General features: G+C 38.2%; 7 protein-coding genes, 2 long non-coding RNA genes and 6 pseudogenes across 46 annotated transcripts; 9 read left to right on the top strand and 6 right to left on the bottom strand.

Annotated features, from left to right (window-relative positions):
* Positions 1 to 15581: 15581 nt before the first annotated feature.
* TANC1 (tetratricopeptide repeat, ankyrin repeat and coiled-coil containing 1) lies at positions 15582 to 242487 on the top strand. Of its 4 annotated transcripts, none has more exons than XM_055307799.1 (27): positions 15582 to 15638; positions 70306 to 70418; positions 94237 to 94316; positions 119532 to 119732; positions 154566 to 154670; positions 165570 to 165700; positions 166799 to 166985; positions 180164 to 180427; positions 185672 to 185794; positions 186567 to 186848; positions 188003 to 188160; positions 190960 to 191191; positions 192336 to 192502; positions 194437 to 195044; positions 201871 to 201979; positions 202828 to 202950; positions 208862 to 209098; positions 211452 to 211637; positions 214135 to 214213; positions 229597 to 229730; positions 231726 to 231849; positions 232169 to 232344; positions 235079 to 235211; positions 236457 to 236489; positions 238414 to 238560; positions 239101 to 239201; positions 239645 to 242487. In XM_055307799.1, the coding sequence occupies exons 3-27, from the start codon at positions 94256 to 94258 to the stop codon at positions 240935 to 240937; spliced, it is 5394 nt and encodes a 1797-aa protein (XP_055163774.1). In that variant the 5' UTR covers positions 15582 to 15638; positions 70306 to 70418; positions 94237 to 94255; the 3' UTR covers positions 240938 to 242487. The 4 variants fall into 4 exon arrangements, with proteins under 4 accessions (XP_055163774.1, XP_055163776.1, XP_055163775.1 ...); XM_055307801.1 differs by lacking the exon at positions 15582 to 15638 and adding an exon at positions 17096 to 17113 and having other exon boundaries at positions 185672 to 185773; positions 236398 to 236489; positions 239645 to 240920; XM_055307800.1 differs by lacking the exon at positions 15582 to 15638 and adding an exon at positions 17096 to 17113 and having other exon boundaries at positions 236398 to 236489; positions 239645 to 240920.
* On the top strand, positions 223387 to 224619 carry LOC129498492 (chromobox protein homolog 3-like; annotated as a pseudogene).
* A 2299-nt stretch (positions 242488 to 244786) lies between the features above and the next one.
* On the bottom strand, positions 244787 to 293413 carry WDSUB1 (WD repeat, sterile alpha motif and U-box domain containing 1). 5 transcript variants are annotated; one of them, XM_055307827.1, is made up of 11 exons: positions 293216 to 293400; positions 290913 to 291334; positions 288275 to 288459; positions 286042 to 286134; positions 282256 to 282349; positions 272172 to 272205; positions 270817 to 270857; positions 270630 to 270736; positions 269597 to 269776; positions 264891 to 265031; positions 244787 to 244968 (listed from the first exon to the last, which is right to left on the bottom strand). In XM_055307827.1, the coding sequence occupies exons 2-11, from the start codon at positions 291308 to 291310 to the stop codon at positions 244811 to 244813; spliced, it is 1431 nt and encodes a 476-aa protein (XP_055163802.1). In that variant the 5' UTR covers positions 291311 to 291334; positions 293216 to 293400; the 3' UTR covers positions 244787 to 244810. The 5 variants fall into 5 exon arrangements, with proteins under 5 accessions (XP_055163802.1, XP_055163805.1, XP_055163804.1 ...); XM_055307830.1 differs by lacking the exon at positions 293216 to 293400 and adding an exon at positions 292696 to 292791; XM_055307829.1 differs by lacking the exon at positions 264891 to 265031 and having other exon boundaries at positions 293216 to 293413.
* LOC129498504 (exostosin-like 2) lies at positions 255921 to 258486 on the bottom strand (annotated as a pseudogene).
* Positions 293414 to 293429: 16 nt separating the features above from the next.
* LOC129498506 (uncharacterized) lies at positions 293430 to 305317 on the top strand. Its single transcript, XR_008662130.1, has 3 exons — positions 293430 to 293774; positions 294230 to 294412; positions 303250 to 305317. It is a non-coding gene; the product is annotated as an uncharacterized LOC129498506 (long non-coding RNA).
* Positions 305318 to 305466: 149 nt separating this feature from the next.
* On the bottom strand, positions 305467 to 601808 carry BAZ2B (bromodomain adjacent to zinc finger domain 2B). 19 transcript variants are annotated; one of them, XM_055307809.1, is made up of 38 exons: positions 601652 to 601808; positions 531018 to 531060; positions 440698 to 440841; positions 422289 to 422477; positions 417757 to 417924; positions 416624 to 416817; positions 405886 to 406089; positions 405200 to 405595; positions 401899 to 402505; positions 399931 to 400224; positions 398682 to 398742; positions 397774 to 397882; positions 397408 to 397509; positions 384812 to 385022; positions 378617 to 378709; positions 378439 to 378500; positions 374218 to 374283; positions 372484 to 372549; positions 371018 to 371062; positions 370742 to 370774; positions 369450 to 369515; positions 356858 to 356998; positions 353765 to 354019; positions 352588 to 352802; positions 351671 to 351745; positions 350230 to 350473; positions 345050 to 345112; positions 343928 to 344072; positions 326929 to 327584; positions 326361 to 326634; positions 326023 to 326178; positions 325340 to 325500; positions 321948 to 322258; positions 321425 to 321560; positions 317663 to 317809; positions 310686 to 310951; positions 310285 to 310428; positions 305467 to 306862 (listed from the first exon to the last, which is right to left on the bottom strand). In XM_055307809.1, the coding sequence occupies exons 3-38, from the start codon at positions 440837 to 440839 to the stop codon at positions 306709 to 306711; spliced, it is 6651 nt and encodes a 2216-aa protein (XP_055163784.1). In that variant the 5' UTR covers positions 440840 to 440841; positions 531018 to 531060; positions 601652 to 601808; the 3' UTR covers positions 305467 to 306708. The 19 variants fall into 19 exon arrangements, with proteins under 19 accessions (XP_055163784.1, XP_055163800.1, XP_055163785.1 ...); XM_055307825.1 differs by lacking the exon at positions 531018 to 531060; XM_055307810.1 differs by lacking the exons at positions 531018 to 531060; positions 601652 to 601808 and adding an exon at positions 486719 to 487036.
* On the top strand, positions 522675 to 523534 carry LOC129498500 (40S ribosomal protein S3a-like; annotated as a pseudogene).
* LOC129498503 (40S ribosomal protein S3a-like) lies at positions 558802 to 559531 on the top strand (annotated as a pseudogene).
* Positions 574331 to 594635, bottom strand: LOC129498429 (complement component 1 Q subcomponent-binding protein, mitochondrial-like; annotated as a pseudogene).
* LOC129498967 (5S ribosomal RNA) lies at positions 586729 to 586848 on the top strand (annotated as a pseudogene).
* LOC129498501 (translation initiation factor IF-2-like) lies at positions 600022 to 606351 on the top strand. Of its 2 annotated transcripts, XR_008662128.1 has the most exons (4): positions 600022 to 600471; positions 601773 to 601945; positions 602246 to 602572; positions 606261 to 606351. XR_008662128.1 is itself a non-coding variant. In XM_055307832.1 (3 exons), exons 1-3 carry the CDS (start codon positions 600196 to 600198, stop codon positions 602310 to 602312), a joined length of 516 nt encoding a protein of 171 aa, XP_055163807.1. In that variant the 5' UTR covers positions 600022 to 600195; the 3' UTR covers positions 602313 to 603495. The 2 variants fall into 2 exon arrangements, 1 of the variants encoding a protein (XP_055163807.1); XM_055307832.1 differs by lacking the exon at positions 606261 to 606351 and having other exon boundaries at positions 602246 to 603495.
* Positions 606352 to 641743: 35392 nt separating this feature from the next.
* LOC129498502 (signal recognition particle 14 kDa protein-like) lies at positions 641744 to 642389 on the top strand. Its single transcript, XM_055307833.1, has one exon. The coding sequence runs from the start codon at positions 641800 to 641802 to the stop codon at positions 642130 to 642132; it is 333 nt and encodes a 110-aa protein (XP_055163808.1). The 5' UTR covers positions 641744 to 641799; the 3' UTR covers positions 642133 to 642389.
* A 129-nt stretch (positions 642390 to 642518) lies between these two features.
* On the bottom strand, positions 642519 to 695364 carry LOC129498505 (uncharacterized). Its single transcript, XR_008662129.1, has 3 exons — positions 695291 to 695364; positions 693659 to 693837; positions 642519 to 642605 (listed from the first exon to the last, which is right to left on the bottom strand). It is a non-coding gene; the product is annotated as an uncharacterized LOC129498505 (long non-coding RNA).
* Positions 695365 to 695483: 119 nt separating this feature from the next.
* On the top strand, positions 695484 to 749593 carry MARCHF7 (membrane associated ring-CH-type finger 7). 10 transcript variants are annotated; one of them, XM_055307921.1, is made up of 10 exons: positions 695484 to 695652; positions 713658 to 713822; positions 725827 to 726022; positions 727672 to 727839; positions 729729 to 730836; positions 733430 to 733599; positions 738162 to 738271; positions 744061 to 744174; positions 745762 to 745810; positions 748212 to 749593. In XM_055307921.1, the coding sequence occupies exons 2-10, from the start codon at positions 713670 to 713672 to the stop codon at positions 748268 to 748270; spliced, it is 2127 nt and encodes a 708-aa protein (XP_055163896.1). In that variant the 5' UTR covers positions 695484 to 695652; positions 713658 to 713669; the 3' UTR covers positions 748271 to 749593. The 10 variants fall into 10 exon arrangements, 8 of the variants coding, with proteins under 8 accessions (XP_055163896.1, XP_055163898.1, XP_055163897.1 ...); XR_008662138.1 differs by lacking the exon at positions 745762 to 745810 and having other exon boundaries at positions 738162 to 738294; XR_008662139.1 differs by lacking the exon at positions 748212 to 749593 and having other exon boundaries at positions 738162 to 738294.
* Positions 749594 to 749882: 289 nt separating this feature from the next.
* Positions 749883 to 880614, bottom strand: LY75 (lymphocyte antigen 75). Of its 3 annotated transcripts, XM_055307917.1 has the most exons (39): positions 880481 to 880614; positions 873956 to 874327; positions 868041 to 868211; positions 864849 to 865013; positions 855240 to 855350; positions 853998 to 854141; positions 851091 to 851282; positions 849674 to 849831; positions 847944 to 848054; positions 847300 to 847388; positions 846982 to 847151; positions 844709 to 844908; positions 842639 to 842781; positions 831686 to 831767; positions 830657 to 830725; positions 827926 to 828040; positions 825295 to 825330; positions 824752 to 824927; positions 823798 to 823865; positions 823423 to 823502; positions 822706 to 822845; positions 821078 to 821183; positions 820693 to 820853; positions 815678 to 815807; positions 814335 to 814561; positions 811430 to 811595; positions 809808 to 809975; positions 807711 to 807827; positions 803015 to 803209; positions 799904 to 800130; positions 798224 to 798392; positions 795443 to 795592; positions 792416 to 792538; positions 790705 to 790872; positions 766737 to 766847; positions 760203 to 760319; positions 759065 to 759238; positions 757196 to 757222; positions 749883 to 752823 (listed from the first exon to the last, which is right to left on the bottom strand). In XM_055307917.1, exons 1-39 carry the CDS (start codon positions 880572 to 880574, stop codon positions 752621 to 752623), a joined length of 5625 nt encoding a protein of 1874 aa, XP_055163892.1. In that variant the 5' UTR covers positions 880575 to 880614; the 3' UTR covers positions 749883 to 752620. The 3 variants fall into 3 exon arrangements, 2 of the variants coding, with proteins under 2 accessions (XP_055163892.1, XP_055163891.1); XM_055307916.1 differs by lacking the exons at positions 749883 to 752823; positions 757196 to 757222; positions 759065 to 759238; positions 760203 to 760319; positions 766737 to 766847 and adding an exon at positions 786882 to 789074; XR_008662137.1 differs by lacking the exons at positions 749883 to 752823; positions 757196 to 757222; positions 759065 to 759238; positions 760203 to 760319; positions 766737 to 766847 and adding an exon at positions 788942 to 789074 and having other exon boundaries at positions 790705 to 790867.
* Positions 880615 to 895682: the final 15068 nt, after the last annotated feature.

Genomic DNA, 895682 nt, shown 5'->3' with positions numbered 1-895682 from the left:
AAATTGGTTTTAGCTAATGAATTGTGAGCCAAAGTGACACATATTCGAAACTGCTAGTTAAGGCCCTTTCCTTTTGACATGGTAGTAGGCGACATTCAAGGTGGTAGCTGTTCTCTCAGCTTGGGCTCAATGGCTATCATGAGGAGAATGTCCCTGCTGACCCATCAAGGGGAAATAGAATAAACGAAAAACAAATTTTGGCATTTTCAGCCACTGAGGTTTTGGTGTTAGTATTATAGCATAACCTAGACTATCCTGTTGCTTTCCTCTATTTGAATGACAAAGTATAAAAACAGAGAAGAAAAAAAAAACAACTAAGAGGAACACAATTTAATTAGTGGATTGTGGAGATATCTGACAGGTTGTCTGATTTCTCCCTGGTATTATGGTAAAGTTGTATTTTCAGACTGAATCTAGAAACAGCTTTTCTGGTGTTAGAGGTGGATCCATGTTTCAGCTCAAGTAGAGAAGCTTCAGGAAGCAGAGATATAAGGGCAAGCTTTTTGCCGTGTCATAACTGAGACTTAGGGAAATCTTGAGAAATCTCCTAGGGCTTTCATATACATCAGATTTACCCTTGGGTAAATCAACAACATTGTCCTCTCCCTACCCTGACTAGCCATCTTACTTAGAAAGCATTAAAAATTGTTGCATTTGAAAGAAACAAATCTATTATATTCATCAATAAAAATAAAGATGGTATCTCTTGGAAAGGAACATTTCTTTTCACCAAATAAAACTTAATTAAAAAAAATAGATGTTAGTCAAAATATTTAAATGTCCTATTCCCTGCCCTTCATTCAGTTACTAGATTTATCAATAAAATCATCTCCTCAGAGGGCTAATTGAATATAACCTAGTAGCAATAAGAAAAAAAAATGCAAGAGAATGGCAAATTTTATTTTAACAAACGTTATTATAGCCAGTGTCTCTGAATAATGAGAATGTTTACCAGCCCTAGTTGATAATGGAGGATTTTATTTATTATTTATCGCTAACTGAATTCCAGAATAATAATGTTGACCCTCTCTTAGTGCTCAATGTAATGACAGCTGATTCATAATCATGATACTTTGTAGAAAAATAAAAGGTAAAAAAAAAAAAGAAAAAAAGAAAAAGAAAAGGTAATCTTTAGTAAAATATTACTGTTGGCAGGCAGTATGCTGAGTGTTTTGACCAGGATTGCGTTCAGCTTCATATGAAAGAACTCCAACCACACTGGTTTAGCCAAATGGAATTCATTTTTTCAAGAAGTTTGGAAGTAGGTAGTTTGCTTCTGGCACAGCTGCTTGAGAAAATCTTCAAGGACCCAGGTCCCTCCTTGGGTCCCTTGATGTACTATCCTTAGCTTTTGTTCTCTTGGTTGCAAGATGGCTGCTTTACTTTGAGGTGTTCTCATTTTATACAGAATGAAAAAAAAAAAAAAAAGAGCAAAAAGCAAAATACACTGCCTGGCTGGCTCTGTCCCTCCACCCCACCCCACCCCCTTTTTTAAAATCAGAAACTATTGTATTTCTGGAAACTCTTCCTTCCCCATAGAACAGAGACATATGGTCACCATAGCTGTAAGGGAGCCTGGGGAGGGAGTATTTTAGCTGGGCCTATTGCTGCCCAAACAAAATTGTGTTTCTTGTGAATAAAGAAAGAAAGGTAGAATGGATCTTGGATAAACAACTAGCAATATCCTCCATTAAGCCTCATGGGCATTATCCCAGATTTTTCAACAGAACTATGAAACAACTACTATTATTTCCCCATTTTATACACTAGTCACTACACAAGCTGAAGTCACTTACCAAAGGTTGCACAGATGGTGGGGGGCAAAGCTGGACTACAAAGCTAGGCACCCTATGGAAGATGATCCTCAAGTACCCACAAAAGGCAAAATGGCAAGCTGATCAAGTTTGGAGCATGGTTCTCCTGTGAGTCCTCTCACTGCTTAATCAATCACACAGAGAGCCAGCTCCGGGCACAGCCAAGGTCTCTTGGGCAATTTGCCAGCAGGTCCCTATGGGAGGCAGTTATGCTGTCATACTTTCCCTGATGTAACCACATACCCTCAGACTCCAAATAGTCTTGAGGCAGCTGTGACAAGCATCAGTATGAGCCTGCTAATGAGGCAGAGTTCATGAGTGCAAAAAACTTCTTGGCACATCACGATTCTGGGAAACAGGATGTATTGGGGGCAGGGGTATTCAAAGGTGTGGCCTCCTGCCCTCTGGGTTTAGGGAGTTTTGTTTTAGGAATGGTATAGGCATTTGGAGCTCAGGGAGAGAAAACCTCATTTTGAAGCTACAAATATTGACAAAAATTTAAATAGTCATTAAAATGCTGGGGTGGGGGAGCTGTTCACACTGCCCTGTTATCTTTATTCATTGCTTTAGTTAACTTTAACAGCTCCTGGCCTGTAGTAAAATACATGAAGTATAGCAACAAGAAAAAAGGCTCAGCTCAGGGCAGGAGAGCAGAGGCACTGGGAGCCAGCCAGTGTTCTCAGGTTGTAAAATAAAATCTCTAGACCAATCGGACACTGGCCTTGGGCCATGGCAGTGATTAATGCCAGAGTTGTAAAAAGTGCTATGGTGGGAATGGTTAGCCAGGTTGTAGTGTGTGTGTGTGTGTGTGTGTGTGTGTGTGTTGTTTTTTTTCTTTAAAGCTGCTTAACATGAAACACATCATTTTTAGTTGGTTTGGATCTAAAAATAAAGACTTATTTACTTTTCTTTTTTAATTAAGAACTTAAGCAACTTTATAGGAGAAAAGAAGCCTAAGAAACGTTAACTATGAACCAGTTATATCATTCCAGTTCTTTCTTGATCTTTGTTCAGATACTTTCACAGAGTTTTACACAATTATAATTGTGATAGTAAAAATACAATTCTAGGTTCTATTTTTTCCACTTAAGTTTATTTTATATGAACATTTTCATACTTATTTGAAACATGTATTTCTCTTTTTAAAAGTTTTATTTTATTACATAGATCTGTCATGGTTTGCTTAATCATCTCCCTATTGTTGGGCATATGGGCTGTTTTCATGGTTTTGCTATTATAAATGATGCCTCTTCCAACATCTCTGTGTAAATTCTTTATTTCTTTTTTTCCTTGAGGTTATTTCTTTATTCCTTTCAGTTATGTTCCCCAAAGTGGTATTATTTTGGTCAATAGATATGAAGAGTTATTTGTCTTGGTGCTCTGACTTATGTGTCATCAGCAATGTGGAAACCCACCTGCTCTTCCACATCGCTGGATGTGCTGCTTATTTGCCTGGTGTCTCTTAGCTCCCCATCTATCCTTCCACACAATCTGCTTTGGAATGTTGGGGCTAGGAGCCTGCAAACCTCATTTCCCAGGCTTCATGTCTAGCTGACTTTCTGTTAGGTTCTGCCAATAGAAGGTTCCAGGAGAAAATCAGAAGACATTCGAAGGAAAGAGGGGAGAAGTCATAGTTCTCTTTCTTCCTGTTTCTGGCACTATCTCTAGAAGTGACGTCATTGCTGGATGCCCTCTCCCTGGTGTAGCCAGCATCCTGTTTAGCACTCCCAGTGACATAGTAACTTGAAGCGCAATCCTATTCTATAATAGGGCTACCTCCTTTGTCATCCCTCAGTTGCTGTCTGTCTTTCTGTCCTGACTAATCTCAGGGTTAGCTACTTTGCCCTTTTTGACTTTCAGTTCTCCCAGCAATGTCATTTCCTAGAATAAATACTGTCTCTTTGAAATGCCTAGTTTGGTTTCTAGTTTCCCAAAGAGACGCTGATTTGTAAGCTGGGTCTTATAATTCTAATATATGTTTTATTAAGGTAATATGTGTTTGATGGCTACCCAAGGCCTTATTTTTCATTTGTAAAAATTGCTAGTGGAAATGGATTTTCTTAAACCTATAAACACTTGACCCATTTGTCATCTACCTAATTGTTCTGTGTGTCTCTACTATGATAAAAATCACTAGATGACTCCACATATGTGCGTTATTTAAATACAATAAGCTACTTGCATTTAACTGAAAAAATAAAAATAAAACTGTCCACATCTCATTAGAAAATTAAATTGTAGATTGAAATCTAGTCTTAGAATCTTTATTCAATTATGTTAGCTTATTCTTCTGTTTTAATAAATACTATAGTGGGTTGAGTGGTGGGTCCCCAAAAGATATGTGTGTCCAAATACCTCGAACATATGAATGTTCCCCTTATTTGGGAAAAAGGTCTGTCGATTCAATTGCATTAAGGATTTGGGGATTAGATCATCCGGGATTATCCAGGTAGGTGCCCCAAATCCAATTACAAGTATCCTTACGAAAGAAAGGCAGTGAGAGAGTTGAGCCAGACAGAAGAGGAGAAGGCACAGACACAGAGGAGGAGAAGGCCGTGTGCAATTGGAGCCAGAAACTGGAATTACCGGGCTCCTGGGTGGCTCAGGCAGTTAAACTTCTGCCTTTGGCTCAGGTCGTGATCCCGGGGTCCTGGGATGAAGACCTGTGTCAGGCTCCCTTATCAGGAGGGAGCCTGCTTCTCCCTCTCCATCTGCTTGTGCTCTCTCTGTTTCTCTCTGTGTCAAATGAATAAATAAAATCTTAAAAAAGAAAAGAAAAGAAAGAAACGAGTCATGTGGCCATGCCAAGAAATGCTTCCAGCCTCAGACTCTGGAAGAAGTAAGGAAGGATTTTCCCCACAGACTCTGGATGGAAGAGAGAAGCCTGCCCGCCAACACCCTTATTCTTCTGGCCTCCAGAATTGTGAGAAAGGAAATCCCTGTTTCTTTAAGCCCCTGAGTTTGTGGTGATTTGCTGCAGCAGCCACAGGAAACTCATATAAATATTACATCATGTTAATATCTGTTGTTAAAAACGATTTTTCTTTATTCCATTTGTAGTATTCAAACTATTTACACATTAAAAGGGAAAAAGAGCACATAAATACTGCTATTAAAGAACTGGGTTTCAGATGCTTCTTTACTTGTATCCATCTCTTATTTTGTATTTGTTCCCACCTTTTTTAGGTGAGATTTATTACAGGTTGTTCTGTTCTTTTCTGTTCCATTTTGCTGATGACTCAAATAAACCTGATAATTAGGCCTCTGTGTCATTCATGTTCAAGGGAAAAAAAAAAAAACTAATAGCTTTTTTTTGAGCCAAGACTATTACAAATAATTTGTCTTTGTCTATCGATGTTCCTTGACTTACAGGGGGCTACATCCCAATAAACCGGTTATAAATTGAAAATATCGTTAGTCAAAAATGCATTTAATACAACTAACCTACCAAACAGCATAACTTAGCCTAGCCTACCTTAAACATGTTCAGGACACTTCCATTAGCTTACAGTTGGGCAAAATCATCAAACACAAATCCATTTTTTAAAAAAGAGTGTGGAAAAGCTCACGTAATGTATTGAATATGGTACGGAACGTGAAACAGAATGGTTGTCTGGGTACAGAATGGTGGTAACTGTATTGGTTGTTTACCCCTGTGATCCTGAGGCAGACTGGGAGCTAGTTGTGGCTCACTACCACTGCCCAGTGCCATCAGACAGGATCACATCACATATTGCTCACCTGGGAAAAGATCAAAATATAAAGTACAGTCTCTATGGAATGTTTTCACTTTCCTACCATCGTAAGGTTGAAAAGTCCTAAATAAACCATCTGTCAGGGACCATTTGTATGGATTTTCCTTTCAATCCTTTTACTTTATTTTCATTTTCAATCCATCTATTATCCTGTTCTCTTTCTTTTGGTTCTTCTTATACACTTGATCCCATCCTGGTTTTTGTGTTTCGTGTTTTTTGTTTTTATGGTAAGGGGAGCCTGGATGGCTCAGTCCGCTGGGCCTCTGACTCTTGCTTTTGGTCAGATCTCAGAGTCATGGAATTGGGCCCCTTGGCAGGGGGCTTTGCGCTCCTCACTCAGTTCGGAGTCGGCTTGCCCCTCTCCCTCTGCTCCTCTCTTGTCCTCTCTCTTTCTAAAATAAATAAATAAAAAGTTCAGGCCACCTGGGTAGCCCAGTGGTTGAGTGTCTGCCTTTGGCTCAGGTCATGATCCCGGGTCCTGGGATTGAATCCCACATCAGGCTCCCCACAGGGAGCCTGCTTCCCCTCTGCCTATGTCTCTGCCTCTCTGTATGTCTCTCATGAATAAATAAATAAATAAAACCTTTAAAAAAATCTTCAAGAAAATTGGGGTAAAACACACGTTTATTTTTTTTGCTTATTTTTTATTTATTTATGATTTTATTTATTTATTCGTAAAAGACACTGAGAGAGAGGCAGAGACACAGGCAGAGGGAGAAGCAGGCCCCATGCAGGGAGCCCAATGCAAGACTCAATCCCGGGACTCCAGGATCACACCCTGAGCCAAAGGCAGATGCTCAACCACTGAGCCACCCAGGCATCCCTGGTTAAGTCCTTTTAAGCTGAGCTTTTCCTGATTCTGGCCTTAACTGGTATATCAAAAAAATAATTATTTTTATGAAACATGTAAATTTGAATCTTTTATCCACAGACATAACACGTGTTACCATCTATTATCTGCTGTGCGCCTTTACATTGAAAAGTAGTTACTACTATTCAGCCATAAAAAAGAGTGAAATCTTGCCATTTGCATGGATAGAGCTATAGAGTATATGCTAAGTGAAAAAAATCAGAGAGAGACAAACGCCATATGATTTCATTCATATGTGGAATTTAAGAAATAAAACAAATGGGGGCACCTAGGTGGCTCAGTCAGTTAAGTGTCTGCTTCCTGAGCAGGTCATGAGCCCGGGGTCCCTGCATCAAATTCTCTTCTCAGTGGGGTATCTGCTTCTCCCTTCAGCACTTGTGCTCTCTGGCTCTCAATCTCTCTCTTCCTGTCAAATAAATAAATAAAAATCTTTTAAAAATCAAAACAAAACAAATGAGCAAAGAGGGGAAGAAAAGAGAGAGAGGCAAAAACCAAGAAACAGGCTCTTAATCATAGAGAACACACTGATGGTTCCCAGAGGGAAGGTGGGGGTCGGGGGATAGGTGATTATAGGTGATGGGGAGTAAGGAGGGCACTTGTGATGAGCACTGGGTGTTGCGTGGAAGTGTGAATCACTATACTGTATACCTGAAACTAATATTATGCTGTATGTTAACTAATTGGAATTAAAATAACAACAACAACAAAAACAGTTACAGTAATAGTCATTAAAAGTATAATTCAAAGTCGGCTGCAGAGAGGGGCAGAAGGCATAGAGGGACACACAGAAGCAATGCATTACCACAACTTTATTTTATTTTTTAAGATTTACTAATTTAAGAGAGAGAAAGAGCACATGCGCCAGTGGGAAGAGGAGCAGAGGGAGAGGGAGAGAGAATCCACACGTGACTCCCCACTGAGAGTGGAGCCTGACACAGGGCTCGATCCTAGGACACTGAGATCATGACCTGAGCCAAAATCAAGAGTTGGAGGCTTGATCGACTGAGCCACCCAGGCACCCTACCTTTAACCTTAATAATCAACACTCTCTCATTCTTAAAATGTTTCTTGAGGGATGCCTGGCTGGATCTGGATCTTGAAATCATGAGTTCAAGCCCCACACTGTGGTTAGAGATTATATTAAAAGATACAATTTTTTTTAAAGATTAAAAAAAGTTATTTGAGAGAGAGTGAGAGCAGAGGAAGAACAGCAGAGAGAGAGAACACGAGTGGGAGGGGGAGAGGGGGAGGGAGAAGCAGACTCCTAACTGAGCAGGGAGCCTGACACAGGGCTCAATCCAAGGACCCTGGGATCATGACCTGAGCTGAAGGCAGATGCTTAACTGGCTGAGCCACCAGGTATCCCTAAAATACAATTTAAAAAATGTTCCTTGGTGCATTCATTGCAGGAAGCTTCTTGGTGCAGGGGCGGTGTGGGGGGGGGGATCCCTCATACACATTGCTTCATACCTTTTGTTATCTTACAGTTTCCTCTGACATCCTCTCCTTAGAAGCAAACACAATTCCTCTCCTTGTCACACTCAGAGCAGTCTGGCCTGTGTCTGTGATATCTTGCTACTTAACTCATACATGGGACCAAAGGTCTCACTTCCTGACCCAATAAATGTTTTCCCAGTAAAGATCTTCTAAAGGGGAATTCTGATGCCAGTTATTAAGATAACATTTCCACCTTGGGTTGCAATGAGGTTAAACCACTTTTCCAATGGTTCAGAGCTAAAAGGGGCAGAACTGGGCTGTGAATGCAGGTCTGCCTGTCTCTAAAGTCTAAGGCCTTTTCATTATGCCGTGACAACTCTTACAGAGAACATTAAGGGTTGGGTGACTTCTGAGTCCAGGTTGGAAAAGGCCATGCAGTTTCTGCTCTTGGTCTTGGGAACTTGCTCTGTAAGCCTTCAGCTGCCATGAAAGAGGTCTGACTCTGCTGGGGCCACCACACAGAGAAACCCTACAGCCAGGCAGAGATGCCTAAGAGGCCCTACCTCTTCTGGGTCTTTCCAGCCCAGGTGCCAGACTCCACTGAGCTTTATTCTGACTGTAACACATGGTGCATCCTGAGTGAGAACTGCCTGGCTGAGCCCAGTCAGATGGTGGATCATTATTATATAAAGATACTGAGTTTAAAATAAAAAAAAAAAGATACTGAGTTTGGGGTGATTCTTCACACAGTAATAGATGGACTTGGAAAAATGCAGAATTTCTATTCACTCAAGCATGCAACATATTCCTTGTCCTCATGGAGCTCACACTCTAGCAGAAAAAGCTGTCAGCTTTTAAGCCACTCTGTCATTTGGTTATGGGCATTATTGATTGTGCAGATTGCTCTGTCAGGGGACTCTGGAAGTTAGGTTTCAATCAACATCTGGAGCCAGTCTTTGTTTTTTGATACATTCATCATTCTAAGTGATGATACACAGGATCCTTTTTTTTAATGGCTATTTTAATGGCTATTTAATGGCTGTTATTTTGGTTTTCAACTTCTTGAGCATTTTTTACCATCTGATTTTTTTTTTTACTATCTGATTTTTTAAAAATTCAGCCTTTTGTTTTGAGATCATTGTTAATAACATAGGCAGTTATAAGATATAATAGAAAGCTCTCCTGTACCCTTACCTAGTTTATCCCAAACAGTAGTATCTTGCAAAGCTATAAAGTACTGCCACAGAGATATTGATGTTGACATAGTCACAGAAACAGAAAATTCCCATCACTACAAGGATCTCTTCTGATGTCCTTTCACAGATAGCTCCCTCCCCTTCACACAGTCCCTGACTCCTGGCAACCACTAACCTGTCCTCCATTTCTATAATTTTGTCATTTCAAGAATGTTATGTAAATGGACCTTTCATTATATAACCATTTAGAATTGGTTTCTCTCATTCAGTATGATCCCCTGGAAATTCATCCAGGTTGTGAGCATCAATGTTCATTCTGTTTTTATTGCTGACTAGTAGTCCATGGATGTTCCATGGTCTACAGACAGTTTGTCTGACTGTCCGTCTGTGGAAGGAACCTCTGGGTTATTTCCACTTTTAGCTCTTACAAAGAAAGCTGCTATGAACACTTGGGTATAGTTTTTTTTTTTAATGTTTTATTTTTTTTTTAATTTTTATTTATGATAGTCACAGAGAGAGAGAGAGAGAGAGAGGCAGAGACACAGGCAGAGGGAGAAGCAGGCTCCATGCACCGGGAGCCCGATGTGGGATTTGATCCGGGGTCTCCAGGATCGCGCCCTGGGCCAAAGGCAGGCGCTAAACCGCTGCGCCACCCAGGGATCCCCTTGGGTATAGGTTTTGATGTAAACACAAGTCTTCATTTATCTGGAATAAATCAGAGTGCGATTGTTGGGTCATATGGTGGTTGCATGTTTAGCTTTTTCTAAAGAAATTGCCCAACAGTTTTCAAGAGTGCCATTTTATTTTATATTTCCATCGGCAATGGATGAGTGATTCAGTTTCTCCACATGCCACCTGATTTTGAATGGTAAGTTAAATATAGCTTCCCAGATAAATATTAGGACATTTTTCTCCCCCTTTGCAGGTACCAATTCTTTGTCAAGAAGCTTTAGGCCTCTAACATTCTGACTGGCTCTTAAGGGTAGGATGAGGGCATGAAGAATTAGAAAGAAGATGAAGACGGATGAGGACACCATCTAATTTTAACCCCAGTGACTGCTGTCTTATTTTGGGTTCCTGATGTCTTGTTTTAACCTGTTTCTATTGTAATTGTATCAGTAATCTCTTTCCCTTCAGGAGGTCTTTTCAAAGGCACTGAAAACCTTGAAGAGAGGCAATAGAGAAGCTGTAAAAGCAAAAAGAGGCTTAGGAAGAGCTTTGAATCCACTGAAAGGTAGCAGGGCTTTAGTTACAGCTCACTAGGTAGTCAAATCAATCTTTACTAAGTAGCTGGTTTTTAGAGCAAATGCTCTAGGTAAGAGGTGACTTCTCTAATGAAGCCCAGTGGTTTAATTTCTTGTGATAATTACATTGTGCCCTATTTTCTCTTAGGCAGACATGACTCTGGTTAAAGCTACTGAAACATTTAGACATGGCACACACAGAAGGTAGAGCAAAAGTTTATATTTAAACATTTCTGCCCCAAATTTAAAATGTTCAGATCCTTAATAGACTGTTTTAGATAGAGCTTCTAATTATTATATTAAAAACCCAAGACTAGTTTAAAAAATAGTTTCCTAAATACAGGAATCCTGTTTTATGTACATTGTGTCTTGGAAGGTACATCTGTCTATTTTGCATCCCCTCTTGGGGAAGAAATCTCTCTCAGTTCTAGGAAATTGATCATTATCATCATCAATATTCCTCATCTGTTTCTGGATTACATTGTCTGATCATCAAAGGGACAAGGCCTAACTGATTTTTAAACAAAACCAACATTTCCATTTTGGCTAGGCTCTCCATATTTATGCTCCCCACTCCCACCCCCTGGCTTAAAGCAAATCTTTTGCTAGATGCTATTTCCTGATTTATACTTCCTCAAATAAATATGCAACTGCAAAGGAGGTTTGACTAGTGCTTGGTCTTACAGAAAATATTTATATGGGTTCAAGCCCATAATCTCATTAGTGTTGATCAGTACTATTTCACAGAATTGAAAGGATGGTTAGTGATTAATAATGTAAATAAGATTGTAGCGACACTTGCAAAGAATCCGAGCAAGAATCTTTTAAATGAAACGGTTCCTTTAAATCAATACATTGTGTAATTAAGTATTGTCATATGTTCATTTGCATAACATGAGGTACACTTATATTGTATATATACTGCAATTTTTCCTCTTTAACACAGGAGAAAAATGTAACTCTGTAAATGGCTCCTGACTGCTTCGGTTTGAGAGAAGAACTGACAATTTACCCCCAGATGAGTCTCTGAGAGCTTAATTGGAGTTATTATCTACTACTAAATCATCTTTAAGGCAAGTTTGCTTTCACATTTGTCAAATGTAGGCATTCTGGACTCCTCTGATCAAAACTTTAGGTCATTATTCCAACTAAAGAGGCCCCAGGTAATGGGGAGGGAAAAGCATAGCTTACTGTCAACTAAATGAAAGTTTGCTTTTGTAGAGCACTTTCTAATTTATGCGGTGCTGCTAACTGTATTTCGTTTAATCTTCCGAACAAACCCGTGAAGCAGTGAGTGGTTCTGTGCTCTCCTCCTTGTTTCATAGATAGAGGCCAGAGACTTGAAAAGACTAAACAAATTGCCAGGAATCACAAACAGTAAGTGCCACAGTCAGAACTGGGATCTAGATTTTATGACTCAAGTGTCTCAGCTTGCTGAGAAGAGGGAAAGCACCACTCCCAAGGTGGAGAATATTAAAATGCATTTGTTATACTCAAAGTTAATAGCACATTTCTTTTTAAGCCATCTTAACCAGACTCAACAACATTTATTGGAGGGATTACTACCTGATTGCATTACCTCACCCTTCCTAAACATAGGAAATTTCTATTTTTCCCTATAGACCATTTCACCGTCAGAAGATTGAGCTAAATCTATGTTTAAAATGTTAATCGGATGGCATGCCGTCTTAAACAAAATTCTCCTGTGATTTTAGTTACTCCTATATTCTTATAAGGAAATGTGAACCCTTGAATCTATTTCCCTATTTTCTTCCCTCAGGGATTCCTTATTGGTTTAAATAATGCTAGCCCTATTGGATGAGTTTCTGGTGTAGTGGGGGGCCATGTGCTAGACCTGCAGAGGGGTTTGTATGTCCCATTAGATGACTCTTAATTTGACTGCATGGCTAACTGTATACAGATAAGGCTTTCCATATCCCAGGATGAATGTCTGCCGTTAGCCACCCCCTGCCCGTGATGCTGACACACATGTGTACATGACCATGAATTGTAACATACCCAAGGACTGTTGTAGGGTATGCAATTTCATTGCTTTTCCCAACGGATATCTAACTACCACCTAATTTATTTTAGTATTCCCCATGTCTCTAAAGATGCCTTTCTTCCCTAAAATGTTAAAAAGGAAAGGAAGAATGAATGGACCGAAGGAGAATGAATTATGTAAACTTTAAAAGATGCTCCAAAATAGGTGAAAAGTGTTTGTGGGCTGAATCATTTTGAGTCTGGGTTTCCTACCTTGCCTTAATTTTTCTTCAGTTCCCTCTCAGTTTTTGTATTTAATTCCTACACTGTTTTAAACATTTCACTTCTCACTATGTATTCTATACTACACATACCATAATAAACACTGGCTCTGATCCTAACTTAGGCTCGATTTAAAATAGAAGTACTTAAGAATCTGAGCAAAGGGAAAAAAGCATACTAACACTCATAAGACACATTCTTTTCTCACTCCTTCCTCAGCCTATTGCCCTGGGCAGTAAATTATACAGTATATAACCAGTTTATTATTTGCTGTTTTCTTTCATTCTGCTGAGAAAAGCTACCATTGCTGGCAAACCAACAGCAAATCTTAAAATGAAATCCAATGTATTGCAGGTATGTTTGCCGAATGTGTTCAACATATAACATGAATGTGATTTATATTTGTCTTTCAATTATTTTTTTTTCAGCTGGAATCAACAGAAATGTACCGAGTTCTTAAAAAATTAAATGGGTTGATCAGAAATGCCATAAGAAAAGCAAGAAGTGATTCTTGCTCTCCTCTCCCCGTGAAAATGAAACAATAACCGAACAACTATTTAAAGATATCTGTTTTTTTCAAAGGGAAAAGCAGATATTTAAAAAGCATTGAAATTTGTTATTTGAAATTGTGCTCAGCTAATACTTTGTATTTTTAGATTCTTGGAAAATATTCAAATTTTTCTCTTACAGACTTAATGGATCCCCACCCCTCCTTTCCCCCTCACCCATGAATTCTGATTACTCTGTGTTTTGGGCCTTGTCTTCTATAAAATGCACCATTTTCACTCACAGCTTAACACAGCTTTGGTGTCCTTAATATGACATACTGTATGTAATGTTAGCTGTTTAAAGCTGGAGATCAGACTGTGCATAATACCATACGTAGTTTGGATTATATAAACACTGCAGGAAGAAGGGGGAGACAGGGCCCTTCTGTGTACAAATTTCAGATTGCTCGCTGTATGCCTGTTTAGAATGTTGAATACTCCTAACTAGGCAGTGATGAAGTTATTTCTTTAGTGACTGTGACTTCTGGAACTATAATGACAAAAGTGTTTCAACCAAAAATAATTTAAAGATAATGTTGATAATTAACATATTTGCTTTATGTGATTTTCTACTTACTACTTTGGGAGTTTTTTTTTAAATAAATATTTTATTTACTTATTCATGAGAAACACGGGGTGGGCGGGGGGTGGGGAGAGGCATAGACAGGGGCAGAGGGAGAAGCAGGCTCCATGCAGGGAGCCTGACACAGGACTCGATCCTGGGTCTCCAGGATCAGGCCTTGGGCTGAAGACAGTGCTAAACCGCTGAGCTAGCCAGGCTGCCCTACTTTGGGAGCTTTGAGGATAGAAGGGAAAATGAATTTTTGTCTTCAAAGCCCAGTTTAAGCAATTTCATAAAAAACTTGGACAATATAGCTTAAAGGAGCCAAAGACCAAAGAAGGTGATATAAATTATAAATTTCATCCACTATACATTTTGCCTATTATCAAGGAGTCTGAGGCAGGGAATTGTACCAGTGTTTCCCTAGGATTATTTATTTTATATCTTAATATTTCAGATTAGTTAGACTATTGTGGAATTTTTTTTTTGTTTGTGTCATTTTTATTTTTAAGGTTGCTGTCTGCCTTTTCATCTGTTGTTGAAAGATTGGTAACTTATGCATTTCATTTCAAGAAAAATTAAAACATACCACCATATTTTTCAGCAATGAGACGTTTCAGAGTGAAGAAATAGGTCAATACTTTTCAGTTTAATAAGTTTATATTTTATTATAAATATTCATATTCTAGTTTGAGGAGGACTTCAAGGCGGCTGCTATGTTTACTGCTCAAATATCAGCACAATAATAATCAGGCCTTTGAAACTATGGGTGAAAATCCAGCGAATTTCAGTTGTCTTTCCTTTATGTAGAAAGGATGTGTGGCATTTTGCGTTCTGTCCCTTTTCCTAAAGAGCTCTAACTAGAGACACTCCTCTCCGGGGGTATCTTTATATTGGGAAGCTCTGCATGAGGTTGAAATTTTTATGGGGAACTTGTTTAAAACACAGTTAAAGGCGGGCTTGCTACAGCAAGGTTAGGGGTTGCCAATAAATCCATTTATAGCAACTTCTGTATTCCCAGCTCCAGACACACCACTGGGGTGACCCGTACCGTTTCCGAAGGCCACACAAGGCAGCAGCAGTCAGTCCTGCCTGCTCTCTGGGTGACCGAGGCTGGTCCCGCAGCCTCCGGCTGTGGAGGGGCCCGGGCCCGAACCCCCCCCCCCCCCCCCCCCCCGGCTTGAATGCACCGCCTGGGAGCTGCGGGGTGCCGGTGATCCCCGACCTGGCTTTTGCTCTGCTGGGAAAGAACAAGACATCTTGGGAACTTGGGAATTTAGTTTACTGCTCCCGACCGAAGCAATAATAACATCTTTGTTTCTCCCCCTCGCCCGGCTCCCTCCTCCCGCCGACAGGAGCGCGCGGCGGGCCCCGCGGAGCAGCCGGACGGCCGGGCAGCCCCGAGCGCCAGGGGGCGCGCCCCGCCCCGCCCCGCCCGCCGGGCCCCGGAGAGGCGCGGGGAGATGCCCCCTGCGCCGCGCGGCCCCCTGAGCTCGCCCGAGCCCCCGAGAGTGGGCGGCCGCGCGGGCGCGTGGAGCGGGCGGAGCGGGCGGAGCGGGCGGAGGGCAAGCCCGGGGGCCGCACAGACTGCGCTCCGCGGCTCGCTCCGCCCGCCCTCCCCGGCCGTCTGCGGAGGCCGTCTGCGGAGGCCGTCTGCGGAGCGCGGCGGGGGCTGCGGGGCTGCGGGGCTGCGGACCACTCGGCAGGTCGGGCCCCGGGGGCGCGGGGGCGGGGGCGCGGGAGCCCGGGCGGGGCGGGCGCGCGGGGAAGGTGCCTCGGGAACACGCGCGGGGCGGGGCCTGGCGCTGCCAATGAGGCCCGGGGGTGGGCCGCGCGGGCGGGGCGGGGCGGGGCGGGGCGGGGCGCCGGGAGCCGGGAGGCGGCGGCGCACCGAGGCCGGGCGCTGGCGGGGAGCCGCGCCGCGGGGCTGGAAACTTTCCCGGCAGGTAACTCCCGCCGCCCTGGCGCCGCCGCCGGCTTCGCTGGGTCCGGGCGGGGCCCGCTGCAGCCGCGCCCCGGGGCGAGGGGTCCGCGCGGGAGGAGAGGGCGCTGCGGCCGGAGGCGAGGCAAGTGCGAAAGTTTCTGGAGCCCGCCCTCCGCCCTCCGCGCCGGCGCCCCCGGGAGCTGTCGGGGACGGGCTTGGGCACGTCGGGCGCCGGCTCGGCCCCGCGGGCTGGAGGGGCCCCGGGAGGCGGGCGGGGGCGCGTGGCCCGCGGCGTGGGGGCGCCGGGGCGCCGCGTCCCTGCCGAGGCACGGCGAGGAGCGGCCCCGCGATGTCGGTGGCGGGCGGGAGGGGCGAGGCTCGTCGGAGGACCGTGGCTCCCGGGTCCCCGCGCAGGGCGCAGGGTCCCTCGGGGCGCTCGGGGGCGCTTGGGGCGGGGGCGCGGGCGCGGGGCGCGGGGGCTGGGGCCCGCCGGGCGCGGCCGCCTTCCGGACGCCCGGCCGCGGAGGAAGCCCCAGGCATTGTGTGGCTCCGGGTCGCAGCCGCAGCGAACTTCCTCGACTCCGCGGGCTGCGGGAGGGCGCGCGGCGGGGGCGGGGGCGGGGGCGGCGGCGGCGGCGGCCCGGGTCGGCGCCGCGGGGCCTCGTGGCGCGTCGGAAGCGCTGCCCCGCGGGGCTCAGCCGGGGAGCGAGGGGGCCGCCCTCCCCCTGAACTTGACCCGGAGGAGCGCGGTCGGGCGGGTCACCAGGTCAGGGCCCGCCGGACCCAGCCGCGGGCCTCGACCTCGGGCCTGGGGCTGCGGAGGGGGCACGAGTGAGGAGGCGGAGCGGCTGAGAGGGAAGGAGCAACCCGGGAGCTGGGCTCAGAGAGTTGGTGGGATTTTTTTTTTTTTCCTTTTTTGAGAGTTGGCATTCCTCCATAGTGGAAACGAGGGGAGTCTGCATCTCTCCAGGCCCTCCCCCCCCCCCCGCCCCGGGTCACGGTTATTCCTGCCAGGCTGGCACTCCTGGGGGGGGGGGGCGGGGCGCGGAGCTCTCCGGCCGCTCCGAGGCGGTTCAGATCTGCTACCGCGAGGAGTTTGGACGCTAACAGCCGCTTCTTGGTTGCTGGAACGGGGGCATTTATGAGCGACGGAGAGACGGTCGTGACGGTGCCCGCCTGGATGCTTTACTCATCTAATCTACTTAGAGATTCACGAGGGACCTTCCCGAGAGGATGCCAGTTTCTGCGGTTTGTCAGCCACGGCGCATGGCGGGTGTCAGGACTCCCGGTGCACGGATCCTGCTGGAATTGAGATGAAAAGTGTGCAGGAGTAGAGGAAATGTGGTATCTGACATCCTTCAGGACTTCCTCCTGGCGCTGCTCCTCTTACCTGCCAAGTGAACTTGGTCCAGGCTTCCGGACTGTTGTGGTCTGACAATAAGGGATGGGAAATAGTGTCATCCATTTCAGTGGAGGCAGGAAAGTCCAGAAATAAGTGTAAGGTTACTTTTTCATGACCCTGTCTCTTTAGCTGTGATGCCACAAACTTTTAACTTTTGCTGGGACTTGGAAGCAGTGTTTTTCTGCTTTCCTGGTTTAACCACCAGAATGTCCAAATTATCATAATTTATGTCCATCGTGGAACTAAAGCATAGCTGATTCATAGTCAGCCCTTTTCTGCTTCCCATAAGACCTGTAGAAAAAAGAACATTTTGTCTCTTTTCACCACACACCATTTATTTGGTGCCATACTGGGTTTTTGATACTGGATGATTGAGGGCACTATTTTTTTTGCAGACAATGAAATTGTCTTGATTAAATTGTCCATTTTTAGGCAACATTCCCCCTCAGAGTTGCTGATTAATTCTTTATCAAACCAGTATCCCTGGGCTGATATAACTATAATCCACGTTATAAGGACGCCTGCCAGCACAGCTGGAGGTTAATGTTATGTCAATGTTTCCTTTAGACATTTCCAACCTGATCCTGAAGGTTTTGCCTAGGTTGGATTGAGGGTAAGCTGTGAACCTCACGGTCAGAGAAGTGGCTTTATTTTAATCTTTCTGATGAAAAGTTTAGTTACAGGAGTAAAATTTACAAATTCAAAATGAAGCAGAGGGTGTGTGTGTGTGTGTGTGTGTGTGTGTGTTGGTGGAGAGGGATTTTAGTCTCCAGGATAACTTTTTGTCTTTTATTTTTTATTTTATTTTATTTTTTAAATATTTTATTTATTTATTCATGAGAGACACAGGCAGAGGGAGATGCAGGCTCTATGCAGGGAGCCTGATGTGGGACTCGATCCCGGGTCTCCAGGATCAGGCCCTGGGCCAAAGGCAGGCTCTAAACCGCTGAGCCACCCAGGGATCCCTGACTGTCTTTTAAACGTGTATTTCAGTGGTGGAAAATTAGAACCTTCCCCCGACCAGTTTACAAAGTGTTTTGTATACAAGGCTCTAACACCTTTCTGGTTTTTTCATCATCATCATCATCATCTCTAAAATGGGATTATCTTTCAACACTAAACTTCTCTAAGACTTGGAGAAATGTGCTTAAGCACAGGTTACAGAATGCCTACTATTAGCACAGTGCTTTGGGGTTTACAAAGGTCTTTATGTATTTTAACCCTTAGTTCTCAGGTTAGTAAACTGAGGCTGAGCCAGTTAGATCAGCTTGCTGGGTTTCATCTATAAGTGGTGGAGTTGGACTTGTACCTGGATCTGCTCATTCTCCTTATCCCCTCTCCCTTTATTTATGGAGTCACCTGAGGATTGGCTAAGACTTGACAAACAGACTAATGCTAATATGTGGCAGTTTCTTATAGTATTTCTTTTATGGGTTCTTCTGGTTTCAGAACCCCAGGGTTAACATCTATGCTTTGATGTCAGAGATTAAAAACAGATCAGTAACAATGGTAATAAAACTTTCTCCCCGAGAGAGCTTCAGAAATTCACATACCTCAAACTAATCATTTGTTTATTTTCAACTTCTTTTTTATTAAGTAGGCTTCAGGGTCTAGTGTGATTTATAATCCAGACTAGTAACCCAGACAGCATTCTTAAGGAAATCACTTCTCAGATCCATATGTCTTTTTTAAAAATAAGAAATGAAGATATCATTTGCCTTTCATCTTGGTACCTCTCAGCGGAATTACAAAGCCTGGACAAACGTCCCTTTTTTGGTGTCATCATTCTTGGGCTCTTTCTGCTGATGTTTGGAGAAGTCTAATTCTGCAGCACTTTCTGTGCTACATAAATTCTTCCCTCCTGCTGTTGGTTTAACGGTAAAGAAGTAAGTAGTAGGCTGCAGGTGACCCATTTTCACTGTGACTCTAAATGTTTGTACTGTGTCCTGCTTGCCTATTTAAGAGCACTGAGCGCAACTTGACACTCATCTGGAAGCTGGTATGGATTTTCTTTAAAAGGTTCTAAAATAAAATTATGTGCTAAGCTATAGGCTCTTTTATGTCTGAGGAGCCTGTCCATCTTTAGCTTTTTAAACTTATTCTCAGAAGACTGCCTCTTTAGAATATTAAGCAGTCGGGTTTAAACCTCAAAAGAGAGTATGTACCCATAAGTACGATTGACTGTAAAGGCTCACTCACACGCGTGTGAGTGGAGAGAGCATGATGAAGCAGTATTTGGTTGTGAAGTTGGGAGACTATCAACATACCAGAAGGGAACAAGAGCAGCAAAACAGAAGAAGAGCTTCTGGTTTTTTATTATCGGGAGACTGGATTTTATTTTATTTTATTAAAGATTTTTAATTTATTTATTCATCAGAGAGAGAGAGAGAGAGAGAGAGGGGCAGAGAGAGAAGCAGGCTCCATGCAGGGAGCCTGACATGGGTGGGACTCGATCCTGGGTCTCCAGGATCACGCCCTTGGCTGGAGGTGGTGCTAAACCGCTGAGCCACCCGGGCTGCCCGGGAGACTGGATTTGAAATGATAGAGGAAGACTTTTGATAAAGAAGGCTCTCAGGAAAAATTATCTTGTGGAGAGTGAGTGAAAGGACTTCTGGTTTGTTTGGCTGTGGTATTGATGGCACTTGCCCTTCTACAATAGATATTGTCTTTAAGGGTTCTTGCAGGTATGTATGACCAAGAAGAATATTCTGGGAGGAAGAGTCCCATGGGCAAGAATGTCAAGGACAAGAAAATTAATACAGAGGGATGGCACAGTCCCTGGATTTTAGCACAGGTTTTTGCCACTACCATGAAGGAATTTGTTAGTAAAAATCTTCCAGCCACAGTTGTATGTAGATGTGAACCCAGTACGTTCAGTCAGATAGCCCAGAGCCACAGTGACTCACCACCTTCCCTGCTCCACCCAGCACACCTAGGGTTACTTGCCTATCATGACAGTGGCTTATTACCTCTGGGAGTCCGGGTCGTGGGGTGGGGCTGTCTCTAACACCTGGTTATGCTTTTTTTTCATGCATATATACTCATGCAAAAACAGGATCCTTTATACATGTGCTTTTGAAGAAATGTGAGAAAGGTTTGACATATATTTGCACAGTTTAGAATATAGTATATACTTACATAATGTGCTTTTTTCCCCTCTTGTCATATCAGTATATTCTTCTTTGGTACTGTTTTAGTGGCTCTTTGGTAAATCCATTACATACATTACCATAATTTATTTAACCAGTCTATTTGGACATTTAGGTGTGTTGAGAAGAAAGATCTCTTAGGCTATGAGAGCCCTTTGGCTCAGATGTGTTTTACTCATCATTGAATTAGAAGGCCCAGCACACTGCCCCACACAGGGGCACCTGGCTGCTGGTAGCTTCAAAACCTCACATCATCAAGAAACTGATTCTTTGCTCTTAGTTCCAATTTGGGAAAATCCTGGAGAGAACCCAGATTGGCCTAATGCCAACCAAAGGAGAGTTAAGGTTGGCAGTCTCCATTAGACCCACAAGATGGGACTGTGGGGAGACAAAGTGTCCCACAAAGAAGGGGGTTATTGTTAATGGAAGAGGGAGGAAGCTGTCTAAACAAAAAGAGCTAGCTGTTTCATGCAGGATATGTTTCCAAAAGTGGTATTGCTGGTCATAACAACATACCAATGTACCAGAGGGTAAGAACATTTTTAATGCTCCAGTGATGTATACCCCACACTCTTGAGACTTTTCCACATTCTTTGGGGATTTGAATTGCTGCATATACAGGCACTTGTATAATGGGTATTGAATTACTGCAGAAAAGTCGGGAATTGGTCATTATTATCACGTATCCCGTTATACTCCCCTCTCTTTGCCATGCTTTATTCTAAATTACTTGGGGTCAGTGACATCAATTATTTATGTTTATTGAGTGCTTGCTTACCCTGAACTAGATGTTTAAATAAAACAACAACAACAAAAACCCCAACAACCATGGAAATGAAACAGTATAGTTTTTTCTTCACCGTTGTCCTGTGTACATGGAGTGTTATACCAGGGATGGTTTGTGTGCCCAAACCACAGCATTCCCTCTCCTGGTCTCCTTTGCTTCTTGTGTTTTAAACCAACTACTGTGTTTAGTTGATTGCAATTCAGAAATTGGAGCTGGGCTCAGCTGGCTGGTTTTTCTGCTGGGATCTAGGCTTACTCACACTCTGTTGGTTACATGATTCTGTAGGAGGGCCAGTGCTGTAATAATTTCCACATGACTTGGTATCATGATCTTGCTTTTGATTGGTTCTCCATTGGCCGTGCATTCAAGGTAAGTTAGGTGTGTCCTCTGCCCTAGGGGATGAATCTTGATCAAGTTCAGTCAACTTTAGTAACACCATAAGTCTTGCTAGTGACTGGTTAATGAATATTTATGTGATACCTATGGAGTACCGCTGTACTGGGAACTGAAAGTTGTCAGCAAAATAGAACAGGTTAATACTCAGAGGATCACAGAGTACAAAGATGGATGTGCCTATGAACATGGTGGCATTTTCCAGCTGCTCAATTAACTAACCCTGAAACCACTGACTCAGAACTCCTTGTGTGACAAATTTTTTTATTATTGTTTGAGGCAGTTATCTCCAAATGGAGTGCGCTAAACCATCTAGTCTGAAAAGGAAGGAAATATTAAAACCTTATCTAGAAAAAAAAAAAGCTTTATTTTTATTTATTTTTTGCTTTTCTATTATTTAATAGATGGTTAACACTGGTTGGTATATCTGAAAAGTCTCCTGTTACTTAGGCTGTATGAGAGATTATTTTATAACCTGGTGGAAGTGCCAGTGGTACTCTCATTCTTATTCTTGCCTTTGGTGAACTCTGTGTAGAAGGATTTATGAATTATATTATCTATTTTTGAGTAAACAGACTCCCACAAAATGGGCAAGTGGCTCTCTTGCAAAGAAAGTTATCAGGGATAATGATATGTTTATAGGATAAGAAAGTGTCTTATTATAGAGATGAGGAAATGACTTTTATTTTTTTAGATTTTTAAAAAGATTTTAGAGAGACAGCATGAGCTGAGGGGAGGGGCAGAGGGGGGGAGGGAGAGAATCTCCAGCAGACTCCCCCACAAAGCATATCCTGGGGCTCCATCTCAGGACCCTGAGATCATGACCTGAGCTGAAACCAAGGGTTGGAAGCTTAACTGACTGAGTCACCCAGGTGCCCTGAGGAAATGACTTTTAACTCAGATTAGTAAATTAGCACAAAAATTGTGTATGGATTTGTATTAATAAAAATAAAGGTAAGAATAATGTTTGAATCATTCTCATCCATTGAAAAGCTTTTAATGGATGTTTTATAATGTACATACATTAGTATACACATGTAATTCATAACTCTAGTGTTTTAATTATATATAAATTATATGCAATTTGTAACATATTGGGGATACGTGTTTAATTTTTTTACTTTTAGGGCTCCATGACCAAAAAGTTTTGAGAGCATATTTTCCTGTCACTTGGTAGTTATGTAGTTTTTGTTACTTGTAGCTGAAAGCACGACTGATTTGGGGACCGGTAAGAGCCATGGCTGTTCTCCTTGTATTCATAGCCTTCAAGATTCTCCATGATTTGGTTCATGACTTTCTTTTCCAGACCCATGTCTTTGCAAATGCCACTCAGCTCATCCCCGTTCCATAACTGTCCCATACTTTGTATCAGTTTGCCTCAGGGGAGGCTGTTTTCCCCATCCCCCACTACATTTTCTTTTCTTTTTTAAGATTTTATTTATCCGTTCATGACAGACAGAGAGAGAGAGAGAGAGGGGGGCAGAGACACAGGCAGAGGGAGAAGCAGGCTCCATGCAGGGAGCCGGATGTGGGACTCCATCCCGGGTCTCCAGGATCAGGCCCTGGCCTGAAGGCGGTGCTAAACCGCTGGGCCACCGGGGCTGTCCCTTTTTAAAGATTTTATTTATTTAGTTGAGAGAGAGCGCACACACATGAGTGGGGGAGGGTGGGGGGGAGGAGAGAGGCAGAGGGAGGAGCAGACTCCCCTCTGAGGGGGGGAGGGGAAGGGCTGGATCCCAGAATCCCAAGATCATGACCCAAGTGGAAGGCAGAGGCTTAACTGACTAAGCCATGCAGGTGACCCCCCCACTACATTTTCATTGTCCTTCAAGGCCTAGCTCAAATTTTGCTTTGTCATTAACATTTTTTTCATCTTCCCCTTCTGCATTTACATGATTCCTTCTGTTTAATCCCCCAGCACATTACTTGTACAATTATAATGTTTTTTCCTTTTTGCCTTTTATTATTAAGTTGTTGGCCTGCTTACTTTGCCTCCGGGTTATAGGCTTTTAGATAGGCTCCATGCCCAGCATGGAGCTTGAACTCACTACCTTGAGATCAAGAGTTGCATTGCATACTCTACCAAATGAGCCAGCCAGGCACCCTGGGCTTGATGCCTGGGCTTCTTGATGGTTGGGGTCCTGTCTTACCTTAGTCAGTTTTTTAAATTGCTTGTTTCCCTTTCCTGGAAGAAAAAGGAGGCAGGCAGAGAACCCACAGCTGTTAAATTCAGCTCTGTGCCAGTAGGGGTGGGGGGCGGTAGGAGGTTCTCTCTCCTCCAGCCCTCAATAACCTTAGGAGGTAGAGTGCTGCATGTTCATATAAGGAATCTGAGACCAAGGAATGCACATGGCCAAGACAGGAGGATCCAGGATCCAAACCCAGGGCATTTTTATTCCAAAGTTTTTTGTCTGCCCTCACATGTGTTGCCCACAGTTAGACATTTTTCTCCTTCCATGTGGGTACAGTGTCATGGGTACAAACGGGAAGCTCTGAAGACTGATGCTGCAGAAACATCATCAGACAATCCTAGCTAGGCAGGTGCAGTCAGTTGAGAGGAGAGTCTCCTCCCCTGTGGAGTACAGACAAGGCCTGGAGGTTGGGTTGTATGAAGCTCTAAATGCCTGTGGACAGTTAGCCGTCTGCAAGTAGCTCCAAGCCCTTCATGGGGGAACTCCTGTGGTAAGGGTCTGGCCTGAGTGTCCCCACTGGGAGACAGGAGGTGATGGACTCTTCATGGCTCAGCTGAATCAAATTACATATGCCGTTATTCTCTCCATGGGAAGGATAATTGAGGGTTGACAAGTTGTTGGCTTTCAAGTTGAGTCATGTTAGATATATGCTATCATGATGGAAAACAGACATCTCTCTAGGGTTTTGAGGGTCAAATGACAGAATGTCTATGAAAGGGTTTTGAATGTTGTAAATTGCCTCCTAGATGCAAGGGAGACATCAAATTTTATTGTTTCCTTATAGCAGTGACTTCTAGCTCAGATTTCTTTGTTAGCCATTTATGTCTTTTAAGTGTATTCCCAAAGTTTTTAAGTACTGAGGCTTTTAAATGGAATAGGACACATTTTTCACTCAAATGAACTGCAGATATTAGTTGAAAGCTTGCTTTTATACTTTTAGCCATGGAGTAGATAGAATTTGTGATATGGTCAGTCTGTCTTGGAATCCAATTGTTCAAGTACCGAAAAGACCCGTTTGTAAGAACAGGACCACTTCTGGTGCATAAAGATGAGGATTTGGAGGACTTGGAGGTAAATTGTTAGAAGTCCTTAAGTACTACCTTGAAAGACTGTCAGAGAGTTTTGATTTCAGGTTTTGTTTTGTGTTTTGTTACCATGAAGCCAGTAACTTACTTTGAGAAGTCATTGGAGAGCGTTTGAGGAGCCTTTGAACTATCTCGGGGAAGTTTTGAAAGTGTAAATGTGTCGTGGTTTGACAACTTATGAATTTGAGATTTATTTCATTGCGGATTTCAAAGGAAGTAGATTTGAATAGCAAAATTTAACTCCATGGAGGGAACTTTTGCAGTGGCAATTTTGTTTTATACAAAGATTTGATTTAGAAATTAAAACATGTTAGAGTCAACATATACTTGTGATAGATGCAAAGACAGAAAAAGTGACAGGCTTCTAAGTTGCAAATAGATGCAGTTGTGAATTTTTTATTATTCAGAGTTTTTGGAGCATACATGGGACTTAAGAGAGCCTTACTTGAGAGTGATTTAGCTAGATAAAGCAGCAGTTCCCAAAGGGGGTTCCATGGAAACTGATTCTCATGAAATTAGTAGATGTTATGCAGTGAAAAAAGCTCTGTGTTCAAATAAGTGGTAAAAGTGCTGGGTTTACCAAAGCACAATAGGTAGTTTTCTTTTTAACTGTAGGACTTCTGAGTACCATTATTTCTAATCTTCTTTGTGAATTCCCTTGGAGGGAAACAAAGTTTTAAGCATTTTCCAAATAAATTGAATTGTGGAAACTTTTTTTTTTGCAAAGCATCTTTGCCGGGGAACAATGTTGGGTTGTTGTTTAATTTGCTGACATATTTTCTTTTTTTTAAAGATTTAAAAAGACTTTTAAGTATTCTCTACACCCAACGCGGGGCTTGAACCTACAACCCTGAGATCAAGAGTCTCAGTGCTCCATTGACTGAGCCAGCCAGGTGCCCCTAATTTGCTGAAATATTTTAAAGCAAAGCCCAGACATCCTGACAAACTTTAGTATGCATTTCTAACTAAGGACTTAAACCCCACCACCTCATTGTCACTTTTCACAAAATTAACAGTGATTTCTTAATGTCATCTAATTGTCCCCCAGATGGCAGTTGTCACCATTTTTGTTTTCTTGGATCTGGGATTCAGTCAGGGTTTACATATTAGCACTGAATTTTTGCTGATTTTGTCTCTTTAGTCTTTTTTTTTTTTTTAAATTTTTTTTTTTGAATTTATTTATTTATGATAGTCACAGAGAGGAGAGAGAGAGAGAGGGGCAGAGACACAGGCAGAGGGAGAAGCAGGCTCCATGCACCGGGAGCCTGATATGGGATTCGATCCCGGGTCTCCAGGATCGCGCCCCGGGCCAAAGGCAGGCGCCAAACCGCTGTGCCACCCAGGGATCCCTCTTTAGTCTTTTTAAAATGTAGAAAAATGCTATCTCCCCACTCCTTCCTCCTCCCTTCTGACTTGTAGAAGAGACCTTGTAGGATATTCCATATCTATAGTTTCCTTGTTTCTTAAAGTTGTTACCTTTACAAAGTAAAATTGTTTACCTTGTCCTTTGTGCACTGTATTTCCTAGAAATTAGAGGTTAGATCTCAAGGCCTGGTTTAAATTCAGGTTAAATATTTTGGGCAAGAATAGGTCGTGGACTATGCTTTTCTTCTATGGTTTGGGAACAGGCATTTTAATTTAGCAATTTATATTTATATAGGTGTATATATAATATATGTAGACACATGTAATAATACATCTAATACATATAGGTATCACATACTACATTAATACACGTAATACACACATGTATTACACATACTATGCATCTGTCATATGTATAATATGTAATCTACATATACATACATTTGTATATATGTAATATATAACATACTCATGCGATATATATTACATATGTGTGTGTGTATATATATATATATATATATGTAATGCCTTCGAGTTCATTTGGAAATTAATTTTATTAGTACAGCAAAGGGGTACAAATTTAATTTTATTCCAGTTGTGGTTGGAAACATTGTGTTATTCTGAATAGTTGGCCTGGTTAAATGGTTATAAGTTTTCAGTATATCTTAAGATTATAAACCATGTTTTGGTAAAGTGACTTGAGCATTAAACATTTTTGGTGGTTGAATTTTATTTTATTTTATTTTTTTTTCTTTTAATTTTTATTTATTTATTTATGATAGTCACAGAGAGAGAGAGAGAGGCAGAGACACAGGCAGAGGGAGAAGCAGGCTCCATGCACCGGGAGCCCGATGTGGGATTCGATCCCAGGTCTCCAGGATCGCGCCCTGGGCCAAAGGCAGGCGCCAAACCGCTGCGCCACCCAGGGATCCCCTGGTGGTTGAATTTTATTCAGAATGACAGTATCTGAGTTGTAAGTGTAAAACATATTCTATGAAGATTTATTTTGAGCACATTAGCAATATGCATTTTACCTCTGTTGGATAAATTTTAACAGAATATTTTTCTGATAAATGCTTATGCTAATTTGAAGTACAGCTATAAATCTAAGTACACTCTCAGGGTCATAATTTTATATATACATTATCTTGGAAACTCAGACATGTAAATAAAAGTTCCTATTGTAGCTGACTTTGCTAACTTAATTTGATATTTAAGTTTTTTTTCCCTTGATAGTCTTCCAAGTACTTCTATGTCTGGGAAAAATTAAACTCAAAGAAATTTTGTGTGTCTTAATGAAAAATAGCATGGTATATATAAAGTAGCTTTGTGTGATGAATGGTAGCTATCATAGATAGTTCCCAGCACATTCTTGTATTTAATCCCTTAGCAGGTGGGAATATTGTTCTATGTATTAAAATTCACTTGTGAATAATAAGGCACTTTGGACAGTAAGCAGTTTGGAACTATAGTAGCACACTAAAAATACACAGTACTTTTTTTTTCTTCTCTTCTTTTAAAAATACAAATATATAGGTTTTAGTGAATAAAAGCATGATCTTTGAAGCCAGATGAACTCTGGTTTAGCATGTGACTCTGGGCAGTTTACTTGACCTCTGTCTTTTTAACCCATAAAATGGGTTAGTAATCCTGTTTCATAGGCTTTGTGCCAAGACTGAAGGTGAGAACCCATGTAAAATGCTTAGCACTATTTGTGATGAGCACCAAGTGATGTATGGAAGTGCTGAATCACTGTGTTGTATACCTTAAACTAATATAATATATTCTGTTAACTGGAATTAAAAACTTAAAAATAAACCAAACAAAACAAATATGTTGCACAGTGCTTGGCTCATAAGTGCCACAACGTCCTCTCCTTTCTTCCTTCTCTTCTTAATCATATTTTAAGCTCACCTTTCTGGATCAGTAATTGAATGGAAGTTTTTGTTTGTTTTTATTTTATTATTTTTTTAAGGTTTTATTTATTCATGAGAGACACACAAGATAGAGAGGCAGAGACACAGGCAGAGGGAGAAGCAGGGTTCCCTAGAGGAACCCGATGTGAGACTTGATCCTGGATCCCAGGATCACACCCTGGGCCTGAAGGCAGAGGCTCAATTGTTGAGCCACCCAGGTGTCCCTTGTTTTTATTTTTAATTTTTTATCTATTTTTTTGTTCTGAGTGTTTTTAAAATTGCTAATTTTAAGCTACTGATAAGACCTTGATTTCAAGATAATCTGTATAGTTATTTGGTTGCTTACATTAAAACAATTAGATGTTTATATGAAATATTTTGAACAAACAAGTGGGACATTTTTAGGTAGTCATTTATAAAGGAGTAGGAACCAGAGAAAAAAGGATATTTTATTATTGGCATGAGGATATTGCTAACAAACTGTCTGGTTTTAATGAAAATCAGTATTTTAAAAATCCATTTATTTACTAAGGACTGTGAGAACATGAGAAGCTCTGCAAACTTCAGCAGAGTTTCACTTGAGTGTGGTTTAGAATAATACACTTTATTTTGCTTAGATGAAGTAAGCCTGTAGCACCATATTCAAGTAGTATGTGTATGTTTATGAACAGGCCTATTGCCAACCAGGAGAGTAGCCTTCCTGCAAAGGACAGGGCTCAGTGCTTCCCCGAAGGGCCTCAGAGCATCACAGTGGGGAGGAGGGAAGATTCTCCTTCCTTGCTTATTCCCTGTTAAAGACTCATGTAAAGGGAGAGTTAATAAATCCTAAGTTTCGAATGGGACAAGTTTTGGAGGCCACTTAAATGGACATTTATGGGCCTGACTCCTTGGCATTTGGGGTAAACCAGTTAAATGTTCTCTTCCAACCAGCTGTTTCTGAGTCTTGGGACATGTGGCTTTGTTAATGGCTTATACAAGAACAGGTCCCAGGAAGACAAGGACTCGCACTACTCTCTGGCCAGGCAGCACCTGTTTTCTGAGAGTGAACCTGACTCCCTAAGGGCACTCAAGTCCAGCACACTTGAGCTTGTTACACTTTTTTTCACTACCATTAAGTAAGAGTTTTGTTTATCCCTTCCTTTCTAAAAAATTTTTTTTTTCTTTTAAGCAGAAGAGTGACTCCTTAAGCTGTCTAGCTCCACATCCTGAAAGTCAAGCCAGGAAGAATCAAAGAGCGTGATTTCCCCCACCCATCATAGAAAAAGGGAGGAGATGTCATTTACAGAGGGATAGTGATTGAGTTCTAAGCAGACAGAATTTATAAAGACATCTCACCTTCATGGGTCTTTTTTGCTTTATTAAGAGCAATCTTAGCTCAAGGAATACAATATCCTTACAAGTGTTAGAAGTAAAAAGTTACCATGAAGGTGTTAACTGTTTGACAAATTAGAAACTGTTTTCATTTGGTGGAAGCCTTGCAGTCATTCTTCCAACAAATACTTCTTTTTTTTTTTCCAACAAATACTTCTTGTGGGCTGTCCTTATGCCTGAGGTGAGTCCCAGCGAGTCCCAGCTCTGTGCCTCAAGCTGAGGAGACAAATGCATGTGCATGCATAGTTAGAAGGCAAGTGTGCAGCAGGAGAGTCGAGGGAGGGCAGGGGGAGAAGGAGCAGAGGAAGAAGAGTAGGCAGGGGAGGAGGAGGAGTTGGTGGCTGGGGAAGACTTCAGGGAGGAGGTGAAAGTTGTACTTTGCCAGGTGGGGAAGAGGGTGAGGGACTTTCTGTGAAGGGAGCAGGACCAGCAGAGGCAGAGAGATGTGAAAATACAAGTCATGTTTGGGGTACGGTTACTAGAACAGATGGCACTTGGCATTTGGGTACAGTGGCAAGGAGGGAGAGGAGCCAGATTGCAAAAGACCTTGCATGCTAGGCTAAGAAGTATGGACTTGATCCTGTAAAGCAAGTGATAGCTGTCAAAAGGTTTGAAAGCAGGGAGATGATGTAATCAGAGCTGTGTGTCGGAGGAAAGCTCAGGCGGCGGTGGTGTGGAGGAGAGACTGGCGCAGGGACAGATGGGCGGCAGGGCTCTCTGTTATGAGGCTTTGAAGTAGGTCAGGTGAGAGATGATGTTCGTGGGAGGAAGAGACCTTTGTCAGTTCAATACCTTTTATTGTGCATTTAGGGTGCATTAGTTCAGGTCCTCACTGCAGAGCACTTTTTATAGAGTGCTGTGATCCTCACCTTCATTTTGCAGAAAAGGAGAGGGGCTCAGCCAAGATTTGCACTCAGGTCGACAGTCCTGTGCCACCATGCTTTTACAACAGAGGGAATGAGAACACACAGAAGAGAGTGAGCATGGGAGATGATTTTTGCAGCAGCGTGGAAGCTTCTTCCAGGACAAACCAGGACTGCTTAGCAGCTGGCTCAAGGTAGAGGGCAAGGCTGTTTCCAGGCGGGCAGCAAGGTACCCCCAATGCCCATAGCAGAGGCATCTCTCAGGAGGGGAGGGGCAGGGTTGGGGGCCCCTTGGGGATACCCATTTGGAAATCCCCAATAGCCAGTTGAAAGTTTGGTTCTTGAAGCACTTCCTAGACTCCCTGTAGGAGCTCCTTGAAGTCCGTTCGGTAGGTTTGGACTAGAACTTATGTAGGAGGAAATGGGTATGAGCCCTTCGTCCCATAGCCCCTAGGCCTAAACGGTGTTGTATGGCATTTAACTCCGAAGGGTTCTTTCCACGGCCTTGCTTGCTAGTGTTTCCACTGGTCTGCAGTGAGGGTTGGCGGTCTGTATTTCTGTCAAGATCCTGGGATCCCAGATTGAGCCAGGCAGGTCGCAACAGGATTGCACTGTTGAGAATGTTTGGCTCTGTGTGGCCTAGGCTGTCTTTTAACTTCACTTCTTTGAGGGGGGCTTTCAATAGCTCCTTAAACAGTATGATGTTGAGCTCTGGTAAGAACCGACACCTTGGAAAATTATTTTTTAGGAATATACATACATTCATATTTAATTTTGCCAAGGCTGTTTTGAGTTATTTGGATTAAATACTCAAAAGTAGGAAGTCTTCCCTCCCCCATTAGGTTTGTTTTTCCTCCCCCCTCCCCCATTAGGTTTGTTTTTGCCTTTTAAGTGGACTTTTGGCAGGAAATTCTAGGACAATTAGATTATGAGTATTTTCCTTGCTTATGAAAAAGAGGTTGGAAAAGGGAACCTGGCAGGTGGAGAGTGAGGAGGAATAAAGCTTTGGTATTACTCATGACTCCAGACTAGCCCCTTCCCCCCTTTCCTCTCTGTCTGTTTTGTGTCTTTTTTCTTTTTATTGACTTATAATTAATATGTAATATTAGTTTCAAGTGTACAACATAATGATTCAGTATTTGTATACATGGTGAAATCATTACCATAATAAGTCTAGTTAGTTAACATCCATCACCACACAGTTACAGTATTTTTCCTTGTGATGAGAACTTTTTTTTTTTTTTTTTTTTTTTTTAAATTTTTATTTATTTATGATAGTCACATCACACAGAGAGAGAGAGAGGCAGAGACACAGGGAGAGGGAGAAGCAGGCTCCATGCACCGGGAGCCCGACGTGGGATTCGATCCCGGGTCTCCAGGATCGCGCCCTGGGCCAAAGGCAGGCGCCAAACCGCGGCGCCACCCAGGGATCCCGTGATGAGAACTTTTAAGATCAATTCTCTTAGCAACTTTCAAGTATGCAATACAGTATTGTTAACTATAGTCACCATGCTGTACATTACATCCCTGGGATTTACTTATTTTATAACTGGAAGTCTCTACCCTTTGGCCACCTTCATCCATTTTGTGTCCCTGTTTTTGGTGAGTGAAGGCTTTGAAGCCAGACCAACTAGGTTCAGGCCCCAGCTCAGTATGGCCTAAGTAAGTGTGACTTAGTCTCAGGGCCACCTGGAATGTTACCCGCTTTCCCCGAGGTGGTTTTCTGAGACTTTGGAATGGGAGTACTTCTGAAGGTTGGGGAATTGAGTGATGTATGGTCAAAACACCTAGACCCAATCCCAGCTCTACTCCCTTAATCTGGAGAGGGATTGTGAGACCTGGGAATGGGCTTCATTCAACACACCTCCAGTGCCTGCTTCTTTCATTCGGCAGTGTATCGAGGGCTGACTGTGTCGTGCGTTTCTTTTGAACCATTTCCTACCATAGTCCACCTTTCCTAAAGAGTTAGACATTCTTGTTTGGTTGTAGCTGATAATAGGAGAGAAATGATTTTTTTTGTTTTGTTTTCAGCCTGTGTGTCTTTTGTGTTGGTGTCTGGTTACCATTGGGATAATTTTTGCTGCTTTGTCACTCCTAGTGAGTGAGGCCTGGGTTCATTAACTGCTGCTGAATGGTTCATTCTTTTCTTGTGTGGGAGAGAGGAGTGGCTTCCTCATGTGTTACCACCTTTGCTAAATGTCATTTTGACTTCCTATATTAGTAATAGGACTTTCCCCACTGCCCTTTCTTATCCCTGTCCTGGTGGAGAGGATAGGAGAGGGGCTGCTTGTCCTCTGATCGGTTTGTTCAGTCACTGAATAGGTGCCCGACTCTGTGCTAAGTGGTTATTCTTAGATGGTCTGATTTCATACCCTTAAAGGCCTTAGGGTCAGGCATTCTTTGCTCAGCTTGCAGATGAGGGTTTAGAGCCGGCCGTGGGTCTTCTAGCAGGTTCACAGGACGCTGGTACCGCTCCTGCAGTGCTGGCCTGTGTCCTGCCCCTCACCCGCTTGTGGGCCTTTCCAGGGCGGCTCTGTCTGTGCAGAATTGGTCAGCTTTTGAATCCTTTATGGGTGCAGACCCAAAGGTCAGCTGTAGCCGGTGGTATGGGACTGTGGATGCTGTGGAGCTGGGGGTGGGGAGAGAAACTGCTCACTGGGAGAGCTAGCTGTGGGATTAAGCAGGGATGTTGGGCTGCGCGGCTGCTTAAGTCGACTTGTCCTCTTTATTTTGAATGGCTCCCGAAAGACGCTGCCTGAGTGTGAAAGGTGCACATTGTGGATGCTGTGGACAAGATTCGCTTGTTCATAACCTCCTTTTTGTTTTCTGCCATTTTAGTGCTGCATTCTAGATTGCTTTTGGCTGACTTTTTGGGGGGACTGTAGTGCCCATGGATTACCCACAACAGTTATGGGGTTGTCCTACCCTCCAGGATTGCATATTTGAGCTTCTCAACTAAACTTTCAGCATCAGAATGTGTGACCAAAAGCAGAATGGAAAGATCAGTGGTTCTGGAATAAAGTAGACTTGGTTTCAAGTTTTAGCTCTCCCTTTATGCCTTTGGACAGATTTCTTAACTTCTGGGCCTTAGTTTCCTCATCTGTAAACTGGGTATCACTGTGTTCAGTGAGAAGTGATGTTTGTAGGGCTTGGCATCCAAGAGGTGTTCAAGAACTTCCCTTTTCATTCTAGCTTAATTCAGTGGTATTAAATATATTTAGTGTGCCAGATATTGTACTAAACTCTGGCAGGTGCAAAGATTAATATAGTGTTTTCTTTCCTGGAGAAATTTAAAATCTAGTAGCTAGGGCTGACTTGTACAAATTCATCCTGAATTTGTTCAGGTTCCCCTGCCCGGCGGGTCAGGGAATCTTTTCTTCCTGGAGGGAGGTTATACCTAAGCCCTCTCTTGAAGGACTGAGTAAGAATTAACCAAGCAAAGGAAGGTAGGATGGGTTGCAGCTAGAACAACAGCATGAGCAACGCATGAAGTATTTAGGAGAACTATATGCCACCTGGGTTTGGCTGGGAGCAGAAAGTACTGGGAGCGCAGCCCAGAGAGCCTGTGTCTGTGAAGGTGCTGGTGGGCCTCATGTACCTTGCTGAAAAACTTAGAATATGTAAAATTCGCTAGGATGGAAAATCAAAATGTAAGGAAGAAGTGTTACATAAATAGTGTTTGATAGCATTGTCAGGCATTTTTATAGCAGATAGTCTGAATTAAATAGATTATGGTACATCCATATAAGAGAGTGATCTGTAGGTGTTAAAAGAATGAGGTCAGTTTATATGTGCTCTTAAGGAAAAACTTCCAAGAATATTATTAAATGAAAAAGATATATATGTATGTGTATATACACACACACACACACACAAATGCATAGAGTATCTTTGGAAGTACATATCAGTATATATAAGCAATGATTGCCTCTGAGAGGCATGCCAGGATCTGGGATAGAGTACAGTCTTATATTTTACTGCAGACCCTTCTGTACTGTTTGGCCATTTTTTCACATGCACGCATTTCTTTAAAAAAGGCAAATGTTGTAAAGCAGTGACTAACGTTGTACATTGTCAGGTGAGGTGGAAACCAAGCAGCAGTGTAAAAATAACTTGGGCTACTGCACTGTAATGCTATTATGCAGAATGCTAGATTATTTCATGTTCTGACAATAATACCATTCATGGGGTGTTTTAGAGTTTCCCACTTCCATATACATCATTTCAGTCAGAATTAACCACATTTATCTGTGCTTTCATAGCAATTAAAATGGTTTAAGAACTATAAGTGTTAAATGATGCTCTGTAAAGTTTGGAAAAGGAGAGAAAATAACATTTTTTTTTTTTGTTTCACGCAACATCCATGATTTTATTCCCTTCCATTCTTTGAATATGCCTTTGTGAAAAATACAGCCCAAACGTACATTCACTCAGTGTGGGTTTTTCTGTTTATATGATTTCATGTTGTTTCCCGGGTGTCGCGTAATTGTTCTGCTTATCTTTTGGAATAGCTGCTATGTTTTGGTGGATGCTGTGGTTCCTTTCCCTGTGGCCCCTGTCACAGGTGTGCTGGTTTTCTGGGCTGATGTTTGTCCCTTCCTAGACCCTCAGAGCTACGATGGCCCCTTTGTCACCAAACTGCAGGCACAGGGGAGGGGCTTAGCAAGTAGTTTTGAAGGCATGGATGTTCCTTTTGGGCGTTACAGCAGCATCTTCAGATAGACACAGTGGGTATGTGCAGTTTTCAGCCAAAGGGAGAGATTCGGGGAGGGCCGTCTTCTCAGGCCCCCGTGGCAGCAGCCTGTAGTGGCCGAACTCAGCCTTGAATTCACTGCTCCCGAGCTCAGCCATCTCTCCACTGTTCTTGAAATCAGAATTTTCAGTAGGTTTTTCTGGGAAAGAGATGGCTGGATTCCATCTAGAATGAAGAGGATTTTGACCTTTTTGAAAAATTTAATTGCTCTAGTGTGTGTTCCGGCAGTGGGCGAACTGGGTTCGAACTCCAGCAGCCTTTTCTGACAAGTCGTACGACCTTGGGCAAGTTAGTCAACATCTCTGTTCCCCAGTTTACCATCGGTTACGTAGATATAAAGTATATGTGGGTGCCTAGCTCTACAGGGCTCTCAGAGTACATATAACGCTTTTAGGATGGCTCCTGGCTTGGTCAGGGCTTATTTGATGCTAATATAACTTTTTTCCCTCATGGTTTGGTGAAAAAGAATAATACCAGTGTTGGTATGGGTGATGGGGAAATGCATAGTCTCATACAGTATTGGGAGAATAAATGGGGACAACTCTTCTGGAGGGCAACCTTTCAGTGTGTTAATTTAAAACATGCCAGCTCTTTGAACGAGAAATTCTAGCTCGAGAAATTTATGCTATGAAAATAATCGTGTAAATACCTAAAGTTATGTTACATGGATATCCACTGCAGTATTGGTTACTAGCAAGAAAGTTGGGTAACCAAATATTTGCCTCAAAAGGAGCTTGGTGATAAACTTGGTCACGCATACAGAGGAATAATAAGCAACGTTTGTATAGGGCGACAGGGAACTGAGTTGGGTCATGTGGGATGATGTCTTCACTCCAGAGTTAAATTGAAAAACAGGCTACAGAGTAGTATGAGTGCCATAATCACCTTAATGCTTTTTTTCTTCAAAGTATGCATTATGTAACTGTTGGACACATTTGAGGGTCTATGCACAGGTTGTAGCCCCCTTGAAATGGGTTGTGTATGTAGAAGAAAGTCTGTAGGATCTTTGGGTGGTAGGATTGAACAGTTTTCCCTACTTAAAAAAATTATTCTATACTATTTTTTCCTAATACAGGAACCATTTACATGTTTCAACCCTTTACATGTATTCTGCATGTTTTATTTTCATATTTTATTATGTTTTTTGAGAGGGAGTGAGAGAGCACGTGAGTGGGAGTGGGAGTGGGGAGGGGCAGAGGGAGAAGGAGAGAGAGAGTCTGAAGCCAACTGCATGCTCAGTATGGAGCCCATTGTGGGGCTCCATCTCACGACCCTGGAATGATGACCTGAGTCAAAATCAAGAGTTGGATGCTTAACCGACTGAGACACACCCAGGTTCTCCAAATTAAACTTCTGAAATTTTTAAAAAGTTACTAAAGTTTTCCTTCGATTTGTGTAGGGAGAAGACATTGTCTTTTGTCCTGTTTACAACATAACAAATAGCATTTGATGTCCCCTGTGTTAATGAATGTGCTAAGGTTTGGCAGTGATGTTCCAAATATCTGCAAGTGTGTGTTTGACATTATCACTCTTAATCATTTAAAGGGTGCTGAAGAAATTAAATAATTTGAATATGAAAAACTTTTCAGGTGGTTTGGACAAAGTAATTCTAGTGTTCTTGACATACTTAGTTTAAACTTTCAAGGGGAATTTCTGCCTCAGGACAATAGAGATTAAACTATCAATGGGTCCCAACCTTTTTAAATTCAGGGTTTATAGATCACAGAGTGGATTCACTCTAGAGGCAGGATCTCTTTTTGTGGGGAGGGGAGAGTAGAAGGGGAGGAGAATGAATAGAGAGGAATAGGGTAATCTATTTTAGAATACAGACTAGACTACATTAGTTCTCAGTGAGAATGAAAAAAAAATGAGTCTTAATGTTTATATTTCAGTTCAAGATCTTCATATTGAAAAATGTTGAGTTTTTAATGTTTTAGATTTGCAATCATTTAAAAAAACAACTTGTAACCAAGTTGACTTGCTAATTTATATCTGGTCAACTTTTAATGTATTGGGTTTTGAGATTATAGTTTAGATTTTAAATAGAATTCTTGACATTATGTATGAATTACTTTATAAAAGAACTATTATTTTGAGAAAAAAAGGATCCTATGCTTTTTTTTTTTTTTTTTTTAAGGAGTGATACTAAAGGTGTGCTTAAGTCTGCTTTGAGATTGTTGGGACAAATGACACCAGTCTAAGTAGAAAGACGACAGGCTTAGGGCTGGACAGAGCTGAGTGTGAATTGAGGTTCTGCCGTTTTCACGCTGAGAGACCATTTCCAAGACCAATCCATGCCTTGCTGGTTGTGAGGACAGAGACAATGCAGGAAACATCTGATCTTTGTCCCAGTTTAATGTTCAGCACATATGGGTTCCTGCTGCGTTCTTAACGTTGGGATGAAGATTCTCTGTGTTTACACCTGTGTGACATGGGCTTGGAGCTGGCCAGCTAGCTGGTGGGCACAGTGTTGTGCACTGAGAAGTTAGGATAAGCTGGAATTCCCATTATTATTCCCATCATTATTGCCATTGACCTTTTCAAGTTGATGGATGGTTACCGGTGTTTGTGTTACTTTCTCTTAAAAAGCAAGATTTCAGGGGTGCTTGGGTGGCTCACTTGGTTGAGTGTTTGCTCAGGTCATGGTCCTGGGGTCCTGGAATTGAGCCCCTGCATTGGGCTTCCTGCTCCACAGGGAGTCTACTTCTCCCTCTGCCAACCCCCCTTGGGCTCTCTTTCTCTTTTTTTCTCTCTCTCTTTTTAAAGATTTTATTTATTTATTCATGAGAGACAGCGAGAGCACAGACACAGGCAGAGGGAGAAGCAGGCTCCATGCAGGAAGCCTGATGTGGGATTCGATCCCCAGATCTGCGATCATGCCCTGAGCCAAAGGCAGATGCTCAACCCCTGAGCCATCCAGGTGTCCCTCTCTTTCTTTCTCAAATAAATAAAATCTTTTTTTTTTTTTTTAGAGAGATTTGTAGGGATGGAGCGCAAATTCCAATGTAAAAATGTTAATCTTTGAAAATCCAGAACTAGGCTCCTGTTATCAGCCACTTGAATGTTATCAAATCAGCTGCAGGCTAACCAGATCCTATTGGGTAATCTTCCCCACCCACCTACAAGCACTCGGCCAGAGGGCAGATAGCCGGAGGGTTAGACACTTGACACTGAAGCTCCCAAAATGGCCGTCATTGTGTAGGATCTTCTTTGGGTTTTTATAGAATGGGATAATGAGAGAGCTTCCAGGTAGATAGGTGGTCTTATTAACACACCTGTCTGTGTTCACACTGCCTCCCCCTTCTTCTCCCCACTTAAATCTTTCCTATCCTTTAAGGCACTGTCCTGGCCCCACATTTCTCAGGATGCTTCCCAGACAGTGCTCACTTCTAGTCTGTACCTCTGTCTGTAGTAAACATATTAGCATAGGCACCACTGTCCTCATCTTTGATTATGGCTGACCCTGGGGGCACCCGCCAGCTGTGCCTTTTGCTTGCTTTTCTTTACATTTCCTACCTGGATGTAATGTGGACCTTTGGGACACAGCTACTGATTTTGTTTCTTCCTCTTTGTCTGGTCCAACACCTTGTGTCTTAGAAGAATCCTCTTTAAAGTTTCCCACACCGCAAACAGTCTTCTCTTATTTACTTTTAACCAAAAAAAAGGGGGGGGGGACTTAAAAAACAATTTTTTTGGTGTGTGTTCCTTCCTTCAGTGGCATACATGCACATGATATGATGTTAAATAATGTGTACTTTTTATTGTTTGCTGTTTTACATACACATGATATATAATGTCTCGTTAATATGTATTTTACAAATGATTTGTAATGATTGTGTATTAATTAGTCATTTTCTAGCCTATAGGTATAACATAATTTTTAAAACTACTTATCACTGAATTTTAAATAACACTGCAGTGAACATTCTCCTTTCACAGTTTTAAAATTTTAATTAATAAGTTTATTTCTCAGGAAGGGAGGGGCAGAGGGAAGGAGAGAGAGAATCTTCAGCAGGCTCCCTGCCCAGTTGGCACCTGATGTAGGGTTCAGTCTCACAACCCTGAGATTATGACCTGAGCCAAAATCAAGAGTTGGACACCTGACTAAGCCACCTAAATGTTCCTTTTTTTTAAATTAATTTTCTTGTAAATAGGCTCCATGCCTAGTGTTGGGTTTGAACTCATATAACTGTGAGATCAGGAGTCACATTCTCTACCAGCTGAACAAGCCAGGCACCCCTCTCCTTCCACAGTTTTATTGAAAGACCTCCAATAGCTTCATTGTGTTAAAATCAATTTCATACAGTCAGGTATTTAAATAGACTATATGAAATAGATACTAAAGAACTTATGGAAATAACCTAAGTGTCCATAAAGAAAAATACACAAACACACACACATACACACACTGGAATAATATTAAGCCCCCCAAAAGGAGGAAATTGTGTCCTATGTGACAACATGTAAGAAATTAGAAGGCATCATGCTAAGTGAAATAAGCCAGACAGAAGAAGACATAACACGGGGTATCATCTATATATGAAATCATTTCTTAAGAAAAAAAGAAAAGTCATATAAACAAAGTAGAAAAGTAGTTAATGGGGGAAATAGAGTTTGGCAAAATAGTATGAGCTTTGAGTTAAGAGTAAAGTCTGAGGATCTGGTGTACAACATGGTGACTATAGCTGATGACACTGTATTACATGTAATTGAAATAAATTTGCTAAGAAAGTAAATCTTAAAGTTCTCAACAAAAAAAGATAAATATGTGGGATGATGGATACATTCATTCACTCGAGGGTAATCCTTTCATAATGTGTGTATATCAAAACATCACATTGTGTACAATAAATATCTTACAGGTTTATTTGTCAGTTAGACATCAGTACAGCTGGAAAAGAAAATTTAATGTAAGAACTATGTACTAATTAAAAAAAAAAAAACTGAAGAAGGGTGTGTGGATGGGGGCAGGTATGTCCTAGGATGAATGCAGATTTTGATGAAAGAATCTACCCATATTACAGTGGTAGGGCAAAACCTCACTGAAAGGAATGAGGGACAAAAAGCATGAGCCTGACAACTTTGGAAAATGGTGTTTTGAGTAGACGCTGCATTGTAGTAGGTAGGGTTGTTTCTTACTGAGTGTAGGTTAACAGTACTGAAACTGCTTTATATGTATGCAAGGGTTGAACCAATGAATAAACGGATGGTGGATGCTGGGAGCCAGATTTCTTACTGTTGGAGAGAGAAGTTATCCACCAGCAAGGGCACAAGGCTACAGTGAACCATGTGGTACTGGATTAGAGTTGGAGACACCTGTATGAACTTAGGTTTAGCTTAATGTAGACACAGAAATCATTAGAGATGTGTGTGCATGTGCGGATTATTAGACATACGACCTGACCACAGAGAGGGCTTGGAAGCAGCGACACCCTAGTTGCAGCAACATACCCAAATTTTGTTTTTTAAATACCATTCTTTAATAAAAATAACCAGGAAAAAAAATAATAAAAAATAAAAATAAAAATAACCAGGGCTCCTTGGAAAAATGGGTAATTGTACAAAGAGTGAGGTATATTTAAAGGACATACAAGCCAAACTCAGAGAGCTACTAATAGCCAAAGCTGGAATAATTTGAGCAACAGAGTTGTGTGGTACTGCATTATAACCCAAAGTATAAAATAAATATATACGGTTTCAGGGAGAAGAGACATCCTCCTCCTAGAAGAGTTCCAAGTAGTTTATGTAGACACTTATCTCTTTAGGAGCTGGGGCTTAATTTCCCTCATTCCCATGAGTGTGGGCTGACTTTAGTGACTCACTTCCAGAGGATACAGTGCAGAAAGGGTGAAAGGTAAATTTACAGTGAAGAAAACTGGCAAACACTAGCTGAACTGAATAATCAGGGTTGACATCACCAGTGGTCATGCTCTTAGCATGTGCCTTTATTATGTGATGAGAAGGGCACTTTACCTCTCTGGTTTCCCTTCCTAACCACAGTCTACCTGTGACAAAAACATCAGGAAATCTCAGCTGAGGGATTTAGTCCACAGTATTTGATCAGTATTCCTCAAAACTGTCAAAGCCTTGAAAAACAAGGAAAGACTGAGAAACTGTGACAGAACAGAGAAGAGTTAAGTAGATATGATGAGTAATTACAAAGTAGGATCCTGGAGTAGAAAAAGAACATTAGTGGAAAAACAAGAAAAATCCAAATGAGGTCTGGAATTTGATTAATTTTTTCAAAAGACACTAACATTTTTCTTCCCAACATTTAATTATGAAAACATTCAAATGTAAAGAAAAGGTGAAAGAAATATACAGTGAACATACCCACCACCTAGATTCAACAATTAAGATTTGTGGTCTTTGCTTTATTGTATGCCTACCCATCAATCCACCTTATTTTTTTTAATCTTTAAAAATTTTTTAAAAATTTGAATTCAATTACTTAACATATAATGTATTATGGTTTCAGAGGTGTAGAGGTCAGTGATTCATGAGTCTTATATAGCACCCAGTGCTCCTCACATCCCATGCCCTCCTTAATGCCCATCAGCCATTCACCCCATCCTCTCACCCCCTCCCCTCCAGCAGCCCTCGGTTTGTTTCCTATGATTGAGTCCTGTGTTTTATCTCCCTTTCTGGTTTCATCTTGTTTTCTTTTTTCCTCCCTTCCCCTGCAATCCTCTTTTTTTCTTAAATTCCATATATGAGTGAGGTCATATGATAGTTGTTTTTCTCTGATTGACTTATTTCACTTCGCATAATATGCTCTAGTCTATCCACATTGCAACTGGAAATACATCTTATTTTTAAAAGCATTTCAAAGTAAGTTGCAAACATCAGTACAAGTGACACCCCTCACCCTCCACCCCCCACCCCCGCTCCACCAAAAGAAGATCCCAAAACCTGCTTAGAGTGTACTTTCTGCCAAGGCTCTTGTCCAGCGCCTACTGGGCACTCACAGTTGACATTATGTCTCTGGTTGTACCCTCTCGAGCATAGAGGAGGACAACAGGTTAGGGAGGAGGTCGATTAGGGAGGTGCCTTCCAGAGGTGGCCGCTTCTGCTGCGATTGCCAGGCCACGCGGGACTGGAGTGGGCCTGTGCTTACACGGTGGGAGGGAGGGGATGGGACGGCAGGTCTGGGCGAGGACAGTGTGGGACACCCAGGTACCTGTTTGGGACCTGAGCATTCTTTGGGGCGAGCCCGACGCCCCCCTGCCCAGACCATTCTCCCCTCCTCTCTGGTCCCCTGGGAAAATAAATAGAGCGGGAAGAGAGAGGCTTTAGCTCTGAACATGGGTAAGAGGACTGATCAGCTCATCAATCAGGAGAGTATGTAATTATGTGGAAAGGACAGAAATCACTCCCTGAAGGCCACAGACTTGGGGATTTGCCCAGAAGAGGACCTTACAGCTGCTAACAGTAGCCCTATTCAGCTTGGGTGCATAATGATTTTTAAACTAATCAGGAACCAAAGCCGGAGGCAGGAGGGACAAACACAAATATCTTGTTGACAGAGCAAACATCTAGATTTTGTTGGATAGGAAGTTGCTGAGGAAGGTCAGGGTGATGTAATGGTGCGTGCCAAGCCTTCATCCTTAAACAGATGGGCCCCCGAGGTACCATCTGCAGTTCCCTGGGGCCCTTCGAAATCGCTTCCTATAAATTAAATCATTCTAAGTTAGTATTGAGAGCTTAGAATGGAAGACATACCTGAAGTAAAAGTGGACAAAGGAAGGAAATTTCCCCTGGAGTTACCCACTTCCTCTTCCTCCTCTGCCGTATAAATAGACCCGAGACTGACTTTGGTCCACTTTCTTATTTAGTACTTGAGTATGATTGCCTCCCCCAGTAGCCATCCAAAGTAAACTTCCCTTTCTCCTCTTAAGTGCGGACAACTGCACTTATCCCCACCTAAGCCCATGTCAGCTGGATAGTTTTCATAAACCGGCTTGCTATTTTGGGTTTTCTGTTTTGGTTGAGGAGGAAGTAGTGTTTTTGTTTCTGGTTTTTTCTTTCATCAAAGGAATATTTGTTCTGGGAAAGCAGGGGGAGGGGATGTTTCTCAGTCCAGATCAGAGGAAGAAAATGTACGGGCCCATATGTAAGTGGCTGATGATGAATCTTAATTGGTGATGTTTTTAAGAAAACATTTTAATAAAACATTTAATGAAACACTTGAGAGCAGAAGGCAGAGACTCCTGTACCCATCCTCTGATTTATTCAAAGTTGTGTGCAGGCACTGAGGATTCACAGTGGAAATGGCAAAGTGAAGTTTGCAGAGATGTGCGGAGAGCATTGAAGGAGTTGGGGGTGGGGTGGGGGGGGATGAAGGGAGACTTCCTGGAGGAGGTAATTCTTGAGCCACAGCTCAGGGGAGTAGCCAGCTGAGGTGTGGGTTGAGAGGATGGAGCTGAGACTTAGAAGGTGAACCTTCTGTGGGAACAGGGTGGAGGGAACATGGAGTGCAGTGGGAAGTTCAGGAGAGGCCCAGGTAATGGTTGCTTTGGAGAAGGAGTGCAGAGGAAAAGCCAGGGGAGGTGCATACAGATGCTGGTGGGTGAGGTTGGGGGCAGGAAATTGGGGTGTTAATCTGTCCAGCCTGCTGGGTTCGGTTTTCTGGGTGAAGTGGGAGGAAAGGGCATTTGCTAGAGCAGGGTTGAGGAGAATGCTAAGTTTGAGATAGCTGTTGAGGGGGTTGGGAGGGGACTTTTAGAAAAAGCCAATGAGAATCTTTCTGGGTCCAACACATTCAATTGCAGTGGTATCTTTCCAGGAGTAGAGTGATTTCTCTTTGGGGATTTCTGGCTCAGCATTTAGGTATGGGGAAAGTGAGTTGTGGTATTGATTCCCAAGGTGTAGCAAAAGGAGAGTGTTGCAGAGAATGGAGGGTGGTGGCCATGGGGGTTAGTCCTTTGATAAACGGTGGGGTCCCTGCTGTTAAGGAATGAAGAAGGGGACACGCTCCAGGGCATCAAAGAACAAGTATCCTCGGAGTGAGGGATTGTGAGAACTGGAATGGTAGGAGGTTTGGTCTGCATGCCAGAGCATTGAATTGTGCCCTCTGACTCTAAAGTGTGGTCCTGGGAATGGCTGACCAGAGTCTGGAGCCAAGGGTTAGAAGCCCAAGTGCAGTAAAAGTGATGGTAACTCAGGTCAATGACTAAGTGCTGTGTGTTAGGAACTGTTGCGTGTGCTTTGAACTGTTAATTCAACAGCAGCTCTGTGAATGGGCATATTATTATCTCTTTTCATAGGAAACTGAGGTCCCAGGAAGGATAAGTAATTGGTCAAGGTCAGACAGTTAATAAATGATGGGATTCTAATCCAGGGTGTCCACTCCCCACCCCTAAACCCCTACACTCTTGCTCTTGTTCTTGTTCCTTTAGGAGTCTTAACCCTTGGCGGAAGAGAAAATTGTAAATTAAGTCTCTCCTTCCTTTTTCCAGAGTATGAGGAGAAGTTATCAAAAAGAGGTGATAGCTGTGAATTGGAGTGGAGGGTGGTACCGCTGGATAGTGAGCCTCACTGGATAGTGACAAACTCAATGAAGGGTGAATTTTTTTTACATGAGTTTATAAGATAAATGGGTTCGGACAGTGTCTCCCAGTGGAGAAAGGCCTCATTAAAGGTGGGGAGACGGATGGGGGGTTTAATGGAGAATTTCAGTTGAGGAAGCTGAGAAAGTTCTAGAATGAATGATGGTGATGGTTGTACAACAGTGTGAATACACTTAATACCACTGAAGTGTACACTCAAAATTGGCCAAAATGGTAAATTTTATGTTGTAGTGTGTTTTACCACCATCAAAAACAAAAAGATGGTGAAGGGAGAAATAATAATTGAGAACATTTATGATTTTCCCGGCATAAAATGGGCACTTATTGCCCATACTTGAATATATGCTGAGGATTTCGTGAAGTGCTTTACATGTATTTTTATTTAATCTCCCCTTTCAGACATGATGTAAATTCTGTTGTGCAGAGGAGGGATCTGAAATTTGAAGTGATTAGGCAACTTGCTCAAGGTCATATATGCAGAAAATGGCAGGCCGGGCAACGCCACATCCCCCTGGCTCCAGAGCCTTTGCCATTAACCCCTAGGGAGTTGAACAATGGAAAGAAGATTCCAGAGGCAGTGGTGGAGGGTGAGGGCAAGGTTGTTGGAGGAGGGACAACTGGGACAGGGAAAATGCTGGGTGACGTGATGAGGTTGGGTGAAGAGGGGAGCAGCAGGACCGTGGCCTCCTGTGTCCAGATTGGACATGAGCTCCGATGGAGCTGGTGGGAAGGCCAGCTGACGTGACCGGGTCTCCGGAGGGGCGTGCGGCTGCTGAGAGCCCCGAGGGCAGAGTGGAGGCGGAGGTATCTGCCATCTGTAGGTTTGTTGATGGAAGCTTCTTCTTAGACCTGTGGTAGCAGAGGCCGGAGGTGTGGAGAGGGCAGAGACCGGGCAAGGCCTGTCACCCCCTTTCTCATCTTCCTCCTGAACTTCCTTCCTACTGCAGGTAGAATCTGAAGCGAGCAGCCTGATGTTGAATTTAGGGGCATGGATTCGGGAGGAGATGCGATGGTGGCGGCCGTGAGGAGGCTTGGCCATATTTCCAATGCTGACGGAGCACATACCAAGGATGAGGTCACACTGAGGCCAACTCTGCCTTTGTAGCCGATCAGCACACGGCAAATGTCTTGCTGCAGGTTTTCTTTCATTTTAACACAATCGTATGAAATACATACATCAGGAGAAAGTTCTAGATTTATCTGGCTCTTCTGAAAGTTTTTGCGGCCGTGACCTGAAACTCCCAAGGCATATCCTGTCTTCTGTGGTGGCCGCTGGCATTGTGACCCGGGGCTGGACATGGGGGCCTATCTCAGATATTTGGATCTAGCGAGGTGCTGGGGAGGTGATCTCAGCTGTTTATAAGGAAGTGCGCCCTGGAGAGTTCCTGTTATTTCACTTCTCGAGCTTACGTTGGATTCGGCGGATTCTTTCTTCCGCTGCTGGTGATTTAGAGTCTGTGCCGGGAGGGGGGCTCCTTGGGTGATGCTTTCCATGTAACAGTAGTGACTTTGGAGAGCGCGGCCCGTGATTACGTAATGATTTCGAATAGATGCAGAGATGTTCTCAGGACGGGCCCTGCAAGGGCAGCCTGGAAGCCGGCGTCCTGAGGGATTAGGTTGCACTGCAGTCAGATTTTGCAGCTGTCAGAGGTGCGGGGCGGCAGGTCGGCTGTAACCTCCAGGTGTGAAATGACCTGTCCCGGGAGGATTGGAGCTCGGCGGCTGCAGTCCCAAGTGGTGGGGCCTAGTCCAGCGGGATGTCTTAGCCCCGAGGGCCGGCCGCACCCAGACAGCTCTGCAACAGCCCTTTCCAGGGGAACGTAGTTCATGCACTTGCTGGTACCAAGTTCTCTCTCTCTCTCTTTTTTTTTTTGATGCATTTTATTATTTTTTTTTGTAAGATTTATTTATTTATTCATGAGAGACACAGAGAGAGAGGCAGAGACACAGGCAGAGGGAGAAGCAGGCTCCTTGCGGGAGCACAACGTGGGACTTGATCCCGGGCCTCCAGGATCACACCCTGGGCTGAAGGCAGGCACTAAACTGCTGGGCCACCTGGGCTGCCCCAGTGCCAAATTCTGATGAATCAGTTAACTGTCCCCTTTTCTGCCCTTTTTCTTCTCTGGCTAAGAAACACTTGGGTGTCACGTAGAATAAGGCAAGTGGGGTTTACCTTAGGATGAAAATAGGACAATAATAACAATAATGGAGGCAGTTGGGAAATAGTAATGACTAACATTATAATGAGGGGTTACCCTTCGGGCCAAGTGCCTTACAGGGGTTCTCTGAAAGCCTCCTGAGAACAGGATCGTGTCTTTTGTTCACGGCTCTGTGCCCCGGCCAGAAACTGCCTGGCACAGAGGAGGCGCTCCAGTGGATGAGTTTAGCACAGATAAGGACTCTGAGGCACGGGGAGGTTAAATTGCCTGCCCAAGGCCTCACCCTTAGTAACCGGGATTCCTGGATGAGAGGTAGATAAAGTGGAAGGCACAGAGAATAAAGGTTTGTCTTCAGAACCTCTTGATTGAAATTATCATTCACTGTGGTTACAGAGACGTCTTGAGTTTTATAAAAGTTCATTCCTCCATCTATTAAAACATAATTTTTATAATTTATTGAAAATAAATATAATTATGTGATATAGTTTCATAATTGTAATAATGTTATGAAGATTAAATGAGAAAGAACTTGGAACACCGCCTGTACTTTGTTGAGCGCTTTATGTGTTTGAAAATCTTGCCTTAAGTATCATTTATCTTTTAAAGGATTTTTTTTTATTTAAAGATTTTATTTATGTATTCACGAGAGACACACACACAGAGAGGCAGAGATACAGGCAGAGGGAGGAGAAGCAGGCTTCATGCAGAGAGCCCGATGTGGGACTCGATCCCGAGAGTGTGGGATCATGCCCTGGACCAGACGCAGACGCTAAACCCAGGTGCCCCTCTTTTAAAGGATGTTTGATTGCTCACTTGGTTTTAATTTTGAAGTAAACATTTTTTTTTTTTTTTTTACTATGGGATGTCACCTGAGTGATGGGCACCTGGCTGGCTCAGTCAGTAGAGCATATGGCTCCTGATCTCAGGGTCATGAGTTCAAGCTCCACTTTGGGCTGGAGCCTATTAAAAAAAAAAAGTAGAGTTGCATGAGGAAATATAATTCAGAGATATCATAGGAAAGTTAAGAGTGAGGTCTGATTTTAGTAATAACGATATTATGTTACACTGCATGAATACAAAATGTTTTCTTAGCCAAACAGCTAGAATACGGTATTTTAGTAAGAATAGTCCCTAGAGCACCAAGAAAGGTGTATTAAAAGTGTCATCATTTAGCCTAGTAGTCTAAACATTTTTGACATGGAATCTTATCAGTAAAATACTTTTGTTCATACCTGCAGCATTTTGAGTATTTTATATAGTTTTGAATTATAGTCATTATAAAATACTCAAAAATAAAAGAATGAGACAAACATGATTAGACATGTTTCTGAGGTTTCCTTTCTATATCTGGAAGATCACCCTGTACCTTCCACTTTTTTTTTTTTTTAAGATTTTATGTATTTATTCATGAGAGACACCAAGAGAGAGGCAGAGACACAGGCAAAGGGAGAAGCAGGCTCCATGCAGGGAGCCCGATGTGGGACTCCATCCTGGGACCCCAGGATCACGCCCTGGGCCGAAGGCAGACACTCAACCGTAGAGCCACCCAGGCGTCCCTCCACTTTTGACCTGGTTTAGAAAGACTCAAAGTAATCCAGAAGAGAAAGCACATAGCATTTTTTGAAGGAAAGTCTGCTAGATGGAACGGTATGCGGATGAGAAATTGACAGAGATGTAAACTGTCAGGCAGATTGTAGGATGTTTGGTGGAGTGAACCAGAAATCTGTGCCTGGCTATCTGCTTGAAATGTTGGTGAAGTAGTCATAAACCAAACTCCTGAGGATTAAAATGTCCCCATTAGAATGGTCCCATCACTTCCTCATGACTGATTATGCTAGACTCGCTGAGTTAGAGGGAAAAAAAAAATACAGTTCCTACACTAAGGTTTTTTAAAATCGCCTTTAAATTTGAAAGGCATTAGACCTGAATGAAGTAGTAAGGAAGTTAAGTTTGGAAGCGAGAAAGTGGAAGTAAGATGAAATCACTGGACCTGAACTTGGCAAGAGGCTGGGTGGATAAAGGGGGTGAGAAGGTGCTGATTGTGGCCTCAGGGGAGACCCCAGTGGAGGCCACTGAGGTATCTGGAAAGGCAGGAGTAGAGCCCGTAGTGGGCCACTTACTGTTGTCATTATGGAATATCTGCTGGTAAAATAGTCTTAGTTTCCGCATAAATTAACATTTTCTAAGATTGTCAAATACCTGTTTCTGGATTTAAAAGATCACAGGGAGGGAAGACTATCAAGTTAGCGAACAAACTGTTGTTTGCTTCTCTGGGGAGAGTCCTGAGGTAGCTTGCATTCCATCGTAGAAGTCTTCAGCCTGGCAACCTTGGTAAGTGCCTCACACCAAGTGGTGATGAATATGAATTTATTTGGGATGATGGTTGGGGCGGACTGATCATCTAGTTTTCTGTTGGTCCCTGGGACTAGGTTGAGCTACTGTGATAAGTGGGAATTACAGAAAATTCAAATGGTTTCTAGAAGAACTATAAGCAGATTGGAGAAATAAATGAAAGATTGCCCAGAGCTTCATTTTCATTTGAGAAGGCACAAAACTGTGTACTTAGTACCGAATGGAAAGTACAATGTGACAGCATTTCAGCAGTGATGCATTTTATTTATTATCCACAAATAAAATACTTGGATACTAAGGTAATACTTTTGGGAGAGGCATTCCACAGCAAGAGAGAAAAAAGCCTCTTCTGGAAAGAGGTGGGCCAGATATTAAAGAACCAGAGGGAAAAGCAGATATGGGCCATTGACAGGTACCTTCTATTCCCTTCAGAGCTTCTTTGAAAGATAGGATAGATAGATGGACCTGGTCTTTGGCAGCATTTGGCTCTGGGGAAGTTTTTAAAAATGATAATTAAAATATCATTCTTAGAACATGACTGGTAAGTATTCCTGTCCTGAATGTCACATAAAAGAGGCTTAGTCACTCATAAATTATTAGTTGATGTGTTTGTGGCTTAATGGGGAATTTGAGAAACTGTAATAGTTGGCAGATACTTACCAGTGCCAGGAATAGAATTGGAGACCGATAAAATAAGGATTTGGGGTTGCTGAGAGTCCTTGAGAAAAGTGACCTCACTATAGGAGTGAATCAAGGAAAAGTTATGTCAATTCCAGAAACATTACTCATCATGGGAATGCAGCCGAGCCCTTCCTCTCTGAATGAGAAGCCCTGGGAGCTTCTGGGAGGGCCTGTCCTACCGCAGGGGTGCCCATAAACCCATTGTTTGAACGGCTGTAGTGTACTGATTATAATCTGACAAATCCTGTTTGAAGGTTGTGGGAAGGGGATAGCATTCAGAACTGTTTGTGGAAATGAATGAAAAACTTAAAAAAAAATTTCTGTGAGTGACCTTTAGTACATCACTTGTTCACATTAGGTCTCAATTTCCTCTCTAAAAATAAAAAAGAGGTTTATTGGGATAGTCTCATACAGAGAGACTATCTCAAATAGAAGAGATAACTGTGTGTCCATTTTGAGTAGATGAGGGTAAGAGGTGACATTTACTTGCCACTACCTACTGCATACGTTCCTGGTGCGTTAGGTACAAAAGTTTCTTTAATCCTCATCTTTACTCTAAATCCTACCCATAAGGTAGTGACATCACTATGCCCATTTTACAAATGGGCGTGAGTCACGTGGACAAGGTCACTTGGCTACTACTAATGAGTGGCTGAGCTGGAATACAGAGAGAAATGGTGATAATAATAGTAACAGTGATTCATCCTAAGTTTTGAATGAAATGGGAAAAAAAAGTATTTGGGGTATTTGGGATTCTTCTATTTTCTCATAGGTTACTTGGAAGTAAAACAGACCTTTTAAGATAGCAAGATCTCAGATTCTACCCCTTGAAGAAGAAAAAATTCATTTTTTGGATTATCAGGATTTGGGGAAAGGGCCATAAGCAACACCCCAGTTTTTCCTGTCAGTCTGAACTGGTTCTGACAGACAAGGGGAAAGAAGACATTGGGAATTTAGACTGCACCTTTTTTTTACTGATGGAACTGAGATTGGAGAATAAGACATAAATATGTCTCAGCAGTGGGCTTCCTAACACTGAATCCCACAGCAGCCAGGCTTACTGTGGCTCATAGGCCACACTGGACCACTGAGGCTCCCCGACATGGAGCCCTGCTCCCATATAGCCAGAATGTAAAGAAGACTTAATTGTGTGCTTCCAGGGAGTAGCTTGGCACCTAAAGAGCAGAAGTGGGCAGAGGGTGGGTCCCAATCCCTAGTTTCTGTTTCCAAACCTAAAGGATTAGATAAGTCTCCAGGGCATTTAGGAAGGGGTGAGTGAGGCGCCAGTGGGGAGGCCCAGATGGTAGCTGGAGTCTGCACTCCACGGGAAAGGAAACAGGAACCAGGTATCCACCCTCCCCGCCACCCCCAATAAATGCTGTTCTGTTTCCCAAAGTCAACAACATTCTGGATAAATTGTTCTCTTCTACTTGAGATACTGGCTTTTGTGAAAGTGAAATTGGATTTCAAAACAAAACAAAACAAAACAAGCCCTACCTGTGTTGTTGCTGAGGTCAGCTGCTCTGTTTTTTATCTTAGTAGGAGTCATAGTTAACTATTATGTCGTATATTGTTCATTCCATGCTGTAAGAAAGTCACTCCATGCTGTAAGAAAGTCGCAGTAAGTGTGCTAATAGCAGTGTCTTTCAGAAGCTGAATTCAAATACATGGTCTTGCAGCTTTAAAATTTGTTGGTGCTTCTAGTCTTTTTGGGAGATGATGAACAGATTGAAAACTTCAGGTAAACAGAACTTGCCCTTATCCATATGGTTGTCGAAGTCTTCTACTGTGGGAGACACCCAAGTTTATTATTTTTATTACTTGTTTTTGCAGGAGACCCAGTTTTAAAGTTTGTTCTCTCCCCTCACACACTATTTTTTCCTAAGAATAATGGAAGGTAGACTGAAAATTATTGTGGACACTTGGATTGTCATTTTCTAAAGTAACATTTTTATTCAACAAGTAAAACAAATTTGCCCAACTAAATTATTCATACAAATTCTAAAACTTGTCATTTAGAGTGGATGCTGGGATATTCAGGTCATTTAGAAGGCTGTGGTTAAAAATAAAATGACCTAAATATATAGTTCTACTTTTTTTTTTAAGGGAAGTTTAAGCTTTTAATTTTTGTTTGACATTGGTCCTAATTCTGTTTCTATTGGGAATGTAAGTAGCTGCTCTTTCAATGTTCTAAATAAAGAACATTCCTTTCTCTCTCTCTCCTTTTTTTTTTTTTTTTTTGGTCGTTTCTCATGGTATATATGGCTCTGTTCTTAGCCAGGTTGTATAAGTTCTGTATCCTTTCTGATACATGAGAGGGTATATATGTGAGTGAGAGGGTGATAAACAAATGACTCCTCCCAGAAAAATGAAAGACTGTTAATTGTTCCGATCGCTCCTTTGTACTTTAAAGGAAGGAGCAATTGACATGTGAACTTGTCCCAATCTGCTTTTGGGCAGTAACTGGAGCATAAAATGTTGAAAATCAATTATGCATTTAGGGAGGATGAAACAGGCTGACATATTGAAGGCATATTGTATTCTCTTTGGTGCACAAAGAGGGCAGTTACGTCATATTCCTGCAGTAAAGATTGTGTCCCAAGGGGGTGAGGCACAGAGATTAACACATCCTGATGTACCCAAACTTCACAGGACATGGGAGTTTTTATAACATACTTTTCATTTGTCATGGGAAAAAACCCTGTCTTAAAAATTGGCTCTGCTTTTTTGGTTGTTGGCTGATAAGTAAAGAATTTGATTTAAAAAAAAAATACATTCTTGGCCTTGATTTATAGCAGTATGGTCAATTTGCAGTGCATTATACATTCCCTTGTGCCAGTTAGGTGGTAAGATCTTTGCAGGAGAAGGTAGAGAGAGTTTTTGTTTCTTCTGTGACCCACGCTGTCTGACACAGTGCTGAGTAGCTACATAGCCATTTGCAGATTTTCAGGATACTTGCACGGTGTCGTCTTGTGTCCACTTGATGGAAGAGGCTCCTGATGACTGGGTTCTGTTGAGTCTGAGGCCACACGGTTGGTAGCTCTATTAGTCTGTATTAGCTATATTAGTTCGTTAAAGCTGTCATAACGCATACCAGGAGGCTTACACAACAGAAATGTGTTGTCTCTCAGTTCTGGAGGCTGGAGATCCAGGATCAAGGGATCAGTAGGGTTGGCCCCTTCTGAGCCTGTGTAAGAAGTTTCTGTTCTGGGCTCCCTCCTTGGCTTACTGACGACTGTCTTCTCTCTGTGCCTTCATATCATTTTTCCTCTGTGCATGGAGGTCTCTGTGTCTAACTTTCACCTTTTTTAAAGGTCATATTGTAGGACCCACCTTAGTGATTTATTTCATTTGAACTTGATTACCTCTGTATAAAGACCCTGTGTCCAAATAAAGTCACTTTTTGAGGTACTGGGGGTTAGGACTACAGTGGGTTTTGGAAGGACAGACTTCAGGTCATAACAGCAGCACATCTGGGGTCACATTCTCCTTTTGTCTCAAGTCAGCAACTTTCTCAGCCTTGTTTAATAAATATATGTTGTTTGGTTTCTATGCAGCCTGAACAGGAAAAGTCAAACTTTTTACTCACAGATATGCCAGTTTCTCTCCTAATGGTGCCCCGACATGCTGGTTTATAGATACAAGTCATTTCTTAAAGCACAACAGTTTTGCCTGAGGCTGTTTTTTTTTTAACTGTTATAAAAACATTTATATTTCCCCCTATGATCTCTGGAATATAAAAATTCTTGTGATTTGATGTACACATTGATTTAAGAGATATAAACCAATATATGTGCACTTTGCCAATAATCTTTTTATTTTGAATTACTTTTTTTGTCTTAGCAGGGAAAAATGATTGTCAGTATTCAAGGGTTTATATGTAGGACCTGCAGCCACCTGTGTCGTTGGTCTCTTAACTAACCAGGTGTCAGTAAAAATCAAGGTACCAAGTAGCTCGCATCCCAAGTTTGGGCTGGTACTCAGAATATAATACCTAAAACATAAAATATATCCTATGACTTTGAATTTTCAGTAATGTTTAAAGGGATCTTTCCTTCTAAACAATCTTTGTGCCAAAAGGTATCAGTCTATTTAAGAAATTTCCAAGTGTAGTGCAGTTTCTTCTTAGAACTAGGTCCAGTTTGACTCAAGATTGTAAATTCATAGGAGATGGCTCTGTAAATGTCAGGAAATAACTATTTGCAGTGGTTCTGAGTTGGAAGACTACAAATACATACTGGATGTACTGTGTGTGCACGCAGGTTAAATACAATTTTCAAAGGAGTTTTAAGTTTGCTTATATTTTACATCCTTTTTTTTTTTTAAATGAAGGACAGATGTCAGCATGCTGAAATTTAAAAATAAGACCCTGATTGAAATGGTTTAGGACATTCTCTTGTGCATGTTGATTTATACCCTGGCAGGAGTCGCGCGCGCGCGTGTGTGTATGTGTGTGTGTGTGGAATGCTGTTAATAGAACAGGCACGGAGATCAAAACCTCTTGTCACTGTTGCCCAGCATCCCATAGTTCAAAGGCAGCCAGTTACATAGTGCTTGGCAGGAAGCCTCCCATTCTGTATATTTGTTGAGAGAAAGGAGAGACAGAGGCATCTGTGTGGAGCATTTTATAATAAAAGAAGAACAGCCCGACTGCTGTAGGCAGGTATTAAAAGTCTGTCCCACCGGCCTCATCCTGTATTTGCTGTTCATGCATTCCCATGAGGCTGCCAAATTGAGAAAAAGCCCACTCTTGTACAGCACAGCTGTTAAAATAGTTAATACTGTTCTTCCTAAAGAATTATGGGAAATACAGTATGTGGCTTTTGAGAACATGAACTTATAGTGCATTTGGGGTGCTTGAGATCATTAACGATTGAATCCTAGTGAAAAGCTGCAGACTGAACTATGTAGCCTCTAATAATTCATTTTTTATAAGATTTTATTTTTAAGTAATCTCTACACCCACTGTGGGGCTTGAACTCACAACCCCAAGATCAAGAGTCACGTGTTCCACCGACTTAGCTGGCCAGGTTTCCCTCTAATAATTAATTTTAAAAAATATATGTGCTAAAATCTATACAGCATAATTCACATTTTCACCATTTTAAAAAAAGATTGTATTTATTTATTCATGAGAGACCCAGAGTGAGAGGCAGAGACACAGGCAGAGGGAGAAGCAAGCTCCCTGCGGGGAGCCCCATGTGGGACTCGATCCCACGACCCTAGGATCACGACCTGAGTGGAAGGCAGGTGCTCAACCCCTGAGCCACCCAGGGGCCCCATACATTTTCACCATTTTTAACTGTATACTTCAGTGACATGAAGAACATTCACATCGTTTGCACAATCCTTACCCCACTTCATCTCCAGAACTTTTTCCTCATCCCCAAGAGAAACTCTAACACTACTGTCCTTTACCTGAGCCAGTAAATCCCCTGTCCTACCTCCCCGGTGCCCCTCTAACAGAGATTCGGCTTTCTCCCTAGGACTTTGCTTATTCTGGGTAACACGGGGAAGCACAGTCATACAATATTTGTCCTTTGTGGCCAGGAGGCCTGGTAATTCTCCAGCTCTCTCTGACTAGCTTTCACCATATGCCATTTTCTTTTTGATCATAAAAGCACGTAGTAGATAACGGTAAGATATTAAAGCTCTAGGACAGAAGTTCAAAACTCCTATGCCTTCAGGGGCCAGACAGTAGTAACATCTAATATTTATAAAGCAGTTGCTGTGTACCAGGTACAGCTCCCAGCACTTTGCAGGTAACAACACATCTTGCCTCACAGCCCCATGAGGTAAATAGATGATTTGTCTAAGATAATAACATGGCCAGTGCGTGGCAGAGCGGAGATGCCAGCCCAGTAGTCTCTGCACGAGAGCCTGGATTCCTAAGAGGCCCCTTGGTTGTGTGCACGTGATGTGGACAAAGGGAAACGGAATCCTGAGCCAGCGACTGAGTGAGCAGACCCTACATGGCATCTGATCCTCAGCCCCAGCGTTGGGGTTAATTTTTTTTAAAGATTTTATTTATTTATTCATGAGAGATACAGAGAGAGGCAGAGACACAGAGGGAGAAGCATGCTCCCTTGGGGGAGCCCGACGCGGGACTCAATCCCAGGACCCCGGGATCATGACCCGAGCCAAAGGCAGGTGCTCAATCTGCTGAGCCACCCAGGCGTCCCTGACTTCACTATTTTTAAGTCTTGGCCACTTAACTCAGTTAAAAACAAAAACAAAGTATGTGGGCCTGACAGAAGTTCTGCAGTCTGAGACCTGCTCTGGAGGTTTCCAGATCACCTTTTACTTCTTCAGGTCCCTCAACAGGTTGGACCCCTGGCACACTTGTCACGTGCTATTGTTTGGACCCAGAGGCAAGTTGCTGATCTTGCTTCCCCAGCTGCAGCTTGCATATAGCACTATTCAGTACTTGTGTGCTGAGTGAGTCTTTACAGCACTCATGATTTCTTCCTGTGTGCTGCAGGAGTTCACGGAAAGTCTCATTTAGAAACAACAAAGTCGATTTTGAGAGGTTCATGTCCTTTCATGTAGAGCTTCATAATTCATGAAGGGCTTTTTTGACTTAACAATGCTGATTAAAATAGGACTTCAAAGTGGTTTTTTTTTCTTTAGAAAATCCCACTAAAGAAATTCAAATATATGCCATTATTAACACATAAAAACTCAAACCTCCTTATTTCAATAACAGTTGCTGGCATTTATAACATGCTTACTGCATGTGAGCCAATATGTTAAGGATTGTACACGCCCATGTCTTTTCATTCAGTCAATTAAGAATTTGGATTTGGAGGGCGCTTGGGTGGCTCAGTGGTTGAGAATCTGCTTTTGGCTCAGGTTGTGATCCTGGGGTCCTGGATCGAGTCCCGCATCAGGCTCCCTGTGAGGAGCCTGTTTCTCCCTCTGCTTAGGTCTCTGCCTCTCTGTGTGTTTCTCATGAATAAATAAATAAAATCTGAAAAAAAGAAAAAAGAATTTGGGTTTAGATTGAATTTTAAAATTGGAAGGGCTCGAACACACCTAATCTGATTCACTGACTTTGCATATAAGCTGATCAGGGCCGACGAATTTAAGAGCCTAGTTCAAGGTCATGTATTTATTGTGTGGTACACCCAGGACCCTCTTGGACACCCACAACTGTTGAGTGGGTAGCCAGCGTCTACTTTTTCCTGACCTCTGTCTGGTCCCAGGGTCTTTTTCTAGGCACCATAGTGCTGCTACTTGGATCTTTCCGTTAATCTGTGGGGAAACAGGGCTTGTTAAGTTAAAGTATAATAATGTGTTACCAATCATATAAACATCTTCTGAGCTGTGGATCATTAGTAGGATATTTCTAATGGTTTGCTGGTATTTGAAATGGTTTTGGAGCATGTTGTGCCTTTGGGAGATGCCTGGAGTCTGGAGTTACATTAGGCTAAGATACCCAAGTCCTTACCTAAGGACCCTAAACTAAAATATCTGATCATCTTACAGGTAATACTATAAATGAGAATATAAAGAGAATGGTTAATTTAAAATGGGTAATTTACATATGAATGATACAGTAATTGTCACATTCATCTAATATTTGATCCTCTGCCCCCACTTCATAGGTGTCCATGGTTTTTAAGTCTGCATTTGAAGCTGGAGGGTAGGGTATGGATGCTTCTCTCACTCAACTGGAAATTATTAAGGCTTTTTCTTTTTTTAAAGTTATTTTCCCAATGACAGAAGTAATCTATGCTTCTGGCACCAATTTAAAAAAAATGCAGAAAAGTAATTTTACCATTCAGAGCTTTACTGCACACATTTAAAATAAGACAGTAAATTTAATTTTATTTAAATGGAATAAAACACAACTGAAATTAAAACAGAAGGAATTGCTGAACTTAAATGTTATTTTCAAATTTGATGTTTCCCACACACACTTCAAAGTATATTGTTCTAAAGTTAAAGAAAAATAGGATATGAAAAATATTGCAGGCCAGCACAAGAATTTCAATTACTATAACTTTAGAATTCTTTTCTTTTCTACTTTACTGTATTGTCCACATGGGAGAGAAGGATAAACAATATGGAGTGGCATATAATTAAGGGCTAGAGCGTGTGATACAGGCCTTAAGTCAAAGTTTGAGGACTGGAAAGGGGACTTAACAATTCCCACTTAAAAAACTTAAAAACTTAACTTGAAAATTTTTCCAACAGAAATCAATGTCTTTTTTGGCATTATACAAGAAAAGAGTTCTGCTACATAAAAATAGGTTTGGAAACCCTGGCTATACATGATTTTACTTGCTCATAACAGCCTTTGGAGGTGTTCTTTCTTGGATCATTAAGACTTGAAGTCTACTGGTGGGGGGGAGGTGGGGAGTAAAACTCCCTGGAAGTGACAAGGCTTGTCAGGGGAGTGACCAGAATGCCACCCTCTCAACTGGCACTTAGTGATCTGATCTGCTACTCAGGCAGATGTAGGTTTTGTACAGGGATAGTTATGTGTCACTTGGCAATCTTGTTATCCTGCAGACAGTTGCACTTGTGGAATTAAGCAGAAAAGCCCTCCGAGCAGTCCCGAATGGATAGTTCATGGGTGTTTATATGCACCTGTCTCCTAAATGTGTGTCCAGGGCTCTTTTATCTGGAGGTCATTTGAGTTGTGAACAGTGATGTGTGTTCAGGGTTTCCATCCATAGAAATGACAGTTTGGAAATTGGAGGCCTGCTTGACTGTATAAGGACATCAGCTTGGGAAGAGCATATGCTGTGCAGCCTGACACGCCTTTCTAAGATCCCTTGGCAGGATAGTAACTGGGTTTTTGTGATGACTCCAGGTTAGGTCTTGTTAGATTTCCAAATATTTATTTGGTGTGTATTGTGTGCTAGGCTCTGGGCATATGATGATAAACGAATTAGGGACTTTTTTTTTTTTTTTTTTTAAAGATTTTCTTTATTTGAGAGACAGCGAGAGAGAGTGAGCATGAGCTGAGAGAAGGATAAGCAGGTTCCCCACTGAGGAGTGAGTCCAGCTCAGGGCTCGGTTCCGGAACCCTGGGATCACAACCTAAGCCAAGGCAAATGCTTAACCAACCAGGTGCACAAGGCACCTTTAGGGTCTCTTTTTATAGCATAAGAATGCAAATGGTTTCATACATAAATACAAGACAGTATAATAAGGGGTATAGAGTAGAGATGAATGGAGTATAGTGAGAGCACAGGGAAAATTGAGACCTCTGATCTGGAGTGAACATAAGGTGGTACAGTCTTGAGGGGGTGAATAGGAGTTGTCTAGGCAGAGTAAAAAGGTATTCTGGGTTGAGAGAGACCTGATAAAGTCTCTAATAAGGTAGTTAGAATCTGGGTTATAAATGTTGGAGACAGTTTTATTCCAAATAGGCAACCTGGGGCTTTAAAAGTTATAGAAATTGCCAAAAACATACAAGTAGTAAGAATATAATGAACTGATATATATATATATATATATGTGTGTGTGTGTATATATATATACACACTGAATATAATGAACTGATAATATATAATGAAGAATACAATGAACTGATATATATATAACTGAACTGATCATATATATATGATCAGTATATATATATATATATATATATATATATATATATATATATACTGATCAACTAGCTTCACAAATACTAACATGTAGCCAACCTTGTTTTACTAATCCTTCACTGGTTTTTATGTGGTTAGAGCATTTTTTTTAAAGAGATTTTATTTGTTTATTCAGAGAGACACAGAGAGAGAGAGAGAGGCAGAGACACAGGCAGAGGGAGAAGGAGGCTCCATGCAGGGAGCCCGATGTGGGACCCCAGGATCAGGCCCTGGGCTGAAGGCGGCGCTAAATCGCTGAGCCACCCGGGCTGCCTGGTTAGAGCATTTTAAAGCAAATACTGGACACTATGTAATTGTAATTGTAAAGAGTTCGGTATGCTTTCTAAATATAAGAAAGATCCCCCCCCATGCCGTTATCACATAATATAGTTAATTCCGTAATATCTGTCCAACAATAGTCTATATGCAGATGTCCCCTATTAATACAGGTTTTTTTTATTTTTTAAAGATTTTATTTATTAATTTGAGAGAGCGAGAGCACGAGTGAAGGTGAGGGGCAGAGGGAGAGGAAGAAGCAGGCTGTCTGCTGAGCAGGGACCTGCTCAATCCCAGGACCCTGAGACCACCACCTGAGCCAAAGGCAGATGCTTAATGTACTGAGCCACTCAGGAGCCCCTTAACACAGATTTTATTACTTAAAGGGAGTAGTTTCATTATCTAAAAGATTCATTTTTTTAGCATACCTAATTTTTCAGGGATGTTAGATAAATGGGACGTTACTCCCATACCATATTTTTACTCGTTTCTTTAGAAATGTTATACACTTTATTTGGTCTTACTTCTGATTGTTTTAACTCAGACTGGCCCTGATGGAGAGCTGTGCCTTATAACTTTTTATATTACTTATTTGTCACATAGCAAGGTCTATTCCGGGATTTGGAAAACATTCAAAACTCTGAGGACTAGATTATAAATGGTTTAAGGATAGCCTGACCAGCTCCTTCGGTTTTGCTTTGGTTTCTAGCTGTCAGTGATTAATTTATGGGTTGGAAGTATGGAGTTCATTCTACATATAATATTACTCTCCAAGCCTTTGAAAGCTCTTTCCTAGCATGGCTTCTTGACTTGGACCAGCTCAGTGTCCATACTCACCTGCCAGGCTTGTTGCAAACTCCACAGGTTCAGCATAATCCTTCAGAGGTTGGGTTGAGTTACCTCCATTTTGATGCTTTCCTCAACTACTTCAGCCTTCTTTGGTTCCCTGACCCCTCTGTATTCTTCCTATCCTATACTCTAGCCTTTAATTATATGCTAATCTATGTCATATATACTTCTCTTGATGTAGGCAATATGAAGCAAAGGGTTGGGAACTTTGAAGCCAGCATAATATAAATTCCAGAGCCTGTTTCTTCTTCTTTCTTTCTTCTTTCTTCTTCTTCTTCTCTTCTTTCTTCCTCTTAACAAATTTTTAAGTGTACAGTAGAGTATTTTTAACTGTCGGCACAATCTTGTACAGCAGATATCTAGGACTTTTTCATACTGCATGACTGGCACTTTACACCCAATGAACAATTCCCTATTTCTCCCTCCCCTCAACCCCTGGTAACCAGCCATTCTACTTTTTGCCTTTATGAATTTGACTACTTTAGATACCTCATATGAGTTGGAATCATACACTATTTGACCTTCTGTGACTGGCTTGTTTCACTCAGCACAATCCTCAGGGTTCATCCATGTCTTAGCATGTGACATGATTTATTTCCTTTTTTAAGGTTTAATAATATTCAATGTGTGTATACACCAGAGTTTCTTTATCCATTCAACCAGTTGAGGTTCCTTCTACAATCTTGGCTGTTATCAATAATGCTGCAATGAACATGGAATCTGCAAATCTCTCTTTGAGATCCTGATTTTAGTTCTTTAGATAAAAACCCAGAAGTGGGGTTGCTGGATCGTGTATGTTTGTATAAACATACGTTTGCAGGGACACCTGGGTGGCTCAATGGTTGAGCGTCTGCCTTCAGCTCAGGGCGTGATCTCAGAGTCCCAGGATCAAGTCCCACATCGGGCTCTCTGCATGGAGGCTGCTTTTCCTCCCTCTTCCTGTGTCTTTGCCTCTCTCTGTGTGTCTCTCATGAATAAATAAATAAAATCTTTAAAAAATATATAGGTTTGTAATACAGAACTTGTGTTCCACAGCATACAGTGGGTCCTCTCCTGTCCAGAGTCATTGGACAAGACCCTCTTGTTCATGTATTTCGCTATACTTTATCACAGGTAGTTAGTTAGTACTTCCTTTTTTTTTTTTTTTAAGGTTTTGTTTATTTATTCATAAGAGACACAGGCAGAGGGAGAAGCAGGCTCCCTGCGGGGAGCCCAATGCGGGACTAGATCCCAGGACCCTGGGATCATGACCTGAGCCAAAGGCAGATTGAGCCACTGAGCCACCCAGGTACCCCAGTACTTCTTGCTTTACTGATGCCTTACTGTTTTTGACCATGAGTTTAGTAACTTTGAGAATTATTTTGAGGCAGCGTCATCATTTTCCAAAAAGAAAAAAAACCACAAGCTTTCATTCACTGGTCACTCACAGCAGCTGTGTCATTGAGGAAGTGTTGACACTGCTTTTGGCTTTTAAATGACTGTGTGTTATTCCTTCCCAGGACTGAAAAAATTGCAAGGTTGGAATTTTCAGGATTGTTAACAAGATCAAAAAGCAAAGATACGAAACCAAGGGAGAAATGTCTTTCTATAAAATAGTGGTGGAAGGCAGAAAACGCTAGAATTCTGTAGAAAATGATAGTATTGCAAAAATAAGCTTTGACCAGAAAATGAAGGTTGCAGTTTTTCATGTCATTTTGAATTGGGATATAGTTTAGCCAGCTAGAGTTTTTAATGTTGTCTGTTTTTGTTTTAATTTGTTGATAAAAATATGCATATAAATTTAGCTTTGTTAACAGGGTTTTAGAACACAACTTGATTTCTTTTTTTTTTTAATTTTTATTTATTTATGATAGTCACACAGAGAGAAAGAGATGCAGAGACACAGGCAGAGGGAGAAGCAGGCTCCATGCACTGGGAGCCCGACGTGGGACTCGATCCTGAGTCTCCAGGATCGCGCCCTGGGCCAAAGGCAGGCGCCAAATAGCTGCGCCACCCAGGGATCCCCACAACTTGATTTCTTTGGAGAGAAGACCTACCTGGTTATTTTCATATTTGTAATTTTAGTAGCCATAAATGTTAGCTTTGGAGTTGGTTGTAAGAAGCCTTTTGGCTCCCCTCCACCCGGGGAAGACACAATTGTGGCCATTTCTCTAATTTTCCTCAGGTTTCACCTTAGAACTAGTGAATGAAGCTGCTGTGGTTTCTGCATACCCACCATGTTCAGCATGAGCACATTTTTCTCAGAGGAGATGTGTCCTGTTTTCTCTTGCTTTGTTGATGTTTTGTTGCTGGCATTTTAATTTCTGATAAGTTCAGATCCAGATCTTGTGACTTGTGTTCTGGCCCGGGGACCTTCAGCTTTTTGTGATCTGAGTCATTTCCTACTGAGGCCCAGTTTGGGCCTGGATCTCCCCACCCAGGGGTGGAAGACATGTAGTGGGGCAACAGGCCTACTGTTTGCAGCTGGGAGGAAGTCTTGTATGCCAGGAGGAAAGAACAGGGGTCTTGAGTGCTAGTGGCCTGGCAGATGGATGGTCTGGAGTGGCCCAGCACATCAGAGTAGCCCTCATGAAGAAGACCTCTTCTGGTTCCTTGGAGGATTGCCAAGGGGAAGGAAGCATCTCAGCCCCCAGAGACTTGCAGGTTATCAGAACTGAGCTAGAGGGTGAGTTAGGCCTGGGGAATGCAGGAGAAAGAAGTCGAGACTGGACACAAGATCAGGGCTGGTTAAGTAGCAAAAGCAACTTGGCTCAAACTGTTTAAATCTCTATTGTAGGGGCCCCTGAGGGTGGTTCAGTGGTTGAGCATATGCCTTTGGCTCAAGGCCCCAGGATTCGGGGTCCTGGGATTGAGTCCCGCATTAGGCTCCCCTCAGGGAGCCTGTTTCTCCCTCTGCCTATGTCTCAGCTTCTCTCTCATGAATAAATAAATAAAATCTTAAAAAACAAACAAACCTCTCTTCTAGAAATTCCCCTTGGATTGAGCCAAAGAAGAGGGTGGGGTGAGGGTCAGGAGGCCTCAGCTGTGGAGGGGAAGGACTGTAGAAGCTAGAAACAACAGCAGACCAGGCCAGGATGTCCCGACAACCTTGACCTCCACCCTCTTAAAATAGAGAGGTTCTCAGTACCCTGGGTAGGTCATTGTAGCCTGTTTGTAAAATGAATGGGTCTGAGTGTAAGGGACACATTCAACAATGAGCTTGAAACAAAACTGAGAATTGCTTTTGTGAATCTGGAAATAAATTTAGTTTTTAACTCCGTTTAGATAAAAAAAATAAAATTACTCGAACCAAGTATAAACCATAACCTTTTTTTTTTTTTAAAGATTTTATTTATTCATGAGAGACAGAGAGAGAGAGAGGCAGAGACACAGGCAGAGGGAGAAGCAGGCTCCATGCAGGAGCCTGATATGGGATTTGATCCCAGGCCCCCAGGACCACATTAGGCTGAAGGCAGGCGCTAAACCTCTGAGCCATCCATAACCTTTTATTATGGAACTACCAGTTACATTCATTAAAGTACTTTCTTTACTAGTCCCAAAGCAAATGCTATTACTTATCAAGACAAAAATATGAAGCTGTGCAATAATCAGTTCTGAACAGATAAATGATTGAAGCCATTTGAGGTTAGGTAGGTTTTAGATGAAGGAAAAACTCATCCTGACCTGTGTGGTTCAGATACGTACATGCAGTGATGCAGAATTTATTCCTTGGCTCTATGTCTCATATAGATTAGATTCTAAGATAAACCGAGGCTTGCCCCATTGATGATAGAATCCTCATGTTTAAACTTAGGTATTTTTAAATTCTTAAGAAAGCAGGAAAATCAGTATCTTTAAAGACTGTAGAAATGCTTGGGCTTATGTTATAACTGTACTGGAATTAAAATTAAAAAAATGAAATGCTTGGGGTATTTTAAGACACACTTATTTAAATCTCCCCTTCCTTAAGATGATCTGGGCTTCTAGGCAGAGGGAACTGGCACAGGGTCAGCAGGCATCAGCTGTGAGAGGCAGAGCTGGGGGGACATGGTGTCCATACATGGTATGCCTCTGCTCCAGGAAGTTTAAATCTGGTAAGGAGCTTAACTTACAAATACCACAAGGAAAGGAGCAGTGCAAGTGTGTGGCAAGGGTGGGAGTAGGCAGACAGAAGGTTCCCCGTCAGCATGGCAATGCTGAGGGTTATGTCCTGCCTTTGGAAGTCTGTCCCGGTATTCAGTAGTTTTGGAGACCTCCTAGAAGCAGCACATTGCAGTTGGATAGTTGGATACAGTGTCTGTTCTTATTTTTGAGAACATGTGGATCTTAGAGACTGAGCTTGGCCACGTGGGCATCTTCTCTCCTGGTAGAGTGGCTTGGAGACCCACTGAAAATGAAATAACCAGGGATCTCTGGGTGGCGCAGCGGTTTGGCGCCTGCCTTTGGCCCAGGGCGCGATCCTGGAGACCCGGGATCGAATCCCACATCAGGCTCCCGGTGCATGGAGCCTGCTTCTCCCTCTGCCTGTGTCTCTGCCTCTCTCTCTCTCTGTGACTATCATAAATAAATAAATAAAACAAAAAAAAACTTTAAAAAAAAAAAAAAGAAAGAAAATGAAATAACCTTTTCTTAGTGCCCCAAATCATCTTTCAGGGCCACTGATTGTGCTGTTTTGAAATGCCCCCTCCCCGCCCCTTTTTTTTTTGGTGTCCTTGGATACTTTGGGGATTGAAAGTCTATTTATACTATAACAACCTGTAATGTACTGTTTGGGATCTTATAAACTGTCCCTGTCAGTCATTTCAGGGCTGTCATTGTGCCTTGATCTAGCAGTTTACCCATCACCCTCTTAATTCATGGTGACCTGGGAAACCAAATATTTCCCTCCCGTAAGAATCCTATCTAGTAAAATAGCACTCGGGGAGGGCCTGCGAAAGAGGTGTCGGATCGAAGTGGGGCGAGGCTGGGGAGTTCTGAGCTGTGTGTTTGTGATTTGAGCTGTCTGAAGTTTTGCAGGTTTTGGCAGCTGCAAGGACTAAGTTTGGTTCCTAGCTGCTTGCTGGGTAGTTGAGGTTGCTAGCTCATGACTCCTGTCCCCTCCCTTCAGGTCCCCACTAGAGTGTCACTCTTTTCTCCTACCCATGCCTGAGGCGATTTTGCTGTGGAAAGGAGAGAATGAATGTTTTCTCCGGGACAATGAGAAGAAGGTGAATGGAGGAAAACCCGGGGCTGAGGCAAGGGTTTGATCAGTCAAGCACTATTCTCAAAACCCAAGATGTACCCAGCCCTGTGGAGGATACAGAGGGATGATGTGGACATGCCTTCGAGAAGCTTAGCGTGTGGTTGGGAGAGAGAACTAACAGACCCAAAATCCTAAGGCGAAAGTGCTAGAGAAGTTTTGCTCTGGGGGTGGGTGCAGCGAAGAGTGACTTGAGTCAGGAACCTTGAGCCAGCTGTGCTGGGTGCAAGCGGTAGTTGAGAAAGTGGTCACGCAGCGACGTTGGAGAAAGCAGCTACCATGGGAGACTGTGACCCCCATGAGGAAGCGGCAGACGTTATGGAGAGACTTAGCAGCACATCTGGTGAACCCGTTTCAAAGGAGGAATGGATGATTGGTTCACTGACTGTTGTGTCTGTGTGGCTGTTTAAAATGCAGACTCTTGGGCTCTACTCCAGATAGTACGACCCCCTTCTTATGTGGTCTGGTGTGGTGTCCAGGGATGCCCAGGTCCTTCTGGTACCGTGGCCTGCAGGACGTGCTTGGGGAAATACTGGTAAAGGATGGATTAGGCAAAGCTGATTAATTCTTTCCACGAGAGACAAATTAGGAAGGAGGCATCCAGGTTGGGCTGCCTGATTTTTGTCACTGTTTCAGAAGGACGGGTCGAGAGCAGGTCACGGAAGGGAGGATAGAATTAACTCCTCAACTGGAGATGGTATTGCTGCAGTCCTCATCCTTCACCCAGATACCCGTGTTCTCCCTCTTACCCACTTACTGTCACCTCGAGGAACATAACGATGCTAATTTAAAATCGTGTCTGGGTTCAGCCCTTGTGTGAGCCAGCTGGTTTTAAGCCTAGGGAAGCTCTGTTTTTGGGACGATATAACTCCAGGAAGTGATCCTGTAATGAGTGTGTGCTTTGTTAGATTTGGTGAGTGAGGAAATACAGATCATCAGATAAAAACAAAACAAAACAAACCTGTTAAATAGTGTTATTAGAAGAACCAGGGGAAATCATGGGGGTAAATACACTTCAGTAGATTCTTCACGTTGGAAAACCACCGTATTATAATCACATCTTGCATAGCAGACACCTGACCTGGGAATGGTCTTTACAGATGAGCTTTGGATTGCTACCTCTTTCTTGCCTGAAGGCAGAGCTGTGCAGGGTTTACTTGGGGAATGACCCAGGCTGTCCCACTCCTGCTTCTCCTTGAGGGAGTGTGCTCTGCAGGCCACACCTTGCACCCACTCCAGAGATCACCACCTGCAAGTTACTATTCACTTCAGCTTCCTCCAACTCTATCCCTGGTCCATGTGTTTGACCTTCCACCCCCCCTTTTTAAGCATAAATATTTCCTGCTGCCCCCACACCATCAAGAAAAAAGAAAACACTCTGGGGATAGGGCAGGGGCAGTGGTTCATAATCCTGGCTATACCTGAAGATCAGCTGGTCAGCTTTATAAAGTATCAGCATTTGAGCCTCATCCCCAGAGATTCTGTTCTCATTTCTCTGCGCATCAGAACTTTTAAAGCTCACTGGGAAATTCTGACCCGGTGGTTAGGATTGAAAGCCACCTCGGTGTAAGTGAGGTGGATTGATACTAGCAGTGTCTCAAGGAAAATGGAAGCTGCAGGATTTGAAATGAAAATAGGTATTTTAAAATCATACCTTTTGCTGCTCCTGCCCCAAATGCATGCAAAGTCCCTAGGCTTCTCCTTCTCCCTATCTTCGTCCTTTATTTAAGCCTGCTTTCTATTAAGCACTGGCATTCAAAATGAAACAAAACAAAAACGAGAACATTCCTCTCCTCACTTTAGCATTTTGGTGGCATCGTTTTTCCTCTTTATGCAGTTGACTGTGACCTGTGCCCCCATGAACTCTCCGGACGCAGCAGGCTGTGACCTTCCTCACCTGTCTGGGCCTCATGTTCTGGTGGAGTGGTTGCGGTGCCACAGAACCCTGTACAACCAGAGGATGTGGACTGTCACACGGAACCAGTGGTCACACGCTTTGGTCCATGAACACACACAGTAGTCCTTGTTTTGTGGTGTGAGGAGGCCCACTGCTAGGGTTTAGGGAGATAGCTGAGAGATAATAACTTTTTTTTTTTTTTGATGAAAACTTCTGTTGAATAAACAACTTGGGAGCCTCTTTTTCATTTTTGAAAAAAGAAAAAGTAAGAGTGATGACCAGAAAAAGAGTGATGACCAGAAAGTAAACCAGTAGTAAATTCTCAAAAGCATTTTAAGGTGTTTTTTTTTTCTTTTATTTTTTTTTTAGGAGCCAATTAGAAATTAGATCTGCAAATTAAGACCTAGTGATTGGCAGTTGAGGGTTTTCATTCATCTGGTCTCTAAATTCCCATGTGTTAGATTCCAAAAAATTCTTCCAGTAAATGTGCTTTGTTGTCTTTGAATTTTACATGAAAATATTTTGTGGCATAATGCTTGTTTTTTAAAACTTTCTTGGGCCTAAATTTTGGATTATGCATTGAAAGTGAGTGGAGCCCTTCGAATGGAGGAATACCGAAACAAAAGCAAGTAAAAAGTAGAAAGTTGCCCTTTTTAAAAAATCTAATGTAACATTGATTCTGAAGGACAAAAGGTGAAAACTCGAGGTATAGTTTCTGTTTTGAGTTTGGGGAGGTGAGTGATCTCGCTGCAGTTATAAGTAACTTCTCAAACACCACTCAGAGTTCCTCTGGTCTCGTTGACCTCCTTTTTTCCCTTCTGTAATTACTGAATATGGCCCTTAAAACCCATGTAGGACCAAATACAGAATCTAAACTCTGTGATCTCATCACCACAAAAACAGGCTGTAGGGACAGTCCTTCTCCTTGCAGGAAGACGCCTCCCCTTGGGACCTCCGTAAGTCTGTAATTTATAGCGGTGCCTTTGTAGTCTTGAACTCAGAGAGGAACTCCCCCCCCCCATCCTTACAGGAGGAGTGTAACAGTTGGGTGGCTCTAGGTGGAGAAGGGGCCAGAGGGAAAGCAGGCGTGTGTGCACCTGTCACAGATCTCACTTTAAGGGCGCCCACACATCCGTGGATCCTTTGGGCAGAGGGCCTGCGCCACAGGCGGCATGCTGTGGGGCGTGATGGGCATTCCCTTAATACTTGTAGGTGTGGTTGGGATGAATGCGAGGCCTGCCTCTTCCTGAGGTGTGCTCTAAGAGAGGACGTTGGCTGGAGATGGATTCCCTCCCTTGCTGCCAGAACCCTCTGTGACGAGGTGGGGGATCCCTTTTATGGGCGAATAACAGGACGCCCTGAGACACCCAGGGAGCTGCTGTTCACCAGCTGGTGCGGTCCTGCAGCGGGTGCCTGGTAGTACCAGGGCGGTCAGCAACCACGGGGGCCCCGGAGCCTGGCTCATCTGCGGGCTGTCGCTGAACGCCAGAGGAGGCCCTTTCTGGAGGAAACGTTTGACCCCAAGTGATCACCTGGTCCGTGCAGGTTTCTCCGTGTCCTTCAGCGAGATTCCTGGGGCTTCTGAAGTCGGGGGAGGCTTGAACCTACGCCCTGCGGCCGTCCCTGGCTGCCTCCCAGAGAAAGGCTCGTGGGCGCTGCTGCCCTGCCTGCCCGTGGCTTCGCCGGCCGAGGCGTGACTGTGGGGATCGTGTCCCTGGGGGCTCGAAGCCCGGCAGTAGTGCCCTGAGGGCAGTGACTTGGACTGAGCGTGGGTATCACCCTGGCAGAGGGACACCTCCCGGGGAAATAGGCCGAGTCGGTCACCGGCGCCCTCCTCCTGGAGTCCTTCACTCAACAAGCTCCTGCCTCCTCTTGTGACAGAGCAGGAGGTCGGGGTGGGGGGGGGGGCGGCAGGTGAGACCAGCCCTGGGGAAACTGGTTGGAGGGGAGGACGGGAAGGAAGTGGATGCTGGCGCTCAGGTCCCGGCTCAGGTCCCGGACAGGCTTCCTGAGCCAGAGGAAGGCCTGGGAGGGCCCCACGGGTGGACCGGGTGTGCAGGGCGCCCCTGAGCTGTGCTACGATGACTTCGTTTCCAGAGGGGGAGAGGGGCGCCTCAGGAGGAGCGGCTGGTGGGGGGGGCAGAGGTGTGAGACGGGCAGTGTGTTCAGGAGGGGTGAGCGGGAAGCTGGGGCCTGTGAGGAGCGTGGCAGGAGACGGGGAGCCCTAGGGAGGTTCTTGGCTCCTTGTCTTGAACCTTTGAAACGTTTCTTTGTGTCCTGGGCTGCAAACCTATTAGTATCACTTAAAGAGAAAACCCAAGAGAGATAGAGAAGTAAACAAATACTCGAGTACCTGGCTCCAGATGAGGGGCTTTGGTAAATATAACCCCTGCCCCTGTCAACTCGGATAGAGGGCATCGGAAGAAAGGATGAATTTTCTTGCTTTTGCCAACTGGTCACCTTGCTTTCCCCTCTGTTAAGAGGATGCGTGTGCTGACGACTCTCTTCTCTCCATCATGACTTTGTTGGGAGTTTCATGGAGGTTGTAGCTGGTTTAAAATTATTATTATTATTTTTTTAGATTTTATTTGACAGCATAAGCAGGGGAGGAGCAGAGGGAGAGGGAGAAGCAGATGCCTCGACCCCAATGCGGGACTCGATCTCAGGACCCTGAGATATTATGACTGGAGTGGAAGGCAGCCGCTTAATTGACCGAGCCACCCAGGCGCCCCAGCTGTAGCTGGTTTATAAACTCTCTGCTGCTTGTCTCCCAGGGCGAGTGTGCTCACAGGTTTTCTTTTCTCCAGGTCTCTTTCTAGGTTTCTGTGGTCAGCTTGTCCAGAGGAGCTTTCTGGGTTCCCTCCCGAGTGAGACCGCCTCTCTCTGTTTTGCAAGCACGTGGAGTCTGGGGTGAGACAAGGTGAGTGGGGCGCATAGAGAATCTGTCCACTGACAGATCCTGTTTTCAAAGATGAATTATTCTCTGAAAATTTTGAGGCTTTTGAAAGTAAATTGGGTTTTTATTCAAAGAGATTTAAGAATTTTAAAAAATTTTGGTGTCTTAATTACTGTGTTAAAGCATGCTTATTAATAGGGATGCTTCAGTACATTTTTTTTTTCCAGAACTCTTCTAATTTTATTGTAGTCATTTCAAGATTTGGGATCTCTCTATGGTTCCTAGCCCAGTACTGAAAACATTTAGTATGTGTTGTGTGAATAGCTTGTTAATATTGACAGTTCACAAAACAGAAGTCCTGTTAACTTATTCTGACTTGTGTCTTTGCCCTTCCCTGGGTTTATTTTTCTCTTTTCTTTTCTTTTCTAAGATTTTATTTATGATGAGAGACACACTGAGAGAGGGAGAAGCAGGCTACCTGCAGGGAACCTGATGCAGAACTTGATTCCAGGACCCTGGGATCATGACCTGAGCTGAAGGCAGGCGCTCAACTGCTGAGCCACCAGGTGTCCCTCGAGGAGGATTTTTTTAGTTGTATGGCTTTAGGAACTTTAGGAAAGCCGCTACTCTTCTGTACTGCGGTTTTCCTGTACTGCAGTTTTATATGTAAATTTTTGAACAAAAATACCTACTTTAAGGGTTTTGGTGAGGCTGGAGGCTGCTCTGATGGGCAAAACTTTTGTTCTGTTCACATTGTGAGTTGCATTCTCTATCTCTAATGTGTGGCAGTTAGTAGGGCTTAAATATCCCCTTTGCTTTAAAGAAGAGAGTTGGCTGAGAACTGGGTCTTCAGTCCCATTAAGTGAGCACAGCTTGGAGGATTGTTATTTATGCTCAGCTGCTCACAGTTGAGGCTGCGGAGCAGAAATTCGCGGGAGCTCTGGATAGAATGGTTGAGGCCTCTGAAGACTGCCCTGTATTCCTTCTCTGTGGGTGTTGGAAGGAGGACCCATGGGAGATGGGGATCAAGGTTATAGCTGCTTCCAAATCTCTGTGAGTTCTTGAAATGTCCATGTAAGATGCAGGTGCACTCTGCCAGCTGTCACATGTGGCTTGCTGGCAGGATGTCCCATTCTGCACTCCCCACTCCTGCCACGCTTTGCTTGTTGTAAAGAATGCAGTGGTCACAGTGCCCCTAAAATTTTGGGCGACGCTGCCAAAAGGTAAAGCTGCTCAGCAGGAGTGTGGCTGGGGAGTACCCAGCAGAACCTAAGGTGAAACTTTAAAAATTAGAATACTGGGACCCCCCCCCCAGGTGTGCTGAAGTAGAATTTCGGGGATGAGGAGGGAGTCCTTGCTCTATATGTTTGTTTTTTAAAACTCAAAAGAAGATAGTATATCACTTCTTGAAAAATATTTGTATGTGGACCAGACTTAAAAACAAAGAGACTCTTTCTTAGCCTGAGCAGATGTTTGGGGGAATTATTTTTGAACTCTACTAACTAGTTTAACCAGTTCATACAGCCAAGCCAAACATTCTCTTGTGCCATAATTTGCATGGTAGAACCATTTTATAACTTTAAGTTAAAATTGCCTGGGACGACACTATTGTTGTGAGTATACAAGGAATGAGAAAAATGACACTGAAGATGAATTTTCTAAGTTTATCTTTTTTTTTTCAATTTTCTAAGTTTAATGAGAGTTATGGCTTATTTAGAAATCCAAGCGGAAAACTGCTTAAATGGAATTTCACCCCCAAGTACGCAGAGATTTGCATATTGAAACCAAAGCTTTTTGACCTATGGTAACACATTTTTCAAAGTAGTATTGAAATTGAAATTTAAAGGTATGGCCCTCAGAGATTTATTAGACAGGAAATTTATTTAGTAAGGTATACATTTTTCTTCCTCTTCTAGGAGGTTTTTGGGTGGTAGCGAATTAGCTACTTTTTCTTTATTCCTTCCCTGGGACCAACTTCAGGAAGTCGATAGGAGCTTAATAGCAAAGATCATGTTAAATGTTTTAACTCTCTCTCTCTCTTTTTTAAAAAAGATTTTATTTGAGAGAGCGAGAGAGCGCGCGCGCGCGCGCGCACACACACACACACACACACACACACACACACACACACACACACAAGTAAAGGGAGAGGGGGAAGGAGAAGCAGGCTTCCCACGGAGCAGAGAGCTGGACTTGGGGCACAGGACCCTGGGATCAAGACCTGAGCCGAAGGCAAATGTTTAACCAACTGAGCCACCCAGGCGTCCCGTAACTCTGTCTCATTTGCAAATTCCCTTTCTCTGAAAGAAAACCTTGCAACTTGTTATTATTTGATGGAGAATAAGTTGCTATTTTGAGATCAAAGAATCCCGTTTAGAGAGGGGCCTTACAGATGACCGGTTACCTGCTTTTCATTGCCTCGACTTCATGGAAACTTCTCTTGTTAAGGTTACACGTGGCCTCTGATAGAGCTCTGACCTGGCTTTTCTGTAGCACGTTGTAGTATTGACCACTCCTCATTTGAAACTTTCTCCTCTGGGTTCCTTTGCATCATTTCTGCCTACATTTCTTCTTCTTTAATTTCTTCCTAGCTCCTACTGTATCTGCCCTTAAATGTTCATGTTCCTTGAGCTTTGATCCTTGGTGGTTTTCTTTTAGTCTGCTGAGCCTCTTTGGGGGACCTCAACACTTCTGTGGTTTCAGCCACCACCCACATGCTAACGACCCTCAGGTCCTTCTGTGAGTTCATCTTCTTGTCTCAAACAATCTAGTGGACGTTTCTACTTGGATGACTCATATTTACTGTTAAGTAGGAATATCCAAACTGAACTCTTTTCCTTCCCAGTTGTTGCCTGCTCCTGTCCGTTCCCCACTCCCCCTGCCCCCCATTCCCTCATTCCCTGTCTGCTCTTCCCACTTTGGTCATTGGCACTCTTCAAGCCAGGAATGTGTGACTCATCCTTCATCCTCCCTCAGTCAGCCCCATCTCTTGATTTGATTTGCAATTTCTATCATATTACTAACCTAAATAAAAAAGGAAAAGGCCATTCCACTGACATTTAAAGATTCTAGTCATCAAAAGTGGTAGTTGTGCTTATATAAGCAGACACAATAACATGAGACAGTTATGACCATTTATTTATTTTTTTAGAATATTTTATTTATCTTTTATTTTATTTATTATTTTTAGATTTTATTTATTTATTCATGAGAGACACGGGGAGAGAGGCAGGGACACAGGCAGAGAGAGAAAGAAGCAGGCTCCATGCAGGGAGCCCGACGTGGGACTTGATCCCAGGTCTCCAGTATCACGCACTGGGCTGAAGGTGGTGCTAAACCGCTGAGCGAGCTACCCAGGGATCCCCTAAAGATTTATTTTACAGGGAGAGTGTACAGGGGGTAGGGGAAGGGGCAGAGGGAGAGAGAATCTTAAGCAGACTCCACGCTGAGCTTCAAACCCAACAGGGGCTCCATCTCACAATCCTCAGATCATGACCTGAACCAAAACCAAGAGTCAGATGCTTAACCAACTGAGGCATCCAGGTGCCCCATAAGTTCAGGATCTTAAGGCTCAGAGAGATTAAGTTCAGTAACTTAATCTGAAGATCACAGAGCAAGTAAAGCAGGTGGGGTTGGGATTGGGGGATTTTAAGCCTGTGGATTGATCTGCCAACTCCAGAACCTTTGATACCATGTCACTCTGTCTTGTGTGTTCCCATAATGCCACTGCTACTTGAGACTTCTGGTTGGTAGGCTGACTTTGTTGAGGGCAGGAACTGGGTGTTATTCAAAATTATGTGTCCTATATTTTTTCTTAATAGGTACTAAAAACAAGATTTTTTTTTTTTAGGTTTTATTTATTAGCACAAGAGCATGTAATCATGGAATCAGTGGGGAGGAGCAGAGGCTGAAAATGGGGCCCCGTCTCACAATCCTGGGATCATGACCTGAGCCACAGTTAGGTGCTTAACGGACTGAACCACCCAGGCACCCCAAACCTCTACTTTTAAAGTTTTAAATTTAATTCCATTTAGTTAACATACAGTATTGTATTAGTTTCAGGTGTACAATATAGTGATGCAACACTTCCATACAACACCAGGTGCTCATCACAAGTGGGCTCCCATCACCTATTTCACCCATTCATCAACCCACCTCCCCTCTGGCAACCACCAGTGTCTTCTCTAAGAGTCTTTTTCTTGATTTGTGTCTTATATTTTTCCTTTGCTCATTTGTTTTGTTTTAAATTACACATAAGAGTGAATGTAAAAGACAAATACTTTCTCTTATTTCGCTTGGCATTTTACTGTCTACCTCTATCCGTGTTGTTTGCAAATGGCAAGATTTCACTCATTTTTGTGGTAGAGTAATATTCCATTATATATGTTTGTGAATTATATATGTACATGTATGTGTATATATATGTATATATACACACACACACATATACGTGTGTGTGTGTGTGTGTGTGTGTGTGTGTAGGCCTCATCTGCTTTATCCATTCATCAGTCAAGAGACACTTGGGCTGCTTCCATGATTTGGCTAGTGTAGGTAGTGCTTCTATAAGCATAATGGTGCATGTATCCCTCTGAATTAGGGTTTTTGTAGGGTTCTTTGGGTAAATACCCAGTAGTGTAATTGCTGGATCATAAGGTAGTTCTATTTTTCACTTTTTGAGGAAACCTCATACTGTTTTATACAGTGGCTGCAGCAGTTTGCATTGCCACCAACCGTGTACAAGGGTTCCTTTATTTCCACATCCTTGCCAATACTTGTCATTTCTTGGGTTGTTGATTTTAGCCATTCTAACAGGTGTGAGGTGACAGCTCATTGTAGTTTTGATTTGCATTTCCTCTGATGATGAGTGATGATGGGCGCTCTTTCATGTGTCTTTTGGCCATCTGGATGTCTTTGGAGAAATGTCTATTCATGTCTTCTGCCCTTTTTTAAATTGGATTATTTGCTTTTTGGGTTGTTGAGTTGTATAAGTTCTCTATATATTTTGGTTACTAACCCTTTATCAGACATCTCATTTGCAAATATCTTCTCCCATTCTGTACTTTCCCTTTTTGTTTTGTTTCTTTCCCTGTGCAGAAGATTTTTATTTTGCTGTAGTTCCAGTAGTTTATTTTTCCTTTCGTCTCTGGAGACCTATCTAGAAAGAAATTGCTATGGCCAATATCAAAGAAGTTATTGCCTGTATTCCCTTCTAGGTTGCAGGTCTCACATTTTGATCTTTAATCCATTTTGAATTTTTGTGTATGGTGTAAGAAAGTGGTCCAGTTTCATTCTTTTGCAGGTTGCTGTCCAGGTTTCTAACACCATTTATTGAAGAGACATTCTTCATCCCATTGAATGTTCTTTCTTGCTTTGTCAAAGATCAATTGACCATACAATTGTAGATTTATTTCTGGATTTTCTATTCTGTTCTATTGGTCTGTGTGTCTTATTTTTGTGCCAGTACCATACTGTTTTGATTACTACAGATTTGTTAAGATTTTAAGTAACCTCTGTGCCCGGTGTGGGGCTTGAATTTATAACCCCCAGATCAAGTGTCTTGTGCTTTACCTACTGAGCCAGCCAGGTGCTCCAATTACTGCAGGCTTGTAATATGAATTCTGGAATTGTGATGCCTCCTTTGCTTTTCTTTCAGGGTTTCTTTGGCTAGTTGAGGTCTTTTGTGGTTCCATACAAATTTTAGGATTGTTGTTCTAGTTCTGTGAAAAATGGATTAAAGATCTAAAGATCTAAATGTGAGACCTTTGATAGGGATTGCATTAAATGGGCACTTTAATTTTAAGTACCCATTTAATTTTAAGATTGCTTTGGGTACTATAGACATTTTCACAATATTTGTTCTTCCAGCCCATAAGCATGGAATGTCTTTCCATTTGTTTGTCATCTTCAGTTTTTTCATCACTGTTTTATAGTTTTCAGAGTATAGGTCTTTCACCTCTTGTGTTTAGGTTTATTCCTAGGTATCTTATTGCTTTTGGTGCAATTGTAAATGAGATTGATTTCGTAGTTTCTTTCTGCTGTTTCATTATTAGTGTATAGAAATGCAGCAGGTTTCTGTACATTGATTTTTTTTTTTTAATTCTGAGATTTCACTGAATTTGTTTATCAGTTCTAGAAGTTTTTTTGTGGAGTCTTTTGGGTTTTCTATTTAGAGTATCATGTCATCTGCAAATAAAGTTTTATTTCTTCCTTATTTATTTGGACCCCTTTTATTTTTGTTGTCTGATTGCTATGGATAGGGCTTCCACTATTATGTTGAATGAAAGTAGTAAGAGTGGACATTCCTATCTTGTTCCTGACTTTAGGGGAAAAGCTGTCAGTTTTTCTTAAGGATGATTTTAGCTGTGGGTTTTTCATATATGACCTTTATTATGTTTGTTTATTATGTTGAGGTATGTTACTTCTGAACCTATTTGGTTGAGGGTTTTTTTTTTTTAACCGTAAATTGATGTTGTATTTTGTCCAATGCTTTTTCTGCATCTATTGAAATGATCACATGGTTCTTATCCTTTATTTTATTAATGTGATGTGTCATATTGACTTGAGAATATTGAACCATCTTTGCAACCCAGGAATAAATCCCATTTGATTTATTTTTTTTAATGTACTCTTGAATTTAATTTGTTAGTATTCTGTTGAGAATTTTTGCATATATGTCCATCAGGGATATTGCCTGTAGTTCTTTTTTAGTGGGACCATTTTAAATTTTTTTAAAGAGTATGTAAGTACACTTGCCGTGTGCGTGTGTGTGTGAGAGAGAGAGAGAGAGAGAGAGAGAGAGAGAGAGAGAGAATTTTAAGTAGACTCCATCCCCAGTGGGGCTCAGTCTCACAACCCTGAGAGATCATGACCTGACCTGAAATCAAGAGTCAGATGCTTAAGTGACTGAGCCATGCAGGTGTCCCTTTAGTGGAGTCTTTATCTGGTTCTGGTATCAGAATAATGCTGTCCTCGTAGAATGAATTTGGAAGTTTTTCTTTCTTATCTATATTTTGGTATAGTTTGAGAAGAATAGGCATTAACACTTCTTTAAATGTTTGGTAGAATTTGCCTGTGAAGCTGTTTGGGAGTTTGATTACGGATTCAGTTTCTTTGCTGGTTATCTGTTCAAGTTTTCTGGTTTTTTTTTTTTTTTTTCTGTTTCAGTTTTAGTGGCTTATATCTTTCTAGGAATTTATCTGTTTCTTCTAGGTTGTCCCAATTTGTTGGCATATATAGGTTTTCATAACTTCTATTTTATTATTTGTATTTCTGTGGTGTTGGCTGAGTCCTTTCTCTTCTTTAGCCTTCCTAGATGTTGATCAATTTTTTTTTCCTCAAAGAACCATATCCTGGTTTCATTGATCTGTTCTATTTTTTGGTTTTGTTTTTTAGTTCTTGTATCATTTATTTCTGCCCTAATATTTATTATTTCCTTTCTTCTGCTGGCTTTAGGTCTTGTTCTTTTTTCTAGCTTCTTCATGTGTAAAGTTAGAGTAACTATTTGACATTTTTCTTGCTTCTTGAGGTAGGTCTGTAGTGCTATAAACTTCCCTCTTAGAACTGCTTTTCCTGCATCCCAGAGATTTTTGGACTGTTGTATTTTCATTCTCATTGGTTTCTGTGTACCTTTTAAATTATTTCCTGATTGATCTATTCATTCTTTAGTAAGGATATCATTTAACCTCCATGTGTTTGTGGTCTTTACAGACTTCTTTATCTTGTGGTTAACTTCCAGTTTCATAGTGTTGTGGTCAAAAGGTATGCACGGTATGATTTTGATCTTGAATTTGTAGAGGTTTGTTATGTGATCTATTCTGGAAAGTGTTCCGTGTGCCCTTGAAAATATGTATTCTGTTGTAGTATGGAATGTTTTGAATATATCTGTTAAGTCCATCTGGTCCAGTGTGTCATTTATAGCCATTGTTTCCTTGATTTTTTTTCATTTAGATGATCTGGTCCATTGATATGAGTGGGGTGTTACAATCCCCTAATTTTATAATATTATCCATTAGTTCCTTTGTTATTAACTGTTTTATGTATTTGGGTACTCTCGTGTTGGGTGAATAAATATAAATGTTAACATCTTCTTGTTGGATTGTCCCCTTTATTATTATATAGTGTTCTTGTCTCTGGTTACAGTCTTTGTTTTAAAGTCTATTTTGTTCAGTATAAATATTGCTAGTCTGGCTTTCTTTTGACATTCATTTGCAAGATAAATGTTTCTCTCTCCCCTCACTTTGAATCTGCAGGTGTCTTTTAGGTCTGAAATGAGTCTATTGTAGAGTCTTTCTTTTTTTGTTTTTAAATGACAGCATGTGAAAATGTAGACTCTTCTGAATCTCTGCTCATCCTTGCTGCTTGAATCATTCATGTGCTGGTCATAGCAAAGGCAGAAAAGCCCCTTTCAAATGAAGACTTTTTTTTTTTTTAAGATTTTATTTATTCATGAGAGACACAGAGAGGCAGAGACACAGGCAGAGAGAGAAGGAGGCTCCATGCAGGGAGTCTGACACGGGACTCGATCTTCGGTCGAAGGCAGGCACTAAACCCCTGAGCCACCTGGGTGTCCCTGAAGACTTTGTTAATAAGAATAACATAGAACTAGTTATTAGCTTGAGCTTAACTGCTAGAACAGAGAAGGATATGATCTGCAAAAAAGCAGAGAGTCCATATATAGGTAGAGGCAGGTAAATTGAAGAGTCTCTACCAAAACCAACTAAATAATGGACAGGTGGTTCTATACTTTGTATCCTCCTAGGTCTCACCTTTGTTCTGGGAAGAACATTCTCTTTGTTTTCTATCACCGTTCTCTTTTTTTTTTTTTTTTTTAAAGATTTTATTTATTTATTCATGATAGTCACAGAGAGAGAGAGAGAGAGAGGCAGAGACACAGGCAGAGGGAGAAGCAGGCTCCATGCAGGGAGCCCGACTTGGGATTCGATCCTTGGTCTCCAGGATCGTGCCCCGGGCCAAAGGCAGGCACTAAACCGCTGCGCCACCCAGGGATCCCACCGTTCTCCTTTTTGTATCAGATTTTGGTAACAAGAGTTTGTTTAAGGAGGAGTCCCCTTTAATGGCTACATAAAACCAATTTGTCATTTTGGAATTTAGAAATTGCTTAACCTTTCAAAGTCTCAGGTTTTTTTTTTTTTTTCAAAGTTGCCCAATAAATTTGGAGGCAATGCTATATTTTGCAGGATTGTTTTAATTGTGACAGAGATAACCTAAAGCACAGTAAGTCCACAGTGAAGAGTAGGTCTTCTTGTCCACAGTTATCAGAGGCCTACAACAGTTTCATTTTTTCCCCTAACATTTATTATTTTGTGTTTTTTTTAGAATTAATTTATTTATCACGAAAGACACAGAAAGAGGCAGAGACATGGACAGAGGGAAAAGCAGGCTTCCTGCGGGGAGCCCGATGCAGGACTCAGTCCCAGGACCTCAGGATCACAACCCGAGCCAGAGGCAGGTGCTCAACCACTGAGCCACCCAGGCATCCCTTCCTAAGTAATTTATTTATTCGTTTGAAAGCCTGCACATGCCTGTGAGTGGGGGGAGGGGCAGAGGGAAAAGAATCTCAAGTGGACTCCCTGCTGAGCAGGGAGCCCCTTGCAGGGCTCATCCCATGACCCTGAGGTCATGACCTGAGCTGAAATCGAGTCAGACTCTCAACGTTCAATGGACTGAACCACCCCAGGTGCCTGCCGGACGCCTACATTTTCAGATTTAAGAAGGCTTTTGCTAGTCCATGAAGAAAAAATTCAGGAAGAATTGATGTGAGATGGAAAGGGAGTGAGGAGAGTTTAAAGCAGTGGTTCTTTGGTGTTGGATCCTGAAGATTGGTGTCATCACCAGCTGGGATTTATTAAAAAGTCTCTGCTTCAAACTAGACCTAAACATCAGACTGGGTGTGGGGCTCAGCAGTCTGGTTTAACAAGCCCTAGGGGTGATTTTGATTACCTTTAACTGGCCTAAGGTTAGAGAAATCAGGCTGCGGGCCCTTTGTGTGGTCTGGTGGGGGTGGGGTGGGGGGAATGGTGATTACCTCCCCAGAATGATGGGAGGGAGTAGAGAGGAGCTGGAACTGGTGAGACTTAGTAATTTGATTGGCTGTCCGACCAGAAAGAAAGCCATGGGGATGTAGAGGCCTTGAGTCTGGTGGACTAAAGGGGAAGGTTGAGGGTGGTGGTGGTGGTGTCGTCAACAGGCACCCAGAACCCACGCTGGTGAGTGGGTGTTGGAGGTTGGGGGAAGAGGAGGAGGAGGGTGACTTTAGTTTTGTACATGTTGAATTTGCGTTGCCACAGTCGATGTCAGCAAGTTAGAAATCCAGTACTCAGATTGCAGCACAGGTAAAGCAATGGGGAAATCTCTTTGTGAGGTGCCTGCGTGGAGGTGGCAGTTGAAGTGGGTAATTCACATCGTTTTCCGAAGGAAAAGGTGCAGAGAAAAGAATGGAGATTGACTGGTTTGGAATTTGGAATCACATTGTTTCTCTTTCAGAAGTGTAAGTATAAATGTTTAGAAATACTTCGTGATAATAGTTTCAAATAAAACCAGATTATCATCACAAGTACATTGAGGTTTTGTCATAATGCAATCTTTAGAGGCCCCATGCTGTGTGCTAGAGGCTGGTCTTGTACATCATCTGATCTTGGAATCCAAGGCTCAGGGTGCCAGAGGCAAGGTTCTAGTGTTCTTGCCTTCGAGAGAGAGGAAGTGGAGTCAGTGTTGAGAGTCAGTGGCCTGGGGCAGGCTGCTGAGTTGCTGTTTCAACTTCTTTATCTGTCAAAGAGGACAATTAGAGTCTGCCTCTCCTTCCTTCTTCTTCTTTCTTCTTTCTTCTTTCTTCTTTCTTCTTTCTTCTTTCTTCTTTCTTCTTTCTTCTTTCTTCTTTCTTCTTTCTTCTTTCTTCTTTCTTCTTTCTTCTTTCTTCTTTCTTCTTTCTTCTTTCTTCTTTCTTCTTTCTTCTTTCTTCTTTCTTCTTTCTTCTTTCTTCTTTCTTCTTTCTTCTTCTTCTTCAAGATTTTATTTATTTATTTGTGAGAGACTGACAGAGGCGAGACAAAGGCAGAGGGAGAAGCAGAGCCCCATGCGGAACTTGATCCCAGGACTCCGGTATCATGACCTGAGCCAAAGGAGATGCTCAACCACTGAGCCACCCAGGCGCCCCATAGTCTGCCTCCTTCATGTGAGGACAGTGGAAAAACTTGACGGTATCAACCGAGGGATGCTTTTGTCTCCACCTGTGCTGCGGTTTTCATGGTGTTTCGTTGAATTTGTGGAGTAAGGGTCTCTATTTGTAACAGATTTACAGTATTGATAAGAGATGATTGTAAGGAGTCATCGGTCTAAGTTGGAGATGAATGGCTTTGTGGTTTTCAGTGAGTTATCAGTACATTGAAATATGTGTTTTATTAGGTTTGTGAGAAGGCAGAGGGAGTTTGCTTGGGAAGTTTGCATAAAAACAAGGAACAGATACTTAAATTTATATCCAGCTCTGTTGAAGACTCCCGTATTTTACTATAGCAGAAAGATGTTTCACTGAGATCATGAAAACTTAGTACATCTGTGCAGCATCTTCATTATATCTAGAACAATTTCACATCCACTGTTTCTAATTCAGTCATTCAAGAAACATGTGTTCCTGTTTTTCACTGGGTTCTAATTGGGATGTTTTTCCTTAAAGAGACCACACACTTATATTTAGGAAATATCTTTGTAACTGTGCTCCAAGTACAAGGAACCCTCTAGCTTTGGAGACTGTAGCATCTGAAAGTCACCCACCCACCCTGCCTTCCTCAACTTGAAAGAAAAGTGGTGTGTGTGTGTGTGTGTGTGTGTGTGTGTGTGTGTGGTTTCCCTGCCACTTCACAATGCCAATTTTGTTCCTTAGGTCTGAGCTATGTTTCATACTGTTTGTATGTGTTAGGAGAAGTGGTGACAGGCTCCGTGATCAAAGGTTTCACTGCGGAGTTACTAAGGGCTTTAATTGAACCTTTCACTGGGTTTTAGAGAGAAAAAGTCTTGATGTTTATATGTGGCATGTCACATAACTTCAAATGTAAAGCTTGAACTTCACAGGTTTGATTAAACTTTTATGGGACTCCCAAAAATAACATTTGTAATCCTCATGCATGGGAATTATTCTGTAATTCACAATTTCACCAAAGTGTTGTTTGCAGTGGGTCGGGTCTGAATACCACCAGTTTAGTTCAGCACTACCCTCCCGGCTCCGCTGCGGCTGCATGAGGCTTGCATCTTTCTGGGAAGTTGAGCTGCTGCCATGGCTAAAACTGTGAGCCAGACTTAGGTAATTTTATTAGTCTAGAAAAAGTATTACGCTCCTGCAGCTGTTGTTGTAGGTCCTGACCATGAAAACAAAAACCGTCTCAGTTACCCAGGATCCATGAGAAATTGGCAGTGGCCCAAAGCAAGTCCATGTATTTTGGACTCTAAATTATATTTACCTTCATATGGGCATCCCCTGATTTAGGGCATGCAGCTGGGGAATGGCCTGATTGTATGGGGTAGTGGGGGTGGGTGAGGCCAAGCCTTGGGTGTACCACCCTTAACTAGGAGGCCTGATCCAGATATTGGAAGACTATACCTCCTGGACCTTCAACACTTTTAAAAAGGATAAGGAGAGTGCCCAAGAAAACAACAAAACCATAATAAAATACTCAACCTGGCTTTCCTGTTTTCGTCTGTTGTCTCACAGTGTAAATTCCCACAGGTCTTTCTCTTGGAACTGGGCTGGTTTTTGTGGGTGGGTTAGTAATTTGGTGGTGGTGGGCTTTCTTGTAAATAGAACTTTTATAGATTACTATGAAAACTAATCGTGGGACTTGGCATTTAATTGCTAGGGGTGGTGCATATGTGGAATACCCAATCTTGCTAACGTGTGCCAGTCAGTGAATTACTGTTTAATTTTCTGAATTTCAGTGGTTCTGCGAGTGGGATAAAACTGCACTACTGTTTCTCTAGAAGGTCCTGGGCTATTAGCAGAGCACTTAGCAAGTCTGAGTAATTGTCCCTTTGAGTCTGACTGATTGTTTGGGTCATGGTCTCTAATCCTTGGGGTTATTGGATGCACTTCAGGGGATCTGTGAATGTGGGTGGGTGGAAAGAAAATTTACATCTTTATTTTCACCATCTCTAACCAAAATGTGGCTTTTCCCTCAGTGATGAGAGTGGGCAGCGTCACATACTGTCAGTAGCACCTATGGCTTTGGCAAGTAGAAATCAGATTTTTGTACCACTTTGTGGGAGATAGTTCGAACCATCATTTATGTTCACCATTGCTTAGAAAACCACAGTAGCTTATTAGACCTGCTGCTGTGTCTTGTAATGTATGTTAAGAAGTACACATTACTTTTATCTCAGTTTTCCTGTTTAAATATTTTTTATATCTGTGTTTCAATATAATTGATTTTTTTTTTGAAGAGTATTGTCTTCATCAGTATCATTCAGAAACATTCTGATGGGAGCATCTGGATTGATGAAGCAGTCCATGACACTTAAAAGGTCATAAGCTCCTGTCTTGGATGGCACCCTTGTAGTGCTCTCATCTCACTGAGACCAGATTAGTTAATGTTAAAAAAAAGAAAAAGTCATATTTGGTTTTTGCTTCATAGCATGAATTGCTTTTGATTTTTTTTTTTTAAGATCTTATTTATTTATTCATGAGAGGCAGAGACATAGGCAGAGGGAGAAGCTGGCTCCTGGCGGGGAACCTGATGCGGTGTCCCAAATTGTCTTTGATTTTTATCATCTGGAGCTCTGACCTTCCCCCATTTTGGGGCTCTTGGAATGAATTTAAAAAATATGACCATTCCTCATTTCTGAGTGACCTTTCTTATGAGCCCCTGTAAAGTCCCCTTTAAGACTGCTTACTGCAACCAAGTGTTTATGGCCAAGAATGGCTTCCCTTACAAATTTCAGGTAAGAGGGGCACCTGGGTGGCTCAGTGGTTGAGGGTCTGCCTCTGGCTCAGGGTGTGATCCCGGGGTTCTGGGATTGAGTCCCAGAAAAGGCTCCCCCTAGGGAGCCTGCTTCTCCCTCTGCCTATGTCACTGCCTCTGTGTGTCTCTTAGGAATAAATAAAGTCTTAAAAAAACAACAAAAAAACCCCAAATTTCAGGTAAGAGTATATAGTGCTCTGTGTGTTGACATTATTTGCTTTAGCTATGGAAGAGATGATGCTGTGTGACTTTTATGAATTTCATTTAGCTCTTCATTGTGTTACTATGACAGGCATATCCTAGGTTTATTTTAGAACTTGATATCCAAGATTAAAACCTTATATCTATTGAACTATATAAAACTGCCCAGAGAAGGAAAGCTTGGACACCAGGCCATTCCTTGTCCCATCCTATCACCTTTTAACAGGCTGTATGCAATTCATTCAGTGAGCTATGCAGTGGGGTTTTGGAACTCCTCTTGAATAACACTGTTCCTAACCTCTGGGTGTTAGGAATAGGGGAAGCATTGCCCATGTGACACTGAGGTCTCTGTCCCAAATACTCTTCCCTGTTGGTAATATGGCCCAACTTCCAGTGTTGTTCTTCTGTGAGCTCACAAATTAAAGAGCTTGCTTGCATTTTGTAGCATGACACCTCCAGGTCACAAATATTGACAACACTGGTGTTTGAAATAACTCCTAGATACCTAGCAGAACTTGAGTACACAGTATGTATCTCTCAACAGAGGCAGATTCTGTTTTTCAGGATAGATTTGAGACATGGGATGCTGCTCTGTGGTGGACGTGTGTGTGTGGCCAAAGATGATTTTTTTCTCTCCTATTAGGCAGTTTTGTCTGTTTGACTACCTCACCAGGCCCCTGGGAGCTAATCTGTCTCATGTTTATCCAAAAAAGGAGGCATAAAAAAGGGACTGTATAGTTAGGCTCTGGAGCAAGACCACCTGGATGGGCAACCTGGCTCTGCTCCCATGAGCTATGTGACTCTAGGCAAATCGCTGGGCTCTGTGTCTTTGTAGAATAGAGATATTTACAGTACCTTCCGCAGAGGGTGGTTGTGGGAATTAAATATGTATGGACTAAGTGCTTAGAGCAGGGTCTGGTATAGAGTTAGTGTTAAATAGGTGTTGCTGGCTGCACATTACAATCACCAGGGAGAGGTTTGTAAAACTGCACCGGGTATTGGGAACGCCCATCCTAATGAAATTAGGAGCTGGAGGGGGTGTGGGTTATAACCTTGTTTAGAGCATCCTAGCAAGTCACTGATAGAGTGGAGGAGGGGTTTTGATGTCTTCTGTTCCAGGGCTTTAAGTGAAAGATCCATCTGTCAGCTACATAAGCAAGAGATCTTTGTGTAATGAATAGCTGCCTTTCACGGGGCATCTTTGAAGTTGTCTGACCTTTTTCACTTTGAGGCCAGATGCAGTGCAATTTAAAAAATTTAATTTCTTTAGATTTATAATACCAGACTTCATTCAGCTGGCATTGATTGATTGAGTACCTTTTAACAGTTTTTGAAAAATGGACTTTCTGACATGTCTTCAAGGTCTCTTCTCCTTTTCCTGTAAAGACTTATCATCCATGCCCTAGACCCCAGCCAGGGGCCCTTTTTTCATCTCTGGTGATGGTTTATCAGCTACTGTGATTACAGTGATCTTACGAACCAGAAATAAAGTTTTCCCTGTAAAATTATAGCACCTGCAAGGTGGAAGAGGCCTGATTGTCCAGTCAAGCAGGAAAGGGAATAGTATCCCTGTTAGACAGATGAGTCCGTGAAAGGGGAAATAACTTGCCTGAAGTCATTTTGTTTATGTAATACAGTCTGTCTTTATTCAGGGAGTTGTCATTGCTATACATCAAGAAGTTGGTCAGTGGAAGCTGGGAGTTCATAGCTCTGTTGTATGATACAAGTGGAAAACTTCATAGAAAGAAAGAGAAGAAAATATAATCCATATGGCTGTTATGGCGATAACTGCCATATTGGGGATCGGGGCTTGGGTGTCTCGTTTCTATAAACCTTACAGGGGAACATCCTGTGACCCTAGTCATGGCCTCTACGGGGCTATGTGAGAGGATGGGCACCTGATTGTACACTGTGGTTCATGTTCAAACCCTAGGTGGTCCTCCATGGGCTTTGACCTCCTGGTCATGGGGGCTCAGAGTTGATGTTGGCTTTCTCCCAGCTCTCCTTGGCTGGATCCACAACAACTACATGTTCACCCTCCTGCAAAAGCCACCGTGTCTTTGAGGCTTCTATTAGGCACTCTCCTGGTCACCTTCCTTACCCCCTGCTCCCGAGTTCATTGAGGACATTGGAAGCAGCCACTCAGTGCCTGAGCCTTCAGAAGTTCCAGGTCCACCTTTGCACACTGTGTAACTTTGGAGAACTGGTTCATCTAAGCCTCTCTGTTGCCTTGATTGTAAAAAAAAAAAAAAAAGAATCCGGAAACTATCTCATAGGGTTTGTTTTTTTCCTCCCCCCCCCAATAAGGATAAAAAGAGATTATATATGTGTGTAACACTCCTTACCTGATATATAGTAAACCCTGATTAAATACTAGCTATGAGGATAATGGCTATACCAAGTGCTACCTCTGTTCCTGCAGTGAGCATCTGAATGGCTCTTCCCCACACCAAGAATCAAATAGCTTCCAGTAACCCTCACTTGGAGGGCTTGCACTTTAGCAAACCAAGCTTTTGGCCATCGTGTGACCTTTATCATTGTCTGGCATGGTTCCATCTCCAAAATTTACAAGTTCATTTAAAAAGACTAGACTCTTTTCAACTTCCTCATTCACTTAGTCTGACTGTGTTCTCTGATCTCCTTGAGACCCCATTCCTGTCCTCTCTGGGTCTCCCTCCCTTCTTGTCCAGTCCTGTCTCGTGGCACAGCACTCCAAGCATGTGACATAAGCACCCTTCTCAGTCTTGACAAGTCCTGCAGACAGCCAGCTGCTGATCAGTCCTCTTGTCCCCTGGGTAGTTCTTGGGGCTGAGCATCAGAGGATGCAGTTGCATAGTTTCATTATTTGGTGCCATGGCGTGGTCTGCAACCCGGATTGGGCAGTCTGAGCTGTTCAGCTGTCCTTTTATTTATTTATTTTTTAAAGATGTTATTTATTCATGAGAGACACAGAGCGGCAGAGGGAGAAGCAGGCTCCATGCAAGGAGCTCGATGTAGAACTCGATCCTGGATCCCGGGATCATGCCCTGGGCCGAAGGCAGATGCTCAACCCAGGTGTCCCTGTTCAGCTGTCCTTTATTTATTTTGATTTTTTTTTTAAAAAAGATTTTATTTATTTATTCATGAGAGAAAGAGAAAGAGAGGCAGAGACACAGGCAGAGGGAGAATCAGGCTCCATGCAGGGAGCCTGACGTGGGACTCGATCCCGGGTCTCCAGGATCATGCCCTGAGCTGCAGGCGGCGCTAAACCACTGCGCCACTGGGGCTGCCCTCAGCTGTCCTTTTAATCTTGTGTTTGCCTCCTTCTCTTCTGCAAAGGTTGTTCTCCACCCTGACTCCTTCTCTCATACCTTATTTTTGCTTGATAGAGAAAATGGAGGCATAGCTTCCTGCCTGTGTTTGTTGGCTTTTTCTTCCCTATCATATTATGCTTGACTTTGTGTCCCTCTTTGCTGGGTATGAATACTTAGAAATTTCTGTACAACGAACAACTACAATCTCTAGCCCAGTGCTCATTCCTTAATTGGAAAATCAGGTCGTAACCCTGTCTCTGCTGCTTGCTGATCCAGGAGAGTCAGGATAAGTTCCTCCAATGCTCAGGGCCTTGCATTTTAAATGAGGTTATTATATTTTAAATTTGCTTAAAATGTAAATAAATTGTTTAAGTTTATTAAAGGATAGCTGTCTATTTTGAGATAGAACCATTCCCTTTAAGAATTATAGATGGATTAAAACTATGTTCTTCCTCAGTGTATCTACTGGTAGTAAAGCAACGAATACTGGGCTGGGGAGTGGGGCAGGGTGTGGCTATCAGTGGCTCATAGCCTAGTGGAGGAAGCAGGTGGGTAAGAAGTCCTCCAGGAGTTTTGAGGTGGCTTTTTGTTTGTTTATTTACTAGAAAGAGAGAGAGAGGGAGCTTTGTGCGAGTGGAGGGAGGGGCAGAGGGAGAGAATTTTTCAAGCCAACTTCCGAGTGAGAATGTAGCCCAACGTGGGACTCCATCCCAGGATCCACGAGATTGTGACCTGAGCTGAAACCAAGAGTCAGCCACTTGACTGAGTCACCCAGGCGTCCTGAGGTGGCTTTTGAAGGGTACCTGTGAAATGCCTTTGCTTTCTCAAATCTAAATATTTATGAACGTCTGGATGGTGGTGGTAAAAATATTGCAGTTCTTTTGTCTTCTAGTTTGGAGCATCTTGCTGTTGGGTGGAGGGGAGGTAGGTGCTTGGTTGGGGAGCATCCAACCTGAAGAGAGATCCTGGGAGACTGGTGCTCAGTCTTGTACACCAGCCTTTGGCCTGGGAGTCATAAGGCTTATTGCCAGGATTGCTGCCCTGGTTATCCCCTATCTGAGCTTTTCCTGGTTTGAAGGAGAATGTATTGATCTCAGGTTTTGGCTTTTCTGTCATTGTACTTGTGCTTTTTGTACATGTATTTGAAATACCAAAATAAAACCTCCCTGCAGCTTTCTGAAGGACCTGTTAAGAGAACAGATCCTGCTGTAGAAATGAGTTGTTCATCGTGGATAGGCCAGATAACTTGGAAACTAGTGGTTGGTACCAAAAAATAATTCTTAAAATTGTTTGTCCAAACCCCTTGTGGGAGAGAATTGCCATTGGTTTTGAATTCCCTTCTATAACAACCTGCTATTCATTCATTTAAAAAATGTATTTTCGGGTTGGTTGTGTATAAGGTACATTGCTGGGTGCCGGGAGGGATTCGTCGAGTTGGCTGCCATGGCCTGCTAAGGCTTTATGGAGGAAGTAGTGTTAACAGTTGGGCTCAACAAATCTCTTCACAAAATAAAAAAAGTCTCTTGGAGCCAGAAGGAAGTACTTGTTCATATTTTCCTCCTAAAATAAAATTTCCTTTCTGCCAAGTAGTTCACAAAATGAGAAAATGTACAAACTTGCATACAGTAATTTTCTAGTAACTTGAAATACCAGCTTTGGAGAGTCAGGTTTTTAAATTTTCTTTCCTTTCTTTCCTTCTTTTTTTTTTTTCTTTTTAAAGATTTTTTTATGAGAGAGAGAGAGAGAGGCAGAGACACAGGCAGAGAGTGAAGCAGGCTCCACTCAGGGAGCCCGATGTGGGACTTGACCTTGGGACTCCAGGATCATTCCCTGGGCCGAAGGCAGGGAGCCACTCAGGTGTCCCAGGTTTTTAAATTTTTAAGGTAATCTCTGCACCCACCGTGTGTCTTGACATCACAACCCCAAGATCAAGAGTCCCATGCTTTACCAATGAGCCAGCCAGGTGCCCCAGAAGAAGCTTTTTTTTTTTTTTTTTTAAAGAAACTTCCCAAAGCAATATTTCCCATAGAATATTTAAAATATGGACTGAAAGTGATTTCAATCTAATAGTTTCCACTTAATTTGTGCATCAGACCTTAAAACATCTGAATTGAGACTTTATGCCCAGAAATCTTTTAAATTCAGATTACTTGGGGCTGTAAATTTATTACGCTTTTAATAAGTCATACTCAAATTGGACGTCTTTTTGCCAATGACAAGCCTAACCATAAAGAGCAGTAGAATTAGGGGCATGGTTTGTAGAATGGCTTTGAATAAAGAAGAATGAATGGCTGAGCCTCATGCCTTGGGGGATAAATTATAGCCCAGTGTTACCATACTAGCAGTGGAAATAGGGCAGTAACGTCATACAGTTGCTTTCTGGTTGCTTGATCTGTAGTCACTCTTCTCTTCCCGAGCTTTTCTGAACAAATCATCTGAATCCTAGAGAAGTTCAGTGACTGGTTTCCAGTCACAACATGACGACCAGGGCTGAGATTAGTCCCTTGATTCCTGGGCTTTTTCTATTGTAGGAAAAAAAAAAAAGTGAGGTTGGGGAGTGGGGAGAGAGACCTACTGGAATTTCAAGTATTCATCAAGAGTTGTTTTTTCCCAGCCTCGTGGGAGCTCTAAATAAAAGAATGTTGAGATATGGCTCTTGCTTTCAGGAAGCTTCTATAACGCAGTTTTCCATGAATTTCCAGCCAACAGCCAGTGCCCCATCTAGCAGGCCTCTTTGTTTCTTTCTGTGGTCTCTATTCTGCTTTGTTTTCTTGATTTGTTCTATTCTATATAATTTATCTTGAAAGGTGCTTCAGACCCCACACTGCCGCTACACATTTCCTTTCTTTTAATAAGCATTAAAGGTTGCCAAATACAGGAAAGTAAGCTCTAAAGGTAGCCATACAGAAGACTTGGCTATTATTTAGATGAGTCAAATCTTGGTATGTTAGAAAAATCTTTCCAAGCCCTTAAAGTTGAGGATGTTTTTGATGTCTCCCTTTTCTGGGGAAAAAGTTCTTAATTATATACAACTTGGTTTTCAGTGTTTCACTTGTAAATATCGCTGTTCTGGTTTGCTTGATGTTGCTAAAAGTAGGTAGGCACCTTTCGAAACAGCTTTGCTTTGAGGTCAGATGAACTGTTTTATGGGAGAAGCTCCTTCCAACGGAGCGTGCACACATTCAGGATAACTGGATAATAAGATTTTGTGATCATGAGATTTTAATTAATTAAGGTGTGGACATGAAAGGGTATTATGAAATGCAGCATTTTCCTCCCCAGTCTCTCATTGCCTGATGTCACATGGATTTAACTGTGTTTTTTGGCATTCCTTGCAAATGAAAATATATAGGAATGTTCCTTGTAACTTATAAACTGCTATAAATGTTGGCTAATTGCTTGATTTGGAGGAAGTCGCTCATCTGTGTTCATTGCAGCCTGGTTAAATCTGTCAACAAATACTGAGGACAGAGTGGGTGCGAAGCCTGCGTTTTGGCTTCTGTTTGTATTAAAAAGTAAACATAGTCCCTGCCCTCAGCTCACAGATTTGACTTGAAACTGTATAAACAGGCAGTATGACACTCCAGAAGAGGAAAATTTTAATACTACTGGTGTTCTGTGATTTCAGACAAGGTGGTCATGGTTACGATGCTGCTATTGTGATTACAAGCCAAAATAGCTTCTGTCTTGCTTCGAAATCCTTTCTGTTTTACCTAGGATAATCTTTGTTATATCTTATCACTGTGCAGAATTCTTTTTTTTTTTTTTTTTTTACTGTGCAGAATTCTAACACAAAACATGGAGATACTGGGCCTATTCTCAAAGACTCCGTGTACTAAATGAGAAATCCAAATGGTGAAAGGAAACTTGACAGTTTTTGTTACTTCGGGGTGTTTTTAAAGGAAGAACCTATGGTATTTGGGAGACTTAGAATGTTGAATAACAGTAGAAAAATAAGAAAATCTAGGTGCCTTCAGGTCATGGGTCTGAGGTCAATGTTATATACTCACATTTTATTTTCTTTAAATGAAAATTCTGGGAAGTTTTCTCCCACTAGAGAATTTCAGAGGCTGGTCTTTCCTCTCTTCCTGAAAAAGTATATAAATTAAAGAAATGGCAGCTGAAGTTCCTTTTGTACTCAGGTATACTCATTTGAAGTTTCTCTAGGTCACAGTTTGAATAGGTCTTAGAATATAAATTTAAGCTTTTCCCCTTGACTTGCTATTTATGGAGGAAAGCAGAAACTGGAAAGAAAAAATTACAGTGGCCATCTGATCGCCTTTTCAGTTAACTCAGGACCACCGATGTGGAAGATGTGACAATCCTGAGAGCAGCTGGGCTCCCCGGAGTGGGCAGTCCGGGTGTCTGGCACGTGATGCCGAAGGCAGTGTCTTCCGGTCCTTCTGTGGGACGTGTCTCCCCAGTGGCACAGCAGATCTGCCGCAGGTTGGGGACGACCAGGGTGATGATGGGGTCACCCTGGGTGCTGCGGTGGAGCTTGAGCTCCGTGATCAAGGCCTGTGCAGGGCTCCCGGAGAGCTCACTCAGGGACCTCGGCCAAGCTCTGCAGGCTGGTGCGTTTTACTTTTCTTTGTTTTATTTTTAAAGCATGTAGTCTTTGTAAAATGACAAACCCTGAAGGTTGATTGATTTACTTGGAAAAGAAAATATCTGTGCTTAGCAGGCCTCTATCCCTGAATTTTGTCCACCATCTCTCCTACAATATTTCAGCATGATCACGGAGAGAAATTTGTGTTTCCATGCTTGCCCTTCAGGTGAAACTCCAGTCTTTGCACCAGGGTTCCCTGAAGTAGCAGTTTAAAAAAGAATTATGCTGTAAACCCTGCCCCTTTTGTGTGTAGAGACTTGTTTGTCAGGTGATTTAACCCTGTCGCACTTTACCATCACCTTCTCCAAATTCTGCTTAAAGATGCTGTCTTCCTGGTTATCTCCAGGGTGGATTGGTTGGTTGCTGATTTTTGTCTGTTCCTTTGTTTGATTGCCGTTGCCCAAAGCTTTCATCTTCTGAGTGGGGAGGCGGAGCGTGGAAGGAGGGGGACCCTTGCTGGGAGCCTGCGGGTTGGGGTTCTGGCGCGGCTGTTCATTCGCTGTGTGACCCCTGGGCAGTCAGTCTTCCAGGGTCTCTGTTTCTTCGTCAGGGAAACAGAGGACTTGGAAAAGTAAATACAGGCCTGGACCAAATGAGAAGAAGGTCACCGTGTGTGCTTATGTTGTGCGACTGAATGGCAGCGCTCGGGGCCTCTTGCCTCGGTCTGTGCTCCCCGCGGAGGCCCTGCTCCACTCTGGCCCCAGCAGCCGGTGCCGCGTATACACGGACACTGGTTCCAGCATTCGGGCTCCCTGGGCAGGTGGGACTGGGCGTCTTCTCCACTGGAGTTTCTCCCTTTTGGCCCCGCTCTGCTGCTTCTTTCTTCCAGGAGCAACCTGCTTGCCTTCCACCTTCTTGTCCTTGGTGCACTTAGCAGGGGTGTGATGGGTAACACAACCCACTCGGATTTGTTACTGCTGGGTGTTGTCCAGCCATCTCCTCTGAGTTACTGGAGGAAAAAGAGAGCTGCAGGAGACTCAGTGATGAAATAATGGTCCTTTTGTCTGTCTCTTGCTCTAGGGATGGTTTTAGGTTTCATTTTAGGCCTGGGCCATTGTGTTGTTTTTACATGCTCAGTACAACCCTGTTTAAAAATGCAGCTTATCATTTAAAGGATTCAGCTGTAGTGCCACAGACCGTTCTTTCGTCCCCATCCCCCCCAGAAGTCCTCGCTGTATGTAGTAAAAACCCACTGCAGTGTGTGCTGTTTGATTGGGTCCCGTACATCAGCTTAAAATGTTTCCCTTGTATTTATTTTGCAAATGCTTATAAGGTATGTTTTAATCTGATAAACTTCCAAAATGTTTTCCTTGTGGTTATATAATCAGTAGCATCTGCAAAACATGCCTTTAACCATGTAGCTTTCTTCTTAACCATTATCTTGTTGATTCTCTGTTCTAATGTTTTCTTTTGATGAACTGGGGTTAGGAGATCTGAATTCCTGTGCCAGACATCTTACAGTAACGTGCCCAGATTTAGCCTCATAACCTTAATTAGATGTGGAATGCTGAGAATGCTGTTTTTTTTAAACTTTTATAACAAGCCAGTGAACTTCTGATCACTTCATTAAAAGTTATAAAACACTCCTTGTGTCTTTAACATTTAGTTCCCCATCTTAGTTTCTTCATAGAAAATTAACGTAAAACTTAAGGTATCTTTAGATACTCCTGAACAATTTGTTAGAGCCTAAGTTACCTTTTGTGTCAGTATGTACATAATATTCCAACTCACAACCCTTAATTCCTCTTCCCTCCCCTCCTTTTTTTTTTTTTTAGGAGCAAAAGAGTGTTGAAAATGTTAAAAGCTGTGCTGAAGAAGAGCCGAGAGGGAGGAAAGGGGAGCAGGAAGGAAACAGGTATGTACAAGCAGGTGGCCGTGGGGCAGCAGCTCCTGCTCACTCTAGGCTGGGAGGATGCTATTGCATTGGGAATGGGTCCAAAGAGTGTTCTGGGTTACAACAACACACATCACACTGGAAGCTATGAGAAACGAAATAGATTTCTGAGCTTTCTTATGGGAAGTGACTTTGAAAATTGAGTTTGCCTTATGAACCAAATCCTTCCCCAGAAGACTTGTAAAGTTCATAATTTTAACAGAACATTCAGATCCAGAGGCAGTCAGAGTTACAGACCTGGAGGGATAGCAGGTGTGTCCAGGAATTTGGTTTCTAGAAAGCTCTTTCCCTTTTCCCACATGCAATTGCATTTTATATGTTTGACCAACTGCTGGCTGACTGGTCCTCGCCTTTTGAGTATCAGATTTTTCCACCTAACAGGTGTAGCCTCACTCAGTGTCAGACTGCTAGTTTTCATTATGATGAGAGCTACTTAATTTGGCTTGGATTTCATTCCTGTTTATAGAATTCTCTTCTGGTGCTTATGTGGTCATTGTGATTCTTCATTGCCTTCCATGTGATAAACTCTTCTAAGGTTATTTAGGTGACCACTTAGTGGTCTGTTTTTCTACAAAAATTACATATTTATTGTACAATAAAAATCTGTTAGTCTGGATTGATTTTCTTGGAATGTACTATTTTACTCTGCAAACTTAACGATAATCCACAGTGGAGAGTGGTTGCTTTTCTGAATTATTGTATATTGAATAACATTTCAGTTTTAATTTCTATTACAGTATAAATACACTTATTACCATAACATCGCTGAATTTTACAGTTAACTTTTCAATTGAAAAGATCTTGCAGTATCTTTTATTACATATTATGTAATATATGTATATAATTACATAATGTTTGTAATGTTATGACAGTGTTCATGTCTGTTGTTTCTGTACATATGTAATAGAATAAGTGGGCTTAAACTTTTTAGTTATATGGAACTTAAGTAAATTTGCTGTTATCCCATAAACCAAAAGTCTGCAAAACAGCAAACTTCCTTTAAAAGGAGAATCTTTATTGTAAAGTTACTATTAAAATTCCACTAGAAGCTTCTCGTTAATGCCTGCATAAGCGGATACAAAGAAAAAAAATTCAGTTTTTAATGATAGAAACGAGACCATAGTCAGCTTTTAACCTAACAAACCACCCCCCTACCTTGAATAATTACTTAGAATTGTTACTATGGAGAATTTTCAGTTCACATAATTTCTATCCAGGAGGACATTCACCCTCTGCTGGGTCAAGGCCAAAATATCTTTCTCTTTATTTCTCTGAAAGTAGTTTAAAAAAAATTTCCCCCCAGTTTTGGCTCATCTGATATTCATCCTAGGGACTTCATTATTTGCTTCTTTAGATGCCTTTGTAATTTCCAGCATAAAGTTAGGTCCTAAGCTGTCTGGCTGGGGATGCCCAACCAGTGGCCCGGGTCTCCAAGCCAAAACTCCCTGTTTAGTCATGGGAGTCTTTCACAACAGACCCACCATCCTCTTTGACCAGTGCCAGTGAAATAACAGTACAGTAATGATTTGGGGCACCCTGCCTTTCAGAACGGCCAGACAGTGAACATAGTTTGCATTTGTAACTTTTCCAGTTTTAAAACATGTGAGTTTTGGGTTTATTTCCCCCTCTGGTCTTTAAGAGCAACTACTGTTTTTTTTTTTCTGAATCATTTCTTCATAATAATTCCCACACTATGGCTTTTCACTAATGCAAACCAACTTGAAAAAGCAATGGGACTATTTCTCATAAAACATCTGTACGGTATGTGCCTTTTTTCTGTTAACTAGAACCTGGTTGTGTTAGTTGGAACAAAGCAGATGGAATCTTAAATCTTGATGAAGTTATGTCACAAGATGATTGGGGAAAATACTTGGAATTTGACCATTCATATGTTGAGCTCTGTGCCAGCTCTCATTATATAAGTAGATCATAGCTAAGTTTCTCTGTAAATTAAAACTGACTGATCTATGGAGACTGCCCTGAAACTTTAGTAATAATATCTCCTGCAGTATGGAAAAATCTTGCTCTACTGTTTGCAATTAAAACCAATCTTTGTTGCAAAGACAAAGGAAAATTCATTTCTATGTACTTGAACTCACAATTACAGAAATTTAGGAAATATTTAGGTCTAAAATACTGAGCTCAGCATTTTATATATCCTTTGTAGATTGTTTTTACAAACTACACTTTTTTTTTTAATTGAATCGGCTTTGAGAATTTAGAAAGCATAATCACGGAGTTAAATTCAGTATTCTTTAAAAGAATACAGATATTTTTCAGAAATATTGAAAAGTTGTTACATTTTCAGTTCTTATCCCTAAAAGAAAATGTCACCTATATGTACTTTAAATCACTGATAAGATTTTTAGTAGGTATTGAAATTTAAGTTACATGTATATTAAAAGTATTTGAAATATGTACAGTATTAAACTACTGAGCATTGAGTGAACTCTAAATAATAGAAAAACTTTTTAAAAAAAAAAAAAAAGACCCAGGAAATGCTTATAGCTAAACAAAAGTGTTTTCTGGAGGCTGTAGAATTGTGTCGGAGAATACAATATTAAAAACTTAATGTTTTGGGGAAAGTACATTTGCCTTGTCCCCACTATTCCATCAGTGCAAATGAGCACGGTGTTTCTCTTGACCTTGAGTTAGGCCTGAGGGAGTAAAAATCAATATTAAACCACAATGTGGGGAGAGCTAGGTAAGGGCATATGTATATATATTTTCCTTTCCTTCGTCTTATGTTAGGACTCTGATCTAAGGCAAATGTTTATTTTGAAGCTCTCCAGAGAGAAGAGACCACTTCTTTTTATTTTAAGTGACCTTTCCTATCAAAAAACTCTCCTGTTACTATTCTTTTTTTTTTCATGTTACTATTCTTAAACCTACTTAGTTTAAAGATGAAATAATCACTATACTATGAGTATATTGAGAATGTTCTGATACAAATCTGGACCAAATAGAGTTGATATAAAGAGCAATGTAGAGAATGAATATCTTTTCTAAATAGTGCAATAACACTATTTAGATAATGCATGGGAAAAAGTCCCATTTTATAATAGAAACAAAAACTTTAGAATTTAACCTACGAAGAAATTTGCAAGCCTTACATTGAGGAAAAGAATGAAACTGCTGAATCTCTTAAAGGAAGACCTGAATAAATGGAAAGAAATACATTGTTCCCAGATGGACAGACGCAGTATCTTAACCTGACCATCTCTTATAGAATAACCTATAGATTCCATTTAATCCCTGATGAAACCCCAACCATTTTATTTTTAAAGACATTGTTCTTTCAGAGCAGTTTTAGGTTCACAGCAAAACTGAGCAGAAGGTACAGAGATTTCCTGTGTATCCTCTGTCCCTACTCATTCATAGCCTTCCCCGTGATCAACACCCCCTACCAGAGCAGTACGTTGGTTACAGCTGATGAACCTACACTTGACACATCATGATCATCCAGATCCCATAGTTTACATTAGGGTTCAATCTTGGTGTGGTGCATTCTACGGGTTTGGGCAAATGTGTAATGATCTGTATCTGTTATTGTTACAGTATCATACAGAATATTTTCACTGCTCAGAAAAGCCTTTTTTTAAAAAAAAAAAGCAACACAACATAACCAGTTGATTTAAAAACTCATCTGGAAGAGAAAATGCTTAAGAATAGCTGAGGAAGAATGGAAAGTGTGGGTCAAGTGTGTATCCAAATGGCTGAGCCTGGTTCCCATGCCTGGCTTCTAGCTGCAGGAGAGGCTAGACAAACGTGTATTTTGACTTCTTAGCTTCTGTAGGGTAAAGTGGGCTTCACCTCCCACTTCTGTCATCAACACTGGTAGGTCCCTTCTACTTTAAAGGCCAAGCACAAATATTTCATATAGAATAACCACTGCTTCACATAGTAAATGTTTTGGCTAGTTTTTTGGACTTTTTTTTCCCTATTGTTCTCCAAGAAATGAATCTTAATTCTATTTGATATAATTGTAGCTCACAGTTGATAACCGTTTTGGTTTTTTTGGTCTCTCTCTGTCTCTATGCATCCCTTCTCCTGCCCTCTGCCAATCTTGAAACCTTAGCCTTTTACCCTATCCAGCTTTTCTAGTTGCTCTGTTTTGGTGTGGAAGTAGCTCCAAGTTGAGGCAGAAGAACAAAGTTTGGTGAACTTGTAATTGTGGTACTGCCTCAATTAAAAGACTAATGAAGGAAGGGTTGGTTAATATGCCAAAATAATTGTTTATTAGTCTTTTCCTTTCAGTTTAATTATTTGTGTTCTTTTTTTCAGTAGGGGGGCTTAGTTTGAAGCAATTTATTAAAAAAAAAAAATTGACCCTCACCTTTTCATCGTTAAAACGCAGCTGGTCGTCTAAGTGCACTTATAATGGTGTTAATTAAGACATTGGATAGTCTCTAAACTTGAGTGTGTACTGAATTAATCTGTTAGCTTTGCATCTAATCCTTCACTTTGAATTTGTAGTAAAAGGAAGCTGTTTGCCTCTAAAGTTTAAAAGCCATTGATGTGATTGTTAAATGTGGTATTTTAAGCCATTCCAGGCTGCAGTCTGGTTTTCAGTGGTACCTTCTAAAAATGCCTCAATACAAACGATGCTTTGTTTTATCCGGAAAATATGAAGCTGCTTTTGATTATTCTGTGCTGCATTGCCCATTTTCTGTGGTTGTGGACTATTATTTAGGAATTTAGTGCAGTGACTGTCTTGCTGAGCTATGGATATTTGGTATCTTGTTGTTAACAGACTCCAAAAATGTTTCCCAAGCAACAAAACAGGCAGGAATAATTCAGTCTAAAGGTACTGTATTTCTCTTTACCAGGGTACTTAAGCAAATTCTGTAAAGTATTGGGACATGATATAAACACGGGCTAGAGGCCAAGCTGGTTTTTGGTAGAATCAGGAATGCAGTTCCCTCTGGTTTGATTGGTTCCTTTACCAGTTTCTCTTTGTTGTCTCTTCTGCATGTCTCAAAGTCTAGAAAAAGCAAACTTGGGAATTAGAAGTCACAGATTCAAATCCCAGCTTGATTGATTACCTCCCAATTTACATGAATTTGGGCAAATACCTTAACTTGACTAAGTTACCTTACAAAGATGTTTTCAGGGCAAAATGAGAGAACCTTTTTGCAGAAGTGTCTCACTTGACACCTGGCTTCTGCTACATACGCTGCAGAATCTCCCTTGCTGAAGAGATTTTGAGGGTCAGTAAGCGGCTTTAAGAATAGTTTATAGTTTCTGAGATGTTTCATTTCGTCACATTCTTAATTAATGAAGGTCTTCCTATGTAGGAGGCTCTGCCCTCCATCCTCTTTGTAGCTTTCCCATATGTTTTTGGGAAATAGAAAGGATGAAAGAGAAGGAAGAGAACTGATACTTAACATTTATCATGTGTCAGGCGCCTACACATCATGGACCAAGCTGGTTCATCCTGAACAGCCTGTTTCCTGTGAAGGGCATAATTAGAGAAAGCTCTGGACAGAGGAGGTGAAATTAAGACACCTCCTGGATCTTCTGTGTTTTCCATCCAATAAGACCCCCAGCAAGTCACAGCCTATCTGAATCATCATAAAGTTTGTAGTGGAATTCTCAACAACACTTACTTGCTTGGGTCTCTCTTTGTATGTGTAGATGACCCATGAACAGTGCAGGGGTTAGGGATTCTAACCCTCACACAGTTGAAAATCTACATATAACTTTTGACTCCCTAGAACGTAACTACTAATAACCTATTGGACTGGAAGCCTTGCTGATAAAATAATCTATTAACACCTATTTTGTATGTTATATGTATTATATACTATATTCTTAAAATAAGTTAGAAAAAAATTTGCTAAGAAAATCTGATGAAGAGAAAATATATTTAGAGTACTGACTATTTTAATGTGGAAAAAACAAAAGCTACATATAAGTGGGCCCATGTAGTTCAAACCCATTTTGTTCAAGGGTCAACTGTATGTGTAAATGCAGTAGGAAACTAAATAGAGAAATATTAAAAGTTACAATTCAGTCTTATTTTTTTGCATCAAATCTAATTTAATTTTATAAATACTTTTTAAAAAATTAAAGCTGCTTTTCTGTAAAATTACCCAAAAACAATAGTCTTATTTTCTGTATACCTAATTTTTAAAGAGCTTTGTCATGTGTAGTTTAATTCCCATAAAAATTCTATGTCTGGGGAAGCCCCAGTGGCTCAGCGCTTTAGCGCTGCCTTCAGCCCAGGGTGGGATCCAGGAGACCCAGGATCAAGTCCTACATCGGGCTTCCTGCATGGAGCCTGCTTCTTCCTCTGTGTCTCTGCCTCTCTCTCTAGGTCTCTCATGAATAAATAAATAAAAATCTTTAAAAAATTTTTTAAGAATTTCTATATCTGAATTTTAATATGACCATTTGGATTTTTTTTACAGTTTTTATTTTTTATTTATTTATTTATTTTTTTTGGAGATTGAGAGCAAGTGAGGGAGAGGGAGAGAGAATCTTAAGCAGGCTCCACAGCACAGAGCTGGGCAAGGGGCTTGATTTCACGACCCTGAGATCATGCATGATCTGAGCTGAAATCAAGAGTTGGACTTAACGAATTAAGCCACTGGAGTGCCTCCAATTTGCATTTTCTAGGAAGAGAATTCCAAGGTTTTATTTCTATTCTACAGAAATATAAAAAACTTGATTTCTTTTTTTTAATAAATTAATTTTTTATTGGTGTTCAATTTACCAACATACAGAATAACACCCAGTGCTCATCCCGTCAAGTGCCCCCTTCAGTGCCCGTCACCCATTCACCCCCACCCCCCGCCCTCCTCCCCTTCCACCACCCCTAGTTCATTTCCCAGAGTTAGGAGTCTTTATGTTCTGTCTCCCTTTCTGATATTTCCCACACATTTCTTCTCCCTTCCCTTATATTCCCTTTCACTATTATTTATATTCCCCAAATGAATGAGAACATACACTGTTTGTCCTTCTCTGATTGACTGACTTCACTCAGCAAAAACTTGATTTCATATAATCTTTTGGCAAATGTAGTTTCTGAGTGGGGAGATAGGCTAAAAGATATGACATAGATGGACTTTTTCTTCTGTGAAGGATGTTGTAAGCTTACTATTCCTCTTAAGAGGATGAGTCTTTGACCTTGCAGATGTCCTGCAGCTGATGGGTGGCCACCAGGGCTAACCTGTTGGATAACCTTAGTCTGGGCGTAGAGCTTCAAATTGAGAAACCTTTATTTACCGCTGAAAACATGGAGTTGGAAAGTAGAATCTACGTCTCTCCACCTTCTGGTGAAGACTCTTTCTGGCCTTCTTCTTATCTCAAATGGCAAGAGAGACGGCAATCTCTCTGGGACCTATTCTTATAAGGACATCAATCCCATCATGAGGGTACTTCCCTTGTGATGTCCATTAAAACTAATTATCTCCCAAGGGCCTTATCTCTAAATACCACCATGTGGGGGTTTAGGGCTTCATACAGTATATGAATTTTTAGGAAACACATTCAGCTCATAGCACTTGTCTCTATTCTGATTATAAATTTAATACTATATTTCATTATAAAACGTACCATATTTCAGGTACCTCCAAGGAAGAAAGAACTACTGTCAATTAACTGATATCATACTTTATTACCTAAAATGTTTGACCTACCGAAGATTTCCTTTCTTTAGAGAGTTATTTTTATGTATCTCAATCTTTTTCAAAATAGGGGTGCCTGGGTGGCTCAGTAGGTTGGGTGGGCAACTCTTGGTTTCAGCTCCAATCATGATCTCAGGGTTGTGGGATTGAGCCCTGAGTCAGGGTCCACACTTGGCAGGGGGTCTGCTTGGGATTCTCTGTCCCTCTCTCTCTGCCTCTCCTGATTATGCAGACACACACACACACACACACACACACACACTCACTCTCTCTCAAATAAGTAAATAAGTCTTCAAAAAAAAAAAACACAACTGAAGGGAAATATAAACAGGTTGGTTAAGGCCTTTCTAATTTATATTTAGAGCCTAATTCTTTTAAGTCTTTTTTAAACCTCGTTGTCAATATCCATTTTTCTCTACACTATATTCTCTGCCTTTAAGAGCATTGACAATTAAGTGCTTTTTGAGTCCTTTACTATTTTCTCCAGGGCTTTCTTCCAAGCTGAAAATCCCCATTCTGCAAATTTGATACCATCCTTTCATGATCTCAAAAGGAGATTTTAATGGAAAGCTTTCAGATAAAATCCAGGGTTCAGGACACCTGGATGGCTTAGTGGTTGAGTGTCTGTCTTTGGCTCAGGTCATGATCCTGGGGTCCTGGGATCGAGTTCTGCATCAGGCTCCCTACAGGGAGCCTGCTTCTCCCTCTGCTTGTGTCTGCCTTTCTCTTTGTGTCTCTTATGAATGAACAAATAACAAAATCTTAAAACACACAAGCCTCTGGAAAATAGATATCTGTGTACAAACCTGATTATTTTAGTAGAATGTTTCTAGGCAAGGAATTAATAATGAAAGGAAACATCCTTTTCAGAAGCTTGTCATACCTCTTGCCAAATTGTTTTCCAGATGGATTGTATTGATTGCCACCTGTATAAGCTGTATGTGAGTGTGCTTGCTTGCATGATTTTTACTAGTGTTGGGTATTTGTAGATTTTAATATTTGCTGATTTTATAAGTTAAAACATGTATTTGTCTTTAATTAGCATTTCTTTGAGATTGATAGACCTTTTAAATCTTCAGTGCCCATTTATATTTTCTCCTCGTTGTCTCTTTATGACCTTGTACAGTTGACCCTTAAACAATATGGGAATTAGATTAGAGGCACCAACCCCCCCCATTCCTCTCCACCCATGCTCAAAAATTCAAGTATAACTTTTGACTTTCCCAAACTTAATAGCTTGTTGTCGACGATAAACCTTCCTAATAGCATAAATAGGCAATTGACACATTTTGTATACTTATCATAAGCTGTATTTCTACAAAAGAATAATTAAGCTAAAGAAAATGTTAAGTAATAAGAGAAAATACATTTACGATACTATACTGCGTTTACTGAAAAAGATCTGCGTCTAAATGGATCCGTGTAGTTCAAACCCGTGTTGTTCAAGAGTCAACTGTATGCTTTTTTTCTGTTGGGAATGTGAGAGGCTCTTCAGTCTGGTTCTTCCCTTTTCCTAGTATGGCCCCTGGTGTGTAGTAGTGGGATTTCCTTATAAAATCACTCACAGAGGAATTTTTATTGAAGTTACTGAAACCTGTCTGCGTTCCATGAGTAGAAGTGTCTCTGGTATTTTAAAATTCCAGGTGTGTATTGAGGTAGAGACCTTGCTCATCTGATTGGCTTCTATTTAAGAAATTTATAGAGAAACCAAAATAAAGGCATAAAACCAACTCAGAATGAGTCATAAGATTTTCCACTGTACTTATAACATTCTGCCTCTGTGCACAAAAAGTCTACTTACCTCCTGATACCTGGATGCACTGGCAGCCTGGTTCTTGGCAAGTTGCTACCAGCAGGCAGAGATTGTTCCCAGATAGTTAAGCATCTCCTTAGTAGGTGTAAAATTTTTAATTCATGGTTCATAATCTTAGATTGTTAGATGTAGGGATTCTTTTTCAAAGTAGGGTAAAGTAATGGAATTAAAGGTTTTAGATCCAGAAGAGTTTTAGAAATTGAGTTCAGTGTCTTCATTTTTTTTCTTCTTCAAGATTTTATTTATCTTAGAGACAGAGATGTAGCACGGGTGGGGGTGGAGGGGTGGGGAGTGGCAGAGGGAGAGGGGGAAGCAGGCTGAGCGTGGGGCCTGATGAGAGTCTCCTGAGATCAGGACCTGCGCCGAAACCAGCAGATGGATGTTTAACTGACTGAACCACCCAGGCACTCCACTGTCTTCATTTTTTGAGGAATATTTGGAAATGAGGCATTGAACAACTGCCCAATGTTATATAGCTAGTTAAAACAAACATGAGATTGAAGTATATTTTCTGACTCCAGATTAGTTCAGTTTTTACTATGTCTCTGGATAGCTCTATTATTTTTATTTTTAGCACTGAATAAAAATAAAGGAAAAGCTATCTCTGAGATTAAAGATAGTAGATTTCTGGGATCCCTGGGTGGTGCAGCGGTTTGGCGCCTGCCTTTGGCCCAGGGCGCGATCCTGGAGACCCAGGATCGAATCCCACGTCGGGCTCCCGGTGCATGGAGCCTGCTTCTCCCTCTGCCTGTGTCTCTGCCTCTCTCTCTCTCTCTCTCTCTCTCTCTCTGACTTAAATAAATAAATAAATAAATAAATAAGATTTCTTTTATATCTATAATTTCTCTCTCCAGGAATTTTGATTTCTACCCTGCCCCAACCTCAAAGGATTATTTCTGAGTTTCTTATATGGTCTTTATCTAGACTCAGTAACTGTGAGTAGTACCTCTTCTTTTTCTAAATCTTAAGGACCATTTCTGCTTGGTGTCTTTGAGACTGTTACAAATATTTTGTTTTTGTAAAGCCATTTAAACACCATAAATGTAAATAGCTAAATATACAATTATTAAAAAGAAAGCTATACAGAAGTATTAGAATAAAGACCCATCCTTATTTCTTCTCTACTTTCCTTTTTGCTCTCTAAAGGCAATTAATGTTAATGGTTTCTTCTTTGATCTTTCCAGATATTTTCTGTGTATCTATGTCCATATGTACATATCCTTAAGAAAACTTACACAGACTTTACAGTGTTTTATTTGTAAATTTGTTGATTGCATTTTTACAAATTTTTCACTAATACATAGGTTTTTAAAAGGTTGCTTAACATTACATTAGACAGTCTAATACTGATTATAATGATGACAACAAAAGGGATACAACCATCAATAGGGGAATAATGAAATAAATTACAGGCTGAGTTGCCTTGTACATTTCTGTTTGTGCTTTTATAAGAATAATAATTGGTTAACAAGTTTGTTGATTTATAATTTCCTAGATTTTTGTGAAATTGCCCTTCAAAAAGGTGGTATTAAATTTACAGTTCCACTTTCAGTCTATGAGAATGCCTATTTAACACTTACCAACATGGGCTGTAATCAAATTATTTCATCTTTGCAGTATGATAGGCAAAAATTGTATCTTCTTGTTTTAATTATGCAGCTCTTCAGAATGAATTCAAACACATTTTTATGTTTATGGGCTATTTGAAATCCTACTGCCTGGATTTGTATCCTGGCTCCATAGTTTATCAGCTCTGTGAACAATGAGCAAATTACTTAAACTTTCTGTGTCTCATGGGTCACTTATGAAGATTAAATGAGTTAATATGTATAAGGTGCTTAAATCCATGCTTGGCACATAGTATATGTTATATAAGTATTTGTCCTAGAGATTTAATTTTTTTTCTCTAAACTGCCTGTATGCTTACCTGTTGTTTTGTTGAGTTCAGTATCTGTTTTAATATTTTGGTAAGTGGTTAACCATTAATTGTTTACCAACTAGAGTTCTAAGCAAGCCATACATGTCAGGTTTAATTTTGAATTAAAAAAACTAAAAAGATTCATGTATATTTCATCCTTCATTTTTGGTAGGATTAAGTGAAGGATTTTGTTTTAATTCTGCAAGTTCAGTGTTGAAAGCTGAGAGGTTACACATCGTTATTTCTGGGAGGTCAGTGCTCTTTCTTTCCCTGCTTTGTATGAGAGTTTTGATGCTGCTAATCTGATTAAACCTCTTAAAGCTACATCCTTAGCTCTAAGATTATGAAGATTAGAGATTCAGGAGCTTTCCCCCGCCCGCTCCTCCGTCCATTAAATGGTTTCCATGGCTGTTTCACTCCCCAAACAGTATTTCAAATCCCTTCTGATTCGTGGAAGCAGCATCTCAAAGATGAATGAGCACTCTGCTGGCTTGCTTCAGGAAACTTGGAGTTCCAGTTTACTGTAGCTACTGGCTCTTTTTGAACGAGTGTTTCATTTTTCTGAACTTCTGTTTTCTTGCCTATAAAATGAAGGTAATAATCTGTCATATAGTAATTATAAAGGTCAAATGAAATGAAGTTTTTTTTTTTTATTTTTTTTAACTTCAGGCCTGATAATATTGATGATCTGGGGAGTTTGTTTCATTTTTACCACATGGTATTCTTGGTTTGGGGAAATGCCTGCAAAGTGGGGAAATAAAATACACCTATAAATGTTTAAATTTATATTGAGAGTTTTTGATACCCAAATGTTGTGAGGGAGGGTGAGATCTCTATTTTACTTCTTCATAAATAATAGAGAAACTAAGAAGTGAATTCTCTGGGAGAAAATAGGGCAATGCTGACAAAAGTTGCTCTTTGAGTATTTATTATGTATCAGTATGCTAAATGTTTATAAATGGTTATCCCACATAATCAATAGCTTATTGGTAGAGATTAAAGAACTAGTTTAAGATTTTGCTCTGCCACCTAGTAACTGCACAGATTTGAACCCATTTTGTTTGTCTCCAAAGCCAGTGTCCTCTGTAGTATATAGTAGCCAGGTTGTATAAGTCAGTTCCATTTTGGAAGAATGGGGATAATAACAATAGCTCTTTCCTAGGGTTGTTGGTTTTCCTGATGATTCAGTGAGTTACAGGGCTTAGAAAATGCCTGGACCATAATAAGCATTTTATGTTTGTTCTTTATAGACTTGTCATTTTGACTCACTTCCCCCCCCCCCCCCCACTCCTTGACCCCTTTAGCCTTTAGTGAATGGCAGCATCTTGGATATTTTTGTTTCCTTGCCTATGTGGCAGACACAGTCCTGGCCATTTTATCTGGTGCAGATGGAGGAGAGCTGTGGTAATGGTCTGGCTTTAGCAGAGTACTGTGGGGGCAGTTGCTGTAAATAGTCTGGGATGGCATGTGCTGGCTAGGATAGGGAAGGGAGAAAGAATTTAAACCCCTAACACAAGGATCTGCCAAGAGAAAATGTGAGTGCACTCAAAGTTGTGGTGCCTGTGAGATTTGGTATTCACTTTGTCTTTATAAGAATGGGCTCTAGGGTAGTTGTCTAGTGGTGCATTGATTCCTAAACCTGGCTGCTTCCCTGGAAGCATTTGTGAGTCAAATTCCCAGTGGTAGGGACCAAGCATCTGTGTTTGTAATGATTTTTGAATGGTTAGCTAGGTTTGAGAGCCACCTGGATGCTGTTTGTTCCTAAGACTATGCAGGGCCAGCTCCAGCCAGCTGTAGCAGAAGTACATGTATGTGACTTTGAAAACTCTTGGGAGAAGGAGCTCCCTTAGTATCTAGTCAACCTTGTTGTTGGCAGCCCTCTAAAGGTGAATTTGAAATACAGCTCTACAAGGAGATGAGTGACAAAGGTTCCATTCCAGAAATAAGCAGGGACAGGATTTCATCAAAGTAATTTGTCAGTATATTTTATTTGGTTCTTGTGTTTATGTCGATTTCTCATCAATATTTGCATATTCTTTTGCTTCCAAGTTAGATACATGAGAACTAGTAGCTATTGAATAGGATTTTGATATTTAATTTATGCACAACTTTATAGGAATTGTTAGAGGGCTGTATTTCTCAAAGCGATGCTCAGAGAATGAATGGACTAACTTGCATTCCATTTTATATTTGAGAAATCATGATTAGAGTGGAATGTTAATATGGTTAGCTCTGGTGAGACAATATTGACATTGTTGCTAAGATATTGTACTAGACATGTCATTGAGACTGCTGTTTTCAAAACTGAGCGATGCTTCCCCCACCCCCCACCCCCGCCATTGGCGGTGCTGGTGTAGCAGGAATATAGCAAATAAAATAACGGATGCAGAAAATGTAGTCTTTCTCATTCTCTCTCTCCACTCCCTGCACGCCTCCCCCTCCATAGAGGCCTGAAAAGGATCTTGTTAAACAGCCACATGTACACAATTGACTTAGTCTGCTTTTTTCTAGAATGTGTGCTGAATTGGCTATATAGCATTTTTAACATGTTTTTGTGGGGAGAGAAACTTTCAGTGCTGCCTAGAAACTTGGAGGTATTTTCCCCCAAATGTTTATAGTTCCCATTTTCCTTGTAAGGAATTGAAATAAGATAAATGGTAGCAGCTCCCTCTTATCCTTCCTTTCTCTTGTAATGAGGCTTGTTGGCAGCAGAATTGCTGATAGGACTGCCAGAGTTTGGATTTGAGTAGTGAGGGGGTGGTGTGCTGGTTATGGTATTGTTCTAAAAGTCTTTTTCCCTCCACGTATTTTTCCACCCCCAAAATGTCATCGTGTCCAATATGACAGAATGTTCCCTATGATTATCATTCAGGGAAACATGACTTGCTAAATTATCTGTGGATGACAGAATTTCTTAAGCACTAAACAGTGTTCAGTGCTTGGTACGCACCTTGGTTAGAGAATCCACAGTGTACGGAGGCAGGCTAGCGTAAAGCCATGATGAAGACTAATGACAGTGGGTCAGGCTACCTGGGTTCAAATCCTGGCCTACCACTTGCAGGCTGTGGGGTCTTAGGCAGCTTACTTAGTAGCCTCCATAAACATTAGTTCTCTCAACCATAGCCCAGGGACAGTGACCGCAAATGGAATAGGGTGAATAAATAATGTATGTGACATGCTTAGTATAGTGTCTAGTACAGAAAGTACGGCTTTTACTGCTAACTTAACCACTGTCATGATGAGGACAGATACATTTGATGAGCATACATATATAGTTAGAATAGAGAATTCCATATAAATCCTGATGTGTTGCTCGAGTGCTTGCTATAATGTGAAATTCAAGGGTGAGTGAGCTCCAGCAGTCATAGCGAGGCTAAGTGTGTAATTGAGGTGGAGAATGGCTTTAGGAGTTGGATATTCAGTGGGTGGTTGCAGTCCACAGGGCTGTCTCCTTGCAGGTGGAGGGCGCCATTCACCTAGATGTGAGACGTGCAGTGTAGTGGTCCTACCCTCATCATTCTTCACATCATCCCCAAGATCTGCAGAAAAAGGAGTTTTGTATGTTATAAGAAGTTACATTCAGGATGTCGTTTTTGAGAAAGTTTAATATTAAGAGAAGAATTGATTGGTTGGAGATGGGAAGTTGTATGCAGAGAAGTCAGAGTGTAGACAGAGCTGGGGCAGTGTGGTTCCTTTGAAGTATGTAGAGTAAGGAACTGCATCTTGAGCCACATAGTGAGTGTAGGGAGAAGTCAGTCCAGGCCTTCACTGTGAGAGCAATCAGTAAGGAAGACCATTCAATGTCTGTAAGACCTGGGGAAAAAGATGACCATGGACAGTGTGACCTACAAGGGCAAGTCTGATCCAGGTGGATGAGTAGGCGTAGTTGGAGGCGCCTAGATAAAGGAAGAGTGAACCCTCCTTCCTGGGGAAGGGGCTTTAGAGCAACAACTTAATAGGTAGGTGTCCAGCAGGGGGTTTCCTGGGAAACCTCCCCGAGATGGAAAGAGAGATGGGTTCAAATTCATCTTCCAAAGAAATGTTTAATGGAAAATAAAATATGTTTCCGTATAAAATAATCTCATTATAAAAACGTTAGAACATATGTCAAACCAAAAATGTAAAAGGGAACAACTGTTGCTACTTCTGCCCCCTTAAGAATAACCATCAACATTTTCTCAAACCTCCTCCTAGCTTTTGGTTGTGCATATTATTTTCCTATTGTCATCATACAGCATATACAAAAATTGTGTATACTGGTTTGAATGTTTTTCCCATATGTTTTTTAAAATGTTGATCATATGGTAGACTCAAATTTTTCTTTTTTATGATTTCAGTTCTTTGGCCATGAAGACGGTTGTTGTGGTGTCCTGTGTTCTCTGCTTCTTTAGGAGACAGTGGAGGGCGGGGGGAGGTGTGAGAGAGCTTTTTCTACCCAGTGTCACAGCCATGCAAAAAATGTTAGCCATTGTTTGTAAGTTTTGGCACAGGGCCCTATTGTCTTAAGAGGTTGCTAGATAAGGTAAAAGATTATTTCTGTACTATGGAGTAAAGGATATGGTTCAAAAATCACATTTCCTGAATGAGAAGGGAGTAGAAGCAGAAGAGGGATGGTTGAGTGAAGTGTTTGAAGGTTGGGCTTGGGCAATAGTTTATAGCCCCCCCCCTTTTTTTTCCCTTAATGATAGTATCTTCAATGTTGAATAGTTAATTTTGGTTCTTAAGTCACTTGTTTTTATTTTCCCTAAGAAGAAGAAACGGGCTGTGCATTTTCTAAGACTTTGAATATCTGAGAATGTTTTTTGGTCGATATTGTATTTAATAGAAAACTTGGTGTGGTTTTATAAGGTTTGGTCTTGCACTCCCTCCCCTCCAGTTTCGTAGATGTTGCTTTTGACTTCTGGTTTTTGGTACTGGAAAGAAGTGTTGTGGGTTGAATTGTGTCCGGCCCAAAGGTGTTGAAGTTCTAACTCTCGATACCTGTGAAGGTGACCTTTGGAAGTAGGGTCTTCATGGATGTAATTGAGGTAAAGCGAGGTCATACTGGATTAGTGTGGACCCTAATTTATGCATTTAGAAGAAAAGTACAGACACAGGATGCCATGTGATGACAGAGGCAGAGATTGATGTGTCTATAAGCCAAAGATAACAGGCAACACTGGAAACCAAGAAAGGCATGGACTAGATTCTCCCTTGGAGCCTTCAGAGAGAGCCTGGTCCTGTCGGACACCTTAATTGTGGACCTAAAGGCTCCAGATACGGGATAAAATGAATTTCTGTTTAAGCTACCCAGTTTGTGCTATGCTGTTACAGCAGCCTGAGGACCTAAGATAAATAGTCTCAGGGCAGTTAAATTCTGGTTCCTTTGAAAGTTTTTGAGGTTTTGTAGCCCATTAAGTTAAAGAAATTTTTTTTCTTTTTTCTTTTTGTTAATATATACTTACCTGGATGTTTATGGTAAGAAAAAATTCTCGGGGTGCCTGGGTGGCTCAGTCAGTTAAGTATCTGCCTTTGGCTCGGGTCCTGATCCCACAGTCCTGGGATTGAGCCCCACATGGGGGGGGGGGAGTCCCTGCTCAGCAGGGAGTCTGCTTCCCCCTTTCCCTCTGCCCCTCCTCCTATTTGTGCGCGTTCTCTCTCTCTTAAATTAAAAAAAAAAATCTTTTAAAAAGTTACCAATTTAGTTTTTCCAGGATGAATCAAGGTGTGTTCCCTTTAGGGACACAGCCTAGGACATGGTGTGGTGGGTCCTTTTTAATTGCATGCATTACTTAAAAAATGATTTGTTTTTAGTTTTTAAAATTATCATGTCCTTGTTTCTTCCCAGAAAAAACATCTTTTGTTTTTCGTATCTATAATCTTTTCTCACATCATTAACGTTTTATCCCTCTCTGTGCCTGTGGAGACTTCCTCAAGCTTGTTCTCTTATCACTGAGTGGATTTTCTACTAGGGTTAATTCTACTCTTTATGCCTGAAATGTGGATCATAATCTGGCTCCTGCTTGTTAAATTCCGTACTTTCTTCCCTTATTTTTAATCTGAGTCCAGTGTATAGAGAAAATAAGAAACATGGCATATGAAGGATATAGAGGCCGTGTTATCCTGTATTCTATCAAGAGTGCTATGCAGTTCACTGATTTTATTTTTCCTTTTTTTCTTTTGAGTCTTCAGGAAGATATTCCCTTTCCTCTCTCTCAGAAGTTCTAGGTTTCCTCATTCTCACACCATTTATTATTTTGGGGGGTGTTTGTGGGGGGGTGAGGCTTTTCATCGAAGAGGAAAGGTCTAGTCAGCTCTGTTTTCCCTACATGGATCTCTTGGTTCCTGCCAGTTGGCATGGGGCGAAGACAGGAGTGGGCACCGGGGTAAGGGCCCCGATAGCTCCTTGACCCAGTGGGCTCTGCGTGCTTAGGTCCTCAGCTGTTGCAACGACGATGAAGCTGCCCTATCGTTATCCTTAACATTATTGGGAATTCTTTCCTTTTCTAGCACTCCCTTATCTTTCCATATGCTTTTTGCATTTATGAGTTTGTCTTTTACTTTGAAGTTAAAACCAACTTATTGGGGTTTTGGGAGATGTTTTGCTAGCAGTTTTAAAGGAAACGGGAATTCATGCTTCTATCACCTTTAGCCTCCCACCACCCCACCCTTGGCACTCCTGGCTGCCCCCCCCCCTTGCACCTCTGTATTCCTTGGTCCTGCCTGTCCTGCCTCATTCCTAGCCCTTTCAGCCTCTGCTCCCCCCCCACCCTCTTCACTCCTCTAGCCTATCTTTCCTCTTCCTGCCCTCTCCCTGGCAGACTCTGGATTATCCTGTGTGTGCTACAACCACAGGTATGCACAGCCACACCCCACCGCCAGCAACAGAGATGCCCTGGACCTGGAAGAGAGCCAGAGTGCAGGGTGGGCAGAGAAGGAATGAAACATGTACCTACACAGAGCCTATCGATGATGGGAGCAAGTGTGCTCGGTGAACCTGAGAATCTGACCTCCTTCGAATAGGGTCCTGAACTGTGTCCTCTTCAGCCAATGGAAAATAAACTCACCTCCTAGCAGTCAGCCCCACACACCATAACGTCTAGCAGTCTTTGTGGAATAGATCTTCATTTTATCCATTTGCCAAGTCAGGTCATGGTGGGTGGCCCTTTTAGATCTTCGTATCTATAGGTGGTTCAGTCCTAGGGAATGCAAATTTAAAATATTTACAGGAAACATGCACATAAAATGTAAACCATGTTAAAGTGTATACCTCCCATCCATGCTCCGTTCCTTTTCCAGAGGCAGCAACCACTGGGCCTGGTTCCTGTGTATCCTCCTAGAAAGCCTCTGCACATGTACAATTGTGTATGTTTGTTTATATATATGAGTATACAGTGTATATATATGTATGTATACAGACAGGCACACGGAGGTGTATATAGACACACGCTCAAGGAATGTACACCGCATCCTAATCATCTGCGTGATTGAGTATTCCCTCCAGTTTCTTTTCATCTCTCCCACCTCTGTCTTGGAACGGGAGCATACACATTCGACCACCTTCCTGCCTTGGTGGTTCTCAGTCTCATGCTGCACCTGAGAAGCGCGTGGGGGAGAGCCACCAGTGCCTGAGCCATATCCCAGAGCAGTTCTGACCGCCTCCCTGGGCAGGGTGCTGGCTTCCCTGTGTGCAGGGATTGGGAATCGCAGTGTCAGTTGTGCGCGGGAGCAGCAGGCCTAGCAAATCTGCAGAATGAGTGGGGTGTGTTCCACGGGCCTGCCAACTATACCTGACAAGGCAACTAGAATAATGGATCCCATGCAGATTGAAGATTGTAGATGAACCCTCCTGGGTTGCTTTGACCACAAGTGGCTCGCTACTTTCTTCTTTCTCTGGGCCGGTCCAGATTCTTGGTTCAACGGGTGTGCCTGGCACTCTGTGCATCCGCCCTGGGCGCAGAGAGCAGGCCCAAAGGCTGCAAGAGTTTAATTGGGTTTACTGCACAGAAGAAGATGAAAGGAAACTATTTAAGGTGCTTGATGACTAAACATCTATCTCCCATCCACTTCGCTTGTATGGTGACAGCATAAGGTGTGGCTGACGGAAAGAAAATTAATGATCTGGGCCTGGGTGCCTCCCAAATGGAAGGATCCAGGAGTGCTGTGGAGCTAATTAACCAGCCAGCATGAAAAGTGAAAATAGATGAGGGAACAGGTTTCTTCTCACGGTGGCCTGGTGCTGCATATAGACCTGCATATACTATTTTTGGCATTCCTTATTAACTATTCAGAATGATGTAATGTTGAAAGGCATAGCTCAGTAGGCTTTTTTCAGGGTGGCAGAAGGGATTCTGGATTGGACGGTCTGGGTTCAGACTCCACTCTTGCCACTGGCCAGTGTCCGCAGGCGAGATACCCCCTGCTTTCCATATGGTAGGTCTTATTGGCAGAGGAGCATAAAAACAACACCCACTTCACAAGGTCTTTGTGAGGATATGAGATAATGAGTATAAAGTGCCTTGAACCCTGTCCTAACACATAGTATGCCAAGGAAAGCATTTATTGTGTTGTAATAGGGCTCGGGGTGGGAATTTTTTGGAGATCTTGTGTTTTTTTTTAAGCTTAGAAACTCTTGCCTGGTGATCTGCCTTAAAGGAGAATTTTGACAATAAGAGAGGAAATGCCAGTCTCTTTCCTCATGGCCTGTGTCAGGGTAGGGTACATTTGGTTCTATAACTACTGAGTATTGAGAATAAAAACTGAGGATCGCATTTACTGATCTCCATTTAGAATCCCCTTGGTGGATTTTTGAAGACAAAAGGATAAACTTGTCCTGTTGACCAGGTTTTTCTTTACTGGGGGGTGGCGTGGCGTGGGGTGGGAGTGAGCTGCTTTGTTGCCTCTTGGCAGTATTGAGTCTTAGTCATGACTCTGAATAATGTTCTGGAAAATTGCTTTCTTGGATACATTTATCTTATAACTCTCTTTTTGAAATGTACGTTAACAATCAGTAGCTCTGGCTGGTTACTTGGGGAGACCCTGTAAGATATAAAACAGTTTAAAGTGCTCTCAGTTGTGGAGAGAGCCTTCCAAAGGCTCCCAAAATGATATTTGGATCTTGTGGGAGGAAATCTTTTCCAATTTTCTAGGTTTCTGTAAATATATATGAGTTATGTGGTTATAAAACCTTATGATGGAAAATATGTTTAAGAAACATTAATATGCTCCCAGGCAGGGACTGCACAAAAGATGCCCTAGCACATTTAATACCCTAGTTAAATGTATTGCACAAGCCCCGTTTTCTGGAACTGGATAAACAGAACATCTTTTCTTTCTGTTCTGAGCTCCCATCCCCCTTCCCTCTCCACCTAGTCACTTCAGTGGTGCAATAAATGGAAATCTTATTTCCTGCATCTGTAGATCTATTTACCTGGATGTCTAAGCTCTCCCTTCCTTTTCTCAAGTCTGTTCTTTCTGAAATGCGATTTTGCTTTCATCTCCCTGGCTTCTTTGCCCTCGTGGGTTTTTTTTTTTTTTTTTTAAAGCCTTCTCTAATCCTGCACTCCATATACTTGAATCTGTAATGTTGAACATTGCCATTCCGCATAGACACCTTTAAACATTCATCATCTCCCAGATTTGCATTTTCTTCCATTATGAACTTAAATCCCTTTTCACAGTCTGTAACAGTGGAAAAAAAATTTAAAATAAAAAAACCATTATCAAAAGCCATTTCTGCCAATTTAAAATGCCTGATTGGATGGCTTTATCTCCTTTGATAACTCCATTATCTTTGTAAACTATGACTTGGATTTATAGTTCTTTTGTGTTGTATGTATGTAGCATATGTATGTATTTAGTTATATTTATTACAAAGAGGAAGAACCTTATGCCCCTATTCCCTTTATGGTCTTTCATTTTTGGAAATCAAAGAAGTGGTGATTTTAAAATAAGAAAAGTGTGTGTGTTGGGGGGGGGGAGGGTTTATGATGGAGGCTGTGTGTGACAGGCAAAGCCTAAACCTTAAAAGCAAAAACGTGCTGACCCTTTATAGATCTCCTAACTTAAAAACGTGTCTGTTTGAGGGACCTCCATTTTTTTCAAAATAAAGTTCTTAAATGTATGGGGCAGGGAGCTGGCCAGTTGCAGGAATTGGGAGAGGAGGTCGTTCTAGGTGTGTGGCTTCTGCTCCTCATTGTTCACCTCCATGTCCCAGCTTCTTGTCTCTGAAACAATTTGATTGGACTCGACGTTCTCTGAGATTAAAAGCATGTTGGGGTGGATGTGCATGTCTGTGGTATATAAACGTTCCATGGGAAGCACCTGCCAGTGGAACAGGAGGCAGCCTGGCAGATCGCTGGTGGTTGATAACATGGTTTTCCTGCTCTGGAGAGGATACCTCATCCTACCTGGGCCGGCATTTCTGCTACAGCAATGGGTAGGGTGATTGAAGTGTGTCTCATCATTTAATTGAGGTAGGAATAAAATAGGTCACAGTTCAAAGAACACCAACTATTCGGAGCTAAGGGGAAATGTGCCCACAGTGCTGGTTATTTCAGTGAAAAAGGTTTTAATTCCTCTAGAAACCTCTTTAAGCATCTGCTGAGGAATGTAAATCAGCCAGAGAATTTCTGATGTCATGTTGCCCAGAACCAATGATTCTCGTGGTGGCCCCTAAGAGATTTTCACTTTCTGTCACTGACATTGCCTGCGTCCTTGTGATGCTCTTGGGTTTACTTTGACCTGAACCCCTTTGCTCTCATGGAGTTAAAGTACCAGGCTCCAGAATGCTGCCTGCAGCTTCTAGGCTGCTGGATCACCCCACTTGTTTCATATATAAAACTTCTCTCCCTGCTTTGTGCCTTTTTAATAAAAGGGAGCTGGAGGTTAGACACCTGCAATTGTGTCTTTAAAACAAACTAATGGGACAGCATGTTTGGATGGACATGATGATGAGATGTCAAAGTAAACTTGAAATGGAAACCTTTCCTTCCTGAGTCCCATCTCCAAGTCTCGTTTTATTGCAGACTGCATCAAATCAGAGTGCAGCTGTTCTGAAGGTCCTCATGGTTACAGCCTGCTTTGGAAACTCACCATACTTGGAGTTAATGAAAATATTTGCTTTGCTTGATATAAACAAAGCTTATGGGCGGAATTTATAATTAGGAAACTCTTTAATTTTTTTATTTTTTACCCTTCACTCCCCAGTTTTTTGTTTGTGTCGCATTAGAGAATACTAAGGATTTAAGAAAATAAACCCTTTCTCAGTAATGAGCTTTACTCTTTTTTTTTTTTTTTTCTGGTGTTGTCACAGTAGAGGCATTTCTCCCTAATTTTGTGTGTCCCCATCCAAATTAAGGGGCTTGAAGTCTGGTTTGGGTTTTTTTTGTACAGGTCAGAAATACTGGCGTATGAGAAGACCTTACCTAGTCACAGCCCTGCTCCTATCAGCGTTTTGACTACCAGGTTCGGGATTTCGATGGCATAAGGGCAGTATAGCTCTTTGCAAACCACATGGACAACCTCTTCAGCCCTCCCCCACTTCCAATTTGTGTTTCCCTTGGGGCTATGGCCTCAGCAACTCCCAGGTTCTTCTGTCTCCTAAAATTCCTTGCCAAATATCCAGGAATTAGGTGACCAGCCACCATTCTTATAGGCATAGCACCTGCTTGCATCCCCCAGATGAGCCCAATGTGGCAATGGGGACTGGTTGTGTGCCAGATACTGGACTAGAGAAAACTGTTCTCCTTCCCTCTACTTCCTCAAGTCTCCTCAATATATGGAGGATACTCAGCACCAGCAGGCATTGGCTTTATGGTGTACCCCTACCTCGCCTTTGGGTTCCTTCTTTTGACAGATAGTCAAAGGAGAGGCAGCTGGGAAACTTGATGTCCTGGTTCAAGACCTCAGGGAGGTGGTTTCAAAAAGATTTCTGGCTTATCTCCAGTGGTGGAAGAGTAGCTCCTGAGTCTTGGGAATTGGTGGTGATGGGATCCTACAGTGACGATCAGGAAGTAGGGTGAGCAGCGAGGGTCACAGGAGGACCAGAGTGGGTGATGTTGCGGTTCACATAGATCTAGGATCTAAGAATTCCTGCTTCCTTCCCTCAGGGACAGAATGCTTGTGTGAATGTTTTTGTTTTGGAAGTTCTAGTGAGAGTTTCCTGATAATTTTGTGTTTTTCTTCAAATACCAATAACTTGGACATTTACTGATAAATCTTTATTTTCCCAAGTCTGTTAAAATCCCTTCAAGTATAGCTGGCCCTGGGTAGACTCAAATGACCTTTCTAATGTTGCCAACTTATTCATTGTGGGACCCACAGCTTTTCCATTCACAGCTTTGCTGGTTTTGAGTTGCCTTTGAAAGTCAAGCATGAGCCTATCTGCCTGTTTTAACCTTGCACCCTTACCCCAGTCTGTGCAGGGGGTGACTACCTTTTTCACCATGCCTCCTAACATGAAAAACAAGCACAGCGATGTGCTTTGAACTTGATGGTTTGGGTCACATCCCTTTTGAGTCTTGCACACAAAGATCTATAAAAATTAAGCTTCTGACTCAAATCCAAGCCTTGATTTTTCAGAGTCAGGAAGGCTTGGTAAGGACCAATTGGGTGTTACTTATCAGAGAGACTAGTTTGCTTCTGGAAAACTTTCTATATCTTTCCAGTTCTGCTGTCTATATATTAGAGCATGTAGAAGTTTTAATAGGGTAATGGGAAAAAAAAATAGGGTAATGACTTACCCTCCCTCCTCACCCATCCTCAGTTGCTTCTTAGTACACCCTGGAGGGGAGGAAGTGATGGGTGGGGAAGGAGTAATAGAGGACAGTTTATTATCTGAATGCTTGAGAACCAGCTATATCTTTTTCAGAGCTGATTTTAGCCAACATACGCCCTTTCTTTTGTACTCTCTATACTGTAATTGCGTCCTCTGTATTTTGTCATTGGATCTGCTTACCCTAGAATATCTAATTTCATGATAGTAAGCTTGTTTGTCCTTCAGTTCATTTAGGGGCTGAATACCAAGGAGAACCAGCTTCATCAGTGAGTCATGTTTCCAGTCCCATGACTATGGGTTGAGTTGTAGGAAGGTGGACCCTCTGCCATGTGGAGTGGAGCTGATGAGAGAAGAGATATATGATGCTAGGGGGAATGTTGAAGTAGTGTTACCCTTCCTTGGGTTGGTTCTCTTACTGGAGAGAAGTGGTGGGCAGCCAGGGAGTTCTGGAAATAACTTGTTCTGGAAAGAACTTTGGCATTTGAATCTGTTCTATGATCCCTATGTAAGACCCCGCTCCCTTGAGCTGAAATCATAGCTTCTTATGGATCATTCATACTTGGTTTTAATCTAATCTCAGGGGGCACCTGCTTGGCTCTGTTGTTTAAACGTCTGACTCTTGATTTCAGTTCACTTCATAATCTTAGGGTCCTGAGGTTGAGCCCTGCATTGGGCTCCATGCTCAGCAGGGAGTTCACTTGAGGATTCTCTCTCCCTCACCACTACCCCCCCCCCTCCTGTTCTCTCTCTCAAATAAATTAATAAGTCTTAAAAAAAAAATCTAATCTCAGATTGATGGCTTTCTGGACCCATTGGTAGGAGGGAAACTGGGCCAGTTGATAGGGGCCAGAAAGGGGTATGAGTTCACTGATACTTGAGTGGTTAAACTCGAATTTTCTCTCACACTGTAAAAAGTCATGAGTGGTAAAGAAAAAAAAAACTTAAAAAACAACATGCACATAAGATATATGGGAATTCTATTCTAAGGATGTAGTTCTTAGGAATTAATCTACCTGTAATGGATGATCTAAGTTAAGATTTTCTCTCTTCATTCCAGGAGGTGACTTTGGTCCAGAGACTTCCCCTCAAGTCCTACCCTCTGGCCATGGTGGCGACTTTTCTGTGAGTAGCCTTCCTGTAGCAGAGGACACCTACAGGGTGAGCTTGGCCAAAGGGGTCTCCATGTCTTTGCCTTCATCACCTCTGCTGCCTCGACAGTCTCACTCGGTGCAATCAAGATCAAATAAAAAATCTCCAGGTAAATAAGCAACAAAACACCCAAACTAGCTATTTTGGTTATATCTGTAATGCATGTATTGAAAGTAAGCAAAACCAGTGCTTATAAGGAATTTTCTGGGAGGTATTTTTCTTTGTCACAGTGATTTCTGGAAGAAGATCTTTAAAACAGAAAGTTATGGTTTGAATAGACTTCTCTCTTTAGCTCAACCTGTATACAAACTATTTTGATTGCTCAGGCTAGACTTTTACAAAGATACAAGATCTTATCAGTATTAATGTTAATCATTGGTCTGGTTTTCTTGGTCATAAATTAGGAAATGCCATAATCTAAACTCATTGTGGTGTGTTTAAGTTTTGTATTTTGGCAAAGGTAATCTGACAGCAGTCCATTTATTATTGCCAAGTGTTATATATACCGATATACTTTCTTTGATTACATCACCCAGCATTTGAACAACTATAAAATTTGTGAAAATTCACACTTGTAAAGGCGTGGGGGCAGGTCTTATGGATTACTTGTTTAAAATAGTTTGGCTTCCCTCATCATTACCAAGTTTTTGTACTTAACATTACCAGTGAAAACACAAATGTTACTTAACTTGAGCAGTTATGATTCAGATGTGAGGAAAGCCTTTCCAAAATGCTGATACCTGCAATCATAAGACTTTGCTCTTTTAGGTTTGCTGAGCATTTGTTTACTGAGGGCAGGAGAGTTTGGGGGCCTTTATTGATCGTAAGTGTAAGGATTCTTCTCATTTATACAGAAATGAGTTCAGAATTGGTCTAAAATGTGCCTTGGGGTTATAGAATTGGTATCTGTTTTTCTGGTTTCATAAGTACTTGTATTACTTGGGATATGACAGGCATTATTTCTGAATCATTTAGTGGACATCTGCAGTTTGTGTGGTGTCAAAATTAAGACGGCAGATCTTGAGGCTTTGAATGTTAGAAATGGTGCTATGAATTGGTGAGTGTCCAAAACCTTTTATTGTTCTAGAGCTTTCTTATTTTGGACAACATTGTTTACAATCCAGTCATTAGCTGGAACTTGGAAACCTTTTTGGTATGAAGCAATTTCCTGTGCCAAGGAATTTGACCTGTTTATCAGTATTTGGGGAAATTCCTGGAATGTCCTTCCTTCTCTTTGCATTTCCCTACCCCTATATCTCTTTGTTGGATTTCTTCCCTTCTTTCAAATCATGGTTCCCACAGTGCCTTTCTTGATGGTTAGCCCACTAGAATTACTCTTCTAATTACAGATTGTGTATAGCATTTTACTTTTTCCTTTATCAGCCATGTCATTTGTCCTTTTTCCTTGAATCAGTGTATTTATGTGCACCTTTGTGTCTGATGGGCATGGCTAGGCACGATGTCTTCTTTGAGTATACCTCATCTATATAAAACAGATAATAGAATTCTGAACCTGTCTGGATTCTTAAGGGCAGTTGAGGGTAATGCAAGGCTAAGTGCAGAGATAATGACCTTTGGTAGAATTTTTCCTCCTAAAGCCTGTGCTGCTGCAAATGAATTGATGCTGCTTGGGCCTTAGGCCTGGTGAATACCTAAGAGTCTAGGGAATATGCATTTCAGATAGAATTTTATTATTAGTGGAAGTTTGTTTTAGTGGGACTTGAATCTTTTTAAAAATTTTTTTAAATTTGATTTTTCCAGCTCTGTTGAGATACACTTGATGTGTTACATCATGTAAGTTTAAGGTGTACAGCATAGTGATTTTTTTATATGCATGTATAAATTGCAAAATGATGACAGTAAGGTTAATTAACACATCCATCACCTCATAGTTACAGTGGGTTTATTTAGTGGGGTTTTCGTGGGATGTTAGGTAGCAATGAATGGCATGGGAAGTATTGCTATCCGGGAAGGTCTTGAGGCCACAGGCTCTTACTGGTCAGAAATCCATGATGAGGCCTGGTCTCCTGTGTCCTGACCAAATTTGATATTTTTAGTTTTGAGAAAATATTCTATAGTTTGTTTTTCTCCATAGGAATAAAATTTATTTCTGTTAAATTCTTTGCAAGGCCTTATGAATAGAAGGGAGTAGGGGTGCAACACTAACAGTCTCTTAGTGGACTGAAGAGAATATTCTCCATATTTGATGCTTTGGGTCCAAATGAAATACACTCAGCAGATTCTTCTCTAACAGAGCCAGACTTGTGCATTGCCCAAATTTGTGCAGCAAATTAATGTCTCACAGTGGTGATTTGGCTTCATTATCTTGGCAATTTTAATTCAAAAGGAAAGCTAAGGGCAGAGATGCTTGCTTAAAAATGGCAGTGACTCAGAATACATCAGACAATAAACAATGTTTTTCCAGTGTCTAACGCACACAGGTTTCTGTTTAAGCCATATTGTTAGAAAAGTATCCAGAGACCTACTGTTCTACCTGCCTGTAAAATTGGTTGGCATATGGTTGTGAACGTGCATTGGATTTAAAAATAGCCATCTATTTAAAAACCTCACACTGTTGTTAATGATAATGGTAAATACAGTGTGGTGCTGTGCCCCGAGGTGCTGAGCCTTCCCCTGCACTCCCCTTACACCAGATCTTGTCATCTCTCAGACCCAGCTCTGAATTTCCTTGATGATTTCTGTTCTCATTTCTAAGATAAGACCCCTTTCTCTTTTAAGAAGGTGCATTATAAAAGAAAAAATTAAACCTGTTTTACTTGTTTGGATAGAAACTTTTCACTAATTGATGCTAATCAAGAAACTGTCAGGAACTGAAACTATTCTAGCAAAGGTCAAATACTATAAACCCCTGTAACAGGCATTCCACGTAGCTTGTTTTAATGGAAGTTTGTATTCTAATACAATAGGTGATTAGCTCTTGGGCCATGGGAACTCTGGGTCAGAGACAATTTCATTAACCTTGCAATAATGTGACCCTGCATTTTTCATGGTTGAGTTTCTTACATTCCACTTAGATCACTAGTTAATATAATTTACTCTCCTACTATCTTGCTCCATATATATATTTTTTTCACTTGTTAAAGATAGTTTTTGAGTATTGTTTCAAGTTTTTTTTTTTTTCTTGAATGTAAACTACATTTGCTGGTAAAGAAAACAAAAGGACCAGTCTCCATTAGAGTTAAGTGGTGATTGCAAGCATTTTTGGATTAAGAATTCATTAATATTTGCAATGTATCCTTTTGTCTTCCAGAGAAGAGCAAAGCCCATTTCCTGTGATTTATTTATTAGTCATATCATTAGTTATTTTATATTTGGATTATATTTCCCAAATCACTTTGGGCCCATTATGAAACACTCAAAAGGTGGGGCATGAACAGGAAGCAAGCTTTTAGAATACTATGATGGGGCATAGCAGTAGATGGTGGAAAGTGGGGGTGATCTGCTCTTTTCATCCTCACTTGTGGAAAGACTGAATAGTGCTGGCTAGTTGCACCTCTGCCGCTTCCAGTTCCGATTCCTCATGTAGTTTTGAAAACCTCTCTGGCTGTCTGTTTCTTTAAGGCAGAAACCTCAAAATGACAGGCTATAAAGTGGAAGTCATTCTGCCCTTTGATTCTTGGACCATAAGTTAATTGTCTGTTAAGGCCCTCTCTCGCCCCACAGAAGTGTTTCTTAAAGAAAATTAGCGTTTTTATTTAAAAAGATTCTTAAAATCTACTCCATCTAGACCTGAGACCATATGTACTGCCTCTTTTCATTTAATATTATATCATGAACAGTTTCCAGTTTGCTTGAAGAACTTGAAATTTAATGTCTTTTGTTCCAATGTCCCATGATTGATTTTTAACCAATTTCCATTTGTTAGATATTTGTTATTTTTCAGGTTTCTTAAAATTGTAGCATGAGCCAAGATATTTTGCTTTGTTTTGTGATTAAATGCCTATGAACTCAAAATTTTTTATTGTGGTAAAATACAAGTAACAAAATTTGCCATCTTAACTATTTTTAAATGGACAGACCAGTAGCATAAAGTACATTCACATTGTTGTGCAACCAGTCTCCAGAGTTCCTGATGTGAATGGTTTTGTCCCGTAATTTTTACCCACATCTGATGTCATAAGAGTGGCAAGTTCCCAGAAGTGGAATTATTGAACTAAATGGGTTGCATTTTTAAAGATTCTTGATGCATATTGCCCACTTTCCAGAAAAGCTGTATTGATTTCACATTCCCTCCTGCATTCTTTGAGAGGCTTCTTTTTGAAGTTAACCGTCTACTGGGAATGGTCTTAGATGGATAGTGCTACTGAGGTCCGAATTAGTAAGAAGGGGCTGAGAGAAGTCCTCCTGTCACCTTCCTCTTTTGAACTTCCCTTCTGTCTGCACTTCTTAGACCATTCCCGTTTTCTTTCTTTCCATGTTACTGTGTCAGGGGAATTATTACAGCTGAGTCAGATCAAGTTCATGGTCAGAAAAACACTCAGCTGGCTTCCAGTTTTAGCTACAACCACACTCTGTTATGTGGGGAAGGTCATAGACATTTTATTTTTTCTTTTTTTAAAGATTTTATTTTTAAGTAATCTCTACACTCAAGATGGGGCTCAAAATTCACAACCCCGAGATCAAGAGTCGCACACTCCTCTAGCTGAGCCAGCCAGGTAGGTGCCCAGAATCATAGACACTTTAGAGTTAGTGAAGCCTCCAGACCAGGTCAGGCCATCCGTGCTGGCCTCTTTGCAGGTATGGGAGGGATGGAACTTGCCCCAGTATGTAAGTTACTGGTAGAGCCTTGTACTGAGCCCAGGTCCCCAGCATGTCTCTGATGCCAGTCTGTGTTGTACTTACTGCTTGTACACTGTGGACACATGAGCTGTAATGATGTGGGTTTGTGTTCTGGTTGCATGCCCACAGGGAGGCCATGAGCGTAATGTGCCCACGTGCATTGAGTGAGGCATTTTTGGGGGTGGGAGGAGAGTAACCCAGGAAATGCACAGTCCCAGCACAAACCTGCTTATAGCATTGGCCAGTTTTAGGCTTTGCTTTCACCTAAGTGGTCAGGGCCACAATTAGGGCTCTGACTTTCAGCAAGGACAGTTCCTCATGCTGCTGTGGTGAATACGAAAACATTCTTTGTTTCCTCCTGGAGACCTGTTATGCTCCTCCAAGGAGTAGGCGCCTGCCTGGACCTCACTGCCATGGCCAGCTGTGACCCGGACACACACTTTCTGTTGTTCTTTGCTCACATATAGAACCCATGTGCATGCCTTTGCTCCACTGTGAACCTGAGGACCTGCTGGGTGCCACTGACTTCCCCATCTGTGGTTCAGGTTCAGCTGTATACAATTTGTGCCTTGGACTCACCCTAGAGCTTTAAAGAGTACTGATGCTTGAGTTCTACCTTCAGAGATTCTGACTGAATGCACAGAAGTATGGCCTGGGCATTGGGATTGGAAAGAAAAAAAAAGGTTCCCAGGTGATTCTAATATGTAGCAAAGTTTGAGAACCACCCATAAGGATTTATATGATAGTCACATATTATTTTTTAATGAAGGTAAATACACTGATATTATGTTTATTTTTTAAATCTTGGAAATAATACTTGAGGAGGAAAACACTTATAAAAATATACTAAATATAGATAGAGTAAATCTTGATTTTCTTGTACCCCCAGAAAGACACTTGGTTTATTAGGTAACACTTGGTTAAATGTCTTTCCTGCTCTGTTTTGTAGTACATAGGTGATGGATTTGCCCATTTGCCTGAGCACAGGTCATGAACCTGAGCACAGGTTCCCAGTTTTCCACCAAATGAAGAACATTCTTGTATATTAGTATTTAATTTAGAGATTAGTATCTCTAATATTTTCATTGGATAGACTTATGCAAGTGGGGTTACTGGGTGGAAACTAACATTGGGGATGGATTGTGATATACTTACTGGTCATTTGTACTTTTTTTCTTTGGTGAGTTTTTTGTGGTATTTGTCTTCTTTTCTGCTTGGGCAGTATGCATTTCTTACCAAATCACAGCTTTCCTGTTGTTTGTTTGAAAGCTATCACTTATGTATGTCACTAAAACATTTTTACAGATCATCATTTTCCATTTAATTAGGTTTATAAGTGTTTTATGTCCCACAAAAGTTTTTTTGTTCTCTCAGTTCAAATTTGCATCCTTTTGCATTGTGATTTATCCCATTGCATTTTTAAAAAACAGCTTTACTGTGATATATCACATACCATATAATTCACCCATTTAAAGTTTACAGTTCAGCGTTTTTAGCATTTTCACAGAGTTCTGCAACCATGGCCACAATCTAATTTTAGAACCTTTTTATCTCCCTTAAAAAAAAACAAAAAACAAAAAAAAAAAAACAAACCCATTCACATTAGCAATTACTCCACATTCCTCCCTACCTCCCTCCCCCTCTCCCTAATCCACCATCCCCAGCCCTCAGCAAACAGTAATCTACTTTCTGTCTCTGTGACTCGCTTATTCCAGGCATTTCATATAAATGGAATCCTGTAACATGTGGGCCCTTGTGACCAACTTCTTTCATATAATAGTGTTTTGTAGGTTCATCCACATTGAAGTAGGTATCAGTACTTCATTCCATTTTATTACCTAATATTTTATTGAATGCATATATCACCTTTAAAAATCCTTTCTTCAGTATATGAGCATTTGGGTTTCTACTTTTTGGTTATTATGAATAATGCTTTTAACATTTGTGTGTGCATGTTGGTGTGTATATATCTTTTCATTTCTTGGGAGTATATACCTAGGAATAGAATTGCTGGATCATATGATAACTGTATATTTAACATTTTGAAGCACTGCCAATGTGTTATCCAAAGTTTTGCATTGTTTTGTTCTCCCACCAGCAGAGTACAGGATTTCCGGTTTCTCCACATTCTTGTCAACGCTTGTCTTTGTCAGTCTTTTTACTGTCATCCTACTATGTGTGAACTGGCATCTCCTTGTAGTTTTATTACTAAGTTGTAAGAATTCTTTTCATATTCTAATTACAAGTTATGCAATATTCAAATTTACTTGTATTGTGTGGGTTGTCTTTTTCACTTTCCTGATACTGTTGTTACAAGCAGGAGTTTTTTTTTTTTTTTTTTTTTTAAGATTTTATTTACTTATTTATGAGAGAACACAGAAGGGCAGAGACATAAAGGGAGAAGCAGGCTCCTCACAGGGATCTCGGTGCAGGACTGGATCCCCAGACCAGAGATCACACCCTGAGCTGAAGGTAGATGCTCAACCGCTGAGCCACCCAAGTGTCCCTCAAGCAGAAGTTTTTAACTTTGATGTAGTCTGGTTTATTTTGGTGCTGTCCTTTTGATGCCACTATTGCCTAATCCAGAGTCACAAAGACTTATGCCTATGTTTTCTTAAAAGAGAGGAAAGGGATCCTAGATTCCCCTTTGAGCTAATTTTTTTCATGCATGTTGTGAGGTAGGGGCCAACTTCATTCTCTTACCTGTGGTTTATCCAGTTGTCCTGGCGCCATTTACTCAAGAGACCATCTTTTCCCCATTGAATGGCCTTTGACCAAGTACACTGCTATGCTCTAAACCAGTCCTAGATTCCACTTCTTCCTCTGCTTATTCCCCTCCCGGTGCCTGAGGTCAGAACTTCTTCTGTCAGAGTTGACCTCATGTGTGGCTTACATCTTTTGCTTTGTCCAGCCTTCCTGTGTCTCTCCTTTTCCCTGTATGAGAAATAACTTTTTCCAAACACCTGTAGCACAGTGCTTTCTCCTCCCTCTGCATAGTCATTCATTGCAGGTCTCTGCCCTGACGTTCTGAGAGCTCCTTGTCTTTGGTTCTTGTCTTTGTTTCCCCACAGGAGCCTTGAAAATAGGATCTGATCACTTCTTTCAACTGAAAGGGGGCATAGGTATGTACGTGTTAAAATGGATAGGAGTTTAGTAATTGGCAGTCATTGGCCCCATGTGATTGGTTGAATAATACTAATGGACACATAAACAATTTCAATGTAACCATATCTTACATTTACTTTATAAAGCTAGAAACAGCTTCCTCCTCCATATCTAGAGAGAACTGATTCTTTAATTAAGGGCCTACTTCTCTCTCAGGGCTTTGCTATTGTTAGGCAGTGAGTAAAGGGGAATATGTTTTCAGCTGGGTTGGTCACCAGGGACCTTCTCAACTCTGCTTTTCTCTTTCCTTTTCTCTTTCCTTTTCCTTTCCTTTTCCTTCCCTTTTCCTTCCCTTTCCCCCTTCCCTTTCCCTTTCCCCTTCCCTTTCCCTTTCCCCCTTCCCCTTCCCCTTCCCCTTCCCCCTTCCCCTTCCCCCTTCCCCTTCCCCTTCCTTTTGTTTATTCAAGAGAATGGGAGAGAGAGCATGGGGGCGGGGGAGGAGAAGCAGGCTCCTGATTTGGGGCATGATCCTAGGACCCTGGGATCATGACCTGAGCCTAAGGCAGACGGTAACCTAACCGATGGAGCCACCCAGGTGCCCCTCAATCCTACTTTTCTATGCTCCTGTCACTCTCCCATTTTCTCAGGCTCTTGGCATCTTTGCTGCATGTTTCCCACCGCCTGTGGTTAATGCTGACTGGAGGCTTTATCCAGTCACACTCTACAGCAGTATCAACTGCTCCCTGTGGTGGTGTCAGATGGCGGCTAGAACAAACCCAGTGCCATGCTCAGAAATGAGCCTCTTTACCTCAAGAAAACAGATGGGGGCAGGGATAGCAGTGGTGGGTGGCAATGTCTTCTTTTTGATAATTTCTGATTCTCAGAGAGGCAGAGACGTCACGGAAGCCCGCAGAAGCTATCGTACCTGTATCTAACACTGATGAACGTTACCGTAAAGTAGAAATAGACAGGAAGGAAAGATTGATGTTCCAGCTTGAATCCCCCAGCTTGTTGTGAAACAAATCTGTGTGTGTGTGTCGGCAGGAATGGGCTGGCTGTGTTCCAGGTGGAGGGGCAAGGGTGTGCGGAGTCTGGCATCGGGGAGCTGAAGAGAACACAGAGTGGTGATCTCTAGAGGAGCGCTCAGTAAAGACCAGAGTGCTTTACAAAGGGAAAACCAGGACCATAGGGAAAATCTTCACCATCCGGGCCTGGAGTGTTAAACCAGTAAGCTTTGCCTCTGGTGGCTTACTGAGAGTGGCTAGCCAACAGTTACACGTGGAATCCTTTGTACAAGCGTTCTGAGAAATAAAATTTAGGAAACTTCCTCTGAGGAGGTGTGACTTTCTTGTCTCTTCCATCACCAACCAAGTCCTCCTTTATTGGTCAAAGATCCTAAGTGATAGTTAATGAACTTAGGCTTACTATTAATAGAATTTTTAAAAGAGCTGTTCATAGTAAAATTAAGTGAAATGTTTGGAGATTTCTCATACCCCTGCCCTACCACCGCCCCGATGCCACAGCCTCCCCATTATTGACATCCCCCATCCCAGTGCGGTGTTTGTCACAACCAGTGAACCTACAGCGGCATGCCATCATCACCCAAAATCCAAAGTTTACTTTCTTATGTTAGGCATTCTGTGGGTTTGGAAAAACATATAATGACATGTATCCATCATTATGGTATCATATAGGGTATTTTCACTGCCCTAAAAATCCTTTGTGCTCCCTCCTTTCCATCCACGCACCTCACCTTTGTAATTACAGTCTCCATAGTTTTCCCTTTGCTGGAAGGTCATAGAGTTGGCATCATATAGTATACTGGCTTTTTCACTTAGTAATTATGCATTTAAGGTTCCTCTACATCTTTTTAGTGGTGAATAATACTCTACTGTCTGAATGCACCACAGTTTAGTTATCCCTTCACATCCTGAACCTCTTGGTTGTTTTTAGGTTTGGCAGTTAGTAATAGAACCTCTGTAAATAGCAGTGTGCCAGTTTTTGTGTGGAAATCAGTTTTTAATACTTTTAGGTGAGTACCAAGAAGCATGATTGATGGATCATATGGTAAAAGTATGTTTGGTTTTATAAAAAATTGATAAACCTTTCAAAGTGGCTATACCATTTTGTATTCCCACAGTCAATGAATAAAAATGCCTGTTTTACATCCTCGCTTGCATTTGGTGTTGTCAGTTTTTTGGATTTTGGCCATTCTAATAGGTGTAAAAATAAGGTGGTCTCTTATTATTTTTTTTTAAGATTTTATTTATCATGAGAAACACAGAGAGGCAGAGACATAGGCAGAGGGAGAATCAGACTCCCTGCGGGTAGCCCGATGAGGGATTTGATTCCAGGACCCTGGGATCACGACCTGAGCCAAAGGCAGATGCTCAACCACTGAGCCACCCAGGTGCCCCTTTTAGTGTTTTAATTTGTAGTTTCCTAGTGACATATATTGTGGAGCATCTTTTCATTGCATATTTTCCACCTGTGTATCTTCTTGGTGATCTGTTAAGGCTTGGCACATTTAAAAAATCAAGTTGTTTGTTTTCTCGAGTTTTAAGAGTTCTTTGTATATTTTGGATTATAGTCCTTTATCAGATATGTCTTTTGCAAATATTTTCTCCTAGTTTGTGGCTTGTCTTATTTTTTTAACATTGTCTTTTGCAGAAAAGTATTTAGTTTTAATGAATTTCAGCTCATCAGTTATTTCTTTTATGAATTGGGATTGTATCTAAACAATGATTGACATAGTCAAGGTCACTAGGATTTCTTTTATGTTATAGGAATTTTATAGTTTAGCCTTTTACATTCAGGTGTGTGATCCATTTTGAGTTAATTTTTGTGAAGGGTGTAATGCCAGTGTCTGGATTTAATTTCCTGCATATGAATGTCCAGACACTCCAGCACCATTTATTGAGGAGACTTTGCTCCATTATATTGCCCTTACTCCTTTGTTAAAGATAAGTTGACTATATTTATGTGGTTCTGTTTCATTGAGCTATATGTCTATTCCTTTTATAAAGAATTATTTTTAGAGAGAGCACAAGCAGGAAGGGAGGGAAGGGGCAGACAGAGGGAAAGAGTCTTAAGCAGACTCTGTGCTGAGCAGGAATCTGGCATAGGGCTCAATCTCACAACCCTAAGATCATGATCTGAGCTGAAATCCAGTTGGATGCTTAACCAGCTGCACCACCCAGGTGCCCCTAGGTATTTGTCTGTTTTTATGCCAATACCACATGGTCTTGATTCCTTTAACTTTATAGTAAATGTTGAAGTCAGATTGTGTCAGTACTCCCAACTTGGTTCTTCTCCTTCAAAGTTATATTGGCTATTTCAGGTCTTTTGCCTTTCCACATAAGCTTAGAATCAGTTGGTTAATATCTACAAAATAACTTGCTGGGATTTTGACTAAGAATACATTGAACCGGGGCAGGCTGGGTGGCTCAGCAGTTTAGTGTCACCCTCAGCCCAGGGTGTGATCATGGAGACCTGGGATTGAGTCCCATGTTGGGCTCCCTGTGTGGAGCCTGCTTCTCCCTATGCCTGTGTCTCTCCCTCTCTCTCTCTGTGTGTCTCTCATGAATAAATAAAATCTTAAAAAAAAATAGATTGAACCTATAGATAATGTTGGGAAAAATTGGCATCTTGACAATGTAGAGTCTTCCCTTCCATGAATATGGAATATCCACTTGGTTTGTTCTTTGATTCCTTTTATTAGCATTGCTTAGTTTTCTTCATGTGGATCTTTTACATATTTTGTTTATACTGAAGGATTTCACTTTTTGAGGTACAAATGCAAATAGTACTGTTTTTAGTTTCAAATTCCACTTGTTCATTACTGGTAATTGGTTTTTGTATATTCTGTATCCTACAAGCTTGCTATAATACCTGTTTCAGGAATTTTTTGGTCCGTTATTTTGGATTTTCTCCATAGATGATCTTGCCATCTGTAGAAAAAGTTTTATTTCTTCTTTGCCAATCTATATGCCTTATCTTTTCTTGTCTTACTGCATGAGCTAGGACTTCGAGGGCAATGTTGAAAAGGACTGATGAGAGAGGATATCCTTGCCATGTTCCTGATCTTGGTCAGAAAGCTTCTTGTTTCTACCATTAAGTATAATATTAGAGTTTTTGTAGATATTCTTTATCAAGTTGAAGAAGTTCCCCTCTATTCCTAGTTGACTGAGAGTTTTTTTTTTTTTATCATGAATGGGTGTTGGATTTTACCATGAATTTTCTCCATCTATTGATATGATCATGTGATTTTGCTTCTTTAGCCTAGGGATATGATGGATCAACTTTCTGATGTTGAACCAGCCTTGCACACCTGGGATCAATCCCACTTGCCTGTGATAAATAATTATTTTAATTTATTTTAAGATTTATTTATTTTAGAGAGAGAGAGCAAGAGAATGAGAGATGTGAGTGCACACACACAGCAGGAGGAGCAGAGGGAGAGAGAACCTAAATTCTAGACCCTGTGCTCAGTGCAGAGCCTGATGTGGGACCTGATCTCATGACCTGAGTCGAAACCAAGAGTCAGATGCTCAACTGATTATACCACTCAGGCACCCCTGTAAATATTTTTATACATTCTTGGATTTGATTTGCTAATATTTTGAGGATTTTTGCATCTGTATTTATGAAAGCTATGGATCCATAGTCTTCTTGTACTGTTTTTGTCTGGTTTTGGTGTTAGATGATGCTGGCTTTATAGAATCAGAATGAGTTAGGAAATATTCCTTTTACTTCTATCTTCTGCAAGAGATTGTAGAGGACCAGTGTGATCTCTTCCTTAAATTTCAGTAGAATTCACCCATGAACCCATCAGGGCCTGGTGCTTTTCTAATTTGGAAGGTTATTTGTCAATTCAATTTCTTTAATAGCCGTAGGCCTATTCAGATTGAGCTCACTTTTTGAAAAGCTTAATGTATTATCTGCCATCAGTGAGACACTTGTGAGACTCTGGTTTTAGCTAACTAAAATATTAATGATCCTAATAGGTGCAGAAATCTCTGTCCACCCCAATCTTGGGCAGTTTGGAACTGGATTCACCTCCTATTTGGTGTGCTTGCATAGGTTATAGGTATTTCCGTATCTGGGAGATGGGGGTAATAATAGTGCTTCTCTTTATAGGGTAACTGAAATTTAAATGAAATGTAGACTGTGAATTGTAGGGCCTGATACACAAGCTGTTCCGTGGTGGTGGTTGTTTCAGGGTAGTCATCTGCCTTTGAGCCCATCTTCATTTTTCTTTGTCTGACTTGGTGGCCAGGAATGGATTCCCACAGTATCAGTTCTCTCAATTCTCCATCCTCAGCCAGGTGTGTCTCCCCGATCCCCAAGGGATTTAATCTTCTGATATCTGTGTTTTCTGGCAAGCATGTGTCCTCTTGATGGGCAGCAGGCTTTATTCTCTGTGAAGAGGACATGAAAGCAGTATAAGGCAGTGACTGACCCACTGACTGGGTTCCAATTCCAGCTTTGCCACCAACTACTTGTATTATTCATCTCTTGTTTTGCATGAGATTTGTTCAAAGTGATTAAGATTATGCCTGTAAAACTGCCCTGTAAAGGAAGCCAGCTCTTAAGAGCTGTGATGTAAGTGTAAAGGTTTAAGAAAGCACTTCTGAGCAGGAAAGAAATCTGAGCAAAGGTAGAATGTGTGATGGCGCCTTGCCTCAGTGATCTGTGAAGCTCCTGTGAGCTTCGTATGAAAACAAGAGCAAGTGATTCCTGAAGCTGATAGAGAGTAAGTGCACTAGAGTGGTCCACACTTGCTTACCAGGCAGTGGGAGCAAAACTTCAATGGAAGCTGAGAGAACACTTAGATATCCAAAGCACAGTTACAAAGTTGCCCCTTATGTAGGTAAATGATAAATTTGGCACTTAAGGCAGAAATCTTTGTATCTGGTTACTCTTGAACATCCCTGAAATTGCTTATAAATGTATATGCAGACAGACATACTCCCTCTGGATGAGTCATTTTTCTTCTGCCATTCAACACAGATGATTGTTTATTTGGATGTGCCAGATGAAGTAGGTAGCTTGCTATGCCAGAAATATGTACCTTATACACAGTATCCCATTATGTGATGGTATGTAGACGCTGAGAGTGCTAAGGGAACAGTAGATGCGTGTGTCTCATCCTCTAGAACCTTTCCCCCACCTTGTGGAGCACATGTAGTTGAATGCAGTTGAAGTAGTTTGTGCTCAGGTCATAACTCCTTTGTAACACTGGAGAGAATTGTCATCTGAGAATATAGGAAGTATTATGGACACTTCCGCCTTGGGCATTTCGAGATTTCACAAGAACTCTGGATGTGAGGGTCTTTAGTACTCAAAAGAAAATACACATCTAAGATGTACACATCTTAGAGTCTAGTGTTAATATTTGATGCAGGAATTAGAGGTCTATTTTTTTAAGGATTTTATTTGTTTATTTCTTTATTGGAGACACAGGAGAGAGAGAGAGAGAGAGAGAGAGAGAGAGAGAGAGAGAGGCAGAGAGAGGCAGAGACACAGGCAGAGGGAAAAGCAGGCTCCACGCAGGGAGCCTGATGTGTGGGACTCGATCCTGGGACTCCAGGATCACGCCCTGAGCCGAAGGCAGACACTAAATCACTGAGCCACCCAGGCTGCCCCCAGGAATTAGAGGTCTTGAAGTGAGGCCTGAAAGGCTAGAGAGTCCCTCTTTTGTTAATCAAAAAATGATTGTGGACTTTGAGATCTTCAGCAAAAATTTAATGGAGATTTTCTTTATTAAAAGTAGTTTACTTTTACAAAATAATTTAGAACATTTTTTTCTCAGTTCTGGAGTTCTTATTAGAGTCAGGTGTGTGTTCTGTAAAATTTGAATGAATGTATATATGCACTCATACATACATTAAAATTTATGTGCGTAAAAGGGATTCTCAGGAAGCATGGTTTTGTTTATCTTTTTTAGAAGCGGTGTTGAGATTTAGGCAGATCTCCTCTGCATTACATAAGATGAACTTCTATACACGTCTTTTTCCTTGCTGCCTTCTTAATGGGGAAATTCTATCCAAGCTATGTTTGTAGTGTAGTGAGAAGTTTCTGGCCCTTAAAAGATGGATAGACCCGGGGTTCAAATCCAAAGTTCCTGTTCTTAGTAGCTCTGTGTCCTTGGAGGTGACTTGACAAGCTCTCTGATTCTGGGTTTCCTCATAGTTCTTAGAAAGGGTAGAGGGGGATGTTGGTAAAGTGCCTGGCTCCTAATACACGCTCAGAAGTGCTGTAGCTCCTGACTTCTGAGATCAGGTAATTTGCTCCTTTTTCCATTTGTTGGCTTCTCATACTGCCTCCTCTTATGACTCAAGTTTGTCTGACCTGGACAGTGGGAAAGGCACTCCTTTCTCAGTGCAGGGACTTCTAGAACCTTTCTGTTGATACCTGGATTTGGGTCTGTAAGTTCTGGGTGTGGCTTTGCAGAGGAGGTGACCTGTCCACAGTTCGTGTGAAAGGTCTCGAGATCTTTCGTTGCTTTTAATTTCCTGTAGTAGGTGTTGCTCCCAGCCAACTGCCTTGTTTATTTATTCTTGGTCCTGTTGTAGTTCTTATTGAAAGTGGTAAAGAGGGATACCTGGGTGGCTCAGGGCGTGATCCTGGAGTCCCGGGATCGAGTCCCACATCAGGCTCCCTGCATGGAGCCTGCTTCTCCCTCTGCCTGTGTCTCTGCCCCCCGCCCCTGTCTTTCATGAATAAATAAAGTCTTAAAAAAAAAAGTGGTAAAGATCAAAGAATGCAAGTAACCAAGATTTGGAGTGTGAGAAGCAGTTCACAAGGAAGCAGGCTGATAACCAAAGAGTTTGGGGCGAGGGCAGGGAAACCACCCAGCACCTCTGTGCCGTCTTGATTCTGCCCACCTATGAAAGATCCTTCAGAATGGCCACCTGGGGCCTGTAAGACTCTCAGGAAGAAATGATGTCAACAGGCTAGGTCAAGGAAGCACACATTAAACAGTTTCTGAAGACTTGATATTTATTCAACATTAGGTCTTACTGCATGTTTTTTTTTTTTTTTAAGTTGGTGTTTTAATAAGCAATTGTTTGGGGAATAACAGGTCCTTTTAAGGCAGGAAAAATCTTACTGTAGTTTCATACGTGTGAGTCCCCTTGATTTTTTTCACTGTTGCTTGTAGGTTTCATAATGATACAGTGGAAAGAAAAAATAAAACTGAATCCAGTATATTTTCCCTGAAATGAGAAAGAAACCTTCTAGTAGACTGCTTAAGAGAATCCTTTTTAATTTGCATTTGGATACTCTTATTATTTTTGTGGTAATTTTTTCTGCTTCCTTTCAAACTGGAAATTCTTAGTTTGTGTCCCCTTTGGCCTTTAAAAATAGTCCTTCTTTACACACTGCTGCTCTCATGAGCTCTTGCTTCCCCTGGTTCTTGTGGACTTGCTGGTAGATGAGTTGGCAAGAGACTTTTCCAGGATCCCTTTCATCACAAGAGGACACTGTGTAGGTGGATGTGACTTTTTTGTGGTGGTGACCTTTATTTTTCCTGAATGTCCTCAGAGGTACTCTGAGGACGTCAGTCTTTCTTTCACTTAGTGATTTCGTGAGGTTCCATAAACATTTGTCTTATACAGGCTTATTGAGCATTAGCTCTATGTTAGGCTGTGGGGTAGAGGTAACGTTGATAGAAAGGTGAACAAACACCTTGCCCTAAGCTTTGAGGACCTCCCAGATGAGTGAGAGAAGTGATGACCTGTAAGACTTCGAGCTGTCTACAGAGTCCTGATGTCATGGAAAAGAGTGAGAATCTTTGGGGGCAGTTGGTAAGGTGCCAAGGGCATGTGACATTAGGGGGTGCTGTTAACGTGTAAATTAGGGGTTACATAGCTAACAGGCGTTGGGTGGGCGGGAAGAATGTTCTTTAGGGAAGGAACAGCCCCACTTGAGGTCTAGAGAGCATGCAGGAATGTGAGTGATGGCTGCACTGGCTGGAGCTCACAAGGCATGGGGGGGCAGCCAGTAATGTCAGAGGAGAGCATGGAACTTTGATGGGAGCCAGGAAACACTTTAGTCTTTTGGCAGTGTTGTCCTTTGATCACTTTTGAAGTAGAGGGAAGGAATAAACAGGGGCTGTAGGACAATAACTATTTTATACAGGCCATTTTGGAGTCGGGGCAAATGGTTGGGACTCTTTTGTAATGATTCAAATGAAGTATAGGAACCAAAAGCTCTGCATTGACAGGATAATGGAGGGAAGTGGAAGTTTGTTTGAGAAAGTTGTAGGGAAAAGAATCCATAGGTTGTGGTGACCTTTTGTGCATGAGAATGAGGGACAGGAGACAAATGTAGAACAACTCTGGGCCAGACCTTGCTATCTCTTTTCATACCATAGCACACGAGAGATATTTGTTCAGCAGTTGGGGTAAGTGGGCTGTCCCTTAAGGTCCTGCCCCACACTGCCCAGCAGCTGAGGAGTCCACATTTCTGCACATGCTTTACCAATTCTTTGCAAATCAGCTGGGAATCTTGCCGAGGGATCTAGCTTGGTTTTCTAGGTGAGTCCAGATTCAAAACGTTGTTGCACTGGTGGCTCTACCCTTCTCTGCTATGTAATTATTAGGAAGTGTCTCCAAGGTGATCATTATTCTTGTAATTTAGGTAAGTCTCTGACAGTTGGAATTTTAACCCTGGTCCTGGGATTTCTAGTCAAGCTGTTTCTGTCCTGCCATAGGCGTAGGTGCTATGTAATTAACTACAGTGTAGAATACAGAAACAGGTTGGTTGGGCAGGCTGGAGAGTTTGACTTTGAATATCTTGAACCTTAGATGTTCCACAGAGCTTCGCTCATGAAGAGTGTTAGGGAGTTGGAAGTGTGGAGCCTGAGCTGAGTGCTGGCCTCAAGGCTGGAGGAAAGAGGGACGCCTGGGTGGCTCAGTGGTTGAGCATCTGCCTCTGGCTCGGGGTCATGATCCCAGGGTCCCGGGATTGAGTCCTTCATCGAGCTCCCCACAGGGAGCCTGCTTCTCCCTCTGCCTGTGTCTCTGCCTCTCTGTGTCTCTCGTGAATAAATAAAATCTTAAAATCCTTCCTCCCCTCCCCCCCCCTTTTTTAAGACATGGCATCTGTGGTAGTGGTCAGGAAGTTCAGGTACAGTAAGGAGTAAAAAGTGTTCGTTTTTGGCAATAGGGTAACTGATGACAGAATAGAATTGACAAGTTTCTTCTGTCAAAGGCCAGATGGTAAATATTCCAGGCTTTGAGGACCATAGGGTCTGTGCTGTAACTACTCAGCCTTCTCATTGTAGCACAGTGTAGCACAGGTCAGCCATAGACATAAATGCGTGGTCGTGGGTATGGTGTACTAACATCTATGAAAACATGCAATGGGTCCGATTTGACCCCGAGACCATAGTTTATAGTTTCCCAGCTTAAAGGAAGTGGGGGGGGGGGGAATGAAACTTAGTATTTATGTAGGACTTAACCATGTACCAGACACTTTATATTCGATCCTGAGGTGTAGGTACTAACCTCATTCACAGTTGATGAAGAGACCCAGGAGTAGATAATTTGCCTATAGTTTACACAGCTAGTTCCTGACTGGCTGGGATTTCCGTCAGCCCTACTCCAAAGCCCTAGACATTTCCGTTTCACCTTATTGCTGCTTAGAACAGCGGCATTAGGTCAGATCCCTTCCGGTAGGTACAGATGGCACAGAAGCCATCAAGCTCTTCATTCCCATGACCTTCAGTGATGCCATGTGGTGGTGGTGGTGGTTGTTTTTTCCTCACCCTTGTATTAGTAGTTTGCTGGTGCTACTATAACAAAGTACCACAGAATGGGTGGCTTAAGCAACAAAAAAAAAAAAAACAAAAAAAACACAGCCTGAATGCCTTAATACAGAAGATAAAGGCATTGTCCTGTATGTGAAAGTATCTCTTAGTTACCATGTGATCTTTGAATTGATCATCTAAAACATAAACTTTTATTTTAAAGATTTTATTTATTTGAGAGGGAGAGAGAGAGCGAGTGAGCAAGAGTGAGTCGGTGGGGAGGGGCAGAGGGAGAAGGAGAGAGAATCTCAAGCAGACTCCACACTGAGCATGGAGCCAGACATAGGGCTCCCTCTCGTGACCTTGAGATCGTGGCCTGAGCTGAAATCAGGAGTCAGATGCTTAACCAACTGAGCCACCCAGGTGTCCCTAAACCTTTTTATTTTAAAATAGTTTTAGATTTAGAGAAAAATTGCAAACATAGTTCAGAGTTCCCATCTAACACATACCCAGTTTTTCTTATTACTAACATAGTACATTAATGATTATTGTCACAACAAACTAATATTGATACGTTATTATCAACTAAAGTCTATGCTTCATTCATATTTCTTTAGTTTATAACTAATATCCAGGATCTTATTCAGGATACCACATTATATTTATTTGTCATGTCTGCTTAGATTCCTCTTAGTTTCTCAGACCTTCCTTGGTTTTGATGACTTTGCCAGATGCATACTGATTGCAATTTTGTAGGGGGCCCCTCTGTTGGGATTTGTCTGATGCTTCTCTCTTAATTAGACTGGAGTTAGGGGGTTTTGGAGATGAAGACTACAGAGGTAAAGTGCCCTTCTTACCACATCGTTTTGATGGTGGATACTAGCAACGTGACTTATCACATTTTATGTTAAACTTGGTCACCCAGCCACGGTAGTAGTTTCCACGTTTCTCCATAGTAAAGTTACTCTGTCTTCTTATGGCTGTCTCCATATCCTGCTCTCTGGAGGAAAGGTGCTGTGAGCAGCCCACATGTGAAGAGTGGGGTTTTCTCCCTATCCTCAATAGTGAGGTATCTACATAAATTTGGGATTTTCTGCATGGAGATTCATTTCTTCTTCCCCATTCAGTTACTTATATCAGTGTAGATTCACAGGTAGGTGACATTTCAGGTTGCACTGTGAGATCGCTACCTCAGGGGCACTTGGTCCTTCTGCCTCATGTGTTGCCTTGTGGGCTGTAGGTGAACGGGAGCTCTGCAAAGGCTAAAAGTCAGAATTCTGTTAGGTCCAGCCTAAAACCTGGGCAGAGGGCTGCTGCCTCCACAGTTTAATTCCTCCATATAGACTGTTAACCACAGAGTTGAAACCATCAGAAAGGAGCATTTCTGGGTTTTGTTCTAACTCCTCATGGGTGCAAGCATTGTCCTGATGGTGAAGAAATGCACTTGTGGATTTTGTCTGAAATCCGCATTGAAGCAGCGCCACCGTGTGGTAGTTGCTGAAGGGTGAGTGTCTTCCAGGAACAATTTTGGCTTGTTTCTGGGACTCTCCTGACCCATGTTCTTAAAAGAGGCTACCTTATGACTTTGGCTTTGTGCATCACCAGGTGTAGATTAAAAAGAGTAAACACTTGAAGGTTAAGGTTCTTAATAGCTCTTTCTTTTCGCATAGTAACTGCTAACTTTGATCACCCAGACCAAAGGGTGTCTGGGTATCTTAAGGTAAGCTTTCTTGCTGATTATTTAAAATTGTTTAACAGCTGAGGCATAAAAGTACAGCAGGTTGAAACCCTGAACTTCTGGAGCTGTTTTTCTTTGGATTAGGCAGGTTGGGGACTTATTTTAATAGTGTCATTCTTCTTCACTGAAAGGTTTTAAGATGTTTGCATCTGTGTGGAAAGCAGTTAGGGGTCCTGCTAATGCCTGCCATGGGGATATGGGGCCGGGGTGGGATTACTGGATCTCTGGCTCCTGGAAGTGTTTACATCCACAGGAGGAGTCTCTGGGCACGGGCATGGGAGAGGTGTGGGAATTGGTGGGATAATCCATAGGGCCTTGTGGTTGACTTGACCGGTAGCAAGTGCTAAGCTGGAGGTCAGTGTGACAGCCTATTGGAATTGGTTTAAAGAAAAAAAAAAAACAAGAAGCAGTAAGTCAGTGTGGAATCAGGAATTCTGAATTGAATGTTAATCTTGATCAGCTTCTGCAAGTGAGATGAAATTGTAGTTGCTTTGATTTAAAAAAAAAAAAAATTTCTATGGCAGCCCAGTGGCTCAGCGGTTTAGCGCCACCTTTAGCCCAGGGCGTGATCCTGGGTCCGGGGATCAAGTCCCACATCAGGCTCCCTGTGTGGAGTCTGCTTCTCTCTCTCTCTCTCTCTCTCTCTCTCTCTCTCTCTCTCTCTCTCTCTCAAATAAATAAATAAATAAATAAATAAATAAATAAATAAATAAATAAATAAAATCTTTAAAAAAATTTCTAAAGAACCATACTGTAACTCCGTATACAGACCATGTGTCCCTGGGTTCAGAGCACAGAGAGAAAGTCAGACATTGCTGGAGGAGGTTGTGACTGGCTCCGTCACTCTAGAGGCTGCCTGCCTGTAAGGAGGTGTCCTCTGCCAGCAGCTCTTCAGCTGGCTCCTTGTCAGTGATGTCATGGGTTACCTATGTCATCTGTGAGTGCAATTTGTCCTGTTCAAACTTGAAAGAGATAACAGCTAAGCCTCCAGATAGCGCTCTGCTGCTGCTCTCTGAGGTTCCTGATGTTTCCAAGAGGTATTTCAGATAACGGCCATCACATGCTTCCAAGTGTGAGCTTCTCACCAGAGGTCACAGAAGAACATTTGCCTCAGGCTCACAAGCCCAGCTCTGCTCTTGCTTTCAGTCTCCGATGAGCCTTTCATGGGACTCTCTGGATTGTTAGAGGCCACGTGTGCGTGGCCTGACACACCAGCCTCTAACCATGTACAGCAAGACCATGGGCTGCTCCGGACCTTAGAGAGAGTGGCTCTGAGCAGCGTACCTTCTCTGTTCAGACAATAGGAACATGGAGAAGTGACTTATCTGGGGGATGCTGAGAATAGCATGATGACCATAGGGACTGTGGTGGCACATGGAAGGTTCTAGAATTCAGCTGAAGGACTAGAAATAAATGATGGCTAGCATTGTGGGCTGGTTAAGGGCTGTGAGAGTCCACATGCACTGTGGACTGTGGTAAACTTAGAGTTAAAGGAATTTGGGGGAGTCCATTTTTCCTTTTACCCGCTCTCCTTCCTTCCATCTTGAACTCCTTCCAGTGAGCATTTTGAAAGTGAGAAACTGACTTTATACTGTGGAGAGACCATTGTGAAAATGAGTCTTTTGATGTCTGAGAGAGCAGCATTTTGTCTTTATAGCAGATGATGTTAAGAGTTCCAAATTACTCTTCAAGCTATTGTCGTTATAATTTTAAACGTAGCTTTCTATAACCTTTAAACTCCATTTACAAATTTTTTGTTTATAATCTAAAGTCAAGCGTTTAGAATGAATTTCAACTAAAGCTAAAAATTACATATTTCGAATAGGAATCACAAAGCTAATCAGTCAGATACTCTGATAGTCCATATTTTAAAAACATTAAAAATTTTCTCCTAGATGTTCCCTGATTATGCCCTGCAATGGCAAACTTATTTCTAAAGGTAACACAGTCCTTTCAGTCCTTTGAGTTCGACTTCTTCAGCTCTTCATTTAATTCTCAACCTTGCTGAGGTTGCAGGACGACCAGTATGATCGATCAGCTGATCAGGCAGGTCGAGGTTGGGACCAGTGAGTTGGGACCAATGATTGATGATCACAGTATGTTAACTATATAAGGATTAAGCTGGGCTTCAAGTAAAAACAATTAGATGCATAATGGCTTAAACAAAATAAAAATTTGTTTCTTTCGTTAATAGTCTGGGTTAGATGATGCAGGGCCAAGGTGACTTCAAGGTGTCCATGGTCAGGGAACCAGGCCCATCTTGTGCCTACCCTCTGCATTAGTTGCGTGGGACTGCCGTAACCAAGTACCACCTACTGGATGGCTTACAACGGAAATTCATTCTCTCACAGTTCTGAAGACCAGAATTCAGAAATCAAGGGTTTAGTACGACTGTACTACCTCCAGAGGTTTTGGGGAAAATCTGTTCTTGCTCTCCTACTTTCTGGGGGCTCCAGGTGATCGTTTTTTATGGCTACTTCCTTCCATTCTGTCTCTGTCTTCACAGGGCTTTCTCTGTGTGGTCTCCCTTTGCATCTCCCTTTGCATCTCTTGTAAGGATACTCATGATGGCACTTGGGGCCCACCTGGATAATCCAGGAAGATTTCTTCACCTCAGAATCCTTAATCACAAACCACTCTTCCAAATAAAGAACATTTACAGGTTTCAGAGATTAGGTCATGCACATATTTTTGGGCGCCATTATCAGCCTGCTGTACCCTCCTACCACAAGGTCACCTCATGCTCCCGTACGATTGTTAGCATACCAGTTAGCATGTTGACATTTCCTGCCAGATGGAAGAAAATGAGAGGACTCCTAAGGGGCCCCTCTCAGCTGGGTTGGCTTGTTTTAAACACTCTTCCTCGAAATCCCACCCAACACTCGATTTCCTCTCAGTGATTGCATTTACCTAGCTGCCAAGCGGGCTGGGAAATGCACTCTCTGATTTATTTAATTCCCTGTGCTGCTAAAGTATAATTTTCAAGAAGGCAAAAATAGGACATGCAAATACAAAAGGTCATATGTCAACAATTTTATTTAGCTCATTAATTAAAGAGGGAATGAGTAAGATGTTAAGGCTAGTTTAAATGAGAATTTGGATTACAGAGATTTATATGCTCTGCCACACAAAATTTGTTTACATTGCTATGGACAGGAATCATTTACATTGCTATTAAGTTTTTGGCAATGTGCAGAGCTGTAAAATAGTCCAGTTGCTAGTAAGTCAGTCAAGAATATAGAATGAGATAGTCTTGGAGAATCTGTTTCATGTAAACAACCCCTAACACCCAACTCAGCAGACGCTCTGTAATCTCTTTGCCTGTCTCTAAATATTGGGTACTTCTTAAAACAGTGACCGGTTAAAAATTATGGCTTTCTTACCAAGATAGAAGTGGATAGTAGATGCTGGAACTGGCCTCCCAATGTTTCTGCCTCTCAGTAGTCAGAGATACTTGCCAAGAATGGAGGCATCCTACAAGTTAGTGATTTTCCCCTGTAGAGATGGACACCCTAAGTCAGACCTCCCTTTTTAAAAAAATTTCCATTTTTATTTGTATATAATGAAGTTTACTTTTTGTTGAACAGTTCCATGGGTTTTAAGAAATGCATAGGGTTGTATTATCAGCACCACCAGAGTCAAGTACAGAACAGCTCCCTTACCCCCAAATTTTCCCTCATGCTGTTCCTCTGTAGTCAACTTCTACTCTCTGGGATCTGTTGTCTAAATCTATAGCTTGCCTTGTCCAGAATGTCCTATAAATAGAATGATACAGTACACAGCCTTTTGAGTCTAGGTTCTTTCACTGAGTATAGTACACTTGAGCTTAATTTCTGTTGTGGTGTGGGTATCAATACCACTTTTCTTTTTACTGCTGAGTATCATTCCGTTGTGTGGAAATACTATAGTTTATCCATTCACTAGTTGAAGGACATTTGGGTAGCTTCTAATGGTGGTTGATTATCAGTAAAATTGCCATAAAGATGTACATTCAAGTTTTGGGGCTAACATAAATTTTCATTTCTCTTGGGTCAGTATGTCATTGTGGAATTGCTTGGTCACATGGTGTGCTTAATTTTATATAAAAATGGCAACTCTTTACTAAAGTGACTATACCATTTTTCAGCCCTGCCAACAGTGGAGGAGAGTTCTCATTGGTTTGTTTCCTCACCATCAGTTTTTATTATTCAGTTTTTTGTTTTTAAATTTTACCATTCTGCTAAGATGTGTCATGGTAACTCCTTGTCAGAGTGGGGCCCTTTTTATGGTCCTCCGTGCAACCTAGTCAGGTTGTAACAGTATCCCTGGCCAGTGTTGTATGGCTACCCAGGACAGGCTAACCCAGTGGGGTTCAAACCTGAGTGCACATCAGAATCCCTCTGGTCTGTGGTGGGTCTGAGGGTTTGCATTTCTAACAAGATCCCTGGTCATGCCCTTGTTCCTGGTCTAGGGACCATTCTTTTGACCATGATTGGTCTGAACCTTCAGGGAAAGAAAGTTTTCAGGGATGCTGCCTCCCTCTTTTTGGAGTTGTCACTTTACCACACACCACAGGGCTCCTGTCCTGCTTGTGGGAGTAACAGGAGAACCCTTTCTCTTATGGGCTTTCTTCCCTAGTTCCTTAGGTAAACTCTAAAATTACCATTCCCGGAAGGAGTCAGATTATTTTCCTAGGGACATCTTAAAACCAGGATTTGTGGTTAACCATGTATTTGTGATGGCTTGGTTAATGATGCTTACCAGCAGGAAAAAACCAACTTTAGGCATTAGATCTTTATGGTGAATTATAATTGCTACCAGTAGTTAGAGGAGGTGAGGGCTAGAGAGTTCTCCCCTATAAACTCAGATGTGAATGAAAACAAGGCTCAGACAGGGTTCTGTCCGCATGTAGATTCATTAGCAGACTGGCTCACTGCAGCCATATAATGGTTCCACATGTTCCATCTAGAAGTTCCAGATCGGTTCTTTTAGGGGGTCAGTGCCCTGACAGCACCTTGCATTCATGATTACTGCAGCTAATACAGATTACCTCTATCTCATAGACAATATATTAATTTTTCATTGTTGCCCTAAGAAATTAGTGGAAATACGTACACTTAAAACAAGTTTATTATTTCACAGTTCTGTAGGTTAGAAGTCCAGGCACAACTGGTTCTCTACTCTGATTTCACAAGGCCCACTGAAGATTTTGGCCAGGCTGCATGCTTTTCTGGAGGTTGAGAGGATGAGACACTCCCACGCCTGTTTACAATGGCCGAATTCTATGCCATGTGGCTATAGGATTGAGGTCCCTAGGGCTGGGGGCTGTTCTCAACTTCTAGGGGCTGCTGCATTCCTTTGCTTGTTGCTCCCTTCTTCCATCTTCAAAGCTAGCAATGTGTCAAGTACAGAAGGGTTGAATCCTTCTGCTTTGAGTCTCTCCAATCGCCTCCCCCAACTTCTGCCTTTTTTCATCTCCTGCTCTTTCGGTATGAACAGTGTCACATGAGTTATAACTCAGATGACACTGACTTGCTACCCTCCTCTCCTTATACAAGGCTCTTGTAAGACTTTCTGGAAGCCCCCCAGGGACATGTCACCTGTGCACCTGAAATGAAGACTGACTCTTCAGTCTTCTCTTTGGCTTTTAAGGGCTCATGTGGTTACATTGGGTCTACCCAATAGTCCAGGATAATCTCTCTAGTTTAAGGTCACCTGGTTAGTAACCTTAATTCTAAATTCCATCTGCAGGACTTCACAGCCATATCCACATTGTGTTTCATTTAGTAACCAGGGAACAGGAATCTTGGAGTGACATCTTTCAAGGTGTTCTGCCTACCGCAGACAGAATTTCAGCTTATCTAACCAGACATAGGGTGGGTGGCAGATAATTTCCTGTTTTTTTTGCATTGGGACCAGGAAATTTCCTGGAATCGGCAGCTGGACCTGGATCTTTTATTTAGTTAAGCCTAGGCCACGTTTCTGAGGGTCTGCTAGATTTTCATACCTGGGTCATACAAAGGCCACAGTGTTTCCTGGATGTTTCTGGTTAATCCTCTTAACTCATATGTGAGCAAGCAGGGGGAGGGGCCGAGGGAGAGCGGGAATCTCAAGTGACTCCTTGCTGAGCGGGGAGCCCCACACAGGGCTGATCTCACCACCCTGCCATCATGACCTGAGCTGAAATCAAGAATCAGTCACTTAACTGACCCAGGTGCCCCCTGGTCTTTCTTTTAAAAGCTAGCTAACCTTGGGATGCTTGGGTGGCTCTGTTGGTTAAGCACTCAGCTCTTGCTTTTAGTTGAGTCTAGATCCCAAGGTCATGAGATCGAGACCCCCTGTCAGCCTCCACCCTCAGCTCAGAGTCTGCTTAAGATTCTCTCTCTCTCTCTCTGCCTTCCCCACTCTGAGTGAGCACATGCATGCTTGTGCTCTCGCTCTCCCTCTCAAATAAATAAATAAAATCTTAAAAAAAAGGGGGGGGCTAGTTAATCTCTGGAGTCTGTATTCCAGAGCAAGACAACTAATTGCTTTTAGGCAGTAGATAAAAGGCACCTGATACACATTTATACACATTTATACCACTTATTTATGTTGAAGTGTTTGGAAATCAATTTTAGGCAATATGATAGCTTTGTCCCCTGGCTGAGAACTTGAGGAGAGCATGTTGATATCTTGTTCCCACACTATGTCTGGCATGCAGTGGATGCCAGTGGATACTTGTTGAGTAAGTAAGGTGGGTGAGTGTATTTCCCTGCTTCGGTTATATAAAAACAGGTACAGTGTAGAAATAGCACGACCAACCGATCAAACTGCATTGGCAGAAAGTGGAAACATGACTCAGGGTATTTTGTAGAGTTAGGGGTTTATTGTACTCCTAGTGCTGTAAACATGCACACTACAAACTGAGACTAGAAAATCATTGTCAGTATTTATTTTAAAGCTGATTTATTGAAAGGAACGTGGCTTCATTTTGAAACCATTTTTGCTGCTTGATTTAAGTGCCTGAATGGCAATGCACATTTATATCACACAGCGCCTTGTGCTTTGCGCGAGGGAATCAAGGCTGTCTGCCCTTCTCAGTGCACTCTTAAAAAATAAGGTATTCAAAATAGGAAAAAGGAGGCTTATTGAGAGTGATGTCAGGTAACTCTCGTATTTCAGTCACCCTTTGCAGGTGACTCATTGTTTTCCTCTCACATTCTTTTTTTTCTTTCCTTCCCTAGAATTAGTCTGAATTTCCTCAGACCTTAGCTGTCTTTGGATATGGAGGAGGTTACACACAGCAGTAACAACTCAGATTGCACTGATTTATCACCCTTCTCTCCCTACACAAGGTCCCCAGGCAGTTGTAAAAGTGTTTCTAGAAGTTTCTGGCAGCCCTCGGGGCAGACCAGAGAAGCTTCTGCTGAGGCACTTCTGATGCCTTGCCTCTCATCACCTCACAGTACCCAGGCACGTGGGGTTGGGGAACCTCGTGCTGCCTTTGTCCATCCGCGGAGTAGAGCCCTCTCAAGCAGCATTTAAGGCTTTTATTTGTAGTCTCTTCTCTTCTTCTTTGGGGGAAATCCAAGTAACAGACAACACACTGTGCTTGAGATTATCTTCCCTTTGGGTCAGGCTTCCTGGCTACGGAAAGGATTTAGGCATCGTGGCTAAAGTGCGTTGAGAGACAGGAGATGTATCATGCCTGTCCTTGAGGATGTCAAACCAGGACACTGTCCCAGAATGTAATTTCACTAAAAACAAAGATTGTCCGTGAGGAAAACCCAACACTCACACGGGTAGACATATGGGCTGGCTGGAAATCGACAAATAATTGTATCTCGTCCGGGTCAGTTCATTATCTGGCTCCTTTTTCCCCTCAAAGCACATCCTTCCAAGAAACTCTCACTGAGGGCAACCCAGTCCCAGGTATGGTGTTCCCTTCATGCCCTCAGGCCAGATTTCCCCCTTTCTCAGTCCCAAGTGTATGTCTCTTCCTCCCCACAACCCTTGTCTTTTAGGATACAGGAGGGGGAGGAGTCAGACTTTGGGAGCTCTCAGTACTGTGCCCTTTAAAAATCCCAACTGTGATCTGATAGTCACAGCTCACCATTTGGGAATTGACTTAATGACATGTGCTTTAGGGATAAAGCTTCCCTCCCCCAGAGGAGATTCTCTTACTTATCCTTTATATTGTTCCCCTCTTGTAAACATTTCCTAGCGTAAAATGAAAACCCCAGACCAGATAAAATTGACAGGAACCTTTTCTTTGAAAATTCAGGATGCTTTAAAAAAAAAAAACAAAACAAAACCTCTAAAATGATTGATAATACAAAGTGTCACTTTTCATAGTGTCCAGATGTTGTGAAAAATGTAAGACTGCTTTAAATGCAGTAAGTAAGCCTCAGGTGTTCTGCTTCCCAAACATTGCTTTCACATATATATAATTATTTTTAACTGAAATGCTCAGAAATGAAAAGTCACCCCTGCCCTTCTGTCTTTCACTGCCTGGAGATAAAGCCCAGTTTGGTTTATTTCTGCATCTCTTTTAAAAAATATTCCTTATATGGCAGTTTCTAAGCAGCAGAATAGTCAGCTGCATGATTAAAATGTCCGAAAGAGTAGGAAAACTGGCGGCTGGGAACAGTACACTTGGAGATTTACATAAAGGCAGAGGACTGACTGGGGAGAGCGCCTGCCTGGGGTAGGGACTGGTGATTGAGGGGGGGTTGCAGTGGATCCTCTCCCGGACCCACACGGGCCCTTCTGTATAATGAGAAGAGCTGGCAGGAGCTCTCCTGGGGCAAGCTGCCTTCTGGGCCCCTGTGTGCCCTCTTTGGGGCATGTTCTGTGTCTCTTTATCTTAAGAGCCCTTTAATGTTGAGGACCCCAGGGCACTTGGGGGGCTCAGTGGTTGAGTGTCTGCCTTTGACTCAGGGCGTGATCCTCGGGTCCAGGGATCGAGTCCTGAATCAGGCTCCCCAGAGGGAGCCTGCCTCTCCCTCTGCCTGTGTCTCTGCCTCTCTCGGTGTCTTTCATGAATAATAAAATCTTAAAAAAATAATAATAAAGTTGAGGACCTTTCCCCTATATCACATAGTAGAGTGTGGGGGTAGGCAATGGGAGAACCTGGATGAGGTAAAGAATCCAGAGTTGCTTATGATCGAGAATGATTCCCATTTATGATTGAGAACAAATCCCCATTTATCTAAAGCCTCATAGACTGAGCAAGTTGGTGCCCCAACCACACAACCCTAGACCCTGTTGAGGCCCGACAGTAGAAAGGTGGGTCTCCTTGGGGGCCCCTGCCCATGGTGGCTGTGCTCTCCTACTTGATACCTTGGTGCTGAAGTATGGCCTAGCCATACTTAGTTAGGACATCAGTATTTTATTTTTATGGCCTTGCTCTCCTACTTGATTCCTTGGTGCTAAGTATGGTTCTAGCCATACTTAGGACATCATGATTTTTATTTTAACAAGACATCACCCCCCCCCCCAGGTGATCTCTACATAGTAGATGCTTGAAGAGTGCTTCGTACCAGTGCTGTGGGTGAGCTGCCCAGGAGTGGCTGGAAGGTAAGGTTTCTGCGATGGGGAAACATGTTGGCCTCTACATAAGCTGGTTTTCCCACTATTTTTTTTTTTTTTGAATTAATTTCTATACCTGCTGTGGGGCTTGAACTCAGAACCCTGAGATCAAGAGTCGTATGCTCTACTGTCTGAGCCAGCCACGTTACCCTTGCCGATTTTCATGCTAATACCTGGCAGTCTGTGTATTGTTTCTAAGGAACCCTTTTCTTAAAACACAGTAGCCAACGGGGGCACCTTGGTGACTTAGTCCCTTGAGGGTCTAATTCCTAATTTTGGCTCTGGTCATAATCTCAGAGTTATGAGATCACGTTGGGCATAGACCCTGCTTAAGATTCTCTCCCTCCCTCTGTACCTTCCCCTCAACAACAACAGCAGCAGCAACATAGTAACCTTCATACATGCTTTCTACATAATTATTATGTAGGATTATATTTTTGTTGTTTTGCGGGGATTAACCTGATAGCGAAGGGGTGAGATTATTTTACTATAAGGTAGCACGTGCTTGAGAATGTTTAGCATTTTATTTTAAATGAAAAGCTGTGTACAGAAAGATGCTGGACAGTAGTATCCCCTGAGTAAGAGGGTGGCGGGGAGATGGAATTTGCAGTTCATGTCCCTGTTGACTAGGTGGGCGCTTCATTTTAGGGAAATTGTTGTTTCAGTGGTGTAGAAATCCGTGTCACTGTGGTTCACCAGCAGTTCGGCCGTAAGATGGGTGCCTGGTGGTCACAGGGCTCCTGCTGACACGGCATCTGGTCTCCCCCTCCTTCAGTTAGCCTGCCCAGTGTGTGGACCCCCGGGGCCCTTGTCATGGTAGCCCCTTGGGTAGTAGAAGCAATAACGCTTCTCATTCTGGAGCGTGTGCCTCCTGTTTTCTCTGGCTCCTCAGAGTTCCGTTCTTGTTTCAGTTGCTAAGGTTCAGGGGAGGGTCTGGCTCGACTGTCTGATCCTAGTTTGTATCTGAAGAGCAAAGAAGCTGATGGACAGTCCTGGGTGCATGTTGGGGATGGGCTCTGTGGTACCACGACTGGTCAGGGACCTGCCGTTTCTTTCAGGGCACGTCCCCAACTGGTTACTTACAGGTCTTTTCTCCTGGTGACTTTCCCCAGAGAGGACTCCTCCAATGCATTTCTGCCGTGGTGTGCGAGCTCGCTGCCCCTGATCTCACAGCTCAGGATGGAGGTGCATCTGGGGCCTGCCAATCTGCATGTGGAATTTTTGTTAATCCCGGTTTTTTAGTTTAGCTCTTGAGTCTCTATGGTCTTGGCATTTAGACCTTCCAGAGAAAGATGCAGCCTCCAGGATGAGAGAGGGAATGCTTCCTGGTTCCGAGGGTCTGACTCTCTCTTAAATAGATTCTCAAGCCCTGACTGATCCTGTGTGGCCCCATCCATGCCCCTGCCTTCAGAGGTGCCTCCTATCTCTGAGGCTGAGCCATCTCCCACCCTCGACCCCAGTGCTAAACTTTTTCAGCCCTCTCAGTTCACTGCTCCTTGGCAAGCTGTTTCTCACTTTCAGAAGTTTGGTTTCTTGCCTGTGGTGGTCTTCTTTCCCCATCAGTCTCTCTCAAATCCCTTTACTGCAACTTTAATGATGTTTTGAAAAGGAGTAAAGGCAAACGAGTGTTCATCTGCTATGTTTAATGGAAAGTGTGCAAAGATTCTCTAATGAGCAATTGAGAGGAGGAAGGAACAAAACCTCTATAGTTGTAAATTTTTCTTGTTTTATAGCATTTGAGGTTCAGCTGTTTGTGGAAAGCAATTTAAATAAAAGGATCATGTTGGAGAGCAGTTGTTTATACAGGCATACCTTGTTTTATTGCACTTTGCTGTATTGCACTTTACAGATGTTGCACTTTTGCAAGTTGAAGATTTGTGGCAACCCGGTGTCCAGCAAGTCTACTGGTACCATTTTTTCAGCTGCATTTGCTCACTTCGTGTCTTTGTGTCACATTTTGGTATTTCTTGCAGTGTTTCAAACTGCATCAGTGTTTACTGTGCCAGGCATTGTGCTGATCCTGGCAACCAGATCCATCTGGTCTCTGCTTTCATGGATGTTCCCCTTGGAACAAGAGGCTTACTTGTTCATCATTTAGCTGTGGGATATTACTGAGGCCCGAGTTGGGGAGGCTGGGGACCATATTTGAACCTAGGTAGGTCTGACTGATTCCAGAGGCCCTGCTCCTAATACTCTGCAGTGCTGAGTATTTCTTATGGTTAGCAGTTGGCCTCTGAACAGAACACAGTCCTAAGACCATTACATGGACGGGCATAGGTGCTTTTTGAAGGCTCTGGGTGACATTGGGATTCAATGTTGCAAACATTCACAAAAACCATTGTACATCCATTTTAAGAAAGTACTTACTTTTGGAGAATATTTTTGAAGGCTATATGGGGTAGGTAGATTGAAGCCTGTAAATAGATCTGCTGCTTAGATTTGCTGTTACTATACACTGAAGAGTTAAGGTGAGCAGAGACTCACAGGTGTCTCTAGAGTGGTGGCATCATTGCTGGTTGGGGCAGTTTGAATCATGAGACAGTAATAACACAGGGCTTCACGTCCCCTGAGTCCTTTAAATGGAAGAGAGCAGATGGTAGGGGGAAAAGATGCCTGTGATCTCTTTCACTGTAGAGAATAGGTCAGGAACTAAAAGTATGGAAAGGTTCTCCTACTTGGTCCTGTTTCCTGCCCTGTTAGAGCTCTTCTTCCTAGTTTCTGGCTCCTCCATAGTAAATATGTTAGTTTCCCACTTCCCCTTCTCCCCCCATTGTCTTTCCATGCCTATTTATATAGGGATATGTGTATGTTTTAGATAAAATCTGAATAATGCTTTGTATTCTGCTCTGTAGCCTACGTCTTCAGTTCATATTGTGAACGTGTCCTCCCTCTTCCCCTATAGCCATTCCAGTTTAACCTTTGAAAAAAATCCCCTTTCTAACAGAGCTAAATAAATTATGGAGGCAGCCATGTGATTACATACTGTTAGCTATTTGAAAATCACGATTTCTGAAGTCTGAAATAATATCCCTATTTGTCAAGTACTGTATACTTCCTTGATAATGCGTCTGTTTTAATGTGTAGTGCATTGTAGGCAGCTGGGAATTGGATAATTTTATACTAATGTAGATGCTTTTGCAATAAGCCTTTAGATGGCAGCATCTGTCCCCACAAACCTCAATCTGAATAGCACTCCTTAGACCATAGGATGTTTGATGCAGAAGGATGCTCAGGATCCACCTGACTCAGCACTTCAGGGTGTGGTGATGGGGCCCAGAGGGTCAGGGCTGGGCGGGAGGGGGGTGTGGACCTCTGTCTGCCACTCTGTCCACCGTCTGTCCACCGGCTTCTCCCTCACTGGTGTGAACTGTTGCCTGTCTCTGTGGCCTTGTTAAAAACACACTCCTGGGGATCCCTGGGTGGCAGCAGCGGTTTAGCGCCTGCCTTTGGCCCAGGGCACGATCCTGGAGACCCGGGATCGAATCCCATGTTGGGCTCCCGGTGCATGGAGCCTGCTTCTCCCTCTGCCTATGTCTCTGCCTCTCTTTCTCTCTCTCTGTGACTATCATAAATAGATTAAAAACAAAAACAAAAACAAAAACACACTCCTAAGTATAAGGCAACCAAGGAAAATGAAAGTCACGTGGGTGATTCTGGGCCAAATGTAATGTGATGTTTGAAAGGAACAGACAAAATAAGCGGTCTTTTTTTTTTAGGCAGCTTCATTTAGATATAATTCACATATCATATAATCCACTCGTTTAAAGTATACACTAGAGCAGTTTCTAGTATATTCCCAAGGTTGTGCAGCCATCACCACTAATTTCAGGACATTTTAATCACTCCAGAAGGAAGTCTCATACCCCTTTGCGCTGTCACCTCCTTAGCCCGCATATCCCTCAGCCCCTGGCAACCATTCATTCTTTGTTTCTATAAATTTGCCTAGTCTGGATATCCCGTGTGTATGGACTCCTGTAATACGTGGTCTGGGGGCACTGGCTTCCTTCACTTAGTGATGTTTTCAGGTTTCATCCTATTGTAGCATGAATCGGTACCCCATTCCTTCTTATTGCCCAGTACTCTTGCACTGTGTGGATTTGTCACATTTTATTGTCTTCAATTGATGGACGTGGGGCTATTGATGGTGCTCCCACGAGCACGGGTGTACGGACCTCTGTGTGAGCATGTGTGAGTACACAAGTGGAACCGCTGGGCCACGTACTAACTGTGTGTTTAACGTTTTGAGGAATGGCCAAGCTCTTTTCCACGGTGGCTGCACCTGTGCGTGGCCACCAGCACCGTGCGGAGTCTGTTCCGTCTTCCTAAGCTAAGGATTCCAGATTTTCTTAGTTGAGGCTGAGGGGAAGGTGAGAAATGGGACTGACGGCCTCTCCTGTATCCCTGGTTCGCGTGCTGGCCTGGCTGCAGGCCTCCCTGAAGGCGGCCCGGTCGGGTGCCAAGGAAGCCACCGCCTCTGCGCCCCACACAATTGCCGTGTGTCACAGTGTGATAACGTGCAGGCGCTTTGTGGCGCTCCGAGTTTGTTTGTGACCCTGGCTGTTTGTGATCCTTGCCTCCTGACTCTGGAGATACCCAGCAACCCGATCGTCTTTGTCCCAGTTACAGACCAATTCCAAATAAAAAAAAAAAAAAAACCCTTTGCCAAAAGCTGCCCAGGTTTGAACATGTCGGGATCACTTATTGACGGATACCAAAGGCAGCCGTAGAGACCGCACGGCAAAGGAGCCGCTTTGGTTTGGGTCCGAGCTTATGTTCTTGCAACGGAGCTTACTGCCCCTTCTCCTTTGGCAGCCCCAGGCCGGATGTTCCCGCGTCTGTACTGAAATGAGCGTGCGTGTGCTCAAGGGAGGAGAAGGGGCCGGCTCCTCCTTCAGGCATATTTGGGTCCTGGGGAGGACACACGCTGTACATTCCGAAGCTTTGTTTGCGTCTGGAAAAAATTAGCCACACTCGGATCTTTTCCACTGCAGGTCCCGTCAGGAAGCCCAAGTATGTGGAAAGCCCCAGAGTGCCTGGAGACGGAGTTATAATCCCGTTCAGAGAAGTGTCCAAGGCAGCAGAGCCCAATGAGAATGGTAAGAATATGTTTTCAATGATCCCCCCCCCCCAAGATTTTACATAATGACATTCCATTTCTGAGTGAAACTTGAGTGCCTCTTGTAGGAATGCTTTGCCAAACTGAATGTATTTGGGAGGTTTTTTTCCCCCTCGGCCACTTACCGAGATCTGATTAGCTAATGTAGATTCTTGGAATTATATACACCGTGGAGGACTAGTTGAGTGGGTGCATATGCATTGTTTAAGGGTTGAGTCTTATTTCCTCTCAATTTTGACCTCTCCGGCATGGGGAGATAAGGAAAACCAGCCAGTAGACTGTTCCAGCACTCTTTCTGTTTTGCTTTTCGGTACTCCCTCGTTTTAGACTATTCAGCAGGCTTTGACTGAAAAGCTGACACTTTAACCGTATAAGCTCCTGATAACTAACTTTCTTAAAAGCGTTTGTTAGCTTTTGATCACTTTTTTGTTTTTTAACATCCAAAATTTTTCTTGTTTTTTTCAACATCTAAAATCTTTCTTTAGAATGTTGAATTAACAACAACAAAAAAGTCTAAATGAATTGAAATTTTTTAGTAAGGATATTGTGTATATATATTTTTCTCTATCTGGGACTAAGTGTAATAGACATTACGAACTATAGTATTTCAGAGATGTATTAATAGTTGTTCATTTTTTAAATCAGTTTGGGAATTTACCATTTGTTCCTTTCTTGGGTGGCAGGGAGTCCTCAACACACAACTCCATAGTCTCTAGTTTGTATGTTTTGGGCTTATATCCCATTTTCCTGCAGAAATATGTGGTTAGGAATCCTGGCCTATGTAGTAGAGCCCATTTTAACTTCAATGTAGTTACAAGTTTATGCACTTGATCTTAGCCAAAGGACCGAGAAGCGATGTTACAAGTATATGTAGTAATGCTGAAAGAGAAAACTCATCTGTATTTCCCCTTTGGAATACCTGGCATCCTCCTCTCCCTAATTGTGGGTAGTCACAGGTGTACAGCTCCTTTATGTTCTAACCTCTGTGTCTGCAGTTTGTATTTCTGCTGATATGTAGTGTGGAGTGGTACAAAGTAGGACATGTTAGGAAAATGGAGTAGGGTGGTGGTGAAAATAAACCTGAAAATGAGCTAAGAAGAGCAATTGGCAGAAGATAAACATCAGTAAGAGGAGTTTGGAATGGGTGGGAGAAGAGATGGTGCCAGGAGCTGGGTGTTCTGGGCAGGGAAGGGGTGCTGTTGCCTGTGTCTTAGTGTGAGAAATTGTATCCTTTCCCTTCTGTGCAGGCACCTAGCTGTTTGGTTTGGATATGAGGTTCACACTAAGATTTGCACTGAGGAGGGGCAGGGCACTAGGTATGAGTGGTGGTGAAGAGCAGAGAGTCCCCAGTGGTGTCTGGTTAGGATGGCCATTCTACAAACATGAAGACGCTCTTGGTTGTGAATTCATGTGTGCAGGGTAGGGTGTCCATTTTCTGATCTGTTCTCTCATTTCTATTCTAGCTTTTGAAAGGAAAATAAAAACCTGGTCCTCTGAAGTGAATGTCAATAATCGGATCTACCAAAGTGTTCACCCATTTCAGAATAAACCACCCTTTACTTCCATCTCCACCCTCCAAAGCCTTTGAAGTCTGGTTATTTATGCCCTTCGTGTTTTGGCTGGCCTGGACTCCTTGGTGTAACCTTTCTCCCTTGTGGGGAATATCACTGAGGTGCTGTGTAGAATTTAGGACTTCCTCTGGGTAAGAATGGGGGAGAAATTTAGGATTTGTGTTGGGCAAAGAAAAGAGGTTAAAAAGAATTCCTACTGTGAACTTTTCTCCTCTTGCCCAGGGCAGAGGGCTCTCTTTCTTGAGGGAGGCCTTCTCTTCATTGGCTACCAGGTGAACTAATTCAAGTGTAAAGATTGATGTTGCTGGAATAGCCTGCAATTTGCACGTGTACTCAGATTCAAGATTGTCTTTCTGCAAGGGGACTAAAATTATGACATACCTGGGCTGTGAATACAGATCAGAAGTTTCCAGAAGTTTGGTCTAGAATTAAAGACATACAGTACATTTTCCCTTTTTTAAGTGTTCAAGTTCAAGAGAAGGGAAATAGATATGGTTCATGTTTGTAAGCATATGGTCTTGTGTGGCTAGCCATGGTGTTGGTGGAAGCCCTCACAATTATCTGTTGGTTCATGAGAAAGTGGTCACTTCACACTTCCACTTGACAATTAGTAAAGGATGGTGTGTTTTGTAATCCCCATGGAGTCTTTTACATTTCAATAGGGTTAATTAAATCTGCCATATTAAAGTGTAAATTTTATGTCCAGGTCAATGAACCTAAAAGGAGAGGCTGGAGCAAACTAAAACTAATTGAGTTTGAGTATTGACCCAACCACGTACTAATGTACAGTAGACAAACCCTGCTTCCTAGGTTGATTATCAAGCATCTTCACTAAAGTTTTAACTTAAAATTTGGTCTTATGCTTTTCATATTTTCTTTGGGCATTTTTTTAAATCTCTAAGATGCCTTTCTGGATGCTGTCAATGACAGCATTTCAGAATTCACCAAACAGAGTATTGAAAACAGCTCTTTGTGAAATGCTTTCGAAATTTCCCATAGGCTCATGAAATATCGAGTTACTCCTAGATATTTGAAATACCCTTCCCAGACTAAGCTGCCTCATTTTGTGGTTTAGCCCCATAAATTTATGATTCTTAGCTATTTGAACTTTAAATAAAAGTAAAACAAAACCAATGAGCACTTTCGTTAATTTATAAGTAATTATGTGAATTTACATATTTTAGCCATCTGGAAAGTGGGTTGTATGATATGGGCAGATAAATATTTTTATTATATACAAAAAATCTGTTGAAGTTTACATTCACCTGGAAACATCTTTAGAGAAACATATTCTACTTTATTCAATATTCTAAAATATTTAGGAAAAGCAGCGTTTACTACTTTGGGGGGAAAAGGACTTAATGAGCTCTTCAAAGAAAATACAATCCCCTTTTTCCTGTCAAATGGTTCTAATAACCTGTGTGTCATATAGAATATGTTTTTCCCAAATAAGCTTCCTGTTGTTAAACCAACATATTATTTAGGAGGAGAATGTCATTCCCCCAAGAAAGTACGTCTGCCTTAAGGAAAAAATTTTAAAAACAATAGATAAATTAGAGAGGATTACTAAATTATAATAGGATTTGCAGCTATATTTCTTTGAATTAGGGGCAACCGTAATCTGTTCAGATTTGCTTCCATCTGTCATTAACTACTTGAGCAAGCTTCGATGGGGAGGGGTGAGAAAGTTTTAGTTTAATGAGTCATTGCTTGGTGAAGATCAATCTCAAAATATGATGAAACTTTTTTTCTGGCAGTCAAGTTAGCAAGTAAAACCAACACACATGAAACAGAATAATTACATGCAACCCTATCTTGGGAGGAGTGTCTTTTTTAAGATATGTTTAAGCAAATACTGACACCTTGGATTTTTTATTATTTCAGATGTTCAGCTTCTTAGAATGGTGATAAGCTGCTTGACTAATAGTTGAGTAAGGCTTTGGTTAAATGAACTCAAAGAAGAGGGATGTACCTGGTGTGTGTGTTGTGGGAGATAGGCTAGGGGTAGAATATCCATTCATTCTGCATTTCCTTAAATATTAATTCTGATGCTATGAAAAACACTGTGTTGGATGCTATTTTAGATGGGTTATCAGGCATAGGTTTTCTCGTCACGGAGCCTTAGAGTCCAGGTGGGGATTAACCACCTGTATACGCAGAGCAATTATCATATAAGTGGGAGTAGTGTTGGGCTAATCCAGCTTCTCATGCCTTAGTGCAGCTTGGAGGAGCTACTCCAAGTGGAGGAGCTGAGCTGGGAAGGACTTGATTACCTTAAGATTTACCTGACAACAAAGTATAGGAAGCAGTGGGGCAGGAGACTAGGGTCAGGGAGATGGTTAAGAAGGGATTTCAGTAGTTAGATAAGACAGAATAAGGTCTCCAGTTAGAACAGGATCAGGAAGGAAGAGGTGATGAATAGGCAGATTCTTGAGAAATTACGTGGCCCTGGAAGCCGGAAGGCTTTGAGATGACGTTAGGAGGACACTGAAAGAGAGGGAACCATCTGTTTTGGTTTGAGTTCAGTTTCTAGTACATCGAGTTTGAGATGCTAGTGGTACATCTAGGCACAAGTGCCCACTGAACAGTTGAAAAATCAAGCTGCATCTCAAGAATTCTGGGTTTGAGCTGGGGACCCTTTTGTTTGGAGGGAATGTGGTGAAATGAGAGGTGCGTTAGACTAGGGAAGAGGTGGTTAGGAGAAGAGAAGTGAGGATTCGTGAGCTGTGAATTAGGTGGGAAAAATGCCAGCAAAAGCGTAGAAGAACCCACAAGACCATACAATAATCCTGGAAACTATGGATTTCCTCTCTGAGAGTGTGAAAATTGCCACTTTCCTCCTTGGAGGACAGAATATTTGCAAGGTCAAAAATTACAGGGAAATCAAAAGGGGAGATCAGCCTTTTAAAAAGTAAATATTACTGTGCCTAGCAGGGCTGTTTCAGGAGGCTAGTGAAGGTGAATGAATTTGAGTTGTGGGTAGGTGAAAGGGAAATGGAATTGGTGGGTATAGACCATTGCCTTTTTACCCCAAGGCTTTGAGTAGATAAGGGAAGATGAGAGATCAGTTAATAGGTTGAGAAGTGTATGCAACAATGATTTTTATTGATTTTAAAGAAAAGGGAGAATTTAGTACAATTAAAGACTTAAAACAGAGCTTCTCAGAGTGTGGACTATAGACTTCTGGGCATACCCAAGGCCCTCACTGGGGTCTGTGAGGTAATGTTGTTAGGAAGATGCTTCCATTTCTCTTGCATTGACATTTGTACTGAGGGTACAAAAGCAATTGTTGGTAACTCTTCTCATGCCTTAGTGCACATCAAAGTAGGGGCACCTGCTGTACTAGAGCTAGGAGTAATATTTTTTACCACCGTGCATTAGCATTAAAAATAACAAAACGCTGATAATAAGGTTATTAAATCTTGACCCCTGACTGATCTTTGTAATAGCCTGTGTGATGAAATGGGAAGTCCCCATAAAGCACTGCTACTGCATGCTGAAGTGTGATGGTGGTCTCAAGGAAAACCAGTTCTGTGATTGAATTGCAAGCTGACCTAGCCAGTTTTTTTTAATGGGACACCATTTTTGCCTGAAAGAATGACTGGCAAGCCATGGTTATTCAGAATTGGGTATTAGACCCACATTTTCTCAAAAAGAAGCTATAAATGAGTGTGTCATTTCAATTAAAAAACAAAACTGACAGGGATTACTTCCTAATGATAAAATGTGACCTTTTAAGTGAAAAAATTAGGTTTTAGGTTTTTGGGAATTTGTATCTGTCACATTGAGCTTGATGGCTTCCCAGGACTTTTCATTTGAGATGTGGTGATTATATTAATGTGATATTTTGGTATCATATAATAAAACGTGTCAGCACTTGCAAGATCTGCAAAACCAATATTTTCCAAATAATCAGTGCATGTTAAAAAATCATGCATGGGTAAAAATATTTGAAGCTTATAATAGACCATTGACTTTTTACTGTAACAGAGTTTAAAAAGTGTATTGATTTGGATTCAAAGTCAACTGTACAACTAACCTTTAAGAATTGCTGCTTGTCAAGTTTTGGTGAGGTATCAAAGAAAAATATCTGTAATTAATTGAGAAGGCTCCTCCCTTTCCCAGCTACCTATCTCTTTGAGGTCATAGTTCTTCACATGCTTTAACCAAATGTATTACAACAGATTGAATGCAGAAGCAGACATGAGAATCTAGCTGTCTTCTATTAAACCAGACATTAAAAAGAATTTGTAGAAGTATAAAACAGTGTCATTCTTAACTTTTTAAATTGAAAATATTTTGGGGACGCCTGGCTGGCCAGATTGGTAGAGCATGTGACTCTTGATCTTGAGGTTGTTTAGTTTAAGTCCCATACTGGTTGTAAAGGTTACTTAAAAATGAAACCTTTGAAAAAAATTCTTTTTATTAAAAATACTTAACATGTAAGTTTTACAAACTTAAAATGAATTACCATAGGTTTAAAAAATTCTTAGTTTTAATTTCTTTTTAAAAAAAAATTTTTTTTTATTTTTTATTTATGATAGTCACAGAGAGAGAGACATAGGCGCAGAGACATAGGCAGAGGGAGAAGCAGGCTCCATGCACCGGGAGCCCGACGTGGGATTCGATCCCGGGTCTCCAGGATTGCGCCCTGGGCCAAAGGCAGGCGCCAAACTGCTGCGCCACCCAGGGATCCCTTAGTTTTAATTTCTAATATGATAAATGTCAACCCACATACCCCAAAGTTCTCTGAAATCCTCAATTCTTAGGAGTGAACCCTGAGACAAAAAATTTGAGAACCCACTGGCTTTGAGGAAGGAAAAGAAGATAGGGAGAAAATAAAAAGAGATGAGAAAATTGACCCAGAGTCTGATAGTTATCTAGACTTGAGGGGATGAGGACTTGATACGTGGCAGTATGACTGGAAAGAAAAAGGCTGGTTCAGGAGACAATTTGAAAGAGGAAATGTGTAAGATTTGGTGACAATTTCAATATGGGGTAAATGGGATGAAGAACTTTAACTTGTGTGATAACTATGTTTTTGTATTGAGGGTTAGAAACCGATTATTGACAGTCAGCTCAGGTTCATGGGTAGATGCTCCTCTATAAATACTATTTTGGAAATTCAAGGAGTGGGGAAGGTGGCTTAGGAGAAGGAGCAGTCAGGAAGAAACAGGAAAATGCTTCTAAACAGAAGGCAAGGAGGGCAAGATGTTTAGCAAGAAACAGGTCATGGATATTTAGAAGTAGAGGAAGGGACTGTGTCTCATTTAACAGGCTTGATTCAGAAGGTACGCATCTTAGAAACTGATACTTAATCAGTTGCTCAAGGTTACATGGTGTAAGTGGCTGAGCATTGTCAACAGTGCCCAAGCCCATAGAGTTTGAGGAGGATGAGAGCAGATAAAGCTTCTCTTGATAGAATGACTTTGGCCATCCCCAGGGACCCCCATGGTTCTAATAGAGTTGGACTTTAAGAAGAGAGAATGAGGAGATGGGAAATGAAAGCAGTAAGTATAGGCTGAGTGGGAACAGTTTAATAATTTTTTAAAAAGTAGGAAATTTGTTGTTTTGAAGGAATAGTAAGTTCAGAAAAAGTAAGGCAGAAAAAAGTAAGGCAGAAAAGTCATGCACAAAAAACTACTTTTTGTTAGGTAAGAGAAATATAGGCACATTGAATATAGAGAGAAGTGTTCGAAACCAGAAAAAGAAATAATAGTGAGAAAGTGGGCTCTTGGTGTTAAAGTTGGTAGAAATAATAACCAACTTTGATATAATATCTTATCTCAAAGATGCTTGGTATATAAGGTGCTTTCTCACTTTTTTTAGTTCACAACCTACAAGTAGTTATGGCCACTTCCCTTATGGGGAAATTGAGTGTTAGAGAAGTTCACACTGTTAGTCCAGAGTAGCTTTGGCAGGGAGAAGTCCTTCCTTGGTCTATAGGGAAGGATGAGGGGGTAGTTATAAGGGGCACAAATGGATTAGAAGTTACGATGGCAGTAACTGGGAGCTGGTCAGTTTATGAACTGTACCTGAGTGTTGGTGCTGCAAATCTAAGAAGTGTGATTAGGTTAAAAGAGACAGGAAATGACCCAAGAAATTCTCTTTGGCTTTCTCCACTTGAATACTCCATTATGGTGTGATTGAAGATTCCATGAAAACGTTATTGGGAAGCAGTATCACTCTTCACTTGTCTAATGCATTCCCAGGAAGTGGGAGGCCAATTATTCTTTCTACTCAGTCTATACAGCAGTCATAAATTCTTTGGATATTTAAATTCGTGAGATGTAAAGTGTTGGTAAGAAATAATGTCTTTCTCTCCAGTTCTTATCCCACTGGTTTTGGGTCAGGTACACCTATTATTGATGAGTGATTTAATATTAACTACACGAATAAAATACTTTCCATTTAGAATGTCCCAATTGATTTTGGTTTGGGGGTCGTTTTGGAGTAAGAATGAGCTCTAAGAAAATCTTACCCGACTGTTCAAATCTCAGTATTTGGTGGTGGACTGTGGAAGTAGAAATGCATTTTAATTTCACAGCGCAGCCTATCAGTGTGAGTTTGTAGGCAACTCATCTCTCCCAAAATGACACTGTCACTCTTCACCCAAGGGTTCTTCTGCCAGAATGAAAAGTTCAGGGAGCGAAAGCTCTGTGTGTTAGGGAGGGGAGAATGTTGATGGCTTGACATGGATTAAGGAATTCAAACTGAAGGGGGCTTCTGAGGGGAAGGTCACTAGAATGACATTGGAGAAAAGAGAGTAATATGAAAAGACTGTTGGAAAGCTTTTGGACAAAATGAAATCGCAGTGACCTACTGGTTGCTAAGCCTGAAATAAAGGATGTATGTTCATTCATCCGGAACCCAGGGAAGGTTTTGGAACTTTGGTGGCATCCACGTCCAGGCTGAATAATTAAGAGAACAAATTGATAATGAACTTGCGGGTGTCCTGTCAATTCAGACATTAAACCTGTTGCCACAGCTCCCAACTTGTCTGAAGAGGAAAGGCTTGGGTGAGGAGTCCGTTGTCTTTGCATAAATATATATGTTTTAATGAAAACCGTGGCAATTTGGGGTGTCTGCGGACACAATGTGGAGGCAAGCAGTGACTCCTTAGGGGGCACCCTATCTCCCAGGGACTTATGTGGGTTGCAGGATCTTAGAGTGAGTCCCATGTGAGGAATAGGCTATGGCCTCATTTGTCGTCAGGGTAAATTTTGTGGCAGCCAAGCCTATGCAGCTGTTATGTGTGTCTCCACAGCAGCTGCCAACTGGGAGTAGTTTCTGGCACTTTCCCTGGAGTTTCAGGTTGAACCAGAAGCTAGACATTCAGGGGCACATTCACAGTCAGAGAGCAGGCTAGAGATAATTTCAAAGGAAATGGGGGCATAGAGTAGAGAAACTGCTGTGTCTGCCCCCTTACCCACTTCTTCCCCTTTCCATCTGCATCCTCTTCTCTCCCTCTGGTCCAGCTGCTACCTGAGATAAAAGAGCTGCCCTGCCTGAGCCTTGGGGCAAGGGAGGGTGGGACTAATCCTGTTCTGAAGTGGTTCAGCCCTTGGGTGTGCCTGAGTTTCGCTGATTTGGTTTGGTTCCTGCCTGCTTTTCCCAAATGCCCAAGTACCTTGGGAATCAAAATATGGTTGGAAATCTCTGGTGGGAAGGGACCTTTTGTCGAGTGGCCTTCTGGGTGTGGTTGGGTATGGTTGACCTGCACTGGGGCGCTCTCTTACCCGCTTTGGCTTAGGGCCACTGCCCTTCCTGTTGTGAGTTTAACACAAATGATCTAAAAACATGTGGGCTGTCTTAACCCAGAACAACCAAGCCTTGGTTATTTTACCCCTGCAGTTTTCAAGAGCAACTAAAGAAACATCCAAGCTGGCAAACCCCAATTCTTGCCACAAACATTGGGAGCTCTTGAGGGTAAGCAATGGGTGGGATGCTTTTCCTTCCTTGAAGGTACAGCCAGCCTGATCCCTTGTAGCTGCTGCCCTGGGAGCATGACTGAGTAAAAATGATATGCGAGTGACACTAATACAGACAATCTACTCAGCTCTACTTGTTTTGATTTTGAGGTTCCTTACAAGAGGCAAAGTTAGCATTGAACTTCGGTGGTGACATCATAGCTCATAGGTAACACTGCTATTTTATACTTTTTTCCTCATGTTATATTTCTAAGACTTGCTATCTGCAGATTTCCACATGTAGGAAAAACTGGTTCATGAACATATGGGTTTGCATCTCTAGACGATTAACAAAAAGGAACAAAACATTAAGATGAGTGAGTATATAACAGGTTGCATATTGTTCTTAAGTTTGAACTTCTGAAGGCAGAGTTTGCTTTATACGTTATTTCATTCCCTGATGGATGCTGATTTTAAAAATAGAGGTGTTAGAATGACATGAGTATCATTTCATCACCGGTATTTAAGTTCCCTCAGGCTTTTGGATACAAGGTTAACCTATAGCTCAACATTTAAACCGAACAATACAGTTCTTCTTAGTGCAAAAGGCAAGATGGCCAGCTCCTTGGGTGGGGGCAGGGAGGAAGAGAAGGGAAAGGTTGCAAGCACGCCCCGTGACCTTCAGGTTAACCTTGCTTCCATGCATCACTGTGGAGTGTGCAGAGAACACAGCCTGATTGCTCTCTATCTCCACGTGAACAGCAGAGTGTATTACTGAGCCTTGTCTCTTGGGACACATTTCGCTGGGATTTGAAATCTTTGAGAGAGGATTCTTGATGATTGACCCTTGAGTTCAAGTCCCGGTTGTGACTTTTACTGCTGTGGGGTATGCATAGCACGTTTCCACCAAAGTAGTTCTGCCCGTGCTTTGGTGAACCAGAGCTTGGATTCCAGTTTTACCCCAGCCTCTGAGCAGCCTGAGTCTCTGCCAGCATGGCACTTGGGTTGAACTTTGTTTCAGGCTCCTGTGGGCATTGGCCACCCTGTGCTCTTAAAGAGTTAAGAAGAAGAGCAGGCCCCTTTGGTAGCCTGTAGTGTACTTGTTTTTCACATGCCGTGGAAATAGGAATTGCTGTCATATAATCACACTGCATTCTGATTCAGGTCAAATATTTCACTCTTTGCACTTGGTGTTTTTTCTCTTTTACTGTTTTCTTAACCTGTCACAGCCTCTTAATTAGAATGTATTGCTAGAGGACCGGCAGCATTGTCAAACGTTGTGCATTTTACAAAAAATACACAAAAGCACCAGACAAGCAGCTGTAGTGCCAGCTCCTCCAGATGCAAAACTGAAATTCCCGAGAGGGGCATCTTCATTGTTTTCTTTCTTTGTTCCAGAAGCAAAGGCCGATAATGAACCGAGCTGTTCTCCGGCAGCTCAAGAACTGTTGACAAGGCTGGGATTTTTACTGGGAGAAGGGATCCCAAGTGCCACACACATAACCATTGAAGAAAACAATGAGACCATGGTAATGCCCGAGGAAGACACTGCATATCATACCTGCTCAGAGGATGCGTGAAGGCATAGCCATCTTCTCCGCCTCCCCAAGGGGGGCAGTCACTGTTCAGGCAAAGGAGTCTGGGCTGTCGTGTATTGAAATTTCCTTCAACAGTTTGTGGTTTCTGCAGCGGGCGGGGGGGTGGGGTGTGGAGAGGCAGAAGGGTGCAGAACTTCGGGATGTGTCCACATTAACCTTCGAGCTACCACCCCGGGAAGAGCAGCTCAATGAATTTAAGTGGCCGAGAGAATCCCATAGTCATGATGCTACTTTTATCTTCCTAATGCTGTTCTTCTCAACTGGCTGCTCTGGGATATGCTTTCGTGTGTGTGTGTGTGTGTGTGTGTGTGTGTGTGTGTGTGTGTGTGTTTAAGCAGTTGAGATTTTGGAGGGTCAGCGGGATGAGGAATTGTAGGAGATGAGGCAGAGACAAGATGGAATCAAATGGTTTGTGCACGGGAGAGCGCTTGGCATCCTAGGGAACCAGGAGCCTGCTGCTTCTGAATCGAGATTTGTCTGTTTGCATGGCAATGAGGGGCCAGAGCTCCCCCCCGCCCCAGGAGGGTCCCTGGGAGGGTGTCATGCACTGATTGAGATGGCGGTGGCCACCAGCCTCCTTGCCCTGATCTCAGAGCCCATAAATCTTCAGGAGTTGAATTGGGCTGCAGTGCTCGTGAAACGTTACAAAAACCAGAGTTCCCAGGTTTTCCGTACAGAGGTCAAAGAACCCATTTGTCTTCTGCAGGCTTTAAATGAAAGGAAGTCTGCCTGTTTGCTATTTCTATTTTATGAATGTGCGTTCCCACTAAATTATTTCTAAGACTGCCCTTTTAAAATAATAGTAATCATCATCATCATCACAGGGGAGGGGGACAGGACAAAGATATTTCTCTTGTAAAATTTGAAAGAGCACATCTATATGAAGCCCCTTCTGTTTAAAAAAATATATATAAAACTGTTTTCCATGTTCCTGTTTTTAGTTTTTCTGTTTGGGCGTCAGAAACAAAAGACTGTGTAGAAGCATCCTGTGTGAAGCCGTGCTAACTCCTCCTTCCATTCGTCTTGCAGTGCACAGCTCTGAGCCAAGGCATCAGTCCTTGCTCCACACTAACAAGCAGCACCGCATCTCCTAGCACCGATAGCCCCTGCTCAACCTTGAATAGCTGTGTCAGCAAGACGGCAGCCAACAAAAGTCCCTGTGAGACCATTAGCAGCCCTAGTTCCACCCTGGAAAGCAAGGACAGTGGAATTATAGGTAAGAAGCACACGGCTCGGTAACGTAACGGCTCAACACACGTCAGCCAGAGCATTCAGCAGGCACTTCTTAAGAGGATTTGAGCGTGGTCTGTGAAGGTCGGTGTGCCAGGGCCCGCCCTGCTCTCTGCAGACGGCACTGGCTCCGTGGACAGCCGAGAGGACGAAGCATCAGCTTTTACATTCCTTGGTGTCTATTTTTATAACACTGGGCTCATTTGGTTAAAAAATCTCCAGATCGGATCTGGCCTGTGACGTTAAAAAATCTGACCTCCTCATCAATTAAGTCCATCTGTTGGGGATATGGTCCCACTAGGACGTGGAACGGGGCAATAAACCTGCATTTTGAGGTGTCTTCCCAACCCAATCTCAAGGTCCTTTTATTTCCTCACTTATTTCCAGGTATTTGTTCTTGAATTTCCTTTCATGGGATCTGACCACTCTTTTTAAGGCCAGAATTTTCTCAGACTCCATCCTTTGTCCCTGCACACTGACACCCACGCAGTAGGTCTGGTTGTCCTGAATTGTGGATCAGGAGACACAGATTCTAGTCCTGACTCCTAGGGTGCTTAGCTCGGTAAACACTTGCGTAACATTCGAGTTCTTTGCACCCTTCTTTCCTTCTCTGTTAAAGTAAGAATTCTGACTAGTTCAGTAGTTTTTGGTCTCAGGTGCACATTACAATGCTCAGCTGAACGTGCAGCTCCTTTTGTTTTTCTGACTTAACGCACATGTCTTTGAGGGATACTTTACATTCTAGTGTGGACTGAACCCCACTTACTTCCACATGAGTATGTATGTAGTCAAAGGGAATGACATTTGAACTCCTAATTTTCTCTAGTCTTATCTGCTATTTCAAAACCAAGTTGCAGATCCATGCACTGTGTATTTTGGGGGTTGCCTCAGAAGATCTGTGAGATCACTGGGGTTGGGTTGTGGGCTCCCTGGCTGTAGAACTCACCGTAGCTTTCGGAGGGGCCCTTAGCATAAGGGTGGCTGCCTCTGCCCTCAGTTTTCATGTGGATCAGGCCCTCCCGGTAGGTTTCTGTGTCATTTGGCTTTGATTATCTTATTGGGATGCAGTCATATACCATAATAATCACTCACTGAAACCACTGAATGGTATTTGGTCTGTTCAGAGTTGTGCAACCACTGCCACAATCTGATTTCAGTACCTTTCACCCCAAAAAGAACCCCGTAGCCATTAGAAGTCACGTTCCATTCTACAGACACCCCCAGACTTGTTCAGTGTGTGTCTCCATAGACTACCTGGTTCTGGACGTCGTGTTCAAGTGGTGGTTTGAGGTTGTCATAGCGAATTTAAATTCTTTCACTTACTCTGCTGGTTTCCTGTTCCCACCTCACTCTGCTTCCCCACCTGCCATTTGGTCCAACTCGTTTTTCCCAGTGTTACCTCTGTGCTCATGCCCTCTCTGAGCTGTAACCACAGCCGAGTCCATGGTATATTCTGCAGTAGCCAGCTGACTCCCTTGACAGCATCCTTCACTCTCCTGAAATGTCCTCTCCTCCCAAGAGTTTATCTTGTTCAAGGAGTTCAGTGCTCCATGGTATTTTGGATAGCCTGTTCTCTTTTCATTCTATGATCTGGCATGGGCATTACCCGCCTCTGATTATAGCCAAGCCAGTTTCTTGTTGTGATAGGAACTTTTTCAATGACTGAAGAGGACCCTCATGCATTCACTCTTTCCTCCCTCTCTGTTTCTCTCTCTTTCAGTGAGATACAGTGCTGCGACTTAAAAAGTATTCTAAAGAGGGAAAAGGAACAGTTGCCAGTTTCCTGCCTTGTCAAGGAAAGATCGAGCTGCAGGAATACCAGCACTCTTAATTAGTATTTGATTTAATACATCCATCCAATCCCAGAGTGGTTATTTTCCCTATTATATACTCTCCATAGCACCTCAATATTTTCCTTCAATTTACTTGATATTTTTTAAAAATTATTTTTGTTTCCCTATGGAGGGGATCTCATTTATATTATTCTGGCTCTCTACTGGCCTTCTAGTAGAGAAGAGTTGAGAGCTACTGAAGGAGCTATGCAAGATTCCCATTCCAAGTTGGCGTTGTCACATCTGTTAATGTCATTTGTATTTTAAGCTGTGTCTTGTCATTAAAGTTAAATGACATGTTTCATGTTGTTGGGGCCGTCCGTCATTTCCTTGGCTGAAGTCAGACATGTTCCCTTAACTCAGCTTCACATAAAGACGGTGACGGTTGAGATGAAGTGGAATAATGGGCAAATTTAAGTCCCTCTTGTATGGAAGGTCCCCAGCGTTGGGGATGGTGCTCCTTTCTCCTTAGCTATCTCCTGTCTGGAGTAAGGACCATAAATGGTTGAGAGGGAAGTGCTGTGCTGGTGACCGTGTTCATCTGTTTGCTCTCCTTCCATGACCTGCAGAACTAGATTCTGTTGCCAGGGGACACATGGGAGATGTGGTTGGTAGAAGGAGAAAAAGCAAGTATTTCCTCTCCAGGCAGACTATGGCCACAGGTTTTGAAGAGGCAGGAGTGGTAAGGCAGAGGAGGGAGAGAGCTTCCTTTGTCCTCAATCAATACAGGGTATGCAGGTTTCACGGCCTCTTCACCGAGTAGGGATCTGTGACTCAGTTGTGGTTCTGTGATTGCTGGAGGTGGGGCGTGTGGTTTTTCTACCTGAGGAACAGGACTGTTTTTATAAGGTGTAGCCTGGGAATGGCAGCCTTTAGGCATCTTAAATGTTTAACCGAATAAAATATTCAAGAACACAGTGATCTTAGTGGGCAAAGATGAAGGCGAAGATACCTTGGCTTCCTGCTTTGGAAGGCCTGGCGGCTGCTTGTAATAGGCTGATTAAGATCCATGTTCTGAATTCCACAGGCTCTGGAGAGATGGGGAAGAAGTTTCCATTTAATTTTCCATTTCAAGTTGTTTAAGATTTGTTTACCCCTAGAGCTTGGGTTGGAGCGGCAGAGGTATCAGGGGTGGGCTGGTAACAAGTCCACACAGTTGGGGTGGCACTTCGATCTTTGGGGAGCTGCAGGCGCCCACATGGGCTCAGAGCTGCATGTACAGTTATTAGCACTGTTTATTTAGGGCACTTAGGGGAAATTTCAAATAGTGTTAGCCCATCCTTAAACATTCCTAGCCCTCTTCTTAATATGTAGGCTTATTTCCATCATGGTGATTATATTTAACCTATATATTTTTGACCAACAGATGCCATGGAGAGGTTGCATTCCCCATGCTTATTAGCTGGCCTTCTGATGGGCTGCCACAGGGCGCCCCCCCTCCCCCAGCTCTGTTTCTGCTGGTTTTGATGTATCGCAGGTGAAGAGAATTCCCTTTTTAGGAATGGCTTAGTAGAAGAAAGGGCAGAATAATGACCGTTAGAAGAATTTATTGGACTCGCTCCGGTTTTTTTGTGCAGAGGTCAGGGCTTAGCAGAACCCCCGTGCCCTCTGTTCCAACTTTATCATGTTATGCAGAGGGCAGTCCTACCTCGTCCTGTTTGAGGAGGTCCAAGTTCTTAAAATGTTCTTTAGAAGTATAATAATTCTGTCGTGAGACAGTACAAATACTGTCTCAGCTGGATGGGCATAACTGAATTCCCTACAAATAGATATGTATATATTTTAAAGTAAGTACAAGTATGTGTGTGTGCAAGTGTGTGTATATATATACATACATGTATATACACACATACATATGTATATATTATAATGTCATTTGTATTTTAAGCTGTGTCTTGTCATTAAAGTTAAATGATATGTTTCATGTTCATATATATATATATATATATTTATATAAAATGTTCTACTCTTGACATGTTAAAATAATTGGCATTACCTAGAAATTATTGTTCGATTTTTCAAATTTGCAAGGTGAGGAAACCATACCCAGTCAGCATAAGGTAGCTTTTTAATAACTTGCTCTAAAAGGAAAATTTGATAAAGAAGTAGCTTTTATAGATGTTTCCTCCATGCCTGAGAATACGTTTTTCTTAGTGACACTCCTTTGAATAAACTTGCTTCTAGCTGTTAACAAGTGGAAATTGTAAACTGTATTAATCTCAGCTCAGAAAAAAATTAGGTTATGCTCACTAGAATGTGTATGAAAGCCAATCTGATCGATTATTTATCTATCTTAAAGATTGATTGATTTGATTTTAGAGACCAGAGAGTGTGTGAATGGTGGGAGGGGCAGAGGGAAAGGGAGCAAGAATCCTCAAGCAGCCTCCCTGCTGAGCGTGGAGCCTGATGCAGGGTTTGATCCCAGGATCCTAATAATATCATGACCTGAGCTAAAACCAAGAGTTGGATGCTTCATCAACTGAGACACCCAGGTACTCCCCAATCTGATTTTTTAAAAAGCATCACTGAAATCAGTGGGTTTTAACAAGCACTTTTTGATTTAAACATATTGTTTAGTTTTTGTCTGTGTCCGTATCATGATCAATATTTGTGTGTGTGTGTATTTTTATTTATTTATTTTTTTAAGATTTAATTTATTTATCCATGAGAGATACAGAGAGAGAGAGAGGCAGAGATACAGGCAGAGGGAGAAGCAGGCTCCATGCAGGGAGCCAGACGTGGGACTCGATCCCAGGTCTCCAGGATCAGGCCCTGAGCTGAAGGCGGCGCTAAACCGATGAGCCACCAGGGCTGCCCCGTGTGCGTGTGCATGTGCGTGTGCGTGTGTGTTTAAAAAAATAAAAGGATTAGAGACGTCGGGGTGGCTCAGTGGTTGAGCAGCTGCCTTTGGGTCAGGTCATGATCCTGGAATCCAAGATTGAGTCCCACATCAGGCTCCCTGCATGGAGCCTGCTTCTCCCTCTGCCTGTGTCTCTGCCTCTTTCTCTGTGTCTCTCATGAGTAAAAGAAATAAAATCTTAAAACAAAAAAAAAAAAGGATTATTGATCTATTTAGGAAGAAAGGGAATGGATATTGGATGAGGAGAAACAAACAAAACCCAGCCTCCCTATCAAGATTAAAAAAAAAAAATCCTTCCTATACATTAATAATAGATGTGCCCAGGAGAAGGACTTACAGGTAGCAATTAGAAAAATTCTGGCTGAGTAAGAGGCCATTAAAAGTTAGTCATTTGTCCCTTCCAGGCCCTTCTCTACTATCTGCTTGTACCTGCTGACATTTATAATCTCCAAATTACTTTTGTAGTATTCCAGATCTGTTTCTGTTTGAGAGTTGGTGTTAGGACAGCTCCATGAAGGAGGAGGGGTTTTCCGAGTGGGTGGTGTCCACATCTCCCCCACTGGGGCATGTCTCCCACACAAAGCAGGTGTGTTGTTCGCCTGCCCAGCTTCCCAATACCTGAGCCACCACATTCCAACAGGCCCTATAGCTTTCAGGAGATTAAGTACTGAGAATATGAAAAGGGTAAAGAATTTAGGCTCTTCCTGCTGCCTTTCCCCTTTCTCTGGTGGGGAGATGGGGTGCAGCTTGTGTTTGCTCTTTCTCCCTTTGAAGCTGGAAGGCAGGTGTAAGTTTAGGCAGGGGAATACCTTCACAGGAACGTTTCTCCTGTAAAAGTGGCTTGCAGGAAATACTGGATACTTGATGAGCATCCTGCTGGCGCTTAACCAACTGAAGGAAACTCTAGTTTGATAATATTTGTTTTTCTGGCCAATTGCTTAGGATATTAAAAAAAAAGTTTATCGTGGTCTGACTTTGATCTTCCGTGACTCAACTCTACTCCCTCCTGGGCTTGTAAAATGAAATTGATTCCTGAGGTAGCTAGAGACCTTTTGTTCCTTGTATTTCCTGGACTTTGTGTGCCAGGGGAGATGATCAGATGCAGAGAGAGACGCATACAAAGAGGAATTAATTGTATTTTATTTTCATTTTTAACTTGTTGTAAATCCTGCCCTTTTGATTTTATGCTAATACTGCTTTGTTGCCACCTGTATTGCCCTGCTTGCTACTAAATTGAAATGCTTTGAAATTGATTTGGTAATAACTATTTAGAGTGTTTCAGATCTGTGTTAATATTCATTTTGCTGCATTGCCTGCAATTTAAAAAATCATCCTTAATTATAGAAGCTTTTTTTTTTAATCTCTTGGGTGAGGGAGGAAAATTTGTCTTTACATATGTAATTTGGTAATACACTTAATGTGGGAAAGAAATCCTTAGCCATGATTTGAGGCAGCAGAATGCCTGCTGTACTTGTATTCATACTGTGGTTGGATTCTTCAGGGGGCCGTTCTGTTGGTGCAGCAAGCATTTATTGGCACCTACTGTGTACCAGGAGCAAGTTTGTTCAATACTGGTACAATAAATTTCAGGTTCAGTATCTTTTTCAAAACTTGTCCACCTGTGGAACCAAAGAGTGGTCTTCTGCCCTTGGAGACCTGGACAAGTTATCAATTACTGAAAAGGTTTAAAACATGGCAGTGATTGTCACTTCTTGATGGAGGGATGTATGCTGTAGGTACATAGTACCAACCACTGATGGTGCCTTGTGCTCTTTACTGGAAGAGTGCAGAACTGTGGAGTCATTCGACTGTGTCCGAAGCTCCAGTGTCTATGCCTCCAGTATACAGGGTAGGTGAAGCTTTATGGAAACAAGGCGTTGGGTGTTATGGCTAGAAAACTGCTCTTGTGTAAATCCACATGCTTTTCTCTGGAGGCTGTTACTTGCTGTGTCTGACTGGGTTGGGGCAGTGTGGCCTGTCTTCCCCTCCTCCAGTTCCCTGTCCCTGCCGGTCCTTGAGGTGTTTCCACAGTCCAAGGGACTGACAAATGCCACTGTGAGCTGTGGCTCCAGTCCCTGGCCTCGCTGCATGTCCTAGCAGAGCGTGCCTTGCGCAAGGCTGGCAGCCCCGAGCCGGAGATGTGGTACAGAGATCTGTCTGCCACGAGCCGAAGCACAGCACCCCTGGGCAAGGCCCACAGGCCGACTGCTCTCTGCCAGAAGTTGTGCAAAGAGAAGCCACAGGTGACTCAGGCCACCTTCCCTGTGGCCTTCCAAGGTGGGGTCTTCCCCGGGGTCCTCTCCTTGCTGGGCTGAGGGAGGTAAAAGCAGTGCCTCCAGGTGAGCCGACTCTGTTCCCTGTGTGGTTGGTTGGCTTGCAGGTGGGGCAGGCGGAGAAGCCCAGTCTGGCGTTTCTGTCTGAAGGTTTCAGACAGGCTGGTTTCATCTCTGGCAGGACTGCCCTGTGCCACTTGGGGAAACCCAAAATGCGTCATGGTAGCCAGAACCATGGAAGATGTTGGGGGCGGTGGGGGGTGGGCGAGGGAAGAAGCGAATCCTATCTGGCCGGGAAGACCAGGGTATTGGGCACGGTGCTTCCCTAACTTGTCTCTCTCCTCTTTGCCCGGTCGCATTTAGATTCCGGTCTCTCCTTCCAGAGTTGTTCGTGATCTTTACTCTGTCAGGTCAAAGGAGGCGGTCTCCACACTAGCTGGATTTCCGTTTTTCATTCCCTTCTCCCACTTTTCTAAGCAACCATTATGTCCTTTTCTTGTTTGATCTTTAATTCATTGGTCCAGTGTTTTAACTTTTAAACTCTAGGTCAATCATTAAACTGAATACAGAAGTTTAAAAATGTTTGTTTTTTCAGTGCTACTCTATTTTCAGTTGTATGGGATAGAAAACATAATCTTGGGTACTCATGAGATACGAGATACTTCACATATGTGCACTTGTATCTGATTTTCTCCACAGTCTGGGGAAGGACAAAGGACTCTCTCTTCAGAGACCCCTGGCTTTGAAAATGGAGAATACAAGACCATCTATGGAGCGCTTGAGGAAAATGTCCATTTCTGTTTTTTTTTAAGTCTTTTCCAATTTTTTTTCTGTGTATTATAAATTAGGGTACTGTATCTACATAACTTGTAAATGCAAGTATATGGGATGTATGCTTAGATTTTTCTGATAGCGTGATGTGATCAGAACAGTGTAGACCACTGCGACAAGGCTTCAGGCCTTATGGAACTTTCCTGCCTGTGGGGCTGGTAGGAGTATTCAGTGAGTTGAGATACAATAAGGGCTTAGAATAGAGCCCATACATAGTAAACACGATTATATTTATGGCAGCCACTGCTGTTATTTCCTAAGGCTACTTTATACTTAATCCCTCCCCAGTGGATTTGGAATGCTTACAAATAGACATTTGGTAAAATAAGTACCCTCCCCCCTTGCCCCCCCACGGAGATAAGATTTTGGGAAAAGGAAGTAGGAGGAAGGGCAGCGCCAGTGGCTCAGAGGTTTAGTGCTGCCTGCAGCCCAGGGTGTGATCCTGGAGACCTGGGATCGAGTCCCACGTCAGGCTCCCTGCATGGAGCCTGCTTATCCCTCTGCCTGTGTCTCTGCTTCTCTCTCTCCTCTCTGTGTATTCTCATGAATAAATAAATAAAATCTTAAAAAAAAACTAAAAAAAAAAAAAGTAGGAGGAAGTGAAAGGGGGGAGGTAGGTAGGGGGATGGGGTGTGGGAGGTATAGGTGTCCAGTTCAGGAATGAGTCAGTCCTGGAGATGAAAGGCACAGCATTGGGAATGTAGTCAGTGGTCTTGTGGTAGCGTTGTATGGAGACAGAGGGTGGCTACCCTTGCATTGAGCACAGCACAATGTATAGAATTGTTGAATCGCTATATTGTACACCTGAAGCTAATGTAACATTCGTTTATACTTCAATAAAAAAAAATAAAAATACTAGAGAAAAGATGAAGTTGGGAGTCAGGTTGGTAAGACTTTATTCATTTTGCTTATCAGTGGGTAGAAAGTTTGATGAATCTTAGTAGCCAGTATAAAGAGAAATTCAAACACACAAGATGATAATGTTTGTAAGTTAAAGACAAAAATGTACCCATTCCTAGTACTTGGCCTAGAGAGACTTACCCCTTGTGGGTTCTTGAGGAGGAGAAACCAAGGTTCAAACCCAAGCTCTTTGCACTTTTTACCTCTTTTCTTCATCTCAAAGGCCGATGAATTCTGCTCTATCTGTATGGTATCCTTTTGTTTTGTTTTAGATTTATTTGAGAGAGACTGAGTGAGTGAGAAAGAGCACGAGCAGTAGGGAGAGGGAGAAGCAGGCTTCCCAATGAGCAGGGGGCCTGACATGGGGCTCCATCCCAGGACCTGGGATCACGACCTAGGATGGAGGCAGATACTTAACCAGCTGAGCCACCCAGGCGCCTCTGTACAGTATCCATTTGATGTCAGTGGCCCTTAGTTCCTTAACAATTATGGACTGACAGTGTAGTTGTTTTAATTTTCTTCTTAATGCTCCTTTAAACCTATTACTTGATTTAGATCCCACCAAACTGCTTACCGGGTCCTGAACCTAACACTGTTTTTCAAACATTTTAACTATGCTTTCAATATATGAAAGAACCTTCAATGGGCAAAGAAGGGGGTGCAGGAAAGCCGGGAAGGAGGAAGGCATGTAGTTTTATTGCAGTACTTTATATAGTAAAGCATCTAATGACTGAGTAGTCTGTCTCTCCCACCTCCTAATCAGCCAGGAACTTCATCCTGGCTACTGTCAGGACTGGCTTCCCTCCACTAGCCCCTGCCTGGGGGGCTACTGTTTTTAAGGAACTGCAGAATATTTTTAGTCACAGACACTTCTGGTTGAGAGCTATGTAAGGCAAAGGGAGTTTTAATACGTGGTGTGTGGGCCGTCAAAGGGGCTGGTGTTAGACGTACCAGTAACTGTGTGTTGGGGGAGTGGGGTAGGGGAGAAAAAAGATATAGGGAAAGAGATTAGTTTCTCCCAAGTCTGTTCTGTATTTATAAAGTGGGGTTGATGGTTCTCAGCCTGTCCACCTCTTGTCCAGGGTTGTGGTGATCATGCATATGTCCAAATAGGTCTTGAACGTGCTCTGGAAGTAGTGTAGCCTTGTGCACTAGTAGGTCTAGTTAAACATGCCATTTACTCCAGGTTAAAGGGAGTTTTCAAACGATACGGAGAGTCTGAAGTAGCACGTGTGAATCAATGAGCAGGACCAAACCTAAAGTAATTCTAAATAGTGAGAAGCGTGGAGCCTAGCCTCCTAGCTCAATAAAACTCGAGGCCTGATAAATCACTCATTTAACAGAATACTGTGTGTTGGAAGAGTGGCTGAGACCCTGTCTAAATGATGATGGCAAGTCTTAATTGGCAGAGCTGGCATCTGTACTCGTTGATGGAATAAAGTGTTAGAATTTTGAGTTGTGAGGGAACTTGAAAGATTATCCAAGTCTCCAGAAAATGTCAAACATCACTTAGTTTTCTGAGGGTGGTTTTTTGTAAGTCCTCACAGTGAAGATATTGCTGTATTTGTGTGTGTGTGTGTGTGTGTGTTAACTTGAAGACGAGTGGCTAACTTAATTAGGAGTTTGAATTTGTTCACCTGGAAGAAAAATAAGTATTTTTGAGTAGCCTGTCATTAGTTTTAGGAACCAGCTTCTTTTTCTTGGCCACCGTGGAGCTGCCCTGTTCTGTGTGTCTCTTGGGTCATACAAGGAGACTGTGCGTGTTGGGCCTTCCATCTACCCCATCGAATCTGCATCAGGGCTTCACTCTTCACTGTGCCTGAACTAAGATAGAGGCACACTGAGGGGCTTCAAGCCGTGGAGGCTGCATCTGGCACTGGCTCGCAGTGGCTTGTGGAGTGGGGCGATCTTAGTGGGAGGGCGCCGGGCTTGAGAACCTGTCACCTACCTGGACAGTGGAATGTGTGTCTTAGCTGAACATCATGAGGGCAGTTGGGAGTCTCCTCTTTAGATACACGATATTAACTTACCCTCCTTTTGAAACCGAGCCCTGTCTTAGACTTCTGTTCCCTACCATTCCTGCAGCTGAGTGCCCCCCTCCCAAACTTTCCTTATCAGGAGCCCAGCATTCATGGCTGTACGGTAAGAACAGGACCTTCGGCCTGTGCCCGCCATCTAGGACCTCTGACCAGGCCTCCCCTGTTCCATAATGCTGCGCCTGGAACAGGAGGTAGGGAAGTCTCAGTTCCTCTGCCCAATGCTTGAGGTCCGGCCTAGGAGATCCTTGGGGTGTGACTCTGAAGTGCATGGCACTTAGGGAAAGCAAATGAGGAGAAACATCCATTTGATTGAGTACCCAAATGAGGACATTTGGGGCACCTTAAGAGCATGTGCCCCAAAGTAAAACAGCCACAAAATAAAACCAGACAAATCACTCCCATGCTGGCACTTTTCCTGTAACTTAGATGTTGAGGGAACCTAATGATGTCTATGGGAAAAGCATTCTGAGTCCAGAACACTAGACTTACAAATGAAGGCCTGTAACAATCACAATCACAACTTATTAATAAGGTTTCCATCCATAATTATTAATAAGTAGTGATCTCATTAATAAATTATAATATTCCTATAAAGTATTAGCATAGTCCCTGACATATAGTAACCTTAAGTAAATGTTAGTGGCTGCCATTACCACCACCACCACCAGCATTTTCAGGGTGGAAAGAGTCATACTTGATATACTTATGTTCATATGAATGGTCCCTTTGATAAAACACAAGACTGTGATGGATTCCAAATAGATGGAGAAATCAGTTTTAATACTGTTGATAGAATACTTAGAAATAAATGCTGGGGGTAAGGGCGGACACCCAGTGATGGGCCTATCCCAGATTAGATTGTGGATAGAGACAGGATATCAAGTCCTGAATCAATAACAATGAGATTAAGTGTAGTGTCTCTGACCCCAGTTGGAAGAGAAGTTTGTTCATTTTCTTTTTCATTGAATAAGCAAATATTTGTCGAGCACTTAGTATGTGCCAGGTGCTGTGCTGCTCAGAAAGAAGATACCAGATCGAGGTAGATAGTCTGAGGCTTCAGCATGCAGGAAGGATTTTTTTTTTTCCTAAGATTTTATTTATTTGTTCATGAGAGTCACAGAGAGAGAGGTGGAGATACAGGCAGAGGGAGAAGCAGGCTCCACGAGCCCGATGGGGGACTCGATCCTGGGTCTCCAGGACCAGGACCTGGGCTGAAGGCAGGTGCTAAACCGCTGAGCCACCGGGCTGCCTGGGAAGGATTTTTAAATAGGGAGACAAGCCGTGGATAATGAGTCCAGACTGGAGCAGCAGGAGTAAAGACCATTTTAGAATCGTGACAGAGTATCCTGCGGTCATAGCGAGGAAATTGTTTTGTCTTTACTTCTGAACCTTTAAAGAGCATCGTAAAAATAAGCAAAACAAAACTCAGACCCTTTGATTCTAGATAACAGGCTGTTGGAGCTAATTCACCAGCCTGCTGATAGCGGGTAGCTCAATCCAGGTGCTGGTCTCCATACGCTCCGATTTGCCACACCCCATTGGCTCTCTCTGGTAAAGGCCTGGGCTGTGGGGATGCAAACAGGGACCACAAAGGGTCAGAGGACGTGGCTCTTGGACAGAAGCCAGTGTTGGGTCCACGGCAACCTGTGCTTGCAGGGGCTCCAGTGTTTTCATTGGAAGTGGCTGTAGAAGCCATGTAGGGTGAATATTGCTGTTTTCTTGTGTCGTATTCCTCCTCTTTTGCCGAGGTGGTTTTCCATGCTGGTTTTCTTTCTTAGAAGCTAAATTATAACTCTGTAGTCCAGCATCCCTTCCCATGCTTGTGTTTTCTGTGTGCTGGGAGGTTTTCTATTCTGTGCTGCCAAAGGAATAAAGTCAAGGCACTCTCTCTGGTTCTTTTTGAACAGACCTTACTAAGTTTAATTCTAAGGATCAAATTCTCTGCTTGACTTTATAGTTATATTTTTGTTTTCATAAATTTTCTCCTGCATCTTTTCTGCATTAACCGTTGTATCGCCTTGTCCCCTCCCCCCGTATACAAATATTAATTTGGGAAAAAAATATATATAGGTTCAAAGGAATTTAACGAGACATGAATTCTTTTGTGAGCAATTTATCTTTGTTAAAGAGAGATGCTACATCATCTCTAAATTACATAGATCTACTATTAATCAGATACTTTTAGATAGCTTTTTCATTCTTACCAGCTTTTTTTTCCCCTCCCTTGTAGAATGACTTAGTTTATTTTCCTTGATAAGTAAACATTCTTCTAATTTAACCAAAATATTGTATGAAACATACTTTGATAAAAATCTGCATGGACTGGAAAAGTTTCCATTGATCACGGGGAGGGCAGTGTGCTTGTGTTAACTCTCAACAGTCCCAGCTATGCCTGGCCTCCTTCAAAGTATTTTGGTCTCTCATTTCAGCCACAATTACAAGTTCATCCGAAAATGATGACCGGAGTGGCTCCAGTTTGGAATGGAATAAGGACGGAAGCCTAAGGTTAGGGGTACAGAAAGGAGTGCTTCATGATCGCAGGGCAGATAATTGCTCCCCAGTGGCAGAAGAGGAGCCCCCTGGGTCAGCGGAGAGCGTGCTGCCCAAAACTGAAGCCTCAGTTGGAGATGGTCCGGTCCCTTATTCTCAGAGCTCCAACTCGCTAGTAATGCCACGGCCCAACTCAGTTGCAGGTAAGGCCATGCCTCTCTCCAGAAGAATTATGTCAGTGGGTCCAAAGTGCCCCATGTTTACTCTCTCCACTTGGGAATCTGATCCAGACACAAGCCAGCTTTGCAATTGTGGGTCGAGCACTTACGTTGTTTAGGCCTCAGTTTACTCATCTGTAAACATTATAAGGCTGTCCTTAATGGTCTATTAAGTGATCCTTCCACTCTGGAATTCTGTAAAACTAATATTTAGACTATATGGCTCTTTTGTGTATGAAAGAAAAAAGTGCCAAAAACTTGTCTTCGTTTTTGATATTTTAAGCCTGAGTAAATTTATCACATTTTATTACATCTTGGTAAACAGGAATTCTTCTTTAGAATGAGTTTGTTAACTATCACTCAAGGAATTTCTGATCCAACTTACAAACTTATTTTTTTATAGTTGAGGCCCATCATACAGATGGGAGGTCCACTTTCTGTATCCTTCAGTTATAAGAGAGCTCACAGCTTAAAACACACGCAGTGGAGGTGAGGCCTCTCAATCCAGGGAGTGCAAGTGGGTAAGGCGGATGCTCCTCAGCAGGATGGGGCCGTTGGAGCAAGGCCAGGACACACAAGGAGTGACTGTTGCTAGTTGACAGTGGGTGATGGTCAAGCAAGGAGAGCAGTGGGATGGAGGAAGGAAGGAACTCTGGTTCTGAGCTGTCCTGCCTGCTTTTTACAGTCCCGAGTTTTTAAACTCTGCTCTTGGGTTGAATTTAGAAGATGACTTGTTTCAGTGTTTCAGTCTTTGTTTGTTACCAACATAGCACTTAAAGTTTCTCCTCTCCTAACACAAAGACCCAGGTTCTCCTCGCTCCCTACATCAAAGGATTTATCTATACTGCTCCTTGGGGATGTGGCAGGCCAGCCTGGTGGTTCTGGGCGTGTTTTTTTGTTTTTTTTTTCAATGGAACTCTGAAGCAGCTGATACATAAGTGGCCCTAATGGAGAAATTCTGAGAGGCAGCTCTAATTCACTTTCAAAGGAAGTAAATGGCCTTGTTCCAGAAGAGGGATTTGGCGTGTCTACCAGAGAGCAGTTCTGAGGAACGTTATGCGTACTGAGTGATGGTTCTTCCAGAAGCTTTTAGGCCCTCCCACTGCTCTCCCATTACTGATGACTGCATAGAGTGTTGCACCAGAGGCGTTTTAGCTCGCGTCCACCTAGGTACGATGAATGGCTCGTTTGTATGATCCCAGAACTTGATAGTTTTATTGACTACAACAAAATAGCAAACTTGTATTCAATTTAATCAAGCTATTTAAAAATTAGGACACACATTAATACATGAATAGTGTTGAAAGCCCCCACCCCCCATTTGGGGTTATGTTTTCTGCCTGATGTCTCTTTTGTGTGGTCTCCTGCCACGTGGAGTGACAGTGGATATGAGCTGAGCTTTTCCAGGGAGACTGCAGTGATTACCGAGCAAGGCTTTCTGATTTCAGCTGTGCTCATTCATTAGGGTCTATGTACACACTTGAGCTAGACCTCCTGTGGAATGGTGGGAGGGTTTTACCTCTGGCTTTGAGCAGTGGCTGCCTGGCCTAACGGGTTTGCTGGTTTCTTCTGTGTTGCAAATTTTATAAACTAAAAGCTTATTTTGGAAATAAGCAAGTTCCTTACCTCATGGTATCTGTTAACAAGCTTGGAGTCCAGGAGAGTCTTCATTACCCACCTTCTGTATCTCTGAAGCTGAACTCAGTTAAGAAGTCATGGCAAGATTTTTCCAATTATCATTGAAAAGAATAAAAGATTCAGGTTGTATAGACTGTGTGTAGCACCTTGTCTACTGATCAGAAGGCCAGCTGCCACAAACAGGGTAGTACCCAACCCTCAATGTTAGAAGGATTAAAATATGTCAGGGATCATTTATTGCAGTCCCTTGGAAGTATTTACATGTGAAGATCCACATAAACACAAATTGCCATTTGGGAAACATCAATTAAATTTGGCCTAGGAGGGCAGAGTTGAGGCCTGGCAGGTGAAGGAAAGATGATGCCAGGCCCCTGTTCACAGCTGCCCCAGGGGATCTGGCCCCCCTCTCCCCTGGGTGGTGGTGGTTGAGAGTATGGAAACAAGTGCCTGAAGTTGCCAGCCTTTACTGTCAGTGAGCCTGTTAAAAGAACTGTGGCTGTTTCTTTACTGTTGTGTCTAGTACAGTAAATTTAGTAAAATTATTATGTCAAAGGCTATAAAAATAAGTTGACTAGGCTTGGAGATTGTTTTAGCATACAGAGATTTTCTTTGTAAAGATATTTGTTGGAGTGGAATTGGTTTCACATGCTGCAGTCAGGTTCTTTATACCACATCAGATGTGTGGCATGGACGCCTCATTCCTTTGTTAGAAAACAGAATGAGAAGCCTTTAAAATGATATCTTAGATAATCTAGAAGTTGGGTGATTCGGTTCTACTCTTTTTGACTAACTTCTTTTTCCTTTTGAAATGCTTTCTAAGTAGATCACAGACACTGTATTCAGTTTTCCAAGAAACCAGCAAATGGAATGACCAGCCAGTTTTCTTGAAATTCTAACTGGTTATTGCCTAGACTTTATGGCATTTACCTTTGATATGTTGGTCCGTGGTGTTTCAACAGGTGTTTCCTTTTGCTCAGTTTAGAGTTTTCTTGTGCTTCTCCCTCCACCCGACCCCACTTCTCAAAAAACTCTTTTCCTATAGCATCTTAAAATACCCTTCTCACTCAGATGTTAGACACCATGTGTGTGTGTGCAAGAAGTATAGAATTTACCTACAGGGATACCAGCAGTAGGTTTATCGCAGCAAATAAAATTATTGCTTTACCTCTGATTTTTCTCGACCCTGAGTCATGCTGAGGATTTTGGAAACATTTATTGTTGAATGCCAGAGTGAGTGTAATTGTCATGCTGGTAACGTCTGAGACTCTACTGTGCGCGTGTGCAAGAAGGCAGCATGTGGTCCCAAGGAGCTTGCTCTGCCGGGTGAGGAGCCCCAGGGTGCCAAGCAGGCAGCTGAAGCTTCGCCGTCCCAACCTGAGCCTCTTTCTGTGGCCTTGACAACAGCTTAGAAAGCAGAGGGAGTGGGCAGCTCCTGGCTTTCAGCCCCACTGAGCCAGGGTCCATTTCACCGCATCTGAATCTTGTTTGAAAGAATCAGAGCTGCAGAGTGGGTGAAGCCGCTTTGTTGCGTGCTTCAGAGCCAGAGCTGTGGTGACTGGAAATCTGAAAACAGAGGTGTTTGAAGCCTCACCATCTCCTGCATCTGTGTCAAGCTGGGCTGCTTTTTTGCAATCCTCTCTTTGGAATGCCCTTGGTATAGTCTTGTGCTCTTAATCCTTGCAGTTGTCACAGAATTATAAACTGAATGTCATGTTCTACAAGGTCAGGTGAAGAAGGGAAATAGGAAGCCCTTTGGAAGCTCCAGGTGTCTTTGAATTCCCTAGGGCTGAAGCAACAGGTCAGATATTTGTGGCTGTTCCAGCTCTGAACTGAACTTGGTTTACAGGTTACAGCTGTGGCTGCTACTTGTCCCTTAGTCTCCAACATGTGGGTGTGTTCATGGTAAGGTGTGTTGAGGAGAGGGGCATTTGCAGAGGCCAGGGAGAGTCCCAGATCCAAGGCAGGAACCTAGAAATGTATGTTCTAGGAGGTGGTATTGTAGGGACCCAGGGTAATGAGTTTGGTCCCAGTGGCCCTCCAGAAAGTATCACATACCTTAGTAGTGAATGACCCAGAGAGTAGCTAGAGGTTGCCATTGGATTCCCATAAATTAGGCTCACTTGGAATTCCTACATAGGGAGTTACCTGAGTCTTTCTAATGGGAAAGATTTGTGTAGAGTATTGACATAAGTATGCACATGATGTGTAAATAGGCTCTGGATAGTCACCAAAAAGATACAGGAGCATAAACGTATGCTGTTGTGAAGTCAAGGTGTCAGATGTCTCTCCTGGGACTGGGGAAGTGGGAAGGGCATGGGGTGGATTGCCCTTTGGCGAACCGGCAAGAAGGGACATGCCACCACAGAGCCAGCCCTGGAGCTGCCCAGGTGCTTATTGAATGAAGGATTAATGGGGTGGGGATGGGGGGTTGCCAACAGTGAGGAAGAAAAGAATGAAAGCCTCAAGAGGGGAAATAAGGAAGACCCAGATTGAGCAGATGATACTGGTCAGTGGCTGGCTGCTGTGCAGCCAGAAGGTTTTCAGCAGATGGATGGCCCAACTTCTTTCCCTTGAAACTTGGTCCCACTAATGATTTCACCAGTCCTTAGAAGCCTTAGTTTAGCCCTTGGAATTCAGCTCTTCCCTCTCACTCATTTACCCTCAAATGATGCCTCTATTTTATTATCCTGGAAGAGAATTGTATGTCTAGGATCAACAGTACCTCATGTTGGGTCACTTAACCCACAAACAAATCAGGTTAATTTTATTTAAAATTCTCTCGTGACCTAGGATGTATATGTAAATAAGAGGAAGTTCTTTTTTTTTTCTTCTAGGGCAAAAATGTACTGTGTATTTATTGTTAAAATTTGCTAAGAATTAGCAACATTATTTTGTATTGGTTGTTTTTATAATCCAACTGGTATATATACTCGAATAGACTTTTATTGCATCTTAATTGGTACCTATGTGCTTTGAGTCTTACTGATTTGAACAGAAGTAAATGTTACTTCCTTTCAGAATTAAAAAAAATACATATAGTAAATAATATATACGTAAAAATTTAAAGTTTAGGAATACATTTATTTCTGATGAAATCTGCATAGCTACTTTTACAGTCAGGAGCTGGCTTTTAGTGTTTAAGCAGTGGTGATTGTCCTGCAGAATCTGTTCACTTAATTAACAAGGTTGGAATTCCAGCAACCACAGAAGGCTCTCCAGAGCTGCAGTGAAGACTCTAGTACCGTGTTGTGTGTTTGCTGTAAGTTTTGCAGCTTTACAGAGTGACACTTGCTGGTCACGTTTCTTCATAAAAATTTTTGGTGAAGTCCATCTCTTCCAAGAATAATGGAGAATTCCGGCAGCCACACCACCACAACTTTAAGAATGAGGAACACTTGGTTTTTACAACTTTTTGGTTAACCTCCCTGCCGGAAAAATAAGCTAGGGTGGGCAAGCAAAACCAAAATTCCCTTGAAGTAAATTTTGTTGAAAGCCTGAACGAAATTGCTTTAGTGATTTCTAATTTTTAGTAGTTTGGGTATGATATTAAAATCAACTTTGAAAAGACTAAACTTGAGTTTAATATTACAGCGACAAGCTCAACCAAATTGGAAGATCTGAGTTATTTAGACGGGCAGAGAAATGCCCCTCTTCGAACATCAATTAGATTGCCGTGGCACAATACAGCCGGAGGTAGGGCACAGGAAGTTAAAGGTACTTATCTTTGCATCTGCTGTGATAAAGGATATAATGAATGCATTCACTCAACATTGAGGATCTGGATAACCAGCGCTTAAGCCAGCTCATTTAAAAGCATGACACGTATGTGTGTATGTATGTGTGCGTGCACATGTGTGTGCGCGTATGTGAGCACACTAAAGGTTTATCTATGAATGACTTCTTCCTTAAAACGTGATCAACTCATTTCTGGAGTTGAAAAATAATTCTGCAGTGCTTTGAAGTGAAGGGTAATTTAATTTTATACCAACAAAGAATCAGCCTTGTTTTCAGTTCTTTGGGCTATTGGCTACCTCCTTGTAAAGCACATTTGGGTGGTCTTCAGACCTCACACCTGATAGGGCCACACATCATCACACTGACATGAGAGCTGGGGTCCTCCCTCGAGGAACACACCTTTCCCTACAGTAATGGAAGAAGCCTATCTTAGAAACTCTTATACAAACCAGTGAGCCCTGATTTGGCCACTTGCATCTCTTTTCTCTAATCCTCTGCATGTCTGCCCTGAGTCCTGATGTGAAAGAACTAGCAAGTCCTTTTAATAGGACCCTTTGTAAAACCAACAGGGGATTATAAGTGAGGTATTACAGAAGTAGTAATAGAGCCAGATTGGAAATACTTACAGATCCTCTTGAGGCATAAAACTAAAGGGAGATACTAAGTATAATATAGAAGCAATGTTAAATTGAGTTTTTCAGTGTGTGAAATTATGACATTCTTCTAAAATAATTTTTTTCCCCCCTCTAAGCACGATTTGCTCCCTACAAGCCACAGGACATTTTGTTGAAACCCCTGCTGTTTGAAGTACCAAGCATAACAACAGACTCTGTGTTTGTGGGAAGGGATTGGCTCTTTCACCAGATAGAAGAAAACTTGAGGAACAGAGAACTGACCGAAAACAGAGGAGCCGTGGTTGTTGGAAACGTGGGCTTTGGGAAGACAGCAATCATTTCTAAGTTGGTGGCACTTAGCTGCCACGGAAGCCGCATGAGGCAGATTGCTTCCAGCAGCCCCAGTTCACCACCTAAAAGTATGTGCATGTTTAACTACTTGTCTGCTTTATGATATAATGTAAGGACATTATTTTGTTTTTGTTTTAAAAAATGTGTTTATTTCCTCATGTATTGACCACGTGGCTTCAGGCTCTGCTTACAGGAAATCATTATGAGGAAAGCCAGGTTTACGCTTCCTATCTGTAGAATCAATCCCAGTGCGTGGCCATGACCTATTCACCAGGGAGGTGAATTCTCAGGGACAGGGCTTGGGAGTGGGGAGGCACCAGGAGCGGGTTCCTAGGGACAGCAGTGCCCCCACTCCTCTGTGTGCTCCTGGAGTCTGACTCCTCCTGGGAAAGCTGATGGCAAGTCATTGCTATAAACAGCCCTGAGGTTGCCCCTTGGGGAGAGGGGTACCCAGCAGCACCTAGCCCTGAGGAAAGAGCTGGACTTGCCAAGTGGAAGTATGGACAGACAACCCATTCTTGGTTTTCCTCAAGGTTTTCCAGCTGCTGTTTCAGATCTGCTAGCACATGTGGGTGAACTGTTTAAACCCTCCCATCTTTCCTGGCACACAGGGAGCCATCTGCTGGGGCGAGGCCAGCCTTCTTCCCTGGTTCTCTCCCAGCTGTAAGGCCTGTCTCCCTCTGTGTATGGGCTTTGAGCCTGGATCCGGTGCACAGTGGAGTTTGGGTCCTAAAACCAAGGGGGTTAGGCTCCTGGTGGAAGCAGCCAGGAGGAGTCTGTACGCAATTCTTTTGTACCCTGTTCTCCACAGCCTTTGTCTTCTATGCTGGATTTACCAAAGTATAAAAACCAACTTAAAATGGGATGTAGTAACTAAATATTTGACTAGTCATGTCTTATTTTGTTTATTAATAAACTCATTAAAAGAAAGTGTCTCTTACATGGTGAACAGGAACAAGTGAGCTATGAAAGATATTTTTTTAAGCAAAAAGAATTTTACAAAAGGAACTAGAAACAGCAGTTCTGCCAGGAGAGTATCTGGGTGGATGGGATACAGGCCTGGGAGGGACACTTGTGTTCCCCTTTAGACTTTGACATTTGGGACCATGTTCACTCATTACCTATTAAAATACTCTCTGGGTCTAATCAAGAAATATGTTCAGTGTCTCACTGTACCACTGTTCTGATATTGTAATAATGAAATTGGCCTCTTTCTCTGCAGCTTCAGATTCCTCCCAGGATCTTCCTTTCACCCCATTACTTTCACCGAGTTCTTCTGCAGGTGTTACCAACACAGCCAAAACACCCCCTGGATCTGGGTCTGATAGTTCTGAGAACCAGAGGCCAAGAGAGGATGCAGTGAAATACCTTGCTTCTAAGGTAATCTCCCGTTCTAGGGGAGCCTTCCAGAGAGAGAGAGAGAGAGAGCGCGCGTGCGAGAGAGATTTGTTTGGCTTCTGAGAAAGGAATTTAAAGAGAGATCTTAAAACAGACACAACTGCTTAATGCAAAAACGTAGCTCTTGTTAAATAGTGATAGAGTACTCCAAGTAAAAGGTATTAATGAAAATATGTATCTACAGACACTGGCAGTGGGCTTTTTATTCATCTTAAACAATGGATTGAAAGAATTCCTCAAAGCAGCAGGTCGTATCTCAGGTGCCACAAATCCATCCTTCTAAGCATGTGCTGGCGTTCCCTTGGTGCCCAGAGCAGGAAACGGGGAGCCTTGAATGTGACCTGGGCCCCCACGCCTGTGCTCCCTTGCCTGGGGACTTTGATTCCCTGTGTCCTTCTGTCAGAGGTTTCTGTGATGGTATAAGAAAGACTCAGCTGACTTTCCCTTTGTGGATTCGTAGTCACCAGGGTCCTTCTGAAATTTTCCATCTGCTCAGCATCTGTCACACATTCATAAACCACCCTCTGCATTAGAGCAATGGCATCACTCGCTCTGCTGACCTGCTTGGGCTCCCTGGGCAGCAGCAGTGTGAGTTTGCAGAGCTGGGGAACCTGAGGTGGCTAGTGTGAGGAGTATCGAGTGACGGTACCCCCTGGGGCTGACTTTGGGGCAGGGGGCTGAAAAGAAGGCTTTTTTGTCCTAGATCCTTGCTGTTTGCTTCTGCTTCTCAGGTGAGAGCTGCTCCTCACTGGCATTGGTAGCCCTGGCTACTGATTTGGGGCAGTCATCTGATTAAAAATGGGTGATCTTGGGGACACCTGGGTGGCTCAGTGGTTGAGCATCTGCCTTTGGCTCAGGGTGTGATCTCAGGACCCTGGGATCAAGTCCCACATCAGGCTCCCCGCAGGGCACCTGCTTCTCCCTCTGCCTGTGGCTCTGCGTCTCTCTGTGTGTCTCTCATGAATAAATAAATAAAATCTAGGGATCCCTGGGTGGCTCAGCGGTTTAGCACCTGCCTTCAGCTCAGGGTGTGATCCTGGAGTCCCGGGATCGAGTCCCACATCGGGCTCCCTGCATGGAGCCTGCTTCTCCCTCTGCCTGTGTCTCTGCCTGTCTCTCTCTCTCTCTCTCTCTCTCTCTCTCTCTCTCTCTCCCTCCCCCTCCCTCCCTCCCATGAATAAATAGAAATTTTCTTAAAAAATCTTAAAAATAAATAAATAAATAAATAATAAAAACTAAAATAAAATAAAATCTATTAAAAAAAAAAACCACCACACACAAAATGAGTGATTTGAGGTGAGGGATGGAGTATAGACTTCAAAGCCACCCCGCCACAGTGATTTTTCAAACCACTTTGTGACCCACAGTAAGTGACGCACGTGACACGGAAGACCTGGCACATGCCATAATCACACAAACTGAAGCAAAGGCGTTTTAAGACTATACTTATTCTCACAGCCTGTAAAATTCAGTTTATGAAATGGAAACAAGCTGCCGTGGCTCCAGATTGATTTGATGGCCCACTGTGGGTCGGCAGGCTTCTCTTGTCAGACCCCGTGCTGGGCCGACCGTGGTGCCCGCTGTCTCGGTGGTGGTCTGTACAAGCCCGAGGCTCCTCCGTGTTCCCGCGGTCAGTCCAGGGGAAGGTGGGAGAGCAGTCGGCTGTCCTCGGAGTGTTGATGATACATCTAAGCTAGAACAGAAGTCACGTGACATTTCCGACTTGGCCACATCTACTTTTGCCACTTATTTTTAAGGGTCTGCAGACCTGGGATCTAATCCCAGAACGTCCCTTGACTGCCTCTGTCACCCTGGCAAGGCATTTAACCTGGGTGCCGCCGTCAGCTGTAAACCAGACCTCATGAGTTGTGTAGCACTCAGGGAAACAGCAGGCACTCACGCCCTTCTGAAGAACAGGAAGTACAAATACATTTTTACCTTTTTCACCCTTCTTGCCTCATAGCCCTGTTCCTCCCTTTATTCACATGTGGAAGGGTATGAGTTTTCATGTATCTACAGCAGTTTTCTTCCAAGACAGTTCTGCATCTGGCACTTTCCTTGGACTCTCTAACGAGTGGCCTGCTGCCACTTCAAATCCATCCCAACAGAGGCGGCAACTCATCCCTTAAGTGCTTGGGCAGGAACCCCTCTCCTCCTATGTGTCCCTTCACGTGATTGGCAGACATTTGGTAATTTCTGATTTTGGTCCTACAAACCGTGTAGTTGTTGATTTTCTCCACAGTGCCAGGTGTGGGGTGGGGGCTGAGGGTTTGAGCCAGGCCGCCCGGCCCTCCTGCCTAGGAAAGAAGGCAGCTGTGACTTTCAGCACGACTTTCCTAGCTGCCAGCTTAACCTGGTATGGGGGAAGCAGATACAGTTTCCCAAGGAAATGCTGCTGTTTTGAAAGCAGAAGTGAAGTGAATATGGCACTTCTGGATATTGAGTACTTTGGGATTATTAGGAATTGCTGTAAGCCAGGGTAGGCTTTAGGTTTTATGAATGAGTTTTATTCATTTATTTTCAATACAGAGTAACTGGTGTTGATCTCAGTGCTAATCACGATGGATTTGTGGCTGCAATTAAAAGTCTGCCCAGATCTTGGCAAACCGTGTGAATAAGAGAATAACTGAATCAATTAAGCAAAATAATGACTCCGTGTTGGTGAATAGAAGCAACATATTTCACTGCTGTGGCAGATGGGAACGTCGCATCTGCCTGGGTTTGTGGGGGGAGCTTGTGAAGGAGGGGAAGGCGATGCTGATGGCTCTGCTTCTTGCATAGGTCGTGGCCTACCACTACTGCCAAGCTGATAACACATACACGTGCCTGGTGCCCGAGTTTGTGCACAGCATTGCAGCTCTGCTCTGCCGGTCCCACCAGCTGGCTGCCTACAGGGACCTACTGATAAAGGAACCCCAGCTACAGAGCATGCTGAGCCTCAGGTCCTGTGTGCAGGACCCGGTGGCTGCCTTCAGGAGGGGCGTGCTGGAACCACTCACCAGCCTAAGAAATGGTACTTCTGAGCAGCCACCCACACCCTCTCTCTTGTTAGGAGCCTAGAGTCCCCAGGAAAGTCCTTCAAGGGACTTGGGTGGGAGTGAGGGCGGGTACCCGGGAGGGTGTGGGTGAATCTGTGTGCTCTTTCCCAGAACCATCTCCCTGAAGCTCTTCCATGCTTCTTGAGTGATGTAGTTTTAAAGGAAACCTCTCTAATAATTAACTCTACAGTTGAGTATTTCCAAAGGAGCTAATTTGTAACCGGAGGTTATTTAGATGACTTATGCCCTAGAAACTGTTGCTTGCATATTTTATATTCATTCCTACCTAATGGGGGAGTACACTGGTTGAGGGGGGAACTTGCCAGCATAGGTTTTTTCAGGGCCTCTGCTCAGTTGAGTTGAACCTAAAGGCTTTTCTAGAAGTGTCTATTTGATTTCTCTCTTTTTTTGCCCTTGAAATAACTGACCAGGTAGGGGATCTTAATGCTTTTACAGGTTGTATTTCTTACCCTTTCTCCTCCTGGTTCCTCACCTTTTGAGCTTAGTTTACCTGCCTATATAGCACTTCCCTAGAGAAAAGGGGATTGAAACAGATAAGTCATCATTTTTCCTCATTTTCTTGGGCAGAAAATTGGTGTTAATAAGTGGAAAACCAATTGAAGCGTCCTGTTTTAGACATCTATAAAAGAGAAGTTCTCTCCACTGGCTGGCTGTGTGCCTTGGGCCAGATGCTTCTCCTTTAAGGGTCAGTTTTTATTCCTGGCATCCATTGACAGAGTTCTATGGAGGAGGATCCAGAGTCTTTTCCAGAGTTAATCTCTGTATGTGCTAGTTATCTTAGCTGTAGCTCACCCCAGTGACGGGAGTTTATGAAGAGCTAACTGTATCTATATACCTGGGTGAAATCCTGTTAATGTGTATAATGCAATATGTTTCTGAAAACTGTTTTATAAGATTTGTTTTTCTCTTGGATGTGTGCTTTGGTTTTCATTATAAATTTAATAGAAAATATGCTTCTGTGAAAATCATTTCTTCTGCAATACATGTAAACCTTTTTAGTTTTCCTTAACGCTTTAAAGTGTACATTAAAATACACTGGGTGGTGCCATTTTGTAGAAATGTATAATTTCTTAATTAAAAAATTATTTTATCCTTTAGAGCAGAAAATTCCTGAAGAAGAATACATTATTTTGATAGATGGCTTAAACGAAGCTGAGTTTCATAAACCTGACTATGGAGATACGCTTTCCTCATTTATTACCAAAATTATTTCTAAATTTCCTGCCTGGCTGAAGTTGATTGTGACTGTAAGAGCAAATTTTCAGGTAAGAAAGAATTCTCCAATCTCTTTGCAAGACCCCGTACCCAAATTTTACGGTGTGATTAACAACATAAACGGTTATAAAGCATTTAGCTGCTGAATTGAAAACTATATTAGGACTTTGAAATATTTAGTTCACAAAGCCCCAAATGGGTGAAACCAAGCACCTTTTTACCTTCCGAGGCACATGAATCAAGGTGTCAGGAAAGTCTGCTCTTAGCATTGCACTGTCCCTGCACTTCCATAATGCAGGTGTCCAGCCTTGGATGTAATTCAGTTTGTCTACTAGAGTTTAAAGTTAATTCCTACTGGGGTGCCTGGGTGCATCCAGGTTCAGCATCTGCCTGGCTCAGGTTGTGATCCTGGGTCCCGGGATCGAGTCCCACATCAGGCTCCCCTCAGCGAGTCTGCTTCACCCTCTGCCTGTGTCTCCACCTCTCTCCGTGTGTCTCTCATGAATAAATAAAATCTTTAAAAAAAATTTTAAAAAATTTATTCATACTGGTAGGTATTTGTATGGGGTTGCAGTGCGACTTTGTGTTTTTTTTTGTTTGTTTTTTTAATGAAGAGACAAAGGAAAGATTTTTTTTTCCCCCAAAGGAAAGATTTTTAAGGCCTTAAAGAAGATCCATTTTATTTTCCTCATAAAACTTAAACCACTTGCAGCCAGATGAGTTTTTTTTTTAAATTCTCTTCCTCATCTTTCCCCTCGTTTGAACCCTAAATCCTATCTTAACAACCTTTGACTCCTTCCCTCTACCCTTATCCTTTTTTAGTAAAGACATTACTCTTAGATTTTGATTTTTGCCCTTTTATGATGTCTATTTAAAAATAGCATTTGAGTTCTTTCTTTTCTCATTAAAAGTGGCATTAGGCCTCAGCCAAGCTTGATGTTTGTTTTTATGGCCATTTGATTCCTACCCTTTGCAGTCATTTATCACACAGGAAGCAGAATTTGGCAATCGACAGAGCAAAAGAACAGGAGTCCTATATTTTCTGTACTAGCTGTGTAAATTCTCACAGGTTTGTTAGCATCCGTGTAAAATGGGAGCAATTAACTCAGCCTGCCCCCGTAATTATTACATTCAATGGGGACATGGAGTTAAATTCTTCAGAAATGATAGTGGGAAGCTTAAGGAAACAAACTCCAAAAACTCTTCTCCACTATGAGGTATCAGGAGAGTGCTCATCTTTAGGGTGAGGGGAGCGGGATAGGAGGGGACATGGGGCTTCCGGGGAGCTGATGAGGTGCAGTTTCTAGTTGCTGGTTACACAGATATGTTTGACTTTGTGAAAATTAATGACCCCATGTACTGATGGTTTGTATGTTATACTTCTGTTTAAAAGTTTACTTTGGAAGAACAGCAGTTTAAAAAAAAAAATAGATGGTAGGCTATACTGAAGGTAGGCAGCTTTGTCAGGGCAGGCTGGGCTGGGGCAGTTTCGGGTTTCCTGGCTCAGTCCTGCAGTCCCAGTATTTGATGCACGATGAGGGATGCCTCTTATCTCAATGTCTGGCCGTGTTCTTAGATACACAGTGCTGGTTTGTGTCTTTCCTTGTTGTATAACCTCTGCACAATATAAGGATTATGGGTATCAGGTCACCTCAGGGTCTCCCTGTCGCTTTGCTGGTGTGGCCAGCTCGCCACTGTCTGCTTGGGGCTCCTTACGTCTCCCTTGGCTCTGAGTCTTCGGATGAGGGCTTCGGGAAAGCCATTATTGATTCGATCTTGCATCAGGATTTCTTTCACATAAGCTTTTTATCTTCAACTTATCCTATTACATGTTTTAATACAAAACAATGAGTCCCTGTAATCCATGAAAATCCTCCTTGAAAGAAAACTAGTGAATCTGGTTTGAAATGCAGCAAACATAAGAAAAGAAATCTCTGTGGAGTGACACCGTGAGTTTTTGGGTTTTTTTTTTTTCCTTCTGCAGGAAATTGTAAGCACGCTGCCTTTCGTCAAGCTTTCCTTAGATGACTTCCCGGACAACAAAGACATTCACAGTGACCTGCATGCCTACGTCCAGCACAGGGTTCACAGCAGCCAGGACATCCTCAGCAACATCTCCCTGAACGGCAAGGCCGACGCTGCCCTGATCGGGAAAGTGAGCAGCCACCTGGTGCTGCGGAGCCTCGGCTCCTACCTGTACCTCAAACTCACCCTGGACCTCTTCCAAAGGGGACACTTGGTCATCAAAAGTGCTAGCTACAAGGTGGTGCCTGTGTCTTTGTCCGAGCTCTATCTGCTGCAGTGCAACATGAAGTTCATGACCCAGTCCGCCTTCGAAAGAGCGCTGCCGATTCTAAACGTGGCCCTGGCTTCCCTCCACCCCATGACGGACGAGCAGATCTTCCAGGCTATTAATGCGGGCCACATCCAAGGGGAGCAGGGATGGGAGGACTTCCAGCAGAGGATGGAGGCTCTCTCCTGCTTCCTCATTAAGAGGCGAGACAAAACCCGCATGTTTTGCCACCCGTCCTTCAGGGAGTGGCTTGTGTGGAGAGCAGACGGTGAAAACACAGCCTTCCTGTGTGAGCCCAGGTAGGCGGCCCTTGCTGTCCGCTCTGCAGGGAGCCTAACACGACTGCGGAAGGGACTTCAAACACAATTCACCTTTTTCTCCCCCTTTCCCTCCAATAGTTCACCTTTTTTAATAGAAAGGCAACACCCAGTGAATAATTCAGTAGGGCAGTGGAATATCCTGCATACTAAACAAAAGCTTCCTTCCATTGCTAGAATTTTGGGATTTCTCAGTATATTTGATGAGAGAGAAGCTAGGCAACACCTGGTGACCTTTCTTTGCCATCCCTTCTCTTCTAGACCTTGGGCCCTTTATATGGGAATCATGGGAGAGTGTGGTGCTGGCTCCGGGGAACAGCAGGCTTCTCCAGAGGCTGCTCTCAGCTCAGTTTCTTCACCTGCAGTCTGACCTCCAGCACCACTGCTCCCTTGCCACCTCTTGGGCACGCAGCATCTTGTCCCAGGGTCCAGATATGTCCACGGGCCCAGAGAGGAGCACAGAGATCACATCTGGCTGCCTTATTTTGCATTTGTGGTTCAGCATGGTGTAACACATTGGGATTCGGGCTCAGCAGGACTCAGGTTCAGATGTCAGATGACCCGTTTACAAGATGATGCTGGGGCAGCTGCATCTAGGACCTAGCACAAGGTTCCCCTGAGGATTTGCGGGCGCCCAGGATGCAGTTCTCCTCACTGCCCAGGGGAGGGGAGCGGCTAAGCCTGCCCCCTGTGGAGCCTTGTGCTAGTCAGAGTGCGAGGTCAGGGAGGGTGAGGGTGCAGATGCTTTCATCTCCGTGTAAGGGTAGGTACCTGTCCCACCACTCTGCCTGGCCCTGGCCTGCATCACTGCTGTATTGATAGCTTCTGCTGCCCGTGAGTTGGAATTGCCCCTGTAACAGGGCCAGCAAGCCGCTGGACTGTCCCCTATGAGCTGAACCGAGCATTTGACCAGAAATGAGATGGTAAATAAGCATTTGTGAGCTGCACACCACCTTTCTCCCATGAGGACTGACTTAACATTGACCTAACAGGTCTGGCTGTTTCATGTTGTGCATAGTGTTGTTTTCTTAGGTAACATTGGGTTAAAGTTTTGTTCTTTTGGGTCTGGTTTGTGGCAAAGAACTGTAACTTCTGGGTTATTTAGCCAGACTATAATAACTAGATGAAATGTGTGCCATTTTATATTTGGCTTACTTAGCCGAGTGAGATCATTTTCTAGGAAGATAGGTTGTAGTAGTTGAGAAACAAATGGAAAGACTTCAGGGCATATAGATTTGTTACTGGGGTTAGAAGCAGAGGTAGTTGGACTGGATTCACTGTAAAGCATTGCTGTGGTTTGGGTGGTAGGTGGCACGGATGTTATGCATCCTAGGGCACAGCTGACCACCCGTGCTTGGCAGATGTATACTCGAAATGACAGGCTTCTGAGTGCTGATGCATTCCAATACGCAGGCATGGGGACTTAGCCAGGGTAGGACCAGGACTGGACCAGGGCAGGAGAGATGTGTAGGGTGCAAAGTATAAGCAGTTGCTCCTTCTTGGGATTGTACGCATCAGCATTTACCCAAGACCCCTGTAGCTCTTAAACTTCATTTAGCAGATAGAGATGGTGGAATTATGCTACTGGATGCATTTCAGCAAAAGTTTTTGCAGACCCACCACGTACAGAGTACTGTGGCAAATACAGAGATTCCTGGGACAAGGGCCTGGCTCTCAAGGGCTTCCCATGCAGGACGGGGAGGTATAGTGGTGACCATGTGGGAGGAAAACACTCCACACATGAATTTCAGGAGGGAGAAGCTTCCAGCTAGGGAAGACCATTTTTGGAAAATGTTTCACATACATGAGGACATTTGGGTTGGACCTTGAAAGATGGGTAGCATTTCTCTTCCCACCCCAGTTAGTTGTAATTTAGCCCCAATTATGGAGAAGCAGCAAAGAAGAACCCAACACCCAGACACAATGACATTTCACTTTCCATTCATTTCAAACATTCGCCAAATGAACTTTTCTATATTAAAATCCCCAAACTGCTTTTTTGTTTTTTCCTTAACACATCATGGACCCTTAGCGAGCAGTTCGGTTGCTTAGCGAGCATCTTAGTAAAGGATCATTTTTCAGAGCTGTGCAAACCTTGTAATAGGCGAATGATAATGTGCTTTATGGTACCCTTACTGTGGGGCCTGGCAGTTGTTTCTGGGTTTACTTATAAATGAAGAAACCTATTGTGAATATCTTGGTGCTTTGCAGGAAAGCAATAGAATTTTCCTCCCAGGTCTGATTATTCCTTGAGTTAGAATTACAGGAGCAGAATTTAAAAGATAAAGGAATAAGTTGATTAGTCTTCATTCACATCACCTAGACTTTTTTTTTTAAGATTTTATTTATTTATTCATGAGAGACACAGAGGGATAGAGGCAGAGACATAGGCAGAGGGAGAAGCAGGCTCCATGCAGGGAGCCCAATGTGGGGCTTGATTCCAGGACCCCAGGATCACGCCCTAGGCCGAAGGCAGATGCTTAACCTCTGAGCCACCAGGTGTCCCAACACATCACCTAAACTTAAACATCATTCACATTTCATTACATCTGTTTTTTTTTTTTTTCTGGTAATAAGTTGTAAGTACCATGACATTTTATCCCTAAATAACAGACTATGGACCTCAAAAAGACCTATTCATACTTAACCACAGCATCATTGCCACACCTAAAATATTAATACTAATTCATCAGTATTATCACAGATTTAGCTGTGGTCAAATTTCTCTACTTCCTTCATATTTTTCTGGTATGTTTGAATCAGGATTCAGATCTATGAAATGTGTTTTATGGTGTCTTTTAATCTATAGATTCTGGGATCCCTGGGTGGCGCAGCGGTTTAGCGCCTGCCTTTGGCCCAGGGCGCAATCCTGGAGACCCGGGGTCGAATCCCACATCGGGCTCCCGGTGCATGGAGCCTGCTCCTCCCTCTGTCTGTGTCTCTGCCTCTCCTCTCTCTCTCTCTCTCTCTCTCTCTCTCTCTCTCTCTTTTCTCTGTGTGTGACTATCATTTAAAAAAAAATACTTTATAGATTCCTCCTCCTCCTCTTTTTGCTTTGTCCTTGCACTTCTTTAAAAGAATGACAAAGGGGCACCTGGGGGATGCATTTGGTGAAGCACCTGACTCTTGATTTCAGCTCAGGTCATGGTCTCAGGATTGTGAGATCTAGCCTTAAGCCCTTTGTCAGGCTCTGCACTGGGGATGGAGCCTACTTAAGATTCCCTCTCTCCCTCTGTCTCCAACCCCTCCTTGCACTCTCTATCTTAAAGAAAAAGCATGACAGAGTAATTTGTCCTGGATGTTTTCCCATAATCTGAATTTTGCGGGTTGCATTTTCGTGGTATTTAATGTGTTTATCACCTCTATTTCCTGAAATTGGTAGTTAAATCTAGAGACTTGATCAGATTTTATCTTGAAATATTTTTTGCAAGGATATTTAATAAGTGGTAGGTCTGCTTCCGTCAGCATGCCCACAATGTCTTAATGTCTCTCAGAGCCATTGATGATTGTTTCTCAGATCCATCAGTTCGTTAGGGTTGCACAAGGGGTTTTAAAATTTGAACAGCCATCTGTTCTCTTTTTTACATGTCACGGACTTGAGGAATGAATGGATAGGATTTCAATAGGTGGAATGAGGCTATTGCAGACAAGAAGAGTTGTCCAAGGCATCATGTCAGAATGAGCAAGTTTTATTCTGGCAACAAGTCTAGTTTGGCCAGAGCTTTTGTCAAGGAATGGAGGAGTTAACAGAAGGATGTGCTAGGGAGAGTGGACTTTACTCAGTCATCTGTGGAGAACCGTAATTGAGCAGGTTTAGAATGCCAGTTGTCTACATGGCCCAGGATGTGGTGTGTGGAGCATAGGGATCTGTGTAACCTGGCTTGGGGGTGCAGAGGGGTAGAGGCTGGCCCTGCTGACAGGAGACAGGTGGGCCCAGTGTGGCCTTATGAGCAGAGTCAAGGAGAAGGAGGTGCTATAGAGGATGTTGAGGTGTTAAGCCTCAGAAACCAAGAGTGGCACTGGTCTTAGAGTAAGAAAACCAGGAAGTGTGGAACAGGTTTTGTAGGGCAGGAGCTGGCTTTTGCTTAACACAACTTGAGCTTGTGGGGTCAGCAGAACCACACTGGACAGGTTCCAATGGTGGGGTGAGCAGGGGGGTCTGAAGGCTGGGGAAGTTGAAGATGCAGCATCATGGATGAGAGAAGTGGTGAGGGGGCCAGATGAAGAAGAGTAGTTATCCGAAAGGAAGCTCCTGACGTCTGGGGCATGGAGCAGGATTCCAGGAAGGAGGTCGGGTTGTAGGAGCTGCTGAGAACTGAAGGGAGATGAAGACTAAGAGGGAGCCCATGGCTTCCTAGTGAGGGAGGCGGTCCTCCATCCTTACACATTCCTTCCATCCGGCAGTGAGAGGTAGAAGAGGAGAGAGCCAACCTCCTGGGATGGGGGGTAGAAGGGTGGAGAGGATCAGCAAGCACACAATGTCTTGATGCCTCTCAAAGCCACTGATGATCGTGATTGCTGAGGACTGTTTGTGGAGGGGAGAGGTTTTGTTTTTAACACAGGAGATGGAGATGGTGTTGAGATCACGTGGGGCAGCATAATTCATGAAGAAGGAGATGTTGGAAATGCAAGGGGATGGGGGCAGGGAGTGCAGGCAGCTTGCTGCCTCTGTATTCCCGTTGAGGCCTTTCGAGGCGCCATTCTCCCGAATCTTGTTTACAGCGCATCTCCTCTGGTTGCTGAGAGCTCCTCCAGGGAAGCGCCTCCCATTGTTCCCCAGGGAATCCTCAGTATCAAGTACCGTGCAGGTTATGAGATGGATGTTAATGAATGAATGAGAAATCATGGTGAGCTGATCAAGAGTATGCTCTTGCACTGGAGAGACTGTGGTTCAAATCGCCACCATGTTGTTTGCCAGCTATTTGATCTTTTGGGCAAATCATTTAACTTGTCCAGGGCTCTATTTCCTCGTGTAAACAAACTGGGAATTATTATACTTAGTGGTTCACAGGGTTGTGGGGATTAATGAAATAATTCAGTTAAGTTTTTGCATCTCGTATATAGTGAAAGCTTGACATATAGCAGCTTTAGAAAATGAACAGACTTATGAGTGCAGGTAGACTTACGGGGGCACGTGATCCTGAGACCAGGATGGCGGGAAGAAAAGGTAAATGGGATATAGAGGAATGCAGGTATTGAGTGATTACATGGTGAACTGTCTCCTCAGAGAGGCAGGAAGCCACATGCTTAGCTGAGATGAGTAGAAGCCTTTGTTCCAGCCCCTGAAGGGTGCATGGTCATCCCCCTATAAGAGGCAGCCGTGGTACTCAGCCACACATGTCTGTGTGGTGGACACGGTTGGCCTGGCCACTGAGCTTGGCAGACTGGGGGACTGAAGATCACTTAGCTTATGGCTGGGAGATGTGGGCCGGGGTGAACTCTGGGACCTGCCCCTGGTATGGACTAGGGAGGGCATGGGGTCTTGGAGCGCTGGCAGGTGGCAGACAGCAGGAGGGGCGGGAACATGGGAGGATCTCATCTGAGAAGGAAAGCCCAAGATTGAAGTCTGGGAGGTGGAGTGTGTGCAGAGCAGCACAGGATGTGTGCTCATGGAAGAGCTCTGGTCCCTTAGAAGACATCGTACAGAACACTGTTCGCAATCTCTTGGTCTCCACTTGCCTTGATTTCCTCACCTCTAACATGGTTTATAACCTATTTGAAAAATAGGCATGCAACTGGATAGCTAAACAGTATTAAGTGATGCATGCTTTTGATCATCTGGATTAGCACCTACCAGAAAACATTTGAGTCAATGCATTTTTTTTGTGATCTTTATCCTTTTCTCTACAACTACTTGCTTCCCCCAACCCCAAACAGCATCTCAGAATTGTCAGGTAGAATAGAAATGAGAATAATTCACATTGTATAGAAGTTACTGCTGTTGGGGTAAGCAACTCTTAGCATCTTTCCCAGATTGGCTCACACAGAGGCATACAGCCCACAGGAGGCAGAATGAATCTTGTAGGTGTGGGGAGCCGTACTGGGTAGGATGGCTCCTTCATGAAAGGGTTAGTGGGGGATTAGTTGGTAGTGTCAGTTGAATGTCCACCGTGTGCTCAGACATAGCAAGCCCACTTGTACATCTTAGCTTTCTTCCCGTGACAAGGAACTGTATTGCATCCAAGCCTAGAATTCTAGGTGTTTCTCATTGTGAGCTGTTACTTTGCATGGCTTGATTTTTCTTTCCTTCTCATTTTCTGGTCTTCTCCTTTGGCCAGATCTACTCCCAGTGGTAATTATGCTGAGGGGGGGCTTGAATTCTGGGTCCAGTGATGGTTCTACTCCATCTGTACATCCTTCCATCCAAGAAATACATATATGAATGGTTGCTAAGGGGCGGGCATTTGCTCAGGATTGTGACTATCCATGTGCCTTAGGCAAGACCCTTAATCTTGTGGAATTTACATTTTTGTGAGGGATGTAAATAAACAAGGTGATGAGTGATGGATGAGGGACAGAGAGTGGGTGGTTCCAAAGATAAAGACCTGCCCTGTGCTAGAGTTTATAGACATAGAGGTCACGCCACAGAGTGAGGGGGATCCAGAGAAAGGCCTAAAATAACGTGAAGAGTAAACAGCATTGGCCGTCTTTTGTCAAGAGGCAACTTTTCTCCTATTTTGTGCGGTGATGCTGAAGCCCCAGGAGAACAGTTCAGAACCGTGTGGAGATGTTCACACCTGACACACCTGAGAGCCTACATTCATGGAATGGGGTCTTCTGTTGCCAGCCTTATGTTTTTTTCTTCTAGGAATGGGCACGCTCTCCTGGCATTCATGTTCTCTCGACAAGAGGGCAAGCTGAACCGCCAGCAGACCATGGAGCTTGGCCATCACATACTGAAGGCGCACATCTTCAAGGTGAGGCACACCGTGCGAGGTAGGCTTTCGTCATCATTTTGAAGGTTTTTGTTTTTGGAGATTTTCAACAGCTCTCTCAGCCCTCCCAGAGCTTTCCAGGAGCCCCATTTGTTTTTCTTCCTTTGAATCTCTTAAAAAGTTCATTTTCACGTCAAGATTCCATTTCATTCATTCCCCTTTGTTTCTTGGTCATTTGGTTGGTGAGGAGCCTGAGCTCTATCACCTGTGGAGTATCGCACACCCTGGATTTTCTCATCGTGTCCTTATTTCTCATGGACTAGTTTAACATGTTTCTCTTTGCTCTGGATTTCCTATCAGGTAGTAGTTATATCTAGAGGCTTAATCAGGTTCAGAATTGATTGTTGCGCATGCGCGCTCTCTCTCTCTCTCTCTCTCTCTCTCTCTCTCTCTTTTTTTTTTGTGGGCAGAGTGTCACAATTACTTTAGAGTTTAAACTCTAAGTCTGTAGGGGGTTTCTTGCATCAGGAGGTATAAATTTGTGCTTACTTCTCTTAGCGACTTTTTACCAGTAACTACTGGATTCTTCATGGAAGGTTATAGGATGGTGATATTCCAATGTTTGTTCTTCCTTTGATTGTGGAACTTCTATACAAGAAACGTTCTCCTCATTGCCATCTCTTTCCTCAGATGTAGTGTATGTAGCAAAGGTGGGCTCATTTCTTGACTGTTGGTTTTAGAGGGAAGTCAGGCTCCTAGGTCCGTTGTCCTTGGGCCCAAGCATTTGCCCTCCGTTAGTGCCTGGCTGCACCCTCCCAGGGGGACCCCTTGCAGCCTGATGCACCCTAGAAAGGAGATGATGATGCCCATTTGTCTCGTACTGCTTCCAGGGCCTCAGTAAGAAGACGGGAATCTCTTCGAGCCACCTCCAAGCCCTGTGGATCGGGTACAGCACCGAGGGGCTGTCTGCTGCCCTCGCCTCTCTCAGGAACCTCTACACTCCTAACGTGAAGGTGAGCTAACCCCTGCACAGAGAGCCAGAACCCTCCACCCCCGCCCACATCCCTCCAGCAGTCCTGCCTCCCCCTGCCTTCCCCAGGTGATGGCCCGAGGGGCTAGTAGAGCTCCAAATGCTGCTTTTTCCCTGGTCTAAATCTCATGGGCTTTGAGTGCCCCATTACTGGTTCTCTTCTAGAAGTTTAGCTTTTGCTTGGGCAGGAAAATGTGGGCCGCCGTGTGAGCACGTGATGACTCTTTCAGAGCGGATGTGATAAGGAAGCAATGCACAAAGGAAACCAAAGGTCAAAGGGAGATTTCCAGGGAAAATAGATTTTTTTTAAGCGTCCTGGGTTTCTAATCTGGACTGTCTCTTTATGGTTCATAGGAAATTAAGCTTGATGAGCGACAGTGAAGCAATAGGTACACAGAGAAAACACTGTTGCTAAGAGTCATGTGTAGATGTGTATTTGTGATCACGCAGCACGTAGCAGCAGTTGGCCCGCTGTTGGGCAAGAGCATCCTCACTCTTGATCAGTGGCTGACTGTCACACTACTCTGCTGTGCTTTGTAGAGTAGATTTTCTTCCTTGTTTAACCATATCTAAGAACCTAAAACACGTGAAGGCCAAGTGTCTGGACAACAAGGAAGGGCTAATTCCCAAAACCAGTGTGGGGATGACTGGTGTGCATTACAGCAGCTTAGAGCCATCTTGTCTAATACAAAGTAGAAAGATCATGAATGTCTCCCACTTGACATGGCAGCCAGCCTCCTGGCCGTTCAGCCCCAGGCCCTGACATGCCGTGCTGCACACAGAACCTCTGAAGTGCTTTCCCTGGGAGCCAGGTCCTCCCCTTCAAACACCTCCGTGAACACGGTCATTCCTTTCCCCCCCTCAGTAGCATGAAGGGTGAGTATAGTAAGTCGGTGGGGGCGGCACGTAAAGAGTGTCCTGGGGACGCTTCTGGGGGACTCCCCCACCCCTACTGTCCTCCCATCCTGCCCCCAGCACCAGCACCCCAGCTGTGCATCTGGGAGTGTGGATCTTGCAGAATGCTTCGTGGGTAAATAGAGTTGTGCCCTCTTTCTACCTCGTCTGCCTTCCTGGTGCCTGGAGAGGGTAGAATGAGCAGACTGAGGAGCCCAGGTGCAGGATGTGGCATTGCTCTGCTGGAGCCCAGATGCCCTGTGCGGCAGCTTGGTGTTGGTCAGAGAAAGGCCGCCGTGCCCAGATGGACACACGCTGGGGCTTTGCCAAGATAGAAGCAGTGCCTGGTGCAGGCAGACTCAGCCCCGTTAGGGCTCCAGGCTTAATGAGCAGAGGGCACCTTGGATTTCCGCCTAACTCCCCTCTTGGCTGGGCACCTGACAGTGAAGCACCCTGGAGAGCTGCTCACAGGCACTGGGTGCCCTGCCCTGCTCCCTCACTTCCCGGACTGGCCGACGGAACCCATGTGAATGGTTTGCCAGGTCGTTGGATAGGGACGCTGGTTCCTGTAGTTCAGGAGAGCTAGCTCTTACTGATCACAGGGAGTCTTCCTCCCAGAAGCAAGGAAAGGTGGAGAACGTGGCTGAATTTAGATTTCACGCGGTGAAGAAGTCATATTAAGAATTTTTGTTTTACTTCAATTTTATAGAAATGAGAGTTGAGGTTACTGTGATAACATTGTTTCATCTTTCATTTCAGCTAAAAGTATATCTTTTGGCTTCTCTGTAATTGGTAAAATTCTGTAATGACGAGGAAGAAAAATAGTAAAAATGGCAACATCTGGTTTCACTACCTGAATGAATTACAGGCACAGAAGAAGTTACTCTTAACATAGAGAAAAGTCAATGGGAAGTGTCATACCCTGTTGAGTATGAGTTTTTAAGGCAGTAAACTGAAAGGTACAGCGTAAGAATGTAATGAGCTTGACCCTCCTGAGATAGTAGACTTTCCTTTTCAACATACTCACAAATTTAAGAGTTATTTATCTTTGTTTTATACAACTCCAGTGTCACCTACATCCACACGATGCCCAAATTTATAACTTGGTTATAGAATTTTAAGGCTTTCCATTATCCTTCCGTTTCTTTTATCTTTCAAGGAAAAAGAAAAGGGTTTTCACAGAATCTTGAACAAATTACAGTAATTTAAAATTATGCATGCAATTAAGGAACTTTTTTTAGAGACTATTAAATGTTGTCATACAGGAATGAATGTCATTTTGTGCAATAATTGCAGTTTGCCACTTTGGTAAATTAAAGTGACTTGCACCAGAATGATTACTTCGTAGATGAATTTTAATTTTACTGGCATGCCAGTGATTTCTAGCAATATAGTCTCCGCTCACCAGGCCAGGGTCATGCCAGCCCACTGAGGTCCAGGCCACCTGTGCCTCTAGGCTCTCACCCAGCGGGTGGTTTTGCTCACACGGTCACACATGAGTGGCAGCCAGCCAAGGGCTTCCCAAGGCTGTGGACTGGGAAAATTCAGGCTGTGATTGTTCCAGCCAAGGCAGAGGTGGGGAAGAGGAAACAGGAATGAGGCAGGAACTTTGGCCTGACTTCCCTTGAAGGAAAGGATCCAGTCATATTCTGCATGACAATTAGGCAAGACAGGTGTAAAACAGTTGTGTTGTTGTGAGCTTGTGGGGTACTTGAAAAACTGAGGCTCCGATGCCACTTCTATTTTCCATGATCTCATTGGCTTTGCCTGTCTCTCCCAACCCCCTTTTTTATTTTCTTGCATTTGTTAAACCAGAAGTTTATAGGCAATATTGCCATTTCCAGATGTTATCCAGGGAGAGCTTATGTGGTGATGATCAGGAAATTTCTATGTGGTAAGGAATAAATGTGTAGGATGAACCATTAAACCCCTTCCTTGAATGCAGAGTAACCTTAGCTGGAGCTGCTGGAGCCGCTGGACCTTAATTAGCTTTGTGAGCAGAGCTGACCTGTGCCTTACCCCTCTGAGTCTCTGTTTTCCCACCTGTCAGACTGCAGGCACCAGAAGAGCCTGTCTCGTAGTGATCAGAAACCTCATCAAGATGTTACCACTTGTGGAAGAACATTTGGCATCTATTGCATGATATTAAAAAACAAAATTCAACCGAGTACATTTGAAGATGTAATTGGCTTTATTAAGGGATTCATGACTCGGGCAGCATCCCACCTGCACATAGAGGGAGAGGGGCATCTTGTACAAAATGCAAGATGTTCATAGGAAGGAGAGTCGGGGAAGAAAGTTACAGCCAAAGTAAAGACGAGACCGTTCCAGGCAAGGTCACCTTCCCTTAGGAGAAAGGGCAGGGGCCCTCTGCAGGTTTCCTCCTCTTCCTCTGGCGGATAGAGAAGGCCCATGGGAAGATTACCTCAGTGGTACTCATCGGAAAATTTCAGATATACAGGTTAAGACATTTGTGGAGGAGGTTGAAACTGCAACCACGTTAGGTATGAAAGCCCCGGTTTGGGATGTGGCTTGGCCAAGGTACACCACTTTGACGTGGTTTTCTTTTTAACAATGGTCGACTGAGTTTTTATTAGGTTTTGCGTACTTTCAGGGAACTGAGACTCTGCTGTAGGCACCTGAGAACTTCTAGATGTGCCTTTGGTGGCTGTTAACAGAAGCTGCCTACATCTCCCCTCAAATAAGCAGGAGATTTCCCTGCTGCTCTGGGCTAGTGACTGCAGGAGGTACCTCTGGGTTGCCAGGTGCCTGGGATAGAGCTCCCTTCTATGCCTTCCAGGGATCAGGAACCAAGGGTTTTGTAGTTCCTACAGAGTCTGTGAAAGGTGACCGACAATAGCAATTAATATTTGTTTAGCACTTACAGGATGTTGAGGGCTGTGCTAAGGGCTATAGGTGTGTGAGGCATTTTTTTTTTTTAAAGATTTTATTTATTTATTCATGAGAGACAAACACACACACACGAGAGAGAGAGAGAGAGAGAGAGAGAGGCAGAGACACAGGCAGAGGGAGAAGCAGGCTCCGTGCAGGGAGCCCGATGTGGGACTCGATCCTGGGTCTCCAGGATCAGGCCCTGGGCTGAAGGCAGCGCTAAACTGCGGAGCCACCGGGGCTGCCCAGGCATGTTCTTTTTTAAAATTTCACAGCAACTCCAAGAAGTGAAACACTTTGGTCCGTTTTTCAGATGAAGACACTGAGGCTGGAGGCAGTTGGCAGTGTGCCCCAAGTCACACAGCAGAAGGGTGCCAGGCTCAGAGCAAGCCTCAGCTTTGCAGCTGCATTTATCACCTGATGTGTTTACAGCCGTGGCTGCCAACTGGAATCCCTTGGGAGCCTTTGGCACCATGGCCAAGTCAGAATCTCCAAGGGTGGGCCACCGGCTTTGGAAACTTTGAAGCTCCCAGGTGGTTTCAGTGTGCAGCAGGGTTAAGAACTGTGGGCCAGGGGAAGAGCCATCAACCGACGGGGGTTAAGTGATAAAAATACCAGCAACATTACACCAACAAAGGAAATATTTTTCCCAAGAAGCAGATGAAGTATGAGTTGACGACAGTTATCTTTTGGAAAGCTCTGCCTCTAAGCACAGACCTTCCAGGGAAAGTCTTGTGAGGAATTCGGCAAGCAAATACTAAAAGTGCACCTTCCAACATATTAGCTGAGTACCTATTAGGTGGAATGGGATGGCACACTGTTGTTTCCTTAGGAAGCAACTGAATCATTGAGAGATTGCGTAGTTTTTGGAAAAACGCAGCAGGGTCATTGGGTGGTGGATGTAGTGATCAGAAAAAGCAGAGTATTTTTCTGGGAGTCTTGTGCTGCTGACAGTCCAATGAACATTTTAACATGTTCTGTTTTTCTTTCAGGAACTCTTCCTTGTAAAGAAGAGTATTTGCGTTTACTTTGGGCATTACTGTTAAATTATATAATTTTTATTTTTAAACTTAATTTAATTTTTATTTAATTTAAATTTTAAAATTTATTTTTTAATTCTATGATGATTGATTAATTGCCAGAAAAATGAATTTTCTATTTTCATTTAAACAGTGAGTTTTCAGAGTGTGGTCTGCTCACCAACAGCATCCATATCATCTGGGAACTCATTAAATCGCCTAGTCTCAGGCCCTACTCCAGGCCTACTGAATCTGAAATCTCTAGGAGTGGGGCCTGAGGATGTGCATTTTAAGTGTCTTTTTTAAAGAAAAGGTTTTTGTGGGGTTTTTTATTTTTAATCTTGGTCAAAAAAACCCATAAAATTTACCATCCTAACTGTTTTTAAGAGCAGAATTCAGTAGTGTTACATATACTCATATTATTGTGCAATAGATCTCCAGAACTTTTTCATCACATAAAACTAAAACACTGCCCTCCTTAAACAACTCACTTCTTTCCCTTCATCCCCTGGTAAACCCCCATTCTACTTTTCTCTCTCTAAATTTGACTTCTCTAGGTACCCCCATGTAAGGAGTGTCCGACAGTGTTTGTCTTTTTGTGACTGGATGTTTTTACTTAGCATCACGGCCTCAAGGTTTATCCAAGGTGCAGCACGGGACGGGAGTGCCTTCCTCTTAAGGGCTGGATGATACTCCATTGCATGGACGCACCTCTTCTGTTCCTCCATTCACGAGTCCACAGACATGTTAGTTGGCTTCCACCTCTTGGCTGTCGTGAATAGTGCTGCCATGATCATGGGGGTACAGAGATCTCTTTGAGATCCTGATTTCATTTCCATTGGATATATATTCCCAGAGGCAGGATTGCTAGATCTTGAGGAAGCTCCGCCTGGGTTACCACAGCAGCTACCATTTTAGATTTCCACCACCAGGAATGTGCATCATCAGTACCTTCCCAGGCTGTACTGTTGCACACTCTAATTTGAGAACCCCTGGTCTAAAGTAAGGATGCCGTCTCTCTCCACAAATGCTGTCGTGACTGATGTTGACGTGAGAAATTAATCTTGTTGGGGGGACATCATCCAACAGGTGAGCCGTCTCCTGATTTTGGGAGGGGCCAACGTGAACTACAGGACGGAAGTGTTAAATAATGCCCCGATCCTGTGCGTCCAGTCTCACCTCGGCCATGAGGAAGTGGTCACTCTGCTCCTGGAATTCGGCGCCTGCCTGGAGGGAATGTCCGAGAATGGCATGACCGCCCTCTGCTATGCTGCAGCTGCTGGCCATATGAAGCTAGTGTGTCTGCTGGCCAAGAAGGGGGCCAGGGTAAGCCAGTGGCATTCCCTAGTGAGTGGGGACGGGGGTGGGTGGGGGGAGATCGTCTTGGCCTTGCCAGAATTATCCATCGGGGGCCAGCCTCTCTACTTTGTCGAATTGCAACAAGTAGAAATTGCCACATCAGCAGAAAGGGTGAGCTGCGTGTGCCAGCCATTGCCTGATGTTGGTGCTCGGTGCAGCCTTGGGGCGAGAGGGGGTCATGTGTTTTGCTCATAAGCTCTTAACTCTGCTTGTACTGCCCAAGGGGAAGCAGACCACCAAGGACACCCCTGGCCACAGGCGGCGGGAGTGGAGGGTCATCCTTTCGAAAGCCTGGAAAGGGTGACCTAGAGCTCAGCCACAGATTTTAACAGCGCTGGATTGGTTGAAAAGATTTTAGGTGTTTCATGTTCTTTCCCCTCTTCAGCCTATTCCATTTCATTTCATGTCTCTTAAACAATACAGTGAACTCCGTGGCTCTCAGAAGCCGTGTGCTTGGGCCTGCTGGAGCTCCGGCCTGCGGGAGCTGGACAGCCCAGAGTCCTCCCTTCTTCCTGCCCCAGGGTGTAGGCGCAGCTCGGAGCCTGTGTGCCTCAGGCTCCTCCTCTGTAAAATGAGCAGGACCACGGTCTCTAGCACAGGGCAGCTGTGTGACCGAGCACTAAATAAATGTAACTGTGTCATTAAACAAGTTCCTGTAGGACCAGTAAGGTTAAGAGATTAAATGAGAACAGTACCCAGCTCATGGTAAACTCTTCAGGTTTGCTATAAGCATTTCATTGGAAGAGTGGGGATGTGCTTTTGAATAACAATAGAAATAAATTGCTGGTGTTTGTCTTTATCATTAATTATGATATTTATCTTTATCTTATGTCTTATCCTTTATCCTATGTCTTTATCATTAATTTAGGATATTTCAACAAAAAGACATTAATTAGAATTGCAACTATGGGAGCCTTTTTGCTTTTCCCTCAAAAACACAACATTTGGGACGAATGAACTTTAGCTCACAGAAGGAGAGTGTTGCAATTAAGCCTTCCCAGTGAGTGCATTCGTGCACGACTCTGTACCTTCGTTACTCCATCTAAATTGTGGCTTAGCTTTTTTTTTTTTTTTGGATTTTAAAAATGTTTTCTATTTAAATTCAGTTTGCCAACATATATAACACACAATGCTCGTCCCATCAAGTGCCCTTTTTAAAAAAAATTTTTTTTTTGTTTTAAGATTTCCTTTATTTATTTGTGAGAGACACAGAGAGAGAGGCAGACACAAGCAGAGGGAGAAGCAGGCTCCATGTAGGAAACCCGATGCGGGACTCCTAAGACCTGGGATCATGACCTGAGCGAAAGGCAGATGCTCAACCACTGAGCCACCCAGGCGCCCTTAAGTGCCCTCCTTAATGCCCAGTTACCCCAACCCCCTACCCACCTCACCTTCTGCAACCCTTTGTTTCCCAGTTAGGAGTCTCTCGGTTTGTCTTTCTCTCTAATTTTTCCCCACTCAGTTTCCCTCCTTTGCCTTATAATCCCTTTATGGCTGAGCTTTATTCAAGGCTGGCAGGCCCTCTCCCATTGCAGCTGAAAGGTCTGTGGGAGGAGGCTCGGTGTCATGTAGGTGGCTCCTGCAAAACTTTTGGTTGGGGGTGCAGAGCATCTCCAGAATTTGCAAGTGGGTGAGGATGGTCTCTGGGTTCCTCTTCCAGTCCAGTATTCCTGGGATTAGACAGGGAATGACACATCCTCTGCTGCCTCTTGAACCCATAGGAGGTAAGCAGCACTTAGACACTAACTGTGGCTAGCTGGCCTTCCTGGCTTTGAGGCCCCAAATCTTGTGCTAACATATCCCAGGTCATCTGCCTGTGTGTGGCCTCCCTCCCCAATTAGATAGCCCTTAGGGTCCCTCCCTGCTCTTCCTTGTTCATAGCTAGAGTTTCCAGATTCCTGCCTTTGCTGGTTCCCCCGGTTCAGTGACCAGAACTGTTTTATTCCCCCAAATCCTAGCTTGCCACAGCAGATTTAATTAGAGACTGCTTGCTCATGCAACCAACGTTGGGAAGCTGAGATTTTGATCTGTGTCCTCACCCATGTCTTCCGGAGAACTTGGAGCTCTAAGTCATTTGCTGGAGAGACAAGAATTGAGGGTGCCCTGTGACAGTAGATCTACACAGGGTCCCGGTGGCCTGGGGTCCATTTACTACAAGGAAGTCATTCAAATGGAAATTCAGTGCTCTAGAGCAAGTTGCATCGGAAGGCGAACCCCACAAGCATCTGCAGTGGGCTGGGGTTTTTGCACTTCATTTGGGGTGCACCCGGGTTCTCCATGGAGGGGCGATACTAAACCCTGACCTTTACCTGCCTGCCAGGTGGACCACTTGGATAAGAAAGGCCAGTGTGCGCTAGTGCACAGCGCACTGAGGGGGCACGTCGACATCCTCCGGTACCTGCTGACCTGTGAGTGGTCGGCAGGCCCTCTGCAGCCGGGTGCGCTGAGGAAGAGCCAGGCCCTGCAGCAGGCACTGACGGCGGCCGCCAGCATGGGCCACAGCTCGGTGAGTTGCGCCACGAGGTCCCTCCTGGTGGAATTGAAAGCCATGTCTCAGTGGGTCTGGCACTGTGTCCGGTCACCTTAGTTGCCAGCCTATGATGCACATAAGGAATGAAAGAATGAGGATTTCAGGAAAAAGCAGTTAGTGTGACCGTGTGTCGAGACCTTCTGTTAGTGTGCCACCCTTCCCGGAGGGAGCTCGGAAGCCAGGGTCTCGGTGCGTGTGCGCACTCACATATGAGGGTGGGGGGCCTCCTAATGTTCTTTGCCTGCTCTTGCCAGTATCCCAGTTCCTCTTCTGTCCTACATTTACCCTCCAGTGTGGCTGTCTTCCACTTTTTCTCTTTGATTCATTCTTTTGTCCTTGTGATCTTTAAAAAATAATCACATGGAACACTAGTTCTAAAATTGTTCTTGAGTATTTGAAGCATTTTTAAAAATAGGACTTCAAAGTTCTGGTAGCGTGTAAGAATGCTTGTCATTCACAGTTCCCGCACTGAAGGAAAGCCTCATGTAGTAGTTAAACAGAACACTTATTTTTGGTAGGTGCTGGAACTTCTGAGTTTTGAGGATTTGTCATCTCCTGACCCCTGTGTCTGGGGATCTAATAACATTTTACCTGTTCTCTTCCACCTGTTTCTCATTCTGGATTATGCTCAAGCAATTAGAGTTGCCAGTATTAAGGTTCTACCCACAATCATTTATCGCGAATTTGGGTGCAAAGCCAGCTAGCTAGCTGGCTGACTGGCACTTAAGACACAAGGGCAGACACGGGGATGTGGGCGCGCACACACCCATGTGCACACCTGTGCATGCACAGAGACGCATTGAAAGCTGGCTTAATTTTGGCATTTAAAACATTAAAGGTATACATATACAGTATTTAAGCCAACACTATATATTACAACAAGTACAGAAATAAAGGAGAATATAGCAGTCTTCCCTTAAGGCTGATGTGAAAGAGATTTATGAAAATATGAAACAATGCCAGCCAGCTTACCTATGTATCTTAAGTTTTGGAAAAAGTAGTAACTTCATTTAAAAAGTGCATATTTCATAGCAATAGGTTAAATGTTGCTAGGTAATGGGTTTATTATTATTCCTTTAAAATAAAGCTATAAATGTGGTTTTTTTTAATACCCATATACGTAGCTGCACAGAGAGCATGTTAAATACCCAAATCAGCAATTGAAGATGTTTTTTCTTTTTTAAAGTGCTCCCTAAATCTGTGTGGGAACACAGAGTGTGAAAAACCCTCATCGGGAGGACAGCAAATACCACATATAGATGTGACATTTGTCTCCACTCGTGTTATACTCAGTTTGTTCCAAAGCCAGCTGGGAGAAAGGCTGTGTAGAAGCAGCCTCCGTGGGGCCAGTAACCATCTCCTGGAAGAGGGCAGGGCTTGTTCTCCAGAAGACTTGGAGGGTGTATTTGTGCACTCATGCGGTGGTAACAAGTGACCACAAACCCCAGTGGCTTCAAATAATGCACACCCATTCTCTTACAGTTCTGAGGTCAGAAGGCTGAAATTCAGGTGTCAGGAAGGCAGTGTTCCTTCTGGAGGATCTAGAGGAGAACTTTCCTTGCTTCTTCAGTGCTTCTAGAAGCCTTGTATTCCTTAGCTAGTGGCCCCTTCTTCTGCATTTAATGTTATGTCCCTTTAACCTATGCCTCTGTCACCCCATATCCTTCCTCTGACCTTGGTTCCTCCTGGTCTCTCTTGAGGAGTGTGATTTTGTCAGATGTATAGGAGATTCAGGAGAAGCCTCTCAAGATTCATAATCACATCTGCAGATTCCCTCTTGTCCTATAAGGTAAGTGTCACAGATCCAGGATGAGGGTGTGTACATATTTGGGGCCGTTATGCAGCCTACCACGAAGGGCATGGAACACGACAGTGCTCTCCTTTGGCGCTGTGGCACAGGGTGTGCACTGGCCTGGGGCTCCCGTGATGCCTTCCCCATGAGCCCCCACTCCTGCCTCCATACTGTGACCTGAAGCTCTTTCTGATGAGAGAGAAAGAGAAAGAACTAGGGAAGAGAAGAATGTTGTCAGTAGAAAAATCATCTGGGCAACATTTATTTTATTTTATTGAAAATCTGTATTATTGCTTTGTTTTCTTTGTGAAAAAAATGGATTCACCATCTTCTGGTGCTTTATGCAGAAACTGCTCTTTGTATGATCTCCCGCGTCCTTTGTTGATTAGGCTGGCATATTTGGGTCATGGTGGAATTCATTAGAATTCCGAGTACCTAGTAATCTCGAACAATGTTGCTGAAATTCACTGAGGGTTTTTTTTTTTTTTAATTCTTCTCAAAGTGAAAATGTGAATAGCATATGAATTATGCTTGAAAACAGTTTTCATTATATTTTGTCTCCTTGTGCGGCGTGAGATAATCGTGGTTACAAAAACAACGCCCTCTCTCCTTTGGTACGTGGGATATAATAAGCACATACGGCTCTGAGAACTCATTAAGTCACCTTGCCACTCCTGACAGGTGGTCCAGTGCTTGCTGGGGCTGGAGAAGGAACACGAAATAGATGTCAATGGCACTGACGCGCTGTGGGGAGAAACAGGTAATTATGGTTCCCCTGCTTATAGTGTGGGCCAGCTTTCTTGATGTTTTAGCCTCCATTTTGGCCTAAATTGTCATAAAAAAATGACTTGGGATGTGTGTAGTCCGATTGTTATTTTATCAAAAGGCGTTTGAAGTTTACAGCTTTTAAAACTTCCCAGATGAGTAGTAAAAACTTTCCTCAAAGCACATAAAATCATTTTTGAATTACACCAGCAGTTCCTGAAACATCTGACGAAATCTCAACGAGAAATACCTAAATAAGACGGTAGTTTCTGCTTTGTGGAATCTTCCATATCCTAACCGGCCTGATCTTCTATGAATAACGTAGTCTGAGCAGGGCGGGAACTCCCAGCCTCATATTCACATGAAACGAAGGTGTTGGGCATGGGAGGCTTCAGCTGGCCTTGGAGAGTGAGAGTGGGACCCCAGCGTATGGGGCCCACTGAAGACCCTGAATACAAGCTGCCAAATCCCTTTTCACTGGTGTGCCGCGTGGGTACTTAACTGTGGTGTGGGAGGGAAGCCTGAGGTGAGTACATTGGAATGAAGATCTGAGTTGGTTACTTGTCAGCTTAATACAGACAATACTGCTTTGAAATTCTCCATATGACTGAATTAGGATTCAAAATAGAAGACTTCAGGTTACGAGTTGTTGTTTCATAGGTGTAACCAAGAGTGTTAAAAGGCATTTCCAGGTTGTGTCCTGTGTGTCTCCATAGTGTACAGGTATACCTCAGAGAGGTTGTGGCTTCAGCTCCAGACCGCCACAATAAGGCAAATAATACACTAAAGTGAGTCAAAATGAAGTTTTGGGTTTCCCAGGCTATTTATAAATGTTTCACACTCTACTGTAACCTACTAAGTGGGTAGTAGCATTATGTCTTTAAAATATATATATATGGGATCCCTGGGTGGCGCAGTGGTTTGGTGCCTGCCTTTGGCCCAGGGCGCGATCCTGAAGACCCGGGATCGAATCCCACGTCGGGCTCCCGGTGCATGGAGCCTGCTTCTCCTTCTGCCTGTGTCTCTGCCTCTCTCTCTCTCTGTGACTATCATAAATAAATAAAAATTTAAAAAAAAATAAAAAAGTAAAAAAATAAAATAAAAAAAAATATATATATATACCTCAATTAAAAAATACATTTTGCAAACAAAAGAAACTATCAGCTTTCAGTGAGTCACAATCACTGATCACAGATCACCATAACAAATATAATAATGAAAAATTTAAATATTACAAGAATTACCAAAATGTTACACAAAGACACAAAGTAAGCAACGGCTATTGGACAACAATAGTCTCTGAGCAAAGTTGCCACAAACTTTCAATTTGTAAAAAAACACAGTATCTGTGAAGTGCAAAAGAGCAAGTACAGTAAAACAGGGTACACTTGGGTATGACTTGAGTTTCTTACCTGTGCAGAAGTATTTCAAAATGCTTCTCAATTATTAACAAGCCAGATGATAACGTGTAGAGTTGATCAGCTAAGTCACACTTGGGAAAAACCTTGGTTTCCCAGCAGGGAGTACAGGCCTGCTCTTCAGAGCCTCCTGATGCTCTGGGGCTGCTACCGCCTGTGTGGCTTTCAAAGCTAGTTTGTGGTACCTGGGGGAGAGGTGGCTTGGGCTCTGGTTCTGGGAAGAGGGCAGGACCCCAAGTGGTATCTGATTATTCTTGGGTGAAATGCGTATGGATTTAAGTAGTGCCCTTGATTCCATGGAGCCTTTCCTCCACCCGTTTAAATAGCCCAGGTTGTTCTATAGTTTGGCAAAAGTGTCCATCCACTTCCATACTGTGTTGTGGACGGCAGGCAGTATGGCACATGCCAGGTGAGTGCATGGCTCTACTTCGTGCTGAGCCAGGAGGTCTGGGTCCCCGTGTGGACTGCCCCACTGCGGGCACTGTTTCTGTTTGCTGAGGACTCTTGGAAGTAAAAGCAATAGCTTTGTTTCCTGATTTTGCCTGGTCCTCATTCCTGAGTGTTGTCAATGGTGCTTTGCGTCTAAAGCAGTCTAGAATGGCTCTTGTCTGTCTCCAGTCACAGCTTCAGGGTAGGATCCCCTGAGTGATCCTGTCAGGAGGGGTGGGAAGAGGGCAAAGGTTCAAAAAGAGTAACACAGTTCGGTATTTCTTTTTGAACCTTCGTAGAAGTCAATACAGGTCTGTTCAGTAGACATTTAGCTATGAACTGCTTGGCTTTAAAATACCCGCTGCTGGGACAACCAGGCAGGGTCTCCTTGGTCTGTGTTTGGTTCACCTTCCCCTCCTGTCTCTCTGCAAAGATGCCGCCCTGCTTCCAGATGGCAGCTACCTGCCCTTCTCTTCTCTCAGCTGCATTCCAGAAGTGGGGGAGCTAAATCTGTGCACAAAATCCTCCTCCACTTTTCTGGCAGGAGAGGCCCTGCATATCTCCTTTGCTTTGCACAAGGGTCTTTTCCATGCCTGTTGCTGATTAGAAGCCACAGGTCATCTGTGGGAGGTGATGACAGCTGATAGCCAGAGAGGAGGAAGCCAGGGACCAGTAGACCTGTGGAGGTCCCTGGTCACTCAAGCCGGTCCTCGCGGGGCAGGTGGGAGTAGGGACAGTCATGTGCTTTCTGTGCCTGAGTGTCTCCCTGCTGATGACCTGGCATCATCAAATATTACCACAAAAGGGGATGGTTCCTATCTTAGGTTGAGAGAGACAAGAAAGTATAATAGATTTTAAAGATGTTCATCTAAAATAGTGACAGTGTTTAATTTGGGGGTTTATTGCAGCAAACTTGCAGCTTTTAGAAAACCTACAGAGTATGTCTCCTGGATTTAAGAACAGAAGGCTGAATTTACGTACGTTTCCCTTTCACCAGCATCTGGTTGATGTTTAGCGTCTGGCCCTTGAAAACCTGCTCTGAGTCTGGTGGCTCTTTAGCGCCTGCCTCAGGTGGAGAGGTGGTGGGGATCAGTCAGACAACACGGAGCCCCTGCGGGAGCCTCTGGGGCGCGCCCTCCACCCACAGCCCTGCCCAGCCTCCGCTCCGTGATGTCCACAAACGTGGCCAGACAACCTCAGGCCCGAGCTTCCTGGGCAGCCTGGAACATGACACGAGCCCATCAGATGCTTGTGTTCTCTCTGTTTCAGGGATTCCTCAGCCATGACAAGTAATTGCTGGCTCCCACGAAGTCCCAACCTAACTGAATTACTGTTTCCGTATCTGTGTTTGTTGTGAATTAGCCCACTCAAGTGATCAGAGATGCCTCACTGGTGACCTCATACTATTGCAAATTGTCAGAGGAGCTGTGTTTCCAAGTTTGCAGGCAACTCTCAAGCCTATGAGCCTGCTCTCTGGGTTTTGGGTCAGAATTTCATGTTCTTTGTAGGGAAACAGAGGCCCTTCTATTTCAGCCTTTGTCATTTTATGTGCAAATGTGCCTGTCTTGGAAGCAGAGCCATCTCCACCCCTGATTCCTTTGGTTCACTTTGCAGTTATTTATAAATTTGATTGTTGATGTTGATTATCAACATCAAACGTTGTTTGCCCCAAATTGTGTTTTTTTTTTTTTTTTTTAAGATCTTTATTCATGAGAGACACAGAGAGAGGCAGAGACACAGGCAGAAGGAGAAGCAGGCTGCATGCAGGGAGCCCGATGTGGGACTTGATCCCAGGACTCGGGGATCGAGCCTGAGCCAAAGGCAGACACTCCACCACTGAGCCACCCAGGCGTCCCAGTTGTGGTCTTTAAGAGGGCAGACATCTCCCTGTCTCTTGTGCTCACCTATGTGAACAGCGATTATTTATTCCAGTGTCGCCCAACAGAACTTTCTGTGATGTTGGAAATATACTCTGCTCCCCAGCCTGGGAGCCACTAGCCACCAGTCTAGTCTGGTGCTTGTCACTTGGGTGTCAGCTGAGTGAACAAGTGAGTTTAAGGAAAGCAAAAGCAAAGAGTTTTTAGGGTAGGGGACAGTAACCTTGCAGAATAACTTGGGAGAAATTTTGTTGTTGGGGCGGGAGAGGTCTAAGGAGTCTATTGCTCATAAGGCCCTGATCTTGCAGTTTCTTTGTGGCTCTCATCGCACAGGTCATGTCCTGCTGGATTCCAGGCTGGCTTAAAAGCTCTGGTCCCAGTCACCGTGCTGCACGTGTGCTGAGGTCAGAGTTGGGTGCTGGCTTGAATCTTTGGGCGCACAGCTGTTAGCTACCAGACATGGTGTGGGCATAGCTGAGACACAGAATGGCCCACGCCAGCCCACCATGGTGTCTGTGGCGACTTCCTCCTTGTACCACCAGCTTGACTGCTCACCCAGGGTGCTCTCACCGGTGTTCCCTCAGAAATCCTTCCTACAGCTTTCTCGCTGGTCTGTTAATAGGCCTGAGGCCTTGGGCTTCATGCCCAGACAGGATGCTGTTGTGCCTGTCAGCTGACTGCTTCCAGGGCTCCCCTCCCCTAATTTCTTCAAGGGAGTGCCCTGTCATGCGAAGTAAGAAGTCTGGCTGAAATCCTTCCTGTAAAGTGCTGTCTCGGGGCACCTGGGCGGTTCACTGGGTTAAGGATCTACCTTCGGCTCAGGTCATGATCCTGGAGTCCTGGGATGGAGTCTTACATCAGGCTCCCTGCTCTGCTTCTCCCTCTGCCCTTCCCTTGCTTGTGCTCCCTCTTGCATTGTCTCTCTTGCACACATCCTCTCTCTCTCTCTTTCTCATTTAATGTCTCTCTCAAATAAAATCTTAAGAGTTGTTGCTCTTGCTATTTCAGTTGGTGAAATACTTTAGTTGGTAAATACTTTCTAAAGAAGTTTAGTCATTATAAACACTATGGCTTTTTAATGCCAAAACTGTTAAAAACCCCTTATTTGCCTTTCTTTCTAAGACATGACTCTCCTCCACTGTACGTGGAGTATATTATTCAGCTCCATGGCCCTCCTTTATCCTGGCAGGTTGGGGCAGTTCAGTTCAGGATGTGTACTAATCACAGCTCCCTATTCTCTTAATTCTGGACAGAATTCTGGGTAGGGCCTGGCTGCCTCTGGACCCTGAATCGCAGTTCTAGCCCTGTCAGCTGCGGGGGCTGGGGGGGGAGGTGTGTGCTTAGGGGGAGGGGCTACTCACACCTGTTTCCCTTACTGGACCATGAAGCTGGGTAATGAGTTGTACTGCATCGTCGATGTTTTCCAAGTTTCCCTCTTGTCTCCCTGGAACTGCTTTAATTTCCTGCTCTGTGGCTCTGCCCACCCTCCGGGAGGTGGGGTGACCTTGAGCTCTGAATCATTGGTGGCCCCAGGCCATGGACAGCTGAGCTTATACTCAAGGCTGCCCCCAAATAAGGTGCATACACCCCAGGGAACAGGATGCCTTCTTGTTGGTTTAAAAAATGACCTTTTGTTCATTCAAATTTTACTTGACATTTTTTTAGGGAGAGGAGGGCTTATTACTTGGTACCAATTTAGAGTAAATTTAAACTTAGTGGGTTGATTTTGGCATTTGCGTCTGTATGGACATCTCAGAGCAGATTTTCAGCTGAGAGACTGGAAGGAAAAGCCTTTGTCCATTGCTTATTTGGGCATGTGGAGAATTAGTGTCAAGGACTTTTTCTAAATGTATCCTGTCGAGAAAAGTGAAGCGACTTGCTATTGTACACCTACAAGAGTCCATTTTTGGAGATCCTGAGACTCCTACCAGGGCTGTTGCTGGGAAAATCCTTGTCAAGGCATTCCTCTCTCCTAATGTTTAAGGAAGTGCATAAGATTAGTGGAAATTCAGATTTTGTCAGTCCAAACAAAGATAGAAATTCTTGATTGTTTTTGACCTAAAAGCATGACCAGAGGGATAACCCAGGACCCTAGTGGGTGCGGGGAGGGGATAGCCCAGGATGAGGGTGGTAATCCAGGATCCTGGATGGTATAGGAGAGGAGGTGGGTGGGATGACCTAGGATCCTGTAAGGGGAAGGACAAAGCAGGGTAATGTAGGACACTGGAGGAGAGGCCAGCCCAGGCTCTGGCAGGAAGGAAGTGGACATGAAGGTCGCCCTAAAGTAGAGATTTAGGGTAAGAACTAAGGGGGCGAGTTTGTCTCTACCCTGTCGTCTTCTGGCTCTAGCAGAAGGTTTCCCCTGGCATGAGCGTGGAGATCCATTCCTCTCCACTGACAGGACACAGAAATCAGCTGACCTGGGTGTGCCCGCAGGTGGGGGGGAGGCCTGGGGCGTGATGAAAGCCCACAGGGTGTATCTCAGGTGCAGATGAACTGGTAGCTTGACCACTTGCCGGAATTCTGTTCACCACTTGCAAAATGTTGCTTTTGCTGGGTGTGGAGTCCACCCTTCTTGTGAGTAGTTCCAAACTGTTCTATAAAAACAAAAAAATCCTGCTTCCAGCATTAAAACTTGTACTCATCTGCATTCAGGTAGCTTACAGCATCTTCACCTACAGTTGCCTGTTCTTTCACTCCTAGAAGGACTATCCTTGGTTCGTGTGCACTTCCACAGAAAAATCATAGTTGTTTCTTTCAAAATTTTTTTATAAGATTTTATTTATTTATTCATGAGAGAGACAGAGAGATAGAGAGAGGCAGAGACACAGGCAGAGGGAGAAGCAGGCTCCATACAGGGAGCCCGATGTGGGACTTAGTCCCAGGACCAGAGATCATGCCCTGAGCTGAAGGCAGATGCTCAACTGCTGAGCCACCCAGGTGCCCCTGTTTCTTTCAAATCCTTACTGGAATATTTGAATCCCTTCCTTCCTTGCTTCTTTCCTTCTAGATGAACGTGAATTTGTATAGAATGTTTCTGTGGAGGGGCGCCTGGGTGGTTCAGTCGGTTTAAGTGTCCAGCTCTTGATTACGGCTCAGGTCCTGATCCCAGGGCCCTAGGATGGACTCCCTGCTCAGCAAGGGGCCTGCTTCTCCGTCTCCCTCTGCTCCTCCCCTAGCTCATGCTGTCACTCTCTGTCTCAAATAAAAAAATACAATCTTTTTTTTTTTTCAATAAAATCTTTAGGAGAAAAAAAAAAGATTCTGTGGAAATGCCCCCTTTAACCCTGACTCCCTGCATGGAGTCCTGCACATAACTGTCCTCCCCGCATTCCCAGCCCGTTAAGGAGAGAAGAACCACACATTATACATGCCTGAAATAATTTGGTGTGTAAGAGGATCTATCACAAAATGTGAGCATTCTCTGCATACTTTAGAAGTGACAGCTGTTAAAAGCTGTGTTCTTCTGATAGATTTTTTAGAACAAAGTCTGTATGAAATGTGATTTATGTTGTCCATGTTTTAGGAAATTGTTCTTAAATTGAATTTGTTATTTATAGTCCCCATTATTCCTCAAAGGATTTGAAGAGGCTTATTTGAAATAATACATGAAAGAATAGAAAAAACTAAAGTCAGGAATAGGACAAGGGGAACAGCACGGGATTCCTGAATGTTTACTAAATCGAGCTGTTTTGGCCTTAGGATGCCATGTGACCAGAGTTTGGAAGGAACACAGTCATTGTAGATTATTCTTATTGTCTGTGGAAGAAAACTTAACAATTCTTCCTGAGGAGAAAAGTGCTTTCTGGCACTCTTGCTCTACAACAACATTCATAGCATTCATGGTCTCTTTGATTAATTGGATATTTTTAAAGGTGACTTCCTGGAGGCAGCAGCATTGGAGTTAGCGGTTAGCCTTCCACTGGCTGTGTGACTTCGGCAAGCTGTTGAACTTCTCTGAGCCTTATTTTCCTTCTCTGTAAAATTAGGATGAGTGATACTTTGTAAAATTATGTTGTGTAGGGCAGCCTGGGTGGCTCAGCGGTTTAGCGCCGCCTTCAGCCCAGGGCCTGGTCCTGGAGACCTGGGATCAAGTCCCACGTTGGGCTCCCTTCATGGAGCCTGCTTCTCCCTCTGCCTGTGTCTCTGTTTCTCTCTCTCTCTCTCATGAATAAATAAAATTTAAAAAATTATGTTGTGTATTAAATGAATTTATGAATTTAGAAGGGCCATGAAGTGTCAGTGTAGGAAGCATTTTATAGGCGTCATTGTATGATATTAAAATATGTCAGGGTCTTCCTAGTTTGAAAGTGTGGACCCAGGTTCATTCAACTGTTTGGGCTTAATTCCTGACCGATACTGATTGGCTCTGGTTCCTTCACCTTAATAAAATGGACCTAACAGTCCTCTAATTCAAAGGATTATTGTCAAGATGAAATAAAAACTCTCACCCACAGTATTTTAGCCAGAGCTCGGCAGTTATAAGGGTTCAGAGATACAATATGCCGCCAGGGTTGTGAGAAATTGATTGTTAATATTTAATGTCACTTAGTTGTACTTTGGGTCTTGATTATTGAAATGAATGTTTAAGTGATAGAATCTTAGTTACTTTGCAATTATTTTGCAGGTATGAGGGATGGAAATGGATTTCGGTTACATGTGAAGTCCTGTTTCGTGGTGATTGTACATTTTGTTTCCTTAATTGAATTCCTTGGCAACTTGAGGTTCCTGATAGTCCTCGCACGGGGACCAGCAGTGTGTTTATACAGAACTTGTGACATGTCAAGAGCATCCTGGCTCCTCAGATTTGCTTTCTGCCTTGTTTTAACCTCCATAGGTAGCTCACTGCGAGCCGGGACCATGTGCTGGGGCGGCAGCGGTGTGTGTGTGATGCTCAGTTACCACCTGTTGCCTGGTAACACAGATGCCCTCCCCTCCACCCCAGCTGCCACAGGCCCTCCAGGGAGACTTCTGGCAAGCAGAGAACACTAGGGCAGGGGCAGGACCAGGATGGTGTTCCCAGCAACGACTTAGGAGGCCGCTGGAGCGTTTGGCCAGTGCTGGCTGCCGAGCCCACCCGGCAGGGCTTTGTTCAAGATTGGGGGTGCCAGAAGCTTGGCAGGGCTTCGTCTCCCAATGCAGTGATATTTTTCAGTAAGAGTAATCTTTATCGTGTTTCATTTTACCCTTTACCTTGTTGAGGATTAGATCAAATAACCACCTGGTCTCTGTGGAGATGAAGAATTTATAGCTGCCGGGGAGTTGTTCTCTGAACAGAAGCCCTCCCTCCTCCTCAATGATGGAAGCAAATGCCTGACAAAAAGCAGGGCCGGGAGATTTGACTTTCATAAATCTTAGCTGCATTCCTAGAAGGTGGAGGAGGGGGCATTGCCTAGCTCTTGTTTGAGGCAGAGGATGTGGGGCCAGCCCGTCCACAGCCCAGACTCCGAGGACAACAAGGCCAAATGCAGGGGCGGGGGGACGTGGGGCAGGCCCCCTCATAATATCATAATCGGTCAGTTGTTGGGAAACAAGGGAAAGGGGCTGCCATTCTCAAAAAGTTTTTAAGGAATCCTAAAATTCCTAATTACAGTTTACCTTTCAGATAAAATAGCTGAGCGTTTTCCAGCATTTCCCGTGCGCGCTCTACTTGCGCTCTCCTCCTTTACAGTTGAGTGGGGCTTGTCCAGTGAGCCTCCAGTTGAGGGTCAGGCTGCCTCTGGCGCATCCCATGGTTTCCATCTTGGTTGCAACTAGAGGGCATTTATGAGAATCTTGTTGTCTCTTAACTAATGTTGGCACTTTTCATCTTTTTACTCTTAGTCTCATTTCTATAAAAGGTAGAAAAGCCAATATATCAGTAAACCAAGTGCACCAATAAACGTAAGTGTACCAGCCACTTGGTCCACGTCTGCTCTCAGCTCGGCGGCAGCGCTGCCCCTCTGCAGGTACAGCGCACTGTGCTCTTGTGCTCTGGCCTGGGGGGCGGCATGGGCATCCCGTGGGCACCCTGTGGGTAACGAATGTACGAGAAGGTTGTGGAGACGCCGCAGACCCAGGATCCCGAGCAGCTCTGAGGCGGTGAATGATAGCTTTTCAAGTCTGCAATAAAAAATGGCCTCCAACAAAACTACATTGCAAAAAATGCAAAAAATGGGAAAGAAACAGGATGGAAAGAGTAAAAAAGTAGAAGAGGCAGAGCCTGAAGAATTTGTGGTGGAAAAAGTACTGGACCGCCGTGTAGTGAATGGGAAGGTGGAGTATCTCCTCAAGTGGAAGGGGTTTACAGGTGCTGACAATACTTGGGAACCTGAAGACAATTAAATTGCACTTCTTAATTCTCAAAAAGCTAGTAAAGAAAAAGATGGTACAAAAAGAAAATCTTTATCTGACAGCAAATCTGATGATAGCCAATCAAAGAAGGAAAGAGATGCTGCTGATCAACCAAGAGGCTTTGCCAGAGGTCTTGATCCTGAACAAAATAATTGGTGCCACAGACGGCAGTGGAGAATTCATTTCTCATGAAATGGAAAGATTCAGATGAGGCAGACTTGGGGCTGGCAAAAGAGGCAAATAAGAAGTGTCCTCAAATTGTAATTGCATTTTATGAAGAGAGACTAACTTGGCATTCTTGTCCAGAAGATGAGGCTCAGTAATTGTTTGCGTTGCTTTATGTGTATGTGTGTGTGTGTGTATATATATGTATATATATGTGGAATATATATATATTTTATATATGTATAAATATATACATATTTATATATTTATAAATAAAATCTGGGTCTTTGTTTTTTGATTTATCAGTGTGAAGAAATAACATTCTAAAGAAAAGTTTGATATGTTTGAAGTAGAATTGAGGGAGTTGTTGGGGTTTTTTGCATCAATAGCACTGGTCACTTTGAACAAATAAAAGCTTTCTGTAGTCGTTTCCTTTATCAGAAAAGAATATATGAGACCATGGCATATTATCCCCTGCGTTAGAGAACACCTTTTCTAAATGTTGGGGGAAATCTTCATAGTTGTTACTCAGTCAGAATTTGTGTTTAACTCCTATATGCCTAAGGACCATTCTGGGTTTTTTGTTTATTTAGGGCCTTTTTGTGTGTATACTTTTAAAAGTACATACATAAATGGTTTTCTTTTCATTATTTTTGAAACATTCACCAAAACAAAAGCAGCATTTTATAACCATGGATAAGCCCATGTTTCTGGGATGCTATCATTTTCAGCAACTTAAGAGATAAATCACTTAAAGTTACATTGAAATTTTTCCTGAAGCTTTAACCTTTCAAATTTTGTAATTAATTGGACAATTTAAATATAATGTAAAGAGTTTAAATTGGACAATTTAAAAGCTGCCATATCAGAATCCATATCTCTAGTTACAGTCATATAAATGCAAGTTTATTTGCAAGATCCCTGAAAGGAAAATTTTAATCAGCACCATCAACCTCCCCACCCAAAGGGCAAAACTAGACAAGTTTTGGTGTACTTTAATTAGGTAAGCAAAACTTAGTTAAATGGACATTTAAAGGTTCCTTTTAGTGAACTATTTCTTTTCAAGAAGTTGAAAATCCTTGTGCTGTATTGACTAAAAGGTCATGATTCGTGGAGTGTCTAAGACTTTGTTCATGGAAACCTAATCATAACCAGGTGGTTAGAAATGTTGGCAATTTAGCACCTGCTGGAATAAATGGGTGGACAGACTTCTATAACCCAAATTCTTGACCTGCATGTTTTTTCTTCGCCCCAACTCATTCCTGACACGTAGGTTCAATCTTCTCAGTATTTGAATTACTGGTTAAGCAGAAACCAGGAAAAACAATAACTTTGTAGTCAGGATGTTATCCAACTGTATATTGTTTACTTTATTGTAAATACTGGTAAATAGTGGTCAATAAATAGTTTTATATTCCTTTAAGTGAAAACAAAAAAAAGGTTGCTTTCTGGAAGTGGGAACCTCTGTGTGCACTGACCTGTCACCCTTCTCTCAAAGTCTCTAAATTTAGGGACTAAAGCTTTGTGGGCGGAGGTGGGGGGAGGGCAGTAACCATCCATTGTTCAAACCCTCAGGCCGGCCATCCTGTGCCCGGTCTGCCATAAAATGTTACAGACAGCCCTGTTTACCGAATGACTGTGTTCTGGCAAGTTGACAGTTTTTATAAATGAGACCTTTGCCCCCAGAACGTGAATATGTCAAAGATGCCTGCAAATGATCCATTTTACAAAGAACCGTATCTGATGTTTTCAATAAGTTCGTATCATTGAGAGTCAATTGGGTTCTCTTAAAATGAACATCTGTTGTGACAAATCTCCTGCTCTGAGAACAGGACAGTTTTGCCGAGTACATTTATTCAGGATCGTCAGATGATCGATGCTTTCGAGGGAATTTAATTAGAAAAATGCCATCTTGTTAAGGAATTTGCGAGTGAACGAAATCGTCCCCAATTTGAGTCCTAGAAAGTACCATGTGTTCACATTGATTTTAGAGTCTCCGTCTCATGCCAGGTCTTTTTTTGCCTTCATCTCCAGATTCCATTGGCCAGAGGGGACAGGCATTGCCTCCCTGCCAGGGCGCCCACTGCTGCTGCCTCCTCCCTTCCGCCCCTTTTCTCCTAGTGAGTCTGGGGTCAGCTCGGGGGTCAGCCTTTCCAGCGGAAGAGCTGGCATTCCTGAGCCGCGTCTTGCCCGATGATCAAGTGTGTAGCTGACTGGAACAGTCGTGCTTGTTTCTGAATGCGGTGTCCTCAGGTCTGCGGCTGCTGGAGCCTCAGGTGCCCTCTGGCCTCGGGTTTTGAGCTAGGAGGGCAAAAATCCCCTCTCGGGTAGAAGGGACCCAGGTGCTGTCGGTCTGCGGCCCTGGGAGACGGAGCGCCTCGCTAGGCCTTGGTGTGCGGGAGTGGACTGCGTGTGGCCCCCTCGCCGCTGCTGCTGGGTGCGCTCTCCTCTCCGAAGGAGGTTGCTCACCGGAGGCTCGGCTCGTCCGGTTGTAAGGGAGAGGGGAGGGCCGGGAACCCAGCCCCAACGCCAGGCCCGCCCGGCGGCGCTCTCCTCTGCTGCCCAGCTGCCCCGGCTGCGGCCTTCCGTCGAGCGCCGGCCCCAGTTTTAGTGCCAGGCTGTCCGTTCCGATGTGCCGCGCTGCCGAGATTCGCTGAGCTGCACCGACACCGTGGAGCTTGTTTGCCAAACAGGAGCTCGTGGAGTGTCCGTGTCGGACCCATCAGCCGCCCAGGCGCCAGTCTGTCCCTCGCAGGGCGTCCTGCGTGGCGCTGGTCGTGTGCCTGGCTGCCCTGTGTGTGCTGGTCCCCTCCTTTGTTTGTCCTCCAGTCGCTGCGGGCCCCTGAGGTGGGGGGGGTGACCCCTACCTGGAGGAGGGTGGCAGAGGAGCAGCAGTGGGGGGGGACAGCCTGGCACATTTGCTCACGGTCCTGCCACTTTCCTCACTTTCCCGGCCCAGGCCGTCCCTGGGCCCGAGGCGGAGGTGACGGTACTGCGTCCCGGGACCGTGTGAGGGGCGCTCCTTGTTTCCCAGAGGAACTGCCCTCTGTCCGGGAGATCAGGCTCACGTTCTTGTGCTTGTGCGGCTCCTGGGGGTTGAGCTGTGGCCAGGCTGGCAGGCTGCCGTGGGTCCAGCTGGCTGTCCGCGGTGGGTCTGAGGGGGACGCAGGGACGGGAGTGCATGTGGAAGGCGGGGCCTGTGAGCCCTGTGCTCCCGTGGGCTCCCCCCTGGGCTCCCCTGGGCTCCTCCCTGGGCTCCCATGGGCTCCCCTGGGCGTGAGGCCCCGGAGGCGCCGTGGGCGCTGTGTCTGCTCTGGCCGCGGCGCCCTGCCTCCCTGTGTGCTTTGCCTCTTCGGACTGCGCCGAGTCGGGACGGCGGTGCTTCGTGTCACCGCGTGTCACTTGTCCCTATGCTCGGCGCCCCGCTGCTGGGGTGGCGTGACCTGTAGACGCAGGTCCTGGTGACGGCCGCGGCTGCTCTGAGCGCACCTCGGGGACCAGAGGGCGCCCGGCGGCGTGGGGGTGCGCCCATCGCTCCGTCACCTGGGTCACCTGGGGCCTCTTCCTAAGTTCCTCGGCGGCGTTTGCACTTTGCCTCCTGTGAGGGCCTAGTCCTGCGTTTCCCCCATTTTCATGCCGAGGTGTCCCCCTGACTAGTAGCAGCACCCGGTCTATTCTGGGAGCTAGAAGACTGGAAGTCTGAGGCTGCATTTAAAAACCAAAATTGGTAAAAAAAAATAATAAATAAAAACAAAATTGGGGACGCCTGGTGGCTCAGCGGCTGTGTGTCTGCCTCCGGCTCAGGTCCTGCTCCCGGGATCGAGTCCCGCGTTGGGCTCCCTGCAAGGAGCCTGCTTCTCCCTCCGCCCGGGCCTCTGCCTCTCTCCCTGTGTCTCCCATGAATAAATCCATACAATCTTTAAAAAACAAAAACAGAATTGTCCCAGGCGGGCAGCAGGAACAGAGCTACAGCATCGCTCTCGCTCCCTCCCTCCTCATCAGTATCATACATGCTCCTTCCTGTGGTGTCACCGTCCCACCAGAGCCCCTTCCTGTCCTTTTCTCCACTGAAGCTTGTCATCCTGGCCTGGGATTGTCCCCAAAATGTATGACTGTCCTTTCTCCTAGATGATGACACAAGTGGCATATAGCAGAGGACCCGCTTGTAACTCAACCCCTCTTTCCACCAGCCCCATCAAGCATCATGACCTGGGGGTGGGGAGGCATAGTCATTGATGTGAGGGCCTCGTGAGAGCATTTTTGAGTATTCTCTTTCCTTCCATGCTGTTTTTGTTTTATCCTCGGCTGACTTCCCCAGAACCTGCTGCTGCCAGCGGGCCACTCACTGCTCAGAGTCTCACTGGGCTGTTCCCCTGAGCACTCAAGACCCCCTAGAATCTGATCCACTTTTCTTGCTTTCTTGACATTCTTGATTCAGAATCTTGACTGGTTACAGAGATTCCAAACTCCATAAGGACAGGAATGATTTGATATGCCCTTGACTCCATCAGCAATTGCTAGATCTTGTTGATTGAAATTTATGCCTTTAAGGGAAGAGGCTGGACTGGATCATAATTCTGATCGATGCATGTGTGTTGAGCTATATTCTGGTTCTCTTACCATGGGGAGAAAACAACCAAAAAAACAAAACAATAAAACAAAAATATAGTGGCTCCTGAATCTACTGGACTTGGCAGGCATGGCTCACGTCTGCTCACCTGCTTTACCTGGTGTAGCCAGACTGTGTGGGGATCCGTTACCAGGATGGTGCGCACACCTGCTTGCCGGATGGCTGCTGGCTGGCTGCGCAGCGCTCACCTGGACTGCGAACCACACCCGGGCCTAGGTTCTCCTCCCCGTGAGTGTATCACTGCAGGGCTGCTTGGGCTGCCTCCCGCTGTGGCGGCTGGGTTCCAAGCATGAATGTTCCAGGGAGAAGCACAAGTTGCCTGTCTCAGGACTTGGCCCAGACGCTGGCCTGTCATCATCTCTTGTGTGTTCTATTGGTCAAAGCCGTCACAGAGCCTGGGTGGATTCAGAGAGGTGGGAGAGGATGCACAACCGCCTCCCTGTCCGTGGGAGGGTCATGTGAGAATTTGTGGCCACCATTAGCCACCCCACACTAATGGACTCCCCTCCCTGTGGCCTTCCCCCAGCCCTGACAGCCGCTGCCGGAAGAGGCAAGCTGGAGGTGTGCGAGCTGCTGCTGGAGCACGGAGCCGCTGTGTCCCGGACCAACAGGAGAGGGGTCCCACCTCTGTTCTGTGCAGCACGCCAGGGGCATTGGCAGGTACTGGGTGAGCCCCGGAAGGCCTCGGAAACGATGAGTGGGATAGAGTTCACTATTGCCCATCTGCCCTGGGGCCAGTGCGGCTCCTCTGAGCCCTGGCTTTTCCTTGTACTTGGCTTCTGCTTGTGCCGTCAGTTCTGCTCCATAACCACAAACGTCTGACAGGCAAGCACAGCCTGCCGTTGTAGGCTGGTAACTGGGAGCAAGGCTGGGGGCCGTCAGAGGCCGAGACCTGCTTCCTTGTACCCAGCGAGGGAAGTGGAGCGGGGGGGCCCTGTCATGGTAACAGAAGACTTGCTGTGACACACCTGTTGTCGTGATTGTGTGACCCATTTGTCCAGCGTACTGGGAGGAAGAGTGTGTCTGTTGTGCTCTCTAGAAAAGGAAACCTTGGGGACACCTTGGTGGTACAATTGCTTAGGTGTCCAGTGGGTTTCAGTTTAGGTCATGATCTCAAGGTCATGGGATTTGAGCCTCATGTTGGGTTCTGTGCTTGAGACTCTCACCCCCGCCCTCTACCCCCTCCCCCCACTGCCCTCATGTGTACATGACACTCTTCCTCCCTCAAATAAATCTTAAAAAGAAAAAAGAAAACATTTTCTCTCTTCTCCAACCCTGTGATTCAGGCTGGTTTGTTTGTTTCTTTCTCTCCTTCTAGACATATTTATTAGAGCACAGCATGAGGGGCAGAGGGGGACAGAGACTTTCAAGCAGACTCCCTGCTGCGTGCAGAGCCCAATGTGTGGCTCGATCCCAGGACCCTGAGATCACAACCTGAGCCAAAACCAAGAGTTGGATGCTTAACCGACTGAGCCACCCAGGCGCCCCATCTGGCTGGTTTCTTTTACTAGGGAGTTACCTGTTGTTGCCTTAATTCAAGGGAACAGGGGATCCTTGAGACTTCAGACATTCATTCATTTTGTGAACAGTGGCCATGGACTCTACGCCATGCCTGGCATCAGGTTCCACACAAGCTACAAACAAAAAACGGATCTTACCACATCTATCATAGGAAGAATTTTCTAGACCCAATTTTACATCATGGAATCACGTGACTCCCTCTTGCTAGTCCCATTGTTAGGAGCTACAAGCGCTCACCACGAAGATTTTGGCTTTTCAGTTCCATTTCCATGAGCTTGGTTTCTGCCATCTGCTCCCTGTGACCCTCACACCGTATGATGCCCTTGCTAATCCTCTCTCCTGGTCTCAATATTCCTAAGTCATGGTGAGGTTTGGAAAGCTTTTGTCAGTGTATCAAGAACAAGAAAGCAATGGGAATATGCCACCTTTAGTTGTTGAGGCCATGTACCAAACACCGTGCCAGAGGGCTGGAGACTGTGGCCCACCCCCTACATAAAGCCCCTCACACTGGGAAGGTAGTCGTATGAGGCGCCTCTCTGGCTCTTTGATTTTGTTTGCCAGCCTTTTCACCGTGCGCTGGTTGAAGGCACAGTCCTGAGGCTGGGAATCTCTTCCAGGAAGCTTTGCTAAAAACTGCCTGCTGTGAAGGTCAAGCCATCCACTAAGCCCTGAAGCTTAGAAAAGCAGATTGCTTGGGGGTGTGGGGTGGGTGAATGCTTTCCTGCAGCCCGTGCCTCCTACGGGGTGTAGCTGCTACACCACCACGGGGCCCGTGACCTCTGTCCCCTCCTTGCCTTTTGCTCACTTATCCCATATGCCCCGTTGTGGCTGTCTGGTCACTGCCTGATTGTGCTTGGGAATCTCCCCTTTCCGTGCCCGGTTATGCCTTGTGTGTGTGTGTTTTATAGGTATAGTAATGAATTGGGCAGGTCAGAAAAAGAATATATATTTGCAAGAAGATTCTATTCAGAGGAATACAATGGAAAGATTTCACAAGCCCTACAAATCCCACAACTCAGTCATTTGAAGAAGAGAATCCTTTGCTACTTTTAGGTGTAGAAAAATCTGCCCTTGGTAGAGAGCACAAGATCTGAAATGGAGCGGAGAGATTGTAATTCCAAGTGTTTCTTTCAGATCGTTAGATTGCTTTTGGACCGCGGCTGTGATGTGAGCCTAAGTGACAAGCAGGGCCGGACGCCCCTCATGGTGGCCGCTTGTGAAGGACACTTGAGCACCGTGGAATTCCTCCTTTCCAAAGGTAGCAGCATGGGAGCCCCTGCAGAGGTTTCTTTCAGATGGACAAAGCCAAGAGCTTTGCCAGACCCATGACCGTACTTTTTGATTCGAGTTTGAAAAGTCCCTTTGTTAGTCATTTTCTGATTTACAGGCAAGTACCAGAATAGGTCGTGAGTATACACACCCATTACTCAGCGTCAACAGTGGTGATCGCTTTGCCAGCCCCAGAGTTCCTAGGCTTGCTTGCCGCGGGTCTGCACAGGGATTGGCGGATGTGAATCCGTTTGCTTCTGGGCTTTGTCTCACCGACTTCATGTTCTGTGAACCGGCTGTTTTTTCAGGTGCTGCCCTTTCTTCTCTGGACAAAGAAGGTCTTTCGGCCTTAAGCTGGGCTTGTCTGAAAGGTCACAGAGCGGTGGTCCGGTTTCTGGTTGAGGAGGGAGCCGAGATAGACCAGACGGACAAGAATGGCCGCACACCCTTGGACCTGGCCGCCTTCTACGGTGACGCAGAGACCGTAGGTACCGCGGGTGGTCGCGCTGTCCACCTGCGCGCCGGGCCTGTGCCACGGAGAAAGTCGGGGGCCCAACCATTCTCGGGGGGGGGGGGTGTGTGAGGCCGTGTCTGAGTGTGGTCAGTGTGTATGAGTGTGCTGTGTTGTAGCTTTCATTTTTTTCTCTTATTGTGTGGCATGCAGTCTGTTCTAGAACTTTAGTATAAAGATTTTAATAGACTCTCAAAACCTTCAAGATACACGATTACAGACTGTGTCTACAGCAGATGCATAATTGACTATGTATACACACTTGCATATGTAGTTTTATTTTCTTCTAGGAACCCATATAAATAGGATTCCTGTACAGAACATTTAAAAATCGCTTTTTCCATGTATATAGGAAATTACTAGTGAAATAATTATCTGGCTTGTTTTTAAATGGATGTGGCATTGTCTAGAAATAATATAAAATGCCCAGGGCACTATGTTTATCTCTTTGCCACATGCCCGAGTCTAAATGAGATAAGAAGGGGCAAAACGTGAATAAGCTAAGAACCACAAAATGTCTTTCCGTGCAGAAACCATGCCTTTGTCGGGTTCCATGTCCCAGGCTCCAAGCAGGTGTTAAAGGAATGTTCGACTATTGAGAGTTACCATTTTTGAAGAATTAAATATGTTTCATGTGCAGATTAGCCAGGGAAGACAGATCCTGCATTGTTGGAAGCCGGGGAACTTGGAGCAGAAGTTGTCCTCACCCTGCACGTCTGAGCCTTGATGCTTTTAGAAGGCAGTGATATTGGGTTTAAATGGTCTCAATTTCCTGGACGGTGTAAATTGTACTTAACTTAATGTCGATTTTCAAAAACAGCTGTGTAACTAAACCTCACATATCTATACTTTTATTTTTCAGCATATATTACCTTACCAGGTCCTAGTGTATCTGCATTAGGGAACAGGGAAGGAGCTTAGCATTCTAGTGTAATTTTTTTTTTTTTTAAAAAAAACACAACATAAAATTTACCATCTTAACCATTTCTAAGAGTTCAATAGTGTTAGTATACTTCAATGTCCACACTTTGTCCTGTAAAACTGAAACTTTGTACCCATTAAAGAAGGCCTCATTTCTCTCCTCCTCCAGTCCCTGAGAGCCACCATATAGGTGGAGTCCTAGAGTATTTGTCCTTTAGTAACTGGTTTATTTCACTTAGCATAATGTCCACAAGGTTCATCCCTGTTGTAGCTTGGTCTGGGATTTCCTTTCTTTCTGAGGCTGAAGAATATTCCATTGTAGGTGCATGTCACATTGTGTTAATCATTTCATCTGTCAGTGAACATTTGGGTTGCTCCCAGCTCTGTTATGAATAGTGCACTTACGAACATGGGCACACAGATATCTTCAAGATCCTGAAAATTCTTCAGAATCTATTTGTATTGTTTTGGATATGTACCCATAAGTGGGATGGCTGGATCAAACGATAGTTCTGTTTTTAATTTTTTGAGGAACCTACATATTGTGTCTAGAGCGGTCACACCATTTTACATTCCCATCAACAATGTACAAGGGTTCCTGTTCCTTCACACCCTCTCCAACACTTTTTCTTTCTTTCTTTCTTTTCTTCTTTCTTTTTCTTTCTTTCTCTTTTTTCTTTCTTTCTCTTTTTTTCTTTCTTTCTTTCTTTCTTTCTTTCTTTCTTTCTTTCTTTTTTCTTTTTCCTTCCTTCCTTCCTTTCTTCCTTCCTTCCTTCTTTCCTTCTCTTTCTCTCTTTCTCTTCCTTCCTTCCTTTTTCCTTTCTTTTTCTTCTTTTTTTTCCTTCCTTCCTTTCGATAGCAGCCATCTTAATGGTAGGAGGTGATATCTTGTAGGTTTCATTTGCATTTCCCTGATGATTGGGATGTTGGACATCTTCTCATATGTTTGTTGGCCATTTATGTCATCTTTTGAGAAATGTCTTCACATCCTTTGCTTTAAAATGGAGCTATTTGGGTTTTTTATTGAGTTGTAGAAACTCTTTATATATTATGGATATTAATCCCTCTAGTGGCATTTTGAACCCCTGGTGGACTAACAGATTCACATGAAAATCTAAGCTGGCTAGAGACTTCTTTTCTAGTGAATAGAACAATTTGAGTAGCCAAAGTGGTTTTTTTTTTTTTTTCACTGTGTTCTGTATGTTCAAGTGAGTGCTTTCATACTACATCAAATCAGTCTATGTACCATGGTCTCGAATCTTGCCTCTTTACATACCCAATAATTGAGGGTCTTTCCTAAGCCTTAAAGTGAGTTATAATTGGGTTTATCTGATTTCAAGCTGCAAGCTTCTCCAGCTTGCTGTACCCAGGCAGTGTGGATCTGAGTGTTTCTGAAGTGCCCATTGCTGTAGCCTGCCAGCTCACTGGAGCTGTTGCAGAAGTCTGCCTCCTAAGTAATTGGAGATGAAAAGATGATTGTGGCATCTCTGTGGCCCGGGAAGTGGATGTGCATGTACTCATCTGTGGTATATGGATGCATGTACCTAACATGTCCCTCCCTGGGAGTGTTCACCCGCCTTCCTCATGCTAATAGAGTGGGTTTTAGCGACAGATTGCAGCTCCTCTGTTTCTTGTCAGCTTTATTTCACATTAGGATCCTTAATGGTCAGAGGTGTAGAGGATCTCAGTAAAGCTAAGACTGCCAGCACCTCCCCAGGATGCAGAGGTGGGTGGGTGTGTGGCACTCTTGCAGCGACCCCTCAGGGCTCTGTCTTTCCCACCACAGGTCCTGTATCTGGTTGAGAAGGGAGCCGTGATCGAGCACGTGGACCACAGCGGCATGCGCCCCTTGGACAGAGCCATTGGTTGTCGAAACACATCTGTAGTGGTTACACTGCTGAGAAAAGGAGCCAAATTAGGTCAGTAAATACCCCGTTTCGGCAGCAGGACGGGGGGTTACCCTCAGATTCTAAAGTATGTCGGGGACCATTAGAGACTTACCTGCTCCCAGATTAAGAAGTAAGAGGTCAGGTGCTTAGAGATTGTGTTTTTTCCCTCCTCTGTAAGGCTCATTTGATCACAGTTGTCCAAAATGCTTAAGTGGTTCATAACATTATCACTGCAGTGTGGGTAGAAAGCAGCAGCCAGTGTTGAAGGACAGTCTAGAATTGTAGGCCATTAGGAGTGCCCGGGAGCAGGCAGGGAGCCGTGCCGTTCATCTCTTGGGGGGGTCGGGGGGCAGGTATCATGGTTAAGAATGTGGGTGGCTCTGCTGAGCAGCTGAGTGTGGGAACCACTGTCCCGGAGTCGTCCCAGTTGGGCGGGTAGGGCACTGGCAGCCCCAGCAGTTCTGTGGAGGAAAGGCCACGGGATTTACTGGAAACAGGATGGGGGTCACTTGAGGACCGTGATGGGGCAGGTTGTGTGGGGGGAACCCCTTCTGTGTGTTTGGTTGGAAGTGACCCCCCACTCAGAATGTGTGGGTACGGAGCAACCGGAAGAGGGCTCTCGGCAGGTAGTAATCACCCTGGCATGTTACACAGGAGGAAACCAAGGCACAACTGGGGTGGATAGTTTCCCGAGGGTGCTAAGGCTCGGCAGAGTCCGTGTTTGAGGAGGAGCAGGTGGCTCCCGATGCTGCTCTTTTGAAGCAGCATCTCTGCTGCGCTCAGGAGTGGGCTGTGAGCCGTAGGGACGCGGGCCTGGTGCGGGGGGATGGGCCAGAGCCACCTGAGAACACCCTCCACTCCCCAGCCCCAGGGTTCCCGCAGGAAGCCGAGGAGAGTGCCGGAAGCTGGGTTTAACGGGGGGGGGGGGGGGGGGGGGGGGCATGGCTGCTCCGATGCCTCGGTTCCCAGCGCATCACACGGAGTCGCAGGGGTGTCTGGTCCAGCCTCCCTCCCAGGCGCTTGGTTCAGCGTGAGGCAGATTTGAAGGGAGACCAGCTCCCCGGGGGCCACTCCGTCCGCTCCACTTCACCGTTGTCCGGAGGCTGCAGGACACACTGTGATGCCGTCGGTGACCGTCGCTGCGCTCGGGCTCAGAAGCCGCGACCTCCTTCCGCCGGAGCGCCGCTGCGCCCCTGAATGCGTCTTTGTTTTGCAGGAAATGCCGCCTGGGCGATGGCTACTTCCAAGCCTGACATTCTGATTATACTTTTACAGAAATTGATGGAGGAAGGAAACATGATGTACAAAGTAAGTGGTCCCCCCCCCCCCCCCGACAGCCCACGAGCAGCCCCTCGGCCTGGGGGGGCTGGACTGACCGTCGCCGGGCTCCGGGACGTGCTCCGTGGGGGCCGCTACTTCTGCGGCTGTGACTGAGGCGGCAGCCCTGGTGTGAGGCAGAGCGGCCTCAGGCGTGAGAGCCTTCGTGCACCGGGTCCTAGACACACAGGAAAGGGACGCTCAGAAGACATTTCAGGAGAAAAGAATCGTTAAGTCTCCTACGACTATTAACTTAGTTTTAACATCCTTTAGCGTCTGCAATTTGGAACAGTTTCCAGAGCTTTCTTTACTTAAGATGACCAAGGAATATATAATACTCAGGAGACTTTTTTTCACCATTTTCTCTTAGAAATGGAAATACGTGGGTGCCTGGGTAGCTCCGTCGGTTAAGCGTCTGCCTTCAGCTCAGGTCATGATCCCCAGGTCCTGGGATCGACCCCACATTGGGCTCCCTGCTCAGTGGCAAGCCTGTCTCTCCTTCTCCCTCTGCTGCTCCCCCTGCTTGTGGTTTCACTCTTTCTTTCTCTCACTCTCTCAGATAAATAAAATCTTAAAAAAAAAAGAAGAAGAAATGGAAATAAGTTTAAGGACTAATAAATTAACTTGAAAGTAAAAATTTTAATGTTTAAAGTGAAATTTCCAAAATAAGACCTTATAGGTCAGAGGTCAGCAGACCTTTCTTGTAAAAGGCCGGACAGCAGACATGTTAGGCTTTGCCATGTGGTCTCTGTCACAGCTCCCTCGCTTTGCTGTGGGGGCATGAAAGCAGCCACAGGTGACACATGAACGAATGGATGTGGCCGTGTCCCAGTCAGACTGCATTGTACAAACGGGTGGCAGGCCAGGGTTGGCGGGAAGCTGTAGTTCACTCACTCCTGGTTTAGGGAGATGCTCAGGCCATTTATGTGTGAATCACTGTTCTTTCCAGGTCTGTGATGAGACAATCAGGTGTTTTGAAAACAAAACACAAAACCTGCATTATGACCACTTTAATTAATCCTTTCACAGGAGGCTGTTGCACGGGCTACATTTAGTTTTTTCCTTTTCTTTTTTAAATAATAACAGATAAGTAGGCATCCAGCACAACCCAGCAGGGTTTCTGGCTCAGAATCCTTTTGAAATTGAGTTCAGAATGTGTGTTGTTGTGTCTTTGAAGTGGTTTTAATATGAATTTTGGTAGGCAATTATGTTAGAAATATCAGGCCATTTTCAACAGACTTCATACCTGCTGTGCCATGGAACTGACTGAGCAAATGGATTTCTTTAGCCTTGAAAATGACGTGCAGTGCTGTTCGATTTTTAAAGCCTGTACTTTAGTTCCTCTTCAGAGAAAAATTATGATTCTACAGCGAGCTCTAGGTTTCTCCACAAGACCGTACTTGCCTTGAGAACCGTATCATTTCTTCATCTGATTTCTAGTACACTTAGCATTAAAGCATCTGTAGGAGACATCATTTCTGAAATGGTTTTCAAAAATATATAACAGGGACACTGTGTGACTCAGATCAGCTGCCGACTCTTGATTTTGGCTCAGGTCATGATCTCAGGGTCTGGAGATGGGCTGGAGTTGGGCTCCGTGCTGGGCGTGGAGCCTGCTTAAAATTCTCTCTCCCTTTCTCCTCATCCCCACTGCTCCTGTGCACTCTTTCTCTCTCTCTCAAAAAAATAAAAAATATATATATTCAGGATAATCTGTTGTATTAATAGTTATCAATTTGGCAACGTATGGGCTGATTCCTAGAAAACCTGTGTTCCTTCCCGAAGCCTGAGGCCAGAAGCGGCGCCGACAGTGAGCCGGTGCTGGGCAGCCGGGGAGCACGTGGTGGCCCCGGGGGAGCCTGTTCCTCCTGGAACATCAGGAAAAGGCTCAATTTCTTTGCTTTCTGGTTCCTAGAAGGGGAAGATGAAAGAGGCGGCCCAGAGGTACCAGTACGCCTTAAGGAAGTTTCCTCGAGAAGGATTCGGAGAGGACATGCGACCGTTCAACGAACTCAGAGTTTCCCTCTATCTCAACTTGTCTCGCTGCCGGAGAAAAACAAACGTAAGCTCTGAGCCGCGGCCTGTGCCTGGAGTGTTTGCCGGTGGCCTAGGCCAGCCCGCCCCGCGCTCCCGGGGCTCCCGGGGCATCTGTGGGCACATCCTCTGGACACGGCCTGCGGGGAGCCGCTCCTCTCGGGGGCGGGCGGGGGACCGCGGCCAGGACGCGCCTCCCGAGGCGCTGGGAGATGCGCTGGGGGGGCCGGTCCCGGCCTGGGCCGGGCGAGCAGAAGGCCAGGGCGCCCAGGCTGAGCACGCGCCTTCCCGTCCGCCTGGCGTGCGGTGTGTGTGCTCAGAGGCGGTGCCCGCAACCGGGTAATCGGTGACTCGATTCAGTACTTCCTCCTCCTGCGGCCCCCCCCCCCCCCCCCCCCGGCCTCCCCGCCGCGCTGCTGCCCTGTTCCCCGCCCTGAGCCGTCAGTTTCCGTTTCTCTACTGGATTCTTCTCAAGATACTGTTAAGGTTTAGCTGCCTCCTGGCCGGGGAACGAGGTTTGAGCGTGCCGCTCCGTGCGGGCCCTGACCGTGTTCATTGTCCACGCTAGGACTTCGGCATGGCCGAAGAGTTTGCTTCCAAGGCCCTCGAGTTGAAGCCGCAGTCCTACGAAGCCTTCTACGCCAGGGCGAGGGCCAAGAGAAACAGCAGGTAGGTCGGCGTGGGCCGCGCCCTGAGGCCTCTGCCCTGTGCGGCGGCCGGGTGGGTTTCCGGTCGACCCCGGGTTGACCTCGGGCTGGCCGCGGGTTGACCTCGGGGCTCCCGGGCTCCCCAGCGGCCTCCGGCGCCTCCCGGGCCTCCCACCCCCTTGGTACTGAATCGGAGCTTCCGCGGGCCGGGCCTGGGCGTCGTCAGCAACGGCTGCGCTGGCTTCGGTCGCGACGTCCCGGGAGCGGCGCCCGCCCCGCGCTCCGGGGTCCCTCCGCGCCCCCTCCGCGCCCCCTCCGCGCCCGCGGAGCCCGGCGGCCCGACGCTGGAGCGGGCGGCGGGGGTGCCGCGAGGGTGCCGGCCCCGCTGCTCCCGGGCGGGAAGCGCGCCCACCGGGGCGCCGCGGGGCCGGGGCGGCGAGTGACCGCGTCTCCTCTGCCCCGAAGGCAGTTCGCGGCGGCGCTGGCGGACCTGCGGGAGGCCGGGAGGCTGTGCCCCGCCAACCAGGAGGTGCGGCGGCTGCTGGCGCGCGTGGAGGAGGAGTGCAGGCAGCTGCACCGGGGCCCGCCGCACAGGCCGCAGGGCGCGCCCGCCGCTGCCCCCGGGTCGGACGAGGACGAGGCCGAGGACGAGGACGAGGCGGCCGGCGGGCCCGCGGCCCTGGACCTGGAGGACGCGGACGCGGAGGCCGCGTGGGCCCCGGGGGCGGCCCCGCCCTTGGCGCCCAGGCCCCAGGCGCCGCCGCGCGGCCCGTCGCCCTACATCCGGAACCTGCAGGAGGGGCTGCAGCGCAGGGTCAGGCCCGCGTCCCCGCGCGGCCGGCAGGGAGGCGGGCGGGCCCCGCGGGAGGCCGTGGCGCCGCCGGGGCTGGTGCCGCCGGCCGCCCGCCAGGCGCAGATCGTCAGGACCGGGCCGCACGCGGGCGCCAGGGCGCAGGCGGGCACACAGCACGCTCCCGCCGGCAGCGGCCCGGGCCACGGCCCCGCGGGGGCTGCCGAGCGGCTCCTGCCGCCCGCGCCCGCCACCCCGGGGAGCCACGCGGCCTCGGTCGCCAGCTCGGGCTCCTCCGGCTCTCCGTCCGGCAGCGTCAAGATGTGCGGCTCCACCAGCAGCTTGGCCTCCAGCGGCGGCCTCCCCGACGGCCCCGAGGCCCGGGTCCGAGAGCCTGCGGCCGGCCCCCCGCCCCCCGCGCCCTTGCCCGCGCCCTTGCCCGCGCCCTTGCCCGCCGAGCCCCGGCCGCGCAGCACGCCGTTCATGGGCGTCACGGACAAGACGGCGAGGTCGCAGCCCCAGGGCCACCCCGCGCCGCGCGCCCGGGCCCTGCCCGACGGGCTCCTGGCCCTCGCGGCCTCCGCCGCCGGCCTGCAGGCCCTGAGCGCCGGCCCCCCGGGCGGCGGCGTCCGCGGCTTGGCGCAGGGCCGGGAGCCGGAGGAGCAGCCCCGCCCGGGGCCGGCGCGCCGCGCGGACAGCCGGGCCCCCAAGGCGGCCCCCGCCCCGTGCCAGGAAGGCGCCTGCGCGCAGCCGCGCGTCGGCAGCGAGGCCCGCAGGAGCCACCTCCCCTCGGCGAAGCCCAAGCGGTCGTTCATAGAGTCCAACGTGTGAGCCGGCCGCGCGGGCTGGGCTCCCTGTGGCGGCTCAAAGTCTTCATGAGAGAGACGACCTCTCAGCCATGGTTTTTTTTTTTTTTTTTTTTTTCCCCTGGGGGGGGGGCGTGGATCAGATGTCCTGGATCTGTCTAAAATGTGGAATAAAATTTCTCTGACAAAGAGTCACCACGAATAACGCCGAGTAGAATTAAAAGCTGTCGTCAGTCCTGCCTGCGGAGCCAGACATTAAGACCGCCGCCAAGACGCGAGCTCCCGCTTCTCTGTCCCGAGCTGGTTTGGTCCCGTCCCGTCCCCGCCGCCCGCCGCCGCCGCCGCCGCCGCCGCCGCCGCCAGCCTTTGCCGTGCGGTAGGAGCGTGATACTCCCTAGAGGACGGGCGGGCGGGCCTGCCCCGTGACGGGCCTCACTCCCGGCGCGGCCTCCGGATGATGGACCTTGGAGTAGACGGAACTTCCAAGTCTCCGTTCCATTGAGTCAAATCCCAATTTTTATACATAAATATATATAAAAGTTTCTAGCTGAATGTGTGACTGTAAAGTTATATAGGTGATTTTTTTTTCGTTTCTTTTGTTTTGTTTGAGCAGAAGACGAGGACATCCAAATATTGTTCCCTTTGTAGTAGTTTCCCTAAGAGGATTAAACGTTTAGTTCCATGTTATGGTTCTTCTCAAAGATATTTTTATAGCGCCTTTTTTGGAACTATATTCCCACTTCATGGTGTTTTTAATGTTTGGAAACCGTGTAAGCCGTTTGGGATCATGATTGATGGTCAGGTTGGATTTAGGCTAAAACACTAAGAACGCCGCACTCTTTCAAATAAGCTCTCAACTGGTTCCCAAACTGCTTTTACCAATGGTGTCGCACTCCCGGAACAAGCGTTCCAAGGTCCTTTAAGGACAGTATTTGATTTGGACAGTTAAGGTATGGTTGGTTGTTGCTTTTGTTTCATTACACAATCATTACTTTATAGTCACGTGTTGTACATATTAAATAGCCAACTTGCATTCAGACTTTGTAAATATGACTCTTTCAGATACTTAATCATAAAAAAAAGCTCATGTATTTGCATGTTCTTTGTAAGCTTCATTCATGCTGGTTATTGCACTGAACGATGTATTATTACGGCATGTTAACAGTATACCAGTAACAGCACTTTATCTCGTTTATATGAACACCTTTGAGGTGCTACTTAAGTCCAAACTGATGTATTATTCATCTGTAAAGATAAGGTACAGGAATGAACCTTGGTTTAAAGGTATTTTTATATGAAAATGGTGCGCTATTGGAGGATGTTAAAATGCTAAATTGAGAGAGGTGGGAGTATAGTTGTTTTATATGTTGGGATGTGAAATTTATTTTCTAGAATTGGGGAGAAGGAAGTTCTATATTTACAGAATGTTTTAAAAACGAATAGTTGTCATGAAGTTCTTGTAAGCATCATCATGGTTTTGTACGAATAGGAAATCTGGTGTCATTCTTCAACCTTTGTTTCTGAGTGTGTACAGCATACTTTGTACAGCTTTATCTTTTTTTTTTTTTTTAGGCTTTCTGTGAGTTTTGCTAGAAGTACTATGGCTTATTTATTGTTCATTGTTTTCTTTAATATTTGTGAAAGTCTTACTCTTTTGTTATGTAGTTTTGTTTCTGCACAACTACTGTACTTTTCCATATGGAATAAAGAATATTAATAGAATTTGTTTTGTATTAAATGAAACAATGGATAGAGACTGTCCTGATGACAGTGATCTGCCTTCGGTTACTCCTGGGTGATCTTGTTACCCTAAAGAAAATAGTGAAAAGTCTATTTTTATAGTAATAATATCAGACACATGTTTAACTTCATTTGATAATTTCAGAAAAAGTGTGAAGCTTCGAGATACCCCAGAACATTCAATGCTTAGCATTAGTCCTTTGTGCCTGAAACAGAATTCCTGTTCCAGAAATCTTGGGGTCTGTTTTTCCTGGAAACAGGTACCTTCAGTAGTATAACTCTTTAAAAACACTTTGGCAATTCACCGAGCACTGTGTTGATTATAAACGTTCTTCACATTTGTATAGTCTTTCAGTTAAAAGGGTGCATACATTATACCCACATATCCGTCTCCGAGTAGTGGGAATGCAAGTGAACATCAAACTGGGCTGTACTGTGATAAAACCTTGATGTGGAATCCTGAGTCAGGATATCCCTCCCTTAAGACTCCTGCAGGTTCCTGTCTGGGGATGGCTGTAAGGCTGACTAAAGTATCTGCAGTCCTCCTTTAAAGCCATATATTAAACTTAGGGGTTAAAAACACAAAAACAGGTGGGAGGGAAAAGTGTTAAAGATATTTGGTCACTACCCCAGAAAGAAGTGAAGTCTTCTTGGGAAGCTACTGGTCAGTCAGTCCTGAGGATGGGGCTGTGGGCAGGTGAGCACTGCTCCCATGTAGTCTTCAGTGAATGGCTCGGCCTCGGGGGTGCAGTACAGAGGCCTTGTGGGGCCCCTTCCTGTGGGCGGTTTTGGATTTGGTTTGTTTGCTTGTATGTCTGGGGAGGAGGAGTTGTCTGGTTTTGGATTTGCATTCATAAACGGAAGCATTTCACTTGAGTAGACTACTGGCATCTTAGTTTTCAACCATTTTAACAAGAAACTATGGTGAAATGAAAAAGTCGCCACCTTTTACACATTTAAAAGATAACCAATCTTTTATTGTGTTTTCTATCAGTGATGTCAATGATTTTTAGTAATTTTGATGTAAAAAACCAATCCACCTCCTTTGGAAAATAAGTCTATCAAAAAAAAATATATGGAGGGCTTTTTGTTAAGATTATGTTAACATACTTTCTCTGTAGAACACAATAGAAAAACACCTAGGACCTGTTCTAGCCTTCTTTTTGTCTTCACTTGAATGTAAGAAGCTTGGGTGGTATGAAAAAAAAATCCTCTTGGAGAAAAATCTACAAAAAATCAGGATCGTAAATCCCAACTAGGACACAAAGGAAATAAAATTCAGTAATCCATTAGGATGATGGAAATTTTACAAAGCAACTGTAAAGAAAAGCCATTTTGAGATTTTTGTGGTAGTTGGCTTTCCACAATTCTGTGACATAGAGCAAATTAATTATAAATCTGTAAAATATAGAAACAGACCAAATTATACATAATCACATCACTTTTTCCTCTCATTTCTGAATTTTTGAACAGCTCAGATGAGGCTTTTGACCCCTGACTGCTCTTACAGTTGAGTTCCATCTAACATGCCTTCCTACTCATGCCTTCCATTCTGGGACACGGGTTAGGGCAGGTACGTAAAGTCAATGCCACCTCAACTTTGTGACCTTTAAGTTTTCTGCAAGGGAATGCTTATCAGGGTGTTGTATTAAAAGCCAGCCTATTGTGTACAAACGTATAGTTACCCTAGCTTAGAATGTTGTATGATAACTTCTGAACTCTAAAAGGAGGCTGGTTTGCTACCTTATTTCAGCAAAGTCAACTTGACATAATTTATTCCACCTAACTTTGTACGCAGGTTTAGACTTTGGGGAAAAATCGTTACCACCTTGCAAATTGAGAATCCAATGAAACTGCTCATTAAACATTTCAAAATTATTTTTTCAATTTAGTCATAAACAATACTACAGCTATTCGGTTTCAAATTCCCTTTGAATTCCAAAGAGTTACCAAATTAATGACCATTAACTAGGATTTCAATGTTATGTTCAGATTAATCTTTAGTTGAAATGAAAATATGACCTATATCTAGTAAGAATAAATTTGAGCATTGCAATTTTATGTCAAAGTGAAACTTTATTTCTCTACAGGTTAAAATTTCTTTCACTAATACAAAAAGGCTATTGTAGTAAAACCAGAAAAGTCAGGTATGTTATTTGGTCCGTATGATTTGAAGAAAGTTTTTAATAGGTAACTAAATTCATATTTCTCCTGTCTTGCTTTTAATATCTGATTACCATTTACCTTTAAATCATTCAAAGGAGCTCAATGAAGAATATAAACAATATAAACAGTTTATTTTTGATGTGTCTCTAGCCAGCGGCTGATGGCCATTTTTAGAGTCCGGTTTGGTGTAAGTACCATTGAGGGAAGAATGAGATTCGTCATGGGACTTGTACGTTTCTTTTTGCTGATCCAGTTTTCCATTGCTTCCTTTTCATATGAATAGCCATCTAAAAGAAAACCACACAAATTATTTGCAGTGTAGGATAGGGAGGCTGGGATTACTAAAATGAGTGGAGGATACCAACTCCACTGCCAAGGCCTGTATTGTGGTTTCAGTGGTAGTGCTGTATCCCTACTCCTAAAATACTGCTGCCATAACATCCTCTGTTCTGCCTTCTAAGATCCATGGAGACTGCACAAATTACCCGGAACAGTGACCGTGTTTTACTGTGCTCCAAATTCAGATGTAGCAGAAAGGAAAACAGGAAAAGAGCCAGCTAGAGAGGAGAGTGGTCGTGAGATAAACTGCCTTATTAGAGCTGTTAGCTACGTGTGGACAGCATATGGCTAAAGATAAAAGGGCCTTAGCAAAACTCCTGACCTACTGAAAACCCAGGGAAACAGATACCAAGGGATTAGAGAGCTCATCCCATGACGGAGTTGATAGTAAAGGGATTTATGATTTAAAAAATTCTCTGGGCTGTTAATACATGTTTGTGCAAAATACTTTGCATATATAAAGATTGGAATTTGTGCTTCACTACTTTATTTTACTCTTAGCTCATTTTACTCTTAGCTCGTTCTCTTTAAACTGAAAATCTTAGTTCCTGATTATATTTACACATTTATTTGCTTTAACTTACAACGCACACAACAGTTTCAAACTAACAATGTCCTTATATCACTAACATAGGACCATCAAAGAAATAGAAGATTTCTTTCTGGCTCTTTGTGTCACCAAGAATAGATCCACTAGGATTTTCTAACTGAAATACTGTGTTTGAAAATCACTTGTGGGGGGAAAATTCTTCCATTTGGTTAGGTCACCAATTTGACATACAATTGTTTTCATTTGCTTCCCTTTTTTATCCTCTCAATTTTTAGATTGGTTTTGCATGATTTAATTCTGTAAAACATTAAAGTGATTTCAAAGTAAAAAACGTAAAACAAGGTACATTCGGAGGAGTCCCTCCTATCTCCCAACACCTGTTCCCCCCCCCATCCCATACAGGTAACCGTGCAGTTTTGTTTGTCCTTCTGTGTCTTCTTGAAAATATAAGCCCGTAGGTGTGTACACACTGTGCACGTATATTCTCACATAGGAACTCGCATCCTGTACAGTTTTGTACCCGCTTTAACTAGATCCCTTACCTTTTTATTCCGCCCCGCCCAGCCCCGCCCCCGCCGCCCCAGTCCAATGCCTGGCTGTATAGAAGGCTACCTCGGTGGCTTCCAGACTTCGCCTCTTACAAATAGTGTTGCTCTTATTTTGGGGGGGATTCCAGAAGTAGGACTGCTGCGTTGAAGAGTACATAACGTTGCTAGATAAGCCAATACTTCCGTAGGAATCCTACCATTTTAACTCCTGTTTAGCTCTGTGGAGGAGTGTTTTTTTTTTCCTCCTCAAGAGCTTCAAGAGAACACGTTGTTCAACTGGATTTTTCACCAGTCTCTCATGAACAGTGCTATGACAGGTAACTTTATTTTTTCTTTTTGTATGTTTAAGAGCCATTTGCTTTTCTTTTTCCTGTGAACTGTTAATATTTTTGGCCCCTTTTAATTTAGGAAGGTTCCATCCTTTTAAGACATTGAAATATAATTGACATGCTCGTTTCAAATGTACAACATAATTCTTCACTATATTGTGAAATGATCACAATAGGTCTCAGAAAGCTCCATCTTCACATATAATTACGAATTTTTCCTTTTTGTTGTGATGGGAGACTTGTAAGAATTCTGTTAGGAGCAGAGTGGACAGGGAGGTACAGGCTTCCGGTTCAGGAATGAATAAGTCACAGGAGGAAAGGGACAGCACAGGGAATAGTCACTGGTACTCTAACAGTGCTACCTGGACACAGGGCAGCTGCATTTTGTTGAGTCACTGTGTTGTGTGCTTCAAACTTACTGTGTCAATTAGATTTCAAATTTAAAAAAAAATTTTTTTAAAGATTTTATTTATTTATACAGGCAGAGGGAGAAGCAGGCTCCATGCAGGGAGTCCGAAGTGGGACTTCACCCTGGGCTGAAGGCAGGCGCTCAACTGCTGAGCCACCCAGGGATCCCCTCAAATTTTTAAAATTTTAAATAGATTTTATTTATTTATTCAAGAGAGACAGAGAGGCAGAGATACAGGCAGAGGGAGAAGCAGTCACTGTGCTGTACACTATATCTCCAGGACTAATTGTAGAACTGGAAGTTTTTATCTATTAACTACCTTTACACTTTGGCCCATATCCCACCCCCTGCCTCTGGCAACCAGCAGTCTGTTCTCTGTATCCATGAGTTGAGTGTATGGTTTTAGATTTCACGTGTAAGTGAGATCATAGGGTATTTATCTTTCTCGGACTTATTTTACCTAGCACAGTGCCTTCAGGGTCTATCCACGGTGGCACGAATGGCAGGATTCCTTTTTTTTTTTTTAATTTATTCATTTTTTAAATTTATTCATGAGAGACGCCTCAGAGAGAGGCAGAGAGAGAGGCAGAGACACAGGCAGAGGGAGAAGCAGGCTCCCTATGGGGAGCCCGGTAGGAGACTCGACGATCCCTGAGCCAAAGGCAGATGCTCAAGGGCTGAGCCACCCAGGCGTCCCTGGATTTCCATTTTTATGGCTGAATCATATTCCGTTGTGCACATACACATTATCTTTATACGTTCATCCATTGATGGACACTTGGGTTATTTACATGTCTTGGCTATTATAAATACTGGCAATGAATGTGGGGGTACAGGTATCTTTTCAAGTTGTTAGTGATTTTGCTTCCTTTGAATACCCATCCAGAAATGGAATTGCTGGATAACAAGGTAGTTCTATTTTTAATTTTTTGGAGGAATCTCCATATTTTCCATAGTGGTTGCACCATTTTACATTCCTACAAAACAGTGCGTAAAGGTTCCTTTTTCTCCATATCGTCACCAACATTTATTTGCTTTTTGATAACCATTTCTAAGTTATGAGGTGACCTCATTGTGGTTTTATGGTCCCCTGATGATTAGTAATGTTGATCATCTTTTCGTGTACTTGTGCATCTGTATGTCATCTGTGGAAAAATGTACATTCAGATCCTCTCCATCCTTTTTTCCCCTACTAAATAATAGTTCTTTATATATTTGGGACATTAACCCTTATCAGATACGTGATTTGCAAATATTCTCTCCCATTTCATAGGCTGCCTTTTCAATTTGCTGATGGTTTTTTTTTTTTTTTAATTTTATGATAGTCACAGAGAGAGAGAGAGAGAGAGAGAGAGAGAGAGAGAGAGAGAGAGAGGCAGAGACACAGGCAGAGGGAGAAGCAGGCTCCATGCGCCGGGAGCCTGACGTGGGATTCGATCCCGGGTCTCCAGGATCGCGCCCTGGGCCAAAGGCAGGCGCCAAACCGCTGCGCCACCGAGGGATCCCTTGCTGATGGTTTCTTTTGCCATGCAGAAGCTTTTTAGTTTGATGTAGTCCCACTTATTTTTGCTTTTGTTCTTTTGCTTTTACTGTTATATCAAAAAACTCATTATCAAGACAGATGTCAAGGGGCTTATCACCTATGTTTTCTTCTGAGAGTTTTTTGGTTTCATGTCTTTACATGTCTGTAACCTGTTCTGAGTTAATTTTTGTATATGGTGTGAAACAGTGGTCCCATTTCATGTTTTTGCATATTGGCTGTTGTATTCCAAGCACCACTTACTGAAGAGGCTGTCCTCTCCCCATTGTATATTCCTGGTTCCCTTGTTGTAGATTGATCATATTCTATGTGAGGGTTTACTTCTGGGCTCTATGTTCTGTTTGTCTATGTTACCTGTTTTTATGCCAAAACCATACTGTTTTGAAACTATACCTTTGTAATACAGTTTGAAATCAGGAATTGTGATGCCTCCAGCTTTTTTTCTTAGGATTGCTCTGGCTATTCAGGGTCTTCTGTGATTCCATACAAATTTTAGCACTGTTTGCTCTATTTTTTGTGAAAAATGCCATTGAGATTTTGAAAGATATTGCACTGAATCCAGAGATCGCTTCTGGTAGTATGCATATTTTAACAGTATGCTTTCAATCCATGTCTTTCCACTTCTTTGTGTATTCTTCAGTTTCTTAATGTTTTCTAGTTTTCAATGTACAGGTTTTTTTTTTTTTTACCTCCTTGGTTAAATTTATTCCTATATATTTTCTTTTTGATGCAGTTCTCAATAATTTCTCTGAGAGCTTGTTTCTAATATACAGAAGGCAATAAATTTCTGTGTATATATTTTTGTATCCTGCAACTTTACTGAATTTGTTGACTAGTTTTAACAGTTTTCTTGTGGAGTCTATAGTTTTCCATATATAAAAACATGTCATCTGCAAATAGAGATAGTTTTACTTCTTCCTTTCCAACTTGGATGCCTTTTACTTTTTTTTTTTTTTTTTTTTCCTAACTCCTCTGGCTAGGACATCCAATACTATGTTGAGTAAAAGTGGTAGAGTGGGCTCTCTTATCTTGTTCCTGATCTTGGCGGAAAAGATAGCAGCTTTTCACTGCTAACATTGATGTTAGCGGCAGGCTGGTCATATACAGTCTTTTATTATGTTGAGGTACGTTACCTCTATACCCATTTTGTTGAGAGCTTTTATGATAAACAGATGTTGAATTTTGTCAAAGGCTTTTTGTACATCAATTGAGATAGGATTATTATCCTTCATTTTATTAATGTGTCTCACATTGATTTACAGAAGTTGAGCCATCCTTGCATCCCTGGAATAAGTCCCACTTGATCACTGTGTGTAATCCTTTTAATATACTGATTTTGATTTGCTAAAATTGAGGAATTTTACATCTATGTTCATTAGGGATATTGGTCCATAATTTTCTTGTAGCGTCCTTGTCTGTGTTATATCAAAAAACTTTTATTATCAGGGTGATGCTGCCCTTGTAAAATGAGTTTGGAAGTTCTCCTCTTTTTGTAAGTTTGAGGATTGGTATTTCTTGAATATTTTTTATATCTTTGGAAAAAAAACACTTCATCAGTTTTTCACATATTTCTCTTGGATTTTGAATCTAGGTTAGGAAGTGTCCTTATTTCCAGATTATCAAGGAATTTATTTACATTTTCTTCTGGGACTTTTTTATGTTTATTATCTCTAATTCATTTGAAATTTAGATGTGCAGTTTAAGATAAAGCCAGTCTTATCCTTTTCCGTATGGCTAGTTATGAGAACACCACTTATTAAAATAATTTATTGTTACCATGGACTTAACGTATGCTGTTTTTATCATTCACTAAATTTTCAAGCGCACGTGGTTCAATTTCTAGATTTAGAAAGATACATATTTTCCAGTGTTCTGTCTATGCATGTGCCAATCCCATTCTGTGTTATTTTTAAATGCTTAAAACATGCTCTGATATCTGATAGGACTATTGACACTCCTCTTTATTTTCTAGGTTACTTGTTGTGTGGTCTTTCCAATGGACCTATTCATCATCTTCTGTATCACTAGGGAAAAAATCTAATAGTGACACCTTGATGGCATGTAGCTTCCTATCATCATGGTATGCTTTCCATTTGTTCCAAGTTTACTTTGCAGGGAAGTTTTATAATTTTCATCAGGACTATCTGATATATTAAGTCCTCTGTTGTACATTCTTTTATAAACTGAAGTTGGCATATGGTGTTTCATATGGTTTGGTAAGTCTGTATACTGCTGTGCTCACACACACAGCATAATATACAGTGCTATTACGGTATCCTTGACTGTATTCCTTATGCTGTATCTTTTATCCCCTGACTTATTCTATAAGTGGATGACTATCTACTGCTCCCCTTCACCTATTTTGCCCATTCCCCTACCACCCTCCCTTCTGACAATCATCAGCTGTATTTATGGGTCTGTTTCTGTCTTTTTTTAATTCCACATATAAGTCAATCATATGGTATTTGTCCTTCTCTGTCTGACTTCATTTAGCATAATACTCTCTCGGTCCCATGTTGTGGTAATGTTATACCTTTTAATTGCTTTTGTTTACATATATACTTATACACACATAAAGGCTATTGATTCCTCTTTAATCTGACTTACTAAATGCTAATGAGACTTATTAAGCTGTTGTCTCTCAGCTCCAAACTCATGCATGATAGGGAGGACTCTGCATGCTGAAGCCAGTATAATGCAAACCACATTTCTGCTTTGCCAGTCGGCTCCTTGTCAGATTTTGCAATTGGAACCTCTATAGGAAGACAACAGAGTGAAGTACCTGGCCATGGCCCTTCATCTGGCAGTAGTTGGTTATACTCTCCAGATATTTTGCTTGCATCATTGTAGGTACTGCCCAAATAGGTCTTATCCTTCTCCTTTTAGAGGCACCAGCTTGGGTATCTGGTGCCTTTTAAAGGCCTGAATTCTGGTTCTGGGAGACCTATGTGAGGTTCTGATAACCTCAACTTCCTTTTGTTCTCTAGAGTCTGAGGGATGGTAGATACTTTCTGCAGATTCTGTTATTGCTGTTTTCTTTTGAGGCACAGTTCACATAAAAGCCACCCTTTTTAGTATGCAATTCAGTGATTCTTAGTGGTGATGGTTATATAACTCTGAATTATACTAATTTCAAGACGTTTTCATCACTCCATAAAGAAACCCTGTACCCCTTAGCATTCACTCTCCCCTTTCCTAGCAACCACAAATCTTTCTCTACAGATTTGCCTGTTCTGGACACTTCCTATAAACAGAATCATACAGTATGTGGCCTTTGGTGTCTGGCTTCTTTCACTTAGCATAAAGTTTCCAAGGTTCATCCATGTAGCACGTTTATAAGTATTTGTTCCTCTTATAGCTGATTAATATTCCATTGTATGGATATAACACATTTTATTCATTCAGTAATGGTTCTTTCCACTTTCTGGCTCTTATCAGTTTAAACTACTGTGAGCATTCGTGTATAACTTTTTATATGAATGTTTTCAATTCTCTTGGATATGTATCTAGTACAATTGCTACATCACATGGGTAGCTATGTTTAGCTTTTTGAGGAACTGCCAAACTATTTTCAACAGCAGCTGTACCATTTTACATTTCCACCAGCAATATTTCTGCAAATCCTTCTACCACGTTTGTCTTACTAGAGGGTAACCAAGTGGCATCTCAATGTGCTTTTGACTTTCATTTCCATCATGATAGTGGACATCTTTTCTGGTGCTTATTGGTCATTTGTATATCTCTTATGGAGAAAGGTCTATTCAAATCCTTTGCCTATTTTTAATTGGATAATTTGTCTTACTATTGAATTTTAAGAATAGTTTGAGTAGGGAAGTATACTCAATTTTTACTGTTTTTATTTATTTGTAAATATTTAATTTATTTATTCATGAGAGTGAGTGAGGTGGAGAAGCAGGCTCCTCACAGGGAGCCAGATGTGGGACTTGATCCCTGGACTGGGATCACACCCTGAGCCGAAGGCAGACACTCAATGGCTGGGCCACCCAGGCATCCCATCCCTCAATTTTTATTTTTAAAAAGTTGAGTATAGGGGCCTGGGTGCTTCAGTCAGCTAAAGTGTCTACCTTCACCTTGGGTCATGATTCCAGGGCCCTGGGACCAGGCCTTACAACAGACTCCCTGCGCAGCAGAGCCTGCTTCTCCCTCCCTCTGCTATTCCCCCAGTTTGTGCACTCTCTCTCCGTGTCAAATAAGTAAAATCTTAAAAATGTTGAGTATAATGAAAACCTTAACCTTACATAGTACCATCACATTGGCCTATTACTGATAGTAATAGTATTAACATGCACATCTATATTGAATATTTGAGTTCAATAACAGCTAATTCATTTGCCACCAGGCTAGATAAATATAATAGATTATTTTTGACCTTCCAGGTGAAAGGGGCCCACTTTTGTTATTAATTTCCTAGTTATATTCCATTGTGGTGAGATGAGATAAAGCTGTTTGTGTTAGTTCTGGTAGTAGTAGTATCTGGTGTTTAAATATGGTTAATATTTATGGATGTCTCTGTTTAAAAAAGTGTACTTTATTTTGAATGTTCAGGGTTTGGTACATAGGTCTATTCTGGATTGACAGGTATGGTCAAGTCTGTTACTGTGCTTCTTTCCTTAATTGTTTCTGCTTTACAAAAGTTGTTGTTGTGTTTAAAACTGCTTATCTAGTAATAGTCATTATCTTCATTGAGAATGGTCTTCAGTATTACAAGAAAATACCCTGTGTCTTAAATTTTTCTTGGTCTGATTTCCATTTTTGCAGGCATGTAATTACTCCTCCTTTTTACTTGCAATTGTGTCATTTTTGCCTATCCTTTTATTTCTAGCCTTTCTGAATCCTTTAGGTTGGATTGTGCTTTGTTAATCTAAAATCGTTTTTTCTCTTTTGGGATGAGTTAAAATCAAACAGTAGAATTATGGAACAATACATTGGTAATATTTATCATTATTATATATCACAAGTTTTCACTATAGAAACTGGTTTCATAAATTTTAATGCTTATGGGAGGCATTTTTGATCTGCTGATTATTAACTGATGAAAAGCCTATCTGAACTTTTGAGTATTTTCTTGGTCTCTCCTTAATCAGTGGGCATCTTCAATTTTTCATATTCTCTATTTTTTTAAAAAAGATTTTATTTATTTGACAGAATGAGAGCACCCGCTGAGGGAGACGCACACTCCCTTGCTGAGCAGGGAGCCCACTGGGATCACGACCTGAGCCTCCATTTTTAATTTTATCTGTGCTATTAGAGCACATTACCATATAATATTTTGTCACTTTTAATGCAATTCCCATAAATGATTTTTTCCTTGCCTGCTTGTGGATTGTTAATTTCTTGGGTGGTGGCAGTGAGGAAAATGTCAAATCATTCAGTCTATGGCGGTACAGGTTTCCTACTATAACAAAGTGAGTTACACTGTTTTACGTAAAGTTCAATAGCAGCTTTTCATGGTATTCTAAGTCTTATTTGATTAACAGGAAAAGAATTTGGATCAGATCTAGCATTGCTAATGATATATAAGGTATCACACTATTCTACTAAAGTTCATTCCAGAGTAGTAAAGAGCTACCAAGCAAAGACCACTTCCTTATCTCCAGATACATAGAGACTTTCGTGTAAAAATGAAAAGGCACTGAAGCATTTTTATAACTAAAAATCATACTCCTGGTTTCTTTGAAAAATTCATGCGTGAGGTTTACTACTAGAGTTAGCTTAGTTGAAATCAAACGTGTTGCGAGTGGGGAAAAATGACAATTTTTAAAAGAATATATAGTACACATTCAGTATTAACTAATATGTTTGCTTGTTTTTCCTACTTTTTAAAAATTGTTGTTCAAATTGAGTTGACAAATCGAGAACTGTACCAGCTAGTTCGAGGAAGTAAACAATATTTAATAATTTAATATACTCAGATGACCAGGTATTGGTAAAATACCAAAGAAATGGTACCTACTATAAGATTTGTTTCTTAGACTTCCATTTCTGGTAATAAACCAGGTTAAGTAAACTCCCAAGTTTCTGTATTATACTTAGAAATGTGACTAAGGGCAGCCCTGGTGGCGCAGCGGTTTGGCGCCGCCTGGGGTGTGATCCTGGAGACCCAGGATCTAGTCCCACATCGGGCTCCCTGCGTGGAGCCTGTTTCTCCCTCTGCCTGTGTGTCTCTGCCCCTCTCTCTCTGTGTCTCTGAATAAAAAAAAAAAAAAAAGTGACTAAAATGTCTTTTTACATGTACAGCTGACTTCTAGGTTCAAATGGCTTCACCTTTATAAGAGCTCACTGGCTTGGGCTCTGAATTTATATTACCTTTGTCCAAGAAAAAAGCTTGCTCATCCCTGTTGCTCTGGGAAATGGACAAAGCAAGCCCAATGCCGTTCTGGAACTATATGCCCTCTTCCTGCACCGAAATTCCACAGGTAATACTTGACTGAAGGTGAACACTCATAGGCAACAAAGAGCAGGCTTAGGATAGCACAAACCTCAGGAAATAAATACAGCTTCTGAATATTTCTAAAATAAGAATGAATTTATGATTACTGTTCCAAAGCACTGTTACCTATGTTGACTTATTTAATCTGCACAACAATCTCATGAAGAAACTGATGCTTGAATAATTCCTTACTTATATGACCTTGGAGTGACAGAGCTGGGATTTAAACCCAAGCAGGCTGGTTCCAGAATCCGTGCCTTTGAACTACATGCTAAATCAGATTTCCAGAAATGAAAAACTACTGACATTAAAATTTTGAAGCAATGTCAGAGATAATGTAGAATTACCTTAAAGGCTGAAGAGATAAGGTATATAGAATGAGAATGGCTGAAAGTTTTCCAAAAAAGATAAAAGGCACAGAATTCCATTCAAGAAAGGCTATGCACTCTGAATGAGAATTAAAAATACTTTCAAACTGTTTTGAAACAAAATCAGAATTAAACTGACATTATACTTGCACAGTTACAACAGACACCAGAGTATGTTCCCTCTATATAATTGAGATAAAACACTGTAAAGGCTTTAGAGAAAAAGCAAAATGGTCAGATAGGGTTTATTAGCTTTTTTTCCAGCCTTGCAATGATGAATTTCAATGTGAACACTGATTTTTTTAACAAAGCTACCTAAATGAATTAACATACTTAAATGTTCAGAACAGACTTGAAAGCAATAAAATAGATGGAACACCTAACAAAGTTTTCATTTCTACCCCCTTTTTAGATTTTCTGTAGTTCTAATCAAAATTTCAATTAGATTTTCTTTTGTAGGGCAGCCCCGGTGGCACAGCGGTTTAGCACCGCCTGCAGCCCGGGGTGTGATCCTGGAGACCTGGTATCGAATCCCACCCACATCAGGCTTGTTGCATGGAGCCTGCTTCTCCCTCTGCCTGTGTCTCTGCCCCCCCCCCCTCTCTGTGTGTCTCTATAAATAAATAAAATCTTTAAAATAAATAAAAAATAAAAAAATCCTTTAAAAAATATTTTCTTTTGTAGCATAACAAGATGATCCTATAACTTATCTGGAATTGGGAAAGCCAATTTTATTTATTTTAATTTTATTTATTTATGTTTGTCCACTTGTTTTTATAATGGATTGAAGATTATTCTCCCTTCACATGGCTTTTCTCTACACCACAGGCTTTTGCAAACGAGGCATTTCAGGCTTCAAATGAAAACAATCATCCTTTAATGAAAAATCTGAGAAATGCTTTTCTGGAGTTTCTGATCCTGGAGACAACTTGCTATAAGTCCTTAAGGCAAATGCCAGGAGTCAAAGAAATTGTAGAACAGTCTCGGAATGTAAACAATAAAATCGCTGACCAAGGAGTTCTATCAGTGGATGAAAACTCCTCACAAAAACACCTATCTAGAGAGTACCAGCTTCTTGGTTTTTGAAGTTCGTGTGAATTTTATGTCCTAGAAGCACTGTACATTGTTTCCTTTGTAGAGACTTCCGTAGTGGATAAAAGTTCATGATGTTGCTTAAAAAAAAAAAAAAACCAAACACCAACCCTAGCAAAGAGAAGCTACTCAAATACTAAGCAGTTCTGAGGTTTTAGTTTCATATTTTTCTTTTGTGGTTGGCATAGGGAAAACCAAACTGAGAAATCATAATGTTGGAGTATTTTAAGGGCATGCTATTGTAGATATTAACAAGTTTATTTATACAGTAAGACCTCTGCAAAAAGTGCTCAGCTCGATGCCACATTCCAGGATAGCCACCATTGGATTCTTTTTCTAAATTGCCCATGTTTACAGGTTTCACAAATACCCCTGAAGTCTTCCCGGTGTGCTTGGCAATGATAAAATTCATGGCAATATCATCACAGTTTTGGATTTCATCTATCAAAGCATGGAGAGCAGGAGGCTGCCTCTGAAACAGGTCAAGGTATTTGCTATTGAAGAACGAGGCTCCAATCAGCACCACAGAGTACTGGTCACCATTTCCAAACCCTGGGGTTTGCAGTTCAAAACCTCCATAACTGTAGATGCCTGATGAAGTAGAGACATGCTTTCTAGGAACAAATCCTACAATTTGATCAGGAAATTGCTGCCAAACTGAGAAAGCAAAAACAAGGTCTTGGGTGCTAATTAGCGTGTCATTGTCTACCATTAACACTGCATTGGTTTCTAGTTCAGGAAAGACCTGGAGTCGATTTCTCATCCTTTTTGTTGTCTGTAGTTTGAAGATCACAGGGACAGGATGCGGCCCTAGAGAATTCCGTAACTCGTCTGGTCCCTTCTCCCCAACATTGTTCCACACTACAATCACTTTATGCAGATACGGCACAGCCTGATAATGCTTTAAGAGTCTCAGTAAGAGGGATCCCTGGGTGGCGCAGCGGTTTGGCGCCTGCCTTTGGCCCAGGGCGCGATCCTGGAGACCCCGGATCGAATCCCACGTCGGGCTCCTGGTGCATGGAGCCTGCTTCTCTCTCTGCCTGTGTCTGCCTCTCTCTCTCTCTCTGTGTGTGACTATCATAAATAATAAAAAAAAAAAAGTCTCAGTAAGAGATCTGTTCTGTTGTATGTCTGCATTATTAGAGTAAAGGAATACAGGGTGGACTTGCCCTGGGATTTTATTTCCCTACACAAAGTATCTTGTCTTCCTTGATATTTGGAAGTAAAATGGTCAAACGAGCAGCAGCATGAGGATGACCACCAGAGAGAAACGAAGGACTCCAATGCCCATCTCTCATCCGGGAAGTTTGCAGATGTGGCAATACCTCATTACGGTAAAATTTTAACTTTTTAAAAAGTTTCTTTAATTGATAGGAACAGAATCTCTTATTGCTCGAGTGCAGAAGATTGCAGCGGGGCCCGCTGATTTATTCGCTTGCAGCTTGGATCTCACAAAACGGAAGGGGCGTCTTGCTTGCTCATTTTTTGTGTTTATGGTGTGTGGGTGTTTTTGGTTTTGTGGGTTTTTTTTTCCCCCTAAACCCAGACGCGTGCACCCATCCTGCCTCATTCGCGGAGTGATAACCCAGGAAACGGGCGAGCCAATTTTAAAAAAGAAGATGAAGCATAAATCAAACTAAGAATTTAAAATAGGGCAGTATCTATCAGTATTAAGATTTTATCCAGTTGGAATATTTAAGTAAGTGTACCTGTGTATACAGTATATGACTGAGGAGTTTCTTCTACAGAATTACTTGGAAAAAGCTGTTCAACAGAGTATGAGTTAATTTACGGCACATTCATACCATGAAATACTGTCCTGTAGTTGAGAATGAAGTAGTTCTAAATATACTAATGAATATTATTTGATCTGTTAAGTAAATACGATTTTTAAAGTTTTTATCATATCCCTTTGTCATAGAATAAAATTATAAATAAAAAAAGATCTGGAAGGATAGATCAAAGTAAGAAAAACCTCATTTTCAAAACATATTTCTCTACTGCTTCTTATTAAGCATAGGTTTTTTAAAAGGACAGCTGTAATAAATATACTATGTAAGAATGCTTCTAAGGCAGTCAGTTTAACACACAGAAGAAACACTGGGGGATAATAGCCAAAAAGGACATGTAATCAATTCAGAAAAATTGAGGAAAGGATAAAACAGGAGCTAGAAGAAACCAAAATCAAGTGGAAACACGCTGGAAGGAATGAGTAGATAGATGGATCACAATACAGAAATCTATTACTTTGTTTAAAAAAAAAATCATTTTTACTTATTTAATCCCTAACACCCAACATGGGGCTTGAACTCACAACCCCAAGATCAAGAGTCACATGCTCTATTGATTGAGCCAGGCATTCTGAGGACAGATATTTTAAAAATTACTTTAACTTCAACTATATGTATGTTTTCCCACAGGGAACACCTCTAAAAGTAATGCAGGAAGACTAAAAATAAATGAATGGCAATTCTCCCTGGATTATACTAAGTGAAAAAAACTAATCCCAAGATGTTATTTACTGTGATTCCATTCATATAATATTTTACAAATGGAGGATAGATGAGGACTGGAGAGAGCAAGGAGGTGACAGATAAGCTATAAAAAGGCAAAGGAAGGTTTAGAAGTTTGGAACTGTGTTGATTGGTGATTGATGCTCAAATCTCCAAAAGGGACAAGCTTGTAGAACTTAATGCACATGCATGGTACTGGGGAAATCTATGCTTGGTAGACTGCATCAATGTCTGTATTCTAGTTGTGATATTCTATCATATTGCTGGCATAGAACAACCAGGCAAAGTGTATAGGATCTGTTATTTTTTACAACTGCATGGACTCTTCAACTGCTTCAATAAAAAAAGGGTAACATGAAAGACACAGACAATACTAAATATAAGGAAGGCTAGGGAGCAACTAGAATTCTTATACACTGCTGGAGGGGGTATAAGCTATTTCAACCACTCTGGGTAACAGTTTGTACATATCTATTCTCTGGAATATATCCAATAGCAATGCATATGTGTGTTCACCAAGGTTCATGGCAGCTAATAATGACAGAATGGATAATTTATAGTATATTCACATATACAAAGCAGTAATTTGTTAATTTTTATAACAACATGGGTAAATCACACAAAAGCTTAAGGCAAGAATCTAGACCCCCAAAAGATATAGTTAATGGTTCAATTTAGATAAACTTAAATCAGAACATTTTTATTAATGTTAAAATTTAGAAAATGGGTAACCTTTGGTGAAAGATTGTTATATGAAAATTCAAGATGTACACGGTTTTAAAAGTAGATTGAAAGAAAAATACCATGCAATTAATAAACAAAAAGAGAATCAAGATTAAAACAAATGATACAATTCAACACAAAATACATTAAAATTATGCAACAAGAATATTGTAAAGATAATAGAAAATGTAAACCTCCAAGAAAGAATACTCAGAAATCTAATTTGATGAAGTAACCTATTATAAAAGCTATATTTGAAGCTTTCATAAATCAAATCTCCTACAAAGAAAACTCAAATATCTCTTTTGAACACAGATTTAAAAATACTGAAAATATTAGCATATCCAATCCAGCAATAAGTGAATTCAAACCCTAAAGATTCCACAAAAAAAGTTCTAAATTCAATTCAGCAAGATACAAAAGTTAAAAGATACAAAATCAACATACAAAAATCAGCTGTGGTTCTATACACTGACAATGAAGAATCCAAAAAGGAAATTAAGAAAATTCCATTCAAAACAAACATCAAAAAGAATTAAATACTTAGTCACAAACTTAAGCAAGGAGGTGAAAGACTCGCATACTGAAAACTACAGAACATCGCTGTAAGAAATTAAAGACACAGAGGAAAGATATCCTGTTGTTCATGGATTGGAAGACAATGGTTAAAATTCCCATACTATCCAAAGCAATTAAAGAGTCCATGTGATTCCCATCATAATACCTCTCAAAATCTCCCTCTCAAAATCCCAAAAACATTTTTGGCAGAAATAGAAAAATCCATCCTAAAGTACATATAGAATTGCAAGAAATCCTGAAGAGCCAAAACAATCTCAAAGAAGTTGGAAGATTCACATTTCCTGACTTCAAAAGCTACTATATACAAAGCTATAGTAACCAAAACAGTGTGGTACTGGCATAAAGACAGCTATGTAGACCAACAGAATACAGAAAGAAACCCATACATACATAGCCTAGTGTTTTCAGCAAGTGTGCCAAGACCATTCCAATGGAGGAAAGAACAATCTCTCTAACAAATGGTGCTGGGAAAGTAGATACCTACATACAAAAGAATAAGTATACCATATAAAAAAATGAACTCAAAATGGAACAAAAGCCTAAATGTATAAACTAAATAAAACACTCAGAAGAAAATATAGGGGGAATACTTCATGATACTGGATTTGGTAATGATTTCCTATGAATATGACCCCAAAACCATATGCAATGAAAGAAAGAGACTGTACTTCATCAAAATTAACTTTTGTGCATCAAAGGGCCTTAAAACAGAGTGAAAAGGCAACCCATAGGATGGGAGACATACTTGTAAATCGTATGATACAGGATATCCAGAATATATAAAGAACTCCTATAACTCAACAACAACAACAAAAAAAATTGAAAAATGGTAGAGGACTAAGATATTTCTCCAAAGAAAATATATAAAATGAAAAAATATATATAAAATGACCAGTAAGTACCTAAGACATTCAACATCCTAGTCATTAGGGGAATGCAAAAATCAAAACTGAAACGAGATACCACCTCACACCCATCAGGATGGCTATCATAAACAAAATAATAATAAGTACAGGCAAGAAAAATTGGTACCCTTGTGCACTGCTGGTGGGAATGTAAGATGGTACAGGCACTGTGAAGATGGTATAGTGGTTCCTCAAAAAATTAAATACAGAATTACTGTATGAGCAATTCTTCTGGATATATACCCCAAAGAACTGAAAGCAAGGACTTGAACAGATATTTGTACACTTACATCGACGGTGGCATTATTCACAATGGCCAAAAGGTAGAAAAGACCTACATGTCCATGGTTGGATGTATATACCAAATATGGTATAAACATACAATGGAATATTTTTCCGCCTTAAAAAGGAAAGTAATTGTGACACATGCTACAATGTGGATGAACCCTGAAGACATAATGCTAAGTCAGTCAACACAAAAGGGCAAATACTGCATGATTCTAGTTATATGAGGTATCCAGAAGAGTCAAATTAAGTATCACTCAACTATATACTCAAAAACTATTAAAATGATTTTATATATTTGTATATCACAACAATAAAAAAATTAATGAATATAATGTATTAGGCAGAATAATGACCCACAAATATGTCTACATCCTAATCCTGGAAGCTGTGACAATGTTATGTTAACATGGCAAAAGAGAATTAAGCTTGCCAAGGATTAAGGTCACTTATCAGCTGATTTTAAGACAGGAAATTTTCACAGGAGTTCTTAAAAACAGAAAAGGAATATAGGAAAGTGGGTCAAACAGATGCAATGTGATACAGGAAGATACTAGGTTTAAAGCTGGAAAAAGGCCCCATGCTGAGAAATATAACAGCCTCTAGGAGCCAGTCTCCTATTGCCTCTGTAACAGATTATTACAAACTTAGTGGTGTAACACAATTTATTATCTTATAGTTCTGCAGATCAGAAATATGAAATCAGTTTCCCTGGGTTAAAACCAAGGTGTCAGCAAGGTGGCATTCTTTCTGAAGGCTCTAAGGGAGAATCAGTTTCCTTGTTTTTATTTACTTCTAGAAGCTGCCCGAATTCCTTAGCTTCAAACTCTATTCTGTTGTCACCTCTCCTCTGACTCTTCTGCTTCCTTCTTTCACTTATAAAAGATCCGTGTGATTACACTGGGTCTATTGGATACTACAGGAGACTCATCTCAAGACCCTTAATTTCACATCTGCAAAGCCATTTTGGCCATGTAACATTCATAGGCTCTAGGGCTCTAGGACATGGACATGCTTGGGGAGAGACCATTCTGCCTACCACAGTTGGGAACAGCCCTCAGGTTACAGCTAGCAAAAAAATAGGGACCTTAGTCCTAAAATCACAAGACACTGAATTCTACCAACAACCTACATGAGCAAGAAATGGATTCTTCCCTAGAGCCTCCAACAAGGAACAGGACCTGCCAATACCCGGACTTTTATCTATGAGAATGTACTGGACCTCTGACCTACAAAAATGTGCTAAGCCACTAATTTTGTGGTGATTTGTTATGACAGCAAGAAGAAACTAATACAGTAATCTCTAATAATACAGGATAAAAGAGAAAAACCATCTTATTTCAGGATAAGCATTTTAAATATTCTCAGCAACTGGACATAGAAAAGAACTTTTTAAACTTGATAGAAGGCAGTTTACATCATACTTAATGGTGAAAGATTGAACTGAATCGAATGCTTCCCCCCAAGAGCATGTTAAGGCACTCTTACCACTTCTTTTCAACATTGTACTACAAATCCTGGACAGTGTAACAAGAAACAGGAAAAGTGGGAGGGGCAGGAGAGGCATACAGATTAGCAATACAAATGTCTACTTGCAGATGATATGATCATGTATGCAGAAAATCAGGTAAAAGGATCCAAAAAAGAGATATTACAACTAATATACTAAAGCAAAGTCACAGAATACAAAGTCAATCTACAAATCAATTATAAAATATTGAGCAATGAAGAATTGGGAATTGAAATTTTAAAAGCTAGTATTTATAGTGTTATAAAAATACTAAATACCTAAGGACAGTTTTAGCAAAGTAAGTGTAAAACCTATATACTGAAATACAAAGCACTGCTAAGAGAATGTAAAGAAGACCTAAATAAAATGGAGAGCTGTGTGATGATATGCATGAGTTGGAGCTATCAGTTCTGAACGAATCAATATATTGGAATGGTGCTTAATCTATTTCTGGCAAGCTTTTACACTGAAAACTACAAAATATTGTGGAAAGAAGTAAAAGAATACAAATAAATGGAAAGACATCCTGTATTCATGGATTGGAAGAGTTAATATTAAAATGTCCATGCTACCCAAAGTCATCTACACCTTCAATATAATCTCCATCAAAATCCCAATGGCACTTTTTATAGGAATAGGAAAACCCATACTAAAATTTATATGGAATCCCAAAGTATCCTAAAGAGCTAAAACAATACTGAGAAAGAACAAGACTGGAGGCCTCATACTTCCTGATTTCAGAACATATTACAAAGCTATAGTAATCAAAAAAGTATTGTACTGGCCAAAGCACAAACATATAGACCAATGGGACAAAATAAACCAGAAATAAATCCCCTCACATATGTGGTGAAATGATTTTCAACAGGAGTGCCAATACTACACAATGGGGAAAGACAACACTTTTCAAATGTCCACTGAATATTCCAACAAGGGGATCCGTGGGTGGCTCAGTGGTTTAGCGCCTGCCTTCAGCTCAGGTCATGATCCCTGGGCCCTGGGATTGAGTCCTGCATCGAGCTCCCTGCAGGGAGCCTGCTTCTCCCTCTGCCTGTGTCTCTGCCTCTCTCTCTCTCTCTCATGAATAAATAAATAAATACAGGGATCCCTGGGTGGCGCAGCGGTTTGGCGCCTGCCTTTGGCCCAGGGCGCGATCCTGGAGACCCGGGATCGAATCCCACGTCGGGCTCCCGGTGCATGGAGCCTGCTTTTCCCTCTGCCTTGTCTCTGCCTCTCTCTCTCTCTCTATGACTATCATAAATAAATAATAATAAAAAAAATTAAAAAAATAAATAAATACAATCTTTAAAAAAAAAAAGAACATTCTAACAAAATCTATCAAAACCATTCTTTTTCATGGTCATAAAGCATTGTGATGGGGGAACACATACCATAAAAATAACCCTAAGTAATGGATAACAGAAAAAAGGAAGTACCAAGGTATCAGTGCAATGCTGTTTACAATTTAAATATTTCCACTATTTGGTATATGAATCAAAATGTAGCAGAGAGCCACAATGGAATAAAGTATTTAAAACAGAAAATTACATAGAATAAGTCACTATTTAGAAATGTATAAAGTCTTACACAAAAATTTAAAAAAATATGGATTCACTGATTACAACTATGTAAATTATATACATCTGTGTCTATTGACAGATTAGAAATTAATGTGGAATGATGCAATTTTATAATCTTTAAATCTTATTTCTGTAAGGTTGTTTACATTCATGATAAAGTAAACAGATCACAACAGCCTATCTCAAAAACATTTTACCTTGCGTTCTTGTAACCAAAAACACAGTTCACAAGTTCAAGTAAAGCTTGTTAAACTGAACCCTTTTGTCTCTAATCTTATCCAAACCTACTCCATCCAATTTTATTAAGAAATATATAATGTTCAATAGTTTACCTCAGATTAAACGAGTTAAAAAAAACTACTCATGAGCTATAAAACAGAGGCTGTAAAAATTTCTCATGTTTACACAAACTTCTATGAAATATCTACATTATTTTTTCATTTAGCACATAATTAATGCCCTAAAACTTAGAAAAGCATCACACATACCTGATGCAATGACAGGATCTTTCATAAGCTCCCTAGTTATTGGACATAGAAATTCATCAGGAATTCCAGAAGAAAGGGCTTTCACCTTGGTCCTGAGTTCTTCAATTTTCCTCAGAACTTTACTCCGCAGCCCTAGAGATTCTGAAAAGAACTTATTCTGTTAGGGTGAGAGAACCACTGGTAGCCTCTATGCAAGTCTTTAGCAAATAGAGATTTTATCTATTACAACCAAAAATCTTCAGATATACTGTTTTACCACACAAAACTGTTTTCTTTATAAATTCCCTAACTAATCTTTATAGTATAGAATACTATGTAGTTAAACCAGCACAAATGGAGAATTTATTCTAAAAAAACTTTATTCTGAAAGTTGAAGAATTTCAGACTCCTGAAAAGACTTGTTACTACTGGTTATTGTATTTAACCAAAAAATTTCCTAACAATTTTTAAAGATCTTCAGTTTAATGATTAAAAATTCCATTTTATATTTAAAACATGTTTGAAACTGGACATATCTGCTGATTCTCACATGAAACACGATCATAAATAAAACTCACCTGTTTGTGTAAGACTATACACACAAGTTTCACTCATTTGTATTTTTACTTTTATCAAGTTTTAAAAATTATTTTAACTTTTGATTTCAGGAAGTTTAGTATAATTTTAGGAGGTTTAGTGTTATTAGATGTTTACATTTTTATTTAAAGATTTATTTATTTTGAGAGAGAGAGTGCAAGCACGTCGGGGGGAGGGGCAGAGGAAGAGGGAGAAGGAGAATCTTAAGCAGGCTGCATACCCACAATGGAGCCTAACATGGGGCTTGATCTCATGACCCTGAGGATCATAACCTGAGATGAAATCAAGAGCCGGATGCTTAACTGACTAAGCCACCCAGACACCCCAGAACTTTAAAATACTTCAGAATGATGTGAAAAAAATCAATAAAATACTTCAGAATGATGTGAAAAAAATCAATGCCCTTGTCTATTTATTTAATCATTTATTGTTTATAATAAAACAATAATAAAACAATATTATTATTGTTTAATTTGTTCAATCTGCTAACTTTCCAAATCTTAAACACAAAACAGATTTATTTACCAGAGAATGTTAACATTTTTGTCTCCATTCATAATAATGATTTTCCTAATTCTGCTATTAGACCACTACAGAAGTTAAATTACATTTTATGCTTTGGCCTGATAGTTCTGAAACTTATTTTACTGAAGTTTAAAATGATTCTAACTACTAACGCTGAGACTCATCCGTCAGAAACTATTTCAAACCATTAATTAAATCCAAGAATTTATTATTCTTTATCGGAATAGAACTCTATTCCTATTAATTGTTTCTACTATGCTTCTTTTATGTTTTCAAACACCCTTTGTTGAAATCTGAAATTATTGTTTTACATTGTCAAGTGCTTCTTGTGATAAGGTGAAGATTTATTGTGAGAGAGTAATGAGAAATCAACTAATAAAGATGCTAAATTCAGCAGAACTTAAAAAGAAAACCCCTACACTCTATTACCTACTTCTAGGATGAAAGAGTAAATTATAAAGGAAATAAGTTATTAGAGATACAAAATTAGCTTTCACAGTATGGCCTGAGAACAAAACTATCTGACCCTAAGTATTTTTACAAACCATCATTCTGTTAACTTCTTACAAGGCCATAAGATTCCAAGATAATTTAAATACATTCACATGCTATATTTACCATTTTAAGAAAGCATAACACTATACTCTAAATGGTTTTAACTTTTTTTTGTTGTTATTTGACTCTTCGTTAACAATAAATCTCACTATGGAGATCCTATTTCCTAAGCTTTCCCATTAAGATTTTATTATAGTATGTTAATAATAGTATCTGGTATTATATTAGAGTATGACACTAAGACAGTTTTTGAAAAGGATCTAGTATCCAGAATATATCAACAACTCTTACAATTCAACAATAAAAAGACAAATAAACCAATTTTAAAAGAACAAAGCATCTAAACAGATATTTCTTCAAAGAAGATACATAAATGGCCAATAAGCACTTAAAAAGATTCTCCATATATCTTTAGGTAAATACAAATCCAAACCACAATCTAACACCACTTCACATCTATAAGGGTGGCTATCATTAAGATGACAGGCAATAAATAACAAGTGTTGAGAAAAAGGTGAACAAATTAATTGGAAACCTCACACACTGAAGTACTTACACATACAAAACACAGATGAACTTTGAAAACCTTATGTTACATAAGAGAAACCAGATACAAATGGCACCTGCTGTATGGTTCCACTTATAAGAAATGTCCAAAATAGGCAAATCCATAAAGACAGAAGTAGATCAGTGGTTGCCAGGAGCTAGGTAGAAAGAATGGGTTCTTTTGAGGGGATAAGATATATAACAGTGTTATATAACTCTATGGATATTCTAAAAACCACTGAACTATATATTACTTAAGGAAAAATGACTTATTGGAAATGACAAAGCATTGTTGCAAAAAATTAAGACAACCTGAATATACCAATATATGTCCTGTGCTTATGGATTGGAAGACTTATTAATATTGTTAAGATGACAATAATCCCCAGATTAGTTCACAGACTCAATATAATCCATATCAAAATAGGTGGCTTTTTAAGGAGTGCCTTGTGATGAGCACCGAGTATTGTATGGATGTGAATGACTATATTGTACACCTGAAACTAATATTACGGTGTATGCTGATAAAAAAAAAATCAGTTTTTTTTTTCTTTTGAGACAAACTGACAAGTTGATTCTAAAATTCATATGGAAATGCAAGGGACCCAGAGTAGCAAAAACCAATCTTGGAGAGAGAAAAAAAAAATATGGAGGACACACATTTTTCAAATTTAAAACATACCACAAAGCTACAGTAATTAAGAGAGTGTGGGGGTGCCTGGGTGGCTCAGTCAGTTAAGTGTCCAACTCTTGGTTTTGGTTCAGGTCATGATCTCAGGGTCATGAGATAGAGCCCTGATTCAGGCACTGCACCTCAGCACAGAGTCTGCTTGAGATCCTCTCCCTCTCCTTTTCCCTCTGCTTCTGTTCCTCCTTCCCATCACTCTCTCTCTCTTTCTCTCTCAAATAAAATAAAGAAAATCTTAAAAAAAAAAAAAAAGACAGTGTGGTACCAGTATGACAATAGACTAATAGATCAATGAAATAGAATTCAAAGTCCAGAAATAAATCCTCACATTTGTAGTCAACTGATTTTCAACAAGGGTGCCAGGACAATTCCAAAGCACATGAATAATCTTTTCAATAAATAGAACTGGGGCAGCAACTAGATACCCACATTTGAAAAAATGATGTTAGACCCTGACCCTCACACTATATTCAAAAATTAAGTCAAACCTGATCACACACCAAGATAAGAACTAGACATAAAATTCATAGAAGAGAAACAAGGTGTAAATCTTCGAGACTAGGAATTAGGCAATAGTTTCTTAGCTATGACACCTACAGCAAAGCAACAACAGGAAAAACAGATACACTGGACTTCATAAAAATTAAAAAAAAAATTGTGCTTCAAAGGACACTATCAATAAACTGTAAAGCTAACCCACACAAAGGGAGGAAAATTTTATAAATCATATATCCAGTAAGTCTCATATCCAAATTTATATAAACAATAAAAAGACAACTCAGTTTTTTAAATGACCAAAGGATATTAAATAGACATTTCTACAAGAAAGATCTACAAATGGCTAACAAGCACATGGAGAGATGTTCAACATCACCAATCACCAGGAAATATATATTGAAACCAGGAGAGACCACTAGGATGGCTATAATTTAAAAAAAGAAAAAAAGTACTGACGAGGATATGGAGAAAATGAAATCTTCATATATAGCTGGTGAGAATAGTAAAATAGCACAGCTGCTTTGAAAATAGTCCAGCAGTTCCTCAAATGTTAAGCACGGAGTTACTGTATGACCCACCAATTCCATTTCTGATTATGTACCCAAGAAAACTGGAAACATTACCACACAAAAACTTGTACACAAATGTTCAGAGCAGCATTATTCATAACAGCTAAAGTAGAAACGATCCAAATTCAATCAACTGATAAATGGATAAGCAAAAAGTGATAAAGTGAAAAAAAAATATTATTCAGCCATAAAAAGGAATGAAGTACGAATATATGCAACAGCATGGATGAACTGTGAAGACATGGCTAAGCAAGAGGCTAGACAAGGCCACATATCATATAATTCCACTTTTATGAGATGTCAAGAAGAGGCAAATCCTTAGAGATGGAATGCAGATTAGTGGTTGCCAGTGGCTAGAGAGAAAAGGAAAGAGGAGCGACAACTTGTGGGCATGGGGTTTCTTTCTGAAGGTATGAAAATATTGTGAAACTAGACAGGGGTGATGGCTGGACAACTTTGTGGATATACTAAAAGAACCCACTGCACTGTACACTTATAAAAGGGTGAGTTTTATCATATGTGAATTATGTCCCAATTTAAAGAATATATACATTTTTAAAATTAGTTACGTGGTGGCTTTAGTTAAAGAAATACTATGGAACACTTCTTTTCCATACTCCAATAAAAATGTACTATCCTTCTCTACTATGCCAGGATATTAAGAGGAAACTATTAATACAACTAAAACAAATCTCAGAGTAAATTATTAAAAGTCACTTTTAATACTGCCAATCTTCCACTAATCTTACCTATTTTCAAGTCATCGACCAGACTTTCTTTGGTGAGATTAAACAGTTCTCTTCCATCAATGTTATTAATTTTGAAAATATCAACAAGGTCATTTAAACCTTGTGCACAAAGCCACATCGAGACATCATCCTCTGACCAATCTTCAATAAACTGCTTCACTTGATCGTCTGTGCTCCTTGCTTTAAAAACAAACCAAAAAACAGAAAGGCAGATAAAATAACAATGAAGACAAGTACATCCTTTATAAATATTATCACTCAGAATTCAAAAGTAAATGAAATTTCCTTAAATCTGTGTTTTGCCACTTTAACATCCTTTTAAGAAATTTCAAAAAATCAAGTAATGCTATGTATAACTACAGTATTATTTAATATGTTAAATACTACTCTTTTGGAACTTTTTCTTTCCACTCTAGAAAACCAAATTTTTTTATTATATAAATCTCATATTGGGGGGCCTGGATGGCTCAGTCAGTTAAGCAGTTAATTCTTGATCTTCACTCAGGTCTCAACCTCAGGGTCATGAATTCAAGCCCTGAACTGGGCTCCATGCTGGGCGTGGAGCCTACTTTAAATAAAACAAATAAAACCAGAAACCTCATATGAGCAAAAGTACTCTATTTGCTCTACCACCTGCATATCACCACCACTATTTGGCTAATTCTGACAGTGATAAAAATAAAACTCCTAAATTATGTGTCAACACTGATGAGGCCAAAACTAAAATGAATCAATAAAACTATGATTTCTATTTTGTTCTCAGGCTACATTTATCTGAAAGAATAGTCTGCAGTACAAATAAACAGCTTATAAAACTATGGGAGGTATGATATCCATGAACATGCACCCAGCAGTTTTAACAAAGACCAACTACTTTAAACACTGCCTTCTCTAAAATTATTTTTAAATCCTATTAAATTTGGATGCATATTTTATATTCAGAAAAAGCTGAGTAATTTTTCAAAAAATTATGGAATTTAAGATTTTAATGGTGAATGGGTTGAACTGGCTTAAATATGATGCCCTTACTAACCTTGGCAAGGTGTTTCCAGATCAAATTGCCAGATGTTCACTGTTTTGTCCATTGAACCAGTAGCAAGTAAGAGGATATTGGGTGCAAAGGCACAACTTGTGACATACCTAGTTAATAAAAACAACTATTATGTATCTTCAGACTACTTTCTTAATTATATTCATGGAAAATGAGGTTAGGTTCAGACCTGGTATGCTGAGTCAACGTGTGAAGTATAGTCTCAGTATTCTGAAAAACAATAAAAACAGTTTTATATTTACTCAAGTAGGAGATAAAGTTACTAATAAGGACTCATTTAACATAAACAGTTTAAATGCTGTGTTTTAGTAGTATTATTAGTCACTAATGTAAGTTGAAAGTTATTTCACTTTCTCATTAATTAGCACTGCTGTTTGCTGACCATTTTCCTAGAAATTTTTAGTATAAAAGACCCTTGGCTTTTGCCAATTTATTTGAATTTACTAATAGTAACCTAAACATCTGTTACATGAAATGATTTGTATTTTTGCTATGGCATTTGACTTCTATCCATTGCAAGACCAGTGAGTAGAAATTAGTCACTTAGATTTTCAATATACTTAGTTGGCCATCTAGTATCTAGACACATTTATTTTATTAATTTTTTGAAAGTGAAGTATAAATAATATAAAGTATTATTATAGTTTCAGCTATACAATTGGTTGTATATAACTGAGACTTACATAATTTATGGAGAAAATTTAACATTATAGCTATTCTTGTAAAATCTCATGAAAATTTCTTGAGAAACTTTCAGGATCCACTTTACTCAGTTTGAGTACTCTTTCCTAGCCCCTGCCAGAGTACTCAGTGATTTGAACTCTCATGTGGAGAACTGGTTTAGATTCCTTGTTTGACCCTCTAAACTTTGATGATTTACATCTCTGTTTCATTTGCTGGCAAAGCTGCTGCAGCCTGAACTCATCATTATAAGGCTCCATTCAACATTCTCCAATCTCTCTTGGAGAATATTTTCATCAACTTCATCTTCACTCTATGTAAAATGTTCATTTTTCTTCATAGTTATGCAACTCTGCTCTTTATTTATATGGATCTACCCAAGACTCCCATTTTCCCAAGTCCATTAAAACCTTCTCTTCCTTATACTTTAAACCCAGCCCAAACGCTACCGTTGGTTGGTGACTTTCAGCTAAACCCTTCCCCAACCCTGGGGTAAACATTCATCCTTTGCTGTTATAGAAACTATGGAAACTTGGAATAAAAGTTTAAGAGTAATTAATTTGAAGTGATTTTTTTTTTTTTTGGATATTGGTCCTCGTTGTATTTTCTTTGATCAGACCTGTCCATCTTAGACATCTGTCCATCTTAAAATCACTACTGAAATATTTAAGGGCTTGTCCCAGGACCTGTACCTTAACCTGCATAACTATCTTAGCATTTCTGAAAATGTCTACCCTTAGGCACTCTAACAAGTATATTTTTTTTTTCATCTTGCCTAACTAACTTGAAGCTCAGTAGCCTAATAGAATTTACACAAATCACAGAAGGTTTTGAAATACTTACAGTATCATATACTATGACAGACTTATCCACAGATCTTTAAAACAAAAAGGAAATTACGAGTGAGTAGTTCTATAAAAACAAAGTACAGCATTTATTAATTAGTATTAAGTTATTTAAATAACTTTTTGGATATACAAACATTTACTTATTTAAAAAATATTTTATTTATTTATTTGAGTGAGAGAGGGCAGAGGGAGCAGCAGACTGCCTGCTGAACAGGGAGCCCAGTGTCAGGCGGGGCTCAATCCCAGGACCCAGAGATCATGACCTGAGCCAAAGGCAGACGCTTAACTGACTAAGCCACCCAGGAGCCCCTGATATGCAAACATTTAGAATGCAGCCTTTTTGTTCCCATGTATGAACTTTTATTCAAAAAATCAAATGTTATATATGAAATTTATCAGAAAATTATACACTTTAGTAAGCAATGGCATATGCTATTTATACTACCTAGCCATAAACAGAAAGCATTTAAGATGTATAAATAAGACACAATCTTATATCCAGTTAATAACTCAAAGGGAAAAAATAGTCCAAGGGAATGCTATTACAGTTGACCCTTGAACAATGCAGGGATTAGGAGCATTAAGCTCCACCCCATGCAGTTGAAAATCGATCTATAACTTTTGACTCCCCCAAAAAACTTAATACTACTAAGGTTCCTGTTAACTGGAAGCCTTACCAATAACAAGAAGTTGATTAACACAAATTTTTGAATATTATATGTATTCTATAATGTGTACTTGTAATAAAGCTAGAGAAAATCTGAAAATCCTAAATACTGTATTATATAAAAAAAAAATCTACATATAAGTAAGCCCATGCAGCTCAAACCTATGTTGTTCAAGGGTCAAAAGTACTGTTTTGGTTTTGGTTTCAGATAGTATTGTTCTTTATCAATGATATGGCTATGCCTTAATCACTAATCTCTACACACACACACACACACACACACACACACACACACACACACATCTCTTGACTGGGACTCATTTTTGAAAATTACGATTCTTAATATGAACTCTACGTGATTACTTTTAATGGTGTAAAAATTAAAAAACAGCCACCTGGGATTAGTCTAGTGGTGAAAAAGATCATCAGAGAAAAATGCAATACTATGACAAAGTACATAATTAACAACAGATAAATATTTCTTTATAATATTTTCCCTCTTTAAAAATAATCTTTATGCCACCATGATACATGCTGTGAGAAAACACAATAATACGAGTGTTACTACCATGTGTACAACTTTAATATTTGTACTTATTAAAAAGTAGCTAAGGGGCACCTGAATGGCTCAGTGGTTGAGCATCTGCCTTTGGCTCACGTCATGATCCTGTGGGATCAAGTTCCACATCCAGCTCCACACAGCAAGCCTGCTTCTCCCTCTGCCTGTCTTTGCCTCTCTCTGTGTCTCTCATGAATAAATAATTTTTTTTTCTTTTAAAAGGTAGCTGATAAGAGTCCAACCACAGAAGTCATAGCTTCTGAAGGACTTAAAATTCCTTGTTTAGTAGGTTATCCAGTGTAGATGATGGATTTTGACTGCAGAATTTTTCCAAAACAGGGATTACACTTTAAATGTTCAAATTTGAGCAGCCCCGATGGCCCAGCAGTTTGGCGCTGCCTTCAGCCCGGGGTATGATCCTGGAGACCCGGGATCGAGTCCCGTGTCGGTCTCCCTGCATGGAGCCTGCGTCTCCCTCTGCCTGTGTCTCTGCCTCTCTCTCTCTCTCTGTTATGAATAAATAAATAAAATCTTAAAAAAATAAAAATAAATGTTCAAATGTAAAATAAAATACAAGAAAGCAGGAAGCATATGAATGCATTCTGAATGTCAAAAAAGTTATAGCATTAAATGCTAAATTCCAGCCAAAAAACATTGAGAAATAATATTAGCAGCTAATGTTGTTTGACTATGTATACGCTAAATATAATTAATTTGTGGATACTCTTATTTAGTCCTAAATTTCTCAAGGTACAAGGTATGATTACTAGAATATATAAAATTTTTAGGGAAAACTATTACTTCTGAGCATCATAAAAAAGCAAATTAGAAGGAGATTCCACCTTCTGAGACCATAACTAGTGCAATTAAAATGAACTCATCCTGGGGCACTTGGATCAGTCAGTTGAGTATCCACTTGGTTTTGGCTCAAGTCATAATCTGATGGGTCATGGAATCTAGCCCAACATCAGACTCTGCACTCAGTGTGCAGAGCCTGCTTGAAAGACTCTCTCCCTCTGCCCATCCCCCCTGCTCTCACTCACTCTCTCTCTCTCTCAAATAAATCTTTTAAAAAAAATCACAAAAACAAAAACCTAACTTGTTCTAATAATATATCACTTGAAGATCATTAGTAATTTTTTATGTGCGTTGTATATTGGGAAGACAGAAATTAGGACAAGAGTCCACTACGGGAATAGCAAGCAATATGGCCCAAAATATAAATTAGAACAAAAAAACAAAGCACCCAAGAAATTTAAACTATCCTGTAGGCAACAGACTGCCAGCCACGAAGGCAAAGGAATAGGTTCCCTATCTACTGAGGTATAAACATAATTTGAGAAACAAAAGACCGAGGAGGAGCTCTTAAGAGTCTAAGGATTCCAAGCAAGAATGGCAATTATAAACAGAGACCTGTAAACTTTGGGAGATTAAAAAGACTGTCAACTTACTTCCTGTAGCCTCTAATTTGGTCATAGGATTCAAAGAAAGATATAATGGGATTTGATAACTGATTAGATTTGGGAGAAGGAAATCAGAATTAGGGAAAAAATAATAGTTTTCAATATTTGAGATTTGAAATAAAATACTTTGAAACTACTCAAATAATATAAAACCTCAAAATATTCCCTAAATTGAACCTGAACCAACACCACACAAGAAGTCCAACTGTTTGGTGCTCCTGATTATACATTTCCTGCTTTATGTAAATCTTACCCCAACTCTTCAGTATCCACATTCCAGCACAATCTGCCTTTCACTCTAACCCCTTATAAAGGAGGCATTAGTATTCAAGCCTTTTGATACTCCATTTCTTCAGTTTTGTGGCACTCTAAAACCTCAACTCTGCTCATTCAAGACTATAAGACACGTATGTCAATTATATCTGGCTAGTGGGTGAGAGCAGCAACATGTATAGTTATGTGTTTGGTATAGAAGAGCATATAATCATAGACTCATGGGAGATCCATGACATTCTAGTGATACTGTACAGCCACTCATATCAGAAATCACCTAGAGCATTTTAATCTAAACTAGCTTTATACAATGCCAAAAAGCTCATCAAATGAAATCACCAATATTTCTTTAGGTCAAGTGTGTTCCTCAGGTTTAAAGATTTATTTTGCAGTCAAATGTTTTTAATTTAAATGCATTTATCTATGTTTCCATTCTCATTCAGAAAGTATTTGCAGTCTCTTACAAGACGTAGCAAAAACAAGGGAAAAATTACAGTGAGAAAACTGGAGAGGAAGAGACTACAACGATGAGTAGGCAAGAGAAATGAAGGTTAAGTTGTAGTGTTCAAGAGCTGCCTGGGTAGCTTAGTTGGTTGAGCGCTGGACTCCTGACTTTGGCTCAGATCATGGTCTCATGGGTCGTTTGGATGGAGCCCCATGTTGGGCTCTGCACTAAGTGCAGAGTCTGCTTCTCCTTTTCCTTCTGTCCCTCCCCCTCTCCCCCCGACTACTTGCTTGTTCTCTCTCAAATAAATAAATAAAATCTTTAAAAAAATTTAGTGTCCAAAATATACATCATAAAATCCAGTCTACCCTGCTACAGGAGGGCTGCAAGTTTGTTTCTGAGCTTCTTCAACAGCAATTCAAAAAAGAAAACATGATCTGTTAACACAATTTAAGATAAAAACACACACCCAAAGTTTGGAAAAGAGACTTCAATTCCTCAGACTGAGACTTGAAAGAACTATTTCCCCCAAGGTCTTTATAGAGAGGATGCTATGACACAACATCCTCAACAACTCTTCCTGAACAAACATGGTAAAATTTCAAACAGCTGTTTTATAATGCCTCTTAGGTAGGTCAATGTCTAAAACTCAGAAAAAGCAGAAATCAGAAAATATCCAGTGTTTCAGATTACATAAAAATATTTAATCATGTATTGAACAATTATCATGCCCCCCAAATAAGCAATAAATACTTTGCTTGCATTTTCTCACTTAAGCTTCGTAACAATCTTATGAGAAATGTGTTATTATTTTCCCCATTTTGTAATTCAGAGAACTGAAGCTGAGATAAGGTATGGAATTAGAACTTGCTCAAGGTCACACAGCTAGTAAGTGATGAAAACTATGTGAACTTAAAACCCAAGTTTTTGGATTTTATAGTTCCTAGATCATCCCCCATAAATGTATTAAAATTGATTCATAATGGGGACATACTCTGTCCGTTTTAACCTAAAAATGTATGAAGCAGATGGCATAGTTATTCAAATTTCGCTAAAGCTTTCACAAGTCATCCAGTTTCAAGCAATGTAATATCTAATAACCCTCTGTGATAAACTGCATCATGTACTTTTAAGCTATTAAATGAACTGACCTATTCTATAGGATTACGAACAATGTTATAAAGAGATGGGGGAGGGGGTGGCGGGGGCAGGGAGATGATTCGAGTTTTGGAAAAGTGACCTTAAGCCTTCTTATGCCAGTCATCACTGAGCAAGAGAAGGTTGCTTGTAACGCCACTCCAAATTCATGAAAATTCTACCCTCCACAAGTACAAAACAGATAAAAACAAACTTCTTATTGGAATGAGAGGGGACACTTCCCATCGTTTCTGGAATAAGGTTCCTGGCCTCCCTTCTCCCTCTCCTACTTAACAGAAAAAGAGTGACAGATGACTGGAAAGTTTAGGAAAAGATGCTAGGTCACATGGCCCAGCCCCTCTGGATTTTCTCTTTTATCTGATCTGTCCCCACGGGGTACTAAGTCTGCAGTGGGCCAATGGTGCACAGGTGGGCAAGTCAGATGCAGATCTACAGTCATGTTATCTAATGTTTGTTTTGTATTTCTCTCTCCCTGGTTTTTGACTCAAGAAGAAGAAAAGAGAATGTTATTTACTGAACTCCTAAAACTCTAACAATGATCAGCATTTAAAAACTAGTTTTCAAAGAATCCTAACAACTAGAACTGAGAATTTATGGAAAGAGGCAGGCCTATTTGAATTTTGAAGACTGATCTTTCCTGCCTGAATAGAAGCTAAAATATATAATGTTCGTTTTATCTGGTTGATCAAGTGAAGTAGGGTGGAACAAAAGACAAATTCTGCCAAGGGGCTAGAGGAAAATTATTAGAGGGGAGGTGTAGAGAAAGATGAGTGAAGAAGTTCCTACATATTTTGCTCCATCATGTGTGATGCCATCACAGCTCTGAGAGCTAATGGAACGTGTGGAGCAGATAGGAGAACCCGTGTATCTTTTGCTAGTCCAGATACTGAAGCGATTTTTAAAAAGAAAACAATTCATTCTTCTATTTTACTTTTCTTAACCAAAAATGTTATGTTAATATACAATGAGTTTTTTTAATGAACTAAAAATATTTTAGAATTTTGTTTTATTTTCAGTAAACAGCGATATATGTAACCCATACAAGCAAAAGCTCCTTAAGCTCCACCTCAATAATTTGTAAGAACGTCAGAGAATGCTAAGGCCAAAACATATGAGAACTATTGACCTAAATCATGGTTCAATTTCTTTACTTCACCTTTAGTACTCATCTCCTATAGCTAGGCAATGGATATTAGAATTGCCTTAAAAGTTTCAATCATTTTCCTAAATCTATACAAAGTCGTAACAACATCCTAGTATCTCTCAATCTATTTTTCCAGCCTCAATTCCTCTTACTGCTTTTTATATGCACCATACATTTAATCCACTCAAGAATTTCCTGCCTTTTGGAATTCCCTGTTTCCCAATCCTCCCATATCTGCATAAATTCCATGATGCCTTTGACATGGTCACCCTATATCTATGCCCTATACAACCTCATTAGCATACTTGACCTATAATCCCATTCTCTCCTCAATTCATTTTTTCTGTGTAGCCACCTGTATTCAGATATCTTACTCATTTTACCCCACTGTCTCTTTAAAATATGTATCTGTTTCATCTAACCAATAACTTTTATTCACAAAGGGAATATATCACTGACCAATGAACTAGTTCTTTATCTACTCATGAAGTATGGTTGAAACATATATCCCAATTTCCCTAAAAAACTAAACGTTTATATTTCACCATCTTACATTTCCAACTCACTAACTTGCCCATATATTTATCCAAATGAATTAAGAATATTCAGAAAAAATATCTGAATGTGACCTAGAGTGATACCAAATCCCAAAAAATATTTAATAATGTAAAATACATTTATCCACAATGACTAGAAAGGGTACATCTTAGTTAACATAAAATATTAATTAAGATTGACATATATACAAGCTAATGAGGAATTATAATGCTATAAAATAGCATTTTTATAACAAATAGCTTTTAAACACACAAGTTATACTGAGTATCATTTAATACTTCTTTTATGATTCAGAAGGCAAAGGCGTATCAGATCATACAATGTTATTAAGTTATCAACATGACCATCAGGATAGAGAATTAAAATATCTTGAAGGGCACACTGTCTTATACTTCCTTTTATATGCCGTATCGCAACTGGCAGAGACCTGCGCACATGAGATAGTCATAAATACTTGCTGAATTTCATTTCATCATTTTGTCAACCTCTCAAGAGTGAAATGCACAATACATCCCCCAAAACAAAAGAAGATAATTCAAATTTGTTTAAACTATCACTGACTTCAATTCTAGGTGAAAAGAGAATTACTATACATGCTTTTTGATGATGCACTATTTTCTTTTGGGATAGAAGGGTCACATCTAAAATAAAGGCAACATATCTAATTTTTTGGTTTATTTATTTGTCAAGGATTAGAACATATGGGAAAAGAACTATCAGGCTTAAGTCCAAAGTATTTTAAGTAAATGTCAACAGCCCAAATATCTTGGATGGAGCGAAAGCTGCCATGAAGAGCCATGAATGTGGATTTCAGTGTCTGATGCCAGAGAGGCAAGAGTGAGAAAATCCAAGAGCAGCAAGGAGAAAATATACCAAAGTATATAAATAGAATATAAAGTAACTGACTCATGCTACTGTGTACCAAACTAACTGATTTATAGAACAAAGTTTTGAAAAACAAAAGCCAAGATTAAAAATTTTAACAGAGAACTAGAAATCATAAAAAGTGATATAGTGGACCTGAAAAAACAGCCAAATACAAATTCCAGAACCAAAAAAACAAAATAATCCAAATTAAGGATTCATCAATGGACCAGTTTAATATATCTGATAAAGCTAAGAAGAGCATCAGCAAAAGGAAAACCATTTGGAATAAAGCACAAGAACAGGACAATTAAAAATACAGAAGAGAAAATAAGATATATAAAGTTTATAATATGAAGGTATATTTTGCATCTAATTGGAGTTCCAGATTTAGACCAGAGAAAGGACAGAGGCAATATTTGAAGAGATAATGAATAAGAATTTCCCCTTAACTGGTGAATTACCATTCCACATATTTAACAAGCTCAGTGGATCCCAAAGCAAACTAAATAAAAAGAAATCCAAATCTCAATACAAAGTAAGTATAAAAAAATCACAAAGACAAAGTTCTGTAAGCAGCCAGTGAAAAAAATATAAGTTAGTTAGAATCAGGCTTCTCTATAGTGATATATATACAAAAATAGTTAAGTCTTGACCAAATTATGTTTATTCCAACAAAGCAAGGTTGGTTTAACATTTGAGAAATCAATATAATTTATCACCCTAATAGAATAAAAGAGAAAAATCCTATGATTATTTCAAAAGAATCACGTAAAATCATAGCACTTCTTCGTGATAAAAACAAAACAAAACCTCTTACAAACTAGAAGGAACAGAAGAGCTAAAAAAGTTTATCTCTCCAAACCTACAGTGATCACACTTAATAATGAAAGCTTTCCTTTGCAAAAAGGAATCAGAGGTTGGCTGTGATCACTAATTCCATTACCTTTGTACTGACAGCTAGTTGAATAAGGCATAGGATGATGTTAAAGGTACAATGATTAGAAAGGAAGAAACAAAAATGATTATCATGTGATATGATTTCGTACATAAAAACGCATAAATTCTTACAGATCTTAATTTTGTCTTTCTGTATATACTTCTCTATGTTACCCATGACTTTTATAATAGCAACAAAAAAATTAAGTGCCTAGAAATTAATAAAAGAGGAGGAGGACTTCTACAGAGAAGACAATTATTGAGAGAAATCAAAACAAAAATAAACGGAGAAATATGCCATATTCCTGGATTAAAAGACTCAACATCATAAAGATGCCAATTAGCCCCCAAATTATCAGACTCCATACAACCCCAATCAAAATCCAATGGGTCTATGTATGTACAGGGGATAGCTGGAAGCAATCTGACAAGCTAACTCTAAAATTTATATGGAAGTATCTAAGCTATCCAGGAATAGCTTAGAAGGAGAATGGTTTTAGAGCAAGGATAAAGAGAAAAATAGAATGAAATAGGCTGAGAAACAGATCCACACATATATGGTCAGTGATTTCTGATAAGATAGAACATGGAGAAAAAAATGATCTTTTCATGTATATTACTGGGACAACTGGATATCCACATGGAAAGAAATAAAATTGGACTCCTGTACATGACACACACAAATCAAATTTGAGAAAGAAAATACAATGAAGGTTTTAGAAGATAATATGGGAAAATATTCTCATGACTCAGAACATAAAGAAACTGATTACACTAAAATTAAGCTGTGAAGGGCAGCATAGATGGCTCAGTGGTTTAGCGCCGCCTTCAGCCCAGAGTGTGATCCTGGAGACCTGGAAGCAATGGGTTCCCTGCATGGAGCCTGCTTCTCTCTCTGCCTGCTTTTCACTCTGCCTGTGTGTCTCTGCTTCTTTCTCTCTCCATGTCTCTCATGAATGAATAAACAGAATTAAAAAAAAAAAGACCATATTAAAATTAAGCTGTGAAAAGACAAATCCACAGAAGGGAAAAGATATTTACAACACATATAACCAATAAGTGGCTCATATATTGAAATATAGACACAATATATATAATCTCAACAACAGATCAATAAGAAAAGGATAATCCAGAAGGAAAATGAGCAAGAGACATGAACAGGTACTTCATTAAAGGAGATATACCTGTGGCCAAAAAACTTCTGAAAAGATTCCAATCTCATTGTTTTAGGGAAACGCAAATTTAAAAAGCAGTAAGGTAACACTTTATATCCATAAGAAAGGCTATAATTAAAAAGACCAAAAATATCAGTATCAAGTATAAGCTAGGATGTGAAATAACACAGCTCTAGGGATGTTTGGCTACTTGGAAAACAATCTGATGTTACCTGCTTTGCAAAGTTGAAAATACAATTATTCTGTGGCTCATAAATTCTATTCCTATGTATTTTTCCTACAAAGATGCATGAACAGGTACACTAGAAAACATAGATGGATTTACAAAATTATTGTAATGCTCCCAAAATGAAAATAATCCATATATTCCTCAACATTAAAATGATTAATAGTGTACACACTCAATGGAATATTGCATAGCAATGAAAATCAATAAGCCGAAAATAATCCATATATTCATCAACATTAAAATGATTAATAATACTATTCAATAAGCCACGGTTACATGCATGAATATGAATGAATGCCACAAACATCATGTTGACTAAGGGCAGCCAGACACAAAATAATACACATTGTATGATTTGTTTTAAACCAGTTAAAAAGAAAAAAGCGATACAGTATATGACCAGAAGTGTTGTCACCCTAGAGAGGCATCTGGAAGGTGAAGCCCTCTGGAGCAGAACCAGTGATACTGTATTTCTTGACCTGAGTAGTGGTTACATAGGTTTGCATCAATTTATCAAACTATTCTCTTATGTTTTATGTACTTTTCTGTATATCTGTTCTATTTCATATCAAAATGGTTTAAGGAAATTAAACTAAATAGCTTACCCCGAGACTAGCATCTGCCCATTATGAGAAAAAGCACAAGCCAGAACAGGAGCACAGTGCCCACTCAGTGTACTTTTATATTTTAATTCAAAACCTGCAAATAACAAGGCAAGAAAAATTAGCAAGCTGACTGTGCTTAGAATTTATTTTTAAGTCAAAACTATTTCACTCATTTATTTTAATAATCTTTAAGTGACTAAAGAATACAAAAATGAAAAAAATCTTCACACAAGTCAGGTATTGGAATGCAGTGTGATGAAGTGGTTTCAAAAATTCAGTAATGGGTAAAGAAAATGGTGCACTCAGTAGAGATGGGGGATTAAAATGATCAAGTACTTTTAAAATAAAAAATTTTAAACTCTATAAAATACATAAAAATATAAAATTTTAAACTAATCTAAAATTTTAAGCCATTAAGACAACCTTGGCATTTCATTTTTTAAAATATAAAATATATTTTAGGGCGCCTGACTGGCTCAGTCAGTGGAGCATGTGACTCTAATCTCAGGGTCATAAGTTTAAGCTCCACAATGGGCACGGAGCCTATTTAAAAAGAAAGTTTTAAAAATATTTTATTATTTTTATATATATATGTATATTTTTATATACACAGATATATACACACTCATAAACCAATTACCTAAATGCTTTAAAAGAATCAAATTGCCGAAATACCTCAACAAAGATCGATTTTTAAAATGTGCTATCAAGAAAATATTTTCTTCCATAAATAAAAAATAATCAATGATAATTTATACATCTTATAATTCCAATGATATCTTACAATACTCTCCTACAAAGTATGGTAACACTGAAATCCATTTTATGCTTTTGGTAATTACTGAAAATATAAGAACTATTTTAAAGACAAACTGATGGAATTCAACGTATCTTAGTCACAAACTAAGAATTACTATAAAAATTACTATTAAGAAGTTCATCTGAGGAGATAAGGAAATAAATACAATGGATTCATTTTCTCAGACCCAATAAAAACTTTTTTGAAGTGTTAATGGCTCTTAAGATAACAGCATTTAATTAAACAAAAAGGGCATTAGAGCAGGTAAAAGTTTCAACAAATAGAAAAAAAAAACATGTATTTTTTGTCTGGGAGAGGAGATGTGGTCACTGAAGGCACTACGGAATATACAGATTAGCAACTGGCACAATCAAACAGCAAAAATGTTAAGTCGTAAATCAAATGAAAACCAATAAAACTTGCAATATCATCACGGTTATATTCTCAAGTATAAGATCTGTAAGTCTGTCTATTCCTCCCTAACAAATAAGCAATTAAAATAATCAGATGAGAGTGATGTGAAACACTTTATAAAAAAGGCTTTAGCTGCATGTTTATAAACTGTTAAGTACGTTTTTCAAAGAGTCAGTATAAAAACACATTTTCCAGACAATGCATGGAACGCTTTACTTTTGAAAAATTATTAAAGACATATTTAGAACATCCCATATATGACTATATTCATGGGTTCTCACAAGAATTTTACTTTGGCAGGAGCAAAAAGAGAGGACAGACCAGTGAATGCTGATCCTCACCAGTATGTCACTGAACACACTAAAAGAATGACTAAATATAACCTAGTAGGCAATAAACTAACTGAATTTCCACAAAAAGAAATTCTTATTTCCTGATAATGAGCCCTTCTCTAGACACTGGTAATAATGACAAAGATTTTCTCTTTTATCAAACTCCAGCCAGACTCTTCTGAGCCCTCTTCTGAACTAAGGCCCTGACCGGGGCCTATAAAGACTTACACTAACATAGTTTCTGACAGCCCACGGCTGCATGCCTAGGATGACCCTGGGCCCCTTAAAGGACCAGCCTGGGAAAACACAAGGCTGCCAATAGAACTTTTGTTTATTCCAGCCAACATCTGAAGATAGGACCCCTGTCTCCCACCTGTAGGAGGGCAGGAGCCTAATCTCCCTACTATGTGCCAGTTAGCAAACCCAGATGAGCTTCACATGGCCCCCATCCTTTCTGTTCTTTGTAAGTTTTCACTTCCCTGACTCTACAAAGTCCCACATACCTCCCTCCTTATTCCCTCATTCTCCCTTCAAATTGCTCAGTCACCTCTGTATAAACTGATGTTGAGTACAGTTCATGTTGGACTCTTCTCTCTATTGCAGTAGTATATTACTGGTTAAAAATCTATCCTTATCATTTTAGTGTCCAGCTTTGTTTAATCTTTGACAACAATTATAAACAACAAAATGCGGTTTGTAATTTAACTGAAGCTTATTAGGTAACAAATTATATTTTTAGGCATCTGAAGATGGCCAACTGACCATATATAATTTCAGAATTCCCATTAAAATGATAGTGAAAGAATTAATAAAAATATAAAAGCAAAAAAATGTATATATAAAAGCACAACAATGAAGAGAATGGAAAGAGAGGCATCAGCAATCCAGAAACTAAAGCCAATTTTGAGAAGGCAGAAAGCAAATTAACTGATGAGGTGCTACAGGGAAGTAACAGCCCAGAGTGCAAAGGGAGGGCCTGTGGCCAAGAAGAAAGTTGTTCTGCCCTAGAATACCTCAAAAAGACTTAGTACTATCAATAGTTGGGGAACACAGATATTAACCTGAAAATACAGAAGTTAGCAAAAAAGTCTGTTTATGAAACACTTGGTGTTTACCTCCAATCCCTCCCTCATCCCACCCATAGCATGCTTCACAAAAGTCAGATGCTTCTCTCTAAGCAGAACATTTCTAATGGCTTTCTGGGGAGTTCCTTGGCAGCGCCTATGCAGCTCCCTAAGCCCCTAAACCCTCTTCGGTAAGGGCCAACAAGCCACTTCCTCCTCCTACAGGGAAGTCAGCAACAACAAACCACTACGTGCACAGAGCTTCTGAACATCTTATTATTGCCTAATTCTAAATGTAAATGGAATACAAGGATCTCCAGACAAAGAAGGTAACCCTATAAAAGAGAAAGATCAGAGTAAACAAAAAAAAGACTCAAAAGCAAACAAAGAGAATCAGGAAACAGAAGGGAACAACAAAATAAAAAAAGCCTCTGATACCCTGAGTTTTGAGACAATCTTCACATTCATCTAATAAAAGGGGGACACTGAGAAAAATAGAGAAGATCAACTTACAGAAATTGAAAATATGATGGAATAAAAAATTCAAAAGGTTAAAAGATAAGTTAAGAAGTGTTCTCATACAGTAGAAAAAAGATAAAGAGATAAATGTGGTGGGAGGTGGGTGGGAGGCAACACAGGGAAAGAAATCAGGAGGTCCAACACTCAGTTCATGAAAATTATTACAAAGAGGACATGGGAGGAAATTATTAAAGAAATAAACCTAAAGGAATACTATTTCTGACTCTAAATTTCTTGCCTGAAGGATGCCTAAAGAAACAGTGCAATACATGTAGGAAAGAGCTCCCAGGCATTGTCAAAAAAAAAAAAAAAAAAAAAAAAAAAAAAACAGTCACTGCAGTGAATAAGTTTAAAATATGGTGGTAAAACAATATTTATGCAAACTGAGAACCACCAAGAGTTGCAAACAGATGAAGTGCAAAGTGGTTGCCTCTGGTCAGCAGGAATGTGTGTGGTGATGGTGTTGAGGTCATAATCAGTGGTAAGCATCCAATTTTTAAATCATGTATATGTATGTAATTACTGATTAACATTTATTAATACAGATTTCTATAATCATTTTCAGATATCCAGAGTTCCTTAAGTAAAAAGATTAATTAAAACAGAAATTCTATCTGGATCACAAATGATTTTAGAGAACTACCTGTTGAATACATACCTAAGATATGGGTAAAAGAAACAACCCAAATTTTGATCTGGCAATCCTGACCACATGATGCCAATCGAAAAAACTGAAGACCTTGCTCTCCATCTAAAAATGTAAATTTGTTAAAAATAAATACACAAGAATTGGTAAAACATCTAAACCAAAAAATGTTCAACTTTTTATACTGAAATCTATTAATTCTATTCATTTAAACCATATTCAAAAGTAATATTAAGGGGATCCCTGGGTGGCTCAGCGGTTTAGCACCTGCCTTCAGCCCAGGGTGTGATCCTGGAGTCCCGGGATCGAGTCCCACATCGGGCTCCCTGCATGGAGCCTGCTTCTCCCTCTGCCTGTGTCTCTGCATCTCTCTCTCTCTCTCATGAATAAATAAATAAAATCTTAAAAAAAAAAAAAGACAAAAGTAATATTAACTTATACCACAGAATGAAATTCTGGTTAAAGAATTCATTTTAAACAAGGCACATCACAGGATTGTAACTCTGGCCACTGATGTTACTACAACGAAATACCTTTTCATTTACCTTCCACTAAGGACCTAAATCAAGGGTCCATGGGCCAATATTGAGCCAGTAAGCCCAAGGCATCCTCCAACCCAATTTTAGAGTCTGTGAGGCTAGCTAGCACTTGATGGTAAAAGATTAGGAAGAAAAGGTATGAGTATTAAATGTTTAATTATTCTCAACTTAACTTTCTTTTTTTTAAAGGATATACCCACTTCTTAAAAGCTTAGTCTATTAATTCACAAGGAGTAATAATGAGATTCCCCCCTCCCCATTGATTTAATCAAGGCAAAGGCTGGGATTACATAAATCCAAAATTACATAAATCTGTTTTATTTGGTAGAAATTAAATCAGGGAAGGAAATCAGGATATTTGGTGTCACAAATATTCCACTAGCTTTTAATGCTGAGATAATTTCAGTGTATAATTACATACACACTAGATAAGTTCCTAAATATTTGTGGTTAATGACAATATTGATATCATCAACTCAATTTTACATGAGTTCCACCTAAACATCACAGATGCAGTTTCCTCAAAGGAAGTTTTGGCACTGACGCGCACCAGGATACAATTATATGGGTAAGCACAGTGGAGGCTCATCTGAAGTGATTTTTACTTGAAATCTAAAGGATAACTAAGAGTGAACCAGGTGAAGAATCCATATGTAAAACCCTTGGAAAAATCTTAGAAACATTCAAGGAACAAAAGGAGACCAGAGTGGCAAGAGGATGTCTGAGGCCAAGTGAGCTTTGAGAAGGCAGGGACACAGAATGTGTCCAGTACTTAGGAACTTTTGTGTTTTGGATTTGGTATTTTATACCTTAATCAGTCACTGATGAATGAAATAGGGGAGTGCCAAAACCATTCTGCCCACCTTCTGGACCTGAGCTGTCCAATAAGGTAGGCACTAGCCACACGTGGCTACTGGACACTTAAAATGTGGCTAGAACAAATTTAAATATGACATAATATACATACCAGATTTCAAAAACCTAGTACCAAAAAAAAGGTAAAATATCTTGTTACTATCAATTATTGAAATATTTTACATGTATATTGGGTAAACTATATCATTAAAAATAATTTCACCTACTACTAAAAAGTCTTAAATTTACAAATGTAGTTCACATTACATTGCTAATAGGACAGCACTGGTGGCACAACAATGGAAGCAGCAAAAGCAACTTCCATCCTAACATCCTGAAATAGAGGAAAGCTCCCCAATTCACTGTTATCTATTTAAAACCATGAATCTGTCTATATTCAGGAGTTTGTATTTCTTTTTCTAAAAGCTAATTGTATTGTCAAACATCTTATTTTATAAATTTAGCTTTTGGAAGATTAAATTAGTAAACTGAAAATTTAGCTTCTGTTTCCAATTCTTTTAATTTCACATTTGTCTTTGGAGAGCCATATGCTGTATTTTAAAACCCAGAGCATACTCAACAGGGTTAAGTCCTCTAAATTACCATATTCAAGGAATCCAGATCTACTGTACAAAACTGAGTCATCCCCAGCATATACTAAAGAGCCTGATTTTCCCTAGTGACATTTCTTCATGATTTCATTTTAATCAAGATAAAAGAATGCTTCCTTAAAAGAAATGAATTAAAAGGCCTTCTCATTTTACTAAAGAAGAAAATGAATAAAAGAGTTAAAAGTCATACACAAATTACAAATAGAGACTACTAGTGCTTAAAAGAGTAAAATAACCAACCAGAAACTGGCTGTGAAGAAAAATCACAGCAGGTAATCCCAAGATCATGTGCTTTTTCACTGTGTAGACACCTCATTTTATCATCCCACACTGTTATATCTCCACACGAGGAACCAGTGACAAAGAAATTTCCATTCGGAGAAAATGCACAGGCCACCAATGAGCCATCTTTAACACTACCACATCTGAAATAAAAGCAAAAAGGTGGGGGGAGGGGCTTCATTTCATTTCAGAGTATATTTTACCTTATATTACAATTTTTAACAGAACCTTGCTATAGTAAAAACAGGGTAAATGGCTATCAGAGAACTAGAAAGGAGGTCAGTAGAAATATTATATGCTATAAACTTAGATATGCTTTTCCAAAAATAGGATTTAAACATTATTTTAAGTGACCTATTCAAGCCTAAACTATACAAATCCAAACCAAAGTCCAGGTATCTTCACATTTTGCCATATGGCAATTCTGTATGAACATATTAAAATCTATAAAACTTAACAAAAAAGCTCTGCCAACCAAAATATCAACTGTGGTCCCACATTTTTTAAAAACCATTTTTACTGGAAAACATGTTATTGGGGTCAAAAGTACTTTCAACTTCTGTATTAAAATGACCCAGGGCAGCCCTGGGTGGCTCGGCAGTTTAGGGCCTGCCTTCACGCCCAGGTCGTGATCCCGGGGTCATGGGATAGACCATAGAGTCCCGCATCGGGCTCCCTGCATGGAGCCTGCTTCTCCCTCTGCCTGTGTCTCTACCTCTCTCTTTCTCCATGTCTCTCATGGATAAATAAATAAAATCTTTAAAAAATAAAATAAAATGACCCAAAAGTTGAGTCGGTAGGGTAGCTCAGTTGGTTAAACATCTCCCTTCGGCTCAGGTCATGATCCTGGGTCTGGGATTAAGTCCTGCGTTGGGCTTCCTGCTCAGTTGGAAGCCTGCTCCTCCCTCTCCCACTCCCCCTGCTTGTGTTCTCTCTATATCTGTCAAATAATAAAATCTTAAAAACATAAATAAAATTACCTAGAAGCATAATCTTCAAATATTAAACATAAATAAATATAAATTCTTATGAAAAGAAAATGCTGTGAACAAGTTTTTTAAATTATCTTGGGAAGATAAGGAAGCAATGTGCTGACAATATTAATTTTAATTCTCTCAACTAGGAAAAAGAAACGGGTAAAAGTCTAGCAATCACTGCAGTGTCCCATCCAGTGCTTAAATCTACTGCAGTGCCAACTTTTTACAGCATACGTTAGGGAAGTAATGGTAGAGAGATAGAATTCATCACCTGGTAAGTGAAAAAGAAAATTTCTTAGTTGACAGATATATTTCATTCCTATAAAAAAAACTTGAAAGATATCTCATTCCTTCTGAGCTCTTTAAACTGTTCAATAATGCCACTTAAAACACACTGCCTCCTTCAAGCCACAGACCTAAATCTAATAAGCACAGTTGTTTACCAGCTGGCATGTGCTCTGAATGATGCAGGGACAGGAGAAAGTATATTAGGCTTTTTTACTTGGTCACATTTAAAAGTTTATGGCTCTTAGTTACTTAAGGTCACCAAACTGTAACTTAAAAATGGTAAACTTGGGCACCCCCGGTGGTGCAGCGGTTTAGCGCTGCCTGCAGCCCGGGTTCTGATCCTGGAGAACCGGGATTGAGTCCCGCATTGGGCTCCCTGCGTGGAGCCCGCTTCTCCCTCTGCCTGTCTCTGCCTCTCAGTCTCTCTCTCTCTCTGAATAAAAAAATTAAAAAAAAAATGCTAAAAAAAAAAAAAAAGGTAAACTTTATGCGATATATAGTTCACTACAATATACATAAAAGTACGTAACTTTCATGTTGGCAAGTTCCAAGAGAACATTACCAATAAAAATCAATTGATGTATTTTCATCTAAAAGGAGTTTTTCAAAAAATAAAAATAAAATAAAAGGAGTTTTTCAGATTTTTTAAATTAGTTTATTTTTTAAGATTTTATTTATTTATTCATGAGAGACACAGAGAGGCAGAGACCTAGGCCGAGGGGGAAGCAGGCTTCATGCAGGAAGCCTGACATGGGACTCGATCCCAGGATCCCGGGATCATGGCCTGAGCCAAAGGCAGATGTTCAATCACTGAGCTACCCAGGTGCCCCTGGTTTTTGTTCTTTTTACATGAAAACACAATACCACACTAATCACAAGGGTCTTTCTTCTGGGGTTGATCATTCACCCAGCAAGAATCCTCATCAGGAAACAGTTGTGTTTCTTACGTGAGACTTACTTACCATTACTCTATTACTGAGAACACTTGAGTCATGAGTGATAAAAACAAAGTCTAAAATTACTGGACCTTTTTCAAAAGATTGTTTTCTTTGTCTCGCTCTTAAAGCAAGAATCCATAAAAGTCTAACAAGATTAACCCTTATTTTACGAGAGAAAGACTGGAAATTTAAAACTCTCAGAGCCAAGCAAATCTACTGTAAGAACCATTTTAAACATGTGTTTTTATGATTTTCAGAAGACCGGTCAAATGTCTTTCCCTGTGATGTCTGAAAATTATCTGCTTCTTAATGTCATCAAAGTATTCTTTCTATTTTTATTTTTTGCAGACTTGTTAATAGGATTAAGAACAGAAAAGGTGTAAATATCCATACCTATATAACTTGTAGGACTGAGCGTTCCATAAAACAACTGTGCCATCAGCTGCCCCTGACACCAAACAAGTGGAGTCTGGGGAAAACTGGCAAACCCTCACGGGGCTACCAGTGGGCTGTTCCATCACTGCCAACGTCTCTCCATTCTGAGTATTCCATAGGACAGTGGTACCATCTGTGGAACAGGAAGCCAGAACATGTCCCGAGGGGGAGAAACAGCAGCAGTGGACAGCATAGGTGTGAAACTTCAGTGGCGAGTGGGGCAGCTCAGTGAAGTCACTTAGGGAGTACAGGCGAATTGTTTTGTCCAAAGAGCAAGTAGCCAAGAGGGAAGAGGAGAACGCACAGCAGTTGACATCATCTCCGTGATCCGCCAATGTGTGAATTAGTTTCACCATGTTCTTTATTTGAGGCAAAATGTCCTGCAATTTTTAAATAAAGGTTACTTCATCCTCAGAATCAAATAAATGCAACTCAAATCCATACGAAAGAGTCAAAATCAACTTAAGAATTTGCTCAGTGAAGCTCCTACATGCCTAGAGGACAAACTATTGCTCCCAAGATAATAAGAATAATTTGGAGCGAAAACACCAATAAGACCATAAACTCTAATTACAATCAGTCACAAGTGACACGCCAATCACGTTCCATTAGTTCCTGAGAAAGAATCTTGTCAAGTAACTTCCAACTGATTTGACGCTGAACATCCAAAACATCGGGTATTTATTTCACCTCTGAAGCCTCTCTCTTAACTAATCACCTCTCAAAAATGCCTCATTCCAGATCTGCTCATCTCAACTCAAAAAGATTTTCCACTCTCAACAAACTGGCTCAGCCGTTCCTTCTACGGGACGGAGCCAGGGCCACATTCGGCTCTGCCTCTAAGGTGCATGGACTGCGTGGTTCCCTCAGAAAGTCTAAGAAACGGTTTCATTCAAAATTTCAGCGGCGGTGCTGAAAGCTCTGCCGTGGTCTGCCACCTTGTTTAAATTTTTTTTTTTTATTTATTTATGATAGAGAGAGAGAGAGGAAGAGAGGCAGAGACACAGGCAGAGGGAGAAGAAGGCTCCATGCACCAGGAGACCAAAGGCAGGCGCTAAACCACTGCGCCACCCAGGAATCCCTGCCACCTTGTTTAAAAAAGAATAAAATGATATAAAAGATTTGAGGTGAAGAAGCCAACTTAATAGATCAAGGAAACCAAAGAGACAGAGTGGCAAAAAAAATGAATGTAGCCAGACTGCACTTGAGAACAAATTTACAAATTCAGATTAAAATCCAAACCCGGGGTCCCTGGGTGGCGCAGCGGTTTGGCGCCTGCCTTTGGCCCAGGGCGCGATCCTGGAGACCCGGGATCGAATCCCACGTCGGGCTCCCTGCATGGAGCCTGCTTCTCCCTCTATGTCTCTGCCTCTCTCTGTGTGTGTGACTATCATAAATAAATAAAAAAAATTTTTTAAAAGTCTGTCTTTAAAAAAAAAAATAATTAATTAATTAAAAAAAATCCAAACCCTTCGTTACAGCTTGCATCTCTGCAGAACGCTACACAGATGGAGCGTCTCTTTTCCAATATCTGTTGTATCTCAAATCTTTAGCCTCTTTTTTCCCCCCCAAACATAAACTCCAATAACGTCAACAACAACAACAAAAAATAGAAACCGCGGAACGTCCGGGGGGGCGGGGGGTCAGCTGTACCCCTGCCCCGCGACGAGGCCGTGCGGGGCTTTCCGCAGCACCGCCGCGCCCCGCCGTCGCCCACGCTCCGCCCGGGCCGGCCCCGCACCTCGCAGCGCCCACGCGCGCCCCGCCCGACGCACGGCCGGCCGGAATGTGCCCCAAGTCTCCCCCAAATAAAGCCCCGCGATGACGCCCCACACGTAGGGACCAAAGGGGCAGCCGAATGGCCGAGCCGCCCGGGCCGCGGACGACCGAGCCGACCCGAGCCCTGCCTTCCCGGGACCGCGGCCTCCGACGCGGCCTCCGACCGGGCCCCGCAGGCCCCGCCCCCCGCCCGGCCCCACGCCCCGCAGGCCCCGCCGGGTCCGCCTCGCCCCCCGCCCGGCCCCAGCCCCCGCCCCGCAGGCCCCGGGCCCCGCAGGCCCCACCCCGGCCGCCCGCCCCGCAGGCCCCCGACCCCCCCGCAGGCCCCCCCGCAGGGCCCCCGCCGGGGCTCCCGCCGCCCCGCCGCGTCCCGCTCCTCGCCGGCCCCCGTCGCGCGCCTGGAAGCCGGCAGCGAGGAAGCAGCACAGGCTCTGACAGCCCCGGCGCGGAGGCTCCTCGCCGACCCCGCGGCGCTCGCCCACCTGCCGCCGCCGCCGCCGCCGCCGCCGCCGCCGCCCCGCGGGCCGCCGGCCGCACCCCGTCCCCCTGGAAGACGCCGGGCGCGCGGGACCCGCCCTCAGCTGCTCCGGCGCGCGGGGCCTCGGGACGCGCTGGTGCGGGGCCGGGCCGCTGCCGTGGAAACCTGGAGGGAGGGGCCAGGCCCCGCCCCGAGCGCGCGCCGCGCCACCGCGCATGCGTGCGGCCCGCGAGCTGAGCTTCGGGAAGGGCCTGCGTTCCCCGGGTGGGGAAGCTGGAGTCCCGAGGCTCAAAGGTGGCGTAGTAGCGACTGTGCGGGGATTGCAGCTCCGGGTGTTTGAGTCTCCTGCTCCGGTATTGCTCCCCCGTGTTCCTGTCCCCGCCCTCCGAGGTTGCTCCGCAGCGGTCGGTGCCTCGGTGCGCAGGCTTGCGGCCGCCCGGAGCCCCGGCCCTGCGCGTCCTGGGTGGGTCCCTGTGGACGCCGGGAGCGCCCGAACCTACTGCGCGTGTCTTCCCACCTTCCGAGTGTGTCTCCAGGCTCGCGGGTAGACCTTGGTGTCGTGTGTAAGTGGCCACAAAGTCATGCTCCAGTCCCTTTTGAGATTAAAAAAACGTGCAGCCAAAAGTTCCTAAGCGTTGCTAACACTTGTTAACTAAGTAAGTGCACGTGCAGGGGAAGTGCATGACGCCATAGGACTACGTTCAGATGAAAAAGATACAGATGGCTCTTATTTAAAATTTTTGTAAAAATAAATAAACAAATAATAAAAAATAAAATTTTTGTGAAGATTCTAAGACAACTTAATATTTAAGGAATACAGTGAGCTGTTGAAACTTTGAAAGCTGCCGATGATTTTCCTAGTTGTTATATTTATTGGCAAATCTAAAAACTTGATTTAAAAAAAGTCGATATAGTTTGGTCAAATGAAAAGGATTTCATTTTTTAAAAAGGATTTTTTTGCTGTGTATTAGAACTTATTTATAGTAGCATCAGTCAAAACAAAAATAATTTCCTACAGTGACCCTGTGGGCAGATACAGTCCTGAGCTGAGATCGGTTTCAAACTAAGCAGCTTGTACAAGACACCTTGTTGTCTCAGAACACACGCTGCCTCTTGGAACCGTCCTTCTCCAGTCCTCCGTGGAGCCCACAGCAGCTATTGCTATTGTGTAGTACAGAGACTCTGCTCCTTAAGAAGATCAGTAAGTACTGAAGAGTTATAAGACCCTGTTAGAACCTAACTGGTGCTTTTCTTCTGGGGAGTCATTGAAGTAATAGCACAAAATGTCGCTTTTAAGGGAATCATGTTGCTTTCTGTTGACCAGACTTCATTTTTAAATTAAGAGCAGGGCAGGCCCTGGTGGCTCAGCGGTTTAGCGCCGCCTTCAGCCCAGGGCATGATCCTGGGGTCGCGGAATCAAGTCCCAGGTCGGGCTCCCTGCAGGGAGCCTGCTTCCCCTTCTGCCTGTGTCTCTGCCTCTCTCTGTGTGTCTCTCATGAATAAATAAATAAGATCTTTAAAAATAAGTTAAGAGCATATCCAGTTTGCAGTTATGTGATAAGGGTAGTATTCTATAATCCAGTCTTTTCCTTTAAGAATTGTTTTATAAAATCAGCCATCAGGCGATAGCTTTTTAATCCATGCAACTTTAGAATTTAATGATGAAACATTAAAAAAAAAAAAGGAAACCAAAGTCATATATTTGAAGAGTAATGACCTACAATGCTCACATTTAAAGATGAAATTGAGACCACTGGAAATTATTTGTAATGAAAAAGACAAAAGGGGAGATCAAAATTCATGATTTGAGATGCTCCTATGATTTTTAAGTTAAGGAGTATATCATGATTGAGATTTGGAACACCTAATAACATGCCAAATATTGCCAAAACAATGTTTTTCTAGAAAAAAATTTGTGGCTGTATAAATAATAGAGCTCTTTGTTGGAAATATAGAAGATACACATAAGAGAGATACCTAATAATTGCATCACTCAAAGATAACCCCCTCAGAGGGTATTATGCTAAGTGAAAGAAGTCAGAGAAAGACAAATACTGTATGATTTCACTTACCTGTGGAGTCAAAAAAAACAAAACATAAACCAACTAATAAGTACAGAAAACAAGCGGGGGGGGGGGGGGTCGCCAAAGGTGAGGGATGGGCAAAATAGGGGACGGATATTAAAGTAAGACGGAGGAGACAATGTACAGCATAGAGAATATAGTTAAAATATGTGACAAATTTGGACATGATAGATGGCAACTAGATTTATCATGATCACTTCAAGATATATATAAATGTTGAATCACTGTGTGTACACCTGGAACTAATGTGTATGTCAACTATACTTCAAAAAAAGAAAAACCCCATTCAGAGGTAATATTTTCTTTCAGGCTTTTACTCATAAAAATATCAATAATTTTACAGAAAGTCCTGGAAACTGCCTTTAAAACTCAAACGTATATCCTATTTCCCATATCTAAAATTTCTCTAGTAGCTTCATTATTTTTCTGCATAAGAGTCCACAATACATACAATAATTTAATATTTCACCTGTTGCTGAACGGTTGTTTCAGTATTTTTGGTGCTTATTGTAAATAATACTGGATCAGATGGCTTTGTACATAAATCTGTATCCACAGTCATGAACACTTACTAAGGAAATTGTCAAACAGAAATGGAATTACTGGGCATAAGGTATAAAGATTCCTAATAAATATTGTCATGTTGCTTTTCAGAGGGGTTGTATGGTTTATACTCTCAGCAACATATGGTTGTGCCTGTCTCTCCACCTTCTTGACAGACTTGAGTAATATTTAATCTTCACCAATTTGATGGGCAAATCGGTTACAATATTCTTTAAGTAAATTATGTAAAAGAAACTCCCTGCCTACACATGCCAGTTGTTCAGCACAGAGATCTTGAGACCAGTATGGTTAGTTTCAGAGAAAGGCAAGTTCAGAGAGGAAAGTCTTCTTGTAAACTGGTCTCTAGTCTATGGATTTGTGATTTAGGAGATGTTAATTAGAATATCTTGCCAATATACTAAAGAAACATTGTAAGAATTTGTAGAAATCTTTGGTCACCTTAGTGAACTGGTTATCTTATTTCACAGAGTGTCAAATAGTTGGAACTTAGAATCTTAAAGATTTGTATTTTATGCATTCTTTGCTTTAATTATGTAACTGTGGTCAATAATTAATCCTATTTTATCTTGAATTTCCAATCGTTTTTTTGTAATAGCGCCACTTAAGGAATATAAAGCCATTTAAAATGATATAAAGAATAGCTTTTTTTAAAGGTTTTATTTATTTATTCATGAGAGACACAGAGAGAGAGAGAGAGAGAAGCAGAGATAGACAGAGGGAGAAGCAGGCTATCTGTGGGGAGCCCGATGTGGAACTCGATCCTGGGACCCCAGGATCACACCCTGGGCTCAAGACGACAAACTGCTGAGCCACCTGGCCTGCCCAAGACTAGCTTTTCAATTACATAGTTAGCAATACATGCTCTTAAAATACAATTGCAATGGGAACAGAATGGACGTGAATCAGTCATTGAGTACTAAAATGTATGACTGAGAATAGCCAAGAGATCAAAAGAGAGATGATAGGCACTGGAGTGATTAGAACAGGAGGCCTAGGAATGACTTCTAAATAGGCTTGAAACTTCGGCCAGCCAAGGGATGAGCTTGGGAAATACTCAGGGATGTGTTGGGGGTGTATGCTTTGGCCTTTTCTTCCTCTTTGGTACCAGAAGTATTTTTCTTGTTTATGGATTCTTAAATCCTGACTACTCATAATTTAACTTAAATTTTTTTCTTATTTCTCTCATTTTCTCAAATTCTTTATTTTCTTATTATTAAAACACTTTAAGAGAATTCAAGATGTTAAATGTTAAATGCATTTCTGAAAAATAACAAACCCGAATTTTTGGTATCAGATTCGTGGTTTTTTATTACATAAGAAGAAAGTATGACAAACACTGATGCCCATTTTGAATAGTTCTCCTCTGGACAATTCTTCAGAAGTCCTCCAGCAGCCTTTCTCTCACGTGTCCTTGCCCAGAATTGTATTCCATGCCCATTTGTTAAGTAATCACTTCCAAGGGCAGCCTGGGTGGCTCAGCAGTTTAGTGCCGCCTTCAGCCAGGGCGTGATCCTGGAGACCCGGGATTGAGTCCCACCTTATGCTCCCTGCATGGAGCCTGCTTCTCCCTCTGCTTGTGTCTCTACTTCTCTCTATCTCTCATGAATAAATAAATAAAATCTTTAAAAAAAAAAAAGTAATACTTTCAAGAAGGAAAATAATTGTCATTAATTACAGTCTTGGAGCTGAAAAACGGGCCCACTTTCCCCTGAAGCGTATGGTCAACTAACATCTACAAGAATGGATGGAAGGAAATAAGGATACAAGGCAGCTACTAAATAAAGTATCTTCCACTTGGAAAATATCTATACAACAGAAAACTATTTAACTTGCTAACAGATGTGAAAGTAAGTCCCACCTCAATTATGTTATGCCTCAATCTTTAATCCTTAAATGGCATTATTCAGTATATTCATCAGTTATTTTTACCAGCTAAATTTACCTTACTTGGTTGGGTCTTTTTAAATGTTAAAATAAGAATAATGCACATTTGTTGCAAAGGTATGATATATGGATAAGGAAGATGACAAAGATGTTAAAGTCTTCCCAGATTCTAGCAACCAGAGAAGAAACTACTGTGAACATTTTTATACATCCCTTTAGAATTCTCCCCATACTAAGTATTCAATATATTCTAACAGAATTACTATAATTCTATAGTATAACCCCCTTTTTTCACTTAATTTACAAATATTAATAAAGATCTACATGATAGGTTTTTTTTTTAAAGATTTATCCGTTTATTTGAGGAGAAAGGAACAATGCACATGTGTGCAAGTGGACGATGGCAGAGAGAGAGGGAGAGCAGACTCCCTGCTGACCGTGGAGCCCCAGTGGGGTTGACCTCAGGTGCCTGAGATCATGACCTGAAAGGATATCAAGAGTTGGACACTTAACCCACTGAGCCACCCAGGTGCACCCACATTATAGTTTTTAATGGTTGAATAGAATCTTTTTATTTACTTTTAATTTTTTTTTAGAATCTGACTTTTTAAAAAGTCACTTCTATATAAAAAGTAATTGAGATTTGCTCTAATGAACTCAGAAAAGTGTATCACAAATGTTGAAAGCAGTATTAAAAAGGAATTGTAAATGTATTTTGAGAATTGAAAGAATCACTAGAATAAGTATATAGCCTCTCCAGGCATTATGCTATCTCCATACAAGCCTCTGTTGTGTAAATATCTCATGATCCTTTGGTGATCTAGGGAACTTACTGAGCTTTCCTTTCACTTCAGAGCCCAAGATAGATTCCCAATTGGCTCTAAGCCTTAAGCCTCTGTCATTCACTACTGGGTTCTCCCTCAAGATTCACCATATTCTTTGATATCTACGACCATGATTATTAGGGCTGGTTTTTTTTTTTTTTTTTTTTTTTTTTTTTATTAAAGACACGGTAAGGAGTCTGTTCAGGGAGAATAAGAATACCCTTAGGTATCGAACTTGATACTTAAATTTTTTTTAGTTAAAAAATTAATTTTTTAAAAAAAATTCAAGAATGAGGGCACATGGGTGGCTCAGTCAGTTAAGATGCTGACCCTTGATTTCAGCTCACATCATGATCTCAGGGTCCTGGGATTGAGCCCTGTTAGGCTCCTTGCCCAGCAGGGAGTCTGCTTAAGGGTTCTCTCTCCCTCTGCCCCTCCCCCTGCTCCCTCAGGCACTCTCTCAAGTAAATATATTTTTTTAAAAAGTTCAAGAATGAGTGACCTACAACTTCTAGTATACTCCACAACACTTTGATTTAGTTATCCAGTGAGAACAACTCAAATGATTTTCAAGTGTGTGGTCAAGGTAAACTACAAACGATCTCAGATATTAATTTTACTACTGCCTCATCTTTTTTTTTTTTTTAAAGATTTATCCATTAGAGAGAGAGAGGGTGTGTGTGTGTGTGTGTGTGTGTGTGTGTGTGTGTGTGCGTGCGCGTGCGCGCATTGGGGCGGGCAGAGGGAGAGAGAGAATCTCAGGGAGACTCTCCACTAAGTGCAGAGCCTGACTCAGAGCTCAGTCTCACGACCCTGTGCTCTTGATCTGAGCTGAAATCAAGAGTCAGCCACTAACCGACCGACTGAGCCACCCAGTTGCCCCTCTCTACCCCCTTGATGTAAATGCTAAGGTGCAAAATGCTCTTCCAATGAAGGTCCAGAGGATCCAAATTACCTTTTCCTCTAACTCTGCATTTAGCCAACTCCTTACCCACCATACTTCCAAGCACTACTTTTGCTATAGTAACTCATGAATCCATACAAATCCTAGCAATATCTAAGAACTCTCAATATTTTCTATTCACCTTTTCTTTTTCTTTTTTTTTCTTTTTCTATTCACCTTTTCTATTCAGGCTTTTCTTTAGCAAGATCAGCTTTCTCAGCTAACTAGAGCAAATGTTTCAGCTGTTTTCACCAGCTGAAAATAAAATTTGGTGCAGTTTTTACAGACCCTAGAAAGCAGATAGGGTTAGATATGACATTTACATTAAAAACAAAACTATGAACATGCACATCAGACTTGAAGCAGCTAATATGATTAGACTGCTTGATACTTTTCGAAACGTATTCAAATTCAAAATCTATAATGAATTGCTAGTGAAAATAATACAAATAAATATTGAACACTGATTGGAACGTAGGGAAAAAGAATCCTCTTTCGCTACTGGTAAGTATGTAAACTGGTATAATCATTTGTAGAGCAGTAGGGCCATAGCATGGAAAGTGTTCATATTACCTAACCTGTGTACATCCTAGAGAAACTTTTACCACACACAGTCTGTTAGTTTTCTATTGCTATGTAACAAATTACCCAAAACGGAGTGACTTAAAACAATATTTATTATCTCATAGTTTCTGTGAGTCAATAATCAGTAACATATAGAAATCAGTTCCATTGCTATATACTAATAATGAGATATCAAAAATTAAGAAAATAATCCTATTTATAATTGCATCAAAAAGAATAAAATACCTAGGAATAAATTTGACAAAAGTGCAAGACTTGAAAACCAAGTACTATAAACATTGATGAAAGACATAAATGGAAAGATATTCCATGATCATGGGCTGGAAGAATTAATAGTTAAAATGTCCATAGTATCCAAAGCAATCTATAGATTGTCAGTGCTCATCAAAATTCCAGTGGTTTTTTTTCACAGAAATAGAACAATCTTAAAATTTGTATGGAACCACAAAGACCTGGAATAGCCAAAGCAATCTTGAGAAAGAAGAACAACTCTGAAGACATCACACTTCTGGATTTCAAAGTATAATCCAAAGTTATGCTAATCAAAATAGTATGGTACTGGCATATATGGTCAATTAATCTATGACCAAGGAGGAAAGAATACACAATGGGGAAAAGACAAGTCTCTTCAATACATGGTGTTGGGAAAATTAGACAACGATATGCAAAAGAATGAAAGTGGACCATTATCTTATGCCATATACAAAAATAAATTCAAATGGATTAAAGACATGAATGTAAGATCTGAAACCATAAAACTCCTGGAAGAAAACAAAGCCAGTAAGCTCTTTGACATCAATCTTAATATTTTATTGGACCAGTCTCTTCAGGCAAGGGCAACAACTAAAATAAACAAATGGGATTCCATCAAATTAAAAAGCTTTTGCACAGTGAAGGAAACCACTAACAAAACAAAAAAGGCAACCTACTGCACGGGAGAAGATATTTGCAAGTCATACATCAATAAGGGGTTAATATCCAAAGTATATAAAGAATTCACACAACATAATATTTAAAAAATCCAATTAAAAATGGGCAGATTGGGATGCCTGGGTGGCTCAGTGGTTGGGGATCTGCCTTCGGCTCAGGGCGTGACCCTTGAGTCCCGGGATCGAGTCCTGCATCAGGCTGTCTACATGGGGCCTGCTTCTCCTTCTGCCTGTGTCTCTCTCTCTCATTAATAAATAAATAAAATCTTAAAAAAAAAAAAAGGCAGATGATTTGAATAGACGTTTTCCCAAACAAGACATACAGATAGCTAACAGCCACATGAAAAGGTGCTCCACATCACTAATTGCCAGGGAAATGCAAATCAATTAGTACCTGACACTGGTTAGACTGGGTTATTATCAAAAAGACAAAATAACAAGTATTGGCTAGGAGGTGGAGAAAAGGGAAGCCTTGTACACTACTGGGAATATAAATTGGTGCAGCCACTCTGGAAAAGGGCATGGAGGTTTCTCAAAAAATTAAAAGCCACCAAAAGATCCAGTGATTTCATGTGTGGATACTTCTCTGACGAAAACAAGAACACCAATTTGAAGAGATATATGCACCCCTATGTTTATTGTAACAATAGCCAAGATATGGAAGCAACTTAAATGTCAACAGACGAATGGATAAAGAAGATGCGTATACACACACACAACTGAGTATTACTTAGGCATAAAAAAGAATGAAAATCTTGACGTGTATGACAACATAGATGGACCTAGAAGGTATTAGGTCAGACAGAGAAAGACAAATGCCATATGATTTCACTTCTATGTGGAAAAACAAAATAGAAACAGACTCATAGGTACAGGAACCATACTGTCACCAGAAGAGGGAGGGGTTGTGGGGACTGAAATAGATGAAAGGGATCGATAGGTACAAACTTCTAGTTATAAAGTCACGAGGATATAATATACAGCATAGGTAATAAAATAATATTAAAATAACTATGGTGGCAGATAGTAACTACAATTTATTGAGGGAATCATTTCATACTGTATAAAAATATCAAATCACTATGAAGTACACTTGACACTAATATATCAACTCTCCAATCAAAAAACAAACAACAACAACAACAACAAAAAACCCAACAAACCAAACAGCTCAGGAGTGGCTTAGCTGGGTAGTTTGGCTCAGGGTCTTTCATGAAATTGTAGTCCAGATGGCTGGGGTTCTAATGGTCCAAATGTTTAACTTGGGTTGTAGGATCCACTTCTAAGATGCTGCAGTTATATGGCTGCTAGAGTGTCCTCATAACACAATAGTTGAGTTTGCGCAGAGCAAATGATCCAAGAAAACAAGGTGGAAGCAGAAATGTACTTTATGACCTAGACTGGGAATTCACAGGCTATGGTTCTAACCCTGATACAATGTGGAAACAGATTATACAAGGGCATGAATACCAGAAAGTGAAGATCATTTGGAAATCTCTTCAATATGACATTTATGCAGTGACAAGAAATTACAAGAAACTTAGGTTTTCTTTTTTAAAGATTTATTTATTTGAGAAAGAGAGAGCACTTGTGGGGGGGGGGCAGAGGGAGAGGGAGAGAGAATCCTCAAGCAGACTCTCCGCTAGGTGCGGAGCCTGACTGGGGGCCTGATCCCAGGACCCTGAGATCATGACCTAAGCCAAACCCAAAAGTCAAATGCTTAACCGATTGAGTCACCCAGGTGCCCCTTAGGTTTTCATTCTTAATAGAAATTTGAAAGCAAAATGTGGTATATGCCTGTGATGGAATACCTTGCAGCAATCAAGAGTAATGAACTAGATTTCCATATTATTTTTTCCGACTCAAAAGAAATAGAAAAATAGGGATCCCTGGGTGGCGCAGCGGTTTGGCGCCTGCCTTTGGCCCAGGGCGCGATCCTGGGGACCCGGGATCGAATCCCACATCGGGCTCCCGGTGCATGGAGCCTGCTTCTCCCTCTGCCTGTGTCTCTGCCTCCCTCTCTCTCTCTCTCTCTCTCTCTCTCTCTCTGTGACTATCATAAAAAAAAAAAAAAAGAAATAGAAAAATATATGGTGTACTACGACTGATAAAATTTCAAAAAACACTACTTTCCACACCATTTATTTGTAAAGATAAATGTGTTGCTAAATGAATATATAAAAGGTTAGCTGGAAAGACATATTAAAAGTACTTGTATTTGACAGGAAGGAAATTGAAGAGTTGCTGAATGAAGAAGTAAAAGAATAAAAGAAGGGCTTTACAAGAATCCTGTGAAGAATGTGACATGAAGAGTTACCTCAATTTTATATAGTTGAAGCTTAAATTTTTTTTTTCTTTAAGGTTGTGATGTAGCCCAGGAGATTTCAGAGATTTTATTGAAACAAAATTCCTAGTAGATAAGATTCTACTAGTTTCCCAGTGTTGTATTTTTTTTTTAATGAATCATATTCCTGTGGAAGGGAACTTTGATTCTCTTTAAAAAACCTCCTTTGTCTCCTTGTTGCAATGAAATTCTTTTAACAGAACACAAGCTTCTTTCATTACTCAAAGGGAGATATTTAAGATATAAATGACCTTGAGAGAGGTAGCCCACCAATAGAGTTTACAGAAGGAGTAAATGATTGATACCAGATTTCCCTGAGGATGTGTTTACCAGGAGGCTAAATGAACAGGATTTTAAATTTTTTCAAAGGTGATAAGGATGGAGCTGATGGAAAAGCGGAGGAACACAGAGGGAGTACATATGAGATCCTTCATAATTTTGATTTAAATGAGTGCTTTGAACAGATTTCATTTTGGGGTTGAAACAAGAAAAAGCGATCACCTTGCATTGATAGTAAATTACTTCTTATGAGTTTAAGGTATACCCATGGATGAGTTTTAACTTGTTTAATTTTCAGTATGGTTATCAACTAAATATTAAATTACTCTCTATGTATTGTTTCAAAAAGATGATTATTTTTCTGGGTTTAATCGTAGTGTACTGTTTGGTTATTCTTAATTGATTACTACTTGAGTGATGATCTAAATCTAATCACAAGAGCAAGCCAGTGGTTTATAATTTACAGAGTGACCAAAACTAAAATGGAGAAGGTTCAGGTTAAAGCGTAGTTTATCCTAATTGAAGTATGTTGTATATACTTGCAATTATGTGATAGCAGAGGGTTAGGAAAACGTTTTATATCTGAAGGGAACAATGATACTGGTTTACCCGACCCACGGCACTGTGAGTGCAAGATTCATTCACATAAAAAATGATCCATGAATGTATAGTTAACAATTGTTTCTGATCATGCCCACTTCTTGAACAGCTACCCCTCTTGAGGAACAATGAAGGAGCCAATATTTACTAAGCTTTCCCTTTTTTAGGGATAACTTACTTATTTTTAAAAGAAAATTATCACTCTTGAAAAATTTTGCTTTGTGTGTTTAAGTATTTTATTTCTCATTTATGAACTCCTCAGACACCGGACATATTTTTATCAAGCTTCTTATATAGCATCTAATATAAATTAATGTAAGCATGTATCATCTCTAAGGCACAACACCCCATGAAGAAGACTCCCCATGGAGTATCTGGTAGTTCATAAACACAAAAACCAGACACTTTATTCACAGCACCACCTTGTTCTTTTCACCACATGGTCTTTTTGATTAAGCACGAGCCCCTAGAGGCATAAGTGCAATATTTGGTAAACAGAAACTGACATATTTACATAAGAACAGCTCATTTTCATAGAAGTCTCCACAAACAATCTAGAAATTTTAGAAAATATTCAGGTGGCCTCAGAGCATTTTAAAGTTAGGAATATTTTCTTCAAAACGTTTCTATTTTCCCTTCACTATTAAAAGCCATTTTCTAAGGATATTGTCTCAGGACCACTTCTCCACTAGGCTGTAAGCTCCATGAAGGGCCTCTCCCTGTCTTGTTCACCAATGATTCCTGAGAGCCCAGCAAGGGATCAAATCATATTTCATGAATGCTTGAATTTGTAGCTCATGACTTATTAATCTATATGATCAGTATTTCTTATTGACAACTTACAATTGGTTACATGTTTACCAATAGAGACATTTCTCATATCAGAACAAAACTTTTAAAATGTATTCTAATATTTTCATATTGAAAATGTAAAAAAAAAACAACAACAAAATGTGGTCCAGAGAGGCTCAGATACTCATGAAAGGCACAACACTTGACTTAAAACCACCCTCTTCCACCCCGCTCAATGTTCATTGAACTACCGTCTGCCTCTCCACCTTTAGGATTTTGTAAAAATCAAATTTAAATTAACTATCTTTTTGAAAAGAATATATATTCAGGTTCATTAAGAAAAACTAAAAAACTAGTTTGTAAAAGTCTTTTATTGTATCCGTGCCACACATAGTAGTGAAAAATAACACTCCTAAAAAAAAGAATGCTACCTTTTCCACAACATTTTATTTTAAATAAAACTTCAAGTACTCTTACATACGTACAAAAAAAAAAATCTGATCTATTTGCCTCCAACAGGCCACCACAACACACAGTAGATAAAACACAGTGGTTACAAATGTCTTAAATTTATTTCTGAGGCAAGGCAAATGGGAAGGAAATGTTTCTATGAAAAAATACTGTGTGTGTAGGAAATTGTCACAATTTTATTCCACATGGATACAAATGATTATACTTTAATTTAGGCCCTGGTGGCTTAAAATTATATAACAAAATAGAAAAATGGAAAACTAATATCCCCTACACCCTGTTTAAAAGGCAGGCACTACCAAGATCAAGGAGACGCCACAGTGTTGGTAGAGGATAATTACTGTACAAGCTGTATAGCTATAATTACCTTCAGACTAAAATAAAATGCTACAGTTCTTCTAAGGCATAAACAATAATGTCTCCAAACAATATATACACATAATACATATTTAAAACAAGACTTAATATAAACAATAATGAACAGTATATACATGTCAATTTTTCTTCACTGTCTTGAAATACAATTTTACTACACAAGTGATGCAGCAACATATATATATATACACACATATATATAAATGTACTTGTAACTCTACAGTAAAGTTTCTTTTTGGTGCTTTTATAGCACATCAGTGTAAACAGTTTAACTTGGCTTTGTTTTATATTTTAAAACATTCCTTGTTGTATTTTCAAGATTTAAAGCAATTTTCTAGTTCTTCCTTTTCACAGAAAACGAAGATTCTGGATGTGGTTTAATCATAAATAATTCATAAAATTAAATACATTCACTAAAAAATAAACTACAAAGTAAAAAAATGAAAAATAGATATTTATTGAGAGGGAAAGGAGAACCATTTCCCATTAGAGCTCTGGTGTTGAATATTCAGTGCGATTTGATATATTTTAATTGCTATTGCACTATAACACCCTTTCCTTTGAAAATTCTTTGGGTGTGCTTCCCTGTTCTACCTAAATTAGCTGATAAATCACACAAACCAATAACCAAGGGCCTTGGTTGTTGTAGGAGTGAAGCCTTTAAAAATGGTATCATCTTCTGATACTTCTTTTTTTTGTGATACTTATTTTAAGGAAAAAAAAGTCATTATGTATGTGCCTTGCACATTTATGTAAATACAGTTCACATTGCTGGTCTCATTTGTCCTTGTTTAAAAGGAAAAAAAGAGAGATTATTATAACTTCAGCTCACTTTGAAAATATCTGTCCACTTTTTTTCAAAATACTTCCTCATACTGTGGCCAGCTCTGCCTATATCAGAATCATCTTCATTAAATGTTTCACAGTTGTCAAAAACAAGCCTGACATCTACAGCAAAGGTTTCAAGGTTTGGATATCTGAAAGAAAACACATGATTTAGAGGTTGTTTTTATACAATGGCTTTGCTTTATAAGCAAAGAGGTAATTAAAAGGTAAAATGAAAAGTAAAACTGAAAAAAAAAAGATAACTACATTTAAATTGACATAAAACATATACTCTCTTAAAGACAAACATTTAAAAAATTGCATGTGTTCTGACCCATGTAGGATTTAAAAAGATTAAATGGAAAAAATACATTTCTCTGAAGATCAAGATATATTTCAACTAACTAGCATTTTCTTCACATCCAATTTCCTTTGACCGTACATAATTCTCTGTCCCAGGACTCATCCCACTTGACTGGTTTATTAGTTCCTCTGATCAGTTGTGGTATCCTATCATCCACATTCAAAAATATTTAGTCACAGTAGAAATAACATAAATGCTTCCTATGCACTTTAAACATTACACTTGCCCTCTAGCTTTTACTTCCCAGGATAAACTGCTCTGTGTTAAATCTCCATTTCCCATTTCTGTTCTTTTCTCTTCAAATGTGCACTTTTGCTCGAGCAAAAGTAACATACTGGAGTATGATAATCCAAAACAAGCAAAAAAAAAAAAAAGTGCTATAAGTGCTATCCTTTATCAGAGATAACATTATGGAGACCTGTCTTTCCATAAGAAGCACTGTGGCTTCAGTGCTTTTTTGGTGTAATAAGCCCAAACCTTTTTCTCTGTAAAAACGTGGAGAAGAGAAAGATGAATGAATCTGCCTAAACTCACTGGTAAAAGGAATGGTTTGTTTCAAGCCAACTCAAGACAAACCAATATAGTTTAAAAGAGGTCTTTTAGAAATTTAAATTAATGCTAACTTATGGTAAGCTAAATAGTAAGTAATTTATGTATTAGAAATATCCTTGAGGTACACACTGAAGCTCTGAGATCTGGTAAAAGTGGAATTATTTCTTTGATGGGATACCCTGTATAGTCTTCTACTCCTTCCTACTTCCCTCTACTATGTGCAATAATAAAATAACATTTCTCTATCTGTAATGAGCTCACAAAATTAATTCAGATCTTATATAACCTCACTTCCCTGTTCTGGGAATTATTTTTTAAAGAGGGGAAATTCATATAACATAAAGTTACCCATTTTAAGGTAGACAATTCAGTGGCATTTAGTGCTTTCATAGTATTTACTATTACCAACCTCTGTCTACTTGGCAAAACACTGACATTGCCCCAAAAGGAAACCCTGTATCCATTAAGCTGTTGCTCCCCATTCTTCCTTGTTCCATCCCTGGCAACCACCAATCCGTCTATCATTCTCTATGGATTTGCCTATTCTGAAAGTTTAATATAAATGGAATCATATAACATGTGTGGGAATAATTTTTATAAAATATTTAAAAATTACTTTGAGAAATATTTATCTTTTTAGACTGTTTCTTCTTATAAGAAAAGGTTAATGACTAATGCTGGGGAGACTAGAATCCAGGACAGAATTCCAGGTGAAACAAATACTATTCCCACAGTTGATGGGACCCAGAAAGATTGATTAAAGTAAGTACTTCCTCCCCTCTATTCCATAAATTTCTAGTTTAAACATTTGAAATATTGTTTATGAGTTTTGGTTCCAACTTATTAGTTTGGGTTTAATCAAACAACTTGAAGTGAGATGAGCTCGAATCGACTAAATTTTGCTTCCCACAGAATTGGCACCACAAACAAGATCATATAGAACTGCTTCCCTCTCTCTGCTGCTTCGCTGTGACTTCCACCATTCACTGGGACTCATTCTCAAAAGGGAATGCCAATGTTTGGTAACGTCTAAGCTCTGTGTTAGTGTTTATCTTGGGGATTCTGAGGTTAGGTTCATCTGCCATCCAGGAACAAGTAAAGCCTTTCTGTGTAAGTCTTTGTCCAGGCCATGTTGATAATAAAGCATTATGCTATCCACTTAAACATGTTTGTTTTAATAGGAAAAAAAAGCAAAAGCAAAAGAACTAGTTCATATCTAGACAGCAGCTATTGCTTTTTGGTTCACATTAGAACCAGTACTTTTAATGGTTCTAAATGTTTTCTGAGTTTGGGTAGGTCCCTTCTATAATTAAAAAAAAAAAAAAAAAAAAGCAAAACAAAACAGACATAATCTTTTGAAAAACTGATATTTCAGGCTCCAAAGAAATAAATAGGTCATTTGGTCAGTTTCTCAAATTTTTTTTTAATTTTTAAAGATTATTTATTTATTTATTAGAGACAGAGAGGGACAGAGAGAGACAGAGAGAGAGAGAGAGAGAGAGACAGAAGGAGAAGCAGGCTCCATGCAGGGAGCCCTACGGGGGACTCGATCCTAGGTCTCCAGGATCACACCCTGGGCTGAAGGCAGTGCTAAACCGCTAAGCCACCGGGGCTGCCCAGTTTCTCAAATCTTTGATACGATGTGAGAAGAACAGTGATCATTATGAGTTAAATTCTATTTAACTCTTACAAACTGAATGTAAATTATGGAGCACAGTGATTCTCACCAAAAGAACACACAGGAGGAGCTAAATAACATACTGAATTATAATGGTAATAATAATAGCAACAATAATAATGTAACTAGAATCTATTTTATAGTTATTCTTTCAATGTAAAACTCCTTCTTTCTCCATATTTTTTGTGTCTTTGCCGGTCACAAAAAATTACGGTCACAGGGTACTTTAAGCTAAACCACAAGGAATAAGAGGAGCAGAGAATGGAGAAGGGAACATATACAGCTCAGCTCCCCACCATTCAAATGAGGAATGCTTTTGTGTGGGCTTATTTTCCAAGTGAACAGCCTCATTTTTCGGGCTCCAAAATGCGCCAATGTTCAGAACCAAATAAATTCCATTAAGAACTGCTACTCTGGGGAGCTTGAGGTGACCTAACAAATATTAACTGTGGCCAGGAAGTCACTTTACTCTTCAGGTAGGATCACAAAGAGTTTTCTTCCACATTTAATAAATACATTTTTCGTATTCTCCAACAACATATAATACAACGTTTAATATTTAAAATTTCCAATGAACTTTTATCTCTACATTGTGATGATCTGGAAATATTAGTCAATCTTTGTTAAATCCACATGAGATATTATCAATATTCCATTGATGTACAATACAACCTCCAACTTGTTATTTACTTACTTTGGGGCGCTTCCCTGTTACTTTTCTTTATCTCTCAGGCTGGGTTTGGTGACCTTCCAATGTCAAAAGCAGCTTTATCACACTGCTTTTTAATTATCTAAACAATTTTAATGGACTTGTCTTCCATACCATACTACCCTAAACACACACACACACACACACACACACACACACACACAGCCTCTCCAAAGGCAGGCCCTTTAATTAATATATTTTTGGCTCACTAGAAGAGTACCCAAAACATATTAAGCATTCAATAAGTATTGAACTGAAATGATTTACTTACTGTCCACTACTTAATTTCTCTCTAATTGTGGAAAAATCCATAGGCTTCTTAATAACTTTCTTATAACCAGGAACAAGTTTCAAGTTTACAGGAAGTAGAAAAGGCCATGCATCCTCATGAGTTTCCATTTCCGTAAGGATCATGCTAAAAAAAAATAATGTTTGAAATCAGTATCTGTGTTTTAGAATTATCAATTTTTATTAAAAGTGTAGTTTTTATAATCTCTTTGTAAGTAGAAACAATGCAAATTAATTTAAAAGGATGAAATACATTTATTTATACCATAGAGTTTACATTTTCCTATTTATGTAAATTGTCAAAAAGTAACCTTTAATATTGTAGAAAGTTTCTAAACAAATGAAATGTTGTAAGTATATTGTATGTGTAAACTGAAATAATACCTGCAAAGAGCGAGGTCTTTGGAGTCATCTCTTTTAGGTTTCTTAACAGAAGTAAAACTTTCCTGTTTTGACAAGTTAACAGAAGTGTTTTCTTCCATTTTTCTTTTTTTCAAGTCTTTGTTTCCTCTTTTTAGTGAGCTATTTGTAGATGCAGAGTCCTCATCTTCAGTATCCCCTGTTAAAGTTACTTTCTTGCCTTTCTTTGACTCATTGGTCTTTTTTCCTTTGACTTGAAGTTTTTTGATTTTTAAAGTTTGACCACTTGCCTTAATTAAAAAAAAAAAGTAAATGAGTTTTATAAGAAAATAACCATCTACAGACCTTCAATTATTTTAAATTATGAAAGTCTGACAGGACAAAGAATATTATCTCTGATTTACAGGTTGTTTTATTTTTAAGAGATATCTATGAATTTGTTCTCCCATAACATAAGGTTAAAATCTAATAAAGCATGAAAAATCTATCTTAAGAACTCCTAAAACTTGGGACTCCTGGGTGGCTTAGCAGTTGAGCATCTACCTTTTGTTCTATATGATCCCAGATTCCTGGGATTGAGTCCCACATGGGGCTCCCTGCATGGAGCCTGCTTCTCCCTCTGCCTGTGTCTCTGCCTCTCTTTCTGTATCTCTCATGAATAAAAAAATAAAATCTTAAAAAAAAAAAAGAACTCCTAAAACTTGAAGCTACTGATCTCATGCTAATCCACCTTTGGCACTACAGAATTTTGCAGTATTCCTTTAATCTAGGTCACTAACCAAATGAGTTTAAAGGTAAAAAGGACTATATTTTAGAACACAATTAAGAAAAGTGAAAGTTAAAACAGAGAGCTTATTAATAAGATAATTGAAAAGGTAAGTAAAAAGCTAGGCCAGGGGCATCTGGGTAGCTCAGTGGTTGAGCATCTGCCTTTGGCTCGGGTCATGATCCCAGGGTCCTGGGACCGATTTCCACATTGGGCTCCCTACAGGGAGCCTGCTTCTCCCTCTGCCTATGTCTCTGCCTCTCTTTCTGTGCCTTTCATGAATAAATAAAATCTTTTTAAAAATAAAAAGCAAGGCCAAAACATGAAAACATGTACTAGCTCACAAAATATAAAAGTCATCAAATAAAGAAGTCCTTTATAAGTGATTAAATCTACTGGAAATTTGTTTGTTTTTGTTTAAAAGAGAAAAAGCATTTGCTATAAAAAGAGAGTGCTAAATTGTGGTTCCCAGGTGTGAACAAAGCAATGGTGAAAAATCAGAGAGAGAGAAAAATAGATGTCTGCTTTTGAGAAAAACAATAAAGACATAGTATAAGAGAGATCATAGTTAAGGATATGAATTCTAGCCATGGCTCTGTCAGTAACCAGCTATGGAATTTATACCAAAAAATACCCATGAGGCCTTGTTTTCTCATCTGTAAAATAAGAAAGATAAGCCACACAACTGGTAAGCTCATTCTAACTCTAAAGGTACATTAAAAAAAAAAATCTTAGTGTAGCCTTACCCAATGTACCTAGAACTTGCAGGCAGCACACTGATATCACAATGAGCTCCCCCATCCCCATTTAGAAATAGGGAAATAAGTCCGTATTTTGAGAGTTAAATGTTAAATAAAATAGATCAGGGAGGAGAGATATGCAGTCACTGGTAATGAAAGTTTTTGTTTTGATTTTTCCAGAATAGTGCTAACCCTCTTTTAAAACCATTTCTTGGGACGCCTGGGTGGCTCAGTGGTTGAGTGTCTGCCTTTGGCTCAGGGCATGATCCTGGAGTCCAGGGATCAAGTCCCACATTGGGTTCCCTATGTGGAGCCTGCTTCTCCCTCTGCCTATGTCTCTGCCTCTCTCTCTCTGTGTGTCTCTCATGAAAAAATAAATAAAATCTTTAAAAACAAAAAATAAGAATAAAAAACGATTTCTTCTTGGGGTGCAGTTGGTTGAGCTCCTGACTCTTGGTTTCAGCTGTGGTCATGGTCTCAGGGTACTTGAGATCCAGCCCTGCTTTGGGGTCCATGACAGGCTGTGCCCTCAATGTGGAGTCTGCTTAAGACTCTCTCTGCCCCTCCTCCCATGTGCACATGGGCTCATGCTCTCTCTCTAAAGTAAATGAATACATCTTTCAAAAAAAATTATCTCTTCTCTTAAGCACACTGTTAAAAAATCTTAGATCACAGAGTCAGATATTTGGTCCAGATACAATCTAAAGTTGGCTATAGTCTTGAAATAGATTTGGCTAAAAACGTTTCTTTGGAGTATTTCATATTAATTTCTTTGAGGATTTCATAAACTTTTCTAGTAATATTTTTAAATAATTGCCTATAAGCAATTAAAATTATTTGGCTCTTTATTGGGATGTTACAAGTATAGTTGAGATATTTTAATTGCCTGAAATAAGTCACACTATAAATGTGATACCTTCCTCATATCATATCAAAGAACCACTATCTCATGTCACTAATTAAAACAATTAAAGTGGGGCAGCCCGGGTGGCGCAGCGGTTTCATGCCACCTGCAGCTCAGGGTGTGATCCTGGAGACCCAGGATCAAGTCCCACATCGGGCTCCTTGCATGGACCTGCTTCTCCCTCTGCCTCTCTCTCTCTGTGTCTCTCATGAATAAATAAGATCTTTTAAAAAAATAATTAAAATGTCTTACTAAGTTTCTTTTCCATTTAGTTTATTTTTATTCACTAATATCTGATATTCTGAGTTTTTGTATTATACTAAGCTTTTAGCTCAAGTCATAAGAGAAAGAGAATGCTTAATGAAGAAAAAGCCCATTTATGAAGATTAGGTTAGACTGAAGAATTATGTTACTTAAAAAGAACAAAATTTCATGAATAAGGGGCCAAAACTTCTAGTTCCTTATGTGAACTAAATTGTTACTTGGGATCATTTTCTAACAAACTCATAAGAACATGAAATTTTTCAGAATCAAAAGAATTTCGTGTTTCAAAAAGATGATGACGTTTGCGTACCTGATGATGATGTTTATATATTTACTAAATAAGGTTTATCAGCTTGCCTCATTACATGTACACATACCCATACTTTATTTTTAGAGACTTTTATTTTTTAGGAAATCTCTACACCGGTTGTGGCACTTGAACTCACAACCTCGAGATCAAGAGTCACATGCTTCACTGACTGAGCCAGCTAGATGCCCCCACATACATATACTTTTAAAAGCAAGCTTTTATACAGTTACTCTGTTACCTGAATTCCTTTGTTCTGGGACAGAGATGCCCCACTCCCTACCCTTTTTCTCCATCTTGTCAGAACCCAAATTCAAAGAGGAACTTCAGTACATCTAAAGCAGAACCTATCAGATTACACATACAGAGGCACATTTCTGTGTTTGTATATTTACATATCAGAAGTATGTGACCTGGTGGCTCACAGGTGGTAAACAGCCCACAGAACATGTTGCTGTTTGGCTCATATAATGCTTGTAAAAATTCTAAGTTTGTTGCCAACATTAAACATTTGGGCAGATACCCATAAAAATCTATAATCCTGAAATACTGGTAGATCCTGGAACATTGGGCCCACATGTCTACATGACAACAACTGACTAGAGCTGAGTAATGATGTTGTATTTAAATTGGGGCATGACTTTCCTTTTTGCTACAGTCTCAACTCTTTTTGTGTCATTTGCCTGGCTTTTGTAGGTATTGGAGTTTGAAACCTCAAGTGTGTGTGTGTGTGTCTGTGAGTATGTATAAAGTATATATATATATGGGCACACGCATACATACATGTCCTTTTGAGTTTATGATCCTGTGAGATATATATAAAACAAATAAATCTATAAATTTAATAAATATAAATATAATAAAGTATATGTATATATATATTTGCATGCACATACATATACACAGAGTAAAAATACTTAATCACAATGCTATATGCATAAATAACCATTTGAGAACAAGATATTATAAAAACTGATTTAACTGGAAAGATAGTTTAAAAACATCAACTTTAAAAATCTTTATCAAAATCAAACGTTTAATATTTCTTATTGTTGTAAGAAATGCTACATCTAATTCACTACATTTAAAAAACAAAGAGGGCAGAGGCTTAGAAATCTGCATTACATAGAAGCATTTGGATTAGATCAGAGATCTTACATCTTCTGGTCCACTCCTTGAATGACTGATAGGCAGAATCCTAACTTGAGCAAATTTACTGAAAACAAAACCTCCTATAGTCTACCAGATGATAATTCAAGAATCAACATACCAATTTGTTACTAATTCATAAAGCATTGGAGGAAATTTCTATAACTTGACAGTTAAGAAGCTAAAAGATAATTTATGTACAATAAGTGAAAATTACTACTGAATTATACTTAACTAGATATGACAAAATAAGGAATGAAAAATTCAAAATTATTAGTGACTATAATGCCATGTGGGACCCTCTGCTATCTTGTAAATATAAATATATTATAAAAATAAAATGTAAATAATAAAAATCACATATATAATAAAGCATTAATATACATATCACAGAACTCTAAAGTCATAAAAACTCTCATATACATGACCATATTTGATCTTTAAAAATCTTTACGAATTAGGGGTACCTGGGTGGCTCAGTCAGTTGAGCGTTTGACTTTTGATTTCAGCTGAGGTCATGATCTCGGGGTCCTGGGATCGAGCAATGTGCTGGGCCCTGTGCTCAGCCAGGAGCCTGCTCTCCCTCTCCCTTGGTCCCTACTCCTGCATGCATGTGTACCCGTGTCCTCTCTCATTCTCTCTCTCAAATAAATAAATAAATAAAATCTTAAAAAAAACCTCTCTACAAATTAGATACTATCCCATCTTACAGATAACTCTGAAGCTAAGAAAGTGCTCCAATGTTAGATATTGGGGAGGTAAGAATAACCAGCAAAAGGACTGAAAAAGAGCAAAGGCAGAAGGCCAGCCAGGAAGTATGGTATCCTGGAAGTCAAGTAGAAACAGAGTTTCTTTCTTTCTTTCCTTTTTTAAGATTTTATTTATTCGTGAGAGACATACAGAACAAGGCAGAGACACAGGCAGAGGGAGAAGCAGGCTCCCTTGGGGGAGCCCGATGCGGAACTTGATCCCAGGACCCCAGGATCATGACCAGAGCCAAAGGCAGATGCTCAATGACTGAGCTACCCAGGTGTTCTGAAACAGGATTTCAAGGAGACGGAGTGCTCCACTGTATCAAATATACCTACTAGGTTAGATGAGGGCTACGCACAGATCACTGAATTAAGTAATGTGGAAGTCATTTGTGATTATGATAAGAGCAATTTTGGAGAAGCTATGGAGGTGAAAATCTGACTGGAGTAAATTCAAGAGTGATTTGGAAGAGAAAAATCAGAGAACCAAAACAGAAAACTTTCCATGAGTTCTTCTGTAACGGGAAGGGAATCAAGAAAGAAGTGAGCCCAGAAGATGGTTTTTGTTTAGTTCTCTCAAGATGGAAGGAATAGTAGCATGTTAGTGGGTTGACGAGAAGGACTCAGGGGAGGAGGAAACACTGATGGTGCAGGAGAAGAAGAACTGTTGGAATCAGACTCCTAAAAAGGTAAGAGGGGATGGGTTGTGAGTCACAAGTAGGGGAAACTGAGTTTGTCAGAGTCACTAGCAATTCACGCCAACAGGAGAGAAGGTAGAGTATGTGAGCACAGACACAGGAAGGATAGTGGATGTGGTGACAAATTCTTGTAATATTTTCTTCTGGTGGCTTCTATTTTCACAGGGAAATGGGAGTAAGGTCATCAGCTGAGAATAAGGATGGAGGAGACAGAGTTGGAGATAAATCATCAGGCACCATTAAAGGTCCTCTTAATACCTCAAATTTAAAGGGCTGGGTGTTTTCTCCAACCACATTTAGATATAAAAGTATAGGTGTTGAGAAGTCAAGAATAGAGGATAAGGGATAAAGGTGGATGCATGATTATGATAATGAAATGCTGACACATTACAAGTGAGGTTAGGAGAAAAGAAAGAAAGGACATGAAGGGGTAGAGGGACAGTGAGAAGGTGTTCAGATAAATGGATTAGAGGTCAGAGAATTGGAGTTAGAGCGTGAAAGAGGCTAGACTGAAAAGAAAGGAGGCAGTAAATAGATGGATGTTTGGAATTTAGTTTGTGGAGACGTGGCAGTTACTGGTAATGATTAATGGTAATTATTGGCCAAGACATTAAGCATGGAAGGGAGTGAGTTAGGAAACACCTAACAGACTCTGGCCCTCAATACCTCCTGACACTTTCACGCTTCCTACTCCTTACTTTCTATTATCATATTGCTTCTCTTTAATCAATTAGTATGAGTGTCCATAGGTTTCTAATTTAAATGTGACCAGAAAGTGACCTAAAATACATATATCCTATTGCCATCTCTCCTAGCAATTTAAGTCCTAGGTATATACCCAAAAGAAGTAGAGACACCTATTCATATAAAAACTTGTGTATGAATGTTTCACAGAAGAATTTATATTATTCATAATAGCCAAAATATGGAAACAACCCAAATGTCTATCAACTGAAGAATGGATAAACAAAATGTGGTACATCCAAATAATGGAATATCATTGGACTATAAAAAGGAAGTACTAATACATGCTGGAATGTGAATGAACCCAAAAACATTGTGCTAAGTGAAAGAAGTCAGGTACAAAAGGCAGTATATTGTATGATTCCATTTATATGTAATGGCCAGAATAGGCAAATCCATGGAGACAGAAAGTAGACTAATGGTTGCCAAAGGCAAGGGGAGACAGGGGGAACGGGGAGTGGCTTATATTGGGCACAGAGACTCTTTGTTGGGGTCATGAAAAGTGCTGTAGAATTAAATGGTGGTGATAGTTGTACAACTTTGTGACTATTGTGCAACCACTGAGTTGTATTAAAAAGGTGATTTTTATGGCCTATGAATTGTATCTTGAAAAAATCCCCACACAACTCTGCATTTTCACTGGGCAATTCAAACGTTTAGCGTTAGATCAGTCTCACCTTAGCAATGCAAGCTGGACAAAACCAGTCCCCATCTGGTATAGTGGTAATCTTGGGTCTATGGCAGTATGTGTGACAGCCTTTGTCACAGCCATCACAAAGGAGAAGCAGTTCTTCATTATCCCCCTTTCGACAGATCTGGCAGTACTATAATACACGAGAAATCATTTAAAATTAGCTCTCTGCCATGAAGAATCGTTATTCGGATAGTAAACACACTGTAAGTCCTGATTTTTATTAGTAACAAACATTCCGCTTGCTAACAAATATACAGTAGCCATACAAATCTATGTATCTCTTATTACACAGATATGGACCACATGACGGGGTGAGCAGTTCAGTTGGGGTAAATGCACATTTCAAGTACACTGCAGAGAACAAAGCTAGAGGCTGAATGCCTGCACACACTTCAGAAGCATGTACACATTAACATATGAAATAATTAACGTGACATTAGAGCACATAAAGCAATGAATAGCTTTAATACATGGTGTTTTAATTTTTTAATGTATTTCATCTTTTGCTTATCTTAGCATCCTCATGATATCCTGAGAAAGAAATAAGTAAGAGTTAGAGTAATTTTTTAAGATCAAAATCAGGAAACTTGTATTAGTATCAAAATTATATATAATAATAAAAAAGATGACCTTATATTTTGGCTAAATTATCCATCTACTTTTTGTGATTGATTAAAAAATGTGTCCAAACCAGGAAACTTTGGAATTCAACCCAAATCAAACATGTGTCACAAGTGCAGAAAATGAATCCTACAAAATGATTTCTAAGGAGAAAAAAAAAATTGGTAACAAATTAAATTAAAGAATTTAATTGATCATGATTTATTTTGTAGAACTAAAAACAAAAGTATTTCTTCTCTGTGAAAAAGTTTCTAGTATCATTAAGAACTTTAAAATCTGTAAGGAGATCCCCCCCCACCATGCATACATATTCTGTATAATACGTTTCACAAAGGGAAAGAAGCAAAGTTAGAAAAGAAAAACTGTCAAGATGACTTTAAAAAATGGTAAATACTAACACTGTGTTTTGACAATTAGTTTATACTCTTAGTCACAGTTGAGAATGTCTTGTAATCATTTTAAAAATAAAAACATTTAAACTATAAATCATTTATGCTAATTTAAAGTATATTTATATTCTTAAAAACAATGGCTTAACTGTTCAAACTTAATTTTTTAAAACTTTCAATACAACATTAAATCTTAATCTAGGGAAGTCTAAACTAAAATTGTCTTACATAACTCAATATATACACCAATGGCAGCTTAAAAATCTTATCGAAATGGCAGGTACACACTATTCAGCTTAAATATCTATCAAGTATATATAATATACATAATACTAAAATTGGCATGTGTACTAAGAGCAAAAGCAGCAGAGTTTAACATTCCAACAGTAAGCATTTATTTTATGACCTTTTCTAATACCACATCACTAAATACCTTAACTCCTCCACATTTAAATTACATCTTTACAACTTCTATTGTAAAAATATTGAGAAATAACATTTGGAAGGCTATAATTAAATCCCTATAGCAATCAAAGTAAAAAAATCAGATTCATGAACATTAAGTAAATTCTATTTATTATAATAGATAACTAAAAATACTATATAGTCTCTCTGACATCTCACATTTATGATTTAAAAATAAAATTATTTCTGATACTTGTTAAAAAAGGGTGACAGGTATCAAGCTCATAACACTTTTGAAAAATCACAGCAATAGCTCATAGTATGTTAGAGGAAATGTACAGCATAAAATAGATGTTGCCTATGCTTAACGTTAGCCACAATATAAAGCATACTGTGGGCAGAGAAATTACCTGGACACAAATTATGACAGCTCCTTCTTTTGATGGTAAGCCTTGTCTCTAGCAAAGAGGGTATTTCTAAAGGTATTAAATACTTTAACATTTTGTTAGGACTTGTTATGAGAATTATTCTAGGGAATATTACACTTCTAGTTAAAGGTTAAAAAGTGCTCATAAATCTTTGAATATGAAACTATGCCTTCTTTTCAAGATAGTTTCATAGCAAATAATATACTATTAAATATTAATAAATGAAGATCATAAGAGATGGAGTTAAATAAAGGTAAGTCTGTATTAATAGCATGAAAAAGGCTTATGAATTTGCCAAAAATGAAATAAAGTTTTTGTCTGCTGAAAGTAAGTATACTTTCAGCAAACAAAAGGCAGATTTTGGTACAAATTTTGGGTTTCTATATACCGGCCATAACAAAACTGACCACATCATGATGACTACACTTTGGCATACATGAGAAAAAAGAACTGCTCCAATTTTATTTTGATGTAGAATTCAATCTCTTTTGATCATTACCCTTAGGTTTCACCAAATATATTTCTCGAAGATGATTTTATAACTGATTTTAGGGGCAGCCTGGGTGGCTCAGCAGTTGCCTTCAGTCCAGGACCTGATCCTGGAGACCCGGGATCGAGTCCCACACTGGGCTCCCTGCGTGGAACCTGCTTCTCCCTCTGCCTGTGTCTCTGCCTCTCTCTCTTTCTCTCTCTCTCTCTGTTTCTCATGAATAAATAAATAAAAATATAAATAAAAAATAAATAAATAAATAAATAAATAAATAAATAAATAAATAAATAAATAAAACTGGTTTTAATAATAAGTTTTAGAAGAAAAATTCTTTTTACCTGGTAAAAATGCTATCAGATGAATGGAACATGCTTTAAAACTTAGGGTGAATTTTGTGAAAACTGTAGATTCATTATTCCATGGATATTTTATATCAACCAAATTTGTAAGAATGAGTAGGGCCTTGAGTAGTCTAAACTTAGAGGTTAAAATAAAGCAAAGAATGCTAAATTATTTAAGGATCACTTCTTTTCTTTGGGGGGTAACTATTTTAAGTAAAGGAATTTTTCTCTTAGTCATTCATAAAAACAAATCTCAAATGTTTGGGTTTTACAGCTAATCTGTAATTCAAAAGCAAATGTCAAAGTAATTCGTAAAGTTCACATATAATAAATATGGGATATATCTGATATATAAGTCAAGAGGGACATGAACATGATTTAAAATGAGTATCTTTCTGAAAGATATATGGAATATAGCTATTATTTTGAATATATGGTATTTGGTGCCTGGTACAAAGTAGAGGCCACTACATGATGCTAACTATTTGGGCTTGAGCAAAGAAGGTGAAAAACGAGTTTTAATTGTTAGAGGAAAAAGTAAAAGAACTAACTCTTCATGTCAGCTACATCCGATGTCATATATATGATAGAAAGTGCACGAACTAAGCTCCCTACTTATACTGCATTTAGTTATCTTAGTATTTCTTAGCATTACAAAAAAAAAAAAAGAATTGGTAGAACTATAAGACATTTTAAGAATGCAGTGAATGTAGCAGATAATGTTAGCAACTGGAATGTTTACAAGAGTTGAAAGGGTCTTCAAAATATTTAGATTAACAACTATTATGTGAACAGAATAGAAAACAACTTCAGTCAGAATTATAAACAATATTCAACGGAATGAGAATCAAGATTTTTTAAAAATAAGAGAGAACATATTTGGTAGGTTCCTTCAAAAAGCTCAAAATAAGGAGAAAAGTATCAAACTAATACAGTATTTAAGACTTAAACTGTCAAATAAAGCATACATTATTTTGACAATAAGTAAAGTACAATTAAGAAAGATTTAGAGGTTGGGAAAAACAGGACAAAGTAAATTAGTTATAGTATTTCTTAAATGAAAACACTTACAACTTTCATAATTGATTTTTCCCATGCTATTGATTTCTGTAACTGCTGAATGCACAGAGCTACCTGTGCAGCACTGCGAGCTTCTGATAATGCCCTTCTCCATACCCTGAGCCCTGGAGCAATATCCTCTTCAATTCTGCATTGAAATATAGAAAAATTAAGTAGGTCATATCCACATTTATGGTTACTGAATGTGAAACAATCATCACACTGAAAGCCAAGCAATGACAAAAACATGTAACAGCCAATAAGAATAAGGTTTAAGCAACTAAATTTGATGTAGTGCACAGACTGTGGCTACGTGCCTCAAAGCTTAGTCACAACCAGGTAAATGTAAGATCACTTTGCAGGATTATCAACGCACATAACAAAAAAAAAAATGTTTTTACAAAGCACCATGCAAATAGCATGATCCATATGGATCACAGACATACAAGAAGATACATAGATAACAGGCAATAGAAAATAGGCTCCAATTAGCAAAGAAGCACAATAATTTTTCAAGTTAATCTCAATAACCTACCCGTCACCATCACCACTAATGGATGGTGCAGGAGCAGGGACAGTAACTGTGCCCACATTATCCAGTTTGATCTGAATGGTGGTACTTAAGGGGCTCTTCAGATACCTTCTCTCAATGTTCCGCTCCAAATCAGCCAGCCTGGTTACAGCTATATCTAGGGGGTTGTCACTCTTCCGTTCTAGAGCATGTGCACTGCTTTCTTCTTCGCCAGTAAATTCTCCATCATGCTCCTTGCACAATTTAGAAAATGACTTATGTTCAAAATATACCAAGTCCTCCCTTTCTGATGCAGGCTCTGGACACATCCAACCCTATATATCAAGAGAATAATGTTATTATGGTTTCCTCTTAAGATTCCTGATGGGTGAATGACCTGTACTTAAAATACAGCAGCAGACACCAGCAGATCTCAAGGATCTTTACTGAAAGTTTTTATCTTGTGTTTCCTAATGCTAGGTAGAGACAAGAACAGAAAATTACAAGAAACAGTTGTAAGAAAAGTTTGAAGAAGAAAATTGAATAGCTCTTGATCTCATGAAAGGTGTAATGAAAAATCAGTAAAGTATTCTGAAGGACTTGAGAATAAAAACTTACTAATTTCATGGGACCACTTAAATGGAAAACTCTTGGTAGTCTTTGAACTTTGCTCTTCTTTTCCATTCTCACTTCTTCCATCACTCTTCTGTACTTACCATTTTTCCTTCAGCCACAGGAGTTTTGCCTAAACTGTTTTATTTGTCTGTATGTCAAGGAATCCTTCCCTGACCTCCTATTAGGAGGTTAAGTCTCCTTGTTACAGGCTTTCATAGAACTACATAGTACTCCATAGCCTTGTGGTAGTCACAATTTTACAGTACTATGATTATTTGATTAACATTTTTTACCTCTAAATTCCATGAGGGCAGGGGCCATGTCTGCTGTTAGTCATTTTATCTCCAGCAGAGTAAAGGCAAACAGATGGCACTCGATATATGTTGATTGAATAAATAAATGATCTTACAACTTAGCTTGCTTATATCAATCCTCTGGCCTAAATCCTTCAAATATTCCCTACTATTTAACAAAGTCTGTATTTTTACCATAACATTTGAGTACATCAATCTAACTCTTTCTCGCATGTTCCCATTTATGTACCCTTCACTGGAGTCACATTCCATGACTTGCCACTCCACATATATGTTCTGAGCCTCCTGGTCCTGGTGCTCCACTCATACTGTTTGCTTTCCCTAGTATGGTATTCCCTGTTCTATGACCATTGGAAGCTTTGTCATCTTCTCAAATTCCCTATCGACTTCTCCATGAAATCTTCCCTGATCTTTCTCATATCTCCCCACCAGAAGACATATATTATTTTTCAAAATTCATGCAGGACTCTGTACTTGTCTGTGATCAGTCAGTAGATTCTACGGAAATGTATACATGTCTTATCTCCCTATTATTTGACAAGCTTTCTGAGGACAGAAACCACCTTGTATCCAATTTTGTGATGTGCACTGCCTGACATGGAATAGGCACTGAGTAAATAACAAAATGAACATTATGCTTTTTATTAAATCTCTTTAGTGATAATTATTTTGTCTTGTATATTGGGATCAATTCTTTCTCATTGACTCAGTAGAATATTTATATTTAGAAAGTAGGAAATTATAAATAGTATGCATAGATGCAGGCTGAATGGCTTCATTCTTACAGTTTGAAAGAGATGCTACACACCACTTTAAAAAATTCCACTTAACTGAGAACACAGCCAAAAATATCTAAGAGCCAATAATGTGATAAGGTCATTGCACCAAAATTTGAGTATATCTCCAGGAAAATGCTTCACACATATATAAAGTACTTTATATGTAACTTAGAAAAAATGTGATGATGAGCTTTTCCAAAACATAGCCAATCAGAACTGGCAAATTAGATTGGGGGGGAGGGGAGATGGAGGAAAATAGGGCTAGTAGAACTAATCAAATTTAAACCAGCAAGTAGTAACAACTGACCATGAAAGAAAACAGACTATAGAAAGCCAATATCATACATAGGTTAAAAAGCAAAAGCACACTAGGATCATTTAATTTGGAGCAAAACTTCTTCACATTTCCCAAGGGAATCATTATCTAATCATTGGTCTTCATACTAAAGATAGCACGTCACCGAGATAATTTAAATCAAACTCATTATTCTCAATGTAAGAAGGCAGTGTAATACATAAGCAATCCAACAAACATGTTAAAAAAATTTTAGCACTAAATTGAATAATTATCATTTCTCCAGAAAATTAACTTGTGTAGAAGAGTTCATTTGTTGAGAATGCCAGATAAATGAGGCATTTTTATATTGTATTAGAGTACCAGGAAAAATATTTGTATAGTTGGCTGGAACAATAGTTTCAGCAAATGATAAACTTCCTAAAGTTGGTAATTACGTTTGTGGCAAGAAAGGGATATTTTATTAGCTCTGGAAAATGTTATTTTTTGGAGATCTCTGAAAGTTTCCAAAAGCTAGCATAACAGTAATTTTGAAGAGATATTTTAATTATTGGATATAATTATTGTATTATAGCAAAAGTTTCTCATTCTGGATAAAATGTGAAATATCAAATAAAATTACATGGAAACAACATTTTTTAAAGCTTTTCAGGTGTCTGTCTCATGCGCCATCAATTCATTTATTCTCAGAGATATCACCTTATTGTCAATTGAGAAGACCTTCATACTCCTCTTTACAAAACCAAAAAATCCTGCACAAAGGTAAAGCTTTCCTTTCTTTTGCCTTTCTCTTGGAAGCCAGGCTAATAGCGACAATGGTAATGCCCAGTAGATAAATACCTAAATTAAAACTTTACATAGATATGTAGAATGTTATGTGCGAGTGTGTGTGTACCATAATATGACACATATTCATATATGTCTCTATTCTCCAATTTTAAATTATTTAAATTAAATTAAAGTTATACAGAGTGAAAGTCTGATATACAACATGGCTTGCGTAGAGGTGCTTCTTGGTCCTACATGAAACACTGTTGTAGAAGTTTAATAGAGCATTATATCATCATGGGTAAAACTGAAATTCTGCTTGTGGTAAAGAACTGCATACCAGAAATGATAGTCTGGATTGTCATTAAGGAGGCAGCAACAGTTAGTAAAAAGACATGGGTTCTGGAGTTAGACAGTCTTGGTTTGAACCCACATTTAGCCACTTATAAGACCACTGGCAGGTTACTTACTTTAAGCCTTGTTCCTTACCTGTAAGATGGGGAAAATTAATTCAGGATCATTTTGAGAATTAAATGAGATAAAATGAAAATATTTAACACAGTAACTTGCATATGTCAGGCAGATAATAAATATTAGTTACCTTCCATTATCCTAAAAACAGATTTTATTCCAAGTTAATTTTACCTTCACTTGCAAACTTGCTGATGCAACTCTCCTTTCTAGATCTTCCACCTGTTGAAGAATACTCAAATCCATTTCCATTGCTTGTTCTTCTACTGACCAGTTCTCCACAATATCTCGAGTTACTTGGTTTTCTTCATTTTCATTTAATTCAATAATGGCAACTACATTTGAAAAGAAATCCAATTTATTCCCCAATGATTTCTTTCAGAAAGTAAATAAAATTCCAGAGGTAAAACATGCATGTAACTTAATATATATAAATGCACTTGTGCATACGTAGGAAGCTTACTTTTTAAAAAAAAATTTTTTTCAGGGTTCTAAAAGGTTTATTCCTTTCTTTTTTAAAATTTAAATCCAATTAGTTAACATACAATGTACTACTGGTTTCAGAGGTAGAGGTCAGTGATTCATCAGTCTTATATAATACCCAGTGCTCATTATATCATGCAGGGTTTTAAAAGTAGGAATATTCTTATTTAAGAAACAACACAATAGGTCTGAAAGTTGTAAAAAATTATAAGTAATGCCAATTTGAGAAATGTAAATAATTACTATTTTTTGAGAAAAATAGAAAAAAAAATGCCTGTTAGTAATAAATTAAGACATACTAAAATACATTTTAAGGGAAAATAATTAATTTTCATAAATAAGCAAGAGAGCAGAAATCTCTTTTAGGTACCTACCATCCTTATTCTTGATGCAGGCTTGAGTAATATAATCCAAGTGTTTCTGAATTTGTTTCTGTAATGCCTTTTCTCTGATTCCTCTGAGATGTAGCACTTTGAGCAAAGCTTTTAGGTCCTCTGGATCAATGATTCTCCACCAACCAAATTGCATTTCTAAGTCAAGATAAATATGTACATCTCTTACAAATATCCTGAATATGAATTAATGGCACAATGCAAATCAAAAGATTTATAATTATAATTATGTATATAACTATCGGAGATTCAGTTATAATATACGACTCTATTAACAATGAAATAAAGTAAGTGGCTGAAAACTATCTCAATGTACCTACCTTCTGGAATAGGTTTTGGACTAGGAAAATCTACTGGTTTTGCTACTTCAACAGGTGCAGGTTGAGTTGAAGAGACTTTTTCATTCTGTGGCACTGGAGATTCACTTTTACTTGAAGCAACGTTGGGAGTCAAAAATGAATTACCATTTCCTTCAGATAATCCCAACCCTGATCCCAGACCAGGTAAAGGTGATGTAAATGGAATATTAGAAGTAAGCACGCCTGTGGGCCATCCACAAAACTGGAGTCCCATCATAGATACTCCACTTTTCATCTACAAAAAAACATTTTAAAACATAACAATCTAAAAAGTTGGGAAAAACGTTTAGCATTTACAATTATTTTTTAAGTTCTGAAAACAAAAAAAAAGGTAATTCAAGAAGCCTTTGCCTTAGACTAGAAATTCATAGTTGTAATGAAGCTTGGTAGTAGCAATTGTGACTCTTCAGTTTTCAAACTGTGGCAGGGATAATACAAATACCCGATTGATTCCCTGGAGTGAGAATTTTCATGGGGTCAAAGATTAAATAAAGCAACACAGGAATGAGTTACAATCAGCAGTACAAACCTGAAGAGGTGATACAGCAAATGGATTGAGGCCAACAGGATTCTGAGCAGAAGATGATCCCAGAAGGGGAGTGGGGCCAGGTGAGGGTGACGTAGATGGTGGCTGAGACTGAGGAGTAACTACAGAAGCAGAAGATACATCAGCATGGGTAAGTGAAGTGTCATCACAAGGGGTTCTTGGCAAAAGGCTGAACCACTGTCTATTCTTTTCCGTCAGCGTTTTTAACAACTGGTCATTGGGTAGAGGACTGTAGAACTTCCCTGGACCACCTGAACTAGTACTAAACAGATTATTAGAATCTGTCTTTTCCATGTTGCTTTGTGTTGCTGTTGATTGAATGCTGCCCAATGAATGTTTTCCACTGTTTTGATAAGACAATGTACATCCATTTGCACTATTATTTGGTTTGGGGGCCATCACATCTGACTCAGGAGGCATCTTAGCTACTTCTAAAAGCTTGCTTAATTTTGAAAAAGAGCCAGGTTTCTGAAGAAACAGATTTGTGTTATCTTTTTCTTTAGGATCTTCCTTTTGCTCACAATGATCTGGATTTGAACAATTTAAAGTATCTTCAGAAGTCTCGAATATTTCTTCTTTGATCTGGATACTTTCTGCCTTTTTTAGTTTTTCTCTTTCTTTTGCAATTTCTTCTAGTCCTACAAAAGTGAAAAGTATTAAGAAGATCAGTTATCTCAGATCCAACCTATATTTTAATTGTATTTTATTACTATTTATCAAATTATATGCATAAATATATAAATAAACTTTTCTAGATTATTAATATTCTCCATGTTTTTCTTTTTTATAGGCTAGATTTGTTTGCTCTTTGGAAAATTAATGTAATTTTATAATTAATCATTACAAAATTTTAAAACATTAAAAGCCTTAACACGCAACAAAAATTATTAACATTTTTGTATAAATTCTTCTAGTTCTCTATGCATACACATATATACATAAGCCTATAAAGTAAAAGAAAGGAAATCCTATTATAATATTCTAACCTACATGTTTTACTGAATAATGCTCTGTAAACATCCTGATGTATCAATAAATATATAACTGTACCATACATTTTAATGGAAGTATTCAATGGAACATATCATAATTTAAAATCAATCTTCTGATGACTATTAATAGGTCCTAATTAATTATTCACTATTATAACAGTGCTGTAAATGATGAATGATCTTGTATCTGTATTGTTGGACTTTAAAACTTCTTTTCTGGGAGCACCTGGGTGGCTCAGGGGTTGAGTGTCTCTGCCTTTGGCTCAGGTGTCATGATTCTGGAGTCCTGGGATAGAGTCCCACCATCAGGCTCCTCATGGGGAGCCTGCTTCTCCCTCTGCCTCTCTCTCCTGTGTCTCTCATGAATAAATTAAAAAAAAAAAAAAAAAAAAAAAAAAAACCTTTTCTGATTTCAGGATAAATTTCTAAAGAAAAAAACCTCACTGAATGTTAGGTTAGGTACTTTTCAGGGTGTTTGCAATATAAATTGTCAACTGCTCTCTATCTAGAAAGTCTAAATCAATATGCATTAATGCCAAAAGTACACAAAATCATCTATTTCCCTATCCCTCAGTGAAACTGAATACCATTGATATTTTTTGTCTTTTCCAATATCTGGGAGGTGAAAATCTAAATTGTACTTTTTTCTGATCACTAGTAAGGCTGATTATCTTTTCATGGGCTTATTGGTATTTCTCCTTTGTGAACCTCTGACTCATATTTATGACAATGTTTTTAAAAAAGAATTCAGGGGCACCTGGGTGCCTCAGGGGTTGAGCGTCTGCCTTTGGCCCAGGTTGTGATCCTGGGGTCCTGGGACTGAGTCCCCCATCAGGCTCCCTGTGGAGAGCCTGCTTCTCCCTCTGCCTATGTCTATGTGTTTCTCATGAATAAATAAATAAAATCTTAAAAGAAAAAAGAATTCATAAAAACTCTTAAAAATATAAATCTACTTGATTTGAAAACTAATAGATGTTCAAGGTAAAATTATTCAGTAATGAGACATACAAGGTAAAAACCCTTTCTGTCTTATTCCATCAATCCCTATTTCTACTCTTCAGAGGTAACCATGGTTAACCAATGATGCCTGTAGACTCTTCTGGAAATCTTATATGCATTCTATTATTTTACACTATTACACAAAGGGAATACTACTCTTTACTTTTCTGAGACTTAGAATAAAATCCAAACCCCTACATGAGGCCTACAACATTGTATAATCTAGTTCCTGAAAAGCTCCACAACCTCTGGCCACTTCTGTCCTTTGTTCTTCCTTTCTGCCTTTTTTCAGTTTCCCAAACATGTAAGTTCTTTTCTTTCTTGGGTCCTTTGCACTGCTCTTCCCTACCCTAGGATACTGTTTTATTGACTGGCTCTTTATCGTCATGTTTCTGATTGTCATTTCATCACAGAGGTTTTCTCTGATCACCTTATCTAAAGTAGGGTCCCCATTCCATTCACCTTAGAATATCATTCTGTATATTTACTTGGCAGAATTTGCCATTAGACACAATAATCTGTTTATTTTCTATACCATTCCCCCTCCCACACACTAGAATTTAAATCAACAAGCTTTACTTAGAGCAATGTCTACCTTGCTTATTATTGGGTCTCAAATGCCTAACATGGTGATTGCTATAAAATCAGGACTCAATAAATATTTTTAAATGATGAAATAAAAGAATGTATTTAATATTTTTCACTATACACTTTCAACAACTTCCAATGGCAAACATATAACTAATTACTTCATCAGCTGTGTAATACTCTATTATATAGCTATATCATGATTCATTTAACCAGTCTTCTCTTAATGTTTGAAATAGTTCTTACATCCTTCTCTTGAAATTAGTTTCTACCCCAAATTAAAAGCGTCTTCCTCAGACTTATGCTTCTGGCCAATTGGGAGTCACAGGGACTAGATTTATCTCCTTGCATGAAACGACCAAAAAAACTAGACAAAATACATGACACAACCGTTTGTAAGAAACTGGACATGAGATAACCATGAGAGAAAACAAATGCAGCAAGCTCTATGATTTCTCCAGCTTACTGCTTTGTGATGGTTTCCAGGCTCCACCACAGGGAGAAATCTAAGCATAGCTGGTGGATTCCTGAGATGAGTTGGAACTGAGAGTTCAAGGGAGATCCAACTGGCTAGAGAGCTCAGCAGGGAGAGCTGGAGAGGAGAGAGCTGCCTAGAGAGGAACTCCATAGATCTGTGGATGGGCCCTTTGAGTGTTTAGTGAATACGCATCAGTGCCGATGTGTCAGGAACCCACTTGAGACCAGGGAAAGAACCACTTGAAAGGGATTAGAGTTGACACTGCTGGTGCTCCCACAGGCTAGAAATAGTATCTGTTCCTATCAACCAGCTTGGGAAACCTCAAAATTCACAGGCGTCAAGTAGAGTACTCAAGGATCTCACGTCAGTAGTTAGGGAATAATTAGCCCCAGGCTGAGCACGGTCCTAGTCCTGCCTAGCAAATTTTAAAAGCAAGATCTGAAAGGATCAAACTTTTTCCATGTACCTTAACTGTGTTTCAGTTAAACAAAGCTCAGAAATGTTTGTGGGAATTCAAAAAATATTGCTGAAGGTAATTTTACCAAGAAGGTAAAATTCACAACGTCAGGCATCCAATCAAAATTAGGCCTGCAAAAAGACACAGGAAAACATGACACATACTAACAAGATAGTAGAATTAGCAGGCAAGGACATTAAGTTTGAGAAAATAATGGTCGAAAAAATTCCAAATTTGGGGAAAACTATAAACCACAGACCTAAGAAACTCAACAAACTCCAAGAAACTTGAAGATAACTACAACAAGACATATAATCAAATTGCTTAAAACCAGTGATATAGAAAATCTTAAAGGCAGCTTGCAAAAAATCTTATGCTTCATATAATCTCTATGTACTTCTACACATTTGCCCTGAGAAGGAAACACTACTTCATCACCTCTAATTAGGCAAATGTGAAAAGAGTCACAAATATTCTCTTCATACACCTGTGCTTTATACAAGTTTTTGGTTGCTAAGTACTAATACTTGTTCTTGATTTATTCTGAGAACTAGTATCTTAAAAAAAAAACAAAAAACACCTCTGTTACACGTCCAAAAACAAACGGATTAAGCAACCAACCAACCAATTTTTACTGGTTTGAGATTAGTAGATGACTTCCCATTTATATCTAATAAAGTATGTTGAGCTGATGATATATTTGAACACCCTAATTACAGTTGTCTTTAGTTTTTACATTCAAATTGCTTAATTATAAATGGATAAACCTCTAATTAAAATATAAAATTATTTTTAAAAATTGGAAAGTATATACAGGATGTTTAGTTTAAATAAAATCTTTGATTTTAAATAATTTTCTATCTTCATTTCATACAACCCCCTAGTTCCTTCCAGTTTCTCGACATGTGCCAATGAGTATTAATAAAACGTCTTCAAGACAGAATGAAGAAGAGAAAGACAAGAGATGAAATAGGGACTACTGTTTGCTTGATTCATTTCCCTGGTAGTAAATGTAAGTGCATAATGACAAACAAAATACCATTTCTCAATTAAAACAAATCCTAAAAAAAATATCATGTTTTCTACTGGAAAGGGACTATGTCTTCGTGGGTTTTATCAGAATCACTTTGAACCCTCTTAGTTCATCTAACAGTTGTCACTAGACACTAGGGGTCTACCACTCTAAGTTCATGTGAAAATTTTTCCTTTGGCTCTCTTTAGTTGGGCTGAAGCAAGCTATATAACCTTCAAATAAATTTTATTTCACTATAAGTAAAACACAGATAAAGAACATAAGGAATGCAAAAACCCTGGCATGGAATACAGGTCTCTATGGCTTCCTCACTGGACTCAAAGGCACTTTCTTGTTCAGTATAGCATAACCTCAGGAATACTTGCACTGCTTGTTAGCAGTCTTCAGGTTGAGAGTGCTACCATGACCCAGCTCCTAGGAGATTTCTTGCTATTACTGTGGAGAAGACTAAAGGAAGCAGATTCTCATCATTTTATCTCTCTAGGATTGTTCCTTCCCAGTCTGATTCAGAAATGAATGAATGAATGAATGAATGAATTTAGATTCAAGAATTTAAAAAAAAGATGTTTGATACCATAATACCTTCTCCCTTCAGGTAAGAGTCCCCCACATATCCATAACAGGAATTATTATGTTTTATACTTCTAGACCTAATGTTGTAACCACATCTTTTTTTTTTTTTTAAGATTTTATTTATTTATTCATGAGAGACACAGAGAGAGAGGCAGAGACACAGGCAGAGCGAGAAGTAGACTCCATGCAAGGAGCCTGATGTGGGACTCAATCCCGGAACTCAATCCCAGGACTCCGGGATCACACCCTGAGCCAAAGGCAAATGCTCAACCGCTGAGCCACCCGGGTGTCCCTGTAACCAGATCTTAATACCAAATGGAAGAGCAACATTCACATCACAGAGTGTGTGCATGTATGTGTGTGTAAATTTAACAACAAACTTGTTTCATTTTCCTTCCAATACCAAATAAATGATCTACAATCTAACTTACTCCAATGGTTAAATATATATAGTGAATTAATAGAAACAAATCCTTGGTTTTAGCTGAGTTGGCCATGGGGCTTACTTCCTTCCCACTTTTCAAAGGGCCATCAAAAGGACAGTAGAGCCTTTAGCTAGCTAATGTCAACACTATTCTCAGGGAACTAGGTATCTACACATTGCTTCTTGGTATGCATACCGTTTAGTGACTGTTCCTAAACCCGAAGATCCCTTAAGAGGTTTACCACTAGAGAAACTAAGTGCTTGCTTTCTATCCTTTCTCCTAATAATCCAACAATGCAGAACAAGGTGTAGGGTATAGTGTTTTATCTCTCGGAGTGTTCTTGTCACATGTCCAAGTCCTATGGAACCACTATGGGACCTGAAGATCCTTTGTACTATTATTTCTCTGCCTATAAATTGCCTTTACTAATAAACTTTGCTCCAGTTAGCACCATGTGTATCATTAGTGGTTTTTGTAACCATGCATTCTGTATAACAGTTGGTGTCCAACAAAGTCCTAATGTCATGGATTTCTGGAAGGGAGTATGAGGGGTAGAAGATTTTCTTCTTGGGATCAGCATCTAATTCACTTGGAGTTAGGATGGTCTTAGTAGCTGTGCCAAGGATGGCAATAGCTCTAAAATGTACACTAAACCGGGAGTCTAGTGGCAATAAGGTGGCTTCAAATTCAGTTCTATCCCTCCTTCCTTATTAGTTTAGAGATTTGCATGAGTCCTAAAGTAGAGCATGAACCAGAAAAGGTGATGGCAGCCCCTTTAGAAGGTAAAGTGGGGCAAGTGCCCACAATTCCTCTGTTGTGATATGATGAAGCAACTAGCCCTTGTGATATGAAGCCAATTATTGTGAGGTATGCTCTACAGGAGCCTGAGTGGGAATACTAGCAGGAGGAAATCCAGCAACAAGCAGTAAAGAAAAGTTAGGTTTTCAACAGGTCCGCCACCATAAGCAGCACTTGGAAGGATCCTTAGATGCTTCGTTTGCTTGTCTGCATGATGAAGGAACAACAGTGAGATTTAAACAAGTGGAGGAGGGGGAAACACATGCCCTTGTTACAGAATGAGCAGTCTGGGTTGACTAGTAGTGCTGGGACAGGTAATGCGACCCTTTTCAAACTGGATGCTTGGTAGCTTTGGTAAAATAGATGCCTGAGACTCTTTAATGTGATGTGGACTAGATCCTCATAGGATATAGCATGATTATAAGAAAACCCAGGGCTTGAGAGGGGAAGGCCAGACAATATGCTCTCGGTGCCAAGAATGTTAAATGACAGAATCAGAAAAGATCCACCTAAGTGGACAATGGCTTTGACTTTACTCCTTCATCGAGAGACAATGTTAGAAAAGAAATAGTTCTTTCAGGTCATACAAGTCCCATTTTAGGGGAGGAAATGGAAAGAGACAGCCTAAAGTGGCACAGGTTTCTAGACAAAAAGAAAAAAGGAACAAAGGAAGGAGAAGATAGGCTAGACTTCTGGCAGAGACTCCCTTACAGCAATAAATGTAGTAATGCTCATAAAGAGAAGGACTGGTAAGACAGAGTTGATGGGTTGTGTAATTCTAGAGTGTGGAAGTGTTATCCGCTTCAAAAGCCTAAAAGACCTAGTGAGATAGTCAATAAAGAGACCTGTGAGATGAGACACAAAAGATCCAACGGCCACAGACTTGAAGAATTGTTCAGACAGGGGTATTCGCCAGAAGATTAGGTGAAGTAGGTGCCTGGGAAGGACGTATTTCAGAGACTACAGCTGTTGAGGCTCACCCCTACTGACCATCTGGTACGACCTCACAGTCTCTAGACTCTTGAGGAAAGGACTTGGAACACAGAGCCTAAGGGAATACCCTGTTTTATTTCAACTCCTGAAGTGGGGTTACAGGGGGATCCCTGGGTGGCGCAGCGGTTTGGCGCCTGCCTTTGGCCCAGGGCGCGATCCTGGAGACCCGGGATCGAGTCCCACGTCGGGCTCCCGGTGCATGGAGCCTGCTTCTCCCTCTGCCTATGTCTCTGCCTCTCTCTCTCTCTCTCTGTATGACTATCATAAATAAATAATAAAAAAATAAATAAAATTTGTGTTAAAAAAAAAAAAAAGAAATGGGGTTACAGGTGGGAATATTAAGTCATTAGCTCCACCTTATGAGTTTGAGTCAACTTCAGAAGCTAGGCTTTTTTTGTTCCTGATCTGGGCTCTAAGAAGGACTAGGGCTGGGCTCTGCCTCTGGGTCTCCTTCCAAGGGATTGCTAACCACACTCCTCAGTTCACTCTGCTGGAAAGGAGAAGAGCCTCAAACATTTAGGGGCTTGCTAGAAATGAGGGACCAAGTACTACTGTTTCAGAATGCAAAAGAGCCTCTGCAACCAAATTCCTTTATTGGGGCTAGGAGCTGGTTGTTACCTATGGCTCAAAGCCCAGAATCACCATCACTGCAAAAGGCTCTTGGATCTTTTGTGTGAACTCCAATTGTTCCTTTATCAGACTGCATAACTGGCATGGAAATACTAGGGTATTTTAAGTCCTGCACAAGCATGTCCACCTATCAGTTGGACATATTTGTTGTGACCTCTACTGGCAGCTTTGGTAACCGTTGGCCAAGCATGTTGTCAACACTCAGATGCACTGACCAGGCTTGCCAAGGACTCATAATATGGTTGCATACTTGGAGGAGAAAGACTGCATTTCTTATGCAAGAATAGATTCAGGTAGGGGTACTGAACAACACTACTTCACTATTTAACAACCCTATTTGACACTAGCGTTACAAGGATCTATGACTGAAGTCTCTGGCAAAGATACTCTGATGGTATTTATTAGCCTGAGTATCTGATTTCCTCTAGCCACTCAACGGTATACTCCTTTTCTGGATATGTTGGAATTACTATGCCCGTTCCATGTGTGCACCATATAATACATTAAGACTGAAACGTATTTATTATATGGTAGAGTTTCCAGAAATGATACAATAGAACAATTGAAATTCCTTACAATTGGAATTCCTTTCACAGTTACTGCCATTCAACAATCGTCTTGGCAACATAGTACAAGTGGTTGGTCTATGCTCCCTCTTCTCCACAGGCAGTACAGAATGCTGGAATAGTATTCTAAAAGATGGTTGCATTAACCCCTCCACGGTGACCTCTGTACACTGTCTGGTCTGGTGCCCTCTATTGTTTATACATAAAGGTCCCTATACTCTGAAGTTCCTTGACATCTTGAAGTTGAAGAGCAGAAATGAAGAATCTACTTGGTATGCCGAGACACTGAGTTTTTATACCTCAAAATTCCTCTCCTTTTTTGGTATCTTTCAACAGGGGCTGGAAGGTTCCTGTTGTTCATATTACAGATGAGTGGATGGATACAAATGTCGATATTCTCTTGCTTTCCAGATGACAAAAGCAACACCAGCAGGAGGGGCAATTTTGATTCTCTCTTGGTACTCCAAAACAGTTCTAAATACAAGAGTTTTTGTTGTGCACTCACTCTACAAGCAGGAGATTTTCTGCAGTCCTTACATTCACACAGTGTATTCTGTCTAGAGGACATCTTTGGTGGGAAAATAGCACCTCCTAGTTTCAAGAGGAACTTACTGTTCCGGAAAAGAAGGACAGACTGTATAAATCACCACTAAAGATAATGATGGACGTGGCATGGGCATAAACATGCCTGACCACAGAAGGTGAGAGGGTGGATGTAGCGTGAATAATTATCTTGTTGCCTTTTTGCAGATAGTAACAAACTGTACTGAATAACCCTCTACCGCTATCCCACGCAATGACACTTATTCCAAAGCTATCAGGATGTTGTATTTGTCATCCTCAACCTATTTAATTATGGAGGACCTTCTGGGTATTCCACTCCCAGACAATGCCACAGGAATTACTCATTACTCCAGAGTCTTCATTTGCTTGGGTTATCCATAATTCTGTCCTTACTAATTATATTGTGTAAAACTCTCTTTATCTTCTTTGAAACAGAAGGACACTCATATCCTGGCATTTGAGCTCCCAGTGATCCATTTCCCACATCAGGGGCATCTACTTTGGACCTACAGCACACTGGCAGTGTGCTAATCCCAGGGGAGGGTAAATGCCACGTGGATACAAAATGCAGCATTGAACCAGACTTGCTGGCACTGTGATCCAATGGAACTTGTTTTCTTATGTGAAAAACAGGGCCTTCCTGCCTACTACCTGGACATAACGTTGTCTGGACACTTTGTAAATAACTATGAGACCTTTTATCATGACTCAAACTGGCTGGTTAGCCTAGCTGGTTAGAGTATGGTGCTAATAGTGACTCAAGATCTAAAAGGCACTGGAGACTTTCCCAGCTATGATCTCTAATGTCAGCAGCAGAACCTACCTCTAAGTTGACAGGTATACAGGGATACAAGCTTTCATTATTTTGCACCAGGGCTCTTTCCTTGAATCGGCACCCATGAAGCTGAGGGTATGACCCCAAATCAGCTACCCTGGGGGACACTTCCATCGATCGAGAAGGCTTGGGCTCTATTCAGTGAACACATTAGCATTGATTCCTTGACCTGAGTAATACTATAAATGCATCGTTTTGGACCCTTTGTTGAATGTACTATGGACGAATGGCTAAGGGGAACTCTAAATCTACTAATGGTGTGGAATACTGTTTGTTCTGGAATTTTATCTGATGTCTCCTTCAGAAGGCACCATTTAAAACCCAATTAATAACTGTTCTAGATGGGAAAGCATACATCTAGTGAGCTACGCCAAAGGTCAGGGGGTGGACTAAAGGGGAATAAACCCTCAGTTTTAGCTAACTGGCTATAGGTGCTCTTCTCTTCCCTGAGGTCCATCAGCAAGCCAGATTAGTCACTGAGCTAGTTTGCAGAGGGACAGCAGGGCCTTTAGCTGATGTTTGGCACTGTTCCCAAGGCTCTCAGTATGTGGGATCTGCCCTTTATTTGTACCTCCTACTGCTGTTCCTAGGTGCAGAGGTCCTTTGAGATATATATATATTTTGCTGCCTGGAGAAACAAAGGGTTTTCTATCTCCTCTTGGACTAATCTAAAAATACAAAATATGAAGGAAGGCATCTTTCTCTTGAGGTGATCTTGTTGCTTGTCTAGTCTAGAACTGAACACTCCTATGGAACCAATATGGGGGCTTTAGCAGATCCTATATGCTTTGTTATGTCTCTACGCTAGAGTTAACATACTGATAAACTTTGTTGTTATGTGCACTGTGTGTTTCACTTGTGGTGTGAGTTATCTTGGATCTTATACAACATGAATTTAATTAATAGTTTTCTTTGGAGATAATCCAAGATCTGATATCTTCTCTTTGGATAAAGCTATTATAGGGATTTTAAAAAATACTTGGGCACTTATTTTTTTTAAACTTGTGGATGTAAACTTTGAAATGGATGAATGTTGTTAAATCTAAACTTCATTAAGAACATATTGTGCTTTTAGATAACTTAAAAAGTGATAAATGCAAGGAATAGAGTACTGCATATTGTATATACTGTATTAACTTTTATTAAGTACTTATTTTATGGTAGTTTCTACCAGTTAGTACTTATTCATCCTTATCAGCCTTGCCTCTCAGATATACTACTTGCCTATGGTGCACACTAATATGCTCTTGTTCTTTGTCCTCATGTATGGTATATCTTTCCAATTAGATTGTGAGTTCTTTCTGGGTAGAGACAGGTTAATTGATTCTTTTGTATCTCCATACTACTTAGTACAAGGCACAATATAAGTGCACATTAAACACTTGATGATTAAAATCATAAAGGTTTTATTCTATTTTAATTAGCTGCCAGATAAGGAGAAGGAATTTACATGTTATTTATTTTATAACTTTCATAGTATATATGAAAGTGATGATAGCTGATTCACAATCATCAGTGAATGCATAAAAATCATATGAGAAAATAACCTTTAAGTGAAAATTTATTCCAACTTTTCCCCTGTACCATGCAATGACCACAAATAATATAGTAAAAAGTACCATTAATATTTATGTATCATTTTGTAGCTCTCTTAAATCCATTATTTGACATGATAACAATAAAAGAATTTAACAGAGCCTATTTAAATTCTTTCGTAGAAAGAGAAATCGGGGTCCAAAGAGGGTAAGTGGTAGGGCCTGAATAGAAACTGAGGTCCAATAACTAAAAATTCAATAAATGTGATTTAATCTGAGAGGCCTAAAATTAAAATATTTCCCGTAAGTTATTCTTATAAACCTTATAAAGACATTTAAGTACTATTTTATTTATTCATGAGAGACACACACACACAAACAGAGGCAGAGGCATAGGTAGAGGGAGAAGCAGGCTCCTTGCAGGGAGTCCGATGTGGGACTCGATCTCGGATCCTGGGATCATGCCCTGATCTGAAGACCGACGCTCAACTGCTGAGCCACCCAGGCGTCCCTAATTACTTTCTTATTTTTAATGTGCCTGTGATATATAAAGTACTATGTTTAACAGTAGGAAGCATCAAAAGTACATATGACAATTATAAAACTTAAATAATATAAGCAGTATGAATATCAATTGTTAAGATAATGGTATAATTATTTGGTTTTCTAGGAGTTCACCAAGACTAAACATTATTTCCACTTACAGAAGCTACAGAAGAATTTATAAAAAGACTAGAAACTGAGCTGGATCAAGAAAGGTGAAATTTAGATGGTGAAGGAAAGGCAAGATAGTATTATATTGAACGGAATGTGGCAAAACAAAGTATGCAAAGTATGTAAAGAAGGAGAAATGCACATGTGTTAAGCAATGTGAGTAGACTTGTCTATGTTAATTCATATTAGAGAACAGTGCAAAGATATTTTGAAGTCAGATTTATAGAAGGCTTTGAATGTTTAAATGCTAGGTTGTATACAGGCTTACTACATCATCTTATCAGCAAAAGGGAGTCATTCAAGGTTTTGGAGTAGAAACATGACATGATGGAAGGAAGGAAGTATATAGAGAGTTGGGGACAGCAGTAGTAATCTATGTACGTATTAATAAAGAACTGATTTCAGCAGTGTTGAAAAGAGATTAACTTCAGACTACTCTCTAGCTCTATCCATGTCACTGCAAATAGCAAAACTCTATTCCTTTTTATGGCTGAGTAATATTCCAATGTGTGTGTACACATTACTTCTTTATCCATTCACCAGTTGATGGACATTTAGGCTCTTTCCATAATTTGGGTATTGTAAATAACCCTGCTATAAACACTGGGATGCATGTACCCCTTTGAGTCTGTATTTCTGTGTTCTCTGGGTAAATACCTGTAGTGCACTTGCTGGACTAGTGGGCAGTTCTATTTTCTGAGGAAACACCATACTGTTTTCTACATGGCTGCACCAGTTTGCATTCCCACCAACAGTGTTAGAGGGTTCCCCTTTCTCCACATCCTTGCCAACACGTACTATTTCTTGGGTTGTTAATTTTACCCATTCTGACAGGTGTGAGGTGATATTTCATGGCAGTATTTTTCTGATGATGAGTGATGTTGAGTATCTTTTCATGTGTCTGTTTGCCATCTCTATATCCTTTTTGAAAAAATATCCACTTATGTCTTCTGCCCATTTTAAAAATTGGATTATGTTTTTTTGAGTATTGAATTTTATAAGTTCTTTATGTATTTTGGATACTAATCTTTTATCAGGTATGTCATTTGTAAATATCTTCTCTAATTCCATAGGTTGCCTTTTAGTTTTGTTGATTGTTCCCTTTGTTGTGCAGAAGCTTTTTATTTTGATAAAGTCCTATAGTTTATTTTTGCTTTTGTTTCCCTTGCTTCAGGAGACATATCTAGTAAGAAGCTGCTATGGCTGATGTCAAAGAGGTTACTACCTGTACTCTCCTCTAGGAGTTTAATGGTTTTCTGTCTTACATTTAGGTCCTTAATTCATTTTGAATTTATTTTCATGTATGGTGTAACACACATGCTGGAATATTGCTCAGCCATAAAAAAGAAATCCTGCCATTTGTAACAATGTAGATACACCTAGAAGGTATAATGCTAGGTGAAATAAGTCAGTGAAAAAAAGACAAATACCATAGGATTTCACTCATGTGTGGAATTTAAGAATCTAAACAAATGAACAAAGACAAAAAGAGACAAAAAAATCTCCCAGACTCTTAAATACAGAAAACAAACTGGTGGTAGCAGAGTGGAGGTGGGTTGGGGTATGAATGAAAAAAGAGGATTAACAGTATACTTATCTTGGGGCACTTGGGTAGCTTAGTTGGTTAAATGCCTGATTTCAGCTCAGGTCATGATCTCAGGATCCTGAGAATGAGCCCCAGGTCAAGCCCCATGCTTAGCAGGGAGTCTGCTTCTCCCTCTGCCCCTCCCCCTGTTTGTGTTCTCTTTCTCTCAAATAAATAAATAATATTAAAGAAAAAGAGTACACTTATCTTGATGAGCCCTGAGTATAGAATTATTGAATCATTATATTGTACACCTGAAACTAATAACACTATGTGAATTATACTTAAATAAAATATAGATTTCTATACTAAAACCATCATTCTAAACAAGTTCTTCCTCTTGGCCTCTCTGATAGAGCTTTTAAGAAATCACAATTTTCCACTGAGGATTAATTCATCAAATTTCTCTCTGATTCCACTTATATCATATTCAATAATTTCTCCTAGGAATTCAACCTTTAATATATCACAGTCCTCCCATGTTCCTTGTTTGCACCTGAGCTTAGGGCCTTCCTACTACTTTTTATCTAGGCTACTAGAATGATCCCACAATTGATTTCCCCATCCCCTTCTTTTTTTCCCAGTCCAATGTGTACTTACTCCCAGATTATTTCAGTGTAGTTCCCCAACCTACATTAGTCGCTGCCTTCAAGAGCTCATAGTCTAGTGGTAGAGATGGCCATATATGCCAAAAACTATGATAAAATATTAAAGTAGGCTATATAACATTTCTCTGTTATAGGGACTTTGTTTTTATACCTTTGACTACCTCTGGCCTCATTCTGATTTGCAAAGTTCTAACTTTTCCTAGAGTTGCCTTTGGGACTACCCCTGGATTATTGGAAAGCAAATATATTTGGATATAGGTCTATTTGGAAAGTCTAGGAGTTCCCCAAACACACCATCCATAATTCTGTTTTTGTTAGTTATTGGGGTTCTGCATAAGATTTAAAAAATTTAAACAATTTATTTAAACTAAAAGCCAAAAAAAAAAAAAAAACAGTTAACCCATTTAACCCATTTCTTCTATGACCCCCTCCACTCACACATGCACCCTGGCAACCACCAATTTGTTATATCTATGAGCTTGGTTTTCTTTTCTTCTTATTATTTTTTTAGATTACATATATAAGAGAGATCATATGGTATTTGTCTTTTTCTACCTGACTTCACTTAGCATATTATTCTCGCGGGCCATCCATGTTGTGGCAAATAGCAAGATTCCATTCTTTTTATGGGTGAGTAACATTCCCTATGGTGCGTGTGTGTGCGCACACAGACCACATTGTCTTCATCCATTCATTCACTGATGGACATATAAGTTGTTTCCGTATCTTGGCTCTTGTGAATAATGATGCAGTGAACACAGGAGTATTTCCAGAAGCAGAATTGCCGGATCATATGATAGTTCTATTTTTAATCTTTTGAGGAGCCCTCATACTCTTTTTCCACAGGCTACACCAATTTACATCTCTACCAACAGTGTACAAGGGTTCCCTTTTCTTCATATTGTCACCAACATTTGTTGTTTCTTGTCTTCTTGATCCTAGCCATTCTAACAGGTGTGAGGTGAGATCTCATTGTGGTTTTGATTTGCATTTTTCTGATGATTAGTGATGTTGAGTACCTTTTCATGTGCCTGTTGGCCATGTATATGTTTTCTTTGAAAAGATGTCCATTCAGATCTGCCCATTTTTTAATTAGATCGTTTTTCTGCTTTGAGTCACATGAGTTCTCTACGTATTTTGGTTATTAATCCCTTATCAAATATAAGATTTATAAATATTTTTTCCCACTCAGTAGATTGCTTTTTCATTTTGCCGATGGTTTCCTTTGCTATGCAAAAACTTTTTAGACTAATGTAGTCCCACTTATTACTATTTTTCCATGCTAAAATAAAATATTTTAAAGTAAAAATATTTTAAGCAAACAGTTAAAAAAGGAACCCACCACACTATTCTGTTCAATCAACATACAGGCCCATCAACCTCAATTTTTGAAAAGAAATAAAATGCAGCTGAAGCTTCCACGTACTGTCTCTGGCTCCATTAGCAACTTTGCCCTGGAAAGGCAGAGCATGACTTTCATGTATCATTCCAATACATGATTTTATACTCTTACTTCACCTAATTTGAAGTCATAGGAAATATATTATTATGTAAAACACTGTTTACTATATGCCAACAATGCTTACATGCCAGACACTACTCTAAATACTTTACATGCATTATTAACTGCCCTCCTGCAAATATTTTTATTTTAAAAAAGGGTGGTTCCATTGCTAAAAACAACTACTTGATAAAAATTTGGGTCTGGACATCTATGTGATCAATCAATCTCCTCTTTCCTTTGGACTGTTAAACTACTACTAGGCACGGATTATGTTTTATATATCTCTGAACTTCTTGTAGTGCCTAAAAATGCCTGGCATAAAGTGGGTATTCAAAAAAAATGTGTTGAGAGAAGTTTTTGCCTACATGCATTACCATGGAGCTATATCTACATCCTTAAACTTATAAGCACTGATATAATACTCTTAGTCCCATCAGATTTTAAACATTTGGAAACATACAAATATATGGTTCTAAGAAGCTCAATTCAAGGTTTATCCAGCACATAAATGCACTGTGTACTGAGTTAGTTAATGTAACACAAGTGGAGGCAGCAAGAGAATAGTATAAAGGTAAAACGTCAAGGACTGTGTGGTAACACAAAACTCAAAAAGGAGCAAAGTTTAATAGAGAAGGAAAGTGATCATAAATTTCAAACATGAACAAGATTTTAAGGTGAATGAGGATTATGAAAAGGATCTTAGTTCAAGCAAGTGATCTCTAGGGACACTGTTAGGATAGATGGTTGTTGCAAAGATTAAAGAATAAACCACATGTTAAAAATTTGACAATGAGAAGGGAGAAAAAAATGGAGAAGCAACCCTAAGGGATAATACTACAGGTGAAGATCCTTGTCCACTAAATAGGGGAAGAATAGTTTATGTTTGATGTCAGAAAGAGCGGCAGAAGAGAAATCATGAACAGGGAAGGAATATTTATCAGTGAAAGAGGCATTATGAGTTCAAAAGAAATGGGAAGCAAGGTTTTACAATGTTTACCCATAAAGCAAATTTGATACTGGAAGCACAAAATATTTTGAAAGAGCAACAGGCTTTTTAAAAATGTGGTTTCTTATATTATTTTGTAACAGATTAATAGTTCCTACCTTCACCACTCTCCATGCCTTCTACAAAAATCCCCCCACATTGGGGAAGAATCCAGTACCGGCGTCTGTAACGATCCTGGCCAAACATCATCGAACGCAAAGAGTGAGAAGCGTCAAAGAGCTTCCTTCTGTACTGACTCTGTTGCTGTTAAAAAATGATGCATATAATTAAGCTATGGGTGTCAAGTGCTTTAAAAATTAATATATAAGTGACTTCACACTTATTATGCCTTTAGTAAGCAGATAGATTTCACTACTGGGAACAGATAGCAAAGGAGGTAAATATTATTACATGCCTGACTTCAATTTTAGTACCATTTATAAAGTTAGAAATTATTTTGAAAGTAATTAGAATATTTTTGTTACCATGGATTAAAAAGCTGTTCTGTTTTATCAGTTATCTTATAGTCAAGCTCATCTTATGCTTGATCATAAACAATGTGATCAAGTATTTTACTGGCCAGAACAAACTGGCTCAATTCTATGGATTTATGACAAATAATACTCACATATATATAATTGACCATTTCTGTATTTGCTCATTTTTATACTCATTCTGTAAACCTAGACAACATATGGCTAAATTTTGGGATAAATTTGGGATGAATTTTACAATATATAGGTATCTCATAATATTAATCTCATAATACAAAAATTCATCTTTTTTATAAATGTTCATTTAAAACTTCATTAACGCTACTGAAATTCAATTCTAAATTGAGTATTTTAAATGAGAAGTACACAAATACATAGTTTATAAATCCAATGCAAATAAAATACATTAATATAGTAATGTAAAATAAAACATAAGATGCTGAAACTATTACCATGATATTTGATTAAATTTTAAAAGTAATTACTTCCAAGAAATAAAACCATGCATTCACCAATATTCTGTATTTAAATGAAGAGCTGAAGAATAGAGTTTCAGTTTAAGTTCAGGCTTTTAACCTTGGCATTAAACTTTTAAGGTTTAATGTGAGAATGTTTCTAGAGCTCCTCATTTTAATTACTTATAAAAAAGCTTGTTTTTATTTAGCAGCCAGAAGAACTAATTCCATATAAGGTGGATCTTTAAAACACTGCAAAAAAGATGTTAACTGTAATCTGAAAAGTGCTTACTTTACTCAGTTTTTCAATCTGTTTTTCTAGCTCTTCAACACTTGCTGCTTGGTCACCTTCATCCTATATATAATAAAATACAGTATCATTTAACCTGTTTTTAAGATTTATTTTTTTTAATCAATCAGCAAATATTTAATGAAAGTCTCCTATATGTAAAGTACTAGGATCGGTACTATGGAAATAAGTAAGACTCAGTTGTTGCTCTTTATAAATAAAATAATCTGGTAGGGAGACAAAACATTAATACTAAAAAATAAAACCAACAAATAGTAGGAAGCTATAAGAATCTCAAGATAGAGGTTAAGAGTCATGGAGTTTGGGGGAAGGTGAGATTTATTCTGGTGGGAATCTATACCAAGAAAGGCTATATGGAAGAAGTTGTGTGTTTTGTTGCTGTTGTTGTTTTTGTTTTAAGAAGTTGTGTTTTAATCAGCTATCGAAGAATGGTTAGGAATTGATCAATCAGAGAAAAGAGGGCAGGGCATTTCAGAAAGAGTTTGCCGTACAATGACCTGAAAGGTAGGTACATCAAGAGATAAAGTGGGAGATGAGATAAGGAGTTTAGGGCTAAGTTGTAATGGACAGTAAATAATATCCTTTGAGGGAGGTTAAACATCATAACTATGCATTACAAAGATTAATCTGATAACAGTTGTAAGATGTTCTGGAGCAGGGAAAGGACTAGAATTAGTAAATCTTGTTAGTAGATTCCTGCAATGATTCAAGAGGGAAGGAGAATGTGGGCCTCATTGGTGTCAAAGAAATAGATATAAGAAAAGCAAGTGGATATAAAGAGATATTACATAATTAGAACTGCTAAGTCCTGACAAGTCCAGGATCTGAGATAGGAAAGGGTGAGGGAGTGAAGAAAAGAGTAAATAATGATGTTAAGGCTTTAAATCTGAGAACTGCAAAAGTATTGGTACCATTAATCAAAAGAATCATTTTTAGAGCAAAGAAGGTTAAACTACATTTTGAACACATTGAGTTTTTAGAAGAACAATAATCTCTACTGTATACAGTACTAATTTCAAAAATGGAAAGTACATATAGGACTATATGAATTTTTTCATTCTAGAAAATATATGAAAACCAGCCCCGAATTACATGTTTGAGAGAGAAAGCATGAAGTAATAGAAGGTATATGTGCTTCTTTGAATCTCAGCTGCACTACTTTCACATAGGCAAATCACTTAACTCTTCTAAGACTGTTTTGTTATCTGTAAATTGGTGATAACATTATCTGTAACATGGGATTTTTGTGAGAACTAAGTAAGAACAGATCTGAAAGCAACTAGCATATTTCCTGGCATTTAATACACAAATAAGATTAGTTTTCTTCTTTCTGAAAATTGTACTTTAATGAGAAGATGAAGGTACAGTTTAGGATTAAAAAAACCAGAAACTTATTTTTGATGTTCACTTTCTATAAGCATTTCTACAAAGTACATTGCAACCAAACACTCATGAATAGATATTTCTACACGGGTATGGTTATCACCCCAATAATAGGAAGTGAAAGGAAAATCTCTATCTTTTATCCATGCCTTATTCAAATTTAGTGAACCAAATTACAAAAGCATTTAGGCATATTATTTGTGTTAATAGTAATATGATTTCTATTTGGGATTAAAAGAAACCTACAATCTAAATCTTGATTCTCAAATAGATATTTATGTATCGATAGGATTCTAAACTGATCTTTTGACCAAAGGATAAATGTTTGATAATTTGCTTATGTAAAATGCAATTTAATCAACAAATATTTGAAATAAGACATTGAAATAGCTATGTATCAGCCAAATTAACTGCCATTTCGAAGACTTTTCCTATGATGGAAAAGAAGTAAAATGTCAAAGTTTTATTTAAAGGAGCTTTGGCTAATAGTCATTATAATTTTAAGAGATATGAAGGAACCCAAAAGACCAGAGAGAAAACAACAAAATTAAGAACATAGAATCCCTGCCATGATTCTCCATAGTTTCTCATCGAAAAGAGAGGGCCATTATATGTCTCTATATGCTAGAGTGTAATTGTCCATATAACTTTACATGCCGAATTGTGGGGTTAAAGCTCACAAAAGTTTCAAAACAAATCTAACTATTAGATTCCACGTGTTCAGGGAATGAAAAATGAGAAGAGGAGACCATGTTTGGGACAAAGGGCTATGACTTAGTCAAGGGCAGTATTTCCTAACTGAAAGAGATCATGTGGGTCTCTGCAATTAATTCTTTAAGGAGTGTAACTACAGACATGACCTATCCTTTAATCAAGAGGCCAAATCTATTTTTGGAGGAATAATGTGCCTATCTTACCAGTCAGATTCATTATATAGTTAAAATTTTATTTAATAGGAAATTGAGAAGTGGCTGTCAGTTCTTCATTGTGAAGAATAGCTCTCAAATCATTTAAAGGAAATGCTAATTTGCATTCTAGGTCCTAAAATATTTATTATTTTGAAAGCTTTTAAACTGTTTTCTCACACTAATAACAAGCTATACATTTGCCAGGATTTTGATCAATGAACTCTACAATCTAATTAACTCTATAGTTCAACACTCATAAAAAAATAAAGTACCACTTTAAATAATATATCTAGTCTAAGAAACATTAATCATGATTTTTAAATAATTAATAATGATTTTTAATCTCCCTTAAAGAAAAAAATGTATAGTTTGTTAATTTTCCAAGTGAAAAAACAAGTCAGGTGAAACAAATAATTTCTGTAAATAAACTAAGTTAGTGGGGTAAGTCCCAGTAGAATATACTGAAAACCTAATACAGAGTTTTAAAATTTATGAGAGTTAACACTTCAAAACAAATTATAACATCAAGTGCTGAAGAGTGATGCTAATTCTATGAAAAGCTTTGATTAATATTGGTCAGAAAGGTTTAATTCCTGCTATGGAGATAGCTCTACTTTCCAAATGAAGCAGATTGGTTTTAAATGGTATCTTTTGTTTGAGTAGTTACAATTCTGATATCCAAAATATATACCCTTCACACTATTTATTGCAGCATGAAAACATATGATCAGTTGGTTTCAACAGTACATTATGAAATAATTAATTTCTGTAAGGAACCTCAATGTCTCTTTTTCAGATTGGTACTCAAAAGAAGTAAAGCTCCTTCTGGTGATTTTTATAATTTTGGTTTAAAATATAACATGGGGAAGAATTTATGAAAACATTTTGCATGTATGCTAATTTCACTTAAGAGAATTGTATAGCACAAGATCTTGTAAGTTCCTCTACATTATCCAGATTCAGTCAAAATTTTGATTCAGTAATTCATCATTGGTCTTGATTAGATATTATTTTCATACATTCCATCAATAAATTCATCCCTTTAAGTGTTCTATCCTTATTTCTCCAGCAGTACTTAGTTGATGCAGGAAAGGAAAAGAATTCTACATTTCATTAGCATGGAGGGCAGAAGGAATGATTGACAGTATATTGTGTTTTGAGTACCATTCTGCAGGCTAATCAGTACTTCTAGCATTCTTTTCTGGTAAAAAAGTGAACTTCAACCTTCATCTCCCTTTTATATATGTCTATTTCTGTGGTTTATGGTAGCTTCCCTTAAATACACACATATACACACACGCACACACACACTCCCCACACACCCCTCAATGACCTTGCCTTCTTCCCTGTAGCCTACTCTTCAAAGCTGGCCCTTCTACTTTGATTGAATCCCCTCCAAAATCTTTATGGACCTAATACCATTAATTATGCTTTTCATCTCTTTAATCTTCAACCCTCTCTCTTATTTTATTTAGTCCTTTCAACCAAAAATCATCTCATGTCTTTCACATCTGAAAAGTTCTTGGTTTTTGCCAACCTCGAGGAACTATATCCTTTCTTCTGAGGCACAATGCTTAAAGCAGTCATTTTCACTTTCTCACTTTCTGTTTTTCTCATTCATAGCCTGGATTCCACTCCCAACCCCCTAATGAAACTGTGTTGGCACTGGTTACCAATGAATGAGTCTATGTTGCCAAATTCAGTGAACACTTTCCATCTTTATCACTTTAGATTCCTGCTGCCTTAATACTGTTTATCACTGTCTCCTTTTTGAAAGGTTTGATCTTCTTGATTTTGATTACTACATGAGTAGAAAAGAGTTAAACACTGAAGGTCTGACTGCTATACTTTGAAAGGCCTGCTCACAACGTTGGCCCTTGGTGTCTGAGAACTTGGATTTTGAAGGGTTTCCTTCATTCTTGTAAGAGTGGCTCACTAAACTGTGCTAACAATGTGGTTCATACTTTTCTTCTGGGAGTCTGAAATTTTGGCACATGGTATGTAGGAGGTGCTCATGTGACCAGCTCCCAGTAAAAACTCTGGGCACTAAGTATCTAATTTTACATTTTACACATGTCACACAATTTATTGCTGGAAGAAATAAACCCATTCTGTTTCACTTCCCTAGGAAAAGACTCTTTAGAATGTTGAGCCTGGTTTCCTCTGGTTTTCGGCCCATAGGCATTTTCTGGTTGTGCTTTGTTTCCTTTTGCTCTAAAAATTCATAGGCACAGTATGATTAGATTATGAGTTCTGTTAAGTCTCCTACTAAGTCACTGACTCTGGAGGGGATTTGGGGGATCCCTGACCACTAAAGAAATCTCCTACCTCCTTGACTATTTCTTTTTCAGCAAAAAACCTTGTGAGCTCTTAAATATTTATTGTGAATATTCCTCAGTGAGAGTGTAAATTGAGAAGAGACTTTCAGAGTCTTATTTATTTTTGATCAAAAGTGCCCAAAGCTAGGCACATAATAAATTACTATTTAAGAAATATACCAATCTCACTAAACCTTTTAAGGCACAAAGGATTGTACAAATGTAAGATATTATGTTACTAGAATAAAAGAGAATACCTGAAAATAAGAATCTGAATAGTTCTCTGGAGAATGCTCAAGTCATTATGTAAAACCTTCACTTTTTTACTCAATACAAGCACTTCCATGTGTAGGCACTGTATTCAATATCTACCTAATTATCACAAAAACTTTATGAGGTGAATATTATGACAATGAGTTTTCATATGAAGAAACTGAGGCAAATGATTGTCAAAATGGAATTTAAACACAAATCCATTTGACTCCAGATTTTGTGATTTTTCAATATGTTATACAGTCTTAGCTAAGTTTAAAATCAACCTAAATTTGATTACCTCATCTTCACAAATATCAGTCTTCCTTCCTTTTTTGTCTTCTTTATCTTCTTCATCCTCATCATCTTCATCAGCTTGGTCATCACTATCATCATCATCATCATCATCAAAATCACTGTCTCCTCCCTTCCTTCTTCGTTTGCGTCCTGGTGTAGGTGTGCCCAGTGGATGCTGTTCCTCTCCCAGATCAATGCCACCTGAAGTGTCTCTTTTGCCTGTTTTCTTAGCATGAATGATTCTGAGTCTTTAAATATGAAAAAAAAAATGATGATATGGTAAAGTCTTCCCTCTGTACTTTTTAAAGAGTGTAACAGTTTTTAAAAAGATTTTATTTGAGAGAGAGAGAGAGAGAGAGAGAGAATGAGAATGAGCCAAGGGGGAGGGGGAATTCGATCCCAAGACCCTGGAATCATGACCTGAGCTGAAGGCAGATGGTTAACCACCTGAGCCATCCAGGTACTCCTTGTTTTGTTTTGTTTTTTAAGAGACAGAGAGATCGAGAGTGTGCGCATGATAGGGGGGAGGTGGGCAGAGGGAGAGAGAGAAAGAGAAAATCTCAAGCAGGCTCCATTCCCAGCACATAGGCCAACCTGGGTCTTGATTTCATGACCCTCAGATCATGACCTGATCTGAAATCAAGAGCTGGATGCTTAACTGACTGAGCCACCCACCCAAAGAGCACAACATGAGTTTTAAGCAAAAATATCTTACCATATTTTTGTTAGTAAGGAATAAATCAATGTCAATAAAAATTAGAATTAAGGAAATTTAACAAACATGTTTCCAGAAATTACAGAATATATTAACTTTTAAGAATTATTCAGGATATCTCTTTGGAATTAGAACACATTTAAAAAAAATAAAACTTAGAAGGCTGAAAAGACAACTCTAGCAATGGCCAAGTGATACTTCCTGATCTCATGCTATCAGACTGAATAAATTTCAATTCAAATTACCACAAATAAGCTATCCTCTTAACATACAAGTTGAATAATTTCAGCATTGTATTTCCTGGCAGGAAGCTAATTAAGTTTTAATGCTGAATACATTTGGATATGTTAGACCTTCTGTAAAGCAAACTTTAATTAGAAAGCAATTAAAAAAAAGTGGTAGTTCCAAACAGATCCTGTTTATGACAAAAGTAAACTGATAGCAACAACAATCTTAGAAAATGTGATTGACTTCTTTGAAATAAAGAAGACAAATGGACTGTCTTCTAAGTTTTAAGAATATGAGCTCAATGAATCTCATTATATCTTTTGTCCACTGCAAATTCTGACCCTGAGTTTCATTAATTTCATATCTCATCTTTATTAAGCTTTACCTTTTCTAATTCTAAGACAAAATAAAGTTGAAATTCTATCTTTGCAATTTGTATGTTTTACAGGGGAACTTGTAAAAAGGAAAAATAGTAAACTAATTCTAATAAAACAGGACTTACTTGCGAAGTTTACCTTCTACTACCCATTTATCTCTCCTCAAGTTTGACATATAATCAATGTTCTTATCAATTTCACTGTCAATGCAAAAATGAAAAGACATAAGTTAATCCATTATGAAATACATTAATTTGGTAATAAACAAACTGATACAGTTTCTGGTAAGTAAAAATAATGATTGCCTATGAATAGCAAAAACAATTGAAGATTATTTTAATATATTATCATATCCTTATAGATACATAGAAAACTTAAAATATCCAGTAATGGTAGAAATGCACAGATCCAAAATATTTGGATTGATCCTTTTCCTACAAAGGTAAAGGACTAAAAGTAATGTATTTAAAATCTGTAAAATAATAAATAGGAAGAATAAGATGAATGTGGATTTGCTCAACAAATCTTGAAATACTAAACTGGAAAACTTACTTTGACTCTTAAATGAGATTAACTACTTTTGAAAAAGTACAAATTAATAAATTAAATTAACTAAAAATATTTAGATTGCATTAGCACATAATAAAATAAAAAACAGCTGGATAACTCTAGGAATGGCTACTAAGGAAAATCAGGTAAGTCATGTCATTGAAAGATGTCAAAGAAAAATTCTGGATTCTTTCATTTGTGGCACTATAGCAAAAAAATAGCATTTTTACATTCAGTGTATAAATAACAAAATCATTGTATAAACAAAACAAGTTACAAAGACTATATTGTATGATCCAAATTTTTGTTTCAATAGACTGCAAAGAAATACACAAAAATATTAGCAGTAGTCACCTCTGAATGGTGAGATCAAATAGATTTTTTTTGTGTTAGTCTGTTACTCCAAAATTTTCTATCACAAATTTGTATTATTTTGTGATTAGACAAATTTAAAACAGGAAACAGTCACCAGAGGAGTCTGGTATATGCTTACCTCACCACACTCTTACTGCATGCTAGTTCATTGATCAGGAAAGCCAAAACTGAAGCTTTCTGGGCTGGAGTATGAGCCTGAAAAGCTTTGGTTTTCAGGCTTTCAGTAAGCTCGGTTTGTCCACAATGGGCTTCCATAAAAATCTGCAAAATCTCGGAAACATTGTCTCGATTCACACCAACATTCAGCAAATGTTCTCCAAGAGCTGTTTTGGCCTATAAAAGTTTGACATTTTTACCATGGTGATTATAACTGTTCACAATAAGATTTTAAAATATGGGTATTACATATGACCTAGATATTACTGACAAGGACTTAATTCACATTTTTTGATGGAGCGGAGATGAAAAGTATACAACAGATAATAGCCAAGTATTTAAGTACTTGTAATCCTTCTAATCCTTCTCTAAACCCTTGGTTAAAAGGTAGAGAGGGAGAATAGTATGTAAACTCATGGGTATAAATAGTCTTTACAACTTCTTTGACTATAGGAACCATCCTAACCTTTTCCAGGCTTTATCTAGATGTTCTATCAATAGTGGTATTCAGGCTCTCACTATTGTGTTCTGGCTCTCTGGTGTCATGGGTTCTACTGCCTGATACACTGAATGAATAGGGAGATGGAAGAGAAAGTAACAAATGCATCTGGAAGCCCCTCACTCTACAATATTGCCTATAGCAAAGCTGACCAAAATGTGTATCTTAGTTGAAATTAAGATAAATTTGAACTTATTGGGTATCCACTGAACAGTACAGAGTCTTAATGTGCTGGTCTATAAGTTCTTTGATTAGCCTCAGTTATTCATAGTGATTTAGAGACAACACAGTATAATTTCAGAAGGTACACGTGAGTTCTAACTGCTTTATGAATTATGAATTGTTTTGTCTAATATCACATGTTTATTTCCTTAACTCAACTTGGTTTTTGCTGACAGATAGAGGAAAAAAGGAGCAATTTGGGAATGATCTATATTCCTTAGGCTTTATGAACCAGGTTTTTCTAGGTATGTATCAATTTACCCTGAAGCAAATCTATATTTAACTTTGTGAGACGCGTAGAAAAAAAATGGATCAGTCTATGCAGTCTTCTGCTAATACGCTAAAACCAGCTAACAATGCACTGATAGTAGAAATTAAAAAAAATTATACATATATATATATATATTTTTTTTTTTACCTTGTATCCTGTAATTAGACCTGGATCACATACAGCAGCTGAGAGGAGCCTCACAAGCAAGTCTTGTACTTCACCCATGCTGTCCCCTATATTTAGCAATCCCTCTTGAAGAACACTCAGGTTTGGAACATCAATATTCACATCAAAGCCCAAAACTTTACCAAAGTTTCGTAAGAACTGCACCACCATGAGACAGTCTGAAAATGTACTTCCAGAGAGAACAAGTCCTGGAATACGAGGCAACTCTGGCAAAGGCTGAAAATAAATTAAAATAATAAATAAATAAATTTAAAGCCATGATTTCATATCTTCTGAAGTAAAATAAGTTGCTATCTTTCTTTTTTCGTGCATGATACCAGTGATTTTCTCTCTGGAGTATAAATTTGCTCAGGGCATTTCTACAATACCTTGATATTAAGTACAGACAGGCTCTTGAGTGCAAGTAACCAACAATACATTTTGGTTGAACCCAACATGAACTTAGATTTTTTGCAAAAAAAACCCCACTAATTTTAACTAACATATTGATAAACATTGGTTTATACAGCTGGAGCAAAAATTAGGTAACATAAGAAACATTTCAAAAGTATCTTCCGGTGAACATACTTAGTAGAGTACTGATTTCTTCTACTGGTGGAGACTGATTTTATATTTATTTCCTTCCTTCCTTCCTTCCTTCCTTCCTTCCTTCCTTCCTCCCTCCCTCCCTCCCTCCCTCCCTCCCTCCCTCCCTCCCTCCCTTCCTTCCTTCCTTCCTTCCTTCCTTCCTTCCTTCCTTCCTTCCTGATAGTCACACAGAGAGAGAGAGAGAGAGGCAAAGACATAGGCAGAGGGAGAAGCAGGCTCCATGCACCGGGAGCCTGACGTGGGATTCGATCCCGGGTCTCCAGGATCGTGCCCTGGGCCAAAGGCAGGCGCTAAACCGCTGCGCCACCCAGGGATCCCTTATATTACATTTCACACTACTTTGGGAGCTCAGAAACTAACAGTTTGTATCTGTGGGCTGTACAGTTGGGCGTGGTAGCCTTTTTGGCTAATGAATATGAATAAATAAGTGGTTCACATAATCAGAACCCATGACCCTATCAAGAACCCAGTTATACTGTAACAGTCTAGGGTTCCTAAATGTAGTGAAACATTAACACTGAATTTCAATATTAAAAGTGAAAAGCTATCTCCTTTGCTCCTTCTCCAATATGTTTACATTTTAACATTTTAATGACTATAGTACTAGTTGTCATAAGCATTTTAAAAATTAAATATGTAATCTAAATTTAAAACATTTTTGTATATGAATGATATTTAATAAGTGTATCTTAACTTTTAAGTGGAAAAAATATGACGTCAATACTTCTATTTCTCTGAATTTGTCTTGTTCAAAAATGGTCCCCTTCCCTTCATTTACTGAAATAATGAATCAAATACTTCTACTAATATTGAATGGAAACACAGAAATATGGATAATAGCGGACACCATACAAATCTTTTACGTTCCATTTGACAACCAATTAAATGGTTTTAATTTAATTCAGAGACTTTTCCTGAACCCTATCATACACATACAAGTCCATAGTATTCTAGAAATGCATATAACAAAGCTAACAAAATGAACACATATTTGATAAAATGCATATAGATTTAAATACAAATAAAAGATGCAAGGAGATAATGCTCATTTAGTATTAAAAAATATTTATTCACTATAAAACTTATTAAATGTGTTAGTAACAAACATATATACCCATTCTGGGCTTAGGAAATTTTAAACATCTAATCGACTAAAACTAGTATGCATACTTTCTTTTTTAAAGCATTTATGCTAAGTAAATAAATAGAATATTAATATAGTTAAATCCTCACTGGAGTATTAAAAGTTTGCTTTAAGTACTTCAGAAGAGAGCTTACACAGATTAAGAGAAAATCATTATTTGTATATTAGATGAATATAACTTATCAGTAAATATAGATGCTGCTAATCAAGTATAATAATGTATTACTGAGACAGTATTACAGAGACAATATGCAGTATCGATATAATTTTTTAGGAATGTCATCTTCTTAGGTAGAGTCAAACATAATAGATTTCTACTCATAAGTATATGAAATCATGCCAGACATCAATACTAATTGGTCTTCCAAATTTCTTTTATATATTTTAGCCACATTACATGTCTGTGAAGCATGATGGAATAGAAAACACATATTAAGTACTTTCATTGGATATACTTCTTGGCTTCAAGATGATAAACAGTGTGGACTCTGGAATTTAACAAACTAGAGACTGAATCCAAGTTGCCACTTATGAGCAGTGCAATCTTGGGCAAGTTCCTTAACCTCTTTGTGTCTCAGTTTTCCCCATCTGTAAATGGGCATAAATACCAGTTCCACAGGACTGTGATGAGGATTAAATGAGAGAATTCATCTAGAGCACTTGACATAGTGCCTGGTATGTAGTAAAAATATTTAATAAAAGTTAGCTACAATTACAAAGCATTGAAAGAGGTTATAGATTATAAATCTTCACTTATTTAAATTATCTATGGGCATGTGGTGAGGAGTTAGAGCTTTCTGTACCTAAATGGGTTAACATTTAGAAATCCTATCCACTTCTCTAATTCATCTTTGTAGATTTTTTCAGTATTTCTACTTCAATTTAAAAATGTTTACATGGGGCACCTGGGTGGCTCAGTTGGTTAAATGTCTGCCTTAGGCTCAGGTCGTGATCCCGGGGTCCTGGGATCGAGCCCCGCATTGGGATCCCTGCCCAATGAGGAGTCTGCTTCTCTCTGCTCCTCAGACTCTCCCTGCTTGCGTGCACGCTCTATCTTAAATAAATAAGTAAATAAAATCTTAAAAAAAAAAAAAAAAGGTTTGGAATGCTCTACTTACATATTAGGAAGTGCCATTATTGGCATAGGAGCTCTAAAAAGGTTTACTGGTGGCTAGTCAGGAAAGGCAGATTGACCTTGACTTGGAAACCCACTGCTCTAGTTAAAAATAAAAGGCTTTCATAGTGGCAACTCTGGCAAAGGAATCAGGTGAGATACAGGAAAAATTACACTTATTAATGAAATGTTTCTCATGATAAATTACCTTTTGGTCTGCTAAGCACATATCTTCATTAGGCTTCTTTAGTTCCTTTGCCATTTCTAATTCTAATCTTCGTTGCTCTAGTTTACGTTCTTTATTTAATCTTTTCTCATCACGTTTTTCTTGCTTCAACCGTTCTTTTTCCTTAAAAAGAAAACCAAGTCCAACAGTTTCTTTAATAATTGTATGTGTTTGAAAAACCTCTGGTTAAAAATTTAAAAAGTTATCAGAGGGTTATTATTTCCACGAACAGAATTTTCTCAGGAGATTTAGGAATAGATTTGGAACTACGTAGAAACAATGACTTACTTTCACCCTGCGAGTTTCAAAATAATTTTATTACTATGTGTATATGTGTTTTCATTGTCAATATTAGATTCAATTGAGATTATTCCATTATTCAAATTTTATTCATATTGTAACCTTCCCTAGGTTACAGCATGAGAATAAAATACTTACTAATAAAAACAGATATATAAAATGCATATGGTAATTAAATATTTATAAAATACAGTTAGCTAGTATTAACACAAATTTTTGTGTAGCTCCCTGAAGGGAGGATTTACAGTATGAAAGTAGAAACAGGGATCCCTGGGTGGCGCAGCGGTTTGGCGCCTGCCTTTGGCCCAGGGCGCGATCCTGGAGACCCGGGATCGAATCCCACGTCGGGCTCCCGGTGCATGGAGCCTGCTTCTCCCCCTGCCTGTGTCTCTGCCTCTCTCTCTCTCTCTCTCTGTGACTATCATAAGTAAATTAAAAAAAAAATTAAGAAAGTAGAAACAACATGCTTGAATTTGCAAAAGCAGTTCTAAGATAGCAACTGTGACAGAATCAAAATATTTAGCACTTCAAACAACATCTAAGAGAACGTAAAATGGATTCTGAAGGCAATTCCAAAAGCATTAAAAAAATATTTTCAGTGGCAGCAATATGGAAATAATCGTCCTGTCTCCCTGTTGTAGGGGATGACATTCTGTTGGAAGAAGTCAAGAGATTCTCTACGATAATATTAGTGTCATTACTTTATTGCCATATCTCAAATACGATTCTTAGATGAGAAATAAAAGTGGAATCATTAGGCAGGCAGTTCTAGTCTATTACACCACACATTTGACACATTAATGATGGGTTTACTTTTGTAAGGCTAGTCATATCTCTTCCTTGATTAAAAAATCTTTCAATTTTCTTTATTTTTATTAAAATAAAATAATTTCTTCTGAATTCTAAACTTTCTTTTTTGCTTCAATCTTGTCTCCCATTTTTGTATTCTATGTATATTTAGTCAAACTATTTGCAATTTCTGATGATCATCTTGTTTTCTAACCTCCTCACATTGGTGCACTCTAATCAGGAAATCATTACTCCCATCTAGTGGATCTTAATCCTCTATAAACACTACCATCTCCATCCTAGTACCAATTTCTCTTAATTCTCATAGCTCTAATCTATAATTTTAACATTGCATTTATTGCTTCCTGTACTATATTAGCATTTTTGCCCATATTCTAGCTATCTCTGTTTCAATTACCATGGCTAAGCACATTGACTGCTGTGGGAAGGCATGCCACAGAGGGGACACAAGAGTGGGAGAGGATATTCCAGGCAGAGTAGAGAAAGTGCAATGTATTTGAGAAATTACTAGTAGTTTCAAGAGTAGAGTGTAGGCTGCTGGTTGAATATTGCTGATATTATGAAAGAGCCAGAGGCCAGGTCATGAAAGCCTTTTTAGATGATATGCTCAAGTCATTATTCATATTTATACTGTCTCTAAATTTTGGGGTTATTGATTCATACAGACATTTGGGAGGAAAATGATTCAGAAGCTATCTTGTAAGATTACTGACAACAAAAAAGTACTATAATTAATCTTATTGGTTATAAACTAAAAGCAGTTTCTGAGGGTCTGATGACATAAAATATACAAAATTAACATGCAACACTCGCACAATGCATTATAGATTTTTAATTCAAATTATCATTGGTAGAACTTGTTTTTTTCCAGAATTGGATTTTTAATTTATAAACACATGGCTGTTGCTCTAAGAATTTTTCCAAAGAGAAAACATTTTGGTCACTGATCAGAATAATGAGTTACAATCCCCAACAGAAAAGACCAATGTCTTCTATAGATTTCAAAGTAGCTGGTATAAATTTTTCTACCATATAGGCCTAACCCAGAATTCTTAACGATGTTCATAATAATAATTGCAAAAATAAATTCACTAGAAACTGTTGAAAATGGTTACCATTTCTTTTCCAAAAAGAGAGGGCATGTGTGACACTAATGCTCTCTTCACTGTGCCAGCTTCATATTGATGGCAATGTGGGGGTACGTAACACTGCAGTAATATGCAGACAATGAGTAGACTGCATTTATGTCATGAGGTAAATATGGCATATATTCTTGGATATCATTTTCAGCTAGTGATAGGCAATATGTTTTCCAATTAAAAGCATGGCTCTGGGATCCCTGGGTGGCGCAGCGGTTTGGCGCCTGCCTTTGGCCCAGGGCGCGATCCTGGAGACCCGGGATCGAATCCCACGTCGGGCTCCCGGTGCATGGAGCCTGCTTCTCCCTCTGCCTATGTCTCTGTCTCTCTCTCTTTCTCTGTGACTATCATAAATAAATAAAAATTAAAAAAAAAATAAAAAAAAAATAAAAGCATGGCTCTGGTATGGCATGGAAAGTAAAATGACATCACTTTTTAGGACAAAATGGAGATTTCCAAGAAATTTTAGAAATTTATAGGACCTTTATTACTTTAAGACATACTTCCATTAGAGATATGTAAAAGGAAACATGAAATCTCTAAATGTAGTGAATTTGCTGAATTTACTCGTTATTGATTAAATGAACTTCAATGAATTGTAAGACAACTCTGAAAGAACTAGAGCTTCTGGGTCCCCTCAACAATCAACTAATATTTAAAAGGGTATATAGAGACAGTCACAATCTAGCCCTACACAAGTTTTGGGCCCATATCTCATGATTCTCAGTTCATTTCCCATGTTCTAATCACATTGTGTGATACACCTGTGTTGAGAAGACAGTGTGATCAGTTTGAGTCATTGCTTGGATAATGAAGATGATGAAAAAGGACAAAGATGAGGATGGGGAGAAAGAGGAGGAGAAAGACAAGGAGAAAAGCAACAAAACCAATTTTTAAAAATATTTATTAATTACTTATTTATTGTACTATGGGACAATTATTTGTCTACAGTTGATTTCTTCCACTTTAGTGTAAGCTTCTAGAGGTCAGAGGAATACACATATTCACCTGTTTTTTTTATGGACCTATTCAATTCCCAGCAATACAATTTGCCAAACACTTCAAGGAAGTTTTTTTTTTTCTAAGATTTTATTTATTTATTCATAAGAGACACAGAGATAGAGAGAGGCAGAGACACAGGCAGAGGGAGAAGCAAGCTTCATGCAGGGAGTCCGATGTGGGACTTGATCCCGGGACTCTAGGACCACATCCTGGGCTAAAGGCAGGCACTAAACCACTGAGCCACCCAGGCGTTCTATTCAAGGAAGGTTTTTTTTTTTTATATAATTTTTTTAAAAATTTTTATTTATTTATGACAGTCACACAGATAGAGAGAGGCAGAGATACAGGCAGAGGGAGAAGCAGGCTCCATGCACCGGGAGCCTGACGTGGGATTCGATTCCGGGTCTCCAGGATCGCGCCCTGGGCCAAAGGCAGGCGCTAAACCGCTGCGCCACCCAGGGATCCCTATTCAAGGAAGTTTTAAACGATTTTATCTTTCTTCCTATCAACTTAAATCAGTTCAACTTTCCTCTTCCACTGGTCTCAATGTTCTTATTACCAACTATAACAGCTGTCATATGTCTTTAACAGAGATATTTGGGGTAGCATATAAAAATTATTTAAGCATTTATTAATTTGCTATTTCCACATAAATATTCCATATAAATATCAATATTCCATATAAATATCGATAGGCTAACACCTGTAAACTAGTCATTAAACATATTCGATAGCCGATTTTTTTCTCACTTTTTATATTTCATTCTGTGGACAAACGTAACTGATGTCTTCTCTTTTCAATTACACTCAAACCTTGTAGCCAAAAGCAGAGTTTAATACATTTATTAATAATATTCAAGTTATATTTGGGAATTTAAAAATATCCAAGCCATATTTCTCACATCTACTCCAACATTATTAATTTCTTAATCATTTTAATTGCGACTATTATGATTTGATGTGCCTGAAAATACCATCCCCATATCAAAATTATTATTTTTTAAAAATTTTATTTATTTACTCATGAGAGACATAGAGAGAGGCAGAGAAACAGGTGGAGGGAGAAGCAGGCTCCCTGCGTGGAGCCTGACATGGGACTCGATCCCAGGACTCTGAGATCATGCCCTGAGCCGAAGGCAGATATTCAACCACTGAGCCACCCAGGCGTCCCCCCATATCAAAATTAAATAGACTTATTATCTGATAATTTTTTCCAGAAACTAAAGTTTAATGTGGTAGTGCTCTTTTAGGCCAAATTTGACGATGTTTAAACTTGTGTAGTATTCTAACTCTTTTTTTTTTTTTAATTTTTATTTATTTATTTATTTATGATAGTCACAGAGGGAGAAAGAGAGAGGCAGAGACACAGGCAGAGGGAGAAGCAGGCTCCATGTACCGGGAGCCCGACATGGGATTCGATCCCAGGTCTCCAGGATCGCGCCCTGGGCCAAAGGCAGGCGCCAAACCGCTGCACCACCCAGGGATCCCGTATTCTAACTCTTTTAGACTTGGTATACAGTTTGAAAGAGCAGTATTTACCATCTTTTACCTAAGCCTTTTCTTGACCAATTAAGTTACCATGCTTGACCCTATACTTAATTTCTATAATATTATGTTTTTAATAAGAAAGATGGAGAGAGTGTATGTGCTCACATGCATGAGCAGGGGAGGGACAAAAGAAGAGAGAGAATAGGCTCTGGGCTGAGTGTGGAGCCGATGCTGAGCTCAATCCCATGACTCCGAGATAATGACCAAAGCTGAAACCAAGAGTTGGACGCCCAATCTACTGAGCAATCCAAGCACCTCTATTATATTATGGTTTGTTACTATGTCAAATATCAGAATTTTACAATGGAACTTTTTGGTTTTGCAAGGTCAATTCACAAGAAACTTCTGATATACCAGAGAAGAATTATGAAACCTATCATGATATGGAAGGAATGTTAAAATATATTTTACAGTATTAACATTGGTTAAATTTCAGGGTAATAACTTAAACTGCCTACAAATGAATAAAATATAGCTCTTGACTATATTCTAGGTGGACTATCAATAATGACAAGCAATTAGTGTGCTTTCTCTTAATTTTTTTTGCCTTCATCCCTCCATCCCCTCCAGTTTTCTAGATGTAGAAATTCTTGAAGCAAATGAATTCTCAGAATATAAGTCATTTATAATAAAATATTTTTTAATCATTGTAATTATAGCAATGGAATTTTCTATATCAAAATATTACTAATATTTTAGTTAAGAAGTCATTTACATTTCATTTCAAAGTTGAAATACCTTTTGATAGCAAATGCATTAAATTTAGATTATCCTAAACAGTGAAAAATACATAGGGTGAAAATTTCAAAACTAGTTTTTACTCACATAAAAAGATTACTTTAGGGACTCTCAAGGCATAAATGACAGTATTTCCAGAAATCTACAGCATAATAATAAATGTATGAAATAAATTTATTCTATTTTAGAATCTCAGAAGTTTAAAAACCAAACAATGAATGTGGTAAAATGACCTGCTACTGTAAACTTTTACAACTTATCAGACGCAAAACAAGACATTTTTAAGAGACCATGTTGCAAAGATGCCTACTTGTTTTGCTTTTTATGACTACTGGGTCTCTTAGGTGTTTGTTCTGTGCATTAGGAGAATACATTTCTTTTGACAGCAACTTGTACTTATTAAATTTCAAAGACATAAATATAATTTAAGAGACACAGATTTACCTCAGGATGTAGGAAGAATACAAGTATAAATAAGATTAATAATATAAGTATTTATAGAAGACAGATATAAGGATTAAAAGTAATAGATGGTAACACTAAATATGAGTAGAACAATCAAGGTAATTTTTTTTAAAGGGACTACCTTTACATTCAAAATATGAAAACTAAGTTTAAGCAAACAAAAAATTATGAATCACATGACTGAAGAGAGACCCTTAGATTTTATATTTTTTATTTTATTTTTTTACATTTTATATTTTAAATATTTTTTTTTAATTTTTATTTATTTATGATAGGCACACAGTGAGAGAGAGAGAGGCAGAGACACAGGCAGAGGGAGAAGCAGGCTCCATGCACCGGGAGCCCGACGTGGGATTCGATCCCGGGTCTCCAGGATCGCGCCCTGGGCCAAAGGCAGGCGCCAAACCGCTGCGCCACCCAGGGATCCCCTACATTTTATATTTTAATAAAAAGTTTATTTAATAGGTATAATGTATTAAAAAAAAACCTCCCAGTTATTGTATTTTCTTAAAATCTTCCAAAGTATTACATAGGTCTATATAATTCTGTATCTAAATACTACGTAGAATAGTTACTGTTATATGTCTCTTAAATTAAAATTATTAATAATTCTTTTTTTAAATTGTTAATAAATCTTGAGTCAGATAATTGAAGATTTTAATATACCTAAATTAAGTTGATAATAATCTTTCAAAAATTGACTTTGTTTATGACATTAACATTTTATTGGATAGTTAATAGAAAATAATTTTATATTTGTTTTTAGATTATTTAATTTTAAAATTACATTATTAAGTACATTATATAAATATAATATACAAGTAGGCCACATAAGTGTATTTACAACGTCTTCAACTGAATAAGGGGTTTGCTTAAATAAAACCATCTATATGTGTAATTCTGCTTATTTTCCTTTTTTCACTAATGATTAATATAAATATAGGCTTATAAAACAGTCATAACTTGAATCATGGGTGGGGAGGGGTTATATATTTTTTCTGCTTTCAAACTGCTTACTAGATGACTTCTGAAACCTGAACTACTCTCTTCTATTTTATGGTTTTGTCTCCTAAAGTGCTGACACAGTCATTCTGTGATAACTGTGTATTTAACAACGTCTTATAGTTTATTAATCCTTGGAGGGAGACATATAAAAGACTCTGACGATTACTAGAGTTGATTATTCAGTTAATATAAGTAAAGTGACTATAAATTTGTGACTAGTATAGCTTAAAGTTTTTATAAATGAAAGAGGAGATTTTGAGCTACTTTGTCACATTGCTTTAACTAACCTGTTTCTAGTGCTTAGTAATAATGAAAGCAGATTTGTCTCATATTATATTTGAATTATACTGGGAAATAAGCCCTTTTTTATTCACTAGACTATTCTTTCTTACATTTTCCTATAAAAATATTTATGAACAATGATTGATATAGTAATGACCCTTTAAAATTAATGAGAGTAATAACAAGTAAGGTAATTTATATAAATCTGAATATTCTTACTAATTATAGATTTCTTAAAAAGATTTTTATTTATTTGGGTGGGGAGAGCATGAGCAGGGAGGAAGAGCAGAGGGAGACAAAGAGCAAACTCCCAGCTGAGCAGGGAACCTGATATGGGGCCTTGGTCCCAGCCCTGGGATCATGACCTGAGCTAAAGGCAGATGTTTAACCAAAAGAGTAACCCAGGAGCCCCACTAATTATAGATTTATACAAAGGAAAAACTAGGTAAATTAGATTATTTTAGTAAAAATTTATTGATGTAACACTAAATCAAAAAGTAAGATCAGTGTAGTATACATAGAATAACATAAAAGTAATGTTTGTATTACTGTCTTACTTTGATGGATATGGGGAGGTTCTTGAAATAACTTCAGATATTATAGATTTTTAATTAACAAGGTAAAAGCAATTTATTTTTTAACCTCATTAGTTCTTTAAATATTATTCACAGCAGTTTTGTTTATCCTCTCTGTTTCTCTTTCTTTACAATCTAATAATTAAATGTTGAAGGTATTAAAAGAATCAAAGGTTACATATAGGCTAGTTCAGAATTTTTAGCTGACCCTGCCTATGTATCATATGGCTTTAATTTTACAATTAAGTTTTTCTTAATAGTTAATAACAAATTTATAGGTAATAGAATATGAAGTCAAGATATGCCCATTATTGGCATTACACTAGTTACATCTTTTGCATGTCAAGTAATAATAAGAAAATGAACAAGTACATAGGAATATTTTGTTAATATTCACTGAGGTGGCACAGTGATGTAAAGATCTGGTAAAAGTCTGAATTGCTAGTAAAAACATATTACCATATACCTAGTTACTGCCTAACTATCCATACTATAAATTTTTATCTCTCTGATATGATAAAAAAAACATCATTAATACTTTTCAATTTTTTGTTTTCCTACAGTATCTAACCTAATGCTGTGCACAGAATAGTAGTTTAAGAAGTTAAAAAAAAAAGGCATGGGGCCTTGGTGGTTGATCATCTATCTGCCTTCGGCTCAGGTCATGATCTCAGGGTCCTGGGATGGAGCCCTGCATCTGGCTCCCTGATCAGCAAAGAGTCTCCTTTTCTCTTTCCCTTTCCCTCTGTGTGCTTGCTTGCTCTCTCTCGCTCAAATAAATAAATTCATTAAAAAAAAAAAAAAGAAGTTAAATGAGTACTTAGTCGATCACAGATCTATAGGTACCATTCAGTAAGAACACAATTTACAATCAGAATAACTGGCAAAATTATCTAGTCTTGTTCATAAGTCTATAGTTACCAAAGGATAACAACATTTTAAGAGCTCAGTTTTACCTATGGGGTTCTCTTAAACATTCCAGTAAGGGATTATTTATAACATATGTTATTTTAAATAATAGTTTCTTGAATGTATGACTTTAAGAAAACCACCTAGAGTAAAATAAAAGATTTTATTATTATATAGAGAATTTTATAGCTAGAAAACATAATAAGGTACTATTTCTTTAATGATATTTTTATTTCTAATTTAACTGCCCCTTTCATTTTAACTCCCTCCTCCCTTCCTCCCTCCCTCCCTCCCTCCCTTCCTTCCTTCCTTCCTTCCTTCCTTCCTTCCTTCCTTCCTTCCACAATTTTCTAAGCTCCACCTTTGTACCTGGTCTATAGTGGTAGACAAGACAGATAAGATTCTTTTCCTTACAGATCTTACAACCTGGGAGGAAGCAGATCATAAACAACTTCAAAATAAATAAGATGATGGAATGGAGTTCTAGAAGTGGGGTATAAAAAAATACAAAGTTAGGTGTTCTGGGAAGGTCTCTTGGACAAGTTAACATTTGATCTATAACTAAACAACAAATAAGAACCACTAAAATATATGGTGGAGGAACAGCAATGGTAAAGACCCTTTGTTTAGGATAATAAATAAACAAAAATGACTGGAATATAGTACTTAAGAGGCGATATGTATGAGGTCAAGTTGGAGTGACAGGCGGAGGTCAGAGCACGTGTGACTGCTTTGTCATGGTGAGCAATTTGGAATTCATTACAATTGCAATGAGAATCCACTGGATAGTATTAAGATGTAATATGGTTCACTTTCTGGAAAGATCACTGTGCTGCTCTGTGAAGAATGCATAGCAAGTGCTGAGGAAAACAAGCATGAAAATAAGGGAAGGCAGGTTCCTTAAATTATGCTTTACATCATTATTTTACATATGCACATTTTTTGGTTTAGTATTTTGACATGTTCGCCTTGACATTCCTTTTCTATTTTTTTTTTAAGATTCTATTTATTTATTCTTGAGAGACAGAGAGAAGGCAGAGATGTAGGCAGAGGGAGAAACAGGCTCCATGCAGGGAGCTCCATGTGGGATCTGATTCCCAGATTGGGATCACACCCTGAGCGGAAGGCAGCCACTGAACCGCTGAGCCACCCAGGTATCCCGACATTCCTTTTCTAATTACTTATGCTTGATGCGGGCCCCAGTCAAGATTGTGTATTTTTCCAATATAGGTGGCTTTCGTTTTTAGTTCTTTCTCACTTTATCTGATACTTGTTTTTATTTTTTTAAGTACTTCAGATAAAAGGGTAAATAATGTGTATCTTACTCATGTTTCTTTTTTCTGAGGATGAATGAGCTAGGAGAGGGAGAGCTGTACTTGGCTTCTCATATTCCTTTCCATGTTTTATTGGAAGCAATGTACCTGATTTGCTTTATCCAGTCAAAGGTAAATCTTATCCCATGAAAGGTGCTCTTGGTCTTTCATGGATTCTTGGAAGATTTAATTTTAATTGTCTTCATTTATCCTGTGGCTGCTATCTTTCACTTAAACCAGATCTTACCCATCTCTTTTCATCAGCTTTTCCACTCTCCTCCCAATCAATAGGAAATAAGAAAAATAGGAATGGAGCAAGTTATGCCTTTTGGGTATCTCTGAACCTGAGTGTTCACTCTCTTTAATGATCTTACTCTTAGTATTCTCTTGGGTGTTTCCCTTCTACTAAATTCTAGTGTATCTGGAGATAATGTTGTGGGTTATTGTCATTATTCTGCCTTTCTTTAGCTTTTCTCTCAATCAGGAAAAATCAGAATGACATGCCCTCATTCACTTCAGTCCACTAGAAAGAAGTATACTTAGTGGAGAGGAACTTGTCTCTTGAGGGATTTTCTAGATCTTTTTCATGAGTTGTTCATTCAGTTTCAATCTCTCCAGATTGGAGGAAATTAGGTTGAGCTTTGAGAATTTTAATTAATCCCCTTCCCTACTCTTCCCACCGCCATATACTGCTTTTAGAAGGGAACAGAGATAGCTGCCACACCAATTTCCACAATCTGTTGCCTTTCTCTTTCTCTGCTTGTCATTTTCCAGAGATTATGGTTAGAAATTCACACATAAGTTCCACCTCTGTGTTAGGTGTAGAGGCTGTCAATGGGCCTGGATAACGAACGGGTTTAGAAGAGAAGACAGGTAGAAAAATGTTAAGGCAAAACGTACATGAAGTTTAAGGAGAGTCACAAAAAGTGATTGCTTAAAGAGACTTGGAGGTGATCCATGTTAGTAGTTCCCAACCTGGCTATACATCTTGCTAGGCCCATTCTACACAGCAAACACATAGATAATGATCAGGAATTGTAAGCACTGTATGGTGCTAGGCTTTGTTCCAAAAACTTTACACCTACGCTCATACAGATACATACCCATTTAATCATTACTACAAAATGAAATAGGAACTGGTATCATCTCTATCTTCTAGACAAAAAATTTGAATCACAGACAGGTGAAATAACTTCCCTAAGGTCATGTAGCTGGAAAGCACTGAAACTAGAATTCAAATCCAGGAAATTTGGTTACAATGTCCAGTTTCCTAAACAACACACTTTATTGTCTCTATTTATTAGAAATCTATAATGATAATTTAAGCCAGAGCTGAGGCCAAAAGACTGAAATACAGGCCTCTCAAACTTCCAGATCAAACTGTCATTTTTATTAATTCTCATTTATTAAATGCTTATCTCAATTGATAACTTTATAATCGATTACTTTATAATCCTAGGAGGTATCACTATCTCAAAATTTTTTTACAGATTTTATTTTTATTCATGAGAGACAGAGAGAGGCAGAGACACAGGCAAAGGGAGAAGCAGGCTCCATGCAGGGAGCCTGATGTGGAACTTGATCCTGGGGCTCGATCCTGGGACTACAGGACCATGCCCTGGGCTAAAGGCAGACACTTAACCACTGAGCCACTCAAGGATCCCTATCATTATCTCAATTTAAAAGAAGAAATAACCTTTAACTAACTAGAATTTAAATAAAAATTTGAAAAAAAAAAAAAGAAAAGAAGGAAGGAAGGAAGGAAGGAAGGAAGGAAGGAAGGAAGGAAGGAAGGAAGGAAAGAAAGAAAGAAAGAAAGAAAGAAAGAATAAGCAAGTGAGCCTGAAGGGTTAAAGCAAGTTGATTCAGAGTCAGCATGGGAATTCTGAGTCTTTCACACTCCAAAGGCCTGGATATAGCGGCCATACCTCCATTCAGTTGCTTTTATACACAATGCATTCCTTTGTAATATATATTTTAACCTTTAATTGATTTCTATTATATCCTAAATAAGCTCATTTTGACTTATTCCAATAATTTCCTTATTCTGAATTATCTGTACAAAGTCTATTTTAAGGAAAGTACTCAAACCCAATTTTACACATAGAACAGTAAAGAATAATTCTAAAGGCAGAAGTCCGTGGTTGGATTGACTAGTATTTCAGTTAAGACACATAGGACTTGCTTAGGCATGCTGTAATATTAATTTTGTAAAACTCTGGTTACAGTAATAAATAACTACTTTTAGCCAAACGAATGCCATTTACTACATTAAAAAAAAGATAATTAAAATCTCAGCCAAGAAAATTAACACATAGATTGGAATCCTTCCTACATTCTTTTATGTTCTAACAGTCATTATCTTTAACATTTGCTTGCTTATGGAAGTCAATAAACCATGACAAACCTATACTCTGAAAAATCTGTATTTAGAAAAACCAGTGCTTTAGGAAAAAATACTAACATTTTTCCAGAAACATACACTTACTTCTGCTTTTTTGCGAGCTTCCATGGCTTTCATAAGCATCATATGTTGTCTCCTTCTCTCTCGTTCCTATTAGGCCAGATAAAATTAGGAAAATAACTAAAATTAACAGTTTGATTTTGAAATGGAAAAACAAAACAAAACAAAACTCAGTATAGCATGTTTAGCATTTATAGACAAGTCACAGTAAATACTAAATATAAGACAAGAATGGCCAGTCTGTGCATGTTTTAGTTCAGGTTTAGAAAGCAAATACAAGAACAATCAAAAGCAAAAAGGTAAAGCAATGAACATGGAGACAGTGTAAACAGAAGCATACAAGATTTACTCATGGTCAGTTGTGATGCTCCTTCAAAAGCTGGCAGAACAAAAAGCATAATGGTTGGCTGGAACAGGTCAGTTACCTTACATCTGCTATTAGAAAAACCACAAATATGTACTGTGGGTCAATTAAACTAAAGGTCGTATAGTTCTTGAATTTTTAGGTCAGGCAGAAATTGATTTATAATCACTTTCACTTCATGGTTTTGGAATTAAGTTATTTTTATTTCAAGCACACTATCATTTTGTAAATTCAATAAGCCACCAACAAATTAGAAAGATTTTTTTCAAAGCTTTTATACCAATTTAGCTAAACTAGTCGTGGTTCATATACTGACACCAATGAAATGGGATATTCCTATTTACTGATGTCTGCCACTTGATGCGCTATGTAAGACCATAAAAGCTGCACCATGGGCTTATAAATGGAATCTGAAAGGCACAGAATGAAAATAAGATAAGCACTGGTTTTGATAATCTCATTTTATTTTAAAATAAGAAAATCACAGTTATAGCTAATGAATTCTTTTTGTTTAAATGTATTTGATCCCCCCAAAGGGATATTTCTAAAATCATTTCTAAAATTTGTGTATAAAACCAGAATATATTTCATATTCTCTCATCAAACTAACTCAAAATTCCCATTGTATTCAATGGCAGTTTTGCATCTAGAATGATGGGAGAATATGGGTCATTATCATATCTAATTGTATGGTGATCCAACTTTCATCGTGACATCAGTAACGTAAATTTTTAGACAACAGCCTATATAAGGCTTGCACAATTCAAGTAAAAATCTTGGGAGATGATCTTCTTTATAGACAGACAAGCAGATGTATGCAATGCACTGTGCTGTAAAGCCATGCAGCAGTATGTAATATGACAGCAGCCAGTGCTACACTTTATGCATTGCTATGACAACCATATCACAACCAAATCACAATGCGGTGTTAGATGTACAAAAATAAACATACCCATACCATATCTAGTCTATGCCTCTCCAACTCCTGGTAGAAAGAGTTGGCACAACATTATGAAACAGAAATCACAGAGTCATGAAACCAATTTTTAACCCCCCAAAAGAAACCAATACCAAAGCAAGGCAATAAACCATAAGATGAAGGAAAAACTTAAGCAGGAATTAAATAGGAAACTTTTAAGAAAACATTTTGAAGATTTTCCCCAAAATAGATTTAAGAAAAATTATAAAATGTACATTTCAACAATTGTATAACTATTGGCATACAGACCTGGTGCTTCAGAAGAACAGCTTGTTGTCTTCTCATTTCTTTTTCCTTAAAAATAAGAAACTTTTAATATATAATTTTTAAGGAAGATTTAGAACACAGCATAAGTATTAACAGTTCCTTTTCTGAAATTGTATAGTCTTGCATTAGGTTGAACCATGTGGAACTGCAAATATTTGATCATTTTTTACTTATATAGTGGCAATTTCATATGGTTCTACTTAATACAGAAAGATACTATGATAATGGCAAGTATCTTACTCAGTAGCCATTTCACCTTAAAATTCAATAACCTCATAGCATATTTCAACGGCACATTCACTGAACTGACTAGCTAAATGGTCAGAGCATATCAGATACAATTGGTACATGTATCCTTAAAATTATTTTAATACATTATATAGAGCAACCCCCAAATCCAGCTGATGAGAACTCTCTTCACTCTGAACATAAATCCCAAATATAATATATTGTACCTAAATAGCAAGGGTAACATTTCTGTAAACTATCTATGAATGAAAGTAATAACAGACTAAGATCAGCTTAAGACTTTCATGCTCAGCTATAATTCAGGGCACTACCCTCAAGGGGGTTGGACTTGATGCAAACAATCCTACAAATGACATCAATTTAAATTTTCTTATAAAGATAAAAATCTAGATGGTATTAAGGGAAACAATTAAAAGGAGGTAGAAATCTAAAGAAACGAGTAGGAAAATCAATGTACAAAGATAACTAACAGTTTCCTGGCTTAATAGGATATAATTGTGTCTGTTTCCAAAACCAGTAGGCTCACTAGATGCCCTCTCCTTCAGAAATTATGAGAAAGAGTCGAAGGTGAGGGGTAGAACGTGTGTGTGTGTGTGTGTGTGTGTGTGTGTGTGCATGTGCGTGTGTGTGCGTGTGGTTAGGGGGTCCAACTCTCTAATGCTTCGTGACAGAAAATCAAAACTAAGACATTACACTAATTAACAATGGCTAATTTTATTATCAGCAAATAAAGTTGCTCAATTAAGTTTTTGTTTCTGTAGGCTCTTCACTTTTTAATAGTTAAAATAGTTGCTAGACATTAACCAAGATAAGGTTATAATTGAAGGAGAGAATCAGATTTGGGACACAGTTTGAAACATAAACATCAACAACACAAAATAGCTCTGGAAAGATTATTCTGGTTCAGCAAACGCATATACAGGTATTATGCGATAGTTTCCATTTCTGACTTGATGTTTGCTACTCAAAGAGCTCAAAGCATCACATAAAACCTGTATAATGAAATTCAGAAAAACATGTACATACAATATACATACAAAAAAGCACACATTATACACATGTTATATATATCTGTGCTAAACATTTTTTTAAGATAATCATTTTGAGGAGAGCTACTTTTTCATATAATTGATACTGGTGTAACATCATATAGTTTTTATTTTTGAAAAATAAAAACTCTGGTTCTCATCTAAACTAACCTTTATTCGTTTCTCGGCCTCCAATAATTTGGCATTTGCTGCTTCTTCCTTCTTTTTCTTTTTAGCCTGTGCATGCAAAACAGGTCTCAAAGTCATGCAACAGCACTACTACAACTTAAAAATAATCTCAGACTTGAAAATGGAGCTACATGCCTCACAAGGTACAAAACAATATGTAACATATATGTAGACACAGTTCCCCCCAGTTAAAATTATATTTAACATAACTAATTTCATTTTTCAGTTAAAATTATATTTAACATACTAATTTCATTTTTAATTTACAGATTAGCATTAGTATGCGCAAAAAATTCTTAAATGCATAAGAGTATGTCGACTTTCATTCTTCAATCCGTTAATAGTCTGAAATATCTGAGTGTTGATATCATTTTAACTTAAAACTTAATCACAAAACTGATTTTGTGGCATGTACTGTCTTTTTTTTCTGTTTTTAAAAATAAAACATGATCACTGTAGAAAATTTAGAAAATGGGGTGGATTTTAACAGATAAACAAAAACTATGAATAAATCAGTAAAAATGCACATGTCCACTTTATTTGAAATTTCTTTTCAACATTTGAAATTTGAGATAAAGAAATCCATTACTCAGATGATTTAAATGAAACATTAAATCTCATTTTCTCTAGCTGTACAATGTGGTTAAATAAAGGCTTTTTTTTTAAGTAAACATATTTCATGAAGTACATTTTGAATATCAAAATCATGCTATCAAATTTGAGATTCACAATCTTATAGTCTTTAACTACCTAGTAGTTTTATAACTACCCAATAGTTATTATCAGTTTACTTTAGGATAGGCATATTTTCTATTTGAGGGGTTTTAAAATTAATTTGAAGTGGGTAAGGAAGTATGTCTATTATTTCTAGACAGAATAAAACTGTAACAGAAAACCTCAGCTATCTGGAGTCGTCAGGGAATTGTTTTATATGGCAATGGTTTCCTGAATAGCTGATAAGTTATAATAATTTTAAACATTAAAAGTTTATTTTCACAATTTTGGATGAAAACAATTTTGAGACATATGCCTGTTTAGAAAGAGTACACTTAACACAATTTGGCTTTTTCTTGATGACTCAGGGCCATTGTTCTGAACATCAGTTATTTTACTGCACAGTTCGATAGAGTAATGTATTTTGGCCATTACGGTGTTGAAAATTGCTTGCTATTCAACTATAAAATTACATACTCTTGCTAGGATTTTGAATTCCTATATATGTGGGTTGGAGTTTTTCTGCATTTTTTCTTGCTGTCTTTCAGCTATTACTTTTGCTGTTGCCATTATTATGTCCTCTAGCCCTACTCCAGGAGCTTCAGGGGAAGAGAGATATATTAGAAACCAGAAAAATAAGCTAAATTATTTCTACATTTAAAATTTACTTTTACTTTTATAACATTTTATTTCTAAATTGAAAATAAATATCTTACTATAAGTCCTAACGGTTTTAGCACATGAACCTTCTGACAACTATATTGGCTGTTTAGGGATTTCTTCTTTTTTCTGTCTTGTCTGATTTTCTGTGTTTTTATTGTTAGGATTACATTAGCCTGCTAAATAAGGTTCAGATAAGGTCTTACTCTATGTGTTATGTGTAAAGAGAATTTCTGATGAACATATTAATTTGTTGAGTGAGAGAACTCGTGCATAAAATTTTTATTTTTGTAGACTTTAAGATATATATTACTTTAATTATATCATATTTAAGAGTTCTACCTCTAGAATTTGCTGGGCTCGAAGTTCTTTTTCCATTCTGATTTGTTGTATTCTTTTAATTTTTTCCTGTAGAAAAAATAATGATAATTTAAGACAATAAACTAAATATATAGGTGAAAAGTATTTAAGTTGAATCAAGTGATTTAAGATATAAGTGCATATTCATCAAAGATTGCCCATGCTGGATATAAAAGTTAATGATTTAGCTTAACATCATATATATATTCATGTCTTAAATTAATATGAGTTCATAAAATTTCTCAAAACAATTTATAAAATACAAATGCTAAATAAGTATATAGATACCAGGTAAACCAAGGTAATTAAACTCCGTTAGCCTGTATGCAAGTAAAAGTAAACTTAATTTGAGATAAATATAGGTCAGAATAATAGGGAAAAAAATAGTAACTCAGGAGTCAGAAAACTTAAGGTTAGTCCTGAGTTACTGTCATTCACTGCATGATCTTGAACAAATAACTACTCTTGTATAAAATAGGGAGAGGTGCTTGCCCTTTACTCACTATGTCATGATGAAATTAAAATCCTTTAAAAGTATATAGTGTCATACAATTCTAATAGATTATTATTAACAACAATTTCCATGCCATAATTTATTTCACATGGTGAATAACATGACATTAATTTTAATTACTACAATAAGCCAAATTCAGAAGTAATCTTAACATTACTATAAAATGGATTAATTATTAGGGTGGCTCAGTTGGTTGTGTCTGCCTTGGGCTTAGGTCATGATCCTAGGGTCCTGAGATCTAGCCTGGAAGATGGGCTCCCCGCTGAGCAGAGAGTCTGTTTCTCCTGCCTCTACTCCTCCCCTCCCCTCTGCTAGTGTGTGCTCTGTGCTCTCTCTTACTCTCTTTCTCTCAAATAAACAAATAAATACATAAATAAATGGATTAATTAACAATTTAACACTGTAGGGAATGATTCACATGACATACTAGGTATTCATATTGTCTAAATTTAATATACTAGTTATTGTTTCAGAACTTACTGATCATGTAAACATTGAGAAGAACTTTATATATAATTTTTTAAAATTATGCAATATACTATAAGCATATTGTTAACAATTTCATGTTCATAAATCCCTCTGAAATTCCCAAATTGGCACTAATAAGAATATATATTAAAAAAAAAAACCTACCTAAATTGTTCTACTTGCAAATTGTATTGGTCCTAGGATTTCTAAAACCAACACATTTATACTGCTTTCTATTATAATACCTACTCCAATGTCCAGATGTTAGTGTACCTTTTGAAGCTATGGTTTAATGTTTTTAAACTTACTCCTTTGTTCCCCCCAGATTAATGTTATTGATTCCCTGCAGGGCTCTACTGCAGGAAAATGAGATTTCTGAAATTACTGTTCTCATTCTAGAAGACTGATCACATTTTATAATTTTGTTTTTGGTGATCCTACTTGGTACTTATTATTAATTATAGCTTGCCAAACATCAAAACTCAACATATTTTTTATTTCATTTCCCAATCTTAGAGAAGGCTCTACCTGATTCACACTTGATATATTTATTTAGATTAGAACTTGAGACCTATGTGAAGCATACTTGTGAATTAATTTTTCTGCTTTTGTTAATCATAAGGTTATAAGGTGGTATGTTCTCAAGTCAGTAAAAGTCATTCATTATTCTCTTCAGGACAGAGATAGGTATGGGATCTTAGGCTTATGTATACTCAGTCAGAACTTTATATTAGATGTCCAAGCGATTCATATATGTGTACATATATCTGATAGTGCTGTCATCAGTATTAATAGAGATAAGCCTTATTTATAAATTATAATACTGGGTCACCTTAGAATATTGAGTACCCAAGCACTGAACTGGGCACTTTACATAAAATCTTATTGATCATTAGATAAAAAACAACATAGGAGTTGAAGTTATCTTTATTTTTTTTTTAACCTAAAAGAAAATTGAAGTTCCTAGAGGGTAAATATTTTGCCTAAGGTCAAATACTAAATACAGAGAAGACCTGGTCAGATTCCATTGCTTCTGTTCCTTTTCCTTCATAATAATGCTTCTGCAGGTCTCCAGAAAATTGATTAGAGGACTATACAGTGATATTTTGGGCTTCTAGATGGAAAAAATAATCCAGAGGATGAGAAGCACATGCTACTATTCTATCCCAGATCTAATGCTGACTTTAAAATAGGCATTGTATAACTGTGTGAGTAAACCTATGCTAGACTTTGATTCTCTTTGTTGGCAACAGGGAGAAGTCATTATGAGACTAGCCTCAGACAAATATCCTGATGAATATCTAAATATCAGTTCATTTGTATTAATGTTGCTAGAATCTTGAGACCCCAATGTTTTTTTGGTAAGCCTATACCCTAGGCTTAGGGTGTAGCCACTTCAAGAGTTTAGGATCACAAAGCTGAAGTTAGAGTGCTGATGGGATTTGATGGGTCTCTAGCCATCAGGAAATAGGACAGGCTATAAAAAAAAAACACAGTATTTCACTTAAATGAAACAGAAACTATTTTAACATATATATGTAATATGCAGTAAATATAGTATTTTTAAAAATATATTCATGAGACTACGTATTTTTAAGTCAATCTTATAGCGTCTTTAGCAGTCACAATCAACAAAATAAGGAAAGAGTTCAAGTTTACAATCAACTACATTGAATTACAGTAAAGGAATATACCGTATAGTTTGGTGTTTTATTTTTAAATTTTAATTATTTTTAGATTTTATTTATTTATTTGAGACAGAGAGAGCAAAAGCTGGCAGAGCAGCAGGCAGAGGGAGAAGGAGAAGCAGGCTCCCTGCTGAGCAGAGAGCCCCACGGAAGAACTCCATCCCAGGACCCTGGGATCGTGACCTGAGCGCTAACTGACCGACCCACCCAGTTGCCCCTACTTTGTTGTTTTCTATCTTTTAAAAAGTGAGCATTTCTTTCATGCCAGGCATTGTGGTACATATTTTAATCATTTAACCATTAACTGATGCAGTTATTTTCTTTTACCAAGGAGAAAATAGAGATGAAAATAAAAGAAAGAGAAAGACAAAACAGCTCATCTAAGGTCACAAAAATATTAAGCAGCAGAGCCCATAATCAACCCTTGGCTCACTGACTACAGACTAAGTTCTGGCTCCCCATTCCACATCCACTCTCCATCATCCCACTGCCTTAGCCAATACAGGAGGAACCTTGGAGATACCCACATCACATCCAGCCCAACCCATTTATATAGCAGTTATTTATATAACAACACAATTTAATTTGTTTCATACTCGGGAAAACTACTTGCTGCTGAAATATTTAAACAAATGGTAGTTTCTCTCATTTCCTTTCTGCTTTAATGGTTATGTGAATATATGGAGATGACAGAGTACTTCACACATTCTGATCTTAAATAAACCTAAATATCTTGTCATGTAATGCTTTACCTGTAAAAATTTTAAAATCATTTCATTTATCTATACTTATTTTGAAAACTACATAGGCAAGAGATATAGTAGACATAAGATAGAATACTAGATATGCCGAAATAGTGCTCTCTTGTTTTTTTTTTTTTTTTTTGGCAGTAGTAATTCTTAAGCATTCAGAAGCAGTGGGGACAAGTCTTATTGTGTATAACATGAGTTTAACTTTTTATTCATATTTTATTGTTTTATAACAACATGCTTTTCTTACTAAAATATGAACATTTAAGCAATAGCCTTCATTTACTGATACTCTACTTTGAAAAATTGGAAAGCTGTTCACGATGTCAACTTATATTCAAAGTCTATCAGAATATGAAAAATACTTAGATTTACTTTGTGGTAATCTCTAAAAACTTGGAAGTAGAAGACTTGGTTCAAAAATGAGGTGAATTTTAGGCGCACCTGGGTGGCTCAGTCAGTTAAGCATCTGCCTTCAGCTAACATCATTCATGATCCCAGGATCATGGGATCGAGCTTGCTCCCTACCCTGACCCCCACCGCTCATGCATGTACACACAAACTTGCTCTCTCAAATGAATAAAATCTTTAAAAAAAGATGAGGTGAATTTTAACTAATGCAAGAGGACAACTTTCTAAGATACACAACAGAAATCAAAATGAAAATATAAAAAAAAAGAAAAAGAAAATGTATATATATATATATATATATATATACATATACCAATAGAACCCCCAACATAACATTTGTGTTATAAAAATCAGTTCCAACACATAAACATACCTGTTGTTTCATAATCTTTATTTGTTCTTTTTGCTTTCTCTTTTCTTCAGCAGCCATTATTGCTATGGTGAAAAACCAAAGCACAGATATCATCAGCAAGGGAATGAAGAGGAGAAGCTTCTTATGAATTCCCCAATACTTAACTCTTCCTGTGTATGTTTTCATTTAAGTCACCCACCTTGTTGTTTTTTAGCTTCTTTGGCAACCCGAGCCTGTTCCTGCTTTTGAAGTTTTCTCAAAAGCTTTATTTGTGCTGCTTGCCTGGCTATTTCTGAAAAACATAAAATTTCAAGGAATATTAACAACTTTACATGATTGCTAATCTAAAAACATTAACTGTGAAACTGGTATCATGAAGGACATAATTTTTAAGAAAATTGCCTAAGGTTAGATACCAACTGGGAGAATGGTGTCTCAGGAAACTTCATGTTAATTTCCCCTAGAATCTGCCAAATTATTTCACCAAGTATGATCCCATATACAGAACTACACAGAAATGATACTTTTAATCCTCTTCATAGAGGCCAATCTAAGTATATATTTTTTTCACATTTCATGTAATTCCCACATTGTAGGAAAATAGCTCTTACTATGCAAAAGTAGTGATATAGCTTCAGTCTTAAAAGAAAACAGAATATATAAAAAGGAGAAAGAACCCCAAATAGAACAAATACAAAGCCTCTAAAACTCTGTATCTCAATCAGCTATATAAATGGTAAAATTTCTGAATCCAGTGACATTTTCATTTATAAAGGAGGGCCTAAATCTCCAAAAAAAAAAAAAAAAAAAAAAAAGAGTACAGAATGTCAGTGAATTTCAAAGACAACTTAGTCTTCATAATGTTTAAAGACAAATATATGAAACTGTGATAGGCTGACATAATTAAAATGGCCCCAACTATTCATTCTTCCCTCCATCCATATCATTTGCAGTGTGACTTTGCAATTCCTCTTATGAAGAGGTGAAGTACATTTCCTTGTTCCTTGATGCTGAGTTCAGCCATGTGATCTTCTTTGGCCAGTAGGATGTTAGCACTGGATGTTGTGATGCACATAGAAGTTTTAAAATATATACTTGTACTCTGTTTTTACTCGTGTACCTTGCCATTTACTATAACGACATGTTTGGGCTAGGCAGCTGAAGGTTGGGACATGTGGAATCAGTTGACTTCACATATGTGAACAAGCCCAGCCAAGATCAGCAGAGCTGCCTAATTTCCCTCCAGCTGCTTCCATCTGTGCAACAATTAATGCTTGGTGTTGTACATCACTGAAGTTTTGTGGTTGGCTGTTTCCCAGCATTACTGTGGCAGTGGGTAACTGATACAGAAGGCATGTAATGTCATGCTTTCTTCTACTGGCAAACTTGGTCAGAATACTTTTAACTATAAAAGTAGTATATCATAATATTTTTTCATAAAATACCATCTTACATTAGACATTATTTTAAACTTTGTAGATGAGTTTCAAGAAATCTTTATATTATATTCAATAATGAATATGATTGGCTGACACCTGAGTTACTTGAGCTTTACTAATAATTTTCATCATTTATTGAATTATATGAACTTGTTTAATCTTCATAACAATCTTATGAGATAGGCAACATTATCCCCAATTTACAGATGAAATAACTAAGGCTCACAAAGGTTAAATAGTAAAGCCAAGATACAAACCCAGGTTTGTATGACTTCACTGGGTGAAGTTCACAGTTTGTATGGTCCTAAGAACTTCTAAGAAAAATTGAATGCCTTGAGATTTTAGACAAGAATCTAGACCTGTGTCTTTGTAACAGCTGAAATGACCTTGGTTACTATGGCTGATTTTCTACCAACAAGTATTTTAAAAAAGGAGATGGGATGTAAAAAATCTAATTTGACCTAGTAAACTGGAATTGTTGATGAAAGATAAAATGGAAGATAATGCTGAAATATATCTTTAATCATACAATAATTTTCAATACTAAGTTATAAGCATCATCAAAAATTTCTGAACCACATAAAAAGGATCTTCTTTTGTTCACTAAATACCCTGGGAAATAAAAATCTATAAAGTAGGCTGCAGAATCAACAAACTCCAATAATAATCTACCTGAAGAATACTGTTCTCACCTATGATAGTACCAGATGACTATTTTTCTAACATTTAAGAACTGAAAGCTTTCACTGAACTCTGCTATAAAGACCTAAGTCTACCTTAAAATGTAAAGATGTGTCAAGTGTTAAAAAGAATATTTTCTTGTAAATGTGGAGTAGGTATGATCTTTTGTTCCAAGCAAAACTGATGCTCTCAAATAGAAGTCTGGCTTACAATAAATAAATGCTATATTTAGGTTTGTATATGTGTATGAATGTATTGGCCAACTTCAAGCCCCACACAACTACACAGTATTTTTCATTTTTAAACCCTGAGGACAGAAAATCATTTAAAAGTTCAACCCGTATCTTTTTACTTTAGCAAGGAAGATAAAATTCTTATCATTAAAAATTCACATAGCAGGGTGCCTGGGTGGCTCAGTCTGTTAAGCATCTGCATTTGGCTCAGGACATGATCCCAGGGTCCTGGGATTGAGCCCTACAATTGGGATCCCGGCTCAGCAGAGGAGTCTGCTTCTCCCTTTCCCTCTGCCCTGCTTATGTGCTCTCTCTTGCTCACTCTCTCTCTAAATCTTTAAAAATATTCATATAGCTTAAATTTTATGAGTAGTTGGAAAGTGTTTTTAAATGTTAGAAGCACTATGGAGGAAGGAGAATGAGTTAGAAGATCTAGAGAATTCATTCAGGCTCTGAGAAATAAACTGCTTCCAATAGCTTCTCATTTATTTAGCTTATGGTTGCTGAATAGATTATCTGTTACAACTTTTGAAATATCAATTTGAGGGAATCCCTGGCTGGCTCAGTGGTTTAGCCCCTGCCTTTGGCCCAGGACCTGATCCTGGAGTCCCGGGATCGAGTCCCACATCGGGCTCCCCGCATGGAGCCTGCTTCTCCCTCTGCCTGTGTCTCTGCCTCTCTCTCTCTCTCTCTCTGTCTCTCATGAATAAATAAATTAAAATCTTTGAAATATCCATTTGAAAAATATTTATGGATTAAGAAATTACCTATTTAAGTTTCAAAGATAAAATTTTATTTTTGAAGTAGTTTACACACAGGTTTAGGGATATTTTACATATACCACATTTCTTTGATTCTGAGATGCATTTTAAAATATAATCTAAATACAATGGAATATTACTCAGCCATTAGAAACAACAAATACCCACCATTTGCTTCAACGTGGATGGAACTGGAGGGTATTATGCTGAGTGAAGTCAGTCAATCGGAGAAGGACAAACAGTGTATGTTCTCACTCATTTGGGGAATATGAATAATAGTGAAGGGGAATATAAGGGAAGGGAGAAGAAATGTGTGGGAGATATCAGAAAGGGACACAGAACATAAAGACTTCTAACTCTGGGAAATGAACTAGGGGTGGTGGAAGGGGAGGAGGGCGGGGGGTGGGGGTGAATGGGTGACGGGCACGGAGGGGGACACTTGACGGGATGAGCACTGGGTGTTATTCTGTATGTTGGTAAATTGAACACCAATAAAAATTAATTTATAAAATAAAATAAAATAAAATAAAATCAGAATGTGCCTGAAAATTGGCAGTACTTTTCTTTTTTAGTAGTGCACCTTTAAATAGTGGTGCATTGAAATGACTGTGGCATCTCAGATTCTATGATATATGAAATGTAGAGGTACTATTTGATATCTTAGATAATTTAAGGTATTAATTGTATTGGTGAGTTTATTTATTAGGTTAAAGTCTTTTTCATATTGAAACCTTCTTAGATTCTTATCTTTATTCTCTTGAGAAATTAGAGAGCTCTCATTTCATAATGTTTGGATATATAAAGTTTGCATTTATTTTTCTGTTCTGAATTTTTCTTCAAATTTAGTTCAGCTTTTTAGTTTAATTGAGGCCTAGTATGATAATAATATATAATAGAAACTTGTAGGATCCCCTCAGATAATCCCCCCAAACTGTTAATATAGAAGCCCTTTAGAAGTTAAAGGGGTAATAAAGTGACACATTCCTTTCTTCCCAAGAAAAACATGCATATTTTACCATATATGTTTGTAAGTATTATTTATTTTCTGTTAAATATTTAATATTTATATACTTGTTGAGAAAAAACGTATATACATAATCAGGTCAAAGATATCAGAACTTGCAAAACACAATGTAAAAAGGGAGGCTAATGTAACAGAAAACAATCTGAAATCTAGAGGGAGAAAAAAATTGGGGTAAAAGTTAAATAATTAGCCCCTATAATGTTAAAATAAAATTCAGTTAATTTTACAAATATAAAGTTGCTATTTTAGATACTAGGCATTAATAGTATTTTATTAGATACACAAGATATACATGAAAAACTCATGCTCTGGGTATCAGTTAATTTCACGTTTTCTTATCTTAGGTAAACAATGCATACTCATCACTATTATACATTCATCAAAGAGTCAGTGGATTACCAACAATATTAATTTAAAAACTTATCATTTATGGCTATATCTGTTAATACATTAACTTTTTTTCAACCTTCACTAGTAACTATTCAAGGGAGATGAAAGTCTTATCAAAAACCAAATAAAATAACATAAATTTCCCAAATAAGGTGCCTGGCTGGCTCAGTTGGAAGAGCATGAAAGTCTTGATCTGAGCCCCATGTTGGGTATAGAGATCAGTTAAATAAATAAATGAATAAATGAACTAAAAAAAATTTCACTACCATACAAAGGCAGAGAAAAAAATTATAGGACATTAAGTTATATGCCAGGCAGCTAATTTACCTGCTATTAATTGAAGTATGAACTAGTGCAAGCTTTTTTGGAGACATATTTGCCTTCTAGCTACCAAAATTGAAAATGCACATACTCTTTTTAAAATATTTTATTTTTTTTTGCACATATGCTTTGATTCAAAGATTCTATCTCTGCAATTTTATACTATAGATAGACATACCCATAGAAGGATATGAATAAATGCATAATATCTGTTTACTACAGGGCTGTTTGTAATAGCAAAGACTGGGAAATAGCTCAAATAGTCATCAAAAAAGACTGACTAAATGAAATATGGTGGAGCTATACACAGTGCATTACTTACTATTCAGCTATTAAATGTGTAAGGTTGATTTTTAAGTGCAGATACAGGAAGATGTTCAACACAAATGAAATGGAAAAAAGTAAGCTGAACAGGATGTACACTATAAGTACATTTATTTTTGAAATGAAAAAAATATGTGTGTACATATATATATTGTATGTATGTAGGAGTGTGTGTACACGTTTCTCAACAGATTTACAAAAAAAATGTTAATAATGATGCCACTCATGAGAATCTTTTGTTTTATAGTGAGTGAGAATGAGTGCCTCTTTATTGTAAAGCATTCTGTTTTATAAGCTTTTGTGTGGGTGTCTGTTTTATAATAAAAACAAAGCAGCGACAAAGAATTATGATGGTATTTACAATAAAGGGAAATAAGCTAAACTTTTCCTCCAGAAAAAAACCATGAGAAGTAAAAATCCTAGCTTTTTAAGTCAGTTTTTATTATTAAACCTTTATATTGATATATATGTTTATATACCAACACAGGTATTGATGTATATTTAGATAGCCTTAAGAGGATTCACATTTGTAATTAATAACTCATAACAGAAATATTTTAGTCATTTTTCTTGGTGTCAGACATGGCATGGGAACTTCATGTTGATAATTTACATTGTAGTTTTCAGTTATAATACATTTGAGATTATTATGAGTACTTTATGCTTGATACATAACACTTTCTAGAGATCTTAAAATACTTTTTGATTTAAATCTATTACTTGGCCATTTTGAAAATATATGTGATATATCCAGACTACAGAAGAACCCAAACTAAAAAGACTGGGGTTACTTACCAGTAATTGGAGTTCTCTGACTGAAAATTTACTCCACAGATCCACATATTTTGGAGTTATTCCCTTGTACCACCTCAAGGAATCGGGAGCTGTTAAAATGAGAATTTCCAGAAGGTTGGCACAACCTTAAGGCATGTGCCAAGTGCTGGTTGATTCCCTTTCTGTGCAAGCCTTAAAAGCTTATCCCCCACATTTGTAATTCCAAACACACAGGGTATGATGTGTTTATTGGTATGGCTCTTGAAAGGAGCTTACCTAATCAAAGAACTCCAGTTACCAGTGGGATTCCTTATTTTCTTACTTTAATTCTAACACAAATATCTATTTTTTAGAAAGTGAGAACTGTATCATTCATAAGTCAAAAACGTTAAGAGATACATAAGACTTTTTTAGTATGATTATTACAGTATATTATATATTTCTTACCTTGAGCTTGCAATTTTCTTAACAATTTGGCATCTGTGTTATCTAGAAACTCAGCACTTCCCACATTTGGAGGTCGACCCTTCCGACGTCTCATCCTGGATTCTTCTCTTGCTCGCTGTCTATCTGGATTTGGTGGTCTTCCTCTACGGCCTTCCATTGCCCTGATACGGGGAATGACATCCTCTTCTTTCAAAAGACACCACTGCATTCCCTTTTAATTAACATTTTATAGAAATAATATATTAAAATCAAAGTGAACAAAAGTGATCAACATGTCAGAAAATTCTAGGTCAATTTGGATATCTTGAAGTTTATAAAAGCTAGTACAAACCTTAGGAATTTTATTTTTTAATTAAATTTATAATTGTTCATTGCCTTTGGCATATCTTTGGTATCCTTACTTTAATGATCAAGTTTAAACATATAGAGAGATCTATATCTATTAACATATATTTATAAACATATGTATCTATAAACACATAGAGATATAACAATCACCATTTCTGAACTATAATGATGATAAAGTTGACAGATACTTGGAAATAGTAGTTGTGTGATGATGACATCCCTATAGATTGTTTTCATATGTTACCAGTTCAACCAACCATGAAGCTATCTAAATAATGGAAGGAAGTTTCTCTTTATAGAAATATTACAGCTAATAAATCAAGAAGGAATATAAGAGTCAGAATATCAGCATTGTGTAATACCTGATGAATTCATGGAGCTAAGCACTGAACTTGAGTAGCTGGCAATCATCAGAAATAGAGACAACTGGACAGACATCAACCTCCTGATGGAGGTTCACTCCATTATCTATAAATTAATCTTGCCCCCCACCAAATAAATCAAGCCTAGATTTGATTAAGTCTGGACCTATTTACTATAACTTTATAGACGTAAGATAACTAGTGTATGTTAAACCACACAGTGAAATCCAGTCTTTATGAAATTCTACAAAGTATTCAGTTCAACAAATATATTTCAAGAACTTAAAAAAAAACTGTACGAAGATTAGAGGAGCCTTAAGAGATGTATCAAATACATTTTATTTATTGATTTAAAAGATAAACCAGATCATTATGACAATTAAGGAACATCTGAAACTGTGAACAATGCCTAACACTTGATGATATCCAGAAATGATCATTTTAAAGTGTGATAATGATATTCTTGTAGAAACAAGAGTCCTCATCTTCTAGAGATACATACACACTGAAAAATTTACAGATGAAGTAAGATGTGTAAGATTTGCTTCAGCAAATTATGGAAGAGTAGAAGTAGATGGGGGCATAAAACAATTGGCCATATGATAATTTCTAAAGCTGATGATAGGGGACATGGTATATATTATACATTTGAGATTTCCCATTGTAAGACCCCCAGCAGGAACACATACACCAGCATAATGCTACTGCATTATAGGAATAATCCTGCTGAGTATATAGATACAATTTGACTCTTGTTTTTATTATTCCTCACATGTTGATCAAAATATACTATTATATTTACCTTATTTCTCGGCCTTAGTATCTCATTCATTTTTTGAATGAGTATCTCATTCAAAAAAAAAATACAAATACTACTCTTGCTACCATAATGGATGATAGTTATATCCCACATTTCAAGCACTGTGCTTTGTTTCAGACATTTTCAACATATTATATAATCTTCATAACAGCTCTATCTGGGTTTTATTGTTGCTACATTTCAACTGAGGAAATTCTGAACCAGTAAGGTTAAATAATTCCCTGAGGTACAGAGGCAACAAGGAACAGAACTGTATTTTGTTCTTTTTTAAGATTTAGTTATTTATTTTTCATGATAGACACAAAGAGAGAGAGAGAGGCAGAGACACAGGAGGAGGGAGAAGCAGGCTCCATGCCGGGAGTCCAACGCAGGACTCGATCCTGGGACTCCAGGATCACGCCCTGGGCCAAAGGCAGGCGCCAAACCGCTGAGCCACCCAGGGATCCCCAGAACTGTATTTTGAACCCAGGACTGTCTCACTCTAAAACCCGTGCTCTTAACCACTACATGTACTTAATTGATGTTACTAAGATTTTTTTTTTTATACTTGGTAAATGACTGATCACAATGTTCAACCATGAAAGCACATTCATTTATGTTGTTGCATTCATGCAATATGAAAGCAACTTATGTCACAGCAGGATTGTTGTAAAAAAATGTAATGCATATAGTCCATATTTCTATGTTTAAAATAATATCTATACTAATTCACTTCAGTATTTCTCATGTGAAAAATAATTTTAAATTTTATAGAAAGTAAAAATTTTTTGCTGATATTTCAAATGAGGTCAATAGGAACAATAATTGTACTAATGGCATTTTTATGCCACAAACCACTAAGAAGGAAGCCATCAAAACAATTTTATGTTCACCAGTATGGGAAGCTTTTGATTAGTTTAGGGTTTCATTTTTCTATTATGCTCCTAGGCACTAAGGCAGCATGCATCACATAAATTGAAAAATATAAAAGTGACATTTGTGACACTTGGAGTAGAAGAGAGACTAATAAAAGAAGTCTGTAAAGGAATCTGCATTTTGTTTTTAAGGTATCTTATTAATAATAAAGTCAACTTTAGCCAAGATTTAAAGGGTTTATCAATTTATCTTTTTATCCAGTTATAATTTTTACATAGTTATGTTTTATTCAGCTAGGAAAATATACCTGTGTCAAAAAAAGGATAGATTATGTTGGTGCCCAAAATTTACCAGACAAATATGCTGACACCATCATTTACATTTTTGCCCTTGGCATTTATAAACACTTGCTAAGAAAACTGCATATATTGTGCTACATATATAGTGTTCTGACTCCTGGATTTTAGAAAATGAGAAATGGACTGTTAGGAAAATCTAAAGCTTAAATTAGAGCTTTAATTCACTGAGTAGTCAAAATTATTGTAAAGGGAAAAAAAGGTAGTTTTCTCAATAAGCATTTCCTCAGAAAAAGCAAATACAACTTATATTACCTGATTCGTATGCTATAAGCTTTTGATCAATCAGAAGTTATGTATCAAAATTACTGATTATTTTTTCTTAGTTTCTTCTTTTTTTTTAAAGATGTTATTGATTTATTCATGAAAGACACAGAGAGCGAGAGAGGCAGAGACACAGGCCGAGGGAGAAGCAGGCTCCCTGTGGGGAACCTGATGCAGGACTCAATCCCAGGGCCCCCGGATCATGCTCTGAGCCAAGGCAGGTGCTCAACCAATGAGCCACCCACGCATCCCTTTTTCTTAGTTTCTAAGACTAAGACGGTAAACGGTTCCTGAAAATAATCTTTCTTAACTAAGATTTGAAAGACGTGGACAAAAAGAATGTAGATGATCAACATGATGGGCATGGTGAAAGATCAGGTCTATTTTACCACTGTAATACTGCTTTCAAGAGTTACTAATTTCAATCTTTAGCAATAAGACCTTCATTTCTATACACACTACAAAGAGAGGGGGAAAAAAGATTTATGTTTTAGTCCAGAAGACTGAACAAAATAATTAAGTAAATAAGTAAGTACACCATATAACATACCCCGCAGTGCACTATAAAAGTACAATATAAGACTGCCATGTATTATAAAGAGTTTCTAGGGGGATCCCTGGGTGGCGCAGCGGTTTGGCGCCTGCCTTTGGCCCAGGGCGCGATCCTGGGGACCCCGGATGGAATCCCACATCGGGCTCCCGGTGCATGGAGCCTGCTTCTCCCTCTGCCTGTGTCTCTGCCTCTCTCTCTGTGACTATCATAAATAAATAAAAATTAAAAAAAATTTTTTTAAGAGTTTCTACTACTTAAACATTCGTTGAGATATCTACTTTGTACAAGGCATAGCAGTCTCTAAAGGTAATTGAGAATCTTCTCCCCAAAAGGACCAGCACTTTTAACTCAGACCTCATGCTATTCTAATGCAGGTAATTCAAGGACCACATGCCAAGTAGTAATAAATTTGAAAAAGAGTTTAGAGTTTGGGACAAGAAGTTGTCTGAATTGTTCACTTAAAAAAATAATGATGTCTGAATTAGGGCTTAGAATTAGAGCCGGAGGGCACCCCAGGTGGCTCAGCGGTTTAGCGCTGCCTTCGGCCCAGGGCCTGATCCTGGAGACCCCGGATGCAGTCCCACGTCAGGCTGCATGGAGCCTGCTTGGAGCCTGCTTCTCCCTCTGCCTGTGTCTCTGCCTCTCTCTCTCTCTCTCCCACCCCCCCTCTCTGTGTCTCTCATGAATAAATAAAATCTTAAAAAAAAAAAAAAGAATTAGAGCTGGAAAGGAAGGTAAAAACATTGTTTTTTTAAGGAGGAAGAACTACCTGCATGTGAAGGAGAGAAGTGTGAATGGAGACCAGAAAGGTGATTAAAGTTTGAAGTGGTCTCTAGGTAACATGGAAAAGGAAAATGGTAATGAGGTTTTCTTCCTGAATATAGTGAAGATACAGGATGGAAAAATACTTGAGAAAACCTGCAAATAAATATTTTACTCTCAGGTATTTTATACCTTATACTAAATAGAACTTTAAAAAAAGCATTTACTTCAAATGAATAATTTAAAAATATTTTCTATATTCAGAAAACCAAAAATTACACGAAATTTAATTTAAATACAACTTTGTATTTCAACACTTCTATTACTCTTCACAAACGACACTCTAAAGTATAGTTGAACATCTTATGAGCAATTGGCCTGTTTTCACTTTATCTTATAGCCACTGAATTGTCTAATTAACTAGGACATAGAAATATTCTATTTCATATAGAAATATAGTGAAACTATATATTTCACTAACAGCTCAATCTGTGGTTTGCCAGGAACATGTTCAGGTTTTTTTTTTTAATTAATTAATTTATTTATTTATGATAGTCACACACAGATAGAGAGAGAGAGAGAGAGACAGAGAGAGAGAGAGAGAGAGAGAGAGAGAGGCAGAGACACAGGCAGAGGGAGAAGCAGGCTCCATGCACCGGGAGCCCGACGTGGGATTCGATCCCGGGTCTCCAGGATCGTGCCCTGGGCCAAAGGCAGGCGCTAAACCGCTGCGCCACCCAGGGATCCCCCACATGTTCAGGTTTTAATGAAATGTATTCTTAAGTCTCATTCCTACTTCAATTTGATATCATGGCTTATCTTTATTTTTCTTTGTTGCTTCCATTTTCTTTAATTTTATATACCTCCAGGCTGATTTCTTTTGGGGGTAAAGAGTACATAAGTAAAAGAAGTATCTCAGTCCACCAAAAGTCAATCCACAGACTAATCTATTTGCCAAATTACTGAATTTTTAAGTTTAGTATCATCAAGACTTTGCCGCAGCAATTTCAGCATGGATTTGCAGGCCTTCGCCACTAAGTATCAATATCCCACATTAATATTTGAGATGTCTAATACTTTTCTAATGCTCAATGTTATATAAGGGAATGGAGGAACTTTACTCATATTTTTCTGGAACGGGAGCGGTTTCTCTATCCCAGTCCTTGCCTCTGGTAGTAAAATAGCTGAGGTGAATACTTTAAATCCAGATAAAGGTATTTGATCTGACAATTTTAGGTCTGTTAGTCATTTGGTGAGTCAATCATTTACCCAAATGATTTCTGGCTAAATAATTCTCAGTAAATGTAACCACAGCTCAAGTAAACAAAACTGGTCTTTTTCATTACATTTTCTTTGTTAATATACTTTCAGGGATGCCAAGGTGGCTCAGTTGGTTAAGGCTCTGCCTTTAGCTAAGGTCATGATCCCAGGGTCCTGGGATTTAGTCCTGTATGGGGCTCCCTACTCAGTGAGGGGCCTGCTCCCTCTCCCTTTGCCCCTCCCCCTGCTCATGCTTTCTCTCTCTGATACAATTCTTAAAAAAAGTATACTTACAGAATCCTTTACTTCCTAAAAATTTGAATATTAAAAAGCTTTTAGAATGTCATACCTAAAAGGGAAATGATCTTAAAGACCTCCTAAGATAAATACCCTCCACATTACATACGAGGAAATGAAGGCCTAGAAAAGTAGGCCTCAGTTTTTTCAAAGTAACATAGGATGCTGAATTAGCCTGCCAGGAGTCTAAGAAAAATCTTAGGGCACAAGCAAAGTGAAGGCATCACATTTTTTTTTTAATTTTTTTTTATTTACTTATGATAGTCACAGAGAGAGAGAGAGGCAGAGACACAGGCAGAGGGAGAAGCAGGCTCCATGCACCGGGAGCTCGATGTGGGACTCGATCCCGGGTCTCCAGGATCGCGCCCTGGGCCAAAGGCAGGCACCAAACCGCTGCGCCACCCAGGGATCCCCACATTTTTTTTAAATTATTTATTTATTTATTTATGATAGTCACACAGAGAGAGAGAGAGAGAGAGAGAGGCAGAGACACAGGCAGAGAGAGAAGCAGGCTCCATGCACCGGGAGCCCGACGTGGGATTCGATCCCGGGTCTCCAGGATCGCGCCCTGGGCCAAAGGCAGGCGCCAAACCGCTGTGCCACCCAGGGATCCCGCATCAAATATTTTTGATAGAACTTCCCACTTTAGGGATCCCTGGGTGGCGCAGTGGTTTGGTGCCTGCCTTTGGCCCAGGGCGCGATCCTGGAGACCCGGGATCGAATCCCACGTCGGGCTCCCGGTGCATGGAGCCTGCTTCTCCCTCTGCCTGTGTCTCTGCCTCTCTCTCTCTCTCTCTCTCTCCCTCTGTGTGTGTGTGACTATCATAAAAAAATAAAAAATAAATAAAAAAAAGAACTTCCCACTTTAAGAAATACACTAAAGTTAATATCATAAGAAAAATCAAAATTTTCTTAATTTATGCCTATTGCATAATTTAGCATTGTGATTATTTTTAGCTACTTTATGATGCCAAGGATAGGTAGTGAGAGCTTTATGTACTATGAACTTTACAGAATTAGGGGTTCTTAATCTACTGTAATCATATAGTTTATTAATATCATATAGTGAATAGCATTTCAAAGATGTGAAAGAGTAAGATTGCCTATGCTGGAAGATGGGTGTCCCCTATTAAAAACCACTGAGGTTTTTTAAAAACAACAACAACAACAAAAAACACAAAACATTGAGGGGACGCCTGGATGGCTCAGCGGTTTAGCGCTTGCCTTGGGCCCAGAGCGTGATCCTGGGGTCCTGGGATCGAGTCCCACATCGGGCTCCTTGCATGAAGCCTGCTTCTCCCTCTGCCTTTCTCTGTGTGTCTCTCACGAATAAATAAATAAAATCTTTAAAAAAAAAAAATTGAGAAAGATGTGGTTTGATACAATCATTCCACAATGCTGGCTATGCTTCCTAGTACTCACAGTAGGTTACCTTCTTAGAGTCATGACCTTCAAATACCTCCTTAACACCACATTTGGATTCATACAGTTGGCCCCCTAGTAGAGGCCCCTTGCCTAGCCGTCAAAAATCCTACCTGGTACATTAGTGACATAAATTTTCAGTATTATAGATTTCTGGTACTGATCTTTCATATTCTCAGTGTCCATATATGCCCACAGCTATGTTGCATTAGGTATGACAGTTAACAGCAGAGTTGAATTAGAACACTGGTTGCGGACTCCCAATCTTTTGTTCTTATATGAAATAATTAGCAGCATTACAATCTTGCCAGAGACTGTGTGTTGTCTGCTTTATTGTGAAGTCTCCCTATATTCCTTACTAACAAAACCCTGATTTTTGCTGGATAGCATTGTGCTCAGTGTTTTATCTTCTCTGAGACAGTGATCATAACTTTTACGTCTTTTGTACTCTCCAGTTTCCTACAAACACTAGTTTTGTTTTTTCAAAGCCAGGCTTTCAAGATCATTTCTGTAGTGAAATGTGTTCACAGTTTTTATGGAAAACACCTTTAGGGAAAATTTATCTGGGGGAAAAAATGCCTGGCACATTAAGTATTTGCCACAAGTATTTATTGATTAAATGACTAAGAAAAAGGGCTTTTTTCAGTAAGAACTATAAATATTTTTTTTCTCATGGCCTTATGCCATTAAAAAGAAAAAAAACTTTCTAAAAAATATACATCTCAAATAGAAAAGGCAGCATTTTCTAAGTCACTTTTAATTTGTTCCTTCTTTGCATCTTTCCTTTTTCTTTGCTTTTCTATCCTGAATACAGTAATCATTCATTAGTCTATGACTGTGAATTTACTGGTTGAAAAAATAAACTTATATTTATGCTTAAATGTTTTCTTCACAAAACATTTAATTCACAAAACATACTTTTCAAAGTAGATTATCATGTTTCAAAATAATCTTTGTCATTAATAATTTATCTTGAACCCATCATACATTCCTAAAAGTGTGAATACCTTTTTACCTAAATATCATATTTAAATAAAATAGATATAACTTTTATACTTACTAAACTATGTTGAGCTTACTTTCTAATATTCTAACACCCAAAACCAAAATAAAATGAAAACAGTTCCACAAATTCTTTTTAATGTGATGAAGCATAAGTTTGTAAGAAACCTATTTACTTTATATTCTTTTCAAAGGGGTTTCACTGACTAAAATAGTTAACAGAATTTCATTACAAGATATAGCCAGCCAGTAAAGCATGGCCTTATAAGAAGGTTCATTTTGTTCCATGAAGTCTATTGTCCCTAAAATCACAATTTTTATAGAAGCCCATAGGAAGTGATTGGCATGTAAGTATCAGAAGATACTGAGAAGCAGCTGATTCTACAAATCCTTTACCACATTTGTAGACCGAAGTAAATAAACACTGAAAATGAATAGACTGAAATAATCACTGAAAATGAAAAATGAATACAGACATAAGAACTATTTCTTATGTCAACTCTATTTACCTGAATTAAGGGCTTTTCTTTCTTATTTTTTTAAAGATTTTATTTGTTTATTCATGAGAGATGCAGAGAGAGAGAGAGAGAGGCAAAGACACAGGCAGAAGGAGAAGCAGGCTCCCTGCAGGCAGCCTGACGTGGGACTCGATTCCGGGACTCCAGGATCACGCCCTGGGCCAAAGGCAGGCACCAAACAGCTGAGCCACCGAGGGATCCCTCTTTTTTATTTTTTAAAAGAAATTAGATTGTTGTCCTTTAGTGATGATTTACTTAAATTTCAAATAAATATAAGCTCTCATACCTCTCATCTTGCTATATTATATGCAAAGTTAGTCAATATTTTCAAATGTTTGCTGTTAATAAATATATATATATGATCTATCTTCAGCTCAGAAATATCTTGATTGAAAAATAATGGGCCAGGGGATCCCTGGGTGGCGCAGCTGTTTGGCGCCTGCCTTTGGCCCAGGGCGCGATCCTGGAGACCCGGGATCGAATCCCACGTCAGGCTCCCAGTGCATGGAGCCTGTTTCTCCCTCTGCCTGTGTCTCTGCCTCTCCCTCTCTGTGTGACTGTCATAAATAAATAAAAATTAAAAAAAAAAAAAAAGAAAGAAAAATAATGGGCCAAAGGCAGGCGCTAAACCGCTGAGCCACCCAGGGATGCCCAACCATGGTTCTCTACTGCAGACTAGAATTAATTCTTGTAGAAATTACCATTTCCTAAATTTGTAAAATACAGACCTTTGCAATACCGCTGTTGAAATTTTTGAAATACCTTGAACAACATTAGAACTTACAGAACTAATATTGGTTATTCTTGATAATTTTAAGAGATAAAGGAAAAATGTGATGGAGAAAAAATATTTTCCAATGCAAATGCTTCATTAGGAAAGTGACTAAGAATAGTAACGAATCTGCAAATACAGCATTTCATTTGCTATCAATCACCCAGAATAGATAAATGACACTTGGAAAACTGTAGCAGTAATATTTGAAATCATTATGTACAACCTCCATACATTTGGAAAACTGAATGCTTAGCTTTATTAGAAGAGGTAAAAATATTTATTTTTTAATAGGAAAATTTTTTTTGCATTGTATGTAATACAAGCAAAATATAGAAAATGTTAAACTTGCAAGTAGAAAGAAAAAAATGATCCATTGACCCACCAACCATTACATCTATCATTAAAATTTTGATGCATTTCTTCCCAATCCTTCAATATGCAGTTTTGTTTTTCAGTATCTATATAGCCATCATTCCCTTTCCATAATTTGTATAAAGGCAGACATATTATAAATACATACAGGTAATTTCTGCATAGTGACAGTGGCTAGGCCAAACTATATTTTACATCTTCTACAAAATTTAGGGCCAATCAAATGATCACAAATCATAGTTACCCTAACAAAAATATATAATCTTTGTTCATTTTCATATAAAATTATTACATAATTATACACTTTTTTTTATTTATTCATACAGACAGAGAGAGAGAGAGAGAGAGAGAGAGAGAGAGAGAGGCAGAGACACACGCAGAGGGAGAAGTAGGCCCCACGCAGCGAGCCCGATATGGGACTTGATCCCGGGTCTCCAGGATCACACCCCGGGCTGCAGGCGGCGCTAAACCGCTGCGACACCGGGGCTGCCCAATTATACACATTTCTAATTAACTATATGCTTATACATATTCATCATGCTACATATGGAAATATATATGGATCTACAATTATATGTACTATATGGATTTCTAATGAGTTAACTGAACTTTTTTGGGATTACTTACCTTTAATTGTTGTTCTCTCAAAATATCCTGAAACGAATCCAACTTTCTAATTTTTTTAACTGACAGAAGTACTCTCAAAATTGCTAATATTTTCCCTCAGCAGTCTGCTGAAATGTTGGCCGCTTAACATATTCTGGATTTATTAATTCATCATATTTCCTTGATGAATTGATCTCTCAACAAAGCAATATACATTTGGAAAACACTGATTATGTTTAATAAAAAGTGAATGGATGTCAAAGAACATTTTATTTTGCCTAATGAGGCTTTATAGATTAAGTCTAATTATCACTGATACAAAACTAAAAATCCTTTATGTATTGAACAGCAATTAGCTTTCCTCTCAGAACAAAAATCTACTCAGCTTAAAAATACAAGGATATCTTTGGCATAAATAAGGATTTGATACCATGAGCCAAACAATTAAAAAATGATTAGAATTTTTAAGTAAAATTATTATTGTCTTCTAATATTTTTTTGTGATGAGACTGGTCTAGTATATATGGAAGTGGGTAAAATAACAATAAAATTCTGAAAATCTGTTTGGCAGCAGATTTAGTCTAAGTTTAAACATTTTTTTAAGTGTAAAAAATAAAAAGAGAAAACTCCTAGAATATATTTCAGTAAAGAAGCTAAGCCTCAGAGAAATAAATTTTGGTATTCTGAATTACCAGGAAAAAAACAAGCAGACCTGGACATAACTTGTTCCTTAAAAAGTCATAGCCAATAATGAAAATAGGTTATATGATGAATGTTAAGGAACACTGTTAGAAACCTTGAGTTCTAGTTATGTCTCTGCTTGGTTGAAACTGTATTCTTAGAAAATTCCCTTACCTTTGAGGTCTCAAAAGAAACCTGTAGAATTAGGAAGGCCTTTTTTTTTTATTTCTAGAATTATAAAATTAGCAGGAAAGACAGGATGGAAAAACCTGCCTATTCACACTAGAAATGTTACTGGAAAAAAATTTATTTCTGTGCATTGGAATGGGCCATAAGGGAGAGAGATTCAATCAAGAAAGAAAATATCAACTTCTGTTGGCTGAGCAATTTAACCTTTTGAAACATTTTCATGCAAATGATCTCATTTTAACCTCACCATAATCCTATGAGGCAGAAGTAAAATTATTATTGTCTTTCTTTATTTTGCAGACAAGGAAATTGAGGAAAAATGTGGCATTATTTTGATGTTTCAAATCACAAAACTACTTCATAGGTTAACAAGAATCTAGGTCTCCTCACTCCTTAACTAGGACCTCTTTCAGTGGGGCTGATAAAGGGAATAATAAGAATACGCAGCTGAATCCAAGTAAGAAACAAAAGCAAAACCATAAAGAAAACATATAGGAAATGAAATGTCTCTGGTGGATTCTTTGTGCTGATTGGTAAGGTTGTGTACTTAACCCACAGGCAAAAAGGAAGTTGTGGTAATATTTTCTGATATGTATGTAATTAACTGAAAAATTAAGTCTCTGTAAAAAGGAGAAATTCCACTCACCTAATATTAAGGGACCTTCCCCCCACCCCAAATTACCTCACTTGTGAAAATGGATCACGTAGCATGGCATAATCAGATGGACAAGATCCTTCCAAAAAACTATGGCATATTTATTCCTTTTTGGACTGACTTCTAACAACATATTTTTTCCTATTCAAATTAATTTACCTTTAAATTAGTTTACCTTTCAGGGAACTAATATTTTCTTATATTTCACGTGAACATGCAGATACTTTACACCTGTATAAACTGTAAAATTGTTGACAAAATTAATAAACAGGAAAATGTAGACTTAAAAAAATTGAAAAAGACAGCTATTATTTCAAAGCTCCTTGTTACTGGAATATTGTAAATTGAGGCTTTGGTGAGTGTTAACCACAAAATTATATGTATAGCTGTATGAATTAACTAACAAAAGGCAATGCTCTGGAGTGCAGTGAAATTTACTTCATTTAGGTTATGGTACTACTTTCTGGTTTAAAGACTATACTTTTTAAAAAATGGATACCTGCGGTCCATCTCTGGCTTCATAGAAGTCACCCACTCTTATTTTTGCACTGAAGCTGAAATTGTCCCTTGAGATATCCATTATTCCATTTCTGCTGAGATACTGAAAAAATCACATATTTTTCCACTTCAGGTTTTAATAATTACAACCCAGCTTTGATGTAGAGCTTTCTTCAGGACACTAATGATTTGCATATTCTATCAAGGGGCTATGGATTTAGAGAAGATCAATTTAGTTTAAGTACATTAGTCCCATACAAGACAATATTTTGTATCAAGGAACTTTATCTGAGAAAGGAGAGCACCTTTTTTCCATAAACATGCTTAACAGGCACCAAATGTATATTATTTGGTGAAAAGTATGTACCTTTATTACTTCAGGGTATTGCCTAAGTTTCTTTCCACATGGAGCATAATATGCTACTTCTCCTTGAAGGCGCCCTCCAAAGTTTCTTATTCTTGTCTCTCTTTGCCAGCTACACATAACAGAAATGAGGGTTATAACATATTTAGTTTTAGGAAAGCTCTTTATTTAAAAAAAAAAAACTTAAGAACATATGCTTTTTAGATAACATGAAAAATATAAATAAATATAAATCCCTAATCATACAATTTAGGTACATTTATCACTAAAATTAGTAAGATTTTTAGCTAAGTAATTCAACTACAAATTAATCATACTCAAGCTACAAATATCAAACTCTGTTAAATTTCTTAGAAATCATAACTAGTATTACTTTGGGTGTTTGGACAAATTCAGTAACATGTGTCAATGTGTATGAATTTTTTACATCTGAGAAGCTAAGTGAAAAAAGTACCATAAACCTGGCTCTCTGCTCCTTCAGGATTATGTACTTGGAGCATAAAACTTCTCATTTCCAATGAAGCCATTTTAGCCAAACTCTGCTCAAGTCCCCCAGTTTTGCCTACAGTGGCTATTACTGTCCTTTCATTTCATCTTCCCCAAAACCTCTCTTACTCCTAATTGTGTCTCTGCCCTGGCCTCTGTCAAAGGATTTCCTCTTGCATTTTTTCCCAATCACAGTCCCACTGGCCTACGTTGACTCCATCCCAGCTCTGCCACACCTAAACTCTGCCGTTAGCCTTAATTTCAGTTTGCTGATAGATCAACTTCTTTGCCCTTTGCTCTAGCTCTTCTGCTCTAATAAATACTATGCAGTATGTTCAATTCTTTTATGAATAGCCAAGAGTGAGAAATCAAACATGCATAAATATGCAGAGGAAAAGCAAAAAGAGAAGTCTTATTTTGCATACCCATATTCCAAAGGAATACGTAGCTCACGCTCATCTGTTACTCTTCTTCTTTTGGAAGTGCCTTCAAGAAAATTCAGCCCGTTAACATAAAGGATTAGTTTATATAGAGGACAATTTTTTGATAGTTTTCAGACTTTTCTTTAAAGAATATATCTTAATGACTTGATTTACTTAAGGTGTTTCTACAACTTGTAGGTTACTTTTAGATGGTTTGCAACAAAACACACTGTACAGAGGATCTTTTTCCGTCTTCTTCAGTCTGCATTACAGAATAACTAGCCTTTGTAAATAACATACAATGGGAGGTAAAAATACATAGCTTTCCTCTCATTTTGTATGTAAAGAAATAGCTAAAGTAGGAGGAAAATTGTAGATAGAGGTTTCAGAAAACCAGGTACAGTTGTTTTCTTTGAGAATATGAGTTTTAAGATGCTGAAAAATTTCAACAGCTGGCTCATACACTTAAAAATAATTTAACTCCTCTGTTCATATAAATCCATAGCCAAAACTATTACTACATCTTTTAAGCTAACGTACAAAGGAATAGGATTATGATTGTACATAAAATTCTTCATAGTCAAAGGCCAAGTTTCACAAATGCAAATATGTGTATCTTAAATTAGTAGAATATTATACGGGTCTGTGGCAATTGAATGCAAAACTAGACATTTCTAAGAAAATAGTGAAATAAGTAGAGCAACATGATATTTTACTATACACCTCTAGATTTCCTTAGCTCTTGCAACAGAAATAAAAAGTCCTCTTGGAATATTAATGTAAAAACTTTTAATGAAGATCTCTAGAAGTTTATAAAAGGTCAAATAGAAAAAAAAAGATGTGGCACGTTAATGAAATAATAATGCTTCTCACTAACACAAATGACCTTTGGCAAAGTGTTGGGCAAATATGCAATTGTATCTTAAGTAACCAAGTGAGCTAATTTTTATAAAGTACAAAAAAGTCCAACTGTTAGTCAGATTCTAAATTCTAGAAGCATAAACTGAACACAAAAGCAGGAAAATATTCAAAATCAAGAGCTGTCATCAATCAGGTTCTTAAATTGGAAGCACAGAATAAAAAATGGCAATGGGTCAGATCCTTTGAAAATCCATGCTGACCTTTCTCAGCCAACCTCTAATCTGGCTGTAACACCTGATTCCAATGAGATCATCCCCAGAACACTGTATAAATAAGAATTCTTGCTATGGTTTGACTTGTACTTTACAATAATAAAATAAAGTGTAGGTACCAGAGTGTGGACTTGAAGTAAGTGTGGAAGAAGGTGTGCCAAGAAAAGCAGGTGACTGGGATTCAGAACATAAGGCAGCAGGAGCAGAGCCTGGGGCTTTTGCTATGTGGAGGTTACGAGGTGTTGAGTGAGCTGTGAGACTCATGGAAGGGCTTTTGACAGAGGAAGTTGTTTTATTCAGTTTCATTGAAGTTTTCTCTCCTTCAGTATCACTATCTGATTCATCTTGGTCTTTATCATCATCATCATCTTCTTCTGATCCTTCTGTATCTGATTCTGAATTACTATCTGATTCTGGGAAGTAAAAGAAGCATTTGTATATTATAACTAGATAATCACCAACATTTGCAGTTTGTATCTAAATGGAATAGTTTAGGAATCAGCATCTGTGATTGAACTCAACTGATCAACATTCCTGAAGAGTTCATGTAAAAATTACTATCTTACGAGCTGAGTACAATGTATGCAGACTACAAATTCTCAAAATTCTTAAAAAAAAAAAGTATCTGTTTTACTCAACACTTTAATCATAAAACAGTTCTTCTCACATGACACTATTCACATGCTGAGTTCTGCTGAATGGTTTCAAAATCACTCTTAATTTAATAGAGAACTAAGGTATAGAGAGAATAGAATTGATTAAATTAATAGATTCCAGTAGCTTAAGAAGTATATTAGGTTCAGTATGAGGAAAAGAAGTCTGGAACTACCATCATTTTTTCATCTAGGCTTTGAGGTAAAAGAAAACCATTTTCTGAGAAATTCTTGGCTTTTCTGACTGCAGTTTATTCTATTTAGGTACAAGACTTCACCAGGCTTCTTAGGCTTCACAAAAGACCAGGGTACAGAATTATGTGGGATTATTTAATGGTTTAATAAGTTAAGTTTTGGTCTAGAAATATAGTACTATAAATCCATCTCTTTCTATAGACAGGTAATATCTATTCCTGGATTAAACCTAATAAACACAGACCTAATACTTGGAATGTACCTTAAAGGTTCTCAGAATAACAGCTTTTGTGGAATTGTGTTTTGTGTAGTACCATCTGCCTATGTTGCAATTTGTTATAAAAATTGTCTTTGAAAGTTGTTAATAACGATATTCAAACTCAATCATGCAAAATTGTTTACGGGAATCCCAGGAAAAAATATTAACAGAACAAGTTGTTCTTACCCTAAGCATTGTTTCTATCTTAGACACTTTGGTAGCCAGAAAATTTACCATTGGACTTATGGCTGATCAGTTACAAATTCAAATATTTTTATAATATGTATTTCACCTTTGTATATGTGCTGCTGAAGTGAGCACTGTATTTCACCTTTGTATATCAAATTTATGCTATCTTATATTTTATGCTTTCAATCTTCTGTGGAACAATGAGGAGAGTTAAAGGGGAAGAAAAATGGAAAGAAGTTTTTTTTAAAAAAAAACAAGCAAAACTAGAAAGCAAATAAAAATAAACTCAAAGAGTACTCGTTATTAAATAAATTCTATGTTGCTAATAGATAGTCACAGGGATTTAGGTTTTTGGTACTTTCTAAATGACTGACTATAATTTTACCTTTTTCATTCAAAATATCTACTGACATATTTCAATAAGTAGAAGAGATGAAAAAGAAAGGATAAATGAGTGATAATGAATTAAATGAAAATTAAGCAAATTTGTGAAGTTATTTCTTCATTCATGCATCATTTATATTCATTTCAAGTTTTTATTTGTTTAATATTAAATGAATAACAAAGCTGAGAGTTTAACTTAGGATTTCCAATCTCAAAAAAAAAAAAAAAAAAAAAGGATTTCCAATCTCAATCACTCTAATACTTTACCAGCTCACTATGGAAAGCACATAGCTGTGTGAAACACAGTGAATGACAATGACTAAGTCTGCGAACTAAGAGTATCCTTAAAATGTTTTGGTTCACATAGCTTTTAGATAAATACTTTAAATTTAAAAATAAAAAATAACCTGATTGGCTGTCATCAGATTCATCATCTTCATCATCTTCCTCATCTTCTTCCTCGTCATCTTCTTCTTCATCCTCATTTGAATCTTCAGAATCCTTACTACTGGGAATGTCTGAGTCTGTTCCCCTAAACTGTTCCACTAAAGATTTTGCAGGGTGCGGGTGGTGTTGTGTTTTTACTGTGTTTACATTATTGCTAACCACTTTTTCCTTCCCTTGAGTATGCAGTATGGGAGAGGCAGAGGGTATCACAGTTGTCTGATTGCCAGGGGTTCTTCTCCCACTTGTACTCAGATTTACAGGTGAGGAAAAAGGAGTGCTACTTGCAGTAGCAATGTTTTCGTTAATCTTACTCTGCATTTTAGTTTTGGTAGTAAGTGCTAGAGGGGCTTCTTGAATGACACTTTGAATAACTCCGTTTGGTTGATGATTACCCAAAAGTGCATTTGTCAAGAATGGATTAGGATGGTTGTTTTCTACTGTTTGTTTTGGATGTGCTGGTGAACTAGAGGTTGTTTTTGGATTTGACAAAGCTGCAATAACCTTCTTCAAGCTCTTGGATGACTCTTGCTTCTTTAACTGCACTGGGAATGTCTGTTTATATTGTTCCTGTTGAAATATAAGTTAAAATACAAAACAACAATGTACCATAAAAACAAAGATTACTTTTATTTGCCTTCCATATCTGACAATGGCTGCTCAGATACAAATTTAAATCATGATATACAAGTGCTTAAAATTAGTGGTAGTGATGACTACAAGCTGGTTGCTGAATCTCGGCTAGACATAATATATTTAAAATTCCATTAGTCTTTCTCCCCTCAAAATACAGGTTTCTTCACTCCCTCCTTTCGTTATTTTTGTTCCTAGTGTCTCAGTAATCTAAATTTGAAACGCTAAAAACATCTTTTACTTTTCTTTCTTCCAAGTCAGCCATATCTCTACGTCTTTTGGATTCTTTCATCAAGATATTGCTCAAACTTAAGCCATATACCATCATTTCTCCCAATATATGCTATATGTTGATGCCAATTTCATCTTAATTTAAGCCTTTGCTATGTTAGTTTCCTGGGCAAAAGCCTTAGTGTCTCCTGCTTTTCAAAAAGAAATGACCTTGGTTTAAAAATCCATCTGCTCTTTACTTGTTCTATGATGTTAACAAGTGACTTAGTCTCTTTAAGCTTTAGTTTCTTTACCTCACACAATTTTGCTAAAATTACATAAGATCATATGTGTAGGAAGTCTAGGTTGGTTACAATTACTAAGCAATTGTTTAATAAGTGACTTTCTAATAGGCAGTCCTATAAAATTCTTTAAATAAGAAACATTTAAGAAACTCGTTGAAAAATTAAGAAACCTTTCAAAATGCAAATAACTCCTGATGTGTTCTATAATTTATCTCAAAGTGGAATATACATTAATGAAAAATTAAAATAACCCAAACAATGTAATTTTTAGTTTGCCTAATTTACACATGGAGAGTCAATAATGTGATGCCAATTACAATACCTCCTTATGACTGAGCAGTACATTACAAGTTATCATATGCATGGTATTATACCATTGGTCATTCCATTTAGATCAGGGATTCTCAAATCTGGCTATACATTTGGAAGATTTTAATATATGCAATACCTTAGTCTCAACACAAGAGATCCTGATTTAGCTGTCCTGAGGTGTTCTTTTTTAAAACTTGTCCAAGTAATTCTAATATATACTTAAGCTTGAGAATTACTCACTTAATTCTCAAAACATCCTGATTTATTCCAGTCTTTTTTACTCTGACCTTGTTCTTAAATTCTTTACAGTAAAATAAGGGTTAATGGACAAGAATACTAACTTTTTTAAGAAAGAAAGGCAGCATATCACAGTGTTTAAGCACTGCCCAGATGTGAACTCCAACTTTATCACTAGCAGTGTCATCCTGAGGGAGTTATTTAAGTTTTTTGAACCTCAATTTGATTGTCTATAAATGGGCATTATAATATTAGTAACACTTACAGTTGCTAGTGTCCAATGAGTAAATGCATGTTCAGTACTTAAAGGAATAGCTGGCAAACTGCAGGAGCTGTACAAGTGTAATCTAATGATGAGGAGGCCTAATGATAATTTTTGTAATCAAAAGATAGGATACTATGTTCAAACATAATATTTTTTCTCTACTCTGGATTGGTTCTAGAATAAAAGGCACTGATCATTTAATTACTGGAATTCTACTAGACATATGAGTGTAGATTATATAGCAATACAAAATCAATACCAAGACAATAAAGATGAAAAGGATTCTCTGATTAGTGGTTCTGGTATTTGCATTAATAAAAGTTATTCAAAATATTTTGTATTTCATATAGTTTGTTAAAAATTGCAAAGGAATTCTCTTTCCCCAAATAAATAAATAAATAAATAAATAATAAATAAATAAATAAATAAATAAATAAATCTTTAAAAATTTCTTTAAAAAAATGAGTGTACTGCCTGGGTGACTCAGCAGTTAAGCGACAGACTCTTAGTTTCCACTCAGGTCATTATCTCTTGGGTTGTGAGATGAGAGAGTCAGGCTCCAAGCCCTGCACTCAGCGGGGAGTCTGAGATTAGCCTCTGCCTCTCCCCCACCACATTCAAGTATGTGCACTTCCTCTCCTAAAATAAATAAGTAAATCTTTGAAAAAATTCTTAAAAGATAATAAAAATAGCAAAGGAAAATGATTCTTAATGCAGGATTTTTATGCTTGTAATTGTTATATGACTACAGAGGTAAATTACTCTTTTATTTCTTTAAAAAAGAATATATTGATATTAGGGGGAAAAAGGACATTGATCTTAAACAAAAGTAATTGTGGTGTATATCTTATTCAAATGTATTTCTTCCCTTACTGCTAAAGCATTATACTTCAGGAAAAAAATAACATGATCGTGTTGCCAAGAATATATTAAGCAGATGTATATGTAAATATAAAATCAGAGAAATCTAGTTTTCTGATGTGTATATTCTATTCTTGGTAACTAATAAGGTATGAAAATAAGAGCAGAATTTAATTTAAACTTGTGTATTGTAAGACTATATAAAAGCTCTTTTTCTAATAATAAAATTCTTCTATAAATAATTTTTTAAAAGATTTTATTTATTTATTCATCAGAGAGAGAGAGAGACAGAGACAGAGACACAGGCAGAAGGAGAAGCAGGCTCCGTGCAAGGAGCCTGACGTGGGACTCGATCCCAGGTCTCCAGGATCAGGCCCTGGGCCGAAGGCGGCGCTAAACCACTGAGCCACCCGGGCTGACCCTAAATAATTTTTAACTTACCCGTTTGGATCGCATTTCACTGGTCAAAGGACTAGATTCTTCAGAGGTATTTTTATTCCCTGCTTTAAGTACATCAGGAGAAGGAACTATGAGTTTCATGTAAGTTTCCTTTTTGGCTTGATTTACCAAAGATAAAGGTTTCACATTGGACACCAATCCCGTAGACTGTATTACACTTGTATGTTTGTTCACAGATTCCTCCTTTGCCTGAGAGCTTTGGAAAATAAATGGAAGCTGCTGTGACAAAACCTGAGGCTGCTTCTGCTGGGACTGGAATGATGAGTGAGTCTGGGATTCAGACACAAGAGGTAATGGCTGGTGTATTCTTTTTTCCTGGGCTTTTTCAGTTGCTTTCTGTCCATCTGCTTTTGGGTCTGACATACCATGTAATAGCACCTGTAGAGAAAAATAACAAGGTGACTTCTCAATATCTATTAAAACAAAGAACGTCAAGCAGTTGGAGAGAAAAGGGTACTTTAAAAAGTGCCAATGACAGTTACATAAAGCTCACTAAAAAATATACCAAATGTCCCTTTAAAAATGTTTCTCCATCTCCTTTCTTGTGCAAATGTTAAGAACTAAAGATATGATTACCTTTAAACTTTATAGATTTTGAGAGTCAAGATAAACCAGTTAATTCCTAAGTAGGAAGAATGTGTGGATACTGCCAATGAAACTACTTATACCTGGTTGTTACTTTTCTGTTGTGCTTCACTCTCTGAATCAGAATCATCATCTTCACTTTCTTCAATACTTTGATCTTCTTCTTCTTCATCTTCCTCTAGATCATCTGAATCACTACTACTAATGCCTTCACTTGAGGTGTCTGATGATGTACCCGAATCACTATCACTGTTGCTAGAACTTTCCATAGCTTTCTTCCTTGGTTTCTGGGTAAAGACAAGTTTTTAGCAAGACTTTATTTTTTGAAAAATTCAAACTTCAGTAAGAGGTATGCTCTTTTAATTTTCAAGTGATATTTCCATCTAAATATGTCATTTTAGAAAAAAGGGAAGAAAAGTCACATGTTGTAAGGGCAATTATTCAACAAACAGATCCAATTAACTTATCTGAAAGGAATTCTCCAATAAAAAGTACAGGCTTTGTCATGTACAGAACATTAGAAACACTGATATAGTATATATCTTTTCATATGATCTTTTCATGATTGTCATGCTTCAAAATGTATGACAGATTAAAAAGAGCAATTTACAAAACAATTCCAATTATGATAAGGGATACAGACATTGAAGTTCAATATTTAGCTTTAGTCTTCTTTCTTATGTTTAACCAAATATTTACATATAACATGCCAAACACACCTTTCTAGGTGTTGACAACAATGGTATCTAAGACAGAGTCCTTGCCTTCAAGGGACTTAAACTCTAGTGTTGGTAGAGTAGACAAATGACTAATATGAAAGCAAGTAATCCCTATGTAACAAGTACTGGAAAAAAAAAAAAAGTACCAGAGAGAAGAGAAAATAAGTAGCAAAAGACTTAGGGGCTGATTTAGCAAGGAATTTAATTTTTTATATTTCACTCCAGAAAAGACAGATAATATAATAAAGAGAGATATTAATTTCTGGAGCATTTAAGGCTATATAGGAAAAAGAAAATCTAAAATTGGTACAAAGTGATATTACATCACATTAAAAAACAAGTTTTGTGTTTAAAGAACAGACAGTAGTAGGGGTGCCTGGGTGGCTCAGTTGGCTAAGGCTCAGACTCTTGATTTCAGCTCATGTCATGATCTCAGGGTCATGAGATTGAGCCTCGAGTGGGGCTCCGCACTCAGTGGGAAGTCTGCTTGAGGTTCTTTCTCCCTCTTCCCCTCCCCACTCAAATAAAAAAATCTTAAAAAAAAAAAAAACAACAAACTCCAGAACAGACAATAGTAGTGGATAAAAAGAAGGAAAAATTATGAGATGATTTATGACTAAACAGCTATATAAACAATGGGAAAGTTAAAACTCTGCCAATAGGGAAACTGAAAAGGAGAAATACTGACATGATAAAGCAGTAAGATTGAGTACAATCCAAAATTACATAAGAACATTTCAATAGGATTTGTTGATAGATAAAGAACAAAATAGCAGCAATAAACTACAAAAGCAATGAATTACAAAAGTCATGGCCTTTTTTAAAAAAGAGATTTTATTTATTTATTAATAAGAGACACAGAGAGAGAGGCAGAGACATAGGCAGAGGGAGAAGCAGGCTCCCTGTAGGGAGCCTGATGCAGGACTCAATTCCAGGACCCAGGGATCACGACCTGAGCCAAAGGCAGATGCTCAACCACTGAGACACCAGGTGCCCCCAAAATTATGGTCTTAATAGAAATACAGCCTGTCATGACTAATGAGTTTGGGGCATGAAAGACAATAATACACTTCTACAAAAAGAAGCCAAGTTGAAGTGAGAGTTCTAGATTGCAAATTAGTACTCTTTCCTTTGTGCTTTCTGAAATTTGATTTAAATGAAATAAAATGCATATGAGTGAAGACAGTCATTCCTGTTGTTATACTCTCCTTACAATGGTACCCTGTGTTAACTGTTCCAAACTAGCAAACGTAATGCCTCCTCCAGAGACACATGCTTCAATAAGTCAACTAACAGTAATCATCATTTCTGGAATTATGTCTCCCTCACAGTAAAGCAGACTGATGAGAAACTGACTTGGAATAGTGTGGGTATCACAGGATGAAACAGACCAAAGTAGAGATTAAAGGGAAACAACAGTAATATAATAACATTAAGCCTACCATTTATTTGGCAGAGAAAAAGCTCCTTCATTGTAACCAAAATCTATTGTGGGTTTCTAAGCATGTATAGCAAGATTATGAAAATCATAAAATTGTCTAAATAGAAGTTACCACTTTGGGTTTTAATGGAGACTAAGAAAGGAAAAACCTAAAGGAGATATAGTAATTTACCAGAGAAAAATAAACCCCTATTTTAATGCCCAAGTAATTTGTGCAGTTTTCAATTTAAGGGTGGCATGAGAAATGGAGTCTACATGCCTCAAGAGTAGGTCTGGAAGTGTGGATTCTTAAGTTTCAGAGTGTAAAATATTTACTTGCTAAACTTGCCACAACCAGCAGATTCCTGAGTTTCAATTCAAAATAGGACACAGGGATCTACATTAACAAGAACTAAATGTGATTCTGGTGCAGATAGTCTTCGCAGACCATACACTGACAGTTTACAGAGTCTTTGGCTTTATTAAGTTAATAAATTTAGTCCCCATTTTAGAAAAAAGAAGTAGAAGTGAGTAGATACATCCAGGTATTAATTATAGAAAAACAAAAAAAATCAGTTTCAGTATTACCAATTTTGTCTCCTTAGTCTCTATTAGCTGTATGTATGTGTGTAGTTACTTTGTATTCATACACAACTCAGTAGTAGGTCTCTTTCCTGTCTCTTCTTAGGTTATCACTACCTCCCTAACCCCATTCCAATCTGGGAAAGCTTTTCAGAACCCTCTCCTTGAACTTTCATCTCACTGTACACTTATTTCTTTCAATAACAAAATAAATACAAAGTCAAGGCTATTATGTACCAGGCACAGTCAGTCACTCGCCTCTCAGGATACAAAGGAATGACAGCAACTCTGCCCTAGTGGTAACAAGGAGAAGAGAATCAACAAACAATATAAATAAGTGTTTTTAGATACATACTCTGACTAAAACAGGATAGTTGGACAGACAGTGTGTGCTGGGGGTGAAGATTTAGATGCACTTATCAGGTATGATCTTTCTGAGCTGAGACTTAAATGGAGACTGAAAGACACTCATATGAGATAAAACAGTAGAGCCTTCCAGACTAAAGATAGACCAAAGGCAAAAGTCGTGAAATAAATTTGGCATGTTCAAAAAATGGATAGGTCAGCTAAATCAGCTACAGCACACGGAACCAGAGAGAGAGAGACACACACACACACACAGAAAATAAGGCTGGATGGACTAGCAGAGGTCAGATCATACAGGGTCTTGTAGGCTGAGTGGGTTAGGAAACTATGGGAGGGAATGATAACATAGGATATTTTAAAACCATAAAAACTCACTTATGTTTTTAAAAGATTGTTTGGCTGTTGTGGTAACAGTAACTTGTTACTGGTTTATAACTGCAGGAGTGGAACTTACTCAACTTGAACGGTTTTATTTTCTTTTCTCAACAGGCCATATGTGTATTTTAGTCTGTAATGTATATTGTTTAATTTAAAATATCTACATTTATTCTAAATATACATGCATTGTATAAAAGGGAATTAGACTTAATCTATTATTTTCAATGCCTACTACTAAGATAGCAATACCCAGGAGGGATTATCAAAATTAGCTGAAGAACATTTTTTCAAACTGCACATGAAAAGGGTTACCTAAGCAATGTTTAAAAAGCATCTTAAGGGATGCTTGGGTAGCTTGGTCAGTTAAGCATCTGATTTGTGATTTCAGCTCAGGTTATGATCTCGTGGGTCGTGGGATCAAGCCCCCCCCCCGTCAAGCTCCATGCTCAGTAGGGAGTCTGCTTGAGATTCTCTCTCTCTGCTCTTCTCTCCACTTGCATTCTCTCTGTCTCTCTCTAAAATAAATAAGTAAATCTTTTAAAAAATAAAATAATAAAAATAAAAAGCTTTTAAAACTGAAAAATACTGGGTAAAAAAGAAAAGTATAAGATTTTCTTCCTTAGTTCCAATTGTCCTTCATCTCCATTTTACTTGACAACCTATGACTACAAATTCATGCCAAACAATGTATTATTCAAAGGTGCTCTTTTTCTGAAATTTTAAGTTCTAACATCCCTTACTTTGATAGGCAGTCTCTCTCTAGCGTTATTTCAACATATGTGTGTATACAATCCATCTCTTTACATCATTAAAGAGGTGCCTATGTAAGTTTTTTAGTACCTGCTTCATGAAATATTTTTGCTTTAATACCACTGATTTTTGTTCAGAAATGTCAATGTAGACTCCTTATCATAACTAAGAACAGGGTCTATTTCATATGCATGCTCTAAAGTCTTACTCAATCAATGCACTGTACATTGTAGAGGCACTGGGGATTTCAGATCTTACTAGATTTTAGCACCACTTCTAAGAGGTACATTCATCCCCAAACAATGGAATACACATTCTTTCAAGTATACATGGAACATTCTCCAGAATAGATCACATTAGGCCACAGAATAAGTCTCAATAAATTCAGAAAGACTGAAATTAAATCACGCATCTTTTCCAACCACAACAGTATGGAACTAGAAATCAAAGACAAGAAAAAAATGGGAAAGCACACAATTACATGGAAACTAAATAATGCATCATTAAACAATGAATGGATCAACTAAGGAATCACAGAGGAAATGAAAGAATACATAGAGATAAATGAAAATACAACAATCTCTAATCTTTGAAATGTAGCAAAAGCTATTCAAGTGGAACATTTATAGCAATACAGGTATACCTAAAGAAAGAAGAAAAATCTCAAATAAACAACTTAACCTTACACCAAAAGGAACTAGAAAAAGAAGAACCAACGAAGCTCAAAGCCAGTAAAAGAATAAAAATAATAAAGATTAGAGCAACTAAAAGAATAATAGATCAATGAAACCAGGAGCTGGTTCTTTGAGAAGATAAACAAAATTGCTAAAACTTTAAGCCAAACTCATCAAGAAAATGAGAGGACTCAAATAAATAAAATCAGAAATGAAGAATGAGAAATAACAACTGGCACCATAGACATACAAAGGATTATAAGAGAATAGTATGAAAAATTATATACCAACAAACTGGACAACCTAGAAATCAATCAATGTGATATATCACATTAATAAGAGAAAGGATAAAAAAACATATGATTATCTCAGTAGATTCATAAAAGCATTTGACAAAGTACAACATCCATTCATGATAAAAACCCTCAACAAAGTAGGTTTATAGGGAACATATATCAATGTAATAAAGGCCATATATGAAAAACTACAGCTAACATCATACTAAATGGTGAGAAAGTGAGAGCTTTTCCTCTAAGATTAAGAACAAGACAAGGATGTCTACTCTCACCACTTTTATTTAACATCATACTGGAAGTCCTAGCCACAATAATTACACAAGAAAAAATACTTAAAAGGCATCCAAATTGGTAAGGAAGAAGTAAAACTTTGACTATTTTCAGATGACATGATACTATATTTAGAAAACCCGAAGGACTCCACCAAAAAACTACTAGAATTAATGAATTCAGCAAAGTTGCAGGATATAAAACTAATCTACAGAAATCTATTGCATTTCTATACATTAATAATGAAGTAGCATAAAGAGAAATTAAGAAAACAATACCACTTACAATTGCACCAAAAATAATATACCTATGAATAGCTTTTAAGGAGGTGAAAGACGTGTAACAAACACTGATGAAAGAAACTGAAGATGACACAAATGGAAAGATATTCCATGCTTATGTATTCAAAGAACTGATACTACTAAAATGTCCATACTACCCAAAGCAATCTACAAATATAGTTCAATCTCTATCAAAATATCAATATTTTTTGATAGAACTAGAACAAATAATACTAAAATTTCTATGGAACCACAAGAGATTCTGAAGAGTCAAACCCAATCCTGAGAAAGAACAAAGCTGGAGGTGTCATAATCCCAGATTTCAATATATACTACAAAGCTGTAGTAATCAAAATAGTGTGGTACTGGCATAAAAATAGATGCAAAGATCAAGAGAAAAGAATAATAAACTCACACTTCTAGGGTCAACTGCTCTACAGCAAAGTAGGCAAGGAAAGACAATGAGGAAAAGTCTCCTCAACAAATGGTGCTGGGAAAACAGGACATCTACATGCAGAAGAATGTACACCATGAACAAAAATAACTCAGGATAAATTAAAGACCTAAATATGAGATCTGAAAGCTTAAAACTCCTACAAGGAAAAATAGCCGGTAATTTCTTTGACATCAGCCATAGAAACACTTTTCTAGCTATGTCTCCTCAGGCAAGGGAAACACAAGCAAAATTAAACTATTAGGACATTACCAGAATAAAAAGCTTTTGCACTGTTAAAGAAACTATCCACAAAACAAAAAAAACCAACCAGCTGAATGGGAGAAGATATTTGCTAATGGTATATACAATAAAGGGTTAATATCCAAAATATTTAAAGAACTTATACAACTCAATACTAAAAAAAAAAAAAAAAAAAAAAAAAAATTGATTAAAAAATGAGTAGAAGACCTGAGTAGACATTTTTCCAAGGAAGACCTACAGATGGCCGATAGTCACATGAAGAGATACTCAACATCATTCATCATCAGGGAAATGAAAATCAAATCCACAATGAATTATCACCATACATTGGTTAAAATGGTCAAAATCAAAAACAAAAGAAATAACATGTTCTAACAAGGCTATGTAGAAAAAAAACCTTATGTACTATTGGTGGGAATACAAATTGGTACAGCTACTCTGGAAAATAGTATGAAGATTCCTCAAAAAATTAAAATATAATTACCATATGATTCAGTAATTGTACTAGTGGGCATTTATCCAAAGAAAATGAAAACAATTCAACAAAGTATATACACCTTCTGTTTACTGCAACATTATTTATAATAACCAAGATATGGAAGCAACTCACGTGCTCAACAATAGATGAATGGATAAAGAAGATGTGACATAAAAAAGAGATTTTGCCACTTGCAACAACATGAGTGGACTAGAGGGTATCACACTAAGTGAAATTAGTCAGAGACAGACAAATACCATATGATTTCAATCATATGTAGAATTTGAGAAACAAAACAAATGAACAATAAGAAAACCAGCTCTGAAATACAGAGAACAAACTGGTGGCTGCCACAGGGTAGGTGATTGGGGAACAGGTGAAATAGATAAAGGAGATCAAGAGTACCTTCATCTTGATGAGCACTGAGTAATGTACTGAATTGCTGAACTGTTACATTGTACATCTGAAACTAATATAACACTGTATGTTCAATATACTTAAATAAAGAAGAGAAAAAGAACACTCCTTTTTTTTAAAGGTTTTATTTATATATTTGAAAGAGAGAGAGCAGAGTGAGAGAGAGAGAATACAAGGGCAGGGGGGAGGAGAGGAGGGAGGAACAGGCTCCCTGCTGAGGTCCCTGGGATCATGAGCTGAGCTGAAGGGAGATGCTTAAAATTTTTTTTAAATTTATTTATTTATGATAGTCACAGAGAGAGAGAGAGACAGAGAGAGAGAGAGAGAGAGAGAGAGAGAGAGAGAGAGGCAGAGACACAGGCAGAGGGAGAAGCAGGCTCCATGCACTGGGAGCCCGATATGGGACTCGATCCCGGGTCCCCAGGATTGCGCCCCGGGCCAAAGGCAGGCACCAAACCGCTGCGCCACCCAGGGATCGCTGAAGGGAGATGCTTAAATCAACTGAGCCACCCAGAGGTCTCAAAAGCACTTCTTTAAAAAAATAAAGTGAAAAGGGCTTTACTATATATTTTCCAGTTAAAAATACTAGTTTTATAAAAGTTAACAAAAATTACTATGGGAATAAGGAATGGGTAGTGTTTTAGTCAGTGTCTGGCTGTGGAGAAGCCGGAAGCAGTGCGGATATAGCCTTGTAGAGCTCATACTAATGGGAATGCCAGTGAAATAAATCATAAGGAAGAAGAATAAGGACAGTTAAAGAACAACAGGTGGAGAATATGACCCTGGAACCTATGTCCCTGGAAGGAAACAACAAAGAATCTTTTTTTTTTTTTTTTAAGATTTATTTATTTGAGACAGAGAGGGAACACACAAATGAGTGGGGGGAGGGGCAGAGGGAGAGAGAATCTCAAGCAGACTCGCCACTGAGCATTGAGCATGATATGGGGCTCAATCTCAGGACCCTGAGATCATGACCTGAGCAGGAATCAAGAGTTGAACACCTAGAGACTGAGCCACCCTGCAGCCCTGGAAACAACCAAGAGTCTTTCATCACATTTGCTCAGTGAGTGATTTGAAGTGCTCAGTGGGGTGGCTTGAAAAGGAAAGAAAATGTTTGTTTGGGCCCAAGCACAGTCCTGTTGAGTTTTTGTGATGGATACCATTAAGCTTCTTGGCTTCACTACATGACCTTTTCCTAGACTTTCATATGTCTTACAGTGTCATGGAAAACATTTATCTTCTGTTGAAAAAGGAACTGAAAGATCTAGAGGAAGTGTTTTTGTGAAATACTCTGGGCAAAAAGAAATAAATCTTGATTTGTTCAGTTGATCTTGGAAAATCTAAGGGGCTTGATGCTGTCTTGAAAAAGGGCAAAAGAAAATTTGATAAAATAGTTCTTCAAGATTGAAATCAGAACCTGGGAGGCTTGTTGAAATCTGATGATGTAAGGTTGGATCACTGCTATTTACAGTCAGTGGCCATCCATATCTTGCTCTTCTTGCTGTGGTGTCAAAAGTCCCCTTGGGAAATATCAGAAAGGGAGACAGAACATAAAGACTCCTAACTCTGGGAAATGAACTAGGGGTGGTGGAAGGGGAGGAGGGCGGGGGGTGGGGGTGAATGGGTGACGGGCACTAAGGGGGACACTTGACGGGATGAGCACTGGGTGTTATTCTGTATGTTGGTAAATTGAACACCAATAAAAATTAATTTACTAAAAAAAAAGTCCCCTTGGTATTATAGCTGAGATGGTGAAGAAAGTGATATGTGCACAGTCACAAACTGCTGACTCTATTTCCCCAGAACACCAGGGCTTCAACATGGTTTTTATAGAATTTAGAGATGAGAAGACACTCCCCTAGTTATTACCTTTGTTTCCAAAATGTTTGCAGTTGATGCTAAGACTTTATTTCAAAATAAACCAAGACCACTCAGCTCAAGAAGAAATTACAAATGAGAGCAGACCAAATTCACTAATATGGGTGCACTTACTAGAAATTCTGGATATAATGTGTTAGTTCGTGTTCCTGTACATATCTCAGGTTACTTGCTTGTATGCAAGAAACCTGGACTCAGTCATAGCCTACATTTAATAAAGTGGAAATGTCACAGCTTCCCCGGCATGATGTGGAAGAGGAAATCTAAAGGCTCAGGGTAACCAGAATATTAGAGTGAATTTATCATTATGCAATCTGCATATCCACCCTACTCCTGATAATATCTTTTCTGTGGCAGACAAGGTCTAGTCAGAAGGCAGGAACCACAGCAAAAACTTGAACAGGGGAATTTTATCATATAGAAATATTAACTAGTAGCAGAATATGAACTACTAAGAAAGATAAAGAGACCTCTAAAGAATACTGAAATAGCAGATGTAGAGAGTAGCCACTTCCTGTAGAGTGGAGGAAGAGTATTAAAATAAAGGTAAACTTGGAAGAGGGCCTCTATCTACCAACCTCATTCACCCAAGGCTGAACTTTAAACTTTGTTGAAGAGAAAGTGGCTGTTGCCCACTGGACAGCAGAAAAGCTCATTGAGGCATCACAGGTCAAGGTTGGCAAACAGGAAACATGCCTGCTGGAGTGCCAGGAAAAGTTGCTGGAAACCTCCTTGCTGGGGTGCCAGTAAAATTAGCTAGAAAGTCACCCACTGGCGTCCCAGAAACACTTACTACTAAGATGCCTGCTGGGATGCCCATGAGACTCCCTAGACAGTGTGTACTACTAGTTCTCCTAAACAGAGCCCACAGAGAAGCTGCCAGCTGGTGAGAAAGCTACCCACGGACAGCCACGACATAAGGCAAGAAGAAAACACTGGAACCAGAAACAGAAGCCCTGTCCACTTCCAGAGTTTCTCCAAGACCCTCTGCTGACAAGGTCTAACACTGTGCCATCTAGTAAAGGAGAAAAGGGTGAATTTAGAGTGGAGAGACATAAACTGATAACCTGCACAGTTGGGGATATAATGAAATAACACTGGCCATGAGGTGATATATTTGAAAATGAATAATGGATATACAGGATTATTACACTATGCTGTCTATTCTCTATATTTGAAGTTTCCCATAATAAAATGTTTTCTTATTTTTGTTTTCCTAAAAACATAGGCTCTGAGGTCAGCCCACTTGACTTCAAATCCTGGCCACTTACTGGCCAACTATTTTGAGGCTCTGTTTCTCCATTTGTAATAACAATACCTAGCTAATTAGGGGTATACAGAAGATTAAAATAGGTATTATATGCAAAACAATTAGAGAAGAGCTGTTATGTGTTAAGTTCTCCATAAATCTTAGCTATTACTACTATTTGTATTATTTATACTGGTGCTGATAGTTAGAATTTTTGAGCCATAACACTAGTATCAAACCATAAAAATAAACATCTGTAAAGTAGGAGTTGGTAATTCCTAAAAAGTTATTCCATAGATTCATGTGGTTTGAAATTTAGAATGCTTAAAGATGTGCTATATATTTGTCCTTGAAGGAATAACTTACCTTATCTTTTATTTTGTCAGCTCGAGCATCCAAAGGCTGATTTTTGTTTTGTTCCTGATTACATTTTCGATTTCCTCCGCCTGAGCTTATACTTTTAGTTTGTCCCACAGAACTTGAAGCAGTAGTGGATAATACAGGTGTGTTGATACCAGATACAGATGATGTACTGTTTCCATTTATTGACCCATTTACACCTTGAAAATAAAAACAAACATGTTTATCCAAGAGAATATTCTTCAGTCGTAAAAAGGAATGAAGTAATGATGTATGCTATAACATGAAGGACTCTCTGAAATATCACACTAAGTGAAAAAAGTCAGACAAGAAGTGACATACTGTATGATTCCATATATATGAAATAGTCACAGTAAATCTGTAGGGACGGTGCACAAGCTAGTGATTGCCAGAGAATGAGGGAAAGAAGAATGGAGAAAAACTGCTTAAGGGGTATGGAGTTTTCTTTTAGAGTGATGAAATGTTAAACTACACAGATGGTGGCTGTTCAACACCATGAATGCATTAAATGCTACTGATTGTTCACTTTAAAAAGGTAATTTGATATTTATCTGAATTTAACTTCAATTAAACAAATGCTTAGAAATATAATTAAATGCAAACATTTCCCTTTTCAGAGCAAACTCACCAAAAACTCTTACCCAAGTGAAAAAAGATAAAAATAAACCATCCAAAATGCTATTAGAATTTGTAAATGCTATTCTAACAACAGTTATCAACTGCAGAAATATTAATGATCACTTTTTTAAAAAAGGAGCACTTGGATATTCATTTTGACAAATTTAATGCTTAATTACAGAAAAAGTAAATCTTATACTGGGTTACACAAAGGAGGTAATGAGATAGAGAGGAAAAAGCAGTAGCACTAGGAGTTAAAAGGTCTAGGTTCAAATCCTGCCTATGCCACAATGACATGTAAGCAGTCTTCAAATCACTTATTTACCCTTGGATGTGAAATGAGGATACTCCCAATTTCCCAGTTATTGTAAGGAGTAAGCAAGGCATTGTGGAAAAGTGTCTAGTACACTGTTATAGAAAAGTTATCAAACCTAAACTCTACTGAAAAGAGGTATTGGAATGGAAGATTTGTAAAACATTACTTAAGTTAACAGGAATACCTTTTTCAGGACCATTTCTATTACTTTTTCCTGAAGTCCTTGAATGGAATGAAGAAGAATCATGATTCTGGGCCGGAGGAGCAAACAGTGGTGGAATTCCCAGTAATGGCGGAAAGAAGGTTGCCCCTGTACGACTATGAACATCTGTTGTTCGCCACCATTCTGCACCTCAAAACCAAACACCAAACAAAGAAGCAAAAAATACTTGAATTAATTTTCTAGTTAATGTAACAATGCTTTTTATATTTTATTCCTGGAAAAATATTAAATTTCATCTTGAAACAAAATTGCTGAATTAAACACAGTCTGATCATCTAACTGTAAGACAGCTGATTAGATGTTATACACTCATTACTCTCCTCATTAAGTTAGTATTCAAGGATCTTCACTTGGCAGCTTCCTTGAGACTAAGTTTATGAAAAAAAAAAAGGTAGTCTATGGTCTTAAAAATAAAATGGAAAATTTGGAATATTAAAGAACTGTTAGACTTTTTGATAACTTATACCATAATTTTTCTAAATTAGTATAGAAACAATACTTAAGAATATACTAATATATTTTAAGCATATTAAGAAAATTAAGAAAATAAGGTACATTTAAATTCTTAAAGTACCATCTACAACCTATGTCAAGAATTTCCTCAATTTAAATCTGGGTCTGATAAATCATAAATAATAATACAAAGACTGCTGCTGTAAATCAGTATACCTCAAGAACATTTATAAAGGAAGATATTCTATACTCAAACAAAAATAAAGATAGCAAAAGTGTTAGGTTATTTTGTCTAAGAAATGAAAAATATTCAAAGATTTCCAAAATAAGTCATATTAAAATATAAAAGGTTTATAAAATTCCTCACCATATAGTTAATAAAGAAAGCTTGGATTTTGTTTCTATTTCTCTCATAAATTACAGATAACAGTGACAGTTTTATCAATGTAAAATGAATCAGTGGTAGAAAACCATCAAATGCAATTTAGATTATTAAACAGTTAAACTTAGATAAAACTTTTAGAATAGGAAAAAAGCAAAATTTTATAGAATACATTTTTCAAAAAGGGTAAAGATAAAGAAGAGATTTGAAAATAATCCAAAAGAAAGTCTTGTATTGTCCCATTTAAAAATCTCAGAAATAATCTTTTCCACTTGGCTAACCGGCCAGATTACCAAATCAGTTATGACCTTTCAGGCTAATCTTCCAAGAGATATGCTATGTTTTTCATTGATTGTAACCACCAAAAGGAAATTAGAGAAAAGAAACCCAATAATATAGTATGGGAAAAATTCAATATTGTCAGTGTATTGTATTGTATGATCTTTAAATCTTTTCTAGGAATATCTCTTCATTAAAAATAGAATGTAATGCAATGTGTACCCTCATTATCTAATGGCAAACTCTGTTTTCTTTAAAAAGTGAAATGTTCATGGTAGCTGCTATTCTAAAAGGTCTAAAAACAGTATTAGCAGAAAACTGCAAAAGCTATTCTTCTGCACTGCAGGAAGGCATTGCTAGTGAAATGACACCAATGCATATTTAGCAGTGCCTGAATGATGGGAACTGAACCAAGAATAACTATACAAAAGCATTAATCATTTATCCACTGTTTAGATGAAAGAAGTGTATTTAGGTGGGAAGAAAAACTGTGTATTTTGGGCTTGTGTCAGCACAGTTGGAATCTATTATTATTTACAGGTTTGAAACCTAGGTTCCAAATAGCTAATAAAAAGGGACTGAGGTTTCCTAAAGATATTTATATTATTTAATATAGAGTCTATAATTAAAGTGTTACAGCTGAATGTATATACTTCATAAACAACCAACAAATCAGTTAAGGTAATCAAAGTATAATAAGATTCAAATATTTTAGATATAACCTCAGAAAAAAACATAACCATAACACTGTATGTTAGAACAGCACTATAAATAAGTACACAATGGGGATTAGGAAAAAAAAAAGTTGGAAAATGTGTATGTTATAAACAAGCTGACACCACAGGTTAAACAACAAGAAGTAAATAAAATCAATCAAATAAAAATATGAAAATGGTAGAGCTTCTGACTACAAACTTTACAAATGTCTAATATTTCCTGAGATAATGTAATTTTTGTTAAACGACAAGCTTATTTATCTTCAAAGTTTAAGAAAACAAAAAACAAATTTAGTCACTAACTTGTTGATAAAACAAAATATACAAAATAAGGATTACATAAGCCAGTACATGATGAGTTTCTGAATGTATTCAAAGGAGGTAACAGCATATTGGCAACATTAATAATACTCAACTGAAAGTCTGATATTTCAGATGATAGAGAGCCTAGAAGATATAGTAGCATTTTAAAATCTTTCATACTTGATAGAGCCAGATGCTTCACAGAAATTCACAGTAATATAAAAATATGACCAAAAATTATAAATATTTTAAAAGAAATTACTGTGAAATAGTATTTCAATATAAAATGGAAATATTATACTAATGTCCATTACATAATTTTCTATTGATTTGATCATCTGAAATGCAGAGTAAGTATATAAAATTTTAAAATAACTTTTTAATTAGGATTTCTAATATTTCTTCCTTCTTCATTTATTTTTTAGGTTATTTCAAAAATTTGGCATTTAGATTACCTTTTTGAATAAAGGCAGTTATAGAGAATTTAAATTTAAATTATTTTGCCAAATCTACAACTTAAATGAATCTTCTAGGTCTAGGTGTAGTCTCTGGCAAAAAAAAAAGTATGCTTATACAGACATACTTTCACCACTAAAGACTGTATTATAATTATCTGTTTATTCATCTTCTAAAAACCGTAAACAACATGTACTATGTTAGTGTATTCCTCAGTGCACAGAACATGGTAGATCCTCAAAGAACTTTGTACAATAAATGAATGAGTGAATAATTCAGATAGGCTTAGAGAAGTTATTAACTTTCTTTTCATACAGTGGAAGTATCAGTATTATTGAAGTCCAGATAAGTAACTCTTTACACCTGTTAGCTATTATTTCAGTAGAAATAGTACTTGATTTTAATAATATAGCAATTACATTACAGTTTAGAAACACTCAAAAACAATGATATAATAAACTATAACAAAATGATAAAAAAAATTTAAGACACCAATAGCTACCTACATTACTACTATATATTTTGATTTTTATTCAGAGATCCTATATTTCAGGAAATATCTATTGAATTGATTATCTTGCTAAGCGACCATGCTAGAAACTGGCCAAAATAATTTCCTATTCGTATTTTTAAAACAAACGTTACGACTTAGTTTAAGACTTTAACTTAAAAAAAAAAAAAAAGACTTTAACTTTCAAAAAAAAGACTTTAACTTTCTAGTCACATTACCCCTCCCCATCAGCTCCTCTATGCCAGACAGCTGAATTAAAGGAATAATATGACTCAAGAAACAGTACTTGAAATATACATCTAATCATCTTTCCATTCTGTATATAGTTAAAATGAGATACTTATTTCCTTTTGAAGAAGCACTTGATAATATGTTACCCATTAAAGTGGGCAAGAGGAAATAATAATGATAATTACTAGTTATGTATACTAAACATTGCAATCAGTTAGCTTATTTTCTTCAATCTTCACAAGACCCCTAAGAGGCAGGTACCATTATCTATCCTCATTTTTCAGATGAGAAAACTGAGGCAGAGTGGTCAGATTACTTGTTCATGGTCACACAGTTAAAATGTAGCATAGCCAGATTTTAACTCAGGTCTATTTGTCTCTAGAATTATGCTCTAATTCTTAAACTATTTTATATAACACCAAACCATACATTGCTTACAAAATTTATTAAAGTAAAATCAATCACTGGAAACACATGAAAGTTTAGACTTTCAAAATAATATAACAAGACAGATTATAGCATGTTTGTCCAATTTAAGCTTTGAATGGTATCTTACTGAGCTCTCAAATTCTCATAATCTGTAAATTGGGGATAGTTCTGGTCTTGCTGTCATATAAGTGACAATGCAAATCTAAAGTTGTTTAGTGCAAATCTAAAGTTGTTCTGATCAAATATGTAAAAATATAGAAATCTAAGAGCCAAATTCAACTTCCTTAGAAAGTGCAGAGAAGTGAAACTCAAAAGTATAGAGATATTCATTATAAGAACTGGAGTTTACTTTCCACCATAAGTTAAATAATTTTTTAAAAATCAAATAAAGCTGAAAAATCCATTAAGCTCTATACTCACAGTATGTACACTTTCCTACATGTTATATTTCAATAAAAAGCATGAGAAAAACTTGGCCTAATTATTCACTTTTGTAGCAGATGCGCCTTTCTCTAGCTAAACACTTGAACATCTATAATTGCAATGCCATCCAGCACACATAGTGTGGGGGTTTTTTGCACATGATAAATATGATTGAATCAATTCTTGTACAAGAATTTTAATAGAACAGGCATTAGACTATTCTTTTTAGTCAATTTAATAAACAAATTACTGCTTGAACATTTTCAAGCTTTTCTCCTTTCCTTGAACACTGTTTGTAACAGATGTTTACCTGGAAAAGATGCTAGTTGGGGATGTGCGGCTAAGGCTGTGGGTGTACCAAGTGTCCCCAAACCACCAAATTCTGAATGCCCTGAGCTGGCTGAATGTAGACCAAAGACTGGGTGGCTGACCATTGGGAAGGCACTCGACACTGTGGACAGGTTAAACGGTTGATCCCCAGCTGCTCTGAATAAATGTCCTGGGAGGGAAAAAAACACACTTAAAGTTGTACTATAAAAACAGATGAGATTTATCTGATTTCAGCGTTCATAGTTAAAATTTATAATAATTTCTTATTGATTAAATTTTTATTTTACATTTTTTCTTTTTCTATTTCTGTTCTTCAAACCCTATAGAATATTTCTAGAAATATGAAAGGACTCAAAATATAATTAAAATGAGTGGTATAACCTTATTTACGTTGAATTTGAGATTTGAAAAATAATGTTTTAGGTACACAATTGTCACTAATAACAGTTTGACCTGCTGAAGTGAACTTTCTGTTAATACAGGTACAGTATTATCAGATTTTTTTTTTTTTACTCTAAAGAAGGAAAATAAAAGCGTTCTATTAACATAAGGTTGAAAAGCAATGAAATAAGTCCAGAATTTGTCACCAAGCCATTACTCAAATTATCACCCACTCTGGGCAAAGCATTCCCAGTTCCATGTGCCAGAAGAAAACTATGGTCTCTGTCCAATACCTCTCAGGTGAGGAGAATTGATACCAAAAAGAGATCATATTCTAGCCTAATAAAGCAATACAAAAGACAGCATCAAGATTTAATGAATAAACTTACTAAGATATTTCTAAATGCATCATAGGGTGGTTATCAATATAAAAGTAATTTTTAACTTTGTGATGAAAGGATCACATTCAATTCAAATGTGTGACTTTTCAATCTCCACTCCAAAGGGAATCTAGTTCTAAGTGTCATAGCTCCAGGTTGAAATGTTATACAATCAAAAATACAACTTGTTTTTCATACTTTGGAAGAGATTTGACAGAAAATTTGTTAAAACTTGGAAATTCTCCTTTTACTTCTAGGAAATAATTAAGTTTCCCTGGCCTAGTAGTATGGAAATAGAGTATCAAACCCCACACTCCAGACTAGTTTAAGAATTTACTATGGTAAAGGTATTATGCTCTGTGTTATATTATCTTCTGTTTATATTATAAGTAACTGTGTATTGCAATTTAATTACTTTTAATATAATACATTTGAGAAATGTAAAAATAAATGCTAAAACTAACAATACTTTTTTAATCATTTAGTAATGAAGGAAATCTCTCCTCTGCTTTTATATTCACTGAAAACCAAGAGGAATCATCAAAAAGGTTAGAGTCTACCCTCAGAGACTAACATAAAACCTATATTATTTGCTGAAATAACATTACATTATTTTTACTAAGGTATTAAGATTTAAATACATTACATCTGTTATATCTTATGTCAGCTTATAAAGTTAAAACTACTGATTGAGGGTTAAGGTTCCAATATAATAACATAATAACTGGATCTCACAGGGAAGATCCTCAAAGTGTCTTTGCAAGGAAGGCCCATAAAGGAACCGTAAGGAAGGACAAGGGAATGACAGACTTGGGTATCTTTTCTAAGCCAGCCGATCTTTGTTTCTGTTCATTACAGCCTAAACAGAAAATTTGTGAATTTGGTACTTTTGTGGTTATCACTATATTTTGCCTTTATAGCAAGAATCTCAAAGTCAATGAGATAAAAAATACAGCTTTCGGGACACCTGGGTGGCTCCAGTGGTTGAGTGCCTGCCTTTGGCTCAGGTCATGTTCCTGGGGCCTGGGGATCAAGTTCTGCATCAGGCTCCCTGCAGGAAGCCTGCTTCTCCTTCTGCCTGTGTCTCTGCCTCTCTCTGTGTCTCTCATGAATAAATACATAAAATCTTTAAAAATATAGCTTTCATATTAAAAAAAGTCTCAACAGGGATCCCTGGGTGGCGCAGCGGTTTAGCGCCTGCCTTTAGCGCCTGCCTCTATCCCGGGAGACCCAGGATAGAATCCCACGTCGGGCTCCCGGTGCATGGAGCCTGCTTCTCCCTCTGCCTGTGTCTCTGCCTCTCTCATCTCTCTCTCTGTGTGACTATCATAAATAAATTAAAAAAAAAAAAAAAAAAAAGTCTCAACAGGGGCAGCCCCGGTGGCGCAGCGGTTTGGCGCCGCCTGCAGCCCAGGGTGTGATCCTGGAGACCTGGGATGGAGTCCCACGTCGGGCTTCCTGCGTGGAGCCTGCTTCTCCCTCTGCCTGTGTCTCTGCCTCTCTCTCGCTCTCTCTGAATGAATAAATAAATAAATCTTAAAAAAAAAAGTCTCAACACTACATATGATTTTAGTATTGTTTTTCTATCTTTTAAAAAAACACAGATACGAATTCCATGTAAAAAATCTTGCAGAAAAAAAAATCTTGCAGAATTACTCTGTTCTTTATTCAAAAGTTTCTGTAATTCAGGCATTTCATGAACATACCTATTAAGTGTCAGATGCTATGTTTAGTACCTGCCATACAAGGATGAAATGAGACTATCCTTGACCTCAAGAAACTCATGGTTGAACATAATAGTACTGAACTATATTTTTAAACCACAATGTATAAAACGAGTTAGTTAATATCTCAGTATTATTTAAATGGTTACTGTCATATGTAAGAGTCAATAATAGATCCCAAATACCTAGAGTGGCGGTCTCATATAAAGCAGATATATAATAAATATGTTTAATAAATTAATTCACTACTCATTAAGAACAGAAGAGGCACATCCATGGGACTGATCCAAAGACCTTAAATTAGAACAGAAAGTTGTCTTGAATCTTCATTTAAATTTGCAAGTATACTTCCTAGCTTCCTCTTGTCTTATGTCACCAACCCCTGGTCCTGACTTTTTTTTTTTTTTATTACCACTTGGCCTTTATTCCTCCTTGATTCCATTTAAGTCACATACTAGATTTCTAGATTTGATCACTCAAAATTCTATCACCTTCAAGCTCGTAAACTCTGAAGTTGCACTCTAACCACAATTTCCCCGTTTTCATTTCCTTATTTCTTAGCATGACCTCCAGGCTCCCCCAGGCTTCTACCAATCCCCAACCCTATCTATTCTTCCTTCTTAATCTCATCACCATCTCTCCTGCATTAGACTTGAGAGAAAAGTCTTACCTGTATGTCTACTCCCTCACCACTTCTCAGAATCTTTAATATTTGTGTCAAACCTTAAGCCTCAAGTTACTAAAGTTTTCCTAATTAACCAGGTCCCACTAATCTTGTCTCATTTTTTAAATCTTTTTTAAAAAGATTTTATTTATTTATTCATGAAAGACAGAGAGAGACAGAGAGACTGAGAGAGACAGAGGGAGGAGCAGGCTCCAAGCAGGGAGCCTGACACAGGACTCATCCAGGGTCTCCAGGATCACGCCCTGGGCCAAAGGCAGTGCTAAACCTGAGCCACCCAGGCTACCTTCTTGTCTCATTTTTAACTTCTCTATAAATCTGGCATTGTTGAGTGCCTCTACCTTATTAAAAACCACATTCAGGGAAGGGAGGGAGGGTGAGGGACTGAAACAACAACAACAACACAAAACCCATGTTCACCCTTAAGCTCCAGGTCATGGAACTGTCTTGATCTTCTTCTTAACTATATCTCTTAATAATATTTCTGGTATGCTTTATCAGATTTTCTTTTCTAAAAAGTAAGCATTTTTAAGGATTTTGTCCAGCTATCTTTATTTTTTTCTGTATGCTTTCTTTCTCAGTATTTCTGAGAAATACTGTTTTAACTATCACTTATGCAAATAAATGGTAAGCTAGGATTTTAGCGTTTTGAGAACAAAAACTGAATCTCATTTATCTCAGTATCCCCAATACCTGCAAAGTGTGAGGTATTAGTACTTAACAAATGTTTCCCACTGTTGTATTTTTGGTCACATTATTTCTCCACTTCACACCTCACCCCCCACCCCCGCCTATGTAACATGCTTTTTGACTTCTTTTGCCTCATATAATCCTATCTATCCTAACCATCTCAAAAACATATTGCCTAAGAAGTATCTTTGAATTTCCCAGACATGTTTTGAGGTTTCTTTGAACTTTCATGATTACTTGCTATCTTTATCATACCATTACTAGAGTATAAAGTTATAAAGGAAAAGGCCATCTCTTAATCATTTTTATTCTCTACAAAACACTGCATAAAACATACTGTTATCAGTTGCAAGGGCAATCTTTCCTAACACCTGCCACAGACAAATGATAGTTTTGTTTCTTTCTTCTTTTAAAAGGCTAAAACAACCAGGAATTATTCTTTATTTTTATTTTTAAAGATTTTATTTACCCATTTGAGAGAGAGAGCACAAGTGAGATAAAGCATGAGCGGGGGGGGGGGGGGGGGAGAAGCAGAGAGAAAGGGAGCAGCTGACTCTCCACTGAGCAGGGAGCCCAAAGCAGGGCTCCATTCCAGGACCCTGGGATCATGACCTGAGCCAAAGGCAGATGCTTAACCAACTGAGCCACCGAGGCACCCCAGGAATTATTCTTTAAATGGTTAAAAATAAAGTTGATCCTTGCACAAGGTAGAGGTAAGGGGTGCCAACTGTTCCTCCATGCCCTGAAGTTGAAAATCCACCTATAACTTTCCACTCCTCCCAAAACTTTACTAATAGCCTACTGTTGACTGGAAGCCTTAGTGACATCAACAGTCAATTAACACATATTTTGTATGTTGTCTATATCCTATACCACATTCTTACAATAAAATAAGCTAGAGTGTTAAGAAAATCATAAGAGAAAGTACATTTATAGTACAATACTGTATTTATTGAAAAAAAAATGTGTCCATAAGGGGACCACATAGTTCAAACCTATGTTGTTCAAGGGTCAACTGTATATCTCATAATTTTTTCTCTGTACCAATTATAAAAAAAAAAATTCATAATGGTACTCAAAGCTCTTTGGAAAATTAGAAGCTGATTTAGTGACATCTACATTGTGCTTTAATCTTCTTATACAGCAGGGGGTGCTGTTTAGATTATACCCTGGGTTCCAGCGCCAGAACAATATCCTTAGCCTTTAGTTGTATTGAAATTTTAAGTTACTGTTGCCAAGGTGATTTTTGCTCATGAACTGGTGGTGGCTCAATGAATGCTACAACTACATTTAAGACAAAACATATTCTGTATTAATAAAAAAAGCAGAATGATATTGTCTTACGTGAAACAAAATACAGCAGGAGTCAGGCTCTATTAATCTTACAACTACAAAATAACATTATTTGGATATTAGAATGTTCTATTTTTGTAGAAGTAATTTTTTCTATATTAATATATCTAATATCAGAAGATGCTCCCAAATACGTGTTATGATTAAAACTTAAATTTTGCTCAGATAAAACATTTGCAACCTAATAAATTATATCATAAAATAATAATACTTTTAGAAGAATACACTTATTTTTTTTAACAGATATTAACATTAAAACATAGGGATGCCTGGGTGGTTCAGCAGTTAGCGTCTGCCTTCAGCCCAGGGTGTGATCCTGCAGTTCCAGGATTGAGTCCTACATCGGGCTTCCTTCCTGGAGCCTCTTTCTCTCTCTGCCTATGTCTCTGCCTCTCTCTCTCTGGGTGTCTCTCATGAACAAATAAATAAATAAAAATCTTTTTTAAAAAATTCAAATATAGTTTCAATATTATAAATCCAACTTTTAGTTTCTGTTTTAACAGGCAGGTAACAATGTGCAAATTTTCCATAATAAATATTAATACACATCTGTAATACCTAAATTCTGACGTAATAAGCTGAACACCGTTTAGCACAGCTTTACAAATTCTGCTAGCCAATCTATGTATAAGTGATTTAAAGTAGTTATATGTCCGTGTCTCAGTAATAAGGCATGGTAACTGCAAGTATCTTTATTAATGTTAGTGAACTTCATGATACAACACAAGAAGGGTTTTTCTCCCACAAGAACAATAGTATAAATACTATAATAATGCCTTGAACCTGAACTACCAGTGAACAAGATCTCCTCACAGTCAGAAAAAGTACAGATAGCCAATTAAAGAAAATAATTATAAGCAGTATGCTGAAGCATCTAATCCTTTTAAAATCAAGGAGACTGATTACTATGATAGAACTCCACAAATGTTGCTTTTTGTGTGCTGGAAAGAAAAAGGTCTTTAATCTTCCATTGCTTCCCAAACTTGTTGCAACATGTCTTCAAACTCTTGTCTCTAGTTCTTTAAAATCATAAGCATAATTTTACAGCATTGCAAAATCAGCCCCTAGTAATACAACCTGTAAGGTATGTTAATCATCAAAAATGGCAGCACATTCAAATAAGGGTTATGTGTGTACTTTAACGCTAGTAATGAATGAATGTAAAAACAAAATTGAACATCACAAAATTACTGTAAATTAAAGAGATGCTCAGATTACTGGCTCACATATTAAAATTCTTAAATATATTCATCTTCAAATATTCTGGAACTCAAAATGTATAAACTATAAACTTGAACTTTGATTAGAGAACAAATAATTCTATAGTTATTGGTGACCAAATATTTCCTGCAAATAATCTTCATTTCATTCCTGCAGTCTCAAAACTTTCTCAGTCAGTTAACCCCTACATTTTAATATTTTAAAAAGATGCATGTCGTGGAAATAATGTCTTTATTTTTATTTTTAAGCACGTATTTTGAGATTTTAGGAATCTCATGTGTTACAAAATTAGTAGAATCCGAACCTCCCCTATGTTAACATCTTACATGACAAAAAATAATTTTCAAACCAGGAAATTAATCTTAATTAACTAAAACTTAAAGCTTATTCAGATCTTATCAGTTTTAGTTGCTGTATCTCCTTAATTTTCTCTTCTTTGTGACAGTTCCTCAGTCTTACCTCTCATGATCTTGATACACTGAAGAATACTGGTCCAATATTTTGTAGAATATCTCTCAATATGGGGTTTGTCTGATGCTTTCTCATGATTAGAGGAAGTTATGCATCATAGAAGGAGAAGCAAGACACCTTTCTCGGTGCAACATACCTGGGGTCCAAGATGTTGCTATGTGTACTGGTGATACTAACTTCAAACATTTGATTAAGTTGTGATCTGCTTAGGGTCTATGTAAAGTTACTATTTTCCCTTCAAACAGGGTTTTTGTTATTGTTGTTGTTTGTTGTTATTAGAAAACAAGTCATTAAAAGCCTAAGTAACCTTGGGAATAAAATGTGCTACTCTCTAACACTGGGCATGGAAACAGCTTTTAATTCAGTTTAGCAAATGACTCTTGGTAAAGATAGGAGCAGTGCCTCTTTCGTAATAAGCATTTTTGTTAGACCAGTGAAAGGATCTAGAGTTCATGGATAAAAATGGTAAAAATATACAATATTTTATATATTTTTTTATCTTCAAATGCAGCTTTACTTTAATAATGAAATAGAAAAAAGATAACTAAAAAAATAATCAAATTCTAAATTCTTACCTGTTTCAATAAATAAAAAATTATTACAATAAGTAAAAATTATTAAAAATTACCTTGAAAAACATACGGGGTATATTAATTTGCTGGGGATGCCATAATGAAGTATCACACTGAGTGGCTTAGAACACAATGTATTATCTCACAATTCCAGAGGTTCAAAGTCTGAAATCAAAGAGTTGACAGGGCCATGCTTCCTCTGAAGGTACTAAGAAAGGATCTGTTCCATGCTTCTCTCTTAGCTTTTGGTAACCTCAGGTGCTCTTCCTATGTCCTCACCATGGGCTTCTCTGTGCATGTCTCTGTGTCCAAGTTTCTGCTTTTATAAGGAAACCAGTAATACTAGTTTAAAACTCACCCTAATAATTCATCATAACTTGATCCTCTGTAACGACTCTAAATCCAAATAGGTCACATTCAGAGATACTGGGAGTCAGGACTCCAGTATATCTTTTTTTGGAAGAAAATAAAATTTAATCTATAATATTGGGTTTATTTTTATGAGTACTTAAACTGATTTGAAGGCATTACTTTTCTGTAGTAATTTACAGTTAAAATTCTACATTAAAATTATAAAGTTCTACTCATAAAAGTCAAAGTAAAATATTTCAAAAATAAACCCACTGAGTGGAAGGCTATACAGCTGAACATTTGAAAGTCTTTATGAAATTTATAGATATCTACACTATAGACAAATCAACTAAAATGTTGTAATAGTTACTCATACTATAACATAAATACTAAAGGAAACTGGAATGAAACCTTGGCTTTATTCTTAAACCCATAATCATAGACCTGTCTCATTTTCTTGATGATTCTCCAGTGATTGTAAATTTAAGCAGTGGTTATCTTTTAAATAAGAAGTTCTAATAAAATAATAATTTTGGACTTGCAGGGTTTTATTTATTCATTCCCTTTTCAGTGAGGTGGATTGATCCTTTAAGATTCCTTACCATGTGGCTTATAATGCCCATTCCTCACTAAAATCTGCATAGTCATTTGGTACTACCAGAATAAAATATAGCATGGCCTAGAAAACTTATTAAAGATACTTTATCTAATTTTCAAATCCAAGTCCTACAAGTTCATCTCCTTCCTTTCCTCAAAAATTACTTCTTGGGCATATATTTTGTGCCAGGTACTGACTGGATATATGCTTATAAAAGAAAGCAGATATAGCTCCCATCCTTTATATGTAGAAAAAGGGACAAATAACCAAAATAACACCAAATGTATAATTATACATTGTGAAGAGTATGATGGAGGAAATTATTAGGGACAAAAATATACAATAGTAGAACAATTACCTAGACACTATAGAAAGAAGGAATTCTCCAATGTCTCAGGACATTTAACCTGAGAACAAGCTTAAGAAAAAAATCAGGGCAGCCCCTGTGGCACAGTGGTTTAGCTCCGCCGGCAGCCTGGGATGTGATCCTGGAGACCCGGGATCGAGTCCCATGTCAGGCTTCCTGCATGGAGCCTGCTTCTCCCTCTGCCTGTGTCTTTGCTTCTCTCTCTGTGTGTCTCTAATGAATAAATAAATAAAATCTTAAAAAAAAAAAAGGAAAAATTCAGCCACATGAAGATCTTCCAGACAGAGGGAGGGCATGTTTGAGATCCTGATTTGGGAAAGAATGTTTTATATCTGAAGAAGTGAAAGGCCAGGGAGTCTGAACAATAATGGGACCAGAATTAGAATAGTACCAGATAAATCTTAAGTAGGCCAAGATTAGATCATGGAGGGTGCATCAGGTTAAAAGGTACCAAACACCCTATTCAAAATGGCTAAGTGAAAAGATGAATGTATTAATTCATATAACTTAAAAACTTTTGGAGGGATCCCTGGGTGGCGCAGCGGTTTGGCACCTGCCTTTGGCCCAGGGCGCGATCCTGGAGACCTGGGATCGAATCCCACATCGGGCTCCCGGTCCATGGAGCCTGCTTCTCCCTCTGCCTGTGTCTCTGCCTCTCTCTCTCTGTGACTATCATAAATAAATAAAAATTAAAAAAAATACTTTTGGAAAGGCTCACTTTAGATAAGGAAGACTGATTCAAAGCCTACCAGTACTTAATTTCTTTTTCTTTTCTTGGCTCCATGTCCTCAAATGAGCCCTTTCTCCTAGGTTTGTGGGACAAAAGGCTAACCTTTCTCACCAATAAAAATCCCAGAATAGAATTTCTTTGTCTTTGATTAGTCTGACTTACATCATGTGCCCAATCACTACTGCCTAGGAAATAATGATATTTGGACTGACTAGACTGAGTCATATACCACTCCTGGGGTCTTAAGTGAAATTTTTTTTAAAGTGGTTTGTTTGTGGGGGACAACTTCAGGTAATATTGTAGTAGTAGTGTAGAGGTCATAGTAACTATCCATAGAAAATAATTATAAAAACGGGATATAAAACATCAGGAAATTTAAAGGGGAAATTCTGGCAGTGAGCAAACCATAGAAAGAATGAGGCTCAAATTCAGATCTTAATCTAAATGCCTAGCTACAAGTACACTGTGCATGTATGGGGAAGGACCCCAGGGGCCCCGCAGAACAGCTAGTAGAGAACATAGAAAAATCTATTCTTGAAAGCCAGAGTTACACATGGCATATCAGCTGAGTTTGATATATTTCTTAATTGAGTACATTCCTTCACTATGATTAGCTTGGACAGCAGAAAGCCTGAAATGTCAGAGTACAGAGTCCAAAGCTGGCGGAGCAGCTGGAAAGTAGAGGGTAATCTTAGGAGCAAGGAAACCAGAAAAAATAAGACTCATCTGGCCTAAGTACTCGGCTGACCTGACAATTTTCACAGGCACGGAGGAGACACACAGGGCAACAGTCTAAAAATTCAACAGTGGAAAGCCAAAAAACAGGGAACAGATCATCGTCAGTATGTTTTTTTATTACAGTGACACTAAAATGGACATCAATTTAAAAAAATAAAAATGTCAATTTATTGACTTCTAAATAGCCCATAGGTCAAAAAATTCACAAAGGAAAATAGAAATTATTTTCACTAGGTGGGATTCTTGTGTGGCTTAGTGGCTGAGCATCCACCTTTGGCTTGGGTCATAATCCCGGGGACCTGGGATCGAGTCCTTTATCAGGCTCCTCGCAGGGAGCCTGCTTCTCCCTCTATGTCTCTCATGAGTAAATAAATAAAATCTTAAAAAAAAATTATTTTCACTAGAATGATAATGAAAACAAATCAAAGTTTGTGGGATAGAGCTATTATTATTATTTTTTTAAAATTTATTTATGATAGTCATACAGAGAGAGAGGCAGAGACATAAGCAGAGGGAGAAGCAGGCTCCATGCACCAGGAGCCTGACGTGGGACTCGATTCCGGGTCTCCAGGATCGCGCCCTGGGCCAAAGGCAGGCGCCAAACCGCTGCGCCACCCAGGGATCCTGGGATAGAGCTATTAAAGTACTTAACAGGAAAATTTATATCAGTAAATGCATATATTTATAAGAAAACGGTCTTATATAAATTATCTAAGTTTTCCATTCAATAAATCACAAAAAAAAATCACACTCCTAGAAAAACAGGGAGATAATAAAGGATAGAAATCAAGAAAACCTAAAACTGAGAAAAATCAATGAAAAAGCTACTCAAAAGGATTAATACTAATAAACCTCAAAAATATTGATAAACTTCTAGTCACAAAGAAAAAAGGGCACAAATTATTATTTTTTAAAAAGATTTTATTTATTTATTCATGAGAGACACAGAGAGAGATAGAGAGAGAGAGAGGCAGAGACATAGAGGGAGAAGCAAGCTCCTTGCAGGAAGCCCCATGTGGGACTCCATTTCAGAACTCCAAGATCACACCCTGAGCCAAAGGCAGATGCTCAACCACTGAGCCACCCACACATCCCATGGGGTACAAATTATTTGGACTAATAATGTGCTCATAAATTCAATGATTTAGATGGAATGGATAAATTCCTTGAAAGACAAATTCCAAGGCTCACTAAAGAAGAAAAAGATAACCTGATTAGTTTTACATTGATATTTAAAAAGTTGAACTCATGTTTCAGTATCTTCCAACAACAATTAAAACAACAACACCCAAACCTTAGAAACCTAGATGACTTCACTGGTGGATTCTATAAAAAATTTAAGGAAGAAATAATACCAGGTTGATACAGACTTTTCCCCAAAACAGGTTTTCAAGGAGAAAGAGGTCATCTATGTCATTTCTGACAAATCTCAAACGAGATTTGTTTTGTTTCTTCAAGATTTTATTTATTTATTTGAGAGAGAGAGCAAGCACAAGCACAAGTTGGAGAGAGGCAGAGGGAGAGAGAGGGAAAAGGAAAAGCAGACTCCCCACTGAGCACTGAGCCTAACTAGGGGCTGGATTCCAGGACCCTGAGATAATGACCTGAGCTGAAGTCAGATGCTTAACCAACTGAGCCACCTGGGCACCCTTCAAAAGAGATTTGTACTAAGTATACATGAGCTATTAAATGTTCTGAAGAAAAATACTGCTGAAACTGTAACAAAGGTCATCTATATGTACCAGGAGTTTATTACACTTCACTGGTTGGGAGATAGGCAGAGGGCCTATCACTAGGTAAGTTCAAGTGGATAAGTAATTGGCTCATTTAGCATTTGTTCTAACCTCCTTTCAGTGTACTTTCCTGCGATGCAGAAGCTGGGCAGCTAAAAACTACATTTATCAGTCTCTTGTACAGCCAGGATTCTGGATATGATTTATATTCTGACAATCAGAGGTATTTGGAAAGAATTAAAAACTGAGTTAAGTTGGCAGATTAGTAGCACATGAGGTATGTTTTTTTGCTGGTGCAGCTCTAGCAGGCAACACAGATCAACCTTTCAAGGCTGTTATGACAGTGGTTCCTGACTACTGGATTGCAGCTAATGTGGTATGACCCATGGAGTCATCAGTTGGAACAGTGGTGTCCTGACTGAACCAGAGTGTTCCTTAAGCAGGCCAATTCAATAGTTAAATGCCCTGAAATCATTTGTGGGGATGAGGGACTGGCTCCTCAATAATTTCATAAGCACCTCTATTCCCAGTATTAAATCTCTTTGGGTTAAATTGCTTTAGTGGTCTATGTTATCATGAGCTGAACTGACAAACCAACCAACAACCCCACTGGTCACAGGTCCAAAATCAAAAAGCCAATTCAGTCTATCACAACTGGCCTGATATCTGATAACCATAAACTTTTCAAAGTAATACTAAAGGAAAGTAAAATCCTTAAAAACATAGATGTATGACCTTGAAGGTAAAGGAGTTCTTAAGACAAAAAGGATAAGCATAAATAAAAATACTGATAAATCTGACTACATTAAAATTGGAAGTTCTGTTAACCAAAAGACAATTTAGAATAAAAGACACACTACAGACTGGGAAAAGATATCTCCCACAAATATAACTGACAAAAGGACCAGCATCCAAAATATAAAATACTCATAAATCTATAAGAAAAGGATATACCAACCAATAGAAACTGTCCCAAAGCCTTAGATAATCACTTAAAAAAAGAAGAAATCCAAAAGGCTAAAAAAAATTAAAAGGAACCTTAATGAGACATTACTTTATATATAGCATTGACAAAAATCAAAAAGGCTGGCCAATGAGAAGTGTTAGTTAGCATGGATGACAAGCATCAGGAATTTTAATACACAGCTGGTGGAAAAATAAATTAGTACTACTTGTAAAGTTGAAGACATTTTCAAAAATGTATGCTTATGTGCACTGGAATCCATGTTTAATGGTCATAACAATGGCAAAACAACTCAAAAATCCACCAACACCAGTGTGGATACATAAATGGATGTATATTCCATTAAATACAACATGCAAAAAGATAACTGAGCCTTTTATCCTTTAAAACTTCCTCCTCCACATTTCTCATTACATCACTCCTGACCCAGTTATTCAAGTCATGTCAGGGCTGCTCTCTCTAACCATTGCCTTGCCAAATTTGAGTAGTCATTATATCCCATAAGATTCTACTCCCTAAATATCTCTGCAACTTCTTTCTCCATCTCCAGTAACTCCTTAATTTTGGTCCATATAATTTCCCACCCAGATAAATAAAAGTATTTGTCTCTAGTCTCATTCCCATTGTAAACTGATGTTTGACGTGATGCTCAAGCTTTCATTTTCAAAGCTGTGCGATCATATTAAACCCTTCCACTTGGATGAAGTGTAAATAAAAATAATGGTTATAATTTACTAAGTCCTTACTATATGTCAGGCATTATTTTATTTATCCTTATAGTGCTGAAAAATGGGTAGAATTATATCCATTTTATAGATGAGGCAACTAAAGCTCAGAGAGGATTAAGAAATTTATCCAAATTCATTGTTAATACGCAGATAAACCAAGATTCATTTTCAAGATATTTCAGTTGCAAAATCTTTAATTAATAGTTTATTTTGCCTAAATTCCTAAGCATCACACATGAAGTTCTAAATAATCTGACATTAGCCTATTCTCCAGCTTGACCTCCCATCCCTCTGGTTCCACTTAGCCATAGTAGATATTGCCTATCCATTCTCTTCTTCCTTAATAACTCTATTTTCTTCAGGATGGCAATATGTTCAGCAAAAAACTAGTTTTCCTGAACTTCCTTGAAGCTGAGATTATCATTCCGACAAAAGAGATGTAAAGTGGAAATCTCTGGATGGGGTTTCTGGGAAAGCTCCTTAATAGGGGTCAAAGTAAGCTGGCATGCAACTTTTGCTCCACCCCCACCCCACCTTCTTCCTTCCTGGAAAATAGTGCTGTATGTGGATCAGCTCTCTTACAGTCACCGGATACACATGTGAGCATGAAAGTCCCATAATCTTGAAGACAGAATATAAAATTAGGAGCCCAGGTCTGTGATGGCATTACCCACTCCAAAACTGCCTTTCTATTAGCTTATGTGTTTAATTGCCATGTTTTCCTATTCACAGTTAAGCATTGTCAGAACTAACACATACCCTAAATTGAGGGCTTTACTGGTTAACTTGCAATTTCCTCAATATACTATGATTTGGCATCTGTAGAGGGAGGTGGCCTGTAATTAAGATGCATGTGTAAATCTGCCTCTTTAATTTTTCTAAGAAAAGTCGGCATACTCAGGCTTTAGCCAGAGAAGTTTTAAACAGCCTCTATGTTTTATATATTCAGCATTTTTATAAGCCTTTGTTTGAAGGTTCTGCCCTCAAAAATGGGTTGAAAACCAGTGGTCTGGGATGCCTGGGTGGCTCAGCGGTTAAGCGTCTGCCTTCAGTTCAGGGCGTGATCCTGGAGTCCCGGGATCGAGTCCCACGTCGGGCTCCCTGCATGGAGCCTGCTTCTCCCTCTGCCTGTGTCTCTGCCTCTCTCTCTGTGTCTCTCATTAATAAATAAATAAAATCATTTAAAAAAAATGAAAAAAAAAAAAAAAAAAGAAAAAGAAAACCAGTAGTCTATGACACAGTTTAACTATCACTGAAATTTCTCAAAGTTCTCTCTTTGTATTAGGTCAATGACCACAAATTTCAAACAAATTCGATAAGGTTTAATTGTTGAACTATTATTCTTTTTTTTTTTTTTTTTTTTTTTTTTTTTTTTTTTTTACTTATGATAGTCAGAGAGAGAGAGTGAGAGAGAGAGGCAGAGACATAGGCAGAGGGAGAAGCAGGCTCCATGCACCGGGAGCCTGACGTGGGATTCGATCCCGGGTCTCCAGAATCGCGCCCTGGGCCAAAGGCAGGCGCCAAACCGCTGCGCCACCCAGGGATCCCTGAACTATTATTCTTTTAACTTTCATTCAGAACCAGTATGTGGAATACTGTAAATATCTGTGAAACTGGCATATGGGATACTGTCCATTACAAAGGTTCTGGTGACATTTCCTATACTATTCAGGGCCAGAAAAAAAGTTTCGTTTTCTTCTGAGGAACTGATATGCTTACTAGCAGTGGTGTGTGAGTCATGCAAACCATTGTTTTCTTTTATTCTTAGTGGCTAATTTGGTAAGTTTTTTTTGTTCAATAACATTGGCTTTCTTTAGCTAACACCTCTTCACTTTTTAAAACCTACATTTTGATATTTTAGTTACTTTTTGTTTATTGTACCAATACATTTACTGAAAGCTATCCCGAACTATTTTTTTAGAAGTAGGCAAGTTATTTTGTAAAAATCATACCTTAAGGGGGAAGAAATGTTACTCTTCTGATAAAAACAACAAAACCCATATGCAGATAGCCTTAGATCAATCAATCATTATTTAAATGTTGTTTTCTATCCTAGTTACCATAATAAAATTAAAGGTGTATAAAATGCAATTCTCCCAGGTCTCTGCACGTTATTGCTGGGTAGGATAAGAACACAAAGCCTAGACCACCCTTTAAGGAGGCTGTTTCTCAGGAATGCATTTGCAAGGAGCAACCCTAAAGGATGAAGCAACATCTTAAAGATGAAGAGTGGGTATGCTTCTATTTTTATGAAAGCAATGGATTCCCCAAGTTCAGTATTCTTCAGCTGTGACACAAATCCACTGCATTTATAAAATTCAACTGGGGCACTGTGTTGCCTCTGTGGGACTTGGGAGGTGTGGGGAGCCAATGCCAACATGATATTTGTGTTATTTGCTATGACGGTAAGTAATAAAACTTCTGACCCAGGAGTTTCAAGTCTTCTGCCAGCATCCATAATAGTGACAGACTAACTTGTAGGTAGGTTTAATTCCAAGCCCTGACAAAGTATTCTCTCAAAAAAATTAGTTGATCATTCAAAGTTTGAAAGCAGGCTTGAATTACATCCTTTGTAACTCAGAATTCCTATAGACATACCATTAATGAAGATGACAGAGAAAAGCCAATTAAAATAACTGTTTAAGACAACAGAATGTCCTCAAAGGAGCCACTAAAGAACAGTTGAGGTTTTGACATTTTAAAGATGAAAACTGTTCTTGTTGTCTCTTACATCAAACAAATTGAGGAGATTTAACTTGTTTATTAAGACAAAGAGTTCAGGTCCATTAACACTTTGCAATCTTTTTTGTAAAGGAAGAGAATTATCAGAATGAATGTGCCAAAAAGAATGAGTCAAATAAGAGAAGAAGGGAAAATATGATACATAGAGCTCTGTGGGACAACTGAGTATTCTCTTAAGCAACTTATCAATTGGAAGCTAATGTAAAACTTTAAACATAAATCATAACACTGTGAAAGTTAAAAACAAAAACAAAGCATTTTCTTAGGAAGTTTAAAAAACTCATGCTATATATACTGAAAGTATAATGTGTTAATAACTGATATACTCCTGAATAAACACAGAAATAAAATATGCTTCCATTCTTAACATAAAAAGTCTAGAATTTTTTCAGTTGGTAAATAAATGACAAAAATGAATTCCTTTCTAGACAAGGAAATTTCTGATGCCACTCAGCAACTCAGCATACTCCATCCCTTTTGCAACTTCCAACTACTACTAACAAAAAATAGTGCCTAATATGTAACTAATCAAAGTTGTAAGCAATTCATGTGTCACTAATTTAGAAAAATGAGAAATTAGTAACAGCAAAGTATCCAGAAAACTCAAGAATGCTACTGAAATCTTCAATATTAAAAAAAAAATTCTCTAGAAACATTATATAAAGACTAACTCAGAAGTAAATACAAAGTTGCATAGCAGATTGGAAGATCCACTGAAATGAGTTGACAACAAAGGGAAGAAGAATTATAAAAAGCAGGGGAAAATAATTACAAAGGTACAATTGTGTGCAATCATTTAGACAAACTTAAGATAAAATAGCATCACTATTTTTGAACACAGCATATCATCAAAGGCATTCATCATTTCATATATAAGGGAAGTGTGCATGAAGTTGTACAAGGACTCAACCAAGACTGCACAGAGTGCAGGAGAACAGGGATTTTATTTATTTTATTTTATTTTAATAAAAGATTATTTTTTCCTAGTTATTTTATAATCACCAATTTTAGAGAAAATTATTCTGATAAATCAATGACAAAATGACATTCTTGTCATTCCACTGATTAAAAAGAATAACTGAACAAATATATGTTTGATAATTTACTAAGGTATTTTGTCAACAAACATTCCATATATATGCATTTCATTTATCCAAAATTTTAAATCTAATTTTAAAAAAGTGAGATATCACTTAGTTCTACTGCTTATAAACATGAAATACTCTATAAGACAAAAAATATTTAAGGTTAAAAAGCTTCCTACTGATAAAGGAATAAGTTAATCATACTAACGTGTTTTCTTTTTTCAAAGAAAAAAGAAAAAAGGATGTATTCTATCAAACCTGTGTTTGGGCAAAGAGTGATTTTGGGCAATAATTAAAAATACCTTCTACATAATAAAATTTATGATATTTTCACTTCTGAAATAAAACTCTTATTATTGTCTTTTTAGCAATCTAAACTTTGTTCATGTTGAAAAGAAACTTGTCAGGCTATTAATTTTTAAAATATTTTCCATTGAGTAAATGATCTCCCTTAGTAAACATCTATGAACTGGGGTAGTCGCAGTTTGGAGAAGGATATTTCAAATACCAGAAGCACATTTAGAATAAAAGGTCCATAGCATTGGTAACTAATCTTACCACCAAGGACTCCTTTGTATTTCTTCACTCCCTCATGAGCCTATTGTTTTAAACATTTTGTGTGTGCTCATTTATTAATTGAAATGGTCAAATAAGATGTTACAATGAAACTCTCAAAGAGAACTCTAATAAGCATGAAAAGTGCAACCTCAGTGTGCTGGTAAAATCCAGAAAAAGCACAAACTGGATATTTAACCTAGTTATTATTCAACAGGTCAACAGAGATAATGAAAACATTTTATTTAGAGTTTAATAAAACACTATGAATGCAAATTAGTAAATGGACGGCATTCTAAAACTGAGTTAATAAAGGGTATTCACCACATGGGTTGATTGTAGAACTAAGTGAAGCAGCTCCCGTGGAAAGGCCGCCTTTTGAAACTGATGAAGCCACAGAAGGTAGAGAAGATGAAGGTGTAGTAGAGGAGGCTGTTGAGGATGGTAACCGTTCTCCAGACTCCATGTCTATGAGAGGGAGAAAAATGTTAATTCTCAGTATTAGATAGTGGAAGTATTCAAAGAATTAAATATATCTTATTATTAAAATAAGTCAAACATTTAAGCATACTTTATAAATATGAAATAATTTCAAAACGTGTTCTTCAGAAAGATAAAATATGGAATAAAAACATAAGTATAATTTAAAACACAAATTTATGAAATGAGATTAATCTTAAGTATACCAAACCTTATTTTAATAGACTTGCATATAACATATTAGCTTCTTATTCTTCCTAAATCACCTCATCATCTATTCACTTACAACATAATACCCATATTATCTTAACAAATCAAGAAAGCAACACCACATTTGCATCTCCTAATTCCAAGTCGGTAAATCTTAAGCATCCAAGAATCTGACCTGGTAATCTCTATCACAGCAAGCACTTCTCCCTCACCAAAAAGATAAATACGTTTTAGAGCAGTTAGGAACATTAAGTTTGAACTATAGTTAAAATGGCTTTAGTATGACCCATTTATAATGACTGAGCCACTTACATGTATCTTTATTTATCTGCTTAGCTATTTTAGGTACAATTTTACAATGGCCTTATTGCAAGTTTATGTTGTCATTAAAAATCTACAGTAGAAATAGGTGAAGGCGGATCAAAAGGTGCAAACTTTCAGTTTTAAAATATGCAAGTCATGGGAGGGGCACCTGCGTGGCTCTCAGTGGTTAAGCTCAGGGTGTGATCTTGGGTCCAGGGATTGAGTTCCGCACTGGGTTCCCTGTGAGAAGCCTGTTTCTCCCTCTGTCCATGTCTCTGCATCTCTCTCTGTGTCTCTCATCAATAAATAAATAAAATCTTAAAAAAAATAAAATAAGCCATGGGGTATAATGTACAGCATGGTGACTGTTCTTAGTAATACTAGAGTGTTTACTTGAAAGTTGCTAAGAAAGTAGATCTTAAAAGGCCTCATCACTAGAAAAAAATTTGTAACTATGTGATGATGAATGTTAAGTAGGCTTACTGTGATGATCATTTTGTAATATCCATCATACTCTACCAGTGAAACTAATTTCGAATGTTATCCCGATAAATTTTTAAAATCTAGAATAGGTTATGCTTATTTTAATACTTTGCATACACTGATCCTACAGGTAGGCAAGAAAATCACGAAATTCACAACTGCTTTAATAAGTACACAATTTATAGGAAGAAACAAAAAAAGATACTGCTCATTTACAACTGAACTTATGATCAACCACAAGTAAACTTTCACCATGAAATCTAACTATAAAAAAGGTTTCTGTATGGAATTCTACAAGCAAATCACATAATTACTTTATATTTTCTAAGAAAAATAGTTTGATTTAAAAATATTGGCCAATTAAAATAATGCGGGGTTAATATATAAATATTGATTTAATCCATATAGTATCTAGATGATTTTTCTCATAAGATCGATACATATAATAAAAGGTTATCTCAGATTGACACATAGCATCATTGGTAACCATTTAAGTAAGTTTCCCAATCATATACAGAACTTCTTTTTTTCTTAAGATTTTATTTATTTATTCATGAGACACACACAGAGAGAGAGACAGGCAGAGACACAGGCAGAGGGAGAAGCAGGCTCCATGCAGGGAGCCCGATGTGGGACCCGATCCCAGGTCTCCAGGATCACACCCCATGCTGAAGGCAGGCACTAAACCACTGAGCCACCCAGGGATCCCCCCCAATCATATATAAATTCAAAAACTTCTCTTTATATTCTGGCACCACTGTTGATCATCTCTACAGATGATGATACTGCTAAAATGAGCATGTCCATATTCCTAAAGAACTTTTCTTTTTCTTCATCAGCATTCATCATGGAAAAGTGTAGTTGATCCTGATGGTTACATGAAACTAATGCTTAAAGGGCAGGTTTTGGGTCATCAAACAGTCACCAATGAGCTTGGAGACGTGTGGCTGGTCTGATGGCAAGGCCCATACTGACATTTTCTCCATTAATTGTTTTCACCAACAAGTCTCATTTCACTACATACAAAAAATATGCATCCTTTACCTAGGTAGAGTTTACAGAAAAAGGTTATTTTAAAAAATTTAGGGCTGGTAACCTCACCATCTTAAAGAATTGTAAAATGTACTAATTAAGTGTAGTATTTTAAAAAATAATAAAAAGGTTTTTTTTTTAATTTTATTTTTTATTTATTCATGAGAGACACAGACAGAGAGAGGCAGAGACACACGCAGAAGGAGAAGCAGGCTCCATGCAGGAAGTCGGATGTAGGGTTAGATCCTGGGACCCCTGGATCATGCCCTGGTACAAAGCAAAGGCAGCGCTAAAGAGCCACCCAGGTGTCTCGGAAAGGTTTTTTTTTTTTTTTTTTTTTAATTTGCTTTTGTACTCCACAGCAAAAATAATTTGGTGATATAACATAGATAAGCACTTTAGCTGAGTACCTGGCATAAAAATATTCAAAAAATAATAGTCATTACTCTTTTTGGGATAATAAATTATGAACCCTATGTATATTTCTTTCTGTCGTTATAACTTGATTCAGGACTAAAGCAAGTGAAACCCAGAAAGCAAAATGAGCAGTCTCTACATATCACTTATTGAAGATCTTTTCTAGGAAATAGTCATTAAAATGAAAAATATACATACAGATTCTTGGATCTTACAATCTACTTCTGAAATCTAGTCTGCAGAAATAAAAGTAGGTTCTTTATTATAACATTGCTTAAAAATAGAATTTAAACCTAACAATAAGGATGAGTGGAACTATAGCTAGTAGTATAAGTTAGAAGCCTTTTTCTGTTTCAGTAAAAGTGGGATTCTCTCTTTTATTCTTGGTTCCTTTTGTTCATTTAAATGGAAAAGGGCGTAACTTTCTTTTTTTTTAATATGCCTATGCACCCATTTTCTATAGAAGTTCTATTATATATATTATTCATGTATTATTTTATTTTAACTATTTTGATCTTAGCAATGCAGAGATAGGTCCAGGAATGCTGCTAAACTTCTCCAAAGCACAGAACATTCCCCGCACAGAATTACCTGGCCCAAAACGTTAGTAGTGCTAAGGTTGAGAAATCCTGATCTAAAGTATCAAAAATTGTTATTACTTGGAATTCAATTAACTAAAACTTTCTATTAAGTAGTAATTCTAGGGATCCCTGGGTGGCGCAGTGGTTCAGCGCCTGCCTTTGGCCCAGGGCGCGATCCTGGAGACCCGGGATCAAATCCCACGTTGGGCTCCTGGTGCATGGAGCCTGCTTCTCCCTCTGCCTGTGTCTCTCTCTCTCTCTCTGTGTGTGACTATCATAAATAAATAAAAATTAAAAAAATCTTAAAAAAATAAGTAGTAATTCTATATAATTGTTATAAGATGATTCAAACTGATTTATTGACATTGTGATAAATGATAACATTATCATTATATTCAACCTATCATTTGTGTCAAACTCTATTATTTTACATTTTGTCCTAATTGTGTGAAACCGATAATATATGATATGTCATTAATACATATCAATATTTACTCAGACTGGATAGCATGAATTGACTATATTTTATTAAGATGATATTTACCAATAACAATTTGAGAACAGACAAAAATTGGAATTACCACAAACAACTTCTTTGCTGCACGATGATTTTCCATACTCCATCCAAAAAAATATTTAATGATCATACCATTCAAATTCAGGCATATCAAAGTTCCCTTTTGTTTGATCACAGAGTTTATGAACACTGACAGTTGCTAGGTATAAACCTGAACAGGTGCTCTTAGGGAAGGGCAAGACATGTTGGCTAACAAATACAAATGTGATCAGCTGCCCTTTGTTTTAGTTGCATGATTCTTTAGTGCTGAAAGCACAGCTACAGAATAAATTGAATATTCAGAAAGTAAACATAAAAACAGAGTTAGATATTTCTCCTAGAAGGTGTCTTGTCTTTATCTTTGCCAACAATACCAAAAGTTCTCTGTGGGAATTTAAAGCACAAAAGTAGATTTGGTGAAATTTTACTTCTCCTTCCAATGTAAACTCAAATGAATAACAATAATCAAGGACAATATCAGGAGGTAGTCACTATGCTGTTCCTTTTGGTTTAGTAGTACTACTAACAGTAGATTTACAAGTCCACTATGTTCTAAAAATTCTGAAAAAGGCTTTTATATAACTATTTCTTTAGATAACTCCCAGGCAGCTGAACCCTCAGACAAATAATATTTCAAGATTTTAAGTAGCAAAACAAAAACAAAAGCCAAGAAGACAAACACTTTTCTGGTAAGGGATTTCATGACATAGGAGATAAGGTAGAAACACCTTACTAGACATTAAACAAAATTATAGAATATGTTTGAAGGACAATCATTCTATTTACAAAACTTTTATTTACCTACATTTTCAAAAATGGTTACTTTGAGTCATTAGTATATGCAATTTAAATATAAATATAAATATATAAAATGAATCAATTTCCTTTGCTGCTTCACATATTTTAACACCACTGTAAAGAGTAACAATTACATACCCAAACACAAGTGGGCTGGCAATCAGGGGCTCTGTGTTGCAGCCTGTGATCTGGAGCGTCTCAGACATACTAAGTACTAGTTTCCTTATCTGAAAGATGATAGGTTTGAACAAAACTAACCCTCAAGTCACTATCAGAGTTTATCAACTTGATGGTAAAAACCGAAACAAAACCTTCACATTGCATTAAAATATTTAATAATTTGGGGTGCCTGAGTGGTTAAGTTAGTTAAGAGTCCAACTCCTGATTTCAGCTCAGGTCATAATCTTAGGGTCATAAGATTGAGCCCTGGTACTCAACAGGGAGTCTGCTTGAGATTCTCTCTCCTGCTCTCCCTCTGCCCAACTCCACGACTCTCTCTCTAAAATAAATAAATAAAATTTAAAATATTAAACAACTTAATTCCACTCTTTGCTTATCCTCCCTTTCACTGGCCTGGTTCTATCTCCAAATGCTAAATTATAAATTTCTGCTAAATCTTTTCAAGATATATTCATCTTATTTATACCTCAAGAAACTTGGTAAGAAAATTATCCAAAAAAAAAAAAAAAAAGAGAGAGAGAGAGAGAGAGAATTATCCAAGAGTAAAGCAGTGATTTTCACACTGTTCAGTAAATATCTATTCAGAGTATTATTTTCCATCCAAAGGATTAAATATTACTTTGCAATGAGACATCTGAGAAAGAGGTTATCCTAAGATATAAAAGAATGTTATAGAAGATTTGAGCAAAATTTAACATGTATAGATCAGCTCAATTGTGGACAGAGTATATGAATTTAAATATTGACTAGGATTAGAAATTTCTAACAAGGATACAAAAGTCAAAAGAATAAAAAGAGAGACAATGTCCAGTTAATTGTTCCTTTCATCTACACATGCAAGGGGTCCCAAAACACAAGCAAAAAGACATAAAGCTTTGCTTAACTAGGAAATACAACTAAAATCAACTGGAATTTCTAAGATATTTCTAGAGAGTAACTGAGGCTGATGAGTAAGAGGTTGAGAAAAATAAAGCAGGGTAACAAACAGAAGTCATGTTAGTTTATGCAAGATATCCACATATCAGAAGTTGAAGAAACAAGACTCCAAGTATTACATGTCTGATGAACTAGAATAAAAAAACTCCCTTTCAATGGAGAGAAGCAGAGCTAACCTAACAGGAAATATTTAACAAGTTAATTCTACTTTTTCCTTATTCTCCCTTTCATTGGTCTAGTTCTATCTAGATATTAGGCAAACAAAAAAGCCACATCAAAGCAGGTTAAGAGGCTGACATATAATCTTGCTATAAAATCTCACTCCTGGCATGGAGACCCACAACCTGGAAGGAACTTAAAATCCAGAGGAGCAAAGGGTTTCCCTTTCCCTGAGGAGCAAAAGGTTTGAGCCCCACATTGGGCACCCTAACTTTTATGACACACACTTGAGATGAGTCCCCAAAACAACTAACTTTGAGAACCAACAAGGCTTGCATCCCCAAACCTACAAGACTGTAGTGACCTGAGAAACTGCTCCTAAAGGACTCACGCTCAGATTCACCTGCCCCAGGACCCAGCTCAGAGGCGGTGAATCGTGCCCAGACCTCAAGTGAAGAAGGCTCACCTGCTTATGTTAAAGCATCGGCATAGGAGAGCAGCATCTAATTTAACACACACATCCAGGAACCTGCTGGAACCCTATACAGGGATGGAGATTGGCAGATGTCATTTTCACACTTTCCTCTTTCTGTGCTCCAGAGCACCAGTATCTTCCAGAAGGAAGCCTTTACATTCAACTAGTGCCCCATTTTTAAAGGCTGCTTCCTAGAGAACACCTCTTGATTGCCTAGTTTTGGAGGGAAGGGGAGACTGTTTACCTCATTTCACACACTGTAATAATCACACCCCTATCTAGTACACCGATTAATTTTTTTAGTACACCGATTTTTATGACTACTTTCTGTAGGGGATACCTCTACATCACCTGGCTCTGGTGGGCAGAGGGGCTTACGCTCATGGATCCAGAGGGCTGCAATAAGTGGAGAAAGGGTTCTTAAACAGCTACCATCTCCAGAAGGAGAGGCAACAGATGCACAGCTTGATCTTTCTATGAGGGAGGTTTATTAGCCAATCACGAATTCAACCCAAGGCGCAAGCTTCTAATTAATCATAAATTGAAGGGCTGACTGTAATCTTTTCCAGAAATTTTGAGGGTGCGTACTATCTTGGAACTCACAATTGGTCACACTCTGGAGTCCTAGTGTCTCCTAGAGAGGAGTTTTATACACATATGGTATCCTAATTTTTATGTCTGCTGCCCTGGTTTTTGTAGCTGTCACCCAGGAACAGCTCTTCATCATCTGGCTCTGATGATACATGAAAAGATGTTCAATATCATTAATCATCAGGGTAATGCAAATTAAAACCACAAGAAGATGGCATCTCACATCTCTAAGAATGGCAATTATCCAAAAGACAAGAAATAATGAGTATTAGCAAGGGTATGGAGAAAAGGGAATCCTCGTGCATAGCTTGTGGGAATGTAAATTGGTACAGCTACTAAGGAAAACAGTATGGAGGTTCCTCAGAAAATTAAAAATATAATGACCACATGATGCAATAATTCCATTTCTGGTTATTTATCAAGATGAAAACACTAACTCAAAAAGATAATAGGCACCCCCATGTTCACAGCAGCATTATTTACAATAGCCAGCATGGAAATAACTCCACTATCCATCAGTGAATGAATAGATTAAGAAATCGTGATATATACATATAATGGAATATTACTCAGCCATAAAAAAGAATGAAATCTTGGCTATTTGTAACAACATGAATGGACCTCTGCAAAGTAATTCAGAGAAAAACAAACACCATATGATCTCTCTTATGTGTGTAAATCTTTAAAAATCTAAAAATAAAAATTTTATTAAGAAAAAAAACAAGCACATAGATACACAGAACAGACTGGTGGTTGCCAGAGGTTGGGGTGTGTAGAGCAGAAGGAGAAGGGAGCGCTGTTTTTGTCTTCTTTTGAATTAAAAAATGTTCTGCAGAGTCTTAGGTATTTTTAAGTGCCTTGGAAGAAGGCAAGGAGAGGTAAAAGTCGAGAGTATGATTCTAGCTCATATGCTATTAGATTCCATTAAAGGTCCTCTTTTATCTGTTTTGTATATTGAGATTCCTTGTGAGATTTTGTTTGGAAAAAAAAAAGGGTCCCATTGCCCTATAAAAAGTCTGCAAGCCACTAAAGGATCTCTGTCTCATATCACTTCTTACTAACATGGCCATCTGGCCAGTCTTATCTGTTGTGACTTCAAAATCTGAGTCCCCAACTGGAAGTAGACATTTTCACTCTTCCTTGGTCTTTAAATCCTAATTTCAAGCCATTGCACAATGTGTTCTCAAATTAGATCTCATTCTCCTATGAGGAACATTCTCCTAATTCTGCACCCCAAATACCCTGACCCTGGTAGGCTGAGTTAATCACTTACTTGGGGAAGTTGTAAGTGACGCATCTTATTATCTATTATCTCCTTTTCAATATCCCCATGGATACTCAGTTCTCTCTTTTCTATCTTCATTTGTTTTAGAGAGGAAAGCAAAAAGTACAAAAAAGCAAATATAAACAAAATTAAGATAATTGTTGAATAGAATGCTTGGCTCTATCGACCTTAGTAACTGCCAGTTGGGAGGTTGGGAAGGACTAAGTGATGGATTTACAGTATAGCAAAACAATTTCTTCCTCTTAGAAAATTTAAAAGCTAATGACTCATCCTTTCCTTCCCAACTGTTAAAATGGAGGAGGTGGACTTCCTTCATTCTGTTGAACTAATTATCACCTTTTCGCAGCTTGTCAGAATCTTTACTCCACTGATCATTCTTTCCCTTTTCTGTATCTCTTATTCTACTGGATTCTTCTCAGTTTTCTTCCATCTTTAAAAACAACAAGAACTCTCCTTTGACCACTCATCTCTATTTTGCCACCTCATATTTTCTACTCATTTTCAACTAACATTATTAAAATGAAATTGTCTACTTTTGTGGTTTCCTTTTTTTTTTTTTTTAACCTACCCTTCATAACTTCACTCACTCCACTCTGACCCATCATTAGTATGACTTTAGTGCTGGGATCCCACTGCTAAAACAATGCATGAAAGTTAAGCAAAGTCTAATCAGGTGAATCTATAGCTCACCAGAAAGAAAGATTATAAAAAAGAATACAGAACTTAACCAGGAGACAAAGAGAATTTTAAAATAAAAGTTGGCAGCATTCTGACTGGAAGAATGCAAACAAATCAGATGGAAAAATTTACACAATAGTATCTTTAATGCAGGAGGCAAGTCATGAGACAAACCCTGTATGTAAACCACAGAATTCACATCTCATAAAGGGGGATGAGCATGTACATATCTATCCTCCTGACCCCCAAATCCCAGTCCATTACCAAGTCGTCTTGACTTTACTTCTACCATAATTTGAAATTGATCTACAGTTTTCCATCTCCATAGTACCACCGTGATCCAGGTCATTAACAGTTTTCCTCTAGAAACAAACATGTCCCAGTACCCCAATCCCTCTTACTAACATTCATTCTTCACAGAGGAAACTTTGTTAAAAATATAAATTAGAAATGGCACTTCCTTGTTTAAGCTTTTCAATAAACATTAGTTATATTTAAGATAGACTACAAAATCATTGATAGGCTCTATAAAGTTTCTCCTCAATATTTTTTGGCTGAATGAGCTAAATATAAAACAGGAAATTATAGAGTCATTTTTTATAGTCGTAACTGTTTTCCTTTGAAATTCTTATTAAACTCTAAAGAAAATTAAGTGAAAAAACTGATTTGAAAAAATAAGATGAGGATATTTAAATGCTGATCCTATTATTTACTCTTTTGAATTTCTGTTTATAATTAATAATCTGAAAGAAATTAAAAATACATTCACCAAATTTTCAGTGCAACAATTTTAGTGAAATTGTTTAATCTATGGTAGTCAAAATATAATTGATAATAGATATATTGGAAAACACAGAGTTCAAAAGGAATAGGTTCAAAGTTGAATAAAGGACCAAAAGCACCACAAATACAAGATTGGGAAAAACACTGAAAAGAAATAGAGTTAAAAAAAATGAGTAGTCAGATTATATAACAAGTAAATTAACTTAAAACTGAACAATGTGGACAAAACTGAGACAATGTATCAAATACATGTCTACTATTACTGACAGTATCATCACCACTTACAACCCTATTGTAACTCCATCCATCACCTTATTACTTATTGAGAGCCTAGTATTTATATCAGGCACTCTGATAAGTATTTTCTCTATATTATTTTAATTATAGCAAGTGAACTCCAGATATATTATTGTCATCATTAATAATAATAATTTTCAGATGAGAAAACACAGACATAGAAATATTAAGTAACTTATAACAAAAGTGTTAAGTGTCAGGGATAAAAGTCTCTTGGTATTCAAGAAATTTTATTATAATCTGAATTACTAAGGAATAAGTATAGACATTATATTTTTTAACACTTGAAAAAATGAGAGAATAAATAGATAAAGCATTGTGAACAATTAAAATGTAACAAAAAATGTTTTATTTAAAAATTAAAAAAAAAAAAACACCACCAAAATTTTAGGCCAAAAATAGGAAGACCAGAGAATGAGAAAAGCCTGCTACTGAGTCACTCAGCAAAGCCTGTGACTTGTGATCTCAGGGTCATGAGTTCAAGTCTCATGTTGGGTGTAGCGATTACAAAAGAAAATATACTTTAAAAAGCTTAAAAATAAAAATTTTTTAAAATATCTAAAAATAGTCTCTGATTCAGCCTTTTTCTTTTTCTCTCTAAAATATCTATAAGAAAAAAAATATCTATAAGGGCCCAGAAAAAGAAAATGTAATAACAGAAAAATTAAGAAGGCTGATGATCCATCAAAATCTGGGAAGAATTTCTGTTCCAACAAATTAAACTGAAATATTTATTAAAGTGGATACCATTAAAACCACTAAAATAACCATTAAAAATATTATTTTCTAATACTACTTAACACAAGAAAATATTCATGATATAAGAAATGAAAAAGACAACAAATCTAAAGTTTGATCTAATGTTGTTTAAAAAAAAATAAGGGATCCCTGGGTGGCGCAGCGGTTTGGCGCCTGCCTATGGCCCAGGGCGCGATCCTGGAGACCCGGGATCGAATCCCACGTCGGGCTCCCGGTGCATGGAGCCTGCTTCTCCCTCTGCCTGTGTCTCTGCCTCTCTCTCTCTCTGTATGACTATCGTAAATAAAAAATAAAATAAAATAAAATAAAATAAAATAAAATAAAATAAAATAAATAAAATAAAGTAAAATAAAATAAAATAAAATAAAATAAAATAAAGGGGTGCCTGGGTGGCTCAGCTGGTTATGTGTCTGACTCTTGATTTCGGCTCAGGTCACAATCTCAGGGTAAGATGGCACCCTTCATCGGCGGGCATGTGGGAGGGAGAAAGAATCTGAAGTAAAGCAGACTCCGCACTGAGTGTGGAGCTGAACTAGGGCACGATCCCACAACTGCAAGATCACGCCCTGAGCCAAAATCAAGAGTCAGATGCTTAACGACTAAGCCACTCAGGCACCCCTGGATATAGTACAGTAGTACTTTAAATGTATTTTCTCTTCCTTATGATTTTTTCAAAGTTTAAGGTGTACAACATATTGATTTGATTCATTTTTTCTTTTAATTTAAATTCAATTTGCCAACATATAACACCCAGTGCTCGTCCCATCAAGTGCCCTTCTTAGTGCCCATCACCCAGTCACGCCATCCCTCAACCCTCCTCCCCTTCCGCAACCCTTTTTTTGTTTTCCAGAGTTAGGGGTCTTTCTTGGTTTGTATTCCTCTCTAATTTTTACCCGCTCAGTTTCCCTCCTTTTCCTTATGGTCCCTTTCACTATTTCTTCTATTCTGCATGTGAGTGAAACCATATGATGATTGTCCTTCTCTGACTGACTTATTTCACTCAGCATAATACCCTTCAATTCCATCCACATCAAAGCAAATGGATATCCTTATGATTTTCTTGGTAACATTTTCTTATCAGTTTACTGTAAGGATACATATACATATCCTTATGGTAAGGCTTCTAGTCAATAGTAGGCTAAGTTTCTAGAGAATCAAACTTGTACACAGATTTTCAACTGCACAGGAGGTTGGTACTCTTAAGTCTCACATATTTCAAGTGTCAAGTATAATCTTAAAATTTTTTTCTGGTATAGAAAAAAATTCTTGATCAAGAACATAATAATTGATTTTACAGATGTAAAATTTGTCCTTGAGGATACTTTAGGAAGAGGACTTACAACTCTTTCAAACCAATCACAAACTCTACATTTCCAATTATCATTAACAATTAACCAAGAACCCCAAATTACAAAGGATGTTAAAAAAATTATTCCATAAAGAACCATATGTATTTTGAAGGCTGCTGTATTAATGCTATTGGCTTAGACTAGCTAATTGTTCACTAACTCAAATATGAGATTCTAGACCAAGTCAGAAAAACAATTTCCTCTCAGCTATAGTATTCACTAATAGTTTACTTAACCATAGAAAAATTCTTACTTCTAAATGCCTATTATATACTGTAAATAAACTGATTATTGAACAAGTTATTTTAAACATTCTTGAAACAAATGGAAAAATAGAAAGACTCAACAATGACAGAGAAGACCAAGAACCACTGGAAATTTTAAAATTAAAAAAATGGAATAGCAGAAGTTAAAAACTCACTGGATAGATACAGCAGAATGCAGGTGATACAGAAAAGAATTAATGAAATTCAAGATAGATCAATAGAAATTATCCAATCTGAACAACAGAGAGAATAACCATTAAAACAAATAATGAAACCTCAGGGACATGTGGGACAGCAACAAAAGGTCTAATAGTTGCGTCACTGGAGGCATGAAAGGAGAGGTGAGATGTTGTTCTGAAAAATTACTTGGCAGAAGTACTTTACTAACCCTCAAAAAGAAAAAAGATTTTATCTATTTATTTGAGAGCAAGAACCCTCCAGCTGGGGGGAGGGGAAGAGGGAGCAGCAGACTCCCCACTGAGCCTGACTAGAGGCTGGATCCCAGGACCCTAAGATCATGACCTAAGTCAGAGGCAGATGCTTAAGTGACTGAGCCACCAGGCACCCTGAAAACTTGCCATTTTTGACAAAAGACATAACTCTTTAGACTCAAGAAACTGAACAAACTCCAAACTAGATAAACTTAAAGAAATATTAAGTTCTAGATAGAAATGGGCATATTTCAATTAAGTATACCACTTCTACCAAATAAATCCAAGCTTTAAGAATTTCCTATTGTAAAGTACCAGAAAAACATTTTTCCAGAAACCTGAAATTTGTAATTATATTGTATTGTTCCTTTTCTATTCCTTCTTCTCAGTCTATGTCAAAAACTTTGACTTCTTGGAAAGATATACCTTGCTTCTGACTATATTACACTATATTGTTAATTATTCTAAATTTATGACAAAATTTTATTAATGTGAGGGTCCAATATTAAGCAAAACCCATGCTTTGAAGTTTTTGTGTGAATACTAAATTTACTTACAATTAAGAATCTTTACCTGAAAAAAATCTGGATCAAATTACACATAAAATACATACATAAAACATGTAACTTAATCAGATCTCCCCTTGTTATACTTTTCAAACCAAGACTTAGAGAATGACACTTATTTTATACAAAAGTTTATACTACATGAGTCCGAAATAGCTACAGAATCTGCCCAACCTCCTGGGAATATACTAGTATTGGTGTAACTCATCTAACTTAAACCAAATCTTAGTATTATTGTCTTATTTCAGGTTAATTCCTGCAAGACTGATAAGTCAGAAATCTACCTTTAGGAATTTTATGTTAATATTGACAACCCTTGTCACAGAGGCTATAAAAGACAGATGAAGCATTTCTCATTTACCACATTAACGAGGACTTTGGCTAGCCCAGGGCTAACCTCTAGCTCTGATATGCGTGCCGGATCAGATTCTACTTTATTAGAGGTTTATTATAAATGAAGGTACAATTGAGGGGAGAAAAAGGCACCTATATTGCCCTTCCTCAGAATGCATGAGAAGCTCTCAAAAAAATAGCTTTTCCACAACTTGTTATAATGATCTATAAAAAAAAAACCCCACAAGTTTGCAGGAGTCTATTTATGGCTACTATTAAGTTTATACAATTTGTATCTGTATAATATATCTCAGGCTCATATTAACCTTAAAAATAATTCAAAAAACAAGCTCACAAAAATTTAGTCTTACCAACACTCACTAATACTATATCTTCCTCTCCTTTAGTTGAGTACTGATATCAATAACTAGGCTTAAAATATATAGATCTAATCAAATTGCTTACAGAACCTATTTATAGAAAGGCTTAAAAGGTGATTTCAAACATCCCAAATGCAAGCAACCATGTGCATTTCTGATGTTTAATGCTTTCTAAAACTTGAACACGTCCCAATCTTCTAGAAAGCAAGTATATAAGTATAGCTGATTCTTGAACAATGCAAGGGTTGGGGCACTCACTAACTACACCCCCCACCTAGTGCAGTCAAAAATCTGTTTAACTTTTGACTCCTGAAAAACTTAACTAAAAGCCTACTGTTAATTGAAAGCCTTACTGATAACATATAATTAACACCCATTTTATATGTTATATACTGTATTCTTATAATAAAGTAAACTAGAGAAAAGAGAATGTTCTAAAAATCATATATGATAAAAAAGAATGTAGATATTATATATATCATTAACAAACATTAGACATCAAAAATGTAAAGGTAATGTAGAAAAAGAAATTCATGTTTATTTATAGGTACTCATGCATTGATAATGAAAATGTAGCAATATGATTGCTTTATGATAGCCTAATATATAATGGATACAATTGCTTCACAGTAACCAAGCCTATATACTAATGAATAAATTGTTATACGCTGATGCATGGTTTCTCCGATTATGAGAGAAAGGCATACCATACAGTAATGTAATTCTTTGAAAGCAAAGTTATGAAACAGAAAACTAATGCACTGATTTTATATTAAATATCACTCACCTTATGCCTATGTTAAGTATAAGCTATCCCCCTCCATACAAGTCTTACACACAATGTTCTACATGGTGAAAACTTAGGGGGTGATGATGGTGATGACATTTTGTGATGACACAGAAACATCTTATTCAGTTCTTATTATACAGTTATTAGATTTTCACATGAAGATACACATAACATAATTTTATTAAATGTACAGCATGATGATTATTCACTATTCATTAAGTGGAAGTGGATCACCATAGAGATCTTTATCCTTGTCTTCACATTGCTGAGAAGGAGAAGGAAGGGGAGGGGTTGGTTTTGCTGTCTTATGGGTGGCAAAGGTGGAAGAGGCAGAGGAAGTGGAAGGGGAGGCAGGAGAGGCAGGCGCACTTGGTGTAACTTTATAGAAATACTGTACATTACATTTTCTGAGTTTTTTGCTTTTAATTTCTCTAGAAACATTCCTGTACAGTATTAACCCTTTCACCATTTGCTTTAGTTTTAGTGCCCATATCATAGAAGGGTCCATGTTGTAAAAGAAGTAAAAAGCAGTCTTAAGTAATTAGAACACTAACACCAGATTATCTAATGTCGGTTTAGCACTGCTTCTTCCAGGTCTTTCTTCCTCATCACTGGCACTGGTTTGGAAGCACTCATTTTCATCAAATCATCTTCTGTTAATTCCTCTGGTGTGGTGTCGTTTAGCTCTTGAATTTCTCCAAGATCCACTTGAAACCCTTTTACGTACACTGCACACCTCTTTTGCTATAACCACAATCTCATGATTTCCCTTATTGGTTATGTTACAAATCCTGTGAAGTCATGCAAAACACATCTGGACACAGTTTTCTCCAGCAGGAATTTGTTGCAGATTTATGGCTTTCACAGCATTTTCTATAACAATGATGTCAGCTTCAACAGTTTTCTCTACCAAGGTTCTCTTTATTGCATTGACAAACCTTTCCGTAGAGTACTATGTGTAACTAGCCCTAAAGATTCTCATGACCTCCTGATTTAGAAACTGAATTAGACACGTTGTGTTCAGGGGGACAAAAAGATCACTTCAATATCTTTAGCATTGAACTCATGGGGCTCTGAGTAGCCAATATCAAAAGATTTTAAAAGGCAATTTCTAAATTGCCCCTTACTGGCAGAGGACTTCCTGACTTCAGGGACAAAGCATCGATGCAAACAACCCAGAAAAGGGTTCTTGTTGTCCAGGGCTTTACCTTGTACAAACAAAAGACTGGCATCTGGTATTTATCTTTTTCCTTTAATCAAGGGTTAGCAGCTTTACAGATAAGGGCAGTCCTGATCTTAAAACCTGGCTGCATTTGCACAGAATGCAGTCCTCCCTACCTTTGATTCTGGTGCTTGCTTGTCTTAACTACCAAATGTCCTTTGTGGCATTCCCCTGCCCCACAATAGGACACTTTAATTTGCATTAAAAACTTGTTCAGGCAGAAATCTTTCCTTCTCAATAATTTTCTTAGTGATGCCTGGGAACTTGTCTAGGGCCTTTGGGTTGACAGAAGCTACTTCTCCTGCTATCCTGACATTTTTAAAGCCAAGCCTCTTTCGAAAATTACCAAACCATCCTTTGCTGGCATTAAATATTCTAGCTTTAGATCCTTCACCTTCCTTTTACTTTAAGTTGTCATATATAATGATTTTGTTTTTTTCTCAAGTCATACTGGAGTCTCTAAGTATATAGGTAAGCCTTTCTTATAGCAATCCTGCACCTACATAAAAGCTGCATTTTCAGTACAAGATAAAAAGATATGTCACAAAAAGTGCAAGGTTTTCATGCCTGCAGGTGTAGCTGCAGTGACCGCTTCTTGAATTTTTCTTTTTTTTTTTTTTCCACAATGGTCCTTATGTTAGATTCATTTATCTTGAAATTGTGATCAACCATTGCTACAGACCTCAACCTATGGTACACCTATCAGCAATTCAATTTTTTCTTATGACTTTTCTCTGCTTCTTGGGAGCACTTCCAGCATCCACTAGTGGCACTTTGTAGGGATCCCAAGGTGTTATTTAAGATTTATGGTATCGCATTAAACAATATGGAAGTATGCAAGAACCAGGAGAGATCACTTTTTACTGCAATATGCAATTTACTAGAGAGATGAACTGCTCATGCAGAGATGATTAGCATCACTCAGTGTTTTACGTAGATACTTGCAAAACTTGAGCTCACTATGATAGCAGTAGGAGATGGGTATAAAATCATTACAGTAGTACAATATGTACCACAGTTATTTTTATACAGTTATAATTCTGTACTACATCTTTATGTTTTTCACATTTCTCTTAGCTGTGAATGGTGTCATGAATAGTCTGTGTATACATATGATAGATTTTAACTTTTTATAATAGATTTATATTTTGTGATAGTGATGAAATAGATTAGTATCTTTAAATTTTATGCATTCATGACATACATTTTTCTTAATTTCTTTGATATTTCTAAACTACAGAGTTCGTCTGTGAGTTTTTCAAATTGCTGCAAATCTCAAAAAATTTTCTCAATATATTTACTGAAAAAAACTGCACATAAATGCATCTATGCCGTTCCAAACTGTGTTGTTCAAGGGTCACTTGTATACGTGACCAGGAGACAATTAACTCCATAGTTGGTGACTACTGAATAAATTCTGTTAAAAATTTATAGCATTTTAGAGCTTCAAAATTATATTTATTATTATTTTTAAAATTTATTATTACTTTTAAAGTAGCCCCAAAGTGGGGCTCAATGTCCCGACCCTGAGATCAAGACCTCAGCTGTTACCAAGAGTTGGATGCTTAACCAACTGAGCCACCCAGGTGCCCCACTGAAATTATATTTAAATTTTCAGCAACCATATTACTTTAAAACTCCTCACACACTATAATAGAATTTAAAAATCTCCATTATCTAATATTATAACCATCTGATGCTAGAGATAGCCACTATCACCATCCTAATTCTTTTTATCATTTTTCCTCTTCTCTGAACTGTCATCTAAGTGGCTTCTCTCTCTCTACAAAATAATCTTCTGGAGGAAAAAAAAGCACTATGATGGCACATCACACGACATACACACTGTCCATCCTTTCCCTATATTAACAACAACAAAAAAATTGAACCAAACTACCAGGCTTATCTTATAAACTTTTTCATTTCTCAAAATCTCCCTCTCAATATTACCCAAACTCAAATGTTATTATCACCTGATTCTTGCACCACACTTTCCCAAATCTTTATTTTAGTTCAAGTTGTATTTTCCTCTCTACATGTTTTTCACCCCTTGCTCAATACCCACATATCAAATTCTTCCTGTTCTTCAAGTCCCAAGTGAAAAATGACACTCCATGGAGGTTTACCTGATTACCCAAGCTGGAAACCATAGATCCCAAATCCTTAGTACTGTAGCTACTGACAATTTTAAGAAGTCAAAGCTCTGAAATTTATAGTCTTTAAAAAAGCATCTTATTACTGCCTATTTTATTGAACTTATATTTTATCCTATATTATAATTATGAACTTGCAATTTGTAAGTTAATGGGACCAAAATCTCTAAGATTATGGAAGCAGAAATCAGGTTTATAATATCTTACAGTTCCCATAGATTCTTAGTAGGGTACCTTGTCCAAACATTTGCTTATTAAATATTTGTTGAATAAATGAAAATGTGTATTCATTATTTATGTACCTTAAGTTAATGGGTCATATTCAAAAAGAAAACAAAAATACAGCAAGAAAAATACCAATGTTATAACTATTAAATTGTAAACTCCTGATATTAGAGACAGTATTCTATAAAACTTGTTTCAAACTGATCACCAGGAATATTAAAATAGTATTTTAAAACTCCAACACTGTGGGAATCCCTGGGTGGCTCAGTGGTTTGGTGCCTGCCTTCGGCTCAGGGCATGATCCTGGAGTCCCGGAACTGAGTCCCACGTCAGGCTCCCTCCATGGAGCCTGCTTCTCCTTCTGCCTGGGTCTCTGCCTCTCTCTCTCTGTGTGTCTTTCATGAATAAATAAAATCTTTAAAAAACAAAACAAAACAAAAACAAAAACACTTCAACACAGAAATCATAGGTAGTCCTGGAAACACCAGGAAAGATTTGAGTTTAAATGGTACTAAAATATCTCAATATTTCTAATATTATAAACAAAGAAAAAAGACCATTCACTTTGTAAGAATGTTTCTTTTTTTTTTAATTTTTTTTCTAGTTTTTATTTTTTTATTTTTTTTAAATTTTTTTTTTAATTTATGATAGTCACAGAGAGAGAGAGAGAGAGGCAGAGACACAGGCAGAGGGAGAAGCAGGCTCCATGCACCGGGAGCCCGACGTGGGATTCGATCCCGGGTCTCCAGGATCGCGCCCTGGGCCAAAGGCAGGCGCCAAACCGCTGCGCCACCCAGGGATCCCAGAATGTTTCTTTATTAACCTAAGGGTAACTTGTTTAGAGAGTGAAGATAATCCAGTTAAACATTATTAATTCTATCTTATCACAATGTTACCCCCCCCAAAAAAAAAATAGTAGACAGTCACATTTTAGATTTTACAATTCAAAGAAAATAATTCGTTAAAAATACTTGTGTTTCACTATAGTGGCTAAATGCATAAATGAGACAAGACCCTATTTGTATAATGCCTACAAGAGATTCATTTTAGATGTAAGGAAACATATGAACTGAAAGTAAGGAGATGGAAAAAGATATTCCACACAGCTGGAAACCAAACGAAAGCTAAGGTAACAATATCAGTCAAAATTGACTTTAAAACAAGGACTGTAATAAGAGACAAAGAAGGGCATTAATAATGATAAAGAGGTCTATCTACTACAGGATATCATGCTTACATTGTGTACCCAACTTAGGAGGACCTAAATATATTAGCAAATATTAATAGACCTAAAGGGATAAATAGACAGCAATATAATAATTGTGGAGGATTCTAATACCCCACTTATATCAAAAGATAGAACATCGGGGCAGAAAATCAATAAGGAAACACTGAAACTTAAATAACAATTAAATCAGATGGACTTATCAGATTTACATGAAATATTGCTACAAAAAGCAATAGAATGTATTTTTCTCAAGTGCACATGGAGCAATCTCCAGAATTCATAAGCTAGGCCACAAACAAGTCTCAATGTATTTAAGAGGACTGAAATCATACCAAGCATCTTTTCTAACTACAATGATATAAAACTAGGAATCAATTATATAAAGAAAACTGTAAAATTCACAAATATGTGGAGATTAAACAATATGTTACTAAACAACCAATGGGTCAAAAAACAAGACAAAACAAAAACAAAAAATCCCTTAAGACAAATGAAAATGGAAAATACAACATATCAAAATTTGGGATGCAGCAAAAGCAGTTCTAAGAGGGAATTTCATAGTGATAAATGCCTACCCTCTAGAAACAAGAAGTCTCAAATAAACAATGTAACTTTACACCTGAAGCACCAGAAAAAACAAGAATAAAGCCCAAAGTTAGTAGAAGAAAAATTAAAGCAGAAAAAGAGACTAAAAACACAATAGAAAAGATCAATGAAAGTAAGAGCTGGTTCTTTAAAAAGATAAACAAGATTAACAAACTTCAGCTGGACTCACCAGGAAAAAAGGGGGAAATACCAAATAAATAAAATCAGAATTGAAAGAGATGCTGCAACTTATAACACAGAAATACAAAGGATCATAAGAACCTACTATAAAGAATTATATGCCAACAAACTGGACAACCTAGAAGAAATGGACTCTTTTCTAGAAATTTACAAGCTGCCAGGACTGAATCATTATGAAACAGAAAATCTGAACAGACCAATTACTAGTAAGGAAACTGAATCCATATTAAATAAAACTGTTTAAAAAAATAAAAATAAAACTGTTTAACACACAGAAGTTCAGGGCCAGATACATTCACTAGTGAATTCTACCAAACATTCAAAGAACTAATACCAAGTTCTTTGCAATTTCCCAAAGAAATTCTTCCCTGAAGGAGAAGAGGAAACTGTTCCAAACTCATTTTAGGAGGCCAGCATTAACTTGATACAGAACCACAAAGATATCACAAGGAAAGAAAATCACAGGCTGATATCCCTGATAAGCATGGATGCAAAAATCCTCAACCAAATATTAGCAAACCAAATCCAACAATACAGTAAAAAGATCATACACCATGATCAAATAGGATTTATTTCAGAGGCTGGTTCAATATCTACAAATCAGTAAATGCAATATAACATACTAACAAAATGAAAGATAAAAATCATATGATCATGTCAACAAATATGGAAAAAGCATTTTACAAAAATCCAAAATCCATTTATGATAAAAACTAACAAGGCAAGTATAGAGGCAATGTACTTCAACATAAAGGCTTCAAACTCTATTACAAAGCCAAAATAACTAAAACAGGATGGTATTGGCATAAAACAGACATACAGATCAGTAGAATAGAATAGAAAGCCCAGAAACAAATTCAGGCATACATGATTAAATAATCTATGACAGAAGAGGCAAGAGTATACAATGAAGAAAGGATAGTCTCTTCAATAAATGGTGTTAGAAAACAAGAGCCACAATGAAAAGAGTGACACTGGACCACTAACCTACCATACATAAAATTACATACAAAAAATTAACTCAGAATGGATTAAAACTTGAAATTAAGACCTGAGTCCATAAAACTCTTAGAAGAAAACACAGATAAGCTCCTTGACATAGGTCTTGGCAATGTTTTGAATCTGATGTCAATAGAAAAAGCAACAACAACAACAACAAAATAAACAAGTGGGACTACAGTAAACTAAAAAACTTCCAAACAGCAAAGGAAACTATCAATAAAATAAAAAGGCAACCTACCTAAAGGAAGAAAATATCTACAAATCATATATCTGATGAAGGGCTAATACCCAAAATATATAAAGAATTCATATGATTCAACAGCAAAACAAAAACAAAACCCACCCAAAACAATCCAATTAAAAACTGGCAGAAGATCTGAATAGATATTTTCCCAAAGAAAACATACAGGTGGCCAATGGGTACATGGAAAGATACTCAGTATCATTCATCATCAGATTAATGAAAATCAAAACTACAATGACATATATCCTCATGCCTGTTAGAATAGTTATCTATCATCAAAAGACAAGAAATAACAAGTGTTGGTGAAGATGTGGAGAAAAGGGAACCCTTTCTGCACTACTGGTGGGGATATAAATTGGTATGATACAGTAGGAAATTTTTTTGATAACTTTTAAAACGGAACTACCATATGATCCATCAATTCCACTGCTGGGTGTTTATCCAAAGGAGACCAAAACAGTAACTCAAAAGGATACGTGCATCACCTTGTTCAATGCAGCATTATTTACAATAGCTAAGATATGGAAACAACTTAAGTGTCCATTGTTGATGAATGAATAAAGAAAATTGTGGTATACATTTAAAACAATAAAATCTTGCCATTTGCAATGACATGAATTGACCCTAAGGGCTTATGCTAAGTGCAGTAAGTCAGAAAGAAAAAGATAAATACTGTGTGAGCTCTATTATATGTGAAATTTAAAAAGATTAGAAAGAAAAAAAGAAACAAGCTCCTAGAACAGCTGGTGGTTGCCAGAGGTAGAAGGTAGAGAGTGGGAAAAATGGGTGAAGGAGGTCAAAAGGTTAAAGAAAAGGAGAGGAGGTCAGACATAACAAGGGGTCAAGAATATAGTCATAACTGAGAGTGAGAATAGAGAGTGTAGCCTCATGAAGCCTCATGTAGTTCTAAGTGTATGAAGTTAGGTTACAGGCCCCTGGAATATAGAAAAAGTAAAATCTTTAAAAATTATTATATCATTCTTTGAAGACAAAGGTCATGTCAATGCTTATGACTTAAATTTAGGACTATAGGATTTTATTGTACCATTAGCAATTTTTACATCTGCAGTTGTTTTTCACTCGCCAAAAAATCTCAGTTCTTGTACCAAATATCAGTTCTTAACACTTAATACACAACACATAATTACTCATTTGATTTATGACATAGTACACAACCAATAGTCTGAGAATAATAATACCAATACCAACACAAGAATATGGTTACTGAAAACACAATTCTTTTGGTCGTTAGCATGTAGTCCACTAAGGATATACAGTCATTTTATAATATTTTAAAAATCTCTTTAAATTATTCTTCTCTGTGTGGTTACACCTTCAACTAGACCCCCCCCCCAAAAAATAATCAGTCTTTTCATTACATTTCATTTCCATTTTTAAGGAATTGGATCCTTAAAATTTAGCATCCAACTAGACAGCAAGCAATTTTGATGAACCCAAGACCAATGTATCAAAAGCAATGTCTAAATCTGTACAGTCTGATAGAGTAGCCATTATCCAACATGTAGATAATTAAATTTAAAATAATTAAAACTAAATAAAATTTAAAAGTCACTAGCCATGTTTCAAGTGGTCAACAGCTATCACATTACCATTACACAAATTACTACTGTATAGCGCTGGTCTAAATAATAGTTTTCCCTCAGACACTGAAATTTTCTGGCTTAGCAAGGGAGTCAGCTTCATATTGAGTAACTTGAGCTGTTAAAACTGTTAAAGCATGAGTTGGCAGCTTCAGGGCAGATACTACCCTATCAAAGCTTTTAGAGGAAGGCTGACATGCAAGAAGTTATCTGGGACAGCAGTTACCTTCAGGAGGAAATGGAAACTATCATCATACTATCATGATTGCTTCACAGAGTATATTTGCCATTACCAAAATACTCAAGATCTCACTGAAATCACTTGCAGATTAAGGTGGTTTAGCCATTTGGAAACTATTCACTTAAAAGCTGCACCATCCACTTAGGAAGTAATTAATCTCAAATAACTCTATTGTTATAACTTGCATTTCTTCTTAACATTTCCAACAAAATATTCCTAGTACAAATCAAAAGTTTTGTTTTATTTGCAATACCGTAGGTTCAGTTTCTATTGTCAGAAGAGGAGCTGCTATATATTCTCAAGGCACTTAGTTAGGGAGACAGAATTTAGCAGGAAAAAAAAGGTGGCTTCACAGAACAGGAGTAGATACAGTATTTCTTTGCAAAGGTTTCCCCTTGCCTCTCTACGGATGCTGACAACTCTCTCTGCACAGGTAGAGTTGTCAACAACTTTTGTTTTTTTAAAGATTTTATTTATTTATTCATCACACACACACACACACACACACACACACACAGAGAGAGAGAGAGAGAGAGAGAGAGAGAGAGGCAGAGACATAGACTGAGAAGAAGCGGGATTGTCGAGGTGATGCCGATGCAGGACTTGATTCTAAGACCCAGGATCACACCCTGAGACAAAGACAGATGCTCAACCACTGAGCCACCCAGGCAACCCTGTCAACAACTTTCAAGAATTGAAAAAGAAGCTAACACTTTGGTGTCTCAATTCCCTTAAAAATATTTTATTTACTTATTCATGGCAGATATACAGAGACAGACAGAGATACAGGCAGAGGGAGAAGCAGGATCCCTGTGGGGAGCCTGATGTGGAACTCGATCCTGGGACTCCGGTATCACAACCCCGAGCTGAAGGCAGACACTCAACCGCTGAGCCACCCAGGTGCCCCCATTGCCCATTTATACTAGAACTTACATCAAAATTCCAGAAGAACCCAATACTCCAGTGAGAGAATCAAAGATAAATAATATACAGAAAACACTGGCTTTGAACCCTACATTCTAGGCCATGGTATTGAATTCTTTAGTCCCAGTTGCAGAAAAATTTTCAAAACTGTGACCCACTTATTAGAAGGTCATGAAATCCACATATCAATGTTATAAAAAATGAAATATTCTGAGAATTTTTGCATTCATGTTCATCAGAGATATTGGCCTATAATTCTCCTTTTTTAGTGGGGTCTTTGTCTGATTTTGGGAAAACAGGAAATATTCTGGGTCACTGTAAAGGAAGCTTGAGAAAAACTGCTTTATTTGGTTTCCCAGTAATGTATGTCTTTTATGGTGAAGCACAGAAGGATTTTATAACTCCTAATCATACTACCTGCTATACTGGAATGATTACTATGACTACTACTACTACTACTACTACTCACTCACTCACTCACACACACAATGCTGAGCAGAATCCATGTTTTTTTTTTTTTTTTTAGAATCCATGCTTTTTATACAGAGTCCATTAACGTAAGAGTGGTTATACAAAATCCTTAGATTTCTGCTAAGACTCAGGGACCTATTCTCATAACTTTCCAGTTTATGACAAAGAAATATGGGACATTATATTAGCTGGGCACCTAGGATGGTGCCTAAATGCCAGAGTCTTCTACTTTGCATACTCAGCTAATTAAAGATAGATCAAAGTTCTTTCACTCAGATGTTATAAGGACAGTAATTATACAAACCATGTATGGAAACATAATATGTTCACCCCTACAGAAGGCATTTATTTTTTTAATTTTTAAAAAGATTTTCCATTTGATTTATTTATTGAGAGAGAGAGAGAGCAGGGGGAAAGGGCAGAGGGCGAGGGAGAGACTCCACGCTGAGTGCAGAGTCCAACACAGGGCTTGAACTCATGATCCTGAGATCATAACCCAAGCTAAAATCAAGAGTCAGATGCTTGACCAACTGCACCACCCAAGAGTCCTAGAAATATTTATTAATTAAGCCATGAAGCATGCTAGGTGTTTGGGATATAATGAATAAGTCAATTAAGTAGTCTACCTCAACATACAAGCTAAAGAAAAGTGGGTTGGAAAAAAAATGGAAGAGCAGAAGTACAGAGAAGCTGAGTGGTCCTGACAGAGAGAAAATGAAAATATTACCAATCTCAGGTTCTTTTCCTTAGACTTGCCTTTTTGATTTTCCTATATTCCCTAAAACTTCTCTCTAGCCTGCCAAATAACCCATTCTTCTAATAAATTTTAGTAGGTTACTATTACTTGTAACCAAAAGACTCTGGTAGAAACCTTCCTAACAAATGTCATGTTAGTCTTGTCTTTTCTCATCCATGCTCATGCTATTTATACCACTGAGACATATTCTGTTTTTCTCCTCCAACAGTTCAAATACTATCTTCCTTCAAATACAGGCCCAAGAGTCACTTTACCCATCAAGCTGTCTCTGACTAACCTTAGGCCACAATTTCCCATCTTTGAACTATAGAGCACTTTAGCTTCTACCCAGGAAGCTGCTAATTATATTGACTTCTTACTGCTCTGCATTTATCTTATAAATTCACTGTATCATTCAAAACATAGCCAGTACGTCTGTTGAGTCTTAGTTTGTGAATCAGTAAAATGGGATTAATTACACCTACTTCAAAGAGCTATTGTAAAGAGAGTGCCTACCTAGCACACCTACTGCTAGGTCTGCTGTCCTTACGTGTCTGGCCAAAATTCAGAAGAAAATATCGTTATTTTCTTCAAGCTAAATATACAAGAGTGGGAAAACAGCTCATTAAAACTTAATACTATTTCTTTCATAAATTAAATGTGAACAAAAACAAGTGGCAAATGTCAAGAGCATTTTCACTGCTAAGCAGATTTCTTTCACAGGTAAACATGAACAGATGTTGAAATATATTAGGCTATCCCCTGTCAACATGTCCCATGATAATGATAACAGTGTTATCATTACTTTGGCTATGGATAAGAGTATAATTTAAGGTTTTGTTTTTAGGTAACAGTGACATTTTCAGCTTAGTTTGCTCTTTAAAGATTTCTTTTTAAGTAGTCCATACACCTAAGGGGGCTCAAAAACCCACAACCCCTAGGATCAAGAATTGCGAGCTCTACCGACTGAGCCAGCCAGGTGTCCCTCAGTTTACTTTTTAGATAACCAAAATAAAACTGCTTTTTCCTGAGAATACATAACTTTATAACGTTCATTACTCAAAAAAAAAATCTGTTCTGTTCAGACTATAACTCCCTTTCTCAGTAATTTAGGGATCAAGTCTTCTCCTTTATGACATTGATCATCTCCATAGATTCACAAGTAGTTATAATTCCTTTTACCATTCTCTTCACTATAAAATTTAGTCAAATTATGTACTTCCATCCTTTCAAATAGTTTTCCACTTTTTTTTATTATTTTCTGAATTGCATTTGTCTATTTCTACTGTACCAACAGGCCCAAATATTAATATAGTACTCCCTAGTTTATATTTGGAAGAATCAAGGCCCTCCAAAACACTGATCAATGAGAATTTAACTGCCTACTTTCATGATAGAAGGCCCTAAGTATATATCCCAAACATGTCTCAATAGGACCTGCACTAAATACATGAAAATATTTAACAGTTACATACAGTAATACAATTAACAGAACCCAGGAGCCAGTATTTTTGAGTATTTCTTACAGGGTAAAACGTGTCAGCTCAATTACAAAATCATTCTAAAAATGAGGATTTAAATGATAAAATTAAGTATCCTTTTGAAATAGCTTACTTTTTATTTATTTATTTTTTTTTAGATTTATTTATTTATTCATGAGAGACACAGAGAGAGGCAGAGTCACAGGCAGAGGAAGAAGCAGACTCCAGGGCAGGGGCAGGGAGACCAATGTGGGACTTGATCCCAGGACTCCAGGATCACATCCTGAGCCAAAGGCAGACGTGCTTAAGTGCTGAGCCACCCAGGCATCCCAAAATAGCTTACTGGTCACTAAAATAAATACAGTCTAATGATAGAACCATAAATACTTATTTGGACTACAAAAGTATGCTTTAAGCAGCTATCTAATATTCTACTTCAAATGTTTAAAAGTTAAGAATACTTAGGTTTCCACATAAGTCCCCAAATAGTCAAAGCAACTCTGAAAAAGAAAAACTGGAGGCATCCTGATTCAGGATTTCAAGCCATATTACAAAGGTATAGCCATCAATACAGTATGGAATTGGGACAAAAACAGACACATAGATCAATGGAAAAGAACAGAGAACCCAGATATAGATGTGCAACTATAAGGTCAACCAATCTTCAACAAAGCAGGAAAGAATATCCAATGGAAAAAAGATGGTTTCTTCAACAAATTGTATTGGGAAAACTGAACAACAACATGCAGAAGAATGAAACTGGACCACTTTCTTATACCATACACATAAACAAATTCAAAATGGTTGAAAGACCTAAATATGAGACAGTAAATCATCGAAATCCAAGAGGAGAGCACAAACAGAAACCTCTTTGACCTTGGTCATATCAACTTCCTACTAGACACATCACCAGAGGCAAGGGAAGCATAAGCAAAAATATTGGGGCTTCATCAAGATAAAAAGCTTCTGCACAGCAAGCGAAGCAATCAACAAAACTAAAAGCCTATGGAATGGAAGAAGATATATGCAAATGACATATTTGATAAAGAGTTTTAGTATCCAAAATCTATAAAGAATTTCTCAAACTCACCCAAAAACAAATAATCCAGTTAAGAAATGCACAGAAGACATGAATAGACACTTTTCCAAAAAAGACATCCAGATGGCTAACAGACAAGTGAAAAGATACTCAACATCACTTATCATTAGGGAAACAAATCAAAACCATGATGAGATACCACCTCATACCTGTCAGAATGGCTAAAAGTAACAACAGAAGAAACAACAGATGTTAGCGAGGGTGCAGAGAAAGGGGAATCTTCTTACATTGCTGATGGAAATGCAAACTAGTGTAGCTACTTTAGAGAACAGTATGGCAGTTCCTCGAATTTAAAAACAGAAATACCCTATAATCTAGCAATCTAGCACTACTAGGTATTTACCCAAAGGATACAAAATTACAGATTTGAAGGGGTATATGCACCCTGACCTTTATAGCAGCATTATCAATAACAGCTGAGAGAGCCCAAATGTCCACTGACTGATGAATGGATAAAAACGATATAACATATATATACAATAGAATATTACTCAGCCATTAAAAAAAGAAATCTTGCTATTTGGAACACTGTGAATGGAGCAAGAGTATATTATGTTAAGTGAAATAAGTCAGAGAAAGACAAATACCATATGATCTCACTCATCTGTGGAATTTAAGGAAGAAAACAGATGAACATATGGGGATAGGGAAAAGGAAAGAAAAAGGAGAAAGGGAAACAAATCAATAGAGACTCTTAACTACAGAGAACAAACTGAGGGTTGATGGAGGGAGGTGGGTGGGGTGATGGGTATTAAGGGGGCATTTGTGATGAATACTTGGTGTGGTATGTAAGTGATGAATCACTGAATTCTACTCCAGAAACCAATATCGCATTATATACTAACTAAAATTTAAATTAAAAAAATAATACTGGGCAGCCCCGGTGGCTTAGCAGTTTAGCGCCGCCACCTTCAGCCCAACCCAAGGCGTGATCCTGGAGAACTGGGATCGAGTCCCACATCCGGCTCTCTGCATGGAGCCTGCTTCTCCCTCTGCCTGCTCTCTCTCTCTCTCTCTCTCTCTCTCTCTCTCTCTCTCTCTAATAAATAAATAAATAAAATATTTAAAAAAAGAATACTTGGGTCCCTCAAAAGGCTAAACACAGAGCTATCATATGACCCAGGAACTCTTTTCTTAAGTATATACCAAAAAGAAATGAAAACATATGTCCACATAAAAACTCGTGTATGAATGTGGATATAACCCAAATGACTGTCAAATGATAAATACAAGGTAGTATATCCTCAAAATGAAATATTAATTGGCAATGGAAAGGAATGAAATATTGATAGATGATGCAACATGGAAGAACCTTGAAAATACCATTCTAAGAAGCCAGTCACAAATGACAATATATTGCATGATTCTGTATATACGAAATGTCCAGAAAAGGCAAATCTGTAGAGACAGAAAGTAGATTAACAGTTGCCTTAGGCTGTGGGAAGAATGGAGAATTGCTGCTATTGAATTGCTACTGAGTTTCTTTTGGGGATGATAAAATGTTTGAGTTGATTGTGATAATGATCATATAACTAGTGAATATACTAAATACTGAATTGTATGGTATGTGAATTGTATGTCCATAAAGCTGGTATTAAAAAAAAAAGGACTTTGGATCTCATGTTGACAAGATGCTGTTTGACTTAATGCATTCTCTACTGAAATTTTAGTCGGTATTCTCAGTTTCAGCCTCTATATCCAAGACCAAATGTAGAATGTTCCTAGAATGACCTTTCATGTTATCAAAGCCTCTCAAGAACTCCCCCATGTAGTTAATTTCGCTTCTCTGGGTGTGTATGTGTGTGTGTACACATTTATATAAACTTGCTAAGGCTATATTAATTTAGTTTGGGAACTGAACAGGTTTATCCAACATTGTAAGTTCCTAAGAACTTACCAGACTTGTTCCACAACTTCATTCCAATGGTCATGTGTCTAGCTGGATTTTTATAATAGAGAGATTTAACAAAGAAAAATAAGCCAGAGATTCTAAACCACATAAACTGTTCACTCTCTTAAGCTGATTCTGCTTCTTCAAGATCTTCTCTCTATTCCCACTATCATCTTAAGTACAATCCTAAATCAATTCTTACTGAAAATACTGTAACAACCTTCTCTAAGAGGTCTGTTTCTCTTTTCCCTAATCCTCCTCCACACAGCCACAATCCTACTAAGAAAAATCATACTTGTTTTAACACAAAAATCTGATCCTGCCACTTCCTACTTAAAATTCTTTCAATATCTCTGCATTATATGTATGGTAATATTTATCACCAATTGTCAGTTTAAAAAAATGAAAAAGAAACTTAAGATATAGGGAAAAAAAACCTCTATTTTTTACAAATTTTTATTGTAGAAATAATTTCAAGTCTTCATAAATATGCTTGTCAATGACTAAACAAACTGCTTATCCATTTTCAATTTCTGAAGTGGAAAAATGTTAGTTAGCCAGCAAGGCCCACACATTTCCTTCAATCTATCACTCCAAACTCAGTAACAAATATTAGGACCTATAAGAGGGACAGTTAGACATCTACTTGTCAATCATGATCCTAATTTTGAATCTACTCTCCTGTTTTTACTTGATTCTATTCTGGTTCTGTCACTTTATCAACTTTTCATTCTTCCTCATTTTTTTGATTTGATGGTTCCATTTATTGTTTGTGTAAGACCTTGGATTCCTCTGATAACTATTTAATGCTCTAGACTAACTCCAATGTTTCCGGCTGCTCTGTTGGACAGTCCCCATATCCTTGTTAAAGTTAGTACAAAATATTCTTTATCCTGCATTCCAAGTCTTTGATCAGTTAACCCAATCCCACTACCATTATAGTAGAAAAAAGTTACTTCAACCTTACATAGAAGCAGTTTCCATTCTGTTTTAAGTATGAATATCAACTTATTCTATATGATCCTTCTTGGTCTTTTATAATCCTGTACTTAGAAGCAAAAATTTTATGATTGCTTATGCTTTCTTATCCATCTAAAAATTATTATTTTACCTGATTACAGATCTTCTCAATAAGTAGCAGAAAGGTGTAACAATAACATATATAATAACCAACCACATCTCATCTTCACATCCCCAAATAAAGGAGCAAAATAACAAGAAAGAGTACTTGGAATAAAGAGGCCTGGATTCCACTTCCAGCTAAGGTACTAATTAACAGCATTTGACACTGGGTGATTTAATTTAACATCTCTAACTATAGTTTACCCATATGCTTGGGACTCGACTTTTGAAAATACATTAGTAATGCTTGCTTTAAAAAAAAACAAGAACAAAAACAAAAACCTCCTCCTCCAAGTTTAGTTCAGAATGGTCAAATGTTCTAACATTTTAACAAATTGCTTTCTTCCTGAGGCCTTTCCTGACCACTTTAAAAATCACCACATCACCAATACCACTTCTCCTGAGTACTTATCACAATCCAAAATATATTTTATCCATCTAAAATATATCACCTAAAATATACCATCTACTATATATTTCATTTTTCTATTTATTGTCTAACACCCTCCACAAGACTTAGTTATATAAGCTACATATGGGTATAGATTGGTATCTTCAGAGGCCTAGAACAGCCCTAGTATATAGAATATGTTCAATGAATATTTGTTGAATCAATAAATGAACAGATATCCAAGACGACTGACAAATTTGGGACCTATTTAATTCCAAAAAGTCAAGAGCCTAAGAAAGTAAATCAGGGGACTCCTGAGTGGCTCCGTGGTTGAGCGGCTGCCTTCGGCTCAGGGTATGATCCTGGAGTTCCAGGATTGAGTCCCACATCAGGCTCCCTGCATGGAGCTGCCTCTGCCTATGTCTCTGCCTTTGTCTCTCCATGTCTCTCATGAATAAATAAATAAATAAATTCTTTGGGGGAAAAAAAAAAGTAAATCAGAAAATCTCTTCAAATAAGTAAATTGAGGGATCCCTGGGTGGCGCAGCGGTTTAGTGCCTGCCTTTGGCCCAGGGCGCGATCCTGGGATCGAATCCCACGTCGGGCTCCCGGTGCATGGAGCCTGCTTCTCTCTCTGCCTCTCTATGTGTGACTATCATAAATAAATATTAAAAAAAAAAACAAAACAAATAAGTAAATTGAATAAAAAAGACCAATGTTTTATACTTTAACTTCTTCTAAATATACTATAATCTTGATAAAGCAAAAGCATTATTTTTCATTATTAGTAAATTTATCCTATCATTCAAAAAACCTAATTTATAAAGTTCAAATTACAAATTCTCAGTTGGTACTTAGGCCCCCTTCTTTTAATTTTAATAAACTGTTGAAACCTAAAAATTTAACTTGCCATTCAAGTGATCTATTTATGCCAATCAACTCTTTTCCAATATTTATATCAAACTTCTCAAATTCATTACAGTAAAGATGTTAGGGTTACTACTTTCCTTGCATTAGCTAATTTTATTTTGCTTAAAATATACCAAGACCCTGAGAGGTCAGTTCAGTCACACTTGGTTTATGAGTCTCATATTAAACATCTCTCTTAAGACATATATTAGAATCCTATTGAAGACAGATAAACAAGATTCCACTCTGCTTAAATGGCAAGTATTTTTTATATAAGTATGAAATATTATCTACAAACGCATAAAAGTGCTGGTCCAGAACATTCCTCTAACAAAGTTTCACATGAATTAATTTGATTTTGCTATTCAGTCTGTTTATGTAACATATATTTTAAACAAAGATGCAGAGAGCAATTATTTTTCAAAATCTGTCTCAGTAAAAAGAAGTTGATTTACAAAGCTACATGTTTATTATATAGAATCACAATCAATTTATTTTGAATATTGATGGACAGAAGTAACATTATGAAAATGACTTACATAATATCCTCAGATAAAAGTAGTAAGCCCACTACAATTGGAAGTACTCATTCATGTTGGGAAAATTTGACCAATAAAAATATTAACTTAGAATCTTGTAAAACAAAGTGTATGATTTATTTCGTAGAAGAGAATTCCAGCACAGTGCCTTTATTTACTAGGTTTTCAAATATTTAGTATTAAAGAAATTCTTTGCTACATAAGAGTTTTACCCTAGACTTCCTTCAATGCAATGATTCTCAACCCTGGCTGTATATTAGAAACAACTGGGATCTTAAAAAATATTTATATTTATGCCAAGGTCCAACTTCAGGCTGGTTATATCAGAGTCTTTGGGGATGGGAGCTATGCATTAAGAGTTTTAGAAAGCTCTAAGTCCATTGCCATGGTGTTTTAAAAAGCTTCAGTTCAACACTGTTAAATTCCATCAATTTTGAGGTTCAAATGGAAATAATGATCAGCTAGTGCTCACTACCCTGCCGGCCTGGTATATAATATTAAGGATGCTAGATGATTAAAATAAAAAGAAAAATAAAAAGATCTGCTAGAATGAGGTGGTAGGGATTAAAATGAGTACAAGAAGTGTAAGAAAATATATAGACAGCCTAGATGAAAAGATCTCATGCGGGAAAGGCAAGAAAATATAATTAATCTTAAGGTCCCAAAGCTAGGTGGGAAAATTAAAACATAGAGACAAATTCATGCAGGTAATAACAGATAAATGTAAAGAGAGCTTCTATACACTAGAACTAACAACCAACAACTTGAAAAACAAGTGTTAATGAAGGATCTGAATAGGTTACACATGCAAAAGCTAACTGTGTATTACAGATTGTCTACCGTGTGTCCAAGTGAGCATTCAAGGTGGCTGGTAACAGTGGCAGGTATGAGAACTCTCAGTCATCCTTCTGTCACAGGACAGAGAAATCTGTAACAAAGATCTCTACTTTCCAAGAGTCCTCTGCCTCTTCCCAAAGCACTCTTATAAAGGCTGCTGTAAATACATTGTCTAAGGCAAGGTTTATATATACAGTAGGCACACTGAAAGGAAGGAGGGAAAATAAGACTGCCACACCTCTAAAAAAGTTTCTACGAGGACATGTGACTACCTGGGTAAGACCCCCCAGCCAACCATGAATCTCTTACCTGGTAACCCTTACATAATCTATCACTTCTTGAGGCTCTATGTTACTGAGGGTGGAAATGGACTCAGTACTCTCAGTTATTTATCTTTGACCCCAAAAGGAGGGAGCCAGCATGATGAGAGCAGAAGTGGACTTATTAGAACAGATCGTCCCAGCTATTCAGGATATCTGAATTATAATATGCCACATTGGATAATTGAATATCCACAAAGTTCAGCTTCAATATCATGTCTAAGGAATGATTAATAAAATAAACGTATTAGAACAAACTAATCCTACTTAGGAAATAAAGACTTTAGAAAAACTTTCAGGGAGAAATGATGTAGATTTCTATTAGCTATTATTAAATGAAGAAAATCTCCTGGTACTTGGGCAATAATACCACAAGGAAAAATAAAACAAGTAGGCCTGGTTGAAGAAACACCCAAAACCTTGAGGAATACTTTTAATACTTAGGCTGCAGCCTAGGAAAGAGGGCCTGCCTTTCAGAACCTGTAGATCTATTTAAATATAGGGCCAGCAAAGAAAACATCATTACCACCAATGTCTTACTCTCCTTTTCCCAATTTTTGACATCCTGAGTATTTTCCTTTTAGGGTCAAAGATAAATAATTGAAAGTACTGAGTCCATTTCCACCCTTAGTAAGTTGTGTCCTATAAGGAGGATAAGAAAAAGGAAAATAATGAGGTAAGTGAAAGAATCTAACAACACAAAATACCAAAGAGCTAAGAGTCCAACAATTGGCACTATTAGTAGGAATGATAAATAATCCATCATTCACACATAAGCCACCTGCTCCATATCAGGTATAATAACTTACAGGATAAGCCAGCAGAGAAGTGGTGGTGCCCATAAGGTAACTAAACTATGGTAATAAACATTAAAGATTCATGTGTCCCTGAAATAGAGTGTGGAATAATAAGAAGACCTTCTGAAAGCTGGCTGATGGCCATCAAAGAAAATCTGAATGGCAGCAAAGGAGATCTTGATGTTCAAGGACAAAAACAAAAAAGAGGTTTGCTTCCAACATGTATCCTGATAGACTGAAGAAATCTAAAACCTGGAGAAATCTGCTATGAAAACTAGAAAAATTTTACTAGGCAACTGATCAACAGCTCACTCAGTAAAGAAATTCAGGCTTCAAATCACTACAATAAAGAGGTAACAGAAATTCTGGACAATCTTAGAAGAAAGATATAAAGGAAGACCTGGGAAGTAGAGCAGGCAGACAGATGCCCCCCAGCTGTCGAGTTCACCCACATCTGGTGGTACGGTGTTGACACCTCAAACACCGTACCATTCAGTCATCGGGATACTAAGATACTGGGACAAAATTCCATGTAGGACTCACTTATGCTTCCTACCACGTGGTAAGTAATCTTCTAAACTGAATAAAATAATTAAAAGAAGAAAAGTGAGAAGGGACAAAGGACGACAATTAATTATAATCATACTAAACACACAAGTGGCTGCTGCCAAAAGTGGCAAATTCCCTCCTTCTGAGGCTGAACCATATTCCATCATATTCATGTAACTATTTTCTTTATCCACGCATCTGTTGATGTACATTTAGGATGTTTCCACCTCTTGGCTACTGTGAATAGTTCTAATGAACCACAGGAGCAGTAATATGTCTGGAAGACCCTGAATGAATTCTTTAGGATAAACACCAAGAGTGGGATTGCTAGAGCATATGGTAATTCTATTTTTAATTTCTTAAGAAACCTCTATACTATTTTCCATAGTGGCTGCATTATTTTACATTTCTACAATGTGCAAGGGTTCCAAACTCCTCACATCTTAGTGAACACTTGTATTTTGTTTTCTGATAATAGCCACCCTGAAAAGGTGTGGAGCGCTATCTTCTTGTGGATTTGATTTGCGCTTCTCCGGTGACTAGTGATGATGAACATCTTTTCATATACACGTTAGCTGCTCTCATGTCTTATTTGGAGTAATGTCTGTTCAAGTCTTTAGTCCATCTTTAAATCAGTTTACCAGTTTTTTTTGTACTACTGAATTGTTAAAGTTCCTTACACAGTTGACATTTGAACAACACGAGAGTTAGGGGCACAATCCCTCGAACAGTCAGAAATCTGCATATAACTTTTGACTCCCCAAAAACTTAAATACTAATTTCCTACTGTTGACCAGAAGCCTTACCAATAATATAGTTGATTTACAAACATCTTGTATATTATATGTATTACATCCTGTAGTCTTAAAGTAGGAGAAAATAAAATAGAATGAAGAAAATCATTAGGAAGAAAACACACACTTACAATGCTGTACTGTATTTATTGAAAAGAAAATTCCTTGTGTAAATGGACCCACACACTTCAAACCTGTGTTGTTCAAGGGTCAGCTATATATTTTAAAGATTAACTTGTTATCAGATATGTGGTTTGCAAGTATTTTCTCCTACTCCATACATTGCCTTTTCACTCTGCTATTTCCTTTGCTGTGCAGAAGATTCTTAGTTTGATGTAGTCTCACTCTCTTATTTTTGTTGCCTATGCTTTTGGTGACACATCTGTAATAATCATTGCCAAGACCAATGTCATGAAGCTTTGCCCTTAAGTTTTATTCTGGGAATTTTACAGCCTCAGGTCTTACATTTAAGTCTTTAATCCATATTGGTTGATTTTTTGTGTATAGCGTAAAATAAGGGTGCAATTTCACTCTTTTGCATACACATGATAGGCAGTTTTCCCATCACCACTTACTGAACAGACTAGCCTTTTCTTATTGTGTACTCTTGGTACTCTTCCAAGATGAGTTGACTATATATGCATGGATTTATTTCTGGGCTTTCTATTCTGCTTCATTGGTCTATATGTCTGAATTCTAGTACTAACTGTTTTGATTACTGTTGCTCTGTAATATATTTTGAAATCAGGAAGTGTGATGCCTCCAGCTTTGTTCTTTTTTTCTATAGATTGATTTGGCTGTTTGTGATCTTCTAGGGTTCCATATGAATTTTAGAATTGGTTTTTCTATGTCTGTAAAAAGTGCCATTGAGATTTTGATAGTGATTGCACTGAATCTATAGACCACCTTTAACACTGTGGATATTTTAACAATATTGCCTTCTAATCTCCTCTTTAAATTTTATACCTCACTTAGTTTTTGATCCTTTTAAATTCTTTAGTTTCTTACCAATTCAGCAATGCCACAATAAAAACATTTAAAATATTTTAATTATTTAATTTTCAGCAGCTTATTCAAATATTTGAGTCAACCACAATCTAGGTCAATACGTATTTTTTTTTTTTTTATTTTTAACAACTGGAAACTTTTTTCCCAAAAGTTTTTTTCTAAGTTTAATCTTGTTGATGACTTAGAGACCTCATAATCTCAGGGTTTTTTTATTTTTTTTAAGATTTATTTATTTACTTATTCATGATAGACATAGAGAGAGAGAGAGAGAGAGGCAGAGACACAGAAGGAGGGAGAAGCAGGCTCCATGTCGGGAGCCAGACATTGGACTCGATCCTGGGACTCCAGGATCACGCCCTGGGCCAAAGGCAGGCGCTAAACCACTGAGCCATCCAGGGATCCCTCCTTCTCAGTTCTTATATAAGTGTGGAAAGACTCAGTAAGCTGAAATCACCATAAGGCAAGTTGGGGGTAAGGGGAGAGGGAGAGGGGGAGGGAGAGGGAGAGAGAGGGGGAGAGAAAGAGAGAGAGAGAGAGAGAGAGAGAATCTCAAGCAGACTCCCTGTTTTGCCCAGAGCCTGCCATGAGGCTTGATCTCATGACCCTGAGATCATGACCTGAGCCAAAGTCAAGAGCTGGATGCTTAACCAATTGAGCCACCCAGGGGGTCTCCCTCCACTTTTGATGAGAAATTTTAAGGAAGCTTCTAATTAGTTTTCCTTTTATTCCCAGAAATTACTTCTCTGATGTCCTAAACAATATTCTTATTAAGGTAACCAATTATATCCATTATTACTATTTCCATATTGAATCCACAAGTGATCTCATTATTGTTTATGTGCTTATTACATTATATATCCTTCCTAGTGATGTTTGTAATTAAGTCAAAAAAGTTTCCCTATTCCAATATGGTTTCCCATTTCCTGGGTTATAAGACCTTATCCAGCTAGTGAAATAAGCCTGTCTTTTGGCTTAGGGGCCCCACACTGACAGGTAAACATTGTTCTACTATCTCACATGGAATTACAGAATTTATACTTTTAAGAGTCATCTCAAAAATGTCTACTGAAATGCCAGTAGTCTTCTCTCTCAAGACTTATAAAATGTTAACATAAATGAAATAAGATTAATATAAAATGACTAAGAAGGGTGTATTGGGAGTATTTTCCAACTCGACATAAGTGATTTTACTTTATAATGCAAAAAAGGCAACTAAAAAATAACATTGGGCAGAATCACACTAAAGTTACACTAATTACTTGTAGAAATGGCCATATTTATCCTTTCACAACAGATTCTTAGGAACTGAGAAACAGAGATTTGATGACCATGTTTATAAAATATTACAGCAAAATTGGAATTAAAGGCAACCAGAAGGCTTATTTTATTAAAATTCACTTTAAGAGGTGGCTTTTTACACATACATGTTTCCTTTTTCTCTTTTCCTTTTAAGAAAAGTATAAGTTATGTGCTGAAGCCAGTAGTGATTCAGTTAATCTTTTATGTACTCTATGGTATAATAGAATAAAAGTTAACGCTTGATGCAGTCACTGTAGAAAACAGCAGTTCCTCAAAACGCTAAACATAAAATTGCCACATGACCTACCAATTTCATACCAAGGCACATACATGCTTGAAAAGAACTGAAAGCACAATCTTGAACAGATATCTATACATTTAAAAACCAATCAAGAGGGCCTGGGTGGCTCAGTCAGTTAGGAATTTGCCTTTGGCTCAGGTCATGATCCCAGGGTCCAGGGTTTGGGCCCTGTGTCGGGCTCCCTGCTCAGCAGGGAGTCTACTTTTCCTTCTGCCCCTCCACCCACTTGTGCTTGCGCTCTTTCCCTCTCTCTCAAATAAACAAAATCTTTAAAATAAATAAATAAAGATTTAAAAAATCCATCAAGAGATAAATAGAAAAAAAGAGATAAATAGATATGATATATACATGCATATGTGTCATATCTGTGATAGAAAGATAGATAAATAATAGGATATTACTGAGCCCTAAAGAGCACGAAGTTCCAACAGGTGCTATAACATAGATGAAACTTGAAAACATTATAGTAAGTGAAATGAACCTGACCTGAAAGGACAAATATTATATGATTTTCCTTACAGGAAATATCTAGAATAGACAAACTGATAGGGATAGAAAGTACATCCAAGGGATGCCTGGGTGGCTCAGAGGTTAAGCATCTATCTTTGGCTCAAGGCATGATCCTGGGGTTCCAGGATCGAGTCCTTAATGGGGTTCCCTGCATGGAGCCTGCTTCTCCCTCTGCCTGTGTCTCTGCCTCTCTCTCTGTCTCTCATGAATAAATAAATAAAATCTTAAAAAAAAAAAAAGAAAGTAGATTCAAGTTTACCAGGGATTGGGGAAAAGGGGGGTAATATAGAATTAGTGCTTAATGGCTAGAGAATTTCTGTTTGAGGTGATGAAAAGTTTTGGAAAAAGAGAGTGGTGACTGTTGCACAACACTGTAAATGTGATTAATGCCAATGAATTATACACTTAAAAATGGTTAAAATGAAGGGGCACTGGGATGGCTCAGACAGTTAAGTGACCAACTCTTGATTTTGGCTCTGGTGATGACCTCAGGGTTGTCAGATTGAGTCCCACCACAGGGCTTTGAGCTCAGGAGGGAGTCGGCTTGAGATTCTTTCTCTCCCTCTCCGCGCCCCACCCCCCACTCATGAGCTCACATGCTCTCTCTCAAATAATGTTTTTAAAAAATAGTTAAAATGGTAATTTTTATGTTATCTATTTTTCCACAACTTGAAAAATTTAGTAATGTGGAATACATTGGATTATATACTTTAAATGGGTAAATTATAAATTGTAGTGTATGAAATATCTCAGTAAAGATGTTATAAAAAAATTAACACTTGAAATTTTTCTTCAATGCTTGAAGATCGGGTCCCTTTTTCTTTTTCCAGCCTTCCCTGGTCATTCTAGTGACCCTTCTCTCTTATTCCCGAATCATAATATTTTATCTTTTTAATTACTCAGCAATTAATCCTCTCTTCTTTTTGGCATCACTGGTATTTTTTAATTACTGTTACACATTTAATATTTGATTATACTTTGTTTATAAAACAAGATTAGTTGTTCATATTAGCAAATCAAGACCCATATTTAATATTTGTTTATACTTTGTTTACCAAACAAGATTAGCAGTAGCTCAAATTGTCAAATGAAGACCCAGTAGCTCTCTTCCATTTTCAAATCTCTAAAAAATAATTTAATGTTACATTTGCACAAATATATATAGTAAAACTTTCAGTAACAAATGTTAAGAGAAAGCTGTCTCAAAAAAATAATCAGAATACTCATTCCCTAGGCACTCTTCAATTAATCAAGGATGTAACAGATTTAGTTCAGTATAATTATTAAAAATAGGCAATAGGATACGTTTACCAGAAAAAGTTCTAACTGACCGTTTTTCTTTTTCCCCAAATGAATTAAAGACACAGTCCAAATAAAAAATAAAACAAAATAGATGAGGAATATACAAACATTTAACACATATACTAGTATTTTTTAAGCCTAAGTAGATACATTTAGGTTATATACATCTAATCCTAAACAGAATTAACTAAAATATGAGATTATTCAAATAATATAGTTACAAGAGCCAACCATAATTTTTATTTATGCAAAATCTCATTTAATAATCACAATAGTCTTAAAATATATCATACATAAGTATTTGGGGTATAAAATGAAGGAGAAGGAAGACTTTAGAAAAAGAAATAGGAAGGATAAATATTTTTGTTCCTGGGTAAAAATAGTATAAAATTTTGAGAAATGTATAAAACAGTGCACTTGGAACAAAGCCATATAGTTACAGAAAAGAAATATAAAGACTAGGTAAATTTCCTACTTATGTCCTTAGTATATGCTTAAAATAACCTGTTAGGCTTATAGGCTATTTTAATCCACAGTGGAGTTTTGTTTTGTTTTTTTTTAATTGATACTTTTCAAAATGTGCAAAATGCTTTTGTTAAAATATTTATTTCCTGCAGAATGTGTGAATGCCCTTCTCTTGAATGTGTTTTTGAAAACATATCATAAATTACATAAATTATATTTTGATCTAAAGGCAAATGTTTAAGTTCTTAAAGTATAGCATCATTACCTAAAAGTAAATCTTTTACAATGAACAACTATGTTTCTATTTCCTACTGAAGTAGAATGACTTATATTCACTTTTCCAGTGAAAATATCCACTGACATCTCAGAGAAGATTGCTTTTCCAGTCAGAAACACAGCTATTTATCAAATTCACTTCCCCAGAAAGCAGCCATTAAAGGAAAAGAAACAAAAATGGGTTTCCATCAGATAAATACAGGAGTTAAACTCATTCTTTATTAATTAAAATGTCCTCCTGCCCTTAATCTCTGAGGTTTTATAATGTACAAAAGACTCCAACAAGCTTGGATTGTGATTCTCAAGGTCACAGCATATTTGAAAGAGGGATAAAGATGATGATAATAGTAGCTGTAATTTTCTAAACATGTATTAAGGACTACGCAACGGGGGTAGAGCTAAGAGTGGAGGAACTGTCTGTAATAGGTAACTGTATTGAAAGTTGTGCAGGTATTGAAAAAAAAAAAAAAAAACCTCCCCAACAAACGGCTTAATTCTATGATGGAGATTCTATAAGCCTTATGTCCCAAGAGTATCACTATACATTAAAGTTACAATAAAGATAACAAAAAAAAGAAAGAAAGAAAGAAAACTCCCTGAGATCTTAAACAAAAGTTTAAAGTCTTACAAAGCTTAATATATTATATATTTTTAAAATGATGATCATAGACAATAGAAACTAAACATTTATATTTGAATGCAGACCCATCACTTAATATATCAGTGACCTCAGGCAATTTTAATCTCCCTCAGACTCAGTTTCTCCAAGTGTAAAATGGGAAAAATAATTTTTTATGGCACTATGGTGAGAATCGTTTGTAATAGCACCCAGTACAACTCATTAATATAGTAGCTAATGAAATGCTCTGAAAATTTAACTATCTAGAATAAATTGTCCTTTGAAATAATTTTACTTCTTTTAAAAATGTTATGACTTTTTAGATGTTTAGCTGTTACTCTGTAGTTTGTAAATATGTAAAGTAGAAAATGCCAAGATTCATGTAAGTGTATAAAGGATGTTTTTTAATCTCATTATAAGGCACCTCTTTGACCAATTCATTCTTTAGCCTCAATTTAGATGGCATCTCCTCTGGAAAGCCTTCTTTAATCTCTACTTGTAAATCTACTAGACACTTAAAAATCTACCACATCCAAAACGAAAGTCCTGATTGCTCATCTCTGTCCCAAAGTTGCTCCATCTAAATACCTTTCCCATCTCAGAGCTGATGGCAAAACCATCTTTCCCAGTTTCTCAGCCAAATCTTAGAGTCGTTTTGTCTTCTCTTTTTCTCATATCCTAGATACAATCCATCAAAAGCCTTTTTGGTTGTACCTTAAAAACATCCAGAATTAAAAAAAAAAAAAAAATCCAGAATTTGACTTCTATCAAACTTCAGTCACTTAGATTATGCTATGAGATTTTTTACTAGTGGACAGTGCCTCCCTGTATAGTCTAATCTCAACACAGCAACTGGAATGATCCTTCAAAAGTATAAGCCAGATTTACTGATAGCCCTGCAATGGCTCCTTGAAGTCATTCTACGGGTCTGTAAAGCCCTGTATGATCGAACCCTTCCACCCATTACCTCTGTCAATACTTCCTCTACTCTCCCTTCTCCCTCACTCTGCTCCAATCACACTGGTCTCTGTTCATTACTTTGAACATACCAGGCATGTTCCTGCCTCAAGCCCTCTATCCGGAAGGCTCTTCCCAAAGATTTCCACAGAGCTAACCAATTCCTTGGTCCTTGCTCAATTATCACCTTCTTTATAAATCCTTCAACCTCTGCAACCCATCATCACCACAGCCTTCCTATTCTGCTCTACTTTTTCTATCCTCCATTAACCTTGACAACTTCAAATGTGCTATGTACTTCATTTATCATGTTTATTGTTTACTCCACCCCCATTATACATTCCACAAAAGCAGAGAACTTTGGAAGTTTTATTTACTGACACATCTCATGTACCTAGAATAGCACCAAAAAATGCAAATAAAATATGTGAATCAAAGAATACATTAGGCACTTCCTGTGTTGCCTTTAGCATCCTGCACTGGCCACTATTATATCAGTATCATTGTAATAGCTATTAATACTGTAATACTGTAATAGCTATTAATTTTCTGTCTTTTCAACTAAACTACTTTAAATGTCTTGAAACACAGGAGTTTTATTTTACTTTCTATTAGTAGTGCTGGCACTTCCTTACAATGCCTGACACTTAGTAAGTACTCTGCATTTAATATATTGATGAAAAAAATAAACCTATCTAAATCAAGATGTAAGCACCTTTATTATCTCCAAAATATAAACACAATGCTTAAAGTCGTAACACTGAAGAGTGAGTTCTGGATTCTGTGTTTTTGGTCTGGGTCTGGCACTTATAAAACACTGTTGAAATTATTTAAATTTCCTGCAACTATTTCCTTATTAGTAAAAAGTGGAGTAGTGATGATATCTCAATCTCATATGATTACCATGAATATAAAAAGCAGGTAATAGTGAAAAAATTCAGAACGTGCCACTCTAGCATATTGACTATTTTGAGTTAAAGGCCTTTGAAAAATAGCAAATATAAGGAAAAAACATTCTGATCTTCCTTTTTCTTAAAAGCAAAAAATGTAATTCCTCTATGAAAGATGTCCTCCTATACCAGAAGGAAAGTAACATTCTTATCATCAAGGACAAAAATTGAGACTGTGATAATTCTACACAGACTGTTAAAAATAATTCCCTTTAGCCTCTGCACATAATTTGTAACTTTTCCATAACTGTCTCTCTTTATTCAACTTAATATAAAACAAATAGGTTTTGCCATTTCTTTGGATCTTCATTCCTTATGCAGACTTCCATGTCACGCAAAACTTTTATTAAGTAAATCTGTATGCTTTTCTCATGTTGATCTACCTTAAAAGTCTATTTAATTTTCAGGCCCAGCCACAAGGAACTCTAAAAGAGTAAAGGTAAAAGTCTGTATCTCCTACAAGAAAATCAGCCCAGTGATTGATATATATATAATGCAGTCAATAACTGACATCTATTACTTGTTATTACAAATTAAATAGAACCACTACTTTAAGTCCTACTTCAATAACTTGACTATGCTAAAATATTCACTAAACATAATCTTTAGAATATCCTAGAAAGCACCAATGATTTATATTAAAAATTATTTACCTAAAATCACTTTGTGAAGCATTTTGCAAAACAGTTTCTTAATTCTCTCAATAAAAGTATTATATTTATATTATTTCAGAATATTTTAAAATATTTCTGGATGTTAGGTTCTATAACTATCTTTGGCAATTGCTTTCTATGTTTAATAATTTAATAATATATTTTCTTTTATATGGCCAGGGTACCTAATTCTAGAGTTTAAAAATCAAGTATCTTACTATTTAGATGAACTACACTTAAAGGCCTTTAAAATATACACACATTCTTCTCTCTGCTCTGAATAATTTCATTTCCAGAAGTAAGACTTTTGAGAAAAAGATTTAAGTACATTTATGACACTTTACTAATCACCTCCAAGCTTTTCACTTTTCATTTCAGTCATGTATCCAACAATATTTCGGTAATATTATATTTTGAACTGAGCAAAACTAACAATTCTGTCCAAATTAAAAGGCCAATTGTATGATGTTTATTTTAAACCCTATTTTCTCTTATTTTATAATAAAAATAATTTTTCTATTGTTTTATAACAGAAAAATATTATTTCCCTGCCTACTGTGACTACTAAATGTTTTCCTACTCTATCTCTGGAGTCAGTTCTCCATTTTATAAAACACTTGTAAAAACTAATTTTCTTTACAGTTTGTACTAATATAAAGAAATAAACAAACATACACATTTTACTTAACACTCACATGGACAGCAGACAAGAAAACTGAAGTAAGCAGTTTAAATGATTTTCCCAAGACCACAGATGGAGTGACTGCCAGCTTTAGGATTAAAACTAAGCAGCTCATTATTCTCTTCTTATATTCCAAGTACTTAATACTGTTTTTACATCACAAGGATTTCTTAACTAATTTAAGAACAATAACTTAATTTAATAATTAAAACAATTATCAACAATAATTATGATAAACATAAATAGATTTGTGAAATTTACGAAACAAAAATAAAATGACTTTAGTCAAATATTCCCTGAAAACATTAATCTGATTTACCACGTTATTTTTAAAATTTTCCTTAGCCAAGAAAGTGACAGTTCAATATAATTTATCATTTCAATGTCTTTTTTAAAAGCCAATTTCTTCAACCAAAAATCTACAATGAGTATATGAGATGGTTGCTACCAAAAGAAATACTTTTCATTAAAGGAAATTTTCCAAACTTAAACCAGTAGTTTCTACTCTAACTGTAAACTTAAACTTCAGGATATATTTACACAGATATATCTATGAAAAGATAAAGATAAAAAGTAAAGAAAATATCAAATACTATTGCATTTACAAGAGAAAAACACACACAGTATAACATTAACAGCTTACTGTGGAGAGTGGGTTTAATCAGGAAGTAGCCATTATCCTTTCGATTCAGAGCAGTGACAGCACTCCAAAACAACAAGCCGTGATATTTTTCAGTTAAAAGGAATGAAAGAATACCTACTATTGTGTCCTAGCTTTGCTGACCCCAAAGGTCACCACATGTCTTTTATCAAAAGCTATCATGAAAACATAATCCAAGTAAGCATTTACAATGCTCTGTTTGTTGAAACACCTAAAATCTACCTAACACAACCTCTCTCTCTCTCAGTTACTCACAAAACATGGCTGTCTTATTCAGAGATTAGCAATTATTGTAATGAGATACTGTCGGAGAGGGTCAAATAGTACTTCCTGCAGTTTACACATCTTGATTTCCTGGTAAACAAACTGAAAGGCAGGTGGAGCACTTAGATCACCAGTAAACGTGAATGCTCACGTGACAAAACTAAGCCAGGTGAGGTTGATGTCTAAGTAATCGTTCTTTTCTTCATTTTATTAACGTCAAAACAGACAATAAAGAGTTCAGTCAGTCTTTCTTCCCTTTTTTTAAGGAGGGTTTATTCCTGACATGCACAGGCACACAGTTTATAATAAGGAATGCTTGAAAAACGAATCTGTTTAAGTAGGTTTTAAAAATTACTTCTGGCAAGTAAATTGTAAAGAAACGAGGTATATAAAATAAACTAAACTAAGAATAACTGTTCAAAAAATCTGCTAAATATAAGGAAAAGTGTTTAAATTTCAACTGGTTCATGAAAGTAGATAAAAGAAGTTTCTGAGTTATAATTAAAAGCCAAAATTAAATTTTATTCAAAGCATAAGCCTATTTTTATCAGGGCAAGCTCCTGCAAAAATATTGCTTTATAATTTATGTGGCAGTGTTTGAAAAAAAAACCTCAATTATATGAATCAAAAAGTTTATAAAACTTGAAGCTCTTCCCAGGATCCTTTAAAATTCATATTTCAAAAGAAAACAAAACTGAACAATATTTACTTGTGAGCATCTTTAAAAATATATTGTTAGTTTGAAGACTAAGTTATCTTGTCCTTAATTTTTTTTTCCCCCAAATTGCTGGGTTTTTTTCCTTCTCTGAAAGTTCTAGTATAAATGAATGAGTGTTTAAAATAAGGGTATAAAACAAGGGTATAAAGCAAACACATATACTCTGTCAAAATGATAAACTAATTCACTACTTTAAAAATATTTAAGATTTTTAAACCTTAATCTACAAAACTGCATTTATCTTAATTCTATATATACTAAGGCCATGTATCTATGTCTTATTAGAAACACAGAATGCTTTAATTTTAATGCAAAGAACTTTTAATGACCTTTTTACAACATAATCAAGGCGTTAAGTTACATTACCTAAATCATATTTACTCTGTGAAATTAAATTCTATTGTACTGAAAGAGAAAACACAACAAAGTGACAATAAAATTAATAACAAAAAGAACACCCAAGTAGAGAAAACTCTAGTGACAACAGAATAGAATCTCAGAAAAGGTCTCATTACAAACAATATGTGTCATTTGAAAGGAGTGTGTATTCATTATTAAATATTAACACAACTCAGTAATCACCACCTTTACTACAATGACATGAAATAGCAAATTTTTAAAAAACTATGACTACAGAGTTATAGTTCCAGGTACAGTTCAGTTCCAGCTGCAAATGAAATAATTAAAATATTCTATAGTTGTCTGTAATGCAAAACAAAGCCCTAATATTTCTTTTACAGAAAATTTAAGATATAATTCCTGCTAAATATGTAGCTTTGACTGTAATTCATATACCAAAACAAAACTAAATTTTAAATTAGAAAATTATTATTTCTGTTATTTCAAAGATCCAAGACTATCTTAGTTTCCTATAATATATCAAAGTTAGAGGATAATGATAAAATAAATCTGAAATTCTGTTTCATTCATGGTGGCTTTTTTCAACAATCAGCAAAGTTTGGTATTAAGAGTTTATAATTCAGTTGAAAGGGCTGGGACAAAAACCAAGGAAATATATATGATACCCTGTGAGTTAGAAAAAGACCCCCTCTGAGCTGACATATGTGAAAAAGGCACCTTTTCCTCCTCTAGGATGTATTTCAGCCCTACTTATTCTCTTAAGTCTGGCACTCGTGTGTAGGGCACACCTAGCACAATAAAGTAACTATACGAGCAAATGGGCAAAAAGCTTCAGAAAGGACTCCCCCACCCCCTGGCAAGTCTAAGAAACCACAGAGATTAGTCATCCATGACTTAAGAAATTCATACAAAAAGAAGAGGGGGCAGGGGAGGGGACACAAGGAGGAAGGAAGGTTCTTGCTTTTATTGCTTGTCTTCTGCTAGCAATAAGTAAGCTTTACATGGTTATTTATAGCCTTTTTATTCCAAAATAATTCAATGTGACTTAGAGAAATATGAATAGAACACATGCTTTCAAAATATAAATTAATATGCGTAAAGAGAAAATAAAGAGGAAGCAAGAAAGATGAAACACAAGGTAAACTTGAAACAGAAACACCTATCATAAGGCATGCACAAGATGATTCTAATATGTAGGGGGTTCAGCTCTGAACTTCCCAGCAATAAAAGCCAAGTGGGAAACGACCAAATTACAAAATTTTTAATTCTCCATAAGACATCTTACAAACAAGCACCAGAGCTTTTCCTAATACTCAGAATTGAGAGATTTTTATATTTTTCAAATAATGTATCACTGGACAATACAATAATTTTTTCAACAGCATCTTTGCAGAAATTAAATAACGAATTTTACATGAAATTTCTTTTAACATTTCCTCAGTGGAAGCTGAGGTCATAACTAAAGGAAATTTACCCAGAAAATAAGCCATCTTGCTAAGAAAGCTTCGATAATTTATCTATTTATCTATTTATCTGGGTTTTTAAACAAATACTAACAATCCCCAGGATTTTTTGTTAGATTCACAGTCCACTTTCAAACTGCAAATTCATACTCCATTTTCTAAATATTGGTTTTTCTGCTGGATGAGTACATAAAAATGGGCATGCACACTATAACTGTGCTTCCACATCAGATGAAAGAGAAGACACTGGTAGTTAGGTAAGTCTAGACACTTAAAAGGGAACTTCTCTTTTTTACTTAAAACATTTCCTCTCTTCTTTGTTAGTGACTTTCTATAACCCTGCTCGATCCAACAGCCTGAAAACCCAATCTATGATGACTTTTATTCCTCTTCAGTTTGGTATTTCTAACTATGGTAAAGAAATCTGACTTAGGGTTTCTAGATTCCTATGTTCTTATTCAGTTTGTACCAATTTAGATTCATTTTAGAGCATGAATCTTTGCATGCTTTTACAGCATTTGCTTTCTATATTATTGGTAAGGGGAAAAGACAGTTGTAAAATAAATGTAAACAAAATACCTCTCCTCTCATTTTACAAGAAAAATAAGGCTAGCGATGGTAGCATCTCTAGATACCATATATATGTGGCCTGAATACTACTGCTAAAATTTAACAATGCTACAACCCAATTTTCATGTACAGCAAATTTTTACGTATGGTGCGAATCACATCATCCATTATAGCTGGGTTGGTCACTTCTCTGTCTCCCAAAGATGTCAGGTTTATGTTCTGTTTCCCATTGCTTCTCCATGTCATTATCAGTTTAGATCTTATTCAGCATGGTCCTTTCTCAGAGCCTATTTGGGGCCATAAAACCTTCTTTCTCCACCTGATTTAGCTCTATATTATTTTCTAATTATTTTAGGGATCCACCTTACTAGATTTTGAAATACCTGATTTTATATCACTCACTATGAATCATAAAATGCAAACACCATAAGTACAAATTAATTTATTCATTAATAAACTGTACATATTTATTACAGCTCATGTTTGTTTACCATGACCAGGATATTTAGTAGGATTGCATCAAGTGAGCCAGTTGCCAATTTTTACTATATAGGTAACTTTTTTGGCAGGATCGGGTTGGGGGTAGGGATGGAGGGGAGGTTGCAGAGGGGCAGAGGGAGAGGGAGAGAGAAAATCTTAAGCAGGTTCCATGCCCAGCACAGGGCTCAATATGGGGCTCAATCTCACAACCCTGAGATCATGACCTGAGCTGAAATCCAGAGCTGGACGCCTAACTGACTGAGTCACACAGGCGCCCCCCATGTAGGTAATTTCTAAATGGTGTATGGAATCAACCCATATTAAATCAAACCTTAGGCTTTTCTACTTTCAAGATGGTCAAAAGAATTTAATGGTAAGAACAACATTTGAGAACACTACCAAAAACCAAACAGATTTTATAAAATTGTCAGACCTCAAAATGACCAAAATTATATCAGCTATGTCCAATATACTTTGATCCATATTTGAATATATATATATCACCCAGTCATGAAGCCTAATCCCTTGTTAAATGAATTTTTCCAATGTGTAGTCACCAAAATTTGTTATTTCTGAATTTCCTCAGAAAATGAAAACTCAATCTAAGTATAGTAATCTCAATGTACAATTTTTGCTATTGCAAATGGTAGCAGTATTTACATTTGTCATAATATGTACACTTGCTTAACATTTTTCTTGCAATAAGAAAAAGCACTCCCAAAATTTTAAAAATGTGAGAAAGCATATGCTTAAGAAACTCATGTTAATTAGCACCTTAAATCAATCAAGATTATATTCTAGTCATTTTAAAAGTTATAGGATAATTAAAATGGTTACATTAACCACCTTATAATTGTTTACCTTAAAGAACAAAAGTAGGAAACATATCTATCACATAAATTGAAAAGCTTTAGAACAAATTTAACAACAAAAGAAAGAATGTAATTCAACTTTCTTTTTCTAAAAAGCAAACTGGAAAGAATAAACCAAAGGAAGCTACAAATATATATATTTTCATTTATTGCAACAGAATAGATACACACAGTGCCTGTGAGAATACAATATTCATTTTGCTGCAGAAGAACAGACATTGCATAACAATGAGATTTGCTAATGAAATCAACCATCAACCTGGAATACATATGTATTAAACCAAGACCTCAGTGTCATTTTCTTTTTGCATCGTTTGTTCTTTCTTTCATTTTTTTCTTGACCTTGTCAGTATTTTTGTCCTTTAGATTTCGGAACTTTGGTAAAGCAAAATCAAGACTATAATATTATACTGTAATGCTTTTTTTTTTCATCACATTTATTTTTAATGTAAATTCCAATTGTTCTACTTCTATCAGCACTATTAATGTACCTCTGGAAAAACAAAATCAATGGATGCTACCAGAAGAAACAAAGGAGGCTTATTTCTATACAAAATAGTTGGATCAGGTCTAAAAAAACTTTTATCAACATTTGACATAAATTCTAGATGACAACTTTTATAGCAATATTAGCGCTTACTTAATAAGAAATTTTTAAAAATTATATATTTTAAAGTCATTTTTGTTAATAGTGCTTGCTTACTTAATAAGAAACTTAAAAATAATATATCTTAAAGTCACTTTTGTGATAATATACATCCTCTAGCAATTTCTACTACGGACAGTTATTAAGTGAAATAATGTAAGGCTGATATAATTATCAACTTGCAAATTATTATAATGCTTTTAGATTAAAATTATAATTTTTTCCCCAAAATGCTCTGCTATCCTGGGCTACAAAATTAATCACCTATTTCCACTTATCAAAAGTGAATAATTCTGACAATTTTCTTAAAAATTTATTAATTTTAATTTATGATTTAATTATAATTTTCTATAAAAGCCCAAAAGACTATGAAAGTACTTGATATTATATACCTTTAAAAAAAAGCATTAATGTACTTCAAGATTGATTTATATCTTTTTGATTATAAGCTATTTAACTAAATGACTATCCATCCTATTGGTTGACTGTTTACACAATTAGGTTTTCAATTCATGTGTGGTACAGATAAAATTAACAGCCTAACCTGCTGTGGTATATAATTGCTACTAATTCATGATAATAACAACTTTTAAAAATAGCAATACTTATACACACTAAAACAGCCTTAGTCAAATGAAATTAAGGTTTCTATTTTTATAATACCTTAATATGCAACCTCAAACAATATCCTGCAAAATAAAAGTCAATAAGTATTTCAGTTATATTGGAAACATAAGCCAAATGTTCCTTATTATTATTTTTTAAATATTTTATTTATTTATTCATGAGAGACACACGGGGGGGGGGGGGCAGAGACATAGGCAGAGGGAGAAGCAGGCTCCACGCAAGGAGCCTGATCTGGGACTCCGGATCACGCCCTGAACCAAAGGTGGACGCTCAACTGCTGAGCCACCCAAGTGTCCCTAAATGCTTATTTAAAAACTCTCTGAAAGTTGCCACTGACAGTCTAATAATTTTGCAGACTATTTTAAAAACTGTGAAGGACAATTTTAAGCAAAGAATCACATGATTGCAGAACAATAATTAATTCATATACAAGGTATTTCCCTAAAAAGCCAAGAAATTTCTATTAAAGTGTCAAAATATAAATCAGATTGTAGAGAAAAAAGCCAGTTTAAGCAAATGTCTATGGCAATACTGAAAACCTACTTTCATTAGGGAAAGGATGTAATTTAAAAATGCAGTGATGTGCTTTGGAAGGTCATCTAGCTCCTTGCAACTCAAGTGTGGTCCACAGACCACCAACATTGCAGTTGCTTCTTAAAAATAAAGACTCTCAAGCTCCAGCCCAAACCTACTGAATCAGAATCTTTTGTACCATAAAAATTTTAAAAGGTCTAGATCATTCTAGAAAATACTTCAGCCTACCTAAAAATTTGTGTACCAATTCCAGTGACTTCTGATATTCTAACAATTCCTCAAAAATCCATATTAAAATGCAGAATATTCAAAGAATCAACAATTTACTTGTCATACTCAAAAACCATTTGCTTAATTACTTGAAGTCTCATATTCACATAGACTCCTGATTTAAAATTGTGGTGATAAAAGAATATGGGTGTAGGAATAATATTTTTTGTGAGATCTGGAAAGTATTAAATAAATGGATAAAATGGAAGTATTTACACTTTCTAGAAATTATTTTAAGTTTTTAAGCCCAAGGATTCTTCCTTAAATAGAATCTTGTTAGGAAGCCCAGTATAGTAAAAAAATAAATGAAGGCCAGCTCTTTGTGGCAGAGGAGGCACCCAGCAGTAGCCAAGGCATCTCAACAGAACTACCTCAGAATATAGTTTGAAAAACTCTGATTTAAGGAAACTATGTAAGAGTCTAAGAACAAACTGAATATATAAAGTTTGCCATTCATCAAAGTCAGTCTAAGAATCACTATATAGAGACTTACTGTTTAATTTATTCTCTGGTGTTTTAAATTAATAAAATTACATAAATTAAGCATTTTTTCTCACTAAAATTGATCTTTCTCCAAATTGTTCTAATTAGTGAAGCTACATTTATTTTTTATTTATTTTTAAAGATTTTATTTATTCATTCATGAGAGAGAGAGAGAGAGAGAGAGAGAGAGAGAGAGAGAGAGGCAGAGGGAGAAGCAGACTCCATGTAGGAGCCTGACGTGGGACTTGATCCCAGGTCGTCAGGATAACACCCTGGGCGGAAGGCAGTGCTACACTGCTGAGCCACCCAGGGATCCCCATGAAGCTACATATTTTTTTCAAAGATTGATTGATTGATTGATTGATTCATTCATTCATTCATTCATGAGACACACACACACAGAGAGGCAGAGACACAGGCAGGGGGAGAAGCAGGCTCCATGCAGGGAGCCTGACGTGGGACTCGATCCCAGGTCTCCGGGATCAGGGCCTGGGCTGAAGGCGGCGCTAAACCACTGATTTTATTTATTTATTCATGAGAGACACAGAGAGACGCAGAGGCATGGGCAGAAGGAGAAGCAGGCTCTTCACGGGAGCCTGATGTGGGACTCGATCTCAGCACTCTGGGATCACAGATGTTCAACCACTGAGCCACCCAGGCATCCCTATGGAAGCATAATTAACTGAGGACTTTAGAAAAGGCTTCATGAAGGGTGACATCTAAAACAGACTTTGAAAGTGTGTAGGATTTTGAAAGACAAAGACGGTGAAGTGGAGGAACTGGAGAAAATGGCATCGTAAGTGGAGGGCAGACATATACTGAAAAGCAGAAGATGAAGAGCACTGCGTATATTTGAAAAATAGCTTGAGGCAACTTGCAAGCTCTATAACAAAAATCATGAGTTGTTCATTTTACAGCAGTACAACCTACAGAACCGAAGTGTAAACACACATGTACAACATTATAAAAACATTAAATACCTTTTTGAATGAATGAATCAATAAATAAATGAATGTAATCTAGTGTGGCTAGTATAAAAAGCATATGTAGAAAATAGTGGAAGACAGGGATGCCTGGGTGGCTCATGAGTTGAGCATCTGCGTTTGGGTCAGGGAGTGATCCCAGAGTCCCAGGATCAAGTCCCACATCAGGTTCCCTGCAGGGAGGCTGCTTCTCCCTCTATATCTCTGCCTCTCTCTCTGTGTGTGTCTCTCATGAAGATATAAATAAAATCTTTAAAAAAAAAAGAAGAAGAAAATAGTGGAAGATATGGCTGAAAAGGTATTTAGGACCATATTGGAGACAACAATAAATACCATATTAAGTATTCAAATATAACACTGTGAATGATGGTAAACTACCTGCATTAGAAATACTGATCTAACAGGGTACCTGGCTGGCTCAGTTGGTGGAGCATGTGACTCATGATCTCAAGGTTGTGAGTTCAAGCACCACACTGGGCATAGAGATTACTTAAAAATAAAAATCTTTAAAAGAAAATAAAAAAGAAAAGAAAGAAATATTGGCCTAGTAGGATGGACTGGAGCAGAAAGAGTTCCAATAGGGATACTACAATATTCAATTCAGTCTGTTGCAATAGTTTAGTTCAAGACATAAGTGACTAATAAGGCTGTGGCAGTAGAATCAAATACAAAGATGAATATGAAAGATCAGAAGAATCTTTTTTTTTTTTTTTTTACTTTAGGTGGTCAAAGTAGAGCAAGAAATAAATTATATTATAGAAGTAAAATCTTGGACTTTATAGCAAGTTCTATATAGCGGGAGTGGGAAGGCAAAAGAAGGAAATCCCAAAGGCTGGCAAAAATGTAGAGCAGGAAATCTCTTTTGCACTGCTGGTATAAACTGGTATGATCCTATAGAAAAAATTAAGCAATACATAGTAAATCAGAGCTGTATATAATCTATAACACAGCAGTTCCACTTCTACATATATAACCCAGAAAAATTCTCATATATATGGGTAAGGAGACATATACAAAAGTGTAAGCTGCATTGCTATTTTTATAATGAAATATTGGAAAATGAATAAATTAAAAGATTGTGGAATGTTTACATAATAAAATAGCACACAGCAGTTAAATGACCTAGAGCTACACATATTAACACAGATATATATCTTTAATATATAAACACAACAACTTGAGGGAAGGAAAGGTTTTGTTTATTTACTTCTATTTATAATTTTATTTACAAGACAATCCTAAATAAACCAGTTAAGAAAGGAGAAGATGGATACGTCTTATGAATATCAATGAAACAAGTCTTTAGAGGACAAAGAAAAGGAAAAAAGTGAAAAAAAAAACCATGAATAAACTCTTAGGTTTAATGTGGAGGTGAAAAAGATTTTTGTTTTTACTAGGACATTTATTTTATAACTGGAAATTTGTACCTTTTGACCACCTTCGCCCATTTTGCCCACCCCCACCTCTGGCAAATACCAATCTGCTTTGTATCTATAAGTTCAATTTGTGTGTGTGTGTGTGTGTGTGTGTGTGTGTTTTGAGGTTTTGTTACTTGTTTGTCTTTTGTTTTAGATTCCATATATAAATGAGATCATATGATATTGGTTTTTCTGTCTCAATTATTTCACTTAACACAATGCACTCAGGGTCTATCTCTGTTCTTACAAATGGCAGGCTAGCCTTCTTTTTATGTCTGGATAATATTCCATTTTATATAAATACTATATTTTCTTTACCCATTCATCAATTAATGGACAGTTAGGTTATTTCCATGTCTTGGCTATTGTAAATGCTGCTGCAATGAACATGAGGTTGTGAGGTAAAGCTGTTTTCTCAGAGATGGGTGGAAAAGTAAAAGAAGAAACAGAATATTTTTAACTTTTAATTTTGAAATAACTATATATTAAATAAGGTTGCAAAAACAGTACAGTGAGGTCTCATTTATTCCTTACCCAGTCTCTACCAATGGTTATAATTTATGTAACTGTAGTGAAGTATCAAAACCAGGAAACTAACTACAATGTATATATACAGTTCCATCATCTTATATGTGTAGATTCATGTAAGCAACACTGCAGTCAAGATACAGAGCTATTCTATCACCACAAAGATGTCTCTCATGCCACTCCTTTACAGTCATACCCTAACTCCTCTCCTCCCCCATCCCTAAAACCTGGTAACAACTAATCTGTTCTTGATCTCTATAATTTTGTCTTTTTTTTTAAGATCATTTTATTTATTTGCTCATGAGAGAGACACAGAGAGAGAGAGAGAGGCAGAGACACAGGCAGAGAGAGAAGCAGGCTCCATGCTGGGAGCCCCATATGGGACTTGATCCCGGCACTCCAGGATCATGCCCTGGGCCAAAGGCAGGCACTAAACCGCTGAGCCACCCAGGGATCCCCTACTTTTGTCTTTAAATAAATGAAATCATAGTGAATTTTGAGATTGGCTTTTTTCCCTCAACCTAATGCCCTTGAGATCTATCCAACTGTTACATATATCAATAACTCAAACCTTTTTATTGCTGAGTAGCATTGCACAAAAAGGTCACACCATACTGTATTTAGCCATTCACCCACTACAAGACATTTTGGTTATTTCCAAATTTGGCTGTTACAAATAAAGTTGCTATGGACAAATACGTACATTTTGCTAGGATGGATGCTCCTGTATGCTCAGGAGCGTGGGGTTTGGTCATATAGAAAGGGTATGTTAGTTTGGGTTTTTTTTGAGAAACTGCCAAACTCTTTCCCAGAGTAGTTGTACCATTTTATATTCCCAAAAGAAAAGTATAAAAGTCCCATTTCTCCACATACTTGCCAGCATTTGATATATGTCATTATCTTTTATTTGGTATTATGATGCATGAGTAGTGATAGCTCATTTTTGCATTTCCCTGATGGCTAGTGACATGGAACATCTTTACATATACTCAACTGATATTTAAACATTCTCTCAAAAAAAAAAACATTCTCTCTCTTTTTTAAAAAGATTTTATTTATTTATTCATGAGAGATACAGAGAGAGGCAGAGACATATGCAGAAGGAAAAATAGGCTCCCCGTGGTGAGCCTGATGTGGGACTCGATCTCAGGACCCCGGGATCACAACCTGAGCAGAAGGCAGATGCTCAACCACTGAGACACCTAGGCGTCCCTATATATTCTCTTTGGTGAAATGTTCTTTCATCTCTCTTGCCCATTTTCTAATTGGACTGTTGGCATTTTTTTAGTTTGAGAGTTTTTTTTTACCTGAAATATAAGTGCTTTGTCAGATATAAGGTTTTCAAATATTTTCTCCTACTAGATAGCTTGTATTTTCATCATCTTCATGGGGTCTTTTGCAAAATGAAAGGTTTTAATTTTTATAAAGCCCAATTTACTGATCTGCACTGATTTTTTCTTTCACGGATTATGCTTGAAAGAACTCTTGTCATGTATAAGAACTCTTTCAAGTTTGGTCCCACAGATTTTCCCTTATGTTTCCTTCTAAAAGTTTTATATATTTAATTTTACAATCCAAACTAATTTTGAGCTAGAGAAAGGGGAAATTGATAAATCTATTTATCAGAAGGTCTTCAACTATTTAGTAGAGTTAATTTCAATATTTATTTGGTATCCACTTAAAGTATAAGCACTTAAGATAGATACAAGGCATAGAATCGAGAGAGTGGATAAAACACAGATTTTTATTTTATTCTTTTAAGTGCTTGGACAGAATTATATATCAGTGCACCTGATTTAGCCAGGAAGAATTTAAGAGTATTATTAGGTGGAAGGAGGAAAAAGAGTATTCTTGGGGAAAATAACATCTGTTCTAAACCTTTAAAAGTAGAAAAATTAGGCTACTCACAGAAGGGAGGTTGTGCCAGGAAGAGATAATAGACTGAACAAAAAGGCAAAAGAATATATACCCACTGTGTGCTTAAGGAAATATACATGGCCTTATAGTTAGAAAGTCCGAAGTGTGGGGAGATTTAGGACAAATTTTGGGTGTAGGCAAGAGACAGATTATGGAACATTTCACATGCCATGCAAATGAAATTAAATTTTATTCTGTGTGAAAAAAAATTATTCTGTGATGGGAAGCTAGTAAATTATTTTAAGTAGGTGAATAATCTAGTTAGATTTGTGATGTCAATTAAATTGTCACTGAGAGGATGATGAATTTGGACACAGCAAGACTAGGGGCAAGCCACCAGTTGGGAGGCTACAGTGACAGCCCAAGTAAGGCATGATGCAAACCTACATAAAGATTTAGGCATTATGAATAGAAAAGAAAGGATGGATTTGAGAAATATTTAAAGAAAAAAAAAAGACATGTAGTCTTAACTGAAAAAGCAGGCAGGGAAAGGTGTTGGCTTAAAGTGAATAGAGAAGCTATGAAATAGCACTTGAAGAAAATCCTTTTATTAATCTTTAGTTAACCTGTAGTATTGGATAACACAGTATTTACCAATGTAACGAAAAACACTAGTCCCATAAGACGCTCTTTGAAGGAAGAGTCAAGCAAGTTAGAGATTCACAAAACTTAATTAGCACATTAAAAGATACACACAACAGTTGTTGTTAAACAAATTTTCTCATTTTGTTTAACATTAACCCTATATTTCCTAAACTTATCTGACCATGGGATTTTTTTTTTTTTTTCATGCAATACTCACTCCATGCAACCAATGCTCTACTGAGACTACTTTGGGGACTACCAGTTTAGCAACAATGTGGGCTTTGGTTAAGCTTAGAACATACTTTTTTTTTTTTTTTAAATCTTGTCTTAAAAGAAAAGAACTAAGTCTTAAATGTAAGTTTATGTGAATTTCTACAACTTCATTTACTACGACTCTCCATTGCTCGTACCACTTCAGTCATCATGGTTTCCTTATTTTTCTTCAAATATGCCAAGCATAGTCTTCCTCAATGTTTTTGCATTTACTGCCTTCCTTGGGATAGTCCTCACTCAGATATACACATGACTTGCTCTTCCCATTTTCTTAAGTTCTCTGTTAAACTGTCATTTTATTAAACAGACCTTCACTGAGCACTCTGTAACAAATACTAATTCCACAACCCTTGCGCTCATAACCCTTAATTTGCTTTATTTCTCTTCAGTGTTCATTGCCATCTAACATATTTTTTTAAGATTTTATTTCTTCCTGAGAAATACACAGAGAGAGAGGCAGAGACACAGGCAGAGGGAGAAGCAGGCTCCATGCAGGGAGCCTGATGTGGGACTCCTGGGATTCCAGGATTATGCCCTGAGCCAAAGGCAGGTGCTCAAACACTGAGCCACCCAGGTATCCCGCCATCTAACATATTAAATATCAATTTATTAAGTATTCTCCCTTTTGCTCACAGGCTGTAAGCCCCATGAGTGCAAAGTCTGTTTTGTTAGTGAACAAAACTTGTATATACTAAGCTCAATTAGTTGTTCAATAATTTAATAACCATCACTTCTATCTGACACTATTTACTTCATATTCAGGTAAATAAAGGGGGGGCACCTGCCTGGCTCAGTCAGTAGAGCATGTGACTAGATATCAAGGTTGTGAGTTCAAGCCCCACCTTACTTTAAAAAAATTGTAATAGTAGGGGCAGCTGGGTGGCTCAGTGGGTTAAGTGTCTGCCCTCAGCTCTGGTCATGATTTCAGGGTCCTGGGATCCAGCCCCACCTCAGGCCTCGCACTCAGTGGGGAGTCGGCTTCTCCCTCTCCCTCAGCCCCCCTCCACTGCTCATGCTTGCTCTCTTTCTTGAAAAAGTAAAATCTTTTAAAAAATAGTAATAAATAAAATAATAAGTAGGTAATTGATGAAATAGCTACATATCAACATAACCATTAAAGGAATAATATTCTCCTTTATGATGTTAACAATTAATATTTATCATGCCCATATTCTATCTATTAAGGTCTGACCAGTTTTATCCAAATAAAACTTACAAACAAAATCAAAAACTTACTCCAAGATTCTGGAAGGTTTCAGCACTAACCTTTCAAATTTTTCTCCTAATCAATAAAATTGATAAAATTGTAAAATTGCTGTATAATTTTATCTTTAGAAAATGCACAGGAATTACTGTTAAATTTCTCTTGAACTATGTTTCTTTAGATACTGGCTTACAAAAAGACTACAACTAGAAGCGCTGAATGTAGTAACCTTGACACTCTAAAGCAAAGGATCCTTTTCTTCTGTGATGTACAGGGATTCCTTCCTGTAACCTTAGCAATTGTCAAATGCATTAGTAGGTTTAGGTGTGTAATGCTTCCACTTCCAATTTGAATCATGTTACACCTTATTTAACAGAAGTCAGCTGGTCAACTGAACATACTTTATGTGAAAATATACTCTCATGATGGAGATATATTCTACTAAAAACGAGAAGAAATTCTCACAGACACATGCAACAATTTTTCAAAATATCTCACTATAAAACCCTCAAATAGTTTAATATTTAATATAATATTCATATTCTAATATGAAATGCAACATTTCTAAATAAATAGACTTTTAAAAATACTCAAATAAGTCAACACAAAATATATACTTAAATTGGTTCTGATTTAAAAAAAAGTATTATTTAAATATGTTTTTATTAAGGACTAAGAAGAAAGTTCATGCATATATAACTTAATAACTCAGGCATAAACTCTCCATTCAACAAAAATTTTTCTAAACTGTAATCTAATGGTAACAGACTAAAATAAATAACTTGAATTCTTTTCAATAAAAATATGTGCAATTGAATATTAAATAAAAGTCTCTAAAATTATCTACCCTTATGCAGCTGTTATAAGTAGGTATGTGTTGTGGTGTTCTAAGTTTTATTCAAAGAGAATAGTTTCCTTTACCTTTATAGCTAAATGTATTTTATACGTGTAACAAGAAATAATCTAACAGTTACCTAGTATTTTTCAGGAACTAATTTGTTTACCTTGGTTAAAATCACAGTCTCTGAGACTTGGTTGCTTAATCTGTAAAATGAGAGTTTGTCTAGGATTTCTAATATACTTCCCTAGCGTTAGTATTCTCTGATTCTACAAAATTAATTTTTCCCAGTTAAACTCTATTGTTTTCACTCTTGTAAAATAACTGAGAAATATTTTTGATACAAGAAATCCATGTTTCCTTAAAAGCTTACTTCTATAAAAACCAGATAATAAAACATATTTATGTCTCTCTATAATTAAACACCTCAATTTGTAATGAAATATGATAAGTACTGTTTATCTACTTTGGGTGAATAAAAGCTGAGGACAATTTATTAGGGCATAAGAAAGACTCCCGAATACTAGAAGGTCACAGCCTGTGTGCTGAGCTGCTAGCAAAACATCTATGATGCTCCAAAGCTGCCATTTTTCTTCCTTGACAAAGACTCCATCTGCCACTGAGCCATTTACAGCCTCCAAGTCAGAATATCAATGATTTCCAACCATTCTGCAAGCCTGCTTTCACCTTGATATCACCTCTGTAAGGCATCTAAAGCAAATGATACATATATCCCCAACTATAAGCATGAAGCCCATGCTTTATTCACATGATAGGTATTTAAGCTTCCCACTAATGTACCATTTTATTTATGCTGAGTTGAAAAGAATTTTAAAGTATATATATATCTGCTGTAATTCTTGTTGCTTTACTTACATGCATTAAGTCAAATATATTCATAAAACTTTAAAACCTGAAAAGACTGTACTACGTAGTGTTCAGTAATGGCTCAGTAACTAAGACAACAAAACAACATATTTATTACCCTTAATACAATTTGCTAGGAAATTACTTCGTATAAAACAGTTTCTTAGAAATTGGAAACATTAAAGCAATGAAGAAATATGTTGGTAAAATTTCTAGTTTTATACTTAAATCAATGTTCTTAATATTATAACAAGTGAAACCCATCTACCTAGCAATAAAAGAGAGGCAGAGAATTTTTCAATTATATCTTGTTTTTCTCCTACAATTTTTGTTTGTTAAACATATCAGAAATAGATGCAAACTTCCAAGTACTATGAAAAACTCTACTTCCATTTTTTAAATAAAAGCAATATAATCCTTGGTCATTAGTATTCATAAAAATGGAAATAATAACCTTATTTAAAATATTAATTTTATCTGAAAGTAATTCTCCATAAAATAAAGATTCAGTTAAGGCCTATTATATGCAAAACATTAAGGGGACTACAAAAAAGTTTAAAACAAGATTCTTGGCCTCAAGTAGAGAAAATTACACATGAACTCATGAAAAAGCACCTAAAAAGACAAGGCACTTTATAGTTGCAGGAAGACTGTTACACAGGAAGGAATTCTGTATTACAGGTTAGGAGACTGAAGTCTAATTATATCTACTCTGAACCCTCCAAATGCTTATGTTAGCCATTTAAATTTAACTCTAGGAAAATTTTTTACTCAACTATAAAGGGAGGTGACTAGAATAGGTGACATCTAAAGTCTCTTCTTGCTGTATCACTTTATTACACGATACCATGAGTCTAGATGTCTGATGATTACAGAAACTAACTGACTCTAGATTTTAAGTGCCACCTCATTCAGGTAGATATGGCCTGTATTAAAAAGGAAACAAGATTTGGGTTTGGTCTTGAAGGTAGTTCAACATTTGAATATATACGCAGAGGCAGAAAAAGAATCTTCCCCCCAAAATGAATAGCATAAATAAAGGCGTGGAAAAAGAAATCGTGACTTCATAAATTACTGTGGCAATGTTATCTACAATGTGTGAGAAGAGGAGACATGATACTAGAGACCGAGAAACTAGAGAAACATCTAAACGTGATCTACTAGGTTGATGGTGGGAATGAAAGGAAAACAAAGAAGGCAAAAGGATGCAAAGGATGCAAAAGATAATGAAGCCAGAGCACAGGCACTTTTAAGTTTTGATCTAGAGCCAGAGGAAGGAGAGCGACCCAACATGATACCAGGATTCATATACTGATGTGGGAAATGGTGATACTATTAACAGAAAGAGGCTTGAAATGTGATCCTCTTTCTAAAATAACATGAAAAAATAGATTACATTAAAAAGAAATAAAGCCATCTAATTTAAAGAAAAAGAACACTGAACTGGGAATTCAACACCAATGCTGGACTCTGCCATGAAGTGGCTGTATAACATAGAGTCAGTAGCTCTAAGGTTTGGTTTTGGAAAATGAAAGTACTAGACTTAACATGATTTTGAGATTCTTTTTAGTTTTATATACATAGCATGCATCTTAATTTCTGAACTGGAAGTTGTAGAGGCGAGCGATCTTTTGAAATAATCTTAATCATGACTGATAGAAGATTTAATATTTTTTGTACATATGAAAAGTTAAGAAATACAAGGTACTGCATCCAAAAATAATACGTATGGTTATTTTTACCTAACAAGTACAACCTCAAACACAACCACTGCAAAACTAAAGGCAGAAGAAGCAATTTCAGAATTAACCCTACATTTCTGATCCTGCATTAATCATTAGCTAATTCATTAAATACCTATTATTAGGAACTAAGGGAAAGGCAAAAAAAGATACGGTTTCCATGTTTAAACATATAATAACTTTATTAGTGAGATAAAATGAACATACATGAAATAATAAAAAATTGCCTTTTGATGTAGACTAATCCCCATATCAAAAAATTCATTCCTTAACATCAATTCATGTTTGATAAAACACTGAAGCATAAACTGAAAATGTAATGGATTTGAAATTTGGTTAAAGGAGAAAATATTTTTAGAGTGTTTCCTTTAACAAGAGAGGCCATAATCAATTAAACATTTTATTCATATTTCATAGTTATTTTTGCAAATGATTATCTTTAATTTTAAGAAAAACTTCATATTATGATGTCATGATTCAAAATATATGGAGGATTTACAAAGTGTGTTCCTAAAAGGACATGTCAAACAAAAAAAAGAAGACAAGTTTTTCTTTAAACATTAAATTACAATCTAAGTCATATTCTAAAATGCCTTGTATTCAATAACTAATTTTAAAATTAACAATTTTAATTTTTTCAGGAAAACAGTTAAATCTAATAAATATACAAAAGAGGGAAGTTAACTTTTAGTAACTTGACTCATTTCTTCCATTAAGTAAATAACTAAACCGCATTATTAAAGCTTATTATTCCTTTTTTTTTTAAAGTTTCATTTATTCAAGTAATCTCTACACCCAACGTAGGGCTCGAAATCACAACCTCAGGATCCAGAGTCCCATGCTCCTCCAATTGAGCTGGACAGGGCACCCCAGAGCTTATTACTCTTAATTCTCAAAACTTACCATTATAGTCAACTGAAGATATAATTGGCAGGTACTGCACATATTAGAATATGGTAAATTTTTATTCTTTGGGAAAATACTTCCTTGTTCTCACAGACTGATTTCCAAAATGACTTCTCTAAAAATACACCTTTATTTTACTTGAAGAGTATGGAGACTAAAAGTAAACTTTCTTTTAATTTGCCTATTAAGTCCAATATTCGGTATGCAAAAATGACCACCATACAATGCTTAAAATGAGACAAAGAAAACTGGGTTAAGAATAGAGTGATCCTATAAAAATTCAAGTACAACTTCAGATAATAATGAATCTAGTTCTCTTCAAAGATATGAACACTGTTTTCATTATTAACATTTAACTAAAATAAATCAATTCTTTTTCCACCTCTCCAAGTAAAACTCATAGTAAGAAGCAGCCGAGAATTATTGCAATTGTCCAATAGATTCTTTAGTAAAGGCTGATCATACCTTTGTAGCAAAGGTATAAATGAGTTACTGCTGCTATAGTGATCTGACAATTGCTTTGGTCCCCAAGCTTCATATATTAAATAGCACTGTAGAAAAGAACAACTAATATAAAGTAACTGGCTCACAGTGTAGGCAAAATCATATATAGATTTGTTGACCACATGAACAAATAACTACACATACAGATTAAAAATATACTGGATCCAAAAATATATATATACTGGATCCAACAAGTACTTACTATAAACGAGTCTGAGAGTTTAAGTTCTAACACTGTGAACAGACATATGTGAATAAAGCAGTTTTGTCCACAAAGAGCTTACAACTAACTGAATACAGTAAGTTGAAACCTCTCAAGGAGCTTCACAAATTGTTTCAAAGTGTTTGTATTTTTAAATGAGGTGATAGCATATTTAAATATCTCTTTATAATAAAAATAAAATAACAAAAATCAATTAACAATAGAATAAATACAATAAGTAATATGACAACATAAAATAATAATAAAATAACAATGTAGTAAGCAAAAACGAACAGGCTGAAAAACTCATGTGTATCATGTGTGGTAGTGACAATCAGATGAGTGCTTATGATATGCAATCCCTATATTACACAGCTGAACACTGATATAGTTGCTATGACGGTTCTGATGCTTTTTTTTTTTACCTTCTTTTGTTAAAGAACAGAAGCATGAAGTGTATTAGTAGGGAAATGAGCCAATGAGGACATAAAGTGATAATTTAGCAAAAAAATATATCACATAACCCCACTTACATTAGGTATTTGGAGTAGTCAAATTCACAAAAACAGCAAGGAGAATGGTGGTTGCCAAGGAATGGAGGAAGAAGGGAAATGGAAACTTGTTTAATGGGTACAGAGTTTCAGTTCTGCAAAATGAAAAAGTTCTGGAAACTGGTTGCGCAATGTGAATATATTTAACATTACTGAACTGTACAATTAGAAATGTTAGGATGGCAAATTCCACGTTTAAAAAGATGCCTTTAGGTGCTTATGCAGAGATGCCTGGCCTTGGAAGTTGATAAACTATGTCTTGGGGTGACTGGGTGGTTCATTTGGTTAAGTGGCTGCCTTAGGCTTGTATTGGGATCCCAGCGTCCTGGGATTAAGCTCCCTGCTCAGCAGGGAATCTGTTTTCCCTCTTCCTCTGCCCCTCTCCCAGTTTGTGCTCTCTTGTGTGTGCACTCTCTCAAATAAATAAATAAAATCTTTTTTTAAAAAGTATGTTTTACATAATTAAAACTATAATAAAATTGTGTCCCTTGCAAAATAGAAAAAAAGCATCTCTTTATATATTAAAAAATTATCAAAGGTCATTTAAAGGAGGATATTACATTTATTAATATACCAATCAAATACATAATATTTTTACTGAAAATTAACTTACTAAATGTTATACAAAAACTAGAGATTATATTTCCTAAAGAGCTCCATATGATTATACATTACTAGAAAAAAGATTATACATTACTAGAAAAAAGGTTTAGGATTTAAAAAAATATATAAGCAAATTACAAACAACAACTAGATGCAACAATATAAAGTGTAATAAGGGCAGCCCAGGTGGCTCAGGGGTTTAGCGCTACCTTCAGCCCAGGACGTGATCCTGGAGACCCAGGATCGAGTCCCACGTTGGGCTCCCTGCATGAAGCCTGCTTCTCCCTCTGCCTGTGTCTCTGCCTCTCTCTCTCTCTCTCTCAGTGTCTCTCATGAATAAATAAATAAAATCTTAAAAAAAAAAAGAAATGTAACATTTTAAAGTTAGCACAGTGAAAGAACTGATGTTTTACTCAATTTGGGAATGTAAGAAAAAGCTTACTGTAGAAGGCAATTAAATTTTAAGAATAAATAGATAGTTTAACATAAGAAAGTCAACTGATATATTACATTAGAAGAATGAAGGGGGGGAATCACATTAGTATCTCAACTGACACAGAAGTAATATTTGACCAAATCCACCACTCTTTCATAATAAAAAAAATTCAGAAAACTAAAAATATAGGGGAACTTCCTCAACATGAAAGTGGAATTCTGAAAAACCCACAGCCAACATCAAACTAAATGGTGAAAGACTAAAAACTTTCCTCCTAAGTTCAGGAAGAAGACAAGAAGAACTGCTTTCACCACTGGTAGTTCTAGCCAAAGAAATTAGGTAAGGAAAGGAAAAAACAGAAAAGAAAATGAGAAAAAGAGGTGGAGAGAGAGAGAAAAAAAAAAAGAAAATGAAAGAGAAAGAGAAAGAAAAAGAGAGGGACACAGGGAGGGAGGGAGAGTGAGGGAGGAGGAGGGAAAGATGAAGAAAGGAAGGAAGGGACATCCAAATTGGAAAGTAAAACTATCTCCATTTGCAGATGACATGATCCGAAAGATAGAAAATTCCAAAGATCAAAAAGGAAAAAAAAAAAAAAAAAAAAAAAAAAGCCCTGACTAGCACTAATAAACAAATTCAGCAAAGCTGCAGAGTACAAGATGAACATACATGCACACACACACACACAAAAAATCAGCTGTGTTCTATACACCAACAATGAACAATCCAAAAAAGGAAATTAAAACAATTTCACTTACAATAGCATCTAAAAGAACAAAATACCAATGAATAAACTAAACCAAGGAGGTGAAAGACCTATACACTGAAAACTACAAAGCACTGCTAAAAAACATTAAATATGACCTCAATAAATGTTACAACATCCAACGCTCTTGAATTTTAAGACTTAGTAGTTTTAAGATGGTAACACTACCCAAAGTGGTGTACAGATTCACTCAAAATTCCAACAGCTTGGGACGCCTAGATGCCTCAGCGGTTGAGCATCTTTTGGCTCAGAGTGTGATCCTGGAGTCCCAGGATCGAGTCCCACATCAGGCTTCCTGCATGCAACGTGCTTCTCCCTCTGCCTATGTCTCTGCTTCTCTCTCTCTCTTTCTCTCTCTCTCTGTGTCTCTCATGAATATATAAATAAAATCTTAAAAAAAAAAAATTCCAACAGCTTTTTTTTTTTTTACAGAAATAGAAAATCCTCAAATATATGTGGAATTACAAGTGGCCCCGAATAAACAAAATAATATTTAAAAAGAAGAACAAAGTTAGAGGACTCAGGCTTCCCAATTTCAAAACTTACTACAAAGCTACAGCAATCAAGACTGTGTGGCACTGGTGTGAGAGCAAACATACAGACCCACTGGCACAGAATTAATAGTACAGAAATTAAACATATACATCCATGGCCAACTGAGTTTTGAAAAGAACACCAACACCATTCATTCAGTGGGAGAAAGAAGAGTTTCTTCAACAAATGGTTCTGGGGAAATTGGTATCTATATGCAGAAGAATTAAGTTGGACCCCTACCTTGTAACGTATCTGAAAATTAATTCAAAATGCATTGGGGCAGGTACCCCCGGGGGTCGCAGCCATTTAGCCCCGACTGCAGCCTGGGGTGTGATCCTGGAGACCCGGGATCGAGTCCCAAGGTGGGCTTCCTGTAGGGGGCCTGCTTCTCCCTCTGCCTGTGTCTCTGCCTGTGTCTCTGCCTCTCTCTCTCTCTCTCTCTCTCTCTCTCTCTCTGTGTGTGTGTGTGTCTCTATGAATAAATAAACAAAATCTTTAAAAAAAAAATGCATTGGGGCACCTGGCTGGCTCAGTCGATAGAGCATGAGACTCTTGATCTCAGAGTTGTGAGTTTGAGCCCCGTGCTGGGTGTAGAGATTCCTCAAAAATAAAATCTTGAAAAGATGTATCAAAATCTAAACATAAATGAATTAATAGAACTCTTAGAAGAAATATAGTGCTAAATCTTCATGACTTTGGATTTGGCAATGGATTCTTAAATATGATACCAAAAGCACAAGCAACAAAGAAAAAAATAGATCAACTGGATTTCAAAGGATTAAAATTTGGGAGAATCAAAAGTATTATTAAGAATGTAAAAAAGACAACCTACAGAATAGGAGAAAATATTTGTAAATCATATACCTGGTAAAGGTCTAATATCCAAAATATATAAAGAAGTCTTACAATTTGACAACACAAAGACAACAATCCAATTTTAAAAAGGGCAAAGGATTTGAATATATATCCAAAGGAGATATATAAATGGCCAATAACCACTTGAAAAGGCACTCAAAGTTATTAGCAATATGTGAAATGCAAATCAAAACCACAATGAGGTAACCACTTCACGCCCACTAGTATAGCTATTAATACTAAAAACCAAACAAATACAAATAACAAATCTTGACAAGGAAATGAAGAAACTGGAAGTCTCATACATTGCTGTGGGCAGGGAAATGGTTCAGCTGCTAGGAAAAGCAGTTTGGTGGTTTCTTTAACAGTTAAACAGAATTGACATCTAACCCAGCGATTCCATTCCTAGATACTGAAAGAACTAAAAACAGGTACTCAGGGGCACCTGGGTTGCTCAGATGGTTAAGCATCTGCCTTCTTTCTGCCGAGGTCATGCCCCGTGTTGGGCTATCTATTCAGTGGTGAGCCCGCTTCTCCTTCTCCCTCTGCCCCTCCCCTGCTCTCTGCCTGTGTTCTCTCTTCTCAAATAAATAAATAAATAAATAAATAAATAAAATCTTTAAAAAAAATAAAAAAAACAGGTACTCAAACAAGTACAAGTACACACATGTTCATAGAAGCATGACTCACAGTAATCAAAATGTGGGACAACTCAAATGTCCATCAGTGGTTGAACAGATAAACAAATTGTAGTATACACATACAGTGAGATATTATTCAGATATAAATAAGAATGAAAAAAGTGATACCTGCTACAAGGTAGATGGACTTCCAAAACAAGTGAATAAAGCCAGAAACAAAAAGCTTCACATATGTACTATTCCATCAATATTAAATCTTCAAAATAGGTAAATTCATAGAGATGGTATACAACATTATGAAAGAACTAAACTGTTCACTTTTAAATGGTAAATTTTATGTAATATGCATTTCACCTCAATAAAAAGAAAGCTTAGAGAAAAGGCAGCAAATAGGACTTGATCAACTTCTTTTCCAATGAGAAAAGAGAGAAGTTCACCAGGGTTAACAACATTTAAAATATGCAAAAAGGTCTTTTGTATGAGGGAAAAAAATTGTTATTACTTATTACAGATATCCTTCTGCAACTTTTTTCTTCTCTTACTCCCTTCCCCCATCTCTTCCTCCTTTCCCCAAATATAAATAACATATATTATGTATAAACACTAGAGAAATATATATTCCTCTCCTATATTTTAGATTATACCTTCTTTCTTGGTCCTATAATGATTTCTCTCCCTTTTTCTGCTTCCTCTTATCTATTTTTTATGAGGTGGCTTCAATGTTATCTTCTAATCCTTCTAAGTAAGTTTTTCATTTTCATCATTCATATTTTAATTTCTAAGTGCTTTCTGGTTTTTGCCCACTCATTTTCTTATAGCAAACTCTTGTGACATGGACATATCATTTTCTCTTATTTCTCTAAAAATATTAATAATTATTATTATTTAAGTTTTCTTAAACTTAAAGTTTAAGAGTCTTTGTTTCCTCTACTTTTTTTTTTTCTATTTATCTGTTTAGGTCTTTGTTATTTCTAATACAGGCTTTCCTCAAATATCTGATGACACTTGTGTATCCACTCATATTCTAGAAGGAACATTAAAAACTTAATTGGAAATTTTGTCAACTTTATGAGGCTTATCAACTGTGGATTTCACTTGGCTAAGTCATTTCACTTGGGAATCCCTTTGATGTTTTTATCCTTAAGTTTTTCTTTTAGAGCCAACTTAGGGGATCCCTGGGTGGCGCAGCGGTTTGGCGCCTGCCTTTGGCTCAGGGCGCGATCCTGGAGACCCGGGATCGAATCCCATATCGGGTTCCCGGTGCATGGAGCCTGCTTCTCCCTCTGCCTATGTCTCTGCCTCTCTCTCTCTCTCTCTATGTGATTATCATAAATAAATAAAAATTAAAAAAAAAAAAAAAAAAAGATTAAGCTTTAGAGCCAACTTAGCAAATGTGACTGGGAGATCACAATATTCAGTATATGATAAGCATTCACTCAAACCCCCTCTTCCTTTAATGTCCTTGCCCACAAAGGTGTTTCATTTACCTAAAGTCCAAAGACCTCAGTTAGATCCACTCCAGAGGATAAGCCTCCAGGCTTCTATTGAGTGAAGGAGGCATCCAACTGTGTTAAGTACAGGAGATCTGAGGACTATAACTGGTTAAATGGACTTTCTATGTTTAATGAATGTTTAATAAACATTTTACGTTTTCATACAGTCTTTGTCTCTAAAGACTGACCTGTACTTCTAAGAATGTCCCCCACCACTGTTGCCTCCCTTCCGGAGATACCAGGAATTGATCATTCCTGAGTACTCAAGGGTTTCAAATGTATAAACTGCATTTCTTTGTAGCTCACCTCATTGTCAGCTAATTATTCAGTTCTCTAACCCTTCTAAATTGGTTACTACTCATCTGTCGACTCTCCAGCATCCAGAATTTTGTTGCTATTCATCCCTCTTCTATTTCTTTGCTTATGTTTTCTTAAAATGCATTTTTTTTTTATCAAATTAGTGGGCCTTCCGCAATTAGCCAAACTAAATATATATGTTCAAGCTACTCTCTTCCCTTAGTCTCATGAAGTATTTTCTACATTAAAAATCATCTTCTATTGCAAGATGCTGATTTCAGGGGTAGTTACTCTGGTACAATTAACCTTATGATTTTATTTTTATTTTTCGTTTTTTAAAACAGATTTCACTTATTCAGAAGAGACACACAGAGAGAGAGAGGCAGAGACACAGGCAGAGGCAGAAGCAGGCTCCATGCAGGGAGCACAACATGGGACTCAATCCCAGGACCCCAAAATCATGACTTGAGCCAAAGGCAAATGCTCAGCCACTGAGCCACCCAGGTTCCCCAGTGCAATTAACTTTAAAAGTCATTTTTTATTATATAAAGGCTGGCTACCCTTTCTTGAAATTCTGTTGTATTTTTCTTTTACCTTTTCTTTTTATATTCACTCTGTACAACACCACACTCTTTTTTAATTTTTTTAAGATTTTATTAATTCATGAGAGAGAGACACAGAGAGAGAGAGAGAGAGAGAGAGAGAGAGAGAGAGAGAGAGAGAGAGAGAGGCAGAGACACAGGCAGAGGGAGAGGCAGGCTCCATTCATGGAGTCCGATGTGGGACTCGATCCTGGGTCTCCAGGATCACGCCCTGGGCGAAGGCAGACACCCACCGCTAAGACACCCAGGCATCCCAACACTACACTCTTTTTTGACTGAATACTTAACTGCTGAGGAGGAAATAACATCCCCTCCTTCAGTTCCTTTAGTTCTCTCAGCATACTAATGTTCTAAATTATAAATTACATTGTGCTGGTTTCATTCCTCTTCATATCCTGGCATGCAAGTACTCTATTTGTTAGTCAGTTTGTACTATCCCTTTAGGCATTTGTCTAGGTTTCATACAATTTTATCTTCTAAGAATCCTTCCTCTGATTTTTTTTTTAAGATTTTATTTAATGATTTATTTGACAGAGCGAGAGAGCAGAAGCAAGAGGAGAGGCAGGCTGAGAGAGAGAGAGAGAGAGAGAGAGAGAGATAAGCAGGCTCCCTGCTGAGCAAGAAGCCCAATGCAGGGCTTGATCCCAGGACTCTGGGATCATGACCTGTGCTGAAGGCACTTAACCAACTGAGCCATCCAGGTACCCCCCCTTCCTCTGATTCTTGACCAACAGACTCATCCAGGTACCCCCCCTTCCTCTGATTCTTGACCAACAGACTCGCACATAGTTTTCTTCACTGGTGTCATTTGCTCACTACAGCCGTATTGTCATTAATCTCCTAACACTCTTGCATGTTTTCCTAAGAGTGCCTGCTTAATATTATGACAGAAAACATTAAATAGCTGGGATTCTGAGGAAGGATAAGATCTAAACTCCCAGCTGAGGACCATCAGAGAGGCTATCACCAGCTCAAAAATAAATAAATTCCCTTTTTTATAATCATACTTCCTCCCTCAAAACCACCCCTCAAATTTGCTATGAGACCTTCCTTCAAAACTTGTAACATTTAATCTTTCCACCACATGTATGCTTCTAAAAATGGAGGATAAAAGGTGGGAGAAACAAAAGGGAAAAAGGGCAGCAGTAAGAAAGAGCTTTTTTACCCTCCACTGGGAAAAGAAATTTGACTTTCTCATATATCCTAAGTCAGGTACCACTTACTTATTTTGCTATATAGCTGGAAATTATAAACTCTTTCTAAAGATTTTTTGCAGCACTAACATTGCTATTCAAATAGTGATACCTAGCCCCACTAGGATTCAAACAGCATAATGGAAAATCTCTGTAGAATGAAAAAAAATTTTTTTTTATTTAAAGATTTTATTTATTCATGAGAGACAGAGAGAGAGGCAGAGACACAGGCAGTGGGAGAAGCAGGGAGCCCACTGTGGGACTCAATCCTGGGTCTCCAGGATCACACCCTGGGCCGAAGGTAGCACTAAACCTCTGAGCCACCGGGCTGCCCTAGAATGAAAATTTTTGATGAGGACTTTCCCACCCTCAGGGATCACACTATTCCTTTCATATTCCAAAAACACTGTACATATATGTCTATGATGGTATCTACCACATTTATAATGACTGGTTTGTGTGTCTGTTTCTTCACTAGATCCTAAACTCCTAGAGAAAACAATAGAAACACCATACCGTCCATCTTTAGAAATTTACGAAGTAATTCAAAAGGCACAATGTAATGTTTAGAGTCAAGGAGTAATGCATATCCATGAATTTCTCTTTAAGATGATGGAAACTTCTTAACTCTGATAGCAATAGTATATATAATTCAAGAAAAAGAAAACAAAGTACCTCCAAAAATATAAATCATAAAGAATTTATAATATTGCTTTAAAGCCACCTACATACGAGACATGGCTTAAAAGCCTCCAATAGGAGAAAAGCAGAATGTGGAACATTTTCAATTTAAACATGAGATGAAGGAAAATAAAACCAACCACCAACCATAAAGACTTCCAGTGGCTTCTCTTCACATTGGAAAAAAGTTCTGTTTTGATGACATCTGCCTACCTCTACTCCCCAGTTTATAATACCCTAACCTCATTAGCATTGTGATTCCTATTTCCTAAGATGCTTACACAGCTGGCTCCTTCTGATGATGGTTTCTCAATATGAGTGTTGCCTCCTCACAGAGGCCTTCTCCAACTTTTATATGCATACTGCCCTTAATTCTACCCTGCCCCCATATATATGCTATCATATTTTCCTTGGTTAGGAGATCTTATCAATTATTAAAAATATTTCATGTATTTATTTACTTCTCTCTTACTAGAAAGTAAACTTAATAAAAGTAAACAGAAGGCACTTTGTCTAATTGACTACATAGCTAGAGAGTATAATCATGTAAGTCAGTGCTGCATAACTGTTAAATAAATGAATAAATGAGTGACTGAATGTGAAGCACATCATGTACTGATTGGATGAATAAATGGGTCATAATTCCTTTCTAGGGAATATTTTCTCAGGTAGATAGAATCTTTGAGTACATTACCAACTTTAATGAAGTATGAATCTGAATCCCAGTTATACCAATTACTAATTATGTCAACTTGGAACAATTACTTACTATCAGTAAGTCAAGATAAAATGATACTTGGAAACTGTCTGGCACACAGTTAGCCTTTAATCTTAACTCTCTCTTAGAGGACAGGAGTAGAAAGTGGAAGAAATTATAGGAACAGATCAAATATGTGTTTGCTCTAATGGTCACTATTGAGCATCATGGGTTCACCCGTTTATTGGGAAGCAACAGGTCACCAAGCAGAGCTAAAAAAATAATATGACCATGTCTGCATTTGGAACAAGTAAAATCACATCCCTCAAACATAGTTGGCACTTTAATATCATCTGCTGAAATAATAATGAACAATTTCAGGTCACAGAAATTTTAAGCTTATAATTTCTTGAATACTTAAATTTGTATTTATAAGAAATGCAGTAGTCAAGATATTAGATCAAGACATTCCTGGTTTTGGGCAGCCCAGATGGCTCAGTGGTTTAGCGCCACCTCCAGCCCAGGGCGTGATCCTGGAGATGCATTGGGCTCCCTGTGTGGGGCCTGCTTCTCCCTCTGCCTGTGTCTCTGCCTCTGTGTTTCTCATGAATAAATAAATAAAATTTTTAAAAAAGACATTCCTGGTTTATAATTCTTATTCTACCTCTTGATCACTGTATTATCTTAGGTGAGTTGCTCAAGTTAAGCCTCAATTAAAGTTGGGTTGTTGACAATTCAAACTTCAATTTACAATTCAAACATTTCTCAGTGCTCTTAAGGTAAAGGGGGGGAAAACCCTTAACCTATTCTACAATGCCCTTTATCTTCTGGTTGTTAATCTCAAACCATAATCCTTTTTCTCTGTTCTCTAGTTACATTGACCTTCTATTTATTTCCTTCAAAGCACTATGTACCCTATCTATTCACTCATATATTTACCCTTATTAGAGGTTGTTTTATTTTTTAATTTCTTCATATGGCTCTTAGTTACTATTTATGTCCTTTCATTTCAGCCTAAATAACTCCTTTTATCATTTCTTGTAGGGCGGTTCTATTAGCAACAAATTTCCAGGCTTAAGTATGCTCAAAGAGCTAATGAAAACCAAAGACAAAGAACAAAAGGAAACCAGGAAAAAAATATATGAACAAAATGAGAGTATCAGTAAGGACATAGAAATTATGAAGAGAAACTAAATAAAAATGCTGGAGCTAAAAAGAATAATAGGTGAAATGAAAAAAAAAAAAACACTGGAGAGGGGGATGTTCAAAGCAAACTGAACAGACTTTAAGAAAGAACCAACAGACCTGAAGATGGGTCAATTTAGATTATCTAGTCTGAGGAACAGAAAGAAAAAAGTATGGAGAAGTCAACAGATATGTTATAGGTATCTCAAAAGGAGAAGAGAAAAGGGGGCAGAAAAAAATATCTGAAGAAGTAATGGCTGAAAACTTCCCAAATTTAAGGAAATGAATCCACACATTCAAAGAGATCAGTGCACTCCGGAAGGATAAACACAGGAAGAAGCACATTGAGACACATAGTCAAGATTTTGAAAGACAAAAATAGAATCTTGAAAGCAGCAGGAGAGAAGCAACTCATCACTTACTAGGAATCCTCAATAAAATTAACAGCCAATTTCTCATCACAAAGTATGGAGGCCAGAGGTAGGGAGATGACATATTTAAAGTTCTAAAAGAAAAACAATTACTGACAAAGGATTCTACATCTGGCAAAATTATTCTTTGAAAATGAAGGAGAAATTAAGACATTCTCAAATAAATGAAGTAAATGAGATAAATATTAACAGCATCATGACAAAAAGAGGAGCAGTGTAGTATAGTGAAGACACAAGATCCATGTCAAACTGAATGGGCTCTAACCCTGAACATCACTGATTAATAACAATGTAACTCTGGGTGAATTGTTTAACCTCTCTATAGCTCATTTCCCTTTTATAAAATGAGGATAATAACAGTACCTCTCTCATGAAGTTCGGATGGTGAAATAAATTAAAACAATAAATTCATAAAAGGGTACTTGGCATGTAATTAAGCACTCAACTGTTGACTATCATCATCATCATCATCATTTTTACAGAAATTCTAGAATATTAGCTTTTATTTCTTTCAACTACCCATATTTCTGTAAAACACTGAATACTGAGAAAATGACACAATACTGAGTTTCTGTAGAATTGTGCATTAGTAAAATCACAAATTATATTTTAAGTCTAATAAGTAGATTGAACTAAATGTTTTGTCATGCCTTTAATCAGAGACCTAGTAAAAAAAGTGATTGGTGAAAGTAGTTTTTTTTCTCAAGTTGCTGACATAGATGCTTAAACCTTTAGTATAGGCTTAGACTTTTTACTTAAACAGTCCAACACTACTATCATAGCTACAATGATTTCTAACAATAATTTCTTAACATTAAATATTGAATCAGTGTACACGTTTGTCTTATAATATTTTTAAACTGTTTGAATTTGGGCTCAAATATAATATATAGATTAGAATAGGCTGACATATCCCTGAAGTCTCTTTTCATCTGTAACTGCTTCTACCACAGCCTCATGCCATTAACACTTTTAGTTAAAGAAAATAGCTCTTCTGTCTTTTAGAGTTTCCCAGTATGGACTTTCCTAATTTTAACCCCTTGTGTCATTTATTATGTCCCTCTATTCTTACTATTTCTTGTAAATTAGTCTTGATCATAGTCAATAATTTTACTGTTGTTTTCATTTGGATGGACAGCTTCAGAGTGGTGGTGTGTACTTCTGTTAGCAAAGACATGTCTTTCTTACATAAAGCAGGAATGATAATGTTGGGAAGATTGAATGAGTTACTAAAAATCAAATTCTTAGATTAGTACCTGGGACACAGTGGGCACTCATAAACACTGACTCTTATTATTGCACTGCATGCATGCAGTGATTTGATAACAGACCTGATGAGAACTTTTGAGGAAGTAGTTAAAGATAACTAATATTTCTGGCTTAGGTGGCTAAGTTGATGTTGGTATCATTGACAAATACAGGAAATATATAAAGAGGAAAAGGTTTCTGGAAATTGGAAGAAAATGTGTTCAAGTTTAGACATGCTGAGTTTAGTGCTATAGGATAGCAAAGTACCAATGTCTGTCACATACAAAACTGGAAACAAGGATTCTAAAATGTAAAAGAAACGTCTGTGGATAGAAAATAAAGATAAAATGTTGAGAGGAAAGGGAACTCCGTGAAGGTCGCAGTTATCATAAGAAGACTATAAGATCACTCTTAGAATGAACTGGCATTGGATAAAGAGAGGTAAAAACACTTCAAGCAAAGGAAATGATGTATGGAAAAAAAGATACAGACACAATTTTCACTATATGTTCTAGTCATAAAAATGTTCTGCCTAGGGGCACTTAGGTGGCTTAGTTGGTTGAGCACCCAACTCTTGATTTCAGCTCAGGTCATGATCTCAAGGTCATAAGATCAGGGCCCTGAGTTGGTCTCTGTGCTCAGTGTGCAATCTGCTTGAGATTCTCTCTCCATCTCCCTCTGCCCCTCCCCACTGCACTCTCACCTCTCTCTCTCTCTCACTAAAATAAATAAGTGAATTAAAAAAAAAAAAAGAATGTTATGACTAGAAAAACTTTCCATGTTGGAAAGTTACACAGATACGGCAAAGAGAACTTTGAATGGCTTTGAAATTTAGGAATAGGTAATTCAATTTAAATAGGAAATGATAAGATATTTAAGAAGTTAGTAAGATAATTAAAGTCTATGCTATGGCAACATCATGCAAAAATCTAACATAACAGAATTAGAAAGTAGAAGATATACTTACTATACTACTCTAAAGGATTTTAAATTTATGCCACTTTTAATTCCACCTAAGCTAAAGAGAACACTGCGTAGGGACATGGCTTCAGGCTTCCCAAAAGTGGAAGAAGATGGCATCTTTAGTGCCTTCCCATATCCCTTTCCATTCCACTCTCTTGTTTCTCCTTTTCCTTGGGAAACCAATGCTCAAGCTGCCCTAATTATATAAAAATAAAACTGCATTTTTGCAACGATGCCCCGTCTTGCTCCCTGAAGCATTCTAGTTACATCTCCACATTCAGTTCTAGCCTGCCATATAATATTTCATTTTCCCCCTACCATCCTATAGATCCTTTTTCAATTTCAAGTAATTCATACAACTTGATAAGTGATCAAAACCCTCGGAGATATTTAATTTAAAAAAGAATTTACTAACTTGTATGAATTTCAAATTGTTAAAGTGTATATTCTCCGTATGTTTTCTATGTACTTACCCATTCTGGTTCATCCTGACATTATCATACTAAGAGACACACCAGCACAGGACAGTTTATTGAATAAATTTCTGCTGTGCCACTATTGGATACAAAGCATTCTAACAGACTCTAAGGGAACTGAAAGAATGAATAAAACATAATATGCCTTTACTAGATAGTAAGGTCTTTAAAGGCTAACAGGTGAAATAGCCAAACATACAACTCATCTCATAAAGCAGATAAGAGCTTTATAAGAATGTTTCTAAAACTTAAGATATATATAGATCCTTACAAATGGAGAACAAATGTCTTATAAACACATGGATAGATTGAAATTAATTAAATTATTATATTACTGAAATACATAGAAAAGTAACTATCGATAAGGATAAACTCTTCTTGCTATTAAATCTAATTCAATATACTACCAAAACAAATTCACAAAGTATGTACATAAAAGCTATAAAACTATGGGTGGGTGGGCGGTCCAGTTAGTTAATCATCCAACTCTTGATTTTAGCTCAGGTCAAGATCTCTGGGTCATGAGATCCACAATAGGCATACAGCCTGCTTAAGATTCTCTCTCTCCCTCTCCTTTTGCCTGCCTTCTTATCACTTGTGTGTGCTTTTTCCATCTCTCTCTCTCTCTCTCTAAAAAAAAGCCACAAAATTAGCAGATCTCAAATTGTTATCATATGATGTTTTTGCTAAAATGAAATCATTGTACTCAATATAATGGAATATGGTACTAATTGTACTTCCCCATTATTTTCTAAATACATTTGAGTTCGGCATGCCTATCTTCTAATCTAGTGTCTCCTAAACATTTAATATTGCCACCATTTCTTTCTACTCAAACTATTACAAAGCTTTAATTTAGTTCACTCTTGATGTCACCTGGCCTTCACTTGATACAAATGAGCCATATATGTTAAATCTATTTCTGTTCTTTTCTTATTAGACTGATATAATTAAACACAATCACAGTTCTGCAAGTACATGGTAGTAATTGATTATAAGGTAAGCATCCCAAGAGATATAAGAATATACTTATATTAATTTCTTTTATATTAACATTTGTAAATTATTATAGGAAACCCTCTTTCCACAGAGAATATATCTATACTCAGATCCAAGGTAGTATTGAAGAATACTGCTATGACAGATATAACAAATACTAAAAAGGCAAAAACGATGAGGATATTAGTTCTAACTTCAAGGAGGAGGAGGTAATATTTGAGGGGAACTGTGACATTTGAGTTTATTGCCAAATGTGTAAGTTTTCTAAAATTTCATTTCTGTAAGTTTGACACTAAAACTATGAAAGATCTAAAAAAAAAAAAAAGACACCCAGAAATATTCAGTAATAGGGGTAATAAAGAGACAAAAACCATGAATTTTTATGAATAAAAGTTAAGCATTTTTTCCTGAGATAAAAGTAAATTGGAGAATAAAACTGTAAGCATTAGATGGGCTATTCACAAAATAGATGGCATATGTTGCATGTGGAAAAGTTTACTTGCACTATCTTATATTATGGAAATATACCTATTGATGTAATGTTTTTAAAATGCATATGGAAAATGCATTCACATAAGGACAGCATCAGGAATATTTGTATTAAACTTTTTTAAAAAAAGATTTTGTTTGAGAGAGAAACAGAGCATGTGAGGAGAGACAGAGAGAGAGAGGGAAAAATTCGACGCAGACTCTGTGCTGACCCTGGAGACTGACGGAGGGCTCAGTCCCACAACTCGAGATCATGACCCAAGCCAAAACAAAGAGTCAGACTCTTAACTGAATGAGCCAGTCAGGCAGCCCTAACATCTATGACCTGCTAATTGAGGTGTCCTTTTGATCTATACAATAAGAATTTTCCATTTTTATCAAAATCATTCCTCTTTAGTTTTTCCTTTGTATATTTATAAAATAATAAGAAGAATCAAATTTCATTATTCTATATAACTCAGCCTATAACAACTTTATTCTTACCTCTGAACCAGTTTTTGCAGATTATATTTGTATTTTATCTTTTCCTTGACTACAACATATAGAAGTCTGCATTGGTGTTCCAGAAAGTGTGAGAGAAGAGAATGATGTACTAACAAAATAAAATTTCAAGTCACTTTAATTCAGAAAACATTTATCTAGTCTAGGTGCTAGACTCACTACTGATTACAGCAAAAAAAACACCAAACCAAAGTAGAAAACGTTTTTCTTTTATATTCTCTCATGCTTCGATAATTATTTCTAGACTATGTTAAGTTACTGTCTTTTGCAGGCAGCCCCAGTGGCCCAGCGGTTTAACGCCACCTTCGGCCCAGGGCATGACCTGGAGACCCAGGATCGAGTCCCACATCGGGCTCCCTGCATGGAGCCTGCTTCTCCCTCTGCCTCTCTCTCTCTCTCTCTATGTGTCTGTCATGAATAAATAAATAAAATCTTTTTTAAAAAGTTATTGTCTTTTGCTTTTTTTCAGGCAAATTTATTAAACAGTAGCTCATTTAGAATTTTCAAGTAAGAATTAAGTTTTAAACTAAATGTGTAACATCGTACACTTCCATTTGTTCAAAGAAGTTTAGTTGGGTCTCTGCAGCACAATACCATTTATATCTGCAGTCACATGGAGAACACCATGCTTGCTTTTAGCTCCATTAATGGCATAATGATGCAACTTTTGCTGGAGATGCACTAAGCAGAGAAGGATCTTTTATCCAAATATACACATCTGCTTTGGCTATTTTTTTTTAAAGATTTTCTTTATTTATTTGACAGAGAGAGCATCCAAGTGCACAAACTGGGGGAACAGCAGGCAGAGGGAGAGGGAGAAGCAGGAAGATCCCAGGACTCTGGGATCATCATGACCTGCACCAAAGGCAGATGCTTAACCAACTGAGCCACCCAGGTGTCCCATGCTTTTGGTATTAACAAAAGGCAGAAAAATAAAGGTCAGTTAATACGTAGCAGACTTCTGGAAATGGCTGATTTCTGTACTTTACAAATAATCATTTAACTATCAATAGAAAACACTGGGAAAAGGCTCCCAGAGCAGCGCCATGGTGGTGGGCAAGAATAAGCGCCTTACGAAAGGCAGCAAAAAGGGAGCCAAGAAGAAAGTGGTTGATCCATTTTCTAAGAAAGATTGGTATGATGTGAAAGCGCCAGCTATGTTCAATATAAGAAATATTGGAAAAACACTAGTCACAAGAACTCAAGGAACCAAAATTGGGCCTGATGGTCTCAAGGGTCGCGTTTTTGAAGTTAGCCTTGCTGATCTGCAGAATGATGAAGTTGCATTTAGGAAATTCAAGCTAATCACTGAGGATGTGCAGGGCAAAAACTGCCTGCCTAATTTCCATGGCATGGATCTTACCCGTGACAAAATGTGCTCCATGGTCAAAAAATGGCAGACCATGACTGAAGCTCATGTTGATGTAAAGACTACCGATGGTTATTTGCTTTGTCTATTTTGTGTTGGTTTTACTAAAAAACGCAATAATCAGATTCGGAAGACCTCTTATGCTCAGCACCAACAGGTCCGCCAAATCCGGAAAAAGATGATGGAATCATGACCCGAGAGGTGCAAATGACTTGAAAGAAGTGGTCAATAAATTGATTCCAGACAGCATCGGAAAAGATATAGAAAAAGCTTGTCAGTCTATTTATCCACTCCATGATGTTTTTGTTAGAAAAGTAAAAATGCTGAAGAAGCCCAAGTTTGAATTGGAAAAACTCATGGGGCTTTATGGTGAAGGTAGTAGTTCTGGAAAAGCTACGGGGGATGAGACCGGTGCTAAAGTTGAACGAGCTGATGGATATGAACCACCAGTCCAAGAATCTGTTTAAAATTCAGATATTTAATGGTGACAAATAAAAACATATTTGTGATGTTTAATTTCTTATCATTCTTTTTAAATAATCAGACTCAGTGAAGCAGATGTTCTGAACTGACAGTGTGAAATTTTCAGAACTGTTGTATGGATCTTATCCATTGCTCTTGGCTACTAAATAGCTGCAAAATGGTAGTGATCTATTTTAAGCTGTAGTGATCTGGATGGAAGTGTTATAGATGGTTAATAAAAGGAAACTTAAAAAAAAAAAGAAAACACTGGGAAAGACACTTGATCTTTCTGAGTCTGTTTAGTCATCTGTAACTGTAATAATAAAGGCTCAAATAGAAAACACCTATCATCTTAAAAAACAGTGAATAAATGTTAGTTTTGTTCTTCCTTTCTCAACATTTAATAGAAAAACCTTGAAAAAATAAAAATAAAAATGAAGAAAAAAATAAAATATTAAAATAACTCTTTGCTAGGTATTTAGCACTTATCAAAATTCTTGATATGTAAACTCCTACAAAATCTAAACTTTAGGTTCATTTACTTTCTCAACTTTTATATTTCAACAGTATTAGATCAAAATATTTGCATGTCCCTCACATACATTTTTTCCAAATCCATAAAACCCATTTCCTCTTTCTGGATTCTCTTCCTTTAAAAAAAATGTTATTTGAGCATAGCTGACACAAATATTACATTAGTTTTAGGTGTACAACATAGTGATTCAACAAGTTTATACATTATGTTATGCTCACCACAAGTATAGCTACCGTCTGTCACCATACAACACTATCATAACATCATTGGCTACATTCCTTATGCTGTGCCTTTTATTCCTGTGACTTATTCATTCCATAACTGGAAGTGTATATTTCCCAGGTTCTTCACACATTTTGCCTATCCCTCCACCTTCCTCCCCTCTGGCAACCATCAGTTTGTTCTCTGTATTTATAGGTTTGATTCTGCTTTTTCTTTGTTTATTCATGTTTTATTTTTTGACATGAGTGTTTTACACAAGTGAAATCATATGGTATTTATCTTTTGCAGCCTGACTTATTTCAACTTAGCATTATACTCTAGTTCCATCCATGTTGTCACAAATGGTATTATCTCATTATTTTTATGGGTATATAATATTCTTGTGCGTGTGTGTGTGTGTGTATGTGTACATACATACACATATATTTACCACAGTTTCCTTACCATTCATCTATTGATGGATGCTTAGGTTGCTTCCATATTTTGGCTATTGTAAATCATGCTGCATATATATTTCACACAAAGGAGTGCATATATCTTTCAGTATTAGTGTTTTCTTCTATTTCATACCTCAGAAATCTAGCCCAACTTGGATGGCTCAGTGGTTGAACATCTGCCTTTGGCTCAGGTCATGATCTCAGGGTCCCTGCAGGAAGCCTGCGTCTCCCGCTGTCTATGTCTCTGTCTCTCTCTCTGTGTCTCTCATGAATACATAAAATCTTAAAAAAAAATTAAAATAAAATCTTAAAAAAAAATCTAGCCCAGATGTCATCCTTCTCTGTAAAGCTTTCCTTAGTCTCCTCCCCTAGACACAGTGAATTAGTCCCTTTTCTATTTTTCTCCTAAAATCTAAGCTATAAAAAGTGACAGCAGAGTTCAATAAAAATAAATGAAATATAAACAAACCAAAGACATTTTAACAATGTAATAAACTTTCTTTGTCAAGTTATTTTAGTGTGTCAGGATTAGTTTTAGCCATGAGTGACAGAAAACCTGAAACCAGTGGCTTACAAAAAATAAGTCTATCCCTGTCATGTCAAGGAAGTTCAGATGGAGACACCAGTATAGACATGGACAGGGTAACATCTGAAGATGTTAGAGACTTTCTCTCTTTTTGCATTGTCCATTCTTGGTTTGGGATTTCCACTTATTTCCAATTATCATGTCCATATTTCAGTCATCAAGGAGGAAGGGAGAAAAAAGAGGGAATGCAACCCTTTCTTTAAGACTACTTTCTACAAGTTGTACAGAGTACTTTTGCTTATTTATCTTTGGCCAAACCTTAGTCCTATGACCACATCTAGATGCAAGGGAAGCTGGGAAATATTCTCATTCCAGGTATTGAAATGCTGGGAAAAGATTAGTAGAGGGGGACAACCAACATTAAGGAACAACTACCAGTCACTATGACACTTGGTTATATCTTATCTGTAGTAGGTAACTGACATTTTTGCTATCTACACCAATATTTCTAGTAGTGTATACATTGTAAAACTGTATATAGTTCCTTCCAAATTTCAATTTTTAAGTGAAATATTTCTGTTGGTGATTAGTCTCTACAAAATTTAAGTAATACTTATAATAAAATTACAAACGGAAAAAAGGAATAATAAAAACAGAAAAGGCTTAGGGCACCTGGGTGGCTCAGTTGGTTAAGCATCCAATTCTTGATTTCAGTTCAAGTCCTGATCTCAGTGTCATAAGATGGGTCCATATCAGGCTCCATACTGGGGTGTAGAGTCTGCTTAAGACTCTCTTTCCATCTCCCTCTGCCCACCTACCCTGCTCACACACAGGTGTGAATGCTCTTTCTCTCTCGTTAAAAACAAAAAACAAAACTAAAACAAAACAAAACCAGAAAAGGCCATTTAATTTACTTTGTCACAGATTATTAAAATATGTAGTAAAAGGTTAAATCAGAATATTTAAAAATATAGCTAATATATTAATGAAATTACATATTAACAAAACTGCATGTAAGTGAAATTGCATGAATACTCTCAAAGAAGAGAATCTGGAAAGATTTGAGAAGGAAAAAAAATCTATGAGTTATTTTATTATACTTCCTATAAATGCTGTTTAGAGATTTTTAGTCAAGTAGATGTGATCAGGGGTGCCTTGGTGGCTCAGTCGGTTAAGTGTCTGCCTACAGCTCAGGTCATGATCCCAATGTCAAGAATCTGCTTCCCCCTCTGCCTCTGCCTCCCCATTTTGTGTGTGGGCTTTCTGTTTTTCAAATACATACATAAAATCTTTTTTTAAAAAAGTAAATGTGATCACAAAACAATATTGAATTCTGGTAGAATAAAACAAAATCAGGGGTCAAAAGAATTTAATATGTATCAGCCTCTGTGCTATGCTTTATAAGCATGATATCACTTAATATTCACAACACTCCTAGACATATATTATCTCTGCTTTAGAGAGGAAAAAAATGGATCTTAGACTATGTGATTGACTCAAGATCACAAGAGCTATATAAGAACCAGAGCACAAACTTAAACAACTGTTTTTCTGACCTCAGTTCATGTTCTTAGCCATTACACATATTACCTCCCTTCAAACTCTCTTGACCGTGGTTTTCTCATCTGTTGTGTAAGGGGAAATGTAGCACAACCTGAACCATTCTAAAGTTCATTCTGGCCTTTTAAGATGTTAATGTTCTAGTAAGGCCTGACTCTTTCCCTAAATAAAAGCATATCATATCAAAAGATCTAATCACGTCTACTTGCTGGAATTCATATGTCAATTAAGTTATCATAAATAAATGTATCATAGAGAATATAAATTCATTTATTGAAACTTACAAATAAAAGGGCCACAATATGTAAGGTAAATTTAGATGTTAAGTCTTTACAGCTGATTTCATGACCCTTCATGTATGTGTAAAGGAGCCATATGTAAAGTTAAGAGGGAAGAAATTAATAAACATTATTTGTAAATCTTGCATAGCAATCCTTTGAAGCGTATGTAATACATCATTTTACAGGTGAAGATACTGAGGCACAAAGAGGGTGACTTGTGGAAGGTCACATACTTAGTGGCATCAATACTTGAAATCTCTCTAGCTTTTCTTTTTTTTTAAGGTTGGTTTATTTATTTATTTATTTATTTATTTATTTATTTATTTATTTATTTATTTATTTATTTATGAGAGTGAGGAGGAGAGAGGGAGAGAGAGAAAGAGAGAGAGAAAAGGAATCTCAAGCAGAATCCTCACTGAGCATGGAGCCTGATGCCAGGCCGGATCGCATGACACTGAGATCATGACCTGAACCAAAATCAAGAGTCAGAAGGCTGACTGAGCCACCCAGGTGCCCCAAACCCTCTCTGGTTCTAAAACCTACATTCTTTCCCATCAACCCTGCTTCCTATGTTCAATTCTGGATATTCTTGCATTAATATCCTTATTTCAATTTTAATGTTGGAAAACTAAAGATGCTAACTAATTTAGCTCCTTCTGGAGGATTTACGATTATCAGCAAACACTGGCTGAATACTCATTTGCTGAGCACAGTTGGAAAATATGTATTAAAATATGTAAAATAAAAGAGAATATATATTATCAGTAACATAGTAATAATAAAAATTAAGCATTACCAAATTACTAGGGAGAATTACTTTTTTTAAATTATTTTTTCTGGATTTTATTTATTTATTCATGAGAGTGAGAGTGAGAGTGAGAGTGAGAGAGAGAGAGAGAGAGAGAGAGAGAAAGGCAGAGACACAGGCAGAGGGAGAAGCAGGCTCCATGCAAGGAGCCCGATGTGGGACTCGATCCCGGGACTCCAGGATCACACCCCAGGTTGAAGGCAGGTGTTCAACCACTCAGCCACCCAGGTGTCCCAAGAATTACTTTCAATTAGGATGATTGAGGGAAGGTCTCAAAGAAATGATTATCTGTAGACAAGGTATTAGAGAAGTCTGAGTTCATCAGAAAAAACTAAAAGCCTGAAATGGAAAAAGGATATTTTAGAGAGGGGCATCTGGCTGGCTTAGCTCGTAGAGCATTTAACTCTTCATCTCAAGGTTGTGAGTTCAAGTCCCATGTTGGGCACAGAGACTGATTAAAAATAAAATCTTAAAAAAAAAAAAAAAAAAAAAGATGGCAGCCCAGGTGGCTCAGCAGTGTAGCGCCTGCCTTTGGCTCAGAGTGTGATCCTGGAGACCCGGGATCGAGTCCCACGTCCGGCTTCCTGCATGGACCCTGCTTCTTCCTCTGCCTGTGTCTCTGCCTCTCTCTCTCTGTGTCTCTCATGAATAAATAAATAAAATATTAAAAAAAAGAATAATCTAGGGAAAGGGAATGACATGAAGATAAGTATGAAGCCAAAATGAATATTCAACATAGAGCCAAAATGAATATTTAACATAGAGTATATAGTCCACATTGGGTAAAGTGTAGGATTCTTCTTGAATGATAGAATATTTGTCTGGGAAATGTTTTATAGCCAAATTGAGGAGGGAGCTTGAATACTAAGTTAGAATATCTAGATTTGACCTTGGTGGAAATGGTACATCACTAAACATCTTCAAGTAGAGAAGTGAAAGAGAGCAATGCTTTAATAAGATTAAACTGAGAACATACAGACTTTAAGGGAATTAATGATGACTAGGATGATGAGAGATCAATTAGAAGATCAGAACATTTCTGTGGATTATAACATGGGAAAAATTGAAATTCTCTTGTGTTCTAAAAATTTCTGGGGAAAAAGAATAAGATGTATATTATATAATACACAAAAACTCATTACAACTTCGGCTCTGAAATAATCTATAATATTACCTCTCACCCAGGCACAATATTCTATCTACTCTTTTAGCTATTACTTTATAATCTCATTTCATCAGCTTATCTACTTCTGATTAGTCTCTTAACCTCTCCATTTTCTCTGAACACATCAGCCTTCCCTGGCCTCATTTCATTTCTGCCCTATGGTCAACACTTGAAATATTCTCTGCACAGTTCCTCAACCAGAATCAGTGTTGATGTCTACCCTCTTTTCTTGACTCAAGGGGCTGGAGAAGGCCTCACAGCCCAATATTTTACAAAGTAATGGTCTATTATCAGTCACTTAGAAACATCTCAAATGAATACTTCTTATTCTTTAACTTATTTAATGTCAGATAATATTGGTCACTACCTCTCTTCCTGAAATTCTTAAATTGAGAACAATCGCAATTACATATTCTCTTAATATTACCCTAAACATGTACAGTGAGAGTTAGCATTTTCAAATTAAAAATCTTTTCCATCCGATGCTAATGTTAATCTACTTAATTGTAAAACACCTGATGCTAAACAGAAGATTACTACAGAAATGTTAATATTTTGTTGTAAACATTCAGTTAGGGTAATAAAGTTCTGATTAAGAAAAAAACAAACAAGCAAAGAGCTGCATATTAGAGACAGCGAAAGTGATCCCTTAGGAAAATGAATGAATATGCCATAAACATCTCCACATCTGTATACTCAATGATGACAAAGCCTTTAAAAATACAATAGAAGTACTCTCTGGACTCTGAAAAATGTTACAACTTAAAAAAATAAACCAGTTTTCCCAAAAAATGTTAAAACATAAATACAAAGATTATCTACATGTGAGTTTACATTTCTGATTATACTGCTTATATTATTAATGAACAATTAGAACAGGATTAAAGAAACAGATTGAATAATTTACTCTAAATGTATTTCTATGTTATTTAAAAGAATTTTTCAAAAAAACTTTTTTATTACTTAGTAATTTTATACTAATGTGGATCAAGGCCTTGGATAATGGTTTTTCTTTAAGAAATGTATTTCGTGGGATGCCTGGGTGGCTCAGCAGTTTAGGGCCTGCCTTCAACCCAGAGTGTGATCCTGAAGTCCTGGAATCAAGTCCCATGTCAGGCTCCCTGCATGGAGCCTGCTTCTCCCTTTGCCTCTTCTCCCTCAGAGTTTGCCAGATCACACTCTGAGCCAAAGGCAGGTCTCTCTCTGCCCCCCCCCCCATTAATAAATAAATAAAATCTTTAAAACAAGCAAAAAAAAATGTATTTCCTTATATATAGTAGTATGAACACTTTAAAATTAAAGAGGAAAAGTATTAGTTACTTTTGAGAACTCTCTTTTCAGCAACTCTCCATATTTGGAAGACTCTCTATAAATAATTTAAATATCAATGAAAAATTTAAGCAAGCTTAAGAGTCCTTTCAAGGCTGTTTTCACAGTCTTTCCTTATTAAGTGATTACAGTCTCTCAAGTAATTTTATTTTTGTCAATTTTTACCTAATATGGAGTCACCTTAAATGTTCTATCATTTTTTTAGTAAAAACAAAAACTTCAGAAACATGATGTTCAGATTATGATTCATATTGAAATATATTAGTATAATTAAGCATATAATTTCAGTTATTTATTAAAAAGTAATTTTTTAAAAGATTTCATTTATTTATTCATGAGAGACAGAGAGAGAATCAGAGACATAGGCAGAGAGAGAAGCAGGCTCTCTGTGGGCAGCCTGATGCAGAACTAGATCCTGGGACTCTGGGATCACGACCTGAGCCAAAGGCAAATGCACAACCACTGAGCCACCCTGGTGCCCCTTAAAAGTAATTTTCATTTTAAATGTTTTTAAATCATTTAAAGCAATATTTTTAGTATTTAAATAACTAGAAGTATGAAGTGTTCATTGAAAGTGTAAATATTCAATTGACTGTTGAAATAATAATAATTTAAAATTATAAATATTTTCCAATACAATTCTCTTTCTGGAGAAAAATAAAACATCCTTAAAAGATTAATTATTTTGGTCTTACTGTGATCAATGTGGTCAATCTTGTGACATCACTGTTGAGAAATCTGCAATAGGAAAACAGAAATAGCACTCAGCTGAATCATATTTGAGTAAGTAATTTAGAAGCTAAAGCATTTGTTTAGCATTTTTGTCTTTCTTAATGCCATAAGTCATATTTAAATGAATCTAAATGTCAGGGAAAGTACAATTGGCATGATACAAATATATAACACTTGCAGTTTGTTTATAGGTCATTATTTATTATAGCATGATAGATTATGTTTTGTTTATAATCAGTAACACCCCAGGGTTAACATATTAGTAAATAAACCATAGGACATTTGTGTTGCTTTTTATTTGTTTTCAAGTATTTGCTTTCAAATACTAAGAAGAGAATCACGGTATCTTAAATACACTATATACAAGAGAGAGACAGGTACTATTTATAAATAACTTTTTCTCTACGATCAGATTAGCAGTTCATCTTATGACTATATTATCCATTTATTATCAATTAATAGGAGAAATGGCCTCATGCTCATCCTTATGAGAAGTGACAAAACTATACAGAAGGAAAATGTCATTTGGAAGGAGGTATACACTATAAACCCAAGGGAAGTTATTTAAGTTAAACTATTTCCTGAACTATAGAGAGCTTAGAGTTCTTATCCCTGTAAAATCTATGCTTTTTGATATTTCTCAATTAATGAGGCATGATTTAAGGTAAATTTTTAAATGTTTCATGTTAAAAAAACCCCAATGTTATGATGTTTCATAAAGGGCTTTTGTATATTATTTCATCAACAATTCTTTCAAAGTAGTGGGAAAGAGATATTTCTTATTATACACTCATGGAAAATAGACGCTAGAGAGATGCATGACTTGTCCGAGGACAGAGACCTGAGTTTTCCCTGATTCCTTTTTTATCTCACACCTTCCATCCATTCCATTCTGCCAACATATTACCCTCTGTATCCAAAGACCTGCCTTCAAGAGCATTATGCTCTCAACTTAAGGCAATCAACAGTCTTGTGGGGCACCAGACTGGCTCAGTTAGTAGAGCATATGATTCTTTTTTTTTTTTTTTTTAGAGCATATGATTCTTAATTTCATGGTTGTGAGTCCAAGCCCCACATTGGGTGTGGACCCTACTTTAAACAAACAAACACACACACAATCTCATGATGATAAAATGTCAATACAAAAAAGCCTTATGAAAGAAGCAATCATACATTGTATAAAACTCTGTAATTCAGAGTTCTAAAAGTTATTAAGATAGTTACATTCAAACAATATTTGTGACTGAATAAAAAATGTTTCATTTTATTTTTTATTTATTTTTGGGAAAAAATACAAGGTAATTAAGACTACATAGTTAAAACTGCATACCATATTTAAAGCTCTAAAGCTAATAGCATAAAAGCAGCAAAGGCATTCCTTCATCATGGTAACAATTTTTACACATGGTTCACTGGGTACTTGCAAATACAAGAAAAAAAATATAAAATTCAAATGACACTAGATAAAGCCAGATAAATCTTAAAGCTTCGCATAAAAATCCTAAGTGGCTTTTACAAGGAAAGGTAATTCTTTAAAATCATCTTGAAACTAGGAAACGTATTCAAATTACACATATAAAGAGCAATATCACATTTTATGAAAACACAATTCAACTAATATATTGGTTGTGTGCTATTTCTCTACAAGTCACCATTTCAGTAAATATGCACAGGGAAAATCTCCACCATATTTATACTTAGAAAACACCTACCAGTGTTAAACTGTGGGATAGGTCAAGATATACAATTATATAAGAAATCTTTCAGTAATTAACATTTACCTATCTTTATTTTTCCTCTTCTTCTGCCCCAAAACAGAAAGCCAGGCTTTAAAAAAAAAAAAAAAAAAAAAAAAAAAAAAGGATTTGACTTATATACTTGACAGAGAGAGATTGAGAGCACAAGCAGAGGGGGAAGGAGAGGCAGGCTCTCTCTGCAAAGCAGGGAGGGAGCCTGACGCAGGGCTAGATCCCATGACTCTGGGATCATGACCTGAGCCGAAAGCAAATCCTTAACTGACTAAGCCATCCAGGCACCCCAAAAATCTTTATGTAATTGATTTTAACATACTCAAGTCTTAACCTGCACCTGACGACACCACAGAAGTCTCAACACACGCAGAGAAAGGTTATCTATCCCTACCCAGTTTATTGAAAAGATTCAGAAGAATAAATGAACAGAATATCTAATTTTTCTCACCTCAATCTGAATATAGAAGTATATGCTGTTTACCTCTAAAATGTATTTAGGGCAGCCCCAGTGGCTCAGCGGTTTAGCGCTGCCTTCAGTCCAATACATGATTCTGGAGACCAGAGATCAAGTCCCACATCAGGCTCCCTGCATGGAACCTGCTTCTCCCTCTGCCTGTGTCTCTGCCTCCCTCTCTCTCTCTCTGTGTGTCTCTCATGAATAAATAAATAAAATCTTTAAAAAAAAATAAAAAAATAAAAATAAAATGTACTTAAATAATAGCCATTAAATATGTAATCATTCATTTATGTATCAGTTTAATGTTTCTGCTGTGTTCTTTTCGAGGTGTGGTTATACAATAAAAATATTTTTATTATTTAATAAATCTACCTCTATTACACAAGAAAAATAATCTCACAGGAACACCTGCAGTGGGTTGAACATCTAACTCTTGGTTTCAGCTCAAATTGTGGTCTCAGTATGATGGGATTGAGCCCTGTGACAGGAGTAAAGTCTACTGAAATTTCTCTCTTCCTCTCCCTCTGTGGCTTCCCCCCATGCTCGCTCTCTCAGTCTAAAATGAATACATAAATCTTAAAAAAAGAAAAGAAAAGAAAAAATAATCTTACAAATCACATGCTACTTGTAGGCTGTTTCAGTGTTGGCAGTCTTGGACTGCAGACATAGGAAGCCTGTTTCTAGCACTCTCTTTTTAAAGATTCACAACTACATATATTTTGGCATACATTTTTAAGGTTTAATAAAGACTACTTAAAATTCCAAACATGCTTCTACCCTCATCTAGCTATTTCAAATCCTGACCATTAATATTTTTAATTAGGGAAATTATTCAACAGAAAAAAAAGTCAGGAGGCTTGAGCAGCTCAGTGGTTGAGTGTCTACCTTTGGCTCAGGGTGTGATCCCAAGGTCTCGGGATTGAATCCCGCATCGGGCTCCCTGCATGGAGCGTGCTTCTCCTCGCTCCTTGTGTGTCTCTTCCTCTTTCTCATGAATAAATAAATAAAATTTAAAAAAAGAAAAAAAGAAAAAATCACAGGCCCTAATCAGCAATATTTTTTTTAGGAGGGAAGAAGAATATACTTGTAAATATTAGAAAACTACTGAGGAAACTGGTAAAAACATAATCTACCACCAATGGAATACTTTATCCAGTGTCAGGCAATGTAACTTTCTGCAATGATTGAAATGCTCAGTATCAACCGTCCACTAACCAACTCACAGCCAAATGTTGCTATTAAGCAATTTTAATATGGTTACTATGATTAAGCAACTGACTTTTAAACGTTAATTAATTTTAATTATTTTTAATTTAGATTTAAATAGCCACTGGTAGAGAGTGGCTACCATATTAGAATTAAACAATTCTGACAGCACACCAGGATCGAACTATAAATGATTCTCCTAAATATCAAAAATGTTTTTCTCTATTTTTTTTAGAAGTGGGGAAAAAAAACCCTCAACTGTGTTGGGTATGGTATGTTCATTTTGGAAAAATCGCTCCAAATTTAGAAAGGAATTATTTTATCTTTGAATAACTTTCAAGTTTATGTCTGGTGGGGAAAAAAAAAAAAGATTTATTGTGCCATCCTTAATGTATCCTAAGACTTACATGGGGAAAGTCCTGGGTTTTTGAGAATTGAATTTTAAGCCTTTTCAGATTGCATTTATATTGCCTATTAAAAAGTTTCAATTTGCCTTAGGGACACCTGAGTGACTCAGTTGGTTGAGAGTTGGACTCTTGGTTTTGGCTCAGATCAAGATCTCATGGGTCATGATATAGAGCCCTGCATCAGGCTTTGAGCTCAGTGGGAATCTGATTCTCTTGCCTCTGTCCCCCTCTCCACTCACGTGCTCTCTCTCAAATAAATAAATACATCTTAAAAGAAAAATAAAAGTTTCAATTTGCTTTAATTTGTTCTGCTGGGTAGAACATCTATCATTAAGACTAAAGCCTCAATAGAACATAGAAAAAAAAGAAATTTATTTTATTAACAACTTTGATAGCCCATATCTCTCTTAAGAGACTCTTTTGCTATTAACTGTTTTCCCTTTCTTATAATGTTTTAAGAAAAACAGATGAGCAAACTTTAATAGCAAGACAAAAGTTCTAACTAATTATGTAATATGGTATATATGAAAAAAAAACCTGCTATCTCAGTCTAAAGTGAATATAGAAATAGAAGACATTATAGGAACACCTGGATGACTCAGCGGTTGGGCCCCTGCCTTTGGCTCTGGTCCTGATCCCAGGATCTGAGATCGAGTCCCACATCAGGCTCTCCGCAGGGAGCCTGCTTCTCCTTCTGCCTATCTCTCTGCCTCTCTCTCTGTGTCTCTCAAGAATAAATAAATAAATTTAAAAAAAGACATTATAAACAATAAAACATAAACTTTGTTAAGCAGCTTTCTCAAGCTGGATAGACATCAATCTTACATGCAAATAAAGAAATAAGAATCATCTCCTGATCTGTACAAACACCGGTATCCAGGCTAAAAGTTGTTTTACTGCTTTCATGGGGGAGGACATCCAAAGCAGAAAAAGAAAGTAAAATAGACAGTGTTAATAGATATGGGTTCCAATTCCAAGCCGTATTTTTGGTATATTATACTTACTGAATGCCTCCTGTCCTCAATTTCAACTGTGTCTAAGCAGGGTATATAGTAAAATATCTGATGTGCTTCTTTCCTTAATGTTCACAGAGAATATGAAGGCAGTACATCCAATTACTCATGCGATAGCACATTAAATCATGCTAAAATACACCGAAATTAAAAAAAAGGATGGAACATCCTACCCTTAAAATTGACAGCTGACTGACTACCTGAAATAGTGTTCATACAACTTATAGGACTAGAAGAAATAAGGAGTCCTACAGATTCACCAATTCAAAGCCTTCAATTTTTATTTTGACCATTTATAATTTTTTTTTTATCAAAAAGCATCATCATACCTAGGTTCTATATTGTTGGCACTATTTGCTTTGAAGACCTCATCAGGCTTTCTGGTAGGGTAAGTAGGCCTTTAGTTCAAAACCTGCTGTTGATTAATTCAATACCTGCCTTTAGAAATAATCAGAAGCCCAAACTCAGAAACTTAGAAAGAGATGACTCTATAGCCTCCCAACAGAAGTCTAAGAATAAGGCAAATTACAGGTTTTCATTTTAAGACTTCTAACTTGGGGCACCTGGATGGCTCACTCGGTTAAGCATCCAACTCCTTATTTCAGCTCAGGTCATGATCTCAGAGTCCTCAGATCAAGCCCCAGGTCAGACTCCATATTCAGTTGGGAGTCTGCTTGAGATTCTCTCTCTCCCTCTCCCTTTGTCCCCCCTCCTGCTCTCTCTTTTTCTCTCTCTATAAGTAAATCTTCAAAAAATAATAATAAAATAAAACTTCTGTCATATTACAACCTAGAACAAAGTGAGATCTCCCTTAGGAGAGCTTCCTTAAGTGCTAAACAAAAGAAAAAGCAAAAAAGTATATATAATCTCTTTAAAGCCTTAGGAAATGAATTACCAGGATTTTAACTTTTTGTCACCCTCTCCAAGCTCACTACTCTCTTCAACTAAACAACTCATTGTCTGTACTACTAGATCAGGTAAGACCAAATATAAACAAAGATAATTTAAAAGCACTTGTATGGTCAATGATTTCAAATGAATCATTTTCCTCATATGGAATGCTCATCCTTATTATTACGTATGATTGAAACGTCTCTAGAAAAGCCATAATCCCCAAAGGTTAACTCACCAAATTTTTCAACAACTAACATAAGTCTTATTACATGAAATTTAGCTAGAGCTCAATGGTAACTTCATAAAATTTTGCTGATAATAGAAACCATGCAAACAAAGTACAACCAGCTATTAGACTTGGTGAACTATCCTCAAAAAATGTGAGTATATATAAGTTGCATGGTTTCCTCAACTTTACCACCCTATTCTTTCAAAACTAATTAGCACTTCTCAAAATCTTTACTTACTAGTTCATAGGTTGCTGCCTTCATGCCATAAATGGTCATCTAGTAGAGGAAGAAAGTGGGTCGTACTGCTAATCAGTGTTGAAACATTCCTGGGGTTAATATATACACAATATCCAAAAATGAACTAATCACTTGGGTGAAGTAACATAATGAAGAGTTTCATTTTAGAAAACTTATATGCTGTTTTGACTGTACTTTTATTTCTCTATGTTCTTTAGGAAATTCAAATCAAATTGTAGCAACACAAAGAGGTAAAGCCTACAGGAATTACTATTAACTAAGTTAAATACATTATCTGAATATAATTACAGGGAAATTTTAGTTTTTATCAAAATCAGAGTCTTAGTCCTACCAATCAATATTTGCCACTTACAAGACTGCCTTAAAAAGGGTGGGGGGGGAGCACCTAGGTGGCTCAGTGGTTGAGTGTCTGCCTTTGGCTCAGGGTGTGGTCCCGGGGTCCAGAGATCAAGTCCCACATTGGGCTTCCTGCATGGAGCCTGCTTCTCCCTCTGCCTGTGTCTCTGCCTGTCTTTCTCTCTCTCTCTGTGTCTCATGAATGAATGAATGAATGAATGAATGAATGAATGAATAAATCTATAAAAAACAAGATTGAAATGAAAGTATTCCAATCCAACTTCAAATATCCAATTTACACTATGGCTATTAAGACTCATGAGGCAATTAAACAATGTAACAAGATAAAGGGAAAAAATTGTTAGATCCAATAACTAAATTTGCCATTACTAATAAAAAAAACTAGGTTTCAGATAATATATATTGTTTCCTTTTCTATTAAAAGAACTTTGTGGGGATGCTGGGGTGGCTCAGCGGTTTAGCGCCTGCCTTTGGCCCAGGGCATGATCCTTCGGTCCTGGGATCGAGTCTCGCATCGGGCTCCCTGCGTGGAGCCTGCTTCTCCTGCTACCTGTGTCTCTGCCTCTCTCTCTCTCTCTCTCTCTGTCTCTCATAAATAAATAAAATCTTTAAAAAAAATAAAAGAACGTTGTCATGAATATTAAATAATTATTATCGCTATTTTTTCTTAGAACCCTTGAATGATTTCATCATAAACAAGAAATCTGGTCTAAAGCTTTCAATAATAAATTACATAACCCTGGTCCTCATTCAGAAATTTGGCATATAATGGGGATCCCTGGGTGGCTCAATGGTTTAGCACCTGCCTTTGGCCCAGGGCGCGATCCTGGAGTCCCAGGATCGAGTCCCACACTGGGCTCCCAGCATGGGGTCTGCTTCTCCCTCCTCCTGTGTCTCTGCCTCTCTGCCTCTCTCTCTCTCTCTCTCTCTGTCTATCATGAATAAACAAATAAATCTTTAAAAAAAAAAGAATTTTGGCTTATACTTATATACCTTAGGCAATCTCTTAGAACTTCAGTTTGCGATACCATAATTATCTACTTTACACTGAGGTTGTGCAGTTTAGTTAATTATGCTTATAAAGTTTTTAGAGGTACACAGATGAAAGAGAAGTATAAGGCATTGATATAATTAATTGCTATGTACTTAGTGAAAAAAATTTTAACTTAAAAACATTTAAGAGCAAGAATTTAGATGAATCCTAAAGACATTATACTAAATGAAATAAACTGGTGCTACAGACTGAATGGTTGTGTCCTCTCCCACCCTGCCATAATTCATATGTTGAAATCTAATCCCTAGTGTGATGACACTTGAAAGTGGGATTTGAGGGTGATTGGGTCATGAGAACAGAACACTCCTGAATGGAATTAGTGCCCTTATAAAATAAGAGACCCCAAAGAACTTCCTTGTCCCTTCCACCATGTGAAGTTATAGCAAAAAGACAGTCATCTATGAACCAGGAAGCAGGCCCTAACCAAACACCAAATCTGTCCACACCTTTATCTTGGATGTCCCAACTTCCCAAACCGTGAGAAACAAATTTCTACTGTTTATAAGCCACCCAGTCTATGGTATTTTGTTATAATAGTCCAAACAGGACTAAGCCAGCCAGTCACAACAGGACAAACTCAGTATGATTCTTAACATATTGTGATGTAAGGCACTTATTATGAGAGGTACATGAATAGTCAAATTCATAAAACAGTAAGTAGAATGGTGATTTGCCAGGGGCTGGAGGAGGGGAGAACGGGAAGTTCTTGTTTAATGGGTACAGAGTTTCAATTATGGAAGATGCAGAAGTTCTGAAGATGGATGGTGGTGATGGCTGTACAACAGTGTAAATATACTCAATACCACTGAACTATATTCTTTTATTTTTAAGATTTTATTTATTCACTCATGAGAGACACAGAAAGACAGAGGGGCACAGACATAGGCAGAGGTAGAAGGAGGCTCCATGCAGGGAGCCCAATGCGGGACTCAATCCCTGGACTCCAGGACCACGCCCTGGGCCAAAGGCGTGAGCCACTGAGGCATCCCCACTGAACCATATTCTAAACGTGGCTAAAATATTAAATTTAATGTTATATATATTTCACCACAACAATACAAAAATTAACAAGTGAAAATCTTATATAAATCACAAACCAACCTTAAATTTTTCTTTCACTAATACACACATTAAAACATTAATCAAATCAAGGGATTCATTTGTTCATTTATTAACTATTAATCAAGAGTTTTCTATGTGGCAGGCACTGTGTTAGACCTGGAAATACAGCAGTGAAAAATGAAGTATATCAGTGAAGACAAAGTCTCTGTCTTCACAGAACCTATACAGAAATTGTGCAGGCCTACAAACAACCAAAAAGTACAAAAATTATAGCCTTTCTCATAGTGAAAAGTACTACAATGAAGGGTAAGGAGATGCAGTGATAGCAAGAAAGGCCCATCTGAGAAGATTACTGCCCAGAGATCAGAATGAAGCAAGAACGAATGTTTCAAGTAGAAAGAATATCAAGTGCCAATGTCCCGAGGTGGAAAGGCTTAGGTGTTTTGAAAAAATGACGAGAAGGTACAGTATTGGTGCACAATAAGTTAGAAGTCAGTGGTAGAAGAACTAGGCACAGATCACAGAGGACTTGGAAAGCAACAGTAATAGATGGATATCATTCCAGCTGTGCTGAAAGCCATAAGGGATGGTTTCATAAAGGAGTGATGTGATCTGATTAAAAAACAAACAAACAAACACCCTTGTTACTGTATACAGAATAATCCCGGGAATAGGAAAGGAAGAGATTAATCAAACAGTGAGACCAGTTTAGAGAACTGTAGTAATTCAGGCAGAAATGAGGGGACTGTCATGGTAGCCATGTCGATGGTAGAAGTGGTTAGATATTTGCTTGCTGATGGATTAAGAGAAAAAAGCGTCAGAGTCCAGAATGACTCCAAGGTTTTCATCGGATCAATTGGGTGAATAAGCTGTCACACACTGAGATAGAGGACAATGGGTAGAAAAAGGTTTGGTGGTGGTTGTGATGACAGTATTAAGAATTTGGCTTTAGGGCAGCCCGGGTGGCTCAGCAGTTTAGCACTGTCTTCAGCCCAGGGCCTGATCCTGGAGTCCCACATCGGGCTCCCTGCATGGAGCCTGCTTCTCCCTCTGCCTGGGTCTCTGCCTGCCTCTCTCTCTCTCTCTCTCTCTCTCTCTCTCTCTCTCTGTCTCTCATGAATAAATAAATAAAATCTTAAAAAAAAAAAAAAGAATGTGGTTTTGGCAAAGTTAGGTATCCAAATAAAATGTTTCAGGAGAGAGGACATGGTCAACTGTGACAAAATGTTGCTGGACAATACTTAACCTGAGGGCTAAGAAATGGCCATTGGATTTAGTGAGGTAAATTCACTGGTGCCCATGACAAGATTGTTCTCAGTGAAATGCTGAAGACAAAGGCATGAATAGGATAAGTAAAGCAAAGAAAGTGTGATGAGGCCGTAGAGGTGGCATATATGGACAACTCTTTGAAGGAGTTTCACTCTAAAGGACTGTACAGAAATGGTACTATAGCTAAAAGGGGATGTAGGGTCTTGAAATATTTTTGTATTAAAATGAGGGAACAGAACAGCATGTATACATGCTGATGAGATGATGTAGAGAAAAAAAAGAATGATGTTGGAGAAAATTACAGAAGCAAAATCAATGATTACTAAGCATCTAATAAATGCATAAATCTGTCCTTGCTGCTAGAAATGCAAAGATAATATAAGACATATTATTAATCTAAGGGTTATAAGGAAACTATATTGAAAATCATAGGGGTAAAATATTATATATATATTATATATATATATATAATTAGGTTAAAAATCCCTTAGAAACAGTATTACTTTATAATAAAGGCTGTCATGTTAAAAAGATTATGCAAAGCAATGTTGATGTATTTTATGATGTGACAGCAATGTCCTTCTAAGCTATACACATGCAGCTGCACAGTGTAAAAATAATGCCATACACAGCTTTTATTTGATTATGCACACTAGGGCTTAAATAGGATCAACATTAGATAAAGAGTAAAGCTAGCAATTTTTAAAAGCATCTCCACTGTATTTTCCTTTTTCCCTCCACTGTATTGCCCCATTTCCACTTTTGGATTTCCAGCACCATTTCTTCTCCACTCATCACTTTACTCAAAACAGAAAGCAACTGACATATCAATTATTTACACAAACCTTCATCATTTCCAGAGTTCCCTTCTCTCTGCTTATTAATTACTTTCTACACTGTTTCCCTGCCTCCTAAACGAAGTTAAGAATTAGACAGTTATTAACAGGTGATGGGGATTAAGGAATACACTTGTGATCAACATCGGGTGTTGTACGGGAGTGTTGAATCACTATATTGTACACTTGAAACTAATATTACACTGTATGTTAACTAATTGGAATTTAAATAAAAACGCCACAAGAATTAGTTATATAAAAATCTGAACACTATAAAGACAAGTGATTACATATTAGTGTAAATTAATTTAGTTATGTTACTCAAACACATGTGCATTTTAAGCTTTTTTCCCTCTAAGACTCTTTATTTCTTGTATATTTTTTTAGATTTATTTATTTGAGCGAGAGAGCATGTGTGTGTGCATGCTTATACTTGCATGCAGTAGGAAGGGCCAGAGAGAGTTCCCAGGCAGACTCCATGCTGAGCTCAAAGCCCAGCTCAGAGCTCGATCTCACAACCCAGAGGTCACAACCTGAGCCAAAACCAAGAGTCAGGCGCTCAACCAACTATGCCACCCAGGTGCCTCAATTCCTTGTGTATTTTTATACTCTGTCCTGTTCTAAAATAAGATATGAAGTAATACATTTAGGTACATAATACACAAATTAAAATTAGAAATTGAGAGCAAAAAAAATAACATTAGGCCAAGAATAAAGTTAGTTCCAAAATGCATGCCATGGGATGCCTGGGTGGCTCAGCAGTTGAGCATCTGCCTTTGGCTCAAGACATGATTCTGGAGTCTCAGGATCAAGTCCCGCATGCATGGATCAAGTCCCGTTCCCTGCATGGAGCCTGCTTCTCTCTCTGCCTATGTCTCTGCCTCTTTCTCTCTGAGTGTCTCTCACAAATAAATAAATAAATAAAATCTTTAAAAGAAAATGCATGCCACAAAGCCCTGTAACCCTTGTAAAAGGGGCGACCCAAGATAGGTTTCCTGATAATCAATGTGAAGAAGTGACTGCCATATGCAGCTTTTGTTGATTTATATTATTCACATTACTCATAAAGTTAAATCATTTTTTTGAAGGAAGAAAGCTTGCTGAGACCTGAGGAAAGTCTTTCTATGGAGTTGTCAAAAAGATTCTAGCAATAAACAAAGTAATCGGTTTTGAACAGCTATTTCTTTAACATTTCTCAGAGACCGGCCAATGGCATAATACTTAAGAGCATTTCAGCAGCTAAATAGAGTTCAAGAATGTCACATATAACTTTACTTCTAGGAAAAGATGTGGAACATTCCAGAGAAGTACTCTACCTATTTCAGGCATTCCTCCCCAAAATATGTTAGAAATCAAAATGGATTTTAAAATTGAGATAAAATACACCATTACATAAAATTCACAATTTTAAAGTGTACAATTCAGTGGTTTTAGTATATTCACAATGTTGAGAAACTATTTAATTCCAGAACACTTTCATCATCCTAAAGAGAAAAATCATGCCAATTAAGTAGTCATTGCCCATTCTCCTCCAGACTCTTCCTCCCCGCCTAGCCTAGCAATCCCTAATTTATTTTCCGTCTCCGTGAATTTGCCTATTCTGGACACTTTCACATATATGGAATCATAATATGTGACGTTTTCTGGGTGGCTTCTTTCACTTAGTATACTGTTTTCAAGGCTCATCCATACTATAGCATATATTAGTATTTCATTCTCTTTTAAACAGATGAATAATATTCAATTATATGCTATTCAATTATATGCACATCTTATCCAACCATTGGTTAATAGACATTTAGTTGTTTCCACCTTTTGGCCCTTATGAATAACACTATAAACATTCATAAACAAATTTTTGTGTGGACGTAAAGTTTCAGTTCTCTTAGATATATATACCTAAGAACAGGAATTTTGAATCGTATGGTAATTCTATATTTAACTTACTGAGTAACTGCCAAACTGTTTTCCAACATGGGTGTAGCACTTTACATTCCCACAAGTAGTATATGAGATACCCAAGTTTTCATACCTTTGCCAACAATTGTTATTTTCCATTTTTTTAATACTCATCCCAGTGGGTCTGAAGTATTATCTCATTATGGTTTTGCTCTGCATTTCCTGATGGCTAATGATATTGAGCACTTTGTCATGTGCTTATTGCCATTTGTATATCTTCTTTGGAGAAATGTTCGAATCCTCTGCCCCTTCTTTGAGTTACTTATCATTTTGTTGTAAAGTTTAGTTCACAATGAATTTTTAAAGATTCTCATCTATTATGAGTTCTGATTAGGAGTGACAAAATAAATTATAATTTGTGTAAATGATGTAAGATCAAAACTATTTTGAGGCAGAAAACACATCTCCATGTTGTATGGATCTATTGTATAATGCTAATCAATATCAATACAAATCCTTGCACTGCCTGTGAATTTTCTTCCTCCTCACTATCAAATGTGTTGCCTATTTAATGAACAGTTGGTATCCATAAAGAGGCTTATTGTTTTAACATTTCAACAAAAACTGGCAATTGTCAAATAATCAGGAAAAAAAGGTGGATATTAAAACAGCTTGAAGCATTTCAAAAGATACTAACAAATGGATTACAGCTTGAGGAAGTAAAGCATATTATATCTGCATGCTCATTGACTTCTTCATGCAGGTTGAAAAGCTTTAAAAAAAACTTTAGAAGTCTCATTTGGAGCTTTAAAGGCAATGCTAGTTTGACTCTTTCAATACAAAGATATGGAATACTCTAGTCTGAATAAGCAACATTTTTCTTTAAAGTTCTAGGAATATAAGATACTGATCATCAAGCTAGTTAACCGGACATAATCAGCAGCTTAAATTCATGCTAAAAAAGATGGTGAAAAGAACATTTGTGAGTTTCTGAAGAATGTGATTCTTAAGAGAATTTGAAAAAAAAAAAACTGAATTTACTGGGAAAAGAGGACAAGATCACGAAGAGTTGTTAATAAGTTTAATCACTTGAATAAGTTTTATTATATATAATTTTAGTTCACCACTGCCATAGCGAATGAATTTTATCATACCATTTACTATTCCTTTCCTTGTGTTAGGTTTTCTATGACCTACTCTCTAACATTATTTGGCATGATCTCTGGTCTACCTAGTGATGCACAGGCAGCATTTATCAAGTAACAATTAATGTATGCCATCTACTCCAGAACAAATCATGCCTTGATTTAAATTTCAATCGATATTTGTGATATTATCACAGTGATATACAGTATTACATATTAATGCTACCCAGTCTGTCCTCAAAACAATGCATAAAGATTTAAATTTAAAAATGATTCTTATTTTGGGGGCACCTGGATGGTCCAGCGTTTGAGTGTCTGTCTTCGGTTCAGGTCATGTTCCCAGGGTCCTGGGATTGAATCCCACATCAGGCTCCCCACAGGGAGCCTGCTTCTCCCTCTACCTATGTCTCTGCCTCTCTGTGTCTCTCATGAATAAGTAAATAATTTTTTTTTAAAAAAAGATTTTTATTCTCAAACTGCTACTGAATTAAATAAGCATAAAAGCTGGAACATTTCAAAGAGAATAGCTGCCTTTAATTTCTAAATAAACTGTGAAGTGAGCTATTCAGGATGAAATAATGATTGTTTTTGCAGCAACCCAAGAACAACCAACATACAGCAAAATGTGCAGGCAGTGTTCTCCCTTTTCTTATCATATACCTAAACAGAACAGGTAAAGAAGTTTACTACACAAAAAACAGTTTTAGTGCTGAACTTATGTAATTATCCATTTAATCAGCAAGTTTTCTCATATTAAGAGGAAATAGTATAAAAAGATGCAAATGTTTGCTTCTTTTTTAAAGTTGGTAGATTGAGAATTTTTTAAAACAAAAACATGTTTAAAAAAAAAACCTTAAAATTTCTCATGGTAAAAAATATATTTTTGGGACACCTGGGTGGCTCGGTTGGTTAAGCATCTACATTCAACTCAGGTCATGATCCCAGGGTCCTGGAATTGAGTCCTGCATCAGGCTCCCTGTTCAGTAGGGAATCTGCTTCTCCCCCTATGTGTCTGCACATCTCTCTCTCTCTGTCTCTTGTGAATAAATAAATAAAATCTTAAAAAAAAAAAAAAAGAATATGGACAATATCATTCCAGTGTTTTAAATGTGATTTCACTGTATAGTTGAGTGCAAGAGATAAAAAAGTAGAGTAATACTTGATTTGAAAGGCTCTCTAATATATCACCCTGAGGGGAAAGCGATCTCATTTTGAATGACCTTTTCCTGTCGTTTCTAGCCCCAGGACACTTTTTACCCTTCTCTCTCTGCCTTCTCTCCTTTTGTCTAGAGAAAAGCAACTTCTATCAGAAACCCTTTTCTTACCTCTGGCATCTGCCCTCCAACCCCAATGCCAACTTTTAGCACTCCTTGCAGCCTGGATAAGTGCTGATCTTAATACCCCATCAGATACTGTGCATATCTCTTTCACTAATTAACTTATCTCAAATGATTGGGATCTCTTTATTGTTTCCTTTACTAGATACCAATTTTCATAAAAGCAATGATTATGTCTCATATGTAACAGGTGCTTGTGGTATAATAAAAAAGTATTTAGTCTTTATCCCTGGTTCCTAACACAGGGCTCCAAAAAGTTCTGAAATTTAAAGATTTTCGTTATTTTATTTTATTTGAGAAAGAGAGACAGAGAGCAGGGGAGGGGCACAGAGAGAAGGTGGAGAGAATCCCAAACAGACTCTCCACCCAGCCCGAGAGCAGAGATATAGGGCTCAATCCCACCACCCTGAGATCATGACCTGAACCAAAACTGACAGTAAGACACTCAACCGACTGAGCCACCCAGGGACCCCAAAAGTTCTAGAATTCGAATTTACTACCTCCTGGGCACCTGGGTGGTGCAGTTAAGCATCTAACTCTCGGTTTTTAGCTCAGGTCATAATCTCAGGTTTGTGAATGGAGCCCTGTGTCAGGCTCTACACTTAGTGTGGAATCTGCTTAAGAGTCTCTCTCCCTCTCTTTCTGTCCTTCCCATCCCCCACCGTCCACTCTCTCTAAAATAAATAAAATTTTAAAAAAATGAAATTATATAAAAATATATTAAAAGCCTTTAAAACTCAATTTGTTGAAAATCAATTACATTTTTAAATGAGCAAAGGATTTTAATAAAAATTTATCTAAAGAAGATATAGAAATGAATGATAAACACATTAAAAGACGCTCAACATCACCAGCCATTGGGAAAATGCAAATCCAAAACACAGTAAGATACACTTCAGACCCCGTAAAATAGCTAAAGTGAAAAAGACAGAAAATAACAAGTGTTGATGAAGATATGGAGAAACTGGAGCCTTTGAACACTGCATTATATAATGTTACAGCCACTTTGAAAAATATGTAACAGTTCTGCAATAAGTTAAACTGAGTTACCTAGTCACCCAGCAATTCCTCTCCTAGTCTATACCCAAGAGAACTGAAAACATATATCACATAAAAATCGACATGTGGGGGATCCCTGGGTGGCTCAGCTGTTTAGCGCCTGCCTTCAGCCCAGGGTATGATCCTGGAGTCCCAGGACTGAGTCCCAGATTGGGCTCCCTGCTCCCTGCTTCTCTCTCTGCCTGTGTCTCTGCTTCTCTCTCTGTGTGTGTGTGTGTGTGTGTGTGTCTCATGAATAAATAAATAAAATCTTAAAAAAAATTGACATGTGTTTTGCACATGAATGGTCATAGCAGCATTTTTCTTAAGTGTTTAATATTCAAAATTATTCAAATGTCCATCCCTGATAAATGGATAAACAAAACGTGGCATACCCCTGCAATGAAAGATGATTCAGCAATAACACGAAAGGAAGTACTAATACGATTCAGCAATAACACGAAAGGAAGTACTAATACATGCTACGACATGAGTGAACCTAAAAGAAAACATTATGTTACATGAAAGAACCAATCACAAAATGGGAAGGACAGAAAGAACCAACTTTACCACATATTGTAAGGTTCCATTTATATGAAATTTCCAGGATAGTAAATTACTAGTTTCTAGGGCCCATAAGAGTGAGAAACCTGTAAATTACTGGTTTCTAGAGGTCAGAGAAGTGGGAAGTAGAGAGTGACCTCTAGTTTATATATGGGATTTCTTCATGAAGTCCTAATATTACATAGTGGTGATGGTTATACAACTCTGTGAATATATATTAAAAGTCACTGATTTGTATCATATATTTACTTTTAAAAGGGTACATTTTATAGATGAATTATGTATCAATAAACTTAGTAAAAAAAAAAAAAAAACAGTTAAGAGACAGGTAGGAGATACTACAAAGCCCCAACATAGGTCCTAAAAGAAGTGGAGGAAATAATAAAGAAGCAGTATTTGAAGAATCAACAAGTGAGTGTTTGTTAGAATTAAGGAAAGAATTCATTTCTCAGATTCAAAGTATATTTTGTGTCCAAAGAAGGACAAATAAAAATATATTCACATCTAGACCCATCACCTAGATGTGGAAATTTAGGGTAGGATAAAAAGAAATCACAAAATATGTCAAAGAGAGAAAGACACGTTATCTCATAAGGAATACTGACAGACCATTCCTCAGCAACAAGAGAAACCAAAACACAATGAAGTAATAGCTCCAAAACTGAGAAAGTCTATATTAAATATAATCATTCCTTAAAGATTATTTTTTTCTTACTTAGGGGAAGGTAATTTTAATTGCAAATGCTGTTTCTTTCTTGATTATTCATTTACTAAGGTTTATAAAAATCCTGAAGCAATTTTGATACTTTATGTTTATGTAGGAAATTATGTATTTTACATAAGATTTCAAATTTCACATAAAGTTTTTCATTTTATTTTGTTACTTTTTTTAGATGCCTGTGATTTTATTATTTTTATGTCTTCATAATTCTTGATGGAAGCAACCCCTTGTTATTAATTTCTGTAGTCTTGATAATATATCTTACTTTGATATCTACTTAGTCTGAAATTAATGAAATTAATCCAACTTTCTTTTATTTGTAGAGTATATCTTTTATATTCTTTTACTTTATTCTATGTCTTTATATTTAAAAGGGGTTTCTCTTTTAAATAACATATAGTTGGCGCTTGCATTTTTGTCCAATTTGACAATCTTTCTCTTAATTGAAGTATTTAGATTATGTACATTAAATATAATTATTAAGAACACTGTATAAATCTATCATGTTGTTTTTTTATTAGTATTTTTTCTTTTCCCTCTTGACCTGTTTTCTTTTAGATTAAGTATTTATTTATTTATTATGGAAAAGAGAGAAGATAAAGAGGAAAAGACTCATTTTATGAAGCTAGATTAATTTTTAAAGTAAAACCGAACCAACTTCAGTTGCAAAATCCTAAATAAACTGGTAAATCAAATCTAGCAGAATACTAAAATACTATTAATAAATCATGACTAAGCACTTTTTTCTAAAGATTTATTTATTTATTTGAGAAAGAGAGAGAGTGTGTGCACAAGCATGCAGAAAGGGGAGGTGCATCAGGGTGCTCAGAGGGAAAGGGAGAGAGAGATCAGGAGAGAGAAAATCTTAGCAGATTCCACACCTCCTGCGGAGTCTGTTGTGGAGCTTGATCCCTGGCCCTGGGATCATCACCTGAGCCGTAATTAAGAGTCAGATTCTTAAATGACTGAGCCACATAGTGTCTCTAAGCAGTTTCTATTCAGAGAATACAAAGACAGGTCTATTTCTGAAAAGCTATTAATGTTAGTCACACTATTAGTGAATTAAAAGGAGAAAATTACAGTATCTTCTCAAGAATGCAAAAAAAAATGTATTCTGTAAAATTCAAATATAAATTGTGATTAAAACTCTTATCCAGGGATGCCTCGTGGCCCTGTGGTGGAGCTCCTGCCTTCTGCTCAGGGTGTGGTCCCAGAGTCCCAGGGTCAAGTCCCACATGGGGCTCCTGCATGGAGCCTGCTTCTCCTCCCTCTTCCTGTGTCTCTTCCTCTCTCTCTCTCTGTCTCTCATGAATAAATAAAATCTTAAAAAAATAACTCTTATCCAACTTAGTTGAACAATAGAAAAGTTTTTTTTTAACACAACAACATATTATTGATAGTAACATAACTAAAATACAGAAGTATTCCCAATAGGATCAAGAAAAAACTAAATGTTTGTTGTTACCATTTTTATTTAATATTGTCCTTTAGTTTTTTGTTTGTTTTTGTCCTTTAGTTTCTAATCAACAAAAAAAGTTAAGTGTATAGGATTTCTGGCTGGCAGCCATGCTGAGACCCCAGCCAACAACCAGCATCAACCACAAGACATGAGCAAAGATTATTAAAAATAATCTCCAGATTATTCCAGCCTACGGCTGCCAGACTTCAGTCACCCCATCTGAGGCATATGGAGCAGAAAAAGAAACTCTGCCATACCCTGTCTGAATTCTTAACACACAGAAACCATAAAATATACTAAGTGTTGTTATTAAGCTACTAAATTTTGAGTTATTCACTGGAATAATGGGAAAATATTTTTAAATTAAAAAAAAAGCATAATCGTAATGGAAAAAAATAACAATTTTTAAATTTCTATACAACAAAGACATTTTAATCAAAGTGAAAAGACAAGCCACTGAGAAAAGATAGCTCCAATTGCTATAACTATAGAATAACAAATAGACAACTTAAGTTCGAAAAATGGGCCAAGAATATCAACAGGCAAATCACAAAAGAAGAATCTTAGATGACTAGTAAACGAATGAAAGATATTCAACCAGGCAATGGGAGAAATAAAAATAACGATCAGGAATCACTTAATAACCAGATTGGCAAAATTTTATGTCTAATAACATCGAATTCATTAAGGATCAAAAAGATATGAAGTTTGCATGTACACAGCAATTACCCCCTACGTGATGATGTTATCCAGAAAAGCCAACGACCCGCGGCAGGGACGGATGTAGATGTAGACTCTCCAGATGTAGAGACATCAGGGGCTCAGGGGGCCCTTGGGAGCAGTGAAAGGAATACACTGAGGGAAAGGTGGGTGTGGTCTGCTGCCAGCCATGCGGTCAGAGCTGTCCCAAGTCACAACACAGGCCTATGGACTGTAGAATGTTAACATACAACCAACCCGGAGCAATTTGTCATTAGATAATCATTTCAAGGTGCAAATCCAATTCTAGATATACACTCTTCATAACTCCCACAGCTATGCATAAGAAGACAAGGAGAGGAAAGTTCCTTTTGACATTCATAGTGAAAAATTATAAACACCCTATATATCCATTAGAACAGATAAATTAACTATATTATATTCATACAAAATACTCTTCAGTAATGAAGATGAATGACTTACAGTACATGAATAAATATAGATAAATCTGAAAAACAGATTAGTGATAAAAGCAGATTGGAAAATGATACATACAGTATAATGTTATATAAGGTTTTAAAACATGCCAAACAATACTGCATATCATATACATGTATGGTAAAAAAGGTATACTTTCCTAGGAGTGACTAACATAAAGATCTCTTCTATGGAGAGAAGAAAGAAAAAGAATGGGGTTAGGTAGGTATATATGAGGTTTCAAGTGTATCTGTTTTTATTTATGTATAATAAGTTGAACCATATGTGGCAAAAAGTTAACATTTATTAAAGCAAGGTGGTAGGTACAGTACAAACACTTTCATTGTACTATTTTAGAGTCTGTATGTTTGGAATGTTTTAAACATTTTTTTTTTATTTTAAAAAAGATTGCAAGGGACCATGGAGAGTTTGGAGGTTTGAGAAAGTGAAAAGATTTGAAATCTTGATTGTAGAAAATGTACTAAATTCAGTTTATTAGAAATGAGTGATACAATTGTCAGTAAAAATACAGTAATTGTAATGCATGGAAGCAATTTATAGAAAGATTCAAAACAGTGTCATTTTAGACAGATGTTCCCTTAATACATTTAATAATGTCTATTTACAAAACATTCTACTTCAATTTCTTTGCTCTACAAAATAATTAGACAATTATATAATAATAAAAAACAAATCTCTGGGGGAGCCTGGCTGGCTCAGTCAATGAAGCATGTGACTCCTGATCTCAGGGTTATGGGTTCAATCCCCACTTTAAAAATAAAATCTTTGGGGATCCCTGGGTGGCGCAGCGGTTTGGCGCCTGCCTTTGGCCCAGGGTGCGATCCTGGAGACCCGGGATCGAATCCCACGTCGGGCTCCCGGTGCATGGAGCCTGCTTCTCCCTCTGCCTGTGTCTCTGCCTCTCTCTCTCTCTCTCTGTAACTATCATAAATAAATAAAAATTTAAAAAAAATAAAAAATAAAATCTTTAAAAAAAACTTTAACAAATTTCTGAAACCATAATAAATCTATACAAAAGACTATTCTACTAGCAACTTTTAAAGTTATGACTATTCTAGAAGACATATCTCTTTTCAAAGATATAGTAATTAAATGTAGAGGATTCTGAATACCAATATTTGTATTTGTATGTAAAATGCTTTGATTTTATTAACTGACACAATTTAAAGGGATCTATAAAAACCCATTTATGTCTTCCAAACTCTAAACGTCAAAGTTATTGTGTAACTCCAGGCTTTACTGAAAATGATTAGAATTAATTAGAAAACAAGGGGCACCTGGGTAACTCAGTTGATTAAGCATCTACCTTTGACTCAGGTCATGATCCTACCTTGCTGGGATGGAGTCCTGCATCAAATTTCCTGCTCGGTGGGGAGTCTGCTTTTCCCTCTACCCCTCCCCCTGCTTGTGATCTCTCTCTCACACTCTCTCTCTCTAGTAAATAAATAAAATCTTAAAAGACAAAAAAGAAAACAAAAATCCACTTCTTGTAATAGCCCTGCACTTAAACAACAGAACTATAAGCTCTATTGGATCTCTCTGATTTTTATAGTCTAAGCTTTACAATAATCATCTTCTCTTTCGAGTGAGTAATTAGAGTCAGTAATCATTCCCTATTTTTTGAGAGCAGGAAATGTGTACTGTGCATCACTGTTTTCCCAATGCTTAATCCATAATAGATGTTCAATAAATAATTATTTGTTTAATTAATGAAATGAATCTAGCCCCTAGCACAGACACCGCCTGCCAAAGTAACCACTGTGCATCAGATCCAATTGTTCTTTCAGCTTAAGATTCTGCAAACTATTTAGAGGCCTTGTTATCCTCAGGAGTTACATTTTTTTTTTTTTTTAGGATTTTATTTATTTATTTGAGAGAGAGTGAGCAGGAGTACACAGAAGGAGAGGCAGGAGGAGAGGGACAAGCAGACTCTGTGTTGAGCTTAGAGCCAGACTCAGGGATCAACCATGACCCTGCAATCGTGATCTGAGCTGAAATGAGGATTGCTTAACACACTGAGTCACCCAGGTGCCCCAAGAGCTCTACTTTTAATACTACCTCCTAATACCTCAGGCAGTAAACAAATCATTTGGATCTAAAATTCTCTTAAAGATAGAGGACCAAAAGGCAGTTCTTTTAAATTTTATGAAAATATTTTTATATATGGGAATTTCATAATTCACAGACTAATTTTGATTCAAAAAGCTAAGATTAATTGCTAATACTCTAGGTAATATGATGATGAAGACTAAGACAAGGTCAAAAAAAAAAAAAGACTAAGACAAGGTCACTGGATTTAAAAAGGAAAATATAACCATGATGCACAAAGGAATTATTTCAATAAAGAGTAGGACAAGACGGCAAATTACTTTTTATAAATGTGATAATAATAATTATCTAGTTTAGATTTCTTATATTTAGGATTATGTGGCTGATTCTATTAAGGATTAATACCACAATAAAGAACCAATCATAATAGAAAATTCCACATATCCATATAATATAGGCTACGCTAGAAGGTAAGTCATTAACTATTTGTTTACTACATTTCATATGCATTTTGGTAAGACAGGAACATAAAGAGCTGAACAATTTTTCTTTTTCTTTCCTAAGATTTTATTTTTAGGTAACCTCTACACCCAATGTGGATTTTGAACTTACAACCCTGAGATCAAGAGTAACATGCTCTACTGGCTGAGCCAGCAAGGAGACCCAGGATAACTTCTTTTTTTAAAGTACAGCAACTTATTAAACAAATAACTTTTCTTTTGCTGATTTTATCCTGATTAAAGAGAAAGTATCAAAACATTTTAAGAATGTTGAGGACTAAAACCACAAATTGCAAGGTGCAAGGTGGTAGTTAAGAAGCAAAAAAAAAAAAAAATAGTACAACATAGGAAAAGCAAATCATACATAGAATAAAAGCTATTCCTGTACTACATTATCTACTACTAAAATAATGATGTTAATAATTATGAAACAATTACTAAATATTTTTAAAGCATGTATTATTTGTATAAGGCTTTTTCCAGGCAACTGTCCCTAATAGTGTTCATAAGAAATATAAAAATTAAGTCTACTTTTCTTTACCATTTTTAAATTATATTAAAATAAATATAAAATATACCATCTTAGTTTTAAATGTACAGTTCAGTGGTACTAAGTGCATTCACATTTTTGTGCAGCCATCACCACCATCCATCCCCATAACACCATATGTTCTTTGAAAAACATTGTTAACATCCTGATTGTGTGCAGTACAACTTAAGAGTAAAAAAGCAAAGGAGAAAGAAAGTTCAGTGAGCTAATTTCAATGAATGGAACATAAACGTGGTCACTTACAATGCAAATATTCTGTAGTATTCTGGCCTGGAATGCATAACCTGAATCTAACCATGAGGAAATATCAGACAAACCCAAATTAGGGGCATTTGATTAAAAAGAAGTGGGGGAGATATTTTCTTCAAAAACATCAGTGTTAAAGATGATAAAGAAAAACTATTGAGAAGTTATAGATTAAAGGAAACCAAAGAGAAATGACAATTATAAAGCTTGATTCCTGAACGGGCTTCTGTATTGAATGGAAGAAAAAACACAAAACACAAAAAGTAAAAATTAAAATATGCACAGGAGATTAGAGTTTTGTAAACTTTACATTTTTCTGAAGATTTAAATAACTGTACTCATTCTTTTTTTTTAAAGATTTATTTATTTATTTATTTATTTATTTGTTTATTTATTTATTTATTTATGATAGAGAGAGAGAGAGAGAGGCAGGCAGAGACACAGGCAGAGGGAGAAGCAGGCTCCCTGCTCAAAATGGGGCTCCATCATTCATAATCCCTCTGTTGCTCCTCCTGCTTGTGCTCTCTCTCTGTCAAATAAATAAATAAAATCTTTAAAAATAAATAAAATTATTTTATCTTACTTCTGATTTACTTTCTTCCTTGCTGTTTCATTGTTTTCTTCAGTAGTCTTTTTATGTTTATTGCTTCTTTTTTTTAAAGATGGCTCCACACCCAGGACAGAGTCCAGTGAGGGGCTTGAATTCACAACTCTCAGATCAAGATCTAAGCTGAGGTCAAGGAGTCGGTCAGTCTACTAACTGAGCCACCCAGGTGCCCCTCATTAGTTTTTTTTTTTTTTTTTTTTAAATTTTTATTTATTTATGATAGTCACACAGAGAGAGAGGGAGAGAGAGGCAGAGACACAGGCAGAGGGAGAAGCAGGCTCCATGCACCGGGAGCCCGACGTGGGATTCGATCCCGGGTCTCCAGGATCGCGCCCTGGGCCAAAGGCAGGCGCCAAACCGCTGCGCCACCCAGGGATCCCCCCTCATTAGTTTTTAATCTTATTTTCATTTTAGGTGAAATTTTTATCTATTTATTATTATTACTATATTAGTCTCACTTTATAATGATGATAAGGAAGCATGGTAATATGGTTAATATGAATTTTGAACACATGGACTGGAATCCTTTTTTCCATCCATTTCTGTATTACATCTCAACAAAATCTAAGCTTTAGTATATTAGAAGTTATACATTCAGACAAAAACTCATTCCCCAATATTATGTACTTGCAAAGATATCATATTTAGACTGCTGAAATAGTGTTGCTTTCTCATATTGTGTACTATCCTGGTTTTTTGCTTTATATAATCATTAATAAGCTCTATAAATAATATATATTATAAGAAGGTAAATTAGACTTTGTATTCATAGAAGGGCTTGATGCAGGTAGAAAAATAATCTTCTGATAGAACTCCAACACTGTCTCCAGTAATTGTTTTATTGTATCCTAGCACAAATCTTGTTTACCTGTATGAAATTTTATAATCTATAAAGATAATTTATATATTTTTTCATATTACTTCTTAACATATCAATGAAGTACACAGAGCAAGTATCATCACAGAAAAGGAAATTGAAGCTTAAAGACTGATTAAATGATTTACCAAAATTATATAGATAACAAAGTGGCAGACTACAGAGGACTTAAATGCCAACATGTCCCAAACCTAAACAATGGGAAGGACTTCTCTTGGTCATGTCAGAGGGGCAAGTGAAAAGAAATACTAAAAATTGTAATGCAGAACCTAAAGCAGCACTGTGTGACCTTACTACTACATCAAAATTATTAAGATTATCTCTATAATTCCTGCAATAGGACCATAGGCACCTTGGCACTTCATTTTGTTTGCTGACAATAAGCAAGCATGCTCTACTTCCAAAATTTCTACTACACCAAAAATACTGAATCAGACATGACTTTAAAAGCTTTTTGTTTTAGGACAGTTGGGTGCCTCAGTGGTTGAGCGCCTGCCTTTGGCTCAGGGCATGATCCGGGAGTCCCTGGATTGAGTCCCACACATCAGGCTTCCTGCATGAAGCCTGCTTTTCCCTCTGCCTATGTCTCTGCCTTTCTCTCTGTATCTCTTATGAATAAATAAATAAATAAAATCTTAAAAAAAATAAATAAAATATTTTTGTTTTGAACTGATGGTTACCAGAGTGGAGGTGGGGAGGGAAGATGGGAGAAATAGGTGATGGGGATTAAGGAGTGCACTTGTCTTGATTGAGTATTGGTGATATATGGAATTGTTGAGGCACTACACTTTACACCTGAAACTAACATAACACTATATGTTAACTATTCTGGTATTAAAATTTTAAAAAGATAAACAATTTCAAAAAATAAAAGCTTTTTGTTTGGGGGAGGTATAGAAGAATGAACAGGAGAGCAAATAGTAAATAATACTATTTTACACAGCAGTTCAGACTCTTTCATGATAAGCTCTTCACTGAGAAGTTTTTTTTAGCCTGAATCCTTATAACTATAATCTAGAACCAATAAAGTAAAGATCAAATGTGTTAGGAACAAGTAATGAAGACTGAAGAGAGCCACAGAAACGACTGGTCCATGGCATGGGGATAGTCTTATTCCTGCCACTGATGAAAAATATTCATTTTTGCAAAAGCACAGCTAAAGAGAATGAACATAGGCACTCCTCAGCATTCACCTGTGACCCAGATTCCAAAGAGTGGTTAGGGCTTCTCTGATTTGGGGGTGTGGTTGGAGGGAGGATCTTTCAAGTTGGCAATATAAAAGAAGAAACGCTATAGGAAAGAAAAACACCAATCCTCTTAAGGTTTTTTTCACAGGTACAAAATAATAGCAAATGAGGCTGCAATTGTTTGCAGAGGCGATAAGGAGTTGGGAGAGTAGATGGATGGATACACAGTCTTATCAGATAAAGTGCTCTTAGAGGCAGTGGGCAAATTTTCAAAACTCTCTTTCACCAAGTAGGCACTCTAAAGTGGAAATAAAGGAGCACCTGGCTGGCTCATGGAGTTTGGGGTTGTGAGTCCCACATTGGGCACAGAGATTACTTAAAAATAAAATCAATCAATCAATCAAGTGGGAGTAAAAACAGAATTGGGGCCTGGGCAGGTAGTTTTTCCAAAGGTTATGAGTCTACATATGAATGCAATGGTCATAAAGAAAACAAAATAACAATCGTCAAAAACAATGATCCAGGGGATCCCTGGGTGGCACAGCTGTTTGGCAGCTGTCTTTGGCCCAGGGCGCAATCCTGGAGACCCGGGATCGAATCCTGCGTCGGGCTCCCGGTGCATGGAGCCTTCTTCTCCCTCTGCCTGTGTCTCTGCCTCTCTCTCTCTCTCTCTCTCTCTCTCTGTGACTATCATAAATAAATAAAAATTAAAAAAAAACAACAATGATCCAGTACTCCCCCCCAACCTCTTGCGCTGTTGAACAAAGAGCTAAGAGATTGAATAAACCTATATTATCAAAACCTTCAGGATACAAAATAATACTCAGGGAAACAGGGAAAGAAGTCAAGAAGAATCTACCTGTATATTCTTAAGCAAATAGTAGGTCTTTATGAATCTGTCCTTATAAGAAGATGACTTAACCAGAAGAAAAAGCTGGATAAAAATTTTGTCATTAAAAGTCATGAAATAAACCCAGTATTAATTAAGATTAATGAAGAAAACATAAACCAAGAAACAAGAATAAATGACTACTTTCTACTCCCAGGAAAATTTCACTGTATAAGTCATAAAATGAAATAAAAATAGAACGAATTAAAAATTGTGAATTTAAGTACAACCCCGGTCAAAACTCAAAGGATTATTTTCTGGGACTTGACAAAATGGTCAAAATACACCTGAAAAAACAACTAGCAGAATTCTGAAATACAGGACCAAAGATGAAAGGCCTGTCCTACGGCAGCCCTGGTGGCTCAGTGGTTTAGCGCTGCCTTCAGCTCAGGGCATAATCTTGGAGACCAGGAAATGAGTCCCACATCGGGCTCCCTGCATGGAGCCTGTTTCTCCCTCTGTCTCTGCTTTTCTCTCTTGCTCGCTCTCTCGCTTTCTGTGTGTCTCTCGTGAATAAATAAATTCTTAAAAAAAAAAAAAAAGGTCTGTCCCAAGAAATATCAAAACTTATACAAGTTAGCAATTAAAATTGAGGTACTGAGGAAGAAATAAGAATATGAAAGAAACTCTTGGCTCCCTGTGCAGTGACAAGGCAGTTAGCAAGAACCTAAGCACCTTTTGAAAGGGAGCCAAGAAAGTGGTTGATTTATTTTCTAGGAAAGATTAGTATAATGTGAAAGCATCAGCTATGTTCAATTTAAGAAATATTGGAAAAACACCAGCCACAAGTACTCAAAGAACCAAAACCATATCTGATCGTCTCAAGGGTCATGTTTTTGAAGTGAGCCTTCCTGATCTACAGAATGAAGTTGCATTTAGAACTGAGGACGTTCAGGGCAACAACTGACTAATTTCCTTGGCATAGTTCCTACCTGTGACAAGATGTGCTCCATGGTCAAAAAATGGCAGAGCATGATTGAAGCTCATGTTGACGTCAAGATTACTGATGGCTATTTTATTTATTTTATTGTTGGTTTTACTAAAAAAAAAAAAAAAATGCAAAAATCAGATTCAGAAGACCTCTTATGCTCAGTCCCAACAGGTCTGCCAAATTTGGAAAAAGGTGACAGAAATCATGACCCAAGAGGTGCAGACAAATGACCTGGAAGAAATGGTCCATAAATGGATTCCAGACACTATCAAAAAAGACTTAAAAAGAAGGCTTGCCGGTCTATTTATCCACTCCATGATGTCTTTGTTGAAATGTAAAAATGCTGAAGAAGCCCAAGTTTGAAATGGGAAAGCTCATAAAGCTTCATGTTGAAGGTAGTAATTCTAGAAAAGCCACTGGAAATGAGACCACTTCCCAAGTGGAATGAGCTAATGGATATGAGCCACCAGTTCAAGAATCTGTTTAAAATTCAGACATTTAATGGTGACAAATAAGAAATCTTATTTGTGATGTTAAAAAAAAAAAGGAATATGGAAGAAACAATTCAAAGAATACAAAAACAGTCCTGTGAATTAATTAGTATGTATTTTTAAAGTGGTGTTTCAAATTAGTGAAGAAAGAAAGAAGTATTCAATAAATAATGTTGGGACAACCAGCTGAAATTTTGAGAGAAAAACTAAATTGAATCTCTAACTCACAATTCTAGATTTCCAAATCAGACTTAAAAAAACATTTAAAAATATTAGCAGGAATATTTTTACCACCTTAGCACAGAGAATGACCTCCTTCTAGATGTGGCATCTGTGCAGAGACTACTCAATGTCCATTGTCTTCTTTTTAGCTGGAGGATAGAATTCCATCCTCCCCCCCACCCCTGCTTGTTCACCTGTGCTTGTTCTCTCTCTAAAATAAATAAATCTTTAAAAAGAGACAGAGAGGGCAGCCCCAGTGACTCAGCGGTTTAGCGCCGCCTGCAGTCCAGGGTGTGATCCTGGAGACCCTGGATTGAGTCCCACATCAGGCTCTCTGCATGGAGCCTGCTTCTCCCTCTGCCTGTGTCTCTGCCTCTCTCTCTCTGTGTGTCTCTATGAATAAATAAATAAAAAATCTTTTAAAAAAATAAAAATAAAAAAGATAATGAGATGTTTACATGTCAATTTCTACAGAGAATCATACATGAGAATTGAAAAATTCCCATACAGAATTTAGCAATGAGTAATTGTTATTGATCTTTCTTAAGAACTGTTTCACTGGAGTGATGGCAGTAAAATATATATTGCAGTAGAGTGGGATAGTAACAATCATTTTCAAGTTTTCCTTCATCTCCATTCCCAGACCCTTCCAAACGTACGGAACTACTATTATAAACTTCAACAGGATTTCATAATTCAACAGGGCTAGAATCAAGGACCACAAAGTTTAAGTCTACACATCTTTCTTACGCATCTATTCCAGTTAAAATTAACCACTCCTTTCTCTATCATCCTGCAAAACTTAGGACATCTGTTTATAGATACTTATGGTTGTTATTTATGTGTCTAAATATAAACAATGTATTGCTTATATTTCTACAACATTCATCATATTATATGGTGCTTGATATCAAGCATAGAGTTATTCATGTTTGTTTCTCAAGACTCTTGAGCATCTTTCATAGAGCCTAGGCTCTAGCTAAGGACCTACAACTCTGATTTCTGATTTCAGTTACAAAGATTCAAAATTACTATGATAAATCAGACCTTCTAAAACAAAAATTAAAGAACAAGTTCAGAAAGTGAATTCAAAAGAACTAAGCAGGGCAGCCCGGGTGGCTCAGCGGTTTGGCGCCTGTGATCCTGGAAACCCGGGATCGAGTCCAATGTCAGGCTCCCTGCATGGAACCTGCTTCTCCCTCTGCCTGTCTCTGCCTCTCTCTCTCTCTCTCTCTCTCTCTCTCTCATGAATAAATTAAAATAAATAAATAAAATAAAATAAGCAAAGAATGCCCGGGTTTTCCTGTGTCTATTAATTTCTATTTTAAGATAATCTGCACACAGGTGATCAATTTCCCTGGCTGTGAGCATTTCAGTATTTTGTTTATTCTTAAGAATTCAATTAATAGTATACATGCATGATTATGCAATGAAGTTAAAAAAACTAACAATGAGTGAATGATCACTGGAATGTGGTTTAGTCACCCATCTATTCATGAAACTTGAGAATAACTATAGAAACTCCTCCGATATTGCCCTTCATTATGTTTTACTTAGATTATCATTGTATAAAGTACCTGAACCAGCAGCACCATCTTTACAAAAAGTTCTGAACTTTTCAGAAAGATTATATTTCCAGAAACTATAAACTGTCTAAACCAATAGAACTCCAGAAGTTCCCGTCAGCTATAAGGCTAACTATTGCCAAATTATTCTTAACAAATTGATATACTTCTGCCATTTTATCATTTCTATCCTATACTGTTGTATAAGAGCTTTGAAGTAAATAGCATCTTAGTTCAGAATCTAAAAATCTACATGTTTATAACTTGATGCAATACTATTTAAGTTTTCACCTGCATTTACTAATTCAGCATAGAATTCCAGACGGGCCCTGGACTCAGGAAGAATACTTATGTTCTTTTTCAGTATAAAAGACTTATTAGAGCTGTGAAATGAAAGGACTGATCACAACATAAACTAAGGAAAATGTGGTAGAAAACAAATTTAAACTACCCAAGAGGAGACAGAATAAAATAGAAATGGGGGGGGGGGAGTCACATGGAAATTCAATTTGACAGGCATTTATTAAGTGCTTTCCATATTCTAAGCATGGTGTTATGCATTAAGAATATAAAGGTAATGAGCAGCCCGGGTGGCTCAGCGGTTTAGCGTGATCCTGGAGACCCGGGATCGAGTCCCACATCGGGCTTCCTCCATGGAGCCTGCTTCTCCCTCTGCCTGTGTCTCTGCCTCTCTCTCTCTCTCTCTCTCTCTCTCTGTGTGTGTGTGTATCTCATGAATAAATAAATATTTTTTTAAAAAGAATATAAAGGTAAATAGATTGAGGAATTCATTAACTTGGAAATGCTTAACAAGTCTTCAGCCAAAAATAGGCAAACACTCAAATGCCCCAAATGAGATAAGTAAAATTGCTGTTAGGGTTGAACCACAACATTTGCCATTAATTAATTTACTAATCTGTGTCTGAGGTTCCTAATTTGTAAAATGGGGAATTCAGACTGCAGATGCTCCACTTCTAAAATTCTAAGAGTCAAAACCATGTTGACAGACTAGAAATTGGGAGAGTAGGCCCAAATCTACAAAATGTATAAAAACGTGATCATGAAACCCTCATAGTGATATCAGTATGTACTTAAGAATATCAAAATTTCAAAAGATAAAATTGTAATATGGATATGTAGTATGTATTTTGGATACAAAATCTTCAAAAATACATCCAGATCTAGGAAAAGAATCCCTACATCTTCCTTCATTCATAGGAACTGTTTTTAGACTAAAGTTAGGAAGATACTAGGCTGAACTGTGCTCTCTAATAAATAAATAAAATCTTTAAAAAATCTAGAACTTACTAAATTCTTGAAAATCAAATAGCTTCAAAGTATTAACAATTCATAAATTGAATTATACTAATGAAATATACTCAGAGGCTCAGGAAAATCTGACTGACCCTACTGAGTATAGAGAATCTGAATTTAAATCCTGGATTTACCATACACTAGCTATGTAATCTTGGGCAAGTTACTTAACCACATCATAGTTCCCTCAACTATAGACTGGAACAGATGTAGAGTCTATCTCAAAGGATTCTTGTGAGGATGAAATAAATATATGCCACTAATAGCATAATACCAGTATGAGCAAAAGATCGTAACAGACAATTTATACAAAAAAAAAAAAAAAAAGTGGTCATTAAATGGGGCACCTGGCTGGTTCAGACAGTGGAGCAGGTGATGCTTGATCTCCAGGTTGTGAGTTTGAGCCCCATGTTGAGCGTAGAGTTCACTTATAAAAAGAAAAGTGGCCATTCCCTAAAAATATATTACATCTGACTAATAATCAAAGATATACAAATTTGAACAATTCTGAGTCATTATGTACCAGATTATCAAAGGTTTAAAAAAAAAAGTATCCAGAATTGAGTAAGATGTGGTAGCAAGTACACTCTCATATAATTTTAGAGAGATTATAAATTGTTACCATTGTTTGGAAAGCTGTTTGGCAACAAGTATCAGAATTCTGATCCAGGAATTTCTCTTTTAGGAATTACACTATAAAAATAATCACAAGAGCATAAAGCCAAATCTACAAAAATGTTCAAGTGGGAACTATTCATAATTTGGAAAACTTTGAACCCATCCAAAATGTCTATTAATGAGCATTAATTAAATTAGGATATATCCATAAAATGACTTTGTACTCATTAAGAAGTAATTTATATTCTCTATATTCACAAGAAGTGCTCTACAACATACTTTCTTGAGTAAAAGGGAAAATAACAAGTCAATAGAGTATGACTTTGTATTTATAAATGTATGCGTGTATACTTACCAAGAAGAAAGTTCAATATTACTACAGTGTTAAAGGGCTTACCTCCAGATAGAAGGATTTTAGGTGACTTACCTATCTTGCATAAATTCTTTATCTATTACTTAAACTTTCTATAAGACTATGCATTATCTTTATGATCAGAAAAAATCTATTTTCATTATTTAAATAAATTTTAAAAACTATTACAAAAAAGAGAAAAAAATTTAAAACAATTACAGAACTAAAAGAGGAATATCAACTACTCCCCCAATGATTGTTTTCATTACACAAAATAACTGATCTAAGCAAACATTATATGAGCAAAAGAAAACATACCTTGAATTGTACCCTAAGATTAGAGGACTTGACAACTCAAAGGAAGGCAAAAGTAAGACCATTATGGCAAAAAAGATTCAACAGTATCTCTATTTTAAAACATATCTAAAATGACTAGAGTCCTCTAAAATACTATAAGAAATAAAACTACTAACCTTAATGAGAAAAAGAAAAGTAAAATAAATAGCTAAGAAATTTACTAGGCACGATGAAATTTAATACCTCTTTTCAAGTGACTCTTACTCTTAAAGTAGCTGAAAGAATTACTCAAACATGAGAAAGGAACTAGTTCATTTATCAAGAAAAGCTGTATCAAGTGGTGCCTGGATGGCTCAGTTGCTTGTCTCTTGATTTCCAATTTTGCTCATGATTTTCATGGTCATGAGATCAAGCCCTACGTTAGGCACCATGCTCAGTGCAGAGTCTCCTTGAGATTCAAATCCTTCTTCTTCTCCCTCTGCCCCTTCCCCAACTCTTTCTCTCTCTAAATAAATAAAATCTAAAAAAAAAAAAAATAGAAAAGCTCTATCAACCTGACTGAAAACTAACTTGTCTTCACTTGTCACTAATTGCCTGTCAAGATACTCCATGCTGATAAAAAAAACACCCTAAAAACATACAAACACTAACTTTTCCTAGTATCAATACACGAAAACTATTTTTCCTTATAAAAAATTTTTGTGCTTCACTTGCCTATTTGAATTCAGAAAAAAGTATTAAGTGAAGATTAAATTCAAAGCATCAGGAGCAACATGGAAAAACAGTCAAGAAACTGTGAGTATAGTTGTAATTTTCCATTTACTCAGTCTCAGTTTCATTGTAAGTAAAATAAAAAGATTGACTAGAGCTCCAAATAAATTTAATGGAGCATCAGTGATATGACATGCTGTTTGGAAGAATTACATGCTTCATGAAAGTAAAGGTTCTATTGGTGAAGTAAGTTCGGGAAATTCTACACACCATTTACCCTCTCTGAAGAATCATAATGCACTGTAGAACAGAAATATCGAACTTTGTATAACCCACCATTTCTCACAATTAGACAAATGAAATGTGTATCAATAGAGGAATAATTAAAAGATTATACCTCATAGTGTGATTTTTACAAAGACATCCTATATACTGATATAGTAGAGTTCTGGGACACAAGATAAGAAAGATAAACTACAGAATAATACATATATTAACTAGTTTTTGTGTATATACGTAGTCATTCATATGCCTTTAAAAAGGTCTAAAAAGAATACACAGCCTAGGTGGCTCAGTTGGTTAAACCTCTGACTTGATTTCAGCTCAGGTCATCATCTCAGAAACCTGGGATCAAGCCTTGAGTTGGGCTCTGCTCTCAGTGGTGAGTCTATTCAAGGATTCTCTCTCCCTTCCCCCTCCCCCTGCTTATGCATGCACTCTCTCTCTCTCTCTCAAAAATAAATAAATCTTTAAAATATATCTTCTTGCAATAAAAACAGGAAGCCAAGAAGAAAACACATATAAATGCACTAGGGAAGTTTCACACTATTTAAAGTGAAACTTTTCATAACAGAGATATATTGATTGGCTCTTCTATAAATGTTAAACTTCATGCATTTTTTTTATAACATGATATATCTCCAGGTTACTGAATTAAAGATTTATTAGAACATTCACTGAGACTTTGCTTTTTAAAAGTACAAGTTAAAAACACTTAAATGCTCATAATAATCAATAGTTAAATGGCAAAATATCAACTCAAGAAAATTTTTCAGTGTTATCTATTTTGTGAATTGCCTACATGATTTCCTAAGAATTTTGAAAGATAACAGAATAATGTGTATAATTATGTAGAATACATAGCAACAAAAAAGTACCTATGAACATAAGGGGAAGAAATCTAATGTGTAATTCAATGTGTAATTCTGTTATGATTATACCTGTATAAAGTGAGAAGTATATTGTCTTATAAATAGAACAAGTGTCATACAACCATGTGTATAAAATACTGAAGAAACAGACACTATGGAATGAGCACTGGGTGTTATACTATATGTTAGCAAATCAAACTTCAATTAAAAAAATACAAAAAAAAAGAAAAAAGAAAGAGACACACGTTACAGCACTTGCCTCTTAAGAGTCAAGTGGAATAAAGACAAGTAAATCAATTTTAATAGTACAATGAGATTCATTTATTCCACCCACAAAAAAAAAAAAAAAAAAAAAAAAACAGTATTCAGGGTCTACTATGTACCAAGTGCTGTCTAGATGCTATTCATCAGGAGGAAGAAAAACAAAAAAAAAAAATAATTTTTGCCTTCATTAGGAGAGAAAACTACAATAGAAATATTTGAAGGCCATCAGTGCCAAGGGAAGAAATACAACACAGAACAGGAGTGCAGGGAGTACAGGGAGGAAGGTTTGCAATTTCAGTTAGGGTGTTAAAGGAAAGAGTCATGCAGAAGAATACTTTGGACCAAATGCTTTGAAAGAGCTGAGAACAACCCATAAGGTTATTTGAATGACTGGGAAATGCCAATGTTTTAAGGCAAGAGTTTATCTGTTACATGTACAAGAAACACCAAGGAGTCTAATGTAGCTGGCCCAGAGTAAACTACAGGAAATGTAGTAAGAAGTGGCATGAAACTGGGAAGGGGCTGTAAGGAAGTTATGTGGGGCCTTGTAGGCCACTGGTAAGACTCTTAAGTCATACAGGTTGGCTGGCTGGTTACTTGCTTGTACAGATTTTATCTTTTAAAGCCATTTTAGGTTCACAGCAAAATTGATAGGAGGGTAGAGAGTTCTCTGGCCCCATACATACATACCTGTTATCAAAATGCTCCATCAAAGTGGCACATTTGTTATAATTTATGAACCTACACTAACATCCCTATCATGCCAAGTCCATAGTTTACATTAGGGTACACTCTTGAAATACGTTCTATGGGTTTGGACAAATATATAATAATGACATGCATCTACCAATATAACATCATACAGAGTAATTTTACTGTCCTAAAATTCCTTTGTGCTATACCTAATTCATTCCTCCTACCCTTCTAACCTCTGGCAAACACTGATCTTCTTACTATCCCCAGTTTTGCCCTTTCCAGAATGTCATATACTTGGGAGTCATACAGTCTGGAGCTTTTTCAGATTAGCTTCTTTCACTCAATAATAGGCATTTAAGATTGCATGTCTTTCCATAGCTTGATAACTCATTTCTTTGTAATGCTGAATAACAGTCCATTTCTGGATTATTTATCCATTCACTAAAGGAGATCTGAGTTGCTTCCAGGTTTTGGTAATCATGAATGAAATTTCATCCTTTTTTGTGGACATGAGTTTTCAACTAATCTGAGTAAATGACAAGAAGCATGATTGCTAAAATGTATGGTAAGAATATGGTTAATTTTGTAAGAAACTGCCAAACTGTACTCCCAAGTGGCTGTACCATTTTGCATTCCCATTAGCAATGAATGAGTTTCTATTGCTCCACATCCTTTCCAGCATATGATGTTGTCAATGTTTCAGATTTTGAACAATCTAGTAAGTGTGTAGTAGTATTTTATTGTTTTAGTTTGAATTTCTCTTATGACATAAAATGTAGCACATTTTCACGTATTTATTTGGTGAGCTGTCAAGATCTTTGGCTCCTTTTAAGATTAGGTTGTTTTCTTATTATTTTTAAGAGTTCTTTGTATACTTTGGATAATGGTCTTTATCAAAAGTGTCTCTTGCGGGCAGCCCTGGTGGCGCAGCGGTTTAGCGCCGCTTGCAGCCCAGGGCGTGATCCTGGAGACCCTGGATCCAGTCCCACGTCAGGCTCTCTGCATGGAGCCTGCTTCTCCCTCTGCCTGTGTCTCCGCCTCTCTCTCTCTCTGTATCTATGAATAAATAAATAGATTAAAAAAAAAAGTGTCTCTTGCAAATATATTCTCTTATTCTGGGTCTTGTCTTCTCATTCTCTTGTAATTATCTTTCATAGACCGAGTTTTTAATTTTAATGAAATTGAGCTTAATAATTCTTTCATGAATCATGGCTTTAATGTTTTATCGAAAAAGGCATGACCATACCCAAGGTCATCTAGATGTTATCCTATGTTATCTTCTGGAAGTTTTATAATTTTGCCTTTTCATTTTTCAGTCTGTGATTCATTTTAGGTTAATTTTTATAAAGGACGTAAAGTTTTAATCTAAATTCATTTTTGCACATGAATATCCAGTTATTATAGCACCATTTTCTGAAAACACTATCTTTACCTCATTTTATTATTGTTTTCCTTTGTCAAAGATCAAATTGATTATATTGATGTAGATCTACTTCTGAGTTTTCCAATCTGTTCCACTGATCTATTTGTCTATTCTTGTGCCAATACCACACTGTCTTGATTACTGTAGGTTTATTGTACATTTTAAAGTTGGGTAATGTCAGTCCTCCAACTTTAACGCTGAGAATATTAAATCTGAAATCACTAAAAAACTATAGGTATAGGTGCCCCAAAAGCAGTTAGTATGAAAGATGGAGTTCAGGGGAAATAACTCCAGGCTTATAAATTTATTCCATTAAGAAAAAGAAAAGGTCCTTCTCAAACCTTCCAAAAAAAAAAAAAAAAATAGAAGAGGAGTAAGGAACAATCCAAAATTCATTTTATGAGGCCAGCATTACCATGATAACAAAATCAGACAAGGACACTGCAAGAAAATTACAGTCCAACCTATCTGATAAACAGAGATGCAAATATCCTCAACAACATATCAACAAATCAAAATCAATATATTAAAAAGGAACATACATCATGATCGGGGGGAATTTATCCCTGGGGTACATGGATGCTTCAATATCCACGTATCAGTCATGCAATATACCACATTAATAAAATGAAGAATAGGCGTCATATAATTATCTCAATAGATGTAGAAAAAGCATATGACCAAATTCAACGATTTATGATAAAAACTTTCAACAAAATGGGTATAAAATGAATTTTCTTCAACATAATAAAGACCATATATGACAATCCCACAGCAAACATTGTTCTCAACTGTGAAAAGCTGAACATTTTCCCTCTAAGATCAGGAACAAGACAAGAGAGAGATACGTATAACAATTCTCCCTACCTTTTATTCCACATAGTATTGGAAGCTCTAGCCAGACCAGTTAGGCAAGAAAGAAAAATAAAAGGCATGCAAATCAGAAATGGAAAAGTAAAACTGTCTCTGTTTGCAGATGACAAGATATTAAAAATAGAAAATCCTAAAGACTCCACCAAAAAACTACTAGAAGTAACAAATGAATTCAGTAAAGTTGTAGTATACAAAATCAATATACAAAAAGCTATTTAATTTCTATACGCAAATAACTATCACAGAGAGAAATTAAGAAAACAAACCCATTTTTAACTACAACAAAAAAGAAAAAAAATCCTAGGAATTAATTTAATCAAGGAGGTGAAAAACCTGTACACTGAAAACTGCAAGACACTGAAGAGGATATAAATAAATGGAAAAAATATTCCATGCTTATGGGCTGGAGGAATTAATATTATTAAAATGTCCATACTGCTTAAAGCAGCCTACACATTCGATGCAATCCCTACTGAAATTCCAACAGCATTTTTTTACAGAAATAGAACAAATAAATCCTAAAATCTGTATGGAACTACAAAAGACTCCAAATAGCCAAAGCAATCTTGAGAAAAAAGAACAAAGCTGGAGGGATCACACGTCCTGATTTCAAACTGCATTATAAAACTATGGTAATCAAAACAGTATGGTATTGGCATTAAAACAAACCAAGTCACAAAGATCAAAGGAACAAAATAGAAAGCCCAGAAATAAATCCATGCATATACTGTCAACTAATTTGTGACAAAGGAAGCAAGAATAAACAATGGGGAAAGGATAATCTATGTAATTACTGGTATTGGGAAAACTGGATGGCTACACAAAAAAGAAAGAAACTGGATCACTGCCTTACATCATACAAAAAATCAACTTAAAATGGATTAAAGACTTGAACATAAGACCTAAAACCACAAAACCTCCAGAAGAAAACAGGTGGTAAGCTCCTTGACATTGGTCTTAGCAATCATTTTTTGGATTTGACACCAAAATCAAAGGCAACAAATGTAAAAATAAACAACTAGTACTAAATCAATCTAAAAACCTTCCATATAGCAAAGGAAACCATCATTAAAAAAATGAAAAGGCAACTTACTGAGTGGCAGAAAATATTTGCAGATCATATATATGATAAGAAATTAACATCTAAAATATAGAAAGAACTCCTACAACTCAATAGCAAAAAAAAAAACTGATTAAAAAATGGCAGAGGATCTAAATAAACATTTTTTCAAGAAGAGACACAGATGGGGGATCCCTGGGTGGCGCAGCGGTTTGGCGCCTGCCTTTGGCCCAGGGCGCGATCCTGGAGACCCGGGATCGAATCCCACGTCGGGCTCCCGGTGCATGGAGCCTGCTTCTCCCTCTGCCTGTGTCTCTGCCTCTCTCTCTCTCTCTGTGTGACTATCACAAATAAATAAAAATTTAAAAAAAAAAAAAAAAAAGAGACACAGATGGTCAACAGGTGCTCAATCAACATCAATGATCATCAAGATTATGCAAATCAAAACCACAATGAGGTGTCACCTCACATGCGTTAGAATGGCTATTATATAAAAAATAAGAAATAACAAGTACTAGCAAGGATATACAGAAAAGGAAACCCTCTATGGAAAACAGTATGGAAGTTCCTCAAAAAATGAAAAGCAGAACTGCCATATGATCTAGCAATTTTAATTCTGGGTATTTGAAGAAGATTTAAAAAACTAACTCAAAAAGATATATACACCCCCAGATACATATGTTCACTGCAGAATTATTTACAATAGTCAAGAAACAACCAAAGTATGTATTAATGGATGAATGGATAAGGAAAAGGTATATTTTTACAATGAAGTATTACTCAACCATAAAATAGAAATACTGCTATTTGTAACAAAATGGATGGAACTTAGGGCATAATGCTAACTAAAATAAGTTAAAGAAAGAAAAATACCATATGATCTCACTTATATGTAGAATCTAAAAAAGAAAGAAGAAAGAAAAGAAAGACTCATAATACATACTGAGGACAGATCGATGGTTACCAGATGCAGGAGTGGGGGAATAGGTGAAATGGGTTAAGAGGTCAAAAGTTACAAACTTCCAGTTATAAAGTAAATTAAGTCATGAGATGTAAGATATAGCATGGTAACATGGATAGTAAATTATATTGCATATTTGAAAGTTGCTAAGGGAATATATCTTAAAAGTTTTCATCTCAAGAAAAAAAAATTTGTTAACTATGTGTGGTGACAGATGTTAATCAGACTTAACAGGGTGATTATTTCACATCATATATGAATATCATTAAACTAATTAATGTTATACATCACTTATACTTCAACAGAAAAAATATCTCCTTAAAAAATGGAATAAGCGACTTTGGCATTTCAATGTTATCTAAATCCAGGGGGTAGAATTACTTCACCAAGAGAGTGATTATAGTGAAGGAACAGTGCAGGAAAAACAAAATATGAAGTTGTGGAAGGCATAAGAAAACAAAAAGTTTAAAGGACGATAGAGTGATAAACTTGGTTAAATGCTACAGGTTTAGTCAAGACTGAAGTCACAGAAGTCGTCAGGGTCACTGACAAGAACACTTTTGTGGAGTTGATGTGAAGCAAAAGCAATGACTAAAGTCAGATCAAGAAAGAACAGGAGGAGAGCGGAGCCTGGGTGGTTCAGTCAGTTAAGTGCCTAACTCTTGGTTTCAATTTGGATCGTGAGCTTAGAGCAGTGATCGCAAGGTCTGAGGATGGAGCCCCCATATCAGGCTCCCCGCTCTTCAGAGAGTTGGCCTGGATTCTCTCTGCCCCTTCTGACTTTGTATGTGTGCTCTCTCTCTCTCTCGAATAAATAAATCTTTAAAAAAAAAAAAGAATTGTAGGAAAGTATTATAGGTAGCAAATAAAATTCTGCTAAGTAAAAAGCAGAGAATTTATGGCAATAATGAAGGAAATGAAAAGAAGGATCCTTTTTTCCGAGTATGTTGTGGTAATAATCCAAGAAAGGGAAACATAATGATGCAAAAGGGAGATGTGATAATAAGACGAAGCAACTATAGGAAAACAACAGGAATTATATCCATCTAATAAAACCCCAGGTTGGAGTATGAGAGAGCAGAAAACTGAGTGTACTGGGGTTGACCTCAGAACTAACGCTGGGCAGATCCTCTTGAGATAGCTCTCAAATATGATTTGACTTGATGATGGGTTGGGTAATAAATACTAAGCATATGGAACAAAGAAGTTCTTGTAAAGGCAAAAATCTTATTGGCATTTTTTTTTCTCTTTCCAATTGGCCATCAACCAAATTTCACAAAGTAAAAGGGGCTTAAAAACATTCCTACAAAAAAGTCATGGGTTGACTATGCTAATGGTCTGAATGTGTGTGTAACCCCCAAATTTATGTTGAAATTCTAAACTCCCAATGTATTAACATTAGAAGAGAGGGCCTTTGGGAGGTGATTCAGTTGGAGATAGAGCTCTCATGCAAGGAATTGGGGCCTCTTAGCTCTCTTGGTCCCTCTAACATTGATGACATAGTAAGAAGATGGCTACACTCTATGACCAAAAGCAGGCTCCCACCAGACTTGGATTCTGCTAGGATCTTGATCTTAGACTTCCCTGCCTCCCAAATTGTGAGACAAATTTCTATTGTCTATAAGCCACCCAGTCTACGGTATGCTGTTACAGTGGACCAAACAGGACTAAGACAGAGTAGAAAACTAACAGAATCACAGGAAATGACACAAAAATACCAAAGCTGATGCTTCTGCTCCTAGTTATCAACCATATTATGTGGGGGGGTGGGGGGGATCTCTACCAAAATAAAGAATTTAACAATAAACTTCTTATAATATGGATATCTATTACTGTTAACAACTATCATCCTAAGTGTTCAGTATACCTTGAGAAACTGGCTCATAATTTAAAGCCTTCACTTTTAGCAAAATATTTTAAGATATTTTTTATATCATCTTTATCTCATCTTTTTTATTTTATTTTTTAGTATATCATATATCCTACATAAATATACTAGAATATTAGTAAATATATAATTCATAAACAATAAAATGACAAAAAATATATATATACACACACACACGCACATATATAGGTGATCTATGCTCCCAACACATTTTTACTGGTAGGGAAGCACAGTCAAAACAGCTCTAAAAAAACATACAAAACACCAGAAAAACAGTTCAAAGACCATTAATATATGACTGGAGCCTAAAAATCATGTAGTCTAAGAAAAATTTCTCAACCTTTAAAGTGAACTTGATTTAAAGACAATACTAAGGGGTGCCTGGCTAGCTCAGTTGGTACAGAGTGCAACTCTTGATTTCGATGTTGTAGAGATTACTTGAAAATAAAATCTTAAAAAAAGAGAGAGAGACACAATTCTAAAAAAAAAAAAAAAGAAACCAGGCAAAAGCAACTACTGCTAATCACCCACTTAAAAGAAAACAAGTAAATGCTCTTTGAAAACAGGGGTACCTGGGTGGCTCTAACTCATTAATTGGGCTTAGGTTGTGATCTCAGGGTCATGAGATCAAGCCCAGAGTTGGGCTCTACACCTAGTGTAGCGTCTGCTTAAGGATTCTCTCTTTGCTCCCAGCCCCCGGCCCACTCTCACTATCACTCACTCTCTCTCTCTCTCATAAATAAATACAATGTGAAAAAAATGTCTTCAAAAACAAAAACTCTGCCCTTTTGGGAATACAGGCATACTTTGTTTTGTGCTCTGTTGTACTTCACAGAGCGTGTGTTTTTACAAACTGAAGGTTTGAACAAGCTATCGGCACCATTTTTCCAACAACTTTGTGTCTCTGTGTCACAATTTGATAATTCTTGAAATATTTGTGGTTTTTTTTTTAAGATTTTATTTATCTATCATGAGAGACACAGAGAGGCAGAGAGAGAGAGAGAGAAAGAGAGAGAGAGGCAGGGACACAGGCAGAGGGAGAAGCAGACTCCAAGCAGGGAGCCCGACGTGGGACTGGATCCCAGGTCTCCAGGGTCACACCCTGGGCGGAAGGCGGCGCTAAACTGCTGAGCCACCCAGGCTGCCCAGTTTTTCTTTTTTTGAGAAAGGAGATAAACCGATTTTATTGTCCATTACTATGTTATACAAGAATATAGGAATAAGATTTGTAGAGAATAAATGGGTAAATAAGAGGGCAATGGAAATAATTTAAATTTGAATTATTCTCCGTGATATTACAATGAAAACCATCCCAAAATATGTGTGTGAGTGGCTTCAGAATAGGTGTGTTCCCTGGCAAAACCTGCCATAAATTTAAGATGTTCAATGTTTTGTCTGCTCTATGGCCCTTGATAAAACTTTTTGGGATCTTCGAGAAAAAGAATGTTTTCCCATTGCTCCAGGGCTGTGCTGAACTCTACTCTTTTACAAATGTGTTATCCACCCATGAGCCTGCCAGGAAATCCATCAAGGGATCATGTAAAGCCCAAACCAGGGGATTGGTATTGGGTGTCCTTCCCCTCAGGATCACCAATGGACCGAAAGCTCATTTTTCTGAGGGAGAAGATGTCACTTTTGTCCTCCTCTTCTTGCCCAAGCTCATCTTCTAGATAGTGACAGTCCAGCAACAGAGCCTTCTTGCCACCATTCTTTATAACATTAACCCTGAAATTGGGAATGGGTGTCTGTTCAGGCTCCTGCTCTTCAACCCTCTGCCCTTGTGAGGGCTCCTCCTCCCCATCAAATGTTGGCAGGATGCTACTGTTAATGTTTAAAGTGACAACAAATGATCTCTAGCAACTTTCCCAGCTCCTTTGGCTTCTGTCCCATTCACTTCCAGCTTCCAACCTCCAGACATCTTGAGGAGACTTCTGCTTCTGTCTCTTCTCTTCCTCAATTTCATCACTCAGTAAACAACAAAAGCTCTGTCCTCCTGGGTTTGCAGCTTGCTGCAGCTATAGCCCCAGGGTGCTCAAGAGCACAGGAGGCTCAAGCAGATCCAGCCCATTTGCAGGCAGAGTGCCCCATGAAAGTCCCCATGAAAGGCCTCAAGTGCTCCACGGAAAGCCCACACAGACTGCAGCAGAGGCTGAGGCAGCAGGGTTGGACTGGTTGCAGAGTCCCAAGCTGGGGGGCTGCACTGGGGATGCAGACATGTGTAGGCATGAAGGTTGACCCACGCAGAAGATCCTAGCCAGTACCCCACTGGAAGTCCTCTATTTCAAACTTTTTCATTATTATTATTTTATTATTATTTATTTATGATAATCAGAGAGAGAGAGAGAGAGAGGGGCAGAGACATAGGCAGAGGGAGAAGCAGGCTCCATGCACCGGGAGCCTGACATGGGATTTGATCCTGGGTCTCCAGGATCGCGCCCTGGGCCAAAGGCAGGCGCCAAACCGCTGCGCCACCCAGGGATCCCCATCATTATTATTATATTTGTAATGGTTATCTGTGATCAGTGATCTTTGATGTTACTAATGTAATTGCTTTGAGGGGCCATGAACCATGCCCATGGAAGACGATAAATTTTATAAATGTTGGATGTGTTCTGATTGCTCCACTGATGGATCTCTCCCCCTAAATTGGTCCCCCCTATTCCACAAGACAGAACCATACAAAAATTAGGCCGATTAATAACTCTACAGGGCAGCCCCGGTGGTGCAGCGGTTTAGCGCCGCCTGCAGCCCAGGGTGTGATCCTGGAGACCCAGGATCGAGTCCCACATCAGGCTCCCTGCATGGAGCCTGCTTCTCCCTCTGCCTGTGTCTCTGCCTTTCTTTCTCTCTCTATCTCTCATGAATAAATAAAATAAAATTTAAAAAAAAACCTACAATAGCCCCTAAGCATTTAAGGGAAAGGAAGAGTCACAATCTCTTTCTTTAAATCAAAAACTAGAAATGATTAAGCTTAGTGAGGAAGGCATGTTGAAAGCTGAAACAGGCCAAAAGTTAGGGCTCTTGTGCCAAACAGGCAAATTGCGAATGCAAACAAAACATTCTTGAAGGAAATTAAAAACGCTACTCCAAAGAACACATGAATGATAATTTAGTGAAACAGCTTTACTGCTGTTATGGAGAAAGTTTTAGTGGTCTGGATAGAAAATCACACCAGTCATAAAATTCCTTGAAGCCTAAACCTAATCCAGAACAAGGCACTAACTCTCTTCAATTCTATGAAGGCTGAGAGAGGAGAGAAAGCCGCAGAATAAAAGTTGGATGCTAGCAGAGGTTGTTTCATGAGGTTTAAGGAAAGAGGCCTTCTATCTCCATAACACAGAAGTGCAACATGAAGCATCAAATGCTAATATAGAAACTGCAGCAAATTATCAAGATCTAGCTAGAACAATTAAAGATGGTGGCTACACTAAACAATAGATTTTCAACGTAGACAAAATAGCCTTCTATTGGAAGAAGATGTCATCTAGGACTTTCATAGCTAGAGAAGAGAAGTTAGTGTCTGGCTTCAAAACTTCCAAGGACAGGTTGACTCTTGTTAAGGACAAATGCAGCTGATGACTTGAAGTTGAAGCTAATGCTTATTTGCCATTCCAAAAATCCTAGGCCCTTAAGAATTATCCTAAATCTATTCTGTGTTCTAATGGAACACAAATGGAACAACAAAACCTGGATGACAGCACATCTATTTACAACATGGTTTACTGAATATTTTAAGCCTACTATTGAGACATATGGCTCAGTAAAAGAAGATTCCTTTCAAAATATTACTGCTAAAAAAAAAAACAAAAACAAAGTATTACTGCTCATTGACAATGCAACTGGTCATTTAAGAGCTCTGATGGAGATGCCCCACGAGATAAATGTTGTTTTCGTATCTGCTAATTCAATATCCGTTCTGTAAACCATGAATCAAGGAGTAATTTTGATTTTCTGGTCTTATTATATAAGAAATAAAAATCTGCAAGGTTATCACTGCCAGATAGTAATTCCTCAGATGGATCTGGGCAAAGTAAATAGAAAACCTTCTAGATATGATTCACCATCCTAGATGCCATTAAGAACATTCATGATTGATGGGAAGAGGCCAAAATATCAACATTAATAGGAGTTTAGAAGAAGTGGATTCCAACCCTCATGAATGAACTCTGAAGGGTTCAAGATTTAAGAGAAAGAAATAACTGAAGATGTGGTGGAAATAGCAGGAGAACTACAATTAGAAGTAGAGTCTTGAATGTGTTACTAAATTGGTGCAATCTCATGATAAAACTTTAACGGATGAGGAGTTACTTCTTATGGCTGTACAAAGAAAGTGGTTTCTTGAAATGCAATGTTCTCCTGGTGAAGATGCTGTGAAGACTACTGAAATGACAACAAAAGACTTAGACTATTACATAAACTTAGATGATAAAGCAGTGGTATGGTTTGATAGGACGGACTCCAGCTTTGAAAGCAGTTCTACCGAGGAATACCATGCAGCCAAAAAAAATGATGAGATGATGCAATTTGAGACAACAGGGATAGATAAGAGTGTTATGCTAACTATAATAAGTCAGACTATGAAAGATAAATGCCATGTGATTTCACTCAGAAGTAGAATCTAAAAACAAGAATGAATGAATAAACAAAGAACAAAATCAGACTTAACAAATACAGAACAAACTGATGGTTGCCATAAAGGAGAGGATAGGGGGCTTAAGCAAATTGGGTGAGGGGGAGTGGGTGATACAGGTTTCCAGTTGTGGAATGCATAAGTCATAGGAATAAAAGGCACAGCATAAGGATCATAGTGAATGATACTGCAATAGCATAATATATAAACCTGTCAAACACTACGTTGTATACCTGAAACTAATGTAATATTGTATGTCAATATAGTCAAAAGTAATTTTAAAAAGATATGTACAGGGGATCCCTGGGTGGCTCAGCAGTTCAGCGCCTGCCTTTGGCCCAGGGCATGATCCTGGAGTTCTGGGATCGAGTCCTACATCGGGCTCCCGGCATGGAGCCTGCTTCTCCCTCTGCCTGTATCTCTGCCTCTCTCTCTCTCTTTCTATCATGAATAAATAAATAAATAAATCTTTAAAAAAATATGTACATTATTTTTAGATATAATGGTATTATTGCACAGTAAACAGACTACACTATAGTGTAAATATAACTTTATATACACTGGGAAACCAAAAAATTCATTTAGCTCACTTTATTGCAATATTCACTTTATTGCTGTGGTCTTGAACAGAACCCACAATTTCTCTGAGGTATGCCTATAGATTTAATATAATTAAAAATTTTATAGGATGCAACCAGAGGAAAGCAGCTTAAATTTAGGTTTCTAAAGCAAAAAAATTCTTTAAAATGTGCTATTTCTTAATTGTAAAAAAGGGAAAGAAAAACATTGAAGGAAGAGAACTTCTAATGGTCTTGAATAGTTCATCTCTTCACAATGTGAACTTCATCACATTTACCTAAATTTCAAGAAGAAAATTTAAAAAAAAAGAAGAAGAAAGAAGAAAGAAGAAGAAGAGGGGCACCTGGCTGGCTCAGTGTATACAGCATGCACTCTTAACCTCAGAGTTGTGATTTCAAACCTCACATTAGGCATTAGAGATCACTTGTGTAATTTTTTTTAAATGCAAAGAAGTACTTTTTTAAGTTTCTAATAGACTTTTTAAGGTTTACATTTTAAAACTTTATACTTTTTAATACTTAAAAAGTATTTCTTGACATGATAAATAAAAGACTGATTATACATAATAATGTTTTTAATGCCTTTTCAGATTTAAGATCTATATCTATTTTTCCAGGTTCACTTAAATTGTATGTGCGAAAACATATTGACCACAGGAGGCTTATATCACATATCACATCTCATTCCCTAGAAAATGTGTTATTTTAATACCTATTAATGAAAAACATCTGATAAACACCTAAAGGTATAACATCACAGGATGGATAGCAGTCTAACTATTCACAAGAATGAAAACTCTTTTCCACGCTGTTAGAAAGATTCTTTCCTAATAGCTTTCTAGGCAAGAGAACAAGTCTGAAGCAAATGAGAGTTCAGTTTCAGGGTTTTTTTTTCTCCTATTCAACAGGCCTTACATTGCTTATTTTTAAAACAGGAGTTGTAAATGAAACATAACAACTACAGGTGAGGAGTTAGAATCCTCATTAATTTCAGTTGCTGGTTGTCTTGCCAATTTCCCTCGTCCACTTCTGTTTCTATGGTAACAAAGGTAGACTCAGGAAGCAGAAGCAAATATTTTAAGGTAAGTTATATAGGGATAGTCAAGTACTAAATGGTAAAATATGAAAAGGAGGAAGGGAATCACAATTCACATAATTTTAAAGATACTCAAAGGAAGGAGTCTGCCAGTCTAGTATTTTCTCCTTGATTGTTTTCATTAAAAAGTCTTCACATTTTCATTATAACCTCTAAAAATTTTGATTCCATTCCCACTATGGGTGGCCAAAAACCAAAACTAAACAAAACTCTAAAGTCACCAAGTGTCCAGATTTACCCTCCATCATAAAATGGATAGTACTAGAATTAAGGCTTTAAAATATGATAGCATATTTTGCGATCCTAACTGGGACTCCATTTTAGACTTTGATTTTTTTTGTAATAGTGGATTCTAATATGGCTTTTTATTTTCAAGCAAAGCAGCCACCTTTAAGAATGAAAATAAACCTCCTGTTAATACTGGTATGAACCTCTCATATATACATTTCTTTTATACCAATGAAATACATATGTGTCTGGACTATAAATTTATTCAGCAGAGTTTCTAATTATTCCTGGAGTCATCTTAAGTTTGGGAGTATCCAAAATCATGACTTTTTAGATTTTTTGAACTGTTCCATTTTTTCCAAGTTGCTTTATACTCAAAATCTTCTAATTTCTCTCTTAAAGCATTTTGTCACTCCAAAAGAGTCTATGTTGCTGCCTCTGTCTCTCATTACTCTGGGGGAAGCAAGCTGCCATGTCAGAAGGAGCTTTATGGAGATGACCATGTGACAAAGAGCTGAGGCCTCCTACCAACAGCCAACAAGGAACTGTCTACAACAATGTGAGCTTGGCATTAGATCCTCCAACCCCCGTTGAGCTTTGAGATAACTGCTATCCCAAGTGGAAGTTTGATAGCCACCTCAAGAGAGACCCTGAGTTAAAACCACCTAGGTCAATCCCAATTTACTGACTCACAGAAACAAAAATACAAAGGTGAGTGGAAAAAGCAGGTTGGAAAATGATATACAGCATAAAGCTATATAAGGTTTTAAAACATGCTAAATCATGTTGATAAACTTTAGTATTTTCCTAAATTAGATAATCAATAAGTTATCTTATTTATCTTTTTATTTCCTCCTACCCTAACTCAAAGAGTTCCTTGCCTAGAGCAAAATACTTAATAAGTAAATGACAAAGTAAAGCATTAAGATGTAATGCAATTTGGCCAAAATTCATACCTAATGGGCTTGCTCTTAATGCTAAGAGAAACAAAAGTTTAAGCCCTTACCTCTATGTGACAACTAAAATAATAAAAAGAAAATAAATGTTCATTTATAAAATACATGATATGCTAACCTATAAACAACAGAAAACAAAATCTACATTTTGACTACCATTATCCATAGTGAACATATAAACTTTGGCTAAATTTCTGCATCTTTATCTACAATTTGGAACGTACCTCCGTTTAGTTCTATGCATCCAAATATTACTCCTCTTATAAGAAAGTTCCCAAGGGGCACCTCACTAGCTCAGTTTAGCATCCAACTCTTGATTTCAGCTTGGTTGGTGATCTCGGGGACATGAGATCCAGCCCCAAGTTGGGCTCCATGCTCAGCAAGAGTTTGCTTCTCTCCCTCCTTCTTTCTCTACCTCTGCCCCTCCCCCCTCATGCTCTCTAAAAATAAATAAATCTTAAAAAAATAAAATGAAAAATAAATAAATAAAAGTCCTAGCTGACACGTAAAGGCTAAAACGTTTGGGGTACCTGGGTGGCTCAGTTGGTTAAGCATCTACAGGGCATAATAGAGTCCTTGCTTAGCAGGGAGTCTGCTTCTCCCTCTTCCTCTCTCTCTACTCCTCCCCCTGCTTGTGTGTGCTCTCTCTCTCTCAAAAAGATAAAATCTTTAAAATAAATGAATAGAAGTTTAAAATTTTATTTTGTGGGGGTACCTAGGTTGCTCAGTCATTTAAGCATATGCCTTCAGCTCAGAACATGATCCTGGAGTCTCAGGATCAAGCCCCATATCAGGCTCTCTGCTCAATGGAGAGTTGGCTTCTCCCTCTGTCCGTCACTCTACTCATGCTCTCTCTCTCTCTCTCTTGCTCTCAAATAAATAAATAAAATCTTTTTTAAGTTTATTTTGTAGCCATAGTAATTGTACAATAGTGCATAGGCTTTACTAAGGCATGCAAAAGTAAACTCAAGGATGCTGGTTAACATTCTTGCTTGCTCTTATGAAAATAATCAGCCACAACTCCTAGTAAGAACAGCCTTTTGGGGGAATCAAGAAAAATCCTTAAAATTATGATCATATTCCTCAAAAAATCTTACCAAAGCCATTCCTTCTAAATAATTCAAATACAAATATAATTAATTCCCCAGTAAACAGAAACATATGATTATCTGTAACAATTAAGAATATACAAATTAGGGGCACCTAGGTGCCTCAGTCGTTAAGCATCTGCCTTTGGCTCAGGTCATAACCCTGGAGTCTTTGGGATCAAGCTCCAAGTTGGAATCCCTGCTCAGCCTGCTTCTCCCTCTGCCCTTCCCCCTGGCTTTCTATCTCATAAATAAATAAAATGGTTTTAAAAATTATATATACATATTAAAATGAAATTATTCCCATTAAGAATAAAAAAATTCTCAAAGTCCACAGGAAGATGTATAAGAGAGTATAACCTCTCTTGAGGAAAATTTCATGAATATGTGAAAAGAGTTTTAAAACCTCAATACAGCATTCATTCACATAATCCCTCCCAAAAATCCACCCAAAAGGACCAAAATAAGTATGAGGAATGTCATCATCAAAGAAGTCAGGGAAAATACCAAAACTATAACAAGATTCTGAGTCTATACACATATGTCCCAATGGTATAAGGGGCTGACTTTAAGAAATAAGAATATTCTAAAATATCCCAACCCAGGGATCCCTGGGTGGCACAGTGGTTTGGTGCCTGCCTTTGGCTCGGGGCGTGATCCTGGAGACCCAGGATCGAGTCCCACATCGGGCTCCCGGTGCATGGAGCCTGCTTCTCCCTCTGCCTGTGTCTCTGCCTCTCTCTCTCTCTGTGTGTGACTATCATAAATAAATAAAAATTTAAAAAAAATATCCCAACCCACAACCTGTAGAATTAAAGTTTAGGAACAGGGAAGGCTCATAAGAGAAGTGGGAGTCACAGAGCTTGGCACTCACATTCACACTGCCGAAAGACATCAAGAGCTACCTTTTGGCCTCATTGTTTTAATTTTCCTCAACCTGTCATTAGGATTGAAAAGGAGTCAGCTTTATAAGTGATGATCAAATCTGATTAAGCAGTCACAAGTACCGACTCACCATACTCATATTCCACAGTATCACAGCGTAGCCATTCTGCCCCTGATTATATCTTCCCATCCACAGGTATTCCAGGCTCTCCTAGAAGCACGGGAACTGCTAAAATCAATCATGTTGACCCTCAAACATAGGATTACAGGTATACCTACAACACAGATCTCTTGAGACTCAGCAAAAAAAGTTCTAGGAGAAAACATATCAAACTGTATTTCCTGTTGCCCAGTTCATCTTGTTGCTTATCCCAAATATTAAAAACCATAATCTAAACCTCTGTCTAGCACTAATTGTAAAATGAAAAACAAACTTAAAAAACACCAAGGTAGAGAAAGCCATCAAGAATTACCAAATTGCCCATGCATTTAATTAAATTTTAACTGGCTTTTTAAAAGTCTTAATAGAAATAGATTAATACTTGCCTAACGTGATTTTCAAAAACACATCTAACAAACCAAAAGCAAGTATCACAGACAATGATGAAGTATTTGAAGCATTTTCAAAATCAGAAAAAAAAATAAAGGCATGCTCAATGTTAATACTAGTCAACGTCATTCTTTACACAGAATAAAGTTATAAATATTAGAAGTGTGGCAGCAAAATTATCTTCATTTGCATAATATATGATTATATATATGAAAAGTCCTATAGAATCAATTGAAAAAATATTAGAAAAAAACAAGAAAGTTGAGTAATTCAATCAATGGCCAGTAGGAATTACTCCACAGTGTTTTGGGGAAAACTGAATAGTCTGTGGGAAAAAAAAAAATAAAGCTGGGTATTCACACTTCATCTCTTTCACTTAAATAGATTCCATATATGGTAAGTGAAAGCAAAACAAACTGTAGAGCCATACACAAAAAGAATGCAACACTAGTCTTCTGAGTATTTAAGTCTTCCTATATTGAAAATAACAATATGGGGGGAGGGAATTCCACAATAAGTATAAGAAAAAAAAGAAGAAGGAAGGGAAAAAGAGAAAAGAAAAAAAATGATAACTTAGGAGTAATGTTCTGGAGCTTGCTCATAGAAGTTCACAAGAGTCAACTGTTAAAATTCTGGGGAATTTTGCAACCCAGTTATTAAACACAGTCATTATTAAAAATTAAACTATATAGGGGCTACTGGGTGGCTCAGTCAGTTAAGCATCTGACTTTTGGTTTCGGCTCAGGCCATGGTCTCAGTCATGAAACTGAGCCCCTGTCAGGCTCTGTGCTCAGCAGGGAGTCTGCTTGGGATTCTCTCTCTCCCTCTTGGCCCCTCTCCTGCTCACATTCACTCTTTCTCTTTTAAATAAAAACGTAGAAAAATAAAATAAAATAAATAAAATAAAATAAAAACATAGGAAAAAAAAATAAAATAAAAATAAATAAATAAAATAAAATAAATAAAATAAAATAAAATAAAATAAAATAAAATAAAAAAATAAAAAAAACATAGGGATGGCTGCGTGGCTCAGGGGTCGAGCAGTTGAGCGTCTGCCTTTGGCTCAGGGAGTGATCCCGGGGTCCTAGGATTGATTCCCACATCGGGCTCCCATCATGGAGCCTGCTTCTCCCTCTGCTTGTGCCTCTACCTCTCTCTCTATGTCTCTCATTAATAAATAAAAATAAATAAATAAATAAATAAATAAATAAATAATAAATCTTTAAAAATAAATAAAATACAGAAATCTTAAAAAAATTAAATTATATAAACTTACAAATCAATAAATTATTAAAAATAAGATAATAAATACTCAAAACTTATCACTTCTAATTATTTTACCACATTTTATTATTCTCTACACTGTGGAGGTTATTTACATCTATTGTATCAGCTTGGTACAGATATTGTATAATAATTCTGTGTCTGCACATCCCAACTCTGCTCAGTGGTATTAATTGTTAGAATGAAATAGGCCATGTCAGGAGTATTTACACCAGGAAAAAGAACACACATTACAAATCACACTCCCCCCACCAGACACACAAACCAGTTGTTAATATTTACCAGAATGACACTGTATAAATGTAAACCATTCATTACGCTTTGACCCAGCGATTCGATCTCCAGGAATGTTTCCTAATGAAATGAATTACAATATGAATATGCACAAAGACTTAGTGACATTTGATGTTAAATTATTTCATTATATATTGAAATATACATTAATCAAAAAGTTTAAATGCCTCAAACATGAGTAGTTGAATAAACTAATATATACTGTTTAGAATATTCAATGACATGAGAAAATGCTCCTGATATAATCAGATAAAATAAGAAATTAAAACTTTGTTTTATGAAAAAACAGCAAAGAGGCATTTCTAATTCAAGAATTTTTTTTTTAAGATTTTGTTTATTTATTTGACAGAGAGAGCACAAGCAGGGGTAGCAGGAGAGGGAGAAGGAGGTTCCCTGTTGAGCAGGGAGCACAATGTGGGGCTCAATTCCTGGACCCTGGGATCATGACCTGAGCTGAAAACAGATGCTTAACCGACTGAGACACCCAGATACCACCAATAATTTTCTTTAAGATTTATTTATTTATTTGAGAGGAATAGAATGTGTATGTGTTGAAGGAGGAGCAGAAAGAGGAGAGAACCTCAAGCAGACACCTCAATGAGCATGGAGCCTGACAGGGGCTCAATCTCATGACGGTGGGCAGCCTGGGTGGCTCAGCAGTTTAGCACTGCCTTCAGCCCAGGGCATGATCCTGGAGTCCTGGGATCGAGTCCCACGTCAGGCTCCCTGCATGGAGCCTGCTTCTCCCTCTGCCTGTGTCTCTGCCTCTTTCTCTCTGTGTCTCTCATGAATAAATAAATAAAATCTTTAAAAAAAAAATCTCATGACAGTGAGATCATGACTTGAGCTAAAATCAAAAGTCAGATGCCTAACCAACTGATCCACCCAGGCGCCCCTGTAGTTGAAGAATTTCTGATATTTGTAACTTGAACTCTGAAATTTCTTTCCACCAAAGCTCCAAACTCATTGCTAAACACACCCACATCTTCTCATTCTCATTCATTAATTACAGAGGTACCCCTCCTTGTAGATAATGTCAGTCTAACATGGGTTTGGAACCCACGTCTTCCCACTTCTCAAAGTATTTCTGAACTCTATCCCTAGACCTCTATTTTCATTCTCATCATTAAGAAAGTCATCTTCAAGCCCACATTTCCTTCCTAGAAACTTGCTGATTTCATTTCCCTTAAAAAATAACAACTATCCAAATTCCACAGTCCTATTTCTTTAGCTTTAGTCCAAAACACTCCACTAAAACTATTATTGCCAAGGTCACCAACGTCCTTTTTTGCTTAATAGGATTTTTTTTATTTGTTTTTACTTGGTATCACAAAACCATTTCACTCTATGCTAGTGCCCCTCATTTTCTTCTTAGAGGAGAGGTTTATGAAACTAACTTGCTGGGTTTTTTTCATTTATGAAGACTTTCATTTCATTAAATAAGCTTCAGTATAAAATAAAAATGGAAGTAAAAGAACTTTGGACATTTGAGACTTTTATCTTAATATTTTCTGTATTTTTCAAAACTTGAGAAATTTTTTAGTCAAAAATACACTTTTAAAAGTCTTGTACATCTGAAACTGACAATGTATGCCATTTGTACCTCAATTTTTTAAATGCTAGAAAATAAACAAAATGAATATAAAGGAAAAAAATCAAAGGACAATGAATATGATTAAGAAGGAAAACTGGCAAGTTACGGAGTTGCTTCCACAATTTACTTTTATCATAAACAAATATGGCACAAATATAACTTGAACCTTTAAAAAATAAACTCGTTAAGTTATATTTTAATAGTCATAATTCAGACATCTAGTAAGTATAATAGAATTACTGACCAGGAAGATGACCCAAACTTATCAAGGACAATTTATTTTTAATATGCTCAGTATTATCTAATAAAATTAATATTTTTATAAAGAATTCTATTACAAGAGGTAGAACCAAATCAAAAAGTTGACCTTTAGTTATCTAGTTCAACATTCCTTGTAACAGAGATTTTTTAGAGTATACAGCATTTTTTTAGTGGTACAGATACTGTTAACAGGAGGTTGGGCCTTAAGATGGGCATTAAAGGGTAGTTCTACTAGCAAAAAGGAATGGGAAATGGAGTGTCTGGCTGGCTCTTTTGGCAAGAGCACACAACTCTTGATCTTAGGGTCAGGAGTTTGGGCACCACTTGGGGCAGAAAACGTACTTTAAAAAAAGTGTCTACGGCCATACCACCCTGAACGCACCCAATCTCTGTCTGATCTCAGAAGCTAAGAAGGGTGGGGCTTGGTTAGTACTTGGATGGGAGACCGGCTGGGAATATTGGGTGCTGTAGGCTTGGAATGCCTGGGTGGCTCAGCAGTTTAGCGCCTGCCTTCGGCCCAGGGCATGATCCTGGGGTCCCGGGATCAAGTCCCAGGTCGGGCTCCGTGCATGGAGCCTGCTTCTCCCTCCTGTGTCTCTGCACCTCTCTCTCTCTCTCTCTCTCTCCCCGTCTCTCATGAATAAATAGATTCTAAATTTTTTTAAAAAAAGAAAAAAGGAATGGTTAGAATTATATGTCAAAAAACAAAATAAATATATGAAATGTGTCTATGAAAACTCTGGGGAGGAGGATTTTTATTTATTTATTTATTTGAGAGAGAGGGTGGGTGTGCACTCACAATACAAAAGTGCACAAGTAGGGTGTTAGGAGTGGCGGGAGAAAGAGAGAATCCCAAGCAGACTCCATGCCGAGCACAGAGCCTGAAGCAAGGCTTGATCCCAAGACCCCAGGATCACGACCTGAGCCAAAACCGAGAGTCAGGTGCTCAACACAGAGCCACACAGGTACCCTGGGAAAAGGACATTTTTTAAGCTTAAAAATGGAAAGAATGTTTTAAAAGATGAAGAAATGACATTTCACATTTCTGGAAGTAAAAAACTACTAAAAAGCTAAAGAATTATAATAAATATAATAAAAGCATAGTATCATTAATACTTAGAATTTATAAATAGCTTATAATCAACATACTAAAACCTCTGTGTAGTAACAGGCAATGTCAAAGACAAATCACAAAAGAGAAGCATATTTACTAAAAGATGTTCATTCTAATTAGTCACAGAAATGCAGATTAAATAAGGTACAGTTTTGTTTTGTTTTGTTTTACAATGGACTCGGCAAATGGCTAAAAATGATGAATATGACCCAATCCAATGAAGGTGTAGTGAAATAGGTATGGTTATATACTACTAGTGAAATACTATAATCTCATATAATCCTTTCAAAGGCCAAGTTCACAATACATATATTAAGAGCCTTAAAGTATTCCCAGCCTTTAACCCAAAAATTGCATTTTTAGGGATTTATCCTATGAAATAATATCAAACAGCAACAAATAAAAGTACTATGCATAAAAATGTGCACTGAAGCATATCTATAAAGGTCGGAAGTAAGGAATCAATCTATCTGTATGCACAACCATGTGCTCCACTATTAGCATTCCAGTGTAGCACAAGGGAAGAATCAGATAATCCTGTGAGGAGGTACGGGGCTGGGAAAATTTTTTAAAAATAACTCTTAAGAAGTCTTAGAAAATAAGCAGATTTTACCAAGCAGAAAGAGACGGAATAAAAATTGTATACAGGGAACATCATGTGCAAAAGCATGGATTTATGAAAGTCTATCGTCAGGGATCCATAAAAAGTATGGTATGTTTATGTTTAGAACATGCTTCCTCCTATCTCCCACTGGTTTTCAGAAAGTGATGTTTAGCAATGGTTTAAACATATGCAGGGCAATAAATACAAAAAAAAATGGAAAATATCAAGCTAACTGTATGTGAGTACTCATCTTCATACATCTTTGTTATACCAGGAGTGAAGTAGAAGGGTTTTAAAGAAAGTTTAAGCTAAACTCATCATGAAACTGTTATGATGTATTAGAAACAGTATCTAACACTGGCAAGTGGTAAGCCACAGTCAATCTCTCGTTTGTTGGGAGAGAGACACAGCACAAGCAAGGGGAGGGGCTGAGGGTCAAGCTGGCTCCCCACTGAGACGGGAGCCCAATGCAGGGGCTCAATCCCAGTACCCTGAGATCTGCCCTGGTCCAAAATCAGATGTTTAACTGAATGAGCTACCTAGCCTCCCCCATCCCCCAGTCTTTCTTCCTCTTGCTTTCAGTATCTGGAAAGGAGGAAATAAATGTTCAGCTACATCAAATTATTGTTATATTCATAAGAAATAGATTTGCATGCAAGGTAATACAATCTCCAACCTCCCCACACTACTCAACTCTATTCCTTTAAAGTATTATGTAGCTCATGTATAACCTTCTACCCATTCTATTGCTATTAGTCTAATCATTACCACCTAACACTGGAATTTCTTCAGAAGTCACTGGTCTTTCTTTTAATAGTCCCTGCTTTCTACACATTTAACAGATTTCTTCCAAATCTATCTTTCTAAATTTTTAATCACATCACATCTCTGCTTAAAAATCTATTAGCTAACCTAAACTCCCCTTTGTAACTTTATCTCCCATTACAAACATTTAGTTAGGTAAGTTTCCTACATCATCCTCTCCTTTGTTCAGGTTGCTGTTCTAAAATATCTATCTCAATCAATCAATCAATAAAATTAAATTTTAAAAAAAACCTACTACTTCCTTCAAAAATCAACTGAAGTTTCACCATCTCCTTGAACACTTTTAATTCCAAACCAATTTCTTCTCTTTACATTCTGGGGTATCAATAGCAATACTTAAGCAATATGAACTATCCTGGACCATGCTACCTTCATATAACAGCAAACACTCATTTTTTTTTTTTTTTTTTAGTAGACCCTATGGCACCTGGGTGGTTCAGTCAAGTAAGAGCCTCAGTCAGCATCTGCCTTCAGCTTAGGTTATGATCCTAAGCACCTGGGATGGAGCCTCCCCTTACCCCCTACTGTTGCATCAGACTCTCAGCTCAGTGGGGAGCTGGCTTCTCCCTCTCTGTCTGCCCCTCCCACCAACTCGTATTTTCTCTCTCTCTCTCTCTCAAATAAATAAGTAAAATCTTTAAAAAATAATAAAATAAAATAAAGTAGGCTCCAAGCCTACTCATGTTCTTGAACTCATGACACTGAGATCAAGACCTGAGCTGAAATCAAGAGTTGAATACCTGGGTGGCTCAGTGGCTGAGTGTCTGCCTTCAGCTCAGGACCTGGTCGCTTAGGGCCTGATTCTGGGATCGAGTTCCCCATCAGGCTCCCCATGGGTAGCCTGCTTCTCCCTCTACCTATGTCTCTACCTCTCTGGGTCTCTCATGAATAAATAAACAAAATATTTAAAAAAAAAAAAAAAAAGGTTAGATGCTTAACCAACTGAGCCACTCATGTACTCCCAGTAGAGGTTCATCTCGTTGGGGGGTGAGGGGAATGTGGGTAGGTTCTAGTCAGTAGGTTATATCAAAATATAGTAAATATTATCTTTGACATGAACCATACTGAGACAGATAAATGGTCTCTCAACAAGCCCAACACAGACAGTTTGACTGCCAGCACTAAAGTAGATGTCATTCACATAATGGAGTTCCAGATACTCATAGCTGGCCTGCATTTAGGAACTATGATATACAAAAAAAAAATATTTATATTAAGACACAAGAGCCACACCATGAGAGCTACCCAGGAACAGAGAGTATCTGACTCCTGTATACTGCCTATAAATAACTTCACTGAATGAATGGTGGTTACTGAAATTGTTTTTCCTTTCCCAGTTCCAATTTTTCCAATGTAAATAATTGAATTTCAATGGGCTAAAATCACAAAAGATGAAACAGCACTTTATGTACATCCTTTCTCCCTAAGTAAATTATGCCTCCTTGAGGATATTATGGGCTATGCATTTCATTTCTGAGCACTTTAAATTGTTTCTAGTTACTAAGAAATAGATGTCAGCCCGATTCTGGTTCTCAATTCAGTGACCAATTTATTTAATTAATCACTACTGCCTAATATGTGACTATGAGCATATCACAATAGTAAGAAATATGAAAAAATAAGTGATTTTTACTCGTTTCCATGGGTAACTACAGGATTACTTTCAGGTCTCTTGTGAAGTCCTGACATTAACCAATACAGAAGGCAGCATGCATTTCTACCCAGGTAGATGTAATTAATTTAGTTGGTACCTCTGGACTTAAGCTGAAACATATAAAATGCTACCTACTAAGAATAAAATATTTGCAATAAACTGCAGAAAAAAAAATGACCTATTTCACAAAAAGTGTCTCGCATTAAAGTGAGAAAGGTCAAATTCAAGATACTATGTCAACAGAATACTTCATGAAAAGCAACAACCCAAAAAACCCAAACACTGGAAAGTTCCTATTCTGTCTAGGACCCTGGCATACCTTATGCCTACCGTCCCATTTCACACATGGTACAAAAGCACTTACAAATTCTTTAAACCAATTCTTCTCTTGTTTGAATTCTGGCAGTACACCTATGAATAGTCTTTCTGAAAAGGGAAGGGAAAGAAAGCTTTCACCTAACTGGCCAAAGTATTGCATGTTCTCTTCCTGGACCGGCTGTTTACACAGCCCTTCCCTAACCCTTCAAATTCCTACTTCAAATCCCCAAGGTATGATTATAGATAAGAATTATTTTCTCAATAAGCTGCTGAAAATATTAATGTCAATGCATAATAAGTTAATGCTAAGGTACTTAGGCCACAATGGAGAAAATCTTGAGATTTTCCTGAGGACTAAATTGTGTCACAGCGCTCCATTTCTCTTAACTTCATTTAAAAGCCTTCTTTAAAACGGCCTCCTCTTTTTGATGTTGTTACTATCCACCCCCTAACGACACACTTCCTTTTGCTCTACAGTAACCCCTCTTTTAAAGAGATTTGACCCACAACCTCTACCTGTTACTGTTACCTGGCATACCCTATTTCTTCCAGTATGCTACACTAACCCATAAAAGAAGAAACACATCATCCTATGACTTATAGGCTGCTCCCTGATATTCTTCAGATGCTCAAAATGGGCTTTGCTCTTTCATATGTTGCCACAATAGTTCATGTCAACAGTAATCCTTTCCCCAAGGAAGTCCAAAAGTATGTTTCAATAACCATGTCATCATGGAAACTAGAAAAAGTATGGCTCCTCTCTAAACTCAGACACTGGATAGCCCTCTATTTCTACTCATTTCCACCTTTATCTCAAAACACATCATCATACAAGAAATAATTATGTGGGGGATCCCTAATGGCTCAGCAGTTGAGCGCCTGCCTTCAGCTCAGGGCATGATCCTGCAACCCCAGGATCGAGTCCCACGCTGGGCTCTTTGCGTGGAGCCTGCTTCTCCCTCTGCCTGTGTCTCTGCCTCTCTCTCTCTCTCTCTCTCTCTGTGTGTGTGTGTGTGTGTGTGTGTGTGTGTCACTTATGAATAAATAAAATCTTTTTTTTTAAAGAATTATGTGGATGTCTTAAAGGTTTTCTTCTAGCACATCTCTTGCAAGTAAATGGTCATCACAACATTGTAAATAAGGAAAATGAAATGAATTTCATTATCTTAGTGGAGTAATAATGAAGTTAGGAAAAGTCTAACTCCTGAAAATGAAGCCCTTATACATTTGTGTATGACTTTTTTTTTTTAATCTTTCCTTTTCATACTTTTATTAAGTAGGCTCCACGCCCAGCATAGGGCTTGTTCTCATGAGCCCGAGATCAAGACCTGAACCGAGATCAAGAGTCAGATGCTTAGGGATCCCTGGGTGGCATAGTGGTTTAGCGCCCGCCTTTGGCCCAGGGCGCGATCCTGGAGCCCCGGGATCAAGTCCCACGTCGGGCTCCCTGCATGGAGCCTGCTTCTCTGCCTCTCTCTCTCTCTCTCTCTCTCTGTGTGTGTGTGTGTGTGTGTGTGTGTGTGGCTATCATGAATAAATAAATAAAATCTTTTTTAAAAAAAAGAGTCAGATGCTTAGCTGACTTAGCCACCCACGTGCCTCATATTATTTTATTTTATTTTATTTAAAATAAAATCGAGCCCTACGTGAGACTCGATCCCGCGGCTGCAGGATCAGGCCCTGGGCTGAAGGCGGCACTAAACCGCTGAGCCACCCGGGCTGCCCCACCCCCATACTATTTTAAATGGTATTTCTATTATTAGTGAAATTCAGTACTAATGTAATTATAAATAGCGCCTATACATTTTCTTTTTGTCTTTATGGATATTTCTATTATTGGCAGTTTAGCCAGTCTATCCTCTTTATTCATCCAAAGTAACTAAAAGAAGTAAAAGTGTTAATTGGGTCAGTCATCAAATTCCCTTTGAAAGCTAGTTCTTCACCAATAAACTGAGAAAAGGGAAACAGGTGTCCTCTTGCTCAATGTTCTTAGTAGGTATGACCATGCATTGTTTCAAAACAGAAACAAAAACAAAAAACATTTACAAAGCATTGGAAAAGAATGAAGGAGAAAGGAACACAGTATTTCAATAACTCTGATCAGTAAGGGCAGTTCTGTCAATTTTAAACTGGCCTCCACAAACAACAAGGCTATCACTGAAACAGATGATTTGAAACTGATTAACCTGCCTTCACCAGAAAAAGCCAAGCATTCTTGAAAGCAATGGAGGAAAGAAGGATCCCATAACATTTTCTTTCTCTTCTGAGAGGGAAAGGTGTAGGTTGGGATAACCTCAAAAAGGCTACTCAACCACTCCATATAACTAATAGACCTCGCTTTATTTATTTGTTCTATGAAGGGCTCATAATTCCCTTCTTCTATTGGATCCTTTCTTCCTCATCTCTAAATATTCCAGTTTACTCATTCCTGTTGATCTAATTTAATGCTACCCAAGCCAAAAGAGCCTTTTCTAATGATTCCAACCAGAAGTCACCTCGCCCCTAATTCTGAGCTTTCACAAAGTTTCAACCATAGCTCTCCGAAAATGCTGAACACTGTATTCAGGACAAACTTGATGAATGAAAGTAGCTGTCCCACATTTCCCCCTATTATTGGTACTAAACAATACAAGTGTATCAAATACCAGTGATTCTCCTGTGTGTGTCATTGCTGAGTCAATTCATCTTTCAAGTAATGGCCACACTTCCTACTGTTTTGTTGGGTTAAGAATATTTTATTTATTTTTTAAAGTTTTACTTAAGTAATATCTCTACCCTATGTGGGGCTTGAGCTTATGACCCCAAGATCAAGAGTCACATGCTCCTCCCGACTGAGCCAGCCAGCCACCACCCCCACAGGTTACTAATATTTTAGAAATTGAGTTCATTACCTCACCTTTCTTTTTATCTGAATAGAATTATCTGTTGTAATGAGAACCAAAAAAAGGTAGACAACTTCTCTCCTAGAGATCTATCAAGTGGAAGAGGAAGGGAAACAAAACTTATTTGAATTTTACTTCCCTTTATTTCCTCAGTTTATTCTCTGATGAGATTCTTTAGAGCAGGAAAATAACCGAAAGGACAACAGTCAAAACGCAGAGGAAAAAAAAAAAAAATCATACAATAATTCACAAAATGATTAATGAAACCTCAAATAATAGCAAATTAACTGTGTAATAAAGTTATTATTACATGCAACTCAAAACTAAAACATAACACATCGTCCTTTAATAACCTTTGAATTTATTATTTAGAAAAAAGTGCAGCCCACTTCAGCTAGATTAAATTTGGCCATATATTCTATTACCAACACATCTAGCCATTTGTGAAGCCAAGAAAGAGTAAAATGCACTCTTAGGAGTGGTACTCAACCTTGAAGTGCTGAAAGCTACTTCATCATCTAGCATGGGGACAAACACATACATGCACATGTGAACATAATACTGTGTTGTGTAGAAGGCTCAATATAATCACCATCCTTGTAAATCACTCATGTATCCACTTACTTTAACATACACAAATCAAGGCAGAGCTCCCCGAGATTCCTACAAGGATATCTGAAATCACATTTAACGTTTCCCCTCCCACTCTTCTCACGGAAAGCTTGGCATATAGAGGTTTTCTCCTCTTTCATCAGCCACTGCTAGGCAGCACAACATGCAGGAAACTATTACAGGTGGACTAGGAAAGCTTGGGATATAGAGGTTTTCTCCTCTTTCATCAGCCACTGCTAGGCAGCACAACATGCAGGAAACTATTACAGGTGGACTAGTTTACACATATCATTTAAATACTGTAAAAGCATATCTGTGCTTAATATTCCAGAAGGGACCCAAAAAGCAGAGGAAGAGAGTCCTCATTAGATTTCTACTAAAAAAATTAATGCAGCTTTCTGGTTTTAGGAGTAGCATTATCCTAATCAAATTATAATGTCTTGTTGCTCTTCTTTTCTATCTCATCTTACACCACTCATAAACTAAAGAGTACTGTCTTGTTTCTATATATTAAATGAAATTGTTTTCTAACAATGACAATCACAGCCTATTCCTTCCTTGCGTTGTTACCTAAAACTATAGATAACTAGCAAAATATAATTTTTTTTAGCAAAATATAATTAACAACATTTTTAAAACAAAGATAATTCAGTTACTTATCTATGGATAAAATTATACAACATATTTCCCCAAAATCACAATCGCTGTGTAATCTAGGTTTGTTTGTTTTTGGCCAAGATGAGATATATGATGGGTAATGCATTATTGACCTTTTACACTTGGTTCTTTCAAAGCTGCTTCTTTTTATTCTGCATTTAGTTTAAATTAAATATTTAAAATTGAAGCTGTTCTATGTTGCAAACACAGCTAAAATGAAGAGCTTCTGTAGCAGCAGTGACCAGATTTTAAATGCAGGTAGATCAATAAAAAAAAAAAAAAAAAATCACTAAGCACGGGCTCCATGTGTGAGTGGAATGGTTTATAATAGCTTGCAAATGACTATGTGCTTGCTGTAACCAGCTGTTCTTAAATTATGAATATGCAACCAATTCATGTTAAAGCCAAATCCCAGCACTATTTCTACATAGAAATCCCAGTAGTTTTGCTTGTTCTACATGTTAGCTCTGTTAAGGATACAAATAGCAGTAAGCTTCCGAACAAATAGGACCAAACTATTGGCATTTCATGCACTGGGTCCATTATCACAGTGGGGGATGTCAATCATTGGTACATTCCTATAACAGCTCAGGCAATATGACAATGATCTCTCGTAGGGGAAAAAAAAAAATCAAAATCTCTGCAGCATACTCAAAGTCCTTCTGACAACCTAATGCTTTCTTACTTCAGCCAATCAGAATGTCAGACCTGACCTACTAGAAGACTTGCATCAAGCTTGAAACATTTAAAAACATCAATCATAAAAACAAAGACAGGACATTGAATTATACAGTATTAACCTCCAGGGTTTGCATACAAAGACCTTAGATTTATTTATGTCCCAGTGAGTTAAGAGCTTCAGTACACCGTTCTTTACACCAAACTGACTGCCAATTTGATGAACCTCTCTGCCCTCAGCAGGAGTGCACCGTCTTTGATTAATGAGTGCATGCTTGTGGAAAAGTGTTAAGAGGAGAAAACAGAGGAAAAACACACAATTATGCCTACACATAGCTGAAGTACCAATGCAATAATTATCTTTAAACCAAATGCTTCATTTTCCTTAAATATAAATGCATACATCTGCACACACAAAATTAGTAAAGGTTCTTTATCTATTTATTACCTTCATTATTATTATTATCTCTAACACTTTTTTAATGAAAGGCATTCAAAAACCAAAATATAAATCAAATTTCATAAATTATAAAAACAACTATTTTAAAAGCATTAATTTAAAAAAAGATAGAAAACACCCTATATTATACAGTAAGTTTTTAAATAAGTGTGACAAAAATTTTATTTTCACCTCATACTTTTATAAAAGCCTATTCAGGGGATCCCTGGGTGGCGCAGCGGTTTGGCGCCTGCCTTTGGCCCAGGGCGCGATCCTGGAGACCCGGGATCGAAACCCACATCAGGCTCCCGGTGCATGGAGCCTGCTTCTCCCTCTGCCTATGTCTCTGCCTCTCTCTCTCTCTCTCTGTGACTATCATAAATAAATAAAAAATTAAAGAAAAAAGAAGTGCTTTCTTTTAAAAAAAAAAAAGCCTATTAATTCTAAAACCTCTGTTTAAACTATAATATCAAGATTATTAAATATTTTTCATCTCAAACTGTTAATTGTGAACTGTCACAATTCACATAACATTCAAAATAGACTTGGAAAGTCATGCAAATTCCTTTTGTTTTTCTTTCAGCAAAGATGTTGCCAAAACTTTATAATTCCATATGTAATGATAAATCAATCATACTTATGCCCATAACTGCAAAGTTAATAGGGCCAACAGAAAAACTTATAAAGTTTAAACTTTTTATGACTCTTCTGTTTAGAGTCACCCAATGTGGAACAATTCCTACTTAAATAATGGGGTGCTGATCCACAGTACAATTAAGACTACGTTACCTGTAAAAAAGGGCTAAGCATTGAGATTCCCTTAAAAGTTTATATTTATACAATTTACCATAACTTAGCTTATATGAACATCTGCCTTGACACAAATGCTAAGAATAAGTATATTTCTTAAAAATTGAATCATAGGCTAAGGTAGCAGAATGATTTTTCTTTTTAAGGAACTATATATGGCTATTACATAAAAAGAGTCGAGAAAGCATATTACTTGAAAGAAGTCTTAGGAATGTATGATCTATTTAAAAGGAAAACATCTTTATAAACTTATAATTTCAGGAAATCATAATTCGAGAATCACTCAGCAGTATATTAGAAGTGTTTACAATTTGTTTATATTGCATAAAAAGTTATTTTAATGGTATTTAACTCAGCAAATCATATATTCTAATCACTAACTTCACATGTTAAGTTTTATTAAAGGCAAACTATTTTAAATGTCATAAATTTTATGCCTTTTAAAAAGCTGTTTAAATGCTTATCGTACTTAAAGCTTTAAAAATTAAAAATGAGTAAATACTAGAACTAGAAGAGATCTCCTGACACAGTGATAAACTACATCACATATCCTTACACTTCTTATCCTAAAGGTTTTTTATACATTTAAAAAAAACAAACAAGCAATGTTTTCTGTGTTAGGAAAGAGGAAGAATAAAGAATGATCATTCTATCTCCCCTCCCACCATATAAATAAATAAATAGAAAACACTTAGGTATCAATGGGATGATTTGAGACCACTTAGTACCAGTGTGAAAGGTGTATCATAAAAAGTTACTAGTACAATAATATAATTTCAATTTTTAAAATCATTAAATGAGCACTATTAAATTACTTAATATCTTCATCCCCTTATAAAGAAAATTAAACATAAAACTGCCCATTTCCTCACTACTTCTTTTTTCTTCTGATCACTTTCTGTAACAAAATGTTAAATATTTAATCAAACAAGTCAACATTTATTAAATAGAGCACAACTTTTTAAAACCTTATGGTATGAAATACTTAATTTTATATAATCAAAAACTTCTTAGAATACCTAACTAAGTAATTTAATTAATCCCTCAGGATATCAAGTATATTAAAAATCATTAAGATGATATAATTTCAACTAGGGGTCAGAATCACACATTATTTTGTTTGTGTTGAATCACTTGTTTTGGTAGTCCTGGCTAAGACTAGGTCAGAAACTCAGAAACTACAATTTAAAAATCTTTTCCTTTCAGAAATCTTTAAACCTAAAAGTAATCAAGTTTAACACATTGTTTCACTAATTCAAGGAGATAAGACGGAAAACAGGAACTTTCATGCAACTGTTATATCCTACATCTTGTATAGTAACACAAAAGTAGCAACAAAGACATTAACAATTGCAGTTCAAGCTGGGAGTGACTGTTCTGTTTCAATTCAATGACACCACTAATGGCTTCTTAGCAGCTCCATGAAATCAACCAGCTGTCAAGTTGATGCATCAGAAGGAACAGTTATGCACTCACATAAGAAAAAGCAACACATCAGGATGTTTGGCAAAACATCTGCTCCTTTACACTGCAGTTCTATAATAAACATGCAAACAAAGAAATGAGAGAAAGGGCAACAGAATTAAAATTCCAAGGTTTCCATTACAGTCTTAAACGCATTTTAAATAAATGACATAAAAATAAAAACAAATTTCTGAATACTTTGTTATTTTAAATCTTGAAAAACGCTAACTATAATTACTCAGTTCCTTCTAGAAAGGCAAAAACTACATAAAAATCCTTACATTTTAAAAATTGAGAGCAAACTACATTCACCAAGAAAAGAATATTATCATAATGTACAAAACTCAAAAAATAACAAAACAGATTCTTCCTTCATTTAGTAAGAACCTAGTAAATTATGTCAAGAGTATTCTAATAAATGTGTTTCCAAGACTGAATACGCTAAAAGTATTTTAAGGAGTGTCTGAAAGAATAAATGCTACTACAGTTCAGCAAATAGTTTAACATATAAGAACAGTAAAGATACTCTTCTCTGGATTTTAAAGCATGTACCTACTCCTACTTCTCTCCAAACCATTATATGAATACAGCGATATTAAGCCCTGATAAATAACTTTCTTTTTACAGCATACAATTCGATCACCTCCCCTAAGAGACTCTTATTTGTCACCATAGGTTTAAAATAATCTTATATCCAGCCACCCATTTCAAACATTTGTAAAATTTGACTTTTTTCTATCTGAAACTCACGAATGACTCCCTGTTGGCTAAATTATTGATTATGCAGCATAGTGACAATATGTACAGTGTTTACAATAGGGGTGAGACATCAAATGTACTTAACTACCATTTTCTTAAACTGCTTATCCTTTGTTGCTTGCCATTTATAATCTGCCAAATCTTTTAGTCCTTTGTTGCATGTATAATTTAAAACCATCTGTTCTATGTGCTTTTAACTATTTAAACATTTTTCACCTACCTACAATTCACATAAATGGCAGACGTTCAGTTCAGTCAAGCTTTCTATACAGCGTTTTACATAAAGCAAATTCCAAGATAAATAACGTAGCCAATAGTAACCCCGAGGAAGACCGCTACAGAGATAAAAACATACTACTGCATACAACGTAAATTTTTATGTCAGACAAACCTTTTCAATGTATTCAGCATTGCTTCTATTAGTTTTTGTTTTTTGTTTTTGTTTTTTTTTTTTTAGTTAATTGTAGTCAGTGTTTTTTCCCCAACCCAGAAGACAAAGAGAATGCAAATTAAATACAGACAGTTTCATGTCCTTGTTAGAAGAGAAGTAAATATGCTGACTGGAAATGAGTACAGGAGACAGAATCCCACTTTCCCCTCAATCTGCAGTGCCTCTTACTCATATACCACTCGGTGTAGCGTTAAGTCTGGTCATGTGACCACCCCAACTTGTGTGAGGTGAAAAACTATTTTAGACAAGCAAATTAAAACAACGCTCGTTTTTACTGCTTATTTTTTCCTAATGGCTGACAAGGAGCTTACAGCTTGAAGTCATAGAGTCTATTTTAAAACAAATGTCTCCTCTTAAATACTAACCACACGTTTGCCAATCTTCTAATATCTGCTACTGAATTCTAAAAGTATCCAGCATCTCCGGGTGTCTCGGTAAATTGCATCTTTCTAAAATGCCAGGAACTATGTAAAAAACCACATACAGATTATTCCACTACAAAAAGGGGATCTCGGTAATCCCAATCATCTCCCGTGAAAATAGTGGCCGGGCTGATGAGGGGAAGGTCCACAGCAGAGCGGGGCGAGCGAGAACCGACTCTGCGGCTCAAAAGCAGCCTCGGAAACCTTCAGGGACAGGACAGGTGGGCGGAGGCCGGGGCCGCCGAGGGCACCACCGCGGGCACCACCGCGGGCACCACCACGCGCCCACGGCCCCGTCGCGCTCGTCCTTCTCCACCTGTTACCGAGACGGGCCGTGCGGGCTGCGCCGAGCCCCGACCCGAGCAGGACCCCGAGCGGCCACGCAGCTCCCCGGAGCCGGGGCACCAGGTGGGGCTTTCGCTCTTGCGAGAAGGTCTCGGTAAAGTTTGCATGACGTCACCGGGCCCCGAACATCCCCTAAACTTTGAGGCTTATCCAGGCGCGCTCTGCGCCTTCCTAAGGTTTCTTTCCCTTCCTCAAAAAAAAAAAAAATTAAAAATTAAAAAAAAATAAAAAATAAAAAGGAGACTTGGGAATAAAAACTGCCCAAGATGGCGAAACGCCTGTTGTGTAGAGGGCAGGGGAAAAATGGAGGATATTGTGGTGCACACAAAGGGTAAATCTCAACAACTCGGCCAAGGGCTGCAGCTGCCTCCCTCTTCACGAGGACGCGACACACAAAAGAGAAACGCGGGGGAGACGGGGGAGAGGAGGTGCGGGGCCCGCGGCCCGCGGAGGGGCGGGGGGGCTCGGCGGGGGCCCGGGGAGCCCGGGGAGCCTGGGGAGCCCGGGGAGCGGGGGGAGCGGGGGGCCCGGGGAGCAGCTCCTCTCCGCCCGCGCAGCCCCGAGGACGCGCCGGAGCCCGGCCCGGCCCCACCTGCCCCACCTGCCCCGGCGCCCCCCGGCGCCCCCCGCGAGCCCCGCGGCTCCCAGCCCCACCGAGGCAGCCGAGGCGGCCGGCGGGGCGCCCGGGCTTCCCGGGGAGCGGGGGGCGGAGGCAGGAGGGCGGCAGCGGCGGGCGCCCGGGCTTCCCGGCGAGCGGCGGCCATCGCAGCGGCGGCCGGCGGGGCGCGGGGAGGCGAGGCCGGGGAGGCGCTGGCGGCGGGCAGGGCGGCGGGCAGGGCGGGCAGGGCGGCCGGGAGGGGCCGGGCGGAGGGGCAGGGCGGCCCGCACAAAGGCCCCGCCGCCCGCCCGGCAGCCCGGAGTAAAGTTTCCCGTCCCCCGAGCCCGCACCCGCCTCCCGCCCCGACCGCGTCCTCCGCGCCCCGACTCCGCGCGGGACCCCGAGCGCCGCCCCGGCCTCGCCGCCAGCACAACAAAGGGGCGGCCGGCGGGCGCGGGCGGGCGCGGGGCCGGGGCCGGGGCCGGGGCCGGGGCGGGGGCGGCGGAGGGCAGGGCAGGGCGGGGGCGCCGGGACCGGGAGCGGGAGCGGGACCGGGACCGCCGCCCGCCGCCCGCCCGCCCCTTTGCCCGCCGCCGCCCGCCCGCGGCCCCCCGCACCCCGCTCTCCCCGAGGCGCCGAACTCACCTTTACTTTGCAACTGAGAGTTGCGGCGGACGAGGTCCTCGCCTTCCCCAGACGGCTGAAGGTGACGATTCCTGCGTGTGGGAGCCCCCCGCCTCCTTATCTCGGTTGTTATTCTCGCCAGCAAAGTGTAAAGAGTTGGCGCGGAGCGAGGTCCTTGCCGGGCCGCCCGGCCCCGGCCCCGGCCCCGGCCCCGACCCCGGCCCGGCCCGGCCCCGCCGCCGCCGCCGCCGCCGCCGCCGCCCTGATTAGCCCCGATCCGGCCGCAGATGGAAGCAGGAGAGGATTCTTCTCAAGGTTTGTTCAGCGGCTTCACTTCTAGGCGAAGGCTTCATGAACCAAGTGACGTCAACCAACAAGGCTTCTCTCTCTCTCCTCTCTCTAACAATGAAAGTTGCTGTTAACAAGGGAAAAAAGAGAGAGAATTGTTTATACCATTTCAGTTCCAATAATAAATGACCTATCAGCTCCTCCAGGAGCCGGGGGAGGGAGGGGGCTGCTGCTTCCTCCCAAGAATACTGCAGCTTCGAGTTTGCAACCGTCCCTTGTCCCAGGAAAAAGTTAAGAGACTTAATTCTTTTCTTCTTCCCAAACTAGGACAGAAAAGAGGATCGGAAACCCAATTTTAAAGACCGTACACTGCACAATAAGGAGCAGGCATTAACCATTTCCACTTAAACCTTTTGGTCCGTGAACCCAGAATTCGGTTAAGTCCGTAGACCAACTAAATTAACGTGCCAAGAATTCGTGGATGTTTGGAACTCAAAATAAAAATCAGGACGCGAGATGGTCCCGGGATAAAACGCTACTGACCAAACACTGGCAAGTTAAACTAGCTGTGGTGTTGATACACTGAATTAAATTTCAAATAAAACACGCAAAGACAGCAAATCGTTTTAAAGTTACAAGTTAAGACTGTAAAAGGTAATCTCAATTGTAGTTTTTCCCTCCAATTTTTGAAGTCAAAAAGGGGGGTGGGTAGCCAATTGTAGGAATTGAACACTTTTAGAAATCAAGACTGATACTTCATTGCCTCACACTTAAACTACACAGGAGGTATGCGTTTTGTCTACCCCCCAGAATCTCCCAACTTTCTGTTGTTTGCCCTTACATTTCTCCCTCGCCCCCCCCTCCCCCATACCAACATCCTGAAATCAATAAAGTTAAAGGTGAAGTACACCCTATTCCTTCCTGGGTATTACCACCCCATAGCTTCTTAAAAATGATTTAAAAAAAAAATCTTAACTTTGGTTAATGCTTTATTACACAAGAATATATATAATTTGATTTTTTTCATTGAGGTAGTGTTCCCCCCCCCCCCGGAACACATTAAAGTCTCCAAGTTTATATAATTAAAAATTGCAGGATTTAATTTTCAGGATGAAGAGCAAGTGAAAGGCAAGCTACAGAAGAATAATTTGACCATATATGTATATTTTGTACATACATTTGTGGATAAATGTATCTTAAAAGATGCTATTGTTTTATGTTTCCTCTTCAGCCACTGGCTGTGATTTTAATTGTGCTGGAGGATCTTCATTAGTATTAACACATGGGGAGATTTCACAAAGCTGCTTCATTAGGGGGGAAAAAAAGCTTGGCAGACTAGGTCTTTTTGCATGCACTGAGAATGTCAGCCTTACCTCGGTCATTTGTAACATAATAAGTGCAAGTACAATGATTGCAATGCAGGAGCACTGGGGGAAGGGCAGAAATACTGCCTGTCTAATAGGGATATTTGAAAAAAAAGGCTGCTCATTACACAGTAAAATGTATGCTAAAAATTAGTGAAGATGATGTCTCAGGAGACTGATGCTAAATAAATTAATGTGCTGATATGTTTTTAATTATTATTTTTGTAGTAGTTTATTTCGTTCTCAGGATTCACATTGAGCAGCAAAGCTGCGCTAGCACTTATTGATTTTTTTTCCCTGCCACATTCCCGGAATACAGATTTTAATCATTTCACTACACCACACTCAGTAATTTCATTAAAAACTGGAACCTTCCATCCCCAGAAAAGCATTTAATTTCAATGACATACAATTTCTCTCTTAGCAGAAAACTGTCTCTACAGTAAAAGCTGGCCTAAGGTTCAAATGCATAATTTAATCCTGAGTTTTCCATGCTCTGCATTCCTTTGAAGCTATAATTTGAGTAACTACCTAATAACTGTAATAAGGACAATAATTTCCTTATAATATATTATTAACTCATATTTAATTAACTCAGAGGCCAAGCTCTGTACATGTATGACTGGGTCAAGAGTTCCACAATCTCAAAATTTACCAATAATGTTACAGAAGAAAAATATAGATTAAAATATAAGTGTGAATGCTAGCATTTAGATATTCCAGCCAAAACAATTAACAAAAAAGTTCATAAATTTTAAATAATAGTGGTCATTATTCAAACATATTTTAATATATTTGGAAATAAACAAGGCAACTCACTGATATTTCTATATATAAAGGATTATAATATTAATATTTCAGACAATCCATTTCTGACAGTTTACTCACTGGCATTATTGAGAAAGTATTCAACTTTGAAAAAAAAATTTTTTTAAAGGGCTAGATTCAAGTTACCTCAGTTTTTATACGGAATTCTCTTAAAAGCTTTCTCTTGAAATAAAGTTAAAAGGCACCCTTGAGTGATTTTGGTAACTAAGGATACTTAAATACTTCAAACAAAATAGAGTTCAGCAAAATAGAGTTCAATTTTAGGTTCCAATAATATTTTGAAATGATACTGAGTTGAAGATGGCACTTTGTTTTTCCAAACACTAGATCTCATAAGGATGCATAGTTTATATTGCTTATTTTTAGAGAAGGAACCTGTGAGGAAAAAATTTAACAAAAAATTCATTTATTAAATTTTGAATATATGCCTAATCAACAGAAAACACTGGTACATTGGTAATAAAAGTGATTAACTTACATAAAAATAAAAACTCATATTAAAAATTCCTATCATTCCTCTGGTTGATTTTAAAACCATAATCCAAAAAATGTTTTTAAGAGTATGTATATATAGTTTCAAGTTGCAGCCACATACAACACAGAGTTATCTTTTCCTCGGTTGAACAATGAAGTAGCTTATACAAAACAAGACTCAGTGTTGTCAAAATGTTGGAATAAAAGATAAGAGTAGTGATAATAAAGAACTTGATTTTACTGTCTTTAAAATATTTTAAAAGTATATTTTATTATCAAGACTATATTTATTATATAATTTGGAAAATATTTTTGGAGTTAAATAGAAATCAATTAACAAAGTAGTTGACAAATGAAAAACAGATTAATATCAAAAATCATAAGATGAATTTCTAAATTTCAATAAAAAGCTTCAACTTGTATATTTATATGTTTAAAATAATTTGGGGCTATTTTGTAGTTTAAATATATTAATTATCCAATTTATACCTTTAAAACTAATTTTTTTGAAAAATGGTATACTAGAAATTTAAAACTGGATTATTCCAGTATTTGATACTCTCTATGAAGTTGTGCTTTAATTATTTTTAATATGATTCCATCCCTTTTTTATGTTATCACATTTGACTGTTTCATAGATTACACCACAGTCATAGAGTTGAAGGGTAGGGGGATACTCAGTTATAAAATAATTTGGTCCAGTAGTACTTAGGTCTCTACCTAAGATCATCATCTAAATTAGTACTTCATCTTCAGAACTGCAAAAGAATTTAACAATCAAACCTCTTTTCTAATATTACTGATAATTATTTCTGAAATTCTATTTATGATAAATACCAATCCATGCTAATTATGCCACTACTATATGTAAATTGTTGCACTTTCTTCTGTAAAGCAGCATCCATTTTTAGACCAAGACAGAACTTTTCACATAGGTAGATATAGAAATAAAGATGGTTAAGTATCTAATTTATTCCCATAGGTATTATACATGGATCTTCAAAAAGTAAGGAATTGACATGTACAGAGAACAAAGTCTAAGAAGGCTGATTCAAAAAGCCTAAAGAATGAGAGATCTCAATAGTAGAACAAGCTGGCCACTGTCATAGCTTGTTTCAGTTTCAATCAGTACAAACTAATGAAGAGTTATTTGTTTTCATTCATTGAACAAACATTTGAGTGCTCCCTATATGCTATGCACTTTGCTAGAGACTGGAAAAACATGAAAAGCTCACATTCTGGTTGATGTTGAAAGTGTGATATTCCTGGGAGATTAGAGACTCACATAAATCACATTATAAAGATACAAAAAATAAAGTATTGTACAATAAAGAGGATGGGGCAACTGATTCTGACTGTGAGTTAAAAAAAAAAAAAAGCTTTATCAAAGGGATATCACTTGAACTGCATCTCAAATACTGAAAGCAAGGCATGGGAGGGGCAGATCCTAAGTAAAAGAAACTAAGTTTAAATACAAAGAGCTACTAAGTTTGGTGTCCATCCATTAGTGAGAAGTTCACCGCAACAGGAATATGGTATGGGGTACCCGCGATGAAGAAGGAAAAGGACAGTGGGACCTCCCAGTGAAAGCCAAAGGTACCATGGTAAGGGGGCTGAATTTATCCTGAGAGCCAACAAAGGTCAGCTAGGAGTGACTTAATCAACTTTGTTTTTAGGGACCAACAACTGTGTAGGCGGAGCAAATGACAGACTGTAGTACAACCGGAATGCTTAACACTCCATGAATGGAATTGGAGATTTCAAGACAGATGTTTTTGAGGTAAAATGTGGATTTGGTGACCAACAGAAAACAGACTTAAGGGAGAGAAGGACTGAAGGAAGATGAGGGATTTCTGGCTTAAAAAAATGGATAAATGCTGGAGTCATTAAGATCCAGCATATGTAAGAGAAAATAAATCATAAAATAATCATGAATTAGAACTTAAATTTATCCTTTATAATATAAGGTCATTTTTAATGGGATTGTCAGAATCCACTGGAAAGGTTTCTAAAAATATACATACTCAGGCCCAATATCCAGAGATTCAGTAGGTCTGGGGTGAAAACCAAGTATCTTTTCCATTTTCTAAAAAACTCAATACAGTACTTCAGATAAGCACTCCTGCCTTAAACTGTTATAAGCATAAAATTGATTACAAATTCATTTGAAATTAAAAAAAAAAGAAAGAAAAGCCTTGACAAAGAAGAGCATTAAAAGTGTGTGGGGAGGGTGCCTGGGTGGTGTAGTTAAATGTCTGCCTTTGGCTCAGATCATGATCCCAGGGTCCCAGGATCGAGTTCGGGCTCCCTGCTCAGTGAGGAGTCTGGTTCTCTCTCTCCCTCTGCTGCTCCCTCTGCTTGTGCTCTCTTTTGCATTTTCTCAAAAATAAATAAAATCTTAGAAATGAAAAACAATTTTTAAAAATGTGTAGGGAGATTTTATATCAGATATTAAAACACACTACATATATATATATAGCCCTTATAATTTATAGTTGGCATTGGTATCTGAGAAAAAGATCAATGAAATATAATAGAAATGTGAGAAACTGACCCAAATACATATGGAAATTTCACAAAGATAAAAGCTGTATCTCAATGCAGTGAGGAAAAAATGGACTTTTTAGTAAGTGGTGTGGAGATCTGGGTAGTCATAAGAGATGAATTTGGATCTGTACTAAGGATAAATTTTAAAAGAACAGATATTTGGGGCATCTGAATGGCTCAGTCTGTTAAGCATCTGCCTTTGGCTCAGGTCATGATCCTTGAGTCCTGGGACCAAGTCCCACATTGGGTTCCCTGCTCAGCAGAGACCCTGCTTCTGCCTCCTCCTCCCCCTGCTGTTCCCCTGCTTTTATTCTCTTCTCCCTCTCTCTTTGTCAAATAAATAAAATCTTTAAAATAAATAATAAAAAAGAACAGATATTTAAATGTCAAAATTTGATCTACACAAGTACTAGGAGAATTTATGGGTAAATTCCTCTATAATTGTAGAGTAGGGAAAACATTGCTAGCAATGGTCAAAATTAGATGCAATAATGTGAAATACTGGCAATACATAAAATTCATTCAAATACATAAAACTAAAAACATTTTACATGGCACTTTATAAAAAGGTTTTATGTGGCAAAAAAAAAAAGAAAAAAAAATACCACAAGCTAAATACAATGACAAATGAGGGACTCAAAAAATATAACTTATATGAGACAATTCCATAACCCTATATTTTTTTAACATTTTATTTATTTATTCATGAGAGACAGAGAGAGAGAGAGAGAGGCAGAGATACAAGCAGAGGAAAAAGTAGGCTCCACGAAGGGAGCCCGACATAGTACTCGATCTTGGGACTCCAGGATCACACCCTGGGCCAAAAAAGGCAGGCTCCAAACCGCTGAGCCACCTAGGGATCCCCCATAACCCTAAATAGAAAGAGTATCTGAAATTGAATAAGAGGGATGCCTGAGTGGCTCAGTGGTTGAGCATCTTCCTTTGGCTCGGGTCTTGATCCTGGGGTCCTGGGATCAGGTCCCACATCAGGCTCCCCCTGGGGAGCCTGCTTCTCCCTCTGCCTGTATTTCTGCCTCTCTGTGTCTCTCATGAATAAATAAAATCTTTTTAAAAAATTGAATGAAAGGGATCCCTGGGTGGCGCAGCGGTTTAGCGCCTGCCTTTGGCCCAGGGCACGATCCTGGAGACCCGGGATCAAATCCCATGTCAGGCTCCCAGTGCATGGAGCCTGCTTCTCCCTCTGCCTATGTGTCTGCCTCTCTCTCTCATTCTGTGTGACTATCATAAATAAATAAAAAAAAAATTAAAAAAAAATTGAATGAAAGACCAACACCCTGAACAGACATTTTACAGTAAAATAAAGGCAAATGGCCCTGAAACAGAAATATTCTCAACCCTGCTAAGGGAAATGAAAATTAAGAATCATTGAGATACTATTTCTCACCCACTGAAGCATTTTATTACAGCTTAAGTTTGGAAATAACCCAAATGTTCATAGGGAAATAGTTGAATAAAGTAGGGTACATGAACAGAGTGGAGTACTATGCAATTTTTAAAAGTGAATGAGGAATGTATATATTATGAAGTATTTCACAACTACAGTATATATTAAGTTCAGAAAAAAAAAAAAAAAAAGCAAGGTTGGGACACCTGGGTGGCTAAGCGGCTGGGTGCCTGCCTTCGGCTCAGTTCATGATCCCGGAATCCGGGACTGAGTCCTGCATCAGGCTCCCTGCAAGAGGCCTGCTTCTCCCTCTGCCTCCCTGTCTGTGTTTCTCATGAATAAATAAATAAATCTTAAAAAAAAAAAAAAAAAGGTGGAAGAAAAAAAGGAAATGGATGTTTAGCAAAGAGCAAAGTTGGTGTTTTTATTTTTTTAAAGATTTTATTTATTTGAAAGAGAGAAAGAGAAAGCACAAGCAGGGGGAGGGGCAGAGGGAGAAGCAGGCTCCCCGCTGAGCAGAGAGCCCAACACAGGGCTTGATCCCAGGAGCCTTGGATCAGGACTGTAGGATCATGACCTGAGGCAAAGGCAGACACTTAACTGACTGAGATATGCAGGTGCCCCAAAGATGGTATTTTTAAAAATTAATTTTTGCTATGGAACAAAAAAGAAACAGATGTAAAATGAATGAGTTATATAAAAACTCTCTGATCCTAAATTTGAACTCTGATCCTGAATTAGATGTATGAATGAACTCATCACTCTGCCCACTGTAAAAGTCTAAGAGAAAGGAACCATTGCAGTGAGCAACAAGCACACACCTATGTATTCATATTATGGTTTCTAAACACCATTTGCCCTTAAAAAGAATTCCTTGATCTCAGTGCTGACTCCAGGTTTGGGATAGGAAATGTCCAAGAGAAGCCTAGAATACCCTATTATACCATTAAGCATGAAAACTATCAAGATTATTGGGTGCCTGGGTGGCTCATTTGTATAAGCACCTGACTCTTGATTTCAGCTCAGGTCCTGATCTCAGAGTTGTGAGGCCCAGTCCTGAAAGGGGCTCCCACACTCAGCGTGGAGTCTGCTTAAGATTCTCTCCCCCTCTTCCTTTGACCTTCCCACTGCTCTCTTCTCTCTTGTTCTCAAAGAAAAGCCAAGGGCAGCCCAGGTGGCTCAGCAGTTTAGTATCAACTTCAGCCCAGGGTGTGACTGGGATTGAGTCCCACGACCGGCTCCCTGCACGGAGCCTGCTTCTCCCTCTGCCTGTGTCTGCCTCTGTGTCTCTCATGAATGAATAAATAAAATCTTAAAACAAAACAAAACAAATAAAAGCACAAACGCACACAAAACTCAAGATTACAAGCATCACATTAAAGGACTGGAGAACCAATTGGAAGAGGACAACCTGAAGTGACTCCCCCTGGTCAAAAATGGGACAATCTGAACATTGTTAAAACTAACCACAATGGACTGAAACATAAATATACCCCCTTTTTTTCTTCCAGAGAGGAAATGGGGAGAGGCAGAGAGAGAGAGAGAGAGAGGGAGAAAGAGAATCTTAAGTAGGCTCCATGCTCAGCAAAGAGCTCAACTTGGGGCTTGTTCTCACAACCCTGAGATCATGACCCAAGTTAAAATCAAGAGTAAGATACTTCACCAACCGAACCACCCAGGCACCTGAAACATAAATATGGCTTAATATATAAATTTATAATGAGGGATGCCTGGGTGGCTCAGTGATTAGGTGGCTGCCTTTGGCTCAGGTCATGATCCCGGGATCTGGGATCAAATCCTGCATCAGGGTCTTGTGGAGAGCCTGCTTCTCCCTCTGCCTATGTCTCTGCCTCTCTCTCTCTCTCTGTGTCTCTCATGAAGAAATAACTAAATCTTTAAAAAATTACATTTATAATGATACTTTTTTAAAAACCTCATTTTTCATGAAGGATGCTAGGAAACTAACACATAATTTTGAAAACTGATAAATAAAGGAAACAAATTAGGAATTTACTCAACATATCAAATGTAACTTAGACAACTAATTTGAAATTGTGTTGCAATATATACTGATATATATCTGTTTTTGTGTGTGTATTAAATAATTTCAACATTAGATTTAATTTTTTACAAAGGAAATTTAAAAATATTATGGGCCTGTACTAAGAGATCAAGAGTCATATGCTCTACCAATTGAGCCAGCTAGGCACTCCTTGATCCAGTTTTTAAAGGAAGTAGTGAAAATTGTGCTTAGGAATTAATTTGGGTCACTGAGTATGTGTTTTTCAAAATATTGTGAAAATAATTGAGTAGCGAATATAAAACTCTTGTTTTCCAACTTGAAACATGTTGACTATAAAATGGGACAGTTGCCACATGAATTTTTGAAATCAGATATGAGATTAAAATATTTCTTCCTGGGGCACCTAGGTGGCTCAGTTGGTTAAGCATCTGACTCTTGATTTTGGCTCAGGTCATGACCTCAGAGTCATGAGATCAAGCCCTATTGCACTTAGCACAGGGTCTGCTTGTCCCTGTCTCTCTGCTCCTCTCCATACTCTCCCTCTCTTAAAAATAAATACATAAATCTTAAAAAATACGTATTTCTTCCTGACCCACACTTCTGTGATTTCAGAGGGCTTGCCCAAATGGCATGTGTCAGTACCTTGAATAGTTTGAAACTCTCCAGGGCAAAATTATTAAAAAGTTTAATACTGAAAATAATATATCAAGACAAATAATAATGCAAAGAAGGCTTAATCATTATGAGACTGAGTCATATATATCTTTATTCACTCATCTCCACCCAGAAAAAATAATCTAATGCATACTCATTTTACTTTGAATACCTTTGTTAGAGTGTTTATCACATTGTATCAGATATTTTAGGGTATTGACGTATTTCAGTGGGATGGTGCATTCCTTGAGGACTAGCAATTGTGGTCTTCCCTAACAGAGAGGTATGGTAGTAAATCTGGGATTTTTTTTTAACAAATTTCAAATAATAATAAAATATAAAATACTGTATGGCAAAATCCATATAACAAGTTGATTCTCACAGAATGCTTCAGTTGATTTTACCAAATTCTTGTGTCTGTAACCCTATCTGTAGATAACCTATAGTTGAAATTTTTTAAGAATGTAGTTCTGACATAAATGGCCATTGATACTTTTAAGTAAATGAGTTAGATGAAAATGAAAAAAGAAACTTTACTTTTTCATCAGTGATATGAGTAACTTCTTGCTAACTTGTTAATAGTTTTCAAATATTAGAAGATTATTATTTTGGGGCACCTGGCTGGCTCGGTTGGTAGTGTGTGACTCTTGATCTCAGAGTGGTGAGTTCAAGCCACATGCTTTGAATGGAGCTTACTTTAAAAAAAACAAATAAAAATAAAAACTGAATCAGATAAGTCTATATTATTTACAGATTAATTGTGCCCTGGGAATAATGTAATATGAGAAGTAATATTCAGGTATTAATTCTTTAACTAGTAATGTTGTTTCTTATCCAATAGCTTTTATTCCATTAACTACTGGATTTATTCCATCAATCTACTATATAGATTCCAACACACTTTTTCCAGAAAATTTTTTGGCTCACAAAATAATTATGATCCAAATTTTAAAAATTTCTTCCCCTTTATCATGATTTTTCAATGATTAAAAAAAAGTTGTCAAGCACTTCATTTTCATAAAAGGCACAAAATGTTAAAAGTTCATTCTTACTCTTCACATTAAAGGTTTCATGGAACTATAAAGTCCAGTATCTATTAGCATGCACATGTTAATAGTAACTGTGTTTTCATACTGTGTATCATTGATATTATAGTGTCCAAATGTATCACATTAAAGGAATTTTGCCAATAGTTGATTCTGACTTATTCCCAGACATAATATTTATTATTTTGCCTCTGGCTTAATACATTTGGCAACTGTATGGTTTACAACTGCTTTTTGCTCTGAGAAGTACAACGCTAAATTAATACTTCCTTAGCATTAGTGTCTTTTCCACTTTTAGAGACACAAATACTGGAAAGCAAAATTTTGTGTTTATTCTGGGAAGCTTTTACTATTTTACCAGAATTGTTTACCAAAAATGTCATTAGTTTTTTTTTTTAGAGTCAATGACATTAAAATATCCCTAGCCTGAATGAATTCCAATTACTTTTTATAACCTTACTCTTCCCCCTATATATTTATAACCTTTCTCCATCTTTCCCATCTTCACCGAAGAGAGGCAATCAAAAAGAGAAAAATTATCCTCTAAGATGCAAAACAAATGACAGAAATCATCTGGAAACAAGGTAATATAAGTTGTATCTTTAAAAATGGAAAAAAGAAATTTACGAACTGTGAGCTACTTAGCATGGCTAAACTATAAGGAGAAGGAGACAATTCAGATGGAGTTTTTTTTTTTTTAAAGTCCCACACCTAATGTGGGGGCTCAAACTCATGACCACAAGATCAAGAGTCACATGCTCTACTAACTGAGCCAGCCAGATGCCCTCAGCTGGAGCTTTTGTTGCAGCTTTTATGTGCAGCTTTTGTTGGAGGAATTAAGTTGAGCTCATTGAGATTTTCTTTGAGGTTCACCTTAACTATTTAGGGAAGGAAACCTATCTTTATTCTCATAGGGAGAAAGCCTTTGGGATTCAGATTCTTGAAGTTTCTGTTTCTGCGAAGAAACCATCCCTATCCTTCACTTTTCACCTTTTTTTTTTTTTTTAAATTTATGATAGTCACAGAGAGAGAGAGAGAGAGAGGCAGAGACACAGGCAGAGGGAGAAGCAGGCTTCATGCACCGGGAGCCCGACGTGGGATTCGATCCCGGGTCTCCAGGATCGCGCCCTGGGTCAAAGGCAGGCACCAAACCGCTGCGCCACCCAGGGATCCCCCACTTTTCACCTTTCAGTCATTTCTTCCCAGGAGCTGTTTGTATTTCTGCAAGAAAGGGAAAAATGTAAGGAGACGCTATTCATCTAATCCTCTACTATTAGAGGTATAGTAATGATGAATCTCAAGATCATCATTAACCTTGAGATTAAGATAAGCTTTTGCAAAGGTGTGATTTTGGGCACCATACTATGCTTCAGCAAATCTTCTGTTTCTATCTTTCTTCTGGTATGTATTTTATAGGGGCAGCCCAGGGCGTGATCCTGGAGACCCGGGATCGAGTCCCGCATCGAGTCCCGCATGGGGCTCCCTGCGGAGAGCCTGCTTCTCCCTCTGTCTGTGTCTCTGCCTCTCTCTCTCTCTCTCTGTCTCTCATGAATAAATAAATAAAATCTTAAAAAAAAAAGAAATGTATTTTATAGGATTCTATCCTATTTCTCATTTCTGGTTACTGCTGGTGAACATTTTGGTTTTTTGGGGGGGGTTTCCTTCTCGTTTTTTCACTAAGTATCAGAAGAGTGATAGCTCTCTCTACTTTCTATTTTTAAAATTTATTTTATTTATTTTTTTAATTAATTAATTAATTAATTAATTAATTTATTTATTATTTATGATAGTCATACAGAGAGAGAGAGAGGCAGAGACATAGGCAGAGGGAGAAGAAGGCTCCATGCACCGGAGCCCGACGTGGGATTCGATCCCGGGTCTCCAGGATCGCGCTCTGGGCCAAAGGCAGGCGCCAAACCGCTGCGCCACCCAGAGATCCCTTAAAATTTATTTTAAAGATTATTTATTTATTTGAGAGAGACTGAGTGAGAGAGAGCACATGCCAGAGGGAGAGAAAAAAGGAGAGGGAGAGGTAGACTCCTTGCTGAGCAGAGAGCCCAATGTGGGGCTCAATCTCAGCACCTCCAGATCATGACCCAAGCCAAAGCTTAATCAACTGAGCCACCCAGGTGCCCTTTCTTTCATTATTAGTATATAGAAATGCAATGGATTTCTGTATATTGATTTTACTGAATCCATTAATCAGTTCTAGTAGTTTTTTGGTGGAGTCTTTAGGGTTTTCTATACATAGTATCATGCCATCTTCAAATAGTGAGTTTTACTTCTTCCTTATCAATTTGGATGCATTATTTGTTCTTTTGTGTGTATAATCCTGTGGCTAGGACTTCCAGTACTAAGTTGGATAAAAGTGATGAGAGTGGATGTCCTTGTCTTGTTCCCAATCTTAGAGAAAGGCTCACAATTTTTCACCATTGACTGTGATGTTATCTGCGGGTTTTACAAATGTGGACTTTATTATGTGGAGATATGTTCCCTGTAAAGCTACTTTGTTGAGGGTTTTCATCATGAATGGATTTGTACTTTGTCAGATGCTTTTTCTGTTTATATTGAAATAATCCTATGGTTTTTATACTTGTAGCTGTGATTTTATTTCAAAGCTTTTGAATTTAACTGAAACATTTTTGTTTGATTTATACTTAATATTCCTACTTCTTTCTGATGCTTCTGAATACAATTAAATTTAAAATCAAAATTTTAAATTATTACTAGCTTCTTTTCAGCAGGGTTTTAAAATATTTTTATTTATTTATTTGAGAGACAGAGTGCACAATTGGAAGGGCAGGCAGAAGAAGAGGGAAAGGCAGACTCCACACTGAGGAGGGAGCCCAACATGGGGCTTGATTCCAGGACCCTGGGATCATGACCTGAGCCAAAGGCAGAAGCTCCACAGGCTGAGCCACCTAGGTGCCCCAATTTTTAGCAGTTTTAATGGAGATATACAAGTAATTTACACTTTGCACAATGATGGCAGGATAGTAAAAAATGACTGTTCAATCCAAAACATATAAAGATTTTAAATAATTAATGGAAAAAATTATGATTGTTCCATAACCTTTACATCTTTTTGTCAAAAAAAGAAAACTTTTACTGTGGGCTATAAATTTACAGGGAAATGAAAAAATATTAAAACCAGTATTTTTGGGGGGTTGCCTGAGTGGCTCAATTGGTTAAGCATCTGACTTCCACGCAAGTCATGATCTGGGTCAGAATCCTGGGATTGAGCCCTGAGGTCAGGCCCTGCACTCAGCAGGGAATCTGTTGGTCTATCTCCCCTGCCCTTCCCCTGCTTAAGCTCTGAGACTCAATCTCTCTCAAATAAATAAATAAAATCTGGGATGCTTGTGTGGCTCAGCGGTTGAGTGTCTGCCTGCCTTTGGCTCAGGGCATGATCCTGGAGTACTGGGATTGAGTCCCATATCGGGAGCCTGCTTCTCCCTCTGCCTGTGTTTCTGCCTCTCTCTTTCTCTGTGTGTCTCATGAATAAATAAATAAAAACTTTAAGACAATTAAATAAAATCTTTTTAAAAAGCAGTATTTAGTACATTAAAATTTAATATTTTAATGAGATTAAAAGGATTTCTTACCTCTTTGAAAAAAGAAACTATTAAGACTAGTATGAACAGGGCAACTTGGGTGGCTCAGGCTGTTAAGGTGCCAACTCTTGATTTCAGTTCAGGTCATGATCTCAGGTCCTAGGATTTTTTTTTTTAAGATGTTATTTACTTATGCATGAGAAACACACACACACACACACACACACAGGCAGAGACACAGGCAGAGGGAGAAGCAGGCTCCCTGCAGGAAGCCCAATGCTGGACTCCATCCTGGGACTCGAGGTTCACGCCCCGAGCTGAAGGCAGACGTCTTAACCACTGAACCACCCAGGTGTCCTAGGGTCCTAGGATTGTCCCACACATCAGGCTCTGCACTCACTGGGAGTTTGCTTCAGGAATCTCTCTCCCTCTGCCCTCGTGCTTCCCTTCCAACCAGTTTGTTTGTGCATACATGATCGATCACTCTCTAACAAACAAATTCTTAAAAAAAAAAAATAAAAGTAGTTTGAACAGTACTTGCCTTCACTTTCTTGCATAACTTAAGGTTATGGTAGGGAGTTAGGTGCTTTTCTATTCCTTAATGAATTTCATACTGCATTTTTTAAAATTTAAATTCAATTAATTAACAGTGTATTATTAGTTTCACAGGTATAGTTCAATGATTCATCAGTCTTACATAATACCTTGTACTCATTAGATAACATGCCCCCCTTAATGTCCATCACCCAGTTATCCTATCTCCCTACCTCCTTCCCCTCCAGCAACCCTCAGTTTGTTTCCTATGATTAAGAGTCTCTTGGAGCACCTCAGTGACTCAGTTGGTTAAGTGTCTGCTCAGATAATGATCCCATGGTCCTGGGATGGAGCCTTACATCTGGCTTCCTGCTCAGCGGGAAGTTTGCTTCTCCCTCTGCCCTGCCCTACACCACCATCCCCCTCATGTTCTCTCTTTCTCTCTCTGTTGAATAACTAAAATCTTAAAAAAAGAAGAGTCTCTTAGATTTGTCTCCCTCTCTGATTTTGTCTTGTTTTATTTTTCCCTCTATTCCCCCATGAACCTCTGTTCTGTTACTTAAATTCCACATGTAAGTGAGATCACATGGTAACTGTCTTTCTTTGATAGACTTATTTCACTTAGAATAATTTCCTCTAGTTCCATCCACATTGTTGCAAATGGCTGAGTAGTATTACATTGTGTGTGTGTGTATCACATCTTTTTTTAAAGATTTATTTATTATGAGAGACACACAGAGAGGAAGAGACAAAGACAGAGGCAGAAGCAGGCTCCTCACAGGGAGCCTAACGTGGGACTCAATCCAAGATCCTGGGATCATGCCCTGAGCCAAAGGCAGATGCTCAACTGCTGAGCCACCCAGGAATCCCAGCCACCCAGGAGTCCCCCACATCTTCTTTATCCATAATCTGTCAATGGACATCTGGGCTCTTTACATAATTTGGTTATTATGGACACTGCTGCTATAAACATTGGGGTTCACATGCCCCTTCAGATCACTACATTTGTATTTTGGGGTAAATCCATAGTAGTGCTATTGCGAGGTTGTAGGGCAGCTCTATTTTCAACATCTTAAGGAACCTCCACACTGTTTTCCAGGGTGGCTTCAACTAGCTTGCATTCTCACCAACAGTGTAAGAGGGTTCTCCTTCTCTGTATCTTCACCAACATCTGTCATTTCCTGAGTGTTAATTTTAGCCATTCTGACTGGGGTGAGGTGGTACCTCATTGTGGTTTTGATTTGTATTTTCCCGATGCCCAATGATGTCAGGCATTTTTTCATGTGTCTGTAGGCTACTTGTATGTCTTCTTTGGAGAAATATTTTGTTTATGTCTTCTGCCCATTTCTTGATTGGATTATTCTTTCAGTGTTGAGTTTGATAGTTCTTTACAGATTTTGAATATTAGCCCTTTATCTATAAGACATTTGCAAATATCTTTTTTTGTTCTGTCAGTTGACGATTGGTTTTCTTGACTGTTTCTTTTTTTTTTTTTTAAGATTTTATTTATTTATTTAGGAGAGACACACAGAGAGAGAGAGAGAGAGAGAAGCAGAGACACAGGCAGAAGGAGAAGCAGGCTCCATGCAGGGAGTCTGATCCCGGGACTCCAGGATCGTGCCCTGGGCCAAAGGCAGGCGCTAAACCGCTGAGCCACCTAAGGATCCTTCTTGACTGTTTCCTTTGCTGTGCAAAAGTTTTTTTTATCTTGAAAAGTCCCAATAGTTCATTCTTGCCGCTGTGTCCCTAGCTTTTAGAGACATGTCTAGTAAGAAGTTGCTATGGCTGAGATCAAAAATGTTGCTACCTGTGTTTTCAACTAGGATTTTCATGGATTCCCATCTCACATTTAGGTCTTTCATCCATTTTGAGTCTATTCTTGTGTATGGTATAAAAAAATAGTTCAGTTTCATTCTTCTGCATGGCCTGTCCAATTTTCCCAACACCATTTTTTTAAAGATTTTATTTATTTATTCATCAGAGATACAGAGAGAGAGAGAGAGAGAGAGAAAGAGACAGAGGCAAAGACACACGCAGAAGGAGAAGCCACTGATCCGGGACTCGATCCCAGGACTCCAGGATCACACCCTGAGCCAAAGGGAGGCGCCAAACCGCTGAGCCACCTAGTGATCCCCATCCCAACACCATTTTTGGAAGAAACTGTCTTTTTTTCATTGGATATTCTTTCCTGCTTTGTTGAAGATTAGTTGATCATAGAGTTGAGGATCCGTTTCTGGGTTCTCTATTCTGTTCTGTAGATCTATGTGTCTGTTTTTGTGCCAGTACCACACTGTCTTGATGGTACTTTGTAATATAGCTTGGCATCTGGAATTGTGATGCCACCAGCTTTTTCTTTTTCAACATTCCTTTGGCTATTCGGGGTCTTTTCTGGTTCCACCCAAATTTTAGGGTTATTTGTTCCAGCTCTGTGAAAAAAGTTGATGGTATTTTGATTGGGTTTGCATTGAATGTATAGATTGGTCTAGGTAGCATAGAGATTTTAACAATAATTGTTCTTCCCGTCCCTGAGGATGGAATGTTTTTCCATTCCTTTGTGTCTTCCTCAATTTCTTTCATGAGTGTTTGATAGTTTTCAGAGGACAGATTCTTTGCCTCCTTGATTTATTCCTAATTATCTTATGGTTTTGGGTATAATTGTAACTGGGACTGACTCCTTAATTTCTCTCCCTTCTGTCTCATTGTTAGTGTATAGAAATGCAACTGATTTCTGTGCATTGATTTTATATCCTGCCACTTTGCTGAATTCCTATATGAGTTCTAGCAGTTTTGGGGTGGAGTCTTTTGGGTTTTCCACATAGAGTATCATGTCATCTGTGAAGAGTGAGAGTCTGATTTCTTCTCTGTCAATTCAGATGACTTTTATTTCTTTTTATTGTCTGATTGCTGAGACTAGGACTTCTAGTACTATGTTGAACAACAGTGGTGAGAGTGGAAATCCATGTGATGGATTTCCTGACCTTAGGGAAAAAAGTCTCAGTTTTTCCTCATTTAGGATGATATCTGCTGTGGGCTTTCATATATGGCTTTTATGATATTGAGGTATGTTCCCTCAATCCCTACAAGAGTTTTAATCAAGAAAAGTTGTTGTATTTTGTTAAATGCTTTTTCTGCATCTATTGAGAAGATCATATGGTTCTTGTCCTTTCTTTTATTAATGTAGTGTATCACATTGATTAATTAATTAATCCACATTGATTAATTTGTGGATGTTGAACCACCCTTGTAGCCCAGAAATAAATCCCACTTGGTTGTGGTGAATAATTCTGTTAGTAAACTGTTGGATCCTATTGGTTAGTATCTTGGTGAGAATTTTCGCATCCATGTTCAATAAGGGATTTTGGTCCATAATTCTCCTTTTTGGTGGGGTCTTTGTCTGGTATTGGGATCAAAGTAATGTTGGCCTCATAGAAAGAGTCTGGAAGTTTTCTATTTTTTGAAACAGTTTAAAAAGAATAGGTATTATTTCTAGAAATGTTTGGTAGAATTCCCCTGGGAAGTCTTCCAGCCCTGGACTCTTGTTTGTTGGGAGATTTTTGAGAACTGCTTCAATTTCCTTGCTGGTTATGGGTCTGTTCAGGTTTTGTATTTCATCCTGTTTCAGTTTTGGTAGCTTATATGTCTCTAGGAATGCATCTATTTCTTCCAGATTGCTTAATTTGTTGGCATATATTTGCTCATAATATGTTCTTATAATTGTGTTTATTTCTTAGGTGTTGGTTGTGATTTCTCCTCTTTCATTCATGATTTTATTTGGGTTCTTTCTCTTTTCTTTTTGATAAGTCTGACCAGGAGTATCAATTTTATAGTAGTTGCTTATCTCTTTTTCTCAGCTTCTTTTTTCTCCACCATATTTCCTCTATATCATTCTTTTTTAGAAAATTTAAATTGAAGTAATTAACATGTAATGTATTACTGGTTTCAGAGATTCATCCATCTTATATAATACCCAGTGCTCATAACATCACGTGCCCTCCTTAATGTTGATCACCCAGTTACCCACTCCCCCACCCTCCTCCCCTCTAGTGACCCTTAATTTGTTTCCCATGATTAAGAGTCTCTTATGGTTTGTCTCCCTCTGATTTCATCTTGTTTTATTTTTCCTCTCTTCCCCTATGATCTTATGTTTTGTTTCTTATATTTCACATATGAGTGAGATCATATTATTGTGTTTCTCGGATTGATTTATTTCACTTAGCATAATATCCTCTAGTTCCACCCATATCATTGCAAATGACAAGGTTTCATTTTTTGATGGCTGAGTAGTATTCCATTGTATGTATATTATGTACAGATACATATCTATACACACATATTTTATATATATATATATATAAATATATATATTTATATATACACACACACACACACACCATATCTTCTTTATCCATTCTTCTATTGATAGTCATCTGAACTCCTTCCATAGTTCGGTATAGTGGATATTACTGCTATAAACACTGGGATGAAAGTGCCCCTTCACATCATTACATTTGTATCTTTGGGGTAAATATCCAGTAGTGTAATTGCTGGGTCATACTGTATCTTTATTTTCAATTTTTTTGAGGAACCTCCACACTGTTTTCCAGAGTGGCTGCACCAGCTTGCATTCCCACCAACTCACTAATCTTCTTTTCTGCCTCACATATCCTAGCCTTATGAGCCTCCATTTTTTTATTTCATCTCATTGATAGCCTTTTTTTTTTTGGCTTGATTAGATATTAGTTCTTTTATTTCTCCAGAAAGGTATTCTCTGGTGTCTTTTATGGTTTTTTTTCCAAGTTGGGCTAGTATCTTTCTAATTGTTATTCTGAACCCTAATTCTTAACATCTTACTTATGTCCATACTGATTAGGTCTCTGGCAGGCAGTACTGTCTCTTGTTTTCTTTTTTGAGGTGAGTTTTCCATCTTGTCATTCTCATAGAAATCGGTCACTTTTCTATTTGTACAATTGCAGCAGTTCTTTTCATAGATGTCTTGTTGAGTTCATAGGTATTAAAAATAATTTGATAGCTATCTAGTTGAATTCCTGGGACCAGACAAAACTAAGGTCTCCTATTCTTCCACCATTTTGGAACTAAACCTCCTTTTATACTGCACTTTAAGTCTGGATCAGCTTCCAACATTTCAACCTGGTGCTTTCATGGTCATGAAATATCCCTAAGAATTATTTCAGAAATATTTTACTGGATGACTTCTTCTGGGACATCTTAATTCTTTTTGTCACAACCACATTCCTCATTTATGCTGATAACTTCATTTTCACTGAATTCCTCTGACTTAATATCTAGAATCTTTTGAATAACATTAGTATCAATATTCCCACAGTCAGGTATTTCATCTGTAACTAACTCTATTTAAGATAGATTTGAATTTCACTAATAGAATTATCATAGAGGTTTTTTTTGTTGTTGTTTTTGCCGCACTCTCATCTTTGTCAGTGTTAGTCTATTCAGCAATAAAAAAATATCACCATCTGGATAGCTTAAACAACAAAAATTTGTTTCTCAATTTTGTAAGAAGGTACTGATGAGGTAGGCTTCATTCTGAATTCTCTTGGCTTGTTGGTGGCTGTTATCTGCTTATGGTTTCATATGATAGAATGAAAATAAGCCTTTGATATATTTTCCTTTTCTTAAAAGTTTATTTTTAGTAAACTCTATATGGGGCTTGAACTCATCACTCAGAGATCAAGAGTCAGATTCTCTACTGACTGAGCCAGCTAGGAGACCCCTCTTTTTTTTTCCCCCTTAAGGCCTCCACCCTCACCTCCACACCTCTAGTATCTCCTCCTCCCCCTCCCTCTCCTTCTTCTTTTTCTTCTTCTCCTTCTTCCTCTCCTTCCTCTCCTTTTCCTCCTTCTTCTTTAGGACTTATTTATTGGGAGGGGGGGTGAAGGGAGAGAGAAAATCCTAAGCAGTCTCCAAACTGAGCACAGAGCCCATGTAGGGCTCCATCCCACAACCCTGAGATCATGACCTAAGTCCAAAGCAAGAGTCTGACTCCCAACTGAGCCACAGAGGCACCCCTCTGGTGTCTCTTTTTAAACGGATATTAATCCCATTGGGTCATGGCCCATTCTTAATGACCTCATTCAATCTTAATTACTTAGAGGACCCATCTCTAAATATAAAGTTACATTGGGGGTTAGGGTTTCAACATAAGAAATTTGGTTGGACACAAACATCCAGTTTATAACATTCCACCCTTGGCACTCCAATATTGATACTGTTCCCATATGCAAAATACATTAATTTTATCCCAACAACCCCCAAAAGTCTTACTTCATGCCAGCATCAACTTTAAAGTCCAAAGTCTTGGACCCCTGGGTGGCTCAGCAGTTTAAAACCTGCCTTCGGCCCAGGGCATGATCCTGGAGACCTGAGATCGAGTCCCACATCGGGCTCCCTGCATGGAGACTGCTTCTTCCTCTGCCTCTCTCTCTCTGTGTGTGTCTCTTGTGAATAAATAAATAAAATATTTTTAAATATAAAATAAAGTCCAAAGTCTCATCTAAATGGTATCTGAATTAGACATGGGTAAGATTCAAGGTACAATTCATCATTAGAGAAAATTCTTCAGCTGTAAACATGTGAAACCAGACAAGTTCCAAAATACAATAGTGGGACAGGCAGAGGAAAGAAACAGGAAAGAAAGGAAAGGTGACAGGTTATAAGCAAGTCCAAAATCTAGCAAGGCAAATTCCATTAGAGCTTCAGGTTTGAGAAACACCACCTTTGGCTCAATACCCTATTTTTTAGGCCCATTGAAATAGCAGACTCACTCCTATAACTCTACAGGGCAGTCCTAACCTCATGACTCTCTTCAAGGGCCCTTTGAAAACAGACGTATTCCCCAGGCCTGTAGTGCAAGAGGCAGCCTTAAAGATCTCTGAATCTGTTTTGGGGTCATTCTTCATTTTTTTTTAAGAATAGCCTTCATAGTTTGTCTGGGTGGCTCAGTAGGATAAGTGTCCTACTCTTTGATTTCAGCTCAGGTCATGATGTCAGAGTAGTGAGATCAAGCCCTACAATAGGATCCATGGTGGGTGTGGAGCCTGCTTAAGATTCTCTCTCTTTATCCCTCCCAGGCATCTCTCTCTTAAAAAAAAAAAATAGCACACATTTCCAGCTGAATAAGTCCATAGTTGTCTATAGAATCTACAAATTCCTACAACCATCCTTCATTTTGTCCTGCTTTCTCTGTCCTCTTTGGTTCAAACTGATAGGGTCTCTCCTGGTATAATCCCATCTCTAGTGCCGGGTACTGTTTAAATGGTTAATTATATTCATGAACTGCATCTATGATCTCTTTATCAAATGGTTGTTCAGCCATAGCTTTAGCATTTTTTTTAGAATAAGCTTTTCAGTTTTTTCAATATGGATGGGCTGAAAATTTACCAAATCTTCAAATTCTGGTTGCTTTTTGTTTAACAATTCTGTCTTCAATTTATCTCACTTCTCACATATTACTATAAGTAATAAAGACTCACGTCACACATTTAATGCTTTGCCTAGAAATATTCTTTGCCAGGGGTGCCTAGGTGGCTCAGTGGTTGAGCATCTGCCTTTGGCTCAGGTAGTGACCCGGGGTCCTGGGATCAAGTCCTGCATCAGGGTCCCCACAGGGAGCCTGCTTCTCCCTTTGCCTCTGCCTCTGCCTCTCTCTCTCTGTGCCTCTCATAAATAAATAAAATCTTTTAAAAAATAAAAAGAAATATTCTTTGCCAAATATTCAATTTCATCATTCAGAAGCTCTCTTTCACAACACACAAGAACAAAATTTACCCAAGTTTTCCCACTTTAAAATGAAGATTACCTTTCTTCCAGTTTCTAATATCCTGTCCCTCATTTCTGTCAGAGACTTCACCAAGAATGGTTTAATACCCATTTATCTACCAAAGTTGTGTTCATGATTATTTATATATTCTCTAAGAAAATGGAATCTTTCTCTTCAGCTCCTCTCTTTTCTTTCTGAGGCTGCATCAGAATTCTTTAACATTCATCCTCTAGCATGCACTTTATAACATTTCTAGCTTCTCTACCCATTACCCAGTTCCAAAGCCACTTCCACGTGTTTAGGTATTTGATACAGCAGCATCCCTCTTCCTGATTTTGGTCAGGAATCTCCAGAGATACAACTAATAGTATATATACAGAAAGAGATTTATTATAAGGAATTGGCTCATGCAATAATGGAGGTTAAGTAGTCCTGTGATCTGCAATAGACAAGCTGGAGATCCAGAAGATGATATAGTTCCATACTGATTCCAAAGTCCTAAGTATCAGGAGAATCTATATTGTAAGTTTCAGTACAAGAACTGGCAGGATCAAGACTCAAGAAGAGCCAAAGGCATGAAAAGACTAATGTCATAGTGCATCAGCCAGGCAGGAGGAGTTTCCTCTTACTCAAAGGTCAGCCATTTAGTTTTATTTAGGCTTTCAATTGATTGGATGAAGGCCACACACATTAGTCAAGCAATCTGTTTTATTCAGTCCACTGATTCAAATGTTAATTTCATCCAAAAACACCCTCACAGAAGCACACAGAATAATGTTTGACCAAATATCTGGGCACCCAATGGCACTGTCAAATTGACACATAAAATTAACTCTATCAGTCAGCCAATTCCCTCTTTTGATTATTCATTTTGGCAAAAGGTTAATGTGGATAGATCACTGAGGAGGCAAAGAGGCAACACAACTACATGCTTTGCTGTTTGTACATGAAATAACATTATATATGCAGTGAAAAATCAACAAACTTTGGAAAAAGTACTATGACTGGTCACTATCATGACCTGCATCTGTTATTTAGTGATTTTCTTTAAAGAATTTATTTATTTATTCATGAGAGACACACAGAGAGAGAGGCACAGGCAGAGGGAGAAGCAGGTTCCATGCAGGGAGCCCGGTGAGGGAGGGACTCCATCTGAGGACTCTGGGATCATACCCTGAGTGGAAGGCAGACTCCCAATTGCTGAGCCATCCAGGTATCTCTAAATAGTGATTTGTAAGCTGAATGGTTAGGAGAAAAGTTTGTAATCCATGCAATTACTTAAAAGGAATGTTACGTTGTAGATTAAATTTGAACCATGTTTTTAGGGGGTGGGTGGGTATAGTTTAATTAAATACACTAAAACCTGTGCATATTGGAGGTATGCAAAGTGAGTACTTCATGTAATGTGCATACAATTGGTTGTACATATTTAGAACTTATAATTAGATCATTTTGTCATCTATCTATACATACACACACACACACACACATACACACCTTTCAACATTATGGACATATCTGTTACCCTCAAAAGATTCCTCATGTTCTTTCACTTTTTAAAATACTTCATAATTTAATTTAGGCTTGCTATCAGTTTCCCTTTGATTATAACAGCATATGCCCTAGAGTTATTAGATTACCGGGGTTTAAATTCTGCCTCTGTATGCACTAGGTCCTGCTCCTTTATAATATCTCCCTCCCACTTTTCTACATTACCCAACTCTGATGACCCTCAACCACTGATTTGCTTTCAGTCACAATGGACTCAGTTTGCATATTCTAGAATTTTACATAAATTAAATTGTATGGTATGTATTCTTTTTTTGTCTGGCTTCTTCCACTCAGCATAATTCTTTTGATATTCATCAGTTTGGTTCCATATACTAACTATTCATTCCATTTCGTTGTTAAGTTGTATTCCATTGTATAGATACCAGATTTTATTATCTATTCATCAGTTGATTAACATTTTGATTGCAATAGCCACCTTTGGCTATTACAAATAATGCTGCTATAAAATTTCAAGTACAAAATTGTATGCATGGGACACCTGGATGGCTCAGCAGTTGAGCATCTGCCTTTGGCTCAGGTCATGATCCCGGGGCCCTGGGACTGAGTCCCACAACAGGCTCCCTGCAAGAAGCCTGCTTCTCCCTCTGCCTATGTCTATGCGTCTCTCTCTCTCTGTGTCTCGCAGATCTATGTTACCATTTTTTTTAACCAATTCTTTTGAATATATACCAAGGAGTGGAATGACTGAATCATATAGTAAACATATATTTAATTTTTTAAGAAATCACTAAACTGTTTTCCATAGTGACTATCATTCTACATTCCCACCAGCAATGAGTGAATCCTCCAGATCTTTTACATTCTAGCCAAAACATAGGGGTGGTATGTCTTTTTAATTCTGGTCACTCTAATAGGTATCTAGTATAATCTGATTTATGTATTAATTTGAATTTCCCCACAGCTAATAATGTTGGTTAACATTTCATATGCTTATTTACCACCCTTATATATTCTTTGATGAAGTGTCTGTTCAAATCATTTATACTTTTTAAAACTGGGTTTTAAATTTTCTAATTCCTGAGTAATGAGAGCTCTTTATACATTCTGGATACAAGTCTTTTTATCAGATTTGTAAAGTTATCATCCCAGACTGTGGTCTGTCTTTTCATTCCCTTAAGAGTATATTTGAAGAGCAAAATTTTTCTTCCTGATAAAAAACAATTTATCTTTTTACTTTTACAGATACAGACATTTTTGGAAAACCTTATGGAAAATCATGATGATTTTCTCTTTCTCTCATGTTTCCCTCTAGAATCTTTATAATTGAGTTTTTATATATAGGCCTATAATCCATTTTGAATTAGTTTTTAGGTATCATGCAAAGTACAGATAAAAATACACTTCTGGCACATAGATATCCAATTTTCCCAATTCTACCTATTGAAAAGACTATTCTTTCTCCACTAAATTGACCTTGCACCTTTATAAAAAATCACTTATCTTTCAGCTTCTGCAAGTCTAAAAAAGACTTCATTTCCATGTTTGAAAGATTTTTGCTAGGTATAGAATTCTATACTATTCTTTTTTTTAATATTTTATTTATTTATTTAAAGATTTTATTTATTTATTCATGCGAAACACAGAGACAGAGAGAGGCAGAGACACAGGCAGAGGGAGAAGCAGGCTCCATGCAGGGAGCCCGACATGAGACTCGATCCCAGGTCTCCAGGATCACACCCTGGGCTGAAGGCAGCGCTAAACCAGCCGAACTACCCAGCCTGCCCAAGATTTTATTTATTTATTCATGAGAGACAGAGAGAGAGAGAGTCAGAGACATCCTACATTGATGTAGGACTCAATCCTGGGATTCCTCAGGATCACACCCTGAGCCGAAGGCAGACACTTAGCCACTGAGCCACCCAGGCATCCCAAATTCTATACTATTCTATAATAACAACTATAGAATTAAGGGTTTTTTTCCTTTATGTATTATTTTAAATTTATTTATTTGAGAGAGAAAGAGAGCATGTGAGCAGGGGAAAGGACAGAGGGAGAAAATATCCAAGCAGACTCCCACTAACTGTGGAGAACAACACAGGGCTGGATTCCATGAGCCATGACATCAAGACCTGAGCCAAATCCAAGAGTCAGACAGTTAATCGAATGAGCCACCCAGGCGCCCCCTCTTTAAGTATTTTAAAGATATTGGCTATGGTCTTCTTGATTACATTGTTTCTGAAAATCTCCTAAAATTCTTCTGTTTGTTGCCCTCTAAGTCATGTGTCTCTTTTCCTCAAACTGCTTTCAAGATTTTCTCTTTTTCACTTGTTTTGAACAATTTAATGATGACCTGCTCTGATGTAGTTTTCTTCATGTATCTCTCAATCACTGGGACTTCACTGAGCTTCTTCAATCTTCAAGTTTATAGCTTTCACTAATTCAGAAAAATTTCAGCCTATACTTCTTCAAATATTTTTTCTGCCATTTGTCTCTGTGGAGAAGTCCAATTACAAATATATTACACTACCTGAAGTTGTCCCAGAGCTCAGTGATGTTTATTTTTTTAATGTATTTTGCTTTGTGATTCATTTTTAGTAGTTTCTCATGTTGTGTCTTCATCTCCATTAATCTTTCTTCTGCAACATAAAATCAGCTGTTAATTCCATTAGTATATTTTTCATCTTAGGTATTATTTATCAGCACTAGAAGTTCATTTTGAGTCTTTCTATCTTCATTATTCTATGGAGAAATACTCATTTTCATGATCAATCTTTTCTCTAGCTTTTACAAATGCATACACTTATAATAACTTTTGAACCTTACTATTTCTACCATCTGTATTAATTCTGAATTAGTTGCAATTATTATTTCCTTATTGTTTATCATAGTTTCTTGTGTCTTTGCACGCTAGTAATTTTCTTTAAAACAAACATTTTTAAAAATTAAGTAAGCTCTGCCCTCAATATGGGGCTTGAACTCATGACCCCAGGATCAAGAGTTGCATGCTCTACTAATTTAGCCACCCAGATGCCCCTTGCCTAATAAATTTCTACCATGTCTCAGGAATTGTGAATTTTACTTTATTAGGTGGACAGTTTCATGATCCCATAAATATTCTTGAGCTTTTTTCCTGGGATGCAGTTAAGTTATTTGGAACTGTTTGATCTTTTCAGGTTTTGACATTAATATTTTTTAAGTAGGAACCCAGCAGCATTCATGTTTAAGGCTAAGTATCACACACTCCTAAGACAAGATTTTTTAAAACACTGTACCCAATGCTTTATGAATTGTGAGGTTCTCTAGGCTGGAATATAGAAACAAACACTATTCCTATCCCTGTCAGAACTTCACTCTTCCCTCTAACCCTTTTCAATGGTTCTTTCCCCAGCCTCAGGCAGTATCTTCATATTCATATACGATCAGTACTCTTGAAAACTTAAGGGGGGTTCTCTAAAAATCTCTCGTTGTAATTCTCTCCACTTCAGTACTTCACCCTGTGAATTCCAGGGCTCTCTGTTGTCACAGATTCTCAGCAATATCTCCTCAACTCTCTGAACGAACTCTGCATCCATTTACCTACCTTGTGACAGGGCCTAGATAGTCTTTCAACACAGCAAGAGACAATAGGGTTCACCTTGTCTCTCAGGAAAGAATGTCCTTTGCTAACCTCATGTCCAATGTCTTGAAAACCATTTGTTTCATAAATTCATTTTTTCCATTTATTTCAGGTAGGAGGGTAAACCTTGTTCAATTAGTCCATCTTGTTCAGAAACAGAAATCCCTATTAATTTTCAACTGTTAAAAGATTCCTGTTAAAAACCATAGAAATCAGGGATCCCTGGGTGGCGCAGCGATTTGGCGCCTGCCTTTGGCCCAGGGCGCGATCCTGGAGACCCGGGATCGAATCCCACGTCGGGCTCCCAGTGCATGGAGCCTGCTTCTCCCTCTGCCTATGTCTCTGCCTCTCTCTCTCTCTCTCTCTCTGTGACTATCATAAATAAATAAAAAATTAAAAAAAAAAAAAAAAAAACCATAGAAATCTAAATCCTCAGACATAATCCTATCAAGGTAATACTACCTTTCTTCATATCTGTGGAAAATGATATATCCAAGAATTTAATCCATTTATTCTGTGAATATAGAAAAAAATGGGAAATGGCTGCTGCATTATAATGGCCACCTCAGAAAACAGTAATGGAATGATTGTATAGCCTTCTGAATCCCAAACAGGATCCACACCCAGCACGGACCTGACAGGCGGCTCAATCTCACAACTCTGAGATCATGACCTGAAATGAAATCAAGAGTCAGACACTTAACTGACCTAGCCACCCAGGAATCCTAAAACTTACTCTTTTACAATGTGCAATTTAGTGTTTTTGAGTATATTCACAAATTTGTGTAATCACTACTACTGTCTAATTTCAGATTTTCATTATCCTAAAAAGATACCCCATAGGGAATCCCTGGGTGGCTCAGCAGTTTAGCGCCTGCCTTCGGCCCAGGGTGTGATCCTAGAGTCCCGGGACTGAGTCCCACATCGGGCTTCCTGCATGGAGCCTGCTTCTCTCTCTGCCTATGTCTCCACATCTCTCTCTGTGTGTCTCTCATGAATAAATAAATAAATAATCTTTAAAAAAAAATACCCCATAACCATTAATAGTCATTATCAAATTCCCCACTTCCCTCAGAGTTCCTGGAAACCACTAATTGACTTTCTCTCCCTATGGCTTTGTGTATCCATACAATAATGTGGCCTTTTGTGCCTGGCTTCTTCCACATTGCATGATGTTTTTAAGGTCACCCATATTGTACCGTGTATCAGTACTCCATTCCATTTTATTTGGAACTGAAATTTAAAATGTAAAGAAAACCTGGATCAGCCAGCTTATATGATGTATGTTGTAATTACAAATAAAGTTCAGTGACTTCTAAAATCATTTAGCTAATTAGTGATATATCTGTTATTAAAATCTAGATATACTGACCATTATACTAGTACTCCTTCTAATGTGGGTTCATTGACAGATAAGCTCAAATAATAAAAGATGTTTCAATGGACACTGAGACTCCTTCCACAGTGTGGCTATTGTGGACATTGCTGCTATAAATATTGGGGTGCAGGTGTCCTGCTGTTTCACTGCATCTGTATCTTTGGGGTAAATCCCCAGCAGTGCAATTGCTGGGTGGTAGGGCAGTTCTATTTTTAACTCTTTGATGAACCTTCACACAGTTTTCCAGAGTGGCTGCACCAGTTCACATTCCCACCAACAGTGCAAGAGAGTTCCCCTTTATAAAGAAGATGTGGAAAAAAAAATATATATAAAGAAGATGTGGTCTATATATACAATGTGATATTACTCAGCCATTAGAAACGACAAATACCCACCATTTGCTTCAATGTGGATTGAACTGGAGGGTATTATGCTGAATGAAGTAAGTCAATTGGAGGACAAACATTATATGGTCCCATTCATTTAGGTAATATAAAAAATACTGAAAGGGAATAAAGGGGAAAGGAGAGAAAAATGAGTGAGAAATATCAGTGAGGGTAACAGAACATGAGAGACTCCTAACTCTGGGAAACGAACAAGGGGTGGTGGAAAGGCAGGTGGGCACGGGGATGAGGTGACTGGGTGATGGACACTGAGGGGGGACACTTCACAGGATGAGCACTGGGTGTTATATGTTGACAAATCGAACTCCAATAAAAAAAAATACAAAAAAAAATGTAGCATGAAATAAAAGCAAGGGCAATGGACTGGTAATCAGAAGACCTGCATATATTTTATTACATTTGGTCTTTCACAGGGGAATCCTACTTTAACTTCTGGACCATATTGTTACCAAACAGAAAATTCTAAAGATAATCTCTAACAAATTCTTCCATATCTGAAATTCTTTGGGAGTCAGTGGAGTACAAAAAAAGCAATAACATTAACTGGAGTTGGGAGTTAACCTAAAAAAGTAGTACAGGAAGTTTAAACAATAAAAGCCAAAGCCTTGGTGGATCTTTCACTATTGTAACAATGGAATGGAATCAGAAATATATTCCTTGAACAAGAATAGCACAGACTAACATAGGTAGGTAAAGACTCAACTTCTATTCTGTTATAATGTATAATATTTCCCAGTTGTACAAAGGCATCCAGAATCAGAAGTATGCCAAAGGTTTCACCTTAGCTTCTTTTTTCTGTAATATCTTCAGAGTCTATAACTGCCAGAATAAAATATATAAACAAGTAAGGCACAGGGTGGGAATATGTGAAATTATGCATACTGGGAGTGGAAAAAGGGTAGAAAGATACACTTGAATACAGCACATATATTTGAAGCATTGTAAAATGAGGTCTGAGACTAGTTTTGACAGAAAATGCAACACAAAGCAAAAGCAAAACAAAATAAAACACAGGACATCCCAAATAGCTAAAGCAACCTTAAAAAAAGGAAAGTAAAGCTGGAGGCATTACAATTCCAGAATTCAAGTTACATTACAAAGCTGTAGTAATCAAAACAATATAGTACTCGCACAAAAATAAACACATAGATCAATAGAATGGAAAAGAAAATCCTGAAATAAACCAATAATTATATAATCTTCAACAAAGTAGGAAAGAATAGCTAATGTCTCTTCAATAAATGGTGTAGTGAAAACTTAACAGCTATTTACAAAATAATGAAATTGGACCACTTTCTAACACCATACACAAAAAAATAAATTGAAAATGGATTAAAGACAGGGAGCTGGAGTGGCTCACTCAGTTGAGAATATGACTTTGGTTTTAGGTCTGGTTGTGATCTAATGAGTCCTGGGCTCAAGCTGCATCAGTCTCCACACTCAACAAGGAGTCTGCTTGAGATTCCCTCTGTCCCTCTCCTTCTGCCCCTCCACCACTCTCAATCAATCAATCAATCAATCAATCAATCTTTTAAAAAATGGATTAAGGACCTAAATGTGGGACCTGAAACCATATAAATCCTAGAAGGGAACACAGGCAGTAACTTCTCTGACATTGGCTGTAGCAACATTTTTCTAGATAGGTCCTTTGAGGCAGGGGAAATGCAGCAAAAATAAACTTTGGGACTATATCAAAATAAAACGCTTCTGCACAATGAAGGAAACAATCAACAAAACTAAAAGGCAACCTACAGAATGGAAGAAGATATTTGCAAATGACATATCTGATAAAGGGTTAATATCCAAAATATACAAAGAACTGATACAACTCAACACCTAAAAAAATAAAAATAAAAAATAGGCAGAAGTTATGAACAGACATTTTTTCCAAAGAAAATATACCGATAGCTAACAGACACATGAAAGATACTCATCATCGTTTTTCATAATGAGATATTACCTCACACTGGCCAGGATGGCTAAAATCAAAAACATAAGAAACAGCAGATGTTAGTGAGGATGTGGAAAAAAAGGAACCCCTTGTACTGTTGCGGCAATGCCAACTAGTGCAGCCACTGGAAAACAGTATACAGACTCCTCAGAAAGTTAAAAACAGAAATATCCTACGATTCAGCAATTGCACTACTGGGTATTTACCCAAAGAATACAAAAACACTAATTCATAATTTTTTAAAGATTTTATTTATTTGAGAGAAAGAGAGAGTATACACAAGAGGTTGGAAGGAAAAGGGGAAACAGATCCTGCTGATCAGGGAGCAGCTGCAGGGCTCCATCCCAGAACTCTGGGATCATGACCTGAGTTGAAGGCAGACACTCCAATGACTGACCCAAGCACCCTTAATTCATAACTTTTTAAGTAAATTCTATGCCCAATGTGGGGCTTGACCTCACAACTTGTAGATCAAGAATCCCATGCTCTACAGACTAAGCCAATCACGTGTCCCACAAAAGCACTAACTCAAAGGGATACATGCACCTCTATGTTTATAGCAGTATTGTTTATAATAGCCAAGTGTCCACTGATTAATTAATGGATAAAGATGTGGTGAACACACACGCACGCACACATATGCACACATACAAACACACACACACCATACACTGGAATCTTATTTGGCCATAAAAAATAGAAATCTTGCCATTCCATTTGCAGTAACATGGATGGAGCTAGACAGTATAATGCTAAGTGAAATAAGTCTGTCAGAGAAAGACAAATATCATATGATTTCAGTAATATTGGGAATTTAAGAAACAAAACAAATGAGTAAATGGAAAAAAAAAAAGAAATTGAGAGAGAGTGCGGCAAACCAAGAAACAGATTCTTTAACTATAGAGAAGAAATGATTACCGGAGGGGAGGCGAGTGGGGGATGGTTTAAATATGTGATGACAATTTAAGGAGTGGACTTGTGATGAACACTATGTGATGTATAGAGTTGTCAAATCACTATATTGTGCATTTGAAAGTAATATAGCACTGTACGGTAACTAACTTGGAACAAAAACTTAAAAAATATAAATCAAATAAAAAGTTAAATAATTAATGTAAAAAACCACAACACAGGCCAATTGATCCATATAATATCTATAGGTATTACAAACTGAAGTAGAAGCTTGACTTCAAAGTCAATGCTTAAAGGGCTACTTGCCAGCAGTTGTTTTAAAGTTAGGATTTTTAGGGGTCTTTCTTCAATACTATCCTTGAAAACAATGCCAGATAGACTTACATGAGTATGTAGGCGAGAGAGAGAGAGAGAGAGAGAGAGAGAGAGAGAGAGAGAGAGAGAAAGGAGGAAGGAAGGAAGGAAGGAAGGAAGGAAGGAAGGAAGGAAGGAAGGAAGGAAGGAGAAAGAAAAGAAGAAAAGAAAAGATTGCTTTGAACAAACACTGTAGAGGTGCACCTGGCTCGCTCAGCACATGACTTATTTTTTTTTTAATATTTATTTATTTATTTATTCAGAGAGAGCGAAAGAGAGGCAGAGACACAGGCAGAGAGAGAAGCAGGCTCCATGCAGGGAGCCCGACACGGGACTCAATCCTGGGTCTCCAGGATCACACCCCAGGCTGAAGGCGGTGCTAACCACTGCACCACCGGGGTTGCCCAGCACATGACTCTTGATTTCAAGTTTGTGAGTTCAAATCCCATGTTGGGTGTAGAGATTATTTAAAAATAACATCTTTAAAAAAGAAAAGGAAAAAAAACACTGCAGCAAAAGTAAAAGATGTGCAAAATAGCATACATTCTAAAAATAGTTTCCTCTGAACAAAATATAAACATCTAGTATTCATTTGTTTGGTTACCTCAAAGATGCAACAGGAGAGACAGAAAATAGACAACATGAGTGAGGCAGAGGAGAAAAGAAAAGACAGCATGAATACAGAAGCAATTAGTCCATATGAAGAATTACCTAATGCAAAATAACAAAAATAGTTAAAATATGCATTCCTGGGAGACTAAAACTGAATAAAGATGTGAAAGAGTTTTTAATGTTTTTTAGAATGAAGAAAAATATAAATACAGAAAAATCCTTGGAAGAGAAGATGGCTAATATGGAAAAGAGAAAGACATCCTACCTAAACAATCACAGCTATATATATCAGTCAGAATTCTCTCAGCACACAGATGGCACAATTTGGAATAATTCAAAGAAAGTTAATATACAAAGACACTATTCATAAAAGTGAGGGTGAAGAGAAACCACAAGGAACAATACAATAACCCATGGCTAATACCAGTAGAGCTCTTATTGTCCTTTTGGTCATAGGTTTGAGTAAAGGGGGGTTATTTACTGAACTATCAGAAGAGAATAGTGTAGAAAATGTTTCCAATATAGAGACATAGATAGCCTAAGGTGCCCTAACAGTGAGGGAACCACAGGGATAAATACCTTGGCTACATACTCTATTTTTCTGATATATTTGAAGGGCTGTCTTCATTAGTAGAAATTGACCAGGTGCCAGAGGATTATTTTACTCATAAAATCCAGAAAATCAGTTTTCTAAGGTCAAAAGCCAAGTAGACTTAAAAGAAGAGTGGATTTGGAAGGGCAAATAGAGGAAATAGTGTCCTATAGGAATAAAGAAATGTATCTGCCTTTCTACTGAAGTCCATTCACAATTATTATAATTATTGACCGTGCTGTATTTTTCATCATTATATTTGTTTTTTTTAAATGTCCTTCTTGATTTTCTATTACTCCTTTGAGGTCTTATATGTTGAATATATATAATTTCAATGTAACAATGTAATTCCACTTTTGATTAGGTTATTACATTTTGTTTAAAGTTTCTTTATAGTCATTGCTTTAGGGGTTACAAAATGAATCTTTAATTTATGAAAATGTACTTCAGATAAATACTGACTTTACTACAGAAAACTGCTCCTATATGTTCCATTTTTTTCCATCATTGTTAGTACTAGTAATGTAAATTATATTACTTTTATGTATGTTCTACATTCAACAACAAAATGCTGTAATTACTGCTTTCAATTACTTTTTTAGTTGTTTTTGAAGAAATTAAGAAAACAAAGAAAAGTATCAGTCTTTTATTGTTTACCCACATATATACACCATTTCTGGTACTCTTTATTCCTTCATGTGGATCTGATTTACTGTTAACTATTATTACTATTATTTCTTTTCAGCCTGAAGAACTTTATTAATGCTAGTAGTGCCTGTTAGCAACAAAAGCTTAGTTTTTTTGTTTTCTTAAGAATGCCTTTTACTTTCATTTCTGAAAGATAATTTTACGTGATATAGAGTTCTACAGTTGTCAGTGCTTTTCCCAAACTCAAGTCCAAGACTCTGAATATGTCATTACGTTGTCTTCTCATTGCCAGGTTTTCTTTTTCTTTCTTTTTTATTTTATTTAAGATTTTATTTATTCATTCATGAGAGACAGACAGGCAGAGACATAGGCAAAGGGAGAAGCAGGCTCCTTGTGAAAAGCCGATGTGGGACTCAATCCCTGGACCCTAGTGAGCCAAAGGCAGATCCTCAACCACTGAGGCACCCAGGTGCCCCTACCACCAGGGTTTCTGATTAGAGAGATTAGCTATGAATAGTATTGTTGCTCCCTTATTCATAGGTTGTTTTTCTCTTCTTTCTAGAGTTCTTTTTGACTTTGACTTTAAACAGTTCCATTACATTCAAGTATGGTTCTGTTTTTTTCACACTTTGGATTTGTTGAGCTTCTCCAAACTGTAGATTAATATTCTTTTTTTTTAGATTAATATTCTTATCAAATTGAGAGGTCGTTTTATTATTTATCGCTTTAATTTTTCCTGCCTACTTTACTTGTCCTCTTTTTCTAGGATACCCATTACATGTATATAGGGATATGTCACACTGTTCCACAGTTCTTTGAGATGCTGATTTTTCTTCAATCATTGTTTCTTTATTCCTTACATAGGGTACTTTCAAATGATTTTCAAGTTCACTGATTCTTCTTATCTGCTGTTGAGCCCATCCAGTGAATTTTTCATTTCAGTTATGGTAAACTGAAATGCTAGAATTTCTATTTGGTTCTTTCTCCATAGATTGTGTATTTCTCTATTTAGATTCCTTTCTTATTATTTCTACTATGTTTTCCATTAGTTATTTAAACACATTTTCTGTACCAATTAAAAATTAAGTCCTAATCTCCTCTTTCCAGCCCCTAGCAACCTCTATTTACTTTCTGTCTATATGAACTTGCCTATTGTAGGTTCCTTATATAAGAGGAATAATAAAATCCCGGTTCTTTGTGTTTGAATTTATTTTAACTAGTGTAATATTTCAAAGGTCAACCATGCTGAAGTATGTATCATTCCTCATTCACTTTTGTGGCCAATTAATATCCCATCCTATGAACATACCACATTTGTTTATCCACTCATTAGGTGATAGAATTGGTCTGTTTCCAGCTTTTGGCTATTATTCATATGTTGCTATGAATATTTCTGTGAAATTTCTTTTGTGGGTCTATGATTTCATTTCTAATGAACATATACTTTATTGTAGAATTGATCTGTGTTTAACCTTTTGGGAAACTGCCACATTATTTTCTAAAGTGGTTACACCATTTTTCATTCCCTCTAGCAGTGTAGAAGGGTTCCAACTTCTCCATATTCTTCTCAACATTTGTTATTTTAAAAACAGGATTATTGAGGTGTAAGTCTTGACAAAAAATACATCTGTGAAACCATCACCACAATTAATACATTGAATATATCCATCACCCCATTAAGTTTCCTCATCTCCTTTGAAACCCTTCTCTCTCCTGATGCCTGCAGCTCTGGCCCCAGACATCTATTTATTTAATGTCACCAAAGATTTATTTGTATTTTTTAGAGTTTTATATAAATGACATCATATGTATTCTCCCTCCATCCCCCAGCTTCTAACTTAGCAAAATGATTTTGAGATTCATTCATACTGTCATGTGTGTGTGTTGATAGTTCATCCTTATATATTATTGCTTTAAGAGTATTTAATTTTATAAATACATCGCAATTTGGTTTTCCACTAACATTTCAGATGTTTCCAATTTGAAACTATTACAAATAAAGCTAGTAGGAGCATCTCAGTACCAGAGTTTATGTGGACATAAACTCTTTTTTAAAAAATTTTATTTATTTATTTATTCACGAAAGACTCTGAGAGAGAGGCAGAGACATAGGCAGAGGGAGAAGCAGGCTCCCTGTGGGGAGCCACATGCAGGATTTGATCCCAGGACCCCAAGATCACTACCTGAGCTGAAGGCAAATGCTCAACCACTGAATCACCGAGGTGCCTCAATCCCAGGACTTGGGGATCACAAGCTGAGCCAAAGGCAGATGCTCAAACACTGAGCTACCTGGGTGTCCCTGAACATATACTCTTTTCACTAGGGTATATTCCTAAAGTGCAATGGTTGAATAATGTGGCAGGTGTATGTTTAGCTTATTAAACTGTCAAATTATTTTCCAAAGTGGTTTTATAATTTTATATTTTCATCAGCAGTGAATGAGTGTTCCAACTCCTCCACAACCATGTCAAAACTTAGTATGGTCAAGCTTTTAAATTTTATCCATCCTAAATAGCATGTAGAGGTATCTTGATGTGTGTGTGTTCCTGTGGGAATTCACAGAACATGAAATTAACTATTTTAAGGGGAATAATTCAGCGGCATTTAGTAAATTTAGAATTTGTGCAACCTCTAATTTGTACCTTTAAAAAGCTGGATTAAACTGGTTTCCTAAAAAATAAAAATAAAATAAACTGGTTTCCTATTTTGCAGAAAAAAAAAGAATATTGTGCAACCATATTATTTACATCACCCCAAAATAAAATCCCATAGTAAGTAGTTTTTATATATTCCCTCCTTCTCCAAACCACCATGACCACCAATCTGCTTTCTGTTTCTGGATTTTTTTTTTAAGATTTTATTTATTTATTCATTAGACACACACACACACACACACACACACACACAGAGGCAGAGGCACAGGCAGAGGGAGAAGCAGGCTCCATGCCAGGAGCCTGATGTGGGACTCGATCCCGGGGCTCCAGGACCACGCCCTGGGCCAAAGGCAGCGCTAAACCACTGAGCCACCCAGGGATCCCCTCTGTCTCTGGATTTATCCATTCTAGATATCCCACATAATTGGAATCAGAGAATAAACATAGTCTTTTGTGTTTGGCTTCTTTCACCTAGCATAATGTTATTGAGGCTCATCTACATTATGGCATGTAACACTACTTCTTTACTTTTTATTGGCTGAATAATATTCCATTGCATGCCTGTACCCCAATTGATTTATCCATTGATCCACTGGTGGACAGTTAGGTTGTTTCCACATTTTGGCTATTATGAATATTGCTGCTATAAACACCTGTATACAAGTACTTGTTTAAGTATCTGTCTTAAGTTCTTTAGGGCATATACCTACAAGTGGATATTACCATATTACTGGGTCATATGGTAATTCTATGTTTAATTTTTTCAGAAACTGCCAAACTGTTTTCCATAGTTGCTGAACTATTTTATATTGTCAACAGTGACATATATACGAAAAGTTCCAACACCTCTACATTCTCATTTAGGCTTTTTTCTTAGGTTTAGCGGCCAACCTAGTGAGAGTGAATGGTATATCACTTTGGTTTCGATTTGCATTTCTTTAATGACTACTGATAGTGAACATCTTTTTGTGTGCTCATTAGCCATTGCTACACCAGATAAATGTCTATTCAGATCCCTCACCCATTTTTTAATTGGGCTTTTGTCTTATTATTGAGTTGTAAGAGGTTTTCACATATTTAAGATACAAGTCCTTTATCAAATATTTGATTTGAAAATATTTTTCCCATTCTGTGCATTTCTTTCTACATTCTTAATAGCGTCCTTTGAAGGACAGAAGTTTTTATTACAGATGAAGTCCAATTTATCTATTTTTATTTTGTTGGTAACTTAAGAAACTGGAAACCATTTTCAGATATGGGATATGGCTAAGCTAAACCGTTCTACATGTCCACCAGAATTTGACAGTTCTAATTATTGCAATACTAACCAGCATTTAGTACTGATACCTTTTAAACTTTAACAATGTTAATGAGCATAAAAGGGGTCTCATTTTTATTTAAACTTACATTTCTCTGTTGACTAATGATTTGAGCATATTTTCTTGTGATTATTTATCAATTCAAGTATCATTTTGGTGCTGTGACTGTGCAAAACTTTTGCCCATTTTTAAACTTGATCTTTTTTTTTCTTTTTATTAATAGGTTGTGTTTTTATATCCTGAAGGCAAGTCCTTTAAAATATGTTTGCAAATACTTTCCTTCATATATGCACTGCCTTTTCACTTTCTTTTCCTTTTTTAATAAAGTTTTAGCAATTACTTTTTTTAAAGATTTTATTTTTATTTTATTTATTTAAGAGGGAGAGCACAAGCAGGGAGGTGTGACAGAGGGAGAAGGAGAAGAAGCAGGCTCTCCACTGAGCAGGGAGTGGGATGTAGGGCTTGATCCCAGAACCCTGAGATCATTACCTGAGCCCAAGGCAGACGCTTAACAGACTGAGCCATCCAGGTGCCCAACTTTTCATTTTCTTAAAGGTGTTTTCAAAGAGAAAAAATTTTAATTTTGATTTTAAAAAGGAACTATATTCTATTATGGTTCATGCTTCTTGAGTCCTAATTAAAAATCATTTTCCCAACCCAAGGTAGCAAAATTGTTTTTTTTTTAACCCCAAAATTTATAGTGCTAAGTTTAAGTCTATAGTTCATTTTGAGTTAATTTGAGTCAATTTGAGTTAATTTCTCATGAAAAACAGTAGGAAATGTGGATGGTCATATGGATAGCCAGTTAGCCACATCATTGATTAAAAATATTCTTCATTCCTTTATTGAACTTGGTACTCTTAAAAAAAAAAAGGAACTTGGTACTCTTAATGAAAAGTAGATAATTATGTATGTGTAGGTTTACATTAAGATTAATTTTGTTTCAACCTATCCTCAGGCTGATCATTTCACCAACAGCAGGTGGTCTTTTTAGTTTTTTAAACATTTATTTATTTGAGAGAGAGAGTGCACATGAGCGTGTGGGGGCAGAGCAGAGGGAGACATGGTGCTGGGGGTGGAGCCTGATGCAGGACTTGACCTCACAACCCTGAAATCATGACTTCAGTTGAAATCAGGAGTTGGACACATAACCAACTGAGCCATCCAGGAGCCCCAGAAGTGGTCTTGATAACAATAACTTTATCTGAAGTCTTGAAATCATTTAGGTTTAAGTCATCCTAACTTGTCTGCCACTTTAAAAATTGCTTTGCCTACTCATGTCTTCTTTTCTTGCATTTCCATATACATTTTAGAATCAGATTGTCATGTTCTGCCAAAATAGTTGGGAGTTTTAATTGAAATTGTATGGATATGTTGATAAATTTGGTTAGAAGAGTCATATGACTAATCTTAAATGTTCTAATCCATGAAAAAAGTATAGCTCTCCATTAATTTAATCTTTAAATTCTCTCATTAATGTTTTGTAGTTTTTAGGGTAGAAGCTGTAAATGCCTTTTGTTTTATTTATTCCTAAGAATTATTTTTTTGGTATAACTGTAAATGGAATTTTAAAAATTCAAGTTGTTTGCTACTAGTATATTAAAATACCATTGATTTTTATATCTTAACTCTGTATCCTGTTACACTATTAAATTCACTTGTTTGGAGAGCCTTATGCTGACGCCTGGGAGCTAGCGGCGCTGGGATGGTGCTGCTGGAGAGCAAGCAGTTCCTGACGGAGCTGACCAGACTCTTCCAGAAGTGCCGGTTGTCGGGCAGCGTGTTCATCACCCTGAAGAAGTATGATGGTCAAACTAAACCCATTCCAAGGAAAGGTTCTGTAGAGGGCTTTGAGCCCTCAGACAACAAGTGTCTGTTAAGAGCTACTGATGGGAAAAAGAAGATCAGCACTGTGGTGAGCTCCAAAGAAGTAAACAAGTTTCAGATGGCTTACTCAAACCTACTGAGAGCTAACATGGATGGACTGAAGAAGAGGGACAAAAAGAGCAAGAGTAAGAAGAGCAAAGCAGCACAGTGAAGGGCACTGCATATCCTGCTCTCACCAGTTCACCCAGTTACTGTTTTTCCTTTGATTTTTCCTTTTGGCCACAAAGCTAGGTTTCCTATTCCCCTGTGATAACTTTTCATGTGAGAGGAGGCTCATTTTGGATGGAACAAGGGCTGCAGTGTTTACAGGATAGTTGTAAGAAGCCAAGTTTATTTTAGAATTGGTTGATTGGTTTGTGTTGCATGGTTATATATCCTGAGATCATAAAGTCTCTGTAGTTATCTGTGTGAAGAACAATGGATCATTAAACATGTATTTATCTGCAATAAATAAATAAATAAATAAATAAATTCACTTGTTTGTTCTAGTTGCTTTGCAGACTCCTTAGTTTTTTAGGAAACAATCTTATCATCAGAAAAAATGTACAGTTTTACTTCTTTATGAAATTTGGACACTTGGGAGCTGCCCAAAGATATAATCATGTTGTCAGACTTCAGAGTGACCTGAAAACAGAAAGATAGAATTGCATAGTATCCATTAAAATTTTTAAAAGGTAAGAATTACACAACACTACATCCAGTAAAGCATCCTGAGTTTCTAAAATCTTGATGGAAATACACAACTGCTAAACAGAGTGAAGGTCTTTCCAGGAATAAGTAGCATTTACTTTATTCTTCAAAAAGAAGGGGAGTATTATAGCTTCCTAACTCCTCCCATTACTTGAAAATCTGGGGTGTTTGCCAGATAACTTGATATATGTATATAACATACATCTAACATATTTCTGGGGGTTTACTGGGAGGCAGGAGAATCTCAAGTCCACATCTAAAGCTTCCCAGACAATTTTTTTAAGCTTCCCTGACAGTTTATCTACAACCAGGCCCCGGATTCCTTGAAAGATCCCTCAATATACCTACAACCACACTTGTATTTGAGAAGTTCTTATATTAAGCATGGTCTAAGGACCACAGACACAAATCCATTACTCCATAGTCGACTTCTTGATCCTTGGTAAGTTATCACTTAGCTGGTAATCATAAGTATATTTTATAACTGGGAATCACAGATCCCCATACAAATACATATATGATTTCCTGAACACTGTTTGTTCCTTTGGAGCATCATCATTGACTTAAAGCTTTTTACAGATTCAAGTGGTTAATGATCTTCCTTTCTATGTTTGAATTATCAAAATTTAGCCAATAAAAGCTATTTGAAGCTGCCATCTTTGTCAGTATTTCCAGTCATCTTAGAAAATATTTTTTCTCACAATAATAATATATTTCAGATTGTATTACCTTTTTTAGACTCCATACATGAGAGTAGAGTTCCCCAAAGAATTTCTAACTCATTTTAGTGTACAATACTATTTTTAGAAGGCCAACAAATGGAATATTAGAACTTAGTGGGCCTTAGTTTCCTTTCTAAAATAAGTATTTTAGAACACACCACACTGAATATCCAGATATTGTTTCTTAAATACAATTACCCATTAAAAATAACCAATGCTTCTTGGAGAAATGGCTCATTCTAAAGCTAGGGTAAAAGTATATGAAACAGATGAAGAATATCTTATAATAGAACAAAAAGAAGTGCTCAAAAAATGATACCCAAAAACAAATTTAACAAGAGTAAGATATGTATGCTTGAGCCTACAAAACATTTTGAAAAATATTTAAAAATAAAAAGAATATTTCATGGAATGAAATATTTAACATTGTTATAATGGCAATAGTCCCCAAATTGATGAAGAGATTCAGTACAATCTCCATCCATATCCAAGCTTCCTCCCCTACCCCCCTGTAGAAGTCAACAACCTGATTCTGGTTTCCTAAGGAAAACAGGAACTCAGAAAACCAAAACCAACTTATAAAGAAAGAGTAAGATTAGAGAACCTACACTTCTCAATTTTGAAACTTACTACAAAGCAACAGTAATCAAGACAGTGTGGTACTGCCTAAGGACAGACATATATATCAATGGAAAGGAACTGAAATTAAATTTAAAAAAACCCTTTACATCTGTGGTAAATTGATTTTCAACAAGAGTATCAAGAGTGGGAGAAAGAAGAATGTATTTTTTAATTTAATTTTTTAAAAAGATTTTATTTATTTATTCTTGAGACACACACAGAGAGAGGCAGAGACATAGGCAGAGGGAAAAGCAGAAGGAAGAGATTCCCTGAGGGGAACCAGATGTGGGACTCAATCCCAGGACCCTGGGATCATGACTTGAGCCAAAGGCAGACGCTCAACCACTGAGCCATCCAGGTGCCCCAAATCTGACATCTTCCTGAACCTGTTGCCCAGCAGCAACAGCCAAGAGGAACAGAAAAGTAGCCTTCCCTTAACTTCTTCCTTCCAAGTTTTGCAGGAGTGCATATTACTGAAGGAACTTGATATGCATCCAGAACATCAAAAGCAAGGAATTCAGGAAATGCAATTTTTAGCTTCCCAGCCCCTTCAGTACAAGGAGGCATAACAGAATGTAATTTAATGGAAGCTGAATGAGCCAACAACTCTAAAATTCCTCTGGATCTCTCACTCAGGGATAGGAAAAAATTGTGTGCAGTAGTGAACTATTCTCCATTTATACTCAGGATATGAGGTAGTAAGTTAAAGGTAAAGAATGTCATAGCAACATAAGTAAAACATTATGAAGAAAACCCCTCCTAGTTATAGAATTATGAAATCCAAGGAAAGCCATCTCAAGATATATTAAAAATAGATTGAGTCATTTTTCTGGGATAATTAAGGTACAATTTTACCTGAAATAATGTACAGAAAGATGGTTTTTCAGATTTCCTCAACTAATTTAATCATTATCCACTATATTTTTAAATTTACCAGCATATCAAACTTACTATGGAATATAACAAAATTTTAGCTTCTTTTAAATGAAAGGCTTCAATTATCTCCATCTACCAATGTTGTTCAATATACTCAATTACAGTATGAATCAAACTATTAAATTTAGTACAGAAATTTCTACAAAGATTTGACTCATTTGTTGATCTATTTACTATGTATCTTCCCATTGAGAAAAAACAAAATCTGAAGCCCTTTATTAAATTATGAATCATGTCTAAATTTCTTCAGAAAACTGTAGGTGTGGACAGTTAATATTTGACCAGTCACTAAAATTCTGTTTTTACTCTTGTTTAGAAAACTCCAGTGGCAAGGATTATCTTACAGTGCAAGCAAGCCCTTCCTTTAAAAATAATTTTAGCTGAGAGGCAGTTTCTTAAAAGATAAGTAAAAATATTTTTATGCCATTTATTTGCTGTTCCTGTTTATATTTTCCAACTAATGTGTCATGTACGACTTGAAATAAACAAATGGAATAATTAAAATGAAAGATGTTTTAGAGTCATTTTTCCTTCTAATTCATATACTTCTATTTATTTTCTGTTCAACTGTTTTGTACATTTGTCACCTTAGTGTGACTAAAATGAGGGCCTTAATTATGTATGTATGTATGTATGTATGTATGTATGTATATTCTTGATTTTTATCCTAATATAAAGCACATCATAAGAATTCAATAAAGAGTGGTAAGCTCTTTTCTTCCTGAAAATACTAAGTAAATCCTAAGATTAAATGAGATGCCTAGTAAACTTACTGACGTGAGTAACTTGTTTCTCTGTTATAATTCAGAGCTACTTGTCTGTATATGTGTAATACAGTACTGTTCATTGTTATATTTTACTTCTTCCAAATGACCATAGTAGATCTCCACCATATAAAATATTTTTCATCCAAATGTAAAAATTAAAAACATAAAATCATATTAAAATCAAGTTTTTCAAGGCAAATTCATAGGGACAGAAAGTAGATTAGAAGTTACCAGTAGCTGGGGAGAATGGGAAGTTATTGCTTAATGGTTACAGAGTTTCTGTTTGTGGTAATGAAAACAGTTTTGCAAACAGCAGATGGTTGCACAACAGTATGAATGTAATTAATACCACTGAATTGTACACTTAAAAATAGAGAAAGTGTTAAAATTTATATTATATGTTACAAGTTTCTAAAATGGTTGGAATGATAAATTTTGTTATATATAGTAAGCAGTCATAAAAATTGATAATTCACTTATAAGAATCGTTAGTTCCTTAAAAATTGCTACATTTACTTAAGAAATAAATATTAAATATATCATATTCTCAGACCTCCATTTCTGACCAGCACTAAGCAACCAAAAATCTAAGACAGACTGCTGAAAGAAACAAGTGTCAGCCCTTATTGAATAGAAGCCTTGTATTGTGGTTAAGGGGAATCTTCAACAGTGATACAATGTTTTCATACCAAAGCCCACATAATTATCAATAATCACGTGTATTTGCTCCAAAAGTAATAAAAAATACAGTATGAGAGAAGAAAATTCTCAAAAAATAAAAAGATAATTTTAACTCCTGAAATATACAGCTGTCCTCATTTTAGAGGTAAAAAAAGAAAAAAAAAAAAAAGCCCTTTCCATTCCCTAATTTTTTTTTTCTAAGTACTCTTTAAAAGACTGTTTGCAACATAGCACAATGGTATTTTACTATGGAGAAATTCTCTAAGATATTCTTAACGTTCTTAACATAACTATGTTTTTGCTAATTACATGTAGAAAACTGAAAATCAGTAATAAGTCATGAAACTAACATGATTTTAAACATATCTTTAAAAGAGGTAAATGATCATTCTTTTTTATAGTATCAAAACAAGAAAACAGAAATTATAAAAATTGTATAAAAACAGAAAATTACAATATATCTTGTTGAATTTTTCATTTCATATCTATCATTAAAAATGTATTAGAACAAAACAAACCCATAAGACAATTAATATTATATACTGTGACAATGAGGAGTCATCCCAAGAAATTATGGTTTCAGAATATGCTATTTGAACATAGATGATTTTATCCTTATTTCAGGAGCTTCATTTTTCCCCAATCCAGATTACCGTAACAATTAGAAATATAAAATCAAGTGCTTTTACAGTTTTCTTTTTGTTGTTGTTGTTGTTTTCTTTCCTCTTTTTGGTGAATTACGCTTATAGCTGTACCCATCAAGTTACTTCTTAGCACAAGAGAAATAACAAAAGCTGTATTGTTTACATCCCCACCTAGTGGTCTTAAATTTTTGTTTGGCATAGTATTAAAAAAATGAATACTTAAAACATGAAAACTCAAAAAAGTTATCTGGCAAAAACTAAAATGAACCAAACTTTGCAGCCAGGAGAGGTATTATTAGATCATCTAATTTCATGCTATTCCAACTAGGGGATGTTAATACTATGTCAGAAACTATGTGAAGCCAAAAGAAAAAAAAAATGGAGCATCTTCTTAGAACATCTATTTTACTTAATGCTACAAGGCCAACACATATTCTGGAGTAAAATGCTTATCTATACTCCTTCCATTACAGAATATGAATCAAGTTCATGAGACACTAAATACTAACCCCAACTGCCCACTTGCTATACAGTGTGGGTTTTTTTTTAACATATAATTTCTTAGATCTTTTATTCTAATCCTCAGAATTTTCCTTTCATTTCATAGCACACATACAACTTGAAGCCAACTCAAAGTCCTCATCTAGATTCTTTTCTAAAATTTATTTAAAATTTTAATATTAAATTGGTTTTTGGAAGTAGATAGTTCTATAAATTTTAGTGCATGTACAGATTCACATTACTATCAGCATAATCAGGATATAGAACATGTCTATCACCCTCCACCTTAATCCCTTTTACTACACCTTTGTAGTCACACACTTCCACAATCTCTAGCCTTTGGCAACCAGTAATCTATTTTCTATCAATATACATTTGTCCGTGCAAAAGTAGTTTATAAAGTTAAGTACACATGATGTAAGCACTTGAGAAGGGTTTCTTTATTTCACTGTTCCCTTGGATATTCATTGAAATTTTTTCACTTATCAAGAGTTCATTCCTTTCTATTGTTTCTTAAACCAATTTCTTATTCCTCTTTCATTTTTAAAATTTTTATTTTAATTCCAGTTAACATACAGTGTTACATTAGTTTCATGTGTACAATATAGTGATTCAACATTCCCATACCTCCCCTGGTGCTCATCATGATAAATGTGCTCGTTAATCCACATAAGCTATATAACCGATTCCCCAGTCTCCTCTCCCTTCTCTTGTTGCATAGTATTCTATATAATATATAGGATGGAATATAGTAGTATGGGATAACGAGAAGTACCATAGTTTGTTTATACATTCAGCCACTGAAGAACTTTTGGATTGTTTCCACTTAGGAGTGATTGTGAATAGACTTCATAAATATTTCTTTCTAGGTCCTTTTCTAATTTTTAAATGTAGGTGATTTACTATTAGAAGCCTTTTGTAGGGATCCCTGGGTGGCGCAGCGGTTTGGCGCCTGCCTTTGGCCCAGGGCGCGATCCTGGAGACCCGGGATCGAGTCCCACGTCGGGCTCCCGGTGCATGGAGCCTGCTTCTCCCTCTGCCTGTGTCTCTGCCTCTCTCTCTCTCTGTATGACTATCGTAAATAAATAAATAAATAAATAAAATAAAAAAAAATTTAGAAGCCTTTTGTAAATCAGATATTTATAAAGAACATGACATGAAAATGTAACTTTCATAAAAGTAAGAATTTAAATAAATATGTTTTTAAATATTTTATTTTTAAGCAATCTCCACCCAAAGTGCTGCTTGAATCCACAACCCCAAGATCAAGAGTAACACAATCTACTATTGACTAAGGCAGCCAGGTGCCCTTATATAAATATTTTCTTTTCTTTTTTAAAGATTATTTATTATTTATCTGTTCTTAGATTTGTATTTATTTATTCATGAGAGACACTGAGACATAGGCAGAAGGAGAAGCAGGCTCCCTCCAGGGAGGGATTCCAGAACTCCAGGATCACGACTTGAGCCAAAGGTATATGCTCAACCACTGAGCAACCTACGTGCCCTTAAATAAATATTTTCAATGCCTCAATTACTTCATCACTACTCAGGAATTAGCATTAAGAAGACAATTATTTCTACTTATTCATGAGAAAAGTAATATAGAAAGACTGAATAATCAAACCTCCTTTAAACATGAGCATATATCATAATTTACTTAGAAACCTAGAAAGGTGAGACTTTCAAGGACAATGGTGGTATAGGAGGATCCTAAGCTCACTTTGATCTAGGGACACAACTAGTTAACACCCACATCAGTATCAATAACCCAGAAAAGTTCTGAACAATGGCAGAACAGACCCTCTACAGTTAAGAAGAGTATAGAGAGTATAGGAGAAGAGTATAGGAGGGCAAAGATGTGGTCAGGAGCCAAATGACCCATGGGACTGTCCACTAGAGAAACTTAGTGGGTGCAAAGAGGAGAAAGAAACAGACCCTCACACCAGGCATGGTAGGCACGGGGAACCCACATGAGGAAGACGAATCCTCATAATATTTGGCTTTGAAAACCTGAGGATCCCAACAACCAGTGGGGCTTAATATCTGGAACTAAAAATCAGTGAGTTCCACTCTGTGAGAATTAGGAGGGCAGAGTCCCTGTCCTTAAAGAGACAGCACAACAAACAGACCAGCTGAGGTAGAAGACAGAACCAGCAGTTTGAAAAATGCCTGGTATATATTAGTGGGAGATTTACTTACTAATCTCAGAGCCTGAGGGATCTTTGGAAGACCTCACTAAGGAAAAATAAAAAAAAAGAGCTGGCAAGTGCCATTTTCCTATCCCAACTCTAGCCTAGACACATGGATTCCTGTGGGAACCAGCATGGTGCTACACTCTCCACCTACCTTGCTAACATTGCACCCCAAGCCTACATGCTTCTGTGGATCTGCCCCCTCTTGCTGTCCTGGGCAGGAGTTTTGGGAAGCTACAGACCCACTCCCACAATGGACCAGTGTGGAAATTGCTGGCACTGGGTGCCTTGCTCCTGTTCTCCTGTAGACCTGCCCCCTCCAATACGCCTTTGTCCAGTGCCCACCCAAAGTACTACCACAAGCCTGGCAGTGTGCAATCAGCATCCACAGGGGCCAACACCACTCCAAAGTGACTCTTGACTCAAACAGAGGGGAAGATAACGACTCACAACAGTACAACTGCAGACCCAGAAATGCACTGGGGCAGACATCTGATCTTACTACAGGCCTTGCCCATCAATGAACACTCATAAGACAACATAGGTAAAATGCCCTACAGTTCAGTGCTATGTATCTCTGGCAAACAGCTGGTCTGACTCAACTGAAGACAAACAAGGGCCCAGACTAGCCAAATAACAACATAGGGACCAAACACTGCCCACAAGAAGCAAAGAGAGCCATTGAATATGGCTAGCCTGAAGGAAAACATGGCTTAGCCACAACAGTAGGGACATGCATAAAACATGATGGAGAAAGGAATAAAGAATGAGTTCAAACTTAAGTGACCATCACCTTAATATAGACTGCTATATGCATAAGATGTTATATATAAACCTAACGGTAACCACAAATCAAAAGTCTTTAACAGATATGCAAAAAACAAAGAGAAAGGAATCCAAGTATATCACTATAGAAAGCCAGCAAACTGTGAGAGAGTAGGAGAATAAAGGAACAAAGAACAAAAAAAAATCCCATAAAATAAGTAACAAAATAGAATAAGTATGTATTTATCAATAATTACTTTGGATGTAAATGGACTAAATGCTCTAATCAAAAGACACAGGTGACAGAATAGATAAAAGAAAAAGCAAGACCCATCTGTATACTGCCTACAAGATGCTCATTCCAGACCTAAGGATACATGCAGATTTAAAGTAAAGGTATATAAAAACATTTATCATGCAAATGGAAGTGAAAAAAAAAAAAAGCCAGGGTAGCAATACTTTTTAAAACAGACTGTGGGACCCCTAGGTGGCTCAGCAGTTAAGCATGTCTGCCTTGGGCTCAGGACATGATCCTGGAGTTCCAGGACTGAGTCCCACATCAGGCTCCCTGCATGGATCCTGCTTCTCCCTCTGCCTGAGTCTCTGCCTCTCTCTGTCTCTCATGAATAAATAAATAAAATCTTAATAAAATAAAATAAAACAAAGACTGTAACAAGAGACAAAGGAGGATACTATATAATCATAAAGGGAATGATCCAAAAAGGAGATACAACAATTTTAATTATCTATGCACCCAACATGGGAGCACCAAAATATATAAAGCAGATAGATAATAACAAGCATAAAGGAAGAAATTGATAATAATACAGTCACAGTAGGGGACTTTAAAACCCCACTTATATTAATGGACAGATAATCCAAACAGAAATTCAACAAGGAAACAGTGGCTTTGAATGACACATTGAGCCAGATGGATTTAACAATATGTTCAAAACATTCCATCCTAACACAACAGATTACACACTCCTTTCAAGTGTATACAGAACAGTCCCCAAAATAGATCATATGTTAGGTCACAAAATAAGTCTCAACAACAACAACAACAACAACAACAACAAAAGGTGGAAGTCATGCCCTGTATCTTTTCTGACTGTAACTCTATGAAACTAGAAATCAACAAGAAAAAATCTGGAAAGGGACGCCTCAGTGGCTCAATGGTTGAGCATCTGCCTTTGGCTCAGGGCGTGATCCTGGATCCGGGGAATGAGACCCACATCAGGCTCCCTACAGAGAGCCTGCTTCTCCCTCTGCCTGTGTCTCTGTTTCTCTCTGTGTCTCTCATGAATATGTAAAATCTTTAAAAAAAAAAAAAAAAGAAAAGAAAAATCTGGAAAGAACATAAATACAAAGAGGTTAAGTGAAATGCTACTAAATATAAATGAGTAAACTGATAAATCAATGAGGAAATAAAAAAATACATGGAGAAAAATGAAAACTAAAACACAGTGATCCAAAATCCTTGGGAGCAACAAAAGTTGTTCTAAGAGGGAAGTTTATAGTAATATAGGCCTACCTCAAGGAGTAAGAAAAATCTCAAATAAATAACCTAAACTTACACCTAAAGGTGTTAGAAAAAGAACAAAACCCAAATCCAGTAGAAGGAAATAATAAAAATTACAGCAGAAATAAATGAAATAGAAACTCAATCAGTGAATGAAACAAGGAGCTGCTTCTTTGAAAGACCAACAAAATTGATAAACCTTTAGCCAGACTCATCAAAGAACAAAGAGGGGACTCACATAAACAAAATCAGAAGTGAATGATGAGAAATAACCAACATCACAAAAATATAAAGGATTGTGTAAGAGATTATAAAACTGATATGCCAACAAACTGGACAATCTAGAAGAAAGATATAAATTCCTAGAAACATCTAACTTCCTGAAACTGAGCCCCCCTCCAAAAAAAATTAAATAAAAAATCTGAACAGATTACCAGCAATGAAATTGAATCAGTATTCAAAAAACTCCCAAGAAATGAATGTCAAGGACCAACCAGCTTAACTAAGGTTAATTCTACCAAACATTTAAAGGAAGCTAATACCTATTCTCAAAATAGGTATTCCAAAATTCCAAAAACAAAAAGACAAGGAAAGCTTCTAAATTCATTCTATGAGGCCTGCATTACCTTGATACCAAAACCAGATAAAGACACTCCAAAAAAGAGAGAGAGAGAGAGTTATAAGCCAAGATCTCTGATGAACACAGATACAAAAATGTTCAACAAAAGTTAGCAAATCCAACCCAACAATACATTAAAAAATCATCCACTATGATTAAGTGGGATTTGTTCCTGAGATGCAAGGGTGATTTAATCTCACAAATTAATCAATGTGGTGTCACATCAACAAAAGAAAGGATAAAAACTATATGATCATTTCAATAGATATAAAAAAAGCATCTAACAAACTACAACATTCATTCATGATGAAAACTCTAAACAAAGTAGGTTTACAGGGAACATATCTCAACATAATGAAGCCCATATGAAAAACCTGCAGCTAACATTGTACTCAAGGGTGAAAAACTGAGTGTGTTTCCTCTAATATTAGGAACAGGACAAGAACGTCCACCCTCACTACCTTTATTCAGCATGATACTAGAGGTCCTAGCCACAGCAATTATACACGCCAAAAAAACAAAAATATAAGGCATCCAAATTGGTAGGGAAGAAGTAAAACCCTCACTATTGGGAAGTCTGGGTAGCTGAGTCAGTTCAGCATCTGCCTTTGGCTCAGCTCATGATCCCAGAGTGCTGGGATCAAACTCTGCATAGGACTCCCTGCTCAGCACGGAGACTGCTTCTTCCTCTCTCTCTGCCTCTCCCTCTGCTCATGCTCTCTCTCACTCTGCACTTTCTATCAAATAAATAAATAAATCTTTAAAACAAACCTCTCATTATTACAGATAGCAGGATACTATATATAGAAAACTCTAAAGACTCCACCAAAAAACTACTAGAACTGATTAATGGATTCAGTAAAATCAATATAGAGAAATCCATTGCATTTCTATATACTAATAATGAAAGAGCAGAAAAAGAAATTAAGAGAACAGTCCCATTTACAATTGCAACAAAAATAATAAAATGCCTAGGAATAAACTTAACCGAGGAGATGAAAGACCTATATTCCGAAAACCATAAAACACTGATGAAAGAAACTGAAGACAACACAAACAAATGGAAAGATATTCCATGCTCATGGATTGGAAGAGCAAACATTGTTAAAATGTCCATACTTCCCAAAGCAATCTACAGATTTAATGCAATCCCTATTAAAATACCACAACATTTTTCACAGAACTAGAACATATAATCTTAAAATTTGTATGGAACCACAAGAGACCTTGAAAAGCCAAAGCAATCTTGGAAAAGGCAGAACAATACTGAAGGTATCACAATCCCAGATATCAAGATCTACTGCAAACCTGTAGTAATCAAAATGCTATGGTACTTACACAGAAAGAGACACATAGACCAACAGAACAGAACAGAGAGCCCAGAAATAAACTCGCAATTATATGGTGTCGGACAAAGGAGGTGAGAATATGCAATGAGAAGAAGACAGTCTCTTCAACAAATGGTGTTGGGAAACCTAGGCAGCTGTGTGCAAAAGAATGAAACTGGACCACCTTCTCACATCATACACGAAAATAAATTCAAAATGGATTAAGGATATGAATGTGAGGCCTGAAATATAAAAACCCTAAAAGGTATCACAGGCAGTAACTTCTCTGATACGGGCTATAGCAATATCTTTCTAGATATGTCTCCTGAGGCCAAGGAGACAAAAGCAAAAATAAACTATTGGGACTACATCAAAATAAAAAGCTTCTGCACAGTGAAGAAAACAATCAACAGAACTAAAAGGCAACCTACAGAATGGGAGAAGATATTTGTAAATGACATGTCTGGTAAAGGGTTAGTAACCAAAATATATAAAGAACTGATACATCCCAACACCAAAAAAGCCAAATAATCCACTTAATAAATGGACAGAAGATATGAAGAGACATTTCCCCAAGGAAGACATATAGATGGCCAAAAGACATATGAAAAGATGCTCGACATCTCTAATCATCGGGAAATGCAAATCAAAATCACAATGAGTTATCACCTCCCACCTGTCAGAATAGCTGAAATCAAAAACATAAGAAACAACAAGTGCTAAAAACAGACACATAGACCAATGGAACAGAATAGAGAACCCAGAAATGGACCCTGAACTTTATGGTCAACTAATATTCGACAAAGGAGGAAAGACGATCCACTGGAAGAAAGACAGTCTCTTCAATAAATGGTGCTGGGAAAATTGGTCATCCACATGCAGAAGAATGAAACTAGACCACTCTCTTGCACCATACACAAAGATAAACTCAAAATGGATGAAAGATTTAAATGTGAGACAAGACTCCATCAAAATCCTAGAGGAGAACACAGGCAACACCCTTTTTGAACTTGGCCACAGTAACTTCTTGCAAGATACATCCACGAAAGCAAAAGAAACAAAAGCAAAAATGAACTATTGGGACTCCATCAAGATAAGAAGCTTTTGCACAGCAAAGGATACAGTCAACAAAACTCAAAGACAACCTACAGAATGGGAGAAGATATTTGCAAATAACATATCAGATAAAGGGCTAGTTTCCAAAATCTATAAAGAACTTATTAAACTCAACGCCAAAGAAACAAACAATCCAATCATGAAATGGGCAAAAGACATGAAGAGAAATCTCACAGAGGAAGACATAGACATGGCCAACATGCACATGAGAAAATGCTCTGCATCACTTGCCATCAGGGAAATACAAATCAAAACCACAATGAGATACCACCTCACACCAGTGAGAATGGGGAAAATTAACAAGGCAGGAAACCACAAATGTTGGAGAGGATGCGGAGAAAAGGGAACCCTCTTACACTGTTGGTGGGAATGTGAACTGGTGCAGCCACTCTGGAAAACTGTGTGGACGTTCCTCAAAGAATTAAAAATAGACCTGCCCTACGACCCAGCAATTGCACTGTTAGGGATTTACCCCAAAGATTCAGATGCAATGAAACGCCGGGACACCTGCACCCCGATGTTTCTAGCAGCCATGTCCACAATAGCCAAACTGTGGAAGGAGCCTCGGTGCCCATCGAAAGATGAATGGATAAAGAAGATGTGGTTTATGTATACAATGGAATATTACTCAGCCATTAGAAACGACAAATACCCACCATTTGCTTCAACGTGGATGGAATTGGAGGGTATTATGCTGAGTGAAGTAAGTCAATCGGAGAAGGACAAACAGTGTATGTTCTCATTCATTTGGGGAATATGAATAATAGTGAAGGGGAATATAAGGGAAGGGAGAAGAAATGTGTGGGAGATATCAGAAAGGGAGACAGAACATAAAGACTTCTAACTCTGGGAAGTCATCCTTGTCACTGACCCCACTACAATGTGTACTCTTGAAGTAACAGTGAACAGACACAGGAGAGAACACCTTTCTATGGACTCTGTGCCTGCCAGTAAGCCCATAATTAGCCCTGGCCCTTGCTACCTGCCTTGGCCCCCATCACTATGAGTATGTCTGCAGCTGACTCCCATAGCTGAGTGTGGGCACATCACTGATTCTGGCCTCACCACTATTTGCCCTGGGTTCTGGACCTGGAAGGGCTTGCTAAGGACTCCCAACAGACCTTGCTGCAATTGCTTGCCAAGAACCACATAGTTGCCAATATAATGTACCTCAAGAGCCTGAACCAAAGAGACATTATGGTCTTGCTGGACCTGGTACTGGCACATACCCCTACAACTGGCACTCTGTACCACTAGAATCAAGGTAACGGCTGAAAACTTCCCAAATCTGGGGTGACATCTAGACATCCAAGCTTGTGATGCCAATAGGCTGCCTCAAAATTTCAATAGAGGGCAGCCCTGGTGGCTCAGCAGTTTAGTGCCGCCTTCAGCCAGGGCGTGATCCTGGAGACCCCAGATCGAGTCCCACATCAGGCTCCCTGCATGGAGTCTACTTCTCCTTCTGCCTGTGTCTCTGCCTCTCTGTGTGTGTGTCTCTCGTGAATGAATAAATAAAATCTTTTAAAAAAAATTTTTCAGTAGAAAACAGTCTTCTCCAAGACACATCATAATAAAGATATCAAAAACTGAAGAAAAAGAGAAAAATTTTGAAACAGTAAGAGAAAAAATATTCTCTCATCTAAGGGAACCCCAATAAAGCTATCTATGGACGTTTCAGAGACCTTGCAGACCAAAAGAGCACACAATGGCATAGTCAAAGTGTTTAAAAAAAAAAAAAAGAGACAGAAACAGACAACCAAGAAAGTTCACACAAACCTGTCCCTCAGAACTGAAGGTGAAATACTTTCTCTAGTAAACAACAACTGAGCAAATCAATCACCAATAAATCTGCCTTACAAGAAATGCTGGAAGGAGTTATTCAGCCTTAAGAAAAAGGATGCTAATTCATATTAAGAAAATACAGGGGGGCATCTACGTGGCTCAATGGTTGAGCATCTGGTTTTGGCTCAGGTTGTGACCCTGGGGTCCTGGGATTGAGTCCCACATTAGGCTCCCCACAGGGAGCCTGCTTCTCCCTCTGCCTATGTCTCTGCCTCTCTGTGTCTCTCATGAATAAATAAATAAATAAAATCTTTAAAAAAAGAAAACAAAGGAACATATACAACACATTGGTAAAGGTAAGCATATAGCCAAGTTAGATACTCTAATATTATAATATACTGATGTGTTAACTACTTGACTCTAGTATAAAGGTTAAAGGACAAAAGCATTTAAAATAGGTATAGTTTCAACAAGTTGTTAAGAGATATGTAATACAAAAAGATGTAAATCATGACATCAAAAACATAAAAAGGGGAAGGAGTAAAAGGATAGAGTTTTTATATGTGGCTGAAGTTAAACTGTTATCAGGATAAAAGAGACTGTATTATGATATTTTATGTAAGCTTTATGGTAACCACAAAGCAAAAATCTATAGTTGAAATACAAAAAGATAGAAAAAGATCAAAGCAATGAAAATCATTAGTCTACAAAAATAGTGAAAAAGGAAAAAAGGAATAATGAAACTAAAAAACAGCCAGAAAACAGTAAAATGGCATTAGCAAGTTGATATCAATAATAACTCTAAATGTAAAGATTTAATTCTCGAATCAAAGGGCATAGAGTGGCTGGATAGACAAAAAAAAAACAACACCGAATATATGGTGTTTACAGGGTACTCACTTCAGCTTTAAGGTCACATATAGGCACAAAGTAAGGGAATGGCAAAAAATATTCCACATTAGTGGAAACCAAAAGAGATCAGGGGTAGCTATACAGCTTACCCTTGAACCACACAGGTTTGAACTGTGCAGGTCCACTTACATGTGATTTTTTTATAAACACAGTATGATAATGTTTTCCCTTCTTTATGATTCTCTAGTTTATCGTAAGAATATAGTATATATGTAACATACAAAATATGTCTTGAGTGTTTACCTTATTGGAAAGGATTCTGGTCAATAGCAGGTCATTAGTTAACTTTTTGAGGAGTCAAAAGTTATATGTAGATTTTCAACTTTGTCAAGGGTCACTGCCCCTAAATCTCACATTGTTGAAGGATCAACTGTACTTATATCAGACAAAATACTTATAGTCAAAAGTAATAACAAGATGCAGTCATTATGTAATGATGAAGGAATCCATTAATCAAGAAGATATAAGAATCTTAAATATATATGCACTTAACATTAAAGCACCTAAATATATTAAGGTTTGAAGGGAGAAATAGGCAATACTATCATAGCAGTATACTAAAATATACTATATACAGTATATTATAATACCTCATTTTCAACAAAGGATAGATCATCCAGATAGAAAATCAACAAAGAAACTTGGACTTGAGCCATACTTTAGACCAAATGGAACAGACATATACAGAAAACTTCATCAATGGTAATAATAATGCACACACTTCTCAAGTGCACAAGGAACATTTCCCAGATATATCATATGATAGGTCACAAAAGAAGTCTTAGCAAATTTAAGACTGAAATCATAATTGTATAAAAATAAGAATCAGTAATAGGAGGAAAGCTGGAAAATCCTTAAATATGGGGAGATTAAACAACATGTTCCTGAATAACCAATGGGTCAAAAACTAAATCAGAAGAGAAATTAAGAACTATCTTGAAACAAACAAAAATGGAACCACAACATATCAAAAACTATGGGATCATGGGGCACCTGGGAGGCTCAGTTGGTTAAGCATCTGCCTTAGGCTCAGGTCATTGATCCCAGGATCCTGGAATTGATCTCTGCATACTCAGCAGGGGGTCTGCTTCTCCCTCTGCTTCTGCCTGTAGCTTCCCCTGCTTGTGCCTGCACACTCTCTCTCTCTGTGTCAAATACACAAATAAAATCTTTAAAAAGCAAAACAAAACAAAACGAAAAATGTATGGGATCCTGCAAAATCATTTCTAAGAAGCTTGTTTGTTTGTTTGTTTATTTATAAGACTTTATTTATTTATTCGTGAGAGACACAGAGAGAGGCAGAGGGAGAAGCTCCATGCAAGGAGCCCGACATGAGACTCGATCCCGGGACTCCAGGGTCACGCCCTGAGCCAAAGGCAGATGCCCAACCGCTGAGCCACCCAGGCGTCCAAGAAGGAATTTTAATGTAGCCATTAAGAAAAAAAAAAAAAAAAGAAAAGAAACAAGAAAGATCCCAAAATAAACAACTTCACTTTACACCTCGAGGAACTAGAAAAAGAAAAATAAACTAAGCCTCAAATTAGCAGAAGAAAGGAAATAACAAATATCAGATCAGAAATAAATAAAATACAGACCAGAAAAACAATACGAAAAGTCAATGAAACTAGGAGCTGCTTTTTAGAAAACATAAATAAAAGTGACAAAACTTTAGCTAAACTTAGTCACTAAGTGGAGAAAAGTAAACGTTTGTGCACCATTAGTGGAAATGTAAATTGGTACAACTACTATGGAAATCAGTATGTAAGTTCCTTAAAAAATTAAAAATAGAACCACCATATGTTCCAGCAATCTGATTTCTGGGTATATATCTAAAGAAGATGAAAACAGGATCTCAAAGAGATGATCTATACCACCATGTTCAGTATAGCATTATTTACAATAGCTAATATATGGCAATTTGGTGCTTTAAAAACACAAATTTATAGTTCTGCATGTGAGAAGCTCGAAATGAGGATTTTTTTCAAGGTTTTATTACATATATATATATATATATATACACACACACACACATATCTCTATTTTTTGAGAGGAAAAGAGAGAACATGCAAGGTGGGGGGGGGCAGGAGAGAGAGAGAGAGAGAATCTCAAGCAGGTTCCACATCCAGCGTGGAGCCCAACATAGGACTCAATCTCATGACCCTAAGATCATGACCTGAGGCAAAATCAAGAGTCGGACACTGAACTGATTGGGCCACCCATGCACCCCTAAAACATTTTATTTTTAAATTATCTCTATACATAATATAGGTCTCAAACCCATAACCCTGAGATCAAGAGTTAAATGTTCTACTGACTGAGCCAGCCAGTCACCCCGAAATGAGCTAAATGAGTTATTGAGCTAAAATTAAGGTGTTGCCAGATGTATTTCCTTTTGGGGGCTTCAAGGAAGAATCTGTTTTTTGCTTCTTCCAGCTTCTGAAAATCGTCAGAGTGCCTGTCCATATTACTCTAATCTCTGCTTTGTTGTCACATTGCTACCTTCTCCTGCCAACATCTTATAAAAACTCTTGTAATTATCTTTATACCTAGACAACCTTAGGATAACCCAGGATAATTGCCCATTTCAACATCTTTAACTGAATTACATTTGCAAGTCCCTTTTGCCATATAAGGTAATATTTCTTAGGTTCTAGAAAATAGGATGTCAGTACGGAGTTGTCAACTTTTCTGTCACCCAGCCACTGGCAACCATTGCCATTAGTTCCGTCCCTATCGTTTTGCATTTTCAGAATGTCATATAAATGCAATTACTATAGTATGGAGCCTTTGGAGTCTGGCTTCTTCATCTTAGCATAATGCATATGAAATTCATCCATGTCAGTGCATTAATCAGTTTCATTCCCTTGCATTGCTGAGAAATATCCCATTGCATGGACATTCCACACTTTGCTCATCCATTTACAAGTTGAAGGATATTTGGGTTGTTTCCAGTTTTTGACAAATATTAATAAAACTGATAAACTTTGATGTGCAATTTTTTTGTGGGAAATAGTTTTAATTCTTTTGGGTGAATACCTAGGAATAAGATTGCTAGGTTGCATAGTTAGCCTGTTTAACCTTCTAAGAAACTGCCAAACTGCACTCCCATTTGCCTCTACCCCTTTCATCTTTTCCAATGCACATAATTTACCCATTGCATAAACAAAAAAAGGTGTTCATGAAGAAAAAGTGGAAGAAATAGTTTTCAGTTAGACAACACTGTTTACCAAAGTGCTACCATGAATTCTCAATAGAAAAATAACAATTGGAAAACATATTTAAAGACAGGATAGACAGTTCTAAAGGCCACAGTGTATATCTAAGAGTAATTCCAGAAATTGCTTAAGAGAATAACAGAGGAGCAATATACAATAGATAATAGCTGAAAATTCAATTCCAGAATCGAGGAGATATTTAAAACTACAGATTGAGGGGTGCCTGGAAGGCTCAGTTGGCTAAAGGTCTGCCTTCAGCTCAGGTTCGGACCCTGGGTCCTGGGATTGAGCCCCACATAAGGCTCCCTGCTCAGTGGAGAGTATGCTTCTCCTTCTCCTTTTGTGCCCCCCACCCCAGGTTGTATTATTTCTCTTGCTCACTCTTTCTCTGTCTCATATAAATAAATAAAATCTTTTTTAAAAAATAAATCAATCCACAGGGATGCCAGAGTGGCTCAGCAGGTGAGGGCCTGCCTTCAGCCCAAGGCGTGATCCTGTAGTCCCAGGATGGAGTCCCACATCAGGCTCCTTCCAGGGAGCCTGCTTCTTTCTCTGCCTATGTCTCTGCCTTTCTCTCTCTGTCTCTCATGAATAAATAAATAAAATTAAAAAAAAAAAAAAGGTTTCCAGACCCTTTCTTCCCAAATACCTCTTTTGCAAAAATTCCTCTCCTACACCCTAGAGGTCCACTCTTAAGTGTTTTTGGTCTACAATCCTAGAACCATGTTTGGTTTTTTTGTTTGTTTTAGATTTTATTTCTCACACACTCACAGTCACACACATACTCACACACACACACAGAGAGAGAGAGAGAGAGAGAGAGAGAGAGAGGCAGAGACACAGGCAGAGGGAGAAACAGGCTCCATGGAGAGAGCCCGATATGGGAATTGATCCTGGAACTCCAGGATCAAGCCCTGGGCCAAAGGCAGGCAATAAGCCACTGAGCCACCCAGGGATCCCGAACCATGTTTTTAAAATACTTTTTTTTGACCTAGATTCAAAATAAGAAATGTATTTTATATCACAACCCACAAATCACTTGCTCATATACATAAAGAACTATAAAAAAGCTTCTGTAATAGTAATAATATGTGCCTAACACTGGCATTTTCTTTTTCTAAGATTTTATTTATTTATTCATGAGAGACACAGAGAGAGAGACAGAGACATAGGCAGAGGGAGAAGCAGGCCCCTTTGAGGGAGCCCGATGTGGGACTCAATCCCCAGAACCTGGGATCATGCCCTGAGCCAAAGGCAGATGCTCAACCGCTGAGCCCCCAGGTGTCCCAACACTGGCATTTTCTGTTATCTTATTTAACTTGAATAAATATGACTTAACGGACTTCATGACACACCATTTGGTAACAACCTGCCGACTGAAAATGATCTAGAAATTTTCTATTCATGTAAAAAACCACAGGGTGCCTGGGTGGTACAGTTGGTTAAGTATCCAACTCTTGGTTTTAGCTCAGGTCATGATCTCAGAGTTGTGAGATCAAGCCCTATGTGGGGCACCACACTTAGCATGGAGTCTGCCTAAGATTCTCTCTCCCTCTTCCTCTGGCCCTCCTGCTCATGCTCTCAATCTCTGTTTAAAATAAATAAATATATCTTTTAAAAAAATAGGATAAGACCATACAAAATGTATCTTTGCTACATTGTAAGTGTCTTTTTAAAGTTTTTATTTAAATTCATTCAGATAATATAGTATAATATCAGTTTTAGGTATACAATATAGTAATTCAACACTTACATACTACACCTGGTGCTCATCATAAGTGCCCTCCATGGGATGCCTGGGTGGCTCAGTGGTTTAGTGCTTGCCTTTGGCCCAGGTTATGATCCTGGAGTCCCAGGATTGAAACCTACATCGGGCTCCATGCATGGAGCCTGCTTCTCCCTCTGCCTCTGTGTGTGTGTGTGTGTGTGTGTGTGTGTCTCATGAATAAATAAATAAAATCTTAAAAAAAAAAAGTGCCCTCCTTAATCCCCATCACCTATTTAACCCATTTTCCTCCCACTTCCCCTCTGGTAACCATCAGTTTGTTCTCTATAGTAAGTCTGTTCTAGGTTTGCCTCTATCTCTTCTCTTCACTCGTTTGTTTTATTTCTTAAATTCCACATATAAGTGAAATCATATGGTATTTGTCTTTCTCTGAATGACTTATTTTACTTTAGCACAATACTATCTCCATCCATATTACTGTAGCTGTATTGGATTCCTTTTTACATTATTTATTAGAATACTCTTAGTGTCACTAAGACCTAAAGCATATCCATATCCTCATTTGTACCTTCCTTACTTATACTTATATTCTGGAAGAAATAATTTATTTAATTTATTTATTTTTTAAGATTTTATTTATTTATTCATGAGAGACACAGAGAAAGGCAGACATAGGCAGAGGGAGAAGCAGGGTCCCTATGGGAAACCTGATGCGGGACTCGATCCCAGCACCTCAGGATCATGACCTGAGCCAAAGGCAAACACTCAACCACTGAGCAGCCCAAGTGCCCCTGGAAGAAATAACTTATTTCCTAAAGTGACTTTCTAATGGGGTACCTGGCTGGCTCAGTCAAAAAAAGCATACAACTCTTAATTTCAGGGTCATGAGTTCAAGCCCCACAATGGATATACATTAGTTAAAAAAAAAATCTTAAAAAAATAATAATTAAAATGACTCCCTAGGATATAGAATAGAAGCATCTGGTAGAGAAGTAACCTTCTTATATCTCATAGATCAAAGAAGTATACCTTGAAACTTCCACAAGAAATGCCATATTTTTATATGGAATTTCCTGTCAAACAGGCCAAGCTGCCCACATCATGCTTATTCACTAAAATGGAATTGACATTGGCAGTATTTTTGCTTGAAAATGTTATGAGTAATGTCAAGATCTCCTTCCTTTATGCCCCTGCTATGCCCTTTTATGTATGCATGTTAGACTAGACTGCTTGGCTATTAGTTTTGTAATGTAAATAGTTTCATGAATTTAATCACAGATCTCAATGCTTTTCATAGGAGGTAGGAAATAAGACCAAGTGTCTCCACTTTAAGACATGCAAATAAAATGTATAAAAATGTTCTACTGAGGTTGTATAAGATTATTAATCTCTAGGTACGAATTAAACTATAATTTCTATTTAGAAAGAATAAGCATCAAAAGAAAAAGAGAATAAGCGTCAATGAATTTTAAAAGGTAACATTCGGTAACTGACATCATAATTTTAAGTATTACACTTAAGAATAACAAATAGGCTATGTACCTTATAACTTTTAACTCATTTTTAAATTTACTTTTTATTTTGAAAGGATTTTAGACTTACAGTAAAGTTACAAATAGTTCAAACCACTCAGTGCCAGGATTTTGGTTTTTAGGTATCATTCTTCAATAAAGAGACTTGTTTAAGTCTCTGGAGGAATAGCCCATTTAGGACTGGGACAGGGAAAATACAAGATAAAACAGAAGCATTTTATAGTAACAGAAAGCAAAGAAATGCTCTCAAACCAAAATGATGGGCACATGTCAAAAGACCATAGGAGTTTACCAGGATTCCCAATGGTTAAGCTGGAATATTTCAGTGACAAAATAAATAACATATTAGAGCTAACCCAAAGAATAAAATAAATAAACATTAGTCCATAGAAATATAAAAAATAGAGAAGAATCAAATATTCTTTATAAAGGAATCCAAATAACATGTAGAAACTATCCTATCCAGGAGATAAGACTCAACCTGCCCTCCTACCCCTGCCTTTGAGAGTGGGCTAGACAGTGACTTCCTCCCAGAGTAGGACAAATTGGAACTTTACAGAGGAGAAACCCAGCATACACTACTTCATCTAAGATATCAAGATTTACATGACCAGAGATACCCTGTTGATAGCATCTACTCTCTGATATCATGGATAAAAAGGGCATTTCACTTCTGCAGTAGTCTTTCTAAAAAGCCATAACCCCAGTCTGATCATGAGAAACATATATATAACAACCAAAACTGAGGGATATTGTTAGAAATATTCACCAGTATCCTCAAAACTGTCAAAGTCATGAAAAATAAGAAAAGACTAAGAAATTGTCACAAACCAAAGGAGATTGGAGAGTGATGACAAATAAATGCAATGTGGTATGCTGGATTGAATCTTTGAGTAGAAAAGGGACATTAAATTTAAAAAATATATAAAATGTCATTAAAGTCTGAAGTTTAAAATTTAAAAGTTCATAGAAAACAAGTGAAATCTGAATAAAATTTGGGGTTTAGTTAATATTATGTGCCAATATTGGTTTAGTTTTCAAAAACGTGCCACTGTAATTTAAAATGACAACATCAAAGAAAACTAAAATTGGTTGAAAGGTATACTATCTTTTAAACCTTTCTGTAACTCTCAAAATAATTCCAAAGTTTAGAAATTTATTTAAAAAAAATACAATTTCCTCAGATTCCCTAAACTAAACATGTGCTTTATCAGTCTCTTTTTCTTCCTTCCATAGACTTTTCTGAATGTGGTAACAAGCTGCAGATATCATTCTCCTTTATAAATATTTCAATGTAGTAACTTAAAAAGTACATTTATCAAAATAAGGAATTTACCATTAACTTAGCACTATCCAACTTACAGACCTTCACATTTTTCCAGTTGTTCCATTAACATCCTCTATGACAAAAATAGAATAAAATAAAAATAAAACAATAATCGTTTCTGTCTTGGCCAATGACTCAGCCCAGCGTCATACGTTGTATTCAATTGTCACATCTCTTTAGTCTTTGATCTGAAACAAGTTCCTTATTCTTTTTCTTGACCTTAACATAACATTTCTTGACCTTTAACATTTCTTGACCTTTACATTATCTTTTGGTGAATTGTCACTCAGTTTTGGTTTGGCTGATGTTTCTTCAATTTTAAAATTCGGGTTACATATTTGTGTGTGTGTGTGATAAGTTGGTCTGCATTTTATATTCTCCTTAAAAATAAAACACACATATACACACAAAAAAGCAGATCCACTGAAAATGAGAGTGACATCTAGTCAGTGCTACTAATAGGATGGGCTAGGGTTTTCCACTTCCAAGGTCTGAATGAAAAGGGTTTTGCATTTGTTTGGCTTGTTAAATTTCACCACTAGGTGTTCCAGGTGAGTCATTCAGTTTTGGTTTCTCTCTGGAGAGCCTCCTTTGTAGTTCACTGTAGAACCCACGTGTGTTTGTTTCTGATGGTGAGCTGGTCTTATCAGATGACAGTATGGTAAAGGCTTCCACACTTCTAGCTGCCCAGAGTTTCTTTTTTTCTTTGTTTTTATTTATTTTATTATTTTTTTAAGATTTTATTTATTTATTCATGAGAGACAGAGAGAGAGAGAGAGAGAGAGAGAGAGAAAGGCAGAGACACAAGCAGAGGGTGAAGCAGGCTCCATGCAGGGAGCCTGATGTGGGACTCGATCCCAAGTCTCCAGGATCATGTCCTGGGCCAAAGGCAGGCACTAAACTGCTGAGCCGCCCAGGGATCCCTCTTTGTTTTTATTATATACCAGTATAGTTAACAGTGTTACAGAAGTTTCAAGTGTACAATATAGTGATTCAACAATTCTATACATTACTCAGTGCTCGTCATAAGTGTACTCTTTAATCCCCATCGTCTAGTTTCACCATTCCCCCACCCACCACCTGCAGGGGAATCATCAGTTTGTTCTCCATAGTTATGAGTTTGTTTCTTGTTCCTTTGCCTGTCTGTTTTGTTTCTTAAATTCCACATACGAGTGAAGTCATATGGTATTTGTCTTTCTCTAACTTATTTCACTTAGCATTATACTCTCTAGCTCCATCCATGTAGTTACAAATGGCAAGATTCCTTTTCTTTTATGGCTGACAATATTCCATTGCATGTACATACCACTTCTTTATCCATTCATCTATCAATGGCTACTTCCAAATTTTGGCTATTGTAAATAATGCTGCAATAAACATAGGGGTGCATATATCCCTTTGAATTGTCATTTTTGTATATTTGGGGTAAATATTCAGTAGTGTGATTACTGGATGGTAGAATAGTTCTATTTTTAACTTTTCAAAAACCTCCAAATTGTTTTCCACAGTGGCTGTACCAGTTGGCATTCCCACCAACAGGGCAAGGAACAGGGTTCCTTTTTCTCCATAACCTCAATAACACTTGTTGTTCATTGTTTTTGATTTTAGCCATTCTGTATAGGTGGTAGGTGATATCTCATTAAGTTTTGATTTGCATTTCCCTGATGATGAGTGATGTTGAACATATTTTCATGTGCCTGTTGGCCATCTGTAATTCTTCTTCAGAAAAATGTCTCTTCATGCCTTTTCCAAAAAAAATTTTTATTTAAATTCCAATTAGTTAACCTACAGTGTAATGTTTAGTTTCAGGTTTACAATTTAGTGATTCAACACTTACACACAACATCCACTGCTCATTACAAGTGCCCTCCTTAATCCCCATCATTTATCTTCATGATTTATTTAACCCATCCCCTACCCACCTCCCCTCTGGTAACCATCAGTTTGTTCTTTATAGTTAAGAGTCTGTTTCTTGGTTTGTCTTTCTTTTTTCTCCTATCATTTGTTTTGTTTCTTAAATTCCACATATGAGTGAAATCATATGGTATTTGTTTTCCTCTGACTGACTTATTCTGCTTAGCATAATACTCTCTAGCTCTCTCCATGTCATTATGAATGGCATGATTTCATTTTTTATGGCTGAAAAATATTCTATTATATATATATATATAAAATAGAATTGTATACATGTATATGTACGTATGTGTATATATGTGTGTGTGTGTGTGTATATATATATACACACACCACTTCTTTTTTTAAAACATATTTATTTGAGAAAGTAAGTGCATGGTGAGGGGCGGGGGCAGAGGGAGAGAGAAAATCTCAAACAGACTCTACACTGAACATGAGCCCAATGAAGAACACCATCTCACAACACTGAGATCATGACGTGAGACAAAATCAAGAATTGGATGCTTAACCTACTGAGCCACCCAGCCACCCTGTACCACCTCTTCTTTATCATTCATCAGTTGATGGACATCTGGGCTCTCTTCATAATTGGCTATTATAGATAATGCTACTATATACATCAGGGTGCATTATCCCTTCAAATTAGTATTTTCGTATTCTCCAGGTAAATTCTCTGGGTAAAAGTGCAATTGCCAGATCATAGGGTAGTTCTATTTTTAACTTTTTAAGGAACCTCCATACTGTTTATCAGAGGGCCTGCACCAGTTTGCATTCCCATCAACAGTGTAAGAGGGTTCTGCTTTCTCCACATCCTTGCCAATACCTGTTGTTTTGTAGGCTGTTAATTTTAGCCGTTCTGACAGGTGTAAGGTGATATCTCATTGTAGTTTTGATTTCTATTTCCCTGATGGTGAGTGACGTTGAGCATCTTTTCATATATCTGTTGGTCATCTGTATGTCTTCTTTGAAGAAATGTCTCTTCATGTCTTCTGTCCATGTTTTAACTGAATATTTATTTTTTGGTGTTGAGTTATATATGTTCTTTATATATTTTGGATACTAATCCTTTATCAGATACATCATTTGCAAATATCTTTTCCCATTCTGTAGGTTGTCTTTTAGTTTTGTTGATCTTTCCCTTCACTACGCAGGTTTTTATTTTGGTGTAGTCCCAATAGTTCAATTTTGCTTTTGTTTCCCTTGCCTTAGTAGATAATATCTAAAATATGTTAGTATAGATGATCTCAGAGAAATTACTGCCTGTGTTCTTTTCTAGGATTTTTATGATTTCCAGTCTCATATTTAGGTTAATTCAGTTTGAGTTTATTTCTGTGTATAGTATAAAAAAGTGGTCCAGTTTTATTCTTTGGCATGTAGCTATCCAGTTTTCCCAATACCATTTGTTGACAAGACTGTCTTTTCCTACATATTCTTTCCTCTGCTGTCAACAATTTATTGACCATAGAATTGTAGATCAGGTTACATATTTTTGGAAGAATACCACAGAAGTGATGTTATGCTCTTCTTAGTGCATACCATCAGGATGCATGATGTCTATTTGTTCCATAATGTTAACTTTGACAACTTAAGTTGGAACCTCAACTGTAAAGTTGTTCCTTCTTTTTCCTTTAGTGATTAATAAGCTATTTTGTGGGAAGGTATCTTGACACTATAAAAATATCCTCATTTGTCAGTTCTTTATGCTTTAGTTTTTAGAATCCATTGATGATTCCTGCCTGAAACATTTCCTGGCTATTCTCACATATTCGTATTTTTATATGAATTCTTTATCAACTTGTCTAGGTCTGTAAAATAGCATGTTGGCATTTTTTTGAGATTATGTTAAAATTACAAATTAAGGAGAACTGCCTTTCATTTTTTCAAATCTAATTGTGTATCTTTCTGAAGTGTTTTAGTTTTCTTCAAATAGTTTTTGTATACTTCTTGATATATTTATTCCCAAGTATTTTATCTTCTTTGTTGGTATTTAATTGGGGTTTCCCCTATCAATATATCCTCTAACTGGTAAATGTTTGTCTATGTAAAGGATTTTAGGCTCTACTGAAATATATTGAATGCTATTTTTATAGCTTGTTGGCTACTGAATTATTTTCTTGTTTGAGTTAGTTTTATAATATATAATGATTCTCTAGGTCAGGAGTCCACAATCTTTTTTTATAAAATGTTAGAACATTCTCAGCTTTGTTGGGCCAAACCACTTTTACCACAAATATCCAATTGTGATAGTAGAAGGAAAATGCACAAACAAAATGATCTGACGAGATTTGGCTACTGGACTATTTTACTGAACCTTGCTCTAGATTTTTTCCAGATTTACTATCTTATCTACAAAAAAAATGTTTTCTATTTTCTAATTGTTATTCCTCTACTCTTTAATCTTTTTTAATTGCATTGCCTAATATCTCCAGTAAAATGTTGAATAGTAGTAGGGTTACTGGATATCCTTGCCTTGTCCTAATGATAGCAGTGAAAATACCTTTAGTGTTTCCCATTAAGATGATGTTAAGGAAAATATTCATCAATTCCTATTTGTTGAGTGTTTTTACTAGGTATTGATTTTGGAAGGTCATTTCACCATCTATACATGATTTGTCTCCTTATATCTAATACAGTAATATTATATTAATGGGTTTCCTAATACTTAACCAATTTCCTGTTCCTAGAAAAAAATTCCACATGGTCATGGTGTATTTTCTTAATGTGGTATTGGAATTTGGTAAGTAATATTTTATCTAGTACTTTGTATCAGTATTTATTGTTGATTTTAGGCTATTCTAATTTCTTTTTGTGTTTTCTTTAAGAATTGTTATGGGGATCCCTGAGTGGCCCAGCAGTTTAGCACCTGCCTTTGGCCCAGGGCATCATCCTGGAGTCCTAGGATCGAGTTCCGCGTTAGGCTCCCTGCATGGAGCCTGCTTCTCCCTCTGCCTCTCTCTATCATGAATAAATAAATAAAATCTTTAAAAAAAATTGTTATTATTCACATTCAATAATCTGGAGCAATTTATAGAGCAAACTACCTGGGGTTGGGACACCTGAGTGGCTCAGCAGTTGAGCATCTGCCTTTGGCTCAGGGCGTGATCCTGGAGTCCTGGGATTTGAGTCCACATCGGGCTCCCTGCATGAAGCCTGCTTCTCCCCTCTGCCTATGTCTTTGCCTCTCTCTGTGTGTCTCTCATGAATAAATAAATAAAATATTAAAAAAAAAGAAACTATCTGGTGTTTAGATGTTTCATAAAATATCCTTGTGGTACCAAATGGTCCCGATGCTTTTTTTTAGAAAATAGGTCTTTGTTATTCTTTATGTCTTTGAAAGAAATTAGACTATCTCAGGGTGCCTGGGTAACTTTGGTTAAGCATCCAACTTGTGATTTTTGGCTAAGGTCATGATCTCAGGGTTGTGAGATCAAGCCTTTTGTTTGGATCTGTGCTGGGCATGGAGCCTGCCTAAGATTCTCTCTCTCCCTCTGTCACTCCTTTGTCTCCCTGTCTCCCTCATACTCTCACCCTCTCCCTCTCTTAAAAAAAAAAAAAAAAAGACTATTTCAAATAAACAGTATTTACCTTAGAAATTATCTTTTTCATTCAGGTTTTCAACTGTATTTAAAGAGAGGTTTGAAGGCTTTTTTTTAATTTTTATATATTTATGATAGTCAGAGAGAGAGAGAGAGAGAGAGAGAGGCAGAGACACAGGCAGAGGGAGAAGCAGGCTCCATGCACCGGGAGCCCGACGTGAGATTCGATCCTGGGTCTCCAGGATCGCGCCCTGGGCCAAAGACAGGTGCCAAACCGCTGCGCCACCCAGGGATCCCTAAAGAGACGTTTGAAAGGAGATTTTTACAATATTTTAATTCAAGCTGTAATTCCCATATCATAAAAATTCAGCTTTCTACACTGTTATGGGCTGAACTGTGTTCTTCACTCCCCCCAAATTCATATGCTGAATTTGTCTCGTATCTCAAATGTGACTGTATTTGGAGAGAGGGCCTTTTTAAAAAAGTAATTAAGGTAAAATGAGGACATATGGATGAGTTCTAATTCAGTATTACTAGTCCTTATCCAAAGAGGTGATTAGAATACAGACAACACACAAATGAAAACATGACCATGTAATGACACGGTAAGAACACAGCCATCTATAAGCCAAGGACAAGCCTCAAAATAAAATCAATCCTGTTGACACCTTCATCTCAAAATTCTAGCCTCCAGAAGTGTGGGAAATAAATTTTGTTGTTTTAAGTCACTCTGTGTTTATTTGTGAATGGCACTCCTAGCAAAGTATTATATAAAATACACAATTCAGTGGTTTTAGGTATATTCACACATTTATGCATCCATCACCACTGTGTAAAATTACAAAACATTTTTATCAGTCCAAACAGAAATGCTGTACCTGTTAGCTGTCACTCCCAATTTCTGCTTTCTTCAGTCCCTGGCAACTACTCAGTCTACTTTCTATCTCCTTACATGTTGATATCCATTTATCCTAGCATTCATTGTTGAAAATACTTTTCTTCCCTTATTGCATTGTCTTGGCATCCTTTGTGAAAATAAGCTGACTGTAAAGATGTTTAGTTTGTACTTTTTTTGAGAGAGAGACAGAGAGAGAGGGAGAGGCAGCACCTGGGCATGTGCATAAGTTGGGGGAGGAGGGGCAGATGTAGAGGAGAGAGAGAATCTTAAGCAGACTCCACGCCTAACACAGAGCCCAATATCAAGCCCAGGCTTGATTTCACAACCCTGAGATCATGACCTGAGCCAAAATCAGGAGTCAGACATTTAACTGACCGAGTCTCCCAGGAACCCCTATATTTTTAGTTTCTTTTTAATTTTTTTTAACTTTTTAAAAATAATTTATTTATTTATTCATGAGAGACCAGAGATAGAGGCAGAGACACAAGCAGAGGGAGAAGCAGGCTCCATGCAGGGAGCCTGACGTGGGACTTGATCCCAGATCTCCAGGATCTGGCCCTAGGCTGAAGGCAGCACAAACCGCTGAGCCACCCAGGCTGCCCTATTTTTGTAGTTTCAATGCTATTCTATAGATCTGTATCCTTATGTCTGGTTGGCGTTTTGTTTGTTTGTTTGGTGGAGGGTGAGGGGTAATAGACATTTTCATCAATAGACATTTTCATGAAACAATTTTTATCCTCATTTTCTTTTTTTTGGTTTTTTTGTTGTTTTTTTCTTTTTTTTTTCTTTTTCTTTTGAAATTAGTTTTATGTAGTTTACATTGCTGTCACCTCTGCATAGCTGTTAACAGGCCTGACTGAAGCAGTTTATAAGATTCCTATATCTTATATAGGCTAGAATGCTTTCTACTTTTAGTAAAGAATGATTTCTTTACTGATTGGATTTGGAGGGCAGAGCAGTGTGAAGAGAATTGCTCTTCAGTCTTTAAAAATACTTTTCTGTCTGGGACACCTGGGTGGCTTTGTTGGTTAAGCATCCAACTCTTAGTTTTGGCTCAGATCCTGACCCCATGGTTCTGGAGATGGAGCCCTGTGTCAGGCTCTGTGCTCAGCAGAAAGTCTGCTTAAGATTCTCTCCCTCTGCCCCTTAACCCACTAACACTCTTTCTAATAAATAAATAAATGAATCAATATATTCTTCTGTCTTGCAGGATCCTAAATTTTGCTCTCCTGCTCTCTTTTCCCCTTTTAACTGTTTAGTTTTCAAAGGGCATTTTTCCCCTTCCTTTTTTAGACTCTTCCCCCCAAAAGAACGGCCTTTCCAAAATTGCTTCTGTGGGTCGTTTACAAAGTGGTCAGTCCCTTCCTACAGGGTGCTCTGATCTGTAAGTAAGCTTTTTTCAGAACTAAAGTATTTAGGGAGGAATTTCTTTTCCTGAAAGTGATTTTAATCAGTCTTAAGCCTGTCACTAGCTCCCTTCTTGTCCTGTGCAATTTTATGTAGACCATCCTTGCTCTTCACCATGGTTTGCACAGGGGTGTGAATGATGGTTTGTTATGATTTGGTATTCATTTTTCTATTTACAGATAATCTGTAGTTTGAACACTCTCTGTTCTAGTTATGTTAAAACATGGGTCATGTGTGGTTTTATTTGTTCTTCATTATTATTTGAGGATATGTGAGGAGATTCAGATTCATGCCTTTGTTGTTACCCCAGTTAACCAGTTTTTAATATTTTTATAAATATTTTGTTTGTTTTTACTGGATGAAGAACTGTCAGGCTCTTAATGGTTGGGACATGCTTATTCTAGTACTGCAATGATAACACTGCTTGAGAGCACTACTGCAACTGACTAATCTTCACTGACTCAGTAGTCTGTATAGTATAAAGTGAATTATTACAGATACTGTACCATGGCATTCAAATAATTCATAAACCATGTGATATGTAATTAGACTACTGTAGAAGAAAAATTAACTAAATACAAAATAATACAAAAGTCTTACATACAAAAGGAGATATTTTTTAAGGTTCTCTTTCCCCTAAGAAAATTATTTTCCTTAGTAGTCAAGTGTAATAAACTAGTAGTTTATCGTAATATCTGTAGGAGAGTATTTTATTCACAGCCCACACTACTTTTGGCTTTTCTTGAGCTTTACTTACCAGAACACAGCCCATGTGAGAAGCCTAAGGACCATACTATTAAAATTAAAATAGTAAATGAAATTACTATTTCTTTATATCTTAAAGAATGCTTACCTATACATAATAGAAATCAACCTGGAATTAGCTTTAGTAAAATATATTTTGGGGACACCTGGGTGGCTTAGTTCGTCAAGCATCTGCCTTCAGCTCAGGTCATGATCCCAGGGTCCTGGGATTGAGCCCCATTGGGCTCCTTGTTCAGTGGGAAGCCTACTTTTCTCTACCTCTGCCCCTTGCCCTGCTCACGCTTTCTTTCACTCTGCACTCTCTCACAAATAAATAAAATCTTTTTTTTAAAAAAAGATTTTATTTATTTATTCATATGAAAGACACAGAGAGAGAGGCAGAGGGAGAAGCAGGCTCCATGCAGGGAGCCCGACGTGGGACTCGATCCCTGGTCTCCAGGATCATGGCCTGAGCCAAAGGCAGGCGCCAAACCGCTGAGCCACCCAGGGATCCCCAATAAATAAAATCTTTAAAAAAACAGAGAGAGAGGCAGAGACACAAGCAGAGAGAGAAGCAGGCTCCCTACCAGGAGCCCAATATGGGACTTGATCCCAGAACCCCGGGATCAGACTTGAGTCAAAGGCAGACACTCAATCACTGAACCACCCAGGTGTCCCAATAAATAAAATCTTAAATAAAAATGTATATATATATACATATATATATATACACACACATACACACCCATATTTTGCTTTAGTAAACATTTTTTTAAATGCTGAGACTTAGTATTTTTTTAAAGATTTATTTTTATTTATTTATGATATATATATATATAGAGAGAGAGAGAGGCAGAGACACAGGCAGAGGGAGAAGCAGGCTCCATGCCGGGACTCCAGGATCGTGCCCTGGGCCAAAGGCAGGTGCGAAACCGCTGAGCCACCCAGGGATCCCCCGAGACTTAGTATTTTTATTCTTGGAACTATAACAATATTCCTTAAGTTACTGCACTTTTAAAATTTTATTTTATATAGAGTTAGAACTATTAAGAATTTGGTTCTACTCAGTTTCTATCGGTTAAATGATATATGATCTTAGGTAAATAACTTTGCCTCTCTCAGCTGTTGTTTTTTCATATGAAATATGCAATTAATTTGATAATACCTATTATAAGAGATTGTAAAAGATTTAATTAGTGTTTCCAAAATACTTTTAAATATTTGAATGAAAAATCTCAATGCAAATTACCAATAATTATCATTTGGGCTAGTGCCTGTTACTCTGCTAACCACCATTGCCAGAGTACTCATTTTGGTATCTTATGAAACTAAGCTTATCAAAAACCTACTATTACACTCAATATAAAACCATTTTACTAATAAGTATAGCTGTATCTCATACATATATATGTATATTATTTAATTCTATCAAATACTATGCATCATATAGTTATTATAAACAACTTTTTACTTCCCAACATAAAAATATTTTAATAGGAGCTACTACTATTTCATATAATAAAAATGTTTAGCCCTTCCTACCATATTTGGTGAGGTGACTTTTAACACTGCCCTGAATCAATGCTTTCTTTCTTAATAGTTCTTGGAGTTAAAATTTGTCTATTCATTTTATAATAGTATCCAAAAACACTAACAATAATTTTAAAATTTCTAATGAGTATAATGTCTTATATAATTAGTATCTTTTAAACATTTTTTATTTAAATTCAATTAACCTATACTGTATTATCAGTTTCCAAGGTAGAATTTAGTGATTCATCAGTTACATACAATACCCAGTTACCCCATTCCCCCACCCATCTCCCTTCCAGCAACCCTGTTTGTTCAGTTGTCAATTAAATAGTGTATTAAAGATTTCTCAGCAACAATATTTACTCTATCTGTCCAAAACATACTTAGTGAATATGCACTACTAATAGATAATAACCACTTACTATTTTAAGCAACTTACAAAAAATTAAGTTCCTAAACTTCCTTGTTTGCTCATTTAACATTTTCCCAATGTCCACAGTTTGCAAGGATTATCTCTGGTTATCCCAGATATTAGAAATAGCACGTGGTCGCAGAGCAAGGAATATAGGATGGATATAGTCAGACGGGACAATGACACACAACCAAGGAACAATCTCCAGTATCTCTTATTAAACTGAGCACGCCACGCCATTCCAATGGACTTGTTGGATCATGCAGATTAAATCAATATTTAAGTTGGCCCAAGCACATCAACAATATTATTAAAAAGCCATAGTTAGGGTACCTGCGTGGCTCACTGGGTTAGGCATCGGCTTTTGGCTTAAGTCATGATCCTGGAGTCATAGAATCAAGCCCCACACCAGGCTCCCTACTCAACAGAGATTCTGCTTTTCCTTCTCCCTCTCCCCCTGCTCCTTTTCTCTTTCTCACTTTCTCTGTCAACTAAATCAATCTTTTTTTTTTCTTTTAAAGCCATGGTTAGAAATAAACCCTGGATTTTCAGAGTCTATTCTTCATAGAGCTTAGAATAAATAAATGAAAAAAGTATAATATTTTGCCTTTGTGCTTTGATTAATCAGTCACCACAACTGCTTCTCACTTCTATTTGAATTATATCCCTACTGCTTGGTCCAGTTGTAATTCCACATCCACAAAGTCTACAGTGGGTTTTATTAATCCTGTATTGCAATGCATCCTATCAATTCAAAATTCCTAAAACGTATGTATTGATCTTAGCTATTTATCTCAACTATGAGGGTTAGAGTCCTGGGACTTTACTAATATGACGTTACAATATAAACTCCTCACAGGTACAAAAAGTCAAATATATAAGAATGAATGCTTAGAAATTGTTTAAAAATTAAATATGTGAAGTAATGAAAATATAACCATCTTCAAATTTTCTCTTAAGTGTGAAATACATAAGCTGTCAATACTACCTTTCATTGCTAGTATAAATCAGTTAAGTTACCCTACTAAAATTCTCAAAGTGTTTAAAGTAGGAAACTATTTTAAGATATTTTTTAAAAGGTTATTAAAAAGCATACTGAATGTGTATGATAAACTGTGAAACCACAACACAGCACAGGATATGAGCATAAAGTTTTCCAATTCTGTGTCTTACCAATTGCCTCAAAATAATGAATTTATTTTATATAAGTCATAAATATAAGTAATCCTAGAGAAGTGGTTGTTCACCTTTTGGATAAACATTCTTTTAAAAAGCTTTGAGAATTTGGTATTAATACTGTATTTCTATCTCATATCTTTAACATCTATGATAATTTGACATATAGAAATTTTTATTCATGTATTTTGATAAATCTGCATTTTGTATTTAAATACAAGAAGTGGGAGGTACAGGCTTCCAGTTATGGAATGAATTAAGTCATTGAGGATGAAAGGGAATAGCGTTGTACAGTGACAGATAGTCACTCCACTTGTGAGCATAGCATAATATAGAGTTATCAAAACATTATGTTGTACATCTGAAAGTAATGTAATATTGTGTCAACTACATGTCAGTAATACAAATGAAAATAAATAATGTAAAAATATTGTACAATTCTCACAAGAAAGGAAAAGAAGCAAAAGTACTTTTGAAAACATCAATCTATAATAATGGCTTTTTTTTTTAAATTTTTTATTTATTTATGATAGTCACACAGAGAGAGAGAGGCAGAGACACAGGCAGAGGGAGAAGCAGGCTCTATGCACCGGGAGCCCGACGTGGGATTCGATCCCGGGTCTCCAGGATCGCGCCCCAGGCCAAAGGCAGGTGCCAAACCGCTGCGCCACCCAGGAATTCCAATAATGGCTTTTTATAAGAAATTTAGAGTATGAACTACATCTTCAATTCAACTATCCTTTTTTTTTTAATATTTTATTTATTCAGGAGAGATACAGAGAGAGGCAGAGACATAGGCAGAGGGAGAAGCAGGATCCATGCAGGGAGCCCGACGTGGGACTTGATCCTCGGACTCTAGGGCCATGACCTGAGTCAAAGGCAGACCTTTAACAGCTGAGCCACCCAGGCATCCCTCAATTTAACTATTTAAAAATCTTTTTCAAATTAGGTTCCTATAAAAAATTTTAAATGTCAATTTCTTCCTTTTAAATTACAGAAAGATACTGTAACTCAATGAGTTGGTATTCAAACATGTAGAATATAAATATTTGAATAATGATTTATTAACCCAACAATTTATTTGTAAAGGCAATTTTACCACAATTATTATTTAAATAGTAATCTGTTCGCAACAACATGGATGGATTAGAAAATATAACGCTAAGTAAAATAAGTCAGTCAGAAAAAGACAAATACCATATGATTTCACTCATATGTGGAATTTAAGAAACAACAGAGGAAAAAAGAGACAAATCAAAAAACATTTTTTTAATATTATTTTTTAAATATTTTATTTATTCATGAGAGACACACACAGAGAGAGAGAGGCAGAGACACAGGCAGAGGGAGAAGCAGGCTCCATGCAGTGAGCCCAATGTGGGACTCAATCCCGGGTCTCCAGGATCAGACCCTGGGCTGAAGGCAGGCGCTCAACCGCTGAGCCACCCGGGCTGCCCCCCAAAATAGTCTTAACTATAGAGAACAAACTGATGGTTACCAGAAGGAGGTAGGCGGGTGGAAGGGTGGGTGAAAGAGGTGAAGGGGATTAAGAGTACACTCATCTGATAAGCACTGAGTAATGTATAGAATTGTTGAATCACTATATTGTACATCTGAAACTTCTATAACACTGTAAGATACCTATCCTGGAATTAAAATTTTAAAAATAAGTAATATAGTCTGGCAACTCAAAAATTCTACATGCATCCTTAATATCAGGCAATTCACAAAATAGTTACATAAGAGTAAACTCTACTAATTGGAAATTCCACTTAGAATCTCTTCATACTTCTTATTTTCTATTACTATTACTTATCACTACTTATTCTATACTATTTTATTTAGTTAGCTGGGGCTGCTATAACAAAAATACCATATTTTTTATGGGTGGCTTAAACAACATATATTTCTCACAGTTCTGGAGGCTGGGAAGTCCAAGATGAAGTGCCTAGTGAAGCTCCACTTCCTGGTTTAGAGTGCTGCCTTATCATGTATTCACATGGTTCTCTCCCTCTTCTTCTTCTAAGGGCACTAATCCCATTAAGAGGATCCCACCATCATAACACGGTCTCTTAAAAGTTATTTCCCAAAGTTCCCACCTCTTAATACCATCACATTGGGAATTAGGGTTTCAACTTATGATTTGGGGGCAGGAGCATGTTAATTTCAATTCATAACACTAATGGGACAGGATGAAAAATTTCTCAAACTCATAAAGTGGTATAATTTTCTTTTTAAAAAAAAAAGATGTTAGGGCAGCCCCGGTGGCGCAGCGGTTTAGCGCCGCCTGCAGCCCAGGGCGTGATCTGGAGACCCTGGATAGAGTCCCACGTGGACTCTGCATGGAGCCTGCTTCTCCCTCTGCCTCTCTCTCTCTCTCTCTCTGCATATCTATGAATAAATAAATAAAATCTTAAAAAAAAAAGATGTTCAAGTAGAATTTATATTATGTATACATATTCCAGGTGTTACATAGCTTTCATGGTTAAATCAAACATGATATAATTATGAAAAATGTTAGAGAAAATTCAGCAAACAAATTTCGATAAAAGAAAAATACTACAGGAGCCCCTGGGTGGTTCTGTTAGTTAGGAGATCAACTCTTGACTTCAGCTCAGGTTGTGATCTCAGGGTCATGAGATCAAGCCCCGCATCAGGCTCTGTGCTTAGTGCGGGTCAACTTAACATTTTCTCTCTTCCTCTCCCTCTGCCTCTCCCCCTGCTCATTACTTTCAATCTGTAAAATAAATAAATAAAATCTTAAAAAATAATAAACAAAATAAAAATACTATAAAATTTCATTTTGATATGAATAGACCAATGCTTTTTTTTTTAAGATTTTATTTATTCATGAGAGAGAGAGAGAGAGAGAGAGAGAGGAGCAGAGACAGAGGCAGAGGGAGAAGCAGACTCCATGCAGGGAGCCCAATGTGGGACTCGATCCCGGATCTCCGGGATCACACCCTGGACTGAAGGTGGTGCTAAACCGCTGGGCCACCGGGGCTGCCCACAATGCTACGTTTTTAATAAAAACTGTGGATTTAAAAAATTTCTAATCAATGGCAATTCAAAGTATTATAAAGTATTCTATAAGTTATTGTTATTATTTAGATTTTACTTATTTATTCATGAGAGACACAGACGGAGAGGCAGAGACATAGACAGAGGGAGAAGCAGGCTCCCTTTGGGGAGCCCAAAGCACGACTCAATCCCAGGACCCAGGATCATGACCTGAGCCAAAGGCAGATACTCAACCACTGAGCCACCCAGGTGCCCAAAGTATTCTATAAATTAAATCTAAATGTGACTAATGTCGTAGTCATCAGCCACCAAGAAAAAGCAAATTTATTATAAATAAAACTTATATATACATCTCACAGTGCTAATACCAAAATGCATTGTTATAGATACAAACATTTTTTTAAAAGATTTTTTATTTCATTCATGAGAGACACACAGAGAGAGGCAGAGAGAGGCAGAGACACCAGCAGAGGGAGAAGCAGGCTCCCAAGTAGAGAGCCCAATGCAGGACTCAATCCCTGACCCAGGGATCACACCCTGAGCCAAAGGCAGATGCTCAACTGCTGAGCCATCCAGGCGTCCGAATCTGATTTTTAATTTTTTCTCTAAGTGATAATTTTTTCTTTATAAATAATGATGAACGGTATTTTAACATATTTCTGGATTTTTTTAAAAAAGGAATTTTTAGGGTTTTTTAAAAAGATTTTTTAATTTATTCGTGAGACACACAGAGGCAGAGACATAGGCAGAGGGAGGAGCAGGCTCCCCATGGGGAGCCAGATGCGGGACTCGATCCCACAACCCCAGGAGCACGTCCTGAGCTGAAGGCAGGTGCTCAACCTCTGAGCCACCCAGGTACCCCAAGACTTTATGTTTTCAGAGCAGTTGTAGGATTGAAATAGAAGTGCAAACATTTCTCATATACATCCCGCCACCACACATAGCCTTCATTATCAACATCACTTATAAAAATGACATTTTTTTTCTTTAAACGGATGAACCTATATTTACACGTTATCATTCAAAGTCCCGTTTTCCTTAGAGTTCACTCTATGTTTGGACAAAAGTACAGTGGCATATATTCATCATTGTAACATTGCGCAGAGTATTTCCACTGCCCTAAAAAATTCTCTGTGGTATGCCTATTCATCTCTCCCTAATACTATTTCTGGCAATCACAAATCTTTTTATTGTCTCCAGTATGTTTCCTTTTCCTAAATGTCATATACTTGGTCTCATAATACGTGGCCTTTTCAGAATGGCAGCTTTCACTTAGCAATATGCGTTTGTTTCCTTCATGTCTTCTCAACACTTGAAGTTCATTTCTTTCTAGCTCTGAATAATAATCAACTGCCTGGATATGCCACAGTTTATTTACCCATTCACCTACTATAGGGCATCTTAGTTACTTCCAAGAATTAGCATTTATGAATAAAGCTGGTATGAACATTCATGTGCAGGTTTTTCTTATAAGATTTATTCATCAGAGACAGAAAGAGAGAGAGAGAGAGAGAGAGAGAGAGAGAGGCAGAGACACAGGCAGAGGGAGAAGCAGGCTCCCTGCAAGGAGCCCGATATGGGACTCAATCCCGGAATTCCAGGATCACGCCCTGAGCTGAAGGCAGACGCTTAACTGCTAAGCCACCCAGGCGTCTTTTTTTTTTTTTTTAAGATTTTATTTATTCATTCATAAGAGACACACAGAGAGAGACAGAGACCAAGGAAGAGGAAGAAGCAGGCTCCCCAGGGGGGGAGCCCAATGCAGGACTCAGTCCCAGGACCTGGGATCATGACCTGAGACAAAGGCAGACACTCAACCACTGAGCCACCCAGGTGCCCATTCAAGTTTTTCTATAGACATAAATTTTCAAATCCTTTGGGTATATACCAAGTAATGTGATTGCTGGGTAGTGTGTGAGAGTTTCATTTTGTAAAAAAATCATTTTCATTTTGTGAGAAGTTATCTTACAATGTAGCTGTCCCTTTTTACATTCCCATCAGCCGTATGAGAGTTCCTGGGGCTCTTCTTGCTTGTCAGTATTTGGTATTGTCAATGTTTCAAAAGTGGGCTATTCTAACAGGTATACAGTAGTATCTCACTGTATTAATTTTCAGTTTCCTGATGACATATGACGTGGGGCATCTTTTCATAAGCTTATTTGCCATCTGTATACTTTCTCTGGTGATGTTTCTATTAAGGTCCTGGGTTCATTTTAAAACTGAGTTGTTTTCTTATTGCTAAGTTTTAGGCATTCTTTGTATATCTTGGATAACAATCTTATATCAGGCCTGTTTTTGGCAAATATTTTCTCCCATTCTGTGGCTTGACTTCTGCTTTTTTTTTTTTTTTTTTTAAGATTTTATTTATTCTTGAGAGACAGACAGAGGGAGGAGAAGCAGGCTCCATGCAAGGAGCCCGACATGGGACTTGATCCCGGTTATCTGGGATCACACCCTGAGGCAAAGACAGAAGCTCAACTGCTGAGCCACCCAGGCGTCCCCACCCCACTTCTGTCTTGACATAGTCTTTCACACAGCCAAAGTTTTTAATTTTAATAAAGTCCAACTTATCAGTTATTTCTCTCATGGACCATGTCTTTGGTGTTTTATTTGAAAGGCATAACTTGGCTAGCTCAGCTTGTAGAGCATGTGACTCTTAATCTCCAGGTTGCGCCCCACATTGGGTATAGAGATTACTTTAAAATAAAATCTTAAAAAAAAAAAAAAAAGACATAACCATATCCAAGGTCTCTAGGTTTTATCTTCTATAGTTGTATAGTCTTGCATTTTATATTAGGCCTATGACTCATTTTAAATTAATTTTGGTTATGGATGTAAAGTGTGTATCTAGTTCCTTTTTTATGTTTTTGGGTTTTTTTTTTTTTTAATTTACTCAGTTGGTTCAGCACCATTTTTGAGGCAACTCTCTTTGTTCATTGTATTGCCTTTGCTACTTTGTCAAAGATCAGTTGACTATATTTATGAGGGTCTATTTCTGGGCTCTCTATTCTGTTCCATTGATCTATGTTTATTCTTTTGCTTATACCACACTGCTCTGATTACTCTGGTTATATATTAAGTCTGGCTTCACAGAGCAAGTTAAGAACTATTTCCTTTCCTTTTATCCTCTGAGTTTGGAGAGAATTGATATAATTTCTCTCTTTTTTTTTTAATTTTTATTTATTTATGATAGTCATACACACACAGAGAGAGAGAGAGGCAGAGACACAGGCAGAGGGAGAAGCAGGCTCCATGCACCGGGAGCCCGACGTGGGATTCGATTCCGGGTCTCCAGGATCACGCCCTGGGCCAAAGGCAGGCGCCAAACCGCTGCGCCACCCAGGGATCCCTAATTTCTCTCTTAAATTTAGCAGTCAACCCAGTTGAGCTTGGTGCTTGCTGTTTTGGAAGGTTATGAATTATTGATTCCATTTCCTTAATAGATACAGGTGTACCCAAATCTATTTCCTTGTGTGTATCTTGACATGTTGTGTCTTTAAAGGAATTGGTTCATTTAGATTATCAAATTTGTGGGCCTAGAGATGCTCCTGGAATCCTTTCAATTTCCATGGAATCTGTAGTGATGTTCTCTCTGACATTATTAATTTCTATCTTTTTTCCTTAGTTAACCTTAGCTAAAGACTTACTGATTTTATTGACCTTTTTAAAGAACTGGCTTTTAGTTTTGTTGTTTTTTTTCTATTGATTTCCCAGTTTCAAAATCATTGGTTTCTGTTCTATTATTATATCTTATTTTTCTTTTGCTCACTTTAGACTTAATTTCTTCTTTTTCTAGTTTCCTGGAAACTTACTGAATTTAGACATTCCTTCTATTCCAATGTACAAATTCTATAATAAAATTTCCCTCTAAGCACTGCCTTGTGGCTTCCCACAAATTTTAAAATGTATTTTCATTAAGTTTTAAATATTTTAAATTTTTTCTGAGATTTCTTCTTTGACTCCTATGTCTAGAAGTCTATTGCTTGATGTCCATGTATTTTAAAATTTTCTAGCTGTCTTTTTGTGGTTGATTCCTAGTTTAATTACATTATGGCTGACAGCAGACATTGTATATGTATTTTAAAATTTGTTAATGTGTGTTTTATGTCCTAGAATGTAGCTTATCTTGGTGAATGTTCCGCGTGAGCTTGAGAAATTTTAATTTCCCTGTTTTGGATGAAGGAGTCGAAATATGTCAATTATATCCAGTTGATTAAAGATGTGGCTGAGTTCAGGTATGTCCTTACTGATTTTCTATCTGCTGGATCAATCCATTTCTGAGAAAGGAGTATGGAAGTCTCCAACAAGGATAATGAATTCATCTATTTCTTTTTGCAGTTCTATTATTTTTGCCTCATGTAGTTTGATGCTCTGTTCTTAGATATTCCTACATATTACAAATTGTTATGTCTTCTTAGAAACTGATCCTCCTTATCCCTACTAGTTTTCTTTACTTTGAAGTCTGTTTATGTATAAGTATACAGAAGCACTTACATATGCATACATAGACCTACACATGAGTATATATAACTGAATATATTGTTGGTATTATTTTGAACAAAATAATATTAGATTAAAAAAAAATAAAAGTTCATATTTTACCTTCATTTTTTCCTTCTCTGGTGCTCTTCCTTTCTTCACATAGATCTGAATTTCTGAACTATAATACTTTCCCCTTCTCTGTAATGAATTACTTTTAATTTTTTTTTAAGGCAGGTCTACTGTCAAGAAGTTTTTTCAACTTGTTTTTTTTACAGATTTTATTTATCTATTTGAGAGAGAACAAGAGAGGGAGAGAGGAGAGCGCAGAGGGAGAGGGAGATGCAGGCTCCCTGCTGTTTGTTTCTTTCTTCTCTTTGAGATGGTCCCATTATACCTAGTTGGCACCTTTTAGAGTTTTTCCACAGTCCCTGGATATTGTGCTCTGTTTTTTTTTTATAGTTTTGTTCTCTCTGATTTTTGGTTATTAAGGGTTCTATTGTCATAAAGTCTAATTCAGAGATTCTTTCCTCAGCCATGTCAACTGTACTAATAAACCCATAGAGATGTTCTTTCCTGTTATAGTGTTTTTTTTCTGCTTTTTTGTTGCTATTCTTTCTTACTATTTCTATGTCTCTGTTTACATTACTCAGCTGTTTTTGTGTTGTCTACCTTATCCATCAGAGCCTATAGCATACTAATTAATCATAGTTGTAAATTCCTGTTTTGTGAAAACAGGGTAAGAATCACAAACTTCGGAAAATGTGCATGATATGAAACTAGGGTGCTATGTTAAAAATAAATATATAATAATAACAAAATTCCAATATCTCCACTATGTCTCGTTTTGATGCTTGCTCTATCTCTTCAAATCATGTTTTGTCTTTTGGTTTTGGTTTGCTTTATTTTTTTTTCTTGATAGTCAGACATAATATGTTGGGGTAAAAGGAACTGCTATAAATAAAACCTTCAGTAATGCAGTGGTGGGGGGGGAGGGGAACATTGTATAATTCCATGATTAGGTCTCAGTCTTTTAGAAAGTCAATGCTTATGGACTGTGAACTTCACAAGAGCTTTTCAGTTGGCTCTTGTTTTTTTTCTACTGGAGGAAAGACAGGATGGGTAGAGCTGGCAATAGTTGGGTGTTTCTTTTACTCAGATTAGTTAGGTACTGATAAGTCAGTTTAGGTTTCCAGTTAACGTTTCCCCTGAGGGCAGGGTGTGTTAAGAACATAGTGATCTGGTGTATTTCAAAATGGTTCCTTTTCCACTTGCCTGGAGAAACGGGACTTCTCCTTGACAGAAGTCCAAGAAGAGTTTTCTTCAATATTAACTCTGGGAATCTGTTCTAACCCCTAAAGGTGAATCTCACAATACTGTGATGGGCCCGCTATGATTGGGTCTCACTGGAGTTGTTAAGTCTCAGAATTGTCCATACTGAGCCTCCAGCAATTAATTATAGTGCAGGGTTTCCTACCCAGGCACCTGTTCTTGTGTGTGGTTTCAATCTCTTATGAATTCATAAGAGATTTTTCAGTCTGACGAGCTTTTTACTTGTTGTTAGGATGGAGTGGGATTTCCAAGCTCCTCACATGTATAACCAGAAACTGGAAACATTTTTCCTTAATTTTCAATGGGAATATATGATCTTATTCTTTTTTATTTTTATTTTTAAAGATTTATTTATTTATTTATTCATGGGACACACACACACAGAGAGAGAGAGAGAGAGAGAGGCAGAGACACAGGCAGAGGGAGAAGCAGGCTCCATGCAGGAGCCCGACGTGGGACTCGATCCCAGATCTGCAGGATCATGCCCTGGGCGGAAGGGGGAACTAAACCACTGAGCCACCCAGGCTGCCCCTGATCTTATTCTTAAGGACTAAAAACCTGTGTCATTTATTTTTTCACAAATAATGGTAACTTACTCATTCATCTATACGAACTGATGAAATATTAAATTAAAAATATATTTTTTCAATTCATGAAAAAGGGAAGTGCTCCCTTACTGCTATTTTAAAAATAACAACATAATGTTTAATAGTTGATTCTATATTTAAAAATTTCCATTTTATTCTAAAAAGCATTTTTCATCTAACTTATATTAATAATTTTTATTCTTTTCCACAACATTTTCCTGAATAAGTTAAAAATATTGCAAAGAGAGCCTGTGCCAATTTTGCTGTGAACAAAGCTTAAATTCTACACGTGGTTCTGCTAGCAAGAAAGCAAAAATCTTCTAAATAGGGTTGTAAAAACATCTACTCTGTATGTAAAAGTTGCTTTTCTTTCCCTTTAATTGGTTTATTTTTTTTTAATTATTATTTTTAAAATATTTTATTTATTTATTCATGAGAGACACACAGAAAGAGGCAGAGACATAGGCAGAGGGAGAAGCAGGCAGAGAGCCTGATGTGGGACTCAATCTCGGAGTCCCAGGATCATGCCCTGGGCCAAAGGCAGATGCCCAACCACTGAGCCACCCAGGCATCCCCCTTTAATTGGTTTAGAAGCAAACTTTTGCAGTAGTATATTTAGATCTTTCTGTACATGTTTTTTCATTGAAGAAAATAGATAATAATAGTTTCTATGTGGCTTGCTTCCAAGTATAGGTAAGCCTAAACACTTAACAGTTTTTATTTCTGAACATTATCAGGAAGAATTACAGAAATTTAAACTCTTTACTCAAACTTTTTAGATACAAGTTTTCATCTATCCAATTAATCTCTTAATGCTGTAATTTGACTCTTATTTATTCAGATTAAAAGCTATTAATAAGGTCTATTAAAACCCGATATATAACTTCATGAAAATAATTGTATTTTAGAAGTCCTGTAGCAATTTGTAACATGATGACTCATAGCAAAATTGATGTACCAAGAAAACATTTGGTTATTAACCTCAGAAAATAATGTCTAACATAACACAGTCACATCAATATATTTATAAAACCATTAAGAGAAACCAAATATTCATTAAAATTGTATTTCGTATTTTCATTCACATACTAGGACCCTAATATGAAAACACCTGTTCAAAACTTTGAATTCAAGAACTATTTGAGATAAAGTTCATAAGATTAAAAAATACCTTAATAGACAAACAGTAAAATAATCAGTTTCCTGAGAAAAGCCTTTCCACAATTTAAGCACAGTTAACTGCATGCAAACAAAAAAGTACTGAATTAATATCTCTAAGAACTGAATTAAAATATTTTTTAAAGTAGAGGGTTCTCAGCTTTGAAGAGAATAATATTCAAGCCACAACAAAGTGAACTACTGCCAACCTGTTTGTTTGCTATGCTAAAGCTAAGAATTATAAACATTAACTAGGAATGAAATATTTTTAACATATTACTATTATCATAACACTTATGATGATATAATACAGAAAAATTTAAGATTTATTCCGTATTGTCCATGATACAAGTGGCCAACTTGCTGTCAAGAATGGCCAAGGCTACATGGTGAAAAACTGAGACTGGACTGTGGGATACGAAACAGAGTTAAGAATCAAAGTAGTTGGGCAGTCTTGTCTCACATTTAAATCTTTCATCCATTTTGAGTTTATCTTTGTGTATGGTGCAAGAGAGTGGTCTAGTTTCATTCTTCTGCATGTGGATGACATCAAAATCCTAGAGGAGAACACAGGCAACACCCTTTTTGAACTTGGCCACAGTAACTTCTTGCAAGATACATCCACGAAAGCAAAAGAAACAAAAGCAAAAATGAACTATTGGGACTTCATCAAGATAAGAAGCTTTTGCACAGCAAAGGATACAGTCAACAAAACTCAAAGACAACCTACAGAATGGGAGAAGATATTTGCAAATAACATATCAGATAAAGGGCTAGTTTCCAAAATCTATAAAGAACTTATTAAACTCAACACCAAAGAAACAAACAATCCAATCATGAAATGGGCAAAAGACATGAAGAGAAATCTCACAGAGGAAGACATCGACATGGCCAACATGCACATGAGAAAATGCTCTGCATCACTTGCCATCAGGGAAATACAAATCAAAACCACAATGAGATACCACCTCACACCAGTGAGAATGGGGAAAATTAACAAGGCAGGAAACCACAAATGTTGGAGAGGATGCGGAGAAAAGGGAACCCTCTTACACTGTTGGTGGGAATGTGAACTGGTGCAGCCACTCTGGAAAACTGTGTGGAGGTTCCTCAAAGAGTTAAAAATAGACCTGCCCTACGACCCAGCAATTGCACTGTTAGGGATTTACCCCAAAGATTCAGATGCAATGAAACACCGGGACACCTGCACCCCGATGTTTCTAGCAGCCATGTCCACAATAGCCAAACTGTGGAAGGAGCCTCGGTGCCCATCGAAAGATGAATGGATAAAGAAGATGTGGTTTATGTATACAATGGAATATTACTCAGCCATTAGAAACGACAAATACCCACCATTTGCTTCAACGTGGATGGAACTGGAGGGTATTATGCTGAGTGAAGTAAGTCAATCGGAGAAGGACAAACAGTGTATGTTCTCATTCATTTGGGGAATATGAATAATAGTGAAGGGGAATATAAGGGAAGGGAGAAGAAATGTGTGGGAGATATCAGAAAGGGAGACCGAACATAAAGACTTCTAACTCTGGGAAATGAACTAGGGGTGGTGGAAGGGGAGGAGGGCGGGGGTGGAGTGAATGGGTGACGGGCACGGAGGGGGACACTTGACGGGATGAGCACTGGGTGTTATTCTGTATGTTGGTAAATTGAACACCAATAAAAATTAATTTATTAAAAAAAAAAAAAAAGATGAATGGAAAAAAAAAAAAAAAAAAAACAAAGTAGTTGGGCAGTCCGGGTGGCTCAGCAGTTTAGCGCCACCTTCAGCCCAGGGCGTGATCCTGGAGACCTGGGATCAAGTCCCATGTCAGGCTCCCTGCATGGAGCCTGCTTTTCCCTCTGCCTGTGTCTCTGCCTCTTTCTCTATGTCTCTCATGAATAAATCAATAAAATATTTAAAAATAAAGAAAAGAATCTAAGTAGTATATATGTGTATGTGTATAGTTTTTTAAAAAATTATTTTGAAATATAAAAATATTGATAAGGTGTTTTTAAATAATGAAGTATATTCAATGGCTTTAGCAAGTTGCTAAGAAGAGGAAATGAATAGTGCGAAAAAATTAAGATGATTTCTAGGTAGGTTAGTAGCATAACATGCACTATATATAATACAAAGTGATTCCAGAGGAAATAGAGTTACCATTTCTTACTATTGAATAAGTAGGTGATTAAATCGCAGAACAGTAAGAAAATGTAGACTCAAAAGGAACCAAAATAATAGTTCTCTGCGTAGTTTACAGTTCTGAATAGTTTAGTTTTCACAAGAGGAAATCCAGAAATAAATCTAGTATAAATTTGAGAATTCAGTGTGTGACAGAGGTCATACATAAACAAAAAAGGCATTTAAGAAATGCTACCAGCATAGCTGGCTATCCATTGAATTGAACATAAAATTGTATCTTATTATTCCATATACAAAAATTAATTTAAGTTTAATTAAACACAGTCCAGAAAATCTAGGAAACTACATGATACAATCTAGAAATAGGTATGACTTTTTAAACTAAGCTAAAAACGCAAAAGTTATAAAAGAAATCGTAGACATATTTTACCATATGAATGTATCTTTGTAAAAGATACTAAATAGCAAGTCAAGAGAAAGATGAGAAAGCTGAAAAAACCATGAAGACAAGACAGAATGGTAATAGCTATTACACTCAAAAAGAAAGGATAAAAAAAAAGATAAAAAAAAAAAAAAGAAAGGATAAACAATATAAACAGGGATTTGGATAAGAGGTACTTTTGGTTGAAAAAAGCAAGATGAACATGCACAATGAAATTTGAGGTTGTTTTATAAAATGAATGGTAAAAGAAACTATGAGTAGATAGTTCTATATGTGTGGAGAGAGAAAGCACACTTGCGTTTTACAGAACTATTCTTTTATTTATTTATTTTTGAAAGAGAGTGTGGACGTGTGCATTGAAGGGGGAGGGGCAAAGGAAGAGGGAGAGAGAGAATTCCAAGCAGGCTCCACGCCCAGTGTAGAGAGCCCATTGTTGGGCTTGATCTTACCACTGAGTTCATGACCTGAGCTGAAATCAAGAGTTGGACACTTAAGTGACTGAACCACCCAGGTGCTCCTAGAACTTTTAAGAATGGATGATCATATAGAAAAAAATTACTCACTAATTTTGCAAGGATGTTTATCAAGTAGTAATTAGAGACAGGAGAGCCAAATTATGAAGGGAAAGAGAAAAGGCCTGTAATAAAATAGCTAGTATGCATAATCACCTACCTACATTCTTATAAAATCATACACAAGAAGAAAAATTAAGAAGGGGATAGTGACCAAACTTGCCAGAGGGGATACCCAAGGAAGTTATATCAGTATTTGGATCCTCTTCTCCATATAGTTTTGTAAATGTAATCTGACGTAGCCATGAGAGCCAATTATTATCATTCTGATGTGTATGTATGTTTACCTTGACTGTTATTAAAGGAACAGAGTCAGTTCAATCTGGTTTCAGTTTACTAGAGGGGCCGGCAAACGTTCTGTAAAACACCAAACAGTAAATATTCTAGGCTTTCTGAGCCACAGTGTCTCAAACACAACTAGTCAATTCTGCCACTGTAGGGTAAAAGCAGTCATGGGAAGTGATGGTTATTTTTATGAGATAACTTAGTGAACGTAAAGTGTCAAGTTATTTAATCAAATACTAATTTAGGCATTGTTATGAAGATATTTTGCAAATGTGCTTAACATTTACAATATGTTGACTTTAAGTAAAGGAAATTATCCTTAATAATATGATGGGCCTCGTCTATTCAGCCTTGGGAGCAAAACAGCTTTCCTGGAGAAGAAATTCTGCCTTAAGTCTGTATTATTCACTCCTGTCTGAGTTTCTGCCTTCGGGTCTGCCCTACAAATTCCAACAACCCCTACAACTATGTTAGCCAATTCTCTAGACACATAAATAGGTAGTACTATTATGTATTATTTATTCTGTTTCTCGGGCCAACGCGAATACATAGATAATACATAAACACAGCCTGCCTGTGTTCCAATAAAACTCTTTACGGTAATAGCAATGAACCAGATTTGGTCTGTGTACCATATTTTCTCAACCCCTAGTATTATTAATAAAAAAAAGAATTGCCTTTATTTAAAACTATGTTTCAGGCAGTCTGAAATGTATTTTACATATGGGTTCCAAGTGCGTCATTAATTGGGAATTGCTTCTGATCAGCTTATATATATTCTGGAGTAGCTATATGAGCAAGAATGATTATACCTAGAACCAGTGAGTTCTAGACCATGAGCTTATGTATAAAAAAAGGGTTCTCAGACAGTTGGTTTTTTTTTTTTTTTTTTTATATTGTTTCAACTACTAGCTTTGGGGATTGAAAATTATTGCAGCAGAAATCAACTAACAGAGTTTCTTGAATGTTTCTTTATTAAATGTGGTATTTTTTATTATACTCAAATTTCTAAAATTCTCTTTAATTAAAGGAAAAATTAAAATTCACAAAATCTCTAAATCAGAGGTTTACCATTTTTGGAATGAAAGGAATTCTTTTACATCAAAGATTTAAAGCACAGTATCTTTAAGTAAGAAGAAGAGTCCTCAATCCATTATTAAATAATAGTATGTATTTTAAATTATCTATACCTTGGGGCACTCGGGTGGCTCAATTAAGTGCCTAACTCTTGGTTACAGCTCAGGTCATGATCTCAGAATAGTGAGATCAAGCATTGTGTGGGGCTCCAACTCAGCTCAGAGTCTGCTTGGGATTCTCTCCCACCACCCCCAACCCCACATGTATACACCTGCATGCTCTCTCTCAAAGAAAGAAAGAAAATCTTAAAAAAAAAAAAATAAAATTACCTATAACTTTTATTTTATTACCTATAATTTTAAATAGTAGATCCCCAAATTAGTTGATGCCACAAGGTTTCTTTTTCCAGGGATCAATAAAATTCCCACTTAAGAAGAAATTGGCATCCTTTCTTTTCACTTCAAGGACAACCTCCCTATAACTACTCTTTTCTCATTCCAAGCATTACTTTCTATTACTTGAAAGCTTAAGAAATAATCTACATTTAAAAATGATTTGATTTATAAAAAGCAAACATGACCACACTTTTTCAAGATCACATGGTTTATTCAAAGTGAAGAGTACCTATAAGATTGCCCTTACATAGAGAAGCTTCTTAGAAGGTTAGATTGTGGAATGACAAAAAAAAAAAAAAAAAAGGAAAATTGGAACTTTTAAATTTAATATCTGAAAGAGAATTCTCTAAGCTATTAGGTAGTTGAAGAAATGCTTAGGCATTAGAGGAAAGGGTTGCTATTACCATAACCAAATGACAAATTTATAAAGTAGAAAGGGGAAATCAATAGTTGTAAATAAGAGCCTAATTTAGAGAAGAAGCCAAGTTTAGAAAACGGAAACTAATATGAGTGGTGCAGGCAAGTGGTGAACCAAGATATTTAGATATAAAACAGTATGTCAGAGTTGGTCATAAAGACCAAAAGTTGAGTAAAGGAAGATCAATTGGGGGTATTTTGAGCAAAAACGACAATTATGGAGTCTAAATTGGTCAAACAATTCTGAATTCAAACATTTTGCCTGTCAAATCATTTCGTACTGATTTTTAGTTCAGAAGATATAGTCACCATTTTAACAGCCCCTGTATCCACAATTCCTATTAAATTGTCATTAACAGAGGAAAATCTCCATGATTATTTGTTGATAATGATAGTTACATGGGAACTCAGAGAAGGTATTTTACAAGCAGTAAGTGACCATTGTTAAGGAATAAAAACATAGTTATCAGTGATCTTTACCCAACTACTAGCATCAGTAAGAAATTAGTCTGGAAGTTATGTTTAGCGTAGAAAATTGGTGCCACACTCACCTCTGCTGATAGCATCACTTCTGGGTGGGGATGAAGCCATAAAAAATCTGAACCATTCTTGCCAGGTTTGGGGGTTCTGTAGAGAAGTTACTGCTACCAGGTCTGACTGCCATAGTTCAGGAAAATGGTGCAGTCATTCCTCTTAGCGTAGAATATACTTGAGAAGATGCTTAAGGGACCTATGTAACATTAAGCCCCAGAAAGATATTATTAGCGGTGGTTTAAACATGGAATGCATTAGCTAACAGCTATGGAATGCTTATTATGTTCCAGGAACTGATGCATTATCTCATTTAGTCCTTTCAACAACCCTGTGCGGTACAGGTATTGTCATTAACCCCATTTTACACAGACAGGTTTGCAAAGTTAAGGAATTGCTCAAGACAACACAAGTAGTAGGATCAGAGTCAGAGTCAGATTGGTACTCATGCAGTCTGGCGCTTCAGGTGTGTACATCCAAAGCCGATGCTACAGGTCCACTCACACAGGCCGGGGGGGAAAAAATGTGTTTCCTAAAAAGGGATATTCATTTCCTCTAAAATATAATGTGTTCACTTTACCCTATACCAGATGCTTAATCTTTAACTCACATTCTAAAAAACTAGATTGACATTTATGTGCCAACTTTAAATGATAAACGTTAAATCTTTAAAATTCATACTATTTCACAACTTGTAATAGTGAAGCGTGGACAGTCTGTTTGTCTCCCAGACTGAAACAGGGATAAGTGATAGTACATTGCCTTTGGATAAAATGACAAAGAAATAACGTATAAATCTCATACTTCATTGACTGGAATTATTTGAATCCAATGCATTGCTTAAAACCTAATAAAATAGGTGACTTAAAAACATCAGGTGCCATGAGTAAGCCTACAAGTTCCCGTAATTTGCCTCTACCTTAGGTAAAGAACTTCTACGTTTGATAAATTATTCAAAATACGCACAGTATCACCTGAATCCACGTACTATCTAAATCCGCATTAAATTGTGGCTTTCTTCTCTTACTCCCCCCTTTTTTTTTAACTAATCGTTCACATAGTAAGTTTTCCACACTTCACAGGGTCTTGAAAGTTTCGCCTCATTTTCACCAGACCACTTTATCTCAAAATTTTCTCCCCTCTAAAAGTGAATTTTTTTTTTCACTGCAAAATCTGCAGCTACACTCTCAAAGATCAGTACCACGATTCTGAAAGACACGACGGCACAAGCGGAGCACCCCGAGCCCGAGGACCCCGAGGAGGGTCGGTCCCGGGGCAGCCGGCCCGCGCCCGGGGAGGGGAGGGCAGGAGGCGAGGTCGCAGGAGCCGGTGCTTCGCTCGAGTCCACGAGCATTCGCTGCGCCACTTACCAAGCGCAAAAAAAAAAAAAAAAGAAAAAGAAAAAGAAAAAAAGAAAGAAAAAAGAAAAAAGAGCGGGCGGTTTTTCCAGCAGAGGGTCCTGCAGGCTCGCGGGAGGGGGCAGGACCCGCGCCGGGACTCGGGCGCCGGGGAGCGGCGGGGCTACATCCGAGCTCTCGGCAGCCGGGCGAGCGCGGCCGACCTGGGCCAGGCCTCCGACGCCCCGCGCCCGGCGCCCGCACCCTCGCCGGCCCCGCCGCCAGCCCGCCAGCCGACCAGCCGCCGCTGCTTACCGGTGGCGCTTCGCTGCCTCCCCGGGGCAGCCCTCCAACGGTTGCCGCAGCCAGAGCACCACCCCGCGGCGGGGTACGTCGAGCCCGCCCGCAGCTCTCGGGGCCCCGCAGCGCCGCCCCTCTCGCGAGAAGTCGGCGCAGCCCGTGAACTGGGGGGTGGGGCGGGGGCGGGAGGAGAAGAAGGGAGGGGCTTTCAACGGTGGCGGCCCGCTGTGCGCCGGCTCCGGGCGAGGGGCGGGCGCCATTGTGCTTCTCTGCGGACTGCTCGGCTCGGGTCAAGGCCCACAACCCCGAGGAGGAAGGCGGCGGGGCGGTCGTGGCGGGCAGGACGCGCCCCGTTCCGTGCCGGCGAGGGAGCAGGGGTAAGCAGCTGCGGCGCTCGGGCTTCTCCCTGTCGGGTCGGTTCTAGGCTAGGCCGCGTGGGGGAGGGGAGGCCGCGGAGGCCGCTGCCTGGGCCCGAGCCGGGCCTCTGCCGGCGGCCTGCGGTCTCGCGGCGGCGTTTGTGACGGGGAGAGGGGCGGACCGTACGTCCTCAAGGACGGGCGGTGGGCGAGGTGCTGGGGCCGGCCTCCTCTCGGACGGGCAGGCGGACCCGGGCCCTGAGGGCAGGCGCGCGGGGGGGCGGCCTCCGGGTCGGCCTCCGGGTCGGCCGGGCCTTGCCAGCCCCTGGGCGGCGCCGGCGATGGGCTCACTGCTCGCTCCGTCCCGTGAACGTCGTGCTGCTTTGGGAGTCGTTCGGTGCTGCGCGGAGCTGCGTGTGGGCCGACTTGAAGTAGTCGACGGCATGTGTGCGTTCGGGTGTACGTGAAGCCGGCCTGTGGCGGAAGAGCTGAAGAGCTCGCGGGCGCCGTCGGAGAGTAGTCCCTCATTTTAATGGAGCTGCGTAGTGAAGGTGAACATCGTGTACAAACAAGTACCACAAAATACGACAGTTATTATTATTTTTTCTACGTACGCATGTAGGTATTCTTAAATGGGGAAAATCTGTCCCGGTAATGGATTCGTCACGACTAGTGTCGCTCGGCACTACTGAGAGTCAAGGTGCTAACGTGAAATGGAGTTTTAGTAAGATCTCCTTTATTTTTTAAGGTTTGTAGGACTTTTTTAGTTATTTTTTTGTAGATTTTTTTCAGACCTCCCTTTACTCTCTCCTTTCCGTCTGGAGCTAATAAGGTAAAGTCAAAAAACGAATTTTTATTTAAAAAGCAAACAACATACTTTTGTTAAGGCAAACCACATGGTGTGATTAGATTTTTTTTTTTTTCCCCATGAGAATAAACATTTTGTTTCAGAAATGGGGTCAGTACTTCATTTACAGCTCTACAGCCCTCTGTGAAAGCGGTGTTGTGGTGTATGAGGCATTTAAACTCAGAAGATCTGGGCTTGATTCTTAATTTTGGCATAATTTTTAACCCCTTCAGATTTCCTTAGAACCATAGCAGTTTTCCTAGAGTTGAGGTGAGGATTAAATTGGATGAGGGAGCCTGTAGTAATCAACACCTAGGGGACAATAATGCTCTTGGATTGAATTTTTAGTGGTTATAAACAATTGGAATTGATGCCTAAAGTCCAATTGTTTATATTCCGGTCAGAATAACCTTAAAATTGTACTCAGCCTTTAATAGCCCTTCCCCCCCAATAATTGTTATATATAAGTTCTATTTGTATGTTTTGTATATAAACATTTATATACAAATGTTTTTAGGTAACAACTTTTTACAATTTTTCCCTTGCTCTGTATTATGCCACAGATGTAGGCATGTGGGGTATGTGTAATCTTGGCTTTTTTCCAAAGTTGCATGCAGGGTCAGATGTCTTGAATAAGAATGATTAAAAATGCCTACTTAAATACAGGTGATTATTCTCTGCCACACTGGCAAGAGAGCTTATTTTCCAAAGTAAAGCACAAAGATTTCCTTATATAGACGTGCATGTGTTCTACATGAAGATGTCAGATAATCACCTGAGAACATCATCCATGGCTCTCAGTGCAGCCCATTTTTATCGAGCTCCATATCCATTTCATACAACTCTTCATCTGGTGTATGTTCAAGAGTTGCCCATTATTAATATTTTAGAAAAGTAGTGTAAAATTACCAACTTATGTAAAACATTTTTTGATGATTTGTGATTTGTTGTATTCTGGCTACTAGACTAGGGCTTCTTCATATTATAAGAATGAGCTTGACAAGCACCCGCCCTCCACAACTCACAGTTTAGTCATGAGACTAATGTATAAACAACTGCTGCTATTATCTCAGTCTAAGAACATAGTACTACTGTGGGAGCACAAAGGAGGGGTGTTTAATCTTTGGGGAAGTTTTTTTACAGGAACTATTGCTTGAACAGAGATGTGAAGATGACTAGGAGTTTGATAAGGAAACTGCAAAGTCATGGTATCGTATTTTGTTTCAGGAATGGACAATTTGTTCCCATAGCTGCAACAAATTGAATGGAAGGTGACATGAAAGACCTCTACTGTTTTAGAAAGTGCTCTATGCTGTTGGGAATGGAGAGCTATTGTATCCCTAAGCCCAATAAAAATGATTTTTAGGTAATCTTTACTGACGGCATCCTTCTGTTACTGCTGATAATTAAGTGCCAATAATAAAGAACAATGGGAAATGCATAAGTGGAATGCAGAGGGAAATGCTTGCATCAAACTATTTTTAACCAACAAATTGTGAACGTTTTAACTCTTAAATAGCAGAATTAACACCTGATCACATTAGGATTATAATGTCAAAAGAGTAAGATTTTGAATTACTTGTAAGATCTCTGAATTCACTAAAGCAAAATTCTGTTATAGTCAAATAATTTATCTTCTCACAAATCATTATTTTATAGAAACTCTACCTTTAATACAGTTGCTAATAGTAAGATGAACCCAAGGTGGGTATAAAATTCTAATTTGAAAGTTGGCTCAGGTTTCATTTTCATTGATCTTAACTTTTCTATTCTGGTCTGAACTCATGTGATCAAAGCTGGTTTTTCTTGCTCTCAAATATATTTCTCAGTGACTCTACCAGTTAGACTACATAAGTTGAACACCTGGTTTTGAAATCACCTACTGCTCTACACCCAGTTTTGTCAACAGCTTTAGAAGAGGCCAAATTTTGGACCTTAAAAGCTACGTTCTCACCTTTTTTTTTAGGATCATTGCACTGCAGTGTAATGTGTGTCTCACTTTCTCTAAAATGGTGTTCTCTCTAAATGAAGATTGAAACTTCACATTTACAGATCAAAAATACTTCAAAGGAAAAGAGATTATTTATAAAGTAGTGTAAATTTAACATAATAGGCATATTTTCTCGTGAAGATGTTAAGCCTTTTTCTAATTATTTGTTAAAGCACGGGTAGATCTTTGTGTCTTAAATATCTGTCAGCTGAAACTCCAAGGCAGTTTTTAGAAAACTTTTAAAGAGTTTTGTGTTTTCTCTTGTGACCACATATAGGTTCCACATCTCACTATTGATTTTATTTCACTAGGATTAATAAAATACTAGCATTTCCCATTTATTATTATTTTTTTAGATTTTATTTATTCATAAGAGACACAGAGAGGCAGAGACATAGACAAAGGGAGAAGCAGGCTCCATCCCAGGACTTCAGGATCACGCTTGGAGCCAAAGGCAGACGCTCAACCGCTAAGCCACCCAGGCATCGCAGCATTTCCCATTTAAAATACATATATATATATTTTTTTTTTCTCCCGGAAGCAGATTTTTATAGAAAAGGCTAAATACTTGGTATGGAATGGAATATTATATATAATGATGGAATTATAAGTATGTTTGCAATTCTGGAAGACTAGTGGCTACTGAAATACATAGGTATTTTGTGTGAGAACTCTGGCCTTCATGCTCTGAATTTAGTGGTAATTCACTAACTTCAACTCCCCTAGATACTTGACAAATTCTAAATTAGACCCTAAAACAGAATCGATTTTTCATAGAAACTGGGTACATAATAATTGTAGCAAAATTAAAATAGGATGAGTTATGAAGCATCACTCTTGCTGCATAGCAAACCGCTTCAAAACCTAGTGGATTAAGATTATTGTTTACTAGTACAGTTCTGTGCACCTGTTGGGTCGTTCTGCTGGTTTAGCCAGGGTTCATTCATGTACTAGCATTTAGCTGTAGGATTTCTCAGACTGGAAGATCCAAGATGGTGTCATTCACAGGTCTGATAGTTGGTTTGGTTAACATTTAGGCTTTGCTTTATATGGCCTAATGGCATGGGGTTCTCAAGACAGCATTCCAAGAAAGTGAAAGTGGAAGTTGTAAGACTTCTTACAGCCTTGTAGATCGAATAATGTCACTTAACCCTGCATTCTCATAGTCAAAGTCAGTGTCACAAGACTGGCCCATATCCAAAGAATGGGGAAAGTAAGATTCTACTTCTAGCAACATCACAATGTAAAGAAATACGCATACTTGGTTGGGAGGGGTTTAAGTACAGACATTCTTAAAAATGTCATAATTGGGATTTGTTTTAAAATAGAGGATGCTAGAATAGAGTGATGGGTCTGTTGATAATTGTTGGAGACTGTTGACTTGTACATGGAGGTTTACTCTGTCTATTGCGTGTTTGGAAATTTTTATAGTAAATTTTTTAAGGCATATTCTGGTAGTCTAAACATTTTGTGAGTGATTTTAACCTTATATTCTACATAATATTTACTAGAATTGTACTTTATTGTTTACTATTTATTACTTTCTTTTGTGTTACATAGATACTAAAGAGGGTACACCAGTAGTACTGCAATTTAGGGAATTACTCCTAGGAGTTCTTTATAGAATTTAAGGTATTTAAAAAAAAAAGTCTTTTCATTTGCAAATTATGTTTCTCTTAATTATAAAAAGCATTAAGGAAGTTTTGGAAAACAATATAAGGCAGAAAAAAACCCAACCATAAACAATAAAATGTTAATAATGTTTATTTTTCCCCAATATTTATACATATGCTTCTACAAGCAAGGTATGTCTTTTTAGGTGGTAATCCTCCTCCTGTAATAAATCTATATGACTTTAAATATTCTTTTTACTATATGTTAAAAACAATTTTTAAAAAGATTTTATGTATTTTAGAGAGGGAGAGAGTGGGGGAGCAGAGGGAGAGGGACAAGCAGACTTAATGCTAAATGCAGAGCCCAGTGTGAGGCTCAATCTCACAACCCCCAGATCATGACCCCAGCTGAAATCAATGCTCAACCAACCAAGGCATCCAGGCACCCCAAGACAAAGTAATGAAAAAAACAAGAGAATGTCTGCTAAGCTGTATGAAAATCTTTTAATGGTGATAGCATTGCTTAATAAGAGCAAGTATTTGCTGAATACATACTACATGCTAGCAAAGTTCACAGTATACCTTTGAAGTTGGTATTATTATTATCCCCATTTTGTAGGCAAAGAAATTAAATACTAGAGAAACTAAGTCTAGCATCACCCCAAGTAAAGGACGGACTTCATAGCTTGCGTTCTTAACTATCATTTCTGTAAATGAAAATTGGCTCATGTGCTAAAAAATGAGCAATGCTTAATTTATCTTGCCTGGCCTCAGTTTCATATTTATTTTCATTTTTATTGACTTAATTAATTAAAGGGAAAGTCTTAGGGGTGAGCCATACTATTTGTTAATATAGATGGGCCTGCGGTCTTGTTAGTCTTGTTACTTGGTTTATGACCGTTAGGAGATTCATGACATTGTGAACAAGACCGTTATAGTAATGGAACAGAGTGAGAGTCTAGGGGCAGTCAGTTAAGCATCTGCCTTCTGCTGGGGTCATGATCCCAGGGTCCTGGGATTGAGCTCCACTTGAGCTCCCTGCTCAATGGGGAGCCTGCTTCTCCCTCTCCCTGCTTGAGCTCTCTCTTGCTATTGTGCGTGCTCTCTCACTCTCTCTCCCTTAAATTTTTTTAAATGAACAGAGTGGTCTAGAGAGTGATGGGAAAGGATACATGTTATTTGATCTCTTTATAAGCAGAATCAGTGAAAACTTTAACACGCTATCATTTCTCTGACCTTAGGAACTAATGAGATTTCCAAGTTTGATAACTAAAAATCCAAGTCATACTTGGTAAACAATTTATGGTAATGCTCAAAGAAAGTTTTACTGTTAGCTAGAGAAATGGGTAGAATTCCTTTTTTCTTAAGTGTTTTCCTGTATGGCCTGAAGCTTTTCAGTTTCCTTTTCCATAGCGCCCCTAAATTCTACTCATCAGGCTAACCAGTGGAGGAGCAGCACTTAGGCTGACCATATAGAAAGTATAGTGAAATCAGAAGGTCAGGAAGTAACATACGTGTATGGGGAGAAGTATATAGATCAGTGTAAGTGGTTGAAAATCTGTTACCACCTAGGCTGCTCTCCTGTGTTGTCAAAACTATCTCCACCATGCTTCTCAGCCTCTTCTGTGTACTTCAGACTAATTTCTTTAAAACTCATCTTGGGCTTTTTTGTCTTCTGTTCTAAATTCCCTGCAAGAAAAAAATAAAGTGGTTTTTAATAGGTATTCTGAATTATTTCCCCCCACCCTCCAAAGAATTCTTTTCTACTTGACGTATTTAATCTGCCTTCTCTATCCATTTCTTTAGGCCCCCATTAATTTGCCTTGGAGCTGGTTTGTTTTTTCCTAGTAACTTGTCCTTAGTTGAGGACAAACTTGGGAGAGTTTTGTTTTTAGCTGATGGTATTTCAAGATCTTTAGTAGTTTCTGAGCCTGTAGCATTAGATTGTTGCCTATTATTCCACAAAGGTAGTAAAATTAATTACTAACTTTCAGCATTAAGAGAAATGCAGGAAGATGTATGTGCATCTATTATTAAGGTTAGGCAAAACTGGATAAAGTTTTGTTGAACTACTAATTGTTTTATCTTTGAAAGCTCTGTCAGGAACATAATTTCTGGGGTCCTAAGGTAGGAGAATATACAAATTACTGGTGGTGAAAAGCTTCAAAAACCATTGACTATGGTTAAAGTACAAACTCCTGAGCAGTGGACACAAGATTGCCTTTGTGATATGGGGCTAATCTATTTTTATATATTTATTCCCTTCAGAGATCTTTGTTCCTCTCTCCCCTTCCAGATCTTCAACTTCACTCTGACACTCAAATTATTTTCTATTTTGTAGTTCTTCAACATGCTTTAGCATTTTTATGGCTTCTTGTCTCTTTTTATTTTTCAAAGGTCAACTAAGATGTTACCTCCTTTGAAATCTTATTTGGAACTTTTGGCTATTCCCCAGTCAGTGCTCTCATGGCATTTTCAGATCTTTATTGTTTTTAAATGCAATTCTTGGAGGGGTGAGAGTATTTAATCTAGAAGTTGGCGTAATTGTTAATCTCTGGTAATTATTCCAGTCGGGCTTCCTGACTCTGATCCTTTGTCAGTGTTGAAAAAATTTCAGCCAGTATCTCCTCAGTTTTTTTCTCTGCCCTGGTCATTTTCTAAATTCAACTGAAAAGTACAGTAGACTTCTTTACTTTTCTATCAGTGTCTCTTAAACCCTCCATTCTATACTTACTGTCAACTGTTTTTCCATGCTTCATTTTGGACAATTTTCTTTTAGCCTATTTTCCCTAGTTCTTCAGTTTTGCTTGCTTTACTGTTAAATGCCTCAATTTTCCACTTTGCTCATATTGGGGCCATGCTCATTTGGTTTCCTGACTCTCATGGCAATGGGTTAATTTTTTTTTTTTTTAAGATTTTATTCATTCACAAGAGACACAGAGAGATAGATAGAGGCAGAGACACAGGCAGAGGGAGAAGCAGGCTCCATGCAGGGAGCCTGACTTAGGACTCAATCCGGGGTCTCCAGGATCACAGCCTGGGCCAAAGACAGCGCTAAACCGCTAAGCCACCAGGGCTGCCCTTTCCTTGTGTTTTTTAGAGGTCTTGTAATTTTTGGTTAAATGGCCAAAATTGTAAGAAAAAAAAGTAGTGACTGAAATAATATTTAAGCTTGGATCTAGACATACTCTACTTCAGACTGCTGGTGTGATAGTGGAATTAGTTTAGTCTGTAGTTGAGCCAGGCATTTTTTTTTTTTTTTTTAATTAATGAGAGACACAGAGGAAGAAAGAGAGGCAGAGGGAGAAGCAGGCTCTGGAGGGAGCCCAACGTGGGACTCGATCCTGGGTCTCCAGGATCAGGCCCTGGGCTGAAGGCGGCACTAAACCACTGAGCCACCTGGACCGCCCAAGCCAGGCTTGATCTTTATTATCACTTTAACTTCAGAGTTCCTCAGTGGTAGACTGCTACTATGTAATGTGAAGCCTGGGGTACTGGAGGATTTCTTTTAGTAGTATTCTACTAGCTTTAACTTCCCGCAAGCCTTGTACATCTGTACCATAAAGAGAGATCTCTCTCTCTCTCTCTCTCTCTCTCTCTCTCTCAGGCTGTTGTAGCTCTCTCAGCAGTAGGCTGCCTTTTTTTCTTATTTAAAGCAAAGCTTATGGTAAAAGGGAGTGTTCTTAGTTCTGTATATCTTTCTCTAGTCTTAGGCAGGCTGTCTAAAACTAAGTCCTCAGAGGTGGGGTGGTCCCCAAAGTTCTGTTCTCCCGGCCTCCTAGAGTCCAGAGTGCAAGCAGACCCTTGCCATCTCCCCCCCCCTCCCCCTGCAAAAACAAAACAAAACACTGATTTCTGCCTTGTATTGATGGGAGGATCTTGGGCAGCAGGTTTTATAGCCCTTCTGCAATGGTCACAGACCTTTGCCTTGTATAGTCTGTGCTGGAAATGGGTTTCATACCTCCCTTCTTAGTCACAGCCAATCCCACCTTGTACTCCTGCAGGATCTGGGGCCTGGATGAGCTCCTTCAAGTTCTTTTCTTAAGCATAGACAGGCCCTGCATGGTCATACTACAGAGAATGAGATTTCATCTCTCTTATCTGTCCTCAGTCTTTCATATGAGGCCTATGGAAAAGACTCACCTTGTGTTGAGGCGCCCCCAGAATTTCTAATCTGTCTTACACTAGCAAATATTTACCTTTAGGTATTTAAAAATTTAATAAATTTTGGCTGTTTCTTACCAGGCTTTTTGGTGGCCACCTTTGTTTTTATTTTTTCTTTTGAGGGGCTTATCATTCTGTTGTTCATTTCATCTGTTTGCCTTATGGTCTCAGCTCTGGTGTACTCAAGAAAAGTGATTTAATAGATTATCTGGCTCACTGTTACTATGTTAGTTGGGGTGGTGTTCTCTTGTTTTCTATGCATTCAGCAGAGAGGGAACATTGAAGCCCAATTTTGTTCAATTTGTCTTATTTTGCTTGAAAATATTGAAGCAGGGAAAAGTTGGGAGACTAGTAAAATCAGTATCCACATAACCATGCCTTATGCATGTCCTGGGCTGTGATTTCTTCTGCTGGACTCTTTAAATTTAAAGTGAAAATTTAAATTTTCTGGAAATTACAAATGCTCCCAGGGCAGGAGGGTCTTTTGTATTTTCATATCTCTTGGATTCCTAATTTCCCTTCATAAGTTGTGTATGTACTTATTTTTATTCCACTCCCTCTTCTCCTGAAATACGAGTTTAGGAAATAGATTTTATTATTAATATTTCTAAAATTTAGCACCCTACCTGGTATACTGAAAGTACTCAGTAACTTTTATTTTATTTTTTTTTAATTTTTATTTATTTATGATAGTCACATAGAATGAGAGAGAGAGAGGCAGAGGGAGAAGCAGGCTCCATGCACTGGGAGCCCGACGTGGGATTCGATCCCAGGTCTCCAGGATCGCGCCCTGGGCCAAAGGCAGGCGCCAAACCGCTGCGCCACCCAGGGATCCCACTCAGTAACTTTTAAAAGTTGAACTGCAACCAGGTTGTTTTGTTTTTTTAAGGTGACAATTGGAAATTAGGTGGAAACGGGTTAGAGTTCTGGATGCTGGGGCAAAGAATTTAGACTTCTTTTCTAGCAAGGTCCTATAAAAAAAAAGTTTGGAAATGGAACCATTACAAGTAGAATGAAATACAAAAGACAAAAATATGTCCATTAATGATTTCACTTTAGACAGCCTAGCATGGTATTATCAGAAACTTAATTTTGGGGATCCCTGGGTGGCGCAGCTGTTTAGCGCCTGCCTTTAGCCCAGGGCGTGATCCTGGAGACCCGGGATCGAATCCCACATCAGGCTCCCGGTGCATGGAGCCTGCTTCTCCCTCTGCCTGTGTCTCTGCCTCTCTCTCTCTCTCTATCATAAATAAATAAAAATTAAAAAAAAAAAAAAAAAAGAAACTTAATTTTGTTGGTTTACCCAGAGTAGCCCTGGTATCCAAGTAGAGTCTTGCTGAAAACATTGTAAAATTCAATTTTAATGTGTTTATATTCTAGTATAAGTTGTGAGATAGTTTTTTCAGTTTTATTTAACATGTCATGATGAGATCTTGATAATTTGCAGGCAACATTGGGCACAAAATTAGAGATTTTTACAAGTCAGTGATGAATTCCTTTGGGCTTTTTATCTGAACTGAGAGAAGGTTTAAGACAAGATTATTTCCACAGAAGAAATTCGAATTGTGTTGTTTATAGGTAGAAAACACCTTTTTTTCCCCTAAAGATTCTTTATACTGTTCAGCAGATCCCTGGAAAACATGAACTTGTTTTAAAGAGCTCTTCAGAGTTTCTGAGGAAGCCTAGCAGAATGAAATTATCTTTAAAAAGTTAATTTTCCTAGTAACTAACAAGTCACAGGTTTATGAGAGTAACAGACCCCATAAATTGTGATGTTGGTAGGAATATCTGTTTTCCATTCCTGTTGCTTTATGCCAGTCATTATTAAAATGCTTTAAAGTGAGGGAGGGTACACTTGACCAGAGTAAAGTCACAACTAACTAGGTAAACTAAGCAGTTAAATATCTGATCCAGAGAATCTTCACCCAAGCAACCCTCATTTCCAAAGTTGAAAAGTTCAATAAAGTAAAAACCCTCAAGTATGGAACAAACAATTTTTATCGCTCATTTTCTTCTTTCTGCATTCAGGCCAAATCTGGAGAATGGAGAATCAGCCCTTTGCAGCTGTCAGTGCCTCAGCTTATTCAGATATGTTGATAAGGAATATGAGCACACGATTCAGGTGGACTCCTGATGCCTAGGACTTGCATGAGGCTTAAAGAGAGTATGAATTAAGTGTGCTGTGAAAATTTCATAGCAGTCATGCATACTATATACAACTAGCAGATAGTCATGTATCCCTTCTGTTCAGGCTCATGCTCCACAGTCCTCTGTGACTTCAAGTATTATAAAACCTAAGTTCAGGGACCTCTGGGTCGCTCAGTTGGTTAAGCATCAAACTCTTGATTTTGGCTCAGGTCTTGGTCTCGGGTCGTGAGATTCAACCCTACATCAGGCTCACATGCTGGGCATGGAGGCTGCTTAAGATTCCCCCCCCCCCCCCCCCGCATAAAATAAAATAAACACAAGTTCGGGATGGAACTATCAAGAATTTCAAGATGTCAGTAGTACAGCTTTCAGTCAAGTGCAGGATCCTGTATATGTCACATGCCTATGAAGCCAGCCCTGGAGGTAATGTTTATCTAATTACCAAACAACTGTCTAACTCAGGAATCAAACCTTAAGAAATACAGATTTAAAGACATACAGTGTTAGAAAAACGAAGATTATTTTACTATTGAGGTAAGATTGAACTTAATGAACTTTTTTTGCTGTATTCATGAAGTCTTGGTTAAAAATACTAAGCTTCAAATACATTTTTCTGATAGTTCTTGCTTATACCTTTCTTTTACAGCACATACAACAATTTAAGTTAATGGTTATTTGTGTGGGGTTTTTTTTTTTCCTCTTCCGGACCACAATGTCTTCATAGTCACTATCTCAGTGTTTGCATTCCACGTTGTCCTCTCATCTCATCCCCTTGTTTAGTATTAGTTAATGTACCTTGCACACACTAAGCATCTAATAGGCTTGATGTCTCCATAGTACGATGCAAGTGGTCTGGAAGCAGTTTTTCAAGGACTGCGCATTTTATTTTTTTCTACAGTTTTTTGTACTTTTGACCTACAACTTATGCAACCAAATTATGTAAGGTTTCTGCTAACACCTACATTGTCAGAATTCAATCAATTTATATAGAGGAGTTGCCAAAAATAGTTTCATAGAGTATAAATTCTGTATCTCAGAGGACTGTGCCTCTTTGCCTTCTCCCAAGAGGTTTGTTTTGAGCAGATTTCCTACTAGGTTAGTTTCATTCTGCAAGTAAAGTGCAAGTAAAAATTGAGTATAAATACAAAGTAAACTATAAGGTATGATGAAGAAGCATAATCAGGGGATCCCTGGGTGGCTCAGCGGTTTGGCGCCTGCCTTTGGCCCAGGGCGCAATCCTGGAGTCCCGGGATCGAGTCCCATGTCGGGCTCCCAGCATGGAGCCTGCTTCTCCCTCTGCCTGTATCTCTGCCTCTCTCTCTGTCTATCTTGAATAAATAAATAAAATTAAAAAAAAAAAACATAATCATTGTAGAACCATCTATAGGCCTATATCTCAAAAAAACATTTTGTCTCTCTGTTAATATCCTCATCACAAATACAGTCTCTTGTTTAGTTTTATATATATACATATACACACACACATATATATATATATATATATATATATATATTATATTAGAACAAACAGGGAGAAGAAGCAGACGCCCTGCTGAGCAGGGATCATGACCTGAGCCAAAGGCAGACACTTAACCAACTAAACCATCCAGACTCCCCCTTGTTTATAATTTTTATAGTTGTCTTAATAAAATGATAAATCTGCAACTTCTTAAATCATTTGAGTTTTTACATATCAGTAACCATTGCTCTTCTCACTAATTGTGTATGCTTTCCATAAATGTCCTATTCATAATCATTTCTTTTTAATTGAATATTTTATATGAATATAGTTTAATTTTTTTTAAAATGTTTTATAAAAAGCTGAAGGTAGGGAAGGTAGGGGCATCTGGATGGCTCATTGGTTAAGTGGCTGACTCTTGACTTTGGGTCAGGTCATGGGATTGAGCCCTGTGTCCAGCTCTCCACTCAGCAGGGAGTCTGCTTTGGGGTTCTCTTTCTGCCCTGACCCCACCCACTTCTCTCTTTCTCTAAAATAAATAAATCTTTAAAAAAAAAAAAGAAGGCTAGAAGATGGAAAAGATTTATGTTAGGCAACTGTATGCTTTACTATCCAAACTAGGCCACTTTTAAGAGACAACCCAAGGCTATTAATAATTGTCCTGGGGTAATGAGCGTGAATTAGGACTTTTCTGGAGATACTTGGCAACCAGGAGATATGATCATATTAATTTAAAAAGGAAAAGAGTAATCCTTTGCCCCACCCTTCATTCCCAATCCCTTTGCAAAGGCATTGACCCTCAACTTTTTAGCTGTTCTGGGATTTACCTTCACATTTCTAAAGAACTTATTTATACTATTCATGATTTTTAAGTATCCTATGCATTTTCATTATTCACCATTGTCTTCATTGCCCCAGTCACTTCCATCCCACAGCATGTTTGTGGCAAAAAAAAAAAAAAATGTTTTTTAAAGATTTTATCCATTTATTCATGAGAGACACAGAGACAGAGGGAAGCAGAGACACAGGCAGAGGGGGAAGCAGGCTCCCGGCATGAAGCCCGATGTGAGATTCAGTCCCCTCCACCACCACCACCCTGAGATCACACCCAGAGCCAAAGGCAGACGCTCAGCCACTGAGCCACTCAGGTGTCCCTGTAGCAAAAGTACTGATTAAATACCTTATGTTTCCCTTATAACTAAATATTTACCCAAGTTTCACCCCAAACACCCCATTTCTTGTACAATAATTTTTCCTAATGAAGAAAACTTAATTTGCCATTCTTTCTTTGTACTTAGCAGTTTTTTCCCCAGTTGTGTTATGGTCTCTGCCATTTGCCACAATAGTTTTCATGTGACTTCCCCCTTAGAATTTTGCTTTCATTATCTGCAATCCTGGTCCAATCTGGATTAGTAGTTGTTCCCTAGGCTTTCTTTCTACATACTTTTGGAACTATTTCCTGGGTTCTATGTCTAGACTTTTCCTTTTTTAACTGTTTCCTGGGTTCCATGTCTGTTTCTTTCTTTACACTCCTGTTTTTCTAGGACATCGTCTTCATTTATCTTCCTATGATTTTTGTCTTGATTTATGATCTTTTTAAAAGATCTTGAATGAAAAAATAAATAAATAAAAATAAAAGATCTTGAATGTCTGAAAATGTGTCCTGTTCACCTCACATTAAGTTGCTAGATTGGAATTCAAGGCTAAACATTTTTCTCACTACTACAGGCATTGCTTCATTGTCTTGAGAGTTCTTAAAGTTGTAACTAAGAAGCCAATACAGGATCTTCTCTTTTTTGTTATAAAATTTCAAGATGATAAATTGTGCTTATTAGTGTTGGTCTTTTTTTTTTTTTCTTTCTTTGATCCTGCTGGGTACTCTGGATCCCTTTCAATGTGAAGATTTGTATCATTCAGTTCTTTGGTAATTTTCTTCTTTCTTTATCAATCATGGCTGGAATCAGATAATTCCCCTGGTTAATTCTCCTATTTTAAAGCTGTATTTTCTACTCCTGGGAGGTTTCCTCAATTTATTATGCTTAGGTTGAATTTATTTCATTGTATCACAGTTTTTTAAAAATGTATCCCATTTTGAATGTCCATAAGCTCTCTATTATAGTCGTTACTTTCTTTTTCTTTTTTTTGTTTTAAGATTTTATTTATTCATGAGAGACAGAGAGAAGAGCCAGAGACACAGACAGAGGGGGAAGCAGGCTCCATGCAGGAAGCCCGATGTGGGACTCAATCCTGGGACTCTGGGATCATGCCCTGAACCAAAGGCAGACGATCAACCACTGAGCCACCCAGGCGTCCCTACTCCAGTTTCTTTCTTAAGCATCCTATTTCATGAATGGATGTCTTTTGATCTCTTTGAGGGTAGTAGTTAGTTCTTTTCCCCCCAAATGTTCTTTAAGTTCTTTTTTTGTTTTTTTTTTTTTTTCTGATCTTTCATATTGGAGGACACTCCATGATCCTTAACGTTTATCTGAAAGAAGCACTAAAACTGATTAGAAAGTCTTGGTGACTAGTAGACTTTGCTGTGGGGTGGGATATTCATGTGGCAAACTAGCTTGGTAATTGGGAGCAGTCCAAATGTCCAGAAATCTTCTGGTGTTTTATTTGGTGATCCAAGAATAAAATCCCTTAATTTTAAGGCAACATTGTAGAAATAGGACTAGGAAATAGATCTCAGGTCTCAACAGTGAGCCTATAGATATTGTTTTATTTTTTTTAATTTTTTTTAATTTATTTATTTATGATAGTCACAGAGAGAGAGAGAGAGAGAGGCAGAGACATAGGCAGAGGGAGAAGCAGGCTCCATGCACCGGGAGCCCAATATGGGATTCGATCCCGGGTCTCCAGGATCGTGCCCTGGGCCAAAGGCAGGCGCCAAACCGCTGCGCCACCCAGGGATCCCGATATTGTTTTATTTTTTACACTTAACCCCTGCAGAGATGATTGTATACTTGAGTGGTATGGTTTACCTATGAAATCCTATAAATACCTTCCTTTTGGGAGAATGAAGCTAGGGGAAGAATTTGGCCTTTTACTGCTCATTTTTAACCCTATGCATCTTTTCTTTTTAAGGTATCCTCTATCTTCAGGTCTTGGTTCTTTTTAGTGTCCTAAGGCCAAATGCTTTGCTTCTAGTTTCTACCTCTTCCTAAGGGCCTAGGATGTGGTTTTATTTTCTTTGCTTAATTATTGTGCCTTTCCTCCTCTTTTGGATTTTCCAAATATACATTGAAATCTCTTGCCTCCTTTGGCCCCCTTTAGATTCATTTACCACTGTCTTATCAGGGTTTTGGCAAGAGGGGCAAAATAGATGCTTTAAGGATGATCTGTCATTTTTTTAAGATTGTATTATTTATTCATGAGAGATCGAGGCAGAGACCTAGGCAGTGGGAGAAGCAGGCTTCCTATGGGGAGTCTGATCAAGACCTGAGCCAAAGGCAGGTGCTCAACCACTGAGCCACCCAGGTGCCCCATCTGTCATGTTTTTAACTGGAAATTCAAAATTGACCTTTTGATCAACTTTCTTTGATTTAATCATATCTCAGTATAGCTTACTTTAGTTTGTCATAAGTTGGATATTTTTAATGGAAGAATTTTAATTGATAATGCATCTGTTACATCTTTTTCATGTTTATTATGTAAGTCTTGCAATGTAGACCATATGTGTTGGTGTTTTTTCCTATCTTCATTCTCTTAACTGTTATTACCTGATACCATGTATTTAAAGTAAATATTATGAACAAAAGAAATTTCTTTTGTAGTAACTTTTAAGGTAGAAAGTTGTGATTTATCCAAGTTGGCAAGTTAATAAGGTTACGCGCCAAAAATAGATTAGGTATTTTTACCTTAAATGTTAACATTTGAATTTTTTTATCCCCCCCCCCCCCGCCCATTTAAGGACAAGGGTGGAATGTGGGGGGTGGTAGAGACAGAGAGGGGGATTCCTTGACCAACCCAGAGCCTAAGGCAGGGCACCATCTCACAATCCTGAGATCATGACCTGACCAGAAATCAAGAGCTGGATGCCTAACAGAGCCACCCAAGTGCCCCTAAATTTGAACGTTTTAACAAAACAAGTGTACCTTACCCAACTGGAATATCAAATAAGTGAAGTCCATCTGTTTGTAGTTGCTTTAATGCCAGTCCACTACCAGAACAAGAAGGGAACTTTTGACCTTTAAAGTAGGTAGGGAGAAGTTGAAGAGATTATTGTGATTTAAGTTTTTTGATACATAAAAGTAATGTCTTTATAGCAGCATTATTTGTAATAGCCTAAAATTGGAAACAGTTTGGGCAGCCCAGGTGGCTCAGCTGTTTAGTGCCACCTTCAGCCCAGGGTGTGGTCCTGGAGACCCGGGATCAAGTCCCATGTCAGGCTCCCTGCATGAAATGGAGCCTGCTTCTCCCTCTGCCTGTGTCCGTGCCTCCTCTCTCTCTCTGTGTGTGTGTGTGTGTCTCTCGTGAATGAATAAATAAATAAAATCTTAAAAAAATTGGAAACAGTTCAACATCCATCCACAGTAAAATGGGCAAATAAATTACACGTGTTGATACAGTGAAATTCCATTTAACCAATTAGAGTGAACTTACTACAGCAACATGCTACAATACAAATGAATCTCACAAATACAATATTGAGCAAATAAAACTATACATAAAAGAGAATATGTTGTATGATTCCATTCATATACACAGGGATATGTGTCCAAAAGTAGAGCACTTCTGTGAAACTTTGTAAGCTGAAATTAGTGAAGAAGCAATTACCATTAGTTTGTATGGGAAAACTTCGGAGCATTCCCAGACCCAAAAAATAACCTCTCTGAGTTTTATGATACGGTATGCCACATCCTGCTAAGGGATGCACAATATATATCGAGATAAAGTACAGAAACTCATAGACACAGTTTAGAGTTTGGGCAGCTTGATGCTGAGATGATGAATGTAGTCCTGGGGAAGGAGATTGGTGTTGTCACTTGCTACTCAGGGTACATACTTCCTGGTATGATGGCTTGCTACGGAACAAATGCTGAATTCTGTTTTTTCACTTTTCACCACCTTTTTATAAAAGCAAAAGTTCTCTTTGGATTTCTTTTTGGTGAAAGCAGGTACTAATGTAGGTCTTTTCTGGACTTTTGAAAAGTGGGAGGTACCTGTATACTTAAAAGCTCACATAAAACATAAAACTATTGTGACTCTTGGTGTAGGTTGAAGAATGTTTAGTAATGAAAAATTATTCTCACTTTTGAGAAAGTGAGATAGGAAAACAAATTATAGCATAAGATAGCGTGTCTTAAAAGTTTGTACAGAGCAGAAGCACGCAAGAAAAATGGTTAGTTCCCTACCATTACTAGTAATTGAAGGGGGAACAAACGGAGTTTCTAGGTACATACAAAAGGCCCGTGAAAACATATTGTGATGGGAGGGTGTGCAAATAGTATAGTATAGTTAATGTTCATGATATGAGTATTTAAGAACTAAGAATAGCAGACAAGAACAGATTAGTGTTGGATTCCATAGAGAGACAAAATTCAGGGAGGAAAAGAGCCCAGGCTTTGGAAACAACTTCAGTTCATCATCCCACTTTTACGAGTTTGCTTCATTTCATGGGCAGTGGGAAGCCTTTGGCCTTTAGACTTAGAGGGTTGTTGATAGTCTCATAATTCACCATGCCTGATGTAGTTAATTTGCATGGTTAATTCTTGATTTGAACTGATGATTAAGGAGGATTCTTAAGAATCGAAGGTTTGTGTGTTTTCCCAAAGGCAATTAATCAAAATTTGCATTTCACAGGAAATCTCAAGAATGGAGTCTAAACCTTCAAGGATTCCAAGAAGAATTTCTGTTCAACCCTCTAGCTCTGTAAGTGCTAGAATGATGTCTGGAAGCAGAGGAAATAGTTTAAATGATACCTATCACTCAAGAGATTCTTCATTTAGACTGGATTCTGAATATCAGGTAACATCTTAATTTGGGATATATGTACACAGTCTTTTTGAAAATCCCTGGGGCCACTTGGTTTTTAGATTTTAGGAAAGTAGTAAGTGTAGTTAATAAGACCCTCAGCTGGATCTGAGGCATCCTTTAATAAAACACATGAGTATATCTGCAGGAAAATGAATGACTCTTCACACCAAGAAACAAAAATTCAATATTTTCTGTCTTTGTGAACTTAAAAATTATGAAGGCAGCATTGTGGTCTCATATAAAATCATTATATACTGCAAAAAAAAAAAAACAAGAAAAATCATTATATACTGTATTTCAAAGACCTGGAAACTTAATTTAAAAACATATAAGTATTAGTTTATAAATTTGACTCAATGTGGATGACTTGGTCAGAGGATCAAAAACTGTACCCTTTCTTGAACATTATATGTATTCATCTGACTTCTCTGCATGTACGCAAAGCAGCGGTGGAATAATGATTGTTAAGTGTTTTTCTTTAGTGTGGCTTCTAAATATTTTGCTTTTAGTGGTGGGTGATTATTAAATTGACAAACTGTCTTTTGTGAAGATACATTACTAAGAGTCTTTTAGATGAATTTTGGGGCTTTACTCATGGTTAATGAGTTTGCAGATTCATAATCTACATAAGCTGCTCTTATGTAGTTAATTTTCCTTTGGATTGACAGCACTTGTTTTGAAATGGCTTTTTAGTGTTTTAAATATAATGATTGTAGTATAAAATAGTCTAAATCTCAGAAGGCATGATTTCTAGGTTTAATGCAATTCATATTGCTAATCTTTCAAATTTCAGTTTATTGCATTATTGGCTGAACAGCTAATGAAATCATATGTGGTGTGCAAAAGTCTAATGTTTAAGTAACTTGAATCAAAGAGAATCCTTTAGTGAAAATTTCCATTAAAGTATTTATAAATTTATATATCATGTGATGTATGACAGAATCTCATTTTAAACTATTTCTCCACCATAATCGTTTTATAAAATATTCAGAGGAAGACTAAACTAAAAATTTTCTCTAAAATGCATATATTACATATTTCCTCACTTTCTATGAACTACTTACTGAATCTCATTTTAAATATTGGTTGATAATTCATTTTTTTTACTCTGTTGCTAGACAAAAAGAACACTTGAGGTACAGAATCACATATTTGCATTCTGTAGAGAAGTTCTGGGTTAAATGAGTATGACTTATTAAGAGCACAGATTTTTTTTCTGTATTCATAAAAAATTTGTCTACAGTTCTTTTTCTAATTTTTTTTGTATAGCTTACTAGTGAGGAACAGACTCTGAAACCAGACTGTACTTCTAGATTGGAGTCCTCTTCCACTACTTGCTAGCTGTATGAACCTGGGCATGTTACTTTACACTTTTCTTTCTTATTTTCCATATCAGTCAAGTTAGATGAATTATTACACTGAATGAGAATAGTGCCTGCAACATGATAAACACTATATACATGTTAGCTGCTACATTTGTTTTTATTATCATTGTTGTAGTTAATTATATTAGGTCCTAAAAGTCTTAGCTATATATATAGAAAATTGGGATCCCTGGGTGGCGCAGCGGTTTGGCGCCTGCCTTTGGCCCAGGGCGCGATCCTGGAGACCCGGGATCGAATCCCACGTCGGGCTCCCGGTGCATGGAGCCTGCTTCTCCCTCTGCCTGTGTCTCTGCCTCTCTCTCTCTCTCTCTCTCTCTCTCTCTCTCTCTCTCTGTATGACTATCGTAAATTAAAAAAAAAAAAATTTTACTGACATTCACTTGAAATATAAGTATTTTCAAGACTGTATTCATTCCAGCATTTTATTAATGTCATAGATTACTGTGAAAGTGTTTTCATTGTAGAAGTTAAACAAATGCAAGCATAAAAAACGATTTGTGTCTTTTATTGATTCTTAAGATAAATCAGGGTTGGAGTTTTTCTTAATGTTTTCAATTTCTTTAAATGGCATCTTATTTTTTTTTTAATGGACTATAGGAATATTTCCAATCTTAACTACTACTACCCTGCTCTTTAGTTTTGGTTTAGAAACTGAAACTTCTGTGTTCTTGCACAAATTATTTTATATCTGTGTTTCTTCTGTAAAGTGGTGGTAATAGTAACTTCTCAACGTGGTTATTATTAAGGTTAATTGAAACAAATAACACACTGAAGCTCTTAAAATGACTGTGCCTGGGACTTGGAGTTCAAATGTTTCCATTTATAATGATGAGGATTGTAATTGCTATTGTTACCATTATTTCCTGGCTTTATATTGGTTTAAGTAGATTATGTCCTTTAAGATACAGTATATGTCATCAGGATATTTAAATAACATATTATGTATTTTATATAATATTTTCAAATTTTATTCAAACTCAATTTGCCAACATATAGCACCCAGTGTTAATCTCATCGAGTGTCCTCCTTAATGCTCGTCACCCTGTCCCCCTACCTACATCCCCATCTGCAGCCAACCCATGGTTTCCCAGAGTTAGGAGACTCTCATGGTTTGTCTTCCTCTCTAATTTTTCCCCACTCAGTTCCCCCCCTCCCCTTATGGTCCCTTTCACTATTTCTTATATTCCACATATGTGTGAAACCATATGATAATTGTCTTTCTCTATAATATTACTACTACTCACCAAATATATTTAATGAATAAGACCTTTAAATATCAAAGGGAATCCTTTTTTTTAACATTGCTGATGTTTTCTCACAATTGTTTGCAACATAACACTCCCCTTATCTCAGACACTTAGTAAAGCTAAAGCTTGAGAAAGAAGGGTCAAGACTAGGCTTGTGATAAATCAATTTCAGTTAAGGATTAAATAATAGGGAAATAACCTTATATAGTGCTTAACATTTTATAGAACATTTTTTGCTTTTAATTCTAAATAGGATAATACTTGTGTCATAGATAAGGATCTGAAATCTGGAAGTAGTTTCCCCTAGTCACATGATGAATATATAGTGTACCTAAGTCTAAGAATCCAAGACTTAGGGATAGCATTGTTTCTTTGGGAAAATATAGATTCTAAGTTCCAAACAATTGATTTTCTGAGGATCTTTTGGTTCTCAGCCATTTGTAAACTGGGATGCCTCTATTATTAACCTTGCTGATATTTCTGTTACTTCATCTTGAAGTTTTTGTTGCAATTTGAATGGTTCAAATGTACCATGATCATCTTATCTCTTTGTTAACAGTAAGTAGAATTTTAAATATTTTTAAAAGAAAATTTAATTCCTTTAATTCATATTGTTACAAGTGAAAATTTGAGAGCATTCTGTAAATATGTATTTATGTAAGTTTCATTTACTTTATGTAAGTTACCATTTGCATACTGTATTATCTCAAGAATTAAAAGAACCAGTGGTCATTTTTTTTTTTTTTTTTAAGATTTATTCATGAGAGACACGGAGACAGGGACAGAGACCTAGGCAGAGGGAGAAGCAGGCTCTCCCTGCGGGGAGACTGTTGAAGGACTCAACCCCAGGACCCCAGGATCACAACCTGAGGCAAAGGCATCAGGTGCTCAACCACTGAGCCACCCAGGCGTCCCAGAACCAATGAACTTCAATACATGTTTGTCTACTAATACAAAGTTAGCTGCCAAGGAACTAAATAGCATGCATGCGTACAAATAAATACAAGTAGCCAAGAAAATGAGAATAGTTTTTAAATGGAATCAGAAAAATAAATAAATAAAATGGAATCAGGACAAATATAGTTAAAATACTGAGAGTAGGTCAAAGTTGTAACAATGATAGGCGTTTATAAGCCATGCATTGTTTTATTGTTTTATTTTTATTTTTAAAGATTTATTTATTCATTCAGAGAGAGCGAGAGAGAGGCAGAGACACAGGCAGAGGGAGAAGCAGGCCCCATGCAGGAAGCCCGATGCGGGGCTCGATCCCGGGTCTCCAGGATCACACCCCAGGCTGCAGGCGGCACCAAACCGCTGTGCCACCGGGGCTGCCCCCATGCATTGTTTTAGAGCTAAACATAGACTCTTGTTTTGGGCATCAGGAACGTCACAGGGAAATCGAACCAGCTCTGTAAGGTGTTTTGTTCATAAGGAAAAGAAATCAATTCCTCAAAGAAAGTATTGCTTGCCATTTGGGTCTGAAAGGGGATAGTGTATGATCTACTAGACATCTTCAGTGTAGTATTCCTATTATTAGTATATTCCTAGTAGAAACTAGAAAATAAGACTTCAGATTAATGTGGCAGTGGATGCTGTAGCACACGAATACTTAGAAGAGGTCAGAGTTCCGTGTTGTTGCTTATGGCTAAGATAATTTTGGTCTGGAAAATTTTCGAGGCAGGAATTAGCAGTCCTCATAGTCATGGCATTGATCCATGGAATGAGCCAAAGAAGAATATTACATTCTGGACTTGTTTCTATTACCGTGTATTAAAGGATTTCCAAATGATTAAGCATTGTCCAGTAGATAGTATTGGTTGTATTTGCAGTCATTGTTAAGGTTCTTTAAGAATAGCTTTATTGAGATATCAGTCACATAACCATATGACTCACCCATTTAAAGTATACAGTTGGGCACCTGGGTGGCTCAGTTGGTTAAACATCTGCCTTTGGCTCAGGTCATGATCCTGAGGTCTTGAGTTTGAGCCCCACTTTAGGCTCTCTGCTCAATGGGGATCCTGCTTCTCCCTCTCCCTGCTACTCTGTCTACTTCTGTGTGCCCACACGCATGTACTCTCTGTCAAATAAATAAAACTCTTTAAAAAATAAAATAAAATATACAGTTTGGTGATTTTTAGTAATATTCACAGAGTTGCACAAATCATTGCTGCAGTGAATTTTAGAACCTTTTTATCATCTCAAGAAAAATCCCCAGATTCTTAAGCTATCACTGTACTGCGCCTCCATTTCAGCACCAAGCAACCAGTAGTCTACTTTCTGTCTCTATGTTTTTCTGTGTTGGACTTTTCATTGACATGAGTAGAATCATACACTGTGGTCTTTTGTATTAGCTTTTTTTCACTTCGCATGCTTTCAGGGTTCATCTGTGTTGAAAGCATGTATCAGTACCTCATTCCTTTTTACGGATGAACAATGTTCCATTGAATTGGGTATACCTTTTTATAGGTGAATAATAGTCTGTTCTGTGGATATATCTTTTTGTTTATTCATTCATCTGCTCTTAAGACATTTGTGTTTCTATCTTTTGGCTTTTATGAATAATGGTGCTATAAATACTCGTGCAGTTTTTATGCAAACTTATGTTTTTAGTTTCCTTGGGTTTATACTAAGCATAAGATTTTTCGGTCATTTGGTATAACTCTGTGTTCAGTTTTTTGAGGAGCTGCCAGACTGTTTTCCAAACCAGCTGGACCAGTTCATATTCCTACCAGCAATTACAGGGGTTCTGATCTTGCCACATCCTTGCCTACACGTCTCATACATTTTGATTCTAGCCATCCTATCATGGGTGTGAAATGTCTCATTGCAGCTTTGATTTAGATTTCCTTGATGACTCATGATGTTGAACATCTTTTCATGTGCTAATCAGCTACTTTTTTAATTATGAAGAAATGTCTATTCAGATCTTTTGCTTATCTTTAAATTGGGTTCTTTGTTGCTTTATCACTGACTTGCAAACGATTCATTTTAAATTTCACTATTTTGTTACTAGTGTATGGGAAAACCTTTGACTTTTTTAATATTTTTTTTAAAATATTTTATTATTTATTCATGAGAGACACAGAGAGAGAGAGAGAGGCAGAGACACAGGCAGAGGGAGAAGGAGGCTCCATGCAAGGAGCCTGATGTGGGACTCGATCCCGGGTCTCCAGGATCAGGCCCTGGACTGAAGGCGGCACTAAACTGCTAAGCCACCTGGACTGCCCCGACTTTTTTAATATTAACCTTGTGTTCTGCGGCCTTACTGTAACCCTACGAGGGACTATTTTGTTGGTCCTGTGAGATTTTCCACATAGAAGGTGTCCTCTGCAAATATAGTTTTATGTCTTACTCCCAATCTGAAAATTTTATTTCCTTTTCTTACCTTATTGTATTACTTAGGACTTCCAGTGCAGTGTTAGGAATGGAGTAAAGAAGAACCAGATAAGCCCAAAGTTAGTGGAAGTATGGAAATTAAAAAGATCAGTATATAAGTAGAGACTAAAAAGACAATACAAAAGATAAGTGAAACTAAGACCTGATGTTTTTTCAAAAGCTAAACAAAGTAGACTAACCTTTAGCTGGGTTCACCAAGAGAAGAGGAGGATTCAAAATCAGAAGTGAAATAAATGATACCATAAAAAATAGGAAGGAACATAAGGAACTACAATGACCAATTATGCTCCCAAAACTGGACAGCTTATAGAAATAGGTAAATTCCTGGTAACACACAACCCAGTAAGCCTGAATCATGAAGAAATAGAAAGTCTGAGCAGGCCGGAAATGAGTAAGAAGATTAAATGAATCAGTAATCAAAATCTCCCAACAAACAAAAGTCCAGGATCGGATCGTTTCACTTGTAAAAATTCTAACTTCTCAAACTTTCAAAAAAAACAAGAGGATGTAACACTCCCAATTCATTTTATGGGGCCACCATTACTCTGATAACAAAACCAGATGTGGACACTACAAGAAAAGAAATTTATAGGACAGTTTCCCTGATGACATATGTACAAGTCTCCAATATGTAAAAATCCTCAACAAAAATTAGCAAACCAAATTCAGTAATAAGAGGATTATATACCATGATGAATACAAGGATGGTTCAGCAATGAAGGATAAAAATCATGATCATCTCAACAGATGGAGAAAAAGCACTTGACAAAATTCAACATCTAATTATGGTAAAAACTCAGCAAAAGTATAGAGGGAACATACCTCAACATAGTAAAGATAGTACAGGACAAGCCTTTAGTGAACATCATACTCAGTGGTGAAAAACTGAAAGCTGTTCCTCTAAGATCAAACTAAACAAAAGTCAAGGATGCCTATTCTTAACCACTTTTATTCAGCATAGCATTGCTAGCTCTAGCCAGTGTAGTTAGGTAAGAAAAATAAAAGGTTTTCAAATGAGAAGAGAAAATGTAAAAACCGCCTCTCTTTTCCAGATAACATGATAATATTCATAAAAGCCCTAAAGATTCCACCAGATAATTGTTAGAACTGAATAAATTCTGTAGAGCTGTACTATGTAAATTCAATATACAAAAATCAATTGCATTTCTGTAATTACTAGAAATTAAAACAATCCTATTTGCAACTGCACCAAAAAATACTCATGGGATATTAACCAAGGAGGTGAATGTTGTATACTTAAAAATATGAGACTTTGATAATGGAAAAAGTTGACGACACAGGTAAATGGAAAGCTGTTCTGTGGCTTTGGAAGAATTAATGTCGTTAAAATGTTAATTCTACCCAAAATATTCTACAGATTTGGTGCATTTTCTACCAATATTCCAATGGCATTTTTCACAGACATATAACAAAACAGTCCTAAAATTTGGAATCTCAAAAGATCCCAATGGATAAAGCAATCTTGAAAAAGAAAAACAAAGATGGAGGCATCATGCTCCCTGATTTCAAACTATATTATCAAAACAGTATGATATTAGCACAAAGCAGATACACAGATCAGTGGAGCACAGTAAAGAGCCCAGAAATAACCTACACATGTGGTCAGTTGACCACAGTAGAGGCAAGAATGTACAGTGTGGAACAGAGAGTCACTCTTCAGTAAATCGTCTTGGGAAAACTGGAAAGCCATTTTGTAAAAGAATGAAACTGGGCCACTGTCTTACACAATACACAAAATCAACTCAATGGATTAAAGATTTGAACATATAGACTTAAAACCATAAAACTCCTAGAAGAAAATATAGATGGTAAGATTCTTCTTCTTGACCGGGGTCTTCATGATAATTTTTTGGATTTCACATCAAAAGCAAAGGCAGTCAAAACAATAGTAAACAAGTGGACTGCATCAAAACTAAAAAGCTTCTGCATAGCGAAGGAAATTGTCAAAACAAATGATAAGGCACCCTGCAAAATAGGAGAAATCATATACCTGATAAGGGTTAATCTCAAATAAATAAATATTCATACAACTATGTAGCAAAAACAATTTATTTTTTTATTTTTATTTATTTTTTTTAATGTGCAGGAAGGTGGTACCTGGGTGGCTTAGTTAAACATCTGACTCTTGATTTCCTCTCTGGTCATGATCTCAAGGTCATGAGGTCAAGCCATTATGTTGGGTTCTAAGCTTAGCAGGGAGGCTGCTGGAGAGTTTCTCCCCTCCCCCTCTCCCCCATAAATAAGTAAATCTTTAAAAAGTAATATATATTTTTAAAAAATGGGCAGAGGATCTGAATGGACATTTTTCCAGAGAAGACATTAACGGCTAATAGGTACATCAAGAGGTGTTCAGTGTCACTAATCAGGGAAGACCTCACACCTGTTAGAACCTCACACCTGTTAGAATTGCTGTCAAAAGAAAGAAGTAGCAAGTGTTGGCTAGGGTATGGAGAAGAGAGAACCCTGTGTGCTGTTGGTGGAAATATAATTGGTGCGGTCAGTCACCATGACAAACTATGAAGATGCCTCAAAAGATTAAAAATATACCCACCATATGATCTAGCATTTCCACTTTATGTATCTGTCTGAGAAGGAAAGATGCTAGTTCAAAAAGATATCTACAACTGCATGTTCATTGCAACATTATTTACAACAAGCAAGACATGGAAACCACTTACTTGTCCATTGATAGATGAATGGGTAAAGAAAATGTTATGTGTATATACAATGGAACATAATCTAGCCATAAAAGGGAAAGATACCTACCAATTGTGACAGCACGTCAGGCAAAAAGACATCCCTGCGGCACCTGGTGGCTCATTCAGGCATCTGCTTGAGGTTATGATCCTGGGATCCAGCACCACGGCAGGCTCCCTGCTCAGTGGAGAGCCTGCTTCCCCCTCTCCCTCTGCAGCTCCCTCTGTTGTTCCCCCTGCTTTTGCTCTCTTCCAAATACGTTTTTTTAAAACGTTAGTTTTAACTAACGTTAGTTAGTTACAAAATATTCCTTAGGATGTAATGGACAGTATGGTGATTATAGTTAATAATGCCATGCTATGTATTTGTGGTGATAGAGATCTTTAAGTTCTCAGTCATAAGGGAAGACCATTTATAACCCTGGTAGTAGATAATAACAATTTTTTATTATTTGACCCATGAGATCATGATCTGAGCTGAAACTAAGAGTCAGATGCTCAACTGACTGAACCACTCAGGCGCTTCTCTTTTGGGTTTTTATGGAGGGTTTCATTACATAGATTGACCTGACTAATCATTGGCCATTAGCTATTTAATCCCTCGTCCCCTCCCTTTCTCTTCCCTGGAGGTTGGGTAGTGAGGTAGGAATGCAATCTCTCTTCCTTTAAAAAAAAAAAAAAAGAATTCCTTAGGTTGTTAATTTAGAATGGTAGAATATAAATGATGCAGACCAACGGTATTTGAACATTGGACAAAATTGCTAGGAGCCAAAAAAAAAGATTTTGATTTTGAACTTAAGCCAGCAGAAATACTGGTCAGAACCTTTATTTTTCCTTTCCATACGTTGATATTAACAAGCATTTTTTTATCTCTGGGATGACATATAGGCTGCATGGCCTGCATTTTAGCATTGCGAGTCATGAAAATCGTTTCCTGAATAATGAATGTGTCTTTTCCCACCAATATTCAGTGCCTGAAAATTAGATTAATTTTAGACTTTTTTGTTCATTTCTCAATGTCTCTAAATTTGAAGAGTTTTTATCTTACAGTTACTGTTCCCTTGTTACAAAGATTTATTTTTGTGTTATTTCAGTGACTTCATAGTTGATTTTCCTACTTTTTGATTCCTTTTTTTTTTTTTAATTTTCCACGGTGCTTTAAGGATCTAAGAGGTAGTTGATCTGATAATATCTCGTATTTCAGTAGCTCTCAAAGTCATATTTGCAGAAGTGCTATTCAATAACAATTTGTCAGGTCCATGCAAAGCAAAAATAAGAGATTTTACAAATAAAGTTTATCCACTTTAAAAGTCTTCTGTTTTATTCTCTTAAATCCATCATATTTTGGGAGCAAAAAAATGCCCTTTTTAAAAACAGGATGGGAATAGATGGTATTTGTTAATTTAGATTTCCTTGCTTGTCAAAAGTGGCAGTTCTTTCTAAATTTGGAATTAGAACATTTTTATTGGGACGCCTTGGTGGCTCAGCGGTTAAGCATCAGCCTTTTTCAGCTCAGGTCGTGATCCCCAGGCTCCTGAGGTCAAGTCCCACATCAGGCTCCCTGTGATGAGCCTGCTTCTTCATCTGCCTATGTCTTTGCCTCTCTGTGTGTGTCTCTTATGAATAAATAAAATCTTTAAAAAAAATAAATTTATTTTTGGGGCACCTGGGTGGCTCAGTGGTTGAGCGTCTGCCTTTGGCTCAGGTCATGATCCTGGGGCCCTGGAATCAAGTCCTACACCAGACTCCTCTTGGGGGGCCTGCTTCTTTCTCTGCCTATATCTCTGTCTCTCTGTATCTCTTGTGAATAAATAAATAAAATCTTTAAAAAAAAATTATTTTGGGGGCACCTGGAGCCTGCTTCTCTCTGCCTGTGTCTCTGCCTCTCTATGTCTCTCATGAATAAGTAAAATAAAATCTTAAAAAAATTTTTTTTTAATTTTGGTCTCTGAAATTTAAAGGTCTTAGAATTACTGGCCTATAGCATATGGTCCCTAATATCCTAATAACAGTGTATAAGATGGTTTTGAAATATCTAATGAATTTTATCTCTTATGCTATTCCAACTCATTGATTTGTGGAGAAGGCGTGTGAGACCAAGTTTGTACTAAGCTGAAGCCACATTCAGTTAGCAAAACAGCCTTGTGCAAGGGATGAATGTAATCCTGATCTGGCCGACTCCTTATTTAGCTTTGCTCCTCTGCTTTTCCATGTGTACAAGGTTTATTCTGTAGAGTTAACCATGAACTAATACGGTTACCTGAATGTGTGCAGTATGCTTTTTATAATTGAGGCATAAAGGAAGAGGACACTTTGAACAGTTATGATTGAAATACTATGTTCTTATTCAAACCTACATTTTTAAGGGGACGAACTAATCCTTTTCCTTTTTTATGCCTTATGTTGAATAACCAATTAAAGAGTTAGGGGGAAGTAAACTAGTTTGTACATTCTGAGTGATTTTTATGTTATGGATTGTGTTAAAAGAAAACTTTGAGCTAAGAGGTTTGTTTGTTTTTTTAAGATTTTATTTTTTCGTGAGAGAGAGAGAGAGAGAGAGACAGGCAGAGGGAGAAGCAGACTCCATGCACGGAGCCTGATGTGGGACTCGATCCCAGATGTCCAGAATCACACCCTGGGCTGAAGGTGGTGCTAAACCGCTGAGCCACCCAGGCTGTCCAGAGCTAAGAGTTTTAATAAGTACTATGTTTAATATTATCTGTTCTTGTTTCGCTCTTGAAAATATTTCAGATAATAAGATTTAAAAAAAAATACCATTTATAGTGTAAGATTGTATTTCCTAGAATAGGCATTAGATGCAGGATAAATCTTCTATTATTTGAAAAGTCTTGTTTTTAGAGTAGTTTTCATAAGTTTATATATTGATTATTTTCTTGATCTTCTGTCCATCTTTAGAACAAGAAACTGGTTTCTCAGGAGTTTGAAGTAATTGAATCAAGGAAACAAAATGTTAATAAGATTTTTTGTTGTTGTTTTGCTCTTCAGTTTTTCCTAACCATGTTTTTTTTATATATAGTTACATAGAAGATTTAATCTAAATCAAATTGATTACCCAGCAAAATACAATATAAAGTAAAGTGACACATGGGTAGAAAGGAACAAAGACTGAAAAAACTACGTGGCAGAAAAATGTGTACTTATGAGGAATGAATAAAATTGGGGATTAAACTTAATAGACTGAAGGCAAGTGTTTCGTTGTTCCATCAAAACCCTTTTTTGAAACTTACAGTCCACATCAGCATCAGCATCTGCATCACCATTTCAATCTACATGGTATAGTGAATCTGAGATAACTCAGGGAGCACGCTCAAGATCACAAAACCAGCAACGGGATCATGATTCAAAAAGACCTAAACTTTCCTGTACAAATTGTACATCTACCTCAGTCGGGAGAAATATTGGACATGGTTTAAATGCAGTACCAGGTAAGACTTAAGTCTGTGTAAGAGTCACTATATATGCATTTTGAACTAAAGCCTTTTTCCCCCAAGACATAGTTGTATTAAGCAAGTAGAACATATGTGAGATAGTGGGTCAGAAATGTAGTGGAATTTCCAAAATCCTACCTTAAGTTACTGCTACAACTGAAATTATTGTTTGTACTGAAATTAACTCTTTGTTTTGGAGTTTGTTCTAAATTTGATAGAAATATCTTAACACAAACAGGTCTAGAATATTTTGAATAATTAGAATTGCTGATATGTACACTAAAAGTGACTGACATGTATTTTGCTGATTAATATAGGAAGTCAGTTTTTTAATTGTTATGCTAGGAAAGCCAAATTTACGGACACATATTTATATTTCCTAACCTAAGCATATCTTTTGTAAATGTTGTGGTATATACTTATTTTTCAGAAACAAATTCTTTAAACAAAAATAGTTGGTATTCTAGTAGGAGTTCTTTATAAGGAATCTGAAAGTATTCTAGCTGTCTAGCTGTATGGCATTTGGACAAGTCACTTAACCATTCTGGGATTTAGATGACTTATCCATAAAGCTCCATACATGGTATTTTGTACTCACAGACATAAATTTGTTGCACAAATTGAAAAGATGTTTCTTTTCCTTGAGAGGGCAGGAGGCTCTCTCCTCACACCCTCACTCCTCTTCAAATGAAACACTAGGGAATTCCTGAAGTAGTTTTAAGATGAGACAATTTGTGATAACACATTTGGAAGATAAAATTCTTGAAATGCTTATGTATTATCAATTGAATTAGTGTAAGCGATTCCTTTCTATTTTGATAGGCAGGACCGCCTTGGGAAAGACACTGCCCATCTGAAGAATATTAAGAGTAGTGTGATGGGTAAGAGCAGACTTGTCCTTAACATTGTAGAGAAACACCATTGTGCACAGATATTTTTGGTCTCTTCTACTCTGTGAAGGCATAGCATTAAATACCCTGGGCCATTTCCCTTAATGAGGAGGAATCAATAAGGCTATTGGGACTAGGAAAGGAAGAACCAAAATTTCAAGGTAAATAGTTAGGGGGGAAAAGTTTTGAGACTTATTTTGTCAAATATGATTTCATTTAAAATTTAGATTATGATTACAATACATTAATTCTTAGAGTAAGAGTGAACCAAGTGTGATGTCAATGATAATATTTCTAATAAAATATCTTCAGTGTCTAGTAAAACATCTTCCATTTTGGATGGCTTGATTTTGATTTTGGCTGTTCTTTCCACTGTCACTTTCATTGATTTTTCAAGAAATTCTGTATTTTTTGCAAGCTTTGCATTTTTGTTCTGTAAATTATTTTACATCATGCTTACGTTGTATGGTCAGATGTTCTAAAAAGTGAGACATTGACATCACGGATGGGTGGTAGGTTTTAGTGTTAAAGAAAAATGTGTTTGAGTAGGAAATTTTTTTAAGTGATTCATTAGTGAATAAGCGACTTCATTAGTGAGTAATTTTATATTTTGTTGAATTTTGCTTCTGATTGCCACGATGTAACCTTGAGGATTCCTATAATAAATCACAATAACCTCCCTATGTTATACTGAAGATTTGTCATCAGAAACCTTGAAAGCTTTCTCTGAGTTAAAATGTCTTCAATTATTTTAAGATTCTTCTTGGAGGCATAATCAAGTTCCTAGATCTTCATCAATGGTACTTGGATCATTTGGAACTGACTTAATGAGAGAGAGAAGAGATTTAGAGAGAAGAGCAGATTCTTCCATTAGTAATCTTATGGATTATAGTCACCGAAGTGGTGATTTCACAACTTCATCATGTATGTATAAATTGTATTGTTACATATAACGTACCTAATCATGTTACATTTTCCTCTTTATATCATTAAAATCACAGCACAAATGAATATACAAAGTGCATCTTAGGAAGATTTCAAAACAGCTTAGAATGTATTTTAGTACTTTATTTGTTACATTTTTTAAAAATAAAAGGCTTAAAATAGATGTACATTAGTATCCAGGTTTTCCCTGCCTATAATTTTCTTGCTTGTGCTTTTCCTTTTAAGAATGCGTATGTCCAAAAAAAAAAAAAAAAAAAAAAGGAATGTGTATGTCCTAAAGTATACTAAATAATTTTGTATACTCCAGTATCATTTGCCTTATACCATTGACCTTGAACAATGCAGGAGTGAGGGAATTGACCCCGTCTCCCCATTCTTCCAGTGTATTTGAAAATCTATGTATAATTTTTGAATCCCGCAAAAGTTTAGTGCTTCTATCCTACTGCTGACTGGAAGCATTACCAGAAACATAACAGCTAACACATGTTTTGTAGGTGACATGTATTATGTAATGTATTCTTAGAATAAAGTAAGCTGGTGAAAAGAAAATGTTAAAATCATAAGGAAGAGACAGTACATATATAATACTACTATGTTTACTGAAAAAAAGTCCGTGTGTAAGTGGACCTGTACAAATCAAACTCATGTTGTTCAGGGGTTAAATGTAGGGTGTAGTTACTACTTAAATTCTGACCTAATTAAAGCTTGAAATCAATATTTTAAGGCATAATTTAGAATTAAAGCATGCCTTTATTTTCATTCAGTTGCAATAAAGATCCACACCATTTCTGTCAGTGTACACTAAGCTTGAGGTTTCTTCAAGATTAAATACCATAAAACAAAAATGGTACAAAAACAAAATGTACTTACTGAAGTTGACAGATTTAGCAGGCAAAAGTAGAGTTTGATTTATGTAGAAGAAAATATATTTGTTCTTAAAGGTTTAGGTTATTTTAAATAAGCTTATTGGGGCAAGTCTCTTAAAGTCAATAAAATCATCTTTCTGTGTGGTTGGCATCAGGTAGAGGAGTTACAGTATATAGTATCAGTAGCATCTATGCTTAGAGGTCTACAAGTATAGGACAGAAATAGACTTAGCCACTAACAGTTTATCCCTTCATGAAGCTCCATGTGTTACTGCAGTAGCAGTCTTACTCTTTATAAAGGAGTGCTTTATAAAGGAGTGCTACATTATTTCGATTTGAACCACTGGTAGTATACTTTTCAAAATTGCAGATACCAAGTCCCTATTCTGACTCCTAGCTCCGAGAAAGTGTTAAAAAAAAAAAAAAATAGAGATGTCTGAGAACCAACCATTGCTCTTAATTTGAAAGAAAAAAGATTAGAGAAAGTTTTAGCTGTTAACAAGGTTTGCCCTAAAATTATAAGGATAATAATATTTGTGTGAAATATCTTTTATGCATATTGCAGAGTAAGAAGAATCTCCAGAACACTGTCTCCCTAGGATTATTTTGCCTTTATTTGTCGTGAGAGTCTTGAATAATTTGGCCCATTTAAAATTCTTATCCATTTAGGTATTAGTTTACTATATCAATTTCTGATTGACATTTAGATTGTTACACCTACATCAAGTTAGTAGATCTAGGTCTTTATCTCATAAGCTGTGACACATTTCTTTCTTTTCAGTTTGCAATGCTGACTTAGTAACAGTACTGGATTATATCAGAGGTATAGAAAGAGAAGTACATTTATGTTTTTTCCCATAATTAAGCTGCTGTGTGTATATGGTATAGCAGTATTCGGTTTGAATCCCATAATTCATTTTGCAGTAATTAGTTAAATACAAATTTAATAATACTCATTTTATTTCATGTAGTTGGTAATCTTTTCTTTTCTTTCAAAAATAGATGGTCAAGACAGAGTTCCTTCTTCATATTCACAGGGAGCAAGACCAAAAGATAACTCAGTGAGCACTTTACAGTTGAATACATCATCCACAAATCACCAAATGCCTTCTGAACATCATACCATACCATGTTCTAGGGACAACAGTAGAAATTCACTAAGATCAAATTTTTCTCCAAGGGAATTGGAATCTCCACAAAGCAGTACACAGCCTGGATTTTCTTATATATCAAATAGAGATGAAACCTCAACCATAAGCAGTTCAGATAGGGTTGGTTCATCTCAGAGATCATTTCAAGAATCTTCTGACAACGAAAGTAGACGTTCGACTAGGAGATTGCTATCGCGTATAGCTTCTAGTATGTCATCTACCTTTTTTTCTCGAAGATCTAGCCAGGATTCCTTGAATACAAGATCACTGAGTTCTGAAAATTCTTACGTGTCTCCAAGAATCTTGACAGCTTCACAGTCTCGTAGCAATGCAGCATCAACTTCCGATGTTCCTGATAGTAGAGCATCTGAAGCTTCTCAGGGATTTCGATTTCTTAGGCGAAGATGGGGTTTGTCATCTCTTAGCCAAAATCATAGCTCTGAGCCAGATTCAGAAAATTTTAACCAAGAATCTGAAGGTAGAAATACAGGACCGTGGTTATCTTCCTCACTTAGAAATAGATGCACACCTTTGTTCTCCAGAAGGAGACGAGAGGGACGAGATGAATCTTCAAGGATACCTACCTCTGATATACCATCTAGATCTCATCATATTTTTAGAAGAGAATCAAATGAAGTGGTTCACCTAGAAGCACAGAGTGATCCCCTTGGGGCTACTGCCAACAGAGCACAAGCATCTGCATCATCAAGTAACGCTGCTACAGGTGGCTCCCCATCAGATTCAGCCCACAGTGGAAGAAATACAGGAATAACAGGAATCCTTCCTGGTTCCTTATTTCGATTTGCAGTCCCCCCAGCACTTGGAAATAATCTGACCGACAATGTCATGATTACTGTAGATATTATTCCTTCAGGGTGGAGTTCATCTGATGGAAAAAGTGATAAAAATAAAAGTGCACCTTCAAGAGATCCAGAAAGACTGCAGAAAATAAAAGAGAGGTAAATTTGAACACCTGTTGTGAGTCCATAAAGCAAAGAGCAGATTAGAGAAAGAAATCTATTTCTAAAATGATTTCTCATAACATTGGTATCTCAGATTTCTTTTCCTTAAAATTTATACCATTAAGATGTTAGCTTCTCAGAGGAAGTAGATGAGAATTAAAATGAACGTAGGCACTGGGAGTATAGATTGCATCAACAAGTAGTCTAAAGATTATTTTTAACCAGCTTTTTTTTTTTTTAATTTTTATTTATTTATGATAGTCACAGAGAGAGAAAGAGAGAGAGAGAGAGAGAGAAAGGCAGAGACATAGGCAGAGGGAGAAGCAGGCTCCATGCACCAGGAGCCTGATGTGGGATTCGATCCCGGGTCTCCAGGATCGCGCCCTGGAACAAAGGCAGGCGCCAAACCGCTGCGCCACCCAGGGATCCCTTTAACCAGCTTTTGATACAGATGAGCAAAAAGATAAAAATCTTGCCCTGTCCCTTGGTAGACCATTACTAAATGGGCAAGGGTCCTCAGTGGTCATGGATTATCAAAATAATCTGCCTAGCCTTTAGTAAAATTTATTTACCATTTGTTTGTATTTCTCATCTCAGACTCTTCAAAATGAAGTAAAATCATTTACACAAATTGTTTTGTTTTTGAAGTCCAGGTATATACTGAGTATATGTTGTGAATAGTTGATAGAAATACTAGTTCAAATTCACTTAGAATCTTTTTTTATGCAAATGTAATCTTTGTAGATTGAAGGTTGCTTAAAAATCTGGAAAAGATGAAAGATCAGAGATTTCAGTCCCAACTTGATTATTTTGTTAATGTACTTAGTTTTTCTATTAAAATAATTTTTATGACCAAAAAAATTTTTTTATGAAAAATAAATTCCTGATAAAATGGGTTAAGATAGTACATGTAAAATATACTTGTAGGAAGAAAAGACCTAGGTAAAGCAAAGGCTGTAGTGTGGGATGTTTTACATTTTTGGTTTTTTTTTCTATTTCTTAAAGGCCTAATGTAATGAAATTATTGGGAAGCATAGTTGTTAACTGTTTTTAGATTTTTGTTTTTGTTTTTTTTTTTTAAGAAGAAATAATTCAGATCTAACTCTCTGAGGATAAAGGAAGACTGAGATGTTGGACATTAGGGTACTATATTCCCTTTATTTCTTTATGTAGGACAGATTGTACCATGGGACTATTCCTGTACTTGAATTTTGTTATTTTTCCTTTCTCGGAGAGAGATTCACTGCCCTGGTAATAGTAGCTTTAATGTCGGAATAGCAACTCCCTCTGATTACAAGCTGTCTGGTGAGAAATTTATTAACTATTATATTTATGGAGTTCAGAGGTTAATTTCAGTGCAGTGGTATAAACAGCAGCAAAGCATTCATTTAATAATTTCCACAGAGAAACCGATTAAGCCAGTACCACCCTGTCTGGTCAGATCACTTATAAAGCAGCATTTGTTGGTTATTTTGTCATAGAGATTGTGTGTGTGTACCTTTATTATATATTTTGCTCATTTTGTGAGGATTTCAAGACACTCCACAGGTAAATTAATGAGTCTAAAAAAAATAGGTCCCCCTCCCCCAAGTAAAAAATAAGAAGCTATAAGCCAAAGAAGGTTAAGTCTAAAGGGAAGACATAAATATTTGTGCTTGAGGTTGTATCTCTAATTGAGCCAGAGCATGATAGTCACCTAATAATTGTGCATCTAATCCTCTTTCCACACATCTTTTGCTAAATTCATTAAGAACCTATATGATCCAGGTTGTATTTCAGTAACAGTTTAGGATTCAGTTGTTTTAAATTACTCACTATCTCTTTATTGTCAGCAGTATACTAGGTAATAGGGATTTTAACAAAAAATTATATATCCACACAATAGCTACCATTCTGCATTTAAATTAAGCAGTACATGTTGGCCTATTAAATATAGAGGACATAGGTTAATGGAAACTGCTTTACACTTTAAAAGCCTGCCCTGTAAAAATCAGGATGGTTGAATAACATTGTTGGGGGTAGAGGAAATGGAGAATTTAAAAATCTATTCATTTTTACTGTAATTTAATACAAAAAGCTTTATCAGTTTTTAATATATGTAGTTCTGATAATATGTAATAAATAAAAAAAAACCAAGTCATTATTTGCTTCATTTATTCATGTTGTCCTAAAAGTTCTTTGGGAGGTAGGGAAGAAAAGTGTTAAGTATATAAGTATATTCCTTTATACTGTTGGAATTGAAGTAGTCTATGATACTGTAGAAATAAAGATCTCTTAGGGATGTTTGTAAAGTGATCATGAAAGGTAAGGAGCTTTAAGTGTGATATCAAAGACAAAGTTACTTAAAGCATTTGAAAGTAAATAATAGGAGATAGCCTATTTAATTTACCTGTAAAACATTGTAATTTTCATTCTCATTGAACTAGTTTTTTTTTTATGGTGGTTGCTATTTTTAAAGGTTTTGTGTTTTTTTTTACTCAGAACATGACTAGAAATAAAGATGTTGTTTGAGATGAAGTATGGTTGGAAATGACCAACAAGGATGAATTATTATGGCTCTGTTTATGAAATGTTCCTTCCTTTTTTCTAGCCTCCTTTTAGAGGATTCTGAAGAAGAAGAAGGTGACTTATGTAGGATTTGTCAGATGGCAGCTGCATCGTCATCTAATTTGCTGATAGAGCCATGCAAGTGCACAGGAAGTTTGCAGTATGTCCACCAAGAATGTATGAAAAAGTGGCTACAGGCCAAAATTAACTCTGGTGAGATTTACGTTTTTATGTATTTTGTTTTCACAGGTTTTCCAAGAGATGTATGCACAAATGCATTTTAGTTAGCAAATCTGATTATAATTGATTGTCCAATTTATACTTATCAAAAGTATGTTGATTTTTGAAGCAAAAGCATTAAAGCACATTCGTTGGTGTTACATAAATTTAATTCATCAGAGTATTTTTTATATTTCATTAATCCAACAAACTACTTTTTCATATGTGTATAACTATAATTGATTATCACAGTTGATCCTTATATCATGCATGTAAGATCCTTTTGAATTGAAGAAATAATACCTACAATTTACCAGCTATGTCAGTGTCCTTGAGAAATAATGTTTTTAATGCTGTTGTGCAGTAATGATAAAGTTACTGTAGGGATAAATTGTTCATTGAGTACCCATTAGGGAGCCATTCACAGTTGTAGATGTGGAAGCTAGAGTGGTAAACAAGACAGACAAGGCACTTGCATTTGTGCTGGTGTTGCGTGTTAAAGGAATGCCTTGTTGAGGTGAAGACATTTAAACTGAGGAACTAACTATTCTAAAATGAGGGCAAGAGCATTCCAACTGAGGAAACATCGAAGGTGAAAACTTTAAGGTGTATGACAAGTGTGTTTGAGGAACTGAATGAAATGCAGTGTCACAGGAGTATAATTAGGGCAAGGAGAGGATGATACAGTTAAGATGAGAGAAGAGAGAGATTAGCAGAGGTTAGCTTATTTAAGACTTTTTAAGCTAATGTCTGAAGTTTAGGTCTAAACTTACTTGTCTAAGTGTGATGGGAAGCTAGTGAAAGGTAGGGGAGTGAAATGATTTTATTTTGGCTGCTCTGTGGAGAGTGGGTTTTAGGGTGACAAGAGTAAAGGCAAGGAATCTATCCAGGAATCTATATTATAAGAGATGGTGTGGTAAAAATGGATGGATTCTGTTATGTTTGGGAGGTAGAAAGAATAATGAAAGGAGTTCATATTTTTACCTTGAGCAACTAAAATGGTGGGATCATTTACTGAATTAAAAGAAGAGTGTGGGGCAGGAAATAATTCTGTTTTAAACATACTATAAACAGCTTACTAAAGAAGCCTCTAAGAATGTCATCTAGGCACTTAGACAAGCCTGATGTTTCAGGAGGTGCTGAAAGTTACATTTGGGGAATTAGAGCACAAATAATTTCATTAAGCTATGGGATTAAATAAGGTCCCAAGAGCAAGAATAGGTATCAGAGGTATGAGGCCAGGACAGAGCTGCTCTGGGGCACCCAGCATTTAGTGGGAACAGAGGATATTTGAGGATCAGCCTCAATCTGGTATTAAGAAAAAAGAAAATGCAGTGTTGTATAAGCCAGAAGAAAGTGTTCTAAAGAGGGTGTATGGTCAGGGCAGCCCTGGTGGCTCAGCGGTTTAGCGCCACCTTCAGCCCAGGGCATGATCCTAGAGACGCAGAATCGAGTCCCACATCGGGCTCCCTGCATGGAGCCTACTTCTCAAAAAGAGGGTATGGTCAACCCTGTCAAGTACTGCAAAGAGAGAAGAACAAAGAAATGCCATTTGGTAGCATGAATGTCCTTGGTGGTTTCAGTTTTTGTGGAGTGGTGGAATCATGAGCATAATTAATGGGACTGAGAGAAAACAAGGTAAGACAGTGGAAACAGCCACATAGACCCTTCTTTCAATAGCTTTACTGGGGTTTTGTTTTGTTTTAGTTTTGGTTTTGTTTTAAGATTTATTTATTCATGAGAGACACAGAGAGGCAGAGCTATAGTCAGAGGGAGAAGCAGGCTACTTGCAGGGATGGAACTTGATCCCAGGACCCTGGGATCAGCCCCTGAGCCAAAGGCCGACTTAACCACTGAGCCATCCACGCATTCCAATAAGCTTTACTGTTAAGGAGATTGGTGATGAGGGGGGGAAGTTGCGGACTAAAATGGAGTCATGGGACATGTTTTTGTTTTAAAGTGTGATTTTAGGACATGTTTTTAAGACATGTATTTATTTTAATAAGAGATACAATGGAAGAAGAAGATGCACGAAAAGGAAGGGGAAAGATGGAACCCAGAACGCAAGTTTTATCCTATTTTTAATAGGAAAAAAATTACTTTAGAAAGCTGGTGTTGATATGGATGTTGGTTAGTCTGTTGCTTTGATGAGAAGATGCCTGCTTGAATTCCTGCATAATTGCTTGTTTTCTTAATAAAAGGAGGGTAGGGTGTTTAGGACAGGTTAAGAGATTTTGATGTGTAGGGAAAATAATACTTAAAAGATGTTTTTAGTACCTCTTGGAGGTACTAGTGTCCATAAAAATCTGGTATGAAGATGATTTGAAAGTAAGATGTATATATATTTTTTAGAAACCGTTTTCAGATGGTTGGATATAGACATGGATTTGAGTTTGCTGGGTTTGGGATCTTTGCCAGGCAAATATGATGATGATTTATCAGCAAAGTTCAGTTCTTGAGATCTTTACATTCATTTGACTGTATCTTACAAAGTACTTATTTAGTAAAATTGATAAGACCCATCGAATTGAGTATTTACCAAACTACTTTAAAATGACTAAAACTAAACTTAGGCATCTATATTTTTTAAAATTCTAACAGCGATTAGCAGCCAAGGTTGAGAACCAACATTAAAAAAACTGGAGATCCTCCACAGTTAAGTGTTAAGAGTTATTATTCCAATTGAGGTTCGTCTAATTCCAAAAAGCCAGTATTCTTAGCACACTATTCTCTGTTTTCCTACCTACACAATACTATCTATTTATCAAATATTATCAGAAGACGAGTCACGATGTTTTTTATTTCGGTAATGGCTAACATTCCTGGGCCCTTACTAAATATCAAGAACCAGCTTCCATGCTGAACACTCATTTAATCTTAGTAATTCCCCAGCATAGTGACTCATAAAGCCAAGAGGCTGTCATAACACCATACAATTAAGAAAAGGCTGCTACAGGTGAAATGGATCTGTCCTACAACTTTGGGATCAGACTACCTTAAAACAAAACATAACCCCCCTAACCCAAGGAGGCTTTTGCTACCTAGCTACACACAAATTTTCCTAGGAGCCTCATAATGTCCAGCTTCAACAGGTTACCCAGTTCTTTCAAAAGATTATTAAAATTATATTAATGCCATTATAAATCACAAATGATTTTCCTATGTCACCAACTATTATCAGACCGTCAATCTCATACAATTGTGTACATTAATTAAACCAATCTAATTTCCCACCTTCTCACCCTACTAGTCACTTTCACTATGTCCTCTGGTACTCATGGTCTAACAATTACATTTCTCTCATAACTGGTCTCTTTTTTGATTCATCTCTTTAACTTCATGCCTAATTTATAGTGCCCCTCTAGACTGATACATACTTTTCTGTAGCCATTTTTTCTCACAACCCCTTGTACCTCAGGACCAAGAAGTAGAAATAAATAATGCTCATATCTATTGCTACTGAAACTGGTAAGTCCCCTTTCTTTCATTAATAACTTTAGCACCTAGCTTTCTAACGTTACCAATTTACTTCTTGGCTATTTCATCATCTACACACATTTTTCATTCTGACTTCTCCACATCCATGCTTCTAAGTATTACCCTTCCCCACCCCAGCCAACCACTATGGTCATATCCTTGACTTAGTTTATTATACCACCCCTAAGTCTATATTTTAGACATTTTCTCCATTGTACCTACAACTTCTCATCATTCCAATTCATCTACTCTGGCAATTCTCTTAAGTATCAATGAGACTCAAAGACACTAACCCTGCCGCTTTCTTACTATCCAATTCCTGGATAATTAATTTCCACGGTCACCACAACTATGTCCTTATGAATATATCAGCATTTTATTCCTTTTATGGCTGAAAGGAGCTGTTTTTATCCAGACAAAGGTAGATTCCTTTTTTTCCCCCTCCTCACTTACAGGGAAGGCACATTTCTTAGAGCACAGAAGGTCTTAGGTATATATTGTTGTATCAAAGAAACTGGCCTGGGTATAGGTAACTCATTGGGATACTACATTATTCAAAACTGTTTTCATAGCATCTTGCTAAGGTACTTGAAGTAGGAAGTACAGATGACCTCCCACTGTCAGCTTCCCACCATCAGGAATGTGGGGATGTATATGCATATCTGGGAGGCAAAAAAAAAAAAAAAAAGATCCTGAAATAGTAGGCCTAGGGTGTAGGCCGAAACACCATCGCTTAGGACTTAACAAGCACATTAGTGTTACCATTTGCTATTTTAGGAGACATTACTGGTTTATAGAAGTAAGGCAATCTTCCTTTCTCCCTTTTGATTTTCTATGTTCTAAGCTTAAAACTTTACAAGGAGGGGCCCCTGGGTGGCTCAGTCTGTTAATTGTTTGCCTCCAGCTCTGGTCAGGCTTCCTGCTTAGTGGGGAGTCTGCTTCTCCCTCTTCCTCTCCCTCCCTCCCGCCACCCTGCTCAAGTGCACTCTCTCTCTCAAATAAATGAAATCTTAAATTTTACAACGAAAACTGTTTTGTGGAGACCTAGCAGAACTAAGCTTTACTTCTAATTTTACCAGGTTCTTCATTAGAGGCTGTAACCACCTGTGAACTCTGTAAAGAGAAGTTGCAGCTTAACCTGGAGGATTTTGATATTCATGAACTACATAGAGCTCATGCAAATGAACAAGTTAGTATATTTTGCCTAATTTGGTAAGTGTCTATTCTATGCTTAAAGGACAACTCTTGAAGAAAAGATTAAATCATGGTCAGAAAACCTGCATTGAAATAATAATAGTAATGTTTTTAATATATTTTTCTGTTATTACATTAGTTATTGTATGATTTTGTAGTTTTTTCATTATTTTACCCCTAACTTTTTAAAGCAAAAGGCAAATAACCAAGTCACAGATTCTAAGGTAAAATATATGCTTTCTAAATTAACCTGGAAACAATAAGGTTTAGGATTGGTCCTAAAGTAGACCTGCTATTCTCTCTCCAGAGCGGTCTCGATTGAGAAAGCCTCTTAGTACTGGAATATAGTTGAAACAGCAGTCCCCAGATCTGCATCCTAGTTCTGTATTTTTTATGCTAGGAATAATTTTTTATATGCCTATCTGACATCCCTCCCCACCCCCCATTCTTCCTCCTGTTTGGTTCCCTCTGTCCTCTTCACTACCCCCCATTCTGCTTCCACCTTCATTTTGAAGGAGTTAGCTTACATGAAATAATTTATTCCAAGTTCACATTGTTTCTTTTCCTTTAGTGTACTGTATCCTACAGTAGTGCTGTTACTTATATAATGAATAATGTTGGGATTTCTCTAATCATATTAAGATTTTATATCAAATATTTTCCTCTCGTTTCTCAGATTTTTTGTATTGATCACTACTCTCCACCCCACACACCCATTGATTTGATCACTCATTTTTCTTAAAGCTTACAGTTCAGTATCTTTCCCTCTTTATTTTTTATTTTTTTTATAAATTAATTTTTATTGGTGTTCAATTTACCAACATACAGAATAACACCCAGTGCTCATCCCGTCAAGTGTACCCCTCAGTGCCCGTCACCCATTCACCCCCACCCCCCGTCCTCCTCCCCCTCCACCACCCCTAGTTCATTTCCCAGAGTTAGAAGTCTTTATGTTCTGTCTCCCTTTCTGATATTTCTCACACATTTCTTCTCCCTTCCCTTATATTCCCTTTCACTATTATTCATATTCCCCAAATGAATGAGAACATACACTGTTTGTCCTTCTCCGGTTACTGTGGCCAAGTTCAAAAAGGGTGTTGCCTGAGTTCTCCTCTGGGATTTTGATGGAATCTTGTCTCACATTTAGATCTTTCATCTATTTTGAGTTTATCTTTGTGTATGGTGCAAGAGAGTGGTCCAGTTTCATTCTTCTGCATGTGGATGTCCAATTTTCCCAGCACCATTTATTGAAGAGAGTGTCTTTCTTCCAGTGGATCGTCTTTCCTCCTTTATCGTATATCAGTTGACCATAAAGTTCAGGGTCCACTTCTGGGTTCTCTGTTCTGTTCCATTGATCTATATGTCTGTTTTTGTGCCAGTACCACACTGTCTTGATGAACACAGCTTTGTAGTACAACCTGAAATCTGGCATTGTGATGCCCCCAGATATGGTTTTCTTTTTTAAAATTCCCCTGGCTGTTTGGGGTCTTTTCTGATTCCACACAAATCTTAAAATAATTTGTTCTAAGTCTCTGAAGAAAGTCCATGGTATTTTGATAGGATTGCATTATACGTGTAAATTGCCCTGGGTAACATTGACATTTTCACAATATTAATTCTGCCAATCCATGAGCATGGAATATTTTTCCATCTCTTTGTGTCTTCCTCAATTTCTTTCAGAAGTGTTCTGTAGTTTTTAGGGTATATTTTGAGAACCATTTGAATGGTAAATGGTTCTCCAACCTTTTATTTTCAGGTTGTAGGTGTCCTTCTGTCTAAAATGAGTCTCTTGTAGACAGCAAATAGATGGGTCCTGCTTTTTTATCCAGTCTGAAACCCTGCGCCTTTTGATGGGGTCATTAAGCCCGTTCACGTTCAGAGTTACTATTGACAGATACGAGTTTAGTGTCATCATGATATCTATTTAGTCCTTGTTTTTGTGGATTGTTCCACTGAACTTCTTCTTAAAGGGGAGTTTTAAGAGTCCCCCTTAAAATTTCTTGCAGAGCTGGTTTGGAGGTCACATATTCTTTCAGTTCCTGCCTATCTTGGAAGCTCTTTATCTCTCCTTCCATTTTGAATGAGAGCCTTGCTGGATAAAGTATTCTTGGTTGCATGTTCTTCTCATTTAGGACCCTGAATATATCCTGCCAGCCCTTTCTGGCCTGCCACGTCTCTGTGGAGAGGTCTGCTGTTACCCTAATATTCCTCCCCATGAAAGTCAGGGACTTCTTGTCTCTTGCTGCTTTAAGGATCTTCTCTTTATCTTTGGAATTTGCAAGCTTCACTATTAAATGTCGAGGTGTTGAACGGTTTTTATTGATTTTAGGGGGGGATCTCTCTATTTCCTGGATCTGAATGCCTGTTTCCCTTCCCAGATTGGGAAAGTTTTCAGCTAGGATTTGTTCAAATACATATTCTGGCCCTCTGTCCCTTTCGGCGCCCTCGGGAACCCCAATTAAACGTAGGTTTTTCTTCCTTAGACTGTCATTTATTTGCCTTAATCTGTCTTCATGGTCCCTTAATTGATTGTCTCTTTTTTCCTCAGTTTCCCTCTTTGCCATTAACTTGTCTTCTATGTCACTCACTCGTTCTTCCACCTCGTTAACCCTCGTCGTTAGGACTTCTAGTTTGGATTGCATCTCATTCAATTGATTTTTAATTTCTGCCTGATTGGATCTAAATTCTGCAGTCATGAAGTCTCGTGAGTCCTTAATGCTTTTTTCTAGAGCCACCGGTAGCTGTAGAATAGTGCTTCTGAATTGGCTTTCTGACATTGAAGTGTAATCCAGATTTTGTAACTCTGTGGGAGAGAGGGCTGTTTCTGATTCTTTCTTTTGAGGTGAGGTTTTCCTTCTAGTCATTTTGCTCAGTGCAGAGTGGCCAAAAACAAGTTGTATTGGAACACGGGGGAGTATCACTGGGGGAGTATCACTGGTCCGTCTAGCTGGTCTTCTGGGGGAGGGGCCTGCTGTGCTGATTTTCAGGTGTTAGCACTTGGGGGAGCTGCTCTGCCCCTGCCTGCTGCCGGGCTCAGCGGGGGTTGTTTACCCCGTGGGGCCCCAGGAGGAACAGCAGCAATTGCTATGGCAACTCTGGAAGCCTGGATTTAGCCTCCGCGGGAACTACGGGGCTCGGGCTCTCGGTTCTCTGTCCGGTTCTCTGTCCGCAGGGCCTGGAGGCTCCGGGGCGGGGCCGCTGATCTGCTCAGCTCGGGGCAGGAGCGTCCTTGCTGTCCTGGGACTCCCGGCCTCTGCCTGTCCCGGGGGAGGCCGGATCCTGGGCTGTGTCCCGGCGCCCTGTGTTCCGGGGCCTGCGCTGTTGGATTTGCGCTCCCGCCCTGCAGCTCCCTCCCTGGAGCCGCTCCCGAGCCCCTCCGAGCTGCTCCGGTGGGTCCCGCCATGTGCGCTGCAGCCCTTAGGGAGCTGGAGCACTCTCCCGGGGCGCAGGTGTCTGTTTGTGTCCCAGGGAGCCCGAGGGCATCCCGCTCTCCTGGGTCCTGCTCTAACTCCCTGCGAGCCCCTTTCCGCCCGCCCGGGAAGGTTGGTGCAGCTCCTGCTCCTCCGGGACGGGGCTCTCCTGTCCTGGGGACACTCGCCCCGGCCTCAGCCCGGCTCCTCGCGGGGCCCCTCCCCCTCGGAGGCCTTTTGTTCCTTTATTTCTTTTTCCCCGTCTTCCTACCTTGATAGAAGCGCGGACTCTTCTCACTGTAGCATTCCAGCTGGTCTCTCTTTACATCTCAGGCCGAATTCGTAAATTTTCAGGATTGTTTGAAGGTTATCTAGGTAATTTGGTGGGGACAGGTGATTTGGGGACCCTGCTCTTCCGCCATCTTGCCCCTCCCCCTCTCTTTCCCTCTTTAAAGGAAAATTTAGGGCAGTGGGAATATGTTGAAACAGATGACAAGGATGATTCTAGGGCCATACTGTCCAAGTGTGGTTAGCATATTTGTGGTAAAAAGAGAGATGATGGTCAGAGAATGCATGAATGCTTTATTTATTTATTTGTTTATTTTTTAAAGATTTTGTTTATTCATAGAGAGACACAGAGGGGCAGAGACACAGACAGAGGGAGAAGCAGGCTCCATGCAGGAAGCCTGACGTTGGGCTCGATCCGGGTCTCCAGGATCACACCCCAGGCTGCAGGCAGCGCTAAACCGCTACGCCACCGGGGCTGCCCACATGAATGCTTTAAAAACACTTTAAATGAAGGAGTAATGGACGACTGCCCCCCCCCCTTTTACATAACAACCATTTTAAGATGAACAACTTACTGGTACTAATACATTTGCAGTGTTGTGCAACCATCACCTCCATCTAATTCCAGGACATTTTCATCTCTAAAAGAAAATCCTGTACCCATTAATCAGTTGCTCCCTATTCCCCCTTCTCCCGGCAACTACCAATTTGTGTTCTGTCTCTATGGGTTATCTATTCTGGATATACTTCATATAAATGAAAACATGCAGTATATAATCTTTTGTGGACACTCTTCACTTTTTAAATATGGGAATATGGATATCCTTTAAAAATCTGATTAAGACCAGGGACACTCCTTACAGAATACACATTGACACAAAATCTGTATATAATTTTATGGATTCCCAGATCTCTCGAAGCTGATTGATTACATCCAAGTTAAGAGTTGATCCATTGAATGAAACATTAGGCAGTTGCTGTAGTACAGATGCTACCCTAATGCTAATTACTGATTTATTCTTTAATGGAAGAGTATGCCAAAAGGTACTCCAAACCACTTTCAGTAAGGAATTGTCTTAAATTCTTACGGAGTTTGTCTAGACAGCTGGATGTTGGTATTTTAAAGAATAGGGAGAAAAAATATGGAGTGGTGGAATAATGGAAAGATTTTTGTTTTTGTTTTCTCAAAATTAGAGTAGATGTCAAAGGATGGTTTTCTCCTGCCCTTTCTTTGTAGGTGCTCCACCGTGTCTTTTGAAGGGGTTTTTGGCTTTTCAATACCTACGAATGTTTTTATTATTTTTCAAGGATTTTAATGACCCTCCTCTTAAATAATTTAGAGGTGTTAGGAAATACTAGATAGAGTCATTATAAAAGTGACACTCTTGATTAAGCTTCCTGGCTGTAGTATCTTTGTTCTTTGTGAATCGTGGATTCTACTGGCCTGACAACTACCCTTATTTTAAATGATTAGTTTTAATACAGTTTATTTTTTCATTATCCAGTGCCTTCATCTTTTTCAGTGCGATAACCATTAAACTTTTTTTAATCTTCTATAAACAAGATTTCCTTTTAAGTTAAAAATAAGCAGTTATTGAAGTATTTAAAGAAACTTTTAATCAATTTGAAATTTGTTGAGTTGTCTGAAGAATCTCTAACCAATAACTTGCTCAATTTGGTATTAAGAACATACAATATTAAAAAAAATACAATATTAAAAAAAGAACATACAATATAGTTAACTTGAGATAAGTTAATTATCAAAGAATGATCTAATTTACATACTTTTTTGTGCAACTGTTACCGATTAGATTTTTAGTACCACTATATTCATGATTTCTATTCTTAGATTTAAAACAACAGAACAGCTTTGAACCAAAGAACTGTCTTTACCTACTGCAAATTTCCATGCAAATGATACCACAAAGTTATTTTTCTTTTTTAATAGATAGTACTGTATCTCTTCTTAGGAACTGGATATAAATACATTTCCTCTAGTTTATCAATATACTGTGAGTATCAATCTCATTGTACTAATTTTTCGTTGTCCATATTTTTCTTTTTTTCGATTGCTTCCCTGTTGAAGGCTGAGTATGAGTTTATCAGCTCTGGTCTCTACCTAGTTGTGTTATTGCACTTGTGCGAACAAAGCTTTTCTGATATGATGGGAAATACAAATGAACCAAGCACACGTGTCCGAGTAAGTAATATTGGAGTGGGGGATGGAGAGAGGGTGCGATTATTTTTTTATATGTTCACATTCTGTTTTCTTTGGGAAGGTTTTATATTAAAATGTATCTTAACCAAAAACAAAAAAAAATGTATCTTAAAAATAAAGATATTGTAGATTTAATAGAAATTGCTGTCTTCCTTCTGTATCAAACAGCCTAATTCTTTCATAAAGCTATTTTTAAAAGAGTAATATTCTAGCTCTTAAAGGTAACTGGAATATGTTTCAGTGAAAAACCGGGATGGAATTGAAAACACCTAGGGGAAATGCTCATTTTAATTTGGGAGGGAAAATCCCAGTCATTGTTATAACTTAGAAACCTGACATTGAAACTGAACTCCAAAAACCAAGAGTATGGGCAATTCAATTTCACTTGTTACTATCCTACAAAAGATTACCAGTGTACTAGGTTTTAAGCATTCATATTACAAACTACTTAAGATATGGACTATTGTGTGTTTGCTGTGTCCACTCTTAACCTTTGAGCTAGCTATCTTAAGATGCTCATAAGTAAAATGATACTACTTACCTCAGTGTACCATAGGAAATTTATACTCTGCTCCCTTGCCCATTTTGTGTGGCAAGGGCTAGGGTCTACATCTCAGTATGGTAGTGTTGTGAACACTTCATATCTTGTAACGTGTTCATAAACTTATACTTCAGACTATTTTTTAAATAAATGTTCACTCTGATAAAAATAGAGCCAAGTTTCTGATAAGGTGTAATGTTCCCATTTTATTTTGAAAATTATCAAATAACCAACATATATACTGCTTCTGAGTTGGTTAAAAAAAAATTTTTCTGTAATTATCATGTGAACGTTATTCCTGTGAGCCATTTGACAGACTATCATTATTGAGAGAGAAGAGAATAAGCTATCACCAGGATTCAGAATTTTGAGCAAAGATCTCTTGACTTCTAAGTACTTTAGAATAGAGTAGAATCTAAATTTAGTAAAGGCCATAAATTGATTTCTTTAAAGGTGACTTTTCAAAATGAATAAACCTTATATAATGCATATAGTAAGATTTGTTTAATTCATGCCTTTGTAAAAGGTATAGAGAAATTCTTAAAGTGGAAGTCTTTACTGAATTTACTTCTGGAGCTGTGAAGTTTAGGCAGGAAAATATTGATTATTCATGTTTTGTCTTTTTTAATTGACCACTAAAAGTGAATTCGTGTCCGAGTTGTAATTGTTTTAATTTTTTTCTCCATAATTTTTGAAGTGTTGTATTTATTCAAGAAGACAGAATGCCATTGGATAAAATTATTTTGTATCTGTTTTCAGTTTCTACATGACCATTTATATAATGATTTTATATATATATATATATATATATATATATATATATATATATATATATATATATTATACACAACATTTAAAAGATAATATCCTAAGCTTGTAATTTTTGATGTGGGGATAGAACGACCCCTTTTTAAAGGCTTAAAATGGTGTTTGACTTTTAAAGTAGAAATGAATCTCCTATACTGATTCTCTTTTTAGATCCATTTGCAACATTTAAACTACTATATTTCTTTCTGCATTGTTTCTAGTTTATTAACCTTGCAAGAACTCTTCAGGCACATATGGAAGATCTCGAAAGTAGGTGGAATTTCCCCTTCCCAGACTTGTTGAATTTACTTTTGCAATTGAAACCCAGAGAGCAAAATCTAACTGTATATACTCTTTCTACCAAATTAGAACTTCATTGACAGGCTTAATAATATCAAAATAATTGATTTGGGAAAGATGGGTTGGGCAAGTGGCAGTTTTTTTTAAAAGCATATTTTTTTTAAAAAAATAGTGTATTAATTTTAAGGTTCATATAGAAGGATGTATTTTAACTAGTGTTTTATTTTAAATAAAATTTTATTTTTGAGCCCTTAGTTTTAAAACTTTTAATCAAAAAAACATTTACTGGTCAAACCATACTTCTAAATCTGTTAGATTTGTGTGTGTGTGAAATTTTCCTGGCTATTCAGCTTTGTTATATCATTAAAGGTTTTCCCTGGCTTTGTTTATAGTTCTAGGAAAATAGGGATGAAAGATTCCTAATTCTGAGTCTATAACAGAAGCCATAGTGGGTTTTTTTTGCTCCTTGTTAGGTCCTCATGGACCTTTAATAGGCAGCCAGCTCCGCCAGCAGCTCCCATCTCTTAAGATCACGTTCTAGCATTAGGACTTCTGCCTGGACTCCTATGTGAAGGCACTTAGTGCCCAAATCTTTACAGGCATCTGCAAGCTTAACCTCAAAGTCTTATAGCCTCCAGGGTGCTTCATATCAGGTGGGCACAGATATTGGTGGCTCCGAAACAGATCCTAGGAATCCAAGATTACCCTACCTGTTGTACTTTTTCACCCAAAGCAACCAGCGCCCCATGATCAGGTTCCATCACACTCTTTGAAGTGTTTTAAAATATGTATTCTCCACTTGTATCTGCTATACTCATCTTCAGAACACTTGGAGTGTTATCTGTACTGTGCAAGTTTTGAAAGGATTAGAGGTACAACCAGATAATGCATTTTAGTATGTGTGAAATGGTATATAAAGGAGTCAGGGGTATATAAAATGGGAATTCATTTGATGTAAATCTTGTTTTACCTTTTATACCTTCTTAGTTCAGATCCCTTATGTTGCCTAAGACAAAGATCTTTTTGGTAAATTATAATTTATACTTTGCCAGATGTGATGATAGTAAGTTGTTTCAGTGTATGTTTTCCCCAGATTGCTTGTTTTGTTTTAAACTAAGATTCTCGTTTAGAATTTAGTTTCCTAAACATAGCAATGTCTATTCCCAGTATGTGAGAAACATGGAGGTGATATAATACCCAAAGTCAGCTGAGAGTGAAAGATATGGGTGCTGCAAGTTTGTCTATAAGTATCAGAATTTTCATATGTTCTGAGAGTTGTTTCTGACTGAATTTTCTTCTCAAATAGAAAACATGAGAAGTTCCCTGAAAAGCTGTTTTCTTAGTTTGATATTTCTCCATGATAAGCATAAAACTTAATCATATGATTTACTCATTCATGAGCTAAGTATATGCTTTATACCATTTATTAAAAATGGACTTGAGATTTCTAATAAATAGACTGAAATATGGAAACTTAAGTTTCATCCACACATATAACATAAATTTTTTGTTAATTCAATTTGTTTGTTCTTAAATACTGGGTCCAGTGTTAATACAAGAAGAGTATACATTTAACCTTTCTGCCCTTGATAAAAGGGGAAATACTGATGGGGTGTTCATTTTGGCGTACTTCCATTTTCTTCAACACAGAACAGTTTATAGAATACATGTTCTTTACTTATGTCCTTCCTATAGACATTCCAGGATGTTAATTTGAAACTTCTAAGCTACTTTAATGACTTAAATAAATTGATGTCAGAAATACTGCACAAGTGAGATTTCTGACAGCGTGGAGGCATAGGAATAATCTCAACAAAAGGTTTTTATTGAATCCAATTATTTTAAATTAGGCTGTGTCTATATAAAGCTTTTTTGACTGAATAGAACTTTTTCTTGGCATTGTATAGACATAGCTTTGATGTAAATTGCAAGAACACCCATAACCTATTCTGTGTACATTTTTTTTCATTCTCATCGGATGCATCAAACATGCAGCGGTAATAAACCAGATTCTACTCAGGTGTGTGAGAGCACTTGCCTTAAGTTCATTTTTTCTCTAGTGTCTATATCATTAGCTACTGTGAACACAGATTGATCTCAGAAGCTTTTTAGAAGACTTTTCTGGAAGCACAGTTTTAAGCATTTTCATTTTTATAAAAACTAACGAAAAGGTGTGGGGGTGGGAACATTGTGAATGGGCATCACCCACAGTCAAGCCACCCTAACCTTGTCATAACTTACCATTTTGACCAAACAGTGTACTAAATTGGGATTTTTATTTTACAAGTCATTGCTATTCTGGCTTCATATTTACACTTCCATTCTCATCCCCTTTAAAATCATTCTTGATCATCCTGTTTTCTTTCAACAGCTTCAGAGGATGATTCTGAAGAAGATGGAGACCATAACAGAACATTTGATATTGCCTAACTTCATATAAGACAAATGGATGATCTGTGAACAAGTGTTTATTAAAACTGGCAATTAAGTATGAATTAATTTTGTGGGGGAATGCCTATTGAATACATTGACTATATATATACATATGTGTGTGTGTAAAATATGTGTGTGTATATATACACACACACATACAGATGTCCTATGTGTGTGTGTGTGTGTGTGTGTATATATATATATATATATATATATATATATTCATTCTCAAGTATTGCTGAATTAAAATTCTGCTGGACCTTTTAACATGGCCAGTCGATCTCTTGTTTATAAACTGGTAATCAAAAGTATTTTTCTTTTAGGTGAGTGGGAAAGTGTTACTCTTGTTTTAAATACTTAAGCAATGCTGACAACTTTTTTGTGTTCTGATTACTATAGTCATATTTATGAAAAAGGTTCATGTTTTAGTCTCTTGCTAGTTAAAAAAGTGGGACAAAATATGCTTTTGAAATAAAATGGCAAATGGCACCTAATTATTTTTCCTTTCAAAATGCCTTACATTGCAGTCTCATTTTCATAATCATTTGCTTCCAGTGTTTCTAAAAAAGCAATTGGGGAATAAGTTATGAAAGCATTATATTAGGTTTCCAAATTTAATATGAATTCTAAATTCACTTAGCAATAAAATCTAATTTTTAAAAAGTATATAAATATAAAATGTATAAATGATGGAAAAATTTTTGTACTGATTTGCAAAATGCAGATTATATTTGATAGGCCATAGTATGTAGATATTCCTTTTAGGAATATCACAGCTGTAAAAAATATCAGAAATGCCCATCAAATGCTATTTGGAAAAAAAAATTACTGCAATCTCAAGTTATCGGAATATTTTTAAATCCCGCATTTAAAGTTTAAAACACTGGTTTTCAATGTTTTTTAGTGTTGTCACTTCTTTCTAGATAAATATGATACAAATAACCTGTTTGGATCCTGGTCGTTTTTAATTGTTCCTTGGTAATTCTGAGCATTCATTTAATGACTTAGTATTTTTCACTATTTTTGGAGAATAGATAAACATTACCTATTCACCATGCAATATATCTACACTGTGGTCATGAGTTGTGTATACTTTCATAGCACTGTATATTTCCTGTCAACACCCTTGGATACACTTTTAAACAACTTCAGGTGGTTTCACATTAAATAAAGTCTTATGTTATGGCAACTAACTACATTTTCAGAAGCTAAATAGAAACCATGTAATTTCTCAAATGTGAATCAACAGTTTGCTCACATAGTTTGTTGGTCTTAATGTAAAAACGTTGGCTGGAAATAAAGTGCACACTGATTGATTTACTTTATAGTTTGAAATGTTTCCTTTTAAGTTGGTACACAAAGTAGACCTCAAACCTCAGAGCCAAGAACTTTATTAAAAAGTAAAATCCCATTTCATATAAAAATATAATGGTTTCTAAAATATTTTCTCAACTTACCAATTACCTTTGCATTACCTTAAAGAAAAAATACAGAATTAAAGGATTCCAGTTTCAGAATCTTTTGTCTGGATCTTTAGGGATGCTTTGAGTTTGAAACATTTATACTTTTAATAGAACTCAGCATGAAAATTAAGTATCTTCTGCTTAACCCACAAAACTTTTTATTTAAATTGAAAACATTTCATTTGTGTACAATTTATAGTTTTTTATATTAATGCTTAATGACAGATCCACAATGGCTTGAGCTTTATAGTATTCTTGTAGTTCCTTAGCATGACTATTTCATACTTCAGTATTGTATAAGTTTCTGATATCCTTTAAATGTGAATTAGAGGGAATAAGGAAAGTCTTTTCATTGTTACTTTTAAGCTCTAAACAGAGACCATATGCCGTTCACTACAAAGAATGCAAGTTCCTAGGAAAATGCAGTTAAAAGTAATACTGTTCTCTCAAGATACTTGCCAAACATAAGAATTTATATTGTCCTTAGTATCTAGAACCAAGATGTTCAGGAAAGCCAATTTATGCATTTTGAATGTAAACAGGCAAGCTTCTGTTATTGTTAATGTTAAAAATAAATAACATATTTGAATGATACAGTTAGCTGTTGACCACTGAATAGATACAAGGGCCCGTTACAGATACTCTGATAGATGAAGAAAATTAAGATTTAACACTTCAGGGATCCCTGGGTGGCGCAGCGGTTTGGTGCCTGCCTTTGGCCCAGGGCGCGATCTTGGAGACCCAGGATCGAATCCCACATCAGGCTCCCGGTGCATGGAGCCTGCTTCTCCCTCTGCCTGTGTCTCTGCCTCTCTCTCTCTCTCTCTCTCTCTCTCTCTCTCTCTCTCTCTCTCTCTATCATAAATAAAAAAAAAAAAAAAAAGATTTAACACTTCACTACCGGGGACCTTTAAGGACTTACTTGAAAAACAAAATCAAATATGGAAAATTAACTCCGTTTAAAGCAGCCATTTTGGAAGAGCTACTACTGGGTAGAAGTTACCAAAATGAACAGAAGAAAATTAGTTGTATGGGAGTTAAGTGGAAGGGGGTATTCTAGAGGACCACTGTCCAATAAAACTTTGTGATAATGCAAAGGGTCTAAAATTTGTTTTACCCAATAAGGTAGCTACTAACTAAAGGTGTTTTGAGCATTTGAAGTGTGCCTGATGCACCTAAGGAACCGAACTTTGTTCTATTTTATTTAAATAGCCACATGTAGCTTGGGTCTACCATAATGGACATTTTAGAAATTCGACTATTAGAGAAAGTTTTAAGGATGGTTCTTAAAGGACTGGTAGGATTTGAATAGAAAAAGTAGGAAGGAATTCCAGTCTGTTGTTCACTATGTGCACCACTCTTAATAGCTTATGAATAATAAAACATCATATCCAAGATCTCAGAAATTTAAAACTTAAGAGCACAGTTTTGTGTAATACAGCAGGTGTAACATCTGCTCATCTGGTACCACATAGACACACTGCAGTCCTGTCATCACTTTGTAGTTTTTCCTGTGTCCATAAAGGACAGTGCCATCAATTGTGATGAGAAGGATGTTATTCATGGTGCCAGTGGAAACAGATGGCACAGGCTGGTACTTTGTTGCCATTGGTCAAGGCTGAGAGACCATGTATCTCCCCACAAGATAATTGATAGCATGTGGGTTAGGGAGAGACATTACTTCTTTGAGCTTTCAAGTTTCTAAATACAATAAATATAATTTTATGTGAACTCTATCTTTTCATATTCTAAAGTTGTAAAGGATGCTGAGGGAAATCGCTTTTGCTTCAGCTTTCATTTTCATTTACCCCCAAAATGATTCTTTTCAACATTGTCTTGAAAGGTATATTACATTTACTTAAAACCTGAGCATCACCACTACAGCAGTATGTAGTGTTTTTCCACAGTTTTTGCTTAGTTTTCATGTCATTAAATGATAGTTCATCAGTGGTTGGAGAGCATGCGATACCTTATGTAGGAACAGATCTGGTAGCAGGAGAAAAATCCTTGAAGGGACTCTGTGGTAAAAGTGTTAAGCCTCACTGAGGGGGACACTTGACGGGATGAGCACTGGGTGTTATTCTGTATGTTGGCAAATTGAACACCAATAAAAATTAATTTATTAAAAAAAAAGTGTTAAGCCTCATTGCCAGTCTCCTCCACACTTTCCTGGTATGGCTGTAATCTTCTTGTTTCAAAAAAAATTATAAAATTTCATTGAAGTTCTAACCATTTATGACCAGTGCAAAATACTATTTCTGGTCCAAAGTGATGTTCTAAAAGTAGTGAAATTGTATAATTATGTGGAATATGGGCTTGTTAAAGTCTGTAAAATGTGCTACATCTACTCAAAAATGAAGATAAAAATATTAAGAGGAATTATCTGTGACAGTAAATAGCATTGTGATATCTGAATGTACAGGACCTATTTAAAAGTTTTACTTCCCATATCTTGTTTATTAATAAAGGAACAAGACCTAGAAACTGGTAAAGACCTGGTGATTGCTAAAACTACAGAGGGTCTTAATTCACCTTTAAACTATGGTGGTTCAAACTAAATGGAAAGGAAGATAGAGCAGTAGACTGGGTTTTTATTTTTATCTGTTTTACTTTGAGCTGTATGTAAACTTTTTCAATTGAAAAATGCATTTAGGGAGGTGGCTAAAACTACTAAATTGTATTGTGATCATTTCTTTTTTTTTTAAGTTCTTATAATGATCTAAAGATAGGTTTTTCTTACAGTGATTCTCATGAGAATGATGAATTTTACTGGAATAAGGAAAAAAACAAAAACTATAATTTTCATTATCAAGTTTTACATTAAAATCCTGCACAGGAATCACTGTCAAAGTATTTGACATCTGAAGCTGAGATTTCCAAAATCTTAGTCAAATTGAACAGTATACTCATTTTCTTCTGCAACCACCAAAACACAGTCGTCGTTATAAGGTGATTGAGGTGCAGTTGAAAAAACTGTGGTGAAATCAGAATCCAAATTTCTTTTGTACAGGAACCAAACGATTGCTCCCAAAACTGTCAAAAGTACTGTGCTAGCAATCACCAGAGCGGATATTAAAATGTGGTTATCTGAAAAGGAAAAGACAAAATATATATGTATACACACACACATATATATGGAAATCACTTGCTCATATTGCACTTAGAATACAAATATAGTTTTATCATGTAAATATTTGCCTATCTGGGGAAATAGGCAAATTGCACATTGATTAAATTACACACTTAAGATTTATGTTTCTTAGCTTGAACAGCTGTCATTTAAGATTTCAATTAAGTTTTACAATTTGCCACTCAGTCTACTGTAAGATCCTAAAATGGAAGTTACCCACACTTAGGATATACCGCAGTTCTGTTTGTCTCCTTTGGTTTTTACTTCCTCGTCTAAGACTTAATATATACTGTTCAAGACTAGTTGTCTTTAGATATTTGTTTATATTAATGAGGCTTATTTTTTTTTTCCTTTAAAGATTTCTCTTGGTAGAGAGCAAGCAAGCAGAAGCAGGGGGAGCAGCAGAGGGAGAAGCAGGCTCTCTGCTGAACAGGGAGGTGGACATGGGGCTCCCATCCCAGGACCCGGGGCTCATTACCTGAGCCGAAGACAGACACTTAATGACTGAGCCACCCAGGCACCTTATTTTAATTTTTAAAAATTTATCCAAGTAACTGTGTATTTCTGAAGCAATTATATACATACAGCTTTGCAGTTCTTGACTATTCAAAACCCTTTGTTATCTTTCGGTAAGTCCAGGGAAATTAACTCAGTTTGGGGGGGGGGCAAAGTACTTGTATTATATTTAGCACCCAAAAGCACATTATTTATTTTCTCTTTAAATTATTTTCAAAAATTATTTTCTCTTTTAAAAAATGATAAAATGTAAAGCATAGCAAGGAAAATCTGGCTAAAAGTTAACTTGCTAAAGTGAAGGAGAGTCACTGATAAAATACAGGCTGCTTTAAAAAAATTAATATAGGAGGGGACACCTGGGTGGCTCAGCAGTTGAGCGTCTGCCTTCAGCTCGGTGTGGTCCCAGATCCCTGGGATCAAGTCCCATGTCGGGCTCCCTGCATGGAGCCTGCTTCTCCCTCTGCCTGTGTCTCTGCCTTTCTGTGTCTCTCATGAATAACTCTTAAATAATAGGAGGAATTAGGTAAATGGCCATAGCTGAATCCTCTCCTTTTTGGTCCTAAAATAAAAGTTTGTAGTCACAATTTGTTAATGTGTGGGTTGTATTCTTATTGGAGACCTTTAATGAAAAAAAAAATGGTATGTATTAAGAAAGCCAGGCACATAGTAGTTAGATATATTTATGAAATATTTTTTAATGAATTTAGAGACCACTCTGGAATTTATAAAGAGCAAGTGTTGCCAAATCTTCCAGCTATTCCTGATAAAGGTTTTGAGAACCATCATGGCTTACCGACTGTTTCCTACATGTTTCAATCTTTATGAATCCTCCCTTCCCCCCCACCCAAGCACACATGTGCAGAGCTTAAAATTCATAGTTCAAGATTTGTAACAAGTACTGTGCTCCTGTCTACTACTCTCCCTGGATTCCCATTCCTGTTAACTTGTTTTTTTTGCCTCTATGCTTATAAATAACATGCTTACACAGCTTTTCTTGGTTCAGTTTTTTAATGCAAAATACATACAACAAAATGTAGCATTTTTTTTTTCAAAATGTAGCATCTTAACCAGTTTTGACAGTGTAGCATTTAAGTACATTCAGGTTGTGCTGTGTCACCATTTATCCATAGAATTCTTCATCTTTCAACCCTGAGACACTATATATTAATAACACCCCATTCATTCCTCCCCCCACTGATCCCCAAACATCATTCTATCCTATGAGGTCGACTACTCCAGTTACCTCATATAATTGGAATCCTAGTATTTGTCTTTTTGTGACCAGCTTATTTCACTTAGCACCTAATGTCTTCCAAGTTTGTGCATGTTGTAGGATGTGTCATTATTACCTTTTTAAGGCTAAATGTTCCATGGTGTATATGTACACCATGTCTTGCTTATCCATTCATCCTCTCATGGACCCTGGGTTGCAACTTCCACCTTGTGGTATTGTAAATAATGCTGCTCTGAACATGGGTGTACAAATCTCTGATAACCTCTTTTCACTTCTTTCGGGTCTATACCCAGAGGCGGAGTTGCTGGATCATAGTACTAATATTTTTAGTTTTTTGAGAACCTACCATACTGTTGTCTGTACTGCTTTACATTCCTACCAATAATGCACGAGTTCCATTTTCTCCATATCCTTGTCAACATTTGTTTTCTGTTTTGTTTTGGATGTTTTTGATAGCCAACCAAATGGCAATGAGGTGGTGCCTTCCTTGATTGAGGTGGGGTGTTTTGGTTGTTGTTTTGTTTTTTAAACTACACCTAACATGGTGCTGGAATGCCCTATCCCAATGATCGAGAGCCACATACACAGCCAGCCACATGCCCCTTTGCTATTTTTTTCTTTATTTCTAGAAGAGTGAGAACTTGGTTCTCCAATATCTACATGAACTCTCAAACACTCCTTTTCTCCTCTACCATCATAGTTACAGCAAGCCCCAAACTGAGAGAATATCCATGATACAACATGTGACAACTCCTATCCAGAATTTTTCATAACAAAAAGCTATCAGGTGGGAAGGCAACCCAGTTAGAAATAAAAAACCTGAAGAGGCATATCACAAAAGAACACATTGAAATGGTAAGTGTGTAGAAGTGCTCAACATTATTCATCAGGGAAATTAAAATGACATAACATCTGAATGGTTAGAATCAGGTTGACTATTATGGGATGGATGTCTAGAGCAAATGGAACTTGCATATACTGCCAGTAGGAATTAATTCACTGAAAAATTTGATGGTTCTACTAAAGAGAAACATATTAGCTACCCTATGACCTTTACAATTCTACTTTTTGGAATATATTCTAGGAGAATGACAAAATAGGTCCAAATGAGAATGTTCATAGGCACCTCTTACCATATTAGTACCAAACTAGACATGACCCAAATATACATAACAAAAGATTGGGCAAATGGTGATATATTTATAAACTACACAATAGTAGAATCAGTACAATACCTACAGAACATGGATAAATCTTTTTAAAAATCCTGAGTAAGAGAAGCCAGTAGAATTATATTTTTGTTGGCAAACAACTCTTACCTATGGTGATAGCATTCAATAGTGATAAAATTCAATAGTGGCTAACTCTGGGATAGGTGGTGGTAGGGCTACAGGACATGAGGGAAATTTTTGGTGTAACATGTTCTGTATCAATTTGACAGGTAGTTGGCCAGGTGTATACAGAAGAAACCATCAAACTATACACTTCAGGTTTGTACATCTTGTACCTCAAAGAGATTAAATGGGGCACCTGGGTGGCTCAGTTGGTTAAGTGTCTTGACTCTTGATTTCAGCTCAGGTTATGATTTCAGGGTTTTGAGATCAAGCCCCGTGTCTGGCTCTATGCTGACCATGGAGCCTGTTTAGGACTCGACCCTTCTCCTTCCCTTTGCCCCTCCCTCCCTTGTGTGTATGTGCATGTACTCTCTTTAAAGAAAAAAACAAAAATTATACATACAACCAATTGGCAAAAATATTTAAGTTTTGTAACATTTTTGGGAATGCAAAATGGTACAATTCTTGTTAGTATATCAAAGTTGTATATCCACTTTAAATCCATCTATAGAATCCAATCTTTAGATGTATTTGTGCAAGGTAGAGTCACTCATTGCAGCACTGCAATAGCAAATGTTTTGAAACAAGCTAAGAAGGGTCTGGAGCTGTTTAAATAACTATGCCTATCCATACAATGGAAGAATAATTCAGTTGTAAAAAAACGAAGTTCAATCTACAGGTAATGATACGGAGCAATATCTAGAGTATATTAGTGAATAAATGGGGCAAAATAAGTCCTATATCTCAGCTTGCTTATTTTGGCAAAAGAAACACAAGACTTTTAAAGAAGAAACTGAACTAGTGCCCAGTAAGGATATAGAATAGGGTAGATGGGAGCAAATGGGAAACAGACTTTTCAGCGTTTGCCTTATTATAATTTTGCTTTTTGAGCAATGTTAATATATTACCTGTTCTTTAAAAAAAAAGTACATTTAGTAAACCCTTATGACAGGTACTTCATGAAGTATAATTATAACTATGAGGCCAATTTTTTTTTAAATAAAAGACGGTAGAATCACTGCCTACAAAAAAGTCGGTAGGAAAAATTTTTTGGTGTTAAAAAATTCATACATAACTTGCAGTTATATTTAGAATGTCAAGTCTTATTACTGAGCCCTTTCTAAATTATTTAAAAAGTTATTCTTTATGTTATACAATTAATTTTCATGGGTCTTTAGTAATATTTCAACATTAGAATCTTAATATGTTTTTACTTGTGGAAAAAAATTAAAGACTATTGCTTACCTGATAGATACTTCTTTTCATATGGGACTAAAATACAAAAGAAAATAAAAATTAGAATTCAAGTACGCTTTATTCTAAGTTTGCCTTTCAACACTTTCAAAATAGTTAAAAACGAATCCCTTTAATTAATATAACGCATATTTCTGTTGCTTGGTCAATTTTGTTTTCCATCTTGAACAAGGTTTTTGTTTTTTAAAGATGTAGAGGTCTAACTGCATTAGCTTGGTTGGTGGAAAAGGATTAACAAAAGTGATAAGATGAGGAAAAGTATTTTGGTAGAGTCTAGAAAACAAACCTAGTAAAATTAAAGTATACACCTGTGACCTCATTAGAATGGATTTGTTCACTATTTCTGATGTTTCAAAGTTATAATTAAAAATTTGGGGGGATCCCTGGGTGGCGCAGCGGTTTGGCGCCTGCCTTTGGCCCAGGGCGCGATCCTGGAGACCCAGAATCGAATCCCACATCGGGCTCCCGGTGCATGGAGCCTGCTTCTCCCTCTGCCTGTGTCTCTGCCTTTCTCTCTCTCTCTCTCTGTGGCTATCATAAATAAATAAAAATAAAAATAAAAAGAAAGCTGTTACATTTCTAAAAAAAATTAAAAAAAATAAAAATTTGGTTTCTATAATGGTGTCTTGAGACTTAGTATATGAAAAACCAATTTTTAAAAAATAAATACTGGAAATTGAAATCTATTACAATAAAACAATGAGAAAATTAATATAATTACTATAAACTGTAGCTAAAACCCTGCTGAAGCAAAAAAAAAATGTAAAAAGGAAACATATTATTGGTTTACAGTAGAAGTAGGTGGGAAATACTAAAGAAGCAAAATGAAGTGGCTATCATGTATCAAGCATCCCAAAATCACATTTTGAAATTTTAAGTGTTTTTAATGAGAAAAACATTATTTCTAAAACTTAGGACAAATTTTGGTGTTTAACAAGAACATAAAAATATTGTGGGACATGGGACCCCTGCGTTGGTCAGCGGTTGGGCTCCTGCCTTTGGCTCAGGTTGTGATCCCAGGATCCAGGGATTGAGTCCCACATCAGGCTCCCTGCATGGAGCCTGCTTCTCCCTCTGCCTGTGTCTCTGCCTCTGTGTGTGTGTGTGTGTGTGTGTGTCTCATGAATAAATCTTTAAAAAAAAAAAAAGAGCCAATATTCTGTGACACAATAATTTTGTTCATTAGAAAAAAGCATTTTTTTATAAATTTATTTTTTATTGGTGTTCAATTTGCCAACATATAGAATAACACCCCGTGCTCATCCCATCAGAAAATAGCATTCTGATAGGGAAGAGGGGACAGCTGGAAGCCAGGGGTGCTGGGCTAATGGAGGGGCAGGGGCAGGTTCAGGGCTCACCCCTTGGGAGAGAGGGAAAAAAAAGCATTCTGATGGGTCAGAAGAAAAATTACACATTAATTCAGAATCATTTATAAACTACACAATGCATTTCTTCATTTGCCTAAACAAAGGATGTTAGTACCCGTACAAGGTCAAATTCTTTGTAAATCTTAGAATTCTGGAGTCAGACATAAGTATTTGTCACCATTTCTGTTTAATCATATGCAAAGAGGCTATGATAAATACTTCAAACAACGGAAAATTTTAACTTCTTTCAGGCTCTAAATATAAGCAGGATAAAAGTATGCCTGGTTCACATGATCTGGTCCTACCTCTGAAATGTAAGAGAATTACACTGGACTCTGAGACTTGGGAGCAAACCATCCTACTGTGTTCTGAAGTCTGTCTTACTCCCTCTAATTTACTAAGGCACACTTGTTGTCTCAAAGAAAATCTTAATACCAGCTCTACTTTCCGCACCCCTCCAGGAATGGAAAAATGTCTGTTCAGTTATACTTACTAGCTGCTTTACAAAGGGTTCCTTCCACAGAAGAAATTTCACAGTTTCCTTTTTTCCATTCCCCTGTCTTAGTGTGCAGAAAGGCACAGGTGTCCACCAAATCCTCACCATCTTCTCGGTCTGTCCACTTATCAAATGTCATATTGGACTTATCAAACCACTTGAAACTTTCATCTGTCAGTTAAGAATATTTTCATCATTATGACAGTTTTAAACTGTTACAGCCATAGAAAAGGGTCTAGGGTTAAAGGGAAATTACTAAGGTATGTTTGGTCAAACTTTTGGTTGTAGTATTTAAATTAGAACAAGCAAATCAAAGGTATTGGTTCAAGGAGCACCTTGGTGACTTGGTCAGTTAAGTGTCTGCCTTCAGTTCAGGTCATGATCCGAAGGTCCTGGAACTGAGCTCCCTGCTCAGCATCAGGCTCCCTGCTCAGCATCGAGTCATTCTCCCACCCCCCCCACCCCCACCCCACAAGTGCCCCCTGCCATCTCTTTCTCACAAATAAATAAAACCTTAAAAAAAAATGTATTGGTTCAAGAAGGTTCCACAGATGGGGCACGTGGGTGGCTCAGTTGGTTTAGTATCTGACTCGATTTCCGTTCAGGTCATGACCTCAGGGTTGTGAGATCAAGCCCTGCCTTGGGCTCTGCACTGGGGTTGGAGCCTGCTGGGAATATTTTCTTTCTCTCCTTTCTCTCTCTCTCTCTCTCTCTCTCTCTCTCTCTCTCTCTCTCTCCCCTTCTCCTCCTCCCCTCCCCCCTCTCTAAAAACAAAAAAAAAAAAAACAAAAAAAAACGAAGAGGAAAATAATATAGTAACATTTTCACTGGGAAATAGCCAAGAGAATTAAAATATTAATAGTAAACTTAGTTCCATTTTATTATGTAGGTATTATGAGCCTAAAAACCTGTTTTAATCCAAAAAAGAGAATCAACTTTGACTCTTCTGTGTGCAACACACTGAGCTGCTCAGGGAAAAGCCACTGTCAGGTCATGGGCGCACACTGAAAATACAACACCCAGATAGACACCACAGGGAACACCAACTTGAATGAGAGAACTGAAGAATCTCAAAGTCATCAATTTTATTACCATTTTTTTTAAAGTGATTTCCTACAAGGTAAATATCACTTACCATCTGTGTCAAAAAACATGCCTAGGAGGATATCATCTGGGCCCTTCCATTGCTTTTTCAAAGTATCCAGTATAAAAGTATTTTCTTCTTCATTATGTATGCTTACCATGTCTGCTCCTGGAATTATTTTTAGGTATAAAAAGTTAACATGTTCCCAAAATCAGTGAAAAATCACATGAGGTATATATAGAGATTATGCATTATTATAATACACTTACAGTAACATTACACATTTATACCTTTTTAAAATTTAGCTTGAGAATATGCACATTTCTGAAAATATATTCATGAGAAAAGTGAAATAATGGGATAAATTGGGCATTTTATACTCATTTCATTCACATAGAGTTGGTGACTTATAGAAAAAGGGACAAAACCGTGGGAGGCTTGTTCAATAAACATTTTTCTGCATCTTTCAACTTTACTTTTCCCCACTACCTCTTCCTCTAGTAATCATGGTTTCTCCCAGGCGCATCTCCCTGGTGTAAGGAGGAAAAGCTCTGACCGTACCCCGGAGAACTGAAGAGTACCAGGGCGACCTACCAGAGCAGCTCCAAGGCCTGGTGCAGTTCCAGCAGCAAGCAGTGTGGACTCTGCCTTCATGTGCCTGCTGCCGAAGCCTATGCCTTCCCATACTTTTCTTCGTGGTCCTTAGAAAGCCCTGGTTTTGGGAAATGGACTGCTAAGGAGGTCCTCATTCTCACTGGATAGTTGATCTTTCCTGGGACTCCTCCACGTAATTCAAGAGTAAAGAGCAGCAGCCATCTATATTTTATGTCTCACATACGTTAGCTGTTGTCCTTACAATCTGTAAGCTACAGGTACACATCAGCACCCTATAAATAACAGGAGTAACTTTACTTTTCCAAGGGACATTTAACCCTGTTTCTTAGCCTAAACAAAGATTCTCTTGAAATTAAAAAACATTCCACTGTCTTAATTGAATAATACTTAGAAAATGCTAGTGGAGTTAGCTTCTTTCATGATATTCTATTTTTTTCAAGTGAAAACAGTTGAATAAATGATGACACCAAGGCTTGTACTCCTAGCAACCAGAAATCTGGTGGGGAGGGTTCACCTAATCCTGAGGAACGTAGAGAAGTAATGTAACAGCCTTCCAGCCATACTCAGGTAATTAAGGAATAGAGCATATAACCTTGGGGGTCCTGGGTGACTCAATCGATTGAGCAACAGACTCTTGATTTCAGCTCTGGTCATGATCTCAGGGTCCTGGGGCTGAGCCCTGCATCAAGCTGTGTGTCAGACTCTCCGCTTGGCACAGGGTCTGCTTATCCCTCTCTCTCTGTTCTATCTCCCTCCCCCTTGCACATGTTCTCTCTCTCGCTCTCGCTCTCAAATAAAATCTTTTAAAAAAAAGTTCCTAAGAAACATGTGACTTTCCAGCCTCAGTAATTTAAAAGTAACAAATTTTCCTATTTTCCAGTGAGTATTTTTAAACATATTTTAAACTTTGCAGACTCTCTGTACTACAACTAATATAACTACACACGGAAATGAGGAAGTCTTGCCTCCTATTAAATTACATCCCTCCAAAATTAGCTTGACTTAACAAAGTCTCCTGAAAATGTCAGAATATTGTCTTAGTTCAGTGGTTCTCCACCTGGAACAAGCATCAGAAGCACCTGGAGGACTTGCTAAAACAATAGGACACATCCAGAGTTTCAGATTCAGCCAGAGTGAGATGAGGCCTGAGAATTTATATTCCTAACAGGTTCCCAGGTGAAACTATGCTGTTCCAGGGACCACACTTTGAGAATTATAGGAGGCTTACATCACAGGCTACTATATTTATGACATCACACTAAAATTGATAGTAGTTTCATAATAAGTTAACAGTTAAAGGGGAAGACAGAGCTCCTGGGCAGCCCGGGTGGCTCAGCAGTTAAGCGTCTGCCTTCAGCCCAGGGTGTGATCCTGGAGACCTGGGATCAAGTCCCACGTTGGGCTCCCTGCGTGGAGCCTGCTTCTCCCTCTGCCTGTGTCTCTGCCCCTCTCTCTATGTATGTCTCTCATGAATGAATAAATAAAATCTTTTTAAAAAAAGAGCTCCTATTACTACTGATATGGTAAAAAAAAAAAAAAGGAAAGTTGTATTAGGTGATCACTACCAATTTCTAAAAGAGGCTTAGAGAAAACAATTTTAACCATAGGGAAAAAGAAAATTAGGGACAAAAAAATCTCCCCCAAACCATACTGTATTGTTAAAGAAGAAAATCCCAAACTGGGCAGACTAAAGCTCCATTATAAATAAAGCAGCAGACACCTTAATAGAAGAAAAAATTGGTTTCAAGATTGTAAAAAAGACAATTTACCCTCCCAGAAGCAAATATAAACACAAGAAATGTGTGAAAATGCAATCTCACTAGTAAAGTAATGAAAATTAAAAATAAGCAGACTTCCAGGCTTACAGATTAAACAGTCTGGCCTTAGGTATAACAACGTAGGAACTCATACGTTGGTTAGGTGGAGTAAAAATTAGTACAGCATTTTTGGAAACTATTTGGCAAGATGTGTCAAAAGCCCTAAAAACACATTATTTGACCCACCAATCGTTAACAATTATGCTAAAACAGTCATAGGCTCTGTGCTCAACCATTAATGTTCATCACACATGTATGACTGTGAAAGACTGAAAATAATAGCCAATATTAGAAGATTAACTAAATCAATTATGGGATTTCTATATATGAGATTAATGTAGTTAGTACAAAATAAACATTGTATTTTTACTGCCATAGACATTTTTAAAGGAAGATGCAGATTACGGGGCAGTTTCCCAAATATCCCTTTTCTTACATATTAAAAAAAAAGAGCAAGCATTTATTATTATAAATTTGCCTGGGATGGGGGAGAAGTCTAGGATACTTACCAAAATATTAACAGTCCTTATATTTCCTTAGGACAATGCAATTTAGAGTGACTTTGTTTTATTTTATTTTTAAGATTTATTCATTCATTTTAGAGGGAGAGAGACAGTACATTGGGGTGGGGCAGAGGAACAGAAAGAGAGAGAGACTCTCCAGCAGACTCCCTGCTGAGTGAGGAGCCTGATGTGCGGTGCTTGATCCCACAACCCCAAGAGCATAACCTGAGCCAAAATCAAGAGCTGGATGCCCAACAACTGAGCCAAGTGGGCACCCCTGATTTTGTTTTATTTTTAAAATATCTGCATATGTTTTTCTCATTTTGTATAGTGATCTGCATAAATCATGCTATTACCAAAAATCTTCAAAAGAAAAAAAAAGACTGACCTTTAAAATACTTAATACTTTAATCCAAAGTTAGGATTCAATGAGGTTCCCAGAGTCATTTATCAATTTTCAAAAACTCTATGATGGTTTTCTTATCATTTCCAGCTGCCTGTCTGTTAAATGTCATAGAGACTTTTAAGTTGTTTTACCCTGATACTTAGTTGTACTTACTTGTGAAATGTGACCGAAATGCCACTCTAGAAAAATTCTCAAGGGAAGTATTTAACTAGGTTATAGTTTAGGCTTAAGTGTTTAGAGATGAGTTTTTCATCCTTTTTTTTGACCTTGTGGCAGCCAATGGAACTTTAACGATTCTTAACACTGTAACCTAATTAAATACTGTATAAACTTAAATTACTGTGTCAGGCAAATAAGACACACTTTCATTTTCTTTAACAAATGACAGCATAAGTCCCTGAAGAATGCATGTGCTCAAGAAAATTTTTTTTACAATGCATTACCAGTGACAGTACCTGCTGAGATGTAATTTGGGTGTTTAATTCTTTTTATAGCTAGTGACATAGTTCACAAATCACAAAAAGGAAAGACTGAAAATATTTATTTTTTCTATTAAAATGATAACATAAATTAAAGGTAAATGTTGCAAAATAAAAATTTTAGCCTCTCACAATTATTTTCCTTATAATGAATAATAAAAAGAGCGATATCAAGTAAATTAGCACAAATCCCTGGAAATATTTCTAAATATAGCTCTCTGCAGCCCAAAAGGTAACAAGCATTTGTTTTCTAAACCTCTAATGATACGCTTAAGACAGGGTTTTATACAGCTGGGAAGATTTTACAAATCCAAATGTATATTCTAGTATTCCTTCTGCTTTTTCTTCTTCATACATAGCAAACCTTGAATTCATGTCCATCTACTATTCTAAACCAAAACACTACTACTCTAGTCAAAAATAAATACCAGCTTTAATTTTAGCTAATTTTCTGATTCATCAATAAACTGAATATTTCCAGAGTAGAAACAAATATGGAGGAGTATCAAATAAATGGTAAGGTTAACAGAAATGTATGAGAAAGCTTAAAAAATGTAAACATTAAAACAAACTGAATTGATAAATTTTTAACTGGGGAAAAGATATATATTTTTTTATTTAGACACAAGATAAATTTTAGAAGCAAATTTGTACATAACATTTTAAAATTCTAAATGGCTACCCTCCTTGAACAAGCAGAGTTAATGGACTCTGAAACAAGCGATCAAGGTAAAGTCACAACGTTGCTAGGTGTTTTCAATTTTGTTTTGTTTGCTAAAGGAAAATGGCAAATACAAAAACAAAACCAAAAACTCTCACTACACTTGAATTGTAGAAGTCAGTCAGTCAACAAGTATTAATTATGCGTCTGTATTGGAAGCAGTTGCTTAACTGCTAAAGATAAATATTAAAGCTGGACAGTGAACTCTGACCTGTGGTTCAGGAACATGTCTCTCCTTAGTTCTCAGCCTCCAATATAATTTCTGTTATTGAAATTCATATCTAAGTATACCTAACATAAGTGATTTCTTCAAAAAGAGATGGAAAATTGTTATGGGAAAACCTCATTCAAAAAATTCCTATTATTCACAGCAGTGGATCATGTGACTCTTGATCTCTGGGTTGTGAGTTCGAGCTCCATGTTAAGTGTAGAAGTTACTTAAAAATAAAATCTTCAAAACAAAAATTCCTTTTATTCAGTTTCTGTAAAATGAAACCATACTGGTAGGTTGGAAATTTTCTCTGGTTCTCAAAGAGCTAATGTTCAACACCATTTGGCAGGTGTATGAGTTTCTCAAAGGGAATAGTATGTATTGAGTACTATATGGCACTTCATAGGATTAAAAATGTCTATACCTACATTCAGTACTTCTATAATAAATGAGTATGATTTGATATTCTACCAAAATGTCATATTGGTTGGCTGTCAGAAAATTGTGGGGTTTTGTAGGTAAAGGGCATTTCTAAATGCTGGAGTTATTAATAAACCTAAGATCAAATTTAATGAAATGATCAAGAGATTTTAGATCTCATGGAGTAGTAAAAAGCATTTCTAAAGAATCAAGGACTCTTATATCACCATATCATAGCTATCTTGGTTGAAAAAAGATGCTATTTAGGGGTGCCTGGGTGGCTCAGTGTTGAGCATCTGCCTTTGGCTCAGGGTGTGATCCCAGGGTCCTGGGATCGAGTCCCACGCTGGGCTCCCCGCAGGGAGCCTGCTTTTCCCTCTGCCTGTGTCTTTGCCCCTCTGTGTCTCTCATGAATAAATAAAATCTTAAAAAAATATATGCTATTTAACCTCCTAGTTTCAGTTTGAACTTATGAGAATCACAATTAGAGGCTTCACAACAAGGATGCACTTGGGGCCCAACAGCCAAATATGTAAAGAGCACCCAGGCATAACTTTTTATTTTTTATTTTTTTTATTTTATATTTTTTTAAATTTTTATGATAGTCACACACACAGAGAGAGAGAGGCAGAGACATAGGCAGAGGGAGAAGCAGGCTCCATGCACCGGGAGCCCGACGTGGGATTCGATCCCGGGTCTCCAGGATCGCGCCCTGGGCCAAAGGCAGGCGCCAAACCGCTGCGCCACCCAGGGATCCCAGGCATACCTTTTTAAAAATGACATTTTTATTTGAAATATTTCACAATGAGAAGTGGTATTTTCCAGAAAACATTGAACCTATCTGCTGGCAAAGAGCCTTCTTCCCTAACGTCTCTACCACAGGTTCATTTCACGGTCCCATCTGACTTGTGCCCACACCAAGTACCCGAAAGGGCTCCTTCAGGGCAGAACAGTGATCACAAACTATGGTCCTAAAATCTGATCCAACTGTGTTTGAATCCTGGCTCTGCCAGTTATTACCGGCATGACCTTGAACAAATAACTGAACTTAATTTCTCCCCTTGATAAAAGGAAGCTAATGAGAAACTACCTGATGGGTATGTTAGGAGAGCTATACCCGGGCAAAGGATCCGAAGTGCCTGCACAGTGCTCCGCACAGATGTGCACGTGACAAAGGTCCTGCTGTGGCTAAGTTCCTGGCAGACAGCTCTGGACAGGGGGGCCGAACAGCAGTCTTCCAACTCAGAGGTTAAATATATACCCAAGTCCAGTGTGCAGCTTGAGTGTTATACAGACTGTTCACTTATTACAAGGACCCAGGTGAAAGTGAAATATGACAAAACCATTTTTTAAAGAAATTAGTGAACACCATTTATGACTGTGGAAAAAAAAAAAAAAGAGGAAGTTCCTTACCATGGTCAGTACATTGACTTCTGACGTCCTCTATGCTTTCTAGGTTGACGGCTTCTTTAAGAAAAATGTAACAACTGTCTTGAAACCTAACCCAGGTAGATGAAGGACAGTCTGTATGGGAAAAGAGAAACATTATTAAACAACTTGGGAAGAATTCCATGAATTCCGAAAGATCAAGAATATTACATTTTCATAGAAAAAAAAAGAATTTAGCCACAAAGCTCTCTGTTAAAATAAGACATTGACTAGTGTGATAATAATTTCTTTTTCTCCATTCTACATATGGGAAAGGGGCGATGTGCCAGTGATTCTCTTCTGATTTGACAGAGCAAAGTTACAAGTCTTTAGGGTGTTTAGGAACTCAGACTTGTAAATTACAGCATTATTACCAAGGCAACTGACTATCAAGAAGGACAACCAATCAGAATTACAAGGTTTTTGAAGGTTATCTTTGCAGTATATAGAAACAATTTCAAAAGTCTCAAGAGTTTTACAAGATCTTTTTTAAAAATTATACTTCCAAGAGCAGAGACAAGTTGCTAGATTATGAATATTCAGACAAGTTTTCATGTTACACAGGAAAACAAGATTGATGTTCTTATGAATGTTCTTAGTTCAACACCTCATCAAAGCAGATTCCTTGAACTAGTTCTATGAAACAGAACCGTATCTCCTCCTCTGTTGCTGTAGAGTGGAATGGCACCTCCTTCGCCTCTATCTTGATCTGGGTTTTTTTTGTTGTTGTTCATTATAAATGTGCCTATTTTTAAGCCTTGGCTCTGGAATTTCGTTAGCATGAATTTATTTTCAAAAGTAAGCCTTTAAGAACTTGATTTCACTGGCAAGAATGGAGAAAAGGAGGATTTTACTGAATTTCACTGAATAAAAAAAGCATTGATCTTCCCTATGCTCTTAGGTCTATGTAGGGAAAATTACCATGATATTTTTTTACCTAGTTTTATTTTAAGTTCTATATGTGTTGTAACATTAATGTAAACAAGTAAAAGAATGCCTTACTAAAAAGATGAGAACTTAACCATCAGCTATGTTCATCTAAACTCAACAAGCTTGACTTTACTCAACTCAGAATATGGCGGAGACCATTACTTGTCTCCTACTTGAACACGGCACTTTTTTTTTCCTGTTGCATTTATTATTATTTTAAAATTTTTTGTGGGTTCTTTTTTTACGTTGGCTTCTTATACAGCACAGAATACATGTCCACCAAGCTATTTTCCTGTCTTCCAGTAACTTCTGGATAATGAGCTCTGGGCTGAAGTGAAAGGTGCAGAACTGCCTTTAAAAGGGAGTATGCTCCCTGGATCATGCTTCCCCTTTCCCACTGGCGAAAATGTCATTAGCCATCCTTAATCATGTCAATAATGGAAACAGCCTAGGAACAGCAAAGCTACAAGACAGAAGGATCCTACATGGAGCCATCATATCACACTCAGATTGCTATGAGAGAAAAAAAAAAAACTACTATTTTGTTAAGCCATTGCTAATTCAGGTCATTGTTGCAGCAGCTGGGTCAGTAACCTAGATAATACCACAGACTAATTAAAATTGTCCCCATGATGAGACCCACATTGTTCCCCACCTCATACTGCTACATTTAGTAGTTAAATCATCCAAGATGGGGGCACCTGTCCAGCTGGTTCAGGCAGTGGAATATGCGACTCTTGATTCTAGGATTGTAAGTTTTGAGCCCCACATTCTGTGAAGAGAATCCTTAAAAATAAAATCTTTAAAAAAATTAAAAATCATTCAATATGTACTAGCACGAGAGTAGGTGTCTCAAGATACCATTTATTTTGTATACAGGTTTGTTTTTTTTCCTTCCTGCTGTTCTATAAGTACTGGGCATTACACATGTGACTACCTTGGCTTGAATTCTGGTAGTAATCTAGAACTTTCTCATTGTGGTGGCTTAAAGGTAGTTGGTAGGGGTATTTTAGCAACATTTACTTAATGAAACATTGAGTTAGAAAAAAAAAACCTGGCTGTAAAATTATATGTGCAGTATGATCCCAGGAGTTAAAAAGCAAGAAGTCCAGAAATGTTTAGGAATTGGAGAAGCCAGACACACCTATAGGGGCAGGGCTTAGGGAGGGCCTGAAAACAGGGTGCACAGTTGAAGGTCTGTAAGTGAAACAGCTAGGCCCTTAGATCCTCTGTCTGAGAAACAGTACTCAGCCATCCTACTTTCACTATATACTGCTGCTGCCTTCTTTGAAAGTCTGGTCCTTACTCAGAGGAACTCTTTTAGATTTAACATATAAGTGAAATCATATGGTATTTGCCTTTCTCTGTCTGACTTAGTTCACTTAGCAAAATATCCCCTTGGTCCATCCATGTTGTCACAAATGGCAAGATTTCATTACTTTATGGCTGAGTGATATCCCACTGGTGATGTATAGATCTTTATTCATCTGTGGATGGACACGGGTTGCTGCTGTATCCCAACTACTGTAAATAACGCTACAGTAAACATAGGGATGCATATATCTTTTCTGATTATCTTTTGTTTTGGGGGGTAAATACCCAATACTGGAATTACTAGATCATATGGTAATTCTATTTTTAATTTTTTGAGGAACCTCCACAAACTGTTTTCTACAGAGGCTGCACAAATTTGCATTCCCACCAACAGTGCATGAGAGCTCCTTTTTTTCCACATTCTCACCAACACCTGTTATTCTCAAAGTAGTTTTAAATTTCCTCTTTGATTTCTTCATTGACTATGGGTCGTTTAGTAACATGTTGTTTAGCCTCCACATGTTTGCAGGGTTGGGGTTTTTTCCCCCATTTTTTTTCTTGTACTTCATATCTAGTTTCATACTAGATATGTTATTGGAAGAGACACTTGATCCGATCTCAAGCTTTTTAAATTTACTGACACTTGTTTTGTGGCCTAACAGGTGATCTATCCTGGAGAAAGTTCCATGTGAACCTGGAAAGAATAGATCTTCTGCTGCTTTGTTCTTTATGTGTCTACTAATTCCATCTGGTCTGATGTGGTAAGGCCACTGTTTCCTTATTTTCTGTCTGGATGATCTGTCCATTGATGAACGTGGGGTGTTAAAATTCCCTATTATTGTATTACTGTCAGTTTCTCCCCTTAGGTCTGTTAATATTTGCTTTATATATCTGGGCGCTCCTATGTTGGGTGTACAGATATCCATAATTGCTAGATTCTCTTGCTGGGCTGATCTCTTTATCATTATCTTCTTTGTCTCTTGTTATAGTCTCTCTTTTAAAGTCTGTTTTGTCTGATATTATTACTACCCAACTTTCCTTCCATTTCCATTTGCATGTAATATTTTTTTCCATTCTTTCACTTTTGGTCTACATGTGTCTTTAGGTCTGAATCGAGTCTTGAAGGCAGCATATAAATGGGTCTTGGTTTTTTTTTTTTTTTTTTTTTTTTTAAGGAAGCTCTATGTCTGGTATGGGGCTTGAACTCACAGCCCCAAGAACAAGAGTCGCATGCTCTACCAACTAAGCTAGCACGGCAGGTGCCCTAGTTATTTTATTTTATTTATTTTATTTTATTTTATTTTATTTATTTTATTTTATTCTTTTTAATCTATTCAGTCACCCTATATCTTTTGATTGGAGCATTTTGAACATTTACATTTAAATAATTATTGATAGCTATGTACTTAGCACCAGTTCTTTCATTGCTTTATGGTTGCTTTCATCGTTTTCCCAGTTCCTTTCTTCTCTTGCTCCTTCCCTTGTGATACACTTTTTTTAATGTTATGTTTGGATTCTTTTCTCTTTACTTTTTTTTGTGTACCTATTACAGGTTTTTGGTTTGTGGTTACCATGAGGTTCCTATAGAAGCATCCTATGTACATAGCAGTCTATTTTAAGTTGATGGTCGCTTAAGCCTTTTTTTTTTAAGATTTTATGTATTCATGAGAGAGAGAGAGAGAGAGAGAGAGAGAGAGAGAGAGAGGCAGAGAGAGAAGCAGGCTCCACACAAGGAGCCCGGTGTGGGACTGGATCCGGGGCCTCCAGGATCACGACCTGGGCTGAAGGCGGCGCTAAACCGCTGAGCTACCCGGGCTGCCCTCAACATGTTCATGTTAGACTTTTCACCATGTCCCAAATATTTCCTTTGTTTTTTTTCCCATATTTTAATACTCTTGGCTCGCCATACTATAATCTTGTTCTTTCTGGTTTATTATCTACTCTTTAGGTTTTAAGAATCTGCTGTTATACCCGTCTATTGAGTTCATAATGTCAGTGGTTTTTTTTTTTTTTTCAGTTATAGAATTTCAATTCATTTATATTTATATAGTTTCTGGACCTCTGGTGAAATTCTCAGTTTTATTATCTATATTCTTGAACTTACTATAGTTATTTTAAAGTCCATTTCTGATAACTCTAATTTCTGGGTTGCCTTTTGGTCTATTTTTGTTTCTTTTCTCCTTTGACCTATTTCTTATAATGCTTGGTACGTGGGTTTTTGTTTTTCTTTGTTTGTTTGAAGTCAATTAAGACACTGTGCAGGAAAAAAAATGTAGAGGCCCTAGATGATGTTACTCTCCCCCTAGAGGGAACTCTGGCAGGCAATTTGGGTATTGACAGTTACATTAATACAGTCAAGGATTGAGTTGACCTGGGGAGGTGTAGCCTTTGGGAGGCTCAATATCCATGAATCCCAATAAAAAGCCTGGGAACTAAGCAGAGCCTCTCTTCTTTGGCCAGTTAAAACTCAAATTTTGCCTCCTTAACACCCTGAGACTGCCCAAAACTGCAGATTTTGGCAACTCTCATAAAGGGAAAAGTTAATACACACAATGTTGGGCTCATCTCAGCAGCTCTCTGGTGCCTGCAAATATGGTTTTAATGGAATTTCATCTAGAGTTTCTAGTTGTTCTTCTCACCCAGTGATAGCCCGAAGCAGAGTTCCCTTTCTCACACCTTTGAATAGGTTATTAACAACTGTTCTTCCATCTACCCATCACCCATCTAGCGAACATTTACTGAGCAACTCCTATATGTCAGGTATAATGGTCAGTGCCAAGGAGTAAAGAGAAAGGGATATAAAGAGGAATGAGTCCTTCATGTAAAGTGCTCAGTCTGATGGGAGAGTCAGACACATGCACATAACAGATATTACAGAGGTATGATAGGTAAAATGCTATATAAAACAATAAAAGAAAGAGTAAATAACTTATAAAGTCAGGAAATACTTCAAAAAGAAGGAAATAATTTGAGCTACAACTTACAGGATAAAGGAGTTTGTCATGTACAAAAGGAAAAAGAAAAAGAAATTCCAAAACAGAGGGAGTATCATAGAAAACACAATGACAAGCACCTAGAAAGGAGTCAAATATTCAATGAGTGAAGTAGGCAGGTCTCTTCCCTCCTCTCCTTCCTCCTACCTGATAATGTTTTATGTGTTAAGACATGATAGACAAAACAAACAGTCACTTCCAGAATGAAACTCAAACAGAAAGTCACAAGGGCAAATGCAAATTTTTATTTTCTTTTTTCTTTGTTTTCCTATTTTGTTCTGATTCATTTTGTTCCCTTCTCTTTATCTTTATAGGGTTAAAAAACAACCACTTAAATGGAAACAGACTCCATTTCCATGGTTGATGACACCTGAAACACCTTTCTATATCACTGGAAATTCTTGAATCACAGGCTGACAAATGTTGTCATATTATTTCTAGTCAAAGCTACACATAATATTTTCTACTGATAACTCAAGAATATAAAAAATAAATTTTGCAATTCGGTTTTTATATGGAATAAAGCAAGTCTATTAAATACACAAAAATACAATCAACACCAAATGATGTTAACTTACAAATTACTTCTTTGCACACTTGTAGTTCTTATGCTTTATAAAAGCTTTATAACTCTTCTATACTGTCTATTGGTTAAAGTATATACTCTTATTTCAGAGGCAGCTCGTGTGTCAGAAGTGTTCAACCCTCATCTTCTTGTAACCTCTGACTCGTCTGAACTTCTAATAACAACATGTATGAGATGCTTTCTGGCTACAAAGACTAAGAACTTGCTAGGTTACTGCAGTGATAGAGATTTGCTGTAAGGATACTTGGGATAATAAGAACTCTGAAGGTTTTAGCTCAGTAAATAGGCCTCGTAGGGTTTTTATACTAGGAACTCCCTTGAGCGGCTGCCTAGCCTAGAGCAGTCATTCTTTGATTTAGGCAATTATCCCTGTTTCGATTAGTTGTGGCTCGAGCAGTGAGGATAAGATGACACAAGCCATGGGGACCCATGCGTAAGAACCACAGGTAGCCATTATTCTTGGAAAAGGGGCTGTGTTACCCTTTGGAGGCCAATGCACGTTCATACGGCACTGATCAAATTCTGCTCTGTGTGCCAGTTATCTGATATTTACCCTGTTTTCCCAATTGGACTAACTGCATGACAACAGAAACCATTTCTTAAATTGCAGTGTCCCCTCCTTAATAACTATCCTAGCGTCTTGTACCTAACACGAGATAGCATGCAGGGGACACATTAAGCTGTGGAGAAGCCTAGCTCTGACTCCATTGTGGATATGATACTTAACCTCACTGTGCCCTAGTTTCCTTATTTGTAAAACGAGGATAACAAGAGTACTTATTCTTATGACAGTTGTGAGAAAGATGTTCCAGGTGCTTCCTAGATGCCACAGCAAACAAAAAGGAAAAGGAATCCTGCCGTCCTGGAGCTTATGTTTAGTTGAGGCAGATACACCAAGGCAAGACATGATGGGTGGTATTTTATATTTAGCTGATGTATTAGCAATCTGTTGCAAATAAGCAACTTAAAACAACTAAAAACCTTTATTACAGTTCCTCTGCGTCAGGAATCTGGAAGCAGCTGTCTAGCTGGGTCATTCTGGCTTGGGGTTTCTCATGAAGTTGCAGCCAAGCTCTCTCCTAGGGCCGCAGCCATCTGAAGACTGAGCTAGTTGAAGGATAAGCCTCCAAGAAGGCTCCTTCAGATGGGTGGTGGGTTGGTGCTGGCTGTGGGTAAGTGGCCAAGGTTCTCACCATGTGGACTTCACAGGGTCGCCTGAGGGTCCCCATGACATACAGGTGACTTCTCTCAGAGCAAATGATTCAAATGAGAACAAGGGAGAAGTGCAATAGCACTTGAGGGTCACAGCCTTGAAGGTCACACTCTGTTATTTCTGCAATATCCTATTTGGTACAGAGGTCACCCCTGTTCAGTGCTGGGGTGCGCTACACAAAACTATGAGTACCAGGAGGAAAGAATCACTGGGGCCATCTTGGAGATGAGCAAGCAAAGATGGTGATAAGTACTGAGGAGAAAAGTTAAAACAGAGAAGCAAGGGATGCCTGGGTGGCTCAGCGGTTGAATGTCTGCCTTTGGCTCAGGTCGTGATCCCAGGGTCTGGGATTGAGTCCCACACTGGGCTCCTGCAGAGAAGCAAGATACTGAATGTAGAGCTGGGGTTAGAGCTGCAGTTTTAGAAAGGCGTCTTTTTTTTTTTTTTTTTTAAGATTATTCACTCATGAGAGACACACAGAGAGGCAGAGTCCCAGGCAGAGGGAGAAGCAGGCTCCCTGCGAGGAGCCCGATGTGGGACTCAATCCCGGGACCCCAGGATCACGACCCAAGCCAAAGGCAGATGCTCAACCACTGAGCCACCCAGGCACCCCTAAAAGGTGTCTAAGAAAGATCTCATTATCAAGGTAACATGCAAAAAGTCTGAGTGAGCTGAAGGGAAAAAGCCACATGGAAGTCTGGGTCAGACAGGGAATAGCAAACGTGGGCCCTGAGATGGGAATGAGGATGATGACGATGATAAAGAGGATTGCAGCAACTCAAAGACCACTGCTGAATAATTAAATAAGCAATACACAGCAAGACCAAAAAAAAAAAAAAAAACTGAGAAGCTATGGCCATAAAAATACAAAACAAACTGTTCACTTCCTCAAAATTTTCAACTGCCTTCCCCTTCGGTTCATTTCAGCACTAGCAGTAACCCCACTTAATTCAGCCCCAATCCCTTCTTCTCATGCTACCGGTCAGTGTGTGCCCCCGAAACAAGCTTTAAAACGACTCAAGACATATATTTTTACTCTGAGAAGAAACGTGTTCAAGCAGAGGCTGGATGCGTCTTGTGAGGAGAGCGGCTGAAGTGCATGCACTCCATGAGCAGAAAGCTAAGCTAAGCCTTGCGCGATGCTAAGTTATCAGCTATAGTTATGCTATAATCCTGTTATCCTTAAAAACCTGCCTCCCAAAATACTGCCATAAGTTTTCAATTACAGGTTCTGTAATATCTTCCTTAAAAATATATTTTGCCAAATACACTTCACACACACACACAGCCTGCACACAATGTTCTCTGCAAAGTTCTTTTCTAGCACTTACTTCTTCACAGCTGTCCTGAAAGATAGGTCATTAATAATGCACCTAAGTGACTCTTTATAGATTTTTTTTAAGATTTTATTTATTTATGCATGAGAGACACACACACAGAGAGGCAGAGACACAAGCAGAGGGAGAAGCAGGCTCCATGCAGGGAGCCTGATGTGGGACTTGATCCTGGGTCCCCAGGATCATACCCTGGGCTGAAGGCAGCGCTAAATGACTGAGCCACCCAGGTTGCCCTCTTTATGGATGTTATAACTTTATAATTCCATTGACTCAATATTTATAGAAATTTAGGAGCCTGATAAAAATTTTAAAAGCTTGCACTTAAGATTCCAAAAGTTTCTATACAGATCCTCTGCCTGAAATTACCATGTGCTACAGAATACAACAGCATATCTCCAGGAATATTTGGCATTACAGTCAGTTCTAGAGAACTCTCTGTTCCCTTATAATTTCTTTTAAGCAACCAGCACAGCATAAGAGGAAGTGATCCTTGGGAAATACTTGTTCTGAATGTTAACAAAGTGAAGGCAAAGACTGCATTTTTTCCCCCTGGTCAGTAATAAAACCTTCGCCTTTCTCTGGTTGAGATATGAGTCACAGTCACTTGGCTTCCACAGGAGCAACTGTGGCAGAGACCGAGAAAGAAGAGGAGCTGTTTATTGTAACATATGGAGGCAGGAGTGGGGTTCCAAGTCCCTGGCTAACCCACGGGACCTGTGGCTGTAGTCTGGGCTCCAAAATCTCCCTGAATCCCAAGGAAATCAGCCACTCTGACACTCCACTCCCTCTCCACATCACCCTCCCCAACCCACCTTCCAAGAGGTCCACCTCCACCTTTCTCCCCTGCAGTCACTTTGTAGAAGAGCTGCCATGAGATTTATTTATAGAATGGGGGTGCCAGCGTTCCTCTGCGGCTCTCATCGGGTAGCACTGGTCCATTTTCTTATAGGTTCAGTCTCAAGATCTGCCCTCAAAATCCAAAATAACCCACAAACAAAATAAGTATTTGATTATGTATCATAAAAAATTGTGGACAAGAACCCTGCTACAAAACTAGTTTTCAACACAGAAACACACTTTTTAAACGCTTCTCAACAATGAAAGAAGTCCTGAGATAACGCCTAATTTCACTTTTTCATTAGAAGAAACATTAATGTCTCAAAATTTACAAAAATTTACCTGAGATCATTTCCCCTGAAATACCACTGTGCCATCTACAAGAATTAGAAAAAGCCACATCAATGAATTAAGACGATTTAATGCTTTGAATTCAATTGTGAGATCGGTTCATGACAGAAATAAAATAATTTGAAGGAAACTGAAATCTCATTATCCACCCTTACTTTTTAAAATCAAGCATCTAAAAATAAATAAATAATAAATAAATAAAATCAAGAATCTAAAATTCTTAGTCCTTTTATTATAAATTAGAATAAAATGCAAAGACTCAAAACAAAAATTCGTAAGATAGTACAGTCTCTGCTATTACGCATCTCTCTTCTGGCAAGGAGGAAGACAAGCAAGCAGATGATGAAGAAACAAGATGCACTCAGTATCAAGTGCTCGGAAGAAGACAGAATAGGGGCATGCCATAGAGAACTGGGCCATTGAGGGAAGGCCCGAGGAAGTGACACATGGATTTTTGAATGATGTGGGTGGGGGCAGCCATGCCAAGGATAGGGGAAGGGGAGGACGGTCTGGGCAGGGGAGCCAGCAGGTGGCTGAGTCCCCAGGGGCCCAGTGTGGGTAACAGTGAACAGCAGGGAGAGTGGTACAGAGGTGAGAGCCAGGAAGGCAGGGGCACCCTCCTCCAGGGCCTGTAGGATTCAAAATGAGTGACCTAGATTCTGATCCACAGGATGACCACAGCAGGAGGACTTCTCGGAATATGCTTAAAATTTCACTCATCTCAGGCCCAGGGGAAATCACCTACCCAATAAGCACACCGATCACCCACGATGGGAACAAGCACCCTTACAGAAGAACTTTTTTTTTTTTAATAAATTAATTTTTATTGGTGTTCAATTTACCAACATACAGAATAATACCCAGTGCTCATCCGGTCAAATGTTCCCCTCCGTGCCCGTCACCCATTCACCCCCACCCCCCGCCCTCCTCCCCTTCCACCACCCCTAGTTCATTTCCCAGAGTTAGGAGTCTTTATGTTCTGTCTCCCTTTCTGATATTTCCCACACATTTCTTCTCCCTTCCCTTATATTCCCTTTCACTATTATTCATATTCCCCAAATGAATGAGAACATACACTGTTTGTCCTTCTCCGATTGACTTACTTCACTCAGCATAATACCCTCCAGTTCCATCCACGTTGAAGCAAATGGTGGGTATTTGTCGTTTCTAATGGCTGAGTAATATTCCATTGTATACATAAACCACATCTTCTTTATCCATTCATCTTTCGATGGGCACCGAGGCTCCTTCCACAGTTTGGCTATTGTGGACATTGCTGCTAGAAACATCGGGGTGCAGGTGTCCCGGCGTTTCATTGCATCTGAATCTTCGGGGTAAATCCCTAACAGTGCAATTGCTGGGTCGTAGGGCAGGTCTATTTTTAACTCTTTGAGGAACCTCCACACAGTTTTCCAGAGTGGCTGCACCAGTTCACATTCCCACCAACAGTGTAAGAGGGTTCCCTTTTCTCTGCATCCTCTCCAACATTTGTGGTTTCCTGCCTTGTTAATTTTCCCCATTCTCACTGGTGTGAGGTGGTATCTCATTGTGGTTTTGATTTGTATTTCCCTGATGGCAAGTGATGCAGAGCATTTTCTCATCTGCATGTTGGCCATGTCTATGTCTTCCTCTGTGAGATTTCTCTTCATGTCTTTTGCCCATTTCAGGATGGGATTGTTTGTTTCTTTGGTGTTGAGTTTAATAAGTTCTTTATAGATTTTGGAAACTAGCCCTTTATCTGATATGTTATTTGCAAATATCTTCTCCCATTCTGTAGGTTGTCTTTTAGTTTTGTTGACTGTATCATTTGCTGTGCAAAAGCTTCTTATCTTGATGAAGTCCCAATAGTTCATTTTTGCTTTTGTTTCTTTTGCCTTCGTGGATGTATCTTGCAAGAAGTTACTGTGGCCAAGTTCAAAAAGGGTGTTGCCTGTGTTCTCCTCTAGGATTTTGATGGAATCTTGTCTCACATTTAGATCTTTCATCCATTGAGTTTATCTTTGTGTATGGTGCAAGAGAGTGGTCTAGTTTCATTCTTCTGCATGTGGATGACCAATTTTCCCAGCACCATCTATTGAAGAGACTGTCTTTCTTCCAGTGGATCGTCTTTCCTCCTTTATCGAATATTAGTTGACCATAAACTTCAGGGTCCACTTCTGGGTTCTCTGTTCTGTTCCATTGATCTATGTGTCTGTTTTTGTGCCAGTACCACACAAGACAGTTAAAATTATCCCCACTAAAAGTATGAGGCTTAGATGTTCTCAGGGGGAATTCTTCCAAATTTCAAAAAGCACATAGCAGAAGAACTTTTTAAAAGGGATCCCATGGAAACTTACTCGGAATTTTAAAAATATTTTGTTCATTGTGATTTTCAAGATAATAGTTAAGAACATAAGATCACTTATGCTAATAAACTCCAAAACAACAGAGAATGATGACAACGATTTCCATTTCAACCTTAAACTTCTACTTCATGCAAGAACCACAAGAGCCTTTCCGTTGAGATCTTGCCACTCAGCTAATTAAGCTAATTTTGTGATAACCTGGAGACGTTCTTTCCTGACGTAGTCGTAGCTCTAATACGGTTGGTGATCTTGTCTGCATGAGCTGCTGTGAGGTACTATGATGACAAACAGGGTTGTCAGCCCTCGATCCCACGGCCGAGATGCTCAGCAGCCCGCCTGGAGCGGCGCTCCCGAGGCTCTCTCGTCCCAACACGGACCCTGCATCTCGCACGACGGGAACACAGGGAAGGGCCCCAGGACCTGGAGGCCCAGCAGGTGGCCGCCGCCGCCCCCCTTCAGGCTCCTGATGGCCCCACGGGGGATCGCCCCCACGAGCAAGGAGTTAGGGAGCTTCATGGAGGCCCGACGGTTGAGCCTCCCTGGGGAGCTCGTGCTCTTTCTAAATCAGTCCTCGAAGCCCCTTAGCTAGTAGCATTGCCTTGGGCAACGAGCGGCTCCTGAGCCCCTGGAACACCTGCTAAGCGCACTGGACTGATAAAAGGGAAAGAACAAAATTTTGCAACCACAGCTCGTCCCGGTTTACTGTTCGAAACAGCGTCCCTGAAAGGGATACCAACACCCAGAAACGGACCCTTAAAAGGGATCTGACAAGCAAAGGCCGTCTTGGGCGAAGGCGCGGCAGCCCGAGGTCACGGCAGGCTCCGAGGGCGCGGCGGCGGCTCTCAGAACCGTCCAGGCCGGTCCCAGACAAAACTCGCGTGCTCGCAGTAACCGGAGAAGGACAAACAGTGTATGTTCTCATTCATTTGGGGAATATGAATAATAGCGAAAGGGAATATAAGGGAAGGGAGAAGAAATGTGTGGGAAGTATCAGAAAGGGAGACAGAACATAAAGGCTCCTAACTCTGGGAAATGAACTAGGGGTGGTGGAAGGGGAGGAGGGCGGGGGGTGGGGGTGAATGGGTGACGGGCACTGAGGGGTACACTTGACGGGATGAGCACTGGGTGTTATTCTGTATGTTGGTAAATTGAACACCAATAAAAATTAATTCATAAAAAAAAAGAAAAAAAAAGAAAAAAAAAACTCGCGTGCTCGGCGTGAGCCGTGAAGGCCGCCCCACGTGGCCTCCGCTCCACGTGCCCTCTGCCCCGTGTGGCCTCCGCTCCGCGTGGCCTCCGCTCCACGTGCCCTCGGCCCCGTGTGGCCTCCGCTCCGTGTGGCCTCCACTCCACGTGCCCTCTGCCCCGTGTGGCCTCCGCTCCAGGTGGCCTCCACTCCACGTGCCCTCTGCCCCGTGTGGCCTCCGCTCCAGGTGGCCTCCACTCCACGTGCCCTCCGCTCCGTATGGCCTCTGCCCCGCCGAGCCACAGGAGGACCACCGGAGCGCTCAGGCAGGAACTGGGGGCGCGGCCTCCCCGCTGCTGCCTCCCGCGTGAGGCGCCTTAGGCGGTGCGGCAGCCCCTCCCCCCCCCCCCCCGAACGCGCAGAGGGGCGCGGGGGCTCGCGGCTGCGGACCCGCCTGCGCGCCGGGCGTGCCCCGGTCCCGGATCGAGCCCCCGCGTCCGCCCCGCGGGGCGCCTGCCTCTCCTCGGCCTCCGGCTCTGCCTCCCTCGTGTGTCTCGTGAATAAATAAATAAAATCTTAAAAAAATGAAAGTGAAATTCAAAAAAGCCAAAACACTCGAGGAAGCACTTCACTGCAGCCCACACAAGCGTTCCCTTGGGTCTGGTTCGGGCTCCAGCCGCGCTGTTGGGGCGGGGCTCCCCGCCGCGGCCCGGACGCGCTTGCCGCGAGGTGCCCGCGCTCCTCGGAATCTGTTTCGGGAAAGGCCGATCACGTGCCATCTTTCCGACGCCACTTGCGTAACCGCCGAGCCGCCCCCACGGGTCACAGGGCGCCCGCGGGAGGGAGGGGAGGGGGAAGGGGGAAGGGGGGAAGGGGGGAAGGGGGGCGGGAGGGGGGCTGCACAGCTCTCCTGCTGCCACAGCGCGCACGGCCGGCCCCCGCCCCCGCAGCCCCCCTGCAGCCCCCCTCCCCCCTGCAGCCCCCCCCCGCAGCCCCCCTGCAGCCCCCCTCCCCCTGCAGCCCCCCTCCCCCCGCAGCCCCCCGCAGCCCCCTCTCCCCACAGCCCCCCGTGCAGCTGCCCCCCACAGCCCCCCCTTGCACCCCCCCCGCAGCTCCCCCCCCGCAGCTCCCCCCTCCGCAGCCCCCTCCCCCCGCAGCCGCCCCCCTTCAGCCCCGACGGCCCGGGCTCTCGCAGCTCTGCGGGCCGGGGGCGCGCTCGAGCGCTCGGGGAGCCCTTCCCCGGGGGCGCGGACGGTCACCGCTGCGCGGGGGTGAGGGCGGCCGCGGTCGCGGGGGCAGGGGCAGCTCACCCGCGGCGGCGGCGGCGGCGGCGGTCAGGCCCAGCAGCGGCAGCAGGACGGCGGGCAGCGCGGCCCCGGCCATGACGGCGGGTGCGGGCGCCCCGGGCGGTGCTCTGGCTCCCGCTCCCCGCGCCCCGCTCCTCGGAAGTGCGGGGCGCGCACCACCCGCCCACGCGGCCGGCCCCAGGGGACGGGGAGGGGGGGAGAGGGGGGAGGAGGAGAGGGGGGAGGGGAGGGGCGGCCAGGGGAGGGCGCCGCCCCCTCCCGCCCCCCCGTCCGCGCGGCCCTTGGGACCCGCCCTGGGAGCGGCCCCGCTGTCCTTCGGAGGATGGGACCGAGAGTCCGAGGAGCTTCCGCAGCGCTTCAGCCGCTCCCTGAGGCCTGGCGCCGCGTATAAATCACCCCAGTGAGCGGTCAGAGCCAGGACCGGAGCACGGGTGCAGTGGCCCACCTGGACAACCGTCCCTGCAGGGGTGCTTCCCTGCTCCAGGAGCCAGGCCGTCGAGTACTGCGGTGGCCATCCAGCCTCCCAGCCCCCGGTGGGCCCGGCCCGGGCAGCTCCTCTGAGTGTGGGTCTTCGTCCCCCCTCGTTTCGGAGAGCCGCAAGGTCACCTCGTAGACCGTCCTTCAGTTTTACTTTGTCTTAGATTTCCTCCGGGTGTGCGTGTGCGTGTGCAAGAACAGGATTCACACTGCGTTTGTTTGGCGAGAGTACCGGGGAAGTGACGCCCCCTGCCCAGGACAGACACCATGTCCCTCGGCCTCATATTGGTGACGCTGATTTGATCACTTCACTGTGGTGTCTGTCGGTCCTTCTTTGCATCTAATGGTCAGAAATCTCCGTGTCAAAGACTCCTCCCAGTGGAGTAGATCCCCCCTTTTTTTAAGATTTCATTTTATTTATATTAGAGAGAAGGAGAGAGCCCGAGTGGGCCGCGGGGCAAGCAGACTCCTCCCTGAGCATGGAACCCCCTGGGGACTCCATCCCAGGACCCAGAAATCATGACCTGAGCTGAAGTCAGACACTTAACCTGCTGAGCCACCCAGGTTCCCCCCCTCAGACAACTTTTGTTACCAGCTTCTGGATTAAGGGTCTTTAATTGCTTTAAGGGTCTTTAACTGCTTGCACAGTCCTTAGAAGGAACCAATTCTGCCTCCAGAACTTCTGGAATTTCTGGCCTCCAGAAATGTAAGACAATTAGGCTCTGTTGTTTAAGGAGAAAAAAAAAACTATGCTTGTTATAATATATATGTATAGACGACTGTAAATTGACTGTAATTGACTGTAAATTGACTGAGGGGGCATCTGGAACCAGACAACACAATACACAAAACAGGGTCTTACTTGACCTTATCCTTAGTGAAAGAGCACTTTAAAATGGAGTCTAAATTCAACAAAAACTCAGGAACTCAATTTAAAAAAACATACAAATGATCTAAATAGATACCTCGCTAAAGATCTACAGATGGCAAAAAGCATATGGAAATGCTCAACATCACAGGTCACTAAAGAATTGAAAACTAAAATAAGATATCACTATACACCTATTAGAATGACTAAAATCCAAAATACTGACAACACCAAATGTTGAAGAAGAGGAGGAGCAAAAGGAACTCTCTCATTCAGTGCTGATGGAAATGCAAAAATGGTACAAGCACTTCCGAAGACAGTTTGGCAGCTTCTTACGAAACTAAATATTTTCCTGCCATATAATTCAACAATTGTGCTTCTTGGTATTTACCTTAACGAATTGATAACTTATATCAAAAAATTGCATACGTTTGTTTATAGTAGCTTTATTCACAGTTGCTAACACCTGCAAGCAACAAAGATGTCCTCTACAAGGTGATGGACAAACTGTAGTACATCCATACAATGAAATTCGGCATTAAAAAAAAAAATGAACTGTCAGGTTGTTAAAAACATGGAAGAACCTTAAAAACATAATACAGTATTATTAGCTATAATCACTATGCTGCATGTTAGATCCTTTGAACTTATTCATCCTATAACTGGAACTTTGTACCCTTTGTCCAACACCTCCCCATTTCCTCCACCCCCAAGCCCTTAGTAAACACAACTTTACTCTCTTTTTCTATGAGTTCAGCTGTTTTTTTTTAAGATTTTATTTATTTATTCATGAGAGACACAGAGAGAGGTAGAGACATAGACACAGACAGAAGCAGGCTCCCTGCGGGGAGCCTAATGTGGAACTCGATCCCAGGACCCTGGGATCATGACCCGAGCGAAAGGTAAATGCTCAACCACTGAACCACCCAGGTGCCTTAGTCTAGCTGTTTTTTACTTCATATATGAGTGATATCACACAGCATTTGTCTTTCTCGGTCTTACTTTTTTTTGTATTGAGATATAAATTGACATATAACATTATATTAATTTCAGGTGTATAATATATAGATTCGATATTTGTATTTATTATGAAGTGCTCACCGTAAGTTTAGTTAACATCCATTGCCATTATAATCATAAATTTTTTTCTTAAAAATAATTTTTTTTCTTGTGGTATTATTTCACTTACTATAATGCTCTCAAGGTTCATCCACATTGTCACACATGGCAGGTTCCTTCTTGCTCATGGCTAAATAATATTCCATTGTGTATGTATGTGAGATATATGTATATACATAAAGTTTTGTTTACTCATTCATCCTTCGACAGATATTTAAGCTTCTACGTCTTGACTATTGTAAATGACACTGCAGTGAACATGGGAGTGCAGATGTCCCTTCAAGATCTTGTTCTCATTTCCTTTGAGTATACACCCAGAGGCGGGATTGCTGGATCATATGGTTTCTTGAGCCCTAACATGGGGCTTGAATCCATGACCACCAGATCAAGAGTTGCATGCTGCACCAACTGAGCCAGCTGGTAAAAGATACCAGCTTTGGTATCTTGGCTGGTAAATTCCACGTTTAATTTTTTTTTTTTTTAGGATTTCAAAAAATTTATTTATTCATGAGAGACAGAGAGAGACAGAGGCAGAGACACAGGCAGAGGGAGAAGCAGGCTCCATGCAGGAAGCCTGACATGGGACTCGATCCCAGGTTTCCAGGATCAGGCCCTGGGCCGAAGGCGACGCTAAACTGCTGGGCCACCAGGGCTGCCTTCCATGTTTAATTTTTTTGAGGATGAGGTCTCTTCTTTACAGACTCCTGTTGTTCAACTTTACTGATGTAACTAAGGACAGGTAGAAGAAACCAATCCATTTTCCTGGTGGTTGTCAGTATAAATATATGGCTCTAATTTCATCTGGGCCCTGGATGCCTTTTCTGTGATCCTTTTATTTGTCTTGGTCATTGTCCTCCCCTATTCCTCTGATGAAGTATTTCACATTTTTTATTACTCACTTCAAGATGAGACCCAATTTACTACTCATGTTTCTCAGCAGAAGACCTCGCCTTCTACTCAATAGAGACAGGGGGCCATCAGGTATAAACAAAAATCTTCAAATACTTACCTGCTCTCCCCTTCTCTTCCATGCAGGTCTTCCTTGTGTGGCCTTAGAGAAGAAGGCAGTCTTCCCCAACCCATCCAAATCCTGTTCCTCTTTCTGTGGACTTAGACTCTTCCCTCTCCTCCATCTTCCCCAAGATCTTCCATGACTCTATCTCTCTGCATCATTAACTTTTCTCTGTCCACCTTTGGGGTGTTTTGATTTGTTTTGTTTTCTTTCCTTTCAGCTTCTAAACCTGTGAATCTCTCCCCCTCCCCCTTCTTTGGAAAAAAAAAAAAAAACTTCTTCAACCCTTCTTCTCCCTCTAGCTGTGACCCAATCCCTGTCCTTTCCTTCTCCACCACACTTTTCAGAATATCATATTCCCCATTTCCTAGTTTCTCTTTCACTTTGAAGCTCAGCCTGGATTCTGGCTCCACTAGCTACATTTCCACTGGCTTAGATCACCAGTGTTTTCCTAATTTCTAGACTCCAGTTTTATCTGATTTTCCTTCTCTGTTGTTTAGCAATTGGAGCAATGTTGACTTGGTCTTACATTGCATTAAAAGGTTATTTGGCCAGGGAGCCTAAACCCTTGGGCTTCCCAGGACTGATCGTCAGCCTACATAAAGTTCCTGGGAAAGGTCCCTGTGCTGATCGTTGCTGAGATCCCTTTTGGCCTGAAATAAGGAGGAGGGCTAGGTAACTTCAGATCAAAACACAAAGTGAGCCCTCTTCTGTTTTATTTCAGCTCCTATAGACCCAGGACTGGGAAAAATGAGATGAAGAGGAAAGGCTGACGAGGAAGACCAGTGAAGAGACTGGTACAAATAATCCAGGGAGAAAAAAAAAAAGTGATAAAGGCCTGAATTAAGACAGTTGATATTGGAGACAGCCACTCTGTGAGAAGCCTGAGATAAAATTGCCAGAATTGTTGGTTTAGAGAGATGAGAAAGAGAGGATCTGAGGATGAATTCTGAGTTTCTAGTTTGGGAGAAGAGGGGTATGGTGTCTTCATATTGATTGAAAGAGAATATAAGAAGTAGAACTGGTTGGAGGAAATGGAAAAAAAGTTTCTAAAATTCTGCTTGTGATTAATTTAGCTTAGAAAAAATAGAAATACATGTATATTAAATTTGTGAAACGTATATATTGTAAGAATGTTTTAAGTTAGAATATGCAAGGAATTAGATGTAACTTTGTATATAGATCATGGGGTCTATTAAAAAAAGGTCTTTAAGATCTGGTCAAAATTCGTCTTCTTAAGACAAAATTATTGAACTAATAACAATTAAGTCTTCATTTCTTCAAAAGGGTTTTAGGATTAAATGAACCAAAGATAAAGGAATCTGAATGTCTTTCTCTAACATAAACTCAGCAGTGGTATGAGGATTGGGGGTTACCAAACTACTGCAATCATTTGCAGAGGGGAGCTCCCAGATAATGGTGACATCTTGCCGTAGGATCAGGGAGGAGAACATGCTGTGTGTGGGGCAAAGGGAGGAAAAAGAGGGTGATCATTGGTATCAATTCTACATTTGTCCTCTGGACCTGATCATTAGGTATATCTTCTTGCTTTTTAGGACCTGGTTTTGAGAGATCAATTTTGTCAGACCACATCTGGGGGTTGGATTGGATAGAGAAGACTGGAAAAGGCTGTTTTTGGTTGTTCTGACACAACCGCAACAGGTGAAATGGGAAAAAGGAGCACAATACAGGCAGTTCTGATCATACTGAGAAGGACTTTGATGTAGATTTTCCAGTGGGAGTTAGAGATATGAGCCTGGAACTAAATAAGTGACCTAGTGGCTGATGAATGCTTTGGGTTGGGACGTGGGGGGAGGATCTCCTGAAGAAGCACCAAGAATGAGAAGTAAATGGGCCATAGATGGGATTTCTGCTGATCCAATAATTAAAAGACTTGCTAAGAATTGCTGAGTCAAAGGCACCTGAAAAAGAGACTTAAATAAAACATTCAGAGTATAGGATGATTATTTCTTTTTTAAAAAAATGATTTTACTTATTTATTTATTTTCAGAGAAGGAGACAGAGAGAAACCCAAGTAGACTCCATGCTAAGAGTGGAACTTGACACAGAGCTCCATCTCATGACTCTGAGATCATGACCTGAGCCCAAACCAAGAGTCTGACACTTGACCGACACTTGACACTTGAGCCACTTAGGCACCCCTAATTGTATTTATTCTTTAAATAAAGGATACCTTGAATTACAACAGCAGCACACTTTATTTTTTGTTATACTATATGCTAACATAATAAAAACCCAACATAGAGATACTTTTTCAACAAAGATCAACACTTTTACTTAAAAAATAAAACTTTATTACAGCATCACTATTATATACAACTGTCCTTTTTTTTTAAAAAAAGATTTTACTACTTTATTATTTTCTTAAGTAATCTCTGTACTCAGTGTGGGGCTTGAACTCACAATCCTGAGATCAAGAGTTGGATACTCTTCCAACTGAGCCAGCCAGGTAGGTACCCTGTATAGTTGTACTTTTCACAATAAGTTGGTTTAGTTCTTTGAAGAAAATCTTTAACAATTAAAATTGTACAGATCACAGGGCAAGAGGAACAGTCTAACAAATTCAATAAAAATATTTCAGGACAACTGTACTATAGTTTTAGACTATACTAAAACTGTCTCAGAAAATTATTTTTAAGCATTTATCATAGTATAAATACTCTAAATCTTAAAATAAATCTATGAATATTATACAAAAATATTTTAAAGTATAAATATAAACACTGAATAAAGCATTCACCATGTCCAATGGAAACTATTATTAAAAATATTTTTTTAGATGGTAAAATTTAAAGTGATAATCACAAAACAGCATTTCCTTAATCATTCATCATCTAAAATATTTTAGTAGTAATCACAGGGTTTAGAGTTTCACCATAAAATTTTCATTTTTACAAATGCAAGATGTACAATTTCCTTCATAGACTCCTTTTCTCTCTAGCTCACAGAAAAAGGCAACAAAGTAACAGAAATTTCATAGTCAAAATTTGACATGTTATATAAAGCATAAAAATTGTGAAATTTTCAAGAACTCATATCCTTAGCTGATTCCCTTTAAGAAGAAAGGGTTATAAACTGTACACAAGACAAAAATCACACTGCTGCAAGTACATCTAAATCAATCTAAAAGCAATGTTCCTACACTTTAGGAAAATGTTAAGTACTAAATCTCCTTTAAAGCCATTGTTTTTTTTTTAATTTTATTTTTATTTTATGATAGTCACAGAGAGAGAGAGAGAGGCAGAGACACAGGCAGAGGGAGAAGCAGGCTCCATGCACCGGGAGCCCGATATGGGATTCGATCCCGGGTCTCCAGGATCGCGCCCTGGGCCAAAGGCAGGCGCCAAACCGCTGCGCCACCCAGGGATCCCCTAAAGCCATTGTTTTATAAATAACTATGACAAAACAAAATATTTGCATTTAAAGAATTTTGGTATGAAATATCTTTGGAACAGTATAAGAAGCATCTTGCCAAAAGCACTATTTTGTTGTGTAAAAAAGTAAAATCTCATTATTTAATAATTTCTTCTGAATGCTACAAATGACTATTTTGGGGTTTTGAGGGTTTTTTTTCCACATGACAATTTGAGGAGAGGAAACTTTTTTTTTCATTTTCTGTTTTTTTTTAAATAATAATTTTGATAATATTTACAGTTATATTTTCACCTTGAGGTACAAATTTTGCATTAGGCTGGATATTTATTTATTTATTTATTTATTCATTCATTCATTCATTCATTCATTCATTCATTCAACGTAGGCTCCATACCTAGCATTGCACCCAATGCAGGGCTTGAACTCACAATCCTGAGATCAAGACCTGAGCTGAGATGAAGAGTTAGACACTTGACTGACTGAGCCACCCAGGTACCCCGAAGCTAAATGGTAGATTTATGACCTAGTACCATGCCAATTTTAAGTCTCTAAGCAGTTGTGTTAAAATGCCATTCACATATACATATCCTAGTTACTAACTACATTCTTACAGAGAAAATGCATGTTAAATTTATTACCTTGCAAATAATTTGGACCTTAGTTCTGGCTTCGGTTCTTCTCCATTCTATTAAGTAAAGTTTTAAACACGGCATTCTGTGGATAATTCACAGTAGATACCAGCACAGCAATTAAACAACTGTGAAAGTACTTACAATGTCTACTTTAGGATAGAGTAAATACTGACGCTGGGAAAATCTGAAATGGCTCATTTTCCCAACACATTAGTGCAAATTAGCAAACGTTTAGAAGAATTTAGTCATGGAAAGTGGGAAGCATAATCTCATCTTCATTCATTCCTTGTTCATATCGAACTGAGGAGAAGCCTGCCCAATGCAACCGGTTCCTTTGGAAGAGGAACCAAATCAGTGCACAGATGAAAGCTAAGACACTGAGCACAGCAAATGTGATAGCTATTCCTCTGTAATCAGGGCCTGGAATAAGGAAAGGTTTGACATTGGAGGAGAGAATATAAAAGCCATCATTACTGATTTATACATTAGGCTGCATGTCACATGTGTAAACTCTGTACAAATTAGACACAATAAATAGCTGATTGTTTTATAGCACATTAACACAGAATTCAAAATCATCATCAAACATTCAAGTGTTTTCAGATTTAACTCTTTTCCTTTTCATTCAAATCCTATTCATTGCTTTAGCAATTTTCTCTAAAGAATTTAGAGTATTATCTTTATTCTTACTTTCCCTTCCTTCGAGAACATTATTTCCAATATATTACCTTATTTTGATAGCAAATTGCTACAAGTTGTAAATTTTTGTGTTTGACTTACCTAGGGCCAAGTAAAGTGTTACTTGCTTTAAAGAAAATTTAAGACTATAGGATGACTTCATTTAGCACCTAGCTATTCAATTTCAAATGCTGTCTCAGACCCCTTCTTTGCATGCTGCCCAGATGGATTCATTTGTCCTCTTGCTTTAAATACTAACTCTATGCTGACCTCTCTTCTCTCTCATATGTCCAGCTGCATGCTAGACATTCCATATGAGTATCTCTTCTTCATATAGACAGCTCAAAATGCTAAAACAGAACTCTTGGTTTATGCCATCCTAACCCTGTTTCCCAGCTTCCCCCGTAATATTCCAGTTGTTTTCCATTTCACTCAGCATAGAATCTGACTTCTTGACCCTTGCTTCCAAAGTCTTAGGTGTCTGGTGCCTGCCTACCTTCCAGCTCTTCCTTGAGCACTCAATCAAGCTCATGCTGCTGTAGGCTCTTTGTTATAACCGGTAGCTCTCCCCATAGTGCCTCCCCTGATCTTTGCTTAGCTGGCCTTTCAGATCTCAGCTTCAGAGTCTCCTGTTCTTAGATGTCTTCCCTGATAACCTAAAGTAGCCATGTCCCTGAATATATTCTGAATAGATATATTGGTACAGAAACCAGTCATCTAGCATTGGGGTTTTATCTTTAATATTTATACACCAAAGGGATATTTTTATGCTAAATCTACAGAAATATTTCTATGAAACATTTAGAGCTCCTTTCTCCAGAAATGAAATTAAGGTAAGATTTTTATGATTGTTTTATGTATCAATTCATGATGAAATCTAAGTTTAAATTACAACTTCCTTTAGATGTTCCTTCCAGGAAATTTTAAGTAATTAAATTGAGTTTTGCATTGGTGCTAAGTTAATCATGAGTTTTATGAGAATGAGGAGAAAGGAAGCACACTAACTACAGAATTAGACCTTTGAGCTTTTACATATTTGACTGATAGAATCAAATACATCTTAAGAATATATTCAGAGAAATGGGCTCCCCAATACTCTGGCAGCTTCTATCTTTCTTAGGAAAGAATTATACAAACTTTAAGCTGCCTAGTAGTTTTATCTGGGAGTCTTAGACATCTTGGCATTTCTATCTCTTGCAATCTATTTTTCTGAGAAAGATTCTGTATGGCTTCATCAAGTTTTTTGGACACACTTAAAGGAATAAATAAGGACTTTAGGACAAAGTACAAAACTTTGCACATAATCGAGTTGCACATTTATTTCCTGACCGGTTCTGCAAAAATATTTCTTAAGGACAAGTTCCATACTTACCCAGAGGAACTCTGCAGACAACTCTTCCATAGCCATGGGAACATTCAACTTTTATCCAAGTTTCATTTGAAGCTAGCAAAATGCTACATTTTCCACCATCACTCTTACTTTTATTTGCCCATTTGACAAATGTCACTTTTGATCCATCCAGCCAATTCCAAGACTGATCTAAAGAAAGAAATTAAGTTTATTGCCTATAAATTTCTAAGGTAAAATGGCATGTGGCTCATACAACTTAGAACTTAGAACTGTGCTATGTCATTATTTAAAATGAAGCCTATTCACTTGATGGATTGAGCACTGGGTCTTATATGTTGGCAACTTGAATTTAAATAAAATATTAAACATTTTAAAAAATAAAATGAAGCTTATTAAAAGTGAAAAAATTAAAAAAAAAATCAGTCCTTCAGTTGCACTTGTCACATTTCTTTTTAAAGATTTTATTTATTTATTTATCCATGAAAGACACAGAGAGAGAGAGAGCGCGCGCGCAAGAGGCAGAGACAGAGGCAGAGGGAAAAGCAGGTTCCATGCAGGGAGCCTGACGTGGGACTCAATCCCGGGATCGGGGCCTGGGCTGAAGGTGGCGCTAAACCGGTGAGCCACCTGGGCTGCCCCACACTTGTCACATTTCAAGTGCTCAACAGCCATATGTGGCTAGTGACTACTCTGTTACACAGCACAGAAATAGAACATTTCCATCTTTGCAGAAAGTTCCATTAGACACCACTGATATAAAATGTGGTATTTTGATTAAAGTGCAGAATGCTTGCACAGGGGTGTGCATATTGTGTGAGGGATAGATTTCTAAAGACCTGAATCCCCATCAGCACCCCTACCTGGAATTTAAAAACTCCTATCGTTAAAGACGTGCTGGGGGAGGAAGGGTGGAGAGGGTCCAGGAGGGTCTCCCCGCCATGACTCCATTTTTATTTTCCAGCTGAGGTAGCACTGCCTTGTGGTAATAGTGTAAACACAACTTAGAATTCATTTAGACAACCAACTTTAAATCTATTCACTTTTTGACAAGTACTTAATATTTTGGAATTCACATTTATCTCGATTATTTAGAATTCAACTTACTATACAATGTAAAACACATTTCCTATATTCTATTGAATGTGTACTCTTAATTTAATCTTTATCAATTTCAAGTTCACTCAAATCTTTTATCCATTATTGCTTGGATTAAACCATTGTTCCTTGAAAATTTCTTCCACACATCTTTTTTAACCAATTCTCTGCAATTTTACTAAGCTTGTTTGAAAAACAAAATCACCATTAAGAATTAATTTTTCTCTATGGTAAAAATGTTACAAGAGGGAAGAGAACAAAAGAAGAGAACCTTTTGAAAAATAGTTATAAGCTACAAAAACACAGGTGATAGACATTACAACTCTAAGGAAACTAAGTCATGGGTAGGAGAAAAAAATATGTCGTTGATCTTAAGCTTAAACTTAAGCATCTTAAGCTTCTAGAACATCCTAGTTGATTTAACCTGATTTCATTAGTGTTAACCTGAGTTCATTAGTGTTTTCCATCATTACTAATAAGTCCCTCACATATTCATTAGAAATTTATAAGTCTCTAAAACAGCCAGCAGACATAACTTATTTATCAATAAGAACCACCACTTGACATTCTTTAGAAAGGCTGAGTTGGTATTTAGGACAAGCTGGAACTCTCTTTGTACACTGTGTGTGCCACTTACCGGCAGAATGTTGAGATAATCCAAGCCAAACTCTCATGGTAATATTATTATCTTCCCTCATCAGTCTGCTCACAAATTTATTCTCATCTTCATCCTCTATGGTAACAATGGTTGCAGAATGATCTGTTGTAGGAAAACAAACCCTAAACTAATTAGTTTATGCAAACTAGGGGAGTGGCTTATTCTCAACTAGCCATTTGAAAAAAATCTATCATGATCAAGATCATGGAGAAATTCAAGCTTTACATAGAGAATATTTTGAAAATATGGTATCTGTGCCAGATTTTTTTAAGTATAGCATTAATAGATTCCAAAATTTTAGAAATATTTCTAGATTAAAACTTTACATAGAAAAATTTTATGTTTCTTCAAAATGTTTACCAGATAAACATTTTGATCTTGGAACTGCCTGCCAGTGAGACAACTGTGTATGAACAGCTAGCCATAAGAAGTGGGGTACGTGATTATAGAAAGATGTATTTTAGGGCAGCCCGGGTGGCTCAGCGGCTTAGTGCTGCCTTCATCCCAGGGCATGATCCTGGAAACCTGGGATCGAGTCCCACATCGGGCTCCCTCCATGGAGCCTGCTTCTCCCTCTGCCTGTGTCTCTGCCTCTCTCTCTCTCTCTCTCTGTGTGTGTGTCTCTCATAAATAAATAAATAAAATATTAAAAAAAAGATGTATTTCAGCATGCTCTCAACAACCATTTCTGTATAATAACTCAGCTTTTAATTTGCTTTTATTAAAAAGAAAATGAAAACAAAAGCTTTGAGATATTGGGGAGCCTTAGCCTCTCCTTTAATATTATTTTATACATAGGCATACTTGGTTATGCCCATTATAAGTTCCTAAACATAGTATGGAATTGAATACTCTTGAAGTTTGATAAATTGCCCTAAACTCACATAGAAAATAGTATTATCGCCATCATCAGGCAAGGGATAGAAATAAAATAATAACTAGACTTGAAAATCAATCCTAAGTGGAATCAAATAGTTTTCAACAGTGACAAGCCTATCCACACTTGATCTAAAGCATTTCTTTTGTGGTTGTAGCATTGGAAGGGCTAAGGCAAGCCTTTATTCCTTCATAGAAGACTACAGTGTGCACGTGCTTGTTAAATATTACATAATCCTGTAGGGGAAGATATTATCGCTATTTTACAAATGAGAAAACTGAGGCTCAAGGAGATTAAATAAATTGGTCAGGTTTACACAGCTAGCCAGTTATAAAATTAGAAAGCCAATCTCAATCTTTTCTAATAACAAGAATAATTTGAATGCTCACTATTTGCAGGGCACTGTGCTACATTTGCATACATTATCTCATTTCATTCATTCCTACAACAATCCAACCTTTGAAATTAGTACTATTTTCATTCTCACTGTTCAGATGAGAAAAGAGAAGCAAAATGTAACCTCTATAGCACTCAGGAAGTAAGTGCGAGAGTTGGGATTTAAAACTTAGACCTGGGATCCCTGGGTGGCGCAGCGGTTTGGCGCCTGCCTTTGGCCCAGGGCGCGATCCTGGAGACCCGGGATCGAATCCCACATCGGGCTTCCGGTGCATGGAGCCTGCTTCTCCCTCTGCCTGTGTCTCTGCCTCTCTCTCTCTCTGTGACTATCATAAATAAATAAAAAATTAAAAAATAAAAATAAAACTTAGACCTGTCTGCCTCCCAGGCTCATCTGCTTAACCCCTACACTACAATGACAGTAAACCTTTCTATTTTCTCCTGTAGGAGCAAGATGCTTCTGACTTTCAGAACATGTATAGCTCACAATAGTTCCCATTGTGTGTGTGTGTGTGTGTGTGTGTGTGTATGTATAACATATGAGAGCTCCCACACCAAAGTTTCCATCCTATAGTTAAGCAGTAACAAGGAGATTGCTAAATCAGCCAAATGTCTCCCATAACAGTTTAGCAAGGTAAATGAGATAAATGCCATTTAGTTTTGCTAAGTGGCTACTCAAGCATGCAGGTCTTTGAAATACTCTCAGTAGTCTCCCTAGAAGTCATCTCACAGTTTGACTACACAGTAAATTTCTCATGGGAGAGATCCAATCATTGCTGCCCTTTCTAAAATAGTTAAATCTGAAGATAAAGAAGTCCTGTTCCTTATACTGTTCAGAGGATGTGGGCCATTTCAGTAGCAGAATGGATGAATAACCCACGCTTCATCATAAGTAAGCTTACTTATTCATAACTACGTAGTGGAAAAACCTATAATTTTGTATTTAATGTTTAACTTTTACAAAAAAAAATTTGCCCTAATCCCTTCATCTAAACACATCTTGCTATATTTAGACCATTTTATTTGTCATTTTCACATAATGGTTCACTTAGCAATTTTTTATTCTACTTCTTCCCAGTTACTTTTATTTTCCATATACTTATTCTTACATTGGTCATTTATGATGGCTATTCCAAAATTCCACTTAACTCTTATATCATAAAATACCATTTCCCTACCACTGGGAAAATAGGTTATAAAATGCTATTATAAATATGGAGTGTTTTAGAAATTTTTTTAAAAAAGATTTTATTTATTTATTCATGAGAGACACAGAGAGAGAGAGGCAGAGACACAGGCAGAGGGAGAAGCAGGCTTCATGCAGGGAGCCCGATGTGGGACTCAATCCTGGGACTCCAGGATCACACCCTGGGCCAAAGGCAGGTGCTCAACCGCTGAGCCACCCAGGCGTCCCTGTTTTAGAAGTTTTTAAAGAAGATTTATTTATTTGAGAGAGAGAGAATGCATGCATTGGTGGGTGGGGCAGAGGAAGAGGAAGAGAGAGATTCTCAAGCAGACTGCCACTGAGCACAGAGCCCGATGTGGGGATCAATCCCACAACCCTGAGATCATAACCTGAGCTGAAATCAAGAGTCAGACATTTAATTGACTGAGTCACCCAGATGTTCCCAAAATATTTTCAAAAATATAATCATTATTTCAAATAATTTCCTTGGGAAAAAATCCAATGATTAAATTATTGAGTGCAAGAAAATCAATAAATTTTAACTCACCAAGTTTTGAACAGAACTGTTTGGCTTCTGAGAAACTGTGCAATGCTTGGTCAAATGCATAACAGTGCCCCCTGTACTGGATCCACTGGGACTCATTCCCTTTTACTGCTGGACATCTTGGTGAGTATGTACGAGAGGATACTTCTTTAGCTATAAAAATGTTAGACATGATTGTAAAAATGCACAGAAAAAACAACTGACTTTTAAAATCTCACTAAGCCCTATCTGAAACTATGGTTCCTGTGGATAAGAAGCATTAGACTCAATACACACGCCACAGAAAGCTACAGCTCATACTCTAAAAGTGTACATTCTAATTGGCTTTTTGGAATAACATTTTGAAAACTTAGAAAACAGAAGAAAGCATTTAGCCCTCTAAGATGGAATTAGCCTAATTTAAAAACAATTGGAGAGACAAAATAAAAAAGAAGCAAAGACAGGCTGTACTTTGAAATAATTAAAAATTTTTCCTTCTTTGGATTCCTTTTATCTTGATGATACAAACTTAGTTTTACCTTGCCATATAAAAAACTACTTTCAAAATCATATCCACAAGTGAAAATTTGGTAATTTGTTTACAAAGTGCAGTATATTTGCATAGCAAAATCTGTCTCCTACAAAGAGAGGAGCTAGGGCTTCCGTACCCATTAAATAATAATTCCCCATTCCTGCCAGCCCCCAGAAACCACCATTCTACTTTCTGTTTCTATGAATTTAACAGCTCTAGGTACCTCACATAATTGAAATCATATGGTATTTGTCCTTTTGTGTCTGGGTTATTTTACCTAGAATAATGTTCTCAAGATTCAACCATGCAGGTTGTATTCTGTATTATGCGTCAGAATTTCCTTCTTTTTTAATGTTGAATAATATTCCATAGTATGTATATGCCACTTTTTGCTTATGCATTTATCTGTTAGTGGACGGCTTGGGGTGCTTTCACCTTTTGGCCATTGTGAATTAAGATGCTGTGAATACGGTTGTACAAATATCTGCTTTCATCCCTTTTGAATATATACCCAGAAGTGGAAGCACTAGATCCTATGGTAATTTTATGTTAAAAGTTTTGAGAAACCACCATACCATTTTCCACAGTGATTACACACCACTTTTTATTCCCACAAGCAATGTACAAGGGCTCCAATTTCTCCACATCCTTACCAACAGTTGTTTTCTTTCTTGAAGAGTCTATTTTTTTTAAGTTTTTGTTTGTTTGAGAGAGAGGGAGAGATGGGTTGAGGGAAGGGATAGGAAGAGAGGAAGACAGATTCTTAAGCAGGCTCCATGCCCTATGTGGAGCCCAACATGGGGTTTGATCTCACAGTCCTGAGATCATGACCTAAGCCGAAGTCGAGTTGGACACTAAACTGACTGAGCCATCCAGGTGCCCCTTGAAGATTCAATTTTCAAAGTTTGCTCTTGTATTAGTTTCCCAGAGCTGCCATAATAAATTATCACAAAACTGGTGGTTTAAAACAACAGAAATTAATACTCTCACAGTTCCGGAGGCAAATCTAAAAATGAGGTGTCAGCAGGACTGCTTCTTTCTGGAGGCTCTGAGGGAGAATCTCTTTCAGGCCTCCTCACTTCCGGTGGTTGATGGCAATTCTTGGCTTGAAGCTGCATCACTGCAACTTCTGCTTCTGTCATCAAAGGGCCTTCTCCCTCTGTGTCTGTTTCTCTCCTTTTATAAGGACACCAGTCATGGGATTTAGGGCCCATTCTAATCAAGCATTACCTCATCTAACTAATTACATCTGCAAAGGCTATTTCTAAATAAGATTGCATTCTAAGGTTCTGGGTGGAGGTGAATTTGGGGGGATACTATTCAAGCCAGTATAGCACTGAATCTGTGTTTGTTCATGTTGTCATTCTACTTGATCCTATAAAGTCTGTTTAGCCAACACAGATGTGTTTTCCACTTTTGTATACTTTACCACATTTCTCATGTATTCCAATTGTTTTTTTAAAACATTAACTTTCTGTACCTAACAACTGAGATGTCAGTTCTTGATTATCCATTCATTCCTCATTCTTGATCTCATTCTCCTTTTCTTGTATTCACTTGTTTCTCTAGATAAGGTTTTCACATTTCCTTCTGCTTGAATCTGTTTAATTACAAATGTTGAATCTTCTCTGAGGGATTCTTTGGAGGAGAAAGCATGGTAAGTGCTGAGAACCAGAGGCCTCAGAGATGCCACCCCCACCATCTCTTGGCTTGTCCAGCAGGCTCCTGCAGCTCCTGGGTGATCTTGGTTCTTGTGCTCTTCTTCAAGGCTCTGCTTGTCACGATGACCCCAAGTCCAGCCCCTGATGGAAGGGGCTTTTTCCTTAGATTTTAAGAATCATGTAAGTTTGGAAAGTGCTTAGTTACACAAAGTTAAGCAGATTTATTTACTATAGAAACTCCCAGAGCCATCAATATGGTAAATCAAACCTGAGGTATTTCCCAAATTAATATACTGCTGAACTCTTTTTTATTTTTTTTGAACTCTTTTTTAAAAGAAACATTTCAGCCTTTGTAAAACATTGCTAAGTTAAATTAAAATTTACAAATTCTAGAGTAATAGATACTTAGTAATAGAGGAACTAAAAGTCTTTGGGAACATATCTTGAAAGGATATATTATATTTGTTTCTCTTCACAAAGTATAAACATTATTTTTATAGGATTTGTGAATAGACCTTACTTAAAAATCTACAAAAATCCCTTTATTTGATCATGTACACAAAACAAAATGTCATATTTCAATCAATATAGTTCTTCAAAATCAAGACTTACATTTTATAGGTTTATAACAAATAGCACCATCCCTAACAGACTTGCAGTTTTCATGTCTCCAAATTCCTTTTGGGTCCAGGACAACACAATTTCCAGCAGACTGTTTATCTTTCCATGGGATGTAGTCAAATGTACTGCCATCAGACCATTCAAAACTTGATTCACTTCCCTGTTTTAAGAATAATAGATATAAAAAGGTTTAGAACATTTTTTAGCATAAGAATTTTTTAAAGAATAATAGAGATAACCTGAATCCAGAAAGAAAGAATGTTCAAAAAGAATATTAAGAAGAATATATATACTTTATGAAGTACTGGAATGGATTGTTAATTATGTGCTTACAATTGTTATAGGTCTGGACCTATTTGCAAAATCAGGGATTTACTTTTGACACTTTGATTTGAGACATTTACTCTTGTGCAGTTTAAGTAGGACTTTAAATTTACAGAGTTACTATACTCTGTCTCTAGATTTATTTTTTTTAAGGATGAGTTTTTATAACACTTGAAGTTAAATGACATGCAAATGGCTTCTATTTGTCACAATTACAGATTTATCATCCCAACCTTCATATTATTCTGAATATTGTTTTATAGTTCTGTGGTTTGTGTCTCTGGCTACATTTTTTCATATTATAAAGGCCATCAAACAGCAGGGAGCTAAAAGAAGAAAATATTTCTCAAGAAACTCATATGGGAAGACTACTTTTGATTTTTCCTTGATTCTATAATCCTAATTTGCCACCCTTTAAAAAATCCTTTTCACTTTGTTCTAAAGATTATTTAAATTATGCCTTCAATTCTACTCTCAATAGATGCCTATTTTTGGCATATTGGATATTATTATAGGTAACTGAATATATTAACAGGATTCAAATAGTGGCACAAAAGACGTGTTTACTACCAAAACATTATTCCCAAATACTGCAATTTGTAAGAAGAAAGTGAGAAGAAAATACATTTATTAGTCCTAACATTAAGAATTTTATTTGGTATCTTATATACATTTTTGTGTTAATCTTCACTATACTCCTATGTTAAGGAAAATATTATCACACCAGTTTTACAGATGAAGAAACAAGCTTACAATGGTTAAATAACCTGCTCATGATCACTGAACATGTAAATGGAAGACCCACCACTAATACTGGAACTCAGGTTTTTCTGATTCTGTGCTATTCCTTTTTTACCACTTTCAGTTGGTCTGCTCCAACTGAGAGGTATTGTTGAGATATTTATCTGCTGGACCCTTGGGATGGCAGTGTCTAGGGCAGTTATGGTTCTGGCTATTTGCCCTACAGCATTCTACAATACAGTTTTCTATTTGCTTTGTGTTGTAAAGAGATAAAAATGTGCTATGCTATGCAAATTGAGTCCCAAGACTTCAGCTGATGTTATACTTTGAACTAATTAATATCTTATGCTCAGGGACGCCTGGGTGGCTCAGTGGTTGAGCGACTTGCCTTCTGCCCAGGGCATGATCCTGGAGTCTTGGGATTGAGTCCCACATTGGGCCCTCTGCATGGAGCCTGCTTGTCTCTCTGCCTATGTCTCTGCCTCTCCCTCTCTCTCTGGGTCTCTCATGAATAAATAAATAAAATCTTTTTAAAAAAATCTTATGCTCAAATTTCCAACCTTCTAACACATTTGCAAAATTTCTGGGAAATAAGACAAGACTTACATCGTGACTTGAGAGCCCAACCCATAGTGGAAATCCATCACGTTTTACGATGTCTTCCAGAAAGAGCTGGCCATTTTGGTCATGAACACTTGCCAAATAACCTCCACTTTGAGAACATATGTTTAATGCTTCATACCATGTTACCTTTTTTTGAATAACGTTATAAATACCATCTTCATATGGAATAAACTGTGGCAGAGTAGCATTATATTCTTCCTTGTAGTCAACTATAATATTTAAATTAAAAGCATTAGTGATTATGTTTAAATTACTTAAAATACATATTTTGGGTAAGACTGGACATGTGATCATTTCTAAAGTTAAATAAACCTGGATTTCTTATTAACAAAGGAGGTAAAATACATACATCATTTTTCCTATTGCCACAACACATGTGATAGGTTCTTAAATATTATAATTTTCTGGTTGATTAAAAAAAGGTATAAACATTGTCTTTCATTTAAGGAGCTCACATAGGAATTGGAGATAGAAAAGGATACCTAAAATGCAGATCAAACAATTAACTGCTATAATATATGTGGTTGAGTAGAGAAGGAGAGATTGATTCATCTGAATTAAGAGAGTCAGAAAGCCTGCTTAAAAAAAAGAAGAAGAAGAAGAAGAAGAAGAAGAAGAAGAAGAAGAAGAAGAAGAAGAAAAAGAAGAAGAAGAAGAAAGAAAAGAAAGCCTGCTTAACAAATTACGTTTCCAAAATTTAGGTTAGATGAAATTTGGACTAGAAAGAAATAGATAACCAGAAAGTAAGCTAAAAACAAATGGAGAATAATAAAACAGTAACAAAACCACAATGATGAGGGTACTTCAAAGAGAGGCACAGGAACTAAGAGCTCCCAATGGCCAGAATTAGAACAATTTGAATAAAATATTAGATAATGTAGCATACTGGATTATAACCCAAAGTATAAAGTATATAACCATGAGTCCATACTGATATAAACAACTGACTGAATAAGTTAAAAAATGGGAGGGAATAGACAAATCTCTTGTACAGTAGAATTCCAAATAATTTACATAGATATGCCCTTCCCAGAAAGGTGAATAACCCTTCAGTCTGTATGTGTGGGCTGATCATTATTAGTGACTTCCTTACAAAGAGTATGGTATTGGAAATGGGGAAAAGAGTACCTCTGCAGTGGAGAAAGCTAATATCATCTAGAGGCAAGTGATCAAGGTTAAAATAAAAAAAAAACATCAGTCAACCCGAAGTGAGGCACATTCCATAAAATACATGGTCAGTCCTCTTCAAAACTGTCAGGGTCATTGATAGCAAAAAAAGTCTAAGAAACTTTCATAGCCAAGAGAAACAAACCTAAGGAGACATGATGACTATACGTAACTTGTATCCTGAATAGAATCCTGAATAGAAAGGGCATAGTAAATAAAAAATTTTAAAACTGTGAATAATGTATGGACTTTTGATGAATAGTAACCTATCATACTGGTTGTGACAAATGTACCATAATTACGTAAGATGTCAACAATAGTGGAAATCGGTTATGGTGTATATGGGAACTTTCTGTATTGTCTCTGTAACTTTTCTATAAATATAAAATCATTCCGGGGCACCTGGGTGGCTCAGTGGTTGAGTGTCTGCCTTTGGCTCAGGTCGTGATCCTGGGGTCCCAGGGTCCCCACGGGGAGCCTGCTCCTCATTCTGCCTATGTCTCTGCCTCTCTCTCTGTGTCTTTCATGAATAAGTAAATAAAATCTTTTATATATATATTTATATTTACATATATAAATTTCTATATTTATATATAGATTTATATATATAAAATCATTCTAAAATAAAAAGTTTGTTAAAGAAGTTAAAAGAAAAAAGGTGGAAGACTTCTTGTCGGGCAGCCTGGGTGGCTCAGGGCATGATCCTGGAGTCCCGGGATCGAGTCCCACGTCAGGCTCCCTGCATGGAGCCTGCTTCTCCCTCTGCCTGTGACTCTGCCCCCCGCCCTCTCTCTGTGTGTGTGTGTGTGTGTGTGTGTCTCATGAATAAATAAATAAAATCTTGAAAAAAAAGACTTCTAGTCCATAAAAAACATAAATAAAGGTGCGAATGAGGATAAGCACACACTGTACATGGGACAATTAAGAGATCAGCCTGACACAGTAAGAGGCTTACTGAGCCAAGAATGGAGGAAGAAATGGAGCTGGAAGAAAGCCTTTAATTTTAGAATAGACTGTTTCTAAAATGCCTTAGAAGCTTACATGAATTCAAGGTAATTGGTAATAGGGAAACCCTGGAGATTGTTGATCAAAATGATGCTCCAGAAAGTTAATCTGTCATACTATGAAGGGAGAAGATCAGCCTGGATGTTAGCAGAGGGCTTAAAGCAGAGAGGCCATAATAATAGTTTCTAGGGATGCCTGGGTGGCTCAGTGTTGAGCGTCTGCCTTTGGCTCAGGCCCAGGGTCCTGGGATCAAGTTCTGCATCAGGCTCCTCACAGGAGCCTGCTTCTCGATGGAGAAGCTACCTATGTCTCTGCCTCTCTCTCTCTCTCTCTCTCTCTCTCTCTCTCTCTGTGTCTCTCATGAATAAATTAAATCTTAAAAAAAAAAAACAGTTTCTAAGCTGTGGAAAATTTACAACTGATACGCACTTAAAAATAGATTTACTTGAGTAATTAGGCAAATTTAAGAAACATTTATTTTTAGGTGAGAATGTCAAAACTTTACCCAAACACACTTTATTATTTATAAAAATCTTATCCAGTCTTCAAGACCCAACCAAGTCTTACCTTGTCCTCAAAGTATGGTTTTCATTACTCCTGTTTTCATTGATCTCTTTTGAGATTTATTTATTTGTTTGACTTTCCAACAAACTTAAGCCAGTACCAAATAACCTAAAACTAATTTACATAAAATAATGCTAAGGAGTTTAATGCTGTCTTCCCAGATACGTTTAACTCCCTGAGTTCAAGAACCTGACACCACAGACTGTGTCTTTTCCTTCCTCTGTAACTCTTGTATCTCTCATAGAACTGAAGATAGACGAGACTTTCAAAAAACACAGTTGCACGATTCCCACTCATGGAGCTAATGGCCTTATGTTCTCTTTCTCTGGAGCGGAAATTCAACATTAGCATACTTACCCATTTCAATTTTACAAGCAAGAATGCTGTTCTGGTTATAGTGAAATATTTCTTCAATAACATTGAAGGCTTGAATATCCCAGAAACCATCAGTACTCAAGCCAGCAAAAAACTTGTCATTTTTTATATCTGGTCTTCCTCTTCTCCAATTTGTGTATGACAGCATGGTCTTATCAGACCACAGAAGAGAATTATCTAGGGAAGAAACATTTTTTTCTATGCTTAGAGATTGAATGAAGACTTGAATAATAGTTAATATTACAAACTCAACTGATTTTTTCTCCTTTACTTACTTTCTAAAAAGTTGTATGATTAAGTATAGTCCTTTAAAATATTTTCTGACTATAGTAGTAAATCATGCTTATTTTTAACTTGGAAAGCATAAATTATAAACATAAAAGTTAAAATTTATAGCTTGTAAATTTTATACTTTATAAAGTGATTTCACCATCCTGCCATAGCTTTATGTTTTATCATTTTTTAATCAAATTTTCATTTCTCCTCTATATATGTTAAATTGCAATGAAAATGAATATAATTCTTTTATTTAAAAATTAACATATTACAAAACTATTGATAGAAATATCTTCTCTGGACCTAAACCATACACAATTGTGCACATTTATGTCAACTGATTTTTGACAAGGGTGCCAAGACAATTCAATGCAAAAGAATAGTTCCTGGGACAACAGGATATCTACATGCAAAAAATATACATATATTTTATATTAATAAATAAATATAAACATATATATAGACCCTTTCCTTTTACCATATACAAAATTAACTCAAAATAAATCATAGTCCTAAACATAAGAGCTGAAACTATAAAACTCTTAGAATGAATCATATGAGTATTTCTTCATGACCATGCCTTCTAGATATGCATAAGTGATAAAAAATAGGTAAGTTGTACTTCATTAAAATTAAAAAGTTTTGTGCAGGGCACTTGGGAGGCTCAGTCAGTTAAGTGTCTGCCCTCAGCTCAGGTCATGATCTCAGGGTCCTAAGATGGAGCCCTGAGTCAGGCTCCCTGCTTGGTGGAGAGTCGCTTGTCCCCCTCCATCTGCCTCTCTCCCAACCCTTCCCGCTTTTGCTGTCACAAATAAATAAATAAAATCTTTTTTTAAAAAAAATTTCTGCTATAAATTCTACTGTCAAGAAAGTGATGGTGGGGGATGCCTGGCTGGCCCAGTCAGTAGAGCTTGATATTCTTGATCTTGAGGACATGAGTTTGAGCTCTATGTTGGGTATGGAGCTTACTTAAAAAAATAAAGAAAATGATGGGAGAAAATATTTATAAATTGTTTATTTAACAAGGAACTTATATCCAGAATATAGAAGAAATGTTTATATAACTCAATAAAAAAGACAAATAATTAAAAAATGGGTTAAGAATCTGAATAAACTTTTTTCCAAAGATGATATACAGATAGCCACTAAGTACATGAAATTATGTTTAATATCATTAATCATCAGGGAAATGAAATAAAAATGACATAATTTTTATCAATTAGATACCACTTCATACCTATTGGGATGGCTACAATCAAAAAGAGATAAAAAATGTTGGCATAGATACAGGAAAATTGGAAGGTATAGAAAATGGTATAGCGGCTTAGGAAAACAGTCTGCTAGTTCTTCAAAGGGTTAAAAAAAGACCCAGCAATTCCTCTCCTAGATATATACCCCAGATAAATGAAAATATACATCCACATAGAAACTTGTACGTGAATATTCATAGAGGCTTTATTCATAACCAAAAAAGTAAAAAGAATCTTGCTACAGTGCTACATGCATAAGCCATTAAGCTAAGTAGAACAAGCTAGTCACACAGAAAAATCACATACTGTATGAACTCATTTATATGAAATGTCTAGAACAGGTAATCTGGAGAGACAGAAAGCAGGTAAGTAGTTTTCTGGGAGCTGGGAGAGGGGATAAGGAATGAGGAGGGACTGCTAATGGATACAGTATTTCTTTTTGGGGTAGTGATAGCTGCACAACCCTGTGACTATATTAAAAGCCATTAAATTGTATACCTTAAATGGCTGAATTGTATGGTATGGTAATATATCTTATTAAAGTTTCTGGAGAAAAAAGTTGCTAGGCCTATTAAAATTACAAATTGGCCTAAAGAGTGGTGTCATTATAAAGTACACATACCCATTGTTGTCCTGGTTATTTGTACCTTTCACTGGTGACTGTCTTCTGAGGCAGTACACTTAAACATCTGCCTGCAGCTAGAAACACTATACATGTGATCTGGTTCTTGCTCGCTGCTCTCTATCACCCCATGTCTCAGGCCCTCTTTGGAAACCTCTCCCCAAGTGTTAAACTGACAATTTTATGGTCAATATGATGGGCAATGGTATATTCCTAAAGTTGCTATACAAAAGGGTCACTTTTTCACTTGGCTTGACAAGTGGCTTCCCTCAGTAATTTCTATTCATGGCCCTACTTCTGAAAAGTCAGAACTTTAAAAACAAAATCCTTTTTATCAGTGGTATTGTAATGAAATATTATTTAAGTATACTGAAATAATTAAATTAACCTATGGATGTGAATTTAGCCACTAAGAATTATATTTAAACCAAATTTGCTGGGTAGCCCAAGTGGCTCAGCGGTTTAGCACTGCCTTCAGCCCAGGGTGTGATCCTGGAGACCCGGGATCGAGTCCCCTGTCAGGCTCCCTGCATGGAGCCTGCTTCTTCCTCTGCCTGTGTCTGTGCCTCTCTCTCTGTGTGTGTCTCTCATGAATAAATAAATAAAAATAAATAAACCAAATTTGCTGTTTGCTTGAAATATCTTTCTATATGTCACTCATAGGTCTATATATTTTAGTAGAAATTTTGTCACTCATACAATTTATAAAAATAAGTTAAGATTAGGGATCCCTGGGTGGCGCAGCGGTTTGGCGCCTGCCTTTGGCCCAGGGCGCGATCCTGGAGACCCGGGATCGAATCCCACGTCAGGCTCCCGGTGCATGGAGCCTGCTTCTCCCTCTGCCTGTGTCTCTGCCTCTCTCTCTTTCTCTCTCTGTGACTATCATAAATAAATAAAAATTAAAAAAAAAATTAAAAAAAAAAATAAGTTAAGATTAGATTAAAAGGAAGTCTACGGATATGAAAATGTTTTTTAGAATACAGAATACATTTTTAGTTGTTTCTGATAATATAACTAAAAAAGTATATCAGAAGGTAAAATTAAAATCTCTATGTCCTGGGTGTGGTCTCCCCCAATCCCTATGGAACACTGTTTCCTTGATCATTTCCAGGTAAAGCCTAGCCACCTAGTTTCTCTCCACTTTTTCCCCTTCCTAATTTTAAGGGTATTCAAGTGTCATTGGAGAAAGGATTTGGATACTTAAGTCCTACTATGATGAACTCATCTTCAACTGGCAACTTAAGTCCTACCTGTTGCTTGATAGCTTATTTTTTATTAACTCATCTGCACATCATAAGTATTTAAGAAAAACCTTACCAACTCTAAGAATGGTTAAATTGCAAGGAGAAGGCTATTTTTAAACATGGCATGCTCATATTTGATTAATTTACCTATTTAATATGGCATGCTCATATTTGAGTAAGTTAGCTTCTGCCTTTGGCTGTCATTGTTCTATGCCCCTTAGTAAGGCCTACCCCCCTTGAGGCTAAATGTATGCTTTTGATATGTGATGTTTCAGAGTGACTTTTTTCTTAATTTCGACTTCTGTGATTTTCAGGACATCTCCAAGTGAGTATTTTTCTAATAGGTCTTATTTCTGCTATTACTAGGGTCTGTGTCTTAAAAAATTTCATAGCGTGGCACCTGGGGAGCTCAGCTGGTTGAGTGAGCCGACTCTTGATTTTGGCTCAGGGTCATGGGCTCTACCCCATGCTCAGCAAGGAGCCTGCTGGAGCTTCTCTCCCTCTCCTTCTGCCCCTCCCCTGTCACCTCATGAGCATGCACACACCCTCTCTCTCTCTTCTCTCTAAAATAAATGAATGAATCTTTAAAATATTTTATAGCAATTATACCTTGGACTTGTGGTATTTAGTCCCAATTTCAAATATTCTATCTCACTGCCAGACTGTTCCTCACTTTTCTAACATACAGTCCAAGCCAAAGTTGTAAACCCAAAGGTGCAACGATAATAGAAGTATAATTCCATTCCCACTCATCCCATATACATAGTAGAGATATAAAGTAATTATTGAAGATTTCTATGGCAGCATGGTCATTTTTAGTTAGTCTTGAATTGCTAGGAGAAATAGTGGAGAAAAGAAATTATTTTCCACCATTTAACTCTAATCTTAGTGGTAAAGGCATTTTAATGGCAGATTTGGGATACAAAAACTGTCTAGTATTTATATAAGTTCTGCTAGGTGTAGAATTATCATTTTGTATATTGATAAACATATACTTTGGGGCTCTTGGGTCACTCAGTGGCTGAGCGCCTGCCTTTGGCTCAGGTCTTGATCCTGGTGTCCTGGGATCGAGTCCTGCATTAGTTAGGCTCCACAGGGGGAGCCTGCTTCTCCCTCTGCCTATGTCTCTGCCTCTCTCTCTGTGTCTCTCATGAATAAATGAATAAAATCTTTAAAACAAACAAATATGTACTTTGAAGAACTATACTTTTGTAGCTTAATAAACAAGTAGTTCATAATGAGGTATATGAATTTAAATGGAGAAAATCAGCAGATTTACAACTTACTTTCATAAGTTATACCTAATGTGATCCATGAAGCCATATTATTCAAGTGCAGAAGTTGCTCAAGAACAAAGTCATTCTCTTTTTCATCTCGAATGCTCAGAACATGTGATTTTGGATCTGTTACATAAAAAATAGTCAATCATTTTAATAATTACTTATCTAGAACACTTTATTTTGGTAGATTTAAAACATTTATTTCCCAGTTTAATAAACTCTAAAACAATAATGAAAAATAAGACAGACATATAAATATAACTATTTCATTGTACTGTGCCACATGGGTGGTTCAATCAGTTGAGCATCCGACTCTTGGTTTCGGCTCAGGTCATGATATTAGGGTCATGAGATCCAGCCCCACATAGGATGCTGAGTTCAGTGGGGAGTCTGCTTGAGATTCTCTCCCTCTTCCTCTTCCTCTGCCCCTCTCCCCACTCCTGTTCTCTCTCAAATGAATAAATAAATCCTTTTAAGAAAATAATCTGTACCAAAATAAATAGATTAAGTTTTCAAATATTTTGTTTTGCTTTATTTTTTTTAGTGAAGAAATAAAAAGAAAATTATTTTATTTAAATTCAATTTGCCAACATACTGTATAACACCCTGTACTCATCCCATCAAGTACTCTCCTTACTGCCTGTCACCCAGTCACCCCATCTCCCCAACCCTTCTGCAACTCTTTGTTTGTTTCCCCGAATTAGAAGTCTCTCATGGTTTGTCTTCCTGAAGAGAGAGGATCTTAAGCAGGCTCCATGCCCAGCTCTTCACAGGGATTGATCTCATGATCCTAAGACCATGACCTGAGCCGAAATCAAAAGTGAGATGTTTAACCAACTGAGCCATCCAGGTACTCCAAATATTTTCATATTACATTTAATCTTATAGAATATGGGCAGCCCAGGTGGCTCAGCAGTTTAGCACCGCCTTCAGCCCAGGGGCTGATCCTGGAGACCCGGGATCGAGTCCCATGTCGGGCTCCCTGCATGGGGCCTGCTACTCCCTCTGCCTGTGTCTCTCTGCCTCTTTCTTTCTCTCTCTCTTAATCTGTGTCTCTCATGAATAAATAAATAAAATCTTTGAAAAAAAATTTAATCTTATAGAATAGTGAAAAATTAGCAGCTGAGTAGAGAATTTAAAACATTGATTCACTTAACTTTTCCCCATTTAAAGCTTATTTTGAATTGGTACAAATTTATCCATATTAATAATATACTGCCCAAAACTATAATAAATAAAACCTCTTGGATGGACTGTATGATAGATCTTCCTTTTCTTTAGAGATCACTCTTTATATTAGGGTTAAAAAAGTTTAACATTTCCCAAAGGTGTTCCTCAGCAAATTAGCAGGAATTTCTCAGAAAAAGACTAAATGGATAAAAGTGTCACAAACATTATTGGTTAAACAAAGTTAACTAATTCATTTATAACATATATTAAAGTATATGTTAATGTACATTTGATAATATCTAACAGGAAGCAGTGGTGTATAATATTTCTCAATCTTGTTCTTTTTCTAAGGATCCTTTTGTAGAATATCTTTTAAGACTAGTTTCTACACAGCACATTTTGGGAATAATACTTTGATATTTGCCATAGGAAATTCCCAGAGTTCACAGGTCCACTGTTCAGAAGTCACAGATCCTCAGTGGATCTCACAGGGAATATCTAAAGAGTCCTAAGAGTTGAAAGTGTGAAAGTATGAAATATGCATTTCTTTTAAGCAGAGCTGCTTCTTTGCTTTTGACTACTTATATGAGCTTTCGACCACCGAAATTCACCTATTTTTACTTTGCCCACAGTCTAGCTTAGTTTAACATCCAGTTCTCTGCTTGCTAGTGTCATTTCTTTTGCTTTTTAAGTAGAACTCATTTGTTTATTCATGTAAAGACAGACTAGCTCTCTAATGGATGGGTAAAGAAGTAATTCTTATATTCTCCGTTTTAACTAGACACAAATGTTAATACCTTTTCTTATTGATAATGCAGAAAGTAGGAGATAAATATTTTTGAGATCTAGTGCTAATTTGAAAAATTTATAACACACTCAGGTGAGACTTATTTTTTAATGAACATACATCTAATGGCCACATAAGGGACTTACTCAGTTTCTGGCATTCAGAATGAACTTCCTCTGGTGTTGTTGCCGTATATTTAGTCTTTGCTATCACAAAATTGTAGCATGAGTTCTGAAATGGTATCCATGGAGTAGATAGAACAGGAGATGGACACTGAACACTGCCAACTGGTTTGATCTCTCTGTCAGTCTCATCTAAGAAAAAGACAATGGTAAGAATTCTAACTGTAGACATAAATGTTGAATCCTGTTCATGGTAATTAGGCTTGATTTGTAGGGACTATTCAGGAAGCCAATAAATAATAGCCTAATGATGCTTGTTCTGTTTCTATTCAAATATAATATGACCTCTTAACTGGGTTTCTGTAGGAAGGAATTTATTTAACACAATTTCTTTCCCCTGCTGTGGAGTGAGTGGGAGAATATAAAACATGAGGTGCTATTAGGTTAAATGTAGTTTCTGTCTTCCTGTACCACCAAATCTCAAATACAAGAGGCAACCTCAGATACTATACAAAGATATTCATAATGGGCATTGAACTATAACTTTGGAAACTCATCTTTAAGTTTCTGGCTACTGATATCTTCTCTAATTTTAGAGTCATATTTTATTTTTTATTTATTTTTAAGGGTACATTTTAATGAAATACATGATTTTCTAAGTTGTTGCTTTAATGAAAACTAACAAATAGTTGAAAATCTGACATCTAGAAAATCTGGTTCTTTAAAAAATTTTATGAAAAAGCAATACATTTAAGAAGATGCAAATATAGCTATGCTCTACTCAAAGACAGTCAAACCGATTTAATATGCAGTAGAGACCATTCAGAATCTCTCCCAGCTTACAACTTTCTTTGTCTGGAAAGTAGTATCTTCTCTCTCCTGAAAATGCACAAATGTGGGCCCCTGGTGGTTGTAAAACCACCTTCCTCTGACTAAGGCTAGAGATTGCATACCTTATTCAGTTGGGTATATCAGATTCTTTCTAAGAATTTTGAAAGTGGAATTCAAGGATAGTCAATTCATTGCGAGTTACAGCTATATTTGAAGGCTTACAGAGCTGCCTTGTTTTACCATGTGCAGAAAGTATATAAAAAAAGAGTCAGATCCACAGAAAGAAACAGAAGAGATAGGTGGGAGACAGTATCTCTGGGTTCCTGATTCCATTCAGTTTCTGATTCCCATTCTCATGAAGCTCAGCTATATTCTCATTTTTGACGATCTAAATTTCCCTTTTGGCTGAAGCTAGCTTGAGCTGGTTACTGTGACTTGCAAACAGATGAATCTTAACAGTGACTCTTAAAAAGAAATATTAGTTGTTGATAAGAATTAGCAAAAAAATTCCCACAAATAGAAGTTCTTATAGAATATAAACAAAATATATCCAAAATGAGGCTAATAGGGATTTAAAACTCAAAGGTCAATTATCATTATCAACTGACAAAAATAAATATATAACAATGTCTAAAATAACAAATCAATGACCAAGTACTTAATATATAATAATTCTACCTGATATGAATTTTCACAAATTTTGTTGTAAGAAAGGACATGATTATAATTTCAAAACAAGATTTTACAGAACTACTCCCCACAAATTTCACTATTCATGAGACTGATAATAATTTAAGAACTAAAATATAGCATACTTCCTGGATAGTAGCAAATAGCACCCGGTTGCATATGATCACAATCAGATGTTTTCCAGAATCCATCAATGTCTAATATTACACAGTCTTCAAGTGGTTCATTATTTTTAGCCCAGCGACTAAACTGAAGATGTTTGCCATCTAACCAACCAAAGTTGAGTCCATCCTGTAAGCAGCAGAAATACATTTCAAGTGGCAATACTTCATGTTATCCCTTTTGTATTATTTTGTTCCTCATAGTCCGTCTAATGACCCTTAATTTTACCTTATATTTAACACACAGTTACATAGCACTTACCATGTGATGGGCACTGTCCTAAGTGCTTTGCAAATATTAACTTAGTCAATGTCATGACAACTATATGAAATGGGAACTACTGTTTCCATTTTACCTATAAGAAAACTGAAGGCATCTAATGTGACTAAGTCCCACAGAATATATACCCCAGTTCTGGGACTCTAATCCAGGCCTTCAGACGCTAGAGTCCATGGTCTGAGCCATTATACTGGGCTGCCACACAACATGTCTGGAACTGTTGGTTTTTGGAAGAAACCACATGTAGTATAACAACGTGTAGTAGTGGAAAGAACATGGGCTCTGGAGCTAAGCACATTTAGTTTGGAATTCTGGCTTAGTCATTCATTAGTTTTTGATTTGAGTTTACCTTGTGGAGTTTCCAACTTGTCAACTATTACGTGAATGTGACACTTAAACCCCTCAGGGCTAGAATGAGTGGGGTAATGTGTAAGACACATCATAGCCAGCTGGCACACAAGAAATGCTACATAAATATTAGCTCCCTTCCTCCTAACCCTGACTCAGGCCTTGCGGATCTCATCTCACACTGCTGTTTTTACACTTGTCTTTATGGAGAAACTTCCTCATTCATTATATTCTATTGTGCACTAAGAGTCTGTGAACATCCATCCTTACATCCTGACAAGGGCCTGACCACCCACCTATCTTGAAAGAGGCTTTACAGAATAGGTACAGTCTAGGGGATGGACTGCAGGGTACAGACCTGTTTGTGCTCCCCCCTGGTGCTATGAGAGCACCAGGCCTTATGCACTGACCCAACAACCTAAGCTGTTCTGAGGCCAAGGCAATTTTGCAACACTGGTTTCTTTGGAATATTGGGCAAAGGCCATACACAGTATCCTTAGTGAACCATAAATAGCAAACATGCTTAAGTTTCAACACCACCAACTGTTTCATTCTGAAACTGTTCTCCACCAGAGAGTTCCAGGGGTAACTTTGTGGCCAGTTAATCCCAAAGCCCTGTGGCCTCAAATGTGGCCCTTTGACCATGTGATGTTGCTTGTACTTGGTATTACTCTGGATTCCTTCACCTTTGCAGTCACAACTACCCCAGGTACCTGGGCCTTTGGAACTTCTATTCCTTGTAGATAAATCCCTGCACCCCCTATCCCTTTGCTGAATCTGATCTCTCTTTATTAAGACTGTAAATATCTCTTTACTAAATTCTTGACCTTAATTGATCTCAATTAAGTCTTTTCTAAGGGAATAATTTCCTTTCAATATCCACAAGGGAAGGCTGTTTGTTTCCATTCTCAGATACCACAGGGCTAGGAGAATGGAATAGTCAGTATTTTTATCTCCTTCAGTCATTCCCTTTGAGGTTTATGCAAACTACCAGATTCCTTGCCTCTTTCTGACATCCACTTAGGACTTGGCCTCCTTGTTCCTCCTGACATTCACTAAGGAGAAGCCCCATGTCTTTGCTCTGTCCTCCTGGTCCTAACATTGACCTACGGACATTAATGTTCATGTGAATGACTCCCCAATTCCCAAGCCTTCTTCACTTCTTCTATGTTTATGTACTTCCACTTCTATGTACTTAAGTGACCCACTGCCACAGCCACTCTCTGGACTTTATTTAACCCAGAACTGCCACAGGCCTTAGTTCAGACCAACATGAGCTCCTGCATGAATTTCTACAAGAAATCTCTAGATTACTCACTTCCTTATCCACTCTCTGCCAGTACAATTCTTTCTAAGTAAAAATCTGTTGTTACTACCATGTTTAAAATCTTTCAATATCCCTCCATTGCTTTCAATGTAAAGTTTTATTTATTTGTATCTGGTCATGTTCCAAAGATTTAAGGCAGTTTATGCAGACATGTAAGCATGTTAAAGAGTGAAAGGAAAAAGAGAAACATAGGTGAAGATTAAAATAGGGTAAGAAATAAGACCAAAATCCTTAAGTGGAGAAGAAAAAGAAAATGGTATGATCCCAAACATCTTAAAAAATATATACATATGTATATAGAGAAAAACTTGAGGGATATAAACCAAATTATTCAATCTTATTTATTACAAAGTGCTGGGATTACAGGTGATTTTAATTTTCTTTAAAAAAAAGTTCACTATAGGAGAACCTGGGTCACTCAGTCAGTTAGGTGTCTGACTCTTGATTTCCACTTAGGTCATGATCTCAGGGTTGTGAGATGGAGCCCTATATATCAGGTTCTGCAACTGGGTGTGGAGCCTGCTGGGATCCTCTCTCTTCCTCTCCCTCTGGACCTCCCCCCATCCCAACACTCAACCCTATCTGATTTTTTAATTCTTCTCTTTGTCTCTTCTTTTCTTTGGCTGGGGAGATGTAGCAGTTCCTGATTCCTACTCAGTCTTTTACTAGAGTAAGAAGAAGTGCTCAGCTACATATGTTCAGTACAACTTTTTCTTAATATAAACAATACAGCACTAGATCTTTGAACAGTAGAAAGATGACAGTCACTAAAAATTACACACTTCATGAAATTTACTCACTGGAGTAAGATTTTACAATCTCCAGGTTCTTTTTGTCTGATATGAGAAATGCTGTGTGCAACAAAAATTTCACATTTCATCACCCAGTCCTGGCAGTTGGGACTGAAAACTTACATCTTGACTGGAGAGTCCAATCCATAAAGAAGAGTTATGAAGAACCGCCTGCACAGTTAGGAACGCCTGCTGGTAAGGGTCTGTGATGCTCACCAGGTGCATGTTCTCTTTCTGACACTCTCTTAGAGCATCAAACCAAGTCAGAGTCTTCATGATGATTTTGTACAGATTATTTAGATACTTTACAGTATCTGAAGTATTCTGCAAGGTTTGTCTGTTTTCAATTTCTGTGTGTAAAAGAAAAAAAAAACACCCACTCTGCAAGTCATAGGACATTTCTTCAAATTTCTCCACAACGAGTGCTTTAGATATTACTTATCTATTCATTTATTTTAGATTTTGTTAGAACTAGGTATGTATGTCTTGCTGTGTATCTTAATATGTAATATGGGTGAGCCACAGCATTTGTTTTCTAAAATTAGAACAAAATTCTGTTTTTGTTGCTCTGATTTAGGAAGGAAAAAAGCTATAAATAAAAGGAGCTGGCAATTAGATTACCATTTCAGGTTGGTGTCAAATACCTCCTTTATTTGAACTCCTTCAACAGGAGAAAATGTTAGGTGTCCTCTTACAAAAGATCTCATCAAGGAGAGCTCTGATGAGAAAAATGTACAAAACAACCCACAAGAGGTTGTATTGAACTACTGCTTTATAGTACTTCTCTGAGTAAAGCAATTACTAAACAATATGAGACAAATAAGGCATAGGTTGGTTTAATAAAAAGTTCTTTAGAAGTACATGGATTATCTACTTGAGGTTCTCATTACATGACAAAGCTTTTTTTTAAAAAATCATTTGTTAAAAACATTGTAATCAATGAAAACAATGTAATACCTCTAAAAATATCTTTTTGAAAATATGGATGATTCTTATTTTTAAGCCCACATTTTATTTTTATTTGGGCTACAGTAAGGTATATACAGTGACCCATTTATAACACTTCACAGCTTTTGTGTGTGTGTGATAAAGTCTACCAGAGCCAATTAAATATATTTTTTCTCCTTCTTTCTCCAAGATAGAAAGTAAAAACTGAAAAATAAATGCCAGAGTGGAAAAAAGAACAAAATTCAACCATAACTTACTATAATTAGACAACTCCTATTAATAAATTCCATCTGATACTTAATTTTGATATTTAATTAAGTAAAGCAATGACACTTGAAAAAAATCATATTCCATTTGAGATAACGTGACTAACTGAACCAATATGGATTTAGCTATCTTAAAATTTTAGGAAAGCTGTTTATAAATTAATATTAATTCATTTATAAGATTTTTGTGAAAAAATACTGTATTTATCCAACAGCATAAAGTACCATAGATATCTAGGTAATAATTTATACCTGAATATTTCTGACAGAGAGACAGAGTGTGGTATTCACTGCAGGCAGTAAAATTCCATGTCCCAGTATAAGGTGATGTTTGGAGGTTGAGCATTAGAGCACATTGGTATCGGGACTCTTCCTCAAAAACCTAAACAAAAAGGCAAACGTGTACAAATAATCATGAAACTAACTGTCTGAAGATCCTAGCAAGAGAACTTTATATCCCAAATTGGATTTTTCCTCCTGTAAAAAATTCCATTAAGAAGTTGACCCTGAAATCACAAGAAAATCCTCAAAAACTTCTGAAGCATGGAAAAGGGGCAATTAACTTTAGAAATTATAAAACAAAACAGTGGCAATATCATTAAATATAAGATCCAAACAGATAAAAGAAAAACTGGTAAAAGTAAGATGAAAACACAATTATAGTAATATTTAACACTCTGCTATCATTCTTGAAGTTAGTGTTTTTGTTTTCTTGGGGCAAATATTCCAATAGTGGAATAATGCAAATATCTATTATTAAGTGTATTGTGTTTTTTAAAGGAAAGATGAACTAAGAATTGAATACAAGGGATTAGAAAATGAACAAAAATAGATCTCCAGGGATCCCTGGGTGGCGCAGCGGTTTGGCGCCTGCCTTTGGCCCAGGGCGCGATCCTGGAGACCCGGGATCGAATCCCACGTCGGGCTCCCAGTGCATGGAGCCTGCTTCTCCCTCTGCCTGTGTCTCTGCCTCTCTCTCTCTCATTCTATGTGACTATCATAAATAAATAAAAATTAAAAAAAAATAGATCTCCAAAAAACTAGGATGGAAAAATGTAGTAATATTTGTAAATGTATCTCAAGCAATAGAAGATGGAGAAGAGGGAGGAGAAAACCAATACATACCAGTTTTGTAAAAATCTGAATAAAAAAAAAGTAAAAACACAATCAAAATAAGGCATGAGGATTTGAAAAGATAATAGCATACACAATTTTATTCTAATACCTTTGAAAATCTAAATGAGGGGCACCCGGCTGGCTCAATCGGAACAGTAGGGGACTCTTGATCTTGAGGTCATGAGTTTGAGCCCCACAAGGGGTGTAGTTTACTTAAATATATTTTTAAAAAATCTAAATGAAATAGGCAACTTATCTTGAAAAGAACAAATTAGCATAATTGTTATAAGGAGAAGTAGAAACACCAAAATGTACCAGTAACTTCACTGGAAATTGAAAATTAATACTAGTAGTTCATTTTCAAAACTATATGTGAGATAGCTAAAAGCTTTAAATGAATTATCTTATGTAATTTTCACGTTGTGTTGTAGGTACAACAGAATCAGAATTTACAGACAAGAAATTGAGGATTAAGAAAAGTTAAGGGTGGGGGGAGGGGGCGGCGGCCCCGGGTGGCTCAGCGGTTTGGCGCCACCTGCAGCCCAGGGTGTGATCCTGGAGTCCAGGTTGGGCTCCCTGCAGGGAGCCTGCTTCTCCCTCTGCCTGTGTCTCTGCCTCTCTGTATCTCTCATGAATAAATAAATAAACTTTAAAAAAGAAAGAAAGAAAAGTTAAGTGAACTTCCATACTAATGATTGAATGAAATTCAAAACCAGACAATGTGACTCTGGAATTTAGGCATTTGACCACTGCACCAAATCCCTTTATTATTAGAGAATGATGTCTGAAAATAACATCACATGATTTTGTAGGTAATTCCCTCAAACTTTCAGGCTGAATAATTCTCCAGGCTGGATTATAATTTCAAAACACAAAGGCAGAAAGCTAGCCAGTTCATCTTATGAAGCTGACATAATCGGGAAAAAAAATCAGACAATATAGCATAAAAAATTAATTCTATGAGCAGTTGAGCAGAGATGAAAACATTCCCAAATATAATTCTAAGAAGTCCAATTCAGTTAATAGCAAAATAATAATCCATTTGGAGCAACTAGAATCTATGAAAGATAAAGATCGTTTATTATAAATATATGACAATTTTAGTAGACGCTAGAAAAAAAGCTTTGGAAAATTCAGTACTTATTCCTGAATAAAAGTTCTAAATAAGCTAGTTATAGAATGATATAACTTAAAGAGTCAGCATTGGAGTGCCTGGGTGGCTCACTTGGTTAATCATGGACTCTTCTGCTCAGCTTAGGTCAAGCTTCATGTCAAGCTCCATGCTAGGCGTGGAGCCTACTTAAAAAAAAAACAAAAACAAAAAAAAACAAACCAAAAAGACCCCGAAAAATGCCCAAAGAGTGAGCATCATAAATAACAATGAGAGATTGCAGACAATCCTACAAAATCTAGATCAAGTCTAGGATGGTAGTTATTTCTTCTGGTACTATCACAGTTCTAGAAGTCCTACCACATGTAGTGAAGCATAAACTAGTATTTGAAGATTATGATTATCTAAGTAAGAAACCCCCAAAAATCTAGTGAAAAACTCTAGAAGTAATAAGAGCTTTTAGTAAGATGGGTGCCTATGAAATAATACATAAAAATACCCAAACAATAGCTTCTTACATATCAGTGAGAAAATCAAGAAAAAAATCTGTCATTCTCAAAGGCAATGAGACAGAACTACAAAAATTTCACTGTGGGCTCTAAAGGAAGACTTGAATAAATGGATATACCATATTCTTGAGTTGAAAGATTAATAAAAAGATGTTAACTGTCCCTAAAATATTGTCAAATTCTCATCATAAGTTTGTTTAATTGTTTGGGTTGGAGATTGACCAAACAATTATAGTTTGGAAGAATGGACAGGAATAGCTAAAACCATTTTTTAAAGGTATATATATACAGGATAATTATTCCTATCATATTTTTTAATATGCAAAATTATAGTATTTAGATCAGTGTCATAGCTACATAAGAGTATATTTCATACACTCACACTTAATGTAAAGGAGGCAACCTATATTGCTTTTAACAAGTAGAAGTATATGCAATAAATGGTGTTTGACAGGATTAGGGAAAAGCATGAAGTATTCATTGACAACATATACTATATACCATGGCTGTATCATGCAGTCAGGAAAAAAAGGCAAAGAAAATATAGGCATATATTTAACTAACATCTACATGATGAAATTTCTAACCTAAAAAAAATGAAGGAGAAAAGAGAAATAAACATATTTGAATGTACACACATGCAAAAAAATCAAAACTTACTTCTATAATATTTTTGGTATTCTGCGCTTAAGAAAAAAACCTACAGGAATATTTTTCATAAACACAAGAAACATAGAGTCAGCATGTTTAATATTTACATAATTGTAAAATCAATAAGAAGTACATGAAGACAAAAGAAAATACATGAAGGCTTTGAAAAATATTGAAAAAGAATAAGAATATTCATACTTGATGAAATTCAAGGTACTACTGAACTTACAGAAGTTTGTTTTCATTAGATATCAGAGAAATATAAAGAAAAATATGATTGATATATTTAAATTACCAAATTAGCAAAAATTTTTAAAAGACATTGACCCTTAGAGGTAACACAGGAGAGAAGCTAAAAACACTGGTTCTGCAGTCTCATGGACCTAGTCACGACTGCATGCGTGACTGCATGACTGGGGACAAGTTACATGACTCCAGTTTCTACATTTCTTAGAGGCAGAATAACAGACCTTTTCACATCTGTTGTGTAGATTAAATGAAATAATGCATATGATGCATTAGCAAAGTGCCTGACACATATTAAGTGATCAACAAATGTTAGAAATTATTAATATGTTGGTATGGATAGAATGGCAATTATAATATAATACTGACAAATATAAAAACTCATAAACCTTTCTGGAAAGCATTTGGTGAATAGAGTTTTATAACTACTTTATCTTTTGATCTGGCTTTGACTTCCAAAATCTATCTTAAGGAGGTAATCTGAATATAACCAAAGATTATGCACAAAACTGTTCATTGTAATGCTATTTATGATTATGTAAAAATAGAAACAACCTAAATACTCAGCACTGGTTGGATAAATAACCATTAAGAAATATCACACAACTATTAAAATGCTTATCAAGTACATCTTTTAATGGTATAAGAAACTATTTATAATACTAAATGAGAAAAGTAGACAATGGTATATATACCATTTTATATGTATTATGATATTATCTATGTCAGAACAATAATATATGAAAAAGCCCTAGAAGAAAAAATGCTGAAATACTTACTGCAATTTCCTAGATTAGGGATCAAATATGGTTTGAGACTCATTTAGTTGGCTCACATATGTGATAATGGACTAAGATAAGATAGGACAAAGAGAATAAACTAGATAAAGTAGAATAAAAAGAAAATATCAATGTGTATACCATCACCCTTAATCAATTTTTAGAATATTTTTACCACCTCCAAAAAGAAATGCCATTACCCTTTAGGCATCATTCCCAATCCTTCTTCCTTCTTTAGCCTCTGGCAACCACTAATCTACATTTTATCTTTGAAGATGTGCCTGCTCTGAATATCTCATATAAGTGGACTCATACAATAGAAACCTCATTCTTTTTTTTTTTTTTTAAAGATTTTATTTATTTATTCATAGAGACAGAGAGAGGCAGAGACACAGGCCGAGACAGAAGCAGGCTCCATGCAGAGAGCCCGACATGGGACTCGATCCAGGGTCTCCAGGATTACACCCTGGGCTGCAGGCGGCGCTAAACCGCTGCACCACCGGGGCTGCCCCAGAAACCTCATTCTTAATCCAATAATTTATAGAAGACTTGGGTATTTCACAGAGCTATATAGGTTTGTGTGTGTGTGTGTGTGTGTGTGTGTGTGTGAGAGAGAGAGAGAGAGAGAGAGAGAGAGAGAGTGCACACATATATGCACACAGCAGAAGTGGGTGGTGGGAGCAGAGGGAAAGGGAGAGAGAATCTTAAGCAGGCTCCATGCCCAGCCAGAGCCCGAGTGGGGGCTTGATCTCATACCCTTATATCATGACCTGAGCTGAAATAAAGTCTGATGGTCAACCGACTGAGCCACTCAGGTACCCTGAGCAATTTAGATTTCTGATTTTAAAAACTTACATTTGTTGGTATTTTCAACCTCCCACCAACTACTAACGGGTGAAAGTTACTGTATGTCAGTTCTCTGTTATCTGTCCATTTGTTTATCTTTTCATAGGCAGTCCAGCGCAAACCAATCCATAAAGTAGCCTCCATATCCGGAAATAAGGATGTAATGAAATCTGTCAGAAAGAGATTTTTTAAGAGCATTGACTTATTCAAATTATAGATACACCAAAAAAATCTCATCGAATACTTCTTACTTATCTACAACGATACTCTTTTACCTATTCTGTAATAAAGTGATTTAATAAGAATTTTTAAATATGCTAATTCCCCAAAGCCTCTCAGAACTAACTTGGCCCCCATATCAGAATAAAACATGTTTCCAAAACAATTCTGTTACCTTGTTCTATCTGGCTCAGCACTGAAGGAAGGGTGCCACCATAAGTGTGACAAGTATCACTTGCTTGGGAAAATGTGAGAGACTTCGGTTTGATTTTTAGAAAACACTGCAAACAAAAAACGTTAATGAAGCATAAGATTCCAAGCACCGAAGAGCTCACATAGGAAGTAAATATCTCATCTTTTAGAGGGCTGCTAATTTTTGGTCTGTGAGATATGGAAATTTACAAAGTAGTACTATATGAATGCAGACCTACACTGTCAATATAAACAACTAAAGAGTGGTCTATCAGTCAAATTATTTTTTTTAAAAATCTCCCTCTTATTGAGTGCTTCCCATGTGCTAAACAGTTTGCATAATACCATCTCACTTAATTCCTACAACAAATAGGGAAACTGAGGCACAGGGCAGTTAAGTAACTTTACCTGTAAGTTAAGTAGACAGATAGTGGTATGATCAGCGTTTAGATTTATTCCAACTGATTTCAAAGGCTGAACTGATAATCATCACCTCCTTATATAAAAACATGCATTTTAAAAGAAGTCATCCCCCTTTCTTTTGGCAGGAAATCTTAATTCAAACTTACCTCAATTATGTAAATTAATTTAGTCCCAGTACCTTGGTGTGTGTGTGTGTGTGTGTGTGTGTGAAGATTGTTCTAATTTTAAAAAGTCAAAATGTATCCTTATTATTTTAGCTTCAGTACAGATGTTTTCAGTTGTAAGACTCCTATCTCCCTTTTTCTTTTTGATACTATGATCATGTTAGTGTGAAGTGGTACACCTTAAATACTGTTCCTTAAAGCATCCAACAGAATTTTTTTTCAGACTCCCTGGAGACTGGAGTGGCCAGTGAGCTCTATGTCACTGGGTGGCTTCTAGAAAAGGCCCTAGACAGAACACCCTGAGCTTGAGCTTGGAAGCTTCAGTATGTTAAGGATGGCAGAGCAAAAAGATAACAGGAGCCTGGATTTGAAGATGTTGTGGAGCTTCCATACCAACTTCAGCCCACTTACCCTCAAACTTCTTTTGTGTGAGAGAATAGATGTTCTAACATAGTATAGCAATCTCTTTACTTAGCAACCAAATGCATTTCCAAAGAGATACATATACCAGTCTAGATTATCATTTCAAAGAGGCAGATATAGAATCTAGCGTTTCCCAAACCTATGTAATCATTAAACCCCTTGGAAGGCAAGATCAATGATTAACATTTTGTTAGCGTATATGTAGCCAAAACATAGTTTGGAAATGCTGGTCTAATTTAATTGGTAGATGCTGCTTGGATGCTTTCTTTCAAGTGGAAAATATATCAGCCAGAAATTGTCAGTTTCCTTCATGTTATAGAGACAGTTTTATTATTTAAAGTATTATAATTCATTGACCAATCAACATCAGCAATTTAATTTTAGTAGCAACTGGATAAGAACACAGTACTTTGAAGACCTGTAGGCATCACTAGCTTGAGAGTTAACTTGGTTTCTGGCAATGTAGAGGATCAGGTGAGTTACTGAAATACGCAGAGGCTATCTTTAGTGAAGTTGTTTGATGGGCTGCGATTCTGCTACAGGCCATACAACCATCATGAAAGCAATCATCATTTGTACAATGTAGCAATTCCCTTTTTACCTTATTCTGAAAAGCAATCCAATCCCCAGAGCACTGTATTTTAGCTGCAGAATCTGGACTATATTTTTCTAATGAAGAGACATTATATTTTTCACAGATGAAGGGCAACTTGGTACCACAGTCTGCTGGCTTATTTAAGTCTGAGAAATGAAAAGCAGAATTACAGGGGTGAGAATTTTCCATTCAGCACATTTTAAAAACAATCCAGTAGTAAAGAAAATCTCTTTCGATTGCTCTTTCCCAAACAGTTAAAATATATTCCTCTTCTCTAGCCATTTCTATCTTCTGTTATTATTTATCAGTAGGGTAGAGCATACCAGCTTTGCCTATAAAAATGCATACATTTAGTATAAGAACCACAGTTACCACCACAGGACCTGATGGTAGGAAATAGGCTGAAAGTGAAGGCTAATGAGGGGGAAGAGAACTAAACTATATTTAGAATTGCTACCTGTTTATCTTTGCAAATTTATTTATATGCTTTTCAGTTATGAAAGTGGTAAGTTTATTTCTAAGCAGTCACTATAGGATAAAGGAAGTCAAAATACAGTGAAAAGCAACTTTGTTTGCATTTGGAATTTGAACTATGGTCATTAGCAATAAGCCAAAATAAGATGAAGCAACCAACGTATAATCAACAGGAAAATAAGGTTAAGTTAGTAACCGAACCTGAAGTTCACATATTACATGATCAACATTAAAAGATTTGGAATTTACCATTGAACCAAGTCTTTGCAGACATGTACGAGCATTCCTCCCGAAATGTTATAGGAAAGTGATGCCATGGATATCGTGAGCTGCAAAAAAATGAGAGAGTTCACAGCTCATAATGTAGTTACATGTTCTATTCTGTTTTTTTTTTAAACTGTTTTTTTAAACTGTTATTTTAATTCTAAATTTAATGTTATGCCATTATTTTATGCCACTTTTTTCTTGATGCTAATATGTAACAGGACTTGGTTTCTGTAGTCCACACGTTTTATTGATGAATGTTCAAAACAAATTATAAATAACAATCCATTTTCTAAAGGAGAATTTGGGACTGCTTCTTTCCAATGACTTTACAAAGGCAATATCAATGGTGTCACATACTACATAAAACGACGATCTACTGGCTGATCGGTAGTTCTCACCCACCACTTCTGTTCATCACCAGATATCTGAAAAACAAACCAACCAACAGACAAAATCACCTATCCTTATTTGTGCTGAGTTTCCTAAAGAGGTTTTATTTAAAATACCCTGTCCCACCATAACCACAACCACTAACATTTCTGGACATTCCATTACTTCAGTCTCTAAATTATGTAAACCAGGTCCTTCCATCAAAGAAGTAGCTGGAAACTTTTCACTTAACACTATGTGCTATTATAAAACATGGTCATTGTAATTATAGGTATACATTAATTCAATTATATAGTGTTCTATTGTAAATAATTATAAATTTAAAAATATAAAATTATTTTCCTATCTTACAAGGTTAGTTATTTAAAGAAATGGAAACTCAAGTTAACTATGAAGTTAACTTTTAGTACAAAATATAATAAAGAATTAGAATATCTTATATTACGGGCACTTGGGTGGCTCAGTGGGTTAAGTGTCTGCCTTCAGCTCAGGTCATGATCTCAGGATCCTGGGATTGAGCCCTGAGTTGGGCTCCCTGCTCAGCGGGAAGCCTGTTTCTACCTCTCCCTCTGCCTGCCACTCCCCCTACTTGTGCTCTCCCTCTGTCAAATAAATAAATAAATAAATAAATAAATAAATAAATAAATAAATAAATAAATAAAGTAAAAAAAAGAATATTTTATATCATCTCTGTTGATTTTATAAGTTGACATTTATAACTAATCTTGAATATTTTAAAAACATTATGGAGTTTTATCCCCCTTTTCTAACATTAAATGATGAATTTGGATGTTCTTAGGCAGATTTTACTTGAAAGGAATATTTAACTTCTGTAGATTTTGGCAAGACTTCTGAAATAATTTGTGATGGAATAAATAGAAAAATAAGAAAAATATTTTAAAATATATTCTCTCAAATTACATTTGCTATTTTGTTTTTGATGGCTTTTAGTCCTACAAGAGATGTCAAGGTAGCCAGAGAGCTGTGATTGCTAGCACAATACAGGACCGCTTCTTCATAGTTTAAGTGAGGATCAGCAACAAACCAGTATTCACTCCCTTCAATTACAACTGGAGGTCCATGAATTCCAGGACGCTCTGAAGAAGAAGAATATCAGAGTTATGCACAGATCAAACTATACCATCTAAGCATGAATTAATGTTTAAAACTATTTATGAATAGTAATCCGCTCTCTCTGGCCAGGGCAGTGCTACCTGCAAAGCACCAAGGATTGCTGAGCCAGTGAGAGACTTTGCCACCCTCCTGTACTCACAGAGGAGAACAAATCCAGCCTCAAAGCCTCATTGCACACCAGCCAATCACCTTTCCTGCCTGGAGATATTTCATCTCCCTTGAAGATGTGATAGAGAAGCTGGCACTTGGGCATGGGCTTAGATAATTAACTAAATACATTACAGAAAAGATAAAAGCAGCTTTGGCTAAGTTTCAGTTTTCTTAACTTACCTGGATTATACCAGTCTGGTGTTTTTAGAGTATGGCCTGGTACAAGAAAGAAAACAAAAGGCTGAGGATTAGTATCCAATTACAGATGATGTCCTATTATAAGTAAGTGCCTTTAATCTAACTCAAGAGGACTTTCTGAGTTGGACCATTTCTGGCCAGATTATTTCTTTTCATATTATGATTGCTTTGGTTTGAATTTTGTGGGGCCTATGCTAACACTGTTTTAGTGGCAATCAAAAAGGTAGATCTGTTAACTATTAAAGTATTCCTGGTAGTTCTCTACCTTACATCACGGAAGTCACAAAGGAAGACTAGATGGATAAAATATGGCTAATAATTAGAAAGTATACATAAGTAAATGAGTATATTGTACATATTACACAGAAACACTAAGGAATAGGCACAAAGATAATCATTACTGCAGGATGAGGTTATTCAGGAACTACTTCTCCATCTAATGCAATTTGAGTAATTGTTTTATAAACCTTGGTTGGTAGAATTCATTGTTCTCCCAAGGTATTCTTTTTTTTAAAATTTAATTTTATTTATTTATTCATCACACACACACACACACACACACACACACACACAGGCAGAGACACTGGTAGAGAGAGAAGCAGGCTCCCCGCAGGAAGCCCAATGTGGGACTCCACCCGGGACTCGGGATCACGCCCTGAGCCAAAGGCAGACACTCAACCGCTGAGCCACCCAGGCATCCCACCCCCAATGTATTATTATTGTAAACAATGTACAGTAATCCAGTACTGAACCTTTTGAGAAAATGAGAGACAAAACTGGGAGAGAAATAATAAAAATCACCCAGAATTTCCAGTTGGAAACAGAGGAAATGTGATACTTTACAATGCATTATGGGCTTTGAAATTGAGTGAGTCAGGGTCCAAATGCCCTCAGACCCTTCACTGCTATGGGACTTTGGATCTGCTGCTTAGACTCAACTTTCTACTCTATAAAAAACAAACAAACAAACAAACAAACAAAACCAGAAACAAGACTCCTACTTAACTCACAAAGACTGTGAAAATCACTTTAAGATTGCCCCTACAGAAGCATCCAGACAGTTCCAGGGCAGAACAGCTCCTCGCAGGTTGCTAGTTGCTTTCCTCTCCCTTTTCATTCTGGTTGTAGGTCACACTTGTTTCAAGGCAAAGATGTAATTTGATGACTATTAGAAACTACAGAGTAAAATAACTGTTCTTCATTTTGCTGTCGTATCTGGGCCTAATGTAGAGAAGACCTTTCTCAGAGCACTGCCTATATATTCAACATCTTTGGCTTCTCTCTCTAAGTCAGTTCTCTATATATTGGTTAATTTCTATCAACAATGGTCAAATTAGTTAAAAATATGCATAGTTGTTTATTGTAATCTTGTAAAAAAACTTCTGTTCAGACACATGAAAAAATGCTCAACATCACTTGGCATCAGGGAAAAACAAATCAAAACCACAATGAGATATCATCCTACATGGGTCAGAATGGCTAAAATTAGCAACTCAGGAAACAAAAGCTGTTGGTGAGGATGTGGAGGAAGAGGAACCCTCATACACTGTTGGGAATGCAAGCTAGTGCAGCCAGTCTGAAAAGTAGTATAGGAATTTCTCAAAAAGTTAAAAATAGAACTACCCTATGATCCAGCAATTGCACTATTAGTTATTTATTCAAAGCATATAAAAATAGTGATACATTGGAGCACATGCACCCCAATGTTTATAGTAGTAACGTCCACAGTAAATATGAAAAGAGCCTAGATGCACATCAACAGATGAATGGATAAAGAAGATGTAGTACACACACACACACACACACACACACACACACAGAGAGAGAGTTCCCTCTTTTATTAATGGCCTGCCAGTTGCCTTTGTGAAAGAAACTTGACAGTTACTATACTGGATATCTTGTCTTTATTTATTTTTTAAAACAGATTTTATTTATTGATTTGAGAGAAAGAGAGAACCCAAGCAGGGAGGAGGGACAGAAGGAGATGGAGAAACAGGCTCCCTGCTAAGCAGGGAGCCCGACCTAGGGCTCCTGGGATCCTGACCTCAGCAGAAGGCAGATGCTTAACCAACTGAGCTACCCAGGCGCCCCAAGGATATCATGTCTTTTAAAGGTAATATGGTGGTGGCCTTTTTAAAAAAAGATTTTATTTATTTATTCATGAGAGACACAGAGAGAGGCAGAGACACAGGCAGAGGGAGAAGCAGGCTCTATGCAGGGAGCCTGATGAGGAACTTGATCCCAGGACCCCGGGATCACACCTGAGTCAAAAGCAGATGCTCAACCACTGAGCCACTCAGGCGTCCCTACATTATGTGTCTTCTTTTCATTGAAATAATCTTTCATCCCAAAATCTAATCTCTAAATTTATCTTAAATTTTATCTTTTATAAAAACTCTTTCATGATCAAAGAGGAAGGTACCATCTAATCTCAATAAGCCAGTCTTGTACTTGTGGTTGGAGTCAGGCAGGATGGAGCTTAATATATTAACTATATCTTCATAGGCTTTTTAAAACTATAATTATAGTCTAAAACACTCTCTTAGGTACTTTGGACTCAGCATTTACAATGTTCACATGAGAAGACTGTGAAAAGGAATAACTACCACTTACCTTTTGGAATCTGGCATACCCATTCAAGTTTTGTATCACAAGCAAAAGGTCTTAAATAAATAAATTCTCTGTCATCATAGAAATACCAGCTTCTTCGCCCTGGCCTCTGAATGACCTAAAGGAGAAAGAGGATTGCAGAATATTTTGAAGTTGATGAAACTTCATAAAACACTAAAGTATAATCTTAAATCTCTTTTAGCCCTAGCACCTAAGATATTTATTTAATGAATGAACACAGTGTTTAAATACTTAACATAAAGACTCCTAACTCTGGGAAATGAACTAGGGGTGGTGGAAGGGGAGGAGGGCGGGGGGTGGGGGTGAATGGGTGACGGGCACTGAGGGGGGCACTTGACAGGATGACCACTGGGTGTTATTCTGTATGTTGGCAAATTGAACACCAATAAAAATAGATTTATTATAAAAAAATTAAATAGTTAACAGCCTAATCAAGAACCATAACAAGGGTTGATAGAGGAAATATGTCATAAAGTCATGTTTATGTCCAAAATGTAAATTATTGTTTTTTTTTTCCTGTTTTTGCTGATATGAAATTGTAGATTGTACCTTTAAATCTGAGAAAGGTCAAGCTAGAAAAAAAAAATTTACTTCAGTGGCTTCCAAACACCAGACTATGATTAAAGCAGATCTGTGAAAATGCGACATAAGAGTCTGACCCCAAGGACCCAGGCTCCTGCTTTGATGTTGCTCTACACCAGGATGTTAGCTTCCTCTGCATGATCCGAGATAGGTCTCTACAAATTGTACTCCAGCCAGTAAGCAGGCAAGAAAGGAAAGGGGAGACCATGACCTGGGAGGAATCTCCATCAGTTTTTGGACTGTTTTCTCTTAAGGCCAAGATTCTGGTAGGTACTGTGCCAAGTGAGGGGAGATTCTCCTAGAACACTGGCCTGGCTGGCCTTGTTCCTGACACAGGCCACATCAGTGCTTCTTTTAGTTAGTTTTTTTGGTAGATTTTCTAATCTCTTCACACATAAGAATTCTACTTACATAGAACATAGTATATTGCATCAGTGTTCTGGAAACATTACAAGCTTCTCTGAAGTTTTCACCTTCTCATATGTTAAACAGAATTCTATAAAAATGGCATGATACCATACAGTTTATTACCAGAACAATTGCTTTGAAAATAGGGCTTTCCAGGGGCCTTCTCAGTTCTTCGTCTCAAGCAACCTGCAGCACTTCTGGGCAATCACTTACTTGGCTTACATAGCAAAGGTATAATATATATGTCTCCTACTTCCCCATCTTATATTTTATGCATTGACAGCTCTCCTAAACCCACTTTTGACCCTTTATACTTTTTTAAAAATACATATTTCTTCCTTCAACTCTGGTCTTCTGATTTCAACTATAGGATATTTCTTACTAAAAAAAAAAAAAAAAGAATATTTCTTACTACTAGCTTGAATTCAAAATATCTAGACTAAAATGTAGTATTTTCTCCATAAACCAGTATCCTTTCTATTTATTTCTCTTTTTTTTAAAAAAAATTTATTTATTCATGAGAGACACAGAGAAAGAGGCAGAGACACAGGCAGAGGGAGAAGCAGACCCCTGATAGGGAACCAAATGTGGGAATCAATCCCGGGACCCCAGGACCAAGCCCTGAGCCAAAGGCAGATGTTCAATCACTGAGCTACCCAGGCGTCCTTTTTCTATTTCTATAAACATCTAGTCATATAGCAGGGTGGACCCAGCACATGGGTTTAAATTTCAGTTATAACCCTGTACACTTACTCAGAACTCAACTTTCTTCCTTAAAAGATAAATATGTAATAGCATCTACCTCACAAGATCACCTAAGTATTAAGTGAAATAAGTACCTAGCTCACAAGTTAACAAGTATTAGCTGATGCCACCATCATCATGATTACCAGTGTCCATCACCATCTCCTTATAATACTCATTCTTGCATAAAACGTATACCTCATCTTTCATAGCTCCTATAACTACTTGTTTACTTCTCTCCTACTAAACTTAAGTTCTGTGACAACAACTGTTTTATATCTTGTCATTGTTGTATCCTCCAGAGCATTATAGACTGCTTGGACTACTATTTATGGAATCAATAAATGAATGAATTTTGCAAAGGAAGATGACTAATTGCTCTTTTATGTCATCTTATCCTACTAGCTACATCTTGAAATCTGACTTGAGATGAGTCTTCTTCATACTCTCCTTGGTTCATGTCAAAAAAAATTTTATAATGCTGTTGCCTACCATCAATCTAACTTCCCAACCTTGTTTTCAACCATGGCGCCGATGCAAACTTCCTGATCTGTATCCCTTTCTCCTCAATGCCTTAGTTTCTCCCTTCCACTCTTCCTTTATTTTATGCCACCTCCTCATGCCATTCCCCCATTAGAAAGGCTTACCTTATCCCATCTGTACAAAAGCTCAGTTCAAGTCCTACCCCTTTTGGAAACAGGCCACAGGAACCACTTCCTCTTCTGAGTTTCATTAGAAGCTAAATTGGAGCCTATTACTTTACAGTTATAAGAGCAACCTTTTTTGAATATGAATTTTATTTTCTCAAATTAAGTTTAAGTTAGGTAGCTTGAGAGACAGGGCCATGGGTGTTCTTCCCTCCCATCGCATCTAATATCATGCTCCATACCTAAAAGAGGCACTCTGTGGATCTGTTGCCTGACTGTACACAATGCCAAATTTATTTTTAAATATGCAGATTTTCCACCATTGTACTGACCTTGACAGCAGCACAGTCTCTGATATCATAATCCTGCTGAAACTCATTTTCCATGAGAATAGTAGACACCTTAGAAAACAAGAGAGACTTGAGAACTTACGACTGATGTATAAATATTTGCAATTTAGATGTAATTTAGGCAGCTTTAATAACTCAAACACATTCACATGTCACAGTAGGAAAACCTTTTCATCTCTCTCTCTTTTTTAATATCAAGACGTTAAATCATGAGATGACTTAGAAAATATCATACTTCCAAACAATGGAAGCTACAGTTTCAGAAGTAGAGGTTAATAGTGCATTAAGTTTGCAGCTGGAATTATAGAGAATAAGGAACTTGCAAAAGACCTTTTTTTGGCATGTGTTGAAATGCCAGTTATTCAATTAACTAATTTCAGATACGCTCCTATTTGAAAATGAAAGTCCAAATGAAATTTTACATTTGGAAAGTATATATGATGAATTGACACAATGGTACTGTGGAGAAAATATTTAATAAATTTTATAATAATTTGCTCCTATAAGTATTACCTAAAACCTCTCTTTAGGATAATGTAAACATTTGAAATAGTTATATTTAAGGTCTTTTTAAGCTCTCCCCAAACAAATTATTTCCTTTAATAAAGATACATTCTTTTTTACATAACTCTTATGTTTTTAGAATAAAAGTAAAAGCTTCTCATTGTGGAAAAAGGAAATAAAAAACAGCACAAAGAAAACAAAAAAGATGACCACTGTATCTATATAACCATAGTTTTATATTTTTAGGACTACAGAGAGAATGTATGGCTATTTTTCAATTTTTAAAAAATATTTATTTAGGTATGGTTATTTTTTAAAAATAAAAACAAGGTTAGTATCTTTTCCCCTCACTTCATATATGTGAATGCATTTCCATATCAATAAAGATACTTCTTCATAATTTTAATGATTACATGGAATGTGGATGTATTATTTAACTATCAATTTACCTGATATGGAAACAAATAATCCCTTTATATTATCCCAAACAAGAAAGTTTAAACTTACTGGTGTATGATCACTCCACTCCCAGGATCCCTGTAAATCTGGGCTCCTTTTATTCAAACCTATCCACAGCCAACGCTCGTCACTATGTAAAAAGAAATTATTAAAAAAAAATTTGAGCACAGGTTTGGCAAAAATATTTAGCATTCACATGTCTAGAATGCTTAAGATATAAGTTTGTCTTGTCACTAACTGAAAAGTACAATTTTAAGCTCTATAAAGATGCCTTCTAAAATAAAACCAAACTCTAAATATGAGGAAGCTATGGAAAAAATACCATGTTTCTTAAAACTAAGTCTTCAGTTATGTTCTTCATATGAAAGGTAAAACGTTCTACTTTGCACTTGAGGGGAAATAAAGGGCATGATTATTCCAAAACTTTTACTGGAGAGCTTCACTATTAGACAATGTTTTTGATACAAAGATAGCAATGACATTTTCTTAAAGTGTTTATAACACAAATATCTTTTTTTAAAAATGCAGGACAAATCATCCGGCTAAATTTTTATTAAACAGGATCAAAATTTTAAAAAAGTATTTAATTCCCACTGACCATTAAGGAACTAGAGGGTATTATGCTGAGTAAAATAAGTCGATCAAAGACGAACAATCAACCATGTGATTTCACACATACATGGAATATAAGAAATAGTGAAAAAGACTATAAGGGAAAGGAGGGGAACTGAGTGGGAAAAATTAAAGAGAGAGATAAACCATGAGAGTCTCCTAACTCTGGGAAACAAAGGGTTGGGGGGTGGGGGGTAGGATGAGGGCAATGAGGAGGGCACTTGCTGGGATGAACAATGGGTGTTATACTATATGTTGACAAATTGAAATTAAGTTTAAAAAATCTAAAAAAGAGAAAGAAAAAAGAATATGCTCTAAAAAAAGTTTAAAGTAAACAAGTATTTTTTTTTAAAGATTTTATTTTTAAGTAATCTCTACACCCAATGTGGGGCTCAAATTCACAACCCTGAGATCAAAAGTTACATACTTTACCATCTAAGCCAGCCAGGCGCCCCACCCCCTTTTTCCTAAAGATTAAGTATAAGTATCTTCTAAAAGCCAAACTCCATGGGTTATATGAGAACAACATAATTAGTCATTTAAGTAATTATATTTAACATTCATAACTATTGTACTTCTATGCACAAGGCATTGAGCTAGATGCCATGGTAATACAGAGAAGTACAAGACGTATTACCTATCCTCAAATGGCATATAAACTAGTCAGGGCAACAAGATATACATGAACAAAGAAAATAACCATTTTGGAAAGATATCAAGTGATATAAAATTTGTATAAATTTTGAGCATTACAAAAATTCAAGGAAAGAAGTTTATTGTGGACTGTAGGAAGTCAGGAAATGTTTTGTGAGGTTAGTAGGACAAAAGAGTCTTTCAAAGATGGCTAATATTTCTTTTGAGTCATAATCTGAGTGTTTAACATGTGTCAATATTCAGATTGATCGAGAAGAGAAGGATAGACATTCCAAGAAAGGATATATACAATAACATATAGAAGCAGGGACATATATTATAAATATCCCTTTTCCTCAATTAAATTTATTCTTTAGCTAGGAGATATTGCTAATATAAATAGAAGTGCTATAACCATAAAAACATTTTCTTCATCTCTAACTCCACTTGAAAATTTTCTCTAAAGTGTGTTACACTCTTTAGGCTTCTTTTATTTTAAAGATTTTATTTATTTATTTATTCATGAGAGACACAAAGAGAGAGAGAGTCAGAGACATAGGCGGAGGGAGAAGCAGGCTCCCTGCAGGGAGCCCAATGTGGGACTCGATCCCAGGACCCCGGGATCACACCCTGAGCCAAAGGCAGATGCTCAACCACTGAGCCACCCAGGTGCCCCCTTTTTAGGCTTTTTAAATAGATACTTTTTAAGTAGACTATTATCCATGTAACCTTTTTTTTTTTGATAATACTGATTAATTATAAGTTAACCTTCTGATTGCATGTAGTATGTATGATCAGTACATATGAGTGTATATTACATAGGCATAACTAGATATATAGATATATATTTTTTATATGCCTATAAACATAGCACATAGTAGAAAAGGGATAGGACCCAAATTTAAAATTAATTCTTACTCTTAAACTCAAGAGAATGTATGGAATATCTGTAATGTATAGCTGAAAAATATAAATCTGTATTTCAAAAAATTTGCCAGTGACTCAAAGCTAGAGCTTAATTTTAAAGTAATTTCTTATGTTTTAATAAAATAATTGCTTTTGTTCACCACTTTCCTCTACTGAACATTCCCCCATACTTTAATATAAATACTTTTCATCTTTTCAGTTTTAAGCTTTTCAACTAATTGCAATGGAATATGAGGATAATCCCCTTTCAGTCTTTGTTATATTATTTTCTTTTTTTTAGAGAAAGATTACCAATTTGTAAATTTCAGATAATCCAGTGGAGGCAATTAAATCCAGTTTGAATTTAGCAGCTAGAAGAGGAATTTGCAGTGTGTCTTCAACTATTCAGAGCTTTCTAACAGGCTTCCAAAATTTATTACACTTCCCAACTGCTGAATTTCTAAAGCACAAGTCTAGGTAATTGCCATATACAGTATAATTAAAGTCAGATGGGTAAAATCCAGAGGAGGTTAAATTTGCTTCCTCGTTACGTACTTGGATGTGACTTGATTTCTTTCAAATATCTTCACAAATTTAATTGAGCCTAAGGAATTTGTGCACATTTTTGTGTTTCCCTAAAGTAAGGCTTAGATAGTCTATCTTCTTTTTACAATCAACAGTACAACCAGGAATACGGTCAAAGGTCATATGTCACCTCCATTTACTCTATAGTAGCTCCCACTGAAAGCCTCTTTAGAGATCTGTCTCTAACCTTTCCACACAGTCCTCGTTTAGATCCACCTCTGCCCATTAGAAACCTCTGCTGTCGAGCTCATTTCTTCTGCCTCCTTGGTGGCATGTCTAAAAAATAGTTTCCTAGAAAACACAATTTGCCCCATTGTCCAAAATTTTTAGTTTTCACTACTTTCTGAGATTGAACCTCATTTCAACCCAGACATTTATAGCTTTTCGCTTCCAATTCAAAATTCATTAGTGTGTTATATAGAAAATAGTAGCTACTTGTGTTTTTTTCTGTGTGTGGTAGGAGGCGGAAAATATTTCCTCAGTTGTAACTTATTCCTGGTTTGACCTGGTTTATCCACAGGCAGATAAAGAAGAAATTGAAAATCACTCTAATCATTGCACACCTCTAATGTGGATTTAGAAAATTTGAGGGAAAAAATGGATCATAACTGGAGAATTAAATCAAATGAAAAATTTCTCTCTAAATAAATTTTTCTACTACAAGCACTAAGTATATGGTTTTAGGGTATTAGGTTAAGAAGACATTGCATGAAAGGTTAATATGTGTATCTGTGTTAAAATTCCTCCTCTCAATCAAATTTCCTGCTGCATCTGGTTTCTAAGGAAAACAGTATCTCAGCTACAAACCCCAATAAATACTATTTGATGAGGGTGCTTAGTCTGCAAAGCCTTAGATTTATATCGAAATCCATTCATGCTACATCACAGGAGGTAGTACACACAGCAGCAACAGCATTGCAAACAAGGCTTTCTCCTTTAATCCTAAAACTATTTTTGTTCTACAATGGCTTTCCCTGGTGGGCTGCCATTAAGAGTTGCAAAGATCTTAGAGCCGTAATGACTTTGTGCACCATGAATCCTTTCATTGAAATACAAATAGAGATGGGGAACTTAGATTGTGAGAAGTATAGCAGTAATCTGATTTAACTACTTGGCGTGCAATACACAATTTGGGCAATGGACATCTGAGAAAGGTCAATTCCTGCAATAAAAAGGTAAGTAAAGCCTTCAAGCTTTACAATCATTTTCTGATGTAAATGGGTTTTGCCTCCTTCCTCCCTTTCAAGCCATGGTTATGATACTGGTTTTAGGCATACATTGTCTTTCTAAGTATGGTGTGGGCAAACGATCTCTTGATTAAAGGAGACAACATAGTCTGTATCACCTGCTGGGTTAAGAGTACAAATGAAATATGGCTCCTATGAATGAAAGGATTAGGGTGATTTGTTTTTTCCTTTGTGCTTTTCTACTTTTTAAATTAAATATATATTACCTTTGTGATCAGGAAAAAAAACATTGTTGTACATTCTCTGGAAAATAAACTATATACACGGAATGGAAGAAAATGGGAAAGGTTTACATTAAGCACTAACTATGTTTATAACAGATACAGGATTGGAGGTGATTTTAATTTTATTTTTTTATTTTTTTAAAGATTTTATTTATTTATTCAGGAGAGACATAGAGAGGCAGAGAGACACAGGCAGAGGGAGAAGCAGGCTCCATGCAGGAAGCCCGATGCGGGACTCGATCCTGGGACTCTGGGATCACGCCCTGAGCCAAAGGCAGATGCTCAACCACTGAGCCACCCAGGCATCCCGACTTTTATTTTTTCCATTAACACTCTTTATATTCCCCAAATCTTACATAATGAACTTGTGTTAATTTTTTAATTGAAAGGAAACTCAGCAAGTGTGATCAGAAACAAGGAAACAAATCAAGAAAAATTCCTTAATTACCTCTCACACTTCAGTTTTATTTTGTAGTGTAATCTATTCTGTATATGGAAGCTCTTAATGATCATTTATATCACTTATGATATTCCATTTTCCATCATTTGATTCCTACAAATATCTACAAACTCATTGCTTAGTACTTATCAATGCCTCCCTGTTCAGAATAAAGGTTTCTAACCTCTTGCTTGGTTAGAAAATCCACTTTGTTTATGTCAGTATTTTACTTAAAAATACTTTGGTCTAGACAGTATGATATTGTGTATGTCAAACTTGAGAGCTAAGCACCAGTAAGTTGTCCTGCTCAAAATTCTCACTTCAAGGAGGATCAGCAGAGTATTAGAGTATGTTCCAAAGGCAGCCACCACAAAGATGTCTGTTATTCGAAGCCATACCTGAGGTTTTGGTTATTAGCAGAGTGAATTTCAGAAATAGGTGTTTATCAGCAAAATTAGAAGCCTGTTAATAAGCATGATATTAGAAATGGGCTCTCAATGGTGAAATTGAAATTACTTAAGATATGAGGAATAGCTAAAATATTTAGAGACACTCTCACCCTTCATGAAAGGTTATTACTTTCTGGTGAGGCTGGCACCCAGTACCATTAGAAATGGATCTGGGGCTTGATCTCTAAATCAACCCATGTCTAGTCATTGGGTCAGATGATTGGAACTACCTGATGCCAACTATAATAGGAACAGAATCCCGCCTCAGGAATACTGTCAAATCTACCTCAAATGACCCTTCCTTGCAAGATGGTGGCTCGAACACCTAGGACAGACTGCTGGGATGTTGGAAACTTATGAAACAGACTGTCTGAAATAAGTTTTGTGCTTGTTTCAATGAATGTTTGTTTAATAAATGTTTGTACATGTGGAAAGATTTGGTCTGAGTTTTGCATTCATTATAATCTCCTCCCAAGGTTGTGGGGAGTATCTAAGAAACACTAACCTCAAAAGGAAATTAAGAGTTTGTATATCCAAATTAACTCAGGTTAGTGTGCAATGAAAATCTTGTATAATAATTTCTAGTGCTAGAAAATAAAGTTCAGAACGTCTGAACTTCTACAACAGATGCTTAATAAATGAATATTTATGGAACACATGTACTGTATTTTGCCTCAGGTTTCCAGCACGTTGTAGTGAAATTTCCCTTTCCTTAATGAGAAAAACACAATAGTAGGTATATTAATGCAAATCTGGAAAGTGTGGAAAAATGTTTGAACATTTCAAAAATTACTCAAAATCTTAACTTCCAGAGGTAACAATGATTATCTTTCTTTGATGTATTTTTGTAATCTACTTTTAAATGTAAATAGTATATTTTTTATTTTTTCATGATTTGCTTTTCCTCCCACTAAATATATTGTAATTGTTTGCATGGAATAATATTTTTTAAAAAGAAAATCTTAATGTACAGGCTATAAATTCCAAACAAAGATCAACAATAATTGGGGCACCTGGGCAGCTCAGTTAATTAAAATACAAATTCTTGTTAAAGGAAAAATAAAAGTGTAGTTCAACCAATAGCCATATCACATTTAAGGATTAAACATTAAAAGCATTTTTGTAAAAGTCAGAAAAAGGTAAATATCCTTATTATCATATTGTCAATCTTTTTTTTAAAACAGTTTATTTATTTGAGAGAGGGAGAGGCGAGAGTACAAACCAGGTGAGAGGCAGAAGCAGAAAAAGACTCCCCACTGAGCAGGGGGCCCAATATGGGGTTCAATCCCATGACCTGAACCTAAGGGAAACACTTAATGGACTGAGCCACCCAAGTGACCCCTGAAGTCACTTCTAATATTACATCTGTCATGTTTGTTTTGTTTTACTTAATATCTCATTGGTGTCTAAGTTAGCATATACTGATCCAACATTTTTTCATAATTGAGTGTTGGGATCTGGGTAGTCATAAGAGATGAATTTGGATCTGTTCTAAGGACGAATTTTAAAAAGAATGATATATGGGGCACCTAGTTGGCATTTGGGGATTGTAATAGTACTACTTCATAGGTTGTGAGGATTAAATGAGCTAATAGAAAACATTCAGTACATTATCTGGCACATAATAAGGACTGTATCAGTGTTTGTTATTCTATCACTTATTAGTATTTTCTTTTTCAGGTCTAGTCAAGAGGTTGGTCTGTAATTCTTTGTGCTCTTGTTGATAGGCTTTGATATCAGGATTAGACTAGTTTGTGAAATAAACCAGATGTCTATATCAGTTTCTATGTAATGGAATGCAAGCTCTTGCTTGTATCACTGAAATACAAGGTAATGATTTCTTCTTTAAAATGTGAAGAAAGTCACATATATAACCATGTTATATTTCCTATCTCTTTTTTGGAAGAAATTCCTTGTCAATTTTTTCCATTTCTTTCATGGGCTATTAAATTACTGGGTTTCCACTTATCAAATCCATTGTATACCAATTTACATTTCCCTAAAAAGTATTAATTTTAACAACTTCATTTGTAACAGCATGAAATTATGCATAGTATTCTTACCAATTAAAAAATTTCTTCATGAAATAGGTTTTATAATTCCTAAGGCTTCATTTTTTAAATTAAAGATTTTATTTATTTGTTTGATAGAGAGAGTGAGCAAGAGAGAACACATGCTGGGGGGAGAGGCAGAGGGAGATGGAGAAGCAGAGTCCCTGATCAGCAGGGAGTCTGGTGTGGGACTTGATTCCAGGACTCTAGAATCATGTCTTGAGCCAAAGGCAGATGCTTAACCGAATGAGCCACCGAGGTGCCCCACTAAGGCTTCATTTTAAGTATCTTTATATAAAAATATTTATTAGGTTCTTTCTTATGGTTTCCTTGTATTTACGTTGAAATTTATTTTTACTTTTAGGTAAATGCTTATTTTCATTATTTTTGTTTAATAATTAAAGCTATTAAAGCTATTAATGTACCTCCAACTATAGCTTTGGCTAGATCCCATGAATTTCAGAGTGAGTATTGTTATTACCATCTCTACAGTTTTGATTTATTTGCCAAAACAGTTACTCAAAAACATTGAATTTATAAGTTTGACTTCACTTTTTATATACCTGTATAATTTCACCACTTTGGAATTTTAGATTTTATTTTTAGCCTAATAGATCAATTACTGTAAGTGACACAGGCAAAGAGCTTGAAGAGAAAATAAATATAGACTTTGTAATGTATGAAGAAGGAGGATATTGTTAAACCATCTTAATTATAGTATTCGTATATTCTACATTTTCTTTTTTTTCTTTTTATTTTATTTATTTATGATAGTCACACAGAGAGAGAGAGAGAGAGGCAGAGACACAGGCAGAGGGAGAAGCAGGCTCCATGCAGGGAGCCCGACATGGGATTCGATCCCGGGTCTCCAGGATCGCGCCCTGGGCCAAAGGCAGGCGCCAAACCGCTGCGCCACCCAGGGATCCCCTCTACACTATTTTCTTTTGTCTGTTATACTTGCTGATAAGACAAATGTTAAAGGTTCCCACTATTGTTACTTATTGAAATATTTCACTAATATAATTAATATTTTTGCTTCATATATTTTGATGCTATTATTTTAAAATATGTAATGGCTCTTGAATATTATAAATTCATTGTAGATTGTACCTTTACTCAATATGAAATAGATCTCATTTCCCCATTTGGTGAATTTTTACTTCAATTGTATTTTATCTAATATCAATATTGTGATTCTAGCTTTTTGTTCACATTTGCACAATATAATTTAGCTCATTCTTTTAATTTTCTCATTTTAGTTACTGTATTGTTTGTGATTATTAACTCAATTACTATTTAGGTTAATATGGGACAAAAACAAAGGTAAAGTGGATAAAGGAGTAATAAATTAGAGACAACCACAAATTAGAGAATGATGCCCTATCTTGGTGGGCCACTGTCTCCTCAGGACTAATTACTGCTACGATATGAAAATGTGTCCTGTTGTTTCAATTCTTTTTTATTTTATTTTATTTTATTTATTTATTCCTGAGAGACACAGCGAGAGAGGCAGAGACACAGGCAGAGGGAGAGGCAGGCTCCATGCAGGGAGCCTGACGTGGGACACGATCCGGGGCCTCCAGGATCACACCCTGGGCTGAAGGCAGCGCTAAACCGCTGAGCCACCTGGGCTGCCCTGTTGTTTCAATTTTTAAAGAAGCGTTAAAAATATGGGTTCTTATCAAAGTTTCTCAACTTGTGAAACACTTTATAGCTTCTTTCTTCTAGGAAAAGAACGTCATACTCTTTGAGCTGGACAGGCACTAATTGGCAAGATTTGTCTTTCAATAGCATATAGCTGAATTTCATTATTGAAGAAATTTGCAGACTTAGAATTAAACATAACTGGAAATAGATAAATTTGGTCTTCTGCCATCTTGCTTTACACTGGATTTCATGCTTTTTATTTTATTTCTTCATAATTTACTATATAAACCTTTCCTTCACCCATTACATATTCAGTAGATGAACATACTGTTTTAAAATGTACATAATCTGTGTTTCTAAATATGACTTCTAGGCAAATGAGGAATTTATTATACTTTCATTTCTGAAAACCATTTCATCTCTTTATATTCCAGTTTTAATTTATAAACAGAGTTTAACACCTGGTCTTATTAAAATATTCTCATGTTTCTTTTTTCAGGATTTAGGATAACTTCTTTCTATTTTTATCGTTACATATACATATTGCATTATTTAGACTGGGGATGTTTTTATATTATATATTCATACTTCCAATTCTTTTAAAATAAACTACCTATTCAGGTCTTCTTGATTTTTAATTCATCTCTCAACTGGAACGTGTCTTTGAATTTTTTTCAAGTAAGTTCTAAGATTATATCAATCATAATTTTCACAAACGAAAAGCAATGTAATTGCGAACTAAAATTAAATATTGTGGGCAGTCCCGGGAGGCTCAGCAGTTTGGCGCCACCTTCAGCTCTGGGCTGATCCTGGAGACCCAGGATCAAGTCCCATGTCAGGCTCCCTGCATGGAGCCTACTTATCCCTCTGCCTGTGTCTCCGCCTCTCTCTCTCTCTCTCTCTCTCTGTCTGTCTCTCATGAATAAATAAATAAAATCTTTAAAAAAATTAATATATTGTAAACATTTTCCACCTCAAAACTCTTTAGATGTCAGTTTTTAAACATCTTCTTATATTTAATGTCCTAGAGAAGAAGAGCAGTTGAGTTTTGTGTTTTGGTACCTGTTTTTTTGTTTGTTTTGCTGTTTTTCTTTGAGGCTTTTGAGTCAAAATGATAAGGAAAGTATTCACCAGGATATGTCTAAATGGTAATTTCTTTTCCATGATTTTGCCTGGTATACCCTGAATCCTTGATTTGCATATTTGGGTGGTCTTCTTTTCAATTCATAGAAATAGGGGAAGAAAAAAAGAAATTTGTGGACTTGAAGGCCCTCATGATTGCTCCCAAAGCTTCAGAGAAATTTTTCTCCTATGATAGCATCACCTGGTCCACATTTCTCCACATTGTACATCAGAAAAATCATCCAAGAATCCTTCCACCGTAACATCAAAATCACAATGGCTAATTGATTCTTTGTAGCGTCTCTGATTACTTTCCTATTTTCACATTCTTCCTGCTCATTCTCAAAGTAGTTTCCCACAAGAGGGCTGTAATAACTTTCTAATTACTTGCCCTGCATCTACCTACCATCTCTCTCCCCCTATATATATATATATATATATATATATATATATATATATATATACACACACACACACACACACACACACACACACACACATACACACACACACTTGTTGTTGGGTATTTTTTTGTTTGTTTTGTTTTTTTCTTTTGCTTATTGACTTAAGATCAAACTCCTTCCCTGGCAAATAAGGATGCTCCAATTTCATATCTAAATCTCATTTTCTAGGTAAGTGGAATGACTCATTTCTCCTTGACTGTATCTGTACACTCTGGTCTCAGTACCTTTGCTAATTTTCTGTTTTCTCTGGCTCCTTCTCCTAGTCTTACCTTTCAAAATACTACCTTAACTTCTAAGAACCATCCTTCTTCATAACATTTTTCCCAGTTATACCTCCAAAGTATTCATCTGTCTTTAGAATTCCCATGGTCCCTCCTTACCTTTGTTCTAGATTTTTACCATACTTTTTCTTATCCCCATTGTTAGAATTTATTATGCTACACAAAGGAGGGTGATTCTATCTCCCTCATCTTCAAATTATTCATAGTGTCTTGCGCATAAAAATATTTGATATTGACAGACTGCCAAGCACTGAATGACCCTTTAGAAAATAAACATGTCAATTCTGAGTACCTGGAGAGCATCAGATTCAGCACAGAAGATCTCATCCTCAAAGTATTACCTGAACTGGTCCATGAGGAAGTGAAGAAATCCCTTTATTTCCTCCATCTGAGTGAAGCTGGGAAGGTGTCCTCCAAGAGCTCGGCAGAACCTCTCAGCTTCCTCCCAGTTCCTTTTTCTTACGATTCTTTCTATATTAAACAGCTTAACAAAACACAGTGTTAATCTCTTTTCTGGCATGATCATAAAATAGTCATAATTTCCAAGTCTATTATGTATAAAAAGTGTAGGTTTTTAATTAAGTCTTTGAATTTTAATTCAAATAGAATTAACACACAGTGTTCTACTAGTTTCAGGTGAATACAGTGAGTCAGCAGTTCAGTACATTCACTCAGTGCTCATCGCCAAGTGCACTCCTTAATCTCCATCACCTATTTCACCCACTGTCCCCCCCCCCCCTTCTGGTAACCATCAGTTTGTCTCTATAGTTAAGAGTCTGGTTTTGGTTTGTCTCTTTTTTTCCCCCTTGTTCATTTATTTTGTTTCTTTGATTCAAATGTGTAGGCTTCTGAAATGGATTCTTATAGGTGTGAAAATAACAGGAAAATGTTCTTATTTTTACCTGTCAGTCAGAGAAGGACAATCATTATATGGTTTCACTCATACAGGGAATATAAGAAATAGTGAAAGGGATTATAGGGGAAAGGAGAGAAAATGAGTGGGAAAAATTAGAGGGTGACAAACCATGAGAGACTCCTCACTCTGGGAAATGAACAACGGATACTGGAAGGGGAGGCAGGTTGGGGGATGGGGTGACTGGGTGATGGGCACTGAGGGGGGGCACTTGACGGGATGAGCACGGGGTGTCATACTATATGTATATGGCAAATAACACTTCAATTAAAAAAAATATATATATAAATAAAAAAAAACATATACTGGGATACAACCAAGACCTGCTGGAAGTGTCAACTAAAGGCCAGCTACTGCTGTCAGATGGATGACCTTCCTTAGTCAGGATGGGAAACTGCTCCAACAAGACACCACATTCTCCTGCATTCCTAGGACCAGTAGGTAACGCTATCAAGGATACATATGAATACTTTGGGAGTAGACTTCTGCAGAGAAATATGCTAAAAACATAATTATGAACATAGCACAATGAAACCTATACAAGTACAGGCCTGTTTTCTGATGAGGATGAATGAAACAGCAGATTGCCCTGCTAACATGAACAGAAGGTGCAAAGCAAAACTTGCCATCTTTCGTTTGTGATGACTAATTTTTTTTCAAAAAAGGAACAGAAGGAGATTGAATTATTCTTCAGTTCCCTGTGATACAATTTTACGTTTTTGCCATGACCTCCTGGTGGGTAAAGTGTACTTCCCTATACCTAGATTTGGGCTCAGGCCATGTGACTTGCTGCGATCAATGGCATGTTAGTGGAGGTAAAGTGAATAGAGACCTGAAATGTGCTTAAATGGTTAGGCTTGCCTCTTAGGCTTTAACAATTGACTGTAAGAACAAGCCCCTAAAAACTATTGCCCCTTCAGCCTGAGACCCAGATCAAGGTAGCACATCCCAACTCATAGCCTGGAGCCCAGCACAGCTGACCCACTGTTGAAACCAGAGCTCACTATTCAAGCCTGAACTAAAACAATCCCTATTTGACCCAGAGATCTGTGGAAATGAGACTAAATGTTTGTTGTTATAGTCACTGAATTTTACGATACTACGTAATGGTTTCTTTTTGGGAACAGCTGACTGATACAGGCCCTAAAATGATTTTTTTAAATTATAAGAAGTGATAGAATTCTCCATTGGACAACAAGGATTAGAAGGATATGAGAATCATAAGCAAATTGTCAGCATGGCATGTAGCTTACTTAATGTCTCAGGGCAAAAGAACACTAGGAAAGAGCCAGTTCTGGCTGTAGGCCTGCTTTTTTGGGTAGGACATGAATTCAGATGGGGATAAGCTGTCTCATGACAAAGGCATGAGTGGTGCTCCCAAACACCTTGGTAGGTTACATATGTGCCTGAGGAGGAGCATAATTTCTACTACAAGTATGTGGACTAGGATAGTAGAAAGATAACCTCTTTAAGGAACTGAATGAGAATGTTACTTTACCTTATAACAAGAAAGACCTGAGGGGAAACTATACCAGCCTTCAGGACAAGGGTCTTCAGGCTTGGGGACTACTTCTTCAGGCTCAACGGGCCCACTTATTTTCTTGCAAATTGAAAGTGCTCTGAACTTCCTGCAGTCTTTCACCTCCCACTTTCCAAGAGAATTTCCAGTAGCCATAGCCACACACCCACCTCGGGAAGCTGGGGTTGAATCAGAAAGTTTAATTAAACATTACATTTGAACATTAAAGTCCAAACATTTTTCTAGTGTCCTTATCCTTTATTTGGGCCAAGGTCTGGAGAAAGGATATAAAAGATAATGGTAGAAAGGAATGTGTTATAATAATGATGATGATAATGACAATGATGGTAATAAAGATCAGTGTTTATTACTTCCCTGGTACTATTCTAACAGGGTTAAATGAATCAGTCCTTACAACAAACCTCTGGAGTGGATTCTATTGCCATACCAAGGTACAGTGAGGATTAGTGACTTTTTCAAGGTCACATGTTAGTAAGTGGTTGATCCAGAACTAGAATCTAGGTGGTCTGCATATGGAGGTGCACCCGAAATCACTAAGCTGCTCAGCATACCCTAAGTGATTCATACTAGCTTAATGACTTTGAAAAGTTTTTCAGCAATTTAGTAACCCTCAAAACAAGACTGTTTCAGATTCAGATCCAAAGGAATAGGGGGTACAATATTGAAGGAGATATATGGTAACATACATTTGTTTTCTGTCTATTTTATGGCAGCCAGAATTTATTTACTCACAACATTAAGAGATTGCTTGTATTATCAGATCCATTTCTCAAATGAAGAATAAGTGACTTGCGACAACAATAGCTAATGAGTAGTGGAGTCAACACTTGAACCCAGATTTGTCTGGCAAAGTGCCATGCTCCTTTTTATATTATACCACGCTGCTTGAAGTGGGTAGAAGACAAGAAGAACATAAGTTGGAAAATAATGACGACTTCTATTTCACCAAACAAACATTGTCTCATGTCTCATACCTGGACAGCAATTGAAACAAGGGACTGGGAGAAAAAATGTTGTGTTGTCCTTGATGGATGTCCTATTTTTCCCCTGTTCTGCCCCCTACCCAAGTCTTGTCCATGATGGACCAAGCTGGCTGAAGTTGGGAGTAATTATAGTAAAGAGAGATTAATAGTAGTCTTTCTGGCTATAGAACTGAGAGAATAGCTCTATTTCCTGAGCTCTTCTCCAACCACTGAAGGTTATCTATGAAGAATATGACATTGACTGTAAGAAATCTGAATGTCTATAAAAGAAATCCCATGTTTTATATATTAGAACATTATAATCTAAAGTGAGATTTCACCAAGATAAGCACCTGTATCCTCCATCTTCTATAAGTAAAAAGATGACCTTGTTATCAATACCATTTACATTTATGGTGGTGACCATCTATTTCAAATTTTGTGGGCATTCTCTATTTCAAGTATTGTGTTTCATTATACACTCATATGTTCCAGTAACTGGGTTATAAAAAGTGGTCTTTGTGATCACATCGTACAAAAACAAGAAAATATAAACAATCCAAAGAAACAAAAATTGAATGCTTTATAGCTCCAGTCTTATAGAAAACCAAAATCCTCTATAAAGCACTGGATTAGAAATCAGGGATCTGAATTTTAGCAATTCAATAACCAGGTAACATTTGTTAAGTAAATCACCTTCTGAGACTATCTTCTCAACTCTGAAATCAGAAGGGATATCTGAGGTCCTTTCTGGTTCAAAATGGTTCTGATTCTATGGCTAAATATGGTCAATACTTTGAGCTGGTTAAAGAAGGATGAACTACATTTCATACCTACAATATTGCCTCCTTAATACTCATCCATTCGGAATAATAGAAATAAACACATTCAATTTTGGAGAAATTTGGAGAAAGAAGTTAAGAAGCAAAGAGAAGAAAATGTAAAGCACTTCAAAATGAAGCTTCTAGATTCTGTTTGAGACTTACATAGAAAAGATTAAAAAAAAAAAACCTCGCACTGATGGTTCTAGCTTTGTGCCATTATAGGTGGTTTCTGAGAACTGAGTTTTTTAGCTCCCTTTTTGGGGTTATTCCTAAGGATTTAATAAGGAAGACATAGTCACTGCTTCTATCTATGGTTCCATTGATAGACTCTCATCCTGAAGATTATCATTTTCCTCACATTTCAAAGCTAAGTGAAGACATCTGGAAGGTATACTGCATTTCACAAATCATCATATTCCACTACTTTCAAGACTAAGGCACTCACCTGGCTCAAAAAAATTCCAGTTGGAAAAAGTTACAGCTTGCTTTACTCCACCAACACCTGTCCAACTATACTCTCCATGTGAATCCATATCTCTCAGGCCAGTCCAGAAGTATTTTCCTGGAGATTTAGTATACTTTTTAATCATATCATTCAGGTATTCTTGCTCAAATCTGCAAAACAAGGGTTAAGTTAGTAGGTGTTTTTACAATGATGGAATACTATATAAATTGAAGATGTACCTTTTTTCTTAGAAAGCTTATTCAGCAAAACTAACCCAGATTTAAAAGTTCACCAGCACATGTTTACTAATGGTCATACCTGCTAGTTATAGTCAGATTGCAGTTGGTTCCAAAAGGGACCTCATCTTTGTAAATCTTGTAACAGGTTTCTCCATGTCTTTTCCAACCCTAAATCAGAGGAGATACATCAATTAATGTCCCTCCTCTAACAAGCAAGATTCTGTTACACTGGTAACATTTCATACTTAGAGAAATTAAGGACATGGCCAGTAAATCCATACAGATGATGAAGGTGGGATACAACTTCATAGATAACTCCTCCAGGACTGTGAGCCTGTGTCAGATGGAAGGTGTGTCTTATTTCTCTTTACCTCCAAGGCCTAGTTCCTCATAAGACTATAATATTGTTGGTTGAACTATTTTTGAACAGGAAAAAAATAATTGGAGGAAGTGAAGATATCAGCATTAAGGATTACAATCACATACTTTTTTTTTAAATAAAAATCATGAATAGGTAACTCTTTTTCCTATAAAATTTTTTCTTATTGTAAGAATGCCAATATGTTATGATTCACTGTCCTCTGATTTGCTCTAACATAAGTGAACAGAAGGTATAGTCATTTCTTCTACTTTCCAGGTCTGAATTGTTTCAGTCTCAACTACCACCGTCAATCAAGAAGGTGTAACGCTTCTTAGGAAAACTTATACAGGGATTTTACATACCTCATCTGGAGGACACATCTTATCAGATGTTGTATCGTTCATTTTTTCTCCCTTTTTCTTACATACATATTTAAGTTTCTCTTCACATGACTGGACTTTCCATTGACCTAGCTTTTAAAAATAGAAAAAAAAGTTCCCACAGAGAAATTATTTGCCATATATTTAGACTTGAACTCTAACTTATTTTAACTCAAGATAGTTTCTTCTCACAGAACTGTGAGCAAGGGGCAGGGCAAGGAGGAAGAAGAAGGAAAAAGAAAATGACTATAAATGAAATACTACATCTGGGGACATACTCCTAGAAAATGCCACCCAGTAGGCCTGCAAGGTTGTGGCTCACAGTTTGTTATTTCAACACCACCTCTAGATTCATAGTGGAAAGATTCTATTTTCTTGTTAGAGTAACAGTAAAACAATCAAGGACTTTTAGTATAGAAGTTGAAGAAAGAAAAACTCAGCCTACACACAGTCACCAGTGTTCTAGTCTTCTTTCATATGACATGGCCTAAGTTTGCCCATTGGCTAAAAACTTTTGGATATGTCAACCAACCATATATTTATATATATATAAATCATGGTAGTTAGAACAGCTACTCTCCCAAGAATTCCAAAATCAAAAGTTCCTTCCACTCTACTTCAGCCTAGACTTCAAAATAATCTCTTTCAAATATGCTACTTAGCATTAATTTTGCTTAAGTCACCCTGCTTTCTTTAAATTAAATTTCAAAAAGTAAATTGTGATAAGGGTCAGTTTTGAACACTGGAATGCTATCTAGGTATGCTATCAGTTTATTCTTGCCTATGGGATCTCTATCTTTGACACTCTACCAAAGACATCTTAAATATCTTTTTAAATAGAGCATGAAATGTGACACCCTTCTAAATTTATCTTTGACACCTTTCTAAATACCTCTTTAATCTTGAAACACTCCTAAATACACATATCATTTATTACTTCCATTTACATCTCTCTAGAAGTTTGGGTGACACAAGCCTCCTAGATAATTAGGAGTCCCCAGGAAAGCAGTACAAACAAAATATAGAGATACGCATGTCTTTTCTCTCAAATAGAGCCTATTTTGGACTCTTAGGTAAAGCATGTTTAATAAATAAGCATTCTACAGAAGAAAGATTTTTTCTGAGAAAACATTAGACCTAATTTTTAATTAATTTATTTACTTTTATGAATTTTGTTTTTTAAGTAGTCTCTATCCTCAATATGGGGCTTGAACTCACAAACTGGAGATAATGAGTCACATGCTCCCCTGACTGAGCCAGCCAGCTGCCCTTAGACCTTATTTTTTTTTTTTGAGACCTTATTTTTAAATAAAAATAGTTTTTCACTTCTCAAAGTAATATAAAAATTTGAAGATGAATTAAGAAGATGGAATTTTTCCCTTAAATTGTAGCTATATGTTAAATATCACATTGACGGTCCAGAGAGAAAGCAGCTTATTAGAACCAATCTGGCATAAAAGTTGAGTTCTAACAGGATTTCCTTTTATGTGTTTCAGACCAGACCAGATACTCTCAGACAGGAAGTGGATTGCTTATTTAGTCATTGTGTTATTTACCTATTTTTTTCCAGTAGCTTCTGGAAAGACAATCTATAGGGCTCTTACCTTTTATTTTCTTTTCCAGCCCAAACACAAATATCTCAACCAAAGTCATCTTACTATTATTATTTGGTATACAATAAGAATATAAGTAAGCCACAGGAGGTTTCCTACCTTTCCTAAATAGGAAACGCAGTTGGGAGTCTTATTGTAGGGAACATTTGGCTCATTCTTATTCCAATATGTTAGAGTAACTTCTGTACCATCAGACCACTGAAATAAAGTTGGTACATTTTTGTTCTTAAGACCTATCCATATTTCTTCTTTGGCATCTAAAAGAAAAATATTTTATTTGCTTTTACTCAATTACATACCTCATTATGTACATTGTTACTGATTTTTACATTCTGATAATGGGGTTTTAGGAGTCTCAGTGGTATTTGTAATTAATCTATGAAAACATTGCTCATTTAGGCAGTCCAGGGGTTGAGTGCTTTTCAGAGTACGTATATAGGCAGAGTACGTAGTGGAACAACCATGCTATGATCTATAGGTTAAGTGTTCCCTATCTAGTTTAGATAAACCTTGCTCTATGGGGTATACAGGTTTCCTCTGCTCTTTCTGCCACTTCACTTTTACGAAAGACATATGTACCTGTTTTCACTAAGTGAAAGAAATCTGAAGAGGATTTAGCTTTTATTAAATGGTGTTCACTTCTTAGTTTTATGCCATTTTGGTTTATGAAAGATTTCATAAGAACAATCTACTTTTGGATAGCAGGGGAAACCTATAATGAAATTCTACAAATTGAGTCAGAATGGGATTGACGTCCATCCCTACCCTTGGATGATGCTGCTGCCTTCCCAGGGGAAACAATTAACACCATGCTGACATAGAAGAGGTGTTTATTATTAGCTATTACTATTAGTGAATCCTAGGAGGAGGATATAATACTGCCTGTCTAGCTTATTTTTGTTCTTCAGTCTTTAGCTTTTTTTTTTTTAAATTTTTTTTATTTATTTATGATAGTCACACACACAGAGAGAGAGAGGCAGAGACACAGGGAGAGGGAGAAGCAGGCTCCATGCACCGGGAGCCCGACGTGGGATTCGATCCTGGGTCTCCAGGATCACGCCCTGGGCCAAAGGCAGGCGCTAAACCGCTGTGCCACCCAGGGATCCCAAGTCTTTAGCTTTTAAATAATTACAAAAGTGAAATAATCATGAAATTATCATCACTTAAGCATCTGGAGCAAATTAAATAGCATTTAGCTTATGAGAGGAGGGAAATTATTCAATCACTGGCTATACTATCAAATTGGTAGCTACTAGCTACATATGCCTATTTGTAAAATAACAAAAATGAAATAAAAGTAAAAATCAGTTCCACAAGCTCACAAGCCACAAATGGCTGGTGGCAGCTATACTGGACAGCACAGATTATAGAACAGCTCCATCATCACAGAAAATTCTATTGGATAGTACCGATCTGTAAGGATCAAATTGTAGGCTTTCATTCCCACTAAGAGTCTAAAAATAGGGGTACCTTAGAATGTTTTAAACCTCTCAAATAGGAAAATTTAAAAACTTACCCCCATTATGGAGTTTTGTGACAACCACCTCCACATCTGCTAAAGAATGAATGCTGATGAGATCGCTGTTTAAGGCTTTGCATTTTGTTTGTGCCTTATCCCAGGAATCACTTTCATTTACCAGCAGATAGCAAAACCCATTATTTGACAGCCAGCCTGCATCACAGTGTGTATCTGAATATGTCCAAACATCTGCAAGAAAAGCAGCTATTTATATTCCAGTAAAGATACATCTATTTTGAATCAAAAACATTCCAAATTCTTCCTTCTTAAATCATCAGGATTCTGGAAAACTAGGGAATGTGATGTCAAAGGGCATAAGGACATGACTTTATGTGGTGCCTCATTCTACATGGCATCACAAGAGTGATGGGATACAGATAATGATATAACTGCAATGTGATACAAATGTGCCACATGATTGGGCTCCAACTATTTGAGGAGGGAATTCCCTTAGTCCCAATAGATAGACGAATGGTGTGGGGTAAGTCAGTCACTGACATATCTCTTCCTTGGTATGGGATTTGTTAGGTTCCCCTCTAGTCTCTGACTTTGAAAGGTTATGAAGTCCAGATTCATGTATGGTCATGTATGTCAGATTAGCAAGAGGAGGAGCACCTGGGTGGCTCAGTGGTTGAGTATCTGCCATTGGCTCAGGTCATGATTCCGGGGGTCCTGCATCAGGCTCCTCGCAGGGAGCCTGCTTCTTCTTCTGTCTATGTCTCTGCCTCTCTCTCTCTGTCTCTCATGAATAAATTAAAAAATCTTAAAAGATTGGTAAGGGGATGTGCATTCATGCCTACTGTTGGACAAAGGATAAAGATTTAAGGAATAGAGTAAAACATTTATAAACTCCACATGAAAGAGAGGACAAGGGATCCCTGGGTGGCGCAGCGGTTTGGCGCCTGCCTTTGGCCCAGGGCGCGATCCTGGAGACCCGGGATCGAATCCCACGTTGGGCTCCCGGTGCATGGAGCCTGCTTCTCCCTCTGCCTGTGTCTCTGCCTCTCTCTCTGTGTGACTATCATAAATAATAAATAAAAAAATTTTAAAAAAAATCTTGCTCTGCTCCTCAGAGTACCTGGTGTGGTGGCAGGAACACTAGGAACGCTCAATGAATTTGGTTCTGTTCAGTAAACATTAAAAAAAAAAAAGAAAGAAAGAAAGAAAGAAAGAAAGAAAGAAAGAAAGAGAGGACAATGATAAAGGGAAAGGGTCCAAGGCCTCTCTGGATCTCTTCTTTCCTTTCCTCTACTATATTCACATCCTCATGTAATTAGTGATTCTTTGTTTAGATCATGTTAAAACTCACTCAAATGATGGTCAAGAAATATTGGAGAAAAAGACTGAGGTATAAAACCATATAAAATACTTTTTACCTTCTTAATAGAATTAGAAATTAAGTCAATTACTCAGACCTCATGGATTCATAACTGTTTGGAATGTCCATTTAATGAAAATACAGCAACTTAAAAATGTAAACAGTTTGCCCTTTACTTAGAGATAAAATTCAGGTCCAGTTAGCTTCTCACATTTGCAAGATAACTCAATTAATTTTAAGTTTCTGAAATAGAACATGCTATTATTATAATTATTTTATTTTACGATTATGATAAAGGAACAGAGGAAAAAATACCCATAATTGAACTTAGAACAAACATTTTACTATTCTAGTCTTTGTCTCTATGAAAACATATTTTTACAAGATTAAAATAAGTAGGCATATCATTTTGTTCTGCTCTTGTATTTTCCTGCTGGCACAGTTATTTTTAATAAATGCATATTATTCAATCATGTGGAAACATCATGATTTATTTAATAATTGCTACTACAGGATATTTATTTGATCTATCATCAGTCACCTGGTTTATTTTCATCTGTGCTGTCTTTTCTATTATGCTTTTTGTGTGTGGACTAAATTTGGTTTGAATCAACCTGGAAGATGAATGTTCATTTTCCCCTAGTATTTTAATAAAAAACATCTGACAATCTTTATTTTTTAGTCTTAAAAAATAGCTTTATGCTCCTCTATGGACAAGAAATTTTATCTCCTTCCCCCAACATTCTTTAAACAAGACATTTTAAAACCTTTTTTCCTCCCAGGTTTGAGTATTAGTTTCTCTTATTCAGAAGGATTTAATCAAATACCAGGTATGTGCTGGGCCTTGTGCAAGACAGTAAGGGCACTCCTCTTATTCTTTCAAAGGCTTCTGAAGTTTCTCTGTACTTCAGAAACTTCAACTCTTCTGTTTCTCTTACCCCTGAAATCCCTTGAAACCCCCCCTCCTTGTACACATTTTGTCCTTCTGCACCTCTGCTTTTCTACCTGATTTATCAACACAACAACCTAAAAAATCAGCCTGGCAAAGAAGGACAGAACAGGGATGGGCATCATGGGGCAGGAGCTGGAAATCCCAGGAGAGTTCCACCGTCTACCGTTTTTGATTTCTCACAGAGGCAAATTATACATAAGACGTGAATGTGCATCAGCATCTCCAGGAAAGCTTCTTAAAACACAGATTGTTGGGGCCCACAGAGTTTTTGATTCGGTAAATCTGGGGTGGGTCCTAGGGATTTGCATTTCAAACAGGTACAGGTGACACTGATACTATTGGTCTAAAAACCACACTCTGAGAACCACTGCTCTAATGAAAAAAGAGCCACCTCTGTGAATAGAAACATATTTCTTACCTAGGATACCTCTGCCTTCTTATGGGGATATACCAAACCAAAGCTTTATGCATATATAGTTGATAATACCCAACCACAGGGTCTAAACAAAGTAATTTTTGGCATTGGTAGTACCAGGTGAAGGAAAGGTGAAAATAGATGTCTGAGATGGATTTTATTGGACTTCACAAAACTATAATTTTAAGACCTATTTGCACAATGAAATGAGAAAGATACCTGTTAACTCCACCGTGTTATTTAAGGGTTTCTTGCAGACATAGGGCAATTGAACTTCACAGGAAAAACTCTGCCATAAACCAGACATGGCATCCATTCTTGCACAGCTTGATCCACCTATGATCATTGGTGCACTCGGCATATCTTAAACGGTAGAAAATTCAAAAAATTAAAAAGAAAAGGTTAGGGCCAAGTGGTGGTTAGAAAAAATAATTTGTATTTCTAATTTTCTGATTATATTGGAACTCAAAATAGTTAAAACCTTCTACTAAATTGAGATGTAGACGCCTCAATAAACATTCATGTTCTTAAATATGTCTTCTTTCTAAAATACAGAATACAGGGTGAAACGCTCTGATACACTATATAGGTAATTTAAAAAACAAAACCAAAAACCAAAACAAATCTCTGCCCCCAATCAACTTCCATATCATATCCTGCAGACAGTAGTTCTTAATCTGCTACTCTATACAATAAATACTAATTTATGATTCTGTAATGCTCTTAAGACCTTGAATTAAAAGTTAAATTATCTTTGAAGATTTTATTAACTGAATAGAGAATTAATTCATTAATTCAATGAAATTTCATTAAGTTAAAATGACCTATTGGTATTTTATTGTACTTAACCCATTTTTCTTATATGTATACAGAACACTTTTTAAAAAAATACTGAATCTAGTGTTAACATTTAGAGTCTATATTTGTCAGAAGCCTAAGATTTTATTTTTTAAAAGAGTACCTAAACTTATTTTGGGGAGAAAAATCTTTTGGCTAAGTAAGGTTTTGTTGGTTTTATTAACTATAAAGTTTTCTTTAAGGTATTTATTTATGTCATAAAATACAACCATTATGTTGTCAGGACTTGAGAAGTATTGTAGGAGATCCCAAGAGTTTTAAAATGAGAGTATATTTCTGTATGAAGTTGAGTTGCAGATGAAACAACACAGGTTAGTCACAGACATGTCATGTTATGGGGCTTATTCTGCTGTTACCTAAAAAGTACGGTTGCCATAAAGGTTAGAGACAAATGCTCAGTTATCCATGGTATGGTTCAACTTGGCTGTAATGGTATCACAATAAAGAAGGAATTAGGGGGAAAAATTCTTCTGAGAGGTAATCATAATAACATTTGTCAAGATTTGAAAATTTTATAAGCTGTCAGTGAATAGGATGCTTTTGTTCATTTACTTTTTTGAAGCTTTTGCTCTGTGCATAGTAGGTGGAAGACAGGGAAGTTACCTGGGTCCCAGTTGAGAAAGTTTAATGGCTTCTGGTCTGACCATTCCCAGCCTCTAGTAGAGTACAGCTGATTTAGGCCAATCCAGAAAATCCTTGGAATGCCTTCTTTTTCTGTAAGGATCACATAATTTTAACAAGTGACAAAATTGCCTAAATTATTATCTAAGTCAGATTTAAGTTTCTACTGATAGCGAAAATCTCAAGGTCTTGATTGTAAGGCAAGAATTCCGTAGGAGGCTATCTATCCACCAAAGCCAGCCAAAGGCTGGTAAGTTAATTCAATTCTGCTTTTCCATTAGCCTGTCCCTTTCTTTTTTTTTTTAATTTTTTTTAAATTATTTATTTATGATAGTCATACAGAGAGAGAGAGGCAGAGACAAGGCAGAGACATAGGCAGAGGGAGAAGCAGGCTTCATGCACCGGGAGCCCGACGTGGGATTCGATCCCGGGTCTCCAGGATCGCGCCCTGGGCCAAAGGCAGGCGCCAAACCGCTGCGCCACCCAGGGATCCCTTTTTTTTTTTTTTTTTTTTCAGAGAGATCCCTTTATTAGATTTGGAGCTCTGTGGTGACAAGCCTGGTGGGCTCAGCGCAATCTGTCCTCTCCCCCACCCGGTCGGGGGGGCCCAGCTGTGGGACGGGACTTCCTGCCTGATCAACAGAACCTGCTTCCCACCTGGAACACTGCCCAGAAACGCAAGTTCTCAGGTCCCAGAAGCCACAGCGTCCTCAACACCCAGTTCCAGGTGGGGCAGGTACTCCATCCCCAGCACAGGTGCTGTGGGCTGGGTGCTCCTCTCCTGCCAGCGTCCACTGCTGACCAGTGCAGGAGGGCTCCTCACCCTGGGCAAGGAGCTTGACTAGCCTGGCCAACCCTGCTTCAGGGGGGTGACTCCAGACATGGGGAGGGGTCCCAGCTCTCCCTTAAGCTGCTCACAAGACAGGCCCTCACGAGGACACTGCTCACAGACTTGGGCCCACGGCGAGGTTCTGGGACCTTGGGGAACCTTGGGCCTCCTGCCATGGGGAGTCTGGGTGAGTGCAGGCTTGAGGTCACCTTCACTGGCTATGGGTCCAAGTCCTGTTTCTGTGTGGCTTCCAACACATCCCTGCCACTCGGTGTTTTGGGGGCGATCCCTGGGGTCCCAGGACTGGCTGTGGTAGGCCCAGCAGACCTGTGAGGAGGCCTCCTACCACCTGATGCTGAGGCCGGAGCTGGCCTTCTCCACCGCATGGTAGCTTGTGTGCAGCAGGCGGCCAGCCTGCTCTGAGCCTTACCCTGCAGCCAGCTCCTATACAGTTCCTGGACGCCAGGCACGTCCTCTGGCACCTCCGTCCTAACCATGCCGTACAGCATCTCAACCTGCTGGAGAAGCTCCTTGCTGGGCACGTCGGGGGCCTTGAGCTGGCCTCCGCCATTCAAGCAGCCTGCGGGTCCCTTTCTTCTAAGGTAAGAACAAAATCTTCTCAAAATAGCTGTTTCACTTCTCAAAGTATCAGTACAAGAGAGTTAAAAATAGTGAAACAGCTATTTTTAGAAATAATAAAAACAGTTTCTACTGTATATCTAGATTTTGAAGAACTGACTATTCCAGACTGACAGTTTAAGTTCATTAAGCACATATCATTTAACTGGTACTAAGGATATAAAAAACAAAAGACAAAGTCCCTGTCCCCATGAGGACTTCAATTTATGGACAGAACCAGATGTAGACCCCTCAAAAGGTAAAGTGTTACCCATACTGCTTCAGAAATATGTATTGGAACTGTTTGGTAGGCAATGTAATATACAACCCTAGAGTCCAAAGGAGATATTTAGGATGGAGCCACAGAACAAGACATACACGCACAGACTACAGTGGAGATGTATCACTCAAATTCATTACTTGACTATCAGAAGCCATCAGCGAGAAAGAGACAAAGATAGAGAAGCAGAGATAATTTAAATAGTGAGGCTAGTTGCAGATATGCCAGTCAATATATATATGCCCACAAGCAATGGATGCAATCATGCTTATATGTGTCCACGTGTATTGGTAAACTGAAAAGATTGTAAGGATTTTCACACCAGTACCAAGAAAGTCAACAAAATTATTCAAAAACCTGGTAAGACTTTATCAACATCATGAAAAAAGAACCTGAAGATGTTGAAGGCCAAGTAAAAGAGATAGAACACCTGATGAAATGATCTACGGAAGATAAGGATGATGCTAACAATAGGAAGAGCTGACAGGTTGGAATATATTTGTTGAAATATTCTCAGCATTTAAACACTTAGTAACAGCTTCTTAGTTCCTCTGGGAATTATGTAGATACATTATTAAATTATATACATAATCTCTCTATATTTATATAAAATATAATCATATTTATAATGATAATATTTATAAAATATTCATGTTTAAGATAACTTTTATATAAACTATAAAATATAATTTATAAAATTTTAAAATAATTAAATTTATATTGATATAATTATCTTTTATATAATTTGTGTGTACCTTATATACATAAAAACGGTTCTTGAAATTTGGATATTTTCTAGATGTAAATCACACAAAAATATCTGATATATGTATAATTTGCATATAGAAAACTATATCCAGACTCTAAGGGCTTTTTGAGGGTAGTTTTGACTATATTCAATTTTTGCCTTACTGCAGACTTTAGAACATAAATGCCTAAAACAGAACTGACACCAAGGGAGTGGAAAAGCTCCCCTGTATAGAGCAGAAATAGCAACAGCAAAGATGAAAGGGGCCAAGAGCAATAACCCAGACATCAATATTAAAGGGATGGGCAGGGGTTTGTGAAAGAGGGTGGTAGGAGCAGAGGCCTAATTACCACTCCACTGAGGAACAGATGTGAAGTTAGGGGAGTGAATTGCAAAGATACACTGTATCTGCATCTGAATCTATATCTACATCTGTATCTATATATCCACATCTATATCTACTTCTATCTATCTATACTTTAATGGTAGAAGTTTAAATAAGTTTATGGCCTGTTGGGAAAGAGTAAGCAGAGTGAGGAGAGTCAATGAAAATTTAAGAGAGGGAATAAACAGCTGGTGTGGATGCAAAGAGCTTTGGAGAAGGAGTTAACCTTGAGCAAACTGGAGGGATGACAGATACAGATAAATTTCTAAGTACGAGGAAGGAAATCTAAGGGTTTGCTTCACTTTTCTCAAGGAAATAGATGGTAAAGATACTCTATAAGGAAGTAAAAGGTGGGTATTTGGGTAGATGGCTTGGGAGAATGCTGAAGGAAACTTTGGATTCATCTTTTTCTTTCACCTGGTTAGCATAAGCACTGGCGTACAAATTGAAGATTTAATCTAATGTAAATTTCTCATTCATAAAAGCAGTTGATTCCCCAGCCTTCCTAAAGAAGTTCTGGAAACTATGACATAAATATGGTACTTCAGACTCAATCATACAGGACACTCAGAATTCCCTTTATTAATTTTTAACTGGGGATACTATGGAAGACCAATCCTTCTAGCCCATCCAAACTCAATACTTTCCCTTCCATGAAGACTTTTCCGATATCCCCGGCAGGACATCTGAATAATCCCATCACTTACCTGCACATGGTAAGGACACATTTATAAAGAAACAAAATGAACTTTGGAATCTGTTAGGTTCCTAATTTGCTTCATTACACTGTCCTATTCGTGAGCCATACTGATGACTTATTCTTCAGTAGAATCATAGGATTTCAAAATTGTGACCGTGTTGGAAAACAGGAATGTTCTTTATGTGTTTTATGCCAGGTGAGAGTGGGAAATGGATTCTAAAAATTCAGGTTGTCAAATATGAAAGGCAGATATTTCATTTATGGCTTGGACAATCTGAAGCTAGACTTTTTTCCTACATACAATCCAAGCAAGAAGATGACCAATTTGAGACTTAGCTTACCTCCATCTTTGCCATCAGGAAACAGATGACTGCTAGCATAAATCCTCATACCTAATCAAATCAAATAGGTGAGTTCACTGAAGTAGAATTGTCACTGTCCCTAAAACCTGTTCAGACTTGACCCTCTATTTCTATTCCTCTCTCCACAAGGGACACTACAGTCCTGATCATGGTAATGCACCTGGAATGAGCCAGAGAAGAACTTCTAATGCATTAGAAAGGCAACACCAGCAAGGACCCTGACTTATAAGTGTCCTAGCCTTGGAGAACCTGTCAGAGGCCACTCAAAGTGAATAACACTTCAGGGTGGAGGAAAATGCAAATGTGCTATTCCTGCTCTGGGGACTACTGGGTCCTGTTTTGTAGCTCTGGAATGAGTATGTGGTTAGAGGTTCTCTAGGAAGGCCAGAGCCATGGGAAATCTAACTTCCAAACAAAATCTAGTGAGTGTAAGGAAACCAAATCATCCACTCCAGAAGCCCCTGTATTAGTAAAACAAAACTAAGTATAGGGCAGGAAGAAAAAACAAAACAAAACAAAAAAAAACAACCTCTTTTAGATTACATGGGACTTATTTTCAAGGGACTGTTTCTGCCTTTTTTCTGGCAGTAGATTCTCTAGTCCCATCCAACCACTAGCTATCAGATCAGAAGTCATTTGAGAATACGTTCTCCATTATGCTCTGAATATGTACAGCTCTTATTTCCCCAAGTAGATGAAGCATCTAGATCACAAAATCATTGTCTGATTCACTTTTGTTGGCCTCACTCCCCTAGCCCAATGTTTACACATGGCAGTTTTCAGTAAAAAGAGAAACTTCAATAAATTTTCAATATTGGATACTCTGAGATTCAGATGCTAAAAATACAGCTTGGGGGGGGGGGAATCCCTGGGTGGCTCAGCAGTTTGGCACCTGCCTTTGGCCCAGGGCGCGATCCTGGAGTCCCGGGATCGAGTCCCACGTCAGGCTCCCGGCATGGAGCCTGCTTCTCCCTCCTCCTGTGTCTCTGGCTCTCTGTGTCTCTCTGTCTATGATAAATAAATAAATCTTAAAAAAAAAATACAGCTTGGGTATTGGGAAACTAGCAATTATAATTAGGTTAAAATAATTACAATACACTTAAACAGCATTCACAGTGAAAGAGGAGGTTGGAAGATTAGAAAGGGTGTATCTCTAAAATTATTGATATACATAAAATGGGAGTATCTGGCCTGGAGCACAGGGGGACCACTTAGTGTATTATCTCACTTTTATGAGTTATTAAAGAGAAATGACGCATAAAGGAATCATGCAACATTCATTCTTCCCAATGCATCATTAGTTGTTATGATTTTGATAGTCACACATTTGTCCTTTACTGAGAACATTTGTTTTCAAATGTCAATATTCCAGTAGTCTTAAATTTATTGGCACTTTTTACTTTCAACAATATTCTTTGTAAGGTTCAGTGAGGTCTGGAAAAGAATTCCATTGAACCACTAGCCCATCAGGGTCTGATTATTCAAGGACCAAACAACATAGGAAAAGGGTAAAGCTGTAAGTAAGAAAGGAGGGCTGAACAAAGCATTAGCTAAAAGGCATGACAAAAGTCTACTAGACTATTAATGATGAAAAGAAAAAAAATACGTAAGAGAAGCAAATAGTATAGTAAAAAAAAGTAAGAGCTATGGAGTCATATATGTTGATATTTGAATCCCAGTTCTGGTACTTCTCAGCCATGTGATCTTGGGTATGTTATTTCTAAACGCCAATTTCCTTATCTGTAAATGGGAATAAAAATACTTGTCTTATGAGATTGGATGATGATTTTTTTAAAGATTTTATTTATTTATTTCTGAGAGACACATAGAGAAGCAGAGACACAGATAGAGGGAGAAGCAGATTCCTCACAGGGAGCCTGATGTGGGACTTGATCCCTGGACCAGGATCACGCCCTGAGCCAAAGGCAGACATGTTCAAATGCTGAGCCACCCAGGCGTCCCCGGTTGGATGATGATTAAATTATGTGATTTATCTGGAGATATTAGGGTTTTACTCACAGTTTGAATTTAGCAAATATTTATACTTATTATAAAACAGTGTGATAGAATTTCTCTGAATTATATCTAGGAATAGGTGTTTGTTTCATATGTAGCAATAATGCTTAGAGTTTTGTGCAAAAGGGAAAAACTCATGAGGCCCAACTCTTCCTGCAAAAAACTTACTAGTCTTGTAAAAGGTAAATGCAGATAGATGAATGATGGATACAACTTTCTTTTTTTTTAAAGATTTATTTATTTATGATAAACATAGAGAGAGAGAGAGAGAGAGAGAGAGAGAGAGAGAGAGAGAGGCAGAGACACAGGAGGAGGGAGAAGCAGGCTCCACGCCGGGAGCCCGACGCAGGACTTGATCCCGGGACTCCAGGATCAAGCCCTGGGCCAAAGGCAGGCGTCAAACCACTGAGCCACCCAGGGATCCCCTACAACTTTATTTCAAGTCAGATTGATTGTGTTCAAATTTTGGCTCTGCTAATTACTTGTATGTGACCTTGAGCAAATTACACTTCCTCTCTGATCCTCACATTCCTCATCTGCAAAGTGAGTATAATAATAGAAATACCTATACCTCATAGCATTGTTATATGACATTAAATAAGATACTGAAAAGCATTTAGTACTCAGTTTCAGTCTGAAACATCACTACTGTCATATAATTTATTTTTTCATTCAAATTATCAGAGACTCAGTAACTTGGGTTTCTTGATTTCTTAAAAGATTATTTTATTTCAAAGATTTTATTTATTTATTTATTTATTTATTTGAGAGAGAGAGAGAGAGAGAGAGAGAGAGAGAGAGTGAGCACAGGCCGGGGGGAGAAATAGAGGGAGAGAAAGAAGCAGATTCTGCACTGAACAGGGAGCCCAATGTGGGGCTCCATCCCAGGACCCTGGGATCATGACCTGAGCTGAATGCAGATGCTTACCCAACTGAGCCACCCAAACACCCCAAGATTTAATTATTATTATTATTATTATTATTTTTTAGAGAGAGAGAAAGCAAGGGCAGGGAAGGAGCAGAGAGAGAAGGAGAGAAGCAGACTCCCCACAGAGTGGAGTTCCATGCAGGGCTCTCTATCCCTTGACCCTGAGATTATGACCTGAGATAAAATCAAGAGTCAGATGCTCAACCAACTGAGCCACCCAGTCATCCCAGGTTTCTTGTTTTTTAAAAATTAAATAGAGACTTTCTGTTTATAAACTTTCTAGTAAAAGATGTGCAATACTCTGATGGAAAAAGTTATAGAATTTTACTGAATACATAAAAGATGTCCCAAATAAGTAGAAAGGCATACCATTTTCATGTATGAGAAGACTTAATAATGTAGTGACAGTAGTGCCTCTTTAATTAATCTATAATTCAATGCAATTCCAAAGTCCCAATAAAATTTTTCATTGAGATTAATAAGGTGATCCTTAAATTCATGGAAAAGAAGAAGTGGTTAAAAAAAATAGCCAAGGCAATTCAAGAAAAAAAATAAGAGAGGGCAGCCTGGGTGGCTCAGTGGTTTATTGCCACCTTCGGCCCAGGGTGTGATCCTGAAGACCTGGGATAAATTCCCACATCGGGCTCCCTGCATGGAGCCTGCTTCTCCCTCTGCCTATGTCTGTGCCTCTCTCTTGTCTCTCACGAATAAATAAATAAAATCTTAAAAAAAATAAGAGAGGACTTGCTCATCCATATTTCCCGTGCAGCTGGCATAATTAAAACAGTGTGGAACAGACACACAGACAGACAAGTAGACCAAAGGAATAGGATGGAGAGCATAGAAACAATCCACATGTAACAGGGGAGTTTATATTTACTGGAGGTGGCATAACAAATCTGAGGGAAAAATGTGAAATAAATAGTGCTTGGTCAACTGACATCCATGTAGAGAAAGATCAATTAGAGTTCCTCCTCTAGAAATTTTATTCCAGGTGGATTATGGATATAAATATGAAGAGCAAAATTATAAACTTTTGGAAGAAAAATGAGAGGATTATCATATTAGGGCTAAGAAAGAATTTGCCAGATAATATAAGTAAGTACTAAACAGTAAGGAAAAGATTGACCAAATTAAAATTAACATATTTTTAAATGATAAGAAAAAACAAAAGCAAAAAGACTAAAGATTAGGAAAAGTTATTTGTAATCCTACAACAAAAGATAAGTATATATAAAGAACTATAACAGATCAATAAGAAAAAGCCAAACAACTCAATAGAAAACAGGCAAGGGATATCAACTAGCAGATTATAAACTGAAGACCTGAAAGCCTAATAAGCATGAGACACAAAACCACAAGAATTATCAGGAAAATATAAAAGAAAATATGAAATACTGTTTCACATTCATCATATTGGCCAACTAAATCTGATAACACCAGATGCTAGTGGAGATTTAAATGAATATAACCCCTTTGGAAAGCAATTTGGATTTTTTTTTTGGAATTTTTTATTATAAGTGAAAATATGTACACCCCATAACTCAGCAATTCCTAACTCTAGAGAAATTCTCATACATGTCTGCCCCATGAGGCACAAATGAGGATGTTCCCTGCAGAGGTGTTTGTAATAGGAAAAACTGAAAACAACCTGTTTCTCAATAGGGCATGGATAAATTGTGGTTTATTGTAATACTTTACAGCAGCAGTTGACAATGGATACTTTACAGCAGCAGTTAACAATGGATAAACCTATAAATGGGCAAATAAGTATTTATATCATGTAAAAACAGAATAGTATAATGAAAACATAAATGGTATATAAATATATAGTAAATATATATATAAAAATTTATATAGTATATATTATATATAGTATATATTATATATAAATATATATAAAGTATATATATAGTATATATTATATATAAATATATATAAATATAAAGTATATATAGTATATATTATATATATAATATATACCATATATATATATAGTAAAAGTACTCAAAGAATAGTTATTTTGAGAGATGGACATGGGGCTTTTACTCTGTTAACATTTTATTTCTTTAACATAAGGGAAAAAGGGAAGGGGGGAGGGAATCGATCCATGTAAAGCAATATAATGAAATGTCTAGTGTATAGAGTATGTAAGTCAGGGTAGTGGTTACACAAGTCTCTTTCAGGTTACTTTCTATTTTTTGTATATATATATATATATGTTTTCATAATTAAAAATTTAAGAATTCCCACAAACAAAACAAAATCCTATTCACTCTATGTGTCCATTCATTAAATCCACTTTAAGATTTCTTAGACATTGCCTTGCCTTTGAGGATGACACTCCTCTACTCAACACAAGGACATGGCACTGATGCCATCTAGTGTGACTTGGCCATCTTCTTCACCTTCCTCTCTACTTTTCAAAGAGTCTAATGTTCACCTTAAAAAAAATCTTGTCACTTAGGCTTAGAGTAGCAGTTTAATTTGCTACCTGACACCATTTTCTGAACATTAACCTCTTTTCAGTCTCCAACATGAAATGCATTTTCAAAGGATAGAATAGGATTATATGCATACATTTCTGCCTATGGGCTTCAGTGTTGACAATTAAGAGAAGACAGAAAAATATATACAGAAAACAACACACCTGGATATGAAAATAGAGGTAGACAGACGCCATCTTTACAATCCCAGCAATTTGCTCTACCACATGCAAACCTACCTTTAAGATAAGTTAATTCAGCAGCATTGCTGATGCTCAGTAAGTCAGCTCCTTGATTCTGACATGAAATGTAAGCTTCCTTCCAAGAAAGAGTGGCTTGAGTATTAAATTGGTAGCAACTTCCAATCTGCTCATTCTTTTCCCAATTATCTTCACAGCCATTTTCTGTTGATAAAAAGATATGTTAGGGATCATAAAGTAAGGGAATAGTGTTTTATATTACTAAGAGTGCTTACCAATACTGCAATTCAATTTCCATACTCTAAGGATACACTAAAATTGAAGCTTATTGTTTGGCTAGACCATATTTTGACTCTTTGGTTACACAAAGAAATTGAAGTCATGGGAAACAAATGACTTTGGCTGATTAAAGCTTCCATTCTCCTATCCTCTACTCTCCTTTTATTCCCTGTCAATTACAATGCCATATTTTAGCCCATGCTGGTCCTCTGCCTAAATGTAGGAGTCTTTGAATGTGCTCACATTGTCAAATTCCTGGGCTGATGGAAAACAAGCTCACTTGAAAATGGTGGCAGACTGCGGAGGGGTTTGCCTACAGCCTGCAGTGAAACACTGTGTGTATGTACATGTGTATGTGCAGACATGCTGCTTAAATCCCCAAGATTTAGAATCTAAGTGACTACCTTACTTTAAAAACTCAGTCTAAATATCTTCTTAATGTTTTAACAGATTATTTAATATATGACCCAAATTAATATTATATAATATTGTAGATGTATATGTAGATATGTGTGCATATGTATACAGATATACATGTTCATTGTATAATGTGCATATTTTCTTTAACAAATATCTAAAAAGCATGTATAGTTTCAGACAGACTTTTCAAATTATTTCTTAGATGAGTTATATAGGTCTTGACACAAGTGGTTTAAAAATACTCTCTAGAAAAAGAAATGCAATATAGACAATGTCAAGGGTGTCCCAGGCTCCACTCAGGGAGTTTTCCAAAGGGCTTCCCATAACCAGTCTTCTATCACATGCTAGACTTATGGTCTTTCAAGCTGGAAGGGTCCTCTGAGAACATTTTGTCTAATGCTCTCATTTCACAGATGGAAACAAAGATCTAGCAGTGTTTGTGACAGAGCTATAATCAGAACACTAGTCTAAATCTGGTCTTGTTGATCTTCTGAACAGCACACACTGCTTCTTCAGACACATTTGAATGTCCTAAATAGCAACTGAGTTGAATGTGATATTTGGTGAAAACAAAATGGGTGGATTTGTAAGTATATTGCCTAAAAATTCCTTATTACCACTGGGGCCTTATGTCTGTAAATCCAGGAGCTTCCAGTGGGATGGCAGTATGTTTGCTATAAAATACAATCTGCATGGTTTAACAATCCTCAGCTTTGAGAAATTCATAGTCCTGCTTCTTCCCTAAAAATAAGTCTGAGAGGTATATGAATGCTACCATTCTCACCCTCACCACCCAAAGGAAGCTAAAGACATTGAAACTCATGATAGTCAAGGAAGCATGGTAAAGTGGGATAAATACAGTGGGGAATGAAGGTCAGGGATCCTGGAATCTCCAGGCTCCATACAAATGCAGTCTGACCCTGATAGGCCATGTTATCAATCTGCATCTGCTGCCCCTCACCTGAAAAATGAGGGTTTACACTAGATAACCTCTAAACTCCCTTTCACATTGAAAATTTCTGATCCAGACTATAGTGAGGTTTATATGAAATCAGCACCTAGTTGACCAAACTCTGCCTAGTATCAATTGCAGCCAAAGCAAATACTTTTATCTTTCAGTAGGTTCTGGGTGTTGAAAAGCCTGTGCGTCTACCCAGAACAGTGATTCTTAAAGTGTGGTCCCCAGACCAGCATCATCAGCATCATCTGGGAACTCACTAAACTCCAAATCTATATAATCATTATAATTTCTGGAGGTGGGCCCCAAAACTCTTTGTTCTAATAAATTTTTCAAGTGATTCAGCTGCAGAACCACTAACTCAGAATAACCTCTTCTAGTTGCTTAGAACTCTTCATTTTGAACTCAGCTTCCTTTAAAGAGGGATCAGTATTAGTAATATCACCAGCTTGGCTACTGGAAGAGGCATGATAGTATAGTTAAGGCAAGGACTTCAAAACTCGATTTCCTAGATTTGAATCTTAGATCTAAAATGTATAGCTAAGTGACCTTAGGCAAGTGTTGTAACTCCCCCATGCCTCACTTTGCTCATCTGTAAAATGAGCATAAATAGTGGTACCTACCTTACAGGGTTGTGTGAAGATTGAATGGATTAATATAGTTTGAGTGCTTAGACTAGTACCTGCCACTTGGCAGGGCCCTATAAGTATTTACTATTATGTAGGTCTGGAGCTTTTCCCTTACTCTTTATTATACATTCTTCCAACCAATTGCTTATTTAAAAATATTTCTGGAGCACTTACCACATGTCAGGTACTATGACCTCATATAACTTTCATATGGCTGGTAAGAAGATATGTCTCAGTTATATACCAGATCATGATGCAAATGTTACTTTGGTCTCTCTCTCTTTCTAAAGAGCAGTGAATTCTTTAGAACACCCTGCGTAGTTTCCTTCTAGTAAGAAGCTATTAGAAAAAATGCTCTGCCTAATATACCGAAATGGCAGGACGAACAGTGTCACCAATGCTGTCCCAGGGATATAGGTCTCTATCGTCCCTTACTCTTTGCTTCAGGCCACTAATATACTTAAGTCTCTACCATCATAACAGTTTTTCTTCAACCTATCTACCCCCAAAACAACCTATCTACCCCCAAAACACCACCTTTGCTCCATTTCCAATCCATAAAACCTAAGAGGTTTTCTCTCCTTCTGTTCATACTCTAGTCCACTATAACCTGGCTTCCACGACCACTGGTCTTTTGAAACTGCTCTAGTAAAGGTTACTCGTAATTTCCTAACGGCTCATGCCTTTTCTACTTCCTCTTCCTACTCCTTTGTCTTCAATGGCACCATCCTGTCTTGGTTCTTGCTTTGGCCTGCTTCTGAAAGCAAATTCATAGCTACGCATTATTTCTCTCTCCTTCTCTCTCCTCAAATATATACTCTTTCTCTGGGATAATATTTGTTACAGTCATTTTTGAGTTCTCTTAGACTCTTCCTTCTCCCTTTTGCCTCACATAAATGGTATCCATTTTCTTTCCATATATAAAGTCTGCTAGTCCATACATACCTGGTTTTAAGCAGATGCCCCACATTTTATCATATTCATAATTTAAGGTGGTTGCACACCATGGCCCACCGTAAGTTTCGTCAAGAATGCACTCATGATGCCAGGTCCCATTAACTAAGAATGGAAATTCACAAGGTCTTCCGTAGGAGTTCCCATCTCTGGTATATACCTCTGTGGTGTGGGGAGGAAGTAGAGGAAAGTTAAAAACTGGTGGCTGTTAAAAACAGTCACTTTCAGTTAATGAATTCCTAAATTTTCTGTAAGGGAAAGATTGCTGTTTTCACTTAAGAGAATATGGTATCCAAGTATGCTGCAGTGTGAACATTTAGAGCGTGGATGCGGACTGCTTAGGTCTGGACTTGAATGCTGGTTCCCCCACTGACCAGCTGTGCAGCTATAGGCAAGCTTTCCAACTTCTACTAGCCTCAGTTCCTATATTTGCAAATAAGGAGTATTAGTATCTAACTCACAGGTTTGCTCAAGAAGATTCAATGAGATAATCTATATAAAGCTTCATTTGTTATGGTGTGATGAAGAGCTTAATGATCCCTGCTTGATCAACTGAATACCATGGGTGGCGGAGTACTTCATCAGAAGGGGTGCCCTGCCTGAGACTAAATTTATATTCTATTTTCTTTTCTTAGGAAGAGCATGGCCAAGAAAATACCTTGGAATCACTGGCGGGTGTGTGTGTGTGTGTGTGTGTGTGGACTTTGGAACAACTGTAGACAGATGGACACACAGCCCCATTGTTCACAGACTGGTGGTTCTACAAGGAATTGGGGTTGTGGGTTTCGAGGAAGTGGGAGAAAGAACAGCTGGATCTCTGAGAAGGTTCTTGGAGAGGAGCAGAGCATGGCAATTCAGAACATAAAAGAACCAGCTTTAGCTAGGCAGTGATTGGAATAGCTGGTGGCCATCAAGGTAGCAGAACTAGTTTTTCATTTTAATAATTTCCTCTGATACATGGAGAGGAACTGAAAAATTATTCCAACCTCAAGTATGCTTACAAATACTAGCGGAAGTGCTCAATACTTATGTGGGTAACAGTTCTCTTGGAAAGGCATTTTTATACAATAGCTAACTGTGTAATTATTTTGGTCACCTTTTCCCATATCCTTAATTTGTTTAAAACCAAGGTCATTATCAGATCAAATAATGGCTTTAGGTAAAGCGTAATAGTCAGATCTTACTACCCTTTATCAGGCTATTAGAATCCATTAAAAAGTCTCACAGATTTGCTTAAAAGTGTGCTTTAAGAGAGTATTTGATTCCACATTCTTTATCATTCTCAAACATTCATTTAACTGAAGTATGAGACTTAATTTAACAGTTTAGAATATATTAAGCAGCAGTACAGCAAAAAGTGAGAATAATCTAGATGCTTTTATTTGCAAATAGACTTTTAAGGAATATTGATTTTGTTTTCCTCTGACATGTAAATGATTTTGGACAGGATATTTCTGTTAAAAAATAATTTGACCTTTTATTTCACAGGGAAACTGCTTATCATTTATGTTACATTTTTAAGGATACCAAAGCTCATGACCACTTCACTTCTTATATAACAGCACATAAAAGGATTCTCTGAGCACGGTAACTATTACTTGTAGAACCAACAGTTTCTTCCTAAAAAATCTTGTGTTTCTGTTATATGAGGTGTTTTCACATACATTTATTTCACTCCTTCTTTACCATAAACCTGTGAGAGTAGTAGGGCAAGTATTACACTTTTTTTGTGAAATCCCCATTTTTGCAGTGTAAAGTAAGACATTCAGTAAACTGTAAGTGACAGGGATGAGAACTGGCTCTCTCAATATAGAGTCCTTGACACATTAAGGACAACTTGTGACTTTACTGGCTGCCTTCTCAGGTTTCAAGTTATGTATCATAGCTCAAAGCTAGGCTTCAATTAAAAAGCTCTCCTATTCACAATATCCTTTGAAGAATGATAGGCATATAACAACAACCACCACATTAGTAGCAGCTAAATTATGCTAACTATTCAACGAAGAGTTTCATTCTCACACATTCTTCACTGCTACTACACCTCTTAAATCCCATGTGTTTCCCTAGAGAGACATGCTTTTTCTGAGAAGAATCTTGTCTTGAATGTGTGAATTTATGGTAATAGCACTCTTAAAACAACAGCATATTCTACAATAGGTACAAATTTGTGATTTCAATCACTTACATGGAAAACTAACATTAATTTCTTCATGAGGCAAAATAGCTTCAATGGTTAAAGGGGTTGGCAGGCTCCTAAGAGTTATTCAAAATGTAGACAGTTCAATTTCCTCTCAATTTGCCAAAAAGTCAAAATTTGAACAGTCAGAGTGAGCTCAAGATATCCTAATGATATAAATGCATATCTGGATGCTAGGCAAACACAGTTCATTTGTAACATTTATACAACCAAAGTTTTCTCTAAGATAAACACGACTCACAGGATGGGGATTGGAGAGAAAGGCAACCCAGACCACAATGACAAATAATCTTTCTTATATTAGAAGTAAAAAAAAAAAAAAAAAAAAGCTTATATAGCAAAAACCAAGATAGAAATAAAAAAGCTATATTTGGGGAATTCAGTCATGGTTGAACGGTAGCTTTGCTATAACAAGCTGGATAACCTTGGACTTCAGTCTACTGGCACTCAAGTATCTTATCTTTCTTATCTCTATACAGCTAGGAAAAAGGCAGGGCAGGAACCAAAACAAGGAGTCTGAATGAACTGTCCCAGATAAAGTCCTTAACTTAAGACGGTAGTCTCTAATCTAAAAACAGGAAAGGAATGCATAAATATAAAGGAGAAAAACTGCCAGGGCTTAATATGTGATTACATTGGAATGGTGAGAGAGGAAAGCAGGACACTCTAGGGTGACTCGTAGATTTCTGACATGCATGACTGGGACGGTACCAATCACCTGGAAATGGATGAAGAAGAGGAGGCAGGTTTGACCATGGCTTCTGTGCAAATTAAAACTTGAGATAGGAGGCGATAAGTCGGAACGTGGGTCTTTTCTCAGAAATCTCTAAATTTCTTATTTGAAAATCCAGTGTTCCAAATATTGGATTTGTTAAGGTCAAGAAACACCTTCTGTCTGTGGGCTTTTGCTGGTAGCCTAGGTGGGTTCTTAAACCTTTTTTGTGCTACTGATCATTTTGGCAGCTGAGTGAAATGCACAAGTCTCCTTCTCAGGAGATATTACAAATGCATAAAATAGATTTTAGTTTGAAATTCTGGAGACTAAAGGAATTTATAATTACAACTGTATCCCTCAAAAGAATTTGGGGCAGGAGACAGACCCCACAAAGAAAATTATCCTTTCTAGTGTTTGAACGAAACAAATAGAATGAAATAAATCCAGTTTAAAAGGCATTTTCGCTTTCATTCCATGCTCTCTCTTAGCTACCAAGTTAGAGAAAGGCTTTCAAAGTGCAAAATTTAAACTTGCCATTAAGTGGCATCCAGAAAGCAATTGCTTCTTTTTTTTTCTTTTTAGGTTTTATTTAAACTCAAATTAGTTAACATATAGTGTATCATTAGTTTCAGAGGTAGACTTTAGTTTCATCACTTACATATAACACCCAGTGCTCATGATAGCAAATGCCCTCTTTAATGCCCATCACCCATTTACTCCATCCCTCCACCGACCTCCCCCATCAACCCTCAGTTCTTACTCTTATGGTTTGCCTCCCACTGTATTTGATCTTATTTTTCCTTCCCTTCTCCTGTGTTCATCTGTTTTGTTTCTTAAATTCCACATATGAGTGAAATCATATGGTAATCTTTCTCTGACTTATTTCACTTAACATAATACATAACATATTACATTCTACTTCCATCCATGTCATTGCAAATGGCAAGATTCCATTTCTGATGGCTGGGTAATATTCCATTGCATATATAGGAGGAAGCTGGCTAGCAAAAACAGACTTGTTCAACTACTCAAGGATTGAGGATTAAAGAAAAGGAAAACCCTGTCTCTGATTCTCTAACTTAACATTTTCCCCTAAGAATAGAACCTGACATCTCAGAAATCAGATGCATTTTCAGTAGGAAATAGAAATAGTTACTATAGGAGAGAAATTTGTGCAGGTAACTGGAAGACTAAGGTGTTAATTAAGCTTAAATGACCTTTGAGAGAAAAGAAAAATCTCTGTAAAGCTAGGTAAATTTACAAAGAGCAAAAGTGAGATAATAGTTGACTTAAATAAGATGATGAAATATATATTTACATATCAACATTTAATGTAATTTAGAGCAACATGATGAAAAAGATTTATTTGGGTGATAACTGATTAAATTTAGAGGTTTAAAAAATAAACCTACTCTAAAAAATAAAAATAAAAAAAAAATAAACCTACTCATTTTTTTTTTTTTTTAAAGTAGGCTCCAATGCCCAGCATGGAGCCCAACTCCGGGAGCCCAAGATAGGGCTTAAACTCATGACCCTGAGATCAAGACCTAAGCTGAGATCAAGAGTCGGACACTTAAGCAACTGAGCTACCCAGACACCCCAATCAATTCATTCTTTTTAAACTTGGAAATTTGTTATAATCCAGTTTCTAGACCCAGAACAAAGTTTATGATCAGCTTTCTCATATGCAATGTTCATATACAGTTGACCCTCAAATAACATGGGTTTGAACTGCAAGGGCCCACTTGTGTTTTCTTTATATATAAATACACTACAGCACTGTAAATGTATTTCCTATTTCTTATAGTTTTTTTTTTTTTGAGAGAGCACACACATGTAGACACACATGTCATGTGCAAGTGGGGACAGGATGGGCAGAGGAGAGGGAAAGAGGATCTTAAGCAAGTTCCATGCTCAGTGCAGAGCCAGACTTAGGCTTTGATGTCACCACCAAGAGATCATGACCTGAGCCGAAACCAAAAGTCCAACGCTTAACTGACTGAACCACTCAGGCGCTTCTCCTTATGATTTTAATATCATTTTCTTTTCTCTAGCTAACCTTATTGTAAGAATGCAGTATGTTATACATACAGCATACAAAATATGTGTTAACCAACTATTATCATTGTCAGTAAGCCTTCTAGTTAACAGGCTATTAGTAGTTAACTTTTGGGTGAATACCCCTAACTTCCATATTGTTCAAGGGCCAATTGTATTTATTTATTGAAAGCAATTGAAAGCAACTGCATTTATTTTTGAAAGCAAAGTCCACTCTTAAAATCATAAACACAAACATCAAAGTGTGACAGCCATGCCAAAAATAAAAATAAACTCACATGAGGTCTTAAAGTTTTTCCATTACATAAACATCTGTAGGCAAGGAGAGATACATTTCCTTTATTTTTTTTAAAGATTTTATTTATTTATTCATGAGAGACAGACAGAGAGAGAGAGAGAGGCAGAGACAGAGGCAGAGGGAGAAGCAGGCTCCCTTTGGGGAGCCGGACGTGGGACTCGATCCCAGGTCCCCAGGATCAGGCCCTGGGCTAAAGGTGGCACCAAACTGCTGAGCCACCTGGGCTGCCCTTTTTTTCCTTTTTAACCTTAGAATAGGTTTGATTTCCTTAGGTCATTTGAATTTCCTCTTGTATAAAGGATTTCCTGTTACTCTAATGTTTCCTTTCTTTTGCAGTTCAGAATGTAATCATAGGAAATACATATGCTCATGTATCATAGAGATTTCAAACCCCAGGTTTACTACAGAGTGACTGTGTGATCTCTGACAAGGCACCTAACCCCTTCTAGCCTTACCTGTAAAAGGGGAAAACTAGCACCGATCTCACATAGGTAGCTCAATGTTAATGCTCAGTGCCTGGAATTGAATGCTAGCTCCCTTACCAATGCAAGACTTTATTTGTAATCAATTGTTCATGTTTAATGTCACATTTACCAAACACAACAGCAAATGATTTAAAGTCCCTCTCCAATACTCACCACGGTAAGGCTGGTCACAGAGGTTTTCCTCTGTGCCTCCTTTCTTCCAGACATCAGATGAATTTGTACTTGCTATAGCATGTCCATTCTTCAGAGCCAGTCGGTACTGGGCAGCTCCATACAGAGAGTGGTGCTCACATTTCCACCACAGTGAGGCATTGGAGTTACAGCTGAACATTCTCAAGGAAATTGTGGGTTTGGTAATACCTAGCCCAAGGCACTTCTGGGATTGCAAATGAAAGAGCCGATGCTGGGACACCCACTTCCACAACATGTCCCCACTTCCATCACAGTCCATCGCTACTATCCAGTCATTTAGTGGCTTGATGCACTTGCCCGTGTTTTCACTGATGATGGTGAATGGATCATTGCCTGAGTCAAGATAGTCAAAGAAGACATTTCAGGATTCTGAACTGTGTGGTCAGTGTGCCTTGTCCCCTGCTTGCTGATGAGAGTCTGAGCACCACTGGACTATTCCCACCCTCCAAACTCTATCAACTGCAGTGTACTACACAAGGTCAGAGGACAGTGGTAGCCAGGGAGACAGTATAGCATGGGTTAAGAGCATGAGCCAGTCTGCCAGCGTTCATAGTCTGCCTCTGCTACTTATTACTCATGTCAATCAGGGCAAGTTATTTAACCACTATGCCTCAGTTTTCTCTTTTGTAAAATAGTACTTCATATGGTAGATGTGAGGTTCAAATGAGCTCATATACGTAAAGCACTTAGAATATGTATATTTGTTATTGTTATTCCATGAAATATCTTCCCACACATACTTTATTTAATGATATAAAGAAGCTTTTTAGTTTTCATCTGCCTTAGACAGGTGGTCTAAGGTCAATGAAAAACATCGAGCACCTATTCAGGGCTGCAGTTCTGCTTTGCTTATACTTTAGCTACTATGACAGGGTAAATTATTACATGGCATTAACTTGTCTCAGAGGAGATGGGGAAACTTCTGAGGGGGCAGAAGTAGAATAGTGGGGTAAAGGGATGAGAGGAAATGAAGGTCTGGATTCTGAGGGTAGGAGGGACTCATGGTCAACTCCACCATCATACTTTCAGGAACGTGATGGGAAGTCTGTGAGGAGGGGCCCAGGGGGCTGCTGACTGTGTGGATCATAAAGGGAGGCTGAGCCTAGGCTCCAGAAATCACCTGAGATACAGAATCCAACACCCAGAAGGTTTGCACAGTGGAAAACTCAGAAGCATCGAGTATAAGCTAGAGGCTAAAGGAGAGACCTCCCTGAATATTTCCCTGGTAGTTTCCCATGAATTAGGGAAGACTTCAGTGACGATAGAACCTGAAGTTCTGTTAACTTGGTAGAATAGGACTTCAGAATAAAATTTAATTTGGTTTTATGAAAATAAAGCAATGCATTGTTTCTTGCACACCTGAGCTTATGGAACAAGATTCACATGTGTTACAACAAATTACAATTGAACAATTTGGCCAGTGCTTTTAGAAAAAAAATTTTTTTGAAGTTATAGCACAAAAGTTCATGCTGGTGAGAGTAAAACTGAAATATTTTCGACAAATGTAAACAATCATTGTCAATGAACCAAAGGGTTCAGCAGAAGGACCCATAAAACTTTAGTTCCCAAACGGCACTTTCATTTTGATGCCAGCTTCACAAACACTGATTTTACTAACGCGAAATATCTTTTCTAATAATAATTCACAGGCTTTCAGAGTTAAAAATTCTCATACCAAGGACTTGAGGGGAAATTTCACCATATAAATAGTAACTATAAAATTAAGTCAAGTTTCAGATTGAACTTGAAATTAAAGAGAATTTTTTTGTTTTAAACAGCAGTGGCAACAACAAGAGAAACAATAGGAACAACCACAAAATCCCGTAAAAACATTAAATTACTTCTGCTTTCAAATCTGTATTTTAAAATATCACACAGGGCTGCAGCTAGGTGTCTTTGTCATATCAGCTTCCATCCTTCACTCTTCTTTCTTTGACATTTCTCTGCCACTCTCTACTTTGTGGACACAATTTGGGAGGACAGATAACAAAAAAGGAAAACATACTATCTTAGAAGATTATCACTCACAGTTTCTCCAACGTCCTTCTCCCACACATTTAATATCCACTTAGACCCATGAGGGTCTCTCAAAGTATTCTCTCTCTCCTAAACTATTCTCTCTCACTTCTCCAAAATAAATCTCGCATTCCAAAGTATCAGGAATTACTGCAGAAAAAAAGAAGTCAGCTTCCACAGGAAAGCAGGCATCCACCACCCTTGCTGGAACCTTCCCTTCCCTTGCCCTATGGTCTCATTGTTCTCTTTTCTGGAAACTCTGCTCTATGCCCCTTGGACCCAGATAGGTGAACTAGGCTAGCAGCAGCTTTGCTACCTTTGTGGTTTGAAGTTCTTAGACTTTTCAAATAGCCTTTGCAGAATTCAATAGATTAGCTACAGTTCTTAGTATAGTAGAAGCAGTGGAATAAGGATGTAGGGGTCCTAGACTAAAGACCTATCTAGCTCAGCTACCAGTTAGCTGGGAGACCTTGGGGAAGTCACTTACTATCCTCAGGGTTTTTGTATCTTCAAATCTAAGATAAAAGCAAGAAAAAAATATATATATATATTAGATAGTATATAGTAGTAACATTGTAGCCTTCCATAAGACAACAGTTTTCCTAGCCTTGCAGGTTTTACTGGTCTTTGCTAAGTTCATTGTATATTGTTCTTGAACAGATGTCCACAACTTTATTATGTCATGCTAATGCTAGTAGCATTTTAGGTCATTCTAATCCTTTTAGTATCAGGCATGTTGACTTAGGGAACAGTGACACTTCATACTCTTTGGAAGGGAAAGAAAATTTACTCTTTCCCATTTACTATATGTTTTACTTCTGGGACACCCATAGACTTAACAAGCTTGTAGAAACTCTGAAAGTGTACAGGAGAGGTGTGGAGTAGCATGCATAAGCTATGTTAAAAAGGAGTTGCCAAACTTCTTACCTAATTGAAACATCTATGGTCATAAATACTTGCCTTATTCTAAATCTGTCTTTTAACCAAGTCTGTACAATGTTTGACATCTATAGTGGTCACTTAGCACAAATATTAATTATTGATATGATTTAAGGAAACTTGCTATTAGCCTTCATACATAATGTATGTATAAGCATTCATAAATAATACATGTCTTCTCATGGTGTTTCCCCATATCTTTCCTTACCCTTGGCAGAAGCTGTTCAGTCTGCCTGAGTCTTGCGACCCTATTGGGATGGTGGATTGAAGAGTGGGAAGGATTGAAAACAATTCCTTTTTAAAGAAAATGTATTAAATAAGGGTATATAAAATATTTCAGGAATGTATTACATTTTGAAAAGGTAATTACAGAGCATGATTGCATCTTGTTCATGTTACCTCATATTGGTCCTAAATGGGAATTTTATTTTATTTTTAAAGATTTTATTTATTTATTCATGAGAGACACACACAGAGAGAAAGGCAGAGAGACAGGCAGAGGAAGAAGCAGGCTCCATGCAGGGAGCCCGACGCGGGACTCGATCCCAGGACTCCGGGATCATGCCCTGGGCTGAAGGTGGTGCTAAACCGCTGGGCCACCAGGGCTTCCCCTAAATGGGAATTTTAATGTTTACTTCCACATACAATATTTGGGCAAATCTTAAAGGCAGAGGTTGATAAAAAGAAGCATCCCTAGTAGCAAGTTTTATACGCTACATTTTACATAAACATTCTAGTTGTGTCTGAGACGAAATAGTTAAGTAGCATATACTAAAAATGAATTTTTAGTATGCCATACCCATTAGAGGAAAACTATCTCTTATTGCCTAATCATTAGGTAACTTTTTCTTACCTAAACAAAAGAGCCTTGCACATTCCCGAGAAGTTGAACATCAACATTTTATAATCACAGACAAATGGAAAGGGAGATGAAGGCAAAAGGATGAAGATTGCAGCATTTTTAGTTTTGGGGGGAACTTCTACAGCTCGCAATGTTAAGTATTTTGTGGAGTTGCCTCCATGTGCGCCGACTGTACAAGTGGAGTAGAAGAGTCAGAAGTCTGGGTTTGCCAGTTCAAAAACAGGTCTGGAAGTGACCTTGGATCCATGATAGTCTACTAGGAGTCAGAAAGTTTTGGGGTTCAGATTGGGTGGTATGGGCTGGTAAGAACCTCAGGAGTCCCAGAAGGATTGGTTTACCTCAAGCTATTAGCTCCCCAAGGAAGCAAAAAAGTAAACTAAGCAATTGGCATTTCCCCAAAGACACAGAAGAGCTCCTTCAGCAACTGAGCAACCCAGACTATCCGCACAAACCTAGCTGCATACGTGTAACCGAGTACATGCCATTACCAGTATGATGAAGCTGACACACTGCCAAACAAGTTACTCAAATGGCTGGGGTTTCAAAACTCCAGCGCTTTCCTTAATGGGACCACAAGGTCTGGTCTGAGAGTACATGTAAGCTGACCAGAGCAGCTGCTGAGGGTAAGGAAGGATGCAGGAAAACAAATACCTGCCTGGACATTGTGCAAGGATAATGGAGTTAAGCTGCTGCTCTTTGGTTTGGGTTGATGAGAAAGGCCAGGGATTGGAGAGATTGCAAAAATTAATCCTTAATCTTGAATTCTGTAGGGGAGACAAAACAGCTAAGACTAAACCGGAAGTAGGTAGAGGGAAACCAAGACTTTGGTGACTGAAAGGTTAGTGTGTTTTGACTGTAGTTAGTCGTGGCAGTGAGGTTTTTCTCCCTGGACTGTGGGGCAGGTGGAAGAGAATTCTCACAGCCAGTGAAGGGCTTTGGGGATTCGCACCCCTCAAGCAGCGTGAATCAGGACAGTATTCATTAAAACGTCCTCGATGTAGATGGCGTGATGTCACTCATACCTGGGAAGCTTCTTCCTATCACTCTCTGAGAAAAGTCTAAATCTGGCAGGAATCCACGTTAGCTGCCAGGAGAAAATCAGAGCCACAAGGAGCCTACCGTTTTCAAAGACTTCCTTGTGCATCTTTTACTTCCTCAATACAGCAAAATTAACAGAAGAGGTAGGTGGTGATGGCTCAATGACTGCCCACTATGCAGCGCGACTAAGAAAGTCCTCTGGGGCACCTTCTGCCAAGGCAAAAAGAAAGTAAAAGCAAACCCCGGTTGCTGCGGCGGGGGGGTGGGGGGGATGGTGAGGCTGGCACTACCCAGAGCATCAGCGCAGAGTCTATTCCTGGTCCTGCTTCCGCAGTAGGGAGGCAGGAAGGAGGTCTGCGGCCAAGTGACCTGCGCTGGAACTTGCAGCCCTGGGCCTCCTGGGGGTGGGGTGGGGTGGGGGTCTGGGAGCTGATAAGCCAATTAGAAGAAAGGATCGCTGCTCAAGGCTTTCGGGGAGGGCATCATAACGGAATTATGGTCATGGTCACTTTGGAAGACATGGCTTAACCTGACTTCCTTCTGACGTGCACCTTTGGCGAACACGGAGCGAAGTCGGGGAATCATTAATCATCCTTGGCGCTGTGGGTAGACAGTTCCTCTAGACACGCAGTGGCCCAGGTGACCAAGAGGCGAGGGAGGGGCGAGACGGGCTGGATGGGGTTTGGGGGGTCCTGGGAAGCCCTTTACTCCAGGAAAGCCAGCTTTTAGAGGCGAGAAGAAAAGGAAGGGGGGGCGGGCACAGAAAGGGCTGTGCGCCTTCTCTACGGTGGCCTCTTCTCCCTCAGCACGAAAAAGGCCCTGCCCTCCACGCCCCTCCCCGTCCTCCACGCCCCCTCCTGCCTCCTGCCTTCCCCCTCCACCCCCCTCCACGCTCCTCCTGCCCTCCACGTCCCGCCCTCCATGTCCCCCCTCCACGCCCCCTCTGCCTCCCCCCTGCTCTCCATGTCCCCCCTCCATGCCCCCTGCCCTCCACGTCCCCGTCCTCCACGCACCCCCTGCCCTCCCCGCCCCCTCCACCTCCCCCCTGCTCTCCACGTGCCCCCTCCACGCCCCCTGCCCTCCCAGCCCCCCCTCCACACTCTCCCCCTCCCCTCCCCGCCCTCCCCGCCCTCCACACTCTCCCCCTCCCCTCCACGCTCTCCCCCTCCCCTCCACGCTCCCCCCGCCCTCCACGCTCTCCCCTCCCCTCCGTCCCCCCGCCCTCCACGCTCTCCCCCTCCCCTCCCCGCCCCCCCGCCCTCCACGCTCTCCCTCCCCTACCCGCCCTCCACGCTCTCCCCTCCCCTCCGTCCCCCCGCCCTCCACGCTCTCCCCCTCCCCTACCCGCCCTCCACGCTCCCCCCCTCCCCCCCACGCTCCCCCCTCCCCTCCACGCTCCCCCTGCCCTCCACGGCCCCCCCGTCCTCCACGCCCCCCCCTTCACCGGAGAGCCCCGGAGCGCCTTCTCCCCGGCCCTCCCCTTCGGCTCACTCGCTGGGCTCCAGCCCCCTCCCGAGGAAAGCAGAGGGGAAGAGACCCAAAGCGCAGCCCTAACCCGGACCGAGGAAAGTCGGCGGACCCGACGACGTCGAGGGCCCTAGCGGCCGGCAGGCTGGCGCGCCCGCGGTTACCTGTGCGGCCAGAGGGCTCGGCCGGCCGGAAGCACCTGAGGAGGAGCACCAGGAGCTCCGCCGCGCGACGGAGGGTCGCCCAGCGCGTCCCCATCCCGAGCGGGTCCCCAGGCGCACGCGGCACCCACCCTCTCGCGGCGTTCCGCCGGCGCTTTTGCCGCCCGCCTCCCGGGTCCGGCCCCGCCCCCTCCGCCTTCGGCCAATCAGGTGGGGCGGGGCGAGGCCGCGGGGGCGGGGCCGCGGGGAGGGGCGGGGCCTCGGGGCGGGGCGCCCGCGAGCCGGGAGTCAGGCTCTGCTCCTGGAGGCGGGAAGCGCGCGCGGAGCGAGAGAGCCGAGTGTCGCGCAGGACCTGGCAACGCCCTGGTGGGCGGGGTGGGTGCAGTCAGGGCTGGGTCCTCGGTAGCGCGCCTCCGCGTGGGAGGACCTCTTCCCTGCATGACTGCGCTGCAAGGGCACCCACATCCTCTCGTGCCCCAAAGGCGGAAACCTGCGCCCGTAGCGTTGTTGCTGCGGTCAAGCCAAGGGATCCAGGTGTCCCGATTGCGGCTGTGTATCTGGATAGCGCAAGCAAGGCGAGGTAATGGCACGCTTCAGTGTCACCTGCAGTTGTTAAAGAATTAAAAGCAAGAGCCACTCGAGGGACCCTACAATCAATAGTTCCAAAAGATTTAAGCCACATAAGCACCTGACTTTTGCAAGTAAGCTCTTTTCTTAATAACAATCCGGTAGAAATGTGGCGGTCTGCATCACAAACCAGCGGTGTGACAGTGACACTTATCCTGTCCCCGTGGGGTCTGCAGCCCCTGTAGCTAGGCTGACCCTAGTTGCCTGGCCGTAGATGTCCTATGTTTTCAAACCCCATAAAGGCACATGATGTGTGCCCAGAGTCGCCTGCATTGCTGTCCCCCGAGCAGCTTCTTCCACGAGGGGGGACATCTAGGCTGTCTTTGTGTGATTGCAGCCGCCAAGGCTTCACGGTGGCTCCCAAATGCGCCTTGGCTCCATCCTCTCCCTGCCGGGGCCTTTCAGCTCAGTGGATACTAAGCACCTGCCACCACAGGGATGGGCACCTCCCAGGGTGAGATGGAAAGACAACATCCCTGCTTGCTCAGTGTTACTGAGGCCGCACACAGTTAACTCAGAGCAGAATGAACGGGGAGACTGGACAAAGCTTCAAGGAAGACAACACCTAAACTGGGCCTCGGGGGGTGCATAGGAATTTGACCGTGCAAAACTACTTGGAGAAAAATAGTAACGGACCTGCAGGAAAAGTAGTGTCAGGAAAAGTAGTTTCCGGCTGGCTGAGTCCTGTGTGTGCCTGTGTTGAAGTAGTCGTGATAGAGGCTTAAGTGCAAATGACAACAGAGAGGTGAGTTGTGGCTGTTTTGTGATGTGCCTTGAATATAATATCAGCGACATTGATTTGATTTTCTAGAACTTGCCAGTGGAAAGTTCTGAGTAAGACAATCTGCTACTGCTCTGACTCCCTCTGCATTTACGTATATACGGCTGCTTGCCTTGGTGATCCTGCCCAGCTTGGAGCTAGTTGAGGGCAGTGCTCTTATCTTCTCATTTTTACCTTATTACACTGAGTACCAGAGTAAGCTTTCAATAAATATTAGTTTACCTACTTAATGAACTCCTAGAGCCACCCCCTTAGCATAGGACCTACAAGAGCTCCTGCTCGCATTATGTTGAAATAGTTTCTCAATTGACCTTCCTACCAGTAATTTCCCTTTTAGGCAAAGGAAACACTCTTAAACACTGTTTGGAACATGTCACCTTTCTTCTGCTCGCATCCTTTCAGTGCTAACTGGGAGTTCAGAGGGATTGTGAACCCCTGAAATTATATACAGATTTACGAATACACTTAAAACTTTTTTTTTTTTTGAGAAAGAGAAGAAGTCCAGGGTTTTTATGAGAGTCTCAAAGAAACCCATAATACAGAAAGAAAACCTATCTAGGATAAACCAAGCCCTTCTATGATCTGAACTTTACTTTTAGTCACTTTCCTATGTCACTCCTTGGTTCAAGCCACCTGTCTGAACCTGTCTTGCCTTTTCCTATCTCTGCCCATATATCCATATGGATAAATGGATATATGTATATATATAATATATCTAAAATGTCTCTTTCCCCCCCTCTCTTGTCTTCCAGTTAAGGCTTTGCTCAAATCTCACATTTTATATAAAATGTCTCTAAGAAAAACCCTGACCCTTGGGGATTCTAAACATCTGGATAATGTTGTACATTCTAGTCACTTGCTGCTTGAGTGATCACCCCTTATTTGCAGTTTTGCTCTCTGTGGTTTCAGTTACCCTCAGTCAACTACAGTGCAGATGATTCTTCTTCTGATATGTGGTCAGAAGGTCAATAGTTAAAACTCTGTCCCTACATCATTCAGCTTATCAGGTAGGCATCTTATAATTTCCCGTCATCACTAGGAGGATGAGTATAGTATAATATTTTGAAAGAGAGAGAAAGAAAAGAGTCACATGACTTTTATTGCAGTATATTGTCATAATCTCTTACCATAACTAATTTATAAATCAAGCTTTATCATGGTTATGTATGTATGTATAGGAAAAACATAGTATATATAGGGGTAGTCCCATCTGTGGTTTCAGGCATCCACTTGGAGGCTTGGAACGTATTTCCCATGGGTAAGGAGGGACTACTCTATTTTTTCTGTAGTTACATGTGCGCTGATACTCCATGTAGGTTATATGTTTTAAATAAATATTTATTGGGGATCCCTGTGTGGCATAGCAGTTTAGCGCCTGCCTTTGGCCCAGGGCGCGGTCCTGGAGTCCCGGGATGGAGTTCTGCGTCAGGCTCCTGGCATGGAGCCTGCTTCTCCCTCCTCCTGTGTCTCTGCCTCTCTCTCTCTCTCTCTCTCTCTCTCTCTCTCTCTCTCTCTCAAGTCTATCATGAATAAATAGATAAATCTTTAAAAAAATAAATATTTATTGCCTATAGTGACAATAGAAAGCAGTGTATCCTTCAAGTCTTACCTTGAATGTCACTTCCTTAAAGAAATCTTTCTTGACTCTACAGTCTAGGTCAACCTCCTCTGTGGTAGGTTCTCAATGTACCTCACACTTTGTCTTGATAGCACCTAGCATAGCTGGATTAAAGAGTTATCCACTCCCTCACTGGTAGAATGTCTAGCTCCCTTTCCAGGCTGCAGGACCCATGAAGGCAGTGTCTGTTTAGGCACTTCTGTGTTCCCAGGACCTGACCCATGACTTGCTGTATGAATGAGTGAATAAATACACAGTAAGTGCCTCATAAAGGATGAATGAATAAATAAATACATGGTAAATGTCCAGTGTGGGCAACAGGAAGTTTAGGCATTTAAAAAAGGGAGAAGTCAGCTGGGGTGGATGGGTGGGAGGGTCTTCAGGCACTATATTGAATGTCCTTGGATGAGTAATGGTCAGTAGATAGGGGTGGTGGGGAGGACACTACATGGACTGAAGCAATGATGTGAGCAAAATAACAGACATCTGCCACTGGCCGGGTGCCAGGCCATGGGGTTGAGCATTTCTGGTGTGCTTTTGTATCTGATAATCATCCTATGAAGAAACTATTATCATCCTTATTTTACAGATGTGGAAACCGAGGCAACATAGACAAGATTGATATAACTAGGCCAAGGTTAATAGCCATAAATGAGGATACCAAAATGGAAATCTAATTATAGAACGTGCATGAATGTGTGAGAGTGTATTATTTTATTCCCAGTCACAATTAGGAAGAGGAAACATGAGCTTTTAGATCTTCGAAGTGAAGTTTTTAAATATAAAATGTATCATATCTAAAAAATAGTAGCTAGGCTTTGGGCCTCCTCCTGACCATGTCCACCTTACTTGCACACAGAGGTAACCCCTCCTCAGAGTTGTTTATCATTCCTTCATTTATAGTTTCCCCATAGATGATTCATTCCTTAAATAGTCTATATAATGTTGCAGGTTTTTGAATTTTATGTAAGTGGAATCATTTCAAGTTTTTTTGGGTACTTTTTTGCTCAAAATCATGCCTATGACATTCATCTGTGTATTCATCTGTGTATGTAGCTATAGTTTGCTCATTTTTATGCAATGTTCCAGTATAAGAATGAAGCACACTTTATGCATTCTCTTGCTGGTGGACATTTGAGTAGGTTCCAGGTGGGTAATTTGCTATACTTAGCAATACTTCTGTGAACGTTATTGTACATGTCTCCTGTACGTGGCTAGATTTTCCTGAGAGTGTGTTCTTAGAAGTGGAATTCCTAGAGCATAAGGTATGTTCAACATCATCATCATTATTAGACAATGTCAATGTGCTTTCTAGTTTACACTCCCAGCAGTATGTACAAACCTTCCCACTGCTGAACATCTTCCATACTTAGCATCAGGGACATCTGGGTGCCTCAGCGGTTGAGCGTCTGCTTTTGGCTAGGGGCGTGATCCTGGGGTCCTAGGATCGAGTTCCACATCAAGCTTCCTGCATGGAGCCTGCTTCTCCCTCTTCCTATGTCTCTGCCTCTCTTTCTCTGTGTCTCTTATGAATAAATAAATAAAATCTTTAAAAAAAATACTTGGCATCTTAACATTTTTGTGGGGAGCAAAATGGTATCTCATTATGGTTTAAGGTTACATTTTTTCTGGTTTCTAAAGTAGTTGAATATACTTTCCTATGTTTATTAGTTATTTGTATTTCCTTTTCCAATTTGTATTCAGGTTGTTTGCCCATTTTCTCTAAAATCCACTTTCTGCCCTCCTCTGCTTTCAATCTTAAGGGCTTGCTCTGAATTCTCAGGTTCCCTTTCTTACTGCCTTCTGGTTAGGTTCAGCCAATGAGAGTTACTGGCAGGAAATGGAGGTTTGGGAGGGGGAGAATCCAAGGGTGGTTTCTTTCCTCTATGCTTTGGTAGCATGCTGAGCTATGACTGTGTCTCTTCTATGGTTCCAGCTCCTGCCTGGAAGCCCCACTTTTTGTGGTCCAGTTCCTACCAGGCAACCGTGCAGCGCTTCCAGCAAGTTTGGGTGGTTCCTTCTCCAAGGTTCTAGCTCCCACAGGGTAGCCTGGGCTCTTACCTGGGGAATACTAGTTCTTCTCTGTTCCTCAGGTCTTGGGGGTACTAGTAACTTTTTGTAACTGGTACTTTTTAGATAACCTCACTGGCACTTATTTTTAGGTCTTTCAACATCTACATCTCTGTAACAAGCTATTTCCCTACTTTAAATTTCTTCTATTTACCTAGCATGGATTTTGTTCTCCTTACTGGACCTGGATGATATCGATTCAACATGTGAAAGAACTGTACCTGAGGACAGCATCCAAAACTGAGTGAGATGTGAACAAGAGAAACTACAATTGGAGCATATTCAACTGCATGAGGAGTTGTGGCATAAAGAAAGCTGGTGTGGGATACATTTAAACTGCAGTTCTGATGATGCCCACAGATGGTCCCAGGTGTAGTAAGGAGGACCCAGGAGGCCCAAGCAAGAGCTTGGTCTAAGAATAAATTTTAAACAGTTCCCACAGCACCATGATAATAAAGATCTGCATTTATTCCTGTTATAACTAAACTCATGAGGACTACAATCATGAACATAGACCCCAAAGGGCAAATGTAAGGTTGTAATTCATCCATTTAAAAAACAAAAAACAAAATTAAACAACTCTTCTTATCAAAATAAACTGAACTTACCTCACAGACTTTAAACTGTAGATGAGGAAATGTTCCATCAGTATGTCTACAGAATATTGACAGGAGGAACTGGAAAGGAGCCAGGGTGGCTGACTCATTCATCTACTCAGCCTAGCTTCATACACAGACACCAAGGAACTATGGAATTAGAGACCTCACAGTGAACTTTGGAGTCCATCATGTGCCTTCCCATTGTATGGAGGAGGAAACTAGAGCTCAGAGGGTTCACTGACCTTTGTGGTTATAAGAAGCACAAGAGAGGTTAGATGTGGACCCTGAGACTCATAGGAAGATTCTCAAAATGCCAATGAGAACACCTTAGGGCTGGTTACCTGCCTCCGATAGAAGGCGGGGGTGAAATTTAGGTGCGAAGCAATGATGCAAGGGTGGGTCATAGGTTAAGAGGAAACTGGCATTGGTAAGACTTGTATAGTTGGTGGGAGTATGTTGTAAAGATCAGTAATGTTTTTTGGTAGGACTGCAACACCTCAAGCATGATGGGAATTCCCTAGGAAACATTTTTGTTAAAGGTGCATTCTTTGGAAAATAAGAAAATAATTTTAATGGTACAGATGATTTTTCTGAAAGTGGGAAATGTGATGAAGGATTAAGTTTTGCTACTGACATACATTCACTGTGTTTTGGCAAAGAGGAGAGAATTAGAGTGATAGGTTTGCTTTTTATTTATGTAATTAGAAGTTCTTTCCTCGGAATAACCAAACCCATTGCTAAAATCTGTTCTAAGAAAACAACAGTTCAAATGATAAATAACCAAAGCCCAGGAGCCCTTGCTCCTCAGGGAAACTGGTCAGGTTTATACGTGATAACAATTATTCTTCTGACTTTAGCAGAAGATACTGAAGAAATCAGAGTGTAATGTGACTCTCCATCAAAGCTGACTCATAACTCATGACCACCTAACTTGTTAGTTAAGGGTAAGGTTAAAATACCTTTGTTAAGATTACCTTAGTTAAGGTATTAATGCTGCCTAACCGACTTTTAGAAACACTTATGAATTGAGAATCCTAAGAAATTTTAGTACTGAGAGGTATGACACGATTTAGTGCTGAGGGGCATTACTGTGTTTACCAATTTTACCATTATTCACCTTTTGTCAACCCATTAATATGTCCACGAAGCAAATGATCCAAATTTTTCCATTTTAAGACTCAGTTCCAACTCTTTGTAGGCTTCCTCCATGGAGCAAAATATGCCTCTTTCTTTGCTGATAGGCTAGAGGACACCTAATGTGAGTTCACCAGGTCTCTATTTTTCCTGTCTGTAACTCATCTTTATCCCAGCTTTGGAGGGAAACCCAGATCCCTTTTTCTTAACTTCTGTGTTCCCAACCATATTCTTCACCTCTCTAGTATTTTTTAGTCTCTCCCTCTACATGAATCAGAGGAAGAGAGACTCTGAGCATGTTTTAAACTTTTTATTTTTATTTTTTCTATATAATATAAAAACTACACCCAGAGTAGAGAACATAGCGTAATGAATTTACTGTTCCCATCACCTTCCTCAACATTTATCAATACATGATCAGTCCTGTTTCATCTCTACTCTGACCCACTCTCTACTCCTTTCAGATTATTTTGAAGCATATTTCATTTGTAAATATGTCAGTATGCATTTCTGAAAGATAAGATCTTGTAAAGACATAACCACAGTACATTATCTCACCTAAAAAACAATGACAAGATTTCCTTAATACGGTTAAGTATCTAATTAGTGTTCTCACTTCCCCTATTATCTTGTAAATGTTTTTGTTTTGTTTTTACAATTTGTTTTTTGAACTGGAGTCTAAATAAGGTATTTACATTGACACTGGTTGAGATATCTCTTAAGTATCTTTAAATCTCTAGGAACCCTGTCTTTCCATTCCTTATTCTCTTGTATTGTGTAAGAAAAAGCTGACTCATTTGTAGAATTTCTCAGAGTCTGGATTTGGATTACTGCATCACTATTGTGTTAACATGTTCCATTATCCCTCATAACTCTTATACATCAGTATAATGCTTTATGAGACTCAGATTCAATTTATTTTTGACAGTGCTATTTCATATGTGCCATGCTTTCCTGTCAGGAAGCCCGTAATGTGATTTTTTTCTCGTTGTTTGGTGATGTTGTCAGCCATCGATGATCATTACTGTGATCATTAAGAATTAGAAATAGAGATATTCTAATTCTATCGTTTTTGTCTTCATTTATTAGATAGATGGTTCTTTAAAGAGAAATTTTCTCTTATCAACTAATTGGTTACCCAGACCTACAGATCATACAGGAAACTTAATTCTTCCCTTTATTTATCAGTTTTGAAAGTATAAGGAGGTGGTCCATAGCATCCTCTAAAGGCAACCAACCAATGAGATTTTAATTTTTAATTATCATTCATTCGTATTTGATATTTTTCAATCCCTTTCATTTATTATATTTATTGATGCTCCACTTAGGCCAGGGGAGACATGGCCATAGAGTCTTTCATAGTTTCCTCCTGATCTGGAATGAGAAGATGTTTCAGTTTCAGCCTGTACTTTTCCTGCCCCAGATCTGGAGTCAGCCACTTCTCAAAGATGTTTGCTTCCTTTTAGTAGGAAATAGTAGAGACCACAACTTGATACTAGAATTACTCTTTCTTAATAGATTGGTCCTCATTTCCATCATGGGTTTTGAAATCAGGCATGTGGACGTGAGTCTTCATCCCACCACTTGCTAGCTGGGTTCTTAGGCATGACACTTAATTTGAGCCTCAGTTTACTCATTGAAAAAAAGAATAAGTGGGACACCTGGATGGCTCAATGATTGGGCTCATCGGTTTTTGGCTCAGGACGTGATTCTGGGGTACCAGGATTGAATCCCGCATCGGGGTCCCCACAGGGAGTCTGCTTCTCCCTCTGCCTGTGTCTCTGCCTCTCTCTCCCCCTCTCTCTCATGAATAAATAAATAAGATCTTTAAAAAAAAAAGGAAAAAAGAAGAGATAAAACACTGAGTCTTAAGATTATTGTAAGCCATAAATTCCCTAGCACAAAATAAGCAACCAATAGACAGTAGTTATTAATATTTAATGTTTTCATTAACATGGGTGTGCATGTTATCACATAGAGGGGTCTCAATCTGATCCAATGTTACCTGTTCAAACTTGTCATCCATTAGTTTTACATACCAACCACTAGAAATTAAGTTTTGTTAAAACAAAACGAGGAAGTTTTGTTCAGGTTTTTCCACCAACCTGGACAGATCTTTCTCTTCTGTGCAAATTTTAATTCTTCAAAGCCTATCCTTTTTGACCTCCTATACTAGTAGTTCTTATCTTTGGGATTTGGTCATATGTTTTATATTGTTTCAATAATATTCCCACATATGTATGTCTTTTCTCTAGGAATACTTATTGTTGATGGTAGAGATGCCCATCTTTTATTTTTTTTATTTTATTTTATTTTTTATTTTGAAATATATACGAAAAATGTGTAAAGCATAAATGTGTAGTATAGTAAATTATAAAGTGAATATCTATGAAACCACCACCTAGGCAAAAAATATATAACATTTCCACAGGCATTGTCTGTGTTCCTTTTTTGTCACACATCCCTTCATCCTCTCTAGAGGCAGCCACTATTTGCACTTTTATGGTTATGTCTTTGCTTTATGTTATGGTTGGATCTTTTACAAATAGACCCCTTAGGGTTGCCTGTTTTTGAACTACATATAGGTGGATTCATGCTCTGTGTATTCTTTTGTATCTGATTTCTTTGCTCAACACTATACTTGTAAGTTCTATTCATATTGTTGTGTGTAGCTGTGTTTTTTCATTTTCGTTGCTGTATATATCTCATAGTATGAACATACTGCAATTTGTTTATGCATTTGATAATTCCAATTTTTGACAAATACAAATAAGGCACTTTGATCATTGTACAAAGATTCTGATGTACAAATGCATGCATTTGTTTTGAGTATATTCTAAGGAGTAGAATTGCTTGGTCACAGGGTATGCATATATCAGATTTTAACAGATAATGCTGTACTATTTTCTAAAGTTGTTTGGTAAGAAAAAGACCCAGTTGGGCTTTCTGCTTCTCTTCCTAAAGGCAGATCAATGGGAGGCTCTGAAAGAGAAAGAAGCTGAGATTTGCAGGAGTTACTTTAACCTGTGACAGTAAAAAACAGTAATCATAGGAATAAGGTTTTGGAGCTTCCTGTTCCTTGCCTCTTCTTTTGGAAATCCTATTGTTCTCTGAAATATAGTTCAAATAGGCTTTTCCTTGAAACCAACCCTGATTCCATTAGCTAGAATGAGAATGCTTGATAGGTTTTCCTTTGTATTATAATTATGTGCATACTCATCATCCCCACTAGAGTTGGCACCAAGTCTTAATGGTTTTTATTCCCTACTTTCTGGTACAATTAATTTCAATGCAAAGAAAATAATCTTGTCAGGCAACAATAGATGATAATTCAAAAAACTAAAAAATAAAAACTAAAACCTTCATTTGTTTAGTAAAGAACACTGGGTGTTTTTCTCCTCCCTTTTGTGGGTAGAGCGTGGACCACTGTGTTTTGCGACGTCACCACAAAAAAGTTTGGGTAGGATAATTATGACTATTTCTATTTCCAGTGTCTTCAAAGGGGCTTTGTATGTTTTGTGACTTCATTCATTGTATTGCTGTTTTATAGTGCTACTGTTATATCGTGATGCCTGTGTGTAAGTGGTTATTGAGTTAAAGGGATTTTTAGTGTTTTATTATTCTTACAGTAAAGTAATTTAGTGTGTAAATTACCTACCAGGTTGCTGTATGCAATTTACAGAATGAAAGATAGACACCTAACAATTCAAAAATTAAAAAACAGGATACAACCATAAATAAAGGTGTATCCTTCCTACCTTGTAAATAACTGTAATCGGTCTCTGCCCCATGGGTGGTCAGACTTCCCCTGTGAGTTAATAGAAAACTAAGGAAGTACTGTTAAGGTTTTTAAATGTGGTTCAACTCCACATTGCTCTTAGTGGAAAGAGTTGATTTCTGGAGACTGCGTGTGTGTATGTGGGTGTGTGTGTTTGTGTGCATGCATGTATATCTGCAGGTGTATTTTCCCTATTCATACTGTATTCCCAGGTTTGTTTCTTATATCTTTGCTTTTTGTATTTTAACATGCTGCTTTATGATTGCAAAGGGCATATCATCATTTCCACATTAGGTATATAGAGCACTTTAAGTTCTTCAATTCGACATACGCAGTTTGTAATTGTTGCCTTCACTTGTTATTGCCTTACCATATTTATGCCCAGGAGACATTACCCAGATGAATGTGAGTGTATTCTGGCCTGTGCTTCTACTTCTCACACTCAGAGAGGCTGCCATGGCCCATGGCCAAAGCCCCTGTTAAAGGGTATGCACAGGTTATGATCCTGTAACTCTGATCATAGCCGATTAGATCAAAGATAAGCTCCTGCCTCAAAGACAATCAATCTCTAAGTGACTTAGCAGGATATGAAATGGCCTTTTCTGAGTTGAGTTCTCCAGAAGCATGTTCTGGGATGATTTGTATGAAGAAAGACAGACAAGGATGGAATGTCCAGCAAAATCCCACAGAAGATAACTGTTACAATTCTGCAGAGAAGATTGGAGAGAAGTGGTCACATCATAGACAATCCATTGTCTATGGGATTGGGGTATTTGTCTATGGGGTGAAGGAGGTGGGGTATTTATATTTCCTTACTCATCAATTATTAAGGACTGAGCCTATGATTATGAATTTCCAGGCACTGTCTGCTCTCTATGCATGTGGAAAAAACTGTTTTCCTGCAACCTGAGGGCAGCCCTTTGACAGTGAGATGGAAGTGTTGGTTGTTGAGATTGAAAGCACTCCAGGACTGAAGTACACTAACATAGCACAGCCATCAGATGGGATCTGTACAGAGCACTGCCAATGGGCCTACAGGCCTGGTATGAGAGGTTGCTCAACAGGGACTATTATGATTTGTGGAGCTAATTAGAGCCTCTCTCTGAAAGATCTGGATATGAGATATACAGAGTTAGCAAAAATTCAAGAGGCAGCAGGATCAAGGAGCAAGAAGCAGGAGAGTTGAAAAGAATAGAAGCAAAAGTTTACAGAAATCACACTTTTTGTGGGTTGGCCTGTCCTCTGGTTTACTTCAGCTGTACTCTCATTCCCCTGGGGAAGTAGGTGTTTCCTTATTCTATCATTGCTTTTTTTTTAATGGCGGAATACCTTAAATATAAAATAAGGGTAAAGACATGACTCCCTCTGAAGAAGCAGACGGCCAGATTCTTGGTTTCAGCTACCTTATTATTCTGCTTCCTCTTTTATCTCTTTTCCTCACTTGTCCTTGTTGGGTGAGGTGTGGATTCCACTTGGGACGATTAACTAGATTATTATTGAACTCATCCTTCTGTGATTTTCAATATGAGTTATGGATATCTCTGATGAATTAGTCTAGAAATTAAAGATGTGGTTATAATACTTCTCTACCTCATTGGCATCATGGTGCGCAGCAGGTAGTTTTTGTAAACTGTGATTTGGCATCAGTCCTTGGACTAGAAATACCTTTGCCTCTCACCTTACACCTAGTCCCAAATTCCCCCATTTCTTATATATTTGAGTTCAGCATATTAGAGTTGTTAAAATAAAAATGTTTTCTGGAAAAAACCCATATCGTTTAATAATCTATCTACATTCATATGCTAAAGAATTGCAAAACTGTAGTTCCACAGAACAACTATCTCTCACAATCTAGGATAAATCTTAAGTCTGTCTTACTAATGTGACTTGCTGAAGAAAAAACTTAAACCAGATAAATATTAAATTAGCACAAGAACTACCCACTTAGTCGTATTGAGGTGGGCATTTCCCCCTCCGGCTTGGCAACTTAATTTCTGTATCTGACAGTTTAAGGAAACGTGTAAGTAATAATAGTACTAATTGTTTCTGTAGATAATGATTAGGTATAAATGAGATCAGGAAGGGGAAAATTATTTAAAAAGCCAGTATAACATGTGAAAACAAAAATAATAACTAAAACAAAGCAGTTAATCTTGAAGGTCTGTATACATAGAGTGGAATTCAGAATGGCAGGTAATCTATGTCTTCCCAAACCGAATAGCTGTACTCATGCCATTGCATATACGTTACCTGTACCAAGGCATCATCTTGCAGTTGTAACAATGTCTGGAAAGTATTAGGAGTAATGATGACATGACTACGTTAATTTTTTTAAAAAAGCAATAATATTCATTAATTAACATTTCTTAAGCACCTACTTTTGCCTTACTTTTCTTATGGGGCTCGTAATAGTACCTACTTCATGAAGGTACAGTGAGAATTAAATGAGGGAAGCATTTAGATTAGCACCTGAAATAGTTCTAGTGTGCAATAACTGAAATTTATTATTAAAATTGTTAGGTACTAAATTCCCTATTGGAGATATAAAACATGGACAAGATATGGTCCTTCTCTTTAAGGAACTCCAAGCCTAATGGAAATATGAGACATGTAAAGAAGCATTTATGATTTGGTAGGATTTAGTGCAAGACAGAGACATGTTAATACCAGGATACTAGCTTAAAAGAGTGAGCAGTTAATTTTGCATGAGTAGGTAATGAAGATTTTCCAGAGTTAGGAGGCCATGGGTTAACATTTGCTACTGGGCACTGATAAAGGCTATCAAATGAGAGTGGGGTAGGAGGCCTTTCTAGTGGAGAGACACAGTACATTATGTTTGGGACCTGGAGTACATACCCAGGAATGGGGCAAGGTCTGTCTGCCCCAAAGGAAGCAGCCAAAGGTGATACTAGATGGTAAGGTAGAGCTATGGCAAAAAAGGTTCTGGGTGTAACATTGAGGAACTTGGATTTTATCCTCTCCACAATGCAGACGACTGAAAGGGTTTGATCCAAAACAAAAACATCAAAAAGATATAATCAGATTTACATTTTGGAAAGATGACAAGATGAGTCTGGCAGCTGCGGACAAATGCCAAGTTGGTAAGACTGGACGAGCTGTTAGGAAAGTCCAAGCAAGAAACAGGAGGGTGTTAACGAGACAGTAATGATGGGAACAGAGCGAAGATAAGAGATAAAGCAGCTCATACAGGGAGACAGAATATAATAAGCTGCTATTGAAAGGGTTAGATATATCACTGTTATTTATGGCACCATTAGGCCCTCCCAATTATTCTGAAGAAACTTCTCATTTTAATGCCTGTCAATCCATGTACAATTCAGATTCTTTGCATTTCTCTTCAAATTATGTACCGCAGCATAGGGTTTTGTAGTTTCCATCCAAACTTATCTCCATTTAAATTGTAAATAGTAGAAGAGGAGAATAAGGTCAGCAATAAAGTGGCAATGATTATTATGGCTTAACTTGTGTTTGCTGCAGCTCCTCAACCCCGAAAAGTCTCAGAATGAAGAAGTTAGGGATATAGTCAAGGTAAAAATGGGAAATTCTGGAAGTATAAAGAAAAAAAATGGAATAATAATGGTAATATGTAAGGATTATATTGATATACATTAGTGAATTGCCCTAATAGAATATTAGTACTATTTGGAAAGCTGTCAATGTCATCTCATATTTAAACTATTAAGTGCATATTTAAGCTGTGCAAATCACTTGCATTCATTTCATGGCTAATCAATCCAGTCAGAGATTGTTTGCCAAATGGTAATGGGATTTTCTCTAACAGCCAGATACTTAAGTCACTAGATACCAAATTATGGGATTAAAAAAATCAGGTTTCACATCCCAGATAATTGTTGGCTTAAAACAATATTGTGTTGAGTCCTGGCAAATACCCTCTAACAGCAGATGTCTTTGTTTTGGGCCATTCTGATGATCTCAGTAACTCTAGCATGATAAACTAATGATGCAAATTATTTTTTCATTTTAATTTTACATTGTTAGATGGAACTATTGGCTTTTAATGTAACATATTTTCTGTTGCAGCCATCACCTAAATTGGAGAAAGAGAGCAGGTGACATATTTTAGAGCCATTTGGAAGTAGAAAGCAGGAGTTGAAAGAATAAACCAGGGTTCTGAAGTGGGTGACTTGCAAATGATGGTGCCATTTGCTGTGATAAGGAAGAGAGGAGGAGGGGGAAGATTTAAGGGGAAGACAAACTCTGTTTTAGATTTGATGGATTTGAGATATCCATAGCATGGATGTGGAGAAATTTACTAATCCCTTTAGTCTAGAGCTCAGGAGGAAACTGTTTAGGTGACAGAGGTTTGAGAGTTATCAGTGTACAGGGAGTAAAGTTATAGGAATGGTGAACAATGAAGAATTCTACAGATACTAACATGGAAGGTAAAGGACGGGAAGAGGAGAGATGGAGGCATGAAGATTGTCAAGAAGAAGAGGTGGAAGAGGGAAACAATGAAAGAATATTACTTATCGAGACATGGTTTAAATCAGTGGTTTCCAAAACTTTTAAATTATGTATTCAGTCGGTAATTTTTTGAACAATCCCCATGTATATTT

This window comes from Nyctereutes procyonoides, unplaced genomic scaffold, assembly GCF_905146905.1.
Source record: "Nyctereutes procyonoides isolate TBG_1078 unplaced genomic scaffold, NYPRO_anot_genome, whole genome shotgun sequence".
In the NCBI taxonomy this organism is placed as follows: domain Eukaryota; kingdom Metazoa; phylum Chordata; class Mammalia; order Carnivora; family Canidae; genus Nyctereutes; species Nyctereutes procyonoides.
Note: the sequence above shows the minus strand (reverse complement) of the source record. Positions and strands in the feature narration are given on the sequence as shown.

Coding starts and splice junctions, on each gene's coding strand:
- TANC1 (XM_055307799.1), top strand. CDS start 94,256: ATGTTAAAAGCTGTGCTGAAGAAGAGCCGAGAGGGAGGAAAGGGGAGC. Junction 165,701..166,798: donor AAGAAAACAATGAGACCATG/GTAATGCCCGAG, acceptor TTCGTCTTGCAG/TGCACAGCTCTGAGCCAAGG. Junction 166,986..180,163: donor CAAGGACAGTGGAATTATAG/GTAAGAAGCACA, acceptor CTCTCATTTCAG/CCACAATTACAAGTTCATCC.
- WDSUB1 (XM_055307827.1), bottom strand. CDS start 291,310: ATGGTGAAACTAATTCACACATTGGCGGATCACGGAGATGATGTCAAC. Junction 270,737..270,816: donor ACGTTGACTCAGCATACCAG/GTCTGAACCTAA, acceptor TTTATTAACTAG/GTATGTCACAAGTTGTGCCT. Junction 244,969..264,890: donor AGATCCTGTCATTGCATCAG/GTATGTGTGATG, acceptor GTTTTCTTTTAG/ATGGCTATTCATATGAAAAG.
- BAZ2B (XM_055307809.1), bottom strand. CDS start 440,839: ATGGAGTCTGGAGAACGGTTACCATCCTCAACAGCCTCCTCTACTACA. Junction 370,775..371,017: donor CTGTTCTTCTGAAGCACCAG/GTCTGTATGCCA, acceptor TCTTTCTACCAG/GAGTTGGAGAGGCATAGACT. Junction 356,999..369,449: donor AAGCTCGCAAAAAAGCAGAA/GTAAGTGTATGT, acceptor TTTCTTTTTAAG/GAAAAAGAACGGTTGAAGCA.
- LOC129498501 (XM_055307832.1), top strand. CDS start 600,196: ATGAGGGGAAGGTCCACAGCAGAGCGGGGCGAGCGAGAACCGACTCTG. Junction 600,472..601,772: donor CCCCGGAGCCGGGGCACCAG/GTGGGGCTTTCG, acceptor TATTCTCGCCAG/CAAAGTGTAAAGAGTTGGCG. Junction 601,946..602,245: donor AGGAGAGGATTCTTCTCAAG/GTTTGTTCAGCG, acceptor TTCCCAAACTAG/GACAGAAAAGAGGATCGGAA.
- LOC129498502 (XM_055307833.1), top strand. CDS start 641,800: ATGGTGCTGCTGGAGAGCAAGCAGTTCCTGACGGAGCTGACCAGACTC.
- MARCHF7 (XM_055307918.1), top strand. CDS start 713,670: ATGGAGTCTAAACCTTCAAGGATTCCAAGAAGAATTTCTGTTCAACCC. Junction 726,023..727,671: donor TGGTTTAAATGCAGTACCAG/GTAAGACTTAAG, acceptor AATTATTTTAAG/ATTCTTCTTGGAGGCATAAT. Junction 730,837..733,429: donor CTGCAGAAAATAAAAGAGAG/GTAAATTTGAAC, acceptor CCTTTTTTCTAG/CCTCCTTTTAGAGGATTCTG.
- LY75 (XM_055307917.1), bottom strand. CDS start 880,574: ATGGGGACGCGCTGGGCGACCCTCCGTCGCGCGGCGGAGCTCCTGGTG. Junction 849,832..851,090: donor CACAAAACTCCATAATGGGG/GTAAGTTTTTAA, acceptor TTTTTCTTTTAG/ATGCCAAAGAAGAAATATGG. Junction 757,223..759,064: donor AACCCTTTGTAAAGCAGCTA/GTAAGTATAACT, acceptor TTTGTATTTTAG/TCCCATATGAAAAGAAGTAT.